Source organism: Mustela erminea, chromosome 4, assembly GCF_009829155.1.
Source record: "Mustela erminea isolate mMusErm1 chromosome 4, mMusErm1.Pri, whole genome shotgun sequence".
NCBI classification, from domain to species: Eukaryota; Metazoa; Chordata; class Mammalia; order Carnivora; family Mustelidae; genus Mustela; species Mustela erminea.
The window spans coordinates 125,990,403-127,016,080 of record NC_045617.1 but is presented as its reverse complement, the minus strand read 5'-3'; the positions used below and the strand labels follow the sequence as shown (position 1 = coordinate 127,016,080).

Sequence of the window (1,025,678 nt, the reverse complement as noted above, 5' to 3'; positions counted from 1 at the left end):
CCTTCCATGAAGGCTTATAACTCAACTACTACTTATTCGAAGGAGCAGAAAACATGAATACCCGAGTGTTCCTGTCTTGAACTGTATGTATTTTGTAGTTGTCCCAGCTGATGAATGTCAGTGAGTCCTTTCAATGAGGTTTAGTAGTGTAGGTATGAAATAAAAATGGATTTTTAATGTGGTGATTGCACATTTCATGTTTTTTTTTAAATTTCTGAACATAGTTTCATTCAGCTGTATTTCTTTGCCTTACAAAGATGTACAACCGTCATATATATGTATTATATTGAAGAATAAACATGGACCTTATTTATCCTTTGGTTAATGAGTTAAATTATTCAGAGTGGACTTGGTAATTGCAATACAAACTCTGTCCTTTATGATAAATTCTGATATGTTAAAAATCCCATGGCATTTAGAACACAATACCTTAAGAATAAGGTTTTTTTCTTTTTAAAGATTTTATTTATTTATCAGAGAGAGAGAGAGATAGACAGAAAGAGCATGAGCAGGGACAGGGGCAGAGGGAAAAGCAGACTCTCCACTGAGAAGGGAGCCTGACCCCAGGACCTGAGATCATGAACAGAGCCAAAAGCAGACACTTAGGTGACTGAGCCACCCAGTCGCCCCAGAACCTCATACCTTAAAAAAATGATGCCACACTACTTATCTGGGGTTCCAGAAGCATTCATTTTTGGCAGGGCCCAAGGTGGCAAAACGACTCTCCCACTTGAAAAGAGTGGTGGTTGGGATGTATCCACACAGATTTGGGATTTTTTCCCTATTAATTTCTATTAATAGAAAACATGGGCTGAGGTATATGTAAAGTGTCTAGTGCCAGAACAGTGTTTAATAAATTATTAAGGCACTTAGCAATTCAATCTCTTCAAGTGTATCTTCGTGATTATTCCTCAGACAGGTGTCTGTAAGGTGTCTGCTTCAGAAAACTTGCTACTGAAATATTTCAGTATATAATGGCTCCCCGCTGTCAGCTGCCACATCACTTTCGGGGTCAGCATTGGCTGGAAATGCTGCTGGGATGCCTCAGCTCCCAGCACACACGCATGCTTGAAAATGATATGCTTTCTGTGCCAAGTCACATGTTAGCCCGGCAGTGACTGGCACTGACTCTATGTCAACAAGGCTCCTCAACCCCCACCTGGCTTGAGATAGCCCTACCAAATTTTCTATTGTCTCACACAAAGGGATCCTATCCCTCTCATTGAAACTCGGGTTGTTTCCAACTTGCACCGCTAGGTGAAGCATTCTGACTTCTTCCCCAAAGTGAGGAAACCTCATGGATCATCTGCGATATTGTGATATTCAAAAAAAAAAAAAAAAAACAAAAACAACTGTGTATTTGATATCATCCCTGGTTCCTGGTGCAGAGCTTCCAAACACTTAGAATTTCCTGAGTGATAGAGGTGAGAGAAGTATCTTTTCTTCTCCATGATCAGCCCCTTCCAACCATTCCTGAGTTTATGCCACTGAGCAGATGCTTGGAGGATGGGGTTGGTTGCCTGAGGAACAACCATGTGATTAGATGATTGGAATTTTCCACCTCACCCCTCCACCTGCAGGGAGGGAAAGGAGATGCAGATTGACTTAATCACCCACGGCCCATGATTTTATCTGTCATGCCTATGTAATGGAACCTCTATAAAAACTCCACACAAAGGGGTTTAGAGAGTTCCTGGGCTGATGGACAAGAACACCTCCTTGTGCCAGAAGAGTGACTTACCTCAACCTCTACAGGGACTGAAGTTTCTGTGCTTAGGACGCTTCTAGGACGCTTCTAGACCTTGCCCTATGTACTTTCTCAACTGGCTATTCATTTGTATCCTTTATTATGCGCTTTATAATGAAGTAGTAAAAGTGAGTAAAGTTTTCCCCTGGATTCTGTGAGCCATGGTAGCAAATTATTGAGCCTTAGGAAGGAGTCATGGGAAGCCTCCATGTGTAGTCATGTCAGACAGAAGTGTGGGTAACCTGGGCACCCACGGTAGTGATTGGTGTTTGAAGTAGGGACAGTCTTGTGGCACTGAGCATTTAACTTGTGAGGTCTGTGAGAACTGCAAGTTCTTCATGCCAGAATTGTTTAATACAAGGGAAAACCCCACACAGTCAGTGTCAGAAATGTTATGAGAAACAGTTTTCCTTTACCCTCCAGTACTGGCACAATATAGGTCCCAATGGACAGCTCCGCTCTTCAAGGTAGAGGTTCAGGTCCTGGGACTCAGAGGTAAGAGCCAATCATCTTGCCGCCCTTCTCCTTGCTCTGTCCTGAAGTAAAGTGAGTGGGGCAATCTCCCTCACTACCCCTACAAAGGGAGGACCCTGCAACCCACTTTGTCACTTCCTCCTACCACTCCTTGCTCTGAAAGGGGACACCAACCCCACTTCATGATCCACACCCATCAGGAAGATAAGCAGGTCCCGAGGCTCCTCCTTCAGTAACTTATCTCAGCTTCTCCTCATAGTGGGCTTCTCCGAGTGCTTGGAACTTATGTTCCCCAGACATTGCTGTGGGTACAAATAGGGTCTTGTAAAAGGTACTAATCTGTATTTAGTTGGCTCATGGCCTCACCTGCAGAGCCGAGGGCTCCTGAGCCTCTTCCAACCTCACCCAGTTATTTTTAGAGATTTCCAAAGGCTTCATACACGAGTTCAGGAGCCAGCACGTCAAGCAGAGAAGTTTCTCCTCGCAGGACACCATCTGAGGGCACCTCCTTGCTGCTGCTTCAGCCCACCCTGAAACAGCGGCCCCTGCCAAGCCCCGCCTCCTTGCTTCCTTCAAGAGGCCAGCACTCTAAGACGTCATTTCTGGAGTCCCCATCACACTAACACTATGTGCACAGTGTCATGAAAGTGCTGAGAATGCTCACTGCCCTGTCAGTCATTCTTGGTGCTGGGAGAGATCGAAGCCACCACAACTCCCGGGATCTTACTGGGAGCTGTTAGAAGCTTCCAACAGGTAGAAATAAGTGGAGGCTGTAGTTTCCCACCTGAGCCAGCTACTCAGTGGTTCCTCGACCTCACTCTTGCCTAGGGAAGTTTGAGAATTCAAAGGCCCCTTTCCTCTCTGTGCTCTCTTGCCCATTTTAGTCCAAGCTGGTGGTGCACCTGGTGACATGAATCTTTTAAAAATTTTATAGGTCGCCTGTGAATTTTATTGGGATCGACTCTATTAGAAAAGACCACCCCCACAGATCTCTTCGAGATACACTTTTCTCTACCTTAGACTTCTGATGAGCCTACTGAGGGACTTAGGAGTTCTTAGAAGCCCTGTTATTTGACTGAATGATTCCATGTTGTATTGTCTTGGATATTTCGGAGGTCTTTTAAAAAATTTGAAACTCTTGGCTTCATGATTGGACCATTTTTTCTTCAGAGTGCTCTGGATTTGATCTTTACCTGGTAGCCATTTCTTTTTCTTTTGTTTTCCTTTTTTAAGATTTTATTTTTCTAAAAAACATGCACGCCCAGCGTGGAGCTTGAACTCACAACCCCAGGGACTCCAGTCATTTCTTAGTTGTACTATCATTTATTATCTGGAGAGGCTGGAATTTTTAACTCCCTCGTTGTGTAGAACTCCTTCCTTTAGTTTACCTCTCTTTCCCCACATTTTATTATAAGCAGCAAGAAGAAACCAAGAAGTACTGTCAACAGTATCTGGAAATCTCCTTAGCTAGATCACAAAGTTCATTGGTAAATTTTCTACTTTCCTTCCTATCAAATGACAGTGCTAAATTTCTGTCCCTATATTACAAAGATCATTTTCCTCCAGTTTCAGTTAACATTTTATTCACTCTCTTCCTCAAGCCATCACTCACAACCTCCTCGAAGATTATTAGGATTTCATGAAACACTCTTCCAGGCTCTTCAAGCTTTCAAATACACCTCCCTAACCCAAGTGTTCCCAGCTTCTTCCCACAGCCTGTTTCCACAGCCTCTCCCACCTTTCAGGTGTTTCTTACGGCACTGCCCTACTGCACCTGATGGCGACCACACAATAGGCTTGCTTGTAATTCTGCAGCTTCATACACCCCCTTCTCTCTCTCTGAAACGTTTGTCTGTTATGTTGTCTACCTGATAAACACCCCAATCCAACTATCCCTCCCCCTCTGGGGCAATGTCCTCATCACATCCTCTATGTTTCTCATGGGGATTGTTACATTATTTCCAACCTTCTGCTTTTCTGGTCTGGCTTCCCTTTTCCTACAAGCTCCTTGAGTATAGGACTTGGGTCTTATTTTTGTCATAGTTATTCTTTTCTCTGTAAGTTTCAACAGAGATACCCTTTGAATGCATGAATCCTCATTTTGCTGGATTTGGGAGAACATTTCAACAATATTAGCAAGACTTATTGAATTAACTTCTAAAAATATTTGTTTTTCTTTTGGATTAGACCCTTTTTTTTCCCCTTCCATGTGTATCAAGTGATTAATGGCAAAAGTATAGAATATTATGAATAAGTAAGAGTTTATTTTCCATGTGTATTCATAATTTAAAAAATTTCTTTCATAATATACTTAAAAATATGCCAACTCGAGAGAAAACAATTCAACAAGGATATTCATAATTCTTGCTAATTAATGTCTGAACTTTTTTTCCCCTCAATTACTTCACACACCTGTTCACTGTAAATTTCCTGAGCAATTTTTATACCATGTTAATGTTGCCCAGAACTTGGACGCACACCTGAGGTTTTTCTGTATTTTAATTATTTTCAAATTAATTTTAATATTCTGAATAATTTCAAACTTACCCATATGTTTAATAAAATTGAACTTTACATTTCAAAAATTATGAAGTTTCCCCAAGGCTTCAAAAGACAATGTATGGTCTACTTTTATAAATACTTCAAAATAGTTTTTAAAAAATCCTTTTACCAAAATGCTTCCTTTTTGTCCCATATCTTATCATGCAAAATTAACTTGGCAGCTTTTGTGGCGTGCAGTACCTCACAGCTTTCCAAAGTGAAACGTTTTCGCTCCTCTGCCAAGCTTGCCTTCCAAGTTGCCTATAACCAGATCCCATGGCTCTGCTCAGTTTTTCTGCAATAGCTTTCACTTTCCTTACGTCCCTCTCAGCAGTCCTTTTGCTTCATCTTGTGCTAGCTTACAGATTTGGGTAACAACCAGATGTTTCTTAAGACATCGAATATTTATGTTAAGGTACTTTACAACATATTATCAATAGCATAACGAGGACAAATCAGATAATAATTGTTTCTGGTATGAGAATCCACGGGGACTTGTAATTTTCAAAATAATAGCCTTCAACGTATAAGATAAGAGGAGATCTTGTTTGTATCAGCAAAATGAGGTTTCCATTTTCTCCTAGTAAGCTGTAAACAGTGTTTACTGTTCAGCATTTATATAGTCGTTTATATTCCATATAACTTAATAGCCATTTTTATTAGTTATTGGTAGTTATTATGTGGTATTGGTATCCTGTGGAGACAGCTAGAGAAATAAAAAAAAATTAGGCTTAGATGGGTATATGCAGCACATGGACTTTCTGACTTTAAAAACAGTCTATTGTTTTTGTATGAGCATATACACACATGTACACATATTCCCAGACTTATGAACAGATGTACAATTGTCAGAACAATGGAAAAATCAAATTAAGATCAAATAGAAACCCATTTAGTCAATATAAACTTAACTTAGAAGACCAAAATCCTGGGGCACCTGGGTGGCTCAGTCGCTAAGTGTCTGCCTTCGGCCCAGGTCATGATCCCCGAGTCCTGGGATCGAGCCCCGTATTGGGATCCCTGCTCTGCAGGGAACCTGTTCTCCCTCTCCCACTCCCTCTGCTGTGTTCCCTCTCTCATTGTGTCTCTGTCAAATAAATAAATAAAACATTAAAAAAAGAAAAAAGAAGACCAAAATCCTAGGCCAATATTTGCCTATTTACCATTTCCAGTTTCTCTTGGAAACAAGCAAAATGGGCAGATAACAATGATAACTACCTGGAAATAGTGGGATACATAAAGTAAAGAGGATTTGAAGATACTTAATTTAGAAACAGGACTAAAATATACATTTAAGTGACTACTGTACTCAAAATAGTCATCTTCTTTGACTATACATTTATTCCAATCTCTCTCTCTCTCTTTTTTTAAAATTTCATGCATGTTTGGAATTCCTCTTTAGGAATTGCCGACTATCTTGTTTGGAAAATACCTCCATCAGATCAGTATCATTTCTTTAGGCCAACAGTGGGATTGTTGAGTCTCACCATTCACTTTATGTACTAACGGTGGCACCAAATGACTTCTGTTTTCAAAAATTAAGTAAAATCTTTAAAGACTTGCTATCATTGAAGTTTAAAAAAAAAAAACTGTAATGGATACCCTAAAAATTATTCCTTAAAAGTCCTAAAATGGTTTTGAGATATGTTGGTACAATTGAATAGATGTAACTCTCAAGTTATTTCCATGATGATGATCACATCCATCTCTAATATAAATGTTAACAGTCATATAAATTGGGTATAAATGCTACTTTCCCTGCATCCCCTAAGTTTTGATATGTTGTGTTTCAATTTCATTCATCTAAAAGTATTTTCTAATTTTACTTATGACTTCTTCTTGACTTACTGGTTATATAGGAGTGTGTTTCTTAATTGCCACCTATTTGTGAGTTTCCTTCCATTACTGATTTCTAACTTGGGATCAGAGAACATACTCTGTATAATTTAACTTCTTCCAAATTTACTGAGACCTTCTTATATGACCTAATCTATGGTCTATACTGGAGAATGTTCTTCATGCATTTGAGAATAAAGTATATTCTGCTAAGGTTGGGTCTGAAGCAAAGCAAAGGCTGTACTTGGGTCCCCTCAATTCTAACTGCAAAATCCAGTATTCCTTGGCTGTCTGCATAAAAAGAAAAGCTAAACCTAGGTGCCTCTTGAGTAGTATATGTTGCAGGAATGCAGAAGCAGGAGGAACTTAGAAAGGAGGAACTCAGCTATGAAGGCTGGAGAAGTAAGGACCAAACCTCTCTCTTTGCCAAGGTAGACCCCAGCACTGACCTTTCACCGACATGTCCTCTCACTTTAATACTAAAAATCACACCCAAGGGTGGAGATTAACATTCCAGTTAGACTTGCAATACATGAAGAAGCATGACCTTTAAGTGCACAGGAGCCAAGAAATCTCTACCTCTACATGCTTAAATGTTACCCTTTTTCCACCTGGGCCTCTTTAAAGCTCTCCTGCAACTCTTCTTGGGGCCAGCCTGAAGGACTTTTCCTCTGTGCTGTCTCCCTTGTGCTTGAGCATAAGCCTCAATAAAGCCTCTCCTGGAACTCCTGTTTGGCATCTTGTCAATTTCCATTGTTTAGAGAGCCCAAGGGCCCAGTTCAGTAACAGGTGTCCTATACACATTTGTTCCGTGTAGTTGGTTCACACATTCTCAATTCTCCTCTTTCCATGTTGATCCGCTGTCTAGTTGTTCTATTCATTATTAAAAGTAGGATATTGAGCTTTGCAACTGTTACAGTGAATTATCTATTTCTCCTTTCGACTCTCTAAGTTTATGCTTCACCCATTTTGGAGCTCTCTTGTTAGGCACATATGTTTGTAATTTTTACTTCCTGATCAATTGTCTCTTTTGCAATTTAAACAGCATCATTCTTTGTTTCTAGTAGTAATTTTTGTCTCAAAGTCCATATTATCTGATGTTAGTATAACCACTCCAGCTGTCTTTTGCTTACTGTTTGCATAGTATATCAGTATATCTTTTTTCCTACAAACTAACTTTGAATCCAGCATTTGTCACTTGTAAGTACCATGTAGTTAGATTGTGGCTTTTTAAAAAAGTTAATTCTGCCGGGGCACCTGGTGGCTCAGTGGGTTAAAGCCTCTGCCTTCGGCTCAGGTCATGAACCCAGGACCACATCGGGCTCTCTGCTTGGCGGGGAGCCTGCTTCCCCCCTCTCTCTGCCTGCCCCTCTGCCTACTTGTGACTGTCTGTCAAATAAATAAATGAAATCTTAAAAAAAAAGTTAATTCTGCCAATATCTGCCTTTTAATTAGAATATTTCACCCAATTGCATTTAATGTAATTATTAATCAAATTTTGCTTTCTATATGTCATATCTTTTTGCTCCATATTCTTCTATCATTCTTTTATTTTGTGTTAAATAGTATTTTTTTAGTGTATCATTTTAAATCTCTCTTTTTTTTTTAAACTGCTTTTTAAAGTTATTTTCTTAGAGATTTTCCTGGGGATTACAATTACCATGTTAAGTTAAAACATTCTGCTTTGCATTAATATCAACTTAATTTAAATGGCATATAAAACTTAGCTACAGAATAGTTCTATTCTTATCCTCTCCTTTGTGCTCTTATTATCATATAAATTATATCTTTATATATTATCATCTCATCAACATATTTTTATAATTATTTCTCTATGCAGTGTTTTTTAGATCAGATAAAAGATGTTCTATTTACCTGTGTGCCTTTACTGGTGCTCTTTTTCTCTACATATGGATTTAAGTTACTATCTGTTGCCCTTTCATGTTAACCTGAGTGGTTCATTTTATTATTATTATTATTATGACTATTATTGTTTTTTAAAGATCTTATTTATTTATTTGAGAGAAAGAGAGAGAGCACAAGTAGGGGGAGTAGCAGAGGGAGAGGGAGAAGCAGGCTCCCCGCTGAGTAGGGAGCCCAATGCAAGGCTCGAGCCCAGGACCCTTAGATCACGACCTGAACTAAAAGCAGATGCTTCACCCACTGAGCCAACCCAGGCACGCCTGAATGATTCATATTATTATTATTTAAACTACTTTGTTGAGGTATTTACGTTATTTTACCTCATTAGCATACAAATGGTTTTCCTTTACTATTTCTTATACAGAAGGTTGGGTATTAACACATTTTCTCAATTTCTGTTTATCTTGGAATTGCTTTTCCTTTATTTTTGAAATATCATTTACTACATATAGAATTCTTGACTGACAGTATTTTTCCTTCAGCACTATGAATACACCATTCCACTGCTTCCTGGCCTCTATGGTTTCTGACAAGAAGTCAACTTTTAACCTTATTGAGGATCACTTGCATGTGATAAGTTCTTTTCTCTTGCTATTGTCAAGATTGTCTTCTGGCAGTTTGATCATGACATGTTGCTAGGTGTGGACCTCTTTTAGTTTACTTGAAGTCTGTTGAGCATCTTGATGTTTTTCACCAAATTTGGGAAGTGTTTGGTCATTATTCCTTCAAATATAATTCTCTTCCTCCCCCCCAACTTTTTCTGCCTCTTCTCTTCTACTAGGACTCCCACTGAGTATCTGATGGCATGCCTGATGGTGTCCCACAGCTGTCTGAAGCTCTGCTCATTTTTCTTCATTCTATTTTTTCCTGCCTCAGGCTGTATAATTAAATTAATCTATTTTCACATTTACTGATTCTTTCTTCTACAAATTAAATCTACTATTGAGCCCCTCTAGTAAAGTGTTCATTTCAGTTGTAACTTTTTAACCACATAATTACTAATTTTTAAAAATAATTTCTATCTGTATTGATATCTATTGCTTTTTATTTTTAGAGAGACAGAGTATACACAAGCTGGGGGAGGGGCAGAGAGAGAGAGAGAATCTTAAGCAGGCTTTGCCCTGAGTGTGGAGTTCAGTCTCATAATCCTGAGATCACGACCTGAGCCAAAATAAAAAGTTGAAAGTTTAACCAACTAAGCCACCCAGGCATCCTTCTATCTACATCTCTTACTGATATTTTCTGTTTGGTGAGACACTATTTTCATATGTTCCTTTAATTCTTTAGACTTGATTTCCTTTAGTTCTTTGCATAAATTTGTAATAGCTATTTATTTGCTTATATTCTTATTTTTTAAAAAATATTTTATTTATTTTTTTGAGAGAGAGAGAGCAGAGAGGAACAGAGGAAAAGGGAGAAAGAATGTGAAGCAAACTCTGCACTGAGCACAGAGTCCTAGATGGGGCTCGATCCCATGACCTCAAGATCATGACCTAAACCAAAGCCAAGAGTGAGTTGGAATTTAACCAACTGAGGCATCAAGGTGCCCTGTGATAGCTATTTAAAAGTGTTTTTAATAAGTGCCCAAATTTGGCTTTTTCATGGATAATTTCTATTGATTAATTTTGTTCTTTTCTGTGTGTAATACTGCTCTTTTTATTTCAGTGTCTCGTATTTTTTTTGTTGAAAATTGAACATTTTAAATAATACAGTTACTCTAGAAATAAAATTCTTCTCTCCATATGGTTTGCCATTGTTGTTCTTGTTTAATCACATTCTTTTTTTAAAAGGTTTTTATTTATTTATTTGACAGAGAGAGAGAGAGAGAGATCACAAGTAGGCAGAGCATCAGGCAGAGAGAGGGGAAGCAGGCTCCCTACTGAGCAGAGAGCCCGATGCAGGGCTCAATCCCAGGACCCTGAGATCATGACCTGAGCTGAAGGCAGAGGCTTAACCCACTGAGCCACCCAGGTGCCCATTTAATCATATTCTTGGACTAATTTTGTAAAGTCTGTATTCTCTGTCATGAAGAGGCCACTGAAGTCTCTACTCAGTGTAAGTTTAGTGATGAATTCATAATTAGACAGTGATTTTTATAAATGCTTTAAACATAAGCATTACACTTTTTACTCAGGGACCGTCTCTAAGTATTGGGGCACTTCTTCAATGAAACAGCAGTTTAGACCTCTGCCTTAGCCTTCACTTCCTTCTTGTACAAGGCCTCAAGGTCGGTCAGATGTGATAGATTATGGTCTTTTCAGTTTTTTCCTAGGTATGTACATAGCCCTGTACATGTGCATGGTTTTTTAAGTCCCCTGAAATATGTCAGAGTTTTTCCAACCCCCCTATGAATATCTCATTCTCCAGATCTTTCTTCTAGGTTTTTGATCAGTCTCATTAGCCCACCTGGTAATGCCAACTGAGGACACTAAGGTGTTAAACAATTGGTCATTGGTCATTTTTGACAATTGCCTTGGGGATAGGGCCTCTTTCACTGGACAAGATCTAAGTCAGGGCAAATAACAGCAAGCCCTGAAAATGGGATTTCTCAGGAAAACACCAGATAGGTCTGATATTGATAATGCTCTCAGGATGAAACTTTTTGAGGAATTTCAAATGTACCATACACCCCCTTATGACTGCTAAGCTGCTATTTTTCAAGACTACCACAGAGCTGGGGAGGAGGGAATGAGAATAGGGCAAGTTAAGGTGTTGCAAAGCTGTCTGTACTTGTGATATTCAGCTACTCTTAAATAAATAATCCTCAGATTGTTGCAAGCCTTTGATTAATTTCTAGAGTTCTAAAAATGTTGATTTGGACTAGTTTTCTGACAGTTTTGTTTTGTTTTTTTTTTTTTTTTAAAGATTTTATTTATTTATTTGACAGAGATCACAAGTAGGCAGAGAGGCAGGCAGAGAGAGAGGAGGAAGCAGGCTCCCTGCGGAACAGAGGCCCTCTGCTCAATCCCAGGACCCTGGGATCATGACCTGAGCCTAAGGCAGAGGCTTTAACTCACTGAGCACCCAGGTGCCCCTGTTTGTTTTGTTTTTTAAGGGAGAAGTGGATATTCAGAGGTCCTTAATCCACCATTCTGGGTCCCACCCATATCATCTAGATGTGATAAAATTGGTTGCTCCTCTTTCTTTCCCAGATTCTCTTATGGCCTGGGCATGACCATGTGATCCAATCCAAATTAATAGAGAGGAATTATGTGAGGATGGTGTTTCTCAATCTACAGGTCAAAAAACACCAGGTGTTTTGGATTGTTTGTTTTAATTTTCAATCCATTTCAAATTGATACTTTTGTAAAATATAAGGAAAAATTACTAACAAAATGAAATAGAAAAACAAGACATTAAAAATACAGGCCTTGATTTTTCACTAGGTCCAAGAGATGTAAAATTAGACTTTGATAAATATAAGCTAAATAAAAAGAAGAGAGTTAACAAAAATCTATACACATTCTTCATTGAAATGGTGCATATAGGCAATTTATATAGAAAATAGCTAATATACTCACAATTTTAATAGCTTCAGTGACATATAATTGACATTCAATAAATTGTATAAACTTAGAGCTTATAATTTGATAAGTTTTGATATATGTATATACTTGTGAAACTATTTCCACACTCAAGATAATTAACATAGACATCAATTCTCAAAATTTCTCACACTTTTTTGTAAGGCTTCTTTCTTGCCCCTTAGAATTCACTCCCACATTCCAATACAAACATTAATCTGTTTTCTATCGGAGCTAATGCTAATTAGTTTGCCTTTTTAAGAATTACATATAAACATAGTATATATTATTTTGTATGGATCTTTTCATGAAACACAATTAGTCTGAGATTCATCTATGTTATATAAAAAGTTTATTAATTTTTGTTGCTGAGGACTAACCCATTTTGTGCATTTATCTGTTGGGGACCCTTTGGGTTGTAGCCAAAGTTTGCTTATTAAAAATAAAGCTGCTATGAACATTCATGTACTGTATAAGTCTTTGAATGGACATCTGCTTTCTTTCTTTCTTCTTCTTCTTTTTTTTTAGGGGCGTGTGTGTGTGTGTGTGTGTGTGTGTGTGTGTAAATACCTGGGAGTAGAATGGCTGAAAAATAGGGTAGATGAATATTTAATTTAGATGAATATTTAACTTACTAAGAAACTGTTTTTCACATTAGTTGTGTCATTTGACATTCTTACCAGTTCCTCTACATCTTTACTAATGCTTGGTATGACTAACGCTTTTGATTTTAGCCATTCTAATTGATGTGTAGCGGTATCTCACTGTGCCTTTAATTTGAATTCCTTAATGGCCATTTAATTTGAGTATCTTTTCATGTATTTAAGTTCCATTGGTATAGTTTTGGTGATGTGTCTGATCAGATGTTTCTTCTTTTTATTACATAGTTCATGTGTTTTTTGTTGAGTTCTGTGAGTTTTTGATATATTTTCAATGCAGATCCCTTATCAGATATACAATTTGAAAATATTTTATCCTAGTCTGACTTGCCTTTCTACTCTCTTGACAGTGCCTTTCAAATGGCAGAAGTTTTTACTTTGTAGTTCCATTAATCAATTTGTTCTTTTATAGATCATGCTCCTGCTGTCATACCTAAGATATCTTTGTTTAACCCAAGGTCACAAAGATTTTTTTTTTTTATTTTCTTCTAAAAGTTTTATTATTTTAAACTTTTCATTAGATTCATAATGCCTTTTTGGTTATTTTTTGCATATGGCGCAAGCATGGATGAATGTTTGTTTGTTTGTTTGCCTGTGGGTATCTAATTATTCCAGCACTATTTATTGGGAAAAAAATACTTTTTGCATCGCACTCTCTTTATGCAGTCAGTTGATTATATATGTGCAGTTTAGACTCTTTATTGTGTCTCATTCATCTATTTGCCTATCTTGAGGTCAAGACCACAATATTTTGATTATTGGAGTTCTATAATAAGTTCAGAAATTAGGGATTATTTGTCCTCTTTTTTCTTTCTCAAATTGTTTTGGCTATTATAAATTCTTTACATTTCTACAAGAATTTTTGAATGAGTTTGTTAATTTCTACAAAGAAAGTCCTCCTGAAGTTTAATTGAAATTTCACTGAACCTATAAATTAACTTGGAGAGAACTGACAACCTAAAAATGCTGAGGCTTCTAACACAAAAACACAGTATTTTTTTAAAGATTTTATTTATTTATTTGACAGACAGAGATCACAAGTAGGCAGAGAGGCAGGCAGAGAGAGAGAGGAGGAAGCAGGTTCCCCACTGGGCAGAAAGCCTGATGCGGGGCTTGATCCTAGGACCACGGGACCATGACCTGAGCCGAAGGCAGAGGCTTTAACCCACTGAGCCACCCAGGTGCCCTAGTATTTTTTTTAATTAAAATATAATGTATTATTTGCTTCACTGGTGTAGGTTTGTGATTCTTCAGTCTTACACAATTCACAGCCCTCTCCATAGCACATAACCTCCCCAAGTCCATCACCTTGTCATCCCATCCCTTCCACCCCCCTTCTGTCCAGCAATCCTCAGTTTGTTTCCTGAGATTGAGATTCTCTTATGGTTTTTCTCCCTCTCTAATTTCTTCTTGTTTCATTTTCCCCTCCCTTTGCCTATGATTCTCTGTCTTATTTCTCAAAGTTCTCATATCAGGAGATCAAATTCTCCTTGTCTTTTTCTGACTTATTTTGCTTAGCATAATACCTTCTAGTTCCATTTACGTTATTGCAAATGGCAAGATTTCAGCTTTTTGATGGCTGCATAATATTCCAGTGTGTGTGTGTGTGTGTGTGTGTGTGTGTGTGTGTGTGTGTGTATCACATCTTCTTTATCCATTCATCTGTTGATGGACATCTAGGCTCTTTCCATAGTTTGGCTATTGTGGACATTACTGCTATAAACATTGGGGTGCATGAAACACAGTATATTTATGCATTTAACTAGATCTTTAATTTCTTTTATCAGTGTTTTGTAGTTTTCTGTGTCTAGGTCTTGTTCTTTCTGTCAGATTTTATCACTAAGTATTTCCTGTTTCTTGAAGTTAAATGCATTTTTAAAGATTTAGATTCTGATTGTTTGTTGCCACTGTAAAAATAAAATTGAGTTTGCAGTTTGCATATTAATCTTAATATCCTGCAACATTACTGAACTAAAAAATTCTCATAGATTTTTTTTGTTTTCCATTGAATTTTCTGCATAAACAATCATAATGTCTGCAAAGAGAGATGATTTTACTCCTTCCTTTCCAATCTGGATTTCTTTTATTTATTTTTTCATATCTTATTATACTGGATGGAATCTCTAGTACAATATTACAATAGACAACTTTGTATTATTCTTGGTCTTAGGGAAAAAAATTCAACTTTTCAACCTTAAATATAATATTAACTGTAAGTTATTTATGGATGCCTTCTATCAGGTTAAGAAAGTTTCCTTCTATTGCTATTTTTATGAGAGTTTTCATCAGGAATGAATATTGGATTTTATCAAATACTTTCTTTTCATATATTTATATGATCATATGGCTTTTCCTTTGTAGGCCTCATAGAATAAACTAGATAGTATTTCCTCATTTCACTTTTCTGGAAGAGTCTTGTAGAATATCCCTTAAATATTTGGTAGAACTCACTAATGAAGCCATATTTTTAGAGTTTTCTTTGTGAGAAGGTTTTTAACTTCAAATTAAATTTAATTCTTGTAACAGATATAGGGCTATTCAGAGTTTTTATTTCTTCTTGAGTTAATGTTGGAAGTTAATGTCTTTCAAAGAATTTGTCTATTTCACATAAGTTTGTTGGCACACAATTGTTCATAAAATTCTCTATGGCTCTTTTAATAATCTTAGAATCTATGATGATTCCACCTCTATCATTTCTGATTTGTTTCTTGTCTATTTTTTCTTGGTCAATCTGACTTGGTGCTTATCAATTTTATTGATCTTCTCAAAGAACCAGCTTTTGTTCCACTGGTTTTCTCTATTCATTTTCTGTTTTCTAGTTGATCAAATTCTTTTATTATCTTTTTTTAAATTTATTTTTTATTTATTTTCAGCATAACAGTATTCATTATTTTTGCACCACACCGAGTGCTCCATGCAATCTGTGCCCTCTCTAATACCCACCACCTGGTTCCCCCAACCTCCCACCCCCCCGCCACTTCAAAGCCCTCAGATTGTTTTTCAGAGTCCATAGTCTTTTGGGACTTCATCAAAATCAAAAGCTTCTGCACAGCAAAGGAAACAGTCAACAAAACAAAGAGGCAACCCACGGAATGGGAGAAGATATTTGCAAATGAAAGTACAGACAAAAGGTTGATATCCAGGATCTATAAAGAACTCCTCAAACTCAACACACACAAAACAGATAATCATGTCAAAAAATGGGCAGAAGACATGAACAGACACTTCTCCAATGAAGACATACAAATGGCTATCAGACACATGAAAAAATGTTCATCATCACTAGCCATCAGGGAGATTCTAATTAAAACCACATTGAGATATCACCTTACACCAGTTAGAATGGCCAAAATTATCAAGACAGGAAACAACATGTGTTGGAGGGGATGTGGAGAAAGGGGAACCCTCTTACACTGTTGTTCCTCAAGAAATTAAAAATAGAACTTCCCTATGACCCTGCAATTGCACTCCTGGGTATTTACCCCAAAGATACAGATGTAGTGAAAAGAAGGGCCATCTGTACCCCAATGTTTATAGCAGCAATGGCCACGGTCGCCAAACTGTGGAAAGAACCAGGATGCCCTCCAACGGACGAATGGATAAGGAAGATGTAGTCCATATACACTATGGAGTATTATGCCTCCATCAGAAAGGATGAATACTGAACTTTTGTAGCAACATGGACGGGACTGGAAGAGATTATGCTGAGTGAAATAAGTCAAGCAGAGAGAGTCAATTATCATATGGTTTCACTTATTTGTGGAGCATAACAAAAAGCATGGAGGACAAGGGGATTTAGAGAGGAGAAGGGAGTTGGGGGAAATTGGAAGGGGAGGTGAACCATGAGATTCTTTTATTATCTTAATTATTTTTTTATTTGGGATTCAGTTTGTTTCCCTCTAGCCCGAGTTTCTTGAGAATGAAGCTTAAGTCACTAATTTGAAATATTCCCTCTTTTCCAATATAGGCTCTTAGTGCTAATAATTTCCCTAAATACTGCTTTAGCTGTAAACCCAAGGAAGTTTGTGATACAAGTCAGGAGCTTCTCAGCTTGTGCCATAAAATAAAATATCCACTAGTCTCCTTTAAATCTTTTTTTTTTTTTAAATTTTATTTATTTTATTTGACAGAGAGAGAGATCACAAGTAGGCAGAGAGGCAGGCAGAGACAGAGGGAGAAGCAGGCTCCCCGCTGAGCAGAGAGCCCGATGCGGGGCTCGATCCCAGGACCCTGAGATCACGACCCGAGCCGAAGGCAGCAGCTTAACCCACTGAGCCACCCAGGCGCCCCATCCACTAGTCTCCTAATAACACTGTATATGGGATCCATTCCATGGGATATTTTTGTAGACAATACTGCACTAACTTACGGCTGTACTCCCTTGGATATAATACACAGATATTAGCGTTACTAAATTTTATGCTCTCATGTACCATTTTAAAATGAGGTCCTAATGTGCAGCCAAAAGAAGCAGACTGGCCCCAAGACAGGGGCAAATCAATGAGGAATTCCAGCACTGGTGCTTATGTGCATGAAAAGTAATCTGACATACCATGTTCATAGTTATCATCATTAATTGAATGGATATTTTGTGCTAAGAGATTTGCCCTCATTATTTAACTTAATCTCCATAGTAGTCTGTGTGAAATGTTGTATCCTTCTACAATATCAATTGTCCATATAAGGAAATGGAGTCTTCCACAACAAGGTGAATTGTCAAGGTCATTCAGTACCAAGTTGGGGTTTACCCTAAGGTCTTTCAAAACCAAAAGCCACAGTGAAACTGTCTATCACATTCCCTCTAATTTCCATTCACAGGCATGTCCTGACTACATGGATACTATTCTGGTGAGGATGGCACTAAGTCATTGGGTTGGGGAGAAACATGTAAAAGAGCCAATTTGAAAAGGTTTGAATTCTCTCCCTTGTGAAAAATGCATCTACTTCTTAAGGGTTACAGAAGAGATGTTCCTTTGATACTAAGATTGCAGCAATGGCAGCTATGGTCATAAAGGCAGTTAGCACATATGTGGCACTTATGGTATCATAAAGAAACTCTATAGAGAGTCAATTATCATATGGTTACACTTATGTGTGCAGCCTAAGGAATAACATGAAGGACACTGGGAGAAGGAGACGTGAAGGGAGTTGGGGGAAACCGGAGGGGGAGACGAACCACGAGGACTGTGGATTCTGAGGAACAAACTGAGGGTTTGGAGGGGAGGTGAGGGGTTGGGTGAGCCTGGTGATGGGTATTATGGAGGGCATGTATTGCTGGAGCACTGGGCATGGTGCATAAATAATGAACCTTAGAACACTGAAAAAATAAAATAAAGTTTTAAAAAAAGAGAAGCTCTCTTTATGCCTATATTCACATAGGTATTATTTCCTATTCTTTATGAATTCACAAATGCCACCCCCCCACACACACACATAGAGCTTCCCACAGCCTGCTTTGCAGCATCTGCCATGAAAGGACATAAATTGAACTGGAAGACAAGGAAGTACATTTTGGATGATCTGATATCCCAGCCTTCTTCTTAGGTTAGGTCAGTATTTTACCAGATAATTATTCATTGTAAACAAGTCTATGATTTTGACTTATTAGATGCTCTTATCTGCTATCTTTATTTTAGAGTCAATCTGACCATTCAAAATGAAAATCCCCCATTACATTTTTATTATTTAGTCTAAAACTTTGTTTGTATTTGTCAGCCATTCTGGAATTGTTGAAATTAATACAGTTTTTTAAATTAATTAATTAATTTATTTTTTAACTGAGTGTCAAATACACTCTGGGGATAGATTGGACTCTGAGTTACTCAAAGTGTTTAGCCAGGTTCTGGAAATTTGCAGTACAGGGAAACACTATTGTTAATAAAAGGTTTAGTTATTAAGAGCTTATCTGAAATCCCTCCTCTTGACTTCTGATTTCCCATCTGTGAGCTGCTTGGGGATTGGGTCTCCTCTTTTGCGAGGACAAGAGTTTTGTTCCAGGATGTGAGCTTTTTGGAGAATTAAAGACATTTCCTCAAAGCTTCAGGGTGAAGTGACCTCCACAGAGCAGGCTGGGCACATTCAGATAGTATTTAAAAAATGGCAGAAACCTGCTGATCATCCCTTTCTCCAAAGAAAAGTTCAAAAAGCACAGGTAATCCCCCAGGCCATTTGGCAAGTATCTGGTCCCCCCCACCCCAGCTCATTTTACACATGTGCATATTCTACCCACCCACCCCAGGAACAAAGCTAGGGTATCAGATTTTCTCCAATGCAACTTGTCTTCCATTTAGACCTGGAACCTTCATTCCAAGGCACCCGGCAGAAAGAGAGCCCTCAGCTTGCACTGGAGGAATTAGAAGCAATTAAAGTGAAACCTTTAAGCCTTGTCCTCATATCTGTTTGTGTGATGGCTTAGTCTCAGTCTTAAATTGAGGGCCTCATTCTCCACCTCCAGTTCTTCCAGATAGGGAGACCCACACCATTTATTGAGTCACAGGATCTTGGGAACCTGCTCACCCCTGAGCAGCACTGATGTGGCACCCAACGCATGTCACAGGGTAAACTGTCTGCCCCACTTTTTTACTGTCTGGCACCACACTCACCTAAGTTTAGTGCAGCTGCAGTGGGTTGTTCCAAGTCCATGCAAATGTGTACTTCAGCTGACTTTCTTCTTTGGCTCCAAGGCTATGCCTTTGCTCTAGGCACAGCCTTGGAGCAAAACCTATTGGGGGGACCCTCAGCCCATGGGAATTGAAAGTCAATAGGAAGTCTGCAACTTCTTGTTCTCTGGAGAGAGGATGCTGAGGCACATTCTTCACAGTTCCTCAGAATCCACAGGGGAGCTGAGCCCAGTTGCCCACTGGGTTGGCCAGGCCAATAACAATCTTGATGGACTTTTCTTCTCTTTTGGTCTTTCTTTCTCCATTCTTCACTCTGCTTTCTGGGATTACTTTTTCTATAAATTACCTGCATCCAAACTCTTGTCTCAGACTCTGTTTTCAAAATAACTCTAAATGATGCCTTCCCAACATCCTTAAAGTTGAAACTCCATGGGAACAAAGTGACCAATTGGCTAGGTCATTACAGCTAATTCTCCACTACTCAATAAAGTGGAAGAGAAGGTCCGTTTATTTAAATAAATACCCACTTGGTTATTTGAATGAATTGATGACCCTGTATTTAGTTTTTACACAATGGGAGCCTGACTACTGTTCCCATTAATGCTTTGCCCTATTACACGCTCCTGCATTGGATTTGAGACCTGCTCCAGGGTTCTTTCTTACACGGGACCTGCCCCTTCAGCACAGTCTGCACCATCTCCTCCTGCAAGGCACCACCACCCCATATAGAAGTCAGGGCTTCCTGAGAATAGCAACGGACATCTGGAAGCCTCTCTACCAGCAGCCTCTGTTCCCTGAGCTCTGTCCCAAAGGGCGGCATACTTTACTTTTGCACTTGTCTGGTTATCCTGCTGGAAACAGGATGTTCTTAAATTCCAATTGCCTTGTGGGCCAACGAAAGAAACAGTTGTCCACTTAGAATGTGCAGAGGTGGTAGAGTTGAACTGAGGCTGATCCCTAAACTTGGCCAAGAGCCCCATAAGTGAGTGATACTGGCCATGGTGGGAACCAGCAGACACTTGCTTACCCTAAGGCTAACACCATAATGATAATATTAAATAGATGTTGCATGAGGAACTTAATTTTTTTAAATTAATAAGGTATTATTTACATACAACAAAATTCAGGCATTTTAAGTGTGCACACTGTCTACATCATACACATGGTAGAGTACAGTGTAAATTTTGGTCATTTGATATAACAGCCATCACCACAACAAAGATATGGAACATTCCCATTACCATAAAATTGAACTTGTTTCCCTTTACATTTAATCTCCTCTCCTGATCCCAACCCCTGACAACTACTGATATCTTTATGTCACTCTAGTTTTGCCTTCTGTGCACTTTTATATATACAGAATCAAGCGATTTGTAATTTTTTGTGAAAAAAAGTCAACTTCCTTCACTTAGCAGAACATTTTGAGCACCATTCATGTTGCTGCTTGTGTTACTATTTTGTTCTGTTCAAAAAAATGTTTTCTTCCTTTCTATTGATCAACAGTTTTTATCCTATGGATATTCCAGACTTTTCTTTATTTAGCAACCGAAGGGCATTTGTTTCCAGGTCTTCATTATCTGAATAATGCTGCCATGAATGTTGGCATTTGAGTCTTTGTGTGGAAATATAGTCCATCTCCTTGGGTAAATACTCAAGCATGGTATTGCTGGGTCATATGGAGGTACCATAATGCCACGTGGGATTCCAGAGTGATTGTGCCATTTGGCGTCCCCACCAGTAGCTGCTCCCATCCTCACTAACATATGGTATAGTCAATGCCTTTACTTCAGCCATTCCAGTGTGAGTACAGGATAACCTCAGAGTGGTTTTCATTTACACTTCCCAGGTGAATAGTAATGTTGAACACCTTTTTATGTGCTTCTCGTCCAGATACTACTGCTGCTAAACAACATGCCCCAATGTTCTTAGGGAACACACCAAGCCTAGGCAGATGTTATTGCCACGAATTTACAAGTAAAGATCTGAGGTCTCTAGTGGCTGCATGACTAATCTAAGTTACTTCTGGCAGAACTGGAAGTGAGGCTTCCTAGAACAGTGCATTCTCCACTAGACCACAGGCTCCCAAGTGCCTGGGACAACTTTTATCAAAGGGCCTTGCAGATATATTAGTAACTTGAAGTTTTGACAGGCCGGTGACATATTTTAACATTAATATTTGTCATATTTTGACATTAATAGTTGACATCAGCTATTCAACATTTGCCAAATATTTTGTTCTTTTAAGCTGTTGCACTTCTAACCATTTCTACTATATCTAATAAATGGCAATGTCACATGCTTAATTAGTAAGTGCTGAAAGTTATTTTGCTGTGAAGTATTCCCTTCCACTAACTTGGCCCATTTGGGGTTTTGAAAGAAGGAAGCCTTCCATTTATTGTCCCATGTTCTGGGGAACAGGTGACAAAGACCTCATGTCGCTCAATGTTCCCTCCCCCATTCCTTGATGTCCCAAATACTTTCTCCCCTGGTAGAGATGGTCTTTGGACTTAGGGCTTAGAGCCTAGTGGGAGTAAATGCCCAATATATAGCAGCTGGCAGAGATGCTAGAAAGGGGGTCTAGTGACAGATGAGTCCTTCAGGACTGAGCCAGGAGTGTTGGAAGGGGTGGGGTTGTGGTGTGTATTTCACTCCCAGGAATAAAAACAAAGACCTGAAGCTGTTGGGCTTCCCCAGCCAGCCACTGGGAAAAACAGATAGAAACTGGAGGTAGGAGAGTGTTCCAGATCTCCTTGAAAAGGCTATTAGGAGTGTTGGAACCATGGTTCCAGAATTTTCTGCATTTTTTAGATTCTGTAATCTTACTTGCTTGTTATGTCTCTACCCTCATCTATTTCGCTCTTTTTAAAAATGAAATTCTCTAAACACAAAAGGACTTGCCTATTTATTTTTAAAAGAGGTGCAGGAGAAGGGCCCTGGGAATTAGCAAAACTTAGGAAAAGAGGTTTTTTAAAAGGCAAAAGATCTTCCCGGTATTCTAAGATTTGAAGAAAGATGGAGAGTCATAAAATATTGATTAGTGCGCACATGTGTGTGTGCGTGTGGATATGTGTACTTATGTGTTTGTGTAGGTGTGTAGATGCACATGTGCACCTGTGTGTTGCGGGGTCGTGGGGAGGATGGATCAAGTTCCAGGGCTCCAACCAAGGGCATCGCTTTGGTTCTTTGCACAACCAAAAAGAATTGGTTCTCCCTGGTCATTTACTCTTTGGAATGCATTAATTAAATCCATACATTGAGTGGATTTTTAAAATGAGGATGGAGGAGGGAAGTTTGGGAGAAGGGGGTCTCACAAGTCTCTACTGGGTATTGGTGTCCGGTCTTTGCTATGTTTTCTTTACTTGCATCCTGCCTGAAAAGTCACAATTCTCTTAGAGATCAGCTGCTCACTGCCCAAATCAAAGAGTCTTTGATTCTTTATATCCTTTTGAAATGTCTTGTGGCTACAGTTCCCCACCTGCATGATCAGATTGCCTCTGGAATGCTCTGGGGCCACCCATTTGCCTGGCAGTGGTCATGCACCTCATATGTCGGCTAGAGTCAGCTGCTGCCTGGGTTCCACTCTGAGGGCGCCCAACCCATCCAGTGTGTCTTGGGCGCAGGCTGGGCACTGGTCCCTTCAAAATCTCCCCAGGGGATTCTCCCATGCATCAAGATTGGGAACTATTCACTGCTGGAAGAAATGGGATTGGGTTTTTGTTTTGTTTTTTTACCGAGTAACTTGGTTTTTCACTAGTAACATTACTCAGTTTATTACTCAGGAGGTTTTTTACTGAGTCCACTCTTATGGTTTACAGATGGGAAAGCTCTAACCACATCTGGAATTCCACACTGTCCCTAAGAAGACAGTTCCCATGCCTCTAGGATCCTTGGTCCTGGAGTTCCCATTTATAGCCTCTTGAAAGGGGCCTGTAACTGAGGTTTGTATGTGCTACTCTGCACGAATTTGGAATTAAGATGGACTTTTCAGTAGGAAACTGAGTAAGGAAGATGAATGCTGAGATATGAAAAAAGAGGTGATCCCTTCAGATTATTTTCATCTTGCTTTAAATATTCAAACGCCAAAATAGGCTCAAGGCCAAATTAAACTTTCTCTTGAAATGCTTCTCTGTGCCTGTCTTCTAACCACAGCAATAGTCTGGGGTTATAATTCTCTGCTACCTACAATAAAGTTATTTCAAGTACGAATAAAAAGCCAGTGATAAAAGTGACCAGTTTAGGACAATTGCACTATAGTCACCTACCGTCACACAAGCAGTGCCTGAGGAAGTCAGATCATCGGTTATAAACAGGCTATATTTAGATGACTTTCCAACCCAACTCATTCCCAGACCTGGTCAGGGCCACAGCGGCATCCCACTTGGTCATTTTTGTCTATCAGGGTCTTGTTCCCTTATAATCTGGGGTCCCTCCCTTTTCCCAGGCTCCCTTGGAAACCACCATGTGGTTGCACATCAGCTTACAGCCCCAGCCAAGCAGGCAGCCACCGGACACTGGACCTCAAAACTAATGAGCTTAGAGTGTCTGGGCTGTGTGAGGTGGCTGTGAGGTCTAGTCTGGTGGCTGCTGCCCTCCGGATGCCTCCCAGGCGCTGGGTCACACAGGCTCCAAGATTCCTCAAGTCTTGGGTCTCCTCCCTCCCTCCCTCCACCAATTCTCAATGTACTATTAGGTGGGGAGGCAGGGGAGAGGGAATGGGGCGGGGAGGGACAGGAGAAATGAAGAATCCCCATGGAGAATACATTCCATCAAAAGGCCGAGTAGATCTTGACTTACTACATCCCCTAAATAACTTTCTTGTCTAAGAACGAAAAGAAATCACATTTCTCTAAGACTCCCAGGGAGTGTCATGATCACATTAATCAAAAGAAGGCAGCTCTACCACTTCATGCCCCTCAGGATGGCTTCTGTCAAAATACCAAATGCATGTTGGCGAGGATGTGGAGCATGGTGGGAATGTACGATGGTGCAGCTGTTATGGGAAATAGTGTGACGTCTCCTCAAAAACTTAAACCTAGTTTTACTATATGATCCAGCAATTCTACTCTTGGGTATCCACCTGAAAGAATTGACAGCAAGCACTTGAGGAGATATTTGCATGCCATGCTCACAGCAGCATTATTCACAATAGCCAATAAGCGGAAGCTCCCCATGTGTCCACCGGCAGAAGGATAAAAACAATATAGTGTCTATATATTATACACACACACACACACACACACACACACACACACACACACACACACATATGGAATATGCCTCAGGCTTAAAAAGGTAATTCTGATACATTCCAGACAATGGACGAATTTGAGGACAAGAAGCTCAGTGAAACAAGGACAAATACTGGACGTTTCCACTCACATAGAGTGCCTCTCACAACTGTTTAATGGGTACAGAGTTTCAGTTTTGAAAGATGCAAAGTACCCTGTGGTTGGACAGTGGTCACAGAACAGTATCAATTTTAACACCATTGGGCTGCAACCTTAAACATGGCCAAAGTGATAGATCTTATGTCAGTGTATTTATGACGATTTTTTTTTTTTTTTAAAAGGCAGCTTTAAAACCAGTGGAAAATGAGCTTTCAATGTGAGGATCATTTCCCTCTTACCTGAGGATGCTTGCCGCTGTGCATACGCTTCACAGAGACCCTCCAACCTCTAGTCACAGTGATTGATCTTTCTTTCACATGCATGGCACCTCTGGTCAACGTTCTCTAGGATCCATGGTGGGAACAGCACCCAGTTCACACAGCACAGTTTGGGCCTTTGCTTATCTCTTTTTGTGTTTGTTTGGGTTTTAGTTTTCCTAACTGTGATGCTTATAACTCTATTAGAAAACAACACTTTCTTCAGACCAATTCTTCTATTCATCAGGCTCTCAAGCACCATAAAATAAGTATACAAGAACATTTTCATGTTTCCCTGAAGTTTAAATCTTTTGGGGTGGGGTAGATTTGATCTATAATGTATTGAGAACGTCCAACTTTGGAGCATCATATATAAATGTGAGTCTACTCTTTTCTCCTTTACTGAAGGTAATGTCCCTTGGAAGAAGCTCAAAGTGCTTTATAAAACTCATAAAAAAACTTATGGGGCTAGAGTGAAAACACTAGGATCTTCTACTTATGAAGAAATAGAGTTCAGGCTTCGAGATTACACAGCTAGGGGGTGGGTGGAGATGGCAAAAGGAGTGCGTCTTCCTGGACTACGATACTCCATCCCGATGTCCAAGTATGCTCCAACAGTTACCTCTGTCTAGACTAGAGATACTTACAGTGAGTTGTTGAAACTTAAAGGAAATTGGCTGTTAAAGACAAACTTCATCAAACTTGGGATGTATGTTCGACTTCCAACACACCGTCCTCAAGGGGCATGTGGATGAGTGTAGAGGCCAGGCTTCTGGCTCAGAGAGAACCAAAATTCTGAATTTGTATATGATGTTCAGAATCTGAGTAAATTAAACATGAAAACTGGCATTTTTTACTTACTGCAAAAGAAGCACAAACTTTCATTCCTTTCAGAGTTTCACGAGCATTTTTGGTCAGTAGTAACCCTCAATAACAGGGATGACAATGGTTTAAATATTTGTTTATGGAAAGCAACATTAAAAATACCCTAGAAAGTCTGGGCTTCTTTGGTGAGCCCTGAAGGACTCAGAAATTCGGCTCACTATCTGGGGACAAATAAAATAAAATAAAATAAAATTCAAACCGTACAAAAATGAGATTTTTCTACTGTGTTTTCTCCCGGGCTTAGTGCTTCCTGGGGAATTCTTTTCATTGCCCGATTATGGTTTGGTTTCTATGGGATTAGTGGGAAATCTCATCTGCATTGTGTAGAAACCCAAAGCTGCCTGCCTTGGAGCTTACCTCCACTTTCTGGGTTCTGGTTTAGGTTGGCCACCAGAGGGCAGTATCGTCATTCACTAGCTGCACCCCGTTGCTCCCTCACCCTTTGGGGTTGCCAGACCTTTTCCAGCCTGCAGTGTTTAGCGTACACTCCATTATTATTTTTTGATTTATAAAGCGCCATTCCTCCGCAGATTCCAACCCCCCACCTCCAGCTGCTTCAGAGAAAGCTCTCAGAAGCATTAACGAGCAAGGAGAGCAACCCCAGCTAAGTGTAAGGGGGTCTGATGGAAGAATGCAGGTGGACATCTGGAAAGAAATCTGCTGACAGTAGGGCCCTAGTGACAAAGGCACCGGCCAGGGTTGGGGGGTTAGGTCAGCAGCAGGGCGACACGTGTCCACAGCAAGCAGGGAAAACAGCTCTATCCAGTGGGGCGCAGGCATGAATTTGTTCCCATAAAAGATAGAGGGAAGACCAACTTTGGACATTAGCAATCAAAACATTCCAAGCCAAGACCTGCTGGGCCTGAATCAGTCCTTGTTCTCAGTCCAGCACTGGGATTGGCAAAGGAAGGGCCGGCTCAGTCTGCCTCACTCCACAGGGAGCTGAATGAGCTCCTCATTGTTTAGAGAACTGATGCAAATGAGTCCCCTGAGCAGGGACTGGGGACACTGGGGACTAAGCTCAGCTGGGAACCCTGAATCCTGAGAGAGGGCCCTGAACAGGGCAGAGGTTATGGATGGAACCTTTGTATAAGGATGGCCAAAAGAAAGGATAAAATATGGTGTACTAGGACACCGGGAAGGGGGTAAATCATTAATGGGGCAAATCAGACAGGAGCGTGTTGGTAAGATAGAAACAAAAATAAAGATGCCTGATAAAAACAACAGCTCTTGGAGTCCAAAGGGAAACAATGAACCAGGAGGAGTCGGCAGGTGCCTCTGACACACAGTGGAGCCCGGGCCATTTCCAGGGCAGCCTGTGCACGCCTAAATTTTGTTCTAAGGCTCCTGGTTCACCAAACATGCTGGTTAATACCACTTTTATTTTAGACAGTTCTTCCAAGAGTCTAGCCAAGTAGGCCTTGTGTTCACCCCTGTACAGAGGAAGAAACTGAAGGTAAGATGTTTAGGGTTACATGGCTAGTGAGATACATCCAAGAGCTGCAACGAAGCCCCACAGCCTTACTACACCAGGTCCCACTGCTGTACTTTGCTGGTTTCCCAAGAAAACAACAGATACATGCGCACCCAGAGAAGTGAATGTGCAGGTCTACACAGAACCTCAAAAGGATGTCGCCTTTATCCCACAAGTGTTCCTGCCAGCTGAGAGGAGAGAGGCATTCAGAACAATGAGGTCTGTCTGCCCTTTCTGCAATTCAGAGCGGAGCAGGCTCTGGCCTCGGGCTGCAGGTAAGACATGGGGCCAGAAGGGGCTCCTCAGGCTTATTCTTTGGCTTTATTCTTCACCTCATTTTAGCACCATGTGTGCAGGAGTGGAGGGAGGTTTGAGAGCTCACGGCGTGGAGGGGCAGGGGGGAGACCCTTTTTGAGCACACATTCAGGAGTTTTAGAGGAAGGACACCAACCTTCTTCACCAAGGCCACAACAGTGTGCACATTTGGTTAAAGAAAGGAGCAAATTAGAAATAAGAGAAATGCCTCTCTAGACACCTGAGTGCCCTGGGCCAAATACTTTCAGAATTACGTATTCTTTCAGTTTATTGTTATTTTTAAAAACAAGACCATCATTCTGCCTCGGAGAGAAAATCCCTCTCTGCTACAAAATTGCAAGTCCTGGGAAAAATCCCCAAGTCCATGTCACAATAAAACACTTCCATGCTCATTGTCGTGGTAAACGGTGAGCACTGGATTAAAACAAGGAGAGAAAGATGGAGACCTTGGGAGGAAGGAAATGGGGAGATGGAGAGGCCGGAGCCCCCGGGGGTGGCCGGGTCTATTCTTGGCTTAGCTGAGCAGGGAAAGGAGGCGAGGAAGATCTGGAAGGATTTGCTGATGAAGTTATTGATGAGCCGAGAGTGGATTACTGGCCCTCACGAGAAATCTAACCTAAAGATGGAAAAGACAGAGAAGCTGGCCAGGAGGATTTGTCTTCAGCTAACCTGCCAACTTTTGGAAAAAGATGGATTGCAATGGATGGAAAGTGGAGGAGGAGACACTGTAGAGGTGGAGGGTCCTGGGCTGAGCCCGAGCTCTTCATCTTCACGCTCCCTAAAGTTATCCCTCAACAAGGAGCCCCTGGCAGAGCCAGACATGCCCGCCTATTTTTGTCACACACATTTGTGTAATCTGTTCAAAAGCTCCAAGACGCCAAGTTAAAAGGGAGATGGGTTTGAGTCACTACTCCCTCTGCCTTAGGGCCTCTGCGGGCAGGATAGCCAGGGGTGGGGTCGCCTGACTGGGCGTGAGCAGAGTGGCTGTGGCTTCAGATACCTTCTCTGGGGGCTGGATCTCAGTTTGGCTGTGATAGCTAAAATCTGAGTAGGTGGACACCGACATTATCCTCTGGTTTCCACAGCTGTGCTTTTCATAGTCCCCTCCCTTTCCTCCCTCTGCCAGTGTCTTAGGAGGTGAGGTAGAAAGTTCCCCATCTCTGATTTTCCTGGGGAAAACTGTGATGGGAGGGATTGTCTCTAATAAACACCTGCCATGAGAAGCGACTTGTCCCAACAACTTGTTCTAGGGAATGAAAAATTTTTTTAAAATTTACCACTTTCTGAGCTCTAGTCTAGATGTTTTGTATATCGTAAGTTACCCGCTTTGAGCTTCAAATAATCTAGGAGGGAGTTACTATTATCCCAGATGTGGAAACTGAGGCCCACAGTAGTTCTATGTGACTCGCTCAAGGTCCCAGCTAGTGGTGGTAGATTTGGGATTTGAAGACAGGTTTCTGACTTAGAACCCTGAGTATTTCCTCTTCCTTTTCACTATTTTTGTTCTTGTTCTTGCTGAAAATGGCTTTATAAAATAAAGTGTGAAAAGTTACCTCAAGACCCACCATCCAGAGATAACCAGAAACATTTTAATGAATATCCTTCAAGATAGCTGTACTCTGCTTTAATTTTAAGTCAAGCTTGTTAATACCTAAGATATTGCTACTTGAAAATTGGTCACAACACATTGAATTGAGTCGAAGTGGTGCCTTTGGGTCTTCAGATTTGTCTAACTGGGTGGGCCTCTGTTTTGTGTGAGGGAAAGCGCCTTACTGACTACAGTTTCCTCACCCCAAAACCCTAGTGTCTGCTACTCCACCTCTGTAAAGGCTTCGTTCTAATTTCTGTGCCTTATCGGCTCTTCCTAACATGGTCCAGGATTGCCCCCACGTCAACTTGGTGAGCTTCCACGTCAGGGACTATTACGCTTTCTGCCACTAGAGGGCAGGAGTCCATGGATGCGGCGGAGGAGACCCCTGAGCCTATGAGCATATCCTGCATTCTTTCTTGATCTCACAAGCAAGGAACCTTTGGGAATTTCCTTCTGGTCAGTAGGAAGAGAGTAAGAGCTACCATTCGACCTGGGCTTAGACTGGACAAGCTCTCTGTTAAGGATTTTTAATACTCATGACAAATTCCACAAGGCAATATTATTAGCTCATTTTCTACATGAGGAAATCAAGAAGTTCAGTGTTGCTCAAGCACACACAACTGGTAAATGTCAGGATTTGAACTCAGGTCTCCTGAGTTACAAAGCCTGTGTCACCACATTTCACTGTTTCCTTAAGTCACTTCTCTATCACATGTGAGATGTCTTCTGTAAGTGGTCTATAGAAAAACGCCAATTTTTGGCCAGGAAAAATTAAGGCTATGCAAGACTTAATGGTAACAAACAAACACAGGCACACATAAACAACTTGCATCAGCACATAGCCTATCCCTTTCTTTTTGAAGTGTCTAAATAAACAAACCTGTGCCAGTCAGAACTCAAAGTTGAGTGGATACCTCATTGGGTATCCCACACAATCCATAAACCTGCTTTGTTTTTATTATTGTGCAAAGAATGTTCTAATCACAGTATGCTTTTCTGTGTCAGATAAGGGGGGGTAAAGCATTAGGCTATTAAGTGGTATTTGTGAAATCCCAGTGGAAGAGACTACACGTTGATTTTAATGCATATTTACTATAGTTTAATAATCCTAAAGAGAACTAACTGAGCCATAATAATTAATGAAACAATGGTGATGGAAGGATCTGTAAATGTTGACATTCGAGGAGGTCAATGGCTAAATAATGAGATTGATGCTTCTGGGTCTTGTATTAGTCAGAACAGCTCATGCTGCAGCCCTAAAGTTTACTTTGTGCTTATCAAAAATCCAGATCAAGAAGATTTTGGATCATTTCTCTTCCCAAAGGTGTGCGGGATCCAGGCTTCCATCTTGTAGCTATGCCCTCCAGAGCATGTGATTTCCAAGATTACTAGTGTGAAGAAAAGAGGGCCAGGGGGCAGCTGGGAAGCTTTTAAGACCATATTCTAATGCTAAAATTAGAGTCTTGTACCACCCCAAGAAGGACAAGAATTGGTTAGGTGCCACAGGGAAATCAGATCTAATCTTCATACTTTTCATGACATCTTCATTCTTTCTTGGATATATTAACATACTTTTGGATGATAGTTCCAGAATTTTGGAAGCAGAATTGAAGTCTGTGATGGTAAGAACTTGTCATTAGTTTTAGGGCCCACCCTAATCCAGGATGATCTCATCTCAAGATCCTTAACTTAATTATAAAGACTCTCTTTCCAAATAATGTCACATTGACAGGTTCTGGGTGGATGTGTTTTTCTTTGGGAGTGTGTGTGTGTGCATAATTCAACCCCCTCCAAGCACTACCTAGAAAGAACAAATGTTAACATCTTTTCATATACTCCAGGTAATTTTTTATGAAAAAGTAACATTACTGATAAAACAAATCTACTTCCCATTTCTTACACTCTGACTTCCTTCATCCTCTCTCTCCACAGACCCACAAGTCTGAGTAGTTTACTGTATATCCATCCAGATCCCATTTTTATATTTTCCTTACACTCGTATTTTCCATAATTAAAGGATGGTATTTTATATTTTCTAAAAATTTACATAAATGGCATCTTGTTGTATACATTAAGACTTTTTTTGTGTCTTCAACATTTTGTTTTCAAGAGCTGTTCAAGTGGAAAGACATGAGCATAATTATTCATTTTTAAAAAGATTTTATTTGTTTATTTGACGGACAAAGATCACAAGTAGGCAGAGAGGCAGGCAGAGAGGGAGAGGGGGAAGTAGGCTCCCGGCGGAGCAGAGAGCCCGATGTGGGACTGGATCCCAGGACCCTGGGATCATGACCTGAGCCAAAGGCAGGGGCTTTAACCCACTGAGCCACCCAGACACCCCATAATTATTCATTTTAATGAGTATTTTAAATTCCATTATATGAGTGTTGTGCTTTTAATTTGTTGGCTCCAATAATGTTGGGAGTTCAAAATGTTTTCAGATTTTTTTCTTACAAACTAGTGAGTGTTAGTGTTCTTCAGAGAAATAGAACCAACAGGATGTGTTTGTGTGTGTGTGTGTGTGTGTGTTTATGTGTGTAAAATGATTCTATCTATACCTATACATATAAATCCATAGTTACATACTAATATACCTCAATATATATACTCAGAGGGAGAAAGGGAATTATTTTAAGGAATTAACTCACATGATTATGGAAGCTGGCAAGTTTAAAATTTGCAGAGTACATCAGCAGGCTGGAGACATAAGGAAGAGTTTCAGTTCAAGTCCAAAAGCTGAGAGGGTTCCTTCTTCTTTGGGGGAGGTCAGTATTTCCCTTCGACCTTCATCTGATTGCCTGAGACCCATCCCCATGATGGACACAATCTGTATTATGGAGGACAATCTGTTTTACTTGAAGTCTATTGATTTAAATGCTAGTCCCATTCAAAAAATACCTTCAAGGTAGTTCACAGAATAAATCTAGTGGGTCCTGATGGGCATTTTATATTTGTGAAATGGATTTGGTTCTTTAAATAAAAATTATGATTATTTTAGTACACAAACAATATGTGAGTACACACTCTTTGTGAAATGTGCAAAATGATATGGAAGTACAAAAACCAAAAGTCTATATTGCCATACTTGTAGCTATTTGAAGGATAAAAGGGGGCACTCCATTTTCACTTGCTTTTTCTTGATTATGAGGAGTTTAAACATCTTCAATTATTAGTGAATTATTGAGTTTCTTCTGAGAGTCACATAGATTAAGCTGGAGCCAGGTCCTTTTTCCAGACCTGAACTTCTGTCCCCTCCCCTTAGAAGCAGATACAATTATAACCATTCTCTGAGGGCTCAGGTCCACTCATCCTTATAGCTTTTACTTTTTAACCGCATCGTTCACATTTTGTAGCATCAAACCGAAATAACTAATAGTCCTCTAGCTTTAAAAATCCATTTTTTGGGGGGGCACCTTAGGGTGGCTCAGTGGGTTAAGCCTCTGCCTTCGGCTCAGGTCATGCAGGATCTCAGGGTCCTGGGATTGAGCCCAACATCGGGCTCTCTACTCATCGGGGAGCCTTCTTCCCCCTCTCTCTCTGCCTGCTTCTCTGCCTACTTGTGATTTCTGTCTGTAAAATAAATAAATAAAATCTTTAAAAAAAACTTTAATAATCCATTTTCAGGAACCCATAAGCATTTCATGAAACCTGCAGCATTTATGTGACCTATTTGGAGTTACTGCTTTCTCTCTGTCCCCTCTCTGTGGCATCCATCTTTTCTATTACACTTTGGTTTACTTAATTCAGGATTTCTTAACCTCAGCACTATTGATATTAGGGCTGGATAATTTTATGCTATGGGAACTGTCCTGGGCATTGTTCCAATGTTTATAGTAGCCTCTCTGGCCTCTACCTACTTGATATGCCAGTAGCACAACCCTCCCCAGTTGTGGCAACCAAAAATGTCTCCGGACCTTGCCAAGTGTCCCTTAGGGGCAAAATCACCCATAGTTAAGAACCACTGATTTAATTGAAAAACCAAAATAAAATACCAGTACCAGAGCCTTTCAGAGAAAGTACTCACTCATCCACCCAGCAAACACTGAAGAGGAAAGGAAATAGGGATTTGAAAACATCACTTCCCCACCTGATTTATCCTTTCCGGCATTGTCTGATTTTTGGTTGCTCTAAATTTTTCGGTTCTGGTTGAAATATTTAGAAGGAACAATTTCATAAGTAAAAATACATGGTTAAGACTAACGGAGAGCAAATATAGGCAGAATCTGTCTTTTATTTCTATGGCAGGAAATGATAATAACCTAAAAGGGAGTTTTGCTTAAATTTTTCTGTCTCCTTAATTGAATTTTCTCTTTTGCTTTCACAATGGGGACTAGGCTTCCAGATGTTATTATTGCATTTTGCCTTTTGATGTGAAGGGGAGCTTTAGGCAACCAAGATTCACAAGAATCAGAGTCTTCCCTTATTTACAGGTCAAATATATGTCAATCACACAATCCAAGACAAAGTTAAGAACCTGAAAGGAGCAAAAATGTTTTCCAAAGCACAAAAATGCACACCATGAGGTCCATTCATAGGATGTGTATGTAGTAGTTACCGAGTGTGATTATTGGCTTTCCCTGATCTATGTTAGGAAAGAGTGCACATAAGCCAATGGTTGCTCACACCCCAATGACAGAAGACAAAGAACAACAAAAGTGAATGCAGTTAAAAATGTTATCTCAAGACTTCAGTATCAAGCAGCTGGAGGTTGTCTAATATATGGGATAAACAGCCCTCAACATTGTGTTTGTCCCCATGAGTAATATCACAATGCCATGTAATGCTGGATATTTGTAATGACATCGGAGTCTTCAAAGCCAGGTTTGTGGATGTTGAAAATAATTGGTTCTTCTGGGTGATGGTGATGGTTCTACAACCGTTTGAATGTATTTAACACCATTTAAACACTGTACACTTAAAAGTGAACTGCACTTAAAATGGCTAGAAGGGTAGATTGTATGTTGTGTATATTTTGCTGTTATTTAAAAAATGAGTTATTAAGAGGGCTGGGAAGCTTGTGGTATGTTTTGGGGGGAAAAAGTAACCAAAATTGTTAGGATTAAAAATAAAAATATGCTGCTTAAAAAGATAAGCAAAAGCTATCTTGATGATTCACTCATGAATAGTCTCTTTTATCAAAGAAGCTTGATACACATGATGTCACTGGAAGTAGTTTAAAAATAGAAACAACCACGTTCTAATAGAAAGAATTGAATGTTGTGATTTTCAGGGACTGACTTTTATTTTTAACTCTGACAATGAAATATGATTACAAATCTTGTGGTGTGATAATGGAACTTATAAAAAATAAGTAACTCGCATTCTATGGCCCAAACCCAGCCTGGTTCCTCTGGTGAGTGTTGGTTTAGGCCCTTCCATATGAGCATCTGGGGTTGATGGATGAATACATTTACTGTCTGCATGGATAACAGCGAACAGATTCCTGGTGGGCGCCATGCACACACATAACACTCAGGGGCCTCTGGGAGTAACTGCTTTTATTCAGAGACACGAGCATTTAAAGTTAATTGTAGCCATAATAGCCACGGCTCACTCACAAAAACCCACACTGTCATGTTCCCAAGACCAAGCCAGGTACACCAGAAGGCGCGTTGTCATGTCAAATGAGAAGGCTGGACATTGCCTGCTTCCTGCTGCTGGTCCTTAGCAATAGATTTTACTTGACATTTCTTCTCTCTTACATTAAAATGGGAGTCATCTGATCCCACGTTAAAATACGAGGGCTACAGATGAGTGACCAACAGGTGGCGCTGTGTTTGGAAACTCAGTTGTTTTGTACTGACCACAGATCGTCCCTGAAATTATTTTTTGGAAAAGGCAGCTTCAAATCTCTTTTGGGGAAATGAGATGCAGAGTTTGCGCTGGAACTCATAACCTTTTTGTTTGTTTGTTTGTTTGGGTTTTTCCTGTCTAGCGAAAACCCCAGTGTTCCGCAAATAAGTCTTAAATAGATATTAGTGGATGAGGGCCAGTAGATTTACTCAAAACTCTTCGTTTCCATCACACGCAAATCACAAAGCCCGTTTCTCAGTCAAAAGAAGGGGTGTTACAAGAAAAGCTGGAAGCGTCCTCCATTCAAAGCCGAAAAAGAGGACAAGAGTTCGAAAAGAGCAGCCATCAGTCCACCGGAGAGCTCTGGACTGCCAGCTGGAACGGAGTTCTCTGAGGGAAGAAAGGATTTTTCTGAATCATTTTCTTAGGAGAGAAATAACCACACCAATTTTAGTCTCAAACTTTCTAAGTTATTTCTCAAAATCTTTGGAGGATTTTCAAACCAGTTCTGAAAGTTTTTATAAAGTTGAAATATCCTGTCCAAGTGCAGAGACTCTTGCTGAATGGATAGGGTGTGATGTGGTTTTCTGAGAGCTTGTTTAGATTTCAGGAAGTGAACAAGATAAGCTGAATGGCCTTTTCCTGCTCTGATGCTTAAAAAAAAAAAAAAAAAAGACTTGCCCAAAGATGCTTGAAAGAAACCACGGACATTTCCTAACTTCAAAAGAGTAGAAAATCTAACTGGGAAAAAAGAAAGTCACAGTTAAAGGTTCAGGATGTAACAAAGACATATTAAACAGTAATGCAGATCGTGACAAATTTAGAATCAACACACAGCTCTTCAGGTTGCATTTTTTATTTGCATTTTGTTTTGTTTGTTTTTGAGTGAACTTTCCTGTTAAAAAGGCTGAATTGGGAACACACCTGTACAGTCTGAAATGCTTCCCTTTTCCTTCTATTTGCTTCTTTCCTTTGTAATTCACAATCAGGAACAGAAATAACCTTGGTGGCAAGGGGTGTCCTGTTTTGAGATTGTCTCAGAGAAGTTCTATGTTGATAGAACAGTTTGGAACTGAAATTTATTTTTCCTTTTTTTTAATCAAACAAAAATGCAGCTTCAAAATAAGAGAATTTCCAGGGGGAAAGACCACCAGAGCTGCCTCCTGGATGTGAGATTTCACCTTGAGAAAACGTGACTCTATCATATTCACCTTGTCCGAGGGGTCTAGTTCTATAGCTGCCTTGGGTCTCCCATCCCAGCCCTAAGCCACTTGGCAAAATCAGGGAAGTGGCACTCAGCCTTTCTTTGGAGAAAAGGAAAGAAGAATCTGCCTTGGCCAGGGCTTAGCCAGAGACCCAGGGGGTCCCAGATCCCTCATTCAACAACCCCCCTCATGGCCCCACGAGATGTCAGGTGACTGCTCCTACTGTACCATTCTTTTCCACAGAAACCTGACATCAGGTCACTAGGGCCAAAGTCCAGCTCCTGGGGGAAATCTTTTAACTCCTCTGAATCTCATTTTACATGTGCCCCCCCTCTCACTGTCCGTGGCTGGGAGCATGAGGGAGCTTGGTGGGCAGGGGAGCATTCTGCCTGCTGGATTGGGTCACGTGGACCCACCTGATGCTTCACAAGGTGGGAGGTTGCATAGGCTGCTACCAATCCTTGAGGCCCTCACTCTCTTTCAAGGAAGAGCCAGTTGGATCCCAGAATGGCCCTTTCTGGGAAACTAACAATAAAGCCTAACTTTTACTTTTCATTTTATCCCACAGTGGCTAGCAAAATGCAGAGTGTAAAATATTCCATTTCTCAGAAGGAAGTCATAGACTACTGAGATGAATGCATAGTCTGACTTGACTTCATTCTTGAAGCACACATGTCCCTTTAACTCCTGATGGTTTATGCTACCCTTGGTTCTGCAAAACCTAGCTCTCTAAGGCACCTGGGCACAGCAAAAGAGCAGGAGCTGTTAGACTTCGAAAGTGCCCTATAGTCTCAGAGAACCTGTTACTTCATCAATGAAGTCACAGAATGAATCCTCTCTCCACAGCAAGTGTGAGGCCAATGTAAAGAACATAGTGAAATACCCAAGCATTGGGATCTGGCCCTCACAGTAACACCAGCCTGCCTTTTCCTTTTCCACAAAGATGTTGCCTCTGAGGACTGGCCTCCAATAGTTTTCACCCGCAGTGAAGGAAGTGGATTTTGTTCTCCCAGTGCGAAATCCAGGGGAGTTGTGAAGAGATGCCAGATTTTCAGCTATTACTTTGATAGATCTTTAAACATTAAAGTAGCTTCTGCTCTAGAAGCTAAGAGCTATTTCCAGGAGATTAACAAGGACAATTCTTTATATTCCTTTTTAAACTAGCCTCTTCATAACGGCAGAGAATAAACAGAAGATAGTAGTAAGTGCTTCTTTCTGTGAGACCATGGGTTTCCCTTTATCTGTTCAGGAACATTCTCTTCTCTTCTGGGAGTAGGACCCGAAGACTTTTTGATCTTTTGGGGAGAAAAGAACATTTGAAGGCACGGAACGAATTGCTTTGCCAGGATCCACGCAGCGCTTGGAAAGGAACTGCGTCTCAGAAGAACCTCTGAGAAGCTTTGAGGCTGGTCTTTCCCTGCTCCTGCCTCGCCCAACACCAAAATTTCTCCTTCACCTGCACTGCGATTGCTGTCAGGACTCAACCTATTCAGGAACATTCTCTCCAGGAATCAACAGTGGCCAAGTCACTTCTTGGCACCTGAGAAGCCTAGAAGCTGCTTTCCTTCAGAGGAATATCAGAAATGACACAGTTCTGATGGCCTTGCTTGAACAGGGCTCAAAAGCGATTTCATCTTTTCTTCCCATTCACTGCAGTGAACTCTCAGACACGTCTGGAGATGCATTGCTCGGTGAATCACACACCACTCAGCCACGTCAGGCTCCATGGCCCCCTCCCAGGAGGGCCAACCCCCAGCCCTCATTCAAGGAGGGGCGAGCATCTGCTGACGCCGGCAGCTGCTCCACCCCAACTTCATGGCACCCCTTGGGTGGGGGAAGGACTTGTGAAGGGACATATTTTGCCTTTGCCCCAATCACAAAATAATTCTCTCATTGCCGAAAGCACTTTCCTGCTGAAATTCAGAAAGAGGTTATTTTGAAGTCACGCCAGTAAAAGCGCTGGAAACAGTGATGGGAGCTTGAGCTGGAAGCTGGGGACATATGCTCCATGCTGATTCTTCATCCCTCTTATTTATTTGCAGGATCTGAACTAATTTCTCAGCTGTAATCTACACCACCCACCACCTAGGAACTTCCCAGAAATGTCTGGCGGGAGGGGGAACGGGCCAGCAGCAACGCTCTGACTCTTGGCAAGGCCAGTTCAGCTGCCGACTCGATTTCCAGTCTGTTCTGGCTTCATAATTCACTTAGACGATCCCCTCGAAATAAGCAAAAAATATTGCCAGCAAACGGTTGAATGAAAATGGCCCAGTTTTACGAGAGGATAGAATACTTTACGTGATCAGCCCGCAGAGGGAGTGGGAGTGTGAAGACACCACGGTTGTGGTGGCCACGGACCTGGTCTTCACATTTCAATATTTCGTTCATCCTAGATTTTTTCCTTTGCATTAGTTTTGTTCTTTAAAAAAAGATTGCAGTAGGAAACTTAAATGCATGTTACAGGTGACAGATGCCAGTCTGAAAATACTACACGTTGTATGATTCTACCTCTGCGACATCCTGGAAAAGGCAAAACCATGGGTGCAGTTAAGAAGACACATGTTTTTACCAGGGACTAGAGGGGAGGGAAGGGTGAGGAGGCAGGCTACAGAGGAGTTTTAGGGCAGTGACACTACTATGTGCCACTATAGGGTGGTTACATGTCAGTATACATTTGTTTAAACTGAAAGAAGATACAACAGAAGAGTGAGCCCTATGTCAGCCATGGATTTGCGGTGGCAATGATGTGTCTGTAGAATCATGGATTATGACAACTGTACCCCCGGTGGGACCTTGATAATGGGGAAATGTGTATATTGGTAGGGGTGGGGGCATATGGAAATCTCTGTACTTTCCTTTAAATTTTGCCGTGAAACAAAAACTGCTCTAAAAAATGAAGTCTAGCGAAAAATATTGGATTAAAATGTTCTTTATCTGGGAAGCTACTATCATATGGGTATAGAGTTACAGTTTTGCAAAATGAAAAGCGTTTTGGAGATGGAAAGTGGCAATGGTCGCCCATGGACTTGCCACTGAACCATATACTTAAACACAATTAAAAGGTAAATTTTGTGTTATGTATGTTTTACTACAGTTAAAATTGTTATCCATCTCAATGAATAACATTTCTTAAATTTTTGCACCTGAGATGCTCCCCCTCGTCCTGGTCCTGCTTTCTCTACTCTGAGAAGCTGAGGGCTGCTGGGTGCCATGGGGGGAACTAGCAACATCACTGGGATGACCTGTCCACATTTTATACAATTGACAGGCTCTTTTGTTTTCCTTAAGACAAAACCTTAAATGCCAAAATTTTATTGAAATATTCCTTCTACATGAAATGTACAAAGGACCTCCCCTCTTAGACTGAGGCAGAGAGAGTCATTCTCACTTGTTGGGCTCACCTTTTATTTTGTGTGTCAATGCAGAATGAAGTAAGATGGAAGGAGACAGGCCAATAGAGAAGGATACAAAGGGGGCCATATGGGTGTTCTATTGCGCAATAACAACACAAGCTAAATGACTTCAAGCAACACACACTTATTATCTCATGATTTCTGTGGATCAGAAGTCCATCATGACCTGGATGGCTTCTCTATTAAGGTGAAGGCTCAATCAAGGTGTGGGGCCTATCTTACTGCTCTTGTCTGGAGGTTCTATAGGAAAACGTGTTTCCAGGCTCATCCCACAGTTGGCAGAATTCAGTTCCCATAGTAGTAGGTCTGAAGTCCCATTTCCCTCTAGCTGTCAGTGGGGGCTACTCTCAGTTCTAAGAGGTCACCTGCGTTCCTTGCTCTGTTGCACCATCATCTTTATGTCAGCGATGGTTCTTCAAATCCTTCTCGTGCTTCAAATCTCTGACCTCTTCAGCCAGACTCAGAAATTTCATGTGATTAGGTAAGACCCACCAGATAAATCTATCTTAAGATCAACTAATTTAGGAACTTAATTACATCCTGTAAAACCCCTTCACAGAAGTATCTAGATTAATTTTTATCTAAATGATTAAGGGAAGGTGGCTGTGCACCAAAGGATGGAAGTCCTGGGGCCATCTTTGAATTCTGTCTACTATTGTGGTTTTTAAAATGTATTGGGCTTTTAAGGAGAATATCTTTTTTGTCCTCAAGTCAGTGCTCCTCTCACATACAATTAGCATGCCTTTCATATTTCAATAACCATGGAGAGCCCTGGAGCTACAATAGCCATGCCCCCAAGAACAAGAAAGAGAAGGGGATTTTTCCCTGTTCCTGGTCAGTTCGAACCTGTGCCAAGACCACCAGCATAGGTGATAATTGTGACAATTTTTTTGGAGATCAGATTACTGTTGACCCTATCCCCTCCTGTCATATTAGCCCCCCCCACCCTTTCTCAGATGGAAATAATTTTCAGAACTTGAATAACAGTGCTCTAAAGGCAAAACCCTTACTAGCTAGTGACACATACCATTTGGCATCAATTCAGTTGTATTCTCAAAGCATATAGAATATCTAAGTGACATTTGTGATTAGTGCTTTGCTATACAGGTCATAGGTGTGTATCTTTCTAATAGAAACATTACAAAGAGAAAGAAAATCATGTAGATGATCAAATCTGCTATTTGGTTTGGAAGCAATAAGTAAAGTTTATTTCTGTTCTCCTCAAGGATAAAGGCTATGCAAATAGTGCACCTATGGTGGAATATTCTGCCTGCCTAAGAGCAATAAAATGCTCTAAACAATTGAAAACCATTTGTAGGTGGTTCATGTACTAAATATAAACATTTTATTTATTAAATTAGGTTCTTGCAGCTGCCTGACTGCTCAGGGACCAGGAAGTTGGGCTCATCCATGTTGGATGAGTAGTATGCATGGGTAAAATTAGCTGCTACCATCCAGAAAAAGGATAAGAAGAGGTTTCCATTCCAAAAACAGGGCCTAGCATGTGATTCCTGGCTACTCTCACTGTCTTGAGTCCTTTCTAACAAAGGCAGGGAGCCACTGTTGGTGCAGAGCTCACTATTTCATGTGAATGACCTGGGTTTTGCTGAGCTGGGCTTGGTCTCACGTCAGTCAATCAGTATGGCTGAACCACCCCTGTCACTCACCTTCCAGCTAACTTGTCCTATAGCCCCAACCACTGAAATCCCAGCCCTTTTGTTATGGTTCTCTATGTACTCCTGATCCCTATAACCTAGAGTAAGGATGTTCCTTTTGGACTGGACATTCATACTGTCTATTTCATGTCAAAGTATTTGGTGGAATTCTTCCAGCTGCTATGTATAGTATCTGGCTATTTTTCTGCGCTCTTCTGTCTCTATCCTCTCATTTTCCTCCTTCTCCTCCATCTCCTCTCTCTCCTCCTCTCCCCCCACCTCTTCCCTCTTTCCCTCTCCCCATCCTCCTCTTGAGAGTCCCTCAGCATATTTGTCAGTTCTAAAATGAGCTCCTTGGGGCGCCTGGGTGGCTCAGTGGGTTAAGCCGCTGCCTTCGGCTCAGGTCATGATCTCAGGGTCCTGGGATCGAGTCCCGCATCGGGCTCTCTGCTCAGCGGGGAGCCTGCTTCCTCCTCTCTCTCTCTCTGCCTGCCTCTCTGCCTACTTGTGATCTCTGTCTGTCAAATAAATAAATAAAATCTTTAAAAAAAATAAAATAAAATGAGCTCCATTTTGAACAGCACATTCATTCTGCTTCTCCCCCAACCCTGTGGTTTCATTATTTCTCTAGTCAATGGATTTTTGTCAGCCCCAGTTCATCCTCATTTATCTTTTTTTCATGATGCTGAATTTTATTAGATGTTCTAAAGTTCTCCAAGTTTTTACCACTCTGCTAGGTTTAGAAAAGGAGCATATCCATCCCTTTTGGTCTGCTCACTCAGTCTAGACTCCCTAACAGAATATTCCCAGAGTTGGGAAATAGTGGGTTTCTTGTATGGCCATGGCAGAATCCTGACTTGCTGTGGCTTTCTTGCTACAGAGCTGTGCATGGAGTTGTGACTTTCCTGATGTATTAACATACAGGTTTCTCCCCTCTGACATTTGTGTTTTTCTCTTTTCCAGAACTCTAGCAATGATCTGTCTGTGTGCCTTCACTGTTTTGGAGGAGGCTATGCCAGATGAGGAAGAAAAGTGTTCTAGGAATACCTCTGGATTTTGTGCACCAAAGAATGTAAGTCATTAGAGAAGAAAGGATTGAGGAGATAAGCAAATGTGCTGGCCAAAAGCAGCAGGGTAAGACTAGAATGAAGACTGCCTAAGGCTGGGGGCACAGAGGGGAGGGCAATGGGCAGGCTTCCCAGGGGAGTCATCAAGGAGGTGACAGATGATCTTCCAGAGCAGAATGGTGCAGTTGGGCCTCCAAGCCACTGGCATCTCCCAAAACTCCTGGGCCCTTGCTGTGGCTGGAAGAGCTGGAACTACTCACCAGTCCTGAAGGCCACAGGAGGTTTTTAATGGGACTTCCTAGTGGTCTTTATGGGATAGACATTTGCTGTAATACTTAAGGACTCAATAAGAAATACTGTTATCCTAAGTCTAATAACTGATTTTGCTAAAAAATAATAATACTGCATTTCTATGAGACCATAATTCAGAATTTTATTAACCTAAACCACTCTTCCTGTTAATTATTTGGAAGCAATGCAATTTTCCTCTAGTTTTTTAGCAACTGCATTTTCTGAACACCTTGATCAACCTTTGTTCTGTACATTGTGTGTCTGGGTTACAGCAGGGGTCTTAGATGTTATTTTAGACATTTTACAAAGCATTCTGGAGAATCTGCCTTGTTCAGATTTGTGAATGGAAACTTTTTGTCTTCTTTTAAAGTAGAGTTGTCTTACTTGCTAAGGACATGAACCAACTTGCTATAGCCAATTAAAGACGGCCACAAACTCTTTGTCATCCCCTGGATAAAGATGGGAAAACTATATGACCTTTCTTAAAAAAACAGCTTCCTCTAAGTTTTGGGACAGTTTTTGTTATTATTACTCACAGACTTCATTTTTTTGAGCAGTTTAACTTCAGGGAAAAATTGATCGGAACAGAGTTCTCACATACCAGCTACCCCCTGCACATGGTTTCTTCTATTATCTACATCTTATATTAGTGCAGTACATTTGTCACAATTGATGGATCGATATCAATAATTATTACTAACCAAAGTCCCTAGTTTAAGATTCACTCTTGATATTGTGCATTTTATGTGTTTCCACAAATGTGTAGTGTCATGTGCCCACTGTTAACGTATCATACAGGGTAATTTTATGCCTAAAAATCCTCTGTGACCCACCTATTTATCCTTCCCCCCCCCCCATCCTTCCACCCCAGGCAACCACCAAATTTTTTACTGTCTGTATAGTTTTGCCTTTTCCAGAGAATCATATGGTTGGGGTCATACATTATGTAGCCTTTTCAGATTGGTTTTATTCATTTAGTAATATGCATTTAAGGCTTGGGGGCAATATTTTTATGCAGCAACAGATAATCAAAACAACTTGACTTATCAGGAAAATTAGTATGTGAGTCTCTTAAGTGACTGAATAGAGTCTTCTCACACCATTCTGTTAACTGAAGCAAATTAACTGCAACCTATAAGAAGAGGATTATTTTCTTAATATTTCATTAGTATTGGTTATACATGTGATGTTTGAGGCATGGTGCATTTATCTGGAGACATATTTCAAACCAGAGACTTGTTCAGAAGCAGAAAAATCCAACTTCATGTCCATCACTGCTTTTAACATTTTGATCATGTCCAGTATGCCAGGCCCCATGCATAATATCTTACCTGCATTTTCTTAAAACTCACAACAACTATGTTTTGAAAGAAGAAATAAATGGAGGCCTAGAGAAGTTGCATATCAAAAGGTACATATTCAACAGGTGGCAAATGTAGGACTTGAACCCAGGTTGGTCTACTTTCAGAGTCTATGTGCTTAATCTCTTAGCCTCTTATTGAATATGTATAGAAACCATTATTTTTGCATACCTGTGAGTAAAGCTGAGGAATTCACTGAACCTGCAAAGATCTTCTCTATGTACAGTTATTCTAGAAATTCTATCTTGTGTCTTGCCATGGAGTTCTAACATATGTTTCTGTTCCTTGATAGGTCAGCTTACTCCCAGTTTTCCCTATCTGATGGATTTCTGCTCCATGAATACACAATGATGTGTAAGAACTGGAAAGAACAAAGCCCAAGAAAGTCCCCAAATGGATCCATTTCCTCAGGATGTTGTTTCCATTCAGAAAAACCAGGGGCCTCAATACAGTTTCCCTCAACATTAACACTCCTGAGTTAAGTACAGGAAGATGCTCTTAAAAGTTGTACTGCCCTCAGAATTAGTCACGTCCTACAAAAGGACTTGTTCAACTGAAATGTTTTTTCACCACTTTTTGCCTTAAGCTAAACTCAGAGAATTTGATGTATTCATTTATGCATTAAACAGGCCTTGGGCCCCTCTATATGCTAGACCCTGAAGGATGTAGAAGCAAACAAATAATCACAATATAAGGGCATGAATGGTATAAAGGAGGTCAATATGACCCAATGATGGCACAAGGGACTAATTAATCCTATCTACAGGCCAGGGATGGCAATGGCCAGGAGGCATTGTTTGAGCTGAAATTCATCAAGCATCATAGAGATGCCTTGACACAGGGATGGAGCATATATGAGAGTATGGAGACTCAGCTCGGTGGTTAACAGTGCACTGGCAGGTGAGCCTGGAGCCTTTGATTTGAGGAAAACACAGGTAGGGGATTGGACAGGTAGTGGTTCGAAAGCAGAGTCTTGTGTATGATGGCCCACATGTTGAAGACTATAATAGCATTTCAGAGACATGGAGACTTTAAGGAGGGGAGGAGTGATTATTTTTAGAAAAATCGTTTTGTGGTAGAATGCTAGCAGAGGTACCAGACAAGAGACAGGGTAAGCAATTGGATTATGGGAGGAGGGCAATGATTAGGGTCTGCATCCAGCTGGAGACAGTGAGATAGAAAGGAGAAGATAGAGTTCCTATATATTTAAGATGAAAACTTGAGGAGGGGAAGTACTTACATATTTAAAACATTTACTTACATTCAGAATTTTTTCAAAATTCAATAAAAATATCTTTTTCTTGACTCCTATTCTTGTCCTTGATATTATCATTAAACTGTTAAATGGTATGTTGTTTATACTACTACTTTTACTTGTCTACACATACACACGTATTATTTCCCCTGCAGATGCAGGAAGCTCAGTAGTTTATGCCTAAGCCCTGCCTCTAGAAACCATGAATTTGTTGTCTGTGTCTGTAAGTGTAATTACCCTTCCCTTCTGTAACCCTCAGTTTGTTTTCTGGAATCCAGAGTCTCTCATGGTTTGCCTCCCTCTCTGATTTCTTCCCATTCAATTTTCCCTCCTTTCCCCTGTTGTCCTCTGAGCTATTCCTTATGTTCCACATATGAGTAAAACTATATGATAATTGTCTTTCTCTGATTGACTTATTTCACTTAGCATAATCCTCTACAGTTCCGTCCATATTGATCCAAATGGTGGGTATTCATCCTTTCTGATAGCTGAGCAATTGTATATATGTACCACATCTGTTGTATATATGCACCACATCACTTTTTATTCAAGAGCATCTCGGCTTCTTCCACAGTTTAGCTATTGTGAACATTGCTGCTATGAACACTGGTGTGCATATGCCCCCTTCTTTTCACTACCTCTGTATCTTTGGGATAAGCACCTAGTAGCTGCAATTGCTGGGTCATAGGATAGCTCTATTTTTAACATCTTGACGTACCTCCATACTGTTTTGGAGAGAATTTTCTATGTGGTACAAGCCTTTTACCTAACTCAGTTGAGGTCTGTAAGAATAAAGCCAACTCTCATGTCCCTGGAGTTCCAACTAACAAATGGGAAACAATGGTATCATTAAATTTCTGAAGTGCTCAATGGCAGGTTTGATTCATGAAGAATCTATCCTCTATCGTTTAGTGTGTGAAGAATAGTAGCTAGTGTGTTTCCATTTTTTCTTTGCTAAGAATGCTCTTTTAACATTAAATGATCAATAGGGAGCTATATGAAGTATATGCAAGCAGCACTGAATGATTCTGGCTTTCCAGAAAATATGTTAAACAATAGCAGAAGGGCTTTAACATAATAATAAAGTACAAAAAGATTGATAGAATCTTACTTTTAAAATTGTATTTATTGTTTTACATTCCACTAGGTTCTAGCTATTAACCACCATCCCATGAAAAATTATTTTTTGTAGATGCTCTGAAACCACAAAGTTCTGATGTCCATGCTTGATCTAATCATTTATAGAAAGAGAATAATTTATGATAAAGAGTTTTCTATGAGCACCATGTAATATGAAAATTACTGGTTTATTATGGGGTTTGAAGAGGTGGGGTCTGCATGTAATTGGAACGAGTTGGAGTGGGCTTGGAGTTGGCTTTGACTGTTTCCAAGTAGAATCTTTGTATTGTAAGAGTAAATTTGATTATCTATAGGAACAAAGTAAAATAGCTGCAAAACTCTCTTCAGATTAAGAATTTTAGTCATGTTTTCTAAATGTTTCTGAAATAGCATCTCTAGCATTAATATATCAATAACATGTTAATACTACATTTCAAGTATTAATGAGACAAAAAAAAAGAATGAGTAACTAGAATATCACAATAGATGTCTTAGCAACACTAATTTCTTTCTTTCTTCTTAATGTGATGTTTTACTGTGTTTTTAGAGAGTAACCTTAAGTGTTTTGTAAAAAGCTTAGTTTCTTAGAGCTTTAAAATGGCCTGACAAGGTTCAACACCACTAACCTTTCCAGTGGCCTTTGTAAACCATTTTGTCTCTTATTTCTACCTTTCTTTGCTAAAAATCAGATCATAAGTAAATCTCATCTAGTCAGAGACTGTCTGGTTTACCATTTGTTGTTGGCAGAAGAATGGCCCCCAAAGATGTCATGTTTGAATTCCTGAAACCTGTGCAGATTAGTTTACATACTAAAAGGGACTTTATGAGCATATTTTAATTAAGGCTCTTGAGATGGAGAGATTATCCTGGATTATCTTTGTGAACTCAGTGTAATCTCCAAAGTCCCTTTAAGGGAAACGTGGCAGTAGAGTCAGAGAGAAGATGTTGGTAGAAGCAGAGGTTGGGATACTGGATGTGAGTGAGAAAGACTCAACCTGCATTGATGGCGCTGAAGATGAAGGAAAAGAATCATGAGCCAAAGAATGCAGGTGGCCTTTAGATGCTGGAAAAGCAATAAAACAGATTCTCCCCCAGAGCGTCGAGAAGGAACATCATCCTCCTGACGCTTTGATTTTAGACCAGGGAAATCCATTTTAGACTTCTTAATATAGCAAACTTGAGCTGTTTTAAGCAACCAAACTTGTGGTAATTTATTATGATGCCAACAGGACACGAATACACCATTGCACTGTCAGTATAAACTGTATTACATATGCTCAGTGTTTATCAAAAGAATATATGATCCCAGATAAAAGTGATATCTAACATCTATTTAGCATAGAGCAGGAATTTTACATAAATTGTGTTGTTCAGATCCCTGTGTGATAGGTGTTATTCTCATTTAGAGATAAGGGGATTAAGATAAAAACAGGAGATAACTAGCTCACCTTCCCACAGCAGGAAGTGACCAGATGGGATTGGAACCCAGGCAAGGTAAACAGAGCAGGAATGAATACAGGTTCTAGAACCAGATGACCTAGGATCTGTTTGACTATGGACAAGGTGTGAGTTTTTCTTCTCATCTGTAAAATGACATAATAACCTTACCTGTCAGAAATTATTATAAGAGTTAAACAAAATAGTACAAATAAAAGTCATAGAACACAACTTGGGAAGCAATAAGCACTTTATAAATGTTAGCTATGATCATTCTAGCCAGTCTGACGTCAAAGATGAACTCTGTTAAGAGTTACAAGTGCAAGATGAGAAAAGTGAAATCCCTTTGTATGTTCTAAAGTATAGCAGAAATGCAAACCGTTACTATTCTTCTTCTTCATCAATCACTACTACCATTGCACACTAGCAAGTGGCACAGGAACTAGAGCCTCATGATCAGGAAAACGCAAATTTATATTTATTGAATTTATAAAATTCAGTTAAAAAACTGAGGATGTACTTACACTACTTAGGGAAGAAAAGAGAGCAGTTCTCAAGCTCACTAATAAGCTTGTTTGTGGGAGGGTTGGTTTTTTTGAATAGGCTCCCATTTACCACTAACACCTCAGAAACAGAGTGAAATCAGAGTTGGAGCCTGGCATCCCTATTCCCAGGGCCACTTGTGGTCCATGTGAGGTCAGTGAACTCAGAATGGAGATAGCCTGGGGCTATTTACTGAATATCAGCAGCTGGGAGACTCTCCCCAGGAGAAAGTTAATGTGAAAACACTCACAGTGACCATTCTATTGGTGGCTGGAGGCTGCAGCAAGTCCTCTGGGGTTTGTTGGGACCAGACCTGTTTCCACATAAAATGTCCTGAAAGAAAATTGCTAGCATTTTTCATTTGGAAGACTTGTTATGATAATTCACAAATCTGCAAAGCCCTTAGTGAAAAGGCTATACCTTTGTCTTCTATCTGGCATCTGTTTGGAGGAATCTGTGGGAAGGAAAGCAGGAGGGTGGATATCTCACAGAAGATGGAAAAAACCCAAGGAACTTGGGCTTGGGTGAGGAAAGATGGATGCTATAGTTAAAAAAATAATAATAAACCAGTCAAGTACTAAATTTATTTTAAAACCTCACAACTAAAACTAAAACATCCATCTCTTTACACTTTACACTACTTGTTTTTTTAGAAAACATATTTTAGGCAACGTATTTACTTTGTGCAAAGTGTTGTAAAAGGTTTGGCAAGCAAGAAACCATTGTTAGGAGCTATATAGTCCATAAAGAACATTTAAACCAAGCTAGCATTTTTTTCTGATATTTTTAATGTCGGTGTTTTTCTTTCAATCCTCTGACATATTGTAATCATATTAGGAGGTGAACATATCAGATCTCTTGGCAGCCAAGACAAGAGGGTGGGTAGTAAAATGTGGTGAATGAAAGGGATGAAAAGCATCTTTTACACTGAGTACTATCAGAGCAACTCCAGCTTGGACTTATGGAATCATCCTACTTGCTCTCAAAAATGTAATGAAAATTTTCATAGATATTTCTGACACACAGAATTATAAGACAAAAAAGTGTGAGGATCTAATGTATGACATAGTGATTACAGCTGACAATATTAGACTGTATAATTGAATTTTGCTAACAGTAGAATGTAAATGTTCTCACCAAAAAAAAAAAAAAAAAAGGTAAATATGTGAAGTGATGAAAATGTTAATTCAATGGAAGGATCATTACAAAATGTATATATATATCAAATCATCACATTGTAATTTTAAATATCTCACAATTTTGTCAATTATACCTCAATAAAAGGATGTAAAATAAAAAAGAATTCATGGAGTATTTTGCCTCCATGAAGGCACACCTTCTTCCCTTAGCATCATTCCTTCATGGCACCCGGTGACACGGATTCCCTTTTAGATTGAGTGAGTGTTTTATTTTCCCCAACATTTTCAGTATTTGTAATGTCTTCCTTATCTCCATCATCTCTCCAAAAGGAATTCCTACACCCCCTTCTGTTCCCTGAATTGTTTATTTGCCAGATGACCCCTCATCTACAGTCTTGAATCTCACTACATTCTTTTCCTCAGTTTTATATGCAAGTCTGTCAAGTCTACATTTAAAAATTCTTTAAAAATACTAAACATCTATATTTGACCCAATTGTTTCTTCCAACAACTGTCTCATGTTCCCAGAACCTTCTTTTTAATAAAATTTTTTTTCCTAACTTTTCTAAGTCTGTGCTATCTCAAGATAACCATCTTTGATTAACTTTGTACATCAGACATGTTTTGGTCTATAATTATTCCCTGCTTAATTTTCTCTCTGGTCTTACATGAATTTGGACATTTATCCTGCCTGCCCAAGTGACTGTTGTACATTTTTTGAGGACAAGATTATATTGTCTCTGTTGTCCAGATTTTCTAGGCTGTGCTATGTAAAATGAATAAACCAAATGTTAGATTGACAATTCACAAGGATACAATCTATTCTACTCACTACTGACGCCCAGCATGTAGTAATGTGTACACATGTGGTACATACTTGATGAATAAATGACTTATTAGAAATATGGTTACCATGTGAGCACATGGAAAGAGAGCACATAAAAAGTATATAGTTTTGTGGTAGGCTTTGGGTTCTAAAGTGATCTATACATGATGCCAAAATAACTATTTTATTTAATCAAAAGTTTAGCTAAGTAGATAAAATAGCATTGAATTATAATCCAAAGTATAAATAAATATCCACGAACCCATTCTGGTATAAACAAATGATGAATACACAAATAAATGGGAAAAAGAATACAAATCTTCATGCATAAAATTCCAAACAATTTATATGGCTATTCTGTCCTCAGGAAATAGAGCAGAACCACTCACCTCATAAGTGTATAATGTGCATAGTGGCTTCCTTCCAAACAGAACAGGGGAGGAGGGTTGAAATAAAGCGATTTTGCAGAGAAGAATCCTGACAAACACTACCTTAGTGATCAAGGTCAATATCAATAGTGATAAGTCATGCTGATAGCCTGTACCCTTGGTACAAAGTAATGAGAATGACACTTTACCTCAGTGGTCCTCCTCTTCCAAACCATAATACCAGTCTAATCATGAGGGAGAAAAAAGTCAGACAAATCCCAAATGAGGGATATTCTACAAAATACTTGACCAGTACTCCTCAAAACTGTCAAGGCCATCAAAGACAAGGGAAGTCTGAGAAACTATTACAGCTAAGAGAAGCCTAAGAAGACAGGAGGACAAAATGTAATGTGTTATCCTGGATAGGATCCTGGAACAGAAAAAGGACATTAGGTAGAAACTGAGAAAATCTGAATAAAGTATGGAGATTAGGTAACAATAATGTATCAACACTGGTTCACTAATTGTAACAGATGTACCAGATTAATATAAAGTTAATAATATGATAAACTGGATGTTTATCCAGTGGTTGTGGGGTATATAGGAACGCTCTATATTATTTTTATAATTTTTAAAATAAATCTAAAACTTTCTTATTAAAAAGCAATTTCTTTTGGGGCACCTGAGTGGCTCAGTTGGTTGAGTGACTGACTCGTGATTTCAGCTCAGGTCATGATCTCAGAATTGGGGGACTGAGTCCTGCGCTGGGCTCTGTGCTCAGTGGGAGTCTGCTTGGGATTCTTTTCCTCCCTTTGCACCTCCCTGCACTCGTTCACTTGCTTTAAATAAATAAATAAATAAATAAATAAATAAAATCTTTTTAAAGAAGTGATTTCTTATTTAAAAAAAAAAATCAGCTGAGCGTCTAATGCCAACATCTGATTTTGTTTGAGTTTATTGAGTTGGTCAAACATTATGGTGTCTTCGCTGTCTGAGATCATAGAAACATTTTTAATTTCAGAGCCAATATAAAAAAAATATACACATATATATATGTGTGTGTGTATATATATATATATATATATATATATATATATAATTCCAGTCAAAGTTCGTGAAAAGTCAAAGTTTCCCTCTATAAGCAGAGAAAGAACCCAAGGAGTCAGTGACATCAACATTGCTGTGGCGCTTGCCAGGCTAACCTCCTGTTAGCATACTCTCCAGTAATGACTGTGTTCACAGACAGTGGCCAGGAGCTCTCAAAACCAGAGTTTTCCAAGAGCCCTGATCATTTCAAAGTGCTCCGGCAGACCTTCTTGCTTATCAAGTGTGTTCACCTTTTTTCTTAAGGAAAAGAAAAAAGATGAAAAAGAAAAGAAAAGGAAACAAAAAAGAGAAATGTGTGGTAAGAAGGCAAGGTGGGAAAGGAGCAGCTCCACCCAGAGCTGGCTCTCTGCTTCAGGCTGCCAGGGTGGGTGTTCAGGTGAGTGTTAATGCCCAGCATTCTCTGGGGCTTTGTTTGTTCACTTTTTTCATTTTTAAAAGATTAGCTCGAGTATAGTTGACTCTGTTGAAATGAATTTCCTATATATTGGATGAAATTCTGGGTGGATGAAATTCTGTATGGTTCTAGGAAGTTAATCAGAGGCAAGGTATAATAAAACCTATTTTATTTATTTATTCTTACTTTTGGCCAAAAAATTTCAATCTACTTATTTATTTTTGTGAACAGATTTTAAATACACATGACTGAAAATTTAAAAATCACAAAAGGGTATGCACTCGATTCCTAGGGCTACAGTAATAAAGTACCACAAACTAGTTGGCTTAGACAGTGGAAACGTATTCTCTCACAGGTCTGGAGGCCAGAAGTTGAAATCAAGGTGCTGGTGGGTTGGTTCCTTGGAGGGCTGCGAGGGAGAATCTGTTGCTGGGCTTTCTCCCAGCTCCTGGAGGTTTGCCCTAATCTCTGCCTTCATCTTTACACGAAGATGAAGTGTGTGTATCTGCAACTCCTGTTGTCGTCTCTCTCTCTCTTTTTTAAAAAAATATTTTATTTTTTTATTTGACAGAGAGAGTGGTTGCAAAAACAGGGGGAGCAGCAGAGGAAGAGGGAGAAGCAGACTCACCACTGAGCAGGGAGCCTAGTGCAAGACTCGATCCCAGGACCCTGGGATCATGACCTGAGCTGAAGGCAGACGCTTCACCAATGCAACCACTCAGGCCCCAACTCTTGTTCTCTTCTAATAAGGACATCAATCATATTAGATCAGGCCACCCTAATCCAGTACGACTTCATCTTAACTAGATTACATCACCAAAGACTCCGTTTTCAAATAAGGTCACATTCAGATAAGGTACCAGGGTTCAGACTTCAGCATACATTTATAGAGGACACAATCCAAATTATAAAAGAGTGCAAGGTGAGAATTCCCTGTTCAGCCTCGTTCTCCAGCACACCTAATCCTTGTAAGGCACCTAAATGTCTTATATATACTTCCAGAAATATCTTATATTATTACAAACAAACAAAAACCGAGTGGGTACCAGATACAGGTTATCTCTGAGTTTCTTCCTTGTCACCATCCCCATCACTATCTCTGACTATATCTGTATCTAGCTCCCATTATTAACAAATGATGATGTATTATAGTCACCAGATTATTTTCCACATAATAATATGGAGTGGAGATTGTTTAATATTAATATACAGATTCCTCATCTTATAATTATATAATATTTATGGCAGGGTTATAACATAAATTATTTAATTAGCCCCCTATCGACTGAAAGGCTATTTCTAATCTTTCACTATTGTAGTCAATGCCACAATGAATAATCTTGTACATATTTTATTTCTCCCCTAGGTGAATATATTTATAGAATAAATTCTTAGAAAAATAACTTGGGATCAAACAGCATATGCATTTATAATTTCAATAAATATTGTCAAGTTCTTCTGTAGACGCTGAAAACAATGTATATCCCCATCAGCTTTTTAGAAATGAGTCGTCCTCCCTTTTTTGGGATTAAATAAGGACCTGGATGCTGGCCTTTCATTTCATGGGACGTTTCATGAAACAGAACCATCAATTCTGTCCTCTGATGTTAATAGGTGTCTGGCTGAGCCTTCCCCCCAGAGCTCTGTGAAAGGCGACATTCGCAGTGGCTGCCACAGCCAGAGCACTGAGAATGAACTCAGCACCAGAGGGAAAATTATGAAAGGGCTATTTGGTCACATCCTGCCATCTCACTGGCTCTCCCACTCTCTACCTGGGATTCAGGGGCTTCAGAGCAGCGCACAGGACATCAACCTTGGAGCCTTAGTGGAGAGGCACTCCACCCCCTCAGGGAAGAGATTGTAGAGTTATAACATTTTGAAAGCGATTTTCCACTGTTAAAAAATGTGTGGTTTATCACAACCCTAAGAAATGTCAAATGATTGGGATTATCCCCTCTCTACTTTCCTGTGTGCCTTCAATTAGCTGAATGAAAGCAAACCCATGGCTTTAGAACCAAAAATAGCTGGAGAAAAGTGACGCAGATTTCAACGAGATGAAAGAGTGGAACCCAGAAGCCTAATTAAAAGCAACTGAGAAACCAGTATTCGATACAGAGTTTACTCACCTGAAAAAATAAACCAAGAGCTACAGCGAGGCTTTTGGGGAGGGCTGTGGGAAAGGGGCTGAGAGGTCTCTGGAGGGTCACAGGAAGGCCTGGTCCGGTGAGGACATAGGGCCTCACTGTTACTTCCCTCATGGAGTCAGGGGAAGGTCAGCCAGAGAGCTGAGGCCGCCACCACACAGGGACTGCTTGGCAGTGGTCAGTGAACACGAGAGAGAGAGCTCTTGTGTGCCCGGGGGGCAAGGATGACATTTATTCATCTCCAAACACCTTGCTTTCTTTTCTATCTTGAAATGTGGGTCATTTCAAGACGAAGTGCGAAGCTAAACATCATTTCTTCCCGCAGTTTTTTCCAGCCTTCTTTTTCTTCTCACATCTCCTCCCTCCTTACAACTCCCCACATCACCTTTCTTAAATTCAGAGCATTTCTGTGCATTCAGCATATGGATTGTTTTTGATGGCAGGAGCTTTCAAAGGCTTACTGAAAAGAATTAGCCCTCCTTGACCAAGAGGAAAATTCTCTTAGTTTTGAGATAAATCAATGTCCAAGGTCAGTCAAGAAATAAATGATCCCCTCTTGCATACATTGCATATATCTAGCCTACAAATCAGTTCCCCGAATGGAACGCTAGCAGATAAAAACAGCTTTGGTGATCTCTCTCGAAGAAACTGCCATCTTGTCCAAGATTTTATTTGGAGGCAAGAGAAAGGCTTAACCTCATTTTCTTGGCCCTTAACTGCTCGGGAGGTGTCCTTTATTCTCTTCCTTCCCAAGTCTGATATTCATTACCTTGGGCAGGGTGGAGCTGGTAGAATGTGGAAAGATGTATATGGTGTCTCCAAAGAAATGCACTGGTTGTGTCATTGCAAAGAACTGGAAATGACAGCACTGTTTTGGGAACAGTCTGTTCAGGAGGCAGAGACCAGCGGCTTTCACCTCCGTGGGGCCACAGTCAGTTCTTCCTTAATTCACACTTCATCAACTGGAACCCAAATTTTGCGAGACTATCAACACCAGATATCAGCTACTGTTTCACAATGCCAAATGGACTTGATGAAGAATCTTCCAGTCAGAATATTCTACACTAAGGTCACTGCTGTCATCCCTTAAATACTCTGGAAACACCAAATAGCTCATACTGTGCTGGCAATTTTATAACAAGTACTGAAGATATGGCCCTTATCTATAGGGACCATGTCTATATAAATCCAGGAACATTCACTACTGTTCCCAGAGAGCTGTTTTTTTGTTTTGTTTTGTTTTCCCTCTGACAGAGAGACTCTTCCTCTTGGCCTCTATCTTCCCTGACCCTTTTCTTATCATGAAATCTCTGCCGGTAGCTAAGGGTGAGCATTTAAAGATTGTCACCTTCTGTTCAGTACACCATCAAGGTGACTTGTGCTATCAAATGATTTTTTTTTTTTTTTTTTTGCTTTGTGGTTTATTCTGAAGACCTCACAGGCAAAGATTTAATCAACCATATTTCTTAGTATAGTCTGTACAAGGCTCCTCTCTTGCTTTATTTTTCCCCTTTATCCTTGATTCCTTAGCTCTTGCCCCAATCCTACCCCCAGGCCCAGTGTAAGGTGTTTTATATAGGTCCCTAAATAGTCGTGTTCTTTTTATAAAATATATTGAGCTGTTTTGTAGGTACATGTGCTTTAACTTACACAAACAACATTAGTGGTATAAATTGCATTCTTTCACTACTTTTCCTACACAACAGGTTTTTAAGGGCTCTCCACTTGCTGTATATTTATCTCATTATTTCTGGTTGCTCACAGAATATCATACAGGCAGGCCATATAGGTTTCTGACACGACTCATCTGGGCACAGTCAGAGAGAGAAGATGGAAAAATCAGAACCATTTGTCCTGATAGGGCAGTTACACAAAGTAGCAGACAATAGAAGGGCAATTGCTGTCCTTGAATAAGTATAAAACCCTGGTGGGAGTTAAGTTAATGTGCTTAGGTCTCTCTACCACATATCACTGTGATTCCAGGGGTCTTCCTTTGTAGATCATGCTACAGTTGTGGTGATGTGGTTCTGGGTGATGATGTGTTAACATCTGAGAGCGCCTAGTGCACAGAACTCTGTTTGTTTGCAGCTGTATTCCCAGTGCCTGGGTACCTGGGAAATAGGAAAAGTTTGATAAATATTTAGTGGATGAATGCAGGAATAAGTTAGTAAATTAAAAATAATGATTGTATAATGATTAAGGGCATAGGGCTGGGAGTCAGACAAACCTGGCTGTTCCACAGTGGGGTAAACCTCTCTGAGTCTATGAACTTTCCTGGCAAATGGAATTCAAGAGTTATCAGGCTGATTATGTAATATGGTAAGGACAGGCTAGCTTGAAAAGTGATTGGCGCTTAGTAGGATCTCAATAAATAGAGCTATTATTCAACCCAATTCTGTAAGGGTTAAGTATTATGGACTGTTGTGGCAGCATTTGGGAGCAGCAAGTGTTATTGTCATTTAGGGGATCACAGGGATTAGGAAGGTTTCCTTCTTGCATTTGTGCTTGCATGCAAATGTACTTAATGCAAGTAGTAGATAAAAGCAATGCATGTAAATGTATCAGTGAATGGCCAAAAAGAGAATTCACCTCAGGATACCATGGCCTGCACATTTGGTACCATGGATTGCTAGGCCCCATCCCAGTTGTCACTTCATACCAGACCGAGAAACGCAAAATAGATGTTTAAAGAAACAACCATAAGTACACATCTTGGGAACAGGAAACCGGACGAAGGGGCATATTCAGATTTACCAAGTACTATATTGTTCAAAAGCCAACTTCTCCTTTTTACTTGTCAATGGACTGGTTATATCTCAGATGTTACACAAAACTTAGAAGAAGAATGAGAGATAGAATAAAAGGAAAAGATAGAGGTTCAGGAGTTTTGACTAGAACAAGGGTCAGCAAGCTATGGCCTGTGTGCTGACTCCAGCCCACAACTGGTTTTCGTAAATAAAGTTTTATTGGAATACAGCCATGCCCATTTGTTTGAGGACTGTCTGTGGCTAATTTCAAATGGCAGAGAGGAATCATTCGGGCAGAGACCATCTGGCCCCATTGAGCTTAAAATATTTACTATCTGTATCTTCAGGTAAAAAAATAAAAATAAATATTTGTTATCCGGCCCTTTACAGAAAGTTTTGCCTGTCTCCTGGCCTAGAAGAAGGAGCACAGAATATCTATGTTTTTGGTGATTTAACAGTGAATCACATACCTCAGTAGGTCAGGTGAAACAGAGGAAATAAAGAGCTGGAGAAGCAAAATCTAAATTCCAATTTTATTCTTTACAAGTCTGTATGAGAAGATTTTTAAAAAATCATTCAATAACCCAATGCATGGGCTTAGATCAGGTAACAAAATCCTGACAAATACTGGTTCACAAAGTCTCTGTGAAGCACTCAAGGTGCTCAAAGCCTAACTTTCTACCTCTTTGTAAAAACAAACAAACAAAAAGGAACTGAATTTTAAAGAATCTGGGAGACCTCTGTACACCCCTAAATCACCTATTACTGGTCTCCATTCACGACTTAGTGGCAGGACCTGTAATTTATTAAGGGAAATCCAGACTGTGCACGAAGCTGCAAAACTGTGACATGAAATCCGACCTTGAACACACAGAGCTCCCCTTTCAAACTCTCCAGACCTCTCGGGTACATTTCTGGAAACAGTTAGCGGACACAGTCCAGAGGCTCATGAAACTGGGAAAAGCCTCCATAGGAAAGTCTGCCCTTACCAAGCTTGGTTTGCAGGTTTCCCACAAAAGACCCTCTTTTACTATTGTCCTATGAGAAAAAAGAAGCAGGAATATTTGTTAAAACACCAAGAGAGAATACAAACTAAAAGAGCAAAGAATTTGTACAAGGAATCTGGGCTCAATCCATTTCCTCCTTTTGAGAAGGACGGCTTGGGTAACTATACATTTTTCAGCTTTATTCCCCTTTACTTTCAAGGGAGTGATGCTACTAATACTAACCAGGTCCTAAGGTAGTTTAGAGGATTACTGTCAACCTTTCATGAGTGTTACAATTGTTTTATTGGGCCCTGGTCTTTGTTTTTAGATTTGGACACCCCATCTGGTATGGTACCTTCTTCTGATGCCCTCTTTTAGTTCTCTAGAACTCCCTTTCTTGGAGAGTTGGTAATTGATATGGGGTTGCATCCATCAGCATCCCTTACCATTGACCATGTGACAGGTCCCTAGACTTAGGTCAGACTTCTTCACTCTCTTCTAAGATAGATTCCCTGGCCAACTGATTCCATGGTGACTTTTTGGGTAAGTACTATGATACTCATTTCCAGGCTTATTTCTTTAGAATGAATTTCAGAAGTGGACCTGGTAGCCAAAAAATTTGTCATTTTCATGCTGAAGTATAAGAGCTCTTTATATATAAAGGATACTTGTCCTTTATCTGGAATATAGGTGGCAAATTGTTTCACTTTGTTTAGTGGCATTTAACTTTGCTTATAAGATTTATGGAATTTATTATATATAGTCCGATCTAATGATGATTTACTTTGTAATCTCTGTCTTTCGTGTTATTTTTAGAAAGGGCTTTCAAACACCAAAATTATGTAATTATCTAAATTTCTTCTGCTATTATAAGATTTCATTTTTAAGACTTTATTTCTTTAATCCATCTGGAATTTGTTTTGATATTTGGAGTAGTGTAAAAAGCTTGCTTGATTTTTTCCAGAGAGATAAGTAGTTTTCCTAGTGCATTTAATAATCACCCTTCCTTACTTATGTACTACAGTTATCATATACTAAGTAGTTGAAAACTCATGTTTGTGTCTGTGTTCACAACAGACATGGTGGACTTGACAGAAGCAAGAACAAGAGAAGAAGGTGAGACATCCCCACAGGCCCTGCCAAGATGGGGGCATAGGTACCTATGAAGGTCTGGTCTCTCCACACACAATCTTTTTTATGTTGCAGTGGGGGTTGGATAGAGTGAATTCACCAGTTGTGAGTGGCTGGGTGCTGTACATTAACCTTAGATTGCTTTGTCTTGGAGTAAGTATGGTGTTCGTGTTTGAAGAAGTAGCTCAAAGGATCCTAAAAGAATCATCCTGGGGTGCCTGGGTGGCTCAGTGGGTTAAGCCTCTGCCTTCAGCTCAGGTTGTGATCTCAGGGTCCTGGGATTGAAACCTGCATTGGGCTCTCTCTCAACAGGGAGCCTGCTTCCCCCTCTCTCTCTGCCCACCTCTCTGCCTACTTGTGATTTCTCTCTGTCAGACAAATAAATAAAATCTAAAAAAAAAAAAAAGGAATCATCCTAATAATACTAATGAAATCCAAAATGACGATCATTTTTTTTTCTCATTATTCAGACAAAGAACAGAAAACTGAAGTGACTTTCTCAGAATTAGAGAGTTGTGGAAATAGAGCTGAGGGTTCCTTGCTGTTAGTATAAAATTAAATCAGTTTCTGAACCTGACACATAACTGGCCCTATTGTGTACTTCTTGATCCTTTCTAATTCCCTAATGTGTTTCACAGAATATTTTGGATTTTGGTTTGTTTTCTTAAAGCAGTGACGGATCTCCTTATATTTCCATTCACTTTATTTTAACAACATTTTTTTTTTCTTTTAATGATTTTTTTTTTTCTGGAGCCATTTCTATGTGAAGGAAGTGTGGTATGGCATTTGGAGGAAGCCATATGTCTGTGGTCCATTTTCTCTGACTGCAAGAATGGTCTTAAACAAGAAACTGCTGCTGGCCAATTGTCAGGCAAGCATGATGCAATGAGGAATCAGGGAGAGGACCCTGGTTTCTCATAGGTCCCCAAATCCCTCTGTCCCCTGCAAAGCCCCCATTCAGAAGAGTCTGATTCTTTCATTATAAGGTTGCATAAGAGCTTGCATTTCTCCAACACAACATTTCCCATGACTGAAACAAAACTATTTATTATGTAATTAATGGTTTAATACTCATTTCCCTGATGAGAAGGTAGTCTCCTGAGAACATGACCTATATAGGACTGGCTTCGTGGGTGAATTATCCATGCTGCCACACAGGGTGTGGAGCTCAGAAAGGACTCATGTTTGTTTAATATTCTTCTATAATTGTTTTGAAATTCCTAACAATATTTGAACAAGGGACCTGAAAATTACATGGCTAACCCTGGACATAAGTCCTGTCCTTCAATGAATCCCAAGCCCAATAACTTATAGATGGCAATGATACTGTAATTGTTTAATGTTTTTATTGAATCAACTCATAAAGGCGAGCTAGGAAGTGCTGATATTGTCATCAGTAAAGTAGTACAGCAAAGACAAATCACACAATTTATTTTAATAAAGGCAGCTTCCAAGGAAGTGGAAGATGATTGCAGCTTCAAACCCAGGCCTGAAGATGTGTGTGTAAAATAATTGGGACATCTTACTGGGATCAGGCCTTGTCAGAGAAGGGAAGGATGCAAGGTTGGGCAGAAGGAAAGGTTGGTTTATGCAAAAGTCAATAGAAGAATACCTCGGCCTACCTATAGGGACTCTGAGGCTGGAAGGAGCCTTCAGGGTTGTCCCAAGTTAGTTTCAAGCTGTGGGCTCCATTTTTAGATGCAGGTTGCCCCACAAAGGAGGCATAATTCCAGCAAGATGGTTCTCTTCAGCCTGGTACAGTGGGTTCTCAACTGGGGTGATTTTATCTCCAAGGGGATATTTGCCAATGTTTGGGAACATTTTTGGACTCCTACAATATTGATGGGGGCACGGGATGCTACTAAACATTTTATGATGCGTAGAATGACCCCACCACAGAGAATGGTCCAGTCCCAAATGGCAATAGTCCAAGGTTCAGAAACCTTGGCCTGACATAAATCTTGGAAAGGCTGCCAGCTGGGGTTGTCTGCATGCAGCAACCTAAGCAGCTGAGAAAGGCGCCTCTGGGGGGAGCAGCCTTGCATGCTTGGGCCTCATATCCTCACAGAGGCTCTGAGAGCAGCTCTTCCTTGAACCTGCTGGGCCTCAAGTTCCAAGGGAAACTTTTAAGAAGAAAGTAGTAGGACATACTACAGTCATGGTGGCAAAAATAGACACTTCATTCTAGGTTTCCCTCACACTCTGTGGGTGTCTCTGCTGGGCTTGGAAGTTTACTCTAGTGGTACTTTTCCTTCAGTGCCACCCCTGAGTAGGACTGTAGTGCAGTACTATTTTTGGTTTACAGTCACATATTGAGCTGACCCTCTGCGAACAAATCTCAGGATTTCCTTTTTTTCATTAGCTGGCCATGAGGGACTCCCTCCCTTAGAAGGTTAGGTATGGTTGAGGGAGAAGCATTGCTATAACACAGTGGGTAACATGGGGCCTGGGTCACCTGCTCATGCAGCTCACCTGTGCTTTCTGGCCTTGCTTGTATCACTTTTATTTTATGATGTCTTGGCTAGACCCACCCAACTTTATGACTCGATGGACCTGATAGCTCATGATGGATAGGGCTGGTTTTGTGGTCACTTGGGGACACAATTCTAGCACTTGGGCTATACTAGGATCTAGCAACTCACTAGGACCTATTTTCCACAAAGTGTTTAATTCAGCACTTCAGCTGGCATGGCCCTGATCTAAGGACTCAGGACTTATATTGTAATTCTCCTACTGGGACTTGCCATATACTTGACACGGCACCTGTTCCCACACGGATACCTCCTATACCTATCAGACAGGTTATATGGCCAAGTGGCAGGGCCACTCCGTGCACTATAATCCTGTCTGGACTCCCTCAAATTTGACAGCTTTCTGTGTCACCTGGTGAGTGAACTAAATTGTGTCCCCCGCCAAATATTTGTCCAAGTCCTAACTCCTGGTAACTGAATATAAACTTACTTAGAAAGAAGAGTCTTTGTAGTTGTAATTAAAATTAAGGATCTCCAGATGAGATCATTCTGGAAGTGGGAAGTGTCCTAAATTCAGTGGCGGGTTTCCTTAGGAGAAAAAGGAGAGATTTGAGACACAGAGAGATATAAAAGGAAATTACCAGGTGAAGACAAAAGCCTAGGTTGGAGTGATGTGGCCACGGACAAGGAACACCAAAAGCCCCAGAAGCTGGAAGGAAGGACTCTCCCCTAGAGTCTCTGGAGGGAGCATAGCCTGCCAACATCCTGAATTTAGACTTCGGGCCTCCAAGACTATGAAAGAATACATATCTATTGTTTTAAGCTGCCTAGTTTGTAATAACTTGTTACAGCAGTTCTAAGAAACTTCTATACCTGGCATATGGCCCAGGTATGGGAAAGGGTGACTTCCAAAACTCTCAGGCATTGTGCTGCCTTTTTGTGGTAGGGGGTGTGAGAAGCAGTAATGTGCACTTAACTTTGGAGTGATGTCCTGGCATGCCCAGACCCCTGAATCTCTAAAACTATTATTTATGTGGTAGTCCCCTAAATTATCATAGAATTTATCTTCCAACTTATAGAGTGAATGTACTTTACCACAGCATCCAATATATTCACCATATTTTGCTTATCTACTTTCATTAGCAAAAAGCCATTGACACAGTATACCAGTGATCTTCTGCAGGTTTCCAGATGGTCAATGTCTCCTGAGACTGTGTTATGACAGAAAAGAGAAGAGATCATAGCCTGGTGGTAGAGCTGTGAATGTATACTCTTGTCTTTGTGGATTGTTTCTGATCCCTTTTAGGGATAGAGGAGGACTACATTGTTCATCTCCTTTTACAGATACCACATCTGGCATAGCCGCTGCAACTGGTGAGACTACTTGGTTGAGTTTGCAGTGTCCAAGATCTGCCCGTTCTTGAGAACAACTGGTTCTATTTGGAAATTTTGTTGGGGACTACCAAGGCTATGTCTTTTAGATTTTTAAGAGCGACACTCATTTCTGCCATTCACCTAAGATGGAATATTGGTTTTGATGTGCTCTCCTCAATGGGGACAGGTCAGTTTCAGAGTCTTCAACTTGATTTCCCATACTCTGATAGTTCTTCCTCCACAAGCCAACAAATGGAGAGTGATGTCAATTATCAAATATGTTCATTCTGATTATATTTCCGGGGTGGAGAAAGTGACTATGGGGTGGGTCTGTGGACCCAGTGGGCTCATGCAACCTAGTCCTGTTGCAGGTCCATTTCTTACCTGTCCTTCATTTCTCCCACTCTAATGGGGAGGGAGGGCAGTAAAACGACATTTCAGATTAAGGGTATTAATACAACTTGGATCTGTGTCCAACTATCCTCAAAATTTCCCATTTCCACAGTGTTCAGTTATCTGATTAAATGGCCAAAGGTCCTTTTGGAGAAGAACGGGGAATCATTATCATATATCCTTAACATGGTGCTATAGATCTTCATCCTGGTGACTTTGTCCTTCTTTGGCCAATGGGCTATGTATGAGTAGGCTTAAGTCTAGAAATTGGGCAAGAGGATCTTTACTTTTTATTAGGATAGCTGTTCTTAGCCTCCTGATCATACATCCTTGATGTTTTTTGGTTATATAGATTGAGCAGTTCTCTTGATGGCTGCTCATCATTCTTGCCTCAGAGACATCATATTCTATTATCACCTTCTGGCTGTCTCTCCAATCCTACCACTCATATGACAATTACTATAACTAATGGTGAAGCCCTGTCATCTGGCCTCTGTTGTTTCAGTAGCTTCATCCCCATTGTCATCAGGGAGCCCAGTCCAAGACTAGCTCTCCTGGGGTCAGCTCTTGCCTGCAGAGCAGAGCTGCCACCAAGCTACTCGGGGACAATGTGCATTCCTCAGTGCTATAGTAAATAGAGATTCATTAAGTCCCTCATGTAGAACGTGATCACTTGATGTTTCCTGGCCTTGCCTAATAAAGCCAATCTAGTAGGCCCATTTCCCGAGTCTTTTAATTCTCTCTTCTTCTCTGTGCTGTGGCAGTTCAGGCCTTTCTACTTTATTTGCTGTGGACCATCACTTTTTCCAGCCTCTAATAACATGTTAGCACCATATCCCAGGATCCTGGACAGGGCATCAAATCTTATATCTAGGAAAGTTTCCCTGTATCCATTGCCTTCCTTACATAACTTTATATTCAGCTCTCTCAGTATCCAGCCAGATCCAATTTCTGCCAGATCCTATTGCCTGGGTCTTACAACTGTCTTCAGGAATATATGATCCTCAAACAGGCCAAGGATACCTCCAGCCAGTTTAGGTTGTAACTCAACTTCTGGGTGGCCAGAGGAGAAATGCAGGCAGATCCAGAGAGGGGTGTGTATGGTCTTATGAGAAGAGGCATCCATAGTGTTTTTAAGGAGAAGGTTACTGGCCTCTAATAGGGAGAAATGGGTCATTCCTGGTAGCCCAGAGGGCTCAAAGGAATCTGGGGATTCAAGATTTCCAAATGCATCTCCTCAAATGTCCTCAACCTATGACTTAGACTGCCATTCTTTCCCAAGCAGGTTCTTGGCCCCATCTTAGCAGACCTTCCTGGATTGAGAATTCAACTTTCTCTGGCCATTCTTATGTTTAATCCTGAACCTGGTTCTCACCTCCTCTGCTCTTTAACAGAGTCTCTGTATTTTTCTAAGGAGTCCTTCTGACTTTCAAACCTGGCCTTTAATTCCCAAGTACTCCATTTCAGTGTTTCCAAAAAATCTACTGTGTCTGTATCCCAAAGAATCTACTGCTTCTAGCAATAACCTTTTGATTGCACATTGTCATTATAATTTCTATTTCTTCCTTATTTATCAAGCACTTGAGACACTGAACCCTCTAGTATACTTCTTGCTATTACTAAGGCATCCCAGGCTCTACAGTGTGAGTTTGACCATTACCACCTTGTTTCAGAGACCATCAATACTCTACCAGTGACAGGACTCCTACTGCCTATGGCTGGGATGATGCAGCAGTGGAAGTCCATTGAGTTTTGGCTTACTAAGACCACTCCTGGGACCAATGGCTACAGATTAACTTCTCTAGGAAGCAGAATCTGAGATGAAGATTAGCATGCAGGAAGTTTATTATGGAGTGCTTTCAGGAATAACAATTGTTGAGGGGAGAGAAGGAAACAGGATTGAGCAGAGGAAGAAAGTCTCAATCTATCCCATAGGAAACTTCAACCTACAGAGTTGCTCCAGGTTGGAGTAAGGAGACTATCTCAACTTAATACCACCACATCAACCAGTCATTTTGATGCAGGTTGTCTCTAGGGCAAGAAACTTGAGTGAAGTGGGGCGCTTTGGCCAAGAGCAATTTATGGAGAGGGCTGATAGCTTAGCTCTTTTAGCCAGCAGCATGAAGAGACAGCATCTGGAGGGCTCCTCAACACAACTTCTACTAATGCTGCTTCAGTCAATTTTCACAAATGCAATGGAATAGAATATTCATATAATATGTTTATATTATCATATTCTTATATTAATATATAATTAATGTAACTATAATCTTAAGTAGTAATATAACACTAACCTATAATTAATATTAATACAATATGCTTAGATTATTATGATTTTATATCATGATATGGAATGTCACATTGGCTTTTATTAATACATCCTTAATTTTAAGAACCAGACCTCTCCAAGATCTTAGGATCAAGGATGTACTTGAGCTGCAGGTGGAGTGACCACAACTACATTTAACCTTGGCAGAGTCAAAAGGAGAGTCAGAAATTATTCCCTCAGTTTCCATTAACTTGGGGACTGGTTTCTGGCAGGAAAACTTCTAGTTCCCTTACCCTAGGCAAAGTCTGTGCCAGGCAATCAATGAGAACACACTTTTGCACATTTTCAGACACTTTTGTTGGCTCTAACATTGGCAGCACATGGCTGGACTGTGGCAATAAATGTCTGGCAAGCTACCAAGCACATGTTTTCCTCAAACCCAGAGAAAGGCAGAACTTTATGGTCACCGGCAGTGACCTGGAGACTGTAATTTTGACACAGCATACAGTCAATTCTCAACCTGTGTAGGAGTGAAGCAGATCATCCAGAAGGCATTGCTATTTGACTCAATAAGGCATTGCATGTGTGTAGACAGGAATAGATTCTTGTCTTGAGTTCTTTTAAGTTTTGGTTTTTGCAGATTTGCCATCTGAGCTTTATCTTGCTTAGATGAATTGTTGGGCTTTGTTTCCTGGTGCTCTCTGTCTGAATGATGGAGAAAGTGGCTCCAAGCTAGCTAAAACTAATGGTAGATAATAATAATAGTACTGCTAACAGTCCTTTCGATAACTAAAGCTTGGCTACTTAATTTTGGGGCTTAGTTCTCTGGGACAGGGAAAGACTGTTTTATTTTAAGCCCACAGATGTGCCTAGGTCTCAAGGCTATCTAATATAAGTTTTGCAAGTTTGCCAAATAGTAAAACTTTTGAAACTTCTAACATTAGGCTAGGATTATTTAAAGATTTAACAATGGCACCATTCCCCTCCACCTAGGGTAGGTTAGAGCAAATTTCTCCCTCTGATTCTTATTTTGCACAGTGGCCCTTGCTTGTGACTGAATACTCATACTGGCAGCAAATGGGATTTTGAAAACCAACATCATTAAAGGTGTGACCCAGAGGCCCACCCTGGGACAATCATTATATTTCTTTTTTATTCTTTTGTAGACTGGCTCAGTCTGACTTGAATTTGTACAAATAGCACAGGCCAAGATGAAAACACCCCCACTTCCATCATCCACCAACCCCCATCTAGTTAGTACTGAAACAGAAACACTGAGTTTAGTTGAAAAACAATCATCTATAATAGTGAGTGGCTACTTTTACTATTTCTGATCTTGCTGGTTTTGTTTTATTCTTGTTTGTGTTTTAGTAGAGGGACCTCACCCTTGAAGGATCCTTTTCTCCTGCTTTTCTGCTCAAGGCCAGAATCACTGGTCTTAACACCCAAAATATGCCTTTTTACTTGTTTTCACACCCCACTGAAGTGTTCATGCAGTGGTGGAAGGGGCTGTAGGTTCTGACTGATGATGAGGTCTTGGGTCTGTTGATCTTCCTCAGGTGGTAGGACAGGAGGGGTGAAGGAGTTGGGAGTAGTGATTAGTATAGACATTGTTGAGAACTGTGGGGTAATCTTTGTAGCCATGCCCAGATTCTACACAATGGTGCATTTTAGAGATAGGAAAACAAATAAGAAATGAATAAATCTAAAGAGATAATATCAGTGCCCTGGGGTTTGATTAAAACAGCAACGGGACAAGCAGGAACTCTTGCTCTCCAGTTAAGTCCCAGCCTGGGAAACCAGTGAGGGCTCCGAGGGCTGTTGCTGCTTGTCTTTTCGTTTTGTGTTAAGGCATGACCTGGTAAGAGAATATTTCAGTTCATTTTTCCTGTCCTTAATTTCCTTCTATTGGTTTCTCCTTCAACGTTAACTTTAGCTCGATTTTGTTTGATGAGAAATGGTTTTGGCATTATGACTCTGAAATAGAGGAGTCCACTATGTATTTCATTCCCTGATCACATACAATTGTCAAAAGTCTGTCACCAAATGCTACACTGTGCGGCCTTTTCTGTTATTCTCTTTTCTTCTCTTTTCCTCACATATTGTCTGAAATCCCAAATCCAGAAGCTGCCATTTCCTTATTGGTTGTTCCTTGATCTGTTTTACAAATTCCCCAAAGTAAAATCATACTAATCCCTTCCTAAGATAATATTTGATTAAAGAACAGTGCTTCCTAGGAGAGTTCCACACCACCTCTCCTACCTGGCGACCCTTCTTCCCCTTTTATTCAGGGTCCATGTTTCATCTTTTGTAGATAAAGAGGACAGGGACCTACCTTTCCACACACACAGATCAGAATTTTGTCAAGTCAGTATTTACTCACTTCCCAGTATTGTCCCAGCAATGTCCAACATGTGTGTGTGGTTGTGCAGAAGTGCTAGCCAGGACAACATAATAAAAAGACATCATTGTCTTTTCACTTTAAGAACTTACAGTTTGGTGGGGGTAGGCAAGATGGTCACATGAAAACAAACAAATAAGGAAAAGCTGAAATGGGAGAATAAGAAAAAGTCCAGCAATGACAACAAGAATTTGTTGAGTGATTATTAATCATTTATCAGACGTTGTACTAACTACATTGTATGCCATATCCTACTTCATTCTCTCCATCACCGTGTTAAGTCAGGTACTATTATTAGTCCCATTTTACAGATAAGACCACTAAGGTTTCGAAATGAGAAATAGCTTGGCACAGCTACCACTTATAAGTGTCATGTGGTTCTGGGACCTAAGCCAATGTACTTGCTGTGACTCCAATAGGATCTCAGGGCGGGTATGAACCCACACAAGACAGAGGTTGCACACCTGAACTGAGTTTTGAAAGATATTCAGACTTTAGGAGGCAGATAAGAGGATGGGTGAATGCATTAGCAATAAGAATAGCAAATGCCAAGACAGGTTCAGGTCAGTGGCTTGGACACAGAATGCAGACTTAAGATGTGGGCCCCATGAGGCAAGGGCAGGCCCCAAGCCAGAGAGACAGCAGCTCAGGAGGCCCCAGGAGTCATGTGGGTGTCATCTTGGCTGGGTTGGTTCCCACAGGATGAAGAAATGGGAAATTCCCTGGTGTATTCCAATTTTGGGTTAATTCTCCTCTTGGCATTCCTTTTCTTATATGATAACTTTAATTTTGTTCAATTTTGTGAGCAATGACTCCAAAATCATGACTCAGAAAGGTCAAAGAAAGAGACGTCTAGAGACAGATGATCACCAGCAGGGCCAAGGACAGATTCAATGTGAAGAAAGGGAATCAAAGTTTTCCCCAAAGACCTTAGTCTGGATGTCTGGAAGTGTGGTTTTAAAGACAGAATTAAGAAGAGGAGCCAGTTTGGGAGAGGATGACCTCAGTTTTGGATCATTTGAATCTGAGGTGACATCAGAAAAGCCAAGTAGAGTTGTGCAGTCCACAGCTGGGGTAGAGGGAGAGGTCAAGACTAAGGATACAGGGGCTCCTGGAGGGCTCAGTTGTTAAGTGGCTGCCTTCAGTTCAGGTCATGATCCCAGGGTCCTGGGATCGAGCCCCACATCAGGCTCTCTGCTCAGCAGGAAGCCTGGTTCTCCCCCTTCCACTCCACCTACTTGTGTTCCCTCTCTTCCTGTGTCTTTCTCTGTCAAATAAATAAATAAAATCTTAAAAAAAAAAAAAAAAGATTGAGGATACAGATGTTTTTTTTTCCTCTTCATTTCCAAGAATTTCCATATTACTGCCACCACACCTTGTTTTGTTTTGGCCTTCTGTTAAATATGCTATCAGATGTTTCCAGAACTGTCTAGCACCTACACAGTCTCAACACACTTCTAGCCCTGCCTACACAGTCCTGTCTCCACCTCATGCTTGGGAAAATTTGCCCTCCTGGGAAAATGCTGTTAATCATTTGCCAGAATGTCTCTCCTTGGCGGCTATAGCCTACTTTCGTGTTTTGGAAATGTGGCTCCTTATGGATGGTCTATCCGAACACTGCTATCTGCACAGAAGGAACCTTCAGTTAGGTCTGTAATGATGCACTGTTCCCTAAAGGGGTTGCTGCCAAAATCTGAGCAGAAATAGACAGTGACAGTTTCTACTCACAGATAATCTTGTGTGTGGTTGACTGCTGACTGGAAATGTGGGTCGTGTCAGGCCCACTGAACTCACTCTGAAAACACGGTCACAATGTATTGCCGCCCAAGCCCAATGCTGGCCAAAGGCTGGGGACCCAGTCCCTGAGGCAGAGGGAGCTGTGAACACACTGACTGAAACATGGGCCCTGTCACAAACACTTCATCCATTCAACAACCCCTGCCAAGGCCTGGGGAACTCTGTGAAAGGCTATGACCTTGCTCTACACTTTACCCCTTGCTCAGAACCTGAGACCCCTCCCCCCCCAACCAAATAAGTGTATCCTATGTTTTAGGACTGCCCACAGTTGGGCAAAGACTAGGATTCCTTTTCTGAGAATGGGCTAGAGAATCAGGGCATGTTTTATGGGCTTACCTGAAATTGGAGGTGAGGGTAGGTGTGGACTATGTCGATGACACTCCAAAGACCAGGGCAGGGTGTGGCAGCTCAGAGAACCCTGTTTGCCAGGTTCTTCTTACCACAATGGAACAAGCAAACATTGAAACTGGAAGTGGCCCCTGAGGTGTCTTACCCAGTCTTTACATTTTATTTTATTTTTTTAAAAGATTTTATTTATTTATTCGACAGACAGAGATCACAAGTAGGCAGAGAGGCAGGCAGAGAGAGAGGAGGAAGCAGACTCCCCGCTGAGCAGAGAGCCCCATGTGAGGCTTCATCCCAGGACCCTGAGATCATGACCTGAGCTGAAGGCAGAGGTTTTAACCCACTGAGCCACCCAGGTGCCCCCAGTCTTCACATTTTAAAGACAGAACTCTGAAGCATAGAAAGGTTTTGTAGCTTGTCCAAGCAAGAGTAGAAGTGTGAACTTTGACCCAAGTCTTTGGAATCCCTTCACTATCCTCAAACACTATTTTAAACTCCTTTCAAATGAATCAGGAAGTGAGGCTGATAATTTGATAGATGTTATGGTTGGTTTATGAAAACAGAACTTCAGATTTCTTGGTGCTCAGAGACAATTCACATTCCCCTTCTCAGGGAGAATGTGACTCCTCCTTGCCAGATTATTTACAAACACAAGACAGATATCAGGTTTCTAAACTGGTGTGAAGCAAGATTTCAGGCAGTGCTCCAAGGTTTGCTGGCTTCCGCCTCTGTTAGAGGCGGTAGCTGTGGCTCCAGGCTGGAAGAAATGCTTCCTTCACATGCACCTCTATTTTCTTCTCCTCTGTAAATCTGGATGACCTCTACTGATCTCTACAACTCTCACACTGCCTTATGCCATAAAAGCAGTGTGGGTTCCAGTCTCCTTGGGAAGTCATTATTCATGACAGGTTTTACATGTGACACACTCAAAGCTGGCAATGGTGACAGAGGTTTTCCATGCTCTGGTGAATTGTACAGGCATTTGACCTTTCTAGAAATCAACTTGGTTGTGTGTAAAAAAATTTTAAATGGCACGTATCTTGTTACTGTTTAAGAATCCAGGGAAATTATCTAAAGTGCAAACAAGATATAAATATAAAAGGGAAATAATTCTAAAGTGTGAACAAGAGGTATATTTAACATTATTTAGTTAAATAAACATTAATAAACATTTATTAATATTTGTTATTATTATAATATTATCTATAGAAACAGAATTAAATGTCTAAAATAGTGTAGTGGTTAAATTGGGCATATTGAAATACTATGCAGATATTAAAAATAATGTTTTCAGAGGATATTCATAAGAAAAATACTCATGTTGTATATTAAATATATAAAAATGAATTTATAGTAGAATTTAATTTTAGAAAGAGAATCTGTAATTTATATGTAAACTTTAAGAAACTGGAATTAAAAGAAAATACTAATGGTAGACATAGCAGGAATCACAAGTGATTTTTAAAATTCTCCACAATTTCTGAATTTTCTCTAATGAACTTGCATATCTTTTGTACTTCGAAAATACTTAAGACAAAAATGACTCAGAAAAACTTCTGCTTCTGGAAAGATGGAGTAACATTTTTTCCCTGTTCTGCATTCTAAGTACAACTAAAAACCCTGGATAGTATATATAAGAAAATTCTGAGAGATGGAGAGAATTCAGGCCAGTTGGGGACATTAAGACACAAGGAATAACATAGTAGTGAGCTCCTTGGGTTTTATTTTTGCCTCATATATCCCAAATCTGCAGCTGAAAAAGGCAAAACCCAGAAGGATCAACAGACACAGAAAGAAAATATCCCCAATAAAAGCACACTTTCTCTAGCCAAAGGACCAAGACAAGGGAGCTTACCGAGATGGAAACCTTTTTGACAATAACCACTCTACTCCAGCCAAACACCACATGAAAAAAAAACAACAACAACCAAAAAACCAAACCAAAACAAAAAACAACAAAAAAACTTTGATCCTACCTACATTAGCAAAGGCCACATTGAGAGCCCAGTCTGTCACCCTTGCCAAAATTTCCCATGAGGGTAATATTAGAGAAGACCAGATGTAGAGATAGGACTTTCATCAATGCTGCAGAATAATGAGTCTCCTCTTCCCTCCCCCTGACCTCACAATGTCTGTGGGCATCACATAGAGAAACCAGACTTTTACTTCCACCAATCAGTAATAATGTAGTAATTTGTTCCCTGTCAGAGAAGTGTCACAGAAAGCCAGATAAAATAGAGGGTTTAAATAAGTATCAGAATTTCATAATACCCAAAATGTCCAGGCTTCAATCAAAAATCACTTACCATACCAAGAACCAAGAAAATCATAACTTGAATAAAAAAAAATCAATAGATGCATTTACCAAGAAGATAGAAATGTTAGAGTAATATGACAAAAATTTTAAAGTGGCCATGATTAAAAATAATACTATAGCAACAATTACAAACACTCTTGAAAGTAGTGATAAAATCCAGCTTCGAAAATAAATAAAAAGATTAAGCATACTCAGACACACACAAACATACACATGGACACACACAAATCCCCAAACTAAAGAAGAACAAAATGGAAATTTTAGAACTGAAATATATAATAAGTAAAAATTAAACTGAATGAATGGTCTCAACAACAAAGTGGAGAGGACAAAAGAAAAAAAAAATCAGTGGACTTTAAGATAGAAATTTCCTGAACTGAGCAACAGAAAAAAAATAGACTGAAAAAAAAAAATTAACAGAGGCTTACAGACTTGTGGAACTATAATAAAAGATTTAATATTCATGTAATTGGAGTCCCAGAAAGATAAAACAAAGACAACAAGGACTTTTAAAAAAGTACTTGAAGAAAAAAATGGCTAAAAATTCCCCCTAAATTTGGAAAAGATATAAGCCTACACATTAAAGATTCTGAAAAAACCCTTAACTAGGAAGGCCCAAATAAATCCACACCAATACACAAGTCACACTTCTGAAATTAAGAAAAAGGAAAGAAATCCTGAAAACAGAAAAAGAGAAATGATACCTTATCTATAGGGGGAAATTAAGATGTCAGCATATTTTTTGTTACAAACCATAGAGGCCAGAAGGAAGTAACACATTTTTTGTGGTGAAATTAAAAAAAAAAATCAGCTCAGAATCATATATCAAGTGAAAATATCCTTCAGGTAAGAAGGGAAAACTAAGATATTCTCAGATGACGGGAAATAAAAATAATTTGCTACTTTCAGACCTATTCTAAAATAATGACTATAGAAAGTTCTCTTTTAAAAAAGAAAAAGAAAAAGAAGGAATAGGAAATGAATTCTGAACACTGAAAAGAAGTTAAAAAAATAAATAAAAATTTAAAAATAAAAGAAGGAATAGCAAAGGAATATTGAAACATCATGAACAAAGAAAGAACTGCAGAAGGGATAAAATATGAATAAATACAATATATTCTCCTCTTGGGTTTTGTTAATTATGTTTGGTGATTGATGTGACTCTAAATGTACTTAGATGAACCCTTTAAGACAATTACATTATAAATGGGGGAAGGTAAGGGGACATAAGAGGAAGGTCTGTGAACTTTGCTTAAACTGACAAAATGTTGATGTCTTACATTGTGATGTCAACCACCAAAAAAAGCTGTATAGATAAACATTACAGAAACACTATAGATAAATCAAAATGGAAATCTAAAAATGTTTATGTAACTTCATAGGAAAGCAAGAAAAAGAATAGAATTATAAAACAGAGGTAATAAACAGAAAACAAAAAATAAAACAATAGACTTAAGCCCTAACTTATCACCAATTACACTAAATGTAAATGGTCTATCTAAACATACCAATTAAAAGATAAAGATTGACATTGAATTTTTAAAATTATTATATATGTTGCCTAAAAGTAACTCACTTCAAATATATCTATAGAGGCAGATTTAAAGTAAAATGATGGGAAAATAGATCCTGCAAACATTAATTAAAGGAAATCAGGAGTGGTTATGCTAATACCAGATAAATTAGATTCCTAAGAAAAGAAAATTACTAGAGACTGAGAGGTACATTACAAAATGATAACAGGGTCAATCCTCCACGAAGACACAGAAATTCTAATATATGCACCAAGCAACAAAGCTGTTAAATATGTGCAGGCGGGGGAGAGGGGGTTGTTACTAATAGAATGGGAAGTGTAGATAGAAAAATCCACAACTACAGTTAGACACTTCAACAATGCTTATTTCTACCATTGATACTACAACTAGACAAAAAAATCATCAAGAACACAAAAAACTCAATTACACCATGAAACAAGATCTAATTGATGTTTATACAACACTCTCCCCAATAATAACAAAATACCCATTCTTCTCCAGCATCCACAGAAATATATCAAGATATCCTGGGTCAAAAAGCAAAACTCGAAATTTTAAGTACAGAGAACAAACTGGTGGCTTCTAGAGGGGAGGTGGGTGGGGCAGGGGTAAAACAGATAAAGGGAATCAAGAATGCACTTACTTTGATGAGCCCTGAGTAATGTATAGAACTGCTGAATCATTATATTTTACACTTGAAACTAATATAACATTGCATGTTAATTATAATTTAACAAGAAGGAATTTTTAAATTTTTTTAAATAATTTAAATCATTCACAATACATTACTAATCACAATGAAATTAAATTAAACATTAATAACAGACAGATAAACAGAAATCTCTAAGTACTTGGAAACTAGGTATGGTGCTTCTAAATAATCCATACTCAAAAGAAGAAGTCTCTAGGAAAATTTAAAAAGTTCTTGCAATCAGAAGGGCTTAAATCCTGGAGTTTTAAGCATCAGCAGGCTTGGCTGGGATAGAACCTGGGAGGCACTTTGCTGCTCCTAGATTGAAGGTACACAAATAATCTGAAGGCAGACAGTATGGAAGCAATGATCTAAAGAATGTCTGAGGCACACAATGGGGAGTTTATTTGCTTTTCTCAGAGCGTATCCCTGAGAGGCAGCATTTATGGATATGCTTCTCCAGGATCAAAGTTGCTCACCAACACCTTTTCCCTCCCCTACCCCTCAGCATAAACACAGAGCCATTTATGGGATGAGCCCAGTGCCAACACTGACTGCCTAACTTGATCACACCAAGACCCAGGCTGTCACACTCAGGTGAGACACCTCTTCTCAGTCACACTTGCCTCAGTCCAAGCATGGTAGGCCCTGTCCCCTGAACATCCGCACAAACCCTTGCCCACAAGACATCTTAACCAGAGGGTTCTATAGGATCTCAATTCCAGTGGAGGTAGAAACAAGTCTCATTTCACAAACAGATCATAGCACACCTAATTAAAACTAGCCACACTCAGGCCAGGGACCAAACACTGCACACAACAGGCAAGGAGAGCCTCTACAGATGACTGGTCTGAAGGATAGAGCACCCAAAACACAATTGTAGAGTGAATGCTGCACATCCCAGAAACATTTCCCAAAGGATCAGGCCCTGAATACTACATGACCTTTTCTTCATACATCCATTACTTTCAGGAGCAGGACATATCACTGGTTTTTCTGGCACAGAGAAACAGGCAAAGACTAAGACAAAATACAAATACAGAGGAATTTATCCCAAATGAAAGAACATGATAAGGCCACAGCCAGAGATCTAAGCAAAAGAGATATAAGTAACATGCCTAATGGAGAATTTAAAGCAACAATCATAAGGATACTCACTCAGCTAGAAAAGACTAGAACCCTTACCAGAAAGATAAGAATTAAAAAAAAAAAAGGTCAGAGACGAAGAATACAATAAACAAGATTGAAAATAGGCTTGATGCAATGAATAGCAGGCTGGGAGAAGCTGAGGAACAAATTAATGACCTAGAGGACAGAGTAATGGAAAATAATACAGCTGAACAAAAGAGAGAAAGCACAATTATACAAAGAAAGAATAGACTTATGGAACTTAGTGACCCCTTAAGAATAATAACATTCATAATACAGGAGTTCCAAAAGAAGAGAGAGAAGAGGGAGCAGAAAATATATTTGAATAAATAATGGCTGAAAACTTCTTTAAACTAGGGAAGGAAGCAGACATCCTGATCCAGGAGGCAAAGAAAACTCCCATCAAAATAAACAAAAGCAGGCCAACACCAAGACATATTGTAATTATATTTGTAATTGTAATTATTTTTTTAAAAAGGGAAAATCTCAAATCAATAATCTAAGGTTCCACCCCGAGAGTCTAGAAATAAATGAACAAAATAAACACAAAATAAGCAGGTGGAAGAAATAATAAAGATAAGACCACCAATCAGTTAAATAAAAAAGAGAGAGAGAGAGAAACTTAATGCAACAAAAAGCTGGTTCTTTGAAAAGATCAAACTGATAACCTCTATAAAGACAAACAAAGAAAAAATAGAGAAGACACAAATTACCAGTATCAGAAATGACATGGATTATCAAGAGAGGTTCTAAAGATACCAAAAGGATAATGAGGTGACACTAAAATACACAAATTTGACAATTTAGATGAAATGGCCCAATTTCTAAAAAGCACAAGCTACTACAATACATCCAAAATAAAATAGATAATTTGAATAGCCCCATAACTATAAAAAATTGAATTCATAATTTAAAAATTCTTCAAAATGAAATTGTTAGGCCCAGATGGTTTCATGGACAATCTACCAAGTATCTAAAGAATTAACATGAATTCTGTGTAAATTCTTCCAGAAAATAGAAGAGGAGGATATACTTCCCAACTCATTTTATGAAGTTAGTATTATTTTGATGCCAAATTGGAAAAAGACAATACATAAAAGAAAAATACTGATCAATATCTTTCACAAATGTACATGCAAAAATATTTAACAAAATATTAGGAAATAGGATTTATCAATATATAAAAACAATTTTTTATCTTAATCCAGTAGGTTTTATTCTAGTGATAGAAACATGGTTAAAAGTTTAAAAAATCAATGTAATTCTCTATACTAACATGCTAAAAAAGTTACATACTTAAGTAAATCAGTGAAGAAAAAGCATTTAACAAAATTCTAAACTCATTCACGATAAAAACTCTCAATAAAGTAAAAAATAGAAGAGGACTTCAACTTGATAAAGAACATGTACAAAAATCTTACAGTTAACATTATACTTAATGATGAAAGACTAAATGTTTCCCTCCTAAGATCAAAAGACAAAAGAATGTTTTCTCTTTCAACTCTCAGCCAGCACAGTACTGGAAGTTCTAGCTAGTGCACTGAGGCAAAGAGATGAAATAAAAGGTAAACAAAACAGAGGAGGAAAAATGTTTATATTTGTAGATGATATGATGTTCTATGTAGAAAATCCTAAGCAACTTACAAAACTTCCCAAACTAATAATACTATTAAGCTAACAACCTAACAAGAAAGTTCTGCCAAGTCAGAGTATATATGACCAACATAGGAAAAGGAACTGTATTTCTATATCTAGCAAGGAACCCATGGACACTGAAATTAAAGATACAATTCTTTTCATAATTGTTAAAAATAAGCAGTACTTCAATGTAAATATAATAAAAAAACACAGGATGAGTATGCTGAAAACTGCAAAATAATAACCAAAGAAATCGAAAAAGATCTAAATAAAGGGAGATATACCATGTTCATGGATTAGAAGATGCAACAAAATAAAGACATCAATCCTTCTCAAAGTGATATGCAAGTTGTACTAGACTGAACAAAGTCTTCAAAGATAACCAGTTTTAATTACTGGGCCTGTGACTGTTATCTTCTATAAAAAAAGGAATTTTGTATATGTAATTAAGCTAAGGATATTGAAATTAAAAGATTATTTTGAATTATTCTGTGGGCCATAAACATAATCACAGGTGTCGTTTTGAGAGGAAACCAGAGGAGTATTTGACATATAAGGAGAGGAAGGACACATATAATAATGGAAGCAAGAAGTTGGATTAATGTTCTTTGAAGATGGAGGAAGGAGTTGTAAGCCAAGGAATACAGACAGCCACTAGAAGCTGAAATAAGGAAGGAAACAGATTCTCCCCGCAAAGCCTCCTAAAGAAACTAACCTTATCAATACTTTGACTTCAGCCTAGTGACACTAATTTTAGATGGTCCACTAGAACTGTAAGATAGTAAATTCATTTTGTTTTAAGCTACTAAGTTTGTGGGAATGTGGTATAAGAGCAATAGAAAACTAACACATAGGCTTAATGAAATTCCTACCAAAATTCCAGCAAGATTCTTTTTAGATATAAATAAGCTTATTCTGAATTTATGTGAAAATGCAAAGAAACTAGAATAACTAAGAACAGTTTTAAGAAGAAAAATAAGGTATAAGAAATGAATATACCCAATCATGAATTGATAGATGAATTGGTAGATGAATCAAGACTATGTGGTATGAGGGAAGGCATAAACCCATAAATCAATGGAACAGAATAGAGAACAAAGGAATTGATGAACACATATATGCCTAACTGATCTTTGACAAATGTGCAAAAGCAGTTCAATGGAAGAAGAAAGTTAGCTTTTTCAACAAATAGGGCTGAAGCAAGTGGACATCCATAGACAAAATAATAATAATAATAATAATAAACCTCCACATAACACTTACATCCTATACAACTATTACTTAAAATAGATCATGGAGTTAAATATAAAATTATAAAATTTTTAGAAAAAAATATAGGAGAAAATCTTGAGGAACTAGGGCCAGACAAAGTGTTCCTAGACTTAAAACCAAAAGCATGACCCATAAAAGCAAAAAGTGACTAACTGGACTTCATCAAAACTAAAAACTTTTACTATGTGAAAGAATGGAAAAACAAACTACAGCCCAGGAGATAATATTTAAAAATCAAATATCTGGCAAAGGACAAGTATCTATAAAAAACACTCAAAACTCAACAGGAGCAAAAATAAACAATCCAATTAGAAACTGGACAAAACTCATGAGAAGGCATTTCACTGAAGAGAATATAAATGGCAAATAAGTTCATAAAAAGATATTCAACATTATTAGATATTAGAGAAATGCAAATTAAAACCACAAGACATCATCACATATCAGAAAAGCTAAAATTAAAAAAAATTCCTCTTACATTGCTGGAGGTAATATAAAATATAAATATAAAATGTTACAGACACTCTAAAAAACTGTTTGGCAATTTCTTAAAAAGCTAAACATGCAATTACCATATAACTGAGCAATTGCATGCTTGGGTATTTATTCCAGAGAAATAAAAACATGTTCACACAAAAACCTGTACATAAAATCTTCATACAGCTTTATCTAGAATAACTCCAAACTGGAAATAACCCATATGTCCTCACATGGGTGAATGGTTAGATAAATTGTTATGTACCCATACTATGAACTATTACTCAGAAATTAAAAACAATTGACAAATATCTTCTCCCATTCCATGGGTTGCCTCTTTGTTTCCTTGACTGTTTCCTTTGCTGTGCAGAAGCATTTGATTTTGATGAAGTCCCCAAAATTTATTTTCGCTTTTGTTTCCTTTGCCTTTGGAGACATATCTTGAAAGAAGTTGCTGTGGCTGATATCGAAGAGGTTACTGCCTATGTTCTCCTCTAGGATTCTGATGGATTCCTGTCTCACGTTAAGGTCTTTTATCCATTTTGAGTTTATCTTTCTGTATGGTGGAAGAGAATGGTCGAGTTTCATTTTTCTACATATAGCTGTCCAGTTTTCCCAGCACCATTTATTGAAGAGACTGTCTTTTTTCCACTGTATATTTTTTCCTGTTTTGTCGAAGATTATTTGACTGTAGAGTTGAGGGTCCATATCTGGGCTCTCTACTCTGTTCCACTGGTCTATGTGTCTGTTTTTATGCCAGTACCATGCTGTCTTGGTGATCACAGCTTTGTAATAAAGCTTGAAATCAGGTAACATGATGCCCCCCATTTTATTTTTGTTTTTCAACATTTCCTTAGTGATTTGGGGTCCCTTCTGGTTCCATACAAATTTCTGGATTATTTTCTCCAGCTCTTTGAAAAATACCGTGGAATTTTGATGGGGATGACATTAAAAGTATAGCTCTAGGAAGTATAGACTATAGTCTATAGCTCTAGGAAGTATAGACATCTTAACAATGTTTATTCTTCTGATCCAAGAGCATGGAATGGTCTTCCATCTTTTTGTGTCTTCTTCAATTTCTTTCATAGTGTTCTGTAGTTTCTCGAGCACAGATCCTTTACCTCTTTGGTTAGGTTTATTCCCAGGTATCTTATGGTTCTTGGTGCTATAGTAAATGGAATCAATTCTCTAATTTCCCTTTCTGTATTTTCATTGTTAGTGTATAAGAAAGCCACTAATTTCTGTACATTGACTTTGTATCCTGCCACGTTATCCAGGATCTATAAAGAACTCCTCAAACTCAACACACACAAAACAGATAATCATATCAAAAAATGGGCAAAAGATATGAACAGACACCTCTCCAATGAAGACCTACATGGCTATCAGACACATGAAAATATGTTCATCATCACTAGCCATCAGGGAGATTCAAATTAAAACCACATTGAGATACCACTTTACACCAGTTAGAATGGCCAAAATTAGCAAGACAGGAGACACCATGTGTTGGAGGGGATGTGGAGAAAGGGGAACTCTCTTACACTGTTGGTGGGAATGCAAGTTGGTGCAGCCACTTTGGAGAACAGTGTGGAGATTCCTCAAGAAGTTAAAAATAGAGCTTCCCTATGACCCTGCAATTGCACTACTGGGTATTTACCACAAAGATACAGATGGAGTGAAGTATTAACTAGAACAAGAGCAAGAACCTCCCAGGAGTCACAATCTTATGTTGGCCACCATGCTTTCATGGCTTTATTTCCAAGAATCCCACCAGTTTTTCAAGGTGAAGCTCCAAGAAAGATCCCCTCATGGCCCAGGCCTGAGGAGAGGAATACCAATCACATTGAAATACACCCAGAGTCTTCTCCATAACAAAGGCTTAATCTACAGAGGAAATTTGCCAGAGACTTATCCCAGGTGGAGGAGATGATTTTTTCTCCATCAAAACTCTCCCAGCTTTTCTCTCATCTAATGGGGAGAAAACATGGACAACAGAGGTACCAAGTATAAATGTAATGAGTAGAGTTAAAAACAGAAGAATGATAGATATTGATCCTGCTAATCAATAATCACTTTAAATGTGAATGTTCTAAAGAGATATTGTATAGAAGAAACCCCTTTAAATGTAAAGTCTCAAGTAGCTTAAAAGTACAGGGATGGGGAAACATATACCATGATAAACTTTAATTAAAAGAAAGCTCAAAAAGGTATGTTAATTTCATACAAGGCAGACTTCAGAATAAGGAAGCCTATCAAGGCCAAAAAGGAATATCGTATAATAATTAAAGGGGTCAGTTTCCCAAGGAGACATAACAATTTTAAAAGTGTTGATGTACCTAACAAAAAGTACATCAAAATACATGAGACAAAGGGATAGAACTTAAAGGAATAATAGAAAAAGATGCTATTAAAGTTGAAGATGTAATGATCTTCTGTCAGTAATTGATGAATCAAGTGGGCAGAAAATCAGTAAGAATATAGATGACCCAAACAGAACTATCAATCAAATTAGTAATAGCAGAATACACATTCTTCTTAAGCTCATATGGATCATTCACCAAGATAGACCACATTATAAGCTATGGGATCCACTTTAACAAAACCACAGTGGAAAAAAACTAGAAGACAATAACAAAGCTAGACCTGGAAAAATCCTCAGATACTTGGAAATCAAGTAACACACTTACAAAAATAACCCATGGATTAGAGAAATCTCAAGAGAAACTTTTAAATATTTTGAGTTAAATTAAAATGAATAAGAATATACAACTCATTAAGTTTTGTAGGTGCCATGAAAGCTATGCTTATAGAAAGATTTATAGCATCAAAAGCATATATTAGAAAAGAAGAAAGTGCTAAAATCAATAACTTGAGCTTCCACATGTGGAAACCAGAGAAGGAAGAGTAAACTAAGTCATAAGCAGTGAAAGAAAATCCTAAATCACTCCAACCAATTATCTCTTACTCCAAAAGAAGGTAAAGAAAATAAAACTACAAACGAATATTTCATGAACATAGCCACAAAAATTTCCAACAAAATATTAGCAATTCAAATATAACAAAGTATAAGAATAATTATGCACCAGGACCAAGTGGTATTTATTCCAGGTCTACGAGGCTCATTCAATATTCAAAATGTAATTAATGTAACCCACCACATCAACATGGTAAATTGTATGATGATATCAATTAACATAGAAAAACATTTGACAAAATGCAGCATCCATTCATTATTTAAACTTCCAGCAAGCTAAGAATAAAGGGAAACTTATTCAACTTGACAAAGAACATTTTTTAAAATCCTAGAGTGGATGTCATACTTAATCATGAGATACTAGACACTTTTCCCCTAAGATCAGTACCAGGGCAAAAATATCTTCCCTCACCACCACTCTTTAACATGATATTGGAAATCCTAACGGGTGCAATAGACAAGAAAAAGAAATGAAATCTATAGGAAACAAAATAAAATTGTTTTTATTCATCTCTTAATTCCTGTATAGAAAAACCAAAAAGATCTACAAAAATTCTCCTGAAACTAGTAAACAGGTATTGAATAAAAGGTCAACATACACAAGTCAATTGCTTCTCTGCATAATGCAATTAGAAATTGAAATTAAGAAAACAATACAATTTATAATAGTAGCAAAAAATGAAATAATTGGGGTAAGTCTAGCAATATATGTACAGCATACACAGAAAACTATAAAACACTAATGAAAGAAATCATAAACTCTAAAAAATGGAGAGATTTTCCATATTCATGGAATAGAAACCTAAATACTGTTCAGACATCAATTTTTTGAAATTTGACCTACAGATTTAGTGCAATCCCAATTAAAATCTTGGCAAGTTATTTTGAAGATATTGGTAGACTGCTTCTAGAATTTATATGGAAAGGCAAAAAACCTACAACAGCCAGTGTGATACAAAAGAAGAACAAAGTTGGAAAACTCAACTACCCAATATCAAGACTTACTATAAAGCTACATTAATTAAGACTTCATGGCATTGGCTGAAGAATAGACATCTATATCAATGGGACAGAGTAGAGAACCCAGAAACAAACCTTCACAGATATAGTCAACTGATTTTTTTAATAAAAAAGCAATTACAATTCAGTGGGGGAAAGATAATCTCTTCAACAAATGATTCTGGAACTGTTGGATGTCCATATGCACACACACAGAGACCCCAAATGTAAAATGCAAAATTGTAAAATTATGTAGTAACTTCCAGAAAAAAAGTGATAGGAAAGCCTATGTGACTTTGAATTGGTGAATTTTCAGATACAACACCACAGTGTGATCCATGAAAGAAGAAAAAAATTCATAAACTGGTTTTTATTAAACTTTAAACTTTTTCTCCTCAAAAGACACTCAGAATGAAAAGACAAACCACTGCTTGGGAGAAAATTTATGCAAAACATATATCTGATAAAGGACTTGTATCCAAAGTATACAAAGTACTGTTAAAACTCAACAATACAAAACAAGGAAGTAAATTTAAAAATTAGCAAAATATTTAACAGATATTTTACCAAAGATAACACACAGGTGGCAAATAAGCATACAAAATATGCTCGACACCATTTGTCAGTAGTAAATTGCACATTAAAACAACAAGATACCACTTTGCACCTATTAGAATGGCTAAATCCAAACACTGAACATAGTAATTGCTGGTGAGGATACAGAGCAAAAGAAACTATCATTCCCACTGTTAAGAATGGTATAGCTACTTTGGGAGACAGTGTGGAAGACAGTTTCTTACAAAGTTAAATATAGTCTTACCATGTGATCCAGTAGTTGAACTCTTAAGTATTTGCCCAATTGATTTGAGAATGTACGCCTACAATAGGACCTTTATATGAATGGTTATAGGAGCTTTATTCACAATTGCTTCAAAGTGGAAAGAACCAAGATATCCTTCAGTAGGTGAATGGATAAACAAATTGTGGTGCATCTATACAGGGGAATACTATTTAGTGATAAAAAAGAATGAACAATGAAGCCAAGAAAAGATACAGAAGAATACTAAATGCACATTTCTAGCCAGTCTCAAAAGGCTATATGATGTATGATTCCATTTATGTAACCTTCCAGAAAAGACAAAACTATAGAGATGATAAACAGATTAGTGGTTGGAGGTAGGGAGAGAGTTGAAGAGGTGAAACAGAATTTCTTAGAGTGCAGAACTATTCTGCTAGACCTACTATGCATTTATCAAAAGTTACAGAAATTTACTACAGAAAGAATGAAGCTTAATGTGTATATTTTTTTAAAAAAATCACTTAATAGGGCATGCCTGGGTGGCTCAGTCAAGTTAAGCATCTAACTCTTGATTTCAGCTAAGGTCATGACCTCAGGGTCATGAAATCCTGGATGTGGAGCCTGCTTAAGAATCTCTCTCTCCCTCTACCTTTGCCCCTTCCTTCCCTGTTAGTGCTCTCTTGCTTTCTCTAAAAACAAAACAAAACAAAACCACTTAATAGGTTGGGGACTAGGATGAAAGGCACATTTTTTTTTTTTTTGCATGTCACTTTCATGGCTTTATTTATAACAGTAAAATATCTGTTTATAACAATAAAATATCTACAAATACGGGAATGGCTAAATAAATTACATTGCATTCATACAAAAAGAGCTATATGCAGTCATTTAAACGCATGTTGTAGGAATACTCAATGAAATGGAATATGCTTATGATTCAGTGTTAAATTTCTAAAACAGCAGGTATGAAATAGTATGTGCAATAACATCTTAACTACTTGAAATATATAGCATATGGTAGAAATGAAAAGATATGCAGAGGGATGTTATTGTTATTTTTCTGAACAGTGAAATTGCATCCATTCAGGGAACTTATGATTTCTTCAGGGTTTTTCCCGTGCACGTACAAATTTTTATGAAGAGCATTCATTAAGTTCAACAACAACATAAGAAAAGGAAGTCAGGACTCTAAATTAATTCCTGAAGGAATTTATTGAAATCTCTTGAAAGGCACATTTTAATGAAAGAATCTAATTATATTACACAGGTATTAAGCAACTTCATGGAGGGGTAGGGGAAAGATTCTGATCTAAGTAAATTTGCAAATGAATGGATTATGTAAGTCTAAAGGGAAAAGGAACACACTTAGTACTATATTTTAGTTGATGAAGTTGTTTCCAATGAAAATATGGGTCGACCATTCTGAAGCCACCATACGTGTATTCTAGAATCGAACAATTAAGAACATGGATGACAGATGGTCAGAGCCAAGTGTCTTACTATTGAAGTGGGAAGTTACAGACAAGCAAGAGGAGGACATTAGAATGACCCATGTGGTAATAGAGTTGGAGACATCGGTAGGAATCCACATTGTGCTTAATATAGACATGGTCACATATTTTCCTTGCTCTTTTAGCTGAGAAGTCCTAGAAACAATCCCAGAAAAAAATGAACCATCCTAGCATCAAGATCTTGGTTTCTAATTCTCTAATAAAATGAACCATTTTTTCCTTGGAGAAATGGGTGATTCTAGGACTGAGGTGGGAAATACACAAGATAATCCTGGAACATCTTGTAGTGCCAAAAAGACATAAAGTGCTAAAAATTAAAACCCTTAGGGATAGGAATATGTCAAAGGGCTACAGGAGGCAACTGAAAGGACTCCCCATGGCCAAATCTAGAACAATTTGAAGAAAATAAATGGACTAATACTGGATTATAACTGAAAGTATAAAATAAATATCCTTGAATCCATGCTAATACAGATATATTACCGAATAAATAATTAAGAGATAATCTTTCATTCAGAGGAATTCCAAATAATTTATGTAGATATTTTGCTTTCAAGGAGGGGGAACATAACTCCTTACACCTTAATCATAGGGTATATGTAGTGACTTCCTTCCAAATAGTACGGAAAGGAAGGAGAGAAAATAGAGCAACGTTATAGTAGAGAAACCTGACAAACTACATTTTCTAAGCCATCAAGATCAACAATACAGTGATAAGTCATGTTGATAGTATATACCCTAGATGTGATGTGATGAGGATGGCACTTTACTTTTGTAGTCTTTCCCCCACAAGACTGGGAGTTACCCAGTCGAATCAGGAGAAAAAGAGCAGACATATCCCAATTGGAAACACTGTCTTGAAAATAAATAAAACACCCAACCAGTACTCCTCAAAGCCGTCAAGGTCATTCAAAACAAGGAAAATTGAAACATGTTACCACCAAGAGGAGCCTTAGGAGACATTATGACTAAATGCAATGTGGTATCTGGTTGGGATCCTTGAGCAGAAAAGAGACATTAAGTAAAAACTAAGGAAATCCAAGTAAACTATAGACTTTGGTGAATAATAATTTGATGTGGATTCATTAATCGTGACTAATGCACTATATTAATGTAGGCTGGTTGTGGCTTATCTGGGAACTCTCTGTAGAAGTTTCCTGTATATCTACATCTATTCTAGAATTTTAAAAAAATATTTAAAAATTAAAAATTAATAACCCTTTTTTGAAAATTCTAATAGCTGCTTACATGAAAGTTCAGTCAATATGTTAGTTTGTAATGGTCAGATGATTACAAAGTTAATCATAAAGGCATATCTTTTTACATAAGTTAAATTATCTATTTATCTATTTATCATCTATAATCCCTCCATCTATCATTCTTTAACTTCTACTTTGAACCTGATTCTGAGCTTAGGCACTCACTATGGATACAAAAGTGAATAAGAAATGATCCTTGCTGGGGCACCTGGGTGGCTCAGTTGGTTAAGTGACTTAAAAAAAAAAAAAAAAAAGAATTAAAAAAAAAATGATCTTTGCCCTCAAGAAACACAGATTTCCTTGACCTTGTGCCAAAGTTTCTACAGCTCTGAGTTTCAGGGTTAGAATGATCCATGTCCCCTTTCTCTGCAAGTCCATAAGCATGCAGCATTCTGAGCCTGGAGTGTTGTGGGGCTTTGGTTTCTTTTGCCTCGCTTTGGTTTTAATATATTGATTGGAATTTCACAACTTTTCAACCTCTAAGAAGAGCTGGCAGAAACCTTAGTAATGCCAGGGCATAGTGAGCTTGGTGTTCAGTTTTCTGATGGCCATTCTGTATCACAGAAGGCTGCAGAAACATTTCTATGGTTTCTAAAGAGTCTTTTATTAACCTAATATGAGTTTTACATTTCTATCAGTGTTCTGTTTTTTCCATGTCTTTGAAACCCTCTAGATTCAGCGTAGAAAGACAGGCCACGCCTATCAAATCTTTACACCATGTAGTAGAAGGATTTTAAAACCTCCTTCTGTGTCTGTCAGAACTCCTCAAGGATCAGAGAAAGGCTTACACTTATTGGTCATTTGAGAAGAATTCTGTTTGAACAGGAAGGAAGAAACTAGCACAGCTCTTGGGGTCCATCATGGCATCTTTTCCCAACTCGACATTCAGGACATCATGTTGATAGCTTGAAACTGACTATGGTGAAAACACCATGGAAATTAGCAAATGCTCTCAATGAGGGGTTTTCCATCATCCTCTGCTCCAAATCCAACCCTCCACCACCAAAAACCAGTTGTTAAATATTTACCAGCCCACCACTGCAAAGAACAACAGCTAGCTTTAATTGAGGAAAAGATTTCTGAACTTGGCATGGTAATGATCCCCATATTCTAGCTGGAGTAAACGTTTTGAAAGGTACATCTGACCCTGTTATTTACTTGCTTAAAACACTTTCCATTGCTCTTAGAATAGAGACCTTAACATGACCTTTAAGGCCCTACATGTTTGAGCTCTCTCTGTCTCTCTCACTGGATTTCATCTGGGGTAAGCTACAGCCAACTAAAAAAAGTTTCCAACTTCTTTCCAGTCCTTCAGTGCCCCATGCTTCCATCTGCATGGGGTCTTTACACATTCTGTACCCTTATGGTAGGTTTCCAGGGACTGTCCCAGTTTTAGCACTGAAAATACTGCATCCTGAGAACTCCCTAAGACCCAGGCAAACCCTGCTTATGTGGAAACAGTCTTCCTCGATTCACTGTGTTATTCTTCGTCTGACCTCCGCCCAACTATCATCAAAGCAGAGAAATTTTTCCTGACATCCTTGCCTTTACTCATTTCCCTCATCCAAACAAGGTCAACCCCTCCATTATATGCTTTGATAACACCTTTACTTCATATCATGATACTGTGATTTTTGTCAGAAACTCATTCTAGTTATTATTTGATTAATGTTTGTCTCTCCCACTACCCAGCATGGGAACAGGGATCCTGTCTGGCTTGCTTAGCATAGCATTCCTTGTGCCTATCCCAGAGCTCAGCATCTCATAGATACTCAAATATTTGTTGAATAAATCAACAAATAAAAGAGCCCCCATCCCCAATGACCTTTCCATGGCATGATTACATCCCTGTGGATCGGAAGACAGAACAGCTTAAAGGTAGGGGTGAGGAGAATGGAAAAGATGGCATTCATTAGATGGAAAGGCAGGCAACCAGAGCTTTAAAAATCTTTTTTTTTTTTTTGTCTGTCTTCTATTTTATTATATTTTTAAATTAACATATAATATTATTTGTTTCAGGCGTACAGGTCTGTGGTTCATCAGTCTTACACAATTCACAGTGCTCACCATAGCACACACCCTCCCCAGTGTCCATCACTCAGCCACCCCATCCCTCTCACCCTCCTCCCCTCCAGCAACCCTCCGTTTGTTTCCTGAGATTAAAAGTCTCTTATGGTTTGTCTCCCTGTCTGGTTTCATCTTGTTTCATTTTTCTTTCCCTTCCCCTATGATCCTCTGTCTTGTTCCTCAAAGTCCTCATATCAGTGAGATCATATGATAATTGTCTTTCTTTGACTGACTTATTTTGTTTACTATAATACCCTCTTGTTCCATCCACCTCATTGCAAATGACAAGATTTCAGTTTTTTGATTGATGGCTGCATAGTATTCCATAGAATTACATTTTATACATAATACATAGTATTCCATTTTATACACATACATATTACATAAATATAATATTATATATAATATATCGATATAATATTATATATAATATTAAAATAATATATTATAATTATATAATATTATTATATTATATATAATATTATATTGATATATATAAAATTCATTGTTCATGTGATATATATATATATATCACATGAACAGATATTTCTGCAAAGAAGACATCCAATGGCCGACAGACACATGAAAATGTGCTCAACATCATTCAGCATCAGAGAAATACAAATCAAAACCACAGTGAGATACCAACTCCCACCAGCCAGAATGGCTAAAATTAACGGTCAGGAAATGACAGATGCTGGCGAGGATGTGGAGAAAGGGGAACCCTCCTACACTATTGGTGATAATGCAAGCTGGTGCAGCCACTGTGGGAAACACTACGGAGGTTCCTCAAAAAGTTGAAAATAGAGCTACCTTACAACCCAGCAATCGCACTACTGGGTATTTACCCTAAAGGTACAAATGTAGTGATCTGAAGAAGCATGTACACCCAAATATTTATAGCAGCAATGTCCACAATAGCCAAACTATGGAAAAAGCCTAGACGTCCATCAACAGATGAATGGCTAAAAGTCTTTTTTAAAGGAATGAAAGAGACCTGGGAATGTGTCAAAACCAAATTTCTGCCTTCTTTCTAGTTTGAGCCTATAGCAAGCCTCAAATATGGCAGGGACAGCCTGAGTATTTCAAGGTGTCAACATATGACCATTGTATTTGGACACTCAAACATATGCTTTCATTTTTGGTAAGGCTACACTCCCATTTGAGGCTTATTTTGTAATGTTTGATCTACCGCAATATAATTGAAATAGAAAAGCATCCCATTTTAGAACCACAAGCCAATACTGAAACACATCATCCTTTATACAGAAGGAGTGTGTGAGCAAGAGTCCCCGCTGGTTGTAACTGCGCTCCCACCACAATCTGAAGCCTGGAGCAACATGCCCCACACCCCTGTAGGCCCACGCAAAGACTCTGGAAAATGTAATCCATGTACACTTTCAGTTTACTGACAACAATAATTAATTAGTGTTAAAATGGGAGCAGCAAACACTCTTTGTTTGAGGCTTGTTTCTTCATTCACTTTCTGTGTCCCCCAATTAGGCAGCACTTGTGGGTGGGAAGTGTGTTTGCTTTAAGGAATTAGTTAAAAATAAAAAGAATCATTTTGCATACTGCAAGGAAAAGCCATCCCCCAGACCCCCCAAAAAATCACCTCATACATTCCCGTTGCTGTCTGCTGGAATCATAGGAGACTACGCCAATTGGCAACCACGGGTGTGCATTTTTAACTCACTGGGGAGCGAAGCAAGGAAAACATTTTTGTAAGGCTGTTTAAAAATTATTTGCAAGGGAAACAATTAAAAAAATGTGTGGCCATTTTCTCGATGTTGAAGAAATGCTATATCCAACATCCAATTCCATGGGCCAATTTTCTCCTGCAAGATTTATGAAATAAACGCCGCCAAGCAGACAGAAATCTAAATAGTAACATGTTTCACTTTAATAGAACTTTAATTTAATAAGAATAATACCCAAAATACCCAGACAGTTTTATAGCACTCTAGTCATGGTATCCGACTTTCTCTTTGGAGCCCTCGGGATGATAAATACGCTCTTGTCCATCACCACCAGAAGCTGCCTGGTAACCAGCTGTCAGGATGGCCCCGTCTGGGCCTTCGATCTTCCAGAATTAGTTGGGAATTCCATTTCTCAACAAGCCTCACATATGCCACATCTCTGGGCGGATAGTATGGTTTCTACTCAGAAACCCTCACTTCTTGTTTGATAAATCTCAAGTTCATGAATAATCCTGTCTATACATACTGACAGGCCACAGCTCATTTTCAAAGTCAAATAGCAATGTTGTGGAAAAGTTTTATTTTTATTGTTCTTTGGGATAGAGTATCTAAACACAGCAGAGACCCTTTGTAAAATCACAAGGTGGGGGGTCCAGATGGACATCGACACCAGTTTCTCCTACGCCATCAGAAAGCAGAGCATTCTTACAAAAACTCCCATAAGACAAAATGGTATGAAGAAGCAACTGTCATTTCATGGAAGTGAAAGTCCTCTTTAGGTTTCTTTCCGTTAGTGCAAACAGGAACTAATGTAGGTCTTTCCTAAAAGCTGAGTGGCATCAAGCAACTTTTTGGAGAGCAGAGAAACCTATATTCTGATGTGATGCTGTCTCTAATTTCGTTCTATACATATGTATTTGCACAGTAACTAGCATTTGACTCACAGTGCATGCAGCTGGGTGTGAGAAGGATCCTTTTCACAAAGGAATTCCACAGCAGTTGGCAGTCAGGTCTGAGGAAGTGTATGTGTTGAGCTGTTGTAACTCTGCATTGATCCATACGTGGGTTTCGTCTACTTCAGGACTGGCGTGCCTGTGGAACACAGGCTGTTTCTTCCTCCACACAAGGCATCAGCGTCAACCAATCAGTCGACACCATTTTCTGTTGAGACCAAATACAACCTCAAGAATCTTTCTCGAAACAGTGCTCCAGAGAGCAAGCCCCAGTCCATTAAATGAGCTCAGCATTAAAAACTACTTGCCAATCTCTGGTTTATAGGCTTTGAGTGTTTAAACAAAACAAGCTACTCCCCTAAAAAAACTGGCATTTGGGGAAAGAACTTTGTGTGATCTATTATTATGTAAAAGGTAAACAGTGATTAAGGGCTGCTGCATCTCCGCGGGGTCTGTGTGTTTCCACTGTGCCTGATTTGAGCTGTCACTGTTACTTATGCCATCCTGGAAAGTGTGTCTGCCTATTTTTGTGTGGCCGAGTCCCTTGAATTCATGGATATCGGGCTTCATCCCTAGATCCAGTCCTACGATGGGAATTTTTTTGATGCTAAATAGATGCTCATTGGCTTGAATTGAAAGCATTTAGATGATTTATCCAACTATAATACGGCGTTTCTGGAAGGGAAGCTAAATGCTTTCGGGAGTCCAGGAAACACTTAGTGTCATGGGACGGAACCAGGGCTTCAAAATGCAAGAGGAAGGGGTGGGCTTCCAAGCATTTTAACTGCAATTAGAACCGAGAACCAGTGTTTCAAAGTGCAGCTGCTAATTCAAGGTTTATCCAAACCAGGGGAATGCTTTGGTCAGCAGAACTGGACAAGAAAACCTCCTGAGAACAAGCTGTCTCATAAGATTTCCGTTACCTGCTGCTTCCAGTCGGACTGAAAATACCTCCGGGGCAGCCTTTCCAATGGTGGTTTTGGCACTTCTTCCCCCAGATGGGGCCCACAAGTGCAGGAGTGCACAGAAATCAAATGTCCTGGGAGGAGAGTTGATTAAATGTTTTCAAAGCTCAAAAAAGAAAAAAAAAGAAAGAAAGAAAAAAATCAGTTCAGGTAGAGTTCAAGCTTTGGGGTCAAGCTTCAGGGACCCCTGGGACTCTTTTGTAGTGAGGCCATTAACTTACTCCTTGAAATCGTACCCCAGAGAGCTTATCAAGAGCAACAGTCTTAGTTCACAGCACTGCCCCTTCTTTGTTTTGTGTGGTCTGTTTGTCACAGAGTGAACCCAGAATCATGCTGTATTCTGTCTGCAAAAGGAAAATGTGAGCCAAGTCACATCAGAATTTCACATTCATCCAGAGTCAGATGCCTTCTTCATTTTCCACACTTCCTTCCACTTTCCTCTTGAAATCAGAACTTCAAATGGCTGACCCTTGCACAGATCTGTTTTTCCTGCCGAGATAGTATCATTTCAAGCTGCTTTTTCACATGAAAATCCTTCAAGGCCCTTGATGACACCCCCCCTCACACACACACACAAAGATGCTGACAGATGAAGCTGGAAAAAACAATCCAGTGTGTGTTTGAAAACGAAGAAGTTCCAAGATTTTTACCTAGTTTTGAGCACTTTCCAGATGTTATCCAGTGTGGTTGACTTTAGGGATGGATTGCTATTTTTCCAAATAGGAAATCAGGCTTCCTTTTCACTTAAGTGCACGAATAATTCATGAAATCTCTGCTGGGACTTTTTAACTCCCTTGTCACCGACCGCTTCTCCCTTTGGCCTCTCCACCCCTTCCCTCTTTGTGGTACTGTCTGCTTTTGGCCCTCCGGGATTGAGCCATGGATTCTGGTTATTCTTTACAAAAGAAGGCTAACAACTTTACTGCCCAAGATGATTATAACATGATGACAACTAAAAAAAACCAGGGAGGGCCCAGAGGAAGCTGCTGCGCCTTTGTCTCTGTGCGGACAGGAAGAGCCACTCCCTTCAGAGCTGGGGGAGAGCACCCTCTGCGATGGGAGAGGGGCCCAGAACAAAGACCCTTGACTTCAACCTCTGGTGTGCTGTGTACCGGCTGACCCATTTATCAAATGCATATGGGGAGCTGATTATGTGTATGTTGAGAGGAATGTTGATTCCTCTCACCCATCAAATAAAATCCCTGGTAATGAATAAAGGAAAATAAAAAGAGTAGAGAGGTTGGGTCAATGTCAGAAAATGTATCTTCCTCTTGCTTTATAGGGACTAACTTAGCCAAACTGGAAAGCAGACATCAATTCTCAGAATCAGAGCTCGAGGCTCCCTTGTCCTAAGCGGTCTGTGTGAGTACACAAAAGGAGTGGGCTCTGTCCTTAATCTGGGGTTAAATAGACTAATAGATGAAGAAATGACTCATACAGTTTTACAATTTTGAATCTCTCTCTATATATACATATATAAAACCGTAAGTATATATAACATGCGCATATATGCATGTGTATTGTATGTATATTTGTCATTTTTTCCATCTGAAGACCATACAATAGGACTCCAGCAAGAAGGGGAAAGTACTGTGTAGCGGTATGACTTTATTTTAAAATGTTCTGTTAGAGCAAGCTCATTGCCTGAAATGTTCTGTAGAGCAAACTTGTTGCCTGTAACGCTGTGTCCTGAGAGCATCGGTGAAATGGAAGGGAACTCGGTGTTAAGTCCCAACTCCTTCCCTTACATTCCAACTACATTAGAGCTTTGCTTTCTGTGTTAGATTACTTTAGACTGTGTGGCCACAACCTAAACCTTCATTCTGAAGGAGGGAACAATGGATGAGAGAAGAGATGGGGTCAGAATTTTAGAAATGTTGACATTTACCTTTCCATGTATGGCCATCACAGCAAACCACATGAAGAAAGAACCCAAGTCTGCGGTTTCATTCTGTGGCTGGTCGGCACAATGTAGCTACTGTGTACCATGTGCCGTGTAGGATCAGTCATGTTCTAACATGAAGGGAGACAGAATTGTTCTCAGAGCCTCCCAGAATCTGTGGAAGGAGACTTACACCGAGAGGCAGAAAATTAAGTCCAAGAATGTCCAAGAAGTTGGCAATAAGACTTTCCATGATACTAGGTCTCTTGTATTTTCACCATCCTCGCATATACAGGAATCTCGGGGATTTCAAAGAAGGGCATGTTTTTACTAAGAGGAAACAAATAGAAACATAAGTATTCCCAGACTCTCCAGGGAGTATATTAACATCTGTTTTGGGAAAGCACTTTCTTAGGTTCCTCTGTCATGGGGTCTCTCCATTCCCTGAGTCAGTTTGGAGCACGTCACCATCTAAGTAAAGGAAAACTTCAGCTGAGGGAAAACAGAAGCACAACATTTCGGAACGGGATTGGCTCACCATCTCTGTGAAGCAGCAGGTGGCCTATATTATCAACTTTGCAGTCTCTGTCATAATTACTCCACTCTGCCCTTGAGAAAGCAGCTGCAGACAGTACCTAAACAAAGGATGAGTGTGTGTGTGTGTATGTGTGTGTTCCAATAAAACTTTATAGATTAAAGCAGATGCGGCCTGAATTTGGCCCACCAGCCATGATTTGCTGCTCCCTGTTTTAGAAGATTCAATTTCTGTTTGTTTACTTGATCTGTGGTTTTTAACGTAGAAGAGTAATGGTGACAAGTCGCGGGTCCCAGGGGTGCCCATGTAGCACCTAGATATAGGGATAGCCATACTTAGAGGAATATTCCTAGCAGGTGTACCAACTTAACCAGATATCCTGCCAAGAGACTCTAACTCACTGTTTCTTCACTCGGCTTTATAACGTGAGTTCCGTTTTCCAGACCAGACCTCTGAAACAAGGGACAAAAGTGCAAACATTTTTCATCGGAAGACTCAACCTGATCCAGCGGCCTCCATGGAAATTTTAATTTTAACAGCTCACAGTAGAAAGAAAACCTCCTTTTCCCTTAATATTAATCAGTAGGGATAGAGGACTCTGGCACATTTTCAGAACTACCCAATCCCGTGATGGTCCAAGTCCTGTCGCTGCCGTTCTAGGACCCAGAACCATTGTCCCTACCACGAAGGGAAGTGACAGGAGGTCACTGAGAGTTCACTCCCCCCTTACACTAGAACACACACAGAAACTATCTGATTGCACGAGTCACTTTCATTAGGTTAGCATGTGCTCATTTAGCCAAACAGGTGAAACTGATTTATGCCAGGCTTCAAGGGCCAGGGGCTGCCCAAGCAGAGCTTTGTGTGAGAAAGCTGGGATTCTTCTGGTTTGAAATCTGTGAGAAATTCAATTTGAGTGCACACCCTTTTCACCTCTGAGGCAAGCCTGAGGCCACCTGAATCAAAACCAGATGGTTCCTCCGGCCTAAAGACAACAAATAGCGGTTCGAAATCCTGTCGGCAGAGGACCACCAGAGCAAGAGCTCATTTTGAGAACTCTGCCCTGATGCATATTAATGCTCCCCAGATCTGGAGCAGAGCCTCGGCCTTTTTTCTACCCCTGATGCCCAAGAACATCTCATCATTGTAAACTGGTTATTTGAGCCGGTTTAAGTGAAACCCAGAGCTCCCTGCCCCTCAGGCTCCCCCTTCCTTTGCAACGTGCCCCTAGCAGGGGCTGGTTTGTTTTGGCAAGGCAAGCAGGTGCCCTCCCAGCGCTGAGATCTGAGCTCCGTCAGGAGTGTCAGCGGTGACCTGAAGTCTTGGGTGGCCGCCTTCACGCTCTCACTTCCCCCTGTCAGCTGATACATCTACCACCCACAGACTGGAAGGTTCCGGCGAGCTCAAAGATTCCTGAAGGCGGGAGCACTGACCTCCTCTGCTCTCCAGCCCCCTACGGCCGGGCCCTCTGGAAGAGCCAAGCCACGCTTGGAAATCCTGGGCTCTGCTTTTTCATAAACAATGGGAGAGGTGAGCATTTAAACATGTGGTCTGTGAAACATTAGCTTCCAACTGATAATTGAAGTAGGGCCTTGTAAACAAATGATGCCTTAGATGTCTAGAAGTCTCTTCTAAATTGCCTTTGAAAAGACAAGTGGGATCAATGGGTTATTTTTCAGAGACTGGGTTTGTCTAGGGACTCTGAGCACATGGGCATCACCAAAATGGGCTTTTTCCCCTCCATACTCTATCATTAAGTTAGCCCAAGCAGCCTCCCAGAGGCCAGGCGATCCCCCAACACGGCCACGGAAGTTGTCAAGCTGTCATGTCCACGGCCATGAAAACCAAGCCTGAGGAGGCCCACAGCAGTGTGCTGGGCTTGGTTTCCACTTCTCTCCTCAACACAAGACACCCATTCAGATTAGGGAATAAAATCCCCCTAACTGATTTACATCGATTCCCATTGCATTGCCCAAGCTCTGACCTTAGTCCCACCTCTGGAAGTCATCACGAAATTCCTGCAGACTCGCACAGCAAGAAGGGGCCTGTATGCTCTGTGTGGGGGCAGGTGCTGATCCCCTTGTAGCCCAAACATCCTGCCATGGGCCCAGCCATCTGCTGTCCCCTCTCTGCAGGAGGGAAGACACAGGTTGGAGTGGGACTGTATGTTCTCTTTGTCCCATTCACCACATTGTGAGACACGAGTAAGGGAAAGAAGCAGAGTACACAGGTGCTGAGGGGGCCAGTGCAACCAGAACATGAAGGGGGAAGCATGCACTTGATGACCCTCCCCCAGGCAAGGTTTCAGGTGGGGGTGCCCAGTGCTAGGGGCTTCATAGCATTGAGGTTGGAATAAACTAGGGTCATTTTCCCCCAGAATCTTGCTGATTCTTTCCATTGCACAGAGCATTTAAAGTCATTCCAGGAACTAGGGGCAGAGCAACCCCATTCCATACAGAAAGACCAATGGGAGCAGGAAGCAGGTGAAAAGGGCAAAAGGACACACATAGGTAGTCTTAGGTCTGGTGAGCAGGTGATAATTCTTATTAAAGAATATATGGGTGTCTCTGGCTCACACATTTAGTTAGTGCTTACTGCACGCTAGGCATTTTATTCTCACATTATTTTACTCAATTTTCACAGCAACTTTCATTCTACCCACTCACACAGGAATAATAGAAGCTTAAGGAAAGTGACTTGACTCCACTGGGGGAGTTGAGGTGTGTGGAGGATGGTGTTGCCCCGAGAGCACTAGCCCTTCTCTACAGACACATCACAAGTGGTCATCTGTAGTGGCCAGCAATGCCATGAGTGGACACATTTGCCACCCTAATTTCCTTGTTTCCAAAGGGTTGATGATCCTGTTGGGGTGACTTGGGGGAGGTGAGGAGAACCCAAGGTGCTTATTCAGGAGAAATCGAAGTATGATTCATATCGAAGACAACAGACTCCCAGAACTGAGAGCATGAATGCCAAGAAGCAGATGTGTAAACACACACACACACACACACACACACACACACCACTTTAACAGCTTGGGGGGGATTGGTAGTGAAGGAGAGAGAATGCCTGCAGAAACAATGTTCTTTTCACTATTGACTCCCTTCTTGTCTACATCACACCTTGAACTAGTGATTGTGGGGAGGAGAAGGTGTGGATGATGTTGAAGGTGAAGCAAGGACCTGGATGTGCCGTTGGATTTAAAGTCAAGGCTAAAGTTGGGTATGTGGTCCAGGAAGGAGCATATGTTATGTCTGCAGTTTCCAGCAGTTCTCAAACTCTGCTTCCCAGTCCTGTGAGTGTCCCTCGGCCGCTGCGTGTTTAGGTGAATAAGTTTGACCATACCGGGCCCGACAATGCACAGGAGTCACAAGGACCTGGTTGCAGCACTGGAAGCCTGTGTCCTGGAAAGCCCTTGGGTCTTTTCCTGAGACAGCTGGTCACAGTGTGAGGTAAGCTCAAACCCAAAAGGATCCCAGCTCAAAGGACGGAACCCCACCCCTGGAGTAGGTGCCAAAAAAGCTCTGTTTAAACTCGTCTTCTACCCTCAAAAAAAAAAAAAAATAAAAAAAAAAAAAAAATAAACTCGTCTTCTTAAGTCTCGAGGCATGCAAAGAACTAAAATATAAGGCAAGTTGAGGAGTCAGAGGTAAGACAGAGCCAGTGGTTCTGGCCCCTGGCTGCTCCTTTGAGCAGCTGGGGAATGCATGAAAGAATGCTAAGGCCCAGGCCCAGGTCACACATATCAGAATCTGTCGCCCTGCAGCCCAGGCATCAGGAATTGTTAAAGACTTACCCCACAATGACCTCACCATGCCACCACCGTGGAGATCCAGGAACAGCATGGGAATCAGGGGTGGTCCTGATGAACTGTGCTGCAGGCAGAAGGAGCCCTTCAAATCTGAGCATTAGGTTGCTGAGGAGGCATATGTCAAAACTTACTCAGAAATTCTGAGAAACCAGGACAGACCTACTGAGTATGTGTGTGTAACTGTTCCCCAAACAATACTTATATACATATATATGTATGCATGTTTGTTTTGATGGAGATATTTGGTACTTTTTATTGGGTGTGTATATATACATTATAGTATATAGCATGTAGTATATAATATGTAGTATTTTTGTTGTGTAGATACACACTATGGTATATATAGTTTTGTTTGAAGGATATTTAGTTCTCTTTGTTGACTAATGAAAAGAAATTTCCCTGTCTGTAGGTGGAACACAGGAACAGACTTGGGTAGTCACCCGACTTGAGCTATAGAGGGCCCTAGTGAGCCTATAGCAAGTGGCCAGCACAAGATGTCTCAGGAGATCTGTTATTTTTTACTTTTGGATGCTGAGAAACAAACTGAGGGTTTTGGAGGGGATGGGTTGGGTGATCCTTGTGGTGGGTATTAAGGAGGGTTCATATTGCATGGAGCACTGGGTGTGGTGCATAAACAATGAATCTTGGAACACTGAAAAAATAAAATTAAAAAAAAAGAAATGCCATTTCAAAAAAAAAAAAAGAAAAGAAAAGGAAGAAAGGTGGGATGGAGGGAGAAAGAATCCTCTTCTAGAAATTTAAACAAGGCATATCTGGAAAACTGCAGGTTTTGTTGGTGGTACGCCTTCCTCCCTGAAGCAAATGTGAAGTCACCACTGTCTAGAAAGGTGTTAAGAACCTGCTTGGAGTCCTGCATTCAGCCCAGCAGGATTTGGGATGGCGGGAATAAGCAAAGAAGCAGGTCTGTGTCTGCCCCTTGGGGTCACAAGTGATCGGAGGGGAGGCAGGTCTGACCCTGACCTGATGGCTAAGAAGCTAAATTTGTCTTGACATTATTGGAGACTTAGGGACCAAGCATTGCTTGGAGAGGTAACGTCTGTCAGAAAGGGTTCTATGTTCGCTTTCTAAAAAAGATCTGCAAAGGCAGAATTACACTTGCCATACTCTGTGGTGGTGGAGTCCCAGGTAGGACTGGCGATCTGTGCTTTCATCACCCCACCATAAAGCATTTCCATTGCATTTTATATTTGCAGTGTATTTCACATTGTATTAATTTTCCTGACAGTTTACTATTTAAAGAATTTTGCTGGGTACAATTACAAACTTCATTTAACCAAGTAGTCTCATATAAACTATCCACTGGCAGAACCACTATCCACAAAGCAGTTATGCTGCTTTGTTGCAGATAATGAACTTGAAGTTCAGGAAATTGAAAGCTGTTTCAGGGGTATCTGTACTTACTGTTTTCTGCAGTGGACTGTAGACATGTTGCTTCCCGAGTTTGTACCTTCTATTTCATATTTTTACCGGCAGAGCCATTCTCTTCATCTGCCCATGCATGGCAAGCCAGTGTCTTTTTTCTTTTGAATCTCATTAGGTCAGATTTTTATCAATACATAGCACCTTTGTGTTTTATGATGCTACTTTGATCTTCACATGGTATTGATGAGAAGGAAAATTCTCACTTTGATATCATCCCAGAGTTTGAACATGCAGTGTATAATAAAGAGATGCTAAAGATTCCATAACATTAATATCTTCTTTTGCTCCTGAGTTTTTCAGTGAAACTATTATTGTCCCTAATGTGGGGTCACCCATTCTAAATTCTTTTTGTAAATAGGAGGGGTGTGTGTGTGTGTGTGTGTGTGTGTGTGTGTGTGTATTCAGTTTTTAGACTAGTTTAGTTGTCTTTGTCATATCTCTATGAGGTGTGGAGACATCTGTGTATTCTGCAGGATGAAACTGAAACCAAGATTGGATAACCAGTCACCAACTTCATGGATGATTTTAGTGAAGCTGTGTAGTAGTGGGGAGGTTTGGGAAGGCGTCAGGGGTAGGAGGATCATCTAATAACCCGTGAACCAGGCAGGTGACCTTGGACAACTTACTTAACCTTAAACTTCCTTATTTTCACCAGTAAAATTGAAATCATATATACCACACCTAAGGTTCTGTTATGACTATCTGAAGAGATCATAGGGATGCCCAGGTGACTCAGTTGGTTAAGTGCCTACCTTTGACTCAGGTCATGGATCCCAGGTCCTGGGATCAAGTCCCATGTCAGGATCCCTGCTCAGTGGAGAGTCTGCTTCTCCCTCTCCCTCTGCTCCTGACCCCTCATGCTCTCTCTCATGTGCTATCTCTCTCTCTGAAATAATAAATAAATAAATAAATAAATAAATAAAAGAGGAGATTGTAGTTGGAAATGTTTTCTAAACTACAAATTGCTATATACTTGTGTATATAATTATACATTATTATATATGTTCCTTTGTCTATGTATTATATCATATACATACATATATAGCAGTGTATTATTAAAATCAGGACTGAAGTAATTTCATTTTGGAAAGCACAGACGCATTTTTCTAAGTTTAGGAAAAGCAAGCCTTTGCTCTAGACCCCTTGACACAATATAACTGATTTTAAAAATAATTTTAAAATGAGGTTCTCAGTTAAATAAGAATGGTTTCTAAAAACAAACCTTGAGTATCTCCAACAAAAGGTCATTGTAAGGAAAAAGCACATTTTATGAACTTGAATAGCCTTCAGATTAACACCTAGTCCCTCAAAGATGTGTGAGATGAGATGACATTGCTGGAAAATATATTACCATCTCTTTCGAGGAATAATAGACTTTCTTTTCCTTTTCTCCTTAGCTTATGGAATTAATATTGGAGAGGTCCTCTCTTCTTTAGAAGCCAGGAAATTTAAGAAACTCTTACAAAGAAGCTCAAGGATTTGATGGGCCCAAGCCAAGCCATTTGGAACCAATGCAGTACAGGAGGTGTCCTTCAGGCACAGGCTTAACCGGTCAGACACCACTCTTTTCTAGCTCTACCTGAAGTGAAGAGCATACTACCGGCCTCCCAGAAGCCTTTCTATTTTCTACAAAACTACCCCAAGAAGATGATCAGTACTGTGGACAAGATTTAAAGAAAAGGAGTGTCATCTGCGTGTTGTTTAGAATAGAAATACTAGAAGAATGACTAAATATATTTTGTGTGTGTATGTACAGTTGTCATTTGGCATTTTCAAAGAATGTTTACTAATACAGGAAAATATTTCATGCTACGATGTTAGATGGAAAAGGTAAAATATAAAGTCAGAAATGCAATGATCCCTATTTTATAAACATATATATGCATAGAGAAAAAAGAGTAAAAGAACACATATTCAAATCCTAACCATGACAATGCATCTCAGAAAATTCAATCTCCCCTAATACTTTATCGTATTTTAAAATTTTAATTTATTTTATTTTTTCAGTGTTCCAAGATTCATTGTTTATGCACCACACCCAGTGCTCCATGCAAAATATGCCCTCCTTAATACTCATCACCAGGCTCACCTAACCCCCACACCCCTTCCCCTCCAAAACCCTGTTTGTTTCTCAGAGTCCACAGTCTCTCATGGTTCACCTCCTCCTCCAATTTCCCCCAATTTACTTTTCCTTTCCTTCCCCTAATGTCCTCCATGTAATTCCTTATGCTCTACAAGTAAGTGAAGCCATTTGATAATTGACCCTCTCTGCTTGACTTATTTCACTCAGCATAATCTCCTCCAGTTCCACTCATGTTGATACAAAAGTTGGGTATCCATCTTTATTTTTAAAAACAAGCTGTGGCCAGTTTTATTAAAGAAAAATTCTGCGTGATTTACTTTCACCAGTCTGTCCTGACATGCTTCTAATGATATCAGAATCACCTGGATCAATGATAGCCAGTGTGCATACTCTGTAGTATTTCCCACATACTGTGCCCAATTCAATATTATTGCCACTGTAGTGGTGGACACCAGTTCTGGCCAACATGGCATAGTATTCTATTTCAGGTTTCCTCAAGGCCGGGTAGTTGTTGGCGAGGATGACCAGCTTCGCTTTGCCATGTCTGATCATTTTCAGAGTCTGCTTGTACCCCAGCATGTATTTTCCACTTTTCATAACGAGCTGGGGCCTGGAGTTGATCGACTCCAGCGACTTTTTCGTCTTCTTTGAGGCCCCCATCTTCCTGCCTTAGGTGCGGGATGGCCCCAACCAAGAGCAGCCGCCAAAATGGCCGGGAGAGAGAAAGGAAAAAAGCGGGTATTCATCTTTTTTTATCCATTTTCTACAATAATCACATATTATCATCTGAAAGTTTATTTTTATCAAGAGAGTCTTTCTCAAGGATGTGACTCAGCAATAAATCTGTGTAGAATAAGAACTTAGTTTTTTTCAACTTCTGGTTACCTTTATATAGCCTTTGTTTTAAGAAAATGATCCAGTCCCTGGCTGTAACTTCTACCAGACCATGCCTTATATCATGGTGACCATGCCAGACCACCCCAGCAGGGTGACATCGTGCCACATCAGCAGGACTCAACACAGGGGAATAGCAAAGGGATTTATAAAGACAAATTCACTTGTTTGCTGGTTGATCTGCTGCCTGCCAGGAACATTTTTAGGCAATTTATGTTCAGGAAGTTGTTGTGATTGGCCTGGAGAGATAGATCTATGGTTACAGTTTGAGGCTCCTTTCCTTTTGAAAGGTGTGTCCAACTAAACATTTTTCAAATGTGTCAATTCTTTTCTGGACAGATTAACAAATCTCTCTGAAAGATGACTTTGAGTTATCAAACTTAATAGTTTTTTTTTAATTAGAAAATTTTAAGAAATAAAAAATAATCTAATGACCATGTTCTCTGTGTCAAATACTATGCTAAGAATCTTGGATATGAACAGGAAGTGTACTAACTGACCTCCACCTTTGAGCAAGGCAGTGATGTTCCCTGCTGCTTGGACTGCCCAGTGTGACTACCATAAATCACTACTGTTCATTTTGTAAATGGACTGAGGCAACATTATTTGGTTCTTTCATTACATGCCTAAAACTTTATCATCTTGAATTTTCTATCAGTTATACTTGATCTTTAAGAACTGCCCCCTTCCTAATTCTTTTGGTAAAAAATGCACACTGACAACTAAAAATCGCTTTCCTCCTCTTTTTTTCATAAGTGCTATGACACCTATGAGGACAGCAGACCATCACAGTCTAGTCTTCCAGCAGTTGTGAATAAATTGATCTAGTACATATTATTCTGAATTTATTAACACTAGGTCAATCAAGATGACTCACGAAGTAAAACATTTGATCAAACAAAGCTTGGTTACAGCAGAGAACTAGACACAGTATTGGCCCTGAAGCTGGGTATACCTGTATGTTCACATGTGTGTATCTAATAGGCATGTTTGTCCTGGTGCATATGTGTGTCTGGGTGTAATCATGTGTGTGTGTGTGTGTGTGTGTGTGTGTGTGAGAGAGAGAGAGAGAGAGAGAGAGAGAGAACAGTGAGGGTAGTCCCAAAGTGGACAGATAAACTGACTTCTTCAAAATAATATGTCAGACAAAAGTAGAAGTAAGCACAGAGCACTGATGGGACACACAGGAGGTTATCCTTACCCATGGAGGTTAAAGGAAGGCTTTCCGCTGGCATGACACCTAAGCTGAGACCTGAAGGGTGAATAGGAATAGCCAGGCAATGTGTAGAAGAAGTGATCGTGTTTGAGATAGAGGAGAGGTAGTCAAAGGCTTAAGGTGAGATTATTTTGGTATGAGTGTAGCTTTTAGTGTGGGGCAGGAGGGTCTGTAAGAGACAAGGTAGGGGAGGTAAGCAAAGAGCAGATGAAGCTATGTCTTGAGTATGAGATAACAGCTTCACACCACATTTTCACCACTTACTGTCTACTGGAATAATAATCTCTGGAATATTTTTATGTGGTCTGTTAACTGATAAAATCTGAAAATCCTTGCACTTTGTCTCCACCTTATTTCTTCCTGCTCCATGCAATTATTTTGCTAAGCCCCAAAAGACATAATTGTGGTGGGTGTAGGAGAGAAGCGGGGAAAGCTTCTCTCTTTCTACCTTTCACTGAAGCTATAGCTCTTTATACTCAAGGAACATTTCTACTTCCCACTTAAAAAACATTCATGTGTGAGGCATCTCAACAAGCATTTTAATAAATACCACAATCCACTCTCCATTGTTAATGCAGGAGCACTAAGGCTTATATCCTGCAGCCAATGGTTTAGATTCCAGATGTAGGTGAGTTTACCTAAAAGGTCTGATAGGTCTGCCTAAGTGGATATCCAAAAAACATTTTCTTATGAACATGGAACACAGTGATGGGGAGACCCACAACAAGATAAAAGAAGTCCAAGATAGCATCAGAAATGACCTAATAGAGGAGGAACTAGGGCAGAGGTGATTAGCATCCCAGTTTCTGCTAAATTTAACATGACAAGCCAAGGAAGAGAAGTCATTATTGAGAAAATGTGAAAGTCCAGCCAAGAGTTTGGGTGATGGAAAATTAACTATAGTCGAGACATAAAAGTTTATAATGTAGAGATTATAGAATGATTGGATGTCTTTCATATTCTAAGAATACAGTTCAATGGACCATCTCTTAGCATTACTCTGAAAGCTTATACTTTTGATTAAAACCATAAAATCTATCTTAGAGATTCAGGAAAAAGTGTGCATAAATTAAATCCAAACATTTTACCACCTGGATGACTAGTAGTCTCATTTGCCTTCTATATTTAATTTAATTAAAAAGGTTGTGGCCAAACTAGAATTCTTATATGTGAATTTTGTGCAAAAAATTCAAATAAATTAAAGATTTTAAAAGATTATTTGAGAGTTCACACATTGCATAATTTGGGGGATGCGAAATCAGACCCAAACTTAGCCACAGTGCTAGGGAAAATTGTTGATGAGTATGCCTTGGTGTTGCCTACCTGGAGGGGCTGGAGGTTGATTGGGGACAGACTCTAACCAGCCTGGGTGAAAAGTCTCATGGTCCATCATCTGGGTCATCTGGAGGAGAGTGGTAATCAATGAGAGGGGAGGTCAGCTGGACACAGGCTAGATTTGAGTCCTGGCTATGCTCCTCTCCAGATGTCACTCCGTTCATTTCTACCTTGTCTGCTTCACTTACATCCACTTTCTTTACTCAGCCAGAATCTCAAGTACTCTTGTCATTACACTGGGCTAGATGATGAGAGAGAGCTGAGGTTTGGAATTACTAATGCCAAGATCTGTCACACTAGAGAGCACTGTGTACCGTGAACAAGAAACCCAAAGGAATAAAAAAGTAATAAAATAATAATTGTGGTTATGAGGTGTTTAACAAAGCCAAATTTCCATGATATGCTAAATAATAAAAAAATGGTTCTCAAGAAACACTTACCCTAGTAGGAAGGAATCACATAGCCTTAAATAGTTGAGTTTAGTTCAATGTTCACTTATTGAGATCCTCTTATGTTTGAGGCACTGTGAAAAACAATGGAATAAAAAGATGAATCACATATGGTCATGTTGGTGACAATTCAGTCCCTCTCTACATCCAGTGTAAATGAAATTATAACATATATAAAGTAAAAGAAAACATCAATTGCTTAAAGCTCTGGGCCAGGCACTGTGCTAGACTCTGAGGCTATAAAGCTTATTAAAACGAACTTTTTATCCTTAGGAGCTCTTGGGGTCTATGGCTATCACCTTTTTTTTTTCTGCTGCTTTTCAAAGAACAGAAACACTCAGATCAAAAGAATCATAATTTAGTACAGAAATAAAATTCTGAAAAATGCTAAGACTGGGTCTAGCTATTTGCAAAAGCAATCAAGAGAAGAAGATGGGGTTTCTAGCAAAGGAAAAGGGGAGTCAAGGAAGAAGAAAGACTCTCCATCATTTCTGACTATCGAACTGTAAGGTATGACATATATACTCTGATTTGGAACAATTTCCTCTTCTATGTCTGTTTTATTCTCAAGTATTTGAAACAGGGCTTTATGCCTTAATAAATGAAAATATAACAAATGAAGTTGATTTTCCGATAAGGTTGAATTTCAGATAAGCTATTAATTCTTTATCTGAAATTCAAATTTAACTGAGTGTCCAGAATTTTGTCTGGTAAGCTAATTAGAAGTTAGCTCTTTCTTTATAGAGATTATGTACCCAGTTCTGTTGGGATACCTATTTTTAAGCCTGAGCAATTTGTCTGCTTGAGGTTGTCTCTGGGTACCTGAATTAACTTAGTCCTGCTATTTCAAACTCGTTTTTTGGTGGGGTTTTGTTTTGTTTTTGCCTTTCATTTAAACTCAAAATATTTGCCTTTTTCTTTGAAGAATTTTATTAGCTCTGTTCAGCTTTCACCTTGCTTTTTAAATTTTCATTTGGCCTCTATCAGATTAATAACTCCATTCTTGTTCTTATTTTCTAAAAACCACCTGTACATGTGATCCATACCAAAGTGCTACATGGGAAATTAGTGAATTTTTTTTTGAAATAGGTGATTTTTAAAAAAATTTTTTATTTCTTTTCAGCATAACAGTATTCATTGTTTTTGCACAACACCCAGTGCTCCATTCAATCCGCGCCCTCTCTAATACCCACCACCTGGTTCCCCCAACCTTCCACCTCCTGTCCCCTACATAGTACACCTTGAAAAGTTGCTTACCATTGACCCAAATTTCTCTTCTAGACAGGGAAAGGGTGATGGGAAGAATGAGAGTAGTTTGTCCTGCTGAGTATGTGAAGCAAGTCAGAGCAATATTTTTTATGCAGGACATTTAGTTTGAAATATGTAAACTCTTTGGTCAAAATTAGGTTAGTTAAATTCATTTATTTACAGGTAATTGAATGGGAAGGCATAATCCCAGACATGGCAGTGAGAGAAAGATTGCCATCCACCATTGTGGAGTTGGCAGTCCATAGCTGTGCTTCCAACATAGTGGTGGCCAGGCGTATGGCTATTTGATTTTAAATTTTAAATTAATGAAAATCACATATGGACTAGCCACATTTCAATTATTCAATAGCCACATGTGGCTAGTCATGACAGTGTTAATACAGATGATAGAAACTTCAAAAGTGCTGAAAGTTCTAAACAGTACTGGTTCTGTGAGGAAAACAGATATGGGATGATTAATTCCACAATCTATTATTTATAGTAATTACAATTATGTTATATGACATGAAATAGCTGCTCAAGGAATTATATGATCATAAAACAGGAGAAAGCTTCTCTGAGGAAAAGATGTTTTGAGGTAGAATGAGAAGGATGGGTAGAAACCAAAACACAGTTAGCTAAGGGACGAAGAGACCAGCATAAGCAAAGGTCCTCAGGGGAAAGGAAAAAGCGGCATTTAAAGAGTAACAGAGGGAACAAAGGAGAAAGAGGAGAGAAGCGTAAGAAGAACCTGTAGAAGTAGGCAGAAACCTGGAAGACCATGAGGGTTTGGGTCTTCATCTGAAAAACCACTAAAGGAACAAAAGCTGAAGAGTGGTATGCTGAGATTCACACTTAAAACCATTACTCTGGCTTCTGGGCAGCAAAATAACAGCTGAGAAATGAGGAATATGCTATTGCAGTAATCCCAGGAAGACAGAATATGGTACAAGTATTAGTTTGCTAGGGCTGCTAAACAAAGACTACAGACCAGGGTTTAAATAACAGAAATTTATTGTCTCACAGTTCTGGAGACTAGAATTCCAAGACCAAGATGTTGAAATGTTGGTTACTTCTGAGGGCTATGAGGGAGGGATCTCTTCAGACCTCACCCCTTGGTGTGTGGATGGCTGTGTTCTCCCTGTGTACCTGCCTGTGGTTTAATTTCCTCTCTTATAAGGACATCAGTCAGATTGGATTAGAGCCCACCCATAAGACCTCCTTTTACTTAATTACCTCCTTAGAGACTCTATGTCCAAATGCAGTCACATTTTGAGGTATGGGGGGGTTAGGGCATCAACATGTGAATTTGAGGGAAACCGCTCAGCCTATGGCTGGAAGTTTAACCTTTCAGCTGGTGTTAGAGTTGCCTTTAGCATGAAGGTCAAGAGAGTTCATCATATGTCGTTGTCCCAAACCCCTTCCCACCCAGAAACACAAAAGAGAGCCAGTTGGAGAAACACATAGGATAGAAAAAAAAAAGTCTCTACCATCCAGGCTTTCTGGCCACGATATATTTAAGAGAAGTTCAGTGAAGAGAAAGGAAGATCAACAGAAGTGAATGCTCTACCAGAGGGACATGCGTTTTAGTGATCCTCCTAGTTGCTATGGCTCCTGAGTGGGAAGTATTTTTGGTTTGAGATCCAGAGGGTCTTGGCCCCCAACCTTCTCCTGTGTCCCTCAGTTTGTTCTTTCTCTCTCTCGGAACGGTCTCTGCAGTATTCTCCAACTTGCTGGTTGCCTCTCGGCTTAGACATCAAACTCCCCTGAGAGGCACTGGAGCTTTGCAGGAGGGCTTAGTGCCCCTAAGTGACTCCATGAAACCCTCTACCTGCCCAGTTAAAACTGCCTGTTCGTTCACTCTGTCTCTCCCATGGTGGTAGCTGATACTGCCCAGTTCACAGATCTCTGGGCAGAGGCTCCATGAATAGGAACATCTTCCCCATTATCAGTCAGAAAATATGAGTAAAATGATCTTAAATAAATCCCTGATTATTAAGGTTCACTGAGGTAATCTCCAAGAATAATGCCAAAAGGGAAAAATTACCTGAAAGTAAATAAAGCTTTTTCAAGAAGAAATTTTCAGGATCTCAGAAAAGTCACCAAACAAGTCTGAAATTTAAAAAATTAAAAAGGAGTATGTGTACGTGTCTTAAACAAAGCAGAGAATGAATTAAATTAAGATTAGCTAACACTCATTAAAAAATCTCTAAGAACACTTCTGTGCACTGTACCTACATTACATACTTTGATTCTAGCAGCAGCCCCTGAAGTGGGTCATTATCTCTGTTTAGCAAGCAAGGAAACTGAGTCAATAACTTGGCTATGGTCATAGTATTAAGTGTCTGAACCAAGATTTAAACCAATGTTTGTTTGACTCAAACGATGTGCTTTGAAACACTATGATGCAGATAAAAGACAAGAGAAGATACAGGACTTATCTAGCAAGTCTGGCACTTTTAAAACAAACTTATGTGTCACTACCTGCACAGGATCACTTCTTCCTCCTACTTAAGGTTGCTGGGTATGTAGCAAAGTATACCCTGCCTGGCACTGTTTCAGCGAACTGTGTGTTAGTCTAACCTCACTGCAAAAGTATTTGTCAAAAAGAGACCCCCAAAACACAATTCCCCTTCCAGGATTTGATCGTAAAAAGTAGTTGGAAACTCAGGAAAAGATTGCTGAAAACACAAAAGCAGCTTCAATAGGTGTTAACAGTAATAAATTATTATAGAATGTTATATCTTGCATCCATCTAAATAGTATTATGGGAAAACATTAGTGCTATTAGAAAAGGCTCTTATGAAGGGGGAAATTCAAGACTAAAAATTATATATATATATGTATCTATATATACATATATATATATAACATTATGCAGATTTTGTGGATTTCTTAAAATTATACATACACATACACATCGAGAAAAAATGATTGGAAAAAGTCCATAAAACATTACTAATGGTTACTCTTGAGTTCTACTTCTTCTTGTGATTTGTACTTTTTCTTTGAATTTTTCTGTATAATGGGTATACTTGATTTTTATATTGTAAAATATTAACAAAAGAATTTTTAAAAGGTCAAATAACTTATGCTATAATGTTATAGAAATCATTCTTTTACTTCTTAATCAGTTGAAGAAATAATAAAGAAAAGGGGAAAAAGGGAAAACAATGAAATAGGAAAAAATGTGAAGTAAATATAATAGACAAAAGTTAAATAAGTGTGAACCATAAATATGTAATAGTGAAAAACAGCAAATAGTTCATATGTCCAATGATGGAGTAATCATTATATGTTAACCATAACATATGAATCTATATGTTTTTAAATAGCTCACAAGCGGAGGAGTCAAAATGGCGGAGAAGTAGCAGGCTCAGACTACTTCAGCTAGCCGGAGATCAGCTAGATAGCTTATCTAAAGATTGCAAACACCTGAAAATCCATCGGCAGATCGAAAAGAAGAAGAACAGCAATTCTGGAAACAGAAAAACAACCACTTTCTGAAAGGTAGGACCGGCGGAGAAGTGAATCCAAAGCGACGGGAAGATAGACCCCGGGGGGAGGGGCCGGCTTCCGGCAAGCGGCGGAGCAACCGCGCACAAAATCAGGACTTTTAAAAGTCTGTTCCGCTGAGGGACATCGCTCCAGAGGCTAAACCGGAGCGAAGCCCACGCGGGGTCAGCGTGGCCTCAGGTCCCGCAGGGTCACAGAAGGATCGGGGGTGTCTGAGTGTCGCAGAGCTTGCGCGTATTGGAACAGGAAAGCCTGGCTACAGAGACAGAGCCGACAGTAAGCTCACAGCTCGGTGTTACCTTGAACCGGTTGCAGGCTCGGTGAGCTCGGAGCGCGGCCGGAGGTCAGGCAGACGGGAGTAACTGGGCGCTGTTCTCTGAGGGCACACTGAGGAGTGGGGCCCTGGGCTCTCGGCTCCTCCAGGCCGGAGACCAGGAGGCCGCCATTTGTATTCCCGTCCTCCGGAACTCTACGGAAAGCGCTCAGGGAGCAAAAGCTCCTGAAAGCAAACCCGAGCGGATTACTCACCGCGGCCCCTGCTAAGGGCGGTGCAATTCCGCCTGGGGCAAAGACACTTGAGAATCACTACAACAGGCCCCTCCCCCAGAAGATCAACAAGAAATCCAGCCGATACCAAGTTCACCTACCAAAGAGTGCGGTTTCAATACCAAGGAGAGCAGCAGAATTCCAGAGGAGGACAAAGCAAAACACGGAACTCATGGCTTTTTCCCTGTGATTTTTTTTAGTCTTGCAGTTAATTTAATTTTTTTCTTTTTCATTTTTTGTTTTTTTTCTCGCCTTCTGGTAAAATTTTTTATTAACTTTTACCTTTTTCTTTTTTAATGTTTTTTAACCAGTTTATCTAATATATATATTTTTTTCTTTTTTATATTTTTCTTATTTGTTTTCCTTTTTTTTAATTCTTTTCTTTTTTTTTCTTTGTCCTTTTTTTTTCTTTCTTCCTTTTTGAACCTCTTCTTATCCCCTTTCTCCCCCCTCACGATTTGGGATCTCTTCTAATTTGGTTAAAGCATATTTTCCTGGGGTTGTTGCCACCCTTTTAGTATTTTATTGCTCCTTCATATACTCTTATCTGGACAAAATGACAAGAAGGAAAAATTCAACACAAAAAAGAGAACAAGAGGCAGTACCGAAGGCTAGGGACCTAATCAATACAGACATAGGTAATATGTCAGATCTAGAGTTCAGAATGACAATTCTCAAGGTTCTAGCTGGGCTCGAAAAAGGCATGGAAGATATTAGAGAAAACCTCTCGAGAGATATAAAAGCCCTTTCTGGAGAAATAAAAGAACTAAAATCTAACCAAGTTGAAATAAAAAAAGCTATTAATGAGGTGCAATCAAAAATGGAGGCTCTCACTGCTAGGATAAATGAGGCAGAAGAAAGAATTAGTGATATAGAAGACCAAATGATAGAGAATAAAGAAGCTGAGCAAAAGAGGGACAAACAGCTACTGGACCACGAGGGGAGAATTCGAGAGATAAGTGACACCATAGGACGAAACAACATTAGAATAATTGGGATTCCAGAAGAAGAAGAAAGAGAGAGGGGAGCAGAAGGTATACTGGAGAGAATTATTGGGGAGAATTTCCCCAATATGGCAAAGGGAACGAGCATCAAAATTCAGGAGGTTCAGAGAACGCCCCTCAAAATCAATAAGAATAGGCCCACACCCCGTCACCTAATAGTAAAATTTACAAGTCTCGGTGACAAAGAGAAAATCCTGAAAGCAGCCTGGGAAAAGAAGTCTGTAACATACAATGGTAAAAATATTAGATTGGCAGCTGACTTATCCACAGAGACCTGGCAGGCCAGAAAGAGCTGGCATGATATTTTCAGAGCACTAAACGAGAAAAACATGCAGCCAAGAATACTATATCCAGCTAGGCTATCATTGAAAATAGAAGGAGAGATTAAAAGCTTCCAGGACAAACAAAATCTGAAAGAATTTGCAAACACCAAACCAGCTCTACAGGAAATATTGAAAGGGGTCCTCTAAGCAAAGAGAAAGCCTACAAGTGGTAGATCAGAAAGGAACAGAGACCATATACAGTAACAGTCACCTTACAGGCAAAACAATGGCACTAAATTCATATCTCTCAATAGTTACCCTGAATGTTAATGGGCTAAATGCCCCTGTCAAAAGACACAGGGTATCAGAATGGATAAAAAAACAAAACCCATCTATATGTTGCCTCCAAGAAACTCATTTTAAGCCCGAAGACACCTCCAGATTTAAAGTGAGGGGGTGGAAAAGAATTTACCATGCTAATGGACATCAGAAGAAAGCAGGAGTGGCAATCCTTATATCAGATCAATTAGATTTTAAGCCAAAGACTATAATAAGAGATGAGGAAGGACACTATCTCATACTCAAAGGGTCTGTCCAACAAGAAGATTTAACAATTTTAAATATCTATGCCCCCAACGTGGGAGCAGCCAACTATATAAACCAATTAATAACAAAATCAAAGAAACACATCAACAATAATACAATAATAGTAGGGGACTTTAACACTCCCCTCACTGAAATGGACAGATCATCCAAGCAAAAGATCAATGAGGAAATAAAGGCCTTAAACGACACACTGGACCAGATGGACATCACAGATATATTCAGAACATTTCATCCCAAAGCAACAGAATACACATTCTTCTCTAGTGCACATGGAACATTCTCCAGAATAGATCACATCCTCGGTCCTAAATCAGGACTCAACCGGTATCAAAAGATTGGGATCATTCCCTGCATATTTTCAGACCACAATGCTCTAAAGCTAGAACTCAACCACAAAAGGAAATTGAAAAGAACCCAAATACATGGAGACTAAACAGCATCCTTCTAAAGAATGAATGGGTCAATCGGGAAATTAAAGAAGAATTGAAAAAAATCATGGAAACAAATGATAATGAAAATACAACGGTTCAAAATCTGTGGGACACAACAAAGGCAGTCGTGAAAGGAAAATATATAGCGGTTTAAGCCTTTCTCAAGAAACAAGAAAGGTCTCAGGTACACAACCTAACCCTACACCTAAAGGAGCTGGAGAAAGAACAAGAAAGAAACCCTAAGCTCAGCAGGAGAAGAGAAATCATAAAGATCAGAGCAGAAATCAATGAAATAGAAACCAAAAAAACAATAGAACAAATCAACGAAACTAGGAGCTGGTTCTTTGAAAGAATTAATAAAATTGATAACCCCCTGGCCCGACTTATCAAAAAGAAAAGAGAAAGGACCCAAATAAATAAAATCATGAATGAAAGAGGAGAGATCACAACTAACACCAAAGAAATACAAACTATTATAAGAACATACTATGAGCAACTCTACGCCAATAAATTTGACAATCTGGAAGAAATGGATGCATTCCTAGAAACATATAAACTACCACAACTGAACCAGGAAGAAATAGAAAGCCTGAACAGACCCATAACCAGTAAGGAGATTGAAACAGTCATTAAAAATCTCCAAACAAACAAAAGCCCAGGGCCAGACGGCTTCCCGGGGGAATTCTACCAAACATTTAAAGAAGAACTAATTCCTTTTCTCCTGAAACTGTTCCAAAAAATAGAAATGGAAGGAAAACTTCCAAACTCATTTGATGAGGCCAGCATCACCTTGATCCCAAAACCAGACAAGGGCCCATCAAAAAAGAGAGCTATAGACCAATATCCTTGATGAACACAGATGCGAAAATACTCAACAAAATACTAGCCAATAGGATACAACAGTACATTAAAAGGATTATTCACCACGACCAAGTGGGATTTATTCCAGGGCTGCAAGGTTGGTTCAACATGCGCAAATCAGTCAATGTGATACAACACATCAATAAAAGAAAGAACAAGAACCATATAATACTCTCAATAGATGCTGAAAAAGCATTTGACAAAGTACAGCATCCCTTCCTGATCAAAACTCTTCAAAGTGTAGGGATAGAGGGCACATACCTCAATATCATCAAAGCCATCTAGAAAAACCCACCGCAAATATCATTCTCAATGGAGAAAAACTGAAAGCTTTTCCGCTAAGGTCAGGAACACGGCAGGGATGTCCATTATCACCACTGCTATTCAACATAGTACTAGAGGTCCTAGCCTCAGCAATCAGACAACAAAAGGAAATTAAAGGCATCCAAATCGGCAAAGAAGAAGTCAAATTATCACTCTTCGCAGATGATATGATACTATATGTGAAAAACCCAAAAGACTCCACTCCAAAACTGCTAGAACTTGTACAGGAATTCAGTAAAGTGTCAGGATATAAAATCAATGCACAGAAATCAGTTGCATTTCTCTACACCAACAGCAAGACAGAAGAAAGAGAAATTAAGGAGTCAATCCCATTTACAATTGCACCCAAAACCATAAGATACCTAGGAATAAACCTAACCAAAGAGGCACAGAATCTATACTCAGAAAACTATAAAGTACTCATGAAAGAAATTGAGGAAGACACAAAGAAATGGAAAAATGTTCCATGCTCCTAGATTGGAAGAATAAATATTGTGAAAATGTCTATGCTACCTAAAGCAATCTACATATTTAATGCAATTCCTATCAAAGTACCATCCATCTTTTTCAAAGAAATGGAACAAATAATTCTAAAATTTATATGGAACCAGAAAAGACCTTGAATAGCCAACGGGATATTAAAAAAGAAAGCCAGCGTTGGTGGCATCACAATTCCGGACTTCAAGCTCTATTACAAAGCTGTCATCATCAAGACAGCATGGTATTGGCACAAAAACAGACACATAGATCAATGGAACAGAATAGAGAGCCTAGAAATAGACCCTCAACTCTACAGTCAACTAATCTTCGACAAAGCAGGAAAGAATGTTCAATGGAAAAAAGCCTCTTCAATAAATGGTGCTGGGAAAATTGGACAGCGACTTGCAGAAAAATGAAATTGGACCATTTCCTTACACCACACACAAAAATAGACTCAAAATGGATGAAGGACCTCAATGTGCGAAAGGTATCCATCAAAATCCTTGAGGAGAACACAGGCAGCAACCTCTTCGACCTCAACCGCAGCAACATCTTCCTAGGAACAACGCCAAAGGCAAGGGAAGCAAGGGCAAAAATGAACTATTGGGATTTCATCAAGATCAAAAGCTTTTGCACAGCAAAGGAAACAACAAAATCAAAAGACAACTGACAGAATGGGAGAAGATATTTGCAAACGACATATCAGATGAAGGACTAGTGTCCAGAATCTATAAAGAACTTAGCAAACTCAACACCCAAGGAACAAATAATCCAATCAAGAAATGGGCAGAGGACATGAACAGACATTTCTGCAAAGAAGACATCCAGATGGCCAACAGACACATGAAAAAGTGCTCCATATCACTCGGCATCAGGGAAATACAAATCAAAAGCACAATGAGATATCACCTCACACCAGTCAGAATGGCTAAAATCAACAAGTCAGGAAATGACAGATGCTGGCGAGGATGCGGAGAAAGGGGAACCCTCCTACACTGTTGGTGGGAATGCAAGCTGGTGCAGCCACTCTGGAAAACAGCATGGAGGTTCCTCAAAATGTTGAAAATAGAACTGCCCTATGACCCAGCAATTGCACTATTGGGTATTTACCCTAAAGATACAAACGTAGTGATCCAAAGGGGCACGTGCACCCGAATGTTTATAGCAGCAATGTCCACAATAGCCAAACTATGGAAAGAACCTAGATGTCCATCAACAGATGAATGAATAAAGAAGATGTGGTATATATACACAATGGAATACTATGCAGCCATCAAAAGAAATGAAATCTTGCCATTTGCGACAACATGGATGGAACTAGAGCGTATCATGCTTAGCGAAATAAGTCAAGCAGAGAAAGACAACTATCATATGATCTCCCTGATATGAGGAAGTGGTGATGCAACATGGGGGCTTAAGTGGGTAGGAGAAGAATCAATGAAACAAGATGGGATTGGGAGGGAGACAAACCATAAGTGACTCTTAATCTCACAAAACAAACTGAGGGTTGCTGCGGGGAGGGGGTTTGGGAGAAGGGGGTGGGATTATGGACATTGGGGAGGGTATGTGCTTTGGTGAGTGCTGTGAAGTGTGTAAACCTGGTGATTCACAGACCTGTACCCCTGGGGATAAAAATATATATTTATAAAAAATAAAAAATTAAAAAAAAAATAGCTCACAAGCTATGAGACAAATGTGACCTCCAAAGCCGAAAATATTTGCTATCTGACCCTTCACAAAAAAAGCTGGTTCACTATTGATATAAAATATTATGTGTACATTAAATTAATAAAGATTTTGTTATAGCAATATAAACACACATATATATAAATTATATGAAATACCACAAAATGAGGAGATACATAAAGATTACCAGAGACCAAAAACTATTACGATAGCTCTGTTTTTATTCACTCATTCACTGTCATGTATTTTTGGAGCATTCACTATGGGCCAGACCCTATTCCTGCATATAAAAAAAATTATAAAAAAATTGAGGAGAATCCCTACAATGAAGGAGCTTACACTCTAGTGGGAGGAAGGCAGACTGAGAATAGTAACTTGTAAGTTACCTTACTGAAGGTAATCCAATGTTTTCTGAAGATTGTGTGTAGAGTAGGCGAAACACATCTTGAGGTGACATTGGATCAAAACTTGGAAGAAGGTAGAAGCTTTAGTGACATGGATTGTGGGTGGAAGAGCACTCCAGGCAGAGGCCCTGAGGATGGAGTATGTCTGGGAAGTTGAGGAGAGGCAAAAAAGCCAACAAGCTGGTCCTGGTAAGATAGGTGGAAAAGGAGGTAGGTGGGGGAGGTACTTGGGTGGAGGCAGATCATATCTGGGCCTTGAAGACATTTGTAAGGACTGGGAACAAGATTTAAGCAGAGAAGTGGTCTGATATGAGTTGCATCCTGAAAAGATGGCTGTGGCCACTGTAATGGTCATAGACTATGGAGGCAGTTGTGACTTCAGGGACACCTGGCAGGAGGCCAATTGTAGGGTCTTGGAAAGAAAGCAATTGGTGGCTCAAAATAGCGAGGAGTGGCCAGATCCTGGTTATTTCTTGAAGGGGAGATGAACCATAATAACTTCTTTCAAGAGTATGTCTATCAGGAGAGGCAAGAAAAACACCTCAGTTTTTTGGCACTAGCGTCTGAAAGGTCAGGGTTGCCATTTAGGAAGATGGGGAAGACTCACTGTGGAGTTCAGTTTCTGATATACTAAATGTGCTCTATCTACCAGAAATTCAGAGGGAGGTGCTAGATATAGGAGTCTCGCATTAGGGGAGAGAGCTGGGCTGGAGTTAGACACTTGGGAATCACCTGCATACAGACAGAACCTCAGTCATCAGATCACCCAGGGTGAATGTAAATGTAGAAGAGGACCACAGAGAAGCCTCAGAATGCTATGCCAGCATTGAGAGTCCCAAAGGAAAGGAGAACCTGCAAAGGAGACGAGAATTAGTGGCCAGCTAATGGAGGAGAAAGCCTGGAGAATCTTGGTGGTCTAAGGCAGAAAGTATATCAAAGAGGAGGGAGTCATCAGTTGGGTCCTGGGAAGGATTAGTTAATAGGACCAGGAATTCTCATGTTGGAGTTAACAACATGGACATAATTGGTGAACATTACAGGAGCATGTTCCATGGCAACAAAAGCCAAATCAGAGAGGCTTAAGAGGCAATGAGGGGAGAAGTAGAAACAGCATGTGTAGGAACATTTCTGAGAGGTTTTCTTGCAAAATGGAGCAGAAAAATAGAACAGTGTCTGGTAGAAGAAATGGAGTCCAGAGAACGTTTTTGTCATTGCTGTTGTTAGGAGAGATAAAGGCATGTTTGAACACTGATGTGAATGATCCAGTAAAGCAGAAAAATATGATGATTCCAGAAAGAGAGGCTTGGTGTTGGAGTGATTCACTTGAGTAAGCAAGAGGAGATGAAAACCAGTGCCCAGAGGGAGAGACACATTAGCTAGGAGCATGGCTGGGTGGCTGCTCCTCTAGAGCAACACTGAGTTTACCTGTGTGCCAGAGATTGTGTTTATTGCTGTGCATTTCTCACTTAAGCCTGGCAACAATCTGATGAGGAAAGAACTATTATTTCATTTTACAAATATGTAAATGGTCTTTGAAAGAGTAAGTAATTTGGTAAAAGGAGCAATCATTTTTGCCCAGGTCTGACTCAATGTCCTTACTTAATTATTGACTTATTTGTTGGTCTATCTGTTTATTTATTTTAGTTAACATACAGGGTAATATTAGTTTCAGCTGCACAATATTGGGATTCAACACTTTCATACAACACCTGGTTCTCAATATAACAAGTGCCCTCCTTCATCCCCATCAACTATTTCACCATTCCCCATACCCCACCTCCCCTATGGTAGCCATCAGTTTGTTCTCTGTAGTTAAGAGTCTTTTGATGTGTTTCCCTCTCTCCTTTTTTTTTCCCCCTTTGCTCATTTGTTTTGTTTCTTAAATTACACATATGAATGAAATCATAGGGTATTTGTCTTTTTCTGACTTATTTCACTTAGCATAATGCTCTCTAGCTCCATCCACATCATTGCAAATGACAAGAGCTCATTCTTTTTGATTGCTGAGTAATATTTCAGTAAATATATACATCTCCTTTATTCATTTATCAATTGGACACTTGGGCTGTTTCCATAATTTGCCTATTGTAAATATCACTGGTATAAACATTGAGGTACAAATGTCCCTTTGAATTAGTATTTTTGTATTAGTTGGGTAAATACCTCATAGTGCAGTTGCTGGATCATAAGGAAGTTCTATTTGTAACTTTTTGAGGAACTTCCATACTGTTTTTCCACAGTGGCTGCACCAGTTTGCATTCCCACCAACAGTGCAAAAGAGTTCCCCTTTCTCAACATCCCCTGTTGTTTCTTGTGTTGTTGATTTTAGCCATTCTGACAGGTGTGAGATGTTATCTCATTGTGATATTAATTTGTATTTCCCTGATGATCAGTGATGATGAGCCTCTTTTCATGTATCTGTTGGCCATCTGGATATCTTCTTTGAAGAAATGTCTGTTCATGCTTTCTGCCCATTTTTAATTGGATTATTTGTTTTGGGGGTGTTGAGTTTTATAAGTTCTTTATAGACTTTGGACACTAACTCTTTATTATATATGTAATTGCAAATATTATTTTTCTCATTCTGTAGGTTGAATTTTAATTTTGATAGTTTTTTTTTTTTTTTTTTGCTGTGCAGAAAACTTTCATTTTGATGAGTTCCCAATAGTTCATTTTGCTTTTGTTTCCCTTGCCTCTGGAGACATGTCTAGTAAGAAGTTGCTACAGCTGACATCAAAGAGGTTATTTCCTGTGTTCTTCTCTAGGATTTTGATGGTTTCCTGTCTCACATTAAGTCTTTCATCCATTTTGAATTTATTTTTGTGTCCAGTGTAAGAAAGTGGTCCAGTTTCATTCATTTACATGTTACTGTCCAGTTTTCCCAACATCATTTGTTGAAGAGAGTTTTTCTCATTGGATATCCTTTTCTGATTTGTTAAAGATTAATTGACCATAGAGTTGTGGGTTCATTTCTGGATTTTCTGTTCTGTTCTATTGATCTATGTGTCTATTAAAAGTGTAAGTAATTTAGCAAATGGAGCAATCATTTGTGCCCAAGTCTGACTCAATGCCCTTATTTAATTCTTTTTAAAAAATATATATATAACATAAAAATTCACTCTTTTATCCATTTTAAGTGTACAATCCAACAGCACTGAGTACATTCACATTACTGTTCAACAATCACCATCATTCATCTCCAGAACTTTATCTTCCCAAACTGGAACTCTGTACTCATTAAACAGTAATTCCCCAAAGTAATTCTTTTAAATACCCAGAAATAGTGTTTTTATAAAAATGAAATAAACTCCCTATACTAAATATAAATAGTTATTACATTAAAGAGAGGTATTTCAGACAATATTGTTAAATTAAAGTATTTATTAAAAGAATTTTAATGATAAACTATACACAAAGAGAACTGTCCTTAAGTCTTCACTGCTCAGCTACAATAAAGGAAATGGTTGCTAGGGAAACCAGTTGTGTTTCTTCCCACACATCTGAGGGTACCACATTTCTTCCTGGGTTCCCTGGCTTTCCAAAAAGCAAGACTCAGGAGTCCAGACAGCCATCTGCATTTGTGGGCCAGGTGAAAGTCATGCTGTGCCTGGTCCACACATAACCATTACCACAATGTGGGGCATGGGAGGTCAGTCTCACCTCTCTGGCCACAGCTCATCCATCAAGAACTTATCAAGGATGCTGGCTTCAGAATGGTCCTGGCTTTGCCTCAGGCCTGAGCTCATCTCAGTCTCACTTGAGGAAGGTTAGTTTTTATCCCCAAGATCCCACAGCTAGTATCCTTGCCTTAAGTGTTCTAGCTGACTGAGTCTTTGGGGAGCCCCTATTAAGGGCTGGGAATTCTTGTATGGGAAATGAGGAATTCTCCCACATGACCCCAAGTTGGCAGTAGAGCATCCGGAGTATGAAAAGTAGGGATATTTAGATGAATTCTAGCCTAAGTTCCTTCTCCATGAAAGTACTTTGAACAACACCTTCAACTCTCTAATATTGGTATTACAAAGACTTGGATAGCCAAGTAAGTTTATTTGGAGAGAAAAACCCACAAAACATACATCTAATACACATTTTAGTTTCAATATATAGAACACACATTTGAGGGACCCAAGTTTTGATGTGAAATATAAGAATACAATAACTCAAAGTGTTTTCCTACATTTCAGAAGAACGTTGTGAGCATAAAAGCTGCCTGTTGACCTTATGCGATGGCTGACCTAGACAGTACATAATGAAACTTGGGACCTATCCAGAAGAAACAAAAGAAAAATCTCAATTCACCCCAAGAATATTGGTAATCACTACTTTCTCTTCTGAAAATGCTCACATTTCAAAAATTTTTTGATGATTTTTTCAGTAAGACCAGCATATAATGTTGTTCATCTCCATAAATATTTCTGCATCAAATGAAACAACCAACAATGGGTTTAATTTATTAAGTGCTACCTCTGTCAAGAATTATCTTAAGAATTTTATGTGTAATTCTTGTAACAACTCTACAGAATAAGTATTACTATTACTCACTATGCCAGTTATTAACCTATTATAAATATCAACTATTGAAAAAAATCAAGAGCCTTAAAACATTATGCTAGGTGAAAAAAGCTAGACATAAAAGACCACATATTGTATTATATCATTAATATGACATACAAACTTTCAAAATAGCCAGAAAGTAGACTCATGGTTGCCAAAGACTAGGAGAAGGGTGAATGGGGAGTGACTGCTTGTGGGTACAGGGTTTTTTGGAGGGAGTGATTAAAATATTTGCCGTGATGGTTACACAATTCTGTGAATATACACAACTCTGAATAAAAAGCCATTGGATTGTACACTTTAAATGGATAAATTTTATCATATGTGAGTTATGTATCAATGTAGGTGCTAAGAAATATATCAAGTATGGTTTCATGATTAGGTACAACAACATGGATAGTAACACCTATACATATGTTTTGTATATTTATGCAAAATGTATGCATATATACTAATTTTTTATTCTTCTTGACTCTGCTGCCACTTATTTTTTATACACCTTTTGATGTGAGGGAAGTTTAGTCTAGTCTTTAAGTGACAGAACACTTACATGAGATTGTTGCTGAATTTGAGGAATGCTTAGCATAGCCTAGAGACAGACAACATGACTACCTCCCAAAGATAGGTGCAATGACTGTTGCTTTTCTTCATTTTGGGGAGAGGGTAAGTACATCTTTGTTCCAAAGATAGTTGATCTTAGGTGGAAACATTTAGAGGTGTTTTAATGTAGTGTGGAATTTCAAATAGCAGCAGGGTATGTCTGGATGGTAAGTGAACTATGGAGTAGGTTATATTATTGGATCTCACCACCAAGCTCTCCTCCTATCCTCTGCACCGTGATGCTGGGGCAGGGGCTCCAAAACCAGATGTCTGTTTTTCCAACTCCGTGTTTGGCTCTGCCCACTGGAGCAAGAGAGAGGAAAGATAGAACAGGAAGTATAATTTGCTCCTTCCTGGTGGTTTCCTGTCTGCTCACAATTCCTTTGGGGGTCACTCTAATAACATTTCTTCAATCCAGGAGCTATTGTTTCTTCTTGAATCAGTGGATGAATCAAATTTGAAGTTTTTCTTACACTTAGATCAGCATCATTGCATCTCCTCTGAGCCACTGGCACCAGACCGATAGTGACCCCTCCTCAGAGGTCTGTGTCCAGGCCAAAGGATCCCTCCTCCTATCCAAAGATACTAGCACTAGCCAAAAGCACACCGTTCTCAGAGGTCTGTTTTGACTCTGCAGGACATGTTATGGGCTAAATTGTGTCTCCCTTGAAAAATTCATATGTTGAAGTCTGACCTCCTCCAGTACTTCAGAATGTGACTTAATTTAGAAATAGGGTCATTGTGGAGGTAATTAGTTAAGATAGGGTCATTAAGATGGATCCTAATCCAATATGACTCATGTCCTTATAAAAAGAAGAAATTTGAACACAAACATGTACAAAGACAGGGCACCATGTGAAGATGAAGGCATATATTGAGGTGATGTTTCTACAAGCCAAAAAATATCAAAGATTGTCAAAAAATCACCAGAAGCTAGGGGAAACTTCTGGAACAGAGTTTCCCTTGTAGCCTTCAGAAGGAACAAACCCTACTAACATATTGATCTTGGACTTCCAGACTGAGAACTGAGACAAAGTAAATTTCTGTTGTTCAAGTCACCCAGTCTGTGGTGCTCTATTATGGTGGTCCTTGCAGACTAACACAAGACCTTTCCTCCCAACTTCTAAAGTTAACTATTCCAAACTTTGCCTCTTATTACCCTAATTCTGGGGGTGGTAGATGCTTCTTGAATTTACCTTCTCCACAATATCTTATTGTTCTCTTTTTATCTTGAGAGTTACATACTTTATACCAAATGAAAGATTCTTTATTTTAAATTCCAAGGTTCAAATACCTTGTATACTATCTACCGCCTGATGTAACTTGGCTGGTATACCTAGTTTTCATAAAAAGGAACTAAGCATAGGGAGTTAAACAACACACCTAAAGGCAAAGAGCCACTGAGTAGCAAAGCTGGATTAGTATGGCTTTAGAAGCTCTTTCACTAGGCTTTGTTAGGTGAAAATTTAAGCCCTTAAGCCCCATGTGGCCCTTGTACCAACTTTTTTTTTTTGGTTTTTAAAAAGTTTAATTTTTTAATCTTTTAATTTTTTATTTTTTATAAACATATAATGTATTTTTATCCCCAGGGGTGCAGGTCTGTGAATCACCAGGTTTACACACTTCACAGCACTCACCATAGCACATACCCTCCCCAATGTCCATAACCCCACCCTCCTCTCCCAAACCCCCTCCCCCCAGCAACCCTCAGTTTGTTTTGTGAGATTAAGAGTCACTTATGGTTTGTCCCCCTCCCAATCCCGTCTTGTTTCATTCATTCTTCTCCTACCCCCTTAAACCCCTATGTTGCATCACCACTTCCTCATATCAGGGAGATCATATGATAGTTGTCTTTCTCTGATTGACTTATTTTGCTAAGCATGATACCCTCTAGTTCCATCCATGTCGTCACAAATGGCAAGATTTCATTTCTTTTGATGGCTGCATAGTATTTCATTGTGTATATATACCACATCTTCTTTATTTATTCATCTGTGGATGGACATCTAGGTTCTTTCTATAGTTGGGCTGTTGTAGACATTGCTGCTATAAACATTCGGGTGCACGTGCCCCTTCAGATCACTACATTTGTATCTTTAAGGTAAATACCCAGTAGTGCAATTGCTGGGTCGTAGGGTAGTTCTATTTTCAACATTTTGAGGAACCTCCATGCTGTTTTCCAGAGTGGCTGCACCAGCTTGCATTCCCACCAACAGTGTAGGAGGGTTCCCCTTTCTCCACATCCTCGCCAGCATCTGTCGTTTCCTGACTTGTTAATTTTAGCCATTCTGACTGGTGTGAGGTGATATCTCATTGTGGTTTTGATTTGTATTTCCCTGATGCCAAGTGATGTGGAGCACTTTTTCATGTGTCTGGCCATCCAGATGTCTTCTTTGCAGAAATGTCTGTTCATGTCCTCTGCCCATTTCTTGATTGGATTATTTGTTCCTTGGGTGTTGAGTTTTCTAGTTCTTTATAGATTTTGGACACTAGCCCTTTATCTGATATGTTGTTTGCAAATACCTTCTCCCATTCTGTCAGTTGTCTTTTGGTTTTGTTAACTGTTTCCTTTGCTGTGCAAAAGGTTTTGATCTTGATGAAATCCCAAGAGTTCATATTTGTCCTTGCTTCCCTTGCCTTTGGCGTTGTTCCTAGGAAGATGTTGCTGCGGCTGAGGTCGAAGAGGTTGCTGCCTGTGTTCTTCTCAAGGATTTTGATGGATTCCTTTCTCACATTGAGGTCCTTTATCCATTTTGAGTCTATTTTAATGTGTGGTGTAAGGAAATCATTCAATTTCATTTTTCTGCATGTGGCTGTCCAATTATCCCAACACCATTTATTGAAGAGGCTGTCTTTATTCCATTGGACATTCTTTCTGGCTTTGTTAAAGATTAGTTGACCATAGAGTTAAGGGTCTATTTCTGGGCTCTCTATTCTGTTCCATTGATCTATTTGTTTGTTTTTGTGCCAGTACCATGCTGCCTTGATGATGACAGCTTTGTAATAGAGCTTGAAGTCCTGAATTGTGATGTCACAACTTTGGCTTTCTTTTTCAATATTCCTTTGGCTATTCGAGGTCTTTTCTGGTTCCATATAAATTTTAGGGTTATTTGTTCCATTTCTTTGGAAAAAAAAAAGGATGGTATTTTGATAGGAATTGCATTAAATATGTAGATTGCTTTAGGTAGCATAGATATTTTCACAGTATTTGTTCTTCCAATCCAGGAGCATGGAACATTTTTCCATTTCTTTGTGTCTTCCTCAATTTCTTTCATGAGTACTTTATAGTTTTCTGAGTATAGATTCTTAGCCTCTTTGGTTAGGTTTATTCCTAGGTATCTTATAGTTTTGGGTGCAATTGTAAATGGGATTGACTCCTTAATTTCTCTTTCTTCTGTCTTGTTGTTGGTGTAGAGAAATGCAACTGATTTCTGTGCATTGATTTTATATCCTGACACTTTACTGAATTCCTGTACAAGTTTTAGCAGTTTGGGAGTGAATTCTTTTGGGTTTTCCACATATAGTATCATATCATCTGCAAAAAGTGATAGTTTGACTTCTTCTTTGCTGATTTGGATGCCTTTAATTTCCTTTTGTTTTCTGACTGCTGAGGCTAGGACTTCTAGTACTATGTTGAATAGCAGTGGTAATAATGGACGTCCCTGCCGTGTTCCTGACATTAGCAGAAAAGTGTTCAGTTTTTCTCCATTGAGAATGATATTTGCGGTGGGTTTTTCATAGATGGCTTTGATAATATTGAGGTATGTGTCCTCTATCCCTACACTTTGAAGAGTTTTGATCAGGAAGGGATGCTGTACTTTGTCAAATGCTTTTTCAGCATCTATTGAGAGTATCATATGGTTCTTATTCTTTCTTTTATTAATGTATTGTATCACATTGATTGATTTGCGGATGTTGAACCAAACTTGCAGCCCTGGAATAAATCCCACTTGGTCATGGTGAATAATCCTTTTAATATACTGTTGAATACTATTGGCTAGTATTTTGGTGAGAATTTTCTCATCTGTGTTCATCAAGGATATTGGTCTGTAGTTCTCTTTTTTGATGGGATCCTTGTCTGGTTTTGGGACCAAGGTGATGCTGGCCTCATCAAATGAGTTTGGAAGTTTTCCTTCCATTTCTATTTTTTGGAACAGTTTAAGGAGACTAGGAATTAGTTCTTCTTTAAACGTTTGGTAGAATTCCCCTGGGAAGTCGTCTGGCCCTGGGCTTTTGCTTGTTTGGATATTTTTGATGACTGTTTCAATCTCCTTACTGGTTATGGGTCTGTTCAGGTTTTCTGTTTCTTCCTGGTTCAGTTGTGGTAGTTTATATGTCTCTAGAAATGCATCCATTTCTTCCAGATTGTCAAATTTGTTTGCATAGAGTTGCTCATAGTATGTTCTTATAATTGTTTGTATTTCTTTGGTTTTAGTTGTGATCTCTCTTCTTTTATTCATGATTTTATTTATTTGGGTCCTTTATCTTTTCTTTTTGATAAGTCTGGCCAGGGGGTTATCAATCTTATTAATTCTTTAAAAGAACCAGCTCCTAGTTTCATTGATTTGTTCTAATGTTTTTTGGTTTCTATTTCATTGATTTCTGCTCTGATCTTTATGATTTCTCTTCTCCTGCTGGGCTTAGGGTTTCTTTCTTGTTCTTTCTCCAGCTCCTTTAGGTGTAGGGTTAGGTTGTGTACTTGAGACCATTTTCGTTTCTTGAGAAAGGCTTGTACCACTATATATTTTCCTCTCAGGACTGCCTTTGCTGTGTCCCACAGATTTTGAACTGTTGTGTTTTCATCATCATTTGTTTCCATAAATTTTTTCAATTCTTCTTTAATTTCCTGGTTGACCCATTCATTCTTTAGAAGGATGCTGTTTAGTCTCCATGTATTTGGGTTCTTTCCAAATTTCTTCTTGTGATTGAGTTCTAGCTTCAGAGCATTATGGTCTAAAAATATGCAGGGAATGATCCCAATCTTTTGATACTGGTTGAGACCTGAATTATGACCCAGGATGTGATCTATTCTGGAGAATGTTCCATGTGCACTAGAGAAGAATGTGTATTCTGTTGCTTTGGGATGAAATGTTCTGAATATATCTGTGATGTCCATCTGGTCCCGTGTGTCATTTAAGGCCTTTATTTCCTCGTTGATCTTTTGCTTGGATGATCTGTCCATTTCAGTGAGGGGAGTGTTAAAGTCCCCTACTATTATTGTATTATTGTTGATGTGTTTCTTTGATTTTGTTATTAATTGGTTTATATAGTTGGCTGCTCCCATGTTAGGGGCATAGATATTTAAAATTGTTAGATCTTCTTGTTGGACAGATCCTTTGGGTATGAGATAGTGTCCTTCCTCATCTCTTATTATAGTCTTTGGCTTAAAATCTAATTGATCTGATATAAGGATTGCCACTCCTGCTTTCTTCTGATGTCCATTAGCATGGTAAATTTCTTTCCAACCCCTCACTTTAAATCTGGAGCTGTCTTTGGGTCTAAAATGAGTTTCTTGTAGGCAACATATAGATGGGTTTTGTTTTTTTATCCATTCTGATATCCTGCGTCTTTTGATTGGGGCGTTTAGCCCATTAACATTCAGGGTAACTATTGAGAGATATGAATTTAGTGCCTTTGTATTGCCTGTAAGGTGACTGTTACTGTATATTGTCTCTATTCCTTTCTGATCTACTACTTTTAAGCTCTCTCTTTGCTTAGAGGACCCCTTTCAATATTTCCTGTAGAGCTGGTTTGGTGTTTGCAAATTCTTTCAGATTTTGTTTGTCCTGGAAGCTTTTTATCTCTCCTTCTATTTTCAATGATAGTTTAGCTGGATATAGTATTCTTGGCTGCATGTTTTTCTCATTTAGTTCTCTGAATATATCATGCCAGCTCTTTCTGGCCGGCCAGGTCTCTGTGGATAAGTCTGCTGCCAATCTAATATTTTTACCACTGTATGTTACAGACTTCTTTTCCCAGGCTGCTTTCAGGATTTTCTCTTTGTCACTGAGACTTGTAAATTTTACTATTAGGTGATGGGGTGTGGACTTATTCTTGTTGATTTTGAGGGGGGTTCTCTGCACCTCCTGGATTTTGATGCTTTTTCCCTTTACCATTAGGGAAATTCTCTCCAATAATTCTCTCCAATATACCTTCTTTTCCTCTCTCTCTCTCTCTTCGTCTTCTGGAATCCCAATTATTCTAATGTTGTTTCATCTTATGGTGTCAGCTATCTCTTGAATTCTCCCCTCGTGGTCCAGTAGCTGTTTGTCCCTCTTTTGCTCAGCTTCTTTATTCTCTGTCATTTGGTCTTCTATATCACTAATTCTTTCTTCTGCCTCATTTATCCTAGCAGTGAGAGCCTCCATTTTTGATTGCACCTCATTAATAGCTTTTTTGATTGCAACTTGGTTAGATTTTAGTTCTTTTATTTCTCCAGAAAGGTCTTATCTCCCAAGAGGGTTTCTCTAATATCTTCTATACCTTTTTTGAGCCCAGCTAGAAACTTGAGAATCACCATTCTGAACTCCATATCTGACATATAACCAATGTCTGTATTGATTAGGTCCCTAACCTTTGGTACTGCCTCTTGTTCCTTTTTTTGTGGTGAATTTTTCTGTCTTGTCATTTTGTCCAGATAAGAGTATATGAAGGAGCAAGTAAAATATTAAAAGGGTGGCAACAACCCCAGGAAGATATGCTTTAACCAAATTAGAAGGGACCCCAAATCGTGGGGGGGAGAAAGGGCATAAAAAGAGGTTCAGAAAAAAAAAGAAACAATTAAAAAAAGAAAATGAATAAAGAAAAAATATAAAAAAGGAAATATATATATTAGATAAACTAGTTTAAAAATGTCAAAAAAGAAAAGGGTAAAAATTTAAAAAAAATAGCAGCAGAAGAAAAATAAATTGAAAAAAAACACCCCAAATTAAATTAACTGCAAGACTAATGAATCATGGGGAGAAAGCCATGAATTCAGTGCTTTGCTTTCTCCTCCTCTGGAATTCCGCTGCTCTCCTTGGTATTGAATGTGCACTCTTTGGTAGGTGAACTTGGTCCTGGCTGGATTTCTTGTTGATCTTCTGGGGGAGGGGCTTGTTGTAGGGATTCTCAAGGTCTTTGCCCCGGGCAGAATTGCACCACCCTTACCAGCGGCTGGGCTGAGTAATCCACTTGGGTTTGCTTTCAGGAGCTTTTGTTCCCTGAATGCTTTCCGTAGAGTTCCGGAGGATGGGAATGAAAATGGTGGCCTCCCAGTCTCTGGCCCAGAGGAGCCAAGGGCTTGGGGCCCCACTCCTCAGTGTGCCCTCATAACTCCCATCTCCCTGGCCTCCGGTCGTGCTTCGAGCTCACCCAGGCGGTGACTTGTTCAAGGTAACCCCGAGCTGAGAGCTCACTCCTTGGCTCTGTCTCTGTAGCCGGCTTCCCCATTCTAATACCTGCAAGCTCTGCAACACTCAGACACCCCCGATCCTTCTTTGACCCTGCGGGACCTGGGGCCATGCTGACCCCACGTGGGCTTCACACCGGTTTAGCCTCTGGAGTGATGTCCCTCAGTGGAACAGACTTTTAAAAGTCCCGATTTTGTGCTCCATTGCTCTGCCGCTTGCTGGAAGCTGGCCCCTCCCCCCGTGATCTATCTTCCCGTCGCTTTGGATTCACTTCTCTGCCAGTCCTACTTTTCAGAAAGTGGTTGATTTTCTGTTTCTAGAATTGCTGTTCTTCTTCTCCTTCATCTCCCATTGTATTTGTAGGTGTTTGCAATGTTTAGATAAGCTATCTAGCAGATCTCCTGCTACCTGATGTAGCCTCAGCCTGCTACTTCTCTGCCATCTTGACTCCTCCCTCCCATTGTACCAATTTTAAAGAAGCCAATAATAAAGGCTGGTTGATCTGCATTGAATGATTCATTTGTCTACTTCTTTTTTATTTTATTTTTTTTGAAGATTTTATTTATTTATCTGACAGAGAAAGAGAGACTGTGAGAGAAGGAACACAAGCAGGGATAGTGGAAGAGGGAGAATCAGGCTTCTCTCTGGGCAGGGAGCCCAATGTGGGGTCCGATCCCCTGAGCCAAATACAGATGCTTAATGACAGAGCCAGCCAGGCGCCCCCATTTGTCTACTTCTGAGGGTCTGATTTATGATGGTCATCAATGTGTGATACAAAATCTTAATTCTTTGTGTCTACTTCCCAGCCACATGTCTCTGCTGCAGACCTGCTTGTCTTTGATCTTACCTTTCTTCTCCTTCCATACCCCTTACCAGTCATGAAACCATTTGTCACTTCCCAGAAAACATAAAGTGGATGACCAGGTACACCACTTACACCTCTGCCCACTAAAAAGATTTCCTCTCTACTATCTTCAGGGCCACAACTGATGTGATTGCAATGCAGCCATTATCCATTTCCAGCTCACTGCCACATACCAAGTTGGACATCTATAAAAGAGTTCAGACTTTTTCCTCTTTCCTCTGCTGGTCATATAGGATCCCCATCAGCCATATGTAGGAGCTGAGGGGAGGATGTAGACAACTGTAGTTGATGACATGTAGGTCTGGGCTACTTGCTCATGAGCTTCTTATGCCCTCTGGTCCCAGGTTGGGCTCCAACCTAGATGTACCATCTCCATCCAATGCTAGGTCTTACTTTAGAACTAGATTTCTCAAAAAATGTTTCCTGCCCATGTTTCACATGTAATAGAGAAGCATCACTGTTCTGTCTTTTGGGGGGATTACATCTAAATCCTGGTAACCACTAAAAGGCATTAGGTACACCCAATATTATGATTTGGTGGGTCTGATAAGCCAAGCTAATAATGGGAATTTGTCCCATGGTCAAGTGTTCCATCTCTTACAGAGCCTCATGATCCTTGAGGAAACTTTTTTCTCAAAAAGTGTGCAACTCTCTGCTATTTCAGGATTCCAGAGCTGACATTCTGGCTCCCCCACTGGGATTTCACACAAATTCACACAGCATTCACTCCTACAGGCACCACTGACATCATAGGGTTACCATATTGCATGGTCCCAATGGCAAAATTGATTGCAGCATGACCCACTGAAGAGTCCTTTCCTGCTCCAGGCTTCACTTAAAGTTGACAGCCTTCCATGTTAGCTGATACAAGGGCAAGAGCACATCCTAGGTGTGTAATGTGGCCAGCAGAACCCTAAGAGGCTGACTAGGCAAGGCGCTTCCTTACTTGTGGTATAGATGCAAGATATAACACTTTATCTGCTACTTTGGAGGGGACATCTAAACACCATCTTGACCACTGGACCCATAAAAACCTTTTGGTATGATTTTTTACCCACTTTTGGAAGTACACATATCTTATCAACACCTCCAAAATACTAGTCATTTTTTGCTTGTCCTGTTCAATCAGTTTGATGTCATCAATTTAATGAATTAATGTAACATCTTATAAGATGTCCAGTGATCCAAACGTAGAGGGCTGAATGACTGACATAGAGGGCAGGAAAGCTGGGATCGTCCTAGGAAAAAATTATAAAGAATGGTATTGTCATTTCACATGAATAAAAACTCTTCTGAAACTTGTTTCTGATAGAAACAGAAAGGAGAACATCCACAAGATAGTAGAATCTGCTCTAGCAACAATAGCACATCTAGCCTCCAACATGGTATTTGCAAATGGAATTATTATTTCCTTGAACTTGTTACTCTACCCAGATGCAGAAAAGATAGGAAATTAGTACAAATTCATATGGAAAATTGCAGGGTCAGAAATGGACACCAAATCCCACTTTGAGACATTGTTCTTTCCAATATGTGAAAACTTATAGCTAGCAATTATTTGATTAAAAAAGGCATACTTATAGATAATAATGTCTTAACACTATTCCTCTTTTTCATCCTTGGTTTGGGGCATTCTTTTATATCCTACTGAAATGATTTCTTCATTGGAACTTCCTACCAGACTGGTTTCTGGAGTTTTCTCCTTGCCTTTTTAATGGGAACACCTGCCATGTACACTTCTGGTCATGAAGTTGCCTTGATAAAAAAAAAATATCATGAAGTCAAAAAATAGTATGTTTACATAGAACACTTTTAATCTTTTAAAAAATAGCTATTCCTAGAACTTACTCTCTCAACCTGGGCTACTTGAGCCAACCCCATTCTTTCTGATAGCTCTAATCCAATAAATTCAGGATACTGAGTTGTCATTTGATACCAATTATAACTTTAAAAAAGGAGAAAAGACACAAATTTAGATCAGCTGACTTCTGGCGTCAGGTTAGAGCCAACCCTGAGGCAGTTTGAGCCTCTACATTTGCCAAAAGGACCCATAATCTTTATCTCTTGGCAGCCTTGATTAAATAGAGGCCATAAGGGATGTTAGAGTCGTCTTAAACTCTCATCCCCCTTTTTCTATCATGTTTCACAGACTACTTCCTGTCACCCAATCACCTCTTTCTTTCCTTCTGCCAACGGGAAAATTATTAGGTGACGGCACATTCAATAGATTGTTATTCATTTGCACTTGAAAATGTTCATTTACTGTAATAGGCTCATTATTCTAGGAATGTAATTGGAACCCAGACTGTTATGACTTCAGGAAATAGAACATAACAAAGCTATGCAGAAATATTACCTTTGCCCCAAAGCAGGGCAGCCCTTTCCTTGGGGAAAATGGAGGAATCCATCATCCCACCTTCCTATTCTCTCAGAGTCACAGATGGTTGGGTCTTTGGGAACTGCAAAGGACTTCTAATCAAAAATCCTTAATTGACCCATGGGAAAATTGAATCCTATCAACTTAAAAAAAGAGAACTTTTAAGTCTTGGAGAATTTTTTTCTGATGATGATTAAAATTTGGAGTAGCCAAGAACTAGGCAAGAAAGACTGTGTATACTTAAATCTGTATAGCAACATGCAACACAAAATTGGGTGGACTTATCTTGTAACCAGATATGAAGATAAGCACTGAAAGCACTTAAAAAGTGAAGAAAAACAGAGGGAGGGGTAAAAGTTAAGACCCCTTTTAATGGCCCATGTAAAATGAGGGGATTTGACAAGATGACAGCTCTCACATTTTATTTCATGATGTCTATTATGTTTTTAAAAATTATTAATAAAATGGAATTTAATATATATATAATGCACTGTGCACCATCCAAATAGCTGATGCAGAAATCTGGTTTGATATTAATGATTTAGACTGGAAACTGTTCAACATATGGGCTTAAAATAATTAGAAATGTTATCCCCTTCAGTGTGAGCAATGCTTAGACTAATCTGAGACCTTACTTTTAAGCCTCAGAATAGCTGTATTCCAGAGACCTCATTTGAGTTTGGTTTCCCTTTTTGGAGTAAGGTTTTATGGCCTCATGTGACTATATAAGAAGGACATCATTATACGCACACACACATACATATGAGCTATGTTTGAAATTTCTAATTTCAGCCTCTGAACAAAGAAACTATTTTGTAGTATAATAAGACATATTTACTAGTATTTAAATGGCAGGCTTATTGTAAGTTTTACAACATTAAAAATGCAATGGTATTTTTTAGACCCCAAATAAATTATAGTGCTTAACATTTCTCAGTTGGGTTAAAAACACAGAGCCAAGACCAACAAATATAATAGAAAAATGGGCAAAGGATAGGAATAGACAATCCACAGTAAAGAAAAAATAATTGTCTCTTATAAATATGAAAAGATGTTCACCGTACTAGGTCTAAAAGAAATGCAAATTAAAATTAAAATCTATTGAGATGTCACATTTTAATCAATCACACTCGCAAAAATCCAAAAATTGTTAATACTTCCCATTGGTGAAGCTACAGGGAAACAGGCCTTCCCCATACATTGCTGATGGGAGTGTAAACTGCTACAAACTCAATGATCAGCTATTTGGCAATAACTATCAAAATTATAAATTCATATTACCTTTTAACTCATTAATTTCCTCTAATTTTATGCTACAGATATACTTGCATATATGCAAAATGGCATATTTACAAGATTTTCCATTGCAGCATTGTTTATAATTATAAAAAATTGGAAACACCCCAAATATCCCTTTACTAATGGGAATATTTACTAATGAGAATATTTAAATAAAATATGAAACATGCAGTTATTTGGGGGAGAAAATGAGGAGGTTTTCTATATACTAATATGGAAAAATCTCCAGATAAATAATTTCGTGAAAGAACAGGTGAACCCAGCATCGCACTACTACATATTTACCCTAAAGATACAAATGTAGTGATCCGAAAGGGCACGTGCACGCCGATGTTTATAGCAGCAATGTCCACAATAGCCAAACTATGGAAAGAGCCTAGATGTCCATCAACAGATGAATGGATAAGAAGATATGGTGTACATATATACAATGGAATATTATATTATGCAGCCATCAAAAAAAGAAATCTTGTAATTTGCAACAACATGGATGGAACTAGAGGGTATTATGCTAACTGAAATAAATCAATCAGAGAAAGACAATTATCATATGATCTCACTGATCTGTGGAATTTGAGAAACAAGAGAGAGGATCATAGGAGAAGGGAGGGAAATATAAAACAAGACAAAACTGGAGAGGGAAACAAACCATAAGAGACTCTTAATCTCAAGAAACAAACTGAGGGTTACTGGAAGGGAGAAGAGTGGGAAGGATAGCGTGGCTGGGTGATGGACATTGGGGAGGGTATATGCTGTGATGACCTCTGCGAATTGTGTAAGACTGATGAATCACACCTGTACCCTGAAACAAATAATACATTATAAGTTAATTTAAAAAACAAAGAAAGAAAGAACGGGTGAAAAAGCTGAATGTATATTGTGTTCTTTTTCTGTAGGAATAGAAGGAGAAAGAAGAATATATATTTGTGTTTGTTAATATTTATAATTAAAAACTCTGGGGATGCCTGGGTGGCTCAGTCGTTTAGGCCACTGCCTTCAGCTCAGGTCAAGATCCCAGGGTCTTGGAATCGAGTCCGTCATCGGGCTCCTTGCTTGGCAGGGAGCCTGTTTTTCTCTCCACCTCTGCCTGCCATCCAGCCTGCTTGTGTGCTCTCTCTCTCTCTCTCTGACAAATAAATACATAAATAAAATCTTAAAAAAAAAACTCTGGAAAGATGCACAAGAAACAAAAGCTTTATGGGAATGGGATGGGTAGCAAAAAATCAGGAGGAATACTTTTTACTATATGTCTTTTCATTTCTTTTATTTTCTTCCATCTTTATCAAGATATGATTTGACATATAACATTGTGTAAGTCTAAGATATACGTTGAAATATGTATATATTGTACAATGGTTACCACAATAAGGTTACTTATCATATCCATCCCCTCCCACAGTTAGAATTTTTTGTTGTGTATGTGGTGAGAACTTTTAAAATCTACATTCAAGTGTACATTCAAGCAACATTCAAGTATACAACACAGTATTGTTCATTATAGTCACTATGCTGTACATTACATCCCCAGAACTTACTCACCGTACAGCTGGAATTTTGTACCCTTTGAGCTCTCTCACCCGTTCTTCCACACCACACCACACCACACCTCTGGCAGCCACCAATCTGTTTTTGGTTTCTACGCATTTGGTTTTCTTGTTTTGTTTTGTTTTGTTTTGTTTAGATTCCACTTATGTTTGAGATCATATAGTATTTGCTTTTCTCTGTCTGGGAATAATACATAATGCCCTCAAGGTTTATACATATGGTCACAAATGACAGGATTTCTTTTTTTTTTTTATGGCTGAATAATATACCGTGTGTGTGTGTGTGTGTGTGTGTGTGTGTGCATTTCTTACCACATTTTTTACATTTTTTTTTTACTACTTCTTACTATTCATTCATCAGTGAACACTTGGGTTGTTTCCAATCTGTGACTATTATAAATAATGCTTCAATGAAAATGTGCACACAGGTATTTCTTCAAGATGGTGATTTCATTTCCTTCAGATATATGCCCAGAATGAGACTGTCAGATCATATGAAAATTATGTTTTCAATTTTTTGAGGAACCTCCATACTGTTTTCCACAGTGACTATACCAGTTTACATTCCCACCAACAGTGCACAGTGTTCCCTTTTCTCCACATCCTTGCCAGCATTTGTTATCCCTTGTCTTTTGGAGCATACCCATTCTAACAGGTGTGAGATGTTATTTCTTTGTGTCTTTGAATTATATTTCCCTGATGATTAGTGTTGTTGAACACTTTTCCATGTAGCAGTTGGTCATTAGAATATCATCTTTGGAAAAAATTTCTATACAGGCCCTTTGCCCAGTTTTTAATTGAATTTCTTGTTTTACTGCTTTTCAGTTACATGAGTTCCTTATATTTTTTGGATATTAACCCCTTCTCAGGTATGTGGTTTGCAAATATTTTTTTCTACTCCATAGGTTGCCTTTTCATTTTGTGCAGAAGTTTTTGGTTTGATGTCATCCACTTATTTAATTTTCTTTTGTTGCTAAATATTTTCATTTTTTTGATTTTGAAAACTATGTGAATTTGTTATTAATCAAAATGATTACATTAAGGAGTCAGTTATTTAAGAAAATCAAAACTCTGGGTAAATGTTTCATTTGGTTCCATTTTTTTAATTTTAGCAAACATGTTTTTTAAGTTTTAGTTTTAATTTCAGTTAGTTAACATACACTGTTATATTAGTTTTAAGTGTACAATATAGGGATTCAACAATTCCATACATTATCCAGTGCTCATCACAAGTGCCCTTCTCAATACCCATCATCTATTTCACCCATCCCCCCACCTGCCTCCCCTCTGGTAATCATCAGTTTGTTCTCGATAGTTGAGTCTTTTTCTTGATTTCTCTCTCTCTTTTTCCCCTTTGTTGGTTCCTCCTGCTTCCTTAATTCCACATATGAGTGAAAACATGTGCTATTTGTCTTTTTCTGGCTGACTTATGTCTCTAGCTTCATCCATGTTATTGCAAATGGCAACATTTCATTCTTTTTATGACTGAATAATTTACTGTGTGTGTGTGTGTGTGTGTGTGTGTGTGTATATGCATATGTACACATATATATGTATATATACATATATATCACATCTTCTTCATCTGTTCATTAATTGACAAACATTTGGGCTGCTTCCATTATTTTGCTATTGTAAATAACATTGCTATAAATGTAGGGGTGCATGTATACTTTTAGATACGTGTTTTTGTATTTTGTGGGTAAATATCCAGTAGTACAATTGCTAGATCATAGAGTAGTTCTACTTTTGACTTTGTGGTAACCTCCATACTGTTTTCCCAGAGTGGCTACACCAGTTTGCATTCCCACCAACAGTGCATGGGGTTCCCTTTCCTCCACATCCTTGCCAATACCTGTTCTTTCATGGGTTGTTGATTTTAGCCATTCTGACAGGTGTGAGGTGATATCTCATTGTAGTTTTGATTTGCATTTCCCTGATGGTAAGTCATAATGAACATCTTTTAATGTGTCTGTTGCTGCTCTGTATGTTTTCTGTGGAGAAATGTCTATTCATGTCTTCCGTCCATCTTTTAACTGGATTATTTTCTTTATATGTTTTGGATACTAATCCTTTAATGAATATGTGATTGGCAAATATCTCTCCCATTCCGTATGTTGCCTTTTAGTTTTTGTTGACTATTTCTTTTGCTGAGCAAAAGCTTATTATTTTGATGAAGTTCGAGTAGTTTATTTTTGTTCCTGTTTTCCTTGCTTCAGGAGACATATCTAGAAAGAAGTTGCTATAGCCAATTTAAAAGAAGTTACTGCCTGTGCTCTTTTCTAGAATTTTTATAGTTTCTTGTCTCACCTTTAGGTCTTTAATCCATTTTGAATTTATTTTTGTGTGTAGTATAGTGAAGTGTTCCAGCTTCTTTCTTTTGCATGTTGCTGTCCAGTTTTCCCAACATCATTTGTTGAAGAGATTGTGTTTTTCGCATTGAATATTCTTCTTTGCTTTGTTGAAGATTAATTGACCATGTAGTTGTGGGATTATTTCTGGGCTTTCTATTCTGTTCCATTGACTTATCTATTTTTGTGCCAGTACCATACATTTTGATTACTACAACTTTTTAATATAACCTGAGGTCTGGAATTATGATGGCTCTAGCTTTGCTTCTCTATGTCACAATTGCCTTGGCTATTCTGGATCTTTTGTGGTTCCATACAAATTTTAGGGTTGTTTGTTCTAATTCTCTAACAAATTCTACTGGTATTTTGATAGAAATTACATTAAATGTGAGATAACTTTGAAAATATTTATCAATATTTTTCTTCCAACCCATGAGCATAGAATATCCTATCTCTTTGTGTCATCTTCAATTTCTTTCATCAGTGTTTTATAGTTTTCAGAGTACAGGTCTTTCGCCTCTTTGGTTAGGTTTATACCTATGTCTCTTATATCAGGTACAATTGTAAATGGGATTGTTTTCTTAATTTTTCTTTCTGCGGTTTCATTATTGGTGTACAAAAATGCAACAATTTCTGTATTGCTTTTTGTATCCTGCAACTTTATTGAATTCATTCGTCAGTTCTAGAAGTTTTTCGGTAGTCGTTCATTATCCACTTCTGTATATAGTATCGTGTCATCAGCAAATAGTGAGTGTTACTTCTTCCTTACTGATTTGGAACCCTTTTATTTCTTTTTGTTGTCTGATTGCTACCAGTAGGACTTCCATTACCATGTTGAATAGATGTGGTGAGAGTAGACATACTTCTTTTTTCCTGATCTTAGGGAAAAAGCTCTCAGTTTTTCCCCCTTGAGGATGTTAGCTGTGGGTATTTCATAAATGGCCTTTATTATGTTGAGGTATTATTCCCTCTAAACCTACCTTGTTAAGGGTTTTTATCATGAAGGGATGTCGTTCTTTGTCAAATTATTTTTTTGCATCTATTGAAATGATCATGTGATTTTTATCCTTTCTCTTATTGATGTGATATATTGTGTTGATTGATTTGCCAATATTGAACCACTTTTGCAACCTGAATAAACCCCACTGATCATAGTGAATAATTTGTTTAATGTATTGTTGGATTTGGTTGACTAGTATTTTGTTGAGGGTGTTTGCATATATGTTCATCAGGACTATTGGCCTGTTCTCTTTTCCTGTGGTGTCTTTATCTGGTTTTGGTGTCAGGGTAGTGCTGGCCTCATAGAATGAATTTGGAAGTTCTCTTTCCCCTTCTGTTTTTAAGATAGAGAAGAATAGATTTTAAGTCTTCTTTAAATGTTTGGTAGAACTGGCCATCTGTTCCTGGACTTTGGTTTGTTGGAAGTGTTTTTATTATTGATTCAATTTCTTTGCTGGTTATTATCTGTTCAAATTTTCCATTTCTTCTTGTTTCAGTTTTGGTAGTTAATATGTTTCTAGGAATTTATCCATTTCTTCTTGGTTGTCCAATTTGTTGGCATATTGTTTACATAATATTCCCCTATAATTGTTTGTGTCTCTGTTGTTATTTTCCCCTCTCTCATTGGTGATTTTATTTTTTGAGTACTTCCTCTTTTTTTCTTGATAAGTCTGGCTAAAGATTTATCAATTGTATTAATTTTTGAATTTATTTGAAACCAGCTCCTGGTTTCACTGATCTGTTCTATTCTTCTACTTTCTTCATCATTTATTTCTGCTCTAATCTTTATTATTTCCTTCATTTTGCTGGTTTTAGGTTTCATTCAGTGTTCTTTTTCTAGCTCCCTTCAATGTAAGGTTAGGTTATTTCATATTTTTCTTGCTTCTTGAGGTAGACCTGTATTGCTATAAGCTTCTTTCTTAGAACTGCTTTTGCTTCATCCCAAAAGTTTTGGGCCATTGTGTTTTCATTTTCATTCATTTCCATGTATTTTTGTTTGTTTGTTTGTTTGTTTCCTCTTTGACTTCCTGGTTGACTGTTCACTGTTTGGTAACATGTTATTTAACCTCCATGTATTTGTGGTCTTTCCAGATTTTTCCTTGTGGTTGACTTCTAATTTCATAGCATTGTGGTCAGAAAAGATGCATGGTATAGTTTTGATCTTTTTGAATTTGTTGAGGCTTCTTTTGTGGCCTAATATGTGATCTATTCTGGAGAATGTTCCATGTGCACTTCTGTTTTAGAATGTTCTGAATATATCAGTTAAATCCATCTGGTTCAGTGTGTCCTTCAAAGTCATTGTTTCCCTGTTGATTTTCTGTTAGATGATCTGTTCATTGATATAAATGGGGTGTTAAAGTCCCCTACTATCATTGTACTATTATTGATTAGTTCCTTTATGTTTGTTATAAATTGTTTTATATATTTGGTTGCTTTTATGTTGGGTGCATAAATATTTATGGTTGTTATATTTTCTAGTTGAATTGTCCTCTTTATTATCATATAGTGTCCTTCGGTGTTGCTTTTCATATTCTATGTTTTAAAATCTATTTTGCCCAATATAGGTATTACTACTTTGGCTTTCATTTGACATCGATTTGCATGATGGATGTTACTACATTCCCTCACTTTCAATCTGCTGGAGTCTTTAGGTCTAAAATATATCTTTTGTACATAGCTTTTGGATGGGCCTTTTTTTTTTTAATCCTTTCTGTCACTCTATGTTTTTCGATTGGTGTGTTTAGTTAATTTACATTCAAAGTGATTATTGGTAGATATGCGTCGTTTTATTATTTGTTTTTTGGTTGTTTCTGAAGACTTCCTCTGATCCTTTCTTTTCTTTCTTTTATGGTTTGCTGGTGTTGTTTAGTGATATATATGGATTTCTTTCTCTTTATTCTTTGCATATTTACTAGTGGTTTTTGGTTTGTGGTTACTATTGGGTCTGTATATAACATCCTGTACATATAGCAGTTTATATTAAGTTAATGGTTGCTTAAGTTTAAGTCTTTCTTTACTCCTTTCCTCCCCCATGTTTTAGGTATATGGTGTCATATGTTAATCCTTTTGTTTTGTGAGTTCCTTGATTGATTTAAAAAAAAATTTTTTTAATTTATTTTCAGCATAACAGTATTCATTGTTTTTGCCACAACCAGTGCTCCATGCAATCTGTGACCTCTCCAATACCCGCCACCTGTTTCCCCTAACCTCCCACCCCCCGCCCCTTCAGACCCCTCAGATTGTTTTTCAGGGTCCATAGTCTTTCATGGTTCACCTCCCCTTCCAGTTTCCCCCAACTCCCTTCTCCTCTCTAACTCCCCTTGTCCTCCATGCTATTTGTTATGCTCCACAAATAAGTTGAAACCATATCGTAATTGACTCTCTTTGCTTGACTTATTTCACTCAGCATAATCTTTTCTAGTCCCATCCATGTTGCTACAAAAGTTGGGTATTCATACTTTCTGATGGAGGCATAATACTCCAAAGTGTATATGGACCACATCTTCCTTAACCATTCATCCGCTGAAGGGCATCTTGGTTCTTTCCACAGTTTGGCGACTGTGGCCATTGTTGCTATAAACATTGGGGTACAGATGGCCCTTCTTTTCACTACATCTCTATCTTTGGGGTAAATACCCAGGAGTGCAATTGCAGGGTCATAGGGAAGCTCTATTTTTAATTTCTTGAGGAATCTCCACACTGTTCTCCAAAGTGGCTGCACCAACTTGCATTCCCACCAACCCGTGTAAGAGGGTTCCCCTTTCTCCACATCCCCTCCAACACATGTTGTTTCCTGTCTTCTAATTTTGGCCATTCTAACTGGTGTAAGGTGGTATCTCAATGTGGTTTTAATTTGAATCTCCCTGATGGCTAGTGATGATGAACATTTTTTCATGTGTCTGATAGCCATTTGTATGTCTTCATTGGAGAAGTTTTTGTTCATATCTTCTGCCCATTTTTTTTATATGATTGTCTGTTTTGTGTGTGTTGAGTTTGAGGAGTACTTTATAGATCCTGGATATCAACCTTTTGTCTGCACTGTCATTTGCAAATATCTTCTCCCATTCCGTGGGTTGCCTCTATGTTTTATTGACTGTTTCCTTTGCTGTGCAGAAGCTTTTGATCTTGATGAAGTCCCAAAAGTTCATCTTCACTTTTGTTTCCATTGCCTTTGGAGACATATCTTGAAAGAAGTTGCTGTGGCTGATATCGAAGAGGTTACTGCCTATGTTCTCCTCTAGGATTCTGATGGATTCCTGTCTCACGTTGAGGTCTTTTATCCATTTTGAGTTTATCTTTGTGTATGGTGTAAGAGATTAGTTGAGTTTCATTTTTCTACATATAGCTGTCCAGTTTTCCCAGCACCATTTATTGAAGAGACTGTCTTTTTTCCACTGTATATTTTTTCCAGTTTTATCAAAGATTATTTGCCCATAGAGTTGAGGGTCCATATCTGGGCTCTCTACTCTGTTCCACTGGTCTATGTGTCTGTTTTTATGCCCGTACCACACTGTCTTGGTGATCACAGCTTTGTAGTAAAGCTTGAAATCAGGTAATGAAGAAGACACCAAAAGATGGAAGACCATTCCATGCTTTTGGATCGGAAGAATAAACATTGTTAAAATGTCTATACTGCCTAGAGCAATCTATACTTTTAATACCATTCTGATCAAAATTCCACTGGTATTTTTCAAAGAGCTGGAACAAATAATCCAAAAATTTGTATGGAATCAGAAGAGACCCTGGATCCCTAAGGAAATGTTGAAAAACAAAAATAAAACTGGGGGCCTCACATTACCTGAACTAAAGACCTCAACGTAGACTGGAATCCATCAGACTCCTAGAGGAGAATATAGGCAGTAACCTCTTCGATATCAGCCACAGCAACTTCTTTTAAGATATGTCTCCAAAGGCAATGGAAACAAAAGCGAAGATGAACTTTTGGGACTTCATCAAAATCAAAAGCTTCTGCACAAGAAAGGAAACAGTCAACAAAACAAAGAGGCAACCTTGATTGATTTTTTACAGAAATATTAATTTTTACTGTTTTTGTGTCTCCTAACTTCACACTGTCACTTTTGGTCTTTCCTTTCCACTCAAAGAGTCTCCTTAACTATTTCTTGTAGGGCTGGTTTGGTGGTCATGAACTCCTTTACTTTTTGTTTGTCTGGGAAAACTCTTTATCTCTCCTTGTATTCTGAATGATAACCTTGCTGGATAGAGTATTGTTGACTGCAGATTTTTCCCATTTGGCTGTTGAATATATCATGCCACTCTATGGCAAGGAAAGTTTCTGCTGAAAAATCCCCTGCTAGCCTTATGGATTTTTCTCTTGTATGTCACTGTCTTCTTTTGTTTTGCTGCTTTAAATTTTTTTCTTTATAACTATATTTTGCCAACTTAATTACAATATGTCTTGGTGTTGGCCTTCTTTTGTTGATTTTGATAGTAGTTCTGTGTGCCTCCTGGATCTGGATGTCTATTTTCTTCCTCAGACTAGGAAGTTTTCAGCTATGATTTCTTCAAATAACTTTTCTGCCCCATTTTCTCTTCTTCTTCTGGGACTCCTATAATGTGATTGTTACTCATTTGATGGAGTCACCGAGTTCCTTAAGGCTATTTTCATAATTTTTTCCTCTCTTCTGTTCAGCTTGATTACTTTCAATTACTCTGTCTTCTAGGTCATTAATTCATTCCTCTGCTTCTTCCAGCCTGCTGTTCATTCTACCAAGTGTGTTTCACATTTTGTTTATTGAGCCCTTTATCTCTGTCATGTTATTCCTTAAATCTGTGTTAAAGGGCTCATTCAAGTCTTCCACTCTTTTCTCATGTCCAGTGAGTATCCTTATGATCACTGCTTTTTTAAAAAAAAGATTTATTTATTTATTTATTTTAGAGAAAGAGCACAAGTGTGGGGAACAGCAGAAGGAAAGAATCTCAAGTAGACTCCCTGCTGAGCATGGAGCCCAATGGAGGGCTCAATCTCATGACCCTGAGATCATGACCTGAGCCCAAAACCAAGAGTCAGACACTTAAATGACCAAGCCACATGGGCGCCTCTATGACTATTGCTTTAAATACTCTATCAGACATGTTGCTTATATCTGTTTTCCTTAGATCTCTGGCCATGGCCTTGTCTTGTTCTTCATTTGGGATATTTTCTCTGTCTTCTCATTTTGTCTAAGTCTCTGTGCCTCTGTGTTAGGAAAGTCTGCTATGTCTCTTGTTCTTAAGGGTAATGGCCTTAAGAAGAGGTCCTATGGGGGCGCCTGGGTGGCTCAGTGGGTTAAGCCGCTGCCTTCGGCTCAGGTCATGATCTCAGGGTCCTGGGATCGAGTCCCGCATCGGGTTCTCTGCTCGGCAGGGAGCCTGCTTCCCTCTCTCTCTCTCTCTGCCTGCCTCTCCATCTACTTGTAATAAAAAAAAAAAAAGAAGAAGAAGAAGAGGTCCTATGGTGCCCTGCTGTGTAGTGTCCTTGGTTGTCAAGGGCCTAGCACTTCTGGGAGTTTCTCCAATGTTGCTGAATGTGCTCTGTTGTTTTGTTGTGGATTCTTCTTCAGTCCACTTGTCTGAAGAGGCTCTCCATGCCTGTTGTGGGCAATATTTGGGCCTTGGCCTGAATATGGAGAATTTTAACTAGGTGTGCTCTGATTTTCTTGTAAAATGAGACCTGTTGCCACCACCACCAGAAATGAGGCTCTCCAAACTCCCAAATTGGAAGACGCAGTTGAGTAGGGGATTGGGCTTATCTTCCAGGGGAAGAGGCCTGCCAGGCTGCGACTGAGGCAAGCAATACTGGAAAGGAGAGTTATTAAAGCATGGATGGGGTTGGCGCGGTTCAGTGTAAGCAAACTAGGCAGTGAGTGTTGATGTTGCCCTGGTTCCTGCAGGGTGCCCTTCTTTGTGACTGCAGCTCCTTCCCCACTTCAGAAGCCATGATCCATTTCTCCACCTAACTGCATCTCCCACCTTCACTTTGATGTGGCTGCTTTTCTACCTTTCATTGTGGAGTTTGTTCTGCCAATCTTTTGTTCAGTTTGGTGGTATTTAAGATCATTTGATGGTTATCTAGTTGTATCCATGGGATGAGGCAAACCTAGTGTCCTCCTACTCCACTGCCATCTTCCAACCCTCTCATTTGGTTCAGTTTGAATTTATATTAAAATATACTTATGATCACCTAATAGAAAAATTAACATGTATTTAATGATGGTTGATTTTTTAAAAATGTTCTTTAAAAAAATACTTTTAATTCCTTATTTAGACCTAGAATTAACAGTGATAGATAGAATTAGCCAAGATTTCATAATAGCTCCAATATGAATAACTTCATGACATAAATGTTTAAACAACATGCTAAATTTTTATCACAACATTATTACAATAGTTTCCTAATGTGCTTCCAATTTGCCTTCCTTCAGTTCATTTTCAATCTAGTAGGACAGAATCACCATACTAAAAGCATAAATAAGACAATGTCAGTTTTCTGCTCATAACTCTCTAAAGTCTCCCTATCTTGCTTTTAGTAAACAAAAATCCTTGTAAAAGTCTATGAAGTCTGATGAAAGTAGCCTTCTAATACTTCCTGTGTCAGATATCACTGTGCCCCCCTCAAATATAAATATATTCCTTGCCTGCCTTGCAATACTGAAGCAGTCTTTATAGATTTTCTCCTGGCACAATGCCTTGCTTGGTTAGCTGAAAACACTGCAGGAGAAAGGGGTTTCTCTTCTTGGTTGTGGTATTTGATCTTGCCCTCACAACTCAGCTGCTGTGCAGAAGATGGAGAGATGCACATCTTCCATAGTGTTTTCCTGGTATCACTTTGTATGTCTTCTCCCCCATCTGAAATTTGTCAGTGAATTTCTCTGTTATCTATAAGACTGTGTCCTACCTTCTCAATGACATCTGAATCTGTGCCTTTGTTGGAGAAGGGGTAGTATTTAGTATCATCTAAGTTTATTCCTTCCTTGGGCACTGTGACTCAGCCTTATAGATGGTGGCATTCCTTATATCTACTATTTACAGATCCTTTAGGGTTCTCTCTAAATCTTAGCAGGTAATCTCCCTTTCACTAGTTAATAATTTTTAAATTTCCCTGTTCAGGGGTGCCTGGGTGGCTCAGTGGGTTAAAGCCTCTGCCTTTGGCTCTGGTCCTGGGATCGAGCCCCGCATCAGGCTCTCTGCTCAGCGGGGAGCCTGCTTCCCCCTCTCTCTCTGCCTGCCTCTCTGCCTAATTGTGATCTCTGTCTGTCAAATAAATAAATAAAATCTTAAAAAAAAATTTCCCTGTTCAAAATAACTATATTAAAAAATCAGTTAAATTTCTAATTGTGATCTCTGTCTGTCAAATAAATAAATAAAATCTTAAAAAAAAATTTCCCTGTTCAAAATAACTATATTAAAAAATCAGTTAAATTTCTATACATTAACAATGAACATTCTGGAAAGGGAATCAAGAAAACATTCCCATTTATCATAACATCAAAAAATAAAATACTTAATAAGTTTAACATTAGAAATTAAAGATTGGTATACTGAAAGTTGCAAACATCACCAAAGTAAATTAGAGAAGAGCAAAATAAATGAAAAGACTTCTTGTGTTCATGGACTGGAAAACTTAATATGTTGACATTAGACTTAAGACTTAAATTGTTAAAATGTCCTTTAAATAAAAGCAATCTACAGATTCAATGCAATTGCTATAAAATGCCAATGGTGTTTTTTTGCAGAAATAGAAAAAAAATCCTAAAATTTATATGGAAGCTCAAGCGACCCCAAAAAGCCAAAATAATATTGAAAAAGAACAAAGTTGGAGACGTCATACTTATTGATTTCAATACATATTACAAAGCCACAATAATCAGAGCAGTGTGGTAATGGTATGAAGACAGACATATAGACCAATGGTATAGCATAAGAGAACCCATAAGTAAACCTTTCTATATGTGGTCAAATGACCTTCAACAAGAGTGTCAAGACAATGTAATGGGAAAACAAATAGTGTTAGGAAAATCATTTTAACACATGGTGTGATGACAATCAGATATCCACATGCAAAAGAATGAAGAAATGAGTGCTGCTTCTCAAATGCAACAGGCCCCTAGGTAGTAGGATAGGCAATCTCTTCCAGTTGATAAGAGCCATTACCAATATTACTTGGGCAAAAATATTTAACAATTTTGGAATCATCTATCTTCCTCATTCAGGTTAGGCTTTGACAGTTATCAAAAGAGAATGTGATGTTTTGTGGGAATTCTGATGTGAAGTGCTCACTCTTTGTCCCCATCTGTTTAAATTCTTCAGTGAAACCCCAACACAAGAAGAAATGACGGGGTCTGCTTTTTCCATGGGTGATCTCTATTGGCAAATATTAATTTAATGATCTGTTCTAGAACATTGCTGGGGATTGAGTTCAAGCTTGCAGGTTTGTAATTTCCAAAATTCAGCCATTATACATAAGTAAACAAACAGGACCTGTGCCCTCTCCTTTCCTCTGGTAACACTGTTATGATTCTCTATGAGTTAACATAACAAATGACTCTGAAATCATATTTCCAAGTTTTTAAAATAAATAACCTGGATGTTCATCCATTCTTAATTTAATAGCTTGCTAAAATTTCTGAAATAAAAATTCTAATATGTAACATCCCATATAAAATACTAAAACATCTGTAATCCTCAAGTACTTATAGTTTAGAAAACATTAGATTATTTTCCTTATAGGTGCCAAGTAATCATAAACTCCCATAATCAACTCCAAAATACTAATTTTGCTTAAAATCCATAGTGAGATGACTTACTCTTGGGCAACCTAGAATTTTTTGTGCTCTTGCTCTAATATTTGTGTACCCTGGTGAATATTCACATTTTTTCTATGAAACAGAAAGGTGAAAATAAGACTAAAATCAGCCAGTGCTACCTGGTCCTTCCTGACCACTGCCTGAGATCCAGTGTTGATACATGCCTGCCATATAAGAAAATTCAACCACCAGGTCCCAAGCCAAAGATGTATTAACATAAGTTATATTAGCAGTTATGACACATCATCTTTTCTTTTCCAAATTTCCCCCATTTGTGCTTTCAAAAGTTGGCTTTGTGCCTTTGCATAACATGTCAGGGCCAAGAAGTTGCTCTGAGCTCATCTGATCTGGAAAGATAAGATAACCTGTCAGATTTGGATTTTGCTGCCTTTATAAAATGTATGTATAGGAATGAGTGGCACTGGTGAGAGTTTAAAAAAAAAAAGTGAAAGACTCTGAAGGGTGAAAAGTTGAACATGTCAAGTGGCAGGGTTTAAAGAGCTCATGTCTGGCATTTGGCTCTTACCCAGTTCTGGGGGCTCACACTGAAGAATCAGTGGATTCAGTGGTGGTAATACAACAATGCCCTTCATTTCAAGAAGCTCTTAGTTTTGAAAGAGAAGGAGCTTGGGGGTAGTTCCTCAGAAAGAGCATATCTCTTCAAGCAATATGTAAGAAGACAAGAGAGAGGAGGTAGAAGGGGTGAGAACAGAGAGGAAAAGGGGGTGTAGTGGAAGAAGGAAGGAAGGAAGAAAATGAAGTGAGTAATGTCCTCTAAGCCTTTTAATTTTGTTTTGTTTTTTTGTGTCAAGGGAGGTTCAAATATGTGCAAATACAAAATATTTTTAAAAGGTACTGCTACATTTGGAGACCTGGAGAAGGACATTATTTTATAGCAGGAATTTTAGTTCTCCTATCATAAATCAAAAAGAATCAAGGTCTTGTATTTACTTGGCTTTGGTTGGTCTGTGATTGCAGAAGAGTTGTGATATTAAAAAAAAAAAAAAAGAACAAACGTGTATGCTCTGAAGTGGTAAGAGCATTGAGTTCACAAAGAAACACACTTTGTAATGATTGAGTTGGCAATCCCCAATAGTTATGAATATGCACTGTATAGCAAAGCACTGACATTCACAGAGTAGAACCCATAGGAAATGCTAGAGAAATACACAGAACCCACTGATAGTAGAAAGTTCCATTCATTTTAGATCAAAAGGACAAATGCACACACACACACACACACACACACACAGAAGATCTAAACGCAATGAAGTAATTACGATGTATCAAACTCTATAACCTAAAATCAGAAAATAACTTTTTTCCAAATGACTTAGTAGTAGTCATAAAAATTTATTTAGTCAGCCAGAAAGAAGACTTCAATACATATTTCTAAATTAAAATGTAGATATACACACTGTTGGTGGGAATGCAAGTTGTTGCAGTCTCTTTGGAGAACAGTGTGGAGATTCCTCAAGAAATTAAAAATAGAACTTCCCTATGACCCTGCAATTACATCACTGGGTATTTACCCCAAAGATACAGATGTAGTGAAAAGAAGGGCCATCTGTACCCCAATGTTTATAGCAGCAATGGCCACAGTCGCCAAACTGTGGAAAGAACCAAGATGTCCTTCAACGGATGAATGGATAAGGAAAATGTGGTCCATATACACTTTGGAGTATTATGCCTCCATCAGAAAGGACGAATACCCAACTTTTGTAGCAACATGGATGGGACTGGAAGAGATTATGCTGAGTGAAATAAGTCAAGCAGAGAGAGTCAATTATCATATGGTTTCACTTATTTGTGGAGCATAACAAATAGCATGGAGGACATGGGGAGTTAGAGAGGAGAAGGGAGGTGGGGGAAATTGGAAGGGGAGGTGAATCACGAGAGACTATGGACTCTAAAAAACAATCTGAGGGTTTTGCAGGGGCGGGGGGGTGGGAGGTCGGGGTACCAGGTGGTGGGTATTATAGAGGGCACAGATTGCATGGAGCACTGGGTGTGGTGAAAAAATAATGAATACTGTTATGCTGAAAATAAATAAAAAATCAATTAAAAAAAGTAATAACACTAAAATAAAAGTAGATATAACACTTTCTGATCATAATACAATAAAATGAGAAATTAATAATAGAAGTAGAAACTAGAAAACAAATAAACCTACTATCTATTTTTTAAAGCCTTAATTCTTCAGTCACTGAAAAATAAAAATAGCAAAATATTTATAAGGCAACATTTATCAGTCCTATGAGGCACAATGAAAGCAGTGCCCAGAGGAAAATAGTAGCTCTAGATGCTTATATTAATAAACAAAGAATATGGGAGATACTCAAATTCAAAATAGAGAGTAAGAATGTGGGAACAACAGAGTGTATTTAAGGAAAGCAGAAAGATGGAATTTGTACAAATAAAAATAAAGGATAAATTAAAAACCAGAAAGCAGTAATACCAATAATTGACCCATGTGTTGGTTTGGTAAAACTTAAATCAAAATACATTTGAGGGGAGAAATGCAAATATGAAAAATTGGAAATGCAAGTGTAAACACAGAATAATTTTTTTAAAAAAGTTAAGTAACCTCTGCACTCAATGTGGGGCTTACACTCATGATCCTGAAATCAAGAGTTGGACACTCGACCAACTAACTCATCCAGGTGCCCCAAATTTTTTAAATTATAAGAAACTGATTTCAAAATTTCATAAAAATAAATGTGTATTATCAAAAAAAAACCCAAAACTGAAAAATACACTCATATCAGTTAACATAGAAGACATAAAATTAATGCACATTTGTACCTTAAAATGCACCAAATCAGAGCAGTTTCACATATTTCTACCAAATCTATATAATCTGTTTTCAGAGCATTCATATTCTTTTTATACAAGTAGCATAACATTGATAGGGAATCTTCCCAAACATTATCACATAACAGAAAACTACAGGCTTGTTTCAGATATGAGTACCAATGGAGAAACACAACACAAAGCTGTACAAACAGGGCAAATGGCCTTGCTGAACCAGTGTGTCCTGGAGACACTGAGATAGCATCTGCAGTGAATGTGAGGTCCTTTGTTGTCCGTCACACTCTACAGTACTGCCTGGGTCTCTGGCAGAGCCAGAGGTGACCCTCCAGGGCAGGTGACTCCTGGGCTGAGGGGTTTATATGCCACATTACTAAATAAGCATCCTTCCCTTGCCTGGTGTGATTGGGACCAAGATGCAATATCAGTATGGTGCAGTGGAACCTTGGCTTCAGTTCTAACCTGTCAAGTTCATGAAGTGGATTGGGGAAACATTAGACCCTCCTCCGGTGAGAAAGGAATTGGAGTTCAAACCTTGCAGCTAGGACTATATGAAGGAACAAGGTAACAGCAAGATATGGCATATCAGCATTCAGGTTTGGGGAAATGCCAGCCCCTATGATCAGGAGGCAGGATATGGGCCTTGCAGTTGACCAGAATTTATGCCTTATACATTGTACTGTAGCTATTTTCCAGGCAGCTTGAAAAAGAAGCTTTTTTTTTTTTTTTTTTATGAGGCCAGGTTTCTAGAGATCAATCTTATAAAAATTAATTCTTACTTTTCAAATAGGAAATAGAATCCAAAAAATACTGAAAGAATAATGGGCCACAACCAAGTAGGTTTACCCCAAGAATTTAACGATGGCTCAATAGTAGGAAATCTATTAATATTATTCACCACATAAAATGTCAAAAGAAAAAAAATTATATGATCTCCATAGAAAATTTAAAAATTGGTAAAATCCTAAACCCATTCTTGATTTTAAAAACAATAATTTAGGGGTTGCGTGGGTGGCTCAGTCAGTTGAGCATCCGACTCTTGGTTTCCACTCAGGTCATTGTCTCAGGGAGATGAGAGCAAACCCTGCCTCAGGGTACATACTCAGTAGGGAGTCTGCATGAGATTTCCCTTCTCCCTGTCCCTCTGGCTCTCCCCCCACTCATTTTCTCTCTCCCTCTCAAGTAAATAAAGAAATCTTAAAAAAATAATAATTTAGGAGGAGATGAATTCTTTGATAAGGAGATTCCTTTGTAAGAAGATGCAAAAACAATAGATGTCCTTTATCATCATTATTATTTAGAATTGTTCTATAGACATTGGAAATTCAATTAGATAAGAAAAAGAAATAAAGACATAAACATTGGAAAATGGAAAGTATAGTTTTCATTTGCAGATGATATTGTTATCTTACTAGGAAACCTAACAGAGTTAATCTAAAATTATTATAAACAATAATAAAATTCAACAAAGTGGCAGAGTAGAAAATTTCTATAATAAGCAGGTTTTAAAAGTATGATGAAAGAAAAGACCTCATTTGTGAAGGTAATAAAATATATCAAAAATATAATGAATAAGAAATTTGCAGGACCTAAATGCTGCTGAAGGACAGAATAAAGACGTGAACAAATAAAAAGGCATTTCCCTAAATTAATCTCTAAATTTAATATGGTCTCAATAAAAATACCAAGAGGATACTTTATACTAAATAAATTAATTTTTTAAATTAAGTGAAAAACAAGCATAGCCAAGAGTTTATAAGCAAGAATTAGCACAACTAGGGGTGCTTGGATGGCTCAGTCATTTGCGCATCTGCCTTGGGCTCAGGTCATGATCCTGGGGTCCTGGGATCAAGCCCTGCATTGGGCTCCCTGCTTGCCAGGGAGCCTGCTACTCCCTTTCCCACTGCCCTTGCTTGTGTTCTCTCTCTCGCTGTCTCTCTCTCTGTCAAATAATTAAATAAAATCTTTTTAAAAAATTAAAGAAAATTATCATGGCTTAACATTGAAACATATTAATTATAATATGGTACATAAATGTATAGATTAGTAAAACAATAGAATATCCAAAAATAGATCAAAAAATTACAGAAATACAGTGTTTGGAAAATGTAGCACTTAGAATCAGTGAAGAAAAGATAGATTATTCTTTAATAAGAGCAATAGACAATTATTTGTTAAAACTATAATTATTTGTTAATAACTGTCTTATACATCATAGCAAAATTATTTTAGGCAAATTATGGGTTTAAATATGAAAAAATCATATCAAAAATAATAAAAAAATTTAGAGGATAATTTCTTTTTAAATCTCAGAATAAGAAAGTCTTATTTAAATACCCAACAAACCCAGAAACCAAAAAAGAAAAGATTGATAAATTTTATTAAATACAAAATGTTTATGCCCAGAAAAAACCTTTCACAAACAAAATAAAAATTCTGAACAACAATCTGGGGGAAACATTTGTAACTCATAACACAGTGATTAATTTCCCTAATGCATAAAGAGCTCCCACAAAACAATTAGAAAAGATCAACAGACTGATGAAAAGAAAAAAAAAAGACAAAGACTATTACTATAAGAATTCTCCTAAAAAGGGTATATATGTGGCTCTTAAACATACAAAAAGATACCCAATCTCATTCAAAGCAAGATAAATGATAATTAAAACTACACCAAGATTCGTTTTCCTTATGAATGTGGCAAAGATAAAAATCATAGATAACACCCTGCTTGGTGAGATTGTAGGGGAAGAGAAATTCTCATATATTGCTGCTGTTAGTATCAATTCATACAGACAGAGCTTCAGAGGAGGACATCTGGATATATCTGGGAAAGTTAAAAGTGCATAATCTTTTTGACTCAGCAATTCCATATCAGATATTTATTCTACACATAGAGTCAAGCACATGTAAAATTAAGTGCATACAAAGATAATGGCAGATTGCTTGTAATAGCAAAATACTGTAACCAGCTCAAGGGAAGACTTTACCACTTAAAAAAGGTATCTGTGTACTGACATAAACCATCTTAGAAACATATCCTTAGATAAAAAAAGTAAAATAAAATAAAAAATAAAGGCAAGGTGTAGACAAATAATATGTCCGGTGTGCTAACAATTTAGCAAGAGAAGAGGAAAAGATGGATCTGTGGCCTATCCCTAGAATACTTCAAGTAACAAGCTGGTAGCAGAGCTTCTGGGTGGAGAAACTGGGTGGCTGGAGAACAGGGGCAGTGGGGGAGACTTACTTTTCACTATAAATGTGTTTTTGTAGTGTATGAATATTTTAACAAATGGATACATTTCATAAGAAAGGAAAGATCCCAGCATTTGCCTCTTTTGTTCTTTGTTCTCTGCTATGTCAGTGAGGAAAAAGGGGATGGGGAAAATGGGGGAAAATCCCATCTTTTAGCAGGGATGTTGGGAGAGGGAGTGTGGGAAGAGATGTCACAGATGATGGGAAATTTTGGGAGGGGTCAGTGGAAAACACATCCATTAATAATGAAATATTCTCCTATTCTTCATGTATTTATTCAGAACATTAAATTTGCCACTATTGCATATACATCATTTTCTTTAGCGGTCACACAACCCTGTGTGTTCATTACTCACAGCACTTTCACTTGGAGCAGAGAGGCCTGAGGTGAGCTGTGGCAGGCATCTGTGGCTGGTCCACCCTGTCTCTCTCCTCCAACACAGCATTTTACGTAAGTTGTTATGCATGGAAGGAGCCTAGGAGGAGAGACGCACATAATGAGGCTAAATGAGACTAATGGTCTGGTGCCTACTCCTGTCTGCTAGTTCATCCTCGAGGAGATGGACATCAGGAGACCAAGAGCATCAGGAGACCTGAGAGGCCTGGTTGATGAGCAAGACCAGTGGGTCTTGAGACCCACTCTACAGAGCCAGAAACACTGCTCAGCCTTCACAGCCCGAGGGCTCGGAGAAGGCCAGGCTGAACCACCTCTGAGATGCTGTTGTGAACTGAATGTTTGTATCCCCCCAACAAATTCATACATTGAAGCCTTAACCGCTGGTGTAGCTGTAATAAGCATACCAATGTTTGCTTGCTCTTTGCTTTATTACCATTCACAAATATTACGTTTTGTACAAATTGAAGGTTTGTGGCATCCCTGAGACAAGAAGCTCTCTCAGAGCCATTCTTCTAATAGCATTTGCCAACTTTGTGTCTCTGGGTTACATCTTGGTAATTCACACAATATTGCAAAGTCTTTCATTATTATTATATTTGTTATCATGATCTGTGATCAGTGACCTTTGATGTCACTATTGTAATCATTTTGGGACACTATGAACCACATCCTCCTAAGAGTGAACTTAACTGATAAAGGTTGCGTGCGTTCGATAGCTCCACTGACCAGCTGTTCCCCCATCCCTCTCTCCCTCAGGCCGCCATAGCACTGAGACATAGCAATATTGAAATTAGGCCAATGATAACCCTACAGCAGTCTCTACATGTTCAAGTGAAAGGAAGAGTCACAAATCTCACATTTAAAATCAAAAGCTAGAAATGGTTAAGCTTAGTGAGGAAAAGCTGACAAGGGCCTAAAGCGAGGTGTCTTAACCAAACAAAGTTGTGAATATAAACGAAAAATTCTTGAGGGAAATTGAAAGCGCTACTCCAAAGAATGTATGAATGATAAGGAAGCAAAACAGTGTCCAGAAATAAACCTATGTTTACATGGTCAATTATATGACCAAGGAGACAAGAATATACATTGGGGAAAAGAATTTTTTCAATAACTAGTGCTGGGTAAACAGGACAGCTACAAGCAAAAAAAAATGAAACTGGACCACTTTCTTATGACATACACAAAATTAAACTCAAGATGGATAAAAAACCCAAATGTGAGACCTGAAACCATAAAACTCCAAGAAGAAAACATAGGCAGTGATTTCTTTGACATTGGCCATAGAAGCATTTTTCTAGCTGTGTCTCCTCAGGCAAAGTATCAAAAGTACAAATTAACTATTGGGATGATATCAAAACAAACAAAAAGCTTTTGTTGGTGGTGAAGAAAACCATCAATAAAGCAAAAAGGCAACCCACTAAATGGAAGGAGACATTTGCAAATGATATATCTGAAAGGAGCTTAACATCTACAATATTAAAAACATATAAAACTCAACACCAGAAAAACCCAAATAATCCAATTAAAAATGGAGAGAGGATCTGAATAGACATTTTTCCAGAGAAAATATACAGATGGCCAGCAGACATACGAAAAGATGCTCAATGTTACTCATCATCAGGGAAATGTCAATCAAAACCATAATAAGTTATCAACTTATACTATCAGAATGGTTAGAATTTAAAAATAAATAAATAAAAAGTGTTGGCAAGGATGTAGAGAAAAAAGATGACTCATGCACTCTCAGTAGGAATGAAAATTGGTGTTAGCCACTCTGGAAAGTATTGTGGAGATTCCTCAAAAAATTAAAAATTGAATTACCATATAATCTAGTAATTCTACTACTGGGTATTTATCCAAAGAAAATGGAAACACTAACTCAGAAAGATATATGCATCCCTATGTTTATTGCAGCATTATTTATAATAGCTAACATATAAAGGCAACACAAGTGTCCATGATTAGATGACTGGATAAAGAAAACATCACACACACACACACACACACACACACAGGAATATTACTCAGCTACAAAAAATGAAATTTTACCATTTACAACAACATGGATGGACCTGAAAGGTATAATACTAAGTGAAATAAGTCAGAAAAAGACAAATACCATATGATTTCACTCATAGGTGGAATTTAAGAAACAAAATAAATCAACAGTGAAAAAAGAGATTAAAAAAATAAATACAGGAAATTGGTGGTTGGCAGAAGGGAGGTGGAATGGGGGTGGGCAACATAGACAAAGGGGATTAAGAATACACTTATTTTGATGGGCTCTGAGTAACTCTATAGAGTTGTTGAATCATATTGTACATGTGAAACTAATATAACACTGTTTGTTAATTATACATCAATTAAAAAAAGAAAAGCCAAACAGCCTTATTGTTGATGTGGAGAAAGTTTGAGTAGTCTGGATAGAAGATGAAACCAGCCAGAAGATTCCCTTAAGCCAAAGCCTCCTCCAGAATAAAGCCCTAACTCTCTTCAATTCTGTGAAGGCTGACAGAGATGAAGAAGGTGCGGGAGGAAAGTCTGAAGCCAGCAAAGATTGGTTCGTGAGGTTTAAATCAAGAAGCCATGACATCAGAGCACAAGGTGAAGCAGCAAGTGCTGATGGAGAAGCTGCAGCAAATTATGCAGAGCTAGCTGGGATAATTAGTGAAAGTGGTTACACAGATTTCATTGTGGATGAAACAGTCTTCTACTGGAAGAAAATGACATCTAGGATTTACACAGCTAGAGAAGAGAAGAAGTCAATGCCTGCTTTTAAAGTTTCAGAGGACAGGGCTGACTCTCTTTTAGGGGCCATTGCAGCTGGTGACTTGAATTTGAAGCCAATGCTCATTTGCTATTCCAAATATCCAAAGCCCTTAAGAGCCTTTAAGAATTACGCTAAATCTAGTCTCCTTGTGCTCTATAAACGGGGCAACAAAGACTGGATGACAGTACATCTGTTTACTAAATGATTTCCTGAATATTTTAAGCCTGCTGTTGAGAATTACTATTCAGAATAAAGACTCCTATCAAAATATTTTTAATGGTTTATGTATATGTTGTTTGTTTATGGATATGTTGTTTTGTTTTATGCTGAATCATTGGAAAATACATCATAATCATCATGCTACTTTACCCTGAAGTACTTGCATGCATTTTTCCATGTAATCACAACAGCATTTTTATACCTAAGAAGAATAGCAATAAGTTTACAATACCATTTACTAAAGAGTCAATTTACAAAATTCTCAAATTGTCCCAAAATACATTTCTATATCTATATTTATTTTTCTTTACCTTTAATCTAGGCTCCAATCAAGTTTCATATATTTCATTCAGCTACTTATCTCTTTTGTCTCTTTTCATCTGAAATAGTTCAATCTCCTCTTTCCATGTTTTTCTGGGGGTTTTTGTTTTGGAGGTTTTTTTTTATTTGTTTGTTCATTTGTTTGTTTGTTTTTCAAGTAGGCTCCATCCCTAGCATGGTGCCCAAAGCAGGGCTTGAACTCATGACCCTGAGATCAAGGCCTGAGCTGAGATCAAGAGTTGGTTGTTTAACCAACTGTGTCACCCAGGAACCTCATCCACATTTTTGAAGTTGTCTTGTAGAATATCTAGGCTTTTGTTATTGTTTACTTATGAGTAGAGGAAGTGTAGTATTTTCTGAAATATATTACTGGGCTTTCCCCCACTTTGGCATTTTAGAATTTATCTGTCACAGGAACTGGGGCTCCTACAGAGGAAATTAAACAAGAAAGAGTTAATATTCCACTTGTGACATCCAATATATATTTTTTCCAGTCCAGAGCAAAATCTAGATTTGTCAAGAGACATGAGGAATTTCTAACCCCCTTACCTATCTTTTTAATACATCATTGAACAAATCTAAAAGACCCAGCTCAGAGTGTTTTTCCATGGGGTGGGGAAAACACGCAGAACCTCTAAACATGCAGAAGAGACCATGAGGCTAGCAAGCCAAAAGAAGAAGTAGGCACTTAGAGAGAGTGGAAGGCCAGCGCTAGAAACTAAAGAGAGAAAAGAGGAAGATTAGGTTGGAGTGATAGTTTTGGTTTCCAAAGCCCTTTTCCTCCATCCTAAAGGCTGCATGTTAGAGACCCGGGGGGTGGGGGATGAGGAAAGGGGCTTAGAAACATCCAAATAGATGAAGAGGTTGCACAGAGTAGAGATTCACTGTTGGGTCTCTTGAGACAAGTCCCCAGCGCCAACTCTAGGTCACTTGGTTCAACTGAAAGTGGTACCAAGTTGTGCCAAGTAAGATGAACAAACTGAGCATAGATATCCAATTCTCTTTTGGCTCCCAGGGATATTTATGGCCTCCAAGAGTTCCCATGGACCCCACTGCTTGAGGAAGAAGGGGACTAAGGAATTGGCAAGAGAACTGGCTAGAAGTGGATTACTGTGGTGGAAGCAGAATGGCCCCTGGCTGAAGGTTGGAGTGTGAACTGCCTAGAGCTGACTCTTAGGGATCTGAAGTCAGAAGGAACACTGCAAACAAAGGGAAATGGCTAATGCTCCCAGAACCAGTGGGAATCCTACCTGCACCAAGGCAATGCCACAGGCTCCAAAGGTCAAAAGATCAAAACCCTGATCTTCATCCTTGGAGACCAGCAGTTCACCCAGTAAACAGGCTGATGAAGACCACCTGGGAGAAGAGCCAGAGGGAATGTAGCACAAGGACTCCACATGTGGGTGCAAGCCTTCTCTGTCACTCTGGGGCCATATAAACCCTTTCCCAAATACCCAGACAACATCCTGGAGAGACCAAGATTTTAGGTCAATGCTCAGGTCAACCCTGAGCATTGACCTAAAAACTACTTAGTTACCAAAAAAATAATAATAATAAAAATCCTATTTAACTTAACAGATTGAAATAAATTTAAATGGGAATTGGACAAAAGTTTGCTTTTTTTCCTCTGCCATCTATAAACGTCTCATAAAGAAGATCAAATCAGTTATAGAAAGAATGAAGAATATTTTCTTTGCATACCTGAATACAGTCTTTTTTTTTATCATGCTGACATATATGTTCATACATGTTAAGGAAATTATAAAAACAAACAAACAAAAAAGACAAAAATTATCTTTAGTTTTTTCAACTTCCCATTTTTTGGCTCCTCATTCAGCCCCTTCACTTCTACCCATGAGTGTTCCCACACTCTCATCCCGTACCTTGAAGACCTTACTAGGTTTGAATTCAGTAAGTGCTCTCCCAGCTTTCTTTTCTTACTAAGCCTCTGCTCCAATCGCTCAGATAAGCAGAAATGCCCCCAGTGGCCGGAGGCAGCTCTATCACAGAAGAGAGCAATATGACAAACCTGGTTAAATGATTGACAGTTCCTTAATGTGTAATGTGGGCAAAGATTCTTTGCAAAATAAAAGAAAATGCCTAGAGTTATAACCCAAAGGGGAAGTCTTTAGCAGGAGAATTTCAGAAGTCATGACTACTAGTTGGGTCCTCCAACCAACTAGTGCCCAGTGTCCAACAGTCCTATCTCAATGATGGCTAGGTTAGCTCAGTTCCACACAGGAAGCAGATGGCAATTCAAAGGGTTTAACTGGAGAACTTTTAAAGAAGAGATTCTTTCCAGAGGTTTGGACAGATTAGAGGGTAGTCAGGTACTCCAGGAATGACAATGGGAAACCACCCCCCCCTAGAGGGAGAGTGCTCTTCGTGGAGGACAGGAGGACCCAAAACAGGCAGGAGCAATGCTCCTGATGGGAGACATAGACAGTGGGGAGCAGGTGGATAACTTTCATCCACTTTTTGCCCCATTCTCTGATGTACCACCAGTGTTGTCCACTAGTCAAGCCCAGCTGGATGCCAGACTCCCTGTGCACAGAGGCAGCTGAGAGGTGTGGAGAATAAATCCCAGGCTGTGGGGCCAGCAGAGAATAGCCAGCATAGCCACCATCTCTATCTACGGCTCCTCTGACCCTCCCAAATAGCGTCCATTTCTTCAGTAGAATTTTACAGTAGAATTTTCAGAGTTCATACTTACTTCATGTTTATTAGGACTGACAGAACTGACTCTCTTCTCAGGGTATGAATTAAAGCCCCTCAGAAGCTAAAATATAGAGAGCTGTTACATTATTAACAAAACCACCTAAATCCTCTTCAAAATTAAATTTAAAAATTTTTAAAAGCAAAAACCAGGAATGCATTTTCTAGGGGGTAATTATTTGGACACCACTGAAAATCAGTGTTGATACGGTGTGTTCACAAAAGAAAAAATACACTCTAAGATAAATTCCATCATCTGGAAATAGGATTATTGTATTCCCTGCAGATAGCACAGGCATAAAGACAAAATAAAATTCTGTTTGTGAAAGTATTTGTAAAGAAATAGACAAAAGTAAGTTTATTATTATATTTATATGATATATTATGGTTATATAATATATTATTAAAAAATAAATATATATTATAGATTCAGAAGAAATTTTTAAATTTACTCTTTTATTTAAAAAGTATTTATTAAGTACCTGCCATGCTCCAAGGCTTTAGAATGCATAAACTTAAAAAGTCTCAGCCTTCAAAGAATTTACACTTTAATAAGTACAAGGGTCAGCAAATTGCAGTCCGTAGGTCCAATCCAGGCCATTGTTTGTTTATTTATAGCCTGTGAGCCAAGAGTCATTTTTTAAAATCAAAAGAAGAATAATCTTTCATGTAAAAATTATATGAAATGCAAATTTTAATGTCCATAAATAAAGTTTTATTGGCATATGGCCACACCATTTGTTTACACACTGACTATGGCAGCTTCGCACTATAACCACAGAGCTGAGTTGTTGAGACAGAGACTGTGTAGCCTGCAAAGTCTAAAGTAGTTATTTTCTGGCCTTTTACAGAAAAATGTTTCTGATCCCTGGTCTAGCAGAAGATGGATCTACAAACAAATTCAGGGCAAAAAGTAGGAAAAGATTTTATCTGCTTGTTGAAGCATAGGGGCAGAGCGAGGGGGAGCCAGGGAGGATTTATGAAGGGTGCACATTGGACCATTTAAGAGCAAATTGGTACTATCCATACAATAACGATCAATGTACCCATTACCATCAGCAGGACTTTCCCCAGAAATTGTTTTGCGAACGCTGATGATGGATTTATACAGATCCCAACAAATGTCCTTTTCCCTGGGTGACCAATGCCAAGCACTTGCTAGACTGCTAGATTGACAGATTCCTGGGCATTTTAGAGATGCTATATCTGATCATGGTATAACTGACTCACTCAGAAATTAAAGCCATGCCAACCTTAATTAAGTAATTAAATTATTAATTAAGTCATAATTAAAGCCTTATTGCCATTGTATTTCCATCAACTCCACTAACACAGAGACAGATGGGAATTTTGTGGTTGCAAATGATTCAAAGATAAAAAAAAAAATAATAAAACGATTGGGTTGAAATCCAGGGTCCGTAAGTTAAAGGATAACTCTGTGAGAAACCACAGCACTGACTGAAGGACAGAGCAAGAAGCTAAAATAAACCATCAAAGGGAGTCAAGAACAATAGGCCCTGATAAACAGCATGCCCCGAAGAGCAAGCTGCAAGGGAACATCTTAGGAAAATAACACGTCAGAGCATATAGCCTCATGTAGCAGACTGATACGGAAATTCATTTCCTCTCTCCAATTCCAAATGTGAAATGACAGAACCAAAGGGACCGTGCCACTGACTTATTTGAAGTAAGTTATTTTATGAGAACCTTTGACTCTGGTTGAGTGTCCCTCTTCCTTCTGCTTCCTTGCGCCACGGTCTTGGGCTGTCCGCACATGATGGTTAACTAATTCAAGTTAGAAATAGCGTCCCCTGCTGGAATCTGGAAGATCCCCCAAAGAACAGCAGGAAGGCAATGACTGGCGCAGAGAGGATGTGGAGTCACCCCGAGGGGTGTGAGTGGCAGCCCCCACATCTCTGGCAGTCTCAATCATCAAAGACCCCAAGTATTTGGAAAACTCCCATCTTCTTCTTGAGCTCTGCCAGCCTTTCTGCTGTCTGGGTACCTGGCAGAGGACTAAATTCCTGGACTCACAGCTGGCCAGCAGTAAGATGGGCTAGCCCCTGCCCCCCCACACCGATTGCTAGGGTCTTTTACTCCATCTTTCCATGTCATACGATAACAAAGAACCAAGAGCATCTTGGCACAGACCGCAACTTCATTTCTGTTTTCTGGAAGATATGTTCATTTTCATCCTCAGGATAAATGTGTGTTACGCTCTTCAGGATTGACACCATCTCGCTGGGGGTGGGAAAGAAGACTTGCTCAGACGGATCCTTGCCTAAAAGGAGCTGGCTATCTGGTAGCACATGGAGATCCTTCTATGGGATTGTACAGATTTACAATGCTTGCATTTCCGATAGCTTCACCGCAGTGCTATGGCCCGGCCACTTTATTCCCACTTAACGGAGGAGAGAACTAAAGTCAAGGAAAGCAAGAAGTTTTAGCTAAAAAAGTACCAGACCCAGATCTTTACAGGCCAACCAAGGCTGCCTTATTGCATTAGCGGAAGCTGCTTAGAGATGGAATGTTTGACTGAATCCAACACATGCCAAAAGAGTTAATATTAGAAGTGTTTTTAAAACCTATCCCAAGGGACGCCTGGGTGGCTCAGTGGGTTAAAACCTATCCCAAGAGAGCAAAATTCTTTTTTAAGGAGTAAGAACTAGATCAGTGAATAAATGAAATATAATTCTGCTGATTTTGAAAGTGCACGTGTATCTGCATACAGGAGTCAGATGTGGGTGTGCGGGGGGCACCTAGGTGGGTTTTGAGTGCCTATATGTAAGTACACAAGTGCACAAAATGACCTACCAAGAAAATAGGGGGGAGCGGGAAGGAAGACAAGTTACACTAAGCACAGAATCCCATGGCCTAAGAATTCAGAGCAGACAGATTGGGGAGAACTTTTCAGAAAAGGAGAATCTTGAGTCCTGAGGAATGCGGTTCAGAGTGATGCAGCCTCTCCATCCATGTCAGAAAGGCCAATCCCTCATCTTGTCAGCTTTTCATATGTGTTCAGTTCAAGCATGAGGAATTTTCTAGAAGAAGCTGAAGTAGTGGGTGTTTATAAACGTAGATCTAAATTGAGGGCCCTATAGGTTATGGCATGAGTTTTATTTACAGTTTCCCTGTGACAGTTTTAATCCTATTGGCATTCCTTACGTTATCCTTCAGAGAATTTTTATTCGTGGAAAACAGCAAATTGTTCATCTCTGAAACACTAGATAGTTTTGTGACTCCGAGACTATTAGGAAAATTATAAATGATAAGGAAACTCTGGGCCAAAATTTTTATACGACTCTCCAAGAATTATATAGGATGGGAATCTGACCCTTTGAGAGTTAAAAATGTTTCTAAAGACAGAGAAGACTTGATGCACTAAAGCCAAAGTGCATTAAATCACATTGGTAGTGCAATTATCTCTCAGGAAAGATCCTTGGAGTTGAAGTTCAAGCCGGGGGTCAGGAAGATGGTTGGGGGAAACAGGGTCCCCCTTGTTAAAATAAAGCAATTAGTTTAATATATACTGTAGGGAAAGGAGAGAAGGGAAGGGAAATTCCCCCTGTCAACTGTTGAGCATTTAGAGTACCGCTTAGAGCAAAAGTAATAAGGCACTCTTCATGAAAAAAATTGGCCATCTACCATGTCTAAATGCAAACATGTGTGTTCTTTATTTCTTTAATTCATTTAAACTTCTGTTAACTGGGAATATTTTTATGTGCATTCCCAGTCGTTCCCTTTCTCACTCGAACAAAAATGTGTCAGGGGACAGGAACGGTGCCCATGCAAGTACATTTAGATACCATAAAATATTTAACAGCTCTTTTTTGTATGGTTAAGCTCCACCAAATGGCTAAACAAACTTTAATTTACAATTCACGGGCTGAAGCATTCAAAGGGCCATAATATTTTGCTGTTGCTAATTTATATCTCTTAGAGAGACATTAAATTTAAAAGTGAGCCATTTAGAAGTTCCCAAACCCACATTCCTTTTTGTGAAATAAAGATCTTTGTTTCGAGGACTTTGCATCCTTTGCCATGGAGAGGAAGCAGCATTGCTTTGATAGTTTTAAAGGCCTTTGCTCCCTGTAAGTATTTTGAAAAATCAACCTAGAAAATAGGTGATTTTGACCCAACTGGAAGCCAGAGTTTATTTGGATCTTATAAAAAGAATGAAATAAATAAGCTTCCAGAATGAAACACATGACAACTTAGGTGATTTTCAAGAATACTATTTCAGAGTTTTCAGCTAACCTGAATGCCTCTCCCAAAAGAGTTTGATGTACTGTATGACTTTATTTATCTGGAGTTCTAGAACAGGCAAAATAATCTATATTGAAAAAAACACCAGAATGGTACTCGTCTGGGTGAAAGGGGTTCACCCAGAAGGTTGGAAGAGAGGATAAAGGAAATTTCTCAAGGAGAAAGTAGTGTTTTATATCTTGTTATGGGGTTTGAGTTACACATTTATTTGCCAAAATCGAGCAAATATGCACTTAGATGTACATTTCACTTTATGTTAATTTTACTTCAAAAGAAAAAACACATTGTACACAAATATAGAATTTTGGTTAATGATGTAGTAAAAGAGAAGTATATTGATGCCTGTAATTTGCTCTGAAATTTATCCAACAACAACAACAACAACAAAAAAAAAACAAGACAGATTGATGAATGAAGAGATAAAGAGGAGACTAGGAAATTAATAATGGTAGGATCTAGGTGGTGGGCATAGAGGTATTCCTGTAAAATCCTGCCAACCTTTTCATAATAACATGAGAGTTCCCATAATAACAATTTGGGGAAAAGGTGAAAGGAGATACTATTAGCAATCAGGCCAGAAACACAGGCAGAGATTTGAACTGGTTCGACCAAACTCAGACAAATGGTCACCCCACGTAATGGTGTTCTTGAGTTTTAATTGAGATATTTGGTCCACTTTCATGGAGCCAAGATATGTATGTGTTCTGGATCATCTTAAACAGTATTAAAGTCTTCACAAATCTACTGAAAAGTCACACAGTCCCCCTCCTCTAACATAAAAGCCAAATTTGTGCAGCAAAGAGCTCATATGAGAGCCAGTTCTGGGCTATGAGATATGAGTGGATGTCAGGGCAGAGTGTCAAAGAAAGCTTTTTAAAGCAGAAAGTCTCATTAGGCCTGCCCACTTCAGCCTTTTGTCCTTTTTCCTTCATTCATCTTCTTTCTTCCTGCCTGGAATATAGTGCCTGGAGATGTGGCAGCCATCTTGCAGCCATGAGGATGAAAATCCACATACCAAGGATGGCAGATTGGGAAGATAGATGGAGCCTGAATAATTAGCCCTGTGTCAGCTACACTAAGATTTCTTGTTACCTGACTCAAATAAATTCCTTATTTTAAAAAACATCTTCAGGTTTTCTATTACATTCAGTCAAGTGTATGACTAATATTCACGGTATCTTAGATTAGCTCTTGAAAAGGTTTTGCTTTAATTCATATTAACTTGAGCAATGAATACATTGTGCTGAACACTTTGAATAGGAAGGAAGAAAGGAGAATTCCATATAATTAAAACAAACAGAAAGGGTCATGAAAGTATGGGAGACTGAGAGCAAATCAGTATGTCTTTCTGTTCTTCTACCATCCTTAACATTTTTGTATTGAATTTATTTAAAAAAAAAAAAAAAGGACTGGCTTCTTATGTAGAGAACCTGTCCCAGAAGGCATGATACAGCAGAAATACAGGGGCTCCCCAACAGCTAGCCCTAGGGTTACACCAGTTCTGTGTTTGAGTATGTATGAAGACCCCAGGTGATTCTTTATCCCACTTTCTAACAACTGCCCTCCATTCCCAGCAGACAGCTTTGCCTCAGAGTCAAAGCCCGTGGGCTTTCAAATGTCAGGGGTCCAAGGGCAACTACCATGAAATACCAGTCCAGGGACATCTTGGGGATCGTGGTGGGGAGTGAGTCCCAGCTGAATAGAAGGGTGGGAGTCACCAGGATACAGTAAGGTAGGGGACTTGAGTTATGACATGGATATTGCTGCTACTTGCCAACACATTTAAATAGCATAATAATCTGCACAGAATGAATTCACACGACACGATCACATAAAGCAGATACAGATCTGTACCTTTCTTATGTTTCCAGAAACGGCTGGCTTCCTGCCCACGGCCTGTGTAAAACTTTAATCTGCTAATTTTTAGAAAGGATGATTTCACTTAGCATTGGTATGTAGGACACTTTAGATAAGGCCTTTCAGCATCGGAGGCTCAACATCTCCATGACATTCTGACACTGTTTAAGGCTCCACTGGTCGAGCAAGACAGCAGCACGGAGCCGATAATGCAGGCAGCTAAGGACAAGAACATGAGCAGAAAACTGTCGGGCTGTCACTCCTGAGGTCCACATGGCCAATTTCACTGGACACTCGCTTATGACCAAACTTAAAAAATATTGTAAACATCTTTCAAAGCCAAGCCTTGCCCCACTCCAACAACTAACACGATGTGAGTGGCCTGTGAGTTTATAAATCTGGAAGTCACATTCAATCACTAGCAAGAAAGGGAGTTTACTTTCATGGCCAAACCTGTTTTCTGCTTATGACAGGATTTTTTTAAATTGCTAGTGAAAATTGCAATGGCACAGATGGAAAATTACTGAGCAAATAACTGACTGTTTCACTTTGTGGTGATTATTTTGCTCTCTTTTGTTTTTGAAAATAGTGGCTTTTTTTTAAATAAAAAAAATGGCATTTTCTAGTATTAAAGTTCTCACCCTGTCTCGGCTACACACACAGGTTTGAAACAAGCCATTTCACTTCAAGGAGTATACCTATCTGAAACAGGTACAAGCAGACATGATCATATTAACATCTCTGACTTAATCTTTCCCACTATTATTGGAGCCTTTGATTCTCGTGGGATATTTACACAACTGGCACTCTGGGCTCACGTGAGAGCAGCTTAGTGCAGCCTGATGCAAACATCTGGGCGTTTGGGTCTTTGACAAAGTTTCCCCCTCAGCACTCATGCCCAGCATCCTACAGACGGACCTTCGGTTACATATGTCATCCACATAACCCGGACACTTTGTCACCCATTCTCAGCAAGGTGTTAAATACAAAGAAACACTGTCTGACGTCCAAGATTTTAATTAAAAAACAATTTGAATATATTTTACTGGGGGCTCTTTAAATGCAAAAGGGGATTCTCTTAATGAAAACCAGACATAAATACACATACAGAACTCCAGAAAGTCTTTTTTCCCAATTGTCCTTTTTCTTTTCATGTCTCAGTCCCATGTCGACTTCTCCTAAAACCTCTAACTTCTCTCCAAGTTCATAAGACAGACTCCTTCAAGTCCATCTAAACGGAAGCTTGCCTTTCCCTCTGCCCATCTCTCCCTTTCTTGTCTCCTAAAACTGGCTGGGAATCAATGAACTCCACCTGCACTTTCTACCTCTGCTGCTCCACCACTACTTTACCACCACCTAGTAGGGGCTCTGAAGTAGAGCGGAGTTAGGCAAGGAGGAGGGGGGACTAATGGGGATACAGAGTCCACAGTTGAAGGAATATATAAATAACCATAATGCCTTGTTAGACTCAGAAAAGCAAGGACTTTCCTTGGAAATAATCCACAGACTACAGAAAATCTACTAGAAGTTGTGCGGGGTCTACCACAAGAGTGTGTGTGTGTGTGTGTGTGTGTGTGTGTGTGTGTGTTTGCCGCTGGAACAATACAAGACCTACCCAGAAAGGTTTACTCAGCAAGTAACTTAGGCATCATTTGCTTCATTTACTTTTCCGGTTTCTCCTGTGCCTGGAGCAGTCTAGAGACATGATTAAAAACACAAAATTGAGTTATAAGACCCTTGGAGTATCACATTTTTAGTTTCTTATGACAGGGACAAATCACTGCTTGTGTGTGAGAAATGCCAGCATGGAGTAGGGGGCATCTGATATTGAGGGTCTCCCTTATTAAGCATTGGATATGGGTCAATTGCCCTCGGTTGACTCTGTCATATTTTGTCTCATTATGTGTGGTTGTGCGGCCAGCGGATCTCCGCTCTCCCAATCTTTCTGTCATTAATGATTGGCCTTCATTCTGGCAGGTTTTTGGCTTGAAACTGAATACTTCTGACAAGTTCTACAAAGACGAGAATTTAGCCAAGGGGCTCTTTTGTCAATTAAAACATTTTATCCCACGATTGCCATTAGGGGCTTTCCAGGGCTCACGAGATTCCTATTGCTGTCTGGATTTCAAGAATGAAGAGAAAAAATGTTAGACCTTCTGAAGTCATCCCTTCAATCATAGGCAAGGCAAATTCTTTCATCTAACATTTAAATGCTTGCCCAAAAAGAAGACATACATGGAAAAAGGGCATTTTCCCAATTTCTTCACGAGTTATTGTCTAGTGACTTAGAATTATCTAGACAGCCAAAGCAAATATATCAGACCTAAGACACCATTTAAGGTTCGAATTGTCCAAATTGGCTGTCGAAGCAAGCTGCTAATTCAGAATGATTCTAATTCACAAGAAAATTGTTGAAACTTCTGCTTTAGTTGTTGAAAGCTAGCCTCAAGTTTCTTAATATTGTATTATATGGAAAATGAGCAGACATGTTTCTGAAGCAAAATACACTTATTATTATATAGGGGTAGCTTTTTCCAGCCTACTTTACAATTAATTGTTTTGTTTAAGACACCAGGCTTTGTTCTGGTGGTCACTTTTTGAAAAATTACTTGTTTCACTCAGGTCATATTTCCTTTTTTGAAATGATTTAAGAACTTTAATAAACTGTAATCTGAAAACTCTCAGGATGTTCTGCCTGCTCTTCTGGGAAGAAGACACATAGATGAACCCAGGGCTGAGACTGAATTATGTTCTGAAAATCCAAAGGCCAAGGGTCTGGTCACTCCTCAGAGCCAGAATGGCTGATTTACAATATCACCAAAGTCCCTATGGCTGTGTGATCATTTCTGATTTCCACTGCCTTTGTAAATTTCATGTAATTTAAGAATGTTAATGCAGATAGGGTATGAAGTGCCGGCAAATACTTGCAAATCAAGAAGCTCTACCCAAAACTCGAATTTCCTCTTGCTAATATCACCTCTAGCAAGCTGGGAAAATGATAGATTTGCTGCCCTATTAGTTTAACTTACTAAATTTCTTCACAAAACTTCAGGTGTGTAATGTGAAAACATTTTGGTGAAAACAAACAGAAGTCATGAGGAACCATTGGAAAGGGACATTATACACCGGGCTGAATTACTTTGGACTTCGAGATATTTCAATGATCTCCTCAGACTTGGTGTTCTTCAAATCTGTGAGAATTTTTTTGTCACAGAAAGCTCCCAAGATAGGTCTAATTGTACAGAGCTAGCCACACACACACACGCACACACACAGGGCAAGAGAAAAAGTAAGAAAGGGGGTGGGTCACTAGAAAATTGGGAAATTATCACATACAGAACAGAATGAATACCCTTCTGTTTGTCCTTTCCTTAAAATGGCAGAAAAGGGGACATTAAAAGATCTGGATGAATATTTTCAGAATTAATTTCGGCAGAATCAAATTTCATTAATGAGATTATAGACTATGACTTTTTAGCATAGTCTGTTGGCTTTGTACTTCCAAGGATATTCTTAGCACAACAATTCCCCTATTTCTTATCCTGTTTAAATTAGGACAAAGAGTCAGCCATAGTGACTGAGTTACATTCAGGGAGTGAGCAGCCAGGCTGTTCATAGGCATGGTGGCCACAACAAAAGTCATTAGCAATTTCCTGCTCAGTTAAGAGTTCACTTACTATTTATCCTTTCAATCAAAAAATATATAAAGCAAAACCAGAAACTGTCCCTGCCTGTGTGGCAGATTCAATGATCACACAAATACGTGTAAAATGGAGAGCTTCAGGGAGCTCTGAGGTCTTCCAATAGAAGTCTTGACCCAATGGGGGCATTGGGAAAGGACTCCTGGAGGAAGCAGGGACTGGGCTGAAGTATGAAGGAGAAGGAGAGACGAGAGAGTCAATTAGCAGGAAGGAAGGAACCGTCCAGGCAGAGAAACCAGTATGTATATAAAAGAGGTTCATGTCAGCAGCTCAGAGGCTGGGGTGGGGCTGCCATGGGGTGAGGATCTGCTGTGGACTTGCAGTGTGACGGAATGCCAGGGAAAGAAGCGTGTGTGAGGCAGTCCTGGAGAGACAGGCCATGGCCGAGTCATCCCAGGATCTTGGAGACCACACGAAGAGCATACTCTGTTAACGTCAGGGGAAAGGCAGCGATGTGGTTTAAGTTTCATTTTTAACCAGACCATTCTGGCTGCAGAGTGCCAATGCAACCCAAATAGGCAACAGAGGATGGGAATAGAAAAAACTGTTGCAAGTGATCTGAAGGAAAGACTCGGATGGCCTAGATGGGAGAGATGGAGATACGGATGGGGAAGCAGTGGGTGTGAGGTGAGGAGCGGGACACCCAGAGATGACTCCCTGGTTGCTTGTTTGTACTCTGGGAAGCTAGTGGTGCCATTCATCAGGATAATGAGCTGGCCAAGCACTAAGCTTTTGAGGGAAAATCTGACTTTTGTTTTAGACCTCTCAAAATTGAACAGCTCTGTGATATCTCAGAGGAAATGTCAAGTGGGCAGTGGGATACACAGGCCTGGGTCTCAGAGGGAGGTCCAGGCCAGAGGTAGACATGATGAGTTATATAACGTGTTAAAGGTCAGGCATAAACATAACTGGCATTACTAATCTATTTGCAAATACAATGCTGGGAGCAAAATTTAAAGTAATAAAAACATCTGGATACGTCTAACTGTTATCAATCACTCTCAACATGGTTCTCCCTCTCCTTCCCTCCCCTCCAGGCTTGACACTTCATTATAACTCCTCCAGGCCCTTCATCTTACAGTTGGGATTCTTCTGGGAAATCTATTTGCCTCTGGGTTTCACATGTTAGAATCATTGTCTTGCTCCCTGGCTGAGACAGCAAGGGCTCCTCATATCAGCAAAAGCTCTAGTATATGGTTCTCTTCCATCTACTACTACTACTCTGCCCCCAAGAACTTGAGCTACCCTCCATGCAGAAAACATTTCTTACCTCTTCGAGTGCTGAGCACAGGTTGAACAAGAGAAAATTCTTAAAAGGGATACCATATTTGTTGAAGAGCATGAAACCTGGGAATGTTCTTTTCCAGTAAAATGACAGTTTTCCATGCTCTTGCCTAATGGGTGGTGAATAGCTTAACTGCATGTCATCTATTATACATTTAACATTGCAAAAATTGCTCAGCGCTTCTGACACTTACAAAGACAATTCTGGAAAGACTTAGACAATTTGAAATCTAAGTTTATTGAGTAATAAACATTTTTTCAAAAAAAGCTTTAAAAAGGGTTTTTAGAGAAACAAAATTATCATTTAACTACCTTTTGATCAATCTGAATTTAATATGCATTATCCTGATATACTCAAAAGGAGTAGTTGTTACAGGGAGAGCTTAACCATCATAAGACCTGGCTCTAGTGCTAGTTCTTCCTCTTTCCTTATTATGACCTTATGGAAGCCACTCAGTCTTTTTGGACGTCAGTGTCTTCATCTGTAAAATGGTAACATTAGTACTTGATTTTGAAGGATGTTTTTTAAAAATTATATATTTATATAAACCCTTTTAACTTTGTCCATAAAATATATCATTTACTATAGTATTAATGTACAATATTATAACTAAAACTTTCAAAAAGAACTTTTCCTGTAACTTTGTTAATGTCTATTTCTTCTTGAAAATGATTTATCAAAAATCCTTTTGTAACTGGCACTCTGATTTATGTGTCAATTTAACTGGACTACAGGGTGCCCAGATATCTTATTAAACATTATTCCTGATATATCTATGAGGATGTTTCTGGTTGAGATTAATATTTAAATCAATAAACTGAGATAAGCAGATTGCCCTTCTCAATGTGGGTGGGCTTCATCCGATCCACTGAAGGGCTGAATAAAACAAAAAGTTTCAATAAGAGAGTGTTCATTCTCTCTGCCTGACTGTCTTCAAGCTGGGACTCCTGTCTTTTCCTGCCTTCAGACTAGGACTTGGAACAGAAGGTGCACCACCAGTTCTCCTGGTTCTCAGGCCTTTGGACTTGGACTAGAACTACATCACCAGCTCTCCTGGGTCTCCAGCTTATCAACCACAGATCTTGGCTTGTTGGCTCCATAATCACACCAGCCAATTCCTTATAGTAAATCTCTCTCAGATAGATAGATAGATATGTACATACATACAAACATATATACATATGGATAGATGTATAGATATAGATAGGTGAATAGGTATCCTACTGATTCTGTTTCTCTAGAGGAACCCAAGGAGGGTCCTCTAGAGAAGAAGGACACTCCTTCTTCTAGATGGATGTGGTTGGAAAGACTGACTTGTTTTTGCAACACCATGTGGTTGAAAGAATGTGGTCTGTGGTGTCAAGGAGACAGGCATGTGGACTCTTAAGCCCAGTGTCTTTGAACAAGATATCTAAACTCTGGGAGCCACACTTTCCTTACAGTAATCTAATCTCCCAAGATCTTACCAATAGAGGAAAGTGACTAGCATATTGCAGGCTTTCCATTAACTCTAGTTCTTTTCTCATTTCTCCTCCTCCCCACCCCCGCCCCCCCAGCAAAGCCTCTCCTAACCCGTGTGAGCATCACTCCTCAGGAAGAGCTGTTTCACAATGCTAGTGGCCACCAGGGAGGGCAGCAGCCGGGGGTGGGCACTGCTGATGCGTAAGCATTCTGACAGCAAACCACAATTTCTACACATAGTGCTGCTAAGTGCCCTTAGGGAGTTCACTAACCCTAAAAGGCTCCCAAGGCAATTCGAGAGCATAAAAACATGAAACATTAGAGTTATGTTTCAGAAAATAATTCCTAAATGTTTTTAACTCCCCAGAAATAATCCACTCTTGTTGTACGCCCTCCTTTCCCGGAGCAATGCCAGTAGACCCACAGCAGCTGGGGGCTGCCATCCTACACCAGCCAGCGCCCAGGCCTACAGCAGGGTGAAGTGGGGGGGGGGGGGGGGCAAAGCCATTGGCATGGTTCTCTCGTCTCGTCCCTGCCATGGGATCAGTCACTTGTTTCCTTTCTCCTCTCTGGGAGGCTCCATCATTTCTCCTGGAAGTCTTTTCCAGAGAGCAGAACAAGAGGCCTCTTCCATGAAATGCCCTTTCTAGTGTTGCTGGCTTAAATCCTGGCTCTTATGGCTTTGACCAAATGTAAGTATGTATGACCCAATGGGCAGGTCGGTTATTTTTGGAAGGGCACTGCTGTTTACTTTGGAGAAAATTCACCATGCTAAGAGTGACAAATAGTTTTCCCTTTGCTCACAGATAATTTCTCTGGGGCAATCTGGCAATAGCCAGATTTTTAGATGACTTTTTTAAGTACCAACATTGACCCATAAGTGAGAACAGTGTTGGTAGATTCCATAGTTTCTTCCAAGTAGGTCAGCTTGGAGGAAAGAAAGGAAGTTGCTAGCACCCCTGGGAACACTGAGCTATCTTCCTTCACTATGTTATTGCAGGAAATGCAAAAGCAAAGGGGACCGAGACAGTGCAGACCCTCCTGATGGGGGGGAGGGAGGTTGTAGAGATCACTAGTCCAAGCTCTCGTTATTCCCCTGCCAGGGTTCCCAAATAGCTTGCCTTCACGGCGGACCTTCCCTTAGGGACATGACCCAGAAGGATTGCCCATGCATTTCGGTGTGTCACTATGATCTGTTGTCTCAACGTTCTCCCTGCTTTTCAGTAAAAATGAAAGCTATTTAATGGCTACAGAGTTTCATTTGGGAAGATGAAAAAGTTCTCAAGGTGGTTGCACAACAATATAAATGTAGTTAATGCTACTGAACTGTATGCTTAAAAATGGTTAGAAGAGTAAATTTTATGCTACCTTTGTTTTATAACGAAAGAAAGAGAGGAAGAAAGAAAAAAAGAGAGAAAGAAAAACAGGAAGGAAGGAAGGAAGGAAAGAAGGAAGGAAGGAAGGAAAGAGAGAAGAAGAAGGCAGGCAGGCAGGCAGAAAAACGTGTTAGATTATGATCTTCTTTATGCTATTGATGTAGAACCCAAAATATCTCAGTATCAGGAAGAAAAATGAAACAATCTTTCAGATCCCCCTGTCTTACCCTTGCCACCATTTACTGCACAGCCGTCTAATTTGATATCAAGTGTGTTTCTCTGCCCTATACATATCCATGAAAATCGATCTCTCTGTGGATTTATCTCTATCTCGTTCCTAAACATGGAAATACTCACACAACCACAGTGGACACTGTGAAATGAGTCATCCTCGGAGATGAAAAAAAATACGACAATAAGTATACACATGAAGGAAGGGCGGGAGTGTTTTGCAGACGGATGTAAGTAACGAAGCCCGGTGAGAAATGCTGTGCTTCTGGAGATGGTAGACATACTGCTCTCGGGCACTTTAGCACCGTGTACGTCATTCAAACTTCTCAGGAGGCTGCTTAAACTTATTATATGCTGCTCAAAATCCTCCAGAAACCATTAGCTTATATTAAATGTAAAGCCACTAAATTCTTTCCTAATGACAGAGTCATTCAGAGTGGCTAGTTTGAAAGACGTACAGCTAACTTTCCACTAGGGACGTTTTATGGAGAAACTCGACCTGGGCGCTGCCTTCTTTAAGTGCCCCTCTCAATCACCCCAACAGGAGTTGTCTTGGGGCCGTTGGGAGAGAAAATCACACCAGTGAAAGGCAATGCTGTGCATTTTCCCTTGGCTCTGGAACTCTTAATGGCACCCCCAGAACTCGCTGTCTTGCTTTTGAATTGTGGCCACATGAGACTGTCAATCACCACAGACAGCAACAGTCATATATTTCATTTATAAAGCCCCTCTCATCTCCAAGTGTTTGGCAGTCACAGAGAAATTTTATCAACTGCTTTTCCTTCATGTAGCTTAAGAAATTCCTGAAGAATGTTTGCTTCCTCACAGAATAGCACCAAGCGGGCAGTGAATACAAACATCGTTTTTACCTATGCAATGGATCACATGTTCACAGACAATTTTTTTTTTATGCTTTCCCATCTGAACTGCACAGATAACAAGAGTGGAGCAAATTATACATATTTGAGAGATGAAGGATGAGGATTTAACCTGTATCTTTTTTAAAAATTAGCATATATTATTTGTTTCAGGGGCACAGGTCTGTGATTCATCAGTCTTACACAATTCACAGCAGTCACCATAGCACACACCCTCCCCAGTGTCCGTCACTCAGCCACCCCATCCCTCTCACCTCCTCCCCTCCAGCAACCCTCCGTTTGCTTCCTGAGATTAAGAGTCTCTTATGGTTTGTCTCCCTGTCTGGCTTCATCTTGTTTCATTTTTCCCTCCCTTCCCCTATGATCCTCTGTCTTGTTTCTCAAATTCCTCCTATCAGTGAGATCATATGGTAATTGTCTTTCCCTGATGACTTACTTTGGTTAACATAATACCCCTTAATTCCATCCACGTCGTTGCAAATGGCAAGATTTTGTCTATCTTTTAACTCAATGCTTGCTCAGATACACGCATTGAAAGATACCCGGGAGGTTATTAATCTGTAATTCCTCAGGACCATTTGAACTGTCCTGGGCAACTCTTTTGATTCAGCCTCTTACACAAGAAACCACCCAACTTTTAGTTTCTTCATACGATGAGAGGAGAAGCAGAAGGAAGAGGGCTTTGCTCTTTGAGCCAGAGGCAGAGATGCTCACTGCCACTCACTGCTATGCGAGAGGGGAAACTGGAGATGTTTCGTCAAACTACCTCCATTAGTGAAAAGAGCAACAATCACTGATTTTAAGTGAGCAATCAGTATGTACCAAGTGCTGTGCTAACATGCTTCACGTGCAGTGACTCATTCATCCTTATGACCATCTTATGTGATGGATGTGATTAGATGGGTGCTATTGGGAACAGGGCTACAGAGAGGTGAAGTGGCCCACATTGCTTGAACTTGACAGAACCAGACTTCCAACACAGACGACAGTGTGCTGACCACTACTGTACCCATGTTTCTATTCAGACGGTTATTTCATAAGCAGCCAAAATCTCCCACACATGTAATTATCCGAGTGTCTTCTACTCACCCTCCCCACTCCATCCTCATTCTTTGCACACCAAGGAAGCAAGATAAAGTTCTTCCCCCTACACGTACACACAAATCACCAGGGTTTCCTACTCCTGGGAGGATGAAGAATGTTTTGTTCAATCTGGGTGAGTGTGCCTCTATGCATATGAACATGAATCTCTTTAAGGAGCTGAAAGTATAAAGACCTGGTATCCACATCGCTGTCCAGATTATTCTACTTTATAGGACACCTCAACTCTGATCTAGTCACAGCAGAGGTAGACCTTGGTAGAGCTGAGACAACCTTTGGAATGCTTGTTATTCATCAAACCAGTGTCCACTCTTGTCCTTTCTTTGCCTGGCTGACACCAAGTCATCCTTTGGGTCTCAGCTCAAATGTCCCTTCCTCTAGATAAGCTTTCAGACTCCCAAGGCCAAGTCAGCCGACCAGTCACGAAGAGACAGAATGACAAACTGTCTGTCACAAAGATAGTGAGAGGTTTGTAAGAAGTTGGTCCAATGTGAGAAATCAAAGGAGGAGCCTAGAACAAATGCATCTTTGTATTCCTGGTGCCTGGAAGTCTCTAGCCTTATAAATACTAGGGATGGGATGAATAATACATATGTAAATGTGAATAGAAGTGCTTGCTCCATCTGTAGTGTGCACATCTACAGTGACAGTAAGGTTTGTTGAGTTTCTTTATCCTTTGTGTCAACTTTTGGCCAAAAGAATGAAGGGTGGAGATTGTGTAATTTAGGAGTCAGTTGGGCTCACCAGGTCCTCTAGGAGTCAAATAAAATTGGCTAAGCCTCCTTCCCACATCCTGTGGGAAGTCCAGGGCCCTACTCAAGATTTCTGCAAACTCCATGGGAGTAACATTCCCATGGTCACCTCTTGTTCCAATTTCCTGTCCTGTTGACTTCTTGACCTCATTCACAGCTCACGTCCAACTGATTGCTTCCTTCTCTCTGCCCTACATGAACCCAAAACCTGGCCACAGGTTTCACCTGTGATTTCACTGAACACCAAGTCAGGGGATATATAGGAAAGTTTTACTCAAAATTAAAGGAAATGAGAGTGATAGCAAATGATTTAAGATGGAAGGTTAGGTGTCCCTCTTCCATATACCTGATCCAGTGAAACTCTCATTAGCTGACTTTCTTTCATCATCTGTGGTCTCCCAACCTGGAGGAAATACTCTTTCAGTATTTCCCTGTCTTGTCTTTGTGTATTCTTATTTTTGCTGCTGCTGCTCTGCACACACAACATTCCTGTTCTTTCTGAATTTCTTGAAGTCTCTCCATCTCTTTGTCATTTCCTGGTCCTTATCAGCCATGCCTTCATCTCCATAAACAAACACGTCCACTTCAATATTTTCCTATGCAAGGTCTGTTCTCTCCAAAAGGAGAGATTTGAGGTCAGTTCTTAAAGTAACAATTTCCCCCCAACCTTCCCCAGTGGGAGTTATAATGACTGTGAACAAACAGTAGCCTAAATGGGTAGATGGCAAGACCAGACAGGGACACAGCCACCTTCATCTGGTTCTCAAAACACCAAAAGCACTTACTGTGTAATGATCAAGGATGAGACCTACAACAATGATTCACCTCACCTCCCTGCCCAGAGGAAGATAGACAGGAAACACACCGCTCTTCCACAAGTCTGAGAAAACAGCATCTCATCTGGTCACTGGGATAGGGTGCCTGGCAAAATATCAGGGTCATTAGAGCTATGGTTTTACCCTTTTGCACTGGCCTCTTCTGTACAGAGATCTCAAGATCCTAGCTTCGACACTAGTATTCACCTCCACTTCCCTGCCTCATGAGCCGTTGGTCCACACTCAACCAGACTCTCGACATGCTAGACACTGTTAATTGCCTATGTTACATCCAAAATTCCCCCTTTCCTTTCCCTTCTATTCAGGCATCTGCCCTTCTCACAATGACTCCATCTCTGACCTAGGGTACATCCCCACCTATCTTAACCAACCATGATTGCCCCATTCCCCCTCCAAAAGGAATCCCCCCCCCCCACACACACACAAGGGAAGCCTACAGAGGGGACATCTCTGAGTCATTTCCTTCTCCTCAGGTGGTACCTGCGTATGCACAGGTGCCTGGACTGTGCAGCCATAATACAGCTGGGCCAGAGGATGGAGGGACAGGCAGGAGTGAGAACCCATGTCCCCTGAGCCATCATTGAGCTGTTGTTCTGTGAAATAAATTATTGGGTTATCCAAGCCAGTTTGTGTGTGGGGAGTGAGGAGGGGGCTTGATGTTATTCATTACTAAAAGCAACTTGACTAATACACCCAGAGCACAAGAATTGTTTCTGCAAAATATGTATTAGATGACAGCAGTGTTCTTGGCAGGAATGAAGCGAGCATTCAGGGATTGTCACAATTATCTGAGGGGAGAACCCTGAGCACTTACTGGGCAGGAGCAGGGATGGTAGGTGCCCTGTGATGCAGAGGACAGGTGCACGGAATCATCATCTCACATTCCACAATACTGGAGGATGTTCTGTTGTACAGCCATGATCACATTAAATATGCCCAGATTCTCACTCCAGTCTACATAGAAACACAAAATATTTTTGCACAGACTTAATATGCAGCTATTGTATAAATCTGGGAGCTTCGTTTTCTTTTATTGTTTGGCTATTTTGGAAAATATCTCACAGATCACAAAGCTGCTCATTGGGCCTGACACTCATATGTGTTTGTATGTATGCTGTGGCATTCCTGACTATTCTCTATAAAAATATACCCATATGACTTCCTCATTATGTTTCCTGATACGGAACCACCTAAGCACTTAGTAAATTATCATTATATTGATTTTAAAAATATGTTTGTAGACAGGTTATATTTATCTATTTCATAGGGTATTACAGAATAATTTACTTTTAAAAGGAAATGATGGTGGTGGTGGTTTCACAGGTATACATATACAAAACTGATCAAACTGTGCCCTCACAGTCTGTATCATCTAGTGTATTTCCATTATACCCCAAGAGATTTGGCAAAAGGGGGGCTCTTGGGTTTGAAAGAGGTGAAAGGAACTAGAATAGATAATCTCTGAGGTCTTTTCCAAATCCTAAAACTTCACAAAACCACTTCACTATTGTATAAAGAATTTCAAGTCATAAGTTCTAAACAGGTGAGCTACTTCCAGAGTTTTATAGATCCACAGATGGCACAGGTTGGCCCCTTTCCATTTGCTCTGTTCCTTAAGTATATCACATGAGAAGACAGTCAGTGGCTATTATTTGATCAGGACTCATCATTCTGGTGTGTACCCAATGTTACCAGACCATCTTCTTACTTTGCCAAAAATAATTTAGGAGAAATCTGAATGTGAAACATCACTTTCAGATCTTCCCCACTCAGCCCCCAAATCTGACCCCAATTACTTCATGAACTGTTACTCTTTGTCCAGTTGATTAATACTTAGAGTCACAGTAGACCCAGAGACACTAAGTTTTGAGAGACATATACATCTCTTCACTACTCCATGTTGGGTACCCTTATGGTGATAGCTTGAAATCAGCCATGAAAAGGATATTTACACTGCAGGTGTAGACAAATGCTACAGACCAGACCTTTTTAATATGCTAAAGAACAGTTATTAAACATGTAACAGCTTTCCACTGGCCAGAGGGTGACCAGACACCCTCTTCACATAGATGTGCCCAAAGTTTGCATATTAAAGCATATAGGGTAGAAGATTTTTGTTGTTAAAATTTCACATTAATTTTAGCTTTGTTTTGAATATTAGAATTTTCTTCTCTGTTATCAGAAGACTGAGGATATATACTAGGGCTTTCACCTTTTCTAGGAGTAGGTAAAAGTTCTTTACATGGCTGGTGAAAAGGTAGGTTCGTGAATAGATGGGCAGCAGGAAAGCAATGATGCCAAATATGTGTGTGCCTGTGTGTGTTATGTATGAAAACTGGCTAGAAATCAAAGCTAACAAACTTTGGCTCCAACTAACAGATCTGACATAAATGGCGTGGTTGCTGGAAGTTCATTAGTGTTCTCTTATTGAATGGGTTTGGCAGTGGGATTGTTTTCCACTGGCATGAGGGAGTTAAGAAAGAAACTGCCAACAAGTTTTTAGCCAACCAGATTATAATCAGCATGCCCCACCTGAACCTGGTGCCTACACAGCCATTTCAATTAACACCTGGAAGTCTCCAGCCCTTGGTGGGAAGCAGATGAAAAGATTCAGAGTTGGGGAAAACGTGTTAAGGGGCTGGACCTTGCGCTCACAAAGACCCAGACTGCAGCCCAGGGAGATGAGGCAAACCCATGTGTAATGAGATTAAAAGCACATATCCTGGGACAGATATTACGCCAACAAATATAGACAAATATGACAAATATAGACTATATATGCTATATATTCTCCCAGCCCAAGAAGAAGACATGAGCACTTTCCAGGCATCTGGGCTGTGGCCTGAGTCCCAGAGAATTATGCTCTGTGGCCACCCTCAGGTTCCCCTCTGCACTCTTCTTTCCTTTCTGCTTGTTGTTTCTTTACCTTCCATGGGCATACATTTATTTGGCACAAATATTTCCTGTCAATCCCAAAATGCCCTCTGGTCTCTCCCAACTCTACATTAAAACCTACTCCAAGAAGAAGACTCTAATGTCAGCCATTCCTTCCTTATCCTTCTCAGCCCAGCCATACCAGATCAGAGGAGAACTGTATCTAATATACTTATGCTGCAGGAACCATGACTCAGTGAATCTCATCCTCTGAAGAGTCCAAGTTACTGTACATCAGCATGGCTGAGTTTTGCTTCCTCTGCCTCATTGTGGAGTGGACATATTATGAGGAATTTTCTGGTTACTTTGTGGATACAATCAATTGGCTCCAGACAAAACCAAACACTCCTCTGAGTCTGATTTTTGTAAATTATGAGTTTGTTGTCTTTTTTCTGAGTGGTTAGGGTTGGCAGCAAGGGGGATGAGATGGAGATGACTATTGTGATGTGTTTCACTCAAAAAAATATTATAAGTTTAAAAAGAGAAAAAAAACAGAATAAGAGGTATGATTTGGACCATTTCTGTTCAGAAAAATTCCTTGGTAAGAGGCTACCAGAAAGCACCATCTTCAGACATCATGATTATGGAGACATTAGATCATGACTCATGAATATGGTGGGTGGCTCTCCTAATCAATAGTAAAAAAGCCACTTATGTTTACATTTAGCCCAAAACAGTAATGGAGAATGACAACTGGATGATTCTGATAATGCCTTAATATACCTCCACTGCCATAGACACTTTCTCAGGTGCCTTTTAGAAACATGTTTTCATCCATACAGCCATTGAGATTGAAATTACCTAATCAGGATTTTAAGAGAAACTTTAAAGTAATGCATAATGCTATTCACCCTGGATCTTCGAGGGAAACACCATGTTATGATGAAAAAGTCATAACCTCCAAACTGACCATTCATCAGGGAAAAATAAAATCAGTAAATTCCAAAGTAAAAATGATACAAGTGCATTATTTATGTCATAATATAATTATATACCAAACTTTTTTAAAGGTAAAAATCATCATGACTCTCACACAAATATAAAATGAATACATGAGAGATTTTATTTTTATGTATCACTAACCAATGAGGGAACAAGTAAGATATCAGTTACAGGGAGTTCAAAATACAATTCAACATACACACAAACATATACTTAGAGACATTGACATGAATTTACAAATAAATACCATATCCACAGGACAATATTTAATTGCATCTCCACTAGACAAAAGAACCATTTGCATTAGCATGCAACTTCTAAAAGAGTTCTGAAGTAGCTAAAACAGAGTTCTAAAATACAGAGTTCTAAAATAGCTAAAACACAAAGAAGTGAGAGATAACCTAGAACAGTAGGCTACAAAAGATACCTAGTAATTTCTTCCCATTTCATACATTTCAAAAATGTTCACGTTTATGTGTGTATTAAGTAATTTTTCATTGGATTTATATATCTATAGATGTAAACTTATTGTTAGAGAAGAAACAACTAAGCAGTAGTTCTTTTTTAATTGTGTTTTTAATTTAATTAAATAATTTGTTTACTTGAGAGAGAAAGCACATGCATGCACGAGAGAGAGAGCACAAACTGGGGGAGGGGTAAAGGGAGAGGGAGAAGCAGGCTCCCCACTGAGCAAGGAGTCCAATGCAAGGCTCAATTCCAGGACCCTGGGATCATGACCTGAGCCAAAGGCAGACGCTTAACCGAATGAACCACCCAGACATCCCTAATTGTCATTTTAAACATGTTAAAAAACCAGCATGTTCACATAAATAAGTAGATGGTAAGTGAAGGCTTTGCTGAAGTTCAAAGAAGTTTTTTTTTCAGTCTCACCGTGTTTTATTCTGAATACTATTTTCTGATCTAACTTCCAGTTTACTAAATCTATCCTTGGTTGTGACTAATCTATTAATTCCATTCACGAGTTCTTAATTTTGGTGACTGAATTTTTCAGTTTTGGAATTTGCTTTTGATTTTGTGGCATAATCTGCTTTCTGCCAAAATTCTTAATATTGTCTCTTATCTCCTTGAACATAGTAAGAATAGGTATGGTAAAGTGTGTATTTCTATCTAATTTTTATCTTTCCATTTCTATTAAATTTAGTGCTCCATTGCTATTAAAATTTGTAATTCTGCTATCTGGAGTTTCTGGAGCTCTGTTGCTGTTCTTAGTTGTGTCATCAGATACTTGTACCTGCTGTCTTATCTTCTAAGAAGCCTGGTTATTTTTTATTATATGCTAGTTACAGTAACCCAAAATTATTTGTAGAGATAATCTGTGTCTAGGTTGCTTTTCTCTGAGGGCACCGGCACCTTGCTGTCAGAATCGCTGAGAGTCTGAGTGATGGCATTGACTGCCTCATGGGGTCAGAAGACAGCCCCGTAGTACAGGCTGCCAGGGTGTGTGTGAGTGTGTGTGTGAATGTATGTGTGTGTATAACACAGCTCTTTAGGTCCCCAAATCAAACTCAACAGAGGTACACTTAGTTTGGGTCTAATGGGTTGTATTTAAGGGGATTACAGTCACTTATTTCAAGGAACAATTAAATTGTTGCTGTATCCTCATCTAGACATGGCTTCCGGGAATGCTCAGAGCCCATGTGGCTGCTACATCAAGTGGGGTGACCCGAGGGTCTAGGGTCAGAGGTCATCTGACAATCCAAATATTTCTATAAGGCCTGGCATTGGAATACCATGAGTAGGGGAGGAGAAACAAGGTTTGAAAAATTCAGAGTCAAAAGTCAGTCTGTGGAAAGGTTTTTCAAACCTTACAGTTCACATATGAAAGAAAGTTGATAAAAGTTCTTCAAAATTTGACAACACCACTGAAATTTATATCATGATATCAATGGTGAGCAGCAAAGCTGAAAGACAAATTTTTAAACTATCCTTAAGAAACACATTTAGATCACTTGTGCTAGAAAAAAGACTGAAATTGATCACCAATCTCTCTACAGAAATGGTAATACAAAATTGGTGTGGGGAAATGGTAGTTATATGCCAAAAAAAATAAGGAAAGAAGAATTACAGAGATGGGTTGGACAGTTTAAGTCAAAAAGATATTATTCTCCTGGATTTTATGCTGTTGGTGTTATTTTGCAAGTTATGAAAATTTGTAAACGATTGTGATTTTTTTTCTTTCTAAATGATAACAATTCTGCTTTCGATTTTGTATTAGTCCTTCTGAAAAAGGACTCTCAAATTGCTTAAACTTCAAGTCCCTCTCAAACTGGGGTTGTATCACACTGTGTGTGTTATTAAAAGCTTCTTTCTGTAGTCATTTGAGAAGAGATTCTTGGCTCACATTGTGCCACTTAAATTCTGTGGATCTCTGTTTAGTCATCTGTGAAATGGAGATAAGCCTAAAATGTCTAAGGTCTGTCATAGTTCTGCAGACAGGGGCCCTCTGACTCTATGAATTATAGAGGCAAGAGCTTTGGTGACATTTTGTTCACTCTGCGAGCTGGTAAATTTTACATGTCCTCGTTTGACAGCTGGAGAAAAAATGACCCAGAAGAAACAAGGCCAACAGACAGCGTCAGAACTCCTGAAAAGAGCAATGGAGAAAAACAGGAGGGGAAGGAAAACGCAGCAGTGCCCAGTGTGTCCACATGCCAGGCAAGGTCTCAGGACACCTGGGCTGGGCCTGCAGGGGATGTGGCCAAGGCCAGCTTTGCAACTTTTAACCCAACACCAGTGGTTAGCACTGAAGAAAACAGAAGGGATAATTCATTTGGACTGAGTTTTTCTGCTGCATTTTCTTTCCCCACACCAGAAATTTGGCGTTATTATTTTGCATTAAAGTAAATCTTTTAATTATTAAAATTAAACTGCTTGACCAGAAGTGACCAAAGGAGAATTTTTTAAAAAATATAGTCTGATTAGAAAAATCACAAGATTTATCCCAGATTTTATCTGGGATAAAAGAGAAGACAACGTAGCTGGTTTGCAGGGGCAGTCATGAAAAAACATAAAATTATTATATGGTTGTCATTAAGTTCTGCTCTTTTAGCTTAATGCTTTAAAAACATTAGATACAGAAATGTTATATAAACTATACTGTGCTTTATAAATTTTAATTTGGTTTACATTTGGAGATAAAAAGGTCATTAGAGCCTTAGATTTCACAGATAAGTAAAATGTGGAAACTTGTGATTGATATGAGGTTGCCATATCCTTGTTTTGCCAAGTAAAAACATTTTTTTTTAAATCCCACCATCGACCACCATAAACATTTCATGAGGGAAAGAAAAACTTTATACCAAGAAAGTATGAAAAGATATAAGATATTATTGGAATAAAAAACAGTACTTGAAATTAATCAATTTAACTTTATGAATATTTACCTCATAATTGTCTTTCCCAGAAATAAGTAAAGATTCTGTGACAGGCATGGGTCTAGAAACTGTGAATTCAGACATGGGGAAGCTTTATTTTGATCGTGGCATTTGAGAAACGGGGGTAGGGGGACACATGCATGATGGTCATATCAGTGTGTCAAACCTACGTAAATTGAGATGACCCACAAAACAAAACACAGATCCTGTCAAATCTCTCTGATTTTCTCACGTGGTAAATCAAAACATTGCTGTCTTAAGCGTCCCCTTCCTAGAAATGCCCATAAGCTCCAAAAATGCAACAGCAGCAGGAGAGAAACCTGTAGAATCACTGTTGCAGTTTCTCCCACTGCCACATGGTGGTGCTGTTGAAGCTTGGTCGTGCACAACCTGATCCCATCCGGACCTACGTGCCCCCGCCGCAAGAGGTCTTCAAGGGAGGACAGGACCCTTGCTAAGTGTTACTTGCTCAAAAGAATTCTATATTTGAGCCACAGAGTCACAACTCTTAAAGATGATCCTGCCATTCACATAGACAGGTACTTTACAGAACACCAGCCGGCCCAGGCACGGTTCTAACATACAGCAGTTCACAGATAGAGACCAGGCATCTCCTTTCTCCATACTGGCCAGCTTAGAAGAGGTGGGGCAGATTTTCTTTAATACCCTCCCAACACAGAGATCCCCCTGACACTCAGATCTCCATGCTGAAGAACCTCCGAGGGCCCCAGAGTCCTTCTCACCTCCCATCACATGGAGCACAATCTCAGTGATGACACCGTGATTCCCCACCAAGCCTTCTACTTCAAAAAGGCTGGCATCTCTCGTGCTAAATAGAGAACTCAGATTTAATCTCTACTCAGGCAACTCTCTGCCAAACATCCTCCTTACCCACTGCCATGGAACCTCGGCGTAAACCTTAAGAACTGGGCATGAGTCACATGACCAGAAGCCTCCACAGAACAGGGAGGGCATGAGGGAGGCAGGGGTGAAGCCTGTTCCAGTGGCCAGTGAGACAGGCAGGGAAACTGTGGCATAAAGGACCAATCTCATCTCTGCTCAGTACTCCCTGCCAGACTCATCCTAGCCTTGGTCACTGCGGGGGCAGCCTGGAGCTTCTGACACTGCAACAGCCCAACTTCCCCCTCCACCCACACCAGCCCCTCCCCGCCACAAAGGGGTTACTCTTGAGAGGATGCCCCAATAAACCCTCGGCATGCTAATCTCAAGGCCCTCTTCCAGGGATATCTAACTGTGACACCGGGCCATCACCCATAAGTTCTAGTCCTGCCAGTTAGATTCCTCAAGATCACAACAAATGACATGAATAAATAACTTACTGCAGTGAGCAGTGACTGCAAAGGAACGTGTGAATATGCAGAGGCGGGTAGATGGTCCCAGCAGCTGTTCTATCCAAACTTCAGGGATTGGCAGGGCAGATGGGGTGCACTGCTATAGACAGCAAATTCACCTATCCTGTGATTTAATACTTACTAAACAGAGGGACAGGGTTGCACCACGAGTGTGATGCGTCTCCACTCTGCACCACGTGATCATGGCCCCTTTGTAGCTATGCAGAGCATGAGTAGTGGTTCGCTCTGAAGACAGGTCTGGTTTCCCATCCCTGATAAGCCTGCTGCCCAAGCTACAACCACTCACCAGGGAAAAGATCAGTGGGACCCTTTCTCAAAAGGTGGTTATGTACTGGGAATCCCTAAGGACTTCTTGAGTTCTTTTTCATCCCAGGCAGCACCACGTGGTGTTTTGGAGCAGTGGCTCTCAATGTGGTCCCTGCACCAGTGGCATCAGCTGCCCCTGGAAAATTCTAGAAATGCAAGTTCTCCAGCCCTGCCCAGATCTACTGAATCAGCAGCTTGGTTGGGGCCCAGCAATCTGCATCTTGACAAGCCCTCCAGGAGATTCTGATGTACACTGACCTTGGGAAACCACTGGTTTGGAGCAGAGCCTGGTCAGCCTTCCCTGCACAGGGTCAGGTAATAAATATTTTTGGCTTGTGGGCTGTGTGGTCTCTGTCACAGCTGCTCAACTCCCCCACTGTAGTGCAAAGGCAGCCACAGGCAGGACATAACTGAACGAGTGTGGCTGTGTTCTGATAAAGCTGTATTTGTGAATACCAAAAATCAAATTTCATATAATTCTCATGTGCCATGAAATCATCCTCTCTTAATTTTTGTCAACCATTTAAAATATAAAAACCATTCTGAGCCCACTGGTGTATTGTAGAGTCTGAACTGTAATTGGAATCCTGGGTTTCCCCTAAATTGTGGGCAGCTTCAGGCAAATTGCTTTGTCCCGCTTCCTCAGTGTCTTCAAATGTGAAATGGGGCAGTGGTGGTCCTGTCTCCTAGGGCTCCTGTTAACATTCAAGGGCTAACACATGGAAAGCACTTAGCATGGCCTGGGGTAGCTGGTTTCAATTATTTTTATGTCTGCGCAGAACTTAGTTCCTTCTTACTGGCAGATGTCCCTTACATGAGAGGTTTAACCCTCTGGCAGAAAGAGTCTTTTCCCAAAGCGATCCCGAGGCTCCCAACAGTCTTGTTTCCAATGCTTCCCCACAGCACTGCACTCCAAGAAGAGGATCACTGCTACTCCTGCTCACAAGGAGAAGGCTCCCTGAGGCTCCAGCACTGAAGGTGTCGGTAATTATGGGAGCAGACTCCTTCTTGGAACTCGGATCTGATGCTCTCCTGGCGTTCTGCCCTGGAGGCCCCGATCCTTTGGTGGTGTCCTCGGCGATACATGATAGCTCCAGTTTAACGGTTTACCAACTCAGTCAGCCCTCTCTTCATAGCATGGCCTAGAACATGCCAAAAACAATTTTTTAAGCACTCTGAGGCTGGGGTGGCTTGGTGTAAGAGGGAGAGCACCGCAAGTGGAAAAGTGACAGGAGAAGGAAATGCCCATTCCTGGGCTAGAGAGCCAATAGGCCACCCTTGATTGTACTGCTGGGAAGGAAGATGAGCAGTAGGAACACAGACTGTGGGAGGGTGACCTCAGCTGGGCATCTCGATGATTCAGACATGGAACCAGGGCTAAGGCAACCTGGGTTGGGACTCAGGGCACTGGTGACCCTCACACTGTGTTCATTGTGGTCTGAGTTTTCCTTCTTCCACAGTGGTGTCCTTCCCAATCTTTTCCATTCTCTCATGTCATCTCATGTGTCCTCTGTCCCCCGTCCCAGGCTTCTCCCCGCATCTAGTTAGGCTGTTTGGACTACATTGCTTGCTTCCAGCAAATAGCTTAACATTTGTGGCTGTCTGTGATATAAGATATCGAAATACGCTACTGGGGAAAATGTGAAGTGTTGGCCTCTAAAAATTAAGAGTAAGAGACAAAGAGGAATAAAATAGTCTTTCTGGGTCAGCGCTTTCCTCTTTCCCTAAATAGAAAAGTGAGAGTCTGATGCAAAATGCAGAATTCAATTGTGCATATTTTATCTAAATATCATTGCACTTATTTGTCATAGAAATTCCAAGAGGTAATTAATATTCCTCTCATTCAGAGTTGAATCAACAAAGATTCACTGAGCTAAATAGCTCTCCCTTGGCCCTCAACCAGGCAACAGAAGAGCAAATAATCTATTCTCAAATGACTCTGAGCCAGTGAGAAATAGCTCCAAAATGATCGAATGAGAGAGAAAATGTGGAAAAGTGCCCTGAAATAAAGGAAGCCCAAAAACGCTGCCAGAAAGCAACTCTATGTGGGTCACATGTACATTGTCACTTCTGTGTGATTTTTTTAAAAAAACAAAACTAATTTTAGCTTATTAAGACCAACTTTCCAGAATAAGGCTTTCCCTACATTTTCAGTTCTCACTTTTTAGGGTCCCTGCTGGCATTTTCTCCCATGGAAATATCTATATAGGTTGAAATCTCAATCCACTTCATCAGTGAGTGCCCAAGATGGCTCCTTCAATTCCAGTCCTCAGAGACAACACTCCAAGCTAACACATTGTTTTTCTTCCTCTCTCTTCCTCTAGGTTGATTCTAACTCCTGCTTACACCATGCTCAAGCCAAATCCTGCCCAGTTCCAGCTAGACACCATAGATATGAGGGGTTCATAGCAGGCAATGCCCAAGGAATGCCATCTTAGTTAGATTCTTTGAAAGTTGTCCAAATATTCTCTTTTTGTCTGGAAGATGTTTAAGTGACTATGTGGTCAAATATGGGAACCTTAAGCAAAACTGATGAAGAAACCAAACTGAGAGCGATTAGCAATCATTTCTTGAAGACTAGTGCCAGACACAGACCATGAGCCAGAGAAATATGGCGGTCAATCTTGGGTGAAGTAGGTTTATCGTTCCTGTTTCCTTCGGCAGAAGCCAATAGAGAGAGGGAATCTTGTCTGACATTTAACTCTAACCTATTATCCAAATGTAACCATCTTTCTGTACTCCATGTTCTCTCCTTCAGACTCTAGTCCAAAATTCAATTTTATCCCTAATTCAAGGAAATTTCCATATTAAAGCTATACTTCTCTTTGCCTATTCTCTTCCCCTCAGCACAGGATAATGTTCATCAGGTTTGATGAGCCTTGAGATCTGAACTTATGAAAAGGTTTGCATGGGCTGATGCTGCCAACCTTCTTGAGCAAGTACAAGTAGAAAATACACCACCTCACACACAGGCACTTTCCACATTATGAATGCTGTGAAAAGTACTTCCTCATAGAAGAGATGCCCAGTCTGGAAGGTATCAGCCCTGCTTCTCCTCCTCTCCTGACCCCATTACTCTCTGCTGACTCAACCTTACCAATTCTCCTCATATATTTTTCTTCAAAGTTTGTCCAAAAGGTTGTGAGTGAAATCTTTGCCTCAGCATTTTCCTCACAGCTCAGGGAGGGAGAGAGAGACAGATGGAGGACACTCGCCCTCTGGCCCTGCCCCAGGCCTCCGCCGGGCGTCCTGCTGGCTGGCAGAGGGATGATAGATGGCGCCCCTTCCCGTGTGTGTAGGGGAGGCTGCCTTTGCCTGATTCTGTCCAGTTAGCAAAACAGGGGGAGCTGCCAAGACAAACAGCCGAGGTATGAAAGTTAACGGCGAACAATCACTGCGGTGTGAAACGGACCCATGAAACGAGACATCAAGGATGCTGCTTGGAATAGCTTGAATGTCGAACATTCTTTCCCAGAGAAAGGACGGACAAGAGCAGTGTGGGAGACCCAGGCCAGGCAGGCACATGTGCGTCCCAGGAACTGGGGAGGGTGACCGGCTCCCAATGCCATGTCCTGCTCAAGGAGGGCGGGGGACAGTGCCCACTGCTTAGCCATCCTGTGCCAACATCCCTGACTCTTCCTGCCCCCATCAAAAAAATAACATGGCTATTAATAGGTCATATCAAAAGAACCCTTGTAGTTCATAATCATTCTCATCTGGTTTAGGGAAAAGCAGCCATAAAACGTCTGTTGGGTGACTCTGCGGGCCGGCGAGGCAGGTTTACTTTAGCCGGCGCTCAGAACGTGGTAGCAACTGACAGACGAGGCAGAGCATGGTTTATGATCTTTAATGCCTGTGATGACATGGAGGATTGGGACAAGATTTATTCTAGGCTCGGGCCATCACCGAACACTGAAAACCAGTCATTACAAGCCGGATGACAACTGGAATGCAGCAATCACTTGAAGGAATATTTATTTGGTTTTTAAGTTTTTGGATGAATCTGGTTTTCAGAAAGTGAAGGCCTGCTAGGAAGTCAGACTGTGCCATTATGACATCCAAACCATTACACATTCACTAGCCAATTATGTAATCCTATATGGAAAACATAACCAGAAAGTAGGATAAGCCCAAGACACGGAGGCTCATTATTACAGGGCTCACCACCATAACTTCATTTGTGGTTACCACACACCCTAAATATTATTAATGGACTAAAAGAATCCAATACTTGTAAAGTCTGGTCAGTATCAGTAAGTCCCTGGCCCACTGTGACAGTGAATTTGATGGAGTGGCAATATATATTAGGGTACTTTTCTTCTGACTCATTGCACTGAACTTCAAGCGATAAAGTAGCAAAATAGAGCTAGACATTTTTATTAAGCCCATTGTCAGCCTCAAGATTTCAATGAAGTTTCTATAAACACATCTTCTTTTTACACTAAAGCCAATCCAATGTTAATATCTCTGCTCTCAAGCAAATCATGCCTTGGGATTAACAACGTTTACTCATGACATTTTTAATGGTACTTGCTTCTTCCAGATAAGTAAAGGAAGTTGGACACAAATGACTGATACACCACTCTTTCTATAAAATACGGCCCGACACTTCCTGTATAATCTTCAATTCATTCCATCCCACTTAACTATCTTGTTTTTCTTTCCTATCCAGAACTCTAAGCAAGCATCATCCTCTGATAATTTTTTCTCCTCAGGAAAATCCATATTTTTCTGAGAACACCAGAAACAAGAAGCCTAGTCTGATTTATGGCGCACTCACCCTCATGGTAGCTGTCCTGTACCACCTCACGCATCCCTTAGCCTGATGTGTCTGCCGACGGTGCACAAGCCTAACGTCTGCACAGCAATGTCCATGGTATGAAAATTCACTGAGTGATTTACTTATGTGGACACCTCTCTAAGTATATGTCATACTCCAGCAAAATAACTCATGTTTTAGAGGTACATAAACCATGACCATGGAAGGGTCCTCCCCGATGCTTCTATATTATCAAGTCTAAGATAAGTGAAAAGCAAATAAATGAAAAGCCCTCCAGGGTGCAGCACCATTCTGGAGTTCTGGGGTGGGCGTGTTGGGTTTGAAAGGAAACAGCAGGTAGCCTTCAGTATTTGTCCCCCGACCCCTTTCTGAGGAGTTGCTTCTGACATGTGAAGCCTCTTGAACTAAAATGATAGCTCATCTCAAAATGGCCCTCTCCACAGGACTCTATACCTACCAGCTGCCCTCATTCCTTCTGGCTTAGGAAGGCTGACAGTCCGAGCTCTTGCTATCGCCCCCTCATTTCCCTGTACCCTGATTTAACATTGCAGAGTCCCTTCATAAAATCCTCATTAAAATCTTGTAATTTGGAGATGTCACATGTTCCCTATAAAGACCCCGGCTTGATATGGGGTTTAAAGGGAGCTGTGGTCAACCACAGAATGGAGCTACCACATATATTGGGTTGTCAGAGGCTGTTTATGACTGCAGAAAGGAAAGAGTGTGCTTTCCCCCCCAGTGTGCTCCACTGGAGACTGCACACCTGAGGGATTTTCCTGGAAAGTTCTAGTCAGAGTCTCTGGTGGTCTATCTCCTTGTTCTTGGTGGTCTCCACTCTACTGCTGAGCACTGCTGGACTCCTCACTGGACCCCAGTGAATATTGTTGAACATGCACCACTCACAAATGAGCCACTTGATGAATTCTCAAAAAAGGAACGCACTAGTATCAAGAGCACCCAGATCAAGAGACAGATGTCGCCGGCACCCCCCAGGCTCCCTCATTCTCTGGACCACCCCACCTGCAATGGTAGCCGTTACACTGACTTTTAACACCAGAGTTCCAGCTTTTCTGTTTTTGAATTTTATATAAATAAGATCTTATAACATGTTTTTTGTGCCTAATTATTTTTTACTTTACATTATGTTTGCGAGATTCATCTGTTTTTTGCATATGGCATTCTCACTGTTTCCAGATGTGTCACTTGAAGACTGCCTCCATCCTCACATGGCCTTCTGCTTGTGCATGTCTGTGTCCAAATTTGTCCTTGTCATAAGGACACCAGTCACATTGCATACACTTCTCTGGTGTGACCTCATCTTTACTTGGTTACATCTGCAAAGACCGATTTTCTAAATCAGGTCACATTCAGAGGTTCCAAGTGGCATGAATTTTGAGGGAATATTTTGCAATCCAGTACACCCATATATGATTTTTCTCCCATATCCTTAAGTATGAATTTCCCTCCCACATAGATGTTCAGGAGCATAATTCTTGCTATGATGGAGGGAACCCAGATGTATATAATGAGGCTTGAGTTGGAGCAGGAATGTGAATTGGGAGGAGAGAAGAGCCTCTTGACCCTTCTGTGATACATGCAGCTCTTTTGTCATAACTGAGGAGACAGGAGAATTGGGGGAGGAGGCTCAGAGGACAGCTTCTGGTAATGTTGGCCAAGGTTTTCCAGCAGAGCAAACTAACTTATAAACCAGGAATGAGAAATGCCCAGAAAAGGGGAAAAGCGACCTACTCATAACCAGGAAGGAATGGGATTTTCTGTTTTAGAAGAAACAAAGAAAATGTTAATTGATTAATGCTTGCCAATGGCCTAGTTCCAGACAGCCCAGAGCACCCAGCTTCTAGGAGAGTAGAGCTCCCGTGAAGATACACAGACACATATCAATTGAAATTATGTAAGACTTTTGGCTTTAATCTGTGATGCCAAGTTTCTGTCTGTTGTGCATTTCCTCTATAAATTTCTCTTTGTTGTACAGTGCAGACAGCGTGGCCTCTCCTGACACAATGGCAGGGCAGCCTGTGGATGGAAAGTGGGAGAAAGCCATCCCCTTCCATAGCATGGTACTCCCAGTGGTGCTGAGCAGGAACAGGCCAGACCAAAATGGCTGCATGGAAACCTCTGGAGAGCTGGGGAGGGTTCTGGCTACCACAAGGACCTCCACCACTGTCTCTGCTCCTCCTCTGGCCTCCCTGTTAGCATGGCCCTAGTATACCTAAATTGGCAAGGCTGAATCACATTTGTGTTACTCTTCCAGTCAGCCATGAACCAAGTGGGATTTCAATTTTCAGGTGACTGCTGAATACCCAAAAGAGAAAACATTGGGAGTCTCAAGCTATCACATACATTAGTATTCCATAAAAAGGCAACTTGGCTCATTCAACTAAAAAAAATGCATTATCATGTGTGTTCAGAAATGCCTAAATTCACTCTATAATTTTGAAGGCTCTATTTTTAGCATTTGGCTCATGACTGATAAGCTGAAGAAATGCTGCCACCAGCTAGCTCGACAGAATAATGGCTACAGCTAATGGTGACATTCACAGCCCAGCTCAGTTCAGGCCAGGGTGCATTTTCACAAAGTGGTTCTTTTGAAAGGAGAAATAGAAAAGTGGCAGTCAGGTTGGGCGGGATGTCTGAATAGAAGGTGGCTGCTCCTTAGAAACTCTTAGAATGGGGACCTTGACTTGGTGTCAGCTCAGGTCATGATCTCCTGGTCCTGTGATCAAGCCCCACAAAGGCTCTGTGCTCAATGGGGAGTCTTCTGGTCTCCCTTACCCTTTGTCCCTCCCCCCTTTTCTCTCAAATAAATAAGACTTAAGGGCACCTGGGTGGCTCAGTGGGTTAAGCCGCTGCCTTCGGCTCAGGTCATGATCTCAGGGTCCTGGGATCGAGTCCTGCATCGGGCTCTCTGCTCAGCAGGGAGCCTGCTTCCTCCTCTCTCTCTCTGCCTGCCTCTCTGCCTACTTGTAATCTCTCTCTGTCAAATAAATAAATAAATCTTTAAAAAAAAATAAAAAAATAAAAAATAAATAAGACTTTAAAAAAAAAAAAAAGAAAGAAAAAAAACAGGGACCTTCCAGGCAGAAGCTTCTGTGACAATTGCACATGTAACAGAAATGAAGTATTTTCTTTTTCAAGAACAGCTTTTGATGAGGCACTGCTCTGAACCATACTAGAACTGTCAGACTCTGCTGACTTCTGTTCTAACTTTTTAACACACTAATCTCTTCACCCTGGGATTTCTCAGCTGGTGATGGGCACCTGCTGAGTGCAAGCTGAAGTTCAGAGAAGGATCACAGGAGCATCACAGAAGGAGACGTGAGAAAGAAACCAAGCAGGAAATTCAAATTGTGCTTGAAATACCATCCATCTGTCAATGATTCTGTGGTAGAGTAGTATCTCACCCTCAGTTCGTGTCTAAAATCAGTACTCACGAGAGAAACAGGGTATCACCTTCAACAGTCCTCAGAAAGTCCCACACGGGGCATCTCTTTGGACACCTTCTTCCTTGTTGGATGTGTTGGCCATGTCTTTGGTCGAACACTAGACGGAGATGTTGTGTGTAAGTTCGCAGGGCACTTCCCTAGAAGAAGTACTCCGCTAATGAGATGTTGCCCCCATGAGAAACACGCGTGGTCTGTCACAACTGGGGGCAAGGGCACCCAGACTCGCCCATGGCAGCTCATTCTGGAGTACACACTCAGTTGTGGGGGTAACTGAGCCATGGTCAATGTTTTTTTTTTTTTTTTTTCTTTTAGCTAAGCTCATGAAGCTGAATGCATTGAAGAGAGATGTAATTTTACTATGAGATTTCCAATAGACATTCACTTCTGAATGGTGACGCAGAAAGACTAATGTGTTTCCCACACCCAAATATGCTGGATCTGGGGGTTTCATAAAAAATGAATAAACAGATCCATTTATGGTTATTGGTTTAATAAGCTTCTTAGTGGCAGACACGCGTTCAGAATTAAAACTAACAAACTTAAATAAATCATTGATATTGTGAGGCTCTAAATCTATACAGGCTATAAAAGAAACTTTTTAAGATACATTTTATGAAATATTATGTTACTGCAGGTTGAAGACAAGCAAAAACTAAATAAATTAAGTGTCATCAGCTTAAAATAATGTAACTAAGTGAGTAATTGGGAAGAAAGAATGGGGGGAGGTATATATTAATTTTTAATTTTTATTACTGGATACTAGGCTATATAATAAGCTCAGATATAATATATTTTTAACAAAGATCATTTCCATTTACCTAATAAATAATAATAAATTATAATCAATGGAGGAAGGACAGCAAAGTTTTATAGCAAATAAAAATAAAAAGAATAGAAGACATAATAATAACTACATTTATTTTAAAATACTGCCATCTAAAAGCAAAATGTTATTAAATTATGTATGATTTTTAAACAAATTCTTCATGGAAGCTGTTGGAAAGATTTTAAACAAATTCCTCATGGAAACAGTTGGAAAGCCTCATGATCTTTATAGAATTCTTTGCCCCCAAATGGCCACGGGAGAACCAAACACTTGGATGGACATTTTCTTTAACCAGTTTTAGCAATCCTCACTTCCTTTCTCCCACCCACTCAAATTCTCCCCTCACCCTGCAAGTGTCTCTCCTTTGTCTCCTGCAAGAGACAACAAAATAAACCTCATTAGAACTGACAAAATTTGTCTCAAAATCCAGTCAAAAAAGCTTCTGAGATCTAACTGACCTACATGGAGAGAAAAAGCCAAATAATTAGAAACTCTTTCTTGACTTTACGAGTTTTGTTCTAGACAGAGAAAAGAAAATAAGCTTGAATTCGAGGGAAATAATGAGCCAGCTAACCCCTTACGACCTCACCCACTCTCAGGGGCACCCCACTGCAAGAAGACATGAGGTCTCATCTTCGGACTGACCCACTTACATCCAGCATGGCCACAACAGGTGTAGGCATTTGGGCTGGGGGCAGCATTGAAGCTGGATGCATGTGTCTCTGTGGTCACTGTGTCCTTTATCCGAAGACAAGGACATTTCAGAGCAAATCTGATTTGTCATAGAAAGATCGGTGCAAAGATTCTTAGCTGGTCAGAGATACTCAGCCAGCTTTTTGTGATTCATCGTGAAGTCAGTAATCCCTCTAAAATCACCATAATCCCATCACACACACACGCACACACAAACTTATAGGCACAGATATACTCATCCATGCACACACTCATGTGCACACACACTCACACACACACACACACACACACACACACACACACTCCTAGGTTTCCTCTCCATTGTCTGGATGTGGCGTTGTATATGCAACTCACACAACCCACAGCATTTATTCCTGCCAATGTACTCAGTGTGTATAGTGGAGGCATGATGCTCCTCAAAGACAAAGGACTAATTTCTGGCTAGAGGCAAACGTGATGAAAGGATCTACCACATAGCACTTCTTCCATTTCTGTTCTGGGACTTTCCTAGGGATGTCCACGAACTCAACAGAGTGGAGTGTGTGTGTGTGTGTGTGTGTGTGTGTGTGTGTGTAAGGGTTATGTGGACAGATGCCCACAAAAGTCTGGGTCAAGACCACCAGTCTTTTTTTCCCTTCTGAGCCAAGCCAGAACTTGAATTCAGGTCTCCAGGGGGGAGAGCTTGCCAAGCCATCTACTGTGATAATTGGTGCCACATCCACTACAGGCAGAAGTTCTGGGAACAGGGGAAAAAAGCTTGGAGAAGAGAACTGGCCTACAACATTCCCCACAATCCAAACCAGCATGGCCCCCGAACCCCAAAATAGTTCCCTTGAGGGACACTTGTTTATCCATCTGTTTGCATCCCTTGGTTTCCTACTTTTACCCCAAACCAGAGAAAGGGACAAAAGATCCTAAAAGCAATGGTACATTCTTGCCATATTTCTCATCCATTCAGAACTAAGAAGCATCAGGAATCTTGTGGGAAAGCCACTTCTCAGGAGATTTCTAACTCGGTTTCTCAACTGCAGCGGTCTGGAGTTTGTGCCTAAATTTTAGATAAGGTTCTAATTCTTGGTTGCTTAGCTCCTCAAATTTCAAATTCTCAGGTTCACATCAATCATTCCAAGAAAAAAGCAAAACATTTCACATAACAAAAGCTGTTGGTTTTTAACATATCTTTGGTCTGAATTTATAAGGCTTCTATGTCTTTGAGGAAAAACACATATCTCCTGACAAAGGCCTCTCTCTCTCGTAATCTGAAGCCTGCCCTCACCAGCACCGCAGACCCCAACATCGAGCTACCAAACCAAGTGTGCTCTAAACAAAATGTACAAGGAAACCACAGAAATGAAGACAATTAGGGCAAATAAGATCCAGTGATCAAATACAGCTAATTTGTATCCATAATATTTGGGAGTTACACAGTCTGCTTTAATTTGAAAGATATCTTCCAGACCACACTGTTTTTTTTTTTTTTTCCAAGGGGACTGCCTTTTGCTTTTAATTATTGAACCTTAAGAATTCTTGCTATAATTTGGGGTTAACTTGTAATTCTTGAAGAAGAAAAAAAATCCAGCCCATAAATCCTTCTGTATTCCATCACTTCCAATAATAGGCTTCTGTGGCCTAATTCACCATCAATTAACTGTGTTTTTCAGAGGGAGCAGGTAAACTGGGAGAGTAACTGAGGAAAAATAAAAAAGAAAAACTAAGTTAACGGTGATCATGGCCTCAAATAGCAGTAGAGTGAATGGACGCTCCTTAGCAAAGAACCGGGTTAAACAGAATGTATAAGAAATGACTCGGAATATGTAGTGAGGAAAAACATTAACTCTAAATAATGAGACTTCACCCTCTTGTTTTTAAAGAGGTTTTGAGCATTCCCATTGTAAATAGTAGGAGTTCAAAAACATTGCTCACATTTTAAGAAATGGATTCTGAGGCTCTGTCTTATTATCACTGGTGATCCCTATGACAGGAGGTAGGGCATTCCCCCAGTTCCCCTCAGGTGCACAGTGGTGCCCAGCGGATCCTGACAACAAGTTGCCATTCATTCTCCAAACTGGGTCTGTAGCAGTGATGACAACAGGACTTGCTGTCCCCTTACAATAAAGGAGGGGTTACAGCCTCAGCCATCCTACTCAAATCTAGATCATTTTATACATTCATGCAATCTGTCAACACACATTATCTATGAACCAGTGACAGGCTATATTAACCATGCCTTTTATTGTCTGTATGCTGATACTTTAACATCTTGAGGCCTTGCTGACTCTGGAAGGACTGACTCTCTCAGGGTTAGTCAGTTCCTAGAGATAGTAAAGGCATGAGCCATGCATTGCAAGCCAACCAATCCAGAGCTCCCACCCTCCTCTGTGGGAGTCACACTCTAGGCCCCTCTCCACCCACCTCATCACTCCAGGGCCAGATACCAGATGACAAGGGACAGGCTCTACGCCCCAGAACTCTCTGAAACTTTTCAACCTCATCAGTCCTGAGTCTGCTTTACCCTGTCTCATCCACTCCTTCCCACAGAAACCACGATAAATTCTCTTGCCACATTCCCCTCTGACTCCATTTGCTTTCCTGGGCATTGCAGCATGGCCCCCTGCCCTTGGGGACTGTGAGCAACGAACTATCTTTTCAATGGCAGTTGTCGTAATCTGTTGACATTGCCACACTTGAACAGAAATAAAACCACCTATATTTTAAAATAGCATTTCCAGCCAGGAACATCAAAGACTCAGGAATTCCTTCTTAAGAAGAGCAGGTTCACTTTTTAGCAAATCATCCATGAAAAAAATTATCAAGGAACTATAGCATTGTTAATTTCTATGAAATTGGGAATTTAAAATACATATATTTGCTGGAATGTGTTATAGGGTCTCATTGTGGGACTGTTAGAATAACTTTTCTGTGCAGCTATTTGGCAAAAGTATGTAAAGCCTTAGAAATGTGCTTACTCTTTGACTCAGAAATTCTACTTTGAGGACTATATCTTAGGGGAAAAAACTGAAGATTCAATGAATTGATTTTCCTAGAAGCATTGTTCATAATTGCAAAGAGTATGGTGGGGTGAGGGGAGTAAATCTACAACAGACAACTGATTAAAGTAATAACACATTCTACCATTCTACCGTTTAAAGTGATGATGCAGGTTATCATGTATTCAAAAAGAAAAATGTTCACAACAAAGGGGCCACAGTTGGTTAAGTGTCTGACTCTTGGTTTCAGCTCAGGTCATGATCTCAGGGTCATGAGATTGAGCCTCGTGTAGAGCTAGCTACACACTCGGCAAGGAGTCTGCTTGAGATTCTCTCCCTCTCCTCTGTCCCTCCTGCTTGTGCAATAAATAAATCTTTTTTAAAAATGTTCACATAATTTTAAATAAAAGAATAAATGATATTACATAGTAGTGTGTATGAAACTGATAAAAAATTTAAATGACTATTACTGAATATAGAATACCTCAATTAAAGATATAAAGAATTTATTAGCTTATGCCTAATAAATAGATAAACAGATATTGAATAAATGGCTAACACCTGTTTGAACAGTCCAACGTTCTTCTCAACTGACTCAGTCTTCTCACCATATAACCTAAGATTGTTATTTTAATCAATAACAGTTCCAAGAACACCTAGTGGATGTCTGGCAGTAGCATCTGTGCAAAGTTCTAGACAGTCTTCATGTGATCACCTGACTTTCCTAAGAATTAATTATGCCACAATGATTTCATAAAGTAGAATTGGTTGAGCTAGCTGAAAGAAAATTTTGTGACATGCTTTTCATATGTCTTCACCAATTTTCTATTCCATTTTTTGGGTGCATATTTAAAGAATTTTTAATTGTCTTATAAGCTTGATTTATCTTATAGCTCTACAGACCTTGACCACCCATTTAAGTTCCTGTCCAAGAGTGGGATTTGCAAAGACCTTGTAGGGGAAACATTTGCAAAAATGGGGAGAGCAAGTAAGTCTGGGAGCACCCTCAGAAGGGGGTGCAAGCCTAGTGCCTTCCTTGCCTGAGGAAGGAGGAAGCTGTAGTTGATGGAGGTGTTCTGGACTGCTCTTCAATCTGAGGATGCTTCCACAAGTCCATTGGGGAGTCCCACAGCCAGTGTTGCCTATCAGAGCAGTCCTGGGTCTCCCAAGGACAGGCATGCCTCAGTCTCCCCGCAGCTCAGTCTTTGGCTGGGATAGACTGTGGAAGCATGGACTCAGAGCAAAGGTGGGTGGATTTCAGAGTCAGCTGCTGGGCCCTGATCCATTACACACCTGGAGTTGGAGACCCGTGAGGCACATTGTTACGGCCACCACACCTACATTGAGGGCAACCCATCATTCTGCAAATGTTCACAAATTTGTAACTTCACCGTCAAATGTCACTAGAGTATCCAGAGATACCACGAGATTTTAACATTACTTTATCATGGCACTTCACACTTTTCCATGCATGCCCTCATTTTCTCCTTGACTAACTTCAGCAAATATGGGCTGGGATCCAGGCACTACACTGGTCAGTCCAAATAATTGTTGAAATGCAGTCTGGAGTGGGTCTGGCCAGCATAGCGAGGCACCCAACGCCACCAAGGAAGGAGAGAAGAGGTCAAAAGCAGCAAAAGGAGAAGGAAAAACAGTGTTCAGAGTGTGGGCAAAACTAAACTAGGGTCTATTCATGGAGGACAAAGAGAAAGAGCATGCTGAGGAAAAATGGGTCAACTGACAGACTGAGAGGACCTAATAACTTTGCATTATAGTGGCCTGAAAATAACTGTATTTGTATAATATTGATGATACTTGGAGACAGTGTGTCTTTGTTTAAGTCATAAAGGGTCAGGACCAGCTTTCAGCTCTGGGGCTCATCTTCTGAATTTGTCATCTAAGTATCCTTATATGACTCTTCCCTTTCATCTTGCCATGACTGCTACTGTCACAGCAATTCTGTGCTCTTCTGGAGTCTCCTCACATCTCTTTCCCAAGGATTCCTCACTATGAGAGAGGAGCTATGAAGGCTCCATCCAGCTAACTACTTTGCTCCCACAAGCGAAAATAAGACACAGTAGTGCAAGATGAGATCTTGTCTGAGTCTCCACTGGTTATGCACAGAGCTTCAGGGCAAAGTACAGAAGTTACACAAGATAAGATAAGGAATAGGCTTTACTAGAAAACATTATTTGGCCACGGGTCAAAAAGAGAAGAGGAGGCAGAGTTCCCCCTGAACTTCAAGACATCTCACAGAAAGATGTGCCAGAACCAGGGCACAGCCAGATGTGCAGTATGAGTCTAGTGAAGGACCCCTCCACAGCATGGGGCTCCCTTTTTAAAGGAGTCCTGTTAAAATTTTTCCTGTTGATGGGGGAACAGGCAGGCTGTTCAGTGTCAGAAAGTCTGGGTTTGGGGTATCAGCTATTTACATAATTAAACACCTGTTGCAGAATATCAACCATGCAGAACCTGTAGGCTTTAGGGGTCTGCAGGAAATTGAAATCTCCCCTGCAAGGGGAACTATCACCAGTCCCGAGGGCACACATGTTGAGGAAGATCCTCCTACAGAAACATAGAGGTCTCCTAGTACCAGAGTTTATCAACCAGACACCACAAAGCCTCGTGAGCACTTCAAGACCAATCTGCTCATTGTTCCACAGATCTGTGCCCAAAATAACTATAGTGTACAAGTGGTGGGTGGCACTAAAACTAAGGGCAGGGCAAATGTGATGGCTGTTCAAAATACGGAAAAAGAGCTTCAGCAAATGAAATTATGAGTCAAGCTCCCATACAAGAGACAGGCTTTGATGAGGGCCTGAAGGGATCGATAAAGTTTGGGCATGCAGGGTTGTGTACAAGGACAACTGAAATGTAAATGAAAACTCAGTCGCAGAGGGGAAGGTCTTATCAGAACACAGGTGGCTATCCACACCTGAAAGCCCCCACACTTGGACAGGAGTGAACTGAAATATCAGAAGCCATATCCCATATCTTTTTGAAAATTTATTTCAAAACAAGGGTGCCCGGATGACTCAGGCAGTTAAACGTCCAGTTCTTGATTTTAGCTCTGGTCATGATCTCAGGGTCGTGAGATTGAGCCCCATATCGGGCTCCACATTCAGTGTGGATCCTTCTTGGAATTCTCTCTCTCCCTCTCCCTCTGCCCCTTCACCACCCCCACCCTGCTTACATGGTCGCTCACTCTCTCTCTCTCTCGCTATATATATATATATATATATATATATATATATATATATATAATTACTATAATTATATATAGAGAGAGTGAGCGACTATAATTATATAGTAATTATATATATATAATTACTTAGAATAATAAATTAAAAATATTTCAAAACAGAGTAAAATGGTGGTTCTGAGGGGATTGAGGTATTCAAGGGTACCAGCTTACAACAGTAGTCAATAAGCCATAAATGCCTAGAGATCTCATGTATAGTATAATGAACAAAGACAATGATATTGTACTGTAATTCTTAATGTGACAAATATCACTACATCTGTGATTATTTTATAATCTATAAATGTATCAAGGTAAAACCCTGTATACCTTAAGCTTAAACAATGTTACATATCAAATTTATTTTAAAAATTAAGAATGGAATTCAGGAATATCATTCTGATCAGGCAGATTATAATACTGGCAATTTAGACTCAGTGAGTGTTTGTTGGTGTGGGCTTTGCTTTTCTCATAGTTTGGTCTATTCTATTAGAATCCAATTTTTAGGGTTTTTTTTATTTTTTTAATTTTTTCTAGACCTCAAATTTTGCTACTTAGGGTAGAAAACCCCACAAAGAAATGCTTTCTTCTTCCCAAATATGCAGTTCTTTTCAGTTTAATTCAGATGTTGGAATTCTGGATGTTTTGTGACATTTTGAGCCAATCTGCCTAGTCTGGAGATATTACAGGATAAAGAATGTCTAGAACAAAACATTAGTCTCTAAATCCTGATAAGGAATATCTAGCAAGAGCACTTTTGCACTGGGGAGAGAGCCCTGGAGGCCTCGGCTGGGGAGGCCTGGCGCCCAGGTCCTTCTCTAGGCTCTAGTGTCATTTCTGCGTTTGTCATTCAAGCTGTGACGTATTTCCAAATGACCCCAAAATGTTTTCTCTCTTTTATATTGTTTGTCTTGAGGTAGACTGGGTGTTAAAGATAAGCCAGGTCTGGAACCGGGTTGGAACCAAGTGTGACTAATCACCAGTCACTCGTGCAAGAAATACTTTCACCCCTCGCATATGCCAGAGCACATCCCTCCCCTCATTCTCCACACTTCGGGTCAAGTTTTGCTCTTCCTGACCCTATTCACACCCAAGATGATGCCTCCAGCAAGTGGTACACTCAATGGAACCATAACACCTCTCCTCAAGCCCACCATGTGCCTCTGCACAGCTGGAACTTATTGAGGTATATAATCATGGCGGCTGCTGGCGTGTCTTTCTGGTTCTTCATTTAAGGAGAAATATTTTACTCTAAGCTCTGCAACTAGCTCACACTGGGACTTCTTGTAAGTTAACGAATTCTAGGAGTATATATCCTGATCCATAACAAAAGGAAATGGACAAATATGAGACCTCGCCATACTCTCCCATGTCCATGACCATGGCAGACCTCAGAAATCAAAACTGACACTGAGTTCCAACATGAACTCCAAACCCATCTCAATCTAAGACTCCAAGCAGCCACTACCACTCAACTAGTGTTGGCTTTTGAAATAAAAATGATCTGCATCTTAGAATTAAGCTTTCTTGCAATCTAGCAGTCTATTACTGTGTTAAATTAATGTAACAACAATACAGCATTAAGAACAATGGGGTTGGGGCGCCTGGGTGGCTCAGTGGGTTAAGCCGCTGCCTTCGGCTCAGGTCATGATCTCAGGGTCCTGGGATCGAGTCCCGCATCAGGCTCTCTGCTCAGCAGGGAGCCTGCTTCCTCCTCTGTCTCTCTGCCTACTTGTAATCTCTCTCTGTCAAATAAATAAATAAATCTTTAAAAAAAAACAAAACAAAACAATGGGGTAGACAAGCTAGTTCATATGCAAATACACCATTTTGTAGTTGACATTTAATAAAGGCTGATCTAACTTTTTAAAACAGCACATGCTTTCACTTGAAGTAAAGTATCTCTAAATTCAATGACGAAACTTGATGCTTGTTAGGTAGGACAAGAGAGTTTCTTTGGTAGACTGAAGCCTTTTCCAGTTGAGAACTAACTTTTAAAAAAATCATCCCATAGGTGAGATGACTGATATCCAGTTGTACATTTTATCCATTTGTATATTTTACAAAATTTAGAGCAATCAGATAAGGACAATTGACAATCAGATAAGTTCAATTCATTGACGTGGATTAAGTTGATCTCATAGTTCATGTACATATAAGAAAGGAGAATGATATCCCTGGTGTCAGAAACCATCAAACCTAATGATAGGAAATTCAGGCTGAAGATCTGGGGTCCTTAGGAAGAAAATGGTCTATCGTGCTTCTGGAATGACATAGTCTTTGTCAGTTTACATACATCTCTACATGCGCATAGGCTCCTCAAGGAGAGACACCCTGTTCTATCAATTCCCAAAACATGGGACATCAACCAGCCAGTTGTGGATAAATGGTTTTTGAGTGAATCTTCCCACTGCTCAGGTCTTCAGGGAGCAGACTTGAAAAGAAAAAGTATGGAGGTTTTGGAAGGCAGCTTGTGCTCTCTCTGCACACATGTCCATCACCATTAGGCAGTGGTAAGACCCTAAGAATCCTTCCTTTCTTGGAACACTGTTCCTGGAAAAATGAGCAGGAATATATTCCAGGCTTGAATATAGTTTCTATCAGGCTGATCTAATTTGCAGCCTCTCCAGCAGGCATTCAATGTCCAGAGGTGAGAAGGGGGCTTCTTTGAAGAATCAATAGCAGATGCTGAAAATGTCCCAGCCTTTGGCCCTCGGGCAAAACACATAAACTTGAAATGACAAAACCCCCTAGAAAGTTCATTAGAACATCTGGGCACCTTATCAGGGATTTATCAAGCTTTCCAGAGTTGATCCAAGTCTTGTTTTAATAAAAATTGCCTGTCCATAAACAATTTATGCCAAGCATTTTTTCCCTTTTCTTCTCTTCCTTCTGCTTCTCTTTCTTCTTTTCTCCCTCCTTCTCTGGTTTTTATTGCTGCAAAATGTTAACTCTGAGATAGTGAACAAGCCTCATACATTTCCAGGCCTGCTACATATACTGCTATTATCAAACATTTGTGCTTAAGTTAACCACTCTATGTCAAAATAAAGTAAGTGCAGTGGACATCCATCATCACAGCTTGAAGTGGGGAATTACACAAGGTTGAATTACCCTCTACTTTTGCAACTGGGTCCTTGGCCAAGACAACATAACCATTCAATCCTAATTTGTATAAATAAGAAAGATCTTCATATGTTTCACTGATTTTTAAACTGGTAATTTTATACCAGTCACGTATTTCAATTAACTAATTGTTATTCCTCTGTACTTGTGCCTTGAGATGACTTAACCCAAGAAGTTGCAGTCATAAAATTAAAATAAATAACAATACTCCAACAGCATACTGCCCATCTATACAAATCAACAGTCTTTGTTGATAGCCTTGGGGAAAAATAATGTTCTTTGAACAATCACAATGATATTTCCATAACATTATCATAAACTCCTCTTTTATTTCTCTGCTCTACTGATTTAGCTGGTATGTTTTCTTTTGAGATTCTTTCATTTACATGAATAAATTAACTGACAATGGCAGTTAATGAGAGAAAGGAAGGGGGTACAGCTGCAGGTTCAGAGAGGGGCAACAATGGGACCTCTGGACCTGGAAATTCTCAAGGGTCAAAAGATGGAAACTGAAGTGCCCTTGTGGTCTGGGAAACATGAAAAATGCCAGGCAGTGAAAAACGAAGGACCTGAAGAGCCAACTGTTTGAGTAAATAAAATAAAAATGTCCACTGGAATTTAAAAGAAGGAGAAGGAGAGTGTAGCCCAGTAGACAACTATCTTATTAAGGCCTTCAGGGTGATGAAGAAATATCTACTGAAGAAAAATGGTTATGTTTTATCTAATCCACCTTCAAGCTTGTAACAGATTCAAGGGTTAATGGAGACAGGTACGAATGAACAGACATACAAAGATATATTTCAGGTTTGTTTTAAATTGTATTTTAAATATTATGAAATATAGCTTTAATTAATTGAAAAAATGTTGAAAATAGTAGCAAATGGGGTTTTTCATTTCAATTTATGACTGATTGCAACTCACATTTGATTTGAAGAAAGGTGTGGTATGTTCCTCAACTGCAACCACGTACCCAGATTGTATTTTCCTCACCTGAAAGTTGAGGACCTGGTGTCTGTATGAGGTCCTCTGGGTACTTCTCAGTTCTCAGGGTTGGCAGCTCTCATCCCCCATGACCTACAGTGGACATGTTTGAAGCCACACCTTGGGTGGTTATTGACCAGACTGTGCAACAGGATCCGTGTAGATCTAGATTACAGAGTTGTAGATTTATTATCTCATTATCCAGATGCAACAGAACAGTATTGATTCTTCCATTTGAAGATGACTTGCCTTAGAAATAAGACATTTGAATCAGATCAGAACATCCAAATTCAGAGTTTTCTTCTATTAGCTTCCAGTTTACTTTCATGACTTGCACACAAGCTCTCATATACATTAATGTTATTCACCTGGAGGCCTGTGATCAGATCTCAATACCCGAAGGGCAGCGTCTGAATGTGGCACAGACCATGCACTTCTGAGTTTCCTCCAAGTAACCATTTGGTAGTGTAGTGTGGTGGTTAGGGGAGGCATTTGAAAGACCTTGTTTCTCCTTTGAATCATAGGAAAGAAGAAAACATTTCCAGTTAGTCAAATGAAGTATAGAAGCTACATCTGAGGGGAACATGGATTCATTCTCGACTCATTTAGTTTTCCTAGCAGGAATGGAATTTCCACACACTCCCCTAGAGAGAAAAATATGGGAAGACTCTCTAAGTTTTCCTCCACTTCTCACTCTCTTCTCTCCAAAGAATGGATATGTTATGGGGATATTTATATAAGTGGTTCATTTGGGAGAAGGACCTAGGGGCAAGCCAAACTCTGTGTCTTCTGGGTTCTCCAGCTTCAGATCAAGTAGGTGGTTTACATCCAGGGGCAGGTGGAGAGACGTGCTTGAGGTTGGTGGGGAAATTTGGTCATTTCAAGGGTTATTTATCTTAAAAGTCCCGTGGCTCCTTGTCTAAGCTGCACTTTCCAACACAGCTGATGATTATTCATCTCTACGTCAATCCTATGTCTTATCTTTAAAATTGCATCTAATCTCCAGTGAGAGATGGAGGCACTGGATCCTATGAAAGCACAACAGAGTGAGGTAGAGATTAAAATACATGCTCAGGGAATAGCACACCCAACAGATCTGGCAAGAGGGGAAGGACCAAAGAATGCCTGGTCCCTCTAGCCCAAAGAAGGAGTGGAGGGTAATGGAGAAAACTTTTTTTCCCCCTGTTTAGGGCCTGTTTCTCTTATTGCATCTTACACTTAAATCCCTGTCTCTAGCCCATGTATATCCAGTGTTTGCCAAACTGTCTGTTAGACTGTCTTCATTTTCCCCTCCTTTATTTTTATACTCATTTTTGTGTTTCACAAATGATGTTAGAATATATTTTCACTATAAAAATTTCAGATACTACAAAGTGGATGTCCCATCTGAACTTCCCCCATCCTCCTAAGTCCAACATTCTTCTCTGAGAACCACCAGTCTCAAACATCTCCTGAAGACCAACTTCCAAAGACTCTGTGTGCAGTGAAGCACACAACTTTCCAGAATACTCCACAGGCTGCTTCTTCCATAGGACCAAACGTGCTTTATTTAAACGCAGAGTAGCTACACCTCTGGGTTTGAACTTCCAGGCATCTTTCTACTTACAAAAGCACTGGCTGATTTGGCCACCAATTTAACAGAGAAATATGTTAACTCTTGTGATGCAGTTAACACAATTGAGACAATGGGAAACTCTATAGGAAAGTTTGGAGAAACTCAGTTTCTTCAACAAATACATTTCTAGAGGGGGGAGAAAAGAGAGAGAGAGATGGGGTGGGGAAATCCATAGATTAAAAGAAACAGTTTTGACAAAGTGCTATGTCAGAAACTTCGGATCCATGATTCAAACAAAGTAATAGTAGAATAATTAAAAAACATTGATGACACCATTAGAAATGTGAGTAAGGACTGGTTATCAGATGATAATAAGGATCACTATTAACATTGTTGACATGTGTTAATAGATTTATGAGTTATTATCTTTTAGAAGTATCACCTGAAACCTTTACGAATGAGATTATATGAAGCTTGGAATTTGCTTCAGAATGGCGCTGGGCAGGGAATAGTAAGTGGGAGTAGAATTGAAAGAAGACTAACCACACTTTAATAATTATTGAAGCTGGGTGTACCTGGAGGTTTCCTTTTGCATGTGCTTAAAATTTTCCATAATACAATTAAAAAAAAAAAAGCCAGAAAACATTGGGCAAATCTCACTGGCACAGTCCTAAACGAACCAATCTTTCCTTGCCATCCTCTGAACCAATGGGTTGGGTGTAGCTGATGGAGAGGGCTTGTGGCAGGTGTGGGCAGGAACCAGGCTGAAAAAGGGCTCAGGGAGTTGAAGTGGCCCCGACCCTGTTCATGAAACCTGACTACTCTCTGCAGAAAGCCAAGTTCAGTTTTGGACTCAGATGGAAAACATGAACGGCCTCCTTCACAATGACCCCAGCTTCGAGGTTCCTGTCATTTTATTGCAGGACTAGGTTCCCACACCCTGACTTAATTCAAAACACTCACGAACATCTCTTCCCCATTATGAAGAAGCGGAGAGATGAAGGTTATAAAAGCAGCCTCTCTGTGATTGCATGGGTGGCGTTTTTGCCCTGGAATGTGGGCAGCCTGACACATGTGATGCTGAAAGCAGATGCTACTTAGGAGAGCTTAGGACTTTGCCCAGGAGTGAGGACATGATTGGAATATTTACTTTGAAAAGTGGCCTCTGTAAATGGGAAATGATTAATTCACCATGAGGAATGTTTTATTCTACAGAGTGATACCCTCCAGAATAAAGGGCCTCTTTGAGAAAAACAGATTGAGGAGAACTCCGTTGGTCCCTCCCCTGCGACACTGGCTTGACTGTGTGCCTTCATAGAGCCAAGAAGCAGCACAGAGAGAGGGTGGGAAGAAGGAATAGTCTCTTTTACCTCCTTTGAAACAGTGAAAATCACCAAAGCACAGTATTAAGAAAGCGAAGTGAAAAGGCAACCTACAGAATGTGAGAAAATATGTGGAAATCACTTATCTGGCAAGAGTTTACGGTCCAGAATATATAAAGAACTCCTACAATTTAATATCAAAAAGACAAATAGTTCAACTTGAAAATGGGCAAAAGAGTCAAATAGTTATTTCTCCAGATAAGGTATACAAATGGCCAAGAAGCACATGAAAAGATGCTTGACCTCATCAGCTATTAGGGAAACACAAAACAAAACCGCAACGAGATACCCCTTGACACCTATCAGGATGGGTTTAATAATAATATCTTAAAAATCAGAAAGTAGGGGCGTCTTAGTGGTTCAGTGGGTTAAAGCCTCTGCCTTCAGCTAGGTCATGATCTCAGGGTCCTGGGATCGAGCCCAGTGGGGAGCCTGCTTCCCTTCCTCTCTCTCTGCCTGCCTCTCTGCCTACTTGTGATCTCTGTCTGTCAAATAAAAAAAAAAAAATCTTAAAAAAAAAAACAAACAGAAAGTAAGTTTTGGCAAGGAGGTGGAGTTAAGACTTCCTTGTATTGCTGGTGGGAATGGAAAACAGTTATGGGGGCACCTGGGTGGCTCAGTGGGTTAAGCCTCTGCCTTCAGCTCAGGTCATGATCTCAGGGTAAAGGATCGAGCCCCCAGCGGGCTTTCTGCTCAGCAGGAAGCCTGTTTCCTCCCTCTCTCTCTCTCTGCCTGCCTCTGTCTACTTGTGATCTCTCTCTGTCTGTCAAATAAATAAACAGAATCTTTAATAAAAACACTTTTAAAACAGTTATGGGAAACATTCTGGTGTTGCCTCAGAAAGCAACCATAAATTACCACATGGCCCAGCAATTCTGCTGTTAGGTATACCCCAAAGAACTGAAAGTAGGGACTCGAACAAATAATATCAATATTCATAGCAACGTTCTTCACAAAAGCCCCCAAACTGTAAACAACCTAAGTGTCCATCAAGGGGTGAATGGATAAACAGAATGTGGCATACATGTATAGTAGAATATTATTTGATCACAAAAAGGAAGGAAGTTCTCACACTTCCTACAATAGGCATAAACCTTGCAAACATTAAGCTAAGTGAAACAAGCCAGACATAAAAGAGCAAGTATCATATGATCCCACTTGCACAAAATATCTAAAGCGGGCAAATTCAAAGATATGGAAATAAATCAGAAGTTAGCAAAGCCTAGGAGAGGGGAGCGTCATTGTTTTAATAACTTCTGTGGAAGTTTCTGTTTTCCAGTGGCACTTCTGCTTGAGGTGATGAAAAAGTTTTGGAAATAGATATGGTAATGGCTGTACAATGTTGTGAATGTCATCAGTATTATTGAATTGTACACTTAAAAATTGCTAAAATGGCAAATTTCATACTATAGGTATCTTACCACAATTTTAAAAAATTAATAATTTACCAAAAAGCATTGAATTATACACTTAAATGGGAGAGTAGAATGGTATATGAATTTTACCTAAATAAAAGTACAAAACATAAATTATACACACACCCCAAAAAATAACTCCCCATCCATGCCAATGTCTGCCAACAATGTGGGTGCTACAGAAGACAGAGCCTCCGGTGCCCAGGGTTAGAATGACATGACCTCAGCCTCAAGGGTCCTGTCTCCAGTTGTCCTCTGAGCTATACAGGCACCTCCTCACAATCTGTGCGAGCTAGACTTGACCGTGCTTCATACTACTGACACTGACAGAGCCTGCCTGGAGGAGCAACCTTGTATCTTCATGTCTTCCAGTATCTGAGAGGAACGTGCTCTGCCAAGGACATAGACCAACATGTAGAAAAGTCAGTTTGGGGTCCTGTGATCTTGGACATTTAAGCCTCTCACTTGTCCTTAAATAAGATTCAGCAACTGTGGAGGACAGTGGACACCACCACCAAAAAGCAACTTTGGAGCAGGGCAAGGCCCTCGTTCCCCCTGCGCGATGCAGGCTGAGCAGGAAACAAACCAGAAGCCTCCCTTTGAAAGACACTGACATCTTATTCTGATCAAGGAGGGCCATACCACATCGAAGCCTCCAGCCATCACCTTCCCTGCTCCTCTCCCTCCTCCAGCTCACGCTCCAGCCAAACACACACACACAGAGACACACACAGAGACACACACATACACACACACACACCACGGCTGCTTCTGTCTGACCTGGCACTGAGCCTCCTATGCCTCAGGACTCTTCAAGAGCTTTTCTAGTTTGGAATCATCCTCTGCCTCCTTCTCCCGTGGCTAACTCCTACTTTGTCTCTAGGTCTCAGTCCAGTGTTGCCTCATCTTTAAACCTTTTCAAGACCCTTCAAATTGGGGTTAGTTGGACTTGCTCTGTGTTCCCACCTGTACCAAGAACTTGAGCCATCCTTGCCTGTCTCTCTTTGAACCATGAAGTCCTTGCCCACTGCTTGGCATGGTGGCTGGCTCATAATAAGTTCTCAGATGCTTTCTGAATAAATAAATGAATGGCATGGAATGGCCCCAGCAATGGACAACCCTGGGGACAATACTCACATTTAGGCAGCAGAGGGGATGGTCACAGTCCCACAGAATATGATATAGAGGACTCTGGAACTGGGCAATAGCTTGAATGACTACCATTTCAAATTCCTAGAATGTTGGCATCTCCCCAAGTAGGCTCAAACCCCTCAGACAGTACAGGACATGAGTGCCCCAAATTTTCAGATGAAGAAAATTACTTGCCCATGTCCCCCAGAAAGGATTGTTCATAAGTAACCACTGGCCACTCTTGATCATGCTGTACCTGGATCCTACTTTGGAGACTACTAGCCTGGACTCTGGGCTCCCAGAGTCTCAGAAGGGATTCCTTCCCTCACTCTGTGTGTGTTGAGAGGCTGGGGAGGCAGCTGGTGGGCAATGACAGCAATGCTGAGACAGAGAGTTTTTCATTCATGCTTCACCATTAACACACTAACCTCTTCAAATGTTGTAATTTGTGATTTCAGACAAAACCACAAAAATGGAGGCACCTGGGTGGGTTCCATGCTCAGCAGGGAGTCTGCTGGAGATTTCTCTCTCCCTCTTCCTCTGCCCCTACCCCTGCCCCCACTCACACACTAAATTAATAAATAAACACATAAATACAGAAATAAATAAAATCTTAAAAAACATAAAAATCAACCCCATCCCTGAATTTTCCCTCTTCTATTATATTTTATATGGAAAGGAATATCAGCTGTTGTGCTCCCATTTTTCCCTGAAATATCTAGATGTCATTTTAATATAGTATAGGATGTATATATCAAAGATTCTCCCACACAGGAAAGAAGCTTAACCAATCGTGGATTGTCAACACTAATTTCTCTTGCAGATTTCTACTCAAACCTGGATTTTTCCTAAGATTTCCAAATGCATCTCAGAGTTTTTGGCTAACTCCCATTCGTGTCCCTTCATGCTAATATGGAAACTACAATCAACTGAACATTTATTGTTTTCTTTTTAGTAAATGAGTATGTGTTGGAGATTTTTTACTGCATAATAAAACCAACATAAAATGAATTTGCTCCAGTGCTTCCTCACTCTTTAAAACTACCCTGCCTCCCCCTGCTCATGCTAGTCTTTGGTTGGCATCTTGCCCAGACCTTAACTAGGTTATCAGCCAGGTGATGGCAGGTAGCCTCAAGTCGCAGAGCTAGGGCTGAGCCTGGGTGTCCTGCTGTCTGCCCATTCAGGGGTCCCCACAGCACAGGGGGACCATGATCAGTTTGCACCTCCAAGGGGGCTTGGCCACTGTGGATATCGCTTTTATAGACTCTAGTTGTTTCTGACCCTACGTTTTTTATTACATTCCTTTGCAATTCTAGCAGCTGTTTTTGTCAAGAGTCTTAATAAAGTTTGAACTGCTAACAGACTTTATGGAAATTGGTCACAGAAGAAGTCTATGCGGCACTTTTTAGAAAACCAGAGGCTAAACTGCCCTGCAGCTATGCTACACAGTAATAATAGTGACAAAATAAACCCAACAATATGGTGGAAAAGGATGTTTTTTTTTTTTTAATTTTATTTATTTATTTGACAGAGAGAGATCACAAGTAGGCAGAGAGGCAGGCAGAGAGAGAGAGAGAGAGAGAGAGAAGCAGGCTCCCTGCTGAGCAGAGAGCCTGATGCGGGACTCAATCCCAGGACCCTGAGATCATGACCTGAGCCGAAGGCAGCGGCTTAACCCACTGAGCCACCCAGGTGCTTCAGAAAAGGATGGTTTTTGAACTAGTTTCTAACCAGGTTTCCCAACTAGATTTCTGAGTACTATCCTCCTTACTCGATTAGTTTCTTTACCTCTATTTCACCATAATTTATTTAAAACGTCTAAAGGCATGGCTGAAATTATGAAGATGCCTTAAGGATTCCTTATTTTTTAAAGAGCGTCAACTCAAGTTTGGTTTTTGTTTTTTTTTGGGGGGGTATTTTTCCTTTTCATATTCTTCAATTTCATACACCTAAGATTCAAAAGAACTAAATTTACAGGTTTAGTAGAGTTCTCTGGTCTACGGAAGAAAAATAAAATAACTGAGATACTATTAGCTAATCTCCCACTGTTTAATTACACTAAAACATTGTTCCATCTTATTAAGCATATTAATTTGGCCATGAAGTTACTCTGATTTAATAGTACCTATATGAGCCAGTAAAAAACTTGAAACTTGTTCTAGACCCACCTTGAGTGTAATGGTTTACCTCCCACTTTACATACCAGCGTTATGGAAGAATAATTCACCAACTGACCAAAACTAAACATTCATCTGTTTGGGGTGCAACCTCATGCACTTCCATGAATACAGCTGACCCTCAAAGCATTATGCCAAGTGTCTCAGTAGCTTTAGCCAGGTGCCCAAGTAGATACCTCTCAAGTGCCTGGACAGCAACCAGTCCTTTGTTTCATGTCTCTTTGAAAAATTAATTTTGCCACTCAAACTGAGAAGCTTAAAGTCAGAATAAGTTATCAGCAACACAGCAACACTACAGCTAATTGAAATAAAATATAGAAATATAGATGACTCAGTGGCCTTAGACCAGTCACCTCAGACTTACAAAGTGTAAAACAAGAGGTGAACTAGATGCCCTTGGAAGGTCCCCACACCTCTAACACCGGAGCATCAAATTCTTTTGAATTCCAGGCTGTGATGAGAGATGGGCCAAAGTAGTAGTCATGTGGATACAAGGCATTGCTTACAGGGTGCTTCCACTGAAGAAAAGACACTTCCACCCTTCCAGGTGGGTTGCAACCAGAAGCACTTGACATTGAGGTGCTGGAGGTGTCCCTTGGCTCCAAAATGAACTGAAATTCACAAAGCCTGTGGTTACAGGGTCGGCACACAAATCCTGCTTCCTCTTTAGTCTTTTGAGAACTGCATCTGATTTTAATTTTCTTTTGTCTGTCAGAGTCTATTCCAATGCAAAGGAAAGGGAAAATATAATCACAGTACAGACCCTTACATGCTTTGCAAAAACGTCATAGTGAAATACTATAGATGATACAGGGTTCTGTTCTTACCTACACCTAGAGTCAGTGGACACTACTTTATACTGTTCTTGCTGTTTAAAAGCAAAAAAACAAACGGCCCAATTCCCATCACTTACTTATGTTCTGACACCCCAACGCCTGTGCTTCAAACAGTGACAGACTGCTTCTAATTAGAAAGACCTCCTTAAGCAGGCCTGGTCTTCCTGCCATCACAAAGCACACATTTCCCCGTAATCACCAGTGGAGGGCGCTGTTGTATTTGGTGTGTCTCCTAATACTCGGGAAATTTTTCCTTTCTGAGGGAGAAGGGCTCTTTCCCATCCTAATATGAACATGATGTACGATAATGAAAACAATAATAACCAACATATTTTCCCCAGAAGTTGGAGACTTTTTTTTTTTTCAGAGCGTGAATGTAGGGCTCTCAGTTATAAGATACTAAGACAAATGAATTGACTTTAGAAAAGGGTGGGAGGTATTGAAACATATTTTCAAGAAGAACATGGGCTTCCCAGACCTTGTAAATTGACGATTTCGACTACTGTATATTAGGAGTTTCATTACATGTAATTGTTCAGCGTATAAAGATAATATAACAACAATAAAATGGAGCGAACAGCAAGATTAACATCTGGCCGCAATCAGCCTGGTGTCATAGAATATGTACTCCTTGACTGAGTTTCACAGGGCATGAGCCTGGCAAGAATGATAGAAAGACACACTTTTAAACCGAGTTGTGACAGCTGAATATTATTTTCAACCACTACACTTAAGATCTGTGCAAGGCACTTCTCCATTTCCCTCCCTGAAGTCTGAATGCCAAAGACCTTTTATTTTTTTTCCCACAGTAATCTTCTGCTTCTACATGGCAATATTTTGTGTGTAGTTTCTCACTAATCAGTTACTGCTCTGTGTCACGTAAGTAACTCAATAAATCAATTTAAGAAGCATAAGCATGCTTCTAGCATGTTCAAAAGACTCTAGAACTACAAGCAAGGAAATCTGACTTTTAGTTCAAGCATATTTTCACGAATCCCCAGAAAGATTGCCAGATAAAATATAGGACACTCAGTTAAATTTGAATTTTAGATAAACAACAGATAATTCTTTGGCATAGGTATACCTCCATGCTATATTTGGGGTCTACTTATACTAAAAAAAAATTATTCAATATTTATCTGAAATTCTAATTTAACTGTGTTTTTAACTGTAATTTTATTTGCTAAATCTGGCAAACCTTACCCTTAGATAACCAGGTATCTAATGGAGATAAGACCATACTATATAGTCACTATGGAACTCCAAATTTAAAATCCTATTTGTCTATGCTGCATGAAAATATGAATTTACAAACACTTAAAAACATGCCTGCTCTATATAGCTTGTGGAGAAGATAGAAGACAGCTTTCCTTCCTCTCCTAACCCAGTGTGCTGCCAAAAGCCAGATGGAGATAATTTGGCTTGATTTAATATTCTGTTTGACAGAAAACTCAGTTTAGGGAATAATGTTTTCATGAAGTCAGGCTGACAGCTAACAACCCGATCCTGCCCAAGACACAGTGAATGAGAATGGAAGATTTAAAGGCTCTTCTGCGAACCCAGGTATAAACCTGAGGGTCAGAGTGACCGGCCCACTACAGCAGTAATCCCTGACTTGGCACCTGTTACTCATTAACTTTGCTCCCATCTTGGTCATCTGAGGTGAGTAGCTAGCTCGAGCTGCTTCCTGGGGTTTTTTTGCGGGGATGGGGGGTTGTTTTTTGTTTTGTTTTGTTTTGTTTTTGTTTTTGTTTCTGTTTTCATTTTCTCCCCAGGGACAAAACTAAGCGGGTGTTGTGGAATCCCGAGCAAACAGGGGTGCCTGGATTGGAAAGGGATAATGAAGCAGGCTGTCGTTCCCAGCAGCCAAGTGAGATAGGCATTTCAGGATGCTCTATAATGCTTTCAGACTGTGGGAAGCAAATAAGAGGCAATTTAAAATGCATTACACTCCCTAGGCTGCAGCCCATCTCTCCTGCCTTAGAAACCCAACCGAATGCCCGGGCAGTGGCTGAAGGAGGGGAATAAAGCTTACCTTGGTGGCAATGACTCATCAGCACAAGTGAGACAGAAATGGAAGAGATCAAAACCCATTATGTAATGTTGATTGTTGAAGTCCCTGAAATATCATCAGGCACTAAACTGTGAATTAAGCTCCAGCGAGCTGATGGGAGCTCACTGCAGTAAGAAGGTGCCGCCTCGGGGCGCCTGGGTGGCTCAGTGGGTTAAGCCGCTGCCTTTGGCTCAGGTCATGATCTCAGGGTCCTGGGATTGAGTCCCGCGTCAGGCTCTCTGCTCAGCAGGGAGCCTGTTTCCTCCTCTCTCTCTCTCTGCCTGCCTCTGTGCCTACTTGTGATCTCTGTCAAGTAAATGGATAAAATCTTTAAAAAAAAAAAAGAAAAAGAAAGCAAGTGCCGCCTCCACTGATGATCTCAGAAAAGGGGGTTGGAGGGAAACTTGTATAGGGCTCTGGGCCCTGGACTGGAGCTCTTTGAGGCTGGTCTTCAAGGCGTGGAACTGAAACCTGTGTGACATACGAGTTTAGGATCGGTGGATGCAGTGAAATGAGCGTCTTGAAGTAAGTCTTGAGAAGTAAACTGTTGCTTTAATAAGTGAGTTATTCGCCAAGGTGAGCAGACTATTTGCAAGAAATCGATCACAAACAGTGAAGGTAATTTTTTTTATTTACAGCCTGTTCTTTCCTGGGTAAATGTCCCTGGAACGACCAGCCAAATCATGTCCTCCCAAGGCAACCTCCAGTTTCAGTTGAGCCCTGAGACAGAACTACTGCGTAATGAGCACCTACTAAATGCCAAAGACTTCTTACCTGTTTTTGTATATGAACATAGGTATTGGTATCCCCATTTATCAACAAGGAAACAAGTCTACAAGATAAAAATTTGCAAAGTCCTTCTGGATCAATTATCAATTATCTGTTTCTTATCTGACAGAAACAGACTGAGGCAAGTTTAAAGGTTTTCACCAAAGTCCACAGTCCTTTGGGATGATTCTTGGATCCTGCTGAAAACGTGAAGTTCCTTTCCTCCAACCTCTATCTAGACTCTTTTCTTTCTTTTTGATGCCCCTTTGGATTAAGAAAAACACAGTCCCTCCCTGAGAGATGTTCACAGTGTGATTAACTATTTTAACAAGCTAGTTCAGTGTCTACTCTCTACCTACTTGTAAGATGAATGCTACGGCCTCCTTAAAACCCAGCACTTCACGCCCAGCTTTGTGCTCAGGACATTTCCTCTCCCTGTCGAGCCCTGCATGTGAGGCGTGAGAAGCGATCACGTTACTTTCCTAAGGAATTAAATGGGCTGAGCACTGTAGCAACTTTTCTTTCCAGTATAATCCATCAAAAACATGGTCTAAATCATGATAACACTAAGTCCCAAATTTTCAAAGTAGGACATGAAATTATATCTCAGTGACTTCCTTGACCCAAAAGAAAAATGCAAAACTGGTCTTACTTGGTTTATCTTCTTGTTAATCATGACAGAGGAGTGTGTTTAAAACACCAAGTAGAATGCCATTTTTCAACTTTTCCTCACAACGTTAGATGTCCCTTGAACTACAGTATTTATTTAAATCATCAACTCCAGTGACCTTGCTCCCTATATTTATTATGCTTTGGATGAAATAATATTGTAGGAGTTCCTATTTTTCAAATTCCATGCTACTTACTATAAAATATACACTGGATCTATCACTATTTTATCAATCCTTTCATGACTTTGAGATCATAAATGGGTTTGCTTTCAAACCTTCCCTTTCTGAGAAAAATAAGATAAACTCTTTTTCATTTACCTTGGAAAGTGCTATTTTCTTTGTCTTAAATATACAGCTCAGATTCATGTTTCTTTTTAATAGAATTTTCTGTTTTCCTTATGCCTCGCCTGGACAATCCTCTCTCAAAAACAGAACTGCTTTTGGACAAATGTTGACTACCACAGATTAAAAGGTGATATAATTCTCTAACCATGAAAGGGAAGATTATCCTTAATTCTTAACAATAACAGCAGCAATAAAACCAGAAGCCTTAATAATATATTTCACCATATTTTCATAATAAAGATGACAATGACATTTTCTTTTTTTTTAAAGGTTTTATTTATTTATTTGACAGAGAAAGAGAGTGACCACAAGTAGGCAGAGAGGCAGGCAGAGAGAGAGGGGGAAGCAGGCTCCCTGCTTAGCAGAGATCCCGATGCAGGGCTCGATCCCAGGACCCTGAGATCATGACCTGAGCTGAAGGCAGAGGCTTAACCCACTGAGCCACCCAGGTGCCCCGACAATGACATTTTCAACTTAGAACAAATCATGTATCTATTACTGTGTTAGACCAAATATGGCCTAAAATAAATGGGACAGGATTTACCCTTCTTTCTTTTTACAAAGATTATAGTGGCTGTATTCATTTTAGTGGGGGTAAACTTTATTTATAAAACTAATATAATAATGTGAACACAGGCGTGATCTATATTTGTAAACTACTAGTGACACTGAAGCTGGTTGAAATAAAAATAGTTATATTTTGCCTATCAAGATTGACAAATAATTACAGCAGCTGATACACCTATAATTTCTACCATGTCTGGCCTAGAGGAGCTCTTAAAGATTTTTTATTTACTTATTTGTTCATTTAAAAGAGAGAGAGAGTGCGTGGGTGTTCACAAGCAGGCGGAGGGAGAGGGGCAAAAGGAGAGGCAGAAGGAGACTCTCCAGCATGTTCCATCCAAGCCAAGTGCAGAGCTCCACTTGGGGCTTAATGCAGGACTCCATCACACAACCCCAAGATCATGACCTGAGCTGAAACCAAGAGTCCAACACTTAACCAATTGAGGCACTCAGGCACCCTATCCTAGAGGATCTCTTTAGGACTAAATGGAGTCATAGATTTCAAGCTATGATTAATGTTATGAAGAGCAAGTTATTGAAAATGTGATGTCTTATGACAGTGTTTCTCATTTTTTTTTTCATAGTCACCCCTCTAAGGAGCCTTTGGAGACCTTTTTTCATAATCAATACCCATGAAATTTCATACCACAGATCTAGTGTTTATGGACTAAATGTAAACATCTTTGACTTATTCATAAAAAGAGAAAGATTTTTTTCACAATCTCCCCCACACCAACCAAAGAACAAATCTTCACTCCCTTGAGGGCAATATTATTTCAAATTTTGAAATTTTTTTTAAGATTTTATTTTTTTAAGTAATTTCAACACCCAATGTGAGGCTTGAACTCAAAACCTGGAGATCAAGTATCTATACACTCTACCAACTGAGCCATCCAGGCATATGTTAAAGTATAAAGAAAGATAACAAGCCCCAAATTCCCACTTGGAATGAGGTTTGTCCTACTTTTCTTGAATCAGAGCCTCAAGAATGGGCCTAAAGTAGACGAAATCCAAAATGATTTTGGGGGGTCTGGGTGGGGAAAGAGAAATCTTCAATTTTAAGCTGATTATTTTTCCTGATTAAAAAAAGAATTGTTTTTATCTACTAACAGTGAGTCTCTTGCTGCCTGAAGGAAATGTTGACTTTGGTGCTTAGCTGTAAATACGATCACTCCACCCACTTGCTCATTATCATTCATTAATTCACTTACTGACTTGCTTGCCTAGCAAACTCTGTCTTAGGAGTTAAAGAGGCAAAAATAAATAATACTCAGCTCAAATTTTCTCACCCACTGATGAGACCACAAATTTTGGAAGTAATTATTTAAAAAGTAAGTATATCTACATATTCTGAAACACCTAGACTGTCTAAAGAAAGTGTATTACTGTTTATAAGGAAGAGACAATGATTATGAATCATAGCCCAATTACACTGTGTGTGTAGACAATTCCATTCTCTTGAATCAGCATGCAAAACACCAACCAAAACCTAATTTTGGCAATCCACAAGTGTGTTAATAAATCTGCCTTAAAACCAGTTTGCTAAAGTTTAAATTACAACTTTAAAGTGCCCATAAAGAGGATGGAGAGATGGTGTCTTCTGGTGGTCAGCTTCTGCTTTGAATTTAATTAGTTCAACCACTTTAAGTTTAAACATTGGTTTCCCAAAGAGGGACAGGCATATATTTTTAGTTTTTAAGCCAGTTGCCTCCTTTATTCATTTTTCTCTGCAGCCAGCCTTAAGCCTCAGACACCATTTGCTTTAAGAGTTCACCTTAACATCCATGATGTAGTGGGAGTCCTTGCAGCTTTGGCAAGCATACGGTTCACTGAAAAGCAACTTTGCACTAGCACACCATTTATTTCTGAAATGTTGGCAAAACTGAAAGAGGCTCTAACTCCACAAGGGGCAACATTTTTCTTCAGGAAAATTGTCAACACAGGTGAAACAGCTGTGTGCAAATTAAGAGAAATTAGCTATTGAGTCAAATTCCTCTAGTTCAGGGATGATGTCCATTGACATAAACATATTCTAAAGTAATAAAAAGTAGGGTTTCCCAAATGAGATCCAGGACACCGATGATAGCATTTCTGTGATCTATTGTCCATCTGAGAATGAAAGGGGGAAATCACATCATTTCTAACTATTTGGCTCTTCCCACTCTTGTTAACATGGGTATGGAGCTCTAGCAATTAAATGGTGGGAGGATGGTCAACACAGATGGAGACTGGAGGCCACCAAATAGGGAACTGATGTCTAACATTTTCCCAGAAGTTTTCATTGCCAAGCTTACTAGATAGGCTCCATCTTTTCTGTGATTTAATAGCTGCAAAGAGTATGGATACTGTGAGAGACAATTTTGAGGGCGTATATGTACATATTGTTAAATCCGGGGAAAAGCAATAGGAAAAGCCTCTTTCAGATGACTAAGGAAGAAAGTACAACCTTTCCAATATTTTTATCGAGTAAGGCAAGATTTTAAACTTGGCTACTGTTATGAAAAAGAAAAAGTAACAAGGGCTTGCTTTATGCCAAGGGAGGAGAAGTATAGAAAGAGGGCAGAGACAACAAAAAGATTAAAAGGCTAGAATTAAAATGGATGGTAAAAACAGGTAGCAAGAAATTAGAGTGTGGTCCAAACAATAAGAGCATCTTGGGGGTAAACAGTTTAGACCAGCATTTCCCAAAGGATATGCCCTGGACCACAGGTCAATTATGGGTAGAAATGCATATTCATCTCTCACTTGGTATTTACAACTTACTTACTTCTAGAAGAAATTCTCAATATGGGGTATTCCACTGCTCACTGAAACAGACTGTTCATGGCAGATGTCAGTTGTGACATCTCCTGCAAGCTGATTATTAATTTTTAAGAATTTGCGAATGGGTTTTTAAAGAGAGCCATTTTAAAAAACATAAATTATATGCATTTACAATTAAATAAATTTTAAAACAAAAGTAAAAGCCCATTTAGTGATTTTTTAAAATTTCAGTTATATTTTTCCATTCTAGAGTTCCATTTCAAGTAAGTTCACCATTTCCTTTTGGAACATTTTCATAAGAGTTTCTCTGATACCTTTGTCATATAAGTCCAACATTTGTGTCATCTCACTAGCATCTGTTGATCGCCTTTTGCCACAAAAAAAAAGAATCTTTTTTTTTTAAGATTTTGTTTATTTATTTGACAGAGAGAGAGAGCACAAGCAGAGGGGAGGGCAGGCACAGGGAGAGGGAGAAGCAGGCTTCCCACTGAGCAGGGAGCTTGACTTAAGGCTTGATCTCAGGACCCTAGGATCATGACCTGAGCCAAAGACAGCTGCTTAACTGACTGAGCCATCTGGCACCTCAAAAGTTGAGATTTTTCAAATCCCTTATGCCAAGTAATTTTGAGTTGTATCCTAGACATTTTGACTATTATAAGACACTGGGTCTTGTTTCGATATATGGAGACTTAACATTTATATTTAGCAGATAGTCAACCTGTGTAGGTTCAGGCTGCAAGTTCCCACCTGCCATCTTTGCTTTGTGATTTCCATTTTCAAAACCTTCACAGTATTATTTGGATCTGCCCTGCATACATGCTGCCCAGTGACTCGTCTGAGACCTGGATGGTGGCCTATCTGCTTATTCAGTTCTCAGAATCCTGTATGTGCTGATTAGAATCAGATTCATCCACGTGTAACTTTGAGGTGAGCCCAGGATTTCACAAGCAACTTTACAAGGTTGGTTTCCCAACCTTCTCTCTCTTTTTGTGCCCTTGTGAGTACTTCCCAGTTTCCTGGGGCCTCCCTTTTTGTCCTCCATCTAGAAAAGCTTGGACTTTAGTTATCCTCCCATAGCTATACCCACACCTTGCACCAAACAGTGAGAGAACCAGAGGAAATGGGTAGTAATCTTGCTGCCAGTTCAGTGGTACTTTGTATTCTGGGCCCCAGCAACCCACCTTCTATTACCTACTCTTCAGAGTCCCAGAGTCGCTGCTCTACACATTCTCTCCAGGTTTTGTAGCTACACCCAGTGGTAGCTCTAGGCAGGGGTGACTATCCTCCATTATATCAGAAACCTCCCCACACCTTCTGCCAACCCACCTGCATTCTGCCCTCCACCAGAATCTTCCATTGATTCCCATTTCTCTTTGGGAGAAATTCCCTGGTTTCTTTCACGAGTTCTCATAATTTATCATTGCTGGACTCCTTTACGTTTCACTCACATGCCACTGAAATTTCCCAAGATTGTTAATACAGCTCTTAAGATGTGGTGCCCATAATATGAAACTATTACCACCCTCAATCTGGATGCTGTAAATATTATCACACACTTTGAAGGGTGTTAGCTTTTTCAGTAACAGCATCTCATTATTGGCTTAGACTACATTTTTTTAAAAATCCCAGACCTTTTGACTATGCATGTCAGGTATTTACTACACTACTGCCATTGTTCTTTTCAGCTGAATTCAGGAATTTAGGACTGTCAACATTATATTTTACCTTATTGGGTCTAGTCATCAGTTCTTGCCTATTGAAGTAATTTAGAATTCTGATACTATTCTATATCTATCATTTTATTAATTATTTATCCTAGTCTAGTGTAAAGAGAACAGAAGGGTGTTTTTACTATGTTCTGAGGAACCTGGCTAAGTGGACTTTCTGAAGTTACAGTCCGTCTCTGCATTCTGACTTCAGTTGCTAGTGCCCTCCCCCCACCAAACACAGACCCCTTCAGTTTTGTTTGAACTTACTAATCCCCAATTTTATTCTTTTTTTATTCATTATTTATTTAATTCTCTATGAATTAAATTAACTATTATTTATTTAATTCTCTATGAATTAAATTAACTATGAAGTTGGAGTCCACAACTGCCAGACTGTGTGAAAGAACCAAGATGCCCTTCAACAACAAATGGATAAAGAAGACGTGGTCCATATATAGAAATATTACACAACCATCAAAAGGATGGATACCCAATTTTTGTATCAACATGAACAGGACTGGAAGAGATTATGCTGAGTGAAATAAGTCAAGCAGAGAAAGTCAACTATCATATGGTTTCACTTACTTGTGGAACATAAGGAATAACATGGAGGACATTAGGAGAAGAAAAGGAAAAGAGAATTGGGAGAAATCGGAGGGGGAGATGAAGCATGAGAGACTGTGGACTATGACAAACAAACTGAGGGTTTGGGAAGGGAGGAGTTTGGGGGCATGGGTGAGCATGGTGGTGGGTATTAATCCCCAACTTTAGATAGAGATCAGATTTTTTTCCCGTGGCGTTTCTCTACCCCATGTCAAACCAGGGCCATCTCTAGACACCTGTTTCAATGTATTAAGCATTTTGTAGGTTTTTAAATAGAGTGGAGCAGATGGACACCCTACAGGAGCTGGAGCTCTGATGCACCTACCCAGAGGAGCTTAGGTTTGAGCAGAGCAATAGGAAAGCTTTTCCAACCATGACATGGAGTTGACCTGGTACTGAAAGAAAGGAAGAAAAGAGAAATGATGGGAAGAAGAAATAGTCAAGGGAGACAAAAGGAAGGGAAGAGAAGGAAGCAAAAATGGACCCGACAGGAGAAAGCTTTGGGTTCCACAGAGCCCACGCTTGTTCACCTCAGCCTGTGCTCTCGGCTGGGCTACCCTCTGCTACACTCACCTGATCAAAGTTACAATAAGAACACACAGACACAGCAAGAAATAAGAAGTGTCCTTGCAGCTTGAGATATCTTCAGACAGAGCTCCAAAAATGCCATTGTCAGAGACGGTGAACTCAGCAGAAGGATGTCCTTTCCAGAATAAACATTTGGGATCTAGAATTAAAAAAAATGTGGACCACAAAACCAGAATCCAGTAAAAGAGAAAAGTGAATCCTGGAGAGAACTGAAGAAAACATTTTTTTACAGAAAATTTCAAATGCATTCTAAAATAGAATAATGTTATAAACTTCCCTGTGCCTGACATACAGCTTCAGTAATGATTAGCTCACACCCCAGCTGGTTTTACCTATACCCTCACCCATTTCCCTCCATCACCTCACCCCCCTGGCTTGTTTTGAAACAAATCCCAGACCTCATACCATTTCCTTAATAATACTTCAATATGTAGGGAGAAGACTTTTAAACTTTTAAGATAAATTCTGCATAGAGAAGGTACATATAAATTCCATGGGAAGGTAAAACCTGAAAACAAACAAAAACAAAGCCACTGAAGAAAATCTGAAAAGCCAAGTGGGGAAGGGGGAAAATGAATTTGTTCTTAAAACTATTCTTAAATTTTGGGGACGCCTGGGTGGCTCAGTTGGTTAAGCAGCTGCCTTCGGCTCAGGTCATGATCCCAGCGTCCTGGGATCGAGTCCCACGTCGGGCTCCTTGCTCAGCAGGGAGCCTGCTTCTCCCTCTGCCTCTGCCTGCCACTCCGTCTGCCTGTGCTTACTCTCTCCCCACCTCTCTCTCTGATAAATAAATAAAATCTTAAAAAAAAAAAAACTATTCTTAAATTTTGATAACATTTTACCTTTTAAATAAGACAAAAGATCCCATTACCACTCTTTTTTTTCTAACCAAACACTGCAGCAGAAATCGGACACTTAGTAGAGAAATGAGACTTATAGTGAGGAAAAAGATCTATCCACGCCATACAATTAAACATGAAAGAAATATATTTGAGCTGCCTTGGTCCGTGGTGACAACACTTTTTAAAATATATGGGCCGTGACCATATTTTTAATGTTTATATTTATTTTGCTTCGTTCCAGAAGAGGTAAACTGGGATATTCAGTTATAAAACAGCATTTTATTGCTTTTGGGTAATTCCCCAAGAGAGAAAAATAGAGTTTCTACCCCCCCAGCCAAAAAAGTGATAAGTATTTAATGAAACATCTAGACCTTTCCCCTTAAAGGTTAGACATGGCTTTTCAGAATATTTTTATAAGCATCTGATTTCTTCCACCTGAATTTAGCTGATGAATCAGAGTCCGGGTATGAGTTTGGAAAAAAGGAGAAGAAATACTTGTGGCTCTAAAAACAGGATTTATTCTTCAGTACAAGGAACTGTTCTGTCAGATGAGAAATCTGTCACTAGGAAGGACCACGGGCTGCCTAAAAAAGATGCCCACTCAGAAACTGTAGACAAGGGCACAGAATGTCAGATTTCAGGGGTGCCTGTGTGACTCAGCTGTTAAGTGGCTGCCTTTGGCTCAGGTCATGATCTCAGAGTCCTGGGATCCAACCCTACATGGGGTTCCCTGCTCAGTGGAAGCTTGCTTCTCCCTCTCCTACTCTCCCTGCTTGTGTTCCCTCTCTTACTCTCTCTCTCTGTGTCAAATGAATAAACTAAAAAAAAAAAAAAAAGTCAGATTTCACTCAGATTGCCAGCTAGTGGAAAGAAAAAAAGAATGAACATTTTCTATTTCACACACACACTCCATGAAGGGTTTTTGGGCCACCAGAAATTTTTAATTCACTAGTTCCAGAAAAGTATAAACAAACCAGAAACAGAGGTATGAAACGTTTCTTCAGATAAACAAAGACTTTCAAGGGGCACCTGGGTGACGCAGTCCATTGAGCGTCTGCCTTCAGCTTAGGTCATGGTCCTGGATCCCAGGATCGAGCCCAGGGAAGGGCTCCCTGCTCAGCCGAGAGCCTGCTTCTCCTTCTCCCTCTGCTGCTCCCCTTGCCTGTGTTCTCTGTCTGTCTGTCTCTGTGTGTCAAATAAATAAATAAAATCTTTAAATTAAAAAAAAAAAAAAAGATTTCCAAGCCCCTTGAGGATTTCAGCATTTCAGCAAAGGTGAAACTTTTCTTCATAAGTTCTAGACGCGGGGACCCCTGAGCACCCACCACACTGGGGGCTGTCACATCACCTGCGCAGAGTGGGGCTGATAAAAATTGTAAGTACCTGTTGTTGCAAATGTGCACTCCATTCAACGTGTAGCATTTTCTCCCCCTTCTCCCTTTTTATTTCCTGTTATGGTGTTATTTGCTGCCTTGTTTTAATACCTCTGGTTTCCATTAAATGAAAGTCAGGAGTAGAAGACTGTAAATCTCTTCATGTTCTCTACGTGGCTGCAGGGCAGCCAGTCCTCATCCCCTACCTAAGGACCTCTCCTGCCAAAGCCCACGATTCCAGCCCCGGGGGACCGGGGCCCACCCGGAAGGGGAGGGAAAGGAGGCTTTCTTGCCTAGAGCCCGTTAACCCGAGTATACTTTCTCTTTCTCGGGTTTGTTTTCTCAGCTGGTAGCACATGCTCTGCTCCAGCACCACTAGGTCTAGTGGAAAACAGCTTCCTCCAAAGTCTAACGGTCCATTTTAAAGAAGTGGTTTGGAGCTGAGAAGAAGGGAGCTCAGTCAGAGCTCCGTGCCCAGCTTTCTCTGTTTTTCTTAGGGCATGGAAATACGAGCTGTGTAAATAGTTCATATTTCACATTCCACCTGCAGCAAAACCAGCCAAAGCAGACAAGGGAGGCTCTTTAGACCTTTCTCCACATCAATTATTTGCATCTTCCCATCATTCTCTTCATTCCCCATCACCCTGCTTTTCACCCAGCACACATGCACATCCTCACCACTGTCCATATCCCAAGAGAAAATGTCTCTTCCCAGAATATTTCATCCTTACAGGGTCTTATGACTCACTGACTTCTCCACCCGCCTCCCCCCACATTTCCCACTGCTCTACAGAACAACTGGAATGCTCTTACCCATCTGCACCTAAGTGACCCTTTGACTCACCCTTCTTCTCTCTAACCATACACCAGTGGTAGCTGGACCTCAAGAACCTAGCTAGCAGCTTTCAGTTGGTAGCTGAGGAGGAGAGATCCCTGAGAAGTCACCCACCTCCTTTCTGTGGGTGTCCTACAGCCAGCCTTCTCCCCCTTATCTTAGCCTGAATGGTTCTAGAGATTTGGTTGGCAACGAGCCCCCTACCCATCACACGGGAGATGTGCACCAGGTCCCTCTCTTTGACTACAGGAAAGTCAGTGTGGTGGGGAAGTATATGAGTAATTAGAAATGACACACACAGCAGCATTTGCAAAACCCCTCATCATGGAAGGGATGGACAAGTCAGTTCTACCTGGCTTCAGAGTCCCAGGCTGTCACTTATTCCCACACAGAGGTAAGAGCTCAGTGGCCTTCAGGGATGTCTAGTAGTGAGGTCAATGCTGGGCCATTAACCAGCAGCCCTGGCCTGAGGCTAAGCCTGCAGGAAAGGTAGCTGGTGTCAGCAATGCTGCATTCGAAATGGGAGAGAAGGAAAGGGAAGCATCTTTGTGCCTTGCATTCTTGAGGCTCAGTGAGACATCGCAAGGAAAGACATAAGAAGAGACAAGAATGAAGGGAGAAGGGGAAAAACAGGGAAAAAGGAGGACTGAGGACCCCCTGGGACAGCTGGACTGGTCTCACATGTGGTCATAGCACCAGCTTCTAATTTCGAGTTGTCAAGATTCATCTCCCAGAAAAGTAAGAGCCGAAAAAGAACGTGCAGTATTCTTGAAAGAGACCCCACAGTATCTCCAGATGTTTTGGTTTATTCTGTGGGGAGGGGAAAAGGCCTAGGTTGAGAGAAGCAAATGTGTTCATTCCCTGAAAGAAGGAAGGTCACTAAGTGGGAACAGTTTATTCGCCTTTGGAAGTATTACATTTCAGCAGAAGGAGCCAGGAATAAGATATCATTTGTTAACTTTGCTAATCCATTAAGTATACATTGGACAACTGAGCTATTATTTGGAACTCTGTGCAATGTGTCCTCTAACAAGGAAACAATGTCCTGCTGAGTTTAGGTGTGGTGTGTGCTAAGACTACATAAAACTTTCAGCAGCTTTATGTGAAGTTGATTTTTATTTTAAGGAGCAGCACATATTGAATCAGTAGGAGAGAGAGAAACCACGGTCTTCTATCCCCTCATCAGGAAATGCATTACTAGTAAATTACTGGATACTTTAAATGGTTTATGGTGATTTTCATCAAATCAACTCCAGAATATAGGATTTGTATTTGTGTATGTGTGTGTGGTGGGTCTTCTCCTAAATGAAATACCCCAGAATCATAGAAACATTTTGAGTTAAAAGGGGTGTGTTTGTGTCCCAGATTCTCATTCTACTGGTAGAAAGTTGAGGGTGAGGGAGAGAGTAATGAATGCACGAGAACACAAGTTAATCTGGTCATAGAGCCAGGACTAGAAACATGGATGAGATTCAATGAGACCAAGCACCAATGGACAAGAACATAGAGGCATGCAGAGCCAGTGTGGTCCTCCCAGGGCACACTAGTCAAATACCCCAGTTACCCAGTCACTCCAGTGTTCTGTCCACTGTCGGTGGCTTCTGCACCCTTTGGGTTTAGGGCAGTAGCTCTTTCTTTCCTCCACACAAATCTTTAGTGTATAGTCTGAGCAATGTTTGAGGGGTGGGTGATTAGCAGAGGGATGGAAGCCAGAGTCCTATGCCAGGTACTGTGGAATAAGAAAGACGCATGAGGTGTAGTTCCTGGAAATCTGACCCCTTGATATCATCGTTCTGCATGACTTACAGATGATTCACACAGACTGGCTAGAACTGGCTGGTTGCATCACCCTTCCTCATTCCCATGACACAGGACAGGGCATGGCAGGTAGAGACAGAGGGTGAATTGAAAATACAGATTAAAAGGCTCCCTTTCTTTGATTCCTGTTCCCCTGACAGTGACCTGTCCTAGGTAGTGTATGACTGACAGGAGAGACAAGTTGACAGATGGAGTGAATCAGAGGCTAAACCACAATCAAGAAAGAAGGGTTGGCCCAGGGGATCACATTGTTGTTGCCAACTTAGAGGCCTGCCCCAAGCCTGCAGTGTCACCAACCCCTCCTCACAGACAAGTATTCTTTTCTTTTCCTTTTTGGCCTCGCCAGCTTTTATTCCTTCTCCAGGTAACAGCACCTTCATTTTCCTATAAGGGCCCACCCTACCCTGGGCTCAACACTCAACTCCTGAAGTAGGCACAGGGCTTAGGCCTGGATTACTGGGGCATTCATCCCACCCCACCACCCCCAGCCTCAGTGATGAGTTCTGGGGTGAGCTCATGAGTCAAGTCTGGCCAAGGAGATGCTGTCTGTGGAAGTTTGCTGGAAAGACACAGAGAAAAGCATTCTATGTCTGCTGGAATTGCCAGTCATTAAGGTCATGTAACTGCACAGCTTTCATGGCCCACCTGAGATCTGAGCCCATAGGTATAAAAGGAGATCTAAGAGCCCAAGAGAAGGGGGAGGGGGAGAGCCCAATCTAAATGACACCATCAAAGTCCCTGGATTCAGTTATGTTCAAGGTCAAATCCCAGGCTTTTCAGTGCATTTTCTTTTTGCTTGTCAACAGTTGAAGTTCTGTCATTTGATGAAGCTAAATACAGTGTTCCTCATACCAGTGTTCACCCAGAGCTGTGGGGAAGAGTAGACACATTGTGAAGCGACTGCCAGTCCTGACAAAAAAATAAGGAATGTTGGCTTCATCATGTTCCATAATGATAAGAACCATCAGTTCAGGTGGGCTTCTTGGAGGTAAAAATGCACCACCACAATGGCACCATTTTGTTTACTACTTTGACCTGAGAGTCAACTGAGCTATGGTAGGAGTATATGCCAAGTATCTCTATGGGAGCATAGAGACAGATAATCTAACTGAGCCTGGCAGAAAAAAAACAAGACTGCACTCAAGGGCCATTTGCTAGATGAGTGAAAAATAAAAGGAAATGCAGGCTGGGGCGGGGAAGTAAATGAAGAGCTCAGTTTTAGGAATATTAAATTTAGAACTATCTGCAGGGTAGCTAAGTGGTGATGTCCAGTTGACATGTCATATATGATTTTCTTGAGGCAGTGATGGACATGTAGGTTAGAGACACCAAGCTTGGAGTCAACACCATAGGTGGGGACGTAGCTAAAACCATGAGCACAGATGAATGAGATTGCTCACAGACCAGGATGAAAGAGAAACATGACCATGGCCCAGAACATGCTGGATGGTGGCATTTAAAAAGGAAGACTAGGAAGAAGGAACCAGGAAGGAAAAGAAAGAGAATGGCCAAGAAGGAGAAAGGAAAGCAATAGGAAACATTGTCACCAAAGCTAAGCAAGTAAATGTTTCTAAAAATCAAAGCAGGGGCACCTGGGTGGCTCAGTGGGTTAAAGCCTCTGCCTTCGGCTCAGGTCATGATCCCAGGGTCCTGGGATCGAGCCCCACATCGGGCTCTCTGCTCCGCGGGGAGCCTGCTTCCTCCTCTCTCTCACTCTCTGCCTGCCTCTCTGCCTACTTGTGATCTCTGTCTGTCAAATAAATAAATAAAATCTTTAAAAAAAATAATAAAAAAATAAAAATAAAAATCAAAGCAACTGTTAAAACCAAATGCCATAGGAAACCCCCCCCCCAAAAAAAAATAGGAAAGCTGGGAAATACATGGTGGATTTGGTGATCTGGTGGGTGGTCTCTGCCAGATGTGCTTGTGCTGTCCCTCTCCTGAAATGTCTCTCTGCCTTTTTCCAAGAGAACCTGTGTGGGTCTTTATCTTCTCTCCTTTCCCATGCCTATATCCTTCTTTTTCTCAATCTTCTTCCTGCACACTTGCATGGTAGCAGTCAGCACATGCAAAGAAATTACTCTTTTTCATACTTTCCACTTTCACTAGACTATTTATTTGCTCCTTGAGGCCAGGGATTCTGTATTAGTCATCGATTTCTTTTAAGCTATTTAGTTAACCATAATTTATATATATCAAAATGTAAGCATCTGAAGTATACAATGTATACATACAGTGTACCCCCAGCCAGAACCCACTGTACACATTTCTAATGCCCCAGATGCCTACCCTGTGGCCTTTCCCAGTCAATAACCCCAAATTAAGCACTGTTCTGACCTGTGCACCATAGATTAGTATTGCCTATTTTAAACTTAATATGAATGGAACTATAGAGTATGTGGCCTTGTGAAATGTTTACTTTTACTTAGCACGTTTGCTCACCCAGCTTGCTACATGCAGCTGTAATCTGACCCTTTACAGTGCTGTATATTAAATGGATTATGCCACAATGTATGTATTTACTCTTCTGTTATGGGACATTCAAATCATTTCCAAGAAAGCAAGCAAGCAAGCTGCTATGGACTTTCTGGCCCATGTCTTTGTGGACATAGTACTTATTTTTTGAGATATTTGCCCAGAAGGAGAAATCCTGGGTCTGTTTTGATCTATTTTTCTCAGCATCTATCACTTTGTCCCATGTAACAGGCCAATAGAGTAGATACCAAATAAGTACAAAATACTCTTGAAATCATAATCAATTTTACAACAGATTCTTGTAAGAAGTTAAGTTTAATGCCATTTATTATTATCTTTGTGGTATTATCACCAAATATTCTTAGATTAATTTCCAAAGAAGTGTATCAAAATTTAAAGAACTGGCCAAAAGTTCAATTAACAAAAGACATAAGCCCCTCTCCTTAAATAACTCCTAACATAAGCTCAATTAAAAAAAAAAACTATATAATTTCAATAAATAAATAAATAGCCTTTGAAATAAATAAAACATGATATAAAAAATGGTTTTAGGAGGATTTAGGAATATCTGCTGTTTTGCCAAGGGAAAGAATGAGACACAAATTCTACTGTAGGTTGGAAGGAGCTCTGGGTCAATGCAACTATTTTTGCATAAGAAATATGTTCAGGCAGGAAGAGGGCCTCAGCAGGTGCCCCAACAAATGCCCCAGGAATAATACAAGAAAAGAACCTCACCAATCAAGGAATCAAATTTGTGGAGTTTTTTGCAAGCACCCACTTCAATTTTTACTGGTTAGAAGTAAATACCATTGGAAAGCTGGCGAGGCATGAGAAAGGGACTTTTATCACATGAGAACCATGCCCAGACAATGCCAGGAGACTGCCTGCCACCTCTTTCTCTTCCTACTTTCTTTGATGGGCAGAATCTGACCACAAGCTTGGCCTGAGTTTGCATGAAAAGAAGTGAAGTCTTACCTTAAAGAAAAGATAAAAGGAACTGCAAGATAATGTGACTCCTGGTTTGGACTCAAGCCTTTGTCTTCAGTGCATCTCACTCCCTCCTCCCAGCCCCCCTGCCCAACCCTCTGCCCTAAGACAGGACTCAAGTGCAAACATGAAGTCAATAGAATTTATTGGTGTTTTTCTAGGTCTCCTTCCATCCTTTTGGAAATCTTTCCAAGAGGGGGAAAAATGACCTCCTGCCTATGCAGCTTAAACTATCAATACAATATGATTAAATAAATAATGGAGGCAGAGGGTGATGATGAGGGTGAATTCAAGGTCATTAATCCTCTGTGGCTAGAAGGCACTGATAAGAAATACAGGGAAAAGAAAAAGAAAAAGAAAAAGAAATACAGGAAAAGTTGAAAAAGCAATGAACACAAAGAGAGGATAGGCCTTTTCTGGCTGAGTCTGCGCCAGAGGGAGCAAATGAGAGTCTCCTCTCAACACCCAACTCCATTCATTCAGCTGTCAGATTAAACACAATGATGTATTCATTTGCTCTGTGGTCTCACACATATAATATAGGAGGGCCTGAGTAGAAACCAGCCTGAAAATAAACACTTTATGGGAAACAATGTTGTTGTTTTCACCTATGGCAGAAAGCTATGCGGAACTGGTGATATTGGGACGGAAAAGGGGAGTAAGCTGTCTGCTCACCTGTGTTGGGGATGCAAGCTTCCTGTGACGCCTGCCCCTGGACAGTTCAGAAATGCTGGTCAGTACTTCTGAGGAAGCACAGGGCCACTGAGTTTACAGCTCTGGGACACCACTTATACTGGATGTCTCTAGGGAGCAGAATAAGAATGAATGTTGCCACAGGGATTGTATTTTTTTACTGGCCATGTATCATGCAATAGTCAGGACACTGCTGAATTTTAAATTTAGATATTTTGTTGTCTTGGCAAATTCACTAAAAAATGTCAGGATCACAAGTCCTATGTTTTGCAGTTTGAATATAGAATTGATCCTTAAACAACACAGGTTTGAACTGCTTGGGACCTCTTACACATGATTTTTTTTTTTTTTTCAACAAATACACATACAGTTTTATAAATGTATTTTCCTTATAATTTTCTTTTCTCTAGCTTACTTTATTGTAGGAGTCCGGAATATAATATAGATAACATATAAAATACGTGTTAATCAACTGTTTATCAGTAAGGCTTCTAGTCAACAATAGGCTATTAGTAGTTAAGTTTTGGGGAAGTCAAAAGTCATACACAGATTTTCAACTGTGAGGGGGATCAACACCTCAAAACCCCTGTTGTTCAAGAGTCATACACACACACAATATGAACATATCTGATGGAGGGAAGGGGAAGGAGGTAACCACAAAATCCATGAGAACTAAACCCAAAGAAACATAAGTCATAGAAGAATCACCACTAATGCAGCCCTTTTGCCAATGCCATCTTCCCTTCTCTGTACACTGGAAATTCTAATGGTCAATACACTATGGTTTAGTTCTTGGCTAGAAATTCTTACAAAATGTATATTTATCTAAATTAGAAGTTTCCCAAAGGCGAACACACAACAGTATATGAAGTAGACAATCAATACATAATTTCGTGTTTGACTTGACAGTATCCCTCTTTCTTTTTTTATTATATACAGTTAGATATGCCAAATGTGTTTTCCTGAAGAATTTGCCTGTTCTTAAAGAAAATGACAGTACAGACAAAAGGTTGATATCCAGGATCTATAATGAACTCCTCAAACTCAACACACACAAAACAGACAATCATATCAAAAAATGGGCAGAATGGGGCACCTGGGTGGCTCAGTTGATTGAGCCACTGCCTTGGGCTCAGGTTATGATCCCGGACTTCCAGGATCGAGTCCCGCATCAGGCTCCCAGCCCCTTGGGGAGTCTGCTTCTCCCTCTGACCTTCTCCTCTCTCATGCTCTCTCTCACTCATTCTCTCTCAAATAAATAAAAAAAATCTTTAAAAAAAATGGGCAGAAGATATGAACAGACACTTCTCCAATGAAGACATACAAATGGCTATCAGACACATGAAAAAATGTTCATCATCACTAGCCATCAGGGAGATTCCAATTAAAACCACATTGAGATATCACCTTACACCAGTTAGAATGGCCAAAATTAGCAAGACAGGAAACAATATGTGTTGGAGGGGATGTGGAGAAAGGGGAACCCTCTTACACTGTTGGTGGGAATGCAAGTTGGTGCAGCCACTTTGGAGAACAGTGTGGAGATTCCTCAAGAAATTAAAAATAGAACTTCCCTATGACCCTGCCATTGCACTACTGGGTATTTACCCCAAAGATACAGATGTCGTGAAAAGAAGGGTCATCTGTACCCCAATGTTTATAGCAGCAATGGCCACGGTCGCCAAACTGTGGAAAGAACCAAGATGCCCTTCAACGGATGAATGGATAAGGAAGATGTGGTCCATATACACTATGGAGTATTATGCCCCCATCAGAAAGGACGAATACCCAACTTTTGTAGCAACATGGACAGGACTGGAAGAGATTATGCTGAGTGAAATAAGCCAAGCAGAGAGAGTCAATTATCATATGGTTTCACTTGTTTGTGGAGCATAACAAAAAGCATGGAGGACATGGGGAGATAAAGAGGAGAAGGGAGTTGGAGTAAATTGGAAGGGGAGGTGAACCATGAGAGATTATGGACTCTGAAAAACAATCTGAGGGTTTTGAAAGGGCGGGGGGTGGGAGGTCGGGGTACCAGATGGTGGGTATTATATAGGGCACGGATTGCATGGAGCACTGGGTGTGGTGCAAAAATAATGAATACTATTATGCTGAAAATAAATAAAAAATAAATCTAAAAAAAACCATAATCTTAATTACATCCAACTCTCAAAAAACTTAATTCTACTTCACTTACTTCATACTCTATGACATCCAGCAATCATGCTTCTTGGTATTTACCCAAAGGAGATGAAAACTTAAAGCCACACAAATACCAGCACATGGACATTTATAGCAGCTTTGTCCATAAGTGACAAAACTTGGAAGTGACCAAGATGTAGGTGAATGGATAAATAAGCTGTAGTCAATTCAGACAATGGAAAATTTTCAGGGCTAAAATCAAATGAGGTATCAAGTCACAAAAAGACATGGGAGAACTAAAGTGCATATTATTAAGAGAAAGAAGCCACTTTGAAAAAGCCACATACTATATTTTCCATCTATAGGACTTTCTGGCAAAAGTAAAATTGAAGAGATTGTAAAAAGATCAGTGGTTGCCAGGCGTTGGTCAGGGGAGGGATGAAAAAGTGGAACAGAGAGAATTTTTAAAGCAATGAAACTACTCTGTATGATACAATAATGTTGGATACATGCCATGATACATTTTTCCAAATCTATAGAATGTACAGCACCAAGAATGAACCATAATGTAAACTGTATACTCTGAGCAATTGTGATGTGACAATGTAGGGTCATCAGTGGTAACCAAATGTACTGCTGTGGTGATGGATATTGGTAATGCAGTATCCTGACATGTGTGGGAACAGGGGCATAGGGGAGATCTCTGTAGCTTCCTCTCAGTTTTTCTATGGACTTAAACTGCTCTAAAAAAAAAATGTAAAGTCTTTAAATATATGTATGTATATGCATGTGTATACAGGTTTCTGAGGCTCACGAGAACCAGGAAATAAGAAACTCCAGCAGTGAGGATGGCAAATCTGCACTTTTAAGCAGCTCTCCAGGTAATTTATATCCATGCACATATTGACAACCACGCTCTAAACCTTTGAACGGTTTTCAAGTGTTTCAGCTTTTGAACATTTTCTTCAATTATCAGCCTACCATTTCCTAAAAAGTGAAACAGATAAACCCAAAGAAACTCATATTTAACCAGACAGAAATGAGTCCTTGGAAATGCTGTCTCCTTGCAGTGGCCTCTGACAGGACCCGGCAAGCCTCCCCGGTGATTCATAAAGGATGGAAAGGTCTCTGGTGAAAAAGCATAGCTCAAGACCTATTTCTCTTAGGAAATTGTTATTAATGTTAATCTTTTACTAACTCAACCACTTTTCCTCATTAAACTAGACTCCACTAACATTCAAAATGACTCTACCTTGAAGACGCTAAAGTGTAGAATTTTCTCCTCTGTGAACACAACCTACCTTTACCTGAGCAGGACTTCAGTCCCTCCTTCCCTCTCCCCTGGAGCCAACCTGTCGCCACACTGACCTTCTGCTTCCCCAGCCTGTGCTAATTCTGCCCTGGATTATCCTGATGATCTCTTTTCTCCATTCCTCTTCCTCAATTTCCTAAAAAATTTCCTCCAAATACTGCTAAAGAATTATTTGATTGGTTCCATAGCAAGTTCACGCTTTTCAATCTTACCTGGAACCACAGTCTTACCCAAAAATGTTCTCACTCATCTCGGGTAAGTCCCCCTTCCCTTTCCTTCTCCCATAAAGATTATACCCAGCTCTGCCTACAGTCTTCAGAATGATAACTCCTTTCTTTGTACTTTTTAGTAGATAATATTCCAATCTGGGTTGACAGAAAAAAAGAGATGCCCTCTCACAAATTCCCTCCACTCTTTTACTAACATTATTAATATCTTTACAGTCAATGTTTCAGAAGAGATATTTTCATTTTCTTTTAAAAAATTTTTTTAATTAACATATATTATTTGCCCCAGGGGTACAGGTCTGTGAATCGCCAGGTTTACACACTTCACAGCACTCACCATAGCACATACCTCCCCAATGTCCAAAGCCCAACCACCCTCTCCCTACACTCCCCCCTGCAATCCTCAGTTTGTTTTGTGAGATTAGAGTCTCTTATCGTTTGACTCCCTCCTGATCCCATCTTGTTTCATTTTTTCCTCCCCTACTCCCCAACCCTCTACTTTGCCTCTCAAATTCCTCATATCAGGGAGATCATATGATCTTTCTCTGATTGACCTATTTCTCTCAGCATATACCCTCTAGTTCCATCCACATCATTGCAAGTGGCAAGATTTCATTTCTTTTGATGGCTGCATAGTATTCCATTGTGTGTATGTATACCAGATCTTCTTTATCCATTCATCTGTTGATGGACTTCACTTCCTTTTAAGATAATTCCCTCCCATGCCCCCTGGTCTATCTCCAGTCTTATCTTCTGGAATGCCTGTCTATTGTACCTTCTCTTTCTTCTGTTTCTCTTCTTTAGCCCGAAAGAAGAAAATACATGCAAAACAAACAAACAAACAAAAACAAAACACCCTGTTGGGGTGCCTGGCTGGCCCAGTCACTGGAATGTGTGACTCTTGATCTTGGGGCTATGAGTTTGGCAACCATGATGGGTGTAGAAATTACTTAAAAATGAAATCTTAAAAAAATACCTTCTTGATTCTGTGCTCTGCTAAGCTACTTACTGTCTCATCTCTCCTTCCAGACACTTCCAAACTTCATGAAAATACTCTAAATGGCTATCAACACATATTCATCTCCTGTTTACTCCTCATCCAGTGTAAACTTTTGTCCCTTGTTCTTTCTAGAAAATACTTTATCAGAAATGAGAAATCTTTTTACTTCCTCATTTAAAACCCAACCTAGCCCAGTGCCCCTCACATAGTGCATTCAATGAATATTTGCTGAAAAGCCACCCCCAGTGATTTCCTAATTTCCAAATAAGACTTTGTTTCATCACTAGGCCTTGTAGAATATTGAACTATTCTTTTCCTGCCACCGTAGAGTCTATCTATTCTCCACAAATCAGCTTGAAAAGTCTTTTTAAAACTTGTAACAGATGTGGTGAACAGACCTAAAGCAGTTTCAATGACTCCACTTCCCAATACTCATGTTCAGGTCCTGACTGTGGTTAGAATTTGTGACTTGCTTCTAACCAACAGAATATGGGACAGATGATGGAATTCCATGATGTTATATAAGACCCCACCTTGCTAGGAGACTTGCTTTGCAGTTTCACTCTCCTTATTGAGTCTAAAGAAGGAAGTCATCATGAATCCTCTGGACACAAGGAAATGAATACTGCCAAAACACATGAGATATGGAAGCATATTCCTCCTCATCTGAACCTCCAAATACTAACAGCCCAGTTGACATCTTGACTGCAGTTACAGGAGATCCTGAGCAGAGGAACCAGCTAAGCCATGCCCAGAGTACTGACCCACAGAAACTGTGAGATAATGAGCGTGTATCATTTTCAACTGCTAATTTGGTGGTAATTTGATATGCAGCATAGAAATCCAATATATCAGATCACAGGACTACCATGCTCAAACTCTCAATGATCTCCTACATTAGGAATAAAACCCACAGTTCTTACTGTGGCCTGTACTGTTCTCATTCGGGGGCAGGAACATTATTGGCCTAATTTAGGATACTACGTGGCACTGAGTAAATGACCAAGCAATTCTTATTGAATTAATGAATAAATTATTCTACCTGAACTACCTGAAACACTCAACATTATTGATTGCCTCCTTGAAACATTCTCTCTTACTGTTCTCTTGGTTCTTATCCTACTTCTTGGTTGACCACTTCTTCCCCAAATATCCATGGAAGTTCTATGTAACTGCAGCTCTTTGGCCATGGGGAGAATCCTGGCCCTTTGGCTGACCAGGAATTTGAAATACTCTAGTAACAAAAGATGACATTAACTTTGGGCTAGGATGGTGGTGTCATTTAACTGAGATGGAGGAGGAATGGGTTGGGGGAATGAAATCAAGAATTCTGCTGTGGTCACATTTAGTTGTAGACACCTATATGGTTGCCAAGTGGAGCAATCTCCTACAGAGTTAGAGCTTATTGGAATGACAGAAATGATAGGTGGTGGGTAGGTAGATAGATAAGATAATTGGCCTATGGGTGGCATCTAAAACCACAAAACTGGATGAAATCGCCTACATAGAATGTAAATCTAGAGATATGGAGGCCCCAAGATCAAGAACCCAGTATGCTGCATCATTAGAGCACAGAAAAGCAGAAGCAAAGGCTTCAAAAGAGCAATCAGTAAGGGGGAAGGAAAACCAGGGAAGTATGATAATAAATAAATAGGTAAATATAAGTCATTTATGGATAAAATATTCATTCAAAAGTAAAAATTATACCAGTATATTCTAATGTAATAGGATACCAAAAGTTCACTGGTAATAGTTTCAGATTCTACAATACAACTAACTTCTAAAAGTTATCGTTTAATTTTCATAAAGACACAGAAGAATATTTATAACTACCCCAAAGGCTATTAAAACATGTTTCCTTTTGCAACGACATATCTATGTGAGCTGGATTTATCCACACATTTCAAACAAAACAACATATTGCAACACTTTGAAAACAAAGCACATAAGAGAAGCCAACTACCTTCCATCAAGATAGAAAGGAAAGAGATTTGCAAACACTGAAAACACGTAAAGCACTTAGGATAGTGTCTAGAAGGTAGTAAGCACTGCATCATTGTATGACCAGGGTGAACATATAAGGTTCATATAAGATATAAGACACATAAGATATAAGACACATAAAGTTCATATAAGATATAAGACATATCAGATATAAGGTATGGTTTAGGGATTAGATCACTGGAATTGGGATTGCTCCCATTGATATGATTGATACTGTTGAAGTATCTGTTAGGACACAAACCATTGGGACCTGTGCACTCCTGTGCACTGTGCACTTTGCATTTCCATACCACATACCATACGTGATTTTTTCTGAGGTTTTCATGGCCCCTTAGTTGTGCTCTGCCCGCCCTGAGGTCCGCCACCCACCACCAAGGACCTTAACAGTCTCCAAAGTCAGGAGACACTGTGAAGTGTTTTGTGTGTGTGTGTGTGTGTGTGTGTGTGTGTGTGTGTGTGTTTTCCCTTCAGCTTTCGGCATAGCTTCTTTCTGAAAATGAATAGCATATATTTATGGAGGAAAAATGACAGCATTTTTTCTGTGAATAGCTGCATCATTTTTATTCCACTTCCTGTTTCCACCATTTAAAGTATTTATAAAGTTTTCCATTTGATCCTCTTTTGGGACAGACCGCTTGTCTGGAGGGGGAGACATGGAGGGACATACCGAGGAGAGCAGGCACAGGAGCTATAATCAGTGACCACCGCACGGCCCCGGCCCCCAAGCACGAGGAGTGAGGTCCCAGGCAGCACTGGGGGAAGAGGGTCAGGCTCAGAAGGGACACCGAGGCCGGCGCGGGCCGCAGAACAGGTACCAGGCCCGTGTGGGGCAGGGCACGGGTGGCTGCTCTGGCTGGAACTCATTTCCAGTCGTTACGTGCGTGTGCGCAGAGCAAAGGCAGTGGCCCAGAAAACAGAGGATGGAAAATGCGGGCTATCGCAGACTGTATTAAATTGCTTCGTGGTTTCTGTCCCACAGGAATCCGGAAAGGGGAGGCTCTTGAAAAGCTGTCTCCAGAAGGTCTCTAAAGAGAACCTATTAGCAGCAATCAAAGCTTGCATAACCTGAGTAGTGACGGGACACGGGAGAAGGGAAGCCTGGAAAGAAGGGGGCATGGCAGATCTGGGGCGCTGTCTGGGGACTCCGCCGCCTGCCCACTTCTCAGGGCGCAGTGGCTTGTCTGTGCCTGGAACAAATGATTCAGCGCATTTCCCAGAATGATTTTTCAAGCTGGCTTCTTTGCTGGATCCGGGACCCAACCCGTCTGTTTATAACATGCTAATTTCAGGGCAGAGTGAAAGCCACTGACCCAAAGCTAGCCCAGAACCAAAATAGAATCCACTGCTCCGGGACCTGGCGGAGCTTTCCCCCAGCAAAGCCCCTTCTGGCTCGAAGGCATCCCCGCAGCTTGACTCCTCAAAGGAAAATGCCTGCTTGTGTTGAGTGTGACATCATGGGACCTAGCGTGGTTCCTTTCTTTGTTGCTCACTTGTAATCTGTCTGACCTTTAAGGAGAAAAAAATACCTCTAGACTTGGCTCCCAACCCTGTCACCACAGAAGGACCAGTGTTGGGAACGGCCAAGTTAGGCAACGCCGAGGCACTTGTTCATCGTCCTGTTGTTTCCTCTTAAAAAAATACCTTCACGGCGGAGCGTTGCACTGAGACAGCTGTTGGAGATCTAGCTAATGTATCCAGCCAGCGGCCGAGGGAGAGTCCGCTGCAGATTCACGAGGGGGTCAGACAAAGTTGGAGCCAGAATCACAACCAGGGGTGGAGGGACCGGGGGAGGGGTGGAGGTGGGGGTGCGAGGCGGTGGGGGAGGGGGTATACAGGATCATCATCCTTACAGCTCTCGGAGAAGGCCAGGAAATGTCGCAGAGAATTACCACCAGGATGCATAACTAGCCAAGATGGCTTTAGAGAGGCCTTCCAAGGCCGCTAGGAAACAGGCGTTTTGCACATGCTCAGGTATTCAACCAGAAAGTGCGTTAAAAGCACAGCAATGCTCTTCTTTTTAGGATTTTATTCAAATGAGTATTATAAAAGTCATAGCAAAGTATTTAGCCCTATTAAGTAACTAGACCATTTATCATAGTAAAGGAAAGGGAATTGGGGGTTAACGTACTTCTAAGCTTTTCATTCAAGGGAGAAAGATGAGGGAAAACACATAATATATCTTAAAAACAGTAATGTCCTGTTATTGTTAAAAACTGCTGGGACCTCATTAGAGCCTATGAAAACATCATCTGTAAGTACTGAAAGGCAATAAATCTTCAATAGCCAAAAAAGAAAGTGGGTAAATGGAGAGAAAGGCAAGAGGCAAGAGAAAGGGGAAAATAAAACAGAAGAAAATTACCATCTATCTGTTGGTTTTCTCACTACGCCATGAGCCAGCAATTTCCACGTTTGCCTGCCAACTGGCTTCCGAGAATGAGTGTGTGAATTCAGTGACTTGATACAGGTTGATAAGGTAGGAGACTGTATCCCATATTTTTAAATAATAATTGACAATTAATAAAATCTGTTTGAACATAGGATTTTTTTTTTTCCGTTTCAGTTTTTATACTGTGAGCCTTTTAGTGTTCATAGTTCCTTTCCTGGATGTGGAAATTCCTTTTCATAAACTTCATCCTGTGACTAAAGTTGAGCCAATTTTGAATAGTTGAGCAGAAATTAAAGAGTAAAGGTTTGAGTTGCTCATTTTGTACTAACTGAAAGTTGTCCCTATATCCCATTGTCTTTGGCACACAGCCAAGGAGAATCTTCCAGGCCAAATGCCTTTACAAGATTCCAGGGACCATACAGCTCATTTATTCTCTTATGGAATTGAAAAATGCTCATAGGTAATAAGTAATAATGTTCTTTTTGCAAAAAGAAAAGAATTACAAATTCAGCGGTGAACTTTGGTCAAAAATATAGACAAGGCAGAATCTGCAGAGTAATCACAGCAACAAAAATTTGTCAAGAGAGAGAAATCTCTTGATAAATAGAAAGCATACTCTATTCTGTATTCAAAAAATAACACCCTTTTTTCTATAGAAGAAATTAGTTGGATCCTTGACTGGCCAGTCTTTCAATGCTGAAAATTCTCCTATATCTTAGTGGCTTTTACATGTGGAAAGGAAAATATTGTTATCACTGCATGTACTTTTTTTTATTATCTATCGATTATTTTTTAAACAACGCTGATCTAAATATTTTGTGTGCTATGTCCATAAACTTAACTACTAAATAAAAAGCTGAATTATTAAATATTAAATATAGAGTTATACAGTTAACAAATTAGACTCCTCTGAACTTGAGTAGTTAAACAAAGGATTGATACCAAAAATTAATCAGACTCTTCCAAAGATTTCAAGGGTATAAATCTTTTCAATCCTTTAGACACATAAAAAGGGACACATTACAATGAATATAAAACAGATCAATGCATTTACACTCAAAATAGTTTATCAAATAATCCCATGCAGTTATTTGCCTCTTTATTTTTATTCTTATTTGTATTCTAATTTCTTTCTAGAGTACATATTTCACTCATTTATCAAAAAAAGCTAGGGTCATCTTCTTAGAATACCTGTGATTACAAACGTGAGTTTTGAGACTAAACACAAAATGTGGGCAGTTCCAAGGAACTTGTAGCCAGATTGCCTGCCTAGGTACCTTGTTACAGTTGTGTTTGGTCCATTATTTCAAAAATTCTCTGGATCATTGGCTTTGGAAATTTTTATGTGTTTTGATTTTGTGTGTGTGTGATCTTAATCATTTTATTGTCAGTATCAAAATGGTCCTTATTTGACATGTCTTTGGTTGATTTGGGCCACTGAGATATTGCAACATTTATTTTCATCACACATTAAAATCCATAATATTGACAAAGAGATGCCAGCAAAAACCCTTTAGCCATTCTTCATTGAGCTTTGTGTGTAAGAGGCTGGGATGGCACAATTCTGATGGCACCCTTTACGACTTTAGGGTCCCATATCCCCTTGTTTCCTCCATTGTTCTTTTCTTACAGACTTGATTAAATAAGTGCAACATAGAAATGAGTGAGCAGAACACTTCTTCAAGAAATTGAAGGATCCAGAAGAATGACTTCCTTTTGATAAAGCTCTTTTTAAACCTACCTTTGAGGGGCACCTGGGTGGCTCAGTTGGTTAAGTGTCTGACTTTGGCTCTGATCATGATCTCAGTGTCCTGGGACTGAGCTCCAAGTCCCTGCTCAGCAGGGAGTCTGTTTCTCCCTCTCTCTCTGCCTCTCCCCCAGTTCATGCTCTCTCTCTTAAATAAATAAAATATTAAAGAAATAAAAAATAAGCTCTCCTTTAAATACATTTGTTTATATCAAAGATGAGTACTATCTGATTGATATTGTGAAGATTTATTAACACCTATCTCATTATTTCACATAATATGATCCCCAGACTAATAGCACCACCTGAGAACTTGGGAGAGATTCATACTCTCTGGCTCTGTTCCAGATCAACTGAGTGAGAAACTCTAAAAACAGAATCCAGCAGTCTGGGTTCTCATAAATCCATCAGTGTCCACCTGACTCTGATGAATGCAAAAGTTTGCTACAGTACTACCATTGAGTATTCAGTCTTTTTGTCTCTTACATCTACAGCCAACATATAACAGGTTATTGTGGGATGTTCCCTGAATTTTAAGATTAATAATCTTTGAGGATGAAATTAACAGGAATGATTACTTACTGAACAGTTTTGTCATGTTCAGAAATCACACATTCTAACAAGTATTATGTATACGTCTTAGAGAGAAAGACTAGGAAACACACTCCATCAAGTCACAATACTGGGATGTAATTAAGAAAAACAAATATCTGATTGAAATAAAACCTTAATCAGGAGAGTGAGTCTCAAAACAGAGAGATTATGTAAAGAAAGAGGGTAGGAAAGGATGTGAAATAATAGAACATGTATACACTGGTTTCTGTCCCTGGTTCCTGACACAGAGTTTCTAAATCCCTTGGCATTTCCTGGGTGATAGGAGCATCTTTTGTTCTAATGAGGCAAATACTAATGGGCTCCTGAGTAACTTCAGGATGAGGGCTTCTCACCAGAAAGACCCAACCATGACTAGAAGCTTCCAGGCCTACCCACTGTTCTCTGGGAAAGGAAGAGGAGGTAGATACTAAGTTAACAATTGATCATGTCTACATAATGAAGCCTTCACAAAAATTCCAAAAGTACAAGGTTCTAAGAGCTTCCAGGCTGCTAAATATGCAGGGGTACAGGGAGGGTGGCATGCTTGTAGGGGGCACACCTACCCTTATCTCTTCCCCTATATCTTGCCCTACACATCTCTTCCATCTCCATCCTTCAGCATATAGTAAGCCATTAAATAAGTGTTTCCCCAAGTTCTGTGAGCCACTTTAGCAAACTACCAAATTACCAAATTACCAAACCCAATGAAGGAGTCATGGGAGCCCCAGTTAATAGCTAGCTGGTCAGAAGGATAGGGGCCTTGAGATTGGCACCTGAAATGCTGGGGGCCAGGGAGGGACAGTTCTATGGGATTGAGTCTTTAACCACTTATGAGATGCAAGGCTAACTCCAGGTGGATAGCATTAGAACTAAATTGTGAGACACCCCACTGGTGTCAGGAATTGCACGATGTGTGGAAGTAATGTAATATTGTGAGAGTGGAGAAACACAAGAGTGTTTTCCTTATACAAAGAGAAAGTCTATGCAAAAGACTGACCATTCTGGACTCTAGAAAGATTGTCTGTTCTGCACAAGGACTGTTGAGTTGTGTCCTTCTTGCCCTGCCTCTACGTTGGTTATACTGTCAGAGGATATCAGGCCATGGCACAGATGAATCCCACCATGAATTTGTGATTTCCAGCCCTTGTTGGGCCAAGAGTGGATTCTACCATTCTACTTGCCCTTTCTCACACTTGCCTAAAACTCATCACCGCATTGCATGGGCCTTCATTCACTCTCAGAAAGCATCCCTGCCCCCACTTCAGTGAGGAAAGAAGTCATCAAATTAGAAATTCCTCAAATTTATGCCATGGAACATATAGATTCAACTTACAATCATATTCATCCCTCCTCTTCCTTCCTTATAAAATTAGATGATGACCCTCTTCATCAAAGATCAATACTTTTACATGCACTCTAGATTCAATCCCCGTTCTTCATTACTATCCCTCCCCTCCTTTCTCTTCAATTTCTCCTCCTATATTGGCACAATCCCAACAACATATTTGTGCATTCAAACCCCTAATATCTAAACAACAACAATACCTCAACCCCACTTTCCTTCCAACTACTTGGTTTTATAGGATGAATTTTTTGGTAGTTTCTATGTTAAAAGAGCAGACTCAACAGGTTCTGCCAGAAAATATGTTTGTTCTCCATCCTTTTCATTCCAACATGTTCCATGGAGTTTGTTCTTTTCCCTGCCTGGGTGAAATATTGGACAAACACCATAGTTTATCTGCTCACACTGAACTGTAAAAAAAAAAAGAAACACAAGTAGTCACCTTTTGACAATTGAGTTTTATTTGTTCCTGTAATAATCATGGGTTTCATTTAAGTTGCTCACCTCTCCCAGCTGTGTCCTGAGGCCTTGGGGTGAAGGGTTTCTCTTCTCTATTTCCAAGCTTAATGTTTCCGCTTCTGCTCCCTCATCAAATAAACCATAAGGGAAAAAGGAAAGGCAGAACTGGGAAGATCTTATTTGACAGAGAGTGCCTTCATCATTTCATAGTACCACTAGTCTTTGGGTACATTCAAAACTTTTTTCTAGGAAGCTATTTGTAGATTCGTCAGATACATTCTTCAAAACTACTGATGTCTCACAAAAAACCTCCTACTTTTTCTGTTTAGCCACTTACAACTTCCCTTTGTCTCTGGCTATCCAGTCAATGCAGACTCTCTCTGGTGGGGGTCCCATAACAGGCAGCCCTGTTATGTAAGGTCCTTTTAGAACATGACTCCAGACATTTATTTCCATCAGTATGGTGGACTAGAAACCCTAAATGACTCAGCCTCCCTGTTCAGAAAAGGAAATAAGTGAAGTCTGGATAAATATGAAACAAAAGAAAATAACAATTTAATGAATCAGCCTCCTGGCAGTAAAGTGAGGAGTCTATCTTACTTTAAAACTTGGAACCATGAGTTTCCAGTTCTAAAGTGAAACATTGATCCTGGAACCATGGAAAGTAAGCAAGATCCAAACCAGCCTTCACCCTTAAACTATGTACTGAACTCTGATGACCTTTCATTTCCACTGGAGATCTACACAGCAGCAAGAGAAACAGGAAATTAGGACTTCAGCCCACCCAATGTGGAGAAATACTACATAAGGTGGGGCCTAGAATGTCTACTTAGTATATGAGTAAATGGGAAACAAACTCAGAATAGAAAGGAAAATTAAGAAATATGCCCATTTGAACACCTTATTACTTAATTCATAACTGTCATTTCCACTCACATAGGTTAGCAAACAATACACACTACTTTTGTGGTTTAAAAAAAAAAAAAACACAGACAATTTAACTTAAACTGGTCCCAAGTTGGTCATGCCCTCTGGCAACTGATAGAAGAAATCTCATATATTCACAAAAGGAACTTAACCTCAAAACAAGTCTCAAAGAATTCCAACAGATAAAGTTTCAAGAAACATAAACACAGAAGGAGACGAGGTACCATGAGTAAGAAGCAGTAGAACATAGACACACATTGTAGTTTGGGTTTTGTGAAAGCAGCTGCCAGGTCAGAACTTCAGATAAAAATGTTTATGAAGAAGAGAAAGAGAAACCAAGATTAAGCAGAAGGAGAAAGTTGAACTGCGGTGTAGGGCATGGCCACCGTGGAGACAGCTCTTTGCAAATGGAGGTTGCCTACTGACCTCGTCTCTTCCCACGGCAGGGCATCCACTCTTCCTTGAAGATGATTGTAGGTTGCCTATCTCTGTGTCAGATAAATAGATATCAGAATAGGCCAGGTAAAGATTTTTTTAAATATGGAAATTATCAAACAGAATTTAAAACAGGTACTTTAATGTTTTAAGAAGTGTTTTATTCTTTTAGAGTTTCTAGAACAATCATGCACATTTGTAAAGAGAATCCAATTCTAAAGGAGAACTTCTAAAAATGAAAATTGTAGTAATTCAGTTTAAAAATGCAGTCGACATTTAAACAGCAGATTAAACATAGCTAAACAAAAAATTATTAGACTGAGAGAAAGATACAAAATTATTCAAAATGGAACTCAGAGAAACAGAGATGGAAGAGAAAATGAAAACCTGTTGCTTCTGTTTTATTGGAGTTCTGTAGGAGATAAGAGATAAGGAAGAAGAGATAATATCCAAAAGACAGTGAACAAGAAATTTCCAGATTTGTCGAAAGACCACACCCTCAGATTAAGAGACCTCAATCGACTGTGGGATAAACAAAAAGAAATTCAAAAATAGATATGCCATAGTAAAACCATGGAACACCAAAGACAAAGAGAAGATTTTAAATGTAAGCCCTGGAAAAAAGAGACTTTTGAAGAAAGGGGATTATACTGAAGCCTGACTTCTTACCAGCAATAATAAAAGCAAAAAAAGAGTGAAAACTGTTTTCACTATACTAAAAAGAAATTGTTATCATCTGAAAATTCTTTACCTAGTCAAATTACTTTTTCAGGAATAAGAGAAAATAATTACATTTTCAGAAAAAAGACTAAGAGTTTAGCTCAATGGACCCTGAAAAGAGCAGCATTTGTTAAAATTACAAAAAGTTCTAGCAGTGAAAAGAAATATAAAATATTTGATAACCTCAATTTCAAAAATTTATTTTCATCAAAAGACACCTTGACAAGAGTGAGAAAATAAGGCAAAGAATGGAAGAAAATACTTGTAACATTTAACCCACAAACTCTACTATCTACTAAAATGATCCAACTAACAATAAAAACAAAACAACCCAATACAAAAATAGAACCAACTTGAACTGGCATTGCGCACAGCAGGAAATCGAAATGGTCGATTAATAAACACATTTTTAAATGCCTAAATTTACAGCAAGATACCATTACAGTATATTGTTAAAAATTTTGAAGTTTGATAATATCAGGGATTGGCTCGGATGTGAAGCAAATGGGACTTTCATACAGGGCTGTTGGGAGTGTCAACCAAGAACCAGATGTTATGGAAGAGAAAAATCAAGGGATCCTTTCAAATTGGAAGATTTGAGATGGCCCTTTTACAAACCTTTAGCTGAGATTATAGAATAAAAAGTTGGTCAGACCAAGTAATTCCAGGGAAAAAGAACACTTTGTCCAAAGGCCTGAACTGGTGAAGGGCTTGGCATGTCTCAGGAATGGAAAGACAGCCAGTGTGGCCAGGGCAGACAGAGCAAGGAGCACAGGGCCAGAAAAGCCCAGAATTCAGCTAAGCAGACAGGCAAGACGCCTCCATGCCTTTGCAGGCCACTATAAGGATTTGGATGGTATTTCTGCACGATGGGAGGTCATTAAAGAGTTCAGGCAGAGGAACAATGCTCTAAAAACTGCATTTCTCAAGATCATGTTGGTCCACTGAGGAGATGGGTTGAGCATACGTGTGTACATGAGTGGAAGCAAGGAAACCACTCAGCAGCCTTTGGCAATAACCCAAGTGATTAAGAATGATAACATAGGCCAAGGAGAAGTAGACAGACTGAGATGTTGGTGATGGCTTGGATATGATGTGAGGTTATGCCACACACTCAGATAGGAAATCCTAGAAGAGAAGGCTGAGCGTAGGCCAGAGGGAAACATTCCTGGTTCCATTTTGCACATGTCGATTTTGACATACACATTTTTCCTCCAAGTAAATACATAAAGGATGCATTTGCTGTGTATTTTTGGATCCAGAGGGGTTCTGGAGCTGGCTCACACATGTTCTGCGTCGCTCAATGATTGCATGTCGGTAGCTTGAGACTGGCCCCAGTTAGAATAGTTACACCGTGGAAATTGTCAAATGCTACAATTCCAGGTGGGTTCCCCACCCGCCTTTGGAGCATTGGTTATTAAACCTCTCCCAGCACACCACTCTTAAGATGACAGGGGAGTGGTCTGTTACCGAGATACAAAGTGTGGGAGTCCTCAGAAGGCAGCTGGAGATTCTCAGCTGTGCTTCATTAAGCAGCAACTCGTTTTTCGCACATAGCTGAAGAGCTTAGCAGGGAATTCGTTCATGCCATCCCCATAAAACTGCGTGTTGTTGACACGGGAATGGCTGCCAGACTCTTCGGACAGGTTGGGGATAATTTTATAAGGAAAGGAGTAAAAAAGTAGTGTTTGTCAATGAAACCCACTTCTCTTCCTGTTTTGGCTTTGGTAATGTGGCAAAGAACGTGAAAACAATGTCACAAGTTTATGTGCGTGTTCTGTTGGAAGCATCTGTCCTTGTTCCTTAGGGCCCTCTGTGGCCTGGTGCCATCCATGTCCACACTGGGAGTAGTTGGCGGGCCTCGGGCACACCTAGCTTCACCCGACCTGACATCTAGGCCTGAGCAAGCAGACATGAAGATGGAGCCCTGCCAACAGCCTCACTTCTCCCACACAACAGTGCCCGTCCAGGCAGCACATGGAAGCAGAGCTTAAGAAAACACAGTGGCTAAAGCATCTGACAACTGCAGCAAGACGTGTGGCTAATGCTCCTTAAAGAAGGGTTCCCAGGTGCAGCAAAGCAGCAGTCGTGAGTGGTTCTGGGAGCGACAACCCTGCCCTGTGGGAGGTCTTGGCGCACTTCCAGAGCTAACAGCTCAAATGTTGGTGATAGTAGCACCTTCCTCTCTTCTAAGACCTTATGCTTTTTCAGGGACCTTCTTGTTCAGTTTCTCTTGTTTGTTTTTTAGAACAGCTTTATGGAGTTGAAAGCACTAGGGCTACTATCTTCTTCTGTTTCACAAACCAAATAACTAAGCTTCTGCAAGTAGGGTTTCCAGGCCCTTTAAATTAATACAGACCACCCAGCAGCACTGTGCTGGGACTGGGCAAATTCCGCTCCAAGTATTCCCCACTTACCTGCCATCCAGCATGCTGTTGGCATCCCTGGGCTCTTGGCCTGCCTACCTTCCCCATTGTTTCCCTGATTTGAATTCCAGGTAATGGTATATATATTTTTTATACCCTGGAATGCATAAATTCTTTATATAATTGTGTCTATTGGTGACAGACTAAAAAATATTTGGTGTAATGGAAACATCATTAGGATAAATATTGGCCTACCAAGGTGCTGATTATCTTGAAAGTACACGCATTCAAGTATAGAAATAACGGTATTTATATATACTGAATGTTCGTGTGTGTGCATGTGTGCGTGTATGTGTGTGTGTGTGTGTGCACGTATAGGTATATATTTTCAACGTCTGATCCTACAGACTCTTCTCAAATGCCCACTTTAGGGCATTTAGGTGGAGTCAGCTGTGGAAATGTGAAACCCAAACTGGCTGTAATGGCCAGCCTCTAGGATGCCCTAAGACCTCACCTTCTGTGGGGTCCCCTGCCATACTCAGCAGGGCTGACCTGTAAAATGAATAGGATCTTCCAGAAATGAGAGTACATGATTCCTGAGGTGAGGCAGCAAGAGGCATTGTGCCATCTTCCTTTCTCTCTTTGGGTGACTCACCTTGAGGGAAACCAACTACCATGTCATGAAGATGCTCAAGCAGCCAGACAGCAGAGCCACATGGAGAGAAACTGAGGTCGCCTGCCAGCAGCCCTGTGAGGGAGCCAGCTTGGAAGCAGACCTTCCGGCTCCAGTCAAGCTTTCAGATTAAGCAGCCCCTGCTGACATCTGGAATGCAGCCTCATGGAAAATCCTGCCCCGGAACAACCCAGCTATGATGCTCTTAAATTCCTGATGCACAGAAACTAAGAATTAACAACCCCTTGGTGTTGACTCAAGCCAGCAAGTTTTGGAATGATGTCTTATGCAGCAATAGACAACTAAAGCACTGACTTTAAAGCAGGCAACCTAAATTAAATTCAAGCTCTATCACTAGATAAGTAGTCTTGGGAAACTCACTTCATCTCTTATTTACAAATTCTTTAAAATTGAAATAATGACATCTACTTCAAAGCATTGCTTTGAAGAGTAAATGTAATCACATAACACAGAAGATCCTGGCGTGAAGTCATCATTCTTGGGGGGACTAATTTATTCTGACTTACTGAGAACTTTCTTGATTTCAGCACTGAATGTCTGGCATCTTGAGAACTCCCTCAACTCCAGGCAAATTGAGAGCGTTGGTCAAGCTAGCATTCACTGAAAATTGGTTGAAGGTAAAAGGTGTCAGTAGTAGTATACAGCAAGCAAGAAAATCTAGAAGCATCAGGTAGACTAGCCCATACCCTATTCACCTATACATAAAGAAGCTATGTGACAGCATCACTCTATCTGTGAGACCAGGACAAGGCTATAAAATCAGGCTGCATTTCTTAGAAGCTCTGCAGTGACCCCAGAAAAGTCTGGTCCATTGGGAGCTCTGCTGTCTCCATAACTCTGGTCTTACTTGGGAGGCTCTGGGTCTGCTATGGAAAAGACCACTTTTTCTGAAGAATGGAACAAGGCCAAGTCCATACCATCAAAAGACTAATCTAGAGGGGTGCCTGGGTGGCTCAGTGGGTTAAAGCCTCTGCCTTCGGCTAAGGTCATGCTCTCAGGGTCCTGGGATGGAGCCCCACATCAGGCTTTCTGCTCAGTAGGGAGCCTGCTTCCTGCCCCACCCCCCACCCCGCCCTCCTTTCTGCTTACCTGTGATCTCTGTCTGTCAAATAAATAAAATCTTAAAAAAAAAAAAAAAAACTAATCTTGAACATCTCCCTGCTTCAGACACTTTTGAAGTTGGGGATAATGACAGGGAAATGCAACTCCATCAATGCTAAAAATGGTAGCTCTGGAGCCCAGTGTCAAATCTGACCACAAAGGCCCTTCCCAAATAGAATTTATATCCTACCCTGAGTCTACAGTGTCTACAGAATCCCCAGTCATCTCCCAGGCTCCTCAGATTCTCTGTTCTGTCTGGAGTTCTCACCCGTAAACCCCCTTGCACTATGCACATCCCCCTCCCGTCCCCTTAGACAACTAGCTTCCACTCATCCCTCAAGTCTCATGCCAAGGTACTGCTGCTGCTTGGGAAGTTCCCCTAACTCCCGGGGAATTATTATGGCACCCAGTGCTTACTCTGACACACTGCATTACAAGTTCTATCATAGTTGCCTCTTTGTCTATCCCTGACTACCATTCCCACTCCCCAGTAAGGACTGTGTCTTATTCACCCTTTTCTCCTTACTGCCCAAAGTATCTGGGACATAACAGGTGCTCAGCAAATAATGGTTAATTAAATGCATCAAGGCATAAATAAATGTCTTTCATTCCACTTGGCTCAATTTTATGAAGACCAGCATCTGGGACTCAAAGTAAAATGCCCCTTTTGCCCCCTGAGGAGTCACAGTTTGCTCCAGTTAATCAGTCAACGAAGGAAGGAGGAAGCAAAAACTGCAGGGCTCATCACTTATACAAGATGCCCAGAGGTGGATGTTTTTTACTACACTTTACAACAGAGAGCACCTGCTCTAAGACAAGGCCAGGTTTGGTAATGAATCTTGAGAAACAACTTGATCTTTGTCTACACTGATCACTTAAGAAGTCAAGAATAAAAGTAATGAGTCTTCAATGAGGTTTTTTGTTTTTAAAATTTTATTTAAATTCAAGTTAGTTAACATATAGTGTATTACTAGTTTCAGAGGTAAAGTTTAGTAATTCATCAGTTGCATATAACACCCAGTGCCTGTCACATCACATGCCCTCCTTAATGCCCATCACACAGTTACCCCATTATCCACTCACCTCCCCCTCCAGCAGCCCTCAGTTTGTTCCCTGTAGTTAAGAGTCTCATGGTTTGCCTCCCTCTCTGTTTTTATCTTATTTTACTTTTTCTTCCCTTCCCAAAGGACACAGACTCAGACTGGACCATTTGATAGATGCCAGTGCATTGGTAGATTCCCTATAATCTGGAGCTTCTGCTACTGAATTACCCACCCACAGACACAATCAAGAGAAGCTAGGTTAGTCTGGGTAACACACAAAAGAATGATTAGCAGGAAAGTCCTAAAGAAGTTGGCCCTCTGGACAAAGATGGGAACCGTGAGGTCAATGACGTGAGACAGCACGTGTGCTGCAGTAGGGCTGGTGGCTTCCTGCCAGAGGCTCCTACTTCATGGGTCGCATGCCTCATCAGAGAAAAGAATGTCGTCCAGAAATCCCAGTCACCTCAGCATCTGGTTTAGTGCTCTTTTCAGCAGGCCAAGGAAAGTGACTTGCTGCTTTCAAAGTCAGGTCAAAGTAAATAGAGGAGCAGCATGTTTTGACAAACAGACTTCATTCCATCTGGTAAACAAGAGAAAAAAAAAGTCAAGGCAAACCTTGTAAAGCGAAGCAGTAGTGAGTGGGCAGCCCACAATACATTTGAGGTGAGTGAGAAAGAACATTGAAATTTGGGCTCTACGACAGCTCGTCTGCTACAATGCTACACGGGGAGCGACGACATCTCATAGGCTTGTATAACTGGAAATTTGCTGTTATGTGGCTGTTATTTAGAAGACAAGCTTTACATTGTATGTGCTTCTCCAAGGCAGAGTAATACATCAAGGCACATGGAGTGTCAGACTGAGAAGTGGCAGCTGTCCCTGGTATTAAGGATGGGAGCTAGCATTAATTGAAAATCTTTATGCTTTTACATATATCTTTAATGTGATCCTTGCAACCACGCTGCAAGGACAGTTATCATCCTTGCTTTATAAATTAGATTAAGCGACTGAATCAGGTACATGCAACTAAGTAAATTTCAGAGCCAGGATCTGAACCCAGAGCTCCAAGTCTGCCGTTTCCACGTTCTAAAATGTCCGGCAGCCCCTCTAGGCAAAGACCACTGCATCGGCATCTTTGATCATTCGCAACACAAGGGAACTGAGTGACTTCATTTTCCAATTCAGTGGAGATTTCAGCAGATCCATAGCCAATCATAGCAGGAGATTGATCAGAACATTCTCAGCAAGCACAAACTTTAGCTAAGCACTGCTTGACTTTTGCAGTCCTGCCTTTTATCATATTGGGACTTAGTATATTTTCCACAAGATGGAGTATCAAGGTAACTGCATAAAACTCACACTCACTTATGCTTTTTTTTTTTTTTTTCAAATTTGAAAATCCAGATTCCCCATCTGCTCACAGAGCCATGTCTGGAATTACCAGACAGAGTGATATCCTTACATTATAGAGTGGGTGCACAGCTAAGGAAGTGAAATGAATTTACAGTGGTTACCCTTTTTTGCCAAGAAACTCATCCAACTGGGGTTGGAAAACCAATCCTCAAATGTTGGGTATTAATTGGACCCTTGGCCAAAGCAATCACTCTATCAGCCAATTAAGGGTCTTGGAGCAAGAGTATACTGTCATCCAGAGCCAACACAGACGGCTTAAGTCCTGGTCACACACCATTTCTTTCCTTCTGCCGCCAAAACTGTGGCTTTGCCCCTTTGTCTCCAGTGATTTGAGTTTCCCTTCTTCAGTCTGCTGGCAAAATTAGGGAGCTCTTAAAGCACTCCAGGACCTGCCTACCCATGAGTATTAAAAAAGAAGTCACAGCTAGTTATTGGAACTTGTGGAAAGTTTGTGAATTTTCAGTAAGGGTCCTGGAGGAGTTTGTGTTCTTCTGGGAAGAGACAAAGAGAACAGGGGAGTCAAGAGGAGAGGAAATTCTAGAAGCCAGTGAATGGGTCAGAATAGGATAGAACACATGCTAGTCTCTCAGCATCTCTCTTTCCAACATGAAAAGGAATGCATAGTCAAGACCTATAATTTTTCCATTGTTTCCAGCACCATATTTACTATTAATAAACATGTTGCCCATTACTTACTTATAGGTAAAACAACAAACCAGATGCTCTGGCATCTGCTGGACTTAAGCTCTTAGAATTCCAACTCCGTTGCTTTCTAGTTCAGAGACCCTGGGGCAGGGAAGGTAAATTCTCACACCTCTATGTTGTTGGCCTTAGATTACCAGAGGGTTTAAGTAAAAACTATTTCACACACTTAAAACATAGTATGTACTCAAGTGTAGCTATTGTTATTGTTCTCTGACCACATCTCCAAATCTTCCATGGCTTCTCCATTGAAGAAGAAGAAGGAGGAGGAGGAGGAGGAGGAGAAGGGGAAGGAAAAGAAGAAGGAGAGGAGGAGGGGGGAGGGGGAGGGGAAGGGGAAGAAGAAGAATGAAATTAGTACCCAGTTTGGGCATTATTCAATATCCAAAGCTGATAATTGTTTTCTAACTTAGACCAATGGTGTTCTTATATTAGGACACATTTAAACCAGGTTAAACTCTGGGAGATTATCCCAGTGAATTGTATAACATGTGAATGCTCAAGCCCATGTGTAAGGAGCACCAAGTCTCTTTGGATATGTGACCAGAGAAAAGGAAACTGCAATGCAACTTTGGCCAAAGAGAGCATGTTCATTTGAAATATTCTAATCAGTGAAGAAAAAGGAAGGCTTTTTATTGATTGAATTATCTGGAAAACTGCCTCAGGCTCCCCCAGTATCCAGACAGCGAAGTGACCTTCGTACAGCATACGATCCATATGGGAGCCCACAGATGTAATCACAATCAGTTTATGAAAGACTGAACTGGTAAGATGGGAGGGAAATGTTCCCTAGCTTGCAGTTACCAGCTCCCAGAGCTCACTGCAGTGAGCAGCCGTCATCTGGCTGAATGATGGTGCCACGTACAGTGTTGGCATGGCCTGACTGGTTGGAACAAAACCAACTGTGATATTCAAACACACATAAAGATATCATTTTAACCTTTCTGATATTATTCCCAATAGTCACCCAAGATGTGTGACAGCTGACTTTGTCAAGGAAAAATTTAGTGGCTACCACAATGACAAGTCATGGAGTAGTAGCCTTAGAATTCTTTACTTCCAAGTCATTTTTTAAATGAAAAAAAAAATCCCTATCCATTCACCTCTGCCTCTAACTTCCTGCCTCTTTCATTAAATATCCCTGTTATATTCACATTTCTAGATCCCTACATTCCCTACATCTGCCCTGACCATGAAACCAATAATGATACAGGCATTTGTCCAATATGTATTTTTATTGAGTTCCCTCAATATAAGTGAAATAAGTGGGCCCAGGGGGATGGGCTCAGAATGCATATTGAGAAAATATATCTGTTCTGATAAGTGTCAGGGGTTTAGTGGCAAAGCAATTCATTTACCAGTAGGTCAGAGCCATGTGCCAACGACTTTGAAAATCCTAACAGAAAAGATGGAAAATTTTCTTCAAGGCAAAGAGACCCATGAAAACAGGCTGCAAGTTATAAAATGAACCATCAGGGATTTGTAGATGAAGAAACATACCCCCTGGACTAAGGTGCTCCCAGTCCTCCCTGTCATGTTCCGCCTCACCAGTTCCCAGTTCTGCTGCAGACCAGGGTCTTACCAACACCTGCTGTGCCCAGGGGAACACTGCAAGTTGAAACCTGCAGCCCTACTCTCCCCACCACGAGATACAGCCTTTGTAGCATCTGTGGTCTAACACCCAAACACCAAGGGCAAGATAGACTTTGGCTCCAGGTGACACAAATCCAGAGGACCTTAAACTTACAACCATAACTTTTAATGACTGCATTTTAATTTTTTTTTTTTTGCATTTACAGATTAAAAACTCATGAATGCATTCAACATCATGGAAACAGCATTAATAGAAGCAGGATGTTACTCAGTTGTACTCATTGCTGTCAACATCTGTGAGTGAGGTGCTTCAAATACAAAATCAATCAGAAGACTTACTTCGTGCTACCCGTCTCCTGAGTGCTAAAAGGTCAGGCCAGATCTTTTCAATCCCTCCTGCTAAGATCACTGGCCTGGGGCCTAGGTGTCAGGATGCCAAAGGAGGGCAAAAGAGAATCATCTTCATTGCTACCATTACCAAACACTGGGGGTTAAAGCTTTATATCCAGTCATTGATTTATCCCAACCCTGTGGAATAGATACTTCTGTGCACATTTTACGAGTGAGGATTCCAAGGATTAAAGAGACATACAGTAACTTGCCCCAATTATACAGTTACTATGCTGCAGGATTTGGGATCAAAATCAGAGCGATATAGTATTTGGCATATATTATAAACTCCCATCTTAACTACTATATCAGTGCATCTCAAACTTGAATGTTCATTCAAGTCACATGGAGAATGTTGTGAAAACATAGATTTTGATTCTAGAGATCAGGGGCAAACCTGAGATTTGGCATTTCTAACAGGAACCCGGGTAGTGAGAGAGAACCCGGTAGTTCTCATCGCTTTGAGAACTGAGGTTTTACACGCTACTCCCTCCTCTATGTATGAAAGAGGTACCCACAAGTGGAAGATGGTGGGGTACAGAGAAGGAAGAAGCAGGAACGGAGCAAACTTTCCTTCTGCAAAATGTCCCATCCCATGTAACATATATGAGAGTTAAGACACCCACAAAGTCACTAAGTTTATTTCATGAAATCTCTTAACTAGGATCTAAATGCTAGCCCTATGTATCTATTTCACAGATCTTTACTGAAACACTGGAGCGCCAATTTCACATTTTAAGAAATCAGCCTGTGGGGAGTAATAACTGAAGAAACTCTTTCCCCCAGGTTGAAACCCGAGGACTAAGTCTGGTCACAATCGAGCAAGCCTGAAAGCTTGCAAGTATCCCAACATTTACACTGTGGGAAAGAGAGAGCTGCTTTCCTTCGGGGACGCCTCAAAGTCATGCAAGGTCCTAAAGACTGGTCTCTCAGCTGGAAGTGGGGCCAACGACACTTCTCAATGACACTTCCTTCCTCATGGAGCGTCCTCATGGAAGATGATTTCATTTTCACTCAGAGCATCAGGGATGATTCTTGAGAGCAAGTTGAGGACATAGAGGAACACTCCAGGGACATCTGTGAGCATCTGAAACTCCAGGTGTGCACATGGCCCTGGAAGTGAACTTGGGAGCACAGCAATGTGCCTGGGCCTGACCAGGGCAAACATCACCCTTCTGGGCTTCTTTTGTCCCATTTGGCTCCCCCTCTCATTTGTGGGCATCCTTTGTCCTGCCCACACCCGGAGAGCAGAATCGGGAAGTGCCCAGCACAGACCTACACCCTCATTCTTGGCAGAGCTCATCTTTCCTGGAGAAAACACGCAGTTCTGTGACCACCCCTAAAGAGTGTGGTGAGGGTTGGGCAAGAAACATGATGTGTTTCCATCCCAACTTTCATAAGTCTGTGGCCGGAAATTTTAGGGAGTGATTCTTCCATGAAATTGTCGTCCATTGATCCATTCATTCAACAAACATCCACTGAGTGTCAACTATGCACGAGGCCCTGGGGCTCCAGCAACGAGTGCAACACAGTCCCTGTGCTTGAAGGATTTAGAGTTTAGAGGGAGAGACAGACTTGCAAACAAATCATGATGATATATATCGTGTCCCTGAATTACTTCCCATTCTTTGTGTGGAGCTGGGCTTTCAGACGCTGTGAACAAACTTGCTCACAAGTGAGAGGGAACAAGAAGAGAGAGTACTTACACCTGTTGGGCACCTACTGTGTGCTTGTACTTGACAACATCCCTTCACTGCTTCCCAATCTTTCCACATCATTGTTCATCTGAAAAATGGAAATAGCCCAGTAATACACTCAGGTAAACTCAGGAGGCTACTCCCACCTGGAAGTCATCTGCCCAGACTCCGGCCCACAGGAGGCTGTGGAGAGCCACATCTCAGCCCCACCTAACCCCTTTCTTGGAGGCCTCATGGTGCTGGAGAGTCAGGAAGGAATGCATTCAGCATCATTGAAACCTCACAACTTTACAAATGGGAAAACTGGATGCACGAGTTTAAGAAACTTGTTTGAAGTATCACAGCTCATAAGATGTGAAATTGAGATTCAAACCTAGGCCGGTCTTCTTTCAAATTCATGAGAGTTTCCCTTTGGCATGACACCGCTTCAGCTCCCCCTTCACTGATGGAAACACTTCACTGAGGAGTGGGCCCCAGGAAAGGGATCTTGACGAATGAGCAGAGGCTTGGGAGAGAGGGGAAGAGAAGAGATTTCCAAGCAGAGGAAACAGCAGGTGTTGACACACAGGGATGTGAAATAGATTTTTCCATTCCAAGGTAAGAACTGTATAACAGCATTCATTCATAAGTGATGAGAATAAAAGGAGACTAGTTATTACAGCAAGTTACTTGTAATCATTTCCCTCCTCATCTTTTAAGGAGAAAGGATACTGTCCAGCAGGTTAAGTTTCCAGATTTGTGCTGCTGGCTAAGTTGGGGGATGGAAGGGAGCCACTCGGGTGAGGTAGTGGGGTGAGGTGAGCCTACACTGGGAGAAGGGATCAGAGACCAGAGGCAGAGTGGGAGTGGAAGCGGGTTGGGTGGTGGAGAGAAAGGGAGAAGCAGACTTTGGAGAAGAGAAGACTGTGGGAGTCTTGCTGTGTGGTAGGCAATCCACAGATCTTCCACCAAAGCCCAACAAAATTCCTAGGTTTCTTGGAGCAAAGTGGCCATGTCAGGAACAGCCTGGGGCAACTCGGTACATTTGGGCTATAGAGCTGATCCACCAACATGCTTGAGAGACCTGACCCTGTCCAACTACTACACCGAGCTGTGAGAATCCAGTGAAGAACTGCCCACTGTCTGCGTGCGCACAGTGAATTGGGGCAGACAGACAGGCCAGCAGATGGTATTCGGACAGGGGTGAGGCACCTCAGAGGGAAGGGCCAGCACCTGGAAGCATCCTTGTCCATCTTGTTCCTGCCTCTGGTGATGACGAGTCATTCTGCTGTGAACATTCATGAATGAGATTTTTAGGCACGTTTTTATTTCTCATGGATATCTACCTAAGAGTAGAACTACTGGGACCCAAGATACTTCTATGATTAAGTTTGTGCACATACCCGATATCTTATTTATTTTTAATTATACTCTTTCCTGACTGGTCCAGGAGAACCTGGACTTGACTGGTCTAAGTCATGGAGAGGCCTCCAAAATCCCATCAATCGGTGGGTAAGTATACACATGTGTGCTCACATGTAGGGTATGCTTTAGTGTACAGGCATGTGTGTGTGCATGGGTCTGTGTGTGTGTGTGAGCAGAAAGAAGAACTGGAAAGAGCAGCAAGGCAAAAGGGGAGGCATCTGAGTAACTGATAGAAGAAATAACAGCTAGGCTTGAAAGTGGAAAAGATATGGATGGAAGGCATGAGAGGGGTTGGAAGCACCTAGTGACCGATAGGATAAGAAACACTTGGGGTGCTGGCCTAGAAGACTTGATGTGTCCCCGTGTCATTTACTGAGATAAGGAATGAGGGAACAGAAGCTGGTTTCATGGGATGGCTTTGGTTTCCTGGTTTTGTTACTCTCTTAACACACATTCATACTTTTTTTAAAATTTGAATTTAATTAATTAACATATAGTGTATTACTTTCAGAGGTCGAGTTCAGTGATTCATCAGTCTTATGTAACATTCAGTGCTCATTCTATCACATGCCCTCCTTAATGCCTGTCACCCAGCTACCCCATCCTCCACCTCCTGCTCCTCCAGTGATCCTCAGTTTAAAGTCAAAAGGACATGCCTGCAAATCGTAATCAATTACAGACACCATCATCAGGATTACTATAAAGGAGTCTAAGGCGAATAGTTCCCTTTTCTTTGAAGGTGGAGATCTAATATAGACAATATTGAAGAACATCTGAGATGGCATAGACACAAAATAAAGTTCATTTTTAACATAGATGTATATATTTTAATATATACATACGTCAGTATGGAAATCAAATATTGATTCAAATGGAGAATAGTTAGAATGCATGATTTTTTTCAGATAATGGGTAAACTATTTTTGGAGTTCATGGGCTAAGTAAATATATACCACTAAAGAAGTAAGAATAAATTGGCAAAAACTAGGAATACAGTGAGGATAGTAAGAGGATAACAACATAGTGTTGAGGGTCTATTTCTGGGCTCTCTATTCTGTTCCATTGATCTATGTGTCTGTTTTTGTGCCAGTACCATGCTGTCTTGATGATGACAGCTTTCTAATAGAGCTTGAAGTCCGGAATTGTGATGCCACCAACTTTGGCTTTCTTTTTCAATATCCCTTTGGCTATTCGAGGTCTTTTCTGGTTCCATATAAATTTTAGAATTGTTTGTTCCATTTCTTTGAAAAAGATGGATGGTACTTTGATAGGAATTGCATTAAATGTGTAGATTGCTTTAGGTAGCATAGACATTTTCACAATATTTATTCTTCCAATCCAGGAGCATGGAACATTTTTCCATTTCTTTGTGTCTTCCTCAATTTCTTTCATGAGTACTTTATAGTTTTCTGAGTATAGATTCTGTGCCTCTTTGGTTAGGTTTATTCCTAGGTCTCTTATGGTTTGGGGTACAATTGTAAATGGGATGGACTCCTTAATTTCTTTCTTCTGTCTTGTTGTTGGTGTAGAGAAATGCAACTGATTTCTGTGCATTGATTTTATATCCTGACACTTTACTGAATTCCTGTACAAGTTCTAGCAGTTTTGGAGTGGAGTCTTTTGGGTTTTCCACATATAGTATCATATCATCTGCGAAGAGTGATAGTTTGACTTCTTCTTTGCTGATTTGGATGCCTTTAATTTCCTTTTGTTGTCTGACTGCTGAGAGTAGGACTTCTAGTACTATGTTGAATAGCAGTGGTGATAATGGACAAAGCAGGAAAGAATGTCCAATGGAAAAAAGACAGCCTCTTCAATAAATGGTGTTGGGAAAATTGGACAGCCACATGCAGAAAAATGAAATTGGACCATTTCCTTACACCACACACAAAAATAGACCCAAAATGGATGAAGGACCTCAATGTGCGAAAGGAATCCATCAAAATCCTTGAGGAGAACACAGGCAGCAACCTCTTCGACCTCAGCCACAGCAACATCTTCCTAGGAACATCGCCAAAGGCAAGGGAAGCAAGGGCAAAAATGAACTATTGGGATTTCATCAAGATCAAAAGCTTTTGCACAGCAAAGGAAACAACAAAATCAAAAGACAACTGACAGAATGGGAGAAGATATTTGCAAACGACATATCAGATAAAGGACTAGTGTCCAGAATCTATAAAGAACTTAGCAAACTCAACACCCAAAGAACAAATAATCCAATCAAGAAATGGGCAGAGGACATGAACAAACATTTCTGCAAAGAAGACATCCAGATGGCCAACAGACACATGAAAAAGTGCTCCATATCACTCAACATCAGGGAAATACAAATCAAAACCACAATGAGATACCACCTCACACCAGTCAGAATGGCTAAAATCAACAAGTCAGGAAATGACAGATGCTGGCGAAAATGCGGAACCCTCCTACACTGTTGGTGGGAATGCAAGCTGGTGCAACCACTCTGGAAAACAGCATGGAGGTTCCTCAAAATTTTGAAAATAGAACTGCCCTATGACCCAGCAATTGCACTACTGGGTATTTACCTTAAAGATACAAACGTAGTGATCCAAAGGGGCACGTGCACCCGAATGTTTATAGCAACAATGTCCACAATAGCCAAACTATGGAAAGAACCTAGATGTCCATCAACAGATGACTGGATCAAGAAGATGTGGTATATATACACAATGGAATACTATGCAGCCATCAAAAGAAATGAAATCTTGCCATTTGCGACAACATGAATGGAACTAGAGCGTATCATGCTTAGCGAAATAAGTCAAGCAGAGAAAGACAACTATCATATGATCTCCCTGATATGAGGAAGTGGTGATGCAACATGGGGGCTTGAGTGGGTAGGAGAAGAATCAATGAAACAAGATGGGATTGGGAGGGAGACAAACCATAAGTGACTCTTAATCTCACAAAACAAACTGAGGGTTGCTGGGGGGAGGGGGGTTGGGAGAAGGGGGGTGGGGTTATGGACATTGGGGAGGGTATGTGCTTTGGTGAGTGCTGTGAAGTGTGTAAACCTGGCGATTCACAGACCTGTACCCCTGGGGATAAAAATATATGTTTATAAAAAATAAAAAATTAAAAAAATAAAAAAGAGGATACCAACAGACAGACAATTAGTTTCTTATAGCTCCCGTAACTAATCATCCTAACCTGTGTGGCCTAAAATAACAAACATATTCACTCATAGTCCTGGAGACCAGAAGTCCAAAACCAAGGTTTCAACAGGGCCAAGATCCCCACAAAGACTCCACGGAGAAGCTCTTCCTTGCACTTTCTAGCTCCTGATGGCTCCTAGTGTTCCTGGACTGGTGGCTGCATCCCTCCAACCTCTGCCTCCATGGCCATATGGCTTACTCTTCTTCCATCTGAGTCTCCTCTATGTGTCTAAGATGGGATTTAGGACTTACCAGATAATCCAGGAAGATCTCCACATCTCAAAATCCTTAACCCAAATTATACCTGTAAAGACCCTTTTTCCAACTAAGTTTACAATCACAGGTTTTGGGAATTAAGTAGTAAACAATAGATGGGGCTTCCATTTTATAATACATTTTATTAAATTCCATCCAGTATTCAGGCTTCTTTATTCTCTCCTCTTTGTTGCATAACTATTGCAACTTAAGCCACTGTGAGTCTCCAGCATTAGTTTTACCATATCATTTTGGGTCATAAGCTCACAAAAGACTACATTTTTTAAAAAGATGATTGTCAAACCAGATGCCAGAAGTTCTCCTGAGACACTATAATTCAAACCACAGACTCCTTGAGCTATGTTTTAAGGAGGACAGTCCTATAATAAAAATACTGTGTGTACTTCCTCTTGGCCTTCCAGAAGCTAGTGGCACAAAAGCCCCATCACCTGTGAGGAGGCAAGATTCTAGACCCTCTTGGGTGAATACAGAGCAAGTACTTGCTTGAAATCTGTCTTTTAGCCAAGAAATAGTCACTGTGCCCACAGCCCCAAGACCAACGGGTTCCAGGGACATAGCCTATTGTATAAGGCATGTCAATGGAAAAAAAGATTTTTTAAAAGAGTATCCCATTTCTTTAATCTTTCATTCCTCAGTGCTGAAAGAACTCAAAAAAAAAAAAAAAGTAATTTGTTTGGGCCAGTAGAAGAGGAAGACTGACATTTATTTCTGTTTAATTTCCAAAATGCAAACAGCTAAAAGAAAACTTTGATTTTCTTTGCATCCCAGATTGGTCAGGGCTGAAGTTTGTTGCATGGCTGTCAATGAAAATGTATTGGATAGTGACCCAGATGGCATAAGGCAGCATGCCCAGAAGAAAGGGAGACGTGTAAAAAGGACCAGAAAGGCCAAAGGAAAGAAAAGAGTGGTTTTTTGTTTTAAAGAGTTTTTTTTTTTTTATTTGAGAGAGAGAGTGCATTGCCTGCATGCATGTGGGAGTGAGGAGAGGGGCAGAGGAAGAGGGAGAGAGAGAATCTCAAGCAGACTCCCTGCAGAGCGTGGAGCCCAATGCTGGGCTCAATCCCAGGACCCTGAGATCATGACCTGAGCTGAAATGAAGAGTCAGTCACTCTGACTGACTTAACCACCCAGGAACCCCAAGAAGAAAAGGTTTTAGCAAGAAAATGTTTAAATATACAGTAACTAGGTATAATAAGTATGTTTTCTCGTTTTAATGGATCAAACATCTCTGTTCATTTATAACTTTTTGTTTTTCTTCATTTCAGTGAAAATTCTGTGACTCAGACTATAAAAGAGCTAATAGTGCTTTTTACTGCCATAAATTAGCCATATTTTCATCAATGTGCCACAATAAAACAGAGGGAAACTATCATTTTTATTTTTTAAAGAATTAATTTAAGCCATTGTGTAACATCTCTCTAGCAAACATTAACACAGGTATGAACCCAAGCCCTCAGTGACAACTCTCATGTGTGAGACTGAATTTTGTTCAGTGGGGAGAGCTTCTGTTTCACTTTATTTTTTATGTTATGCAATTACATTTAGGTTTTTCAAACATATTCTTCGAGATATATATATATATGTATATATATATATACACACATACACATACATATATATATGCCTCAAGTAATTGAAGAAATAAGGAAACACTCCAATCAAGTAGAAATCACCTTTACTAATCTGTGTTTTTTTTTTCTGGATATTTCAAGCAATTTAAAAATATATGTATTCATACAAATACCTCCATAACCATACAAGTATCTCAACATTTATTTTTATATTTTCCTTTGTGTTTCTGCTGAAAACTCTTTACTTAATAAAAAAAATCTTGCAATACAGCATTCCCTTGAATAAAAATTCCATTAATAGGCCAGAATTATGTAGGATGTAAAGTAAGCAAGGACTAGTATTATTCACTTATACTTACAGATTAATACCATATTATTAAATTTTCAGTTCCTATTATTAAAATAACATTTATATCCTGTTCAACGGGCCAGGTTTAAAAAAATCAGCTCTTGAGAAGCAAAATGCCCAAATGCAGAATAAACTGTAATGCTGAGAATGAATTGCCTCCATTACTCAACAAAAATAAAACATATAATGTAAATGGTAAAAGTTGCAGAGAACAGCTGGAAAATATTGCCCTCTTGATAGAAGTTACCTTAATTGTGAAATCATTCCCAAGCCAGGATGTCATCATTTAAATTTGCTTTTCTGTCCCCTGGGCAGTATTTCACTATTCTGTGTCTAACTAATAAAGTTTATCTCGGTTGTTTATTGACAGTTATTGATGTCAGTTGCCAAACCAATAAAATACATAGGCTCTATTATTTATCACAAGAAATATGTGTGTTTTATAGACATTTATGGTAAAAATTTTTGTGCCTTTTATAGGTTCTGTAACCAATACTAAGTCTCTAAACATCTAAGACAGCTTCTGCCCTAAGGGCACTGTTTCCCAGCTGTTGCATTAAAAGTAAGTCACTACCTATTTTGTAAGGTTTTTAAATTAATATATGTTATATAACTCCACACTTAATTAGAACTCCATTCGCCCAATCAGGCACCTACTAGGTGCCAGGTGCCATGTCAGGTTTGGGGGATAAATAAGATCTTACCAGTCCAGTGGGGCTCAAGTTCCCGATCATCTAGGTAGTATAGGCTCTCAGACACTGGAAGGTTGAGAAAGAAGCAATGAGGGTGTACCTGCCCGCTTTTTCTGAAATCATAATTTTAAATAGACCGTCTTTACCGGGGTGTTTATAAGACAATTACCAAGCAAAAAGGTAATCATTTGAATAGAAAAATAATAATAATATTTTAATAACATCGTGGATAATAGTCCAACCTAAAGAACAGAATCAAGTGATGTCTACAATGGACCAAGTATATGGAGGTGGGAGGGACCCTGAGGGGCTCACTTGCAGACACAACCACACTGCTCAGAATGGTTTTCTTTCTTTCTTTCTTTTCTTTCTTTCTTTTCCTTCCTTCCTCTCTCTCTTTCCTTCTTTCTTTCTCTCTTTCCCTTTCTTTCTCTCTTTCTTTCTTTCTTTCTCTCTCTCTCTCTTTCTTCTTTCTTTTTTAAGAGAGAGGGAAAGCAAGACTCTTAGAAATTTCCAAACCCAGCACAGAGCTGACCAGTGTTCAATCTCCAAACACTGAGATCATGACCTGAGCAGAAAACAAGAGTCAAATGCTTAACTAACTGAGCCACCCAGTTGCCCCTCAGAGTGGTTTTCTTTTCTTTTCTTTTCTTTTTTAGATTTTATTTATTTATTTGACAGACAGAGATCACAAGTAGGCAGAGAGGCAGGCAGATAGAGAGGGAGAAGCAGGCTCCCCGCCGAGCAGAGAGCCTGAATTGGGACTCGATCCTGAGACCCTGAGATCACAACCCGAGCCGAAGGCTGAGGCTGAGCCACCCAGGTGTCCCTAAAGTGGTTTTCTATGTTAAATGACAGAATTAGCTCTTTCCGGGGCTACTTAGAAGCAGATGAGTTGTGGTTACATACAAATACAATTGAGTCTCTTTATTTGCAGTGCCTTGAATTAGCCAGTACTAAACCAACTCTTCCAGGCAGAATCCAAGGTCAGGTTCCTTTCAAGCCTCTGGTCACCTTTTTACCGACAGATCAACTCATGATCTTTCATGTGCATTGCTGTTTAAAGACAACTTCTTTAATATGTAGTGCTGGTTCATTACCACTGAACTCATCATGGAGAGTATTATAATTCATGCCTGAATGCAGTGCATCTAAAACATGTATTTTCTGCTTGAGGCACATCACGGGCTTCTTGGGTTTAGGACAACTAGAGAGTAAGCACTTCAGCACTCTGCTTGGGGATCACTTTAAATAGCAAAGTCACCAATAAAAAGCACAAAAATGCAGAAACTGGGGTACTAAATAGACCGTAAAAACAGCACTTGTTTACAGCATGAGAGCTGAACCAAAGAGGCAACACATCATCTTATTCAACCCTACCTGGGACCACGTCCATTAGCTGACTCAATTTTTTTGTGATGCTCTGTCCACGTTCATGAATGACCACAAAAGTCTTGCATGTGTTGAGTTTGGGGTTACAAATAAATTTTACCAAGTAGGGGCACCTGGGTGGCTCAGTTGGTTAAGCTTCTGCCTTCAGCTGAGGTCATGATCCTGGGGTCCTGGTCTCAAGTCCCACATCAGGCTCCTCTGCCCTTCCCTCCAGCTCATGCTCCCTTACACGTGCTCTCACTTTCTTTCTCTCTCAAATATATAAATAAAATTTAAATTTTTTTTAACCAAGTAGGTGAATTCACAAGTATAGAGTAACAATGAGGGCTAATTACATATGAGATTGTCCAGACGTTTTTAAACTTTTCATGTGAAAATGTTCAAACATACATGAAAGTAGAGAGAACATTAACCCTTATTTCTATCTGAATCTTTTTTTTTAAAGATTTTATTTATTTTTATTTGACACAGAGAGATCACAAGTAGGCAGAGAGGCAGGCAGAGAGAGAGGAGGAAGCAGACTCCCTGCTGAGCAGAGAGCCCCATGCGAGGCTTGATCCCAGGACCCTGGGATCATGACCTGAGCCGAAGGCAGAGGCTTTAACCCACTGAGCCACCCAGGCGCCCCCTGAATCTCTTTTCAAAATTGCCTCTATGACTTACATATTTCAGAAGGCGAAATTTGTGCTTGCCCTCTTTAGATAGCACAAAGATTAGCACATAGCCTGTCTGGATGATAAGCCAATGACCTGGTATTTGCACGGTTGAGCTCTTTGAGAATCAGGAATGAACAGAAACCATACTGAACATATCATTACAGACAAACAGGAGTCATACCAAAGAACTGGTTGTGATATTATTACATGGAAAAAATAAATCTTTTATTCAGAAAAAAATAAAGATTCGTGGGTGAAAAGAGAATTTATTCATCAAGGATATATAAATCATATTTCCTGTCAGAGTCCTGCACGAGACTGGAGTTGACAGCATCCAGCAAGTAATAATGAGACAGCAACCATCCGTGTTTGAAAAGCATTTTGATGGACTCTGGACAACCCAACATATTATGGAAAACTAATCCCAAAAGGCTGGCCCAAGCAAGTGTCCTGGCTGGAAATAGCAGATGAACCGAGTGCGGGCTACATGAGAGTGAAATTGCTACTCTGAGATATTTTATGATTTTAAACTGAACCCTCTTTACGCAGGACTTCACAATGCCAACTGCCAAAACTACAAGAATATTATAATAACGATGATAAAAACCAAAGTGGTAAGAGAGAAAGAAAAAGAAATCATTCCTTTGGGGCAAAAGAAGTTAAGGATTCTTTTTCTCTAAGTTCCACATTCATGTATTTTTTTAAAAATTTCTTCCCATAAAATGTCACAGCACAGTAAGTATTCCTACCATAAAATCGCAAAGATAATTTTTAAGCGGTTTTGTTTTCGATCTTGCATTCCTGAAATGAATACAGAAATTGAAACATCTGCCGTGTGCATGTGAATTTTAGACCCTGAGTGCATACCTTCGCAGACTTGCAGAGCCTAACACATTCTTAACCAAAGACCACTTGGATTACCTTTCCCTCCTCTGTTCATGCCATTCTCCATAGCAGGAAAATGTATCATGTATCATATCATTTGCCCCAAACCAATTTTTCCAAGTTTCATGGTCATCATCTCCCTATTCCTGGAACAGAACGGTCTTGCAAAGTTTGCCAACAGTAATTCAGACTTGGGCTGCTAGTCACTTCCTAGACAAGGCTGTCTTGACAACCAGTACCTGGTTTCCCGACATTCCACTCTATGTAATGAGATGGTGCTGCCCTGTCGTGTGGATAGATGTTTGAGTAGGATGCAAGAGAGAAAGGTTTCTATGTAGCCTCAATTATCTACCCCTGACTAGTCAGGACAGACAGAAGTAATTGGGATAATGGTTTTGTGGGGAAAAAAAATTTTTTTTAAGGAAGCCAGGAACTAAATAGGAGACTGGCCATATGTTATAATATGTCTCTTAAGGAACCGGGATGGGGGAAGGGTGGGGAGGATGTTAGGGAGAAGTAGGCCAGGATCAAATTAGGGTGGCTAGCTTTGTCCTTCATCAGCCCTGTGCTGGCTCACTTCCTGGACCGTTCAATCTATCTTCGTTTTTCCGGCACTTGACATTTGCCTGCAACAAGGCATTCCCAATATGATCCAAGAATGTCTTTTATTTACGTTATGATATTCAACACAGCCCTCACTTCTTAATTCACATAAGTAAAGACATCTTAAACTTCTCATTTTAGCATAAAGCAATATTCTGCGCTCTGATCAAAGACAGTAACTCTTGGGTTCTTTACGCCTGCTTAATTTCAATACAACATACTTCTTCAGAGAATTAGTGCTTTTATTTCTAAAAGAAAGCATAGTAGGGAACAGCAGGCAGTAAGCCTATGACTTCAGCAAGGAATCAGATGTCAAATTTAGAATAATCATCTAAAGATTAAATGTGCCTTCTGAAAGGATTGGTAATAATTAGGTAGCGGCCACTATACTCATCCAATTGGATTACTTTCCTTAGTGACATTTTTATCTTGGTTTTGGAAAGTGCAGAGTGTCCAAAGAATGAGTTCCTCACTCAAAACATTTTAATATCAACTTCTCCTTCAATTTGGGGAAATGTTTTCTACCAAAATTAGATAGATGTATCTATTTATGTGTAATTACTCAATATTGTTAACATTGAAAACATTCAGTGAGATTAGGAGCTTTTTCTTACCCGAAGAGAAATATCATCATGATAGTCCCACCCCTGGCTCATCTCCTTCGCATTCCATATTCATAATTTCCTAAATCACGGATGATGTGTAATTCATACATTAATCATACGTGTGGGAGATCCAGTCACCACTTTTTGACTCTGTGTACGTGTGAGTGTGTGTGTGTATGAACCCTATTTACTCCATCAGCTATGCCCTTATTGATTCCTTAACACAACTCAACCATCCACAGATGGAGACATATACATATGCGCAGGATATGTATATCCTCATGTATTTCTGCCATGTAGACAAAATCTGGGCTTTATCTATTTGATTTGCCTGTCTTGAAGGTTTGCTGGCCACAGGCTGGGTTACATTGCTCAGTCTTTCCACTGACTAAAGCTATCGTGAAAGCCATTCATATTGGCTCTGTGTTTGGAGAGGGGAACAAAATACTATAATTTGAGTTCAACAGAGCATGTCCAGAACATATGTACATTACCCAGAGTGCAGGAAGGGCACTTGGCCAGGAGAAGCATATGCGTAGAGACAGGGAACTCTTTCTACTTGCCTGGGCACTTTTTTAGGACTACCCCTCCCACCCATTGACCATAGTTAGTTTTTCCTTGATGGAGCCTGCCTGCCTTACTCCAGCATAGCTAATTAAGAAGTATGAGAGGATGGATTCATATGGTCACTCCATTTATTCCTTTATTCAAGTATCAAGCTTAAGGACGTACTATGTGCCAGACCCAGGGGCCCTAGGGACACAACAGTGAGCCAAACAGATATAGACCCAGCCTTCATGACTCCCATAGTTCAATGGGGAGACAGACATGAAATAATATTATAAACAATTCATTGATAAACTATCATTGTAAAGGCACAAGGTAGATGTGAATAGCATGTTGGGTATTCTGTGACTCTCCCCCAGGCCAAATCCTAAAACCCTCCTAGCACCTAAAATGCAAACTCTTCTACCATAAGTTGCTGGAGTACTGGAGCATTGACTGAGACAGTGAGCAAGACTGGGAACTGCTTGTAAATGTGTTTTCTTCTCCCCCAGTATCTACATTCTACGTATTAACTTCTCGTCTTGTTGAGAATTCTGTCCTTTCCCTGGCATGATCAGTATTAATGTTTACCATATCTGTAGCGAGCTAGAGTTTCCAAGTATTCCTGAAGACTGAGTCAGTTGCTTTACATCCTTCTTTGTATTTTTTGCAACAAATCAGGATATTAACCAACTAATCAATTATTCATTTGGTCTTCATAATCATCCAGTGAAGTAGATAGGACCTGTGTCTTATAGATTATTTCACTTATATTTTATTGGTTGACTAATTGTTATATAGATAAAGAATGGAAATTTCCAGATGAGGTGACTGGCTCAAGTCACCCGAAGTCACCAGAAGTCACCCAGCCAGAGGGTTGGGACAAAATGTCTTCCCACGATGGCAGTCGTGTTTCTACTTGATTCGTACATTAGATTTTAGTAGAGTGATTTCATGTTTGCGTAACTTGACCAGTAGGTGACAGTCATTCTTTCTTCTTCCCTTTGTTTTTAATGAGGTTGTGCAAGAAAAGACTGCTGAATAAACAAGTTAAGTTGCAAACATTTAAATATAAATTTATTTTTTATATCACCCGATGGGGCTGGGGGTGGGGTGGGGTGGAGATCACCACCATGTCCCCTCCATGAATATACCTTCTTTATATCTATACACTATAAGCAAGTTCACATCAATCCATTTTCCCCACAACTCATAACAATTTAGTTAGGAGTTTAGCTTCATGAGGCAGCTTTTTGTTTTGTTATAGGGAGCACTATGGGACATGCAATCGAATCCCCAAGACTTCTTCCTGCCTTGATTCCTAAATTCCATCTCGAATGCATGTCCTGAGGCAGAAAGTTAGATTGAGATTGAATGCAATTATCTCAAATAACCCAGTCAAATTAGTGTCAGTACAATGATGTATGTCAATGAAGAGGAATAAGATGGGCTTGGACAGTTGGACCCATTTGGCTCTATTGACATATACCTTTACATCACGTCAAAACACTGGTGTTGAGAAGATGTAGTAGGAAAAGCTATAATTCTCCTACACACATGAATTGTATAAGCTGACTTTGTGATGTTCCTTTAGCATACTACAGATTCTATCCTACGTGCTTCTCATTGGAAATAACGTTGTGATGGGTCACTTGTCAAATGAGTTTACTACCTGTCCTACCTCAGAAGGTGACTGGGGAAATGAAATTATATATTTGTAGCTATCATTTGTTTTTAGTTATCAGCATAATCATCATGATCAATAATTTAACAAGCAGTGATACTTCCATCGTTGATCATTTAATGTTTTATATGAAATTTTGTGTGTCTTGGTGATACCAATTCTTTTTAGGTTGACAAAGATTTATAGTTTATTAAATTACTGGTTAGTTTGTACCTGTTTACAAAAACCCACTAAGACCCAGAATGCCTTTATATTTCTTTTTAATAACTTTGCCCACTCTCCAGCACCTCCACCTACCCAAAAACTTTAGTAAGGTATATCTTCCCCAAAGCTAAATCTTTCTTCTAACATATGGCAGCTGTTCAATAAATATTGCAAGAAGGAGTGGACAATCTCACTAATTGTTTTAGATGCCACTGTTATAAAGCAAAATATTCAAGGAACTAGTTATTTCAAGAGTGTTAAGACTCCTAGGATTATGTGCATTTAAAAGAGGACTTCTTGGGTAGGAGGTTGGGGGAACCAGGTGGTGGGTATTAGAGAGGGCACGGATTGCATGGAGCACTGGGTGCGGTGCAAAAACAAAGAATACTGTTACGCTGAAAAGAAATAAAAACTTTTTTTTTAAAAAAAGGACTTCTTGGGGTGCCTGGGTGGCTCAGTACATTAAGCCTCTCCCTTGGGCTGGAGTCATGATCCCAGGGTCCTGGGATCGAACCCTGAGCTCAGCAAGGAGTCTGCTTCTCTCTCTGCCTCTCCCTACCCCTTTCATGTGTGCTCTCCTTCTCACTCTCTCTCCCTCTCAAATAAAGAAAATCTTAAAAACAAATAATTAATAACAATAATAATTAATAATTAAAAACAAAAGAGGCCTTCCTCATGAGAGTGTTGTTGAAAACCCTCAGAGACAGCTCTAATATAGGACTGACAAGACCAGTTCTGGAAAGAACAGATCTGGGGTCAAGATTGAGAAATGTTGCATATGCCAAGCTCCTCCAAGAAATAGTAAGGACTCTGAGAAGTTCCAGTCACAACACTGTGCCACAGCCCCAAAACCTGGAACTGTGAGTCTTCCCTTTCTCCTTCCCTTCCTCTGTCCTTTCTCTCTCCCTCCTTCTTCCTTCTTTCTTATCTTCATTCCCTCCCCCTTTCCCGCTTTCCTTTCTTCTTTCCTTCCTTTCTTCCCTCCTATTTTTCACGAGACTAGTTGAGGAACTCTCTTTAGAACTCTAGTCTCACAGAATGACTTACAACCCAAAAAGAAGAGGGTCTTCCCTCAAAAAAGATCATCCCTCAGAAAGATCATCATGTAAGTGACTGCTTTCTCTTCCACAAAACAGGACAGTACTCACTCACAGAGTTATGAGGATTAGCAGAGTTAGTACATGTATGAAGCTTAGAGCAGAAGGGTCACACACCGTAAATAATAAATATGAGCTATAATTATTATTCTTAATTGCTGAGGTTAACCATTGGGCCAGCCCTGAGTGCATCTTCTTTGAATTAACTAAGGTATACGTTCAGAACACTGTTCTTGGTGGCAAACATTTTTGAATCAACAAATGAACTGGCTGCTCCCAGGGCTTGCTATTTTTAACCATTTTTAAAAAGACTTCTCTTACTGTTACTTGGTGGGTGGGCAGCTGTTTGCAATTACAGCCGTATATGTGGTCCACAGGTAAGCCAGGGTTGGGGAATCTGGCTTTTCGTGAAATGTTTTCAAGTAAGTTGCTGCCACATTGCACTTGGCAGCCGAACCACACCCAGTGGAAATGTGCTAAAAGAGATGCAGAGCGAGAGCTCCCTGAAAAACAGAAAAGTGACTCACGCTCGTAAATTATCATTACCATGGCAATTCTTTAAACATGCTGCCCAGTCTGGGCAGGGAGGGCAAGCAGTGGGGAGGAGCTCTGCAGGGCATTGCAATAAATGGCTCCTTGGCCTGCTGTTGAGAAAGGTACTGTTCTCACGTGAGCCTCTTCGTTCTTTATCAGTGTGGCCTGAAGACAGGCTGGTCCTGGAGAGAGGGGCGTTCTCAGCTGGGGAGGAAGTTCTCCTTCCTGCATTGCCACAAACCCGGAAGCATAAGTCTGTGCCCCATCACAGCCCTTAATAGCAGTCATCCAGCTGCCTGTGCATGGGCTGGGGGGAAGGGAGTATGTTTTGCTTTCTTTTAACATTACAAGATCTTGAATCCAAGGAAATAGTTAAATAAGAGATTTCAGGCAAATATGCCCTCTTTTCATCTTTGTAAAAGCTATCAATCTTTAGAATATGGAAAAGGTAGTCTGGGAAAACTCCATATGAAAGGAGCCTCCCACTCCTTAAGCCCGTGTCCCTTCCCACCGCCCTGTCACCTCACTGTCCTTCAGCTTCTCATCCTGTTCCTGGCTGTGTCTGGCTGCAGATGCCTGGTTTCCTCCATCCAGCCTTGGGCATGCTCACACCGGGTATATATGTATAAGGAGTGTGCGTGTGTGTATTGGCTCTGGGGTGTGTGAGCACAGTGTGTATGGGGTGTGTGTGTGTGTGTGTGTGTGTGTGCATTGGGTGTGGGGAGAATGTGTGTCATGTGTGCATGTGTGTGCACATGTGTACATGCATATGATGTGTCCTTTGGGTATGGGGATGTGTTGTGATATGTCGGGGGTACAGTGTGCATGAGGTGTGTGTTTGTGTGTGATGGCTGGGTGAGTGTGGGATGAGTATGTATGTGGTGTATGTGTACAAGTGTGGGGTGTGTGTATAACAGGAGCAGATGTTCCGGCTCCTGGCACAAACAGGAGGGCTACCTGCCCCAAACAAAGCACTGGAAACTCGTTCTTGTGCCATCTTCCCTGGTCACTGCCAGGGCCAAAGCCTTGTGCTTCTCACAGAACATAGGCAGAAGATCCCATCCACTCTGTGGGCACACACTTGGGAGGGCAATAAAAGTATACAGATCAACTAATGGTTGCCAACCGGCTTTTCTGCCTTTTACAGGATGCTGGCTACAACAGTGACTATCAAATAGTAAGTGAGCACATCTTTTTTTTATTACTCTTTCTAATTTGTCTCTGTTTGTTGCCTTGGAACAAAAGAGAAAGAAGTTGAGAAGAAATGGTAAGTAGGAAAGTGCGGGAAATAAAATGAAAAGGTTAAGGAAAAAGAAGTTTTAAGACACACAACAGGGAGCGAGCAAAGGAGACACTACTTGGCTGGTGTTGCCCGCACATGCCACAGAGGAAGGCCACACTCGAAACACCGGAAACTCTGAACAATTGCCCCAGGGTCCCTGAGGATGAATGAATTAATGGCTCCAGCACTGTCGACACCCCCTCACTAGCACATTCTCACCTGGGGCATGTCGGCCAGCCCGCATTTGCGGGTTCAAAGCTGGCTTTGTGTACCTATTCCCTTGTGAAATGTGCTGAATTTTCCCCACATGCACACTTTTACATCATTGTTGCATGGTCTTGCATTTAATGAGAATAATGTGATGCCCATGTAAAGAAGCCCCAGGTGTCCTGGAACAGTGGTCTTTCAGATAAAAGCTTTTAGGAGTGGGGAGGACACACCCGTGGGATGTCATCTGTCAGACACTGCACCCAAATTCATAACTTTCCCTCAATCCCAGTTTTCCTGGAGATGAAACCAAATCAAATTATTAGTGTTGCCAGTTGACTGGCATAAATGACAGTAACAAGCAACGCAAGGGATTTGTGATTATGCTAGTACTAAATAAACTTCCACTCCATTTCCATCCATCTAGGGGTTTTAAACATGCTCAACAGATTCATTCAAAGAATGTTCCAGCTAGAGGGGATTTAACGGTCATCTGGTGCAAACACCTCATTTTCAGATGAGAAACTGAGGTCCCAATGTGTAAAATGACTTGCCCAAGGGGCCTTAGCAAGAGAACTGGGTTGGGAACTGAAAGCGTGCTCTCTACACCCAGTTCCCACATGCACCCATTCAGAATCTGAGTGCACACGCGATGGAGAGCAAGCTGGCTCGGGACTATTTTATCAAGGGAGCAAGAGGGCCTTTCCCACAAACTTCATTTAAAGAGATACTTGTAAGTGACTCTGTTTGCAGACACCCCCCCCCCCACCCAGCACCTTGTTGTCTCAGCTCCAGGAAAGAGGCTGAGCATGGTCTGTCGTGAGGGAGGACACACACACATGTGAAGGGGGATCTGTCCAAGCAGACCTCACTCACAATGCATTTCCTTTCAAGTAAATCTTTCACAGTGGAAGATTCCTTTCCACTCTCATTTGAGGGCATCTGTTATCTAATTGACCTGAATGAGGAAAGCAGAGAAAGTATCATGAAAGAACATTCTCGAATGTAAAATCAGGCATTTTTAAACTACTGTGAAATGCGTGTGTATGCATTTGTGTTGCTCATAGAAAGAAATATGAGAGCAAAGTTTCCTTCTTTGAGGGAAGGAGAAAGAGGCCAATATATTACAAGCTCAGAGCATAAGAGAGTTTGGCAAATACAGACTGGTCTGTCTGTTTTATTACTTTCGAGATTATGTGGAAACTAGGTGGGTGGGAAAGTATAACCTCCTCCTGTGCTGACTTAAAAAAAAAAAAAAGATATTGAATCAAATGTCAAGCGACCTCAAGCAATGAGCTATCACAAAGACAATGTCCAAATTTTTTGACATGGACCTCAGGTCAAAAAAGAAAAAAACTGAAAGGCAGAGTTTGCAAATATCTCAGTGACATATGATTATCATATCCATAAACTTCTTCATTTTTTCATTCATCAAAAGTTTCCAACAGCATACCTGGCTACAGGCTCTCTATCCTGCCTGCAAATTTCCTATTTTGACTAACCTAACTCCTACCATACTTCAAGTCTCAGCCTGAATCTGATTTCTTTCAAGATGCTTTTCCGGCCTCCTGATTTAACCTACTTTCCCCCTCCCACAGGATCCCATGGTGCTTGGGTATATTTCCCCGCACTTGCACAAAGCTGTGTGCTGTGCTAGGCTGGAAGTTATATGAGGATAAGAAGCATGTCTTCCTGTTAACAACTGTCTCCCCAGTGCCTAGCAGAATGCTTAGTCATAGTAAACTCTAAGTGGGTATTTGTTGGTTGGAAAGATGGATTGATATATGCCCTTTCTAGGTTCGAACACTGTGTACAAAATACCTCTTTTCAAACTACAGAAGGAAAACACCTTCTTTTTCTCAAGCCATGTTTTCTTGACCACTTCTCTCCAGCAAAATGTGATTGACCCTTGAATAATGAGGGGGTTGGGGGCACCAAGCCCCAGCACAGTAAAAAATCCACATATAACTTTGAATCCCCCAAAACTTAACTACTAATAACCTATTGTTAACCAGAAACCTTACCAATAACATGAACAGTCAATAAGTACATATTTTCTATGTTATATTTATTATATACTGCGCATTTACAGTACTGTATTTATCGAAAAAAAAAATCTACCTGTAAACATATCCAGGCAGTTCAATGTTATTCAAGGATCAACTGTAGTTTTAAACAGAAACATAGGAGTGTGAAATTAACCAAATTAACCATCGTTTATCCTGGCCAAAAATCAAAGATTCCCATGAAAAATTAGTTCACAAAGAGTTAGGGACAATTTAAATTTCAAGTATTGAAATAAAGTAGACCTCTAAATTCTAGCTCCACCCAACCTTGAGTCAAGAATTACATCTGATCCATTTTTGGTTCCCTAGTCGGTTTTCAATAAAAGTTTGTTGAATTATGCCCATCTTTCACATAGACCAAGAAAACACTTTTATGTAACATCAATGTACAAATTAGAAAAATTGTAAATGATTTTGCCTTACCTGATAAATTGTTCTAATTTTATGCCAGTGCTAAATACGTAGTATCTGATAGTATGAAGAGGTCTAAATTACCTCAGGAACAATAATCTGAGCATATATTCTAAATTATCTAAATACCCACCTGCCATAAGTTAGCATTGCCTCTTGATACAATGCCCATTTCTGCATTGGGCTTTATGAGGGCATTAGTGCCAAAAAGTATTACTTAATTTCAATAAGCTCTTAAAGTAACAGATTTATCATGTAAATAAGGGGCATGCAAACTCTTTCTGTAAAGGGCCAGGTAGAAAATAATGTCAGGTCTTGCAGACCTTCTCATTTCTGTTGCATTTGTTCAGCTTTTTGGTGTAATATGAAAGCAGCCATAAACAATACATGGACATGGCTGTCGCCCAATAAAACTTTATTTACAAAAACAGTTTGCTTGTTGCAATTGTCCCATCCCTGAGCAAAAGGATACATGGAGCCAAGTGAAGGCCAGACAATGTACCAGAGGGTTACAGGGAAACTTGCCAGGGGTCTGAGCAGATAGAAATGATGGAAGAATAGGTGATGTGGAGATCATACCAGATTAAAAATAGAAAAAAAAAACCCCTAACCTTTAGCTGTCAACACCATATTCCCATTGAAAGCCATGATTTGATATAGAACCCCTTATAGAATTGATTAATATATAAATCATTATAAATATAAACTTATAAAATGTTATAATGTACTTATAGAATTTATAAGAAAGTCTATACGTAGTTTCATGACCGTACATACTTAAGTATTAAAAACAAAGATAATTTATTTATACACTGGGAAATCCTGTGAGAAATTTTTTTTTTCTCTAAAAGAAGTTTGTCTGGACATTTGCCAAGGTTGAGAACCACTGGTCTAGATGAAAGTTAAACTCTACCCACCCACAAAAACAGTTCACAATCGGCGGGGTCACCATCCAACGGCCCATTTGCTTTTGTTTCATCAGGTTTGAACACTTCAGTCAACAAGGAAGTGAGAGAGAACTCAGGCTTTTGGGTCTTCCTGGAGAGGAAGTGTTTAAAGTTTATGAAGCTGTGTATATGTGGGTGTTCACATGCGCATGTGTGCTTAGGCAGACCAGCATCTGCGGGGACTTGCGTGTGTCGGAATCCAGCTTGTTCAAGGCCTCGGCTTCCCCACAAAACTCCATGTGTCACCGTCAAGTATGATTTTGCTGCCATGGGGTTTTTGTAAATATTCTTAATCAGATTAGGAAAGTTTCCATTCCTAGCTTGCTGGGAGTTTTTATCGTGAAGGAGTGTTGAATTTAGTCCAGTTTTTTTTTTCTTCATCCATCAATATGGTCATATGGTTTCCCCTTTTTTAGTAATCTGATGAATTACATTGATTGAGTCTCAAATGTTAAAGCCCTCTGATTCCTGGAATAAACCACACTTGAACATGATGTATATCCTTTTTGTATATCGCTGGATTCAGTTTGTTAATAACATAGCATCTTATAATTTTCCATTCTTGTAATGTCCTTTGCAGGTATTGATACTTAGAGTGGACTGGCATCATAAAAAGAAAAAGTATTCCCTTTTTCCTATGTTCTGGAAAAGTTTCTGAAACATCATTATTGTTTCATCCTTAAATATTTGGAAGAACTGACCAGTGAAAGCATCTGGACCTAATTTTATCTCATATAAAAGATCCTACAAATCCTTACTTCATTTTTTCATAATAGGAAAAAGCCAACATAGAAATCAGATTATGTACCTCCCACACTATACCTCCCAACACCCACTAGTCTCCCCCTCGCTCTTGTCCCCAGAATGTGTAGGATCATGGGACCCAACACCCCCACAGCTTCATTGTCATAAATCCTCCAACACACCTCAGCTCCACAGTGAGTAACCATAGGCCAGGGGGACAGTTACCAAAATAATGTTCGACATGCTTCACTCTCAGCTTTGTACTCTAGGGATCCAAATCTTGTAAAACTAAAAGTTCCAAGGGCCCTTGAATCTGTCAAAATGAATCATATTATGCTAGGATAATAACTCCAGAATCTCGGTGACTTACTCTGTCAGAGATTTTTTCACTTGATCACAGTACACAACCATTTCGGGTCACTCTGGCTGTGCTCTGGAGCCCTCGGGGACCCAGGCCAATGGAGCAGGTTCTACCTGGAGCATGGCTATTGTTGGAGCCAAGGGAAAGAGACAGAGAACCCTGGGTCTTTTTGCTGACTGCCAAAGTTACCCCCAAAAGTAGCAGGTATCACTTCCACGTACAGTCATTCCACTAACCAAAACAAGGCCCATCCAAACAGAGCCCAGCAGGGTAAGGATATCTTTGTGAGCAAACAACAGTGCTCCAACCAGATTTAGAGCACTCAAGATCCCCCTTGTCTCAGATGCTTATCAGAGAACCATATTTCAGTGGTGCTAGAACAATCCAACTTCAGTGGGGAAGAATGGCTTTGACTTTCTTTAGCCATATTTCATTGATTATGGAAAGAAAACCCCCCAAATACACTTTACTGAATATCTGAATATCTAAATATCTGAATATTTACTGAATATCTGGGAGCCCCCCACCCCCCTGCCAAGCTCCAGCGTCAGGCCCTGACTAAGTTAACCTGCCCACAGGCCCAACTCTGAGGTTTGGCCAGAGAGGGCACAACCACTGGGGCAGTAAGGCTGGGGCGCCCGTCTGCTGGGACTTGTGGGAGACAAGAACGTTCTCTCCCTTCAGAGGAGCTATCCGGAAACAAATTCTTTTCTCCCTCAGAAGGGTAGGTAGTGAGGGTGTGAATCCCGGAGATACCACTGTCACTTGCATCAGGGATTCTCAACCCCAGCTCTTACTGACATTCAGATTAGATGATTCTTTGCTGTGGGGACTGTCCTGTGCAATGATGTTGAGCAGGATCTCTGACCTCTATTCACTAGGTACACATTCTCAGTTAGGACAACCAAAAATGTCTCTAGACATTGCCCGATGTCTCCTTTGGAGCTAAATCAGCCCAAGTTCAGAACCCCTGCTTTACATTAATGCCAGTTCCAGCAATGTTTTCTGTCATCTCAACAAACAGAAAGCTGTTACAGCACATGTGAATGATATCTTTTGATCATCTCTAAAAATATCTTTTTAAGATTTGTTTATTTATTTGAGAAAGAGACAGTGATAGAGAGCATGAGAGGGGAGAAGGTCAGAGGGAGAAGCAGACTCTCTGTTGGAGCTGGGAGACTGATGCGGGACTCGATCCCAGGACTCTGGGATCATGACCTGAGCCAAAGGAAGTTGCTTAACCAACTGAGCACCCAGCACCCTCTAAAAATATTTAAAGCAGGAGAGTATAAATTCAATTCCACCAATAAACCTCGTGTATGCTTGTTTTGAGCCATTAACTTACTTTTTGGGGGGGGGGGTCAGAGAGAGAGCAGGAAGAGGGTGAAGGAGGCTCCCCACAGAGCAAGGAGTCCAATGCAGGACTTGATCCAGGACCCTGGGATTATGACCTGAGCCAAAAGCAGACACTTAACTGACTGAACCACCCAGATATCCTTTGAACCATTTACTTTAAATAAACTTAAATCTTACTTTCATTTATAAGGTTCTAAATGCAAGAAAAGTTTCTAGTTTAGAATACCACCTTTAAAATACTGACCTGGTGTAAGTATCAAATATGGCTGGAAAAGAGACACCAGGTTTGAAAAATTAGTCTAAAAGCATATTTTTAATCGGCCACAATTACAAGGAAGGAAGAGTAAGATAAGAAATGAGCAAAGTCATTATGTCCTAATTCTTAGCGAAAGAATTAGGTCATTTGCAGGAAAAGGACAAGGACAAACATCAGTTCCAGGAGCCAGAGGGAGGACTGTGTACCCATCCTGGACAATCGGTGATGGGAGGTAGATCCCTCCCAGAGAGGGATGAGACCTTGGACCTAAGCCATTTTCCTCTGCCAAGGGCAGGACTCAAAGGGGCCCAGATGAGGGCTGGCAGCTGCCAATACTAATGGGTCTGCAAGTATCTGCCAGCACGATGGGAATCTGAGTAGCATGAGTCCACTGGTCTGAGCGGCTGATCCAGGTAGGACAGCATCTACTCCAAGGCTCAACTAAAGGTTTAACATGACATAGAGATCTTACATCCCTAGATTATTGGCTTCAGGAGGGCCTGGGATCTTGTCTTCCTACTTATCATCATATCCCTAGCACCTAGAACTGAGTCTTGCACATGGGAAGGGCTCAACAAAAATTTATCGGTCACTTAACACGGAGACAAGCAAGCATTGCTTCACAAACACAGAAACACTGATTATAGTGGGTGTCAGTATCATTCCAAGGCTCTCTGTTGGGTTATCTGTGTAGAAATTTTCCACCACTAAAGTGTGTGGATTCCTTATTTCTTTTAAGAGTTGTAAAATTTACAAATGTAGGTCTACAGTCCATTTTAAACAGCATTACCACCCACTTGCAAAGGCATGTCATCGCTGGTGCCAGGCTCCTCTTAAGAGCGTTCAGGGAGAGGCAGTGGAAAACAATCCTCATTGATAGAATGAGACAGAAAACACCTCCACCATCACCCCCCTCCTTGAGGGACGAGGGGCCTCCTGGCACCCAGCACAGGCCTTCCAGTTGGGCCAGCTGGGTGAGAGAAACATACACTGAGATGGCTGGGGTTCCTCTGTGGGAAGGGGGTGGGGAGCATTTTGGACAGCTCTTTGGAAAGCTGTAACATAAAATGCAGTTCAGAACACATGGTATTTGATCAAACAGAGCCTCTCTCAAGAGCCAAGGCTCAGCCGAGGGACCTAATACTACACATTGGAGTCAGCCTTCGCGTTCATATGAATCTGTGTGTTATTTTATTCTACTTGGGAAGAGAACCAAGGTGCCAAGATAGGAGTGTGTGTGTGTGTGTGTGTGTGTGTGTGTGTGTGTGTTCACACTGGCACATAGTACATTCCACAGGGTATTTCTTTTTCAGAACGAGTGAATATTTTCTCGTTTTTATTGTTTTTCTTAGTTCAAGTATATGTTCTCCAAAGAATTGTGGTCCTTTAAAATTGTAATTACAATTACAAACCAACATCAAGAGTCACTAATTTCTTTTCTATTTAAAAGATTACTATTTTTTAAATGAGTTTTTGTTTTTGTTTTTGTTTAACTTCAAAAGAGGAGTCATCATCGGACTATCCATTGGCTGACAGGAGACCAGTTGTGTGTGTGTTTGAACATAGAGTGTGGTTGTTGCCAGACTTTGGTTTTGGTGTTTTGTTGTTGTTGGTTTTGTTTTTGTTTTTTTTTTTTTTAACTTAAATCTGTGTTTGAATTGTTAGTACTTTGAGATGATATGTCATTCAAAAGCATATGTAGAGGAAAAGTGAATTTCTCTCCTTTGTCCTTATCCCTGAACCACCAAGTTTCCTCCTACAGAAGCCCCTGGATTACCAATCTTTTGTTCTCTTTGTTTTCTCCTCTATTTACAATGTAACACTGTTCCACACCTTGCGTTTCACTTTCCAATATACCTGGGAGACCTGTGTCAGTACAATTTCCTCCTTTTTTTTTCATAGCTACAAAGTATTACCATTTAAGTTATTTCCAATCATTGGCTAGTATAATTTATAACTTGGTAGACATGTCATTTTGCACACGAGCAAGTAGAGTTGCATGAAGAATTGCTGGGTCAAAGTGTTTACTGTTTTTATAGATAAAAACAAATTCACCCCCCCCATCATAGGGATTAAGATAATTTACAATCCTTCCAACAATATATGAGACGTCTTTTTTTTTTTTTTTACTTTTTTTCTGACATCTGTTTTGTTTTGTTTTTTTCATCTGTCTTTCTGATAGGTAGAAAATGGTTTTTCTGAGGGGAAATGGGTAGAGGACAAAATAAGACTGGCTGTGAAAATTTGTTGAAGCTCTGAGATGGGTACAGAGATGGGTACAGGGTGAGCTCATTATACTGTTCTGCTTACTTAAGCATAGGTTTGAAGTCTTCCACTGCAAAAACCTTGGTGAAAGACACACCCACTGGTATTTACTTTTTCAGGTCCTACCTATTTATATCCTTTTCCCGTTTTTCTATTACACTGTTGAAAGTGCTTTTAATGGGACACCTCGGTGGCTCAGTGGGTTAAGACTCTGCCTTTGGCTCAGGTCATGATTTCAGGGTCCTGGGATCGAGCCACACATCGGGCTCTCTGCTCAGCAAGGACCCTGCTTCCATCCCTCTCTCTGCCTCACTCTCTGCCTACTTGTGATCTCCATCTGTCAAATAAATAAATAAGATCTTAAAAAAAAAAAAGAAAGTGCTTTTAATTGATTCATCAGGAGTATTTTCAATATTAGAAAAATTAGCCCTTTGCTTATGAAACGGTTTCTAAAGATTTTTCATACTCTCCCCTTTTACTTTTGAACTTTCAGAATGTGTATATGTGTATTTCTGCAATTAACAATCTTTGCTTTATGACTTCTGAGTGTTATATCATAACTAGAATGACCTTTCCCCTTCAAAGATTATTTTTTAAATTCATGTTCTCCTATAGTATTTTCATTGTTCCATGTGTTTAATCTTTAAAGTGTCAGTGGGTCTAAAATTTCTAGGGAGCTATTTCTATTTCCTCATAAAGCATGATGCCGGTTTGAGATTGAAATAGGTATCTATTGGGGTGCCTGGGTGGCTCATTGGGTTAAGCCTCTGCCTTCCGCTCAGGTCATGATCTCAGGGTCCTTGGATCAAACCCCACATCAGGCTCTCTGCTTGGTGAGGAGCCTGCTTCCTCCTCTCTCTCCACCTGACTCTCTGCCTACTTGTGATCTCTCTCTTTCTGTCAAATAAATAAATAAATAAAATCTTTTTTAAAAAAGAAGTAGGTATCTTTTATTTTAAGGAAATATCCAATTATTGCTCATTTCAAACCAAAGTCTCAGTGGCTTAAACAAATAATAAAGATGGTTTTGGTTTGTTTGTTGGTTTATCACTCAAATCACAAATTATAGCCCACCATGAATCATAGGATAGTGAGTGTGTGAGCTCTGCTCTCTGCAGTCACTTGAGGACCATGTTCTTCCATCTGCTGGTGCTACCTTTTCTCAGAGCCTCAGAGGTCTCCTTGAGTTCTCCATCTGGATTGCAGAAAAGAGGAGAGAACACATAGGAAATTGTATGGGAAATGTCCTATGCGTCAGGCCTAGAAAGGGCTGATAGCTCCTCTTTCCATATTTCATTGACAAGAACTCCTACCTGCAAGAGGAGCTGACAAATTTTGCCTATCTTTGCACTCAACTTCACAAAGAAGGTAAGGAAACAATTTGGTGACTGCTTTGCTATGTCCATTATTCCTGTTGCTTACCACTTACCTCTGCATTTTTACCCACATGTGTTCTTCTATATAACTATGTAGTTTTCTCTATCAGTCTGGACTGGTTAAGTTATGCTAAAGTAGTAGACAACCTAAATATCTCAGCTTATTTCTCACTAAAAATCCATATGCCCAGCAAGGGTCAGAGGAGTCGTTCTGTCCATCCCACTTATTCAGGGACCCAGACTGATGGGAAAACCAAGTGAAACGTGCTTCTATGATACCTGTGGTCGATGAACAAAAAGCTAGAAAATCAGACACTACATTTTGTTGACCAAAGCAAGTCACAGACTATGACTAAATGCTGGGACAAGGAAATGCAGTTCTCCTATGTACTTGGATGTGAGAAGTAAACCAGATACAGGTCACCTGAGGAAATGCCTGCCTCACTCAGTGTGTATGAAACTATGTGTAAGTGTCCAAAGCCTATCTCACATATCATCTATTAGTGTTTTCATGTATTAACACAGTTGGAAAGCACTGAAATGCACCTTACTTCAAGGAGAGGATAAAGTATCTAAGAAATCTCTAAAACAGTGGTCTACTTGGGTCTATATCAATACCATTAGCCATCAAACTCAACAAAGCCTGTCTAAAAAGAGTGTATATGCATTTGTTTTTGTAAAATGGATAAATCAGCCTTAATGGACTGGACTAAGCCATTCCACAGTCTCCATTCCAGGGGCTAACATTTTCTGTGGCCAAAGACTTTAGTTCAGTTAGAATCTGTCAAATACCATAGAGAGGCCAAAACCAAACTCTGTCAGCAAAGATTTGCAGAATTTAAATAAAAAACAAAAAAATCTTTTAAACTGTTAAATTTGCAATAGTCCTTTTCTTCCAAACTTTAGAAACAAATTACCCCTTTTTTTCTTTATGGACTGCCAGGAATAAAGGACTGTAAGAAAGCCTATATATTCCAGGGAAAGAAATCAACAAAGAAATGTGAATTAAATTCCTACTACGTGCAAAAGCTCTTGGAATGTGAGTGATTTGCTTTTCCATTCCCAGTCATTATTCAAGTTTCTAACCTGAGCTGTGCTGGTGGTTGGATTGATCAGAATAGGTCACTAGAAAACCCGAGTTTAAAGTACAGTTAGGAATAGATAATCTTCCAAGGTTTTTAAAAGAGTAAGAATAGTGAGTACCTTATTGCATAATTATCACCTGTTAATCAATATCCTTTCCCCATATTTTGTTTCTTTAGGAATGATATTTAGAAATAGTCTCTACCTTGACCAAGTGTTTGAGCAAATAATGTGGATGAAGCTATAGGCCTCTGTTAAAGAGATAGAGCAAAGGGGACTTGGGGAATTCCCTCAATGCCTGGGACTTCATTTGCTCCCCCTTCTTTGTTTGGGCTCCTCAAGGTCCTCCTGTGTTTGCAGTCTACCCTGCCCTCTTATTTGTCCCTTCAACTAACACTAAAGAGACCCACTGTGTCCCAGATTCTGTGCCAAGTCATGGAGACACAATGCAGAATAAAGGTTGGGCTCTACTTCTGAGAAAGTCACAATCTAATTTTTTAAATGGATATTCATTCATTTATTTATTTATTTTAAATTTCATAAACATTTTCCTATTTTTATGTAGGTAATGTACATTCCTATTACAAGTTGGCTTCTACAAAAATGAGTTCTATAAACTCAAAATATGATGCATCTTTTTTAAAATTTAAATTCCAGTAGTTAACACACAATTTTATATTAGTTTCAGGAGTACAATGTAAACATAGCGGTGCATATATTCCTTCAATTTAGTGTTTTTGTGTTCTTTGGGTGAATACCCAGGAGTGCAACTACTAGATCATAGGGTAGTTCTATTTTTAATTTTTTTAAGGAACCTCCATAATGTCCTGCACAGTGGTTGCACCAATCAGCATTCCCACCAACAGTGCACGAGGGTTCTGTTTTTTCCACATTCCCACCATTGTTTGTTGCATTTTTTATTTTAGCCATTCAGACGGGGTGAGGTGGTATGGTATGAGGTGATGTTGAGCATCTGTTCACATGTCTGGTGGCCATCTGTATGTCTTCTTTGGAGAATGCCTGCTTATGTCTTCTGCCCATTTTTTAATTGGATTATTTGTGGGGTTTTTTTTAGTGTTTTATATGTTCTTTATATATTTTGGATATTAGCCCTTTATCAGGTATGATATTTGCAAATATCTTCTCCAATTCGATAGGTTGTCTTTTAGTTTTCTTGGTTATTTCCAGCACTGTGTAGAAGTTATTTATTTTGATGTAATCCCAATAGTTTATTTTTGTTGTTGTTGTTTTTCCCTAGCCTCAGGAAACATATCTAGAAGGATTTGTTACAGCCAACATCAGAGACATTCCTGCCTGTGCTCTCTTCTAGGATTTTAAAGGTTTCAGGTCTCATATTTCAGTTCTTAATCCATTTTGAGTGTATTTTTGTGTGTGGTTTAAGAGAGTGGTCCAGTTTCTTTCTTTTGCATGTTGCTGGCCAGTAAGGAAATGGATATTTACATGAGGGCAGCACATAGAAACTGCTCCACAACACTTGGAGAATGGCAAGTACTGCCTCAGTTACCTGACTTTTCCAAATTTCATCAGAACCAAGCTCAAGCCTCCACCTACAGACTGGCAGGAATTCCAGAATCACAAACATGCACTTTCTTGTCCTCTTCTGGATCAATCTGGGCATCCCAAGAAGACTCCACCACAGTCTTCTTCCAAGTAAGGGAAAGCCCCATCATCATCCACCCTGCCAGCTCCACTCCCAGCCTGGTTCTTACTGTTCTTCTGTGCTGTCTTTGAGCTGGCTCCACACTTGCCAGCACTGCTGGCCCCTGCTGCAGCCCACAGGTCCTTCAGGAGAGATGCTCTGTAGCATCCTTCACTCCCTCTCTGCTAAGTCCACACAGGTCACCATCACCCAGTCTCCCGGGCTGTGGCTCCAAGCCTTCCGTGCCTCCACACAGCCTTCTTCACTCTCTTCCCAAGTCTCCCTGTCCAAGACGCACCCAGCTTCAGGCCCTTCTAGAGTCCACAGTGACTTAAGGATCCCCCCAATGGCAGGGCTGCTTTCCTTGTTCAGTCCTGTGAATACACTATGGTTTTATGTCTTCTCTTTCCAGGCACTGTTGCTAAGACAGACCTAGATCTTTGGTCTACCTGGCAAGCAGGAGGACTTATTCCCAGATATTCTGGCAGCTCATCTTGTGGTCTTGAATCAGGGCCACAGCTTACAGTTGTGAAAGTGGCACATTACACAACGTCCAGAGTGGGCTTGCTGGGTCAGAGGACAGATGCACACTTAATTTCACAAAGAACTGACAGTTTTCCAGAATGGACTGTACCACTTTGCACTCCTGTTAGCAACGCCCTGTCTCCCCACATCCCCATCAGGGCTTGAGTCCCCATCCTTCTCACTGTTGCCATTCTGATAGGTCTGAGTGGTTTCCATTACACTATTTTCTAGAGCTGGACTGTTGGTGACACTGGGTCTCATCATTTATCATCTGTCTTGGCCCATGAACCTATGCCTTAGTGAGGAATTTGGAAATAAGCTTAATCCATATGGGTATATTTTAAAGATGACAATAATAGAATCGTCAATCCCTTCCTTCCAATTAGTTCCTCCAAAGCACTCTTTTTAAGTGCATCATGTCCTTGGGTCACTAGAGCCATAATGTGCCCAGAGCGTTCCAATGGATGCCCCCTGCTGTGGCTACTGAGAGCATCAAAAGAAGGCACTGTGGAGGGATGAGACAGGGCAAGACATAAACATAAGGATTGCACTGAAGTTCTGGAAATGGATGGAGGCCATGGTGGCACAATAAAGTGAAGGTCCATAATGCCACTGGACTGTAAAGCTGAAAAATATTTAGCCTGGGTGCTCAGTTAAGTGTCTGCCTTTGGCTCAAGTCATATCTCAGAGCCCTGCGATCGAACCCCACCTTGAGCTCCCAGCTCAGCGGGGAGCCTTCTTCTCCCTCTCCCCTTGCAGTTCCCTTTCCTTGGGCTCGTTCATGCTCTCTGTCAAATAAATAAATAAAATCCTTTTTAAAATGATTAAGAAAAATAAATAATGACTCTTACGTGTATTTTACTACAATTATTAAAAGTCAAGCTGGTTGCCTTATGGAGCAGACGCTGGGAAGACAGAAGTGGAAGCAGAAAAACCAATAGGAGGTAACTATATTGCTGAGGTGAGAACCAGTGGCTTAGATTAGAATGGCAGCGGTGGCAGATGTGGGCATGGGGTGGGGGGTGGGAGGCCAGTGGGGACTCGAGCTATCCCAGCATTTCCCACTTGCTCCTGAAAATCAGAAGTTCTGTGCAAAAAAAAAAAAAAAAAAAACCACCACTAAAAGCCTTTTCCCCACTCTTTGTAAATGGAAAAGGTTATACTATACTGCACGTCAACCTGAGCCGTAGGCAGTCTCTTAACCAACTGAGCGACCCAGGCACCCCTCTGGATTCCAAATTGTTTAAGCAAAAACAATTTTTTAAACATTTATGTTAGTTTACCATGTTATTTTCCAACTGATATTGACAAAACCATCAGGATACATGGTTTTATGCAGTTGATACTTCTCAATCAAATTTATACTTGTGAACACCAGAGTAACCAGACTAAAAATTCAAGTGAGTTACAGTAAAGATCCCAGAGAAATAAGGGGGTAAACACTTGCCCATAAAATCTACCAAATTATAAAATCGCTACTCGGAGCATTTAAAATTAATCTTCATTATTAAATGACATTTTTGAGAAGGAAGAAAAACTTGCTATATACATTTAAAAGATGGATGTAAAAATGCAGCTGGTCGGGGCGCCTGGGTGGCTCAGTGGGTTAAGCCGCTGCCTTCAGCTCAGGTCATGATCTCAGGGTCCTGGGATCGAGTCCCACATCGGGCTCTCTGCTCAGCGGGGGGGCCTGCTTCCCTTCCTCTCTCTGCCTGCTTCTCTGTCTACTTGTAATCTCTGTCTGTCAAATAAATAAATAAAATCTTTAAAAAAAATGCAGCTGGTCATATATGTGCAAACCCATTTTAATTTAATATGGAAATATAGTGTGCCAGTTTTTTCTAAATATGCATCTAAACTGGATATCTCAAGAGTCCTTATAAACATAACATTATGTTGCTTCTAAACAGAAAGGAGCCCAGGAGAATGGGGCTAAGAAGAAGAAAAAGGCAAGGAAACTTCAGGGTCTGGTCTGTTTGAAAAGGGGATTAAAAATACCTATGGTGAGTGCTGTGAAGTGTGTAAACCTGGCGATTCACAGACCTGCACCCCTGGGGATAAAAATATATTGTATGTTTATAAAAAAAAATTAAAAATTTAAAAAAATTAAAAAAAAATACCTACAAGAAGAAAAATGAGAATCAAGGAAAATACAATGCCACCTTTAAAAAAGATCTCTCCTCTTTCCTCTTTCCTCATTTTATTTAACAGGGGGGTTGTATAGTCGGCTCTCTATAAAGACAGCATATACGGGATGGATGAATGAACAGTTGCTTAGGAAGGTTCATCATTTAGGACCATTTCTAAGGAGAGTGGAAGAGACAGTAAGAACATGATTATTCGGCAGTATGACCATTTTCAATAATTTACCTCCTCTTCCTCATTTAGCAGCAGCCACACTTCCTGCCTACCTTTCAGCAGATCTGAGGGTTACAAGGAGTGCTAAAGTCTATCAGTGGGATTCAGCTTTTAATATGACTATAATTTCTGTGAAGGGTGTAAACCTGGTGATTCACAGACCTGTACACCTGGGGATAAAAATACATGTTTATTAAAAAAATAAATAAAAAAATAAACAAAAGCATATATACAGAGAATGAAAGAGAAAGGAAGGCAAAGAAAACAAGCATTCCCAAACAACCATGCCAACAGACAAGTGAATTAGAATTAAAAAATATATATATATGACTATAATTTGAAATTACATGGATTCTATTAGGTTTTTATGTTATACACTCCAGGCATCAACACAAAATATAAACAAAAATATTTATAAACCCAAAAGATTGCTGTGGAAATAGAGTGGACCAATTAACGTGTGTACAACAGCCAATAAATAAATAAATAAATAAATAAATAAATAAAGGGTTCGGTTAGTGCTACGTAAGTTCACTCATCTGATCAGGAAGTGGAGTGCAAACACACAGTCCTTATTTAAAACTACATCCTAGTCCTGACCCGGTTAGAAACATGTTTTGATACTGTAGATCACTTAACTTGGCCATTTAAGAGCTCCATTTCCCTGACAAGAGGGTTGGATTGGGTGTCTGTTATGATACCTCTCAGTTCAAAAACTGAGTTCAAAAACCATCATTTTAGTGAGCAGTAGTTTGAACTAATGTGTAAAGAAGTACAAATGCCAAGCACTCCAGATAGATTTTAACCACTAAATAAGAAACTCTGGGCTATTCTCCAAGAATCTTTAAAACTTCCTTAGAGTCCAAGGAGACAGAATTGCTGAAAACACGTTGTGTTGTCGTATGGATATAAACCAAAATATGTTTTCAACCAAAATAGTTTATTTATGTGCTCATTCAGACCTACTTTAGTTATCTACACCCAACTTCCAATATCATAAAAGTTATTTTAAAGTCTAAGCCTAAATTAATAATTTTCCAGGTTTTATTTGTTTGTTTTTTAGTTTGCAATGCTAAAATCTTGCCTAAGAATAAAGATTTCCCTGTTTGGAGCATGCATGCTGCTCTCCAAGTTACATAGGTTGGAACGCTTACGTGTGGTATTATCATTTTGTGCAGATTTTGGTATTTAGCCGATACAAGCTTTGATGGAGATTTCCCTAAACCAACCCTGCTTTGTAAAGCATTTGGCTCCTTTTAACTGTGCAAGTACTGCTTATTTGTGTTTCTCCCATGCAGCTCCTGTTGTTTGCAAGTACTCTATTTAAAAACTAACAAAATAATGTCAAATACTTCAGCCATATTACAGAGAGAGTAGCAAAAATGTTCTGTTAGGTTAATTTCCAAAATCAAATCTGTGGTGCTCAACATATTTACTGGTAAGTAAATGTTTGTAGTAAAAGGGTGATACGGATATAAACATCAGGACCATTATGACAAAATCAGTAGAACGTCATTAAAATAATAGCATTCTATATCAGTGAAGAATGGATTTTTAAAGATGTTATTTATTTGAGAGAGAGAGATTGAGAGCAGGAGTTGGGGGACAGAGGCCGAGGCCAAAGTAGAAGCAGACTCCCCGCTGAGCAGGGAGCCGGATGTGGCGCTGAATCCAGACTCTGAGATCACAACCTGAACCACCCTGGGATCATGAATTGACCCCACGGCAGACGCTTAACCCGCTGAGCCACCCAGACGCGCCTGAAGAGTGAATTTAAAGTACAATGATCTAGTAACCACAGACACTCATTTTAACCAGCAATTTCAAACTTCCCTTCCACTAAATGTTTAATAAATGCTGCCAACATGAGACACAACCGACCGATGTTAAGTTTCACCTTCTTTTGCTTACTTTGTCTCCACTATGGATATATTTTTTAAATGAATAGACAAAAGTTGGAATCAGGAGTACTTACGAAAGGAATTAATAACACCACAAAGTTGTATAGTACCCCTATAACTTTTATAAGTATATTAAAAACGCTGTGTAGCCAAATGTGATTTCAATACACCCACTAATATGAAAAAACTTGCATATGAAGCCACATTTTCGTTAAAACCACTGTCAAAGAGAAGGAAAGAAACTGAATTTTAAAATAATAGAACTTTGTAACGCGATTTAGTTTCACCCCACACTTTGTGAAATAAATGCTCATACGAATAGCCTTCCTCAGTTAGGCCAGCAGGTGGCGGTATTGACCGTATGTCAAAAGAGCATAAACCTGGCTGGAACTTGTCATTGTTTCAAAAGAGTAATTCCCAAGAAATACAAATGAGTTAATCTTATCTGTGTTTTGAAACGTTCAAAGATATTATTCCATCCTATCAGAGACTACTGTGAACTCCCTTTGTAAATCCCGATGATCCATCTATTTCTCTTGGCTCGGTGTATAGCATTAAAAGAGAAAGCCTTTCATTTCCAAGTCTTAGTTAACCAATGGATACACGCTTTATCTATTTCATGGTTAGAAAAGCACCGCTGTTTACCTTGCCCAGGAAAGAGGTTTGGAACTATATGGGAATTTTCCTATAAACATACAGAGCAACAGTATGCATGAGAGAAAAACAAGTTTATAATCGCAGTCAGAAACATTAGAATAGTCCAGGCTGTTCTTGAAATAATTTACATACTTAAACCGCGCTCATTCAAGACCAGATCTTCTGACAAAGTTCTCTTTAATTGCATTTTTTATTGTATTTTTTTTATTTGATATAACCTTATCTGTGGGGGGGGGGTATTATTTGTCTGCTAAATGCAACAATCTCTGACATCAGGACTCTGACTCACATTAACAAAATAATGCTAATTGGTCATATCATCAAAGACACATTTATAGACTTAAGTACCAGTGCATCGTGTGACTAAAACGTTCTCATTGTTTTTACCAAAGTTTCAGGTTTCTGCTATGCACATATACCTTTCAGTGGGCATTACTGAAATGCTAAATGAGTTATTTATCCCTTTCAATTAGAGCAGAGGTTGGCAAACTTCTCGTAAGGGGCCAGATAGTAAATATTTCAGTCTGTGAGGCCCAAGAGGCAAAATTGAGGATACTCTGTGGGTACTTATACAATCTCTTAAGAATGGAAAAGAATCTTCTTAACTCAAGAACTGTACAGTACCTAGCAGCAGACCAGATTTGCCTGCAGGCTGTAGTCTGCCAAATAGTTTCTAGGCAATAAACTCTATTGCCTGGGGGGGGGGGGGGGGGGCTTATATATGGTTTTCAAGCAAAGCCCAGGAAGACTCCCAGAAAGATAGATGCTAGCACTGCCTGTTATGTTAAATTCTTTTCTATTTAAAAATGTTGCCTGCTTAGAGTTAGTTATGTAGTAGAATTTGACCCTGATTTTTAATGTTTTTAAAATATATTTATTTTCACTAGGACATAGAAAATCCTGAACCTGAGATCAGAAAGAGTGGCCCAAATGATACCCGAGATGCTGCCCAGTCGGCTGGGTGTGGTGAGGGGAGTGAGTGAGGAACAGAAGTGCGGGAGAATAGATAGGCAGAAACCATAAGTCTTTACACACACACACACACACACACACACACACACACACACAGACAACCACAGGTATGCTCTGTAGTGAGGACCTTAGAATGTCTTTACACACTCCGTGGTAGTGAGTTTTTATTTAAATTTATAAAAACTTTATATTTACATTTAAAATGTCTAACTTTTTAAAGATTTTTATTTATTTATTTGGCAGAGAGAGATACAGCGAGAGAGGAAATACAAGCAGGGGAAGTGGGAGAGGGAGAAGCAGGCTTCCAGCTGAGCAGGGAGCTAGATGCGGGGCTTTATCCCAGGACCCTGGGATCATTACCTGAGCTGAAGGCAGACGCTTAACAACTGAGCCACCCAGGTGCCCCAAATTTTTAAAAATCATTAGCACTGTTGGCTTTTTTAAAATTCAAATTCAATTAATTAACATATAAAGTATTATTGATTTCAGGGGTACAGGTCTGTGATTCATCAGTCTTATATACTATTCAGTGCTCATTACAACACATAGCACTGTTGGGTTTTAAAGATTCCCCTTCTTGCAGACTGATCTGCAGGGTGAGCTCTCCTACAGCCAAGACCTATGAGCCTTAGGAGGTGGGCCGGTGTTGGTGTTTATCCTCCGTGGAGAGTTGAGGGCTAATGAACTAATATGTAGAACTAACTTAGAATGAAATGTGAGTTTCAGATTCCAAGTTTCTCTTTCTTCCATTTCACTGGGATCATAGGCTATTTTACAAAGTGGATTAGCTAGTAGGGAAGGAAAAACATAAAGTAACAGACTTGCACAATAATTATTTTATCTTTGACTTTGCAGTAGAGTCAGAGTCTCAGAAGCTTACTTTTTAGAAATGAAAAAAAGAAACTTGAGTAAGTGTGCCTGCGTGCTGAGCTGACTTTGAGCTAGAAGGAGACTTATCATTTAACCCCACCCTCATTTTTTAGATGTGTGAACGATGGTTCAGAGAAAGTGTGCAGCTTAAGCAAAGTCACACAGCAAGGAACTGGCTGGGCATATTATATACAGTCTGCTTAAGACAAACTGCACAGTTCTAAGGGTAGAGCTAAAAGCAAGATATTTTTCTTTCAATTAATAGGTCTTAGACTCACAAGATAAGGGGGAAATGCATGTTAATTTGAATGCCTCCTAGCATTGCCCAGAGACCCAGTAAAAATGGGAAATTAAGGGGTACAACTTTGCTCCGGGCTAGTTCTGATGTAAACTGTAGGGAGTTATGGGAGCTGTAGATTTGCTTGGCCAGCCTGGATATGCCCAGGAACTGAATTCTGCCTCCTCCAGGTGGGGACCAGCAATACTATGTTGGAAAGTCTCGGATTGTGGCACAGACCAGCAGAATGTGTCATTTGTTCAGACAATTCCTGACAGAAAGATACTAGACCCTACATTTTCTGGAATCAAGGAAAGTGTTCAAAGAGACTAGGCATTTCGAGGCTGGGCTCTCTAAATACAAACAATACACCAACTCCTGAAACATAAAATAAACAAAGATTCTCACATCTTTCCATATAAACATATCAAACTGCTCCGTTATAATAAATTCACATCAGCTAGTGTTGTTTTTAGACTTAAGACTTCTACTTTATGGGATACTCTGTGACCCATAAAATAAGTCTTTATCACAAACTAGTATTTGCTCAGGGAGGATTCCAGGTGTCTAAAGTGGATTACCCTTGGGCCCCCTAACAAGACGGTCTAAACCTCTGAATTGCACGTTGGCTGGCACCTTTTCATTCTGCTAAGTCATGCCACCGTCTACCCATAACCACCTTACCATTCAGCCCTCTACTCTTCCACCCATCTGGTCCAGAAAGGAATAGGAGGACAATGTTTTTTTTTAAGTTTTTATTTTAATTCCAGTTAGTTGACATACAGTGTTATATTAGTTTTAGGTGTAAAATATAGTAACTCAACACTTCCATACATCACCTGTGCTCATCACAAGCGCATTCTGTGATCCCCACCTTCCATTTCACCCATTCCCCCAACCTCCTCCCTTCTGGTAACCAACAGTTTGTTCTCTAGAGTTAAGAGTCTGTTTCTTAGTTTGCCTCTCTCTCTTTTTTTTTCTTTGCTCATATGTTTTGTTTCTTAAATTCCACATATGAGTGAAATCATATGGTATTTGCCTCTCTCTAACCGACTTTTTTCCCTTAGCGTAATACTCTCTAGCCCTATCCATGTCATTGCAAATGAAAGGATCTCATTCTTTTTTATGGCTAAATAATTATATATATATATACATATATATATGTATATATATATATACACACACACACACACACACACATATATATAATAAATAAAGAAGATGTGATAGGGATATCACATCTTCTTTATTTATTAATCAATTGGGCACTTGGACTGCTTTCATATCTTGGCTATTGTAAATAGTGCTATTATAAACATAGGGGTGCATGTATCCTTTGAATTAGTGTTTTTGTATTCTTCCAGTAAATATTCAGTAGTATGACTGATGAATGTTAAGGTAGTTCTATTTTTAGCTTTTTTTCTTTTATTCTATTTTTAGCTTTTTGAGGAAACTTCACATTGTTTTCCAGAGTGGCTGCACATTTGCATTCCTACCAACAGTGCAAGAAGGTTCATTTTTCGCCATATCTTCACCAGCACTTGTTTCTTGTGTTGCTGATTTTAGCCATTCTGACAGGTGTGAGGTAGTATCTCATATTTTTGGTTTGTATTTCCTGGATGATGAGTAATGTTGAGTATCTCTTCATGTGTCCATGGCCATCAGGATGTCTTCTTTGGAGAAGTGTCTGTTCCTGTCGTTTGCCCATTTTTAAATTTGATTAGTTGTGTGTTTTTAGAGTTGAATTGTGTAAGTTCTTTATTTTTTGGATACTAGCCCTTTCCAGGACATGTCATTTGCAAATATCTTCCCTCATTTAGTAGGTTGCATTTTAATTTCGTTGATTGTTTCCTTCACTGTGCAAAGCTTTTAATTTTGATGTAGTCCCAAGAGTTGATTTTTGCTTGTTTCCCTTCTCTTGGGAAACATATCTAGAAAAAAATGTTGCTATGCCCAATGTCAGAAACATTTCTGCCTCTTCTAGGATTTTTATGGTTTCAGATCTCACATTAAATCCTTAATCCATTTCGAGTGTAGTATTGTTTATGGTGCAAAAAAGTGGTCCAGTCTGATTCTTCTGCATGTTGCTGTCCAGTTTTCCCAACATCATTTGTTGAAAAGACTGTCTTTTTCCCATTGGATGTTCTTTCCTGCTTTGTCAAAGATTAATTGACTGTATAGTTGTGAGTTTATTTATGGGTTTTCTTTTCTGTTCTATTGATCTGTGTGTCTATTGTTGTGCCAGTATCACACTATTTTGATATCTCCAGCTTTGTAATATAATGTGAATTGTGATGTCTCTGGCTTTGCTTTTCTTTTTCAAGATTGTTTTGTGTGAGACCCTTAATACAGATAAAGAATAACATAGTAGAGATAAAGGGCTGAAAGCTTAAAAGAAGAAACATGCTTGTTGGATTGACAGCTCAGGGAGGATTCCAGGTGTCCAAAGTGGATTAGAAGCAGAGAATGAATTAATGACCTAAAAGACAGTATTTGAAAATAATCAAGCTGAACAGAAGAGAGAAAAAAGAATTATGTAAAATGAGAAGAGACTTAAGAAACTCGGTGACTTCATCATTGTAATAACATTCACATTATAGGAGTCCCAGAAGAAGAAGAAAAGAGGGCAGAAGATTTATTTGAAGAAATGATATCTGAAAACTTCCCTAATCTGGGAAGCAAACACATATCCAGTTCCAGGAGATATAGAAACTCCCAAGAAAATCAGTAAAAGCAGATCAACACCAAGACATCTTAATTAAAATAGCAAAATATGATGATAAAGAAAAAAAAAATTTTAAAGCAGCAAGACAAAAGAAGACAGTTACATACAAGGGAAACCCACCTCCCCCATAAAGCTACCAGGGGATTTTTCAGCAGAAACTAAGCAAGCCACTTTTAGGCTCAACTTCATAAACAAATGAGATCAAGTTCCATCAGCATCTTCTTTACCTCCTAAATTTGTCCAAAGGCATTTTCTAATCCATTCTGAAAATCTCATGTAATTTATCTCTTTTGTTCTGGGTTTTTTCTTGTTGAGGTATAATTGTCATGTAACATTATATTACTTTCAGGCATTATATTACTTTCAGGCAATATTTCTATACATTGCAAAATGATCATCACGTAAATCTAGTTAACATCTGTCAACATATACATAGCTACAAGTTTTTTTCCTTGTTGTGACAACTTTAAAGATCTACTCTCTTAGTAACTTTCAAATATGCAGTACAGTTTTATTAAATACAATGACCATGTTGTATATTACATTCCCATAACTTAATATTTTAAATTGGAGGGTTGTACATTTGACTCCTTTTGTCTATTTTGTCCACCCCTCAACTTCTCATTTCTGGTAACCACCAATTTGTTCTCTGTATCTATGAGCTTGGTGTGTGTTTGCTTGATTTTTAGTTTTTATATACAAGTGAGATCATACAGGATTCATCTTTTTCTGTCTTACTTATTTCACTTAGCATAATGCCCTTAAGTGATGCCATGTTGTCACAAATGGCAAGATTCTATTCTTTTTTATGGCTGAATAATATTCCATTGTGTGTATCTGTGTGTGTGTGTGTGTGTGTGTGTGTGTGTGTGTGTGTGTGTGTTACATCTGCTTATTTATTCATTCACTGGTGGACATTTAGGATGTTTCCATGTCTTGGTTATTGTAAATAATGCTGCAATAAACATCAGGATACACATACCTTTTCGAATTAGTATTTTTATTTTCTTCAAATAAATACCCAAAAGTAAAATTGTTTAATCACTTAGTTGTTCTATTTCTCATTTTCTCAGGAAACTCCTTACTGTTTTCCATAGTGGTTGCATGAATTTACATTCCCACCAACAGTGCATAAGGGTTCCCTTCCCTGCACATTTTTTTGCCAATACTTAAATATTTTTTTTATAATAGCCATTCCAAAAGGGATAGGTGATATTTCATCATGGTTTTGATCTGCATTTTCCCTGATGATTAACGATGATGAGCACTTTCTCATGTACTTGTTGGCTATCTGTATGTCTTCTTTGGAAAAATGTCTATTCAATCTGCCCATTTTTTCATTGAACTGTATGGGGTTTTGCTTTGTTTTTCTATTGAGTTGTATGAGTTCTTTATATATTTTTGATATTAACTTCTCATGAAATATATGTTTTACAAAATGAGCAGGGAGAGGGGCAGAAAGAAAAGGAAAGGGAGAAACAGATGCCCCAGTGAGAGTGGCTGGAGGCAGAGCTCAGTCCCAGGACCTCTTGGTTGCATTTGAATGCAATCAGATCATGGCCAGAGCTAAAGTCAGCCACTTAAATGACTGAGCCACCCAGGCACCCCATAGTATGGACACTTTAACAATATTGATTTTTCCAACCCATTAACATTTGATATCTTTCCATTTATGTTTGTCCTCTTCAATTTCTTTCCTCAATGTCAGTTTTTAGTATACAGATCATCTCCTTGGTGAAATTTATTTTTAAGTATTTTATTCCTTTTGATGCAATTATAAGTATTTTTTCCTTAATTTCTCTTTCTAACATTTCATTATTGTTGTATAGAAACACAACGAATTTTTGTATATTGACTTTGTATCCTGCAACTTTGCTGAATTTATTAGTTATAAGAGTGTTATAGTGCAGTCTTCAGGGTTTTCTATATATAATATGTTATCTGCAAAGTGACAATTTTACTTTTTTTTTTTCCAATTTGTATGCCCTTTATTTCTTTTACTTGTCTAATTTTATGGTTAGGACCTCTAGCACTATATCAAATGAGTGGTGAAAGTGGGCATTCTTGTCCTGTTCCTGATCTTAGAGGGAATGCTTTCAACTTTTCCCCATTGAGTCTGATGTTAGCTGGGGCTGGTCACAAGTGGCTTTGATTATGTTGAGGTACATTGCCTCCACACACACTTTATTAAGAGTTTTTATCATAAATATATGCTGACTTTTGTCAAATAATTTTTCTGCATATATTGAGGTGATCATATGATTTTAATCTTTCATTTTGTTAATGTATTGTATCACATTGATTGATTTGTGGATGTTGAGTTATCCTTGCATCTCTGAAATAAATCCCACTTGATCAATGCATTTCTTCAATGCATTGATGATTTGCTAATACTCTGTTGAAGATTTTTGCATTTATGTTCATCAAGATATTGGCCTGTAACTTTCTTTTCTCACGGTATCCTTGTCTGGTTTTGGTATCAGGGTAATGCTGGCCTCATAAAATGAGTTTGGAAGCATTCCCTCCACTTTTTCTTTTTTCTTTTTTTTTTTGGAATAATTTGAGAAGAATTGGTATCAATTCTTTTTTGCATGCTTAGTAAAATCTACCGGTGAAGCCATCTGGTTCAACATTTGTTTGTTGAGAGGCTTTTGACCACTGATTCAATCTCCATATTAGCAATCAGTCTATTCAGATTTTCTATTTCTTCATGATTCAGTTTTTATAGGTTGTATGTTTCCAGGAACTTATCCACTTCTTCTAGTTTGTCTAAGTTGTTGGCATATAATTGCCCATAGTAGTCTCTTATAATCCTTCATATTTTTGGGGTATCAATTGTAATGTCTCTTCTTTCATTTTGGATGTTATTTGCTTGAGCTCTCTTTCTTTCTTGGTGATTCTATCCAAAGAATATATATCTTTTTTTATCTTTTTAAAAAAAAAACAGCTTAATTTCAATATTTTCTATTGTTCTTTTAGTCTCTATTTAATTTTTTCCACTCCGATCTTTGTTATTTCCTTTCTTCTACTCACTTTGGCCTTTGCATGTTATTTTTCTTGTTACTTGAGGTATATACTTAAGTTGTTTGTTTGAAATTTTCTGTTTCTTGATATAGGTATATGAACTTCCCTTTTAAAACAGTTTTTGCCGCAACTCATAAGTTTCAGTGTGTTGTATTTCCATTTTAATTTGTCTCAAGGTATTGTTTTATTTCTCTTTTTATTTCTTTTTTGATCCATTAGTTGTTCAGTCACATGGTTTTTAATCTCCACAAATTTGGACTTTCATCTTTTTTGTTTGCATGATTAAATTATGGTCCAATAGATGTTTATTGGAAATTTTTTGGATATGACTTTTCAGAGATTTAAGCCTACATTTTTGGCCTTTTTTGACCTTCGGGTTTATTGAGAAAGGAGAGATCCTGTAGGTTCTTTACCAGATTAATCACCTTTTTCAGGTTAATCACTTTTTCTCACCTTTTCTCAAAATTCAGCATCTAAGATTCTGATCAACATATGTACAAGTTGATATTCGTCAGGTAATTTTATCATATGCCCCCAAAAGAATTCTAAATTCTTACATGAATATTTGCTAGCTTTGTTTGGATTTAGGGAAATCTTTTGTGGTAGTTCTTTTAAAAAAATATTTTTTTTTGACGGGGAGGGAAAAAGGAAAAAAATCTCAAGCTGACCCCCTACTGAGCCCCACGGAGCCTGATGTGGGGCTTGATTTCACAATCCTGAGATCACGATCCAAGTCAAAATCAAGAGTTGAAAGCTTAACCAACTGAGCCACTGAGGTATCCCAATTATAATTCTTAATTCAGCTCAGATTCATAGTTTAAATTCTGCAGTTGTCTGCATATCCAGCTCGTGGGAGGGATGGATATTTAGAGGTAACTGCAATTTTGGATGTTAGGAGAGCTGCTTGCAAAAGGTAGGGCATTTAGACAAGGGAAAAATGAGGGAGGAGTTTATAGAGGCACAGAAGGGGACATCAGAGGGATAAAGGGAAGAAGGCTAAGCTAGTCTAGTTCACTCTTGCTTAAGTTTGCTGATTAGCTTTGATCAAAGAGTCTTTTAGTGAAGACACTTTTTATTAAGAATTTTGCTTGAAGACCTCTGTATACCAGCCAAAAAATCCTACTCATGAGGTCAAATAAATATTGTTTCCTTTCTTCTTCTCAAATAAATATGCTGAAATCCAAAGTTCCCCAGGGTGACCAAGAAGGTCCAAGTCATCCTTGGTGAAATTATGTCATTTAGAAGATAAGTACAAGAACTAGGGCTGTAAAGAGAGTACCTATAAGAAGCAGGCGTTTTCCAGATAGAAGAGAGGATTTAGACTTAGACGACCCTATGAGAGCTGGCAACAGTCACTGGAATGTACTACTTATGCCCCCTGCCAGAAAGTTAGTCACCTCCAAATGCAAACTCCACCATCTGCTCCCACAAGGCAGAAAAAAAAAAAAAAAAAAACCAGGGCGAACACGCTCTCTGGACCAATACTAAACTCCCAGGGACACAAAATCAGGACAGAAGGAGGACCTCAGCTAGTTTTATTTGTGACCTGCAGCAAAGTTTGTCTAAGTGGATAGTGGTTGAGTGAGAACTGCAAAGGCACCAGTATGAGAGGTCAGCTCAACTCACAGGCTTCTAGGTCCTATGCCTGTCTTCTACCCAGTGATTCTCCTTCTTGGGACAGCACAACACAAAACAATAACACAAACACAGCAAAAAGGAATAAAAAAAGAATGGTCTGACTCCCCCCAAGGATGCCCAGATTTGGGAACCAGTAACAAAAACCTAGATACAAAACAGAATAAACAGCAAAGGAACTCAATGTGGTGAGAGAGAAGTTGAGATGCAGCACTGACTGACCATGTCAGCACTGTCAGCAGCAGGACACATGCACCCTTTGGAGGCTCCACATCTGCCTGAAGGCAATAAATATATCATATCTCAATGGGACCTTGGGACCTCCACTTTAATTGTGGAAATTATCAAAGACCAACCAAATGAGAAGAGCAAAGCCTATTTACTCAGATCTTGCTATAGTGAGAGAGTCAGCCACCACACCATGTTTAGCAAAGACTCAAAGGCAGGCAGAAGAGTGTGAAGGCCTTATAGTGGAATGAAGAAAAGACTTTAGATGTGCTCTGATTGGAGGTTGTTGGAATGGGGGAACTAGTATCCGGGCATTCGTGTCATTGGTTAAGGGTGCATATTTGGATTTCTCCAGTTGGTCCAAAGTTGGAAACAGGGGCAAAAATTAGGGAATCTCTCAGTTATTAATCAAGTCCTGGTTGCTTTCAGCCAATTATTAGAGAGGTTATTATTTGACTTCCTGAACTGGTTGCTGCAAATAATGGTTTGACTTTCTAGATCAGTTACAACAGATAATGAGTTGGTTTCCTGCATAGGTTGCTCAGGTTAAGGGTCAAAGCTCTATATTTTTATACAAATAATGGTCTGGTCTGTGTCCATTGGTATGTTTAGTCCCTCAGCACAGAGCCTTCAACCCAGCAATTTCACTCCTGGAAATTTGTCTTACATCTATGAAATGAGCTGTATACAAGAGTATGTATGCATGGTAACATTGTTTTGATAGAAAAAAGAAACAATTGAAAATAAAATTCTTATCATCAGGCCGCAGGACAAATTAGTGAGGGTGTAACCCTGTAATGGAATACTAAGTGTCCTTTTGTGTTCCCAAAGTCCATTGTACAGGCTTTGATGACAGTGCTCATACGGTATCCATTCACAACTCAGATCACTCTAAAGATCACTCTAATGCATTCTTAAGGACTCAAGGCAAATTGAACTTTATTAACATTCGTGTTCTCTCAATAAATATTTGTCAATTGAGAGTGAAATACAGCGTCCTGTTTCTTTCCAACCAGAGGATAAGCAGTCCTAAAAAATAGCACAGAGTTTAAATTTCACTAATAGGAAAACACAGTTCTGTAAATTAAAGCCTTGTTTCAACAACTTTATTTTACCCTGACTTTGATTGTCGGAACATATTTGCAGAAACAATGTGACTGTTTAATTGAAAATACATAAGATTTTGGGGAAATATAAAAGAAGGGTTCAGAAAACTTTTCTTCTAAAGGGTTATATAGTAAATATTTTAGGCTCTGAGGTCCATATTGCATCTGTCACCTATTCTTGTTTTCTTTGTTTGTTAATTTATGTAGTTATTTATTTATTTAGAGAGTGCACAGTGAGAGTGGGGCAGAGGCAGAGAGAGAATCTCAAGCAGACTCCGTGCAGAATGTGGAGATGATGCAGGACTTGATCTCACCACCCAAAGACCATGATCTGAACTGAAATCAAGAGTTGGATGTTCAACTGGCTGAGCCACCCAGGTTCCCCTCTTTTTATTTTTAACAACATTTTAAAAACATAAAGCCTTCCTTATTTCAGTGGCTGCATATAAATAAGGCATAAACTGGATTTGAGGTTTAGAGATCTCTGTCTGTCTAAAAACCAACATTCACTAATTTATTTCTATTTTTAAGAGAACATTTTGGAGAAATATCTTAGGATGACTATCCAAATATCACTGGAAGTATATAAAATGGAATTCTTCAGGGAGAGATTGAAATGACTTCTGGAACTTTAGAATCAGAATCACATGGAAAGCTGTTAAAAACAAACACATGTTAAAAACCCAGACTGTAACGGGTCCATGTTCCCAAGTGACATTTATGTTTCTTGTGCAGGGCCACACTTTAAGAACCACTGCCACAGAGGTAGAATCACTAAATGAAAGCCTCCAAGATCTTTATTTTGTGCACTCTTTCCTTGGCTGTGTCAGTAATCTCTTCCCTGACTGCAAATGCTTCTAGGCATTGACTCTCTTCTTGGCTGCCAAATCTGGCAATTTGTAGATGTCACACTGAAACTTCAGCCCACCTGACAAGGAGGACAAAAGGAAGAGAATGTTGTCAAACCAGTAGCATGCCCTCAGGAGCAGCTCCGGAAGAAGAATACAGCAGGAATCTAAGATCGTGATCCCCTTTTGAACTGAGACCCACTGTGCCCCTCCCTGAACTGAGCCCTGGTCCCCAAGGCTGCTGACCTGCCTTGAACCATAATGGAACATGGTGACAGCCTGCATAATAACCTGTGGGACCAGTTCAGTCAATCTTCAGGGGCCATAGGCTGAAGAGAGTTTGAGATCTAATCCTTTTTCCCCCTATTTTTCTATACATTCATTTTATTCCATTCACATTGCACAACTGTTACACAACCTACAAAAAGAACAAAATCCTAACCATTTTCCAGTGCCAGTTCAGAGTTAAGTGGCAAAAAAGGAAAACAGTGTAGTAAGTTACAAGAAGAGTTTGGGTGCTCTGTAGGAGTCAACCTATCTGTCACATGATGCATTTAGAGCTGTGAATGTTGCCACAGCAGAATCTGTTGTCTTGGCAGGGACTGCACAGCTTCTGTCAATGGGGCTTCCTTAGTTCGATGCATCTGTTCTTTCAAGGACAGGACCAATGAGACTTTGAATAGGTCTGACATGGGTTGTTTCTACTCAATAAATGTCAAAATTCATTTGGCATTTGCAACAGAGTTGTTTGAAATAAACTTTGTTCCAGAAATGTACCACATGTAAACACTCTCCCATCTGGTTTTACAATTTTACTGTGAAAATAGCCATATTTTGGTTCCAAAAACCAGGGGCTGAGCTTTCTGAGCACCTTGGTGGTGGTATCTCTTTGTGCTTCCTTTCCCAAGGATTTGCATCATCTTTCTACTCCAGCTCATCCTGCTGCTAGAGTTCCTCTTGGCCATCACCCTCTGGATGTCGGTGGCTGCTGTTCCTGGCTGGCCTCCACACTGTCTGAAAGTGCCTTGTCTTCTCCATCCTTCCCCAGCTGGATCAAGGCCCTCTAACCAACTGCTGTGCATAGACCACTCAAGGTGGCAGGGGTGCCTTGTGGCCAGTGCCACCTCAGGAGAGGTGGCTGCGCCAGGTGTGAAGTCCCAGCAACATTTGCACAACTTGCCTACCCATGGGCTTGCCAGCATGCTCATCTATTGGTATTGGCTTTGCAAAGCTACGTGCTTAAGCTGGAGTTCCTCTAGGAAAGAACGGCCTTGAGCTGAGCTCCCTTGCAATGGTCTGTATAGGATTTGGAGGCATTTATGTGTGTCAGGAACCCTGGCCTGCTCAGGAGAAGGGAAGACTGGTGTTTTGCTCTTAATCAGGCTGTTTGTGCTCAGAGAGTCCAAGGTGGGACAAGTCATGGGGAGTGAAACAAAGCACTCTGTTTACCTGGTGCCCAGGTGCAGCACAACATCCTATGTCCTTGCTTGCCATCCACCTTCATTCACCCCTTTCTGCTCTTGATCAAGTTGGTTCTCCACCCTTTTTTGTTGGATTCGGATGTTTGGTGTCAGTTTGATTTAATTGCCTTCCCAAAGGTGGTTAATCTGTGCCAGTTTATGTCATTGTCCTTATCAGACAATACGTATTTATTCCTCCTGGCCTAAAAGACCAGCTTATTCACTGAGTTTATTTAAGTCAAACACTTAGAACAGTACGTGGCACATAACCTGTGTTGTTTAAGTTTGCTGTTGCTATTCACGGCACCAGCACAATGCTGGGCTCTTAGTAAGACCTCAATTTTTTTAAAAAAATTTTATTTATTTATTTTTATTTACTTTTGCAAGAGATAGAAAGAAAGAGAGAGAGAGAATATGCACTAGCCAGGGGAGGGGAAGGGGCAGAGGGAGAAGCAGACTCCCCGCCTAGCTGGGACCACAACATGGGACTTGATTCAAGGATCCTGGGATCATGACCTGAGCTGAAGGTAGATGCTTAACAGATTGAGCCACCCCAGTGCTCATACTTTTTAAATGAATGAATAAACAAACAATATGAGTTATGATTATGAGCAACCTCCCACCAAGGTTCTTGTACTTAACACTTGCAGTAACTTGGCAAAGCCCAAACCACACATGGCTGACATTGGGAGAGCTCCTGTCAGCCTCACTGCTCCACAGTCTGGAGCCTGTGTCCGTCCTAAAGATGGGACGTGTCAGCCCAAGGAGAAAGTTCTAAATAATGGAGGAATTTCTGCACAGATAGCACTCTGACAAAGGTGGACTTTCTGCCAGAAATGTGAGAAGCACCAACTCCACAAAGTGACACAGAACATGTGAGGCAAAGATTCCCTTTATGTCCAGGGAAAGTGGCATTAGGACAGGAAGCAGAATGGCTGTGGTGGACAGACTAAGATGATTTCTAGGACAAAGGCCAAAACTGCAAAGAAGGTTGTGCTGAGGCTTAAATGTATTGAGCCCAACTGCAGATCTAAGAGAATGCTGGCTATTAAAAGATGCAGGCATTCTGAACTGGGAATAGATAAGAGAAAGGGCCAAGTAATCCAGTTCTAAGTTTCATATTTGGTTATATTATGAAGACAATAAAATCTTGAGGTTATGTTCACTTTTAAATAAATAAATAAGGAGCCATCATCACTTACAGAGAGCAGAAAAGATATTAGGAAACTAATGGGGTATACCACACCAGAGAATGTCAGTTATCGGCCTTATGTAAATTCTAACACATGAATATATGAAAGTCTTCACACTTTCCCAATACCTACACCTAAACTGACAAAAAGAATAGAACTTACCAATGGAAGAAAAACTTTGAAAACTGGGAGCAAAGGCCGTTTTAAGGAATTTCATTTCTAATACTTTAAAACAATATTTTCTTGTTAATTAAAGAAGTGTATGTCCAAGACCACTGCGAGGAACTACAATAGTAAGCATAGTCAAATTCCAACTCTCAAAAGGCTGAGGTAAATTTTGTTTCCTCAGGGAGCCAAAGAACTATTGAGTTTTTATATGGGTGGCACATTCAATCAAAAATAGACTCTTTTAGTAGTCAAGATGGCTGAGGAGTAGCAGGCTGAGATGGCATCAGGTAGCAGGAGATCAGCTAGATAGTTTATCAAACCATTTCAAACACTTACAAATCCAAAAGGAGATCGAAGAGAAAAAGAGCAGCAATTCTAGACACAGAAAATCGACCACTTTCTGAAAGGTATGACCTGTGAAGAAGTGAATCCAAAGCGACAGAAAGATAAACCACATGGGGCCAGCTCCCAGCAAGCGTCGGAGCAATGGAGCACAAAATCAGAACTCTTAAAAGTCTGCTCCACTGAAGGACATCATTCCAGAGGCTAAGCAGGGGTGCAGCCCTAGTGGGGACAGTGTGGTCTCAGATCCTGCGGGATTACAGAAGGATCGGGAATGTCTGAGTATCACAGAGCTTACAGGTATTAGAGTGGGGAACCCGGCTACAGAGACGGAGCCAAGGAGTTAGCTCTCAACTCCGGGTTACCTTAAACTGTGATTGATGGCACAGTCAGGACACTGCTCTTTGAGCAGGAACCCCACAAGTGGCAGATCCGGGAAGATCCCCTCTTCCAGGGGTTTGGAGACTCCAGGCAGGGCTGTGTGCCAGAGACAGAGATGCTCAGTCACACGCTGGGTGAGCTTGGAGCACAGCCAGAGGCCAGGGAGATGGGAGTGATTGAGCACATTTCTCTAAGGGCTCACTGAGGAGTGGGTGCCCGAGATCTTGTCACCTCCTGGCCAGAGATTGGGAGGCTGCCATTTTCATTCCCATCCTCCAGAATTCTACAGAAAGCATTTAGTGAACAAAAGCTCCCCAAAGCAAAACCGAGCGGATTACTTAGCCTGGCTCCTGGTAAGGGCGTTGCAATTCCACCTTGGGCAAAGACACTTGAGAATCACAGCAGGCCCCTCACCCAGAAGATCGACAAGAAATCCAGCCAAGGCCAAGTTCACTTACCAAGGAGAATAGCAGAATTCCAGAGAAGAAGAAAGCAAAACATGGAATTCATAGGTTTCTCCCCACGATTCTTTAGTCTTGCAGTTAATTAATTTTTTTGTAATTTTATTTTTTTCTTCTGTTAAAAATTTTTCAAACTTTTACCCTGTCCTCTTTTAATTTTTTTTAACTAGTTTATCTTAAAAATACCTTTTATTTAAAAAAAAAATCTTTTTTGAACCTTCATTATTATAGTCATATTTTATCCTTCATTGTATCTAACTTTATTTTTTGTATACACATAGGGTTTTTTCTTCTAAAAAAAATTGGGGTACAACTTCTTCTAATAGATCAAAATATACCATAAATCTAGCTCCGGGCTTGTTATAGTCTCCAGCCTGAGCAAATTCTCTCCACTTTCTTTTTCTTTATTCTCCCAACCAACTTACTTTATCAACTCCTTTTTCAGAAATTAAAAAAAAATTTTTTTCATCTTTGTAGGCATATTCCATCCCTTCATTGTGTTTACCCATATATATGTTCTTCATTCTTTAAAATTTTAGGAGGTAGTTGCTTCTAAGAGACCAAAATACTCCCCAAATTAAGTGGGTGACCCTGTTCTAGTCACCAGTCTAATATATATATATTTTTTCTTTTTTATATTTTTTCTTTCTTTGTTTTCTTTTATTAATTTTTTTTCCCCTGAACTTCTTTTTATCCCCTTTCTCCACCCCACAATTTGGGGTCTCTTCTGATTTGGTGAAAGCACATTTTCCTGGGGTTTTGCCACCCTTTTAGTATTTTATTTGTTCCTTCATATAGTCTTATCTGGACAAAATGACAAGGCGGAAAAACTCACCACAAAAAAAAGAACAAGAGGCAGTACCAAAGGCTAGGGACCTAATCAATACAGACATTGGTAATATGTCAGATCTAGAGTTCAGAATGACGATTCTCAAGGTTCTAGCCAGGCTTGAAAAAGGCATGGAAGATATTAGAGAAATCCTTGCTGGAGAAAGAAAAGTGCTTTCTGAAGAAATAAAAGAACTAAAATTTAACCAAGTTGAAATTAAAAAAGCTATTAATGAGGTGAAATAAAAAATGGAGGCTCTTACTGCTAGGGTAAATGAAGTAGAAGAAAGAATTAGTGATATAGAAGACCAAATGACGGAGAATAAAGAAACTGAGCAAAAAAGAGACAAACAAATACTGGAGCATGAGGGGAGAATTCAAGAGATAAGTGACATCATAAGATGAAACAACATTAGAATAACTGTGATTCCAGAAGAAGAAGAAAGAGAGAGGGGAGCAGAAGGTATGTTGGAGAGAATTATTGTAGAGAATTTCCCTAATATGGCAAAGGGAACAAGCATCAAAATCCAGGAGGTGCAGAGAACCCCTCAAAATCAATAGGAATAGATCCATACCCTCTCACCTAATAGTAGAATTTCCAAGTCTTAGTGACAAAGAGAATAATCCTGAAAGCAACCCAGGAAAAGAAGTCTGTAACATACAATGATAAAAATATTAGGTTGGCAGTGGACTTATCCACAGAGACCTGGCAGGCCAGAAAGAATTGGCATGATATAGTCAGAGTATTAAATGAGAAAAACATGCAGCCAAGAATACTATATCCAGCTAGGCTATCATTGAAAATGGAAGAAGAGATAAAAAGCTTCCAGGAAAAAACAAAAACTGAAAGAATTTGTAAACACCAAACCAGCTCTACAGAAAATATTGAAAGGGGTCCTCTAAGCAAAGAGAGACCCTAAAAGTAGTAGATCAGAAAGGAACAGAGACAATATAAAGAAACAGACAATACAATGGCACTAAATTCATATTTAGGATCCCATCAAAAAAGAGAACTACAGACCAATATCCTTGATGAACACAGATGTGAAAATTCTCACCAAAATACTAGTCAGTAGGATCCAACAGTACATTAAAAGGATTATTCACCACAACCAAGTGGGATTTATTCCAGGGCTGCAAGGTTGGTTCAACATCCACAAATCAATCAATGTGATACAACACATCAATAAAAGAAAGGACAAGAACCATACGATATGCTCAATAGATGAGGAAAAAGCATTTGACAAAGTACAGCATCCCTTCCTGATCAAAACTCTTCAAAGTGTAAAGATAAAGGGCACTTACCTCAAATATCATCAAAGCCATCTACAAAAAACCCGCTGCAAATATCATTCTCAATGGAGAAAAGCTAAAAGCTTTTCTGCTAAGGTCAGGAACACAACAGGGATGTCCATTATCACCACTGTATTCAGCATAGTACTAGAAGTCCTAGCCTCAGCAATCAGACAACAAAAAGAAATTTAAGGCATCCAAATCAGCATTGAAGAAGTCAAACTATCACTCTTCGCAGATGATATGATACTATATGAGGAAAACCCAAAAGATTCCACTCCAAAACTGCTAGAACTTGTACAGGAATTCAGTAAAGTGTCAGGATATAAAATCAATGCACAGAAATCAGTTGCATTTCTTTACACCAACAAGACAGAAGAAAGAGAAATTAAGGTTCTATCCCATTTACAATTGCACCCAAAACCATAAGATACCTAGGAATAAACCTAACCAAAGAGGCAAAGAATCTATACTCAGAAAACTATAAAGTACTCATGAAAGAAATTGAGGAAGACACAAAGAAATGGAATAATGTTCCATGCTCCTGGATTGGAAGAACAAACATAGTGAAAATGTCTATACTACCTAAAGCAATCTACACATTTAATGCAATCCCTACCAAAATCCCATCGATTTTTTTCAAAGAAATGGAACAAATAATCCTAAAATTTATATGGAACCAGAAAAGACCTTGAATATCTAGAGGAATGTTGAAAAAGAAAGCCAAAGTTGGTGACTTCATTATTCCAAACTTTATGCTATATTACAAAGCTGTCATAATCAAGACAGTATGGCACTGGCACAAAAACAGACACATAGATCCACGGAACAGAATAGAAAGCCCAGAAATAGACCCTCGACTTTATGGTCAACTAATCTTCGACAAAGCAGGAAAGAATGTGCAATGGAAAAAAGACAGCCTCTTCAACAAATGGTATTGGGAAAATTGGACAGCCACATGCAGAAAAATGAAACTGGACCATTTCCTTACACCACACACAAAACTAGACTCAAAATGAAAGAAGGACCTCAATGTGAGAAAGGAATCCAGCAAAATTCTTGAGAGAACACAGGCAGCAACCTCTTTGACCTCAGCCTCAGCAACTTCTTCCTAGAAAGATTGCCAAAGTCAAGGGAAGCAAGGGCAAAAATGAACTATTGGGATTTCATCAAGATCAAATGCTTTGGCACAGCAAAGGAAACAGTTAACAAAACCAAAATTCAACTGACAGAATGGGAGAAGATATTTGCAAACAACATATTAGATAAAGGGCTAATATCCAAAATCTATAAAGAGCTTAGCAAACTCAACACCCAAAGAACAAATAATCCAATCAAGAAATGGGCAGAGGACCTGAACAGACATTTCTGCAAAGACATCTGGATGGCCAACAGACATATGAAAAAGTGCTCCACATCACTCAGCATCAGGGAAATACAAATCAAAACCAAATGAGATACCACCTCACACCAGTCAGAATGGCTAAAATTAACAAGTCAGGAAATGACAGATGCTGGTGAGGATGTGGAGAAAGGGGAACCCTTCTACACTGTTGGTGGGAATGCAAGCTGGTGCAACCACTCTGGAAAACAGCATGGAGGGGCACCTGGGTGGCTCAGTGGGTGAAAGCCTTTGCCTTCCAGAATGCTGGGATCGAGTCCCGTATCAGGCTTTCTGCTCGGCGGGGGGCCTGCCTTCCCCTCTGTCTCTGCCTGCCTCTCTACCTACTTGTGATCTCTGTCAAATAAATAAATAAATAAAATCTTAAAAATAGAGATACCCTATGACCCAGCCATCACCTTACTGGGTATTTACCCTAAAGATACAAATGTAGTGATCTGAAGGGGCACGTGCACCTGAATGTTTATAGCAGCAATGTCCACAATAGCCAAACTATGGAAGGAGCCTAGATGTCCATCAACAGATGAATGGATGAGGAAGAAGTGGTATATATACAATGGAATACTATGCCACCATCAAAAGAAATGAAATCTTGACATTTCCGATGATGTGGTTGGATCTAGGGGGTATTATGCTTAGAGAAATAAGTCAATCAGAGAAATAAGTCAATTATATCTTAGCAAAATGTTATATTTATGTATTTATATAAATATTATATTATATAAATATAAATAATTATATCTTAGTGAAATAAGTCAATCATATCTCCCTGATATGGGGAAGTTGAGAGGCTACATAGGGGGTTTGGGGGTAGAAAGGAATAAATGAAACAAGATGGGATTGGAAGGGAGACAAACAATAAGAGACCCTTAATTTCACAAAACAAACTGAGAGTTGCTGGGGGTAGGCAGGTAGGGGAAGGGTGGTCGGGTTATGGGGAAGGTATGTACTATGGTAAGTACTGTGAAGTGTGTTAACCTGGCAATTCACAGACCTGTACCCCTGGGGCTAATAATACATTATATGGCATATATATTGGCATATATAATATACCAATTAAAAAAATAAAAATTAAAAATAAATAAATAAATGAAGACACAAATTAAAAAAAAAAATAGACTCTTCTAATGCCAAAGGGCTTAGTGGTTAACTGTCTGCCTTTGGCTCAAGCCATGATCTCAGGGTCCTGAGATAGAGCCCTGCATCCTGATCCCTGCTCAGTAGGAAGTCTGCTTTTCCCTCTGACCCTCCCCCCACTCATCCACACTTTATCTCTCTCTCAAATAAATAAAATGTTTTAAGAAAGAAAGAAAGAAAGAAAGAAAGAAAGAAAGAAAGAAAGAAAGAAAGAAAGAAAGAAGGAAAGAAAGAAAGAAATTAAAGGGGTGCATGGGTGGTTCAGTCCAACTCTTGCTTTCATCTCAGGGCCGTGAGAGCAAACCCTGCATGGGGCTTGGTGCTGGGTATGAAGCCTGATTAAAATTCTCTCTCCCTCTCCCTCTGCCCCTCCTCCCACTCATGTGCTCATTCACACTCTCTGCCTCTCTCACTTAAAAAAAAAAAAAAAAAACTTTAACAAATTAGAAAGATTTTGAATGAATATTCTAACTTTATACTTCAAGAAACTGGAAGAAAATTAGCCCCAAGTTAGCAGGAAGAAGAAAGTAATAAAGATCAGAGCAGAGATAAATGAACTGGAGACCAGAAAAATAATAGAAATGATAAACAAAACTAAGAGCTGATTTTTTTTATACAAAATTGACAAACTTTTAGCTAGACTAAGAAAGAAAAAGACTCAAATTAGAAATGAAAGAAAAGATATTACAATGGATACTATAAAAATACACAGGATTATGAGGCTCATAGGAAAATTATATGCCAACACATTAGATAGCCTGGAAGATATGGATAAATTCCTAGAGACACACAAACTACCAACACCAAATCAGAAGAAATAGAAAATCTGAATAGACCAATAATGAGTAAAGAAACTGAATCTGTAATCAAAAGTCTCCCAACATGGAAAACCCTAGGACCAAATGGTTTCACTGGTGATTTCCACCAAACATTTAAAGAAAAACTGACATCAATCCTTTGCAAACATTTCCAAAATATTGACATTGGGAAAACTTCCAAACTCATTCTAGAAGGCCATCATTACCTGATACCTAGGGCAGATAAGGACACTACAAGAAATGTATTCTTCAATATGCCTGAAGAAAATATATGCAAACATTCTCCACAAAAAATATTAGCAAACCGGGGCACCTGGGTGGCTCAGTGGGTTGGGCCTCTGCCTTCGGCTCAGGTCATGATCTCAGGATCCTGGGATCAAGTCCCATGTCAGGCTGTCTGCTCGGCAGGGAGCCTGCTTCCTCCACTCTCTCTCTCTGCTTGCCTCTCTGCCTACTTGTGATCTCTCTCTATCAAATAAATAAAATAAAAATAAAAAAAGAAAAAGAAAAATAGAAAACATTAAAAATATATATATATTAGCAAACCAAATTCAAAACACATTAAAAAGATTACACACAATGAGCCAGCAGGATTGATCCCTGGGATGCAAACACCATTCAACATGTACAAATCAATAAATGTAATGGATCATATTAATAGGATAAAAGATAAAAACTCACATAAATATCATAAAAATGGAGAAAAAGCATTTGCCAAAATAGAACATTCTTTCATGATAAAAACGTTCAATAGTTTGGATACAGAAGGAACATACTTCAACATAATAAAGGCCATTTATGACAAATCCACAGCTAACATTATACTCAACAGTGAAAAATTGAAAGTATTTCCTCTATGATCAGAAATAAGATAGGATGCTCACTCTCACTATTCTTACTCAATATAGTGCTGGAAGTCCTAGCTAGAGAAATTAGACAAGACAAAAAAATAAAAGGCATATCAATCCAAAAAAAAGAAAATTATTGATATTTGCAAATGATATGATTTTATATGTAGAAAATCCCAAAAACTCAGCCAAAAAGCTTTTGGAAATATCAACAATTTCAGTAAAGTTGCAAGATGTAAATCAACATACAGAAATTAGTTACATTTCTGTACACTAATAATTTAATATCTGAAAAAAATCTTGAGGACATTATGCTAAGTGAAGTGAATCAGACACAGAAAGACGAATGCTCTATGATATCACTTATTTGTGGAATTTAGAAGACCAAACTCATAAAAACATTGTATAATAGTCTTTACCAGGATGTTGGGGTAGAGATACTGGACAGATGTTGTTTAAAGGTACAAACTTGAGGGGTGCCTGTGTGGCTCAGTTATTGGGCGTGTGTCTTTGGCTCAGGTCATGATCCCAGGGTACTGGGATCGAGTCCTGCATTGAGCTCCCTGCTCAGAGTGGAGCCTGCTTCTCCCTTTCTCACTCCTTTGGCTTGTGTTCCCTCTCTTGTTGTGTCTCTCTCTGTCAAATAAATAAACAAAATCTTTTTTAGAAAGTATAAACTTGAAACAATTAGTAAATAAATCCTGGAGCTCTAATTCAAGTCTTGTGAATATAGACAACATAATTGTATTATGATCATATAAATGTATTACGAAACTTGCTAAGAGACTAGAACTCCATTATTCCAACCACTAGAAAGAATAATTATATATATAATGTGATAAAGGTGCTAATTATTGCTACAATGGTGATCATATAATATATAAATGTACCAAATTAACATGCTGTACACCTTAAATCTACAGTTATATTTCAAATATATTTCATTTTAAAAATGAGATGCACAACATAAATAACAGCAAATAATAAAAAATGTCCACCAAGGGATAAATATATCAACATAATGTGTATATACCCACACGGAAGAGGAAAGAAAACCCAGTGCATTTTTGCAATATGGATGAAGCTTGCTAATATTATGCAAAGCAAAATAAACCAGATAAAAAGAACAAATATTGTACAATTCCACTTTTATGGTGTACCTAGAATTGGAAGATTCAATATAGAAATATCTATTAAGTGTTTTTTGCTTTTGTCCTTTTAGAATTTTTTTTATCATTCCATTTGCTTTCTTCTTGACTCATATGTTATCGTTGTATTAACTTTATCTTTTTTTTCTAATTCTACAAGACATTGTCATTACTTGTGTATAGTTATTTAGGCACACTAGATATTTACCACTGTCTTTATTCATTCTTGCACATCAGATCCTCCATTAGGATTATTTTCTTTTGCTTGAAATATATTCATTAAAATTTCCTTTAGTGAGGACCTGTTTTCATCATCAGGAAATGATCTTTTTACAAGCTTATTTTTGAAAAGCTGTCTTTTATTCATTACAGAGTGCAAGAATTACAACTATAATCTTTCAGCACGTTGTCTTCTGATTTTCACATTGTTATCATTGCTTTCACTCTGTATTTTGAATATGTTTGCTTTTGTCCTTGTCTTTCAGTTTAATTAAGATTTTGTTATTTTATTGTATTATTTATATGAAGTTAGATGAGGATTTCTTTTTGCTTGGTAGACTTTTTGAATTTGTGAATTGATCTTTTATTAGTTCTAGAAAAGCTTCAGCCATTATCTCAGATATGACCTCTCTCATTCTCTCCCTGTTTTGTGTGTGTGTGTGTTGGGGGGCGGGGGTTGGTGTTTTTTGAAACTCCACTTAAACATCTGAGAGCTCATTTTCTAACTCTTCTTTCATCTTTTGTACCTTTTTCTTTCTTCATTCTATATTCTGGATCATTTATTCTGATCTCTTTCAGTTTACTAATTTTCTCTTCAATAGAATTAAGTCTTCTGTTAAACATATTCAACAAATTTTTAAGTTCAGTTTTTCTATTTTCCATTTCTTATTCTCTTTGGTTCTTCTTTACATTCACCAGGTCACTTTTTATAGTGTTTTATTTCCCACTATTTTTTCTTTACACTTAGTGAACATGACTGTTTTATAATCTATGATACTTCACTACCTAAAGTCTTTGCAAGTTTATTTCTAAAAACTTCTAATTCTGCCCATGATATAGTGCATATATGACACTTTCTTTTTATTGTGTGCTAGCTGCTGTCCATGAAAAATTATTTGTGGTCATCTTTTTGAAGCTGAAGCTGAAGATATTTCTACCCGGTATCAGGGAACCTAGTGGCTCTCAGTCCAGCATCACATTAAAAAAAAAATTAGGGAGGCCTGGGTGACTCAGTTGCTTAAGCATCTCCCATCAGCAGAATGTGACCCCATTTGGCAATAGGGTCTTGCAGATGTAATTTAGTTATGATGAAGTCATCCTGGAGTAGGGTGGGCCCTTAATTCAATACCATTGTTGTACTTATAAGAAGAGGAAACAGAGACACACAGGGAGATCACCATGTTAAGATGGAGGCAGAGATTGGAGTGATGCATCTACAAGCTAAAAGATGCCAAAGATTGCCAGCAACCACCAGAAGCTAGGTAAGATCCCACACTAGAGACTCCCTCAGGTCCCACAGAAAGAACCAACCAAACTTTGTCTTAGACTTTTTATCCCTGGTACTGTCAGATGATAAATTCCTGCTGTTTTTTTTTAAAGATGTATTTATTAATTTGATAGAGAGAGAGCACATGCATAAAGGGAGGGGCAAAGGGAGAGAGAGAGTCCTAAGCAGAATCTCCACTGAACACAGAGCCTAGTACAGGGCTCAATCTCATGACCTGAGATCAGGACCTGAGCTGAAGCCAAGAGTCGGATATTTAGCCTATTGTGCCACAGAGGTGCCCTAAATTTCTGCTATTTTAAGCCACCTAGTGTGTGGTACTTTGTTATAGCAGCCCCAGAAATCTAGCACACTAATAGGAGAAAAAGTGCTTATTGTTCAATGCAGAAATTCATTCGTTTGAAAGAATGTGAGGAAAGCCCAAGTACCAGTGAAAGAATGTCAATTTAAAAATAGTACAAACTGTGAGAGATAAAGATGGAAGCCCTGCTTCTCACAGTGCCTCCAGGAAGTATCAGGACCTCTGATGGTGTTGATGCATTGGACTACTCTAAAAGTGTAGCTCACAAAGCAGGTGGACATCCTGGGGAAAAGAGTTGCTGATGTTCCAACAGATAACATGGTCTTAGACAATAAATATCTTGGTTGCATCCCTGTGGTATGGTTTAATGTGTTTCTTTATCTCCCATACTTGAGGTGTGATGTAGATGATAATAAACAATAGCACCAAGCAAGATGATGGAAGAGTAGGAGATCTAAATTTCATCTGGTCCCAGGAATTCAGCTAGATAGTTATCAAACTATTCTGAACACCTATGAACTCAACAGGAGATCGAAGAGAAGAATAACAGTAATTCTATGAACAGAAAAGTGACCACAGTCTGGAAGGTAGGACATATGGAGAAGTGAATCCAAGCTGATATATGGGGGAGATAGACCATGCGGGGAGGGAGCCTCCATCAGCAGGCTATCGGCAAGTGAAAGAGCAGAGGAGCACAAAATCAATTTAAAAGTCTACTCTGTCCAATTTTCCCAACACCATTTATTGAAGAGGCTGTCTTTTTTCCATTGGACATTCTTTCCTGCTTTGTCAAAGATTAGTTGACCATAGAGTTGAGGGTCTATTTCTGGGCTCTCTATTCTGTTCCATTGATCTATGTGTCTGTTTTTGTGCCAGTACCATGCTGTCTTGATGATGACAGCTTTGTAATAGAGTTTGAAGTCTGGAATTGTGATGCCACCAACTTTGGCTTTCTTTTTCAATATTCCTTTGGCTATTCGAGGTCTTTTCTGGTTCCATATAAATTTTAGAATTATTTGTTCCATTTCTTTGAAAAAGATGGATGGTACTTTGATAGGAATTGCATTAAACGTGTAGATTGCTTTAGGTATGTGCTTTGGTGAGTGCTGTGAAGTGTGTAAACCTGGCGATTCACAGACCTGTACCCCTGGGGATAAAAATACATGTTTATAAAAAAATAAAAAATTTAAAAAAAAAGTCTACTCTGTGGTGGAGGGATGTCACTCCAGTGGCTAAGTAGAGGGTGGAACAATTGCTGGGACAGTATGGTCTCAGGACCCTCATGATCACACAACAATTGGGGGTGCCTGAGTGTGGCAGACCTCCGAGGTATCAGAGCAGGGAAGCCAGCTGCAAAGATGGAGCCAAGGAGGGGGCTCTCAGCTCAAGGTTGCCATAAACCATGATCCATTGCACAATCAGGACACTGCTTTTTAAGCAGAGACCCCACGAGTGGCCAGATCCAGGGAGATCCCCACTTCCCCCACTGGGAGTAGTGGTGCAGGAGTGCACTAGAGAAATCTGCTAGGTTTGGAGACTCCAAATGGGACAGTGTGCCAGAGATAATAACATTCAGTCACAAGCCAGGTGAGTGCAGATGGAAACGAGGGAGACAAGTGTGATTGCTTTTCTTTGAGGGTTCACTGAAGAGGGGGGCCAGGAGCTCTCAGCTACCTGGGACTGGAGATGAAGAGGCCATCATTTTCATTCTCATCCTCCAAAGCTGTACAGAACAAAACCTACCAAGACCAAACCCAAGCAGATTACTTAGCCTGGCCCCTGGCAATGGCAATGCAATTCTGCCTTGGGCAACTGCATTTGAGAATCACTGCAACAGGCCCCTCCACCAGAAGAGCAGCAATAACAACCAGCCAAGACCAAGTTTACCAATCAATGAGAACTGAAAATACCAGCACTAGGGGAATATAGCACAGAATTCATGGCGTTTTCCCATGATTCTTTAGTCTTTCAAAGTTAAATTTTTAAATTTTTGTTATTTTTTCTTGTTCTATTTTTTTAAAAGTTTTCCTCTTTTAACTGACATCTTATCAATACCTTTTAAAAAATCTTTTGTAATCCTCATTGTTAGAGTCCTATTCTATCCCTTCATTGTATTTAACCTTGTTTTTTGTATACATGTAAGTTTTTCATTCTTTAAAATTTTGCAATACAGTTTCTTTTTACAGACCAAAATATACCCTAAATCTAGCGTGTGCCTTTGTTCTAAGGAATCACTGCAACAGGCCCCTTTTTCCTCTCTTTAAAAAAAAAAAAAAATTTCTTTCTTTTCTCAACCAACTTCTTATCAATTCCATTTTCAAAATCTTTTTTAATTTTCATCTTTACAGTCATATTCCATCCCTTCATCATGTTTACCCTGATTTTAGTATATACATGTTCCTCTTTCTTTAAAATTTTGGGAGGCAGTTTCATCTAATGGACCAAAATACACCCCAAATCAGGTGTGTAGATCTGTTTTATTCACCAGCCTAATCATTCCCTTTCTTTCTCCCCTGGTTTTGGTTCTCCTCTGATTTAGTTAGTGTATATTTTTCTGCAGTTCTTGTTGCCCTTTTAGCACAGTTGGGACAGCTAGGGACCTAATCAATACAGACATTAGTAAGATGTCAGAACTGGAGTTCAGAACAGTAATTATAAAGATACTAGTTGGGCTTGAAAAAAGCATAGAAATACTACAGAATCCCTATCTGGAGAAATAAAATCCCTTTCTGGAGAAATAAGAGAACCAAAATCTAACCAAGTTGAAATTAAAAAAGCTATTAATTAGGTACAATAAAAAGTGGATGTTGGATAAATGAGGTAGAAGAGAGAATTAGTGATATAGAAGAACAAATGATAGAGAATAAAGAAGCTGAGAAAAAGAGTGATAAACAACTACTGGATCATGAGGGGAGAATTCAAGATATAACTGATAACATAAGATAAAACAATATTAGAATAATTGAGATCCCAGAAGAAGAAAGAGAGAGAAGAGCAGAAGGTATATTGAAGCAAATTATAGCAGAGAAATTCCCTAGTTTGGGGAAGGAAACAAGCATCAAAATCCAGGAGACAATAACAACAGAGAACCCCCCCCCCTTAAAATCTCAAAATAGGTCAACAATCCCTCATCTAATAGTAAAACTTGCAAATATCAGAGACAAAAGAAAATCCTGAAGGCAGCTCGGGACAAGAGGTATGTAACCTAATGGTAGAAATATTAGATTGGCAGCAGACCTATCCGGATACCAGGCAGACAAGAAAGGACAGGCATGATATACTCAGAGCATGAAATGAGAAAAATATGCAGCCATGAATACTATATCCAGCTAGGCTGTCACTGAAAATAGGAGATATAAAAAGCTTCCAGGAGAAACAAAAACTAAGGAATTTGCAAACACCAAACCAGTCCTATAGGAAATATTGAAAGGGGTTCTCTAAGCAAACAGAGAGCCCAAAAGTAACAGACCAGAAAGGAACAGAGACAATAAACAGTAACAGTCACCTTATAGCCAATAAATGGCACTAAATTCATATCTTTCATTAGTTACCCTGAATGTAATTGGGCTAAATACCCCAATCAAAGAACATAGGGTATCAGAATGGATTAAAAAAAAAAAAAAAAGACCTATTGATATGCTGTCTCCAAGAACCTCATTTAGACCCAAAGACACCTCCAGATTTTAAGTGAGGGGTGGAAAACAATTTACAATGCTAATGGACATCAGAAGAAAGCTATGGTGGTAATCCTTATATCAAATTAGATTAAACCAAAGACTATAATAAGAGATGAGGAAGGACACTATATCATGCTCAAAGGGTGTGTCCAACAAAAAGATCTAACAATTTTAAATATGAATGCCCCTAACATGGGAGCAGCCAACTAAATAAACCAATTAATAACAAAATCAAGGAAACATACTGACAATAGTACAATAATAGTAGGGGACTTTAACATTTCCCTCACTGAGGGGCGCCTGGGTGGCTCAGTGGGTTAAAGCCTCTGCCTTTGGCTTGGGTCATGATCCCAGGGTCCTGGGATTGAGCCCCACATCAGGCTCTCTGCTTGGCAGGGAGCCTGCTTCCTCCTCTCTCTCTCTCTGCTTGACTCTCTGCCTACTTGTGATCTATGTGTGTCAAATAAATAAATCAAATCTTAAAAAAAAATTACCTCACTGAAATGGCCAAATCATCAAGCAAAAGATCAGCAAGGAAATAAAGGCTTTAAATGACACACTGGACCAGATGGACATCACAGATATATTCAGAACATTTCATCCCAAAGCAATAGAAATCACATTCTTTTTTTTTTTTTTTTAAAGATTTTTATTTATTTATTTGATAGACAGAACTCACAAGTAGGCAGAGAGGCAGGCAGAGAGAGAGGGGGAAGCAGGCTCCCCGCTGAGCAGAGAGCCCGATGTGGGGCTCGATCCCAGGACCCTGAGATCATGACCTGAGCCGAAGGCAGAGGCCTAAACCACTGAGCCACCCAGGCGCCCCAGAAATCACATTCTTCTCTTGTGCACATGGAACATTCTCCAGAATAGATCACATCCTGAGTCACCAATCAGATCTCCACTGGTGCCAAGGATTGGGATCATTCCTTGCATATTTTCAGACCACAGTGCTTTGAAACTAGAACTCAATCACAAGAGGAAAGTTGGAAAGAACTCAAATGCATGGAGGCTAAAGAGCATCCTACTAAAGAATGAATGGGTCAGTCAGGAAATTAAAGAAGAATTTTAAAAATTCATGGAAACAAATGAAAATGAAAGCACAACTGTTCAATATCTTTGGGATGCAGCAAAGGCAGTCCTGAGAGGAAAGTATATAGCAATACAAACCTTTCTCAAGAAACAAGAAAAGTCTCAAGTACACAACCTAACCCTACACCTAAAGAAGCTGGAGAAAGAACAGCAAAGAAAACCTAAACCCAGAAGGAGAAGAGAAATAATAAAGATCAGAGCAGAATCAATGAAATAGAAACCAAAAGAGCAGTAGAACAGATCAACAAAACGAGGAGTTGTTTCTTTGAAAGAATTAATGATATTGATAAAGCCCTGGACAGATTTAACAAAAAGAAAAGAGGAAAGACCCAGCTTAATAAAATGAAGAATGAAATGGAGAGATTACAACCACACCAAAGAAATATTAACAATTATAAGAACATATTAAGAACACCATCAATTTTGACAATCTGGAAGAAATGGATGCATTCCTAGAAATGTATAAACTACCAAAACTGAACCAGAAAGAAATAGGAAACCTGAACAGACACATAACCAGTAAGGAAATTGAAGCAGTCATCAAAAATCTCTCAACAAACAAGAGCTCAGGGCCAGATGGCTTCCCAGGGAAATTCTACCAAACTTTTTAAAGAAAAACTAATACCTATTCTCCTGAAACTGTTCCTAAAAATAGAAATGGAAGGAAAATTTCCAAACTAATTTTATGAGGCCAGTATTACCTTGAACCTAAAGCCAGACAAAGACACCATCATAAAGGAGAATTACAGACCAATATCCTTGATGAACATGGATGCAAAAATTCTCACCAAAATACTAGCCAATAGGATCCAACAGTACATTAAAAGGATTATTCACCACAACCAAGTGGGATTTGTTTCTGCACTGCAAGGTTTGTTCAACAACCACAAATCAATCAATGTAATACAATGCATTAATAAAAGAAAGAACAGGAACCATATAATACTCTCAATAACTGCAGAAAAAGTATTTGACAAAGTACAGCATCCTTTCTTGATCAAAACTGTTCACAGAGTAGATAGATGCCTCAAAATCATGCCTCAATGTCACCAAAGTCATCTATGAAAATCCCACAGTGAATATCATTCTTATTGGGGAAAAATTGAGAGTTTTTCCCTTAAAGTCAGGAACATGGCAGGGATGTCCACTATTATCACAGCTATTCAACATAGTGCTGGGAGTCCTAGCTTCTGCAATCAGACAACAAAAAGAAATAAAAGGGAAACAACAAAGAAGCAGCCAAACTCTCACTCTTTGCAGATGAAATGATACTTTTATGTGGAGAACCCAAGGACTCTCCTCTAAAGCTGCTAGAACTCATACAGGAATTCAGTAAAGTGTCAGGATATAAAATCAGTTCACAGAAATCAGTTGCATTTCTATACACCAACAACAAGACAGAAGAAAGAGAAATTAAGAAGTCAATTCCATTTATAATTACACCAAAAACCATAAGATACCTAGGAATAAATAGCCAAAGAGGCAAAAAATCTGTACTCAGAAAACCACAGAATACTCATGTAAGAAACCGAGGAAGACACAAAGAAACGGAAAAACGTTCCATTCTCATGGATTGGAAGAACAAATACCGTGAAAATGTCTATGCTACCTAGAGCAATCTACACATTAAATGCAATCCCTATCAAAATACCATCAACTTTTTTCAAAGAAATGGAATTTGTATGGAAACACAAAAGACCCCAGATAGCCAAAGGAATGTTGAAAAAGAAAACCAAAGTTAGTGGCATCCCAATTCCAGACTTCAAGCTCTATTACAAAGCTGTAATCATCAAGATAATATCTTACTGGCACAAAATTAGACACATAGATCAATGGAACAGAATAGAGAGCCCATATATGGACCCCCAAGTCTATGATCAACTAATCTTTGACAAATCAGGAAAGAATGTCCAGTGGAAAAGAGAAAGTCTCTTCAACAAATAGTGTTAGGAAAATTGGACAGCCACTTGCAGAAGAATGAAAATGGACCATTTCCTTACACCACACACAAAAATAGACTCAAAATGGATAAAAGACCTCAATATGAAATAGGAATCCATCAAAATCCTAGAGGAGAACACGGATAGCAACCTCTTTGACCTCAGTTTCAGGAACTTCTTCCTAGACACATCTCCAAAGGCAAAGGAAACAAGGGAAAAAATGAACTATTGGGACTTCATCAAGATCAAAAGCTTTGGCACAACAAAGGAAACAGTCAACAAAATCAAAAGACAGCTGACAGAATGGGAGAAGATATTTGCAAATGACATATCAGATAAAGGGTTAATATCCAAAATCTATAAAGAACTTATCAAACCTAACACCCAAAGAACAACTAATCCAATCAAGAAATGGGCAGAAGACGTGAACAGACATTTCTGCAAAGAAGACATCCAAATGGCCAACAGACACATGAAAAAGTGCTCAAATCAGTCAGTATCGGGTAAATATAAATCAAAACCACAGTGAGTTACTACCTCACACCAGTCAGAATGGCTAAAATTAGCAAGTCAGGAAATGACAGGTGTTGGCAAGAATATGAAGAAAGGGAAACCCTCCTACATTGTTGGTTTGAATGCAAACCACTACTGGGTATTTACCCCAAGGATACAAATGTAGTAATCTGAAGGAGCACGTGCACCAGAATGTTTATAACAACAATGTCTGCATAAGTCAAACTATGGAAAAAGCCTAGATGTCCATCAACAGGTGAATGGATAAAGAATAAGTAGTGTATATATATGCAATGGAATACTATGCAGCCATCAAAAACTGAAACCTTGCTATTTGCAATGATGTAGATGGAACTAAAGGGTATTAAGCTAAGTGAAATAATTCAATAAGAGAAAGACAAATATCATATGATCTCACTGATTCAAAGAACATGAGAAACAAGACAGAGGATCACAGGGGAAGGGAGGGAAAAATCGAACAAGAAGAAACCAGAGAGGGAAAGAAACCATAAGAGACTCTTAATCTCAGGAAACAAACAGGATTGCTGGAGTAGAGAGAGGTGGAAGGGATGGCATGGCTGGATGATGGATATTAGGGAGGGTATGTGCTATGGTGAGTATTGTGAATTGTGTAAGACTGATGAATCACAGACCTGTACCCCTGAAACAAATAATACATTATATGTTAACTTTAAAAAGGGGGGGCATGTACTCTTTATCTTAAAAGTTGTATATTAAATATTTCTCAAATGTTTGAAAAAAATAGACAATAGCACCCTAGAAGACAGATTCAGGGCCCAAAGATGTCAATGGAATATGGAAAATACTGTGGAGTTTCCTCAAAAATTTAAGAATAGGACTATCATATGATCCAACCCTCTCACTAGAAAGGAATTGAAAACGGGATCTCAGAAAGATACTTGCTCTTTTAGGTTCATTATAGCATTATTCACAATAGCCAAGTTGAGAAAAGAATCTAAATGTCCATCAGTTCATGAATGGATAAAGAAATATGATATATACATAAAATAGAATATTATCCTGCCCTGCTAAAGAAGGAAATTCTGTCATATAACATGGGTGAGCAAAGAGGACATTATACTAAGTGAAATAAACCATCATAGCAGGACAAATACTGCATGATTGCACTTAAATAAAGTATCTAAAATAGTCACATTCATAGAAGCAGAAAGAAGCATGGGGCTGCCAGTGGTTGGGTGTAAAGGGAAACAGGGAAGTGCTGTTCAATGGCTTATTGAGTTCTGGTAGTGCAAGATGAAAAAGCTCTAGAGATCTGTTGTTGCAGTGTGCATATGGTTAACAAGACTGTACTATACACTTAAAATTTGTTAAGAGGGTGGATCTCATGTGTATTTTCACCACAATAAAAAATAATTTAGGGGCACCTAGCTGGCTCAGTCTGTAGAATATGAAACTCCTGATCTCAGGATCATGAGTTCAAGCCCCACAGTGGGCATGGAGTCTACTTAAAAAATAAAAATTAATTAATTATAATTTAGCTATTATAATGGCAAACATTCAAAACATGGACAATAAACTGTTGACAATGGGGAAATAAGTACTCTCATACTTTGTTGATAGGAATGCAAAATTATACAACTTTTATGGAGTTTGGCATTATTGGAATTATTACATCTGAACATCCTTCAAAAATTCTTTGACCTGGCAATCCTAATTCAAGGAATCTGTTCCATAAATACACTGGCAAATATAAAAAGATAAATGCACAAAACTATTCTGTGCAAGGCTATTTGTAAGACTAGTATCAAAAACATAATAGACTGCCATGCAGCATTTTAAAAAGAGTGAGAAATATCTCCATTGTTACGGACTGAATGTTTGTGTGCACCCCTTTCCTCCACGGAATTCATATGTTGAAACACTAACCCTCAATATGGTATCTCCTTTGGGAGATAATTTGGTTTAAATAAGATCATGAGGGTGGGACCCCCATGATGGGATTTACTATCCTTATAAAAAGAGGATATGTAGACATATATACTAAAACAATTATGGATGCACCAATAGAATATCTTTGGTTTTCTTCAAAAAATGCAGAGGGGAAAGAATAAGTAAAGATAAACATGAAACAAGGTTAGCCATGGGTGATCATTGAAACTGAGTTCATTATGCTAATCCACTTATCTTTCTACATAATAGGAAGAAGACCTAGCACAGTCTTCCAAAGAACAAGCAAATTCATGTATCTTGGTTCCCTTGATGTTTTGTCAGAGGAAAACAAACAAACAAACAAACAAAAAATTTTCTTCTACACTTTCAAATCCAGCGTTGGAGTTCGTGAATCAAATTGACAAAGACTGATTAGTAGGAGAAATAGGTTTATTGCATATGCATATGGGGGGCCTCACAGAAATGAAATGAAAATCCCAAAGAGGTGATCGGACCCAGGGGCTTATATAGTATTTTAACAAAGGGTAATAAATTTTTATAGAAGGAGAATGTATTATGCTAAGCGAAAAAATTCAGTCAGAGAAAGACAAATATTATCTGATTTCACACCTATGTGGAATTGAAGAAACAAAACAGATAAACATAGGGGAAGGGGTGGGGGAAGAGAGACACTGTAAAAGACTATAGAGGACAAATTTAGGATTGCTGGAGGGGAAGTGGGCAGGCGGATGGGCTAGATGAGTGATGGGTATTAAAGAGGGCACTGGTGGGGTGCTTGGGTGGCTCAGTGGGTTGGGCCTCTGCCTTCGGCTCCGGCCATGGTCTCGGGGTCCTGGGATTGAGCCCCACCTCGGGCTCTCTGCTCGACGGTGAGCCTGCTTCCCCCTCTCTCTGCCTGCCTCTCTGCCTACTTGTGATCTCTCTCTCTCTCTCTCTCTGTCAAATAAATAAATAAAATCTTTAAAAAAAAAAAAGAGGGTACTCTTGATGAGCGCCAGATGTTATATGTAAGTAATGAATCACTAAATCCTACTTCTGAAACCAGTATTACACTGTATGTTAACTAACTAGAATTTAAATAAGAACTAGAAACAAACAAACAAAAAAATTGCACAGAAGTTGAAAGACAAAGGAAAAGGGCTTGAAGCTTTTAGGGGCAGTACATTAAGGAAGGTGGCTTAAAAAAATTAGAACTTTCTTTCTTTCCCTCTCATTTAGTCTTGGGCAGGGTTGGCAGATCCGTGACCGTTAAGGATCCAGAGTCTTTCCACCTTTTCGCTCTGCCATCTTCAACACATGCCTTTCCACCTCATCATTCCTGCTTGCTCCTTGAGTCCAGCCATGATACCCGTATTCCAGCCAGCAGAGAGAAGAAAGGATGAACAGCATGCCTCTCCGTCATGATAGTCACTAGTTTTCCGTGTTAGGTACAAAATTCTAAAAACCCATCACGTATTTCATTAGAGCCCAGAGTCCTGATACAAGGGATTCGTCTTACAAAGTAGGAGGTTCCTCATATTTCTACCTTATGGCTACTATTTCCCAGTAGCAACAAAGCAAAATATGACACTTTTTTCCACCAACTCTCTTTTCCAGTATGCAAGCAGAAATACACCATGGTATTCAAATAAAATGACTTCTGGTATGGAAAATGGCAAGTCTTATACCATAAAACTTCAAAACCAATATAATATTGGTATAAGAACCCCAAAGGAGCCCTTACATCATTAAAAATGGAATGAAAATATTAAAATCAAATTTTCAAAGACCAAAGATATATGATATTTTGCATAGATGTGGGTAAGATATTTCAGTGGCACCATCTTGGGACTGAAATAAAAGAGAACTGGTGTTTGTATGTATACTCATGTATACTTTTTCCTGAATTCTCATCATCCTTAATTTTCTTGATCCTGGAAAAAGCTTACTCAACCCTGAAGCTCTTTTTGTAATAAAACCTTTCCAGAGGTCTCTGGTTTGATGGCACTTAATAAATCTTTAAAACAGTAAAATTGAAAGAAACATTTTTTAGATGCCCCAGGATGATATTCTATCTCACAAGTATTAGGATTAATACTCAAGGAAAAGAATTTCTCACAATAGTCTGGAGATCTCTAAGTGCTCACTCCCTAGTGAATAAAACTAAAACTTTTTAAACAGGCTGATGATTAGATTATTATGGATAATCTGGTCCCTGATCCAGTAGTGATTCTCAACCATCAGCAACTTGATGATGGGTAGGCTACAAGGAATCATAAAGAAAGAAGTAAAAGACATTTCAATCCTGTCTGGTGATGCATATCTCATTATTCCAGGCAAAAATGAGATATCCAGCTGTTAAAAATTTTTATCTGAATTTCAGACGAGTAATGAAATGTCTGCTTAGAAAGAATGGAGTATTATAGCTACTTGTGGAGAATATATCCTGTTTACTTTTTAAAGAGACATGAAATAAAATCATTTTCTTTCCTTAATAATTTGCATGTATAGTTTGTAAGATGTGACTATAAGCCACACTTACCTTACCATTGTGGGGACCCATTAGGATCCCAACAGTTGGTATAAAAATTATTTTAAAGGAAAAACATTTGAGTTACAGAAGATGCAGAAAGAAATCTTATCTGAACTACCCATACCTGGCTAAAGCAGAGCCTCCAGAAAAATACAGCTCTCACTAATCCCCCTTTTGACAGAGTCCCTGCAAATTCAGCTTTCCATGGAAACAGACTTCCCATTTCTGTGAGCATCAAAAAGCCCAACAGAACCCTCTCTACTTTGCCACTGAAGCCTTCGATGTCCCCTTGTTATGTTGGCATATAAACCTTTATTCTGGCTATTCAGTGAGTTACTCATTACCGAGAAACTATCAAGGGGATACGTACCTGAACTTTGTCTTTTCTCTTATTAATCTTTTCATTATCACCACACCCAGCCATTCAAATCTAAGGTGATAGAAGAAAAGATTCAGGCATTTTAGTGGAAGGAGAGGAACTTGGCCACTGGGGGCGGGGGAAAGAGCCAACTTACCAACAATAAGTAAGTGCTTTATTTGTTGTCTTACTGAGCCTGAGAGATAGTATTTCAGATTGCTCTGAAAGAATGGCTCAAAAGCTTGTCAGTATTCAGGGGATTATATACAAAAAAGGGGAAGAGGTATACATGCTTGTGAGCAACTCTCTCCAAGGAATAATTGCATGTCACATGGTATAATTTGCTCCGGTGTAAAAATCAAGGTTTATTGATTTCCATACAGTCATGAGAAAGATCCTTAGATCATCTTAATATGTCATGTTTCTTTTTTTTTTTAATTTGTCATGTTTCTATCATATGTGTTTAAAAACATTGTTTGCATGTTTCCACTTAACTGTTTGTTTGTTTTTTCCATTCTTCTTGTTTTTGGTTTCTCCTTGAGGTCACTTGAGACAGTCACAGGAGGCTGACATCAGTCATCTACTGCAATTTCAGTGCACAAATTATCACCGGCACAGGGGAGCCCTACCAGCATGGTTGACTCTAGGTCCTCAGGAGCAGCCTCGGCAGCATTCAGAGCAATGGACTAGAGTTGTGGTATCTGCCTTCATTCAGCCTCCCTACTACTACCTTCTGCTTAAATTTCCACTCTGGCCTAAACCATTATCCCCATGCCCTCTGCTCTTCCCTCAGTTCAGTTTGGGATTTTAAAGTATTATTTTTAAACTTGCCCCATCACTCCTCCCTAGAAGACTCTCCTTTGCCTTGGGAAAACACCTCAGCGGACTCTGGCGAGAGACAAGCTCCAGGTATGATTAGAGGGGCAGAGGAATGACACAGGAAGAGCTAAATGGCCTAGTCTACATCATAAAGAATCTGGAGTTTCTGAGAAACCCTTCAGAGAAAACTCAGGATCTTGCAGCTCAGAACGCTGGAACCCTCCTGGAGAAACGGGGCTGGGGAGATAAGAGTGAAGGAACTGAAGAATGAGGAGTCCGAGTAGCACCTGACTATAATTCCCTTTGTTACCTCCACCCCCCTTCACCAGAAAAGACCTGTGGTAAAAGGCTGCTCTACCTATCTGCCCTGCATCCATCATAGTTTGTGAACAGCGACAACAGCACCTAGACTGGCTGTGATCCACATTCGTGGGAAGAAGTCTGAATACAAGAAGGAAAATGGGTGAGGTGGAGAGTCTAGCAGAGGCACAGGGAACAAAGGACAATGACCAGGAAACTTCCCGGGAGTGTGGGGATGGAGTGCCAACCAATCGCATGTCACATTAATATATCGTATGCCCACAGAAGACCAGGCCAGTTAGAGTTGTGTGAGAGCTTTGATGTGGGAAACAAAGGCAGAAGAAAAATTATTACATTTCCTTACTACTTACAACCCATTGACAAGTCCTTGAAAACAGCAGAGGGACCTTCTTCTAGGGACCCAGTGCTTCCATGTTAATACTTTGCTAAGGGCAAAAGGCAGTCTTAGCCTGACCCCCAGGATCCCGTTAAGTCTACTTTAACATACCAAAGTTTCTTTTGGAAACTTCCTTCATCTCTACCCCTCAAAATATATGTTGGCAAACATCCCTTAAGCATATAACCCACGGTATACATCTGAAGGGTATAACTTCATGACTGAGTTTTTACTAAACAGTAATAAATGATCTTTCCTAACAATAGCTAACCCCCTCAGGATCCTGGAAACCTACCTTACAAAATAACTTGGAGACTTATTCTATCCCTAACCCCCTCCCAACTTGAAAGTATATAATGGGCCACTCCTCATGATCCCAGTACAGCTCTTTCTGCCCACAGGTCCTGTTCCTGTGCTTTAATAAAACCACCTTTTTGCACCAAAGATGTCTCAAGAATTCTTTCTTGGCTGTCAGCTTTGAAAACTAATGTCTTCCTCATCAAGCCTGACACTTAATTATACTACTTTGAGGTTCCTCTTCCAGCCAGCTCTAAATCCTGAAGAGATTCCCTAAAGTAAGTGGCTCTTCCCCTCCCACTGGTGCCCCAGTGACCCTTTCCAGTCTTATCAGCAGCTCCTGTGTTCCCTTTGGTTCCAGACCCTTGGCTGTTAACAAATTATTCAAGAAGATAATTTAGGTGATTCAAACAAATTTTATTTAAAAGCTTCATGAAGCAGACAGTCTCCTTTCAGAGAACTGCAAAATGGGAAAAAGGTAATAAGTTTTTGCATGGTAAAAAGGTATTGAAAAATAAAATTCGCCTGAATCAGCTTGAAGTTCTAATTGGCTTTATTACAGGAAGCTAAGCATGAGTGACAAGGAGGATGGACCTTAGACATCCTGATGGAGAGCCCCAACAGAGGACCACCATCTAGCAGGTGATTTGGTTTGTGGTTACAACAGTTAGAGTGAAGTTTATTGTGCTTGTTGCGTTCCTGTCAAAAGCAGCCCCTTTGTCCTTCTTTGACCTATGTCTCTAGAATAAAAATAACCCACTTTCCTTCCCCCAAGAATCATCTTGAGAAAAGATATGCACAATTGGCTAATTATGTATAAATGTAGGCCTGTCATTCAAATGTTGTCACCTCAGGACTCATGCAAAAGAAAGAATTGATTCAGACCCACAGCCCAGTTTCCAGGACCTTTGCCTCTCGTGACTGGCCCACTCTCCCCTTGGAGCATACTTTAATAAAACTTTGCTCGCTTTACTTTCATTTGCCAATTTCTTTCTTTCTTTCTTTCTTTTTTTAATCTATATGAATGACAGGTGTTAGCTAAGCTAACTGTAATTCTTTACTCTGGCAGCGAAAAGAACCAAGGCTTCTTTCCCTTTCCATCTAACCTCTGGTAACATCTTTATTAAATAATTCATGAATGGGGTGGCACCCCAGCCAGCATGTAGAGGGATACTCTGAGATGTTCGACAAAATGGAAAGTTTTTATAGATGGGAGGGTGGCAAGAAAGTCATTAGTGAAGAAAAGGAGTGTTCCAGAGGGGGCTTTGTCCTAGAGGAAAGAGCAGGATGGCTTCTCACACAGCTTATGTCATCTTTCTTCAGTGGATGGAGAGGACCAGATAACAGATTCATTGTTGCTGATGGATAGAAAAATTTCCTGACTGACTGGTTAAGGACAGGTTTCTGGGGGAGGTTGAAACTGCACTTAGTTTAGGTATTAAGCCCCAGTTTGGAAATCCAGTCTAAGTCACACCATTTGGGACCTGTGGCTTTCTTTTTAATAGAATAAAGAACAAGGAAGAGACAAATAGAAAATATCTGATTGGCTAGGGCCACAGAGTCAGCCTTGTTTAGAGTGAGAAGGCCCAGAGCTAGCTTGGCTTTGGGGATTGGCTGACTGAATACACTACATTTCTAGTCAAGCGGAGCACTTTCAGGGTCATGGAAGTATTACCTAAATTTTAGTTTGCTGATGTGGCAATCCAAGCAGGAGTAGCTCCATCTAAGGCCTACACAATTTTTTTCAGTAGCTTTCAAAATCAGTTTTGCCCTCAGCTTTCATTTGTACTTTCATTACAATATCTTATTGATTTTATTTATTTCTATATCCCTTACAGGTTCCAAGTCAGTTGACAGGTATATACTCTGCAAATATCTATGTCAAGACTCTGTCTTGTCTTTCACTCTTGTAATGGTATCTTCTGGGGGAACTGCAGCTCTTACTTTTAATATAGCCCAACTTATCAATGTATCACCTTTTCCATTTATGGCTGGTGCTTTTTTTTATGAAGACTTTGCCAACCTCAAGATCAGGAAAATATGCTTTCTTCTAGAAGCGCTATTAGGAAACAACAACACTGACTCAGGGAGATATCACCACTGCCATATTTATAGGAGCATTATTTACAATAGCCACAATGTGGAAAAACCAAAGTGTACATTGGTGGATAAATGGACAGAGTAATTTGTGATTTTATATAGTATGAATATGATTCATATTATTCAGCTATTAGAAAAATGAGGAAATCAAACCATTTGTGACAACATAGGTAGACTTTGAGAGCACTATGCTTGAAGTTTCAATGCGATAGATTCATATTTTAGAATAGATATATGAACTTTTTAATTTCTCCTTGTATTCAATTTGGCAAACTATGTTTTCCTAGGGATTTTTAAATTTCACCAAGATTTTTAATAGCATATAATTATTCACTGTATCCCTTATTGTTTTTTCAATATCTGGAGAATTTCAGGAATGCTCCATTTTTTTCTCTTCATATTGACAATTCATGATAGCATACAAAAGGTCCTACCAATTTTATCATTCTTTTCAAATAATATTTTCTGTTTTGCTTATTTTCTCTTCAAACATTTGTTTTTTGTTTTATAAATCTCTTTTCTTTCATTTAGTTTAGGATTTAAAATTCTGCATATATTTTAATCTTTATAAGATAATAAATTACTGCTTTATATGTCTAATATTTAGTTACATTTAACCTCATAATGTCCTTTTCCACTTACTTTAATTATGGCCCCATGTTTCCATGCTTTTATATGAGATTCTTTTTCTTCTTTTTGTAGAATTTCCTTTAGTATTTCTTTTAGTGCACATCTACTAGTGATAAAAGTTTTCTATTTTGTTTGTTCTAAAATATATTCATTTTTGAAGAATATTTTGGTTTGTGAGGTTCAAGCTGAGCAATTATTTTCTTTCAGCTCTTTTAATTTTTTTTTTTTCCTTTAGGAAGAGAGAGAGAAAGATTATGAGCAGGACAGGAGATACAAGGGAGAGGGAGAGAAAGATTCCTAAGTAGGCTCCATGCCCAGCACAGAGCCTGATGCAGGATCTATCTCACAACCCTGAGATCATGACCTAAGCCTAAATCAAGAGTTGGATACTCAACCGGCTGAGCCACACAGGTGCCCTGATTTCTTTCAGTATTTTTAAATTTTATTCCAAGAGTCTTGAAACTTCCATCATTTCAGTTGAGAAGTCAACTATCAGTCTTTTTGTTGCTCTTGCCATTATAGTGCCTTTTTTTTTTTTTTTCCATCGAGTCACTTTAAAGATTTTCCTTTGGTCTTTGGTTTTACCTAAAACATGGTTAGGTGAAGTATAATTAATATTCTGCCTTGTGCTTGTAAATTTGCATCTGAGGCTTTTTGTTGTCTTTATCTTTCATTAGTGTCAGGTAATTTGCAGCCATTGTTTATAAAAATATTCTTTCTGACCCATTCTTATACTTTTCTCTTTGGAATACTTCAATTTCAAGAATACATAATACTCTTTTCTGTATTACCCATCCTTTGTTATTCATTATGATTCCAACTGCATATTTTGTTGACCTTTCTTCTACTTCACTAACTTTTGATCTTGTATAGCTAATCTGCTTTAAACCACTTATTGAGTCCTTAATTCCAGATATTGTATGTTTTTGTTCTAATATTTCTATTTGCTTTCTTTTTTATGAATTCAAATTTTCTTGTCAAATTCTCCATTTTTTCTTCATTATTTTAACATTAACCATAGTTATCTTAATTTCCTTTTCTAATAATTCCAATATCTGAGTTTCCTTGGGATTGTTTTCATTTTCCTTTTTTTCTCTTGTTTTTAATCATAAGGTAGACCATGCCTACCTTATCTTTTATCAAATGTTGGGCATTGTGTATGAAAATCTTTCTTCAAAGAAGATTTAATCTTTCTTTTGCTTGCAGATAAAATGGACAATTAATATTCTGTTCTAATTAGGCTCAATCTAGTTCTAGTTCAACTGGTACTCTTTGGTGACAGCTTCCAGGTGTTCCAACTGAGAAATTGTGGGGGCCTGAACTCTAATAATTCTCTTCTTAGTACTGAGATATTGCCAAAACAGTTGCTCTACTTTGAAATATTTTTATTTGACTTCTAGCCTCCATCCCAGCACAACTTCAAAATTTAGCAAATGCCTTGAGTAAAATCCAGTAGAGTATGAAGATTAGTTGCTTACCTCTCTTCTCTCATAAAAATCTAGCTTCTAAGTCTCTAATTCTGTTTCTCTTGCATAGACTGTGAAAAACTCTATTGATTTTTCTGCTCTTACTTGCAATCATTTCTTTAATCCTCTTTTTTTTTTTGAAGATTTTAATTTATTTATTTGACAAAGAGAGAAGGCACAAGCAGGTGAAGCAGCAGGCAGAGAGGGAGAGGGAGAAGCAAGCTCCTGGCTGAGCAGGAAGCCCCACACAGGGCTTGATCCCAGGACCCCAAGATCATGACCCAAACCAAAGGTAGTTGCTTAACTAACTGAGCCACCCAGTTGCCCCTTCCTTAATCCTTTTGCCTGAATTTTTGACCTGTTGCTCTACAACAAGTGTCAACAAATGCCCTGAGGAAAAAAGTATACTGTCAGTCAATTCTCTACACAGTTCCTCCTTCCCCAAGATTTTATCCCTTTAATTCCTATTTTCCTCAGGAGCACTTTGAGGCTTTCAAATGTATTTCTAAACTACATATTTAATTGATTTGTCTAACTATTCCTAGAGGAAGTATTGTTTGATCCAATCTATTATGTCATACCTGGAAGCTGGTTATCTTTTTTTAAATGCAAGTTTTATTATATTCTCCCCAGCTTGAGTTCCTTATTGCTTACAGCATAGAATCCAAACTTCTTGCCAGGATGGACAAGTTTCTTTTCACCATCTGGTGCTAGTGTATCTTTCTAGTCTCATATTCTGGTGTTCCCTTTTATTCATCCTATAATTCAGTCAAATTAAGCTCTTCATCAATCATCACATACATGATACTTTTCCACCTTTTTAAACTTTTTCACATGCTATCTCTTGTTATAAATTTAGTTTCCCTTCATAATTCTTCCCAAGTTACTACTGATCACTAAGGCTCATCTTAATTGCCACTCCCTCTATGAAGCCTTTGCCAGTGTTCCAAGACAAAGTTAGATGTTCCTTCCTCTATATGCTCATGTTGATGCTTCCATTTAAGTACTCTTTTTTAAAATAATATCTGTTGGGACGCCTGGGTGGCTCAGTTGGTTAAGCAGCTGCCTTCGTCTCAGGTCATGATCCCAGCATCCTGGGATTGAGTCCCACATCTGGCTCCTTGCTCGGCAGGGAGCCTGCTTCTCCCTCTGCCTCTGCTTGCCATTCTGTCTGCCCGTGATCACTCTCTCTCCCTCTCTCTCTCTGATAAATAAATAAAATCTTTAAAAAAATTGTTTAAAAAAATAATATCTGTTAATATATCTATCTTCTATAGCTTATCCAACAGACTCGAGAAGCTTGAAGGCAAGTGTGTGATATTATGAATGTTTGAATCTTCAATGACCAGCATAGTGCTTGGCATTATAACAAACTCAGGTTTAGGAGACTTTAATATTTTTTCACCAAGATCCCTTGATCTTTTTAATACTTGCCATTCTAACCATTCCTCTTACCCTCTTGTCTGTCACAGCCCAACTTTTACCACAATGGTCAACTCCATATTAATTACCTTAATTTCTCCATATTAATTACCATATTAATTACCTTAATTTCTCCATCATCCAATATTTCTTCTTCTACCCAAATCTGGATACTTTACAGTACTCACTACTTTACAGAAACAACACTTTTTCTCCTACAGTACTCACTACTTTACAGAAACAACACTTTTGAAACTCCTAATAATTTTCTCTCTTATTACATATCTTCTTTTAAAATAATTTGTGTATGAGATATACAAAAGGCTAACAGGTACCTGAAAAGGTGTCCACATCACTAATCATTGGAGAATTGCAAGTCAAAACCACAATGAGATATCATTTCTCACCCATAAGAATTACTATTATCAAAAAGAGAAAAAAGTAACAAGTGTTGACAAGGAAGGGAACCCTTATGCACAGTTGGTGGGAATGTAGATTGATGCAGCCAATATGGAGAGCAGTATGAAGTTTCCTCAAAAAAATTAAAAATATAACTACCATATTATCCAGCTATTCTAATTCTGCATATTTATTCAAAGGAAAATGAAATCATTAACTCAAAAAGATATCTGTACCCTTATGTTAATTGCAGCATCATTTACAATTATCAAGACATATAAACAAACTAAGTGTTTGTTAATGGATGAATGGACAAAGAAATTGTGTGTATGTGTGTGTATGCATATTCCAAGCGTATGGAAATTCTGTCATTTGTAAGAACATGGATGGACCTTGAAGGTGTTATGCTAAGTGAGATAAGTCAAACAGTTAAAGGCAAATACTGTATGATCTCACTTAGATGGAGAATTTTTTAAAAAATCAAACTCATAGATACAGAGAACAGATTGTGATGTTGCTAGAGGCAAATCGGCGAAATGAGTGAAGGTGGTCAAAAGGAATAAAATTCCAGTTATAATATAATTGGAACCCATAGGGGTGTAATGTACAACATGGTGACTATAGTCAACAATATTGTATTATATATTTTAAGGTTACCAAGAGAACAAATCTTTAAAGCTCTCATTATAAGGAATAAATTTGTAACATATATGTAGTGTTGGATGTTGACTAAACATTGTGGTAGTCATCTCATGATATATACATATATTAAATCATTGTGTTTTAGACCTAAAACTAATACAATGTGATATATGTCAATTATATCTGAATTAAAATTAATTAATTTAAAAATCTTTTCTATATAATTTGTTTATTTGATAGATAGGCTCTTAAAAACTGCTAGTTGAGATTTTGTGGATTTTAAAAAAATTTTTTTATTGAATTTTATTTTTCCAGGGTTCCAAGATTCATTGTTTATGTACCATACCCAGTGCTCCATGCAATACGCACCCTCCTTAATACCCACCCTCCTTAATACCCACCACCAGGCTCACCTAACCCCTCAACCCCTCCCCGCCAAAGCTCTCAGTTTGTTTCTCAGAGTTTTTGTGGATATTTATATCAGAGGGTCTTACACTTAGTAAGTCAGACAACAAATAAAGGTCTCACTCAAAGGTCTTACTAAAGTACCATCCCTCTATGGCTCCTTTGTCTGAGCTATGACTGCTGATCTTCATATTCTTTCAATCTCTTCCCTCAACTTGTGACAATACACCATTTTGACACTTTTTTACTTCTACTTCCTTTATATTGAATTTTGTGAGAATGAATGAGATTTCAAAGGGTAAGTGGTCAAAATATGACTGACTGTGACCTGCTGAATGATGAGCAATGCCACTACAATTTTGACCAGAGATAGCAATGGGGATTGCATCATAGCCTAAAGACAAAGGTTTGTAGCTAGCGTAGTTGTGGTCAGAGGCAGTTCTTCCCTTCCTGTTGTGCACAGGCACGAATAAGTGCTGAGGATAAGAATACCTCAAGTTACTGAGCAAAAATCCCTGGTGTCTATTTTGGAGTAAGAAGAGGTGGAACCCAAGTTATCGAGAAATGGGGCTAAGGAAGGGAAAAACAAAACAAAACAAAACTAAAAGAATGAGGAGAAGCTGCATTAGGTTATAAGCTAAAAGGTTGTTTGGTAACATATCTGAACTGTACACTGTTCATAATGATCGGGCATGTTCTGGAAGGAGTAGATGGAACTGCTCAATCTCGTAGTGGCAATGCACAAAGTTGTCAACTGGAACTCCTAGTGCTATCCCATTTTTTATTCCCACACCAGAATGGGTACTAGGAAAGACTTTGGCACCATGAAAACTTCTCTAGCTCCCTTTTTTTCTCCTATTCCAGATCTGGGGATTTTTTAAATTCCCAAGTCGTCTATTTTTAGAGAACTTGGGAATTCAAAACTTCTCCCAAGTTCTCTATTTTTATTCCTTTCTTCACAGTTTCATTTGCCTATCTGCTTTCAGTGATCTCTCTGCAGACATCTCTGCTGGCTTTTAAGAATCTCTGAGCCTAGGAAATCTCTAAATGTATATCTCTAACCTTATACTTTGCACAAAAGCCACATATTTGTAACTTTCTATTAGTTATTACCACTTTCACATCCTTTCATCTCAAATTCATCATCTTCCTCCTTGTACTTGTCCTAACTTTCCTATCTCTTGTACTTACCCAGACTGAGCCTTTGTTTTGTCATCACAAAATGAATATAATATTTTCCATATAGAGTTGTGAGGGCAAGAAACAAACTATGTGAAACACCGCCATTGCTAGCACACAGTTAGGGCTCAATTAATTGTTCTTCTTTATAAAAGTAGTACATTTATTCTCCTGGTATCCTGATCATTTAAGTTCATGGTAACTCCTGCTTCTCTGCATACTCATTCTTTATATTCAATTATACTAAGTTCTGTCATACAAACTCTAAAATATCTGGCCTCATTCTCTGCTTTAGATCCTTTTTTCTCTGACATTTTATCATGAAAAATTTTAAACATAGCAAATTGAAAGAATTTTATAACAAACATCCTTATGTCTACCATCTAGCTTCTACTGTGGACATGCTATTACACTTGCTTTATTTCATATATTTCCACCTATCAATTTATATTAATTTTTGATACATGTCAAAGTAAATAAGAGTTATAAATACACTTCCCTCTAAGTATTACCGGTATGCGTGTCATTAACTGGGGCTCTGTATTTGTTGACAGTTTTTCTTCTGCAATAAAACTTACATATGATATAATGTACGAATCTTATGTGTACATTCACTGATTTTAACAAATGAATATACCTTTTAACCCAAATCTCTATCAAAACATAGAATACTATTATCACCCTGAAGATTTTCCTCATGCCCCTTCCTAATCATTCCCCATTTTTCCTCCCCAGAGCAACCACTGTTTTGATTTTTTTGAACCATAGATGAGTTTCGTCAGGCCCTTATTAACTCACACCAACTTAGACTATTAAATAGTCTTCTAATTTGTATCTTGCCTCAAGTATAATTACCCTTTATCTACCATAATTCATGGCCTATCCAGAAGCTAAAATAGTCTCCTGACGCACACTTTGTCATGCCACCGCAGCTCCCAATCATTTCATAAATTCCCCATTGTCTGTGACGTGCAAGCTGCCAAAATAACACCTTCCCTACTGTGGCCCTAACCTATTTTCAGCTTCTTCTCCACCATTCCCGATGTATAAACTTTTGCAACTCTCTCAAGGCATTATACACTGCCTTAGGTTTAGTTAGTTGTGGAAAGCCAGACCAAAAGCACCTTGAAGATGACAGCAATGCCCAAGTATTTTTTTTTTTAAATCACACAATATGTGAGAATATTTCCTTGCACCATAATCAGCAATCAGTACATATTCATGGGATGAACTGATGACAAATTTGAAAAAGGGAATGAATGAAATTGGAAAAGAAAATGTCTTTAACTTTCTGACATTACCCTGGTATCAATTTAGATTAGTTATATTTATTATGTGTATCTTGTAAAAATGTGGTGAGACTGTCATGCAAAAAAGTCTGCAAGGAACCCTACAAGACTTAGAGATGATGAAAAGAGAAATATTCAGTGGGCAAGAAGGGGAATCCTTTGAAAACTTTTTATTAGGATTCTAGAGTATAACCTCATGCCACTGGTGTGGAGATGGAAATTTTGATTTTTCTAAGTTATATCCCACATTGTCAACTAAAGACTAATTTTCCAATTTTAAACGTAGAGCTTAGAACCATGGGTCTCAATCTTGGCTGCATATTGTCAGTATCAAGAGAGCTTTTAAAATTTCTTGATGCCCAGGATCCTCCCTCAAAGATTCTAATTCCACTTGTCTGAGGTTCAGCCCAGGCACTGGCATATTTTTAAAGTTCCCCAGATGATTTTAATGTGTAGTCATCACTGCCAGATGAATGGTCTTTACACAGAGACTCAGCCTCACAGCCAATGATAAATACACAAGCAAATTTACTGCCTCCTCCTCTCCCTCCAGAGACTCAGCAGGAAAGGAAAGAGGAAATTCTTAGGCAAAGAGGAGAATTAAGGGTGTTAGTTTTTCACCACTCCTGGTAGAGTAGAGAATGTGTGCACCATGAAGGAGGGCAGGGGTTTTTCCAGGAACTACAGGTTTCCAGAAAGCCAGGCCCTTGCTCTTAGAATCAGAAGAATAGGTCATCAGCTGCCAGGCAGGAATCACATCAAAAGTAAGATTCATGCAAGTCCAATTGCTTCAGGTTGTCCCCAGGGAGAAGTCATGAGCTCAAACACATGACCAATGACCAGAAGGGCAGGGACTGTGTTTTGCTTACAGGCAAAAATAACCATTATACCTTTAAAAATATGTAACCAGAAGACCTCCATATATTGTATTTCCAATTTAGAGTTGGGACCTGCCTGTTGGAAGCATTGGGAGCAGAATGTGCAAGTCAAGTTTCCTTCTAATAACCATAGGTCATCAGTGCTCCTCAACCCTTTCACTTCGTGGCAGTAATGGAGAGTAATATAATTATCCACATATTGGGATGTATATAATAAAAACTGGATGATTTGGATGAGAAGGCATTTGTGTTGGACCTAATGAAAAAATTGTTACATTTTCTTTGTATCATGTGACCCAAAGAAAAATAAAGTGCTAAGCATGCAAGAAAATATAAAATACTCAATTTATTTAAATTTTCAAATACAACTCTCATTAAAATTTTCATGAGAGAGTTGAATTTACTTTATTTTATTTTATTTTATTTTATTTTTCAGTGTTCCAGCATTCATTGTTTATGTACCACGCCCAGTGCTCCATGCAATACGTGCTCTCCAAAACACCCACCACCAGGCTCACCCAAACCTCCACCCTCCTTCCCTCCAAAGCCCTCAGTTTGTTTCTCAGAGTCCACAGTCTCTCATGGTTTGTCTCCCCATCCAATTTCCCCCAACTCACTTCTCCTCTCCATTTCCCAATATCCTCCATTTTATTCCTTATGTTCCATAAGTAAGTGAAACCATAATGATAATTGGCTCTCTTTGCTTGACTTATTTCACTGATCATAATCTCCTCCTGTTCCATCCATGTTGATAAAAAAGTTGGGTATTCATCCTTTCTGATGGAGGCATAATACTCCATTATATATATGGACGATATCTTCTTTAACTATTCATCTGTTGAAGAGCATCTTGGCTCTTTCCACAGTTTGGCAATTGTGGCCATTGCTGCTATGAACATTGAGGCACATATGGCCCTTCTTTTCACTACATTTGTATCTTTGGGGTAAATACCCAGTAGTGCAATTGCAGGGTCATATGGCAGTTCTATTTTTAATTTCTTGAGGAATCTCCACACTGTTTTCCAAAGTGGCTGCACCAATTTGCATTCCCACCAACAGTGGAAGAGGGTTCCCCTTTCTCCACATCCTCTCCAAGACATGTTGTTTACTGTCTTGTTAATTTTGGCCATTCTAACTGGTGTAAGGTGGTATCTCAATGTGGTTTTGATTTGAATCTCCCTGATGGCTAATGATAATGAACATTTTTTCATGTGTCTGAGGGCCATTTGTATGTCTTCTTTGGAGACATGTCTGTTCATGTCTTCTGCCCATTTTTTGATGTAATTATCTGTTTTGTGTGTGTTGAGTTTGAGGAGTTCTTTATAGATCTTGGATATCAGTCCTTTGTCTGTAGTGTCATTTGTGAATATCTTCTCCCATTCTGTGGGTTGTCTCTTTTTTTTGTTGACTATTTCCTTTGCTGTGCAGAAGATTTTAATCTTGATGAAGTCCCAAAAGTTCATTTTCACTTTTGTTTCCTTTGCCTTTGGAGACGTATCTTGAAGGAAGTTGCTGTAGCCAATGTTGAAGAGGTTACTGCCTATGTTCGCTTCTAGGATTTTGATAGATTCCTACCTCATGTTGAGGTCTTTTATCCATTTCGAGTTTATCTTTGTGTATGTTGTAAGAGAATTGTCGAGTTTTATTCTTCTACGCATACCTATCCAATTTTCCCAGCACCATTTATTGAAGAGACTGTCTTTTTTCACTGTATATTTTTTCCTGTTTTGTTGAAGATTATTTGACCGTAGAGTTGAGGGTCCATATCTGGGCTCTCTACTCTGTTCCACTGGTCTATGTGTCTGTTTGTATGCCAGTACCATGCTGTCTTGGTGATCACAGCTTTGTAGTAAAGCTTGAAATCAGGCAATCTGATACCCCCAGTTTTGTTTTTCTTTTCAACATTTCCTTAGCAATTCAGGGTCTCTTCTGGTTCCATACACATTTTAGGATTGTTTGTTCCAGCTCTTTGAAAAATGCTCATGGAATTTTGATTGGGATGGCATTGAAAGTATAGATGGTTCTAGGCATTTTAACAATGTTTATTCTCCTAATCCATGAGCATGCAACAGTCTTCCATTTTTTTGTGTCTTCTTCAATTTCTTTCATAAGTGTTCTATAGTTCCTCGAGTAGACATCCTTTACCTCTTTGGTAAGAGGTATAGTAGCTTATGATTCTTGGTGCTATAATAAATGGAATCAATTCTCTAATTTTTCTTTCTGTATTTTCATTGTTAATGTGTAAGAAAGTAACTGATTTCTGTACACTGATTTTGTATCCTGCCACATTACTGAATTGCTGTATGAGTTCTAATAGCTTAGGGGTGGAGTCTTTTGGGTTTTCCATATAAAGTATCATGTCATCTGTGAAGAGAGGGAGTTTGACTTCTTCATTGCCAATTTGAATATCTTTTATTTCTTTTTGTTGTCTGGTTGCTGTTGCTAGGACTTCTAGTACTATGTTGAACAACAGTGGCGAGAGTGGGCATCCTTGTCGTGTTCCTGATCTCAAAGGGAAGGCTGTCAGCTTTTCCCGATTGAGGAAGATATTCGCTGTGGGTTTTTCATAGATAGATTTTATGAAGCTGAGGAATGTTCCCTCTATCCCTATATTTTGAATCATTTTAATCAGGAACGGATGCTGATCTTGTGGAATGCTTTTTCTGCATCAATTGAGAGGACCATGTGGTTCTTTTCTCTTCTTTTATTGATTTGTTCTACCACATTGATTGATTATTCACCATGACCAGCTGGAATTTATCCATGGGATACAAGGGTGGTTCAACATTCACAAATCAATCAATGTGATTGAACTTGTTTCTTCATCATAGTTTATTTTTATTTCAAACCCCAGTGGGTTTTCTATACCCTTCAGTTATATGATTGGTCCCAGCAAACCTTGTTTTTCCCTTATGCCACTTTCATACACTCTGCCCTGTTCCTCCGCTAACTTCAGTAACTTTATTCTGTCTGATGGGTATTTTTGTGTGTGCTCTTATAAAATGTGCTTTGTTGTTTTGTATGATGTACTTTTCAATGGCATTATGTCATATATAAATGTCATTATGTTATATATAAAATTTTATTTCCTTTATTTTCAGTAAAAACTCTTTTCTAAGCCCTATCCATATTGTTCTATATATTTTTAACCCATCACTTCTCATTGCTGTGCAGTGCTTCATGGAGTGCATATACACCTTTCACTCACCCACTCTCTCAAGGATGGATAAATGGGTTGCTTTCAACACCCTGTCATGATGGAAGAGTTTCTGTAATTGAGGGAACTCCCTTTTCTGGCATCATCTAGAATTCAGGTAATTCAGTCCCTTTAAATCTTACTCCTTCAGTCTAACTTCTCTTCTTTCAAGTTTGAATCTATTATTAGAAATTCAAATGTTAAATCATAATTTAGTGGATTTCCATTCCACTTAAATCTTTTTATATCATGTTTTATAAAATAATAATGATTTTTCCTGAAGCATACTCTCTATTATATTTGTCACTGTATTATTTTCAATAATTTTGTTGGATGATTGAAATTATAACATCACTAATTACCAGTGAACTTCATTTTTGCCTCATTTTTTGAAGGTTGAAATTTGCTTTGTTCCCTTAAATTTTATCAGCATATGGTAATATATATTTTCATACAGCCTTTATGACTTTTTATGTCCCAACTATAAGCCACAACTTTAAACTTCTTTTGCATTTGAAAGATGATGCTTCCCCTACTTTTCTCACTTGTGACAGGTCAGGCCAGTTTTAGGTGGGAAGTCTATCATTGGGAAAGGCAAGAAGCAGTTGGTTTCTTCTCTCCTTTTGCAATTTGCCCTCTATTCCTCCTCCCTCATCTTGCCAACTTTGGTTTCTGACCCCTCTCTGAAATGAAGGTAGAAGAAAGAAAAGTAGGGATAGGAAAATTATACCTTGCATTGTACTGTCCAGTTGCATTACTCTCTAGATCTGACAGATATTTAAAGTTGAGGTTTTCTCAACTATAGCTCCCTTTTTGTGGTGATAAAAAAAATTAGGATATTACCTCAGGACCTCAGCCTGTGGTGGTTCACTTCAGGCTCCTTTTGACAAGTTCCATTTGTTGCTCTAGCAATCCTTGGGTATGACTTCAGGTTCTCTGGTTTACTCTTGCACATGACCCACACCTGGTCAGTAGAGACAGTACATGTATGCTTTACCCTGACCAAATCTGGGAGTGAAGAGCCATCTCATTGCAATAGAAATCTTTTTTTTTTTCTTTTTTTTTTTTTTTTTGCTTCCTTTCTCTAAGGAGCAGCTTACCAGCTTGGCCCCCATCTCTCACATTGTCAAGACAGGAGGCAGACACCAGTTCTCTGTGTCTCCCAAACATCTCTTGTCCCAGTGAAACCGTTTATGGGCATCCGGAGAATTTAGACAATCTCACCACCCTGGGAATGAGATTTCCACTCGGAGAGAGTGAGACTTTAAAACACTGCAATTCTCCCTCAAAATACCTCAAATTCTCTTTCAGTCTTGACTCTTAGTCCCCTTGTGCCCTAGACATAGGGTGAGAGGTTCCATTGCATGTGTTATGAGGCTGGCACTGACACAAGGCTGACACAGGTTGAAAACTTTTGAGGAAAATGACAGAGGCAGCAGGAAAACAAAGCACATGTACCATTTAAGACTTGTTCAGCTAGTATATGATTCTGCTGCTAGCATAAACTTCATCCGAGTCCTTTCTCATAACAACAAACTTAATCTCTTGATACCAACATTAAAAATTGGATATATCCAAGCTTCTCTTAGTACTCATGTGCAGCTCTGCTTATTCTAAACTTGATTCATTCTTTTGGGGTCAAATTCTACTTTTTTTTTTTTTTTTGTCAATTTATAGAATGGAAGGAAGGGCAACAGAAAGCCCTCTGGAACACCAGTCTGGAGCTTTGCCATAACTGAGGGCAGTAGAGACAAATACCAAAGTAGGACAATAGGCAAAGGCAATATCCAGGCAGATACCATGAGGTCCTAAATGTTGGGAGACTTGGTCAGATTATTGGAAAATAACTGCCAGATTTGGGAGACTCTGAAGTTGACCCATGAACCAAACCAGAGAATTTGCAACCAGGAGGTTGAAATTAAGAGGAAGAAGAAGGAGGAGGAGAAAGAAGAAGAGGAAGAGGAGGAAGAAAAAGAATATATTTTTGCTTGTGTGAATTATCTGTGTGTATAAATAATATAAGCAAAATATTTTGGTATGTATCTTGTATATTTTCACACATTTTGATCAGTTTCTTAGTTGTAACCATCTTTAATACTACTGGTCAATGATATTTCCATGAAGAGTTTTATTTAGTGTTATTATTATTAATTATTTTTTCACAAAAGTTGCTTGCACTCTTCCTCAAAGTGACATCTTGTGATTAACACTTTTGAGAGATTTGACTCCTTCAGCTGACCTTCTCAGTCAATCATATTACTTTTAATTGACAAAGTATTCTCTCCATGGGACCTAAGGTACATGGTAAGCTACAAGCAAATTGTGCAAATGGTGGCCATTCTCAAATTCTAGTTATTTTGGTATTAAAATATCTAAGTATTCAGTGTTGAAATGTGTAACTATTTTTAGTTATTTTGATATTAAAATGTGTACATGTTACTAGGCATTGCCTTGTGCCCCGGACCCCAGCTTTACAACCTTGACCCCACCATAAGCCTGGTGACCTAATGTCACCAGGTCCAGAAATCCATTGGAATCTGATCTCCATCCTTCCATACACATCTTTTCAGCTGGCTGCAATTCTTATTCTTTCCAGCTCCTCCAACTTCTCCCATATTCTTTCTAGAGCAGCATTGTGAAGAGAAAGATACTGGAGTCATATATGGAACTTCAAATTTTTCAGTCTCCACATTAAAAAAGTAAAAAGAAATAGGAAATTACTTAATTATTAAAAATTATAATATATAATTTTTTAAATTATAAAGAATATAAATTTAAAAATTTATATTTATTTTTATTTTATAATTTAAAAAAATATTTAAAAATTAAAAATTAAAAAGAAAAAACAAAATTACTTTTAATGTATTTTAATTTCATATATCCACAATCTCATCATTTTAATATGTAACCAACATAGAAATTCTTGAGATGTTTTATATTCATTTTTTAATACTAAGTCTTCAAAATTTAATGTGTATTTTACTCTTACAGCATATTTCTAGTGCTCAATAGTCATATATGGCTATTGACTACCCTGTTGGACAGAACAGATTAGTCCCAGAACCTCTGCACTCAAAGTATGATTCACAGACCAGCAGTGACAGGGTTACCTGAGAATTTGCTACATATACAGAATCTCTGAGCTTGCTCATGGCTTACTGAATTGAAATCTGTGTTTTAATAAAATCCCAGATGATATAGTTGCACATGAAAGTTTGAGAAACTCTGCTTTGAAGACACAGTAAGTTCTCAGTAAAATCCCCCATATCTTCCATCTAGCTGGCCTTCCTGAGAGTTAGCCTTGACCTGGAGGCACTGCTTCCCCTGTGGCTCTCATAGGTGGTGCCTGTTTTCTCTGCCACAACCTTGTACCATAAGCCTTTAAGTAGGGTGGATGTCCTCTCTCTTCTTCTTTGATCCTTGAGCCATTCTTCTTCCCACCTCACTAAGCTCTCATAGCGTTGAATCTCATGTCAGCAGATTCTACCATACACCTGTTCTCATTGTTGCTGTCATCAACTAAACCCCCAGGTCACTCATCATCATTCATGTCTATCATTCCAACATGTCTTGGTGATTTAACATTATCTCAAACCTCTACTAGGGATGGAGGATTTACTTCCAAAGCCATTCATTGATTATTGACAGGTTGCAGTTCCTTATAACATGCTGGACTAAGGGCCTCAGCTCCCAATCATGCCATGTGGTCTTCTCCCTAGGGACAGCTCCCAGAATGGAAACTTGTTTCCTAGACTACGAATGATTCAAGATACACACACACACACACACACACACACACACACACACACACACAGAGGGAATGTATAAGACAGAAGGTACAATCTCAGAAGTCACATCCCATCCCTTATACCATTTTCTGTTTGGTAGAAGCAAGTTAATAATGGTAGCCACACTCAAAGGAAGCAATCACAGAAAGGGGGAACCCCAGGAGTTGGGGATCTTTGAGGCCACCTTGAAAACTGCCTACTGCAGTGATATTCATTCTCCCCTTTCCCTCACCAGCTCACAGTGTTCTTGTCTCTCTGGCTTCTTTTCTGTTCTCGAGGAATCCATGCATGTGCTCAGCTCTGAGATTTTGCCTTTGCTTTCCCTCTTGCCTTGAGCACTTCCCCTCCAGATATACTCATCATTTACTCCCTCACTTCCTCAAGATTTCTGTTGAAATGTCACCTTCACAGTGAGATCTTCCCTAACCACACAATTTAGAATCACAGCCCTTGAGCCCTCTCTCTGATCTAGTTTTCTATTTTTCTTATTGTTACCTAACAGGTTTTATGTATTTATTTTTGTTTTCTAACTCCTCTCACCACAGCAACATTTTCTTAATTGACATTTTGGCTTTAATCATGAATTTCTTCTATAATCAAATGAGTATGCCAGTAAAAAGGCAAATCTGATAATTATTGCCTCATAGTCTAAAATTCTTCAGTGGCTCTTGATAGCCCAAAGCAGTTATCCTGTTGAGACAGGATAGGTTTGGTACTGACCTCCAGAAAGACATTTAGAAACAAATAGGCTATGTAGCAGATAATGTTGGTTCTCCGCTTATATATCCTTTGGAACTTAACACTTCAGTATGTCCCATTCAAGTCTATCTATTTTTGAAAAAAATATTCTGTATACCCCAAATATACCAGTAGACTTCAAACAAGACTGACAGAACTCAGAGTATAAATACTTCTGCTCCCTTGTCTGGTGAGATAACTATAAGATGTATTCTATACTATTTCCAAGTTATTGTAGGTGATTCTGCTCAGTCATCCACAGCAGCAGCTAGCTTAATAACACACCCTTTCTGGTTGTCCTCCATTGTTTATATCATTTTCTCATCCCCCTACTAGTATTTCCTCCACCTCCCAAATAATACTTACATTCAAATCCTGTCTCAATATCTGCTTACAAAAGAACCCTAACCCAAACAGGGTATTGGTGTCACAAAAACCAGTTATCGGAAAGTCAGGTTTGCTTCATGTCTTACAATGCATAAGCAGTACAATGCAATGATGAATTTTCCCTCCCAAAATGTCAATAACACAGTCTGGCTCCTTATTATGGGAAATAAGACATAACACTCTCTATTTTCAAATTTTCTCTTCACTCTCATTCCCAACTTGCCTTATTAGGTTTAACCCCTTGTTTTACCTTTGGATGTCATTTTTGTTTATTTTTAGCTCTTAATTTTGTTATTCCAATTCAGAATGGCAGAAAGGATAAAAGAATATTTATACTTATTAGTATAATTCCTAGACCCATTTCTGAGAATGGTTGCCCACTCTGGTGATCTACATGGGGTCTCTGAAAGAATCGAAATCTCTTGGGATCCTTAAAGAAACCACCAGATCTAGCAAGGGCTCTCAATCAGACTGTCATAGTTGCTCCTATAATGGGTTGCACTTAATCTACATCACAGGTTTTTAAGTGGAAGAAAAGTTCCACCATTAAGTTCATTACGATTGTGGAATTATATCTAATTGCTGATTCACTAAACTGAATTATGTTATTCTTCACTAAATGCTGGTTTTATTTCTCTTAATTACATTATTGGAAGGTTAGGTAACAAAATGGTGCCCATAGCTTTATCTGGTCCTATCAAATTTTATGATCTTTCAGTGGCTTATAAATCAGACCCAGGGAACCTGGGTAGCTCAGTCCATTAAGCATTTGAGTCTTGATTTCGGCTCAGGTGATGATCTCAGAATCCTGAGATCAGGCCCCAGGTGGGGATCTGCACTGGACATGGAGCCTGCTTAAAATTCTGTCTCTCCCTCTGCCCTTCCCCAACCTCAGAAAAGAGAGACAGAGAGGAAGACACCTTGAGTTTTATCTAGCTCCATTTCCTGTTTTCCTGTTAATCTTCCAGGGTAGAGGGAATCTCACTTCTCATCAAAGATCTGCAATGATTCATATTATGTTACTTTCTTTAGTAGCTCACTCCAGCAGCTAAGCCAGGATTAACAACTAGTTATCACAGTGCCTGGTATGTAGCAGGCACTTATAAATATTTTGAGAGAATATTGACTAAATAAGATGTTTAATCAAAGTTTAAATTTAGGTCTTGGACTTCAGCAAAAAGAAAACGGCTCAACATTTTTCTCAAAGCCATTTATTGGACTTGAAGAGAACACTTAAAAACGTCTTTTCTCTTGACAAGAGGACTTTTTAAAACTTTTAATAGGAGCACTTATTTTTGCTTTTAATTTTTTATTATAGTTCTGGTTGCTAGTCTCTGTATTTTGTACACAGTGGAATACTGACTGAATACAGTAAGCTGAAAAGGCTTCTACAAATAGAGTGAGAAAGAAGGAAGGAGAACATTCTTGACCTGGAATGTTATAATCTAAATGGATTAATTTTTAAGCTGCCCCCTTAAAATAGAACTAATAGTTAGAAGAACAGCATTGTCCGTTTCTCATCAAGATCCAATTCAGTAAGCGTTTGTTGAATATCCTTTCAGTGTGTTTTGGGTGTGTCCAAAAAAGTAAAATGTGGAGTCCCGGTTCTGAAGAGCTGTTAACTTCAGAGGTGCTCTACTTTCTCAACAGTTTCTTAATTCATTAAGAACTCTGTTTTGATATACTATAATCCAAGAAGGCTTTTGCAGGAAACACTAATTTCTAGTGTTTACATGGCTTAGAGCTTTGAATCAAGAGGCAGAAAAAGACAGGAGGTGTGAAATTTTTTAAATAACCATGAATTTCCATTTACTTTGATTCCTTCCATTTTGCTATTTCATGTGTTTTCTCCTCTCTTTTTTTTCTAAACACTATCAAAGGTTTATGCTGGATTCCAAAGTTCATATGAACTTTGCATACAAGGAATTCCCAGTGTAAGAGTGGAATGTATGCTAGTGAGAGTAAGAGCTTTATAACTATTTCCTTTTACTTATTCTCATTACCCTCTACACCCATGAATTAGCCCTTTATGTGAATTTTTTTTTTTGCAGTGATTTTTTAAAAGGCAGGCAGCAGCTTTCTACAAGTTGCAATAACCATTCTTAGGTGATACATTAAAAGGTCTGGACCCTGTTTCAATGTGTGTGTGATGGGCACGGGGATGTTCAGAGTTTCCCACACCATTATGGGGCAACTGTTTGACACCAACTGATGGTCCTACAATTCAACTCAATTCTGACACTGATAACCCTGAGATAACATCAGATTTCTCAGGGTAAGGTCTCAATCCTGCAAGACTGCTCTCCACTTCAGATATCAAACGTAAGCCCTGCTTCTGACTGACTGGCTACAGATTGGAGGTTACCATGATCCCTTCCTTGGATTTGATTAGTTTTCTCGAATGATTCACAGAACTCAGGAAACCTGTTTACTCACTGGATTAGTAAACAATAACGTAGCAGCAGTTTTTATACCATGGGTGTTCATACCATGAGTAGCCATCCAGGGATCAAAAGTTCCTTATCCCACCACATTTTACCTTTTCTCTCAACAAACCACATATTTCTGTGAACCATGGCTGTTCTGGAAAATCCCATTTCTCTGACACCAACTAAAGGTTCTAGTCACCACTTCCAAAGTGTGGAAGTGGAGGGTTTTCCCCACACCACCAAGCAACTTGGGGATACTCTCTAAAGACTTCAGATACCAGTGACCAGTTTGAGTTGTCACCTGTGCTTTTGACTAATTTGCTTTAGGCTGAGCGTTCCTGTGATCCCCACCTTGGGTTTGATCAATTTGCTAAAGCAGCTCACAGAACTCAGGAAAACATTTTATTTATAGATTACTGATGTGTTATAAAAAGCTATTACTTAGGAACAGCCTGATGGAAGAGATGCATAGGGCAAGGTATGGGAACCTTTCATGCTCTCTGCCAAGTGCATCACTCTCCCTGAATTTTCACGTATTCACCAACCTGGAAGCTCTCCAAACTCGTCCTTTTGGATTTTTATGGAGGCTTCATTACATAAGCACAATTGATTTGCCATTGGTGACTGATTCAATCTCCAGCCCTGCTCCTCTCCCTGGAAATCTAGGGTGGGACTGAATGTTCCAAGCTCTATTCGGGTTGGTTCTGTTGGCAACTAGCCCTCATGCATAGATGATTTCCAAAGTCACCTTATTAATAATAAGCCCTGTTGTGGTTGTGAATAACAAGATACCCATTTCACTTTTATGGCTCTGAAGTGGATTTCAAGAACTGAGGACAAAAGACCAAATATGATGAAAACAGGTACTCCCATTGCTCTTGTTGCTCAAGAAATTCCAGTGGTTTCAGGAGCTCTGTGCCAGGAACCATGAAACCAAGACCAAATACATATGATGAATATATTTTGGTCAATAACAAAATATGTATTTATTATTAATCACAAAATTGACACATTCAACCAGAAACATAAAATAAAGACATTATTAAAGTATCCAGTTTTCATATTTTAGATTAGATTTATTACTAGCTACTGTTATTCACTCAATAATATTGTTTATTTGAAATCATTTTAGTTAAATACAGGATTGAGGATTGACTTGGAAGATATATAATAAGCATTAAGGGAAAGTTCCAGTAACATTCTTATTTTAGGATATCAACAAACAGTAGTAATGTTTGGTCTAATTTATGCCTTGGTTGATTTAAATTCATGCTAATATAGGGACCACTTTGACATAAAGGTTATTTTGAATTAAAAAGCAACCAAACACGGGCACCTGGGTGGCTCAGTGGGTTAAAGGCTCTGCCTTCAGCTCAGGTCGTGATCCCAGAGTCCTGGGATTGAGCCCCACATCAGGTTCTCTGCTCAGCAGGGAGCCTGCTTCCTCCTCTCTCTCTGCCTGCCTCTCTGCCTACTTGTGATCTCTCTCTGTTAAATAAATAAATAAAATCTTAAAAAAACACAAAAAAAACTTAAAAAAAAAAAAAAGCAACCAAACACAGCAGACCCAGGAAAAGCTCTTTATGTCCTCCACAACAGCCTAAAAAAAAGGATTTAGATAGAGAAACAGCTCCAGGAAGAGAGCTATCACCATAGATAAATACATTATACTATGCACTACATATGGTAGACAGGGAGGAAAATAGCATGGCGTGTTTGAACCACGTTTTCTACACCCTATTGTTTCTGAGTGGCCCAGCAAATATTTGTTTACCAAACATTTACTCTATTACATTTCCCTGTGATTTGCATTTCTTGCCTTGGAAGCCCCAGACCCCCATCCCCTTCTCCTTAGTTCAGGATGATGTATAAACCTCCTTTTGCCAGACTGTCTTTGGAATTTCCAAGTGTGGGCTCCCTCTATTATGAAATTACATTTGATTTTCTCTGATTTATCTGTCTCATGTTAATTTGGTTCTTAGTCAGACTAAAAAACCTTTAAGCGGACAGGAAATCTCTCCCAACTCTAATTATTAACTGAAAGGGAAAGCTGGCTTTATCAGGAGGTATCAGGTATCTTAATCACAGATTTCAGATTTTAGAATAGACCAAAACCAGTGATTTTCCCCAAACCTCTAAGACTTTAGCTCCTTGAGGGGAAGGCCTGTGTCTTAGTCTCTGTGTGCTTGCAAAATGAAGAAAGAGGAGTGGAGGGGGAAGGGAACTCTCTATTTAATTGTAAAGCAATTGAGGACCAGGAACTTTCCTCAGATTATATAACCAGACAGGGCTGCAATTTCAGGTTTTCTGCATCCTCATAGAATACATTTTTCTCTGTTAAGCCTCTTACTACTAGGACCATGTGTTTTTCTGATAGTATTTCTTTTTTAGACAAACTAATTGTCCCATGTTTCTGCCTCTGAGTGAGGGGTGGAGAGAGATTTAGTCCAGGCCTCTGTCTTCTTCCTTCTTCTTCCCTGGGGAAAGATTTAAGGGAAATTTTTGACTTGTACCTCTACCTTTTTCTTCAGTTTATACCAAAGGAGGAAGTGTGATGAGTCTAGTCATGACTGGTGATGAGTTGCTGGGTTATTGTGCTGAAAAGCAGGAATGAGGTTTCTTACTTCTTTTACTCCATGCCTGGGCTCTTCAGGGTCTTGCCTGTCCAGCTCCCATATGAAGAGCTCACCAAGTAGAGAAGATAGATAATAAACACAACTTCTCAGGGCAGCAGAGAGATCCACCATCATTTCTTGGTTCCAGCTTAGCCAGCAGTCCTTGAGTGCATAAATCAGACAGGTCTTCATTTTAGGCCAGATGTCTCCAAATAAGGAGGAAGATAGTAGGAAACCACTAGGTTTCAGAACTTAGCGATATTCTCTAATAGTTTTTTAAAAGGGGGTTATGCTGTGCACCAATACAGATATGATACTCTGTATTGGACTTTCAGTCACTTGTTATCCTTATTTGAGTTCTCTGTCAGTAGCAAATGCTAAAGGCTCAGAGGGCAAAGTTTGGCCACTTCAACATAACAGTTATCAGTACAGTTGTTTATTGTTGTTGTTTCTAACTATGTAGTATGGAGAATTTCACCATCTACAAAAGCAGACAGAATAGTTTTAATAAATTCCCATGTACTCATTCACAAACCCCAACAACTATGTATTCATGATCAATAACTTCTACATCTGTTAATCCACTGAAGTCTTTTTCCTAAATAACAAGTGTTCTCTGCATGTAGCTTTTACTTTCTTAGCCCACACAACTAGGGATGGATGGTAGTTAACACTTGGGGTTAACAATAACAACAAGACAATAATAATATCTAACGAGTAACAAGTGTGACTTGTTCCTCTTGGCTTCCATCCAATAGCAACAAAGGGATCCCAAGCTTTCCTTGTCACTCTTCTTTCTCTGAAAGAGTTCTGGGTGATTCATGCATTGTTTTTGGCATCCTCGATATTTTTCTTACCATGGTCAGAGATGTTCTTTTGCCACTTAGAGACCTTGAGGGACAGTTACCATCTCTTCTGTTATTTTTATCAGTACAGGCTTTTTGTTAAAGATAGTTTTTTAGGTTCAAAGCAAAATTGAGAGGACGGTATAGAGATTTCCCATATACTTCCTGCCCTCACCTGTATAGCTTCCCACATTACCAATATATATATTGGGGATATAGTTGTTATAATTGGGTAATTGAGGATATAGTTGTTATAATCAATGAGAATGTATATTGATACATCATCATCAGCCCAAGTCCATAATTTACGTTAGGGTTCACTCTTGTTGTTGTATGTTCTATAAGGTTAAACAAATGTATAATGACATATATCCACCATTACCGTACCACAGGATATCTTGGTTACTTCCAAGCTTTGGCAATTGTGAATAAAGTTGCTGTTAACATCCGTATACAGTTTTTGTGTGGACATAAGTTTTCAACTCATTTGGGTAAACAAGCAAGGAGTGTGAATCCTGGATTATATGGTATAAGTACATATAGTTTTATTAAAAACTGCTGAACAGTCTTCCAAAGTGGTTGTACTATGTTGCATTCCCATGATAAATGAATGAGAGCTCCTGTTGCTCCACATCCTCATCAGCATTTGGTGTTGTCAGTGTTCTGAATTTGGGCTATTCTAGCAGATGTGTCGTGGTATCTTGCTGTTGTTCTAATTTGCATTTCCCTAACGATGTATGGTGTGGAGCATATTTTCATATGTTTATTAGTTATTTGTATATCCTTTTTGGTGACCTGTCTTTTAAGATCTTTGGCTTTTTCTTTAAGTGGGTTGTTTGTTCACTTATTGCTGAGGTCTAAAGCATTCTTTGTGTATTTTGGAAAACAGTCCTCATCAGATATGTTTTTTGTAAGTATTTTCTTCCACTCTGTGGCTTGTCTTCTCATTCTCTTGACATTATCTTTCACAGAGCAGAAGTCTTTTTAATGTTAATGAAGTCTAGTTTATCAATTATTTCTCTCATGGATTGTATCTTTAATATTGTATGTAAAAAGTCATCACCATGCCCAAGGTTACCTAGGTTTTCTCCTGTATTATCATCTAGGAGTTTTATAGTTTTGTATTCTAGATTTAGGGGTCAATGATCCATTTTGAGTTAACTTGGGGGAAGGGTATAAAAACTGTGTTTAGATTTAGACTGTGTTTTTTTGCATGTGACTGTTCCAGCGTTATTTGTTGAAAAGACAAATAAATAGTCATTGCTTCATTGACTTGTCTTGTCTTTGCTCCTTTGTGAAAGATGAGTTGACTCTATTAATGCAGTTGATTTCTGGGCTTTGTATTCTGATCCACTGATCTCTCTGTTTCTTCTTTTGCCAATACCACACTCTCTTGAATACTGTAGCTTTATAGTATGTCTTAAAGTTAGGTAGTGTTAGTCTTCCAACTTTGTTTTTCTTCTTAAATATTGTGTTGGCAATTTGGGGTATTTTACTTCTCCATATACACTTTAGAATTGATTTGTTAATATCAACAAAATAACTTGCTAGGATTTTTATTGGGATTGCATTGAATCTATGGACCAAGTTAGGGAGAACAGACATCTTTACAATATTAAGCCTTCCAATCCATGATAATGAAATACATCTCATTTATTTAGTTTTTCTTTGACTTCTTTCATCAGGGTTATATAATTTTCCTTATATTCTATAGTTTTTATGTATATTTAGATAGATTAATACCTAACTATTTTCTTTTGGGGGTGCTAATGTAAATGGTATCATGTTTTAACTTCAAATTCCACTTGTTCATTGATGATATACAGGAAAGCATATTTCTGTTTCCTACTGTTTTGCATATTAGTTTTGTATTCTGTAGTCTTGCTATAATTGCTTATTGGTGCTTGGATTTTTTGTTTTTTGTTTTTGGGTTTTTTTTTTTTTTTTTGCGTTTTGTCTTTTTTTTTTTCGGATTTTCAACATAAATAATCATGTCATTTGTGAATGAGGACAGTTTTATGTCTTCTTTCCTAATCTGTATATATTCTATTTATTTTCCTTGTCCTATTGCATTAGCTTACTTTATTACAAATGCTTTTTCTGTACTTATTGATATAACCACATGATTTTTCTTTTTTAGACTGTTGAGCCAGCCTTGCATACTTAAGATAACTCATACTTGGTTGTGGCATATAATTCTTTTTACACTATTGTCAGGATAATGTTGGCCTCATAGAATGAGTTAGGATGTATTCCTTCTGCTTCTATCCTCTGAAAGAGATTGTAGAGAATCAGTGTAATTTCTGCCCAAGTGTTTGGTAGAATTCACCAGCAAAACCACCTGGGCATGGCACTATCTATTTTGGAAAATTATCAATTATTGATTCAATTTATTTAATAGATCTGAAGCTATTTAAAATGCCTCTCTTTTATTGTGTAAGTTTGGGCATATTTTGACTTTCAAGGAATTGATCCATTTCATCTACATTATCAAATCTGTTGGAATAGAGCTTTATATAGTATTCTTTTATTATGCTTGTAATATCCATGTAATCTGTAGTGATGTTCTTTCTTTCATTTCTCATAATTTGTGTCCTTTCTTTTTTAGTCCCCCCTTGGCTAACCTGTCTATGGGCTTATCAATTTTATTCACCTTTTCCAAGAACCGGCTTTTAGTTTCACTGATTTTCTCTACTTATTTCCTGTTTCCAATTTCATTTATTTCTTCTCAAATGCTTATTACTTTTTTCTTCTGCTTACTTTGGATTTAATTTCTTATTCTTTTTCTAGTTTCCTAAGGAAGACTTTAGATGATTGATTTTTAGATCTCTTCTTTCTTAATATATGCATTCAATGCTATACATTTCCCTCTAAGCACTGCTTTTGCTGCATCTTACAAATTTTGATAAGTTGATAAGCTTTCATTTTCATTTAGTTGAAAATATTTAAAAATTTCTCTTAAGATTTCTTCTTTGATGCACTTGTTATTTAGAAGTGTGTTGTGTGGGGTGCCTGGGTGGCTCAGTGGGTTAGGGCCTCTGCCTTCAGTTCAGGTCATGATCCCAGGGTCCTGGGATCGAGCCCCGCATCAGGCTCTCTGCTCCACAGGGTGCCTGCTTCCTCCTCTCTCTCTGCCTCTCTGCCTACCTGTGATCTCTGTCCGTCAAATAAATAAATAAAATCTTTAAAAAAAAAATAAATGTGTTGTTTAAGCTCCACATATCTTGGGATTTTCTAGTTATCTTTCTATTATTGATTTCTTGTTTAATTCTATTTGTAGTCTGAGAGCAGATATTGTATGATTTCTACTCTTTCACATTTGTTAAGGTGTGTTTTATGACACAGAATATAGTTTATATTGATTAAAGTTTCATGTGAACTGGAAAAGAATGTACATTCTGCTGTTGCTGGATAAAGTAGCTGATTGACGTCAATCATATGCAGTTAATTGATGGTGCTGGTGAGGTCAGCTATGTCCTTATTGATTTTCTACCTGCTGAATCTCTCTGATAGAGGTCACTAATAATGACTTCTTGTCATTATTGTTGCTGTAGTTGGTGTTCCTGTTGCTAATCTCACTTTGGTCACTGCTGTTCTTGTGAATGCACTATTCTAGCTTCAGTATGAGGTTCCTTTTTAAACTTATTATTTTTATTTATTAGTAGTATTTTTTAGGTTTATGAGGTATCTTTTTTTTAAAGATTTTATTTGGCTCTCTCAGCCTTAGCACCATCTTCTTGGAAACCTCTGTGCCATGAGAGCCAAGTGGAGGAAGAAGCAAATGCTCAGGCTGAAGTGTAAAAGAAGAAAGATGTGGCAGATGTCCAAATAAACCAATAGCTTGTGCACTCATGGAGCCATAGAAGCAGAAATAAGGAAAGCCAGAGGCCAGGTACTCTTGTACCAATTGTTGGACTATATGCCTACTTTCTAGAGCTTGATTTAATAGATCTAGAACATCTATTGCCATCTGATCACAACAACCTCATACCAAAACAATCCCTTTTGGTCCTTTGCCCTGGACCTGGGACTTTCAGGACTAATTCTATTTTCATTTGTGGCTGGATGTAACATGTGTGCAATAAATCATCTCTTCTGCCATCTTAAAAAAAATATTTTACTGATTTATTTGAGAGAGAGAGAGAGAGAGAATGAGGAGGGGAGAAGGGCAGAGGAGAGAGAGAAGCAAACTCAACTGCTGAGCCGGGAGGCCCATGTAGGGCTAGATCACAGGACCCTGAGATCATGACCTGAGCTGAGGCAGATCCTTAACCAACTAAGCCACCCAGGAGTTCCTATGAGGTACTTATTTTATATGTATCCCTTGGATTGGTATTGTCCTTTGAATTCTTCTTGTCATGTTTTTCTTTGAACTTGGGAGAGAACTGATAAGGAGGCTGGACAAAGAGGCATTTGAATAGCTCACACTTTGAAGTATTTCTCCTTGCCAATGATGAGTTAGTGCCAGGATGAGTAGTGGATATCTCTGTTTTTTCCCATATCACACCTTATTAATCTGGGGCACTTTCCTCAGAGTTGGGGTAGTGACTGTCTTTGTGTCCCCTCTTATTTACTTCTGATGTCCTAAATCAAACATGACCTACAATCCTAAAGCAAATCAGTGTCTTATTCTTGAGGTAGAGACAAGATTCTTCTGTATGTACCCCTTGCTAAGCCAGCACCCTTATCCAAATTATGGTAATGTATTAAGTCTGCAAAAGGAGAATTTAGAATCTCCTAAGACTTGGAAGAAATGGGTCCAAAATGGTGACTGTATGTGTATCGTACATTTCCTCCAGGAAAAGACACAATATGGGATAGGGACATTACTTCTAGCACTATCTTCCTCCCACCTCCATCTTCCACCCACCTCAATCTACCTCCCACCTCTGTACTCCTCCTGTGTCTGCCCTCTCCCTTCACCATCTTGAGATTATTTTTGCTCTGGTTATTGAGCCTAGCTAAATTATCTCTAACAATACAGGGGGTACTAAACAAGTGAAAGGACAGGACTTTTGTCATCCCCCTAAAGGAGGATCCTCTATTCTTGTACTGTCTTGGGGAAAAGAAGTTGGCTTGAAGACTGATGAGCTAGGTAATTGGTCCTACCTCCAGAGTCTTTACCAAGTCTCCTCGGGTGTGGTTTGATTCACCATTAATTTGGCACACAATGAGTGAGTCTTTGGCACACAAATATCTTGACTGATAGCTTCCATTAATTCCAGCTTCAATTCAGTGGGAACAGTTTACTTCCTGGACCTTCTCAGGATTGTCTTATCCAAGCTCTAACCATGTTCAGACAGGTGTAAAGGCTAGGCCCTAGTAGCAGATATGCTACATATTTTCTTGTGCATAGATCCTATGTATGAGTGGGAGCTCTAATCTTTTCATCTGGACTCCACTCATTTACTTAATTTTTATTACTTTATTTTATTTATTTATTTTTAAAGATTTTATTTATTCATTTGAGAGAGAGAGAGAGAACACAAGGAAGGGGAGAGGCAGAGGGAGAAGAGAAAGCAGACTCCCCACTGAGCTGGGATCCTGATGCAGGGGTTGATCCCAGGACCTGGAGATCATGATCTGAACCAAAGGCAGATGCTTAATCATCTGAGCCACTCAGGTACTCCTGGACTCCAACCATTTACATAAGGATTTCTAGAATCCCAAGCCTCAAGCTCTTCTACCACCTTCACGTCTCCCTAAAGCACACTGGTTCCTTAATCACTAGTGTGGAATCTGTTTGTCTCTTTGTTCTACCTACATATAGTCAGCTTCTTATGAGAGTGAAAAAATGGCAGATATATGTACCTTATGGGTTTCTTTACATGGCTGGCATGCTCCCTTTACAAAAGCTCTTAATAATAAAACTGCTTTAATATGGTTGATGTTTGTTTGTCTACATTAACATTCATGGCCTAATGGGACTATTAGGGCCCAGTCCAGATAATTTGGACTTTTTCCCTTTCATGATCCCTTGATATCTGCATTTACATTTCCTACTTTCATATAAATGTATGACTATGCAGATTATGGTGAAACCCTAAAGTATGAGAACAAAGATTAAGATATAAAAATTGATTCTGTGTTTGTTTTCTATTTTTTAACAGTATCCAGTTAGGAAATATTGGGAAAAGTAAACTCCTTCTGACAATAACTTACAAAGTATAAAATCTTGGTATGAATCTAACAAGAGAAGTATCTGAACTATGTGACAAAAACCGTAAAACTTTAAAATCCTAAATTAAAGGGTGGGAAAAATTTTATAAAGATATAAATATTTTATATTAATCTATAAATTTAATGTTATTCCTCCCAGAAGCCTCAGTGAAAAGAATTTGACAAGATGATTCTGACTTTTTTTCAGGAAGAGAAAATATATAGGAATAAGAAAGAAATTTTAAAAACAAAGACAAAAAATATTATGTCAACTATAAAGCTATTATATTAAAACTTTGGCATTGACAAAGGAATAGATAATTTTAAAAAATGAAACATGAAATTCTGTATAAGGTTCATATATAAATTATAATTTAAGATATAGTAGAGGAAAATAGACTGATCAACAGATGGCTTTAAGATAGTTGGTTATTTGGGAAAAATGTACTTTATTACATTTTATATTATAGTATAAATACAGAAAAAATAGAGAACAGTTATATAATCTTACTGTGAAGAATACTTTTGTAAGTAACTCACTGAAAACAAAAGGAAATGAAAAGAAGTATAATGAAAGTAATATATTTGTAACTTGTAAAATAACAGAGTATTAAAATCTATCATATATCAAATCTTTCATAAATCTGTAAAAAGATAAACCCACCAGAAAATGAATAGACAAGGGGTGCCTGGGTGGCTTAGTCAGATAAGCGTCAGTCTCTTGATTTCAGATCAGGTCATGATCTCAGGGTCATGAGATTGAGCCCCAAGTAGGGCTCTGGGAGCTGGGTGTTTAAGATTCTCTGTTTAAGATTCTCTTAAAGAATCGGGGTGCCTGGGTGGCTCAGTGGGTTAAAGCCTCTGCCTTCAGCTCACGTCATGATCCCAGGGTCCTGGGATTGAGCCCCACATCAGGCTCTCTGCTCAGCAAGGAGCCTGCTCCTCCAACCCTTCCTGCCTCTCTGCCTACTGGTGATCTCTGTCTGTCAAATAAATAAATAAAATCTTAAAAAAAAGAGATTCTCTTAAAGAATCTTAATCCTATTTAAGATTCTTTCTCTCTCCCTCTGCTCCTCCCCACCCCCTGCATGCTCTCTTTCTTTCTCTCTCTCTAAAAAAGAAGAAAGAAAGAAAGAAAACAAGGAAAAAATACAAAAGAAGAAAATGGATGGACAAAGGACAAAATGTATGACAAGGCAAGTTAGAGAAAAATGAATAAAAATTGTAAAACAATCATTTGAAGAGATATTCAACTTCACTAATACTCAATAAGATGCCAACTAAAATAAGGTACCACTTATACTATCAAATCTTGAAGAATTCCAAATTGAATATTCCATTTGGAGAATGAAGTGGAGAATCAGGTACTTTTATGCACTGTGAGTGGAAATGTAAACTATGATTACTTTTACTGAAGGCAGTTTGGCAGCATCTGTTGACATGTACTCTCTGGTCCAGTATGTGGCATATGGTAGGCATGCAATAAGTATTTGTTGACTTAATGCAGGATGACTTTTGTGAATGGAAAGGGCATGGAAGGAGCTGTCAAACAAAATTGAATTTTATTCCTGGCCCTGCCATTTGTTTACTAAGTAAACTTTAAGCAATTTACTTACCTTCCTTATGCTCCAACTTCCTTTTCTAGAAAATGGAGATATTTCCTACTTTTTAGAGTTGTAAGAAATAATGGAACAATACATGCAGTGTTTCAGCCATGGCATCTAAGTTGCAAGTGGTAGAAAATGAAAGACTTTATTCTCTCCCACAAGATTTTTCTGGCTACCCAAGGGGGTTCTAATTCTTCAGATAACTTTATCCAGGCTCTTCTACATTCTCCTTTCTCACCATCCAATCACCTCTCTATTTAAATTTAGCCTTCCCAAATCTGCTCTTACGTTCATCTTTTTTGGTGCCAAGAATTCATTAGGATCTTCCAATTAAGGATGATATTCAGTATCACAGGAGTCCTTTAATACACTCATCACCAGTGCCTGTTGTGGTTTGAATTGTATGCCCTCAAAAGACATATTCAAGGGGTCCTTTGACTGTGACCTTATTTGGAATAGGGTCTTTGCGGATATAATCGAGTTAAGATGAGGTTGAACTGGAATAGAATGGACCCTAAATCTGATAGAACTAGTGTCCTTATAAAAAGAAGGAAATTTGGACACAGACACACATGGAAAGAACATCATGTGCTCATGGAGGCAGATACTGGGGATAATGCATCATCAAGCCAAGAATTCCCAAGAACTATTGACAACTACCAGAAGCTAGGGAAAAGCAAGGAAAGATCTCTCTTAGAGCCTTCAGTTAGCATGACCTTGATTACATCTTAGGTTCAGACTTTGAGCCTCTAGAACTGTGAGAAAATAAATTTGTCTTAAGTCACCAAGTTTGTGGTACTTGGTTAAAGCATTCTGAGACTGATATACTGCCCCATAAAAGGTTATTTAATTCTAACTCTGGGTTTAGTAATAATCTGTGGAACAGATGGAGACAACACCAGTTTTTTTTTTTATAATTATGGATAAATTCCCTAAAATATAACCTTGGTATTCCAACATGAAGCTAGCCTTAGAAAAGGGGAGAATGTTTAATGATTAGAAAGGGTGTAAAACAATCTCTAAGGAAACAAAACAACAAACTTGTTTTCTCAGGACACCTGGCCTCAGAAAGAATAGTCAAGGAGATGATTCCCAGCCAGTGAGGCCCCCAAACCTCAACTTTCCTTATAGTATGCCAGATGATTATATGTCCCTAGTAGCCATTAAAGTCCCTCTGTGCCACATTCCTTTCCTTTCCACTGCTTGGTGGTCTGATATATGTATCAATAAGAACACATTGAGTTGTAAGTAACAGAACTCTCGGTTAAAGACATTTACAAAATAAGGAACATTCTGTCTCACATAATAAGAAATCTGGAGGTAAGAATTTTCAGGATATGGGGCGCCTGGGTGGCTCAGTGGGTTAAAGCCTCTGCCTTCAGCTCAGGTCATGATCCCAGGGTCCTGGGATTGGCCCCGCATTGGGCTCTCTGCTCGGCAGGGAGCCTCTTCCTCCTCTCTCTCTGTCTGCCTCTCTGCCTACTTGTGATCTCTATCTGTCAAATAAATAAATAAAATCTTAAAAAAAAAAAAAGAATTTTCAGGATAGTTTACTATAGCTACTCAGCAGTTCCCAGTTGCTTCTCTACAATTTTTTCTTAAGATTGATTGATTGATGAAAAAGAGAGAGAGAGAGAGGGAGAGGGAGAGAGAGCAGGGAGAAGAACAGAAGGAGAGGAACAATTAGACTCTGTGCTGAGTGTGGAGACTGACATGAGGCTCAGTCTTATGATCGTGAGATCAGGGTCATAAGCTGAAATCAAGAGTTGGATGCTTAATTGGCTGAGCCACCCAGACACCCACTTCTCCACAATTTCTGACTTTCCCCTCATAGTCACAAGATGGTTACAGCAACTCCAGGCATCAGACCTTCACATAACAACACCCAAAAGCAGAAAGATAAGTTTTTCCTCACCCATTTCTTTTCAGGGAGGAAAACCCTTTCCAGAAGTTCTTAGCAGACCTTTTTGTGAGGGTCTTGTGTAAGGCCCTGTCAAGCTATCCAGGATAATGGATGATGCATGTGCATGGCTTGCCATAGTTACACAGTTTCAGAGTGACTAGGTGTATTTGACAACTCATTATTAAATAACTAGTGGGTAATGCAAAAACATGGCATTGGTTGCTTAGTCAAAATTACATCTGGAATATAGATACAGATCTAGGTGATATTCTTGTGAAACAAAGTTTTTGAAACATTATAAAGTAATTATGCTGATTTTCCCAGCTTGCCATATTTTAGGTTTTAATAGTCTCCATAAATGTCTCCCACACTGATCTATGACTGAGTATTCATGCTCTGGTGTAGTCCCTACTCCTTGAATATGGACTGGCTTTATAACTCTTATATCTTGCTTTTCATCAATAGAATGTGACAAAAGTCACACTGCATGACTCCTGCATGAGTCTAGGTCTCACAAAACCATGAAGCTTCTAACTGGGACTTTTGAAATGTTGACTTTTGTGAAGCCAGCTACCATGTAATAGGTCTAATTATTCTGAGACTCCCACACTCCAAGGAAGCTCATACTAGCCACATAGAGAGGCTATATGGAGAGACAGAGATGCCCAGTCAGGCTCTAACATGCTAGTTAACCAGTGCAGGCATGAAACATGTGATTGAAGAAGCATCTTGGATGTCTAGACCAGTTGGGCCTTCAGATGATTCCAGCCCCGGGTCTCAATGATCTAAAACCAGAAAAGCGATCTTAAGTAAAAACTTTCCATCTGAGCCCAGTCAATACCCAGAAATATAAGCAATATTATAATTTTTTTTGTCTGTTTGTTTAAGTCACCAAATTTTGGGACCTCCATAGAAGAAGGATTGTGGCCTGATATTTATTCCTTCATGAGCTTTCCTCCCCTTGAGTGAGGGTGGGATCTGTGACTTGTTTCTAATCAACAGAATATGGCAAAGGTGATGAGATGTCACTCCCTTGTTTAGATTATATTTAAATAAGACTCCATCTTAACAAACCAGAGTGAGAGATTTCTTCTTGCTGGCTTAATGAAGTGAGCAGTTGCAAGGAACTGCAGGGTATCTCTAGGGCTTGAGCCTGGCCTCTTGATAGCCAACAAAATGCCAGGGTTGGCAGGGATTTATCCACAAGTAAATGAATTCTGCTACTCACCCAATACACTCAGAAGCTGATTCTTCCCCTGTCACATGTCCAGATGAGCACAAAGTCCAGCTGGACTCTGCTGAAGGGGAGCAGAGGACCCAGGCAAGCTGTCCCCAGACTCCCAAGCACAGAAGCTGTGAGATAATACATGTGTGTTGTTTTCAGTTGCTACATTTGTGATCATTTGCTACAGGGCATTGGAAAACTAACACACAGGGTGGATGTATTTTGCATGAAGAAGGGGTGTGAATTGAATGGCTCAAGGATGTTCTGAGGTAAACAGTTTCCAAAGAGGGCTGCCACATTCCTCTTCCCACATTCATGCTACTCCTCACATCAAGAGGTATATAACTTCCTTCCTTTACCCTGTGGTGGTTTTACTGTTTTTTTGTTTTGACCAATAGAATGTGGTAGAAGTGATATTCTGGGACTTCAAGGCTATCATAACGATTCTTAAGGTTTCTTCCTATGTCTTTAGAGCCCTTATACTTGGTAGTCCTGACCCATTATGTGGGTTTTTTATCATGCTGGAAGGACCATGTATAGAGACCACACAGAGAGACCAGATGGAGAGAGAGACATGACCATCTGCGCTCTCAGCTGAGCTCAGCCTTCTATCCTTCCCTGCTAAGGCGCCAGATATTGGTGAAGACTTTTTGGACCCTTTAGCCCATGCTTACCATCATCTGAACACCAGTGAATAATCCCAGATGACATCATGAAAAACCGAAGGATGGCCCAGAAGAGCTGTCCTTTTAATTACTGTCCCATAGAACCATGAGCAGTTGGCTAAACACAGCATTCAGGCAGGATTTGGTTGGGTCTCTTCCAGGAAAGGCAGAATACCATCAATACTAACCTGAGGATATCTCCCATGGAGGGTGGGGGAAGGGGGGACTCAACAGCAGAACAATTTCACCCATCATATCTCATTGGATAGAATTGTATCACCTGTCTGTGTCAGTCCTTCACTGACAAGGAGAATGGGGTTTTTATACATTCAGATTAATTAACATGCAACCCCTGGTGCTCCTTTCCCTGAACACTTGTGTTGGACGTCAAGCCATAGTATCTGCCATGATGATTATCTGCTGTCACAGTCATCATCATGCCAGGACCATGGCTGATCCTGATTTTGCCTCAACCATCTCACTGCTTGCTGACAGCTGAAGGCTCTGTCCCCACCAGTGCTTACTGCTCTTCAGTGAGGTTCCTGACTTTTGGGGGGTTTATGGTTTGTTTTGAGAATTTGGGACAAATTACCCCTGAACTGCATCTGAGGATTATTTAATGGTTCCATCTACTATCACATCAAAAGTAAGTCTTCTCAATAATGATTAGGACATACTGTACGACGGAGTTCAGGTATTCTTTAGTCCTCTTTCTATCCTAGAGTGAAGCATCCTTAAGGTTTGCCTCCCAGAAGTTGAAGGAATTTCTCTCTTGGTGGGAAAGAGAAGGCCATTTAAAAAATTCATTAGGATCAAAATTCTCTTTGCCATTTCTCTAAGGAGGTATAGTAAATTCTCTAACACTCAGTCCTTACAAGTCAGGATTTGTGGTGCTTGCCTTTATAATCTTAGCATTCCTCTGTTACCTATATATATTAGGCTTTTTGCTAGGAAGTTTACCAGGCATACAAGTAGTAGAAGGAAGATAAAAAAGTCATTACTAATTGAAGTGGGCTCTGCCTGAAGGAGTTTGACACTTATAACAGCATCTTGAATATGTTAAACATGTTAGTACAAAAGGAAAGTTCCTTTGGAATTAGAATGTTTAAGATTAAAAATGAGACCTATATCTTAACCTTGAAGTATTTTGACATAAAGATCAGACTAGTAACCAGGAACTGGAAATTTTCCATAGGCCAGAAAAGGTGTTTTATTACCTAATTTAATTTAAAGAATAATGCATTATTTAATCTTTAGTATTTTGAGATTCACTTTTTATTGAGCAAGTCTTTAGGGAATATCACAAAGAGAGGAGTGAACACATATGCGTTCTCAAATCCAGACAGGAGAATGCTGAAAACAGGAGCCAAAGAAGACTTAAAACTACACATACTTTCCTCCCTAATGGTTTGATGACACTAATGGAAAAATACTGTTGTAGGCATCAAATGGAGATTCTAATTAGACAGCATAGTAATGATTCTAAGGCTCTGATCCCTGGGGTTTTGTGAATTAAGAAACTCAGATTACCACAGTGGAAAACTTTCTCAATAAAATAGCTCTTCTGTTGAAAACTATTAGTCCAACTAAAAAAAAAAAAATTAGAAATTAAAAATCAGAGGATAGAAAGGCAACATGACGTTAGGCACACATGCTCTACTATCGGGCCCAGAACTCATATTTCTAAAATACTCATTTGCCTGATGACAGAAAGCTGTCTGATGGAAAATTTCATGAGTGAAGATATGAGAAATACACATCTTCAATTATTTTGAAATTTTTCCCCTTTTCTAAGAACATAGTCTAAAAAACTTGCCATGGTGTGATTTCATTAGTAGAATGGGATAGCCCAAGGGGAGGTGACAGATTTCAGGAAGTCCTTACAAGTCAGAGTTATCTTGTCACTTTCTAATTCTAATTCTAACTCTGTTACTTTTGCCATGAATTCTAAGAAATGAGACTCACCCAATTTAGTGTTATTCTAAAGAGAAATGTAGTATAAAACAGGGATCTAAGTTTTCCCATCTTCAATAGAGTTGGATTTTATAAGATTTAACTCATAAAGTCACTTCTTCTATCCTGTTATTTCCTGAGCTGGAAAACTGGTATAATCCTGAAGTGGAGGTAAAGTAAAAAGGAAACAGTGTCTACTTCCCCCTTGAATGTTTCCCTAATACAATGCTTCCTTTCAATCATACTCACACATACAAGACCATTTAATTGGTCTTTCAGTTGTGGTTAAAAGCCCTGAGACTGGAGTTTGTGTCTTATCTGTACTTCTGTGTCAGCCAGAGTGTCGAGTGGGACATGGAAACTACCACAGACATTCTGAGCAGAAAAAGATTTAGTGCAAGAAGTTCTGTTTACAGACTCTTTGCAAAAAACAAAAACAAAAACAAAAACACAAACAAAACAGTTTGACATCTTTTAGAAAAAGTAAATATGCAATTATCATACAGCTCAGCAATTGCACTTTTATGTAAAATGGAAACTATATTCACACAGAAACCTGTACATGAATGTTCAAGCAATTTAATATCTAGCAGCCCCAAAGTGGAAATAGCCCAGATATCCTTCAATAGGTAAATGGTGAAACAAGGTATGGTACGTTCACACCATGAAATAATACTCCATGATAAAAACACCAAAGCAACTATTGATCCATGCACCTTGGATGCACTTCCAGGAGACTTAGACTGAGTGAAAAATGCCAATCCCAATTAATTATAAGCTGTATGATTCCACTTACAATGTTTCTTGAAATGACAAAACTTTGGAAGTGGCATGAAGCATCCATGTCAGAACTATTCAGTATTTTTACTTTGGTGGTAGATGAATGAACCCTCATGTATGATAAAAGGCATTGTATAAACCATGCACACTAACACACCCACACACACATGTACAAATGAGTACAAGTGAAACTGGGGAAATCTTAATAAGATCAATGACTTGTATAAATGTCAGTACTCTACTTGTAATATTGCACTATAATTTCAGAGGATGTGACCAAGGGGGAAATTGCATAAAGGGTATGTGCGATATCACTGTACTATTTCTTACAAATACATGTGAATTCTACAATTATCTCAATAAAAACTTCAGTTTGTTTATTTATTTATTTTTAAGTGATGGAAGAACAGAAGCCAGGGGGCCATCACTGGGTTGTTGACATCAAGGGCACACCACCATAGTTCTTAGTCAGAATTTAGGAAACTGCTCTTGCCCCACCCCACATGGCTACTGGACTCATGAAACTTGTGTGACTAAACCCAAACTTGGAGTCTAGTTGCCACAACTCTCGGGTTTGTCTGACCAGGAGTAGAAAGATGGCTTTTGTTTCACTTCTACCTACCAGAATGAGGAGGAACACATCTGATTGGCAGAACTCAATATGCTTCCAAAACACCAGCTGCAAAATGGTCTGGAAAATATGGGTTTTAGCAGTTCGATTTTTATACATAGAATATGGAATGGGAATTGAAAGAACCAATAATGATATCTACCATAACCAGCCACTAGTTATTTTACCTTAGGCAAGTTTATTAACCTCTCTGACCCCCAATTTCTACCAAATAGAGATCATTATCATAATTACCTCATAGAATTAAATGAGATATGGCATACTTTGGTGCAGCTTACTCGTTCACTTAATACATGCTAGTCACTGTCATTGGTTTTCTAACCTGATGTACAGCGAAAGAATATTACACATGTTCTATAAGGTAAAAGCAAAAGAAAGAAAGATTAAAAAAGAAGAAAAGAGAAGAGATAATTTGGAGGAGAAAGCCAAGGCGTTACTCTTGAATACTTGGTATCTACTCAATGTTAAGAAATAAGGATGTGAAAAAACTTATTCAAAATAATGAATATTGTATAGAATGGTTGATGCTGTGAACTGAATTGTATCCACCCAATTCATATGCTGAAGCTCTAATCCACCATATGATGGTATGTGAAAATAGGGGCCTTAGGGAGGTAATTGGGTTATAAGGGCAGAGATCTCTAATGAGATTATTGCCCCTATAAGAAGATATGCCTTCTCCTCTCTCCACCATGTAAGGACACACAAGATGGCTCTTTGTAATCCAGACAGAGAGCTCTCACCAGGAGCCAAATAAGCCAGTGGACAATTCCTCTGAGCTCATGGATATTATTAGCATTGACCATGTAGCACATCCTTCTCAGAGGCTTGTTTGGAGTTTACTGGACCTGTTATGGGTCAAATTGTGTCTCTCCTCCAAATTCATATGTTGAAGTCAACTCCCCCACCAGTAATTTAGCACATTACTTTATTTAGAAATAAGGTAATAGCAGAGGTAGTTAAACTAACATGAGATCATATTGAGCCATCCCTAATCCAATATGAGTGGTGTCCTTATAAAAAGAGGAAATTCAGACTGAGATATGTGTAGAAGGAGAATGCTATGTGAACATGAAGATGGCCATCATAAGTCAGAAAGAGAGGATGCAGAGGAAACTAACCCTGACAACACCTTGATTTTGGATTTTCAGAACTGTGAGGAAATACATTTCTATCGTTTGAGCCACCAGTCTGTGGTACTTTGTAGTGACAGCCCTAGCAAACCAATATATGGCTCTATTGCCTTTCCTCAGAAAAGTTTCCTAGAGAAATAGCCCTCATTTTTTCTCGACCTTCCACTGTGTTTCAAAACTACAATTTCTCTCAACATTTTGTAATTACTTTATTTACAGGCCCTACAATACGATCAGTTTTCTTTCTATAGGTCTTCTACTGTCATACTTCTTACCAGGAAAGGCAAATGTTCAGTATTCAGTAGTATCATTGGATGTCTCACGGCTGCAGTATAAACTTGGTATGTCCTCTCTTGGTAACCGTTTTTCCCCATGATTTTTTAAAAAATGTTAAACAGTGTATCTGAAAATTAATCCAAATAATATTTATATTAAAAGAAACATACATTTTTAAGATAATCTAGTAGATTTCAAAGACATTTCTTGCTTATAGTGAGTTCCGCTGAATTAAAGTGTTCACCATCCTCTGCATTAGGGTTTCTTCATTTACCATGCAGAAGCAGACTTCTGCTTCTTTAAAAAAATATATATTTATTTATTTAAATATTATTTATTTATTTATTTGAGAGAGAGAAAGCGAGCACACACAATTATGGGGGTGGGGGAGGGGCAGGGGCAGAGGCAGAGGGAGAAGCAGACACCCCACTGAACAGGGAGCCTGATGCCGGCTGGATCCCAAGACCCTGAGATCATTACCTGAGCTGAAGGCAGATGATTCACTGACTGAGCCAACCAGGTGACCACAGCCTTCTGATACTGTATGTAATACACATTTATTCAGTCATTCTCTATGTGGAATGGACAAATGAGAGCCAAGGTGTGAAACCAAAGACCTGTCTATATATAAAGCTAAGGAATATTCCCAAGAAGCTTAGGGGACAAAAAGATTTTTAACTTAACCCTGAGTTTTTCTGATTTGGGGATTTGACGTAACAACTTGCATGATAGGTTGTGCACTCTCCTAGGCACTCAATTTGTGACTTGAGGTGATGATCTGAGGTAATCTACTGGAGATAGGAAAATGTACAGATTAATAGAGCAGTGTAAATAGGGAAATTTTTGTCTCTTCCATGGATTCCGGCCACCTCCTTAGGTACACACACCTGCCATCCTCCCAGTGAGTCACCTCTGGCCTTCTCTCTCCCCAAAGTGCAGCTGCCACGTGAAAGCCAGTTCAGGAGACATCAGGTTAGGACCCCACCTTGCATTTAATTTACTTTTTTTTGAAACTGGCCATGTCCAGGTTTGTCTGACCCTGCCGTCTTTTCAACATTTCCTCAAGCTGCACATGAGTGGGGTCAGGCTTTCTTGTACTCTGCCAGTCTTCTGAACTAGAGTACTTTGAATCTAGTTACTTGGAAACTTGTGCTTGGTTCCAAGCTTCAGGGAAACGTGAGATGAGCCAGAAAGCCGGGCTACAGGTGAGGTTAGTCATTCCACACACCTGTGACCCCATTTAGGGGCCTTGCGCGCCTCAGGAAACATAAAACCAAACTCATCAAAAGGCAATGCTATAGGTTTCCAGAAATTATTTATCAAAGCTGATGACCCAGGCCCCGTGACACCTAGATTTGGCATTCAAAGCTTTCTCCTAACGAAAAGGTCGGCGCTACTTCCTCTCAGCATCCTCAGATAATATTAGCATTCCCGGGACGGCCAGAAAGGCCGAGGGCAGGAGACAGGGGTTCCAAAGAAGATAAGCCGGTGAAGACCAAGCCGCCAACCGCCTGCGCCCTCTTCGCCAGGGGACTGGCCTGGCCTAAAGACCCGGCAACATTTCCTTTCCTGAACCTGCCTAACAGCCACGGCCGAAGGCGGCAGAGCCCCGGGGCAAGACCGCCCCTCAGGCGCCCCGCCCTGGCCGCGCGGCCAGCGGCGGAGGAGGCGTGGCGTAGAGAGGCGGCAGACGGCGGGGGGCGGGGCCTGCCGCGGGCGCCACGGGAGCGTCGCGGCCTGACGCGAATGACGCGGCGCCCGCCAGGCCGCAGTCCCGCCGCCCCGCAGTGGGGCCCGCCTCGGCCCGCCCCCGGCCCTCCCCGCCCGGCCTCCAGAGCGCCCCTGTCAGATTGTGGCGGCGGGCCGCGCGGTGCGCTACTTCCCTGCAGCTTGGGCGAGGAGGCTTGTGTGCAGGCACACCCCCACGTCCCTTCGGCACCGCTGTCTCTGCTCCACTGGCCTCCGCTCCGCCCAGCCCTCGGCCACAAGCCGGTAGCGACATGGCACACGCGGCGGTACGCTGCCCCAGCGCTCGCGGCTCCGGGGACGGAGAGATGGGCAAGCCCAGGAAAGTGGCGCTCATCACTGGCATCACGGGCCAGGTGAGTCCGAGATGGGAGTTCGAGCCAGGCCTCCTGCTGCTGGGGCACGTGTGAGCCCCGCGCCCGGGGCTGCCTGCATTTCCAGGAACAGCCTTCTGGGCATCCCGGAAGGTTTCCGATGTAGCTTGTTGTGGAGGTCGGCGACAAGATGTGTCTTGTGGAGAGTGTGCTGAATGCGTGGAATGCTTCTAGGCTTCCCTCGGGGCATGGGAGCGTGTGTCCTACTTGGGACGTGGTTCTCGCGCCTGAGCCAGACTACCTACCGTCTCCCACCTGCCCAGCCAGCGACTGCAGTGCTTGTTTCTCCGAGGTCTCTAGGGTGCACTTTAATTTAGCTCTTTGCAGATCCCAGTGCTGGGGGAGGGAAAAGGACTGGTTTTGTGTGTGTGTGTGTGTGTGTGTGTGTGTGTGTATGTGTGTGTGTGTGTAGTCAACTTGCTATACTTCCGTGTAAGGGCCAAGGCCACTGACCTGCTAATGCTTGGGAAGCAGGGGAGTGCTTGCGGTTTTGGTTCCCCCTCACCAGCTTTCCAGACAGAAGAAAACAAATTAAAAGAAAGTAGTGCCGAGGAGTCATAGACTAGGAAATATTTTTTGTTTAAAAAGCACACCTCACAAAAACTTTTTAAACACACAAACTCCTGAGATTCATGTTAATACATTTGAAGTATATCTGACAGACTGGTCCAAAGTTAGGATAAGGTTCTATTTACAAACAAAAGGAGTTCCTTAAGTGATGTAATCATGAGGAGCTGTCCTGCATGTTGGACCAACCATGTGCAGACTGAGCATGGCTGTTTCCTGACAGTTATCTCTTAGAAATACTGCAACAGGTAGGCCCTCACCACTGTATCTAACCAAGCTGTACTGCTTTAGATTCATTCAGGATGGAATGATTTTACTCATTATTTTTGTAGACAAAATGTTACATGTGTGTTCCTGGAGATCTTGCTAGTGGCTAATATTACTCTGTAATGGAGATGATAATAATGGCTAATAAATGTGCTTATCATGTATCGGTCACTTGACTAATATTAACTCATTTAGTTTTTACAAGTACTCTTTGAAAGGGTCTTTTTTTTTTCACCTCCACTTTACATATGGGGAAAGTGAGGCATGGGAGTCTGATTTGTCTGAAGTGAAACAACTACAAGTGTCTATCTGGGATTCAAACTCTGCTTTCAAATCACTCTAGCATTAGAAAAGAAATTGGAATTGGCCAGATTTAGAGTCCAAGAATACTAGACAGTTTTAATTATTGGATATCTCAGTATTTTCTGGTTATTCATCTTACTTTGTTTAAGGTTATTACAATAAACAACTGTTTGAAAACTGGTGGAAGAGGTGGATAGGAAATAGGAAAAGAATTGGAGACTGAGGAAGTGAACCATTCAATTTAGGCAAGGGCCTATAAGCTTTCAAGCCGTGGCCTACAAACTTTTTTTTTTTTTTTTTTCCTAATGGTGAGGACTCTTTGGTAGATGGTTTCCCTTTTTCCAATTTCTTAGACTGAATCTGAAGCTCAAAAGTTTACTTAACTTGTGTGAACTCTTGAAGATAGAAATTTTTTTTAGTACCTTGAAGAAATTGGTTAAGCTATTAAGATAACACTTGGTATGAGTTATACCAATTTAAGTTACCAGCACTATCGATCAGTGCAAGTTAGAAATGGGACCTTCTTTAAAGCTTTGGAACACATCATCTAGTTGCTACTGAATGGCAAGAGAGGTGCAGAAGTGGCCTCCATTGTAGTTTGTCCAAAAGGCTGCTCCAGGGGAGTCTTCTTTAAGCACATGTTTAGTGTGCAATGCTCTAACCAGATATTTTTGGCTCATCACTTCATTTTGGCTCACTACCTCATTTCCAACTTTAAATTCCTTGGGTTTCAGGCCCCTTTTACCTTCAGCACCAATATTTTCCTCTTTCCTCGCACATTTACCCTCTGCATTGTCCCTTTCCATGTTGGGTTCTTGTGTTGGCTTTTATACCCCTGGCACAGTGCCGAATTCTGTAGCTGCACATAAATCCTTGCTAATGGAACTTGCTGCTTGCTATGCTTTGCATTTGTCTTCTAGGACAGTGATTCCTAACTTGGGTATCAAGGATCTCCAGAGGACTGTGAAGTTAATACAAGAGGTCTAAAAATCCATACATTATTGTCTATTTTAAAAATAATATATCGTGAGCGCTTACCGAACTACTCACTCTGCTAAACACTATATATCCCTACCTTAGAGGCAGGTACAAATTTTATTCCCAATTTATACCTGGCTAAGTAAGGTTAAGTATGTTCCCTGGGAGTGCACACCCAGTGAGTGTCAGAGCTGAGATTTGAACCAAGGCATTGCTTAGAACAATTTTGTTAATGTTGCTTCAGTAGTAAACTATACACATTAAAATACAGCTTTGTGTGTCTGTGTGTGAGAGAGAGAGAGAGAGAAAGAGAAAAAGAGAGATTGTTCTACTCTTAAGGAAGGTCTCAGATTCAAGAAGGTAAGGTAGATATCATTGCTCTTAGGGTATTCATGGTAATTGTGCTGTGATGGGCTCTTAAATGGGTTGTCCTAGATTTCCACTTGAGAAAGTGCAGATAGTCATGGTGCCCTATTTGCTATGCATCTCTAATATTTACTGTCAAGCTTCATATACTAGCTTTCTCCCTCCTGTCTATTCTTATTACAGTAACTGTGAATCATTTTCTAAAGTTTTTACCTTATTAAATCTCCTTAAAGAAAACCAGGCTTGGGGGCACCTGGGTGGCTTAGTCCTTAAGCCTCTGCCTTTGGTTCAGGTCATGATCCCAGGGTCCTGGGATCCTAGGGTGCAGGATCCAGCCCTGCATCGGGCTCTCTGCTCAGTGGGAAGCCTGCTTCTCCCTCTTCCAGTCCTCCTGCTTGTGTTCAGTCTCTCGCTGTGTGTCTCTCTGTCAAATAAATAAATAAAATCTTAAAAAAAAAAAAAAAAAGAAAAAAGAAAACCAGGCTCAGGCTTGACTTTGTTGCCTCTAGGCCCTCTACCAGCCATCTTCAGAGCTCATCTCCACTGTCTTAAGGTACTTTTGGTTCTTTACTACACAGTTGGAACTGTTCTTGCTTTTCTTTGAATACTCTCTCTTTGTACCCCACTGGAGTCCTTTTGTGGCTGAATGCCCTCACAGGTGTTACTCCTTTTCAGTCACCTGAAGCCTCTGTGTACTCCAGATAATCCTGCCAAATGCAGCCATTCCAGGAAATTTCTTTGTATTTACATACATGCAATCTCTGTTGGCTATATAGGTAATTTGCATATCTTACTTCTTTGGTTTAATTACTTTAAGGTAGAACCTTTCAGCATATTATCTCCTACTTAGTTTTGCCTAATGGTCTTTCAAAAATCTTGACTTTTCTCATGAAGAACACAGCTTTACTCTTTCTGCTGGGTACAGGGCTTGTTTTGATGCTGGTGGGAATATCATGATATACTCATTGCCCACTAGGATCTTATAGTTTTCGAGGAACTTAAGACCATGCAGATGAAAAAAGTAATATTCAAGTATGGTAGAGATGTAGTAAAGTTGTATAAGTAGTGAAGTAGTATTTTAAAAGTATATTAGAGCCCAAATGAATGGTTTATCCAGCCTCAGAACTCTGGGAGAGGTCACTGAATGCTTGAAATAGCTGGCACTGTGTTGGTTTGAACAGCATGCACAGGAATGAAGAGAGGGGACAGTTTTGGGAACAGTGAGGACACTGTAATAATAATGGAAGGAACTTAATTTATTAAATTATTTATACCTCTTGCTCATTTCCAAAAAGTTTCTGAAGTGGCATCAACAAAAAACATATCATTGGACCATCATAAAAAGAATGAAAAAAAAAGAGAAGCAATCCACAAAACACCAGTCAATAACTCAAAACAAAAAACAGGAGTTTGCAGTGAAGGCCAATAGAAAGATGGGGGTAATGTACTAAAACCCAAAGCTAAGGATAGCTGCTCTTCTCCTCTAGGATCCTGATGGATTCCTGTCTCATGTTGAGGCCTTTTATCCATTTTGAGTTTATCTTTGTGTACGGTGTAAGAGAATGTCGAGTTTTATTCTTCTACATATAGCTGTCCAGTTTTCCCAGCACCATTTATTGAAGAGACTGTCTTTTTTCCACTGTATATTTTTTCCTGTTTTGTCGAAGATTGTTTGCCCATAGAGTTGAGGGTCCATATCTGGGCTCTCTACTCTGTTCACTGGTCTATGTGTCTGTTTTTATGCCAGTACCATGCTGTCTTGGTGATCACAGCTTTGTAGTAAAGCAGTAGTAATGTGATGCAGTAACGTGATGTAGCAAAGCAGGTAACGTGATGCCCGCAGTTTTATTTTTGTTTTTCAACATTTCCTTAGTGATTCGGGGTCTCTTCTGGTTCCAGCTCTTTGAAAAATACCGATGGAATTTTGATCGGAATGGCATTAAATGTATAGATTGCTCTGGGCAGTATAGGCATTTTAACAATGTTTATTCTTCCTATCCAAGAGCATGGAATGGTCTTCCATCTTTTTGTGTCTTCTTCAATTTCTTTCATGAGTGTTCTGTAGTTCCTCGAGTACAGATCCTTTATCTCTTTGGTTAGGTTTATTCCCAGGTATCTTATGGTTCTTGGTGCTATAGTAAATGGAATCGATTCTCTAATTTCCCTTTCTGTATTTTCATTGTTAGTGTATAAGAAAGCCGCTGATTTCTGTACATTGACTGCTGTCAATATGGACATAAAATTCAGCTTTGACTTTCCTGCAAATCAAGACAAAGTGGATAGGCGAGTCAAAATTTTTATTAATACTACACTCTTAGAGAAATAACTTTAAGCAACAGAACAACATGATGGACAACATGCTTGCTAGTAGTTTTTTAAAGAAGACAGTCATCTTCCTAGGACATTTTATTACTCTCTAATGGATGGCATAAGCACACTTTTTGGTAGATAGAGATTTAAGTAATTGAATAGTTAGTTTTTGTGGATTTTTCCTTTGTTAAATGGATATTTTTCCAGTCTGTTATTTCAAGCTGGTTTCTGCCAAGGGAGCAGGCAGGTTGGAACTGTAGATTACATTGTCAGGTGTGTCGATTATAAGGTTAATATTGGTATTTTGAAAGTGGAAGTATTTGACATGGTGAGGCCCTTAAGCAAGTACTAATTCAATGCTTCAGATTTCTGCATCACGACACATGGAAGACAAAGCATTTATCTTTAAATAGTTACAGGCAAGAAGAGTTAACTTGTCTGTGGTTGGAAGACAACAGACTTCTGGTAAATCTTGCAAAAATGAAAGAGATGGACACTTTGAGTTATCAGGTCATATTCTTTAAGCCATATTTTGTTTCAGAATTTTGTTTTTATGGCCTTGTTTCTAATTTTCATTACTTTTGTTAGTTCTTGGTCTTTAAAGAAAACAGGTAAAATGGATGACCTAATTTTCTAGACTCAGGTGGTTCTTTCAGGCTTCGTGTTCTTCATTTAAGAGTTAATTTAGTAGGGCGCCTGGGTGGCTCAGTGGGTTAAGCCGCTGCCTTCGGCTCAGGTCCTGGGATCGAGTCCCGCATCGGGCTCTCTGCTCAGCAGGGAGCCTGCTTCCCTCTCTCTCTCTCTCTACCTGCCTCTCCATCTACTTGTGATCTCTCTCTGTCAAATAAATAAATAAAATCTTAAAAAAAAAAAAGTTAATTTAGTATGTTAGAAAATGGTAATTGAGAATTGGCAAGAGGTACCTTTCTTCCCACAGTTTTCCTTAACCCCCTTTAAATAATGCTTCAGTTGAATTGTAATAGATGACTGGGACATTACCTCTTTTGGTTTTACTTTCTAATCCATATTCAATTTCTCATAAATTTCTACATTCCAATATAGGTATAAGAATTATCACTTATGTAGATGGAGATTTAGTGAAATGCAGTGGTCTGTTAAAACTTGATTTCTAGATAACACATTCAATTTTTTTATGAGTGTAATTGACCCACAATGTTACATTAGTTTCAGGTGTACAACCTAGTGATTAAACCTCTCTCTGCTTGATGCTGTGTTCACCACAAGCATAGCTACCATCTGTCACCACACAACACTATTACAAGACCTTTGACTGTATTCTTTCTGCTGTGCCTTTTTTGACTTACTCATTTCATAAATGGAAGCCTGTATCTCCCACTCCCCTTCAACCATTTTACCCATCCTCAACCTAGCAAACATTATTTAGTTCTTTATATTTATAGTCTGATTCTACTTTTTGTTTGTTTATTCATTTGTTCTGTTTTTTAGATTCCACATATGAGTGAAGTCGTATGGAATTTCTCTTTCTCTGACTTATTTCACTTAGCATTATACCTTCTAGTTCTATTCACATTGTCGCAAATGGTAAGCTCTCATCCTTTTAAATAGCTGCATAATATTCCTATATGTATTTGTGTGTGTGTGTGTGTGTGTGTGTGTATACTACGTCTTCCTTATGCATTTGTCTATTTATGGATGCTGGGTTGCTTCCATATCTTGGCTATTGTAAATAATGCTGCAGTATAGGGGTGCCTATATCTTTTCAAATTAGTGTCTTTGTTTTCTTTGGGTAAATACTCAGTAGTGGAATTATTGGATCATATGGTATTTCTATTTTGAAGAACCTCCACACTCTTTTTCTACAGTGGCTGTCCAATTTGCATTGTTAGCAACAGTGCATAAACGTTCTTTTTTCTCCACATTCTTGACAACACTTGCTATTTCTTGTTTGTTTTTTTTTTTTTTTTGATTGTTGTATTCTCACAGCTATGACTTGATATCTCATTGTGGTTTTGATTTGTACTTCCCTGATGATGAGTGATGTTGAGCAGCTTTTTGTGTTAAGACAACACGTTCTTTAGAGACCTTAGACATTCAGTGTTCATTCAGGATTATATACTGTCCTGAGCTGGTAGTTTGCCTCCAGTGCCCCAGACTTATTGAGTGCTACCTTATCTACTCATGACATGGGAAAATCCAGTGCTCCACAGTCTCCATGGTTGGCTTCAGGACCCCAGGACTGAAACTGAGAGTGACTTTTGTTAGTTACTGACTTGATTTCTAGATGAATTGAAAGTACTCTTAATTGTTCTTGTGATCCTGAATGGCTCTTTGAGTTATAGAGTTCTCAACCTGCCTGTCTGTCCTCTGAAGCAGCTGCTTCTGAACTTCTGTTAAGTAAAAGTTACGATTAAATGAGAATTATCTGGCTATGAGTCAGGTTTAAGGAAGGCAACATGTTTGTCTTCTAGATACTTAGTAGCTAATCATTTGGGGTGAAGATACAGAAAAAAAAAATTACTGACATCAATAGAATGATTACTGTGTGCCATGCAATGTACCAAGCACTTTCTACAAATTACCTCATTTAGGGGCTCCTGAGTGGTGCAGTTGGTTAAGTCTGACTCTTGGTTTTGGCTCAAGTGGTGATCTCAGGATCATGAGACCCAGCCCCACATCAGGCTCTGTGTTCAGTGTGAGTCTGCTTAAGTTTCTCTCTCACTCTCCTTTTGACCCTCCCTGCCTCTAAAATAAATATTTCTTTAAAAAAAAAAAAAAAAGACATTATCTCATTTCACCCCAGATGGTACAAATTTTTACTGTCCACCTTATATCAAAAAAGGAAACTGTGACTTGGGGAACTTCAAACTTGCCCAAGAACCCTTAATGCACTAGATTTTTTTTTCCTCAGGACCTTCTCTCCTGTCTGGTTAGAGTACCTCGCTTGGGCAGTTTGTCAACAAATTGCAGAAGTTCTTAGCTCTCAAGAGGCTGTTTTTAAAGGCTGTTATATATTTTGATTGGTACCTTACCATGCCCATTAGGTGATGTTAACATATTAGTGTGTGTGTCTTAGTAGAAGTCAGGAATAGGGGTGAGGAATGGAGGTGGAGCACTATGTTCTCTGACGGCTTTTGAAAGCTTCTGGTGTCTCTTTTCTTTCCCTACTGTTCTTTTCAGTTTTCTAAGGGATTTTTCAGCAAGAGAGGAAAATGGTCAGAGTAAAATCTTTCTCCTGCCCATAAACCTTCTCCCAGGGGAGGACAAAGAGCCAGTAGCCAATTAATAGGATCCTCAGAAGTGGTAGGTCCCTGGGCCTGCAGCTTGGGTGATGGGTTGTCTGGATGAAAACTGTGCCTGGAGAACTTGCCCAAAAGCTTTGATGAGCATATGGATAGTCCAAGTGTTCAGTGTGGTGGAGAGAGGCATTTGAGAGGCTAGGTTGCTTGCTTGTATGGCTGCTACAACTTGTTCCCAGGGATCCTTCTATCTGTACACAGACCTGAGAGTTACAGCTCCCAGTTTGCTTGTTGTGCTCTTTGATACATTTTTTTCCTTTCTCTAATGCCACTTTTCCTTTCTATATTGTGGTGTTTATCCTTGCTGTCAAGGTCCAATTAGATTTTCCTTAGGAGACTCAGAAGTCCTCTATTCTAGATTTGCATACCCTGTTATGAACTGGGAAGCCTGGTCTAAGCCTGAAAATGTTCTGCCTGCAAAATGATCTTAGCAAGTACTTTTGACTCAACTTTTCTTCTTGTGGGTTAGTTTAATCTAAATAGATAGTTCCTTGACTTGACAGTAGCCTCTCCTCTTCTCTCTTCCAATAGCATTGTATTTGTGTTACTAGCAATTCTCTATTTGGTACCTCTTCTAAATTTCCAGGTAGCAATTTTTTTCATGCTTAATTTATCTTTTCTCCTGGAGGCAATTATATTTTGGTGTGAGTCATCCTCTACTTAGTAATAGAAGTACTAATAATCATAATTAATGCACTTAAGAAATGTTCGAGTCCCAATTATGTGTCAGGCACTGGGGATTCAACAGTGAACATAATGTCAAAAATGACCATCCTTAAACATTGATGTTCTGGTAACATTGTGTTCTGGTATCATAACATTAATGTTCTAGGTGGTGACGATGGTGATGTTAATTATGGTAATTACAATAATTAACACATGTTGAGCATTACTCTGTGCTGGGTACTGTTCAAAGGGTTTATATTTGTTACCACAGCAAAAGAGCATCCTGTGATGCAGTTTTCTTATTATCCCCAAAGAATACAGAGGTTAAATATATTGTCATCCAAAGCTCTCTCCAGTCACTGTTTGAAAAATCAGATCTTAAATGTAAATCCCATTAATTTTATTTTCTATGAAGTTTGTAATTAGTATCAACAAATAACTTCTAAGGAGAGACAAATTATTTATTAAGATTCAAAAACGAAACATATTCAAGAGTTGTGGAAAGGTAGATTATAGTAGTAAAATAAGCTTGTACTGATCATTACATTACATGCCTCTCATTTTATTTTATTAGTTGCATGGGTCATATCTTTAATTAGTTCTTTGGAGGGCCTATGTTGACAGCTAATCTTGCAGACTCTCTAAAGGCTGGGGCTCTATGTTGGATAAAGTGGAGAAGAATGAGTTAGATTTTTTAGCCCAACTTAAGTTTGAATTACTGATTAGTTATTTATGAGGTGCATGACTTTGGACAAGTTATTTACCTTTGCTGTCAGATTGGATGAGTAATTCTGCTAAGTAGAAAATAATTCTGGAACATAGCAGGGACCTTTGTGCCATTACTAGAATGAACCTTCTCTTCAGTGTTAAGAAGATAATAAAAGATTACTTGAATTCTAGGAAATAAAGTTGAATCAGGAGAGGATTAATATTTACCCTTGTGTTTTCAATGGGGAGACTATTATCCAGGGGCAGAAAGTTCTGTAGTATTTGGAATCATTCACAAGGCTACAAAGTGCTGGGAGGCCAACAGATTTGACATCAGTAAGTCTTACAGACTGATAGTATAAGCAGATGTGGGAGCCAGGCTTATCTTCATGTACAAGAAGATTGTGGGCAGTGGACCATGCTCAGAATCTTCCTTACTGGGATTTCAATCCTTGTAGGAAAGGTTTGGCAAAATTGGAAATGAGAAAGATGTCTTGAGTACTGTCCTATTTTTTTTTTTAATTTTATTTATTTATCAGAGGAGAGAGGGGGAGAGAGCGAGCACAGGCAGACAGAATGGCAGGCAGAGGCAGAGGGAGAAGCAGGCTCCCCGCTGAGCAAGGAGCCCGATGTGGGACTCGATCCCAGGACGCTGGGATCATGACCTGAGCCGAAGGCAGCTGCTTAACCAACTGATCCACCCAGGCGTCCCGAGTACTGTCCTATTTTGATCAAAGACTCTTATGTGGTGGAAAGGGTTTTTTTTTTTTTAATGCCTTTACATTACATGTAACTAATTGATTAACTGAGGAAAGAGCATGGAACTGAGAATCAGAGGCTGGATTTTAACACCAGTTAATTTTATAGCTTTAATTTTTTCTTAGTCTGTTTCTTTCTTTTGGTTTTTGTTTGTTTGTTTTAACTTAGAACTTTTTTAAAAAAATATTTTATTTATTTATTTGACACAGAGAGAGAGAGATCACAAGTAGGCAGAGAGGCAGGTAGAGAGAAGAAGCAGACTCCCTGTTGAGCAGAGAACACCATGCAGGGCTTGATCCTAGGACCCTGAGATCATGACCTGAGCCAAAGGCAGAGGCTTAACCCACTGAGCCACTCAGCCCCCCCCTCCAGTCTGTTTCTTAATTTTTATTGTGAAGGGATTACTTCATCATCTCTTAAGTCCTTTCAGAGTATAAAGTGCTAGGACTTTAGGATTGAACACTAAATTACAGTTGATAATGTGTAACGAAAATCTTATTTTTAAGTGGTTTAAAGATAAGGCCAATTGGAGAATTTTTTAAGAAACAAAATGAACTGTGGTGGATTTATAGTTAAGTGTGCAAACTAAGAAGAAATTCTTGTATTAGTTGTATTTTGTCAGAATTTGTAAGGTTGAAGTGAAAAATCTGAGCTGTCTGTCCTTTTAGGTTATATTAAATGAGGTAGTTTTTTTGATGAGGGAGAATTTTAAAATTCCCGTTATTTATTATCTATATTTTGAGCTTAGGGTTTAATAGTTGAGGTTTTATTCATCCAGTAGATATTTGCTGAGATTTCTTCTGTGTTGAGGTAGGTGCTGGAGATATAGACACCAGGAAGATGGACATGATTTTGTCTTCAAGACCTGCTAGTCTGATGAACAACAAGCAATTTTATAGCATGTTAAGTGGTATGATGGTATAAATCAGTCTTAGAATCACAAAAAGATCTTTCCTTAAAAATGCTCCGAAGTATCATTAATTCAGTAGATTTATTGAGCATCGATTACCTTGGAAGTTTCTGGTTATAAATGCTATTATATTAAAGGGTTAGTTGTGAGGCCTTCTTGTAGAAAGGAGAGCTACTTAAGGACCACCTATAACTACTTTTTCTTCTTTTTGACGTGGAACTCTTTTGTATAGTCTTGTATTCTGTGAAGGATGGTTAAAGATGTTACTATTTTCATGCTCATTCTTCTATCTTAGAAGCTGTATTTCCACCTTTTAACAAAGGCAGAAGTGCTTAGATTTGATGAAATAAAGCAGTGGGGAGTCAGAGACCCTGTGATGTGACAGAAAGAGCTCAGCTTTGGGTAAGTCTCAAACCTGGGCTCAAACCCTGCTTTCAAAAAAAGTACATTAAAAACAAAAAGAAAAAAGTACATTTAGAAATGTCTTCCACATTGGTGGTAAAAAAAAAAAAAAAAAAAAAAAAGAAATGTCTTCCATTTACTGGCTGAATGTCTCCAGTGAGTTACTTAATAAACTTGAACCTCAGTTTCCTCTCTAAAATGCAGTTAATTATACTCACATTACAAATTGATATGTGGATTACATATTATGATTACAATAATACCTCACACAATGCCTGGCACACACTTTGTGAAATGATAGTGCTTACTATTTATTATTGTATAATTAATGATTCCTTGTGTATAATACATTATTTGGTCTAATAAATCCTTAAAGTCAGGAGGTATGAGAAAAGGGTAGAGAAGTGTTTTGAGAATGCAGTTTGATGTAGGTAATACAGAATGAATTTGAGTAGCAAAACAACAGAGGCAGGAAGACCTGCTAGGAGCCTCAATTATAATCATGAAGATGTAGATGCAAACTGTATTGGTTGTGGAGAAGGAAAGGGAATCAAAGGGACAACAGGACTTTGTGATCATTTAGGTGTAGGGAATGTGACAAGGGCAGGAGTTACAGATCTCAAGGCTATTTTAATTTTGGAGACTGGCTGGTTGGAATTACCATGACCAGAAATGTAGTCACTGGGAAAGAAAGCCAGTTATCTGGGAAAGATAGTGAATCCAGTTTTCCTCCTGTTGAATTTAAGGTGAGAGTATAACATTCAAGTTCAAATAACCTGTAAGCTATTTGAAATATAAGGTTGGTATGCAGGTGAGAGATCATGGCCACATAGTCTTGTATAACAACCTGGACAGCAGCTATGGATTGGGAAAGCCCTAGGTGTGTCTATGCTGCTCTACAGTGCTCATCACCAGTACTTTTACTCATCTCCCAGAATGTTCTGTTGCTCCCACTTATCTGGCATCAAAATTAACATTTTTCCTTTCAGTTTGATGATTGAATTTAGCTAGGTTATTTTAGTATGCTTCAGCTCTCCCTGCCTCTTTATTTATCTTACTATTTAAATTTTCCTATTGTCATGTTTTTATGCAAGATTCCTCCAACTTTCAGCTTGTTGTCCCTTTCTTCCTTCCATAAAGAATTTTGGGAATCCCATTCTTCTGAATTGGAAACAAGGTGCTCAGTTCCATTAACTATTTCCATAGGAGCTTAGTACATGGGGAGTGACTGAGTGAAGCATACTTGGAAGATAATCATGTGGGATAGAAAGCCAGTTATCAGTACTATTCTTGGCAGTGGGGCACTAGTGTGCCAAACTTAGCCTTTGGCAAGCCAGTAAGTGGTTTTCCTGCCAAATCTTATGACTTACCATAAGTATTAACACAATCATATGTAGAAATCCATTCATTGAAATGACTGCTTTTAGGAGGTTGTTTTGGAGTTCGGTTACATAGAACTGTGTTACACGGAATTGAAATTAGATGGTTTTTATATGAAGGGATTTTGCTGAAGGGTGTGTTTGCCTTATTTTTTTTTTCAGACTGTTCCTGCTGTGCCTTTTAAGAATTCCACTACATGTAAATTTTAGGGGATCCTTTCTCTGACTTTCATATGATTTATTTTAACTTCAAGAATGAAGAAAATAAGAATTTATTTAGTATTTATAGAAAGTGTTTAAACTTCATAATTACACTTGAAAGTTGTGCCATGAGAGCTTGGTCATATGTTATATGCTTGAATATTGGATTTGATTATAATGCTGAAGTGAATAGCTCAGTCACGTATAATGGAAGCATGTTCCTTAATGTAGAGTGAAAAAACCTTAAATTTGTACCTCTAGCAGTCTTTTCTTAAAAATTATTATTTTTTTAGTTAATATATAATGTATTATTTGTTTCAGGGGTACAGGTCTGTGATTCATCAGTCTTATATAATATCCGTACTCATTACAACATATACCCTCCCCAATATCTATCATCTAGTCACCCCATCTTCCTACTCACCCTCCCCCAGCAACCCTTAGTTTATTTCCTAAGATTAAGAGTCTTTTATGGTTTGTTTCCCTCTCTGCTTTCATCTTGTTTCATTTTTTCCTCTCTCACCGTATAATCCTCTGCCTTGTGTCTTTAATTCCACATAGCAGTGAGATCATATGATAACTGTCTTTGTTTGATTGACTTATTTCGCTTACTCTGGCTCCCTTTACATTGTAGCAAATGGCAAGATTTTATTTTTTGATAGCTGCATAATATTCCATTATATATACATACCACATCTTCTTTATCCACTTTTCTGTCAATGGACATCAATGGACAAACTTCCAAAGTTTGGCTGTTGTGGACATTGCTGCTATAAACATCAGGGAGCAGGTGCCCCTTCAGATCACTACATTTATATCTTTAAGGTAAATGCCCAGTAGTGTAATTGCTGGGTCTTAGGATAACTCTATTTTCAACTTTTTGAGGAAACTCCATACTGTTTTCAAGAGTGGTTGCACCAGCTTCCATTCCCACCAACAGTATAGGAGGGTTCCCCTTACCTATGTCCTTGCCAACACCAGTCGTTTCCTGACTTGTTAATTTTAGCCATTCTGACTGGTGTGAGGTGGTATCTCATTGTGGTTTTGATTTGTATTTCCCTGATGCCAAGTGATGTAGAGCACTTTTTCATGTGCTGTTGGCCATTTGGATGTCTTCTTTGCAGAAATGTCTGTTCATGTTTTCTGCCCATTTCTTGATTGGATTATTTGTTCTTTGGGTGTTGAGTTTGATAAGTTCTTTATAGATTTTAGATACTAGCCCTTTATCTGATATGTCATTTGCAAATATCTTCTCCCATACTGTCGGTTGTCTTCTGGTTTTGTTGACTGTTTCCTTTGCTGTGCCAAAGCTTTTGATCTTGATGCAGTCCCAATAGTTCGTTTTTGCCCTTATTTCCCTTGACTTTGGTGATGTTCCTAGGAAGATGTTGCTGTGGCTGAGGTTGAAGAGGTTGCTGCCTGTGTTCTCCTCAAGGATTTTGATGGATTCCTATCTCACATATAGGTCTTTCGTCCATTTTGAGTCTGTTTTTGTATGTGGTGTAAGGAAATGGTCCAGTTTCATTCTTCCGCATGTGGCTGTCCAGTTTCTGAACATCATTTGTTGAAGAGACTGTCTTTTTTCCATTGGACCTTCTTTCCTGCTTTGTCAAAGATTAATGTTGACCATAGAGGGTCTATTTCTGGGTTTACTATTCTGTCCATTGATTTATGTGTCTGTGTTTGTGCCAGTACCGTATTGTCTTAATGATCACAGCTTCAGAATGTAGTTTAAAGTCTAAAATTGTGATGCCACCATGTTTTGTTTTTTTTTTCAATATTCCTTTGGCTATCTGGGTCTTTTGTGTTTCTGTACAAATTTTAGGATTATTTGTTCCACTTCTTTGAAAAAAGTTGATGGTATTTTTATTTTATTTTTTATAAACATATAATATATTTTTATCCCCAGGGGTACAGGTCTGTGAGTTGATGGTATTTTGATAGGGATTGCTTTGAATGTGTAGATTGCTCTAGGTAGCATAGACATTTTCACAATATTTGTTCTTCCAATCCATGAGCATGGAACATTTTTCCATTTCTTTGTGTCTTCCTCAATTTCTTTTATGAGTACTCTATGGTTTTCTGAGTACAAGATTCTTTGCCTCTTTAGTTAGATTTATTCCTAGGTATCTTATGGTTTTTGGTGTCATTGTAAATGGGATCGACTCCTTAATTTCTTTCTTCTGTCTTGTTGTTGGTGTATAGAAATGCAACTGATTTCTGTGCATTGATTTTATATCCTACTACTTTACTGAATTCCTGTATGAGTTCTAGCAATTTTTTTATGGAGTCTTTTGGGTTTTCCACACAGAATATCATGTCATCTGCAAGGAGTGAGAGTTTGACTTCTCTGTCAATTTGGATGCCTTTTATTTCTTTTTGTTGTCTGATTTCTAGTACTGTGTTGAACGACAGTGGTGATAGTGGACATCTCTGTCATGTTCCTGGCCTTAGGGGGATAGCTGTCAGTTTTTCCCCATTGAGGATGATATTTGCTGTGGGTTTTTCATAGATGGCTTTGATGATATTGATGAGGCAGGTACCATGTATCCTTACAGTGTGGAGAGTTTTACTCAAAAAAAGAATACTGTACTATGTCAAATGCTATTTTGCATCTATTGGGGGGATCATATGGTTCTTGTCCTTCCTTTTATTAATGTGTTATATCACATCAATTTGCAGATGTTGAACCACCCTACAGTCCAGGAATAAATCCCACTTGATTGTGGTGAATAATCCTTTTAATGTACTGTTGAATCCTGTTGGCCATTATTTTGGTGAAAATTTTTGCATCCATGTTCATCAGGGATATTTGGCTGAATCTTTGGTTTTGGGATCAAGGTAATGCCGACCTCACAAAAAAGAGTTTGGAAGTTTTCCTTCCTTTTTGATTTTTTGAAACAGTTTCAGAAGAACAGGTAGTAATTCTTCTGTAAATGGTAGAAATGCCCTGGGAAACTGGTCCTGGATCCTTGTTTGTTGGGAAATTTTTGATTACTGCTTCAATTTCCTTGCTGGTTATGGGTCTGTTCAGGTTCTCTATTTCTTCCTGGTTCAGCTTTGGTAGTTTATACTTATCTAGGAATGCATCTATTTAGTCCAGGTTGTTTAATTTGTCTGCATATGGTTGCTCATAATATGTTTTTACAGTTGTTTGTGTTTCTTCACTGTTGGTTGTGATCTCTCCTCTTTCATTCATTATTTTATTTATTTGGGTCCTTTCTCTTTTCTTTTTGATAAGTCTGGCTACAGGTTTATCAATCTTGTTAATTCTTTCAAAGAGCCATCTCCTAGTTTTGTTGATCTCTTCTACTGTTCTTTTGGTTTCTATTTCATTGATTTCTGCTCTGATCTTTATTATTTCTCTTTTCTTTCTGCGTTTAGGCTTTATTTGCTGTTTTTTTCCCCTCCAGCTCCTTCAGGTGTAGGGTCAAGCACCTCTATCAATCTTCAAAAAAAATTGTAATATGATTTTTTATGTTTCTTAGAAGAATGTTGTATTTTTATAACTTTTCACAGAAGAAGTTGGTTTTCCAGTATTCCTTTTTTTTTAAGCAGTATTGTTTCATTTGTTCTTTAAAAATGATGAATTGGAATTTTACAGAGATGTGTAGGCCATCATAATATTTTTTGGTGACCAATGTCGAAAAACTAAGCATATTTATTTTAGCTTAAAGTGAGATCTCTCAAAATGTAATCTTTGATTGCAAGAAATGTGCAATGGTGGCATGTATTCCTGTTGCAGTGAACTGAGTACAGGATAAAGAATGGGAAACACAGTTTGTCAGGAATTGAGAGAGATTCACCCTGCTTGTGGGCTAGCAAGTAAGCCTCCTCCAGTTCTGCGGATGAGTGCCTAAAACATGATGCTCCTGGGTTGGAGACCAAGGATTTATTATTCGTAGCACAGAAGGCAGCATGAATTTCATGTTTGTAGCAGTTTAGTTTGCATCAGATCCTCTTGCCCTCCCAAGGCCTCTGGGGGCAAAAAGGTGGTAGGTTTAGGTAGATGTTGCAAATGCAGTGGGTATGCATCGCAGTTGGGAAACTAAGGTTGGGGAACCCTAATCTTTTATAAGGGTTTTATAAAGGCTGCTGGCAAATCTGCCCAGCCTTTGCTTGGGAGGGAGACGTTATTTTTCTGGATAGCAAACAAATCTTCCCTTTGCGAGAGAGAGAGAGAGAATATGAATACGTTCATCTTAAAAGGCTAGCTACTTATTACAAATGTCCTTGGAAAGATAGTACTGAATAAACACTGTCAGTGGACCTGCTCATAAGATATGCAGAAATGGGTGAGACTCATGGAGAACTGCCTCCCAATATTGTTTACTCTGTTAACTGAAACTCACCAGTTTGACAACTTACAGACGTTTTCTCCTTATTTCTCCATACATCTCTATGGGAAGCTTGAACTTTGTTTTGGATCCCCACTCTCTTTTATCTTTTTTACTTGAAGAACAAAATGATAACGTGGACTTGGGTGCTTACCGTAGAGTGGGTGAATGTGCCTTGCCCCTGAGGAATGTGTTTTATATTTTGTTTTATGTGTAGTAGTGGGTAGTATGGTAAAACATTGAATCAGTTTAACCTGATAGATTCATCTCATTTGGCCTGAAGAACCATACCTCAGAAGTTTTCTGGGGCACTTGGCTGGCTAAGTTGAAAGAGCATACAAGTCTTGATGTTGGGTCACCCACATTGGGTGTTGAGATTACTTAAATAAATTAAAAAAAAAAAAAAAGGAGAAAATTTTTCCAGCCTTGGGGAAAAGTCCACATTCATACTTCCACTGCCTATGATCCCAACTGGATAATTCTAACTCTTGTTAGCTTAGAACCTTCTTTTCCTCATTGGGACCCTGTGAACACATGCCATGTCTCACGAGTGACGTTAAACTTCTTTCATTATTTTTAATGCTTTTTCCTACTTTGTTTTAAAATCATAACTAATTTAAATTTTCAGCTTCACTCTGAGATTACTCCTATCATTTATGACAGTGTTTATCTAGTACCTATTGTGTGATAATAGGCCCTGTCCTCAAGGTCAGAAACCTTTCATCTTTTTAGATTTTCTTAAAGGTTCCCTAAGTCTTGTTTTGATTTTTGTGAATTTTGATATTATCATCAGAATGTATTCTAGCAGCTTGCATATTTTGTTAAAGAATCTGATTTTTGCACTCAAAGAATCCTTTTTTCTAAGTAAGTCGGGTGTCATTGCTCAGCAAGATCAAAGGGCTTTTGGAATGAAATAGTGCGGTTACTGCTGATGTGTAACTTTGCTTCACTCCTCTTAGTTATAAAACCTACATTTGTATATTAATTTATTGTTTCCAAAGCATTTAAACATTGTTTCCATTGTTCTTAATAGTACTCTGTGAGGCAGGCAGGGCAGGTATTACTGTCATTTTACAGATGTGATGACCAAGACTCAGTGATCAAGTGACTTGCCAGTGTCTTGGAGCTAGTGATTGTCAACCACAAGAACTACAGGCATTTTTTTCTTTTTAATTTTTTAAGGATTTTATTTATTTGAGAGAGAGTGGGTGCATGTGCATGAGCAGGCTGGAGGGCAGAGGGAAAAAGAGAGGAAGACTCCCCGCTGAGCAGGGAGCTTGACTCAGGCTCCATCTCAGGATGCTGAGATCATGATCTGTGCGGAAGGCAGGTGCTTAACTGACTGAACCACCCAGGCTCCACCTCCAGGCTTTTTGGCTCTGTCTTCTGGATTTTTACATTTTACTTGATTTAATTTAATTTTCTCCTACTTACTGTCACCAGTGTTTTACTGTAGGCTGGTATTTTTATTTAGTGTTCATAAACAGACTATGATAGGTAGGGTACCACCCCTCACCCCCAACCCAAGGTGTCCATGTCTTAATCCCTGGATCCTGAAAATATGTTACTTCCACTGCCAAAAGGGACTTTGTAGATGTGGTTAAAATAAGGGTATTGAGATGGAGAGGTTATCATGAGGGTTCTTAAATGGGATGGAGGGAGACAAGAATTGTCAGAAACAGAAAGATGGCATTGTGAGAAAACTTGACTGGCCATTGCTGGCTTTGAATGGGCCATAAGCCAAGAAACGTGTGTAGCCTCTGGAAACTGAGAAAGGTGAGGGTATGGATTCTCCCTGGAGCCTCCAGAAAGGAACTAAGCCTTTTGGCACCCAAATTTTAGCCCTTTAAGGTCCATGTCAGACTTCTGACTTACTGAATGATAAGATAATGAAAGTGTGTTAAACCAGTAATAGGAAACAGATATACACATCATGTATTTGTCTATCCTTTGTAAAAATTCTACTTAGAATTCTCTTTTCCCTCTTACTTTTGCCTACTTATATTTGTCCTCAATTCTACCCTCCTTTCATGTTCTAGCCCTTATTCATTTACATCATCTTGGATATTTTTGCGTATTTTTTAGTTATACAACAATTTTTTTTTGCTTCAAGTTTTTATTTGAATTCTAGTTAGTTAACATATAGTGTTGTATTAGTGTCAGAAGTAGACACCCAGTGCTCATCACAAGTGCTCTCCTGAATACCCATCACCTAGCACATGTCCCTGCTCACCTCATTCCATCAACTCAATTTATTCCCTATAGTTAAAAGTCTTTTTCATAGTTTGCCTCTCTCTTTCTCTCCCCATCCATGTTCATTTGTTTTGTTTCTGAGAATCCACATGTGAGTGAAATCATATATTTTTATTTCTCTGACTCATTTCACTTAGCATAATAAAACCTATCTCCATCATTGCAAATGGCAAGAGTTTATTCTTTTTTAGGGCTAAGTAATATTCCTCCCTGTGTGTGTGTGTGTGTGTGTGTGTGTGTGTGTGTGTGTGTGTATCACATTTTCTTTATCCATTCTTCAACTGATGGACACTTAGGCTGATTCCATATCTTGGCTATTGTAACTAATGCTGTTATACACATTGGGGTGCATGCATCCCTTTGGATTAGTGTTTTCATATTCTTTGGGTAAATACGCAGTAGTGTGATTACTGGATCCTAGGATGGTTCTATTTTTAACTTTTTGAAGAACATCCATAGTGTTTGCCAGAGTGATTGCACAAGTTTGCATTCCCACCAACAGTGCAAGAGGGTTTCCCTTTCTCTACATACTTGCCACACCTGTTGTTTCCTTTGTTGATTTTAGCCATTCTGATGGGTGTGAGGTGGTATCTCCTTGTGGTTTTGATTTGTATTTCCCTGATGATGAGTGATGTTGAGTATCTTTTCATGTGTCTGTTAGCCATCTGTATGTCTTCTTTGGAAAAATGCCTATTCATGTCTTCTGCCCATTCCTTAACTGGATTATTTGTTTTTTGGTTGTTGAGTTTGATGAGTTCTTTATAGATTTTGGATTCTAACCCTGTATCAAATATGTCATTTGCAAATATCTTCTTCCATTCTGTCAGTTTTCTTTTGGTTCTGTTGACTGTTTCCTTCACTGTGCAGAAGTGTTTTATCTTGATGAAGTCTCAGAAGTTAATTTTTGCTTTTGTTTCCCTTGTCTCTAGAGATATGTCTAGTAAGAAGTTGCTACAACTAAAGTCAAAGAGGTTGATGCTCGTGTTCTTTAGGGTTTTGATGGATTTCTGTCTCACATCTAGGTCTTTCATCCATTTTGAATTTATTTTTGTATATGTTATAAGAAAGTGGCCCAGTTTCATTCTTTGGCATGTTGCTGTCCAGTTTTCCCAACACCGTTTATTGAAGAGACTGTCTTTTTTTCCATTGGGTAATCTTTCCTGCTTTGTTGAAGATTAGTTGACCATAGAGTTGAGGGTCCATTTCTGGATTCTCTATTCTGTTCCATTGGATTATGTGTTTGTTTTTGTGCCAGTACTGTACTGTCTTGGTGCCTACAGCTTTGTAATAGAGCTTGAAGTCTGGAATTCTGATGCTTCCAGCTTTGTTTTTATTTTTCAGGATTGCTTTGGCTGTTTAGGGTCTTTTGTGGTTACATATAAATTTTAGGAATGTTTGTTCTAACTGTGAAAAATGCTGATGGTATTTTGGTAGGGATTGCATTAAATGTCTAGATTGCTTTGGGTAGTATAGACATTTTAACAGTGTTTATTCTTACAATCCATGAGCATGGGACTTTTTCCATTTCTTTGTGTCCTCTTCAATTTCTTTTATGAGTGTTCTATAATTTTCAGAGTAGAGATCTTTTGCCTCTTTAATTAGGTTTATTCCTTAGGTATCTTATGGGTTTTGGTGCAGTTGTAAATGGGACAGATTCCTTGATTTCTCTTTCTGCTGCTTTATTATTTGTGTATAAAAATACACCAAATGCAACGGACTTTTATAAGGTTGATTTTGTATCCTGCAACTCTACTGAATTTATATATCAGTTCTAGCAATTTTTTGGTGGAGTCTTTCAGGTTTTCTACATAGATTATCATGTCTGTGAACTGTGAAATTTTGACTTCATCTTGCTGATTTGGAAGCCTTTTATTTCTTTTTGTTGTCTGATTGCTGAGGTTATGACTTCCAGTACTATGTTAAATAACAGTGGTGAGAGTGGACATCCATGTTTTGTTCCTCTAACAAATATATTTGAGTGTCTGTTATGGAGAATACAAAAATGTCCCTATTTTCAAGGAACTTAATCTAACAAGGAGCATTAATGTGTCATTTCAGCAAATAAATATTTGAACACTGAACTTTGTGACAAGGATGTGTATGAAATTTATACCAATATGTTCCTAATGATAAAGCTGTTCTGTCATCATCATCATTATTGTTATGTAAAAACAGAATTATCCTTTGTTGGCTTTGAAGATGCAAGTGGCTCAGGAACTATGGGTGACATCAAGGAGATGAGGGGAGTATTTGGGTGATAGCCAGCAAGTAATCTAGAGTCTATGATCCTGGAATTCTGCCATTAATTGAATTCTGCCAACAGATGGAGCAGATCCTAAGAGCCACTTAGGCTTTAGACAGGCCTGGGACCTGGCTTGTAGCCTTGCAGAGGACCCAGCTAAATGTGTCAGACTTCAGACCCATAGAAGATGTCAGCTAATAAATATATGGTGCTTTAAGGCACTGCATTTGTGATAATATTGTTAAGCAGCTTTAGATAACTAATAGGAGAACTAACATATTGACACAGCACATGCTGAAATAGCTGTAAGACAGGGTAGGATGAAAGCCACATGAGGAATGTAAATATGTATTATGCTTATCCAGGGGGGATAACTATGATTGGGGAAATAAAGGAGAACCTCACTGAGGAGGTGCTTCTGAACCATACTCTACAATATGGCAGGACTTTGAGATGATAGACTTTTCTGGGCAGAGGGGCATGACCAAAAGTGTCAGGAAGAAGGCATTAAACTTCTCACAGGGATGTTGATTATATTATTTGACTGACATGTAGAGATCATGTGAAAATTTGGAGGATAGTCTACTAAGATTAGATGGATGAGATTAAGGGTTTACTAGGGTTTGAGCTTCAGCCATTAAGTAGTTAGAAGGCATTAAAAGTTTTTGAATAGAGAAGTGATATGACATAATTTGTTTTAGGATATTGATTGGGAGAGAAGGAGGTAGAGAAAGCAGTTGGGAAGGTAACTAGAGGAAAAAGGACAATTTATTTTTTTCAGTACAGGTGTGGGAAGATAAGCACCTGAACTAAAGTAATAGTTATTCATTCACTCAAGAAATATTTACTGAGCACTTAACTTGAGGCCAGCATAGAAAGACTATGAGAGGAGAATCAAAGGACTTAGCTACCGACTGGATTGTTGGATTGGTGGGACCGGGGGAGAAGCAGTTGTTTCTGGGGTGGGTGCCAATGACACTCAATTAATCTGTGTCCATAAGGAGGACTATATTTCACTGCCGTATTCCCAGCACAGTGCCTGGAACATTATGGGCTTTCAGTAAATATTTATTGAGTGATGCCTGGAGTTAATCTTTTTTTTTTTTTTTTTAAGATTTTGTTTATTTATTTGACAGAGAGGGAGAGAGCAGAAGCAGGCAGAATGGCAGGGAGACGCAAGCTGAGCAAGGAACACGATGCAGGACTTGATCCCAGGACCGTAAGAGTATGACCTGAGCTGAAGTCAGACACTTAACCAACTGAGCACCTGGGCACCCCTGGAGTTAATATCTCTTTTGTAGAAGTCCTGGATGAAATATTTGCTGCATAAAAATAGCACTGGGAATGTAGGGTTTCAATATGTCATATTTAGAGGTTGACAAAAGACAGCCTATGGACCAAGGGCAGGTGCTGTCTGTTTTTGTAAATAACGTTTCCCTGGAACACAGCCACATCTATTTCTTTACTGTCTGCAGCTGCTTCCACATGGAGTTGAATAGCTGCAACGGAGACTGTGTGCCTTACAAAATCTAAGATGTTTACTGTCTGGCTTTAAACTGAAGAAGTTTGCCAACCTTGCTGTCGTTACTTTCTTAGAGTAGATAGTTGAATTGCTATGGCTATAGATATGGTCTCTCCAAATGGAAGAATGTACTGATGGAGGAATGAGAGTAGGATGGAGAAATGTTCACACCTCAGGATTAGAGGAGGGGGAAGAGGCAGTGAGGGAGAGAGAACAGAGAGCAGGTGCAGAGTAATAGGATGAAACTGGGGCAAGGACAGAGGTATTTGTTGGTGGTGGTAAAACACAGATACAAAAAATTTACCATTAGTGACATTCTTTTTTTTATTATTTTATTTATTTGCCAACAAGAGAGAGAGAGCAAGCACAAGTAGGGGAAACAGTAGGCAGAGTGAGAAGTAGGCTTTCTGCTGAGCAAGGAGACCAATGTGGGACTCTATCCCAGGACTCTGGGATCATGACCTGGGCAGAAGGCAGGTGCTAACCAACTGAGCTACCCAGGCTTCCCACTATTAGTGACATTTAGTACATTCACAGTGCTGTGTAACCATTACCACTAGTTCCAGAACATTTTTATCATCCCAGAAGGAAAACCAGTACCCACTGAGTATTTTCTCCCCTTCTCTGGTCCTGCATTCTGTCTCTATGGATTTCCTATTCTGGATATTACATATTAATGGACCATACAACATTTGTCCTTTTGTATTTGGCTTCTTTGACCTGGCTTAGTGTTTTCAGAGTTCATCCATGCTGTAACATGAATCAGAATGCCATTCCTTTTTAAGGCTGGGTAATATTCCATTATATGGATACACTATATATTGTTTAACTGCTCGTCTATTCTAGGACATTTGGGCTGTTTTCACCTTTTGAAAACAGGTGGCTTCAGCAAATAATGCTGCATTGAACATTCGCATATAAGATCTGTTTGGACACCTGTTGTTAATTCTCTTGGGTATATTTCCTAGAGTGGGATTGCAGAGCTGAATTTTGAATAAGAAGGCTTAGTATTATTGCAAATACTTCAGGGGAGGTTAGGACAAATTAGGGCTGAGAAAGGGCTTTTTCATTTTAGTAACAAGAAGTCATTTGGAAATTTTCAATAGAGTTAAGAAGCCATCAGCAATCACATTATGGTGGGGGACTTCACGTGTGGGTGACAAGTTTGTAAGGTTTGGTTGAGAAGAACTAGACATAGTTTCTTATCTATTGAAGTCATCCAGGTTAGTGAAGATTTTTGTTTTTCCTCATAGAAGAGAAAGACTTTCTTTTTGGTTGGTGTGGAGTCAGTGGAGTAAAAGATGGTTATGGAAGAAGCTAGAGTGAGGAGGGTGACAGGCACAGATGGGTCTGAGTGGTAAGAGCAGGTAGTGCTGCATAATGTGCTAGTGGCTGAGGCTGGCCTGTCTGCTTGCAGCAGTGCTATCCTCGTGGGTCCTGCTCTGCAGTGTGATTTTCGGTGGTGTTCAAGTTGTGAAGTTTCTCAGCAACTTTGGTCTGTGTAGTAGTCTTAATAAATGTCTGATTCAGTTGACTGCAGAATGATTTATTTATATGGTGTGCCAGTAAGATCCATAAAGGATTCTGGGGTGGAAAGTGTAGTATATGATGGCAGATGAGGGTGTGGACAGGAAGAGAACAACCAGATTTTGAAGTCTCCTAAGAACACAGGAGTGCTTGTGAGTAGATCACACCAGTGAGGTAGCTGTGGTTTGGTTAGGATGGTATAGGTACATTTTTTGGTGAGAAGTACTAAGAAGCAAAGAGAGTTTTGTGGTTTGTTTCAGAAGTGGCAGCAGGAATCAAGGATAAGGTGTTTTATCTTTTTTTTGCATCTAGAGGAATGAGTAACTAGAGCCCTGAATGTCAGCAGCTCCCAGATTTTAAGATTTCATAGATTTGATAAAAACTTGAGATTGATATATGGTGGCCAGATTTTTATTTTGAAGGTAAGAACCTCAAGAATAGCAAATTCCTACCTGTCACCAGTCATTTAGTTAAAAAGAAGCATTTTACACACTCCAATGTAGGAAGGATATGCTTTCAGAATAAAGAACAGTCATCAAATTATAGGTTTTTGGCGATGTGACCTACTTTAGTATGATTATCTTTGTCATTTTGTCAAAGAAAGGGTTAAAAATGTGCCATGGATTAGCATTAGTCTATTGACTGCATTGGGAGCCACCTTTGAATACTGTTTTATTAAAAAAAAATTACTCACTTATGTGATTCTCAACTCAAATATAAATTTCCTGGCTTGCAGTGATCATTTTTTTTCTGGACTCCAAGGTGGGACACATGATCTCATGACTATATGGTTTAGAGTGCAGCTGAATATTGGAAGCTGGGGCTGTCTGGGAGAATTTGGAGTTACTGTACTTTATAATACTTTGTCCTTCCTGGTACCCATTTGATATTTAACACCATAAGAGGTACTTGGTAAGCATTAGTTAGTTGGTTAGTTGAGATTTCATTTTTTACCACTTCCTTTGGTATTCTGGGCAGACTCCTTAGGCAGTTTTCCTGCTTCATAATGAATACTAGCAGCAGCAGCTAGTAGGGTCAGGATCACCAGTTAACCCTTACAGCTGTCTCTGCAGCTGTCCCTAGTCTCTTCATTGTGCTTGGAAAGAATATTAAAGTTACTGTTGTGTTGTTTCTGCTTTAACTTGGGAACCTGAAACTGAAATCAAGTTTGGTGGAGGTTCTGAGTGTTTTTGACTTTGTTTTTGAGATTGGTCAACCCCAAGTATACTGGGGAAAGAAGTACTAAGTGAATTAATTTCTGAAGGGTGAATGCAAAGATTTTAGAGGTTGTTTTTGAGGGGAAGTGATAATACATAACACATAATGGATTTTTCAGAGAGTTTTGCTTTTCTCCATTTAAATATAAACCCTGAAAGATATAGAAATTGGAATAAATAATGAACTGTGTCTATTGTTTCTTTTTTCTTTCAGCTTTTTGTGGCCTATAGTGGCTTTTTGTTTCACCCCCATCCATTTTTCTGTTTTGACTAGTTTAGAAAGTTTTGAGTTATTTTAACATCTATAGTATTTTCTTTCTGTTGTCTTATAAATTTTTTGTTTTAATTTTTGAATATGTAGATTTTAAAATATTTAAGCATAATGAAAAGTTTATACTATTTCCATACTGTTAATGTGGGAATTTTGATTTTAACTAAAAACAAGGGAGCATTTTAAAAGGAATTCTTTTGAAAGGAATTATCTTAAAAGGCAAATCACTGGGATCCCAACTGGAAATCTTAGAATATTCTCTATGTAAGGTACAGAACTTCTGTGAAGGCCTTAGGGTTGGGTCCAGGAAACCTGAAATTACTACTTTGCTCTTTGAACAGTGCAAATCACTTACAACCTTTATGGGCTTTGGCTTTTCTTCTCTTTAAATACACATTTCAGGAAATAGATGTAAATATATAATAAATAGATGTAAATATATACATATAAGGCCATCTAAATTTACTTTTTGCTTTCTTAAGTTAACCTTTACAGCATATATAATGGAGACTAAAGTTTAGTAGGACATTAATGTGGATAATTTTAATGTTTGAATTTGGGAAGGATTTTAGGAATTAGCCCACTGCAGGACCCTACAGAAGAAGTCAGCTCTGGTTCTTCACAGGCGTCCTGCAGTGTCACAGATGTTGTCACTGAAGAGGCAGCCTTGGAACTTGGCCGCAGTAAATGTAGTGGCTGAGGCCGTTTCTTGGGACTCTGGGAAGGAATGAGCCTTCCAGGTTTACAAGGCAGAGGCATATGTAGGACTTACTAGGTTGCAGTTTTGCCTTCTTCAGATAGAACAACTGAATGTGTCTTGAAAGTTTAATTTATCTTTTTAACTCGACAGTTTTTGTTTTTTGTTTTGTTTTGTTTTTTAGTTGCAGTAAGATTGTATTAATATGCAAATATTTTGGTCAGGAGTGATTTTTGGCAAAATCCCCATTTCTGGCCTTGGAATTGAGAGAAATCTGTTCCTAAAGGAAGAGGAGAGCCAGATGAACATGGGTTTGAATCTTGACCTCAGTATTTTCTGGGTGCCATGGGCAGGTTTCAGCATCTCTCTCTATATTATCCTTACCTGTGCTAAGAAGTGATATACCTACCTTTGAGTGCTATGAGGATTGAACTGTAAGAAAGTGCTTTTCACAGTGGCATTTAGGAGATGGGAGCATCATTATCCTAAAGGATCATTTTGGGTTTTCCTGTGCGGGGGACAAGATTCAGGCAGTCCCTTCTCTCCTGACTCCGGATTAACACTTCTCCATGCTCCCTCCACCCCAAACCCCTTTCTGCTACCCCAGGCCCTCTGCAGCAGAGACCTGGGTGGAGGTGGAGTCACAGGAAGGAGAGAGGGATTGGCAGTCAGCCTCAGAGAATCCTGCCGCTATGCTATTCCTCTTTGCCTCCTCCTCCCCTAGTACATGATGCTGTAGGCTTTTCCTCAGGAGCCTCAGGTTGCTGTTGTTGCCAAGAGCCTGGCTGCTCCCATCTAGTTCCCATTGTTGTCTGGAGCCTCATTTTACCCCATTTCTCAGACATCATACCTGGATCCCCACATGATGAAAATGTCAGCATAGAGTGTGGGTCAGAAAGGGAGCTCTGCAACACACCCAGTTGGAACCAAGAAAGCCATTCCATGTAGAAAAAGCATCATCAAGGGTTACTTTTAATACTATGTATTATTAGCTTTAGGAACTAAATTTTATTTATATTCTAGAGAGAGAGAGCAAGTGAGCACAAGCAGGGGGAACAGCAGACAGAGGGAGAAGTGGGATCCCCACTGAACAAGGATCTCGATGGGGAACTTGATTCCAGGCTCATGGGATCATGACCTAGCTGAAGGCAGACACTTAACGGACTGAGCCACCCAGGCGTCTTAGTGTTGTGCTATTTCTATGGAGAAGTGGGTTTCATGTTTCACATAGCAAGTGTATTTTTATAAGGAATTGTTAAAGCACACTCTTTTGGCCAGTTAGTACTACCAGTCCTAAAGCCCACCAAACAGGCTGAAACATGACAGCTTGATTGCATTCTGCAACAAGTGGCTCCTTTCTCTGTTCAAAATGGCTTTTTCTGCTCAAGGCACTCCATTTAACATGGGGGGTGGAAAGGGGTTGGACTGACAGTGAAGAAACAGGGAGAACTTTATAAAGTAGAAGAGGAGAATGGGAGAGGCAGAAGGCCATAGAATTGCTAAGAAAGGGAGGGTAGTAGTGGCTTTTTGTTATGAGCATCTCGACTTCTAAGTCATTTCTCACTGTGAATAGATCGTTTAAATCAGTGATGAGATATCATAAAAAATTTAATGCTGAAGGACATTCACATTGATAAAGCTTTGCTGTTTATATCAAAGAAGGGTCAAGGACATTCTGATAGGTATCTGTTGTTTCTTTTTCTTTTCTAAGTAAACATAGGTCTGTTCCCACATGCTTCTACACATACACTTACAAACATGTATATATCAGTGAAAGAATATTACTTGAAGACAGTTTGTACATAACTGTTGTTTCAGTGAGATAAGCATTTGGCTCTTAGCACAAACTTCTATGCATATATATGGAAACTCTCATATCTTAATGAAGGAAGATGTTATTTGAAGGATACAACATACATAGTGTAGTTTTTCTTTTTTTTTTTTTTGCATCTACACTTATGTTTATTTTTTTAATTTCATCTAGTGAAAATGCAATTCAATATTAATTTCAGGTGTAGAATTTAGTGACATCACTTATAACACCCAGTGCTCATCACAAGTGCCCTCCTTAATACCCATCACCTGTTTAACCCAGTCCCCCCCCTGCTCACCTCCCCTCCAGTAGCCATCAGTTTATTCTCTGTAGTTCAGAGTCTGTTCCTTGGTTTGCCTCTCTTTTTTCCCCCTGCTATGTTAATCTGTTTTGTTTCTTAAATTCCACACATGAGTGAAGTCATATGGTATGTCTTTCTCTGGCTGACTTGTTGTGCTTAGTATAATACCCTCGAGTTCCATCCACATTGTTGCCAGTGGCAAGATTTCAGTCTTTTTTATTCTGCCCTTCTTTCTTTAGGGAAGGATGTTGAAGGTGAATTTTGTCTCTGCTGCAAAGGGGGGTACGTTTTTATTCAAGTTCAGCTCTGGCAGTTTTAAGTTGCTGCTTACTTTCCTTTTATTCTGTACTACCCAGTGTGGGGACTGCACAAACTTAGCCCATGTGCTAGAGAGAAGAAGGGCTTGCATAGCAATGCCTTGGCTGTAGGAGTGTGTATATTGCCCAGGTTGCCTGGAGATGCTGCCCAGAACTGAGAAGATGGAAACAGGCCGGTGTTTGGGGAGCTATGGCCAAAGTCTGAGCATCCATATACATATGGCCGTGTCCAGAGGGATCAGGCCCTGCCTTTTTTCACACTTGTGTGGCCACCGAAATCCATCTGCCATTGTGACCCACGGTTCACCGTGCAGAACAGCTCTTTATTCTGGAATCCCAAGGAAACAACTCCTGGTCTGTCGAGTGAGCTCTGTCGAGTTCCAGCCATGATTAATCTGTTACCTCATTCACTGTATCCATTTTGGTATTTCCTGCTGAGGTTTCATTTTTCCCCATTCACTCTCTAGGAATTACTAAAATTCTCCCTGGAATCAGCTGTGTCTCTAGATTTGGAGTTCATTCCAAAAGAATATTTTTTCTTTTTGGTGTTTTGGTCCCAATTTCAATCCTTTCCAAAGAAATTAATGTTTTGTAGATGAAGTAGGAACCATCTATAAAGCATAGTTGTTGGTGGCACAGTCGAATCACTACATTAGCTTGAAAAATGTTGGCTCTTCCCCTATTCAGGTTAGTGGGGTTAGGGGTGGGACTAGAACCTGGCAGTTTTTAAAGACATTCCCAGTGAATCAGAAGTGAGCTTGGGGAGAAAAAAAAAAGTGAGCTTGGGCAGACAAGCCCTCATTTTAGGTGATTGTGATAGTGACTTGAAGATTAACTGATTTTTTTCCTTAACATTTTCCCAGTAATTAAAAAAAATACATTTTACTATAGAAAATTAGAAAAGTATAGGAGGGTATAAAGTGTCAGGGAAAAAAACCAAACAAACCAACAACCAACTCCTGTAGTCATACTGACCAGAAGTAATTATTGGTCGTATTATTATCTTTTTCTTCGCTGTTTTGACTACACTGTTTCTGATTTGCTTCAGTGCTTTTCAGCAAATGTTACTGGCCTAGAATAGCATATGTTTCTTATAGGGGATGTGGAATCTTTCCCAAATGCTTCTTTAGGAGTCAGCAAGTGCTAATTGAGTATAAGGGCCTGTAGCCGACTGTGGAGCACACCTTGGGGTTCAGGGATGAGAAAAATCCCATCTTCAGGATTTCTCAGGTGATCCACATGGTACTTCCTTGGCCTCTATTACAGTTGTCACAGATATCTGCTTAGAGATTTTAGCACAAGTGTTGTTTTTATTGGTTTTATATTTTGAATGAGATGATGTGATTTAGTGGAAGAAATGCAAATAGAATCAGAGTTCATTAATTTTTGACATGGCATATACAACAACTTAAAAAAAAATCCTGCAATGTTTATTGAAGATAACAATTGCAGATATTCCTATTCCATTACTGTTCATGCTTTCTAGGATGGTTATGATACCTTCGTTGTTTGGGAATATTGCTCTTGGTGTATTTTTTTGTTAATTTTTATTAATGACATACCATGGGAGAGCATTTTAATAACTTATTAACATTTAAATTTATTATAACATACAGGAATGCCACAATTTGGTTGCACTTTTATTCTCCCGGACAGTTCTCATATGTAAACCTGCCTCTTGGATCCAGCTAATGATCACCTTCCCACAGGCCTCGTAACCGCTCTGACATATTTTTTCCAAGTTTATGGACTGTGTTCTTGGCCACTGCTGTAGAGGAGACTCTAACTTCACAGATTTTATATCATTTCTACCCAGGAACCAGGATTCTGCACCCAACACTAGTTTTGAGAAAAGTCAAGTATGTCTTTGGCGAGTGTCCAGAACAGGGTGGGCACTGGGATAGCTTCTTATACTAGGTGAATGGAGACAGAGTCCTCACCTAGCTAGAGGGTGAGGGTTTGTTTGTTTGTTTGTTTTTTTAAGATTTTATTTGTTTGTCAGAGAATGAGGAGAGTGCTGGGAGTTCAAGCAGGGGGAGCAGCAGGCAGAGGAAGAAGCAGGCTCCTGGCTGAGCAAGTTGCTCCATGCAGGACTCATGATCCCACCGATCATGAACTGAGCCGAAGGCAGACGCTTAACTGACTGAGCCACCAGGTGTTCCAAAGGGCGAGGTTCTATCTGGATTTCTTAGTTGCTTCTCTTCTTGACAGTAAGTCTTGTGTTATGTAGGCATGGTGAAATATTATAAAATACTAGTAAAAACCAACCAAACAAACAAAAAAACACAGTGTGTTAATCTTGACTGCTAACCTGGCAGGGTGCCATCTTTTAGAAAGTGCCTCCTTGCATAATTATTTGTTTTCTGTAACAAATAATTTCTATTTCTTCCTCTTTACAGCCCCCCCCCCTTTTCTATTCTGCCCCACTCCCCCTACTTTTTACCCCTTCTTCACATTAGGCCTTCGAGTAATAGCTTATCATGTGGGGACAGAGTTCACATGGCAGGAAGTAAAAAATGGCAGGAGAGCTGTAATGGCAGCCCTTGTCCTTCTGTGGTCTCAACTGATTGCCTTGTGGTTGGTAATTGTGCCCTAGGAGAGTTTCGAAAACAAACAGTAGACTCTTATTTAAATAGTTCTGGAAGGAGCATTAATGATGTTTGCAGGTCATGGTCCAGATGGAAGTTGGCACTTTTTCTAAATTTACCCTTCTCAATTTACCCTTGAAGCATTTCCTTATTCTATTCTACTTTGGGGTTTTGTAATCACTCCCTTCTGATCCCTAGCTCAATATGTAATTACAGGCGCTTTTCTGTTTCCTTTTTGCTGTGATATTGATCATCAGTGTTGATCTATAGCAAGCACAGTGATCCGGATGCCAGGCTTGAAAATCTAAGGGTTAGCAAATGAGTCATTATTCATACAGAGTGACGTGGGACGAATCAGAATGAACTGCAGAAGAGAGAGGTGGTTTAGGAGTAGGGCCTTCAGGAACAGGAGAAAGTATAAGTCTTTCATAAGGTCAATAGAATAAAGGCTCATTGTTAACCTCAACCAGTATAGAAATTGTGGAGACACACCTGTGTGCAGATGGCCTCTTTCCTAATTTGTAGTTCTGTGCCTTTGAGGTAGTTATTCATTCTCTCTGTGCCTCCGTTTTCTCTTTTGTTATGGGGATAATAACACCAACTATCTTATAGGGTAAGGGGTAGATGAGTTAATGCATGTTAAGGACACAGTGACTGGCACATGATAAGTAGGCATGATTTTTTTACTATTAACCATCCTGAACAATAGTCTACCTTGTCACAGAATTCTTTTCCCGAAGATATGCTATAATTTTGACAGGAGTACTCCACCAACCCTTCATGACCAAATAAATATTTTTTTTTCTAAAGATTTTGTTTATTTTATTTGAGAGACAGTGGGAGAGAGAGTGTGAGTGAGCTTATAAGCAGGGGGAGTGGGTGAGGGAGAAGTAAACTTTCCGCCAATCTGGGTCTTGATCCTAAGACCCTGGGATCATGACCTGAGCTGAAGGCAGGCACTTAACTGACTGAGCCACCCAGCTGCCCCCAAATAAGCATGTTCTTATAATGGTAGTAGATATTAGTCAATAAATGCTGTATTCATAATTTTGTCTTTATCAGTATCATTCTGAGACACGACACCAAACTTGTACACAAAATATTTCTGATCACTAATCCCTTTTACTAAATGTATTTCCTCTGTAAGAAGCATCTTTGAGGGGCGCCTGGGTGGCTCAGTGGGTTAAAGCCTCTGCCTTTCGGCTCAGGTCATGATCCCAGGGTCCTGGGATCGAGCCCCACATCGGACTCTCTGCTCAGCTAGGAGCCTGCTTCTTCCTCTCTCTTTCTCTGCCTGCCTCTCTGCCTACTTGTGGTGTCTGTCAGATAAATAAATAAATAAATAATCTTTAAGAAGCATCTTTGAGACCTTTTAATCAGGAAGCATTGGTTGGGGCACCTGGGTGGCTTAGTCAGTTAAGCATCCGCCTTCTGCTCAGGTCATGATCCCAGGGTCCTGGAATCAAGCCCTGCACTGGGCTCCTTGCTTAGTGTGGATCTGGCTTTTCCTCCTTGCCCTCTGCCTGCTGTGCTCTCTCATCAAATAAGTAAATAAAATTAAAAAAAAAAAAAGCAAGCAATTGCTTGCAAACTGAAAATTGTTTCCAGCTTTTTAGCATATTGCCAGGGTTTCCAACATCCTACTCCAGCTGAAAATGCCTGGTTGTCTAATGGCCAGAGATCTTTGTTGTCCTGTGGTCAGTGGTCTGCCTCAGAGACCCCTGCAGTGAGAGCTGCATGAGGATGAAATAAATATGTAATCCATCACCTGTGTCAGCGGGAACAGACAATTTCTAGGGTTCCACAAAGAGCTGTCAGGAAAGCTACCCCTGTGATTATTTCCACAGCGTTTGTTTCATAGCTAAGTATCACCTGTCACTTAGGTTTACTTTCGTCTCTCTTAAGTACTGTTCAACTCTCCATATTTGGTCACTGCCCATCATATCCCCAAACCTTATTATTATTATCTAAGGTCATCAAAGACCTTTCATTGCTAAACCAGTGTTACTTCATTCTTTGTCTTACTTGTTTTCATGGCACCTGCTGTACACTTTCTTTTGACCTTTTCCCTTCTGCTGGTTTTCCTTTTACCTCACTTTTAGTGCCACCTCCTCTTCCTCTTCCTTGTCTTCCCCCCACCTTTGAAGATAGGTGCGTCTCAAGATCCCATTTCTGGCTTTTCTGCTCTACCCACTTTCTGTGCCCACTTTCTCAAACTCTGATTGGTTTCCTGAGTTCTAGACCTTAATTCCAGATGGCTCAACATTTCCATGTAGGTATTTCATGGAAATACTCCATATGTCCAAAGATGAATTCATTTCCTTGCTTCCTCCTACTCATTTCTCTGTTTGTTCCCATCCTAATCCAGAGCAGCACCACAGTTAATTCAGGAATCAGTCAGAAATTGTGCAGCCGTCCTGCTCTTCCTTCATTGCTCCTGTCTTTACCAGCAGGTCTTGTTGGTTTTATCCCATTAACCTAACTTTTGTAGTAACTTCCTCTGGTCCTCTTACTGCCCAGGTTGGTCATGTTGTCTTGCCTGGGCTATTGTTACCTCCTATCTGGTCTTTTGGCCTCTAGTCTCTCCCTTTTCCATTCACTGGCTGGCCAAAATGACCATCTGATCATGTCACTCCTCTGCTTAAAACCCTCTGTGGCTCTCTCTTGCCCCAACGGGTAGCATGAACTCCCAGGGTCCAGGATTTTTGTGACCAGTACTTTCCTGTCTTTGTAACAATGCCCCTCCTCTCTGTCTGTTCACCTTGTAATCTGTTCATTTTGTATGCTGACATATGGGAACTCACTATATCTGTATTAGGATATCCAGACAAACAGAACTGTTTATCTGCATCTATACAGAAAGAGAGATTTATTTAAGGAATTGGTTGGCTCATGTGATTGTGGAGTCTGGTTAATCTGAAATTTGCAGGGCAGGCAGGTTGGAGACCTACATTGCAGCTTGAGTCTGAAGGTTGTTTGGAGGCAGAATCCCTTCTTTGATTGAGTGGATGGAGCTTGTCCACATTATGGTGGATAATTTGCTTTAATAATGTCTACTGATTTGAATGTTGAACTCATTAAAAGAATAACTTCATGGCGATATGTAAACTGGTGTTTGACTATATCTGAGTATCCTCGCCTAGCTAAATTGACACAAAGAATTAACCCTCACAATACCTTTCTCAACTTCTCTCTTGTTCTTATCTCTATCCAGATTGCTCCCTACACCCACTGTGGTTCCCACTGACCAGCAAGAAAACTTCTACTACTTCTGTACTCAGCTTTCTTTCTGTCTGCCCTGACCTTCCCCAGCAGTACAGCATTTCCTCTTTTTGTTCCTAATTGGCTGGTAATCACCTCTACTATAGTATCATTGCCCTGCAGTGTGTCCTCTTTACTTGCTTGTCTTCCCTAACACAATGAAAATGCCTCAAGGACTAAACCTTTGTTCTCTTCACACTCTCCAAGGCTTAAACTACTGGTGCATTTGCCTGGTAATGGTGTAATGAATTAGTGAATAAATGGAGGAAGTTTGGGCCAAAGGATCTGAGATAAGCAGTGATAATGGAAGCACTTGTCGTTGAGAAAAGCAGAGGTTTTGGAACCATCTTGAAATTCAGGAATCATTAGTCACAACACTAGGGTGAGATCCATAACCCTCTGGGGAGCTGTTAAAGGTGCCAAGGGAAATTAGGCCTGCAGTCAAATTAAAAGAGGATTAGAGTGAAACTCTGAGAAACTCCAAAACTCAATACCAGAGTATGCTTAGTGCTGGTCTGAGGATTTCCTGAGAATCTACAGCTCGGATGCTATGATTCTGTAACAACAGGCAAAAGCGGTGCGTTTTCAAACTTCAGAATATTACATGCTTCTTGCTAATCAACACCCAGCAAGTGAGCCCTGTTGGAAAAATGCATTTCTTTTGTTTCTCATTATCTTGGAGAATAATTTAGGTGGAATTACTGTAGAATATTTTATTTTTTATATAAGAAAGCCTATCCTTTTATAGCCTTTAACTTTCATTTTCCTTTTTTTTTTCTTCATAATGACCTGGCTGCCTCTTAAAAGGGCTGAACCAAGTTTCCTGCTTGTCCTGTTGGCAGTGGCTACTGATTGTGGTTTCTTTTTCTCTTATACTGTATGGCACATTCTGATGTAATTTTTTGTTTTGTTTTTGTTTGGGACTATAATGTTGAGTAAGAATTTTCAACTAATTTTTTTACACATGTTGTAAAATTCCCTAAAGTCATTTCGTTAAAATAACATTTTAGATGATGTTTTTTGAAATAATGTAATACTGTATTCAAGGGAGCCTGATGAATATAACAAGATACAATACAATTGAAGTCAAATACCTGGATAATTGTGACATTAAAAGAGAGAACTGGAATTCTAAATTGAAGCCAGATGTAAAGCTGGGAGATTAACTGTATGCCACAATTCTGTACATCTTTTCTTAGAAGAAAGCCATAGTTTTGTCTTGAAGCATTACTATAACCAAACACAGAAGGAAATACAATTACTTCCATAATTTATGATATTTGAAAAAAAAGAATAAAAGAAAGCAACTGGGCTGCTTACAAGCAATATTCACTGTTCAGAAATCAGAGTGAATTTTTTTATAGTTCCCTGGTTAAGTCAGTGTTCAGAGGGTGTGGTCTGTCCACAGGTATGGTCCTTGAGCTGTTAATGAGTGTGACTAAGATAAATACAGAAGATGATAGTAACTTTAGAAGCTTTTATAGCAAGTTGACTTTCCTTTGACATTCACATATGTGGTCATTTTCCTATTATTTCTCTTTAAATTGTACTTACAAAAGAACCAGTTCATGATGGACTAGAAATTTAAAATAATGGCTAGATGACAGTCTTCACTGCAGCTCGGTGAGAGGCACTGGTTTAGGGGAGCACATGTCAGGGGTTTGCAGTGTTGCCTTCTCACAGTGGACATACTATGCTGTTGGCATGATTTGTATGCTCTGCAGTTAAAGCAGTTCTGTAGGGACTCAAGTTTGCAGCTCTTAGATAGTGTGGCTTTTAAAGAAATTTTGCTTTATTAAGAATTTTTACTTTTCTTTTTTGAGTAGGTGATAATTCATCTAATTTAAATACACAAAATGCAAATGGATTTTCAAGTGAGTCTCCTTCCCACCCTACACCTGGCCATTTCCTCTTTTCAGAGAGGCACATGTCCTGTGTCTCCTGCTAATTGTCTTTCAGTGTTGGAGGGGATCACTCAATTTCCCTCAGATAATCCTCTGTGAGTATTTTTTTTAAGTTTTAGATAAATATGGAAGCAGAATAGATCCAGAGTCAGCTTTTCTATGTTGCTCATTAGGTGCAGAGCATTTTCTTTTGCTTTCAATAAACAGTTGTCTTTTAAGTAAATGATGAGAAGAAAGAAGGTATAGTCTTTTATGTTTACTGAGTTAACCTTGAGGTGAGAATGGGAGACCCTTAAAGATGCCAGGCTGCCAGGCCCAGGCAACAAAGTTGGAAGGCATCTCCCCTCTGCATGGAGTTGGGTTTAAGGTCAGTCCAAGGTTCTCAGGGAGGCTTCACTGTGGCAAGGTGGAAAACTGGCCATAAGTTTTACCTCATATAGCTATAGTAATTTTAGTCTAGAGGAGTATTAAACTGGACATAACATAATCTTGGCTATAAAATAATCTCAGCAAATACCTAAAGAGCATTTAATTCTGAGCAATTTAAATTTTTGTTCATCTTCTGAGATGTGTTCCAGAATGTCTCAGTATGTATAGCCTGTGTACCCGAGGGCAAGGACTTGTTAAATAGGGGAGTTAAACTTTTTTTTTTAAAACAAGGTAGTTATTCTAAGAACTGTGGTGATTGGTTAACAGGAAATCTGTGCAAATGAAGAGTGTACAGAAGTAGAAAATGGAATGCAAAGCAGCATGGTATGATATAAGGAGCACAGACTTTAGATCCAAGTTTGGGACCTTTGTGACCTTCAATAAACTTTACCCTCTGTGAACTTCAGTTTCTCAACCTATTGAATAAAGTTACTACTTTATTGCAGGGTTATTGGCATATAGTAATAAATGGTAGGACAGTTATAATCTGAAACACTTTAAGATATACACACATTAAAATATATAAAAGATTGGGGTGCCTGGGTGGCTCAGTGGGTTAAAGCCTCTGCCTTCGGCTCAGGTCATAATCTCAGGGTCCTGGGATCGAGCCCCGCATTGCATCAGGCTCTCTGCCTTTCTGCCTACTTGTGATCTCTGTCAAATAAATAAAATCTTTAAAACAAAAATCTTTAAAAATATATATATATATAAAAGATTAAAAAATTACAAATGTACGTATTTAAATATACTGAAGATTATCAGGGAAGGATAAAAATCAAGGTAGTATTAATGTCCTGTATGCTCTTAGGTGTATTAAAAAATCCCCTGTTTTTCATTTTAGGATGTGAAAGTATGGTGCAAAAATCAATCATTAATTTCTGACAAAGATAGATTCTTAATCCAAGAAACAGTGTGTAAACTTGAATATCTTGTAATTCCTGAATGTCTGATCTAACTGGTTTGCCCTTATCCTGTACTTCCTGTGGGTGAAGACTTTTCCATTCCCTGTTTTTCCTGATTATATCTATGAGGAGAGGGAACTTACATTGATTTACAGAAAGGTGGGATTTGTTTTTTGTCATGTAACCTCCAAATTTCCTAAGGATGGGTTCTGGGTATCTTGCTATTCAGATAAATTCATTATAACCTTTAACTTTCTCTTCTTGTTTTTCCTTGAGGGTTTTATTCCAGTTCTGCAGATTTTTTTTTTTTTTAAGATTTTATTTATTTATTTGACAGAGAGAGATCCCAAGTAGACAGAGAGGCAGGCAGAGAGAGAATGGGAAGAAGGTTCCCTGTGGAGCAGAGAGCCTGATGCAGGACTTGATCCCAGGACCTTGAGATCATGACCTGAGCCAAAGGCAGAGGCTTTAAACCACTGAGCCACCCAGGCGCCCCCGGATTTTTTTTTTTTTTTTTTTTTAAAGATAATCGTTAGTGAGAAAATGGCTTATCAGGCTTGGGATGGTGTGCTTGTAGGGCCAGGGAGAAGGGTGTTCTAGGAAGAAGTTGGTGAGGAGACTTAGGGGCATGCCCACAGACTACATGTAAATAAATATGTTTTACAAACCATTTCTCAGGTCTTACGGAACCTGAGAGCATTTGCTTTCAGTCAGCTTGTCTTTCAGATACTAGACTAATTGCAGAGTCTGAATGAACTTGATGAAAATAATTGCTTGGCTTTTTATTTTCTGGGATAAAGCTAATTTTGTCTTCCCTCTTTCCAAAGAAGGACATGCAGACCTCTTATTTCTTGGTAGACTTTGGCGCCAGGTGACTCCGTTCATGCAGTAAATGTTCCCTAGCAGTCTAGGTGTCCAGGGCCCTGGTGGGGTTGGGGAGCTCTGAGAAGAGTTAAGAGCTACTTAGCCCTGCAGGAGCTCATTTATTTGTACTAAAATACCCTAAAATGTCAGTTATTAACACCGAAAGCCATTTTGCTTATAATCTATCGTTAGGAATAGTAAAAGCAGCTGAAACATACTGAGTTCTTCTATGTGCTAGGCCCTGTGTGTGCCAGAATCTTCACATGTTTAATCCTCACTAGGATACCGTCATTGCATTAGCCATTCACAAAATTATTATGAGCATAGTTTGATGTTTACTATTTAAAACAGGGTTGGGAGACCTTTCTCCTACCTTATCCCTATAAAAGGCTTAGTTCAAAAGCAAGTTAGTGAAATTATATTTATCCTCTTTAAAATTAACAAACCACAAATACAAACCTTCACTTAATATTTAAATATTATATTACATACAATGCACTATTATGTTTTATTATATGACTATTATGTCATACTATAAAAACATTACAGTATATTAGAAATGTACCACAGGCCTATATTATGGGATAGCACAAGTAACAACACTCCACAACCCTTGGTGCAGTAGAGTTTAAGGTGAGGCAGAAAAAAAACCCAAAGAAGGGAAAAAGCGGGGGTGGGGTGGGGGGTGCTGGTTAAGGACATTTTTCCTATGGGATTGGGGTGATTGACAGAATGGAAGAGTAATGGGTAAAGCAAAGGTACTGTTTGGAAGCCAAGAGTAGAGTCAGGTGGGAGGGAGGTGAAGCTGAGAGAGGCTTAGAAGGCTTTTAAGCAGATTAAGAGGTGTCACAGTTTGGGCTTCAGAGAAACTGCCTTCTAATGATCTTTAATCCCTCTCTCTGGTTGAGCTGCTTACCTGCTTACTACTTACTCAGAAGAGCCTTCCAAGTGGGACAAGAGTGACAGCTCTAATCCATATCCCTCTGCAGTGGGTAGGGCACTGCCTGGCCCTCAGGACCCAGTGAATAACCAAAGACAGGTGTGTCCTTTGGGTGCCCCAGTCTCAGAGGGGAGACACACTGTGTAGGTCCTTATGCACAGTAAGAGTGGTGGTGAATACTGGCTTTGGGCCTTGGGGCACAGTGGTAGAAAGGGCAGGCATTCTGGAGCAGGTCATAGCTGAGTTCAGTTTCTTTGAAGAGGAGTAGGAATTAGATGACCAGGAGGAGGGAATGGTTGGGGTTTATGCCAGATGGAGACACCTGCATGCGGAAAGAACAGGTGAGCTAAGAAACAGCTATGGTTTGTTCAGCCAACTTAAAGCACTTTTAGTGTATTTGGAGCATGTGTTAAATACAGTGTGAAAAGTCCTCTTGTGGGAGAGTATCTGCAATTTTAGTGATTCTGTTTTATTTTTGGAAATAAAATTTTTAGGTATGAGCATTGACAGCAGTTCTGAATGAGCCAACTTTTTTTTTTTTTTTTTAAACTCTTCTTGAGTTACAGACCTTTTTGACTAAAGCCTGGCTGGATCTTTACTCAAAGAAAAGCATGAGTGTAATAAGTCCATGCAGGTGCACACTTACACATAAACATGTTCACACAAAGATGCACACATTCACATATACACACACTCACGTACTCCTTCATATTATCCTGGAGGTTCACAGCTCTCTTATTAAAGTGTAACATACTCCTCCAATTAAGTTAGAACCTGTTTTATGCTAACTTGAGCCAGTGGAGATGGTTTTTCTTAAAATGTTCAAAATAATTTATCATAAATGTAGGAATTATGATTATGAAAGAGAAAGGGATTGGCTATTTATTTCATGTGTAGCTCTATACTTTTCCATGACCCCCTCTCCCCAAGTTTTTTACAGTAGATTGTGGGCATCATATTACATGTATATGTATTGTATGCCTCTAAATGATTCTCTTTAATAACTATACTGCCATTATCGCACTTAATAAGTTAATATAATTAGATATCTTCCTATATTTAAGTTTCTCCAGTTGTCTCATTGTGGTTTTTAATTATTTGCTTGTTTGAATCAGGATCCAAAATGAGGTTTATATGTTACAATTGGCTGATATCCCTTAAGTCTTTTAATTTTCTCTTTCCCCCACTTTCCCTCTTCCTCCCTTCCTCCCTCCTTGTTTCCTTTCTGCCCTTTCTTCTCCTTTTCTTTCTCCCTTTTCTCCCCCCCCACTTCCTCTGTCCTTTTCTCCTCCCTGCTCTCTCTTCTCTTTCTCTCTCTCCCTCTGTTTCTCTGTCATAATGTATTTGTTAAAGACACTGGGCTATTTGCTGTCTTGTTTCCATAGCTTGATTTAGGCTACTTGTATTCCTGAAGTGTTTTCTCATCCCTTGTATTTCCTGTAAATTGGTATTTAGGTTTAACATGTTCATTTTTGGTTTTTTCGAGGGGGGGTGATGAGATTAAGAGTACCCCATTGTTGGTTTTGTGTACTTCCCTAGGGGGTCATATAATGTTTTGTAACAGTAGCTATTGAATATCAGTGGTTAGGATCCATTATTTCATTAGCTGTTGCAAAGGGTGATAATTGAAATCTGTAATTCCTTCTGCATTAATTAGCTGAAATCCTTCTAAAAGGAGACTCTTGTATTTGGTTACCTTGGGGTATAGGAAAGGCAAAATAAATGATGTCTTTTCTTTACCCATATTTATGAGTTGGTCTATACCATCCTACAATGGTGACCTTTTTTTTTTTTCTTTTGGTGTCATTAAAAACTCATGGAATTATATTTTGTGTTTCAGACCATTTGAAACTTGTTGATGCTCAAATTGCCTCATCTTTAGCTGAGGAAACCTTTTCACTTGGCCTCTGCATCTTTTGATGCAGCCTTGGTAGTTGTTGCTTTTTGGTAGAAGAAGATGATCCATGTATTTTTCCTGCTTCAAATCTGGAATCAGTTATTTTTTCAAGGGCCTCAGTAGCAGGTTTATTTTTATTTTGAAAGTCTTCAATAAAAAATAACGGTACTTTGTTTATCATGCTACAGCTGCTAAAGTACTGATTTTGGTTAAAGCTTCGGAGTGTAGGGAACTTTATTTGTTCACGTCTTTGTCAGGATATTTAGAGCAGTGTTTTAGACACAGTAGGAGCTTAATAAATATTTGCCAAATCATTGTGTGGATTGTTTTATTTGACCAAAAACTGAGTAGTAGTAATTCAGTCCTTCTTCCCCTTTAAGCTTGAGTTTTGTCTCTCCTATCTTTATTCTCAGTGATAGCCTTATCTGAGATTGTTGAGCCTATAGGGCTCCCACATCTAGTGGCTTCCTCTTCATCTCAGAATGCTTTCATGTCTGCAAATTGTACAGCCTTTAAAAGTATCCCTGATTCTGGCCTATTACTCCTTACTCCCTGTCCTAACTGATGGGATTGCTCCCATATGTATGAAAACAAACTAGGAGATAGCCCCTTGCATTTAGTCTTCCCATGGCCTCCAGGAAGCCTCATTCCTCTTTCCTAACACTCTCTGACCAGTAAGTAGTCTTCTGAGTTGCAGCTTCCTAGGTTTGCTTATTAAATGGTGCTTTTCCCCTGCACTGTGACCATGCCCAGCAATCTCTCCTATGTTTGTCATTGTTTTGCTTTTTTTTTTTTTTACTGTACATATGCCCTAGCCCCTGTACCCTCACTCAACATAAAGGAACTTTTTCATGTACCTTAATGACAAAATTTATTTGTATATTTGCTTTCTTTTTTCAAAGTGAGTTCACATAAGTATCTCATTTAATTCCTACACAACTGCCCTGTTAGGACCACTGGGTCTGTATTATTTTCATTTTATGAGTGAAGAATGGAAGCCCAAATCTTGTCAGGTCTAAGATCTCACCATTAATAAATGACAGATTAATGAGGAGCTGGAATTAGAATTTAGAGCTATAAAGGTTTTTCACTATGCTTCATGGGCTACCATAAATCAAGGGACTCCTTGCAAAATTCTCTGAGGCATTCTTGAGTTAAGATGGTCTAAAATGGCTTTTCTGAGTGATATTTGCCCCATTATGATGAGCTTTTACTTTGCATTATGGTTTTATGATTTCTAAAGTAGTGAACAGAACTTTGCAGTGAAAGATCATGTTCCCTTTATTGAGTTCAAAAATGTTGAAAAATAATGGACAGTAAGGAGTATTTTTTACTTCCCTGTCTGTTAAATCATCTGGAGAGAGAATAACCTTTGGGAAGAGAATTTAAGTAAAAAATGCTACGAGGAAACAGAAGAAATTATAAGAAGTTATACTTAAAAAAAAAACAAAACCTTTTAAACAGTTATTTAAAAAAAAAAAAAACAATTCAGAAGATAACTGCCCCTTCTTACTTTTCAAGAAGAGGACAGTGTGCTCTTATCATCTGAGATTAACGTCTATGTCAGGCTGTATGTGTATAAAATTATTTTAAGATTATTCTCAAGTGGTAAACTGAGTGTTTCTAATTTAGTTTTTCAAAATGTTACTGTAACTTCAGTATGGTGAAAAATGTGACAACTAAAAGAGTAAGCAGACCCTTTCTAATGCAAGACTATAACCAATGTTTTTATCTGGTGACTGTAATATTTATAACAATTTTATCATTTTTGTTTCCTTGTCAAGCATGAGTTTGGGGCTGTGTAATTTTCATAGCCTATGTATGTTTAAGTGTAAACTGTAAGTGTAATAAGGAGTATCCTATAACTTGTATTATATCTAAAAATTTTTGTAATGTTTTTGAAATTTTTTCTCCTTGATTTTCATTTCTTTTTCTGTTAGGCTAAACTCTTCGAAATGGTAGTCCTGCAAATACTTGCTGCTAAAGCAATATTTTACCTAAGTTTGGGAGTATTACAAATCATGAACATGTTTATATGCTGTCCTACTTAAGTCATTGAGAAAGACATTCTTGATCTCTAGCTTTCCCAAGTAGAAAATAACATTTGAACCACTTAAGGAGTTAGTCGAGGTATTGCTGTTTTGTAATTGAATCCAGATGCTAAAAAAAGTTCATGTCAGAGGTAGTAGAACTTTTCTTTATCACATCACAAAATATCACATCTAGTTGGCTTTTTAATCAGTTGAATTACAGAGAAATGTTACAAGTCCTAAATGAAAAACAACATTAAATTCCCCACACAATTCTGTATTTGTTTAATTGTATGAACTATAATTCAAAAGGGATGGGTTAAATAATCAATTGTTCAAAGTTTAATTAAATTTTAGGTGCTTAATCTGGAAAAAAATGATATGAAAAAGTTGTACCTTTGGAATGCTTCTGAATTCTCTCCTGTAAGAGTACTTGATTTTAGTTCCTGCTTGGACTTACTGAAAAAATTAGAAGCCGTTAACTTGGTAGTCTTATTTTCAAAGGGAATAAATATTTTAGGGGAATTTCGAATTCTGTGGCAATTTTCTGGACTCCTTCTTGTTACTACTGATCCTGATCCTATAGGACAGATAATTTTAAGAACAATACTGTGAAACTTCTTTTTTTTTTTTTTTTTTTTGTGCACCTTACATGTCCTTTGGGATTTTTTTTTTTTTTAAGATTTTATTTATTTGATAGAGATCACAATTAGGCAGAGAGGCAGGCAGAGACAGAGGGGGAACCAGGCTCCCTGCTGAGCGGAGAGCCCAATGTGGGACTCCATCCATCTCAGGACCCTGAGACCATGACCTGAGCCAAAGGCAGAGGCTTAATCCACTGAGCCACCCAGGCGCTCCCTACCCCCTTTTTTTCTTTTAACTGCCTACACTTTTTTGAGGAGAGGGGTTTTACTAAAAAAGCATCCAGGGACATAAACCCTGTTTAAATAACATGTAGGACAGATATTACTACTGAACTGGTCTTGTCTGAAGTTTAATTTTAAACTAGAGAATTTGGTTTTATACTAGAGAATTTTAAATTAGAGAATGATAGGGGAAAGAATAATAAACAATCAGATGTATTTGAAAAACATACTTTTTCAAAGGTGCTTGCCATGGAATAAGATTATTTTAATTACTTCTTCAACAAATATTTGTTGAACTTTCCCCATATTCAGGCCCAGTTCTAAGGACTGGAGATGGGAGCCAGTGGGAGACTGCTTGCCTTAGTAAGTAAGTACTCTAGCAAGGGGCCTTATATATGCATTCCAAAAGACAGCTTTCCTTTCACTTCTGGGATAGTGCAGGGAAGGTAGACATATAATAAACAAGTAAACAGAACTATTTTAGGTAGTCACTAAATACCATGAGAGTGATTAACCTCATGTGGTATGAGAGGGTGCAAAGTGGTTTAAAGCATTTCCAGGTGCTCTGTCTTGAGATGAAGATTTAGAAAAAGGAGAATCCTTTGTTCCTGTCACTTTCTGTGTCTTTCTTTCTTAGGAATTAGAAAACCTTTCCCCGAAGCACCCAGCTGACTTTCTTTTTGGTCTCATTGGTCTCTACTGAACCACATGTGTACCCCTAACCTGTCTGTTCATCCATTGGCTTGCTTCTGGGGCTGAGTTAGCATGGGAAGGGATGACTAAATACTTTTGGGATTTTGTTAGAAAACTTGGTAGTTAATAAACACTGACCATTACAGTTTTGCTTAATAATAGCTAAAACTGTATGCCAGGCTGTATGTCAATACTTTATGTACATTATTTCATTTAATTCTTTTACCGGTATGTTAAGGTAGGTGCAGAAACTGAGGTGTATGAGATAAACTTGGGCAGTGCTGCACTGTAGAACTGGAATACTAACCTAGCACCCCAGTCCCAGACCCAGCATTCTCAAAATGTCATCTGTGGAAAGTAGGAAGCATGTTTTTGAAATATTTTCTACATATCTGTTAATTATAATAAATAATTGAGGATCTGAATTGGTTAACTAACCTTTAGCAGCTAGAAAACTCATATGAAACTTTTTGTTTTTCTGCAATGTGGAACAATTATTGTTCCCCTTCCCCAACTCTGTGTATAACACGATATGTCACCTTTTTCAGGAGTCTTTCCTTATTGAGACTATGCTATTCAGGAATCCTTTCACATGCATCAGCTGGACTTTTGGGTCCTGATGGGTAAGGAGCATGAGCATATATTCTGTCTGTCTCTGTGTGCCTCATTGCCATAGTGCTGAGCTAGGCACTTCGCTCAGTGAGCCCTTGTTTTATCGAATCTGTTAAACACTATGATAAGTCATGTGTTAAAATTCCCGAGAGACTTTCCCCTTAATTTTAAAATTATTTTATCTTACTTTGTCTTTTTTTTTTTAGGACCACTTATCTGATTTCTAGAGGTTTTAATAAATGCACATGTTTGATAATGCTAAATATAAGCAGTATAAGTTTTTCTCCACTTCTGTTCTTTGAGAGAAAGTGTGTGTGTGTGTGTGTGTGTGTGCGTGTTAGAGATACATTATACTTCAGGATTTGAGTATGGCTTTTATCTTTTTACTTGGCAGTTGTAGAATCTCAGGCTACAGGTGTGTGGGATTCCTGTCTGTTATTGAGGAGGTGTTGGCTAAGGACACCAGCCTGTTGTGCAGGCACTGCACCCCCTAGAGGAGGAAGAAATTCAGTAATTAGTCATCGAGCTGAAGAAATGTGAAACATGACATCTGGAAGGGAATGGTTAGCAGCATCTACCCTGCAATATATATTAATTCTGGGTTTAATATAGATCAGCCAATCCTCTTATTTTGTCACCCAGGGATATTTAAAATAAAACAACAAACGAAACCCCTCCCATATATGAATACTAAATATTGCCATCATTTAAAATGGATATTTTGGGGGCACCTGGGTGGCTCAGTTGGTTAAGCCCCTGCCTTTGGCTCAGGTCATGATCCCAGGGTCTTGGAGTAGGACTCCCAGCTCAGCAGGGACTCTGCTTCTCCCTCTGACCCTCCACTCCTCTTGTGCTGTCTCTTGTACTCTTTCAAATAAGTAAATAAAATCTTTAAAAAAACCACTAGAATAGTTAGGAAGTAATCTCAAGAATAGATTTTATAAGAAGCTTGGATATTAAGCTGTGGGTTTGTCTGACATTATCTTAATTAATTAATTATTATTTTTTTTTTTTGCTTTGTAATAGCTTGGTGAATCCTCAGGGATCTGCATGATAAAGAATGGGGTCCAAAAATGATGGTGATTTTTTAGGAGATGGAAGGGATGGTTATTACCTATGCTGTTGAGGAAGTGAGGTCATCTTGACCCAAGACACCCTTATTTTTCCATAAATGAGGATGGTAATAGTGTTTAGATGGCTGTTTCATAGCTTTCTAATGTAGTTCACTCTACAGATCTTATAATTCAGTTTGATAGTTGCTTAACAAACATGTACACATACTGTTTGAAGAAAATAGTAAAAGAATGGTCTTTCTAAAATTGTGGGTTTTCAAATTATCACATTTTGGGCATGCTATTTTCTATAGTCCTTTTACTTCCCTTTAGGTATTTCAGCTACACTGAGTTCTTCTACAGTCAGGCTGCCATCCGCCTACGGGAAAAATGTTTTGAATAATAATGTAGACGTTTCCTGTAAGCATCTAAGGTATGTGGACTGTACTAGTACTGACTCTTTGCGGCCCTGTAATGTAGTGAGAAAGTAGTATGTATATCCTCTGCATGACACTCTAGGTAGTTATCCTGTGTCTGCAAGGTAGATGGACTGAGGATCAGGAATAGTAGCTTCCGTTTTCATCTTTGCTGTGAGTTTAATATTTATCCCTGGGTGAGTTGCTCAGCTTTTCTCCGTGGCAAGTTTGTCATCCATAAAGCTGGGAATAGTGAATGCTGACAAGTAAGCTACACTGGTCAGTTGTGATACAGCTGGATGCGGAACAGGTCATATTTTTAAGATGATGGATGGATTCTTTCTAATCTGGGACAGGGAATCATTTACCTACATTTACCAACTCATCTCCCCCTCTCTTTCCCCTAAGCCTGGAAAAATGCTATTAAGTTGGTAAATATTTATTTGCTTCTTGGTTCTCAAGATCTTGTTTTAGAGAAATGTTCTCAATTTTTTTTTTCTTTTTTGCTACCTGGAAGAATTTACTTGTGTAATTCCCCTTAGTACTTAAGAAAATGGCTTCTGGCCATGTTAATATTGCAGTCTTCCCAGGAGAACCTTAAAAGGGGAAACCCTTTCATCACAGAAGAGGAGGAAGGATCTAATATGAGAACACTTATTTAATGATAGTATGTAAATTGCTCTTATAGATAGTATTCATTCCTTCAATAAATATTTATTTTACATCTGTTAAGAAAGAAACAGTTCTAGGAACAATGTAGATAAACTAATAGGCAACTTGAATCTGATACATATTTTGTAACTCTGTTCATAATTCCAAACTCTGTCATTATAAGCTCAATATTTCATTCTCATTGTAGCATAGACAAGCAGTTAGTTGTTCACCATTCTTTTCTTCTTCCTTATAGGACACAATCACTGTATTATTTGGATTCAGCTCAGTACTTAGTTAAAGGATGACATTTTCCAGCTTCCTTAGCAGTCACTGATTCTTTGACTGAGTTCTGGCCAATGAATATAAGAGGAAGTCCTGTGGGTCTTGAAGAGAGTTGGGCCCCATTAGCATTTACCTTCCTCTTCCTGCTACGTGGTATGTGGATGTGATGTATGGAGGTCCAGCAGCATTTTGGATGATTAGATAAACTTGAGGAAAGATAGAAGGAGCCCAAGTCCCTTTTTATTGTTGACCTGATAATCAATAGCCACATCAACCATGGACTGACAACCCCCAGACTTCTATCTGATACACGTGTGTTAGATTTTAACTTAAATGCAGCTGTACCTAATCTTTATTGAATAATTTGTGTTTTCATGGTCGTTTTCAACTTTAGCAGCCTGATTATAATTACAGCACCATATCTGAGCAGACTTTTGGGGGTCCACCAGTGTGCTTATCCCCCCTTCATGGCTGTTGCTGACAGTCATTCCAGGTTGCAAGTAAGGAAAACCTCAGATTAAGGAATATCAACTGCACTGTTCTTGAACAGATATGCCTGGAAAAATAAACAGAAGTTCTTAAAATATGTTATCCAGGTCAGCAACACTGGTATCAACCTGTGTTCTGTGTTCTGAATAGAACTCTGGAGGGTGAGACCCAATAGTTTGTATTTTAATGGGCAACTGATGTAAGCTAAACTTTGAGAAGCACTGCTTTATGATTTATGATTTTATGCACCTTGTCGCTCAGATGTTTCCATATGAAGTTGGCCAGGCAGCAGTGGGCTGGTTGGGTTTGAAATTGATGAAAATGACCATTTGGACACTGCTCAAGTTGTTTTGCCTTATTTACTATGGAACTGACAAAAGACCACTTAAGAAGGTGAATGAACTCATGCACAAGATAAGTATACTCCTTGAGGAGGACACCACAGCGCTAGTGTTATTCAGTGCTTCCCAGAGTCACCCCTGGAGTTTGCCAGTCAGTGTAGCCCACCTGAGGTAAGAACACAGAGCCATCCAATAGCAGAGGAAAAGATACTTTCTTTGAGTGGGAAATCTGATTTCAGATTTGGGTATCTGTGCTTTTTATGTTCCCTATTATACCATCAAACTATTCACTGAAAAATGGACAAATTCCTTAAAAAAGACAACCTACCAAAACTGACTCAGGAAACTGAGCATGTGCATAATAGTATGTTTATTAAGGAAATTGATATCATTACCACAAACCTCTCTCACAAACAATGCAAAAGCCATCTCAAACCCAAATCCTGAAAGCTTAGACTGAATAGTGAAAAAGAGCAAGCCATGTGGTGTTCTGGGTTACAGTCCGCAGGAGGTAAGAACAGCAAGAACAGAGGTACCAATGTAAGAACCTCTTAGGTTTCTGATGTGTACAAGGACCACGTCATTTAGGACCTATAAGAACTTAACAATGTTTGGATTTTTTTCTAATTGAAATTGGGAATAGATGGAAGGTATTACCTGGAAGACTTATTATGATCTGATTTGAGATTTGGTAAGTCTGTCCTGGCTTCTGCATGGAAGATAGACTATAGAAGGCCACAGTGGAAGAAGGGAGAACAGTTAGCATGCTGTTGGAATAACTTGGACACAAGAAAACTGTGACTTAAACTAGAGGGCATGGAGGGAAGAGGTCAGATTTGGAATACAGTTCCAAATGTGGTTCAGAGATATTGTAGGTTTAGTTCCAGACCACTGCAATAGAGGAATATTGTAATAAATTGAGTCAGATGGGTTTTTTGTTTTCCCAGTGCATATAAAAGTTATGTTTACACTGTACTGTAATCTATTAAGTGTGCTGTGTACACCTTGATTTAAAAGTACTTTATTTCTGAAAAATGCTATCATTTGAGCTTTCAGTGAGTTGTAATCTGGTGGAGGGTTTTGCTTCAATGTTAGTGGCTGCTGACTGATCATGGTGGTGGCTGCTGAAGGTGGGGTGGCTGTGCCTATTTCTTAAAATAAGACAATAATGAAGTTTGCCACTTTGATTCATCTTTCACAAGCAACTTTACTGTAGCATGCAATGCTGTTTTCTAGCATGTTACCCACAGTAGAATTTCTTTCAAAACTGGAGTCAGTCCTCCCATCCCTGTTGCTGCTTTATCATCTAAATTAATGTAACACTCTAAATCCTGTGGTGTCGACAGCATCTTCACCAGGAGAAGATTCTAGCTCTAGCAAACCACTTTCTTTGCTCATACATAAGAAACAACTTATCATTCAAGTTTTATTATGACATTGCAGCAATTCAGTCACATCTTCAGGCCCACTTTTAATCCTGGTTTTCTTGCTGTTTCTGCCTCATCTGCAGTTATTTCCTCCACTGAATTCTTGAACCCTTCAAAGTCATCTATGAGGGTTGGAATCAACGTTTTACAAAGTTCTATTCATGTTGGTATTTTGATTTTTCCCACGAATCACGAATGTTCTTTTTATTTTTTTAAAGATTTAATTTTTTAATTTTTTAATTTTTTTAAAATTTATTTGACAGACAGAAATCACAAGTAGGCAGAGAGGCAGGCAGAGAGAGGGGGGTAGGCAGGCTCCCTGCCGAGCAGAGAGCCCAATGCGGGGCTCGATTTCAGGATCCTGGGATCATGGCCTGAGCCGAAGGCAGAGGCTTTAACCCACTGAGCCACCCAGGTGCCCCATCATGAATGTCCTTAATGACCTCTAGATTGGTGAATCCTTTATAAAGTATTTTCATTTTACTTTGCCAAGCTGCATCAGAAGAATCACTGTGGTGGCTATAGCCTTAGAAATGTGTTTCTTAACTATAAGACTTGAAAGTCAAAATGACTCCTGATCCATGGGCTAGCCAATAGATGTTGTGTTAGCAGTCAAGAAAGCAATATTTAATCACATTGTATCTCTCCATAAATAAGAGCTCTTGGGTGGCCAGGTGCACTGTCAGTGAGCAGGAATATTTTGAAAGGAATCTTTTTTTCTGAGCAGTAGATCTCAATAGTGGGCTTTAAATACTCAGTAAACCGTGTTGTAAACAGATGTGCTGTCATTCAGACCTTGTTCCATTTATAGAATCCTGGAAGAATAGATATAGCATAATTTTTAAGGGTTCTAGGATTTTAGGAATGGTAAGGGAGCGTTGGTTCCAATTTTAAGTCACCAGGCTGACAAGAGAGTCAGCCTGTCCTTTGGAGCATTGAGGTCAGACATTGACTTCTCTTCTCTAGCTGTGAGAGTCTGAGATGGCATCTTCTTTCAACAGAAACCTATTTCATCTAAACTGAAAAATCGTTCTTCAGTGTAGCCACCTTTATTAATAATATTTGCTAGTTCGTTTAGATAACTTGTTGCAGCTTCTACATCAGCCCTTGCTGCTTCACTTAGCTTTTTTGTGGCTTCTTAAACCTTATGAACCAGCAGCCTCTGCTAGGGTCACACTTTTCTTTGGCAGTGTCCACACCTCTCTCAGCCATCATAGAAATAGAGTTAGGGCCTTCCCTGGATTAGGCTTTGTCTTAAGTGAATATTGTATCTGTTTTGATCTTCTATTCAGACTTTCTCTCTATCAGCAGTATAAGGCTGTTTTGCTTTCTTACCACTTGTGTGATCACTAGATAGCACTTTTAATTTTTCTCAAGAACTTTTCCTTTCCTTTCACAGCTTGGCTCTTTGGTGCAAGAGGCCTAGTTTTTGGCCTGTGTCAGCTTTTGACATGCTTTCCTCCCTAAGCTTAATCATTTCTAGCTTTTGATTTAGAGTGAGAGACATATGACTCTGCCTTTCACTTGAATATTTTGAGGCCATGTAGGACTATTAATGGGCCTAATTTCAATATTGTTATGTCTCAGGGAATAGGGTGGCCTGAGGAGAGGGAAAGTAACGGGGGAATGCCTGGTCACTGGAGCAGCCAGGACATATACAACATTTATTTATTAAGTTCACTATCTTATATGAGCACGGTTCGTGGTGCCCCCAAACAATTATAACATCCAAGATCACTGATCACCATAATAAATATAGCAATATTGAAAAAGATTGAAATATTGCGAGAATTACCAAAATGTGACCCAGAGACGGAAAGTGAACAAGTGCTGTTAGAAAAATGGTGCTGATAGACTTGCTCAATGCAGAGTTGCCACAAATCTTCAATTTGTAAAAAAAAAAAAACTCAATGTCTGTGAAGGCAATAAATTGAAACACAGTAAAACAGGGTAAATCTTTATACTTTAGAGCCAGGATATATGGAGTTTGCTATAGGATTGAACGTTAGGAGGTAAACTTTTCAATGAGGGCATTTTATATATGCAACTAATGGTCACTTAGGCAGAGGATGAACAATACAGGTTTTAACATTGAATATACAACTCTGAGTTGGTTGCTTCAGCTCTGTCACTTTTTATCAGAGTGACTTTGGTCAAGGTATGCTGTATCTTCAACTTCATCATTTGTAGAGTGGTGTTGCTTGGAGATCTTTGGGAGAATTAAATGAGAAAATGTATGTTAGAATATTTAGAACAATACCTGTCTCATAGTAAATTGTTAATATCTAATAGTTTTTATTGTTTTCCTTTGTAAAACTTTACACATAAAAAATGTCAATATTAGAGAAAGCTCTTTGTCAAAACACACATACTGTAGATTTTTTTTGTCATCAAAACAAATTGTCATGATAGTTTTAGGTCTTGTAATAAATGTAGGAGAAAACAGCCCCTGACATGAGCTTGAGCTAAAGAAGAGTGCTCCAGTCAAGTTGTAGAATGGTCTAAGTAGTATAATGAGACAGATGATAGGATGATCCCTGGTGTTCTAACTTGATCCAGAACCATAAAGGCCAACATAAAGACAATAAAAATGACCTTTGTTATAGGCCAGTCCACAGTTGTAGGGATAGGAACTTAATACAAGAGGGATGCTGGGCACTTAGAGAAAAATGCTAGGAAGAATAAGCTTATCGAAAGAAAGGCAACCTAAAGTGCTAGTTTTATTGTTTCCTGAAAAAACTTTTTTAAGAATGCATGTCACCCCAATAAAGGAAGTTTGAAAGGCAAGTTGTTCAGCAATACCTCAATTTCACTTCAAGGGAGGTAACACCCTCACCCTCTTCCCTTAAGAAAAATGTTAAATACTGATAAGTATTGGTCCACACTAATTTTATCTTACTGATAATTTTTATTCTTACAAGATGAATTTGTTTTCCCGATTTATTATGTAACCATTAAGATTTCCATTTCTCTACTGTTCTGAAGATGTTTCCTTACCCTCCCTCTCAGTTTTCCATGCTTTCACCTTCTACCTGAAAGAAACTACTGCAGTGTTTTCTATCAAAATGCACCACCCAGGATGAAAAACATGGTAGAATCGTTGGGATCAACCTAAACTACTTCTATTTCTTTGGTATACCATTTAGATGCTATTTTATTGTATTTTATTTTTTTTAAAGATTTATTTTATTTATTTATTTGACAGACAGAGATCACAAGTCGGCGAGAGGCAGGCAGAGAGAGAGGAGGAAGCAGGCTTCCCGCAGAGCATAGAGCCCAATGCGGGGCTCCGTCCCAGGACCCTGAGATCATGACCTGAGCTGAAGGCAGCGGCTTAATCCACTGAGCCACTCAGGCGCCCCTAGATGCTATTTTAAAGACAAAAAAAAAATTCATTCTGGAGTTCAGCACTTTCTCCAAATCATTACCGAAAACATTGTAGGAGAGTTTTTAAAGTCATTTAAAAAAAATGACAAATAGAACAAAAACTGCAGCCTAAATGTCACAATAGCATTTACTCAGGGCTTCCACAGTGGGCCTACTGTAGTATGTCTGAAGAAACTTGGCATTTTGTCTCAGAACAAGTCAATAACAGGAACTCAATCATAAAGGCACTGGTTTCCTGCTAATATGGGACGTTGTGCTGCTGACTTGCACTGGGCAGGAGCACACAAGTTTAAATAAAAGCTGGCAGCAAAGCCTGACAGGGAAAGCAGTATTATTTTTAAATTGGGGAATTGTTTTTCATAAATTTCTTTTCTTACATATTTTTTTCCAATTTTACCATCATTATTCATTTCAAAATTGAATAAATGTTCTCAAAGTGACAGGAAAGACTACATTGAATCAATAAATGTAACTCTCCTCTAGCCCCCCAGTGGCCTCAAATAACTTCAGTACATAAGCATCAGCCTTTTATTAATTGGACAAGCCTTCAGAAATGAGGAAAAGTAATTCATGTTGGCAATTTGATTAACAGGCTTCCTATGAACACACATTCCTATAAAGTTAACAAGTATGAGCCATTCAAGACACACCAAGAAAAGTTCTTAGAAACCTTTCAAATGAAAATACAGTGGAATACTCATAGCAAAAGGGGGTGCACAGCCTCTATCAATGTGTCTTTGCTGCTTGACTCATGCTGATTTTCTGCAGAACTTGTCAAGTGTAAAAAGGGTTTAGGACCATGCGCACAATCTGAGTGACCTTCTTTATTTCCTCCTCTGCTCCAACCGTTATATCTACTATGGTCCAGAACCAAGGGCATAGTTCATCTTTATTAGAGTAAGAGGAATTTCACATTAGAAGTCATACATGCTCTTGAGATAAACCATACCAAACTTGGCGCCATGTTTAATTCGATAGCTCCTTCTGGGCCTCCCTTTCTTTACCAGGATATAGGTCCCACGTCTAGTCTCTGAGCCTGTAGGCTATCACAACTGTTCCTGCCTTACCTGGTTTTCATCAGTTAATTCTGTTCCCATGCATACAGCCAGGCCCCTCCTTCCAGCCAAAGGGCATAGAGAGAATTAGAAGGTAGTCAAACAAACATCTGTGTTGAAACCAGACATTCAAGCACACCAGTGTCAGAGAAATTTGTATTTGTCAAAGAGGGAGAAACTGAGATTGTGGCATTAGTCTTAATATGTGTGTGAAGTCCACATTTAAGTTACCCGGAGCCAGCTAGGTGCAACTCCCATTTTGCCATATTGTGATTATCTAGTATGGGTTATGTTAGTTAACAGTAATAATAGCTGACATAAATGGCACTGGAAAATACTCCATAATAGCTCTGAGTTAGTGCAATCAAATACTGCTATTTTTAAAAGGTTTTCCCCTTAAAATACTCTATAAGGCTTAATAGTTTAAAAAATTACATCTTTTTCATACTCAGAATACTTAATTATTTTATGTACTAGTCTAAATTTCTGTTAAAGGTTTTATTTATTTGAGAGAGAGAGCACAAGTGGTCAGGAGGGGCAGAGGGAGAGAGAGAAAAGCAGACTCCCTACTAAGCAGGGAGCCTGACTCAGAGCTCAATCCCATGATCCCAAGATCCCAAGATCCTCAACTGAGCTGGAGGGAGACTCTTAATGGACTGAGCCACCCAGGCACCCCTGCACTCTTCTGACATTTTTCTAGTTACAACAATGAACATCTACACAAAAGGTTGACCTGAAAGTTAAAGAATACACAAAAAGAGCTTGGGCCCCATGCATAGACCACATGAAGCTAAGGATGTCTCCTGAGGAATAACTTTTTTTTTTTTTTTTAAAGGCTTCATCTATTCATTTGACAGAGAGAAGGGAGTGAGCACACAAGCAGGGGGTGGGGCAGGAATACGGAGAGGGAGCCCTATGCGGGGCTGCCCGATGTGTGGGATGTGGAGCTCCATCCCAGGACCAGTATGATCCCTAGGATCATGACCTAAGCTAAAGGCAGATGCTGAACCAACTGAGCCACTCAGGTGCCCCTCTCCTGAGGAATAGTTATGTGAAATCAGTACTGCTAAATTGTTACACCAAAATTAGGCTGAGTATTTGCAGTTAAAAATGAAGTTGTCACCAATTGAGATGATTTATGGTTTTTTTTCAATAAACTGGGTTAAGCCATATAAAATTAATAATATTCAACCATTTTGACTCATGAAAACAATAGTTTTGTATGGCTCAAGATAGAATTTAGTTTCAAGATTTCAGGTGGTTGCTCTAATGTTCACTCATTTAAGAAGTTGCCCAGCTTTAATTCAGTATGCTGTGGTGTGCCATGGCCTGAGAACAAGCTAAACACATAGAACACAGAAGTGTGTAACTATAGAACCTCATGGAATCTTTTTTTTTTTTTTTAAGATTTTATTTATTTATTTGGCAGACAGAGATCACAGGTAGGCAGAGAGGAAGGCAGAGAGCAGGAAGCAGACTCCCTGCTGAGCAGGAAGCCCGATGCAGGGCTCCATCCCAGGACCCCGGGATCACTACCTGAGCCGAAGGCAGAGGCTTTAACCCACTGAGCCTCATGGAATCTTAATAGGGCAGCAGACCTGTTGAGTCTTGAAGTGGTCCCTACCCAGCTGAGAATATAACAAGCAATAGCCTGTGCCTCTGGGTTCCTCTAAATCTGGGGTTCTCACCCCAAAGTAGGCTGCATTGACATACAAACTCCAGGGGTGCCTTTGACAGGCTGTTCCTATTCCCACATTGATACACTTATATCTTGTATGAATTCATGCCATTTTTTTCCTTAGTGTTTTTTGAAAACTGTCATTGTGTTCGTACTCAAAGCTTTAAGAAAGATTGCTATGTTTTTATTTTTTTGATGAAGTCACCTGCTCATTATTTTGAAATATCTGTCTTTATCCCTGGTAATATCTCTTGTTTTGAAGTCTGCTTTGTCTAATATTAATTAGTCACTCAGTTTTCTTATGGTTGTGTTTGTATTGTGTATCTAAGAATGTTTATTGTTGAGATTAACACACACTGATAGCCTACTCTGTATATTTAGAGGTTATACTCCTGGAAATCCTAGATATTTGGAAAATAGTTTTGTCTTTAGAAAAAACAACAACAACAACTTTCTGAGTCATTAAAATAAGTGTCATATGTACCAAGCACTTAGTCAATGGCAAAGACACTTCTGAAGCGATTCCTTCCTGGGCTCCCTGCTCCCATCCTTGTTCTCTATAATCTGTATTCAGTGTAGTGATCAGTGATCCTTTGAGTCAAGTCATGTCATCCTCCCTTCAAAACCCTCCAGTGTCGTCTCCTCTTAATCAGAAAAAGCCAAAGGCCTTAGTGTGGTCTGTTAAAGCCTTTTAGGGAAGAATTTCCTGCTACCTCTTCGACCTCATTTTCTGCCACTTTCCCCCTTCAGGCCTCAGCCACTCTGGCCTCCTTGCTGTTTTTTGCATACACCAAGCGCACCCCCAGCTCAGGGCCTTTGCATTTGCTGTTCACACTTCCTCGATCATTCTACCACAGATATCCATAGGGTTTGTTCTCTCCCTTTCTTAGTGTCATCTTCTCATGAAGACATTCCTAAATTCTATTTTAAGTATCAGCACCCTCCTTCCTCACTCCTTTGCTTTATTTTTCTCTCTACTACTTTTCATTACATGGTATGCGCATTTGTTGATCATCCATCTCTCTTGTTTAGATTGTAAACTTTCTAAGTTTAGACACTTTGATTGTATTTCCTGCTGGAATCCCTACTGTCTAAAATACTGTCTGACACACAGTTGGTGTGCAACAAGTATTTGCTTAATAAATTTGAATGTATTCTAGTGCTATTTATACCTGGAGTAAGGTTTCCCAATTACAACATTTATATGTATAGAATTCAAGTGCATAATATTTCTAATCTGCAGTGAGCTGGAGTAAAATTTACTATATTGTTTGTGATTTTTTTTTTTAACCTTTTATATTTTCAAAATACTTAATTCTCAGACTTTCCACGCCCCCCCCTTTTTTTTCCTTCCACAAATATCTCTTGGGTCTGCTCTGTCCTATTTCTAGATACTGCTGAAAAGTAGTTAATAGGCAGGTAAGAGTCCCGTTGTTAAGGAGTTTATGCTTGAATGAAGCAGACTGAAATAAATGAAGATAATTTCCCCAAATGATAAATACCACGGGATCAATTTTATGAACAGAAAGTAAATTGGGCTGTGGCTGAGGTACTACCTTAGATTGTTATAAGAAGACTTTTTGAAGAGGTTATCACAGGAGCTGAAAATGGAGAGAAGGAGCCAGCAGTCTGGAGGAGGTGTTAGGGTGGGGACAGTGATTAGGGCGGGTGGAAGGAGGGGGAGAGAGAAGGGAGCCTTGTGGAGACAGGAAGTAAGTAGGGGACGGATTGGGTTGGATTTTATAGGCTATAGTGTCAAGTTTACATTATATTCCAGTTGAAATGGGAAGTTAGTGGAATGATTTACATTTTATGAAGATTTCTAGCTGCTAGGGAGTTGTGTCAGGCAGTTAGTTAACTGATTTTGGGTTCCCAGTGAGCTTTCAGTATAATGCTTAATTTTTATTTGCATTCATAAAACTAGATTTTTTAAAAAAGATTTTACTTATTTGAGGGAGAGAGAGAGAGCAAGAGAGAGTGCGGGACAGTGAAAGAGAGAGGAGCAGGCTCTCCGCTGAGCAGGGAGTCTGACGAGGGGCTTGATCCCAGGACTCTGGGATCACGGCCTGAGCTGAAGGCAGATGCTTAACCAACTGAGCTATCCAGGTGCCCCTAGAAGTAGAATTTTTTTATAAAATGAGTTTTAGGAAAATCTCAATTCTTAAATACACAACACCATGTATTGTGGATATGAGAGTTAAAAACACAAACTAAATTAAATATATACCATTAACTGCCAGGTAAGAAACACAATATTGGATTATGAAGTTTTTTATATATTATAGGAAGTTGCATTTTCAAATTGCATTTCTGAATATTTAAAATATTCAAATTAACTTACAGATGAATAGATTGTTAGAAATAAGAGATCTAACTTTATGAAATAGGATACTATCTTCTCTCCCTAAAGCAGCAGTGGCAAACCTTTGCCTCGCCTGAATTATCAGCTTCGTGAATGGCTCTTTTCTGCGTCTTCCCATTCTAACTAAGAATGGTCTTACGGATAGATTAGAGGCCTCATATAGACTAGTATAATTCTACTGGTTTAGGAGCCATGATGTCTGCTGTTTGTATTTCAGACAACAAAAAGTACACAATGCTTAGTTTTTTTCAAACTTGATGAGAAGTTTGGTGTGGTATAGAAGTTATTCTGATGTGGTGAAAAGTTATAACAGTTATAATCTTTGCTACTTTTACAAGGTAAATCATAATTTTCTTATTCTGTAAAATACCTTATATCAGTAAAATAAAATTTTTGTTGTAGCTTCACTTGTTTTCATGCTCATTCCCTCATTGTTTCCAATCCAGTGATTTCTGGGACCTGATTAACAATTGATATAACCTGGGACCTTCTGGTCATTGAAGAGTCCTAGCATGCTTTCACACAATAGAAGAGAAAAATAGACAGATGGAAATCTGTGTCACTGAAGGAGAAACAAAGTGTATTAGTTAATAGCAGGGCCCTCAAAGCCTCTTTTAGTATTTTGGACATATTTCATTTTCTAAGAACTATTTTTTCCTGTTATTTAGCAAGGCAGTGATGAGACAACTGTTAACAAGAGAGCCCCCTTTTCAGGAAACACATAATCCCTTAGAAATTACATATATGTGTATGTGTATATTATATATGTGTATTGTATATGTATATTACATATACAGGTACTAATATATATACAGATCCAGATTTCTCATCATAATGAAGGAAATTAACCCTCTTGCTCTTCGTGCAAGTTCTGCATTCTTTGTTCCTTCTTTTATCAGCCAGTTTTAGTCTCAGCTTCCAGTGGTTCCTTAATTTAGTAAATTCCACACACATGCTATGGGGTGGTGAGCCTGTGGGACAATGTGCATTATTTCCTTGGTTTAGATGGGGACAAGAATGATTGTGTAGCATCTCCCCAATGATAGATGATAGCTGGGATTTGAACCCAGGCCTTCTGACTCTAAAGCTCATGTCTTTCTACTGATACCCTTGTTGTTTATTAATGATTTCTTTTTTTTTTTTTTAAGATTTTATTTATTTATTTGACAGAAACACAGTGAGAGAAGGAACACAAACAGGGGGAGTGGGAGAGGGAGAAGCAGCCTTCCTGCTGAGCGGGGAGCCCATTGTGGAGCTCAGATGCTTAACGATTGAGCCATTCAGGCACCCCTTAATAATGATTTCTTGAAGAAATAAAAAACTGAAACAAATCTGCCTTTTGGCTCTGCAGATAGAGAAGAGACCAAGAGTAGGATTGTTTCTTTAAAGAGTATTTTTCCTTTGTCATCTCTGCTTTGTTGCAGACCTTACATCAAAGGTGCCATTGTTTTATGCGCAATGCTGTTTATTTCATAGTAGCATGTAGAATTAGGAAGTTTTGAAAATTAAAGTCATATTATCATGTTAGAGCATTTCAAGGAAATGAGATCCTTTGATTTGCACTGAGGAACGTGTCCCATGACAAAGTCCTGAGCTTGTGTCTCACTTTTTGATGTACTCACAGCAGAGCCAGAGCTTCGCAAGTTGTGGTGCTCACCCATGAAGGCAAATGGTGCAGAGCCAGGGAGAACTTTTCATGGGAATTTTTATAGACCTGGCCATTGACGTGGTCAGGTTTAGCAGCTTAACTCAAGACCACACAGGGAGCTGGAGAAACAGCTGGCAAAAGAGCATCTGCCTTGCAGTCAAATGGTCTTTTCCTGAAACTATCTACGTTCCTCAGGAAACTAGTCTTACTAGCAGCCTAGCCTCCACCAAGAACCTGGGCTGGAAGATGAATAGAGCCATCCTCTGAGAGCTTCCTATCCATTCAGTGTTTCCACTGGGCAAGTTGTACAACCTTGAATCACTGAGATGAGTCAGGAGCACAGAGCACTTTGACAAGAGGGTACAGCTGTGCCTAGTAACCTCCCAATAAAATCAGTAATGGAGAGTAGTGGTTATAATGTATGTGTGAGTTTGCTAATAGCTGTTCTTTACTGCTGAGTTTTATTAGTTCTCCATTGAAGAGATCACTGAAACTTAGGGTGAGGAAGTTGCCTCTTCAAGGAAGGGTGTGGGACTGCTGCTGTACCCAGTTCACCCTACTGACTCAAATTGTTCCTGCCCGCCCCCCACCCTGATCCATTTAGAGTCAAGTTTTATGTAATTCTCATCTTTAGGATTGTCATGGCTATTGTATAATGTACTCTAGCTGCTAGGTTATTTTATTTTAAGATAAAGGGATACTTGGGCATACTCTGCTTTTATAAAATTTGAGCACCAGAAGAATCTCTTTGAAATTCTTTTGGTTGACATAACTTGATGTCAAAGAGAGTCATAAAGACTGGCATTCTGCAACTTTCCTCTTGTTGACAGAGTATACCTTGTTTAACTTTTTTCTCTGTTTTTTAAATGACGTTTCTGAGCACCTATTGCCACCTTGCTGACAGTTAAGACAGTGCCCTGTTAGAAGTTCAATTTGCTATGTTCTGAACTACCCAGACCTAGGAAAGAGGTAAATAAACCACAGGCAAGCCTGCTGTATGATCTACAGTCACTTTGAATTTGTTTTGGATTCAACACTTAGTGTAGGCGTCAAACACTGTTGAAAAGACATAAAAACAATTATAGAGGCCTGCTATGGTAAATTTTCAGGTGTGGATTCCATGTGTAGCCTTGTGAATTTTTTTAAGTACCTCTGAGTGGAAGTGTGTCTTGTAACCTACACTGTTACTAAATTTTGGTAAGTATAAATTCTTTTTGGTCTTGGCACCAAAAATAAAACGTAATGTAGTATCCAATTAAAGATTGTGTGCTTAGCACGAGGTGTTTATCCATGCAGTGAGGGAAATAAACCACCAGGTGGCTCACGTAGATAGCATCTTCACTTAGTCCCTGATAATTACGCTTGTTTTGCAGTTCCCTTGCTTTTAAGAGACTGCATATAATAGAAACCTTGTGAGAGTTGATTTTTTTCCCACACAATCTTAGAATGCTGAAGCAGAAGTGTGCCTTTTTGAATTGTGCCACTGACTAGGATTTACAAGTTTTTGGACCCAATCTCTGTGTTTTGCTTAATTTATAGAAAAGCTTGAAAATTATTTCTTTTTGGTTCCCAAAGTAAGTGCTCCCAAATTGTCATCTTAGAATGGTATGGTAATTTGTTTATCTATTTATTTTTACATATACTTTCCAGAGTTGCAAATAAAATTAATAGATATATAATTTCACTTTTGAAATTTAAACTGTCAGCAGTTTATGTTGTCTTATTTTATGCTTCCATTCTTTAGAAAATGAAGAGACGCAATACCTAAAAAATCAACAAATAATTTTTGTGGACTTATTGCACAAAAAGAATTAAAGAAACCAATTTTACTAAATGAGAAGTTGCTTTATTGACGAAAAGGATTTAAAATGCCAAAATATTTGCTTAATTTTAGAATATATGTATAATAAAGTAAAATTAACCCTTAGGATTCTGCTTCTTTTTTTTCATTTAAGCAGTCCAAGACACAGCATCTTAATTTTGGTTCTTAATGACTTTATAGATATTTAAAAAAATATTTTATCTATTTGACAGAGAGAGCACAGGCAGGCAGAGGGGCAGGCAGAGGGAGAGGGAGAAACAGGCTCCCCACAGAGCAGAGAGCCCCATGTGGGGCTTGATCCCAGAATTCTGGGATCATGACCTGAGCCGAAGGCAGACACTTGACCAACTGAGCCATTCAGGCACCCCTACTTTTTTTTCAATCACAGATTTCCTGGAATTCGGTGTTTTGTTTTGTTTTTTTCTTCTGATAAGTTTGAGGCATATTAGAAAATAAAACACTTTAAAGATTTAATGTCCAGTTTCCTGTTTTATGTAGGTCTTTTACTTCAGAATTTTTGGGCAGTCATTAGGACTATCACTTTATTATAAAATAGGAAAAGGGAAAGGAAGGTGAATTTCAGATCAGGTTTGTTTTTTTTTTTTCTTCTTTGTATTAATTCTAGTTACAACTTTTCTTTTTAAAGATTTTATTTATTTATTTGTCAGAGAGAGCACAAGTATGGGGAGCGGCATGCAGAGGGAGAACCAGGCTCTCCGCTCAGCAAGGAGCCTGATGTAGGGCTTGACTCCAGGACCCTGGGATCATGACCAGAGCTGAAGGCAGAGGCTTAATCCACTGAGCCACCCATGTGTCCCTCTGGTTTCAACTTTTGCTGGAGAAAAGATTAAATACGTTTTTAAAAACATGTTTTAAAATTGCTGTGATTTTATTTATTTTCATTAACTCCATGTAAGTATAATTACTTCAGAAAGGAAACCAAAATTTTTATTAATATTAATAAACATAATGTTTTCGTGTCCTGTTTAGTGAAGTGAAGGCTGATAATTCCAAAGATAGTTGAAGGAGTGAATGTGACTAACAGAATAGCATTTACTGAACATTGCTCTACTGTAACTGTTCAGGTGCAGTGTTACTGTGTCTGAAAGTCTTGATGTATATTCTATTGACTATACTAATTTTCCCTTTTTATACACATTTAGCCATGTGGTAATCAAGAGTCAGGAATCTTAAACAGTGCATTTTTGTTAAGGTATTGATTTTTGTCAAAGCAATTGATGTTTTTTTTTTCCCCCCTAAGATTTTATTTATTTGAGAGAAAGAGTGTGAACATGGGGCTGTGCTAGCACAAGTTGGGGGATGGGCAGGGGGAGAGAGAGACAAGCAGTCTCCCTGCTGAGTAGGGACTTGTAGGGCTGGATCCCAGGACCCTGAAATCATTGCCTGAGCCAAAGGCAGATGCTAAAGCAACTGAGCCATTAGGCACCCCTGATGCAGTTTTTAAAAACCATCACTGTATGGGAACATGCAAACAGCTTCCTCCTCCTCCAGGATTAGGGAAATAAAACAACAAAAAAGTATTTGTGTGTGTGTGTGTGTGTGTGTGTGTAGCACTTTTTAATCCTGCCTCTTATTTATGCTGGTGGTTTGATATTAAAATGGGACCTTTTTTGTCATAATAAAGACATTAGAGATGTAAAGCAAGTTGGTTGATAAGGAAGTAAAATTGGTAGAATATACTTAAATACATAATTTAGTGTCAAAATACTTCTAGATGTAATATTTGTTTATTGGGTTTAATCAACTGTATATGTGTATCCCATGAGTAAATGATCTTTAAGAATTGTGAAGCCTATTTCTCCTAACTTTATTTTTCGTATTTCTTTATAAGGATTTAAAAGATTTTTGCATTTTGAATATTTTAACGCCATTTTCTCCTGCTTTAAAATTCTTTTTAGTTTTACTTTGTATGTTGCTTCAGAAATGATAATAAATTTAAAAATTAAGCTTCAATAGAAAAGAACTTAAGTATAAAATACAAAATTGCCTTGATCAGTTGATGCCTCTCCTCATATATACATAGTCCAAACTGCTGACAAAGCAGAGATTAAGTCAGGATTTCATGAGACTTGAAAACTACCTAGCTTGACTTACATCATGTTGAATTGAGATAGACAGGTAATATTTATATGCCATTTTTAAAATGGCACTTGCACTAAGCTTCCACTATTTCAGAGATCTATGTGGCCATTTCATGTGTATTTGATGCCTTTACAATCTTAAATTCATGGATAACATAACTATGCACATTTAAAAAGATCAATATAATGTTTTACTACAACTAAAGAGAAATGAAAGCAGTGTGTAAGGAGAATTTGTGTTTCTGTATATAAATATGCAGATGCCATTGCATTAGAAGATTTGTTGAAGTGCTCAGATGTGTGTACCTAACATAGAATCCCAGATGTGATGGCTATAAATCCAAAAAATGGCACCTGTGAATGGTAGTGGCAGCTCTTCTACCACTAGTGGCCATGATGTGGTATCCTCATTTTTTAAAAAGTCCAATTTGGGTAAATTTGGAATAAAATAGTACTTTTCCTTAACACATACTCTGTAATACATACATTGTGCCCACATAAAAACCTAGTTAGGATCTATGCTCAGATAATTAGAAACCAGTTTTTTTTTTTTTTTAAATGCACAGGACTTCTGAAAATTATGAGGGACACAGCACAATCTTTGGCTGTGCAAGACTGTTCCAGGCATTGCAGTACCACTAGCGTGCCTGGTCTCCATCCCTTAAGCCAGTAGCATCCCCCACTGATTTCCAGTCCCCCTCTTTCCTTTTTTTTTCTTGAAGGCAAGTTTTATTTGGGAAGAATTTCTCATTGTTAAGGCCTTAAACATGTTTTCATTTTCAATAACAGTTCTAGAGACCTACTAGTTTCAAAGATCACAGTGTTTAAAAGTGTACTTCAAAATTAATAACAAAACCCAACCCATACCAAAAGGAAAGAGCTTTTAGACTGGTCTGGAATAGACAGCCACTGATTTCAGTCCTTTAGGACTATGGGAATGTGGGCTGTGAGAGCTAGTGGTAAAGCCCTAGCAAATTACTTGGTCATGTTCATTCAAAAACACTTTGTCAAAGAATCTTCTTTGTCAGGCAATGATACATGCTGGAGAGTCCAGGGTTTTCTTTCCTGAGAGAGCTCAGTCTTGTGTGTGAGAAAATACATATATATGTCATGTAAAGGAAAGTGAGGTAATTTGATCATAGGTGGGATCCAGAAAAAAATCATGAATGGAGCTTTTCAAAGATAAGCTGTTTTCCTGCTACTTTAATTCTCTCCTGTGTTGTGTTAGGCCCTTAGGATTATGGCCAAAAGGACACTGCCATTAAGAAGCACTGGGTGGGAACTCTAGCTGAACCCCTTAAAAGAAGTGAGGCCTTGAACAGAAACTTAACTCATCCAAGTGTGGCTTTCTCCTCAGTAGAATGAGGATAATGAGATTACCTAAATAATGAGACAACTATAAAGATTAAATAAGAAATGTTGTGTGAAGATAGCACAGGTATGGATAATGAGTGTATAAAAAAGGTTGTCTCTTACTATACTTTTTAAAAAGATTTTATTTATATATTTGAGAGAGAGAGAGTACAGGTGCGGGGAGGAGCAGAGGGAGAGAGACAAGCAAGCACCCTCCATGCTGAGTGCAGAGCCAGCCATGGGTCTGTATCTAACAACCCTGAGATCATGACCTGAGCCGAAATCAAGAGTCAGATGCTTAACCAACTGAGCCACCCAGGAACCCCTTTTACAGTTTTTTTGTTTGTTTGTTTGTTTGGTTTTGTTTTTAACAAAAGGGAGAAAACAAATAATAAATTGGGTTAGGGTTATTCTATTACTAAACTATGCTCTTTTATTACAAATATTACAAAAAATTCCCACGGTTGGTAATATCAGATTGTCATTCCATACTTGATCTTTTTTCCCCTTCCCTAATTATTTTTTTTTTAAGAAATAAAATATAACAAAACATTTTCTACTTTTGGTAAAAGTGACAGGTTTAATATTTTCAGTTGGCTGCGTTGCCTTCTTGAGCTTAGTGACTTCCTCACTTCTGTCATGAACCTGAGGAGAAAAAGAGATAGGAGTATTGAGAAGATTCAGAGTGAGAAGGAAATCTGTTGAAATATGAAGGAAAGTTATTGAAATCTATGAAAGATTTACATTTGATTATGCAAGTTGTCCTTTCGTTCATCATTTTAAGAGAGAACTGCTTGCTGTATGTGTCATTAATCTAGTGGTCATGGAATCATTAGTTATCTTGGTCACAGAAAGTTTGAGCAGAATTGATCTTTGTGTTGTAGTGGTTGGTACTTGTAGACCTAAACCATCAGTTATGTAGTAGAATATCAAAGCCATTCCCCATAACCAGTGGGATACAGACTGAGAAATAATTATTTTCAGATGTGAAAGTATGTTTCCAATCTCCAGGGAGGTGTACTAGTTTCACATTCTGCAAATGCCATCCAAGTGAGTATGTTCTGGAAGTATATTCAGAACTATAAAGCAGGAGATTATGAACTGCAGAGTGAGCAGAGTCATGTAGAGCAATGGCTCCATTCTTGGCTTCTGAACACTGTATATTCCTGGGCCCCATGGAGATCTGTTCGGTCAGGATTTTTTAAAGTGGGGCCTGAGGTCTTTGTTTTGAATAGGCTCCCCAGTTGATTCTGACAAGTCATATAGATTTGGGAATCATCCTTATGGATTGGAAAATTAACCCTCCTATGATTAAATCAGCCTGCATTTCTTGTTGTCCATTTGATATCTCTACCTGGATGTTCTCCCTAATTCGCAAAATTGACACAGGCTAAAGAAACATTTATACTCCTGACCTGCACACCCCTCCTTCCTCCATTCACTTCAACTTCTAGTTGTTATTAGCTTGATTTGTCTCCCATTACCCAGGCTCAAAATACTGGTTCCCTTTGAATGGTTTTCTGCTACTTTTTTCCCCTCTCATACCACTTTATCACCATGTGCTTTTTAAATTTTTTTGATCTATCTTTGTCCCTTCTCATTACCACTTTCCCTGTCTGCGTTTTCATTAACTCTTATCTGGGATTTTGCAGTTTCTGATTGTGATGGGTTCAGTCTTCCCTACAAGTTTATATAAATATGAGGTCCATTTTCTTCTGTACTGATACTGTGAATTAACTTTAGAATTAAGGCTTTAAACTAGCTTTCTAGCCTTTCCAGAGGTTATCACAATTTTATCTCTTACGTGTATCACAGGCTTGGCCATAATTGATGATTGACTTTTTTTTTTTTTTTTTTTTTTTTTTACCCTGCCTCACCTTTCTCATGTATCCACATTATTTCTTCTGGGAATGGCATCCTCCTGTGTGGGGTCTTGCTATGTTGCTTTCTTGCTGTTCATCATGACCCAGCTCAAGTGTCGGGTACTTGAGGAAGGCTTCCTGGTCCCTCCTTTACCAGAGGTGTCTTCAGCTGCCTCTGAATCCTCCACGACATGTTACAGTTCATTGATTATTGGCTTATCCTTATTATTGGACATTAAGGTTTACTTATCTTGATAACCCTGCAGCATTTAGTAAAGAACCTCAGTCATTGTAGATGAGACAATAACTATTTGTCAAATTCTTTAGAATTGAAGTTACCTGGAAAATATCTCATTGCTGCAAAGAATAAGAATTAAAACCTCTTACTACCTTTTCCTAACTCAGTAATGAACCCAATCTGTACCCAAATAGAGCATTTTATTTTGGAACTCAAGGAGGACATTGGTTATGTGACCATTATAGAATAGTTGCAGACATTTCAGTGAGGCAGCTGGAAAGACTAAAAGAAAGTTCTTGATTCTGTTTTTGTAGGTTGCTTTAAATTACCTTTGGATTTGGAAGTATTAAATATGGAAAAACTAAAATTACGCTAGTTGACCATTGATGAATTTATCTAAATTGGACTTTATGTCAAAGAGAATTCTGAGCATTTAGGGACGATAATAAAATCCATATTCTAGTTGTGTGCAGTGTAGGAGCCCTTGTGCACCCTAATTACCCCCTTAATTTAAGTCCTCCCTCCTCTTTGGAAGTGGGTATGTTTCCTCCAAGAATGTAGCCAGCTGGCAGCCTGAAAAGAAACCAGGTTGAATGTATAGGTGGCTAATTTGTCAGTGATTGACGGTCTGGACTAAGAGGTGCTGATTGTGTCTATACTAAGCTGGAAGCTCTGCAAGGAGCCTGCTCTGCTTTCCTGGACAAGTTACTTGTCAGTGTTATTTCCTAGTGGCAAGAGTTGAATTTGCTGATTCTGAAATGAGAGTGCTGGTTTAAATCTATAATTTTCTGCTCTTTAGTAATTGACAATATTGAAAACATTTTTAAGTGCAACCCCTTTTCAGCTTGAAAACTACTACTTGTTCTCTCCTAGTATGGATGCCATTTTCTATTATCTACTATAATGAAAGAAAGATAGATAAAAGTGACAGCCCAGGATTCAAATCTTTACTGTTTTACTTGCTTGACATGTTATTTTAGGCAAAATCTTCTTAACTTCATTTTAAACCTTAATGTTCTCTTCTGAAAAATGGAAATAGTGATGGTGCTATTCTCCTAGGCTTGTGGGTAGATTACATGAAATGATGGACCGCAAGCAGTTAGCACTGTATCTCTCATGATATGAGTATTTTCATCGTGGAAGACTATGAGGCATTTTTGTGCTCCTTCCATTTTGTATTTTGTCTAAGAGCTTGGTACCTCTCCAACGAGTAGCTTAGGTCTACTTGGATGTAAGTCAATCTTGTGGTTGTGACTAATGGGGCCACAGGTAAATCAAATCCAGAAAAGTGCAAATGCTTGTTAGGTGGTGAATAAAAGAATGAAACTTGTTTCCCAGCATGTTATAGGTCTTGCTGGTCTCTGTGACTTTGTCCCAGACCAATAGGGTGAGAGCTGAAGCAGAATCTGAAGGTCCGTATACCAGTCGGTCCTTGGCCTGTGTCAGGAGTGCTTTACCAACTGGAGGCACCTGCTTTTCTGCACCAGGGCAGAAATGATCAGCTGAAACCAACGTACCTGTTCCTTTTGTGAACTTGACTTGTGAATGAAGAACATCTCAGATCTTAAATGATGCCATTACAAAATCAATAAAGCAGACATGATATGTAGTAAGATATAAAGTGTGATTACCTAAAGAGCAAGACTACTTCCGGATATTTTAATGATATGGCAATGTTTTTAAAGCATTGTTTTTTAACATAGAGTATTACTAATGGTTAATAGTAGACTTCACTTTTAGTTGAAAGTGCCAAATTTATCACATATATAACATTATATATAAAAATAATACACAGGCACATAACATTTCTTTGTGAAATGTGGCAGATACTTAAGTAAAGACTTTTTTAGGTGCCCGTTTGCTTTAGAACACCAGCAACTAGTGAATATTAGTACATAGCCACTAGTGATTGAAGTTCTACACCTTGATTAGTCAGATCTTGATAAGTGAATGCATGTAGGCGGTTGTGAGGCTTCTAGTCCTTGCTTGATGGAATGGATTTTTTTTTTCTTTAAATTAGTGAGCAGAATTAAACAATGGTCTTTACTGTGCAGACTGGTCTTAGAGTAAATGCTTGAAGGCGGCTGGAGGGGATACCAAATATAGAGCAGAAGTTTTTCTAGAATGTTTATTATAGGAAGGCTAGCTAGCACATTCTTTCTGTAGAAGTAACTGTTGGGGTTTGTTATATATCCCCTCCATCCAGTTTCTTCTAGATCTTCAGATGCTTTAATGGAAATCTTTAAATACTGCCCCTGGCTTTATTTTGGAAATCAACTGAGTAGGTAGACCTATTCCAGGATCCATTAATTGGCACTTTTGGTATTTTTAGGGATGGGCTCAGTCCTACATTGCAGTAACATAAATAAGTTATTTTTGAATTGCTGTGCAAATAACATTTTAATAACATGGTAAATGAAAACATTACAATGGTCCCCTAAATTTTAAGAATGAACACCTTTCATTTTCCTATATTCTTTTAAAATTTTGTCCCTAGGCACTTGGTTTTCATGATGAAGTACATTGGTTCTCAGTGCTAATCTTGCTGTGTTAGAACCACACTGGCAGCTTCGATAATGGTAGCTTTGGTGATTTGAAGCCTAGGCAAGTTTGAGAATTATTTGTAAGGATATAACATTGCATTTAATAGAATAAAGTTTTAACAAATGTACAGTAATTATTTTTTGACAGAGATTTACTAAATATATCTAGTTCTCAGTTTTCTCATTTGAAAAGTGGGAATAATAACAATATAGAGAGTTTTGAGGAGACAGTAGGTTGGTTGAACAGGAGTGGCAAGAATGCGAGCATATGTGGTATACTCCAATGCTTCAGGATCTTCTCATTATGTAGATGTTGGCCAATGTGTTTTGAATGTACTTTATTTTTAATCACAAGCCAGTGAAGTCCAAGGAAATTGAGTTATATATTTAATAGGAATAGCATCATCATGGCCCCAATTCTCTAAAAATGACCCTAGGGTGGCAGCTGGAATTTTCTGCTGAGGCACTGATTATTTCTTGGGGGAAATCCTAAATATCATTACTACTGATCTGGGAAGTGGGTGAAGAAACTTGTGTATAGTGTGAAAGAACACTAGCAGGAGAGACAGTACAAATCTTTATAGTTAAGTTGTGGAAATGCCTAAAGTGACTATAAGAGTATCATTATTGTCTCCGGACACTGGTTGAAGATGTAGTTTAATTCTTCTACATTGATGGGTCCTAAAGATGTTATCTGAATGGACACTTATTTGGAAGTAATGTGAAGAATATACAATTAAAAGTGTAATATTTTCAGGAACAGTGGATACATGCAAACTTGCACACTTCACTGCTTAGCTGAGTGCTGAGCGTTTTTCGGAACCCAGGAAAAACCTGAGAGGCAGGCCTGAGTTCAGATTAGGTTATTGCCTTGTGGCCTTGACCAATAACCCCACAGAAGGTGAAGTCTGAGAAAGCAGGGATCTTATCTCTTTATTTCATTGCTGCAGATCCGGTGCTGAGAATAGTAGCCAGTACAGACACTCAAGTAAATTGTTCTAGAGTGTGCTAAGTGCGGTGCAAAGGAAAGCATGGACATGCTGAAGCAGTATCATAGTCTTAATCTGCTCATGGTTGTGCCAGTTCACAATGGGATAAGCACAGAAAGAGAGTGACTCATGGTAATGTGATAGAGAAAATTTTTGACCATTGACACTATTAATAATTAAAATTTCAAACTTCCATTTTGTATGATTTTTTAAAATTCCATTTTAAAAAGAAAATAATTTTTGCTGTATTTGACAAAAGAATAGTTACATGGTAGGGGCGCCTGGGTGGCTCAGTCAGTTAAGTCGACTGCTGTCAGCTGCCTTTGGTTTGGGTCATGATCCCAGGGTCCTGGGATTGAGTTCCACAGTGGGCTCTCCGCTCCTCTGCTCAGTAGGAAATCTGCTTCTCCCTCTCCCTCTGCCTGCTGCTCCCCCTGCTTGTGCTTTCTCTCTATCTCAAATAAATAAAAACCTTTGAAAAAAAAAAGGAATATTTACATGATAAATCAGAAATTTAAAAAACAAAAACAAATCCAAAAACCTCCTTTCCTCACACTTAGTTTGAGAAGAACTGTGCTAGAGACTTAACAAGGTTGTTTAGGTCAGGGATGGCTTCTTTGAAAATGAGATTTGTGTTGAATTCTAAAGATATTGGAGAATATTCTTATAGACAGAACAAATAGAAATGCAAAGGCCTTATGGTGCAACAAGCCCAGGAGCATAATGAGTTAGAGTGATGAGAGGGTAGTTAAGAGGTGGGCAAGGGTCAGATCCTCTCAGGGCTTCTTGACTTTGATATTAAAGTTGGGTTTTATTCTGAGTGCCAATTGTTGGATGGTTTTTGTCAAGAAAGTGAACTCACTTATGGTTCTTTATCACTTTTGCAACACGGATTATGGTGGTCAAGCATGGAAAAGAATGTACCAGTTAGAAGTCCGGTATAGTAGTCGAGGCAAGAGGAACTCATGGGTTGGGTAGGAGTACTAGCAGGGGAGATGGAGAAAAGTAGACTAATCTGTGTGATATTTTGAAGTTGAACTGATAGGATTTGTTGATGGATTAGATTTGGCGAGTGAAAAGAGGAGGAGTCAAGGATGAATCCAGTGTTTTTCTTGATCATTTGGATGAATAGAGAGATTCCACTTATTGAATGGAAACATTCTTTTGAAGATAAGTGTGGGTGGGAATTAAGGATTGAGAAGTGATAATTGTACTCCTTTTTGATATGTACCTTTTTTATGAGTCCTTTTAAGAGTGGGATTTCAGGGTGCCTGTGTGGCTCAGTTGATTAATCATCTGCCTTTGGCTCAGGTCATGATCTCAGGGTCTTGGGCTCCTTGCTCAGCAGGGAGTGTGCATCTTCCCTCTGCCCTCCCACCCACTGCTCATGGGTGCGTGCTCTCTGTTTCTCTCTCACACAAAAATAAATAAATAAAAAATTTAAAAAAAGTGAAATTTCATAGATCTGTCTTATGTAGTATTGTTATACATGTCTTGGAGAGGAAATCTAATGAAGTTTGCTTGTTGGAGTCTCTATTGATTCTTATTATGGTCTAAAAACATTAGAGAAAGAAATCTTTTTGTTTGTCAAATATTTTGGAAATCTCAGAAAAATTCTTAGGAATTACTGGGAGGATTTGTCCACACTGTCTTTTATTTATTCCAAAGTGGCTTCCTGCCCTGTATTTTTTTAATTGGCATTTGTTTATGTTTATGTTTATAAGGAACAAATTACTCAGGTAGTGAAATCTAGACAGTGTGAACAGTCATATAGCTTTATCACACAGTTGTCTTTTTTTAAGGCAATGAGAAAAAAGTGAAAAAATTCAACTTTCAGCTTTTGAGTCCTGAACTTTATTTGCCAAGCCATGTTTGTGTTTGCTAATACCTTTTTTTCTTTGAAAATTTAAATGATAAAAAGATCAAGATTTATTACCAAATTTGGGGTTACTGTACGGGACCTAGCCTCTGGCCAGGAGAACAACTGAGAAAAGATTAGTTCTGCTGTATACCTTTCTCTGCAGCATTAGAGTCTCTCCAGAAATATCCAGGTGTTTTTTATTTGGTCTGGGCACTGTAAGGTGAGATTCTGACATTATTCTTCTTTTATTTCCCTGAGAGAGTTCCTTTGATATTTTGAAATAGGCCTTGACGTTGCCCAACCTCTGGCATCTCTGCCTCTGCAGGTTGCCAGTTTTGCCAATTCTTTGGCTTGCGTTGATTCAATCCTGCATCTCTCAGCAGTCCTGAAGTGCCCTGGTTGCTGTCATTCAGACCACAGAATGAGAGCTATTGATTAATCCACCTGCATTTAACCCATATTTCATGATTGGGCCTTGTCAAGAAACCACCACTGTTGTATCGCATCTTTCAGTATGATCAGATGGGTGTATCGCCTTAAACTCCATTTCTGTTTTTAAAGTAAGAATTTAATTTATTTACTTTGGCATTTAATCAATTTCAAAATAGAGAGCCTTGAAATAAGGAAAGAAATATATATGTCTTTTTTTTTTTGCATAACCATTTTGTATTCTCTGTGGACCTTGATATTACAATTTCTTGAAATCAAGATTTAAAGATCCTTTAAATTTCTTATGAATACCAACTGCCTCTTTTTACAAATGAGTTATCTTGGATTTTAAGTTCGAGTTGTTCAGTTTTCTGTGTGTACTATAGTGGTTTGCATTTCTTATCTCTGGGATTAGATTCTTCTATATGTAATCATGGTATAGATTATCTTTTAACAAAGATTATATTTCCAAGGATATGTTTTGCCACAGAACATCATTGTCTGTCAGGGTGGGGGGTAGTCAGGGCATATGAATGTTCAGACATTGGAAAGGGGAATTATAGGAAAATTCTATTAAATCTTGACTTACAGAGCCAGCTGTGCTTTTGTCCCAGTCATTGTCCAGAGTTATTCCTCATAGCCATACTCCAAACCCATGTCCTGATCCCTTTTAGCAAAATATCTTTTTCCTAGTTCATTGAGATCAAGCCCATTTTTAAGCAAATCACACTTTATCCCTTTAAAATCTTACTGTAGTTTCATGGTCCCTCTCCTCTGGTCTTGGAAGAGGAAGACATGCCTCTTCTTTACCAAGCCTGGCCCTACTAGCTATCTTATTTCTATCAAATACTGTTCTTTCTGAGTCTGGTTCCACTTATTTTGTACTCTTTCCTGTTGCTGTTTTCCCCAGCTGCCTACAAGCTTTCTGAGATTGTCCATCTTCTAAAATAAAATCTCTTCTTTTGACCTCCTACCTGCTTATGTTGCTTTTCTGCTCCTCTACTTACCTTGAGAGCCATACCTTTTTAAGATATCCCCTTTGTGGCTCACCTTTCACCTGGCCATCCCTTACTCCTGAACCCTGAAGTACAATAGCCTGTGCACAGAGCTGCGTGGAGCCCTACTGCTGGGTGCCACCAGTTCTGGGGAAGGGACTTTGGCAACTGCTTCCAGGCCATCTCCCACTTTACTTCCTAGGTTGGAGGAGGTGGACTTCTGAGGAGGGAGGGTATGAGAATCAGGATTTCCTTAGGAAATCTCTTCCACCTATCTTGCCTTCTTGGTACTCTCAATGTCCCCTCTCCTCATCCTAAACCAGGCAGATCAGGATTGTCTCTGTACCTAGCCCTAAGGTAAGTCATTATATGGTTTCTGTGAATGTTCCCCTATTTCCTCCCTAGTCTATTTTTTATTATGCCATACCTTCATTTCCTCTAAACTAAGTCATTCTACCTGACAGTCTGTTAGGAACTTCATGGTTTAATATTTGCCCCGCTTCATGAAGGCTTGTACCCATTTCACACATGAAGTATAGAAAACTGAGATGACTTAACTGAAATCACACAGCTAGTACAAGCCCAAACTTCCGACTTCTAAGTGTGTTGTTCACCATTGTTGCATTACCTTATTGTAGCTTTATAGTGTTTAAAATTCTTTTTTTATTTTTTAATTTTTAAAATTTTAATACAGTTCAAGTGAGTGTGCCAGGTTCATTTCAGCTCCTTCAGTGCCAAATCTGGGGTCAGGGACTGCTTTCAGTGTCTCTGCCTTCTCTTTGTCTGTGAAGACCAAGCTATAAAAGGTATCTGCTGCATCAACATACTTCAGATATCCTTCTTTTTCTTGATCTTGATGGATTTGGCATCCTTTCACCTGGCTGTGTGAAGGAAGTCCTTGATTTTGTCAATTTTGCAAGGCATGGCTGGCTATGAGGGGCACTGGGAGCATGTGGCCAGAAGAAGGGAGGATGGAAAACCTAAATTTTAGCTAAAACCTAAAATTCTTTTGATGTGAGATAAAATTACAAACAGGAAGTTTGGATAATATGCTTAGGAAAACTGTCAATATGTAATTTGTGAACAAATATAGTGAATCAGAATCTTCTGTTTTAATACTTTTTTGCTAATTAGTAAAAGTAAAATTTTATCCTGGGTGGCTGATATGGGGTGGTAGTAGCGGGGGAGGCCTGTGACACAGGATTCAAAAGTTGTTAATGACTCATTTTGCCTGGGGTCCTATCTGTTGTCTTCAGCTGCTTAAGGACAGGTGGAAGCATCCTTGCTGCAAGGCACTTTTGTATGATCGTTATGTAATCGTTATGTACACAGGCAGCTTGGTGGGAACATGGCTGTTGCTTCTGTTTCCTCATCTGTAAAATGGGGTAGAGATGGGACTGCCCTGTTTGATGGAGAGAATAGTTCTACAAACTTTACAGTGTTGTTCATATGGACTTGTGAGGTAGTAAATATAAAGTGCTTAGGACACATTTTAAAGTCTCTGTAAGTTTTAGATGGCTCTATAAGTTTTAGATAATACTTTATCTTAGTCCTTAAAGTGTGTCCTTAAAATGTGTCCGAAGCACTTTATACTAAACAAACTGACAAACTGAGGGTTTTAGAAGGGAGGAGGATGGGGAGATGGATGAGCCTGGTGATGGGTATTAAGGAGGGCAAGGATTACATGGAGCACTGGGTGTTATACACAAACAACGAATCATGGAACACTACATCAAAAACTAATGATGTACTGTGTAGTGACTAACATAATACAATAAAAAAATGGAAAAAAATTAATCATTACTATTATTGTCAATAGAGACTGTTATTGGATATTTTATTTATGGCCTTTTGAGGGCAGAGTGCCTATGTGTGTTAAAAAAAAACAAAACAAAACAGGGGCGCCTGGGTGGCTCAGTGGATTAAGCCGCTGCCTTCGGCTCGGGTCATGATCTCAGTGTCCTGGGATCGAGCCCCGCATCGGGCTCTTTGCTCAGCGGGAGCCTGCTTCTCTCTCTCTCTCTGCCTGACTCTCCACCTACTTGTGATCTCTCTCTCTGTCAAATAAATAAATAAAATCTTTAAAAACAAAAAATAAAAAACAAAAAACAAAACAAAACAAAATTCATTTCTCAGGAGCATCTATTTCATTTCTCAGGAGATCTATTCCTCCAGGATTGGGTAATTACTGTGTGAGTGTGATAAGGTTGCATAGAGTGGGCAGTTCATTGAGGGAAAAAATGCAGCTGGTTTCTCCAGGTTTTCATGGAGCTGTTGTGTGGTAATGTTTCCCTCTGTTTTCTTCTGTCCATGCTGATTCCTTCAAGAATATTTGCGGAAGAATGGATCTGATGTCTCGTTTAAAATTCTTTATATGGAAACCTATCTTCTTCCTGAAGGCCAAGGTGGCGCATCTCTATGGCAAAGAATTTTCTCTTTGTGAACACAGTGCTTTGGTTTAGTTCTCCCAAGTTCAGAAACCATGTTTTTGTTATTCTTAAACTGTTTAAATTTGCTGAGCCTTTCTAAAGGTTAATAATATTTTAGTCATCCTAAATGTACTACACTAATACTATTTAAAATGTGATGTTCTCTTTTTGAGTTCATGCTCTTTAAATTAACATATGTTAATAAGTAAAACATCTTTTTTTAAGAAGCAAAAATGCAGTTATTTTTCAGGTTCCTAAATCTGGCCAACCATGGGAATGCTGGGGGAGGTCTTTGAAATGATTGTATTGTGTTGTGTTTCACATTACTAGACCCCAGGTGACTGTGATAATGAATCAAATGCCCTGGTGTGGTATAGTTGAATGACGAGAAACGTCTCTGTTTACAAAAAAGGACTTTTATGAGGTGAATAATATATTTGTTCATAGTTTTTGAGATTTGAGAACTCTGAGCCTTCATATGTAAACACAGAAACTTGTACACAGAAGATGTTCAGTAAGTACTTTTTGAATAAATGAGTATCCAAGGTCACATGACTAATTAGTATTAGCTGGGAGCCTATAATTTGTCTATAACCTGATACTAGGCCTCATAGTTCTATTTCATAATTATAATTTATTGAGCTCTGGGGTTGGAATCCTAACTTGTACCTTTGCTAGTTATATGGTCTTTGGCCCTTATGGAACTCAGTTGGCTCTTAAGTAAATCGGTGATGCCAACCTGTCCTATTTGGTGTTTAGACTGACAGGAAGTATTACCTAGTTCACACCATCAGGTACCTAAGGAATGGTAGCTATTCCTAAAACTAAGCTAACGCCTAATACTCAGCAGATGTGGAAACTGTCCATTTTATAATCGAATACAGGGGTTGTTCCCCTACTGCTACTGTAGTAGTTCACAAACCTAGATATTTATTCTTGATTATTAGAACTGTTAGCAACCACCAACCTTTATAGGCAATCAAGTCAGTTCATTTTCCCAATGTAACTGATATAAAATAGAACTTCTTGCTTGCACTACTTGTCAGTGTAGATGCAGTTTATGTTAGAATTAAAGTACTTATACTAAGAAAAATTGGATGCACATTGAACTTTTTTTCTGTGTCCTCAGTGTCTACTTTTTGAACCCTTCTAAACTTGTGACTTTCCCTGCCTTTCTGCTCTCTTTACCTCTGTTCCCTATAAAAACATGGAAAGCAGCTGGTATTAGTTATATTTTATCAACCCATCAGCTGGGTGGAGGTGGCCTAAAACTGGTTCATTTTGAAGTGTGTTATCTTAAACTATGGACTTTAATTTCTTACTGTAAATGAAAAATTTCCATTCCCTTCCCCCACCCACTTTTTGGGGGAAGAAACTGTAGGTATCAGTAAGTGAACAGGAAGATTTTTGGTTGGTTGTCTACTATTGAAAGGCTTTAAGGTTATACATGTTCTTTGGAGTGTATCTGATTTTATTTCCTAAATGTTTATAAATGTTTTAAGTTTATAGTCCTGTTATTTTTAAACTTAATCTGTAATGGCAGATTTTTGTTGTTGTTGTTCTATGTATTACTTAGTATAGTATTTTAAAATTTCTAATATTTTTTATTGTTTAAAATTTTATTTCTTTGGAAACCGAGACTATAGCTTTGTGTCATTTTTACTTAAGAAGTTCCTGAGGTTTTCTTTGTGTCCTGATACATCATAATTTTTAATAAAAGTTCCACTGATGCTTAAAAGGAAGATGTATTTTTTATAGGTGAGTTAAAGTCTGATACAAATCCATTAACTTTATCAGTTATGTTATTCTAATCCTTTGTACTTTGTCATTTTTTCCTACAGAATACATTAGGTTGAGAGGTGTATGCTCTTTTAATGGTGTTAGATTTTGTAGGTTCAACTTCCCTTGCACTTGTAATAACTTTTGCTTTTTACTCTTTTCGTTCTTTTTATTTTTTCAATGCAATGATATTTTACGCATAGAAATTCATGACTGATTTTTTTTTTAAATTAAAGATTTTTATTTATTTATTTGACAGACGGAGATCACAAGTAGGCAGAGAAGCAGGCAGAGAGAGAGAGAGAGGAGGAAGCAGGCTCCCTGCTGAGCAGAGAGCCTGATACTGGGCTCTATCCCAGGACTCTGGGATCATGACCTGAGCCGAAGGCAGAAGCTTTAACCCACTGAGCCACCCAGGTGCCCCTCATGACTGATCTTAATCACTGTTCTGCTCAGTGCTTTTGCCTTGAAATCTACTTTGTCTTATGTTAATAATTCCATTCCCTCCTTCTTCTATTTATTTTTATTTATGAATTTTTTTTCCTTATGTAATCTCTGGACCCAGTGTGGGGCCAGAACTCATGACCCTGAGATCAAGAGTTGCATGCTCTGCTGACTGTGCCAGCCAGGCACTCTCTTTCTTTTATTTTTATCTGCTTGAAGTATACCTGATCTGGTTATTTTGAGAGGTAGTACTATTTTTTTCCCCTTATCTGAGAGATTTTATCTTTAGTAGAGAGGAATTAAATTCATTTATAATGATCATCATAACAGAGAAGTCTGGACTTCTGCCTTCTTGTTTTTTATTTTTAATATATTCTTGCCTTGCGTGGGGGTTGGAAGACTTGTTTTTGTTGTATATACTGTCTTTTCTTTGGTGTCTTCTATAGTTTAGAATCTATTTTTACTTCACTTTTGCCCTTCACTGCTTTTAGTGGACATTTATTTTTTTATTTTTTTTTTTCCTTTCCACTTTTCTTTATTATTATAAAGACCATAGAACTACAATACAGAAAAAGAAGAGGAATTAATATTTTTTTTTAATATTTATTTATTTATTTGGAATATTTTTTTTTTTTTATTTTCAGCATAACAGTATTCATTATTTTTGCACCACACCCCGTGCTCCATGCAATCCGTGCCCTCTATAATACCCACCACCTGGTACCCCAACCACCCACCCCCCGTCCCTTCAAAACCCTCAGATTGTTTTTCAGAGTCCATAGTCTCTCATGGTTCACCTCCGCTTCCAATTTCCCCCAACTCCCTTCTCCACTCTAAGTCCCCATGTCCTCCATGCTATTTGTTATGCTCCACAAATAAGTGAAACCATATGATAATTGACTCTCTCTGCTTGACTTATTTCACTCAGCATAATCTCTTCCAGTCCCGTCCATGTTGCTACAAAAGTTGGGTATTCATCCTTTCTGATGGAGGCATAATACTCTATCCCCAGGGGTACAGGTCTGTGAATCACCAGGTTTACACACTTCACAGCACTCACCAAAGACATTTAAATGCTCTTTTTGCAATTTTAGTTTCCCTCCTTATTTCATTCACTTTCCTTTTTACTTTATCCCATTTTTCCCTTAGCCTCTTCCTTCATTATGGCTTTTGTACCTTTTTCATACAAGTCTTGTTGCATTTTAATGAGAATATTAAAGAGTTTTTCAGTACTTTCTGTTGACTCCTCCGGTAGGTTGTTTTAGATGCTGTATTTCTGAGTCTGATGATCTTATTTTCCTTTCCTGTGCGAGTCATCTCCCTCCCCCTTACCCATCGTGGGAGCATTGTTTCATTAGTTTTATTAATTTTTTCATTAACCCAGTGCATTTACTGAGTGCCTGCTGGAGATGCAGAGATAAATTAGACTGTTTTCTGAGTTAAAGCCTGGATTTTGGTTTTCTCAATCCAGTTATTTCCATCTGTTTTCTTGCATGTCTGCCATTTTCTGGCATCTTATTGTCTGTCTAAATAGTTGTCAGTTTTTGTCTTTTCTGTTATCTTCAGAGATGATGGAAAGCTGGGGGACTGTGTCTCTGGGACCACATTTTGTACCTGAAGGGATGAGACATCCCTGAAAAGACAGTAGACATGTGTGGTGTGTTGCTGGATTAATCCTTTCAGGCTAATTTCAGTGGGTTGTTGGTCCGTCCAATCCTTGGTCCTTTTCCTGGAGAGGAAATGGATCAGCATTGGCTATTGTAGACTAACCTGGTTGCTGTTGGGGGACCAGGGAGTCTGTGTGTGCTTTTGGTGCAGGTATTTCCTAGTACCTAAAGCCTGCTTTCTCTCAAGTGTGGAACCTCTAAGCTGGTGTTTCTTCTACATCTGTGTTAAAGTGACTAGATAAGATGGTTATAATCCACATAACTAGGCCTAAACCCACAAAAAGAATCTTGGGAAGTGAGAGGGCCTATACTATGTATTTTTAACAAGTAGTCTAGATATTTTTATCTTTTCATAATGGAAGTTATGGAAATATAAAAATGGAACAGCATTATAAACTCCTCTTATCCATCATCTGTGTAGCTTCGTTATTTATCACTGTGTGGCTAATCTTATTTCATCTAGATCTACTCCTATTTCTTTATCCCGATAATTTTGAAAATAATCTCAGGCATTATATCATTTATTTCATTTGTAAATGCTATAATATATATCTCTAAAAGATAATCGCTCTGAAAAAAAAAGCACAATATCATTTATCATGCATAAAAAATTAAAAACTAAACATTAAACAATTAAAAAGAATAAAAATTCCTTAATATTATTAAATATCCAATCAATGTTTGCATTTTTCTAATTATCTCTATCTCTGTGACAGCTTTTTGAATTTTGTGTCTAAATAAGGTCTGTGCACTGAGATTGGTTTTCCCTCCATTTCTATTTGTTTGTTGTTTCATTTCTTGGGGATTTTGTTGTTGTTGCAGAAATCAGATCTATTGTCTTAGAGGGTTTTGACATCTGGATTTCACTGATTGTGGACCTACAGTGTCATCTAACATGTTCCTATGTTTCTTATACATTGGTAGTTAAACCTAGGGGCTTGATCAGGTTTGGGTTCTTTTTGCCCCCCTGGAAATTTCAAAGGTAGTGTTTTATATTAATATCAGAAAGATATGTAATGTTTAGTCTTTTCTCTTTGTGTCATTTTTTTCAGCCATTGATGTTCATTGTCTAAATTTATTCATTATGTGTTACAAATGGATATTCTTGTTCTGTTATTCCTCCTTGCTCGATTAGCTGTAATTCTTTTCTAAAAACAAAAAAGAACTTACCTTTGTCAACTATTCGGTTATTATAAATCACAGATAACATAGGAAGGATAGAATAATGGCTTGATTCTTTACTTACAAGCTTTCAAATTAAGGAGGTGGTTTCGTAGTGTGTTAGTTTGCTAGAGCTGTTATAACAAATAACACAGATTAAGTGGCTTAAGCAACAAAAATTTATTGTCTCACAGTTCTGGAAACTAGAGGTTTGAGATCAAGCTGTTGGCAGGGTTAATTTCATTCCGAGGATTCTCTCCTTGGCTTTTAGATGGCTGTTTTTTCTTTTTGTCTTTACATAGTTTTCCCTTGGTCTGTGTTTATTCCCTAATGCCTTCTTATAAGACACCAGTCATATTGGGTTAAGACTCCCCATATGCCATAGTTTAACTTTAATTACCTTTCTAAAGACTCTGTCTCCAAATACAGACACAATTCTGGGATACTGGGCTTCAATGTATGAATGCTGAGGGAAACACAGTTCATCCCTTTAACACCTACCATCCTGTAAATGTAGAATTTTTAAAAAAGTATCATAATGAATATATTTTTAAAGTACTATAATGAATACATTTCATATGTTTCAGTCCATTGCTGTTATCATCAGTAATACTCAAATTTGGCCTCTTGAAAGCCTGAGCTTTCCTAGTACCTAAAGCCTGCTTGCTCTCAAGTGTGGAACCTCTAAGCTGGTATTTCTTCTACATCTGTGTTAAAGTTCAGGTTGCTCCTTAGATATGATCCTAGTATCCTTGGTTAGCTTTCTGGCTTTCTTGCATTCTTTTAGAACAAAATGTGCTATGCATTTTTTACTACTATAGACTTACAAGGGTGTTTCTGGGAGTCCTGGTTTCTTTTAATGGGTTATAGTGCCAGATGATTCTAAGTGCAGCAATCTTTGGAATCTCATGACTTGGCCTTTTTATCACTACAGTGTGGGAGGAACTATAGTATAGTGGTTAAGAGTTCAGGTTCAGAGAGTCCTATTGCTCAGATGCAACTTGGCTCCATTACTTACAAGTATTACTTACTTGACCCTAGGCAAGGTACATAGTTCTCTGGGTCTTAATTTCATCATCATACTCATTTCATCATCTACTGTAAAGCTCCAAAGAGACAAGGATTTTCTCTGTATTTTTCACAACTCTATCTTCAGTACCCCAAACAGTACCTGGTACATAATTGGCACTTTCCTTATAGACTAATGGGATACTTAGGGGATAATATTAATAAAATCCTTATTGTCGTCAAGAACTGTGAAAGGTCCCATTTGCAAGCCAACAAGTTACCTTGCCAGTTTCATGGGTACCATCAGAAGACACAAGACTCTTGGGCTTTATTACTCATGGCAATAGCGGTAACCAAAGTGTCACATTTTCTTGCTCTCATTTCCTGGGCCCTAGTTTTTAATGGGGTGATATGAAGATGGCAAGGTGATATCTGCCTCTGCAGTGGGCTATGTTACATACATACAATCAGAGAGAAACCCAGATTTTAGGGAACCTGAATCTTTTATGATGGACAGTAAACAAACTTGTTCTGGAAGAAGACACTTTATGTTCTTAAGCTGTTCACTATACAGACTTCCTTGAAAAGAAAGAGGACTTTTGAATACCTCTGCTTATAAGATGTGCAGAAATGTGGGAGACCTGTGGACAGTTGTTTTTCAACAAATAGCATTGATAGATGTAGTCAGTATAATTTATCATGATAATATTGGTGATAATTACCTTCTCTCATTTCCCTGCTAGAAGAAGATAAGGTTTCTTCTTGCCCCCTTAACCTGAGCCTTATTTAATCCTTGTTTCCCAACAAATAACATTGCTATATGTAGTCAGTAAATACTGGTCATGGTGATATTGCTGATGATTTCTTTATGCTCATTTCCCAACCTGAACACAGGGTTTCTCCTTGCCATCTTAGCCTAATCCTTATTTAATCTTTGTTTCCCAACAAATAGCATTGATATAGGTAGTTAGTATATACTGGTCATAATGATATTGCTGATGATTGCCTTATGTTCATTTCCCAACTTGAACATAAGCTTTCTTCTTGCTGCCTTAATTTAATCCTTATTTAATCCTTGTATTTCATCTTTTATTGCAAAACTCCGGGAAGGGTATTTGGTGATTTATAATACATTCACTGTAATTTTATTTGTTAATTTTGATTGCTTATTTTAAGCTGTTTTTTGTTTTGTTGTGTTGTATTTTAAAAAACTGTGGCCCTTTGCTTTATAGTAATCCTCTCTGTATTATATTTTTGGTCTTGTTTGGGTGTGGTTGAGCATGTTATCTTCTTTCTGCATATCTACCTTACTTTCTTTTTTACAAGGTTGTAGTGGAATTTATCTGATTGGTAGAGTGTGTTAGAAATGTCATTTTATCTTGCCAGAGGGACTCTATATTGAACAAATTACTTAAATTCTTTCTCCATCCCCTCTTTCCCTTTTGTTGTTACTATTTATTGAATGGTATAAGAGCTCATCAGTTTTTTATTTTTAAATTAAATTAAATTAAATTTTTATTGAAGAATGGTTGATACACATTGTTACATTAGTTTCAGGTATACAACATAGTTATTTGACAAGATTATACATTATGCTGTCCTTTCCACAAATGTGGCTACCATCTGTCACCGTATAATAATACTATTATAATACCACTGGCTGTATTCCCTATGCTGTCTGTACCTTTTATTTCTCTGATTTATTTATTCCGTAACTGGAAGCCTGTATTTTCCACTCCCCTTCATCTATTTTGTCCAGCTGCCACCTTTCCCACTTCCCCAGCAATCATCAATGTAGTCTCTGTATTTATGGGTCTGTTTCTGCTCTTTGGTTATTTTGTTTTGTTTTTTAGATAACACATATAAGTGAAATCACATGGCAATTATCTTTCTCTGACCTATTTCATTTAGCATTATACCCTCTAGGTCCATTCATGTTATTGCAAATGGCAACAGCTCATCCTTTTTTTTTTTCTTTTTTTAATGGCTGGGTAATATTATTACATTGTATGTATGTACCACATCTTCTTTGTCTATTCATCTGTCCATGAACACTTGGGTTGCTTCCATATCTTGACTATTGTAATACCACAGTAAGCATAGGGGTGCATATACATATGTCTTTTTGAATTAATGTTTACCCCCTCCCCTTTGGGTAAATACCCAGTAGTGGAATTACTGGATCCCATGGTATTTCTGTTTTTAAATTTTTGAGGATCCTCCATACTATTCTCCATAGTGGCTATACCAATTTACATTCCCACCAACAGTGGATAAGGGCCCCTTTTTCTTTACATTCTTGCCAATACTCATGATTTCTTTTTTTAAGAAAAAATTTTATTTTATTTATTTGAGAGAGAGCAGAGTGAGAGAGAGAGAGAGAGCATGAGCAGTCGGAGAAGGGGCAGAGGGAGAGGGAGAAGCAGACTCCCTACTGAGCAGGGAGCCCAAGGCAGGGCTTGATCCCAGGACTCTGAGATCATGACCTGAGCCAAAGGCAGACGCTTAGCCAACTGAGCCACCCAGGTGTCTTATATTCGTTCTTTTTTTTGTTTATTTGTTTATTTTTTTTTAAACTCTAGCCATTCTGATAGGTATAAGGTGATATCTCACTGTGATTTTCTTTGCATTTCCCTGATTAGTGATATTGAGCATTTTTTCATGTGTCTTCCATCTGTATGTCTTCTTTTAAAAAATGTTAATTCATGTACTCTGCCCACTTTTTTTTTAAGAGATTGATGTATTGATTGGGAGAGTATGAGTAGGGGAAGTAGTGGAGGGAGCAGGAGAGAGAAAATCCCCAGCCGACTCTGTTCTGAGCACAGGGTGGTATATGGGTCTTGATCTTACCACTGTGAGATCATGACCTGAGCCAAAATCAAGAATCCGGTGCTTAATCGATTGAGCCAACCAGCCGCCCCTACTCTGACCATTTTTTAATGATTGCTTTTTTGGTGTTATATAAGTTTTTTTAAATATATTTTGGATGTTAAGTCCTTATCGGATATGTCTGTTGCAAATATCTTCTCTAATTCAGTAGGTTGCCTTTTTATTTTGTTGATGGTTTCTTTTGCTGCGCAAAAGTTTTTTATTTTGGTGTAGTTCCAATAGTTAATGTTTGTTTCCCTTGCCTTAGTAGATATATCTAGAAAAATGTTGCTAATACTTTTATCTAAAAAAAATTCTGGCTGTATTTTCTTCCATGAAATTTTATGGATTCAGGTCTTTAACTTATTTTGAGTTTTTTTTTTTTTTTATATAAGGTGTAAGAAAGTGGTTCAGCATGTGGCATCTAATTTTCCCAGAACCATTTATTTAAGAGACTGCCCTTTCCCTATTATATATTGTATATTGGCTCCTTTGTTATAGATTAATTGACCATATATTTATGGGTTTATTTCTGGGTTCTCTCTTCTGTTGTATGGATTTATGTGTTTGTTTTTGTTCCAGAACCATACTGTTTTGATTACTATGGCTTTGTAGTACATCATGAAATTTGGATTTGTGATACCTCCAGCTTTATTCTTCTTAGATTGCTTTGGCCATTTGGGGTCTTTTGTGGTTCCATAAAAATCTTAGTATTATTTGTTATAATTTTGTGAAAAATGTTGTTGGTATTTTGATACGGATTGCATTGAATCTGTACATTGCTTTGGGTAATATGGACATTCTAATGATTTTTGTTCTCCCAGTCCAAGAGCATGGAATAGTTTTACACATATTTGTATCATGTTCAGTTACTTTTTTATAGTTTTCAGAGTATTGGTCTTTCACCTCCTTCATTAAGTTTTTTCCTAGGTATTTTATTCTTTTTGTTGCAATTGTAAATGAAATTGTTTTCTTTCTTTTTTTTTTTAACTTTTTTTGGTTGTTTTTTTGTTTTAAAGATCTAATGCATTTATTTGACAGACAGAGATTACACATAGGCAGAGAGGCAGGCAGAGAGAGAGAGAGGAGGAAGCAGGCTCCCTGCTTATTAGAGAGCCCGATGCAGGGCTCGATTCTAGGACCCTGAGATCATGACCTGAGCTGAAAGCAGAGGCTAACCCACTGAGCCACCCAGGCACCCCTTAGTTTTGTTGTTGTTGTTGTAGTTGGTTTTTGTTGTTGTTGTTGTTGTTTTGTTTTGTTTTAGAGTGGGAGTGCAGGGGCCAGGGAGCGGGTGGGGAGAGGAAGAGAGAGAATCTTAAGCAGGTACTATACCCAGTGCAGAGCTGGACATAGGGCTCTATCTCATTACCCTGAGATCATGACCTGAGCTGAAATCAAGAGTTGGATGCTTATGGACTGAGCCACCTAGGTCCCCTAAATGAAATTGTGTTCTTAATTTTTCTTTCTGCTACTTTGTTATTAGTATATGGAAAAGCAAGCAGTTTCTGGATATTAATCTTGTATCATGCAACTTCATTGCAATTTATTACTTCATTCATTACTTCTAATAGTTTTTTGGTGGAGTCTTTAGAGTTTTATAAATATAGTATTTTGTCACCTGCAAATAGTGACTGCTTAGCTTCCTCCTTACTGAATGGGCGCCTTTTATTTCCTTTTGTTGTCTTATTACTGTGGCTGGAACTTTCAGTACTGTGGTTGAGTAAAAGTGGTGAGAGTGGATATCCTTGTGTTGTTCTCAGCTTAGAGGAAAAGCTCTCAGATTTTCCCCATTGAGTGTGGTGTTAGTTATGGGTTTTTCATATAAGACCTTTGTTATGTTGAGGTGTGTTCCATCTACACCTACTTTGTTGAGTTTTTATCATGAACAGATGAACAGTTGTTGAATTTTATCAAATGATTTTTCTGGATCTATTGAGGTGGTCATATGATTTTTATCCTTTGTTAAAATGTTAAATTAAAATGGCATATCACTTGTTAAAATGGCATATCACTTTGCTTGATTTGCAACTATTGAATCATCCATGCATCCCTGAAATAAATTAGACTTGATTGTGGAATTGAATGATCCTTTTAATGTATTGTAATGTATTGTTAAATGTGGCTTGCTAATATTTTGAGAATTTTTGCATCTGTGTTCATTAGAGATATTGGTCTGTAGTTCATGTAGAACGTATTTGGAAACTTACCTTCTGTTTTTTGGAGTAGTTTGAAGAAAACAGGTATTAACTCTTCTTTAAATGTTTAGTAGAATTCACCTGCTCATCACCCCATTTTATGAAGCTCATGATACTTTTGAAAGTTATGTGACAGTCTCATATACTTTACTCCTCAGATTGAAAAGTCAGGCTCCTTAACACAGGTTCATGAGTTTCTGGATTTCCTTACCAATGTATATTTGTAATTTTTAATGTTATCATTTTGATTGATAGATACTTAATAGTAGTAATTTTTGTCAATCTGATATATATTCATTTTTAGAGTTTTCAGTCTTCCCCAAAAGGTAACCAGACAAATGGTGCTTTTTTACTTAGTTTAGAATATACAGTAACAGGATAAAGGACTTAAAGCAGTTTAGAAATGACAAGATTTTCTTAACAATTACATTGAGAAATGGGATTTTCTATTCCACTAGAGAGCACATTATAAACTAGCATAGAACTATCTAGGCTGTAGTTGGAGACTGTGTTGCTGACCAAAGGGCTCCTGACAACTCTCTCTGTTTCCCAAGTATGTATTTCAGAATAATGTTCTTTTTCAGGATGGTGTAAGTTAAGAACAACAGGTCTTGGAAACAATTTTATGAAAGTAAAGGGAAAAATAAGTCACTCTTATTGGCCTTATCAAATTGCAGTTGTTATCATTAGGTGGTACTGCTGTTTTCCCAGAAGATTTAAGACCATATTGACTTTTTTTTTTTTTTTTCAATTGCATGGTTGCTTTAAATTGTTATGTGTACTGTTTTTTAATGGGCTTTTGTTTTTGGTGAGATTTTTAAGCTTTTTTTTTTTTTTTAATATGAACTGGACTTCTGCTTAACTATTTTTTGGTAACTCCAGTTTCACTTTCCAGTTACCTAAATTGCCTTCCACTTTCCTGTAGGTGATTTATGTCTGGTGAATATAACACTACCTATGTTTGACATTGTTTCTAATATTAAGAAAGTGAATGATTTTTAGTATTTTCTCCCTGGAGAGTTGATTGTGGAGTCTAAAATGTTATCTGCAAATTCTCTCTGAATCTTAGTATCTTTTTCTTTTCTTTTGTTTCCCTCATTACCTTTTTTTTTTTTTTAAAGATTTTATGTATTTATTTGACAGAGAGAAATCACAAGTAGATGGAGAGGCAGGCAGAGAGAGAGAGAGAGAGAGAGGGAAGCAGGCTCCCTGCTGAGCAGAGAGCCCGATGCGGGACTTGATCCCAGGACCCTGAGATCGTGACCTGAGCTGAAGGCAGCGGCTTAACCCACTGAGCCACCCAGGTGCCCTCCCTCATTACTTATTTATTTAGTTAGTTAGTCAGTTATTTTGTAACATATAATGTGCTATTTGTTTTAGGGGTGCAGGTCTGTGATTCGTCTGTCTTATACCATTCACAGCATTGTAGCACAAACCTTCCCCAATGTCCATCATTCAGCCACCCTATCTCTCCCACCCTCTTCCTCTTCAGCAACCCTCAGTTTGATTCCTGAGATTAAGAGTCTCTTATGGTTTGTCTCCCTCTCTGGTTTCATTTTGTTTCATTTTTCCCTCCTTTCCCCTATGATCCTCTGTCTTGTTTCTCAAATTCTTCATGTCAGTGAGACCATATATTTGTCTTTTTCTGACTTATTTCACTTAGTGTAATACCCTCTAGTTCCAGCCACATCATTGCAAATAGCAAGATTTTGGTTTTTTGTTTTGTTTTGATGTCCACATATTATTCCATTGTATATATACACACCACATCTTCTTTATCCAGTCATCTATCAATGGACATTTAGGCTCTTTACATAATTTGGCTATTGTGGACATTGCTGCTATAAACATTTGGGTGCACATGCCTCTTTGGATTACTACATTTGTTAACTTCGGGGTAAATACCCAGTAGTGCAATTGCTGGGTCATAGGGTAGCTCTATTTTCAATGTTTTGAGGAACCTCCATACTGTTTTCAAGAGTTGCTGTACCAGCTTCCATTCCCACCAATAGTTTAGGAGGATTCCCCTTTCTCCACATCCTCGCCAGCACCTGTCATTTCCTGACTGGTTATTTTTAGCCATTCTGACAGGTGTGAGGTGGTATCTCACTGTGGTTTTGATTTGTATTTCCCTGATGCTGTGTGATGCTGAGCACTTTTTCTTGTGTCTGTTGGCCATTTGGATGTCTTCTTTGGAAAAATGATTGTTCATGTCTTCTGCCCATTTCTTGATTGGATTATTTGTTCTTTGGGTGTTGAGTTTGATAAGTTCTTTATAGATTTTGGATAATAGACCTCTATCTAATATGTTATTTGCAAGCATCTTCTCCCATTCTTTGTCTTTTGGTTTTGTTGACTATTCTTTTTTGCTGTGTAATAGCTTTTGATCTTGATAGAGTCCCAGTAGTTTATTTTTGCCCTTGTTTCCCTTGCCTTTAGCAATGTGTCTAGGAAGAAGTTGCTGCAGTTGAGGTTGAAGAGGTTGCTACCTGTGTTCTCCTAAGGATTTTGATAGAATCCTGTTTCACATTGAGTTCTTTCATTCATTTTGAGTCTGTTTTTGTGTGTGGTATAAGGAAATAATCCAATTTCATTTCTTCTGCATGTAACTGTTCAATTTTCCCAACACGATTTGTTGAAAAGACTGTCTCTTTTCCACTAGACATTAATTTCTGCTTTGTCTAAGATTAGTTGACCACAGAGTTGAAGGTTCATTTCTGGGCTCTGTATTCTGTTCCATTGATCTATGTGCCTGTTTTTTGTGCCAATACTAAATTGTCTTGATGATCACAGCTTTGTAATGTAGCTTAAAGTCTAGAATTGTGATGCCACAAGCTTTGGTTTTCCTTTTCAACATTCCTCTGGCTCTTCAGGGTGTTTTGTGTTCCATATAAATTTTAGGATTATTTGTTCCATTTCTTTGAAAAAGTTGATGGTATTTTGACCAGGATTGCACTGAAATTATAGATTGCTCTATGTAGCATAGACATTTTCACAGTATTTGTTCTTCTAATCCATGAGCATGGAACATTTTTCCATTTCTTTTTGTCTTCCTCAGTTTCTTTAATGAGTACCCTGTAGTTTTTTGAGTACAGATTCTTTGTCTCTTTGGTTAGGTTTATTCCTAGGCATCTTATGGTTTTGGGTGCAATTGTAAATGGGATTGACTCCCTAATTTCTCTTCCTTCTGTCTTGTTGGTATATAGAAATTCAACTGATTTCTGTGCATTGATTTTATATCCTATCCTTTACTGAGTTCTTGTGTGAGTTTTAGTAGTTTTGGGGTAGAGTCTTTTTTCCCCACATAAAGAGTCATATCATCTGCAGAGAGTGAGAGTTTGACTTCTTCTTTGCCATTTTGGATGGTTTTTATTTCTTTTTGCTGTGTGATTGCTGAGGCTGGGACTTCCAGTACTATGTGGAATAACAGTGGTGATAGTGGATATCCCTGCTGTGTTCCTGACCTAAGGGGAAAAGCTCTCCGTTTTCCCTGTTGGGAATGATATTTGGTGTGGGTTTTTCATAGACGGCTTTGATGATATTGAGGTATGTGCCCTCTGTTCCTACACTGTGAGGAGATTTGATCAAGAAGGATGCTGTACTTTATCAAATGCTTTTTCTGCATCTTTTGAGAGTATTATATGGTTCTTGTTCTTTTTAAAAATTAATATATTGTATCACATTGATTGGTTTGCAGATGTTGAATCAAACTTTTGCCCAGGAATAAATCCCACTTGGTTGTACTGAATAATCTTTTTAATGTACTGTTGGATCCTGTTGGCTAATATTTTGGTGAGAATTTTTGCATCCGTGTTCATCAGGGATATTGGTCTGTAATTCTCTTTTCTGATGGGGTCTTTTTCTGGTTTTGGGATCAAGGTTATGCTGGCCTCATAGAATGAGTTTGGAAGTTTTCCTTCCATTTCTATTTTTAGGAAAAGTTTCAGGAGAATAGGTATTAATTCTTCTTTAAATGTTTGGTAGAATTCCCCTGGGAGGATGTCTGGCCCAGGGCTCTTTTTTTTTGGTCAATTTTTGATGACTGCTTCAATCTCCTTACTGGTTATGGGTGTGTTCAGGTTTTCTATTTCTTCAGTTTTGGTAGTTTATATGTCTCTAAGAATGCATCCATTTCTTTCAGATTCAAATTTGCTGGCGTATAGTTGCTCATAATATGTTATAATTGTTTGTACTTCTTTGGTGTTGGTTGTGACTTCTCCTCTTTCATTCATGATTTTATTAATTTGGGGCCTTTCTTTTTTCTTGTTGATAAGTCTGGCTACAGGTTTATCAGTCTTGTTAATTCTTTCAAAGAATGAGCTCCTCGTTTCGTTGCTCTGTTCTACTGTTCTTTTGGTTTCTATTTCATTGATTTTTGCTCTAATCTTTATTATTTATCTTCTCCTGCTAGGTTTAGGCTTTATTTGCTGTTCTTTCTCCAGCTCCTTTAGGTGTAGGGTTAGGTTGTGTATTTGAGACATTCCTTGTTTCTTGAGAAAGGCTTGCATTGCTAAATACTTTCCTTTTAGGACAGCCTTTTCTGCATCTCAAAGATTTTGAACAGTTGTGTTTTCATTTTCATTTGTATCCATGAATTATTTTAAAGATCTTATTTATTTATTTATTTATTTGACAGAGAGAAAGAGAGAGAGAGAGAGAGAGAGAGATTACGAGTAGTTAGAGAGGCAGACAGAGAGAAAGGAGGATGCAGGGCTTGATCCCAGGACTTTGAGATCATGACCTGAGCTGAAAGCAGAGGCTTAACCCACTGAGCCACCCAGGCACACCTCCAAGAATTTTTAAAATTCTTTCTAATTTCTTGATGGACCCATAAATTCTTTACTAGGATGCTGTTTAGCCTCCATGTATTTGAGTGTTGAGTTCTTTCCATCTTTTTTCTTGTGATTGAGTTTGAGTTTCAAAGCATTGTGGTCTGAAATAAGCAAGGAATAATCACAATCTTTTGATACTAGTTGAGACCTGATTTGTGACTCAGGATGTGATCTTTTCTGGAGAATATTCCATGTGCATGAGAGAAGAATGTATATTCTCTTGCTTTGGGATGGAATGTTCTGAATATATCTGTGATGTCCATCTGTTCCAGTGTGTCATTTAAAGCCTTTATTTCTTTGTTAATCTTTTGCTTAGATGATTTGTCCATTTCAGTAAGGAAGTGTTAAAGTCCCCGACTATTATTGTTGCTGTGTTTATTTATTTATTTACCTATTATTATTGATGTGTTTATTTTATTTTGTTATCAGTTGGCCTATATATGTGGTTCCTTCCATGTTAGGGGCATAGATTTTTAAAATTGTTAGCTCTTTCTTTTGGGTAGATGCTTAAAGTATGATAAAGTGTCCTTTGTCATCTTTTATTATAGTCTTTGGTTTAAAATCTAATTTGTCTGGTGTAAGGATTGCCACCTTAGCTTTCTTTTGATGTCCATTTGTTTGGTAAATGGTTTTCCATTCCCTCACTTTCAATCTGGAGTTGTCTTTTGGTCTAAAATGAGCTTCTTGGGGACAGCATATCAACGGGTCTTGATTTTTTTTATCCATTTTGATCCCTGTATCTTTTGATTGGAGCATTTAGCTCATTTTTATTCAGGGTAACTATTGAAAGATATGAATTTAATGCCATTTTATTGCCTGTAAAGTGACTGTTACTATATGCTGTCTCTGTTTCTTCCTGGCCTATGTTACTTTCAGGCTTTCTCTTCGCTTAGAGAACCCCTTTCAATATATCCTGTAGTGCTGGTTTGGTGTTTGCAAATTCTTTTAGTTTTTGATTGTCCAGGAAGCCTTTTATCTCTCCTTCTGTTTTCAATGACAGCCTAGCTGGATATAGTATTCTTGGCTGCATATTTTTCTCATTTGGTTCTCTGAATATATCATGCCAGTCCGTTCTGGCCTTCCAGGTCTCTGTGGATAGGTCTGCTGCCAATCTAATATTTCTGCCTTTGTAGGTTATGGACGTCTTGTCCTTAGCTGCTTTCAGGATTTTCTCTTTGTCTCTGAGACTTGTAAGTTTTACTATTAGATGATGCAGTGTTGACTTATTTTTATTGATTTTTAGAGGGGTTCTCTGGGCTTCCTGGATTTTGATGCATGTTTCCTTCCCCAAAGTAGGGACATCTTTTGCTGTGATTTGCTCCAGTATATGTTCTGCCCTCCTCTCTTTTTCTTCTTCTTCTGGTATCCCAATTATTCTAATACTGTTTTATCTTATGTTATCAGTTATCTCTAGAATTCTCCCCTCGTGATCCAGTAGTTGTTTTTCTCTCTTTTTTTCAGCTTCTTTATTCTCCATTGTTTGGTCTTCCATATCAATAATTTTCTCTTCTGCCTCATTTATCCTAGCAGTAAGAGTCTCCATTTTTTTTTTTAATTTTACCTCATTAATAGCTTTTTTAAATTTCAAGTTGGTTTAGGTTTTAGTTCTTTTATTTCTCCAGAAAGGGATTCTCTAGTATTGTCTATGCTTTTTTTCAGGCCCAGCTATCTTCTTTATAATCATCATTCTGAACTCTAGTTCTGACGTCTTACTAATAATGTCTGTATTGATTAGGTCCCTAGGCATTCGTACTGCCTCTCGTTCTTTTTTTTTTTTTTTTGAGGTGAGTTTTTCTGCCTTGTCATTTTGTCTAGAGAAGAATAGATGAATGAGGGAACAAAATGCTAAAAGGGTAGCAATGACCCCAGAAGAATATACACTAACCACATCAGAAAAGACCCCAAATCAGGGGGAGAAGAGAGGAAAAAAAAGAAAAAAATTTATGTATATGTATGATTAGTCTGGTGAATGGAACAGAATCACACATCTGATATTCATGTATTTTGGTCTGTTAGAAGAAACTGTCTCCCAGAATTTTAAAGAAAGAAAAACTTATGTATATTGAAAAATAAGGGTAAATATGATGAAGGGATAGAATATTAATGTAAAGATGAAAATTAGAAAAGATCAAAAAAAGGAATTGATAAGATATTGGTTTGAAAAAGCTAGGAAGAAAATAAAAAAAAAAAAAAAAGAAAGAATTCAGTCAGTCAGGAGACTAGAACAAACTCATACACAAGCTATAGGGTATGTTTTGGTCTATTAGAAGAAACTGTATCCCAAAATTTTAAAGAAAGAATAATTTATATAGATACAAAATATAAGGTTAAATAAAATGAAGGGATAGAATATGATGGTAAAAATGAAAATTAAAAAAGATTTTAAAAGAGGAACTGATAAAGTAAGGTGTTGGTTGTAAAAGGAAAGAAGAAAAATTCAGAGAGAAGGAAAAAAAATAAAGAAAATTAAAGAAAAAATTAACTCTGAAAGACTAAGGCATCATGGGAAATAAGCCATGAGTTCTATGTGCTATATTTCACCAGCACAGGAATTTTGCAATTCTCATTGATAAGTAAACTTGGTCTTGGCTGGATGTTCTTCATTATCTTCTGGGGGAAGGGCCTGTTTTAGTGATTCTCAAGTATTTTCGCCCAAGGCGGAATTGCTGTGTCCTTGCCAAGGGCTAGGCTAAGTAATCTGCTTGGGATTTGCTCTTAGTAGCTTTTCTTCCCTGAAAGCTCTCCATACTGCTTTGTAGGATGGGAGTGAGAATGAATATGGCCACCTCCCAAACCCTGACCCTGGAGGAGCCCAAGAGCTCAGGCCACCCTCTTCAGTGAGCCCTCAGAGAAAAGCAGTCAAACCCTCCTGTGTCCCTTGTCTCCAAGTACTCTTTGCTCACCAGGCCTATGACCGAGTGTTTCTATCTCTAGCACATGACCCCGTTTGGAGTCTCCAAACCCAGCATATTCCTGCAGCAGGCCCCCATGCTACTCCTCCTGGGGGAGGAAGGGGAGGCTCCCCAGATCTGCCATTTATTGGGTCCCTGCTCCAAGAGCAGTGTCCTGACTGTGCCATGGATCATAAGTTATGGCAACCCTGAGCTGAGAGCCCAGTCCTTGGCTCCATCTTTGCGGTTGGCTTCCCTGCTCTGATACTTCAAAGCTCTGCCACATTCAGGCACCCTCGGTCTTTCTGTGACCTCTAGGGTCCTAGTCCACACTGTAAGCGAGGGTTCCACCGCCCCCTTTTTTCTACAGAGAATCCTCTCTGAAAAACATACAAATACAACATGCTAGTTATTGAACAACTCTTTGTATTTTTATGGACTAAAAGCTGACAGCAGGTGAAACATTCAAATTATGTAAAACATTCTGGCTCCACATTCTGAGGCTCACATTTTGTTAACTACTGATGTGAGCCATTGCTTCTCTCCCAATTTCTTCTACTCAGGCACCTTAGGACTTGAAATGGTACAGGTGAAGCTGTCAGGTAAGTAGGTAGTTTTGATCTTAGATACTGTTACAGTAAATGACAACTTTTGTACTCTCCCTTGCCTATAGTTTGCAGAACCTCAGAGAGCTGAAAAGGGGAAATGTTTGAACATCAATATTGCTAACACTTCTGTTGCTCTGAGGAAGGAAGGAAAGGAGGAAGAATGTAGAAAAAACAAAGATCGAAGAAATACCTTCGAAAAGTTTGTACTTGTAGTGTTCAGTGCAAGGTGTGAAATGATTCCCAGGAAGTATAATCACGCTTAGATTTTCTTCTGCATTAGCACTGGCTAATATTTACCAGTTTTCAGAGGGGGAATGCCTTGGGCTTTGTCATTCCAGGCTGGCTAGCTGGGAGTGGGCATTGTAGGTAAAGGATAATGTAAAGATATGAAAAAGCATATTTTATGTGTGTGTGTGGTACAGGAGGGTGTAGAGCAAGAGATTAGGTGGAATAGTAAGGGTCTTGTATACCTTCCCACAGAATTATAGTTTTCCATTGGTATCGTTGGACAGTAAATTTGAAGAGGGATTGATTCTGACTGGTTTTGAATTTTAAAAGATCATTGTAGTAGGTCATATTCTGGTGAACAATGAATTGGAATAGGGAATGACACTATTGGTGGAAAGACCAACAAGAAAACTACTATTTTATTGTATCTATTTATATATATATATATATATATATATATATATATATATATATATTTCTAGTGTTTCTTCATCTGTAAAATGAGAATATGAGTTATCTCATAGGCTGTTTTGAAGCTTAAAACTAAAAAAAAAAAATTGTGATTTTTTTTTAGAAGCCCTGGCATAGGGCAAGAGCATAGAAATTGGCAGCTAAAACAATGATAATGCTGCTATTATTCTTATTGTTATTATTTTACTGGGAACTGTTGGGACTTTCTTTCCCTGAGAATTTGTGTATTACTTTATGGAGTTTCAGTAAGATAGGTATAGAAGTAGACCTGTCCTTGTTTATTCTGCTTGATACATTATCTACCTTTTCAGTCTGAGGACTGTCTTCAGTTCTGGATAATGTTATGCCATGAGTATTCATGTTATTTGAATACTCATTTCCTTCTTTTCTTTACTTATATTTCTCCGTATGCCTATCGAGTGTCTATTGGGGTTGCCCAGTCTATCATTCATTTTTTTAAATTTGTCTAACATATTTTCAGTCTTTCTCTTTATGAATTATTGTGGCTGCCTTCTTCCAGTTTGCTAATTGTCATTATTATATTTTTACCTTTGTCAACTCTACTCTTCCACCTATCTTTTAGCTTTTAACCTTTATGAGTATATATTTTCATTTCTGGAATTTCTGTGTTTCTTTTCCGGAGCTGTCTGTTCAATTTCATAATGTCCTGTTCCTGCATATAAGTTTGGTATCTTTATCTTTTAAAAGATACTTACTTTAAATATGCATTTAATGTTGTAGCTCAGGAAGTTCTAACCATTTGTTTGGTTGGTTGGCTGAAATATAATTGGAAAGGTGGCTCACAGTGAGTGAGTTTGAAATGCTGGATTGACCTTTGTTTAGTGAAGAGGAAGAGATTAAAAAGCTCAGGGAGATTGAAATAGTAGAACAGACATTTCATTTAAGACCTTACCTCACCCTGGGAGGGTCCAGAAGACATACCTTTCACCATCACTGTGAGAAATAAATTTGTCAGGGTAGTCCCAGAAACCATGAAGATCTGGTCTTGTAGGCCAGACCTTATAGTGGGAACTGTGGGACACTGAATAGGGGAACCTAAATGCAGTGGATCCTGGGGTAACAGGGGCCAAGTTGTAGCACTCAGTCACTAAAGGCAAGTGGGCATGACTACCGTCAGGGACAGCAGAGTCAAAGCAGATCTGTGGTATTGGCTAGTTGATGGTGATGTTCCTAGAAATGAAATAGGTAAGAAGCCTAGTAAATTCTTACTTGATTTATATAAGCAGAAATGTTCTACATCAAATGAACAAAAGCCTAACCTGAATCATCGTAATAGAGAGTCACATCCCCTTAATCAATTACTAGACTTGAACCAGTTTACACGTCCTGAACCCTTCAAATGAAAGAGAGGCTAAGTCCCCTTAAGGAAGAACCTATGTACACTGCCAAAAATTTATACTGTTAATTTTTCTCTCAGTCTTCCCAAAGGGGCCTATGGTCTTTTACTAGGGTAACTGTGTATTGGTGAAAAGGAAATAATCAGATTTTCAGGCTCTGAAGTGACACTAATCCTAAGAGACCCAAAATGTCACTGTGGTCATTTAGTCAAAGTAGGGGCTTATAGAAGTCAGATGATCAAAGGAATTTTACCTTTGGTCCATCCCATAGTAGGCCCAGTGGATCCCTTAACCCATAATGTGGCTGTTTCCCCAGTTTCAGAAAGCATACTTAAAGTATATTCAGCACCTTGGTTCTTTGACCTGTGAAGTGAGGGCTATTATGGGAAAAACCAAGTGGAAACCACTAGAACTGTTTCTAACTAGGAACATGGTAAGCCGAAACGAATAGTGCATTCCTGGAGGGAGTATGTAGATCAGTGGCACTATCAAGAACTTGAAAGATGTGGCACTAGTGATTCCAATCACATCCCCATTCAGTTTGTCTCTGTCCTGTGCAGAAGACAGGTGGATTTTGGAGAATGACAGTGGATTATTGTATGCTTAATCAAGTGGTGAGTCTAATTGCAGCTACTGTATATGTTGTGGTTTCATTGCTTGAGCAAATCAACACATTTCCTGGTATTCTGGTATTAGTCTGGTATATGCTTTTCCTTTATACCTGTGAATAAGAATCACCAGAAGTGTTTTGCTTTCAGCTGGCAAGGCCAGCAATATACCTTCACTGTCCTATCTGAGGATATATCTGCTCTCCATGTCACAATTTAGTTGGCAGGGATCTTGATCACCTTTCCCTTCCACAGGATATCACACTTGGCATTTATGTTGAGATATTTTGCTGATTGGACCTAGTGAGTAAGGAGTAGCAACTGCTCTGGACTTAATGGTACAGTATTTGCTTGTCAGAGGGCAGGAAATAAATCCAGCTAATATTCGGAGGCCTTTACCTTAGTGAAATTTCAGGGGTGATATGAGGAATGTCAAGATATTCCTTCTAAGGTGAAGGGTAAGTTGTTGCATCTGGTCCCTCTTGCAAACTATTGGGCCCCCTCGAATTTTGTAGGTAACATATTCTTCATTTGGATGTGTTACTCTGACCCATTTTCTGAGTGACTGGAAAAGTTACTAGTTTTGAGGGGGCCCAGACAAAGAGAAGGTTCTGCAACAGGTTCATGCTTTCATGCAGGCTGCTCTGCCAGTTGGGCCATATGATCCAGGGGATCCAAATGGCATTTGAAATATCAGTGAAAGATAAGGATGCTGCTTGGAGACTTTGGCTGACATGTATAGGCAAATTGCAACTTAGGCCCTTAAGATTTTGGAACAAAGCCGTCGTCCACTGATAATGACCATCCTCTTGAGAAACATGAGAAACAGCTTTGTTTTTTTGGTCTGCTAATAGACTTTAGTAGAGACTGAACACTTAACCATAAACCTTGCTATCTGAGCTAGATATTATCTGACCCACCAAGCCATAAAGTTGGGTGTACTCAGTAGCATCCTTTCATCAGATGGAAGCAGCATATAGAAGATCAGCTTGAGAAGGCCCAGAGGGCACAAAGAAGTTACAAGAAGAAGTAACCCAAGAGCCCATGGCCCTACTTTCATTACACTTCCTTCTCTCTCCTAGCTTGCATCTATGGTTTTGAAAGAAGTTCTCTATGATTAGTTCATAGAGGAAGAGAAGAATTGGGCCTGGTTTACAGATTGATCTGTAAGTCCACCTGAAAGTGGACAGCAGGAGCACTATAACCCCTTTATAGGACCTACCTGAAAGACATTGGTGGAGGGAAATCAGCCCGAAGGGCAGAACTTTGAGCAGTATATCTTGTTCACTTTGCTTGGAAGGAGAAATGGCTAGATGTGTAATTTATTGGGCCAGTGGTTTGGCTGGATGGTCAGGGAATTGGAAGGAGCACAATAGGAAAATTGGGGACAAAGACATTTCAGGGAGAGATGTGTGAGTAGATCTCTCTGATAGCAAAAAACATGAAGATATTTGTGTCCCATGTGAATGGTCATCAAAAGTGACCTCAGCAGAGGAAGATTTTAATATTAAGTGGATAGGTTGACCTATTCTGTGGATACCAGTCAGCCTCTTTCCCAGCCGCCCCTGTCATTACCCAGTGGGCTCATGAACAAAGTGGCCATAGTGGCAACAATGGGGTTATACATGCTCTTAGTAACATGGATTTGTATTCACCAAGACTGACCTGGGAATGGAAACTGTCGATGGTCCAAATTTGCTGGCAACAGACTAACTCTTTATATAACACCACTCCCGGGGGCCATCAGGCAGCTACCAGGGACTGAGGTTGATTGAAGTTATTTACACTGGACTGCTTCCCTCATGGTAGGGACAGGCAGTATTTATTAGAAGAGACACTCTGGGTATAAATTTCCCTTGCCTGTATGTAATGTTTCTTCCAAAGCTGCCCTACATGGAGTTAGTTATAGAATGTCTTACCTACCATCATGGTATCCCACAAAACATTGCATCTGATCAGAGAACTCTGTTCACAGCAAATGAAGTGTATATCATAGGGCCAATGGAATTCACCTATTTTATCATGTTCCCCAACACCCTGAAGCAGCTAGCTTGATTGAGCAGTGGAATGGTCTTTTGAAAACTCAGTTCCAGGGCCAGCTAGGTGCCATTAACTGGAGCCAGGTTCCGTAAAGGCTGGAGCCAGGTTCCGTAAAAGGTTGTATATCTTCTGAATCAGCTGTTTCTCTCATAGCCAGAATTCATAGATCCAAGAATTGAGACATGGAAATGGGAGTGGCACCACTCACTATTACCCCTAGTGACCTACTAGGAAAACTTTTAATTCCTTCCTCTTCCCATGATTTTATGCCCAGAAAGTCTTAGTTCCAAAAGGAAGAGTGTTTTTACCAGGAGACACAACAATGAACCCATTGAACCGGAAGTTAAGATTGCCACCTGCCACTTCGGGCTCTTCATGCCTTTGATTCAGCAGGCAAAGAAAGGTGTTACAGTGTTAGCTGGAGTGACTGACGCTGACTACCAAGAGGAAATCAAACTATTGCTTCACAGTGGAAGCAAGGAAGTTTCTCTTAAATACAGGAGATCCCTCAGGGTGTTCCTTAGTGTTACTATGCCCTGTAGTAAGGTCATTGGAAAACTACAACAATCCAATCTAGGCAAGACTATAATTAGCCTGGACCTGCAGGAATGAAGGTTGGTAAACCTGGTAAAAAACCATGATGAGCTGAGGTGCTTGCTGAAAGCAAAAGAATACACAATGGATAATGAAAGAAGGTAGTTATAAGTACTAGCTATAGTGACATGACCCTTAGAGAAACAAAGACTTTAGTTATCACAAGTAATTTCCTCTTTATTTTGTTATGCATATACATGTTTTTGTGCATATGTGTATACATACTCAATATATCTATCTATATATACACATATAACATACTATATATAAAATATTATATATACAGCAAATATCTTTTTTTCTTCCCTCTCTTATTCTCTTATATAACTCAACATGTATTGACTTTATTTTGTAATGTTTATTTAAATATTATTTCTATTATATAACAGTATTTAACTTAAGTGGGTTATTAAAGAAGAGAACAAACCTCATTCAAGGAGTTTACCTCCTCTTCTGGGGAAGGAGTTAATGCATTTTCAGTTGTACATAGGATAGTTGTTATCATGTTAGGCTGAATTATGTATTATTGTTTATTTGGAGATTTAAAGAGATATGAATATGGGCACCACTTTGAGAAGGAGTATACTTGTGATGGTAAATTTTATGTGTTAACTCAGCTGGGCTACAAGATGCTCAGACATTTGGTTGGACATTCTAGGTCCATCTGTGAGGGTATTTATGGATGAGATTAACGGAATATGTAGACAGAGTAATGTGGCCCTGCTTTATAAGAGTGGGTATGATCACATAAGTGGAAGTCCTGAATAGAACAAAAAGGTTGACCCTCATATAAATAAGAGGGACCTCCTCCTGCTTGAATGCCTTGAGCTGGGATAGCAATCTTTCTTTAACTTTGGGCTCAAACTCAAACATCAGCTCGTCTTGAGTCTTAAACCTGCAGGCTGTTAGACCAGAACTACACAATTGGCTCTCCTGATTCCAACTTTCTGACTAAAGATCTTGGAACTTCTGAGCCTCCATAATTATGTAAGCCAGTATTTTTTTTAAAATAAGCCTACATATACATACACACATACACTCATACTATGTTGGCTCTGTTTCTCTGAAAAACTCAGATATAGGCTATTTAGTGTTTGCCTCTCTGTGGTTTAAGAATTCTGCATTACATGGTTAGATTTGGAAATCTGACTTTTCACTTCTAATTCTTTTTCTAATTGAGAATCAAGGCAGATGACATGATTTCATACCCTTCTCCTGATGGTTTTTCTAGTTCTTAACTGGTAGGATAGTTTCCTATTGCCATCTGGGTCACACACTTGCCAGCATTTGTTGTTATAAACGTAGCCTGAATCAGTCTGATTGGACATCTTAAGAGCTTGTCCATAGTTTCCTTATGGTAATTTCACATCAGCATTGTAGTGCTGTGATCAGTGAGAAACTTACAGAGTTGTCTAAATCAATGGGCTCTAGTTCCTGGAATTCTTTATTCCTAGATATAGTCATGGAGCATATAGGGTGATAGAGAAAGATGACTGCGGGCACACGGGATGGCAGCAGGGGGATCAAGAGGGATCTGTGATCTGGAAAGCAGTGAACGTGAGGAGGACATATGCATTACCTCACGTCACATTGTGTATGTGTTTTCCTCTCAATCTAGGGCTACTTTTTAGATGTTACTAATCTAGTGAGTCTCAAATCTGATCACTTAACAAAGCACCAGGAAGATGCTGTGTGTGTGTGTGTGTGTGTGTGTGTGTGTGTGTGTGTGTGTGTTGGAACATGAAAACTTCATGTCTTTGATTCTATCATTTGTACCAGGAATAGTTTTATTAGCAATAGATAGAACTATTTTAAGTATGAAGTTAAATATTCCAACCCCTAACACATGAGACTGGACAACAAAAACAAATGTACTCTCTTCTGTTAGTAAACAACTTCTGCTTCCTCATAGCTGACAAGTAATTTCAAGCCCCAGAAGTATAAGAAAACAATCATGAGAAACATGATTTTGCAAACAGATGCCTATTATTTTATTTTAGCTACAGAAAACCACACTCTGAAATTGGAATACTGGTAGTTCCATGGGAGGAAAATTCAAAAACCACTAAGCTTGTCTAATTGATTTCTTTTCACTAGTGCAAAAACTGGCCTCTATACACTGTGACTTACTTAGTAGTTCAAGGGCACATAGCTGCAAGGCAGAATCATGACTAGAACCCAGGCACCCACACTGTTAGTCAGGTGTTCTTTCCACCCTTGGAAAATGGACTTCTTTTATTTATTTATTTTTAATCCCCACTATAGTATATATCCTGGTGTGGTTCTGGAGCCAACTTAGTCTCAAGAGATTTGGCCTTTGAGGGCAGTGACCTTATCAGGCATAGACAATTTCCTGTGTCATTAAGATATTCCTTGGCAGAATATTATTTTTCTTGGTGAATATATTGTGGTGTAAAACATGCTCATAGAGCCAGATCTCTGTTTTTCCTGAATGAGTTAGCTGTATCATAGCTTATCTGCAGCAAATCTTGCTTTTAAGTTTATTGACAGCGACTCCTGTCATTAGTGATTTGCTTGGTTGAAGTCTTGGCTTTCTTCTTATTCTGACTTATTAGCAGTCTGAATCACAACCAGGAGGTTCTTTGAAACCAAACTCTTAGCCCTTTTTTGTGTTTAAGGGGAATTGGGGAAAGGCAAACTCTGCTTAAAAGGGTACTTCATTGAGGTCCTTCCTCTGTTCACCAGCCTGAGGTCGGTTCCTGTTCTGTCCTAGAAAAATTGGTGTTCGGGGGTCATGGTGGGGAATGGGGGTCTTCCCAGTTGCCTCTGGGTCAGCATTTCATAGCACAACTTTGTTGATGTTAAAAATGAATTTCCAGATCCTCAAGTACAGCCAAAGTGGAAACAAAATCCTCAAAGAAACTTGTTGAAGTTCCCTGATACTATTCTAGCCTCTGCTTTCCTCATAAAATTTGTCCCAGAACTCATAATATGCAGGATAGTGGATACAGTATGTGCTCTGTGAGCATCTATGGTCAGTCATTCATTAATATTTAAATAGCTTGTTTTAGTCCATAAGTGAAATGAACAAATGCATAGAATTAAAGATTATATTCTAAAATTAGTATAATACTTTTTTAGGATTCACTTTTTTAAAAGATTATTTATTTATTTATTTATTTGAGAGATAAAGAGAGCATGAGCAGGGGGAAGGAACAGAGGGAGAGGGAGTACAGACTCCCCACTGAATAGAGAGTCCTATGTGGGGCTGGATCCTAGGACCTCATGATCATGACCTGAGCTGAAGGCAGATGCTTAACTGACTGAGCCACCCAGGTGCCCCTAAAATTAACATAATACTTTAGACAAAGTTTATTAAAAATGTTTCCAAAAGCATAAGGTATAGTCTTTAGGTTGTAAGAATAATAAGCAGTATATACTTAAGGAAGTGATATTTATTAAAAGATTTGTAATCTATGTTGATTTGGTAAATTGAATTATTTTAAAAGAATTAGTTTCAAAAATATGTAAAAGAATGATTAATTATGGAGTTTGGCATCAGACCTGGACTGAGTTCTTTCTCTCTGGCATGGTTTACACCTATTTAAAAGAGATCATAATAGTGCTCACTCATCTCATCTTAATGAAGATTAAATGAAAGAAGTTGTGCTTGTTGCATGCTCACACAGTAACTGGACACTGTCCATAAATGTCAGCTGCCATTGTCATTTTAATTCTGGTGAAGAGTCACTGTCCCAAATTTATTCAGAATTCAGATGCAGCATTTTGGCGTAAGTTGCAAATTATAAAGATAAAAACTGCTGTAAAAATCTTTGGGAAAATATAATACTACTTATTTTTTTTATTGGTGGAGAGGTTTACATTTGTCTTTTACAATTTATTTAAAAATGTGTTAATATTTAGGCTTAACTAGTTCATAGTTGTCTCCTGAAAGGACTGAATTATATTTATAGTCAAAGAATTTTTTGTTGGCTTCCTTGTTCACTTATATACTCTATCATAGCATACTACTATCATATATGTGACCATAAAAGTGTGTATTTGTGCATATTACTTAACAAAGATTTTTAAAATAACTTTTTGACCTACATTTAATACGTATCCCCAGCGTTGGGCTTGGTTTAACTTAACAGACGGTAGAGAGATTTTGTAAAGTTCTAAAATATTGAGGGGAAAACTCAGTCCATTTAAAAAAATTATGGCCAAGTTACCTATGTTTGTTATTGCTTAACCAGAGCACATATTTGATCTTCTTGTCCCATATACTTATTTTTGATGATTTATTTTCATGCAGAGTTAGCTTTGAAGTTTCTTGATATAAGCAACTATAATTTGCACAAACAACTAAGGACTTGGGGAGGACCACCTCACTAACTCTGGAAATACAGAATATTAATCAAGATGGACACAGTGAGGAAAAGAAGCACTCATTTATGTCAGGTGGAGAGGAAAAAACCATAGTAACCATATCTGGGTGTACTGGTTTGACTGAAAGTTAGGAGGAGTAATCAGAAGGGATTTTGCTAGGCCCTCATCCCTGCCTTTTTCTCCCAGCAGTGAAGAGAAGTCAGAACAGTGATCTTAGTAGCAATGAAGTAAATGGTCAGCTGGTATCCAATGGGGATTTTTACTAAGGAGTGACCTGTTGTGATCTGTGATTCCTACCAAGGTTGGAAGTTCCTTTGTTAACGTTCTCTGAAGTCTTATTATGTGGGAAGCACCATTTTGTTTTGTATATATTTGAAGTTGCTTTACACTCCTCATTTTTCAAGAAGCAAATATCATAGGACATATTTATACTTTACTCTTATATTCTTTTCTCAACATACTTTATTTTTTTAAAAGATTTTATCTATTTATTTGACAGACAGAGATCACAAGTAGGCTGAGAGCCGAGCAGAGAGAGAGAGGAGGAAGCAGGCTCCCCGCTGAGCAGAGAGTCTGATGCGGGGCTCAATCCAGGGCCCTGGGATCATGATCTGAGCTGAAGGCAGAGGCTTTAACTCACTGAGCCACCCAGGCACCCCTCAACATACTTTAGACAGTGTTTTGTTACGATTAGTTGACTGTCTCTCAGAGGGGTTATTTGAATGTGAATGAGACAATCTTTTGGTCTGTATTTCCATACATGTACCTATAAGCGTTGTGTTTGTGTGTTTTAACATTACTAGCACTGTGGAGAAAAACAAAATTTGTAACCAGCAAGGTGATGAAAAGGCCACTGTGGAAGCTGAACATAAAAGAATGGTGCTTTCAAGAGGAGGGAGGGATTGATGTGGTTTGGGGGCTGAGGTTTGTTTTTGTTTCAGCTACCATCTTAGAGACAATAGTGAAGCAAAACTGTAACAGGCAGGCAGGTTTTAATGCCTATTTCCAAACAGAGATGTCTCTCTTAGATACACTGGGAAAAGCTAACATAGACAGTCTATTTGTTCTGCTTCTCATTTTACCCTTGTGGAATGAAAGAATCCTGCTGAACAGTGCCAACATTAGTTTAGGCTGAAACACATAATTGTATTGGGTAATAAAGGAATTTAAAAATTCCTGTTCCCCCCACCCCTGTGGTTCTTTTTCACAGAACAGGCTAATGGTGAAATACTTTTGCAAGTGTTCCCATTCATCTCCAACTGATGCAAGATGCGTAGTGGCTTGTGGTTTGCTAATTACTAAAGCCCTAATTTCTTTGGCAAGTCTGTCCTCTGTCTGTAGATTTCTTTTTGGCAGTGAAAATATTTACTACATGACAAGATGAACACTGGCATCATTGGTTGAAACAACATCTGTGTGCTGAGATTCTCCATAGGATGTATGTTCCTTTTTATTCAAAGCAGCAGATTAGCTATCCTTGGTCAATTGGGTTAAGACATACAAAGAGTTCTTTCTTACCACTTACTTGTTTCCTAACTCAGCTTAAAATGTATCTGAGACTGGTAGCTCCCATTCCACTGCAAAAATTACCATATCATAATGTCCACATTCAAAAAGAAGACAAAAAATTTGAATGCACTTGACCTCTTGAACAGTTGTCTTAGGGGCGGTCTTTCTAGAACCTTGCTGCCCAAAGTGTGGTTCACAGATGAGTACTTTCCCTGAGAGCCTGTTAGACATACAGTCTCTGGCTCTGCCCCAGTTAGGTGGAATCAGACCTTGCATTTTAACAAGATGTCACATTTTTTGAATGCACGATAAAGTTTGAAAAGCTTACTCTGGAAGGTATTGAGTTTATAAAGACTATCTGTGTTGTACTGCTGTTACACATGGAGTTGTTCATAGTTTTAGCACTCATTTGCACTTTCCACAAAAGTTAAATACCTCTGAAATACAAAGAAATAAGAGTTCAATGTGTGCACAGATAGAGAAAAAAAATCTGAGTAAGTTCTCTTTTTTTCTTTAATGAAAACAATTTGGTTATAGTCTTATGTCTCTTCTACAAGGTTAGCAGTGTGCTCAAAGCTATGGCATTTGGCTTTCTTATTTAAAAACGTAGATGCTCTTTGCTGTCTTCTTTTAATAGGACATTGAACAAAATATGGGGTTGGTCTTTGGTGTTTGTAAAGAAAATAGAAGCATATTCAGAGTAGAAATTAGAAATCTCTCATGCACAGAGACAAAGATAATATCTACCCTCAAACAGGTTTATCTTTTTATAACAGCGATGTTTTGAATCACTCTCTGCTTCTTACCTGATATTAGGCTTATGACAAGAAAGTTATTTACTTTGTTGGTCACATTATGAAAGTAAAGATTTTTTAAAGATTTAATTTATTTATTTGACAGAGAGATAGAGAAAGAGCACAGTAGGCAGGCAGAGGGAGAGGGTGAAGGAGGCTCTCTGCTGAGCAGGGAGCCTGCTGTGGGGCTTGATCACAGGACCCTGGAATCATGACCCAAGCCACAGGCAGATGCTCAACCAACTGAGCCACCCAGGTTCCCCCAAATTAAAGATTTTTGGATGAAAGAAACCTCTTAAAGTATCAATACAGTCTTATTCGAATAGGTCTCAAGGTCATGTTCGAAGACTATTATATATATTTTTTTTTAATTTTTTTTTTTTTTTTTTTTGAGAGAGAGAGTGAGAAAGCAGGGCTGGCAGAGGAAGAGAGAATCTCAGGCAGGCTCCACAGTCAGTGCAGAGCCCAACTCAGAGCTTTATCTCAGCACCCTGACTGAGATCATGACCTGAGCTGAGATCAAGAGTTGGACATTTGACCAACTGAAGGACCCAGTCTTTCTTCTAAGACTGTGTTGAAAACACACACACACACACACACACACACACACACACACACCCCTTTTAAGTTTTGTTATGAAAGTCTTTGGTTGCATGCCTGATTCTCATTTATTTCATTTATTTATTGAGCAGATGCTGTGGAATGACACTACAAAGCATGGCCCTTTCCCTTCTAGGATTAGAAGTTTTCATAATTAAAAAAAAATAACTTTTTTTAAAGTAGGACTCTCTTTTTCTTCAGATTTATAGTAATAGGAATGTGCGGTGATGAACACTGGGTGTTATATGCAACTAATGAATTGCTGAACACTGCATCAAAAACCAATGATGTATTATATGTTGGCTAATTGAACATAATAGAAAAATTAATCACAAAAAAGAACAGACATATTATTAAATGACTTCAGAAAAATGTCTTTCAAGTGATTGAAAATTTCTCTGCCCCTAGTATTTATCCTTCATACTTTAGCCTAGAAATTATGACACACAATTTATACATATTAAGGAACCAGTTTTTGAAGTACTGAATAATATATTTAATTTTCTAAGCCATGGGGCTGAAGCTGGTATCGACTGAAGAGATTCAAAGGAAGAAAACACTATACCACCTGTTTAGATTCTTAATATTTAACAATCTTTAAAAAAAAAAATCCTACTACTCACTTTTTTGTCTGTTTGTTTTACTCACTTCTAATAGATGGCAAAAGTCATCTAATTTTTCTTTTGTGGTCCCTTTATTTCTTTATACTTTAGTTTGATTTTTTAAGTTGTTTGTTTTTTAAAATATCTTTTCAGAACTTTTCTTTTTTTTTTTTTTAAAAGATTTTATTTATTCATTTGACAGAGAGAAATCACAAGTAGATGGAGAGGCAGGCAGAGAGAGAGAGAGAAGCAGGCTCCCTGCTGAGCAGAGAGCCCAATGCTGGACTCGATCCCAGGACCCTGAGATCATGACCTGAGCCGAAGGCAGCGGCTTAACCCACTGAGCCACCCAGGCGCCCCTTCAGAACTTTTCTAATTATGGCCATTGTGTTTGATTTCATATACATAAATTTCAACTCACATTTATAAAATCTTCACAACCTGATTAAAAAACAGCTTTCAGCAGAAACATAGGTTCTTACTCTGCACTACAAGAAAGAGAAAACAACTTGATAGAGCTGTTGCTAAGGAGGAAATTGGCATTATGGCTATTCTTGTCACACTTCATTTTTCTTAAAGATATGGTATCCCCCAATGCTCCATTAATAGGGAGCTCCTGTGAACATGGTGCCTGAATTTGAAAAATTTGAAACAATTGTGTTCTTTTTATCTGCTGCTTGGGACACACTAATCTTCTCCAGTCAGTCAGATGCAATTAGGTTGAAATGTTAAGCTGTCATGTATTGGTGGTAAGGAAGTCAAATGTTTTCTTTTAAATGGGAGAACCATTTATGAGAGAGGTCCAAAATAAATTTTGAGCATTTGGTCACAAGGTTTAGCCGCAAAAGATATCCACCCAAATGATAATTACTTTCCAAATCAGTCTATGAATAGGCTTAAATTTGGAAACTGTCCCAATTTTCTAATTTCTTTATTAGTTTTCAAATTATGAGAAAAATAAATCATTGTCCTTTTTGTTTTTTCTCATCTCTTTTTGTGTTTTGTCTGTTAAATACAATTACTGGGAAATAGTAAAGATGAACTTGGTTATAAGTAACTTTTTTAAAAAAGATTTATTTATTTATTTTAGAGAGAGAGAGACCACAGTGGGAGAGGGAAAAAGTGGGGGAAAGAATCTCAAGCAGACTTCCTGTTGAACATGGAACCTGAACTGCGCCTTGGTCTCACAACCCTGAGTCCATGACCTGAGCTGAAACCAAAGTTGAATGCCTAACTAACTGAGCCACCCAGGTGCCCTGGTTATATGTAGACTTTTAATTGGTAATAAGAAATATCCTTATGATTTGAATCATCTGCATTGTGTCATATTGAGCAGATAAAGTCTCAAGTAAAGATTTTTTTTTTTTCTTTTTAAGCTGTCTGTGCTTATGAACTCATGCCAGTATTGTGGAAGGACTTAAGACTTCCACAAGAAAGAGCCTCACTTCTGGTTTGGGAAACATATTTCACAAATAAAGTTTGTTCCATATATTATGAGTTGAAAAAAGTAAAGAAATGCTATTAAAGAATCAGTGAAAGTAATCAGCCTCTTTAAGATTTAATATTAGATTGAGCCATATGAAGAAGGTAAAAAGCTGTAAGTAAACTGTTGAATACATTTCATATGGTTCAACCTATTACAGTACTCTCTTGGTATTGACTGGTTTGGTCTAGCTAATTTTTTTTTTCCATCTCTTCAGTAAAAGGTTTTTTATTGAATTTGCCTTTAGTCAGATAAAATTCAGAACAGCATTGCTGCAATTGGATCTGGCCGGAGTTCAGGTTCAGGTTCTTAGAGATAAGTAGTTTGAAAAGTTCAGCTTTTTATACTCATCATTCATATAATGGCATTTTAATGCCTGCATTTATTGATATGTTATAATTATTAGTTTAATACTGTAAACTCAGAATTAGTCAAGAGAACAGTTTTGGGTGGCACTAGACAATGAATGTCTGGAAGTTAGTGGCCTAAGTTTAGGTGGAAAAAATCTTTTACTGAATTTGAGTTGGAAAAAGTGTTGGTGCATACTTGTGGTCATTGACTTTCTTTCCTATTTTATGTGCCAAGATCAGAATTATAGATTCTAACCACTTCCCAGTATCTTAATTTAGTTCTGAGTATGAGTAGAGTACTTTTACATATTACTTTTGTGTATTAGTTAATAAGAATTATCAGCAATCTGAACAGAAAAGAAAATTTAATGTGCCATTTTGATGTTGAACAGAATTTCTGAAATAAGGTAAAGATTTTCCAAATAGGATCATTGAATGTATTCATAAGCCATTTTTCTTTTAAGTCCAGAAAAAATGTGGACTTGGCCAACTGTTCAAGAAGAAACACTAAATATACTTCATGGCTTTTTCCATTTTTGTGTCTAAAATTTACCTTGAGATATCAAATATTTTCCTTTAAATTTTCAGTAACTGGGATTGTGATGTGGAGTTGTCTGCTTCACTGGGAAGAATAGTTAGAGAGTACTTGTGTTATAAAAGTATAATAAAGTAGCCTTGATAAATGATTTCTTACTTTTTATACAAAAGTGTTTTATGGACAAGGCAAAAAACTATATAGAAAGTCTCTGTCATTTATCTGTCATCTACATTTATCCTTGCTGCTCTATTTTCTCCTCAGAGAAGAGCTTTTTGTTGCTGCTTTTCAGAAATATTTTTATGTACATGTCAACACATATTCTTTTTTAAAATTTGGATAAAAGTTATATTCTGTCTCTAATACTGCCCCTTGCTGGAATATGCATTCTTATTTATGCACATATATGTAACATAAAAAAGTATGATATTGATACCACATTTTGATTTATATTTATTTCATTTTAAGTAAGGGTCAATATCTTTGTATATATAGTTGTTGTCAATTTATACATATATTATCTGCTGGTTGCCTGTTCATAACTATACTCTGTCTTTTTCGTACTAGACTTTTTTTCTTCTTAGGCATGTTCTTTGTATATGCAGACGTTAGCTTTTTGTCATATTGAAGATAATTTTACCTCCAGTTTCTCATTTGCTTTTTAATTATTTGGTAGATTTTGGTGCTACAAAAATTTTTCATCAGTCAAGTTATCAATCTTTTTCTGTATGATCTTGAGTTTGTGTCCTGCTTAATATATCCCCTGGTCAAAGATTATAAATATTTTTACCCATAATTTTTCTAGTAGTTTTAAGATTTCATTTTTAACTTTTCTTTGTTGTGCCTGGAATTTATTTTGGTCCAAGAAACAAGTGCTTAACTTTATTTTTTACAAAATGCTGTTTCCCAGCATCATTTATTTAATAATCCATCTTTTTTCTGTTGGTTGAAATATGCTATATTTATCTTATTCTGTATGTATTTGGGACTGTCTCTAGGTGTTGGTTGCATCTTTGCTGTCTCTCTGTTTTATCATGTTTTCATAATACATAATTTTAGTGGCTAACAGGATTTCATCCCTGTCACTAGTCTTTTACACAATTTCCGGGGCGTTATTTCATATTTATTTGACTAGCATATAACTTTGTCACCTTCTATCCAAAACCCTATCACTTTGCATTGAATCAAATTTAAGGTTAATTAAGGTACAATCGATTGTCTTCATAATGTTGAATCTTCTAATCCAAGAGTAAGGATTTCAATATTTTAAAATACCTTCTGTTTTTACAGCTTTGGAGAGCTTTAAGTTTTCTTTATGTGATTTCTATTAATAGTTTGTTAATCCTGTTTTTAAGTATTTAAATTTTGTTGCTAGTGTAAATAGAATTTATTCCCCCAGTGTAATTTTCTTACATACTATTATTTTTAAATTGGAAAACTCTTGATTTTGAATAATAATTTTGTAACCAGGTAGCTTAATAGATCCTTGTTTTTTAGTTATATAATTATATCATCTGCAAAATGACAATTTTTATCTTCTTTTTTCTCAATTGCATTTACTAGTAGCAGGAAGCAAGTTGACCAATAAATCCCTTAATGCATTTAATTTGATTAAAAACAGCATTTTTAGGAAGGTACTCCTAAATACAGTTTTCAGTTTAATAAAGGGATTTTTAAATACCATTCTTAAAAAAATAAGGACAAATTATAAGGAATTTATAAGGAATACCTAAATAAGAATTTAGGTGTTTATTTACAACATTCATATTTTTGTGTTAGAGAACTGTCTATGTTTATGACATTGATCTTTCATCTTGTGTATGACCCTTATAATGGTGGAGTTCCTATCAGAATATAATTTGGAAGTCTAACATAGATTAGCAAATGGCAGCTTAGATCTATGTTTCTCAAAACTGTCGGTAAGATAACATGAAATATTTTAAGGAGTACATTTGAAATCAATAGTTTTATATTTATTCTAGGAAAAAATTATTTACCCCATTTCTAACATGTGATTTCATTGTTGATATTTGCTTAAAGCGAGGTTAAAAACACAGCAAAATTCACAAAAGCACAAAACAGAAAACAAGGTGCGCCTGGGTGGCTCAGTGGGTTAAGCCTCTGCCTTTGGCTCAGGTCATGATCTCGGGATCCTGGGATCGAGCCCCACACTGGCCTCTCTGCTCTGCAGGGAGCCTGCTTCCCCCTCTCTCTCTGCCTCCCTCTCTGCCTACTTGTGATCTCTGTCTGTCAAATAAATAAATAAAATCTTAAAAAAAAAAACCAGAAAACAAAAAAGACGTATCAAATGACCTACAGAGAAAAAGTACATACATAAAAGTCATGAAGTTTTTAAAGAATTAAGAGATAGAAATTTGGAAAATTCAGTTTTAGATTAATAATATACATGCATTTTCACAGATCACAAGTGGCTTTCTATGTATTTTTTATTAGCAATTCTTATTAATAATATAAAGGTTATTATAAATAAGATATTATAATAAGAACTTTTACACATTATCTTAGATATTGATTGTAAGAATTGTAAGAATTCATCGTCCAGTTTAATAGTCTCAAAGAAATGCAGCTTATTTGCACAAAATTATGTAGCCAACAAAGGTTATCCTGCACATTTACTCTAAACTGTTTACTCAGAATTCACTCTGACTTATTCATATCTACATGACAGAACTATTTTTTTTTAATTTTTTTTTTTTAAGATTTTATTTACTTGACAGAGATTCAGATAACAAGTAGGCAGAGAGGCAGGCAGAGAGAGAGAGGGGATGCAGGCTCCCTGCTGAGCAGAAAGCCCGATGCGGGGCTTGATCCCAGGACCCTGAGATCATGACCTGAGCGAATGGCAGAGGCTTAACCCACTGAGCCACCCAGGCGCCCCGACAGAACTATTTTTGAAAGTTATATTTCCCTTTGGAGACCTTCAATAAAAATAAAATTAAATATATTTAAGCTAAATACTCCTTATAGACAAAAACATAAATTGTCTCAATACATCATAATGTATCACTAATAATTCAGGCATTTCTAAGGGAAATTTGCCAATGTAAGGGTAGTCCAATTATATTCATATTCAAAATTGCTAAGTAATCAAACTGTTTGGAAAGTGTGAATTTTAACTGTGGTCTGTATAATTTTTGTAGAATGGAAGGAGATAACTTATATGAGGTATCACTTAATAATTAAAGGGATACTGACACACTTAGAAATATCAGCTAACTATAACACTTGTGTAAACTTACTGAGTAATTAGAACCCAATATATGGCCAAATATCTACCAATTTTGCAGAAAACAGCCAGTCTGTTGAAAATGATTTAGTTTCAATTATTGTGAATTGCTAACCTCAAAGTGGAAATAATTTCAGAGATTATTTTAAAGTTCAAGTCTGGTTTTATAGATGAGGACACTAAAGCCAAAAGCAGTAAGTGATTTTCCCGTAGGACAACATTAATAATTGGTAGAGCCAGTTGCATGCTGGAATCCATGTCTGGAATTCTGTGGAGATTGTTTGTGTTGTTGGGAGAAGTAGACTTTAGAGCTAAAGAGATTCAACTCAGTGAAGTTATTAATTTACTTAATTTCTGTGGGGAGTTTTGATTTTGTTGTCATCCTAGTAATTCCTAATACTGTTAATCTTTATATACCCATTTTTAAAAGAAAATCATTTGAGAACTATTTATTCTCCCTAGTGATAGTGATATGTACTAGATGGAATGGGCTTTTCTGGCAGAAATAATGAAATACAAACTTTTAATGAGGAACAGTGTATTGTGAGAGCGTTTGCCTTGAGCATCTTGCTTTTACTGCTAAAAAATAAATTTCAGGGCTAAGTCTACATAGCAAACTGGGAAGAGGGTCTTGTAAGTACTTCTTCTTGTTTCCAGGATATAAGGTAATTTAAGACACTTTAAAAAAAAAAAAAAAGAAAGAAAGAAAAAGAAAAATCTCCCAAACCAAAAAACCTTGGGACCTAGTTAATGCACAGAGCTTTAGTTGGGACCTGCCTTGTGTACTCAATCTCCCCACAGCTTGTAAAGTCAGTTAAATATAGTCACAGTTGGGTTCTGTGGAACAGCAAATAGGAAAAGAAGGGAAAGCTGGAGGCGTGTTGGTGAAAAACACTTCAAAGTAATTTATTTTGACGCTTTTTAAAGGGTTCTTTGTAAATGTACTTTTAAATAGTAGTTCTGTTTCCTTGAATCCACGCAAGAGCATAAAATAGACTGGATTCAGGGGAACTGGCGTGGGAATATTTTCAGCTCCGTTTTTGCTTGTGTTGGGACAGCTGCTCTACTCTGCACTGCCTGTTTTCTTTAATGGACCTAAATTCAGGTGACTGAAAAAGCCATTTTGTGGTACACACCTTACATAATCCTTATATGCATGTTCATTGTGCACGCCTTTTCACTGGAGTTTTGTGGTGATTATATCATCTACCTATTAGATTTCCAAACAGAAGGAAACACATAAGTGATCCAAAACTTGGTAATAGTTTTATTAATAAATCAAAGGGCAAATAAACATCTTGTCCTTAATCCATTTTAATGAAGTCAACTAAACTGATTATCTCTTCAAACCAAACCACTGGCTGGCTCTTCAATGATTTTTCCCAATTAATAAGAAAATAATTATCTATCTTTTCTCTGTTAATTACTCCAAGATAAAATCAGGTTACTTCCTTAAACTGTCTGAGACAGACTTGGGCAAGCAAAAAACCAGTACTGTTTTCTTGTTTTTTAAGGTTTTCTGTATTTTATATTATTAAAGTCTTGGTCTCCTCACTGGTGTGAAGTAATTAGATTTACTTGATCTAAGGCCCTCTCCAAGTCTCATTTTATGACTTCTAACTGGACAGTGCTGTAACAGAGTGCCAGCAGTAACTTCAGTGTTGCATCTGAGGGTTTCAGTGTAACCCACAAGAGTAATTTCTTACCTTCTTTTCCACTGTATTTCTACACACCCTCGAATGTCACTCCCATGGACTTAGTCAGCTTTGGGTTTTTTTGTGTGAAGCACAGCTCCCTAAATTCAGCCTCTTTCACAAAACTGATGCAGCATGCCAGAGTGTGACAGCAGGTCTTTGAGAAACCCTGCTTTCAACCACCAGCTCCTTAGATGTGAACACGGACCCAGAGGATGCTTTTAAGTCTTGTATTTATACTCTGCTGCCCTACTTATGACTTCGAAGTGTGTGTTGAGTCACTGAATAGATCTATTAACTGGAGGTTTTCACACTACAAATCAGAATTTACCACACTCGGCTTAGTCACACCAGCATTTAATTTATTTTGGATCAGCCCCTTTAGCAAGGAACTTAAGGTTTTACTGCTCTAAAATGCTTTTGAAACATTATTTACCCTGTTGCTCACTCAACATCTGATAAAAATGTACAAGTGCTTCCAGGAATAGTAAAAATGTGTTTCAAAACACTGGACCAAAATAGGGAGCTTAGATCTATGGTATGGGTGCCCCATTTCGAGAATGTCTAATTTACAACAACCTTTACAGAGGCTTTTACACAGGATTCTTTTAAATAGGGAATACTACTAACATATTTCAAATGTGAGTCAATACATAAATATTTTGTTAAGACGTCTTGTCAGCAACACATCTATTTCATTATGCATGAAATGCAACTACTTTTAGTTTCTAAGTTGCTGAATTATCTAGTATCCTCAGGGGAATTTCTCTGAAGATTTGCTAGGCTTTGATAGGTCTTTATAGTTTTTGGAAAATCTTAGAGGAAATTTCTGTGCTTTGTATCATGATCTTTGTAAGCATCTCATTAAGAACTGAATGTCTAAAGAGTACAAGATCATTGATTCTTCACTAGGTAGATGGTGAAAGCATGCATCTATATGGAGAAGAGAGGGATAACTTAGAAATGTATGTGACTCCAAAGTGATGACCTGTGAATGATAAAGAAGTTTTCAGGGGTATTTATTTATTTATTAACATATAATGTATTATTATCCCTAGGGTACAGGTCTGTGAATAATCAGGCTTACACACTTCACAGTACTTACCATAGCACATACCCTCCCCAATGTCCATAACACAACCACCCTCTCCCTATCTTCCTACCCCTGGAAACCCTCAGTTTGTTTTGTGACATTAAGAGTCTCTTTTGGTTTGTCTCCCTCCTGATCCCATCTTGTTTCATTTTTTCCTTCCCTACCGCCCCAAACCCCCACTTTGCCTCTCAAATTCCTCCTATCAGGGAGATCATATGGTAATTGTCTTTCTCTGATTGACTTATTTCGCTCAGAATATTACCCTCTAGTTCCGTCCACATCGTTGCAAATGGCAAGATTTCAATTCTTTTGATGGCTGCATAGTATTCCATTGTATATATATACACACCACATCTTCTTTATCCATCCGTTGATGGACATCTAGGTTCTTGCCATAGTTTGGCTATTCTGGACATTGCTGCTATAAACATTCAGGTGCACGTGCCCCTTTGGATCACTACATTTGTATCCTTAGGGTAAATACCTGGTAATGCAATTGCTGGGTCATAGGATAGCTCTACTTTCAACTTTTTGAGGAACCTCTATTCTGTTTTCCAGAGTGGCTGTACCAGCTTGCATTCCCACCAACAGTGTAGGAGGGTTCCCCTTTCTCCACATCCTCACCAGCATCTGTCATTTCCTGACTTGTTCATTTTAGCCATTCTGACTGGTGTGAGGTAGTATCTCATTGTGGTTTTGATTTGTAGTTCCCTGATGTCGACTGATGTGGAGCACTTTTTCATGTGTCTGCTGGCCATCTGGATGTCTTTTTTGCAGAAATTCATGTCTTCTGCCCATTTCTTGATTGGATTATTTGTTCTTTGGGTGTTGAATTTGATAAGTTCTTTATAGATTTTGGATACTAGCCCTTTATTTGATATGTAGTTTGCAAATATCTTCTCCTATTCTGTCACTTGTCTTTTGTTTTTTTGTTGACTGTTTTCTTTGCTGTGCAATAGCTTTCGATCTTGATGAAGTCCCAATAGTTCATTTTTGCCCTTGCTTCCCTTGCCTTTGGCGATGTTCCTAGGAAGAAGCTGCTGTGACTGAGGTCAAAGACATTGCTGCCTGTGTTCTCCTCAAGGATTTTGATGGATTCCTTTCTCACATTGAGGTCTTTCTTCTCTTTGGAGTCTATTTTTGTGTGTGGTATGAGGAAATGGTCCAGTTTCATTTTTCTGCATTGGGCTGTCCAATTATCCCAACACCATTTGTTGAAGAGACTGCACGTTCTTTCCTGCTTTGTCGAAGATTAGTTGACCATAGAGTTGAGGGTCTATTTCTGGGGTCTCTATTCTGTTCCATTGATCTATGTGTCTGTTTTTGTGCCAGTACCATACTGTCTTGATGATGAAAGCTTTGTAATAGAGCTTGAAGTCTGTCCCTTTTGCTCAGCTCACCAACTTTGGCTTTCTTTTTCAACATTCCTCTGGCTAGTTGAGATCTTTTCTGTTTCCATATAAATTTTAGGATTATTTCTTCCAGTTCTTTGAAAAAAATTGAAGGGATTTTGATAGGGATTGCATTAAACATGTAGATTGCTTTAGGTAACATAGATATTTTCACAATATTTGTTCTTCCAATCTAGGAGCATGGAATATTTTTCCATTTCTTTGTGTCTTCCTCAATTTCTTTCATGAGTACTTTATAGTTTTCTGAGTATAGATTCTTTGCCTCTTTGGTTAGGTTTATTCCTAGGTATCTTATGGTTTTGGGTTCAATTATAAATGCGATGGACATCTTAATTTCTCTTTCTTCTGTCCTGTTGTTGGTGTAAAGAAATGCAGCTGATTTCTGTGCATTGATTTTATATCCTGACACTTTACTGAATTCCTGTACAAACTCTAGCAGATTTGGATTGGAAGCTTTTGGGTTTTCCACATAAAGTATCATATCATCTGCAAAGAGTGATAGTTTGACTTCTTCTTTGCCGATTTGGATGCCTTTAATTGCTTTTTGTTGTCTGATTGCTGAAGTTAGAACTTCTAGTACTATGTTGCATAGCAGTGGTGATAATGGACATCCCTGCCGTGTTCCTGATCTTAGTGGAAAAGCTCTCAGTTTTTCTCCATTAAGAATGATATTCACTGTGCGTTTTTTATAGATGGCTTTGATGATATTGAGGTATGTACCCTCTATCCTTACAGTGTGAGGAGTTTTGATCAGGAAAGGATGCTGTACTTTGTCAAATGCTTTTTCGTCATCTGTTGAGAGTATCATATGGTTCTTGTTCTTTCTTTTATTAATGTATTGTATCACACTGATTGATTTGTGGATGTTGAACCAACCTTGCAGCCCGGGAATAAATCCCACTTGGTTGTGGTAGGTAATCCTTGGCTAGTATTTTGGTGAGAATTTTCACATCTGTGTTCATCAAGGATATTGGTCTGTAATTCTCTTCTTTGATGGGGTCTTTGACTGGTTTTGGGATCAAGGTAATGCTGGTCTTGAAAATGAGTTTGGAAGTTTTCCTTCCATTTCTATTTTTAGGAACAGTTTCAGGAGAATAGATATTAATTCTTCTTTAAATGTTTGGTAGAATTCCCCTGGGAAGCTGTCTGGCCCTGGGCCCTTGTTTGCTGGGAGATTTTTGATGACTGTTTCAATCTCCTTACTGGTTATGGGTCTGTTCATGTTTTCTATTTCTTCCTGTTTCAGTTTTGGAATTTTATACATCTCTAGAAATGCATTCATTTCTTCCATATTCAAATTTCCTGGCATATAATTGCTTATAATATGTTCTTATAATTGTTTGTATTTCGTTGGTGTTGGTTGTGATCTCTCTTCTTTCATTCACTATTTTATTTATTTTGGTTCTTTCTCTTTTCTTTTTGTTTAGTCTGGCCAGGGGTTTATCAATCTTATTAATTCTTTCAAGGAACCAGCTCCTAGTTTCATTGACTTGTTCTACTGTTTTTTTTTTTGTTTTTTTGTTTTTTTGTTTCTATTTCATAGATTTCTGCTCTGATCTTTATTATATCTCTTCTCCTGCTGGGTTTAGCCTTTTTTTTTTCTTTTCTTTTTTTCTTTTCTGTTCTTTCTCCACCTCCTTTAGGTGCAGGGTTAGGTTGTGTATTTGAGACCTTTCTTGTTTCTTGAGAAAGGCTTCTATCACTATATATTTTCCTCTCAGGACTGCCTTTGTTGTGTCCTATAGATTTTGAACCATTGTGGGTTTTTTTTTATCATTTGTTTCCATGAAGCTTGTTTTTTTTTTAATTTTTTATTTTTTATAAACATATATTTTTATCCCCAGGGGTACAAGTCTGTGAATCACCAGGTTTACCCACTTCACAGCACTCACCAAAGCACATACCCTCCCCAATGTCCATAATCCCACCCCCTTCTCCCAAACCCCCTCCCCCCAGCAACCCTCAGTTTGTTTTGTGAGATTAAGAGTCACTTATGGTTTGTCTCCCTCCCAATCCCATCTTGTTTCATTTATTCTTCTCTTACCCACTTAAGCCCCCATGTTGCATCACCACTTCCTCATATCGGGGAGATAATATAATAGTTGTCTTTCTCTGCTTGACTTATTTCTCTAAGCATGATACGCTCTAGTTCCATCCATGTTGTCGCAAATGGCAAGATTTCATTTCTTTTGATGGCTGCATAGTATTCCATTGTGTATATATACCACATCTTCTTGATCCATTCATCTGTTGATGGACATCTAGGTTCTTTCCATAGTTTGGCTATTGTGGACATTGCTGCTATAAATATTCGGGTGCACGTGCCCCTTTGGATCACTACGTTTGTATCTTTAGGGTAAATACCCAGTAGTGCAATTGCTGGGTCATAGGGCAGTTCTATTTTCAACATTTTGAGGAACCTCCATGCTGTTTTCCAGAGTGGCTGCACCAGCTTGCATTCCCACCAACAGTGTAGGAGGGTTCCCCTTTCTCCGCATCCTCGCCAGCATCTGTCATTTCCTGACTTGTTTATTTTAGCCATTCTGACTGGTGTGAGGTGATATCTCATTGTGGTTTTGATTTGTATTTCCCTGATGCAGAGTGATATGGAGCACTTTTTCATGTGTCTGTTGGCCATCTGGATGTCTTCTTTGCAGAAATGTCTGTTCATGTCCTCTGCCCATTTCTTGATTGGATTATTTGTTTTTTGGGTGTTGAGTTTGCTAAGTTCTTTATGGATTTTCGACACTAGTCCTTTATCTGATATGTCATTTGCAAATATCTTCTCCCATTCTGTCAGTTGTCTTTTGATTTTGTTAACTGTTTCCTTTACTGTGCAAAAGCTTTTGATCTTGATGAAATCCCAATAGTTCATTTTTGCCCTTGCTTCCCTTGCCTTTGGCATTGTTCATAGGAAGATGTTTCCATGAAGTTTTTCAGTTCTTCTTTAATTTCCTGGTTGACCCATTCATTCATTCTTTAGAAGCATGCTCTTAGCCTCCATGTATTTGGGTCTTTTCCAGCTTTCCTCTTGTGTTTGAGTTCTAGTTTCAAAGAATTTTGGTCTGACAATATGCAAGGAATGATCCCATTTTTTTGGTAGTGGTTGAGACCTGACTTGTTACCCAGGATGTGATCTCTTCTGGAGAACATTCCATGTGCACTAGAGAAGAATATGTATTCTGTTTCTTGGGATGAAATGTTCTGAATATATCTGTGATGTCCATTTGGTCCAGTGTGTAATTTAAAGCCTTTATTTCCTTGTTGATCTTTTGTTTTGATGAACTGTCCATTTCAGTGAGAGGGGTATTAAAGTACCCTACTATTATTGTATTATTGTCAATGTGTTTCTTTGATTTTGTTATTAATTGGTTTATATAGTTGGCTGCTCCCATGTTAGGGGCATAGATATTTAAGATTGTTAGATCTTCTTGTTGGACAGACCCTTTGAGTATGATATATTGTCCTTCTTCATCTTTTCTTATTGTCTTTGGCTTAAAATCTAATTGATCTGATATAAGGATAGCCACTGTAGTTTTCTTTTGATGTCCGTTTGCATGGCAAATTGTTTTCCACCCCCTCACTTATAATCTGGAGGCATCTTTGGGTCTAAAATGGGTTTCTTGTAGACAGCATATTGATGGGTTTTGTTTTTTTATCCATTCTGATACCTGTGTCTTTTGATTGGGGGCATTCAGCCCATTTACGTTCAGGGTAACTATTGAGAGATATGAATTTAGTGCCATTGTGTTGACTGTAAGGTGATTGTTATTGTATATCGTTCTGTATATTACTGTATATCGTCTCTGTTCCTTTCTGATCTACTGCTTTTAGGCTTTCTCTTTGCTTAGAGGACCCCTTTCAATATTTTCCTGTAAGGCTGGTTTGGTGTTTACAAATTCTTTCAGTTTTTGTTGTCCTGGAAGCCTTTTATCTCTCCTGTTTTCAATGATAGCCTAGCTGGATATAGTATTCTTGGCTGCATGATTTTCTCATTTAGTGCTCTGAATATGTCATGCCAGTTTTTTCTGGCCTGTCAGGTGTCTGCTGCCAGTCTAATATTTTTACCATTGTATGTTACAAACTTGTCCTTAGCTGCTTTCAGGATTTTCTCTTTGTCACTAAGACTTGTAAGTTTTACTATTAGATGATGGGGTGTGGACCTATTCTTACTGATTTTTAGGGGAGTTCTCTGTGCCTCCTGGATTTTGATGCTTGTTCCCTTTGCTATATTAGGGAAATTCTCTACAATAATTCTCTCCAATATACCTTCTTCCCCCCTCTCTCTTTCTTTTTCTTCTGGAATCCCAATTATTCTAATATTGTTTTGTCTTATGGTATCACTTATCTCGAATTCTCCCCTTGTGGTCCAGTAGTTGTTTTTCTCCCTTTTGCTCAGCTTCTTTATTCTCTGTCATTTGGTCGTCTATATCACTAATTCTTTCTTCTGCCTCATTTGTCCTAGCAGTAAGGGCCTCCATTTTTTATTGCACCTCATTAATAGTTTTTTTTTTATTTCAGCTTGGTTAGATTTCAGTTCTTTTATTTCTCTAGAAAGGGCTTTTATTTCTCCAGACTGGGTTTCTCTAATATCTTCCATGCCTTTTTCGAGCCCAGCTAGCACCTTGAGAATTGTCATTCTGAACTCTAGATCTGACATATTACCAATGTGTATATTGATTTGGTCCCTAGCCTTTGGTACTGCTTCTTGTTCTTTTTTTGTGGTGAGTTTTTCCACCTTGTCATTTTGTTCAGATAAGAATATATGATCAAGAGAACAAAATACTGAAAGGGTAGCAAAGACCCCAGAAAAATGTATGCTAATCAAATTAGAAGATACCCCAGATCTGGGGGAGATGAAAGGGCGTAAAGAGAAGTTAAAAAAAGAAATTTAAAAAAACCTAAAATAAGAAAAAAAAAATACACACACACACACACACACATACGACTGGTGAATAGAACAGAGCCACCCACTTGATTTTGGGTGTATTTTGTTCTGTTAGCAGAAACTTCCTTCCAAAATTTTAAGGAAAGAAAAACTTATATATATTTAAAAATACGGGTAAACACAATGAAAGGATGGTATATGATTGTAAAGATGAAAATTTTAAAAATATATTCTTAAAAGAATTAATAAGAGAAGTTGGTTGGAAAAAGAAAGAAAAAGAAAGTGGAGAGAATTTGCTTAGGCTGGAGACTAGAACAAAGCCCTGTACTAGATTTAGGGTATGTTTTGATCTATTAGAAGAAATTGTATCCTGAAATTTCTTAGAAAAACAAACAAACAAACCCTATATATATATTTACAAAAAATAAAGTTGGATACAATGAAGGGTAACATATGAGTATAATAATGAAGGTTTAAAAATAATTTTTTTTTAGAAAGGTATTGTTAAGATCTAGTTAAAAGAGGAAAGAGGAAAAATTTTAAACAAATTAGAATAAGAAAAAATAAAATTAAATAAATTTAATTAACTTTGCAATACTAAGGAATCATGGGGAGAAAGCCCTGAATTCCATGCTTTGCTTTCTCCTCCTCTGGAATTCCACTGTTCTCCTTGATCAATGAGCTTGGTCTTGGCTGGATGTTCTTGCTGATCTTCTGGGGGAGGGGCCTGTTGCAGGATTCTCAAATGTCTTTGCTGAAGTCGGAATTGTCCTGCTCTTGCCAGGGGCCAGGCTAAGTAATCTGCTTGGGTTCACTTCTGGGAGCTTTCGTTACCTGAATGCTTTCCGTGGAGGTCTGGAGGACGGGAATGAAAACGGCAGCTTCCTAATCTCTGGCCTGGAGGAGTCGAGAGCTCAGGGGCCCACTCCTTAGTACGTCCTTGGAGAAAAATGCTCAATCACTCCCACCTCCCTGATCTCTGGCTGTGCTCCGAGCTCACCTGGCCTATGACCGAGCATTTCTGCCTGTGGCACACAGCGTTTGGAGTCTCCAAACTCACCAGTTCTTGCCACTTTGCTCTTCCGGTGGGTGTAGGTGAGTTTCCCTGGATCTGCATCTTGTGGGGTCCCTGCTCAAAGAGCTGTGGTCTAACTGTGCTGCAGATCACAGTTTAATGTAACCCTCAGTTGAGAGCTCACTCCTCAGTTCCGTCTCTGTTGCTGGCTTCCTCGCTCTCATACCTGGCAGCTTGCCACTCAGACACCCCCGATCTTTCAGTCACCCCATGGGACCTGAAACCACACTGTCCCCGCGATGGCTCCACACCTGCTTAGCCTCTGGAGCAATGCACTGCAGTGAAGCAGACTTTTAGAATTTCAGATTTTGTGCTCTGTTGCTCCACCGCTTGTTGGGAACCCACTCCTTCCCCCACAGTTTATCTTCCCATTCTTTCAGATTCACTTCCCTGCATGTCCTACGTTTCAGAAAGTGGTCTAGAATTGCTGCTCTTCTCTTTGATCTCCTGTTGGGTTTGTAGGCATTCAGAATGGTTAGATATAGGTAAACTCCTGCAACCTGATGTCATCTGTCTGCTACTCCTCCTCCATCTTGACTCCTCCCAGTTTTCAAGGTTTTAATGTAAGACAGATAATTAATTCTAGGGTTTCAAGTTTATAGCAATCTAATATCTAGGTCTTTCCTCCCCCCTTTGGAATATTTTCAAAATATCCTAATATTTTGGACCAAGTCATTGGAAACTTCAAGTTCAGTGTCTCATGAATCTCTTCTGGGCTAGCAACCAGTGTCATGTGCCACTGAAATTAGGGGCTCAGAACATGTGTGAGTGAGAGATTGGTTTTCTAATCTTGGCGGAGTCTACCGTATCCGAGGTCAGAGTTACTCTTTTGATTTTCTTTATAATTTGTTTCAGAGCATCACTTTTGCACATTGGCCAAATGGTAATTTTTATTAGGTTTTATCAAAACTAAAGAATTTTTTTGAATGTCTTATTTTTCTTTTTATTCTAATATACTGTCTTTGAGTCTTTTTAGTTCCTGAAATACCCTCTCTTTCCAGTACTGCATTGTCTCCATCTGTACCCATCCTTTTCCCCAGTTTTGGGAGCCATTTTCCTTACTTTTTAGACCAGACCTTCTCTATTTGCTCTTGAGACTGTTCACTTCCTGGGCATGCCAATTATTCTTTCATTCTGTTCATTCATCCCTCTCCCTGCCTTATCCTAGTCATGTGTTCTAAGCCCTTCCATCTTAAGGAATAATCTGTAATTTCTTAAGAGCCTGTTCTGTGCCATGTACTTTATTGTTATTTATTTTTCATTAGGAAATACTTATATTGTGCAAAATAATATGTAATATCTCAGTAATTTATGAAACATAGTAAGTAAATGAATCTACTACTAACTTAAAAAATGGTAGAATCTTGATGAAAGCTCCTGTTTGTTCTTTTCTTCTAAGCCCCATAGATAATCGGGATCATGACATTTGCTTAAGCTCTTGTTTTTATTTAGGGTTTTGTCATCCATGCATGTTAATAAATATATTATTTAATTTTGTGTATTTTATAATTTATAAAGATTATATCATGCTATATATTCTATATATTTTTCATTCAACATTGGTTATAAGATTTATCAACTTTGAGGTGAATAAATATACTTGATTCATTTCCACTTCTGTGTAACATTCATTTTTCTGAGTATACCACAATTATCAGTTTTCCTGTTCCTGGTCATCTGAATTGTTTCCAGGCCTTGCTTTTACAAATACTCTTTCTCTGAAGATTTTTTATGTGACATTAACAGGAGTCTCTCTAGGGTATACGCTACATCTTAGAGTATGAACAATTTCAACATTGGTATACAATTGACTGCTATCTTGTAAAGGGTCTTACTGATTTTCATTCTCACCAGTAATATATACAAATATGTTTTGCTAATATATTTTTGCTAATAATTGATTTTGGTAAATTTTTAAACTTTGGCTAAGCTAGTGGGTGTTGAATATTATCTCATTGTGGTTTTAATTTGCTTTTCCCTGATTACTAATGAAGATTGAGCATCTTTCATGTGATTACTGGCAATTTGTGTTTCTTCTAGAATATACCAGTTTGTACATTTGCCAGTATTTTTATTGGGTTGTCTTTTTTTTTAAGTATTTTTTTAAAAGATTTTATTTATTTATTTGAGAGAGTGAGAGTGAGAGAGAAAGACAGAGCATGAGAAGGAGGAGGACAGAGGAAAAAGCAGACTCCCCGCTGAGCAGGGATTCTGATACAGTACTCAATCCCAGGATCTGAGATCAGGACCTGAGTCGAAGGTAGACACTTAACTGACTGAGCCACCCAGATGCCCCTGGGTTGCCTTTTTTAATATGATATTTTGAATTTGTTGGTATATTCTGGCATTAAACTTTTCTGTTATATATGTGGCTAGACAATAATTGTACTTAATAAACTTTTGAGAAGTTGAACTAAAATGCAGATCTATTCATATTTCTTATTATTATACCCCCAATTGAAAATTGAGGATTCTTGCCCTGGTGCTAGTGGCCCTTTCATACAGAGTCCTTACCCTCATATTTATCCTCTGCTTGCTGGGTTCTCCCAGGACCCTGGCTCTAGCAATAGCCAGGCACTTTTAGTTGACTGGATTGGCCAGCTTACCTTTTCACAGGTTAGTCCCTTTTGTTAGAAAGCCTGTCCTCCATTTTTAATCCTCTTGCAAGTTCCTGCTTCTCCTTTACTACCCACTTTAAGCACTGTCTTTTCTGTGGACCTTTTTCTAACCTTCTAGGTATGTCATCATGCTCCTTACTAGGGCCTGTACTTTGTTCCTGGTCTTAGTGTCACACCTTTGCTGCACTAGGGATGCAGCTGGAACAGGGATTGGAAGGTATAAAGTCACATAATTTGGTTAATTGTTCATATTTAAAATCTTCTGTGTTATAATGTTTCAGTATCTTAAAAATATTTCTGGCGAGGGACAATCTGCCTCTCCTGGAGCCAGCAAATAGAGATAACAAAGGGCCCAGTTGGGAGCATGCCTTTGATATCAGACTAACCAATCCAGAGCCATACCTCCTCTGTCTGGGCCCTTACACCCCAGGAGACGATATTCTGCCTTGGTCATCCCAGGGCTAGGTGTTAGGCATCTAGGGACCACTCCTATAGCTTAGAGCCTGCGCAAATTATTCAGACTACCAAACTGAAACTGCCCTGCCCTCCTGCCTTACCTTTCCCTTGGAAACCTTATTTTTTCCCTTGCTTTTGATTTTTGCCTCTTGACAACCCTGAGGTTTCCCCATTATGGCTTTTACATGGTGTGCTGTTCCTCCTTGTGTCTAGGAATTGTGAATATAATAAAAATTTTTTTTTTCCTGAACCTCTCCCATGGTTGCATACAATTGACCATCACATGAAAGATTACAAAAGATATGATTTTTCCTCCATTTTATGGAGATATAATTGATATACAGCACTGTATAAGTTTAAAGTGTACAACATAATCATTTGAGTTGTATTATGAAGTAATTACTGCAATAAGTTTAGTAACATCCATCATCTCATATATATACAAAAATGTTTTTTATTCTTTGTGATGAGAAGCCTTAGGATTTACTTTCTTAACAACTTTTACATATACCATGTGGCAGGTGTTAACTGTAGTCATTATATTGTACATTACATTCTTAATACTTACTTATCTCATAACTGGAAGTTTCTACCTTTTGACTACCTTCCTCTAATCACTCTCCCCCACCCCCCACCTTTGGGAACCATAAGTCTCCTCTCCTCTCCTCTTCTTCCTTCCTAGATTTTATTTGTTTATTTGTCAGAGAGTATAAGAGAGAACACAAGCAGGGGGAGTGGCAGGCAGAGGGAGAAGTAGGCTTCTCTGTGAACAAGGAGCCTGATGAGGGACTTGATCCTGGGACCCCGGGATCATGACCTAAGCTGAAGGCAGATGCTTAACTGACTGAGCCACCCATGTGTCCCTCTCATTTCTTTCTTGATTAGATTTTTTTAAAAGATTTTATTTATTTATTTGACATTGATCACGAGTAGCCAGAGAGGCAGGCAGAGAGAGAGAGGAAGGGAAGCAGGCTCCCCACTGAGCAGAGAGCCCGATGCGGGGCTCGATCCCAGGACCCTTGGATCATGACCTGAGCTGAAGGCAGAGGCTTTAACCCACTGAGCCACCCAGGCGCCCCAAGATTTTTTTTTTTGAAAGATTCCACAGATTACTGAAATCATACAGTATTTATACTCTGTTTCAGGTATTTCTCTTCTGTTTTAGTTTTTTCAAGGTCCATTCATGTCACAATGGCAGGATTTCCTCTTTTGCTATGGCTGAATAATATTCATATATAATATATGTGTGTGTGTGTGTGTGTGTGTGTATATGTGTGTGTGTGTGTGTATCACAACTTTTTTATTCATTCATCTGTCCATGGGCACTTAAGTTGTTTCCATGTTATGGCTATCATAAGTAATGGTGCTATGAACATGGGGGTACAGATATCTCTTCAACATAGTCAAAAATATCTAACTTTTAGTCTACACTTTGCTTCTTTCTAGCTATAGGACCTGACCTCACCTCTTCAAGACCCTGTTCATTCCTAAAACTGGTGTTATAATCAGCCCCTACCAATAGGGTTGCTCAGAAGGCTAATGCTTATAGACTATTTCTACCAATTCTGCCCCCATGATAAATATTACCTGCTATTTTTATTATTACTATTACTATTATGACATGCATTGATAGACTCAACTTTCTCATCTACCATTTTTCATGTCTTGAAAGGTAAGACTTGCCTGTAACCCTCCTTTTGGAATATCAGCATATAGTTGATGACTGACTGAATGAATGAATGAGTGAAAAAATACATATGACAAGGAATATTGGAGCCAGGATATGAAATGCCCACTGCCATAAAAGTGTATACTTTTATTTGGTTAGGCTTTTGGGAATGGAGATGATAGTTAATTGAGAGCTTTGACTTCTTTATTAGAAAACGTAAGTTTAATCAGATGGGCTGGTGGTTTCTAAACTGTGTTTTGAAGAGCCTTAGGTTGCCTGAGGTACCTCAAGTTTGGCTCGAGGTAGGGGGTGGGACACAGAGAGGAGTGGGAGGCAAATTGTATGGGAAGGACTCTGTCCTTTTCCACAGCCCTCCCTAACTCCCCTGACCTTGAAACCAGATAGCTTTGTGGTAATCCCTTTTGTGTTATGTATTGGAATTCTGCTTACATTTCATTGGAAAAGTTTAGTTGTGGGAGTAGCACAGCCCCTTTACCTTGATGTGCTGGGTGTATGGTGGCTTAGGTATGGGGGGTAAGAAGACCAAGGCAGTGCCCAGTGTGGTGGGGAGAAGTGGATGGCAGCTGAGAATCTGAGAGGTAATCTGAGGGAGGACTCATGCAGCACTGTAGAAATAGAGTCAGTTGTGCACCTCCACTGGCAGTGTGGGAGATGAGAGTGTATTTGTATTTTTGTGTTTTAAGATAAGAAGTCAAAGCTGATTGGTAAGACAACTTTTGATGCATAAGTTGCAGACAGGACATTGGCATTTCCTGTGAGATTAGAAACCCAAGGACATTGAATTTTACTTTATTGAGCAAATAGCTGTTGTATTCCCACTACCTAACAGTGTCCTGGGTCATGATTAGTAAAGTGATTGTGGTGCTGTCCTCAGGGATCCTGCAGTCCAGTGAGGAAGGCACATAATCCATTGTCACTGACATATGAGACATGTGACAGGAGCTATGAAGGAAAGAGCTGTGTGCTTTGAGTGTTGCTAACAGCTAGAGGTTCTGATTCAGTCAGGGTAGAGCACATCAGGAAGGATTTTCTGAAGAAATGAGGGTCATACTGACGTCTAGAATTATCGGAGTCCCAATAGGTGGATAGTGAGCAACAGAGTAGTCAGTGGGAGTTTGAGGAAGAGGGAGCAGTCTCTATGAAGCTCAGGAAGTACAGCTTATGGAGCCGAAGGAAGGTCAGTGTGGCTGGCAGGCAGAGCACTGGGAGGGAGGACTGGGTTGGCTTCGAACCTGGTAGTTCCTGACGGTCAACTAGAAGCGCAAAGAGCAGAAACTTTCCTCTGACCTTTTCCCCCCGGCCCTGTCTGACCTTTTGTGTGCCCTCCTTAATACTTTTGAGTCCTGGATTAGTTTCCTAGGGCTGTTATAACAAAGTACCATAGGTCAGATGATTTAAACAACAGAAATTTATTTTCTCATAGTTCTGGGAGTTAGCTGTCCAAGACTGCGGTGTCAGCAAGGTAGTTGGTTCCTTCTGAGGGCCATGAGGGAGAATCTCTTCCAGGCCTCTCCCCTTGCTTTTGGTGGTTTATTGGTATATTTGGCATCCCTTGACTTGTGTGAGCATCACCCTTGTCCTCTGCCTTCATCTTCACATGATGTTTTCCCTGTGTGCATTTCTGTCTAAAATTCTCCTTGTTATGAAGAACACCAGTCAGATTAGGGCTCACCCTACTCTCGTGTGACCTCATCTTAACTAATTTTATCTGCAGTAACCCTATTTCCAAATAAAGTCAAATTCTGAAATAGTGGGGGTTGAGGACTTTCATATGCGAATTTTTAGGGGTACACAATTCAACCTGGAACAACTCCTGTTTTTAGCCTGACATTGTTATTATATTTAGACAATAAGTCCCTCAAATATGAAAATGAACTTTCTCTCCCCTTTGTCTTAGGGCCTAGAGATGAAAACATAAAATTGAAACTGGCTTGTAGTAAACATGCAGTAAAATTTAGATAATAAGGTCTTTGTTCAAGTGCCATAATCTACCTCCACCTTATAAGAAAATACAAGTGCCCATTGTTGGGCGTTAACCTATTAGACAGTTGCTGCTAAGTAGATATTATTAGCCTGAAACCAGTGGGACCCACATTTATGCTAGGGGAATAGGGGAAAAGAAGGGAGAGGGATACAGACACAGAGAATGGAATCAAAACTAAACCCAGACTTCTTGGCATGGAAGTAGTGTTTGCAGAAGGTGCCAAGAGGACTCTTGGAGGCTGTGGTTAAGTGTGTGGCTGCTGAGTCCTGAGTGCAGCTGCCAGGAGTTTGTGGTCAGATGTCCAGTAGAGAGAGAGTAGCTTCCAGCCTACCTGGTCATCCTTCCCTTCCATCTTGTGGTTTCCTAAGCCCAGGGACCTATTGTCAATTCAAATACATGGTTTTTAAGTGGTGTTAATTTTTTGCTCTTCCATCTGTATTCCTGCCTGCTAAAAATCCATATTCAACACTAGGGCACTTGTCAAAGTTTTATGAAGGCTAAAATTCATCTGATGTGTACTTACTTACAGGCACGTAAGCTGGCAACCATTCTGATGGGTTAGCACCTGTGCTACAAGTTATGAAATATTTTGAATTTTACCCCAAGCTTAACACAATATTTTTTATTCACTTATTATTCTAGCCATATATGTGGGTATGACAAACAGGTCTGTGGCCAGTTTGGGGCATTAGAATCTTAGAGTTGGAGGAAGCATATTGATTTTGTAGGCCAACTTCCTACCCCTGTGGATTTTGTCCTACAGTAGTCAAAAATTAGCCCTCCTGTCTTTGCAAGAGTATCCAGATCAAACAGGAGCTTTTTTTTTTTTTTTTCAAACAGGAGCTTTTTAACGCCAGCATCTGTGGAGGGCTTCGTGCTGAGCCTGATGTCACACCCCTTGGGTATTTAATTTTTGGCTTTTACTGACCCCTTTGTAGTTCATTTTTTCTCTTTTATTTTAGCCCTTTAGTTACTTGAAGTTACTGCTATTTTGTCTCTTTTTTTGTCCTTTAATGCCATTTCTTATTTATCACCCTCTGAAGCTACTTGAGCTTATTTGTGTCCCTCATAGGACTTGAAACACTTCCTAGAGGTGGTGGTATCATCTAGAGTGCACTACAACTTACTGTATTGTTACCTGAGTTGGTTAGCTCAACTGGTTACCTGTCTCCCAAAGCCATGTTTTCTGCCACTTTGAAGTCACCTGGAGCCCAGGTTCAATAATGTGCTAGATTTCCTCACCCCAAATGGTTGGCTTTTTGCAATATTTCTCAAAAACCTTTTTTTGTATTGTTGTTTGAATATAGTTCATACTTACTTGCCTAAATTACATGCCTTCTAGAATGTGTCTTGGCTGAGAATTTCCCAGATATGGTTAGTAGAATGCTAGGTCTGCCAGATGTTAACAGATTCTCTCTCTTTTACCACCAGCCCTCCCCTCAGAGGGAGTGAGGATTCTGTCATGAAAAATTGGGAAACACTGCTTCCTAGATTTCCCTCTTGCGGATTCATAAGGTACATTTGCATGCTCAAGGTTTTGAGAAATCCTGAAGTAACTTCCTAGGGGTTGCTGTAGTATATTGCAGACTGAGTGGCTTAAAACAATAGATTTATCCTCTCATAGCTTTGGAGACCAGAATTCCCAAATCAGGTGTGGGGTAGACCTGTGCTCCCGCCACAGGCTCTATAGGAGAATCCATTCCTTGCTCTTGGAGCTTCTGGTGGCTGATGGCATCCCTTGACTTGTGGCTGCATCACTTCAATTTGTTTCTCTGGTCACAGGGCCTCCTCCTCTTCTGTCTGTGTGAAATCTTTCACTGCCTGCCTCTCATAGGGATGCTTGTGACTGGATTTAGGGCCCACCCAGATAATCCAACAAAACAGTCTTCCCATCTCAAGATCCTTAATCACGTTTGCCATGACTTTTTTGATAGAAGGTAACTAATATCCCTAGATTGCAGGGATTAAGATGGGGCTATGCCTTTGGGAGTCATCTTTGTTGATCTACTGGAGCTGCTCATCTTTTATCCCTTCAGGACGAGTAGCCTTATGCTCATATTTCTCAGCCACTCCTTACAACAAATTGCTTTTCCTTTTCGTTAGTATGTATCTTTAAGCTCAGGTCTTTCTCCTGTTCACAGTGCCTTCCTATCTGTCTTGGCTCCCTACTTCCAATTGCTAAGTAGTTTGGTTTGTATTTTTAAAACACCTGGCACCTCTTGTGTCATCTCTCATTAAAGTCTGTGCCTCTGTTGAACTTTGGACAGTGTGGGATAGTGGGCAAGAGTCTCTGGAGTCAGACTGTCTGGGTCTAAATCCCAGGCTCCCTGGTTAATAGCTGTATGACTTTGGGTAAGTTACTTAATTGCTTCTGCCTGAGTTTCATTGTCTGTAATGGGGGATAATTAGAATAAATAGTTTAAAGAGTTGTTGTGGGAATTACATAAGTTAATAAATGTAAACTGCTGAAAACACAACCTATCACTGTACTGTCCAAAATTGTAGCCATAAGCCATCTGTGGCTATTGAACAATTAAGGTGTGGATAAAGGACTGAGGAAATGAATTTTTAAAATGGAAGCAATATAAAACATATTTCTATTAAACATAACTCTCTTGTTTTGGTAGGATTACATTTCAGTGTATTTCTCACTTAAACACACCACCGATTTTGTTGATGTCAACTAATTACTCACTCAGAATGATTTTTTTCCCGTGTTCTATCTAACATTGTAGTGCGTTTGTTGATTTTATGCAGACATCAGGACTTACAGGGATACATGTACCTCATCATTGGTAATTAAATTGAAATGTTTATATTTTTTAACTAAAATATAATTCTTTTCCAGTTCAAATAACTATAGGCCAGTTTTAGAATTTAAAACAAAGTCACATTACTGCCACAGAATTGAATGCAGACACAGAAATAGTACTATGATCAGAGCAATGAAGACATAAAGAGACTGGAAATTCCTTGATTAATTTGCAGTATGCTCTGCTGGAGCAAAGTAGAAAAAAACTGTTTGTTGTGTAAAAAAATTTTAAAGAAAATAAAGTGGGTAGTATAAAGAGATATTTAAAATAAATCCTTAGAAGATTTGAAGTTTCCTCTCAAAGATCAAAAAGAATTAATGTTGCCTGAAATCTGAATTAAATATTGAATACATTTAAAATTTTAACAGTCTGTGAATTTGTCACTCTGGATGCTTATAAAATAGCTTGAGTTAATTCACAAAAAAGGAAACCAATTCTAGTTGGGGAGAGAAAATAAATTATTTGCTACTGAAGTTTTATTAGAAAAGATTAAAAAATATATATAAAATTTTAGTGATATTTAATTAAGTTGCCAGTTGTCTATAGAATACAAGGTTTTTCTAACACTATAAAAGATCAATTGATTTGAAATTTGAAAAATTTCAAGTGTATTTCTTTATCTTTAGACAAGTTGTATGATATATGAGTTACTGCCTAGTTACTACTTTAGATATCCTTTTTCTCAAAGGATTTAAAAATTTACAAAGAAATAATGTAAAATTTTGGTGAGAAATACCAATTTTATATCTTAGATAATTTTGAAAGTTCTGTATGCCAAAGAAGAATTTCAGATGGATATGAAAAAATTTCTATTACAATAGGTATGAATCCAACTATGGCAAGTGAAATATTTGCATTTATTAAAATTTTTAAAGTAAAGACTGATGTTTCTTTTATTGCTTTATTTCCCTATATTCTGAAACAGACTTAAAAGATGTCATACTGTAGTTAAAATTTTTCAGTCTGTACATTCACATATATGAATCATTGTCAGTTTATAAACCTGTTGAAAGAAATAGAGGACATGAACTCAGTGATCTTGTCCTTTTTGCGAGCACACATGGTGTAATCATGGATGAGTTTTACAAAGATTTCTGTAATATTTACTCCACTGTAAGATTTTTTTCTTTCTTGAAACAAAAAGGATGCTTGCCAAATATTTAGTGATTATAAAGAAAACAGGCAGTATGATATATGTTTTTCTCAGTCATTTGAAGCTCTAAGGAAAGGAAAAGTTTGTGATCCTAGTGAGGGAGGTGTGAGAATTCATATTAAATTTTAATTTTTTATAGTCAATAATAATGACTTTATACATCTTTCAACATGAATCAATATGTAGAATATTTTAGTTAATAGTAGCATTAGATAACTGACTATAAAAACTAGAAAAAAAATTAAAGAACACTAGTAGAGTTGCTTTCCAGTGTATGGAAATACTCATTTGGATTCACTGTTAATACTTGACATAAGAGTGAGTTAATGTGAACAGATATGGATTTTAACCTGGTAACCTTTTGATCCAAAATCAAGTCAATTTTTCTTAAAAAAAAAAAAAGTGAACAAATTGTGCCAGTGTATATGATGAATATATTTTGTTTTTTTAAAGATTTATTTATTTATTAGAGTGAGAGAAAGAAAGTGAGCAGAGGGAAGGGGCAGAGGGAGAGGGAGAAAGAATCTTCAAGCAGACTTCCCACTGAGCAAGGAGCCTGATGTGAGGCTTTATCCCAGGATCCTGAGAGACTGTGACCTGAGCTGAAATCAAGAGTCAGATGCTCAAATGACTAAGCCATCCAGGTGCCCCTATGTATTTAATGAATATTAAAGGGAATTTTTCTTTTTTTGGTATTCAGTTTTTAGAAGACTTTTAAGTATATTTGATACAACCTAGATATGTGATTCTCCTTTCTCAGTTATCAATTCTGTGAAATCTAAATACAGATCAAGTACTTCTTAAGAAAATTTAGGTCTGAATTGAGATGTATTCTAAGTGTAAAATAACAGATTTTTGAAGATTTTAATACAAAAAAGAATGTGCAACATCTCATTAATAATTTTTATTTACATACTGATATAACATTTTGAATATATTTGATTAAATAAATTAATTAAAATTAACTTTTGCCTTTTTCTTTTTAACTTTTTAAAATTTGGTTGCTAAAAAATTGAAAATTACACATATGGCTCAAATACATTTTGGTTGGTCAGCACTGGCCTAACACATCATAGGTATCCAGTGAATGAATGTTAACATTAATATGATCACTAATATAATGATGATGATGATGAAGATGTTGTATATATTACTTGTCCTCTCACTAGAGAACTCCTTAAAAGTAGGAAATATATCTTATCCTTATTTTTATTTGCCATATCACATTGAGTAGTCCTGTATTTTTTAGAGGTTGTTCATCAGTGAATTGATTGCCTCAAGATCTGCTTTTAACATTACAAGTGCAGAGCTGTGTTGTTGGTTTTTGTGTGTTTTTTTTTTTAAATCCTAGGGATAATGGCATAGAAATCCCTTTGAGTCTGTGCACATGTGTACATATGCACACGCACGCACACATACACACGCACACACATACGAGTGTTTTGTTTAGTGTACTGGAAGGTGGGGTTATTTAAGCATTCATAAGTCATAATTGTGGATTATTCCAAAAGTAATTTGTACTTATGTTTAAAAATTATTTTTCAGTAAACTTAGAGTTTTTATATTTTTTTAGGTAATTGAAAAGTTTTAAAAATTGTAGCACTGGCATCTTGTTTTAGTTGAAGCACTTTTATTTTGATTGAAGGAGAATTATTATGGAAATAAGACTACAGTTAGGTTTAGACAAATTGGTTTCATACACTGCCAAGTTCTCTAACTAGCTCTATGACCTTGAACAAGGGATTTAAGCTTTCTGAACTTCAGTTTTCTAATCTGGAAAAATGGGTATAATATCAGTTACCTCACCAGGATGTTGTGAGAGATATAAATGGGAAAAATATCTTAGAGTACTTAGCTATCAGAGGAATTATAGACATGTAGACTATTATTATTTTGATTGAAATAATCATACATATTTTGAAGAAAATATGTGTTGTAATGTAAGGTTAAGTTAACCATGTCTATTAAAATGTGATAACTTATGTGAATTTTAAGCATAGTGTCATGGTATAAAAAAAATATGCTCTCAATTTTCCCAAATGTATGATGTCAATCTACAAAATGTAGTCAAATAGCCCAAATAAGTCATAAATATTAGTAGAGAGACTAGCTGGGAAAGGAAGCAGTAGTTAGGCATTTCAGTTTTGTAAGATTAGATTGAAAGGTACATATGATCAGGTTAGACTGAACTAGAGTTACCTGCTTTTCAGTCGAAGACCCTGACAATATTGGGAATTTGGACTTTGGTGCTGCTGTGACTAAGATGGGAGGTTGTGTCCAATCCCTGTTAGGGCAGATATTATTTTTACTTGGGAGAATCTCTGCCCCTCCTCTTCACCCTTACCCCTGAATGCCCTTACAAAACTCTGGTCTTCAGTAGAGTGCAATCTTGATAAGGTTTTTGTCCTATAAGTCAAGATTCTTGAAGGTGTAGGGTTGAATAAAAGCTAAGCTCCTTTGCTGTTGGTGAGAGAGAAAACAAAATGACAAGATAAAAATAGCTTAGGGGCACCTGGGTGGTTCAGTGGGTTAACCCTCTGCCTTCTGCTCAGGTCATGATCTCAGCGTCCTGGGATCAAGCCCCGCATGGGGCTCTCTGCTCAGCAGGGAGCCTGCTTCCCCCATCTCTCTCTGCCTGCCTCTCTGCCTACTTGTGATCTCTCTTTCTCTCTGTCAAATAAATAAAATAAAATAAAATAAAAGAGCTTAAAGCATAACCACTGTAGAAGTTGGAGCTGTCTCTAAGTATCTCACAAATAGCTACCCTCCCCCACCCCGATGTTTCTGTGTCAGGGCTGAGCTATCTAGAAACGTACCTAGATTGTGTGGCCTAAAAGGCAGTGACACTGGAAAGAGAGTTGCAAGATAATGGAGACACATATTTTTAAATATGTGACTCTCCCTCCCCCCAAAATGATTTCTAATAACTTCTCTGAGTGGTAGAACCCAATGTCCAATATAATACAACAAATAACTGGAGAGACTTCCTAGCCCAGTTGGACCCACCCACGGACAGGACACTCCAGGGGAATCAACATTGTTTGTTTGTGTTAGGACCTCTGTGATTTACAGTCATTTCTACAACACTTTGTTTTCTGGCTCTGAAAGTTAGTTACCTTTATTAGGTTTATGATAAGTAGCTTTCTGGGTAGATGCTTACAAATTTCTTCATTTAGATTTGTGTATAGATGTTTGAATTTTATCTGTTTCAGTGATTTTAAGTTATGTAAGTCACAGTTCTTATTTTGTATCATTCTTCAGTGATTTACAGTGTCTCCAGGGTGATGGATATTCCACATTGCAGAACAGATTTGAAATGCATCAGGGAGCCTGTAAGTGATATTTCTGTCATAGTATGTGCATATTTTAGAAACAGTCTTACCTGGATTGTGCCAATTACTTATCCCAGAAAGAGATTGAGTTAAAAGATTGTAAATAGTTAAATTCTGCTTGTTACCAATAGTGTCATTTTAATAGCAACCTGTTGAATGCATGTGGATGGGGAAAGATAGAGTCATCAATATGTATGTATTCTTTTATTATAATTATTATTTATTAATAATAATATTATTACTTTTATTATTTATTATTACTTATTATGTACTCTTTTATTTATTTTTATTATTTATGGCCTTTTTTTTAAAAAAGATTTTATTTAATTATTGTCAGAGAGAGCACAGGCAGACAGAATGGCAGAGGGAGAAGCAGGCTCCCTGCGGAGCAAGGAGCCTGATGTGGGACTCAATCCCAGGACGCTGGGATCATGACCTGAGCCAAAGGCTTAACCAACTGAGCTACCCAGGCGTCCCTATTTATGACCTTTTTAAAGTTGTAAACAAAAGTACATTTGTTCTGTCTTCCTCCCTTAGCCAGGACACAAATTATAAAAAGAACTGTACAAGGAAGAGTTAAAAAATCAGGTAAATACTAAAATTTCAATAATTCTTGTCTTTTCAGTACAATTTTTTTTTTCATTCTAAATTTAAAGTTTTTCATTAAACGTAGCCTTGAACACTGGACAAAGTATAGCACTGTTTTAGTTTTGAGTACCTGTAAAAAATCATTTCCTGTGTAAATCACTTGGATGAATAGAACTACGTAAGCATATACTTTACAAAGAAACAGGCTTTAATTGTATGGACTGTCACTTTGAGAGATAATGAGAAAGGGAAAAGGAAAGAGAGAGGAACTCTATTTTCACACACACACACATACACACACCACAAAGAGATTTTTACCACAAAGAGATTATTATTTAAGCATGAAGTTTACTGGTAATTTATTATTAACTTCCCTACAGATCTATACAAGTCTTTATCAATGTATCTGGAACCCTGAGTTATAAAAACTTTGAGGTAGTATATTGTTCTAAACTTGAAAGGAGTTATTCACACCAGCACTGAACTAGCCAGTTAGGCAGATATTTAAAAGGATTTTGACAGGGATATGTTTCTTGTATTTCCTCTGTTTTTTTCCAGCTTGATTTCATGCTCAAGTGTGGTGATTTATATCTCCAGGGCACAGTGCCATCCAGTATAGAAGAGGTCAATATGGTAGTATTTCATAGCTTTTCTTTTATCTACACAGCCTTGCCACCTTCTGTCCATGACTCATGCATCTACTGGTGTTCCTGATAGCAGAACATTTAATTAGCTGGACAGGTTACCTGGTTACTATTCTCAATCTGTCCACGTGTGGGTTTGCTGATGCATTTGAAATGTGGAGGTCTGAGCCAGTGCAGGAGCATAATCCTATCTAGGCCAGGAAATGCCTGGCTTCCCAGATACTTCTCAGAGCAATAGGGCAGGGACTAAATCTCTTATTTCCTTCCTGTCCTTTATTCCATAACACCTATGGCCCAAGTGGATGTTTGATATTCACTAATCTGGGACACTTTGTATTGTTAATGAATTCTACAGAGACCACATTTTATGTTAGAACATTGGTAGATACATCATTATGGAGTGATTGATTCTATTAGTGAAGAAATTATTATATAAATAATTTGTTACAAATATATATATATACACACACATAAATGTGTGTGTTGTCTTTCTAATTATATAATTAAAAATTATATCTCTGTACCTTATTAATAACTCTTTCCTTTCTACCCCTTATGTTAACCCTTTAATCCCATTTTCCTTAAAGCACTTGTCTAATTATAGAAATTTATTTTACTGTGTTGAAATTGATGATATTACAAATGCTGGATTGTGCAAATGCAGATGAAATTCAAATTCTGGTATTTGCATTCTTCTTGGTAATTAAACTAAGAAGGTACAATAATCATTTGCAATTTGAAAGGAACATGTATTTTAAACCAACTAATGATGGGAGTTCTGCCACTGAAAGTATGCTAAACTGTTTCAGAATATTTTTTGAGTAGTTTATATTAGAGATAAAAATTAATCAGTTTTATTTATGTTCTAGATATTTATAAGAACAAACCAATGGGCAAAATATAGCCTTACTAGAAAAGTGGGAAAAAAATGAAAAGATAAAAATAAATAATTCCTAGAAGAAATAGAATATATGATCATAAATAAAAACTCTCCAGTCTTAATACTAGCCAAAAAATGAAAACCATCATTTTTTGACCTGTAAAATTGGGAAAAAAATGTTTTTTAAAAATTAACATATTAGGTTATTGCTTTTCTCTGACATTTTTTCATAAGTAAATCTTTTTTTTTTTTTTTTTTTTTATATTTAGGCTATCTTCTTTTTTTTTTTTTTAATTTTTTATTTTTTATAAACATATATTTTTATCCCCAGGGGTACAGGTCTGTGAATCACCAGGTTTACACACTTCACAGCACTCACCAAAGCACATGCCCTCCCCAATGTCCATAATCCCACCCCCTTCTTCCAAACCCCCTCCCCCCAGCAACCCTCAGTTTGTTTTGTGAGATTAAGAGTCACTTATGGTTTGTCTCCCTCCCAATCCCATCTTGTTTCATTGATTCTTCTCCTACCCACTTAAGCCCCCATGTTGCATCACCACTTCCTCATATCAGGGAGATCATATGATAGTTGTCTTTCTCTGCTTGACTTATTTCGCTAAGCATGATACGCTCTAGTTCCATCCATGTTGTCGCAAATGGCAAGATTAGTAAATCTTTTTTTAAAAATTTACCATGGGTACAAGCCTGAACATTACAATCGTACGTAGTATAACTGGGGGTATCTGGCTTCTTTTTAAAATGTTTCTTTCATCCTTCCAGCTCATGGTGATTTACTGGAAAGTCTAATGTTTGGCAACAGAGCCATTGTCACTTCTTGATGTATAGGTATGAGGCACATGTGCAATGGCTTCACACCTGTTAGAAGGGCTTGTTCCCTTGCAAATAGAGGGAATGGGTGGTTACAGAAAGAATATCTTAGTTGGTGGGCACAATTAATTCTTTATCATTCAGAGTTTGTTGGTAACATTTTTGGATTACAGTGCTCCTTTCTAAGAAAGTAAACAAAGGGAGTGAAAGTCCATTTTTCTGTGGCAGCAGCTTTTATGGGGAAATAATTGTTAACTTTGAAAGACTACATACAGGAATTGGAAATTACTTATGTTTTAAATATTGACGATATCCTGGTTTCCTGTCTACCACTTGGTCAGCTAGCTTTTACTCCACTGATAATTGTTGGCTGTATTTTTGTTCTTTGTTGTTCTTCACTGGATAATGCATTAGTGTGTTTTACATGGTTCTAAACTGTAGACATTAGTCCAGTCTCTTCATTTTTTTTTTTTTTTTTTGCAGTATTTTATAGTGAAAATTCTGAGGTCTGGGAGTCTGAAGACTTTTTCGGGGCGGGGGGGGCAGGTACTGCTACTTCCAAACTGTGTGACTGTACACCAAACATTTAAATGTTTTGAATCAATTTCCTGATCTGTAAAGTGACAGACTTGAATTAATTAACCCTATGGTCTTTTGAATTCTGTGAATTTGAAAACGATTTTATGTAGTGATTTGTGTTACAAACACGAAAACATGAGCCAGATGAAAATACTTTTCAAAAACATTCTGATTCTGTATTCTTCGCACATATCTACATTGCCAATCTTCCCATTGGAAGTTTTCTTCTTTTTTAATTTTTTAAAATTTATTTGACAGAGACACAGTGAGAGGAGAACGTAGCGAGAGGAGAGCAGGGGGAGTGGGAGTGGGAAGCCTCAGCAGGCTTCCTGCTAAGCAGAGAGCCCCATGAGCCAGATGACCTGAGCAGAAGGCAGATGCTTAACCTACTGAGCCATCCAGGCACCCTCCCACCCCCAGTTGGAAGTTTTGATTCTAATTTAGAAATGTGTCCTGTGCTAGTCATCGAGGTGTTTGCATGTCTCTTATGGAGAGGTATAGATACTTTGATACTGTAATTGCTGTTAGCTGAAAAGATGCTTATTTTAGAGTAATTAGAACTTATAGAATTACAGAACATAAAGGGCAGTGTAAATTGGTGCTTTCTTCCCCTACAAGAGGGATATTCTATTATCTGATGCTTGAGATGATCTAAACAAAGGAATTCATTTATTAGTGGTGTGATTTCTCTAGCCCAATACTACTTATCTTATACAGTGTTAAAAGAAGCTGCCAAATGGTTCTTAGGCAGAAACACACTGTATGATTTAGCATGCATTTCAAAGGAACAAGGTTCTCAAATTGCATATAAGAAAGTGTCCTTTTCATTTGTCCTTCTGGGCTATAAGTGCATCCATGTTTGAAGGAAGAGGAGAAATGCTAGTTGCCTGCAGGAAGGTAGACTTCCTGGCTCATACGTATTTGGATGTGGGCTGGAGGATCAGTCAGTGGCTAATACAGCATTTTGTGGTCATCGGTAGAAGAGGTAAAATTTCTGTACTTCCTTCAGCTTTTTATAGATGTGTAATTTTAAGTAATTTTAATACTCTAGTCAGGATATGATTGAATTAATTTTTTGAATTATTCTTTATTGTTATGGTGCTGATCTGGAACATTTCTTTTTTTTTTTTTTTAAAGATTTTATTTATTTATTTGACAGACAGAGATCACAAGTAGGAAGAAAGGCAGGCAGAGAGAGAGAGGAAGGGAAGCAGGCTCCCTGCTGAGCAGGGAGCCTGATGTGGGGCTCAATCCCAGGACCCTGAGATCATGACCTGAGCCAAAGGCAGAGGCTTAACCCACTAAACCACCCAGGCGCCCCAAATCTGGAACATTTCTGAGTATTCCATGAAAGGTGAAAAATAGAGATACCCAAATATTGGGACTGTAGGCATCAGGGGCACCTAAATTGGGCACTTTGGGTCCCCGGGCAGTGGCCCCGCTTCTTTGTCCCCACTTCCTTGGCTCCAGAGCTCTGAAATAATACATCCACAGCCAATCCAAGTCCACCTTCAAACAATACTGTACTGCTTCCTGTATAGTGCACATGCCCAAACAAGATCTGAGAATTCTCACGTGCTATGTACTGTCGTCTTCCTCTGAGTTCTGCAGTGTTCTAAAATTACATGATGTCGCTTAATTAGAACTAGAAGCACTGATTAATCTATAAAACACTCCATAATGGGAAATGATTAAGTCAATTTGGTTTAAAAATGAATCTGTTATGATCTTTTGTTCTTTTGTTGGTTTTTTTACTTGTTTTGGTAGGTCCCAGTTGGAGGAGGTTGAGGAGAGTGGTTGTTTTCTAGGTCAAAATAATGGACAACTTCGGGGCGCCTGGGTGGCTCAGTGGGTTAAGCCGCTGCCTTCGGCTCAGGTCATGATCTCAGGGTCCTGGGATCGAGTCCCACGTCGGGCTCTCTGCTCAGCAGGGAGCCTGCTTCCCTCTCTCTCTCTCTGCCTGCCTCTCCATCTACTTGTGATTTCCTCTCTGTCAAATAAATAAATAAAATCTTTAAAAAAAAAAATAATGGACAACTTGGATTCCAGTTCTGGCTTTGCCTCTGTTGTGTGATATTATGCAGATTGGCTTCTGTCATGTGCCTTATTTACCTCAGGGGCCAGTGGCTCTTTGCAATTCAGACCAAGTTCTTGCCAAGTTCTTGCAAGAATAAGATAGAAAATGTTACAGTCATGGTGATTACTTAAATCTGTGTAGCATTTAATATGAAATGGATACCCTTAATAACCATGTACAAAATTAAATTTAAGAGTCACAATTGGGACATTATCTCTTCAGTTAAAAAGTTTTCTCTAACAAGGATTGAACCCAGGCTGGAATTTGTATTGGATTAGTTGTGTTCATAGCAAATGAGTTGGAAATTTAGTTCATTTAGTTCCTTGTTTTCTGAGGAATTAAGTATCAGAATTTTTAATGTCAGTTGTAGGTTCTCAGTTGCAATGACATTCCAGTTATGAAGTCTTACTGAAGCTTTCTCCAACTGCCCTGTTCTTATAGAGGAGGCAGAAACAATGATCTTGTTGGCTTGGCTGACGCCTGCCTGCTTAGATACTGTGTCTCCCTGTGGAGTCCCCTCAGGGGCTCAGGGAGAAGACAAGCGGAGGCCAGCTGGGCTCCCTAGGTCTGAGACCAGGAGCCTTTGCTCTGCTCCATTTCCCACTCATTGTGCAGCTCAGGCCCTATCACTTGAGAGACCTGGAAAGGAAGTCAGGAGGAAGTGAGTGCCCTGCTGGTTCAGAATGTTCCAGTGTGGTTGGAAAGTTTGAGAAGGGCCCTGGGTGAGAAGAACAAGACCTTATTGACAGGGTTCAGGCCTGGTCAGGTCTGTTTCACATCAGCTTTCTGAATAATCACAGCTTTCCCTGCCCTCATGGATCTCTAGCACTTTCACCTCTGCTTTTTTTTAAAAAAACAAACAAAAAAAACCAAACAAACAACAACAACAAAAAAAAACCACTGTATACAGCCATGGTAGAACACAAAGCATTTTAACTTTTTATTCCAAGAGAAATTATGAAACGTATGATAAGTATGGTGTTGCCTGCTTGAAAATGACAACACTGATACCAACATCAAAACAAAACTTTATACATTCTAGGGCTTTCCAAACTACTGTAAAATTAATCTTCTTATTGTAAATACTTTTTCTATTAAGGAGCTTTCTCACTGATTGATTTATAAGAATACCCATTATTCTCAAATTCCCGATAGTCATATAGACTGGCCTGGCCTGTCCTGGTCTGAATTGCTCAGCCCTCTTACCTGATATAGTTTGCATGTTAGGTATTTAAAAACCATGCAATTGTGTCTATATCAAAAGATCGAGAGGAAAAGGAATATGCCAAACCATTTCTCTTCTTCTCTACATGAGTCTATAAACCAGAATATTTATGTCAAGAAGTCAGAAGAAAATCTGCTGGAGGTTTTAATGAACCACAAAATGTGTCCCTTGTATACCTTGCCTTGTCATCCTACCTGAATTTATGTGTGACTCCTACATTAATGTAGTAAACACTCTCTTGGCAGCCCTGTCATTTTCAGGACCCATAGGGTGTCTCCATTTCCAGCTTTAAGTCAGCTAGTGACAATAATAAGGCTTGTTTCATTTTTCTTTTTCCTGGAATATCTGGTGGGAACTTCTGAAGCTCAGAGGGATATTTTAAACTTTTTTGAACTGAGGAAACTGAAGAAAACCCAAATGTTCCCAACTACTTTTGAATACACAGATTTCCAGTAGTAGTGGGAGCCTCCCATTTTTATGTTTAAGTCTGTATGGGATGGAGAGGACTTACCCAGGCTAAAAGCAGGTGAGCAGTTAACAGGATTGATTGCAGAATGTCTACCCAATTCATATTTAGAACAAGGCTGGTGGCTTTTTATAGTACCTCTAGAACACTGATTTCTTACCCTTTGGCCTCCAAATAGTTTTATTTGATGACTTTCATACTTTCTTACCCTAAAAGTGGCACATGAAATATTTTAGTTTAAAAACCACTGCCCCTTACGTAGAAATTTTTCCAAGAGTTATTAAAAACCAATTGAGAATCTGTGTTTAGTCAGATACCTTCATCTTAATGTAGGGATTAAGATGCATCCTAATTTACAAAAAATAAACATCCTCTTTTATTTAAAGTTTATGAATGTATGTATATGCATACATATTCAGTGATAATAATACAAACCTTATTCTGTTTAACACTCTCTCCCATCCCTAAAACTCTTTTTTTAGTTACTTTCCAGAACCCTTGAGTTAGAAGCCAACCCCCACCAGTGCCTAGAAGGTCTTCCTCAACAAAGGCACTCATCTTCCTCCTCTCTGCCACAGTGTCTTTTTTCAGTAATGTTAATAATGTTCTGGTGTTCTACCTCCTTACACTCACCTGCATTTTCCCCAAGTCCCTGCAGCTCCCATCTCATTCCTTCACTCGAGATTCCTTTTTCACAACCACCTAGAATTGTCTGATTCCTGTTTTACGTTCCTGTAGTATTGACGTCTGCTTTGCTACACATATTTTGCATATTTCACACGGCTAGTAAGTGGCAAAACCTAAACCCACATCCATCTGAAGTGTCATGTTTTCTCTGTTGCCCCATACAATGTCCCTGGATTTTGTTTCTTACTCAGTAAATAGGACAATGATAACACTCAACCATGCTTCTCTGGTGCCCAAGTGAAATAATGTCTATGAAAATGCTTACTGAACAGTGGAAAGTGTAACACCATTCTGTTTTTACCATCACTAGCTGTATTATTTTTATTCTGGTTGCCATGATCCTTAATTTAAGTTCATGTAACTCCTTTGGTACGTTTCTCAAAGCTCTCAGTCTTGACTGCCTTCTATGCTAGCTGCGATGGGTCTGACAATTGTCTATTTTCCTTTTCTTCCCAGGATGGTTCATACTTGGCTGAGTTCCTGCTGGAGAAAGGCTACGAGGTGAGTGACTCAGTGAGCAAGCACAGGCTGGTGGAATCACTTGGACACAGTGGCCTCCTGCTTCCTCTGCCGCCGTCCTCCTGTGTGTGTTTTCCATTGAAACTCTGATAACAAATCAAAATCAGGGGAAGAATGTGCCTCTTGAATTGTAACCATGCCAGCTCATTGTGCTATTTATCTGCTGGTGAGCACTGGTGGCTTCCCCCTGTTCCTTAGTGTTTAACTGCTTTGCACGCTTTCCACATTCTCAGATAAAGCAACCTGGGTAAGCTAAAAGCTATAACATTATGAGGGTTAATTTATGATGTAATGTGTTACATAAAAAAGTCCCACTCACAGTGAAGTCACTTAATTCGGAAATTGCACAGAGCAATAAAAACTAAGCTGATCTTTGGCAAGCTTGAATGAAACATTTACACTCAGAGGTTTTTTCATTCTAATAGGCAGCCATATATTTTATGGATGCCAGCACTTCTGGGTTTGCTGCTTGGTGTCATTATCATTGTCATCTTCTTTTTCTCCTCTTTTGCCCTCCCTTTGAACATTTTCTGCTTTCCTTAAAGGAAATGGGTTTTACGTATTAAGTTTGATGTGTGTAAATCTTACTTTTTCTAAGGACAATTTTCTGTATATGAGTTCATGCTGTACAGAGAACAAAAACCTATACAGTGACCTATATGTTCTGGCCTGGTTTGGGAGTATATATATTAACAAATTTGGATTCTCTGGATTATTCTGATTATAGATGTACTATTTTTAAAAAATGCGCACTGTGGGGAGATAGAAAAACAATAGCTAGGAATTTGGCATCTAAATGCCAGCAGGATCTGAAGAAAAGGAAACAACTTTTCTTATTGTAACTCATAATCTTCTCTAAGAACATTGACTTTTAGACTTTCAGAAGTAATAGCACATATGTTTAGCATCTTCTATTCCTTTACCTAACCAGGTCGTTTTATATCTTGCAAAAATATCAAAATAAGCCAAATATGAATATGAAAGTATACATATACACTTGTGTTCATATACAGATTCCTGTAATTGAGTGATAACATACGTATTCTGCAGAGCAGAGACTTTTAGAGTAGATCATATATAGAGTTGGTTTTAGATAAAGACTAAAAATTTATTCAGACTACATTTAATAAATCTAAAAGGGAAGGATTGGCAGAGAAATTACCTTGTTTCAGGTGTTGGCAACAGCTAAGAGGTGTTTGGTAGCTAGAGAGGAGTTAGTGATTTATCTGTGTATCAAGTGAACCAAGAGAGGGAACTTAGTAAGACCGGATGGGGTTCAGGATGTGCTACCCCAAGATGTGGTACCTTAGCATATTGAGTATTTTAAGCCTAAGGAGTTTAGAAACTAGAGGCAGTTTGAGAAAACCGAGAAATTTCTCCTATTAATCTTTGTTGATTTAATATGGAGGGGGAAAAAAGTTTTCCTCAACCCTCTTATGGTCCCTGGCAGGGTCTGAAAATAAAACTGAAAAGCATATAAGTTTATTTTCTGTAAGTTTAATGTGACTGGAAACTTTTATAACAAAATGAAGATCGAAAGAAACCATTAAGGTTAAGTATTTTTATGTTAGGTTTGGTGGATAATGGGTGGTGTTGGAGAAATATGACAGGTCAGGGAGTATGAAGTAAGTATGGGAAACCTAACAAGATCTGTTTGTTTGGATTCTTCTTGGCATCCCCTCGTCTTCAGAGATAAGGATATTCGTTTTCTCCCATTATAGTGGTGGGCACCTCTCACTGGAGCATTTCGTGACTATTTCAGGAGAGAAGAGCAGGGTGAAAGTTAGAGAGACTTTTCTGCTTCTATTGTTTTGTCAGATTCCTTTAGCTTAAAATATTCCATACATCAAGGTGCCATATTTCGGGGTAGCGTGTCCTGAACCCCATCATGGTCATTGCAGTTTTGAAGAGTGAGGTGGTATGTCAGAAGGAGTGCTTAAATTGCATGGATGTTGAAATTTACTTCCAAGGAGGACATGGGGAACTAAGAGGTGAGATGAGGATGATGGCAATAAATAGTATCTGCAGCTAGTCCAGAGGAAAACGGAGCAGGTATGATGGTGTGAGGTGGAGTAGTCACTGTGATAATGTGGTGGACTAGTGATAGTGCCTGGGGTTAACGTGGATATGGTCGATGGTGAGTAGTCTCAGTCAGCATGGTGGTGCTGTTAGCATTACCGGAACTGGCTAGGCTTCTTATAGGCACAGAGACAGACAAAGCTCTTCTTAGGTGGCTTGTTAAGGAACCAGCAGACTTCAGAAGATGGGTAGTAATGTTCCCAAATGGATGACAGACTTAGAAATAAGTGTAGTGAGAACCTAGGACTGCCAGGTGAGCTACAAATGTTTTTGTTCCATTGACATTCGAAGTCATAAGAGCAGATTTGATTCTGATAAAGACAATAGAAGGCCCACTTGGCAAATCACAGTTAGTGGGAGAAATGAATCATTGAAACAATGATTGGCAAGAGAAGAGAGGTTTAGGAGTGAGATCCATAAATTGATAGAAGGAGATAGTATAGATAATACAGGAGAAAGGTATAGAACTATAAAGTATAATCAGAAATGACTCCTTCTCGTAGTCAGGGGAAATATGAATTTTGTAGAACTAGGGGAGCGAAAAGGTAATTATCCATATTGTATTCAATTTTAATAGGCTGCTGTCTTCCATTTTAAGAGATGGCTATAAATGGGGGATAAGTTATTAAGGGAAATCTAACGATGGCACAGACTTCATCTTTTTGAGCTTGGGCTGAAGGAAATTTTTCGAAGAGGCTGCATTGAAAATTTTCCAGAGTTATCAATCAGCAGTCCCTGGTTGCTCAAGACCATGAGCAAGATAATATGGTTAGTAAATTTCATGCAGTAGGGTAAGAGGAGACACCCGTCTGTACCTGAATCCAGAAGGTCAACATCAGCAATTTGAATGAGCACAGACTTTAACTCAGCAGCTCAACCTGTAGTGTGCTTCAGAGTCACCCAGAAGCCCCATAAAGATGAGGATGGCTGTTTCTGGGTCTGGGAATCAACCTTTCTAACAAGCTCCCACCTGTTGCTGATGCCACTCTCCTGGATCTTACAGGTTGGGAACCAGTGCCACTATAGTTTCAAATGAGGTCCTTTAATCGTAAGACAAAGATGAACACAATTTCTTAAGGTACCTTAGTTTGTGGGGCTTTCCTTCTCTGAGTTCGTATACTATTTAGAATTTAGTCTTTGTATAAGGAATATCAGTAATCTAAGGAAGAGTTGCAAACAATATACTTTGGGGTAGCAGAGTGCGAATCAGGAACAAATAAACATGGGGAAGAAGAGCTATAGATTCTGTGAATATGCTTAATAATGAGGATGAGGGGCAAATTTTAATTGTCTAGCAATGGCGAAGTCATCCTGTCATTGTGAAGGTGGGGAGGCATGGTTTCTGTTGGAGAAGCAGTAGTCAACTGGAAGGGGGCAAACTGAAGAACAGAGATAGGTTGGTGGGGTAGTAGTGACGTGGCCACATAGGCAAAGGCAAACACTATCTACAGAATTAGCATAGCACAGTTACATATATTCCTTACTTTTTAGCTGGCTAACTTTAAAGCAAAAATAGACATTTGCATATGGCTTGAGAAAAGGAATATCATGTATGAATAGTCTGATAGTTATGGTTAAAAACCTTGTGTGACCTCACACAGTAGATTCTGAAAGGTGTGGGACCTTCTAATGTGGCCAGTGAAATCCATGCATCTGGTTCTGAATGAACTACTTATTTATTTATTTAAAGATTTTGTTTATTTATTTGAGAGACAGAGCATGAGCAGTGAGGAGGGGCAGAAAGAGAGAGAGAAACACTCCCCGCTGAGCAGGGAGCCCGATGCTGGACTCCATCGCAGGACCCTGGGATCATGACCTGAACTGAAAGCGGATGCTTAACCAGTTGAGCCACCCAGGTGTCCCTGAATGAACTATTTAATATGAGAAAGTGAAGGATTGCTTTATTCCTGGTCCAGTTCTCACTGAGAAGAGACTCTGTTTAAAGGTTTAAAGTTATAGTTTTTAGTGTTGCTTCTTTTTTTAATTGTACTTAACATTAATTATTAAAGAGAGCGCAAAGAGAATGAATCTAACACTTAATATTTATAGAATATAGGTGTCATCTCATGAAGAGGGAAACTAAGAATTATCAGGTTTTATTTAAAAAATCACCCTTTAGGGTTGCCTCAGTGGCTCAGATGGTTAAGCCTCTGCCTTAGGCTCAGGCCATGATCCCAGGGTCCTGGGATCAAGCCCTGCGTTGGGCTCTGGGCTCAGCAGGGAGTCAGCTTCTTCCTCTGCCTCTCCCCCTGTTTGTGCTCTCTGTGTCTCTTTCACTCAAATAAATAAAATCTTAAAAAAAAAAAAACACCCTTTAAAACTTTGAGTATTTAATTCTACAGTTGTTGAAGTGCAAAGCATAATTCTCCCTTAAGCCCCATCAGCCAGCTTCAGAGCAAGGGAAGTGGAAGAGGCCATCTAGCTCACTGTGGCAAGGAGGCCCTTAGGCCTGGGTGCCGGATAGCCTGTGTTCTAATCCTCATTTGCCACTCCGCTGGCTGTGTAGTCATGGGCAAGTCACTAGGCCTTCCTGAGACTTGGTGTCTCAAGTAAAATGGGTTGATAAAAGTACCTGTTTCCTTACATTGTCTTGAAGATTAGATGAGACAGTACATGGAAAACAGTCCAGAGAAGCTCTCTGGGATTTGTGGGGCTTTAGTTGATATAAGAGTGACACGGTGACCCAGTACTTGATGCTGACAGCCCTAGGGATACAGATTTCATAGAAGGCTTCTTGGTCCAGTTTATTAATTAGCATTAGTGAAAGGCAGACCTATTATATTTCCTAGGATCTTAGCTCTGTGCGCATTCCTTCTGGGTGTGAGGGGACAGGAACATCGATAGAAGTGAAACTCTAATAAAACTTTCAAGTGCCTTCCTAGCATCACTGTTAGCAGATAAGACAACAACATATACTTTTATACCCATTTTGTACCCCAAAAACAAAGAAACTAGAAAAACAAAAGACAAATTCAAATCTTTTAAAAGGAAAAATTTGTCTGGAAATAAATGAAATATCTGTATTATGTAATGTGGCAACAAATACAGCACAGCATATCAGAAATTAAAATAAAGAATAGATAAATAGTGGGTTTTCCTTCTAAGAGGAATTATGACCAGGGAGTATGAGGAGCACAGGAAGGAAATGACATATAAGGATTGTCCAGTTGTTATCTGTGGGAGATTATTTGTTAGAACATGGAGTTCCTATTCAACCATTCATGATCTGTGAGAATCTGTAAAATACTTTTTCTGGGTTTCTAGAAGCCTTGGTGAAAAAAGGCAGAAGGATCCAGTTTGTTTTTATGGATTTCATTTTGAGAAGATACTGAGTGTTGGTAGGATGGACCATGTGTACACTTTAGCTTGACAACTTCCACTGGTTGTGTGATTAATCTCAGGCAGTGTCCTCACCTGTAGAATGCGTGTAATATAAGGAAGGGTGTTGTGAGGATAAATGATTTAATGTCTGTGAAGAGCAGTGTCTGGCATGTGGTCATTGCCGTGAACATGTTAGCTATTCATGTTACCTATATAACTTGCACTTTTCAAAAGGCAAGTGGTATTAAACATCCCTGGGGAGTTATCCTTGCCTCCAAGAGAATTCTAGACATTGAAGAATTTGAAATCTAGTGGTAGTAATTTTCTGCTTTCTTGATTGAAATAACAAACAGATACCAAAGGATGTGAAATCCAGTGGTAAGAATTTTCTGTTTTCATGATTGTAATAAAAAGTGAACAAACAAATGAGCAAGCATTTCTCTGTTATATTGCCTAATCTGACTCTAGGTTTTAGAGACAGACTAACTTTGTTCTGACGTTGAGATAACTTGAAATTTTCCTTTCATCACTTAGTTAAATTGAACATGAAATTTGTTTGTCAAAATACTCCTTTCTGTTTAAGACCTCAGTTTTTCAGAATTACATTTAGTTTTTGAACAGCTGCAACATAATAGTGATTTTGATTAAGTTTATATGGAGTCATATTCAGCTCATTTATCTTTTCGCTTTGGTTTCCTAACTCTTCAATCTCTTTTTCCCCCCAAATCCTTATAAAAACAAACAATAACCTTACATATATCCCTTCTGTAAAGAGAAAGCTGCTAATCTCAAATTCTTAACTAGATTATCCAGTTTGCACACATTTTGGCTTGTCTTAAAGTTTGTATTTCACCTGTCTCTGAAGCAGACAGACTCAGCTTTCATTAGTTCTTAGAATAATACTTGCTGTCATGGATTAAGCATTTGGCAGGTCTTTCTTTCCCTGTATACACATACCAAAAGTTGGGAGTGAGGGGAAATTAAAACACATTTTTTCATATTAAAAAAAACCCTAGTGCTTAATGCTTTTGGTTATAATTGTGACAAAAAGTCCTATGTTATTTATTTGCTGTGACTTTGTGTAGTTGTCTGATCTTATATTGAATCTGTCAATATTATTTAATATTTCCACCAGAGCCTTTTATATTTATATGCAAGGTGTATGTACATGGAGTTTCTCTTTGTTTCAGGATGTTGGAATATGTGACTTAACCAGAATCCAGCAATTAAGTGAAAAGATAGACTAATCATGTTATCATTATTATTTTCATTGTTGTAATTAAATGATCTGTTTTTACAACATAGACATTATTTTATGTCCAATGAACTAAAGCTCTACTTACATCTGAGAAAGCTATATTTCAGAAAAAATATGGTGGCAAACACACAGTTTTGCCATATGTGAGTATATATGTGAACTTGGTTTTTATTAAACAAAAAATTATTTGTTAAAATTATTTGTTAAACAAAATTATTGTTCGTAGAGCAGTTCAACTTTACAATTAAATAACAACTTAAAAAATTGGAGACCGTGAAGTAGAATAAATTCATGGCTTGATGTGTTATTTTATCTACTTCTAAATTAAGAAATGGAGATGTATACCCAAATCTCAATTTAACGTTTCCTAGGTTTTACAGTTTGCCTCCTAAAATTTTAGTCAACGGTTTGTGATGTTCCCTTCTTAAAAATATTTTCATTTTACCACATTTTCTTGGGCTTAGTTCTTTTGGAAAATAGTGTGGATGAGTGCTTTTCTCTTTGGCTAAAGCTGCTAACCAAAAGAATTATTAATTGTGGGTGTGTTGTATCCTTTGCAGAAGTTAATTTCTCATGTATGCCGTATAAAATGACGATGACATGTCTTTCTATTTGAAAGAAAGTCTTATGTGCTTATAATTCCACACCTTACCCCACCCCCCCCAATCTGGAATATTTGAGTCATACCAAGGATTAATTTTGGTTTGAAACAGACAGAAAACGATTGAGTTAAAATATAGAAGTGTATTCAGCTGCAAATGAAACTGCCCAACATACGAAGGAACACTTTTAAAATAAGCGAAGGATTAAAACTGCCACCAGTAGAACTGGAAATTGGGCAGCTGGTGACATAAGCTTGTATTAGCATTGGCAACACAAAGGGAGTGATCTTGACATTAGAAGGAAGTGAGACCAGGTCTTGAACAATTTCTCTTATGTATCCGACACAAATAGTCTTTTCTTTGGTATCAGACAGGTATGCATTCTTGTTCCAAGGACTTTCTTCCCCCTCACACAAATCATGGTTAAGCTAAAGATAAAAATTTAAAAAAGTGAAAAATCCTTTCTTCATTTGAGTTTTCTTTATGTCTTAAATCTAGTAGAATATAAATCTTGTCCCTAATCTATGCTATTTCTTTTCAACAAAGCTGGATAATAGCAGCTTCTGTCTATTTATATTTGTGGACACAGGTATATTTATATATATGTAATAGGTGCACGATGCAAATCTCTGAGAACACTGGGAGGATGTGGTGGCATCACAGCCTCTTGGCCTCATGCTTTGTGTTACAGAGGCTGCAAGGCAGTTTTTACCGATATGATATGGCCTTACGTGGTCTGTCTTCAGTTTCAAACTGAAGAGATATTTTGTCAGCAGCAGGGCTCTAAGTGTGTATGTGTGTTTGGAAAAGGAGACATTTGAGTATCTGTAACTAAGCATTTGCTGAGAAGTCACATAATTATCTAATTACTTTTTTTGAGATTGGCAGTGAAAACACTGCAGAGAGATGGAGATACAATGCTGGTGGTTGGGGAGTGGTTGGGGAGAAAGGCAGTGGTTGGGGAGAAAGTAAGCAGTAGAACTATTTTTAATAATTTAAAGATAAAATAATTTAAATTTAAAAATAATTTAAAGTTTGTAAGTTATAGACTTATAGTTATTTTTCACAAGGTAAGCATTAACAAAGAACCTCTGAGTTGCTTATTAATCCTCATTGCACATTTATAATTTTTTATCTTTCCACATTGTAGGTCCATGGAATTGTGCGGCGATCCAGTTCATTTAATACAGGTCGAATTGAACATCTGTATAAGAACCCCCAGGCTCATATTGAAGGAAGTAAGTAATTTTTTTTTCTAAAATTTCTTTCTGTAGCTTCCTATATTATGATAAGTTGTTTTCAAATGTCCAAAGCCCATCAAGTTGCAATTATTTACCCATGAATTGCCTGCATTAAATGCCATCTGCATGCTTTGAAAACCCTTCCATTGCTTGCTGCCCCTGGGCCACAGTGTCATCTTGGTTAGGCTGTTACAGGATATTGGTCAGGTGATGCTGCTCAAGAAACCAAGAGTAGACATGCCTTTGATCACCTTTCTCCAGGTGTCCTTATCCCCTCCAGTAAGATCAGGTCCATATTCACAGCACACTCCTTTGCTTTTTATGTTTGGTGTAATGTAATCAAGCTAAGTGATCTGTGTACATCTATTTAATTTTTAAAATAATTTGTGAAGACAGATCCAAAAACAGGTGGCAATTAAAACTATATTTAATTGCTTTACAGATCACTGTCAGTATTTGCAGTTGCATGTTATTTTTGTTAATAAAGTTGCCTGAATGTAACCAGCCCAGTCATAGTGTGTTCTCATTTGCCTTTTATAGCAGCTCCTAAGCTTGTGAATGAAACCATTTTACAGATGAGGAAATAGAGGCAGAGAGAGGTGGTAACTTTATTGAGGTCACATACCATGTAAAAGACAGAGGTAGGACCAGGACACTGGGTTTTTAACTCCTGAGTTCATCCTTCTTTTCTTGTCCCATTTTTCTAGCTAGCAAGGATAATTCAGTCTGCATGTAAAGCATTAATGATTTTGTATTCATTTCAGAACACCAAATATTTGCAATTTTGTGTTTACTTGTATAGGTAGTGATATCATCAGGAATATAACCTAGTTAGTTGTTTCCACTAAAGGCTTTTTACCTTAATATTTAGGCTACTCAGTACATCCTCCTTGAAAATTATCATTTTTGTGCAAAGTACAGAATGGTCATACCATTGGATCTAGACACATAGATCATTATTATGTAAAAATCACAAAAATATCAAGCTAGCAAATCACCCATCTACATGGGTCATATTTAGTGAAGTCATTAAGGCTATGCTGTGATTTAGGGTTAGAATAGGCTGGCTAGTTGTCCTAAACAATTAATGTCTCTACATCAGGCGTTTTATGGATGGCTTAAGGATTGATGTCTATGAAGTTCTTAAAAATCGCTAGATAAAAGTATCTGGTTCACTATTACCAGTGTATTACAGAATTCTTTAGACAATGTGTTCATTTTTGTGAGATTTTCTTTGTCTGAATCTCACTCCTATGTAACATATCTTACAAACTACCTGGGAACCATATGATATGTTAATTGTATAACATTGTCTTGATAAGATTTTTTAAAAAGTTCATTTGAGTTTTTACAAATCTTACACATTTTTTACAAGTTTTACACATGTGAGTATCTTTCTACCATTTAGTTTCTTTAAAGATGACAGTTATATTCTGCTGCTCTGAAACCAGTCTGGTTTTCAGACTTTCAGAACATACCTTTCAATTTTGATATTTTTTTTAAAATTGGCTTATTTTTTCTTCTATCTAATGATATGCTTTTGAATTGTAGACATGAAGTTGCACTATGGTGATCTCACTGACAGTACCTGCCTTGTGAAGATCATTAATGAAGTAAAGCCTACAGAGATCTACAACCTTGGAGCCCAGAGCCATGTTAAAGTAAGCCATTTTTACAGATAGATTTCTCTGGCTGTGTTCCTGAGTTGTTCCGTATTTTACTTTTTTCTGTTCCTTTTGTTGTTGTTGTTGTTGCTGTTTCCTAATGCAGGCACTACTCCTAGTCTTCAAGTTTAATAAACGAATTTAATAGAAATACTATACTTTTTAAAAGTGTATTCTCTGTTACTGAGCAACATAAAATCTACTGCTAACATTAAAATAGCAGTATTCATTTATTTTGGGTTGATCTTGTAGTCTGTTTTCTGCCATTTCAAATCCCATTGTGAATGAAGTGTTTTGTTAAAATGGTGGAAAATGTAATGCAATAAAACTACTATTTTAATATTAATTTTTGGTAGTGGTTATATTACTGGCCAAGAAAATAATATTTTTTTAGTTCAATAATATGTTAAAATTAACCAAGTTAACTTTTTATTGTAAGTAGTAAAATCATGGGTAGAAAAGCAGTTTTTAGCTTCTTGTCTCCTCAGTATGATACAACTAATGTTGATTTCTTTCTGAGATAAATTCAGATTCTCTGGTAGTCTACTTACCTCTCTTTAGTTTTTCTTTCTGGAACAAATCACAGTAAACCTGAGAAGCCCATGCCTAAGGCTCTAGCAATCTGCTTAATTCAAATTTCCATTTTTGTTGCTGTATCCCAGTGTCCTCTTGAGTTAGTGAAATCTGAAGCCAGGAATGATATGAGCTCTATTTAGATACTTATTCAGTCACAATAGTGGAGCTGAGAAATAAAAGCAAATAACTCTAAGTTAAAAGAGCCCCTTGTCATCCTGCCAAAAAAAAAAAAAAAAAGTCCAGAGAATCTATTAACTCTTTTTTTTTTTTTTAAATTTTGCTTTTTAATGAACAAATTCAGCAGTGTTATTTCAGAAATACTTAAGGTGATTTGTATTCCTCTATATCCCCAACTTTAGAAAGAATGGAATCTATATGCCTGTTTAATATCTCTGCTAGTTTAAGGGAGAAAATATAAACTAAGTAAGATGAAACCAAGTGTGGAATATAGTGAGAGAAACGTAGGGGTTACCCAGTCTTGTTAATATTAAATTTAAAAATAGTATATAAATCCTCATAATTTATATTTTTCTCTAAAATGTTATCCTTGAAGGATAGCTACATATCAATAAAGTTACTCTTTATTGTGCTGTCTCAGAAAAAAATTTTCCCCTTTCTTAATCTCTGATGATTCTGTTTAGTATCCAGTGTTAACTTTTGGGCTGTGAAAGTTATCAGCATCTTTCAGTTAGAGCAGAGCTGTTTTTCTAAATGATTCTGAATATCTTTTCTCATTTTTAAAGGATATCTTATGCATACTATGCCGGGAGAGATTACCACCTGTTTTCTGTGGAGAAGTAGTTGCTGTCTTTATTACTCCAGGTGTGAAGACTGTTTATCACTAACTGGAGCAATCAGTCCATCTTCCACATTATAATTTATCTAGTTGCTTCTTGGCCTTTTTGGCCAGTGTGAGAGTATTTTCCAGGCAAAATTAGAATGTTTTGTTATGAATGCTCTGTTACACAGTTTCCTTTAGATTAAGAGCTTTCCTTTGTGATTGCAGATAGTTTATCACCCCTGGACCTATAAACTGGCATGGTGGGAAGATGTAGGAAATTTTATGAAGATTTATTTATAGAAGGTCCCCCCTCTCCTGTCATTTTAGTGTTAAATGAACCAGTCTTCTCCTTTTTCCAAAAACTTTTAGTTCAAAAAGTCTGTTGTACTTTTCTTACTTGAAATGAACCTATTCCTTTGTGAGTATCATTCTAGAGTGGTTGCACTGTAAGTATAGAAAGCTTAGGAAACCAAGTCATTTCATTCTAAGTTGCTATGTATGTGAAGTTTGTCTGTTTTTATTGTGTTTTGCCTGCTTCTCCTGAAGGCCAGTTAATTGGCCAGAATGGTGCTTAATTGAATATTAATTTTGACTTGTAAGATCATTTAGCCCTTCAACAAATATTTGCATTTATGATGGAATGGAGGACACTAAATGTATGAAACCCACTTCTGTTGTGGAGGTTCTAAAGTGGTGTAGGGGTGACTGTGGCTTGTGACAGAGGCTGACGTTAATATCTTTGAGTCTTTAGAGAATAGTGAGAGAACTTCAGTGTGAGGGGATTATCATGGTATAAACGAGGGGTTTTATGGAAGAACTTTGCAGACATATTTAGTGGGAACTTGTAGTTGAAATGAAGGTAGTGATGTAAGGCCCATGAAAAGTGAGAAAACTTCGGTTATGTCTGTAACATGAAAGCATTCTAAATTATCTGAGCAAAAAAGCCGTTGAAGAGAAATGTGATGTATGGCTGTGTAGGAAGTTGGACTACCTTTGGACAGCCTCTGTATATTTTTGAATATGGGGAAAACAGATTTAGAGATGAGTTTTACAGGTTAAGTAAGTCTAGCAGTAGACATATTGGAAGCTGTTGGAAGATGGTGGGAATGGGGTGGATGACATGGGGTGCCTGGTCGGGCTGACCTCTCTGCTGATAAGATATGGGAGCCAGGGAAGAGGGAAAGCAATTCAGTACCCAGGGGACAGAAAAGTAATGGTATGTAGTAGAAGTAAGCATTCAAGGAGGGACTGTTGGAGTCAGGCAGGGTAAATGAAAAATTCTCTCTTGGATATATTCTACTGGCAGGACTTGAAGTGCAGTCAGGGGAAGCAGGTCATAAGGTAGTTTAAAATATGTTGTGAGGTTTGGGAGAGATTTGGGGTACAAAGATGTAAAATCAGCTCTGGGAATCTTGAGATAGCAAGGAAGAAGATAGAGAAAGAGGAATAGAGGACTAAAGCTTGAACCTAGGAGACGTGAGTGCATTTAGAATGGGAGGAAGAGTAGTCACTGATGACAGGAAGGTAGGAGATGGACAGGCAAGAGAGTGGAATGGTCTCACAGAAGTAAAAAAAAAAAAAAATCATGCTATTTTAAGCAGGAGGGAATATCAGCAGTGCTAGATACTCCTAAAAAGAGCATTTTAGCATATGATAGAAGAATTAGTTAGGGTGCAGAGGACTTAGAAGTTGAGGGGTTATGAGGGAAATGCAAATTGAGTAGATTCTATTCTAAAGGTTCCTGGTATAAGAGGGAAGAAAGAGAATATGATAGATAAGGCTCACTTTAGCATCAGCTGCAGGTTGCAGGGCCATTCCCCAGAATTTCTGATTTATTAGGTCTAGAATGGGGTGAGAACTTAATTTTTAGGACATGTTCAGGTATTGCTGACCCTGGTCTGGGAATTTCACTTGGAGAACCATTGCTCTAATGTTTCGAGTCCCTTGGTTTACCCATATTTAATATGTGCCTTAAATGCATTCTTCTTAGGCATTTTTAAAATGTGTCAGCTTTTGTTTTGATATAAAATTATCCTGCTCCTTACCAGTTAGTGACCTAGTGAGCTTTTAAAGCCTGAAACTATACCTTTATCAGGAATGATGAGAATGGAAAGAGTCTAAGGAGAATCTGATATATGTTTTTACCAAAATTCTTCCCATTCACAAATCTTTTTCTGTGTAGTCCATGAGAAATACTAGTATTTTAGAGGAATAGTATGAGTACAAACCACTGCTAGAATGTCCTTTAAAAATCCATGTTCCATGCCACTATTTCTGCTGTGATCTAGGGTCAGCTTGATTCTTTTTTTTTTTTTTTTAAAGATTTTATTTTATTTGACAGACAGATCATAAGTAGGCAGAGAGGCAGGTAGAGAGAGAGGGAAGCAGGCTCCCCGCTGAGCGGAGAGACTGGATGCAGGGCTCAATCCCAGGACCCTGAGATCATGACCCGAGCCAAAGGCAGAGGCTTTAACCCACTGAGCCACCCAGGCGCCCCGGGTCAGCTTGATTCTTAATCATGGAAAGAGTGGCTGTGGGGCAGGGGCTGGAGTGAGGGCAGCTGGGGATGACAGATGGCCATGTTGCTAGGGCGATGTTGCTCTGTTCCCTTACCACTCCAAGGCTCTGTGTGTTGGTCTTCAGTTGTCTGCCTGTTCTCCTAGCAGCTTGTTAGGGGATTAGGACGGAAAATACATATAAGCATGCATGCATGCATACATACAAACATACATACATACATACATTTTTATAATTGATTTCTCAGTGTTAGCCAGCTTTGTAGGATTTATTGTATTCTTAGACAGTAGTTCTTAAACAAAACTTCTTTCTGACAGTGGAATATTTGAAGTTAGGTTAATTAAAATACATTTTTATTATTTGGCTTGGAGCTTTTTTTAAGGAAGGCTCTAATATTAGCACATTTTATATTTAATTTTGAATCTGTGACTTCTAGACTGGGTGTTGTTTATGTTGGCTTCTCTTTGTGCAGGATAAAGTCTTCTATCACTCTCACTTCCAGTTAATTTGCTGTGGGCTATGGTATGCTAAAAGTAAGGAAAATAAAATAATAGGAAGTTGGTCTGGTTTCCTGTAGGAAACCAATGAAGATGAAATTGGTTCTTGGAATAAACCCACAGCAGTCTGGGAAATACTGACTGAAGACATTTTTCTGAATCATAAACAGAAAAATTATGACTCATGAAGTGTGGGTCATTGAGAGGCTGATTTGATCTTATGTGGGAGAAAGTGAGAGATGACGGAAATGTACTAGTTATTAAAAGTAGTTAAATCTAGCATGATGACATCATCCAAGTAGGAACAAATTATCCAATATTTAGCCCTGCCCATTTTCATGGGGAAAATGTTTCAAGAGCATGCTTTTTTGTTCTTCCTTTTTAACTGTGTAAATAATAGTTTTTCAATAATTTGTGTCTTCAATTTCTTATCTGTTCAGTGTGCATTACTGTCATGATTTTGGATTTTTCCACCATTCCTCAAGCTTCTTTGGCAATCTCATGTCATTCTTGAAACCATAGTGTTGGATGAAATCTTCCTACAATAAATCTAGTCCAATATTACTCCCTTTTGTCTCACAGTGTTATGTTGGAATAGCCTTTATTTTTTTTCCCAAAGAAATGAAAATTATGCAGTCATGGAATGTTATAGTTAAAAGGAACTTCAGAAATGACTTCATATGATTTTCATTTATAAATGAAATTATCTACTCAAAGTCACGCATCTAATTGCTGGCCAATCCAAGATTGGAACTCAGATATTTGTTTTCTATAATTTATTTTAAAGACCATTCAAGGAAATGATTACAATTGTGATGTAAAATAGTTCTCACCTTAAGTTTTTCTTTCCCCACATACCTAAGTTTCTTAAGTTTATTTTTTTTTTCCTTGTGATGTCAGTAGATAGAAAGTTGTTTTCTCTTTTCGGTTTTGAGAAGGATTTTCAGTGTTAAAGGCCATTAGTAAGTCTTTAATTTTCTTATCCAAGAAAAATAACTTTAATTTTATCTACTTCTTTAATTTTATCTTATGCAAATTGAACAACTCCATGCTTTTCATTAATTTTCTGACCCTTTGATGACCTTTATTATTTTTCTTTTCAATTCTCTGTAAGCTGTTTGTTTAATTTTGTTTCATGACACCTGGGAGGCCTGAGTGCCCAGAAGGTAAACTGGGGCATGGCTGAGTGAGTGGGATCAGGAGTGGGAGTAGGATTTTCTTGTCTGGTTGTGTGGTACCAGTCAGCAGATTATGGGCATGGACGCAGGAAAGGGCTGAATCTAAATTGTCCTTATTGTGGAACTCCCAGCCCAGGAAGCTAGGCAAGAAGCAGAGTTGACTATGAGCCAAATGTCTAGTGTAGTGGCAGGCACCAAGTTAGAATCCCGGAGAGATGAGAGAAAAACCAGGCCAGGGAATGATGTTGGGAATAAAAAAGAGACATGGGAATTAGACAAGTGGCCCTTGGGAAGAGGACTGAACAATTTAATTAACCAAGGTAAAGACTATCATCTCCAGTAGCTTTTTCCTGGCTGGTCCTGGGAGTTGAAATTTATAGCTAAAGAGCTGACCCCCATATTTATCTCTAGGAAGCCTAAACCTATTGTGGCTTCTTTCATTGAGGGGAGGGAGACAGGCAGCTAAATGTATTGAAGAATTGCCTTATGGTAGGAAAAGGCAGGTGCCTATGTTGAACATCTGGTTACTGCCTGACTAACCCAGTTATAGAACAAAATAAAATTGCAGCAGTGTGGCCCTTTGCTGTGCAATCATAGCAAGGGTAAAGTGTGGCGTATTAAAAACTCAGAGCAAATGGCAGAGAGTGCTGTTCTTCTGTGTCTTTTATCAGTCATTCCCTTTTTGGGGGCGGGATCGGGATCTTGGGGAGGCTGACAAGGAGGTGTGAGCAGAGCAAGAAAATAAGGAGTAGGCAGGGGCATGACTATTGCTGTCAGGAAGGGAACTGTAACAGCATCCTTAAATGTGGGTGAGGGTCGAGCTCCATGCCCACACAACCGTGTGTTATATTTCATTAGACTGTGTGGACTATAGCTATTCAGTGCTTCTTCTGCATGCTGCCTTTTATCAGGCCCCAGTGCCAGCACAGTGATGCAGGAGGAGGCTCACAAATGCACATCATTGTTAGAGTTGGAACAACTCATCCTCCAAGCCCCACTTTTGGAAGATCCCATTAATAGCACTCTGCTTTTATGAAAGACCTGTATTAGCACCTGTTATCACCAATCAAAAGAAATCTGAAGAAAATTTTCACTTTTATGAAAATAGGTGCATAGCAAGAATAGTGTTCAGCGCCTGTTTTACAGTGAGGCAGCATGCACCCTGAGCAGCGAGAGTGGCCGCATCAGGCTTCTTCCCCAGGAGCTACATTCGGCATCTCAGGATCAAGACAACATTGCTTTGAAAAGTGATTATGAGTGTCTGTGCTTTATCTTGACTTTTGTGCATCTGTAAAGCAGGATGTATCCTAAAGTATCAGGAAAGCCTAAGGGAAGTTATTTTTTGGGTCTGGGAATGCTCAAAAATATCATATAAATTGATCGTAATTGTTTCTTTGCTTTATGCCATTTTGGCTTATGAAAGTTTTCCTAGATGGTCTACTTTTTTGGATAGTGGGGGGAAACCTGTAGATGACTGTCATGGGGCAGAAGGGAGGAAGGTTTTCATGAGGTACTGTGATACAGACAAGAGTTATCAAATCAGGGATGGAGATGGAATTCCCAGGACACATTCTGAAACTTTAGATCCAGGCCTACCCTAGACCCTGGGCCTTGGTGTTTTCCCTGGCTTCAGACATGGCTGTGGTATGTGTTAGGTATGTGACTTTGGCAGAGTGCTCAGCATTTTTAAGCCTCATTTACTAATCTATAAAATGAGCACCTACCTTAGGTTGAGAATCCTTATGACATGCTTCTACCTATGGGCCTTTGCACTTACTTTTGATTATGATACTCTTTCCTAGATACCTACCTGCTCATTCCTCAACCTTTACTCAAATGTCAGCTTCTCAGCAAGGCCCTCCTGACCATGCTGTTTACTAGTAACTTCTGGGAATGGTGGCACAGTCCATCCTGAGAGGGAAAGCTACGAAATAAATGTGGTAGGAACAAGAGAGAGGGGCCAGAAAATGCAAATTGGCTACTCTCCTTCCCTACTTCCAATCCCAGTGTGCTCCCTATCATAATTTAGGTTTAACATGAGGCAAATTATTCAGAGAAACTAGTCCACTAACGTAACACAGGGAATGGACATATCATGCATTGTTTCATCTGCCTATGATACAGACTTGCCTTTTGCCATACCAGTTGTTTGAAACTGTAAGTAAGAATATTTTCCTCACTGAAATGCCTGTAGTACCTGCCACTGAAATGTTAACTCGTTATGCCATGTTATAAAGAGGAAAGTGATGTTTTGGGCCCTTTGATTTTTATGAAATGGGCCATAGTATTTTGAGGTGGAAGTGATCTTGGCGATGAGCCAGCTCTAGCCCTTATTTTACAAAACGCAGCTTGGGACTTCCATTTGATGAGCAGCAGGGCCGACTGTCTAGGCTGGGACCGAGGACTGACGCCACTTCATATTCTTGTCATACAGCTAATCTAAGAAGACTGAGGTGGGGAAGGTGTCACTGAAGTATCAGGGGAAGAGAACATAAAACTCTGATGTTTGAAGTTTCACCTCTCTTCTTATTCCCACCACTTATTACAGTGAAACAAAGTTTTGATCCAATTGGTTTGAGTTAAAAGCATTGTTTTTTCCCTTGATGGAGGAAACTGGTTGTAATTAATACCACATGAATAGTGTTTGGATAGCAAAGAAGATCCCTAAATACAACAATGCGGGTGAAATGTTAGCACGTAAGTAATACTAAAATAAAATTAGTATAGAAGGGAAATAGAAATCTATAGTACTAAGTCAGCAGAAATAATTACGATCTTTTTGGCTAGGATAGTTCAATAAAAATTTTTATATCGAGTGCCTATACTGTGCTGGTGTGTAAGTAAGTTTCTCTAAAAGCTATAGGAAGCTAATGATATTTTTTACTTAGAAGAATAAGAAGAATCAATAACTTGATAACCAAAATGAATAATTTGTTCCTATTTGGGTACTTTAAAAAAATTAATTTCCAGTCAGTTATTTGACTATTATAATATCAATTAACCTATTTCCTAAGATTTAAAAGTAAATATTTCCTTTTTAATACGTAAATGTATTTTTGTCCATATACGAGTATACACAAATTCTAACTCCTTGTTTGGTCTCTGAAGAGAACTTCTTTTGTTAGCAGATAAACTGATACAGGCTTATATATTTTATGAGGCTTAAAATCAGTTCTTATATTTTCATATGTAATTCTTTTTTATATGTAATTCTTGAGTGTGCTCAGAGCAGCATAAAATCACCCTAGTTGTTAGCAAGTTATTAATACTGAAATTATGAAGGTAGCTTATGGGCAGAAGGCTTTCTTGGTAAAGAGTAGTGAGTGCAACTTTGAGAATCTGAGTACTAATAAGGTTATGTTTGCTATTAGATCTAATACCCGTGCATACTACAGTGTGTCTGTTTCTGGAAAAATTAGCTTTCTCTTATAAGTCAATTTAGCAGGATGAATGGAGCAACTAGTGGATGCTTTTACTCTCCATAGACAGATAGCTTTGGTGATAGAAACCTCTACGGTCAAGTAAAATGGTGGTTTTGCTTGTTTTTGTTCTTTAAGCCTCTATTCCTTTCTGATTGATTCTGTGTTTCATCACCTGTGTGGGCACAGTCCCCATGATATTTAATAAGTTTGGTTTAACAACTTTTGTTGTTACAAGGAAATTGTAGTACAAAACCTTATCATTATATAATTTAACATTTATGCTTACAGTGCATTAAATCCACTAATGTAAATATGACTCATCAGTTTCTATGGTTCTTAGAAAGAAGTTTAGCATTTTTTATCTTACATTCATGAGGGTAGAGCAGGACTTTATAATGCTTGTGGGTCCCTGTGTGTCATCTGGCTCAAATTCTTTCTGGAAGCCTGTTACGGATTTGAGCAATTGAATTCAAATCTAAAACCACTTAAAAAGTCCTTTATAGTCCATTAAGAATTTATATGAGAGAGAACACTCTATGAAAGTTCTCCTCTCCCTGTTCAAACAGATTGTTCTGTTTTATTAGATCTAGGTGGTATTGTAATTTTGATAACAGCTAATAACATTTGGAATTTTGCTTATAATTAGTGGACCACACAAAGGTATGTTTGTCGGGTGTTTCACTCTTAATGCACTTATTAAATAAAGTCTTAAATATTATTTTAGGTTTGCAACAATTAAGCTAAAATTAATGCAAATAGTTAAATCTTAGTTTCAACTTCTAGATGTATTTATAAATACAAATAGTAAACAGCATAGGTTCTATGAGTGAAACATTTGCTTTGGATTTTTAATGATGAAAACTTTTTGGATTCCCAATTAGATTGGAATATATAATTTGTATAAATTAAGATGTAGATATAGATTACGCTTTGTTTAATATCATAGTTAAATGTATCTGTAGTCCCCCACCCAAAACCCACAAAACACTTGTGTGTAAATTTAAGAATTTAAACTTAACTGCTCTTTTAAACACCTCATATGGGTTGGTATCAAATATGATTCTTACTATATTCTTTTAATACAAGTGCAGATTATAAAATTCTCTTTGTTAAAGTTAGATCCTTAAAACTTGTAGAGTAAAATAAAATGAAACCTTTTCAATTTCAAAAAGTTTAATGCATAATATCTTTTTTGTTAATTTCGACTTAAAAAAGTATTGGATAAAGTATTGGATACCTTACCCGTGCCAAAGAGAAACAAATTGTAAGAAAATAACCCTAATTTAGATCTCCATTTTTTGAAAAATGTCGAACACGAAAGATTAGTAAGCTTCATTATGTTACTTTCTTTAGTAACATTCACTTAATAGGTGCATTGTTTATGGATATTAATAAAAAAATCAGCCACGAAGAATTTAAATTTGTTTTATTTACAGATAAATATGCAAAATGGCTTGGTTTGGCTTGCTAAACTCTGTTAAGTTTGTCATTAGAATAACTTAGACCAAAAATTACTTTAAAAAGTTTAACGATGATCATCGCTCAAGTTCCCTATGATTTTAATGTTGATGATTAAAATGTGTTGATGATTAAAATGTAGTGTATCCAGATGACAGATATTTGTCGATAGTAGTTATGCAGTAATTATAAATGTCAGGCTGGCAGAGGCAAGGCAGTCAGGGTCAGCTTTTCATTCTGTTTGGTAAATCAGGGTAGAACCTTTTCCTGAGTTTCCTTTCTACTCCTACCCCCATATGGTTACATATTTGTACCAGTTTTGTTTTTGTTTTTGTTTTAACAGTAAAATGTCTTTTAGAAATCAATAGTATTGACAAACAGTCAAGGAACATCATTACTCCTGATTAGAAATACCAGTTTTTACCTTAACTGTGTATTGTTAAATGGTTTAGTAGAGGAAAGTCTTGTTTGTTTGTTTTGCTTATGTTTCCCACTTGGCTTACACTGGAGTGATTTTGTTTGTTTTTTTTGAACTAACATTTGTCAGGACAATTCAGAAACAACATAAGCACTACTGAGGGGGAGGTTGAGAGGCTCTTCGGTATTCTGATGTATTTCTCTGTCTTCTCTAGAAAATAATTTTTGAGTGTTTGACAAAGAGTGGTTAATTATTAGATCACAGTATTTGAGTTATTGGTAATTTAAATGATGTGAATAAATACCTTTTTATTGGATTGCTTTACATTTGCTTTGTATTAAATATGAAATTTTTTTGGCTAAGTTATCTTTTTTTCATCAGATTGTTTGGAAATAGTATTTAGATTACACTTTTGCAAAAATTAACTCCTTTCATTGTAATTAAAGTGACTTAAAACTTCACCTTTGAGTGTTTCTTTTCTAAACATAACTGTAGATCTTCCATATTAGCTATAATTTATCAACAGCATTACTGAAAAATCTGTTGGCTTTGGTTTATGTTAAACAATGCATCCTCACTACTCTTTCAGGGTTAGAAAGTTTTTTTTAGAAATTCCTGGTAAGCTTCGGCATTTCTGTGGGGAGGCAAATTATTCCTGAAGCTTCACTTGTCATCTGTCTAGATTAGAGCCATGATTCTTTTTGGAACACGGGTGGTTTCTGGTGCATGGAAGAGTGTTGTGCTCTTTTCTACACATAGATGGCAGCAAAGTGTTACAGACAGCGGAAGTCAACCTTGTTCTTACAATGAAAGATGAATGACAGTATAAACTGACTTCTATCAGCGTAGCTGCCTGTGTCCTGTAGTTAAACATAAAATAAGAAAGAAAGCCACTATTGATAACACAAGAATATAGGAGAATGAAGAAGGCTATGAGAAGCTATAATACACTGACTTTCTGGACAAATCCCAGGTGGGAAGGCTTAATCTTTTAAGGTATGTCATGCACTCCTGTAAGATGATAGAAATCAGCTAAGATAATATGCATGTCAAAATAAAGAGACAGCTAAGGGCTGCGGGGGCGGTAGGGAAAGAGGGAAGTAAAAGAGAAACCATACACAAGTTGCAGCGGCAAGTAATGGCCTGCTGCCTGAGGGTACTGTATGGTTTGGCCTGCATGTCTCCTTCTTAGTTAAGCAAGTTACAAAGAGGAAATGTCAGTCCACGAATCAGACAAACATTCCATGGGAACATTTGCTCAAATGTCAGCATTTTAGAAAATAGAACTGCAGTCTGTTATGGTCTGGTCCCCATGCTGGATTTGCTATTAAACACACAAGTACAAATATATATTTCTTCAGAATGCGTTTGCAATTAAGAAGCCATTTTATGTCTTAATTAGCATTCCTAAATAATGACATAATCACTATAAAAATGACAGTCATCGTTATAATTAATATTTAATATGTGTCTGTTTCTGAGGAACTTTCTGTGGCTTCCCACAAATTTCCAAGGTAATTTTCAAGTTGTAGAATTGAATTTGGTAAAATCACAGACATGAGGATCTAATGAAGTAAAATCGTATTTATTAGAAACCTGAGATATGGAGGCAAGTTATAAAAAAGCAATTTGTACCATGTCCTGAACTATCGAATCATGTCAGTATCTTACTAGTTATAAACATAATAAGGGCTCCTTAATACCTCTAATGTAATGGTAATGTTGTTCAAGAAAACATTTCCGTACTCTTTAGTTTTTTTCGGATCTACTCTTATGCGATTTAGTACCACAGACTAATCTCTGTGTCACAAAATTGATTCCAAAGGTGTGTATAACAACTTGCTCAAATGCAGTGTCTGGCAAGTCTCTCTTGTGACAGCAACTTATTTCTCACATAATTATTTTTTTAGTAAATTTGATATCTTAACAACCCTTCCCCTCATTTCTGGGTTCAAAAAATAACACTTAATATAATTTATTTCTCATACTTAATAAAGGCTTACTTGAGAGTATATTGCCATTCACTCTCTAGCTGGTTAGAAGGGAATGTGGTTTGCCAGAGTGTGCGGTGGTTTCCAGCCCCATTTGCTGTGCACTGTAATGGGCCTCAATGTTGTTTTAATGAAGCATAAAACATATTCCGGCTGCTGCTTGTTACTTATTAATGATTAAATGGTTACATTCTGTCATATCAGTAGAAAAAGAAGATCCCCTCATATATATATACTCTCTCTCTTTTTTTTTAAATCTGTTTTGTAAACTTTAATTTGTATCCACGGATAAGTCTGTGTTACTCTGATTGTTTTTTTTGAATTGTAGGCTGTATAAATACAAGAACTAAAAATTTTATATTCATCAAAATTTGAATTTGATTCTAAAGGTAATTTTTAAATAATTTTATGGGCTTTCAATTTAATTAATCAAGTGGATTTTTATAAGATGAACTTTCACAGTCATGCAGTTCTTGAAACTGAAGTCAAGGATGTTCAAATTAATTACAATTATATGTAAATTTCCTTATTAATTATTATCAAAATATCACATATATTTGTTTTAGATTTAGATATAAATATAATTTGTTTTAGACTGACATCTGCTGTTTGAAACAACTTTTAACCAGAATATACTATGTTTTGCAGGTGACAGCATACTTTTTCTTTCATACATTTTGTCCCTTTTTGGCAGTATTAGGTTTAGACTGTATTTCATAATGGAATAGTATCATGCAGATTATTTATGTGACCTTTTCACTGCTGCAGTTTTCATTAAAAGGGCAGTATTGCAACACCACTTCCTTCAACTGCTTGGTTTCAAAGAATCATGTCTAAAGTAGGCTAATCTAACAGAAGAACATTGTTTTAAAATTTTTTTTAAACCAATATATCGATTTTTTAAATATAAGCTTTGGCACATCAATTTTTCTTGATAAAGTGTTATAGATGTTTTATATGAATTATTAAAAGTTGAATAATTAAAATTTAAAAAATTGCTTATAACATTTTAAATGATTTTAGAAATGTACTTTGTAAGTAATTTTTTATATGCTTTTTAAACTAGAAAAATAGACTTAATATGAGTTATAGAGGTCTTTCAAAATTTATGGTATCTTATAACAAATTATAATTTGTGATGGCTTTACGCTCATAAAATGACTAAATTCTATAAAATCTTAGATATTTGCAAATAATATAACAACGACCTATATAATATTTGTCTTGAGAATTTCTTTTTCCTGATTGTGTTAACCGTAATTAAATAGGATTTAAGTTGATCAAAAAAGAGTACACTCTTTTATTTGGAATTTATATGGTCAAAATATTTGTGTTTACATTTCTTAGTTTTTCATTATTATGTTCAAATTGTGCTTTTTAAAAAAAACTGATAAAATATTTTGAAGTACATAAATATTCAAAAAATCATTTAAATTGATAGGTGAGACTATAATCCCAAAGCATATTTTTTCATGTAACCACTGTTTTTTATGAAGTATTAATAATCAATGGAAAATTAATATAAATGCCCTAAAGGCCGATTTTGGCCCCAAATTTGTCCTTTTAAAAATTCCTTTTCCTTTTTTTATAGGTTGCATCTTTATTTTTGGATTGAACACTTAAGTTTACAAATATATTGCCCATAGTTTATTCTTTTAGGGATGATTTCACATTGATATGATGTGCTCTGTCATTTTGTGGGAGATTCTTTTATATCTCTAGTATACTCTCTCTCCCTCTATTGTTTTCTTTCCCAGTTTCTTCTTGAGGATTCTACTTATCAAGTTGGACATCTTTTACGATGATGAGTCTTGGTGGTACAACTTTATTGGCATAGGATCCACAGACTAATCCATAAAACACAATTACAAAAGTCTCCAAGGTGTAAAATATTAACTTGTCATTTTTTGAGTTTTCTCTTTTGACAAGCTTCATTGATTTTTCTTTTTCTTGTTTTGTATGTTATCTGCCATGCTAATTCTGAAAGAATTTATAGATGTGTCATATAAGAAAAGGTGTATTTAACTGACAACATAAATATTCTGGTTACACAGTTATCTGGTCAGAGATTTTAAATTGCAAACCAGTAAAAATTCATTCTTTGTAACGTAGCATAAATTACACTTTGTATTTTCAGTAAAATGTTGTTAGTGAAATTTTTTGACATTGAACACTGCTACTTTTTTAAAAAGAAATCCCAATGTCAGTTCATATGCTCATGAAATATTTGATAGAAACATAGCAGTTTAATTTTTATTTTCTTTTATAATGAGATAGTAGCTACAAAGAGTGACTCATCTTATTTCCTCACATTCATTGAAAACTTTCAGTGAAATCAATTTTCTGGGTGAGATTTACATTTCCTTGTGTAGAACAACAAGTTCGGAGATGTAATGCTTGCCTTTACTTTTTAGGGGCATTTCATTTTCTCTACTGTAGTAATCTTAATTCCAGATGTTAGCACATGACATTTGTTAATGTTCTAATCACATGTTTGTTTGAGTATTTTTTTAATAGCTCTGTGACCTGATGTTATGTGTGGTATCTTGATTTCTCAGTAATGTAGATTGGTTGCTGCCATTTAGTTTATATTTGTAATCTTCCATCTGTATTAGGTAAAGACATAGGTTTGTTGCCATATATCATATCCCTTACTGAAATGTCTTGTAGTTTATTTAAATTGAGTTGTGACTTCAGACCTTTATGTATAGAGTTTCATAAATTATATAAAATATTTTCTTTCATATACAGATATCTTAATGCAACATCACTACAATGATGAAAATATTGGTTGTTAGAACATTGAAGACATTAAGAAGACCCATAGTTAAACATGACTAATGTCTGCAAATTGTCTTAGATATTTATTATAAATCTGAAAGATAATTACATGGTTGACACATGAACTAGGATTTCATTATATTGACAATTGATATTATATATTTACCCCATTTTAATTATATAATTATTCTCTGATTTAAACCTCATCGACCATAACTGTGAGCAATATATTGAAATGTAAAACATTCTAAATAGTGGTACAGGATATTTTTTCTGTATGAAGAGAAGTAAAAGATATTTGACTTGTCAGAATGTTTTTAGTCATGTAAAGGCAAAAATTCTGAACAAGACATGTAACTTCCCTGGGCCTCAATTTTCCTCATCTGTAAAAGGGGTACAAGACTTTGGGAAGTAGGAAAGAATTAGTTTATGTGCTCTCCAAAATGTCTTTCAGCCCTAAAATCTTATGAATATATGATTTATTATTGCAGTGGTATTATACTCATCAATATGAATTTTATGCCTTCCTAATGTAAGTAGAAACGTTAATAAAAGTTAAGGATGAAAAGTTGAGACAATCTTTTTTAAAAACGATAATTTTGGGGAAGAATCAATTGGCAGATGTTAGTATATAATGGTTTTCTCAAGAAATATTTGACATCATTTAAAATGGGCTTGTACCTTTTTGAAAAATTTAATACAGAATAGTGGAAACTCTGGGATGGAAAAAGCATTATAGTTCATTTTGTTGGAAAGTACTGACTTAACTTGAATGCTCTGTAAGTCGTTGATCACACTTTTACCAGTGTGTACGTGTGTATGCTATCTTGAGAAAATTAGTAAGTGAATATTTTCTGTGAAAAAGAAATTTGAGTGAAAAAATAAGTTGGTTTTTGAATAACACATGCCAATTTTTCTTACATATAATATATGGATTTCCACAAATTAATTATGAGGCATATAAATAAATTTAGGTGCCTTTGTTAATTTGTTTCTATATTTTGCTTTAGTAGTTATGCTTTATTTCTTGAAATTTCTAGACAATTGCAGTAGAATCTGTGGTGCCCCAGATTTGTTTATCAGGGAAAAACCAACCAACCTCTTTTCATGCCCTGAATCTATTGAATATGCAGATTATGGAAACTAAGCTTCTAAATATTATAAGTAAATTTCATTAAAATACAACTTCCCATAAATTTCTGTTTGATGAATTATTCCTTTTTGGGGGTAGGCAGAGGGATTTTGGTTGGAGGAGTTAAGTTTAAAGTATGTTTGGTTTTTAGGATAATAGAGTTTGCCACTTATCAGTATTGAGAGCTCTACTAAATGTATGACAAACAGGAGTTTATAATGCAAAATGTAGTGGTTAAATATAGACAATGAATTAGAAAAGAAAAAGTGAAAGTTTAAAAAATGTATCTGTAAAAGATAACATGATTTCAGTAGCACAGTCCAAATTCATCGTCTGGCAGGAAAAAATTTAAAATTTTAATTTCCAAGGAGTTCATTTTTTATTATTTTTTATTTGAATAAGGAAGTGCTATTTATTTCTAGGGTCTATAAAATACAGAGAAAAATACTACATATTAATAAAAGCAGGTCTTCTCCTCTTAGCTATTATTGTATTTGAATACTGTATTCCCAAGTGAAAGAGTCCAACATCATAACTAGCATTGATTCAGTTATTTTTAATCATCCAGATTTCTTTTCCATTTAGGGGCATTTTATGCCTTTAAGATGGCAAACTTGTTTTTAGGTTGGTTTTTCAAGATTTTATCAATCTTGTATTAACCCCAATTAGGGCATTCCTAAAATATTTACTCTGAACTTTTTATTAGTTTCCTTATATGACTTGTGGAAATCTTAAAAGTTGTGTGCAGTGATTGTTATAAGTGTAACTCAAATAATCACATAAAAATTAGATTTTTCCCCCACTTTTCTTCTTTGCCATTACCATAAGGATTTAAGAATTTGTTTCTAAATGTAGTTATAAATTACATACAAATTCTTAGTTTGGTCTTTGTCCTTTTGCTATTTACAATAAAAGCTTAAGAATTTTCAAGTGGATTACTTTCTTTGTGACTAAATTTCTATTATTTGAAGAACAATTACAAATATAACTTCTTTGTAATTTTCTTAATATCCTAGCTTTTTTGTTTTTACTAATACAAGGGAATATTTTATCAGCTTTATACTGTGTTTTCTCATGCTTTTGGTAGCTTATTGAAGGTTTTTTTTTTGTGGTTTTTTTTTTTTTTTTTGGTGTGTGTGTGTGTGTGTGTGTCTGTGTGTGTGTGTGTTTTAGCTATGGTACAAAATCTAGAAATATACCTGAAAATTAACTATCGATGATACGTAACAGCACCAGTTTATTTATTTGACATTTCTCCCGTTATCAATATCCTCAGCATCTAGACTGCTGACTTCCTTCTTCAAAGTGGAATCCTAGTCTAATGCCTTCATTTTACATCTTAGACAATGGAATCTCAGAGAAATGAAGCTCCTTGCCCTAGGTCAAACACAGCTAGCTTATGTGGGGCAGAACTGGGACTAGAGTTAAGGCTTTCTCACTCTTTATTCAGAGCTAAATCTTCTCTACCCATTGCCTCTCACTTGCTTTGTCAAAGTATGACATGGATGGATTGCTTGGAATTCTTTCAAAGCCTTTCCTGTGTAATAATGATGGCAAAGATTTCAGCATTTGTCAGGGGCCACTAATACATGTTGTGACAGCAGTTTAAGGAGGAAAAAGGTGGATTTATTACTAATAAAACATTAAAACTCTTATATTTAAAGCCAAACATAATTTACATTCAGTTTTACCCCTCACTGCTCTACCTGTCTATTTTTGATTTAAACTGCCACCCTCTTTCTCGTCCCGGCAACATTCATCCTCCTCCTAGCCATCCCCCACACTGCCACCCCTTCATAGATAGGTGGGAAAGCTGGGGGTTGTTAAAGTGCTTTGACTAGAACCATCTGTTTTGCTCTCTCCCAAACACAGTAGACCAGGCATTATTTCATGGGGGGGTTTATGTGTATACTTAACCATAATAATACAATATAAAATATGACAAAATTTTCAGATTCTAAAAATGCAGCGATCTGTGAACAGCCTCTTTTGGACTTCTGAATATTCTTGCAATTCTTTTTTCCATTTATGAGCTGGAACTAGCGAACTTTTATGATTTGTTTTTTCTTTTCCTTTTCAAATAGGATTTTTTTTTTGTATTTTTGCCCAGCATGATAGCATTAAGATGAAACTTGTTAAATATATCCACATTATCTATCAGAACATACACATTATGTATCTGCCTTTAATAATTAGCTTTTTAAATAAAAAGACAAAAAACTTATTCTTTGATTTTTAAATATAGGACATTTTAAAATATGAAACTTGCATTCACTGATTAAAAATGGTCTCCAAATGTGTATACACACACAAGTAGAATATAAAGTTGATTTTAACTTTTTGTGGCATGTGTTCATTATGACTTGATTGGGATTTTCATGAGATAACTGTACTTTAGAACTGTTACCCATCTGCTTGAATTGGGAATCTCAAATAGGTTTTCACTGATCCTGGGCTAGTGAGAATTATTTGTTCCCCTTGCTTTTGATTAGTCCTAGAATTATTGAACAATATGTGAACTTCACAGCTAGAAAACCGATTGGAATATTTTTTTAGAACTAACCATACATTGCTCTTAATGATTTTGAATTACACTTGACCTAGTAACAGCTGTTACCTAACTTGTCTTTTTCCATAAAATGGCAAACCATTGATGTAGTGGTTTCCACTACATCAGTTAACATTAAGATTTTTATTTCTGAAACAGACATTGTGAATGTTTCCCTTACTGAGTTGTGCTAAAACTGTGCTCAAGTTTACAAGTATGTTGTGTTTTCTTAAAACGTAAGTAAATTCTAATAATGAAAGAAAAATGAGTTAAATATATATTTTTTATTTGGAAATCACAAAATACACTTTATTTCTCTGTACAGATATTATGCTGCTTCAAGACAACCTGATGGGTAAAAGTCTTAATTTAGAAAACAGATTACAATTATCCTTTTTAACTATAAAATGAGTATTTACTTTACAAAGTAATTTATTTCAGCCTTCTTTTTATTAAACTATGTCACTTTACTAAATACTAAAATGTATCCTTTTAATCTGTAAATTAAAGAATAATTATATGATATCATGGCTATATCTCTGATTAATAATAGAGACAAACCCTCTATATGGTTATTAGATATTCTGATGTTCTTTCTGTGAAATGACTTTTCTTGTCCATTCAGTCCTTCTACCATTTTTATTGCTGATATACAGGAATTCCTACAAATCTTTTATCAGTTACGTATGTTGTAAATACATTCTTCCAGTTTGTCACTTACATGCTAATTTTGTCTGTAGTTCCTTCACTGAACATAAATCTTATATGTTTTTGAGATCAAATGTGGGAAATTTTCAGCATCTTTAGAAGTCATCATCTACTACATTAAGTATTATGTTGAAAGGATTCATACACCAGATTGAGTTAGACCAAATGACCTCCAAATTTCCTTCCAAATCTATAATTCTAAAATTCATTTATATTACAGATGGATTAAAAATAAAAGGTTGTGTAGTATAAAATACACACCAAATTTGTAAGAAACACATTGTATTTCCTTGAATCTAAGACACTACTGATTTTAGATGTATCATTATTTTATGTACCATTAGGAAAAGACAAGCTTTTCTAGTTAAACTATGACACAATTCTTTCTTACCACTTAAAATTCTTTTATTTTCCTCTCATTGCAAAGCTCATTCAGATTTTTTGAGGCAGATTTGTATCATATTTTACTCTTGTGCATGTATCAAAAATAAAATATAAGTAAAATACTTACTTTGCAGAAAAACAAAACAGAACATGGAATTGTAGACATTGCTCCTCTGACAAATATCTGCTTGAGTTAGTACCAAATTTTTGCCCCACTGTACGTATTTTAGTTCCTTTCTATGTATAATAACTTATTGTTTTAATGCTGAATTATAGTGTGATTAAAGGTAAGGTACATAATCCCTGCAGTGCTCACTGTTTAACTGAGGTAATGACAGCATGAACAATGATGACTAGCTGTGCACAGATTTAGGCACTGACAGCGACCACATGATAAGCACCTGGCTGACCACAATTGTCTCATACCCTGGATTGTAAGGTGCAACCTGGCTGTAGAGATATTAATGTGAAAAATGTCCTCTGTAGAATGTATGACATTCTCTGCTATCTTTTAAAGCTAGGTGCAGGTGATTAGTGCTTTGAGGGAGTGTGCCATCTGTTTCACAGTTTCTAAATTACTGGAGCAAATCACCATTTGTCTTATTTTTAATGAGAAAATTCCATGTGGGATTCTCTTTTATTTTCAGTGTTGGTATAGTTGTGGTACTGGTACCATACCTTCATTGGCTTAACAAATCATGGAATCTAGCAGTTGGAGGAGATTTTACAGGTAGTCAATTGTCTTTTATACGATGCAGATATCTTTTCTATAGCTTCCTTGACTATGTGTGACCTCATTTATGCTTCTGTCTGAACACTCCCATTCATAGAGCTGGCTGTCTTCGTCAGCAACCCGCTCTATGTTTGGACTGCTTTCTTTCAGAACAGTCTCTATATTAAATCCGAACATACTTCTTGCTGACTTTCCATGCCATTGATTCTAGTTCTTTGTGACCCCAAACTATACCAAAGTGTCTATTCCTCTTTTTATAAGCTTCCACTTAAAATTTTGGATGTAGCTTTAAATCTGCCCTTTTCCTCTTAGTGCTTGGTCCCTTCTAGAATGTAGGTTTAGTAAAGTGTATGGCACTCCGGGGCTACCATCTTCTCTTTTTGTGCAGTCTACAATCATATTTGCTTTATTGGCCATCATACTGTGCTGTTGAGCCACAAATTAAAATGCCCAAGTTTTTTTCAGATATTTGGCCTATCCAGTCATGTTTCCTTCTGCCTTATTTTTATCCTTTAATATTTGGACCTATTGGAGGACTTCAGATTTTTCTTTATTCAACTCCTGTCTTGTGGATCTAAGTTAAATTTGTCCAGTCTGTGGCGATTGACCAAATTAAAAGCCATATTCTCTTTTACAGTGTGTACTGTAGTTGTGATGATTTCTAGCAATCATTCTCTAGTGTGCTCAGCATGTCCTTTAAGCATGCATCCATCTCACTGTTGTGTATGTTGAACAGATGGGAGCAGAGAGCCCTTGCTATATCCCACTGAATTCTCCCTGTGTAGATGTATGTTGAAATGAGTCTTCAACTGCCTTTGGGAATGCTCATTTAGCCAGTTGAGAGTCGCCCTCTTTTCTCAAAACAAAGTCCTGCTTTTCATTATCCTGTCTACTTGAGTATTATGAAGAACTTCATCAAGGCTTGAATATTGTTGGGAATTAGGACAGGATTCCTTCCTGAGAAATCTGTCTTCCATCTTAACTACTGTTTTTCCATTATACAGGTCTTTTAAATTTTTTTGAATGAAGAATTCTTTTTAAGCTACAAAAGTAACCACAAACATTAGTACAAATTTGGAAAACAGAAAAAGTTACCTAAAATCTTGACACCAGAACCTACATTTTGCTGTTTGTGGGTTTTTTTTTCCCATTTTTATTCTTCATTCACTTATGTGGAATCATAATATGCATTCAATTTCACATTTCTTTAATTAAAAAAAATTTTTTAAATTAATTTGCTTTTTTTTTTTTTTTTTTAGTACTCTGTACACCCAACGGGGGCCCAAACCCATGACCCTGACATCAACAACATGATCTTCTGACTAAGCCAGCCAGGCCCCCTGCATCTTTTTTAGAATTAAAACTTTATAAGATGATTCTTTTTGTTTTTCATAATAAATATTCAGTGACTCCATAAACTTACAGGAGTCTTTGAATTTGAAGAATCATGCAGAGTGGTTTTTTTAACTTTATATTGGGCATTATATTTAAAATCTTTTCTTGTACATTTTTATTATTTGGATCCTATCACTAACTGTCAATAGCAGGTACTGTTATGTTCATTAACTACTAGTTCTACTTGTGGGATTAAGTTGAATCTGTGCTGACTATCTGAAATGGATATTACTTTTTAAGACAAATCCATGTTTTTACTTTTTCATTATTTTTTTACTTATTTTACAAAAATAGAATATATAATGCAAAGAAAAACCATTTTTTGGTCTGTTTATTTTTTTCCCAGTATTTCCTTGTCTTCTTTAAATATTAAAGAATGTTTTGTGGTCTTTGTAGACCTATTTTTCTTTTAAAATAGATATTTAATATGCCTATTAGGAATAGCATAGGCTAAATATGTTTGAACTTAAATTTCAGTCCATTTGGTTACATCTGGAAAGATTGGTCACTTTGGAGATGGTGGTGAGACTGTAGGTTTCCTGCTTTGCCTTACTTTTATAGTTTTGGCAAGTATCAGAGAATAAGTTTAATATGTAGCCTAGATATAGGAATAGAAATAAGAAATGATAATAATGCAAATAATACAGTTTTGTATAATTGATAAATATTGTCTTAATACACATATCGCTCCATATTTCCTGACAACCTTTCACTGTCTTTCCTTATCCATCAAACATTCTGCATTATTTAGCATATCATTTGTATTGCTATTAAATTAAAAATTATATTTTTCAGGAATGTCTAAAGAGCCAACTTCTACTTCAGAGTTCTGGGTGAGCTTTTGTTTTTACTGTGAAGAGGAATGCAGTTGGTTTTGAGTCTCTCCCTTTCATTGTTAAGGGTATGTTTACAGTAGTTTTTTTTCTTCTGTGCTCACTGATAGGGGTATCAATGATAGCACATCATCTGTATTTCCTGGTTAGAGGCCTAAACATGATGTTTCCTAGAACTGTAGACTCTCAGTGTCTTAAAAAGTTATCTAGCCTTACTCTGTATTTGGTATTTGACTATTACCTATATTTCAAATCATATCCATTACCTACAATATGATGGCTAAAACTGTATCAGGTACTACATAGGAAAATAAAAATAAATATAGTAGTCCTTATCTTCTATTATCACACTTCAGTATAGGCAGATATTTCAATAGAAGAACACAAAAAGTGCTGTATGATCTTGGATGAGGGGATGATTAATTCTAAGGATGGGAGGGGTTTGGTGGAAAGGGTGATGTCAGGGAAAATTGCAGAACAGGGGCCACATTTGAGCTAGAATGCTGGAAGTTTTATTTTGCTAGATAGTCAAAGAAGGGAGCTGGTTTAGAGAGAACAGAACAAACTGAAGCTTGATTATGTGGAGGGGATACTCAGTAAGATTAACAAGTACTCTTAACCCCTCAACAACACAGAGGTTGGGGTACTAACCTCACATGTGGCCAAAAATAGACAAATAACTTTTGACGCCCCAAATGTTAACTACTAATAATCTATCGTTGACTGGAAGCCTAACCAATAACATGAACAGTTGATTAACACATGTTTGTATGTCATATGTATTATATATTGTATTCTTAAAGTAAGCTAGAAAGAAGAAAATGTTAAAAAGGATATCATAAGGAGGAAGTAATACATTTACAGTACTGCACTGTATTGAAAAAATTTCATGTGTAAGTGGATACAAGCAGTTCAAACCTATGTTGTTCAAGGGTCTACTGTATAATCAGAGAGAGTAGTTTAACTACTTGACTGCTGCTACTTGTTGTGGCTATCCATTTCATCCTCAGACAGTTCTATCTGAAAACTTCTCTTGTATCCTATTTTAGATCCATTGTTTTTAGTTTTTTCCTTAGGAATTCATGCAAAACAAATCCAGTTATTTTGTTACATTTCTACTCTTAATTTGGAAAGGGTTGTTCATGTAGATACCCTTCCCCCACCATAAAGGCCGTAGCCTCTTTTCATGGACATAAATACTATTTCCTATAGTTTTTCTTCTTATGTGGGTCCAAGTTCCCATAACTGTCCTTTTTCTTGTCTGCTTAATACATCCCATTTATTTTTATTTTTTTGAATATATCATAATGCTCAGAATTAAAAACTATATACCAGATTGTAGCTTGGCTGGTGTTGAAAGAAATAAGACGATCACTTTCTTTGTTTTAGTGACTAAAATTCTGTTTTTCAGACCAAGATTGGGAAAGCCTGTTTTACACTGGCACATTGTCCAGTCATATTAAATATACTTAAATTGTACTTTTGGCTCATTATCACTTGAGATTTATAGACATCTTGATATTAACAAACAAACAAAAGAAAAACAAAAACCAAGTAGAATTTAAATACTTACAGTGGAAAATGTACTAACTTCAGTTTCCCTGAAAACGTTTTAATGTGTTTTGATCAGTTAAACTTGTTAAATGTATGGGGCTATGTGTTATACAGCTAATGGTATTTTGGATCTCCTTTTGATATGTGTTGGTTTCACATCCATCCAAACATCTGGTGAGGATATTTCAGACCACGTTGGGTTTTCTATCAGGATACTTTAAAAGTAAGCAATTTCAGCTAAACATTATGAAGTTTTCTATACTATAAACCAAGAAGCAATTTAGTTGGCAACTCCAAAGTGGAATGTAGAATGAAAATGAAATGAGATAAATTCCCCCCAGAGGCAGTCCATGCCATACACCCTAAAGGGATGAATGCTGATATTGTACATAAAGTATGCTTTATAAAAGGTTGGAATTTCCAAATATTTATCATGGCACTGTTTTATACTTAAATCACATAATGGATATAGTGTCATTTTCCTTTTAGTTCTATTAGGCTGATAGTTTGAACTAATAAGTGATGAGACCTTGAAACTTCAGCTAAATCCTTCTTTGATGCTCTACAGCATATATTCCACTTTGGTTGTGGAGGAGTTGTTCAAATTATTTTATGCCATTATAAACATAGTAAGAGTTCAAATATTTTACAATATTTGTTTTAATTTGAACTAGTATCAGTATAAATCAAAGTACCATTCCAAACCTTTTTGTTTTTATACCTCTGTAATTAAGATTAAGAAACAAGGTTTTTCAGTTTTGTTGTTCTAGCTTGTGATTGAAATCCTAGAAAGTGAAGTAAAACAGGCCATTTTATAAACTTTTGAATTTAAAAAATTTATTCTTGTTTATTCAGGTTGAATGTAGCTTTGAAAATTCAAGAGATTTGTTGATATTTGGGACGTACATCATTAGGAGTATTTTCTATGTATTTGTTGGTTGTTGGCCTATTAAAATAATTGAGTTTTTAGTGGTAAATAATTTTGTTTATAACTGTCAAATGAATGTGTTAATCTCAGTTTTGCAAATACTCTTCTTTTCTGAGTGTAGGAATTTCATATACTTGTTTCTTTCTCATTGCCAGCAGATTTTGGATTAGATATTTCTTTAGTTTCCTACAGTATTTTTTGTGTACGGAGATTTGAATTCATTATTTTGTTCAATATCCAGGGATATTGTAGGCTAGATTATCAAATTTTCAATTTGAAATAACTGAAAAATAAATGCTAAAAAATGCCTTAAGTCTCCTTAAAGTAATTGAAAAACAAACAAGATAGTAAGCAATTTTCAAGCTAATACTCATGGGAAGGTAGGGTGGGTAAGTCACACATGCAGGCTATTTTAATCCCAAGAGCATTTGCCCATTTGGAAAATGGGAACTTAGTTTTTACAGTCTTATGTGTGATGAGAGAGAGATAGAAACCACAGGACCACATCCTTATGGTTTACCATAAATTAAATATAAACTGTGTCTTTACCACTAGGGGATTGTACAGGAAAATTGGTGCTGAGAAGAGCAGAGGGGGAGATTGCTGAGAACCTGAAATCACATCACCTGGCTGGTGCAGAAAACTTTAGCAGTTAGTAAACTTGTAGAATCCTTAGGTTCCTGACAGAAGGTAACAGAATTCCTTTCTGGAAGAAGTTACCACAGATAAGACTCACAAATAATTTTACAAAGGTAATGAGTAGCACATAGTAAAAAATAACTAAGTACTCAAGGGAAAAAGTAGTTTCTAATGAAATCTTTCTTCTCATATGTTCTCATTTTTCTTTTGCATCATGTATTGCTTCACTTTTTCTTTCTCCTCTTTTCTCTTTCTTTTTTTTCTTTTTTAAAGATTCTATTTATTCACTTGACAGACAGAGATCACAAGCAGGCAGAGAAGCAGGCAGAGAGAGAGCGAGGAGGAAGCAGGCTCCCTGCTGAGCAGAGAGCCCGACGCGGGACTCCATCCCAGGACCCTGAGACCATGACCTGAGCCGAAGGCAGAGGCCTAACCCTCTGAGCCACCCAGGCGCCCCTTTTCTCTCTTTCTTGCTCTCAACTTTCCCTTCTTCAGTTTTGAAGCAGTTTAGAGTATTTTCACTAAAAATTATCCTCTGCTTGGTGGACTCTCAAAGCACTAGCTTTCATTTCTGGTGCTATTGCTCTGGTTAAATCCTTCCTCACCATCTTACAAATAGACCATTATTAGAACCTTCTAGTTGACTTTAATTTCTTTTCTTTCCAAATTCAATAGTAACTCGTTTTCTGGCCAGTTAAGCCGCACTTTCACAATCCTTCAGTAATTTCTCTGAAAATTCCATTTGATTTCCCTGTGATAATAAAGGTAGGACAGAGGTGTTGGGAACTGGGAAATGGTTGAGAGCCATTTACTCATGATTCATTCCCATACTAGATTGCTGTATCACAAACTAAGCTATAAGCTCTTTGAAGAATGAGAGCTCTTTTGTTTTAGTATTCTCACTGGCTCTTCATATCAAGATTTATACATCATGGTTGTCCAATAAATTATCTCTGAGTGAATTAATGACTGGGAATGCAGGTAACTTTGCTGAAAGAAATTTTAAGTGACTAGGCAGGTTAAGGTTGATAGAAGGAACCCTGCTTTCACTGGTGCCTTGTGGTTTGTAGAACATTTTGCCATGTATTATCTATCTCTTTTTATCTTTATAATAATCTTATGATTCCTATTATTGCCATTTTATAGGAAAGTTAACTTCTAGCCAGCCTTCCCTTTTACAAGTGGGTCACTTAGATTAGTCCAGAAGCATTAATGAAACACTTAGCATATCCCTCACACTCTGTTCTTGACTGCATGTTTTGTTGTTGTTTTTCAGATCTTAGCTGCATTTTCTTTCTGATACCTGCTATCACTAATTTAGCCTTGTAGCCTTGACAAAACACTTGATCTTTTTCTTCCTAGCATTCTTTCCTAGTGTTATCATTTGTAAAATTAATACTCCATATCAGAGTGTTTTATTATAACTTTCTCATTTTGACCTTTTTAATTGTCTTCTTTTCTCCACTCCAATGTATAAGTAGATTATATTTCTTGGCACAAAAGTAGAGTAGATAAACCCTCAACTAATTGTTAAATCCATAACTCCTTTTTCAGTCACTGTGGGTTAGGAAAAACAGAGAGCTTACTTGTATAAACAAAATATGCCAACAGAGTATACTTAATAATGCCAGTAAGAATCTTAGGACACAGAACCTGGATAATATAGATGATCCACCTTGATTATAGAGACTTAGCCCAACCTAAATTTTGACAAAAGTAAAAACTGCTTTGATGTTGATGATATTTAAAAACAAAGAGTCAAATTGTATTAGGTCTTAGAATCATTAAAATTTCAGGATAGAGGGACGCCTGGGTGGCTCAGTTGGTTACGCGGTTGCCTTCAGCTCAGGTCATGATCCCAGTGTCCTGAGATTGAGTCCCACATCAGGCTCCTTGCTCAGCAGGGAGCCTGCTTCTCCCTCTGCCTCTAGCCTGCCACTCTGTCTGCCTGTGCTTGTGCTCTGTCTCTCTCTCTCTAACAAATAAATCAAGTCTTTAAAAAAAAAAAAGTTCAAGATAGAGAACTTATTTTCAGTTCCATATGAGTGGCACTCAGGGAGCACTATAAAGTTACACATAGTTAAGTGTTAATGTATTTAGTTCATTATTGGTATAGTTACAGTTAGCATGACATTTGAGTTCCTATGGTTTCTAGGAATTGAGGATCAATATAGTAATCTGTGCTTAAATTTGAAAAGTGAAGATGAAATGGCCCCAAATCAAATTCACTCTCTTCTGTTGGAGATTTCCTTAGTGAGAAGATTTCTGCTAAGTAAGTTTGGTGAGAATTCATGAATACCAAAGGATTATTTATTTTACCAATGTTGATCTAACCTCTCCTAGAGGTAATTACTACTACTGGTAACTTGTTACAGTTGCAAGGACAAGTCCTTCAACTTGACATCAATCTACATTTATCTATCATTAATATCTATGATAAAAAGAAGGAAAAATTACCTACATTTTTTATACACAAAAGAAATAATTTTTATTTCTTTAAGTAAAATTATAAGGGTTGGCTACTGGTTTATTAAATGTGCTTTTATTCAAGATTAAACCATAGAATGCTCTTTCTTTGTCATTCTCACCTGTTCTGTCAGAACTTTCGAGGATGCCCCAAATGAAATCATTCTGGTTGGCGGCATCAGTATGTATGTATGAAGAACAATACCAAACATGTGCTTGCAGTGGGAATGGAAAAGCCTTTATGAGGCTAAGGCACTCAGATCCTCATAAATTACATCTGTGGTAATAATTCTTTAGTATTTTAGCTCAACATTTCAACAAGTTTTTTATGTTAATATTTTATTTGGAGCAATATTGTGATTTTCCAAGTGATTTCTCTTATGGAAACTCTTGAGTACATGAAGGACACAGACAAATATTTCAGAGCTTTTTTTATTGCTCCAGACAGCAGCAAACACATGGCAACAATAATGTACTAAAAGGAAAACTATTATAGTTAGCCTGAACATTTTTTGTCAAAGCCCTTCTTTCATAATCTTGACTATAAAGGGCCTGGAAATGCACACCACCACCTCTTCATTGTATTATTCTCTGCCAGCACACAGCCCAGAAGGGAAATAAAACACATTTAAATGATGTGCACCAGCAGAATAAAGTCTATCAACAACTTTCTTTAAAATGTCCATTATATGAATTGAAAAGTATGTAAATGCTGGGAAGCAGCCCTCATCACTACTGAAAAGAAGTTTCAAAGTCCCTGAGGTAGCTACAGAACAGCAGCTTTGGAGAGGAGCGACATTACTCTGGTTACTCTTGATTGGTTTTTCTCTTGTGACGTAAATGGAGGGAACTACCTTGCCAGTGTGCCTTGAAAGATCTGGCTCTTGATAAAGGATCTCTTTAGTATGATGGGAACCCAACATATGTGAGGCGTGATTTTCTGTTGTGTGGGACCAGAAGCTTCTTTGAATTGTATCTTAGAATGAAAGAAGTGTTGCTTCTAGGAGAGGGGTGAAAATAGGAAAGGGAATTCAGGGAGGGTTTTTATAGTTTCTGCCAGCAGGCAGGAAGGTCAGTGTTCAGACAGAAAGCATTTTTGCCTCAAGATGCACAGTTGCTGGGTAACTATGCCTACAAAGATAGTGTTAGACCCTTTGTCAGTAGAATGTCCTTCTGGGTGTCAACTCTGGAAAAAAAGAAAGCATGTCTTTGGCACAACATCAGTTTTCACCTGGGTGGATCAACCAAAACCTGTTAAGTAGGAGAGATCCTGGATTTGAATACAGGTCTGTTTGACTGCAAAAATGTCTAAATATCATGGTAGACTTTTTCCTCTTCTGTTGAGATTGGCATGTGAAAAAGTAAGAGAACTTAGGAGTAAGAACATAGGCTGCTAAAAATGTAGATGCATAGACAATTAAAGGATTATGCTAATTATTGATGAGATCATAACATCATCCTTTTATTTACTTAGAAAATGAGCTTGATTTATTTGCTACGTTCAGAAACTATAGATGAAAGGAAAAAAGTGAGAGAAAAATGAAAATAGTATGACCCATGTTATGGATACCTGGGGAGATGTAGAAGGAAAAGAAAAAAAGATGGAGATATGGGCGTAAGCCTGGATTATCTTAGAGATTTTTAAGGCAATGAAAATAATTTTTGCATCTTTCAAGGAAGAAAAAATACTTTCAGAAACTTTAGGATCTCATGGTGTTGGTTAAACATTGTTGTTGAAGAGGGAAACTTTTCTAAATGTGTATGTGTTAGCTCCGGATATTTTCCTAGACTTTATTTGCTTTGCCTCATAAAAAGTGGTATAGCCTTGAAAAATGATCAGGTTGCTAGATTTTGGGCTCACTGTTGACTCTGGTTATGGTTTTATATGACTAATTGCAATGCTGGTTCTTTTACATCAGTAGTGTTAGAAGGTTTTCTGATGAAGGGAATAACCCTCTCTGGTTTGCTCATAGTATATGTAAACCAACCCTCTTAGTCCTGGCAAGTTGAATTCAAGAATTTTATTTGGATTATTTTATTATAGTTATTTGCTATAAAATGAAGGGTAATTGACTAATCTAGGATCTGGTAGCAATTTTAGAGATTGGAAAATTGGATCTCCATCTTCCACTTGAACAAATAAGCAACTTCTCAAATGTACATCCAACCAGCTTATTCAAATGGTGTATTCACAGGTTTGCCTCGTGTTCACCGGTTTATTATGGTCTACAGGATTTAGAAAACCTTTCCCCTCCCTCAATACTCCCAAACCCAGAAATACAGACACCTCTACATTATAGGTAGAAGTACTTGGAAATACATAGGTGTATGTAAAAGGAATCTGTGAGAATGAAGGAGAAGTTTAAAGTTATATGATGAAGTGTAAAACTTTTATCATCTGACTTAAGACTGGTCAGGAAAAGTGAGTTACCTGCATGACATAATTTTGACTGACTAACTTCTGATTCATTATATCTTGAATACTGTTTATTTTAGTGTTAGTGCTGCTTTCTATGCAAGTTGAAATAATTTCTATTAATGTGGCACATTGGAATACATACCCCTCAAGTAACTGGAATGTTTTGATAAAAATAGACCTCTACTTGAAAAAAAAAAATAGACCTCTACTTGAGTATATCTGTCAGGAATCACTAAGCAAATGATAAATATACCATAATTTAAAAATTACTTGGTGATGGACTTGTCCAAAAAACAGTAGTTATATTTAAGAATACTCAAATGACCGAAGACTTATGAGAAATCTGAGATCTTATTGTAAAATAAAGGCAAAATTAACATTTAGAGGGTATAGACCTGACCTTCAATTCCTAATCTGAAGGTGTTGAGGCCAGTATTTCAAAGCTGGTAAAATTAACCTAAGTGTGAAGAGATAAATGGTTAATACTCTAAAGTGACATTTCAGTTTGAATATATATGATTGGATTGTTATTTCCTAAATAGTTGTTTTGGATTGTGTTTTTCTGTCTGTTTCACTTAATTTTATAGTGCATTAGAATAACTCAGGGTGTTTCTCTGGTTTTGTTTGTTTTCTTAGGGATGTCAGAGAGACTTGAAGAGTTACAGATTGTCTAACAATGCCAGCTAGGCTTTTCGGGCAGTTAGTTTGGATGTTGTGGGAGATAACGTTGTTGTCTTGGGTGATCTGGGCTCAGTCTAGACTTAGGCTACAATGGAAAAGTAAAGGAGATCTAACTAAGGAAGATATTGGCATTTGTTAAGTTCCTGACATTGGGTTGAAGACTTTGTATATTAAATGGATCTAATCTTGTACTGATTATAAACCATAGTGTCTGGTCTCTAACCTCAGTGTTATGTTATCCTTAGAGTCCAGATTTGCCAAGTGATTTGCCGAAATCGTTTATGCTCAATTACCTGAAAAATTTGTGAATACCTGCATTTTACGTTTAAGACAAGATCTGATGCTTAATGGGACTTAAAAGAAATACAGAAAATGGGATCTTTTTAAAAAAGACATGAAGGTCTTTAGACATTAGGTTTGAGTACTTGCTGGTAACAAGTTGTTTAATTGTGGGTAAGTCTTTTAATATTTTAGGGCTCAATTTTATTGTTTGTCAAATAAGGATGTTGGGTTAGATGATTGTTTTCAAAAATTTTTTTTACTGTAACCCACAGTAAGAAATGTTTTATAAAGCATTCTAGTACGTGTGTATTAAAAACAAAAGTATTACATATGCAATATATATATCCTCCCAGTAGCAATATTTTTTTTATGCCATTCATTAAATTGATTTCATGACCCACAGTCATCACTTTCAATTTGGAAGAACACTGGATTATATGCCCTCAGCCCTTTCAATTTTAGGATTCAAAATTGAATTTTAGGAATCAGTTTTATGATTTCCTGACCAGAAATGAAAGTTGAGTTTTGGCAATGATAGACTCTTCCTCCTCATACTGTGGAGGGGATGTGGTGGGGAAAAATATGTCCTGTGTTTGTGTGAGCAAAACTGGCAGATAGAAGGAGCTCTGTGGGACTGCTATGGTACCTGTCATGCCAGGCGGCCAGACACTGTCTGGGCCAGCGGCAGCGACTTCTGCATTCTGTCCTCTTGTGCTGGTTGTGCCTTATTATCATCAGAGGTCCTTAGCACTCAGGAATCAAGATTAGAATAGCAGATGGAGTAAACAGAAGTAGAGGTGTTGAGCATTTACATTTGTGCTACCTTACTCTCCCTGATTGTGAAAAGAAAATATTTGAAGTCCATCAGGAAAAGTGGCAAGTGAATGAATCCTGTGGTTAATGCTGTTCAAGCAGTGGGTTTTTGGAAAGTGTGTGTATTTTCGATGCTGGAGTCTGTGTGTCTGCCTGTGTGTATGTAAAGTAGGTAGCACATGTAGCCTGTGTCTTTTGATCTTCTCTCTTCATTTTAAATGTTATTACATTCTTAATGTTATTACTATATAACTTTTTTTCATAGGTGTCATGAACAATAGAAATCGTTTTCAGTCATGTTAGAACAATGAGGTAGTTTCCCATTGAGGCTAAATCTGAAATTTGTAGCAGTGTTGAGATGGAGCTGGGTATTGGTTCAGTGGTTATGTCATATTCTTCTCACTCGTTCTGCTCCTGGGAGTCAGACACTTTTCAAGTAGGTAGTATGTTTAAGAGTGCACCTTCCTAGATATGTGGTACCATTTTGCTCTGGGGAGGGAGAGAGGGGATTTCGGGAACAAGCACATTGATTCTGGACTTCCAAAGATCTCATGAGAACAAATAGAAATGGGAGGGCGGTCACTACCCTACCCTGAACTGTTCGTGATACATATCCTCCAAAAAAGAGAAGAGGGCTCCAATTCCAGCTTGTACTCTTAAGAGTCCTGTAAGATTGAGTGGGTACATTATGAAAGTGTGGAGGTAGTAGACTATGCCCTTTGAGACTGTGGTTAGTCTTATTAATGAAACACTAACATTTTTTGCCCTTGAGGACTGTCAAGGGCAGAGGAGTGAGTTGCAGAAATGATTGATAAATCCAAATGATTGGGGGTTAGGAAGGTGGTACTGAAGAATATGGATAGACAAAAAGGAGGTGGTTTAAAGGAATCTAAAGGAGGAAGTGTTGATGCTCTTTGTGGAGTCCTTGCTTTATAACGTTGTCTGGACTTCCAGGTGAAGGGGGCAGGGCCATTCTACTGAGCAGCAGAGAGAGGGCAGCTTTAGCAGCCCACTAGAACTAAACCCTCATCAGTATGCAAACTTTGTATGCAGCCAAAGGGAGCCTTTATGTAATTTCTAGGCCACATTTCTCAAAGTTTTTTCTTTTTCCTTCTTCTCCCCCTCTTCTTTCTCCTCCTTTCCTTGACAAAGGCTTAATTTTACCATGATCATCTTTTCTTCCTTCTGAATTTAAAAAAAAAAAAAAGTGTGGGTTTCTCATTGAGAATCTGACATCTGCCATTTACTAATATACTTTTAAACAAAGCTTTGAAAGTTTTTTTGTTTAGCTTTGTGATACTTCCTCATATAATAACCCATTAAGGATATTATCTCGGTTTTATAGAAAGTTGAGGATCCTGTTAATCAGTCAGTTGAGCCATACGAAAATGCCACTTTGTCACCCCCAAATAGTTAAAAAATCAGTAGTATTGGATTGTTCAGCCTGATAACTTATGGAAGATCAAATATCCAGGAAGCATTCTAATTCAGCTCTCATGACCTCAAAGCCCATCTTCATTTTTCTCCGCTATTCTTTACCATTTTTTATTTGGACTTCAGCACATTTTAAAAAATTCACCAAATATGTAGTGTAAAAAGCAAAAGGTGATGTTCCATCATGATGCAAGAGCCTGAGAGCACATTCTAGGTTTGCAGCAGAAAATGGAAAAGTGAAGATCAAAAGGAACATGTTATCTGCTATTGTTTTGTGTAAATGACCATTAAGGATTTTGGAGGGAAGGCTGATTTTAGGATTCCCACTATAATTATTTCTGAGTTCATTTATTTACTGAAGTGAGCTTATTTATAGGCTTGAAATCTGCAGCAGAATACCATTTCTTCAATACTAAATATATTATTTTCCCATATATCTGCTGAGTTACTTCTTCATATTCTAGAGATTGGTGCTCTGTCCTCCCAGGATGTCATGATGATGAAGAGTAACTAGATATGTTTAGAAAAGATGCCTCCCCCCAAGCCCAGAGCTATTCCCAAGATGCTCTTGTGCATTTAGCACAGAAGTGGCATATGCAGAAGTTAACATGAGTTGTGGCAGGTGGGAGCTGTATTAATTTTCCCTGTGCACTGACTGTCTAATCTAAACATTCCAATGTTGAAAACAAAACCGATAGTTGATATTTCTAGGGAAGGGTCATTGAGCCTCAGATGGATAAAAAGAATATATGCAAAAAGAAAACAGTATGTTAATGCAGAATATCTGAACCCGAGATAGAGGAAGGTCACACACTCATCTAATTTAAGGGGATAGAAATTCACAGATGTGTTTGTGATTTTACCAGCTATAGAGATTTCAAATATTGAAATGGCATTTGGAACAGGAAGATAGGGTTCAGATGAGAGCACAGTGAATAACAAAGTGAAAATGTTGTTATTCTAGCAGCTTACAGATACTTCATTGTATTTGCCTCTGCTAAATCCTGATGAAATGATCTTGAAAGAGTGATGCCTGTTGTTCTTGGCTTTTATTGATTTTGTTCCATGCAGTGTGAAGGATCTGCTGCTTGTCCTAAAATAATGAAATTGAGAGAAGATTGATTTTGGATGACTTCCAGTATCTTTCCTTAAACTTCAGTTTGCAGAAATTGGTCACTCAGAAACAAAACCATAACTCCCACAATTGACTCCCCACTGCTATGAAACCAAAATTTACAGCTCACGTGCTTAATAGCTTTGAGAGAATTGGAAATTCCAGCCTGTTTTGGAACAATAACACTTCCATGTTTGATCATTTCTATTTAAAAAAAATAAAAAAAGTAAGTTTAGACCATTAGACATTCCCAGACTTTCTGGATATCTTACTTTTCTTCAGATGTGTTGTGGAGAACAACTGCTGGAACTTTGGAGAGTTATGGTGTTGAGGTTTAGAGATAGAGGAAGTTTTTTCCTCCTTTTAGATTTTAAACATTTTAGGGGCTCTAAATTGTGCTTTTTAAATAAGTTAATACCAACTTTGCCCTCTGACATGCATTTTCTATCATGTAAAGGAAAAGTTAAACCTACAGAATACACACACACCCCTTCCTCCCACCAAGACCCCCCACCCCCAGCCCTGCACTGCACACACCCTCCCTTGCTTGACATTAACCCTCTGACTCATGACTCACGTGTTGATTTCTTCATTAATACAGAGTTGTTCTACGAATTGACAGAAGGCTTTACTGTCATTTTTACCCATTTCTTACTTTCCTTTGGGCCTTCCTGGCAGTGTTTGCATTTAAAGATGAAGAAAATAAGGCCTAGATCTGTGGTTTGAACTGCCCAAGATCACATTAAAAAGTAAGAAATACAGGCATAGAGGGGCTCCTGGGTGGCCCAGTCAGTTAAATGTCTGCCTCCAGTTTAGGTCATGATCCCAGGGTTTTGGGATTGAGTCCCATGTTGGGCTCTCAATAGAGAACATGCTTCTGTCTCTCCCTCCACTGTTTCCCCTGCTTGTCTTCTCTTTCTCTCTCTCTGCCAAATAAATAAAATCTTAAAAAATGAAAACAACAACAACAAAAACACTAAAAAAAAAAAAAAAAAAGACAGGCATAGACAGCTTAATTGGATTATTTTGGGATTAATATTCAGTCTTTACCATATCACTTACTGTTTTACTATCTTAGAAATTTCAAATATGGCAGTGTAGGTGGCTGAATGGGAATTTGAGGTTTGTGGGTTTAGAATTTTCGTTCCTTTATATAGTTTTTTAAAGATTTTATTTATTTATTAGAGAGAGAACATGGCGGGTTGGGGGGAGGCAGAAAAGCAGAAGGGAAGTGCAGAGGGGGAGGGAGAAGCAGATTCCCCACTGAGCAGGGAGCTATATGTGGGGGGAAGGGAGGGTGGTTTGTTCCCAGGAGCCTGAGATCATGACCTGAGCTGAAGGTAGACCCTTAACCAACTGAGCCACCCAGGAGCCCCGCCTTGTTTACTTTTAAAATAAACTATCCCTTGTGTCATTGTTTTCCACAGCTTTTTAAGACTTAAAAAGTCTCCAGTTTAGTTGTTAAGGAATATGGAATGTTTATTCTTTGTTAGAGATCCACTGGATTTACTCTGTATTTACTTTTTTTTTTTTTAAACTCATTCAACATTTATTGAGCTTCTATTATGTACGAGGCAGCTGTGGTGGGATACATAAATACACAATATTGTTTTTGTCCTCAAGAAATTTATTATCAGGGCAGATGAATTCAGGGAAAGGAATCACAGAGTACATCACTCAGACTTAACTCTCCTTGTACTTATGCTAAAGGAATAAAAGGGGCTCTTAAGATTTCTTAGTAAAGTTCAACTCATCAGCCTAAGAAAGATACGTAGGAAGAGGAAACACAGCTCATATTTGCTGGGCACTGCATCTCAGAAATTTCCAATTTGGCTATTGTAGGAAGTTGAGTGGGGATTTAGGATTTAAGGTTTATAATTTTGATTTGACCCAGTTAACATCTGAGATGTGCGGTTGTTGGAGTACCCTTGCTGAAAAATCAGATTCTTAAGCAGCTTCATGTATGTGGACAATGAAAAAAGGCGGCATTGGGAAGAGATGGAGAGTGACCTTTGCCCTGCTCTCTGGGAATCTGTTATTTTGGGGCCAAAGGAGTCATTTCTGAAACAAGAGCATGGCTTCTGTGGCTGGGAAAGAGTGTGAGGAAGCATTATGTAAGATTAACTACAGTGTATGTGGTAGTGGGAGATGAATACCAAGAGAGCTCATTAAGAAGTTACCAAATGGTGTTCCATAAAGCACTGTTTCTATGATGCATACTCTGATAAGAAACCTTTAGACATGTCTCTGTTCCGAAATTAGAAGATGAGTTAGTGGAAGGAGCAGAGAAGAACTGAGATGGGTAGGAGGAGATACAGGTAATTGTGGGGTCTTAGAAAGCCAGGTCCAGGGAGTCTGAGGATCCATGAGGTCAAGAAAATTAGGACTAAATAAAGTGCTTAGATTAGACAACCATTGGTGTGCTTAGTGATTTTTGAGATAATCCAACTTTTGCGTATATTTTTTTCTTCCTTTTAATTTATTGTAAAAGATCTGTAGTTTTAAAAATGTTTATAAACATATAATAAACTCTGTTGTTGGTTAGTATATTATATTAGCTTTCCAGCCTCAGCACTGTGTCTTCCTCCATCAAATTGCTATATCTTGGCCTTTCAGAATGTTTTGGCAGTGGTATTTCATATAATTTGCTTCCTTTGTAACCTTTTGTGTTTTATTTTGTATCTTTAAAAACATTATGCTGAGAAAGTGTCCTTAGGTAGCCTAGATTGTCAAAGAGGTCCATGGCACAAAAACAGTGCAGAACACTGCCCTGAGAACTGACTGTGCATCTTGTACTTCTGATTCACTAACACAGTGGCTTCATGTAGTTACTAAATAGGTATCTGATGAACAGCTAAGGAATGGTGTATGAATAAACACAGAGAACCTTCCTCTTCAACAGGGAAGGTATAATGCAGTTAAGTTTCAACTCTCTCAGTTACAGCCTTATTCCAGTAATGACTAGACAGTTTGAACTGGGGTTCACCTGAATCTCCCTAGCTCTAGGTTCTTTTTAGCTTTGAAGGATAGTGTAGGGTAGAGATAGGAGCATGGCTGTCAAGCCAGACTGGAAGACTCAAAGCCTAACTCTGTTATTGTCCAGATCGATGTACTTGGACAAGATATTTGGACTTAAATTTTCTGTAAAATATGAAGGTAATAGAAAAGAATATAAAAATTGTTGACATATTATGATTATGGTATATGCTTGTGCAAAAGTAACTAGACGTCAATAAGATGTTTAGAGTGGTAAGAATCAGTATTAATACTTTCTGTTTTTATTAATACTTTCTGTTTTCTCCATAAAATCTCTTAGTTCTATAACAGATACAGAAGACTGCTTCTTGTTGAATTGTTGGCAATAGATTTAAAACCATAACTTGCATGGATTGGCTTGCTAAGATCTAAGTTTATTTTGAAGTGTGAGATGGTAACCTGGAAACAATTGTTCGCTGCTTGTTAAAATAAGAATATACTTCATAAGATTTTTTTTTCAGAGATTAATTGAAAAGGACACATTAAAAAGACCTTACATATAATCTCATTCACCTAGTTCAAGTTATATTTTAATATATCATAGCCTCTATAGATGTCTTGCTTTGAGTACCTGTAACCCTTTATTCATACCATGATTATAGCAATTAAAATGTTGTATTTCAATTGTTTATAAATAATTTATTTAAAAGATAGAATGTGAGCTTCTTGTTCCAGGTAAATTGAGGAGATAAAGTTTTATCCTCAAAGATCCCTTCAGTGCCTGTTATATGCCAGGTATTTGTTAGCTTTTGAGTGAATTATTTTTGTATGATAGTATATTTCCAGTTACATGCTTTCTGCTTTGCATGCAGCCTTTGATATTATTAGGTATTTTTTATTTGGGGGGAATTTTTTTTACATGTATTAAACTTATTCATAGTCTTAATTCTGGAGTGACACGAATAAATTTTCTCCTTTTAACATAAATCTTTCTTCCTCCTATATATAAACATACCCCTTCTTTCATCTGTTTCAGACCGTGTTCCAGAATCTCCTCACCCAGCAGGCTTCACTTGCTTCTTGCTACTTGTGCTTAGGCAGGATGGGTTCTAAGGATGCAGCAGTGCATTGCCTTCCCTAATCCAGCAAATATTCCTCTCCTTGTGTGGCCTGACATCTTTTTCGCTTTGAAATTTTTATACCACCCTGAAAAGATTGAAGTTTTCTGGTCTTTAACACATTAACTGCTTAACTACTATCAAATCATGTCTTTCTTTTCCTAGTTGTGGAAATTTGTATAATTATGAATGTCAGATGTTATATTTTCACTTTTTTTTTTTTTAATCCAAAAGACACTGAAAATTGTTTGTTTGATTGATTGGTTTCCCTGCCTACTCTGAAACCTGAAGAGGTAAAACAACATCACAACCACCTTCTCCTTGAGAGCCTGGATGTTCATGTATTTGTAATTTTATTTTGATTTGTTTTGCTTTTTTGTCATCTATTTTTCATAAGATTTGCTATATAGAGGAAGCAAAACTTTCCCTCAACTCCGTTAGCATCTCTGGCTGGGCCTGAGGATCAAATTGACATAAGACAGATTAACACGAGAAGCATACAGATTTTTACATGGAAACAGGAGCCCCCATAGAAAATGAAGACCCAAAGAAGGGGTTAGGCCTAAATGTTTCTATATGAGGTTGAATGGAGAGAGGTATCGTGGAAAAAGAACTAAAATATATGGGGAGACCCAAGGAAGATAAGAGTGATTTTAACAAGCTCTGTTTGTACAGATGTTCATTGGCCTCCTCTCTGCATCTCTGGTGATAAGACTGTTCCTTTCCTCCTGGTATAGGGAGGGCGTCTTTTATGCAGGAGGTCCTGCTTTCAGGAGGGAAAGGGAGGTCAGAGTATACTTCTTTTATCTGCTGTGCTTCAGGTGTCTGTAGCTGAAAGTAATCCTTATGCCAAGACCGCATATTTTGGGGTGGTATATTCTGCTATCCCTCAGTATCAAACTAATTAAATATCTTAAAAATTTAATAGAAAATCATTTATAACAAATTGTATATATTATGCTTTCTCATTTGGTTTGCTGTTTCTGTGCCATAAACAGAATTTTAGGGAAGAGAGTTTCAGGGCAATCAGGCATAACATGTCAGAACTTGGGGACTGGAGCTCGATGGCCTGGGCTTCGAGCCTACCTTTTCCATCTTCTTGTTTTTAATGACCTTGGACAAATCTAATCTTTCTGTACCCCTGTTTTCTTATCTCTAGCACGGAGATAATAATTGTATTTAGTTCAGAGGGTAATTGTGAAGTTTATAGAAATATTAGCGCTTAGAATGACTTCTCACCACTCTCTGCCCCTGTGAATATTCCACTCTATAAATGGAATATTGTGGATTTCCTAAAGAATTACCTGATGTGAAACTAGCTTAGCTGTTGTGAAAGCTGGTGAGGCCAGGCTACTTTCTTCCCACACCAGTTTTACTGACCAGCCTAGTACCCCTCAGCTCAGTATCAGAACTTATGGTCAAGAAGTGTGAATGCGTGCAGCAGGGTGGAGGAACCTGACCAACTTGGCCAGAATCCTATATCAAGAGGGGGAGGGGAAAATAAAGCTAGAAGAAATGGTCTGTGGCAAAGAGAGGGAAGGGTGGGAGGAGAGGTACCTTGGGACCATAGGAAAGGGGGAAAAACAGACATTCCCCAACATACGTACAAAGTTCTCTGTCAGTCAGCCCCGGGGAGGAAAATAATGGGAAAGAATGCAGCAAAGAGCTAATCAGTTTGAGGTGTGTAAGTGTGATTGGTCAAAAGATATTTTTCCTTTTCTCTCTCCATCCCTCTCTGCTTCGCTCTCCCCTCCTCTACCTCAGGTTGCTTTTAAACCTTCTTTTGTTCTTTGTATTTCTTGTATTCATTTTCAAAGTACTTTGACTAAATTTTTACAAACTAAAAACTAAAGTAACTACATTTATACAGTTGTGATTATTAACTAAAAACAATGTGATTTTTTTTAGAATGTAGAAAACTAAAGTCATTCCCTAAGATTGAATTACCTTTCAGGATCAGCTTGGTGTATGAAGATGTAATTTATGACAATGTCTACTTTTCAGGTGATGGAAAGTATGAGATCTGCTTTTTGCGTTTTGAAAACCATTTCATTAGGTACCATTTGCTAATGTTTTAAATTTGTGAGGTATCTTTTCCACATGGACTGTAATTAATTATTCATTCTTGATATCTTTATTTGTAGGTCACCTATTTATATAACTTAGTTTGTCTATCACCTGGGCATGTAGCTGTACTAGTAACATCTGTTAACTCATGACTATTTTTGACCAGTAATGTTAGGGGCATTAACGAGTTTTATTTATTGCTGTTCTTTTTAAACTGTTCAGAGTACTTCTAACCTTCAAACAGCTTTTCCCAACTTGTTCTCTCAGCACATTTGACATGCAACAAAAGTGACTTTTGTGTTATTATGGATGGTTGCCAAATTGTTTGACATGACGACAGGTGGGATATTTTTTAGGGCTGCTGAAACATTGGGTTCCACGGGTGCTTTGTTCCTTATGGATTGTGTTTTGACTTGCATGTTTCTGACAGCCATTGTAGCATCAGCCTCCTTTACTGAATTTGGAACATGCCTGCAAAAGCCAGCCTTATAAAGGTTTTAGCTAGAATGTTAGCATTTTCTGAAATGTTTTATACATTAGTATTTATTGTAGTTTGATTTTATTAATAGTACTAGAATTATACATAACATTTTTGGTTTTGTTTTGTTTGTTTTTACATAGTTTCCTATTATGGGAAATGTAAGCATTGTTTATGGTTATGAATATTTATGCTTTCTGATTTCTTGGTCTTTAAAATTCTATGTATGAAATGTCTTGACATGTGTTTATTTGCAAATTGAAAGAATACACAAAATTTCTATGACTTTAGATAAATGGATTCCTTAAAAATTAAAGATCTTCCTTTTACTTATTGGATATCTTTTATATCAGAATTATCAAAATCTGTTATTAGAGCAGGAAGTGATATAAGAGTTTAGGTGATCCCAACTCTAAGGTATATTAAAATACTCTTCCTTCTTTCTAATCAGAAAGATATATATTTTCAGTCCCTTTAAATTCCAGTCCCCATGCGTTATGCATGGGAGAGATAGAAGTGAATCAGACAGACTAAATCTTTATCCTCCTGAAATTTTGGTCGTGGGCTTTTGTGTAATAGCTTGCATCCGTGGCTCATTGGGGCAGATGCTATCCCTAGGATCTGACCACAAACAAATTCTAAAGCAAACCTGCATTAATAATACAATTTATTCACGGGACGCCTGGGTGTCTCAGTTGGTTGGAGGACTGCCTTTGGCTCAGGTCATGATCCCGGAGTCCTGGGATCGAGTCCCGCATCGGGCTCCCAGCTCCATGGGGAGTCTGCTTTTCCCTCTGACCTTCTCCTCGCTCATGCTCTCTCTCACTGTCTCTCTCTCTCAAATAAATAAATAAAATCTTTAAAAAAAATACAATTTATTCAGAGCTATAGACTTCATATATTACATCTCTAGTCCTTGCAAGTGAGAAGGAGCTATTAGTATTTTCATATTATAGGTAAGTGAACTCACTGAAGTAAAGCTCACAGGTAGGTCTCAGAAAAATTGATTGGCTAATTGGCTTCACATTACAGTGTTGGTACTTTTAAAACTATATATATATATATAAAAAGAATGGTTAAAAAAACAAAAAAGAACAAACTAAACTAAAATAATCTGTTTTTTGCCAGTTGATCCCTTCTATTATCTCATTATCTTCCATCATAGATTTTAGACTAATGCTGCTAACTTGTTTTTAAGATGAAATCAATGCACTGCAATTTAAGACTTGGTGACTTAGGTTATTAACAAAGAAAATTGTTATTTTTGTAATTTGATTTTTTTTTTTTTTAAAGATTTTATTTATTTATTTGACAGAGAGAAATCACAAGTAGATGGAGAGGCAGGCAGAGAGAGAGAGAGGGAAGCAGGCTCTCTGCCGAGCAGAGAGCCCGATGCGGGACCCGATCCCAGGACCCTGAGATCATGACCTGAGCCGAAGGCAGCGGCTTAAACCACTGAGCCTTGATTTTTAGTTTTGGATTTTGGTTTTCAGATGATTTTATTTAACATTTTCATTAGCCACACAGCTTTAAATGTACATACAACTTTATGTAAATACACTAAAACAAGAACATATTTCTTCTTGTTTTAGTGCAGACTGATAATATGGTTATTGTGTTACATATCACATATCACAGTTCTTCTTGGACTCTTTGTGAACATCCATGAATCCCAATGATTCTAAGCATAAGGAATCCTTCTTCCTAATTTTTGCCCAAAACAACAAATGTTCTAGGCTAGCAATGCAAGACAACACATGGTGTGTTTGCCATTTTACTTTTGAATTGGACCTACCTGTATCGTCCTGTGACATTTTCTAATATATAGATTATATTTAATGAAGGCAGACAATGACCCAGAAGGATTTCTGTTGTATTTGATCATTTGGTTCTCTCAGGGTGCCCTGCAGCCTTTCAGCGTGTGAGGCAGGTACTTCTGCAGGGCTCTGGTGATACTTCTTTTTTTTTTTTTTTTTTTTTGTCTTTTTAATTGTTAATTTTTTATAAACATATATTTTTATCCCCAGGGGTACAGGTCTGTGAATCGCCAGGTTTACACACTTCACAGCACTCACCATAGCACACACCCTCCCCGATGTCCATAACCCAGCCCCCCTTCCCCCAACCCCCCTCCCCCCAGCAACCCTCAGTTTGTTTTGTGAGATTAAGAGTCACTTATGGTTTGTCTCCCTCCCAATCCCATCGTGTTTCATTTATTCTTCTGGTGATACTTCTTTAGTGCCCTGTGCTTAAGGTGACTGTGTTTGTGAAACTGCCTCAGGGCCAGCTGCAGGGAGTGCTGATAGCAGAATGCTTTCCCTGGGTTCTTGTGCTGATCTAGGCATAATTGTGGTCAAGAAAATATTGAGTGAATGATTAACATTGAGTTCTCAATTTTATCCAGCTGCCAAATTCTTAGCACTAGGAAATAGCCCAAGCCCACCACCTTGCACTGGCTTAGAGTTCCAGGTGTTAAAAGTCAAAATTCATAGCTATAAAAACATAGAAAGCTTTTAATGTAGTATGAAGATAAAGAATGACTTAATGATAGAGACTTTAAATCAACACATATTTCTTCCCCTATCCTCTTGTATCCTGTTGTTGAATTTGGAGCTGTGGTGAGTATCTGTAATAAACATTGCAACAGGGGTGGTTTTAATAATGTGGGTTGGTAACTACCTAAGATCTGTGATATGTAATGATCTGTGATATGTAATACTGATCAGTAATAACATCATTTTTGTTCTCCAGAGTAACAACATAAGTAGAAGATAGATTTTGGGAAACAGCCAATCCACAGAAAAATGTTTTCCTCAATTTTTAAAATGCCATGATCATTTCTTATTTGATAACTTCTAGACTCAAAGAGTTGTGAGGTTCAGAATGGGAGCTGGGAAGGTGAGTAGATGTGGAAAGCATTGAACTGGCAAGGTGATTGATTGGTTCTAGCAAGGTTCTACAGGACCTGGCTCCATCCTCATTTCCTACCATTCCTATCAATCCCTTAGCCCCAGCTACACTGACCTTGGTGGTGCTAGACACACATGCCAGTCAAGCTTCTTTTGCTGTTCCTTTGGCTGTCAAATGCCTTCAGGACTTGTTCCTTCTCTTGGGGCTTCCTTAGATGTCATTGTGAGGCGTTCCCTTTCCCTGATTATCATGTACAGTCTGCCCATACTTGATCCCTTTGGTTTTTTTCTTTACAGCACATATCGCTTAAAACATACTATATATATTTGACATATTTATTTTGTTTATTGTCCTTCCCTCACTAAAGTATAAGAGCCAGGAAGACAGATTTTGTTTCTGTATCACCTTCTAGAGTGGATTATACTAGAATGGAGCCTATAGTGGTGGTGGCTCATTATGGGTGCTCAATCAATATATTTTATAAAATAATTTTTTAAAAGATTTTATTTACCCATGAGAGAGAGAGCACAAGGAAGTGCATGCATGTGGCGGGGGGAGCAGAGGGAGCCAGAGAGAGAATCTCAAGCAGACTCCACACTAAGTGGAACCTGATCCATGACCCAAAATCACAACCCAAGCCAAAACCAAGAGTCAGATGCTTACTTCACTGAGACACCCTTCAGTCGATACTTTTTGAATGAATATATGAAGATTTTTTTTATATATTCACAGAACTTAGAAACTGGCTTCATTTTATTTTGCTGTTAATTTCTTATCAGTATTTAAAGAACCCAAAAATAAGATAAAAATGTTAAAGATGTGCTTTCTTTTGGATACTTAAGAGGGAAAAAATGTATCATTGTGAAAGCCTCCTACTTAGCTGTTAGGGAGAGTGAACATAGTAGGGCAGTTGTGAACATAGTAGGGCAGTTATGATGAACAGTTAAGGAAGAGAGAGACAGAGAGTTTTGGGGTCTGGATGGTGGGATGCCAGGTGACATACTTGCTTGGAGGGCTAGTTGTGTGATCTCAATTTTTCATCTGTAAAATGAGGCTGTTCAGTGTTTACAGCAGCAATGTCCACAATAACCAAATTATGGAAAGAGCCTAGATGCCTACTGACAGATAAATGGATAAAGAAGATGTGGTATGTGTACCCACCATGAACTATTATTCAGCCATCAAAAAAAAAATAATGAACTCTTACAATTTGCAACTAGGGGATATCATGCTAAGTGAAATAAGTCAGTCAGAGAAGATAATATTGTATGATATTTCTCATACGTGGAATTTAAGAAACAAAACAGGATCATAGGGGAAGGGAGGGAAAAATAAGACAAAATCGAAAGGGAGACAAACCATAAGAGACTCTTAACTCTAGGAAACAGAGTTGCTGGAGGTGAGGTTGGTGGGATAGTGTAACTAGGTGCTGGGCATTAAGGAGGGCACCTGATATGATGAGCATGGGGGGTTATATGCAACTGATTAATCACTAAACTCTACCTCTGAAACTGATATACACTGTATGTTAATTGAATCTAAATAAAAAAATAAAAGAGGGTGTTTATTACCAAAGTCACTTCTGTGGTTTATTGACTGGAGGGAACAGTTTAGAAAATTAGGGGCATAGTTTAGTGAGAAAATGAGGGAGTTTTACATGTATTTATGAGATACATTATTTTGTTCTTTTATTTTGAAAACGTGGTTATATTATTTATTGTTATTTCAACTATAAAGCTTATTTTATAAATTTTTTTTATTTTATAAATTTTTAAAAAATCAAGAGCCAGCCTCTAATATCAATGCTAAAAATGGAGGTATTCTATCTCCATTTAAAAGAAAATCATATTTTTCTACTCTACAGAATTTTCATGTCAATACCTCTGAGCTTTGTTCTATCAGAATTATATATCTGAGGTTGATAAAAAAAAATTGAGGACGAAATTCAGTGTTTTTTTTTTTTAGGATTTGAACAGTGGTGCATTTTAAGTTTTCATAAATAAATGAGTAATTTTCTAGAACATCACTTAAGGGAATAATGAACTCTATAAATAAAATTATGAAATATTTAATATTTATTATTTTAATGATCTGATTTTCAGTCTGTCTTAAAGGAATATGATAATTCTAATAAATTACGTATTCTCACAGGTAGCACTCTATTCTCATAAAGACACTCTGGACATGAGAACTTGTTTAATGGACATCAGCTGTTTGAGATGAAATTAACTCTTAAAACAACTTTAAGATATGTGTGTACCTCTGTTCTCAGAGACAAAATGGATGAAGGGTTGGAATATCTAGATATGCTTTCAGGTATACATTTGATTTATACAGCAGAGTTATAAAAACAAGGCTGTTTTGTTTTAAGTCTGTTGATCTCTACATGGACTTACAAACTTAGACTTTGTGCTTCACTCAATATACCTCTCCCTCCTCCAGGTTCTTTTAGAGTGTTACTGAATGTGGTGGTTGGAGATGCTTTTTAGTATCTTCGGTGATGTGCAACTTACTACCTTTTGAGATATTGCTTGTACTTAAGATAGTTCTATTTGAAACAAGGAAATAGTTCCTTGCTCATAATATATCTGCTTGCCTTTAATGTTTACCTGAGGAATAAGAAAAAAAATAAATCTCTTTTCTACTTGACTTTTTCCCAGATACAATAATCATTATTGTTGTCTATCATTATTTTAGGTTAATTATTCCTGGTCTTTTTTTTTTTTGACAGTTTACCTCACTCATGATCCTGGTCACTCTCCATGAGACCTGCTCTAGTAGGAGCAGGTCTGGCTTTTGGTGTGGAACCCTGACTTAATCCATAAACCAGACACAGCTTGCCAGCCTGGGGAGGGTGGAGTGGCTGTTCTCCCTCATTTTGGAAACTGCTTCTATCTATATATAGCTATGATGACATTGGTTTCTTTGGGTAGTCAGTGTCATACTGTTGAGATGGTGAGATTCAATTAATTAAAATTTGTTTTGTTTTCTCTTTCCTGCTTGTATTCTAGTAAATCTATACCAGCATCAGACTCTCTTCATAAGGCTTTTTGTTTCTGTTCTTGGTTTGGTGTTTTTGTCTCTTAATACTCATTTTCCTTAAATGTGCTAGATACAGACCCTGGTACCAGTGCTTTGATTCCTTTTTTAGGGATATTTCTCCTAGCTAATTAACCTCTTTTTATGGCTTTTGTCATTGACATACTTGATCTGAGGGCTTAATATAAAGATTGACCAGGACAAGGCTGAAGATAATGCCAGTTCTGGCGTACTGAGGTATACCCACAGCATACCTCTAGCCCTGCTTTGCCTAATATGGTAGCTTTGATGACTATTTACATTTAAATTCTAGTGAATATTAAATGAAATTAGAAATTTAGTTCCCAACATTCACTTGCCACATATGGCTGTTGGACAGCAATGATCCAGAATATTTTTATCATAGAAAGGATGGTACTTCTCTTCTCTGTTATTGATCCACTAATTCACACCATGAAACATAAAAACAATTATATTTATGAATTATTTTTCATGAATTATGAATAATTTCATGAATTATGTTTCCATATTTTCCCATCCTGATGCCTTAACTTTTACTATAGCAGATTTTTTTTTTTTTTTTTAAAGAGAGACCTCTGTGTTTAAAGGGTTTTCCTGGGAAGCTGGTGATTTTTTTTTTTTAAAGATTTTATTTATTTATTTGACAGACAGAGATCACAAGTAGGCAGAGAGGCAGGCAGAGAAAGAGGAGGAAGCAGGCTTCCTGCTGAGCAGAGAGCCCGATGTAGGACTCGATCCCAGGACCCTGAGATCATGACCTGAGCCGAAGGCAGCGGCTTAACCCACTGAGCCACCCAGGCGCCCCTACTATAGCAGATTAATAGCACATTTTATTTGAGGGTATCAGGTAGATTTCTTAATGAAAGAGTTAGTACAATTTGTATTTTGAAGGATGAATGATTTTGGGAGTAGGTATTAGTGGAATTGTTAAGTGGAAATTGGGTGATACAGATAGACATGGATAGTTAAAAATTCTTGGAGATTAAGATTTGTGGAGGCATGATCACATTATGTTAAAATATATAAAAAATAAATACATCGCTGTGTGTATACAGTTGACCCTTAAACAATGCAGGGCTTAGGGGTGCTAATATCACCCTCCCTTGCACAGCTGAAAATCTACATATAACTTCTGGCTCCCAAAAACTTAACTAGTCATAGTGTTCTGTTGACTGGAAACCTTACCGAAATCATAAACAGTTGATTAACATGTATTTTTAATGTCATATATATGCTAGAGAAAAGAAAATACATTTACAATACTGTCTGTATTTATCAAAAAAAAGTCTGTGTGTAAGTGGACCTGTGCAGTTCAAACCCATGTTCTTCTACTGCATATATCAAGCACTGACCTAAAGTATGAAGTATGAACTGGAGGAAAATAATGTTCACTCATTTGGTCAGCAATTGTTGAGTTCCTACTTTGTCCTGGCACTGACCTATACAGAGAAAATACCATCATGTGGTCTCTCCCCTGTAGGGACTCAGAGATGAGTGTCGGAGACAGAAGCAGGTCATTGTAATTTGGTATGTGCTATGTTGAGCTAGGCATAATGTCCTTAGAAAGCAAGGCCGCTGGTCTGGGAATGCATTACCTAGTGGGTAAGTTTAGCATTTGTCACTTGAGGTGGAAGCTTGACAAAGACACTGATGCTGTTTCCTTCAAAAGCCCTTCGTTTCATTTTCTCAGTCATGCTAGGCACTGCTGCACTTCCATCATCTCAACACATGGTAAATGTTCTAGGTAATGCTGCCTTTATGCAGAAACAGATTGCTATGCTCAGTGAGTCCAAAGGTACATGGGATATGTTTTTAGTTTTGAAAATACAGTGAGGTTAAATTAAGATCATATTAACATCAGAATACTTTTGGTTGGTATACAGTTAATGTTTTATTACCTAGGTGTAGGTCACTGGTGTTAAGAGTAATGGAGAATGGGTTGATGGAAAAATTAAATAATCAAAAATAAGGTGGGCTGGTCCTTAAGCTGGCTGTACAGCAGAGTCACTTTTAGAGCAAAAGAAGTGCATATCCCTGTATTCCAATCCTGGAGATTCTGACTCAAGTCAGTCTGGGGTTATTTCTTGGCATCTGTGGTTTTTTTAAGGATCTGAAGTGATTCACATGGGCAGCCAGCCAGGGTTGAAAACCACTGGTCTTGTGTGGAATTTTGTAATAGTAGATGCCACATTGTATCTTTTGTGACATAGACTAGCCCTTTCTATTTTTCCACAGTCATAAACTGACATTCCGCCTGTGCAAATTTGAACTCTTTTGTATTGTTGAACATTTAAAGTTAATAAAATGACAGAACCCAAGGAAAACAGGAGTATTAATATACAGTGGCTAATAGCAAGAAGTCTGAAGCCAGATTGCCAGTCTGAATTTTGCCTCACCCTTTCCCAAAGGACTTAATTCTGTGGGCTTTAGTTTCTTCATCTGGAAAATGAGGATAATAATATTTATCTGCTAGGACTTTGTAAGGTTTAAACAAATTAATATATGTGCTTTATTTCATTGAGTCTAAGATGTACATATTATCCTTTCTGAAATCTGGAGACATACAAGAAATAAAATGTTTTAGTTTACTTGAAAACATACTTCTTTCTGTGTACTACATAAAATAAGAGTGTATTTTACAACTGATCATGGCTTGGATACATTTATCTTATGAAATGCAAATGATTAGATGAGTTAATTTTTGTTTTAATAAATTACAATATCTTGGTCTCTTCACACTTTATACTTTACAATTCTTTTTACTTAATTGTGATGATTATATATTTCAAACAATTATTGGGTATTTTTTATTTGTCAGGGAGGGTGCTAATAACCATTTGATCTGCATAACAGAATAGTGTTTTTTTAAATGATGGTTTTGCAGCAGGTAGAAAGTTACAAAACTAAGATTCAAACACGTTTTACTCCAAAGCCCAGCCTATTAACTTAACCACTGTGCTATATTGACTCCTTCATACTTAACCTACAGATCTGTGTGTAATATTCAGAGCTTGTTCATTCTTTTTAGGTAACAGGGCAAGAAACATGAACAAAGGGAAATCCAAGTTAGTGTCCCCACTCCATCAACCACTTAGCCCTCCATGGTAACATGATTACCTGTGAGGCTAAGGGATGAGATGGTTTTGACATCCTTGAGGCAATCTTCTGGATAGTGCAAATACTAGAGTCATCATTCCCAGACATGACAACATGTAGGAAGACTGAGTGTCATAATAAACAGTGAATCAAGTGACAATTAGGTATCTTTTTATCATTGGTTTTTAGTAGTTAGACTGACACACCTAGGTCTGGTTTTCTTTGTATTTATCTTGCTTGGTGTTTGCTATACTTTACAAATCTGTAAATTAATGACTTTAAACTTACTGAGGAAAATTTTCTTTTGTCCTATTCTTTTTTTTGTTTTGTTTTTCTCTCCCTCTCTCTCTCTGGGAACCCAATTATGGGGCTGTTTCAATTGTCCTGCAGGTCCCTAAAGTCTTCATTTTGCTCGATATTTTTTCACTTCGTTCCTCAGGTTCGCTGTACTTTCAACTTTACCTACTTTTCGCTGTACTTTCAACTTTACCTACTTTTTCCTTTGTCATTACCCATCTGCTTGCTAAGGTCATTTGCCATGTAGCAAATCCCATTTGATTTCAATATGATGCTTTTTAATTATGGACTTATTATTCGGTTTTCTCCCTTTTTAAAATAAGTTCTATTTTTCTGATAATATTTCTTTTCATTTAGTAGTTTGAGGTTTCTCTTCATTTGAAATGAGTTTATTTTATTCTCTTCATATGAAATGAGTTTATTTTCCTATATGTTAATAATACGATAATTAGCTGCTTGAAAGTCCTTGTCTGCTAGTGTCATCTCAGGGGTAATCTTTGTTGATTATCTTTTCTTTGAGAATAGGCCAGGTTTTCCTTTCTGGATTCTGTTATAATCTTCCTAATGGTGTTGGTTTTTGTTTGTTTCGTTTCTGTTTTCATTTTTGCAAGAAATTAATTTGGATGACTCAAACTGCAAACTGTGTCTTTGGGTAGTAGCTCAAATCACAGTTACTTTCTTTTAGTCTTATTCTGTGTTACAGGTCAGCCAGAGATTGGGACAAGGATTGGACACAGAATTGTATATTTTCTTCTTTTGACTGGGATTGTCAACCTCATTTCCAGTAGCTGTGTTGCCCTAAACTTTGTCCTTTGATTCTTCAAGGCAGCCTGGCAGTGGTTTTTCTGTAGGAGGTTTTACTGACTCTTTGTGGTGCAAATGAGAGCCTATCCTAAGGCTAAAATTCATGAAAAATAGAGAATTCATGTGGAGTCATTCCTTTATCTTTATTTCCAGTGTCAACTCCCCTCTAGAATATCCTTGCTGTCAAATACCTTTAAGCAGTTGCTTTTGTTTGTTTTGTATTGTTGATCTTGTCCACAGTTTATAGCTATAACCTGGGAGGTAGTTAAAAAAAAAAAAAAAAAAAGGTATTTTTTTTTTCTTCCTTTTTTCCTTCCTTTGGAAGAGTAATCTGGGTTACTTCCTTTTTAAAACCTGCAAATTTTTCTTCTGATGGAGCTATGTGTAAACGTTACATTTTGTGTTGAAAGATCAATGAAATTTCTGCTTCTCAGCATATTAGAATGGAGGTTTATAGCTCATTTCATTTTTCATGACAACTGAATGTACTCTTTTGACACTTCGGTGTCTTTTATGAGTATAATTTATTCTGAATTATGAATGAGCACATTTGATGTGTTTGTTGTAGAAATTAAAATGTTTTAATATATGGAAACATTTGATTTGCTAATAAATAAAAAGATACTAGTTTTCACGAATCAGTTGCAAAAGCTTTGATTATTCAGGCAATTCCATGGAGGATGGACGTTTTATAAGTAATTTATTCTTGTGTAAATTGTATATATTATTATAGGAAAAGTGAATGCTGATGAATTCACCTTGATAATTGCCCAACTTGACATAATGTTAACATAATTAGAAATGCATATTCATCAATAGAAGTGTTTTATTTTGAATTATTTTGTGACTATAGTTACAAAATCAAGATTTTTTATTTATCAATAAGGCATGAAAAAAATAAATTTTCTTAGTGTGTTTAATCTCTTGTTTCTTAAAATTATGTGCTATGAAATTTTAATCTGTTGAGGATGTTACTAAATTAAAAATGTGTGCCTCACTTTTCTATAATTTTTTTCAAATTTGAACTATTATGATACAAGTGTTTGATAGAACAAGTATAAAAATTAATAGGTAGGGCGCCTGGGTGGCTCAGTGGGTTAGGCCGCTGCCTTCGGCTCAGGTCATGATCTCAGGGTCCTGGGATCGAGTCCCGCATCGGGCTCTCTGCTCAGCAGGGAGCCTGCTTCCTTCTCTCTCTCTCTCTGCCTGCCTCTCAGTGTACTTGTGATTTCTCTCTGTCAAATAAATAAATAAAATAAAATAAAAAATAAATTAATAGGTATAAGTGAGGATATGGAAAATTATCTTGAAAAATTAAACTTAGATTTGTTTCTGTACTTGCTAATTTGTTGAAAATCACAGAAAAGTCCATAAAAGACCTAAATCTTAAATGCCTCATGCTAGCCTACATCATGTATTTATATCTGAGTGTGTGTGTTCCTGGGATTTAATTATATTCATTTTTATGTATTGTTTCTTAATACCTTGTATTTTCACTTTACCATGGCCTGACTTGGAGACTTTATTTTCTAAAAGAATTTCCTGTTAGACAATTACTTTTTAAAGATTATAGAGTAGTATTATGCTTTTATAATAGTATCTTTAAAATTAACTTTCTTATGATTTTGAACTACCATTAAATAAAGATATCAATGTTTTGGGAAAAAGTAAAAAACATTTTCTTGCAGAGATTATTCAATTTTAGAAATTCTTCAGCAATCTCTTATCTTTTAAAACTGGGGATAAAAAAAAAAAGTCAAGAAGTCGTATAACAGGATGAATCAGCTGCAAGGAGCAGAAAACCCAACTAAAAGTCCCCTAAACAATGAATAGTTTATAAACTTGCATAACAGGAAGTCTGGGCACAGGGCCAGGTCAGTGGTGTCAACATGGACAGAGGCTCCTTCCATCTTTTGGCCTGGTAAGATTATCATGTTAGCTTGGTTCTAGGGTTAGTTTCCTCATGATCACAAAATAGTTGCTATAGCTCCAGACATCCAGGTTTTCTTCTAGGAATATGTTATTAGAGAAGGAAAACCTTTTCCTGGTGTTTCCTCATATCTTCTTGGCCAGGGGAATAGAATTATTGTAATTGGTTTGCAGCAATCATGATTTACCATCTCAGGCTAGACCATGCATTTCCTGATTAAACAATTGAGTGAATACTACACAGGAGAATGACTACCAGCAAGGAAGGAGTGTAGGATGGAAACTGTTGTACTTATAAACAGATTTTAGATGATGGAGATTTTTCAGTTCCTTGAAAGTGCCATATTTTCTCTTGTTTCTAGGACCTTTTTATTGCTCTCTGGATTTTTTTTCTCTTGTACCTAAAAGATTCCTTCTCATTCTTTAACTCTCAGCTTAACTGTAACTTAAGTCTTTCTCTTCCCTTCTCTTCTCTTTCTCTCTCTCTCTCTTTCTTTTTAATTAAGATATAATGCATTATTTGCTTTAGGGTATAGGTCTGTGAATCATTAATCTTATACAATTCACAGCACTCACCATAACACATACCCTCCTCAATGTCCATAACCCAGTCACCCTATCCTTCCACCCCACCCCCCAGCAACCCTCAGTTTGTTTCCTGACATTGAGTTTTTTATTTTTAACTAAATTTTTAAATTTTTTTATAAACATATAATGTATTTTTATCCCCAGGGGTACAGGTCTGTGAATAGCCAGGTTTACACACTTCACAGCACTCACCATAGCACCCTCCCCAATGTCCATAACCCCACCCCTCCTCCCAACCCTCCTCCCCCCAGCAACCCTCAGTTTGTTTTGTGAGATTAATAGTTACTTATGGTTTGTCTCCCTCCCAATCCCATCTTGTTTCATTTATTCTTCTCCTACCCACTTAAGCCCCCATGTTGCATCACCACTTCCTCATATCAAGGAGATCATATGATAGTTGTCTTTCTCTGCTTGACTTATTTTGCTAAGCATGATACGCTCTAGTTCCATCCATGTTGTCGCAAATGGCAAGATTTCATTTCTTTTGATGGCTGCATAGTATTCCATTGTGTATATATACCACATCTTCTTGATCCATTCATCTGTTGATGGACATCTAGGTTCTTTCCATAGTTTGGCTATTGTGGACATTGCTGCTATAAACATTCGGGTGCATGTGCCCCTTTGGATCACTACGTTTGTATCCTTAGGGTAAATACCCAATAGTGCAATTGCTGGGTCATAGGGCAGTTCTATTTTCAACATTTTGAGGAACCTCCATGCTGTTTTCCAGAGTGGCTGCACCAGCTTGCATTCCCACCAACAGTGTAGGAGGGTTCCCCTTTCTCCGCATCCTCGCCAGCATCTGTCATTTCCTGACTTGTTGATTTTAGCCATTCTGACTGGTGTGAGGTGATATCTCATTGTGGTTTTGATTTGTATTTCCCTGATGTTGAGTGATATGGAGCACTTTTTCATGTGTCTGTTGGCCATGTGGATGTTTTCTTTGCAGAAATGTCTGTTCATGTCCTCTGCCCATTTCTTGATTGGATTATTTGTTCTTTGGGTGTTGAGTTTACTACGTTCTCTATAAATTTGGACACTAGCCCTTTATCTGATATGTCATTTGCAAATATCTTCTCCCATTTTGTTAGTTGTTTTTTGGTTTTGTTAATGGTTTCGTTTACTGTGCAAAAGCTTTTGATCTTGATGAAATCCCAGTAGTTCATTTTTGCCCTTGCTTCCCTTGCCTTTGGCGATGTTCCCAGGAAGAAGTTGCTGCGGCTGAGGTAAAAGAGGTTGCTGCCTGTGTTCTTCTCAAGGATTTTGATGGATTCCTTTCTCACATTGAGGTCCTTCATCCGTTTTGAGTCTGTTTTTATGTGTGATGTAAGGAAATGGTCCAATTTCATTTTTCTGCATGTGGCTGTCCAATTTTCCCAACACCATTTGTTGAACAGACCACCTCTTTTCCATTAGACATTCTTTCCTGCTTTGTAGAAGATTAGTTGACCACACAGTTGAGGGTCCATTTCTGGGTTCTCTATTCTGTTATATGGACTATGTGTCTGTTTTTGTGCTGGTACCATATTGTCTTAATGATCATTGCTTTGTAATATAGCTTAAAGTCTGGAATTGTGATGCCACCAGCATTGCTTTTCTTTTTCAACATTCCTCTGGTTATTTGGGGTCTTTTCTTGTTCCATATAAATTTTAGGATTATTTGTTCCATTTGTTTGAAAAAAAATGGATGGGATTTTGATAGGGATTGCATTAAATGCATAGATTGCTTTAGGTAGCATAAACATTTTCACAATATTTATTCTTCCAATCCAAGAGCATGGAACATTTTTCCATTTCTTTGTGTCTTCCTCAATTTCTTTCATGAGTATTTTATAGTTTTCTGAGTATAGATTCTTTGCCTCTTTGGTTAGGTTTATTCCTAGGTATCTTATGGTTTTGGGTGCAATTGTAAATGGGATGGACTCCTTAATTTCTCCTTCTTCTGTCTTGTTGTTGGTATAGAGAAATGCAACTGATTTCTGTGCATTGATTTTATATCCTGCCACTTTACTGAATTCCTGTACAAGTTCTAGCAGTTTTGGAGTGGAGTCTTTTGGGTTTTCCACGTATAGTATCATATCATCTGTGAAGAGTGATAGTTTGACTTCTTCTTTGCTGATTTGGATGCCTTTAATTTCCTTTTGTGGTTGGATTGCTGAGACTAGGACTTCTAGTACTATGTTGAATAGCAGTGGTGATAAAGGACATTGCTGCTATGTTCCTGACCTCAGCGGAAAAGCTTTCAGTTTTTCTCCATTGAGAATGATATTTGCGGTGGGTTTTTCATAGATGGCTTTGATGATATTGAGGTATGTGCCCTCTATCCCTACACTTTGAAGAGTTTTGATCAGGAAGGGATGCTGTACTTTGTCAAATGCTTTGTCCTCATCTACTGAGAATATCATATGGTTCTTGTTCTTCCTTTTATTAATGTATTGTATCACATTGATTGATTTGTGGATGTTGAACCAACCTTGCAGCCCTGGAATAAATCCTACTTTGTTGTGGTGAATAATCCTTTTAATGTACTGTTGGATCCTATTGACTAGTATTTTCGTGAAAATTTTCACATCTGTGTTCATCAAGGATATTGGTCTGTAATTCTCTTTTTTGATGGGATCCTTGTCTGGTTTGGGGATCAAGGTGATGCTGGCCTCATAAAATGAGTTTGGAAGTTTTCCTTCCATTTCTATTTTTTGGAACATTATCAGGAGCATAGGTATTAATTCTTCTTTAAATGTTTGGTAGAATTCCCCTGGGATGCCGTCTGGCCCTGGGCTTTTGTTTGTTTGGAGATTTTTGATGACTGTTTCAATCTCTGTACGGGTTATAGGTCTGTTCAGGTTTTCTGTTTCTTCCTGGTTCAGTTGCAGTAGTTCATATGTCTCCAAGACTGCATCCATTTCTTCCAGATTGTCAAATTTGATGCCATAGAGTTGTTCATAATATGTTCTTATAATTGTTTGTATTTCTTTGGTGTTGGTTATGATCTCCTCTTTCATTCATGATTTTATTTATTTGGGTCCTTTCTCTTTTCTTTTTGATAAGTCTGGCCAGGGGTTTATCAGTCTTCTTAATTCTTCCAAGGAACCAGCTCCTAGTTTCGTTGATTTGTTCTATTGTTTTTTGTTGTTGTTGGGTTTTTGTTTTTTGTTTTTTGTTTTTGTTTTTTTTTTTTGGTTTCTATTTCATTGATTTCTTCTCTGATCTTTATGATTTCTCTTCTCCTGCTGGGTTGAGGCTTTTTTTGTTGTTCTTTCTCCAGCTCCTTTAGGTGTAGGGTTAGGTTGTGTATTTGAGACCTTTCTTGTTTTTCGAGAAAGGCTTGTACCACTATATATTTTCCTCTCAGGACTCCCTTTGCTGTGTCCCACAGGTTTTGAACAGTTATGTTTTCATTATCATTTGTTTCCATGAATTTTTTCAATTCTTTTTTAATTTCGTGGTTGACCCATTCATTCTTTAGAACGATGCTCTTTAGTCACCGTGTATTTGGGTTCTTTCCAAATTTCCTCTTGTGATTGAGTTCTAGCTTCAGAGCACTGTGGTCTGAAAATATGCAGGGAATGATTCCAATCTTTTGATACCAGTTGAGACCTGATTTCTGTCCCAGGATGTGATCTCTTCTGGAGAATGTTCCATGTGCACTAGAGAAGAATGTGTATTCCATTGTTTTGGGATGAAATGTTCTGAATATATCTGTGATGTCCATGTGGTCCAGTGTGTCATTTAAGGCCTTTACTTCCTTGTTGATCTTTTGCTTGGATGATCTGTCCATTTCAGTGAGGTTAATGTTAAAGTGCCCTACTATTATTGTATTATTGTTGATATATTTCTTTGATTTCGTTATTAATTGGTTTATATAGTTGGCATGTTAGGGGCATAGATATTTAAAATTGTTAGATCTTCTTGTTGGACAGACCCTTTGAGTATGATATAGTGTCCTTCCTCATCTCTTGTTATAGTCTTTGGCTTAAAATATAATTGATCTGATATAAGGATTGCCACCCCTGCTTTCTTCTGAAGTCCATTAGCATGGTAAATTTTTTTCCACCTCCTCACTTTAAATCTGGAGGTGTCTTCGGGTCTAAAATGAGTTTCTTGTAGGCAGCATATTTATGGGTTTTGTTTTTTATCCATTCTGATACCCTGTGTTTTTTGATTGGGGCATTTAGCCCATTAACATTCAGGGTAACTATTGAGAGATATGAGTTTAGTGCCATTGTATTGCCTGTAAGGTGACTGTTACTGTATCTTGTCTGTTCCTTTTTGATCTACTACTTTTAGGGTCTCTCTTTGCTTACAGGACCCCTTTCAATATTTCCTGTAGAGCTGGTTTGGTGTTTGCAAATTCTTTCAGTTTTTGTTTGTCCTGGAAGCTTTTAATCTCTCCTTCTATTTTCAATGCTATCCTAGGTGGATATAGTATTCTTGGCTGCATGTTTTTCTCATTTGGTTCTCTGAATATATCATGCCAGTTCTTTCTGGCCTGCCAGGTCTCTGTGAATGAGTCTGCTCCCAATCTAATATTTTTACCATTGTATGTTACAAGACTTCTTTTCCCGGGCTGCCTTCAGGATATTTTCTTTGTCACTAAGACTTGTAAATTTTACTAATAGGTGACGCGGTGTGGACCTATTCTTATTCATTTTGAGGGGGGGTTCTCTGCACCTCCTGGATTTTGATGCTTGTTCCCTTTGCAAATTAGGTTAATTCTCTACAATAATTCTCTCCAATATACCTTCTGCTCCCCTCTTTTTTCTTCTTCTGGAATCCCAATTATTCTAATGTTGTTTCATCTTATGGTGTCACTTATCTCTCAAATTCTCCCCTTATGGTCCAATATTTGTTTGTCTTTCTTTGCTCAGCTTCTTTATTCTCTGTCATTTGGTCTTCTATATCACTAATTCTGTCTTCTGCCTCATACCCTAGGAGTAAGAGCCTCCATTTTTTATTGCACCTCATTAATAGCTTTTTTGATTTCGACTTGGTTAGATGTTAGTTCTTTTATTTCTCCAGTGAGGGCTTTTATCTCTCCAGAGAGGGTTTCTCTAATATCTTACATGCCTTTTTCGAGCCCGGCTAGGACCTTGAGAATTGTCATTCTGAACTCTAGATCTGACATATTACCAATGTCCGCATTGTTTAGGTCCCTAGCCTTTGGTATTGCCTCTTGTTCTTTTTTGTGTGGTGAGTTTTTTCCACCTTGTCATTTTGAGTATATGAAGGAGCAAATAAAATACTAAAACGGTGGCAAAGACCTCAGGAAAATGCGCTTTAGCCAAATCAGAAGAGAACTCAAATCATGGGGGGGAGAAAGGAGATAAAAAGAAGTTTAGAAAAAAAAAATTTTTTTTAAATATAAAAATATATAAAAAAGAAAAAAATATATATTTTAGACTGGTGACTAGAACAGGGTCACTCACTTAAGTTTGGGAGTATTTTGGTCTCTTAGATGAAACCACTTCCCAGAATTTTAAAGAACGAAAAACATATATAAGGGTAAACACAATGAAGAGATGGAATATGCCTATAAGATGAAAAAAAAATTTTTTTTTAATTTCTTAAAAAGGTGTTGATAAATTCAGTTGGTTGGGAGAATAAAGAAAAAGAAAGTGGAGAGATTTTGCTCGGGCTGGAGACTAGAACAAGTCCAGAACAAGATTTAGGGCATATCTTGATCTATTAGAAGAAGTTGTACCCCAAATTTTTTAGAAGAAAAAACCCTATGTGTATACAAAAAATAAAGTTAGATACAATGAAGGATATAATATGACTATAATAATGAAGGTTCAAAAAAGATTATTTTTTTAATGAAAGGTATTGTTTAGATAAACTAGTTTAAAAACGTTAAAAGAGGAAAAGGTAAATTAAAAAAAATTAGAAGGAAAAAAATAAGATTAAAAAAATTAAATTAACTGCAAGACTAAGGAATCATGGGGCGAAAGCCATGAATTCCATTCTTTGCTTTCTTTTCCTCTTTAATTCTGCTCTTCTCCTTGGTACATGAACTTGGTCTTGGCTGGATTTCTTGTTGATCTTCTGGGGGAGGAGCCTGTTGTAGTGATTCTCAAGTGTCTTTGCCCCAGGCGGAATTGCACCGCTCTTACCTGGGGCCGGGCTAAGTAATCCGCTTGGGTTCGCTTTCGGGAGCTTTTGTTCCCTGAATGCTTTCCGTAGAGTTCCGGAGGAAGGGAATGAAAATGGCGGCCTTCCAATCTCTGGCCCAGAGGAGCTGAGCTCGGGCTCCCACTCCTCAGTGTGCCCTCAGAGACAAGCGCTCAATTATTCCCGTGTCCCTGCCGCTGGTTGCGCTCCGAGCTCAGCCATCCTGCAACTGGTTCAAGGTAATCTCGAGCTGAGAGCTCACTCCTCGGTCCTGTCTCTGTAGCCGGCTTCCCTATTCTAATAGCTGCAAGCTCTGCGACACTCAGACACCCCCGATCCTTCTGTGACCCCGCGGGACCTGGGGCCACATTGACCCCACGTGGGCTTCACCCCAGTTAGCCTCTGGAGCGATGTCCCTCAATGGAGCAGACTTTTAAAAGTCCTGATTTTGTGCTCCGTTGCTCTGCTATTTGCCGGGAGCCAGCCCCTCCCTCCACGGTCTATCTTCCCGTTGCTTTGGATTCACTTCTCCGCCGGTCCTCCCTTTCAGAAAGTGGTCGATTTTCTGTTTCTAAAATTGTTGCTGTTCTTCTCTTCGGTCTCCTGTTGGATTTGTAATGTTCGCAATGGATTGATAAGCTATCTAGCTGATCTCCTGCTACCTGATGTAGTCCCAGCCTGCTATTTCTCCGCCATCTTGACTCCTCTCAACATTAAGAGTTTCTTATGCTTTTTCTTTCTTTCAGGTCCCATCTTGTTTCATTTTTTTCCCTCTCTACCCCCATGACCCCACTCCCTGCCTCTCAAATTCCTCATATCAGAGAGATCATTTGATAATTGTCTTTTCTCTGATTGACTTGTTTCACTTAGCATAATACCCCCTGGTTCCATCCACCTTGTTATAAATGGCAAGATTTCTTTTTTTTTTTTTTTGATGGCTACATAGTATTCCTGTGTGTGTGTGTGTGCACGCGCACACACACGCACACACATATACATACATACCATGTCTTTTTTATCCAGTCATCTATTGATGGACATCTAGGTTCTTTCCATAGTTTGGCTATTGTGGATGTTGCTGCTATAAACATTCAGGAGCATGTGCCCCTTTGGATCACTACATTTGTATCTTTAGTGTAAATACACAGTAGTGTGTTTTCTGGGTCACATGGTAGCTCTATTTTCAACTTTTTGAGGAACCTTCACACTGTTTTCCACAGTGGCTGTACCAGCTTGCATTCATATCAACAGTATAGGAGGGTTCCCCTTCTTTTGCATCCTCACCAATGCCTGTCATTTCCCAACTGGTTAATTTTAGCCGTTCTGACTAGTGTGAGGTGGTATCTCACTGTGGTTTTGATTTATATTTCCCTGATGCTGAGTGATGTGGAGCACATTTTCATGTGTGTTGACCATTTGGATGTCTTCTTTGAGAAATGTCTGTTCGTATCTTCTGCCTTTTACTTGATTGGATTATTTTGTTCTTGGCATGTTGAGTTTGATAATTTCTTTATATATTTTGGATACTAGCCCTTTATCTGATATGTCATTTGCAAATATCTTCTCCCATTCTTTTGGTTGTCTTTAGGTTTTGTTGACTGTTTTCTTTGCTGTGCAAAAGCTTTTTGTCTTGATGAAGTCCCAATAGTTCATTTTTGCCCTTGCTTCCCTTGCCTTTGGACCAGATGGACATCACAGATATATTCAGAACATTCTATCCCAAAGCAACAGAATACACATTCTTCTCTAGTGCACATGGAACATTCTCCAGAATAGATCACATCCTGGATCACAAATCAGGTCTCAAGTAGTACCAAAAATTTGGGATCATTCCTGCATTTTTGGACCATAAAGCTTTGAAACCCAAACTCAATTACAAGAGGAAAATTGGAAAGAACTCAAATGTATGGAGGCTAAAGAGCATTCTACTAAAGGTTGAATGGGTCAGGTAAGAAATTAGAGAAGAATTTAAAAAATTCATGGAAACAAATGAAAATGAAAACACAACAGTTCAAAATCTATGGGATGCAGCAAAGATGGTCCTAAGAGGAAAGTATGTAGCAACACAAGCCTTTCTCAAGAAACAACAATTGTCTCAAATATCCAACCTAACCCTTCACCTAAAGGAGCTAGAGAAAGACAGAAAACAAAAGCCTAAACCTAGCAGGAGAAGAGAAATTATAAAGATCAGAGCAGAAATCAATGAATTAGAAACCAAAAGAACAGTAGAACTGATCAACAAAACTAGGAGCTTGTTCTTTGAAAGAATTAATAAGATTGATAAACCCTTGGCCAGTCTTATCAAAAAGAAAAGAGAAAGGACCCAAATAAATAAAATCAAGAATGAAAGAGGAGAGATCACAACCCATACCAAAGAAATATAAACAATTATAAGAACATATTATGAGTACCAATATGCCAGCAGATTCAACAGTCTAGAAAATATATGCATTCTACCAATAAATGCAATATATGCAAATTACCAAACTGAACCAGAAAGAAATAGAAAACCTGAACAGATCCATAACCAGTAAGGAGATTGAAGCAGTAATAAAAAATCTCCCAATAAACAAGAGCCCAGAACCAGATAGCTTCCCAGGGGAATTCTACCAAACATTAAAGAAAAATTAATACCTTTCTCCTGAAACTGTTCCAAAAAATAGAAATGGAAGGAAATTTTCCTATCTTATTTTATGAGGCCAGCATGACCTTGATCCTAAAACCAATCAAAGCCCCCATCAAAAAGGAGAATTACAGACCATTATTCCTGATGAACATGGATACAGAAATTCTCAACAAAATACTAGCCAGTAGGATCCCTCAGTACATTAAAAGGATTATTCACCACAACCAAGTGGGAATTATTCCTGGGCTGCAAGGTTGGTTCAACATCCACAAATCAGTGTGGTACAATACATTAATACAAGAAAGAACAAGAACCATATAGTACTCTCAACAGATGCAGAAAAAGCATTTGACAAAGTACAGTATCCTTTCTTGATCAAAACTCTTCAGGGACGCCTGGGTGGCTCAGTTGGTTAAGCAGCTGCCTTCGGCTCAGGTCATGATCCCAGCGTCCTGGGATCGAGTCCCACATTGGGCTCCTTGCTCCGCAGGGAGCCTGCTTCTCCCTCTGCCTCTGCCTTCCACTCTGTCTGTCTGTGCTTGCTCTCACTCGCTCTCTCTCTCTCTGACAAATAAATAAATAAAATCTTTAAAAAAAAAAAAAAAAAAAAAAAAAAAAAAAAAAAAACTCTTCACACTGTGTGGATAGAGGGTACATACCTCAATATCATAAAAGCCATCTATGAAAAACCTACAGTGAATATCATTCTCAGTGGGGGAAAACTGAGAGCTTTTCCCCTAAGGTCAGGAACACAGCAGGGATTGCCACTATCACCACTGCTATTCAACATAGTACTAGAAATCCTAGCCTCAGCAATCAGACAACAAAAAGAAAAGGCGTCCAAATTGGTAAAGAAGTAAAACTGTCACTCTTTGCAGATAATATGATACTTTATTTGGAAAACCCAAAAGACTCCACCCCAAAACTTCTTGAACTCATACAGGAATTCAGTAAAGCATCAGGATATAAAACCAATGCACAACAATCAGTTGAATTTCTATGCACCAACAACAAAACAGAAGAAAGAGAAATTAAGGAGTCCATCCCATTTACAATTGCACCCAAAACCATAAGATACCTAGGAATAGATCTAACCAAAGAAGCGAAGAGTCCATACTCAGAAGACTATAGAATACTCCTAAAGAAATTGAGGAAGACACAAAGAAATGGAAAAATGTTCCATGTTCATGGATTGGAAGAACAAATATTGTAAAAATGTCTATGATACCTAGAGCAATCTACACATTTAGTGTGAACTCTATCAAAATACCATCAACTTTTTTCAAAGAAGTGGAACAAATAATCCTAAAATTTATATGGAACCAGAAAAGACCCCAAATAACCAGAAGAATGTTGAAAAAGAAAAACAATGCTGGTGGCATCACAATTCCAGACTTTAAACTATATTACAAAGCTGTGATCATCAAGACAATATGGTACCAGCACAAAAACAGACACATAGTCCGTAGGACAGAATAGAGAACCCAGAAATGCACCCTCAACTGTATGGTCAACTAATCTTCTACAAAGCAGGAAAGAACGTCTAATGGAAAAGAGACGGTCTGTTCAACAAATGGTGTTGGGAAATTGGACAGCCACATCCAGAAGAATGAAACTGGACCATTTCCTTAGATCACAAACAATAATAGACTCAAAATGGATGAAAGACCTAAATGTGAGATAAGAATCCATTGAAATCTTTGAGGAAAACATATGCAGCAACCTCTTCAACCTCAGCTGCAGCAACTTCTTCCTAGAAAAATTATATATTTTCTTAACAAAAGCAGAAAATCATTTCATAACAGAATCTTTAAAAATCTGGTTTAGTGTATATATTAGTTTCCTACCACTGCTGTAACAAATTATCATTAACTGAATGCCTTTAAACACAAACTTATTATCTTGTAATTCTAGAGGTCAGACGTTCAAAATGGGTCAACAAGCTATGTTTCTTCTAGAGGAGAGAAGGTTGTAGGACAGAATTTGTTTTAATGCCTTACAGTTTCTGGGAATAGCCTGTTTTCCTTGGCTTGTGGGCCTACATCACCATAACCTCCGGTCTTGCTGTTGCAGCTTCTTGGATTCTGACTTTTCTTAAAGGACCCTAGTGATTATATTTGGCCCAGCTGGATAATCTTGGACACGTTCCATTTTAAGATCCTTAACTTAATCACATGCAAAATCCCTTTTACTATAAGGTATAACATATTCACAAATTCGTAGTTCTAGGACATGGGCATTTTTGGAGGAGGGACATTAGTCTACCTATTATGGTGTAACTAAAAATGTATGCAAATAACATTATACTTAATTACAAAAATCCTTCTGATACAGGAAATGAGATAAGGCTGCCACTAATACAATGTCTATTTGACATTGTAGTAGAAGACATACCAGTTCAGTTATGCAAATAAGTAAAAACAAAAACTGAAGCAAAAAAATAAAAACCAAACAAGTAAAATATAAGTTTGGAAAGTAAGAAACCTACCTGATTGTTTGCAGATGAATAAAATCATGGAAAATGGAAAAGCCAAAGAAACCTATAAATTGTTAGAATTTAAAAATTTATTTCAAAAAATTTTTAAAAGTACATGAACAGACATTTCTGCAAAGAAGACATCCACATGGCCAACAGATACATGAAAAAGTGCTCCACATCACTCAGCATCAGGGAAATACAAATCAAAACCACAATGAGATACCACCTCACACCAGTCAGAATGGCTAAAATTAACAAGTCAGGAAATGACAGATGCTGGCGAGGATGCGGAGAAAGGGGAACCCTCCTACACTGTTGGTGGGAATGCAAGCTAGTGCAACCACTCTGGGAAACAGCATGAGGGTTCCTCAAAAAGTTGAAAATAGAGCTACCCTATGACCCAGCAATCGCATTACTGAGTATTTACCCTAAAGATACAAACAAAGTGATCTGAAGGGGCACGTGCACCCGAATGTTTATAGCAGCAATGTCCACAATAGCCAAACTATGGAAAGAACCTAGATGTCCATCAACAGATGAGTGGATAAAGAAGATGTGGTATATTTATACAATGGAATACTATGCAGCCATCAAAAGAAATGAAATCTTGCCATTTGTGATGGCGTGGATGGAATTAGAGGGTATTATGCTTAGCGAAATAAATCAATTGGAGAAAGATAACTATCATATGATCTCCCTGATATGAGGAAGTAGAGATGCAACGTGGGGGGTTTGGGGGGTAGGAAAAGAATAAATGAAACAAGATGGGATTGGGAGGGTGACAAACCATAAGAAACTCTTAATGTCACAAAACAAACTGAGGGGGGCAGGGGAGGAGGGCAGTAGCCAGAGGGTGGTGAGGTTATGGACATTGGGAAAGATATGTGTTATGGTGAGTGCTGTGGGGTGTATAAATCTGGTGATTCACAGACCTGTACCCCTGGGGCTAATAATACATTATATGTTTATAAAAATGTTTTTTAAAAAGGAAAAAAAAAAGTAATTTAAGAAATAGCTTGGCTTCTCCTAACAAAAATCATAGTCTGGGCAGCTTTAATAAACAATAGAGATTCATTTTCTTAAAGTTCCAAAGGCTTCAAATCCAAGATCAAAGTGCTAGCTTGATCAGTTTCTGGTGAGAGCTCTCTTCTTGGCTTGTAAATGACTGATTTTTCACTGTGTCCTCACATAGAAGGAAGAGATAGAGAGCAATCTTTGTGCTATCTCTTCTTATAAGGGCACTAATCTCATCATGAGTGTTCCACTCTTATGACCTCATCTAACCCAAACTAACTCCGCAAAGCTTCATCTCTAAATACCATCATATTGGGGCTTGAGACTTCAGTGTATGAGTTTTAGGAGGGCACAAACATTTAGTCCATAACATTCCATCCCTGATGCCCCCAAATTCATGCCCTTCTCATTGCAAAATACATTCATTCTATCTCGACAGCCCCAGAAGTACTAACTCATTTCAGTGTCAGTGTTAAAGTCTAAAATCCAAAGTCTCCTCTAAATATCAGTAAAATCAGATATGAATGAGACTTGAGTAATGCTTCATCCTGTGGTGAATTTCTCTCTAGCTGTGAACAACTGAAATAAAACAAACTATGTGCTTCCAAATATAGTGGTAGGAGGGATAGAATATAGACATTATAGTTCCAAAAAGAAATCAGGAGAAAAAATGGTGATGGGTCCCAAGCAAGTCCAAAACCCAGCAGGGCAAATTCTATTAGATCTGAAGGCTCAAGAATAATTCTCTTTTGTTTGATGCTGTGTCCTTCAGGTCCACTGGGGTGACAGTATCACCTCAAGGCTGTAGGAAGTGGTCTTGCCTTCATAGTTGTTTGTCCAGATTCCCACCCTCAAGACTTTGGGCAGCTCCACTCCACTGGTTCTTAGGGGACCCTGTCCCTAAGGCCTGTCAGAACCAGTGTGGTGATCCTGATGATCTTTGAATCTCCTTCAGTATCATTTTTCCTCCTTGAAGACTAATAGACATTAATAGCCAAATAACACTATCTTCTTATCCTGTCAGATCCAAGAAGTCCCATAGCCTTCATTTTATTCTCTCTCCATTCCCTTCAGTTCAAACTGGCAGTGTTTCTGCTTATATAATACCAGAAACTCTCTGTCAGGTGTTGTCCAGCTCTTCAGAACATACTTTCCGAGCATTTTCAATGTGGATAAGTTGAGAATTGTCCAAATCTTCAAGTTCCCATTTCTTTTTGATTAACAGCTTCTTCTTCAACTCATTTTTGTCTTCTGGCATTTTATTATACGTAGTCAGGAGGAACCTTGTTGGTCCTTCAACACTTTGCTAAGAAATATACTCTGTTAATTATTAAATTTCATCACTAGCAAATTCTACTAGCAAATTCCACAAAGCACTAGGGCTTCTAGCCCCTACCTATTACCCTACCTGTTACCCTACCCTACCCCTCCTGTTACCTATATCAGCAGCCACCTGTTACAAAACCACTGACATATGTTGAGGGATTTGTTAGAGCGGCACTCCACTCTTGGTACCCAAACCTATCTTACTGAACTCATGCTGCCATTACAAAATTCTATAGATTGAGTGCCTTAAACAACAGAAATACTTTTCTTCATAGTTCCAGAGACTGGGAAGTCTAAGATTAGGGCAGACGTGGTTCATGGTGAGGACTCTTTTTCTTGCTTGCAGATGGCTGCCTTCTTACTGAGTTACTCACATAGCGAGGTGACAGAGAAACCAAGCTCTGTGGTGTCTCTTCTTTAAGGATACTACTCTCATCATGAGGATCCCACATGACCTCATCTAACCCTAATTACCTCCTAAGGCTCCACTTCTAAATAACACCATATTGACAGGGCTTTAACACATGAATTTTGGGGGGATTCATTCAGTCCATAGCAGAGTATTACTGGGTGGAAAGTCATTATGGTGAGTGAAATCAGTTTCATTTCTGTACAACAGTAACAGAAAACTAGTGTGTGTGTGTGTGTGTGTGTGTGTGTGTGTAATTTATAATAGTAGAAAAATATCAAATACAGTAAAAAATATAATATTATAACAGGAGAAAACATTTTTGAGAGGAAATTATAGAAGGCCTAACTAATCAAAAGGAAGTAGTACCAAACTTCTACCGTAAGTAGGATGATTCAGTGTCATAAAAATGTAGACTGTCCCCCTGTCTACAGATTTATAATCCCAGTATGTGTGTGCGTATGTGTAAATTGGCAAATGATTCTAAAATTATATGGAATGCAAAGGGACAGGGAGAGCTAACCCTACTTAAAAGAAAACAGTATGGTGTGAGGAATTGCTCAGTTGGTTATTAAGATTTAAGTCACAACAGTTTAAACACTTAGCTGGAGTGTAACACGTAGACCAGTGGAACAGAGTATTACAGAGTTTTTACAGTGCCCTGGGGACTGACTCATCTTTTCTTTAAACAGTGTGTCAATTGCCTACCATATGGGAAAAAAAGTTATACCACAAGAAACAATTGTAGATGGATTATAGATCTGAATGTGAAAAGCAAAATAAGTAATCTTCTTGAACATCATATTGTGGAAGGTTTTTATAACCTCAAGTTAGGGAAATATTTCTTATATAAGAATTCATAAAAGCTTACCAGATTGATTGTTTGGTCTTTGCAGTTTGAATTACTTCTTTAATAGAGTCATCAGAGAATGTTAGTAAGTGAGAATACGTAAACCCAAAGGATGATCACTGACTTCTTGGATACTAGTTTTAAGAGTTTCTGTACTCTACAGATTTAGTGTTGTTATTCAGTGTAAACACAATGGTAGAAGCACTTAGGAAACATTAATACAGTTTTATCTGAAAGTATCTGGAATGGAAGTCCAGCTATCAAACTTGATACCTAGTTTTCTAAAACTAGATGAGTTTGGCAGATGGAATATTCTTTATAGGAAGACGATGTATTTTTAAAATCTTCAATATGTATAATCTTATTTTAATGTGATTTTATTCTTAACACTTATGTGGATGACTTGGATATAATTCAATTAAAATCATGCCAGGCAATTTGCTATTTTAGAGGAACTTCATGCTTAATTTGCTTTCCAATTCATTGTTTTGGAAAGTTAGATTGGTTGTTTGAATTTACAAGGATACTGCAAGAGCTTTGTGCCCAAATTTTAATGCAATTCACCACTATGCAAGATCATCTAAAGAGGATTGCCAGATTTGTGTTCTTGTGAATTATATCAAATGTCCATTACAATAAGTCTATAATCTAGGGTGTGAATTGGGTATTGGTTGTAGTATATATTCAGTCTGCTTCTGATTGTTTAGTGCCTGGAATTTATCCAAACATAACTAAAAACTAAAATTTGTGCTCAACATACTTTCTAGTCATTCCTATATGTGTTTGGTACACAAACTCATGAATATACACAATTAGAAAAGCATTTTGCTTGAATGTAAAATTAATTCCTCAATTCACGATTTAATGTAAAGGAATATGAGAGATTTGGGGGAGATACTTTCAGTATTGTAATCACTGCCCATGTTTCTTTCATACTCTCCCCCAATGAGTACGAAAAGCCTGTCAGAAAATGAGCTGGTCTAGCACTATTTTATTCAACTACTTTATTACGTGTAATATGACAGAAGATACAGACAAATCAGTGAAATGAATTTTAGGAACGTATTAACTATATAAATTACTAAAATTAATTCAAGAAAATTCAAGTAGGCTACTACTAACAGATGATTGAGTAACAATGACTTACATGTATGTGTATATTTTATGAGGTATGCTTAAATACTTTTCAATAATATTAGCTAAGATTGGCAGGAGCCCTGTTAAGTTACAGAAACAAAGTATTTTTCAACATCAAACAGTTAGAAGAGCCTGTCCCTATGGGTCCTGTTCTCTCTGCTTCCATGGACTAAGCACTGAGTGACAGCAGTATATAATTATATACTGCTGTATATGATAGCATATAATTATATTATATATAATATGGACTAATTATAATTAGTCCATATTCCATGGACTAATGCACTGAGTGACAGCAGTATCCACTTTGTCTTCAGGTTGCTGAAGACACAGGTTTTCACCTGTGAAACTTGACCAAACCCAGAGAGCTCCAAAAATATCCAAAAGTAATACTATCTTTATTGGTACTTTAGTGAACCAAGGGAATTTATGGAAAGTATTATATGAGTGATTGATTGATTTAGCAAAGTGAAGGATGATTGCTGTCCAAATGTTTTGAGGGTGTGTGTATGTGTGTGTATGTATTTCCATCATTTGTATAGTATCTTAACGTAAGGAATACACTCCAAGTGAAAACAAATAATTGAAATTACTAGCAGGCTTTTTTGCCACTAGCTTTTAAGAAAATATAATAAATTCCCTATGTTTATGAGTCATTTTGAAAATGATGAGGGATTTGAATCTCATAGGTGAGCCCTTCTCTAAGTAGGTTCTGAGGACCACCTACTTAAGAATTATCTGTGGTTCATATTCAAAATCTAGGTTCCTATATTCTAAGCCCTACTAGAATCTAATTGGCAAGCCCTATAAATCTGTTTTAGAACAAATTTCCCATGTAATTCTTATTCTGTAAGCTGTAAAGAAGAGGTGTATATCCTGTAAAGGTAACTGGATACCTTTATGTGTGGCGGATGGATTGAGGGAGAAGGCAAGTGTTCAGATTGGGGAGGGTAGGAAAGAAGGAGTGGATTTGAAAGATATCGAGGAGCTGTAACACAGAGGACTCATGACAGTCAGCTGTTGGGCATTAAGAACAGAGGGGTCCAGGTTGATTCCCTATCCATCGTGGGCAATTACTAACATTTTCATATTTTCTTTACTATTGAATAAAGTGTTTTATAATCAGGGTAATGATTGTTAAAGTTAAGTAGGACAGATGGGAACACTCATAAATGTAAGCAAAAGTGACATTCAAACAAGTTAACTTTTTTGATTTTCTTTCTACTACCTCTTCTAAAATTCAAAGTCATTTTAGCATGATTTCTACTATTATATCTTGTATCTATCTACTGTTATATGTTGTATCTGTCAGAAAAAGAGCTCACTAGTTGATTAGGATGTTTCATCCAAATTTTCAGTAATCTCTCTTCCATTAAAGTGATTTGGTTGGGATAAAACATTCTAAGTGTGATGTGTGTGGAGGTGCCATATGGTGCAGGTGACCCTATAACCTCTGGTTTTAGACACTTTTTTTTTTAAAGGTATTCTTTACTTTCTTGGTCTTCACTCTCTCCCCATTGTTAGTTGTAGCATACTTTCTTTTACCATACTTACCCAAAACTTTCCTAATAGTTTCCAAATCTATATATATTTACAAAGTTTTATTAAGGTTTCAAATTGATGTTTACAAAAATGTATTCACTACTATGTTCAATAGATACCCCTGAGCCCCATTTGTCCTTCTGAACCCTACCTTTCCCTGCTCCCCACCTATCCTTCAGGCCCGAGGAAGGGAAGGCAAAGATCACAGACTGGATCAACTGTCTGATCATGCTAACGGATAATGTTTTAAAAATTGAAATTTCAGTGGTTTGTTTTCTTTAAGCCCTGTCAAAATGGCCTTGGTGTCAAAATGGCTCTGTAAAAATGTCCCAAGCAAGGTAGCTTAATTAAATGGTCTGAGATAAATGTTGTGGATACTGTTATTTTTACTTGTGGCCCTTTTCTTAATACATCATACTTTCCAGATAGCTGAAATAGTCATTTTCTCTTATGCTTCATTTTTTTTCATTGATTACTTTTATGTGTGGGAGGCATACATTATAGCACTCTATTAAGCATTATTTTTCTAATTATTTAACCTTTTATAACAGGCTCTGTAGTTATTAGAGATTTCTGTCTGTATAGGTACACATGTTTATGTCCTTTTATATATATATGTGGATGTGCATTTGTACCTTGTGCAATATCCTTTCGAGCATTTGTCAGTTTTCCACCTTAGATCAAGAGAGCCAGAATCCTGAAAGTAGAGTTTCCTCCTGTGACCTTTGGTTCATGGAGTCTTCTCCAGTTCTTAGGGGGGATTTATTTTACTTGAAAAATGAATGTACATCTCTGGTAGTACTGAATACAGAGATATTATTATGTTTGCTATAAAAAACAATCTTTTCTGATAGTAAATCAGTCAAGTAGATCATATAATTGTTTTCTAGTACATGTTCTGAATGGTAACCAGTTTCTATTTTCACACGCTCACTGATTCTGTTTTAAGTAACATTCTTGTAAAATTATATTTACTTAATAAGCAGGATTTCAGCTTAATGGATGATAGGCACATGACTTGATATTAATTAATGTTGATAAATTTTCGTATTGGACTAACATCACTATTGAGCCTTTAATTTAATCATTCAAGTAGACATGGTGGCTAGGCCTTGCCATCATCCAGGTTTCTTCTCTGTGGAGAGAGAGAAATGTGGTCTAGTGTGTCCTCTTACTCAGGTAGAAAGGAACCATTTGACTCAGAGAAAGTACGTGAATGGAATTAAAGCCCTCCAGTCTACAAATTTAAATGAAGGACATGTTTTTGAAGGGAGTATTCATTAAGGTTAGTGTGGAAACATGTCTTCTGTGCCTTCTGTGTTTAATTAGCAAGTCTGTATGTTCAAAAATACTTGTAGTTGAATTACAAATTAATCATACTTTTTAACTTCAAATTTCATTTTGTTAATAAAAGTTGGAGAAAAATTTATGGTCCTGTGTTACTGAGCAGTCATTGACCTGATGAGCATATTTCTTTGGGAATGTTTTCTTTAATGCTGTGTTGCTAATAGGAGTTTGAGTTAGGAAAAATACTTTTGAGAAAAAAGCTATACGAGGAGGTGTTTTCTTTCGTGAGCACGCACACGTGTGTGCGCACACACACACACACGCACTGTATTTGTGTTCCCCGTATGAACAGGATATTGCTCTGACATATCAAAGACTTGGTCTTGCTGCCAGCTGAAAGAACACTATGAAGCATACCAGGTGAGTGGAGGTTGGGGAGCATAAGTGAATGCTGAGGATGTGAAAGCATCAAGCGTCCACCAAACAAGCCAGCATTCATTCCTAAGAGTGGCTGTTCTGGCAGCATTTCTAGCTTTTGCCAATGTAGCTTGCTTATCAAAGCACTTTATCGGTGGAGAAGGGATGTGGGTTAACCACTTCACTTAGCTTTAGCTTCCCAGCTCACAGTCTGTCAGCAAACAGCTGCTTTTCACCATGTACGCCCTGTGCTGCGCAGCTGATGCAGGAGTGGGGACAAAACCAGCATTGTGTCCGGCGGTGGGGGGAGGGAAGGAGGTTGATCTTTAGTGAAAAGTGGCGGAGTCCAACTTCAGGGTTTAATATATAAGGGGTTTCTTTGGTGAGCCAGTTTATTTCCCTCCTCTTTATTTCAAAGTTCAAGGCTAACTTTAAAGTATGGTTTACCAAGGCAGGTAATCTACATTGTGGCAAGGAGTGGTTAAAGCATTTAGTTTTACTGTTTACTGTTTAGTTTTACTGTTTTACTGTTTACTGTTGTACTGTTTATAGTAGCTTTTTCCCTGCCACTTCTTTTCTCTCTTCTGTCTTTCCCCGTGCTCCCCTGTCTTCATTTACTTGTTATCTTTCTGTCTTCATTTTAGGCTACTTTAAAATTAATGTGCAAGTTAGCAACTTTTAGATCTTGGTGGTAAAGGAGGACCAGCTTTAGTGTTTGTAAACACTAGAGAGCAGCAGAACCAAATCCCAAGACAATCAGATTCTCCTAGTCAGGAAATCCAGACACTCTGTCACCTCACAGCTTAATTTGTAGAAATTTCTTAAAAATATAGTTGAGCAATGATGCTGTGACAGAAGTTCAGTTTTCTCATTCTGGGTACAAGGTAGGATCCAGCCTCTCAGTCTGTTTGATCTCTGACTTTTCTGAAGGCAGTTTACTTTGCTTTCTCATCTCCCCCAGGTCTCCATTGTTATGGAAGCACATGTCAGGATGCAGGTTCTTTGTCCCTAGAAGAGCAGAATCCCCATGGTGCCTTGACTTGTGAGGGGCATGAGGTGGATGGGAACATATTTCAGTGGTAATGTTTTATTTAAAAGCATAACATAACTTTTGACTGATTCCAGATTGTAGAAAATTAATTTGGTTGGCCTACCTTTTGGACCATTTATGAATCTCTGCTAGGATTTTCATCTCTCTCCTACCTTATTTAAAAACAACAACAACAACAAAACACTCAGTGCACCTAGGTGGCTCGGTCACACTGTAGACAGCTTACAGTCTGCTGTAGGCTCAGGTCAGGATCTCAGGGTCCTGGAATTCAGCCCCACATTGTCTCTCTACTCAGTGATCTCTTTCTCCCTCTCCACAGCCCTTCCCCACCTCATGCTCTCTCGCTCTCTCTCATATAAATAAATAAAATCTTAAAAAAAAAAAATAGCACTCAGAAGATGCGTATTGCAGGAGATTGGGAGTGACATAGTTAATGTTAGAGTTCCAAGCCTATTAAGTATCAGTAAGCAGACAGTATGATTGAACCATTTTCCCCAGCTCTGTAAGTGGAGATATTTTTTATTAGAGAAATGTTGATAATCCTAATGCTACTGAAGGTTCTTTCCTTTTATCTCATGAGTTCATGTTTTTAACCTCAGTATCTTTTTGCCTCCAGAAAATAATTCCAGGTAGAACAGAAGTAGAAATTGAGGCATCTAGTGAGTATTTATTTTAAGCCTTTCTTCTGAAAGTGTAATTTATGGCTCAAGATGCCATAAGGGATCTGTGACCATATTAATTTGGGAGAACACTACTTCCCTTGTGAGTTTAACAAGATACATTAGCATACTAAAGGCTCTGAAGTCTTTCATAATGCAGTTTTTTTTTTAACCTACTTGCTGGTTTATTTTTCCTATAGAATATCTTCATGAGGATAACTGCTTACCCTCAATATATCCTATATTTACTTCCTAACATATATAGGAAGATAATTTTCATTAATCAGCATATATGATTCTATTGTTTAAAATTCTTGGCATTTTTCCTGGAGCCCTGCTTATTTGGAATAGACAAATATTGTAATGGAGGATGCCAGGAATATCTATAGGCCCAATATGGACAGCTAGAGCCTAGAGCAATGGAAGTAATAAGGGATCCTTGAGACAGACCCTCCTGTGTTAAACATAGTTTTTTGGATTTCTCGGAGCCAGTAGCTAACCAGCCTCACATCTAGCAATAAGGCACTGAAAAAACAATGATTTTGTTTCCAGTTAGCAAACATATTAAAGAATCAATAAGCTAGTTTATTCTTGAGATGTGCCTTTATAAAAGACAACTTCATAATCTGTTACACTGATGTATTTAGATCTTTATCCAGCTAAAACCTAATTTACCAACACCTTGTTATCTTAAATACTTTACACAGAAGGGTCATAAATCCTCCTTAATAGGGCTTTATTTCACCATTTAATTAAGTCTCCCTGATTTCCTTCATTGACTTTAAAAGGGAGTTAAGGGTTGAGTTGATTTTCATTAAGCACAAAAATACTTATATTAAATTAAAGTTGGGTGAAAGGAGAACACTGTTCTTTAACTCTTAATGGCACAATAAATTGAAGGCTGAGATGCTCCAGTAGTCCAGACTAGCTTAAGACATGAGATTACTCATGGAGAGGGGACTTTTGAATACTTTTGTTGCTTTATCCTGTGTTTTCTGTTTCCTAAAGAACTTGGTTAGGAGTAGTAACATTGATATAATTGACTAATTTGAGCTTTTATTTAATGCAAAGTCCTGTGCTAATTATGACTGAAGTGGGAGTACAGAAGTGAATAGGGTGGTTTAGTGGAAGTATAAAAGAAATTAATAAATGTAAAGTAGAAAGTGTTAAATGCATTTGAGGTGCAGGTATGGGAGGTAAGAATAGTGGGTGATTTTTTGGGAAATAAAGGAAGTTTTTTGTTTGGTTGGTTGGTTTTGGGTTTTTTTTTTTTTTTAGGATTTATTTGTTAGAGAAAGAGCAAGCTTGTTTGTACGTGAGTGGGAGAAGGTGAAGAGGGAGAGAGAATTTCAAGGACACTCCCTGCTGAGCATAGAGCCTAACTAACCATGGTCTTAGGATCCTGAAATCATGTCCTGAGCCAAAATCCAGAGTTGGCTGCCCAACTGACTGAGTTACCCAGGTGACCCAAGGAAGACCTCTTTTTAAGGAGGTGACATGTTAGTTCGGTTTCAGCCTTGAAAAATGGATAAGCTTTAAACTTTGGAAGATGAGCAGAAGGGCATCCACACCGATCAAACAAAGCTTTCAGAGCACTGGGGAAAGAAAACTTGGCATCTAAAGGCAGAAGAGTTTATTTCATCTCATTGCTATTTCACAGTGAGGCCTGCCCTTCACAGTGAATGACCTGCACGAGGCTAGCTGAGGCTAGAGAGTGTTCTGTGTATGATTCGTAGGGAGGTATGGTGCTGTTTACATAAAGAACTCTATTCAGCTTCACGTTACAAAATTTTCTAAAATAAATACATTTTAAATCTGTTAATTTTTCCCATGTAGCAGGAAGTTTTAAGAAGGTAGACTAGAGAATTTACAGCCATTATGTAGTACAATCAGGGTGCCATCTTTTTCTATTTTCTTCTCAACCATCCTTAACCTGGACTTTCTTCCTCATGGTCTCCACCAGAAGGTGGCTTCACCTTGGGTATTATTATGCTTAACATTCCATGCAGGAAGAAAGATTGGCTATCTGTCTCTGCATTTGGTCTTTTTTGATGCCACATGTCAGGTAGCCTCTGGAAGACTCTGATGTGTACATGTGAGAATATAAGACTGAAAAAGACAAGTAAGACCTTAAGGGTTTTATTTTATTTTATTTTTTTATAATATTTTTGGATTTGCAGCTCCCCTAGAATTATCCTGGGCACTCTCAGAGGTTCCCAGACTACACTTTGAGAACTGTTGCTATAGATCAACAGTGGGCAAACTATAGCCCTGTGGGCCAAATACAGTCCTGGGATAAGAAAGATGTTATTTTTTTGAAGAACGGCTTTACTAAGATATAATTCACATACCATATCATTCACTTATTTGAAGTATAAAATTCAGAGTTGTGCAACCATCATCATAATCATTTTTAGAACAATGTGATCACCCCAAAAAGAACCCCCATACCTGTTAGCTGTCACTCTTCATTTCTTTCCAAATCTTCCAACTCCTGGCAACTACTAATGTACTTTTTGTCTGTGTAGATTTGTCTATTCTGGGCATTTCAAACAAATGGACCATGAAATATGCAGTCTTTTGTAACTGGAAGTTATTATATTTTAAAAAGGTTGTAAAAGAAAACACAAAGGATATACAACAGAGTTTTGTTATAATCTATAAAGCTTAAAATATTTACTATCTGATCCTTAGCAGAAAAGTCTGCTGACTCTTATTATAGAAAATCAATGTACATTTTTTGTAATTTTTATTTTTACATTTTCCCCCATCTTTATTGAGATATTGTCATATAACTTTGTATAAGTTTAAGGTATAAAAGGTGTTGTTTTAATACAATTATATATTGCACAGTCATTTCTACTATAGCATTTGCTACTGCTTCCATTCCTCACATAATTCCCGTTTCTTTTTTGTACCAAGAACATTTAAGATCTACTCTCTTAGCTACTTCTAAGTGTATGATACAGTATTATTAACTATAATCATCATGCTGTACATTAGATCCCTAACTTATTCAACTTCTAACTAGAAGTTTGTACCCTTAGATCAATGTACATTTTGTGTGTGTGTAGCTCTAAATACTCTTTATTATTTTTTTTTTTAATTTAATAGTTAACATACTATGTAATATTAGTTTCAGGTGTAGGGTTTAGTGATTTAACACTTACATACAGTATCCAGTGCTCATCACTACAAGTGCCCTTCTTAAATCCCTGTCATCTGTTTCACCCTTCCTACCCATCCACCTCCCCTCTAGTAACCATACAGATACACATATACATATATGTACATGTAAATGTATATGTATATGTATATGTGTATCTGTATGGTTACTAGAGGGGAGGTGGGTGGGTAGGAAGGGTGAAACAGATATATACACACATATACATGTGTGTATGTGTATATACCACTTATTCTTTATATATATATGTGTGTGTGTATATGTATATACCATTTATTCTTTATTCATTCATCAGTTGATGAACATTTGGGCTCTTTCCATAATTCAGCTATTGTTGATAATGCTGCTCTAAACATCAGGGTGCATGTATCGCTTTGAATCAGTATATATATTTTTTTAAGATTTTATTTATTTATTTGACAGACAGAGATCACAAATGGCAGAGAGGCAGACAGAGAAAGAGGGAGAAGCAGTCTCCTCGCTGAATAGAGCCTGATGTGGGGCTTGATCCCAGGACCCTGAGATCATGACCTGAGCTGAAGGCAGAGGCTTAACCCACTGAGCCACCCAGGTGCCCCAGTGTATGTATTTTTGATCAAAAGATATTTTTGAATGTGAAGCCCCTATTTGTACACATACGCATTTATACATGCACATATATTTATAAATTGTGTACTCTTAATCTTGTACTAATATATTTGTGTGTTATAAACTGCGTGGCTCAGTCGTTAAGATTTGGCTTGGGTCCTCATCCCAGGGTCCTGGGATCGAGCCCTACATCGGGCTCCCTGCTCCGAGGGAATTCTGATTCTCCCTCTGCCCTCCCCCTGCTTGTGTTCCCTCTCTCTGTGTGTCTCTCTCTGCGAAGTGAATAAATAAAACCTTTAAAACAAATATAGCATCTAGGCCTCCACCTCAGACCTACTGAAACAGATACTTTAGAGGTTGAATTCAAGGTCTGCGTTTTAATAAGTACACTCAGCTGATTAAGTACCACTGCTCTGTATCTTTAGGATCTAAGGTACCATGTACAGACACACTGAGGGGCAAACAGTACAATAAAAGACAATGGCAGCAAACATCTGATAATTTCATCCCTTAAATTAATTTCACGAAACCTCCCTTTATTGTGAGGCCATTCTTTAAAGAAATAAATTTCTCCTTATGAATCAAACATTGCTACTTGCTCAGTGGGGAATACTCTAAAGAAGGGTTAAGAGAAGAGAATAACATTTGGGTCAATGATAAAGAATTTTTTCCTTGCCTGACCAGTTTCAATGTACATCGTTTCTGGAAATCTATAAAGGTTTCCTTGAGCCTTAGAACAAAGATAATGGAGCTCCCTTCACCACTTCCTCCAACCCCACCACCTCTCATCAATTTGATAATTTTTGAGGGAAATAAATATTGTTTTAGTTTATTAATTTAAGAGCAGTATAATGTGATACTTTGAGAACATCTCACTGAGTTCTTTATTATTAATCTCATGCTTGGGTTCATGGTTTCTTTCAGCAATTTTTCACTGATTAATGAATCATTGATTCAATGATTATATAATTACTATTTCATTGGTCATATGATTTGGCTCAAATTAAAAATGAGAGAGTATCATTTAAAAATAATCTAGTAGGGGTGCCTGGATGGCTCAGTGAGTTAAAGCCTCTGCCTTTGGCTTGGGTCATCATCCCAGGGTCTTGGGATCGAGTCCCATGTGGGGCTCTCTTCTCAGCGGGGAGCCTGCTTCCTCCTCGCTTTCTCTGCCTGCCTCTTTGCCTACTTGTGATCTCCATCTGTCAAATAAATAAATAAAATCTTTTAAAAAAAATAATCTAGTAATGGAAATGACTTGAATTGCAAAGACCTGAATCTTTCTTTTCTTGCATGATTATTCATCTGATTGCAAGATTTAATATATTCTTTCCTTTGAATAAATACCAACTTATTTTTAACAACATGTTACATTTTTTACTTTTATTTTTATGACTTTTAGAAGTTTTAAAACTGAAATTTGAAGAACTCCAATTTGTGTACAAATTTTCTTTTGCACTCTCTTCCTTTAGGTCTCAGTGAATTATAGAGCAAATCAGTGAGAGGAACTATTTCATGTCTCTCAAGATGGGTTACATTCTAAATGCTGGCACTGTTTTTACCGTGACCTTGTAGAAGACATTTTAACCAGCAGTGAATTAGCAATTTTACAATGAAGAGTGGAGATCCTACTACTAAATTATGTTGTTGGTTTAATCAGACTCTTTGTGAGCAAGTTACTTTTTTTCTTGTTTACCTGTATATATATTTTTACTTTTGTTAGCTCCCTAAAGGAAGGGATCTTTGTTTTGCTCTCTGATATATGCTGAGCACCCAAAATAATACCTATCACTCAATAAATAGTTAATGAATGAATGGATTCCACAACTTATTTTGAAAAAGATTTAAGGAAACTTAAGGAGTTTGATGATACATACAATATGCCAAGAGACAATGAATTTGATATTGGTAGGAAGAAACTGAGACAATGGGAAAGGATAGGTAACAAAGAAAGCTAGTACCAAGAATAAGATTAGTGTAAAGATTACATACGTGAAATTCTATAGATGTCCCAGAGAATGGTTGTAGATTTGGCTTTGCGATTTCCAGCTGTACAGGATTCTATATCAGGAAGATAAAAGGCAAATTAGATTTACTGTATCTTAAGGCATCCCTGACCTGGGCTGCTCTCCTTTCAAATGCTCAACATTGATTACAGAGAGGCTGAAGAAGAGACAGATGTCTGCAGTACAAACCTACCAGAGAAGCAGTTCACAGTATCTGTCTTCTAGATGATGGAAGAGAGGCAGCAAATTTCATAGATGAAGGACAACTGAATATTATCTTTTGCTGGGATTTTACTCCACCCTTTGATCACTGAGAGATCCTAACAACTGCACTTATTCTTTGTAGATCTTTGTGTACACACATGTTGAATAATATATTCTGATTATAAAGTTATATATTACCATTATAGTTAGCATAATTTAGAATAAATTAGGCAATAAAGTAATTCTTCATTAAGCATAATACTAAAATGTTATTTGTATTTTCAAAGTCTTGGGATTATAGAAGCTAAGAAGTGATGGCCATGGGCTGAACGTTTTCTCGTTTTTAGCATTTAAAAATCAGAAGAGAATATGTAAAGCACTTAGGCTTTAGAGGTCCTCCCAGTCCTTTCCCATGATCACTTTGCTTCTCAAAGCAAATTAGCAAATTAGCAGAAAGGAAAAAGAGCCCCCTAGTTCATTGCTTCTCAGGGAGCTCATTAGAAATGCAGAATTTGAGGCATCACCCCAGAACTACTACATCAGGCTATGCACTGAAAGAAGCTAGGTGATTGCTTTATGCACATTCACAAATGAGGAATATTGCCGGAGTTTACCACAGCCTGCACCTGCCTTGCTTTGCTTATTTATATCACATGCTTGCCCCTCTAGGCATTTGAATTTGTGACCCTGCTGTAGAAAGTAATACGATCATTTTTATGTGTGAGAGAGTTGACACGGTAATAATTGATTTCGTTTATAATAAAGGAAGAAAAGTCTTTATAATAAAGGAGAAAGTCTTTTTATTGTATTGACAGTCACAAGGATAGTGACAAGGATAAGGCATGTTCTAGGCTTTTCACATTTTAGTGAAACATGGGCTGTATATTACTGTTTCCAAGGAATATGTTTTGACCTGCAGCGTATCCACATTTTAGTGTAGTATTTTACAACAGTTTTGCTATGTTTGCTTAATGCACACAGCCTTCTTTGGAGCCAATACGTATTTTGGCAAGTGTGTTACTCTTTAAAAATATCTATTACTTTCCCCCATCTGAAAGTAATAGTTCCAAGGGAACTGTTATAGTGAGTCTTATAAATTCTTCTCTGCACACATGTCATTGGTCCCTGGAGAGTATTAGAGCCTTTGAGACTTATTGTGGTCAAGTCTGTTGTATAAACTCTGTTCACTGCAGATCCTTGGGGAAATTTTAGATAAGAAAACATTTTATAATGTATAAAGCAAGTCTGTGTAAAATAGAAATTGGGGCAACATTTCAAGTTGTGTGTCCTCTCTTCTCTCTAGAAATTCTCAAATGCTGAAATAAGAATAGCAAAATATCCTTGAGGTGCTTTACAAACACCAAAGTAAGGTTTGCCTCAGTTATCTTTCGGCTCTCTACCCTCACAAAACTTGACCGTCATTCCCATGTACCACCTCCGGAAACATTTTAAGAAAATTTGGATATGTATTTACTTTTGTTCACTTTCTGTTTTAAAATAATCTTAGAAAAGTCCTGACCAAAGGTAGAAGCTTTTGTGGAGAAGATGGGACAGTAACCAGTGATAACAGAGAACTCTGGCCTGATGTACATAATGCTGTGGAGAGTGACCTGGACTGTGTCATGGTCCCTGTTAAGACCCTGCCTTTCCCTCCTCCTTCAACCTGTCCACATGTCTGGACTGCCCTTGTGGTGCGTTATCTCAGGGGGAGAAGCACAGCTCAACAGTTAGATAAAATGTGTGCAATCTGTTTTATAATAGAGGTTAGGGTAGGATCAGATTAAAATCCTGAAGGGACCCAAAGCATGAAAAATAGTATTTCATGCCTCCTCCTCCGTACCCCAGTATATAGTTCCAGATGACATAAGACTTAAATTCATGCTTAAATGGAAATTGCTTCTTTCATTTCAAAGAAATATTTCAGAGGCAATTTTAATTTTTTTTAATATTTCAAAGAAATATTTTGATGTCAAAATTCTAGATAACTTTACTGCAAATAAATTTTTTTTCTCTTTAGGGATGATATGTGGATCTGCAAGAATATACTTATTCAGCCTCAGATTTTGCTTGGTCACAACTCAAGAACATTTCCTAATAGAATGATGCTTGACACAGATCTTATGGTACTTAATAAGCAAATAGTTTCCCAGTCTTACAAAATTCGTCATTTAACACTGTATGGAGAGGTTGGGCTGCATTGTGGGTGCAATTTGTAATCTGGTCTCCCTTCATCATCGAGCCAATTCTTGGAAATCACCAATACCCTAGGCAACTTGTAATGAGTTTTGGCTAGGTAGGTAATTTATCTGCCATTGCATACCTCTTAGTTGAAGTCCTGAGAAATAAGAAAATGTACCAAGGATTATCAGTAGATGATGAGAAACAATATGAGGGGATCAGTGGCAGGGCAAGTCTGACAAGTTGTACAGTCACCAACTGAGTAATTAAATAAGGGTTGTAACATATTTTATTGTTGTTGAAAAATGTCTGATTAGTGTGTGTATCTCACACACAGGAGAAACAGAGAGAGAAGCAAAGTGATGGCCAAAAGTTAAAATTAAATTAACATTATGATTTTGATTAGATTTACTTTGTCTTGAAGGAGAGCTAACTTTAACAATGTTTTACATTCCTTAAATATATACAATAAAGTATTTTTTAAAGTTCTGATAAAGGTCTCAAGAAATCTCTGCCTTATTCCCTATTCCCTCTGGCTAAAAAAAAAAAAAAAAAGAAAAAAAAATCACCAAGCAAAGCCATCTATCTCGTATAATTATCCTCATAAACCTCTAAAGTATGCTTCTCTCCCAAAACATTATTGGCGTTGATCCTGGCATACAGTCATCACACCAGTAATTACAGCTCTTAACTGGAATATAGTCATCAGTATTTACTAGCCTCTATTATGAACACATAAATCATTTAATAAATGGTGAGTGGACACATTACTTGTCATTTTGTTTATGTTAGGCATTCTCTGCAGGTATTCTACATGAAAGTTAAAGCAGTCTGAGGCTCTTTTTGTAGACTGTGCTTATCATTAATAGAAAGCAGCATGTGTGCATCCTGCAAACCCATTTCCTTATTTAAAGTGGGCATCCTTCCTTTACTGAGATGTGCTTCCTCTTTTATTACAGGACTGAAGACCAAGCCTTTGTAAAGCCTTAAAGGCACATCCCTTCCAAATGACCTTTTGTCCTGAGCTACTAAGATGTATTGTTTAGTCCACTCAGAATTACATGGGGTGTCCTAAGAATTTTTGTTTTGGTTAATTAAATTTGGAAATGTGTCATTTTTTCCTATTATAAAGCGTAAATGAAAGTCCACTAAAATTGATTTTAGAGTTCTGGTAGATGAGATAATTGCAGAGGGTAAATGATTTAGGATTTAAAAATATGTGTGCCTTTTCTCCACTCAGAAAAACTAAAACATATTTAACTTCAATTAAGTTATCTTCTTGTCTGTGCTGCTTTCAACTAGAAAGGGCATTTTAGATCCATGTCATGTACTGAGCTAATTTATTCTTACTAATTATGCTAAATGGACTTAGACTTTGCTTTACTGAGAGTAGTCTTTTTTTCACTTAAAGATGCTGATTAAAGGAAGGTAAAATAGAGATTTACTGGAGAACCTATAAGATATGTACAATGCTATTTTACAAGTTAGACCTCTTTAGCTAGGCCCTTTATAGTAGCTGTGTTTAGGGGCATGCTTTTGCCCAAATTCTTTATTCTTCCTTAAGTATTCAAAAATTTTTTAAATTTTTAAACCTTTGTTCAAACAGCTGTGGTCACTAGAAATTTTTTGAGGCTAAAAGTGTAGAAGAAAAGGATTCTGCAGTGCTAGTAAGTTTAATTATATCACTACAGAAAGCCAATTTGATTACCCAGATAATTTCCTCAAGTTTTCACATTTCATTTATAAATCTATTTTTTTTTATTAAAAGGACTTTTTGTAAACTTTATGAAACATATATTTGTGACTTCTTGTTAAGTCTGTATTATGTCATGCCCTTTTAACCTTATTTTCCAATATCTATCATGTACTCCGTTCGTCCTCTGATTTCCTTACATTTATTTCTGCAAGTATTCTTTGTCTTCTATTTGCCATTCAGACGTAAGTAAATTCTATTATTTGTTCTTACTAAATGCCAGATACTCTTATCATTATGTCAGTCTTTCTTATTCTAAACCCTAACTTTTCTCCTGGACATTCTTAAAAGGATCCCCGCCCCATTTCTGCATATTTTATCCAGGTAAAAATCATCTTTCTCAATCTCCCACTTTTAGAAAAATCACCTAAGTAGCCTTCTGAGTGTACTGGAAATGAGAGGAAAACAAAATAGAATAAGTCTTACTGTGTCTCAGAGCTGTCTAGCGAATCTTGTCATACTGGACTGCCTTTTGTTTTTCCCTACACCTTCACTTGCTTGCCCCACATTCTCCTCATGAAAACCACTCCTTCTCTTCATTTAATCAGAAAGCCTCAAATTCAAAAGGACTAGTAAGGATCATCTCTTCATGTAGCCATTTTAGATAGAGTTCTTTTGTTTTATAATCTTGTATATTTTCTGGTTTCAGCTTCTAGTTTACCATATTTTTGCTTATATACATGTTAATATGTACTCCATAGTTTCTGGGGTTTTTATTTATTTATTTTTTGTCTCTTCTTCTTTGACCTTACTGTTGTCTTATTTCTTACATGTTCAGTATATTCATTGGAAAAATTTATTGGCTCATTGCCTATTTATTGATAACATCTCAGTATTAGTACAAAGCTCTTCCATAGACAAAAATTCAATAATTAATGAAGATATTACATTCGTTTTATGAAGTAGTTTAATTTAGACTTGATTAATATGTACCAACATCCCACTTAATCTGGTGGCCAGAGAATTGACTCCCTCATCTACAAACACTATATTCTATGAAGTTTGCTTTGTGATGTATCTAGAGTCATCATCAAAATTAGTCCTTGTGAAGAACTTCTAGGAAATACTGAGATTGGTTGAGAACAGTTTAGGACATGTGAATGTTAAAAATTAAAAATTATGCTGATAACATGTCCAAATCTTACAAAAGACAAAACAGACTTTGACAAGGTTGTACCTGTAGCTGAGGATGTAAAAAACAAGTTACTATTTTAAATGCTGGTGGTTTTGAATAGCATGCTCTCATTTGCCAAGAGAAATGGTCTGTGCATTAATATTAAACATTCTTTTCATGTTTCATGTATAACTTGCTCAGGTCTTTTTGCTTGACTTTATGTTTGAAAAGTCCTTATCCTTATTTTCCACTTCATTAAACCCATGATGCATGCTGAAGATGTTTGTATTAGGGCTGGACAAGTGATGCCAGCGATCAACAAAGGAACAAATGGAGCCCAGTGAATGTGGAATGAAGTGCTGCTTGAGAACCAAATCTGGAGCCTTCTGAGTTTCAACTGAGAGAAGTTGGGAGATTTTCTACACCCTGAGATAAAGAGAGCCACATGGCCAGAGAGCCCAGGGGGTCTGTGGGCCAGGACCAGGTGGTGGCCCTTTGACCTCCTTTTGCCTTTTGAGCACTGGCTTTTGTTTTGTTTGTTTTGTTTTTTTTGGCAGCTAAATGGTGCTAATTTAATGAAAGTGATTGTTCTGAGGAGAGTTAAACCTTTACATTGAGAAAAATAATAGTAAAGTGAGCATTTGAACAAAATATGCTAAACAATCTTAAAATTAATTTTAAAAGTTATTTTGTCATGTCAAAAAAATTCCGAGGGTCAGGTTCTGGTTTAAAAACTTTTCTTTCTTTAACATACATATATATATGTATATATATATATATGTGTGTGTGTGTGTGTGTGTGTGTGTGTATGTATATACATATATATATATTTTTTAAATAAAAATGTTCTATTTATTTATTTGACAGAGATAACAAGTAGGCAGAGAGGCAGGCAGAGAGAGAGGAGGAAGCAGGCTCCTTGCTGAGCAGAGAGCCCAATGCAGGGCTCAATCCCAGGACTCTGGGATCATGATCTGAGCCAAAGGCAGAGGCTTTAACCCACTGAGGCACCCAGACTCCCACTTTTTTTTTCTTTTTTAAGATGACATCTTAGCATAAGAGAGATTTGATAACTTAACGTGTGACCAGTGAAGTCATCTTCTTTACAGAGCTGATTATTCATTCAAGCAAGAATTATTTCCTGTGTAGTTTTGTCAGGATTAGGAAAAAACATGCCCAATTTTTTTCATTTTGTGTTTTCCAAGTGTTGACTTCACCTTGAGGTATGTTCACATTGCCAGAGAACATCTTGATCTGGCAACTAGCTGCATGGAGTACATCTTTATTCATTCTGAGTGATCACTCATTCATTCATTTATAGATCAAAAGGTTACAGTATAAGGTGGAAAGCACTTTGTTTTGAGCCAGCATAGTCATTATTCATTCAATATATTAGTTGAATTTACCTGTTTAATAACAGCACATATAAATTTAAGTAAATGCTTGATTTGAAAATTCTTCAAGTACCAAACAAAAGGAACCCTTGTTTAAGTGTGTGCATGGATATGTGCACACGTAAAGAGTTCTAAATATTTATTTTCAGTAGGCTCTAGTATCTTTTTGTCAGACCTTAGTTTATGGGTTTGGCAACATGCAAATACAAATGGAAACAAGTTAGATTTCAGAATCTCAATAAAAATTCAATTTTAATGTCCTCTGATTTCTCCAGGTACCTCGTTCTGTTTCTTACATTGACTGTTAAGCTCATTTATTTTAGTCTGTTTTTTTGTTTCCTAAATGATTACATTGAAGATTATAGTATTCTTGTCAAGTATTAATCTCTCATTATTATTGTGGATTTATCTGTTTTCCTTTGTTAATGATTATTATATCTTCTTGGTGAATGGTTTGACCACTATGCAGTATACCTCATTATTCTTGTTGATTCTGGGATTTAAAGCAAAAAGTATTAATATTACTGAAACAACTTTTTTTCTAAGTGGCTGGTTGGGATTTCATTTTCTATTCCTTATATTTTCAGCCAATCAGTGTCCATTTAAGTGTATATTTATGAAAAATAACTAGGCATTTCTTTTTTGTAACCTCATTTTATCACTTTTATGGAGAATTTAATGTGTTTACACTTACTGTTACTACTGATGTATGGGTGCTTATTTCTATCTTGTTAATATGTGTTTTCAACTTTTTCTTTGTTTTTCTTTTTCATGTTTCTTCCTTTTTGTTCGTTTGATTAATCTTTTTTTTTCCCCCTCAGTTACTGGTTCAGAAGTTACATTTTCCATTTGTATTCTTTCTGCTCTTATGCTTAATTTTAACACACATACTTTATAAAATCAAGATCTAATTAATAGTTCTCATTGTGTACTCAGAACACTTTGATTTGCTGCCTTTCGTGTTCTAATTTGTTGCTGTCCAGTTGGCATATCTTTAAAATTAATTATTGCTATTTTTCTTATTTTTAAGTATAGCTTTTAATTATTTATATTCATCCATATGTTTACCAGTTTATTTGCTCACCCTTACTTTTTCCATTCTGCTCCTGCTTTTTGTGTTTAATTTCCTCTGGTTAAAGTGGGTCCTTGAGTGGTAGTTCTAGTGAAGACATAAGAGTTACATGTTCTACCTTTGTCTGAAAATATCTTGGTTTTGCTTGTATGTAGTCTTGAATGGTTTGGTCTTCCATTCAGCCTATCCACTGATGGCTTTTGTTGTTATCTTACTAATTTGTATGGAATTTCTGTTTGGTTCTTTCTTCAAGTCATCTCTTTTTATTTTGTAGCTTTACTTGCATCTCTTATCTCTGAATATTTTAAATATGCTTACTTAAGAGAGTCTTTCATGTTCTCTTATTTTCCTCTAGGAGTGATTCTTCTGGGTATTGCCTCTTTATTTTCTGTGCAATGTTTGTGTAACCTGGCCTGCAGAAGGTTTCCCAAAAAAGAGGCATTCACCTTTGCTTCTGCCATGCTCTATAGGTCTCATCAGTTTCAGCCAATTTTTTGTGTTTAAATTCTGAAAGTGATAGCACAGAGTTTTATCCAACAAATAGTTATTATGAGGAAGAGATAGAAGTCTGATCATTTTGTAGCTTTTAACCATCTTAATTAATGATACTTTATAAGACAGGAGAAGCTTTATTCTGAAGTCTAAATAAAAATGAGTTTAACTTGGGATGCCTGGATGTCTCAGTCTATTAAGCATCTGCCTTTAGCTCTGGTCATGATCCCAGGATCCTGGGATGGAGCCCTGCATTGGACTCCCTGCTCAGAAGGGAGTCTGCTTCTCCTTCACCCTCTGTATAAGACAGCACTCGTTGTCTGTCTGTCTCTCTCTCTCAAATAAATAAATCTTCTAAAAAATAAGTTTAACTTGGCAACATAAGTACATATTTAGGTAGTTGCCATTATTTTAAATGTTATGTAATTTACATATGAATATAGTTTTTAAATGTAATTTAAATGAAATTCAAATTGACTATTTGAAACACCTCTGGGAACACAGTTTTACAGTCATTCACTTAGATTCTAGGACCTGGATCAGTACTGCCTGATGTTTGCTAAGTTGACCCAGGATCCGAGTATGTAAAGAAATAAATGATCAAAGTCAATTATAAATAACTTTTTAAAAATCACTTAATTGTGTGTTAAGAACACACAGTTTTTAGAAGACAAGTGTCTGGATAGGTCTTTTATTCTTCAGAAGGAAAGCTGGTTAGTATTTTAGGGGGTACTCTCATCTACCTGCTTAGTGTGTTCCAAAAATATATATGGGGCGTCTGGGTGTCTCAGTGGGTTAAGCCTCTGCCTTCAGCTCAGGTCATGATCTCAGGGTCCTGCGATCGAGTCCCACACCGGGCTCTCCACTCGACAGGGAACCTGCTTCCTTCTCTCTCTCTCTCTCTCTGTGCCTACTTGGGATCTCTCTCTGTCAAATACATAAATAAAATCTTTAAGTATATATATACATGTATTTGCCTGGGATTCTTTGTAATTGACTGATTTCCGAACTATTTACATATGAGCAAAATCTTACCTTTTTTTGGAACAGTGTTCTCATATATTTTCAAATGCACAGTGAAATTCAAAAACACATACTTCAGTCTGAAGTGTTTTGTGCACTAGCACTGGTGGCATATAAGTAACAGATATTTTGTTCCTAAGAGGCTCAGTTTTATATTGTGTGAAATGTGGTGGTGATTTTCATTTTGTAATCTGCATAATTGCTAGTAAATTTAACAAGTTATCTGATACGTGATTTTTTTCCTTCCTTTTAAAATTTAAATTTTAAAACTCATGAAAACTCTCTATTGTTTTAAGTAATGTGTAGCATCACTATACCTCTTTTTATATTATGAATTTCACAAATGCAAAAGAATACCAAATAAATGTCACAAACTTATCACTTGGCTTTCAGAACATGAGTTGCTCCCCATCAGGGATCAGGGACTACTCTTGCTGTGCATGTGTCTTATATCTATCCATTCACATTAAGTACCTTGATGGTTTTGCCCTTCATACTCTGGCTGATCTATTTGTTTATATTTTTACTCAGCTCCCCGCCCCCCATGAACCTTAAAAGAAAATTGCTCCACTTTGTTTCGTTAGACCCCATTTCCTGTCCTTTTGGCATTGCCTCTTCATGATTTTGGCATAGCTTACATGTGTTATCTGTGTCGTCTTTCCATACCCTGTTGCCTTTGCAGGCTTAGGGAGACTGCCAGGCCATAAAATAGATATGAAACTGAGGTTTCCATGAAAAGCATTCCCTCATCCTCCAGTCCAGCTTTTCTCATCCTTTGGCTTAATAGGATTACACAAAGGCCATTTGATGTTAGGCCTGCTGTGTTAGCAATTTAATGATGTTGAGAAAGAGACAGTGGCCAAGTCTTAATGAGACTTTGCTATTTCACAACCTCTAAATCAAGACATACAGCTGAGGAAGTCTGGCTCCTTGCCACCCTACCAGCTGGGTGGTATACACATTGTTAATATCACCTTACAGCCTGACTGGAGCTTCAGCAGCGTGTGGGCTGTATGGTGTGTGATGTGGTAGGGAAGCTGCTTCTATGAATGGGTGGGGAGGGAAACTGACTTGGCATATTGTCATAGTGAATATAGCTGCAGTGTTCTACCCCTTCAGGATGGTAGTTATTTTCAATATCTTATACTAAGAACTAGAGTTTTGTAAATTTAAGTTAAGATCTGGAGACTAAGAGAGTCATAAATATTTTACTTACATTAATTTTTGGCTCTTTTTCTCTTCATATCTTTAATTCTATATTTATTATTTTAAAATTCATTTAAAAATAATTTTACATTTACTGTATTTCTGGGCCAAGTCCTTGAATTTTTGGACTCAGCCTTTACATACTCATTTTATGTCTTGCTTCCTAGGAAAAGGACATCTTGGACTTTTAGTCTGCTAGTTTAATATTTTATTTTAAGACCTCAACAGCTAGCATGTTAGCTGTTGATCATTACTGTTATTGTTTCAGATAGTAGGTATTTATCCGTTCTGTTTCACTGTATTCCTGAATTTTAGGTTTAGTTGATAAAGAGGGTCAGCATTTGGATCTTTATAAATAGACCGGAAAATAGCAACAGGCTGGGCTGCTGCTTCATTAATGGCCCTTTTCAAATACTTAAAAGCAAATGATTCATCAAATAGAATCACTAAAAGCAGAAACCTGCCAATTTGTAGAATTTGACTCCTCCTAATCAGAGTAGGGCAACAGGATGTTGAGTTCCTGCTCTGCACCTGATTAAAGCCAAATGCACAAGGAGCAGCTGGGCAAAGGAGGAAGCACAAGACCATCTCAGCTGGGGGTAGGAGAGCTAAAGAAATTTAGAGGAAAAATGATTTTTCAAAAACCTTCCACATTTGTTGTATTTTTTTTCAGATATGCTTAGTAGATAAGCACATACTCAGTCTCAGGCTTAACTTTTTTTAAGTTAACATTCCATCTATAAGAAAAATAAATCTATCTAGGTATGGTTTACATAAAATTTCTTCCTGGGCAAGATGTGTTATTTCCAAAAAATTCTATTATCATCCTAATCCTGCACATTTTCTGATTAAGCATTTATTCTAGCTATGAAAACAGTTACTTTGCTTCATGTATGTTAAGTATTAATGATCTTCCCCATTGAATTTGTGTTACTGAGCACTTTTCTCATTAAGGAGCTGATGATTTTGATTTTAAAAAGTATACATCCGAATTCATCTTAGTATTTTCTCATGATTATGAAAGCATTTCAAAATGTATTATCTATAGTTATTTTAAAGTTTTTATAAAGTTAAGATAAAACTCTGCTTTCTGGACAATAAATTTTAAAAAACTGGAAGCATTCTACCTACCCTAACTTAAATAGTAGAATTGAGAAAGTATTTAAAAATTAAAATTATTTTTATATTATTTTAAATCTTGCTGTTTAGTATTCTGCATCTCTGAGAAGTGGTATGTGTATGTTGTAGTTATTTACCCCTAAATCATGACCTTTAGGCATACATATTGAGTGTCTATAAAACATGACAAATCATTTTTAAGTATATGTTATTCCCAATATTTATTTCTTAAAATACCATTTTCTTGGGATTAATATTATGAATGTGTACAGCATCAGTTAGATAAAGAAAGTTCCTAAGATTCATAGCAGTTTTGTAGACATAACGCCAGTTTAAAATTTTAGGTGAAACGTGTACTTTAAAATATTAAGAACCAGATAAAGCCATCATAAGAATACACATACCAATGTCTCTCTTAAATAGATGCAAAAATCCTGAACAAATACTCACAGACTGAATCCAGCAGCACATAAAAAGGATTGTGTGCCATGACCAAGTGGGATTTATCACAGGAATGCAAAATTGGTTTAACATAAAATTTGACCAATGTTATACAGCCTATTGATAGAATAAAGACAAAAACACATTATCACCTCAAAAGATAAACAGAAAACTTGGCATTTGAAAAATTCTACTCTCTTTCATGATAATAACATTCAACAAAACTTAGGAGTAGAGGAGAACTTTCTCAACCTGAAAAAGGACATCTGCAAAAATCCCACAGCTAACATCATACTTAAAATGAAAGACTGGATGTTTTCCCTTTAAGATAAGAGATAAGGGAAGATTGTGGGCTCTCTTCACTTCTGTTCAGTGTTTCACAAGACAGAATAATTAGGCAGGTAAAAGAAATAAAAGGTATCCAAATAGAAAAGAAAGAAGTATAACTTCTCTATTAGCTGATGATATGATTGTTGTATTTAGATAATCCTAAGGAATACAAGAAAAAATTATTAGCACAAATAAGTGAGTTCAGGAAAGTTAGAGGATATCAGATTGATATACAGAAATCATTTGTCAGTGGCCAGTAAGCACATGAAAACATCATTAAACCATCAAGGAAATGTGAGTCAAAAACAGTGAAATGCCACTTCGCACCACTAGAAAATGTCTGCAGTCCGAAAGATAGATAATACTAAGCTTTAGTGAAGATGTAGAGAAATTAGAACCCTTACACAGCAGCCTTTTTTCTGGATCTGTTGAGGCAATCACGATTTTTATCCTTCATTTTGTTAACATGGTATACTGATTCATTTGCAGATGTTGAATCATTCTTTCATCTCTGCAATACACCCCACATGATGGTGTATCATTCTTTTTAAGATTCTGTTAAATACTAGTGAGTTTCAACACTTTAAAAATCTTTTTTCCATTATATCCTATTTTACATCTTCTGACAAGTAATTTCCAGTCATTCTTGTCATTGCTTCCCTTCAATCTTTTCTCTGCTTTAATTTTCTCTGTATCACCAGTTTACAATAATATTATTATAATGTGCTGTATGGTTTTCTAAGTAGTTATCCTGCTAGGGGTTCATTAGGTGTCTTGGATCTGAAGGATTCAAATTAAAACTGTGATGATTTTTCAGCATTATACCTAGACATACTGTTCTTGTATTTTAATAACACATGTATTAGACCACTTAATATTTTCCCATTTGTCACTGAGACTCTCTTCAAAATAAGTCTAAGCCATCTCTTTTGGTGAGTACCATAACATTTATTTTATTTTTTGACTGATTCTTTGAATTTTGCTGATGAAGATATGAGAACTGCTTTCTTTATTTTCTATTTCTAATTGAGATTAGTGGCTTTTATCACATTTTAATATTTACTTTTTCTTTCCATTTGTAGTATCTTTTTTTTTTTTTTAAAGATTTTATTTATTTTTCAGAGACAGAGGGAGAGAGCGCGAGTGAGCACAGGCAGACAGAGAGGCAGGCAGAGGCAGAGGGAGAAGCAGGCTCCCTGCCGAGCAAGGAGCCCGATGTGGGACTCGATCCCAGGACCCTGGGATCATGACCTGAGCCGAAGGCAGCTGCTTAACCAACTGAGCCACCCAGGCGTCCCTGTAGTATCTTTTTAAACCAATTTTTATCTCCTTCATTTCAGAATTTTTTGGTACAGATTAAATTTTCCTTGCTAGATGTAGCCTTCTCTTTTACCTGCCTTATCCTACCTTGATTTATCTGCTGCTTTGAATGTGTCAGTGTCTTTTACAAGAACATCAGTGTTCTTTGAATTAAATCCAAGACTTCCCAGCTTAACTTCTGGTTCTCTTGTAATTTCCATTAAACTGTATTTCTTCTCTCCTCTGCTACTTTTATTCTGTCCACTGCTTTCCTTAAGATCCTTTCAGTTGGTTTAGAGTTGACACTTTTATTAAAAGGAGAGGCTTTGTGTAGAGTTTTGGTTATTAATTAATTTATTTATTTATTTTCTGCTTTTCAAATCTTATTCTATGGCCTTTTTATTTTTTTTTGAAGATTTTATTTATTTATTTGAGAGAGGCTTGAGAGAGAGAGAGAGCACAAGTAGTGGGGGAGAGGCAGAGGCAGAGGGAGAAGCAGACTCCCTATTGAGTAGGGAGCCCAACATGGAACTCCATCCCAGGACAATGAGATCATAACCTGAGCTAAGGCAGACACTTAACAGATTGAGCCACCTAGGTACCTCTATATGGCCCATTTTCTTCATTGATTATTCCTTTTTTCAAGAATACAAAAATTGGAATTGCTTTTGGAATATGAGAGCCAGATATTCCTTTGAACTCTACATACTTGTGAGCTGTTTGTCCTTTTCTTGAATGTGAAAGGTAGAAAAATAACTTTTATCATACTGTTATTTCAAACTATAAAACTTCCTATACTCAATGACACAGATCTTTCTTTCTAGCTGGATGTCAGTGTGTTGTCATTGTTTGGATATAGACCAGTAATTACTCTTATTTGAATTGTCCTTCTCATGATTTTCTTCTACTGCAGGTTCTGACTAATATATATATTTACCTTTACCTCACTTCTTAATACAATGAAATTCCCCAACATGTTTCTTAAAATCATTCAGAACATTTGAAAACTCACTGAGGTGATACACTCTGTTTTTATATATCTTATTCATCCTTTTTTCTTTGTGTTTATATACATAGATAAGTTGACTAGAAATGCCAGTTTCTCTAGCAGAGATTATTTTAAATCACTATGAACTATAGAATGAAATAGGTTTCTTTTTTTTTAATTAATGAAAAAGTTAAAGATGATTTTTAGAAAATCAGATGTTGAGGGGGAAAAATACCATATATTATCTAATGTGTATATGCATACTTCAAAGCTATAAAAGGATGAGGTTTTTATGTAATTACTCTACTCAATTAAAACTTGTTCAAAATAATTTTAAATTTTGAAGTAATTTATTTCCTATCATATATTTAAGAGTACAAAGGATACTCTGCATGAGACTTTCTTTTATCTTCTGTCACTTTTTATTTATCTCTAGGATAAACCCCAGGAAATTATGTAACAACAGATTGGTATTTTCCTTTTACACAAAACTTGCAGTAAGCATATTTCTCAAAACACTTGCACATTTGAGGGTAAAATACTAGCAGTACGCCCTGGAAATGGCTCTCCTGACTGCTTTGAACACTCTGAAAACTTCATGTATTCTGGATTCATGTGAATGAATTCATAGGTCAAAGTGATATAAATTTGTGATGATTGATTTATTTGAGGGAAAGTTAAATTACTTGCTAATTTTTTGGTTACAGAATGGAAAAGGTGGTGGAAAATTGTTGGTGTGTAGAGATAGTGGAATGATGTTGAAAGGTGTGTTTCCAGATAATATAGAGAAATAAATAAAACAATAAAATGCTACATAAAATATTCATTATTAAGTTTGCCTATTAATACAAGTTTTATTTTGTGGCTGGTTTTAAGAAATATATTGCTATATGCAGAGATCTAGAACCCAATTCTTCTTTTTTGGCCCTGAAGCCAGTGAATGGGTTTGATGATTCCCACATTTCTGTCAGTGTCTTTGGGTGAATGGTGGTGAAAGAAGTCCAAGCAGAGCTATTCTAATGGCAGCTTAAACATGCTTGTCTGGACCTCAGAAGATGGTTGAATTAGAGATGAGGATTTGGAGGTTATTAGTGTATTAATTGGTAACTACTGTGAAGAAAGTTGGAAAGAGTGAGTTCTATGAAAAGATAGCTTCTGGGGATACCAAGAGATAAGGGTGTCTTAGATGTTAAGAGCCTAGTTAGGAGTGATAAGAGAAGCAAGAGAACTGGAGCTGGTGGTTTCAGAAACCGAGGGAAAAGGTGAATTTTGAGAGGAATGGTGCAGTTCCATTGAGTGAAATGCGTTCAGAAAGATTGCCATGTGTTGAGGATCCAGCTGAATTTGAAAGCCGTATGTTAGAAGTGTATCTCTATACTTCTGTTGATGGAATGGAGAAGACAGATGGCTAGGTTTTAATTGGATTAACAGTAGATGAAGAAGATAAGGTATGGGTCCTGATGTAGTGAAGTGACAGGCTATAGGATTTAGGCTTTCCTCACTCTTAGCTGACAAAAATGAAAACTGTTAATATCACATGTCAAAATGCCAGTTGAGTTAGAATGTTATCTCCTGTTGCTGTCTACTCCAAGCCATATAAATTTGCCTCCTTTTCTTTCCTTTCCAGTGTTGGAATCATAGAGGGGTAACTGTTTTCTGTGGGGTAATTTGCCGTGGTAGACTAAGTGACTAGAATCTTCTTACCTTAGCTTGGACCATAGTGTTGAACTCCGAGTCCTAGTGATACTTAACATCTTGCACAGGCCTTGTGTTTTGAGGTAATTTAAAACCTTATTAATCCAGGCCCCACTGAGTCAGGATTTGAGCCATTCCAGACATGAGTCTTATTAAAACTCACTGTAACAGTCTCTGAAAAAAGTTCCACTAAGCAAACTAATCGTGCAAACAAGGTTTTAGCAAGAATGTTCAAACTACTTAAAACGGGACTTTGTTTATAAGCACCTGTAAGTACTTCTTAAGTACTTTAGAAACTCTCACTTACTTATAAACTATCTATACACTCATTGCAAATCACCCTTATTTAGTTATTAAATCTATGGATTGATGCTGTATAAGATTTTATTAGTTTAATTCCAGTTGCTGTATTTTATACAGTTTCAGCAGCTAATGTCAAACATTAGCTCAATAATTTTCTAAAGAGTAACATTAAATCCAAACACCAAAACCCATTTGAAAGTTGCTTAAAATTAGGTTCTTTGTATTCCTTGCTATTTTATTCCACAGTCCTATTTCTAATCACTCCTGCACTTTCCCCGCACAATTTTAAGAAATGTCAATGGACAAAGTGTTCAGGATTTCTTTTCCTATTTTGTGATTGACAATACCAGAAGTTTAGAACTTTGGTAACAGTCCTAAGGCCCAGTGATATTTCAGAAAGCCTGGGTCAATACCAATATTGGACCAACCCCAGAAAGTAGACTCTTCATATCAAGTCCTGGAGTTTCCTAAAATAAAATCATATTAGGAAGGATTTAAGAAAAACCTTTATTTTTAAATTAGCTAATATTATAATAAATTACTAAGTGTTTATGTAACACTTAAGAAATGGCTAAATTCTTTACTAAAAGTTTGAGTTGTTTTGAGGTTGTAACAGGTAGCTATTTTATGTGATAGATAATGAATAGTGGCTTCTTGATGGCTTCCATAGTTCTGATTTCCAGTACACCAAGAAAAAGTCCTTTGGAAATTTTGCAGTTTTAAATCTATATCCATTTAGAGAGTAGGTGTGACTATTAAATACTTTCCACGTTGTTGATCTCATGGAACAGGATTACCCTGTAGCCTTTTGACAATGGACATTCTCTAAAGAGGGCTAACAAATAACTTAAAATGTAGGGATATACAAATTAATTTTTATTTAAGTGACCTTTGAACACTTGTACTCTTTCAGAGAGAAGGGCCTTTTTGTTGCAAGCTGAATTGTAGCAATGGCATATTTAATTATGTGGTATATAGTGTAGGTTATTATGTGAATGTATCACTGGGTCTTAATTTAACATGTGGTAGATGTCTAAATGTCAAAATATAAAAAAACCTACATTGGATTTTTACCAGAAATTTAGGACAAAATAATCTTTTGAGGCAAACATAGCATTGGAAAAGGAGTCATAATAAACAGGATTTTAGTGTAGTAGCAGCTTAAATTAATGGGCTCTGGCACTAATCTGGGGCAGTGCTTTCAATTACCTTGAGAGGTTAGTCCTAGGATGATGTTATCCCTGCTTAGTGCAAGGCAGGTTTCAAAATTCAATAAGTTGCTAAATTCTCTTGTATTCTGGTTTGACTATTCTGAGATTATAAGGCAAGTATTTCCGATCGAGGAAAATGTTAGGGCCTGAGTAGTTCCTCATTCCTAGCAAATCTTACTCTAAGAAGTGCTCTTTGAATTTGCTGCTGCTGCCACTTGAAAATTTTTACTTTAATTTTTGTCACAGATTCTTTTGGGGAGTGGGTGGAGCATAAGTGACAAACGCTTTCTAAATTTATGTCTTAATGGGCAGTGTGCTTGCTGGTCATTTAGCTTGACAGTGCTTTGACTCTGGAATTTTAAGTAAATTATTTTATTTAGTTTCCCAGTTTGCAAAATTGAAATAATACATGTTCTTTCTTTACTCAGAGGGATAGAAGGGGTATTCATGAGATAGCATCCTAAAACCTAAGTGGGGGCCCTGATGCCACATAAATGTGTGATATCATAATCATCATCTATCAACAACATTATTACATGCCTTTCTCTGTACTTAATTAATTATGGCTAACCAGTAAGTTATGCTGTGCATGGATTCTGATTTTTAATCTTATATTCCTTTACAGGTATAATAACTGAGGAAATGTGCTTTTATTATCACTGCTAGTATGGAAGATTTTTTTATATTTCAGACAGGGACTCTGTGCATTTTTATTTTTTTATGACTTTTGTTAGTTGTAAAGTAGGTTCAAAAGTATTCCAACTTTTCAAAATAACCTGTATACCAAGAGCTTTCCCACAACCAATAAGATGAATAGATTTTTCTGGAATTATTTTAAAGTCCCATCTAATTTGTGAAGACAAGAAAGCTGTTGAGTTTGGATTCCTTGTTTAGGTGCAGTGCATTGAAGGTAGTAACAAGTAGTTAACAAATAATTGTTGAGTTCAGTTGTATTAGTATTTGTGATTTCTGTTGCAGAGTGTGCCTTTGTGGTGGTCTTGAGGTAATTTAAGATAAATGGCATGTGTATTCCTATTACTTAATTAGGAGGCTTGAGATTTCACATTCAGTTTGTAGGAAGAGGGGTGTGCCAGTGCAGAACTCAGTGTGTCTCATTATGTTTGCTCTTCCTAGAATCTGGTCCTCCTGGCTTTCCTGGACAATTGCAGTAGTCTCCCCACTCACCTTCCTGCCACTCTTCTGCTTTCCTACACCACTCCATTCTCAGTTCCATTTTCAGAGTGTATCCAACAGAGACATCTGGGTGTGTCACCTGTATTAGCAAAGATTCAAACTACCTACCCTGACATCCAGGACTTTTTGATTTGGTCCCAAACAACTTTTAAGTTCCTTGTGTTTCATTCCACCCCATGGTGTCTCTGTTCTTGGTTTGTCATTTGACGCCCTGTGTCCTGATCATGGCTACTCTCCCACAGCTATGTGTAGTTGGCTTGCTTCTCACTTTTTTAATGCTGGTAGAACATACATAGTATAGAACATTGGAAAATGGAAGCACTGAATATACCTTTTCCAGCTCTCTCGTTCCTTTCTCTGTTCCTTCTAAACCCCTTTCATTTATTTATTTTTGACTACTTAACCTTTTACATTCTAAGATTTACATAGAAATCCTGCAAATAAAATTGTATTGTCTAATTCTGCTTGAATTTCTAATTATTTTTGCTTTATGCATTTGAAAACCATTATGTTGATTTGTGGTCTAAAAGTATTATTCTTTTTATATATTCTTTCATGTCTTTTTCCTATTTTTATATTTATATATAATGTAATATAAAAATATAAAAATGTGTTGTATTTAGATAAAATATCTTTTCCTGACTAATGCTGTTTTCTGGAATTAGGCTTTATTTGATGTTAGTATTACCACTTTTACTTTTTTTTTTTTAAGATTTTATTTATTTGAGAGAGAGAGAACACAAGAGAGAATGAGCAGGAGAGAGAGAGAGAGAGCACAAGCAGGAAGGAGGGGCGAAGGGAGGAGAGAAGCAGGGTCCCCAGCTGAGCAGGGAGCCCAACACAGGGCTGGCTGGATCCCAGGACCCCAGGATGAAGACCTGAGCTGAAGGCAGACACCTAACAGACTGAGTCATCCAGGTGCTCCTACTTTATTTTATATTAGCATTTGTTTGTCCTTTTGTTGTCAATCTTTCTGCTTCATGTTTCCCATATGTATCTTGAAAATAGCATCTAATTAACTTTTTTAATACCCAAAAGGACTTTTCAGTCTTAATAGAATTCAGGGCATTCACATCTATTTTGATTCTTGGTCTATTTGCCCTAATTCTTGCTATTGTATTTTATGTTTCTAAAAACGTGTTTATTTTCTTTTGCTTCTGATGCTCATATTTAGCTAATTTTCTTGAAGTTATATTCCACCTCCAGATATTTTGTAGTTCTGTATTCCAACTGTATTTTGTTGGTGGTTTCTCATGAGAATATCTCAAACTATGAATTGCAAGAATTTAATAGTATCTGCATCTCACTACACCCTTGCTAAGGATAAAAAGAAATTCTATGCATGATTTTTGCCTATCACTCTTTCCTACTTGAATCCTAGGTTTGTAGAAATAATGTTTATTTTAAATATTCAGATTTTTGTGTTATATCTTTTTTAATCTTTCTGAATAATTGCAGTTAATTCCATAACAGCATTAATTATTAAGACATGGCTTGGGCTAACTGTAGTTTTTATTATCTTTATTGTTCAGCACACATTGCTTAACTTATTTATTTGGATTTTTTTTTTTTTAGGTACTTTCTCAAGTAATACTTTGCCTCAAGAATGCATTGGTAGTATACTTTCCAAGACTTATCATTTTCAAAAACTGTTTTCTTTTAGCTTCACATTTAGTAATATATCTTGTTTTATCTTCACATTTAGTATTGTATCTTGATACTCTGTTATCAGAATCCTTTCTTTCAGATTTGTATAATTATTGCTCTACTATGTCTAACTTTTAGAATTGTCTTCCCCCTTCTTTCCTTTCTCCTCCCTTCCTCACTCCTCCCTGACCTTCCCTTCTTTTCCTTTTTTTTTTTTTTTCATTTTCCCATTCCTTCCTTATTTCTTACTAGGGAGCTCAGAGTGATTTTCTCTTTATCTTTAGAAATTCCACCAAGAGTTTGGGCATATGTGATCTGTCAATATTCTGGCCCAGCACTTAGAGGGCGCTTTATCTTGAGGGAAGATTTTATTTTGTGGATTATTTCTTCTCTTTCACCCATTCAATTTCGCGTATCTCTTTAATGCAACATGTACACTTCTTATTTGTTCTCTCATCATTCTTCCCTTTACATTCTGGAAAATTATTGAGTTGATATTCTAAATGAAGAATTTCATTTTCTTGAGTATTTAATTTCATTATCCGAGTATTTTATTTGATCCTCAACAAGTATCTCACCTAAGCAGTTGTGTTCTTAATTTCCTACCTGTTTCTTAATCCTTAGTTCTTTATTTTTTCACAGCAGCTTTATCTTGCTTCTGAGATGGCATTACTTCAGATCTCCTTGGAGATACTGATTAAGGGTTTTTTTTTTTTTCTCTGCTTATTCCACTTGCTCCCCTTCCCTCCTGTTTTTGGATACTGATCCTATCCCAGTGCTGTGTGATTTTTCTTTGCCTGCTCATTTTGATGAAGAAAGGTGTGAACTGATCAGTGTCGGGGTTGGCAAGCGCCGCTCAGCACTTGCGGAAATCTCTCTTTGCTCTCTCCAAGGGGCCTCTTCCCACCAAATGGTCAGTGGGGTTGAGCTCCAGGGGGTTCACAGACCAAAAGGTGGCCTTCCCTACCAGGTGTGTTGCCTGGGAATGGACAAGAAGGTCACAGCCCCTTTTAGGGGCTGTTTCTGCACAATCGGTGATTTTTGTCTAGAGATCCTAGAGCCATGAAATCCTTACATTAAGAGAACCATCAATAGTTAGAACCCCATTCCTTTGTCAAGTCTTAAGAAGCGGCATCAAAACCAGTTTTGGGTTTTTTTTTTTTTTTTGTCTGCCAGAACTTTCTTTGTCAACCCTATAACCTCTTCCCCATCCATCAAAATGGATTGAGTAGGAAAAGAAGAAAGGATTATTAGGCCTACTGGATAATGCTGTGGCTGTTCCTTCCTCTGATCAAGCTAAGAGGGGGTGGGCATCAAAAGAATTACATGAGAAAATTGGTGATGCTCTAAAAAATTACTCATAAAATTCTGTTTATGTAGTATGGTAGAAGCTGTAGGTTATCCCCCAACTTCTTTCTCCCCTTCTTAGAAATAGAATTCTGAATTTTTATCCTGAATACATATCCTGTATTAACATTTCTACCTCCCCTTATATCTAGGTGTGCACATGTGACTATACTCCCAGAAATTTAAATTGCATCCATATAGAAATGACATGTAATCTTGTGTGTGTGTGTGTGTGTGTGTGTGTGTGTGTGTGTGTGTGGTGTATTTATGAGTCCATAAAGGGAAAGAGATAGAATCCTCTTGTTGGGAAAGTGGATGTAATGACAGGAATTCTTATTGCCATTTTGGCCCCAGGATTGGAAGCCATATGATGTGGATAGTGGAACAATATAAAGAAATTGCATCCTTAATAATTGTGGAGATACTATACTAGTCTTTTCTAACAACTAGTGGACTTATATTAGTAAAAGAATTAAACCTTCATCTTATTATAAGCGTCTCTTTTCTGGTCTTCCCATCACTTTCATGTGAGCCCAGTCCTAACTAATAAGAGGCATTCTACTTGAGTGGAGGAGAGGAGAATTTCAAGAGAAATGGTAGGACAGAAAGAAAGGACAACAGTGGAATAGCCATCCTCTTGCTGGTCTGGAATACTGAACCTTTAGTAAGGAAACCCCACCAAGAGGAGACTATAGGATGTGCTGCTGGAGGCAGCTATTAGAGGTAGAGAGCATATCAGAAAATGCTGTCCCAAACCAGGGAGCTGGGTAGTGGTGCAGCTACTTCCTGCTCCAGGAGTTTACTCCAGCAAATTATGCCTGAATTAGCTAACATACGTGCTCTCACGGCTCAATGATCCTGCTCAAAGATCATCAAAAAATAGGAAACTAAGCCCAAACGTTACACTGGACTGGGATGCACCACGTACTGTTCCCCACTCCAGTCAGAGGTGCTGGGTTGGAAGAGAAAGGATCAGAGCAAAGCGTGGCCTTGCTAAGTCGAGTGCCCTGGATATAAGACTGGCCTGCATTGGTGGAGCAGTTAGGAAATGAGAATGATGATATTTGAGAGTAACCAGCAAGTTCTAGGATCTGCCCACATGTGTTTGAGAGTTTTGCTTAAGGAAAGGAATATTTGAAGTTGTACAGTTGGGGACAGGGGTGGAGAGAATAATTTTAAGCATTTCATGTTTGTATTTCCCCAAGTGCAGAATCTACAATAAACCAGTTATGTAGGTACTTACAGAAATATTAATGGGGGTGAGAGTTGGTTGATCTTCCTCAAGACAAAACAACAGTGGAACACTTGCCAAGCCACTCTTTGGGGGTTGTGATATTCATTTAGTCTGTTTGTTTGTTCCCATCTTCTGTTCCTCTCCTTTCCTGTGTTGGTAGCATCTATGGATACAGTGGGAATCACACGCTGCCTCATCTAGAGCTGTAGCTAGTGGGGACTCTGCTCAGAGGCATGTGGAGGTAGGTGCAGAAGGGGATTTCTGTCTTCATCACTGTGGACCCCTGTCTTTCACTGTGATCTGTCTGTGGCACAGTCCCCCATTATATAGTATGTTGTCCTCTCCAGGAGAAACCTAAGGTAATCACAGTGGTGGCCACTCAGTTTCTGTGGCCCCATTTTTCCTGGCTGTGTTGTAAGTCAGATTGCTGCTTTTATGGGCATAGATTTCTCTAGTTTGTGGGATGATTTATAAGGCTTTTGCTCTTTCTGTCATGGTACTTGTAACTCAACACTGATTATTTTTGCCCAATCTGATTAGACATTCTTGATAGTGTTCAAAAATTCTTTATAAGTTTTCTTTTGTTGAATATGCCCTTCTCTGTGTTCGAGAACTACTGTTGATATTTTTCTTAGTTTTATGTTGCTTTGGTGATTTCAATATGATTTCTTCTTTAAAACAGGAAGGGATTTCTGGACCTTTGAGCACTCAATTAGCTTTCTGTGTCCTTTCCCCCAGATTGTCCAGTGAAGACCTGTAATCTCTCATGGCTCAATTTAAATGTCACCCCTCTTTGAAGACCCAGACTTCCTGGGACATATTTACTTGCTCCCTCCTTCTCCTGTGCTACTATTACTTGCCATCATTCTGATCGTGCATTAAATAGATTTTAATATATTCCTTATTTGCATATATGTGTCTCTCCTACATTATGGATTCCTTAATGACACAGTTTGCACTTCATTCCTCTTTCTATTCCCAAATTATACACAGTGCCTGGCCCTAGTAATAGGCCATACATATTTGTTGAAGAGTCATTTATGGTTTGCCTTTTTGATGCTTTGTGCAAATTGTAAGCTTTAATTTATGGAATATAGCATATTCTTTCCCTCCTAGGAAAGAAGCACTAAGAATTTTAGAACTGATGTAAATACGTAGTACGAGTTTAGTCTTCTGCTTTTACATACTGACTTTATGTCATGATTGTATCCATATTTGTTTTGGTTGAGGTGTGATCGTTGGGAAGGTGCGTGTGTGTGTGTAGGGAAAATAAATCAAATGTTTTTTAGTGTATAAAGACCAATCAAATAAAGAAGACAGTATACGTCTTGAGAGCCAAAGAATATAAGTACAGATTGAATGAATAAGAAAATTATTTAGATTCTAACTATAATGTGTACTCATGAAACCAGTTATTATATATATTTTTTTGTATAAGCTTCCCTTTATATCACTAGTAGCAATTGCTCTAGTAGAATATGCTAAAGGTTACTAACTTCATTTCCTTCAAATACCAAAAAAAAGAGAGAGAGAGAGAGAGAGAGAGGGAGGAGGGGGAGAGAAAGAAAAGGAAAAAAAAAAAGAACTAAGGGTTTAAGGGTTACCATGACATGTATCAAAGATATAATGTGGGTGATCAGAGGTGGGCAGAGCTTCATGGAGCAGTGATTCTTGTCACCACAGTCCTGCTGGCACTGGGAGAACACAGGAAATTGGCAGCCAGAGCTAGCTTTTTAAAAAAGAATCCACTTAAATTCCAGACATGACTAACGATAAGTCTTTGTCTGTATTAAAAAAAAAAAAATTCTTTTGAACTCATACAAACCTCTTTTCCCTTTCTGCTCTTTTCCTTTTAGAGAAGGAGCCATTAAAGATTGGGGTCTGGAGAATAAATTCAAAAAATCTTTCTAATGTTAGCTTTAACTTAAGACTATGTAAACATTTATTAAATAGAGTTTTCTGATAACATTGGAGAATGAAGAACAAATAAATAATGAAATACAGTTCGAAGAGATAGATATAGAAAATATCTATTAATATATTTTCGTTTCTTTCTTGATGATAATCCTTTGCTTTGTGTTAAGATTTTCTTTTTTATTTCATCATGTTCCTACAACAAAAGTTTCTTGAACATCTACTATTTGCCAGGTCCTCTGCAGAGATGCTGGAACACAAAATGGTCCCTACCCTCAGGAAGTCAGCAAATCAGGGTGGCAGGGTCATCTATTAAATTGATGATGTAATATCTAAAGTAATAGAGGAAGAAATCTCTAATTCAGTTCCTGCCAAAAAAGGGATGAGATGCTTGGGAATTCATTGTATAAGTAAGGCAGCATTCTATGCAATGAAACAAACAAATAAATGGAGAAGAAAGTCCTAGAACTAAGAATATCCATGGTCTATTTGGAAAATGAAGAGTTGTTTGGTGGAATGAATGTACAGTGAGTAGTGTGTGGGTCTGGGCAAGGGTAAGACAAGAAGTCACAGTGATAACAAGTGGAGACATTCAGGTTAAGGGGCTCTGAGTGTCCCAGGGGAGAATCTGGACTTTATTCTGTAGGAAAAGCAATTGGATGATCTGCTTGTTTCTGTGGTGCTGGATTGTTTTCCTTTTAGTACTTCTTCCCTTTTTTATTCATGAACTATTTCAAATAAATATCCGTTGAAAAATCTCTGTATATTTTGTGGGCGATGTGTGGGATCTTTTGGGTAGGACAGAAGCTAGAGACTGGATGCTCTAAAGAAGTCTGTTAGTCTTCTATAGATTAAGTCACTTAGCAGACAATTATTGAGCACCTTCTTTGTGCCAAGCACTGTTATAGGTGTTTGGGACCCATGGGGGACCAATGTAAGCTCTACTGAGGTGGACGTTAATGTAATACTAAACAGGTATACTAAATAAGCAAGCAAGCAAACAGATTATATGTTATTTTAGAAGGTGATCAATAAATACTATTGGCCAAGGGAATCAGGAGTACTAGGGATTGAGGTAGAAGGGAACATGGGAGATGGGGACCTCATTTAGAAGGTAACATTTGGTAACATTTTGGGAAAATTAGCTATGTGTAGAAGAATGAAACTCGACCATTTTCTTACACATACACAAAGATACACTCAAAATGGATAAAAGACCTCAACATGAGGCAAAAAGAACATAGGCGGTAATGTCTTCAACATTGGCCACAGAAACTTCTTTCAAGATATGTCTCCAAAGGCAAAGGTAACAAAAGCGAAAATGAGCTTTTGGGACTTCATCAAGATGAAAAGCTTCTGCACAGCAAAGGAAACAGTCAACAAAACAAGGAGTCAACCCACGGAATGTGAGAAGATATTTGCAAACGACAGTGCAAAGGACTGATATTCAAGATCTATAAAGAACTTCTCAAATTCAACACACACAAAACAGATCATCACGTCAAAAAATGGGCAGGAGATATGAACAGACATTTCTCCAAAGGAGATGGCTAGCAGACACATGAAAAAGTGTTCATCATCATTAGCCATTAGGGAGATTCAAATCATAACCACATTGAGAGACCACCTTACACCAGTTAGAATGGCCCAAATTAACAAGACAGTAAACAACAAATGTTGGAGAGTACGTGGAGAAAGGGGAACCCTCTTTCACTGTTGGTGAGAATGCAAGTTGTTGCAGCCACTTTGGAAAACAGTGTGGAGATTCCTTAAAAAATTAAAAATAGACTACCCTATGACCCTGCAATTGCACTACTGGGTATTTACCTCAAAGATACTGATGTAGTGAAAAAAAAAAAAAGGCCATCTGTACCACAATGTTCATAGCAACAATGACCAAACTGTGGAAAGAACCAAGATACCCTTCAATGGATGAATGGATAAAGAAGTTATGGTCCATATATACGATGGAGTATTATGCCTCCATCAGAAAGGATGAATACCCAACTTTTGTATCAACATGGATGGGACTGGAAGAGATTATGCTGAGAGAAATAAGTCAAGCAGAGAAGAAGAAGGTCAGTTATCATATGATTTCACTTACTGTGGAGCATGAGGAATAACATGGAGGACATTGGGAGAAGGAGAGGAGAAGTGAGTTGGGGGAAACCGCAGGGGGAGGCGAACCGTGAGAGATTATGGACTCTAAGAAACAAACTGAGGGTTTTAGAGGGGAGGACGGTGGTGGTTGGGTGAGCCAGGTGTGGGTATTGTGGAGGGCCTGTATTGTGTGGAGCACTGGTTGTGGAGCATAAACAATGAATTTTGGAACACTGAAAAAAAATTAAAAAAAAAACCACTGGGGGAAAAAAAAAGAAGGTAACATTTGAGTAAAACTTGAATAAAGTAGAAGGGTTCAGCCATGCAGATTTCTAAAGGAAAAGTACTTCAGGTAACAAGCAATAGACAATGAAAAGCCTTTAAGGTAGGAATTTCCATGACAGGTTCAAGGAGTAGCACAGAGGCCAGTGTAGGTGAATGCCTGTGGTCTTGGCCTGGGAAAATAGCAGCAGGAACTGAAAGGAGATGCCATTTTAGGCTTCAGAAAGGGAAAGCAGTGTCAGTGATGCTCTTCAAGTGGGATGGAGATCTTACCACTTTCCTGGAATGTGGATACCAGTTGCAAGCTCAACTTTTTACCTGTGCTTCCCACTGACTGCCTACAGACCCCCTCCTTGGACTATATAGATGACGGTCACAAGTCTGGTGTACTTCTGACCAACTGGCTATAAATCAGTCAGTGTGTAAAACCAGATTAATCATAAATTAATTAGACCACCTTCTCCGGTTTGATTAATTTGCTAGAGCTGCTTGCTGAACTCAGAGAAACATATTAGTAGATCACTGGTTACTATCCTTATTATAAAAGGATGAAACTCAGGAACACCCAGGTGGAAGAGATGCATATGGTAAGGTATAGGGAAAGGCATGGAGCTTCTGTGCCCTCCCTTGATGTGCCACTCTCCCAGAAACTCTAGGTGTTCACCAACCGAGGAAGTCTCTGAAGCCGGGTTCTTTGATGTTTTTATGGAGGCTTCATTATAGAGGTATGATTGCCTAAATCATTAACCATTAGTGACTGATTCAACCTCTAGGAGCCTCTCCACTCTCCCTGGGTAGGACTGAAAGCTCCAACCCTCTAGTCACTCTATTGGCTCTCCTTAGTCCTCTTCATCCATAGTCATCTTAGTAACATATCAAAAGTCCTTTATCAGTCCCATCGCCCAAAGGTTTTAGGAGTTCTGTGACAGAAAGGGCCGGGGTGGAGGGGGGAGGTGAAAATCAAATATATAATAAACCACAGTATCAGAAGAGGGGAGACTAATGAAGTTTATCTCTGTAGAGTAAAATATTTGAAAAAATGTATTCCCCAATGACTCTTCTGTTTTCTGGGTGAAATAGAGAGCTAGTGTGCTGGAGAATGAGAGAAGCAGGAAAGGAGTGGTAGGGAACTTAAAAGGGACCTAATTCATAGCATGTGAATTGACTACAAGCTGCACAGAATGATTGCTCATTGATATCTGTAAGTTTACAGTGTTAACTCCCCTATTCACTTGTGCTGTTCTTTGGCAGCCAAAGAGTTAGAACAGAAAGAGAAAACAAACAAACAAAAAACAAGAAGAAATTGGAAGTTGTCAGTGGTGTGTTGTATCCCAGTATTAGTAAGAATATAGATTAATTAGTTGATCAGTGGGGAACCAGCTAGATTTCCAAAAGGAAACAGAGACAACATGTGAGCAAAAGGTTAATCAATGGAGAATTTTCTTCACCCCAGAATGTGGCCTACAGAGGTCAGAGTGGAAGGCCAGAAAGGGAAGGAGTTCAGCAGGGCATGGTGGGGATAAGAGTGGCTGAATATTCTCAGCTCTTTCTGTGGAGAATCTTCACCGTTGCCTCACAGGGTAGGTAATAATAATATTCCCTTTTTGACAGGTGAGGAAACTGAGTCACAAGTTTTGACAACATGTCTAAAATTGGACTACTGCTAAAAAGTAGAGCTGGGACTCCAAACCAGGCAGTCTGTCCCTATGGGCACATCCTGCATTTTCAGTTTGCCACCTCTGATCCTCTCCAGACCATGGAAGGCAGGATAGGAGGGATGGGAGAGGGCAACCGACCATAAAGGTGTTCATGAGAAATTGAGGAGCTGAGGGGAGGAGTGATGTGAAGGGAATGTTCCAGTAAGATCAGGGTTGTTGTGAAAAGCCTAAGGCTGTGCTTGTAGCTGGCGTCCTGCCTGGCATATCTCTGGTCATGCAACTTCTGAATCAGCTTTAAATAGTTGCCTAATATATAGGTAAACATGAGTTTTAGGTACAGTTTTTATATATCCCACTTAAATTTAAGGGGGGTAAGATACCTCTTAAAATCAAGAATATGTGTCAGAAATACATTTTTGTGTTGATTTTGCCAAGATAGTGAGAAAAACAGACACTCATTTTTTCAGGCTTCCAGATAATGATAAGCAAAGCCTGTTTATCTGTGAGTATTACTCCTTGCCCTCCATGAACTTGTACTGGAGGAACCCCTTTGATCTCTTATCCGTCAGGCATGGTCCCAACATTGAACAGGTGAGATTCAACAAGTGGGATGGAGTCAAATGTTGGAAAACCTTGAAATTCACAGTGAATAACGTAAAATTTATCTTGAAATCTATCTACATGCAAGTTCTAGTAGCTTCTAGACAAAAAAATGATTTAGCAACAATTTTGGGGTAAGGTACATTTTCAGTTGGATATGGAAAAATTTGAGCACCAAGAGAAAACTCAGGAGTCATTTGCCTAAATTAGTCCTGAGGTAATGAATTTTAGGATGGCACCAGTTTTCCTCCTGAAGACTTGATTTGTGTACTTTCCTCTAGTTTACTATCACAGAATATTGTGCAAGATAAGATGTTTATGAAAAAACTATTTCTTTTTGTTCTTACCCCACTTTATGTAAATGAATCTCAAATACCTCCAAAAGTCTTTAAGCTCTGATACAGATGCATAGGACAGAAAAATGTTGTTAGCCTTCTTACAGCAGGAAAAAAGGACATTGAGGTGTTAAGTCCGAGGGAGAAATAGCTCCATCACACTTGGTTCCAACGCCAGTGTGGAGCCACTCTGCTCAGCTAATCCTCTTATTAAGTGCATTTACATTCACTTATTATTCCATTTGCATACAGTGCTGTATGGGACCCCAGCTGTACCCCTAACCATTTATGGAGGATTACTGTTGTCAGAGGAAGGAGAGAAGAGAGCAGAGCTCATGGGACCACAAAGGCCCACTTCCTCCACTTGTTAGAAAACACCTCAAGGGTGAATCCCAAACACTCTTTTCCCTGATGATATAGAACCACAGATGTGTAGAGATTCCAACCATTATGTCTCCGCCGTACAGGTAAAACTTGAGTTCATATTTCTGAACCAGAGTGTCTTAAAGCTAAACCTGCCTACGCGCACCGTCATTTACAGTCATGTACACTGTGTGCAGAACTTTGCATTCAAGCTCTTTTTATCTTGTTAGAATTTATGCATTCTTTCAAAAGAATGCATATTAAATATTCAGAACTTTAAAGCTTCTTAAGAACTGTTAATTTATACATAATAGGAAAATAAAGAATAGTCCCAAAGGAGAAAATTTTTGAATAATAAAAAAAAATTACAAATAACTATTTGAATAGTATGTTGATTGGTCTCTTTAGCATTTCCTAGGACTAAACAAATTAATGGACAGAGAGAATAAACGTATTTTCAATGTTTATGGTATTTTAATTCGTATCTGGTCTGTATTTATCTTAAAAAGATAATAAACAATTTTAACTCTACATGTTAGGTTTTTAAAGTTTCTGATTTTGCCTATTCAAGCAACATCAATATGGAAGAGTTAGTTTTAAAGACACTGAAATGTTTGGGATTAATATTTTGTATTTAACTTCCAAAAACAAAAGCTTGCTTTGTTTCCCTCAGTAATCTAAACCCCTCCATTTCTGGGTTAGTAATCAGTGTAGCATGAACTTTGGACACTTTTGGATATATTCCTTCATAGCATACTATGGGTCCTTCTGTTTATTCTTTGTTATTTCCCTTTGTTTTTTAAAACTTTATCCTTCCTTCTGTAACTTTCTTTTGTGGTAATTTGTCCATCATGAACAGTCTTCTTTTTTCCTCATTCATTAATCATTTGCTGTGCCTGTAACCACATGGCACACCCAAGAGGCGCTGAGCCCATAGAAGGTCTGAGCATTTGGCCTCTTATGTCTGTGAGGATAGGTTAGGGCAGCAGGCCAGGTGTTTGACCCAGAGGCAGAGGAACACAGGGACTATTACTAATTTTGTATGTGCTTTATCATGGTTCAGCATAGAGCATGAAGCATGCTTGGTATAGAAGAAAACATTCACAAGTGCTCCACCATTTTCAACAGTCATTTATGTTTATAGTCCTAGCTTTGGCATATTAAGAACACTTAAATTATATTATTTCTGGTGTGTTTTAAATGGTAGGGGAGCATTTTAGAAATATAAATAATTAAAAGATACTTACTTAGATTGCTAATCTTTGGTTTTCCAGAAAAGAAATTCGCTTCCTCACAAAATATCTTACTGCTGAAATAAGTGTTTCTATTGTTGGAGAACTTGAGGAGGGGACTAGGACTTATTTTGTGAAATCTCCCTACCATGCATATTCTATGAGAAACAGCAGAGGAAAGCCTGAGAATGAAGACCAGCCTCTCTTCATCACATATAACATAATCACCTTTGTTCTTCCTCCGTGAAAGTGGGTACCGTTGGACCTATGTTTACCCAGTCTTCCCTCCCCAGTCTGTTACAGGGGGCACAGGAAGAAGTGAGTCATTATCCAATGCCTGCAGTGCTCTGGGCACTCAGAACATATTTTTTCAGAGACTAGACAAGATCTTTTGCACCCTTTCAAGTTTTCAGAGTCAATTTTCCATCTATTTAATTTAAACTTGAATTGTCACTCTGGGTGAAAATACTCATGTGTGAAAGCAGAGGCTTTCTTCTTTGGGAGTCTCTCGGTCCCCTGGCTACCCCAGTGCAAGCCCTTGGTGTCTTTCTTCTTTCCCTGACGTTGACCATATACCAGCCTGGCCGTTCTGGTGTAAGGCACCACCGTTTCCTAGGGATTTACACATGTAACTTTGTTCTCCCTTATAGCCTCTTTACCCCCACACCAAGTGTATGAACCCTCCCCACACCAAGAGTATCTCCATCTCTTTACTAGAGCATTCTAATTATTCAGCTTTATCTACTTATTTTCTTGCCCTTTTCTGGCTCTTCTGGCTTGAATTCCTAAAATGTATTACTTTTAACTACTGGATTATAAGCTGTAGGATTTTGCCAAGATCCCATTCCCCCTTGACCCCTTGGTTCTGTCATGTGGAATAAATCCTCATAAATTTTCTCCATTCCTACTCTCAGGGATGTTATTGTAAGAAAATTCTGAAGTATAATGTAGGAAGACCACCCTTTCCATCCTAATTGCCCACTACCCCAGCATCACTCTCCTTTAGGCAGAACTTGTCTGTGTAAGTGCAGCTTTCTCAAGTCTGCTTGGCAGTTTCCTGAAGCTTTGTGTTTCTCTTCTTAGTTATTATTTTTTCCTTTCCATGCCATTTATTTACATCCATCCCTCCTTCAAAGCTAGATCTATTTTTTTTATATTGAAAAATCTGTTCCTCATTTTAAGGCATTGGTTTTATTTTAATTTCTTTTGAAATGTTGACAATTTCATTGAATGACTACAGCCATTTTATTCTGCACATTCATTTAGTATGACATAATTATTTGTTGTTAACTTCATTGTTACCAATGGCATGCATGCTCCTAAAATTCACATGAGGGGGTGCTCCACCAAGGAAGAACATGCTTAGAGGGTGAGATGGAGAGGGAGCCCAAACTGGAGAACACCCTGCCCCTGGGACTTAGAGCCCTCGCAGAGGGAGTGGCTTCTGTCCCAAAGGAGTGGAGCCCTAAACAGAGATGACAAGGATAGCTTTGGGTGGAAGAAGTGGGAATTAGTTGCAGTGAGGACATATTAACTGCATTGAATATTGAAAATTGAACTTCTTTTTTAAGCTGTTTTCTGAATCAAATAGGCTTATGTGAAAATCAGGCCACTGTTTACAATAGTGCATTTATGGGAAAATATATTCTGAATTATGAAAACTGTCCTAGGGATGCCTGGGTGGCTCAGTTGGTTAAGTGTCTGCCTTTGGCTCACATTATGATTCCCGGGTCCTGAGATCAAGTCCCACATCAGGCTCCTTGCTCAGTGGGGAGCCTGGTTCTTCGTCTGCCTGCCTGTCTTTCTCTTTCTCTCTCTTTCTTCCCCCACCTCTCTCTGACAAATAAATAAATAATATTTGTGGAAAAAAAATCCTAATAATGTAATATTATGGGGAACCTGATTGTCAGTCACAGCCACCTTGCTTTTAGAAAAAGTGAAGCATCAACCTAGTATTAAATTCAGAAAAGTTAAGTCACCAATTCTATGTGTCTACTTTGTGATTATAGAAAATATTATGTATTATGGTAAATGCTAATGTAAAGAATACATGGATATATGTGTATGTTGATGGTGCTGTGTATGTTGTGTGTGTGTGTATGTGTGTGTGTGTGTGTGGTAGTGGTTTGGTTGTTTGGTGGTTTGGTTTGGTTGTTTCCCTTATATTATTATTTTTTTCCCCTAGTATTACTCCCACCTCCACTACTTATTGACTGTGACCTAGGCAAGCTCATTAATTGCTCTAAGCTTCATTTATTCCAAATGTAAAATAGATATAATAGTAGTCCCTGATTCATACACTTGTCATGATGCCTAAATGACAGAGTGCTGGTAAGGCACTTGGCCCAGTACCTCGTGCATGGCAGGTTTCAGACACTTCTTACTATGACTTCTACTACAACTATACTTCTGTAGCTACTACATTTTTCTTGTTATGTTTACCCCTTTTGTTTAGTGAAGCCTTACCTTATTTAAAAATGCAACCCAACATTCCCTATCTCCATTCCCCACTTTGTTTTTCTCTATACTTCCTCTCAGCATCGAACTTACTATAGATTTTAGTTCTTTATATTGTCCATTTTCTTCTCCTCTCCCTAGAAAGTAAGCTGTACAAAGACAAGTATTTTTGCTTGTTCTGTTCACTGCTGTATTCTTGGTGCTTAGAATAATGCCAGAGCCCCATGAATTGTTCTACAAACATCTATTCAATGAAGAAGAATATTTAAAAATGGTCAAATGATAGTTTTACAAATATTATGGCTCACTGTATCTGAAGCAAAAAATGAAAATAAAATAAAATGAGAGAAACTTCCATGTCAAGGAGACACTATAATTTTAGATGGGTTTTAAGTTGAGTGTATTTTAAATATGTCTATAAATAGAAAAAACAAAAAATAGTTTTAAAACTGTTTTAAAAATTCCTTTCCCACATTTAGGCTCCTTCTCCTTTTTCCCTTGACACAAATAAGGAAAAATGAATGGCCTATCTTTTTACATCTTCATAGTAATGTTCTCTGGTGATTTCTCAAGTCCCTTGTCTGCCCCTTAACTTCTGAGTAGCAGTTAAGCCGCCAGCACAGCTGGATCTGGCTTGTGTAAGCAAACTCAGAGCATTGCCATGTCACTCACCATGGAGGGTACAACATGGTTTCAGACAGCAAAACTGTTTCTGGCTCCACTGTTGGTTAGCTTTTACAGTGTGAAATAAAGAGAGTGAGGCCTAAACAATTTTCAGAAGTGTGGCATATTGCTACCCTCCTACTCTCAAACACTGTGTAGTTTAAAGCGAAAAAGGTCTTGAATAATGAGTTTGAGATTATCTTGAAAGATCAATTGCTTTTACCAAATATCTTTGACAGCCCCCAGATCCTTAAATTAGTAGCAATGAATGGAGAGATAAGTAAAACTAATGGCAAGTTTAAAGTTTTGTGATGGGGTTTAGAGTCATCATGATTCTTACAGGCTCATGAGGTCACTTCTTCACCCCTCATTTTGTTTTCAGATCAGTATTCAATTATGTAAAATCTACTTTCATATAGAAGTTTGAAGGTAAACTATTAATAAAACTTTGTGGTTATGTTGCACCTCATTTTTAGGAACTTCAGTCACCTTTGTTATTTAATTCTTACTATATTTTCAGCTCTTTGTAAGATAGCAGAAGACTGGGTTTCATAGGGAAAACTAACACAGAAATAATTGAAGCTTTTCACAAATGAAAGTTGTGAGCCATTGACAGTTGCAAGTTGAAGAGTGCCATAGCAGTGTCAGTGTCTGGCATAGATGGAAGTACACCTGTTCCAAATTGTGCTTGCTTGACTAGTTAATCTTGAAACCACCCATAATAATTTCAAGTATGTAAAGTAGGTAACAATATCTCATTTATCTTAGAGAACTCCCAACAGAAGTCCTTTTCTGGGATTTTTTTCTTTTGAAGTTTTTATTTATTTATTTATTTGTCAGAGATCACAAGTAGACAGAGAGGCAGGCAGAAAGCAGGGAGGGGGTGGGGAGCAAGCCCCCTGCTGAGTAGAAAGCCTGATGAGGGGCTTGATTCTAGGACCTGGTGACCTGAGCCAAAGGCAGAGGCTTTAACTCACTGAGCCACCCAGGCGCCCCCTTTTCTGGGATATTTTTAAGAACACAAAGAGTGTCTTTTACAAATTACCAGTGATTTAAGACTTTGTCTTATTATAATAAATGTTAAAAGAAAGTGATGTTCTTCTGACTAAAAGAAATGCTAAAACTTGAAATAATTGGCATTCCCTAGTTCTAGGTTGTCCAGTTTTCAAATCGTAAATATGCCACTGCCCCCAGCTAAGCTTTGTGCATCGTGAAGTCATGGGAAAACAGAGAGGTTCTACTTATTGTATAGGAAAAAACCATTTCCTAAATACCATCTCTACCATGGGCAAAATCTGACTTGCCCATATTCCTCCAAGGTAGGTTTCAAAATTGGTAAACATCTATTGCATTTCAGTTCTTAAAGATGCCAGTCTTGGTAATCCAACTCTTCCTGATCATCCTTCCTTACCTCTCTCTCTCTTTTGAAGAATCTTATATGTGTTCTGGCTCTGTTCCTGACTTGGTGCTATATATTGAGGTTTGAGGAAAGCGAAGTCTTCACTAAATATACCCATTCTTTTGTCATCTTTTCTTGCTGTGAAGCATCTAGGTGTATTTTCTAAAGGTTTGTTCCTTTCTGGGGCACCTGGGTGACTTGGTTGGTTAAGCATCTGAATCTTGATTTCAGCTCAGATCATGATCTCAGGGTCATGGGATTCAGCACTGTGTTGGGGAGGGAGTCTGCTTGAGATTCTCTTTCTTGCTCCCTCTCCCCGTTTTCTCTCTCTCTCTCTCAAATAAATAAATACATCTTTAAAAAAAAAAAAAGACTTGTTCCTTTCTTCAATCTTCATATTTTGGGTTTTGCTGACTATATGTTTTATTTTCAGATTCGGAATCTTTTTCAAATTGTTCTTGTTTAATTTTGCCTGTTTTTAAAAAATTATTTTTTGTTTTTAGCTGATTTTTTATCATCTCTTTAAGATATATTTTAAAGTGAATGCTAAATATTAAAGAGATTTTATTTATTTATTTGACACAAAGAGAGGGAGCACAGATAGGGGAAGCAGCAGGCAGAGGGAAAGGGAGAAGCAGGCTCCCTGCTGAGCAGGGAGCCCAATGACATAGGACCCTGGGATCATGACCTGATCCGAAGGCAGCTGCTTAACGACTGAGCCACCCAGGTGCCCCTAAAGAGATATATTTAAAAATCATTTTCAGAATGTGATAATGTTTTCATTTCCTCCAGAGTTAATTCTTCCTTTAATTGTAGATCTTAGTATTTCTTCTTTTAACATTGATGTGCTGGCATGTATTAAACAGGACATCTCTTTCTGTCCTTATCCCTTATTGTTAATGGTTTTGTGGTGGCCACCACTCAGTCTCTAGAATATTCTAGCACCGAACCACTTTTATGTTGGTGGCTTAGAGTTTCTATCCAGCTCTGATATTAGAAATTCAGTAGGTATATTCTGTGACAAAGCTATCTGGCATCTCTTACAGGAGATCCTCACATCAAGCTTTGTGTGCTGCCTTGTGCCTCTCTTTTTAGATAGTTAACTTTATATTAAAATAAAGACTTCATAGTTTCATGCTGTCAGAAGCAGGTTTTTTTTTTTTTTTTTTTCCTTTCATGGGCCAGAAATTCTGCCCCAGTCCTTTGTTAAGCAGCATGCCTGGCTCAAGACCCCCTTCTCAGTGTGGGGAGAGAATGAAATAAGTGAAGGGAATAAGAGTATACTTATAGTGATGAGCACTGAGTAATGTATAGACCTGTGGGTAGTATAGCCAGCAGTGCCGGGATGACAGTAACCTTCAGATCCAGCCTTGTCTCCTGATTATATTACTCACTGGCTCTTTGGAATAGAAGCTTGAACATTTGTTTCTCTTCTAATTCTCATATTAGTCAAATTGATGTTTGCTGGATACATGTTGGTATCCTGAATTACATGGAAGAGAAAGGGCTAGAAAAGGCTTCATTTAGCAGAAGGAAACTGAGGGTTAACAGGGTTGATTTGGTTCTTGACAAAATAAGGACTAAAGCCCTAGCATTTTAAGTAATTGTCATCAGTAAATTCTTGTGTCATTTTCTTCTGGTTTCTCTTGTACTGATCACTCAAACACAAGGGATTTACTGTTATCACAAATTAGTATTTCTCTGCCTCTGGAAACTCATGAGTTCTAATTCTTTGGGGTTTTTGTTGTTGTTTTCGTGAAAGTACAATTTGAATCATGATTATTTTCCCCTTTTACTTTGTAGTCCATTTCCTTTTGTGCTTATTTCCTCTTTTTGCCAGACGTATTGTAGGCACAGTCCTCACTGTCTTCCATTCTCTTCCATCATTCTTTCTGTCCTGCCTCAGTGTCCATGCTGTTCTATGATCACTTTATAGAGCTCAGGGAAGTAGAGGTCCACTCACCCTGCAGCCAGTATCCTCATGGACAATATTCAAAAGCAAATAAGACAGATCCTGTTCAGTGTGACCTTTGTTTTCCTGCAAAATCTAAATTTTGTATGGCCCGGCAGTTTCAATTTGGAAAAAACCTGAAAACACAGCACTTACTTTTTTTTCTCACTTTGAACGTATGTGGTTAATACCTCCTAGTGCCTTTTTTGTTATAGAAAGATACTTTAAAAATAATGTACAATTCCATTAAACAAATACTAAGAGCATTAACAATGGTAATACTAGTTTTCATGATTTTTTCTTCCCAGAGAAGAACTTTAATATGTCTTACTGAATTGCCTTAATCTTATGCTTACATCAGGTTTGTTTCATCATTTTGTTATTATGGAAATGATTCTTCCTAAGAACTAACACATGGATTTAGAAAAAGGTATCTGTAGAGGAAAGAGTAATTTTGAAGTCCCTGTCTTTTCTGAGCATCTCTGCCATATTTGATGAAATGGAAATACTCTGCTCTTATTATTCGTTACCTCAAGAAACTCACCAAAGGCCAATTATGTGTCCAGCACTAAGCTTGGCACATATGCTGTTACTAACTTTCCCTCTAAAATTTGGGTTTCTTTTATGCATAATATGCTTCTCAATAGAATGAGAGATATGCTCCAAATGAAGATTAAGTAAATTGTTCTTTATCACTCAGTTGAAGACGGACTTCTTCTTCTTCTTTTTTTTTTTTTTTAATTTTAGCGCTTAATCAGACTTAAGTGAAGGGTGTGCCTCATTCAAGCCTTCTGGACTCCTAATGAGCTGGTTTATGGTCTTTCTATTCATATCCTTTATTATTCTACAAAGCGTTAGTCATTGTACCCACTTCCTGGCTGAGAGTTCACAAACCAAAGTCTAACTTTTTTTTAACCCTCTCTTCATTTGATAACTGCTCTGTTTCCTTTAAATATTTTCCTAGTGCTCTAGATATTCTTTGAGTTCCAGAGGACTTTCTTAAAACACAGTTATTAGGACTTCATGGCCTCCCAGGGGTGCAAGAATCATGGTCTTCAACAAAGGACACTGCTTTCTGCTCTGTTGGCTCTGCTCTTTTTAGTGAGACTCCACACTTTATTGGCCATTTAGTGTCAAACCAAAGCCTCATGTGTTCAGGAAATACTCAAAACTCCAGAGGACATGGGTCCAATCATTCTTTCTCTCCTTCCTGTATTATATGCATTATTTTCATGTGGTCCATTTTGAAGTGTCTTGCCATTTCTCAGCTCCTTTAGGCAGCCCCATGAAATCTTGCAATTTGCTATTTCTAGTGTGACTTTCCACACTTCTGGAAAAACAACAGAAGCTTTGGAGATTTTTGTAGTGTACCTCCTTTGCCAGACTGTTTCAAAACATTAAATAAGGATAGTCCCTAAACCAGCCACTGACAAGGATCTACTTTTGCTCTTCCTGCTTGTATGTTTCTTTTTCTTTCTTTCTCCCGCCTTTTTTTTTTTTTGAAGATTTTATTTATTTATTTATTTCCCAGAGAGGGGGGGTAGGGGAGAGAGAGAGAGCGCGCACGCACAAGCAGGGGGAGTGGCAAGCAGAGGGAAAGGGAGAAACAGGGTTCCTGCTGAGCAGAAGCCTGATGCAGACTTGATCCAAGGACCCTGGGATCATTACCTGAGCCGAAGGCAGACTCTGAACCCACTGAGCCACCCAGGTGCCCCTTGCTTGTTTGTTTCTATTTTTACTTTTAGTAGTCTGTCTAGAAGCTCCTGATTGGGGTGCAGGCTACTGAGGATAAAGCAGTGAGCTCACTGATGGTGCCTAAAAGACACTGGGATATTCTCCCAGTGACAGAGTTACTGCGATTTCCTCATTAAATGAACTTGGTTCTGGCATTTGTCAAGACCTTGGACAATCTAGGTGAATTGCATCCATAGGTTTTCCCCACACTCTTCCTTGCCTGTTTGCTTATTTATCCCCTTAAAGAATTTTGCAAAAGTAATGAGGCAGTATCTACTCTCACAAAGCCACTTTTATTTTCCGCTGGGACATATCTTTAACTATTCATTGATTCTGCCCATTACACTTTGCTAGATATTTCCCTATGAAAAAGACACCCAGCAGCCTAGTGAGTTGAGTTCCTTCCAGTGTGACCGTCAAATTACCTTTTTATGCATTAAAGTCTTATTAGTAATCTACTGGCATTTTCATCATAGTGCATATAGTTTCATAAGATCACTCAGGGCTTCTTGAATGACCATCAGTCTTAGTGATTTGCCAGCATTTTAGTTTGTGTCTTAGATCTAGAACAGCTCAGTATTTGGCATTGTTCCTTCCTACCAGTTTCAGATAGCAGAACCCACCCTGAAGCTCCCATAGCAACAGAGAGAAAATGTCCTCAGCTGTCTCTTCTTGGGGCCCCTGCATTCCTCCCTTACCTACATGTTCCAGCAGCCTCCTGTGCACCTCTTTTGACTTCTCTTTGAACCTCACCTCTGTCTTTCTTGAGCATTAATTTTATTTTATTCTAGTTTTAGCAAATGAATCTTTTCCACTGTTTTGCCTGTTTTGCTTGCCAGTTTGCCACACAGTTCTTGTTTAAGCTCCTGTTCATTTTCACGGGGATTTCAATAAAATTATTTTCAACAAAACCTCTAAGTCTCTTGTGAGGAGTTACTTATTAAAACAAGACTTTTGTTCATTTCTCCCATGGCCTGGATATTTTATTTTATTCCTTCTAAAACTGACAGAGTATATGCTATTTATGGGAAAGAGAATAAACAAGAGAAACGGAAGCAAGGAAGGACAGAAAACTGTTTATTTACCCAAATAGCATGTTGCTTTGGTCTCTTAAAGCCTCTTTACCTAGTTATTTGTCCTAGAGGCTTTAGCTGTACTTCTTGTCTTAATGAACTGTTGCCGTGTGGATATTGAGATCTCTGTTATTGCCACCTAAGGCCATGTTCTAGTTTCTCAGACTCACTTAACCATTTCAGAAAGTCCTCATTTTTTTTTTTTGTTTGTTTGTTCAGGTGATCTGGAAATTAAAGAATGATTAGCTGTTTAGGTATAAGGGTAAATGCTTTGTTCCTACTTTACTGTTAGTAGTATGGTCATTCCAAATGTAATTATAGTAGTCATAAAATGGAAAGTAATGCTTTATAATAATAATGAAGACTATAAGGTGTTTGCTGTGTGCTTCAGTTCACTTATACACAACTGAAGTAACTATTCATCATTTTGTCTGTACGGAGAACACCCCAAATTACTGTAATTTGAGTAGTAACTGACAGCAAGCATTGAATACACTCGTCAATTTGGGATTATCTTCAACAAATATATTTAATCCCTTGGTTTAAGATTTTAAGGCTCTTGGTTAAGCACCTCTGACTTAAATAATACTTCTATTCACTCCTGTGCCATCACCCTTTGTTAACAGAGAGCTTGGGGGAGCATTAGATCATTTTGTTTATGTGTGATCAAAATAATTCAGAAAATTAAAATTATAAAAATTATAAAATATGTATCAATGCTAACTAGATTACTCATTTTTATTTGCATGTATGACTCTAGTGTTACATTAATGCAATAGTGTACTCACATCATTTTTATACTTAGTCATCAAGGTCAGGAATCTATTGACTATTTCAGACCATAGGATAAAAGGTTGTAATAGTAATACTTCACGCTATATATACACAGAATCCAGAATGGCTGATTAGAGCTTATTAATGGGCTAGATAGGGGTTCTGAGAGATTTAGGGGCTGTTCTTCTTCATTTTAAACATTCAGTTTATTTACCCAAAAACCCCCCAAACAATTAATCTATTTCTCCTCTCAAACCCCTTCTAGCCCTTCCTATGCCCCCACTCCCCTGCCTTGTCCTCTTACAGTCACTAGTCTGTTTTCTGTATCTGTGAGCTTGGTTTTTGTTGCTGTTGTTGTTTTAGATTCCACATATAAGTGAGATCATACAGTATTTGTCTTTCTGTTATTTCACTTAGCATACTGCCCTCAAAGTCCATCCGTGTTATCACAAAAGGGAAGATTACATTCTTTTTTAATGCTGAATAATCCTCTGTGTGTGTGTATGTATGTGCTTGTACACCATATTCCTTTATCTGTTCAGTCATTGATATATGCTTAGGTTGTTTCCATATCTTGGCTGTTGTAAGTAATGCTGTAATAACATAGGAGTGCATATATGATTTTGAATTTGTGGGGTTTTTTTTCTTCTTTTTATTTTTTTCAAGGGTTTTATTTATTTGAGAGAGAGGGGGAGAGAGCAAGAGAATGAATGCATGAGCAGTGGGAAGGGGCAGGGGAAAAGGGACAAGCAGACTCTTTCCTGAGCAGGGAACCTGACTCAGGGCTTGATCCCAGGAACCTGGGATCATGACCAGAGCTGAAGACAGCTGCTTAACCGACTGAGCCACCCAAGTGCCCCTATGTTTTTGGTTTTTTTGGGCAAATACCCAGAGTGGAATTTCTGGATCATATGGTAGTTCTGTTTTTAATTTTTTGAGGGAACTCCATACTGTTTTCCATAGTAGCTACACCAGTGCATTCCTGTATTCCCACCAACAGTGCACAAGGATCCCCTATTCTCTACTTCCTCACCAACACTTGCTCTCTCTTGACTTTTTGAGAACAGCTATTCTAACAGGTGTGAGGTGGTATCTCATGGTGGTTTTGGTTTGCATTTCCTTGATGGTTAATGATGTCGAGCACCTTTTTGTGTACCTCTTGGCCACGTGTATGTCTTCTTTGGGAGAATGTCTATTCAGATCTTTTACCCATGTTTAAATTAGATTGATTTGGGGTTTTTTGTTTGTTTGTTTTGCTATTGAGTTGTATGAATTCTTTATATATTTTGGATATTAGCCCCTTACCAGATACACAATTAACAAGCATTTTCTCCCAACAAGTAGGCTGCCTTTCCATTTTGTTGATGGTTTCCTACACTCTGCAGATTTAATTTAATATAGTCCCACTTGTTTATTTTTGCTCTCGCTGCCTTTGTGTTTGGTGTGAAATCCAAAAAATCATCCCCAACACCAATGTCAAGGACCTTACCACCTGTTTTTTCTTCTAGGAGTCTTATGGTTTCAGGTTTTGTGTTTTAGTCTTTAATCCATTTTGAATAAACTTTTGTATTTGGTGTAAGATAGTGGTCCAGTTTAATTCTTTTGCATATGGCTGTCCAGTTTCCCCAATACCACTTATTGGGGAGACTGTCCTTTCGCCATCATATATTCTCGAATCCTTTATCATGAATTAATCATTCATATGTGTATTGATTATATTAGTGGTCTCTGTTCATCTGATCTGTTTATGCTGATACTGTTTTGATTGCTATAGCTTTATAATACAGCTTGAAATTAGGAAGCATGATGCCCCCAGTTTTGTTCTTTCTCAAGATTGCTTTGGGTTGGGGCGCCTGGGTGGCTCAGTGGGTTAAAGCTTCTGCCTCGGCTCAGGTCATGATCTCAGGGTCTTGGGATTGAGCCCCGCATCAGGCTCTCTGCTTAGAGAGCCTGCCTCCCCCTCTCTTTCTGCCTGCCTCTCTGCCTACTTGTGATCTCTGTCTGTCAAATAAATAAATAAAAATCTTTAAGATTGCTTTGGATTTTAGGGGTCTTTTGTGATTCCATACAGGTTTTAGGATTGTTTGTTCTATTTCTTTGAAAAATGCCAGTATAATTTTGATAGGGATTGTATTAGTTTGTATATTGCTTTGGGTAGTATGGACATTTTAACAATATTAGTTCTTCCAATCCATGAATGTGGAATATCTTTCCATTTATTTGTGTCTTCTTCAGTTTCTCTCATTAATGACTAGTAGTCTTCCATATATAGGCCTTTCATCTCCTTGGTTAAATTTATTTTTATTTTTTTCTTCTTTTGATGCAACTGTAATTGGCATTGTTTTCTTAATTATTCTTTTTTAATAATATGTTATTAGTGTACAGAAACAAAATAAATTTTTGTGGGTTGATTTTATATCCCCTACCGTTACTGACTTTATTAGTTCTAACAGTTGTAGGTTTTGTTGTTGTTGTTGTTGGAGCCTTTAGGGTTTTCTGCATATAATATCTTATCATATGCAAATAGTGATAGTTTATTTTTTCCTTTCCAATTTGGATGACTTTTATTTTTTTTCCTTTCCTAACTGCTATGGCTAGGACTTCGAATATTATGTTGTGTAAAAGTGGTGAAAGTGTGCATTCTTGTCTTATTCCTGATATTAGAAGAAATGCTTTCATCCTTTCACTACTTAATAATATGATTTTAGCTATGGGCTTGTTGTATATGGCCATTATTATGTTGAAATACATTTCCTTTTTACTCATTTTGTTGAGTTTTTATCATAAATAGGTGGTGAATTTGTCAGTTGATTTCTCTGCATCTTTTGAGGTGATATGATTTTTATCCTTCATTTTGTTAGTTTGATATGTCACATTGACTGATGTGCTGCTGTTGAACTATCCATGTGTCTCTGCATCTCTGGAATAAATTCCACTTGATCATGGTGTATAAGTTTTTTAATGATCATTAAAATTCAGTTTGCTAAATTTTTTGAGAATTTTTGTATCTATGTTCATCAGGGATATTAGCCATTTATTTATTTATCTATTTATTTATTTATTTATTTATTTATTTTGGTGGCATCATTGTCTGCTTTTGGTATCAGATGTTGGCCTCATAAAATGTATTTGGAAAAGTTTTCCCTGCTTCTGTTTTTTGCAAGTGTTCGAGAAGTATTGGTATTTTTCTTTGAATGTTTGGCACAATTAACCAGTGAAGCCATCTGGTATTGGACTTTTGTGTTTTAGGAGGTTTTTAATTACTGATTCAATTTCCTTTTGTAGTTGGTCTGCTCAGATGTTCTGTTTCATGATTCAGTCTTGGTGGGTTGTATGTTTCTAGGAATTTATTCATTTCTTCTAAGTTGTCTAGTTTCTTGTTTAATTGGTCATAATAGTCTCTTGTGATTTTTTTTTCATTTCTCTGGTTTCTGTTTTAACATCTCTTTTATTTTTTATTTTAGTTATTTGAGTCCTCTCCTTTTTTCTTGGTGAGTCTAGGTAAAGATTTGTCAGTTTTGTTTATCTTTAATGAAAAATTAGTCCATAATTTCACTGATCTTTAGTATTGTCTTCTTTATTTTTTAATCTCTATTTCATTTACTTCTCCTCTAATCATTGTTGTTTCCTTTCTTGTACTAACTTTTTTGTTTGCTCTCCTTTTTCTAGTTCCTTGAAGCTACAGTTAGATTGTTTATTTAAAACTTTCTATATTTCTTGAGATAGGCATGCATGCCATAAATTTTGGTATATTACATTTCCATTTGTGTTTGTCTCAAGGTATTTTTTGTTTGTTTTTCTTTTGATTTCTCCGTTTACCCATTGGTTTTTCAGTAGCATGTTGTTGACTTGCCATATTTTTTGGTTTTCTTCATGTGTTTAATTTCTAGTTTCATTCCTTTGTGGTCAGAAAAGGTGTTTGATATCATTCCGGTTTTCTTAAATTTGTTTTCTGAACTAACATAGGATCTCTCTTAGATGAGCTTTTTTCTTTAACCACATTCTGAAATATTAATACTCTTTGATACCACCGGTATACAGCAGACATTCTTTTCTTATGCCATGACTCCTTCAATAGTTTGGTGAAGCCTATAGGAACTCTCAGAGTAATGTTTTTCAAAAATATAAAGCAAAAACACTTAGGATTACAAAAGAAACTAATTATTTTCATATATTGGTGATATAATATTTGCAAGGCAAGCTTGTGAAGTAGTAATGTAATATGATATATTATATAACAAGAGCTGAAGTCACAGTAGTGACTTCAAAGCAATGATGGGCTCAAGTGATACTTTAGACCTCTGTAACAACTATGCTATAATATAAAAATGTCTATTATAGCCATTGGTGGGAAAGTCACATGTGGCGCTATTACTGCCAAGAATTTTTGCCTATATTCAAAATTGAGAGAAATTCTAAATTTCATATAGAATTTGATTAAAGTGGAAGTGTATATTTTGCTTATCCAGATTAGTGTGTGCCCCCTTAAATTCGATCCGTAGACCTTGTGGACCTTGGTTAACCATCCCAATGTAATGAATTTCATGAAGTAAACTTGCTGATTATTTCTGCTCTTCAGTAAAGAATCTTGCAAGCTTCTTGAGAAATTGGATAATTACTTCTGATTCTGTTTTCTCACATAAAAATCATTATAGGTTTTTATGTGTTTATCACCAGCTGATACAACCCTGTAAACTAGAAAAGAAAAAGATGTATGATATAGTTGATTTGTGATAATTGGAGTCACAAAGTATTTTTAAATTAAGATTTTCTACAAAGCTAAAGAGACTTAGTTTAATTGTTTTCTTTTTATCAATCTGTGGTCTTAAATGAGAAGTCAAGAAAAGTTTTAAAGAATGGGACCAGATATTCTTGGAGGATACAGAATATGGCAAAGCATTGTGATTGAGGTGTTACTGCTGAAGTAGGGAAAAAAACCCATTTCAGAAATGAAAATTTTCAAACTGAAGGAATGTCCTTGGGATAGCTGAGCTTCCTTTAGATATTAGTAAATGGGAAGGGTTATAAGATTTGGTAAGACACTACAGTGGGTTGACCTTCCACAGTAGGAACTGTGCTCTTCAAGAAAGCAAAAATGTCAGAAAACTCCTGAGAGTAGAGTACCATATATCTTTTCCACTCTGATTAGTAAAAGTTTCAATTTGTCTTTAGGGGTAAAAATGTTAACTTGTGAAAAAAAAATTAGTTTTAGTCATTCATTCATTCAACAGATCTTTTCATACCCCACATTGATAGTAAGCAATAAGGATGACACATGGAAAACTCTGGTCCCTACAGAGTTTTCCCACAGTGTGGGAAGTGGAAAGAGACAGAAACAGTGCAGTGTTGCCGTGTCTCATCAAAGTTGTTACAGAGTATGGTTTATCTGGGAATCGTTCCCTTGTTCTATATAATGGAAGTTCTGATTCCCAATGGGAGTCCTTACTCTGCTTAGAAGATTTCAAAAAATTAATGGAAACTACATATTAATTTACATTGAGCATACAAAGGTAAACAAAGATGTCACATTTATTTAGTCTAGCAGGAGTTTATCAGTTCAGTGAAGTAATAACCTTATGATTATTTGATGCCCAAATTCATAATTATAAAAGGTTTTGAACAAAAATATAAGCACAATGTAAGGGAAAAAAATCATATAAAATTAGGCTTGTAAATGTGAGGAATAAAAGTTTCTGAGCTGGGCCTTGGCTGGGCTGGGAGCAAATAGAGCTAAGACTGAGACTGTAGAGCTAAGACTGAGACTGTCGTGCATAGCGAGAAGCCCTGGTGGGAATGATGCTGCTCCTCTGTTCTGAAACATTGTTGCCTCCTTAGTACCTGTTAACCCAACTACAGACCCACACAGAAAGCCTGTTCCTGAAAGGCCTCTCCTGGTGTGTACAAAATCAGTGTCTTCTGTTTCTCGTCCTTTTCTCCATTGAAACTAGAGACTTGTTATTTCCCAAACATGGCCAGTGCATTTTCCCTCCCTTTGCTCATGCTGGCCCATCCATTAGAATGCTTCACATCCCCCCTGCACTTGCTTATGCAGGCCATCTCCTCCCTGATCCCTTCTTTCATTTGTCCTTGTTATCTCTCTGTGGCTGCACACACATTTCAGCCATGCCTCTCCTAGTCCCTGTTGCATCCATTACCTGTAAGGTGGGTGAGAAGGACAGAGGTCTGTTTCTTTTCACCTTTGTATTTCCTATATCAGGACATGATGCCCTGCTGTTTAGGGAAGGTGCTTCTAAAAAAGGAATGTACCCTCTCTAGATCCCCTCAAGAAAGCCCTTCCTGCCCACTGACCTGAACTTCTTCTGGACCCACACTCTTATTGTGGCTATTAAAACAGATGAGCTTCAAGTCCTAGTTGCTACATAAATGCCAGCTTCGCTGGATTTCTGCTGAGAAAGACTGATTGACAGTAGAAAGTAATGTTTTATTGTTGTTCTCATTGATTAACAACTTTTGCTTGTAGATTCAAAGTCTTGAGGAACAGTAAAATAGTGCAGCTGCTTGTGTGGTCTTAGGTATTTCCAGCCTACTGATATTTTGAGCCTCCTTTTGTCTCTGAAAGCAAAGGTTAGAGGAAGTGTTCTTCTGGTCTCTGGTTATCTTTTCCCACATCTAATTCTTTTGCCAAACCAATCTTTTTTCTGAGGCAACATTTTTATTCGGGAAATGTTGGCTCATTCACTGAGATTTTTAAAATTTCATGTATTTCATATGTGAAGTTCACTCCATTATTAATTGTATAATAAGGTCATTGAGGAATTATATGCTCAAACTTCAGAGTTAATACCACCTTATTAATTCAAGTAATATTTCTTAAGCAACTTATATGTAGCAGGGACTCTTCTAAGTGGTAGGAAGCATGAGGGGTTTTAGGCCGGCTGGACAAGTGAAGACATGAGCAGTCTTCCTTACAGTCAGATGTGCTGGGTACTCTGAAGAGAAGCTTGCATTGAGAAGATGGAGTGAAGGGAATTATTTGTTCTAGATGGCAAGGTCAGAGAAGACCTTGTGAGGGAAAGAAAGGAGGGGGTGAGCCATGCAAATATCTGGGGGCAAAGTGTTCTGAGTAGAGAGGAGAGTGAACACCCAGGCCCTGAGGCAGGGCTTACTGGGAGCACTGAGGGACCAGTGGGGCTGGCATGGGGGAGGTAGGGAGTGAGGCTGGAGAGACCAAATCATGTGGGACTTGGAGGCAGCATCATTCATCCGTAAGGACCCAGAAAGGCAATTGACATATGTGGTCTAGGGCAACATATATTATAAATAATTTTATGTTTCTTTAAATCCTCCATAAATTTTTCTTTTTGTTTCAGCTAAAAAACCTGAAAGAAGTGAGGCATTATTTATCAATTTGTTATGAAATTCACTTCCTTCTACTGTTTTTGACATATTTTTTCTTACTAAAATTGTTATTGAAATATGTTTTTCCAGTTCATTTTACTTTAGAGGATAAGAATTCCATTAGTATTTGTAGGGTACTTAAATATATTCCATTTATTTTGTTATAAGTAAGTAGAATTTGTCTTCAAATGGCTTTTCATTTTTAAATTTTAGATGTATTTTGACCTGTGTGCCACTCTAGGGAATTCACTGGTGAACAGAAATAGTCAAGGTCCTTGCCCCTGTGAAGCTTACAGTCCAGTGTATATATGCAGCGGGGACTAGTTTGTGTTTTTGTTTTTGTTTTTGTTTCACTCATATCAACTTTTACTTTTAAATTTCTGAACATATGTACTCTTTAATCCATATTTTGAAGTAAGATAAAGTATGAGGGGGTATCTGTGGGGTGGTTTTGATAAACTATTCATACTGGATATTCTCTGGTGACTAGAGCCATCTGCCTCACTATAGACTAAGACTTAAAAAATGAAACTCATAGCTTTGGTTCAGGGTTGTTCCCTAAAATTCTCATTATGAAAAAGAGAAACTAGTCAGCATAGAGAATAAAGATCAACAAAAGAATGAGTTTGAACACTGAAAAACCCACTGAGTAAGGCAGTGGGCCTCACCTGAAAAATTCCAAAATGGTTCTTAATCAGCAGTCTCTCAGGAGATAGCCAAGATCTTAAGTTCAAGGGCTGGGATGGTCTTGGGTGAGGAATCTCAAAGTATGACATTTCTGACATCAAGTATTCAATTTTGGTATTCATTTATAATAGGTAAAAATGGGTGCTCTCAGATCACCACCATATGGAAACCACTCTACTAATTGGACACAGTTTATGTTCTCTTATAATAATCTAATATTAGTAACATTTTAATTGTTGTCAATAATACATTAGAAAGGATGTTAAAGGTCATCTAGTTCAAGATTTTCTCATCTGCAGTTCATGAATCCTTAGAAAACGTAGGCAACACGGCAACTCTCTGAGTGCCTGTACACTTGTACATATGTGTATTTCTGTTTCTCGCCAGAGAGTCTGAGGCTTTCAGGATATCCACACAGAGTCTGAGCCTCAGAAAGGCCAAGCCCTGCTTTTGTGGTGAGCACCATCCCAGGAAGAGAGGCCCAGATTTGCTGTTGCTGACTTTCAGTGTGACTTTATAAAATCCTTCTCTCTCAACCTCAGGACTGCTTTCTATTTCTCCTAGAATTGTTATGAAGCCCCAACAAAAGCACTTTTGAATTGTAAAGTGTCCTATAAATGTACAGCTGTGGCACTGTACTATGAGAAAACTGCAGCTAGGAAGTTGAGTGGTCTGCTCTAGAACTGATAGCAGAGCTGTGACCCCTCATCTCCTGAGGCCCACACAGTGCACTGTCCCCGCAATATGGGCCCACAGCTTTTTGTGAGAAAAAAATGGCCCAATACCAAGACCATTCAGTGGAAAAAGCATAGTCCTTTCAACAAATGTTGCTGGGGTAACCTGACATCCATGTGCACACAACTAATTCAGACATCTACACATAACACACATAAAAATTATCTAAAACTGGATTAAAGACCTAAATGTAAGAAATGAAACTGTAAAACTCCTAGAATAAAAAAACTGAGGGTTGCTGGGGGGAGGGGGTTTGGGAGAAGGGGGTGGGATTATGGACATTGGGGAGGGTATGTGCTTTGGTGAGTGCTGTGAAGTGTGTAAACCTGGTGATTCACAGACCTGTACCCCTGGGGATAGAGTATTACGCCTCCATCAGAAAGGATGAATACCCAACTTTTGTAGCATCATGGACGGGACTGGAAGAGATTATGCTGAGTGAAATAAGTCAAGCAGAGAGAGTCAACTATCATATGGTTTCACTTATTTGTGGAGCATAACAAATAGCATGGAGGACATGGGGACTTAGAGTGGAGAAGGGAGTTGGGGGAAATTGGAAGGGGAGGTGAACCATGAGAGACTATGGACTCTGAAAAACAATCTGAGGGTTTTGAAGGGACGGGGGGTGGGAGGTTGGGGTACCAGGTGGTGGGTATTATAGAGGGCACGGATTGCATGGAGCACGGGGTGTGGTGCAAAAATAATGAATACTGTTATGCTGGAAATAAAAATAAATAAAATAAATAAAAAAAAAAAAAAAAAAAAAAAAAAAAAAAAAAAAACGTGAGTGAATCTTCATGTTCTTTGAGTTAAGTAAAGCATTCTAAGATATGACACCAAGAGCACAAACAATAAATGCAAAATTAGATCAACTGGACTTATGTACTTCATAGTACACCATTAAGAAAGTGAAAACTGTTTGTACACCTTAAATTTACACCATGATACATGTTAGTTATATCTCAAAAAAGCTGAGGAAACAGTGAAAAGACAACTCTCATAATGGGAGATAATTGCAAGGCATGTATCCAGTAAAAGATTTTTATCCAGAATATATAAAGAACTTTCATAACTAAATAATAAAAAGACAAATAACCGATCTTAAAAATGGGTGAAACAGCTGCATAGACATCTTTCCAAATAAGATACGCCAATGGCCAGTAAACACATGAAAAGATGGCTTAACATCATTAGTCATCAGGGAAATGCAAATCAAAACCACAATGAGAAATTTGTGTGGAATCATGAAAGAATCCTAATAACCAAAGTAAAATCTTGAGAAAGAACAAAACTGGAGGCATCATGATTCCTAATTTCAAGCTGTATTATAAAGCTATAGCAATCAAAACGATATAGTATATCAGCATAGAAACAGACACAAAGGTTAGATGAACAGAACTGAGACTGCTAAAATAAATCAACACACATATGAATGATTAGTTCATGATAAAGGATTCAAGAATATATGATGGCAAAAGGACAGTCTCCCCAATAAGTGGTATTGGGGAAACTGGACAGCCATATGCAAAAGAATTAAATTGGACCACTATCTTACACCAAATACAAAAGTTTATTCAAAATGGATTAAAGACTAAAACACAAAACCTGAAACCATAAGACTCCTAGAAGAAAACACAGGTGGTAAGGTCCTTGACATTGGTGTTGGGGATGATTTTTTGGATTTCACACCAAACACAAAGGCAGCGAGAGCAAAAATAAACAAGTGGGACTATATTAAATTAAATCTGCAGAGTGTAGGAAACCATCAACAAAATGGAAAGGCAGCCTACTTGTTGGGAGAAAATGCTTGTTAATCGTGTATCTGGTAAGGGGCTAATATCCAAAATATATAAAGAATTCATACAACTCAATAGCAAAACAAACAACCCCAAATCAATCTAATTTAAACATGGGTAAAAGATCTGAATAGACATTCTCCCAAAGAAGACATACACGTGGCCAAGAGGTACACAAAAAGGTGCTCGACATCATTAACCATCAGGGAAACGCAAACCAAAACCACCATGAGATACCACCTCACACCTGTTAGAATAGCTGTTCTCAAAAAGTCAAGAGACAGCAAGTGTTGGTGAGGAGGTAGAGAATAGGGGACACTTGTGCACTGTTGGTGGGAATACAGGAATGCACTGGTGTAGCTACTATGGAAAACAGTATGGAGTTCCCTCAAAAAATTAAAAACAGAACTACCAGAAGATAGCTGCATTCTCATGTTGATTGGAGCATTACTTATAGTAGCCAAGATATACAAGGAAACTAAGTGTCCATTGATGGCTGAAGGGATAAAGCAGATGTGGGGTGTATGTGTGTGTGTGTGTGTGTGTGTGTGTGTGTACATACACATGTATACATACACAATGGAATATTACTCAGTCATAGGGAAGAAAGAAGTCCTGTCATTTGCAACAACATATAAGAGCCCAGAGGACATTGTTATAAGTAAGAAAGGTCAGACAGAAAAAGACAACTATTATATGATTTTACCTATATATGGAATCTAAAAAAGGAATGAAGAAAACAAACACAGTCATAGATACAGAGTTGCCAGAAACAAGGGGGTGGAGGTGGTAGGCAGTAGATGAAATGGGTGAAGGTGGTCAGAAGGTACAAACTTGTAGTTGTAAAATGATTAAGTAATGGACATATATAGTGACTGTAGTTAATACTGTATTATTTGCAAGTTTGTAAGAGAGTAGATCTTAAAAGTTATCAAAAAGTTTTGTAACTCTGTAGTGATGGATGTTAACTTGACTTACTGTGGCGATTCATGATATATACATAAATATACATGATATATACATAAATCATTACATACACTTGAGACAAAGGTAATGGCATATGTCAATTATACCTTAATAATGCAAAAAAAAAAAAAAGTCCAGTGATGTATAGTTTCACACTCAAAAAGACAGAACACAGTAAGTACTGAGTAGGGTAGGGAATAGTTAGAACTCTTATTTACTGCTGGTGAGAATGTGAAATGGTACAGCTACTTTAGAAAACAGTGTGGCCGTTCCTCAAAATGTTACATGTTGTATGAAAATGACTCTACTCCTAGGTACATGTCCAAGAGAAATGAAAATATGATATGTGAAGGAAATCAGTCACAAAAGGCCACATATTATGATTCTATATATGAAATATCCAGAATAGGTCACTGCATAGATACAGGAAGTAGATTAGTGGCCGTGGGGGTGTGATGGGAAGACAGTAAGTGATTAATGATGGGTACCAAGTTTTCTCTGGGGATAATGAACACATTCTGGAATTCATCAGTGGTGATGGTTGTGCAATGCTGTAAATATACTAAAAACCAGAGGCGCCTGGGTGGCTCAGTGGGTTAAGCCTCTGCCTTCGGCTCAGATCATGATCCCAGGGTGCTGGGATCGAGCCCCGCATCGGGCTCTCTGCTCAGCGGGGACCCTGCTTCCTCCTCTCTCTCTGCCTGCCTCTCTGCCTACTTGTGATCTCTCTCTCTGTCCAATAAATAAATAAATAAATAAATAACCAGTGAGTTGTAAACTTTAGAAGGTATGTAAATTTTATGGTATGTAAAATTATTGCAGTAAACCATTATTTGAAAAGAATAAAGTAACCCCAAATTGTGTTTTCTTGACTTTGAAAGATTGGGGATGAAAAACACTTTTATTGTTTTATCTCATAGCTGCTGTGAGTTTTACTGACAGGCTTAGATTACATGAGTGTAGTAGTCTTGAGTCAGGTGCCTTGTCACCTCTCACCCGTTCCCTAAATACCCTGTGCACAGACAAGACTGTAGCTTGTGCCCAAGTAACACTCAGGACTAGCAGCAATGTGGGCCAGTAACCTCCTCACTGCAGAGCCGAGTTTTTCCAGGTGAGTATTGAGGTCATTCTCCAGGCAGAAAGGAAGCATCTTTGCATTGTGACCAGCTGTATTTGTGACCTGCAAATAAACCAGCAACAAAGATTTTCAGCCATACTATTTTGGGATATTTTAATATTAGGTTAACTTGTTTATTATGTTTAGAAATAATTTTAGAAAAAACATATCAGTCACCTTTATTTTTAAGGAATATGTTAAGAAACTAAAAAATACAGAATTATTTCTTAACACCCTCTTTTTAGAAATCATTCAGTTTTATACATTAGCATCTTACTGTAGTCAGTGTCTCATAATTAAAAGATTATATGTATATATGTAATATACTAAAAAGTAATTCTTTTTTTTATTTAAAAATATTTTAATAACAATATTTTAAAATTAACAATATTTTAAAGAATCAACTGTGTCTAAAGCACATGTTCTCAAACTTCTCCGAGAGTAAAAGTCAACTGGGACTCATTATAAACGGGGATTTTTCTAGGCTTCCATCCCCAAGAGATTGGTTCAATTCTGAATTTTTAGAAACCTCCCAGATGATTCAGAGGAGCAGGGATTTGTACTTTGAGAAACACTGCCTTAGAAACTTCAGCCTAGAATTGTTCTTCATTGGGGCACACAGGTGGCTTGGTCATTTAAACATCTGCCTTTGGCTCAGGTCCTGATCCTGGAGTCCTAGGATGGGATCCTGCATTGGACTCCCTGCTCAGTGGAGTCTGCTTCTCCCTCTGCCCTTTACCCCACTTGTGCTCTCTCTCTCAAATAAATAGAGCCTTTGAAAAAATAATTGTTCTTCATTTTACCATAGATAATTTGTTGGTATTTCTTAAGATATTTTCAACCATTTGATGTTAGAAATAGATGACATTCATGCACTTATTCTGCTATTAGAAAATAATATTTTGTCACAAACAACATTTCTAAGTATGTGAAATGTAAGATGTGTTTGTTACCACTGTCAGCACCTTTGTTGCTGCTACCCATTAATGTGGTACTATCTTCACCTGCTATTTCTAGATTTCTTTTGACCTGGCTGAATATACTGCGGATGTTGATGGAGTTGGCACTTTACGGCTTCTGGATGCAGTTAAAACCTGTGGCCTTATCAACTCTGTGAAGTTCTACCAAGCCTCAACAAGTGAACTCTATGGGAAAGTGCAAGAAATACCCCAGAAGGAGACGACTCCTTTTTATCCTCGGTCACCGTATGGTGAGAATTCATGGGTACAGCCTTGTGCATGTGCCATGCATGTTCTCTTGGCATGAGGCATGCATGTGTTTCTGCTTTAAATCCATTCCTGCCTCTCATCTGAAGTCATTTGACTGTGAGATTAACATTAAGATTAGACTAAAATGACTAGAAATTGGGAAGCAGAACATTATACACTGCTCACTCTAAGTATTTGCTGTCATTGCCTCCAGGACGAAATTACCACTTCACTTCAGTGATCCACATTCATCCAGCCCTTCTGTACACATCACTTTGAAAGGAAAATTAGATCCACAAGACTTTTTTTACTTAACTGTTGTGAGATTTGCTGAAGTGATAGGTTTCATGTTTTTTATTTCCCCAATGGAAGTTTCCCTGGGTTCAAATTTTTTTTTTTTAAAGGGGGTCAGTTACATCTTATGTATTTGTAAAAAGAGTATTCATGAAAGGCTTCAGTGATCAAACTTCAAAGCATCTAGAATATTAAAATTTCATTTTTTTTTTCATTTTCTAATTCCTTAAAACTAGGAAAAAGGAAATAAGACCTTAGGTCAACTCGATCTATTGCGTATATTATCACCAAATCAGTTAGATTGTAGAGGACAGAACTGTGGGTATTACAAAAGTAAAAAAAAAAAATCTTAAATATTTTCTTGTGCACATGATTAACTGGCAAAGGAACCTTTAGTCATTGGCTTTGACTCCTATCTTTTTCTAACTTAGTATATTACAAATTAATTTTTGCAAGTTGTTACTTGTTTAAGGTGGGTGAAAAATCACCACCTTTTATTATAATACACCATCTTTTATTTGCTTTTAAAAAATTATTCCAACAGGGGCTGCTAAACTCTATGCCTATTGGATTGTGGTAAACTTCCGGGAAGCATATAATCTCTTTGCAGTGAATGGCATTCTCTTCAATCATGAGAGTCCCAGAAGAGGTCAGTAAATATGGTAATGGACAAGACAGTTTCAGACTAACAATAACTAAAAAAGTTGTATGTTACATTCTGCATATGTACTGTACAGACTGGGGAAAACTTCACATCTACTTTTAACTACAGTTGACCCTTGAAAAATGGGTTTGAACTTTGCAGATTTACTTACATGGATTTTATACAAGAAAGTACTGTAAATGTATTTTCTCTTATGATTTTCTTAATATTTTCTTTTTTCTAGCTAAGTTTTTTGTAAGCATATAGCATATAGTACATAAAACTTACAAAATACATGATCAACTTTAATACGTATAACATACAAAATATGTGATCAACTTTATATTATTGGTAAGGGTTCTAGTAGACAGTAGGATATTAATTAAATTTGAGGGAATCAGAAGTTATATGCCTATTTTCTACTGCATGGAGGGTCACCGTCTGTCACCAATCCATATTGTTCCAGAGTCAACTATATTGTGAATGTCAGAAGTGGTAAATGAAGAAATGTAAATCCAAACTTAATTACTTAGTATGTTTGCTAGGTTTTTATTAAACAGGAAAACTATACACTGTTCTTATTTTACCATTTTCATTAGTAGGTCTTATCAAGCACGTTTTACCTAAGTATTAGGAAGTTTCCAAATGAATGGAAAGGAATATACTAAGGCTTGTTTCTGGAAGTCACTCTTATGCATGTAGACTCAACTTGTAGAATATATGTATATTACTTTGAGTCCGTTAGATATTCAGTATTCTTTCCATTTAAAGAGACATCCATAAATTACTGTGCTTCTAAAGTATAGGTTAAAATAATTTGAAATCAGTGCTGATATGTAGAATCATTATCTCTTTTCTTTTTTTTTTTTTTTTCAGAAAACTGTTTTGTTTGCATTGGCTTGTTTGCTTTTCACAGTTGCTCTTGAAACTGTCAGCGACATGCTAGCTTTTCTGTTCCAAATTTTAGGCTTTAAATAAGAAAATGTATATTCTTATCATTATTTCTTATTTGCTGAAGCATGAGAAATCTTTACAAAACATGTGTACTCTTTACAAAATGAAAATTATTTGTACAATCTAATTCTGAAATGTTTTATACAATTTCACTATCATTTAGCCTTTTAGCTTGAGAATAAATGAAAAGTCCATGTAAGTCCAAATGTTATAAGTTGTTTCATGTCCAACAACTAGTAATGCTTATAACTTTTTCAATGAAATTTTATGTGACTATATAGCTACATAATTAACCTAAAGTCATGAGGAAAGAATAAAGTGACAGATATATAAAGGTATCTTAAATATCAATACATTTTTATTTTATAATTGCATAACTTAAAAATTCCCATTATATGATGCTAAAGAATAAGAACCCAGTCTGTCATGCCAATTGCCCCAAAAGAAAACAACTTAATAAGCAGCCAGAAAAATATCTTTAAATAATTTTGTGGTTCTGGGTGTCCTTAGTAGAGGGAAAAGAAAAAAAGGAAAATCTTACCTCTCCTTGGCCACGACATTTGGTATGCAGGATGCTCAAGGTACCTGCTCAGTAAATGATAGCCTCTGCCTCTTTCCTCATAAACATGTTTATACCCATTGTTTGGGTGTGTGTACTTTTCCCCTTTCAACTTTCTACCTGCAGAACAAAATAAAGAAGTAAAAGTAAAGGGGCACCTGGGTGGCTCAGTGGGTTAAAGCCTCTGCCTTCGGCTCAGGTCATAATCCCAGGGTTCTAGGATCGAGCCCTGTATTGGGCTCTCTGCTCAGCAGGGAGCCTGCTTCCCCTCTCTCTCTGCCTGCCTCTCTGCCTACTTGTGATCTCTGTCTGTCAAATAAATAAATAAAATCTTTAAAAAAAAAAGTAAAAGTCAATTGTTTTGGACCAGGTTAGGATAGGGAAAAACATTTTTAGTTGCAGAAGGAAAAGATACATTAAAATATGACCTTCCCTCAAAAAAAACCACTTCTATTTGCATATGTTATAATTAGAACTAATTTGTCTTTGTCAGTGTTAAACCCTTCTTTTAAAAAATTATTTTAAAATTAATACTTCTTTCTTCCCTCTCACTCCCTCTTACTGACTCTCAGCTCTGTCCTCAGGCCCACTAAAACTCCTTCAAAAACACTCCAAGTGTCTTTATCTTAAACATACAGAGTTATTCTATATACAATATTCTACATCGAGGGCTTTTGTTAAATGTTTGTCTAAAAAATTGACTTTGTAGCATAAACCGTTCTGCTTTGTTTTATTATATATCTGAAAATCAATAGCTCCTGTTTTATTTCATTTAATATCAAATAATGAAAAATAAATAGGAGTATATGTGGAATAATATAATATTTAAGATATCTAATACTTAATACTTAGAGCTTTTTTGAAAGTTGAAAATTAATTTTCATATTAACTTAATCCTACCATAATACTATTGTTTTGTCAGTTATATTTTCCAAAGAGATTCTCTGCCAGACTGAGAATTCCTTAATTGTAGGACTGTATTATATTTTTAAATCTTCAGCTTATAAAACAGTACCTATCTGTTAATGAACATTCAGTAAATATTTTGAATGAATGAATGAATGAATATCTCATGTTTTAGTAAAACGTTACAGACTTTAAAGGTGGGCAGTCTGAATTACAGAACAGTAGGGGTTTATATAAAAGTGTGAAATAAATGTTGTTTTACTGGTTTCATGTAAGGGTGTAGCTAAAGGCCATTTTGAAATAAAGATTGGCCCTGATATACTGCAATAGATAAAATGCATTTCTAATTAATAATCTTAGTCTATATACCTACAATTGCTGTGGTACTTTAAGTTCATTTATAAAGTAGATTGAGCATTTATGCATCAGTCATCTTTTACCCTGTTACAACAGTAGGCAAATGCTCTTTAGATAGTGCAGTGGTAAACCTCAGTGTAGTTCTAAGATACATTACCACAAATGTCCAATTAGTAGAGCCCAAACTGATGCAACCTTTGTTGGGATGTGTACATTTTCTCTAAAGAAAAATATTTAATACAGCCCTTTTGACTACAGGAACAGTATTCCATGGGAATTTCTAACTTAAAAACGTATGGAAGAAAAAAAAAATTATGGAAGAAGTATTTTTCCAGCATAAAGGTATTCTAGACCAGAGGTTGGCAAATAATGGCTCACGGGCCAAATCCAACCGACCAGCCTATTTTTTAAAATAGATTTTATTGGAGCACAACCATATCCATCTGTTTGTATATTGTCTATGGCTGCTTTCACAGTAGAGTCCTGTGGCCTACAAAGCCCCAAACATTTGCTGTCTGGCCCTTTAAGAAAACATTTGCAGGCCTCACCTATAGAATAATTAGTTCCTCAACATCAAGGAAATTTCATTTGCGTTTAATATTTCTCCCAAGGTAGCAAGATAGTCTTATGCAAAGGATTTCCAATATTAAAGTCAAGGAGAATCAATAGGTAACCCATCCTTAAACAGAACTTGTGAAGTATTTGGATCAGCTGGGGTTCTTTTGTGCTCTATTGAAGTACTGAGGGATAGAACCAAATAAACTAGGAACTGACTGAAGAACAGGAGCATAGTTCATTACAGCAGCCCTTCCTCCTGAGTTTGACACTTTTTATTTCACTTTTGACTCTATTCCAAATACTTTGTGGTTTTCTCTTTTTTTTCCCCTTATTCGGGAGAGAGAGAACATGTACTAGCAGGGAGAGGAGCAGAGGAAAAGGGAGAGGGAGAAAGGGAATCTCAAGCAGACTCCCCACTGAGCATGGAGCCTGACTCAGAGTTCTGTCTCATGACCCTGAGATCATGACCTGAGCCGAAACTAAGAGTTGGATGCTCAACAGTGCCTGTGCCACCCATATGCCCTTTATGGTTTTCTTTTTAAGTATACTTATTTTGCTTTGTTATGAGAAGGTTGTAATGCCTATAAAGATAGTTGGGATCACCTGTGTTTAGCACAGAAATTAACTGGTAGAGATTATTGTTGTAGAGAATAAAATCAGTAATCCAAAGACTTGGGCTCTGTTTCCCAGTCAGCCATGCAGTCATTCTTTCAATTAAGGCATGTTTGATAATGCTCATGCTTTAGGTTTGCTTTTTTATAAATGGAGGCATTTGAGTAATATCTACTACAAATTAATAATGAACAATATTTAAAATTCTTGACTTATATGTCCATAAAGAGATGAAAAAGTATGATATGTATCATGTTCTGTGAATACTATATATTATATAACAATACTCACCAATATTCATAAGGTACTTTTATTCATAAGCACTCAACTTTTTAAAATAAAAAAATATACTGTCTTTCGAATTAAAGTGATAGTTGCTTTATGAATAAATTGCACAAAACTGCACATGTATCTGAAAAGCTTTTTCCTCTCATATTGTTTCTCCAAATTTGAAATTTTTTAGGTTTCATTTACGTATCTCTGTAGCTATATGTACATAAATACAGGGTTCTGTTTGCCACAAATGTGGCTATATTGACACCTTTCTTATGGAAATACAAATTTATATATTTTCTTTTTAAAATATTTTATTTATTAGGGAGAGAGAGAGTGGGCCTGTGAGCGCACAAGCAGGGGAAGTGGCAGACAGAGGGAGAAGGAGAATCGGGCTTTCCACAGAGAGAACCCAATGCGGGGCTCCATCCCAGTATTCTGGGATCATGACCTGAGCTGAAGGCAGACACTTAACAGACTGAGCCACCCAGATACCCCATTGATTGTTTATTAATTCAGAAGGTAAAGTAACAGGAATTCCTACTATTCATCACCTAGATAATTAAACCATTTTGCTAATTATATTTTATTTTTATATAAGCATGTCACAGATATTAATTTGCTGAACTTTAAAAATTATAAATAGCATTTATATGTTATATATAAAATAATATATTGAAGAAACTCTCATATTTTGCATGATCATCAAGAATGAACAAAGAGAGTCATCTTACCTTCTAGTTTCAGTAGATTAGAAAAGCCAAATGATTCAACTTGATTTCCTGACTTAAATGACTGTAGCCATTGTGATTAAAAGTAAAATGCACATGATTATGAGCATTCATGTGACTTTTCCATTTTCAGTATGATTGTAGAAATAGTGTCTCATCTCCTACAGCTAAGTAATGGTGTAGGTTTTTGATAGACTTCCTAGGAGGTCCTTGAGAGAAAGCCCACACCAAGAATTTGTTTGGTGAAAGTTCTCTGCTGTCTGCTATCTGCAGTTGAGGCTTAAGTGTCTGTTGGTTCACAGTGGTAGGACCTGTTGATTTTTGACTCTCACTTAGTTGCTACTGGTGCTACAGAGATCAGTTTAAAGAGTTCCAGTCTTTTTATGAGGATATTTTTCTTATGTTGACTCATCTTAATGTATAGATCATAAGGTCTGTCTGGACAATACAATGACTACTATTTCCAAAATCAACTGAAGAAGTCAAGTTTGGCTATGTGAACCCACCTCAACACCATTATTTTACTAACAATGAGTCACATGCAGTGATTGGATCCATCCCTTGGATCCCTTTAACCTGAGTAAGAAATCATGGTCCATCAACAGTCCTATTTCTTCCATTCTTTTGTTCTTCTTTTTTAAGTGTATAAAACTAGAACATTTACTCAGCTCTACAGAAGGTATTATTTTTTTCTCAATAGGTTTCCTCCTTTTCTTTATCCTTACATGTTTGACCCCTAAATAATGCTGTCTTCCACATAAAGCCTAATAAATACCACTAAGAAGCTGGTGCAAAAAGTTCAAGAAGAACTTTTTATCATTTTCCAGCTGAGGGAATCAGAGTAGTTTGGCCGTCATCATCATCATCATCAAATATAACAATGAAGAATATTATATTCTTGAGCTGTTTTGTTGCATTTGACATTGTGAATTAATACCCTAAAGGTTCTTTTTAGAGACATTTGGACTAACCTTGTTTAAGTTACATATTTCTATATTTGGGTATGGAAATTCATACACCTATTTTTTTCTGATCCTTGTGTGTATTAACCCAATAGATAATATTATTTGTTTTAAAGAGCTTTTAGGGAACAAACAGCTAATATCCATTTGTATGTATTTTCCCCAAAAACTCTCAGAACTTATGAGCTAGAAAGGAATTTAAAGATCATTCCATCCCATTTATTTCATCAATGAAGAAACTGAAGCAGCATGAGGTTGAGTTGTCCAAGGTGACAAAATTAACATGTTGTCAACGCTAAAGCTAAAATAATCCTGAAGAAAGGAATGACTTAAGTTTTGTTCATATTTGCAGAAATTGCATGTATATGAATTGTGAGTTGGAAGTGAGCAAATCAGCCCCCATGAAGCAGAGCTGGTACTTGTGCTACGGAACAAAGCAAGTGAAGAAGTTGGAAATTTATCTCAGTTGCTCTTAACTATTGTAAAAGACATTAATTAATTTGGTTAAAGGCAATAGTCCTTTCAGATATTTAGCAGAATAATAATAATAATACATTAGTTTTTATAATGTTTCAGTGTAAATAAGATATGAAACCAATGACTTGAGTATCACCAAGAAGTTGACAATGAGAAGAAACAGAACTAATGCAAAGTACGTTAAAAATCATGTGGCAATAAGAAGATATAAAATACTTTAAATATACCTGTAATTAACAGTTTAAGGCTACCACAAATAGATGGTGTACTACTACTGTTTAGATATTGAGCCATTTTTAGATGATATAGCACATTCCACTAAATACGGGCTTCATAAGAAATCATATATATCAGTCTAAACACAGTCTTCACCTGACTGAGAGAATCTGACATTTTAAGGTTCATGAACTTGTGGCTTCAAGTTTTAGACTTGAGTAGTTGTTGTTGTTTTTAAGCTGCCAAGTGTTTTGCTTTTTAACATGTCTGACTGTATTTAATACTTTAAATTCATTTTCATATGTTTAAACTATAATTCCTGTAAAAATTAACTGATTAAGTCACAGTAAAATTGGGGGTAATTTTCCCCTTCATTTTTTCTGAACATTGGTCTTTATTCATTGCTGGAAGATAGACTAAATCTTAAGAACTAGGGGTGAAGGAATGAGAATGCAGAGAGTATGACTTTGCCCCCCAGAGGATTCGTGACAGTGTCTGGAGGTGTTTTTGGCTGTCACAACTGGAAATGAGGGCAGCAGCAGGGATGTTCTTAAATATCCTACAATACATAGGACAGCCCCAACAGCAAGGAATTATCCAGCCCCAATACGTTAGTAGTGCTAAGGGTGAGAAAGTCTGCTCTAGAATCTCACCCTTGAATGTTATTACCAAATCTAGATAAATGTCATCTATAAGACTGAGATCTTCTTTTTCTTTACATATCACTTTTATTTTGCAGTAAATCCTTCAAGCTTTAGCAAGCATTCACCTTAACACAGGAGAAAAAAAACCCCAAACTCTCTGATTTAATAAGTAGATCCAGGTGAAACCATTTAGGCCTTAAGTATTATGGTCTATTACAGGTCAAATGCCAGTCAGGGAAGCCCAGAGAACACAGTTGTTATTGCAGGGCTCTCCTAATCACTTGTGGCTCAGTTCTTACTTTCGTGACCCACTGGTCAGCAGAACGACATCAAAGTAGGTCCATGACGACCTTCCTTCCACCTCCAAAATAAATGAACATATTTATCTTTTGTTGTAAGTTATAACAAGAACAAAGCTTTCCTTTGGGAATAAGCTGTAGAGTCCTTGTTCTGGCTTTGATATAAGACAATAAAATGGATTTGAGAAAAGTTTACAGTGCATAGGTTTACAATAATATTAGTTTGAGATGTTCACTTTATTTAAAAATTTTCCTTTAAAATAATTTGTATTTGTAGATATTTTAGTGCTTCAGGGAATAATAGAATGCAGGATATAAATTAAATGACTGGAACTTGTTTTTATTTAATTTTAACAGATTAAAGTACTCATCTTTGTGTGTGTATGTGTGTGTGTGTGTAAAAAAAAACAGCCTTTAAAAATTACAAAGTTATATTTGCCTGCCTGAGTAGCAATTTAAATCATACATTTATAGAAGTATTAAGAAACAAGCAAACCAATATCCAACAGTCCAATATTTTATTTGTATTTCTATATATTAAAGCTATTTTGTGGTTCTTTTAGATGAGCATCATAGCCTTTTTAAAAAAAAAAAAAATTGGCTGCCCATTGTGAAATGAGCTGATGAAGTAATCTCATGCTTGAGTTCATCAGAGCATTAATGAGTTTTACACAATACCATTTTGTCTGTGTGTAAATGGTTAGATTGTTGGCCACTCACCTTGGACCCACTAGATTCTAGGTGGCCTTTCCGGTTGGGCACAAAGTGACATCATCTGGCTTACTATTACATTTGTAGACTGTGATACTTCACAGATGACATCTGCACTTGGACTTCACAGAGCTGTCTGCCAATATTATTCTCTGTGGGGAGATGAGGTGTAATTGCTTAAACATGAAAGACTTTTGAAGCAATAGTTGGTCTAATTGAGGTGGTTGTTACCACTAAACAAAGTCAGGTCCTTCCCACCTACTAAGGTGAGACTTCTGAGACTGTTAAATTGGTTTTTTTAATGTCTTGTAATTTCAGTGACATTTACATTGGAAACCAAACTAACAACTGTCTGATTTCACATAGTGCAACTCCCACAGTATAAGCAGGTAGGGTACACAATGGTTAAGAGTGTATTAAGCTACTCAGAGCCAGGCCTGGATGGAGTCTGCTTGGCTGTACTATTACTCAGACCTCAGTTTCCTCTTCTGTACTGCTAATAGTGCCGGTCTAATGGGTGGGTGCACTGTGGGGATCAAGGGACAGTATTGGTTACCTACCTGTGGGTCAAGTATAAAGGTAAAATAGGAGAAAGTATGTTAAAAAGATTAATACAGTGCCTGGTAGATTTTGAACATATGTGTATTTCCTTTTCCTCTCCTCTCTTCTCCGCCATCCCCTCTTACTGTATTTTCAGAACTGAACCTAGAATATCTCTTTACTCCTTCCCTTCTAAGGTGAAATACTGTGTTGGAGCCAAACTTGTTTGTGGGATTCTAGTGGCCATTGGCATAAGACTAAGACAGGAAGAAATATGAATCCCACAGGGCCTGCCAATTAAAGATGGTTTTAAACCAAAAACAGAATATATTAATGATGTTTACAGATGAATTAGAGTAGTCACTGACACATCCATGAATTGCAAAAAGAAAAAAAAATGTAGTAGTATTGAAGGATTGCTGAAATCACAGGAAAGGCCATTTTCAGATGAGATTTTGGCAGTTAAACAAGTGAACATTTAAATAGGAAAGTCAAAAAAGTTGATGAATATGGAAGGATTATAGTAAATGTCAAACACCTATATAAGACCCTTGGGAAAACTAATGATACCCTGAAGTATTTTTTAAATGATTCAGATATTTTTATTAATGGTCTTGTGAGAATCTTACATGAAATACAAAATGCTCTTTTGTCGAAAAAATTACAAACCAAGATTTTTTGTTTTGTTTTAGTTACTTTTTGGCTATACTACAGAAAAACAAAACAGTATAACTGCAATTTAAATTTTATCAATTATAAGACAAATTGCAGTTCTTTTCCAAATAGCATTTTCTCCCAAATTTAGTTTGAATCAAAGGTTTATTTTTCACTATTAATATGGAATTTTGTTTTCCCTTTTAATTGAATCAGGCTCAGATAAGGATACAGAAATATCCAACTGCTTCACTCCAGGTTCCATCACTTACTAAATGAGTGACTTTTGGCAAGTTTCTCAGTCTCTCTCAGCCTTAGTTTTTTCATCCATAAAATGGGATAATAAAGTTTCCACTTAAGATTGCTGTGAGCATTAAAGGAAATAATGTAAGTAAAGTTACTAGCACATTATTGTTATTTCCACCACTACTAGTAATGTTGCATCTGGAGAAGGAGGGTGAGTTTGTAACCATCTCACAATTTTAAATGTAATAATAATAAAAAGGAATAATGAAAAGTAAATTAATACAGTGATAGACAACTTGTCTTTCCTGAAGAAGTAAGGAAGTTAAGCTTTCAGAGCTTGGTAACTGGTAATTAAGGCAGACAAGATGTGATAGAGTCATCCACAGAATTTTGAACGTGAAGCAAGAATAAGTTCTGAACTTCTGTTGTTTATGGAATGTTTACTTCCCAGAATTCATTTAAAGACCAAACTCAGCAGAAAAGATTCTTCTAGATAGAGGATTTAAAATCTATATTCCTTTCCTGTGCTCATCTTTGCGAAAGAAAAGTTGTGCTATAAAAAAAATACCATTGCAAAGAAAGAAGATCAGAGAAGAGCCACACAGCATGCCAGAACCATAATCAGCATTCTGGGAAGCTTAGTGGAGGAACTGAAACCTTGCATAAAAACCAGCTGATAACATTTGCAGTTGCATAAATGTATGACAAATCACTCACTGATAAAATTTATTCCTGCATACTCAATAGCACAGTTCATGAATTGACTGCCTAATTGACTCAAATAAGCAGGTGCCCAAACACTTAAAATCTCAATTACTAAAATCCAACAACTTTAAAAGCCTTTATTAAAGAGCTATGTACCTTTATGTATTCTAAAATAAATAAAAATTGTTTCTTCTTTAAGTGGGGGGGAACAGCTGATAATGCTTCAGTGCTTAAAGACAGCATTTGACCAGTGTATAAGCCAATACTAAAACATAATGATAAACTTCTGGGAACAAACACAGCAAGACAGTACAGCCTGCAAGGGGCACAATAGAGAGAATCTTCCTGAAACAGAACAGTTCCTTAGGACAAGATCATTGTGTGTCTGTTTGGGGGGTGAGGAGGCATTGGACATTTTTACCAGAACCACTGAATATCTTCTATAGTTTGTTAGATACTTAAAAATACACTTATAACAAGTATAATCCAAACTTATCTTGAACTAGGATTAAGAGGGGGATTGGCAACCCCTTAAAGTTGAGGCAGGTAACTAGGTCTGAGAAAGGAGATACAGTACAAAGAGAGAGCAGCAAAGCCTTTTTTGTTTTGTTTTGTTTTTTTAAATGAAGAAATTTGTGACACTAGAGACATAGGGATGCCAAAAATACTCTTTTGGGGATCAGATCATGAACGGAGGCCATGAGCTAAGAAAGAGGCATCTCCCCCACTTTTGTGTAAAGCACAACTCATTGAGGGAGATGCATTGCCCTGTGGAAACTCAGAACCCGTGCTGCTCTGAACTGTCAGAGGATCAGGAACCGTGTAGCAACTTGAGTTCTTGTGGAGGATGCTGGTGACTGTGGTTTCTCCCTAAATTAGTTTAATACCAGGAGGGTGCAAACATTAAGCAACTGGTTTTGAGAATATTTGAAATATCCCAGGGACTCCTAGAATTGTTGGGGATTCATCAGGTAGGGGTACTAAGCAAGAGGTAGACCCTAATACTACTCTGGCCTCCTTTATACTTACAGACTCATGGAATCCTGTGGCATGCAGTTACAGAAATACACTTAATAAATTGTACTTGGATCATATTAGCATATGGGCTCAACCATTGTCAACAAATCCTTTTACCATCTTTATATACTCCTGGCTTAATGAATACTTCCAGTTATTGTTATGGAGACATTCCTGCTCTAGACAGACCCTATTGATGAGTAGAATAAAAATTCCTGGAGTGAGCAAAACTTACGTTAAAGAAGGCTTATTTCTGCCAGAATAGGCAGGTCATTATAATAAAACTTTTTAAATGTCTAGTATGTTTAGGATTTCTTAAAAGGCGCTAAAGCAGGATGTACATGAGGATAAGTAGCCCATAATGGGATGCAATTAAGGAAGTGAAAATACAATCTGATCACAAAGAGACACTTCCTGGCCATGAAAAGGTAGGCATGCAACATAATTTTATCAATGGAATAGGGGAAGCCCCAGTACCCACAAGATGTTAAAGAAGGCTGGGTTGAAGTACACAGGAAATGTCTCAACCCTAGCCCAGGTGCCTCTTAAAATCCTAACAATGAATTTGTACAAAAGAAGCAAACCTTTTTTTAAAGAAGAGGAAGGAATTTCTCAGAGGCGTGCTGATTAATTTTATTGGAGGAAGAACCTTAGTACTAGTATATACTCATGTAAATGATCATTGGACTGTATACTCTCAGAACTCTATGATGAGTATTTAATCTGAAGTGCTAGGCATTTGGGGATGTTTCCTTAGCCTGCAAACAAAGGGAAATCTTCCTAATAGGGAGTAAATAGCAGTCAGGGGAATTAAAATGTTTTAAAAATGAATATAATCTATTCTTCTATCTCCAGCACTAAATGAGCTAATGTACCATATATGAAAAAAATGACATGTATAGGTCTCTTTAACAGATAAATAGAACTTTGTAGACACAGTTGAATACTACTGTGTTAATTAGAGTTGGCAGTTATGAAATTGCTTCTCTGGAATGGATTTGGAGGTAGGGATTGCAGGAGTTGAGGGTTCCACATGAGCTGTGCTTTGGGATCTGGCACCTCTCTCAGGAGGAAAGTCTCCCCTGGGTAGTTACTGTTCACTCTGAAGCCATACCTAGTTAGCATCTAAGGTGGCTGTCCTGCCACACACTCCTTTCCTCCAGCTGATGGGATGAACATACTCAGTGGCCATGTCCCCCACGGTCTCTGACACTAGCTTGATGTATTTAGCATATTCCCTTTTTCTTTGGCTGGATTCTAAGTGCTTCTAAGACCAGAATTTTTAAGCACAAATTCTTCTTGAGAAGTATGGAGGGCTCCTGAGCTAATAGCTTACATTTTCAAGAAGCTTTAACTTTTGGGACTATTGGTGATATTAATGATGATAATGGTAACAGCAGCTAACACTTAGCCATTACCATGTAGACCATACTCTGTTTTTCACTTATTTCTTTTAATCCTCATAATAAAACTAGTAAATAGATATGGTGAAACCCATTTCATAGGTGAAAAGATGGAAATTTAGAGAGATTATATTAATTTCCCATAGTAAGTGAAAGATCTGGGATTTGAACCCAGACAGCCTGACTCCAAAGCACCGGTGATTATCCATTATGTTATGCTGGCTCCTAAAATGGCCTGTCTTTTCAGTCACACTTCATTTCCCAAATGAGCTTTATTCTAGTCACATCGGCTCCTGTTTTGGACCCTCAAATTTTTCCTCAAGACCTTTATTACTGCTTAACATTTTGTTTCTTCTTTACTTTCCTGGTTTTGCTTGTTTAGTCTTGCAAAATCCTAAATTTAATTAGTGAAAATGTGGAATGATGAAGCAAGGTATGAAAGCAAATTACTTTTCTTGTATTTGTCATGTAGTTGACATAAAAACTGGGGCAATATGAGACTAAGCTTTTTTGAAACTAAGTCTATTAACTTTCAAAAACTATGTTTCATTGAGTTTTATTTTATAGTCTCTATATTAGGGAGTCAATGATACTGCTAAATGGTAGCCATTCTCATTTTTTAGAATTATTTATATTGTTTATATACTGTTAAATGATTATTAAATTTGTTTTTTGTTGATGATAACAATATTTGTTCTTAAAAACTGATTTGAAGGGGCACCTGGGTGGCTCAGTGGGTTAAAGCCTCTGCCTTCGGCTCAGGTCATGATCCCAGAATCCTGGGATCGAGCCCCACATCGGGTTCTCTGCTCAGCAGGGAGCCTGCTTCCTCCTCTCTCTCTGCCTGCCTCTCTGCCTACTTGTGATCTCTGTCAAATAAATAAATAAAATCTTTAAAAAAAAAACTGATTTGAAGAATATTGGGTTTGCAGCTCACAGACATTGCTTTTATGCAAATTAAACAAGGCCCTCAAGACAGGCTCATGATTATGGAAGCTGAGAAGTCCCATTATCTGACATCAGCAAGTTGGAGATCCAGGTGTAGTTCTAGTCTGAGTCCAGACGCCCTTGGACTTGGACATAGACTTGTAGTGTTCAGAGGAGAAGGCAGGAGAAGACCAGTGCCTCAGCTCAAGTACTTGGGCAGAGAGGAGGAATTCTTTCCTCTGCATTTTTGTTCTCGTAAGGCCTCTGAGGGATATAATGAGACACATCCTCAGTAAAGACGGCAATGTGCTTAGCCAGTCTATGGATTCAATCAAATGCTTATCTAACAGGAACAGCCTTACAGATATACTCAGAAATAATGTTCAGCCTAATATCTGGACACCCATTGAACTAGTCAAGTTGAAAAACTATCATCATTCTAACTGAATGCTTTTTTTTTTTTAAATTTCTGTGGTCCTTCAGAAACAGTTTCTGTCCCTGCTCTGGTGTGCCTTAGATATGCTGCTGCCATTTCTGTGCTCATTAGACACCCTTGGCCTTTATTTGAGGACACAAATAGATAAGGAATATCAAGAAAGCATAGATGGTAGTAGTGGAGAGTAACTATATAGCAAATAAGAAAGCCATACCCTTCCTTGTTTTTCATTCCTTAATATACATTTATTCCATATCAACAATTAAAGTGGCATTTATTGACTGGTAACTGATACCTAGAACTCATCCTTTATTCTGATTGTCTTGCCCTTGGAGTCTGACTCTTTTTGAAAAATATTTCATAAACAGAAGTCCAAACCCAAGTATTTCAACAGTTCTTACAGAGGAAGAAATGTTAGTTGCTTTCCTTGGGTGAGAAAATATCATTTGTACTCATTTGTTTTTAGGCTACTGCATATCTTTACTTTTCTGTGACAGGAGAGAATAACAAACTGAATCATGAGTGCCAAGTAAGAGTATTATGGAAGGAGACACAGTAGCTTCATTTCATAGATATTTGTCTTGTCCCCCATCTCCTGTCAGGTGAAGAATTTGAATCAAATCTGTTTTGAAGATTTTCTTACTTTGTAGTCTCTACACTGGAATAGGCCAATACTGTTTTTTTCAAAGCTACTTTGAACATGAAATTTATATGAAGCAGCCCTGCTTTAGTTCTCAAAAGTCACTACAATTCTGAGTCAAGGTAGAAGCAAAAGAAGAAACTTAATCCAAGATGTTCAAGTATGAGCGATGTCAAATAGAAGTACGAATATTGTCCTTCTGTAAAAGAGCTCTGTTTATCACTTCTTTTTTTTTTTATTATTATTTTATTTTTTTTAAAAGATTTTATTTATTTATTTGACAGTAGATGGAGAGGCAGGCAGAGAGAGAGAGAGAGAGAGAGAGAGAGAGGGAAGCAGGCTCCTTGCTGAGCAGAGAGCCCGATGCGGGACTCGATCCCAGGACCCTGAGATCAGGACCTGAGCCGAAGGCAGCGGCTTAACCCACTGAGCCACCCAGGCGCCCCTGTTTATCACTTCTGAAATGCAGCTTAAACATATGTTTATAAAAAATAAAAAATTAATTTAAAAAAACATATAGAATGATGTAGGATACGTCATTTTTAATATTAATAAGTGATTTCTAAAAACATGGGTTGATTTCAAAAAATGATATCCATGTCTATTATCCCATTCTTGTATAAATTGAATGTATTCTCTCATAACAGAAAATTTGATTCTTCTGCATCATCTTCTATAACAGAAAATTTGATTTTCCCCACTCCCTAATGCTTCCTGTAGATAGAGGGAAAAGTAGTCTGTAGAGGTTCTGACAAACATGGAGGGTGAGAAGACATTATGACTACAATGTATCAGAAGAGAGATAAGTTGCCTAGTATGACTAGAAAATTTCTTCATCATTAACTGACCTCTGTAATGTTATATTTATGCTTACTGATATACATATCCCTGTAAAACAAACATATTGGTTTAAGAGGTAAATCATTCCTGAGAATCTAGAATTGTGGCAAAAGAAATAAAAGAGCTAACTTCATGATGTACTAAATGTATCAATGAAAAGATATCTTACTCTTTAAACTGTTGAATACCCCTACTTCCTTCTTTCCCTGTTCAAAAAATGTTTATTGAACACCTTTCATGTGATATCCCTATACTAGACTCTGGTGAAAGAGATGATCAATATAATCCTTGTCTTTAAAAATCTCACGGTAGAGATAACTAAACTAAAAATTACAGTGAAGTGTAATAAAAGCAGGTTGACATATGAAAGGGGTGACTGAGGAGTATGGAGGAGAAACAGCTTTCAGTGAGGGGAGACTTGGGAAATCCTTTTCTCAATGTGATACGTGAATTATGACAGTTGGGGAGCAAAATGTGGATAAAGACATTTCTCACAGAGGAGAAGGGACTTTGCTGAGGAACCTGTACACAGTTGGATGTTGCTGGAGAGAACTGTGAGATGGGAAAGGGGCAGGAGGAGAAACTAAAAGGTGGCAGATGGCAGAAGCCAGATCACACAGGATTATTCCTATCACTGAAGACTTTCTTCAGGGGGTTTTGGTCAGACTTGCATTTAGAACCTGTAAGCTTTTACACCAGATTTTTCTCAAAGTGAGAAGAGCATCTCGCAGCAGTGGCAGTAATCCAGAAGAGAAAATGGTAGGTTCAGGATCCAACGAAGTCATTCACTGAGCTGGACTTGTGCCCTGTGAGGAATCTGGGTTTAGAAATGTCAAAACTCACACTAGGCTTCAGAGAAATAAAGTTAGAGGGTAGGTTGGATGGATGTTACCCAAGTGTGAAAGTGACAGAGATGTATCTGGCCTGACCAGAGTGACAACTGGAACCAGAACTCCAATAACTTGAGGGTGCTCTCTCTCTGTCTCTTGGCTCCATATCCTCTTTCTGTTTTGGCTTCATCTTTTAAACCACTTTTTTTTTCTTTTTTTTTTTTTTAAGATTTTATTTATTTGAAAGACGGAGACAGATAACAATGCAGATAGTGAGAAAGCACAAGCAGGGAGGAGAAGGGAAAGCAGGGAGCCTGACACAGGACTTGATCCTAGAACCCTGGGATCATGACCTGCACCAAAAGCAGATGCTCAACTGACTGAGCCACCCAGTCATCCTAAAACACTTTCTTATATGAAGCCAGAACTAAGGTCACTAGCATCTTTAAGTCTCATTGTGCTGAAGGAAAAAGTTCTCCCTAGGAGAAGACCTAGGGAAGGGCTCTAACTGGCTTGCCATCCTTAGGTGCCCATCCATCAACCAATCACTGTCGCTGTGCTTCTTTGGGTCAGTGTGGGTTTGATTCCTGCTCTTGAAAAAATCAGCGCAGTCAGAAAGGTAGACTCGGGCTTTTGCCATTAGGACCATGCAAAGAATAAAGGAACAACAACAACAAAAAATGTCCTTTGGGGGAATCTACAAACTAGGCAGCCACCACTATCATGGTCTAGTAGAGGCCTGATTTGGGAGTTGTACAGGAATGTCTGAGAAGTCGAGGCAGTAGGTGTTGGATAGTTGACTGGAGGATGTGAATGAGAAAGAGTCAAAGGGGACTGACTCCCAGGCAGTTGGGTAGATGGTAAGCCCATTCATCAAGCAGAGACAAGCAGTCTTGTCAGCTGAAGTGGAGACGTGTATGAGGTAGAGGTTATATCCCCCGAGGTGAGTAGGAGGAAAGCCTGATGGGAACTTGCAGGTCATATAAAATGATTACCAGGCAGCAGGAGCTTAGCTTGAGTTGGGGAGCTTTAATTAGAATAGGTGTATTCTCCCATAGCACTCAGGCTGCAGCATGGGAGGAAACACACTGATATTGATTTGAGGTTTTGCAGAGTATGTGAAGTGGAACAGCTAGGATAGCAAAGGAATTAAGGGAATTAGCAAGAAAATGGTTGAAGTGATGGATCATAATGCGAAAAGGAAGGAAATAAAGACTGAGAGATCTGCATGAGCAAGAGGCTGGGAGTTTCGTGTGCTTGGAGAACAGGTATAGTGCGGCTGTAGGGATGGACATTATGGACAAGAGGATAAATCATGTAGCAGAGGGAAGTGTTTGTTTAAGATCTGAGCAGGGGAATAGAAGCCCTCTGAGGGAACATCTGCACATTTTTTAATCTGAATTTTTGTTCTCTCTACCCTCTCTCCTGTGCCCATGGATGAGCTGTCTGGAGAGCTCAATAGTCATCCACTAGGCCCTTTTTGTAATCACCAACTCAGAGACACAGCACCAGCAATTTTTACCTCTCTCCTGGATCATTTCTTTGTCATCACTGGATCTCTCCCTCCAGCATGCAAAGATGCTGCTTTTTCTCCCGTCTTGAAATAAAAGTGTCTCAGTCTCTCCTCCATTGTCTCTTAAACCCTCTCACCCATCAGACTTCTGTCTTCATTCCTCTGAAGCGCTCTGATCAGGGTCACCAATCACCTTGATTCCGCCATACCCAGTGGTCGTTTTTCCATCTGTCCCCTGTCTTCCTGACCTACAGTCGTGGTGATTAACAACCTTCCAGGCACGCGCTTTCCAGACTTTCCGGATTCTTCCATGCTCTTGTTTTCCTTCAGCCTCACTGCTTCCTCCTCATCTGTTTGACCTCTAAACGTTGTAGTGTCAGTGGATTTAGTTCTTGGATCATTTCTGTTTTCTTGCTCACTTCCCTCTCTTGGTGGTCTCAGCCAGTTTCAGGACTTGAAATACCATCCAGACATCAATGGTTCCCAAATGTGTGCTTTCACCTACACCCTCCTCAGGAGGCCAGACTCATATATTCACTTTGACTCTAGATGAAGACTCACCCTGTCTCATCATGATTTAAATATTTCATGTTTATTAGTTCTCTGATGGTTTCGTCAGTGTATCAAATGAATAGAGAGACTTAAAATAACACAGTGTATCTGTGGGTAAGGTTAGCGTTTATGTATAAATTTGTTTTAATTTTGTGGGATTTTGTCTTTGTCAGCGTTGGTTTGTTTGACTAAGGCAGTGGTTCTCAAGGGTGGGGGGCAGTTAGTTTCCCAGGGGAAATTAGCAATGTCTAGAGACATTTTTGGTTGCCACTGTTGTGGAGGGGGTGCTCCTGGCATTATTGAGTGATAGCCAGGGATGCTGCTAACCCTCTGCAATGCACCAGACAGTCCCAGATGTCAATAGTGCCAAACTGGGAAACCTTGAAATAAGGATTTTTGAATTTGAATCATCTTAACTCTCAGTAGAAAAACATTGAACATTGATACAAAGAGCAAAGTAGTTTGAATCTTTCTCTTTAAACACATATTTATGAATAATTGCCAAAAGGTGGTACCTATCCCCAACAAATGCACATTGTGAATGGTCCTCTTGTAAGCCTGAGATTCCTTTAAGCATGCCTGTTGGATTTTGAGTACCTGCAGTTAAATAGTGTTGCTTTTGGCAGGACTTGGTGAGCAAATGAGGTATGAGCTCTCTGATCTCCGCAGTCTGCTCAGTCAGCCATGACCTTCCCAGTGTCTCTTCTTTCTACACCCTGTCTGCTGCGAGCCATGGCCCAGGCAGTTCCCAGTGGGGTGGCCAGAGACTACCACTGGGGGGGAATGCAGGGCCCCAGGGCGGAGGTTCATGTGGGGTTCAGGATAAATTGGAATGATTTCTGTTTTGCAATGAATATCATCCAAACTGGCTTTGTACTTTAACTCCAAAAAAATCTTTAAATCTAAAGCTTCTGGATGAAAGTACTGAACAACGAAATAGAAGTTTTCTTAGAGAAATTGAGGTTACTTCAAATACTATTTGGATGCTGACAGGGATACATTTTGCATATGTTTGTATGTATGTGTTCATGTATACACAGTTGTGTGTCATGTACACTTACAAACAATGATAATTTCCACACACTCTTAGATACTTTGCTTCTTTAGAGTTAGGCATTATAAAGACAGAGCCATAGTGAAATATATGTTAGAAAAAGAAGCAGTTTTGTTTACTGTGATAAGCAGAATTTTCCTAGTAGAGACAATTATCTCCCTTACTTTATCTCCCTCATGTTTCTTCCCTTAGTTCCACTTGGTCATAATAATATGCCCTTTCTTGCATTTTGTATGTTATGAAAACAAAAACAAAGTCTCTATTGAAGGGTAATAAATTGTGGTAAAGAATATGATTTAGCAGATGATCCAATTCTTTAATTTTAGTAAGTGTGCTGCTATTCATGTCTTAAAGTTAAATGCTGATAATTTAGAGTGTATGTTTTATAAATTTTGTCAGTTCTTTTTCTTAAACTTGTTTTAGAAGGTATCTGACTAGGGGAATATTATCTTGGTATATTATATGATTTTATACTACAAAGTTTAATAAGGAACATGCATATATATGCACACACATTGATTAAGGATTAGATGTAAGAACAAAGCCAGGAAATTAGGAATTTGGCTTTAGTTGTTTATCTGAGCTGCCTCCTGTGTGTTGGTGCTGGAATGATCTCACAGCAGGCCATAATCATCTGTTCTCACAGGAAGTGAGGCCCAGTGTAAAGGGGAAGAACCACAAGACAAGACAATCTTCTGGTTCAGGATTTCATAAGGAAAAAAAAAGTATATTTGCCTAGTATGTATAAAAAAAAAATCATTATAAGTAATTGTATTTGAGCCAGAGAAAAAGTATAAGCAAACCAGTGATATAAATTTTAGGTTTAGGTGTTTATATATGTGTGTGCATGTGTGTATGTGTACATGTGTATATATATATATATGTGTGTGTGTCTATGTGTGTGTGTGTGCGTATCTATATACAGGCATACTCCATTGAGAAAACCAAAAAAATCAAATTTTTCTGAATGTCTAGTATGAAAATAAATATGTATGGGGTGGCACAATTATTTGCATTGCATCCAGAAATGCAGAAAAATTAATTTCTTTTAATATCTTTATTTCTCTATATCTGTCATCTCCCTGGCAATTCCCTCCCATCAATAGACCGGGACCTCTAGGGACCCCAAAGTGATATCTAATTCTGTTTACTTAGTGTGATGCAGTGTTTTTATTTATTTATTTATTTATTTGAAAGAGGGAGAGACCATGTGCAAGTGTTGGGGGAGGGACAGAGGGAGAGACAGAGAGAGAGAGAAGCAGACTCTACAGTGAGTGCAGAGCCCCACTCAGGCCTCCATCTCAGGACCCTGAGATCATGACCCGAGCAGAAACCAAGAGCTGGATGCTTAACCAACTGAGCCACCCAGGCACGCCTGATGCAGTGATTTTTAATAGACCTTTAGGTAATGCTCAGCCTCTTTAATTAGAAGGCTCAGCTGTTGGCCTTAGATAGTAACAAAGTGGAAGAGCAGAACAGTATTAACCTGGGGACTGTGGAAGGGGATGAAAGGTTGCAGAGGTTAGTGTCTCCTGGCTTCCATCAGAAACAAATGCAGACACTCTCAGGAGGAAACAGTCATTCTCAGACTTGTCCTCTGGTTTCCAGCAGATTAAGATGACTAAATATGAACTCTTAGGGTCACCAAATGCACAAGGAAACAAACCACCATCAATCAAAATCAAGAGAAAAAAAAAAAAACAAAAACAAGAAATTAGCCCCCAAGAACTTTAAATATTGGGTTATCAAATTCGAATATAAAATTACTACGACAACTTTAAGTAAATAAAATGATAAATCATAAAAATCATTTTATTTACTTAAAAATAAACAGCAACAGAATATAAAAATGCCCAGGAAGATTTGAAAAAAAGAACCAAAGAAAACTTTAGATATAAAAAAAAAATTATCTTGCCATTTGTGACGACGTGGATGGAACTAGAGGGTATTATGCTTAGCGGAATAAGTCAATCAGAGTCAATCAGAGAAAGACAACTATCATATGATCTCCCTGATATGAGGAAGTGGAGATGCAACTCCGGGGGGTTTCGAGGGTGGGAAAAGAATAATGAAACAATGAAACAATGAAACCTCTGCTGGGCAGAGGTGGGTAGGGAAAGGGTGGTGGGGTTATCGACACTGGGGAAGGTATGTGCTACGGTGAGTGCTGTGAATTGTGTAAACCTGGCAATTCACAGACCTGTACCCCTGGGGCTAATAATACATTATATGTTAATAAAAAAATTTTTTTTAGAAATAAAGAATTAAATGACTGACTTAAAATATTAGAGTGCTGAAGGAAAATTAGATGGATCTAAGGAAGTTACCCAAAGCAGAGAAGGGCAAAGAAATGAAAATTATTTTTTAAAAAAAAGGAAGGATGGAAACAAAGAAAGAAAAATTAATTAACACATTGGAAGATGAAATGAGAAGGTCTAGCATTCCTTTTCCCAAAGGAAGTAGATAAAACAAAACAAAATAGAGTGAAGAAGAACCAATATTGGAAGAAATGATTACTGGGAGATTTCCAGACATGCTGTAAGAGACACGGATACAGAAGCACTGGGTGTACCATGCAGAAAACCATCCTCTGGACACATGAAATTGGAACTCCATGATACCAAAGACAAAGAGAGAATCTTTAATGGGAGGAAGAAAGATGACCTACAAAATACCAAAGATGATTCTACCAAAGAATGACAGAATGGCCTCACACTTATCAGTGGCAAAAAATGGGAACCGGAAGACAGTGGAATAATAACTTCAGCATGCTAAGAGAAAACAGTCTGCACCCTGCAGTTGTGTAACTGGCAAAATTATCTTCCAAATATGAGTCAATTTCTCTACATTAAAGGAACTTCTAGTGAATGCATTTTCAGAAGAAAGGAAATCATACCAGAAGACTCAAGAAAGAGTGATGAAAAGGGAAAATGGCAAATACAGGTATATGCACAGAATTTCTAGTCCAAAACTATAAATACATTTGCATTATTTGAAGAGGAGATCCAGGGAGCTATTCAGATTCACTGAGGCAAACTTAACAGGGTTAAAATAGAGAGGAAACTTATTTTATCCTTTTACATCTTTTACAACTGGAGACTTTCTGACTGTTGTGCTCCTGAAAGATACACCACTACCTTAAAATGATATTAAAATAATATAGCAATGCTTGATTTGTGTTTTATCATACTTTCTCAAATATTCTAATCCTTGACCCTTATCGTGGATTGAGTGGCCCCAGAAAGATATGCCTACTTCCTAATTCTGGGAACTTGTGAATATGACCTTATTTGGAAAAAGGGTCTTTACAGATGTAATTAAGAATCTTGAGATGAAGAAATCATCCTGGATTACCAGAGCAGACCTTAAATTCATTGATAAGTATCCTTATAAGAAACAGAAGAGGCAAGACACAGACATACAGAGAAGATGGTATAAAGATTCAGGCAGGGACGCCTGGGTGGCTCAGTTGGTTAAGCAGCTGCCTTCGGCTCAGGTCATGATCCCAGCGTTCTGGGATCGAGTCCCACATCGGGCTCCTTGCTCGGCAGGGAGCCTGCTTCTCCCTCTGCCTCTAGCCTGCCACTCTGTCTGCCTGTGCTTGCGCTCTGTATCTCTCTCTCTAACAAATAAATAAAATCTTTAAAAAAAAAAAAAAAGATTCAGGCAGAGATTGGAGTGATGCAGCCATAAGATAAGAATCAAGAATGCCTGGAACCATCAGATACAGAAAGAAGCAAAGGAAGGTTTCTCCCCTAGACCTCCCAGAAGGAACATGGCCCTGTTGACTTGTGATTTCTAGAACTGTGAGAGAATAAATTTCAGTTGTTTTAAGCCCCCTCATTTGTAGTAATTTGTTATGGCAGCCACAGGAAATACACACAGTCCCTAATGGTTAAATTTATACTTTTCTCAAAACAAAAACAAAAACAAACAAAACCCAAACCAAATTCAATTAAAAATTGTAATTAAGTATCTGCTGTAATACAGTATTGAAGCCAATTCTCTAGATATGCCATTTTTTCCCCTTGTTTCTCTTTGAGATGCCATCTAGTTATTTGGGATACAAATGTGTCTTATTTTATTTGGTGTTGACAAGGGGGCAGCTGGCATCCTCAGACCCAATGGTACACTCTGCACACTGCTAATCGCAGCTGCCGTGTTGCTGGTATAAGCTATTCCCTTGCCTAATGGCCAAGGAGGTGGTGCTAGCTTCAGGTTTGGCTCTTTTTGGTGTCTGCTGCTGATCAAATTCAGGGGCTTCTCTTTCCAGTAGGCTCCTAGAGTGAGATAGCCTCACTCTACCCCTCCTTGGCATTATGGACTATAGACCCACTGTCTCATCCTACATGTAGTCCCTGGCGTACATGGTCTTACCGCCAAGACTCAACTACGGGGCTTCCTCCCTCACCACCTCGGGCCCATACATCGTTGCAGGCCAGGCCTATTGGGTCTCACAGCACCACACCTGCCCTCTGAGGGAGCTCATGCCCTATTCAGTGTATCATGGTGCAAGCTGCCCAGGTCAGATATCAGGTGGCATCCTAAGGAGATTTCCCCAGACTCTCCAACATGAAATAAGGTGAAGGCTCCTCCTCTCAATGATTTCTTAAATATACTTTGCTTGTTATCCCAAGGAGCTGGGTTGGAACACTTAAGACTCACCTCTCCCGCCTCTGCTTGTGTCCTTCTCCACTGCCCAGGATGGCCTGGGAACCCCTTCTGCCACTTCTTCTCCTCTCCCCAAGAACTACAGCCCACATGCATGCCCATCAGAACCTGGGAGAAACTTTGGATTGTGACTACTCTTGGCTTTTGATACACTAAATTATTTAGAAAATTACTCTTCCATGAAACCTTATTTTAACTATCTTGGTACAGAATCCTATTTTGAATGATAGGGATGAATATTAACTTTCTTTTTGACTATTTGAAGTAGCTATCATAATTTTTTCCCAGACTTGAGCTAACTGTGGAGAAGGTCACATACAGACAAATGTGAAAGAAAAAGCCTTACTATTTTAAAAGATTGATCACAGTAAACATATTCAAGACAATAAACATTTGTAACTATTTGTAACTAACAGAAATACTTGACGATCGTAGAGTGTTCTACAGCCTTTGAACTATAGTATCTTATTAGGTCCTTAGTATGGATTATTTTCCCATTTTATAGGTAAGGAAACTAAAAAGTTAAAATGCTTGTTTAAAATAATGGCACTTATAAAAGGAAGAGAATTACTGTTAACTCACATAGTGTATAACCCTACTTCCAGTGTTCTCTCTCCAACACCATGTCCTTTGCCTCGGCTTGGATATGAAAGCTGAAGCCTATTTCCAGGTCCTAAGATGGTGCTCTAGTCATGTTCTTAGCTCAGAACACTCAGTGCCCACCCAGACCTCTGCTCTGGAGCTTTCCCCTCACTTAAATCCATCTTGGAGACTCAGCTTTGAGCTTAAATAAATAATAGATATATTTTATCCAGCGTATCTTGACATTTTTAATGTGGCAGGTTTTTTTGTATTCTATATTGTCAAAATGCAAGTTCCTTTCATTCTGTCAGTGCTAGCAAAACTGGTATCTCAGTCTTAGAACTAAGATTTGAACTAAAATCCATCTTAATTTATCTTTTTCTTATGGATATACATTTACGTGGCCACTCTTTTTTCTTTGTTAATGAATTTATATTGAAAAAGTAAACTGCAGTTGGTTTAAGAAATGTTTGTTAGTGCTTTCAGTGTGTGAGTCTATACATTTGAAATTGGCTCTTTATTTAGATCTGTTCTCAAGCTCAGATTTTCAAAAATCAGGGAATTAAGAGACCTAGTCATAAAAGAACTAAGAAACCTGAACTTTTCATTTAGGCTTAATTATAGATACCATTAACATTGTAATGTAATAATTATAATAATGGCTAATATTTATTGAGTACTTCCTAATCATATTACCTAGATTTTCTCACTTAAACATCAGATCTACATGGTAACTACCTATTATTATCCTTGTTTTACAAATGAGGACGTGATGATCCTAATTCCTTACATTTCAGTAATGATTTATGTTCTACAGCATTGTTTCACCAGTAATAACATATCCTGTGATTTGACATGGCAAGTATTACTATACAGAAGAGACTATAACTTCAGAGCTTTTAAATGGTTGGTGCAAAATACTATAAGCAGTAGCTAATAGAGTTGGTCTTTGGTCATTGGGCTAACCTTTCATTTCTTGGTCTTCTTCCTAGCTAAGGCCTTCTAGTTTAAGGATCTTAGAAATCAAATGTGCACTTAAAATAATTGCAACAGGTCCATTTATTGATTTGTTAATAATATACAACCACTTAAATCTAATCTGAAGAAGGATACCTCCTACATTGCACTGTGGCTTAGTAAAAACAGCCACAGGTGGGAAATCACACAGGACAGGCTTGGATCAGGCTTATCTACTGGTCCTGACTGTTGGGCATTTTGCTTAGCCTCTGCCTCTCTCTCTGCCCATCTGCACACTTGGGATGGTTGGGCAAAGTTGCCACTAAGTTTCACTCTAATATATAATGATTTTATATAGTTTTCTCCTAAAAACGTCAGTCTTGTGTGATAAGGTATAAAAACGAAGGGAGCAAATTTTTAAAAATAGTAATAATTTTAAGCTTCTCCAAAAATTAATTAGTGAAACAAATGGTAGCAATAATGTTTAAAATTAATCTGAAAGTGGAATTTGGAAAACAATTTCATTTACAATAGTAACATCAAAGAGAATAAAGTACTTAGGAACAAATTTAACAGAACAAAAACAAAACTTATTTTCTGGGAACTTCAAACATTGCTGAAAGAAATTTCAAAGTCCTAAGTAAATGGAAAGACATCCTGTGTTCATAAATTAGAAGACAGGATATGGTTAAGATGATAGTATTCTTCATATTGTCCTACAGATTCAATACAATTCCTATCAAAATCTCAGTTGACTTTTTTGCAGAAATTAAGCAGCTGAACCTAAAAATCATACAGAAATTTGAGGGACTGAGAATAGCTAAAACAGTCTTTAAAAAGAGCAAAATCCAAAAACACACACTTCCTGATTTAAAACTTACCGTAAAGCTAAAGTAATCAAGAATGTGTGATACTCTCTTGAGGATAGATATATAGATCAATGGAGCAGCACTTAGCACAATGCTAAAAGTGAAGGCCATTGTCGGAGGTGTTGAGGTCATGATCATTGCAGGGTTGTGATAAGGAAGTAGAGACAAAGGCCTACTCAGAAGCCCCTGTGCTGTTTTTTGCATGTGCCTGGAGCACCGTACCTATCTCACAGCCTAATGAAACCTCAGGACCTCAGGGCATTCTGCTTCTCTGTGTTTCCTGACCACATCCAGCCAAGGAGTTACCAGACTTGACTCTTCCTCTTGCAGATCTGTCATCTAACGTCTGGGAACCCTGATTTATTTGTCTGTCTTACACTTTCTGTGCTACTTGAGAGCAGGGGCTGCCGTGTCACTTACAAGTTCCCCAGCTCAGTGCTCTGTGCTTGGTAGGTGCTCAGTTAATACTGTTTGAAAGATTAAACAGTAAGTGTAGAGCCTAGATAGATTGTTTGAACATGGTCACATACTTGCTGAGGACTCCTAAATATTTGCTTCCCAGTAAAGAGAATAATCTGAACCATTTTATGTTGGGAGCTTCGTCTAATTATATGGCATCACTAATTTATCTAGTATATTTGGAATGATAGTATAGTCCTGTTATTAAAATAGAAGGACATTGAGAAATCTACATTTAATTATAAATTTAAATTTATTTGTTACAAGTCCATAGAGAATAAAAGATTGCTAAGGGTGGCAGATTGAGAAGGATTGCTCTTATTAAACATTTTCTCATTTCGAAAGGCTCTTTTTTGAAGAAGCTCTGTGTTTTATAAACACTCTGTGTTTTATAAGCCATGGAAGAAGCAAAGCATACTCTATCAGCTGCTAAGAGAAACTGAAAATTTTAGATTTCCATGGAAATCCCATTGTCATTTTTAATGATGGTATTGGTATAGATGTGTACACCAGATTTTTGTAGTAAGTGATCTAGTATCTGTTTGCACTTGCCCTGGGCTGTGTTCTTGCCAAAATTTAGTAAACCTCTTCAGAAAAATTCCCCTTATCCCTGTGCCAGTTTCTCTAGAAGCCAAAAGCTTTCATCATAACTCACCTCCCTGCTTAATCTGCAAAAGAACAAAGCTAAAGTTATTGAAATGTGATAAATTATGATAGTAATCTATCTAAACTGTATGCAACCATTATTGACTTTATGTGTGCTATTACCTTTATGTGTGGCATTACCTGGTATTTGTGATAACCTTACCTAGAAACAGAGGCTTGGGTAAAATCATCTCGGAAGTGTCTTAATTTTGTTCTTCTCTGTAATCTTTTAAAAGTAGACATTTTCATTAAAGACCAAAGAATGTAAAACACTTTCACTTCTTTCTTCAATTTATGGTCCCTTTCATCAATTGTTTCAAAATATTTATGCCGAATTCAGGAGACCAAATTTTCTGTACATAGTACTGAAGTGAATTTGGAAGGTGGAATTTCAGTAAATATAGTACGGGGAAACTTTTGACTTGGAACTATGTCATAATTTATAATTGGATAGCTTTGCAGGTTTCTAAAGAAGAACGATCACCACTTATTGGCAACTCAAGCGCATTTCTTGTTTGTTTCCTTTAAATAGTTATATCCTGTGAGCTAAGTTACTCTCCTCTCCCATTCCCCCATGATCCCCAAAATAGCTTTATTAATAGGAACATATGCTGTTTATGTTCTTTTAAAAAATCAGGGTGGTCTTAGATGTCCATCTTCCATTCTGGCATTTCCCTTTATACAACCCTTTTGAATTTTCTGTTTAAAAACTGGCATTCCAATAGCTTTTCTTTGGCCTAATGCCTGGGTCACATATAGCAGCAGCAAATTAGGAATGTTAAGACGTCCCCCAAAGAAAAATGTTTGTTATGAAAGTAGAGCTGATGTGACACTTAGAATTAGAACTTCTTAACTTATCTAAATGACAGTTAGTGGTCATTTTCTTTTATTCTTATTTTAAAGAAGGGGGCATAAGAATGAAAGAAATGCCGGGAGGCTGAGACTGGGTTTGGTTCACCAAACTGTTAAATGTCAAATGTATTATACTGATAAACACCATTTTATCTCTTTTTAGGAGCTAATTTTGTTACTCGAAAAATTAGCCGGTCAGTGGCTAAGATTTACCTTGGACAACTGGAATGTTTCAGCTTGGGAAATCTGGATGCCAAACGAGATTGGGGCCATGCCAAGGACTATGTAGAGGTAGGAACTGACTCATTATGTTCTTAAAAAGACCTGCATCAGTTGGTGTTTTCAATGCCGGGCCTCTAGTGGAAAAGCATTACCTTCAAGAGGTGGTAGCATATAAAATTTTGCTTATGCAGATTTGTTTAAACTCTTACTCATTTCAGTTTAAGGCTCCACAGTTCAGCTTTACTTATGGATTACACTGAGTGTTCCTTGAATATGGAAACTTCTCACAGTTGTTCTTTTCGTTATTTAAAATGAAGGTATTGGTCATTCATTTGGATGGTGGATGAAAAAATGTTTGAATAGTGTTCTTTTCTTTCTAAAGCTTCTTTCTCCTTCTCATTTTTTGCACATTCTCCCCTCTTGCCTGCCCAATATACATATAACTAACTGAAAGAATTTTTAAGTATAAAGGTGCAGTTCTCAGAGCTTCAAGAAATACTACCTGATCAATTTATATAATCCAAGACTTTCAGATTTACATTATGCTACTAAGGTACCTCTAAGAGTAATATTCTTATAGAGTTTTTGGTTTCTGGTTATCACCCTACACATTTCTTAAAGTATGACTTTACACACCAATGAATTTTGTTCATTAAAGAGAGTTGCTAATAATGATACTGTTGCATAATTCTGGATATAGTTAAAGGGAAATTCAAGTTTTCATTCTTGGAACTTATATACACATTAATTTTTGGTTTGGGTTCGATATCTTATATGTATAAGCAGTGTGATTTTTTTTAAGCAAATGGTTATTTTTTTACCTTTCCCTGATCAGTATGCTTTTAAATATCCATGGTGGTTTCTATGGCCAGACATAAAGGAGCATGTTGGTAACATTGTCTTTTTCCCTGGAGTCTGCTTGTCCTTGTTTAGGTGCTTACAGATTTCCTGTGTTCAGGAAACTATTTCTGTCTTTAATGATTCCTCTCTGGGAAACCGGATCTGGCTTCCTTGTTCATTGATGCGATTCAAAAAGAAACTTGAACACTTACGAAAGAAAGCAAACAAGTAGTTTACTTGCTAACAGAGGTTAGTCTCGACAGTGTTATTATTTTTGTTTATAACAATTAAAAATGTTGTATGCTTGAACACCTAATACAGATTTTATATTATGGACAAAAATAGCTCTAATTTTAAATTATGAACAGTGTAACATTTAGATCATTTCAATATGTTCTTTTAAGCTATCCTTACAAAGAGGCATTTATTATATACAGTAGATATTAGATACATTTTAAGAACATTACATTAAAAAATATATAAGGCCATACTTTCAGAAATTCTAAGAAGTAGAAGAAAGGAGATGTTATCAGTAGATGCTGGAACTCTCTTTTGTTTAACCTATATGGCCTAACCTACTTAAAAATATGAGGCAAGTTTTATAAAAATGAATACATTATTTTTTCAAAAGTATCATTCTAGCTATCTGCACATACCTTCTTTTCCAAACTCTTGTTCTCTAAATCCAGAACCAAATAGACCAAATTTCATTCTATTTAATTTTTTTTTTTTGGCACCAGGGTAAAAAATGAAATTTTTATTAAAACCTGGAAATAGGGGTGCCTGTGTGGCTCAGTCAGTTGAGCATCTGACTCCTGGTTTCTGCTCAGGTCATGGTCTCAGGGTCATGAGATTGATCCCTCATCAGGCTCCACACTCAGTGGGGAGTCTTAGAAATAAATTTTGATAGTGAAACAGCATACCAAATGTTAATAATGTTTATTACTGGTTATGTTTAGTTCCTATTTATGTTTCTGTATTTTCCATATATTTGAAATGAATATAAACTTTTTCAATCAAAAAAAAGTAATTAATGACATTTTAAAAATAGACTGGAAAAAAATGCCCAGCACTATTGAATAAATGCATAAGCAATGAGTAAGGCTTTCGTGAACTCCGTGGAGCTGGAAGAAGACAGTACTATCATCTCACTCCCAAAATGCCAAGCAAGCACTCATCCTGGGTGCAGCTCAAACTTTGAAACAAAGGGGCTGCATTTGTTTTCATTTATAATAAAAGCATTTTATATACATTTTGGCTCAAAGACTTCAAAAAGGTCTTTCCAAGTGCTGTTTTGAAGTTTCCTTGACAGGATGGTGTCAGTAGAGTGAGCCCAAGAAGCTAAAACATCCATGCAAAAGTAAAATGTTTGGCCTTTCAGTAAGAATGTAAAAACTTTCAGATTTTATGGAGAAACAGACGTACAAAATTAAGTCATTCTCACTGGCATTCAAGACCTGATTTGTTCCACAATACAAGTAGGTTTTGCTATGAAGGATTCCCGTGGGGTTCAGACAGTAACACATTATATCTTGATGATGTAAGAAACATTGTATAATTCTCATTTATGGGTCCTGAAAGAAGTCTGAATTTCTTGGTTTCTTAAAAAAAAGTGTCATTATTAAGTAAGAATTAATAATTTGCTATTGCCATTTTAAGAACTATCACCATCCCTCACTTTTCTAAATGTATTAAAATGAGGTTACTTCACAGACTTATGACTAAAAGTAGATGTTGCCAAAATTAAAGTCAACAAGCATAAGAATGAAAAAAGAGAAGCATTGTTTGTTTAAAGTATATCTACATCCTGGCACTATAATCAGCTTTAGAATAAAGAATCCTTGGCAAGTACAGATCAAACAAGTCATAATAGCATCTTATTTACACACATTTAATTACATAATCTTTCTCATTTATACGCAAGCATATTGTACTGGTTAATCTTTAGGTTAAGTGACTTATATTTTTTTACTTATGGGTGAACTTTCACGATGAAGAGTAGAGAGCTTTTGACAAGCAGAGTGTAGGGATCCTAACTGTGTCAGTGATTTGCTTAGGGTTTTATATCTCAGTTTACCCATCTGTGAAAAGGGCATAATAACAACCCTGTAAAAAATTAGCATTAATATGCTATACATTCATGATTAGAATCTACCTCTGTCTTGTAAACATTTGTGCAATAATTTATACAAAACCATTTCCTGTTGCTGATTCAGGTTCATTAACATCCATTTATAGTCTTGTTTCCTAGATCAAAATGATTTAAAACTTAATTTGAGTGGGTAAGCGATATTTCAACTTGAGGAATATAAAAACTGTATTAAACTGTATTGAACTTCAGGATAAACAAATTTTATGCAGTTATGTATTTTCCAATATTTTATGATAAACTTACAGGATTGTTGAATGGATTTTACCATGAACAGCCATATACCCTCTGCCCAGATTCTATAATTAACATCTAATAATTATTGTTACAATTTGAAAATAAATACTGTTTAAAAACTACTATAGTGCTGATGGGTCAGAGCTCTAAATACTCAGTTTACACAAACAGATTATCAACAATTTGTACTTCTTATGGAATATAGTTAGTTGACAATTCAAACTTTAAAAATATTTTTACCTTCTTACATAATTATATGACACTGTCTCACTCTGTTTTCATGCCTGCTGCCCTCCACATACATTGAAGCAACTCCTTGTATTCATGAGAACACACTGGAGGCTGTTAACCACATCCAAGCAAATTCAGATAGTCAACATTTTACCAGTAGTGCCTGAAAACTGCGAACTAGAAGACCTCTAACTTCTCTAGGGGGCATTGGTCTTTCCACATATCTTCTGTTCAGTACCCACCATAGTCATGCTTGTAGTTGCTACACATGACAGTCTTTTAAACTTTCTGTAAAGCCCAGTAAGCCTGCTCAATGCTAAATTGCACAAAGGTAAGCAGATTCTTTATTGTAGGACTGACTTCTCCAAACTTAGGATATGTGAATGCCCTGTGGCCTGCTAAGATTAATAAAGGCTTCTCAGACTTATTTAACTTTGCCATCCTTTTAATAAAAAATATATATTAACATCTAGCAGTGCAGGGTTGGAAAACAGCACCACGTGTTTAAAATTAATGGTAACAGTTTGGTTAACAAGATCCCAGTGTGATCCCATCTTGATAAAACTAGCTAGAACACAACTATAGCTGGAAAATACTGAAAGGTAAGCTAATTTTCAAGGGCTGGACTAGAAGTATCTTTAAGTTTTTACCACTCATAAGAGGGTCCTTGCTCTTGGGATACATGAATAATCAAGTGACCTAAGTCTGAGCTTTTTCCAAGACTCAGTGAAAAGCCGTTTTAAAAATATCATGAGGTTTTAGTGCCAACAACTGACCATACAGGTGCTCCTGAAGAGTTCCCCTGGCCCAAAGGCAATCCAGGGCACATTCAAATTATTAGGGATGGATTTTTGAGATTCATCTTTCACATATACCTTTCTTTTCTCCCTCCCTCCCTCCCTTCCTTCTTTCTTCCCCCTCCTTCTCCTCCTTCTTCTTTGGCAGGGATCATAGATTAATTTTTAAAAAGATAGTTTTAGAAAAAAAAATAATAAAAGTTGCCAATCAGACACTGAGTGTGTGTCAGAAACTTTACTGAAGACTTTACATAATTATTTCCCATGATATATACAACAGTCCTTTATAGATGAAGGAACTGAGGGTTGGAGAGGTCAGGGATGATTTGCCCAAAACCATGGCCAGCAGAGGTGAATGAAGCCCAAACTCCAGCCCAGGCTTGATACGTCAGCCATTCTCATAACCATTCACATTGACGTGAGGGGAGCAGCGACATAAGCAGTGGGATCTGGCTCACTTTCCATTTCAAAGAGAGACAAGACATTGCTTCTCTCCCTTTTCTCTTTATGCCATTTATAGTCCAGGGGGAAGAGAATTATCTGGAGGAGAGCATGTGGTGAGGCAGTGATCAGATCTTTCTGAACCCATTATATTGACTATATGAGGCAAAGATGCAGATGATACATTTGGGGAAAATGTGTAGTTAGGTGTCCTTCCCTAGCTGTCTGTTGTCATCTACATGACTTAACTGTCCTTACAGCTTTCAGTTCTCTGTTGATACCAGAGACCTGGGGAAAGCCAGGGAGCCCCTGGCAGTGGGGGAAGTAGACTGTTGACAGAGCTGGGGAGAATTAACAATGTTTCCCCTTCTTTTCTTCCTCATCTGGCAGTCTGCTGCTAGCATTTTGCCTCCTGCGTTAATTCACACAAATCTGGAAGAAAAGAATGCCATCTAAACTCTCTTGAGATTTTATTTAAGGTAAAGCTTACTTGTTGCAACAATGTCAACAAACTGTTGTTACTTTTTTGTTGTTGTTGTTGTTCAGGAGAGTAGCTCCATATTTTGTTGTGTTTGAATTCTCTAAAGTGTTCATGGAGCCAGAATCTTAGGTAAGCCTCACTTAACAGAAATGCAAAAAGCCATAGTTGCTTTATTTCCACTGGCCAGGTCTTGAGTGATGAGGCATGACATCACAGGAGTGGCCAACCCCCCAAATCCCAGAAACTCTAGGCTCTGTTTAAATTGTTGTCTCAGTGATGAAGAGTACACCAGCAGAATTTCTAGGATGGATTATTCATCTAGTTTTCATCCACAGATAGTTAAGAAACAGGAGGTGGATGCATTTTTCGATCATATTTTCAGTTGTATTTTAAGACTTTAAAATTGAGCATCTGACATTAAGTTAGAAAAGTAGTGCTTGGCCAATGTGTATAAGTGCATTTATGTGAAAGAGTGAAAATGAAAAAAACGGCATGGAGTTGCATATTCAGTAGATACAGCGCCCGTGGAAGTGGATTATGAAACTTCGTGTAAATGCCATTTAAGTTCTAATGGGTAGCAATTAACCACATTAAGGTAGAAGCTTGTACTCCACCCTTTGCTCACTCCCACTGATGCTAAATGTCATCATACCGCTGTGGATCATGAAACGACTGCTTGTACCAAGAAAGTCACGGTTCTATTCCTGAGAATAGTCTTAGGAAAACAGTAAAAAAGCCTCCTGTTACTTAGATTACCACACTCATTTACTTACGTCTACAAGTGTACCGTTGAGGTTCGGGAGCTTTCCCCTTCCACCCCCAGAGGGGCCTGCCCACCGCCTGTGTGCTGTCCCCAGTCCTGGCTGAGCTGCACTTCCTCACATTCTCCTCTGTCCTTCCTGCTTCTCTCTGCTGTCTCTCCTTTCCCTGGTGCCGCCCACTTCACACCTGCTTCTGCCCACAAATGAAAACTGGCTATTTAACTTTAATAACAAGCCTATTCATGTGATATAGACGTAATTGCCTCTTATAAACTATGACATCACCTAACTTTTTAGTGATGATTTTGCCTATAGATGGTATATATCTTTAATATTAAATGCTTCATTTTTACATTAGTGCTCTCTGGAAAGGACAGAAGGGATTTTCAAGTATTTACTACTTTAATGTGTCCCATGCCCCAAAACGCCCATAAATTACTGTTTCTCTCTTACACACACATTCCCCTACACACACACACAGAGTCAAAGCCCTCATTTTTACATTCATTCTCAAGTACTATTTGGTTTTATCTTACTTACCTGCTTTTTTACAGGAAATCATTTACTAAAATTATGTGTTTTGTCCTCACAGAGCCCGGGCCTATGGCCCTTTTCTGTGACTTTCTCAGACCACTTAAAGGGGCTTTTGCTGCCCTCAGGAGCCTATGCTCCAGGTTCCCGGCTTAGCCTTATGGGGCCCTTTAATACAAGCATGTTAATTTTGCCTTTACATCCAAAGCCACAAAGCAAAAAATCTCTTCCAAATAGAATATTCTATAAGGTGAAGACATGCATTTTATTTTCTGCTTTTGTGTATCATGCTAGAAAACATCTCTGCTTATTTTCCGCGATAGAATCCTAGCAGTGAAGTCTCAAAGATTCTCCTTATCTTTTCTCTCTAGGTAAGGCAAAAATTTTGATCCCCTCTTGAGCGTTACATCATTTGCATTCGTCAGTTATTTCTTTTTCTATCTACTGAGTTTAGGAAAGCTGATAGCTGACGGCTTTGTAGAGCAATTTGATCTGAACGCAGGGGCAGTCTCTGCGCTGGAGACCTTGATTTGTCCCATGGACTGTTCGCCCAGGGCAGCAACTGTAAGACCAAGAGGCATACACCTTTTTGGGAATTGATGCTGTGCAGGAATGGAGTGTCTGCCACTTTGACTTGCCAGTTAAGTAGCTTTAAAGTAGGTGATTGACTTTGTTCTATATTCTTTACTCTGTGCCTTATTATGATTCAAGAATATTCAAAAGCCTCCACCATCCTCTTGGGGTCACATTTCCAATGTAGCTTTTTACAGTTGTCCCAGAAACTGGAGGTTTACACATGTAAGCTAAATATGCTCCAAATGAACAAATTTGGGATACCATTATGTGAGATCCCTTTTTCATTTTAGAAAAGATAGACTGGGGCTTCCACCAAGCCTGGTTAATTTACAAGTATAGTTTTATAAAAGCAGTATTACTTAAAGGCAAAATTGAGAAACCCTTGCAAAACTGCCATTGCATTGTTGATTTGAGTCTCCCATGGAAATTATTTGTCAAGCTCCTAAAGAGATAGAATTACTCTTTAGTATAGCTTCCCAGCTTTCTCTCAAAGTCAAGTAAAATATTTGAGATCACTTCTGCTATTTTTTCCTCATATTATGAAAAGATTGGGTTTACTCATTACTTTTCATTACTTCCTGAAGAATCCAAGTAGATTGAGATCTCTGAGAATCAAACCATTCCTCCACAAACATAGGATATGATGTGGTTAGTTGTCTAGTATCAGTCTCTCTCAAGGAAGCTCCTTGAAGGCAGGAAGTGGATATTATTTCTCATTATTGTAATTGCCTCCCAACATGTTTGGTATAGAGTAGCAGATTCCCAATAAATACTCTCTCTATTTGACCATTTCTTTGTACAATTTATTAAAATGAATATATATGAAATGTCTTTTATTACTCTCATTATTAAAAGATTATTTTCTAAACTTAGCAGAAGGTATTCCCTACTGAATATGAACTTACCACATTTAGGTTTCAATTGTGATTGATTTACTTGATTCCAGGAAGTAATGTTTTCAAGCAGTTTTCTCTCTTGTTGCTTACAGACCGTAAAGGAAAACTCAATAGTGCCCATATGTTCTCAAACTGTGGTAGGTTTCCCAATTATCTGCAGCTTCTACTATCATTAGACTCTATTCCTATTTGTAAAAGAAAGATAGACATATGAGCAGATGGAAAAAGTAGAATGAAAGAATGATTTACCAAACAATTTTAGTAATCACGAAAGTGGCATTAGCTTACAAGATCAAGTGCCCCTCAGTATGACTCGTAACGCTGACATCTGCTCATTCAGAAACCTCTTTACTTGTGTGGTCCTCACTGTATTTCTTCTCAGTTTTCCTGACTCTCATTTGATAGAGGGTTCTTCTAGATAAAGCAGGATTTCCATCACAGATTCTCTTGTTTTGGAAAACTTTCACTCTTCCATTCCTGTCCCTCCTCCCAGTCCGCTGTATCCCCTCACCCCAAAACACACACACACACACACACACACACACACACACACACACAGCAGGTCACTTTCTAATAATAGGACTTTGTTTTTAAATACATGTAAAAGTTAAAGATTCTTATATGGAGTTCCATGACGGCAGCTGTAGAAAACCTACATAAACTGTGCAGCGAGCAGAAAAGAGAAGTATTCCACAGGATCTTTTTGGGTTTTCTGAGTGTGTAATTTCATTTCCTCCCCTGGCCTCACAGATCCCTGTTCCCAGGTCCATCCTCCAGCTTCTGACTCATGAAGAAGTGGAGTGGTGTGCTTCCGCCCCAGGGGCAATGGCGTGTGGGTTGCCTGGGTGGAGCGTGGAGGAGGCAGGTTGCATTCCAGGAAGGTGACCGAGGCCCTTGCCTCTTGGCCATTCTGTCACCATGTCCACACAATACAAATACTCATCCTGGGTGTGGCACTGGCTTCTCTCTCCTTGCAAAGATCAAAATCCCAGAGGCTTCATGGTTTCATATGTTTTTTCTTATAGTATCTCCTTTAGGTCAAGAATTACGTGCTGATTTTCACTGCATCTTAAATTTCAGTTTAAAAACAAAATACAAAGAGCTTTCACCAGACTTTTTTTAACCCCCCAAAGGTTATCTTCTTGTATTTGTGTAGTGCTTTATCAGTTACATCTTTGGATTTGATTCTGCCAACAAATCTTAGTGACTAGGAGAGCAGGAATTATTATTTGCATTTTCCATATGAAAAAGCTGGCTTTGAAAAGAGGTGCCCTGGCCTTGTACTGAACCGTGGGTTCCAACCTTGGCCCCACTGGCTCTTCAGCACAGCCCCTTTGAGTGAAACAGCACAATGTTTCTGGGTTGATTCTTGGTATATTGAGTCATTCTTGTGAGTTTTTTTTAAATTTTTTATTTTTTATAAACATATATTTTTATCCTCAGGGGTACAGGTCTGTGAATCACCAGGTTTACACACTTCACAGCACTCACCATAGCACATACCCTCCCCAATGTTCATAACCCCACCCCCTCTCCCAACCCTCCTCCCCCCCAGCAACCCTCAGTTTGTTTTGTGAGATTAAGAATCCATTCTTGTGAGATTTTTAAAGCCATTTTTTCACTAACTTCAAAATTTGACCTTGTAACAAGTATTATCCCACTAGGAATTACAAATGAACTTGCATTTTTACTACTGGCCTTCTACCCATTCTGTGAAACAGAGTACAAATAAGAGAAATTGAGTTAGAAAGAAACTCTAAAACATACAGAGAGCCAAAAATTAAAGGGCCAGGTCATATATTCTAATTGGGAGTCTTCCTCTGCAATAAGTGTTGGCTTAATAGTTGTACAATCATATAATTTGAAGAAGATATCAACTCTGTACAAGAAATACAGGTTTAACAGAAATCATTTCATTTGATCCTTATCTTCAGAAAAACTAAAGAAGTTTGAAGAAATGGCATAGGTGGTTTAAATTCCATTGCCTTTTGTCAGTGGCAGCTGAAAGCTTCATTGTAGTTAACTATCTGCTGGAGCCTTTGAGAAACCAAAGCATCATTGACTGGCTGGGCCAAATGAATCATCTATTAAAATTATCCCTAATGAATTACTGGCTGACTTGTTTAATTGCGCGTGATATAGGGCTCCGGGATGTTAGAAGTCTAGTGAGACTCAAAGAAATTGTGTTGGCTTAGTTAAGCATGTCAATAGGATCTTTTCTAACTCACGGTGCCCTGATAGTCCCTTCCTCCCCCTCCCCCTCCCTCTCCTTCCTTCACCCCTTCCCTCTACACCAACTCCTCCTTTTCTCCTCCTTCCTGTCCCTCTCCTCTCCATCCTACTGCCCCTGCCTCCGTCTCACACATGCTGTCTCTAGCTGTCTCTTTCTCTGTGTGGGTGGGGTAAGGTGGTATCAAAGACTCTTATTGGAGAGCATCTTTGATTAAACAGGGACTCCTTGCGATTTTGTGCTCATCATGTGAGGGGATTGTGAGAGGCCTAAGTAGATGGAGATGGTTTCGGAAATGTACAAAAATTTTCCTTCTTGATTTAGTGCAAATACAAAGTCATCCAGAGACTGCAAAATGTGACTTCCCAAACGTGCTTCAAATATTTCAATGGCCAGTGCACTGGGGCTTCTCCTTCGTTGCGCACCTTCACATGGTCTCTTTCTCATGCAGAGTTCGGATTTCCATGTTTGTATCCCTTTGACTGATGTGTTAGGTGGAGGGTCCTTGGATAGCAAAGTCCCTCATTTTCAGGGTTTTGAGTATTAACCACCCGGCTTTGCTCAATGAAACCTTTCTTTAAAGCATGATTAACTACTTTGGTACGCCCTTTTCTACTTGATGTGCCCTCGGCGCTGCGTGAACAGCATTATATTGTGACTAGGTGGCTAGTGGGCTTCCTCTCATTTTCCTACAGCTGTGTTTTCCATATAGAATAGAGTAGGAAAAACATTGTGATCATGAAAACCTACATTACATGAAAACGATGATTATCACATGAGTTTTTGTGGTATCATGCTGATATTTTGCTGATATCACACCAGCAAGAATTTTAAGATCTTCAGGTATAGCTTACTTTGCATCTTTTTAGAATGTTTGAGAGATGGTTAGCCAGACTGCTCATTTCTTCTCAAAATTCTGCTCTACTTTGGGGATTACTCTGAGCTGCCTCCTTTTGTTTACTCTCTTCCCTAGCCACTTAACCACAAGGATTGACCATTTTCCCGTAGTCCTGTCACCCTTTATTCAGAGCCCTCTGAGTCCCTGCTGCCAGAGCCCTTATCCCAAGTCGGCTGGGCAGCCTTCTTACACACAGAGCTCTTGATGTCTAATCACTGTGCTGACCTTTTGTAGCTCCCAGTGCCCTTCAGAGCATCTGAAACATAGGATGTGCTCAGTGTGTTTTTATGGAATGAATGAATACCTGAGAAGGAATAGACCTAAAACCAGATTGACTTCATTGGTTCATTTAATTTAAAAACTTAAACAATTTGATACCTCTTCTGATCCCATGCCTTCATCTAACAGCTGAAGCAAATACTCACTGACCTGAGATAAAACAACTGGTTCAGGGGCACCTGGGTGGCCCAGGTGGTTAAGTGTCTGCCTTTGGGACAGGTCATGATCCCAGGGTCCCGAGATCAACTCCCTGCCAAGCAAGGGGCCTGGCCTGTCTGTCCCTCTGCCTGCCACTCCCCTGATTGTGTGTGCTCACTCTCTCTCTCTTTCTTTCTGAGAAATAAGTAAATAAATAACAAAACACAGCTGGTTCAGAGTGTGAACATAACTGCAGTCTTTGGTGGTCGCTTCTATCCGTCAGATCACATGACCAATGAAATGGCTGTAGGATGCATTTTGTCATAGCTGTGGAGACTCATCACCTAGGTGGTTCATGCGTCAGTTAGGGATTACACTCAGTCACAAGTGACAGTTTACTAGGAGTTACTTTGCTCACCATGAAAAGTCCAGAGGCAGGTGCAAGCCACTGCACAATTCATAGATGCCTGGGCCAAATCTCTGGTCATTCTCTCTCATGACTCCAGGATGGCAACAATCCCAGCTGTCTTGTGAAAATCCCCTAAGGACTGTGTCAAGGAAGAGAAGGCTGCAGATCTCTGGGGGACCAGCTCTAGCATTCTGTTAGCCAGAGCCGTGGCCCATGGCCACCCTGCTTGGTAAGGGAGATCATGATGCCACGGTTTTAGTCTCTCAGCCTCTTTTTCTGGTCAAAGAAGAAAAGATACCGGGTGCTGCAGGAGACACTTACCTTTGTCCCATTGTGCATTTGCAAATGGTATAGTTCTGCACAGGCCACGGTGAGTGAGGGACAGGGAACCTGCAGCACGACGCTCTTCTCCTGGTCTCACCCCAGAGGCTTGTGTTGAGTGCTGTACTGCAGTTGACCTTCATGTGATTGTGAACGACCACATTAAACTGGACGTTCAAGAAGCCAGAGTTAGACTGTAGTTACTTTAGACTTTGTATTTAAAGGTTTATTTTTTTAATAATTTTTGTGATAATTCATAGGTGCTCAGTCTAACACAGATCATATGCTATTGACTTCCAAAATTTTGCAGCAGTGCCTGTTTAAAGATTGCTGGTAGCATTTCTCCCCATCAAGAAAACCATTCAGATCTATGGTATAGATCTACTGTGTTTTCCTTCCTTCCCCCACCCCTCAACATCCATTTACTGGTATGGATGGGAACATAATGCAAAACTGTGCTTGTCTTATTTACATAAATCTCCCTGTTAGCTTTCCGTTTTACCATATCTGCATTTTTGAGTTTGACCTATTAGTGCTTTTTTGGTTTTATAAAGAAAAAAAGTGCTTCCCTCAGCAGAACCATCTGGCTTCGTTTCCTGTTCCTCAGCAACTCTATGTGTATTCTAACAAGGCCAGCCCTGTGGTTTTCCGAGTGGTGCTGTTACACTGGTGGTCTTAGAATTCAACAGGAGTGATGGAAAAGTTACACTATGGGCTTCTTTCAAGTCTAAAGTTTCCAAGGTGGAAAAAAAAATGCATATTATTGTCATTTTGACACAGCATTATTTTTTTTCTGTGACTAAAATATGGTCTTTTGAAAAGAATTACACCATTCTATTCTTTGAAGAAGAAAATGCTTATAAAATGTCTTTTAGATAATGGGCTACCAAATTCACATGCCAGCAAGCTAAGGTGACTGAAAATATAATTGAGACATGCTTACTACAATATGCAAGTTTTCTTAAGAGTCAGTTAACGGTAACTAGGGGTTTTTTTCCCCTTAAATTAAGTTGTAATTAACATGTAACATTACAGTTGACCCTGAAATAACATAGGTTGGAACTGTGTACATTCATTTTTACAGAGATCTTTTAAAAAATAAATATAGTACAGCATTGTAAATGTATTTTCCTTATGATTTTCTTAATAACATTTTCTTTTCTCTCACTTACTTTATTGTAAGAAGGCAATGTATAATAGACAAAATATGTATTAATCAACTGTATATGTTACCGGTAAGGCTTCTATTTAACAGTAGGCTGTCAGGTGCTCGCTTCGGCAGCACATATACTAAAAAAACAGTAAGCTGTCAGTAGTTAAGTTTTGGGTGTGTCAGAAGTTATACATGAATCTTTGACTGTGCAAGGGTGTCAATGCCCCTAACCCCTGCATTGTTCAAGGGTCCACTGTATAATAGTGTCAGGCATACAGCATAATTTTTCAATATTTATATATGTTGCAAATTGATCATGACAGTGAGTCTAATTTAGTTAGCACCCATTACCATATATAGTTACATTTTTTTTTCTTCTGGTGAGGAGTTTAAGACATACTTTCTTAGCAACTTTGAAATATACAGTATAGTATTAAAACTATAATCACCATACTGTAACTTACATCCCATTACTTACTTGTAAGTTATAATGAAACTTTATAATGGAACATTTTGATCATCTTTACCCATTTCACCAGCTGCCAAGCCCTGGTTCTGGCAACTGCCAATCTCTTATCTCTATCTATGAGCTCAGTTTTTTGTTTCTTTGTTTTTGTTTTTGTTTAGATTCCACATGTAAGTGAAATCATACAGTATTTGTCCTTCTCTTTCTGACTTATTTCACTTAGCATTGTGCCCTCAAGGTCTATTTATGTTGTCACAAATGGCAAGATTTCCTTCTTTTTTTATGGCTAATTAATACTTATGTGTGTGTTTTTGTAAAATAGCTAGTTTTCTTAAAGGATCAAATAATCAAAGGATCAAATTAACAATAACAGTAAGCCAATTTTGTAAATGAAGGATTCTCTCTACTCTCTATTTTGTGTGACCAAAGGGATGATAAATCTGCTTTTGATAGATGATTTGTAATGCTGCTTTGGCCTTTTAGTGCACTCAGAGATCATCTGGGAATTGGATATATTCCCACAGAGTATGTGTATAAGGAGGTGAAACTGTGTATTTTTATGTTGTAACATTCCAACGATTTTGAAAAAATTCTCGCCATATATGCCCTTATTTTCTCTTTTCTGAAATGCTGCTTCTTAATGTAATGTGGAATCAAAATATTTTTATTTGTATATGTGGCTGCCTGACTACCTTCCTTTTTTCCTTCCTTCCTTCCTTCCTTCCTTCCTTCCTTCCTTCCTTCCCTTCATCTATCCAACCATCGATATTACATGGAACTCAGGTACATAAGCTCTGGAGAGAGGAAGACCCTCATAGTATTTCTCTCTCTCTCTTTTTAAAATAGGCATCATGTTAAAAAAAAAAAACATAGGTATCATGTTCATCAAGCAATAGGTATTACATTTGGGGACAAATTTTACTACATAAGATAATAAAGTATTCAACCTAAAGCCTACACATAGAACGGACTTAAAAAAAAAAAAAGCCCTCTCCAAAATACTTAATTAGGTCACTCCTTTTTGGTGATTAGGGATGGTATAGGACTATGAAATCTGATTCTTCCATGAAGTTTAAAAATTGCGAGCTCAGACTTACTATTTTTTTATGATGGGGGACACTGAAAGACACTCTGCACCAGAGAATTCAGCTATTTGTAGTGTTTTTCCTCCTATGTTAGTCTTTGTCCCTCCAAGAACTTGCTTAGCCTGAATGCTGCTTGACAGTGTACAAAGTTGAAGGGAATGCTCATTTTTAATTTTAAGAGGAAGAGAAAAAGTTAAAAATTGAGGCTCATAAAAGTTAATGAGGAACATTTAAATCCTTTAATGGTTCAATTTATGTTGCAAGTCAGAATGGTTAATGCTATTATTGTATACATGTGGCAACATCCTTTCTCTGCTATAATTCTTTTCCCTTGAAAATGAGCCAATGCGACATGGAAGGCCTATCGTACTCGTGATTTCTGTTCATTCTTTTGACAAACTGCACATTTTTTTTAAATGGAAGAAAGAACAGGGACAAGGAAGTTAAAATATAAAATTCTGCATTTGGGCTTTTTTTCTTTTTTTTTTGCCATTTTTCCCTTATTTCACAGATTACTGAATAAAACATAGTTATCAGTGGAGTGACCATTTCTAACTGTCTCTTTGTGCTTAAAAATTTATTTTGGGATGGGAAACATTCCCCAAACCCAGAGGGTACACTTAATATGCCAGTTTTCATTTGAGAAGAATTACTTTTCAGTTGTAGGTGTTTTGGGATGTAGCCTGACTCAACATCCAGTATTAATGGTCCAAAGATAGAACAGCTGAACTTTCTGACTGGCCTTCTTTGGGAGACATTAGCATGTCCCTGGAGACAGTTTCCCTAGCTCTGGTTACTCGAATCAGTATGTAGAGAAAGCTTGTTACTTTTAGAAACATTACTCTTGGATGGCTCTGTCTATTACTCAGATCAAATATATGGTATGTATTGCTGTTTTCTTTATGTTAGAAGTGAACTAGATCCTCACTGTATCCCTGACTGCAGAGGCCAGACTATGGGAACCTATCCCATATCAGACCACTTTGAAAGAGGTACTTCAGTAACTCGGAAGAATAAATAAGCCAGACCATCTTCATGCAGAAATCATTGCAGCAGTCACAAATGTTGTAGAACAATTTTAAGTGATGGTTAATGCAGTGAACTTTTTGTGATGAAGTTAAATGCCCTTTCTCCCGAGTTAGCTGTGATTTTTCTTAAAGCACAAAACCAACTTTTCAGTAGCAATTTTTAAGAGTTAATACTCAACTCACCCAGGGAAATTCTTCTGTCATATGTTTCCTAGAGGACACTAACCTCATGAGCTAGTTTTATTAGAACAAAATATGTGTTTGTGGAACTTCTCTCCAAATAGAACATGAAATCTGGCTTGTCTTGAGAACATCTTGTGGTGAAGACAGTTGAATGTATAGCCTGACATGAAAAGGCCGTGTGCCATGGTATAGAGCATGCCTCCTGCTGTCTCAGGTCCTCAGGCTCTGCTGCTTGCTGCCTACTAGGCTGCCCACTTGCAGTCCACTAGGCTGTGGAACTTCAAGCAATTCACCTTATCCTATCCTGTATCTTAACTTTCTCCTCTTCAGAGTGAGGGAGCTAGCGTCTTACATAGTGTAAGAGTCATAATCTGAGAATACAATTCTAGTTTAATAAACATGTTTTCCATAAAAGACTTATTTCCCATCTAGTATAAAATGTGGGGTTTTTTTTTTCCCAGTGATGCAGAGTATGCTTTCATGTTTTGACCCTGTAAAATTCCTCCCTGAAGCAAATCGTTTATACAGCCCAATGTCATCTTTTTTACCCCAGCTTTCCTCACTTATTCTGGAGTAATTTAAGCTAACATTTATTTCTTTTTCCTTATCAAGCTAAAAAATTCTATAGAACATCACTATCCAATAGAAATATTCAAGCTACACATACAAACCATTTAATTTTATATAATTTTAAATTTCCTAGTAGCCACATTTTAAAAAAGTAAAATGAACCAGGTGAAATTAATTTTAATACTATATTTTATTTAACCAAATTTATAGATCCAACATGTTGTTTAAATGTGTAAAAAATATAAAATATTATAAAAACATTTTATATTCTTTGTGTTTTGTTTGTTACTAAGTTTTTATAATTTATGTAACAATGTATCTTGTACTTCACAGCCAATCTCAACTCGGATTAGCAACATTCCAGTCACATTTCCAAACTAGCTCCTACTATTGTGAACAACAATGCAGCCAAATTCTGTATATTTTTAGATATACAAATTCTGTATATTTGTAGATCTTTATGTACAGAGTTGCATTTTTTAAAACCAGCATTCATACATATAGTTAATGGAATCCTGGAGAAGTAGTACATCAGTGAGAAAATGGATTTATCTGTGGATAGTTGTATGATGCCATGTTTTGGATAAGCAAGTTGTCATTTTTCTCTGTAGTGATATGTGACTTGATGTCGGCGGCCTTTTGTCCCACTAGTAATGGATATGGACCACAGCCCGGCAGTCCCTTCACATTCAAAAGAGCAGGCAGACTTTCTTATCAGTTTTTTTCCCAGTGTGAGAGTTTTCATGGAGGTTTTGGAGGTTTTGGTAGCAGTACCATGCTCAAGTGGGTATCTTCAGAGGTCTGGAATACAGATTACCTTTGGGGAAAAGCAGTCACACAATCACTGTGATTCAGTGGATACCAGTTTAAAGAGAGCAGATTAAGCCTTAGGGCAAGATTCTTTTGCAATCCAGAGAATCCCAGAATTTTTAAAGTAAAAGACCTTAGAAAGCATGTAGTTGTTAACATAGGATTAGCCATTAAGAACAGGGTATGTATATATCTTTAGGTATTTGATTTAGACTAGACAGATTCATTGTGACTATTCTTTTAGACAGGTGATTCAGAGGTAGGCAGAAACTCAGTTGTCACCTGGAATTCTGGACTAAATTTAATTAAGTGCTTTAACTTCAGACTAAGAATCTATTTAGTTTCGGAGAACAGTTTAGCTGCATTGTTCTGTACAATTTATTCCACTCAATTTTGAAGACTGGCAAACTTCACAGTTACAAAAACCCAAAACTCTTTGTTTAAAAGGAACTTCATCAAGTCTCATGGTGTGTTCTTTTTATTCTTAGGGACAGCAAGACAAATACATTAAACATTTATAACTTTATTCGTATGATTAATATACTAAGGTTTCAGGTGAATCCTTGTCTTTCTTCCATTTACATAGCATCTTCTTTTCCAAGGATTTCAATCTATTTTTTTTTTTTTTCTGAACAAGTTGGTATAGCTTTCCTAACTACAGAGTTGTGGATGCTTAACATCCCTAGAAGCTAAAATGGTTTGCCTTTAATGTCAGCCATGGGTCTGGGGCAAACCTGAGATTTTTAGCCCAGGATTCCTGATTCTTGGATTTCTGCTCTCACTGTTAGTTATTTAAAAATATGAAGGAAAAGGGTACTAGAGACCATTCCAATACTTGTCCAGTTGTGTATGAGCAAATAGCCCCAACAAAGTCCATAATTCTCCATCTCACTTTTTAGTCTTTGAGCTGAGGGGTAAACAATTTATGCTTTCAATTGCCATGACATTATTTGAGGATCAGAGTGATGATCAGAAGAAGTAAATCAAGAAGAGAAAAGAACTATGGCTGATCGAAGTGATTTACTTTCCATGACCTCTTTGTTCCTTTCTGGATAGTTCTGTTAACTGGGGTCGATGACATTAATGTGATACCATCTTTATTGAGGCTTATATCATAAACCAAATTACAGGCATCTCAAAGAAATTTTTGATTCCCATAAATATTTTTTCCCTAAAGAAATTCAAAACAAAACTGGTTGACACTCAAAAACTCCTTTTCAAAGAGAAGCCTTAGGTGGAGATTTAAGTAAAAATGTAAGAAAAGGAATGTACAAAAAATGGTATAGCTCATTTATTAATCAGGTATTAACTCTCATGTAGAAGCATTCAACATCCTATTTATAACTGCACATTAATTTAAATTTTTTGTGTGTGTTTTTGTAAAACGTGTGTCTCCACTGAAGCCAAACTGGCTGACAGTGGGAAAACTTATGTGTTAGTTCTGTGACAGCTTTGCTTTGTTACAGTGAACAAATCACTGATATTTACTTTATGAAATTATTGGCCTACTCATCTGGGAAAATAAATACAGTATGTCCTATAGGAAAAACATACACTTATTTCAGTTGAAAGACCCCCTTGAAGTTAGGACATTCCTAGGAGTGTTCATAATACTTTCCTTACTGCATTGTACTAGCCCAGAGCAGGTATTTGATCTTCGGTTACCTAAACAAAACTTATTTATAAATACTTGTAGAAAGTTACATCTATTCACAGTTCACAATTATTGCTATGTGCCAGGTTTGTTTGTTGAAATTCTACGCCAAGTTCTGCTCTGAAAATTGGTACATAGAACTGTGTGGTCCTTGATTTGTGAGAACTCATCCCCTGGATTTTCATCTTCTTCCTCTGTGTCACATGGAGTTTTAAAATTTCTGAGTGTGTGTTGGAGGGGGAGTTGAAGTTAATGTAGATACACCCACAGGCACACAAATGCACACTCACTCCCATGCATGTATGGCTATCTTCCCCTAGAAGCCAAGAATCAAATGGGAGAGAAACCACATATATGAAAACAGGAAATGATGTTAAGGGTGAGATTGCTGGTGCAAACATATGGACATATTCCCTCAGCCTTCATCATCCTATTGACAAATTGACAAAGGAAATGAAGGATCCTGGCAGCCCTTGACCAAAGCTTTTCTTGGTGCCTAAGCACTCACCCTCTGTGGTCAGGCAGAGGGACAAGTGCCATCTGACTCCTGCCTCCTTGCAGCATCCGGGCTACCCCTTCCTGCTGTCTCAGTATTATCGGGCAGATGACGACTGGTGAGAAGGACCTTGCAAGCTGTGGTGTTGGTAACCTTGACCTGCAGAGAACAGGGAGCACTTAGCGTACCCCTTCAGCCCTGCTGGCTCACTGTGATGAGAAGGCAGCTCCCAAGGGACAGAGCCCTCCCCTCTGTCTCCAGCACAGAATGCTTTGGGAGCTCCAGGACTGCTTTGCAGATCCAGGTCCCCTACATTAAATAGGTTTTGTAAATGTACAGCATTTCTCAGTCAAGGCTCTGCAACCTCCCACCTTCAAAAGCTCTTTGAGAAACTAGAGAATCACAGAGATGTGAAGAGTTTAGTTTCCAAAATCAGTGAATAGATGTATTCAGGTAACTTTCACTTTAGCTTAAAAAAAGGAAGGGCCATAAGAGAATTATAATTTGCTGGCTTCAGTGACACAGTTGCATTTCATTGTGCTAATGTTCACTTCAACCCTGGTTATTTCATTTGCAGCAATTAGTGTTTTGGTGTAGCCTGTATAGTGCCTAAGAATCTCAGGGATTCTGTGGATTTCAACTGAAGTGCAGTGTCTCCTGCCATGCTCAGCACTTGCCTCCTAAATCCTTGCACGCCCCTCCTCAGAGCTGGTGACTGAGCGCTTGCAGGAATGGCGGACTGACCACCCACAAGATGGTTCCTCTACATATGCATGTTGTTATGAGAAGCCAGCTCTGAAACGTGATAGCCCTCTGAAGAGTCTCTAATGTGCTGCTTACCTAACAACTGTGCTTAGCAGCTTCAACCTCAAGTCTAATCACAGAGCAACAGTTCTATTAATCCCTGTCACAAGCATCACTCATTCAGTAGTTTTAGGTAAAGATGAGTCTATCTTTAGGAACAGCCTTTATTTGTGGCTCTGTGAAGAGAGAGTCAATGCTACAGTGTGGTGGAGGGCACCCACTCGCAGTCCCCTGGGCGTTCCTTTACAGAGACTTCTGCACACATGTTCCCAGACACCCTTCAGGGTTGTGCTCACCCACCAAAGCCCCTCACTGCATGTATGGACAAGTACACAGGTAAACACCAGTACCTTTTTTTGTGTGTCCCTGTCATAGCACTCTGCCTGTGTTGTCAGCTCCTGGAATGCCCATGTCGAAGGTGACAGGAGCTTTCCAAGCCAGTCCTCTGCTCCTCACTGCTGCTCTGCAGAATAGGTGTTTTCATCCCCATTTTGCCCATGAAGAAAGGCAGCTCAACTTGGTAAAGTAACTTGCCCAGAGCATGTGGGCAAGTAACTACTACCCACACATGCTCTGGGCAAGGTAGTAGTTCTAATGGAGTTTGAATGGATTTTCTACTCTTAGGCCATGCTACCTCTATCCCTGATGCCTTTATTCCCTTTCTTGTACTTCTTCTTTTTTCTTCCCCCCAACCCCAACCCATTTTTCTACCATTATCTCCCTTTGGGGAACTTGTTCACTTTGCCTGCAGTGATTTTTGACACTTTCTTTTGTCATCCATGTGTTCCTTTTGACACTAGGCCAGGACCACGTGTACCAGCTTTTGTGCTCCAGGGAGGGGAGAGGGCTTGTCAGTAGTCAAAGGTCCTGTGGTAAAAGCCCCTGCTGTGTGCTGAGCATCAGGGAGGCCAGGTGACACTGGATGCTCATTTGACACTTGGGGGTTCCCCATTCTGATACGGCTGTGCTCTAGATGGCAGTGAGCTCAGCACATTGTCAAAGCTTCAGTCAGGGGAGGGTATTATGGATAGCCTTCCCATGACAGAAACAAATTCAATAGTTAACTTTGTTAACTCTTTTGTCTTTATTTAATCAAGTCACTGTAACTTCTTTTGGCTTATTCTGTCTTAAAAAAAAAAAAAATCAGCATGGGAAATCTGACCTTATTTGATCAGCCAAAAGATGTTTGGTGTTGCTAACCAGGAAATGGGTCCTGAAGAATTTTCCCCATAGCTAGGAAGGAGAGGCTTGGCTGGGCCACTGCTGGTGGCATGCAAATGAGAGCCCTGATTAACACTAATACCCCGCTGGGATTTGTCCTTTTGGAAGAGATAAGGCCAAGGCTTCCTATCCCACTGCAATCAGCCAGCTATGTCAGGAGCCATTTTCTCTCATCCAGGATTGCATTTATTTTGTTATGTACAATTTTGGGTTATTTAAACCTCATTTTTTTTTTTTTTTAAATGGCTTTCTCAGAGGCCATTCTCTTCTGAACCGTTTTGTCCTGCCTACAGCCCTCGGAAGTCTGGAGGTCCTGTGCTGACATCACGTGTTCTACATTCAACAGCACTTTTCTGTTCTGAGCTTGCCCTCCTCCCCAAAGCTGAAATAAATCAAAGTTGGTTGAGACTCAGTCGTAATAAATCAAGACCTGTCCAGAACTGGAGCCTGCCCAGTCAAAATGTCATAGCTTGGCTTTCACTGAGGATTAATTAAAGGCCTGATATAAAGCCCAGATGTGCTTTAGGAGAGTAGCAAGCTGCCTGGTGGCTGCGTCTCCCCAGGTTTCTGCCCACCCAAGAATATGCTGGAGGAGGACGGGAAAGGCATCCAAGGTTGGGAGGGCATGAAGGGGGGAGGGAGGCTCCCATCAACGCATCTGAGTGGACTTTATCTAATTTGGAGGAAATAGAACAAGCTCTCCAACAAGGGAAAAATTCTGTCAGGCTGTGTGTATGCAGTATTTAAATGGAAGGAAAATATAATAGCTCAGAAATTGTGTTTTAATTGAGGAGACAAAATGAACCAAGTAAAGGAGCTTTCCTTGTTAAAAAAAAAAAAAAAAAAAAAAAAGAATAAAATTAATGCCTGGTTCATAGTGAACTTGTAAATTTTTTAGCCCAAAGAAGCTCTGCAGATAAAACACCTTTGAGGTGCTTTTATTCACAGAAGGCTGAATTAGACAGGAATAGCTTTTGGATTAGGATTTACTTACAGTTTTTTCTTTAGTTCTACATAATTTTACATAACCGTCCAAAAAAAGTCAGTAGATTAAATGCCCGTGAACATTTTTATATGAAAGTAACTATGCAAGATGGACTAATTCTCTGTATGTACAAACAAAATACCGCATTTGAAATAGAAAACAAAATATATAATTTAAAACCTTACATAGTGGCCATGTTTTTATATAACTTTAAACTTAATATTTAACACTGTAGAAATTTGATTCTGAAGTTGGATTTAAAAGGGGAGGGCACCATCAAAGATTAAAAATACATCAGCAATCTTTTCTGTGGTAATATGCGTACTGAATATCTAAAAATCAGCTATTTAGAAATTTATAAATAAAGTATTTAGCAGTCTCCTGATTGCTAAATAATCTATAGTAGACAGTTGGGGCTAATAATTAGAATACTTGAATAGGAAAAAATAAGGCTATTTGTGACTAGGAGAATTTGCTATTTTATATAGTATGTGTTTATATGAACATTAAGCTTTTATCAGTGGAAACTTCAGTGTTTCCCAGAATGATAGATTTTCTCACAATGTTATATTGATGTTCACATTCTAGACATGAAACTTTTGTTTCTTACATATTTAAATAATGAAATGGCATGTAAATGCAACAAGTTTCAGAAAAACACTGTGGTTTTAACTGAAGTGATCTGAACGTTTTTATATCTCTTATTTGACCCAACGATTTAAATATACAACCATATCCAGTTGTAAGGATCTTTTTAAACTACTGAACTTCTAATAGCCACATTATAAGTGATTATATATAGCTTCTTGGTATTTTTTATCCTATAATCTGAATATTTTGTGGTTGAGATAGCAATTTAGACTTTAACATGCTTCTGCAGTTTGTCAGAAATAACAATTTCAGGTATTTTCCGTATGATCAAACTACGTATTTCTACTGAGATTACTGACGATTGGTAGATCATTTGAGGTTGTAAAGGATCTAGTGGCAAAATATTTGGTTTTCTAAGACCTTTCTCAGGGACCCCCTCTTATTTTAGTCAGTTATCTAGAAAAAAAGAAATTACTGCAAACTTACATTCCCATTAGTACAGATAACTGATATTTTCACAAGTTTTACCATTTCATGCCTTATTGCTTGGTCCATAAGTAAATTTCATATTTATCATATTTTGGACTATAATCTTCCCAGCAGCTACAATAGGGCCTTCTCTACTATCTAGCCTGTTAGTTCATACAGCTCCAAGGTGATAATTTATTACTTAAGTTATTTATGTGTTTGATTACAAATCCTTTGAGGGCAACAATGCTGTGTTTGATTTGATTTCTTTAGTGTCAAGCTCAGTAACAAGCACGTAGGATGAACTCAGTAGATGCTGATGACTGAATAGACAGGAGACTATTAAGGAGCACTTTGATATATCATTGTCTTGTATGCCAGAGGAGACAGCAGATTTCTCTGACAGCCTTTCAAAATTACTACCTGAAAATGTCTCCCAGCTCTGAGAGGAAGAACAGAAATCTCTTAGTACATAAGGTATTTGGAGAAGATTTCTACTTGAGGGACTTTTAGTTTCTCGAACAGTAATATATGATCCTCAATAGATCAGAGTTACTACGATTCCCTATAAAAGGTGGCCTGGCTCCTAGAATAATCTTTTTCATTATATATTTTTCCTTATCAGTTTTTAATCACATCGAGGTGAAGGCTGACTTAATAGACCTAATGTAGTTTTGGTTAAGTGTGAGTGTGTGCACTCTTAAAATGGCACTACCTGTGCCAGCAAGGACATCTTATTACCAAGCCCAAGTATTAACACACTGTTCAGAAAAGACTGATTTTAAGAGCTTACTGTAGTCAAAAATCAGAATTATGTTATACATTGAGGTACAAAGTATACACAGACTGTCCATAGCCCAAGGTACTGGGCCTGGGAGGTGGCTCAGGCCTGCTTGCCCTATGGGGCTAAGACTAGGAGCAGAAGGATCAAGGAGCCTGCAGCTCTGATATTTCAGCTCCCCCAGAAAATCTGGTTGGCTCCCAGGGCCTGCTTGGGCTCTGCTGCCAGCACTCTGCCTCTAATTTTTATTGTTGCTGACACACATGTGTCTTGCTGATTGTGTGTATGAGGAATTGGCCTAGGGAGGGAAGAAAAGGTTACAGCATAATCTAACTGTCTCCTTAGTATAATAGTGTGTTAGTATAGCATATTGGCACAAATGAATTGCCTGAAACACTCTTGAAGTGATACCATTCAGAAGGACTTTTTGAATTTAAAGTGGGCTACTTTTTCAATGTATAACTTCTTTTTTTCAATGGGTAACATTTTAGACTAGGAGGTACACTTAGAAGTTGTCTATTCTGATTAGATGTGGAAATGAAGACCAAAAGAAGTCAATGATTTATTCAGTGTTATACAGCCAGAGATTAAAAAAAAAAAAAAAAATGAAAAGACCTTTCAGCCTTTTGGCTCCTGTTTTTTTCTTTCCACTATTGTCTCATATTATCACATTATTTTAAAGATTGTTGGAAGTTGACCATAAAGCTTCATGATTAGTTTCTGAAAATACATCTAGCCATATGCTCCTCATACATGTACTTTTTTATTTTATATTATACTTCAATATATTACCTTAAAAATGTCATCATTTATGAAATCTGACATCATACTTAGCAGCATGAGGTCTTTATGAACTTATTTTTAGTGGTAATATGTGCTTAGCTCTTCAAGTTGAGGGGATGGTTATGAAGAGATGGATTTGATGACTGCTCTGTGCTCCATGCTAAAATATCAGACAGTTTTTTCCTTCATGCATTGTTGGCAGTGTTTGCTGTAGACTCCACATGATAAAAGTATTGGATTGTTATATTTCAGCGGTTATCTGTATCTGCTCAGGAACTGCCTCAACTTGGGTGGCCATCCACCCCATGTTAGACCCCAAGGAGTTCATCCCAACAATTGCACTCTCTCTCCTGGTCTGCCCGGTGGGAGGCTCTGACTGTTGGGGAGGGCTTCCAAGCCACTCCTTTGGCACAAATAGGGCCTCCTGCTTCTCCAAGCTGTCCTTCCTGGAGAAGGAACAGTTCATGTAGAAAAATCAAGTAACTTAAACATTCACTAAAAATGTGTGGGTGGCTATGTGGACTTCCTTCAGGTACTGACAACGGGTATCCTGCCACAGGTGACTGTGTTCTTTTTGCCCAGCTTCTTTGCAGCCAGATCCCAACTGATGCTGTCTTCAATAAAGATTAAGTCATGTTTACAAAATAGTCTGAGCTAAGGTTTTCCTGAAGTCTTAGGAGATTGGTTTTGGCTTTGAAATTTAATATTTTTTATAGTAAACTTATTAAAAGTTCTGCTTTTTTCCATCATTTCCTGGAATAGCCTGAGGCTTTTCTCTGTCTTGGTTCTCTGCAGCCTGAGCACTGGGTTTTCTTAGGGAAGGTCTTCTCTCTTTAAAGGATGTTCCTCTTTAAAAATCTCTTAGATTAACTTTTTTTCAGTTTACCTCATGGAATATTGTAACTGCTCTGCACTTTACCCCTTCTCCATGTAGCCATGATGCATGGAAACAGTGGTTTTAAATTTCCTCCTAGTAATAAAGTTAGATATCATTCATTATTCCAGTTTATAAGTATTAGATAAAAGCATTCAGAAAAAAATAACACTAGTCACATTTAAATCTGACACTTCAGGGGCACCTGGGTGGCCCAGTGGGTTAAATCCTCTGCCTTTGGCTTAGGTCATGACTCCAGGGTTCTGGGATCAAGCCCTGTGTTGGGCTCTCTGCCCAGCGGGGAGCCTGCTTCTCCACCTCTCTCTCTCTCTCTCTCTCTGCCTGCTTCTCTACCTACTTGTGATCTCTGTCTGTCAAATAAATAAATAAAATCTTTAAAAATAAATAAATATAAATCTGACACTTCAATTATTATTCACACCAGTTGTCTTGCCAGCTCTATAGACAAGGAGGATGGATGGGAAAAAAGGAATAAAGAGAAACGAAAAGAGGGAAAGAAGATTTCCTTCTAATTTTATTCTCCTCTTGCCACTTATAGCCTTCTTAACAGAGAGGAACATTTATAAAGGATGTGCTAATTCATGAAGCACTTTTATATACTTTATCTCAGTTCTTTCCTTTCACAGTGTTTTTCACAATAGTAATTAATTCATTATTTGTGTAATTTGTGATGACCTTTCTCCTCCACTGTATTGTATGCTCCATTAGGGCGTGGCCACATCTGTCCTGTTCACTCCTAAATCCCCAGCCACATGCCCACTTCCTGGCCCATAATAGGCTAGACGGAAGTTTTGGTTAAATGAATGGATTCTTAGAGTACCATCCCCTTATGTGTGACTCCCCTAGGAGGTTATTTTGAACCCCAGTCTAGGAATCTGTTCACAATCTCCCAGTGCATCTTGTTCTTTATTTTGAAACAACAGAACACTTGTAATTAGTTTTTCAGAGAGTTTGTTGCATGCTATTCTGTCAAGCTCAGGAGGGCTTGGCCTGTGTGTGATTTTTCATTGTTGATGCTTAGTCTGTGTTTGTTGAATGAAGAAACAATGAGCAACCCCCAAATAGGGAGGATGGACACCATTGTTATGGGGCTTTATAGGAAAGGGGGTTGGACCTGAGAGGGTGAATGGCTTGACTTAGGTCAGATGGTATGTGGTGGAACTATTATTCGCTGGTCTCCTGGCTTTATGTCTTGTGGTTTTCCACCACACCACACTGACTCACTTGTGTGAAATCTACCTCATGATGCTCTCTGAAGAAGACAGTTTCCAGGTCCTGAGAGACACAGCTGCAACCTGTAGGAAGGGGATCTGAAAATGAAGTCCAGGAGTAATGGCTGATGAGTTCCACATCTCCCTCAGGGACCAAGTGTGAGTTTGCCTGATCGGGCTGACGTGCCTCTCCCAGTTGTCTCCAGTAAGATGGAGGTGTGTCTCACCTCAGGACTTCCAGGGTGGCTCAGGTTCCTTTTAAGAATTCTCTAATGAATTCTCTTCTTGAAGAAATCTAAAGCAGACTCTTCTTTTTTCCCTAAGGTGAAATAGACATCATATTTAGGGGTATATCCACAGACATCATATTGAAGTGTATATGCCCACACCCCAAAATCCATCCATCTCAGTAAAAGATTTCTTCTCTATAGTTCCTGGAGGGATCATGCTCCCTGTGATAATCCCTCAGAATCTTGTAAAAAGTCACAAGGTCAGGTGATTCTTCCTTGGGAAAAAAAAGAGACTTTTATTAACATGCTGTGCTTACCCATACTATATCTTGAAGGAACCTTCAAGCAATAGTTATTCATTCATTCATTTATTCCTCAAACACTCATAGGTGATCTACTCCATAAAAAATAATTGCCACCTTCAGTAGCTTAGCATCTGGGAGGATAGACATTGATGGTATCAGTATAGAGACTGAACTAAATAGTTTCTAAAGTATCTTGCAATTCTAATTTTTTTAACCCAAATAATTTAATTGAGAAGGTTTCTTTTCTTTAGCAAGTTTTATTGTGGACAGAAGTGAGAGGAAAGACCTTGGGGGTCTCTGGCAGCAGGGGTTGGGAGGGAGGAGTGGGCAGGGGGTGGGCCTGCTGTCCCCTCTGAGCCCTGACAGATGAAAGCAGCAGCAGCAGGGTACACTGTGCCCCAGGTGAGCAGGGAGTGGACTTGATAGGAATCCAGCCTTCACAAGGTATCATGTATCCTCAAGTTTTAAGGAGATTCCTTTCAGTGAAAAGCTGTATTGGAATCATTCAGTATTAGACAAATGGAGAACCCTGGTCCAGATAACAGAGTATTAGGATCAGGGTACCTGTCTAGCTCCGGTAGTTGTGCACTTTTGGTTCACGAGTTCATCAGTGTTTTTCCATAAAGAAGCTTAAGGTTGTCATAGGACAGCACTGTCAAGTCACATTAGAGTTAAAACTTCAAAACATCTTTCTTCTTAGAATGTACAAATTATTTGTATGGACTTAGAAATTGTGTTCTAGCCAGATGGGGGAAAGGGGGGGATTGCAACAAGTTGATTTACAAAATGAGTACTTCTAAACTAGGGGAAAATTCATTTCACAAAAGGACTCCCTACAGGCTGCTTTGAGTCATGAGATTTTCCTACTACAGTAAAAACATAAAGCGGTATCTTTTTTGTTTACACACACCCGTTGCCTCTCTATGTACCTCATATAATGTGTCAGACTTTTATGAAATGTAAAGCACCCCATCCTGGTGTAAAAACATGTAGTTGCCCGGAAAAGGAAAGCATCAGGCCATAGCAATTTCTTACCAAACATGTCTTCCAATACAGTAGTTGGTAGAACACATCCCACATCAGTAATTAGGGACTTACTACCCTGAAAAGACTCCAATGTAGCTATGATCAAGCCTTCTGTGAACTTGAAACTCATCTGCACTTTTCAGCACAGCAACACTCTATGCCGCTCTGACTTCCCATAGCAATGGATGGCTGTAGGCTCTGCCTCTGCAGGAATACACGTGTTCTTTTCTTTTTCGCCTGCTCTAGTGGTTTTAAAGCTGCAGCTGAAACTCAGCTGTCTTCTTGAACTTTTGTCTCCCAAAGTTGTGCCATCTACCAGCAACATGTTTTTGCCATTTTTGTCCTACAGCAAAAGTTCATCGAAATTCGCATTCTAAAAATAACAATATGGTTAGGAAGGCAGCCTCATTCTAGCAACCTAAGACACCTCCCAATGAATTTCTGAAAATGTATGTTTCTTTAATGCTCATCAGAAGATAAGCATTGAAGATGCAAAACTGGGACCATAAAGGAGGTCTTATTGCTATTTATGATAATTTTTATGGTGTGCTTACATGTATAAATTATACAGTAATCAGTCTATGGTTGGTTATATACATTTTTGTATATTAAAAATTATTGTGATTGTGATTTTGATAAATCACAATAGTTACAAAAAGAAGTTCATACATATACAATCATGCCCTTCATTAAAAGTAATTTAATCAGTAGCACAGGTACTTCGTACAGGCATACATCTGAGGTATTACAGATTCAGTTCCAGACTCCCACAATAAAGCAAATATTGCAATGAAACAAGTTAAATAAATTTTTGATATCCCAGGATATATAAAAATAATACTTGTACTATATTTAAGTCTATTAACTGTGTAATAGCATTATGTCTAAAAAATCATGTATATACATATATACAAAAAAATCCCATTATGTCTAAACACACACACACCACACACTCACTCACATATACCTTAATTTAAAAATACAACATTGCTAAGAAATGCTAATCATCATCTGAGATCTCAGCAAGTCAGTCTTTTTGCTGTTGGAGGCTCTTAGCTCGATGTTGATGGCTGCTGACTGATCAGGGTAGTAGTTGCTGAATTTTGGGGGTTGCTGTGGCAGTTTCTTCAGCTAAGACAACAGTGAAGTTTACTACATCAATTAACTCTTCCTTTCAGGAAGAATTTCTCATGTGATATCAACAGCATGTGATTCTGTTTGATAACATTTTACCCACAGTGGAATATCAAAACTGAAAGTCAACCTTCTGCTGCCTTATCACCTAAGTTTATGTAATATTCTAAATCCTTTGTTGTCATTTCAACAGTCTTCACTAGGAGTAGATTCCATCTCAAGAAACCACTTTCTTTGCTCATCCATGACAAGTAGCTCCTTATCCATTAAAGTTTTATCATGAGCTTGCAACAGTTCAGTAACATCTTCGGGCTGCACTCCTAATCCTAGTTCTCTTGCTATTCTAACACGTCTGCAGTTATTTCCTCCACTGAAGTCCTGAACACTTCAAAGTCATCCACGAGTGTGGGAATCCACTTCTCCTAATGTCTTGTTTATATTGATATTTTGACCTCTTTCCATGAATCACAAATGTTCCTAATGGTGTCTATGGTGAATCCTTTACAGAATATTTTCAATTTACTTGGTCCAGATCCATCAGAGGAATCACAATCTATGACAGCCACCACCTCATGAAATGTATTTCTTAAATACCAAGACTTAAAAATTAAAATGGCATCTTGATCTATGAGCTGCAGAATGGGTGCTGTGTTAGCAGGCATGAAGACAACATTCCTCTCGCTGGACATCGCCATCAGAGCTCTTAGGTGACCTTATATTACATTTGAGCAGGAATATTTTGAAAGGAATCTTTCTTTTCGAACAGTAGGTCTCAATAGTAGGCTTCAAATATTCAGTAAACCATGTTTTCGGCAGATGTGCTACCATCCAGGCTTTGTTTTTCCATTCTTGGAGCATAGGGAGAAAGCATAGGGAGAGAATTCAGTATAATTTTTAAGGGCTCTAGGATTTTCAGAATGGAGAAAAGGTATTGGCTTCAACTCTAAGTCACTGGCTGCAGTAGCCCCTATCAGGAGAGTCAGCCTGTCCTTTGAAACTTTAAGGGCAGACATTGACTTCTCCCTTTTAGCTATGAAAGTCCTAGACGGCATCTTCTTCCAATAGAAGGCTGGTTCCCCTACATTGAAAATATGTTGTTTAGTGCAACCACCTTCATCAATGACCTTATCCAGATCTTCTGGATGGTTTGCTGCATCTTCTACATCAGTACTTGCTGCTTCACCTTTAACTTCTAGGTAGTAGAGATGGCTTCTTTTCTTAAACCCCATGAACAAACCTCTACTAGTTTCACACATTTTTCTTCTGCAGTTTCTTTACCTCTCTTGGTCTTCTTAGAATTAAAGAGAATTAGTGCCTTTCTCTGGATTAGGGCCTTTCTAAGGCTTTGTCTTTGTTGTGGTTTTGTCTTCTACCCAGACCATTAAAACTTTCTAAATATAAGCAACCAAAGTATTATTTGTGTATCCACTGAAATAGCACTTTTAATTTCCTTCAGGAATTTTTCCTTTGCATTCACAGCTTGGCTGTTTTGTGCAAGTGGCCCAGCCTTTTGCCTCTCTTAATATTCAATATGCCTTCCTCATTAAGGTTAATCATTTCTAGCTTTTGATTTAAAGTGAGAGACATGTAACTAGCTCTTCCTTTCACTTGAACACATAGAGGCCATTGTAGGGTTAGTAACCGGCCCAATTTCAGTATTGTATCTCAATGACTACAGAGGCTGAAGGAGAGGAATAGACTGCCTGGTCATTAGAACAGTCCTAACACACGCATTTATCAAGTTGGCTGTCTTAGATGATTGTCGTTCATGGCGTTCCAAACAATTACAAGCGTAGCATCAAAGATCACTGATCACGGATCATCATAACAAATATAATACAAAATGAAAACTTTTCAAATATTGCAGGTATTACCAAAATGTGACCCAGAGACAAAAAGTGAGCAAATACTGTTGGAAAAATGGCACCAATAGACTTGTTTGACTCACAAACCTTTAATGTGTAAAAAAACAAAACAAAAACCTGCAATATCTACAGAATGCCAAAACTGAAGTGTGCCTGTACATGATTCAGCTTCCCATTCTATTTGAGATTTTGGATGATAGTTTTTTCTGAGACTTCCATTTTTAATACTGATGTTTTGTTATATTTATACTTACATTTACTTTTATATTAATATATATTTTAACAACTTGAGCATGTTTTTTTCATTGTATTCTAGATACAATACAATTACCCTCTGAGCCTATGCATGCTGTGTTTTTAAGCACTTTAATCATAGCTGTAAAATATCAAATTTTTAATATGAATAACAATATCTGAAGTTAACCACATTACATTCATATTCCATTTTAAATTTCGTGTATTAGATGGAATGCATAGTTTTGTGAATATTCAAAACTCAAGTCAAAGAGTAAGATACTTTTCACTAAATCATCTTTACTTTTTTAAAAAAATTAAATGACTCACAACTCTGTAATTTTTATGTTAAATTTTTGGAATACCTTTTTAACGTATGCTAGATATGGCATAAATATTTTCTCTAGAGCCAAAGAAAATGTCGAAGCTCAATTTAAAAATTAAACTATGAAAGCGATTTCTTAGTTTCTTTTGGACTTTTTATATTTGAATTCATATAAAAAAGTTTTAAAATTTCAACAATTTCAGTAGTAGGTAAGTTATTAAAGGAGGAGGAGAGAAAGGGTGCTTGGGTTTTTCCTGCCAGATTACTTTCATGAACATTTTAAATGCAACAGTATTTGAAAGAACATAATTAAAATTGACTTAGCAGTTTTTACTCAATATATACTACCATCTGTCCAGTGGATAGAATTGTGCAGTGATTTTGATACAGTGTTGGGTAAATGCATTATAATTGCATACCTTTGGGCATTTGCATTACTAGTGTTCGTCAACTCTGATTGAAGAAACACTGGAGTTTCTCTAATACCCATCTCTTTCACAATGGTTCACCTCAGGAGGGTTTTTTCTCTCTCTTCAGGTATTTGTCTTCTGAATTCTATGAGAAGCCAAAAAAGGCCTCTGAGCACGGGTTCTCCTCTGTGTTGCCTAGCTGGGTCCTAGCTCACCTTTCTTGTCCTCCAGAATCCAAAGAGTTCTCACACTAGGATTTTGGAGGTTCATGTACTTTCACAGGACACATGTTCAAATGGACCTTGAATCCATGGCACATGTATAGTTTGTGACCAAATAATCTAAGATTTTCAGTGGGTAATTGTGAGCTTCGACCTCTGAGGTATATCAGACTGGGAAGGTAGGCCCAGGCTAGCTTAGTCAAATCAGGATTTCGCAGCCCTGTGGTGGTTCTGCTGCTGCAAGATGCATTTGCCCACCTTCTGCAGATGCAGAAGTCAGGGCACTGGCTTCTGTTCTGTAAGATAAAGCCCACAGTCCTTGGCCTGAATATCGTGGCTCTGTATGGCTTACCCTAACCCCACTTCCCAGCCTCTTCATTTAGTTTCTTTTCCAGGAGAACATCCTGATCTCCGAGGATAAGGTTTTCCTCTTCTAGGCTTAGGTAACAAATTACCATTTTCCACAAGTACTCATTTTTACCTGCTTGCTTTATCTCCCCTAGTAGGCTTTGTTCTAGAAGAAAGTTCGTATGTCTTGATAGTGCCTACAAGGCTTTTGTACACAGCTGATCCACAGTGAAGTTTGATGAGTGGCTGCATGTGTCTTCTTCCAGCCTTAATTATCTATTGGTGGTGAGTGATCAGAGCTGCCCTGAAGTGTGTATAAAATGGTAGGCACTCCCTTCATGGTATATGTTGCCAGGTTCAGTAAATAGAATCCAGGTAAGTTTAATTTCAGATAAATGGCAAATAATTTTTGTTTAAATGTGTCTGAAATACTTCATGAAAATATTTATACTAAGAAATTATTCATTGTTTACATGAAATTCAAATTTAACCAGGTACCTTGCATTTATCTGGCACTCCTACTTTGTGCCCTTGGCTAAAGTGGCACCAGGGCTAATTCGGCTCTCCAAAAGCATCATGCCTGCATTTGGTCATAGACTTCCAATGTCTGATGTTTCCTTAAGATATGTAATTGTGGCAGAAGTCACACCACACCTGGTACTGAGCACTGTGCCAGTTACATGAAGAGCAGAGTGCGGGAGGTGCCCTGGCCTCTTGGTGAGAGGACACATTCCAAGGGAAAGATTAGTCAGTCAACATCAGAGGCACAATGGTGATGTGTGGTTAGCACTGGAAGAGAAGGTACAGCTTGTCCCTGGGCAGCCTGATCTGGCCTTTTGGATCCCCCTAGGGGGTGTCTGAGTTGAGATTTTCAGGCATGGCCTTGTGTTTCGAGGCCTGTGGTTGTAGCTCATTTGAGGAGGTGGAAGAAACCCATGACAGTTCCCTTAAAAAGCTGATGGTGGCCCATGTCATGGCAAGAGACAAAGATGTGTGGATCTTTTCAGTGAGGATGAAATTAAAGCCCAGTGTCTCAAATTAAGTTTCTTTGAACCTCTGTCTCCTGCTTCTGGGCCACTCATTCTCTTGAGACTGTGTTGCTTTGAGAGCAGCCTCCACCTACTAACCACCTTCACTGAGCACCCAGTACTTCTGACCCCAGTTCAGATTAATGTCACCAGTGGAGTCCAAAGTGCCACATCCATAAACACATCCTAGGACTCATGTTACTTATTTGCATTTGCCCCCCACCCCCCCGCAAATGCATTCTTATCTTTCCTTTCTCCTCTGTCTCACTCCCTACCTTCTTTCCCTCCCTTCCACAAGTACATTACAGCCCCTAATAGGCATAAGCTCTGCTCCCAGTATGGGGGGGTGGGCAGGAGCTGCAGTGAAGGAGCTGCCAAGGTTGCTGCTTTCTATGAACTTACGACTGAATGAGAGTAGACTTGCACTTGAAGACAAAGTGTTGTCTCTGCTTTGGAGGAAGCTAAGAACAATGCTGTGAGAGGGTGGCTGGGACAGTGAAAGTGTGGTAAAGTCCTGTCCTCCCAAGGGGTGCTATCTGAGCTTACAGTTGGATGATGAGACAGAGCCAGCAACGCAGAGAGACAGGGCAAGCACTTTGCAGAGAGGCAACAGCAAGGGCAAACGTCATGAAACAGGCATGGGCTTGACTCATTTGAGGAACAGGAAGTAAGCCATAGTTTCTGGGACAAAGTATATGAGGAAAATGCTATAGTCCATGGAAAACACCAGGAGGAGATGGCTGTCCAAAAGCCAGGGAGAGAGGCCTCCTCACCAGAAACCAAACCGGCTGACATCTTAATCTTGGGCTTCTGGCCTCCGGAATCTTAAGAGAATAAATGTCTGTTATTTAAGCCTTCTTGTCTGTGGAACTTTGTTGTGGCAGCCCTAACCAATTCAGACAGCCTTCCTGTCCTGTCCAATCTCCTTGCACAAAGCCTAACCCATGGCTTCAGCCAGCACGGTACAGTGAGCCTTTGTGTCCGTTCAGACTGGTACAGACCTCTCCCACCTACCACCCTGCTCCTCCTCTTAAATCTATAGCCTTCGTTCACATGACCGCCTCACTCCCATGTATATAGTTGTACTTACCTCAAGCTGGGAAATCACCTCAAAGATCTTCCCTCCTTCGCCTCCTCCTCCTCACCCCCCACCCCACAGTGAGTCAGAACTATCATTCCACTTCCAGAGGCATCGGTCACATCCCTATTAGAGTCACCTATAATTTGGAACTTTATTATCTTCATTTAGAAAAAGGGTTTTAACCTGTTTGCAGTTTAGGTATTTGATGGCACCTGTGGTTTTTATGTTACACTCCGATGGCACGAAGTTTATACTACCATTCAGAATATACTCTGGATCATGTTATTCCCGTCTTCAAATGGCCTGACAATAAATTCTAAATTTGATGCAAATTCATCTAATATACAGACACCTTTACACTCTGTCCCTGCCTCCCTATTTCAAATTGTCTTCTGCCATTCACACTCCTCTGTCCTCAGAGCACCAGCCTATTTCCCATTGTGTGGAGTTCCCGTGTTTTGTCATCCTTCTGTACTTCCAAATACATATATTTTTAATATGTATTAAATTAAATATATTATTTATTTTTAAGATAAAAAATGTTTTTAAAGATTTTGTTTATTTATTTGAGAGAGAGCATGGACACAGGGAGGGGAAGAGGAGCGAGCAGACTCCCTGTGGAGCATGCAGCCAGATACAGGGCTCAATGCCAAGACCCTGAGATCATGACGTGAGCCAAAGGCAGACACTTAACCAGCTGAGCCTCCCCCACCTTCTTAAGGTACCCCATCCTCTGCACTTCTACACATGCAATTTCCCCATTTGAAATTCCCTCTACCTTCACCCTACCTGTTCTAGTTTCTACCAGACTTTAAGCTGCTTAATAAAAAGACCTTTCCTCTCATCTTGTTATCCTCATCAATTAGTTTTCAGTAGTTGCCCAGTGAATTTTGTTGGGGCAAATAGTGAACGTGTCCTAAAGAATTTAGCTGAACGGTTCTCAAAAAGGGGGGTGATTTTGTCCCCCCAGGGGACATTTGGTAATGCCTGGAGACATTTTTGATTATCTTCTCTGCTGGATGAAGGCCAGGGATTCTGCTAAACATCCTACCACACATGGGGTAAAAAAGAATTATCTGGCCCCAAATGTCAATAGCGCTGATTTGAGGAACTCTGCCTTAACTTCTGTCCCATAGGGAGTTGTCCTTCCATCCAGGCCAAGCTCCCTGTCCGCCACTGCTCTATTTGGGCCTTTGGCGTGGCTCTTGGGAAATTACTCCCTGATTGTGGCTTTACTTTTCCATATCCTTCCTAGATTGTGTTCCTTGAGGCTGGGAACCTTTTGTGCCTTTAGTGCCTGACCCATGACTGAGGAAATAATAGCTGAGTTAGCATGAAGAGAGAAATGAATGGCAAAAGATACTAATGCCAATTTTATCTCTGCATTTTAAACTTACACCAGCTGTGCATCTCTTTATCTGGTGGTTATGACTGGAAAGGCAGAGAGGGGCCAGGTGGAGTGTGAATGGTAAACTACGCAGAAACTTCCCAGCCAGGACACTAGTGCCGAAACGACTCTAGGTGATTGGCACTCAGGTTCATTTTGATAGCCATTTCCACTATGCATTAGTGAGAGGTCATATAGAAGAAGGTGGAAGAAATAAAATGGAAAGCACTGCTGCCCACTCGAAAATTCTGCAGTGTTAGAGATGTTCTCTGTCTGCAGTGTCCAGACCAATAGCCACAGCCACAGGTGTGGGGAGTACAACTCAGGAACTCACTTTTTTTTTTTTTAAAGATTTTATTTATTTATTTGACAGGCAGAGATTACAAGTAGGCTGAGAGGCAGGCAGAGAGAAAGGAGGAAGCAGGCTCCCTGCGGAGCAGAGAGCCCGATGCGGGGCTCGATCCCAAGACCCTGGGATCATGACCCGAGCCGAAGGCAGAGGCCTTAACCCACTGAGCCACCCAGGCGCCCCAGGAGCTCACTTTCTGATCCTGTTTGTTTTCATTAAAATAAGCGTAAATGGTCACCTGTGGTCTGTGCTTACTGTAATGGACAGTGCAGCCCTGACATGTGTTTGAGGCTGCCCACAACACAGGGTGGTCTTGGGATCGTTTTGTTAGTTTTATCCCGATTGATCTTAGGCAGGCAAGAATGGTGACACAAAGTTCTAAAAAATGAAAAAACAATACGAGGGGGGAAACAGTCCATTTTCCCAGAGTCACTTCTTCAGTGTGTGACTTGAAGCCAGGCTCAGCTGGGCAGGAATCAAAACATATGACAGGCAAGCCAGGCACAACCATCCTCACATCCTCCCAGATTCACAGCTCGTGGAATAAAATATTCCCTCTGCTAAACCTTGCCGCACTGATGTGCTGTAAGGACTCTTAGAACCTCTCTGACGTTTGAACAGGTTCAGCATGTGCCACCTTCAAATGGGGATGAATATAAGTTAATTCTAGAAGAGATCAAATTTGTTAATAAATTACAGAGCCTAATAGGCTCTTATTTTGAGAGGATGTACTTTTTAGAAAATAAGTTTTTGATTAATAAATAAAATAAGTAAAATCCCGAAGCCCAACCAGCAAATATATTTTGAATGTCCACTGCTATAATCTCAAACTCCACTGAGCCCAGAATCTTTTGCATAAAAACTTGATTTCTAAAAACAGGATTTTTTTGTTTGTTTCTATTTCTTTCTAATGGTTTTGGCAACGTAACCGAGTAGTAGTACTATTTGGTGTTCCCTTACCAGATATCTCGTTATGGAAATAAAACAATAGATGTAACATCTTACTTTCCATATAATAAGAAAAATTTAGGTGAAAATGAGATAAATGTGTGTTTCACTATGAAGAGAACACTAAGCAGTCTTTTAAGATATTTAATATCATTATTCCCTCCCGTTCTGTTAATGTTTTGACGTTATTAAATGTTTTAATGACAAAATTAGATGGTTATTTAGGGAAGGAAAATTTTTCTGCAACGGGATTATTTTCATAGGACAATATTAATGTATGTCTGTAAATCCTTTTGCATATAACAGCTCCATCATTCTTCCAGTGGAATTCCCCATGGCTTTTCTCAGAGTGGCAGTCAGATCAGATTAGAAGTGTGAGTAAAATATTATTGCAAACAATTAAAGCATTAGGCTCATAAATAGATCAATAATTTTTCAAGAACATGATAGGTTATGATTTCTTTTCATTTCATTGAAGAAAAATGTGATAGCTAAGATGAGAAGACAGGTTTATTTTTGTGTTAGGTATTCTGTGATTAGTTAATTAAATATTTTCATCGGTTAGGGTGACCTCTTGTCTCTCAGCTAGGTATTGACTTTCACAACCGTGCCTCCCATCCTTCTGATTGCGGTCAGGAGAAATCAGATTCTCCTCACAGCCACCTTCAAGCTCTGTCTTATCTAACTCAGAACGGCCTTCCTTCCAGAAGGCCCTCTTTGGAGAGGAATATCACTGAACTCCCGTGGTCTAAACCCAAAGGTCTCAGGTTTGTAAAAAGGTTCATGGCAGGTCAGATATTTTTCAGTATATTTTTTAAAGGGTTTCTTGAGCTAATTTAATTTCTTATATTCATTAATTCCTCTCCTTCCATCTCCACCCCCTCTGAATAAACGGCCCTTCACATGAATCCAATTTAGCTTCAATGCACCTTATTCACACTGCCTTTTATTGCAAGCCACATTCCAGCCAGCTGTAAGATTGCCCGACTGCCTCAGGTTTCCCGATTTAGCTCTGGAAATGATTTCAACATGGCAAAAACTTTTCACTGGCCAGTTTGGAAAACAGGATTCAATTTGTGAAGAAAGTCCAAAATGGCAAATGAAAATGAAGAGGACGGAGAACGTTGGGACAGGGGTAGACAGTCAGAGCAAGGAGATGAGAACCCTTTGTAATTCTCTTCCTGGTGTTCCTTCCTTCTCCCCTACCCGGCCTCTGGTTCCATATTCTTCAACTGAGGTAGGATGGGGAGGAGATGGGCGGGGGAGCCGAAGCTGAAAATTTAAGTTTTGAGCCTTGCACTTTTGTCACTGTCCTTGGGACTTCTCTACTTGACTTTGGTTTAATTGCAGCCCTGGTATAAACATGGGGCTCTCTACCAGCAGCTGGAGGGGAGTGGGCAGCAGTAGCCAGAATGAGGTTTAGAGTCCAGGCAAAATTGCACAGTCTTATCTGGGAGCAGCCATAGGAAGGGGAAACAGTTTGCAGCTGTGAATGAGAATGCATATCTAATCAAAGTAGGCCTAGGCATCAAATGTTCACATTTACACGGCTGGGGGTAAAAAATAGTAACACTTCCCTTTTACAAACACCATTGAACTTAAAGCCACCCTGCTAAATTTGAGTCTGTCTATTAAATCCAAAAGTTATCTTCAAGTAATTCATATGGGGTGTTAAACAGTTAATTAAAAGTGGATTTATTGTAGGCTTTGGTAAAAAGATATGTGATTGAAATTCATGCAAGCAGATTGTAGATTCCAAAGCCTGATTGATTTCCAAGTCTAAGAAGGATGTATTTCTAGGTAAAAACTGTGTGTGTCATTGTTTTTCTTTGGTTATATACTTCCATCTCTCCCAAGAGAAAATAAGTGTCATGTTTAAATATGAGTATAGTTTAAATAGGTGCTATTTAGATCTGTACTATGTTGCTTCTGCTATACATAAAGAATTTGTGATATCAAAATAATAAGCACATTTTTTCCTGCAGAGAACACTAATTTTGAATAATTTTAGAAGTCTAATACCTTCAGAAGTTAACCATTGACTATAACAATTTATACATTTAGCTATATCATTTTGACATATCTACTAAATGTGGGTAGTCATTTAATTTGTGGAAACCTTTGCTCTCACTACCCACTCAGCATCTAGAAGAGGTACTAATGTAGTGATATTAAGCTGAAAAAAAAATAGCCTAATTTAGTTCAGAAATGGCTAAATTAGTTCAAATATTTATTAGGTTAATAACAGTTTTAGAATAGGTCAAACATTTTCTAATCATTCAGGACAACCCCTAGCATTTTTTCTAAATTAGCATAATCTGTTCTGGAAGTTTAGGGGTTAGGCTAAGAATATGAGTAGGCCATTGATCTGACACAGCCATTCATAGGACCAGTTTATTCCACAACCCAGCACATTATTAGACGACTCTGCTTTGACCATCAAAGGTGTGATAGCTTTGATTTGGAACAGCTCAGTCAGTATACCAGGTTAGACATGGATTTATTTCTCAACTGTCTAGAGGCCAACAGTATTGAACACTTGAGAATGTAAAGGAAAGAGAATGAAAATGACTTACAAAAATAGAAACTACATGGCTTGACAAATATTTGTGCATGGGAGGCAAAGGAAAGAATCAAAGATGACTCCGCATATCAGAACAAGAGAATAGATGGTGGTACCATTAAAAAAAAAACAAGTCAGATAAGTGACTCTTAATCTCACAAAACAAACTGAGGGTTGCTGGGGGGAGGGGGGTCGGGAGAAGGGGGTGGGATTATGGACATTGGGGAGGGTATGTGCTATGGTGAGTGCTGTGAAGTGTGTAAACCTGGCGATTCACAGACCTGTACCCCTGGGGATAAAAATACATTATATGTTTATAAAAATATATAAATAAATTAAAAAAATTCAGAAACTGGCTTTGGAAAAGAAAGCAAGGTTTGATTTATAGAACAGTAGCCCATGCATTTATGATCAATTAGTTTTCAACAAGGGTAGCAAGAAAATTTATGTGGAAAAAACCTCATGCCATACACAAAAATTAACTGAAAAATGGATTATACGCGTAAATATAAGTGCAAAACTATCGTAGTCTTAGGAGAAAACATAGGAGATCTTTCCAACCCTGAGTCACACAGTCTTCTTAAAATGGCATTGAAAGCACAAGCAACGAAAGGAAAGTGTTAAATTGGGCCTCATCAAAGTGAAAAGCTTTTGTGTTTCATAGGACACCATCAAGAAAGTGAAAATGCAACCCTCCAAATGGGAGAAAATACTTGCAAATTGTGTATCTGACAAGAAACCAGAATATATAAATAACTCTTATAACTCTATAATAAAGGTAAATAACCCAATTAAAAATAGACAAAGGATTTAAATAGACATTTCTCCAAAGAAGGTATACACATGACCTATAGGCATATGACAAGATACATCTTTAGTCATTAAGGATATGCAAATCAAAACCACAGTGAGAAACCGCTTCACACCCACTACAATGGCTGTAAACAGAATGACAGACACATAGCAAGTGTTCTTGAGGATGGAGAAATTGGAACCCTCATTCATCACTGGTCGGAATGTAAAATTGTTCAGCCACTTTGTAAAACAGTTTGGCAGTTCCTCAAAATATTAAACACAGTTTACTTTATAAAGTGGGCACATAAGAGATTAAAAATAGCTAATAATACACTAGGATAATTGTAACAATATACTGTAATAAAAGTCATGAGAATGCGGTCTCCGTCTCTCTCTCAAAATATCTTATTGTACTGTACTTGCCCTTCTTCTTGTGATGACATGAGATGGTAAAGTGCCCACGTGATGAGATAAAGGCAGGAGAATGACATGGACACTGAGATGTAGCACTAGGCTGCTGTTGACCTTCTAGCTAGACATCAGAAGGCGGATCCTCTTCTGGGCCATCTTAATGGAAACTGGGGAAAGTGAAACTGTGGATAATGCGGGGTGCTATGCCTCCATAAGACAGCATAGTATTCCACCATAAAAAGAAAGAAGCGCTGGTACAGGGCACAGCCAGGATGAACTTTGAAAAGGTTATGCTGAGTAACAGAAGGCAGACCTAAAAGGCAACATGTTGTAGGATGCCATTTATATGGAATGTCTGGAATAGGCAATGCTGTAGAGATGTAAAGTAGGTTAGTGGTTGCCTAGACAGGGACCAAGGATGGAGAATGATTGCTAAAGGGTATGGGATTTCTTTGGGGATGATAAATATTCTGAACTTGGATTGTGGTGGTGGTTGTACAACTCTGTAAATATACTCTGGTCCATCAAATTATACAATTTTAAATGGGTGGATTGTGTGGTTGGTGAATTATTTATCAAAAAAGCTGGTTTTTTTTAAAGAAATAAAAATGTTAATATTAAGAAACCAGAAGTATATACAAGGGTGAAGTCCAGTGAAACCTGGGAGAGAGGTCTGGGCCAAAGGGAAACACATGCAGCTCTGTTTAGAGTAAATGAAGCTGGGAAAGTGAATCAAGCATCCAGGGAGAATGTGGAGTAAAAATAGTGCAGTTGTGAGGATGCAGAACCTGGGGACATAGCTATGTTTTTTGAGGACAGAAGTCAGAAGAACGGTCTGAGAGATAAGGAGTGAACAGTGAACAGTACTGAATAATTGAAGGCAAGGAGAGAGATGGGTTCACAGAAGAGGTAGTTTACCAGGGTAAATTTGGAATGACCAAATATGCAATTGACTTTGATGTTGGGGTGATTGTAATTTTACAGTGAAGTTCTGTGGAGGTGAAAGCCAGATGCAAAGTTTTAATGAATGAGGCTTAAAGAAGGTCATATAGACTAGGTTTTCAAGGAGTTTGGGTGGAAAAAGAAAGAAGAAATCACTGGGGTTAAAGGAAGGTTCTGCTGTTGATAATGATAATGACATTGTTTAGAAAGGAAAATCTTAAGATTTAGAGGTAGAGGGAAAGGAGCCAGAGAGGGGAATGACTGATAATTAGTGCAGAGCAGAAGAAAACTCATTACAAAGTAAAACTCTGGATCTAAGCACTATAAAAACTTAGCACCCCACCCCTACCCCGCTAGCCCCTTCTTTCCATTTTGGAGGTAGGCAGAAGCTACATTGTTAGTCTTTTTTTTTTTTTTTTTAACTGAATGAAAAATATACCTCAGCTATTGATAGGCTGTTATTTTATAAAATGTTTCTAAAATCTGTGCTCTTTCTAACACAGGCGGGACTCTTCCCTGCTAGAGGCCAGTGGTTTGGTAAACTCAGGGTCCAGCACTCCCTCTTTAGAGCTTGGGCACAATGTTGTAAACATGTCTAAGTATGTGGTCTCAGTTCAGAAACAGTAATGATAATGTCTGCTTGCAAGGATTTTGACAGAATTATTGGAAAGGTATTATTGAAAAATATAGCTGGAAAATAACGTAAAGAGTAAAGAAAGCACTAGAATAGACAGTTATGGGCTCCAATCTAGGGAAGTCTCACTATGCCTCTGTTTTTTCAGCTGTGAAGTGGGTAAGATAGAGCTCATATGGTTGTTACGATGAGTAAATGAGAAGATAGATGTGTGTAAGCATAGAGCCTGGGGCATCATTAAGTGCTCAATGCTTTCAAGTGGTGGCAGCAGCTCCTGCTGCTGTTGCCACAAGTCAGAGTGAAAATCTAATAACCAGAAAAAAGAAAAAAAGTTTCTCCAATTATTAATGAGAGCTAATAAGAATGAGCTCTGCTGATTTAATCATTTATTCAAATTGAAGTCTGAAGCTGCTGTGATAATGTTTACCATTTGCTAAAACTCAAATCTCATCTTTTATTACAATAACCACACAGTACTACCTCTGACAGGCACACTCTAGTCTCCTTTCCCCCTCAGTCATTAGTGTTGATAAATGTAATAAAAATGCTGTTTTTGTTCTTGATTTAAAAAAAAAACAATTAATTGCAATGAAGTAGATAAGGCATCAGTGTGAAATGATTATTGTTCACTGTGAAATTCCTGGATCAGAGTAAGAAGCACTGACAAGTCCACCTAACCAGTACATTTTCTTACTTAAGATGCTGTTAATGAAGTAGCTATCAGATTTATATGCCACTGCAAATGAAATGTCTTAATAATACAAAGCCTATTTGTGTTCACGACAACAGGGTCTCTAACTCGTGTTTACCTTTCCATCTCTGATATGCAATGAAGTTATTTGATTTATTGCAGAATAAAATCTATGCCATTTCTGGTCATTATCCTTTTTCCATTGATATTTTAGTGCTTGTTACGGTAAAATTCCAACAGAATTACACAACCAAGAAGGAATGATTTGATAGGTCCTAAAAGTATATACCCTAATGGATTTCTGATGGAGATTGAACTTGATGGCACGATGTTAAGTTCTTGAAGTTGGAAATTAATGTTATATTTTTAGGGGACATTCTTGGCATTGCTTTTACCTTTGGAGAGGAGGGAAGGAGGAATATCATAGCTTTTCTTCTTTTCTCAGACAAATGACCAAGCAGGAATTTTTTTATAAATTACAAAACATTCACTTTGAATAGCATGCTGTGATTCCCAGCTAAGTCACTTTGGTTCACCCTGTCCTTTGCATTTCTGTAGACAGCAGTAATCAAAGCAGTATGGAAGCCACGCGCAGTCTGATTTGTCAGTGTAGCCCCAGGAGTTCAGAAGTCTCCTCTGTTTTGGGGTGTAGAACAAGAGGAAAGACCAAAGCTGGACACTCTGCCTGGGTCTGGATGTCCATGCAGTGGCCTGGCTGGCCCACCATTGAAGTGGTTTAAACAAAGTCTGTGGGCTTCATTCTCCAGACCAAAGGACGAGTGTGTCTTAGGGAATGGCAGGTGGATGGTAACATAGGAGGAGGGAAAGGATGGAAAACACTGGAGAGCAAGCAGACAGCCAACCCTCAGACTGGCAAAATGGACTCTCTTTGCCCCTTGACACCTAGGGAGCCCAGAGGCTGAAACAATCATGATTTCACCTCGTCACTTTCTACTGTGATCTTTATAAACTAAAAACACAAGGTTGTTTTTAACACTATGAAAACACTGCTTTGTCCCTTTGCCTTTGTAGTCTTTAGCCAGTGTCAGTTTAGATATATTCCACCATTTCTCCTACTCTTCCTTGGTATGAGAAAGTGACATAAAGTTCAGATTAAGCACTTGACTTCTTTACTTGGATTTGCAGACACATTAATTTGATATATGATGAACATAAACAAGCAGAAAGAGAATGAGTGGGAGAATCCACTTATTCTAAGATAGCTTTCCTTTTTCAACTTCAAAATGAGAAATAATTATATTTATCTCTGTAGCATGGAGATAACGAGGCTGTAAATTAATTTCCATGCAGGTTTTTCTAATAAATTATAGAGTTTTGCTCTTTTCCAGAATCAGAAGTCCAATATGGCGTTTCTGGGTCAAGTGCTCTGGGCCTTCTGACCCTATTTCTTTATAACAAGGGCTTTATCCCCTTAAATCCATAAATTATCTGAAACATCCTTTTAACTTCTCCAAGGAGAGGTGCCAGATTGCTTAAATATTTCCTGTTTTATCAGAGTTCTATATTCATTTTTCACTTGTTTCAACATAGCTTCCTCCTATAGTTAAATCAGCATTTCAGAATTTTAACATTGAGTAGGGAGCTTACAGATAAATGATAGAACCTTGTAGCTTTTTAAATAGATAAATCTTGGGCCACTGCCAGTAGGTAAATAACTAACTTCTATTTAAACAGTTTAGAAGTGATCAGCTACAAGGTCGAGCAGCTCAGGGCACTGTAGCCTAATGCACTTTTTAATGAGTAAATCATTGCTAACTGGTGCTCTCATAATTTAACTCCTTTTTAAATATACTGCCCATGAGTTATGCCCCTAAAAAGTAAGTGAGGTACCCTAAGGGCCAGAAGGGGACTGAGAACATTTACAAATGAGCATGACACTAATGTGAACCAATGGATTATTTGCATTCCACTGCTTCAGTTATCACTTAGTGGCTGCAGGCTCCGATTGCAAGCCTGTGGACTGCATTATGTTAGTCTCAAAAATAAATGCTAATATCTGTGATGTTTTCGCATTCCCCACCATATTTGGTAAATTGTACTAGCTTAGCCCCCTAAGGGCTGCCAAGAGTCTTGTTGGCAAAAATGCCACTTTGGTGAAGACATAACTGACTACCAGTCCTATTTGTAGGCTTTCCCTAGTTTACGTTGCATCATTTCCTCCCTATGACTCTGGGATTTGTGGTTTTTAATTAAATGTTGACGATTTGAATTCTATATAAATCACCCTCCTATATCACATTTTCCTTTGTTGGCACTGTTCTTTTGATCTTTATAATTCTTATAAAGAAAGTTCTCAACTGTGTAAGTTTCATGAATGGTTGTCTGGATCTGATTTTCACATAGATATTTGATTGGGTGTTTGGGACCAGTTGGTGAGGAAAGTAAATGCAAGGGGTAGAAGGACCATGACTGAGTAATTCAAGTTCTCACGTGCAGGTTGATCGTGGTCTTTTCCTTAAATTGAGGCTCTTGCTCTAATTGTAATTCCATCATATCAAGATCTTCACTAGTTAAAAATTGTATGGTAAATATTACATAGGTACTGTTTCATTTATAAATTCTAAATGAACTGGAAATACAACTAGATAATAGTTTTTTAATAATTAAAAAACAGTTCTGAGTAAATAAACATGTAATGATGTACTTTCTAGGGATTAAATAATATTTATTAAGAGCATTAACATGTACATTGGCATTTTTCATCTCAACCCTCTCACATTCCTGTGAATGTAACTTTCTTTTTTCACACGACGTTCTCTGTGGCCAGTAGAAATGATAGAGCATAGCCCCACATGGCAAATTTTATTTGGTTAGTAAGGCAACAAAACATGAGATCAAAATTGCCTTTTGGTATATTTTATATTTAAATTACATTAATGTTAAAATTTAAATAGTAATATTTTAATGATGGAAATTTTTTAATTATTTGGCTTAATATACAAAATAATTTGTACATAGGTAGGAAGAAAAGTCTCTAGGTACCAGGCGTGCTGACTTTTAGTTGCATCTCTGTTCCTTAAATCTGTATGTGTCTATGCAAGTTAAAGACTCACCTAAATTTTTTCAGTAAGACAGGGCTTTAGAGTGGATAGATAATATATGAGAGTCTTTCTAGCTTTCAAAATGTGTTTTGTAATATATTTAGAAAGATCTTTCTATTCTTTAAATTAATCTTTAAGATATTTATTTCATTTTTCTTTTTATTACTTTTAAAATCCATTGATCAATATATAAAAATAGACCAATGAAAATTTGTGATTAATTCCATAAAGCTATATATTTTTAAAAATATTTTTAAAATATTTTTAATGTCATAAGTTGCATATGTGTAGAAAGAGTGACCTTTTCTCTTGGTAATGACTTATACTGCTACTGCTAGCATAACTATTTTATGAGCTACTATGAACCAGGCTAAGTGACATTATACTATTTCATTTAATCCTCACAACTATATGTGTGATACATGTTATTAACTCTGCTTTTTACAGATGAAAAACTGGAGCTAAGCCCAAAGGTATAATAAACACAAGGGAATTCTGAACTGGATAACCCATGTTTTTTTCTATTACATCATATTGCCTTATCCTTATAAATCCATTCTTGGATATCATCAGGTAATGAACTCAAGAGCCACAGAATTATAAGATCCTATCTATAGCTATATTTACAAGCCATGCTTATCAAATAATCAACAACCAAAACTGTGTTAGGATTCTCTTACTCACTGATGCTGTCTGTGGGTCACTTGCCAGGTGTTGCTAATGGCATGGAGTTCAAGACTGAATTTTAAGAGTTTTTATTTCCTTCCTAAGTCCATATGTGGAGTCTTTTCATTTCACTATTTCTCTCTTAGTGATCCTAAGTCACAATCATTCTAATTGCACAATATGAAATGTCTTAGTCAGCGAATCATCTCATCATAAAAGCACCGAAAGAGTACTTCTGATTACATTTCGGTTTATTTCACTCTAGCCTTTTATTAATATTGGACACTTGCACACATATATGTACATTCTCATACATGCTCAACTAAATAGGGGATGATTTTATTTATTTATTTATTTATTTATTGAATAACAATTATTTGTATTTCTAGGTAATTTTGTATGTCCATAAATCAACAACAACGGTTTAATAGCTCTTTGGTCGACCTCACTGACAGTACTGTGCATGAATTTTCTCTTTCTCCAGTTTTGAGATACCAAGAACTGTAAAAAATTCTCTGACCCCTGCTGCCTGGTAAATATGCTTTATTTAGGCAGCATAAACTGTATGTTCCAGTTTGAAAATGCCACCCCCTGTTTTTAAACAAGTGCCTTCCTTGTTTGATTTAGAAAAGAACTTCTAAAAATAAAACTCTCAGCATAAATAAATCTACTTATATATGTGTTCAAAAATAATCATTTTGATTATCTTTTGTGGATGAAGGTTCCTTGACATAGGACCTATCTGGGAAAAGACTCTGTTAACTTTTTCTGTAGCTGCAAGACTTGGAATCACACTGCTCTTTCTGTGTGATTCTGGAAAGTTATGTAGGCTTCCTTCTACTTACAGTCCTTGCCAGATCTCCGTCTGACTGTTGGTCAACGTGCCAGATCTTGAGTGATGTCTTTTGCTTCATCCTGCTGTGCGTCTTGCAGGAAAGCAGATGCTCTCAACCATTTGAGTAATCTGAATCCTGTTATTTCCAGTAAACTCAGTAGGATTTCTGGGATGAAGGTTGGAGCCGTCCTGCTGAAACACTGAGAAGAAAGATGAGAGGTTTACTGAAAAATAGAACAGGCATTTTTTGATAGATAAATTTGTCTTATTTCCGTGGCTCTTATTTTGACCGCATTTTTGCATTTGTAAGTAAAACACAATGTTCACTTCTTTTGACTGGTCACTGTTGCCCTTACACGGCTATGTGGCAGAGATTTATGATGATACGCTTCAGGAATGTGTTTTAAATTACTTAACTTCAACCTATATTCAGCCTGCTTATTGCCTAGAAAGTAAGCCATCTTTTTTTTTTTTTTTTAAGATTTCATTTATTTACTTGACAAAGATCACAAGTAGGCAGAGAGGCAGGCAGAGAGAGAGGAGGAAGCAGTCTCCCCACCGAGCAGAGAGCCCCATGTGGGGCTCGATCCCAGGACCCCAAGACCATGACCCAAGCCGAAGGCAGAGGCTTTAACCCACTGAGCCACCCAGATGCCCCAAAAGTAAGCCATCTTAATTTCGAATCTCAGTTGTTCAGTTTTTTAAAATCACTTAATGATTTTTTAAAAATTTCTGGTCTTTCAAGTTTAATTTCCAAATAGGGGCTTGGCTGCAAATCAGTTAAAATGTAGTATAGAATAGTATAACTTCTCTCTCTCTCTCTCTCTCTCTCTCTCTTTCTCTCTCTCTCTCTGTCTTTCTCTCTTTCTCTCTTTGGGGGGGACAGAGGGAGTTCCATCTCCTTACTCATTTCTTCCATGTTCTGGATCTGAGTCCTAGGTCTATTGTCTGTATCACTGGTTCTAGTTCCATAGGAGAAGGCTGCTTCTCCAATATGTTTAGTCTACTTGATTTCTCAGTGCCCATCTTTTCCTCTTGCATGTTTCTTTTTAAATAGATGAATGTCTTCTTTACTGAGAAGAACATCCATTTCCAAAATTCCATCGTTTTGCATCTAGGAAATATACTTCAGGAATTGTTTTACCTTTGGTTCAGTCTAAAATTGGCAAGATAATAGGATGTTCTTTTTTTGTTCCTCTTTGATTTCTACTGTCATATATCATCAACAATTTATATCTTTCCTTACTAGTTCAGTTTTTCTACCAAGTACTATCACTGTCTAGTGGGGATATATACTTACTTTTTTAATTTCAGTGTCCTCCAGAATATGGACAAAGACCTTGTTGTCATGGGTAGTCAGTGACCGAGATTTCCAGCTGGACGTGGGACATTGTTTATGCTGCTGCAATTATCTTTGTTTCTAATGATTATCTGAGTGTATTAATGGAATTTGGTTGTCATTGGGAAAATACTGCACCAAACATAGTGTCTTGGATCTTTGCTTTGAAAGATACCATGTAAGTGCCTACTTTCTGGTTACCCTGGCAGAACTAACCAACCATAGCAGCTGTTTGGACATTAACCAAAATAGCTAGAATCCACAGCAGTGTGCTTATAATACTAGCTAAAAAAGGGGGGGTACTAAGCAGTATTGGGTAAAACAAGAATAGCAAGCCCCAACTTAGCCCAGTTAAATTTTAAATTTTTTCTTGTAACAGTTAAGTATTTCTGTAAATTTTCCTTCCCTTCCTTTTCATTTTCAGGTTCTGCCTTACTACCCCTGTAATACAACTCTACTAAAGAAAATATATCATCACTTATTGTTACTCACTTTCCCACATAGCAACTCAAGTATTTGCTGAATAATATAACTAATTCTTTATCTCCCTCTTCATGTTTATCCAAGAGCTCTCTATATCACCAATGTGGAATGAGGTCATATGTTCGTGAAGCAAAATGAATAGAGCCTCCTGAGGCCCTTTCATTCCAGAACCAGGGTCAAGAGTGCTGTCACCTAGAAAGGCTATCCTGCCAGTGCATATAGAACTTGCCCCCTCTTGGAACACTCTTCTATGTCTCATGCATAACATCTAGATCAGAACTACATGAATGAAGTTTTTAAGAGATGTCTTAGAAACACAGTACATTTCCAAAGTGACCACCTAAACCCATCTGTCCTGTGCTTGCCCTGGCAAGTTGCTATAAAGTGAGTTTTCTGCTACTTAAATACAAAGATGTAAAAATGAGAGAAAATCTCTCTAATATGGAACTTCTCCATATTATCTCAATATAAAAAACTTGGGTTACATGATGAGAAAGAAGAAGATATTTCTGTCTTTGAGAAATATTTTTTTTTTGTTTAACATAAAAATGCCTATATTGATTCATAATTCTGAGTTCACTTGAAGTTTCCTCACCCAGCCAGCTTGTTTCCTTATTAGCAGGTCAATATCCAAACTCTTCAGGAATGCATTTGAAAGATTTCTGAGAACTCTGAGAACCTCTATTTTCCTTAGTCACTTTTTAGTGGTTTGAGCCTCTTACAGTCAAATCATCCTTCCCACTTAGAGCTAAATAATTTTCTATATTTTGTACCCAATACCTTTGTAAATAGAAAATACTCAGTGAATTTTTATCTTTTCCATATCCATAACTAGATTTTAGAGATAATCTTTGAGGCGCCTGGGTGGCACAGTTGGTTGAGCGTCTGACTCTTGGTTTTGGCTCAGGTTGTGATCCTCAAGGTCCTGGGATTGAGTCAAACATCGGGCTTGGAATTCTCTCTCCCTCTCCCTCAGCCCTTCCTGCTCATGCTCCCCCCCCCCCCAGATGAATAAACAAATCTTTTTTAAAAAAACACTTTGGGGCACCTGGTTGGTTCAGTGGGTTAAAGCCTCTGCCTTCGGCTCGGGTAATGGTCCCAGGGTCCTGGGATGGAGCCCCGCATCGGGCTCTCTGCTCAGTGGGGAGCCTGCTCCCCCCCCCCCGCCTGCCTCTCTGCCTACATGTGATCTCTGTCTGTCAAATAAATAAATAAATAAATACTCTTTTTTTTAAAAATTGAGTTTGTTTTTCCTTTTTCTTTATCTACAACTTTATGTAATTATTTAGCAAATATTTACTGAATACCACCCATTTATTGAGAATTAATTGTTTTGCTTGGTGTGGATAACGAAATTAATACAGCGCAGCTTCTGGCCTTGCATGGTCACCATACATACTTAGGGAGATCACTTACAATAAGCGGTGGTGAGTGTGATGACAGCCCTGGCCCCAGGGATATTTAGAAAAAATTAGGACTGTTTCGTACTCTACTTTCTATCATTTGCACTCCTGTGTGCCTATCTACTGGGAAAATATTCACTCTCTTAGAGTCTTATAAATTTTATTCTTAAATGCTATTTTCCACATATCTAATTTTTTAAACTGGTTCTCCACTGGATTCTGTGGAAAGTGCCCTGGATTTGTTTAGACTTAATTCCCAATTCTAGGGATTAAATAATATCTGTTAAGAGCATTAACATGTACATTGGCATTTTTCATCTCAGCCTTCTCACATGCCTGTGAATGTAACTTTCTTTTTTCACACGACATTCTGTGTGGCCAGTAGAAATGTTAGAGCACAGCCCCACAGGACTACACGTCACACTTCCACATCTACACAAAATGGAATACCTCTGCAGAGCCAAGAATTTCCCCCGTGGTTGCTGGTTATGTTCTTGAGGGTTAACACATCACAACCTCCCTTAGAACACCCAGTTGTAAAACTGGAAGGATATCCCCAAGCAATAAACTAATGTAGATTGTTTTACTAAGGACTAACTGAGGACTTTTTAAAAAGATGATAATTCTGCACACAATAATGTAGCACAGGTACTGGGAACAGGATGTGAGCCAGTCACATGATCCAGCAAGCTGAGAGTGCAGATAGGTGTGGCTAACCTCTAACTGATGAAAGTTTGCTTCATAGAGCAAAAGAGTTTGGGTATAGATCTTATATCTTGTATAATTTTACTTCCTAGGGGAAGTATTATTCACAAAATGTGAAATTGCTCTAAAAGCCATATCCTAGGATCTACATGGTAAAGATCTGTCGGGCCAGGTCACCAACGAAGCAGTGCACCTGCCAGCCATTTTATCTTTAAATGTCTCTCTCGGTATATTACAAATGACCCATGTTGGATGTGTCTAAAATTCATTTTCCCCTCCAAAATGTGCTTTTCTATAGATGTCCAAAGTCAAAAGAGGATAATGGACAACTTGACAAAAAGAAGGTGTGCCTTCAATCCTTAACCTTTTTTAGTCCCTTTAGTTTTTCCCATCAGTTCTGCTGAACATCTGGGAATATGCTGCAAACTGAGACCACTCTTCTGTGGGTCTAACTGTGAGACTTTATGAAAGTAATGTGAGCACAGTTCCTCCCACCACAGGGGTGGACAGCATCCAGTTCTAGCAGTGGGACTTCTCTGAGGTGACCCTGACGGGAAGAGAGAAGACCCACCCTGCTGGTCATCAGCATGTCAGAAACCAGAGCTTGAGGCTATCTACTCTTTGCTGTTATTCTGAGGACCACAACTCCACTGCAAAGGAGTAGCAGAAAGTTGTATTATGCTGGCATTCTAGCTATGGTATTCCTCAAGGTGTTTGTTCCTGCAAGGTCTCTTTGTCCTGGCTTGTTCCCCATGGGAAGGGGCAATACAGACGATTAGAGAGCCTCAGTACATATGAGAATTACTGATCTTATTTTTCACCAGAAAAAAATAAGGAAGGCAAGAATTTTGATCTCATGGTATATTCTGAGTAAAAGTTTGTTGAACAGGAATAACAGTACAGATACCTAATGTTTCTATTGGATGTCGGAGTTTTGGGAGAGCTCTCCTGTGAGTAGCCTCATTTAATCAGTCCTAAAGATAGCGCCATTAGTACTACTTTCCCACGTTAAGTGAGAGAGAGAAAGATCACAGAAGATCAGGGATTGTCCAAAAGCCGGGCGTGAGCCTAGGTCTTCTACTCCCAGCCGCCTCTGCTTTCTACCAGCCTGACACGGCAGCCTCCCTATACCCTGGGCATGGCTTTGTTTCTTTAACAAATTATCACACTCATTTCCAGAGTCTATTTATTACATCCTGAGGATTACATTCTTAGGTTCAGGATTATATAAATCAATAAATGATCTCTTATGTTTCATTTCAGAAAACCTCTTTTTTTTCCTCATCACTGTCAGCTCCAGAGCGTAACAGAAAACACAGTCAGACCATATATATCTTTAGCCTTACTAACACCACATTATCTTTATTTTTTTAAGTGAAGATACAATAAAAGATTACATAGGATTATTTTGAGCACATATTTTAAAAGATTAACAATGTGTTATTCTTATTTGGAGCAAATTTTACTTCATCAAGTTTACTTTGGCATAATATTTGGCAAATAGAAATTGTGAAAATATTTGGTGATACTACAAGGAACAACACATTGAGTATCTTGAGATATAATACACTTACTTTAAGAATAATCTTGAAGAATCTGTACCCTGAAAATGTCATAAGATTTCTAATCTACTTATATAATTCTGGTTTTTAGTTGTTTTGAGTCAGTAACACAGGGGCCTTGGGTTTTATTTTGTGTGCATGCACACACGTGTGTGTTAACTGACTAAAATCTTTTTATAATGCATTTCGTGGCATTTATATACCTTTAAAAATCATTTTAATCCTGACACTCAGAGATTGGGTGGGTACATATCCTTCTAGACTTTACATATGCATTTGCAAATAGAAGAAACAACATATTTTGTTAAAAGATATGCCAATATTTTCTGGAACTGAAATCTGAATCACAGACATCAAAATAGTTATTCTTTGAAATTATTTCAAGTTCGTTGGTTTGAAACAGCTCTTTCAATCAAATTTTTTTGTATATTCTTACACTATTCTATAGTTTTATATTCTTTTTATTTTAGATTGTATGTGCCCAAGGACAAGTAACCTCAAATATGAAGCAGTCACATAGTTTCCAAAGAGAAGAAACAAAAATAATTAAACATTGGGGAATGTGACAAATGGTCAAATGACTATAAGTTTTAATTTACTAAATTAAGGATATATACATACTTTAAATAAAATTAGGGTATTTAGAAATCGTGGCGGTTCTTTCTACTCACATTTTATAAAACAGTTTTATTCAGTATCTTTAGAGACACTTTTGATACCTCCCTGAGTCATCTGTTTCTCAGAGCACACCACGTTCATTCCGGGCTTTTGAATCTGTTGCTGGTGCTGCCATTGGAAGGTCTGTCCCATGCCACAAGTCTTCAGTGCATAACACAAGTACATCTGCTATTTCATTCATCCCATGGATATATATGTATAGTCATGCCTCCCATCCCTAATATATTGCTTTTCAAAGTGCTTTCTAAAGTATTGTTGACATCAAATTCTTGTAATTATGAGGTCATACTTGTAATAATTGCAGCCATTTTTTTTAACCTCTTTTTAAAAACGGATTGTTCCATGCCCTCTTGAAGCCTGGCAACTACGATTGATTGATGTTTAATTAACATTTCTTCCTTCTCGCCCAGCCACCCCAACATAGCACTTCAAAATAATATAATTGAGAGGCTGCCCCATAATATATTAGCGGGATTTTGTTAGGACTCAAATATGAGGTGATTCCCCTTCCCCCTTTTTTAAAGATTTATTTATTTATTTTAGAGAGAGTGCAAGCAAGTGCAGGAAGGGGCAGAAGGAGAAAGAAACTTCAGCAGATGCCTCCCTGAGCTCAGAGTGGACTGGGGCAGGGAGACCCTTGATCTTAAGACCTTGAGATCATGACCTGAGCAGAAGAATCGGTTGCTTGACTAACTATTCCACCCAGGGATCCCAGAAGATTTTATTTATTTATTTATTTGTTTGTTTGTTTGTTTATTTAAACTTATTTAGAGCATGAGCAGGGGGAGGGACAGAGGGAAAGGTAGAGAGAGAACCTCAAGCAGATTCGATTCTCACAATGTGGGGCTTAATCCCATGACTTTGGATCATGATCTGAGCCAAAATCAAGAGTGGGATGCTTAACCCACTTGAGCCACCCAGGCATCCCCGAGGTGACTCCCATTTTGCTAAGGGGTATTAGCAGGAAGATTTGAAAATTTAAATTGCAACTATGAAAGCAATGTCCACCTCTTCACTCTTTTTTCTGTATCACCTCTTAAACTTCACATTTCTTCTGTTGAGCTTTTTCTATGCAACCAAAATAGCAAATTTGAAATCCTAGCAGGCCGAAGTGAATAGCTAGAGTCAAGAACAGAGTGAGTCCTAGTACTGCAGGCCGGGTGGCTGTCCTGTACCCTGTGGGGTGGCATACTTCTATGCCCTGTGAAAGAACGTGGTTCCCCTTCCTCCTGTTGGCACGTTCACCTCCTGCAACTATAATTACAGCATGGCTCTGATGCAGCTGTGGCTGGTGGGGAACACGAAAGCACAATCAATGGATTGTTTCACAGGAGTAAAGTGAGTGTATGGTGTCAAAGGATTTAATGAGTTCTCATGGCTGCCCGTACTTCGAAAGAAGTTGACACTTGCCTTTTCTTCGTACACTCTGGCCCCTCCACAGGTATGAGAGGGTGTTGTGTTTTCCTGCTGTCACCAGCTGCTCGTATCCATTCAGCTTGTCTTTCACCAGGCTGGCTTTACTGAGGTCCTTGAAACCACAGATAAAGAAGTAGGACCGTTATCACTTAAAAAGAAGCATGCTGCTTTGGTGTTGAGGTCTCTCAGCTTCTTACATAGTCAACATCTTCAGCCATTTCAGTCCTGTTCCCAATGCACTTGTTTCTTCAGTGCTGCTCGAATATTGAGAGTGTCAGCTGGTATTTCATTTCTAAGTGTCTAAACTGGTTGTGGGCCCTGTTTCCAGGGAACAAGTGGTCCCAAGGCAGGCGTCCCTCTGGGAAGTTGTTGCTCAAAATTCCATTCCTTTATTGAACAGCTGAGTTGTGGCATTGCACTCTTCTTCCGAAAGGGGTGCCGGGGGCCTAGTGATGGAATTAAGGATGCAGATGTGGATCTAGCCCAAGTGAGCACTGTCTTAAGGAGAAGTGCTGTGAGAAGGTGAGGGTGCAGAACACCCTCTGACCCACAGAGTTCATGATGCCATAAATAATAACCATCCTGACGACCGCCCTTTCCATCTTCAGAGCGCCATACTTGCCTTCACGTAGTTCCTTCTCCCCACACCTCTGTAAGGTAGGGTTTTATTACCTTCCATTTTCATATAGAGACACAGGGTCAGAATAAATGACTTGCCTAAAGTCACCAGAGCAGGCCTTCATTAGACAATGATGTCCCTGTTTCTCTGTCCTTCCCCCCCTGTGAAATAACTCAACGCAAACCCATAAAAATGTGGATTTTAGCCATTCCCAGAAACCTGTGTGATGCAATAATCTAGTGTCACTTGCTGCTCCTGAAAACACTGTTGCCTGATTCTACGGTGCTGTGTCTGCTTACAACAGCAAAGCACAGACTGAAAACACGTAAACAGCTGTTGGGGGCTAGGGGTGGGCCGGCGGGGAGGCCGAGTGTAACAGAATAGGCTGCCAAATTCTTGGCTGCCATATGTGCTGTGTAATACTTGTCATCTCAAGTGAGTCATTAAAAGGTTTCCCCTTAATGGGGCTTTGAAGTGCTGGGACAGCTTGAGCGCATCTATAAATTGCCACAAACAGCCCTCTGACTGAGTTAGCTAATTGCTTGCTCTTTGACTTATTAGGATCAACTGAGTTAAATAATTTGTCACATGTGTGGCTCGTAATAAATAATGTGACTAGCCAGTTTGTGAGCTGTTTTGGTGATATATTGTACCCCTTTTGGATGTTGTCACATATAGCTAGCAAATGCAGGCTGTTTTATTCAGAGGACTATCATATCCCTGTATAAAGAGTACATTCTGACAGAGCAATTGGGGAAAAAAATTTCTTTAAAGAGTCTGGTTACAAACCAGTATGTTCATTTCATCTTCAAGCTTTCCATAAAGCATTCATCATCACTTCTCTTGGTTATTAGGCATATATATCACACATCATGCAAGTCATAGGCAAAAGAATGTAAATAAAAGTATTGAATTATTATCACTAATATGGGTTGAATTTTTACAGTTAAAATATAATGTGTTGACTTTGTGAAAAATAAGATATTCCTACTAACAGCCTGGTGGATGTCCTTAGTAGCTCACCACTGCATGCTGTGGACAGACACTGGGCTGGGTGCTGTGGGCCACCCCAAGGGCATTGTTGTCCATTGTGAGAAGACACAGGGTAATAAGTGGGTAAGAGAGAACGATGGGCAAGGGAAAAACTATTTTGTAAAAGGAGATGTGGGAAGATAACTATCCATTCTTAGGGGTGGGAGTATGCTCTACTATCTAGAAGTTAGAATTAAGTACTTCATTTGCCCAGGAAAGAGTCTGGTACCTAACGGTGCTCAGTGCACCACACAGAAAGAGTAAGTTGCCAGCACATCTGGACTGCCTGGCCGTGATAACAATATCATATATTTGTTCTGGGGGAAAAAAGGGCAAGCAGCTTGCCATGTTGTTAATCTTAGTCTGGACTATGTTCTTGTCGAAAGTATTATGTGACTAATAAGAAAAGAATTGAGCTGTTTTGTAACTATTTTTTAAAAATCCTTACAAGAATACATCATAATTGGCTTTCCTTATTATTAGCAACAGCCGCTTACAACAGCAATTTTGTTCTATTTAGCATAGAACAAATCTGTCTGAAATGAGGCAAGTTATGCTTTTCTTTTATAAAATTGGTAGATTGTCCCTTCACAATTTCATAAAGAAATAATTCTGTAGCAAATAAGGATAAGAAAAGTCCAGCTTACCATTGGTTCCTTTTAGCATTTCATTTCATGGAATGTCATTTATAATTTATTTGCCTGTGCTCCCCAAAGCCCTCAATTGAAATAATAATAGCCTTGACTTACACTTTTATGGCAATTTAAAAAATTAAAATATTGCATACTCTATATGTGTTACTTCAAAATGAACGTTCTTCTGCTCTTTTCTCTAATGACCTATTCTTTTTCCCTCTTTGAATATATTTACTTAGGGTTTTAATATATCTCTATGCTTGCACATTATCACTGAGACAACAGGCAATAAAAATGCCAGAAAGTCTCAAACAGTGAGGCCAAGAAGTCACAAACAGGCCCCAGCTGGAGGGTTTCCAGTTTGTTCTCCCCTTTCCCCGCCAGCCCTTTCTTAATCCATGGTACTTGGTAACTCTCCTTCTGGATATTCACAGCATAACTAGATAATAGTTTAAGTATTGGGGGGGGTAGGGGATAGATAGGGTTATGAATGACTGTGTTCAGTTTAGAGAGGATTAGGTATTTACTCTCTCATAAGGGGATGCCACCCAAACCTGGATTTGTTTCATATGCAAAATAAATGTAAATGTCTGGGGCTGACCCTGAGTTTATTTTTACAGCACATGGCATAGGTGATATTATCAATTCCCCGGGCCCCATTCTTTTTTTTTTTTTTTTTTTTTTTTTTTTGCTTACATAAATTTATGGGTAAAATTTATCATGTGTGCCTTCTATGAAACATGAAATGTAGGAAAATAAAACTATTGATATAGCTTAGTTTAATCATGTATATTTTGCATTTGTTTTGAATACTATTTGTAAATGACTTCTTAAGTTTTGTAGGTATGTCTTGGGTATAACAAAAATAATGATTCTGTTAAAAGGAATATGTTCAAAGAAAGGGGTATTTAAAAATATTTATCTCAAGGTAATGCACTGGACTGTATTTCCTCCTCTTAAAAGACAAAATGTGCTGAGGTTGTACACATACAGCGAATCTGAGGCTTCCTCTATGACAAGCAAAGAGCCACAATGATGATTTGGCTTCGATTGTTTTGCAACTGTGCTGTGTACACATGCTGGGGCAGGGGGGAGATTGAGATTGTGGGTTGATTGACATCGGTACATATTCTGCTTCTAAGAATTGAGTGCACAGTCACTGCTAAAAGTACAAGCTGGATGCTCTTCCTTAGCTCTTCTCAGTCATGTACAATGGCAGGTATGTCCTGGCTTTATATGCAGATCTGTCATACCAGTTATGGGGTTGTCATCCAGTAATGAGGAGCAAGGAGGGGCTGAAAGAAACTAGCATTGATTTTACTGCTTATTTCAGAAGAAAAACCAGTATAAAGTGGCCATTGAATTAAGTCAAGTGCCAAAAACAGCATGGTGGCAAAGCACAGTGGTGTCCAACTGCTTGTCATGGCCTTGTTCTCCCCTCTATCCAGAAAAGCAAGCACCAGGTGTGACATGCTCCTCCCCACCTGCAAGAGAGAGTAGGCGCCACTTCCTCTGGGGGCAGCTCATGGGTAGAAAAGCATAGAGAGTACCATAACCTGCAGCACCTAGTTTGTAGTAAAAGGATCTCCTCCAGGGCATACAAGTGCCAGTGGCTGCCTCCCCTATGCCAGGGTTTATGGAAACACCCCGAGAAATCATTCTGCCTGGGCTTTTGTTGGTAGCACACCAAGAGAAAGCACAGGGAGGTAGTTGGGGAAGACCCCTCTCTCTGGCATTAGCAGGTGTCCTCCAGAGTATGAAAGGATAAAGAGCCCACTAAATGTTCCAAGAGAAGATTCTCTATCTCACAGTGTGGTTCCAAACATTGGGTCCTGTGATTTCTTTTTCTGCAGATTTTCAGCTTTTTATTTTTCAACATTAAAAATTATTTTAATTTTTAACATTAAAAATTATTTTCCACCTATAAGCATTTCAGTCAACTTTTCCTGCCCTGCCAACAAATTAGGGGTAAGATGGTCCCAGGTTTTTCAGCATTCCTAGCCATGTCAGAAATGTTACTGCGTGAACATCTTAAAAGCTACGGCTCTCACACAGATCAACAGTTCAGAATACCCACATACCAGACATTCACCAGGGAGTAAGATCTTGACAGCCCTCCCCAGCTTCTGCCAAAAGCAAGTCTGAAATCATTGCTGTTAAAAGCATGACACCATGCCAACCTCTTCTCTACTTTATAAACCCTCTATCTGCCTCAAATTAGATCACCCTAGAGAAACGTACCTGAACCACATTTTCATTCTCTCCCCTCACCTGAATGGTCTGCCCTACATTATGATGTAGGGATGCCTTTGCCTTTTATTTAATGGTGCTAGTTAGAAATAGGAAGGTCAAAAACTAGAGGAAAAATTTAGCATCTCCAAAGATACCTTTGAAAACATTCCCAGTTGTGTTACTCAGTATCCGTATATAAGAATTCATGCACCTCTTGCCAGAGAAAAGTATTCCTGAAGAAGTAGCATTTTCCTTTTATTCAAACGGTATGAACTACGCAACCCAGGGGGGCTCCCTTCTTGCTTCAGTTGCCTATCCACTTAGGTACTAAAGGAAGCTTGATGTCCTGTGTTTTCCTCCTCCTGTCACAGTGTAGTTTCAGATCCTTATTTTAATATTTTCTTTTCAGGTTATTTCAATTTAGGCATTATAAGATGTCTGAAATATTTTTGGGAGGAAAATAGATAAAATCAGTGAGTTGTTGATTTTAAATGAACACTTTAAACTTCAAATTTATATTAAGATTCTACTCCTTATTTCTTTTTTGTCTCTTTATTGAAATATAATTGACATACAGCACTGTGCAAGTTGAAGGTGTACAGCATGATGACTTAAGTCATATATATTGTACATTACAAAATGATTACCACAAGAAATTAAATTAACTTCTTTTATTTCATATAGTTATTAAAAGAAAATGTGTGTGTGTGTGTGTGTGTGTGTGTGTTGAGAACTTTTAGGATTAGTGATAGCCTGTTTCTCCCACCTCCATTCTGCCTCTGTTATCAGTATTCCTGAAGGTGTGTTTTTCTTCATATTTTCATAAGCCAATTTTAACCTTTATTCTGATTTGTCTTCTCAGAATTCTCTTTGATTTGCTGACTTATTTTTATTAAATATCTTAAAGCCATACTTTTCTGTAATTTAAAATTACTCAAGCAGTAGAAGGAAATTTTCTCTTAACTCTTTATTCTCCAAGATATGTGTCCACACGTTTGTAGGGATCTTTATGGTAGGGACCTTCTTGTGTAGTAATTAGAGAAGCCTTTCAGGTTTGCATTCTTCAGTGGGGCTGGCGTCAGTAAGTTGGCTGGTGGTAGAATGCACAGTGTTCTGGTGGTCTGAGTGCACAGTATTGTAAAGTCCAAATGAATGGATTCTAGATTGGTCAAAATAATTTCTGTCTATATTTGCCCATGAACTCTACCAAATCTGTCAGAAATAACCCTATTATTACCTTTGAAATTTGCCTAATTGCATGTATTACCCTATAATAGTATCAATAAAAATGTATCTTTGTTAATATTTCAGAGGGGAGAAAACCCTTTTTCTTTTATGGGAAACATGTTAAGATTATCTTATGAGACTTGTTTAACCACTTTTTGAAGTAATCCTTATTTTGACTCTATTGGTGTGCACTTTAAGAAAATGCAAAGTGTGAATATTTTGATTTTAAAAATTGTCATTAATTACAACTCTTTTGAGTTCAAGGTGATTTTCCATGCATTAAAAATCATCAGAAGGAAGCACCTAGTCTCTATAAACTTATTGCAAAAAATTGGAAAATGTGGCTGAATACATCCATACAATTTGTCAGAAGTATATTTTGGCATAAACTGAAAGACAACGCTGAGGTTTTTTTTACTACTTTTTTTGATGTTAGTTAAAATGTTAGCAAAAACTATCAATGTATTAAAAACTAAAAAATATATTTGTGTTATCATTCCATAAGGTAGTGTGCTGGGTGCTTTTTTCTTCCTGAAAAGGACATTAACAAACCATGCTAAGCACGTACCATGTACTACTGTCTTGAAGGACTTGGGGACGCCCTTGGGGCACCTGGGCCAAGGACACCATCACAGCTTCTGCTTTGTTCAAACTTGGCTTCCCACTCTTTTTAGAGGATGATGATGCTGTAGTGTGGCTCAGAGCTCTTAACCAAAACCAGTTTATTGCTTTGCTCTTTCCAAATTAGGAATAAAACTTGTTATCATATAGTTAGTAATTAAAGAAAAAAAAAACTTAAATGTTTTCCTTGTCATGGTCTCAGTAGATTTTAATTGTTGAACTTTAGTAAGCAAGTTAGAGTTGACCCATTGAACTGGCTGCTGGTTGGAAATAAACTGAGGCCCACTCTTCAATAAATGGAAAACCAAACGATTAGCAGCAGAATTAGCTCATACTCACAACTAACTACCTGCTTTCTGTATGGTACTCAGTAGCTCCAACCACTTAACATTTTTAAGCCTTTTTCCCCTCTGTAATGTAAACTCTGTGAAGCTCAGGCTTTTCTAAAGCATGTACCTTTCTCTAAGTTAGCTTGATACAATAAAATCTTTGTTCTCTGCAGCATTGCAGATTCATATATGTATATACACACATGCACTGTCTAATATTTATCTGGTCTGGAATAAGCATTAATCTTTAATTACTGTATAAACATTTTAAACAGGTGTGGAATAACTGCACTCTCAAAAATGCAGTGTTTATCTCCTCACTGCCTGATGGCATTGGCCCCACTGCCTGACGGCTTTCACCTCCCCGTGCTTGAGGTGGAAACGGAGAGGCAGTGGGTAAAGGGCAAAGAAATGCCCCAAATCCCACATGAATCAGAAATTTCCAGTTATAAATTATGCACCACCATAACATCCTTTACCACAGTTTGTGAGCCAGGAATTGAGTTTGAGGTAGTTTATAGCAGAAAAATGTGTTTTTCTGTATGGGGGGGTTGGTGAGGAGGTTAAGGGTTGTGTATATATCCATGCATTTTTTTTCTTCCTGTGGATTGTACACTCTCAGCCGCCTTTTCTCGGGGCTGTGCACGGAGCCTGTGGTGTGAGGAGATATAAAGCAGCATTTTTCTAACTGCCTTGGAAACAATGAGGGCTCTGTTAACAAGAGCCCAAACCTCTGCAGACGGCCTCGCTGGTTGGAATGACTGGTGAAGCCCAGGTTCAAAGCCATTGGCCTCCAAGTGCTTTAATTCAGCATTATTTTTACTTCTCTAACCAACTTTTTTTTCTTTTTTTATTTCTTCTTTTTTTTTTTGTCCCCCTCCCTGTTAGTTAAACCTTCTGAGGTCTCCTTGTTTGGTTGGGCACTGAGCAGTGACTTTTTATAATTAGATTAAAGTTAATCAAATGAAGTCTTGGATATTTTTTAATGTCATTTAATCTCCTTCTCTTCCCCCATGGATTTTATCACCCTAGCTTAATTTGTTGTAAAATTTCTCCTCATTTTTGCCTGGTTCCATGTTTTCCAATTTGAAAAAAATAGAGGACAACAGGTATTTTCAGTCATCTTTGTTTCTCCTTGAAATAAACACAAACTCAGTTGTATACTAGACTTTATACCAAATAGTTGTCATCTTCCTACTATGTTTTCTATTACTACAAATGTATGAGGTTGGAGAAGTAAGAAAGGAGATCTAAAATAAAAAGTCCTATAATCAAGGACAAAATAGGGAAGAAAGATTTTGAAGTTGAGAATAGTTGAGAAACATTTCTTACAGAAAGAAATTTAAGTCAATGAAAGTGCAGACTGATTAAGTTAGGATATTTTGATCAGTTTCACGTGATAATACTATGAAGAGAGAAGTACTGAAAAGTGTGGTTGTGATAAGCACAGATGATGGCATTTCTGTGGTCCAGCAATAAAAATTTAAGCATTCTCTCTTGTTCAGTCAAAATTTATATTCTTTCTGTCTTACAAATGAAATTTGAAAACAAGTTACAGGAAATGGTGAGTTCAGAAATATGTCTTAGATACAATATTACTGTAAATTCTAGATACCGTGTGAAGTTTGACTTGACTTAGAATCTTTCTGGGCTTTTGGTCTAGAGGGAGCAGGCTGCAGAGAGCACCAGGAGTTTGCTGTTAGCTTCAGTCTGACAAGGGTACTTTCTGCAGGCGGATGAGGGGGAGATCAGGTTTCCAGTTTGTTAGGCTGAAGGCCATCGGGTGGTATGCTGATGGGTCTGGTTCTGATTTTTAAGTAGTGTTAAAAAGGTCAAGGTTCACATTTTTTTCATTTTATCCTGAGTTCATCACCAGCAAATCTAACTTTGCCACATTTAGTACACACTACTAAATGAATGAAGACCAGGAAGGGGGATCACAGATTTGTCTCCACCCCTGTTATGTGCTAACACACAACAGATAAAAAGAAAAATTCATGTCATTGTTCATTGACCCATTGCTTTATTGTTTTGACTAAGTAGTCTAATAATTAAAATGTTCAGTTAACACTTCTCATTAATAGTAAAAATAATTTACTTCTAACCTTTGAAAATAAGAATTGAATGCTATTTCATTAATTTATTATTTTTCCTTTGTCACAACTCTTTAAATTTAAACTTCCATTTTTAAAAGTGTTGCGAGGAATTATATTATGTAAAACTATATGGTATTGAAATTCCCTATCATTTTTTCCTAATACAGATATTAGCAATAGCTTCTCAAATCCCTGCTTTGAAAGGTTACTGAAAGTAGCTTTCCTATGTAGCAATACCAATAAATAAGAGAAGTTTATATAAATAATTCTGATTTCTATGTGTAGGTTACTGAAAGTAGCTTTCCTATGTAGCAATACCAATAAATAAGAGAAGTTTATATAAATAATTCTGATTTCTATGTGTCTTATCTTCAGATTGTTTTTGAATTGATAATAAAGTGAAAATCACATGTCTTATTTTCATAAAAAAGTGACTTAAAATTTTTATAAATAGAAGGTAATGATCTACTTGTCTTAGATAACTTAATTTTAACAATTGAAAATGACTTCTTTTTCTTCTGCTGGCTTATTGGCTAATTTGTTTGAAATTGGTTAATGTCTTTTTAAAGGATGCAACCAGAAAATAAGGTCTCAAACTCATTTTTAAATTCTGTGATAACCTCAAAGATTAGTGATTTGTGATTTTGCTAAAATGTGCAGAGATTAAGGAATGTAGATGTTTGTAATAATGTATTAATATAATAACGTAATATAAAATGCTTGCATTTTATTGATAAATATATACTTTGCAATAATGGCAAAGATAAAGTGTATAGACAGCAAGCTACTGCAGTTTAAACATATATATTAAGATATTATTATGTAAGCTAAAGCAAACATGTAAACATGTCTGAAACTTTAGAGTGAATTTAATTTATAAGATTCAAAAGAAGATTTTAGGAGGTGTCAGAATCTTTAAATTACTACTAATTAAATAGCCATTCTCATGCTGTTTAAAAAATTTTTAAAAATGCTATCCAGATACTTTTTGTAAATTTACAGGTGTTGAGTAAAATTACGAGGAGGTTTTCCCTCCCTCCTCTATTTATACTGGAAAACATGCATGCACATACACTCACACAAAATGTTTTCCTAATGTGTCTAGAAGTGCTAGGTAAGAAATTAAGATGTAGACACACTACATAATAGTTTAGAATTGTCCAGTCAAGTGCTTATGGGTCCTGTTTCCAGCCCACTCTCCTTATACACAAAAATCTACTAAACCAAATAGGAAAAATAATCCTTCTAAGGCAAAATCCTAAAAAAAAAAAATTTCAGTTGACTTGCTAGAACTTTTTTTATGATAAGTTTTCCTGAATATGTTCAAAAACCAAAAACCTAATGCTTGTATGTGGCTATAACACCTCATGAGAGCTCACTGATAAATTCAACCCATTGTTGAGGTCTGTGCCACCTCCTTTACAACCACACAGGTAATAAAGGTCATTCAAGCAACATATAACTGGAAGAAGCTTTGGAACTTAATGTCTAAAGTAAGATTCCCTAAAACACTTTCTTCCTGTTCTGCAGAGTCAATATACAACCATCATTTCTTATATATTAAAAACTAGAATAATGTAATTAGTTTAGCATCTATGCAGTTACTACTCATAATAAATTGCCCATAGATTCAGTATGTAACTTCTCTAATTTTAGAGATGTTCCCACTTCCCAGTGTTTCGTGTAAGTTGTTTATGCAGGTCTTATATGGGAAGGGAGAATGCTCCTTAGGAAGACTTATTCTTAACAATGTCATAAACATTGTATGCATAAAAATCCTCTCTCCTCCCCAATAGATTTTATATTATGCCCATTATTATAACCTAAAGAAAGATTCAGCTCAGTGGTACAAAATAATATATCCAGAATTTCTTACATAGGAAAATACATATGAATAAAACATTAGATGTTCTCAAGTTAATTTGACATTGTTGTCGACTGAGGATTTTGTTGGGTACAGCTGGAAAAGATTCTTAAGCAGAAACTAATCAGCACAAGCTATAGCAACTTGTGGAAATGTATAAATCATGGACTCTTTTTATGAAAGATTTCAATATTTGTTAACCTTGTCCTAGATATGCAAAGAACTTTTCTGAGATACATTTGTTAAGTCAGCAAATTCTTTTAATAACTTGATGTGTTGTACCCAGCATTTAGGACAGCACTTAGGGCAGCAGTGGTGAGGGTTGCCCACAAACAGCACGTCAGTGATCTTGTTCCATTCGGAGCAGGACTCTGTCTTTTTCTATTGTCTTCTGCTCAAGGTGTGTTTATGTAAAGGGAGAACCACTAGTTTAGTTTGAAATATTAAACAAAATAACTTTTTTACTTCGATTTCAATACTGGTGGTTCACCCACAGCCTCAAAAATAAATAAATGAGTTTAACTCATCAAATAAAACCTTATTTTTATTGGTCTGGTTTATGAAGAAGGAGAAGTCCTAGTTTAGAAATATCTGTCCTTTCATCATCATCTTCCCTCCTTTTCAAGTTATTTTCTGCAAGTCCCAGTAAAATACTCAAAGGTTTAAAGTACAACTAAAACTTGCATTGTTGAGAAGTGGTTGAAGCAAGTGTTCTCTCTGCAACTCTTGTTATTTTAAGGTTTGTGTAATTTTTATGTTCTCTGTTCTTAAACTTCTTAAACAATATCTGCTTTTCAGCTTGAAATTTTAACAAAAATAATTTTCAGCAGAATAGGGAAAATATATTTTGTCTTTGTAGTCTAGACTAACATTTCCAGAAGAAAAGTCAAATACGACAAGGGTTTATGAACCCTTAGGCTTATTTGTGATCAGGGACTCGACAGCATCTGTCCAGATTCTTTCACACCACCTTTTCAGAAAGGAAGACTATGGCCGCCAGTCAGAGGGCTAATGTAGTGCCAGACCACTCACAGCCAATTAGCCAGCTTCCCAGTGACCGGTGGGTACCTCTTGATTTTTTTACTTTTTGCAGGGAGGGGAGGTTTCCAGTGATGACCTTTAGCCACTAACATTTCTTCTTCATGCCCTGAAATCAGAGGAATTGGATCAGCCTGTTTAGGGCTGACCACCCAGCCCTGTAGGCTGCTTTTTTTGCAGAAACCAGGTTCTCCTGATTTCCCTCTAAAATGCAAGACCCAAGATGCTTACCCGCTGGCTAAGTGACCAAATTAAATCTTCCCACAGTTCCCCAGGTGCATGAAGCTAGAGTGAACTTTCCTGGCTCTTATTCCCTGAGGAGTGCACATCTCTGAGATGGGACGATACCATTGTCTGGGATAACAATCTGAGACTTCTAGCATCTGTTTTTGAGACGACTCAACCTTTCAGGTTCTAGGGTTTTTGAATGACGCAAGGCTGACTTGCTGGCCACCAGAGAGACGTGGACACAGAATGACACTTGTGGTGACTGTGGTCAAGAAATCAGCATTTAGTTGGTAATTTTAAATATTGCTTGGAAACTACTGCAATATATTTTTTCACCTAAAGTAGGAACTGAAAGCTACATTTTCAGTTGAAAGACTGTTATTTAATAGAGAAAATAGAAATCGTCTTTATTGTTCCAGAGATCAAAATAATAGTGTGTGTGTGTGTGTGTGTGTGTGTAAGGCAAACTTTTAACATCCAGAGTTGTTGCTAATGGTGAGGGCTAATTCAGGTGCAGGGAAAGCAGTGGCCTTGTGCTAATCTTTCAGTTCTAGAACCCTTGCATTGTCAGTCCTATTTGTTCAAGATGCAAACTTTTGTTTAATTATGTTTCATCATCATCATCTTCTCCCATTTTTATATGTATGTATACTCCTAGAATGAACATAAACTTAACACATGAATGATGAGCCCAGAACTTCAGAGATGTCAGTCTGGTTTTATGGTCCTTCACATCCTGAGGGTGTTTTCACCTTGTGTGCATTTTACCCTGCAGGTAATTCATAAAACTTCCCTCCAGCAATCCAGCTCAAAAGCAGATGTCTTATTTAGTTTAACAGTGCGCTAACTGGAAGGCAGAGAAAAGACAGATCTTGTTTCTGTAAATTACATTCTTAAATGGAGAGACATGAGATTTCATTGCCCTGCTGGTGGGCTCTGGGCCAAGACGCATAAATGCCAGCGTGCTGCTCACTGACCAGCAGCTGCTCCAGCAGGATGGGAAGAAGCACCTTGCCCAGGTGGTGTAATCATAATAAAAGCAGAAACATTCTGATTCTTATCTTCTTCCCATCAGTATTTCGTTGCTGTGTAACTCAGCAAATTAAAGAGCTTAACTTTAGCCTTCTGAAAATATGGTTGGATTTTACCTTACTAAAAATCCAACCCTGTGGACTAAGACTTCTTTTGGATAGCTTACAGCATGACATCTTAGACTCTTCGTGTCCCTTTTTGGCGGGAGACAATATACATATATTAGTGAAAAATAACACTCTTTTTTTGAGTCAAGTTTATTGAGGTGTAACTTATATATGCCCTCTTCAGTGTAGTTCTGTGACTTTTGAAACTGCATATAGTCTTGTAACCAGTGCCAATCAAGATTATCAAGATACAGAACAGTCCACCACCTAAAAACTGTTCCTCTCCTCCACCTACATGTAACCCCTTGTAATCACAGATACGCTGTCTGCCCCATAGTCTCTCCTTTTACAGAATGCCATATAAATGCTGTTCTCCAGCACGTAGGCTTTGCAGTCCAGATTCTTGTACTCGGCATATGCATTTGAGATTCATCCCTGTTATTGTTTATATCCATAGTTTTTCCTTTTGCATTGCTGAGTACTTGTCCTTTGTATGGATCACCTATTTTTTTTAACTGAAAAAAAATGACAGAACTTCATGATAACGTTTTAATTCTGTATCAGATTTATATTACATGTAGTCCCAACATTTTTAAGCATATGTAACTAGTCTGAGGCCAACAATTTGTGTTGAATTCATGTATGCCTTTTTTTTTCTTTTTAAGATTTTTATTTATTTGACAGACAGATCACAAGTAGGCGGAGAGGCAGGCAGAGAGAGAGAGAGAGAGGAGGAGGAGGCAGGCTCCCTGCTGAGCAGAGAGCCGATGTGAGGCTCCATCCCAGGACCCTGGGATCATGGCCTGAGCCAAAGGCAGAGGCCTTAACCACTGAGCCACCCAGGCACCCCCATGTATGCCTTTTTTTAACCCATTACTAATCAGGGTTTTTTTGTGCTGTTGTTGTTTTGTTTTAACTTTCATTTGCTCACTTAGTCTCTCTTCTAACTAGAATATGGTGTCTAGAACACCAGTGGGGAACAAGACAGTCTTCTGCTCAGTATAGGTCAATCCCTGTTATAGGCTTCTCATCCACTCATTCTAAACAAGATTTTCTAATCTCTTAAAATTTGTACTTAAGTAGTATTTTCTTAAAATTAAGGTTGAATTTATTTGAAGGCATTTAACAAATAAATTATGATGTTTGTTCTTTGGGTACAATTAAGTGTTATGGTTCGCTACTCAAATGTGACTGTTAAAAGGGCTATAGAAATCATCTGGACAAGCTCCCCGATTTTGCACTAGGAATCTCAGAAAGTTTGGGGTCCACTTGGTAGGAGGACAGGGTTGGTGGACTCCAACACTCCCAACTCTCTCTCTGAGGCTTGTGGTCTTTTGACACAGACCATTCAGAAACAAGAAATTTAGGATAATTTTTCCTTACCTAAAAAGCAAAAGTTTGAAGCTCAGTGTCATGAAGAGGTATGGACTCTTTACAGCAGTTAGACTCATTGCACTTTGGGTGGCCATTGTAGCTAAGATGTGATTTTCAACCAAATTGAATTCATTTATTGTATTAGTTTTTTTTATCCAACATACTGTAGCCTAGCCCAATTTGACCTTCTGCCTAAGAAAGTTTTTGTTTTATTTGTTCTGTGTCATGAGATTCATTTTGGTAAATAGTTTGTAGATGGCCTTTGTATAAGCAAAGGCATTTGAAGAAAGCATTTCCATCAATAGAGTTAAAGTGGCACAAGGGATCCTAGTTGCATTTCTGTTTTCTGATGAGGTATCAGTGTTTACTGTTGATCTCCTAGGTAAGGGCTGGGTCTGGATGTCAAAATAAATAAATAGATAAATCATGTAACAGTATCCTAGCCAGTTAATCACTGCCAGAGCTCAAACTGAATTTATCATTTTTTATATAGGTCTGAGTACTAAGTTTGTAAAATATAAACCAGTAGGGCAGAATGTGTCTCCGCAAACCAGAGAATCTCTCTGCAGTATTTCTGATGTCATCTTAGACCTATATTGAAAAAAGTAAAAGGAAAACAAAACCCTGAAATATGGCTGACATTTTCTCCTTTAATGTAGCCTGCCAAAGCTTGTAAATGATCTAAAACCATTAAAATTCTCTTTTAAAAAGTTGAGTAGATTTTAACCTCCCATGTAGATAGTAAGGAAAAAAAGAATGAAAGTCATCATCTTTATTGAATTCTCATAAGATCAATTGATAATCCTTAATATTAATGATGCCAGGAAGGAGCAGAGTTGTTGCAAATGTATCTTTAAACTTGTCAGTGACAATGATTGTGAGGTAAGAAAGTACTGACTCTGGGTGTCAGAAATAAGTGTTTGAATTTACTCTTCTTTCTCTGCATTGAGTTTCTTTGCCTGTTTTCATCCCTGTTTGGTAATATATATTACACTCCTCGGCAAAAATGACAACCAAAGAAAGTAATTGGAATAAGTAAAATCTAAACCAAATACTAGTATGAAGTAGTAGAGAAAACGAAATGGAAATCTAGTGACAAGCAAAGCATTGTTATTGAAAGGTTTTGGAAAAAAGCCTCTTTCACGTTGCTGGCCCAGTTAGGAAGTTTGGTCCCTGGTACAAAGCCATACAGCTGCACACAATATAAAGGAAGGTTAACAGCATATTTGGTGCGTTTATAACTTCCCCGGGGCATTTTAACAGTAAAAATAGTGATTGTTAACCCAGTCCATCTGAACTTAAATATGAGCTTACTTTGCAAGAAATGAGGGGTAACGTCTAAGCAGTTTTCTCTAGGTTTCATTATGGTTTGAAGATTTTACATTATGGTTCCTTTTTGTCTCTTTTTATATGTTTTATCCAACATCCTGAGATATTTGGAGTTATAGGTTAATTAGATGTAGGACTCCCAACTCTGAGTTCTATAACTTTACTCTGATGTATATGACACAGATCTTCATAAATATAATACATAATTTATTCTACTAAATATACACACTTCGCCCTTATGGTGTGATATTTGTTCGTAAATACAACCCAAGCTTGTGGTGGATGTGGCAGTATTTGATCTTGAATTTTCCAAGATGTTTACAGACAGCTGCCTCAGTGTACTTTGCTGGTAATTACAGAAATGACTCTTAACAGTGGCAACTTCTAGATTGTCAGAATGCTTGCAGCCATATTTGTGACTTAAGTAATAAGCAAAACCAAGAATTCTGCACATGGAGCATGGTTCAGTCCTGTTACATAATGAATAATACAAATACATTATATTATATTCCCGATAATATATATGCAAAAAAAAATAGAGACATCATCTTCTTAAGGCTTTGGGACACTTGCATTCTGCTGAGTAGTTCTTATACTCACAAATGGGAAGCCAGTGCATTCAAACTTAAGAGGCCATTCCTGATAAAAATAAGGTTAGAATCACTTTCCAAATTAGCCCCCCTGTGAGCCTAAACAACCAATTACCAGCCAGAGCCAAACCGCAATTCCCGGAGTGTGAAGAGCTGGGGATCCTAGAATGGGCGTCCCTCCTCAGCCCAGATTCAGCGTAAACACACGGCAGAGTTGGCTACTATGTGTGCCCCAGGCCTAATTCATTGTCCATGGGCTTTGGAAACTGTTGTTAGTAATTCTGTGCTTCCTGTAATGATATCTGGAACCAAACTCAGCCCATAGGACCATCAAGTGAGTTCTCGAAATGCAAAACAGCAAGACCCAGTCACATTCACTACCGTGAATGCTGTTTTATCTGTTTTCTCCTACTAAGACCCGGTCCCTTTCCCACTTTGCAACTTAGTAATGAAGTTAGTACTTTCGAAGACACAAGCATGAGTCAAGAAGCTAGACATGAGTGCTGAGCAAGTGTGCTGCCAGTGTGTACTCGTCGCACATTCATTCCCTCTGAAAAGCACGGAGAACCCTTGAGAGTGTCAAACCCATTAGCATGTGGGAAAACTATATGCATTCTAGGACTGATTTCATTTCTTAGACCATGAGTGTGATTAAAAACTCATAAATAGGATTTAATATTTTGCTCTATCTCTCCATCACATAGAATAATTTATGTTGCTCACTTCCAGCATTGACATGAGGAATGAGTCGGTGCATGTCCACGTGGTCTGTCAGGAATGACGTGGTTTATCACAAGGGTGAGATGTGTAGAAGGGCATATCAAAGTCACTGAGCCTATTAGGGAGCTCTTCTAGATGAAGCTCTTTTAAACTAGATGTTGGGGTGGAGCCCCCTACATGTTGAACCCTGCTGGAAGTAAGAGGCTCTACCCTGTTGCGTGAGTCCAAATGAACTACAGCTGTCGTGCTCTGGGCAGCAGGCCAGTGCAGCCTGTCTTGAGCAAAGCTGGGGCATCCCCATCATAAAGGGAGCAAGTCAGCTGCAGCTGCAGACTATTAAAATGCAAATTGTGCAGATAGGTTAGCTCTCAGCCATTTGAAGAGCCAATGTCTAGCTATATCAGTGGCGAAGTTTGGCACTCCATATGGTAGCTAATAATGTTTTTAGGGCCAGGAGGAGTTTTCTGATTTATGGAAGTAAAGGGAGAGAGTGGAAGTGCTGAGTTGTAAGTAGGAATAGAGACAGGCAACCTCTAGCAGGTAGGTTAGAGGGCAGTTTTCTGTGACATGGCAGCAGGCCCAGGTGAATTATCAAGAAGGTTTCCATTTTCAGCAACTTCGTTCACTAGAATCAGGGGATGAAAATAGTTAAGGTATTTTAAACGTATATACACCACTATTATCACTACCGCCAACAACCAGCATGTTTGATCCTCACTAACCGTACTCCGAAATACAAGCCTTATCCCCTGCGGCGGTCCGTGCACTTAAAGGGAGGTTTGGATTCCAGAGAGCGTTCAAGTGTTCATTGTTCAGCCGTCCAGAATTCTGGGGGATGTTGAAACTGTTGTGGAGAAATTTTGGAGTTGAGAGATTGGATACTCAGACACACCTAGTGTCTATGAATATTAGTTTGTGAATCCAGTCTCACAACTCCAGACTCTCCCCACAGTGTCCACACATGCATATGTTGGGGAGTGTGCATGTGTGTGTTATAGAAGTAGTAACCATAGTAGGAGAGAGAAGGGCAAGGAATGTATGGTACCATGCCTAAAATTTGTTTGAAAGGTAAATTTAAATTCCATTTTAAATGTTTCAAATTCTGGAATGGTGAATTCGTGTGTATTTTCTCCTGAAAAATATTGGCTTCCTGTCAATCTGCTATGTGGCCTCCTGCTAGCACACTGTATTTTGGTTAACAGAGGTAATATTTTTACTGCTTGGTCCACTTGAATATTTTGCTTAACATATTATCCCTTCAGTTCTTTTTCCCCTGCCGTTTGACATCATTTGCCACTCCCTCATGGTAACCATCAAGAAAACAGAGGAAAGTGATCATATGCAGTCCTGCCAGTAGTGTTTTGAGGGAGTAGAATCCGCCATCACTGAACTTATGAGTTCTGGATTATGCCATGGTCTGTCTCAATTCAAAAATAGAACTCTTTCTGTTTAGTTTTAACTACTTACTCTGCCCAGCCTCTAGCTTGTGTCTTTTTCATTCAAAAGTGAAGCAGACTTTCCTTTAGGAAAGCAGACTGTCCTTTCAATGGTAGAAATAAGAAAGAAAAAGAATTGAAATCCGAATTACCAGAATATATTACTTGATTGATGGCTTTAACAAATCTATGGTAACTGGAGAAGATCTGACACCGAGGACAGAAAACAGAATTGGGGATCTCCTTCGGATGTGTTGGGTCCATACAGTTCCTCTAGTAGACCATCAAGGCATAGAAAGCCCCCTGATATCTTTCCTGACACAAAGTAGGGAGATTGAGTGACTGGTTAACAGATAGCTAAAATATGGGAATTGAAAAAATAAATAAATAAAATATGAGTTACCTATGCTTTTGTCACGGATAAACAAAGTAAATGAGGGATTTTTATTTCATTTTTAATTTGATTCTTTTCTTTGTTTTTTTATGTGTTTATTTAAATTCCGGTTACTTAACATCCAGTGCTATATGAGTTTCAGGTGTACAGTACAGCGATTCCACACTTCCATACCTCACCCAGTGGCCTTACTCCCCATCGCCCCTTTCCCCCATCCTCTCACTCACCTCTTTTCTGGTAACCATCAGTTTGTTCCCTAGAGGTAAGAGTTTGTGTCTTGGTTTAGTTCTCTCTCTCTGTCTCTCTTTTGTTCTTTGTTCATTTGTTTTATTATGAAGGATTTTTAAATGCCAAGTGAGTACCTATTATAAACTAGACACTCGGGTTTTTTTGTTTGTTTGTTTAGAGAGCTACATGTGTACTCTGGCCTAACAGTACTCTCTTCTCTCTCTAATGAAAATGTAAAAAATAAGTATCAGTTCCTAGCACGTGTCTCTATTTCTCATCTTCCTTTTCTAATTATCTCTGTGTTTTAGAAAAAGTCATTCTATTTTATTTATTTATTTATTTTTAAAGATTTCATTCACTTACCTGCCAGACAGAGATCACAAGTAGGCAGAGAGGCAGGCAAAGAGAGAGGGGGAAGCTGACTCCCTGCTGAGCAGAAGACCCAATGTGGGGCTCAGTCCCAGGACCCCGAGACCATGACCTGAGCTGAAGGCAGAGGCTTTAACCCACTGAGCTACCCAGGCGCCCGAAAAAGTCATTCTATTTAAAAGGCAATAGTTTAGCATAATTAATTTGAGATTTTAAAGTGTCTTCTATCAACTTAAAAAGAAAAGACACACAGGGGCGCCTGGGTGGCTCAGTTGGTTAAGCGTCTGACTGTTGATTTTGGCTCAGATCATAATCTCGGTTGGGGTGCTGGGGTCAAGCCCCATGTCAGTGTCCATGCTCAGTGAGGAGTCTGTTTGAGGATTCTCTCCCACTTCCCCTCCTCCTGCTTATGCTCTCTCTTGCTCCCAAATAAATACATAAATATTTTAAAAAGAAAAGAAAGAAAAGACACAAACAAGCATTTCAGGACATTGGGAGTAAGGTTATTTGTGAATGAGGCCACTTCCCTACCGGATTCACTCCCTCCTAAGAGCAGGGAGTAGAGCTGTGCTCATATGCTGAAAGAGGATGGCTCTGCAGTAGGGTTCTTGGCAATAATTTCCAGATTAGTTTCTCAGCCTTGCCACTGTTGTTATTTGGGGCCATATAATGCAGTCTTTTGTGCCTGGCAACATCCCTGGCTTCCACCCATTAGTAGTACACACAATCCCAATTGTGATAACCACCAGTATCTCCTAACATTGCCAGATTCCCTTGGGGGACAAAATTTCCCCCAGTCAAGAACCACTGTTCTATAAGGATAGATGGAGGTTAGATAGTGCTAGAGGATGGCACTAACAGAAAATATTAGAAATCTATCCTCAGACTTAGTGTGTTTTGGTATTTATAACAACATGATCTGAGGGGTGCCTGGGTGGCTCAGTCTGTTAAACATTGGCCTTCGACTGGGGTCATTATCCCAGGGTCCTGGGATTTGAGCCCTGGGTCAGGCTTCCCTGCTCAGCAGAGAGTCTGCTTCTCTCCCACCCCTGCCCCTACCCTTGCTCTTGCGTTCACTCTGGCTCTCTCAAATAAAAATATAACAACAAAATCTGAGTTTTTAGAACTGAAATCCCAATTCAGTACATGGTATTTTTGCCCTTAATTTCAATAAAATAAAGCCACCAAGATCAGCCTCAGTGCCAGGGGCCTCAACCACACACAGAGACATATATTCATCTTTAAGTTCTCTGCTCACATATCTCATGTGAGAATTTGGTATGCATTAAAAATATTACTTTGTGAGCAAGTGTATGTTCCAGTTTTACAAAATGAAATTGTTTCTGCTACCAAATTTTACCTGGGTGTGAATTTTTACAACTGAGATATTAATCCTTGAAAAAAGATTTTTATAATGGAAATGCTGACACAACCTTAGCTGCCCTGTTTCGAATGGCATCATTATATTATTCCACTCTTGACCATGTCTGTGTTCTGAAAACAGTGGTGGCATTGTCTGCCTCTGAATGGTGCTAAAGGACTGAGGAGGGGAAGGATTTGGCACTGATATCAGAGTGGGGGAAATAATTTAAAATAAAAAATACACTTTACGTGCATGACTCATTCATTCAACTCAGGGGATTTGCTAAAATGAATAACTAGGCTTGATCCACATAGGATTTGTATGTTTCACCACCTGTGGTATATCAAACTGAGGATGATGCTTCTGGTTCCATCTTTCAGACTATCTTAACTGAGTCTTGAACCTGCTAAAATGATTGCCCAATGATAAGCAGCCTCTCTAATAGACTTCACTTCTCTTCAGTCTAACTTAATATTTTAATTTCCTGGTAGACTCAGTAGCTCTAAACCTAGCAGATATGGACAGCTTGAAATAATATTTTTTGTCTTGTTCCATACACATGACTGTCCCAAGTGCATACACACACACACACAGAGGCATGCATCCTGTTATCTCCTTGTGCCATCTTAAAACAACTTTTTTACAAAACGACTATACTTTGTGTTTGGTGTTGGCAATATTGCAGGTCCCAGATACTTTTCAGTTTCCTACTTACACGTGGTGGGGAGGGAAGAAAAGAAATGGAAGGGCTTCTACCAAAGGCCCACCTGCATTTCCTCTTCCTCTCCCCAAGGACAGAAATGAGAACCTTCTCCAAGTGATAAACAAACTTCATGACTGATGGCCCCTTCCTACTGCCCTTCACCATCCTCAGGAATGGAAAAAGTAGTTGAAGACAGTTAATAATGAAAGTCAAGAGAAAGAAGTGAGAATGGGAAAGACAAAATGCAAAATTATCAAAGCATGAGTTAGGAGGAAAAACATCTTTTAATGAGGGGGAAAACTTGTGGAAAATACTGAAATATTTATGAGCATAACAAAATATGCTCTTAAACTGGTTTGCTGTACAGCACAGGGCAGAAAATGTATCACTGTTTCTAGAATGGAAAGGGTATTAAAGATTCAACATATGCGTGTTGGCTTCCATTTTTGAGTTGTCATTAAACAAAAACCTTTTATTGTTATAGAAAAGGTACTTGAAAGATTCTGACCAAAAAGAAGCCTTAGTAAATGTAATGTACTCTTTGATTTTAAGTTCTTGGCTCACATACTGCACATTTGTGTCCACGCCTTTGTTCACGGGCATTTGCGACCTCTTGAGGGAGTGCAAATATCCCTGCATATCCATCAGCTGCTGCTGCTTCAAAGGGTAGCTTGCATTCCAGTTACCTCCAAAATCCTGGTGGCTGGAGTGACAATTATGGAAGAGACGTATTTCAGAGCATCGTCTGTGGTCCGGGAAGAGAAGATACTTTACTTTCTGTTTAGAAGCATGCACTCCATGTCCCTGTCTCAACTCCTTTCTGAGAGTCTGTGTGATTTAGTGTCAGTGGAGTTTTTCTCCCTTTTTCCCATCTGCTGTTAGCAAGAGCAGGGAACATTGATTGGATCTGTCACAGAAACAGCACAGTGGTGTCTGCTGAAAGGGTTAATCTTACTCTGAATACGAAACAGAAGAGGCACTTGGGAGAGGGAGATCCCCTTGCTATAGAAATGACAGAAGAGTCACCTCAGATTGTCATTAAAAGCAGTTCCTATTTCTGTGGGTAGTTCTCAATTTCAGCTTTTTTTAATTATCACTTTTTAAAAAATATGGTGTTTCGTGGTAAACACCAGGGTAAGCTCCCTAGCACTTCACTATTGACGATCACTTCCTTATTAGTTGGCCTGCATTTACAGCCCTACAAACACGCTCCCCATATTAAATTCTGCCATTCAGTATGGGCTCTGCCGTACAGTATGTGTGTTCTGAAACAATTAGATAGCAGCACAAGCAAGAAGCGAATTCCTGCCCTGAAGCTCCTAAGTTTAATAAAGTATGTTATTTCCAGTAAACCCCTTTAATATGAGTATAGGATTATGTTATTGTTCACCAAATGCATTTAAATATTTAAATGTTTAAATGACATCAGCAAACACCTAAAACTTATTTCCTGTTGCAATGAACTATATTTTTGCAGTCTTAGAGCTCCCCACATTAATAATAATTAAAAGGTTAGAAGACAGTCGTAATTATAGTAATCACTCAGCCTTTCCCCTCATTGTTTGGAACAAACAAGTGTTTTCTAAATGTCTTAACTGGTCTGTCTTATGTTCCATTCTTCTTTTTTTAATCTAACATGTAAGAAAGAGTGTTTGATTGATGGAACATCCCCTTCCACAACCCCTCCAGTAAATCTCTCAAAGTCCTTAACCTTGTGCAGCCTGCTTGATAGAGCATTTGCTGTTGTTTATAGTCTGTTATCCCTGGGATTGGCTTTCCGTGTAATAAAGTACTAAAAATCTCATAGAGTAGGATCAACTTGGGTGTTCTGCGGTTTGCATGGTGGTTGTTATGCCTAATTCCCACAGCAGAGAAGGGAATTAGAGGGAGCATCATAAAGAACAAAAGTTAGTGGGTTACCAGCTGAGTAAAGCCCTCCCTGTGAACAGGTTTGGGTAACAGTGATATTTCTAAAAGGGAGGGCAATGACACTTACGTGAGGTTGGTCTTAGGAAGCAGTTGCGGGTCTGGATCCAATAATGTATCATTGACTGCGTCTGGAATAGATCGCCTAGATAAATTAAGTGAACTCTTACCCTGCTGGGAGCTTTTTTGCTGTGTGCTCTGTGCTTATTAGCCTCCTAGCCCCTAGTTTGACCCTGTTCCCTTTTTAAATTAATGCATCTCCAATTCCCTAATCTAGACATTTTTTTTAATCTCATGTTTCTTTGTTTCCACCCAATTTGAGGAAATAGCTGAGGAGTTTTCAACTGTTTACCCAGAGGCAAAATTAACAGGTGCATTCAGGGTTATTGTAGGACTCATCAAATACACTGAGGGCCTGGCCCAATTCCAGTTTTGATAAACAAACCAGCATTGTAAATTAATTGAAAACTGACAGAGATGAAAAGCGTTATTTAGAGGTCTAGATGAAAGTTTTACCATGTGTGTGTGCTGAAGAGCCTCAAGACGACACGGATTTTGACACTTAGGTTCATAAGGAGTTTCTAATGAACAGAACTTGGGTAATAGAAACTGAAGCTGAACCCAAGGGGGGAGGGCATTTTTAACACAGTCTGGGAATGTATTTACATCCGATAGCAACTTGGCACAAGGAAGAAACTATTCAGAAGTTTGCCACGTGTTTGCTGCCAGTTTGTGCCTTTATTTGGAGGTACTTTATTTGGAAGTTGCCGGTGAATAACTGTGGAGAATTAGGAAGAAAACACACCAGAAAAAATAGGATGTCTCTGAATATTCTGCAGCGGAGCACGTAAGGATCACTTACAGGGAAACAAATGGTATTTTATATGCAGCAAATGTCTTCAGGTACAAAAAGCTCTTTAAGACCTAACTTCCTTATTATGAAAAATGAACTTCATATTTTGCAAAGAACACTCACTTTTTCTGAGCAATTCTGGCTCCACGAAAAAAGTTTTGAAAAGTTCTTTGTTAAATAGAAAGAAGGGATTGCAAAACTGTCATAATACCAATGGTTTTGCTTTTTTACATAATATGACAGCTTCAATCTGAACTTCTGATTCTCTAGAAATAATAAGGTAATTCTTATGGTATATTCGTTTTAGAATGAGGAGGTTATGATAAAGATTTAAGAAAGTCTGATTCAGGGAAAAGCTACAGCAACAGCAATTCTAGGATTTGTTTTTGCAATGACAAAATTGTCTTATTCGGCATAACCTGAGAACACTTATTGGGTATTCACAAGTTACTCGCAAATAAGAAGCTTTCCTGTTGTGCTTATTTTGTGCTTGTTTTATACTTATTAACAAGTTGACAAACTTTTTTGCATCTGGAGAGTAAAAGAAATAGCATCACTTGCTTCTTCACCTATGTTATCTACTTTAAGAAAGACATATACATCAAGTCACTATATTCCTGCTTGCCTGCCTGTGCTGTCTGTTCATTAGAACATGTGGCCTGTGAATGCATGAACACTAAACCATTTGATCTACATGCTTCTGGTAGTCATATTCCTTTATGGAAATCCTTGCTAGATTTTTTTTCTGAAATGTAGCTTTTTGTTGTTGTTGTTGTTCTATTTATGTATCAAGCCTCTAGGCTTTCAGTGCAATCACAAATGCCTTATACATAATAGATACACAGTATTTGCTTAACAATTTAATCAAGTGACTAAATCACAGGAAGAATAAAACATCCTTAGAGCGTACACTTACAGGTCTAGGCCAGTGTTTCTCAACCAGTGCTGATCGTGTCCCTAGGGGACCGCTGGCAGTGTCTGGAGACAATTTTGATTGTTTTAACCGGGGGGCATTACTACTAGCCTCTAGTGGGAGGAAGCTAGGGCTGCGGCTGCATCTCCTGCAGTGCACAGGCCAGCTGACCAGCAAAGAACAAGCCAGCTGAAAAACTGTTCTGATGGAAGAGAAGACCTATAAACAGCTGTTCCTGCCTACCAGCCTTCTTCACCATACTTCACAAACACCCTCCCTGGTTGATTCTTCCATTCCTGGGGTGTCAACACCCATGTGCACTCTAATTCCAAATTTTTGTCTCCACTCCAGATTTTTCCATGTACCCAGCCCTGTATAGCCTGCCCTCTTGCCATCTTACTCTCTCAAAGGTTATCTCACACATAGAGCATCTAATACAGAATTCATCTTCCCTCCAAACATTTGTTCACAGCACTCTGCTAAGCACATGGTTGGCACTCAAAAAAGAAAATGTTAATTCAAACTGTAAGAGTGGCCCAAGGCAGGGAGTAGTGTCAAGAGAAGGTATCAGCAGGCGTTCGGAGTGAAGATAAAGTGTTTTATGCTTAAGAGCAGGGAGGACTTGGAGGGGAGTTGGAGGAGCCGAGATCCATGGATATTGTTCGGGGAGGGTGGCATTTGAGCTGGGCACTGAAAGATACATAGCATTTTAGCTGCCTGGGATTCTGGGTGGAGGAAATAGACAAACAAAGGTATAGAGACTAAAAAGTGGGACTGTGACACTGGAATATGTGATGGAATGCTCTGTTTAGAGCATTGCCTACTGAAGGGAGGTACTAGATGATGAAAATAGAAAAATTAGTTGGTGCCTGAGCATGAAAAATGTAAATGCAAAGCTGAGAAGTCTGCGTTACTCTGTAGGGAGTGGAAAGCCATGAAGATAGAAAGTAGACATGATTCTAGGTGGATTTCAGGAAGATTAAACTAATCTCAGTGCCTGGACCACCCACTGCTTTTCACCTCTCATCCTTCAAGTCTCAGTTTCAGTGTCACTTCCTCAGAGTCTTCCCCGGCTCTCAAGGCTTGGCTTAATGCCCTTGCTGTCCCACTCTCATGGTAACTTCTGCCTGTCTTGTATAAATCTTGTCACTATCTTTCCTCCTCCTAAGCTGCTTATTGTCCCCTTAGACTGTAAACTCTCAAGTCAGGGACTTTGTCTGTCTTGATCTACCCAAATGCTAAGACCAGCACAGATCAGAATTTCACCCTGGTTGACAGAGATGTTGCATAGGCCCGACCCTGGAGAATTTACCAACTGATCAATATTGGGATAGAGTAGAAGGATGAATCAAGGATGACTCTAGGGTTCTAAGCTTGCCTAACAGGGAGCATGTGGTGCATTAATAGGGGTAGAAAACAAATGGGTTGACACACAGCCAGTAGAAAAGAAGCTGAGTTCCATGTTGCACATGCTGAGTCAGTGGTAGTGTGGAGAAATTCAGCAGGTATGGGAAATGAGGAAGAGAACAGGGCATGCAGGTTCAGATGTGAAAGTGAATTACATTAGGGGCATTTCAAAACCCGAGATGTACTGAATAAGCTTCTGCTATTTTGATCTTTTGAACATTGTTAAGAAGGGGAATTTCACCACTGCCCCTATTGTCTTTCTTGGGATCTTCCAGAATTCTTCAGGAACATTTACATCTTAAGGCGACATAGATTTTGACACTTAGGTTCATAATAAGGAGTTTCTAATGAAAAGAACTTGGGTAATAGAAACTGAAGCTGAGCCAAAGTGGGGGTGGGGGGGGCACAGTAGTGCTTCTTTAATACATCTGAAGGGTCAGTAATGATGTCAGCTACTCTTTTTCCGGTAGAGTCATTTCCACCATAACCATTTGTTTTGCGAGGGTTTTTGCCTTCTTGGATCAGTAGAGTCAAACTGACAAATTTGCTACATCCTAAAAGATATAGGTTGTGAAACTTCAAATGTTAAAAAAATATCAGCTCAGAGGCTCTCCTGGGGCTTTGTCACGTGGTAAATGTGACCCTGCTTCTGACCACATCTCTACCTTTCACTTACTCTCATCACCTGCTCTTCTTGCCCAACCTTAATTTTCCAGAATACAGGTTGCAATTTATTAGTCTCCAGTAGAAGAGATAGAAGTTTGTAATGCAGGATTTCAAAAGATGTAGAGAGTATTTCTTTCGCTGTTCCCTATGCCTTCCAAACCCGGTTTCTCCATTCCAACCAGACTCTTAGTTTTCCCATCTTTCCTGCTCTCTCTAAAAAGAAACCCAGTCTTTTTTTTTTTTTTTTAAATAAACTGTGGTTCACTTTAACCCAGTGTTGAAGTAGTTTTGTTTCTTTTTATTGGTTTTGATCATTTTAGAGATAAAAAGACATTAGAAGTCATCTTGTCTGGCCTCCTCCTATAGTTCCTCACTTTACATTACCAAGGAAGCTTCAGGGTGAATGGCTTTCCCAGGGACCCACACTGTAGGCCTGGGGTTCAAACCTGTCTTGCTGTGTTATCATGCATGAATATTGCTGTGAAAACTTAGAAGGACACTCCGTGAACAGACCAAATAATAAAGAGCACTCTGAGAGGATCTCAATTATGGTAGATACCCATTTAATATTTGTAAGCAATGAAGAGGCTGGCTAATAAAATTATGAGCCAGTATATTATTCTGATATAATCTAGTGCATTTTATATGAGAACTGTTTGTATATGTCTGTTTGTGGTATGTGTACATGTGTGTACATCTGTGTTCATTGATGAATGTTGCGAAGAGAATTTAGGCATATTTTTCTTCCACTAAAAGCATAAACAAACTCTTGAGCATGATATAATAAACTATGGATATGAGATCCATCTTGCTTTCTGCCATTAAATCTATTTATGACTTTATGTAAGCCACTTATTTTACTTTTAATGTGTAATATAGAAATCATTAGGAGTCACATGATGATATTGACAAATTATCTCAATCTTAGATGTAAAATTCCAAGCAACATGAAAACAATTTGTCTTTGCATTATTTCAAATGTCCCATTTTCCTCAATAACCAGAGTCAATTTCATAATCAGTCTGAACATGAGAAAAATACTAAGAATACATGATTTAAATGCATTGAGCTATCGCAGCATTTACTGAGCAGTGCAATAAAACCTAAAGATTTCTTCTAAGGCCAAATTTTCATTTCATTTGGAGGGAGCCACTTAATTTAGTCATAATCCATTTGCATTAAGAAATGTTATCTTAAGGGACGCCTGGGTGGCTCAGTTGGTTGGATGACTGCCTTCGGCTCAGGTCATGATCCCGGAGTCCCGGGATCGAGTCCCGCATCAGGCTCCCAGCTCCATGGGGAGTCTGCTTCGCTCTCTGACCTTCTCCTCGCTCATGCTCTCTCTCACTGTTTCTCTCTCAAATAAATAAATAAAATCTTAAAAAAAAAAAAAAAGAAAAAAAAAAGAAAGAAATGTTATCTTAAGGGCGCCTGGGTGGCTCAGTGGGTTAAGCCTCTGCCGTCGGCTCAGGTCATGATCCCAGGGTCCTGGGATCGAGTCCCGCATCAGGCTCTCTGCTCAGCAGGGAGCCTGCTTCCTCCTCTCTCTCTCTGCCTGCTTCTCTGCCTACTTGTGATCTCTGTCAAATAAATCATTAAAATTAAAAAAAAAAAAAAAGAAATGTTATCTTAAGATTACAGAAGCAATTCTCTGTTTTTAATTTCTACTTAAATGAAGTTATCTAAGAGAGAAGTCAACCTATTTATAAAAAGGATTAATTTGGACTTAGGCCAAAAGTTCTTTTGAAATGTATTTTCATACAGTAATAAAAGTTGCTAGATACAGGCAGCTTGTACATTCATTAACTTTGCCATAATTTCTAACCAAAATATTATAAACAACAAAAAAAAAACACTGCTAAAATCCAATTTTTTTAGATCCCTCCAGAGTAAATGTGTAGATTGTTATATTTCTTGATATAAAGTTTTGAAAAATATTCTATGATAAGGAAGACTAGTGATTTCAGAAAAATTCAAACTAAATGTAAAAAATATGCCAGGCATTTAAGTTTCAAGATGCAAGTTAAATGCAAAAAGGGTGGTATGCCAAGAATTTTAAGTTTAATCCTGAGATAGGTAAAAACTGTTCGAAGTAGGTTTGCTGTGATATTAACTATTTTAGAGACCAAAGTCAACCATATATCATATGGTTCAAGTACACATAATCCATTCAGCAAGGATTCAGCAAGGACTCACTCTAGTCTTTGAACTGAAAAATGTTCATTCTACTTGGAGTCTTTTTTTTTTTTTAGGATGTTTTTATTTAGGCAATATACTACACTTGAAAAATATAAGGTTTAGAGGCAATCTTGTGTTTAAACCCCAAGTCTGCCACTTAACCAGTTGTGAACACAGGGGCAATAAGACATGTGAGTGGGATCACTGTGAGAATTACATCTGGTGGCATATTTAAGGCTGCTAATATGCTTCCCAGCACTTGGTAGATATTCAATAAATATATTTGTTGCTGTTGTGATCACCCGTATATTTATGTTGAAAGTAAGACCTACAAACAAGGTAAGGAAAAAGGTTCTAGAGTGAAAATCTGAATAGAAGGCTGGCATCATCACTCACCAGCAGTTCAGACAGCTGTGTGGGCGTGGTGGCACCCATCCCGCCACCCATTCTTCTTCTGGAGGGCCCAGCGGTGTAGGGCATGGTGGTGTCAGTGGCTGCCCCATGCTCGGCCAGGGTAGATTTTAACAACATGGGCCTTGCATTGGAGAGAGCCACAATAGGGCCCCAGTCATTATGGTTTTGTTGTTTTTCTACCTTAACTGTACATTGATGTAGGTTCTTTTCTAAAATAGGGGTCAGGAGACCCAAAAGGATTGACAGATAACTCCTTTTAATCCACATGGTCATGGCCTGCTTGGTGCATCAATGGATCTGCCTGCTGCTCAAGGCGGCACCTCCTGCTGCTCTGAGGGCCACCCAGTTTGGTGTGGGCGGTGACACTGGCACATCAGCATGTGACTCGTAGTCCGTACCTTCCATTACCTACCACCTAGGCAGAACCCAACCATGAAACAGAGTTAGATATTCTTTTACTAAAAATAAACAATTTAAGCCTCTGTATCTCTTTACAACCTTTGAAGGTAGTTCGTCTTCTTTCTCCCAGTCCTTTCTCTCGAATTAGGATACTTTTAGCTTTAGAAGTAGCAGAAAAACTCAAATTAAAATGGCCTTAACTGTTACACATTGTCACACATGACCTAAAACACTAGGCTCTACTGTTGGCTGATCCATAGTTGCCCAGGACCCAGGCTGTGTCCTCTCTGCTGTCCATAGTATAAGCTTCATCCCCAGGCTGGCCCCTGAAGATGCCTGTAGGTCAACTGCCAATAGCAGTGAAGGCCACATTCCTTCCCACCTAGAGAAATAGAGATGATGTCCAGTGGCTTTTCCAGAATTCCCTGACAGACCTCTCCTATCTCATTGGCTTATGTTGAGTCATATACCATTTCTGTCCTTCTGCTGGTCAAATGAGTGGAATTGCTCTGATAATCTTACACTAGAGCTGTGGTCTGCTTCCCTGAGGTACAAAGATACCCAAACTACTGGGGTTCTCTTAGGAAGGGAGAAGGCAGGAAATCACTCAGGCCATTACAACAAAGCCATCACAGAATACTTCCTGGAGGAGGGGATGTTTGTGCTGAGTTTTGAAAAATAAGTAAAGTTAGAAGGTAAGGAAGAAATTTTAAGTAGATGGAAAGAACATGTACAGAAAGTTCAGATGCCTGAAACAACATGGCCTTTTGGAGGGAACCATAAGTACATGACTATAGAGAATGACAATAATGAGATATGAGCCTGAGGAAGAGGCCTTTTTATGTCACAGCCAAGCTTCAGTGCCACTCCAAATTATAGAATACGCAGACTAGATATGGGGAAGATTCTGCGTTAAGACTAAGATTGGGAAAATGGAGAGGAAATGATCTTTAGAGAAATACTTCAGAGGCAGGGTTGCAGGACTTCCTGGCCAGTGGGCTAGAAGGGAATGAAGAGAAAGGAGCCAAGTGATGGACCTGACAAGTCCCCGGTCCTTTAGCCTCTGCAGTTACCTGTGTTAGCATCATTTCTGATAGTGTCTCTTTGCCCACATGCACCTGCACACACAGACACAGAAATTTCTACCCCAGTGACATTGCAGAAGTAGGTACACGCTTGCAAAATATTAATTTTTATTTGTTCTTTTCCCCCATTATAATATTAATGGCTTTCCCCTTCCCAGTTTTTAGAAAACTTATAACAGAATGATTTCATTAGTTTGAGGATACTGGGAAAAAAAAAAAAAGACTCTTTAAGAAAGATTTGGTGATTTCTGATTAGCTGATTTTTAGAGAAAATTGGTCATTTCAACCCTCAGTATTTGGCTACTATCTACTTGTGAATTTGCTGGGCTACATGTAAATTTCATTTTGTAATTAGAGCTTGGGAGAAAACATACTATTTTCTAGTATCATGTTTCTTACAGATGATTGAAATATGCTTAGTCAACCTCCTCTCTAAATAAAGTTCACCTTTGAACTAAAGACCAAACTGGAAACAAGGAATGCCTTGAAATATCTGGGGATGTTCTGAAAGCAAGGGATTATAGAGAAGGCGTCCATTTTATTTTTAGCACTTCCAGCCCTTTGGCACTCCCTAAAGATAAATGCCCAAGACTTATCGGCCATACTCTTTTACTGCTTAGGAGCTTTTTACATTGCTAAAGCATTAGTTAACAAAACCTGAAAACAAATTCTAGAGAATTTAAAATGTATAGCTTGTTCAGTCTCTTGATACCTAAATTCTGTATACTCTTGGTCCATGTGTCAACATCGGGGAAACATGAAGAAAGCTTGACTCATAAATTTCAGTCTGTGCTATTTATTTTTAATGTGTATTATGCATACAGTGGACCTTGATTATGCAGTAGTACACCCACACAAAGTAAATGGCTGCCAAATCCAGTAAGCACCAAACTGCCACTGAGGCATTTTACCCAACCCAAATGCCGTTTACTGAGACGACAGTGGAGACCACACATTACGGCTATTCTACAGACCTTTTAAAAGTCCAGCCTGTTCACTTGGCCTGTTTTGGCTTCCTACAGAAAACAGGCTTCTGGATCAGCTGGACACCAGAGCCCAGACTCTCTACTCCGTGTTCTACTTGGAAGTGCAGCTGACCCAGACTTTGGTTTCTTAAAGTAGCCAAAAACTAGCATCTGGCCCTAATTTAGACTCAGCTTATGGGCTCCCCACTAGCAGCAGCAGCAAATACTTCTCTCACTCTCTTTCCTCTCTTGCTTGGACAGGACACCAGGTTGGGGAGAGGACATCAGTAATACATGCTTCTATTTTTCTCCCTGAACTCTCACTTCCAGGAAGCTTCTTCTTTCTACTTGTGCAAATCTATTTGGCATTTCTCGTTGTCACCTTTGCCTTGGCAAAGCTGTTGTTGTGACTGCCGTCTTTAGTTAATACCCATTCCAAACCAGTTATTGAGAATCCGCTATTGAGAACCCGCCAGGCACAACACATGTGTTCTGGAAGTGTGTGTAAGGCAAGTGGAACATGTGAGCCGTGTTGTCATTCCTGAGGTGATGGCCTAGCTGCTTCTTCCAGGTGTGAGGTCTTGAAATGTCTGCATGGAGCAACATCTGTTTTATCTTTGAACATTTGCTATTGCCTAATGAGGGCTTTTTATTTCCCAATCTTTTGGATTAAAATATGTTCCTAAAATTTGAACATCTGAAGAGCACTTGTTTTGTATATTAGATGCTGTGGGGGCCTTAAATGAAGGGAGGAAAAATGCAGTCCTCCTCATGGGTGCTTCCCGCTAGGTGTCTGCTGCCTCACAAACTTGGGAGGAGTTTAAAAAATAATACTTCCCAAAGCATGAAGTAAATCAAAGTAAAGTTGATTTCAAACAAGCAAATGAACGAAAATGGTTCCCAAAGTATTCCTCTCATGACTGTGAGTTAAAGAGGCAACTGATTCCAAAGGCTCAGGGTTCACGAGAGCCAAAACATGGGCCCATGGCCACTCAGCCCTGCCGCCGCCTCATCGCATTGTCAGCGTGACTGGCAGCCCACGCTGCGCCTTCCACAGGTAGCTTCTAGTGACAAGTGCTTTTGGCTCTTTCTGACAGAGCTCATTGTGGAACAACAAGGTTTTATTTCCAGTTTCTGGGAGAGAATTACAGCATCAGTTGGAATAGTACATGTGACTTGGAATTGACTAGAGAGGTCAAAATGATGGATCTGAGATATACTTGAAGGGATAATTGTACACAACCAGTTTAAAAGCTGGTAAATATTTAAGGGTCAGAGGTTAAATGTCAAAGCCACAGAGCTTGGGCTCGGCTCCATAAAGTATTAAGAATGACTGCTAATTAAATCCAGGGTATATTTCACCAAAGGGAAATAAATTTGACAGCTAACAACCAATACTGGATTACCACCTTACAGAGGTTAGGGATCATGCTAGTAATTGTAGATGGTTTACAGTTTTTAACCCAATAGTAATCTGGAGGATGATTGCTTACAGTTACGGATTACCACACTAAACAAAGTTAAGTCTTATGAGTCAAAAAAAGTATTACCAAAAGGCCTATAGATCTTGGTCCCCTGTCTTACTTTTTGTTTAAAACTAAATGCCCTGTGGCGGCTTCAGAGCAAATCCCTAAAACAAATGCAGTCAAAAGACACGCTCACTTTTTTTTTTCTTTTTCTGAGTTGAAATTTTTTCTGTGATTAGTAATTGCCAGCCAGTATAATAGCCAGCTATGAAATTAGCAAATTTGATTTCCAAACCAGTACAGCAAATTGAAAGCCGAGAAATGTCAGCCAAAGGTATAATGGTCCCTTTCCTGGTCACACACTTGTTGTTATACTTAGATGATAAGATATGTTACTTAAATTCAGCATTCTTAGATGGGCATATAATTTGGACGCTACTTTAGATGCCCCACCTCTGGAAAAAGCTGTTTACCTTAAGATGAGCTATACCTTATGAGTACTAAGCAAACAGAGTAATTGTAATATTTTAATAGCTATGTTTACATGCAGATCTTGAGATTATTTCTGCATTAGGTGATTTATAGGGCTATATTAAGTAAATCACACTTGGAATGCTGCTCCAAAGGATGAGTCACAAAATACTGCCATTTCCCCTCTCTCCTTTCAAAAGAGAGCTCCCAGGGAAAGAGACAGAGAAAGAATTCCTCCACGCCCCGTACTGGGCTTAAAGCTAATCAAGAAATTATCCCATTTAAGTTAGGATTTCAGCTATTTAACATATTGACGTCCATTGATACGTCTGTTTAAAGTGGAATTATCTAATGCAAAATTTCACAGAAATAAGTTGATGATTTAGAAAAAAAATAGCCAAAGCCATTACGGAAAACCTTGTCATTCCTTATACTGCACCTTTTGCAGGCTGAACTAATTATTCCCTAATCTTTAACTTGAGGTATTGGTTAAATCAATTAAGTCGTTAGGTGTAATTTCAATAATGCTAGTGTTTGCGAGAACTACATAGCAAACACGATTTGCCTTAATTAGACTTTTAAATTCAGAGCCCTGTCTAAGTCTGGAGCCAAGTCCTCTATTTTGAATCTCTCTATATTCACTTAGTTGTAAGGGGAAATTTTTTAATATGTCTGGCTCTAAGTAATTAGTTTGCAAATTTGTAATGTGAGATGTTGTAGGAGCTGAGTTTGGGAAGGAAAGCAGAGCCTCCTCCCTTTTCATTTTATTAGCTTTTCCTGTATCTGGAGACTTCCTGCAAGGATGGAACATTCCTTTAAGTTCAGCTTGTGGGAGGTTTGTACCAATAGCATAAAATGCCTCCAGACAGGTACCTGCTACTGACCTTCTTGTGTACCTTTTGCCCTTTAAGAAAAAAAAAAGCAGTGCTTTTCTTTGTCAAGCCTCTCAGAGCCACAGTGGGCAGCTGAGCCATATGGGAGCGCCTGAGTTGTGTCTGTGCAGTCCTCTTGTCTCCTCCTCCCTGGGAGGCCTGGGTCTCCAGCGGCTGCCCTCCATGAGCCTCTTCCTCCCCGAGCCATAGATGCTGAGCTGGAGATCCTGTCCAGACCTGTGGGAAAGTGCACAGAACACCAGCTATTCAAATTGTTCCTTTCCCACTCACTAGGAAAGGGACTCCAGACAGGAAGGTTTCATTAGCCTAAAAGAACATCACTCCTTCGTTTTAACTCTTTGGGTCCTAAGGCAGTAAATCCGTTGAGGGCAGTGTTCACATTGTAGATGTTGAAGTTCTTTCTTGAGAGAATTATAATTGCTTTGCTCCCACAGAGATTTTTTTCTGGTCATTTCCTTTACCAGACAGGAGTTAATCATAATGCATTCCTGCCCATAGAAAAGTTCAGACTTTGATAGTGGGGTCTGTCACACTGGTCATCACTGTGAGCAAGGCCCTTTTAGCAGTGTGTATGCAAGTAGCAGATTGGGAATCTAAAATTCTAATTGTATAAGGGTTTAAATCTTCAGTAAAGTGTAATTTGTTTAGGATTTTCCCATTCTTCAGAGGTTGCATTTGTCTAATTTTATGGTAACTTACTATAGTTTTGAAGCAATGACTGCATCCCCTGCAGTGGAGAAAAACTCTCTTTCTCTCTCTCTCTGAGCCCTCCGCCCTCTCCTTGCCGTTTTGTAAGTGCAGAAACATCACCACAATAATGACATACAATTATAGTAAACATTGAACAATCTGTGCTTTCTCGGGTTTATCTTATCATCTAAACATGTGGTGAGCCCGAATAGGTTAAGTGTCTTTTCCCTAAGGTGCAATATTTCTACAGTTTTGCATGCAATTTAAATTTTATTTTTAAAGCCTTATAATCACACATTTGAACATTCTGAAGATTAAACCTTGTATGAACATAATTGCAAGAGTTAGCGGAAATTGAACAAATGAAATATAAAGACTTCCACTTCCTGTATATGAATTTTTAGCCTTTTCCCAAACTTTCTCTATTGTAAACTTAAAACAAAGTCTTATCAGCAAGTAACATAGAGTAGCAGCTGGATATCATTAAATCCCTCTGTCTAAGCTATTCTTCTTCATTACCTTTTTCCTGACAAGCTCTTGCTCTGCACAGAAAATGTAACTTTGTGATAGAGATTTATGTAATTCAGGTGTCCTCTATTCTGAGTGAGAGCTTGGCTGCAGAAGAAAAGGATTTGCAAAAATCCATAGAATTTTTTAAAAAGAAAGGGAGATGCTGACAGAATTCTGTGAGGAAACACATGTTAACATAACCAGTTCATCAACCACTTTACCCACTCTCTCTTTTATAGGCTATTTGCATAATAAGAATATTTTTCTGCAAACTGGAATAGCTAGCTTTTATTCTACTAATGCAAGATCATTAGCTACTTCATCTTAAAATACACAGCAGTGTTCTCCAAATGCTTTCAGATTCAGTGAAACATTAAAATGTCTTTACTTAGCAATGTAATAGAAAATACTGTCAGACATCTAACCATAAACACAAATTAGAGCAAGCAAGCTGATGCCTTTCTGAGTTTAGTGAAATGGTGTAACAGTTATTAAGTTGGTGGTGATGTGGTAACATACACACACCAATTTGTGAGCATTTATTTTGGTCTCTACTAGCTTTCGTATGTCAAAATCTGAGTTTATGTTTAAGTGGTTTTCTTTTTTTTTTTAAAGATTTTATTTATTTATTTGACAGAGAGAAATCACAAGTAGATGGAGAGGCAGACAGAGAGAGAGAGAGAGGGAAGCAGGCTCCCTGCCGAGCAGAGAGCCCGATGCGGGACTCGATCCCAGGACCCTGAGATCATGACCTGAGCCGAAGGCAGCGGCTTAACCCACTGAGCCACCCAGGCGCCCTAGGTGGTTTTCTTTAATGATACAACAGAACCACTGGGAACAGAGACTTGTATTCCTAGAGATGATAAGACACTAGGGAATCAAAAAATAAATTAAAAAAAATTGATAAGATAAAAACATATAATCAAAAAGCACAGTAAATATTCAGTTGGTATTTATGCACACCTACCTGCACTTACCTAGTGAGTTACAAATACAAAAAAGTCTAAGAACTTAGAAAATAGTTGATTCATCAAACCTAAGTAGACATAAACTTAACTTAGTGATTTAAATGTGAATATTACTGAGGTGTGATTATTATCATTTTATCATGACCTAGCTCCCTTTTTTTCACCTTTGTTTCACATTATTTTCTATAGAAGCAGGATAAAAATGCCCAGAACTGGACATAACAGGTTCCCCCAAAGAATGCAACTGTACTCTCAGTTAGGAATTTCACTTCCACTTCTGCAAGAACAGAGTGGGTAGAATATTGCATGGGCCCAGAACCCAATCCAGCACCCTCCACTTTCACCCTGTCCCCAGCTGTGTGTCTCTGTGTGCTCGGTACCGGGCTCACTCCTTGTCTCCTTCAGCGGGTTTAGACACCAGTTCTCAAGGAAAGCTTCTCTGACCGTCTCCCCCCTAAGGAGGAGAACGAGGGTCCATGTCCCTCCTGCTCTCACCTATGTCATATATCATCTCATTTTAGCACTTAACACTTGTTAATTCTCTCTTTCTCTCTCAATCAGTGAAAGATACATGCCAAAACAAACTGTCGTCCTTGGTGTGTAAGAGGTCATCTATCTGTCAGAGATCAGGAAGGCTCTGTGACATATTGGGGGCCCAAACTCTTTTGGGGGGTTGATATGTGTGATCTCATTCATTCCCTTTAGGAAACCTGTGAAATAGGAAGAAAATCTCCTTCGCAGACTCAGAGAAACTGAGGCTTAGAGAAGTTGAAAAGAACTTGCCCAAGATCATGTAAATGGCAGAGTCTACATTTGAATTCAAAGGTGTCTGACTAAAACACCTGCTATCTGAAACAATTTCTAAAAATTATTTTTTACTAACTTACCTAGGAACATCTAAACTCATGCAGCTGTTATTTTGACACCTGGTCACATTGTGCTTTGGACCCTTTTTGAGTTGTCTGTATGACTTGTCTCATTAATAACATTACGAACCCCTAGTGGATGCTGGTTACTTTTTAAAATCATCTCCCCCCCACCTCCACCTCTACCTCTGCTTGATACCTGAGGTATCAAGAGCTAGATATATAACAGTAGATGTTTAATAAATCCTTCTTGAAAATATAAAAACTAAAGGTAGAATACTGTATTATTTACAACAGACAGATAACAGACTTCAGTTTTGGATCAAACTCAAGGACCAAAAAATTAAACCTGAGTGATCAGATGTTCTTTCTTAGCGTCACAGAACAGAATCAAGATAAGGTTTAAAAGTCCAAACAGTTTTCTCAATTGTTCTTTTTCCCTTTTTTTAAGTGGGGGTGAGGAGGAGTCTGTGTTCATTAATAGAGAACTAATTAATGCCTAAATTAAAACAGTTAAATAAATTATGATAATTTTATATTACTTGCTTGCAGCCACAGGAAAGAACAAGAACACTCTTCATGAAACAGGAACACCTCTAAGATAGGATAAGATGATAAAGTAAGGTGAGAATAGTGTATATAGTGTAGTGTAGTATTAAAAAGTTGGGTAGTATTAAAAAGTTGGGTAACGGCACACCTGGGTGGCTCAGTTGGTTAAACAGCTGCCTTCGGCTCAGGTCATGATCCCAGCGTCCTGGGATTGAGTCCCACATCGGGCTCCTTGCTCTACAGGGAGCCTGCTTCTCCCTCTGACTCTGCCTGCCACTCTGTCTGCCTGTGCTCGCTCTCACTCTCTCTCTCTCTCTCTCTCTGACAAATAAATAAATAAAATCTTTAAAAAAAAAAAAAAAGTTCGGTAGGGAGATCCGAATGTTACTGTGGTTGCCTGGTTGAAGGAGGCAGGAGAGGAGGGGCCACTGGGCATGGTAGTGGTCAGGGACTGGATGGAGGCAGTTCAGTATATCCCTTGTTAATTTTTGAGAATTTAACCATATGAATGTAATTTCTGTTTTTTAAAATTTAGATTTTCTAGAATTCTCACATATGATATAGCTTAATAAGAAAACTTTTTCAGTCCTTTTATATAAGAGAAAAATAATCTTGTATTCAAATTAAAACTATATTAAAAACCAAATGCTGGTGCTTAAATCAAACCTCACAAAAACATTGTAAATAAAGGGTTTTCCTGTGTTTTATTATTTAATGAAAGAGGGAGTTGCTGACTCTCCACACAGATGTCATGTGCTAAGAAAGATGGATCCCAACTGGGGACAACGGAGGGAAGATGTATCATGGTGCCTCTGACACTCAGTAACCCCCAGGAGCCCCAGGACCTCAGTGCAATTGCTCAGGGAAATGCAGCATTGTAGGTCTGGGTCTGTTCTGCCAGATGGAAATTAGTATCTTAAAATAGACCAACTTTTTTTTTTTCCACCACTGAGAACATTTTAAATGGAATCTCTCTTATATTTAAATGTTTTTTAACCTTTGGTGGACCCTTAATGAAACCTTGTAAAGTATCTTTCATTTTCTTGCTACTTGATAAAATTAATGTCAGCCTGTTTAATTTCGAAGCATGCCAAACATGTTAACCTGCAAATCAGTTTTCAATTTTAACTTTTCAATTTTTACCTTTTCAATTTTAACTACTTGATTTTAAAATATTAACCCTTAATAATTTCTTTAATTTTTAAAAAATAAATTTAGCTAAAACCCAAGTTCTGCCTTGATGATTCAGTTATGTCTGTATAAACAAGTGTTCATTTTCTAATGAACAGGAACTCTGAAATTGTTCTGAGGATTTGAAGGAATGTGCACATTGTGATTTTAAGGAGAGCATATTTTCCCATTTAGACCTTCACTAGAAATAGAGAAAAGCTAACCAGCCACCTCTTAATTTACTTTATTTATTTAATGAGCAACTTGAGTTCATGTTAATTTCTGCCTCCATAAATTACCTTACTTTTAAGTAATGAAGATTTTTCAACTCACTGCCCTTCCATCTGAAAATTGAAAACTACAAGCTTGGCTATCGTTTTCTATTTTGCTAGGAGAACTGGGTCATCCAAAATATGTGTGGGGTGTGAAGTTTTGTTTTCTGCACAAAGATTTGTCATGAGTCTAAACATTTCTCTCTCAAGTAATTTACCGTTTAATTACATTGTGTTGTGTTCCCTCAGGAAGGGGAGGAGAAAGGAAAGGAAGAAAACTTTAAAAAAAAAAAAGTTTTTTAAATGTGTACTGCATTCAGGATTTAGATTTCATCTTATAAAGTTTTTATTACAGTGTCCTCCTCCTCTCATTGTGTCGTGAAACAGTGAATCACTCGTGTTTGTCTCTGAGGACAAATGCCGTTCTCATGTTTTATCCTGACACCTCTGAGATGAGCTTTCCATATGAAGAGAAGGGAGGACATTTGATGCTTCCAGTGTTATTCTGGGGCCTCCCCTTTTCTGGGAGTCACTGACACATGTAGTTTGGGCAGTGAAGCCCAGCAGGAGGTGACATTGGGCCGATTCCCCTGCTGATTAATGTGCCTGAGGGTCCCTGCCACCCTTTGCCCCCTTCCAGCATGTTGGTTTTAAAGAAGGAGCCTTTCATATGCTCCGCTAACGGCTGAGCTGGGCAGAGGTCCAGTGGCGCCAACAATTTTCCGTCCTTTGTATGAGTGATCAGAGGCCAACCCCAAGAAACTGACAGTGGTTTCGCTCAGTGCTAGTAATGATTCTCAGTAGCCGAAGACTTCCTTCCTTGTGTGACCTGAACGTTTTGCTGGGTGAATGTGTGATTTGGAAAGTGGCCACAGAGACACAACCTGATAAAGTTCATTATAGGTGTCACATGTTCCCTGGAGCTCTTGGGATCTGCATTAGATGAAGTTTAACTTAAAAGAGAGAAATGAAAATTAACTCTCGTGCTAAAGGGTTTTTGCAGATGTGCTTTCTAAAATGTGAATGCTTACTCTGTTAGTTCCCTTTCTTACAGAATGTTTACAGTCAAGCTAAGGATTCACGTGGCAGAGTATTTTTAAGACATGAGTGTCTGGCTGTCTCTTCCCTTGCCTTGCCTTTCCCACTTGCTGCTTTTTCTTCCAGAACATCCAGGCAGTCATGGCAGCCAGCTTGTTGCTTGTGTTATCTGAGTGGTGAGCAGTGCTGGCATTTTTATGTCCTTCCGGACCAAAACAAAAAGTCATCATTTCAACTCGAGAGTCAGAATGCTACAAGTAAAAATGAACCTCTAAGGAGTTTTTCCCTTCTGCACCCCAGTCTTCATCCAGCTCCAACCAAATCATGAAAACTTTCATCGAATTTATGAAATTTCTGAGGTTATTTTCAAAAGCATCTTCTGGTTATGTGTTCTAGGACAGATCATCTGTGACCATAAAGAAGCTCATCCTTAGAATTATTAATTTATAAAAACTGTCATGCATAGAGATAGACGTGGTAAGACTAAGTCACCAGATCTTTTTTTTTTTTTTTTTTTAAAGATTTTATTTATTTATTTGACAGAGAGAGATCACAGTAGGCAGAGAGGCAGGCAGAGAGAGGGGAAGGGAAGGAAGCAGGCCCCCGCTGAGCAGGGAGCCCGATGTGGGACTCAATCCCAGGACCCCGAGATCATGACCTGAGCCGAAGGCAGCGGCTTAACCCACTGAGCCACCCAGGCGCCCTAAGTCACCAGATCTTAACTGGCGCTTGCTCCATGGTCTCACAGAGACCTAGCGATCAGTAGTTGGTATGCACCTGAACTAGGCTTTCACTTACAGTACATCTCATTTTTCAGTACGCTAAATACCTCTAGAAGAGAGTTTCAACTCCTCAAATAATCCCTACAGGTGCTCAAAGAGCTTTCAGGATTTCATCAAAAACCTAAGAAGAGTAGGAACACCTTTGTTCAGCTGATTTCTCCAAAAGGTAGAATAAAAGACTGACTTTCCCCTGAGGGACATGGCAGTCCACAGTGTTTGTTTTTACTTTATTAAATCATGCTTCCCCTAAAACCTGCCTCTTGGATTCACAGTGCTCTTCAGGTCCCTAGTCCCTCTGCTAAAAACCTGATCACCTTGGGCGCCTGGGTGGCTCAGTGGGTTAAGCCGCTGCCTTCGGCTCAGGTCATGATCTCAGGGTCCTGGGATCGAGTCCCACATCGGGCTCTCAGCTCAGCAGGGGGCCTGCTTCCCTTCCTCTCTCTCTGCCTGCTTCTCTGCCTACTTGTAATCTCTGTCTGTCAAATAAATAAATAAAATCTTTAAAAATAAATAAATAAATAAAATTAAAAAATAAAAACCTGATCACCTTTCCTAAAATGCTTAAATAAAAGTGAACCTGGCATCTGTTTGGTGCTTTGCAGTTTATAGACGTTCCCTTCCCCCAACCTCATAAAGCAGGATCACTGTGATTCATCATGTTACTAAAGAAACTGGTAAGCACCATTGGCTAAGTGGCGGGGCTAGAGGGAAGGCCTTCTTGCTCAGACTGTTTGTCACAAATGGCAGCAAGGACATGGCCACTGATTTCTCCTTTGGTTTCAGAGTGGGAGGGATTTGACATAATGGTGAGGAGGCCAGTGTGGCCAGGGGGAGAGAGCCATCTGACTTCCTCTACTCCTGTAGTGGTGGTAGTACCTTTGTAGCTGGTAGGAAACAATTTGCAAAAGCTCTTACCACAATAACTCTGCTGGTTCCTTCTGATTTGGAAACATGAAACCCATATCTATATGAGCAAAAATAAAGCCAACAAGATCACTACCTTCATGTTTGTGGAATTGCTGTTGAGAAATAATGTAAAAAATTGTAACACTTTTGACAATTTTCTAGATATGATTAAAGGAGTTAGATTTTCTGGAGTGCTTGCATAAATTTTCACATGCCAGTGTAAAATGGGGCATATTCTCAAAGAGGCTCTAATAGTTATCTTCATTTTTTTATCTTTGAGATGTCTTGCTATTGTGAGGGGATTTAATTTTATTTCAGTGTCAGGCATCGTTACTATCTTTTCGATAATAATTATGAAGTGTAGATTTCTGAACAGATGCCAGGCATACTTTATCACTCATTTATCTTCTAGAGAAAGATAACTATATTGAAATGTATTTGTTGTTGCCTTTTTTCTTTTAAACTAGAGAAGAGGTTTACCATTGTTAGAGTGGAAAACACCCATGTCTTAGGCCTTTTCTGTTTCCTTTCCTTTCTTCTGCCTAAACATACATTGAGGCCCTGTGGTGCACCAGGCATTGTGCTCAGTTATATGGAACACAAAGCTAAACAAGCAAATTTCTTCTTGTCGAGATGTTCACAGTCTAGAATACTCGTTCTCAATCAGGGGCCTTGTCTGGGGACCTTTTTGACTGTCACAACTGGGGTGATACTGTTGACACCTAGTGGGTAGAAGCTGCTAAACACCCTGTAATGCACAGTACAGACCCCCATGACAAAGCAGCACTGACAGAAAATGTCAGTGGTGCTGAGGTTCAGAAACCCTGATCTAGATAGTGCAGCTCTCTTCACCAGAACTTTCTCTGATGATGAAATTATTCTATAGCTACACTGTCCTGTGTGGTTGCCACTAGCCACATGTGGACTCTGAGCCCTTGAAATGTGACCAGTGTGACTGAGGAACTGGATTTTAAATTTTATTTAATTTTTATTAATATAAATTTAGATTCAAAAACTACTTGTGGCCAGTGGCTACTGTATTGGACAGCGAAAGTCTAGAAGAAGAGATTAATGTGTTAACTAGCGATGACAGCTCATGTGAGATGACTCTTAAAACCAGGCTCCTGAGAGGTGTCATGGGAACAGAAGAAAGAAATCTGAGTTAGACCTGGGCAAGAGTCACTTCCTCTGAAACTGAATATTGAAGAACAGAAAAGTACAAAACATGCCCACATATAAAGTGACCTACTAAATATAAGGTAATATTCCCATTTACCTAATGAGAAGATTCACTTAAAAAACAGGTTAGGGAGGAGGGCACGTATTGCATGGAGAACTGGGTGTGGTGCAAAAACAATGAATACTATTACGCTGAAAATATATAAATAAATAAACAAACAAACAAATAAATAAATAAAAATTCCTTGGGGGAGGGGGAAACAGGTTAGGGAGATGACACAAGTAACTTTTTAGGGGAAAACATCTACTTGTAAAATCTAATGTTTTTCGATTTCATTATACGTATATTTAGAATCAGATATATGTATACATATCTACATATATATACACACACACATATACATATATATGGATGTATATATGTTGCAAAGTATATATGCTTTGTTTTTTATCCAGTTCACAGTTTCTGAAGTAATATTCTTTCGAGCTCTTCAGTTTCATCTCTGGTGTAGAGTTGCTACTGATCACTAGAGCCCCTACATTATCTACCCACTGTCCCAGAACACACTGTCTCACTTCCATCCAAGTTGTTTGTGATACAGCACTTTTAAAATCTCTGTGTACAGGGGCACCTGGGTGGCTCAATTGGTTAAGTGTCTGCCTTCAGCTCAGGCCATGATCCTGGAATCAAACCCCACATTGGGCTTCCTGCTCAGCAGAGAGTCTTCTTCTTCCTTCTCCCTCTGCTTGTCCTTCCTGCTTGTACGTGCTGGCTCCCCACACCCCAAATAAAGAAAATATGTGTGTATAGCACTTTAAAAATCTGCCGTGGGACAATTTATTTCCTCTTATAGGTACCTGTTTGCATAACATTGGGTTAGGTTTATTATTATTACTATTATTTTATCCTTTATGTGTATATTCTTGAAATCCCCAAGGTAACTACCTTCTGTAATTCTTTTTAAACCAATCGTTAAAAGGCTTGTTTTGAACTTGTAGCATTGCAATAATGAGGCTGTATCTTCAGGAATACAAACTACATCATCATCAAATATACCTCCTGTGTTACTGTTTCAATCAGTCAGCCTCTATAGTGGCATTCAAAAAAGTGACAGGGAGTGAGCCCTTTTCAAGCTATTGAATCTTCTTGAAAGAATATCTTGGTGCTCCAAATAAAGTAGTTCAGAGAAGGCCCCATAATGTGAGAGGTAGGACCCCAGTTCAAGAAAGTGGAATTGACACAAGCATTTGTTTCTTCTACTGCTGAAGGCCCCCTTAGAAAGACAGTAAAAGGATGAAAGATTATATGCTCACAGCATCAAAAAAGGAGCAGAGGAGGGATCTCATCTAATTTCTGAACACAAAGCAGATCGAAGAATATGAATGAGCTAAGCAGAATAGAAGAAATTAGCTTCTTCCCAATAGGACTTCTCAAACTTTAATATGCATGTGAATTGCTCTGAGCCTGTCTTTAGTGGGTCTCCAATGGGGCTGAGATTCTCTATTTCAGACTGGGTTCCCAGCAGACACACATGCTGCTTTTGTGAGGATCCAGGGCCACAGGACTCAGGGAGGGATCCTACCTGCCCAGCAAACCCAGAAAACTTTACATTCATTAGGAGTTGACACATATCACAGAGGGCAGAAGTCACTCACAGTTCTGAAATCAGGGGGATTCACTAAGGATCTGTACAGGGAGACATCGTCTTATCGCACTTCACTTTGTCATGCTTTGTAGATACTGCTTTCTCTCCCACACATTGGGGGTTTATGGCAACCCTGTGTTGAGCAAATCTACTGGTGCCGTTTTTTCAACAACATTTGTTCACTTCATGATTCTGGGTCATATGTTGGTAATTCTAATAATATTTCAAACTTTTTTGTTATTATTATATTTGTTAGGGTGATCTGTGATCAATAATATTTGATGTTGCTATTGTGATTGTTTTGAACACCACAAATTGCACCCATATAAGACAGCAGATTGGTGTTGTATATACTTGACTGCACCACTGATTGTTCACCTTTCTCTCCTCTCCTTGAGCCTACCTGGTCCCTGACATACAACATTATTGAAATCAGGCCAAATAACCACCCTGCAGAGGTTTCTGAGTATTAAAGTGAAAGAAAGAGTCGCACATCTCTCACTATAAATGGGCTAGAAATGATTGAGTGAGGAAGGCATGTTGAAAGCCAAGACAGGCCAAAAGTACCACACAGCCAGGTTGTGATCCAAAGCAAAGTTCCTGAAAGAAATTAAAAGTGCTACTCCAGTAAACGTGTGAATGATACAAAAGCAAAACAGCCTGATTGTTAATATTTAGAAGGTTTTAATGGTCCAACTAGAAGATCAAACCACACTATTTCCTTAAGACAATGCCTATTCCAGAGAAAGGCCCTAACTCTCTTCAATTCTGTGAAGATTGAGAGAGGTAAAGAAACTGCAGAAGAAAAGTATGTAGCTAGCAGAGGTTGGTTCATGAGGTTTAAGAAAAGAAGTCATCTCTGCTACATAAAAGTACAAGGTGAAACAGCAAGTGTTGATGTTGAAGCTGCAGCAAACCATCCAGAAGATCTGGCTAAGATCATTAATGAAGGTGGCTTCCCCTAAGAACAGATTTTTAATGTGGGGAACCAGCCTTCTTTTGGAAGAAGACACTACCTAGGAATTTCACAGCTAAAGAGAAGTCAGTGTCTGACCTCTAAACTTCAAAGGACAGGCTAACTCTCCTGGTAGGGGCTAATGCAACTGGTGACTTGAAGCCAATGCTTATTCACCATTCCTAAAATCCCAGGGCTCTTAAGAATTATGCTAAATCTATTCTGCATGTGCTCTCTAAATAGAATAACAAAACCTGGATGACTGCACATCTGTTTACAGCATGGTTTACCGAATATTTGAAGCCTACCTGTAAGACCTGTTCAGAAAAAAAAAGATTTCTTTCAAAATATTCCTGCTTGAGGTGCTTGGGTGGCTCAATGGGTTAAGTAAGCCTCTGCCTTTGGCTCAGGTCATAGTCTCAGGGTCCTGGGACTGAGCCCCACATCAGGCTCTCTGCTCAGGATGGAGCCTGCTTCCCCCCCTTTCTCTGCCTACTAGTCATCTCTCTTTCTCTCTGTCTCTTTCTGTCAAATAAACAAATAAAATCTTTAAAAAATATATATTGTTCATTGACAGTCTCCTAGAAGCTCAGATCAAGGTGTACAGGATTGATGTTATTTTCATGCCTGACACAATATCCATTCTGCACCCCATGGCTCAACAAGTCATTCTGACTTTCAGATTTTATTATTTAAGAAATACATTTTATGAGGCCGTGGCTGCCATAGATAGTGATTCTTCTGATGAATCGGGGCAAACTAAATTGAAAACCTTCTGGAAGGGATTCACCATTCTAGATGCCACTAAGAACATTCATGGAAAGAGACCAAAATATCACCACGAACAGGACTTTGAAAAAAGTTGATTCTGGCCCTCATGGATGACGTTGAAGGGTTCAAGACTTCAATGGAGGAAGTAACTGCAGACGTAGTGGAAATAGCAGGAAAACTAGAATTAGAAGTGGATCCTAAACATGTGACTGAATTGCTGCAATTTCATGATCTTTGTTTTTTAATCATTTGCAAGCTTTTGTAGTATTAATGGTAAGAGAGTCATCTAAAAACTAATTGCATCCCACTAGAGGCACATATCTCTTTGGTTGAAAATGGTTTTTCTGGGGCACCTGGGTGGCTCAATCATTAAGAATCCACCTTCAGCTCGGGTCATGATCCCAGGGTCCTGAGTTCGAGTCCCACATCGGGCTCCCTGCCCTGTGGGAGGTAAGCCTGCTTCTCCCTCTCCCACTCCCCCTGCTTGTGTTCCCTCTCCCACTGTGTGTCTCTGTGTCAAATAAATAAATGAATAAACAAAATCTTTAAAAACAAAAAAAAAGAAAGAAAGAAAAGAAAATGGTTTTTCTAAGGTGCACCCCATGATTATATAGTTGTGCCAAAGGCTGGAACTAAGAGAAAGGTAAATTAATACTTTATCTTTTTTTAAATATATATGTTCAAAGACTATTAATACTAATACATGGATATTCCTGAGTTAGTACCAGGAGATCCACACAATTAAAAATAGAGTGTGACGGGGCACCCGGGTGGCTCAGTGGGTTAAAGCCTCTGCCTTCGGCTCAGGTCATGATCCCGGGGTCCTGGGATTGAGCCCCACATTGGGCTCTCTGCTCAGTGGGGAGGCTGCTTCCTCCTCTCTCTCTCTCTGCCTGCCTCTCTGCCTCCTTGTGATCTCTGTCTGTCAAATAAATAAATAAATAATCTTTAAAAAAAGATTTTTAAAGGTCTGAATTTAAAAAGTACAAAAAGTCACTGATATTGAGAAGATGTTTAGAAAAAAGGAAATCCTATAGTATAAATGACCCAAATACACAGTTTTTTCATGTTGGTGGAACTAGGTTGAAGTCCTTTGTTATTACATTTTTTATTTTGAGGAAAAGCTTTTTATTTCTTCTCTTAGACTTCTTTTTATTAAGCACTATTTATAATAAAACAGAAAAATTAAAAATACTTGTTACATAAAAGATTATTTTTTAAATTATCTGTCATTATGTTATAGGTTATTTTGAAAATTAACAATATTTAAGTGGTTAAAATATTAAAGAGGCATTTTACTGAAGTAAAAGTAGATCACTGTAATCTAACTTAGCATCTAATATAAGAAAAAGTTTATACTCTAAGAGTATAAATGTCCTAAACATGCATCTGTTTTTGGTTCATTTGTTTACTCATCACACAGTCTTCAACCATAGCAGATCATTTTATATCTCATTTTCATCTGTCCCATATATCTGAATATATACTATTAAGTAATTGTCTCAGTAATTTTGCTTATCTAGAAGTATATTAATATTTTTCTCAAATCATCTCATGACTGCATTTTTTTTTCTGTGATTCTTTTCTGCTCTTTGAATTTGTCAAATTATTACTGGTTTGGCTTTTTTATATGAAAATTTTCCCCTCTTTTTAGTCTTAAGAAACTCACTTCCTATGAAAATAATCAGCGCACTGTCAAGACTACCAGGAATATGTGACCTAAAACTTACCCCAATACTTCTCAGAATGATGAGTTTCTTAATGTGTTTGGGCTTTGCCAAACCATCACATACTTTAAAATATAGCTATGGTTTTGAATTTCCAAATGCATTCACTTTAAATAATTTTATAATGTTAATATTTTTAAATGGGAAAATTTGAATTAGGTCCGAATGCTTGCTTTTTCCATGTGTCCTTCAGCTCAGGTAACGTGTTGCACCATGTCATTATGCAGAACGCGATGAACAAGAAGTCACTTGTCGTAGCCGTCTGTTTCCTGGTAGTTTACACACCAGAAACTGAAATCTGAGAATGGCACTTGAAGGAAAACAAAGAGCTTTACAGTATTTTTTTTTTCTTTTCAGGAAAACACACAGAAGCTAATTTTAGCTTCTTGATCAAATTGACCCAGCCTTTAACCCTGGCAAACATTACCACAACACACTTCCAATAGACAATAGTTTGCATACCAGCATCACACTGGAAACAGATGTGCATGCAGAATTGGCCTTTTTTTCCCCTCCAAAGACTGAGCCTGCCACTGTAGTGAAAGCTGAAATGTGGTCCTTCCTAATTGGGGTAAAAACTGGGTCTTCTTTCAAATTTCAGTCTACAAGCTTTCCTGACTTCTTAAAAATTTATTATGTCACAGTTATGTTTTGACCAGAGTTTCAAAATATCATTCACTAGAGAAACATCTCTTGGCTTCAGCATGATTTTTATCCTGGGGAAAAAAACAGAAATTGTTAGCAGCTGCACTATTCATGAGTGATGGTTACACAGTCTATATATTAAAACGTTTGGAATGTGAACAATTACCTCTTTTCTTTCTCACCAAGTCTCCTATAGTTTATATAAATTGCCTTTTTATTACCAAAGAAATGTCAGCCTCCCCCTCCTCATCCCCAGCTGTCCTTGCCAGGCACACTCCCCATAGTGCCCACCCGCCTGGCTGTCCACCATCGACTGTCCAGCTTGAGCCGAGTGTGCTGCCAGCAGTCACTGCTGGTGAATGGAACCTCCAGGAAGGAACCAGGAAGGTTGCCTCAGCTTAGGAGTATTTAGCATAGGCTCTTCTCGGAACCTCTGGGGAGACCCACTAACTTCTGAAATACTGGAGAGTTTTTTCTGCTTTTACCAGGAGACAAGAAACAAATGTCCGTGTTTCCCTGAGCAATGAAAAAGAATGTTTCCTGTTTCATTCCCTGTAATAATCGCCTCTCTCAAAAGATCCTTCCACTTCGGGTTGGCTGTAATTGGCTGTAATAGATGCATCCGTATATAGAATCCATGTATATAAGATGCAATGAAGTAACATTCTTCAGTACTTCGTGTGACTGTTTTTGTAAATTTCCTTGTGGGACATACTGACATATTGGGTCTGCAACTCCAGTGAAATCACAAAGCGGGTTAATGGCAGGGGGGTCTGAGCTAGAACCCCAAGGTCAGGTTCCCAGCTGAGGCCCTGACCCACATGTGCCGAACGACCTATTGACCGGCCACAGAGTGTTCTTCAGGCTTACAAACAGACAAATCCTAACTGATCATTTGTATTTTTAAAATATGAATTTAGGGGCATGCATGATATTTTTTTAAGCTACGCCCTATATAGTACAGAGCATTGTGTAAGTTATGCTTATCAGAATTTTAGAAATTAAATGGACTTATTCTTAATTCATTATCAAGTTATCCCCCTTCCTTAAAACATTCTTCTCTCAAAAATAATCACAAATACCACCTATCCCTCTAGGTGAATTGTTTATATTAAAGTTTAAATAGAATTCTAGGAGATTATAATACATCTGTATGAAATTACATTAAGTAAATAGACGTTGGATGCTGTAACCATAATTGCATGTTAACTGTATTAAATGCAAAAAACATTCTGAGTTTTATAGGTACATAAGCAAGAATTGGTCAGATATCTATACCTAAGTATTAGTTCTTATATTTGCAATTTAATAACCAATAGCTACATTAGAACTTTGTGAAGGGAATTTAAACTATTTTCCTGGAATTTTTGTTTGACTGCCAAAGGGGGAGAATTCTCATTGGATTTTGATTGTGAAATCCAATACTTTTTATGTGTATATTTTTATTACAAAAGATTCTTTATCCGCATTTTATTTTTTTCCTAATAAAGTTCATGCCTCTTCTTTCAGTAACACATGGATAGCAGATAACGGCCCCAAGTTCTTTTTACCCATTTACAATTTATGCTAAATGTTTTCAGTCTTTTAAAGTTCATCTCATTAATGCTGAGTCAAAGATACATAGCTAATAAACTATAACAACAGGTTAGGAAATAGGAAATTTCACCAAATAATGGTTATATTTTCAGAGGGCTTTTATATTAGTACCAGACAGAAGTTTTTGTATGACATATGTATTTATTATTGTGCACATTGCCAAAATAAATACTCAAAATTGCAGTAGTAGTTTTCGCTTAGCATGAGGATTCCTAGTTTGTACCATACTTTTTTTTAAAAAAAAGATTATTTATTTGACAGACAGAGATCACAAGTAGACAGAGAGGCAGGCAGAGAGAGAGAGGAAGGGAAGCAGGCTCCCCACTAAGCAAGGAGCCCAATGCGGGGCTCCATCCCAGTACCCTGAGATCATGACCTGAGCCGAAGGCAGAGGCTTAACCCAGTGAGCCACGCAGGCGCCCCATACTTTTTTATTTTCTTTAACATTACCCCCAAAGCTTCTACCTGTCATGTTCTTGTCTCCGTGAGGAAATATAACCCAAAGTATAGACTCTAAAATGAATATAAGGAAATATCTTTCAAGGAATAGACATCTTCCACAAGACAAAGGGTGAAGTGACTTACCTAAAACCATGTAAGTGGCAAATAATGGATGAGATTTAAACCTAGACTCCCCACCTAACTCCAAAATGCAAAAATTCACTTATTATTTAGACCAGTGTGTGTGTATATGTGTGCTACCTCCATTATATGTATGTTGTGTGTGTGTGTGTGTGTGTGTGTTGTACTAGTCTCCCCGCCCCCACTACTACACAGGTAGCACTTTTTTCCCCCCACTTGGGAGAAAACTTTTATTTAGAGAAAACTGACTTTAAGTCTTTACAACAATCTGTCCTTGATACTCCAATGTTTTAAAATTCATTAGCCATGTTCTTGGCTGTTACATTTTAACATTTTATGTTACCCAGTTATGTTTCCCAGATATATAACAGATTCAGGAGATACCTACATTTTTGGTAACATTGATATCCATTGTCATATTTGTACCATAAACATGCATTAATATGCATTCAGATGGTATGTTTATATGTTTCAATATTCTGTAGTTTTATGATTTTCTTTTGAGCTCGTGATTATGAGGTAAATTATAAGACTAAGTCTGTCTTTTAGAAGACTTGTAGATTCGCATTTTCTCTCTTTAATTAGCTTTTATAGCATTGTAATCCTTCTTTCTTTTGCAGTTCTCCTTAAAAAAAGAAAGAAAAAAAGATACTTAATTCATTACCATTTCCTTAGGGTATACTGGGCCAGGGTTGCCTCTTCTTCTCTTACCTAGGCTCTTACCTACTTGCTGAGGTGTGGTTCCTTTGATGTCTTGAGAGAGTTGGGGTGAATGGCATGTGGGTTATAAGCTCCACAAGAGCCGAAGGGTGCTCCTGACCCAACTTCATCAGGAGCTGTTCGCCCCTACAGGGACAGAAGCAATTAAATTGTTTGTTCTGCTACAAAGTAAATGGGCTACTGAGAACTTGTTTGTATTTTTATATGTTTTTATGGTTAATGTTTTCAGTGACCCATGTTATAAAGTAAACCATAACTACTTCTGTAAGCATGTTACAGTAGTAAAGCAAACTGTATATTCCTATATATTTATATCACTTCACTCAAAGCCTTGGAGTGAAACTTCAAAAAAATTTTTTTTCTTCCCAAACATTTCAGTTAGAAACTCAATTTCAGATCCTTGGCAGTCTTATGTATAGGCTTTCTTACATGATTGTTGAATAACATGTTATTATACGTGGGGGAAGAATAGTTCTTTTGTTGGCTGCATTACATTTTGTGGTGAAATTGGAGAAAACAAATCATTAAGGAAGTCTATTTTAGTTCAAGACATTACACACTTATGACGAGTCTGTTTTTTAACCCTGCCAAGTTAAAAGAAAATGCAGACCCATTTGTATTGGAACAGGAAGGCATGTTCTAGATTGCAATCTATCAGTAGCATCATGTGTATTTATATATGAGGGAGAGCAATTTATTAAATATACGTGTGTAGACACCAGCTTATGTATAGTCATGCTGCTATTATGTATAGTCACTGCTAATTTACTAATGACTAATTTTCTAGATAGTGCCTGAGAAGAAAGGAAAAATATGTTTTCTTGATGAAATGTTAAACTCTGATAACTCCACCCAGACCTACTTTCCTCTGGCAGTTTCCCTGGTTTTTCCAAAACTCTATCACCACCCCTCCGCTGAAATTCCCATTGAAGCAGTATCTATGATCAAAAGAGAAAAAGAAAAATTTTTACTGCTTTATAAAAAACCATGTCTGTGTTTATTTGTTGCAGTTAGCATGAGCAGAGAAAAAGTTATGAACAGAAAAATACCAGACTTTGAATACTGGTTAAAAGAAGTTTGAAAGATGAGGAGAAAGCCTGTTAACTCTTTAGACACTTCTGTGTCCTTTGATTTATTACAATGAGAATCTATTACTTTTATATTAAAGTTATAGAAAAGAGGAAGACATGGCAACGTATTTTACAATATACTGTGAATCGTTGATAGCAGTCGGGCATGTTTGCCTCTCCGGATGATACCCGTATTTCAGAAGAGGGTGATGTTATTGCACATGAATACATCTAATGGTGTTTTGTGGAATCGCCACAATGTGGTCAAGAGCTCCTGGGCTTTGAAATGAGACAAAATTGGGACACAGTCATAGCTCAATCCTTGGTTGATGTGATTTAAGAAAGCTAAATAGGCTCTTTGAACCTCAGTTTCCCCATCTAAAGTAAGTCATAAAATCTAAAAATATTATTTCTATTAAGATGGTACACAAACGAATGCAGATAAAACTGCTAGCCCATAGCACATCTTCCGCTAATGCCATCTAGGGCATTACCAAGCACATGGCAGGCTCTCACAAATATTGAACAAATGGATAAATGAGTAATGATTACTTTTTGACCCACTCTCTCTCCTCTTGCCCACCAAGTCAATGTCAGATCAAAGCCAGAAGTGCAAGCCTCCCTCTTAGCTCTGTGCCCCCATCTGTGGGACAGTAAGCACTCTTTCTCATTTACTTCTCATTGCAAGTAGCTGGCATTATTAGCAAGTATACTATATTAGAGATGGGAGATGTATTCGGTGTTGTGAGCAAGACTTTTTTCCCAGCTAAAGTTTTCATTTCTTCTTTATAATGCAATATTCTGTCAGACTGAGGGTTTTTTTGTTGTTGTTGTTGGGTTTTTGTTTTTGGTTTTGTGTGTGTGTGTGTGTGTGAAAGAAATCTGGAAGAGTAAAAACAAAGCTGAACATCAATGTAAGGTGTAAACAGGCAGAGGGCCATCAAATACAGTAACACTAACTGAATAGTAAGTTATCTATAGAACTTACCTTGGCCGTTTTAATACTCATGTACATCTTATTTTAAAAAAAAAAAAAAAAAGGAAAGCAGGAAAGAAAATAGGAGAGGAACTGAGGAATTGAAAGGCTTATTCCTTGCCTTGTATAAATGGGAATGGGTTTTATTTTTAAATCTCACTTGAATGGTCTTTATTGATCCTTTTTAATAAAAGATGTTTGAAAGCATGTAGGCCATCAAAAAAGAGAAAAACAAAAGGTCAGACTAATTTTCTCTACTTTCCCAGGAAATAGATTATTCTATGGCTTTATTCACCAAGGTGAAGTAATGTTTCCTTTCAAGCCCATACATGTATGTATGTATATATATACACACACATACATATATATGTATGTGTGTGTATATATATATACGGCTGTTGCTTATGTCCAGGCACCTTTTCATGTGTGATCAATAAGGCCAAGACCACAATTAGCCTGCATTTAGAATTTAATAGGAAAAGCAAGACACTGAAATTTTCTACCAAAAGTAATTAAGTTATCTAATGTTGACTTTGTGAAAATATTACTTATTTTGTGCTTGTCTGCATGTACAACTTGTTGGGTTGAAATATATTTATAGGGCTAACACTTTAAACTTGCCTCAAACCTAAGGTAAATTGGTAATTTTTCTTGTTATTAAATGACTTGCCTTTTTATTGCAGGCCACTCATGCACTGGAAAAAAAATTGTCTTAAATTATCTAAAGTATTCCAACATACAGAAACGTTCCACCTTTCTATGTGAGAGATGTACTGTGTACATGGGGGATTTGACCCGCAGCAGAGGGCTGTTTCATAACATAGTCATGTATGTTTTGTCTTAGAACTTATGATATTTTATTGCATGCCTTCTGCTGTCCCCAAATGTGTTGTGTCCTTCTCCTATTGGATTTAAAATAAATACTTATCTTTTCTAAATAAAATTCAACTAAGTACAGAACTGTTCACTCTATCATTTTTTAAATTGGAAACTGAAACATCAGGAAGTTTTACAGAATCATAAAATAAATGCCAGTAGTTTAATTGGTTTTATATAAACAAGTTTAGAGACTGAATTGGAAAGCAGAGTTGCTTCATATGAGTGAACTTTGAATGTGTATATATACCTACACACCACACACTTATGTGTTTTTTTTAATAAAAACATAAAATGCCTTCAATTTAAATTTGCTCTTCTTCCACTTGAGAGTTCTTTAAAACAATAGACATTAAGTGGGTGCTTTATATTATTAAATCTTACATTATTTAAGTCTTCATAATATCCCTCATGTTTAAATTCCTCTTTCCCCTCATATAGCACATCAGCAAACCTCGAGAATACAGCTTGGGTGGTCCTGAATGTTCCAAAGGCAGCTGTATTTTTTTTTCTCTGGGTACCCTTATCTTAGGTATTAATGTTGAAAACATTGTAAGACTTTGCATAATGCTCCAATAGTCTTTTGGTCCCCAAATGTGCACTTCTAGAAAGGAAAAAAAGAAAAGGCCACTCTAGCCTCAGTGCTTTGAAAGTGGATTGCTTTTTCTTGGTTTAAATCAATAAATAAATTCCTGTCTCTGCTATAGACTGTCCTATGAATGAAGATAATGAAAACTTCCCCAGTCATGATGCTAGCTAAAAACCTTCCTGGGCCAATGTAGAATTACTCAGACTCTAAGGCTAGACTGATACTCTGATTTGGTATATGAGTATGTTGTCAGTATTAGTTTTTCTCATCAATACGTGGGACCCTATTGAAATGAAAATGGAAGCACAAAAAGAATGAATGGCTTTCAGGTTGAAGTTGAGCACCCAGTTAGTTCCCTTAGGAGTATAGCACAGAGTCCTTAATGCCAGATTTTCAATATTTGCTCATATGAAGCAATTGTGTTTTATTATTCAATCTCTACATTCCTTTATTGGAGTATAGCTTAGACTATTGGAGTTAGTTTAATACTATCTGTATTAAACAATGCATGGAATTTATTGTGTGTTTTCCCCCCAATATTTGTTTCCAATTATCAAATAATAGGATGAACAATTCTGTATTTAGTTGAATTGCGCTAAGAAAAATTTTAAAAGGGCTCTTTGTTTTAAATCATACAGGAAGAGCATAAGTTAGTAAAGCTTCATGACTAAAGGAAAAGTCAGTGAATTGCTTCTTCTCTCTTACTTAAGGATCTTAAGTGTCCTGTGGGAATGTTGTAATCCTTGGAAAGATGCTCTTATTAAAACCTCTGGAGCTGTCTCTGTTTTCTCAAGCATATGTTATTAGCTATCTAGAACTAATTACCCCCAAGGCACCTCTTTAGGGATTTTATGATTCTGTCTGTCTCCTGAGACATCATGTAAAGTTTTCAAATGAAAAAGGAAGCCCATAAGAGTTTTTTATTTTTCTCAAGTCAGATGATGATAGGAATTACTTAGGAATAGTGGTTCCTAAAATAACTTCACTTTGCTGTTGAGTTCTGGGTTTCTCTTATGAACTTTCATGTAAAGAACCCTTTAAAATGATTATTTATTAGGTATGTATTTATTTTTATTCTTTCCTGAGATTCTTGAAAACTGAAAGTGATACTTGATACCTCATTTCAGAAGTACCAAGTTACAAAGAATTATCAAAGAGATAAAGCAAGGAAAACTTAAGCAAAAAAAAAAAAAAGTCCCCTTGCCAGAGTACATTATTTTTGCCCTGGAGTCTAAGAAGTTTATATCCAACTGGAACTTTATTTGTTTCAAAAACAGACAAAAAATGGAGGCTGTCTCCCTCTCAGTGAGTCTGAGAATTCACACCAGGATCCCAAACCTGGCTGCTCACCCACATAGAGCTACAGGCCCAGGCCCCTCTCTTGTAGCTTCTGGGTCAGCCCACCTGGATTTAGGGACTGAAAATCTAGATGTACTCCCCTCTGACCTATCTTTCCTTCTCTTCTCTTCCCCTCTCCTACCTTGCCCTCCCCTCTCTTTTCCTCCCCTCCCTTCCCCTCTCCTCTCCTTTCTGTCCTCCCCTGGCTTGCCCTTTTGTTCCTCCTCTCACTGCTTGTCTTCCTCAAGCCCCCTTCCCTTCCCTTTTCCTGTCCTCTCTTCTTTTTCTCCCTTATATCCCTTCCTGAATTTCCTAGAAGATTCTACAGCTCCTCACACTGGGAACCTCTGGTTTTCCCTACTTTTCTCAATTCACCATTAGCTTTGGAAAGTTTAAAGTCCTCAGTAAATAATCATCTGGTCCCAAGTTATTGACTCAAATCTTTCTTTTCCCGTGCTCTTTACATGAATCACAAGGAACATTCCCTTATCTGCACTTTCAGTCCCTTGTACCTTCGCTGTAAACTTTACCATGCTGGGCAACACAGCCTCTCTGGCTCATGAGCTCTTCTTCATTCTACCAGGGCCTCAGCTAAAATTTTACTAAGGGGGAAAAAAAAGTAAAAAACATAATGAAAGGAGAGGGAGCAATCAAGATGTAAAAAGCAACACATCTCTGCATGTGCCTAAGCTATCATTGTGAAAGGGACACCTTCCTTTTCCACAGAAAATCATTGGATTTCTCCTACATATTCCATACAGATAAGAAGAATATAAACAAGTCTGTTTTGTTCTGGTTTTCATAATTAATTTTCATAAAGATAAATTTTTAGTTTCCTAGATTGTTCTGTTTAAAAGCTAAAAATGCTTGACTGATGAAATGGTGTTATAATGAAATTAGCCATGGTGCTGAAAGAATAATCTTTCTAGATGCCAATCTGATCTTGTCATTGTCCTGCTTGCCTGCAGAGTAATGCCGCCCTCCTCTTTGGCAGAGGAAACCCTATCATGATTGCCCCCTTACCTTCCCCACCCTCACTTGTCCCTGTCTGTTCCCTCAATAGGCTTTCCATGACTTTTTAACTCACTCTGTTCCATCTGCCAAGAAAACCGTTTCTCCGTCCTAATCTTCCCAACTTCCTCGAACTGTACTGTCTAGCAAACTTCTCCCAAGCCTGCATTCCCCATCTCCAGCCCAGTTAGGGTAGGTGCCCTTAGTCTACACCATCCGGTGCGGGGGCCTCCCCTGTGATAGCTCAGGGCTTGTGTGTGTGTGGTTGCTGATTTAACCATCTCCCTCTTGCCCCGACCACAAGGTTTTCCAGGGGACGGCAGGGCTGTGCCTTGTTAATTTCAATATCTGAGTTACTCGCTTCGTGGGGAGAGGACACAGCAACTGTTCAGTACGTGGTAGATGCCTAAATAAAGCAAGTATTAACCACATTTGAAAATTGCTATTAGTTATTAAAAATAATCTTCCAAGATTAATCTGTGTGGCACCTGTTCGATATCAGTATCTACCCTTGATATATTCAAATAAGACTGCAGATGTAAAATACATTCCAAGTGAAGTCACCAGGTGACAGTTCAATTACTTTAATGCATTGCCCTGGACCGTTAGCACAAATGTTCCACGAGTGGTTTTGCATCACTTTCCTTCCATTCTCTTCTTCTCTTTTCATAGTTAATCCTGATCTATTCTTAGGATTTCAGAATTCTTTCACTAGCCCTCTTCTTTGTCACTAGTTCTTTAATTTACACGTTTGGTTGGCTGGTTCCTGTTACTCGGCCTACAAATCTGTCCTATGTCATCTCCTTTGAGTAATTTATAACCTCCATAAAATGCCACGCAGAGGCACTTTTTTACATTTTTGAGTAATGGTGAGAAAGAATTGCCCTGGGAATCAAAAATCCAATGAGTCATAGATTATTCTGTTATTTATGACCAGAGAGTGGTCATTGACAATATTTGGGAATTTTACAGCTATGAACCTAGGCTATTGTGCTTTAGAATGTAATTTATTAAGCAAATAAAACTCTTACTGGTAATGGGTCCTGTTAAATCTGGGGAACCATGTGAGCTCCAGGTCGGTACAGCTGTGGAAGGTTCATAGTAGCCACATACATCTCAGATGTCTGGACACTAATATTTTACACTTACTTCATGGTTTTATTTACTCAGTTGCCGTTATATTCGTGATTGGATTCTAACCAACCATTTTGGTTTAAGAAATCATCAGCTTTGAGTAGAGAGGGAAGAGCCTAGAGAAAATAAAAAGAATTTATGTTTAAAAAGCATAAATCCTTCCTTCATGAGATATAACATTTAGTAAATTTAGGCTCTAAAGAAACACCAGATGTGTTCATAGAAATTATTGATGTAAAATCATCTTGGAAAAAGAAAAAAGACAAGGACCTCAACTTAACTAAGTATGCCTGGAGGAGAGACATGGACACAGTTACAGATAGGTAGACATATATATGTGTGTGTATAGATGCAAAGAGACACACATAGACAGGGAGAGAGCATGCCCTAGTACAAACAAGTATCTCTGAGCATGGCTAGGATTTATTTTTTGAAATTATTCATTTATATTGGTAGTTATTTTGTAATGTTGGCTTCAGTTTAATTCCTGCCACCCTTGTCTTTAAATACGTTTGTAGAAAAGGATAATCTTGAAAGCTTCAACAAAGCAAGTTGATCTTTTTCTAAATAGTGACATTCATTAGTACTTAGTTTTTATTGCTTTTTTTTTTTAAGCTGGAAATGTACTTCTTTTAGTGTAATTGTTATACACGTATATCCAACCACATCTAGGATTAGAGAGATTCAATTATATACTTAACAGCATGAAACACTCTCAAGAAGTTGGGTCTAAAGCCACACACCCACAGTGATCAACAAGAAAATTCCAAGAATGTCCCTCCATTTGAAATTTTGCATCTGTCTTTCCATTCTATGAGTAATTAATTAAACCTCACCATGGTCATGGCCTCATATCTTGGTATAAAATAGAGAGAGCCTTAAGTATGTATGGTAGAAGTGGCACTAATGAAAATTGGAATACAAGGAAATGAAACCAGTCATGTGACCTTCAGGGCTGCTCTTGAATTTAACCACGGACCATCTAGGCTTTCACTGCCATTTCACACTGTTATAATTTCCCATTCACTTTTCTGCCTCCCTGATTAAACTGAAAGCTTCTTGCCATTTATTTTATCAACGGTGCATGTGCACAGTTTCTAACACAGGATCAAGTAGCAGCAACATGCTTGAATGAATACACAAGTTACCACTCTACTGGTTGTTTTGATCCTGCTTAGAAAATGATTGGGCTCTTGGCTTTTCTTTATTAATTTGTGGGAGTTCCTTGTATAGTCTAGAAATAAAGTCCTCTGTCAGTTATGTACAATATGAATATTTTTTCTGTGGGTTGTCTTTTCACTTTCTTAGTGATTTGTTTTTAATCAAGTTCAGTTTATCAATTTTTTTTTCCTTTTATGGATAGTGTTTTTGTGTCTTTCTTAAGAAATCTTTGCTTCTCTCCATGGTCATTAAGATATTCTTTTTTTTTTTTTTTCTATTCCTCAAGAAGCTTTGCAGTTTTAGCTTTTATATTTAGGTAATGTTCCACTGATTTTGTGTATGGTGTGAGGTAGGCATACAGGAAAATACTTTTCCACAACTCCCTTCTTTGCTTGACTTATTTCACTCAGCATAATCTCTTCCAGTCCCATCCATGTTGCTACAAAAGTTGGGTATCCGTCCTTTCTGATGGAGGCATAATACTCCATAGTGTATATGGACCACATCTTCCTTATCCATTCGTCCATTGAAGGGCATCTTGGTTCTTTCCACAGTTTGGCGACCATGGCCATTGCTGCTATAAACATTGGGGTACAGGGAGTTGGGGGAAATTGGAAGGGGAGGTGAACCATGAGAGACTATGGACTCTAAAAAACAATCTGAGGGTTTTGAAGGGGTGGGGGGTGGGAGGTCGGGGTACCAGGTGGTGGGTATTATAGAGGGCACGGATTGCATGGAGCACTGGGTATGGTGCAAAAATAATGAATACTGTTATGCTGAAAATAATAAATAAATTAAAAAAAATACTTTTCCACAGCACACAAATTGCCTCTGCTCTCCAATACCCTCACCCAATATTGAAATTGACTGGTTGAAATGAAGACCAAATATGCAGATTATAGTTATAACATCATGACTGAATATATCAGTAATTGACAGAACTCAAGGGGCTGAACATTGAGCTGTCTTTTGTCCTGAGCATGACAGATATGTAGAGACTGAACATTGGTTGTCAACTCCAAGGGAGAATCATTAGCTGATTTGTGAATCTCAGTGGTATTTATGGTTCTATTTTTGAAAGATCACTATTGCTTAAATAAAACCCTATGCTTCAGTTATAGATATCAGTATGTGAAAATATCAACAGAGCCTCTACCTGTTTTAAAATGCTTTCACCAAGGCAAATTCAAATCTGTTCTATATCACTAACAAATTAATGGCTACAATAGAAGAAGGTTTTAGTACCAAAAAACAAAATTGATAGGGTTAGAAATAGTGTTTCTAAAGGCTTAATATGTTGTTACAGATGGGCCTACCAGATTCAGATCTCGATAAGATAGTAGATGCACACGTAGTTTCTTTTAACAATGGAAGGAGCATCTATGCCCAAATTCAGAGCCTTTTTCTGACTTGGATTTCATTGACAACATACACTCTAATCCGAAGGAATCTGCCTCTCGAATCCAAACCTAAATTCTCAATTTATAAGAACAAAGTTCTTAATTTCTAAGAACTTTTAGTCATATTCAACATTAGCCATAATAAACAAAACCAGGACTTATTTTATAAGTGGAAATAACTCTCTTCCAGCTTCTGAAGTTGGTTTTTGAATAGTTAAATACATTTTCAAAAGAAGGAACTAATTTGGGGTTGGAGTGAGATTGGTTATCTAGACACATTTTTTACCTACAGACCAACAATTGTATGTATATATCCATATTTCCACATAAATTAAAGTTCCAAAATAGAGTAGCCCCAAATTGGTAACAATCTAAATACCCTCTATCAGAGTTTCTCAAACTTTTTTTGTCTCGGAACCTCACCCGCCTTCTTTACAGGCTTAAAAATTATTGACAGTCTCAAGCTGTGTTTGCTTATGTGGGTTATATCTACCAACATTTACCATATTAGAAAATAAAATTGTGATAGTTAAGAGATATTTATTAATTCTTTTTAAAGAATAACATGGTAATATAAATAATAGAAATAAAAAATAAAAATGTCTTTGTATTATTGGAAAAATAATTTTGTCCTTAAGACCAAACGAAAGGGTCCCAGGGACCTGAAGGGGCCCCTAGATCGTACTTTGAGAACTCTGGGGCCTGTACGATTGGAATGTTTATGCAGCTATAGTAGAGACGTACAGCAGGCTACCATACAGCCTTATAAAATGGCATGCATGTGGGTGCTTTAAATCTGCTTTTAATGATACATTTTAATACTACGTGCTCCCCCACTTAGCAAATGAAATGCATTTTATAATATTGAAATGCACATAGAACACAACAGGAAAAATAAAGATAAAACACAGTTTAGACCACTTCTTGGATCAGCACATTTGATCCCTGAACAACACAGAAGTTAGGGGTACAACCCCTAACACAGAACCTTAATGAATATAGACTACCAATGACTGGAAACCTTACTAATAACATACGTAGTCAATTAACACCTATTTTATATGTTATATGTATTATATATAGTATTCTTATAATAAAATAAGCCAGAGAAAAGAAAATGTTAAGAAAATCATAGAGAGAAAATGTATTTACGGTACTATGGTATTTATTGAAAAAAAAAAAACATATATAAATGGACCTGCATAGTTCAAACCTTTGTTATTCAAGGGTCAACTGTACTTAATAAAATCAAACAGCTTAATATGAACCATCTCAAAAGACTACACAAATAAGTTACCTTACAGAAAACTAAGGATAGAAAGCTAGAACTACAAGTTCTGTGTGATGGAAAAGAGATCCATCAGTTCCAAAAATGAGATAAAACATGGAGGAAAGCTGACACTTTTATGGACAGATTCTGTCTTAATTTCTCTTTGAAACAGAAAGCCACACCACTTCTTTAGAAGGACGGATACAGGATACCTGGAGGCCAATTTTTTTTCTAAAACAAAATCTTTAATTTTGTTGCAGCACTTAGAATAATATTCTAGTGATACCCTAGATTCTATACCTTAAAGTTTGGCAGAGATGACTTTCGCCTAGAAAATATTAATAGCAATATATTTCAGTTGCCAATGAAAATGAACATATGATGTTGAAGTGTTTTAGAAAAACACAAAATAGAATAACACATTTCTGCCATGTGAAAGTGTCTATTTATAAGGATTAGAGGTAAATTTCTAGTAGGTTTTCAGAATTTTCAGTTTATTGGCTTCTTTTGGGGGGCAAAGTGTAGCATATTCTGAATTTCTATCATTTCAAATGAAATTATGCAAAGTTCATCATAAATAAGAGGCATATGTGTTCTCTGGTAGTGGGAAAACAAGTCAGCATCAGGGGAAAGGAATCAATGGATCAATGGAAAGGACTAGCAATCACGGACGTTCTGACTCACTGGCCAGTTAGCAAAAGCAGCACTTTGGGCACAAAATCCCAAAAGTAACAGAAAAAATCAAAGTGGCCCTGGAAGTCCACAATTACTGGTGGTGGCAAGGGTGGTCCCAGGTGCGCCACGCGGGGGCCCTCCCTGGGTGCAGCTGACTTAAGTCTTGTGGACGTCATGGCCCCACTGAAGGGAAGGTCGTGTGGTTTGAACGGCTTCTGTTAGAACGAAATTGGTATGTGAAAGTCAGCCTCTGAGTAGCAAGCTTAACACTGGTAAACTGAATAAAATTGTTCCTGCTTCTTTTTTTTTTTTTTTTTTTTTCAGTTGTCATTTATTTTTGGCTCTTGGGGCAATGTTATCTTTTCAATATGAAAAAAAGCAAGTTCAACACAATATAGAAATTTGAAGTGTAGGACAGCTTCTTTAGAGAAAACAAATTTTTGAATCGAACTCACCTTTTAAAAAGCAAGAAGACAGTAAAGGAAGCAACTGACAGTGGTTCGGGTTTCATCTCGAACTTGAGGCCTTATCCTGGCCATCTGTTTTGTTCCTGTGAAAGACCAAGGTACACCTTTTTCTTTATTGAAACCACTAGGATTGTAGCAACTCTTTAAAAATGCGTACTAAAAATGAGACACTAAATTACACCTGTGAGCTTAAAGGAGTACAAATAATTTAGTGACCTTATTCACCCCTACAATGCAGCAAGCTCTACTGTATACTTCCTGTACCTTGAGTGTGGAGAGTTCATTTTTTTTTTTTTTTTTTACTTCTAAACCTCTCCTCCACTCTCTCCCACCTCATTTCCCCTCAGTGTAACCGAATACTTTCAGCAACTGGAGGCCCAAACAATCTTGTTAACTTGAAAGTTTTACTTCAGATTTATTGACCCAGCAGAGTTAAACAGGGTAAGTGTTGATCAACACCTCTCAGGTATTTCTTTAATTATTGGGCTGACATCTCTAGGGCCTCATAAAAATTTGCAGTGTGAGTTAGTAATAAAGTAACTATTTTATTTATTTATTTATTTACTTACTTACTTACTTACTTACAGGGGATGGTGAATTTTGGATTTTCTAAGGGGAGCCTCTACTTTTTGCCATAAATTGTAGCTGTAGCCTTGATGATATTGTGGTGGAACAACAGGGTCTCCAGAGCGCCTCATTGAAAGAGATTAAACTGTAATTAAACTGTACTATGAGTAAGGAGGGATGGAAAAAAGAAAAAAAAAAAAAACTGTGGTTTTCATAAAGCAGAAAAGAAATACATTGACTGGTGTTTACAGCCCAGAGACGCTTTTTGCCTCTGCGACTACAAAACAGTCTTATTTTTAGCCAGCCAAGGTTTTGCAAGAATGCCATATCAATCCCACAGTTCTGTTCTTTGAAATAATTGCACCAAGCTGGTCCCAAATCAGCAGTAACTAACTGAAAAGCAGGAGGGAAACATTTCTCAAACATACAGTGCCGATGAAATTTGCCATAACACTATGAATTATGTCGGCTGCCTGCATGAAGTTCCACATAATGGGAAAAAAGAATTTAACTAGATCTTAATTGAACATACAGCTACATAATATCCTTTTGTTTAGGCTCAAAAATGGATTTTTTTAAACCTCCTTATCAGTGCCGCTATTAAATATTGTGGCTCTCCAGCTATCAGTCTCCGATCAGCACAGTTAGTGCATTTTACCTTCCAAGGAAGTGCACTTTGAGCCAGCTGGAGCACAAGAAATGTAGGAGCTGGAGAAAGTCGTAATTGAAACAGGCGACTGCTTCAGTACAGACAGGAAATAAAAGGAAGACTGGCCCTCCAACGGATTAAATTAGATGTTTCAAATTCAGACAGTATCAGGAAAAAGAAGACTTATGTTAGGGGGGAAAAAGGTAACAGTAAGTTCATTCAGCTGAGTACCCCCCTCCTTCCCTCATAACACATGTTTTTGCTGGAATCTTACTGTGCTGCCCGGTAGGGTAGAATGGCCCAGGCCTCTCCCTGCCAAACAACAGAGTAGCAGGTCCCTGTGTCAATGTCACACTATCCTTTCCCTCCTGCCTGCCCTCTCCCTTTCAGAGCCCTTTGGTATTCTGTTTCCATAAATTAGGCGTGAAATTACGTTGGGCTGAGGATACATGATTTCAGCTGTTTTATAGTTGGAAAGGAAAATCTTTTAGACCTAAAGCAAAAACATTTTTTTAAATATACTTCCTGCCTATTAGTTTGAGATATGCTTATTATAGAAAATGCTGGCTTTGTAGAAACTTTCTTTTTTCTTTTTAATCGCACAGAATTCTGTCTTGTCCTTTGGTTCAAGTTAAGTAACATTTCTTGAGTACCAACTGTATACAAGGCCCTGAGTTAACTGGTGTCTCTGATACTTACACATTCATTAAGGTGACAGTAATGCATGGACCATTCAGATTCTCAAATGAAAACTTATACTTTTGTTACAATATTTTGGGAAGTAGAATTACTTTGCTTTGGAATAATCAAGTAAAATTGTTGTGGGTTTTTGTTTTTGTTTTGTTTTTTCACTTTCCTCACATCTCAGTTTTTCTATTTAAGCAAATATGGGCTTTTGTTTAACACAACTGGGTAAATGTCCGTATCTAGTTTGTTACCAGCAGTGCTTCAAGGTCACTTATTGCCTATTTCAGCATCTGAGCATCCAGTGTCATTTATATATGGGGAGGAGGTATAGCATTAGATGAGGTGTTTTCTCTGAAATATATTAAACACACTGAAGGATTCAACAAGCTAAAAGTACTATAGCTCTCTACCATCCCCTCTGGAAGGCTGATAAGATTAAACATTACTACAGCAAGCGGCTAGAATTCCAACCTTACACACTGAAAATGCCTTTGTTTTCTTCTACTCTGTGGCTCTCTGTGTTTGAAAACCTTAGTCCTAGAGAAATGTGGGGCTACGGCCCAGGACTACCTGCCAGATCCAGGCCTCATTTGCTCAGGTGTGTTCACCATTTTAGCTTCTTGAATTAAGCCCTGGGAAAATTCCTGTGCAAACATCTGCTTCGTCTGCCCTGCGTCTCCAGCAGGAGCGAGATGAGGTGGGGAATGCATCATGTGAGTGGGTTTTGCATGGAAAATGTTGTGGGTTGCTTCCACTCCAGCTGGACAGCTTTATATAGCTATAAACCTTTACTGCTGTATTAAGGTTCTATTCAAAGGGTATGAATCTCTGATATTCATGGTCCAACAAAACTGTTACTAATTACTTATCTACTCAATAGCTACTGGGATTGGCAACTTGAACAACAATAACAACTATCTACGTACTTAGTATTTTCCCAACAAGGGAACATTCTCTTTCATATAAATAGCTTGGCTTGCATTTTTAAAACTCAAAGAACAAACCAGAAACGGGAGACTTGTGCCCTCCATAAAGGCCACCATGCTTAGCTTCTTCAAAGAAAGCATATTTCTTCCTTCTGACAGGTAATTTTAACCTGGGTCTTGAAGAATGGGGAAACTTTTACAGAGAACTTTGGTTTCTAAACTTAGGGCAAGCTGTACTGACTGTGGGCTCCCGTGGTCGGGGCTATGTTCTCAAGAGTGCCGGGATGTAGACTGTGTCCTTGGAGTATACCTTTTAGGATCAGGGATCAGTTGATGGCTGCCTGCTGCCCAGATCTGTATATCCACAGCCGTAAACCAGGACATACCCTTTCAGGAATTACCAATCTCCAGAGCTCCCTTCTGCAGAGGTTCTCCCCAAAAGTTTGCTCCCAGACTTCAACATCTTCTGGTGTGATTCTGATCTTGGAGGCCCAAGCCCAAGTCCCTGCATTCGGATGCAGAGTAATATCCATCTAGGGCAGCTCTGTGGCTAGGCTGTGTATGCTTTACCCAGGTCCCCAGGAGTCAATGATTATTGTGCAGTACTAGAAAGCAGTGAACTTTAGTAGGAGCCATTAGCATGCTGTGTTAACCCTTTACAGATACTTTAGCCATTTTGCCTCACAGTGGCCCCTCTGAGACGGACTGGGCAGATTATCCACTTTTTACAAACAAGTAAACCAAAACTTTACCATTACTAGTACAAGTGGTATGTGGGGTTGCTAAGATTCACTCCCAGAGTTCTCAGAATCAGAAGACTCTTTATTTCCATATATCATACTACTTAAACTAGACCTTATTTACTTTGAAAACCTAGTTAGGAGACTGTGTTGTTCAGAGGGAATGGTTTCCAGAAGTCAGCCACCATATGGGTGGCAGCCCTCGTTAAGATGGAAGGGAGGGAGGGCCACACAGCCTGGGGAAGAGGTGAAGGCCAGCTCTGAGCAGGTGAATATGTGACCATTTCTGCTGCATTTCTCTGACCTCCTCCTGCTCCTTCCACACAGTAAAGTTCGAAGCACTGAGACTATCTTACCTCACTGTGATTTTAATTATTGAAGAAAAATCAACACTCAGATGTGAATGGTCTATTAGCTTAACCCTGGCGGAATTTGTTAATTCAAATAAATCTCTAAATCTTATCAATGTGTGGGAGGTATTTGAAGGAGTGGGTGGATTTTCTTCTCTATTCAAAGAGGGAGTCCCCCAACTATTGTATCTAGGAATGAAGTCCATGGGGCTTGTTTAGTAGGATGTAACTCTGAAGTCAGTTGTAATGAAGAGCATATGCTTGGATAAATGAATTTTCTTCTCCAGAGTCTCTCTCTGATTTTCATTCTCCCTCATTCCCCAGCCCCTTAGCCAATTTCTCTTGACTTTCCTCCTTGGTGATCCTTTTCCTTTCCATGTTAGGGTCATGTGACATCTCATTATTCTAAAATGTAAGCAAGTATGGAAAGAGAACCAGAGCTCTGTTTTCTTGCTCTCCTCTGCCTCCTTTGACAATAAAGAAGACCTTCAGACTTAAAATGAAAGTTATCTTGATCATAGTTCTCTTGTATACCCATCAGAGAGATCACAATTTGAAAATGAAAACAAGACCAAAGATACTTAGATTAAGTGCATCTGGACTGTGTGGCACCTCATGCTTTGTTAAAAGACACCACCTTGCTAAATAAAGCTGTGGCCTTATCAGTATATGCCGTCTGATCCAACACATCAAGGTCACTCACTTGTATCACTGGAAATTAAATCCTGAGCAGTTTGACATTTGAAAGAGAACCTGTTTTTTATTATATGAATTTGATGGCAAGAAGGAGGGGATGGCTGTCTCTTCTGCCAGTGGGAAGTTCTGGACCTGCCCCGAATGTAAGGAGCCCACCCTCCCTCATTTCCATGCGCTCATTCATTCTCCTCCTTAGTTCCAGCTCCCTGGCTCTGAGGCCCTTCCCTCACTCATCTTTGAGCTAAGTGATATCCTGGGGATTGTTAGGAGTAAAGGTTTAGAAAGTTTGTATTTAAAAATAAGTAGTGGTGATTGAGATGCCTCTTACTGGCTCATGAGGACTGAGCCTAGAACACCATACATGAGACAGAAGTAAAATTGGGGGTTTCTGTGTTATTTGTGTCCAGTTTCCTGCCTTACTAAATTTATCTGGCTACTTCCCATAAGTAAGAAGCATGTTTTGAAGCAAGCAAAATGCAGGTTTGTGCTGCCATTGATGTGTCATAGCCTGCAGTTCACACCCCCAGTGTAGGTGTCAACAAAGCTGTCTCTTACTCTCCAAGGTACGCAGTGCCAAAACCAAAAAGTGGGATCCGGTTGCAAGGAAGGCGCTGGCAAAACAGAACTTTATAGTGCCTGGTTCTGTTTGACATTTAAGGGACATTCACTTGGAGGACTCCCAAACACGTAATGTGCCAAGAGGAGGAATGCTTTCTCTTGAAGATTCAGTGGGTTGCTGGCTGCAGGGAGAATTATAAAGCCCTTCTGATCAAAAAGAGACTCTCACTACTACCCGCCACATGCTCCTCACTCACATACCAGCTTCCAGAAAGCCTGGTGCTATTCCAGAGCCTCCCACACAAAGGGTTTGCACAAGAATCCATGGTTCTACAGGTTCTGCTCTTACCTGAGAAGAACTGAAGACAGGAAGGTAAAATTGTAAATGGTCGTATGGAGTTGCATTTTCAATAATAGCTTTTAAAATCCTTAAAAATTTCCCCTTAAGGTATGTGTATGTGTATGTGTGTTTGTCCCATTGCTATATCTCTTAAATCAGAATTTGGGCAAAATTGGCCTCCTTCAGTATGCCATTGTAGTTGAAGAAATTTCTAGAACTATGAAATGGAACGAGTGCTTTTCTGAAGTGACATAAATTGAGATCGAAACCAAAACTAGAAAAAATGTGAAAACTTTGTGTCCTTTGACATCTTTGTGAAAGAATTGCAGGACAGCGTTTTCCAGGAGTACTTTGAGTGTATAAAACCAGGAAATAACTATGTGACATTCCTGGCATCAATACCCCAAAATGAGTGAGAGATAAAGCTGAAACAGAAAACTGCAGTGCCCTGCCTGTCATCAAAGAGCATATATTTTGACATGTTCCCAAGCCTGTCTTGGTAGACCCCCAAAGTCCTGGGGTCTGATAGTTATAGACTGGTCCTGGAGGCAGCACTCACTGGGAACTCCAAGTGCACAACTTATCTTGTATTCTATGTGAACAATGTCCCGCGGAGCCTAATTTCATGGTATCGGTCCAGAGCCAGACCTCCTAGGTTCGGGAACCAGGTTTCTCATTGCCTAGCTATGAAATGTTGGGTGGATTCTTAAGTTCTTTGTGCTCCAGTTTCTCCATTTGTGAAAGAAACATGATAATAATCTTTCCTTCATAGGACTCCAGTAGGAGAGTAAATACAATATAAAGTCCATGAACCTGAATATTTTAAAATGTTAATAACTATGATACTAACAGTGATGATGGTATTGACATGCACTTGCCACTGTGTTTTGCATCACACAAATCAAAACATCACAAAATGCTTCTTGAGGAGGAACTTCCCATCTCATAGAAAGTGGGCATAGATAGAAACAAGTCTAGGGGCACCTGGGTGGCTCAATCAGTTAGGCATCCAACTCTTGATTTCATTTCAGGTCGTGGTCTTGGGGTTGTGAGATTGAGCCCCATGTTGGGCTCCGTGATCAGCAGGGAGTCGGCTTGAGACTCTCTCTCTTTCTCTCAAATAAATAAATAAATAAATAAATCTTTAAAATTATATATTTACCTAAAGAGGAAAGTGGGAGAATTCTTTTTACCAGGTACACCTGAGCTTTATCATACCAGCTATAAAATTTAAATTATCCTCAGCACAGCAAAGTTGTCATCTACTGGTCATGTGATATGGATATAATAACACAATTCTGTTTACTTTCTTGAACCATTTGAATAAACATGTCTTGTAAGAAGCAAAATAACTTTTCTCTGAGTGATTAGTAGTGAATGGAATTGGAACCCCTATGAACATATTAAATGAGTAAAAATCACTAGAGTTTGAGGGATGAGCTGTTTAGTAAATATTGAGGAAAGGAAAGTCTTATTCTCTGCTTCCTCAAGTTTATTGCTACTAAAACAATGGAAAATACAGCAAATTAATATTTTGTGTTTGTTATTTTTAATGGAAATGAAGGCATAAATCAGTGAATTTTTGTGTTGCTAAGAGAGCAAATATATATAGTAGTTCAATATTCCAAATTTACATAAAATTTGAGGGTTATGATTTGAGAAGTTAATATCCCAAGGAAAATTTCCAAAACAGCATCAAATCTGAGATTCCAAACAAGGCTTAATTGTTAAGAGCACTTGGGGAGCTTTATAAGATTAGAATTCCCAGGCCCCTCACCAGTTTACCTAATTGCAGACTGCAGGAGTGAAGCCTGAGAATTTGAATTTTTTTAAAGCACCCAAACTGATTCGTAATACACATGGTAGGAGCCCTTAAACCAGCTGTGTTTTTTTCATTCATCTTAGTTTATGTTTTTGTTAGTGGAAAACAACAAATTTTATATATTTTTCTATGTATCTTCCTAAATTAAGATAGAAGGACCCCAGTTCACTGTAAGCCTCAAGGAGAAGATTTGAAGGTGGGTGGACGTCTGGCGCTAGCATTGCAGTGATGTCTCCCCAGGGCCTTGTCCATGGTTCACAGCTGGAGAGCCCTCTTGGGACCTATGGTAATTAATGGAAAGGTATACACACACCCCCATGCATATACTCAGAGGAAACTCATCCTCAGGTCACAGCTCTGGTTACTAGAGCTATAGACATCCTGCTGATATGGCATAGAAAGAAGGGAACCTGCCAGGCCCTACCTTCTTCCCACCCATTGGCTCCACTGGCTATTGGAGAGAGGGTGACTGTAAAAACAGATTATGCATACCTATGATAAATGATCAAAACTCATTCAAGTGCTTTTTTAGGATCGTGTTGCAAATGTTTCTTGCATATTTTTAAATCAAAGCTGTTTAACTTAAGTGTCATAAAATGTGAATGACTGTTTTAACCTGAAGGAACTGTTTTCAGAAAAGAACATCTATTTACACATTTTTTATATTGCAAAGCCCATTGTACTATTGATGCATTTCATGTGGACTTCAAGTTTAGAAGTAAATGACCTCCAAATTTTATTTGAATTCAGCATATAATTTCTACTAATTTGTTCATTTGTCACTGTGATTATTAGTTTTAAATCTGAAAGTTTCTTCCAACTTTTGACTGTTCTCTGTGAGGAACTATATTACCTAGATCATCTTTCTATTAGCTGATTTAAAAGATATGGATATGGAAAAAGAGATTGGAATATTTGGAAGGAAAATCAATCATTAAATTCCACATGATCATTTAAGCAGTTTGACATTGTATGCATTCGTGTAAGCTTGATACCTCATGGGTTTTAGGTATACCTGATAGTTCCTTAAAAAAAAAAATATCGGGCCTCTGGGTGGCTCAATCAGTTAGGCGTTCAACTCTTGATTTTGCTCAGGTCATGATCTCATGGATCATGTGGTCAACCTCCACATAATGTGCCACACTCAGAGGGGAATATGCTTCTCTCCTTCTCCCTCTCCCTCTGCCCCTCCATGTATGCACACTTTCTCTCTCTAAAGTGTGTGAATAAATCTTTTTAAAAGTCAATACTTCAGCGTCCTTGACAGCATATAGAAATCTTTATATAAAAATACATTCACTTAGAACATTTAGGATATTATTAATATCTCAATACATTTGGTCTGGAATGGGACATTTCTATCTTCTTTTCAAAGGTTACAAATGGGATGTCTGGGTGGCTCAGTGGGTTAAGCTGCTGCCTTCGGCTCAGGTCATGATCTCAGGGACCTGGGATTGAGTCCTGCTTCAGGCTCTCTGCTCCGCAGGGAGCCTGCTTCCATCTCTTTTTCTCCACCTGCCTCTCTGCCAACTTGTGATCTCTTTCTGTCAAATAAATAAGATCTTCAAAAAAAAAAAAAAAAAGGTTCCAAATGGACTTCATATCCCTAAGGTAAGAATGATAAGTATGTCCTATATAATACACATATGAAAGTCCTTTCACTAAATACACATAGCTTTTAATCAATCTGTAAAATTATTTGGAAACTATTGTTAATATTCAGAGTTGATAGGAAACTTTGTAAATGATGTATAATCTTTCCTTTATCCTGGGACAATACTAACTCTACTTTTTCATGAAGTCAAGCTGAGGATAAGCTCTCCCAAGGTTAGTATATTTCCAGTAACTTAACTCTAACCCTGACCTTGGGCATAAAACCATCTTAACTGGTGATTCCATGATTTCAACCACCAAACACAGAGCTCTCCATAAAATGTCACAATTTCCTGTGATTTTTGCTGATATGCATGTGTCTGTGTTTATCCACATGTTTGTGCTACCTGAGTGAGCTACAGTTTTCCAAGTTTTTTTTTTTTCCTCAATGAACTGGTTTCTTAAGAAATATCTTAGACTGAGAAACCCATAGTGTAGAATAGATACAGAGAAATAGGACTTGGAGTGTAGTTATTTAACTATGGGAATCTCCATGGGTTTATCATAAAAGAAGAAAGAACTCACTAGGTGTTGGATATGACATTGGGAAAGTGGCGTAGAAATTCACTTCAGAAGGTTAGAAGAAACTTCTCATAGATCTAACACCATTCTTTGTTGGTTTTGTTGTTGTTTTGTTTCATTTTCTTTCTCATTAAAACATGCCTTCCTGGGACATCATTCATATTCCCATCCTTTCTTAGTTTAGCAGTATTTTTCTCCATCTGTCCATTTAAAACTTAAGACATTCCCACATAAGCATGTTAAAAAGCCCTTTTCATCACTTCTTTTTCTGCCATCCTGGTGGATTCCTTATCGTGCAAGACCCAGGCATACTGTACTTTAAGCGGAGTACAAACATCTCTTCATTTTTGACCCTGAACTGTCAAACTTTCTGTTAAGTCTTGAACATTTAGGAAAAACACTCAGCCTTGAGGCAGAGAATTTGCATACATTTAGGAATACTAAGCAAAATGAGTACCCACAATTCCAGGTGACCATAAAATTGCAGTGCAGGAAGGGAAAGGATAGTAATTATTCCCAAAGGGCTTTTAACTTCCTTTGGCATTTTAAAAGAGGAAGATTAGTGGCCTTCACAGTATACTGTATCTATCACCTCTGCATGTGAAGTGCCCTCAGCCTTCACCTGGGGTGGTTTAGAAGCATCCAGGTTTCTTGATGTTGACTACATTCACTTAACACAAGGACAGACTCATCAAGTAAATGGAATCTTAAGGGCATACATGAGGCTTTCATTTTTTGAACTTCTGAAAAGAGGTCATCTGTGATTTCCCATGGTAACTGCAGACCTACTTTAAAGGAACATAGGAATTTATCATTAAATTGAGATCTCTTCTATAGAGAGTTGAAGGGTAGGAGAAAATTCATAGGAATTTCTTATAACTGTTCTGAAAGCAGCTGAGGCTCTTAGGCTTGCTCACCTAATCCATATGTGTACCCTTACAACAATCCCATAGATTCCTAAACTCCGTCTAGAGTTGAGAAGTGCATCACAAATTCATAGTCATTTTATCATGGGTTCTGAGACTACCAAAGAAGATGGGGCATCTGGAAATTCATAATAACCCAAGAAAATGCCTCATAGTGCCCCAAGGAAACCTTAAAAAGTCATTTGTTGAGACTGGAAGAGATCACATTTAGAGTGAATATAGAGAGAGGGACCAAGGACCAACCCCTGGAACATACCCACATGAAGGTTAAACATATGAGAACTAAAGGACATATTGAAATTGAAAGCATCTAATACGAATTTCAAGCTGACGGGGTACCTGAGTGGTTCAGTGATTTAAGCACCTGCCTTCAGCTTAGGTCATGATCTCAGGGTCCTAGATTGAGCCCCTGTTAGGCTCCCTGCAGGAATCTGCTTCTCATTCTCCCTACCCTGCTTATACTGTCTCTCTCAAATAAAATCTTAAAAAAAAAAAAAAAAGAATTTCAAGCTGAGAAAAATGACTATTTGAAGAAAATTTCCCAGAACTGAAGAATAATGAATCTTGAGATTGCAAAAGCTATGGGAATTTCTGGCTTAATGAATGAAAAAAGACCCCACACCAAAGACCATTACTGTGAACATTCAACATTGGGATCAAAGAGAAGATCCTATAAAGCTTCCAGCAATACAAACAGGTTACATACAAATGATCCAGGGTAAAATCAAGAGTAAAACTGGCGCTTAATTTATTTCCAACATTGAAATGAGAAGTAAATGAAACAAAGCCTTTTAAATTTTGGAAATTATTTTAAATCTAAAATTCTAAATCTGGTCAAACTATTATAGACGTTTTCAAATATGCAGCATTTTTAAAGAAATTATCCTCTGTGTGCTTTTTTGAGAAAAGTACTGGAGGATGTACTCCACTGGAATAAGGAAGTAAACCAAGAGAGAGAAGGGCATAGGATTCAGGAGGTAGGGTAGGGGATCTAACAGAAAAAGGGAGTAGGGAATTCTCAAGGTGAAAACAAAGGAAGTCTGAGGAAGACAACAGCAGTAGGTCTAGAGCAAACAATTAGTAATTGAAGGTGGAGGGCTCAAGGAAGTATGTCTGTAGGAAAAAAATTAAAAAGTACTCTGATGGTTTTAAGGGCATGGAAAATTAAACTGAGATGTATTTTATAGAAAGTTGAAGGGTATGAGAAAACTCAGCAATCAAAGTAAACCAAACAAGTGTGGGGGGGGGACAGTTATAAGTATGGTATAGAGAAGGAGGGGATTTTTAAGAAAGGAGTTGAAATTATAATCCACTGGTTGATTCAGAAGTGAGTAACATTTATTTAGAAATCAATAATGGCTATGTGGATATAGACTTAACAAAAAATTGACAATTAGAGGTGGAAAGTAGGGTGGAAAAGTGTGTGAATACATTAAAAATTTCCTACAGCTATAATAGGAATTCAAAAGTTAATGCCTTAAATGGATAATCAGGAAATAAGAGAACAGGCACATTATTGGCAACCTATTATGAGTGTTGAAAGTGACTGTGGAGGGTCTGACAAGTTGGGAGGAGCAGGAAATAAGGGAATTCTGTCTTTTAATATAAGTCTTTTAGCACTACTTAATTTTTTATATTGTTTACCTTGAATATTTTCATTCATTTGAAAATTTATTTAAAAAATACAGTTTGGCCCTATGTTATACATAACATTAAAATTAAAGAATATGTTCCATCTCTACTAAATATACCAAAATATACACACTATTCTAAGAACAGGAATTGAAATAAAATGAATATATATCAATTAGATTTGTTTTAGGGGTACAGTCATTCAGTATTTGTATATATTGTGAAATGATCACAGTATGTCTAATTTATATCTACCACATTACTCACAAATTTTTTTCTTGTGATAAGAACTTTTAAGCAATTTTCAAATTTACCATTAACTGTAGTTAATTGTAATTAATAATGTAAAATGTTCAATTCATTTATCTCAAAAAAGAAGGGAAAGGAGTATATTAATGTCTTATTGGTATTGTTACACATTACCACACTTAGTTGCTTAGAACAGCTCTACTGTGGACTGACATGTGTCTTCCAAAAATTCATGTGCTGAGAAGCTAACCCCATTGTAATGGCATTTGGAGATGGGGCTTTTGGGAAATAATTGGACTTAGATAAGGTCATGAGGGTGGGCCCCTCATGATGGGATTAGTGCCCTATTAATTAAGAAGAGGAAGGGACACAACGGTTCTTGCACTCTCTCTATGTGAAGGCACAGTGAGAAGGCTACCAGCTGCAACCCAGGAAGAGAACTGCACCAGGAACTGAATGGCCACGCTGATCTCAGACTTCTCACTTCTAAACCTGGGCAAAAATAACTGTCTTATCATTTAAACCACTGAATCTATGATATTTTGTCAGGGCAGCCTGAGCTGACTAAGACAAACACACATTTATTATCTTACTGTTCTGAAGGTCTGAAGTCTGGATGGGTCTAATGGACTAAAGTCAAAGTATCACAGAGTTGTGTGCTTTCTGGAGGCTCTAAGGAGAATCTGTTTCTTGCCTCTTGGAGCTTCTGCAGGCTGCCTGTATTCCTTGGCTTGTGGCCCCTTCCTCTGTCTTCATAGCATAGCATGTCATCCTCTACTTCATGCTCACAACACCCTCTCTGCCTTTCCCATCCTCTTGTCTACCTTATTAAGGACCTTATGATTACACTGGGCTCACCCAGATAACCAGAATAATCTTCCATACTCAAGATCCTTAATCACATATTCAAATCACTTTTGCCATGTCAAGTAACCTACTCACAAGTTAGGCAACTTGGGTATGGACATCTTTGGGGAACTAGTATTCAACCTAACACAAGAGGTAAAGGGAGCGAGCAGGTATGAACAAATAGAACTTCTTTACACTTAATCCCCAAGAATCACGATTGTTGTGAATGAATTGAAATTTGTTAAAGAGCCACGTTCCTTTTTATATTCAAGGTTTAGATGAAAATTCAAATTTAATTTGAAACTATTGAAAACCTCGCTATTTTGACAAATTTGGGAATTTGCCTTGTGCAATTACCAATTGTGTCCACTAAAACAAGATACATGTTAGTTAGATGCTTGAATCAAATAACTGAATTTAAACCCAACTCTGTCGCTTTCTGTATGAGTTTGGACAAAGTCCTGTGCTGAACACATTAAAGACATTTAATTTCAAAAAATGTAAGCTCTTGTTTATTCTCATTATTAATTTAATTTATCTTCTTCAAAAAAGGGATTTGTCTAGCTAATAAACGCTAAGCCCTGGAAGTGTATTTCTGAGCTGTCATACTAGAGTGACCCTGTTTGTGTCTGGATTGATCAACGAGTGAATAGAATTAATAAGATTGTTTGCAGAAAGTGTGAGATTTTCAGGGTGACCTTGAAAATGGGACAAGCATTTCATGAAAATAATAAGAACTTCAATAGCAACAAATGTAACCATATAGTTAAGAACAAAAAAATGTGTCTTGATGGATACAAGGAGGGAAAAAATAAAATATATCAGAGTGGATCACAAAGGATTTTTATAGAAGCTACTAAATGTAAGTATTATATTGTTAAAACAGGAGTGAGATTAGATGCCATTCTTTTGAAAGCTAGTATAATATTTAGCTATGGTGCCAACAGTAAGATGAAATCAGATGTGTTGTTCAGTTCTATCTAACTTATAAATGTGAGAATTTGACTGACCTTTTCTTCATCATTCCTGGAAGGAAAACGAAATCCTTGGACTTTCTGGAGTGATAGACCTATCTTTGTTATTCATGATGTGCCCCTTGAACCATCCTGAGTTTATGCTAATAAGATGACTGGTGGTGGGCCCCCAGATAGTTTGAGCACAGGGCCTGACCAAGGCCAGCCACGTAATTGGAGGGTAGATGCCTTTGGACCATGTGATGGGTCAGCCCAGCCTCCTGGCCTCTGGAAAGAAGGGGGCTAGAGATTAAGTTCAACCCCCCAGCCAGTAACTTGATCACTTGTGTGTACATAATGAACACCCAATAAAAATTCTGGACTCAAGGCTCAGTGGAGCTTCCTGGTTGGTGATATGCTGGGAGGGTTTCATGTCCTGAGGACACAGAAGCTTCAAGTTTGGGACCACCGTCCTCTGCATCCCTTCATTTGGCTGGTTTTGATTTGTATCCTTTACATAGGTGTATCAGAGTAGCACTTTGCTGAGTTCTCTGAGTCATTCTAAAAAAGTATGGAACCTAAAGGGAGTTATGGAAACGCCTTGAATTTATAGCCAGTTGGTGAGAAGTACAGTGGCTTGGGGGCCCCAGAACTGTGGCTGTCTTCAGAAGTGAGGGCGTTCTTGTTGGGGCTATGCCCTTTGATATGTGGATTCTGACTCTGGGTGGTTAGTGTCAGCATTGTGTAGCAATATTGCACTAACAGGGAGAAGGAAAGAAAACCCAGAAATCCAAGACAGTTAATTAAATCAAACATACGGTTTTTGAAAGAGTTAAAATAATTTGACCTAAAATATAAGGTGCTAAATTACGTCAGCAGCATTTGAGCCAAATGGAGTTTTGATATTTCTTAACTAGCTAAAGTGAAGTTTGGCCTAAAATGAGAGGTCTGTGGAATTCTGACAGAAGCTCTTATTCTCTTCCCTAAAGTCATGATGTCATCACCTGCGGCCCTTATCGTCTCTCTCCATTGCTGCTGGTTAAGTATCACAGATGGCCCCTTTCTTCCCTCTACTGTTTGCATCAAACCTCCTCAGGTACTTCTGCCCAGAGACCCCAACATAGTAACTCCATGCCCGTGACGTAACTGATCCATGCCTTTTAGCATCTACCACAAAAGGCCCCAAAGAAATCCATTTGTGTGCTCTAGCCTCCCCACCCCTCTCTCTTTTTTAATTTTGAGGATATGAAGGCATCCGATGGAGTACACTGTGAAAAGGCATTCTTTTTCTATATGATTTCTCCGTGGATCCTGTGAGTCCGCCTCTCTCCCTGTCCATTCCTTCACCCCCTGGTCTGAACTCTGGCTCGCCCTCCTGACTGTCGTGCCTTGGTAGTAGTCTCCTGGTCCCTGCCCCATGACTCATGGTTTCCTCTCCGTGCCTGCTTCTGGCTGGTTTGCCAAGCCTTTCCTCATTGCCTGGTCTAACCTCTGGGTATTAATATTCCAATTTGACATCTGGGAGACTGAGACAGAGAGGGTAGGTCACCTGCCAAGGCTGCACGGTGAGCACGTGGCAGGGCTGGGCTCCCAGCCTGTCTGCCTGAGGGCTGTGTTCTCCATTCTTCCATGCTGGTCCCCACCAGCCGAGCCTCCCTTACCAGGTGCATGCCTCCATGTCAGTCCCGCAGGCACTCCACTTTGAAAACCATGGGTCAGCACCCGAAACCTTAGTGTCAAGAAAGTGACAAAAGTATGCATGTCCTACAAAAAAAAATTCCAAAAATTCTCTATCCAGTCATTATTGGAAGCTTATGAAATTTAGTTAGGCTTTATTTCTACTTTACAGTCTAAGTTCTCTCTTTGGTAATTCAGGAAAATGTCTTTCTACCTTATTCACATTAAAAATATTTCAAATATCCAGAGCCTACTCTCTTGCTTTTTTCATGTGTTTGGATCTAGAGACTTTACATATTAATTCTGTTGAAAAAAAAAAATGGTGTCAAACCAATTAATGTTTAAATGTTTTTTTTTTTTTAAAAAACACCCACACAAATCCAAAGGAGCATTTCAAGATCTGTTTTTTCCCTTATTGTAAGTGAAATTCCCATTAGTGGCCGCCGGGACTGAACACCGATAGAGAATGGGGTCTCTTGTTTGCAGAGATGGACTTATCACATGGTTAGCAGCTGGGATTTATGTGGAGACTCATTAAATAAAACAGCAGTGGCAGCTACCTCCTGCTGGAATACACTTGGAGGTACAGTACCTGAATTTTTCCAATCCTAGCTGGTCTTTTATACTTTGTTTTATGTCACTCTCATTTTTCTGACTGTTCTTGACATTTTCTGACCTCACAGTACTTTTATTATTATTTTTATTGCTACTATAACAATGATAACTTAAGGGCCTGATTTATATGATGGCAACTTAGCCAAGGGGGAGATTAAGGCATACCCAAAAAACATGCAGTAAATGTTCAAGTCTATTAGCCTTTCATTTTTATTAAGTGGGAAACCTTAGTTTTGTTTTGACACAAATAAATTTGGAGAGTCATGAATAACTGCAGGATTGTTATTTGTTGGGGGCGGCACATTACTTTGGGTCCTGGAGCAGATGAGATAATTTAAGACATCTTAATGTGTCTATAACTGATACATCATAATAAGACACTCAATTGACCTGATTTATTACCCTTTTTTTTTTTTTAGTGATCAATAGTGGGTGTTCATTCTTTCTAAAATAATTACAATTTTCAGAATGATAAACATACCACAAATTATTGATACATTTCCTTAATTGTAATAATTGAAATATGTAACTGTTTTATTTGGGAGATGCCATACCTCCTGAGTTCCCAGCAAAAACCCATCTCCCATGAGGGTGAGTAGTATTGCTCTGAGTGCCTTTCAGCCTCGGTATGCTCAGTGCATAGGCACAGGACTGCCTAGCCACATTCCCAGCAATACTTAAGCAATTTGCACGCTCATGAGCAGGCAAAGGCTAGGACTCGGTTTGCTGAAGCCCAGTGCATGGACCATGAGTCTAGGATGCTAAGGTCTCCCCCCATACCCTTAAACTCACAGTCTTCCTCTAAACTCTGCTGGGCTTGCCCAGGCTGTGAGAGGAGGCCTCTATCTTGAGTCTTTGCATTCTACTTCCCAGAGCCCAGTGCCCTGCTCTTTGGCCTGCTGGCATAGGGTTCATATGGGTGCCTGCCCTATATATAGAGAGTGGACTCCTCTCCCTATACTCCTCACCCTTAGCTGAGGTTCTACACTGACTGCATGCTATATGTCATTTACATCTTTCTGAATTATGGTTATCAACCTCATTGATGGCTGTGATTTAATGAATTCTGGTGAACTGACTTTAACTGTACTATTGCTTCATTGTTTAACCATTTCTGTGGAGATATTGAAATAACATCTTTCTGTATGGAATAGTTTGCTTGAGCATCACTAGACAGACTTTTCAGGACCTTCACAGTCTCCAAATCCTCAGACAACATATAACTTCATTCTGAATTAGCAGTGCACATGTTTTAGGTGGACTTTTTTTTTTCCTTAACCACTGTTGTATTTAACATCTCATTCTTTTATCTAATATTTCAGCTTTCTGGCTGAGAACCATCTCTGCTAGACCTCTTCATTTCTTTCACCAGCACCATCGTTTAGTTTTATTTCTAAGAACATATCTCACAAGGGAAGTTTTCACCTCTTCATGGGAGTAACTCAGTATTGAATGGTAAGCAGAGGCCAGAGCCTTCTGAAACTCACAGAGCCGCTCAGCGTGGTCACTCACTGTGGCCAATTATAAGTCTAGAAATGGCCATAGCAATATTTTCAGCCTCACATGTTCTTTCAGAACCTCGCCACTCGCCTGTCAAGCAGTGGAGCCTCTTTTTTCTCCCCTGGAAATTGAGTGGGCCTTTGTGATTGCCTCAGTGAATAGAATAGAAGCACAGGTCCTACCTGACATGCTGTTATGGGGCTGCTTGCTCTTGGGATCCATTCGTCACCCAATGAGAAAGTCCAAGTCAGTCCACATGGAGAAGCCTACATTGAAAGGAACTGGGGCTCACAGCCAACAGTCAGCAATGACCTCCAGACATAGGAGTGAACCATTGTTCAAACCTGAGTGTCTTCCACCCAGGCCCCAGACAATAACTCTGTCCAAATGGCTGACCCAAAGAATTTATAAAATAGTAAATCATTGTTTTAGGACACTACATTTTGGGAAAATTTGTTACTCAGACATAGTGACCATAGCCCTCACTGGAGGACTAGTTCAGACAGACCAGCCTCCCAGAGTACAGTTCAGATTCATATCTCAGCATACCTCCGCAGTCATCACATCATGGCCCCGTGGCTCCTCACCAATAGCGGAAGTGCTCACCTCTCCCACGCCCAGACTGCTGACCCTGCGCCATGTGAACACTGAGCCAGAGTGTGCTTATCACCTCCTTTCTGATAAAGCCAGCCAGTCTCGGTGTTAAGAACATAAAGAAACTTCAAAATGAGCATGCAGTTTGCTCTGCTGGAGAGAAAAATAAATAAAAAATAAAAACGGAAGTGTAGACTCTGCCAGTTTTCTGTAGACCCATGTTCCCTCTCTTGAGTTATTGCTGAAAAGCAGCCACTTAGCCCAAAATGGCATCTCCTAATGCCCCTCAGAGCAGAAGGACATGTCAGTCCTGGGCTTTCTTCCTCTCTTTTCCTGATACCAACTAAAAGTGAAGCTCTCTGAGTCCCTAGGAGATGGAGAGATCCACAAGATGGAAGAACATTGGTCCCTGAACCAATATACAGAAGACTATCATTAAATACCCAAATCAATCAAAGGCAACCTGGATGGAGAGGGGATTCTCTTATGTTAAAACTTTGCCGTCTAGTACCATAGCTTCTAGCCACATGTGTCTGTTAAGCCCTTGAAACAAGGCTAGTCTGAACTAAGATTGTTGTACATGTAAACTAGATACTAGATTTCCAAAGTAGAAAAAAAATGTGAAATGTGTCAATTTTTATATAAATTACAATTTGAAATTATAATATTTGGGGTATAATAGATTAAGGAACATATTAAAATTCATTTTATTATTAAAATCCTTTTTTTATTGTGGGCACTAGAAAACTTTAAGATACCTTTGTGGGTGACTTTGTGGGTGTCATTTCTGGTAGACAAGGCTATATTGAGACACTGAAATTCTAGGATTTGTCTGTTACAGCAGCACAAATTACCTGAGCAAACACAATGTTGCCATTCAGAAGTGTAGTTGCCTGGTTCCCAGGCCAATTGCAGGCCCTATCCCCTATAATACACGGTTTTCTTAGAAATTGATTTCTGGAGCACCTGGGTGGCTCAGTTGGTTAAGCATCTGCCTTGAGCTCAGGTCATGATCTTAAGGTCCTGGGATTGAGCCCCATATAGAGCCCCGTATTGGGCTCTCTGCTCAGCGGGGAGTGGGCTCCCTCTCATTCTCCCTCTGTGGGCTCTCTCTCTTTCTCTCTCAAGTAAATAAATAAATCTTTAAAAAAAGAAATAAAATGATTTCTCCAGAGTGAGAAGTTTTCCACATTCTTAAAACTTAAAGCTAAGCATTTTTTAATATCTAAAGACTTTGAGAATCTAATTTTTCTATTATGTCATTTAGAAATAAGAAAGTTCTACAAAACATCGACATGGTGTTCAGTTGCCATAGTCCTGGTTAAATTACTATCTTTAGGGAAATGAGACCTAATAATACAACCTATTATAATTGTATATAACATTACAACTTTCAGCTGATAAAAGTGTTTTTTCTTTCTAATTGTTAGATTTTCTTTCTTAACCCACCATCAATATAGCTCTGTTTTTATTTTTTTATGCTTCATTCCAAAATTTATTAAGAGTACACATAAAAACATGTTTTTAATCCTGTTTTTCAATTATAAGCTATCTGGATTTGTTATGGCCAAAGACCTTTATGAATTATACTCCTAATCCTGTTTAGCTAATACAAGTTTCTGCTAGAAAATAATGGGTCAACTTCCTAGGACTTTGAGGTATTACTACAGCTTTATCTGGCACATTTTTATTTTAATCCTTGTCTATCAGACATCTTGTGTGCTTTTTTAGAGAAAAATTTATGCTATAACATAGATGACTTCTCCATCAAAACTACTCTGGGAAATTCTTTTTCTCTCTGCATGCTTTCTGAATTATAATGTTTGAAATATTTGGACAATTTTAATTTGCATTGCCATGTTGCAGTGATTGATTATTCAGATCTGCAAAGGCACATCTCTGATAAATCCAATGCAAAAAAAAAATAGGCTTCTGTATGGTCAGTCCCATCCAAAAGAAGCAAAAATCCAACTTTGTAGAAACATTGAAAAGTTATCTTATTCTTTTCTGCAAAGCAGAGAATGGGAAGTTTCTCCACCCATCCACCCAATGTGCTCCGTTTCTACCCTATCTCTGCCCCAAACTCTCTTCTCTAAAAATTCCATGTAATCTGACTCTTACTCTTCCCTTCTGTCTCTGGCCTCTTTACTTTCCTCTTTCACCAGTATTCCTCCCAGCACCAGATAGTCCTAGGATCAAACACTAAACATCCTCAGGCAGGAAATAGGGGGAAAAGGTTTGTAAAAACTTGAAAATGAACTTTTCTGGTTTTGTCACATACTATTAGACTCTTAGAATTTTTTTTTTAATTGGCAATCAAAAATGCCTTACCTGTAACATACAAAATGTAACTTTCGTTACAGAAGATTTAATTTCCATTGTTTTACTTGTGTCAATTAGAGTTGAAAAGCTTTTATGTTTTTATTTTTTAAGACCAGCCCATCTAGCCTGACCACCTATGCAATTATCAAACATCCTCAGCTGGCCATAGACCCAGGATAAAGGGGCAGGACTTTATAAGTCACCCACACTAACCTTAACATGTTAACATCTTTTCTGTCACTAAGTACCAGAATGCCTCCTGTCTTTGTCATGTGTATATTTAAAGTTCATTAATATGAATGAATGAACTGCAGTACCAGAGAGATAGTACTGATGTTTTCACATTTCTCCCTTTTATGTATATGCAATAGTAATTCAATTGCCACTTCTTTTCTTTTTTTTTTTTTTTTTTTTTTAAAGATTTTATTTATTTATTTGACAGAGAGAGAGATCACAAGTAGGCAGAGAGGCAGGTAGAGAGAGAGAGAGGAGGAAGCAGGCTCCCTGCTGAGCAGAGAGCCCGATGCGGGACTCGATCCCAGGACCCTGAGATCATGACCTGAGCCGAAGGCAGCGGCTTAACCCACTGAGCCACCCAGGCGCCCTCAATTGCCACTTCTTAAGATAGCAAAGCTGTATTTACTCCAACAGCATTATCATTACCTGGGTAAAACATTACAGTTTTTCTTAAAGAGAGAAAAAAAAAAAGTTAACTTTATGTAATATGCATTTTATTATTTCAGTTCACAAGTTTATTAAGAATTTATATTTCAAAGACTGAGAACTATGCCCCTCCTTTGGATTCTTTGGATGTGTGGATTCTGAGCAATATTTAAGATTCATCTGACACTTATTAAGTCAGGTTCCAGGGATACAGCGGTAACAGAAGCACCCTTGGGACGTGTATCATTTTGTGGGGAAGAAGACTATACCCATGTGTCAGCACCCCATCCAATAGGACTTTCCAAAAGAAGGGATGTCAGGAGTGTTTGAGCTAATAACATGATTTGAGTTGTGTTATCAAGTTCCCAGTTTTTCTCTAGTCAAGCCACTCTCTGAATCTCTCTGATCCTTGGTTCTGGACTGGGAAATAGTGTGCCTCCTTCTCAGTGTTGTTCTGAGAATTAGCCAACTTAAAACATGGCTGTACTTTGTGCCTGGTACATTGTAGGCACTTAGGTATATTACCATTTAACCCTTACTCATGCCTTCCTTACAATTCCTAATATTTCTCTTTGCCAAGACTGAGTTAAAATCAGTAAGTTTTAAGAATGAGATATTTAGGAACACCTGGGTGGCTCAGTTGGTTAAGTGGCTGCCTTCGGCTCAGGTCATAGTCCTGGGGTCCTGAGATCGAGTCCTGCATTGGGCTCCTTGCTCAGCGGGGAGCCTGCTTCTCTCTCTGCTTCTGCCTGCCACTCTGCTTACTTGTGCTCTCTCTCTTTCTCTCTAAAAAATAAATAAATAAAATCCTTTTTTTTTTTTTTAATGAGATATTTAGCTATGAGGATTTTTATCCAAAGCCCTTAGTATAGAGCATTGATCCTTCGGTGCATTTGATGATGGTCCCAGTTGCTCTAAATTCAGGTTTTTGGTTTTTTTCTAAGTTCAGGTTTTTATTGGTCCTAACAAAGTTATCTTAAGGCTTGGACTAAAAAGATACTATTAGAAGATAAATTTTGAAGCATTTTGTGGCCTCTGGTGAGATCTTTTTAAGTTATCTCATTGTCCTTATTCAAGGTAACTAAGAAAAATGAAAGCTCACAAAGTTTGAATTGAAGATTCTTGTGTTTGGTTATGTGTATCTAGAAACAGTGACTCTCAGAACACACCTAGATTTGGGTGGGTTGTTTTGAATGTTTTGTTTTTCCCTCTTGCTTTTTAAATACATGTAACTAGGTCTTTTGCTAGGAATTTCTTTGGGGCTAAGCTGGAATAAGGAAATAAATGAAAGAATTGGACCAAATTCTGTGAGTCTGGACTAAACCAGGCCAAATTCTCTTCCCCCCATGCAGTTTCAATAGAATTCCATTGAATTAATTTTACTCGTAATAAAATCAGTTATATTTCAAGCCTGCCTCCAGACTCTCAGATCCTTTTGATCCAAGCACAACAGCCTGTTGCTGTGCAGTCTGTTGAACTTGGCTGTGAGGGTGGGACAGGGGTTTGTGTTTGAAGTTAGCCCATGTTACCCCTGCTCATCAATATTTCAGGACAGCTGGGATTCTCTGAAAATCAGCTTTTGCCAAAAGGGGGAAAAGGGTTGGTTTGGGAGGATTGTGCTACTTCTAATTTATTATTCCTACAATACTATAAAATTATAAAAGGCTCCACAACCATTAAGAATATTGGAACCTGGTGACTCATCTTTCAGTACCAAGTTGAAAGGAAAGGAAGTTATGATCAGCGGGGTTCATTCCAGAGGATATTCACAGTGGGACATTATTCTCCAAACTGACAATGCAGTAAGGTTCAAGTCCACATGGTAGAGCTGCCACTGTCCTCATGCAAGGTGGCCCAGCCTGGGAATAAAGATGGCAGAGGACAGCAGAGAGAACCAGGCCAAAGAGCTTGACCTTCACACTTGGAAGCTAAGCCACACCTGAGGCTAATTCGGAGTGAGGCCATCAAGGAAGCAGTCAGAAGGCTCCAGAGTCAGCTCGAGCCGTCTAGGAGCCCATGCCACAGCTCAGAGAAACACAGTATCAGAAACCCACACCGGAGAGAATGAGCAATAAGTCAGTAGCAGGAATAGAGCTCCCTCATGGCTTCTGTCCCTCACCAGGGACCCGAGTCAGCAGCAGGGACACCTGGAGGACCAGGAAGGCAGGGGCTTCCTTTGGGGAGGTCTGGCTTCAGATCTCTTAAACAAATGCCATTTTCTCACTGTTGCTTAGTTAGAAAAGAGCTTTCTCTAACTGGCTTTTTGTCATGGGCCTCCAGTGATTTCTGCATCTTCGCAGATCAGGGACTTCCCACATAAGTCAGTGCCTATGACCTTGGCGATCATATAGCACAGATGGGTTTTCATCCGACTTCAACAGTTGCAACAGTTGCAGAAAGAAATTTACTTCCTGCAAGTCATTCTTCAAACTCAAATTGTGTGTGTCATGGGATATGATGGAAAAAGAAAAATCTGGCTCTAGTTTTTAAAATTTAGAGTTGGGTTCTTTGACATGATAGTTTTAAATTTATACGTGAAAAAAATGATGTGGTGAGATGATGCTGCATCACGGGGCTACTACAGGTCACAGCTCTCCATGGACTTTGCACTTGTAAATCTCTGGTTACAATTCAGTCTCTCTGGTTAAAAAGAAAAATCACCTTCAAGTATAATAATGGAAAGCAGGACAGCAGGGTCTTTCTCTAAGTCACATCCCAAAAGACACTAGAGCTACTGTTGTGACAGGAGTGAGATGTGTGGCTTGAGAAGTGACAGAGAGCTGGACAGTATTGCTCCTCCTGGAAGAGCAAATGGGCAGAGCAGAGAAGCTCCTGACTCCATGGGCCTGGTGGCCCGGCATCCCCAGCTCTTCCCAGGTAGGCCAGTGGAGAGGCCCCCCTAACCAGGACATACAGCCCCACAGGCTGGGGAACAGGGAGGAAAAGAAGGTAGTATTTGCCTGATGGCCACAGGCTCCCCATGCCATGGAGGGACTACTCAGGGAGCTTTGACACATAGGTGTGCAGACCTTTCTGTCCCTCCCCTCTCACAGGCCAGTGGGGACAACCCTCAGGAAGCCTCAGGGCCTCCTCAGCCACAGTGCAAGCTATTCAAAGAATGGTTATTATTTCCATTTATGGAATATATTCCATGGGTCTCCCACCATGCTTAGAACTATGATTTAGTCCACTGTGCTACTGCTATTATCTCCTTCAGTGTGCAAAGGGGGCTTAGAGAAGTAAGTGATTTGCCCAAAAGATGAGAAATAGTTATTTAGAAATAAAACTTTTGGGCCTATATCCTCAAATGCAGTTACCAAAATGTATTTTTCTTTTTCCTATCTGTGAGCAATAGGCTGCAGGCGGACAGCCTGTATTAAATATGTTTCTCTTTTTATACTTGGAGTCCCTCACCAGCTCTTCAGAAAGCATGGTTAGTTGCGTGTGGCCTGAGGAATCTCTGTGGCAGGGGGTGTCCTCAAAAGACTAAACTCAGAACGGGACTCACCAATGGAGGCAGGACTGAGGAATCGGTGATTCCGGCCACCGGTTCCATAATTGCCTGCTTGTGCCTGTTGTTCACTATCGCGTACCTGATCCTGCAGCTAGGAGTGGGCTCCCTCTCAGAGTCCCGAGCAAGTAGAGATGGACGCTTTGTTCCATTCATCCGTGACCCTCAACAAATGAAGGAAGAAAGTGGATTGATCAGTGGCTTTTTTCTTTGACCTCTATCGATTAGAGGGACTGATTAGTACACAATATTGAATTCTGCTTTCCAGCTGCTTACGTACTGTTCTTCAGGGCAGCGGGGGAGAGCAACAAAAGAGCATTTTCAGGACATTTCCTGTCAAAGGACATTCCTATTTACACAGACATGTACTCATCAAGAAGAAGACGGATGTCTCCACAGGGGTCAGATGCACGGTCTTTCCCTGGAAAATCAGAGGCTGGGTCAAAAGTTTCCTTCCACAGTCATAATCTCTAGAAGCTTCTCAAGTCACTCATGGTTCTTTGGTCGCTTTTGAAGAGGATTTGGAGGAAGAAAGCCTGGGTAGAATTCCAGGCTGTTAACTCACTAGATATATGGCTTTGGGCCTCAGTGAATTCATCTGGAAGCAAAGGGAATATATTCAGCTCCAAAAGCATTGGTTAAGAGACTGTCATCGGGCCTGTGTCAGAAGGGACAGACCTGGGCCTAGAGGTCAGAGGGGAGCACTGAGAGGAATGAGAGAGGCCTGTCTTTGAAGTTTCCCAGCAAGAGGCATCTTGGATCAGGGACAGAAAAGTGCCCAGCATTGACTGCAAGAGTGACCTGCCTGAGAAGGGCCACCCCACACCCAGTGGAGGCCTGTGGAGTATGGTAACCCACCTCCGGCCTAACCTGTAAACAGAGTGGAGGTTTTTGTTGTTGTTGTTGTTTTTCTTTTTTTTGCCTGAGACCGTAGCCAAGACTGATCTAGCGAGCCACCTGGGAGGGCATGGCAGCTCCTGCAAGGTGACGGGACAAGCCCTTGGAAGGAGCAGCCACAGCAACAAGAAACCTGAACTGGGAGGGCAGCGGGGGTGTTGAAGTTGGAAAACCATTTTCAGGCATACTTCTGCCTTAAAGGGAAAAAAAGAAGAAGAAGGAGAAGGAGAAGGAGAAGGAGAAGAAGAAGAAAGAAAAAATCCAAGGGGCCAAGTTCTGACGGTGGAGCTGGTACAGCGCTGGCCCACACTGGTCAGGCCGCTGCTGTCGACGCGCTTTGAGGTCTGAACTGCAAACGTCAGCAGGCTTTTTCCTGGCTGGCAGGAAGGGAAAGTTCCCTCCAGTGACAGACAAAAATAATGGATTTGGGGCAAATCGAGGCCTTCAGAGGTTACAGTGAAAATTAATGGAAGGCCACGTTAACTAATGTTGCTCTAATCCTGCAGTTTGGGGCATTGGGCTAAATTTCTGTTTTATGGCATGTTTTACAAACTAACCCATTTTAGATGTTGGAACACTGCAGGCTGGAGTGAGTTCCAGGTCAGGAAACTTGCCCCTCCCCTTGAATTCCACAGCTCTGCGGCCAGCCCTGGTGCAGGGCCTACTGTTCCACTTGTCTGCTATCTCCACTGAACCTTTCACATCAGCTCATTTATCTTTCAGGTGTTATAATCATTGACTTCAATCAGTATTCCATTATCCTAAACAGGCAATTATCTACATTGTCACTTTTGCCTTTGCTCTTTTGACCTAGGGGTCACAGGGGCCCAAGTGTAACTGAATCCAGCAAAATTATTCCCTTACCTGTCATATAAATAGTCATCCCAGCAAAATGAGACCCAAGGGGGCTTTTCGAGAGGTGTTGAGAAGGCCAGTCTAACTCGATCCTTTATTCAGCTCTTTAAGGAATGCAGTACTGTTTTGGCACTCTATCAAAATAAAACAAAGTTCCATTTTTCAGCTTCTTTTTTTAAAGCGTGCACCCCTGAGCTTACAAATGCTTCTTTGTGGCCTTCTTTATTGAAATTTCCATTCAGCTCTTCCATCTGTTAGCTGTGTTTACCACTATTTCTAGGGAAAGAATTCAGCATTTCACCTTTATTTGGGGTGTAAGGTCATAAAACTGCCTGGATTATTTCAGCTATATTTATACCAAACTTAATATTGCTTCTTTAACAGGTTTAAAGCTTTTAATTCCCTGGTTCATTATTCACGGTGAGTAGTCTGAAGAGAGCAGTTTGTGTTTTAAAATGAGGAAGGCATTTTATACCTTTGTGTTGTCCCTTCCTCACCCACCAAAGAAAATGTGTTCTACAAATGTGGATTTCATCCAAAACAACATCTAATTAAACTCCAGTTCTATCCTCTACACATGGCTGCGGACTGCGTGCGATTGCATTTCAGGAGCAGAGACTTGCTCAACATTGCTCTTTTTCCTAGAAATATTGTTACTGTGATTTTAGCAAACTCTTATAAGACTGATGGTGTAACACCCACCGTCAGAGCCAGGCCGCACGGATGGTGCAGACTGTGTGTGTGTGCGTGTGTATATTTATAGGTAGATATATGTGTGTGCATGTTTGGGTACACAACATGTATGTGTGCATAGGTGTGTGTGAGTTCATACATGTATGTATGTGTATGTGTGTCTATATCTATTTTTAAAATTTCTCAAAACAAGATGACTCAGCCTTCAGCAGTACATTTGAACTACATTGTTTTGAGCTACATCAAAATATAAAAATGCAAACAGGCTTCTTTTTCTTATTAGACTTGCCACATCAAAAAAAATTTTTTTCTAAGTTTCACATATTTCCCCTGAACTTTAAGGAAGCAGTTTAGAGTAGTGAAAAAGAACATCACCTTTGAAGCAGGCAGATGTAGACAAAGTCCCAGGCTAATTAGGAGTTGTATGAGGTGAGCACAATGATACATCTAACCTCCATTTCTTCTGCCACCACGGAGGGGCAACACACCCTAATTAGAAGGTGCTGCGAGGGGACGCCTGGGTGGCTCAGTTGGTTAAGCGGCTGCCTTTGGCTCGGGTCATGATTCCAGCATCCTGGGATTGAGTCCCACATCGGACTCCTTGCTCAGCAAGGGAGCCTGCTTCTCCCTCTGCCTTTGCCTGCCTGTGCTCGCTCTTTCACTCTCTCTCTCTCTCACACACAAATAAATAAATAAAATCTTTAAAAAAAAAAAAAAGGCGCTGCGAGGATTGGGGCGTACGTGAAGTGTCTATACGGTGCCTGGCACATGGAAGGCAGTCGTGGGCTTTATTATCATTATGCCTGATTATCCAGAGTGAGGTGACTAGAATTTGTGTCTACACCATTTGTTTTCACATGAGTGACTGTCTGACACCTATCATCTGTGACCCTTTGTCTGATGGCTACCTACGGATGTCCCATGTTGTTGCTTCCTTGGTTGATAAACCTCGCCATTTCCCCCAGGACTTTGCCCATGTTGATGGAGAAGAGTCAGTCTTCACCCTTATATCTGATGAATTCCTGTGTTAACGGGCTCTCTGGGATAGGACGTTAAGTGCCCAGATAGAAAAGAGCTAAAGCATGCTTTGGAAATTTCGTTAAATGTGGGTTTCAATCCAGTAAGTCAAGGGTAGAAACTGAGGTTCTGTATGATTGACTCTCAGGTGATGCCAGTTCCTGCTAAGCCACAAATTATTCTTTCTGTATCAAAGATCTAAGATTCCCCCAATGCTGTGTGGATGTAATGCTTTGTAACAACAGAAATACCTTAGATTTTAAATGGAAATCTATGTAGTTTAACATAATCAGTTCAAAAGAAAGGCAATAGCTCTCCCATGACTCCAGACTCAAAGGAAATAGAGAAATGGTATTTATTGACTGTCCTCCCATGACTGGTTAAGAAAAGAGAGTATCTTCTTAATCACGTTGTGTTGTCAATTCCAGATTATGCATGGTTTTCAGTGCAGAGGCTGATGGAGGTACTGAGTCTCTGAAACTAACAGATTTACTTCTCTGGCTGCCCACATGATTCCAGGATTGTGGCAATGCAAATGCCTATCCACACTTAGTAAAGGGGGGTGACAAAACATGCAGTAGACTGCTCAGTAGAATACTAGCCATAAACCCCCACACACCTCCTGGGGCCCATTTTTTATGTCTTAAAAACAAACTTTTCATTATAAAGACAGAGAAGAAGAAACATCCATTTTAGAAAAGTTAAGGAAAAAAACACCCGACACTTACCAGAAACCACCTATCACTCATTTTTTTTTTTAATTATAAGATAATTTCTCTGTATTCTGGAGAATAACATTTTGAGTTGTAAGCAATGCAGATTTCCAGGGGGGAAAAATTGGCCAGTCACCTTTATCTCACTTCATGGCAATAGAGAGAATATTTGACAAGACTCTGCCTCCTCCCATCCCTGGATTTCTGGAGCAGGGCATCAGTCTGGTCCATGAATTTCTCTCCATATGCAGGCTTCAAAGATGGATGTGTTTTGGCCCTGCTAAACATAAGATCAGGGAAGCTTCAAAGTATAGTGGGTTCAGGTCCATCATGTGTAGTATGGGGGCCATTCTTATAGACCGCTTTGATCTGCATACTCATTAAGATAATTTTCTAGCAGGTTGCAGTAGAGCTTCGCATTATAATGATCAACATATTAATAAAATTTGTCTACTGAATAAAAGGACCAAGCACCTTTTTCTAATGCATACAAAAGTGTCTTCTGAGCTTGCAGCCACACTATGAAGTGGTAGTGATTGTCATAATTAATATTTATGTAGTCTCTCCCCTTCAGATATCTCCATAGTCTCTACAAATAGACACAAGCCCATTGTTGTGACTGAAGAAAATGGAAACATAGAGATGAGCCATGAGATCTCAGTGGGTCTTAGTGCAATTGCCTGTCAATCTCGAGGGCTTTCATCGAGGGCATTAGCTTGCTAGCAGAATTCAGCTCTTCTCTTGAAGATTTGGTATTATTCCTCATTTCTGGATCCCTGAATTTTATTTATTTATTTTTAATAATCACATTAGGTGTTATGGGTTTCAATTAAGTGGTTTTCTCTAAAAGAGATGTTCCTTTGAAGGAAGTCAAAGACAAGGGGCCATCAAGAGGCCTCATCTAGGAAATCTCAGTACCCTCCCCTACCCTTACCCCTGGAATACGCAATTATATGCTGAGTCCAAAAGAAATTTCTCCTTAGTCCTGGCTTCACCCTCAACACTCTGAAGCTCAGTTTCTTTTTCTTAATCTAAGGTCATCAGAGGTCTTGTGATACTCTAAGTTATATATGTCTGTAATTCAATCAGAGTGGCTGGTAAGGATTACTGCAATAATTAAATATGAAAATTTGTTTATAAACACAAAAGAAAACTTTGGGAACTATTCCTTTTTTTGTCTGGACCGAATAATTTCTACCCTGACATGAGTTACCATGCTTTTCTGAACTATAACTTGCACACATATGTTTTCAATGTGAGCCATAGCTTGAAACATCTTTCCTCGATTTTTTGGTGGGACAGAAAGAGTGTGTGTTTATGCCTGTGTTTGTCTGTGTCTGCACATTTACACACAGTCATCATTTGGGGATGCTGATGGGCCCTAATCCACTTTAATAGCCTAGTGAGAGATTGCATCATGTTTTGTTTTAGAAAATATGAAAACTATCTGCAGCTGTGAAGGAATAACCCTCATAATTCATCAGAGAGCCTGCTTCTCTTACTTGTGGGATCTACTCCATATCTCATATCAACTCATTACTCTGTGTATCCTCCATGTATGCAGAAAGGCCACATGATAGATGCTGTACAAGGATGTTATTTCCACAAGAGGGGGAGGCTAAACCCTGTGACACAGGAGTGATGAGGCACAAGTGAATTAAGAAGACAGTATATCTCTCCACACCAGATAATATACTGTCCTTTATTCTACAGCTATATTTATATTAACGATGTAGCTAAGAGGAGAGATGAGGGAAATAGAATTCTTATGTTTTTAATTCATTTATTAATAAAGCCTTTTTGCCAGCATATTCAGTGCTCTTTGGGAATTTTGCAAGAAAAAGCAATGGTCATGGCCTTCCTCTTTCACGACTTTCTTTAATTTTTATATGTTATTCTGTTGTTGATTTTAAATAGTTGTAGTCATTTCTGTACTTGGAGCTTGAGCTACTATTCAAAAATTCAATCTAATCTATCTTTCAAAAATGTATCATGTATAGTGGTTTGAACTTTTGACCCCAATAATAAATATTTGAACTCAAAGATACTCATAAACTGTTAATGGATTTGATATATTTTTTTTAAAAACAAGCTGCACCCTTTTATGTTAAAATCTCTTCCATCGTTTCCAAGGAGACCTAAGTCTTGATTAACTCATTCTTGGAATAAGATATGACTCCTTCAATAGAGTTTCTTCTACACAGTCTCTCAAGAGGAATTGACCTAGTAGAACTCCTATATTAGCTAGACATTACTAATTGAAAACTGAGCCAGTCCATCCAGCAGCAGTTAGAATTGCTTCCTGTGAGTTCTTAGCCGATAGCTGACCTCATTCAAAGTGAATTGCTCTCTTCTGTTGCCCATGCTGTGAAGCGGTCATGCCATGGACATTCAGATTTTCCTCTGATGCCACACATGCCTGTGCAAGTGGCAGCCCTCTTTTCTCATTCGTACAGCTCTAATTATTGTGGTCCTGGGACACCCAGAACCCTTTCATGAAATGGCTTAGTGCAAATAAGTACACTTGACCCTGAAGCAACACAGATTTGAACTGTGTGTGTCCACTAACACACGGACCTTTTTCCGATACAATACCATGCTGTAAATGTATTTTCCTTGTGCCTTTCTTAACATTTTCCTTAGCCTACTTTATTATAAGAATACCATGTATAATACATATAACATAGAGAATATATGTAAATTGTTAATGTTATCAGTAAGGTTTCAGCTGGACAATAGGATATTCATAATTAACTTTTTGGGGAGTCAAAAGTTACATGCAGATTTTCACCTGCATAGTTGGTCAGCACCCCTAACCCCTGCATTGTTCAAGGATGAACTATACAGGTGCTTCCCAATTATGAGAAACATGTCTCCCTTTTTCCTTATGCTATTCCTTCCTTGTCCCATCCTCAGGAATTTAAGAGAGAGAGAGAGAGAGAGAACATGCATTGGGTTTTGATTTTGGTCTTCAATTCATTGTCTCCTTCTCGTTTATTTTCCTTGTAGCAGTAACTGAAAATAGCATGAGATTCTGGAAATTACAAAAGGGCAGTGTGTACTTCGACACATAGTTGTCCTGTTTTCATAAATATCATTCTTCTAGTCCATCAAAATGTAAACCTCAGTAAGTGCAGGTTTCTGCTTGCAAGGCTGTTCTTTCTGTTGCTCTTGGAAGCCAGCAAAACCTCTTTGCTGATCTCCCTTTTCTTTCCTTCACTCTTAAGTTTCTCTTGAGACTGATTGTCTCCATATTATTTGTTCACACTTCCCAGATAGTTCCTCTCTTTTACAGTCTGTTGAATATTTATAATAGTAATAGAGTTTGGCTCAAATATCATACTGTACCAATAGATGCTGGTGACCTACAATGTTCTCCTGGCTGGACATATCAGATGTTATAAAACTGTCAGTTTTCAATTGGACCACTTCTTACTTCTACACTATTGGACTTTGCAAATCAGTTAACAGCTCTTATCCATGGTTTTCTCATGGGTAAAAAAGAAACAGTAATGCCTCCTTATTTAATTCTAGGTTTGTTGTGAGGATCAAATGGCATATTATGAGGGTGTTTTACAAACTAACACTAGTTTTACAAACTGTAGCACATAGTGCTATATAACTGTAGGGTTATAACTGTGCTAATTAGTGATAGTGGCCATTTTATTGATCTACTACTATGTACCAGCCATTGTTATAAGCACTTAAACTCATTTGCCAATTTATCTTTTTTAAAGCCTGCATTAGAGATATTGTTACCCTTATTTTACAGTTGAAGTGAATTGCCCAGCCTCCTAGACATTAACTAACAGAGCTGAGGTTCTAACTAGGGCCTGTCCAATGCCCAGGCTTTCCTCACGATTTCTCTCTGCACCCTAAGTTAGGAGGAAGGTGAGACAAAAGAAGCCACAATCAAAGCTATCCTCAGCAGGATACAGTTGAAACTGATTTTGATTTGTTTGACTGTCTTGCAGCTGATATGCTCCAGGTTAATCATATTTTCAAGCTTAGGTATCTTAGCTCCAAAAGAATACTTTTGGGTGCTAGAGGAGATGAGGGTGTTTAGGCATATAAGGTATGAGAAATCAGTGAATTTCAAAAGTGACAATGTCTTATGCACCTTTAACTTATTATATTTGTTTAATTTTGGTTTAATTTATCTAATCTGTGTATCTTATGAACCAAATGAAGGCTGCACGAAGTAAGGCTGAGCCTTCTGCTCCAGGACACTCTAACAGATGCTTCTTGATTGTGTTGGCAGCTTTATTTTGTAAAGAATCGTCATTTTAAAAATCCTTTCAAAATGGTTGACTGGATGCTTTTGGTTAAATGACCTGCCCTCGTTAAGAAGACCATTATGGATGCTTCTGATGAATTGTTCTCCTCTTCACTTCTACTTCCTGGTATAAGTTTTTGCTTTACTACTCAGTGGTTGGCTCTCAGAACAGGAAGGCAAGTTTGACTTCATAAAACCAACAACTAACATTTGCACAGTGGTTTACCATTTACAAAGAAAGCACTGTTCACTCCTCTTGTCTCACGCCCAGTGCTGGGGGTCACTGTCATAGGACTCCAAATCACAAATGAGGAAACTGCCATCCTAGGAATGCTTTTGAGCCGTTGTATTGACAATGTCTACAGTTTCATTCCATATCTGGTTCATGGTCCTATTTTCCACTGCAAGAATTCTGTGCTAAATTTCTTTGTGTCCCACACAGTTTTCAGTGCAGTGCCTTAAACCTGACCTTCAGTAAATGTGTACTAGGTGGAAGCATGAATGAGGGAACAATCAGTGAAAATTGTAGTATTTTCTAACTTAGGATCCAGAGATGGTCTTTAGGGGAAATCTGTGAATCTCTTAAAAGCTTAGGCGAAATATGCTCATGTATAGGCTCACACATGCGCATGTTTTTCAGTGAAGAAAGAATCCATCTTATTTTTCAGTTCTCAAAGGATTTCATGACCCAGATAATGAGTCATGTTAATAATTACTGCTTTAAAAAATTAAACAGATAGCCACAAGATAACTTAAGATTTTATTTAGCATTTGTAACCAAAGATCAAAATCACCAGAAAGTTAGATTTAATCTCAGTATGACTTAAAGGCTGTCAACATTTTATGTCTGAGCTAATTGAGTTTGGTTTGTTACAGCCTAAAACAAATGAGGTTGAAGCTTGGGCTTCAGTCTTCCTATTTCCTAATATGGCCACGGATTTTACTGAGTCATACCAGCCATCTTGAAAATGCCCATGGTGGATTAAAAACAGGGCAGGGAGTATGCCAGTCAATTCCATCCCTGTTTCCTATATTCATACAACTTGGTACTTCAGCTAAGAAGTGACTAAACCAAGCTAAAAAAAAAAGAAAAAATACCCTCCTGCTTTGAGAGAGTTTCCTAAGCCAAATTTTGACACTCAAGAACATTATTTACTCATAAGACATTACATACCTTCTGTTACTAACGGTGTTTCTTAGGGGTAGAGTCCATTTCCTCTTTATCTCCATAAATACAAGATGCACTGGCCATCATATGCTGTGTATTCAGTTAGCATCAGTCATTGTTGTGGGGTTTTAGTGAAACAATTGGGAGCATATTGCACAGAATCACTAGGTCAAAACAGAGGACTTTCCCAGGAACAAACTATAGCAGTAGATAACCTAATGTAAAGTACAATATACTTTTTATCACTGAGTACTTTCCTGTCTGTAGTAGAAAGTAGTATAATCGGGCAGAGTAAGCCCTCATCAAGGGCAATATTATTCTAGACCTTTTATCTCTTACAATGATCAAGGAATATTAAAAGGAATCCAAAGTTAAAAATCTCTAAAAGTGTTTGCAGAAAAGGTTGAAAAGCGTACAGCCTCACTTTTAGCCTGCAAAGTGTCAATACATGAATAAATTATAAATATTCAAAAGACACAAAAGATTTTTTAAACCAAAGTGAAACAATAACATGATGGTGTAGTAGCTAACAAGAAACATTTATTCATCAAAGAATTAGTAAAGTTAGTACTTCCTTGGTTGAAGCAGAAGAGCTCCAAGATAACGTATCCAAGTCTGAATTCTTTAATAGTGTATTGGTCCTATTTCACAGACAGCTGCACTGATACCTCTTTTTAGAGCTACTCTCTTAATTAAATTTTTAGAAACAAATGATAAAATGATTATCCTTGCACTTTTTGGACAGATATTATTAATTATACTATCATTCTAAATATTTACAATATCTTCTTTCAAATATTTGTAGACATAATAGAAAACATGTCTCATGACATTATATGCCTTACTGAATTGACATTAGATATTCCTATGTTTACACACCTACATATGGTTAATGACTCATGTTACCTATTAAAGTTTCCTGTTTCCTAATTTAAAGATATTTAAAGACCAAAGTACTGAAATGTTTATTTTTGATCTTGGGATCTTACTGCTTCATATAGTAATCTGTAAACAGGCTAAATATTCATTTTAACACCAGCAAACCCACATTTTACCTTCATTATGAAACTAAGACCTTGGTCAGCCGGGGTCAAGTTGGACACTTAGCATCGCTGGCATTATAGTTGGTGAACTCTGTCACAGAGCAGAGTCAAACATAAACACTGAGCATTTCTACACCAGCTTAGAGCTGGGATTAACTTGGATCACCTAGTCTTCTGCTTTTAATGAAATTCTCTCCCTTGTATTTTCATGTTTGGAAGAGAGTCCAAAGTTATCTCATGCTAATTTAGTCAGGCAGTGCCCTCCGGGGATGTCACAGGCTTCCCTGACCTCTCCAGAGAGAGATTCAGTGAAGGGACGAGGAGAATTAAACATTCCTGAGAAATTGGAAAGCAGCAGCCCCCAGAGAATTTGCAGAGAAACTCACTCCAGACTCAGCTGCCAGATACTCAAGTCACCTTTTCAGCACTTACTTGACATCTCTCTCAATCCCATCTGGCTTGATTCAGAGGTCAGTCTGGGGACCGGGAGAGGTGGCAGCTCCAAGAAGAATTCAAGGGAGGTCTAGCAATAGTACTCTCTGTCTTTGTCATTTGTTGTTATCTGAAGTACATTCAAAAAGGTGGACGGAGCAGGGGATGGAACTAGAGCTGAATTTTGCTTGGCTCTTTTTTTTTTTTTCTTTTTTCTTAACCCCAAATTTACTTTAGATAAGCTGGTATATTTATTTCTGAAATTACTGAGTTCCCTGATTTTTGATGGATGCAGTTTAATTTAAGGGTTGTTGTTGTTTTCTTATATAGGACCTCTGCAACTGATTATTTTGTAATTATATTAACTATTTTACAAAGGATGTTTTCTCTTGTGCATTTAATGAAATTTGGGTGAAGGAGGATTGGAAAATTTATTTCCGGTTTTAAATTATATTCTCTTTGTGGTTTATATTTCCTATATGAAGAATTTCAGAAAAGTAGGAAAACAAAGAATATTCTTAAATGTGGTATCTGTATTATAAACAAACTAAGAAGCTACATCTTATAGCTTATTTTCTGATATAGTTTTATTTTCTAATAAATCGAATAAAGTTCAGTGTGCCCTGCAGTAATAGTGTTAGAAGAAGGATTGGAGATCCTTGCTCGATTTTACACTCAAGTCAGATTCCAGGAAAGAGAGGGGTGAGGGGAGAGAGAAAGGGAGAAGGAAGATTAAAAAAAACAACAACACAACAACCTTATTGGGATACTCCTGTAGGCCAGATTACTAAACAGGCAGACCTCATATCTGGCTTCACTGGTATGCCTTGCTTAGTCCAGGTAATGTATTAAGTTTTTTAAGCTAACAGAATTTGAGAGGTTTTATTTTTTTTAGCATAACTCTCAGTTTTTAGCATTTCAGATTTGCAACTTCTTTTACGCAACCAGAAGATCTGGCAAGACTGGTTCTACATCCCTTTATGGGAACTGTCTGCTGGAGTGAAGTTTTGTCTCTTCTGGAAGGAAGGCAATATTGTCTGGAATACCAGGGGTGAACCCAACTAGGGGGCCTTAAAGGCATTGGAGTTGGGGACCCTGTCTTAGGCCCCCTTTCCAGTGCCCTGTCAAAAAAGAGAAATGATTTTCAAAGTAAAATATTTTGTTATTCCCCTAATTTTTGGAAAATTATTCCTAATTTTTGGATAAATGCTGATATAGAAAAATAGTCATTTCCTCACTGGTTCACAATGTGATTCTAAATGCTTTTATCTGCTACATGGTGACCTAAAAAGAGGGTTGTCCTGGAAGGTCAACCCGTCTCTAGCCTGTCTCTAGCCACCTGCAGTACCTTGTTTAACCCGTTTTCGTATCTCTAATACCCAAACGAACCTGCCAACTCTCCAAGGCTCTGTGATCTTTGCCACTGTTCGGTTTCCAGTGATTCAACACACATTAGCATAGGTTTCCTAATTTCCTTACTTTATCTGTCAAAAAAAATCATAATAATAATTTATCATTGACTCAAACATGTTGAGGCACTGAGGGAGTATTGTGTACAGCAGACCCTGCAGAGAGTCTCTTTGTAAAGATAAGAATCGTTCTAATAATCCCCCTCCCATTTTACCTCTCCAGTTTTCTGAAAGTGCAGTCTGTCAGTCTGTGGGGCCAGTCTGAGGACACTTGCCCTTATTATCTGAAGTAGAGTTATTAATAAGGGGATTTGGGGATATTTAAAGAACCCAGGCTGAAGGCTCCCTTGGTGTTAAGGCTGAAAGTTGGGTAAGGGAGGCGGGTCCCCTGTTGGGTCTTTGGAAATGCCTACCACCTCCCCCACCCCTGTCGTAGTCTTGCCATTCCTAAGCCAGGGTGTGCTGAAAGAGTTAAAGGGCCTCAAGCCTTAACCCACCATCGGGGAGTGTCTTGGGCACTGGAGAGGATCTGGCACAGGACGTGTTTTCATGGAACTGCTTATCAAAACTAAGCTTCTGCCGTTTCATTTAGATGGGGTGGATTGGGTGGAAAACTGGCACAGAGATCAGGAAATCTGCCTTCTGTTCCTCATTCTGCCGCCGCGTGACCCCTTTGCAGGTCATTCCCCCCAGCATGTCTCAGTTTCTCCATCTGTAAAATAAGACGATGACATGAACGTTCTTTTGTCAGAAAGGTTAGGAAGCTCTTCTGATGATTTTCGTTGAAACTAGGGGCCAAGGGAGCTTTTCATGGAGGCTCTGCCTTCATCCATCCTTTAATTCACTCTTCTCTAGTGCCCTTTTATCTGATAGGAGGAATTTTTCAGATCACAGCCTTCTTGCTGCATGTTAATGTGTTGTGTTCCCACCTAACCTTCATGTTGACACCATCCCCCACTCGAGGAAGAGAGCCAGTGGAGGTAGAAGCTCTTGATGCCAAAATAAACAATAAAGTTTGGAAATACTTAGACCAATATAATTAGGGAAATGATGTTGAATAGAAGATGGCATTAGACCTATTATTATGCTTAAGTTAGAATCCAGTTCCAGAAAGCACAATCTCCAGTTAACTGATCTCTTTCAAAAGGTCTTATTTTGTTTCTTTAAAGATTTCATTTATTTAAATCTGATCACTCCTCAGTTTAGGCTCTACTAATTGGTTTTTCTTCATTGAAGAAACTTCAATCAACAAGTTTTTACTACTTAGGAACTATTTACTATTTAAGAACACTTAAACAAAGGAACACTATCTAACAGCAATTAATGAAGTTAACTATTCAGGAAAAAAAAAAAAGAAGACTTAAAGCCCCTCTGAAACATCTACCTGTGTAACACAAATCCACTTTCGTGAAATAGCAGAAACCCACATACAAGACAAATATGTAAGTGACCAGGATTTTTGTACTCTTTCAGAACTTGAATATAACTGACCTATTTTGGGCAAGGAATCAGAAATTCTTAAGAATGGAAATGTTGAAACCCCAGATTCCATTCTAAAACACATTTTTTAAAAGAATCAGTGCACTGAAAAATGCCGTGTTTTAAGTATAATAACAGTCTATGGAATTATCACATCATATCTCAGTGATCGTTATGGAACACTGATCTCTTAGGCATTAACCCAGGAATTTTCTCCAATAATATTATCGTTTGTAATGGCAATAACATAGAGTAGATCACAAAGTGCTTTCAATAGATTATCTAATGGGATACCTAAAATCCCGGAACCTGTGTAAGAACATTGAGAGAGAAATAAGTGGCTTACCTAAAGTGACAAGCCCAGAGTCTTAGGACTTCTGTCCGAGTTCTTTTCACTACATAACATTAAGACTGTCCTTTATGACTGCCTATTTTCCTATAAAAAAGAAAAAAACACTTGATTTGCAAAGATGAGTAAATATAAGGCCTTCATCCCTTGCCCCTGCAGTTCTGTCAGCTCTCACATCCAGCTGCGGAGCTGCATTCGGAGTGTGTTTTTGTATTCAGTCTCACACCACAGGCCCAGCTTTCAATAATTGCCTCCTATCTTGTATGAAAGTACACAGGTGCTCAGAGAAAAAGTGCCCAAGATTGCAGCACTGTTTACTGCTGTGAATAAAATCATTTTTTTTAAAAACAGGACTTTTTTTTTTCTTTATTCTTCAGTCTTAACCTCTGCCTCCTGTAGCACTATGAGGAGCTAAGTCAGATGAGAAGCCGGCAGGCCTGTGATGCCTGGTTCCCTTCTATGGACCCGCCAGACTGGCAGGTGGGGTGCTGGGGAAGAGCGGATGTCTCAGCTAAAGTAGATTGGAATTTCAGCAGGGGGCACCGTTTTCTCCAAGCGAGCAGGACATCTGTGTCCCCCAGGTGGGGGGCACTGTTCACCATTACTAGCAAACATCCAATACTTGTCCTTTTTTCTCAATGGTCCTAACAAAGTTTTAAAACAGTCTGATATTGAGTTGGAGACAACAGTGAGTCATGCAAACTGACAGACTGGTTCTCATTGCTTTGTAGGTCATCATGCCAGCAGGATGGCTGGGATGTTCCCTCTAGGGTAAACCTGTAGTCCATTTCACTGTTGGAAATACAATGGTTGATTTTTTTTTTTTTCCCCATCCCTATTTGTTCTGGAGTCAGTCACACATAGGCAATCTATTTGAAAGAAAAAAGAAAGGCAGGAACAATTGTGCAACTGTCATTACAGCCAAGCATGTTCATTCTCTCACTGACCAAGCTCTTTAATGTCTGTGGACACATGCTTCTGGAGGCCTAACCAGATAATGAGGGTAGTGCACTGGGACTAGAGGATTTATCACTTGGCAGCCGGTTTACTTGTGGGGAGACACTGGGAATTTATCTCCATGCCCTTGGAGAATTGCTTTACTGAATGTCTCTCTTAAAGACTTAATTCACTGATTCTTCAGCCCACTTATTACATAGTCTTCTCACTAGATTTAGTACTGAGTTTGTTCTTTTTTAGTTTTCTTCAAGGCGATTTATTCCAGAAGATACCCCCTGAATGATGGAGCTGGCCTAAAGGGAAAGGACTCCTTGTTTATTGTCACATTTGTGGATGACCCAGTGGCCCGTAGTTTGCAACATCCTAGAACATGTTCTAAAGCTCTAATGGCACAAATCACCCTCACCCACTTTAGTTTTTTCCCTCTATGATTTTATAAAGAATTTAGTAGAAATGGGAACTGAAGATTTGCTCATTTTCAAGAGCAGTCAAAGTATACTCTAGAATATTCTGCTTGCACACATCTCAGTCCTTTAAAATTACCAGGTTCTTAATGCTCAACAGCTGTTCTTTAAATTAGTAACATTGCTTTTTAAACAAAATTCCCAATATTACCTAGTATCTCACAGTGAAGAAAAAAGACTTCTGAGAACACATTTAAATTTTTGTTTTGAAACGTTATCAGTTTGAGGTTTTCTAAATACCATTTGACTCTTCATAAGTGCAATGAAATGGAAACACTACCATGTTCTTTGGAAAAGCGTCATAGGAATGTGAATGTGAGGGGCTTGGTACCTTCCATTTTGAAGACCTGGTACGTTGCACATCTTCCTAGGATGGTTCAAATCGTGAAGTTATCGTCTGTCTTTTGTAAACACCACTCCCAAAGTGCGCTCTCTTTCTCTGAAAGCTGGAGACTAAAAGAATGAAACACAGATCCTCTCCAGGCCAAGAGTTGCGTCATTAGCCCTTCGTGATCAATAAGAACATTGTGGTGGTTATTTCATAGCTGATTAACTTATATGTCTACAAGCCAACACTTGACTTGAAAGGCTGGTCTGGTTTCTCGCCGTGCGAGCGTGGCCTTTACTAGCCTGTCCTGGCACCGAGTTCTGGGACTGCTCTTCCCTGACCGCAACCAGGGTACAGCCCTTCAGTTTCGTAGTGAGTAACCCATCAGCTGGAGCCTGTACTTCTGTGAAAGGGCATTTTGTCTTTTAGCGCAGTACCATGATGGCAAGATAATTAGTGTTAGGGAGGGAAAAAAACAGAATCGAAAACCCATCAGATACCTGGCTGTGGACTCCTCACCTTTGGAGAGACCGAAAATGTAGTGGCTTTATTTTTCCTAATAACTGAGATAAATGCAAACCATTACAGGTAATTGAGCATTTAATGATGAGATGATGCAGAAAGGCATAACTTAATAAAAGTTATCCATCTGTTTCTCAGTTCCTTGTTGAAATACACTGTGTCTCTTGGCTTTTCTGTAATTGGTTTATATGGTATTGTATTTTAATTCATGTCAGGATCTTACAACTTCCTCTTAAGGTTTTTGTATTCTTCTTTGCAAACTTTCTGTTTCATTTTTAGGGAACTGGAATCCTCGCGTCCTGTAGTTGAAGTGTAGTTTTATTGTGTTCGACATTACTTTTAATTTCACCAGTTGTGGGGTAAATAAACCATTGTGTACTTGGGAAAAAAAATTGGCAGAAAAACAGAATATGTTAAAGACTCTTGCTTTTCATTGCTAGTGAGATTTCTCAACTGGAGCTTCTCTGTTTTATTTTGCCCCTGGCTAACAGCTAAAGATCAGTAATAAAGCTCTATGCAAATACTTTCATGTATTTAAAGAACAATATTTTGACACTCATTGACACAAGCAAAAAAATACAACACTAAATTAGTGTTCAGGAAAACAATGAAGACATTGTTCATTCATATGAAATGAATGTGAAAAATGTTGTGTTATATTAACAGAAAAGATTGCTCCTCAGCTCTTGACCTTTACTGTTTGCTAAATGACATGACTTATGATGTTGTGTAGTAATAGACAATTTTTTATTGTCAATAACGGATCTCAAGCAGTCACTGATACTGGTCAGACTACTGGAAATTCTAGTCACCAAAAATAAATGTTTATTCTCCAGAGTCTGGTAGTTTGAGGTAAGCTTTGCTAAAGATTTTTAAAAATATTTTTTAGACAGTTTGGAATTTCCAAATACTTGATAAGTTAAATATTTTGAAAATGTTAATTCAACATATTAAAGGCTTGTTTTTCTAGATTTCATCTAGATTTATAAATACTCCCCAAAAAATCTCCTGTCACCATCTATGTGCTTTTAAAATAATTGAACTTTTAGGAGCTCTCTTGATTTTTTTTTTTTTTTAATTTGGAGAACACAAAGGGGCTTTTTGTTCAATTTTCAGTAGTGTGGAGGGGACCTTATTGAAGGGGAAATTGTCCCTAAATTATTGCTTTTTATATATAGTGGAATTTCTTTCCTCCTGTATCACTAGGCTCCAATATTGCTGCTACAGTAAATGTTGTCTTAAATATACTACTTCCCTTTTCATCTCTTTCAATCAAGGACATTTACAGAGTCAGCATCTAGGAAATAATTATGATTACAGAAACGTTACACTCATGGATAAGACCAAGTCCACAAGGGCGATTTGATCTCCCAGAAGAATAACACTGTTTATGTTGGGATATTTTTATATTTAGCAACCAAAAATTAAAGACATAATGATTAAGTCTAAATCTATTCAAGTATAATTTTAAGAGAATTGAGTAGGAGAGTGACTTTTAATTTGAAATCCTAATTTTTGTGAATGAGGACATTGTGGAGAAACACATTTGAAATGAGTTTAAGTGAACAAGTTAAGTGGGACACTGATTCCCAGTTAGAAAGATGGTACATGTGTCCTGGGCTGTAGTTCTTTAGAGGAGCTCAAGAATGAGCAGTGAACAGTGCTCACTGGGAATGAAAAACAGACTAAGAATTCTCTGGAACTCTCCTGCTCCTCTCCTATGCAGTAATTGTTTCCTCCTTTCTGCTCCATACCTCCTTTCCTGCTAGCATTTATCTCATTGGCCTTATGTTATTTTCGTTGCTGTTGGGCACTTGGCAGTCTTCTGTGTGGATTCTAAGATCTCTAATGGTGCCTTATCACCTTTGGAACTGCCTTCCCGCGCTGAATACAGAGCCTGATACATGATTGGTCCCACGCACTCAGACTCAGCAAAGTTCTGAAAGTCTTGTTCCTTCTGCAGCTGTTATCATCTGAGTTTATTGGCATAAGGAGTAGAAACCAACTCAGAGAAATTCAAGTAAAATGGGATTTATCATGAAGAGTGTTGGGATACTTTATAGAAACTGGGAAGTGAAATCTGCCTTCCTGTTTGTCTGTGCATCTCTCCTCTCCTTGCCCCCCAAGCCTTGTAGTCTGACTTTTCCCACTCCTCTGCCCCAATATGTCTCGGTGCTCGGCTCTGCTTCTTCTGCTGGCCTCCCCTTGGCTTCAGCAGGGCTGACTGACTCTGTGTGGCAGTCATCCAGCCCCAGTGTTCAGTGCTGTCCTACTCATTCAGCCTCTGGGTCTCTTATACAGACCCTTTGGAGACTGACCCAGAATATGTCAGGTCTCCATCCATGATAAGGGATTTGGGAAGAAGAGGAGGTATAAAGACAGGTCACCTGGCTTAAATATGGCTGCCTGTTTCACTCCCTCAGCAAGAGCTGTGGGTAAGGATAGTCTTGCTTAGGGAAAAGGTTTTAGGAAGCTTCCTTGCCTAGTGTCTTCTGGCTACGACGTGGAGTTTATGGTTCAGAAGTTCTTTCTTAAATGTCGAACTTTCAAAACACTTTTCGTATATAAATGTTGGTGTTCCATAAGCCAGGCACCGCAGCTACCTTGTTTATCCCTCCCTGATCGACTGTCAGACTCTAGCAGAGTGCCTGGCACCTGCCACCTAAATTTTTCATGAATGTTGACTGACTAACAGTACTAGGTTAGGCCATAGAAGTCCATGCAACTGTTTCTAACAACCATTTGTAACAGAATTTTTACATGAAAATGCATGTTCGCCTAATGCAGTAAAAAGAACACTAAAAGGGGGAATTGAGGGTCTACTTACAGCTCTGGCACTAACTAGGTATGTGACGTTAAGCAAGTCACATACTCTCCCTGGTTTCAGTTGCCTCACCTCTCAGATGAATTGAACTGGATGAGAACATCTCTGCGGTCCCTTCCAGCTATAAAATTCTGTGGCTCTGACTAACAGAATCGGGATTAAATTCACTCCACCCTCTCAGTCTTCCCTCCCCATGCCGTATATGGGTACAAGAATTTGATCATGGAGAGAAACTATATCCTCCCAGGCACCAATAACCGTCACAGGCTACATAATTATCGTTGTCATCATCATCATCATGATAAATAATAGTCTTTAAACACTCACTATATCCCAGGCACTGTTCCAGGCACTTCACCTATATTAACCTATTTAATCCTAAAAACAACCCTATGAGGTAGATACTGTTATTGTTCTCATTTGTCTGAGGGACTGGAAGATTCAGGAACTTGCCAGAAATTACCAGGTAAGTCCTGGAGCTGGAGTTTAAACACAGGTGGTCCATCCAAGTTTGAGCTCCAGCCACAACAAGCAGTGGTTCTCAGTGTGGTCCCCAGACAAGCAAACTCAGCTTAGCCCTGGATCTTCTTACAAATATAAATCTTCAGGCCCCACCCCAGGGCTATTGAATGAGAAACTCTTGGGCTGGAGGAAGCCAGCAATCTGTGTTTTAATCTTACAGATGATTCTAATGCACACTAAAATTTGAGAGCTCCTGACTCTTCTCTTCAACACTGCCTTTCAACATACCCATAAGTGGTTCTGTAGGTATTTACTCCCCAGGAATGCTAATTGGGGAGTAAATACCTAGAGATGTGATATTGTTGCCCATTTGTACATGGACAAGGCAAACATTCAAATATAGGTGATCATAAGTTAGGAGCTAGTTAGACTGCTTTTCAAGCTCTCTGTCTCCTAGTTTCCACCACTGATGAAATCCATACAGGAAAAGTCTGGAGGTGGAGACAATCACAGAAGAGGAAGAAGAGGAGTATTATTCCTCCAGCTGTGCTGCAGAGATGAAGAGGTCTCCTCCAAGAAGCCCTAGCTGAATCTGACAAGTTGAGCAAATAGAATTATGGCAGCACGTCACACAGTATGTGGACTCTCCTTCCCTACAAGAGGGCAACCTACTTTTCAGCACTGACCCATCCCATGCAGGGCTCACTAGCTGCCTGTACTTACTGAGCAAGGTGCCCAGTCTGAACTGAAATGGGGTATGAATGCAAAATACACACTGGACTTCAAAGACTTAGTACACAGAAAAATAATGTAGAATGTCCTGATAATATTTTATATTGAAATGATACCATACTGTATATATTGGGTTAAATAAAACATAAAAATTAGTTTCACCCTTATACTTTTTTAATGTGACTAACAGAAATTTTTAAATGCAATGTGTGCTTTGTGTTGTATTTCTCTTGGGCAGCATTGTTTCAGACTAAGCTTGTAAAGTCCTATCTATATCTCTCGTAATGTACATCATATGTTGTGTCTGTAGTTTTTATTTATTGGTAACAACGATCATCAAACCTGGAACTGAGAGAGCTATTGCAATGCTAGGACCTGTTATTCAGGGAGCCCAGAACCAGCCCAGAAGTTGGATTCCAAAGGTCAGAGTCAGACTGAGAGGTAGAACCAGGTGGTCAGGATGGGTTTGAAGGATAAGGTCGCAGAAAAGTCAGAGCTGGCTTCCTGAGAACATGTTTAGGCCAGGAACCACGAGGAGGGAGATGGACGATCAGGTGGTCATGAGGATAGAGTAACTTCCTGCTGCATGCCCACAGCTTTTATATTGTTCCTGCTGAGCCAGGAACTAATTCTAGAATGGCTTACCTGGGTATGCGAGTGGGAACAGGTAATTGGAAACACCTGGTTGAGGTAGGTGGCTGGGCACGCTCCAGGAAACAACCACTTCTGGGAAGTATGTTGTGACAGTAATGGTGTCAGGGCCAAGTTAGAGCATTTGTTAAATTACAGTGACCTGAAAGTGAGTTTCCATATTCCAGGTGTTAGTCTGTGAATTACTGTTGCCCTCTTATAAGCCTAACACTGCACAAAGTTAAAGATAGACGGAGCTCTCTACATAGAAACTACAGGCCGAGATAGTTAATGCTTATGTCAAAGACAAACATAGTCACTTCGTTACTATATTGAAGCAATCAGCTTATATTAGTCATCACAAGATAGCCCTTTGCAATAGATTTTTTCTAGAGAGGGCTGCAATAATCCCTCCCATTCAGCAGGCCCATTTGCTCTGTGACTCTACTACTCTTCTGATAAAGCAGGAGATCTGTTTCCCCTTTGTTGGAGTTTGGGTTGACCCTATAAACAGGAGTATGTAGAGGAAGTAACTCTGGGTCCCTTCTAGGCCAAGGCCTCATGAGGCCTTGCAGCTTCTGTTTTGTAAAAAAGTTTGACCTAGATGGTGAGGGACCACATGGTTGGGGGACGTGTGAAGGAGAACTGAGGTGCATTTAGCATCAAGGACCCAGACCTGTGAGGGAGGCCAGTCAGATCACCTCGGCCACAGGGAGCAGAGATGAGCCATCTGCACCGAGCCCTCCAAAATTCCTAGCTCATAGAATCCTGAGCATGAAAAAGGTTTAAGCCACTACGTTTTAGGATGGCTTATTAAGCAGCATTAGACAAATGGGTTTATTTATTTATTTATTTATTTATTTATTTATTTATTTTTAAATTTGTTTATTTATTTGACAGAGACAGAGATCACAAGTAGGCAGAGAGGCAGGCAGAGAGAGAGAGGAAGAAGCAGGCTCCCTGCAAAGCAGAGAGCCCGATGTGGGGTTCGATCCCAGGACCCTGGGATCATGACCTGAGTTGAAGGCAGAGGCTTTAACCCACTGAGCCACCCAGGTGCCCCCATAGACAAATGGGTTTATTTATATGTGGATTTCTCATTAAAGATTTTTCATATATTATCTTTATGGTCACATAATTTTGGGATATATATAATTAACTTAAAATAATTCATTATGCACTCAGAATATGTTATGCTAAACATACATACAAGCTGTAGATTTTGCTCAAATTAATTTTCAGTTCTAAGCGGCCACAAAATGATATTACATAGGATGGGAGACCATAGATACCTGTGTCAATACTGCTGGTTGGCATGGAGATGCTGCTGAAGGAGGAACCAGTTTTACTGTTAGTGCCATAGCCCTGGAGCTGAGAGACGATGCAGGCTGTGATCCGGGGAGGGGCAGAGAGGAGGCAATACTGCCAGACAGCACCATAGCAGCCTGGTGATTGATGGACTGTTCTGTGAGCAACGTGAACCACCCAAGGGCTGAAAAAGGAGGACATCCACATCCTGAAACAGAGAATATTATGAGTTTGAGGAGAGGGTTTAGAGAGAAGTTTGAAATGCAGCAGCCAGCCGCCCTCAGTATGCTTTCCTGTATCTTCTCATACGATTCTTCAGCAAATGATCCCACCTTGTTTGAACAGTATTAATAATTGAAAAGGCACTACCCCCAGGATCTATACCAGAGGTGAAAGTGAAGAAAGGATTGCAAGAAGAAGAAAAGGAGCAAAACAGATGAATAACCCATATCCTAAGGAGTATTATTCAAAGAAAAATACATGGCTGGAGCTCAGTTCATTGTCCTCCATAGCTTTGAGAAAATTATAGGCAACATGTTTGTGTTCGGTTTGCTAAACACAAAGGTGGGCAAATTACAGTCCATGGGCCAGTGAGTGTGTTTGTAAATAATGTTTTATTGGAACAAGCCATGCCCATTTGTTTCTGTTCTGTCTGTGGCTCATCTTGTGCCACAATAGCAGAAATGAGTACTTGTGTTAGGTACCATATGGCTCAGGAGCCTAAAATATTTACTACTTTGCCCTTTAAGAAAAAGTTTGCTGACCCTGGCTTAAAGAAAATAATTGAAAGAGTTAAGCTGGAAGTAATCAGGAAGGATATAGAAGAGAAAAAGGAAATCAGTCCAGAAACTGAAGCCACCTTAGCAACAAAATTTAAAATAAATGTTACTGAAAACAGGTGAACAAGCAGGAAGAAACCACATAAAATAATATGGAGAAGACCAAGCATAAAAATAATTAGATGGAGTATAACAGGCATAGAAGGCAGAAGAAAAGAGATACAACATGAGCATAATTGGTACACCTGGAAAGAAATGGAACAATAAAAGAGGGAAATATACTAAACGATTCATAAAAGAAATAAATACTTAACTTGAATCTGCATATGGTATGCCAGAAAAGTTCATTTCCAAATGATTCACATAAGACTAGGGGCTTTTAGGTTTTCAGGAAAACTAACCTCAGCCTTGGAATTTATAGATTGGTGTATGTGGCTGGAAGAAAAACACAAAGAGCAGGGCAGATTTTGACATAGCCTTTTTCTCTTGGTGCATATCAACCTAGAATAATACATTAACACCAAAAGTAAGAAGTAAAAGCTCTGTCACTTTCTAAATTGTGTTCTGTTGTTCTTATTAATTTATTATATAATGTTTCTTTTCCTCCTTAGAAACTCAGGATCTTTAAAATGAAAATGAAGGACTCTTTATCAAATGAATCCACAAACCACAGTATTTTTGGCCATGAAGAAAATTAATAGATTATGAAGTCCTTAAGACCAGCCCCTGGTTTTATGCTAGATGGTTTTCTTGATATTGTTTTATTTATATAATCATATGGCACCTGTTTCCCAACTATGTCATAGTAAGGGGGAGTATCCCCTGCTAACCCTCAGAACTACATATGTTGGTACTGCAAAGCATAAGGCCTGATCTAGTGCAAGACTACTTGAAGTCCTGACCTAAACTGTGCATACCAGGCTGTTATCATGAAAACAGCTACTGAACAAAGTTTAAAGACAAAATGTATGTGACTGGAACCCGAGCTGGCATTTTTTAATCAGGAATTTTAATATCCATTTTTTCAAATTCCTATGATTTTTATTAGAATTATTTCATAGACTTTCTCCCCTAATATATAGACTAATTATATGTTAATTAATCTATATATAGAATCATTAGATAATAAATTAATAAAAACATTGAAAAATCTTTTAAGATTTTTATGACAGTAGCACATAAAGCACAAAGCACAGGGCTGAAAAAGCAGCAGTCAAATAAACATAGTTAAACATAACCTTGATTAACAAATCTTGTTATTCATGGATGACAGCTCAGTTAATAAGTGTTTGTGGCTTGGATACTGAACTGGAGGTTAATGGCGAGGTAGAAGCAATTGTAGAATCCAGATTTTTAAGACAAACACACATCACACCCCAAAAGGCATGCATGGAATCAGGTGTAGTTAGTCGGCTGTGGTGATGTACTTTGGGTGTTCTCCTTCACTGGTCCAGCTGTGAACAGCCTCCAGAGCTACCAAATCAAGGAGAGAGGAATGGTCCTTCACTGCCTACTTCCGCGTTCATGACTTGAATGGCCAAAGAGTAGATTGTGGGGGGCAGTGTTTTCACTCAAATTTTCTACAGTTTTATTTTGACTTCTCTTAATTAGATTTAGAAAACAGATAGCTTCTATCTATAATTATACAGTCAGAAAAGAACGCATGTCCGAATTTAACTAATACACGCCATCTACACTCGGCCTTCAGAGGTCAATGATACGGCCTCAGATTTCTTCTCTACTTCATGTACCTTAAAAGCAAAACGAATGTGAGACATGATTTGAAAACTGCACTTTTCATTTGCCATTAAGGGACATTTTTATGTTGAAGAATCTGAAGCCTTGGTACATTCCTTAACTGATTGTCTTTCCTCCCTGTGGGATGGATTAAAAAGCAGGAGATTTTTTTGTTTGCACTGGTGATCAGGTCACGGCAGAAAGTAAATAAGTATCAGAGGAAGTGGATAAGTCAGTCATATCCTTAAAGGGCACTGAAAGAATGTGGGAAGAACTCTCTTTTTTCTCCTTCATTCCTTGAGAGACAAAGAGAGAGGACTGACATCTAAAACATGTAACCTCAAAATTGTTTCTATAGTCAGAAGCCAAAGCCGAGTGGCGATTTGATCACAGATTGTGGCCTGGCTGTGTCATGGGTCATATGTTCAGCATGTGAACAGGAAGGTGAGAAGTGGTGAGCTTTTGCCTCAGTTGTGCCATCCATCAGAGAATAAATGGACCAAATCAACGTGTGCAGCTGTATAAGGAGGTGAATGGCTGAGTACTTCTCACACAGGGGCCTTTGTGTCCTGGACATGATCTAGCATTATGATGGGATGCACTGGGCCTCGGCTTTGTGGCAAATTACTAACCCATTATCACACCAGAACACAAGATCATTTATCTTCTAATCCAGAATGTCACCTGTTCTTCATTTACCAGTCAATAACCATTAATTATGCTCGGTGGAAATTTAAACAAAGCCCTTTCCCTCTGTTAAAACCAGTAAACTATTCAGTAATAACAAATAAATCTGGAGTTGTATATCCTTTCCCTTCCCATTCCCAGACTTGAGTCTGGTACAATATGAACTCTACAGGAAATGCCTAGAAATTGATAGGTCAAAGGCCACAGATAGTCTGATGGAAAAGAAAAGAGCAGATTCTTGGCACTCACTTTAGTGAAAGTGAGAGGCTCCTATGGATCCCCAAATTCCTGTTGGGGAACAAAACAAGTACCAGGGAACTTGTGCCCAGTGTTTAAAGTAATCCACCATTAACCAGTAATCATATTTTCTCCTTTTATTTTTAGCAAGCCCTTGCTTTCTTTCACATGACTAAAAATATAATTTTTTCAAAACCATTCTAGCACAACATAGTGTTTCAAAAGAAATAAAATAAGCTGAGCAGTCCTGAAAGACCTATTTTAAATGTTATTTTTAGAATGGAAATTTGAGTAAAACACATGTAAGTGTATACACTAATCCCTCAGAAAAATGTTCAAATAGAAATCCTAGCCAGAAGCATAATTTAGTTTTTCCTAAAAACTTTGAAAGTATTTTTGAAGAAAGCCAAAACAAGTGTTTACACGTTGCCTTATTTGAAAAAGCAGAGGTAACTGTTTGTGATTGGTTGTTCCTAAGGTACCTTTTGTTGGATTTGAGTGCACTCACTCTGGCTTAGGTTTTGGTTCACTTACATAGGCTGTTAAGGAATTAAATGTCACCTCAGTCTAACGGCCTCCTTGTTTGAATACGTTGACACGCACAGCTAGAAAATAACCATGAATTTAAAACAATATTCTCAACATCACAGTAGTGGTCCTCCAACTTTAATGAGCATCAGAAGCATCAGGGGGAACATCAATCACGTAATTCCTTTATTTTGCTTCAGTGTCTACTGTATGAAAACTCTACTCCTAGTTCCTGTTGGTATAGCACTCTTAACCACCTTTGATTTAGTGCTGCCTTATTCAAATTGATGTATGTTCCCATAAAGTCTTGGGGGGGAAATTAATATGCCTCAGTTTACCTTTTAGCAATATCCATATCTAATTTTATTTTTTTACAGATTTTTTTATTCATTTGAGGGAGAGAGTGAGAGTGTACGTGTGGTGGGGATACAGAGGGAGAGGTAGAATTCTAAGCTGACTGCATGCTGGAGCATAGCCCGATGTGGGGCTTTATCTCAAGACCCCAACATCATGACCTGAATCAAAACCAAGAGTTGGTGGCTTAACCCACCATGCTACAACCCTCCAGTTACATGTTTTTGATACAATCATGTTTCTCAAGTGACAGCTGGATGCAACTTTAACTTGGATGTGCCTCTCTCTCTTTCTAGGCTATGTGGCTGATGTTGCAGAATGATGAGCCAGAGGATTTTGTCATAGCGACTGGGGAAGTCCATAGTGTTCGGGAATTTGTAGAGAAATCGTTTTCGCACATTGGAAAAACGATTGTGTAAGTATGAATTGATTTCCGGCCACATATCAGACACTTGCTGGCAGGTTTGCATGTGTGCTTGCTCTTCCAACTTGGTTTTGTCTTTTTCCCCTTTTAGTCTCTTGTAGAGCAATACATGGAGTTTCAGTATGAAACAGGGACTTTGTTCTGCATTACATCCAATCCCAGTTATATTTTATCATTTTTTTTTAAGTTTTTAATTTTTTAATTTTTAAATTTTTTCTATGGCTGACACATGGTTTACTGTGATTTAACTGTAGGTAGTCCTACTCTTACTAGATCAATGTGATAATATTATACAATTGTTTTTAATATTTTCATCTATATTTTAAAATTTTGAAACCACAAAAAAACTGAGAAAGAAATTTCAAATCCATTACAAACAGTCTTCTTTTCTTTGAACCATTGAGAGTAGGTTGCCAACCTGATGCCCCATCACCCCTGGACTTTTGTGTGTATTTCCTGTAAACAATGGTATTCTCCTACATAAACACAGTACAGTGGTATTCTCCTACATAAACACAGTACAATCATCAAAATTAGGAAATTCACAATGATAGGTTACAACTCTCTAATCCTCAGATTTCATTTGAGTTTTGCCAGCTGGGCCAATGATATGCTTTATACCAAAATTATCTAGTTTATAATCATGTGTTGCATTTATGTGCTCTGTTACACAGATTTTGGAGTGAAATTTTTGGAATGTTTGCAAGATTTTTCTGAAGTCCTTTATTATAGATGGAAAAATTTTTTTCTGGTAATTTTTTATTGTGTTAAAACATATACACATACACAAAATTTCCTATTTTAACCATTTTTAAATATACATTTCAGTGACAATAAATATATCCACAATGTTATACAACCATCACCACCATCCATCTCCAGAACTTTTTCATCTTCCCCAACTAAAACACGGGACCCATTAAACAGTAACTTGCCATCCATCCCTCCCCGCAGCCCCTGGCAAACACCATTCTGCTTTATATCTCAAAGAATTTGCCTACTCTTGGTACCTCATATAAATCAAGTTACATAGTATTGGTCCTTAGTGTTTGGCTTATTTCATAAAACTCAATATATTCAAGATTGATTCATGTTGTAGCCTATATCATCATTTCATTCCTTTTTAAGATTGAATAGTATTCCATTATATGTATATGCTACATTTTGTTCATCCATTCATCTTTTGTTGAACACTGGGTCCCTTCCAGATTTTGGCTATTGCAAATCATGCTGCTGTGACATGGATATACTGATATTCATTTGAGTTCCTTCTTTCAGTTCTTTTGAATATATAGTTAGGTGTAGAATTTCTGGGTCATATGATTATGTTTAACTTTTTGAGAAACTGCCAAACTGTTTTCCAAAATCCATTTTTGAAATATAAGAAAGGACTTCTACTTTGAGCTATGATAGAATGACAGAAATCAGATTAAATCTCCTATCTTAAAAAAAAAAAAAAAGGAAACTACATAAAATATATGAAGTAGTTGTTTTAGACATTGGACAATAGGTAGTGCAGGTCTGTGATCTTTGATAGAAAAGAAACAAATGAGGTGACCCCTGCAATCACTCTGGGCCTCTTCCTGGAGGCACAGTCTTAACCATGAAACATGAAAGAGGCACTCCAACAGAGAAAACTGTTTTGCTGAGTTGAGGAGGTAGAGGTCAGAATTTAGAGTCTGAGTCACCTAACATTAGGGGGCAGAGTTCTAGAAAAGTGGGCTCTACAAAGAAAACAACCTCCAGAAATCTGTATAAGGACCCCATTCCGTTTGTATTGAATAATAAGAAGTAACTTAGATGAAGAACTACCTGGGAGCTGGGAACTGAGCATTCTTCAGAGCTTACTCAAGTCTAGGAATCATTTGCATTTCAGCCAGTCTCAGTGGAGAGAACTTTTTCATCACTCAGAGAAGTGATACCAATTCTAAAGCACTATGTCTCAATAATGTGGTTAATCCTGAGAGTAAAGGCTACTCCAGACTTAGACTAACAAACTTTAAGTACAAACTTCAAAAGGACACAAGGAACAAACCTCTACCATAACAAAGCCCAGCATTCTTCAAAAGAAGAGAGTAAAATCTAGACTCATAACATAAATTTCTTAACATTCAACATTCAATAAAAAAGAATGAGTAGGACTGTCAAGAAGCAGGAAAATATGGCCTATAACCAAGAGAAAAACCAATCAGTAAAAACAATCTGGGGAATAATAGAGATGATGTTATAAGCACTCAGAGATGTTAAAAAGCTATTATAACTACACTCAAATATCTTAAGAAAAACATGGGTTTAGTGAGAAGAGTGAGAAAATATATATTTAAACATAGCTAGATGGAGCTTCTAGAGATGGAAAATTAAATATCTGAAATGAAAACTTCACTGTTGGTATCAAGAACAGATTAAATATTGCAGAAGAAAGGATTGTTGAACTATAAGTATATAGAAGTATAATATTAGAAATTATCCAAGATGAAACATGGAAGAAAAAAAAAAGGCTGGAGAAGGAAAAAAAAATAATAAAAGAGAACAAACAAAAAAAAAAACAGAGTCTCAGTGATCTGTGAAACAATATCAAGCTACCTAACATGTGTAACTGGAGTCCCAGGAGGAAAACTGGGTAGATCACAGAGGAAAAATTAAATATTGGCTAAAATCTCCCCAAATTTGGTGAAAACAATAAAATCACAGATCCTTAAGAGACACTGTATCCCAAACAGGATTAACACAAAGAAAATTTCACCAGGGCCCATCATAGTCAAATTACTGAAAATAAATGCTGAAGAGAAACTTTTAAAGGCAGCCAGAGAAAAAAGAAAACTGTTTACAGAGGAACAGATAAAAGAAAGTTTTGTTATCAGAAACTATGTAAGACGAAAGACAGTGGAGTAATAGTTTTAAACTGCTGAAAGAACCCTACAACCTAGAATTCTATACCCAGAGAAACTGTTTCAAAAATGGAGGTGAATTAAAGATTATTTTCAGACAAACAAAGGCCGAAATAGAACATTGATAGCAGACATTTAGAGAAAAGGAAAATGATAATAGTTCTAGGTGTGGATTTCTAGGGGGGAATGAAGATCAAAAGAAACAATAAATATTTTGGAAAACAGAAAAGGCTTTTTCCCTCATTTTAAAATTTCTTTAAAAAGAAATTGGTTAGAAGTAAAAATCTTAATGCTATCTTATGAAATTTCTAATATGCATAAATAAATTATATGACAACAGTAGCATAAAGTATGGGGCAGGATAGAAGCATTTCATTATTTTATTGTTTGTAAGATTCTTAAACTAGATGCAAAGTGATATAAAATTATTCAGAGATAATCTGAAGTAAGTTGAAGTGCATACTACAGACTCCAGAGAAACTACTAAAAACAAAATAAAAAGTAGCAATAAGGCAATAGTAGAGTTAAAATGGAGTCCTAAAAAAGTGTTTCATCTAAAAGAAAGAAGAAGAGACAATGGGAACAAATAACAGATGGGACAAATATAAAACAAATAACTATATTGATGATTAGGTCCATTAAATTCTCTAAAAACAAAGAAATAATTTGTTGCACTTGATAAAAAAGCTATATGCCATCTACAAGAGACACACATTAAATATAAACATACAGGTGAAAAGTAAAAAGATGAAAAGAAAGAAAATGCAAACACTAATCCATAGGGACCTGGAATGGCTATATTTATATGTGACAAATTAGACTTCATCAAATTAGAAGGTATGAGTCATTTCATAATTTAAAAGGGATCAATTCATCATGAAGACATAGCAATTTTAAATGTACATATACCTTATTACCATTAGTTCAAAATACTAACAGAACTGAGGAAAAATAGACAAACCTTATATTTGAGTACTTCAACACTCTTCTGTCCATAGTTGACAGAACAAGTAAACAGAAAATCTTTGAGGATAGAAAAAACTAGAACAACATAATAAGTTTACTTGACCAAATTGACATTCTTAGAACATACCACCCTCCTAGCACAGAGCAGCAGAATACATATATGTTCAAATGTACCTGTAACATTCACCATATAGACCATATTCAGTGCCATAAGAGAAGTTTATAAATTTTGAAGTATTAAAATTACAAGAAGATGTTTTCTGACCAAAATGAAATTCACTTAGAAATTAACAACCAAAAAAAAAAAATGTTTAAGATCCCCAAACATTCGGAAACTAAACAACACACTTCTAAGTAATTCACAGGCTAATGAAGAAACCACAAAGGAAATTATAATATATTTTAAACTAAATGAAATGGGAACAGCATGCCAAAATTTGTGGGATCTAGCTAAAGCAATGCTTCAAGAGAAGTTTGTGACTTTGAGCACCAATATTGAAAAAAAAAAAAAAGATCCCGAACCAGTTATCCATTGTAAGAAGTAACTTCCCTTGTAAGAAGCCAGAAGAAGAGCAAACTAAACCCAAATCAAACAGAAAGAAGAATTGATAAATGTAAGAACAGAGATTGATGAAATAGCAGAAAAACTGGAGAAAAATCAGTGCAACCTGGATAAACTTTCATCCAGGGGAAAAAGAGAAGACATATTATATGTATTAGAAATGAAAGAAGGAACATCACTACAGATCCTGCAGATATTAACAGAATAATAAGAATATATTATGAAAAACTTCTGTCAGTGAGTTTTTCAAACTAGAGGAAATGGACAAATTCTGTAAAAGATACAACATTGCCAAAACTGACTGAAGAGAAAAATAGAAGTCTTGGTTCTATCTCTTAGAAAACTCAATTTTGAGTATTTAAGAAAGAAAATAATACCCTTCCTATAAACACTTAGAAAAGAGAATACTTCCTAACTCATTTTATTTGGCCAACATTATCCTGATACTAAACACAAAAACTGTTTAAGTGTGTGCAGACTAATATTCCACATAAACATAGAAACAAAAAATCATTACAAAAATAATAGCAAATTGAATCTATCAGTATATAAAAAGTTGATATATCATGACCAAGTGGGATTTATCCTAGGAATCCAAAATAAGTTTACAATTTAAATATCAACATAATTCACTGTATTTTAAAAAATGGAAGAGAGAAACCATGTGATTTTTTTCAATAGTTATAGAAAAAGCATTTGAAAAAAATTTAATGGCTATTTATTATTAAAGAAAAAAAACTTTCAACACACTAGGTAGGAACTGAAGGAAATTTCCTCAAGTTGATAAATAGCCTCTGAGAAAGCCCCACAATTAACATCATACTCAATGTTGACAGACTGAAGGCTTTTCTCCTAAAAATCAGGATCAAGGCAAGGATGTCTCCTTTTATTATTCCTTTTCAAAACTGTTTTGAAGATCCAAGCCAAAAATAAAGCAAGAAAAAGAAATGAAAGGGAGAACTATATCTGTCTTTATTCACTGATAGCATGATGGAGTACATATAAAACTTTAAGTATTCTACCACTGAAGTAACTACTAAAACTAACAGGTGTATTTAGCAATGCCACAAGATACAAAATCTGTACATAAAAATCAATTTTACTTATATGTATACAAAAACACTGATCAGAGAAACCAAAATAGCCCTAAATAAATAGAGGAATATACTATGTTCTTGGATTAGAGGACTGAATGTTGATAAGATGTAGATTCTCTTAGAATCTTAAAATCAGTCTATAGATTGAGTGCAGTCCCAATCAAAATCACAGACATTTTCGGTAAAAACTGACCCGCTGATTCTAAAATTTATATGGAACTGCAAAGGATCTAAAATCATTTTGAAAAAAAAAAATCAAACTTCCTTTAGCACTTAATCTGCATGATATTGACATAAGGATAGATTTATAGATTAATGGAACAGAATATAAAGTCCAGAAATAGACTCTTACTTGTACCACCAATTAAATTTTTACAAAGATATCAGGGTAATTATTGGGGAAGGATAGTCTTTTTAATAAATGGTGTTGGAATCCTGAATAGCCATACTATGGGGGTAGGGAGTGAAACTCAATCCATAAATCATACCATACAGAAGTTAACTGAAATAGGATTATCAATAGAAACGTAAGAGTTAAAACTAAAAAACCATTAGATGAAAACATAGAGGAAAGGTTTTGCAGCTTCAAGGTAGGCAAAGATAACCTTGTTTCTCTACTAGGTTGAATTATAAGAATTTTTATGTTTTATGTTCTCTCAGTCCATGACTGCCTTTTCAGTTTCTCAACAGTGCCTTTCAAGTAGCAAAAATTTTACATATTCATGTAATGCAATTTATTATTCTTTATGGCTTTTTGGTTTCTGTGTGTGTTTGCAGTGAATGTTTATATCAATTTGGGGTGAAGCCAAGGATTTCTTAGGACACCAAAATCAAGAGCCATGAAAGGAAAAAAAAAATGACAAACTGAATATCACAATTAAAAACCTGCTTTTTGAAAGTGACCATTAGGAAAATGAAAAGACAATCATGATCTGGGAGAAAATAAGTGTAATACTCATATCAGACAAAAAAAACTTCTATCTGGACATGCAAAGATCACCTATAACTCAAAAATAAAAAGACAAATGACTCAATTTAAAAATGGGTCCAATATCTGAACAGATAACCTCATACAAGAAAATATACAAATAGCTATTTAGCACATGAAAAGATGCTCAACAAGACTAGTCAACTGGGAAATGTTCATGAAAAGCACAATGTAACACCACTACACCCCCATTAGAATGATCACCATGCCCAAGTATTGTTGAGGATGCTGAAACAGCTAGAGCTCTCATACATTAGTGATGAAATATAAATGGTACAACCACTTTGAAAAACAGTTTGGCTTTCTTAAAAAATCAAATCTATATTTATCACATGACCAGCAATTTTCCCAGACATTTACCAAAGAAAAATGAAAATGTATATCTACATAGAGTCTTATACATGAATATGTTTAATGGCTTCATTCCTAATAAAGCATTGCCTTCCCTAACAGTCAATCAACGAGTAAATGAATAAACAAATGTTATGTATCTGTACAGTGGAATACTATTTAGTTACAGAAAGGAGTGGACTAGGATGAATTTTAAAATCTAATGATTTTAAAATCAAGCATCATTACTTAGTGAAAGAAGGTCAGCCACAAAATAGTACATACTGTATAATTCTATCTATATGATATTCTAGGAAAGAATAATTTGGACTGATCGAAAGCCAATCAGTGATTTTTTGAGTGAGATGGGCTGAGTTTGGGGTGGTGACTGGGAAAAAGAACAGGGAAATCTTTTAAGGTGGTAGAAATGTCTCATATCTTGACTATAGTGGTGATTGCATGAATGCAGGCATTTTTCAAAACTCATCAAACTATACCCTTGTTAAATATTTTATTATTTGTAAAATATATCTCAATATAATTGATTTTTTTAATAAAAGGATTAGAAAACAAGGAACTTTAAGAGCCTATCATCAAGGAATATTTAAGTGAATTTAATAAAGTGTTATCACACTATTTGAAATAATGCTTAAGAGGACTTTGAATAACATAAAGTATGATGACAACAATCTTAAACTAAAAAAAAAAAAAAAGATACAAGTCTAGATCCGTTGTATGATCTAAACTCTCTAAGACTATGCCTATAAAAGATTAGAGGAAAACGTGCCAAAAATTTAACAATGGCACTTTCTACATTGTAGAATGTAGAAAGTGTGTGTGTGTGTGTGTGTGTAGTGAATGTTTATATCTACTATATATATTGCTCTGTATCCAAACTGTCTGTGAGGAACTTGTATCCTTTTTTAGTGAGAACTCATGTTATACACATTTTTTAAAAATATCAGGTAGTATTATAAATGAATCCCCAAAGAAGACTCTCTTTTTTTTTAATTTTTTAAAAGATTTTATTTATTATTTGACAGACAGAGATCACAAGCAGGCAGAAAGGCAGGCAGAGAGAGTGAAGGGGAAGCAGGCTCCCCACGGAGCAGAGAGCCTGAAGTGGGGCTCGATCCCAGGAGCCTGAGATCATGACCTGAGCTGAAGGCTTAGGCCTTAACCCACTGAGCCACCCAGGTGCCCCAAGAAGACTCTCCTTTGGAAAAGTGGATGAGACTTGGCCTTTCTCCCATCTTGAAGATAATGTTTGCAGTCACCAGGCCATTCTCTGACCTGTACTCCCATGATCCAAATGCCTATTTTCTGACCTAGCACAGTCCCTCACAAAGTAGGATGCTATTCCAGGAGATGTCGATGAAAGCATTCCATGTCTAGTTCATTTAGAAAATACTGAATATTATAAACCCCCTTGGAGAATTGCCAGTAAAGAAACTGTTTAACTTTGTTTAATTCAGCATTTTCCAAGCTTAATTTTTAAGTTTATATTAAAAGCTTACACAAACAAGAGTTCTGTGGATCACCCGCTGGGAAATGTTCTTCTGTTGTTCAAACCTGAATACCAGATACCTATTAAGTCTGACTCCTTCCCTGTCTTCAGAAGTAGTACTTGCCATTGGCAGTTTCTCTGAAAAGGTACAGTAAGGATGCAGTTGAGTCGGTTTTACTAAAATCTATTTCAAATTTCAGGCAGCGGACTTCATTTTGTTTCAAAAGGCACACTAACCACAAATCAAGCTTTTAGTGGTATATTAAAAATTGTCTCTGAGTGGTATATAACATTTTGGTAAAATACAAAGTTTTTTTCCAAATTCTTCCAGAAAAAAGAGATTGATATGAGGTGCTAATCACTTTGTCACTTTTGTAAGAGTCTTCTGGGTGGCCGAGCATCACCCTGGCAGCACTCACCTGCCCAGTGCCCAGGACCTGCCCCAGGTCTTTCTGTGTTATACCATTGGAGTTGTGGGAACAGAATGCTTACAGTGCATATTCTTCATAGTTTGTCTGAAAATATCAAATTCCTTCTCAGGGCTAGATAATAAAATCATGATGGTTTTGTGAATGCTGTCTGCAAGTTCTGTTCTATTGTTTGTTTTTTTTCAATTTCCTTCCTCTGGATCTTCTTAGGGCCCCATGCATCAGCATACCGATCTCAGCTGGAGGAAGAGCAGGGAAGCCACAGGCAATTTCATGTGCTAAGGCTAAGCCTGCTCCTTGGGCTTCAGAGTCCCTGCTGCAGCTGTGAGCTCTGACAGGCCAGCAAGTTCTTCTTGGGAACAGTGTCCACACAGTCAGAAAGCAGGCAGAAAGGAGCAAAGAAAACACACTGAGATCTAAACAAAGCTGGGAAGGCCAAGGATAGTATTGTACCTCAGTAACTCATAGATTATAATTTGCAGAAATATGCTTTTCTAAACTCTTCAGGAGGGCAGACCTCTTTCTCCCAAGGATGCTGTTTTCATTTCTTTATTTCAAACTTCCTAGCTTTCATTCCGAAGACATTCGTCCTTCTGTCTACACAGCCTGGCATGCTATTGTGTTGTAAAAGCACCATCTTCCCATCCTCGTGCCACATCCCCTGAGCTTGAATCCCAGCCTCATAGCTACCAAAGAGAGTCATTTACAATCACTGTGTCTCCATTTTCCCACCTGCAAAATGGGGATAATAGACTACTGACTTCACAGGGATGAGGTAAAGAGTAAGTGGACTAAAAATATATGAAGCCCCTAAAACAGTGCCTGATGCTTCAAAGCTCTGTATAAGTGTTTGCGATTAATAAATGGGTAATTGATTGAAAACAAGAGATAAATAAAATGTGAGAACAGTAACATTAGACAACTGGTTTTATGTGTGGAGATGAGAAATGTTTTACGTTGGTGTGACCAGGCAGAACTGAGTGCAGACACTCATTGGAGAAAGGCCACTGCAGGGGAAAGAACACACTTGCCCACCTGTAGGTGGATAGAGGTTGTGGACATAATGAGACATCTCTTCGTCTCTAACTCCTGACCCCTCCTGAGAAGTAATGGGCTATTTATCAGAATTAGGACACCTTTTTACTCAAACTCTTTCCTTTGAAATTCTGTGAATGGCTTGGGTTCTCTCAAAATGAAGACTTTTTTATTATATCATGTTAGTCACCATACAGTACATCATTAGTTTTTGATGTTGTGTTCCATGATCCATTGTTTGCATGGAACACCTAGTGTTCCATGCAATCCATGCCTTCCTTAATACACACCATCAGGCTCACCCATCCCCCACCCCTCTAAACGCCCAGTTTGTTTCCTAAAGTCCATAATCTCTCATGGTTTGCCTCCCTCTCTGATTTTACCCCCTTCACTTTGCCCGTCCTTCTCCTAATGTCCTCCATGCTATCCTTATGTTCTGCAAATAAATGAAACTATATGATGATTGACTTTCTCTGCTTGACTTATTTCACTCAGCATAATCTCCTCCAGTTCCAACCATGTTGATGAAAAAGTTGGGTATTCATCCTTTCTGGTGACTGAGTAATGTTCCATTGGGTATATCTTCTTTATGCATTCATCTATTGAAGAACATCTTGGCTCTTTCCACAGTTTGGCTATTGTGGACATTGCTTCTATGAACATTGGGGTACATGTGGTCCTTCTTTTCACTACATCTGTATCTTTGGGATAAATATCCAGTAGTGCAATTGCTGGGTCATAGGATAGTTCTATTATTAATTTTTTGAGGAACCTCCACACTATTTTCCAGAGTGGCTGCACCAACTTGCATTCCCACCAACAGTGTAAGAGGGTTCCTTTTCTCCACATCCTCTCCAGCATTTGTTGTTTCTTATCTTGTTAATTTTGGCCATTCTAACTAGTGTAAGGTGGTATCTCAATGTGGTTTTGATTTGAATTTCCCTGACAACTAATGATGATGAACAGTTTTTCATGTGTCTGTTAGCCATTTGTATGTCTTCTTTGGAGAAGTGTCTGTTCATGTCTTTTACAATAGCACCAAAAACCATAAGATACCTTGGAATAAACCTAACCAAAGAGGTGAAGGCTGTATACTCTAGGAACTAGAGAACACTCAGGAAAGAAATTGAAGAAGGCACAAAAAGATGGAAAAACATTCCATGCTCCTGGATTGGAAGAAAAAACATTGTTAAAATGTCTGTGCTGCCCAGAGCAATCTATACTTTCAACGCCATCCTGATCAAAATACCAATGGCATTTTTCAAAGTGCTGGAACAAACAATTCTAAAATTTGTATGGAACCAGAAAAGACCCTGAATTGCCAAAGAAATGTTGGAAAAGAAAAACAAAGCTGGAGGCATCACATTGCCTGATTTCAAGCTAGATTACAAAGCCATGATCGCCAAGACAGCATGGTACTGGCACGAAAACAGGCACATAGACCAATCGAACATAATAGAGAGCCCAGAAATGGACTCTCAACTCTATATTCAAATAATTTTGACAAAGCAGAAAAAAAATATCCAAGGAAGAAAGACAGTGTTTTCAGTAAATGGTGCTGGGAAAACTAGACAGCTATATACAGAAGAATGAAACTCGACCGTTCTCTTACACCATACACAAAGTTAAACTCAAAATGGATGAAAGGAATCCATCAAAATCCTAGAGGAGAACACAGGCAGTAACCTCTTCGACACTGGCCACAGCAACTTCTTTGAAGACACATCTCCAAAGGCAAGGGAAACAAAAGCGAAAATGAACTTTTGGGACTTCAAGAAGATAAAAAGCTTCTGCACAGCAAAGGAAACAGTCAACAAAACAAAGAGGCAGCTCATGGAAAGGGAGAAGATATTTGCAAATGACACTATAGACCAAGGGCTGATATCCAAGATCTATAAAGAACTTCTAAAATGCAGATGTGGAATCAGTAGGTCCAGGCAGGGCCTGAGATTCTGAATCTCTAACAAGATCCTAAGTGATGCCCGTGCTGCTAGTCCACAGAACACACTTTGAGTAGCAAAGCCTGAGAGATTTATAGAATCTCAGGTTTGACATGAACCTTGACAATCATTGAGGCCAATCCCTTATCACTTTCTACCTTGTTATTAGTCATCTCTGATTCTGCCTTCCCTGGTAGGCTAGACAGTGGGCTCCTTCAGAGCATTATTTAATTCTAGTTCCCTTCCATTCCTTTCATTCTGCCCAATATAGTGTCAGACATTTAGTAAAATAAAACAAAAATCAACAATTTAATTTATGGAAAAATAATTTTTGGAAATTGGAGGATTTGATTTTAGGGTTGTCTTGAAGGGGCGAAGGAGTACTTGCTTAAAAATGAAAAGACTTAAAAATTCCAGGGCTTTCCATGAGAACAGTTCAGTGAGCACCTGCAACTGGTTTGTTCCTTTTCTTCTTTTTCCATCCTATCCCTTCCATCTCCAGTACTCATAATATTGCCTAAGTGCCAGTTGAATTTAATTGCAATTGGATTGAATTTATCATCTGATAAACTGAGGTAAAAAGAGTGCTCTGGACTTTCCCTTTCTGTCATTAATAAATTCAGGAATGCACTAAGATGAGATGAAGAAATCTAAAACCCAAAAGTCATACACCCCCTTTTTCTTTCATATGGCTTGGAAAAGGTAGACCAATAGATGACTGGAACCTCTAAAGAATAAAGCCAAAGTTTCTGGAAATTGCTTCTGTTCCTACTGACTAAAGCAATCCCTAATACGAGATGAGATGCTATGCTCATAATACCAGTCATGTCAGAACCTAAGGAACTTTGGTTTATTTATTAATCATTAGGTACCCAATCCTACCCGTTCTTGATGAATCAAGTTCTTACAAATGAACTAATCATTTACTTTATAAAGTAGTTTGCTTACCTCAAAAACATTATAATAGCAATCTGTCAAAAATAACCTGAAAATTGGAGAATGTCCAGGAGCTTATCTTTTTGGAAAAAGTAACATGCTTTCCTATAACATTTTACATTTTAAAACATTTAACATTGCTTAATCCCACGACTGTGAAAGTCCATAAACCCATGACCAATGTCCTTATTTGTAGTATTCTTGAGGTAGTTTTGCTTCTGAATTGTAATATGTAGAGCAAAAAATTTTAATTTGAATTACTTTGTATAAATCGTTTTTCATTCACTTGTGTTTTCTTCCTTATTTAAGCTAGCTGACTTATAAATTTATTTTCCATAAAAAAAAAATTTGCAGGAATCTAACATTTATTAAAGAAATCAAAGAAGGTATAGGCAAAGTGTGGTCTTTTTTGTTTTAAATACAATGCTGCAGGTTGAAAATTTAAACAAAAATTAAAGGTGTACCTTTGTAGTGTAATTTAGTCATCTAGATTATCTTTATGCCCTCAATTTCCTACTTTATAGAAGATATGTCATGTTTCATCTTCTGTGGATTTAAAAATGTATTGTGGATTACTTATATTGGGATTGAGGGGGTTTTTATACCTTTTAAATATAGAATTCATGTTGCTTTTATTTTTTTAATATTTGTAAGATTTAATTTATTTAATTGTCAGAGAGAGGGCACAAGCAGAGGGAGTGGCAAGCAAAGAGAAAAGCAGGCTCCCTGCTGAGCAAGGAGCCTGATGTGGAGCTTGATCCCAGGACCCTGAGATCATGACCTGAGCCAAAGGCAAACGCTTAACCAACTGAGCCACCCAGGCATCCCTTCATATTGCTTTTAAATGACCCTCTGAAGGCTTTATTAAAATGCATACATTAGAAGAAATCAATATCCTCCACTCTGCAGCAGAAAAAAACTTAACATCTTAGTCTGTGAAAATATGTGCACTTTGTGTTTGTGTTTTCTCAAGGAATCAAACATGACATTTTATTTTTAGGGGTGTTCTATTGAGCTCCAAAAGTTATAAAGGATATTTTATATTTATATAAAATAAATTACTTTTTTTTTTTTAGTGTGTGAAATATCCATGCTAATGAAATCTTAAATATAATAAAAGTATTTATAGTAGGAAGGAGAGACAAGTGATTGAGCATTTTTAGGAGTCAGAATTTTCTTTTGTTTTTAAGGAAGTGAAACTGAACTCAAAATAGCCTTGAAGATAGTCAGATCCAGGACTTGGTAGTCTATCAGGGCTCTCTTTGCTTCTTGGAATGCTGCCTTCATTCCCTCAACATGTCCCTAATGCAGAGGACATCACTGATAGCATTTCTGGGGACATAGAATAACATGGTGAATGAAGAAAAGAACCTTTTGACATTTATCTGTGTGGAAACCTCCTGAGGAGGGATTCTGACTGGGCCCACTGGGCCCATGGTAACCTCTAGACCATTCACAGAATCCAGAGTTTGTTATTTCCTAGTTCCCGCCTGTTGTTAGGGATAGAGAATTCTGTGCTTGGCAGCCCCATAGAAGTCGCTGATCTAACCCAGGAAAGGATCAAGGTCCTTCCCCCAACAGGGGGTGTTATTTCTAGAAGAAAGGCAGAAAGTGGTATTCAGCAGGGAAAAACAACATGTTCACATAGCATTTAATGATCATTTAGTATGAGCCCAAAAATGTGCTATGAGCTGACCACTGACTCAGTTCAGTTCCAGGGCTCGGGGCACTGTTCTCACTGAGAAGGAAACTGAGGCACAATGAAGTTAAATATCCTCCGAAGGTTACTCAGCTAAGTGAGGGGTAGAGCCAATGTGTAAACTGAGCATTTTCTGACTCAAGAGTCCCTTTCTTTATATTGCACTTTTCCTCCTACTTGTTTCCATCCTTTAAAAAAAATACTCTGAATGCGATGGTTGCATGCTAACAGTGGAGTCACATCATGGGCAAACAACTTGAAAAACCAGATCCAGGCCCAAATGCCTCTATGAAAAAGAAGCCCCAACCAGAATGCCAAGAGAGCAAAAGAAGTTAAATCTTGGCTTGTGAACCCTCACAAGCCCAAGTTCTGATGGAAAAAGCAAGATTTGAAGGTTCTTCCAAGGATAATCTTCACTCTCTGCAGTTTTGTTTCTAAGCTCTTCCACTAGAAGCAAATCCCCCCTAACTGTAGCATCACTCTGTTTCCTTGAGCACCTCCTGTCCTTTGAGATCTGCAGTTGTAAGTGAATGAGACAGTCACCATTGCCCTCAGTGCTTACAACAGCTGACCTATGATACCTTCTTACTTGAGTCCAAATGGATATCCAAAAGCCACTGTCCAGAAAAACCTTCCAAGAATGCTCCTTATCACCCTAACTTGCCCAAGTTAGGTTCATCATGGGTCTGTCTTTCCTGGTGGTGTCAGCTACAGAAAAGCCACTCTGCTTCTTACCCCTGGGAGCTACTAGGGAGGGATGATAAGGACCTTACTGCACACAAGGGTGTGGTGATGGAGCATATGGGCTCACCTGAGAAAGACTTAGAATCAGTAGGATTTGGTGAACAATTGACTCTAGAAGGTTAGGGAGAGCTTCATTAGTGGTGCTGTCATTAAGACAGAAAACTTTCTGCCCTCCCACAGTTTGCCTGCTGGGCTTTATGTGCTTAAAGGAGAGTTACGGATATTTTTTCTAAACCAAACTTTTCCTTCAACCTCATTATTACAGGAGTGTCATATCAGACACACAATCAGCATCTGGAGCGTTCTCACTTTAGCTCTTTTAAGATCTGTTAATCACTTTTCAATTCTGTTACTGTTTTTGAAATTATCTTGTAATTTTCACTGGAAATGCTTGGAAAATGTGTTGCCATCTGTATGTTTAGACTTGGTACCAGTATTTACTCTTGTGTCTTTGATATCATTTGAGTGACTTTTGCTTTGAATTTATTAGAAAATAGTACATCCATTTCAGTGTAGGTGAGTAGAAGACACTTGGGAGCAGATCAGTACCAAGTACGATCCTGATATCATGTAAGGTGATATGCTGGACAATTAAGTTCCCATTTGGTCACTTGTATTGACAAGGCATCCTTGTGACAACAAATGTGTTCTTCCAAGGGTGTTTGTTTATTTGGAGGAGGGTGCATTGTTGGCTTTGTTTTTAGTGTAATGTTTTGCCTTACACTTTCCCATCAACTTATTACTAAATAATGTGAAAAGGAAGCACTTTTCTCAACCTACAATTAAAGTGACAGGAGCATAAGCTAAACTGGCAAATCCTTCTCTTGACTAATTTTCTGTCATTAATCTTATTAAATTTTAAGAAGAGGGTTGTAAGAGTAGCCTGCATACTTGTGAGCCACCACTGTCTGTGCTGGGGGAAAAAAAGACGTTTTGGCCAATGGAAATATTAATCATACTTCGTGGCACTCTGTCTACATTTTAAGTAAGAACGGCAAGGGGCAAAAAATTACTATACATTTAAAAAGAAACCCATTTCCGGGCACCTGGGTGGCTCAGTGGGTTAAGCCGCTGCCTTCGGCTCAGGTCATGATCTCAGGGTCCTGGGATTGAGTCCTGCATCGGGCTTTCTGCTCAGCAGGGAGCCTGCTTCTGTCTACTGTGATCTCTGTCTGTCAAATAAACAAATAAAATCTTTAAAAAAAAAATAAAAGAAACCCATTTCCAAAATCGTTCTGGCTGAGATAACAAGTCATTTTGTGCTCATGCATATACCTCCCCTAACGGGGAATTGCTCCCTGGTGGTTGTGATTTCTGGCCCTTGGGCCTTGAGGATGAGGGTGAGGAGGCCTGTAAAAAGTGGAAGGCCAGTGGACGGAGATTGGGATGTGTATCTTGTACCCCTGTGACTGGTGCATCTGCCATAAAGCACTCAAAATCACTGCTTCCTCAGTAAGTTACCTAGTTAAGTGGCCAGCATAGTTCCTAAGACATAGTAGATACTTAATAAATGTGCTCATTTCTCCTACTTTCTTTTTCTCTCAAAGTGAAACTCATCTCAGAGAATCAGAAGACATTTCCTTTTCTTTGAGTAGTGCAGGCTCTAATTGCCTGACAATAAGAACATGTTATTTACGAATATACACAAATGGATGTAGATATTGTGCAAATTTAGAGTATCTGTACTGAACTAGTATCACCATGATCACAATTGGAGCAATGTCTACAGAAAGATGGATTTAAGTGGGCTCTTGGCCAAAGTGGGAGATATGGATGGTAGTTAAGAAGAGGGAAAGCATTCTAAGTGGGTGGAAAGGCATGAGAAAAGGCATGAAGGCAGGAGTTAGTAAATTGTATGTGGGCGATGGGCAAGCTGATAAACTGGGTTGGACCAGCCTGACCACATTGGGCATATTGAGAGATATTCACACCTACTATTCCCTCTGCTTCACTGTACTTCCCACTCATTCTCTAGGTCTTAGCTTAGACATCCTCCCTAGCCCAGCATCCTACACTCAACCAAGTCTTGCTAGGTGCTCTCCTGGTCCTCTAACCACCTTCTCTCATCATTCATACACTATACTGTAGTGGCCATGAGACTTGAAGCCGCTTCATGACAAAGACCATCTAGCTTATTCATACCTGTGTCTTGCACCTGGCTTAGCTTACTAGGTTCTCCTAGTAGGCACTTAATAGGTGCTCAGTGAAGATTGATAGGAGGTAGGAGGAGAGGAGATGGATGGATAAGGTTGGGCGAATAGAGAAGGTACAGATGATGGAAGCCCTAAGCTATGACTGGGATTCATACAGATGTCAAGCCACTGTCCTTAAATTGCACTTTCCCACCACAGCCCCTTGGTAAGATCTCTGTTCATTTTTCTGACTCCAATAAGACAGAAGAAACTCTACCTGCATTCTTTGGGTATAGACAGGATGCCCCAGCTGAGTTAAAAGAAATAAAAATAAAGCAGGTAGTTTAGAGCCTGGTTAGCAATCCAAGCAAGGATAGCATAGAAACACCAAGGCTCACTTAAAAACTAGCAGCACATTTGAACTTCCCTTCACTGCCATTTTTACATCTGAGAAGAACCATCTCTGGGCTTTTTCCTTTTTGATTTTTTGAGCTACCCTCATTAGACATGATGACCACACAAGACTTTTTTTTCATTGAGTTAATCATACCAATGTGATTTCTCAAAGATAAAGCATAAGGAAAGACACTTTGAAAGTACAATTTAAGTTTCACAGTAATACTGATAAAAAGAAGAAAGCAAAGAAAACATTGACCAATCAAGAACTCTTACTGGTAATAATGTCTGGGAGGGGCACCCCAGGAAAATGACAGTGACCTTTTAAGAGGACAGTGCCACACCCGTTCTGCTTATTCCAACTGTGTGAGATAGAGGTGTCGTCTCATGGCCTTCCTGAAATTGTTCAGCCCCATAAACTCCTTTCTCTCCACATATAAGCTGCAGATTATACTGCCTGTCTGACTCCTGGTGTGGAGATTCATCCGTTGGCATTAACAAGAGGCCCATGATATGGAAAGCGCAAAATAGATGTAGTCGTTACTCTAACAAGTAACAGGAACAGCTGTGTAATGGATTGAAATTTTACACTTTTTGGTGTGGTTGATTATTCATTAATGGCATGTAATAGCTGAAACCTCCTTACTTAGTAACAATTGTCATTATTAATGTAAATTAAATGGATTAAGATTGAGCATGAATGGAGTCTACATTTCAATAGCCATGTTGTCTTTCTGTGCACAACTTAAGTTCTCATACACACATGCTACAACCTTTACACTAGTGTTGTCTCTTAGAAATTAGAGTAGATTTTGTGATTAAAACAGTGGTCCCCTGAACATAAAAATTATACTCTGTCTTCCTCTCCTGTTCCACTAACCGGTCGCCCCTTACTCCTTTCTGGGAACATCCCTTCCCCCTGGCCTTAGGATTCAGCCCTCTTGCCTCCTCAAAAAACTATCAGTTATCTCTCCCTTCAGCTGTCTGTCATGGCTCCTTCCCATCAACATCTTGACATTGTTGATGCCTTATATTGTTAAAAAAAAAAAAAAATGCATCCCTGCAAATATGCATTCCCTTCAGACACTGCTCTTCCTTTGTTCTATCAAAAGGTACCAAAGAGTTGCCTCTTCTCGCCACCTCTTTCTTTTCCTCCATTCCCTTCTACACCTACACCTCAGTCTACCTTTGCCCCATCACACCGTCAAAGCAGCTCTTTCTACCATCCCCAAGGACCTGCACTGCACTAAATCCAATGGACCTGTTTCAGTTCTTCAATTCTTGACATCTCCCTGTTGTCTGGCATTGTTGATGTGCTCTCCTTTCCTTGGCAAGTGCTCCTCTTTTGTCCGTTCTACAGTTTGCCTGCAGTTCGCGCTACAGTTTGCCGGCTTATTCCCTGATGGCTCCTCCTCAGTCTTTGCAGACTTGATCTACCTGCCGCTTGAGTGTTTTCCTCTGTGGATGTGTTGGGAGCTGGGGAGTGGATGGCGTCACAACATCAGCTCCTCCAGTTGTTGAGAAGGCAGAAGGGAGGAGATGTGGAGGAAGCACTGGGTCTTCAGCGGGGAAAGGTGGGGCTGAGCTCACCAGACCACTGAGAGGGAGCAGGTGGGAATGGCCTTGGTCAGTCAGAGTCTGCTGTTTGTAAACCTAAACTTTGTTTAGAATGATTTTTTTTTTTCCCTTCCTTGTTGGGGTTTCTTTTTTCCAGTTACACCAGCACATAATTTAAATTTTAGTCATTGCATGGGAATTGTCACAAACCTGAGTAGTCTCCCACCCTCTACTCCCTCTTCCCCATTTTCACAGCTATTGCTACCCACTGTTTGGGCCATTCTTTGGGTGCTCTCTGTCTGGAACTGTATGCTCTCCTGCTCTGGTAAATTGTCTTGATTTACCCCAAGAAAATATTTGCCCTGCTCTATGTTTTTCTGTTCTCTTTCTGGAAATCCTATTGTGCTCTATTATAGTCTTTTAGCTGATTATTTTGGCATTTACCTTCATGTTTCTAAGTAAAATGTTTTTATTTCTGGTTCTTGATTTTTATCCTCTTCTAGGTGTTGCTATTGGCCTCCTTATCTTCAAAATGAGTGTTTAGTTTTCTTTTTGTTTTCTTTTCCTCCCCTTGCCCTACCCCTCCATTCTCTGAATATTCTATTATTATATTTTAATTGGAGGCTAGCTTAATATTCAGTGTTACATTTTCATGACTGATCCATGATATGATTTTCAGTAAACCACAATTACTTTTTCTTTTCCATACAATTGTCACTTGTTTACCATAAAGCTAATAATTCTCATTTATATTCATTTGCATTATTTCCTATGTATTTACAACTAAATTTATCCCAGACCTTGCCCCAGCTGTCTAAATCACCTTTGAAGGCGTTCAGGCCTGTGGGTTATTCCCCTCAGTTATGTCTTCCTGTAACAGGGCCTCTGGAACCTTTCCATCTAATCCCACCTAGACTGGTGGAAAGTTGTCATTCTGTGATCTATCTTCATTCTCATCTGGGAGGGTTCGCTCAGCCACTCTCCTGGGTTCTCTATTTCCTGGCATCTTTTTAGAAACTCTTTGGTTTGATTGAAGCAAAACCTTAATTAGATTCCTGAGAAGAGTGCATGGAAAGCAAATATTTTTGACCAAGTATATCTGAAAATACCTTTATTCTGTCCTCAGTATTTAAAAGGTAGCTGATCTATATTTGTTGGTTGGAAATACATTCCCCTCAGAATTGTGAAAACCTTGCTCCATTGCCTTTTAATTTACAGTGTTACTGTAGGAGGCTGAGAGCCATTCTGACTCCCTGTCCCTGTGTGTTCTTTCTCTGTCAGTCTTTCTCTTTCTCCTGCTCTTCTGAAATTTCATGTGACATGAGTCCTATTCATTATTTAGGGCATTCCATTGGGCCCTTTCAGTCTGGAAATGCATGTTCTTCTGCTCTGATCAATTTTCTTGATTTAACTTGATTATCTGCTCTGCTCTGCTTCATTTTTTTCTGTACTTTTTCTGGAAATCCTATTATACTGACCTCTTGAGGCCATCTTCTGATTTTCTTATCTTCCTTCTAGCTTTTCATATCCCCATCTTTTTGCTCTCCTTTCTGGAAGATTTCCTCAATTTATCCCTAAAATCTTCTCTTGAATTTTAACTTTTCAATTTCTCAAATCATTTCTCTTTTTTTTTTCAGATTGTCCTTTGTTATATAGTATCATATTTTTGTTTCTTTGGTACATGTTCTTATCTCTGAAGATATTAAGATGGAATAGGAGAGTTTTTCTCTGTTTTGTTTTACTTTCTAATTACCTTTCCTCTTTATTCTATTTCCCCCAAGTTGCAGTTTTTCAATTCATTTGTTATTTCTCTTCAAAAATGTTTTCCTTATACATCTGTCTGGTAGTACTTGGTTTCCTGTTCATGTTTAAAAGTGGGGGCCTGGGGCACCTGGGTGGCTCAGTTAAGCGACTGTCTTTGGCTCAGGTCATGATCCCAAGGTCCTGGAATCAAGCCCTGCATTGGGCTTCCTACTCAGAGAAAGCCTGCTTCTCTCTCTCCCTCTGTCTGTCACTCTGCCTACTTGGACTCTCTCTGTGTGTGTCTGTCAAATAAATAAGTAAAAATCTTTAAAAAAAAAAAAAAGTGGGGGCCTACCAAAATTAACAAGACAGTAAACAACAAGTGTTAGAGCAGATGTGGAGAAAGGGGAACCCTCTTCCACTGTTGGTGAGAATGCAAAGTGGTGCAGCCACTTTGGAAAACAGTGTGGAGATTCCTTAAGAAATTAAAAATAGAGCTACCCTATGACCCTGCAATTGCACTACTGGGTATTTACCCCAAAGATACAGATTGTAATGAAAGGAAGGGCCATCCATACCCCAGTGTGTTCATAGCAGCAATGGCCCCAGTAGCCAAACTATGGAAAGAACCAAGATGCCCTTCAACAGACGAATATATAAAGAAGACATGGTCCATATATACAAGGGAGTATTATGCCTCCATCAGAAAGGATGAATACCCAACTTTTGTATCAACATGGATGGGACTGGAAGAGATTATGCTGAGTGAAATAAGTCAAGCAGAGAGAGTCAATTATCATATGGTTTCATGTACTTGTGGAGCATAAGGAATAACATGGAGGATATTGGGAGAAGGAGAGGAAAAGGGAGTTGGGGGAAATCAGAGGGGGAGACAAACCATGAGAGACTGTGGGCTCTGAGAAATAAACTGAGGGTTTTGGAGAGGAGAGGGCTGGATTTGGGTGAGCCTGGTGGTGGATATTAAGAGGAGGGCATGTATTGCATGGGGCACTGGGTGTGATGCATAAATAATGAATCTTGGAACACTGAAAAAATAAAGTTTTAAAATAAATAAATGAATAAAATAAAAGTGGGGGCCTACACTCTCACCACTCTTGTTCAACATAGTACTGGAAGTCCCAGCCTCAGCAATCAGACAATATAAAGAAATAGAAGGCACCCAAATCAGCAAAGAAGAAGTCATACTTTCACTCTGCAGATGACATGATACTCTCTGGAGAAAACCCAAAAGACTTCACTGAAAAATTTCTAGAACTGATACAGAAATTCAGCAAAGTTGCAGAATATAAAATCAATGCATAGAAGTCAGTTGCATTTCTGTATATTAACAATGAAGCAGAAGAAAAATAAATCAAGGAATCAGTCCAGCCATAAGATACCTAGGAATAAACTTAACCAAAGAGGTGTAAGATCTGTATTCTGAAAATTATAGAGCATTAATGAAAGAAATTCAGGATGACACAAAGAAATGGAAAAACATTCCATGCTCATGGATTGGAAGAAGAAATACTGTAAAAATGTCTATGCTACCCAAAACAATCTACACAGTCAGTGCAATCCCTACAAAAATACCATCAGCATTTTTCACAGAGCTAGAAAAAACAATTCTAAAATTTGTATGAAACCAAAAAAGACACCAAATAGCCAAAATAATGTTGAAAAAGAAAACTAAAGCCAGAGACATCATAATTCTGGACTTCAAGCTCTATTACAAAGCTGCAATCATCGAGACAGTATGGTACTGGCACAAAAACAGACACATAGACCTATGGGACAGAATAGAGAGCCCAGAAATGGACCCTCAACTCTGTAGTCATCTAATCTTCAACAAAGCAGGAAAGAATGTCCAATGGAAAAAAGACAGTGCCTTCAACAAATGGTGCTGGGAAAATTGGACAGCCACAGGCAGAAGGAAGCTGGACCACTTTCTTACACTATTCACAAAAATAAACTCAGAATGTTTGAAAGACCTAATGTGAGGCAGGAATCCATCAGAATCCTAGAGGAGAACACAGGCAGCAACCTCTGTGACCTCTGCCACAGCAACTTCTTGCTAAACACATTTCCAAAGACAAGAAAAACGGAAGCAAAAAGAACTATTGGTATTTCATCAAGATAAAAAGTTTTCACATGGCAAAGGAAACTGCCAACAAAACTAAAAGGTAGCCTACGGAATGGGAGAAGAAATATGCAAATGTCTTATCAGATAAAGGGCTAGTCTCCAGAATCTATAAAGAACTTATCAAACTCAACACCTGAAGAATAATCCAGTCAAAATAAGGACAGAAGACATAAACAGACATTTCTCCAAAGACGACATAGACACATGAAAAAATGCTCCACATCACTTGGCATCAGGGAAATATAAATCAAAACCACAATGAGATACCACCTCACACAGGTCGGAATGGCTAAAATTAACAACACAGGAAACAACAGATGTTGGCGAGGATGCAGAGAAAGGGGAACCCTCTTACATTGTTGATGGGAATGCAAATAAGTGCAGTCATTCTAAACAGTATGAAGGTTCCTCGGAAAGTTAGAAATAGAGCTACCCTACAACCCAGCAATTACACTGCTAGGTATTTATTCAAAGGATACAAACAGTGATTCAGAGGGACACATGCATCCCAATGTTTATAGCAACGACTTCCACAATAGCCAAACTATGGAAAGAGCCCAGATGTCCATCGATTGATAAGTGGATAAAGAAGAGGTCACACACACACACACACACACACACACACACATACACACACACACAGGAATACTACTCAGCCATCAAAAAGAATGAAATCTTACCATTTGCAACAAACACTGTGGATAGAACTAGAGCATATTATGCTGAGCAAAAAAAGACAGTCCAAGAAAGACAAATACCTTGTGATTTCACTCATGTGGAATCTAAGAAACAAAACAGATGAACATAGGGGAAGGGAAGGGAAAAGAAAATAAGATGGAAACAGAGGGAGGCAAATTATAAGAGACTCTTAACTAGAAAACAAACTGAGGGTTGCTGGAGGGGAGGTGGCTGGGGATTGGGAAAATTGGGTGATAGGCATTAAGGAGTACACTTGATATAATGAGCACTGGTGTTATTTGCAACGAATAAATCACTAAATTGTACTCCTGAAACTAAAATAAATAAATAAATAGATAAATAAATATTTTTTGTTAGCTCTTCAAATTTAAAAAAAAATTTTTTTTTTTTAAAATGGGAACATAAAAGCCTAATTGGGAGTTTTTGAGAACATGGTTAGAGCTTGTTGACTGTGTCACTGTAGGGAGACCTGACAGGACCATTTAGTTAAAGTATCTCTGATGCAAGAGAAGAGTCTTAGTTTCCTGCCTGGAAGGAGATACGCCTGACTGCCAGAGCCCTGGGGAGTCTCAGCATTCAGCACATATACCTCTCTGAATTTTTCCTTCTTTTCAGCATGGTGACCCCACCCTTCAAAGCCCAGTGACCTTCAGTCCTGGGACCTTGTTCTCCAAGGAGGGTGAAGCAGTTGCCAAGTGATGTGGAATCTGGGAGGGGACTGGGCAACACACTGCTTCTCCAGGAAAGTCATAATCCGCCCTCACTTCCTGACATCTGAGGGCTTCTGCAAGTGTAAATTGGGTTCATTCTCAGCTTCCCCACTGCTGGCTTAGGAGTCTGTTTTCTAGAGCTTCTGCTAAGTCCTTTAACACTCATCCATCTGGCTTTCCAGCTTCCAGAATTTGGTTTCTCTTGTCTCTTTCTTGTTCTTTTAGCCCTTGTGAGTTTATTCCTTTTTTGAAAGGGGTCTGGGGAAGGAACAAAAGTGTACAAACCACCACCTTTATCCAGAACCTAATAAAACTTATAGGATGACTTTATTTCATTTTCTAAATCATAGCCTCTGGCAACCTCCTATTTCCATCTCTGTGTCCTAATAAAATAGTAGTTTTAAAAATAATTCCTGAGGGATGCCTGGGTGGCTCAGTGGGTTAAGCCTCTGCCTTCAGCTCAGGTCATGATCTCAGGGTCCTGGAATCGAGCCCCGCATCGGGCTCTTGGCTCAGCAGGGAGCCTGCTTCCCTCTCTCTCTCTGCCTGCCTCTCTGCCTACTTATGATCTCTGTCTGTCAAATAAACAAATAAAATCTTAAAAAATAATAATAATAATTCCTGAGCACTTCGATGATATTCAGGTTGCCAAAAGGAGTGCCTCATCTCCTCCCTTACTTTAACTGTGTCTCCTAAACTTAATACAGTTGATTTTGCTTTTGTTGTTCATTAAAGGAGTTCCTAGTTGAGTAGATTTTAATAGCACCTCATCTTGCCTTATTGTGCTTGATTCCATTATTCTTGAATGCTTTCTATTGCAGTTTAATGCTTATTAGGAGCCAACAGTGTATTTTAAAAATTGAATTATGCAGGGCCTCTGCCCAGAGAGCTGCTGATCTAAATTGGTGGGTAACAATTCCTGTTAGTTAGCTGAATCCTTGATTCCCTGTCAAGCCATCTTCCTTTCTTAACATCCCAGCTCTGCTTTGAGTCAGAACATTGCTTGTTAGGACAAGTTAGCTGTTACCTTTTGCTTGTTAATACAAGTGTTTTTTGTATTGCTATAACTGAATGTTTTTTGGCCCTTGGCCGAAACTTTTACTTACTGCCCGCATGCAGACCTACTGCAAATTGCAAAGTGGTTTTTGCCAACTCCGTTCTGCTTTGAGTCATTTCCTGGTTACAGCTGATTATTCAGTCCAACTAGATTAATTGTAGGGGCAATGCCATACCCCTAGAGATGGTTTGAACTGTAGACAGCATTTGTAAGATGGCTGCCCAGCAGACAGTGTTCACACAGAGGCCAAGAAGGATTGTGTGCCTGCAGCTCATATCCACAGGTGCCCAAGTGACAGCAAGCTTAAATCTAACTTGCAGATTCCTTCCATCAGTCTTTTTCCGTTTCAACTACTCTTTACTAATCTCAGATGTTAGCATATGGCTGCAGAGTAGTCAGAGGGAATGAGTAGTAAATGGGAAAATTCAAGCTGGTCCAGCAATACAACCTGTTGGTATGAATAGGAATTAAATGCTTTCTTTTAGTTGAGCGTGAAGATATACAATTAACTCATCCCCTAAAGCAGGGTGAGCAACCTATGGCCTACTCGCCAAAACCTCACCTGTTTTCTACTGTCCTCTAACAATGTTTTTACAGTTTTAAAGGATAGATTTTAAAAAAAAAAAAAAATGATGATGATGAGAAAGAGGAAAGGAAGGAGGAGGAAGAAAACAGAAGTGGAAGGAGGAAAGGGAGGAATATGTAACGGAGACTGTATGTGATCTGTAACACCTAAAATCTTTACTTTCTGGTTCTTCACAGAAGCTGTCAGCCCCTACTCTAGGGACACAATTGGCTCTGCCTCATCCCTTTCCTGCCCCACATGTTCCCTCCCCAGGCAGGGAATGCTCTCCAGGTCTTGTGTGTTCATGTGTGGTTTCAAAGAAATAAAATTAGGTTTGAACGTCCAGTTATCACACTTGTGACATCTGAGCGGATTTATCAATAAGAAGGACAGTGTTCCCAGTATGTATGTGTGCACGTGAATCGGTGTGACCCATGGTAGATGGTAGATTACATACCTAGCTGCTTTGGGGGTAAACAGCAAAACTATGAACGGTAATTTTGTTAACCCTTTTGGCTTAGCGGGAGATATCGTCAGGAAGACATGCTGAACTGGTTTCTCTTTGTGAGTACAAAATGGGAGCCAAAATAAAAACATGCTTATGAGGTACAAATATCCTTTCACTTACTGAAAGCCTAACCAAAGAGAAGGCTTCACTTAAACATTAACTTTGGAATTAGGGAATTTTTTAAAAAAAATAATGATTTTACCAGTTATTTTCCCTTACTGTAGATATTTGTCTTTTCCTTAAGAAGTGTACAGGGATGGGGCACCTGGATGGCTCAGTCAGTTAAGCACCCGACTCTTAGTTTTTGCTCAGGTCACAATCTCAGGGTCATGAGATTGAGCTTGCTGTGGAACTGGGAGTCCACTGGACTGGAGTTTCTATCTCCCTCTGCCCCTCCCCCTCCTCTTGCTTGCATGGGCCTCTTGCTATCTCTCTTTCTCTAAAAATAAATAACTAAATCTTTTTTTTTTTTTTTAAAGAGATGTACGGGGCACCTGGGTGTCTCAGTGGGTTAAGCCTCTGCATTCGGCTCAGGTCATGATCTCAGGGCCCTGGGATCAAGCCCTGCATGGGGCTCTCTGCTCAGCAGGGAGCCTGCTTCCCCCTCTCTCTGCCTGCCTCTCTGCCTACGTGTGATCTCTCTCTCTCTCTCTCTCTGTCAAATAAATAATAAAATCTTTAAAAAAAAAAAAAAAGAGAGAGAGAGAGAGAGATTTATACAGGGTTTATCACCACTTTAGGTTTTCTCATTTCACATTATATTTAGCCTGCATGCTCTAAAGCATCCACATGCCATTTCCAGGTCAATTTACCAAAAACACAGCTCTGATCCTGACAAATTAGTCCAGTTCATAGTAACAAATTAAACCAAGTCCTTTTTTGGGGCAACTAATTAATATAAAAGTCATGGGAAAATGACAATTGTACATTTTAATTCTCTGTGTGTTCTTCGTATTTGCCTTGAGTGCATTGGCAAATTCAGTGTATTTCTAAACTGATTTTTTTAAACAATGAACTATTATCCCTCTGCTATAAAAAAGTAAATTGAGGATAGAACATTCAGATGACTGTTGGGGAATAAATCTTGTAAGGGTAGTTTATATCTCTAATACCCAACCTATGTCCAAAATAAAGCTGTGATCAATAGTTATATTCATCCTCAATAACACATGTGAATGACATAGTCAAGTAACTGATTTAAGGTTCTGTTCTTTCCTTTGATCCCCACTATTCTCTGATCTAGGGAGCACACAAAATTGTCCTGTTGTCATAGGATTCATCTCCAACTGATAAAGCAAACTAGTTCTGAAAATAAGAATTGAAGTCAAACATTACTTTGTAATTTCTTTTCTTTCTTTCATGAAAAGTTTCATTTGCAAAAATAATTTAATTGTATAGTGTCATCTGATGTTTGGATATTAGATTGTAGAAATCCGGAGGTTAACATTAAACCAGTACCTTCATTTCTTTCAAAATGAAAACATACAATGGAATCCTAACAAGCTTGTCCTTAAGCTTATGAGCATATACTGTACAATGCACCTTATAGACCTGAGCAGGGTACTGTTACCAACTATGGATGTTTAAGGAAGAAATCCTAAGTCCAAAGAACATTGTAGCTGAATTGGAGATGCTAACACATAGTCTCTCAGCAGGCAGTAAACCACTTGTGTACTTTTTGGAGGTTTAATCATCTGAGATTTATTAATGAGGCCTACTGCTGACTGGGTAGAACAAGGGAACTTATGTATAATACAAAGATGAGACTAATGGCTAATTTAGGGTATGAAACTTACTCCAAACTGAAATGCATTGAAGTTACAACAAATATCCTAAAAACATCACTACAATTTTTTTTTTTTTTTTAAATAAGGGGGACAGGGCGCCTGGTGGCTCAGTGGGTTAAAGCCTCTGCCTTCTGTTCAATTCATGATCTCAGGGTCCTGGGATCAAGCCCCACTTCAGGCTCTTTGCTCAGCAGGGAGCCTGCTTCTACCTCCTCTCTCTTTGCCTTCCTCTCTGCCTACCTGTGATCGATCTCTCTCTCTGTCAAATAAATAAATAAATAAAATCTTAAATAAGGAAGACACAGAAGACATTAACTAATTCATAATAATTGATGTTATCAAGAATAGTCTAAAGAAGTAAAGACCTTTGAAATCCCTGAACATTGCCCAATTCCTTATTCTCGCTACTCTGTTCATTTCTAAAGTCTTTTTTTTTTTTTAACTAAAGTCTCCCTTCTGAAAACATCATGATTTTCTTAAAAAGAAAGAAAAGAAAGCCTGCCCTTTCCAAGCAGATCTGGAAAGTCTTTGAAAGTCACTGTTGCCCTGATAACAGGGTTACTCATCAGCTTGTATTCCTGTAGTTAATGAGCTTAATACACTCCTGCAGGGAGAAGGCTGAGCCATCCCGGGGGACGACAGCATGGCAAATGCTCCTAAGCAATTAGAGGCTGATTAAGTGTTTATCTCCTTTTCAGGTGGGAAGGAAAGAATGAAAATGAAGTGGGCAGATGTAAAGAGACCGGCAAAATTCACGTGACTGTGGATCTCAAATACTACCGACCAACCGAAGTGGTAAGGACTCCCTGGCCACCCAGGGCAGGGCCACATTTGGCTGGCTGGCTAGCTGGCTGGCTGGGAAGAGATTCTCACTGAATATCCACACCCGGTCTTCAGAGCTTTCCTCTGGGTTCCCTGACATCCATCAGTGAGCAGTTCCCAAACCAGAATACAATGAATTGAATTTGAGATGTTATTCCCAACACATAATACATTGCTTTATAAAGAAAGACAAATATTGGCCAAAGAATGGATGAGTACAAAAGTTTTCTGTATTGAGAAGTGACATATAGATCATTAGAACATAATGTCCTTCTTTCCAAAGCCAAAGAAATAGTTGATTTGAGAAATGGAGACTTCTATCAAAGGCAGATTTCCTCACATTATTAACTTTGATGGTTGATCCCTGATACCCACGGGATGTCAGACTTACAAGGCCCTCCATGACCTGCGGGATCTTGAGATCAGGAGGGCTTCTTGTCTTTGCATACACATATGCACTCACACATGTACACACACTCACAGGCACACACAGTCACACATGTACACACATTCACATGCACCCACACACACCCACACAAAGTAAGCCTTAAAGGATCCCCCTGTACAATTTTTAAGATTTTGCTCACGTACTGTCCTGTCTATGAATCCTTTTCTGGTCGATGCACTGCTACCACTAAAATTTTCCTCCTTCATTTGTATATACATTATACGTTGTACATAATTATGCTATAACACCTATTATAATTTATTGTACTCGTTTGTTTACATGACCTTCTCTTTACCAAACTGTGAATGCTTTGACAATAAGGACTTTTCTTTTAATATCTTAGGCTATAAAAAGTAGGTGCTTCATAAACAATGACTGATCAGTGGATGAATACAAAAGTTTTCTGTATTAAGAAATAACCTATAAATTGTTAAAACGTAACATCCTGCTTTCCAAAATTTATAGTAATTTCTAGCTTGGTGTTATCACTTCAGTGTGGTCTACCTTCACACCATGTTGACAAAACCCAACATGTTAAGTATATCTAAAGATAATAGAAAGCAGCATCTTCAGAGAGAAATGTTCAGATGTTACCTAATGAAATATACATTAGCTGTGAAAATAGAAACCATTTTATATGTGCTTTGAACCCATTTCTATCTGTTGAACAACCTTTCAGAGATTAGGAAAAACCCAGTGAAGAAAGGCTGAAAGTGAGTAAGTCATCAGTAACCACCCTTTAAAATGTCTTGTTTTAAACAAAAGAAAAAACTTCATTTCATGGACTCTTAGACACAGGGAGAAATAAAAAGGAAAGGAAGTAAGCAGTGCTCAGAGACCAGGGCTATAGAGTCAGTGCATTGTCCTGGCACAGGGCGTGGCTGGGTCTTTGACACACAGTGAACAATGGTTCCCTGTGCTAATGGCAAGTGGGTGTGCCAAGGAGAGGATGTGCTCGGTCTCTGGGGGAGGAAGATACCAGCATACTCCTGCTGACACAGCAAGGAGTGCCTGTCTGTGGAGCCCCCTAGCTACATTGCCTTTGCTCCCCTGCCCCAAAGAGGTGCGACAGGAGTGCCATTTTTCTGGAACGTGGCACAGGTCACATAAATGGATAAATTTGTTTCTCTCCTCACTGACAAACATTGTCATCTCAGAGTGGAAAATGTACTGAGCCAACAGAAACCTCAATCTTTGTAACAATTTAAACACAGTTCTTTCTCTCTCTGACACCAAAATAGTTTCAAAAGCTAGGAAGTCATTAAGGATGGCTTGTCTGTCATTCTTACTCAGGCAAGGTGTGGGATTGATAAGGACAGAGAACAAAAGAATTTGCAGAACAGGAAAAGGACCCTCGGACTAACGAGACGATTCTTGGAGTCTGTATCGACCCCTCTTTCCTGCCCCGACACCGCATCCCGCCTCTCCTTTCTTTTGTTCATTCAAATGTCGTCATCATACCTGTTCTGCAATTCTGGTTAGACTGATGTTGTTTGAACATAAGCGCAGCATCTTATTTCGTATGCTTGCTTTAATTTTTCACGGCTGGAGCTCTCACCCCAGATCCCGCTTGATTTGGGATTCCCCGCTTGATTTGGGATTTCTAGCTGCATTTCATCTTTCTAAGCCTTTAGGCTGTGTTCATTTGGTTCATCCCACTTCAACTTAGTATTCTGTTGGACAAGCTTTTCTTGTATAGTGAGACTAAACTTTTAACCTCATTCCTCAGAACAAGAGTTTTCCCAAAACTTGGACCAGCTTGACAAACTCATGTTGAATTGCCTTAGGGGTGATAGTATTCCCCCAGTTGAAAGGTGACCAGAACTGGAGACTGACTTGTAAATGAGCTTTCACTTAGGTGTGGGGCCCTAACAGCCAACACGTGTAGAGTCATTCAGTGTGAGTCCTGAAAAGTTCCAAGCTTCTCTGAGGTCTGTCAGCCCTTGGTGCAGGATGGACATGGAATTCTCCCGTGTCCTAATTGGATCCTCCCCATTTCAGTGTCTTAAATCTCTTTTGCAAGTGACAGAGGCTTTTTTTCTTTCTTCCTTGAATTCTTTTAAAAGTTTGATCTCCTGATCAGCTTGAATCATGTACCCTCCAAGATTTTCAGCACACAAGGCACTCAAAGCCAAAAACATAAACTAAATCTTCTTAGAGTGAAATGGTTCCAGAATGACTGATAGGGGGGAAAAAATACCATCAAGAAAATTTGGGAGAAAAAAAAAATGTGTAATAAGAACATATCAGGCCTCAAAACATCAATATCCTAATGCAATTAAAGGAACATAGAATTTTATGGTTTTTTGTTTTTCCTAATAAGATTAAGGCTAGTTTTTAAAAAGGCTCTTTACCCAGCATAGTGCAGCACTAACCCAAAAGAGGCTCCAATGATTCCACACAGAACATATTTGCACATGTACCAGTAATTTCGGTCCTCATTGATTTAGCCACCACAGAACCTTAAATCTTGCTTCTGTTACCAACATGAAAAGTCTTGGAGGCTTTTGTTCTGAGCTGAGGGCTCTAGCCTCCCGTTAGAGCTGAATGGAGTCACATTCTTTTGGTTCTTTACTTATAAACCTCTGTGTCTCCTTTAAATGTTTGGGAGTTTTGCTTCTGTGAAGATCTTGATCCTGGAAATTAGACCTTAAGCCTCCCATTGCCCACTGAGCTCCAGTATTTGGTGATGGGAATATTAATATTTGAGTTCTGTGCCTCTTAAAACTCCTGCCATGTATCTAATTTCCTATGTGTGCAGCCATTTATACACAGACTCATTGCAATGTGCATTCATTCGCAGAGAAGAAGTAACATTGTGCTTACATTGGGACCCTAAGTGTCAGACTGCCTCAGTCCAAAAAATGTCAATGAGTAGCTAGCTGTGTGACCTTAGGCAGGTTACTCAACTTCTCAGTGCCTCTGTTTCCTTGTCTTTAATTTAATTAATAGAAGAGCAAGAAGCTTATAGAAGGGTTGAAGAATTAACAATCATACAAAATGCTTATTAAAACAGTATCTGGCACATAGTAAAATACCCAGTATCGATGCTGTTATTGTTATTTTTTTCTTCATTCATTCACCAAATATTTACGGCACACTGTGTGAGACCCTGGGAATACTGTATGAACAAAACAGATGCAGTCCCCCCGCCTGCCCCCTGGAGATTGTACATATAGAGGTATGCATTAGTTACTTAAATCTAGTACCTTTTGAAAAGTAGAATGACATATGGTGAATTTTACAGATTAACCACTAAAAAGTAGATAATGTATAATAAAGGCTTCAGACAAATATTAATAGGTACTTTGATACTTTTATTCTTGCTTTATCTTAATTTTTGTCCTTTCTGATTGTCTTTCTGAAGATTCAGTAGCTATTTACTAGTATGAACATTTATAAATATGAGAAAATTTATATTGATTTATTACTTAATTTAAACTAACCATGAAGATGTTTTCATTTTGTTTGAGAATTTTTCACTTGGAAAATTTGCAAAGGTTGGATTAATGAGAAATTCATCCTAATGTGCCAAATTTTTAACCACACCAAAAGGTCAATCCACTTAAGGGGATAAAAAAAAGCTAAGTTTTTAGTTTTTTTAGTTTGGTGAAACTAACAAAATCATTTTTTTCTGCAGATCATTTTAGGAAATGGCCTAAGGGACACATTCACAGGCCAAAATTCCAATCACATATCTTTCATGATAAATATCTTGACTTTAACATTACTAGATGATGTAATTTAAAGTTTTTCCTTGCTATATTATTCATCCTAACGTTCATTTTGCTTACCATTGTATTTCAAGTGTCCTCAATTGTGATTGTTTTTTGTTCTATTTGCTTAGATACTTTATGTTTATTCCAATTCTTTATAGATAGTAGAAAAATCATGAGTTAAAATCCAGATTTGAGAAAGCAATAACTTCAAAGAAGTTCAACAAGCTAGTTAAAATAACACCATCCTTCAGTAAAAACATGTGGCCTGTTTCTAATCAAATTACCATATGCTTGTCGAGTTGTCCCCTCTGCAAACTTTCCCTAATATTTTTCTGTAAATGATGTTAAGTTAAATGGCCCATAATTGCTTGCTCTATCTCATAGCCCTGTTTAGAATAATGCTGTGTAACACTTTCCAGACCTCAGGAATCTGATCTGTCACCAGAGGATGTATATAAATACTAGTTAGAGCTTCCCTCAGCTCCGTCTCTGGGTACTGGAGTTCTTGAAACTGTCCCCTTTCTCTCGCATCGCTGTTCTCACCACCTTCTCACACTTCCCCTCCCAGAACAGGAAATTAGATCCTCCCTACTCCAACCCTTCATCTTCTCCAGGGCTGGTAGAGCCAGCTGATCTTCCCCTGTCCTGATCCTCTGACCTCCAAAGCTCTAATCCTACCCTCTGCCCCTCCTTTCCTTTGTTCCTTGCTTTGACTGGTGGGAGCCAGGGTAAGAAGATGCAGAGAGAGCAAATTAAGGGCCAGTCCCTTTTTATCTGCATTCCTGGACCTGTAAAAGGAAAGACTGTTCTGTAAGGTCCCTTCCAATTTTCATATCCTAGCATTCTCTGCTTTTACAACTATTACAGTGGAGTGGGATGCTAGCACTAATGTCCCATCATAATGCTTCCTCTGAACTTCTTACTGCTTGTATTTTATAAATAGTTTATATCTCTAAATCACTGTTTATGTATTTTAAGCCTCCCTCTTAGGCTCCTCATACTAATCTTTATATCCTTCCTTAATCACATTGGCCTTTCCTGCCCTTTTCCTTCCTTGGACTTAACCAAAGGAGATTTAAGTTTCAGTCTCTTCAGTTGATTCTCAAATATTCCACTGTATGTTTTCCATACTTCATAGGATCCCATACAGAACCCCCAGGGGCGTATAACATTCCTCCTAAAGCCTGTGTTCTTTCCTTGGCTGCTACCCTCTTCAAAAGCATTTCATATCTAATGAAACAGTAATTGTGTACTTACTTATAATGCCCCCAACGTCCTATTTTTCCTTGAAAAATTTTCTCATGCTTAGATCCTGATTAGAGCAATATAATTAAAGATACATAAAATCTATATGAACATACATAACCATATACTTTCTCTTGTTTAAAAATATTTTTTGTGGGTCACCTGGGTGACCTCAGTCAGTTAAGCGTCTGCTTTCAGCTCAGGTCATGATCCCAGGGTCCTGGGATCGAGCCTCACATCAGGCTCCCTGCTCAACTGGGAGCCTGCTTCTCTCTCTTCTCTCTCTCTCCCTCTGCCGCTCCCCCTGCTTGTGATCTCTCTCTCTCTCTCTCTCTCTGTCAGATAAGTAAATAAAATCTTTAAAAGCATGTGTATGTTTTTTGTATTTGTCCCAAAAACTCTCTCGTATCCTTATATAGGTTGATTTTATTCTCTGCACCAATAAGGAATTCCTATAAAATCTGTACTTTTTTTTTTTTCCAAAAAAGCTTTCCGGCTAATGACTATCCCCCACTTATAATTACATTGTTGATCTCTTGACATCTACAACAGAAATCCAAAATCTCAGAAATTTGTTTTAGCCTCTGCAGTTCCTTTTCTTCAGAAGAACAGTTAGTACTTAATGTTCCGCTTCTACCTCAACTAGCTCTGGTGCAGCTCACTCCGAGTATTGAGTTACTTATGCGAGGCCCATCCATCACTGATGCGATCAGCTGTTCCCTCCTCATTTTCATCTGGCCAGTGAGATCTATATTCAGGAATTTTAGAAATCCCCATTTGTTTGTTTTTTAAACAAATTGACACTGTTCTTCCTATTTATCTTCTAAAATAACTATAATTCAAAAATCTTTATTCGTGGAGATTTCATAGATAACACTATCTGTGGTTTCAGTCCTCCATCCTAGTCTGCTTTATCCTTCCATGAAGGTTAATTATTCCTCACCAAGTTTGATTTTTTTTTCCCCCTAGTACTTTATTTGCTGGAGGACACCAAATATTGCGGGTCTACCAAAATTTAGTCCATGTGCATCTACTTTGGGCTCCTATCTATCTTTATGTTACCTTAGAGGCCTCCTGTTGCCTCATTCCCCAGGCCCTTGGCCCCTGACAGACTGGTTTCTTCACTCACCGTCACATCTGTTAGCAAAGTTGAGAGCTCATTTGACTCCTCTGGTCAGAAACCTCCAAGCTGATATCTGTAGCTGATGGTCTAACTCAGTAGCTCTGGTCTACCTCAGAGACAATTATACTTAATATAGATGGCCTGCTGGTGGATATCTCATTCATTTGGCTGCCGTTCAATATAGGCACTGTCTTTATTAGCAAAGTCCAGTTTGTACCTTCTGTACTGCTGTGATAAATTTGCTAGTTCCCTGGATAAGTCAGAGATGCACTAGTTCCTGAAAACCTGGTGTAAGAATCTCTAAACTTAGAAATAGATAGGTTTCTAGGTATTAAGCAATTCCCTAATTTTAAGATTTATTATAGGAATCCTTTAAAAATAGTATGCTCATCGTGTATATTTAAAAACAACTCTTATTTACCTTTAGCATTTCCAAAATATATCAGTATATACAAAATAAAATATCCTTATAGGACTGAGGTCTTAGAGATTCAATTCAAGAGCAATGATTATTGAATTTCTACCACAGAGTTAAGTCCTAGCAGCACTGTGAGAAACATGGATGAGAAGAGACGGATGAGATAAGGCTTCTGTCCAATAGTAACTCTCAGACAAATGAAGGGGAGCAGCTAGAAAGCTGCTTCCTAGGGCAGGTATAATAAGGAACGAACTGAACCAGGGCAGCAGAGGTGATACAAACAGTGACAGATGCCAGGACATAGCAGAGATGGTGACCACAGGGTTAGGTATGGTTTGGACGGTGACATGTGGACGACAGACAACAACTGACAGTGGCTCCCTGGCATGGATGTTGAACAGTGAAGGCAGGTGGGCGATCATGCTGCCAGAACCCACATCAGAGACATAGCCAGAGGACTCGGTGTGCAGGGGGAAGAGTTGAGCGTTCCCTTACATTCATGCTGCCTTGGGGATACCCTTGGGGCAGCATCAAGCAGGAGCTGGAGCTGAAGGCCTGGTGTAAAGCACAGAGGTCAGGTTTAGGGAAAGCTGTGCGAAAGTCAGAGTTAAATCCCTGAGATGAGCTCCCGGAAAGAGAGCATGGCAGGTGGCAGGAGAGAAGAGCATGAACAGGGAGCTGGTCACAAAGCCAGGCAAGTTTGAATTCTAGGAGATAAGCCTCAGAAGCATATTTTGAAAAAATGAGTTGAGAATTCACAGAATTCACAAATCAAGCAAGTGGATCCGAGAGCCTCAGAGCCAGACTGAAGTGTCTCCCACCCTGGACAAGTATCCCCTGCCGTTGAGGCTCCCTACAGATAAACTCCCTATGAGTTTACATTAACTGGCAGATGATTACATCTCGATTCAGGCAAAACTGAATTTCAGGTGTAAGCAGATGTAATTCAGATAAAATTTCAAATTGATATGTTCTAGAAGTCAGGTTGCAAAGCATTTTAGAATTCTTAAAGATGAAAGAGCTTGTGTAAGTACAAGGTACTTTGTGCTGCATATTACCAGTTTTATTACTGTCATCATCATTAATTATGGTCATCTTCCACTGCTGTGAAGTCATTAGTTATCAAGAGACATCTGAAAGGACATTTTGAGGTCTTTGACGCCCGAGATTCTCTTTTATTTAAATATTTATTTTGTTCTGTATCTATAACTTCAAGCAGAGAAGGTTATTTCTACTTGCCAGCTCTGTACTTCTTGATCCAATGGCAGAAACGATGATCATTGTGAGAGTAAGGGAGTAGAGTTAGTGACCCTTGCTCCTGACTCTGCCTAAATTGTGTATTACTAGAAGCTGTGACAGTCCATGAGGTCCCTAACAGTCTAGAAAGCAGCCACCAAAGAGAACACAATTGGACCATGATTCATGTTCATATTTACCTGCCAACCAGACCCTTCGCTCCTCCCTCTGAAATCTTCCTGCAAAAACTGATCTTTGTACTTGCTTCTTAGAACCAGCTAGATAACACTTTTACAGTCTAGAATCTCTGTTGGTTTCCTATTACTGCTATAACAAGTAATCATAAATTTAGCAGCTTAAAACTACACATATTTATTATATGTGTATAATAGAACTTATAGTTCTCAATATCAGAAGTCTCAATTGAGTTTCACTGGGTTAAAATTGAGGTATTGACAGAGCTGTGTCCCTTCTGGAGGCTCAAGTATTCTCAGGCTATTAGGCATTCTATGGGCAGAGAACATTGCTGGATCACAGTGCTTTCTGTTGTTTAGAAAGCACGTTATTAATCATGTTGAGGAGAAAGAAGAAATGAAGGACTCAGGGCACCTGGATGGCTCAGTTGCTTAAGTGTCTGCCTTCAGCTCAGGTCATGATCTCCAGGTCCTGAGGTCAAGCCCCGCCATCGGGCTCCCAGCTTAGTGGGGAGTCTGCTTCTCCCTCTGCCTCTTCCCCTGCTTGTGCTCTCTCTGTCTCTCTCTCAAATGAATAAATAGAATCTTTAAAAATTAAAAAAAAATTAATAGAAATGGATGACAATAGTTTAAAATTTCATAATGTACGTACTCAAAAAACCCACTAACATGTACTTGAACAGCTGTAAATGAAGATACACCATCCTTACATCTGAGAGAACACCAAGCAAAGGAACGAGAAAGAAATGGGAGCCTTAGACTATAGTTTTGGAAAGTTCTGTGGTTTGAGAGAGAGAAAGAGAAAGAGGATGCATTCCAGGTTGGGGCAGTAGGTGTCCTGGGAATGAACCAGTGGGGCCCACAGAGACAAAGGGCAAAGGAGCCCATCACATGGAGAGAGCCTGTCCAGCAAAGCACTAATGACTTTCCTTCCCATCTTCCACTTGGCCTGCAGTGCATCCTCTATTCCCTGCTGTTGGACCTCCAGACTGTCTTTTTCTTCCTATATTTTTAACCTTACTGTATTTTTCTCCCTGTACTTCACTTTCTCTTTCCTTGCCATCATGAGTCTTTTTTTTTTTTTTAAGATTTTATTTATTTATTTGACACACAGAGAGCACAAGCAGGGGGACGGGCAAAAGGAGAGGGAGAAGGAGACTCCCCGCTGAGCAGGGAGCCCAATGTGGGGCTGGATCCCAGGACCCCTGGACCATGACCTGAGCCAAAGACAGATGCTTAATCAACTGTGATTAAGGCACCCCAGGCACCCCAAGAATGAAATTAATTCTATGTGGAAGTGGTATTAGATGCTACATTTTAGATTGAAGTTGTTTTATTATTTTTGGAAAAAAGGTCAGCAGGGAAAATGCACCTAAATGATCATGTAAAATCACCTGTGAAATTTCGGAAACATGTTATCTGTTCTCCAGGTGAAGATATTCAGAGAGTGCTTTATTACCTCATTTATACTCTAAAATTTAAAAGAAAGTGTAGTGGTAATTTGAATATGTTCTACTGGCTACGTTTATAAATGTAAAAAGTGTTAAGTTTTTATTCCCAACCCTGACTTTTATAAACCTTAAAGCTTCTAACTTCTCCTTCTGTTTTTTTCCATTGTAACATAACAATGACTATTTTCCCACAGTCTCAAAGGGCATATTGAAAAACTGATGAATTATTAGTTTCAAGGCCCTGAACAACTGTCAGCCCATTGGTGAAGCCTTCCTTTATTCCCTCAGGCAAAGTTAGCACTTAGCTCTTTTGAAGCACTTGTCCCATTGTTTTGTGATGTGTCATTTCCACCTGGGACCTTGGGGGCAGTAATGACATTTGATAGCCTTGGAGAATACTGGTATACAGTAGGGGATCAATTAATGAATGCATGTAGGCCACATCAAGGAATCATTCTTGTGCTTTCCAGCGAGCTCTGGCAGAAGCAAAATTACTCAAACCACTCTAATAAACCGTAATCAGTTTCCAAATAGCAAAGAAGTAAGTATATATGTATTTTTCTCTTTTTCTTTCTTTTTGAAATTCTATTGCAAGATGAGTATTGAATTTATTCATAGCTTACATCTGGACATCCAAGCTTTAAACAAAATTAATATTCCATTTATATCTCTCTGTCTCTATATATCCCCCTTTCATGAGTTCTTTTTTATTTTCTGTCACTTTCTTGTCTTATGTTTTTGTTGATATTCTCTTCTTTTTTTCTGTCTTTTCTGAAACTCTTTTTTCCCTAGGTTCTGTTTGTTTCCCCCTCCCCTTCCATGCAACTTCTTTCTTAAGCAAGTCTGACCATGTCAAATTAGCCTTTTCATCAATTCCAACACACCAATGTTGTTGACTGGTGCCTCCTTACAGGAAGAGCACGACTCTAGAGCAAGGTGCCTTTGGCATCCACATGGTATTTAGTGGGTATACTGCTGTGCTCAGCCCATACGAGAATCTTTCTGTTGCCATTGAAGTCTTCCAAGGAGTGCACTATTAGCATCACAAATGCAAAATCTAAGAAGAGTACACCTTCCAAACGGATGCATTTTCAATTTTGAGCTGCTGATAAGAAATGCCCCAGTGACAGCTGCCATCTTTCTTTTACCTGCCCTAAGACTGTGTTTGTGGAACGAAGTATCATGCAACGTAAGAGACACTTAATTCTTCTTTTGCTTTGTCCATTGCACATGTTCTTCTGCTATTTCATCTCCAAAACTCTGGGGAAAAAAAAAGAGGGGGGGAGGAGTATAGATCTGAAAATAGTAGCTACAACAGCTGGTATTTTTACTATGGAGCCAAAGTCTACCAGTAGCCCAATGGCATGTTATTGCTTCCTTTTCTCACTTAGAATCTTCAGTGTTTTTCTTCTTTTTTTTTTTTTTTAAGTACAGACTAAAATGTAAATGTATAATTATGTAATAAAAGTAATAGTCATCTAGCACAGTATTTTTTTTTTTAATTTCTGAAATAAGCGTTAGACTTGCAGAGAAGATTTTCCAGTAAAGGCTTGCAATGTCTTCTTCTTTGTGCAACTATTTTGGTGGAAAATACAGCCAAAAGCACTGGAATAAGCTTCAGACCTACTTTCTAAAACACAGTTTTGGGGGTACCTGAGTGACTCAGTTGGTTAAGTGTCCGACTCTTGATTTGAGCTCAGGTCATGATTTCAGGGTTGTGAGGTGGAGCCCCAGGTCAGGCTGCATGCTGGGGGTGCAGCCTGCTTAAGATTCTCTCTCTCCCTGTCCCTCTGCCCCTCCCCCCCAAAACAAAATATAATATAGTTTTCTTTTCATATTAAATACTAGTCAGTTAATGTAAGTCTTATATTGGTTTCAGGAATAGAATTCAGTGATTCACCACTTACATGCATCACCCAATGCTCGACATAACAAATGCCCTCTTTATCGCCCATCACCCATCTAGCCCATCCCCCACCCACTTCCCTCCATCAGCCCTCAGTTCACTCTCTATTGCTAAGAGTCTCTTATAGTTTGTTTCTTTCTCTCTTTTTGACCCCCCTTCCCATATGTTCATCTATTTTGTTTCTTCAATTCCACATATGAGTGAAATCATATGGTATTTGTCTTTCTCTTACTGACTTACTTCGCTTAGCATAACACACTCTAGCTCTATCCATGCCCACTCATATGGCAAGATTTCATTCTTTTTGGCGGCTCAGTAATACACACACACACAGACACACCATATAATTTTCTGAAAATCATGTTTCCCAAATGAAGAAAAGTGCCTGATTGAGTATGGAGTATGGCTCTCTTGCTAAAAATACTACCTTATACTGAGGATGTGAAGAAATAATTCTAATGGATCCAGGGATCAGATGAATAGAAGAAGAAAAGAGGGAGAATGTGGATCAAAACAGTTGCTATTTTTTTTAAGGACTTTGTTTTGTGTGCTGCCCAAGTGAGTTGAGAGAGAAGACATTTGTACACAGTTTGGCACGTCTGTAAAGTGTAGTGTGAGGGTGGGGGGAAGGGAAGTCCATGGATCTAAAGCCTGTTTTTCTATTGGTGATATGAAATACTCTCTTCATGAATCAACACCTCCCACTTGTCCTAAAGGTGGGATGGCTGTTGATACCAATGCATTGTCTCCTCTTTGAGCTGGTGACGGAAGGCAGTGGGAGGCAGTGCAGCAAAGGGAGGAGACACTGAACAAATAATGCCCACGCATCCGATCCTGGTGTGGGCGGGTAGTGGGTGCCCAGGAGCGGCAAGGACTTGTACCCAATCATCACATGTGGTGCTGAGCAACCACCAACTGATCCAGAAAGGAAGTGAAAAGATAAAATGCTGGAGTCCATTAGGAAAACCAGGACATTTCTTATCCCATAAGGATAGTGGTGGGTAAAGGAATGGTTTTAATCATGGTTTTCTTTAGTGTGTTTATGAAAAGGCTGGCACTTAACCTACTGTCATTTGGGTTTGTCTGGCAAAATATAAAACAAAATTTAGCTGCTTATCCATTTACAGCATTCACTATGGGCATATGTCTGTTTATTTATCAGTGTTACATTTGTGACTTGGTTCTACATAGTCTTGTATTTACTGTTCCGTTGCTTTGGAGATAAACACAGATACAACATAGCCATTGCTTTCTAGCTTTCTACAACAGAAAGAACTTTACACATCTGCCCCATTGTCCCCATATGTGGATGTATGTCTGTCAGTCTGTTTGATTCAATTCATTCTCTCCTCCACCCTCCCCCATGTAAATGTTTATATTGTTCTGCTACGAACCAATATTGAAAGCAGCTATGCTCACCACTATACCACCAACGATCCCAACCAATATTGAAATCCAAACTAAATAACCCATCACTTCCTAGAAATACTCTCCTTTTCTACGTTTTCATGATGTTGCTCTTTTTTTAAAAAATAATTCAACCTCTTTTCTTTTTTCCCTCCTTCATCTTTATGATTTTTCCAGGCAGTCGAACTTCATTTCTGATTCCCTTATACTTTATGATCTGTATCACAGATTTAAAGGAAAGTGTGTATTTGTTTTTAAACATAAGGTGATAAGTCATGATTTCTTTTGCATCTTCTCTGTGTGGGTGACATTTTGTGCCTCCACTTTCACTATGAACAATAGGTTAGAATGTGTTTTTTGCAGTTACTATTGTTTGTGGAGACCATTGGCAACGATATTAGTTTGTTCATCTGAAGGAAAGAACAAGGAAAAACACTTCGGTTAGGTCATTAGGAGTTAAGATAGAATGCGGCATTAGAATGTTTTTCCTTTAGCTATCAACATCTTCTACTTGACACATCTTCTCAGTTGCCCTGTCTGTTAAATGAAGGGTGATTGTGCTAACCTGCACAGAGGTAATGGGAGGCTACATTAATGTTTGTGAAACATGTTGAGATTTTATGACCAAAGATACCATCTTAGGATAAAATGATGCAGTTCTTAACTCCTCAAACAAGGAGTCCGGATTAGTTTGGCTGAATTAATCAACCTTCTGTGTATCTGCTGTGAAGTCCCAAACCTCTGATCTCTTGAGTTTTCTCTCTTGATCCTGGAGCCTGTTTCTAGGTGTAAGAGAGCATTAGAGAATAGGTCATGGTCACAGAACTGTAAACAGAGGAAATGTGTCAGGTATTAGTAAACACTCAGGTGAAGGAGTGGACGAGGTTTGCAAGGCACCTTCAAGGGTAACCATCCAGCCCAGCCACCCGTCAGGTGCTTGCTGGCTACTGCATCACATCAGCCCTGAGTGCTCCTGGTGGCATTTATCATGCCAGATTAATAGTCCCTCTACCCAGCTCAACCCATGTGGCCCACAGGGGTCTGTACTGACAGAATCTGACTTGCTTTTTAATCGATTTTCTTTACCAAGTTGATGAATATATCCACCGTATTCTCCTCTGTTATGTGGATAAGCTTCTCAGGCGTATACATACACAGATGCTTCTCCCTGTATGGTGGAGTATTTAGAAACAAAGTCAGTTTGACAGGCATGGTGGAAGTAAACAGCCTGACTTCTGCAGGAATGGTGTTGACAAGCAATGATTCTTGGGAAGCTTCCAGCTACATCATGGGCTCAGACTTCAGGGATTTAGGCAATATAAAAACAATTTTTTAAGATCTGAAATCATTTACATTAAGTGAGCTTATATGGGTTGGGGTTTTATCGTTTTATATACACGTAATTTTTATTGACTATTTCCAGAAATAATTCTGCAGTTAAGCCGCAAGCTGTTGCTTGGGTTGCAAACTCTTCTTTCTTGGGTGCTCTGATCCGGCCGAACTAAAAGACGATTTTTCATTGATAGAAGATATATTTTCCTTCCCCCAAAACGTCAAGTTCTGGTTTTGAAACATAACTCTCAGTCCCAAATTTAAATCCTACTTAGAGCATAAATTCCTGATAAATTCCTCTTTTTCCCATTCCTCTCAGAGCCATGTAAGGGCAGCTCAGAGAATCCAGTTCTCGCCTTAGGAAACAAAGAGGAGTCTGTCACTCATTCACTTCTGTCTGCTCTTGTGAAAATCAGCTAAAAACTTCAGGTGCTTCTCCCAGGTCCTGGGGTGGGGAGAAGTGGGTGGCAGTCAGGGATGCAGGCAACAAATCACCTTGCCTTGGTGTTGGCCTGTACTGCATTTTGAAAGTGTGACAGATCTCTGCTGCCTTGTGTCTCTGTGATTTCTCCAGCACAGAACCTCATTGTTATTTCTTCCAGGTGCCCGGGGAAGCGTTATCTTTCTCATCATCATTTCAGATGGGGAAACTGGGGCACCAGGAGGCTGAGTGACTTGCCTAAGGTCATGCCATGTGGTACTGGCCCAGCCGGTTTCCAAGCTATGGTTCCCCATTAAGCCTCTCTCCCTTTCTTCCAGGGTCATGCGTTCCAGGTCACCCAAAACCTTTGCCTTCTGCCCCTTGGCCTTCAGGGACACCTGCTCTCCATCTGTTCCAGCCTGGGTGCCGTCAGCTGTGGCACCAGAGGACTGGCTGGCACCATGACTCTGTGAAGGTCTTCCCTGGCCTTTTCTCAGCACAGCTTTTCTTTGTTGCAGTGAGTGTGTTTGCACCTACTTAATGGTCTGAAACTATAAACCCAGCAGGCAGAGTCCGGTGATGTGTTCAGAGCACATAAACCTGTCCTGTCTCCCTGCAGAGTTGAGGCGCTATGAACGGCTCATGGGCCATCAGAGGCCATGATTCACAGCTGCTCTCCCCCAGTGGTCCTGAAGAATCATGGACAAGTGGGAGGGGCTGTGTCCCAGCTGGAGTGTATCACCACATCACCTGACAATGGCTCTTTGTCCTTTTAGTGTGTGACCGGCTGGCATTTTACTTAGGACGGAAAAGTCTTATTGAGGAGTGCTTCTGGCTTACGTTTAAAAGAAAAATCAAAGCCAGGGAGACACAGCATAATAAGATGTGACCTTAGTGGCTTTTTGCTCTTTCAGGTAACAAGTGCTCTTCCCCTGGGGCTCTGGGGAATGTTAGTAAGGCCCAAAGGCCTACCTGGCAGTCACTGTTCTTTCTTTCATGTGTCCTTGGAATTCTTAGAGTAGACTACCGGATTTTAACTGAGAAGGAAAATTCTACCAAAGCATTTATGATAGGCATAGTTAGGGGGAAACCAAACCTGCTTTTACCAATATCCAAACCATTTTTTAAAAGATTTTATTTATTTACTTGAGAGAGAGAGAGAGAGAGAATGCAGAGCAAGAAGGGGGAGCAGAGAGAAGCAGACTTCCTGCTGAGCAGGGAGCCCCATGCAGGACATCCCAGGATCCTGGGTTCATGACCTGAGCTGAAGGCTGACCCTTAACTGGCTGAACCACCTAGGTGCCCCTATCCAAGCCATTCTATGGACCATTTATCTGATGCAATGGGACTCCTCCCCAACACACTCTTCATATCTGAACTGTATTGTGGTGAATATCATACTTCATTACACAATTACTGATTTATTCCTAAACAGTCCAGATTTGGACCTACCACATGTGGCATGTGTGTCCTGTGGCTATCTCTGTACTCACAGTGCCCCCACAGGGGTTCCGACCGTAAGCCCGCTCTTCAGGCCCCACCCCCTTCCTCTACCTTTCTGCTCCTCTGAACATGCCTCATAGCTCGCTAGGAATGCAAAAAAGTGACATTTCCAGCATCTACAGAGTTATGGCCTTCTAGTTGTTTCCTTCCTACCTGTGAGATATCTAAAGATGCCATGTTGTGTTTCACACACTTTCTGTGAATGGTGAACAAATGGCTCCCTCTTTATGGCCCTTTAAGCCTTAGGAAGGTGTGGATGGGCACCTTTCCCACTTGGTGCTCCTTGTTTTTTCCTCTCTCTGCCATTAGAATGGGATGAACAATATATTTGTTTATTCTTATTTCACTTATTTATACCTTATCTTATTCCAGAAAATGTTTAGGAAAATATAATTACCTGTGTGAGCACAAGGGCATAGCTTATTTAGCCTATTTTATGAAAGCTTCTGTGTAATAACAGAGTTCATCCTCAAAAGCATTTTTCTCCCATAAAGCTTATTTTAAATGATCTTAGAGCCCCAGCCCTGTCCATCAGAAACCTATTTTCCCAATAATGTATCTAAAATACTGAAAAGAGTATTTGAATCATGCCTCGTTACCACATATGACCTTGTTTCTTCTATGGAGCAGAGATTCTGAATTCCAAACCTGGGTGCTAAGGACTGGAGTCTTTCAGGAGGACTGCAGTGGGTGGGGAGGGACGGTGCCCAGCAGAGTTTCTCTAGCCAGAGTTTGGTACTGTCGCTCTGTTTGAGCGCTGCCCTGGGAGACACAAAGGCCACTTCCATCCAGTGCCTCCCTCCTGGACGAGGTAAGAGTGCTCTGGAACCGAGCCTTTGACAAAGTCGTCCTCTCCTTACCTCTCTCAACGAAATGACTGTTCAGTCTATCCTTAAAGCCTTTTCTTCCCCTCGTAGGAGACCCAGAATATTTTTTAGCAGTAGATAGAGAGATGGATGGAAAGACAGATATTTTTAAAAATCACAATCTTTTGGCCCATGTTTTGACCTCGAAACCTTATGAGTTGGTTTTGCTTTCTTAAAGTCACATAAAAAGTATGGTTAGCAGAGACGTGGTTCTGGTGGGCACAATGGAGATGTAATTTTAATTCTTTCTATTCCCAACCAATAATAATATTGAAATTTTGGGTAAACAACATTTGAGAGGTACGGAAACTTGAGATTCACTTAACTGCTAAAATACTACTCTGTCATCCACAAACCACCAGTTATAAATGTTTCCATGCCCGGTTCAGCTGACAGCAAGAGAATTTGGAAAGTTAGAAGCTAGGACCTAGTAAGAAATGCCAAACACTTCCTCGCCTTCCCTAAAATATTGTCGTGAGAGTTTTCCTTTAAAATAATTTCCTTAGGGCTTAGAGATCTGTTGGACAGCATAATGTTTGTTCATAAAATTTGATTGTGCAGGATACTTCACGTTGACAGAATGTACCAAAGCCTTTAAAAGTTGCATTCATTCAGACTGTGGAGTAACTCAGGAAAATGTTTGACATAAAACATTGAGTGAGAAAAGCTGTATTAAAACATATACAAACAGTATGATCACAGCCGTATAAGAAAACCTGCATACACATAAGAAAAAGTTAGAAATGATCATTCAGCCACAGTCTTTAGACAGCTCTCGTGTTCAGGCCTCCTTCCAGCACAAGTGTTAACATTGACTTTGTTTTGACGATGGACCTATAAAGGGGCTTTCCCCCTAATGTTCTGTATTTTCCAAGTATTTGCTGATGAACATATATTATCTTACAATGGACAGGAAAAAAATACGTTAGTCAGAGATCTCAGATTTGTTCTCATCATTTAATGTAAAGAAAAGCATGAGGAAAGAGACCAGTATTTTTCATAAGCCTCAGCTTAGAACAAGTGGGTAGAAAAACCTGGATGTTTCTCTGGGGTTCACCCTTTTCTTCATGTGTCCTTACTCCTAGTCGGTGCCCAAGCCTTTGATTCTGCTTCCTGAATGTCCCCTGCGGTGTCACCCTGTCCGGTGCAGCCAGCCTCACCTCCCACTTGCATCCCTTCCCTGGCCCCCTCCTCAGAGTCATCAACTTCTTTTGAAAGTGCAGAACTGACCGTGTTCCTCCCAGCCTCAGGCCCTCCGGACGCAGTCCTTTGCTCACAGTGGCCGCCCTGCCTCACTGCCCACGCTTCTGTTCTGTCTGGCTCCAGCCATGGGGTGACTGGGGATGCCTTGCCACCTCCCGGGACTCTGACACGCATTCGTTCCTTCCACCCGTCAATGTATTTGTTTATTCTTATTCTTAATTCCCAAACTCTCCTTCAGCTAACTCTCCTCCTTCCTCAGCTCTTGGGGCCACTGGAAGTTCTTCCGAGAAGCTCCCCCAGCATCCCAAGACTGAGCAAAGGGTTCCCTCTTCCATTCTCCTGTTACACCTACACGTATCAGGTGCTGCCTACCACCCTATGCAGTCCAGGGCCTCTTACCCAAGATTTTAAAATCCAGAAAGCTCTGGAAAAATCAGATGTTTCTCATAACTCATCTGGCAGCACAGTCTGGCCTGAATGGACACAGACTATTTAAAATCTGTCTTTATGTCATTTAGTGTGAATATTCATAATTTCATACCTTTTTTGCTGAAATAATTTTAATTTTGCTGAAGAAACATGAATGTATTTTATTATGGGGTGCTGCCCAAACATTGCTGGGGGGCATTCAGAAGGGTGGCATTGGGGCAACCACATTCGCCATCCAATTTCAGAGAGGACAAAAGGGGCACTGGCCAATTAATACCAGGACAGCTGTAAATGGGGCTGGCCCAGACTTACCAGTGTGGATATTCACCTGTGTGTGCTACAGTTGGTCACATCATTTTTCTAAAAGCCAAAAAATCTCAATTCCACAGTGCTCCCCAAGTCTTTCACTGAAGGGATTGCACACCTGGGTCCTAATTGCTGGTTTCTGCATCTCTTTCCGCCACAGTATTTTAAGCTCTGTAAGTATAGGGGAGGTGTTTTGTTCCATTTGTATCCCCAGTGCCTTCCCAAACACATAATAAGCTACCAATACTTATTGGTTGGATGGACTTAAATATTCATCACTTTGCCTTTCAGTCGTATTTGATAATTGTGGAGCTAGCATCTCATTATCAAAAGTCATTGAGCTCTAGAAAACTTCTGCCTGGGCTTTGTTCAGCTTTTTAACCATAAGTTTTATCATTAAATATTTTAATACCAGAGCCATTTAATAACACATTTTTAAAGGTAAATTTTAGGCAGAAAAATGTGTGTATCAACCTCTCTCAAACGATAGAAGAATGATTCTCATAGCCACTTAGCCCTGATATTAGTGCAGGAAGCATATAGGTGGGGCTGGGGTTTATTTAGTCACTTTCTGTCTGTTTGTTTCTCTTCTCACATGTGGCAGTAATAACAAAACAACAGTTGTAGTGTAGCGTTTACTGGGCATGCATTATATAGTAGGCACTCTGCCGAGCACACCTAGTGCGTTTTCTCATCAACTCTTTTCAATAACATCATGATCATCATGAGGCATGTATTTTTATCCTCCCTATTCATCTGTCCAGGCCCTCTTCCTCTCTAGGGTATTCCTGTGATTTCCTGAGTTTCTTTCTAGCCAGTCTCAGTGCCTCGTCCTCTTCCTTCAGCAAATCATCTTGAATAGAACTACCACATCAACCTTCCTTCTTCACAAGCGCATTCTTACCTGTCCCCTGCAGTGGTTCCCAGCTGCCTGTCTCACGGAGCCTGCACTGCTCTGCCCAGCTGTCAGATTTCCCTGTTAGCACCACCAGGCAGGGTGGTCCCTTCACTCCCCACACGTGCCCCCTCCTGGAATCTTCAGTGCCTTTGCTCAGGCTCATCCTCTCCTATCCCCTGCAGTGGGGAGGCACAGAATTTAATCCTTGCAGACAATCTTGTGTTGTTGGCTGATTATATCATAGTGTTGATCTTGTCCCCTTAGCAAAAATGTTAACTTGTTTGAGTCAAGAACCATGTCTTGTCTTGCTGTTGTATCTTCCACAGTGCCTGCCCCTGTGACAGACAAATGATGATGATTAATACAGTGAGGGGTGGACCCTCGAAAGTCGGGGTGCACCAACATCCAGAAACACATCTCTCACGTGGGAGAACCATGTTCTTTCTTTTTTTTTTTTTTTTAAGATTTTAGTTATTTATTTGACACAGAGAGAGCAGAAACAGGGCAGAGGGAGAGAGGCAGAATCCTCACTGAGCAGGGAGCCATATGTGGGGCTCAATCCCAGGACCCTGAGATCATGACCTCAGCCAAAGGCAGATGCTTAACTGACTGAGCCACCCAGGTGTCCTGAGAACCATGTTCTTAAACTCATTTTTACAAGAAGCCTATATCAGAGGTGAAAAGAAAAGAAGAGGGGCACCTGGGTGGCTCAGTCAGTTAAGTGTCTACCTTAGGCTCAGGTCATTATCCCAGGGTCCTGGGATCGAGCCCCATGTTGGGCTCTCTGCTCAACAGGGAGTCTGCTTCTCCCTCTCCCTCTGCCTCTTCCCCTGTTTGTGCACGCTCGCTCTCTCTCTCTCTCTCTTGCTCACTCTGTCTCTCAAATAAATAAAATATTTTTTTTTAAAAAGGAGAAGAGAAATATGATACCTCAAGTCCTAAACCTGGATCTAAATATCAAATTATGGAAGGGTCACAATGGAACACCACCACACATGAAAAAAGCCTTGGCCTTGTCGCCGTCCACGGGCTCAGTGTGAACCAAGGGAGTGTTATGGGACCCTCAAAACTGCAGCTGTCTTGGGCCACCTCAGTGGTAGTGCGATGCTCAGGAGGGGCTTCAGTGTCCATCAAGGTGCTGACAGACACAGACAGGGAGCCTGGCTGGCATACTGCCCACTGATCTACTGGTTGTGGGAGAGGGTGTTCTGCCTATGGAACAGCTTTTTTTTTTTTTTTTTAAGATTTTATTTATTTATTTGACAGAGAGAGATCACAAGTAGGCAGAGAGGCAGGCAGAGAGAGAGGAGAAAGCAGGCTCCCCGCCAAGCAGAGAGCCCAATGCAGGAGTCGATCCCAGGACCCTGAGTTCATGACCTGAGCCGAAGGCAGAGGCTTAACCCACTGAGCCACCCAGGCGCCCTATGGAACAGCTTTTTTTTTTTTTTTTTTTTTTTAAAGTTTTTATTTATTTATCAGAGAGAGAGAGGGGGAGAGAGCGAGCACAGGCAGACAGAATGGCAGGCAGAGGCAGAGGGAGAAGCAGGCTCCCTGCCGAGCAAGGAGCCCGATGTGGGACTCGATCCCAGGACGCTGGGATCATGACCTGAGCCGAAGGCAGCTGCTTAACCAGCTGAGCCACCCAGGCGTCCCAATGGAACAGCTTTTAATGGACTTCTCCCCAGTACAGAAAAAGTCACATACAAAAGCAACTTGTAGGAAAATTTTGAATGGAAGCTCCAAATACTTGAGCTGCAGACTCCGTTTTGGTATGACCAGACGTGTTTGGATATGTTGAGGTATCACTTTAGGGTGGAACTGGAGATAAGAAAGGTGAACTCAGGTAGCAACTGCCTGCTTTAAGTCTGTTGACTAACTCTCAGTTAAAACATCTGCTCTCCTCAAGGAAGGGAGAGGGATGGAAGGAGGGAGGGAGGGAGACAGCAGAGTGAGGGAGAGTTGGGGGGAGTGGGAGAGATACAGACTGGAGGGGAGAGGGGAGGGGGAGGGAGGGAAAGAAGTAGGGAGAGAGATGGAGAGAAGTGAGCAGGACTCTGTGCCTGCTCGCACTTTCCCCCACTGTGCCCTGCCGTGGCCAGCTCTGTCATCCAAGAGGAGCTCTCACAGAAGGAACCCCTGACACAGGCATCATCCTGGTTGTGCTTAGGAAAGATTCCAGCTTTCTCAACCAAAATACGCTGCTGCAGCTGTAACTTGGGGCATGCGTTTTGTTCATTAGCTCAACTTGTCTTCGCATATGTGGGCTCCTGTCCAACTGCATTAGGAAATCCTCCGTGGATAGTGATCTTGAACACAAAAACCAGCAGTCATAAGTCAACACAATTGGATCTTTTCTCAGTGTGGATGGGGCTGGTGTTGTCACAGACAACTTATCTTTCATAGAGAAGTGATTTCCCCCAGGGTCACCAGCAGGGCAGTGAGGCTGCATGGTTATCTGCAGCTCTGTGTTCTTGAGCTCTAAGACCCTAAGTGCTTATGGCTTAAAGGCATCAGCCTGGAAACCTGCAGAAACTTACCCCTGGAAGCTCTTAAGGCCGTCATTCCCCACACCACCCCCCTATACCACCGCTGACGCCACCCTGACAGTACTGTTAGTAACACCGTGGCTTGGGGACCAGGAGAGGGAACAGAGAATGACAGTGAGCACACAGGTGTGTGTTTTCATTGTGGCTTCTCTCAGAGGCACTTTTATCTTCTTCCCTAGGGAGCAAGATTCAGTACCTGTTGCGTTACCCTTTCTAGTTCTTCTTACGACTGGCCCACCCCCCACATAGAATTATAAAACATAACCAGGGCCAGTACTTTTAGGAAAGGGGAGTGCATGAACCTCCTGAGTGGACAAAGGGTATTTTTAATCAAGCTCCTGGGTAGATAGTGTTTTTGTCCTGGCTCTGTGACCAGCGAATCATGTGTTTTTCTAGCTTTCCTCTGCCTCAGTGTCATCTGTCAAACCACGGAGCTAGACCAAGAGTTCCTACTGCCCTACATGGCTTTGATTCCATCCAGGATCCTCCAGTAGTGCCTGCCTTAACTTAACCCTTTATAGAAAGTCAGGTCCACTACTCTTGTTAAAGCTTGAGATTTTTGTCGGGCGTTGCTGACTCTGACCAGGTCGCATTATGGTCCCTTTCTTCAGTATTTATCTGGTCTTAAAGGTGAGAGTCTAATTTCAAGTTCAGTAATACCCCAGAGAGCTACTTGTCATTCAAAAAGAATCTCTCCCACCCCCATCTCAAAAGTCCTGGATATCTGACATTTCGTAACATCGTGTCTCCCTTTAAAAGTCAAACTCCTACATTGTGAATCTGCTTTTAGCCACTTTGGAAAAACTGTTTCTCTTTGAATCAGGTTTTGCTCAATTTTAGTATATGTGCTGCCGAAGCGAGCACGAATCAGGTTTTGCTCAAATAAAATTATTTGTCCTATTCAAAGGTAAGTAAAAGTAATTCATTTTAAGGAATTGCTTTAAGCTTATAGAAATATTTATAGAGGTATGGAAGAGAACAAACTTATTTGTAAGTATTTATATAAATTTACATATAATGTAAAAGTAGTAAGACTTCTACCCCAGTGACCTTAAATTTGATGGCCTAATGTAACAAAATGGAATGGAATAAATTATTTTATTTTTAATTTTGACATCACAAAAACATTAAAGTAAAATTAATTTCTCATGAATTTGAATGTATACCCTTTAAATTGTACAGACTTATCTTGACGTTCAAAAATTGCCTTAGTAGGGGCGCCTGGGTGGCTCAGTGGGTTAAGGCCTCTGCCTTTGGCTCAGGTCATGATCCCGGGGTCCAGAGATCGAGCCCTGCATCGGGCTCTCTGCTCAGCAGGGAGCCTGCTTCCTTTCCTCTTTCTCTGCCTCTCTGCCTCCCTGTGATTTCTGTCTGTCAAAATAAATAAAATCTTTAAAAAAAAAAATTGCCTTAGTTACATAGACAAAAATTGCCTTAGTTGAGGGAGGAGGTTGGTCTGCCAGTGAAGGAAAGACTGTCAAAGTAGACGTGGGTTTTATATCTGAAAACCCCTCAGCAGGGAATATTTAATCAAGTAGGGAAGGAGTGCTTTATTGAGAGGTCGGGATTGAAAGACAGGACTTTCTCATTTTCATTTCATTTTCCACGGGAAGAAAATACCTGGAACATTCACAATGAAAGAAGGGGTTCCCTGTGTTTTTGAAAAATAAATATAATTTCTATGAAGAATTGGGATCAGACATCACTCACTACCCACCCTCCTGCCGGTGCCCTCCTTTTCACGGGCCGCCTTCGGTTTCTCTGCCAGTGTCACCAGAGTCTGCCCCGGACCCTGTGCTTTGCTATTCTGATTTATGAAGAGGATAAGTTACAGCTGACCCCTCTCCTTGACTCCTACCGCTGTTTGTCAATTATCTTTTAAAATACAGTAATAATCTCAGATTTCCAGAACGGGGCTGGGGTGCATGTTTGCGTCTAGGGCACATATGCACCTGAGGTCCAGTGACAGACAGTGACTCCTGCAGGACGCTGCCCACAGATGGAGAGGAGCGTCCTCAGTGAGTTCCGTGCTAGCACCTCTGTCTGCCGTACAGAAGGTGCATCAGACAAAAGAGCTCAAGTCTGCAAAACACTTAAAACAGATACTGATGTCCTATGATGTTACTGTCTTTCTCCTCAAATCAACATTCGTGGTATCCAATCTCTAAATCATACTTTTTCAGCCACCGATAGAAATTTAAAATGTGATGTAGAATCTTTCCTGTACAGCTTCCGACTCCGTTCAGAGCGCTAGGACCCAAAAAACCATAGACAGACTTTTTTTCTCCCCCTACCTCCAGGGAACAACTGATAATTAGAGTTAATGAAACTTACTCGAGGCTCTCCCTTCCATTCCTGCTGTAAGAAGTACTAGGGAGCTCCATTTCATTTGATCTGAGCATCAGATTTTCAGTTTTCAATTTTCTTCTGATGACTCTTGTGACTGTATTAAAATGAAATGAAGGAATTGCTGATGTTCTTTCAGCAAGCGTAATAATTAAATTCAGAAATAAAAACAAAAACTTTCCTAGAGTAGTTAAGAAAAAAAGTGACAAGTCTCCTTAAATTAAAAAAAAAAAAATTATACCAGATAAATTAGTAGGAACATGAGGATTTTTTCTTAAAGAAATATTTCTTTTCTGTACTTCTATACATTCTAAAATTTCTGCCACATTATTAAATACACGGTACAGTTGACCCTTGAGTAATGTGGGTTTGAACTGCACAGGTCCAGTTACACGCAAACATTTTTTGTATAAATAGAGAACAGTACTATCAATGTACTTTCTCTTCCTTATGACTTTCTTAACATTTTCTTTTGTCTAGATTGCTTTATTATAAGAATACAGTCTATAATACATATAACATACAAAATAGGTATTAATCGACTGTTTATATAATTGATAAGACCCCCAGTCAACAATAGGCTATTAATAGTTAAGTTCGGGAGAGTCAAAAGTGAAATTTGGATTTCCTACTGCATGGGGGGTTGGCACCCCTAACCCCTGCATGGTTCAAGGGTCAGCCGTATTTCAAATTAAACAGCTTCCTACTGAGAGTCTTCGAATAGATGGACAAAATAGACAAATGGGGGCAGATCCATTTTTTGTGGGAATTTTTACTTTTGGGGACGTCCCTTGTTGAAAAGAATGCAAAAATAACTAACTTTTGGAAGTTGTTTACAGATGTGTAGGGCCACATCTGTAATGTTCTGGGCTCCACCTGGGCCTCATTGCCTCAGGCCAGCCTGGTTCTGTGCAGAAAGCAGGTGTGTGTGCTCCTCAGTTGCACCAGGGAGGACAGGAGACACAGCTAATGCCCACAGGCCGAGATCTGCGTGGTTCCCAGAATCATGCCTCCCAGAGAGGTCCCTGTCCCTGTCCTGGAACCCGTGACCCCGCCACCTTACATGGCTCCTGCAGAGGTGATCAAGTTGCAGGTTGTGTGTGTGTGGGGGGTGTCCTGGATTATCCAGGTTCTCTCACTCTAATCACAAGGAAGTGGGGGGATCAGTGGGGAAGGAACTACGATAACAGAAGCAGGGCTCAGAGGGACGTAAGGGAGGGATTACAGTTTAAGGGGGAGGCCGGGGGGCCTCCAGGAGCCAGAAGAGCCAGGGGAACCCATTCCACCCTGAAGCCTCTAGAAGAAACCAGCCCTGCCTATGCCCAGAACTGGAAGGGGATGTGTGGTTTCAAGCCCTACTCTGTGGGAATTTGTTAGGCGCCCCTAGGAAGCTCACAGCACTTCCCTGGCTGCAGCATTTCCTTTCTGGCCCCCCACAGCACACCTCCCAGGGTTGGGCCTTTCTGAATGCACCTCCCCACACACGCTGCTCAGGGCCCTGTCCTGTCCCCTGTGAATCTCTTCATAGTCCCTCACCTCTGGCTTCTTTTACTTTTCCCACCTCCCATTTTCTTCGTTGGTCTTCCCATTCTCAAAATATAAATCCCGAGGCTTATTGTTCCAGCCTGATGTGCAATCTTCCTTTCCTCTCTTCTGTTTCTTCCCTGAGCAGTTTCTTAATGGAAGAGCTGCTTGGCATGTCAGACTTCTCTAACACTTAGGGCAACTTCTCTTAACACACTCTGGATCTGAGCTTTTGAGTAATAGGTAGAGATAAAGGCAGAACAGATAGAGCCTATAGAGCACAGGGGGTTGAAGGTTTTTAAAGGTCCTAGCTCTGAGCTCCCAATTAGTTTTGCATAAAAATGGAGACTGAGCACTTGTATCACTCCGGGATTATAGGCTGTTATCAGTGTATGCCCATGAATCCCAGTGGCACTGTCTACTCAGAATACTTTTCGGAATTTCCATTTGGCCAGGAGACAAAAAAGTATTCACAATCTTAAGGAGTAATTTATCTGCTCCTTCCTGAGGAAATATGCATCCCTACCACAAAAAAAGGAAACCAGGCCCCAGGCTGCCCCAGAGGCCGCACCTCCACCATCTCACTTCCCCGTGTCCCCAGGTCGCGCACACGGGGAGAGAGGAGGCCTGGAAGGCACCAGCATCCTGCCCTTCTCCATGCTAGGCCTGCTAGGCGCTCTAGTGCTAATTGCTTTTCCAATTCAACCCCACTTTGTGGACCTGACTTAAAGCAGCAGTCCTGAGTCAGCGCATCTCCTGACCATCTCATTTCCTTAGTCGGGAGATCGGTGATTCCGTGTATTTTTCTAATAAGCAAAATCCCCAGAGATGAAAGAGGCCACCACAAAATACTCGACTCTTTCTGGAAACAGAAGAAAGACTCTTCTGAACTTGTTTGCAGGGAGGAGGATGTTCTTCCTGATAGAGGCGCACATGTGTATTTACCACCCAGGAGCAGACCGAGGTTCGGGGAAACTGAGCTTGTTGTATGGGGAAGGTCTCAGTTCTAACTTCATAGGTGTCGCCCACCCGTCCCCGGCCTCATCTCCTGTAATACTTCTCATGTATATTGTCTATAAATACTGCAGCGTATGTATCTGCACATATATACACAAAGCGAAAGTATACATTAACCAAGATAAGCTGTGGCTGCCAGGGCTTTAATCTCCCCAGGAGGCTGTTATTACTGGAGTCCGGCCCTAGAGCACCAACTGAGGAGAGGAAACTAGATTCTAGTGTGCAGGGCCTGGGAGGAGTATCTCTTTGTCTCTGCTTTTCTTTTTAGAACACATAAATAGCGTTCACATGTGGCCACAGGTGATGTCATAGGTGTGATTGTCCCTAAAGATGCCTTTCTTGTCAGTGTGTGACTTTTTGGAGATACTTTCCACTTGATAGTCTCCAAGTAACACTAGATTACTGTGGAACAAGGAAGCAGGAGGTGCTTTCCCAGTATTTTCCCTGTTCAATTTGAATAATCAAGGTGGAAGTAATGATAACATGCGAAGGAGGAAAGTTTTCTCTCAAGAGCTTTCATCGTTTCCATTTTTCATAGCATCTAGTATCACTCCTGCTTATGGTCTAAACCAGCAGTTGTTTTCAAACTTGAGCGACCATCAGAATCACCCAGAAGGCATGTTAAAACTCAGAGTCCTGGGCCTCATCCCCAAAGCTTGTGACACATTAGCTCTGGCAGGGTGCCCCAGAAATTTTTCTTCCAACATGTTCTTGGGCGATGCTGATGTTGGTCTGGGGACCACACTCTGGGAACCACTGGTTTGGAACATGGGGTCACAGAGGTGCATGGTTTTTGCACTGTTCTCCGTTTAGGAATATCTTTTTTTTTTTTTTTTTTTCTGTTTAGGAATATCTTAAAAGAAGTAGGTTTTAGGTTTTTTGTCTTTCCTTTTTAATTTTATTACTAGTTCAGTCTCCATGACTGATAAGGTGACAGCTATCCCAGTTTGCCCAGGACTAAGGGCGTTCTTACCACATAGGACTTAGTAATGCTGAAACTGGGAAAGTTCTGGGCAAACTGGGAGGGGTTGGCCATCTCAGTAACCAATGGCTCAGCGCAGAAAGGTCCATTTCCAGTGGATTCCTCCTCCCATGGAGAGCACTGTGAATGTGTCACCCCAGGGTCTCACGGGCAAGGTGGCAGAAGTTAATGACACCAGAACTTGAGTGACACCTGTCACCAAAGCACAGCAATGTTCTTTAGTGATGTTCATTAAACCTCACGGGGAATATGCAAGAATCACAGACACTTTAAACATGCAGTCTTGTGGCTTATTGGCTCACATAGCAAAACCATCATTATGGCCATGAATAACACCTATCTTGCTGTGCACCTACTATGTGACAGACACACTACTATGCGTCTCCTACATGCCACTTGTTCCATCCTCACTGCAGCCCTAGCAGGTAACTATCATTATTTCTGTCTTTCAAAAGCAGATACTTAAAGGGGCCATTTTTTACCCCGGGGTCACAGATCTTGTAAGAGGCCAAACCACAGGTCAAACTTTTGTTCTTTTACCTTATGACCTTAAAGAACATTAAATCCAAGTCTTTTTATAGTAACCACTGTCCTTCCAACCATTCACATTCTTTTACTTTATTGGCAGAGTTGGACGATAGTTGGACTTAGTGTCAAGATGCCCAGACTTTTGTCCTACTTCTTCTCCGGGCTGTATAACTTGAACCATGTCCCTTTTTTAGCCCCTCTAAGCCCAACTTTCCTTATCTGTGAAATGAGGATAATAATGCCTGCCTTGCCTTCCATCTTAGCTTGCCTTGGAAAGCCACAGAAATTCTGTTTGGGAAGCTGTTGGTAACCTGACCAGGTGCTAAACTAATGTGTGCATACTTCTTAAACCTTCTCCTGTTCTTAAAGAAAGATTTAGTGCAAGAACTTGAGGAATATTTACTTAAGTGAAGAAGAAACAAAGCAATTTAAGTAGCCATCATTAGCAAAGAACAGAAGAAAATTCTCAGGGGGGAACATAGTTCTTCAGCTGGTTTTACAAGGATTAACATTCCATTCCAGAGCAGCCATTGCAGGGGATGCCCTGGCCAGCAGGGGAACTCCAGAAGGGGCACAGTGAGGGGGCAGACTGCTCTCTTTGTGGAAGATTCTTGTGAAGATGCAGATTACAGATGTGCAGAAGTAGGCCAGGAGCTGTCACTCCTTCAGGGTTAAAGGGTCTCGTGACTTTTCACTGTGGTTATTTTCTTTTTTGCTTTAAACATAAAGAACTCAAGAGCACTGAACCAAGATTGTGGAATAGTTTCATCCTTTTGTGAATGTGTCTGTTTCTGCCTCTTCACTTTTCTGTTCTCTTTCCTGTTTCTGTCTGTGCGTAGATGTGGCTGCCTCTAACTTCATCATCTGAGTTGATATACCTGGGTCAACTCCTGTCCTCTTATTTCTTCCATCATCGGTGGTGGTAGTGATGGTGGTTTTTTTCCAAAAAAACAAAAAACTGTGCATGATTGTTTCTCAGTCAGGTTCAGCTTGCCTACTGAGTCTACTGAGTCATCAACTTCTCCTCAATACTCTTGGGTCACTGGGTGCCGGTACTGATTTTGAACCAGGAGGGGAGGACATGGGACCCAGAGACAAGGCACAGCAATCTCAGAGTGACAGAGCAGGTTCCCTGGCACAAGGACTTTTCAGGGGAAAGCACACTGCTCATAATCCTGGGAGTGCCGCTGAGCTGCTTCCACATTCCATCTGTCACGACCAAACATGTGGATATAGACTTTGAGGAAGAACGGACATATTAGACATTGTCTGCTACTTCATGAGTGAACCCTTTGTGATTATGAGTATCTAACATTTAGAACATCTGTTTCCTGTGTATCACTGTCATCCCTTACTCTTCTGAAATAGGAAACATAATTAAATCGTTCATATTTAAAGTATTGCTTTGCTAGGCCAGTACTGTGGCCATCTTTGCATTAACATACCTTTAATTTCGTAGAAAATACTACTGATGTGAAGTCTCAGAGGGAGTTACCTTTTGTTCTATTATTTCAAACTCATTTATTGATTCAGCATTTTTTTTTAAAAGATTTATTTATTTATTTGAGAGAGAGGGAGAGCACAAGTGTGAGCTGGGGGAGGGGCAGAGGGAGAGAAAGAATCCCAAGCTGACTCCCCACTGAGCGCAGAATTTGAGTCAGGAGAGGAGCACTGTCTCATTCTCACAGGGCTTGATTCCATGACCCCAAGATCATGACCTGTCCTGAAACCAAGTGTCGGATGCTCAACTGACTGAGCCACCCAGGCGCCCCCCCAGGGTTCAGTATTTTTACTAACGGCTCAGACATCCATTTATTTCTAATATTAACTCACTGTGGAGGTTTTTAACCAGTATCAGAAATGAGGATTCTAAACAGCAGCCTAGCTTTTTAGCATTCCCCACATTGCATATTGTATTAGTGATGACATGGAAATTAGCTGTCTTCAAGTGTTTCGTTGTTGGTTATGATTGTCAGTCATAGTAAATGACCCACCTGAGGGGTCACTCTTACCTCCAGGAAAGCTTGTTTTGTTTGTTTGAATGTGTTCCTAGAAAGATGAATGAATCTGTTCTCTGACTGTAACACCAGACAGGGACAGGAGTAGCAAGGAAACAAATGGAAGTTCTACTTGGAGAGGAATCTTCCTTGTGTGGCATGGCAAAGTGGCGGTCCTTAACCTAAGAGCTTCAGACAGTTAGACTCACTAGGCAGAGTTTGTCTCGAGGCTGTAATGTACCACCACTGTAGAGTAGGCATCTATAAAGGCAATCAATATTTTTCATTTGAGCAGATGTATATTTTAATTAAAAATTGATTTATTGCCACCATAAATGATCTTTAAGCTTTTTCTAAGTTTATGTACACTTATGGCATAATTCTTCAATCACTAGATTGTGGGCAGATGAGAAATTTCATTCTGCCAACATTCACCAATCCTATTTCCACCTCTCACCATCTGCTACAGCAGATCTGATTCCCAGGGTGCTCTCAGGAACACACATGCATGCAGACACAAGCATACACAGATACACAGGATGAACATGCCATTATAAAACATGTAGTACATTAAGGTTGATTTAAAAAAAAAAAAAACTAAGTATATAAGAAATAGCAAAAGCCCAGCACCACCACTTACTAGCTATGTGACCTTGGACATATTACTGACTTCTCTGAGCCTCAGTTTCTACTTCTATGGAATGCAGAGTGTAATGTCTACTTTTTAATGTTGATGAATCAAATACAATAATAGTTCAAAGGACATATCAGCAAATGATTACTATTGTATGGATTTTAACATACATATTTTTTCCAGCTCAATAGCTCTCAAGTTGAGATGCATTTGACTGTGCAAATGACCCTTAAAAATATTAAATCTGAATCTAAATTTATTTAAATGTAACTTTTAATTTTCATTTCAGAATCCTAAAATTAGTGGCATTTAAAACACTGTCATAGTTTAATGGGCAGATTTTTCCTCTCTTGGGGGTAGATAAAATAATGTTGCCCTGTTACAGCCAGTTGCATGTTAGAGCCAATGAAACAGAGTAATTTTTATTATTATGCTTTTTCAAGTCACCAGGGAAGGTGCTATACACTTGCACATGTTAAGAATGCTACCCCTGTTCCACACTGTGGTGGCCTGGGATCCTCCCTTTACTATATTCTGAAGTGCTATGAATAGGAGCACAGACTTTGGAATCAGATAAACTTGGTTTCAGCTCTCAGCCCACCACTTACTAGCTCTATAACCTTGGACAAGTTGTCTACTCTTCAAGTCTCAGTTTCCTCATATTTAAAATGGGAACAATAGTATTTACTTTATAAAGTTGTTTTAAACACTGAAAAGAGATAATGTACATAAAACAGAGCATACTTGGGAGTATGTACTACATGCTCAGTGAATGATGAAGGGGGGAAAAACTAGTAAACAAGCTTACTAGTGACAGACCCTTATCCTTTGCAGTTTTATTTGATTTTTTCCTGAAGTAGGCAAAGTCATATGAAGTCAACCCTTGTCAAGTTGAGGGCCATGCTAGGTGACAACAAAAATTAAGCATGGGGGCCTTCCACTTCCAACCAAGATGGAGTGACAGAGACCAGATTAACCTTCCTGTCCAGAACAAGACAAAACAAAAATGGCAAAATATGTGGGGAAATGATTTTCAGTTCTCTGGATATCAGGCAGCAGAGGATAGTGATCTCTGAGAAATGGGAAACAAATGAAGTGAGTCTTTGAGAGAGTTTCCAAGATCGAGCCTGGGGACAAGAGTTAGCCAGAGCCCAGCACAGTCCCTAAGTTGAAAGGACAGAGATGAGAGTTCAGAGAGGCCGGACTGGCAAGAGTCCATAGGACAGAGTACTACAGAGGAGAGAACTGCACAGATTACTCCAGAGTGCAGCGGGCCCCTGGAGAATTTAGAAAAGTACCGATCAGCACATGCATATGAGGAAACTAAGTCTGGGGAAGAACCACCTGGAAGGATTACAGGAAACTGTACCAGGCGTTCACACAGGGCTAAGAACAATGCATGTTCTCACTGGCCAGACTGGAAAAGTTCAAAATCCGGAAACATTAGTTGAAGTGTTTAAGAAGGGTCTTGCCTCTGTAATGGGGATTCATTACCTTAGATTGGGCACTACTCCAGACTGCCTAATAAATTTTAAAAGGAAGACCCAAAAGGACCACCCTCTTTCCAAGTAAGTTAACTGTGTCCCAGAACAGAGTTCAAGATTATTTATAAGCATACAAAAGCATCTACCACCCACAAGGTAAATTTCACAATGTATGGCATCTAATCAAAAATTACCAAGTTTGCAAAGAAGTGGGAAAATATGCAGAGAAAAAAAGAATCAATTAAAACCAACCTAGTTGGTTAAATTAGTAGCAGGGACAGTAAGTCAATGTTTAGAATGATACTCATATAGTTTAAAAAGTTAGGCAGAAAGAAGGTAGAAAGAAGACCCCCAAATTGAATTTGTAGAGATGAAATCTGTACTGTCTGACATGAAAATTATATTGGACAGAATTAATGATGTATTAGACATTGCAAAAGAAAAGACATAGCAATAAAACCTATCCAAAATGAAACACAGAAAAAAAATAATTTCCGGAATATGAACAGACTATCAGTTTCAGAGGAGAACTTCAAATGCCCTCATGTACGTGTCATGGAATCCCTAGAAAGAGGGGAGAACAGAAGAGGTATCTGAAGAGATAATGACTAATTTTTTTCCAAATTTCATGAATACTATAAACACAGAGATCCAAGAAACTGAACCAACATGAAGCACAAGGAACAGGAAGAAATGGACACTGAGGTGCCTCAGAATCAAATTACACAAAATCAGTGACAAAGAGAAAATGTCAAAGAGGACACAGGAGATATATGGGAACAAAGACAAGGAAGGCAGCTTTCAGTCCATGCTAATTATGAACCTTAAAGCTGTGAAAGCAAAACAAATTTGAAATACTGTCACTATACCATATAAAACTGGTTCTCTAATGTGACTTGTAGACTCACTGTTAAGGCAGTTCCTAAAGAAATGCTCCAGAAATATTTTGAACCAAGACAGTCTGTAAGTTGTATTAGACGTCCAGGATGACTTCTTTAGAAGAAACAATGCTCAGTTCATTTGTAATAGTAAATATACAACTGTTTCATTTTGCTTAACAAAGCAGTCTGATTACTTGGTCATGTTTTGTATATAATTCCATGTATTTCCATTTGCTTTCTATACTGTTGAAAGCCAATTTGAATGTTTATTTGAGATTAGGCCATGTAGGGTCCACTTGACTTAAGGAAATCATGCTCTTCTTGAATTTCATTGTAATTTTTCAGAAGGCAATCAGGAAGTCCTCATTTGCATGACACTATACTATGTAAATATATGTTCCAGTAGCTTACAATCTGAGACAGCCCTCAAATTAGACTTATAGTCAATGGAAAGGCAATTTAGACAAAATCTCTGGGAATGTTAAATCGTTTGGGAACACAAAAGAAAAGGAAGATTTCTGTGTCATTGAGTGATGGAATCTACACCAGAGTTACAAGTTTACCTGCGCAGGGTTGCCAGGAACATGTTTACTCCTAATATCCAGTATCTATATCAGAAGATACAAATGTATCTGATTCAAAAATGTGGGTGTAGTTTGTTAAATTATACCTCTATTCAATTCTACACTAGTTGTGACTCAGGGGGAGTGTCCCAAGATTGCTACATTGCTAGATGACATTAGTCATGAGACATTTCATTCAGAGAATAAAAAGTTACTTTATAATAGCTAGTGAAAGCTTTTAAGTACTCATTGCAAAGTACTTTTAAAAGCCTACACTTAAGGTAATTTTATGGGCTCTGTTGGCTAATGTTTGCAGTCTTGGGTGTGGGGCAGTCAAATGAAGAGAAAGAGGGAAGTGGTAGATGAATCCTTCCATGATTACCTGGAAATATGGGTTCCCACAAAAGCCACTCCTGCTGTATCTCTTAAGTGGTTAAATGGATGGTGAATGGATGGATGGATGGATGGATAGAAATATAAATAAGTAAAAATGGAATGCTTATCTGCCTATGTAATAGGCTGCTAGTGCTGATAATGGCAAAGAAGTTATAGTTTCAGAGTATCATTTTTCAACACAACCCTCATAACAAAACCATTTTATAAGAAGGTAATCTTTACAATAATGACCAAATACAAATACATATCTTCTAACATTGATTTTAGATGATCTCCAGTGCAGAGTCCTATCATTTATTTCCATTGCAAAGCTCATGTGTGTATATGGAAATCTGACTTTACTGCTCCCCCCACCAATAAACTCATGTTCCTTGATTAATGCCAAAAGTTGAAAGAAGCACTACCCCCCCCCAAAAAAAACTGCCTATACCGCAAAAAAGTTAATTGGCTATCTTTATAGAATTTCTGCTTTATTTGATAACTATGTCCCTAAAGAAGACTATTACAGCCATATCTTAAAAATTAACTACACAGGAGTATAAAGTCCTCAGATGAATTCTTCCATTTTGGCTATAGTGTTTACAATGGAGACCTTGTAAGAGCTGTGGTTAATTTGTGACTCAGCAACTAAAGATGTGCATGAGATCGTAGACAAGTTTCAGGAAATAATCACAGAGAGGATTTAAAGTGGAACCACATAATTTTAGAAGGTACAGGGAACTGGAATTGCTTGATTGCTATAGATGGATTTAAGTGGGAGAAAGAAAAAGAGCTTTGGAGTCAGACCTATATTCCATTCAGCACGCCCTACCTGTGTGACCTTAGCAAGCTACTAAATTTCTATAAGCCTTTTTCTCCCATCTGTATAGCGGGAGAATACTCATCTTTCAGTTTCTGAGACTAGTAGAGATGATACGTCATATGCATAGTAGGTACTCAACAAATATAATGGTTATTTTTGCAGATTCCCAAAGCCTCTGAGTTACCTATGACTCCTGTCTTTCTCCTACATCCCCCCGCCCCGACCCCCTATTCCCACCCCCATCTTATCCTTCAGCTAACTGTGAACTCTCCTTTGGAAATGCACATACAAAACCCACCACATCTCACCACCTCCTTCAACTAAGCCACCACGCTCTCCGCCATGAATTCTTCCAGGACCAGACTCACAACTTCCACCTTGTCCCCGAACACTTTATTCTCATGACAACAGTCAGCGGGACACTTTTACAATGAATTGAGATCATGTTACTTTTCCCTCAAAACCCTTTCTATGGCTTTCCTTCTCACTCAAAATGAAGTCCTAACTCCTCCCTCAATCTACCAGGCTCTCTCTGGTCTACCCCTCCCCCGATCTCACTGGACTTAGCTCCTCCCCTCAGCACCACTCACCTCTCTTAAATCACACTGTCCCTTCACCCCAGGGTACACAGACTTGCTCTACATCAGGAAAGCTGGAGAGCACAGCTGGCTCCCTCCCTCCTTCCTTCTCTGTATAAATGTCACTCTATCAGAGGAGCCTCTGTAAAACAGCTACCCCCATCACAGCCCACCATCTACCTTCTAGAATCTCTCCTCCCATTAGAACGTAAGCCCTGTGAGACTGAGACTGAGACTCTGCTCCTTGTGCTCTAGGCCGTCTGCCCAGTGCCTCGGACAGCATGGAACACAGCTGCTGCTCCATGACGACGTGTTGCATGGATGAGTTAATACTGACCCCTACGCCAATAGAGGAATGCAATAGCAAGAGTTCTGGGCTGAAATTCAGAACACCTGGGGCCTGAATTCAGGTCCTGACCTTGATACTCACCACCTGTCTGACCTTGGACAAGACCTAGATCTAGAACACGGGCATTAGTCTCCTTCCCAGGAAAATGGAAGCCTGGGCCTCTTACAGCTCTGAGCCCCAGTTATCCAGTGACGTGTCTAAGAGACTGTGTAATGTATGCTGCCCAACTGTTCCCATCTTCTCATCTTGCCTGTTGGGTATGCCTCAGGAAATGCATGGGAGTCAAAGCATGAGCTATTTAGCTTTGTATTATGGGAGAAATTCTGTGAGGAGTTTAGTAAGTGCTGGGAAGGTTACTGAGGTAGGTAAGGGCTTTGCAAATAGCTCTTAACCTCTTGTAGAAAATATCGCAGTTGTGATTTTGCCTAAAACTGGGGGTGGACTAAAACCATAAAGTTCCAGTTCTACCTGTGATTCCAAATATTTTTGCCTTCCTTTGCTTATATTATTTGGGGGTAGAGGAAAGGAAATTTTATAACATTTCAACAGATGGCGCTGCTGATAGCTATTACCGGATTATAAAAAATAGATTTCAACTTTACTAACTTAAGTAATCTTATTTTTTAAAATAATTTTATTGTATCCTGGGATGATACATTCATTTGTTTAGTCTTTTATCTCACCAGTACTTTGGAAAAATGAGTAGTTTTAACCATATTATATAGTGAAGCCAGTCCCAACACATGAAATAGTTCAGTCCCCAAAGTTGCCCTACATTAATATATCATGCACTTTTACTCAGTGGTGTCATAGAAAATATGACAAAATGCCTTACTTGGAGGAAAAGAGAAGATCATTTGCACATAAGTGCAGTCCATTTTGTCTTATTACATAAATACAAACCAATCAGGGGATCTATGTAGATACAGGTATTGTCTTAAATGATGACATGTATAGAGAAGATACTGTGAAGAATCAGTGGGCGTAGAGAAAGATGCATGTCTTCTAGAGCCCAAGGAGAAAATGTTTTGCACAGAACCAGAGTCAATATGTTAGAGATGTCATTTACGCTCATTCATCAACTTCTTCCACCCCTGACCAATGTTTCCATCTGGTCTTCAAGCAAAATCATTTTAATTACGCAGCCATGCACTTGCTTCTGGGTGTGGTTTCCCTGATTGCATACTTCAGTGCAGATTACAAATATTTGGCAGGATTCCTCCTTCTGTGGGAACCAGACAAGTCATAACACCAACTGAACGCTCTACACTGTTGTGCAGGAAAGAACCGCGTCATCTCGGGTTTCAGAGTGCAGAGTATGAGAAACTGCTTTGGTTCTGCTCTCCCCTTACAGCCCTGTGCCTCCAGCCAGGAAAGGGCTCGTAATTAGAGTTGCAGGCTCCTATTCTAATAGCTGCCACCTCCAGATGAGACCCACAGTCATAGAGAACCAGGCAAGAAGTCCCCAGTGTGGAGTGACATTTGTCTCAGAGAATGGATCTTTTTCCTCTGCTTTATGGTATGATTACCCAGAATGGGCAGGGGAAATTAAGATTCGGGTATGTGGCAAAAGAAGGCTTCAATATGTGATATTTAAGAACTTACTGCTAAGATTAAACAGGTTGTCACAAATTGTTAGCTTTTAAAAACCTAACATTATTGGGGCGCCTGGGTGGCTCAGTGGGTTAAAGCCTCTGCCTTCAGCTCAGGTCCTGATCCCAGGGTCCTGGGATCGAGCCCCACATCAGGCTCTCTGCTCACCAGAGAGCCTGCTTCCCTTCCTCTCTCTCTGCCTGCCTCTCTGCCTGCTTGTGATCTCTGTCTGTCAAATAAATAAATAAAAAATCTTAAAAAAAAAAAAAAAAGAAAAGAAAAGAAAAGAAAACACCTAACATTATTAATTAGTAAAGCCAAGAAATTTTGAATGAAACAGCCAAAATTTTTCCTTCAACCCAAGCCTAAAATTTCCACTTCTGTGCCCCTCTGGTCCCTTTTCACCTTCCATACTCTGTTCTTCCTGTTGAATGTTCCTACTATGTACCTGCCCAGCCCAAGACCTCAGGGAGATTGTGAAGGCAAGTAGGCCCCTCCAAGGCCTGCCCCACTCTCAGAATTCAGGAGCCTGTCGGCCTAAGTCTGGCAACATGAGCTTCAGTGATCTATCAGCATAGGAGGAGATGAGGAATAGATTACCAACTGGCCTCTAATTACCTTTTAAGGTTAAACAGGTATATTGGGGGGGTTGTTTGTTTTTACTTTATTAATAAAACCACTTCACAATCAAAGAACTTTATTGTCTGTATAGTTGAAAACAAGAGTAATACCAACACTTGGCACTCTGATACCCTTTTTATCCAGATGTCCCAAGGTGCTTTGCAAAGATCAAGCTCGGTCTCCTCACTATCTTCTTCTTTTTAAGGTAGGTTAAGAAAGAAAGAAAGAAAGGGAAAGGAAGGGAGAAGGGAAAGGCAGTTTTGTGTCAGAAGTACTTGAAGGGGAAAAGCAACACTTAAGCCTAAAATCAGCGTGGCTTGGGTGACAGGCAACATTAACGCAGATGGGCACAGGGTTATCATTCTCAATGACAACTGACAGGAAGAGGATTAACAATTTGCTCAGGGTATTTACTTGGTGCCAGGCACCAGGCTTGGCTTTTCCTTCTCCCACACCAGCTTTAATGAGGTATAATTTGTTTAAAATAAAAATTACCCTCTTTCAGTGTACAATTTGATGAGTTGTGACAATATATACAGTTGTGTAACCGTCATTACAGCCAAGGTAGAGAACGTTTCCCCAGAAAGTTCTCTCCTGCTCCTTTGCAGCTAATTTCCTTGCTCCACTTTTTGTCACTATAGTTTTTCCTCTTTAGGATGTCATTTAAGGGGAACCATTCATTTGGAGTTTTTCCTTTGATTTCTTTCACCTAATCTACTGGCTATGAGATTCACTCACATTCTTAGTAGGTCAGTCGTTCATTCCTTGATGTTGCTGAGTAGTATCCCACAGTGTGGCTGCATACAGTTTGCCCGCTTAGCCGCTGAGGGCCATCGGGTTGTCTTCTTTTGGAATGATAGGAATGTTGCTGCTTAGAACATCCACATGCCAGGTTTGTGGGGACATATGTTTTTATTTCCCTTGGGTAAATACTTGTGAATGGGACTGCTGGTTCAGGTTGGAAGTATATTTTTAACACTACGGGATACTACCAAACTGTTTTCCAAAGTTGCTCTGCCCTTCGGCCTTCCCACCAGCAATGTCTGAGAGTTCCAGTTGCTCCACATCCTTGTATTTATGGATTATTTCAGTTACTCCCCAGAACAGTGCAGGAAGTTAAGTATTATTGTTGTTATTCACATTTTATGAATGAAGACACTGAGACCTGAAGAGCCCAGGTGACTTGTGTAAGGTATATACATAGCTAAGAGACAGCAGACCCCGTGTGTGTGAAGCCAGGTCTGTTGGTGCCAAAAACCAACTCTCTTTTAATTACAAAATGTACTTTACTTAAAGTCAGAGAAACTTCTGTTGGTAATCTAGAGGGTTTTAGGACAGATGAAATATGATTAGTTACATGTCAAAACTTAAGAGCCTACTACTTCATATCATGAGTCCTAAATACAAAGTTCAGTGTGTGTGAGAGAATTTTTAACTAACTGAGAAACAAATTTAGGGAAAACACAAGTGAAATGAAAACACCTCTCATGTCTAAAGCTTTTATTCCCCCAAATCAGCATATCCTGTCATTTCTATATGATACCCATCCATCCAATCCTTGGAACCTATGGGGGTAAATCCTCACATCCTATTTGCTGAAATTAAGAGAAAAGCCAGCACTGAAGCCAGGCTTTCTGGGTCTCCAACATCAGCTTTTCAGCCAGTTTTGGGGGCTAAAACAATTTGTCCTTTGTGACAGGGTTTAAAGCTGATATCCTAAAACCTTTAAAACTAGGGCCATCAGTGGGGTAAAATGCATATTATAGGAACCAATCCCAAACAGAAAAGAAGTTAGCAAACTCAGCAGAGTGAGGTTTCTACATACTCACTGTGCATGTGTTTTCTTTCCCTCCTCAACATTGCCCTCGCAGAGACCCTCTCAGGAACAACCGAACCAATAGTGGTGCTTTCTTTATTGGAATTTAAATGTCAGAGATTTTGCAGGAAAATTCAGATTCCTCTATCTGAGAAATCAGAAGACCTTGAGCCCTGGGTGCATGGTCACACACTAATGTTGTCTGCCTGCTGCCTGGGCCTAGTGTGCATGTTGTGCCCCTGCTCCACACAGGTGGCAAAAGTACCAGCATAGTCACAGAACAAAAACCTGAATCCCTTTAGCTAGGGAGTCTTTGTGAAGCTGATGAGAAATGCTAACAGTTCGCCTAATGTTGGTTGTTAGTGTGGTTGGGGTACAGGGCTGGAGAGGGGAGCCCCAGGAGATCTTGTTTGAGCTTAACACAATACTGGCCTTTTCCTATCTAAAAGTGTGACATGTTATAAAGTGTGCTAAGACTTTGGGGACGGGTGTAGACTCTTTTTTCTCTTTGCTTTGTATTTGTCCTAGAGTAAGTTGTAGAACATAGTAAGTAAATCTCACTCACAATTTCTGAAGTACTTTAAAATCACTCAAATCACCCACAATTACATCTGCAATTGGAAAAGTAATGTGTAAGTATTCAGAAAGCATCCAAGTTTTGGAAGAAAAGAGCATTGCACAAACATAGAACATTATCAAATACTGAAGGTTGAAAGACTTGTTAAGTGAAGGGTACATAATTTGGAGCCAGATCTTCTAAGTCTGAATCCCATAATCTTCCCATTTAAAAAGGGAGGTGGGGTGCCTGGCTGACTCTCCTGTCAGTAGAGCATGCAACTCCTGATCTTGGGGTTGCAGGTTCAAGTCCCACACTGGATGTAGAGATTGCTTAAAAAATAAAATCTTAAAAAAAGGAGAAATTTCCAGGTGAATATGCTAAACGCAAGTCCACAGCATTCTTTTTATTCAACTTCCAGCACTTTATTAGGGTGTTCAAGGAGACCAGAGGGTCTGTTGGATTTCATTAGACCCTCCCAGCCCTCAGTAACCACCTTTGGTGAAAGCCCTTTCTGTCAGGCAGTCGTGCTGTACACCTAGTTGTGCCATAGTCCTGCTGGGCAAGGAGCCTTTTGTAATTTCCCAAACTTCAGATTCTGAACACTATAGGGCTACTTTCCTCTGTGCCATTTTAGAACCATGCATGCTAGAACACAGCCAACTGAAAAATAAGTGGCTTTTCCAACAATGTGACAGAATTTGCAATGCGATGTCATACATGTCTGTCAAGCAGAAGCTATTATCACATTCTGACAAGTGCCAACATGTCCAGGTAGCAGGATACCACCAAGAGGGAAATGAGGAGACACGTCCCTCTCCCTGCCCTGAAATACACCCTGTGCCCATCGCCTCTCTGGGGCGTGTGTGCGCACATGCACACTTCTTTCTTTTTAGCCGCCCTCTAGGGAGGTAGCAATACATGTGAATTGTCAGAGGGAAAAGACCAAGAATTAAATAGTATTATCTCTGGTCCACTTTTGTGCCTCTTCTTTAGGAAACACCTTCCAGAGTGATTTCCCATGAAAAGCAGTCTTTGAGGTCACTTACATCAGTTTGAGAAATGACAGGCACTCTTGAGCACTCACCCTGGACAGATGTCCTCACAGACTTAGTTCTGTAGTTTGCCTGGTTGGGAGCACCCTGAGCAGAGGTAATTACAGGGGGAGCTGCTCTGTGATTCTTACAGCTCAGATGTTGCATCTAGAATATATGCCATCAATGGCACTTTGCCTTTATAATTCCCTATAACATGAGGATCTCAAAGAACATTATCAATGTGACATTATGCATTCTGATACAGCTCCCAAGGGAGGAAAGCCAAAGACAAGCACCATTCCTGATGTAAAAGATAGACCACAGTAAAGAATTAGAGCTAAAATCTGACCCAAGCTTTATATTGCACAATACTTCAGAGGACAGAAATTTAAGAAGAGAAATCAGTATTGGGGCGCCTGGGTGGCCCAGTGGGTTAAGTCTCTGCCTTCGGCTCAGGTCATGATCTCGGGGTTCTGGGATCAAGCCCCGCATCAAGCTCTCTGCTCATTGGGGAGCCTGCTCCCCTGCCCTACCTCTCTGTCTGACTCCCTGCCTACTTGTGATCTCTCTCTGTCAAATAAATAAATAAAATCTTTAAAAAAAAGAAAGAAAGAAAGAAATCAGTATCATAGGCAAAGAGATTCTGATTGAAACTCCAAAATGTTTCATTCCTTACTTGGATCAGGCCCCCATTTATTCACTGTAACTCATCTCCTATCTGTCCTGTTCACTAACCCAGCTACCCAGGACCATGTCTTGTCACTCTGGAGGATTCTGAAAGAAGTCAGGTTGGTGAAGGGCCCACATCCTCAATATTTGTGTTAGTCACAGAGAAAGGCTTTGTGAGTGAAGGTTTCTTCTGAGACTTGGTGACATGACGATGCCCTGTTGAATGCCTGGATGTTAAATACGATCGAGTCTCTTAGATGTAGAATCTCCTCTCTATGGCTAACTGAAAATATAATCTACAAAACAAGTCTGAGTTCAGTTTACAACACCCAGCCTAATGTGTAAAATTACAGACTAGTTGAAATTAATGATCAATTTGACAGGTATTTGTGCATTATGACTGTAGTTTATCCACAGTACAACATCCAAGAACAATATATTCCATTGTCAGTCTTTTATTTTGTTTTCTTTCTTTTTTTTTTTTTTCTTGTCTCCAGGAGACCAATTAATTGTTCAAAGGTAATATATAGAGGAGATTTCAAGAGCATTTACTTTGGCACAGTCTCTGCCCCTTTGTGGTCTATCTAACAATAAAGCTAAAATTTGTTTTGTAATGATGGTTCCAGTTGGACTGGAATCCCTTTGAAGTTCCTGCATTTTGCTGTTGTGAGAGCTGAAGATATTATTTGATTGCAATAAAACACTCTACATTATCAAAATATGGTGCACACCAAAGTGTAGCAACTTGCAGTGGCCAGACTTCCCTTGCAGGTGTTCTGCATGAGTGGAGCACATAGCAAATAAAGGTGTGCCTTCCTCTACATCCATTTAGTGCTCAATCATTACTCCATGGGCCATTCAGGGACCTTAAACTCCCCGCGAGGTCAATATCAGCAAGTATGGGGAGCACTCATTTAGATGATAGGTTACTTTTACTATCGGAATCATATTCTGGGTCATAGAATGTGCTGGGGTGCATGCTTATTTTAAACAAATAATGAAATCCCCGGAGTGTTGAGTGACACTGCTGACTGGGCTGTGTTCCATTGCTTGTGTAAATGAAAATACTTAAAGTGATTTTTATGATAATTTTAAATAATCAAAAGAAACGCCTGAAAATATATTTTGGCACAGAGAAATCCCTCTTTACAGGAACTTATAAATATGTCACATGGAAAAATAATTATAAAATCTATTTCAATCTGTTACCTCTGGCTGAGTCCTAAGTTAAAATGTTCTACCTGTCTGATTTTTACCACTGCCTCTGCCTTATGTGTTGCCTTTTCACATTCAATCTGAGTTGCATTTAGTTGAGAAAAAAGAAATGTCCATTGAACTCACTTCTAGTTTCCACTCCAACATATAAGAAATGGAGAAGTTCTCATTCCTGTCCTCACAACAAGAAAAAAACTGAACAAACTGAAAGTCAACAACTCTTCTTAGATACTGCAGAGAACTGAGGTCATGAGGCAAACTGTTGCCCCCAAATTGGAGAGAGACGTGAATACAGAGAATCAGAGCTCATCAGGAGCAGAAACTTCCACTGGGCCAGCAGCAGGAAGGAACACATCAGTGGTGATTAGTTGTTGGAGGTTGAGTGTGGACAAGCTTGAGAGATCAAAACTCTTGGGGGCCCAGGATTAGAGGGACCCCACACTTTCATGAGTTTTCCTGGTTCTCAGAGTGAAGGTCAGAGAATTAGGAATGAGGAAAAATCCCTCATGCTTTTGTCAGGAGGAGAAAAGTAACCATTTTAAAATATGCCCAGAGAGATCAGTCCCCTTTAACAAAGGCTTTCTCTCAAGGCAAAGTATTTTATCGTAGCCTACCTGACGTGAGGAAAGGCAGATACTCACCTCCAGCTCCTTCTAGCTCTCTTGCATCACTTAAGATGGAGAGGAGGAAAACTGAGAGCTTATGAAGGTCACAGCCCAGGGACACAGACCCAGCAATAGAGTGAGAACTAACCATAGGATTATAGACTGTTTCCTCCACTCCCACATTTTAACACTGCATCAGCAGGCCCCCTGTATAATAATGGGGGCTTACAACTGAAAGAGCAAGCGTCAGACTCCATTTAAGAAGGAATCTATAGGGAAACCCGAAGACAGAAGGGGAAACAAAACCAAGGATGCTGGAGGAAATTTTAGCTTCTGACACAGCTACAGCAAATACTAAACACAGCCTAACTCGTAGCCAGATAAACATAAACCTTACACCAGAGGCTTGTTGACCTTAGTTTCTTTTATCCAATACGTCAAATCTGGCTCTCACCTACAAGATATGATAAAAGGCAAAAGACACAGCCTGAAGGGGAGAGAGAGGGGGAAAAGAAGTGGGATACAGGGATTCTTTAAGTCAGCGAAATTCTTCTGTACAACACTGTGATGGTAGGCAGATACGTGCCATTATACATTCATCAGCACCCAGAGACTTTACGAGGCAAAGAGGGAACCTAGTGCAGACTGTGGACTTGAGTCAATGCACTGATATTGGTTCATCAGTTGTTATAAATATACCCCTCTAATGCAATATATTAATAATAGGGGAAATTGTGCGGGAAATAGAGGAGGAAAAGCATAGATGGGAACTCTCTATACTTTGAATGTAATTTTTCTGTAAAGCTCAAAATGCTCTAAAAAATACAGACTATTAAGAAAAGAAGGAAGCCCTTTTTGACAACTTAACTGAAGAGAGGTCATAGTGAGAAACTTGTAGACTAATCATGCCAAAAAAGTGGTGGGAGGGAAGATGGGATATGGCAATGCACTGACCACGTGGCCCTATAATTTCTGGCAACCAGGCAGCCTGTGGATTTGCACAGGCATCATTCTGCTGAGGGTGAGCAGACCGGACAGCCCATGATGTTAGAGAGAAAATAATCGGTATTAGTGATGGCCTGAAACTGGAGAGGTCCTCTGAAATCCCAAACCTCATTTGTTTTCACGAAAGTTCAAACCACGGTGGGCCTGCTTGATCCTCTGCCAGCTGCTGTTGGCTGATCGATGGTTTGTTTCATGCTGTGTTTAAAAATATGGAATTAAGAATTGGGTGGTACGTTCCGAATCCCTGCTGAAATGTCTGGCTGGGCGTGGTGGGGAGTGCAGAGCCAGCAAGAAGTTGTGTTTCCCGACATACCCAGAAAGGACACTAGGGAATGGAGTTCTCTCCAGCCCGGTGACGTCTCTGGCTTCAGACCAGCAGGACTCAGAAAACCTCCTAAGACAGGGAAGGAAGAATACAGCAAGAGACAGGCCACATCACCCATAAATAAATACCACCCCCCACCCCCCAACCCCGGGCAATTTGCCTCACCACTGTTCAATTGCCTTGTGAGGTGTTTGGATTCTCTTGAGACTCTTTTCACTTTTCGGAAGATTTTCAGTCCAGCGGCAAAATAGGTCTTCTCTCTACACTGTGGGAAACCTCTGCAGTCTGTCATTTCTCGGGGTCCTCTTGACCAGTCTCAGAACTGCTTCTCAGAATCTGATTTGCTTATTAAGGAGACCAGGCATTCTGATCTTAAAGACTTTTTACACTGATCTTAAAGACTTTTTACACTGATCTTAAAGACTTAAATAATGACAGAGGATGTTTGACATAAAACTAGAAATTCCAGAAAGATTTTTCTTTCTCCGAATTATCACTCTGATGCAGGAATTAAAACTCTGGGTTTCCTTATATTTACGCATTCCTATGCGCATACATGCATGTGTGCGCGCGTGCGCGCGCGCACACACACACACACACACACACAAGCCACCTAATGAGTTGCTCACTTTCTATCACATCATCCTATTTTTCCCACTGACTTCTCCCTCGCTTCCATTTTTATCTGAACCACCCACCACCCCTGCGCCCCAGTGCTCTCGCATTCTCTCACGATTCCATCTACTTTCTTCCTTTCATCATGATGTGGGCACCAGACGGCCTTCATCATTTTGGAAAACACAACATAGCAATGGCTTCAAATTTGCCAGGACCTCTCAACCCCCACCATCATCCATGAAGCCAGCCCCAAGTGTGATTTTACTGGGTGACTACTAGGCATTGTCTAATCCAGGACAGAACTTTCCTCTGTAGAAATACAATAAGGAAGTACGCAGTGGTATTGGATCTGTGATTTTGCCTTTTTTAATTTTTCCTATGCATACTCAGGAATGTACAAAATGCTTACCTCTTAAATCATCAGAATGATGTCATTCATTCAGTGTCTCTGTTTACTCAGTGGTTTACGTGTCTATACGCTGGTGAGTATGAGCCTACAAAATAATAATGCCCTTTATCAGTAGTCTTTTGTGGTGGTGCGGAGTGCTGGTGGTGTTGCTTTTGGCCTAATTCCAGTGGGAAGCCATTCACCTCGTCACTGTGGTGCTTCACAGAAGAGCAGCCTAACAGAAAAGCTGCTTTCAGTTGCTTACTTACTCTGAACAGGGCATAGAGTGAGAGACAGCCTTTTAAACACATGTACCAACATGAATGTGTCTGAAAACTCATAAACGAGAGTGATAAGCCTGCCACAAGGCTCCGACAGGCTGGCATCTTTGTAGGTCACAGTTTGCTTAGAAAGGGCGAGCTTAGTGAGGCTGATTAACACCTTGGACAATCTTCATGTGCTGGGGCCTTTGTGTGTTACTGTGGTCTGCAGGACACTGCCATCAGAACTTTGCCGCCCGTCCTTAGACTCATGCCTTCCAAAGGCCCTCATGGTTGCTGGGAGATGAGCAACATGGAAATGAGCTTCATTGCCTCAAATTTCGAAAAGCCCTGCAGCAATGTGGTGACAGCAAAACTGAACAAAAGTGAGCCTGGCTGAGCGAGGAAAGATGAACAACTTGTAAGAGGCGTGGTTCATTGAATCCAGCCTCAGAGCAAGAGTTTTCATGTTTTCAGAATGAAGATGCATTTTTTTAAAGAAGTACTAGGTACTCACCCCAGGCCATGGTTTGACCTGCAGATGACTTCAGCTTTTGGAATCATGGAATGCAGAATGAAAACTAAAAATATAGCTGAAGACAAAAGACACAGGAGATGATTATCTCTTTTACTACTGAACTCTTACCTTAGGAAGATTTTGTTTAGAGAATATAAGTCTATTTAATTTTCCTCATTTTAAGTGTCCTTTTTAATTACAAACCAACTTTAAAAAATTCTAACTTTTCATGCTAATGTACTTTTCCTCTGTCTTATCCCCATATGAATAAACCATTGCCATTTAAATAGCTGACCTTCTCATTAATTAAGAAAACCTAAGCATCAATCACCAGTCATGAGGCCTCAGAAGCTTATAAATCCCTCATTCCAGCCAGTGATACCTCAAGTGGGAAAGGCTTACTAATGATCAGATAGCTTCCCCAGACATTCTCATCTCACTTTTAGTGCAGGGGAAAAAGGCAAACCCACAGAAACCCTTAGTCCTGCAATAGCCCTTTCAAATCAAAGCAAAAGAAGTGTTGTGTCTGAAAGTTGTGTACAACACCTGGGCACAGACATCCCCTCCTGCCTCTGGTCCTCGTTTCAAGCATTTCACACCCTCTCCTTTCCAAGGCACCACCCTTTCGCACTGCAATCCCAGAAGGCTGCCCAGCATGGCCGCGAAGCTCCCTCATTCTCACCCCACCTCAGCTGGGGCTGAGATCGTGCCCTGGATTCTTCCTGAAGATTTGATGGGTCTAAAAACACTATTCACTATTTCTACTCCTTCATACAGCTGAGGGGACGTTCCTGAGAAGCCCACCAAGCCTTCTGTGAGAGGGCTTCTCTGGTCTCTACCATCACCTGACCACATTGGACAGGTCATGACAGCTTTTGATGGCAATCCTCTGCATCTAAGTGGAAACTCGATGCATTCACTGTGGAGTGCTCTAGAAGGTGATGACATCATTTTTCAACACCCCCATTTAAATAGCGAAACACACAATGCATATTGTTTCTTTTTATTTAAGTAACAAAGGAAGGTCTTATTCGCGAAGCCCATTTTTCTCTCTAAACAAACGTTTCATACATTTGCTGAAACCTAAAGATGAGAACAGTCTTAAAGATCATAGAATTCTAGGATGCCTGGGTGGCTTAGTCGAGTAAGCGTCTGCCTTCGTCTCGTGTCATGATCCCAGGTCCTGGGATAGAGCCCCATGTCAGTCTCCCTCCTCAGCGGGGAGCCTACTTCTCCCTCTGTCTGCCATTGCCCCTGCTTGTGCACACTCTCTCTCTCTCTCATCTTTCTGGCAAATAAATAAATAAAATCCTTAAAAAAACCCACAGAATTCTGAATTATGTCCCAGAGAAACATGTACCTGGGAAGCATAGAGCCAGAATTGAAGAGCCTGGGAAAAGATGAGATACCACCTCCTCTGAAGTACACAGTCCCAGATGAGCAGGTGAGGCTCTACAGAGGCTCATGAAATTTCCAAAAACTGACTATGACAGCACCAAGCTTAGGTCCCAACCCTCCCAAGGCCTACATCAGTGCTTCATCCCTTTCTCCCATGAAATAAAGGCCTCTTCTGCCTTCTCCTTCTGAAGAAAATAATTATAATGACTCTTTTAATCAAGTTAGCAAGACATTTGACAAAGTTTCCTTTGACCTCAGCATTAGAGTTGAAGGCTATGGAGCATTCTTTCTTCAATAGTGTGGATTTGAGTTAGACATATGTTCCCTTCAAATCTGTGACTCTTCACTAATTCCAGTGTATATGAGGTCCACGTGACAATCCCTTTTGAGAACTCACTGGCTTTTGTTGTCCTGAGCCAATGCCTTGCTCCGTGTTTGATGTTGCAAGAATCGGGCAACACATATTCCAAAACACCTTATTCCTAAGGTGATAGTATTTTTTCCCCATAATGGAGAATGTTCTGTTTTGGTGTTTAGGTTCCTTTTTTCCCCTGTGTCTTTGAAAATATTTATATTTCTTGCCTTTTTTTTTTTTTTGAAAACTTATAATTTATAACTCCAAGATTTTTTTATCTGATTGATAAAACATTTTTCAAGGTAATTTCCATTAGTGTTTATAATAAATCCTACAGTGATGCAAGTATTTGTTCATCAGTGCACAATTTTAGCATTTTAACAGAAAGTGATGGTATTCTACTTATTTGGAAACTAAGCCACAAAGTGACTGGATACTCTTTTTATACCAAACAAACAAACAAACAAACAAAAAATTGAACACCGCCCACGTTGATCTTTTTGAAATAGCCTCACATTGTGTATATTTATTTACAAATCATAAATATATTCTTATATTTTATAGAACATCTAAGTTTCATTCATTTGAGATGTTAATAAATAAAGAACAATGTAATGATCACTACCTTCATTCTTCCAGGGTATGTATGTGGCTGCAACTTGACTGGAATGTCAGCTGCATGCAGATTTGGGAAAATTATGATATCATGACCTAAGATGCTTGCATGGGGAGAGGGTCCCAATCTTCATTAGAAAGAAACTTAACCAGGACAATAAATATGTTCAGTGTCTCTTAAAATGTCCAGGTTACTGATAACTGGGACACACTTTTTCATTTTTTATTGGAATGGTCACCTTAGAGTAAACCTTTGGGATAGAAGAAAAACTCATAAAAATATGTCACTTAAAAAAATGCAGAAGCGTTTCAGACCAACTCTCTACCCATTCTTATGCTGCCATTATACCAACTGGTCTTCAGAAAGGACTGTCACCATCAATTTTTCATTTTTAAAGGACTTTAATTCTTTCAGCATGTTCATATGGTTTTATAAAGCCCCAGATACCCAGCAAATCCCCTTGGTGTTGTAAGACAAGATTGCTGTTAAAAAATGTTTAGGCTTAGTCAGCTTCTTCTCACCGCTGACTTCATGAGGGGCTCTGGGAAATGGTGTTTATACTAAGCTTAAATTGATAGGGCAAGTTTAATGCAGCAGGGTCAAAGGTACAACTGCTTAGCTGGTCTCATCAACCACTCAAGTTTCAGCATTGGTTTATAAAGAAAGGTCTGTAATGATAACATCTGGCTGCTTGAGCGTGACTGCGTTTTGCCTACTATGATTGAATGGAATTTAATGGTGGGGAGGAGAAAACCTAGGGCAATTTCATTCTTGAATTATGGTTCCAGATGGACAAGGCAAAATGGCAGACTTTGATCAATCTGAGTCCAGCCATCTAGCGGTTTGTTGAGCAGACTTGCTTCTTCCATCTCTACCCCACCTCTGGCCCCCTGTAAGGGGGCTTGCTGAGTCAATGGCTGAGGCCCAGTGTGCACACAGCTGCAAATAGGCTCATGATAGTCTGTGATCAAGGATGACTCTTTGGTCTTGCTCATCTAGCCAGGCTTTGACTTGTTGTCCTGTGAGGACTCTAAGGGTACCTGTGCTGCACAGAAAACACGGTGCCCTCCCCTCACACGTTGCTCCATAAATGGCTGCTAACCAGCTGGAAGATTCGTTTGCTAGACAGAAGGTGCCCAGCTGAGTTCATGTTGTTAAAGAAGAGGTGAAGTTATTTCCAGATCTCCACCATTGTTCCAGTTAGCTGCTTTGTGCCTAGCTTACAAAGACACCATGACATTGGGAACCAAAAAATGTAAAGATGTCATAAATCAGCTATAGATGTTACAGGAGATACCTACTACATAAGTCCTCCAGCTGATTCAAGTTATACCCCAGGGACTGATTCAAATTTTACCGCAGTACCTGAAGAGTCTTGTATATTCTGTGGATACCCAATTCATTCTGTTATTAATCATAACCCCATAACATAAACGCTTATTATATAATTTCATGTTGGTTAAGGCCTTTTGAAGTCTTCTTGGCTATATCTTTGGATTATTGAGTATCTATGTAACTTTTCAAATTTGCAAGAATATTTTTTAAATACAAACAAGTAGGTAGACAAAAACTTAAGTAAATGATGACAGAGATTTACCTCTGTAGTACCATGAGGCTATGAGAGTGGGAAGAGCCATTCTCTGATGCTTCACATTTGCCATATGCGCTCTACAAATGTGCAATGTTCTTTGTGCTGGTGCATCTTCAGGACCACTAGGAGAGGAGACCTATCCCACCAGACCCAGAGCATGAACTGGAAAGGGTAGGGAAGGAGATGCATATCTGTGGTACAGGTGAGAGGACTTGGCCAGGATGTGATTCCCACTTCTAGGACCTCAAAGCAGTCTGACCTTAGGGGGTTCACATAGCCCTTGGTTTTTTATCCATAATATGGGACAGATGCCTAATCTACTTAACCTACCACATACTTGCCCCTGTGGCTTTTTGAGAATAAAAAGTGATATACACAAAAGCCCTTCTGGGGACTCCAAGTCTACTTGAATGGAAGTGTCATTATCATTCCTCCCAAATGGCTGATTCCTGTTAATGTGACCAGAGGTCAAGTTTAACTCCTCTAGGTCACATTAGAAATTAGAAATAAGGTCCCCAGAAAGATACATTCTACTTATTTCATGATTCAACTTAATATAACAAATCCAAACTTACCGAATAAATTAAGGATGGATTTAGAAAACAGTTATCATTTTAGCTCAGTGGAATCTTTTTCAGAGAGCAACTTCCTCATTACATTTAAGACATGAGTACACGTACAGAAGTTCTGTTTTTCTAGTGCTGTAGCCATTGTGTGAAACAAGGCACGTGTATATTCTTCTCCCCCTTCTCCATCATCCTGTCATTGCCTTCTCTATTTTGCTCTCTTCCAGCTGAAACTCACTAAACATTGACAAAGTGGACCTGCAGATGAAATACTGAATGGGACTATATGGCCACCAAAGAGGAAGGGAGGCTTGTTCTTGTTCCAGGAAGAGAGGAAAACCCAGATCAAAAACAACATCAAAACCCTAGGCTATGCATATCCCTATCAGATACTCATTCCTGCCCTAGAAAATGGGAGAAAGTAATGTATAGCATAAGCCCGAGATAAGTCTCTATCTTCTTTGCACTAACAAGCCAAAGGTCTGCCTCCCTTTCCCTTTTATATTAATATTTCATTATCACTTTCAATTCCTAGGCCAGCCCATTACCTCTCTCACACACGGAATTGAAACCCCTTAAAATAATTGTGATTATATACTCTGTGCCGTTAAAAGCATGAGCCACCTTTGAATTCAGAGGAAAAAGATAAACTTCCAACTGCCAATTCCATGAATCATGCTCTGTCCAAGGGAGTTCTACATGTGGAAAGCCAACTGTGTGCATAGAAGGATATATATATATTTACACAGCACATATGTCATGTGTAAGTGAGCTTGATGAACGCTATTAAACTAAAACATGTTAATTCCACAGTTAGGACCATTTTAACTTCAATTTCAAAATGTTTTTACTGTCCTGTACCTTCGATATCATTGAGGTAAAGAAAACTCTACCCCTGTGTGCAGCCTTTTTACTGCTGTACTGGGATTTTTCCAAATTAAATATTATGTTTAAATATTAAATATTAGCATTTTTCTCTTAATTAGTAGACCAGAATTGCAGCTAATCAGGGAAGATTTTACATGAGGCTTGAACCCATCAATGCTGGGAGAGTCACACACTGAATCCCTTTTTATTCATCTGGCCTACACTCAGAAGAGCATCATGTCCAGCTTTATGGGGTTGTCTGTATTGTAAATACAAAAGTGGGCCCAGACGTAGTGGAGTTAGAATTCTAAGAGGACCCTCTTTCATTGAAGGCCCCTCTAAGGAGAAATGATTCCTCTCCATCAGGGGAGAAAACTCTGTCTTCCATATAAGTGGACAGTGAAGTCATAGGCACTCACCTCAGTATCCCTTCGGATGACACAGGACAATGGGATTTGAGGGGGAGCTGGCAGGTGAGGCCCGAGTCAGAGGGAAAAAGGAGATGCCTGTATGCTCAGAAATTTCTGTGGTCAGAGGTGGCCCAGACTTTTATTGGTTTTGACCAAACGCGGATACAAGATTCAGGAAACAAAGAGCCGATTCTTGGTCTTAAAAATCAATTATTAAGATTCAAAGTTGGTTTTTTGGAATAGGAGTGAGTAACACTTTAGAGTCAGTTTGACAAAAAGAGTCACCAGATTTAAAAAAAAAAAAACCTTCATGGATTATTCTTTTCTTTATAAGCAACTTAGCCTAATTATTAGAAAGAAATTATAATCGGTGATACGTATAGATATTAAACACTTACCCAACAAAATCTTATTGGGTGCCAAGCATTGCTATAGGCCCTGGGGTGCAAGGTACCTGCTCATAGGATGTTTACATACTAATGGGAGGGCAGAAACCATAAATCATTGAGTATGTTCAGGGGAGATGGTGTGCTATGAAGAAAATAAAGCAAGGTAAGCGCTGATCAAAGAAGGCCTCCCTAAAGATAAGATATTTGAGCAAAGCCATAAAGGAAGTGAGGGAGCAGGCCACACAGATCTTCAGAGGAAGGATGCTCAGTGAGTGCAAAGGCCCTGTGGCAAGTGTTTTTGCCAATTGAAGGAACAGCAGGGGAGCCAATGTGCCTGAGAGAATGAGCAAGGGCTGGAGGAGGAGAGGAGGTTAGAGAAGTAACCAAGAGCCAGTCAACACAAGGCAACACAGTCCATTGTTAGCATTTGGGGTTCTAATGTCTTGTAGTGGGATTATTTTGGCAGGAGGAATGCCTCAGTGCAACTTGCGTTCATGAAAACATCTAGTTGCTATGAGAAGAAGTCTTTAGGAGGCACTAGTGGAAGCAGGGAGAAAGTGACTTGGTTTTCTACTATTCTAGGAAACTTGGGGTTCAATTAAATAGGTCAGAACAAGAGGGAATTTGGGGGTGCTTTGGTGGAGGTTGTTCTAGTTTGAGCTGGGTTCATAAAAGGAAGCAGTGACTAAATTTTCTGAGCTAACATCCTCAACTCTGGTGTGTTCTGCCTGCATAGTTTCCACACCCTCAATTCCCATTATTTCCCAGTAGCCCTCATAAAGATTTCAAACACATCTCAAGTTGAATTTATCTCTTTCCTTTTCCAATGCATGCTCTAGAAAAGCTGTAAGATGCTAGGAAAAGCTACAATCTGGTCTTCAGTACCATATTTGAGCAGTGAGCTCTCTGAAAATAAGAAATTTTATATCTCCATGAAAGGGTTCATAGAAGGAAATGTCATATTTGAGAGGAGAGCACCAGACTTCTCATGATTTCCAGAAAGGGGGGAAGTAGGAAGCTTTTAGTAAAATAAATAAATGCAAACCTCTGTCCTCATTCTGACAGTCTCCTTGTGAGGATTTGTAGACTAGGAAAGTTTCGCTTCTGAGTCCTTGTTCAGTCATTCGTTCAACAAACATCCATTCATCCCCAAAGCAGTGTTCCTCAGTGCCCTCAGCATCTTGGTAGGAGACAGCACAAATGTTATTCCAGCATAATCCCCAAATTTACATTTTTATCAAATAACCAGAGAAACATCGGGATGACTTCATTCAATTAAAAAGTCAAGACATTTTCCTTGGCTCTCATGACAGTGTATATAAGTTAACATCAGCTAGCCCATGTGGCATCCACTTGAATGACTCCTGGATAATGTGGTGAGTTACCACAACAGAGTTCATCCCAGCCCTCCCTACTTTCCTCAGACTGTTCTCAAGTCACCCCTGCTGCAGGATTGCAGAATTCAAAGTCTGGGCCTCCAGCACCATGCCATGGTCGCCTTTACAGCCGTCCCCAAGCTCCACCGTCTCCCCGTTGTTGGGGGAGGCCCTTGCATGAATTGAAGTGCCCAGAGTCCTCCCTTGTCTCCCACGGTGCAAGGTCATCACTGTTATCTAGACCCGGTTTGAATTCCAACTCTGCCAGAAAATGGACTGTCAGTACCTCGATTTCCCACTCCTAAAATGCAGCTAAAAATAAAGCGCTGTTTCCACCTGATGGCCTTGATTTGAGGATTAAGTAAGTGAATGTAGTTCTTGGCACACAGAAGACACTCAGAAGGGCTGGTTCTCTCTCTTCCTTGCCCAGAGTCCCCTTTCTGCCCCCAGTCACCCGATTCCTCCTCTGCCTTCCGCCTTCTGCCAGCATGTTCAGTTGCCAGAGCCATGTGCCACTCAGAATTCCCGAGCCCCCCTGCTGTAGTATTTCACTGGGTTCACGGTCACCTCCCCCATGTTCCCAGTGTCCATTTGTGTTGTTGCTGTTGTCTTGGGTGACCTTTAGGTGATAGGCTCCTGCTGCCCTGCTTTCTCTTTACCTCCAGTTTTTCCTCCCTCAGTCGTCCAGCCGGGAGAGAGCACAGCTCCCTTCCCCAGCTAGCCTGCTTGGGCCTTCTCCTGCAGCTAGACCCCATAGGGCGCCTCCGGCATGGTGAGGGGGATGCAGAAGCCAAGGGCTGGGTCCTTCCGCCCCACTCGCTGCACCTGGACAAAGCAGTGGGTCAGCCAGAGCATGGCTCTCGCTCCCTTGGCCCGCTCTGGGTCAAACTATTCAGGGTCGGAAAGTAATCGAGGAGTGCATCAGCTTGTGGAGTAGGACAAGGTCCAACAGACAGTCTGTGGGCTCAGCCTCCTCTGACGGTTTGTCAGCAGCTCTGCCGCAAGCGCCCGCCCTCAGCCAGAGGCACTTCTTCGCTCCGGGCAGTGAGGGCTCAGGCCGTGCGGTGAGCCAGCTGACTACACCACTAGCACACCTGGGTGCGAGTTTGGATCAGGTGCTTCTAATTTACATTCCCAGACCCACTCTGGGCTTGTTGTGTGGCCTCAAGCAAGCCACTTAACCTGTCTGTTTCCTTATATGTCAAATGGAGATAATAATACTTAACTACATCACAGGGGTGGATAGTGTATATTAATTAATTAATGTTTGTAAAGTGCTTTGAAGATGCAAAGCTGGTTAAGTGTTTAAGTATTCTGATGATAGTCCTTGCTTATTATTAGAACCTTCCCAGGTTCCTGGACCATCACTCACTGATTACGACTAGGTTCTAATAGCACCTGCTGTGCAATCCACTCGGGGATCTAAGGCACAACCCATGAGAATTTAGCCCAAATGGATTTATAATTTGAAAAAGATGTCAGTGAGGCCTGTGCCCAAATGTTGGGCCAGTTACCGGGCTCCCTAGCAATTTTCCAGAAGCCGAGAGGACTGCATCGTGGTATTTGCTGCAAATGGTGCTTGTTGTAATTGCTTTCATCTTTTATGTGGTGCTGCTCAGATATAGATTGAAAACTGCTTGCTGGGACTTGCGGTCTCCTTAGGCCATATCTCAAGGTCACGATGGGAGAAAATGGAGGCCATATGGTGTGGCCAGCACTGTTTTATTTACAAATCCATGGAACTGTGCTGGAAAGAATGAGAGTTCCTAATATACTTGTCTTCCAGGCAGCTCTCTGAAAGATTCCAGGTGCTGTGCATGAATATTTTTTGCACCTCCTCTTTTGTGGTCATGTCTATTTTTAAAAGATTTTATAGTGGGATTTGGATTTCAGATTTGCCACTATCTTCCGTAATGCCCCATTACTTATATCGCACAAATGAATTAGGTAGGTTGAACTCAGGTACGAGGCTGCTAATAATCAGAATAAAAGGACTCTATCCCCAGCCGTGTTAGAGATGTGGCTCTTACCCATCTGATCGAAGAAGTGAACAGAACAGACTCTATCCCACAACTTAGAGCTTTGATCATACTCTCCCTGATAACTTAAATAGAAAATTAATTTCTGCATATTTTTCATTAACATTCATCTTCATTTTCTTCTGCTGGAAGTACCACTCGTGACCCCTTACATTCTTTTCCTCATCAGCCTTTCCATACCAATACATCCTATGTGTGCAGTATTTTCAAAGTTTCCAAGAGCTGAAATGGCTTTCTTGGTTTTTCTGGATAGTTGGTGTTGCTTTCTCTTCTTTTCTTTTTTTAGATGTTGGATGAAAGTCTCCCTCTTCCAAGTTTTGTGTAAAGAATTAACTCTGAAGATCTTCAAAACTCATAAAGCTGAAATCCTAGGTTTTATCTTAAAAAACCAAACCAAACCAAAACAAAAACCAATCCCATTAAGGCCCCTTGAATTTTAATTGGCACATGGATTGGTGGATTTACCTTGCCCTTCTCATGATTGCTCCAGATATGATTATCAGGACCTTTCCAGGCACGCTTAAGCAAGGAAGCATGAGCATGTATATAAAACAGCATGCATGTTATTTTCTTCAAGGTGCTACTTAAGTACCTGCTTTAAGAACACAAGCAGGTCCTTTGGGATGGAGAAGCAATGTGACACACAGTTAAGGCGCGGAGCCAAGCACACTCTGCTCACACAGAATGTCTGTGTTCAAGCCACTGATACTTGGCGGGGGTGGGGGGAGGGGCGGTTGCACCACAAGGAGACTGAGTTTAAAGAGGACTCCTTTTTTCTGGTGAACATATGTTAACTTGCTAGGGATATAAAGTGGGTTGAAAATAGATGTTACTGTTTAAAAAAAAATAGACATCATGATTATGATCATCTTCTTGCTAGCAGCTAGCTTCAGTTTCCCCGAATAACAGTCTTTTTCAAGTGATTATGCTTGAAAGCCCTCTAAAGTTTGCTAGGGTAAGCTGTCAGAGTAACAGTGCCCATTACTTTAAACAGATTTATTATAACAAGAATCTTAGAAGGGGGTTGAGGAGAACCAGTGGAAAAGGAACGTGCTCTTATCTTATTGCCACCTCGCAACACTCGCAACCTTTGGTTCACCCATGGGCTGACATTGACCTCCCCAGGGCTCTCACCTACCTGCCAATCTCCTCCTCGCCATCCAGCCCTTCCTTCCTGCCTTTGTTCTTTGATGCAACATCTGATCCACCCACAGCAAGATGCTCAGATTGTGACCCACACCATGATTCGGTGTAGATGAGGTGGCCCCTCACTAGACAGCCTTGCCCCAAGAGATGCTCTTTAGTTAAAACAGCGTCCCTGGGAGATCTTATTGGGGTGACGATGTTCTAATACTGATGTATGGTAATGGTTGCTTAATTCATTTGAGTAACTAAAGATCAGTAAGTTGTACAATTGAAATGGGTAAATTATATGATATGTAAAATATGTGACAGTTAAGTTGTTTAAAAAAAAAAAAAAAGCCTGCCCCGAAGTTACTCCCAGCATGCAATCTCCCATGTTCCTACCCACCCAGCAGTGGGATTCCCCAGGCTCCCCCCACCCCCCGATGCACAAATCCTCACGTACCACCACAGAGGCCAGGCAGGGTCCGTTTTGCTCAGTGCTGAAGAGTTGGTCACTAGCTCATGAGGTGGCCCCTTCTACTGTCAGAAAGCTGTTGTATTTTTTTTCCATTAAAGCCGTGTTTTCCCTATTAAACTAAAACCTGCCTCTGTATAACTTCTATATTTATCTACCCCCAAACAATGCCAATTCCTCGCCCATGTGAGTCTTTCAGATATTAGGGAACAACTCTCGGCCAAAGTTCTCGTCTCTAAGCAAACCCTAATTGCACCTCACCTTCCTCATTCCTTGGACATTTTTAACAACAGGCATGCTGGGTAACACCACCATGCTGCCAAGGTGACTTTGGTCGAGACATTGACTCCCCAGGGATGGTGCCTCAGTCGCTATTCTATAAGAAGAAGTTGAGTAAAGTAACCTTCAAGTGTTTCAGATTATGAACATATATGCTAGATTTTTAAAAACTTGCTCTTTTATTCTTTAAAAAATTAATCTCTTTGATTCTTTAAAAAATTAATCATTCAAAGAAATTCCTTTTTTCTTCATGATCACTGGACTTGATATGATTATTTCATTAAGTATATGAAGCATGGCATAAAAATAAGTGAAATAAGTCAGTCAGAGAAAGACAAATAGTGTACAATTTTACTCATATGTGTAATTTAAGAAACAAAACAGATGAACATGGGGAAGGGAAGGAAAAATAAAATAAGGTGAAAACAGAGAGGGAGGCAAACCGTAAGAGATGTTGAACTCTAGGAAACAAACTGAGGGTCACTGGAGGGGAAGTGGGAGGAGGTTAGGGTAATTGGGTGATGGGCACTAAGGAGGGCTCTTGATGGAATGAGCACTGGGTGTTATATATGACCAATGAATTGTTAAATTCTACTCCTGAAACTAATAACACAGTATACGTTAATTACATTGAATTTAAATAAAGAATTTTTTTTAAATGGAAAACAAGTCTTCTCACCTGACCCATGATGTCTATGATAGATTGCCACCTTCACACAAGGTGATTATATCTCTGCGTTCTGCCAGGGGGCTGAGGGTGTCCTGGCCAGCAGTCAGCAGACCTCTGCTCTTCAGTCCAGGTGCGAAAACTCTAAATAAAATGAGATTTCACAAATCGTGACTTCAGCTTTGAAACAGTGAACAAGCTGAAATGTGCTTATTAGAGAAGCAACTGCTGGCTAATAATTGATGTTTTCCCCTAAATCCCCATAAAGAGATAGTGTCACGTAGATATTCATTTATGAAGCACAGCAATGCTTATAAAGTCAGTTCATGATGAAGCAGCCCATTTGAAGAGAAGACGACCTCCAAAATAATGTCTTCCTGTTTAGAATTCAGGGCCATGTTTTCTAGGTCATCATTTGGATATCTATCTATTTGCAAACACATACCCTTTCCACTCCCAGCCTTGAATTGTTCCATGAGAACAGTCCAGAAGTATTGGACCCTCGTGCTGTGCAAGGCACGATTGAAGGGAGGAGCCCAGTTTCCAGGCCCAGGCCAGCATGACGCTGTCCACAGAGCACATCTCATACTTGGGAACAGGGGACAGAAAAATTATTATGCAGGTTTTCCACTTCGGTTCTTTGTTACAGGACTCTTTTTAAGGAGTAAAGAATAAAATTAATGAAAGAGAATTTTGCTTAACTCTCAAGGGAGAAAGAAAACGAGTTGGGTAGGAACGAGGAGCCTAGGGTGCCTGTCCTTGATCATCACTCTTGGTGGAAACATTTTACAGCACCCAAATGGTTGCTGCTTCTGAAGGACTACTCAGGACAGGAAACCGGGTCTCGCTTCACAAACTCAGGTAGTGAAAGAGCCGTGTGAATACCAGTTAATAAATGCCTCAGTCTGTTTTTAACAATGGAGGGTATCAGTGTCCTGCTTGAAAGCATTCCTAAGCTGGCCAATGTTGTAAAATAATACAGAAAACCGACGTTTTTATTGTGACACAAGTTACCATATAGCAGTTATCTGCTGGCTCATCTGGTTTTTATGATCCACGGTGTAGCTGTCATATCGAGACCTGAGCACTGTCCCCAGGCTCAGGCTCTCTCGTTTCAGCACCTGCCTGAGTGCATAAGCGCCACTTCCAGCGTGGAGCCTAATGGACTCTGTCTGCGGGCCTGTGCCAGATGAGCTCCTTCCTGGCTCTGTCTCCTTCACACTTCACTCTCAGCTCTATCTGAAAGAACAGCCACGAGACAGACACCACGTGCTCACGGCTGTGTTGTCTGCACTTCCTCTCATCAGGAATCTGATGAAATCCTCCTCGGATGTTAGATGTCCGTGAGTCGGGCTCCCGATTCCCCTCCGTGGCAAAGCAAACTCTCTCTCGAGTGTCCTCTTCACCAAAGGAGTGCGGTGTGGCTGGATAATTCCCATCATCATTCATGAGCCACTGTACTGGGACCTATCTGGGTAGACAAAGGGCTCGATGGCCACTCCCTGCCCGCTGAAACACTTCTCAGATGCTCCATGAGAGAGACGGCGATGTTGCCGTGTCCACCACCTTACTGTGGCATAACATCATTGCATGAAAAAATTAATTCAGCATTTTTAATCATTCAGATCTCTTGCAATGTCATGATCAACGGCCACAGGCTATAATAGATCAGGGCTTCAAGTTTCTTTGTGATCAGCTTGGTGCAGAGTGGAAGTTTGACTTCAGTGAAATGGGGTGCTGGCTGGAACAGGGTCCTGGTGAGATGTGTCTGGCCACATACAACTGCACTTGTTTCCCCCTTGAGAAAGCCTCCAGCATGGTCTTCTGGGAGGCTAGACCTCTGTCTCTCCTTGGGCATTGTGAACGTAATTGTAGAGTATATCCTGGTGAGAGACCACTGGAAGGAATGCTTGGCCCTTCTCCAACAGGGCGTACTGGACGTTATAGACCTTCGGTCCTTCCCTCGGTTCAGTTATACAGAGGGAAAGGGCCATAGTGTGCAGCCAGGAGCCAAACTTACATCGGAAAATATAAAGTTAACATTTTCTAACAATCGAGTCAGTCTACCTTACTGCATGTACTGATTCACCACTTACAAAGCTCTTTGCAGATGCTACCTCATTTGAGCCCGAATTTGCGATTCACGTTGGTAAATCTGCCTGGGGAACAGGGGAGAAGAGTAGGACAAAAAACATTTTTCTAAAATGAATAAATTGCTTCCTCATTGACAAAAAAAAAGATAAATCTGGGTCTAATTTAGCAACTTAAGTAGTAACTGACTGTGGAGGTAGTAACTTTCTCTTCCAAACTGCGCAGCTGGAAGGCCCTGTTGCCATCGGACCCCACGGGGCTTAGCACGTGCTTCTAGCAGTCAGAGCTCAAGAAGCAAAACTGAGTGCTTAGAGTAGTGAGGACATTTCCAAAACTCAAATACCAGTGACAGAACACTGGCATTTGTTTCTTTTTAAGAAAATTTTAATTAACCATATCTGAAAAATTGGCCAAGTCATGTTGGAAAATTAATCTTATTAAGTTAAGATAATTCAGTTAGCATAAAGAAGTGAAAATAAAGAGACTCAACCTAATGGATTTGGCAGATGTTGTCATATACCTGGGGTTATGGAGACAGACGTCCTATGTCCACCATTTACCGTCTATATGATCTTGACCAGTCACTTTGCTTCTTTATCTCTGTCTCCCCATATGTGCACTGGGCATTGGGATGTACTTGACAAAAAGATGTGACCCTGACTCTGAGGACATTATTGTTTACCATAGTGCATATATCATGGCCAAAAACAAAGCTCTGAATTGTGGATTCTGGGTGATATGTACAGTACATCCATTATCTTCTTCTTTCTAGTTTTGTATTAAAAATGTTAAAAGCTTTTGACTTAAAAAAACTAATATAAATATTTTATATAAATGGAAAAATTTTCACCTAAAAAAGGAAATATATATGATATATATCAACATATATATATATATATATATATATATATATATATATATACACATATATGTCAGTTGAACATGAAATAGTTTGGAGTATCTTTAGAAATTTAAGAAAGGCTAGGCGCTACATGGAATTGTTGAATCACTAGATTGTACACCTGACCCCAATATAACGCTGTATGTTAAAATAACTAAATAATTTTGTAAAGAGAAATTTAAGAAAGGAATTATCAGAGTCCATGTACTCACCCCTGTACTTTTCTTAAAACCAGTATATTGAGTTCCCATGATGGAGGTAGTATTGTGCTAAGTGCCAATGAATTAAAAATCAAAGCTCAGATACCACCTAAAGGAGTAGTTCTGGTGTGACACTTTATGAAAGATAAAGGAGAGATTTGGTATAGTAATGACTAATTTATTTATTTTTCAGTTGAGTATTAATGGAGTATTTTTTAATTGTGATAAATAACATAACATACGATTTAATGTATTCATCATTTTCCAGTATGCAGCTCAGTGGTATTGCCTACATTCACGTTATTGTGAAACCATCACCACCATCCATCTCCAGAGTTCTTTCATCTCTCAGCACTGAAACTCTGCCCCCATTAAATATTAATCCCCATGCTCCCCACCCCTCCCCACAACCCCTCCAGTCCCTGGCAGGCAACATTCTACTTTCTGTCTCTGGGAATCTTACTACTACTCTGGGTACCTCATACAAGTGGAATCTTATAATATTTGCCTTTTTGTTTCCAGTTTATTTCACTCAGCATAATATCTTCAAGGTTCATCCATGTGACATGTGTCAGAATTTCCTTTCTTTTTAAAGCTAAGTAATGTTCCATTGTATGTATCTACCACATTTCATTTATCCATTCATATGTTAATGGACACTTTGTTGATTCCACCTTTTTAGGTGTTGCAAATAATGCTGGGGGTGGGGCCTGGGTGGCTCAGTGGGTCAAGCCTCTGCCTGCAGCACTGGTCATGGTCTCAGGGTCCTGGGATCAAGCTCCACATCGAGCTCTCTGCTTAGCAGGGAACTTGCTTCCCCCTCTCTCTCTCTGCCTGCCTCTCTGCCTACTTGCGATCTCTCTCTCTCTGTCAAATAAATAAATAAAATCTTCTTTAAAAATGCTGTTATGTACATGGATGTACAAATATCTCTTTGAATAGCTAAAATTAGTAAGTCAGGAACTGACAGATATTGGTGAAGATGCAGAGATCAGGGAACACTCTTACACTGTTAGTGGGAATGCAAACTGGTGCAGCCACTCTGGAAAACAGTATGGAGGCTCCTCAAAAAGTTGAAAATAGAGCTACTCTATAACCCAGCAATTGCACTACTAGGTATTTACCCCAAAGGTACAAGTGTAATGATCTGAAGGGGCACCTGCACCCCAATGTTTATAGCAGCAATGTCCACAATAGCCAAACTATGGAAAGAGCCCTGATGTCCATCAACAGATGAATGGATAGGGAAGATGTCGTGTATATATGCAATGGAATATTAGTCAGCCATCAAAAAAATGAAATCTTGCCATTTGCAACAATATAGATGGAACTAGAGGGTGTTACGCTAAATGAAATAAGTCAGCCAGAGAAAGACAATTATCATATGACTTCACTCATACGTGGAATTTAAGAAACAAAACAGAGGATCACAGGGGAAGGAACGGGAAAAAATAAAACAAGATGGAAAAGAGAAGGAGACAAAATGAGAGACTCTTAACCATAGGAACCAAACTGAGAGTCGCTGGAGGGGAGGTTGGTAAAGGGATGGGGTAACTGGGTGATGAGCATCAAGGAGGGCATGTGATGGGATGAGCACTGGGTGTTATCTGCAACTTATGAATCCCTGAACTCTACCTCTGAAACTGATAACTAATAATACCCTATGTTAATTGATTGAATTTAAATTTAAAACAGCAGCAAATACCTCTTTGAGACCCTGCTTTTAATTCTTTTGGGTAGATACCTAGAAACAGAATTGATGAATCTTATATTAATTCTATTTTTTAAGTGCTCGCTTTGGCAACACATATACTAATTCTATTTTAAATTTTTGAGGAACGTCCCTACTGTTTTCCACAGCAGCTGTACTATTTTACATTGCCACCAGCAGTGCTCAAGGATTCCAATTTCTCCACATCCTTACCAACAGCTATGTTCAATTTTTGTTTTCTTTTTAAGTAATAGTCATCCTAATGGTTGTGAGGTAGTATCTTATTATAGTTTTGATTTGTGTCGCCATTATGTTAGCAGTGTTGAGTATCTTTTCATTCGCTTATTGGCTATTTGTTTATCTTTGTTGAAGAAATGTCTATTCAAGTCTTTTGCCCATTTTTAAAACTTTGGTTATTTTGTTGTTGAGTTGTAGGAGTTCTTTATACATTCTGAATATTATCCTCCTATCACATAGATGATTTACAAATATTCTCTCCCATTCTGTAGGTTGCCTTTCCACTCTGTTCATTGTGTCCTTTGATGCACAAAATTCTTAAATTCTGATGTAGTCCAGTTTATCTATTCTTTATTTTTATTGCCTGCACTTTTGGTGTCCTATTCAAGAAATTATTACCAGATCCAGTGTCTAAAAGTTTTCCTTTGTTTTCTTCTGACAGTTTTATAATTTTAACTCTTAAGTTTAGGTCTTTCATCTATTTTGAGTCAACTTTTGTACATGGTGAAAGGTAAAGGTCCAACTTCAATCCAGGTTTCCTGGCATCATTTGTTTAAGACTGTCCTTTCCCCTCTTGAGTGGTCTTGGTACTCTTGTCAAAAAGTACGTGAGGGGGCGCCTGGGTGGCTCAGTGGGTTAAGCCGCTGCCTTCGGCTCAGGTCATGATCTCAGGGTCCTGGGATCGAGGCCCGCATCGGGCTCTCTGCTCAGCAGGGAGCCTGCTTCCCTCTCTCTCTCTGCCTGCCTCTCTCTCTACTTGTGATCTCTCTCTGTCAAATAAATAAATAAAATCTTAAAAAAAAAAAAAAAGTACGTGAGGGTTTATTTCTGGAATCTCTATTTCATTCCCTTGGTCTGTTCATCTGTCTTTATGCCAATACCACACTGCTTTGATTACCAGAACTTAGTAACAAGTTTTGAAGTCAGGAAGTGTGAGACCTATAACTTTGTTCCTCTTTTTAAAGATTCTTTAACCTATTCTCAATCCCTTGAGACTCTGTGTGAATTTTAGTATGGATTTTTATTTCTGACAAAAGATCCATTGGGATTTTAATAAGGATTGCATTAAATGTACAGATTTCTTTGGCTAGTATTGTCATCTTAACAATATTAAGTCTTCCATTCCATGAACACAAGATGTCTTTCCATTTATTCCTGTCTTTTGCACTTGTTTTTGAAGCCCCATTATAAGCCCAGCACCATCTTTGATCAGGGGAAAAGGAAAAATTTAATATTTTTCCTAGAGCAGCTTACAGTCCAGTTTGAGTGAGACAAATTATAGAATAAGTCAAGACCACCAGAATCAGAGGGGGAAACAAACTGTAAGAGGCTCTTAACTATAGGAAACAAACTGAAGGTTACTAGAGGGGAGGTGGGTGGGGAGATGAGGTAACTTTGGTGATGGGCATTAAGGGGGGCATGTGATTTGATCAGCATTGGGGGTTATATGCAACTGACCAATCACTGACACTACCTCTGAAATTAATAATATGCTGTATGTTAACTAATTAAATTTAAATAAAATAAAATTTCTTTAAAAAGAATAAGTCAACGGCATAGGTGAGAAATGACACTTATTGAGTGCATCAAGGTGATGCCATGAGAGTCAGAGGCGGAAAGCCTGTCTGACCAGCATTAGGACCCCTGGGAGACTGATGGGAGTGGCAGAATGGAGAAAAGAAGCAGTAAAGCCAGGGATCCAGTGGGCTGGTGACCTGAGTGACCAGAAATGGACTGGAAAGCAAAAATAAAAAGCAAGCAAGGGGCGCCTGGGTGGCTCAGTGGGTTAAGCCGCTGCCTTCAGCTCAGGTCATGATCTCAGGGTCCTGGGATCGAGTCCCGCATCGGGCTCTCTGCTCAGCAGGGAGCCTGTTTCCTCCTCTCTCTCTCTCTGCCTGCCTCTCTGCCTACTTGTGATCTCTCTCTGTCAAATAAATAAATAAAATCTTTAAAAAAAAAAAAAAAAGCAAGCAAGCCTGAGAGGTCAAGGGGAATCTTAAGCAGAAATGGATAACCTGGCAGAGACTGGGCAGAAAGCCCAGACAGCACCCCGTGTATCTATGTGTGTGTAGCAGATTTGGCACATCTGACAAGCAGGGGAAGGACAAACAGCAAAATATAGACAGAAGGAGACCTTAGACAGTGTCTGAGCAGGCAAACAAACAAACAAAAAAACAGTTTCTTAGGAAACTCCTACCAATCTCAGATCTACCGGTTCAACCAAGAATATGCTCAGATTAATTCTCAGAGTTCTGTGTCACTATCAGTAAAGAGAACATAAAACAAGGAACTTTTGGTTCCAGGCATGTACAGTGCAGAGGATAGCCAGCTGAGCATGTGATGTTGAAGTTCAGGGTGTTTCTTGCCAATCCATGCTTGGAAAAAAAGGCATCTGTGCAGTTGATTGTTTAGGACAGGAAGGAGGAAAGATTCCAACATTCTGATGATTATGAAGAGCCTGGTTCTACAGATTTTCATCCATTATCTCATCTAGTCTTCCTCACAGCTCTGTGGGGGCAGAGATCATGGCTTCCATCTAAAGATGAACAGGGATTGGGGCACCTGGGGGGCCCAGTTGGTTAAACGTCTGACTCTTGGTTTGGGCTCAGGTCATGATCTCAGGGTTGTGAAATTGAGACCCACGATGAACAGGGAGGTGCAGAGAGATCGTCCCAGAAACATGAAACACCGAGCAGTCACACCCCTACAACACTACTTGTATAACACTACTTAAAGGCCACATCCACATCTACTCATTCCAAGGTCAGGAATGCGGGAGGGCTTTAGATCTAAAGCCCGAACCAGGGCTTTAGATCTCCTGGGCAAGAGACCCACATGTGTTCTAATCCCCGATCCTAGACATGGCCAACTGCTGCTCTACTACACACAGCATAGTCGGAGCCTTGGTGACCCAAGACCCAGAAATTGAGGCTCAGGGAGCATCCTGGAAGGGTGTTGTTTCCAGGAGAATGTCATCTTCCCTTCTCTGTCCCCTTCCGGGAAAAATCAGAAACACAGATCGAAGAACGGTGTGTAGGATAGCCCATGAGGAAAGTGCACCTGGCCTCAGCAATTTGCTCCATCCAGAGCACTCACTTAGATCAGCCTGACTCTTTGAACTCGTCACTGAGTCCTCCTAACCTGTATGACAGGAGTGAGCTAGGACAGGATGAGAACAAGCCATGGGGGTGAGTGTGGGCCGCTGCCTGCGTGCCGCGGCAGGCACAAGTCTGCCAGCCCCAAAGTGGCTCCTTGCCTGATTAGATCGAAGGGGAGTGTGCACACTTAAATAGTGGTGAAACCCAGCGTGGCCATAATTACTGAGATAAGGTGCTCGGAGGGAAACATGTACCTGTTGAAAGCCAAGCCTTGTTTTCATCCCAGGAAGAGTCCGGTAAAGCTACTCACCAATTTTCATGGTCAATCTGGTTCTGTCACAGGCCGTGGAGCTGGCCCTGCCTCCCCAGGAGGGCCTGGCAAGGTCACCAGCTATTTTCCTGTTTCATTCATTTGTTCATTTTCTTCCCAATCTAAGGAGACTGCCGTCATTCTCTAAAACATTTAGTCAACAGATAGTGAGTTAAGAGGAGTTTCCCCCTCTGTCCTTGTATGTTATCCTACTTGGTGATTAAAAAAAAAAACAATAATTGGCAGCCTTCTTGGAGCCTTTCTGGTTCTACCCGGTTACTAATGGACTGTGCCGTGTCTTACATATTCTTTGTATTTTTTTTAAATATTTTGTTTATTTATTTGAGAGAGAGAGAGAGTGAAAGAAAGCACAAGTGGAGAGGGAGGGGCAGAGGGAAAGGGAGAAGCAGACAACCTGCCAAGCAGGGTACCCCATGTGCGATTCCATCCTAGGACCCTGAGATCACAACCTGAGTGGAAGGAAATGCTTAACTGACTGAGCCACCCATGCGCCCCTCACATATTCTTTAAATAGGTGCCACCATCCCAATCCATCAACAGCACACTCAGGGGGAGTGTGGCCGCACTTCAAGGAGCCTCTTCCCATCTGTAAAGAAAGAAATTGATGTAGAGTTACTAGTTGTTGTTTTCTTGGCGCGGAGTTTGGTCATTAAGAATGCTGTCAGAAGACAGGTGTTAGAGGCGAGTGCGCAAGTTAATCCTTCGCGCCTTTGCGGGGCTCACAGCTGCCCTGACAGTTACAGCTCTCTGGGCTCCGAGTGCAGTCACTGACTTCAGTCTCCAAACACTGAAGCAAGGGAAGGAAAAGGCTGCAGTGCTGGAGCTTAGAGCCTTAGAGCTGAGAGGGGCTTCAGGTGTCAACCCCAGCCCTGTCCCTTCACAGCTGAAGAACGTGAGGCCACACAGAAGTGCTTGGCTGCTCGCACCATCAGACCACCAGGCGGCTAGTTACCTGGGGCCTTTCTCATAAGGTGAGGTTCAGATTCGCTGGCCAGGAGGCGTGCTGGAAAGTTCATTGTGTTCTTTTTAGGGCTCTCTGGAAGATACATTTGGGGAACTATGAAGCCAGGAACTGGTCACCCACATAAAGAAATAAAACATGTTAGAACTATTTTCTTAAAGAGGCATTAGGACCATAACATCTAAGAGGTGCCTTTGAAACACAGTAAAAATGTCTTTATTAGAAACTGATGCAATAAACTTTCCTTTAGGAATAAATAAGAGATGGCTTGGAAAGAACCTACTATGGTAACTGACCTTTTGTTTGAGAATGAGTTGGAATGTAGCAAAAGAGAAAAAAAAATGCCCTTTGGCCTGCATATAAACAAGATGTAGAGATTAGGGCAAGAACATTTGGATCTATTGCGTTTGTACCTTGTGTAACATCCTTTCGTCTCATAAGGTGCAATAATAGAGGATTTCAGTTCCTCTAGGAATCATAGTTTAATGAATGCATTATTAGAAAAATTAAAATGTATTATTACTTGTGCTCTACAAGAGGCTAGGTACACAGTGTTACAAACACTTTTAATATTGTTGCCACAGAATACATGAGAAGACTGTGTTATACTGAGATTGAAAAATTACCAAATAGTCTAATCTCCCAAACTGACCTCTGAGACTGAGTTTTCTCATCTGTTGGGGTCGAGGTGAGTCATAGCAAGACTACATAAAAACCCCACAGTGCGATAGTGTCATCTCTTCCCAGGTTTATTTGCTGAGAGCTGCATCGCAATATTATTCTAAAACAGGACCCTAATGACCAGAAAGGGCTATTGCACACCTGTGCCAGTGAAGCCCAGTTTTATGGCAAGTGATTTTTAGCATCATCTGAAACCTAGCATGTGAATAGTATTTTGTAGCAATACTCTAAGTTAACACTTCTTTCAAAAATAAGAATTGTAATTACATTTGTGTATTTTAAAAGCTTGCCTTAAAAAGGCTCATGTTCTCTCTAGTTCTGATTCCATACAGTGTTGCCTTTAAAGCCATTATATCTGGAAATTTAAAGCAATAAATTCAAAGAGGAGCTCTAGGGAGAAGACTGTTTATGTTTTAGATCCTTTATCAGCAAGGTCTCCGCTGTAGCCAGCAGAAATATTAAACAGAGAGGCAGCAGCCACAGATCACCACAATATTTTTACACTTAGACCAATAAAATGCAGCTATTTTACGAGAGTGATTTCATTTAAAATTGTACATAGTTGCAGTGTTTCATTATTTGGGAGTGGTAATTAACCAAGCTACCTGTGCATTAAAGGATTATGAAACTACAGATCTGACAATTCTCTGTGCAAACAACTTTGCATTTTTGTGGAGGAAATAAGAGCCACACTTTTCCTTGTACAGAGGAAAATTTAACTGTGTATCTTTAACACTGACTCAAAACTTTCTTAATTAGATTAGCAAGGAATAAGAGTTTAGCAGAAGTGATGCTTTTTGTATGTTTTTCTCACATAAATTCAGTAACATGGTGTTGCTAGTTACAAAATTGAGCCATACCTTATGGCGCAGCCCTCGACAGTGATGGCACCACAACCTGTAGAGCCTCCCGTGTTGCTGAATGCAGCTCCATAGGCAGTTTCCAAGAAGTAAGCAACTCAGAAAGCATGGCATTGGAGAGAAAGGTTTTCTTCAAATCAAACTAGATGATGAAATGTGCAGGTATGTTGAGATGTGACTTCCTGTGATAGCGTTTCACACAGAATAACTTACATCATCACTTTGAAAGAATAATAATAAGAAAATCCTGAGAAGAGAAGATACCATGGCCCAAATTATCAAGCCCCACGTGTGTTCTCATCAAATCAGACTTTCCTTCCTTAAAACAAGGAATCTGATCACTCTTTCAGGAAACAGATCTTGAGCACTAACTGTAGGCAGAATATGTGTCATTTGCTTGCAGTGTGGACAGTGTGGCAATAAGCCCCCCACATCTAGGATGTGGAGGACGGAGCTGTGTCAGTGGGAAGAGCGTAGAGCTGCCCGAGTCTGAAGGAAGACCAGGTCACTTAAGATCAGCAGCTCTGGGGAGAGGTGGCATCTAAGCTGGCTCCTGAGGAGTGGGTATGCTATGAGTAGGTCCAGATGGAAAGAAGGACATCCCAAGAAGAAGGAATAGCTTGTCCTTCCCACCCTGGCCTGAGAAGGTTTCTGTGACTCTGCAGGACTCAGCCCAGACACCCTCTCCTCTGCAAAACCTGTCTGTCCCATGAAAGAATGCACACCCACCTCACCTCCCTTTTCTCCTCCACTGTCCCCATGAACAGCCCCAGTCACTAAGCTGCCATGATTGGCTTAGAGGCCTATCTCCCTGACCATTCTGTGCACAGCTAAAGGTACTGTGTTAGTATCGGTGACTGGAAGCTCAGCCACATGGATGCTTCCAGACCTTTCAGCCTACTAAGGACTATCTTTAAAAACAAACAAACAAACAAACAAACAAACAAAAAAACCAACCCTGCTTAAATTCCTGTCCCTGTGTGCAAAAGGCAACGCAGTGTTTCTTCTCCCAGCAGTTGTGTGAATTACCTGGCTTCAGGGCGTCTCCTGCTTCTGCTGGGCTCTCCATCCTTGTCTGAATCTCCTGCATCTGCCATTTCCCACATCACATAGCAAATAAGATGTTCTGTCATTTCAAGGATGTGGCAGATAAGGTATATCTTAATGAATAAAACAGTTTAAAATCATCTATTGGACAGGCTGGTTCTCCCAAGTCTCTGGTCATTGTTCCCTATGGAGCACCAGTGCCCCCGGGAGAGGGGCCAAGAGCCTGTCCCTCTGGCACCTGCTCAGCTCCCCTACTAGGTCTTGTCACCTTTATGCAAAGTCTATTTTTTTAAAGACTTTATTTATTTATTTATTTATTTATTTAGAGAAAAAGAGCGAGACTGTGGGTGAGAAGCAGAGGGAGAGAGAATCTGAAGCAGACCCCACACCCAGTACAGAGCCTGACTCAGGGCTTAATCCCACAACCAGGAAATCATGACCTGAGCCAAACCAACAGTCGAATACTCAACTGACTAAGCCACTGAGGCGCCCCTGCAAAGTCCTTTCCTACTCAGCTCCCACCTGGCCAGGCCAGGGAAGGGGCAGGAGGCCTGACCTCCCGTGTCCAAGGGAGCCATCAAGACCTAATTGGGAGGCAGGCTGATTGAGACCCACCAGCTCTCTTTGTCCTCGCTTGTGAATTAACCTTCCCTCTCCAGCCTCGAGGTGTTTAGCTGTGTACTTTCAGCATGCAGTACCCGGAATGTGATGATCAGCATGAGATTAATGCTTCTTCATTGGATTTCTAGATTCCGAAAGGTGGGGGAGACCTGAGTATGTGTGTGCTTCCTGGTCAGTCCAACCTTTCCTGAATGTAGGGAGTAAAACTGGAAAAGTAGCTTGAGATCAAACTGTCAAAGATATTAGAAGTCAGAGGAAGAACTTGGATTTTACTTAGCAACTAATAAAGCTTTCTAATTGAAGGAATGTCCCAAAGAGCTTCTGAAAGAATGAGCAGCATCCCAGGGAGATAAGGGACACTGGAGCCAGGCAGACACTGGTCTTTGAAGGGAGCGGGGACTGTCGTCATCCAAGTACATGGATCTGAAGGCTATGAAAGGAAAATCTGAGAGCAATATATTTGAAAATGATGTGGGCAGAGTAGAGAAGAAAAAACTAAAGTTGACCAGAATTCTCAGTGGGGGAGGGGATGGTGATGGTTACAATGCAATAGGAATAGTGAAAGGAATACACTGACTTCATTTTAAGCATTCCTGTATCCATCCAACAGCTACTGAGTGCGTCCTGTGTGCCAGCCACAGTGCTAGATCTTGAAGATAGAGATAAATGAGAAAGGCACATCCTGCCCCTCGTGGAGCTTACATTTTAGGGAGGCTGACAGTAGAACAATAAATTAATTGACAAAGTAATTACAAGCTGTGAAGAGGGCCAGAAGGGACACTAAGAGGATGCCGTGATGGAAAGAAGCAGGGGAGAACTTCCAAAGGGAAGGGTCTGTGCTCAGGAGGCCATCCTGCATACTGCGTGGGTCCCTGCACATGGGCAAGGAACAATTTCTGCCCCCGTGGAACTTTCTTTCACCCAACTGGGGGAGAGAAGCTCAATGGCTAAAAGCAAAGGGCTGAGGAGTAAAGCAGGCCAGAAGCTGAAGCTCATCGCCCTCCACACCCAGCCAGCACTCTGTGATCTCAGGCAGGTTACTCTGTTTCCTCATCTGCAAACTGGAGATGATATCTAGCACCTAAAGTGACTGGGAGAATGAGGTGCTATAGTAGACGGAAACTGCAGAGTGAGTGTGCAGGAGTCGTGGCCGCAGAAAGAGTGGTGGCCCGAGGCACGGAGGCACGCTGGGGCACCGGCCGGTGCTGGGGGCCGTGCCCACATGTGTGTGCAGGTCCTGGAGGCTTGCACCAACGCAGCAGTGGTACCGTGAAAACACACCGAGCGCGGGAGGCTCAAGTACAAGGCTCTGAGAAAAGCAGGAGCAAAGGGCAGTCTGTGAAAGGTCTTGAGCTGGTCGGGGAGTTCAGTGTAGCTGCTCTATGGCCCTTTTCTGGAAATTGAGAGAAGCAGAAGGCTTGGGGGCCATGTTGAGGGCAGACTTGGAAGCCCGGCAGGGCGTGTCACGTTGGTAATTTACCAGTGTTGCTGACAGGCCACCAGTCACAGTCATAGTGTGCGCACCCAGGTCTGAAGGGCACTCACGTGCATACCATAACTCACATGTTTCCTCAACACCTTCAAGGTGGGGTTGGGGGGGTCTCACCTGGCAGGGGAGGGTCTTCCTGGAGTTGGTCACGTCATCCTAGAGGCTACAGGCTAAGTGCTGGTGCTGTGGGCGTGGGCCTGCCAGGCCTGGCCTGTACAGCTGGAGGGTATCCAGGGAGCAGCTCAAGGTTGCCAGGGGAGCAGGCAGGAAATACACAGTCAGGACCCAGCAGGATGCCTGCCATGGGGCTGGGCCTCGGGCTGGGAGGATAGGCATCCGGGGAAGCTGGGGGCTCAAGGGGCCTGTGAGTCCTGGGAGCCGGTCTGCTGAGGCAGAATCCGGATGTGGTCTCCTGGGATCGCTCACCTCCAGGGTGTTCTTCCTTGTGCTTTTCAGTGTTTCAAAGGGGCTTTTACAGGCTCCACTTGCCTCATTTAAGCAACTTGGGAGCCACTTGGTGATGGGAGTAATTAAAGCAAAAGAACCTCCCCGGGTAGGGCAGACATGGAAATGTCCAGCTGAACTGTGGACAGTCGGGCTGCAATTTAAGGAGAGTCCATTTTTCCTTATAATGCCTGTTGTGTACCCAGAAGTGGGCTGGGTCCCAGCGACACCAAACTGAGTAAGACCCCAAAATGCGTATGGATCTGAGGAAGTGATCCTAGGACAGCTTCCCTTGGAAATTCTGATTCATTCAGCCTTGCTAAGGATCCCACTAACTCCTTTAAACAAAATCCACAAATTTGCTGAGGAACACTGATTTCGCTGAGGAAACCGAGATCAAGAAAGGTAGAGATCAAGAAAAGGAAAGAAAGTACCGGCTTGATCTGCCTGATGCCCACCTCCTCAGAAGACACCCCGAGGATGTAGCTGTGTCCACTCTTTCACGGCCAGAGGCCAGAGGCGGTGGTTGAAAGCCCCTGAGGAGTCCCCCCCATAAGCAGCTATTCCAAAAGAGGAAAAAAATTAAATCACAAAAAGAAAAGGAAACGCTCCGAGTGAGGAGGGGTGTTACGTGAGGAGCAAAGGTAAGGGGATGCTTCTGGCTGGCTGCTCCTAGTGTGCACTGGGATCAGAGTCATCCTGCCCCGAGCACCACTGAGCCCCGTGACTTCCTGTAGGACTCAAGGGACAGCCCCTGCTGGGCCCCAGCTCCTCCCCCTCCTTACAGGCCTGGCACAGCTGGCACACAGACACTACCTGCAGGTCATGAGGCAGGTTCTATTAAGTCAAGATATTACACTGTGTTTCTACTCATGAGGATGAATAAACACACTCCATTTATAACTCGAGATTATGGTCACCAGAAACCCAGTTCTCCAGCCCAGAGCACGAGGCTAGGTTGGCCTTCACCTGAGGAGAGGGTGGTATTTTAAAGGTTTAAAAGGAGAAATGTATTTTCTCCCCCTCACCGAACCAACCATTTCACACAGGCCAGAACAGTTACAGAACTGATGACAAGGAAATAAGCTGAAATGGGGCAGATTTCAGAGAAATGCAGCCTGCCACTGTCCGCCGGTGTCTACAGAACATGACCTCCACGCAGAGAGCACTGGACAAAAGGAGAGAGCAATGTGGGGCGCAGAAGGCCAGGGGCGTCCCTTCTTAGCGGGTAACCAGCAAGAACGGGCAGGAAATCCCAAAGGGGCAGGTGGGGTCAGGGCCTTCTTTTGGGTGCTAAGGAACTTTCTAAGGTGTCTTGCATCATTTTAGGGAAAAAGATGTGTTGAGTTGCTAGGAGCTTTTCTAGTTCCCCTCCATGAGGGTAAGCCAGAGAAGTACAAGGAGCCCCCACGACATATATACAGTATTAAACAGAAGGTTGGCCAATATTTAAAAGCCTCTACTGTAAGTGGCTCCTTGAGAAGGAAAGGAGAGAGAAGAGTGTAGCAGAGAGAGAAACCATTCGCGAGAAATGAGCTGGGAGCACCAGGCCCCCGAAGCGTGATGCTCTGAGTCTTCAGACCTGAGCTCATCTGCCAGGATGGCTAATGCGTCTTTTCCTCCTCTCCCCTCTGTGCCTCCTTGGATACTACGCCCTTGCCAGGGCTCCAGTCAGAGGGATGGTGGTGCAAGAAGCACTGAGTCACCCGATAAAGATCAAAGTGGCCGTTCAGGTTCTGCCACAGGCTCGAGTCAGGCACGGCTGTGAGGTGCCCTGACCATGGGGGAAGTGTCTCCCTCCTCTGAGAGGGAGAAGGTAAATCTTCTCTCCTAAAAGACCTCCTCTGTTCCATAACCCTGCGGCACCATCTGTGTGCTATTAATTGGCCTCCATTTATTTTTGCTAACTTGGTGACAGTGACTTAGGTTATCCCACAGAAACTTACAGTATTGGGTCTCACTCTACTCTTCCAGAAACTCCAGGGTGCCTACATGTAGAAGAGGACCCGAGTGAGCGAGGGATTCCTCTTGGGCTCTGGGCTTCGGAACTCCTCACAGAGTCTGTGTGTGCTGCTCTGGCCTCCATCCCTTTCCCCAGATGCCCCAAAATGGCTCCAATCTGATCACCAGCCCCTCGGTGGTCAACAGGTTCCCCAAGTGGATCCCTGAAGCCACCCCTAGGCAGAGGGTCTGATGAGTACCCAGATGAAGGAATATATCCAGGGATCTTTTTGACAAAGTTATCGATCCTTACATCCTGGATTCATTGCCACATGTAACAGCTTACCTCACCCCACCTCGGGGGCTTCTGACCAGCCAGCTCCTATCACCACAGGGCCCTAGCTTGAGCTGCTTCCCCCACTTGGACTGGTGAATCTGGGTTGTCAGCCTAAGTCTCTCTGCCCCCAAGTCCCATGTGTTTTCACAGGGGTACGGTTTAAATAAATGAGGACAAGCAAGACAATGACAGGCTATGGGGAACTAACAGTCTGATGAGGTGTCGGCGGCGGAGTGCCGGGCAGCCACTTTGGAGAACCAGCTCCAAGGCCTGGCGTGGCCTCCAAGGCATCTGCTAGACGCCCTAGGCCCCGATGGAGCCTTCGTGTTACACACTGACAGTAGTCGCCATTTGTGGAGAGCCCGCCCAGCATCAGCCACTGTTCTAAGCACTTACGGTATCTCCGATCTTTATTACATGCAGATAGAATGTAACAGGTTTAAAATTATAAAACTGAGGCTTGGGTAGTGAGTGACAGTCAGTACTGGTATTCCTCTGAGGCCCAGCTCCGCCCGTCATGCTAACCTAGCCCTCCGGACTGTGAACCTGGGGTCCACAGCCAGCACAAGGGGGGATTCCACACCACGCTGCCCCAGCCATCCCAACCTGCAAGTCACAGAAGGTTCTGTAACCCCCTTGTGCGCTTCAGCTCCTGATCTGACACCTATGCTGTCTTTACCTTTGCCCTTTGCTGTCCTCCATCCCACTCATGGTTCACGATCCAGCTCAGGGAGCATTTACTCTGAAAAGATCTCTGAGAGCCTTGGTCCCTGAAGGGCTGCGGTCCCCTCTTCTGGCCCTTTGTGAGGGTAGCTCTTCCTGGTTCCAAAGGGACCATGTTAAGACGAGTCCTCCCATTACTGATTTATGCAGGTGCCTCAGGTACAGGCTTACCCCAGGGCACATTTAAGGCCACCACAATGCTCATTCTCCTCCCCTTTCTTGTCCCTCTTCAGGTCTCAACCCTGTGCCTCCTCCCTGTACTCATGTGGCTTCCCCTCTGTTCACATGCTCTGGCCCACTCTGTGCTGTGGCACGAATCAGATGATACGCCACGAGTTCGCTAGTCTCTTACTACAGGACCTTGAGCCACTCAAAGGCCAGGTGATTATGGCTACTGAGTGTGTGGATGGCTGAATGTTGCCAGAATTATGTAAAAAAAAAAAAAAATAGGCCAAAATATGCTTTTCAAATAGTAAAGCACTACACAGCTCAGACAAGGGGCCCAATAAACAGATGCTCTTACTGCCGGCTCAGAGATCTCCCCAAGCCCCCCACCCCAAAGCTAGTCATGGGCACAGAGCCAGTCTGAGTGAACAGCAGCCAGAGGCCCTCCACAGCTGAGTCCCGAAGGGCCAGGGCTGGGGAGTGGGGGCAGCCCCCGACCCACTGAAGAGGGCACCTCACGTAGGAGCCCCCTGAGCAGAGGCTTCCTGACCTGGTGGCACTCCATACGGCAGGCCATCTGGTGATGAGCTTCATTGGTGGGAAGTATATCCCCCACTTTCACCGTATTTATTTACCGTGCGAGCGCTGCAGTGACACGCACGGCTCTGGGCAATAGATACTGCCAGTATGTGTTTTACAGCCACAAGAGAGCTGAAACACTCAGTCTGGCAGGCTCTGTAGGAGGCTCCCCAAATGTCCAGGGATGCTTATCTGGGGAGTGTTTGAAGCCCTAGTTCCCTCTGGGCCTCTGGTGCAGCACACCACTACCCAAAATCCTGCCTCCCTCCTCGGGTCACTTGCCTCCGAACCAGCGCCCTCTGCGTGGAGCCTTCCAGCCCTGTGGGCACAGCATCCATGGGCAGAGGTGCAACTGGGCCGCAGAGGCCTCTGCCATCTGACTGTGCACTGAGTTACCAGCTCCCCCACTGCCTGGCTATACCTGGAACCGTGCTGAGGCTAAGCCAGACCAAGGCCTGCTAGAGCAGAACTCAAGAGCCACTGCTTCTGCTGCAGCCTCTGCGAGACAATGAGCTGTCGTTAGGCAAGGAGATGCCACACAGGATCCCTAAAGGTTGATGTAAGGAACGCAGCCCTGTGCAGGCACCAGCTATGCTAGCCCAGTAGCAAGCAGGGCCTTAGAAGGGACCTTGAAAATTCTTCCAGTCCCTCCCTTCCCTCATTGACAGATGAGGAAAGCTCAAGTGACAGAACTCAGGCGACCGGACCAGAGCTAGGGCTCACCCCTGTGCTAGCTCCCACATCATCCTGGTTCCTATACAAAATCCTGGGACAATCAGGTTTGGGCAGGCCTTTCCAGTTCAGAAATCAAACTGAAGGAATTGACAGTGGTGGCGGTGAGGGCCGGGTGATGCGGCAGTAGGAAGCCCATTCTCAGGTGGATAGTGTGGGGGCGCGGGCTCTGAGCTCCTCCAAACTGGGAGCTCCTCCCTCCACCAAGCACCAACCTTCTGGGAACCTTCATGGGGCTCTGTGTAATGATGTTGAGTCTTTGATCCTATGAAGTCTCCGTACAACACAATTGAGGTGTCGCAGTAAAACAAAGTGAACATAACTTTGAACTGTGTCCCAGTCTTCATTTTTGCCAGACTTTCAACCCTGACGAGGCCCTTGTCAGTCCTAGCCCAATCTTTAGAACACCTCTCTTCCCCAAGGCTCAGGAATCCCAGGATCTTCTGTGTTGATGTCAATCTGCAAAGATAGGCCTACCTTCTATGCCAGTGAGCTTTTATAGACTTGATGTGGCCAGAATTCTAGAACCATCCAGTACTCTATCTTTGTCCCTCTTTCCTATGTTTATTTGCAGAGTACATCATGCACACCAAAGAAAATGAGGTTCCTGCTTGGTGCTTTTGTCAACTTACTGAGCAGGAGAAACAACACAGAGATGTAAACATTCCTGGGAACAATTCCTTGTGGTCTGAGGAATTCACCCCTTGATTTTGGAGTGTGTCATCTCTATCATCACTTATTAGCTCCCTTAGATATTAAGAATGACACCACAGGGGACACTGCTCTGGAAATACTACATAGGAAAAAGTTCTGACTGCAGAGTTGTGTCCTGAAGGTGGTCTTAGGAAAGGGGAGAAGAGCAAGTCAACAGAAGCAGCAGAGGAAGCAGCAGCGTTTGACATTGCTATCATGGCTGCAGGTTTGGTAAAAGAGTAGGATCTTGATATTTCCATAACCGAGAATGCCTCACATCTGGATAGAGCTGTTATTCCCAGAGCATTTTCACATACACTCTGGTGTTATTTTAGGCAAGCTGGCAGAGTGCGAACCAAACTCTCGTTTTATCTGTGGACATGAAAGCCCTGCTCCGCTGTGGGCAGCCATGCAGCTCAGACGCGGGGCTTTGTCATGAAGGCTGCTCAGACTGCAAACAGGGCACCTGCCAAGGGTTACTGTGCAGAATGTCACACTTGGAGTCCCCACCAAAGCTTTCATCAAAGTCAACCTGATTATTTTCCACTGCATTTTCCTGAAAGGATGTTATGATTTTCTAGATGTTTGGTGGCTGGCGATAAATCAGGCTTTTATGATGTCATGTGAAAGGCCACCTCTCGGACTTCCTCCTGCCACAAGCCACAGATTAAAAGCGAACCATGTCGGTGGGGCCTAGTGGACACAGGGTGGCTTAACCCTTTCCTTACACATCCTAAGGCACAGCTGAAGCTATGCCCTAGCTAGGGGTCATGGAAGAAGGTGAGCTGCCTTCCCCTCTCCTTCCTTTCACACGAACACAGCTGGGGCCTGTGGAAACCGAGCTCCTTTCTCTGAGTTAACCAGACTTCCTCAGCTGAGAGGCTTTGGCATCAAATCAAGATCCAAAACAAGACAGTGTGTTCCATGGAATGATATAAGAGAACACAGGTAATTTTACAAAAGTAATCTTTTCAAAGAGTCTCTGTTTCATAATCACGAAAATGAGGGCTTTCTTCAAAAGGAGATAAAATCTAATGCTGGTGTTGTGATAAAAAGTTACACTCATACTTTGCTGGTAGCATTTGTAAATTCATATAATGTCTTTGAAAGCGATGGAAAGGTCCCCATTCAAGCCAAAATCCTAGGAGTTCCCTATAAATCCTCTTTCCTCCAAATCCAGTCCTTCGGTGAGTCTTCTCTCTGCTCGCCTCACATGCTCCCCTCTCTCACGGCCTCTCCTCCTGAGGCAGCCCCGCTCCGGCCTAGCCTGGAGCCCGTGAAAACTAGGGCCTGAGGCCTCTAGTGGCTCAGAACACAATCCAAATCTGTATTGTGCGTAGCTGGCTGATAAAGGACTATGCATTTTATTTATTTTTTTCAAGATTTTATTTATTATTTGACACAGAGAGACACAGCAAGAGAGGGAACACAAGCAGGGGAAGTGGGAGGGAGAAGCAGGCTTCCCGCCAAGCGGGGAGCCCATGTAGGTCTGGATCCCAGGACCGTGGGATCATGACTTAAGGCACTTAAAGACTGAGCCACCCAGGTGCCCCAGGACTAAGCATTTTAAAGCAAAGCCAAGTTCTTTCTACGTAGATGAGTGAACCTTTATGTACTTAGACTTTGGTAAAAAATTGAATATTCCAGCATGTTTCAGTGCTGTGTCCCATTCTCTTGAGAACGAGCGGAGAAAAAGAAGGTGCCTTCCAAAAAGGGGAATTGGTAGGGACAGTTTCAGTCTGACCAGGATTCTGCTCACACAGGAGGAAGTGAAGGGTGGGGCACCATCTTCGCCGCCCTCCGGAGCTCAAACGTGTCCTCCTTCGGCCAGAAGAGGTCTGGCCCTTCTACCGCACAGGAGGCCAGGCTCCTGCCCTCTGGCCCCAGGAAGTCCCCTGGGCCCTGTGTCCTACAGGGCCAGCTGGGCAGAGTCCTGACTCCTAACTGCAGTAGCCTGGACCTAATCCCTTCAAGAGTGGCCAGATGTTTCTAGGCTGGGTGGCACAAACACATTAAAGAGTGGCGGCTCTGTTAGGGAGGGAAAGGGGTTGGAGCATGCCCAGCAAAAGTCCCTTAGCCACCCTTTTAAACATTTAGCTAAATGTCCCATGCTCACTTGGAAAAATTACACTGGCATCTGAAAATCAGACTTCTGAACTAGTTGAGTTAGCCAGCTATATGATTGTGGCCGACCAGAGAGTCAAGTCTTGCAAAAACATGGCTTTGCTGGGAGAGGCCTGGGCCCCATGGGAGGAATTACCCAGCAGGCCAGGCATGGTTTGGCCTTTTTTTTTTTTTACCTCTCCAACTTCTTTTTGGGCTCTGATTCCCTTCATTCAATTTGTCCAGACTCAGTGGCCTTCTCTCTGCCCCTCAGACCAGGGATGTTGCTCCCTACCGTCCATGTACCTGTGGTGTCCCCGGAAGACCCACCTACCTCAGGACTTAATGGGACTGGCTTTTTCTTGTCATTCAAATCTTGGATCACATGTCACCTATTTGGGAAGGCCTTCTCCAGCCAGCCTTCCCACTCTTTATCCAGCTGGCTTCCTCTTCAGTCTTCATCGAACACTCTCAGTAGCGGACATGGTCTTACTCACATCTCCTGTACTCTGGACTGTCTACCCTGACTGGAACATAAGCTCATGGCAAGGGCCTTGTCTTGTCCACAGCTACGTCCCAGCTCTAATACTGTAAACATTTGGCAAGAAACAATCAAGAGCATATGAAACATTTATAATAATTAGGGAAAAGTAGAATACAAAATCCTGCATACTCTGGTTACAATTATTCAAAAAATGATCAAAAATAGAAGTCGGATTACATGCAAGGTTGAAGTAACATGAAAGCATGAAAGAAACACTATAAGACAACCCACTTGAAAAAATTACATTTTTGAGCCGCCTGGGTAGATCAGTCAGTTGAACATCAGACTCTTGATTTTGGCTCAGAATCATGAGATTGAACGCTGCTTTCGGCTCTACACAGCACAGGGGCTGCTTGAGATTCTCTGTCCTTCTCCCTCTGCCCCTCCCCCAATGTGCTCTTAATTAATTAATTAATTAATCAGATTTTTAAAAAAGATTTTATTTATTTATTTGACAGACAGAGATCACAACCAGGCAGAGAGGCAGGCAGAGAGAGAGGAAGGGAAGCAGGCTCCCTGCTGAGCAGAGATTCCTGATTCGGGGCCTGATCCCAGGACCCTAGGATCATGACATTAGCCGAAGGCAGAGGCTTTAACCCACTGAGCCACCCAGGCGCCCTTAATCAAATCTTTTTTAAAAAGATTACATTTTCATCTATGATGTTACTATAAGAAATTAAAAGGATAGCTTTCCCTATACCTTAGTGATAAAAGCAACAATATTAGCCCTAACAGTGTTAAATAAATTAGAAATAGTACTAGCTACATTCCATATGTCATCTTGAATTCTCACAATCCTTCAAGATAGGTGATGCTTTCCCTATTTTACACCTGGTTTAAAATCTGAGGCTCATAAACACTGAGAAACTTGCCCTCCAAGGTCACACAGCTATGGGGTTAAGCCATGGTACCAAGCCAGGTTCTGTCCCTTGATATCTCTGTGTTGGTGGTAGTGCCAAAGAATCCTTTGTTCATGAGACCTAAGTTATATACAGTGACATGCACTTCACTATATATTTTGGTCCACTTTGACAAATAGATGCACTCATGTTTGCTCTGCTCCTATCATACAGAGAAGATCACCCAAGAGTTTCTTCCCACACCTTCCCTGTTGATCCTCTTTCCCCTGTAACCACTATCTAATATCTATCACCATCGATTAGAATGCTGATACCGGAATGTCATACGCATTGAATCATACTATATCGACTCTTCTCCATTCATCTCTTTCATCCAGCTCTGGAGTAGGTTGATATTTCCATATGTTGATACAGTATTTATTCTTTAGAGACCTTTGTGCCACTCAATTAATGCAGCATAAAGTATATTGCTCATGGTACTTTTAGGGAGAGTTTGTCCTACTGAGCATTGTGAGTGCTGGACTAAGAATCAGAAATCCTGGCTTTTTGTCCAGAACCCTACCACTAGATGGCTTTGTGACATTAAATCAAGTTATTTGTTTAAATGTCTCTATACACATGTTCAGATACAGGATTCTGTTCCTCTTATAAATATACATAAGAAAGACTGCCAGGTTACATATGCAGCAGCCTAGTAAGCTCTCTACTAACCATGATAATAGGAAACCAAAGAATGGATAGATAAAAATCATAGAAGCGTAAATCAAATATCTGTCTTAATACACTTTTTTCCCCTGATGTCTCTCAAAACCCTTACTAACAAAGGTCCTCGTAGTTGTCTTAATTTCTCCTCAAATATGAAAGTCCTCAGAGAAACAATGGAAAAACAAGAATTTGGATGTAGTGAGCTGCCTGGTTAGTCCTAGAGTTTCTTAACAAGTTACTGAGGGAATGACTGTTGGAAGGAATCTAGGGGTGTACATTTGAATGACTCTGTCATATAATTTTTATTTTGGTTGGGAGAAGGATGAATGGATGGATGGATGGATGAATTGAAAGAGGGAAGGAAAGATTACTGAAGGGAGTTTCTTGAATGTGAGTGGTGTGTGGTACAATATAAATTGAGAAAAACCCCAAAGGAGAAAAATCTATATTATGGAGGCATTCGTATTACTGGCCATATTCTTTGGCACTATTATTCAGAGGGAAGGCAGAGCCCTTTCCATGGGGTGGGGCGTATTTCCTATTACACTGAAAGGCAACAAGCTGATGGAAAATCACCTTCCCCTGGTGCTATCAGGGGTCTCCTGTGGCCCTAGTCGGCCTTCCTCGAGTGGCAAGGTGTCTCCTAGCCACAGGCAGGCTGAAGATAAGCTGTGGGACAGAGCTGGGCTTTAATCCCCACTGATACTTGGTATGGTGCTTTCATCGCTAGCAAACAGCCACCTGAAACAGATATAAGATCTCTTGAGTTGCATTTTGAATGTGATTGTCTGGAGATTTAATTAGCTGATGTGTGTAAAGTGCTTTGAGGGTAAAAAGTACTAAATGGCAAAAGCAAGGCCGCCTGCTTCTCGTGCTCCAGAGTGCCACTTGCCAATTAGGTCACCACAGTCTTTAATCGGTCCGCTTAAAGGTGCTTTATCTCCTTTCCTCGGGGTTTGTGTCACCTCCTACCAGCATGGGTAAATCTTCACACCCAAGATCCAGTTATTAAGAGCAACCAGTAATTTCCAGCGAAGATGGTGCTGGCTTTGAAGCCTGGAATGCTGAGGTCACTAACAATCTTATCTCCCTTTCATTAAGCGGCTCTGCATCACAACTGTGAGTCAGCCCCCCCCCCCCCCCCCCCCCCCCCCCGCCGCCATCAGCTGCTTAGAGTGAAGATCAGTGAAGAAATCAGAACCAAGAGGGCTCCAGTTACAGTACTTAATCTAGCTTTCCCTAGCTTGATACTCCTGTAAGCACTGGGGATCAAGACATAAAGCTAACAGCAACAGCAAAAATTAACTCTGAGATTACAAGTATAGGTGCAGAACAGATACAAAAAGCCATAGGGCCTCATCAATGTGTGTGAGGCAAGACTGCATTCCCCAAATTGTACCGCTGGTTTTATTTAAAGCAACCGACTCATGAGTAGACAGCTCCCCCCCAGCTATAAGGCACAGCTTCTAAAAAATGCTTTCCTTTGCTCAGCTCACTCAAAGCCTGACGGAACAGGACAGGCCGCACAGGCCCCCGGTGCCAGAGGGTGCAGATGGCCAGACAGTCGTTGGGACCGTGCTGAAAGGGCACCCTGCTCCCCTCCTGCGGCAGGAGAAGCCGGGCCTCAGCGTGGCATGAACTGTATGGAGCTGTGTGTCTGTTCCATGAAGGGTAGAGGACCACTGTCCTCGTCTCTACATGTCTCAAGCATGTCTGCCTGAAGGGACTTCCTCCACAGCATTTTTTGAAACTATTTAAAAGGAAATTGGTGTGTTTAAGTCCTGTATTTCCTGCACACGATTGTGTTGTCAGTGTGTCTTCTAGAACCCTTTTTACCTAATGACATGTCTCTTTTTATGCTAACCATATTTTTAGAGTACACGTAGAAAAGACGTGTCTGTATGTCGGCTGCACTATGAATGCCATTAGTTGGATTCTCCCTTAATACAGTGAATACTTTCTTTTACCACCTTAGGCCGTACTGACATACAAGTGGACACCAAAGGAAGACAATGTTCTCATTTACTTTCCACGAGAGCTCTGCCATGCTCGGTACGCTTTTCCAGTAGTGCCTGGGACATACCCATGGACAGATCTATTTCTTTCCCTTGTTTAGTAGCTCCTGATAGCTCCTGATTCCGAATGACAAATGCTATCCATTGAAACTAAATGGCCCCCAACCCAGAAAAATGGGATCAATGAGGGGTCACAGGATCCTAGAGACGCCCTCAGGCACCAAGCAGGAGGTCACTGAAGTATACAGCCTGAGCCATAAGTAACAGGCAGGGCTCACATGCCAGGCCACCAGTGGGGGTGACAGTGGTGATGATGTGAGGGCTCTGCCAGGCTTTCAGTCTAGGGTACATATGTGTCACCCTGTGCCAAGTGCCTCCCAGCAGCCTCCACCCGGGTAACTGAGGACAGGGACACAATGCAGGGCCTGCTCACACTGTTTTGCTCCCTTTGCCACTTTATCTCTACTGTCAGTACGCCTGTCGGAGCCGGTGCTGACTGACTCAATTTCCCTGAGGTTGAGCCCGAGCATTGTTTGGGGTCTGACGGCATTCTGTCAGCCCCTGCTGATGGACAGTCCCACTGAGTCCAGCTTCCTGAGCAGACGAGACAGCCTGCTGTTTTCTTCTTGTCTCTTATCACCCCTTGTCATTAAAGGAGAGGCCTGGCTTCAACTTCAATTTGTGCTGATATACAGCAGTAAAAGGGAAGAGAGGGGGAAACGTTTGTTACCGTTATTAAGGCCGTTGCCTTTCTTACTGCTGCGAGATTCATTCCCTGTCCGGAAGGGTTTCAATCAAATGATATATTTGTGAGCACGTAAGAGTTTAAACTGCCTGGTAAGAGACATACTATATTGCGAACTTTCTGGGGGAACTCTTTGGTTTCTTTTTTTTCCCCCATTCTTACCGACTCCCAGCTGCTCGTCTTGAATCTTGACTGGGATATTCTGTGCAACTTTAAAGCTTTTTCCATTTTACTGAAGTTTGTTTTGTTTTGTTTTGCTTTTAGTATTTCTTTCTAAAAAGAAGCCTTTCCCCCAAGAGTAAAGTTTTCCTGCTCACTCCACATTAGCAAAAGTTAGATCAAGAACCAAATTTGTTTCATTCTTTTATTCCCTTGGAACCTGAGCTATTCCTCAATTTTGCTTTTTTTTTTTTTTTTTTTTTTAAAGTAGAAGGAAAGAAATGAATACCCAGTGTTACTCACATTTCCATATTTTAAATTCTTGAAGACGTCTAACCAGGGCTTTCACCCGTCTTAGTTTTCCTTATTAACATCCCCTGTCCATACATCTTCTTATTTATAGCACTCAAGAGTCAGTTTATTTCAATATGCACATTAGAAATTTAACAACATCCTGCCAAAAGAGCTCACACTTTCAAAATGTTTCTCCACCTAAACAGATGTCCTTTGCAAACCTTACAGCTGACCTGTTGAGAAACATGGTATCCAACACATAATTTGAAATAAATATTAAAATTTTCCCAATGCAACCACAGTGAAAAGGGGGAGAGAAAGAACATGACTCTGTGAACTTTGAAAAATTATCCTGTGTGATCAATCTATTTAATAGCATTCCCCACAGAGATTTTAGGGAAGATGGGTGGGTGTTAAAGGCATTTAATGTGTTAAATAATGATCAAAATTAAAAAAAGATTGCAGGGAGTGAGAGGAAAGAAAACTAAGCAGTGTAATTTAAAGATGTGTTGTTATCTTGATCAAGATTTTAAAAAAGGCACTCAGGAGATTTGAGGAAAGGGAACTATAGTTATAGTAGAAGATAATGGCACAGCATGGTCTCTACTTTTCTGGATTTTATGTTAACTACTGTGGGCTCAGGAACTGGCTTAATGACTTTTCCAGGATTTGGTCTGGCCCTTTATCAGTTCACTATAACAAGAACATAAGCCAGGAAAGCCTGAAAAATTGCTGCAGCAAAACATGCCCTCCTACCGTGCTGCTGTTTGCAACTCGGGCCATTGGCATTGGGCCTGTCGGGTTTATGCCTAGACAGAGCCACTGTCAGAGGACAGCTCCGAAAGGTCTGATGAGTCAACGGTAGTCAGGGAGTCCGAGAAAAATTAAGGGGGCTCCAGGCATCTGGACATGCACGTTCTCTTTGCTCATGCTGTTTTGCTGCTGTAAAATGCTCAGCTAAACCTAATTGAATTTGACAATAATAAATCACATGTTGAAACTGTATAGCTCACCTAAGGAATAGCAATGGAAACAGTGAAGACACCAGAAGCCAGAGTTCAGGAAATGTCATATTCACATAGAAATGCTTTAAATTTTTCCCAGAGCTTTATTGTCTCTTTTTTTAAAGAAAAGTTCCAGACCACCCAGTGCACAAAGTCCATTTTGGAAACTTAACATAAAATCTTCTCTTTAATCAGTTCTTGCTCCTGTTGTCACACTATGACTTCGAGCCTATAAATAAAGAAGGAACTGAACTGTCAAAAAAAGAAGAAAAGAACAAAATAGATGAATCATTCTTCTCTCTCGTCCTCGGGAGCTGATCACGCCCTAGTGGAAAGGGTTTGTGAAATGTAAAAGGAAACTATATTGTGACCTTATCTGCCCCCCTCCATTGCTCCACACAGTCCTGTGAGCCGAGCAGTTAATTCCTGATGTCCTTGTAAGAATCTAGCTTCCACAGTCCCTTTTCTCTTCATGATGGCGGAAGCTTTATTTAAAGAAGTGTTCCTATGTCCGTGCTGTCATTCCAGAGTCCTGTGTACTCCCGTGCCACACTTTCCCCACACCACCCTGGAAGTTCGTCGGTCCTGTGTCCCCAAACCCTGCAGCCTGAACAATTTACTGTCTCTTTCCTCGAAAGGACATGACAGAAAGAAGTAAGAAAGTCCTTCAGGAGAAGCAAAGTGTAAAATAAGCGGGGATGTCCCTAATCTTTCCCTTGAAGTTGACTGGAGCACAGGCACACGGACTAGTCTCGATGTTAGCTCAGTAGCAGCTGGCGTAGAGAGCTGCTGCTTTGTTTTGATGGAACCTCATCCTTTTCCTTCACAAGGTCTCTTGGTCTAATTAAATTTCAGGGAGACAGAGCCTTGGCAGAAGGTTAAAGTAAGCTGCTAGACTGGAATGTAGGAGTTGGGCTCAAAACTAAATTGGGAAGTTTAACTGGGTGCGTCTCTGGTTTCAATGAAATACTTTTACAGTGTATGGTAGCAAGGTCTGTTTCGAAGCTTTTGAAAACCATTTTTCTTTTTCCTTAATTGTAGTTCCCTAGTTGTTTTTATATTATGAGCTACTTGTAGAAAAATACAGGAAACATAATTACAATACAAAGCTCCCTTTCCCAAGCCTACTGAGATCACTTGAAGCCAAACTGGGTTTTAGGGTTTTGCTAACTGTAAGTTCAGAGCCATGAATTGCATCCTATGCAATGCTGGTTGATTTATAGCAAGTGTTGTGTGATTAAACAATAACCATGTTTCTTTGAGCTGTGCAACTGCTATGGAATTGGGGGAGGGCTGTGTTGCTTCATGATGCCACATTGCACAGCTCTCCGGGGAAGAAGAATGAGTATCTCTGTGTGACTCTTATAGTAAAATAGAGAAGTATTGTGGAAGTATATACAAGTTTATTTAGGGAAAGGAAAGAGAAGTAAATGAATTTGTTTTTCCACTTCTATATCCAGCTCCATGCAAAGTTAATTGCTACTTATTAATTTTTGTATCCTACTTTTCCTGAAGAACCTGCATATGGACTGTTTGGAGCAGCAGAAATAACTTGTTTTACTATTATTAACACCCTGGAGAGGAAATCAATACTTCAGTGTATTGTGAAATGCAAAGCCTTTGGGAGTTTGATTTATTCAAGCCTAAAAAGTAATGATGGATGATGGAGAATGAGGGCCATCGACTGTACTCTCCTAGGGAATGACTCCAAGCATACAGTACAGGAGCCCCCCTCGATTCGAGGTGGGTCCATCCCAAGCCCCACCTCCAGTGGATGTCTGAAACTAGGATAGCACCCAGCCCTATATACACTATGTCTCTTCCTATACTACATGCCTGTGATCAAGTTTAATTCATAAATTGGGCACATAAGAGATGAACAACAATGACTAACAATAAAATGGAACAATTATAACCGTATGCCATAATAAAAGTTATGTGAATTGGTGTCGCTCTCTCAAAATATCTTACTATACTGTACTTACCCTTTTTCTTGTGATGATGTGAGATGACAAAATACCTAGTGACGAGAGGGAGGGAGGTGCGTGAGGCAGGCATAGGGTTAGGCTACTGCTGACCTTCTGACTGGTTGCCTGCTCCGAACCCAGCTGAGCGTGGGTAACTGGAACCTCGGGAAGTGACAGTGAGAAGAAGGCAGGACTACTGTTCCTTCAGAAGTAGCACCCAGACACCCTTTGACATGGAAGTCTTAGCAGTGAAGGTGAGCACCGGGGTCCTGCCCAGCCCCTGGTGGCCTTTCCCAGCATAAATGCCGGATGCCTGCCACCTTTCAGGGAATCCGAAGAAAATCCCTGGGGCAGGCTTCGTTGTAGTTTCATTATCTGTTCCTTTCGCTCCATGTAACCGGTTTTAGGTCATTCCTTAATATGGTGTGTAACTAGAATAGCTTCTCGATGGGGTACTTGGGCTGGCTGTCCTACTGCCTTCACATCCTTCCGTTGTAAGGACTCAGCTTGTGTACTATTTGATGAATACATTCCTACAGGGAAAAGCTAAATGTTTATCTCACCCCCCCAAATGGTCTGCCTCAAAGTTATGTGTCTTTCCTTTTTTCCTTCCTTTCTTCTTTCCTTCCTCCCTCTCTCCCTCCTTTCCTCCCTCCCTTTCCTCTCCTCCTTCTCCCTTTCTTCAGTCATCCTGAAATTCTCATCCCAATTTTCTTCTAAATCAGTCTTCAGCGACCTGTAATAAGAAATGGGTGAGTGAGGGCTGAGGTGCAGGATTAATGTTCTCCTGTAGCTTTTCTTTTAGACAGTTTCCTTCTTAAGGAAGTCTCTGAAATGGATGGAAACTCTCCTAAAAGCGGTTCCATGCCTGCCCAGCTGAGCAGGGCAGACTCTACCTGAGTCATTGGCTACACACACACACATACACATACATACATACATATACATACATACATATAGACAAAGGCCCTGTCAGATAGGATGAGAAAGTCAAGGATCAAGCAAATGACAGCTTGAGCTTCCTGAACAGGAGCTGGAGGTTCGTTTAAAAATTAAGTTGATCTTCCATCAGAGTAGTTAGGGAACACTGGGCAGAAGACTGAGTGCTACTGAGCTGAAGAAGCCGCAGGGTGCTTGCTCTCTGGAGCCGTATTTTCAAACTGCTAGTTGCAACGGATTAGTGGATCTTGAGGTGAATGAAGTAAGTGGGCCGAGATCACTATTTTCTAAGGAAGGGGATAGAACAGAACAGAATAGAAAATACGGTGTATCGTGCCCCTGGACAGAAAGGGCGAGGATCCCTTTGTGAAGCTTCAGTTTCGTTTTATGCGCCTGTGCGTGTGTTGGACGGCAGTTGTGAACCGCCCGCGGGTCGGGGAAGCTCTAAGCCAAGCCCGGAAAGAACTGCTCTGCGGGCCCAGACTTAGCCAGGGCTCCGTTAGGGGGCACCCAGCTCCCCGCCGCGGAGGGCCGGGTCAGCCAGCCCTGCGCGCCTGCCCGCTGCGGGCCGGGCACCCCCGCCGCGGAGCCTGGGGGAGAGTCGGAGCGCAGCGGCGTCGGGCCCCCGGCCGCCCGCCCTGCCGTGGGAGAGGAACGCGGCGGCGGCGCGGCGCGCGGGGGCGACCGGGGGCGTCTGCTCATTTACTCCTCTCCTTGCCTGAGAAGTGCAGTAATTCGAAACAGTTCTCACAGTAGCGTCCCTGACAACTTAATGTTAAAAAAAAAAAAAAAAGTCATTAAGCGTCCATGGGCCGCGTCGGAGGGGAGGGGTGGACAGGAGGAGGTGGCTGTGAGCGGGGACGGCACCGCTGTCACGATCCTCACGGGTCTGTGCGGCGCATTCTTAAACGCGACCTTCGCAAGATTTACGGCTGGGGAGCTGCGCTGAGCGTGCCCGGCGAGGACCGAAAGGAGGGAAACGGGGAGACCTGTGCCTCAAGAGTTCGCCCACTGACAGCAGCGGGAGGGTGGGGGGCTCCCTGCGACTCGGGCCCCGGCCTCCCCCGACCCACGTCAGCTTTATCTTTCCCTCCCCCCGCAGGACTTTCTGCAAGGAGATTGCACCAAAGCGAAACAGAAGCTGAGCTGGAAACCCCGGGTCGCTTTTGATGTAAGTGCCTTTCTTTACGGGTGGTGGACTCCGCTGGCCCGCTCGCTGCCGGGCTGGGCCGAAGCGGGCCCAGCGGGAGGGGCGGCCCGCCCGGCGAGGCAGCGAGGCGCCCGGAGCAGCAGCGCTCCGAGCCCGCTTGGCGCCCGAGGTGCCCCAGGCCTGGAGGGCTAGAAAAGGGGGCGGGTGGAGGCGGGTAGGGTGGAGGGAGGGTGGCGGAGGCCTCTCTGGGCGCGCCACAGGGGGTGGGGGTGTCACCCGGAGAGAGTGGCAGAAACTCCTCCCTCACCGCCCACCCTCTGTGTCTCGGGTCCCAGGAGCTGGTGAGGGAGATGGTGGACGCCGACGTGGAGCTCATGAGAAACAACCCCAACGCCTGAGCGCGGCCGCGGACGCCCGCGCCGCCCCTGCCGGCCTGTGGTGGGTCCCCGCTTGGAATCAGCTGGTGCGGGGCCGCAGGTGTGAACCCGGGAGGGGCGCGAGAATCCCGCGGGTTCCCTGCTGACCCTCGCGGCCACTGCGCCTTGTCCCCGCCGTTAGGATCCCGGGCCGCAGAGGTTTGTAGCAGCCGGGACGTGGCACTTCGGGGTTCGGCCCAATTTCCTTTTGTCGAGGCCTCTTCTGAATGGTTTTGTGAAATCAACAAGATGTTTTAATCACACGTTCACTGTACTTGAAATTATGTCATTAGACAACTGAAATTGTGGGGCTTTCAAATTGTTTTAATCTTTTCTTATTAAAAATGGCCTTTCTATGAACTAGCATTAGCAGAGTCGATGTCGGTGTTTTTCCCGAGGTAAATAAAAGCAGCTATAAGAGCCCCCAAACAAAAATACCCAAATTTTTGCCTCGGAGTGAAATAGCTTCCTTTAGGCCTCCCTCCCTTTTGAGAGAGCCCCTGCGGGTAGACCCCTGCTGCGCCTGAGCCTGCTTTTTGCCTGAGCCTTCTCCTAAGTCCCTGCCTGGGACATTTCTTTCCCCCTTTTGGTGACAATAAGCCACTCTATCCAGCGGATCTGGAAACCCAGTTCCTGAAGAAAGGAGGCATTCACACCCCCTCCGGTCTCTGCTGACTATAATTAGAACCCACGGGGCTCCCACCATCTCAAAAGAAGTCTTGAGAAATAGAGGGGGGCCAGAAGAAGAAACTTGAAGGTAAGTAAATATTGTTGGAACATTCCATGCCAAAGCCCCTGAGTTACCCAGAGATCTCTGAGCCCATGCCTTTCCTTGTGGTCTAGAATCTTTCACACAATACTTACTTCCAACCACTTCTCAGTGCTAGATCACTTTTAAAAATATCTAATTTTGGGGCGCCTGGGTGGCTCAGTGGGTTAAGCCTCTGCCTTCGGCTCAGGTCATGATCTCAGGGTCCTGGGATCGAGTCCCGCATCGGGCTCTCTGCTCAGCAGGGAGCCTGCTTCCTCCTCTCTCTCTCTCTGCCTGCCTCTCTGCCTACTTGTGATCTTTCTCTGTCAAATAAATAAATAAAATCTTTAAAAAAAAAAAAAAAAAAAAAAAAAAAAAAAAAAAAAAAAAAAAAAAAAAAAATATCTAATTTTGATTTAATCATTTAACCAATTTATATGAAGTGCTTAATATATGTCAGACATTGTACAGTTGAACTATATCAGTGTTAATTAAAAATTATAATAAAGAGGTTTAACCTGGGCCTAAGATCGCTGGATCCATTTTTCACTGAGCGCATCATTTAGAAGGCCCAGTTTTCACCACAGGCATGTGCTCCTGAGCCATAAACTCATGGCTGTACTAAGTGTATTAAGGCAGGCTAAGGCAGGTGGACACACAAATGTATGGAACCCACAAGCAGCAGGCAAAGATTTGTGTACAGGTGTATACTTCTGCATGAAATACAATATTTTGCCCTAGAATAAATTAGGTCAGGACTCTTCTTTTCCCCCTCCCTCCCTCTCCAAGGAAAATAAAATAAAACTTTATAGCAAATGGAATTCCAGCCTTTGCACATGCTTGTGTGAATGCGGGTGAACTATTTGTGAATGTCTTCACCGGCAGGTTTATGATCTGGGGGAGGACCCAGGCTCCAACGGCTGGCGGCAGGAAAGAGGGCTCTTTGTGTGGCTGCCTGAGTTGCTACAAGAGTATGCTGGCCAGGGGCAGCCTCAGCTTCGATGGAACAGAACTTGGGCGGCTTGAGCTGGCCCACCCGGTTCTCAGAAGCTGCCCCAGGACAGGCCTTCTCCCAATCGGGATGCTGCTAATTGGAAACAGATGGCTCTGGAAGGCCGGGCTCCAGGACTTAGAGGGCTGGTGGGCACACTCGCACTCACAAGTACAGAGTCACACACATTGCCACACATCCAGATATACACATCTAAACAGGCACATGCACACAAATACAGATACACACCTACAACACGCTAGCGTACGCACTGTCACACAAAACAGTCTCACAAACACACATTCACTCACAAAGTCTTGAAAACACAATTCACGAACCTGCTATCACCAACACACAGCCACACACATACCCTTACAAATCTCACAAATAAACATACTAACACACATTCCCCTTAGCCTTGACCCTGATGGACAGGCACCTCTCCTCTTCTCCTGTGACCCCCCTGAACCTTCACCTCATCCCACACCCAGGCACAGAGGCCTTTCTATGCTTGCAGTGGCCCTATGCACTTCAGTGTTTTGAGGCTTGTTATCCCCAAACCGTACTAAGCTCCTTAAAAAGGATCACGAGAGATTCTAGGCAGGGGTTTAATGGGACTGATGTAGAGTTATAATGTTAAATTATTCTTCTCAAATGGCCTGGAGCATCAGTTTCTGAAGGATGCAAAAGTATTTTTGGTTGCATCTTCTCTGTATTCCGGAATCTTCAACTGGGGAGAGGGGGTTGGCTCATTTGGCTTCCTGGTCTCCCACCGTTTAAAGGCTGAACAAGAGAACAGAGAACAGATTTGCCTGAGTATCTCTGTTCTTTCTGTGCTCTGAATTTCACTTGGACATCCTTCAAGACAATTAATTAAAAAGTGTCTTCCATCTTAAATCTCAACTCAATTTCACTGAACTTCTTTTTCTCCCCTTTTTCCTGCTCTGCCAGCTTTGGTTATTCAGATTAATTATGATAAAATATCTTCCACCTTGATTTTTTATCTTTTAGTGAAAACTAAGAAAGTCAAACTTTCTGTACATTCAAACATAATACCCAAGCAGTCAAACCCCACATTTGTGCCCCAGATGACAGCAAGATGTATGGATACCTGGGCCACCCAGGACCTCCCTCCCTTTCCATCAGACCAGCCTGCCAGACCGTCTTCTGGGCTGTGTCACCTGCCCTTTGTCTTTAAGGAATTAGGAGGCAGCTAGGCCCCGTGAAATAAACCTGACACACCCCTCCAGCTGTTTAGGGGTGAAGGCGTGCAGTGCCGGCTGTGGGACCTTTAACGGAAGTGCTGAAATGCTAGGGAAGATAAAGTTCCCCTCAAGATGGCTCCTCAGGAACTGGATTTCAGGTCCACCATTGTGCGCCAGTAAACCAGTGCAAAAATGCATCAGGCTCCTCTTGGTTTTTAATCGCCTTACCAACACCAACCACCAAAATTCCATAGAACCCCAGATCGCCGGTTGGTCGACTGCTGGCAAATGAAACTTGCCTTGTGTTCTTAAATCTCCCAGCTGGAAATTTTCATTTCAAATAACCTTAAACGCAGTTTACAAATGACTTTGTAAACCCCAAGAATGCGTCCCAGGCACCTTGTTTGTATTTGGGAATTTCAACCGGGTACTCTCAGTTTTAGCATGGATCCCCATAAATCCAAGCCCACACGTCATCTATTTTTCACAACCTGTGCCGCAGCCTTGCGCGATCGATCTGTGTATGGTATGCGATAAAGGGGTGCGGAGAACTCCCACCCGGGTTTTACAAAAAGATCGTGAGACCGCACGCGCGCGTATCTTACAAGCAAATCAACATGTCCCATCACCCACCTACACCTCTCCAAAAATCGTGGGCTTTAATAACTGATGGTGCCGCGAAGCTTCACAAACGGGAGGGACAACTGCGACACAAAGCTGCTCTGGGTGCTGGCCCACCCTCCGCAGTCGGGGTTTTCCCACCATCCACGGCTTCCTTTTGGAGCTCACGGGGTCTGGGCCTGATTTCTTCAGGGAGACGCAGGGGGCGCTGCTGCCCTACCCCAAGCACGCCCCAGGCCAGGGCTCCCAGCGACCTCCCAACCTCGCTCTCTGCCCCGCGAAAACCCCGAAGCGTCGAGCACATTTTCAGGGGCTGTGCCATCAGGGTTATTACTTGTCACTGGGTCTCTAGTCACGTCGCCTTCCCCGGCCTGTGAGGTTGCCTCTGCCGCCCCCAGGCCCGACCCACGGTGCTTCCCGCCGGCCGCCTGGGGCTCACCCTCACCACCGCCTGGCCCTCCCGTAGTGCGCTCTGTCTCCAGAGACCTTTCCAAGGCCTCCGTTACGAATACGACGGCATGGCCCCACCCCCACCCTCACCCGTTTCCTCAGCCAGAGTGTCTCTCTCTGCTGCAAGGGCGACGACCGCAGCCTGACCCCAGCCCCACCGCCTACTCCCCAGCTCCCGCCCTTCCTCCAGGGTCAGGGATCACACACAGCGGACGCCCCGTCTCAGCTGCCCTTTTGATCTCTGAATTCAGGGCCATGTGCCCGTCTGTGAGCGCACCCACTATGCCAGGTACTAAAGGGTCCAGACGGCGGTTGCTCAGGCCTAGGCTGGCCTGCGTACTCGGCTCACTAGCTCTGCAACCACCCGCGCGGCTCAACTCTGGACCTCCAAGCTTCCGCGGGGACTCGGGGAAGGTGGTTGCTGGGGTGGCGGACTGCGGGACCGAACTGCGCCGCGCGCGTGCGCATGCGCCGGCTTAGCTTCCTCCGCCCAGACCCCAGTGGGCTCGGCCCCGCGCACTTGTCCGGGGGTTCGCGGCCTTGCGCTCCCCACCTCGCGAACACGGGTGGGAGCTGAGGCGGTGATGGAGAGCTGTCTTTAAGAACACCCTCCTTGTCGCGGCCCTGGCTTCGCTAATGCGCCAGTGTGCACGCGGAAACGGGCGTTTGGAAGCCTAAGACCCAAGGCGCTAGAGCTTGCGGGTTGGTGAACTGGGGGAGGCAACTGAAATCGGGGCTCCCCTAACCCCCGCCACTGTGACGCGAGGCGCTGGGTGCGGGCCAGCCTCTGAGGAAACCGCGCAGCCTGAGGCCTGGGCCCGAGTGGCGGGCCGCGGGCAAGGGAATGTATATTTGGAAGGGGTCAGGACCTCGGCTGGAGTCTGGCTTTTTATGGCGAGGAAGCCGCCTGGGAAGGGCCTTCTGGCCAGGCTTTCCTGTTGTGCCACTTCCCCCCCACCACCACCACACACACACACACACACACACACACCACACCACACCACACACACAACTCCCCGCCCGCCCCCCCGCAGCGCCGGGGAGGGAGGGAGGCCCAATCCTGGCGGAACCCCGGGTCCCCATGCTCCACGGACTCTTTCCTGGGGACTGAACCGGTGAGCAGGCCCGTCCCGGAGGGAGCCCGCAAATGCAGAGCAATGGCACATTTCTTAGTGGGCAAATGCACTGTAAACAACCGCCCTGCACCCCCTGGATAGTCCCTGGGAGTGGGCGCACAGGAAGCCTGGACAGGTGACCTAGGACATCACTCCTCGAGTTCTCTCTCGGAATTTCTAGCACCTAGGCAGCCCTCGGCTCTGGGAACAACGATGGGGGTCTCCGTGTCCCACTTCGGGCTCTCCCAGGACACTTCCAGCAGAGGCTCTGGACCCTCACACCCTTCCACCCCGAGTTAGCCCACCACACTGTTCTCGCCGTCACCGGAGCGGCCAGCTGCCAAGCCAATCGTCCACTGTCCGTGTGAGTCCTCTGTGGGTGATAGTAGAAATCCTCTTCGGAAGGGCAAGGAAAGCCGTCTGTTTTCTGGGGTGACGTTGCTGCAAAGAGGCCCCATGGCCCCACCCGAGCGCGAACCCTGGCGCTGCAGAACGAGCCTGATTTGGGGACTATGGGGCCCCTCAACAGGGTCCCTGGCACACGGGTCTCCCAGGACAGGGGCCCTCCCTGAGCACCTTCCTGAGCGCAGATTTTGCTCAGCTCAGAGAATAGTTTTCATTTTTCCTCCAATGGCAGGTTTTTAAGAGTCTCATTGCCACCTAAACACTTGCTCCTCAACTCTGACCTGTTTGCATATCTCTACCATTGACAAGATCCCCGGTATAGCTTCCAGGACCAATGACCTGCTTTTACACCGAAGGAAATGCGAGGCCTTAAGAGTTAATGGTGCTAAATATGTTGGTTTTCCTGCTTTTTCCCTAGGGTAGGTAATGGGGGTGGGAGGGTGCCTGTCTCCCATTTCTTATTCTCCCCCTCTCCCTTCTGCTTCCATTTGTGTGTGTCTCTGTCTCTCTCTCATCTCTCAATCTAAATCAACCTCAAAGCCTTACCTCAGACCTCTTCTTTCCTCAACCTCCAGTTCTGAGACTCCTCCAAGCGCTGTCCTTAGGCCCTGCCTGGGGTTCCACCACCCAGGTCAATGGAGAGGCCCCACCACCTGGCCCTGGCTGCCAGCCTGCTGCTCACCCCATGGGCTCACAAATTGCACTTCCATGCCCACCCAAGCAGCACCAAGCTGTGTTGACTTAGGGGGCAAATGAGCAGCCCACCCAGTCTCCTTCCTGGGAATAGGCACAGCTAAGGGAAAAGATAGGCAGTTTCGTACAAATGACCAGCAGTGCTGACCAGTGGGCTTGGAGGAACCCAAGGGCAGACCAGTGAAAAGAGAAGATGTTCTTTGGGAGAATAGAGGCAGGTGCCATCTGGAAGAGGAAAGAGGCCTATGGAAGCACCCTTCAGGTTTTCAGAGTCACCCTCCAGACTCCAGGTGGGTAGACTGAGCAGGAAGCAGTGTCAGGCCCTCTCTGAGGACCACTCAGACCAGCCTCTCCTCTCAGGCTATCTCCCCATGAGAGCTCCACCACTCTCTCCAGTCCTGAAGACAGACTCAGGCCTATATGTAAGGAGATTCCAGATCCTACTGCATCTCCTATAATATGCTCAATATGCCACAAATTTGAAATCAGTGAGGGAAAAAATCAAGTAAACAATAAAAAAAATATATAAAACAGATATTTTCTTTGGAGCCATGGTAAGATGGGAAAGGAGCACGACAAAGGTCTTAAGTCAGGCCTCATGCTCTCTGCACCATATTTTGGTTTCCAGTAAGGCGGACATGGTACATTTTGCTCAATTTTCCACTCCTAATCACGTTGAGAACGTCGTCGAGAAGGGGCTTTCATTCTTCTGAATGGATTTTTGAGCTGGAATTCATTTAATCAACTATTGCTCCTTTTCCAACTGGACTCAGACCTGGAACCTGCCAGTCCTGCTCACATGGGGCCCCAGCTCTGTCCAAGGCCTGAGTCTGTGCTCCAGGTCAGGGTCCCATGTGGCCCATCACCCAGAGGGCTCAGAGCCTGAGCATACCTGCCACTGGGTAGGTAGCTCAAGCTGGGAGACATCTGGGAGAAACTTGGGGGCCCCCAAGGCCTTTTAAAAAGGCCTGGCAGGAGGCAAGGGAGAAAATGACAAAGAGAGAGATAGAGGTACAAAGACACATAGAACTCCATGAAAAACTTAATGATTAAGTTGGATTCACACTCAGAAAGGGAGAGACAGAGTAAAGGAGGTATCAGGTCACACAAGTCCAGTTATGAATGTAGAACACAATTTGTAAAGGAAGACTTTCTGTTTAAGTGCGAGTGAAAATGCCATTAATCTTAGTCTCCTTATAAATTGAAATAGGAGCTTTCAGAAAAGTAGGGTGTCTGAAGCTGACATTTAGGGCCCCATAGCAAATCTCAGCAGTTTTGTTTTGTTTTGTTTTTAATGCCATTGTGACCACTGTCTGAATAAACTAGGTCTTAATTTTTGGGAGCTCTCCTGAGCTTAAGGCTTCTCCACCCTCTGCTCCCCCACACCCCACAACTTGGTGGAGTGAGGACTATGACATAGTCTCTTGGTCCCTTTTCTGCCTGCCTCTCTCCAAAGCTCCCTGCTTAGCTAAAGAATGACTGTCCGCACAGAGTCTAACCTGCCTGGCCAACTTTATTACATGGCCACGATCAATCTTGCACTTAACGCGACATTTGTTTATGACCCGATGGGAAGGGCTAATGGTTTCATGAACCCACTCTGAAAAGAGTTGAGAGGAATCTAAAGAGAAGATCCGGGATAGCCGGCAGGAGCCAGTAGGGAGAACTGGGCTCAGAAGCAAAGGGGGTCTCTCTCCAGGAGCTATAAGATGTGGAGTGAGGGTAGAAAGAAACAGTTGTTCCAACCACCCTTATTTCCAGTACCACTAACAGCTGGGGAGAACACAGATCTGAGTGTCCAAGACCGGGCTCCACAGATGCCTCCAGTCCCTCTTGAGAAGCCTGGCCAGGCAGCCTGGACCTGCAGAAGGTTCAGGGCCTCTCTGGAACCTTGCACCATGAAGAACAAAACTAAAGGCCCTCCATCTTAAAACTGAGACCCGCTCCCTAGAGAACAGGATGGGAGAGAAAAAGTCCTATGTCTCATTTTTACCTATCTGAGTTCAGGGGAGCCTGAGAGGGCTATAAGGCACTCTTGTTTCCTGACCCTTATTTCTGACCCCTGTAGGGAACAGCCCAGAGCTTACAGACCACCAGCACAATTGAGTCTTATTCCTCTGCAAACATGATTATTAATGACACAAACTGTGTAGAATGATAAATTGTAAAATGCATGCTTGTTTGTATGCAGTCTGGTCAGAAAAGCTCTGCTAACTACATAGCCCTGGAAAATAGTACATGTTCCTACCACATACGCAATACGCCAAAATGCAAGTTTTTATATGGCATGTAATATGCTGGCATTTACTTGCTTGCTGTATAAATTGCTAAGCAAATAAATGCACCCACTGCTACATAAAGGACAAAATACTCACTATCCCAAAGCTTTCTACAGAGGTTCACTTCAAAATTCGCCAAGTCCCAACCACTAGATCCTGCCTTGTGTCCACGGCTAATTTCAAAATGTACTGTCTGTTAGGTAAAATAGCAAGAAGTTTCTCTTAGAATATTTTACAGAAAAAAAATATCCTTATTGCTGAAAAAGTGCAAATCAAACCTGCAAACCACTAAGGAATAAGTAGTTCTCCCAGATTCAATAAGGTCAGCCATAGTTGTTTTCTCTTAAATTGGATGAGAAGCACATGTGTTGAGAGTAGAAAACATTACCTATATGGTTTTAAAAATCAGAATAATTAGCAGAACTTCTGACCTTGCACTCAAACACAGCTTCTGAACTACTACTTAGGCAACTCCCATAGAAATAACTATATATGAATAACACAAACACCTTCCTAGACACATGTCTTCCATGCCTAATTTTCAAACGTTGCACTAGAAGAGGGCAAGAATGACTGCTAAGAAGCTTGTCCCCGGGGCAAGTGTGTAAACACTCCCAGGAGTTTAGGAGAGGAGCTCTATCTACACAGCCGCAGAAGCCCAAGCACCGCACTCATGCCGGTAACCTTCTACAGCCTCAGGAATTCGGGGCCCCGAAGAAGGAAGAGCGAGGGGGTGCCGCTGCCCACTCCGCGTTCTGGCGTGGTGGGGCAGGGTCCCCAGTCGGGAGAGCGGGTTCTGCCCCCGCCAACCACCCTCCCCTCGCCACGCCGTGCTCACCCGGGCAAGGCGGCTCCCGCGCAGGCCGCGTGCGTTACCTCGGGGCTCGAAGGCAGAGGCTGCCCCGGGCCGCGCCTCCCACCCACAGCGCCTACCCCACTGTCCCTCAACCCACCCCTCGGAACCCAGCGGTCAAGTTCTCAAGAGCCAGGCTGGGGTAGGCCCAGGGCTGGCAGCGGCAGCGACGTGCTCTGGCCTTAAAGCCCAGGCCCAAGGAGCAGCAGAGGGGTGCGAGCACGTGGACCCCGAACGCGCCGAACCCGCTGCTCGCTTTGCATATCTCTTGCGTCCCTTAGGCCCAGCGACTCCTCGCGCCGGCCACCGCCAAATGATTTGTGGCCTCTGTAAACCGACCCCACAAGCTGCGCGAGGACGCAGCCCAGCCGGGGAGGCCGCCTGGGGCCCACGCGCTGGCCCAGGCAGGTCCGGCGCGGGGCGGGTTGGAAGTTGTCCCTCAAATCGTGCGGCTGCCGAGGCTGCGGGCTGGCGCGGGTCGCGTTGTCACCCGAGAGCAATGGAGTGCCTGTGACCTTTCCACCCCGGCTGAGCACCTAAACACACGTGTGTGTTCAAAACAAAGGCGGCGAGCGAACAGTATAAAAAGGGAGCACCGTGGGCCAGGGGCGCGAGGCGGAGGTGCGGGATGAGCGGGACAAGCTGCTTTCCCGCGGCTCCGCGGGCCCAGGCGGCGAGGGCCCGAAAGCGCTCCTCCGGGCTTCGCAACCCTCGTCCCTCCACACAGAGCCCTGCTTTTTGCCATTTGCTGTTCAGCCCGATCTTCCAGGCACCCACGCCCCAAACTGTGATTAATCCATCACACCTAACGAGAGGTTTCCACGGACTCTTTTTCCCCCCAAACAACTGATTTCGGGGGAGAGGGAGCGGGGAGGAGAGCGAGAATCCGGGGACTGGAGGCGGCGGGGGGCGGGGGGGGGGCAGGGGTTAGGGGTTGGGGGGATAGAGGAAGGAGCTCCAAACACAAACAGAAGCCGGGCCCAGGCCGCGGCGGGTAATTACAACTAATTAGCTGCAGAGCGTTCCCGTCCGGGAGCGGCGTCCGGGAGGCCGGCGTCGGGCCAGGAGCGACCCGGCAAGACCAGGGCCGCGGAGAAACGCCCAAGCAGGAAAGCCCCGGGTGGGCCACAGGTCTACCCTAGCCAAGTCCCCATTCCAAAACGTTGCATCAGGCAAGTCGAGAAAGTCACAGTCTCGGCTGCCGGAGCTGACCGGCTTTGGGATAGATCACCCGTCCGAGCGGACGGGGCCATTCCGTTGGTCACCTGCTGCCGCTTCGCATCTGGGCCTAGACAGCCCAGCTCCAGCCACCGGACCTTTTGTCCGCAAATCCTGGCTCCACGGTCGGCTCCCAAAAGTGGACCAACGCACAGACTCCACGAGGTCTGGCAGTGGGTTCTTTCCCTTCACCGCCCACCCCAAGTGGGTAACCCGACGCAGCGCCAGCGCCACGGGCTGAGACAGCCAAGCGGAGGTTTAAACGCAGCAGTCAGCGAGTCTCAGCCGGCCTGACCCGGAGAGACACCCGCGCCCTGGGCCGCTGCGCTCTTCCTTAGCTATTAGGTTACGACTCTGAGCGAAGAGATCCAGCAAATCAGAGGCCACGTAAAGCAGGTTTTGACTGAAATTAGAGTGTATTTATTTGCAGCAATCCTTTAACAATGATCAAATTTTGACAACAAGCAATAGCAATTACTGCTAAGTGTTGCCTCTAGATAGGAGCGGCAGATAGGAGGAAACTGTATTATCTCGAAAACAAACTGAAAGGCCCTGAATGTCTGTAATCAAATCGCCATCTCTCCAAAGTCTGATTGACAGGGCAGATCACCCTAAGATAATGAATTTATTACATTTCCTGGGTTATTTACAAAGGGGGAGGGTCAATCTGGGTTGCCCCCTAGGTTTAACTGTAAATTAACAAGAGAAAATGGATTGAAAAGAAACCACCCTAGACTAAAATGTTCTGCTCTTCTCTCCTTCCTTCTTATTGCTTTAAATCTTTTTCAAAAAATAATTGTTCTACAAACATATCTTCTAAAATAGTTTCCCAGAGATTAAATATCCCTTTCCAACCCACAGTGTGTATATATATATACACATATATATGTGTATATATATATGTATATGTATATATATAGTTTTAAAAATCAACCCTTCTATGTAACACATGAAAGATTGTAAATGTGAATGAGTTAAATATATACATTTAAAAACTGGTTTATTTTTCCTCTTATAAAGTAGTGAAATTAATAGGCGAAATATCTATCCAGCATTTGGCTCATGGGGATGTATAATAGAATCACGATTTTGTATGTGCTACACAAGCCAAATATTCATTTGTGTATATCTGGAGGCACAGTCACATATCTCTACACACAGGTATCACTGTGGTAACACCAGTGCTGATTCATGGGCTTAGAATTTTCAGATCATGTTCTGTCCTTACTGAAAAAAAATATATTTGTGTATATGCCAACTCAGATCTGTTTAGGAAAATATCTTTTGACTAGCCACAAAGCAAGCTGACTATATAGTACATTTTGCAGAAGATGCTGCAGGAAAAAAAAATCTAAACAAAAAGAGACTTTCATGTGAAATTTGACAAGGAGTAGTCAGAGGGTTCTTCCATTTTTCAGCTACTTAGGAGAAGAATAGGTCATTTCTAGTCTTTTAATCTGAAATCTTTTTTCTTATAATAATTACGGCTGTATTAAAGTATCCAGACATATAGATCTCATTCAAACTGAATGGTAATTTATTAATAAACAAACAATGAATATGTTCAACAAAAAGGAAAAAAAGATGATAGAATAAGATTAATACAGTTTCCCTTTTTATAATGAAAAAAAAAAGCACAATTTAAAGTTTCAGGCAATTTAACGTCAGGTTTTGGAAACACTTTCTGGCGTTTGGTCCACGACATCCAACTACAAATTAAAAATAAATTACTATGTTGCAATTTACATTTTAAAACAAGTCCATGAATAAAAAGAAAGCGATTTTCATATACGGGGACTTTCCCCCTCCTTTCAACATAGGATAAAATATCTTACAGGTGAGAGGCGGAGGAAAGAGAAGGGCAGGGGAATGGGAGAGAAGGGAGAAAAGCGTGATCTCTGAAAAGCAAGAAGAAACTTACGTGTTATCTGGAGTAACACTGTCCTTTAATAAACCATGATTTTGCTGTCTCTGTACAAAATAGTTTACTGTTTTGTTTATTTAGATAAGGCAAAGTGAAGGTGGCTCTGAATCTTTTAAGAAAATAGTTTTCTTTGTGCTGGTGAGTTGAATTTTTGAGGGATTCTGTTCGCTGGTTTTGTGAATATTTTTCAAGGTTTTTTGTTTTTTGTGTTTTGTTTTTAATTGGATTTCTTTTTCTCTTCTTTTTTTGGTTTCGATTTTGCACTGATGGTTCTTTTGGCTGTTCCTGCTTTAGGGTTCCATTCAGTCCGACTCTGGAGGGGGGGGTCGGGGGTGTCAAAACTTGCTACAGTCGTAGACGAAAGCCCCGGACGTGCGGTACAGAGACTGGCTGGAAGGGAAGGCCATCTGACAGCTACTATTCCCGTTCACCGGAGAGTTGTTCAAGCCGATCCTCTGTGACTCGAACATCTCCCGCACAGAGTGGAAGTTCTGCTGCTGGCCGGGATAGCCCGCGGCCGCCGCCGCCGCCGCCGCGCTCGCCAAGTGGCCCAGGTCTCCGCCCGCCTGGTTCAGGTACCACGAGGTGAGGCGGCCTTGGTGGGCCGCAGGGTGGTGGCCGGTCTCCTGGCCCCCGCCGCCGTGACTCAGGGACGAGGAGCTGCTGCTGGTGACTGGGGGCAGGGAGTAGTCGGGCAGGGGGTCGTCCACCGCCGAGCCGCCCGCGCCCCCCGGCGCGCCCTGCAAGTGGCCGCCGCGCTCTCCGGCCGCGTACAGGCTCATGGCCTGCAGGTTGCAGTGGTAGGTTCCGGCGCCCGCCGCGCCGCCGCCGCCGCCGCCCCCTCCGCCGCTGCCCCCGCCGGAGCTGCCGGCGCTGGAGCTCTGGCTGCAGGGGGAGCTGTAGAGAGAGCTCTGGCCAGGCGAGTAGGCGCCGAGCGCCAGCGGGGGTGCGATGCCCGAGCGCGAGGACCCGGCTGCCGAGGCCAGGAGGCCTGAGCTGAGCTCCGCGGCCGCGCCCTGCGGCGACCCCCGAAGCGATGTCATGATGTTGTCCACGCTGAAGCCCTGACTGTGGTGCGGCGGAGGCGGCGCGGGCTGGGCGGGCGGCGGTGGCTGCGCGGGCTCCGCGCCGTCCAGGCTCAGTGGCCGCGCGGAAGGCAGGCTGCCCGGGGGGCTGCTCCCACTCGACAGGCTGCTGCTACTGCTGTCGGGGCTTTCGATTTTGGGCACCGCGGCGGCGCTGCCGCTGCCCAGGGCGGCGGCTGGGGACAGGGGCTGGGGCGGCGAGGGGCACGTACCGTTCTCGGTTTTGATGTCCTGAATGCGCACTGGCGGAGGCTGCGGTCCCGGCGCGGCGCCGTCGGCCTGCTCGGGCGGGGGCTGGGGCTGGCGACCGGGCTGCGGCGGCGGCGGCTCCTTGAGGTGCAGCCGGTCCTTCTCCTCCTTGTCCTTCACCGCGTCCTTCTTCTTGAAGCGCCGCCGTCGCCGGAGGAAGCTGCCGTTCTCGAACATGTTGTACGAGTCCGGGTCCAGCGTCCAGTAGCTGCCCTTGCCGGGTTTCTTGTCGTCGCGGGGCACCTTGACGAAGCACTCGTTCAGGGAGAGGTTGTGACGAATGCTGTTCTGCCAGCCTTGTTTATTGTCCCGATAGAAAGGGAAGCGGTCCATGATGAACTGGTAGATGCCGTTGAGGGTGATCTTCTTGTCCGGGGCGTTCTGGATAGCCATGGTGATGAGCGCGATGTAGCTATAGGGAGGCTTCACCATGTCCTTGGGCTGTGGCTGCGGCGTGTAGGGCCCATAAGCGCGGGCCATGCCGCCCGGGTACTGCTCGGCGTGCGCCGGGTGCGAGTACACGCTCATGGGGGCCGGCATGGCTGTGTAGCCGCCCCCGGCCGCCGCCGCCGCGGCGCGGTAGTAGCTCTGCTCTCCGCCAAGGTAGGGCACCACTCCCAGGGAGTTGGGGCTGGACACGGAGTAGCGCGCCTGCATGGCCCCCGCTTGCCGCCGCCGCCCCGCGCCTCCCGCCGCCCCCCACCCTCCCTAGGCCGGCCACGCCGCGCCGGCTGCCCAGTCCGAGTCCGGGCCCCACAGAGCTGGTGCCGGGCCGCCGCGCTGAGTCCGGCTCGGCCGCCGCCGCCTCCCGAAGCCGCCGGCCGCGCGCGGCCTCTCCCTGCGCTTGATCGAGCTCTTGGGGCGCCTCGGGCCACTTCGGGGTCCGTGCTAGGGAAGAGGGCCGGACGAGGACGCGGCAAACGGCCTTGGAGGAACCCGCGGAGCAACTTCCAGGCGAAAACGGCAAAACAGAGTCAAAACTATGAAAACAAGAAGGCGCCCTTCTCGCCACACTGCCTGCGCCTTCCAGGAGACTCTGCCCTGAGCCGCCGGCGAAGGCGGCCAAATACCAGGGGCGGGGGGCAGCGCGCCGGCCGCCTTCCCGGGCCCCGCGTCACCTTTTTTTCAGTCTCTCGCGCGCCAGCCGCTTAAGGAAGCATTGGGAAAACTTCTGAACTTTTGAGCATCCGTCACCCAGGCGAGGACTTTTTTACGCAGTTACATTTTTTTCCGGGCCGCGGAGCCCCGCCCCACCACAGCAGCAGCAGCCAATGGTCGGCGAGAACCGCCTCTGAATGAGCCGGAGGCCGAGCCCTGGCGGCCCGCGCCCAGCTGCGGGAGGACCGCAGGGCTGACCACACGCGCGCCGGCCGTTCGGAGCCCGCGCCCCTACCCCTGCCCCTGCCCGCGCCAGGCCTGCACCCACAGCAAGATCGGCCCCCGAGCCCCAGCCGTCCGCTGCCGCCGCCCACACTGTCTTCCACTCCCGGCCCTCCGCACAGGCGTCCATTGTTCTCGCAGACTTCCTGGGTCCTCCTGGGCCCCACGCAGACCCTTCCTCCGTCCACCGCTCCAAGATGTCACCGAGTACTCGAGCCCCAACTTGGGATGGCTCTCTCCCATTCCTTGGTCGATCTGGCTGATTCCAGTGCCGGGATTTCCTGGGCTTCTCTTCCCCTCCTCCTTTTCAAAACCCTCACCTTTCCTCTCTTTCCACTTCTTCCCTCTCGTTGCCAGTCTCACTCGGTTCACAGATATGTTCATTTGCCCCTCACCTGGAGAGTCTCTTGTCCGGAGGTGGGTTGCAAGGACAGGGTTTTAAGGCTCAGTCATAGCCATGCTTTCCCGGCGGGGCAGGAATTGTCGCCCCCACCTCGGCTGCCTCGTGACACCCACCCAGTAGAAATAAGGGAGAGGGGATATGGGGCCTTGCCGGGACCGCTGCCCAGGTAGGCTCCGCCTGCGGCATTTCAGGCCACCTTGCTCCTCGTCTCCCCCAGGGCATTTGACACCCCAAGGGTGTTAGAGGCTCTGGTTGCAGGGGCCAGGAGGCTTCCCTGCGCTCCCCGGTGGCGGGAAGGGTGGGGGGTGTATGTGATCCCTAAAGTTCGCCACAAGCCGCAGGGTCTTTGCTTCTGGTCCGGCATGTTTCGGCTTAGAGGAGGGGTCACGCTTCGGGCTCAGTGACATTAGCAGGTGTGATGACAAGAAGCAAATAAACACGTCCAAGAACTTAACGCGTTTCAGTTAAACCTCCATCTCCACACGCGCGGTGCTGCCGACTTGCAGATAACGGGTGTGTTGGCTGGGTGGGGGCTCAGTTAGAATCGCACCTGCGGAACAGCTCAGGGATGGGGGGGTGGTAAGCACGGAAGGCATATCCTTGTGCACGCCTGAAATGTACAGTTTCTGAAAGACTGGAATGGGATGAAAAGAGGAGAAAGGGAAAAAAACGAAGGAGCAGGAAGAAATCTGGCCACCCTCCGCCTGCAGCGCAATTCTGCCTTTTGGCAACTCTAGAAAAGACCCTCCTGAAGACTGAAGACTAGATCCTTTACCAGAAGCCGGGCGGGGTGGGGTGGAGGGGCTGCCAAGCTTAGGAAACTGTGAAGAAGAGTAGTGTGACGCATTTAACACCTCCGCTCCCCCAATTTCTGACAATCTTTAACTGCAAGCCCCTTTTGGCTTCCCAGCTGGAATCCCGGCTTCCTCACTGCACAAAAATTCTCATTGTCGCTTTAGTTGTTAGATATCGAAGGCGCTGACTTGTGTAGCAGACTCAGCTCCGTGTTACTTGAACATTTAAAAATAGCGTGTTTCAGAATGGACTTTTACATGGAGAGAAAAGGACCTGCTACTTCCAGAACTAGAGTGGGGGGTGGGGGGTTGCCGGAAGTTCCGATTCCTGAGGCAGCTGCCTCTTGGCCTGCTGTGCTCTTGGGACACTTGCAACTCATTTTTCAGGGTGTTTGCAACGCCCGGGAGGGCTCGGGTTGGAAGAAACACTTGATTTATCAGCAGAAGGCTCAGTATTTGATGGTTCTTAAAAATACTTGCAAAGGGAGGAAGGGGAAAGAAGACTCCCCCCCCCAATGAAAAATTAATTCATGTCCAGCTCCCATCCCTATACTCCTTGGCTGATGCTCTATGGGGCACTCTGGCTTCAACCTGGAAGCCAATTAATTGGTCTCCCTAAACGCCCCAGTATTAGGTGAATTTGAACTTTAAACTGCATCTCCACTGCTCACAGTGCATGGAAAGGAAAGCAGCAATAGCGACTCGTTTGTGTTCCTAATGTGGGAAACGGCTGCGGCCCCGGGTTTTGCAATGGACGGTTGTGTTTAGCGGTCTCTCCCCAGCACACCGTCTCCTTCCCTCCCCTCGCTGTCTTCCTCAGCCAGCCCCAAGAAGTGTGAACAGCTTGTTATGTAAATTGCAAATCGAACAGAGGTGGTGTTCTGGGCTCCCCACTTTGGATATAAAAGTTACCGTTGTGAAATTAGTATCTGGCATGCGGAAAAAAAAAAAATGGAGGGATGCAGTTTTATAAAGATCAACTTTCCACTGGTTTAGCTCTGGATATTCGCCAGGAAAAGATATTTGCATTTGTGTTTTATAAGCTTACTCGGAAACAAATCTCCAGTAAACGGCTTGATTATATTTCAAGTACTTTGCTTATTTTATTATTGTTGTTAGTGGTGTTATTTTAACGTTAAGGCACAGAAATGAAGTCTTTTGGGGAATGGGTTAAATTTTTTATTTTCAGTTAAAGTTTTTGATGCCCCTTTTCCCAGCTCCTGGGGTAGTTCAGTCATCAGTCTCCCAAACAACCCTTGACTCAATTGGCAGAAATGCCCCGGCAGGAAACCTTGGGCTTCTTTTCTGACGCCTCCCGTGCTTGCAGCCTGAAGGTCCGGCAGGCGACTGCAGTAAAATAGGTATTTGGGGGAACTGTTACTTCACCCGCCCTGCCAGCCCCCAGCCCCGCCTTGACCTGCCAGGTGGGGTTGCAATTCCCAGGGCCCACTGAGGGGTTCTTAGCTTTGAGGAGGGGGCGTGACGTCACAGAGATATTTAAAACAAGGCCTCCCCAGGGCCCCTACTGTAGAAAAGCAGCAGGGGGATGTGGCGAGCACTCCAGGAAATGCCTGGATTCCGAACGTGGTGACACCGCAGGAATGTGTATTTTGGGGAGAGTGGGGGCGGTGGTGGAGGAGATAGTGCCCTAATGCAGGTCACCAGGAGCCTGAAGGAGCTCTTTCTCTTTTCTTTTCTTTTTATTCAAGTCGAGTAGAGGGAATAAGGATTCACGCGAGCCCTGAGTTCAAGAAATGACTCCCGAGCGGTCTGAGACTAGCCCAGGGTGCACACACTGTCCTCTGAGTCAGAGACCCCTCAGGAACTTTCCAGCCCCAGCAGCCCAATCGTCCCTAGACCTGCCGAGACCCCCTCCCAGTCAGCAGTGCCCGCGTATCCAGCTTTTGGCTCTCCCTTATGCCCAAGAAGCTGGCCCTTCGGGGGTCTAGGCCACCCTCATGTGGATTCCCAGTGGCCCCCACTTGGTCCAGGAGCTGCAGGAAACGGCAAACGCAGGCTTAAAGATGAGGGAAGGGAGTTCTGCTCTAGATGATGAGTGGAATCCAGAGGATTCTGCAAAATCAGGAGGGAGGCTGCAGGTCGGCTGCCGTCTTACCATCTCCCACTCCGCTGCCAGGAGACAAATTGGAAGATTAAGGCAATTACCCTGCCAATGAGATTTGAAAACTCCCCACTAGACCGAAATCACAAATGACCAGATCAAAGTCCGTGTGGGGGGTGTCTTTGAGCTATTTAGATAAATGCCTGTGGTTCTACATATGGCCTCTTTTGCGCAGACCAGGAATGGGGGGGGGGGGAGGAGAGGATATTTCGGTGTCAATAACCGTTATTCGTTATCAAACCGTCAGCCCGGAAGGTAGCGTTTGTCTTCAGTGAGACTTGTCAGCAGAGGGAGGAGGCGGGGACCCAACGTCTGGGTGGCCGAGACTCAGAGGCTTGCTTTCTTCTTCCCTCTTAGTTGGGGGTTTTCTGAGTAGAAATTCTGCTAACGTGGTACCTGTAATTCAGCTCTCAGCAGAAAAATAATTCCTACAAGAAATTTAAAAAAGCGTTTGTTTTTCGAATATGTTTAAAGACAAAGTGATCCACATCGCCTGTCTCCATGATTGAACTGATTGGAGAGTTGCCCTCATAGGAGAAGATCTCCACAGGAAGTTTCTGTGATGCGATAATTTAATGTCATACCCCAAGTCACCCAGATGGGCCGTCCCACTAATTACTTACTCAGGAGAATGCTCTTTGTTACCCCGTCGGGTCGGCCCACCTGTCACCTCAGAGCCGGTCTGAGTAGCAAGGAAGGGGCACAGGGCATATGGGAAGTGAATCTTTAACTTTAGTGCCTGGCTGCGAAAGACGGAGGGCTTCCTTTGTCCAGGCAGAGGTAGATAGACAACCGAACTGTTGTCTTTCATTAACAATGCAGGACAAGAATAAAGTCCATGAAGGGGTGGGTGATTGAAAAGGACTAGGTGCCTGCATGTGCATGCGCACACCTGCTCGGCCTCGCATCCTGGTCCCCGGCAGAGTCAGGACCGCTGCAGCAAGCCAGGTCCTGAAGTAGAGGCCCCGCTTCCTCGCAGCTTCCCGACACCGGCTTATTTGAGGCGCGCGCAGCGCAGGGCCCTGCGGTCCTTCATCCCCAAAGGCGGTAGCACAGCACTGGGATTGCAGGGTGCTGGCGGGAGCCGGCGACCAGAGAACCCGCGGGGCGAAGGCGCCTTCCGGGGGCTGGAGTGTAAAGCGCGCTCTCCTGCACTGACGCGCCTGGCCTACGGATCCGCGGACAGACCCACTGACAGCTCAGAGCTTCAGGCCAGGTGAGGTCGGTTGCACCTTGCTGGTGGCTGGGCCTGTGTCCCGCGGGCGGCGGGAACTTCCCGGGTCTCCAGCACCGCCCCCCGGCGGACCTCGAGCCCGGGTTGCCACCCTTCCTCTCGCTGGAAAGCGACCGTCGCAGAGCCTGAGCCTCGACGCTCCGGGGCCTTCGCTTGCTTGTCTGGCGGGCCATTGCTCTGGGACGTCCCTCCCTACGTCCCTCACCCTACCCCCAGGGCGTCCCACCGTGCAGAGGCAAGGCTGGGCTTGGTGTGCGAAAAGCGCGGCCAGCTGCGCACCCCAGACCATGCGGGGAGCAGCCGCGGAACCCTCGGCCAGAGCCGGCCGTCGGCACCTCTCAGGGCCAGGACGCGGCCGACACCTGGCTAGGTGCAACAGGCCTCTCCCGGAGGGCAGCTGTCCTCGCGTGCGCCTGCGGCTGGAAGCGGTGGTCTGCTGGTCGGGGTCCCCTTCCGCCCTCCACAGGCTTCCCGCCTTTTCCCCGCGAATGCAGAGCAAGGAAGAAGAGGTGTGGGAAGTCCCAAGACCGCTCGGCCGCACTGGGCTGGGGCTACCCGACTGGCGGTGCAAGTCCCAGCCAAGTCCCGCGGCCTGGGGCAGGGGACTCTCCGGCGGCTCCGGGCTCCCTCACCCGCCTCTGCGCGTGCTCCGAGCGCCCCCTGCGGTCCGCAGCTTTGTCTCCGCTGCGCCTCTGCAGCGGCGTGAGGTCCCCTGCCCAGCTCGGGCCCTTCACTTCCTGAGCCTTTCCCAGGGAAAGGGTCTCCTGAGGAAGGGGTCCTTGGGGGTGGCCACGCTTCTGGAGTGGGACCGCGGGGTGTCCGGCTTCTTGTTTTCTCACCCTGAAACCTACCTGGGATCTAGACGAGAATAGTCTGAAGTCCCATGAGGAGACCGTCTCAGACTCCGAGGCATGGACCAGGGACGTTTTTGTTCCTGGAGCCCTAGGTGACCTGGTCCTGGGGCTTGCAGCCACCGGCTACATTCCTTCCAGGCGGCCCCTTTTAACTGATGTGCAGGTTACAGAAAAAAGCAAGGCCGCTTCATCAAATGAATTACATTCTGGGAGATGCCAAGGAATGTATTTACTGGCAGCCAGGTTTGCCAATAAAAGTTGCAAATGAAGACTGCTGGTTTCCAGGAAAATGTACTTCTGTTTTCTAACCACACCTTAGTCTTAATTATGAAAAAACTGAACCTCCAAAGAACCTGTTTAGAGAACAGGACTAGTGAGTGGCAGTGATAGTGGCTACTAGTGCGGTCTCACACCCCCACACACATTTACACACCCCAGAGACACCGTATGACAACACAGACCATGCACACTGCAGCTTTACCCAGGGAAAGACTTGCCAATATTTACATACACAGTAGACACAGACACAAGGCTAGACGCTGGCACGCAGAGAGGTATGCATTCGGATTAGTGCTATTTAGTTTGGAAGCAAAGAACTAAGAAAAGATAAACTATGGCAAATAAAGAGACAAATTTCCACAGAATATTAAATAGAAATAAATGTATGAAAGGAAAGGAGGCACTTGCTCCGCAGTATTTAGCTACTCCTACGTTTGCCCTAGTGTTTTTTAAGGCCAATAATTGAGTAGGGTTAAACTCTAAGTTAGGAGTGACGAAAAAAAAAAAAAAAAGAAAAAGAAAAGAAAAGAAAGAAATCCAGAATTTACTTTTACTGAGGTCCCTTTTGGCTTGGGATCACAAAAACCCTTGTCAGAATTGGGGAAAAAATGGGACAGCTCTTTGTTTTCTCCATCGTTTACTCCTTTAGACACTTGGCAGGGGAAGGTTCCAGTGAAGTGTAAATTTGTTTGATATGACACTTCTCTAGTCTCAGCCACAGACCCTTAGACAATGACACGAATATGCACAGCGCATTCCTTATGTTGTCATTCTGCTGAGGGCTTCAAGTAATCCTTTCCTTTAATCCTCACAAGGATGTGGACACTATTATCTGCATCTTATGTGGGCGGGAACCGAGTCTCAGAGAGAGTCAGTTACTTGGCCAAAATTACAATGCCCTCAGAATTTTATTTTGTGTGTTTTCTGAATCTAACATGCCATTTTAAAAAAAGATTTTATTTATTTACTTGAGAGAGAGTGAGAGAGAGAGCATGAGAGGGGAGAGGGTCAGAGGGAGAAACAGACTCCCAGCTGAGCAGGGAGCCGGATGCGGGACTTAATCCTGGGACTCCAGGATCATGACCTGAGCCAAAGGCAGTCGCTTAACCAACTGAGCCACCCAGGGGCCCTTAACATGCCATTTCTGATAAAGTACATCACTTACGTGCTACTAAGGGAAGAAAAACTAAACCTGTGTCCATCACCAGTGTATTAAGTCTCACCTCTATTTTGGATGTTAAAATGTGCATTTCAGATCAATATATCATTTCAGATCAATATATATTGGCTGATCCATTTAGTCAGGAAATACATGGAGGCTTTCTTTGTGTTCAGCATGATTCTAGCAGCTGATATATGACACAATACCCTTTGCTGGACACCTTTGTGAAGGTAAATAGTAATCACTGTGGGGAAACATTGATCACAGCCATACTTGAATCTGTTGTATGTGTGGAAGCTTACTTGACCTGCACAGAGCTAGCGTGTCTGCACACAGATGTTCTGGAGATGCTTCTCAGATGGGTGAGGCAGGGGCCTCATCCAGCACTTGCAAAGTCCAGTGCAGCTTTCCCTCATCCAGTCATCCCAGCCTTTCAGCTTTAAAGTGTACCAGACCCTGGAGTCTAATCCAGTGGAGGCCTTTGGCCATGTGGGGCTTGGTGGGGGGGCCGGGTGGGGATAGCAGTAGGGAAGGCCAGAGGCGGGGGTGGGGGGGTGGGGTGGGGAAAGAATAGGCAAGAAGGCCCTTTTCCCCTTTCCAGGAAAGAATCCCTCCCCTGCCCAACTTGGACCTGGCCTGGGCCTGGAGGATTGATCCAGAAGACAATAGTCAGGGTAGGAAGAGGTTCACCTCCTAGGGGAGCCAAAGGAGGCCTCAAGACCTCCGCTAGGCCTGTGGGGAGAATCCTGCGTCTCCCATCTCGGGAGCTTCTGGGAGTGAGGGGTTCTGCTCTCCCAGGGAAGGAGGGGGAGCTGTGTGCCAGACCTAGCCTGCCGAAGGGCCCCTCTGCACCAGGATCTCCCGTGTCTTTCCCGGAAGAGCCGAGTGTGCCCAACCCTGGCAACGGGCGTGTCCAGCACTGTTGGGTGCGTCCCATCAGCTGGTAGCCGCAGCAGGCGGTGGGCACCGGGGCCAGACTCCTTTGGGACCGCCCCAGCCCTCGCTAGCTGCGGCGACAGTCTGCGACTGCCCTGCTTCTCTTCAAGGCCAGCCAGTATGGGCGTCTGGTCTCCCTTTGTCTGTCCCTGCAGTGAGCGGAGGAAGGTTCTTTTAAAGGCCAGGCTGCTGTGTTCACACAGGCACACGCACGTAACCCCGAACCAGGGCCTCTGTTTAGTCTATCTCGCTGACGTCCTTCCTGAACAGATGGGAAGAGGAAACGATTCTCTTAGCCATTTTTGCCTTCACGGCACCCCTGCCCATCCGTCATTTTCTCGCCTAGCGTCTCCAGGGCGGTCGGCCCTGGCTGCCCAGAGAGAGTCCCCACCGGCAGGCTGTCACAGGAGACGCTGGCCGCCGCCCACCCCACATGTGCTTTTCCTCCTTCCTTTCGCACAAAGGTTTACATTATGGGCTATCCTTATGATGAAACAGGCTCCAGATTAGATAAGGTTAAATTACACTTTTATAAGGTGCCAGTATGGTCTTGGGAGACATTCTCCTTTTACTTGTGAGTGTGCACGTATAATACTAGCTTGTTTTCATACTTACCTCTCTTCCCAAGTAGACAACGTATATACACACTGTGACTTATTAGGGAGAGGACCACTCACTGCCCCAAGGGGGGAAAATTAGCTACTTGCCAAGAAAGAGCAAGTTGCTCCCGTTGCGGACTTCTGGGAACTGGCCCAGTCAGCAAGGCAGAATTGTTTTGCTTTTGTGTGTGGTAATTCTTCACAGTGCTCAGTGCCATCTTAAGAAACACCCGATAGTAGTTTTCATTGTTTGCCTTTATGAGTATTTGCTATCAAAGATTATTTGTTAGGTGTATTTGTTTTAGTAAGGAACACGTCCAAAGGCAGGCAGACGTGTCACTGGGAAAATGTTTTGGCAGGAGTCGCGCAGGGGTTTTACATAATAGGAAAACAAATGGGGCCCCGCCCTCCTCACATCAAGGCAAACAGTCACATATTTTGTTTAATATCAGTCACACTGTCTACTGTCTGCTGGAAGTAGGTTAATTTTCTAGTAAACATCACTATCATTGATGTCAACTGTTTTTTTTTTTTTTTTTTTCCCTGGAACAGTCTCAGACTTAGATCATGATGCTTTGTCCTTTTTAGTTTGTCTTTGGATATTTTAAAAGAGATGGCTGATGCACGGCCATAACGTTTCCTTTTATATTCAAATGAATTGTGAAAAAATCTGTGTTTCGTACTTCTCTTTAGTTTGGCAAATTTTGAATTTCCCTCGATTATGGATTAAATGGAGTAAAATAAACAAGTTTGTCTTACTTTTTCCCTTCTCTTGCTGGTTTGTACATCAGCGTTCCTGATGATATCTATATAGCTTTGCTGATTTCAAGGAGATTCGATTATCAGATGGTGTTGACAGTCCGCTGTAAATCTCATAAAAGGAGAGTTGTATTTTATTCTCTGACTGTGCCAAACTTTTTCCAAGTAGGTATTTAGAACCCAGAAAGCATCCCTTAGCAGATCAGAGTAATATTAAATACAGGTCAAGTGCTGGCTTCAGAATTCTTGGCAATGTCCCTTTAAAAACAAAGTCTCTGATATGCCTAGATCTGCTTTTCCAATATTAGCATGACTTTCAGTTTTATCCACCAGACAAATATTTTAAGTGTGTACATTTGGTGGAAAAAGAAAATGATGGATGCATAATTTGTGCTTTCTCTTAGGATGAGTTTGAATTTTGAATAGCTCTCTCTAATATATACCTTGAGAAATTCAATTCATTTCCCCTTCCTGCTGTGCTTCATTTCTGACCATTTAATATTACACTTAAAATTTGAAGTCAGCTGGGTGTGGGGGCATGGGAAGAGAGAGTGGAGGTGAGGTCAGAAGGAGAGATCAAACCAAGAAGAAAAAAATGTTTTTTAATTTAAATTTAATTTTTTTTTTTTAAATTTGACAGAGATCACAAGTAGGCAGAGAGACAGGCGGGGAGAGGAGGAAGCAGGCTCCCCCCTGAGCAGAGAGCCTGATGCGGGGCTCCATCCCAGGACCCTGGGATCTGAAGGCAGAGGCTTTAACCCACTGAGCCATCCAGGCGCGCCAAGAAGAAAAATTTTGAAGAAAAAATTTGAGGGGTCTTTTACTGATACCACTTTCTCTTAGGAAGCATAATGACTGTGCTTCTGAATTCTTTCCTATGCTGAAGGGCTTTTTCCTGTTCATAAGGGGTCATGTGGATGCTGCAGGGGAGCCCTTCTGGCTGGTGATTTGGTGTGAGACCCCATTGGGAGCCCCTAGGCTAGGAAGACATAGGGCCCCCTTGTCTGTTGACTGGGTTTTGCTTTGTATTTTATTAGTACTAGTATTAGTATTTGCAGGAGGAGGGTAGTTTTCTTTCAAGCATGGCTCCTTTTTTTTTTTTTCCCCTTTAAGCTACATGAACTCTCTCTCAGTTCAGGGCAAAC

The 1,025,678-nt window shown here is 39.2% G+C and overlaps 3 protein-coding genes, 4 long non-coding RNA genes and 1 pseudogene across 10 annotated transcripts; 3 read left to right on the top strand and 5 right to left on the bottom strand.

Moving 5' to 3' along the window:
- Window positions 1-102,613: 102,613 nt before the first annotated feature.
- LOC116587841 (60S ribosomal protein L30-like) lies at window positions 102,614-103,055 on the bottom strand. Its single transcript, XM_032338373.1, has one exon. It carries the CDS (start codon window positions 102,985-102,987, stop codon window positions 102,619-102,621), a length of 369 nt encoding a protein of 122 aa, XP_032194264.1. The 5' UTR covers window positions 102,988-103,055; the 3' UTR covers window positions 102,614-102,618.
- An 84,933-nt stretch (window positions 103,056-187,988) lies between these two features.
- On the bottom strand, window positions 187,989-240,386 carry LOC116587840. The gene is made up of 4 exons (XR_004284667.1): window positions 240,320-240,386; window positions 226,200-226,353; window positions 195,789-195,897; window positions 187,989-188,698 (listed from the first exon to the last, which is right to left on the bottom strand). It is a non-coding gene; the product is annotated as an uncharacterized LOC116587840 (long non-coding RNA).
- A 137,724-nt stretch (window positions 240,387-378,110) lies between these two features.
- Window positions 378,111-1,000,538, top strand: GMDS (GDP-mannose 4,6-dehydratase). 3 transcript variants are annotated; one of them, XM_032340948.1, is made up of 12 exons: window positions 378,246-378,311; window positions 518,683-518,753; window positions 527,184-527,228; window positions 535,657-535,744; window positions 537,299-537,408; window positions 674,559-674,751; window positions 675,588-675,692; window positions 704,501-704,628; window positions 877,953-878,071; window positions 907,196-907,292; window positions 999,709-999,777; window positions 1,000,092-1,000,538. In XM_032340948.1, exons 2-12 carry the CDS (start codon window positions 518,706-518,708, stop codon window positions 1,000,152-1,000,154), a joined length of 1,065 nt encoding a protein of 354 aa, XP_032196839.1. In that variant the 5' UTR covers window positions 378,246-378,311; window positions 518,683-518,705; the 3' UTR covers window positions 1,000,155-1,000,538. The 3 variants fall into 3 exon arrangements, with proteins under 3 accessions (XP_032196836.1, XP_032196838.1, XP_032196839.1); XM_032340945.1 differs by lacking the exon at window positions 518,683-518,753 and having other exon boundaries at window positions 378,111-378,311; XM_032340947.1 differs by lacking the exons at window positions 518,683-518,753; window positions 999,709-999,777; window positions 1,000,092-1,000,538 and adding an exon at window positions 996,229-996,354 and having other exon boundaries at window positions 378,111-378,311.
- LOC116589059 lies at window positions 454,556-454,815 on the bottom strand (annotated as a pseudogene).
- On the bottom strand, window positions 731,286-759,822 carry LOC116589060. Of its 2 annotated transcripts, none has more exons than XR_004285161.1 (3): window positions 759,612-759,822; window positions 753,459-753,648; window positions 731,286-732,463 (listed from the first exon to the last, which is right to left on the bottom strand). It is a non-coding gene; the product is annotated as an uncharacterized LOC116589060 (long non-coding RNA). The 2 variants fall into 2 exon arrangements; XR_004285162.1 differs by having other exon boundaries at window positions 731,286-732,459.
- Window positions 790,284-798,345, top strand: LOC116589061. The gene is made up of 2 exons (XR_004285163.1): window positions 790,284-798,027; window positions 798,238-798,345. It is a non-coding gene; the product is annotated as an uncharacterized LOC116589061 (long non-coding RNA).
- LOC116589062 lies at window positions 972,878-974,090 on the top strand. Its single transcript, XR_004285164.1, has 2 exons — window positions 972,878-973,172; window positions 973,381-974,090. It is a non-coding gene; the product is annotated as an uncharacterized LOC116589062 (long non-coding RNA).
- A 10,612-nt stretch (window positions 1,000,539-1,011,150) lies between the features above and the next one.
- Window positions 1,011,151-1,015,229, bottom strand: FOXC1 (forkhead box C1). Its single transcript, XM_032340944.1, has one exon. The coding sequence runs from the start codon at window positions 1,014,666-1,014,668 to the stop codon at window positions 1,013,013-1,013,015; it is 1,656 nt and encodes a 551-aa protein (XP_032196835.1). The 5' UTR covers window positions 1,014,669-1,015,229; the 3' UTR covers window positions 1,011,151-1,013,012.
- Window positions 1,015,230-1,025,678: the final 10,449 nt, after the last annotated feature.

Bases quoted from the DNA above. Each gene is read 5' to 3' on its own strand.
- LOC116587841 (XM_032338373.1), bottom strand. From the start codon at position 102,987: ATGGGGGCCTCAAAGAAGACGAAAAAGTCGCTGGAGTCGATCAACTCC.
- GMDS (XM_032340945.1), top strand. From the start codon at position 378,210: ATGGCACACGCGGCGGTACGCTGCCCCAGCGCTCGCGGCTCCGGGGAC. The intron at 537,409-674,558 runs GTAAGCCATTTT...TGCTATTTCTAG, and splicing joins GAGCCCAGAGCCATGTTAAA to ATTTCTTTTGACCTGGCTGA. The intron at 907,293-999,708 runs GTAAGGACTCCC...CTCCCCCCGCAG, and splicing joins ACTACCGACCAACCGAAGTG to GACTTTCTGCAAGGAGATTG.
- FOXC1 (XM_032340944.1), bottom strand. From the start codon at position 1,014,668: ATGCAGGCGCGCTACTCCGTGTCCAGCCCCAACTCCCTGGGAGTGGTG.